The following is a 1146395-nucleotide window of genomic DNA, read 5'->3' on the forward strand; positions in this document are numbered from 1 at the left end:
GCACCCAGGGTGTTCACCAAGTGCTTCGCACCGGTGGCGGCACGGCTGCGCCTGAAGGGGGATCCACGTCTACCCCTACCTGGACGACTGGCTCATCCGAGCAAAGACAAGGGAGCTCGCCGCGGTACACACGGCGAGGACCGTCCAACTACTCACGGACCTGGGGTTCTCCATAAACTACGCCAAGTCCCACCTGGTGCCCGCGCAAGACGCACTGTTTCTGGGAGCGAAACTCAATACAGTGGCGCTTCTGGCCTCTCCATCGGAGGAAAGGACGAGGGCCATCTTGGGCAAGGTGCAGCGGATGCTGGTTGCGGACGCGGCCAGGGTGAGGTCCATCAAATACCTCCTCGGAATGATGTCTTCTTGCATTTATCTCATCCGCCTGTGCACGCTTCGGATGCGCCCGTTACAGGAGTTCCTGGACGCTCGCTGGATCCAGACGACGGGCAGCTTTGAGGACAGGATCACACTCGACGAGAGCTTCCGACGAGCGATCCGGTGGTGGGGCACCCACGCGCATCTGACGGCGGGCATGGACTTCCAGACCCCGGGCCACCAGAAGACAGTGACCACGGATGCCTCCCTGGAAGGGTGGGGAGCGCACACCGAAAATCTGCACGCGAGAGGCCTTTGGCTTCCGACGGAGAAGTCCCTCCATATCAACGTCCTGGAGCTCCGTGCAGTGTTTTGGGCCCTCAGGTCCTTTCTTCCGTCCCTCAAGGGCAAGGTGGTGAGGATCTTCACCGACAACACCACCACCATGTTCTACATCAGGAAGCAGGGCGGTACCAGATCCCCAGCCCTGTCCAAGGAGGTGCAGGATCTGTGGCATTGGGCCGTCGCCCAAGGGATGTTTCTGGTGCCGTTTCATCTGGCAGGAATAAAAAACACCATCGCCGACTCGCTCAGCAGAGAGCTGCGCTCGTGCCACGAGTGGGAACTACGACAGGATCTAGGCGACCGCCTCTTCCGACGGTGGGGCACACCCCAGATCGATCTGTTCGCGACGGCGACGAACTCCAAGTGCCGGAGGTTCGCCAGGAGGTTTCCCCAGCCGAGGAGCATGGGCGATGCTTTCTCGTTCCCCTGGGAGGGCCTGTTTCTATACGCACTCCCTCCATTGCCGTTGCTGATCCGGCTCATCAACCAGCCCAAGAGGTCACGGTGCAGGATGATCCTTGTCGCACCTGCGTGGCCGAGGCAGATATGGTTCCCGGACCTTCTGGACTTGTCAGCGTCCCCGTCAATCAAGCTGCCAGTGGACGCGGATCTTCTCTCCAGGGAAGGAGGCGCCATCCTCCATCACGACCCGAAGTCGCTGAACTTGAAGGCCTGGCTCCTGCAGCATTAGAGTTTGGAGGTTACTACATACCGGCCGACTGCAGAGAGGTTCTTGCAAAGGCCAGGTCGTCCTCAACTCTTAAATGCTACGGACACAAATGGAAGAGGTTCTCTGTCTGGTGCAACACACAGAAGATTAACCCTCTACGGATTACGACTCCTCAAGTACTGCCGTACCTACTGTCGCTGGCCAAGGCTGGACTGGCGCACGCTTCCATCAAGATTCATCTTGCTGCGATCTCCCGATACACCAGAACCACGGGACGGACGTCTTTGTGGTCTCATCGTCTGGTGAAAGAATTCATGAAGGGACTGTTCAGATCGTTCCCGCCGGTGAAGGCTCCGGCCCCGGCGTGGGAGCTCAACGTGGTGCTGACCAAGCTCATGGGGCCTCCGTTCGAGCCTCTGCACTCAGCTCCGTTGAAGTTCTTGTTGTGGAAAACAGCGTTTCTTGTGGCCATCACCTCCGCACGACGGGTGGGAGAGATCCAGGCCCTTTCCTGCAAGCCCCCGTACTTGACTTTTCACGACACGAGGGTAGTGCTCAGGACGCACCCCTCCTTCATGCCCAAGGTGCCGTCGGACTTCCACCTTAACGAACCCTTGTTGTTGCCTGTTTTCTTCCCGTCGCTTCGTGGCCGGCTGAAAGGACTTTGCACTCGCTGGATGTGGCTAGAGCGCTGAAGTTCTACGTGGACCGCACGAAGAGTTTTCGGAAGACGTCACAACTTTTTGTGAACTTTGGACCTGTCAATCAGGAAAAGGCTCTCTCAAAGGCTTCCATTTCCAGATGGCTCTCCGGCTGTATCATGTACTGTCATCGGTTGGCAAACCGACATCTGCCCGGCCGTCCGAGAGCCCATTCCACCTGGTGTGCCCCTGCTGGACATCTGCAGGGCTGCTACGTGGAGGTTGACGCACACCTTCATGAAATTCTACTGCGTCGACCGGGATTCCAGGGAGGAGTCCAGGGTCGGCCAAGCAGTGCTGCGCAACCTGTTCGCCTAAGGTGAGCCTGGTGAGAAGGTAAGGGATGCTTAATGTTGAGTTTTTGTATTGCTTAATGTTGAGCCTGTTGCCACCTCCCGTGGTTGTGCATGTGTGTACTGCTATGTATTCTTTCATTCATGAGCATGTGAATCCATGCCAGACCCCATGCTTGAGAAGGAACAAGTTACTTACCTGTAACTGTTGTTCTCCAGCATGGGTCTGGCATGGATTCACATGCAAACCCTCCCGCCTACCCCTCTGCGGCTCTTCACTTGGTCATACTGCCACTTCACGTGCTACCAAATCTGAAGATGGCTGCCAGAGGCGGGGTTTAGGGAGATGGCAGTCATTGGCTGTGGTCAGTATGACGCAGAGATCAGTGATTGGTTACTACTACGAAAGACAGATCAGAAACGAAACTGATACTGATTTTTCTTTACCGAGGATTCCCAGCCTGACGACGGGGAATATTCATGAGCATGTGAATCCATGCCAGACCCATGCTGGAGAACAACAGTTACAGGTAAGTAACTTGTTCCGTATCCTGCAACTACGAAGCTGAGTCGAGGAACCGCTGGTGACTCGCTGGAAGGTTTGGGACCCTGAGCCTGCTGTCATCCCGTGGGACCCCTCTGCATCTGGTCGTCCTAGAAGGTCTGCGAAGACGCTTCGACCCATTGGAATAGTGGGACCAACTATTCTGGGCACCTTCACCAAAACCTGCAAGTAAGCTTTCTCGGAGGTGTCCCTGGGCCAACCAGTGGGCTTACCAGCTTACGCAGGACCTTTGCTCTGTCTCCGCCACCGTTTCGAGGAGGCCCTCGGAACTTGGTATACTGCTAGATCTGTGTCCACGGCACCCTCACATCAAATTTTGTACACTTGGCATTCCCAGGTCGGAAGTGAGACGAGTGCACCCGGACCGGAGTAAATGCGGTTACTGTGTTGCCCTGCTGCGACAACATCCTTTGCAAGTCCACTGCATTTGTGACCCTCTTGCCCTTGAAGCCTGCTGCAGTGGAACTGGGGCGATTCATCCACCCAGAGCGGAGAAATCGCCACTGTCCCGTTAGGGAATCCTTGCTGGATCTCAGGAACTAAAAGGTGCCAAGACGTCCTTTTTGCCACCTTCGAACCTGCAACCGAATTGGACTAACCTGCCGAAGTTTGGGTATCTTTATATTGTATTGTATATATATTGTATTGGGTGTGATGTATTGGTTTACTTAGTGTTACTGTGATTCTTTGCTATGGTCTTAAATGCTGTTTGTATCGGAAGACTACTGCACGGAACACTCTTTTGCATTTTTCGAGTAACCATCCACGCCACCTGCGTGAAAATCTACCATATGGTCAGTTCCTCAGAGTAAGGAGGAATTGCACCAACCTTACAGATTTTTACCAACAATCTGAGGACCTCAACAACCATTTGTTAAAAAGAGGCTACCCGAAGAAACTGGTCTCAAATTCCAAGAAAAGGGCAAGATTCACAGAAAGAGAAATCTAGCTATCACAAAACAACAATGCCCGGGAACACCCCGACTTCGAAAAAATGACCTGTGTAATTACACACAGCCCTCATACCTTTCGGATCAAAAAACTAATTTGCAAATATTGGCCCATTGTCAGACTGAGTTTACCTGATTCCCCTATACCGCGTTTTGCTTTCAAAAGAGATAAAAACGTACGTGACACCTTAGTACATTCAAAATTTAAAAAACCTGCTCCAAGAACTGGACTTTGGGACCTCAGGACGACTGTTGGACACTTTCCCTGTGGCTCATGTTCTGTGTGCCAATTTACCTGTAAAATGAAAAATGTTACTATTGGGACGAAGACCTGGCACTTAAACCTAATGACAAATTGCAAAACAAAGCAAGCTATCTACTGCATTGAATGCCCTTGCGGCCTAAGATATGTAGGCCAGACAAGCAGATCGGTGAATACCAGAATCTCTGAACACCGGTCCCGCATCAGATGCAAAAATACATCCGCACCACTTGTGAATCACTTTGTGGAAAAACACCACTCCCCGAATGATATCAAGTGGTGGATCTTAGATGTAGTCAAGGACTCCGCAAATACATCACGCAGTCTCCAGTTCAAAGAAGCGAGATGGATTCATAGACTTTCTAGTCATGAGCACGGTTTAAATGAAGAATATATACCTCTGATCTGATATAAAAGAGTCTGCAACACACAAGCTGATAATGAACTCCGCTTGGTCCTGACAGTTTGAAGTGTGAACACGATTTGACAGTTGCTATCCATAGACCTAACTAAAGCTCGTGAATAAGGTTCAAGACACCTCTTCAATAAATGACCACCAAATTGCCTGGAGAACAGGCCAACATTTTACGAAGCACCGGATAAGCAGGAATGATGGTCATCTAATTTGTTGGCGTGAAAATGCCAATACTTACGATAAGCTTTAATATTCCGGCATAATAATATACTGGGCTTGATGTAATGGTGCAATATATGAAAGTTGGGTGCCACTACCCACGTTAACTGGGAAAGTCTGCATAACTTCCTTCTCAACAACACTAGTGATCGAGCGCTGAGCAAGTTTCTATGCCGTAAGGACACACCTCCATGGTATTCACAAACAGACTCCTTAATGCACCAATCACAGTGCGTTCATACTGAATCAACCAGGAAATGCTGCCCCAGTCCAGTTTCAGCCAATTGAGCACCAGCTTCGCGTGACACACCTACAGAAGCTACGGCGGTGTTCGCGCCTGACTGTCATGACTCAGCACCCAGGACGCTGAAATATCCTCGGCAGCATCCACTCGCGGTCACTGCGAAGGCGTGCTGTAACAGTGAGGAATTTACACGCTGCTTTTAGGTAATTTCCGAACTTTCACTAATCATCGTCGCTCATATTGAAAGACATTGCAAATAAGCTCTGCCAATAAGGTTGAAAGTGTATAACAACACACTAACCCAGTCACTTTGTTTTCCCACTGGGGCCCTCCAGCTCGTGCACTACTGCGAGTACAGCTGAACTCAATGCCACACACGTACTCAGGACGTTTGAAGATAAATTGAAATACAGTCAATTCAGACGCGACCTTCTCCACCAGAGGTCGAGATAATTCATTCAAATACCGCTTCTAGCTATAACCAGTTTTGAGCCATGAAAGAGATAGATTCTTTATTTTTTCTTTTCTTTTCTCTATTCTACCCTAGAAAATGTACAAAGGACAGCGAGTGGTTACGCCCTAGGGACCTCGGGTTCCATGATGCACCTTTCTTACCAGTGGAAGACCCCAACCCTTGCCTAAGTGGGGTTTTTTTCCGATTTGGTCCGTGCCCAGAATCAGGATAAGGACGCTATCCCCACTGGGTCTTTATTCTTGTTGCAATACTAAAACACCCTTTTAGATTTAGACTAATGCCACACCAACTGAAAACATTCCTTAAACAAATCTTCTTTTTCTATTTTTTTCTTGTGTGCCTCCACACAGGGTTAAGTTGGTTCCCTATCTTCTCGTGTTCCCGCCCTGAGGAAGGCTTCAGTAAAATGTACATGCCCAGCAGGGGGCTGATCCGAAACATACAGTGGATGTTCTAACTCCATCCATGATAGGAAGACTCCCTTTTCTTTGGAACTTATTTTGAAGTTCATTTCATACCAATGTTGGACAATGCAACCATCTAGGCACAAATATATTTGTGAAGACGTTTAGGGTGTATTTTCCCTTCTCTAAACACCACCACGTCGGCAGACCTGCTTTCATGAACTAGCGGCACCTGCTATATTGAATTTTGGGCCGTTAGGATTTCCCTTTGTTATTCTGGAAATTTGCCTTTTCATTTTTGTACTATTTGGATTTATTGACTTATTGGTTTATTCACTGTCTATATGCAATTATTTGCAAAAATTGAACCAAATGTCTCTTTTAATCCTTTTCTTCTGCTTTAGATTGTATATTCACATCTATGTACATTTTTCTTGTAAATGCAAAATAAATTACATTGACAAAATTAAGGAATGTTCTCAGAGGAAAAAATTTAGTGGCAAAAAATAATACTGATATCCGTGGTTCAGGATACAAAACAAATTAAGTTGCTTTGAATTCAACTATAATTTTTTTCTTTTACGCAGCATAGTGGATACTTTTTGGTTTAACATTAAATACATTTCACAAAGTCCCAATCCACTGTATGCTATAAGGGACCACCCCGATTTAACTTTTTGTATGAAACATATTTCGGGCAGTCACCCCTTTTGACCCCTCTGGTCTTGTATATATATTGTATTGAGTGTGATGTATTGGTTTACTTAGTGTTACTGTGATTCTTTGCTATGGTCTATGTTACAAAGGCCTTGTAATAAATGTGTCTATATTTTCAATATAACACCTGTCTGGAGTAATTTGTAAGTGTCCTTGCTCTATGTGCTCATTGAGGTCCTTCAGTCACCCTCACCCCTCCTGAGACTTAGTCTTGACCGTCTGCCATACCTACCCTGATTGGTCTGGCTTGTCCAGAGGTTACCCTGTTCCAAGAAACTAGGTTGGCCTTCTGAACCTCTGCCCCTCCTTGACAGAGTTCAGAAATCCTTAACACCAGGTACGTGATGCCTGTGCTCTTCCAGTGAAGAGGGTATGTATTCTGCAAGGTGTCCAAGGTGTCGGGGAATTCTGACAGGTTTAAGCCCATTGATTTAGCTGTGTTTATTGTAAACACTGAGACCAATGCGAATTGAGCAAGTAAGTCCATAAGGGAAGGAAGGGAAGTTCTAGCTTCTCTCAGAAAACTAAGCACATCGTCCGCGTATATAACGCAACTTTGTGTCTTTGCCCTCTGACTTCGAACCCCTGAATCTTCGGGTGGAGACGAATCTGCTGGGCTATGGGTTCCATCGCTAACGCAAATACCAATGGAGATAGCGGGCAACCCTGTCTGGTTCTCTTACCCAAGCCTATCTGGGCTGACCATTGTGAGTTAACTTGTATTCGGGTTGAAGGGATCTGAAAGTTTGACAGAATTAGTCTAGAAAATGTTGGGCCAAAGCCCTTTAACACCAAATTCATATAGTCCCAAGGCATGCTATCAAACGCCTTATGGGCGTCTAGAGATAATAATGAGAGGGGACCCGGGGTTGTGGAGGCCAGGGCTATCAGATCTATTGCTCAGCGGATGTTGTCGTGTGCAGACCGACCCTGAATAAACCCAGTCTGGTCCCGATCTATTATTACTGGCAACACCTCCCCCAACCGCCTGGCTATGATTTTGCTGTAGAGTTTTGCATCAGTATTGAGCAAGGCTATAGGGTGGTAGGATGTGCCCTCTGTTGGGTCTTTCCCAGGTTTCAGAATTAGGGTCATAGCAGATTCAGCCATTGTCTGTGTAACGGTACCTGTTTCCCATAAAAAGTTAAATGGCTTCGTGAGTTGGGGTGCGAGTTCTGCACTGAAGGTCTTATAAAATGTGTTTGAAAACCCGTTTAGGCCCGGGGCTTTACTGAGGGGAAGAGATTTGATTGCAATTTCCACTTCCTATGTGGTTATTGTGTCTTCCAGAGGATCCCCCAGAGCCTTTGGAACTTGTGGGAGGTTCACTTTTATTATGAAGTCTTTGTAGGTTTGTAAATCTCCTACATGCGGAGTTGCCTGTTCCCTAAAGAATTTTTCAATAATTTGGAATTTGCCATCCTCCGAGGAGACATATCTGCCTTGACCATCTCGTAGGGTGTCTCGCTTTGTCTGTTTATTCAATTTAGCTGCCAGTAATTTGTTGGCTTTGTTCCCCCTCGTATAAAAGTATTACTTAGTGAGCATCATATGGTGAGCTGCCTTCCCTGTGTGATGTGCCTCCAGCACCTTCTTAGCTATCCACAGATCTCTCAAAGAGCGTTGTGAGCCCTTCTCTTTATGTATCTCTTCAAGCCTGTGAGCTTCTCCCTCTAATTGAACTTGCAATAGCCTCCTGGCCCTCCCCCTTTGTGCCACCTGTTCAATCAAGTGCCCCCTAATCACTGCCTTGCTAGCCTCCCATATCATGTCCCAATTCATGTTGCCAGTATCGTTCTCATTAAAGTATAGTTCCACAGCCTCCCTTATATGAGTTTGAATTAATGGATCGTTCAATAGGAAATCATTTAGTCACCAGGGGGGCTTCTGGGGTGGAGTTGCCGCAGAGAAATGGGTATAGTCCCGCTCCTCCTGATGGCAATAACACCACACCTCAATGAGTGAGTGTTCCCACAGCAGTGTGGTAAGTGCTCTAAAGTTACTCTGGACATTGACGGTTGGGGGCAATGTTTTATCCATTAAGGAGTTGATTACTGCATTAAAATCACCACCCAAAATTATTTCCCCCTCTGCATGATCAGACAGAGCTTTAGATAATTTTGCAAAAAATACATCTTGCTTAGCATTTAGTGCATATATGGAGACGAGCGTAATTCTGCGCCCATCTAACATGGCCACTACTAGTAGGAACCTCCCCTCTTCATCTCGGACCACTTCTAGTTTCCTGAGAGGGATGCCCTTGCACACCAGAATGGCAATCCCCCGTTTCTTCAGGTCGCTGGAAGAGAAAAACTTCGTGGGGTAAAGCCTGTTGTTAAGGTGAAATTCATCAGCGAGCTGAAGGTGGGTTTCTTGGAGAAATAGGAACGCTGCATCTAGGGTTGCTAATCTATGAAACAAGGCGTTACATTTTAGGGGGGAGTTTAAGCCTTGCACATTAAGGGTGATACATTTAACATCCGGGGTCGCCATTCTGAATTCGCTTAGGCTTTTGTGGTCTGTTTAGTGGCAGTGTTTCATACCCCTGGGAGAACTCTCTAGTTCGCTGTTCATCTCCCAACCCTCCTGGTTGTGCCCTATAAATATCATGCCTTATATGATGACCAGCAGAGGAGTGAGGGGTCATGAAAGAGGCACGCCCGTAAACCCTGCATTGTGGTGCAGTTTACAAGTATTGTGCTGTGTTTGGGGCCATAAACCAAGTCCATTGACATTGTGTTAAAAAAACAAAGGTGTGGAATTACGACTCAGGAGACAGGTGGATGCTGAAATAATATTTAATTCAGGTAGGGAAGGGGTCCTTAAATGTCAATAAAGAATAAAAGTTCAACCGGCTATCTTCACCGGTGCTTCTTCCTTCCAAAGTACACTGGGGTGATTCCCAATTTTCTCCTATCTCGAGGTGTCCGGATAGGCCCACCACTCTGTTCTTTCTCCGCTTCCCTCGTCCGTGTCCTCTAAAATGAAACGACACCATCAGCCGGCTTTGGCGTGCTTTTGTTGTTTTTCCTAGTTTCAATTCCCCACCAATTATCATGGGCCCTGCATAGCCCTCCACTCATGGGTTCCTGAGGCTTTGTCCCACCTCCCTCAAAGGCTGTCGTCCCGGCCTGCAGCACTTTCTGCCTCTGGAGTTCGGGGGAAAGACTGCGTCTCTCACAGGTTCGTAGCCATGACGAATATGGGCGGACCCTGGCCTCAGGGTTTCCTCCCCAGCTGCGACCTGCTCTACGGCCGCCGCAGAATGCTGAGCGGTGCCCATCCATGTCTTCCCTCACTCCGTCTCGGAGTGGTCGCGAGGGTTCCCCCCCTGGTTCCGGCTTGGCTCGCCTGGGAGGCAAGTAGGGTTTTGTGCTGTACGCTGTGTTTCCTGACAATACTGTATGGGTTGCATTTACTCCCGCAATCAATCAGGCTCTCTCACTGCTCAGCCCCTCACTGCCGTTAGTCCTAGGTGTGCACTTTCCCTTCTGTGACTCCCACCTAGGTACTTTCTTACACATTCCCACCCCAGTTCCAGGCCGATCGGGCCAGGGTGCACACCTGGAAAGGTAGTCGGCCACCATCTGAAATCTGGCTGGTTTGTGCAAAGTGAGGAAGTCGAAAGGTTGGAGGGAGAGGAACCACCGGAGGACCCTCTGGTTGGTGTCCTTGTGTCGTGAGAGCCATCGCAAGGGTGTGTGATCTGTATACAATGTGAAACGACGACCCACCAGATAGTATTTGAGGGAGTCAATGGCCCATTTGATGGCCAAACACTCTTTCTCAATAGTGGAATACGCTGATTCATGAGGCATTAGCTTTCGGCTGATGAAGCATATAGGTTGTAGGTCACCCCCTCGGGCCCGTTAGAGTACGGCACCCAAACCCTGGTTCGAAGCGTCGGTTTGCAAAAAGAAGTGTTCCTGAAAGTCTGGGCATCATAGGACTGGGTCCGATGTAATCCTTTGCTTCAGGAGGTCTATGGCATTCAGAGCATTTTTATTGTTAGTTAGATTTGGAATCCCCTTCAGTCTTAAGGCATCGGTTAAGGGGGCGGCAACAGAGGAGAAGTCTGGTATGAACATTCTGTAATACCCAATTAGTCCCTAAAATGCTCAGATCTGTTTCCTGTTAGTGGGGGTGGGAATATCATGTATGGCTTCGGTCTTGGAAATTTGTGGTCTTAAGACCCCACCACCCACTACGTGTCCTAAATATTTGGTTTTGTGGGTTCCCATTGTGGTCTTTTAGTGGTTTATGTGCAAACCCGCCTTATGCAAATCAGCCACAACGAGTTCTAGATGGTTCAGATGTGCTTCCCAGGACTTGCTATACACCACGATGTCATCCAGGTAGGTGGCCGCATATCCGTCATGTGGTCGTAATATTATGTCCATTCACTTTTGAACGTGGCGGGTGCCCCATGTAGCCCAAATGGTAGAACCTTGTATTGGTAGAGTCCTTGTGGGGTGGAACAGGTGTTTTTTTTTTCTCCTTATTCTGGGTACGCAAGGGAATCTGCCAGTAGCCCTTGGTTAGATCCAAGGTGCTTAGGAAGAGGGCGGCTCCAAGGCTTTCTAGGAGTTCATCCATTCGCGGCATTGGATAGGCCTCATATTGAGACACCGCATTTATTTGCCTATAGTCCATGCAGAAGCGAACCGAACCATCCTGCTTAGGGCCTAGTACTATGGGGGATGACCATACACTGATGGATGGCTCGATAATATCCATCCGTAACATTTCGTCCACCTCTGAATTGATGATCTTTCGCCTGACTTCGGGTATTTTGATAGGGCCTAAGCCTGATGGTCTGTCCGGGCTCTGTGTTGATCCCGTCTTCCAATATACTGGTTCGTCCCGGCAACGTAGAAAAGGCATTGGCATAGGGAGACAGCCTGTTCAACACGTCCAACTTCATGTCCGGGGATAGGGCATCTCCCCACTTGACGTTGTCCAGGGTATCGGGAACGGTGTTCACGGTCTCTTCTGGTTCTGCTTCCCTGGTATCCACAAATGCGCCTATCAGAGGCTCGTTCCATTCCTTCAGTAGAGTGATGTGATAGACTATCGGGAGGGGTCCTATCGGGTTGATGCACCCGATAAGTGACTGGACCGAGCACGTCAGTGATTTTGTACGGCCCTCTCCATCTGGCCAACAACTTGTTAGCGCTGGTAGGCAGGAGTACCAGTACCTGGTCTCCTGTGTTGAAGGTCCTCATGCGGCTCCCCTTATTGTAGTTCTTCTCTTGGGTCGTTTACGCTTGGCTAAGATTTGTTTTGGCCAGGGTACGTAAAGCTGTCAAATGTTCTTTTAACTCCTCGGTATATTCAGTTAAGGATACTTCTTCAGATGTTTCCCATTCCTCCTTAATCAGATCTAGTATCGTCCGGGGTTGTCTTCCGAATAAAAGCTCAAAGGGAGAAAACCCTGTGGATGATTGGGGGGTATCCCTTAATACCATCAATACCAGTGGTATCACCCGTTCCCAATTCTTGGCGTCTGGTCCCGTCACTCTCTTCAGCATTTTCTTGATTGTCTTGTTATATCGCTTGACCAGCCCATCTGTTTGGGGATGATACACTGAGGTTCTCAACTGTTTAATTTGGAGTCGTTCACATAGTTGACGTAAGAGGGTGGACATGCAATTCGTTCCTTGGTCTGTGATGATTTCTGAAGGTAGCCCTACTCGTGCAAAAAATGGGATGAGTTGATCACACAATAGTCTGGCTGACGTTCCCTTTAAGGGAAAAGCTTCCGGGTATCGGGTGGCGTAGTCGACTATCACCAGCATGTATTTATACCCCCTGCTTGCGGGTTCCAATGGTCCGACTATATCCATGCCGATCCTCTCGAACGGTACTGCTATGAGGGGCATCTTCTGTAGGGGTGCCTTTGCTGGTAACACCCCACTAGTCAACTGACAGGTAGGGCAGCTTTTACAGAACTGCGCCTCCTCCCCATAAATGCCTGGCCAGTAAAACCTCTTCAGTAGGTTTTGCTGGGTTTTTAGCAAAGCCATATGGCCGCCACAGGGATGGTTGTGGGCTAGTTGTATTACTATAGCGCGGTGTTTCTTTGGTAACACCAGTTGTTCTTTAACAATCCCATCGTCACCTTTATACCTTTGGTATAATAACCCCAGAGTAGTAGGAACCCTGGTCCCCTGGATACATCTGGTTCCCCTTCTTGGGTTGCCCTTTCTCTAGCTACCCGAAGGGTGGGGTCGTTTAGGGTCTCCCCCCTAATGGTGTCTTCGTTATCCTCCATATTCTAATCGATGGGTCGGGTCATATAGCTAGACTGACACCATGCCATACGGGTTCGTCTTTTCTTTCCTGGTAGGATCTTTAGGGAAGCAGAGTCTGTTCCTGTGACTTTGGATCCGGACAAGGTTTTCTTCCCTTCCTCTAGAGTTATCAAGGCCTGTTCAAAATTAGGTAGGTCGGTCCCTATGACTACCGGGGCAGGCAGACAGGGTAGGACGGCAGCCCTCAAAGGAGTGGCAGTGTTGTTTAATTCTATCACCACGTCCTTCATTGGATAACACTTTACGTTCCCATCAATACATCTAATAGGCACAGATATATTAGTCAAGTTGGGAGTGTTACTTACGGTTGGAGATATGGCGGTCTGCCTGCTGCCGCTGTTGAGTAAAGCGTGCAATGGTCTGCCATCCACACGGATATCCACAACGTATGGGTCTGCAATACATTCTTTGGACCCAGGGTTCAGGTAACCGATGTCCATAGGTTCGGCTGCTCTTCTCCTGGGACAAAATCGGGCAATATGGCCCCACTCGTTGCAATCAAAGCATTGCGGTTGCCTATATCCCAGTGTTGCCATAGAGGGGTTTTCCTCGCTTCCCGGTTTCTTGTCTTCTAGTTTCCTGGTGCTTTCTTCGGGTTTCTCCATCTCTTAGGTAGGGCTCTGCCACCCCTAAACATGTGAGGATCGGATACAGGTATCGCTATGCGGGCTGTTACCCCTGTAGGCTGCATTTTGTGGGAGCCTGCCTTCTGGTATGCCGAGGCGATATACACTGCTTCAGTTAGGGTGGGTCAATGGCGTTGTCTGACCCACCTCTGCATCTGTCCTGGAAGAGCCTCAATGAATTGCTCCAGGATTATTTTATCGAGCAGGGGCTGGTTCCCTGGTGTTGGATTGATTAGCCATTTCTCGTCCAAGTCCTTTATCTGATGATACAACTGTTGGGGGCTTTCCCCAGCCCTGAGCTTTGTCTCTCTCAACTGGATCCTATAGGCTTCTTCGTCCAGTCCTAGGCGGTCTAGGACTGCAGCCTTAATTTCCCCATATGGAGTGCTGCCATTGGGGTTTACCGCCTAATAGGCTCCCTGCATTACTCCAGATAGAAGGGGAGCAACATATTGGCACCATCGTTCCGGCGGCCACTGCGCATTCCTAACAATTCTTTCGAAACTGGTAAAAAAGAAAGCAGGGTCCTCTCCATCTTTGTATTTCTGGAGCAAAGCCGATGGCACCATAGGTTGGTTTCTTGAGCTGGCAACCATATCCGTGAGTCGGGAGATGGTCTTGTGTTGTTTGTCCTGGGCAGTGCTTTGCACGGTGCTCTGCAATTGAATAGCCTGTTGGAAGGCTTGTCTGTTGGCTGCTGCTTGCTGAGTTTGCAGCTGTATCAATTTTTGCAACTGCTGTTGCCCTTCTGATAGGGTTTTGATCAATGTCTCCATAACGTTGTCGGAATCCCACCTTCGTCGCCACTCGTGGAATTACGACTCAGAAGACAGGTGGATGCTGAAATAATATTTAATTCAGGTAGGGAAGGGGTCCTTAAATGTCAATAAAGAATAAAAGTTCAACCGGTTTTCTTCACCGGCTCTTCTTCCTTCCAAAGTACACTGGAGTGATTCCCAACTTTCTCCTATCTCGAGGTGTCCGGATAGGCCCACCACTGCGTTCTTTCTCCGCTTCTCCCGTCCGTGTCCTGTAAAATGAAACGACACAATCAGCCGGCTTTGGCGCACTTTTGTTGTTTTTCCTAGTTTCAAATCCCCACCAATCATCTTGGGCCCTGCATAGGCCTCCACTCATGGGTTCCTGAGGCTTTGTCCCGCCTCCCTCAAAGGCTGCCGTCCCGGCCTGCAGCACTTTCTGCCTCCGGAGTTCCGGGGAAAGACTGCGTCTCCCACAGGTTTGTAGCCATGACGAATATGGGCGGACCCTGGCATCAGGGTTCCTTCCCCAGCTGCGACCTGCTCTACGGCCGCCGCAGAATGCTGAGCGGTGCCGATCCAGGTCTTCCCTCACTCCGTCTTGGAGTGGCCGCAAGGGTTCCCCCCCCCCCTGGGTCCGGCTCGCCTGGGTGGTAAGTAGGGTTTTGTGCTGTACGCGGCGTTTCCTGACAGTACTGTATGGGTTGCATTAACTCCCGCAATCAGTCGGGCTCTCTCACTGCTCAGCCCCTCACTGCCGTTAGTCCTAGGTGTGCACTTTCCCTTTTGTGGCTCCCACCTAGGTACTTTCTTATAAAAGGACATAAAGAAAACATTACAAACAGGATAAATGAAAAACCATAGTTGAAGCTCGTATCGGCCTCAATTTTCCAACTAACTTTAACAAACCGTCAACCATAACAGGCGCCATCCACTCAGGTGCCCAAATTGCTATTCTACAAGGAATTCTATCACCATTAGTCAAACTAGCATCTAGCATTCAGGAACCATGATTCCCCGGGTTGCTCTCGAAACCTGCAGGCCAGTCCAAAGTGAGGCCTTGCCATGGTCCCCTGGTTCAGTGAAGCTTAAGTAAGCAGTGTTAAAGGCCATGGGGAGAAGAGAGCGGGCGCATGTCTCTGGATCCACCTGACCAGCAGCCGCAAGTTCCGCCTGTCAGGTTGGCCTACTCCACAACACTCCCAGGAGCCTCAGATCAGAGGAGATACCATTAGTCGGACATGAACAAGTGTGAAGCCTAAACTTCCATCTTGCCGATTATTGTCAGGCCAGGCGTTTCCCGGGTTCAGCTGGCGCTAACATTGTCTCCTTCTGACATCAAGGGGGCCTCAGGCTCCCGCCGCTTATCAGCCTCTTCCGTGGCTTCCATTTCCTGGTGCGGGGGTGCCCCTAGTCGACGCCAGCCCTGGGGCTTTCACCGCCTGTCCTTTGGCGTGGGGCTAAAGGTTGAGTCCGTCGGGTCCTGGGCGCGAGGCCTAGAGGCATCTTCGTTGTTTGACTCAGACATTAGCCCACTTGCCTCATCCTCTGAAGAGATTATGTAGTGCTGATTGTGAAGGTCAAGAATGTACTTGCACAGGAACCCCCAGCGGTATCGGATCTTTTTAGCTTCCCACCAGGCCGTCACCCTTTGTACCTGTCTTTGATTTGTGAGGGTGTATGGGGAAAGATCTTGGAAGAGCTGCAGCGTTGACCCCCGGAATTGTACTGAGTCCGACTTCCTGGCTGCTAACATGATCTCTTCCTTCTGGCGGAAGAAGTGCCCACGGGTAAGGACGTACGGCAGTAGATTTCTTCTTAGCTGGGCCGAGGAGTATACCCGGTGGGTTCTGTCCAGCATAAGCTCTTCAGAGGGTGAAAGATCCAGGAGGGATTTAAATAGTGTTTCCACGTATTCAGGAAGATCTTGATCCGAGATTTGCTGAGGGATACCACGAAGGCGCATTTTATTCCTCCTTGACCACTTTTCAAGGTCGCCTGTTTTGCCCAGATGTCTTCCAGCTGTTCCTTAATGACCGTCAACCTCTTCCTTGCGGACCTCGCTGTCGTGCGTCTGCTCACAGGTTCTGTTTTCCAACTCATTGACTCTGATCTCGAGGCCCCCAAGGTGCGACGTCAGGTCCGCAAGTGATTGGGCAAGGGAGTCTTTTGAGGTTTGAATTTCCACTTTAATTTCCTGAGTAATGTCTTGCTTGAAGGCCTTTAAGATCTCCTCAAAGTCACTTCTGGAGAGGGCCATGTTTGAATGTTGTGTCATAGACGGGACCGGGTGGATGTCAGCTGTGACTATGTGCAAGCAAGAAAAGTTGCCGGCTGCGGTGTCAGGAAGGCCTATATGCCATGCGCCTTCCGCTTTTCTGCAGTTTTAGGCATTGCCAGTGGCTCTAATGTAAGTTGCGTTAGTGCGCCTGCAGCGCAGTGGCTTATAATTGGTTAGAAGGCACAGAAAGAAAAGGGAAAATCCCACCAGAAGCTCAGTGGGTATTGATCTTGTTCCCCTGGCTCGGATCACATGGTGGCAGTGAGGGTTTTCTTTTCCCCAAAGTTCCTGTGCCTGCTGTAGGACCGCTTCATTTAATGAGGCCCATGCCTCCACCGACATTCAACTGGAGAACCCAAAAGTGCTAACGGATGAGCCTGCATCTCCCCACTGGGCGGCCTTCCCAATGGTCTCCCCCGTGCGCGGGCACCAACCTTCTTTCTGCAGCTCTTGTGTGCCAGTATCTCTCAGGGCTATTTGTGGGCCGAGACAGCCGGAGGCTTGGACCTGCACTTGTTGTCTCCGAGGGCCTCCAATGGTGTCCGGTGTCAGGTGGGCGATCCGGCGTGGTATGAGGAGGGCGTCCACCGAGCCTGCCATGGACCCAGCAACAGGGAAGCAATCCGGAATGAAGCGCGCGGCGGGCACCAAGCGGCCAGAGATGGAGGGGCCCCGGCGTGGAGCGTATCATCCGCAAGCGCTCCAGACCTCCAGCACTCTGCTCACAGTGCGGATTGGCTCGGTTCTGTTCAGGATTCCGTCCTCCAGCCCGCAAGGGAGATCAGTCAGGCCAAGTCGGTCCGGCGGGAATTGCAACTTCAGGCGCGTGGATCCAGAAGGAGCAGTCTGCTCCCACCGGGGCCCTCAGCCCAGACTGCCGGTCCACCGCTCGCCCCACCTGGTTCACCAGCGTGAAGATCCATGTCACACGCCTCCGCAAAGCCGTGCCGGGGGGTGTCAGCTTCTTCCTCGCTGTTCGTCTCGGCTGGAGGGCTGCTGCGGCGGGCACTTGCTGTGCTGGTCAGCCTGCTTAGGTATCAGCGCAGCTCGCCAGCCAAGTCAGGGCTCCAGCTCGCCCGTATTGGCACACACCGCCATCTTCCCTTGGAGCCGTGCCATTCAACTTTAGGAAAAAGCCTCCGAACCAGACGCAGCTCATCCCTGGCAACCATGGAGTAAATATCGGGTGAAAAGTCTCCATTCAGTGCTTCAGCATCTCATAATTTGGGCACCTTTTAGCGGAGCTCACAGCAAACACGGCCGCCTAGCCACGCCCCAATAAGGTTTTTCGAGCGTCTAGATTTGTGTTGGGTTTCTGGGTTCTTCAGCTCCTTTTCCAGCTGGTGTGTCACCAATGCCCTTTCCCTGTAGTATGCCGCTGCCTGTGACATACATTCTCCCCTGATCACCGCTTTCCCCGCATCCCATATCACCCCGCAGCCTGTTTCCCCATTGTCATTTTCTTTAAAGTAATTGTTAATGGAGGCCTCCATGTGAGCTCTCAATGCTATGTCCTTCACGAGAATTTCATTTAGCCTGCAGGGTGGTTTTCCCTTGTGCCCCTCTTCCCCCCAGTCTACCCCCACCAACACCGGCACGTGGTTCCGAGTGATATTCCACTCCTATTTCTACCCCTGTTATTTGTGGGATTAATGTATCGGAAACTAGGATCATATCTATTCTAGAGTATCCGAGGTGGACGCCCGAGTAGTGGGTGTACTCTATGCTGTCCCCTTGAAAGAATCACCAAGTTTCACTGACCCCTAATTCTCTGACGAAGCGACCCAAAGCCTGTCTGTTTTTCTGGTTGGCTGTTGTGGGTGGGAGTGTTTCATCCAGCTGCGGGTCCATAACACAGTTAAAGTCCCCCAGTAATCAGTTGGCCCTCAAACCAGTTTGGCCAGTAAGTCTGTTATGAACCTATCCTGACGCTCAATAGGTGCATAGATGGCCAGAATTGTGTACATTCTACCCTTTATCCATCCCTTAAGCCCGAGGTATCTTCCCCCTCTATCTCTGCGGAGTTGTGACTTTTTGAATACCAGAGCCCTCCCTATTAGTATGGCTACCTCCCTCTTTTTCTCCCCGCTAGATGCAAAATATTGCTGTGTTAAGGCTTGATGGGCCATTCTCTTCTCATCTTTAGGGAGGAGGTGCGTCTCCTGTAGAATCCCTATCGCTGTCTGCATCAATTTCAGCCTGTCCAGGACAATCCAACGTTTTAATGGTGTGTTCAGACCCTGTACATTCAGTGATATCGGGCCTCGTTACAAGAATCCCACTAAAAACGGAGTCATTACCGGCATGGAGGAAATAGCGCGTCCGTGCCCCCTTGACGCTGCAAATAGCGGCTGATTACGAGTGCGCGAGCACGCGCAAACCCCCAAGCCGGTTATGGCTGCACCGCCATGCCGGTAAAGGCCCTCCAACCCCCCGATAGCAGCATCACGGGACCCGCCGATACCGCCTCTGCCAAGGAGCAACCCCTTAATACCGACCCGGTAATAACATCATGCTAATACCGGGCTCGTAATACCGAACCCGGAAGTAACGTCCTCGCGTCGGATCGGGAAATGCACCAGCGGCCATCTCTAAAAACACAATCCAGTGCAATCCTATCATTCCAGCAGTGCTACAGAGTAGAGAGCAGGGCCATACCATCCAGCATGTCCAAGGCTACCCGCAAAACTACCCCCCGCCTGCGCTACCCGCAAAACTACCCCCCGCCTGCGCAAGAATCGCTTCTCCGATGAGGAGCTAAACATGCTGGCTGATACCCTTGCAGCCCATGCAGATGAGGTTTTTGCAAACAACCTCAAAAGGGAAGCACAAATGAGAAAAAAAGAAATATGGGAGGAGGTTACGCGAAAGGTGTCAGCGGTTGGCACCATACCCCGCACAGTCAAAACGCTGGGATGACCTACATCTCCGGGTCCGTAATATCCTGTCATCCAATCGCAGGGAGGCCATGGCACCAGGCTGGGGTGCCCACTCACCAGTTAAACTGATGCACTGGGAAGAGGCCTGCAGCACCACCATACAAATGGAGTCCATAGAGGGCTTTGGCGAAATGGAGATGGGTGCGGCGACATCAGGAGATGGAGGTGAGGGACCACGCAAACCCCATTAGGCCAAACCATGACGTAGTACAACAGATGTGAAAGTGAGCCAAGCCAATGCATGTCCCATCATACAAACATATACAGATAAATGTCCAGATGGAGGCCCAAACCCTGCCACAATAAAATGCATGCTGCGTGCCAATCCCATTACCAACAGACACCCAACACATAGGGACAAATCGCATGTCACACATCACACAAACTGCAATACAACAGTATGCCACTTGGTACACATCAGTACCAAATGGAGAGGCCACGGCTTATGCCAATATGCCCCCCCTTGAAAGTACTCTGTGTAACACACCAATAAGAATGCAATGCATGAGAAATCAAATACTGTACCGCACCAACTCATCTTGCATGTAATGCTATCACTGATGCCCTGCATCTCTTGTCTCCCCACAGGCACTGAAGCAGAAGGTGAAGGGCAGGTACCTGCACCAAGGGCATCAACATCCAGGGGCAGACCACATGGCACTGGGCCTTCCACCTCTGGGACAACACTGCAGGCCAGAGTGCAAGCCAGGGCACCTGTACAGGACAGGCCGGCTCAGGGGGAGACAACAGCAGGGGACAAGACTGCAAAAAATCAGTTAGCAACAATTGCTGAAGGCAAGCCTGATGGCAGGCAGTCCGCTGCCACCAGTTCCGTGGGTGAGGCAGCAGCCACAGCCCCCCTCAGTGATGAGGATGTGCAAGCAGAGGAAATCGAGGACATTGACGGCAACATCCATGTCGAATGTCCCCGCACATCAAGCCCCCCGTCCATCCCCCACCACTCCACACAGGGCACACCGTCCAGCTCCATGCAGGAATCAGCTGTTCAAATGCAGAGTCCGCAACTGTCAAGCACCCCAGAGGCCAGCCCTGCAATGGCCCACCCAGCCGCAGAACCCTCCACCTCCACAGCCCCCACTGACATGGAGGCATGTCTGTCAAGGGTAGAGGCCCGCCAGGACTCGATGATCGAGCTGGTGCGCCAGTATGTGGCCGAGGGCGAGGAAACATGCCGTGAGATCTGGGAGGCGAATGCCGGAACCATTAAGGCCATCATTAAGAACATCAATTCCAGTGCCATAATGATACGTGACAGTTTGGGGGCCATCACACAGGTCCTAAACAGGATGCTGGAACACATGCAGCACCAACAACCTGCGCCAGTGGTGCAAAATCCATTTGCCTCCACCCCATCATCCACACCTGCAAGCTCCGCTCCCTCAAGCCCTGTGCGGATGATGAGGCGCAGTGCAAGGCACACAGAAATGCTGCCCCCAACACAAAAAAAGTCTGGAAATAGCCGGTCCAAACACACGTGTTTTGGGAGAACGGGGGAGGGCGTGTGAGTGGTGGAGAGAGGAAGCCCTATGTTGTTATTTTTTCTTAATACACCCGTTGTGTTCAAAATCATTTCATGCCTGGACATTGCTAATTTCGTGTGTGTTACAGTGCCCAACTCCCCACACACCCTGTGTCCATGTCCACGCGGTCCCAGTGCTCAGTGTAGTACTGACACATAACCTTCAACGTCCCAGTGGTTCAGAAGTAATCATCAATCAGTGATTGGCGTATAGCACGGCCAACTTGTGCATCACGTACTGCCAGGGGTGCTGCTTCTCCTCCATCATCATCCTCATCATCCTCACCTGGTGCATGCATGTCATTGTCAGGTGGCAGTGGTACGTTCCTCCAGATGCACATGTTGTGCAGCATGGCAAAGACCATGGTGATCTTTGCCACCTTCTCAGGGCCATAAAGAAGTGCTCCACCAGACCTGCTTAAGCAGCGAAACCGTGCCTTCAACAGGCCAAAAGTCTGCTCAATCACACCACGTGTAAGGGAATGAACCCGATTGTACTCCTCTTCGTGCCTGTTATGCGGGTTCCGGCAGGGGTAAGTAGCCACGGCTTCAAGGGATAGCCTCCATCACCTGCATGGGAGCACAAAGAGGTATGTGTGAGTCAATCTGAGCTGACACCTTTGAGATTAACGGCCATAGCTGCAGCTATTTGGTGTTGACATGCAGATGTCCCTGGATGTATGCACACAGGTTCATTTGATGCATTGTGTACTGCACAATGGTCTACTAGTGTGGATTGCATTGTACAGATGATGCAGGGTGTTCACTTGCATGCTGATGCGGATGTGAGGTGGATGCGGAACGATGTGTCGCCACCCATTATTGCAGTGTATGCTACTCTGTACCTAATCACACTAGCGGCATTGGCACAGTTGTAATCATGATTACTCATGCATCGCTTGACATACCCATGGTGGCCTGCTTGTGCGTCTGGCATGTTGTCATTGATGTGCGGCATTGATCTTATGTATGGCATTAATGTGTCATGTTCCAGTTGGGATGTTCAGGACAACAGTGTTTAGCTCTGAGTGCATTGTCCACTCACCCCCCAATCCCACCCAGGTGAAGTATGCATCCCCAACCCCCAATCCCACCCAGGTGGAGTATGCATCCCCCCCTAATCCCACCCAGGTGGCGTATGCATCCACCCCAATACCACCCAGGTGGAGTATGCATCTCCCCCCCCCAATCCCACTCAGGTGGAGTATGCATCCCCCCACCTCACAACCCCAATGCACTGCCATGGCCCTGTCAGGCAACTTACCAAACAGCCAGGCACGTCGTCCAGCATGTCGCTCCATGTAGCGGAGTAGCGTGGAGTTCCACAACACTATGGCATCATGTGTGGATCCGGGATATCGGGCACAACAATGTGTGATGATCTTGCTGGAGTCGCATACCATCTGCACATTGATGGAGTGGTATTGCTTGCGATTGCGGTACACCACCTCTATGGCATGAGGGACAACCAGTTCGACATGGGTGCAGTCGAGGACACCAACGCAATTGGGCATGCCTGGCAGTGCGTGGAAGCCTACTTTAGTGTCAGCAAGCTCCTGAGCAGTCCGTGGTAGGTATTTGTGGGTGCTAGCATGCTTCAGGAGGGCATCCAGCACTTGGGTCAGCATGCATGAAAAGAGAGGTTGTGATATGCCATGCAGCTGGCCCACTGTGTGCTGGTAGGTGCCTGTGGCCAGGAAGTGGAGCACAGTCACTACCTTCAGTAGAGGGGGGGTGGCAGTGCGGATTTCTGTAAGGCTGATGATGTCGTCGTGTATCATGTCCACTGTGTGGGTGATGGTGTCCCGGTCCAACCGGTAAAGGGTGTGGATCTGCTCAGGGGTTAGATCGAATGGAGTTCCTCTGATGCAAGGGATTGGTGGCTGCCTATGTGGTACCACTGGCTGCACTGGTGGGACTTGCTGGGCCTGTCTCACCCTCCTTCTCCTCCTGTGTCTCCTCTGTGCTGCCTGTTGTTGATGTTGTTGTTGTTGTTGTTGCTGTTGTAGCAGTAGAGGCATGTCCTCCAGCCCCAGGATTGCAACAGCTAGTGGTATCATTTTGGAGTGGGAAGGGGTGTGGTGTGTGGCTGTGCTCCTTTTGTACTGAGACATGCTCCATTGACTCCACCTGTGGTGATTGTGTGCACCTGTAGCAGTTGGCTTCACTGCAGGTTGCTATTTGCGGGTGGTCCGCGATGCCTGGATTGCCGCCATCGTGCAGGCCCTAATTACCGCCTTCGGGACGCCAGTAATTGCATGCCCGCGTAACTTGTGATGTCCCCCTGTTAGCAGCATGCCGGTATTTCCACCGCGAAGGGGCGCATGTACGCGCGCATGCCGGTAAGAAGGGGCATGGTACGGGCAGTGGCCATATTGCCGGGTTGTCGGCTCGTAATGGCCCGGACCTGTTAACGATGCCGGTAATACCATTCCGCCTTCCTTTGTTCATTATCTCTATACTCGTAATGAGGCCCATTACGTTTGACTCAGCCATTACTGAGTAGAGGAATTTTGCCACCTATTTTACCAATATTATGAGGCTCACTGTTGTCTCCCCCGCCTATCTTGTTAGTCCCCTACCAATTACTTATTCTACCTTGTGGCGTCCCTTCACCACCGGCTCCTGTTCCCTGCTGCCCCTCCCGGACTCTGTATCGCTTTTCTATTCTTTGAACCCCCGATTCCTCCCTCCCTCCCCTTCCTCCCATCCCCAAACCCTACTCCGACCCCCTTCCCCCCCCCCCATGTTCCCCATGACCGGGATCCCGGAGGACCCCCCCTCTAATGATCTAGGGTGTTGGATCATTGTAAGAAACATTGGTTCCAAGTGACCAGGAAGGTCCGAGACTCGGAGTGAGTTCCAAGATGTCACTAAGCCTGCTACCGCTCTGGCAGGTCGTTGGATCTTGTGTTTGATTCGAGTGTAACTTCACCCCACTTTTCACGGCTTATTTCTCGAATTAAGGCTATCGTGATTGGGTGTCTTGTGGGCCCAACAATTTTAGTTCTCGTCTGGACCTGCTTTGTCGTGCTGTGGACCATTCCCAGGGAGTGGTCCCTGTAGAGTGAGCGCCTCGTGTCAAACAGGTGTCCGCGCTGTTCTGATCTTCTCCCAGGTTCAACAACGCAACACAAGGCCCTCGTGGCAAGTGCTGATCCTCCTCGCTTTGCCCTCCCAAGTAAACATCAGGCGAAACGGATATGACCAACTGTAAGATACCTGTCTCTCTCGAAGGACCTTTGTGACTAGACGCATGAGTCGCCTCTTGTGGAGGGTTAAGAGCACCAGATCCTGGAATAGCTGAATCGGGTGGCCATTGATCGTCAGGTCGATTTGTAGTCCTGCTTGCTCGTAAAATGCTCTCTTTCGTGATGTATGAGGCGAGGGCCACCAGCACGTCCCTAGGACGCGCTCCTGGCTCCGGCCTCCTGGGCCCCACGCAGTGTATTCGGTCGAAGCCGATTGATTCAGGCATAGTGTCGTGCATCATGTTGCTGAATGTCTGTTGCAGAGTGTCTTTGAGTTCCCCCTCTAGGACCGACTCAGGAAGGCCCTTGACTCTGATGTTTGACCGATGTGACCTATTTTTGAGGTCCTCAGCTTGCAGTTCGAGGTTGTTTGTGGCTGTCACTATTTTATCTAGCAATAGGCTTGTCTGTTTGGCTTCTTCTGAGAGGTTGGAGAGGCCATTTTTGACCCTATGTACCCAGTCTCCCAGTTCGTTCACCTCTCTGCGGACCTCCTGCAGGGAGGCTGTTAGGTCCTCCTTGAGCTGGTCAATTTGGGTTTGCAATGCGTTTGTCATTCTCCCTTCCTACCCTTCAGGCAGTTTAGCAGTTCCTCTTTGTCTGTATTCATTGCGTCTCGGGTTGGGATAGCGCCTGATTCGGTTTGGTCCGGCAGTGACTGTGGTGGTGCTTGTTCCCGTGACTGCTTTAGATTCCAGAGCTTATCAAGCTGGTTCTTCTGCTGTTTTTTAGGGGATCTCTTCTCTCTTGGGAGTGCGCTTTTGGTTCTGGCACCTGGCATCTGGGCTGTTCCCTCGTCTTTCCCACTGCGGGATGTCTTTCCAGGGGGCACTCCTAGCTGGGTCCTCAGGCTTGTTCTCTGTCAGTGTTCCTGATCTGGGGTCCCCCCACTGGTGTGGGTTTCCCGCTTTTCGGATCCCCCCTTTACTGTCTTTTGTTGCTTCTGACCGTGTTCCCTGGGTTCGGGGAGCTGTCCTGCTTTTGTTTGGGGATTTACGCTACCAGATTGCGCCCATTGGGGGGGGGCAATTGCTTTCATCTTAAAATCAGGGACTATATAAGTGACAGAAGCTTTAGAATTTCAATGCCCCCAAACGTGGCACCCCGGGGTGGCTTCTAGTCCACCTTTCTGAGGTCCGATCTCCTGGGATTGTAAAGAAGGGGGGCAGTCTGGGGGCCAGCTACCTCCTTTTGTGGCTAGCCCCAATGGTACAGAGTCTGTATGGATAGTTTGGAGATTATAGGTTCGACTCTTTGTGCTCAGATGAGCTCTATGGGCCTTATGCTCCTCGTGTGGCTCTTCCCCGCATCTGTCCACCGGACCTCAGTGCTTCTGCAGGATCAGCAAATGTCCAATTCCATAGCTCTCAACCATTTGTGTTGCAAAGGCGGGTGAAATCACCCGATTTTGTTTTTGGCGGGTGAGACGCCCATTGGAATGTATGGGCGTGCAGGAGGCTTGGCGGGTGAGTCAGCCCTTTACAAGGCGGGTGACACCCGCCAAAAGCGTGTGAGTTGAGAGCTATGCCAATTCTCTGGGTGACGGAGGCCTTCTTGGGGACTCCTCTCCCCCCACACCTCCTTACCCGCTATTCGGTGCAAGCGTGTTCCCAGCGGGTCCGTCAGACTCAGTGCTGTACCCCTACGCAATGGGGCGGATGATTCGCTGCAGGCGGGCTTCCAACTGCTTTATGGGGGCACTTCTCCTTCTCATCCGGGCCTGCTTCTCCTCCGACCAGGGCCGCCAGCCTCCTTCGGGCAAACGGGGCGGCTGCTGACTCCTTCTGCGGGCGTACCTCTCCAGGGGCAGGCCCCATCGCCGGTCAGTCGGCAGGACCCACGTTGCCCCCGCAGGAACACCGCCCGCTACGGGGTGCTCTCCGAGACCACTGTTCGCCAGCTCATCTTCCCGCCACCTGCTGGCTGGCCTAACTCCAGATCGGGGCTGTTTCCCCTTTCTCTGGCAGGGGCGCAGGGCAGACCACTGCGGCTCTCCGGGTCTGACCGCGGTGCGGTCCCCTGACCGAGGTCACCTCTTCACAACCTGCCAATGTCCGCTGCACTAGACACCCAGTGGGGGACTGGGCTCCGTTCTCCCGCCCACGGTCTGGCTTCCGACGCCTGGTCAGGGACCTGGCTGTTCGTTCTGCGTGGCCGCCTGAGATCCGCCCGTCCTCACGTCTCCTGCCCTTCCACTGCGGGCTGCTGAAGCACATGGACCCGAGCGAGGGGTCTACAGTTACCCAACTCTAGAGCCGCTGCGGAGCAAGATTTTCGGGCATGAAGTTGCCTTTTTTGAGTGTTTTTGGTGCCTTTCTTCGCTTGCCAGAGCGAAGCACTGAGGACACACGTCCGCTTCAGCTGGTGGTCATCTTGGAATCCACTCAAACTAATCTTAGTGATCACCTACTGCTATCTTGGGTATTTACACATGATAGAATGGATACATTGCCTCCCAGAAGCCATTGCTCAAAGGTTTTGGTTAACAACCAGGGAAATTGAATTCGCTGGTCAGAGCATAACATAGAGAAACGTAGTCTTTTTCTAGAGAGAGGTCCTATATGGGTCAAGAGTAGGCTTCCTTATCATAGTTGGGACATGAGTAGAACACTAACTGACCTTTTCGATCAATTAAAATGATGCAGAATACAACATAGAGTGGTTCATAGTCTTTTCGACGTAGCTATCCATAAAAAAAGAAAGTCTATTGTGCCGAACTAGCAAAGATCATGAAATCTCCAGAATTGTCCAGTAGGGCCCATTCGGCACTATTGGTCTCACTTGCAACTAAGGATAAGAATTGGGTACGCCAGCATCGAAATACACTCAGTAGTGCAAGGTGGCAATGCTTGACACCAGTGCAAAGATTGTTGCTTCACTGCTACTAACAAAAAGTAAACAAATGGCAGAGGAAACAGGTCGGTTAAGTACATTTCAAACTTCCGTAGGGCCCATAGTACCTTCATAACAATTGTGCATTGCAATATCTACTTCATGACACAATTGCATGTAAATGCAACCTGTACTTGTGTTATATAGATTTCAGCAAGGGTTTTGACATGGTATCTCGTCCTTAGCTCTGGTGTAAACGTTTGCTATGGAGTCTTGATCCGGTCTTACTACATTTGATGAAAGCTCTGTATAGTGATACTGCTGTATCTATAATCTTAACGCAAGACGGTCACATTTCACGCCAAATTAAAACAAACGTGGGACTAAAACACGGATGTGTATTAGTGCTATTCCTGTACAATATGTATGTATATGACCCGGACGAGACTCTGGTCGAAGTGTGAAATTCCCACCCACCCCGGGAATTGGCAGTGAAACAATATCATGGTCGATGTGTGCCGATGATACAGTCCTTATGGACCATGCGCCAGTCGGACGCCAACGCTCCATATATTCTCTAGCTATGTATGCAAGATCCAACAATCTGTGCATCAATTCTGTAAAAACAAAAGTTATGGTGCTGGGGAAAAAGAAGAAATATCATGGCTCATACACATGGAAATTGGATGACATTGAATTGGAGGTTGTTGATTGCTACATGTACTTAGAATTCCCATTCTGTGCCTCTCCAGCCTACCCATTCTATGGTAATTGCATTTCAGCCTACATCCTTAAAATATGGCTTCTGATAAAGATGTTGCCAGTGTGGGGGGCAATAATTTGGAAGGATTCATAAAAAATATATCTAACTAACATCATACTGGGGCTGATGTATGGCCTGAATGTACCTAAATCGACATCAATGTCGGCAGTCAGATGTAAGTTGGGTCTACATTTGCTGAGAGCCTATTGGCTCCTGAAACGTTGCAAGCTGTATTTCTTGCTAGCGGGTAGGACTGAGAGTGGCAATACTCTGAAGGGTCTTATAGCATCAAGGTTAGATGCAGTTTCTCCCAACCCTTTCCTGCAGTTACTAGCAGTCTCAGTCCTTGATCTCTGCAAAGAGATTCATTTCCTGGCGGAAAACATATCTGAAATGCCGGATTATGAAAAACAACTTAAAACAAAGGTATGGGCATGGGATCAAATTGACACCAACCAAAAATTGAAAGAAAAAAGAAGCGTTATGTTTAATATAGTCATCAAAGCTTTAGCTTGAAACCCCTTGTCCATACCTACTCAATCCATGTAACGGCAAGCTAAGGGAAATTGAAACGTCTGAACATCCTCCCCACTTATGAATATATTGGGGGATTTGTCAGTATACCTCAAGAAGATAGATTATGCAGATTATGCAGGACAACAGTGGAAATGAATCACCTCGGCCTAACGCAATGCCCGGTCCTAAAGAGGCGGTATGTACAGGCTTAATTCCAGGTTCGTATGAAGGCCAGAGAATGTGCAGGAAGATCAATTCTGGAACTCACTTCTTGGAGCTGCCTCCATGATAATAATGGAAGGCGCTTACTAAGTGTGGAAAGAGGCAGTGACATTTTTAGCAGCCGCCTGAATTGGCGAGTGCTGTGTGTATATTATCCTTGGGTTGAGTGGTTGGAAATGCGCCCTTACTGTGTTATTAAAAGTAATTATTGTTTATAGCACATATCGATGCATTTAGATATTCCATTGTACTATGAACTGGTTTTGTTTTTATTTGATTGTAACACATCCCAAGAAAGGTTTTAAATGTGATGTTGTTTCTCTTTTTTACTCCTAATGTGACATTGTATTTCTTGCTTGTATCTTTTTAATAGTTTTAAATTGTGTCTAAGGTTTTTATTTGTAACCAAATGCAAATTAAATAAAATAAAATATTTTAAAAATCAAGTTAAATGGGAAAGGCCATCTAGGCCCAAGGCATTGGACTTTTTGCAGCAATATCCTCAGTTTCCCAGGCGAGTGCACCCGTCCAATTAAGACAGGCAAAATCCTTAAGAACGTTCAAGTCCCCTTTTACACACAGAGCAGAAAAGTGGTTTATCCAAATCTTCTCTGCTATAGATTGCGTTTGGAGATGATCCGACCCCTTTCATTTTCTTAGTTGCTAGAATTAATTCCCATCTCTACTTAAAATGCAGCCCAACATTTGTCTGCATCATTTTACAGCATTACAAACAAACCTGTGGCCTTTCAGACAGTTGTTTTTAAACTTGTTTTTCAGGGACACAGTCTCTCTCTTAACACTACCCTCATGATCCTTCAGAGTCCTCTTTATATCAGCATGCAGTTGTTTTTTTTCCGGGAGCTAACTTCTTTATCAAAAACGTGCTTTGTTCCCCACTGTTTAAAATTATTTATTACAGCAGAGGCAGGCATAAAATCGCCCAGCACCAAATGCATACAAGGCTCAAAACCCTCCATGGAGCATACTCCACTATCCATACTACTTAGTAGATTACTAACCATATGGTTGAACGGCGCTGCAATTTGTTGTGACCATTTAACTTCATTATTGATTGGATTGATCTGAACAATCAGGGGAGGATCAGGCAATCCCCGACAGGCACCTGATTTAAAAGAGGGAGCTTACTAATCAACATGCTATTGTCACTTAGTTCCGACCTCCTTACTTCCAAGCTCCCATTTGACTGGGAGAGTTCGGACAACATAAACATATAGTTGATGGTAGATGTTCCCATATTGTAATACCATGTAAACCCCACAGGGACGTCTCCAAGCATGTTACCAATAAGGGGTGTCAAACCACATGCCTCTAGTTCCTGACCACCAGGAACCTTCTGTCCTGTTTTAAGGTGGAGGTGTTCACTCTATCCGGGGCAGAATATAACTAGATTCTAAGCATGCCGCATTGACGTCCAGTATTATCACCTCATCTTATCATCATTCACCTTTACGCCCTCTTCAGGATTTCACCCAGCAGTATAGAACTCCACTCCTAGTATAAGGCTGTACCACATGAGTATATTGTAGCATAGACAGAGCAGCACGCTTATCTTACGGGGGGCTGCAGGAAGCTACAAAGAACTTGTAGTATACCAAGGGTTCGAATGAAACCATTATAAACAGAAGTATTATAAGAAATAAAGGTTTATTATAACTGCGGTTAGGCCATGTTAAGTCTTGAGGTAAGTACTTTGTCATAGTCATAAAGTCAGACCGTATCAAACACATTTAGTATAGGACACACCTTTTCATTGGGGAGTAAAACCATCTATTACTTTTGGATTACTTTACAGTAAGTCAAGGCTAGTAGACCCTGTCAGTCATGCAGTGACTGTCAGTTTTAGGAATCACTTTAGTGAACCAACGCTGTTACCAGGACACTTTTCTAAATAGTGGAACACACATTTATGGAGCAGTATAAACCTATAACTACATTCAGGATAACACACAGTTATGGTTGTTTGTTTGTTTTATTTGTATGGCGCACCAAACCCGTGGGTAACTGGGCGCAAGCAGTACATGTAGGCGTTAGGCTTAGGTTACAGATATTTACAGTTACAATATTAGCAGGATACATAGGTTGCAGGGTAGTCAATGTAAGGAGAGCAAACAGCAAGATAAGTACATAGAGGGCAACAGCAAAATAGTCCTTGTGACAATGAGGCAAAATAGGCGGTTAAAGGGAAAGAAAATGTTGGTCTTTGTTCAGATTTAACCAAATAATGCTGGTTAGCAAAATTAAATTCTTTTCCCAGAGTCCTTCTGGGTGTTCTTTTTGTGGAGCAAATGTTTTCCTCTGTTTTCTTGTAGGGTACGCTATAAGGACCTCTGACAATCTTCTTCCAATTAGTCCTCATACGCCCAGGTGCTTCCCGTCGTTCCGGAATCCAGGTCTGATCGGCTCTGCAAGGAGAACAAGAATGAGCACCCATCTTCCAACTATCTGGCTCTTTATATAGGCAGGTAAGAATGGGCCAATCAGGGTCTACTTCCTGTCTTGGAGCATAAAAACCCACATAGGCCCAGCCCCCTTTTTTCCTTGTGAGCCTCCCTCCGTGTTCTTCCCTGACCCTGTTCCCCTGGATGTCCTGCTGCCGCCCAGGTAAGTGTCTGCTGTTTTGGTTGCCCCCATGTTCGGGCTATGTATCCCCGGTAATAGAACTCCCCTTGTGGGTCTGTGTCTTTGCTGAAGCGGATCGGCTTCCTCCAGTCTGCGGGACACGTGGTTGGTGTCCTGCTCGTGGTTGTAATACACGCGGACCGCGTCTCCATGCGGAGACTGGGCTTTTTCCATCCGGCGGCCGGTTGTAGTCAGCTCCTCATCGCAGCTACAGTTTCCTTCCTCCCTCCCGCTGGTCGTCAGTGCCGCTCTGACAAGGCGAGTCTTCCCCGGCTGGACTCGGCGTTCTGCTTCTCGCTCCGAGAACTTGGGGGCTTCGTTCCAGCGGGGACGGCTACCCTTCCGTCTTGCCGTCAGTGTCGCTCTGGCAAGGCGGGACCTTCCCGGCTGGACACAGCTCTCTGTCTCTCGTCTCTCGGCCCGTGGAGTCGGGGTTTTCGTCCTCCCGAGGACCTTTCGCTAACCTCGTCTCTGCGGGCTGATCCATGGTCGGCTGTTCGGGGTTCTTACCAATCACTGATCTTGTGCTCTCCCACTCATTTAGATCCTCTGTTCGGGGTAGGTTGGGTTTGCCTGTGTGTTCACACCACTCGCCTATCATACAGGTCGCGTTTGATTCTTTTTCCAGCCCGTAGGTCTCCCTTCCATATTCCTGGGTTGTGTGGTTCCCTATGTCTGGGTCCTTACAGTCATTCAGAATAGGTACTGTAACATGTAGTTTGATTGGCACATTGTTCTTTGGATTAGGTCCCAGGGTGAATGTCATTAGTTCTCAGCCATTTCTGGATGTTATGTCTGAAGCTAAGGTAGGTTTGATCAGCACGTAGTGTGAGCGGGAGTGAGTTCCATGCTTGTGCTGCCATAACTGGGAAGCGTCTACCGCCATATTTGGTTAAGTTGAATCGTAGTACATTGAGGCAGAATGAATTGGGAGTCCTGGTTGGGCGATTGGTATTTTTCCTGACTATGCGGTTGGTGAGGTAAAGTGGGCTGGCGTTATTGAGGCATTTGAAGGTAAGGGAAGTTGTTTTAAGCAGGATTCTGTAATTGATTGTCAGCCAGTGGTTTTGTCTTCTGAGCTCAGATATGTGATCCTTGTTTGGGATATTTAAGGCCGTTTCTAGGGCATTGTTCTGTAGTGTTTGGATCTTATTTAGGATGTACTTGTTGGCTCCCAGGTAGAGGGCATTACAGTAGTCCAGTCTTGAGAGTATGAGGGCGTTTGCTAAGATAATACAGCTAGATGAGGATATGTCCGGCCTGCAACCCCTAATTAATTTACAAGTATATGCTGATGTCGAAGCCAGGGAGTTAACTTGTTTGCTCAAGGTTAGTGTAGAGTCGAGGTAAAAGCCTAATTTTTTTACTTCCTTTAAGACCTTGATGGTATTGAGGACATGGGTGGCTATACATGCTTGAATGAGGAGATAGATTTTGTTCACAAGAGCCGTGTCACTGAGGTAATTGCCCGAAAGGGGTATGAGGATCTGTGTGTCGTCTGTGTAGTTAGTGTAGGTGACACCCAGATTATCCAATTTTTGTGAAGATGTTGTACATGGTGGGCGAGACACATGAACCTTATGGAATGCCACACATTTTCGGGATTGGGTCTGCTGAGTCTGAGTGGGAAAAGACTTGCTTGGTTCTATTGTGGAACGATCTGACCCATGCTATTGCGTCCTTAGAGAAGTGAGCCGCCAAGGCAAGGTGTTTACATAAGAGTTCATGATCCACCAAGTCAAAGGCGGCTGACAGGTCATGGTGGAGCAGCATGGCGGTTTCCCCTTTTTCCTTAAGTTGCTCAATTTGTTTCTTTAGGTCAATTAGTGCAGTTTCAGTGCCATGTTGTGGCCTAAAGCCTGATTGGCGGGCGCCTAAGAGGTGATTGGTTTCAAGATACTGTTGTATCAGAAGATACACTACTCTGTCAAGTATCTTCAGAAGGAAAGGCAAAGTCGTTATGGGCCTGTAGTTGGTTGGAATGGAGGGCTCTAAAGTTTGCTTTTTAAGTAAGGGTAAGACCCAAGATTCCTTCAAGTTGCTTAGGACAGTGTTGGTTGAGAATGACGTGTTGATACGTTTGGAGATGAATGGTACCAGGTCTCTGGCTGCGTCTTTGATTAGTTGTGCTGGACAATTATTGCCCTGGCATCTTGATGGTTTCAGCGAGGAAATCATTTTCTCCACCTCCAGGGTGGAAACTTTAGAGAATTTGAATTTATCTGGTTTGTTCGTTGGTGTCTCGGGAATTGGAGTATGTATGTCCTGTTTGGGTAATGAAGATTTCTAATTGGCTATCTTATCTTGGAGGAGTACTATTTTGTCAGCTATGGCATTCTGTATGTTAGTACACCAAGTTTTATCTTTAGTAATATTGTCAGCTGGTGGGATTGGGGCCTCCATTTCTCGTAGGATGGTGAATAGCTCCTTTGTGTTTGATCTAGCTTTGGAGATCCTGTCATTGTATAGGTCTTTCTTTGTACATATTATTTATTTTTTTTAGTTATCTGAGAATTTAGTCAGTGTGATTTTATTTTCTTCTGAAGGGGTATGGCGCCATAAAACCTCCAATTTTCTTTTTTCCATCCTGAGTGCTTTTAAGTGTGGGGTAAACCAGGCATTTAAGTGAGCCCATTGTTTGCTTTTACGTAGTTTGAGAGGTGCGATGGAGTCTAAAGCTTTAGACATGGTATTGTTGTAAGCGTCAACTAGGATGTTAGGGTCAGAAGCAGACGAGAGTAAGTTGAAGGAAGGGAGGATATGTGGAAGTAGTCTGTCACCCATATTATTTCTTTTGTTCCTTGTAAACTGAGGAGGAGCTATGACCAAGTTAGTTTGTGGATGTTTATTTATTGCCATCGTAAAGGCAATCAGATGGTGGTCTGTCCATGGTAGTGGAGTGGATGAGTTAATAGATAATTTACAGTTTATGTTGGCCACCCAGTCAAGAGTCCTGCCTTTAGCATGAGTTGGCTGAGTTACTTTTTGGGTGAGTCCCTGTTCTAGGAGCATGTTGGCGATAGCCTTGGCATCTTTGTCTGTTGGGTTGTTGAAACCGATGTTAAAGTCCCACAATAGGAGTACCTGTGAGGTTTCTTTGTTATTGTTGGAGATAATACTTGAGATGTCATCCTCAAAGGAGCCAATGGGTCCCGGTGGTCTATATACTATATAGATTGTTAGAGTGCTGCTGGAGTTGGAGATTGGTACTTTAGCTGTACGAATTTCACAGGATGAGATTGATGGTGAGGGTACTAGTCTGACTGCTAACTGTGTTTTAGCAATGATGGCAATACTGCCTCCTCTTGCATCGAGTCTGTCCGTTCTGAGGATTTGGACGTTTTTTGGGACCGCTAGAGCAAGGGCTGGACACCCTGCAGTGTGTAACCATGACCCGCTGACTGCTAGGATGTCGAGGTTATTCATAGCAATTAGGTCTGCTATTTCTAGGGTGTATGCCACTAAAGATCTGGCATTTATTAGGGCAGTATTGATTTTAGAGAAACTGTCTAGGTTACAGACCTTCGTAAGTTTAGATAAGCTAGATTTGGTCTTAGGTAGTTTATTCAAAGTAAGTTTCTGTGTTATAGAAGTGGCTGTCTTGTTTGGGTAATGAGGTAGCTTAGCTTTGGAGCGGTTGTTATTAGGGTAGCAATCGTGATTTAGTAGGTGGCTTTTTCGCGGTTCGTAGAGGCATGTTAGTCTAGCTCGAAGTCTATTGTTTCTTACAGCAAGTGAGCAAGGTGAGGACATGATGTTGGCCTTAGTCAGAGGTAGTGAGCCTGCAGTGAAGCGGCTATAAGCGGTAGTCTGTTGGAGAATCGTTACTGCAATGGTCTCTAGTATGGTCTGAAGGATGGTCCTCATAGTCATATTTCAACGCTCAATAAAGGATCAAGGTCAGCTAGCTGGAGTTTATTTCTTTCGCTATTTAGGCAGTAATAAGTGTGTACATAGTCTATAGTATCAAGATTGCTGGCAGTCAATTTTAGTGCACTGTATTAGCCTAATCTGGTCCGGTATTAAGTTTGGCAAGGGTTGGAAAGGTACTTGGTGGTGGTAAGGCTAATAGTGGTAAGAGCAAGAATATGAGGCCAGATGAATGCAAGAGCTGAGCGGCCTCAGTTAAGCACAACGATCTAGGTAGGAGGCGCGTACAGCACTTACAGACAGCTTGCTCAGTCTTCAGCGAGTGAGGAGCGAATCATTCCATATGGCGGTGTGCATGTACATACATGGAGATATACGATACAGGTGCAAAGGTGCAAATGAGGATTATGATCGAGTGCAATACATCCAAAATGCAAGTCTAAGTACAGTAATTAAGCACAGACATAGGAGTACAAATCAAAGCAAATGCAATACATCCGATATGATGGTCTGACTCAAATAGTCGCATGTGTAGAACAGAGTGGAATCAGTGTTCAGTAGTTGTCATATGTTTACAGGTAAGCTGGGAATACAGTACATTGTTAATACAATATATGTTTGGCGCGGATTGATCGTCTCATGTAACCAACAAGGTTAAGGTTTAATGTTCATGTGCATTCAAGAGCGCTATGCACTGCAAGGAGTAGGCGAGCTTAGACGGTTGTGGCTGTTTCGGGGGTCCAGTGCCGTGGTGGGGATGTCCACATTTATTTGTATAGTCACGAGGATCGTAGTGCCAAAGGGGTTTGTGACTATTGGCATACTAATGTTAAGGCAGTGCGCTCTGAGTCAGCACTGGTAGCGGTTGCCACGTTAGCTGGCAGCTACAGGTAGTTAAGTGCACAATCAGGCAAATAAGCGGTGTTGTGCTAATATAACAGGTGAGTAAGACCTTGTGGTGTAATATACAATTACAGTTGCTTTTCGGATCAGCAATACCTTTCCATACTAATTTAGGATTGCACCAGGAAGACCAAGGTCAGCTACACCTGCAGGACACTTTTTAAGAATGACACACAGCTATTCTAGGCAGGTAAAACCTAAGGGTGTAAAATACTATTACAGTTACTTTTCAGATCAGTGGAACACAGACTAAGGTAAACAATAACTCTTTAACTTATTTAAGGATGTCACACAGCTAGTCAAGGTAAGTAAAACCTAAGGCAGACGTATTCTAGACAGGCTATAGAGCAGGTCAGGGGAAGTAAGACCCAGTTGGTATACTTCTACATTTATATCCTAAAAGAAATAGTAAGGTGAAGTCAGCAGCATTGCATTTGGGAAGAGGCACAACCAATTCACAGGTGTGTAAAATAACCTTATATATACTTTTCAGAATGGCAAAAGACATTCAGTGTAAGTAAGAACTTGTGTAACTGCTCACTCTCAGAGTGACAGTTACCAACCAACTCTTTCACAAGTAAGTAAACTTTTAAACACTTGTTATCTTTTCTAGGAAAAAGGCCCAAACTTGAGAAGTCTTTCCCTATTCTTGAAGCATGAGTGTTCTCAGTGGCAGAAGGGGGGTCACAAGGTCTCTATTGTCAAACAGACAGGTCAGGATAGGCACATAAGTAGCAAATGTCAGTGTTCCTAAGGATGACTGTTCAAACAAGTAAGTATTTCACTTTAGAGTAGTAGAAAGGGTCCAGGGACTTCTGTGAAGACACCCTACAAGGATTCCAGCAGTGGGCTTGGGTGAACTGGATGAGAGCACTCCCATTCACAAGAAACACCCCAAAGCTATACAGAAATCACACTGGCTTAAGGTAAGTAAATACCCCAGCCAACACAGTACCTCAGCACAGAAGAAGAGTTTGCAGCGGGGGAGACAGCAGGATCTGCAACCAAAAACCCAGTCAATGAATTCCTTGTCATGAAGATCGAAGACAGGACAGTGGAAGGGATATTGCAGTAGGGATCAACAGGGAAGGCTCCATGCAACAGTTTCTTTCTCATGGCTGGATGTGGGTTTGTGGTTTTGGGCCACTTTTCAGGAGCCAGGAGAAGACTGAATATCGCTGGTCGGATCCTCGTCTCTAATCTGGTCCAGCACTCTGATAAAGGGACTTCAAGGACTTAAATCGTATCTCTGGAGATCTAGGAGGAGGACACCAAAGTTTCAGCTTGATTCGGAAGACCATGCACCGCACAATGGCTCAAGGTCCCAGGGTATTGGGGTATTGCAGCCCCGCAAAGTTGCAGCATGACATTGGATGGCTCAAAATGCAGGTATTCTCGATTCTAGTGGATCCCACCAGGCTCTGGGTCAGGGTCATCATTTTTGGGTCCACCAGATTGATTGGAAGGAAGAGTAAGAGCAGGCTCCGGTTACACAGCAGGCTCTCCGGTTGCTGGAAGTCACTACAGCTGTATTTTCTTCATCTTTTACTTCGGTTTCAGCTCTAGTGGTTGACTTGTCAGCAGGTTACAGGTTCGGAGTATTTAACAGGAACTAAAGCACACCTTCTGCAATCTCTCCCTGCATTTTACTGAAAGGGGCGGTCTGGCTGTTCAATCAGGACAGCCAGCCCCCATTGAGACTGGGCTCCTTTTCAGGCAATGTGAAAGACAAAGGGTTTTTGGAGTCCTCCCTTGCTTCCTGCCTTCTCTGACACTCTGGAGCCTTGGAGGGGGAAGACAAAACTCCCACTAAGGTCATTCCCACCTCGAATGACAGGGTAAGACCTCAGAAACTACAAGTAAGCAAGAAATGGTGGAAAAGAAGGCGCCTGCCATTTTAGAAAATATAAGAAAGGGGATACATTGGGCCACATTATGACTCTGGCGGTAGCCGTGCCGGTTAAAACCGGCACAGCTGCCGCCAGAGTCATTTTTATTCTGGCGCCTGGGAATGGGCAATTACCGGGGCATTACAGCCCCGGCGGAACCGGTAATTGCCCATTCCCGGGCACGAGTTTGCTATGGTTTGCTATGCGCAGGCGTCAGACCCAATGCTTGTACCGTGGCAATGTTGATAAAACGTTTCTTCATAGATTAAATAGTTTTCCATCAATGCAATTCTGGTGCATTCTAGGAGAAATGATGTTGGTGGTTCTAGGTGGGTTCTTTGGTCTAGATAGGTGGCCAGATGTCAACCATTTTTTGTGAAATCAATGAATTGTGCCCAAACAACAATGTGCCAGTACTGATCAGACAAGTCACTATCATTTGTCGACCTACTAACAATGTCTCTGTTATAGATGTGCTCCCACTCCCTCCATTTAAAGGTTCAATTTAATCAGACTGTCCTCCCCAACCTTCTAAATGCATATCCTTTTGAACGCTGCTGTCCGAACACTACAGCGTTGGGTCCAATGCCTGCGCATAGCAAACCAGTGACCTGGCACGATGCCTATACTCAATAAAGTTTCTCAACTTCACAATAAATCACAGCTCTCGCAGCACGCATGCACTGACATGAGACACGGCACCTGGACAGTGACACAGTTCCTTCCTTCGAGGTAAGACATCCATCGGTGCTCTTCCTTCACTATCCTTTGGCGTCCATTCCAATCACAGGCCCTGCATCCATTTTGGATCTTGCACATTGTAGTTCTCCAATACCGCCCTTTTTACCTTCTTAGCCCAGTTCTCACGGGCCCCCTAAAATCAACAGCTGCAATTTTACATGCCTCTACAGTGTCCCATTAATAGCACCTCCATTAACCTGGATCACCAGTCCCTGGCAGTAATTTTCTACATGGGACTCGCACCTAACTTTCATTTCTTGAGCCATATACATAATATAGCTCGCCTTGCCTAGTCACCGCTCACTTAAGCAGCTTTTCCTTGGCTTTTCTCACAGCAGTTCCCTGCGCCATTCTGTACTTACAGGTAGTGAGTAGCCCATCCGGTTTCCATGACCTGCAATTCCAGACTACAATTCTCCAAACCAACAACAGACCAGGTAATTTTTCCTGCTTCTCCAGAGATGAATACACTTGCACCTTGACTTATTCCCTGTACAGAATTATAATTAGTTCTCCTCATTCTATAGAGACCACAGTCCGTCATCTCGGACACAAAGGATGCCAGTCATACGAAAGTCAGCTGGCCTCCTAATAACATCCAAGCCATGACGTTCTCTTACTAAATTAGGTAGGTCACATTTTGCAGTGCCCCCCTTGTGCAGACCACCTGTCCTCAATCACCTTTTAAACTCACCTTTCTCACTCCATGTAGGTGCTCGCCATATCCTTCAGCAACATCGTCTTTTCAAGATTTAAAAGTCCTGACGACAGTTCGGTGCCAAAAGTAGCAGTGCTCCATTCATGCAGCCCCTTCATCTTTCTCCAATATTTTACCGAACCAGAAACACCTGAACCTTGTGTGTCGACAATGTTTGTGTATTACTACTTTTTCAGCAATACATGAAATAACAGTCACCTACTATCTACTAACCCACATATATGCATATTCAGTTTGGATTTTATGTTATGCATACGCTGCGTGCCTAATAAGGCACATGTATTTCAAAAAATATTTTTAAAAAAACGATGTTTTATGCATGAAATTAAAATTTCTGTATTTGTTCTGAAATATTTTTATTTCTTGGTGATCCTTTTATGAGATAGTATATATGTTGTTCTAGCCACACTGCTAATATAAGGTGACCACTTGTGCGTTATTGGCAAGGGTAGCCTTTGACTCCTTTTTCCTTTTGATGGCTCTCCTGGAGCAGACATGACTGTGTTCAGTGGGCGCGGCGTATCGCACCGCTAACAGTGTCCCATTGTAGCCGCTCATGCAGCAGATGATGCTGTAGAAACTTGCATGTGCAACGCAGTCGGGAGTGCTTTAGCACGCACAGGCCCAATTGTCCTTTGTCACCATTAAATCCCAAATGGCCGGCTTGTCGACTTAGTCATCTGGGGTTGTTCACAAAGACACGGGCACACAACATTGTAGGTGGCACAACCTCTTTATTTGTTGGCCAAAAACTTTCTGCCCATGGAAACACGGGTGACGTATATCCTGGCTAAAACAGCTACACACATAGAAAGGGGACTAACGTAGTCCCAACCACTAGAACGCTACACTGCCCAGACCTGATTGTTCATGTGCATGAACCAAATCCATAAATCTTCCAAGCTTCCTGTCAGTTTCAGGGAGCCCTGCACTTGGATTCTTTTTCCTATATGATGCAGCAGTTGGTGCGTCAGCACAACCAGGCTATCCTTCGCCTTCACCAATGTACGCACGCCCACCCATGCTCAAGAGCGCTGCTGAGTTCTCCTGTCTAACGGTGCAGCCACGATGGATTGGGGCGAAGGGCAAGATGAATCATGTTTCCAACTTGACTATGCTTGTTCCAAGGTGGCCGCCTGGTTGACATCTGAGGCAAATACTGTGTCTTCTGGGTCTATAGCGCAGCAATATTCATGAACACCACTGGCACAAGCAATAGATAAAGTACTACCCATGTCACCACATGGTGCAATGCTCTGTGACTGCTCCTTAGAGCAGTGGCATTTCTCTCTACTCTTGCTGCAGTGCTCCATCCTTCTTGCTCTTGTGATTCTTTGTCAAGACCCAGAGACTCGGATAAGCTTTCTCTCAACTTAACTTTCTCAAGCAGCATAACATTAACAAAGCAAAACGATTAAAACTACAAATCCCATGTAGTTTGTGTCTTTAGTAGTTCTCATTGTTATTGGCCCTTAAAATAAACACGTGACATTTTCACACCAATAGTCCATAAACACCTCCATAAAACCTGTCCACCCTCTTAGATCTGCGAGTTGGGGTATGAGAAGGTGGTGGTGTTCTCGGATTCATTGAGTGGGTTGCAGGCGATTGTGGCAGGGGATGGTGATAGGAAGGATGTGATTTTGGATATCAGGAGGAAGATTGATTGGTGTGTGCGTGGGGGAATGTATCTGGAGTTGGCGTGGGTCCCCAGTCACAGTGGCATTTTGGGTAATGAGTTGGTGGATCTGGCGGCGGGTGAGGGTATGAAGAGGGGAGCGGTTGATGTGAGGTTGCCTTTGAGTGTGGACGAGGTGAGGGCTGTGATGATGAGACGGGTCATGGATGAGTGGTAGGAGAGGTGGGTGAGTGGGGTGAAGGGCAAGTGGATGTTTGGTGTTCGTGGGAAAGTGTCGGTGAAGGTGATTGCGGGGAGTCTGGAATGGAGGAGGGGGGAGGAGGTGATGCTGAATCGGTTGAGGATAGGGCATGTGGGGCTGAATGACTGTCTGTATCGAGTGGGGAAGCGTGAGTCGAGGGACTGTGCGGTGTGTGGGGTGCCTGAGACTGTGGGACATTTTTTGCTTAGCTGTAAAAGACATGTTGAAGAGAGAGAATTGATGAGGGTTCGGTTGACTGCGCTGGGTGTGGCTGAGCTGAGTGGGAGGGCTTTGCTGGGAGGTGACGGGGTGAGAGGCAGGAGGAGGAGCAGTGTGATGTTGGATTTTGTGAGGCAGACTGGGCGGTGGGAGGAGTTGTGAGTTTGTGTGCTAGGTATTGATTGGTGGGTCTGGTGCACATCATCCTTTAGGATGGGGAAGCGCCTGCATGGGTCCGCCCACGCCTCCGATAATTGAGAAGAAGATCTTCCTCTTTCTTTGCTGCTTGGGCAGACAGTTAAGTAGACTTTTTCTTTCTGGAAATGTTGTATTTTAGGTCTATACAGCAGCGCTAGAATTGGGGGGTGGAAGCTCAGCACGAGCGCAGCGTGTATGGAGGTTTGGCGGAGCATATCCGCAAGTAGAGGATTATTTTCACCGGCTCTCAGAGAGTGCGAGCGCCGGAGACCGCAAACGTCAAGACCAACAGTCGGGGCCAGCGCTGCCATGGAACTCGAGCGAGGCACTCTAAGAGTAAATCTCAGTGTGCCTCTACTTCGATTTCTGTGACGTATGTAGGCTCACGCATCGGCATGAGAGACTATACTCGCATAGTAAGATCAGAGTTTGTGCATTGAGCACGACCGGAGTGTCTGGTGCGCGGCGTGGAGATCAACAAAGCTGCAGGCTTCGCAGGAAAAATCGCTCGTTAGAGCGTAGAAACTCCACCTGCTGGTCATTAATAAAATTACATGAAAACAGTTATTTGATGGGCACACTCCCACATAAAACCTGTTTGGCGATATATAAAACCTGTTTGGCGATATAAGCCATTTGTTTTTATCACTGCTCACCTATAATGTGGTTGTTTGGATGGGTACAGGCCCAATACTCCTGTGTGTAGTGATCTGTGCCAACTCCCTTAACGAAGGTCTGTTAATGTCCATCTCCGATGAGGTAGAGCACAAGTGAGCCATAAGAGAGCATGTGGACATGGGAGACAGAAAGGGGTAAGGAAAAGAGCCTGCAAGGTCCGAGATGCCTCAACCCCCCCAGGCATGCCACAGAAATGAGGAAAGCAGTGAAATTCAAGAGGAAGGAGGTCAGGTGGCAAGATACATCGTCATATGAGGATGACGAGTGGCAAGACCAATCATCTTAGGAGGTGGTAGAAGTATTTTCATCCTCTAGTGAAGAGAGCTTCTAAGAAAAGAAAACCAGCAACTTAGTGGAGGATGCCAGAGAGGATTTTGGCCTGGACGCACTAATACACACACGCTCTGTGGAGTGGGAACCACCAGCAAAGCTAGCCTCGTATTTGTAAAAGTGTCTGTGATCACCATTAACGAAAGAGGCCAGGAGCAAGCTTAGGATGGAACGCATCAGGCCCCACATTCCAGAGGGGATAGCAGAGACCCTGTAAATCGATGACAGACGGTTACATTCATGAGCAAATTCTCATAAAATATCAGGAAGGGGCTGGATAGGTCCTGGCGTTCCTGTTAGAACAAGATGCTATATGTTGCGGATCCTCTCACCAAGTTTTTTACAGATGGCATCTGAGGCCAAAGATAAGAATGATGGCATAGACCCCACTTTTTCTGACAGGACGGGCTCAGAGGGTGATCTGTAGCTTAGGAAACGCCAACAGAGCGCTGATGACGGAGAGGCACAGATCAGGCCTCATAAAGATAGATCCCAAACTGAGCGAATTAGCCTCATCAGAAGCTGAGACAGCGACAAAAGGGAAGTTATTTGGGGACTCCTTATAAAAGAGCTCCTTTAATGACAGAAGTCAGTGGGGGCAGGACAAGTGTGAATCCAACCCGTTTTTCCCATCAAGGGGAGAGGGAGAGGAGAAGGCTGGAGACAGCCAGAACGCCAGCAGCAGCCTAACTCAGGCGAGAGCATAGACTCAGATACACTGGGTGAAAGAGAGAGTGCCTGCCCTAGGCGGGAGACTTGCGCAATGCGTAAATCAAGGGCGCGACATATCATCAGATGCATAGCTTATAAATACGGTTCAAGAATTTCAAACAGTCTTCATTCCGACCCAAGTCAGGTAGGGTGACCATATGAGTTGATGCAGAACTCATTAAACAGAGAACTGTTAGACGCTGAGATAAAATCCTTGGCGCAGAACGCAACCCTAAGAAAAATAGCAGATCTAACAGGGAGTCTCGTAAGAAATATTAATTTAGTATGAGGGAAGCACAAACTGAGAACAGTTATAAACCTAAAGGAACTGAACAGTTTTGTAATTTACAGGAATTTCAAGATGGAGGGAATACACCTCCTGATCTACATACTATAATGAGAAGATGGGCTAGGCAGGATAGACTTAAGAGATGCATATCTGACAGTACTGATCAAGATGGATCAGAAAAGATTTTTAGGATGCCTTTTGAAGGAACAGATATGGGAATACAGAGGCTTACTCTTCGGGCTAGTGCTAGTCTCACGGGGCTTACAAAGTGATGAAACCAGTGGTAACAGATTTATGAGAGCAGGGAATACGCCTGGTTATCTATTTAGACAACATTTGCATGTTGTGTCAAGACAAGAAGAAAATCAAGTAACAGGTAGTCTCCACTTCGATCTGCTAAGCCAGCTAGACTTCTTAGTGAACTGGGGAAGTCCGTTCTGAAATCTGAACAGACCATGGAGTTTCTGGGGCTCATAGTGGACACCTCTCAAGGTACACTGAGCCATCCACTACACAAGGTGAACGACGTCAAGAGAGACATCTAGAACACACTAACAAGAGAAATGTTTTCGGTGTGAGAGATAGCCAGACTGGTGGGACGCTTGGCGTCTTCGATACAAGCGATCTTCCCCAGACCACTCCACTGCAGCACCCTCCAGAGATTAAAGATGCAACATCTCAGGTGGGGCGTATCGTATGAACAGAAGGTGCTTCTATCACAGGAGGCCAGAGAGGAGATGGAGTGGTGGCTTCAACACACGGAGGCATGGGTCAGTAGAGCAATATTTGGCTCACCCCCGGACCTGGTAATAGAATCCGATACCAGCAGATAGGGCTGGGGAGCCCAGTCTGGAGATCGAACGGCAGGAGGGTTGGATCTAGATATCAACTAGCAAAGGAGTACTGGCTCCTATGCCTCCAGAGAAGAGTATCTGTGACAGCAGAATACCTTCCAGGCAGTTGGAACCAGATAGCTGGTGGAACTCCAGGTTTCCTCAGGGCCAATGACTCGAAGCTGGACAAGAGAGTGTTCCAAAGACTGACATAGAAGTGTGGTCCATTTCAAGGGGACCTATTTACATTGAGGCTAAACAGACAATTAACTTGTTTTTTTCAGCTGGAGACCAGACCCTGAGACAGAGGGGACGGACGCATTTCGGCAGACTTGGAGTCCACTCTTGGAGTTTGCATCCCACCGGTCTCAATGATAGCATAAACACTAGCTCAAGTAAGGAGGCAATGGATGTCGATAATTTTGATAACGCCAACATGGAAGGGCCAAGCGTGGTTCCTGGACCAGCTGGAGAGGGCGCTCGACAACCCGATTGCTCTACCAATGATCGACTTAATCATCCAGGATCCAGCAGAGGAGCGTCATCCTCTGGTGAGATGAGGCAGCCTCAGTTTCATCACGTGGACGATCACAGGGGATCCTGGTCTAAGCCAGAATTGTTGAGCGAGGCTTAACAGATCATGAGGAGTCCTACGCTCCATGGACCAGGAAAGCCTACAGGTCAGCATGGACAAATGGGATAGTTAGTGTATGAAGAGGAAAGTAAATCCTGCTGGAACAGATGTAGTACATGTAGCAAATTCTTAGCGCGATGTCAGCGCAGGCCAAAGCATACAGGACCATTAATACAACCCACTCAGTGATTTCAGCGAGTTACATGCAAATGGAAGGTCGTGCAGTAAGGGCACCCAGTGATATGCAGACTACTGAAAGGTGTCGGACTAATCAGACCTCCCAAAATGAAATATGGACAGTCGTGGGAGGTATATATAGTGTTGAAGTTGTTCACAACCTAGCTGGACAACGATGAATTATCCAGGGAAGAGCTATCGACAAAGATAACTGCTATTTTGTTTGTCATGCAAACGAGTATCAGACGTGAGGAATGTTAGGTCGATAAAAAAAATCATTTTACATGTGCACAATTAATGTTCATATATTTAGGAGAACAAAAACGAATTGGAGAACAGTAGATTATGTTTCATTCACGGGTCAACAAAAATGTATGCCTGGTTCGGTGTTTATAATCATATATAAATATCACAAGAGACATACGACCCGCAGGGGTATCACAGCTGCACATGCTCTGAGGAGATCATTTGGGGCGGCAATTTCAGCTACTCTAGTAAGATGGATGAGATGGGTAATGAGTCAAGCAGGCATTGTTTTATGTGTTATGGCGTTCACTCGGCGAGAGGCCCGATGGCGTCTAAGGCATTTACTGTGGGCACTCGACTGGAGGATATCATGAGACAAATGAGTACTCATTCAAGACGTGTATTCAAACCAGTCAAAAAGGTAACAACGTTGATGGTAAGTATGATTTGAACAAGCATAATCTGAGCCTCCGGGTCTTGACATAGAATTCAGATTTTCAACACATAAGTTACAGAAAGTCATAATTCTATTAAAGACACAGAGGCGTAGGATTATCCCACCCTGATAATCGTGAACAATGGCAAAATGTTATGTCATATTATATGATGCAATTATGTCATGCAAATGTTTGTTGTAACACGATTACCCACCCAAGGGGACAAGATGTCTAAAATGTGGTTTTTCTTTCAGGTTCCATGGCAGATAACAAACAGACGGGAATGTAATTTACAGTTAAGAGTTTACTGGTTGGGACGCAAAAGTTGGAAAGACCAGCAAAAGAAAGAGGAAGATCTAAGAGGGTGGATAGTGTTTATGGAGGTGTTTATGGACTATTGGTATGAAAAGCTCACGTGTTTATTTTAAGGACCAATAACAATGAGAACTACTAAAGACTCGAAGTACATGGGATTTGTAGTTTTGATCACTTTATTGTTCAGTTTTTCTTTGTTATTGTTATGCTGTTTGAGAAAGTAAAGTGGAGGGAAAGCTTAATCCTTCACCTCCATGTCTTTAATAGAATTATGACTTTGTGTAACGTATGTGTTGAAAATCTGAATTCCTCATCTGTTTCTCTCCGTTCTGTCTGGGTTATCCCACTTCTACGATTAGCAGATGTTTTTCTGGCTGCAACTTTTTCCTCTGATCCTAAGGTCCCGTCCCTAGCATACACTGCCTTGTTCAGCCCTATGCGAGTTGGCTTTGGGAGCAATTGCCATTAGGTCCTGGGCACACTAGAAACAGATGAGGAGGAAGAGTCTCTGCGTCCATGCCCATGCTTTGATAATACAAAGAATGTACTTGGTCGCAAGGGACCTCCTCGTTCGCACGTGGCATGCCCCCGTGGAAACGGGAAAATGCCAATCCAATTCGCACCTGCAAAGGCAACTGGGGTACGTTTCCTAACACAGAAAGGGTCGTGAAGCCTCTCCTCTACTACAGTATGCACCTGCTGCATGGCAAACAGAACAATGTGCCGAAATGAAAGCCATCTTTCTTTTCCAAATTCCCCAAACACGTTTTCTCAATTTTAAATGAAACCCTTTCTCCAAACCTTTATTAGTTGTTTGTATATTTTTCCCCATGAGGATGAGCCTGTGCGAAAGGATTTTATCCAAGACATCATGGAGTACATTTTAAATGTGACAACAATGTAACATGGATAAATAAAAGTGCCCTGCCTCCTAGCAAAATACACAGGGTTATTTCAATGTGACCACCTCCCAGTCAAGTCCTGTTTACTGTAAAATGTTCCTCTCTGAATCCGGCCCCGATATAGGTGAGGCTGGACATTCATATCAAAGGAACTATGGAAGCCCCAGCCCTCATGATGATTTTCTCACATCATTATGCAAAATTCTAGGTGTGCTTTTCTGTCTACTGGTTAAAAAGCAAACATCAGTCCTCCCAGGCTTAAGTGCAGACAAAGGCTGGGGAACCTCAAGAAAGCTCCAGGCGGAGAAAGGAGGGAGGGACCCGACATCGGAGTGACTGAGCAGATCTGCGGACCCCAAGGGGGAACACAGCCTGTCGGGGGAGGACCCTCAGACTGAGGGCGGAGGAACTGGCGGGTGCAGGAGCTCCGGACCGCCATTCCGGTGAGAATCGGAGGAGTCCCGAGGGAGGAACCAGCCACGGGACGCGGCAAAGGTGAGGGGGCCCCACTCTCCCAACTATCAGCAGGGCAGCCGGCATCCACAGGGGTACAGAGTCATCTGAGGGAGGAGGAGCCCCCACTGAGAGGCAAAACTGGAGCGGGGGCCCGCTCCATAATACAGAGAGCAGGCGCACCGAGTGAGGACTACAGAGGGAGCCACAAGGCTCTGAGAGGAGCGCCAGACACGCCATACTCATGGAGCACCCCCCCCACGGGCACAATAGAGCTACAAGAGGCCTGCTAACACGGATGGTGGGTGAGGCGAAGGCCCAAACGAACACAGCCAGCTCCCGCTGCAGCACCGGAGCAACCAGCAAGAGGGAAGGCAGAGAGAAGGTGACTCGTGTGCGACATCACCCGCAACACACTTCCCCTGGCAGCTGTGTACAAACGGATCCCCCTCCCCAGCACCAGCCATGTGCGCTGAGAGCAAGTGGCCAGGGGGCCTGGGTCGAGGGGAGTCCTACGGACATCGACAGCTACAAGGTACGTGCTACGTACAGCATATATCTGCCAATCCAGGACTGCCACCAGTTTGCGCTGTGCCCCGGATCCTGCTCTGGAGCAATCACATGTACTGTGCGAGGGGGGCGCAAAAGTGCTCCGGAGCGAGAAAAACAGAAGGGCCTTGTTGGGGGGGGTGTAGGCTCGTGACGCGGGGCTCCTGCTCCCTCAACCTCAAAAATAAGATTTATACAGGCTCCCACCCGACGAAGCCTAAACATTCTCACGGACACTGAACTACTGAAGCATTAGCATACCTGTACACCTGTCGACACGCACAGCAGCACACTCACCTGCATAAACCTCCAAGCAAGGGCCAGAGTCTGCAGCGACATCACTCTGCACACCTGTTAACAGCGCAGCGATGTGCTCCTTTGCATAAACTCCCAAGCAATATACTTTGTCAGCAGCACCATTACCGTGGAGCTACCACCAAGAGAGTAAACAAGTGCTGCCTTAAGGTGCCCCTGGGGTCCAGAGAGCGCAACAAGGGACAACAAGAACTGTAAAGAAGCACATCAATCGGCTTAAGAGCTCCAAGAGGTGAAGGAGGAATACACATTGGTAAAGGAGCCCCAGGGAGAGAGCGCACTAGCACTGCATCACCCTATCCTCTCCAGAAAACGAAAATTCTACAGTCTTGGGTGGCAAGAACACATAATAAACTAAGAGTTGACGCAGACAAAAATGCCTTCCCCAGACTCAGGTGGTCCCCTTACAAGACACTCTGCCACCGATTTGCAGGCAAAGGAATACGGGGGCAGTGGTCCTAATCAGAGACTGGGGGGGACACAGGTGATTGTGTAATGGAGGAAGGGGGAAACAAAGTGCTTGCGAAAGAGGAACCAGGCACCAGAGATTACCCCAACAATGGTAAACCTCATCAATATTGGTAAAAAGCTACCTGCGGATAGGCTGGTCTCACCCACCGATGTGCCTACCCTACGAAGTTGTGGACAGCTAAGCATAACATTCGAGCCCCGGCAAGAAGAGACAAGCGAATTAACAACGTGCTTAAGTAGACTAAGCAGGCGGAATTGCTCCCCGAGTACTTCCTCGGAAGAAGGAGACAAAACAAAAGCTGTAAAGAAAGCTGAAGTTCAAAGGAACGAACCCCCTCTTGCTCTGATGCCTAAGAAGATAGCTCAGCTGTTTCCGAATGGCACTCTCCGCTCCCAAAGGAGCAACTCAGATGCCAGGGGCTAAGGTGAGGCCTGGACAGTCAAAGACGAGAACACAGGCTAAAACCCAGGTGGGCCAACTTGAAAAGTGCTGGGGTCAGAGACGACGAACGGAGAGCGGTTTACCTCCTCCTTCCCTGGAACGACCCAACCACGCAGAAGCATCGCCACCAAATACTATGGCGTCAGACAAGGAGGAACTCCTAAATTGTTTGAAGGGGATGGAAGCCAGACTCACAAATACGTTCCACAACCAGTTGAAACAGATGAAGGAGGAACTGAAATCTTCCCTCCAGGAGGTAAACAGAGAAATGGCGGACCTAGGAGGCAGAATAGATATCATTGAAAACGGCTTAACAAATGTAGCAGAAGAATCTAACCAGAACAGCGTCCTTCTAGACCAGTTGGCTAACGCAACAACCAACTTGGAATTACAGGCAGAGGACCTTGAAAACCGTTCAAGAAGATCTAACATCAGGGTCAAAGGCCCGACTGAAATGATCCAGGATAGGGACCTCAAAGACACTATGCAACAATATTTCAGGAGCATGCTCCCGTACACGCAGTCAGACCAAATTGGGTTTGATCGGATACACAGAGTTGGCCCAAAACGGAACGACCCTGGAGCAAGGCCTAGAGACGTCCTAATAGCAGTAACGTCCTACTGCCAGAAAGAAGACATCCTCAGAGCAGCAAGATCCCACAATGATCTCACAATCAACGGCTCTCACATTCAACTATACCAAGACCTAGCATTGATTAGTCTCCGCAAAGGAAGAATGATGCAGCCAATTATAAAAGTACTCCAAGCAAAGCAGATACGATACAGGTGGACGCATCCATTACTACTTGCGAGGAGGGCTGTTCAATCCTACAGTAGAGGAAGACCAGGATCGTCTGAATGACCGACCACGTCCCAATCCACGAGACACTGCGAGTAAACCGTGGGAATGGTCAATCGAGAAAAAGCGAAAGTCAAAGAAAACAGGGAAATCCAAGGTTCCATAACAGAGCCAGGAATAACTAGCGACGGAAGAACACTCGGAGAAGCAACTAACAAGAGAGTGTACAACCTTAGAACAATGGTTGAGGACTACAACACACCGAAACTGTCACGACCCTCGCCCAAAACCCCCTCTGGCAAACCCATTGGCCAGGTGGAGTTAGCACTCTGGCCTCTAGAGCCTGGCATCCTCTTCAAAAGCCCTCATGGGGCCAGTCCTGGCGCCCAGGACGCCAGGCTCATACACCATGAAAAACAATGTGCTTGGGAACTACTTTATTGTATTGTCAGCCAACATGGAGGCATCCACATAGCTTGGTTCCTAAGAACCAAGCTATGCGGTCTAGTGTTTTGGGTGTGGTAGATTAGGGACTACTTTACCTGGACTATTTTGTTGGGGCTATTTAAACCACACCCGAGCAAGACAACACGCTTCGCGTTACTTTGCAGCTTGCAACGTGACGCTCACCGTGTCCAGCTATTCCCTCGAACATCGGAGAAGCAGAACCTGCAAGGAGACAAAAGGAACATCATTAGCAGCAGCATCTTACCTGCAGTCTTCATCTTTAAACACTCGCAGCTACTGAGAACAGCTTCCTCGAATCTGCACGCCTCCCAGACAGAACGACCTGAAAGAGGAAGATAGAGGCAACATTAAAGAAAGCAGTAGAGGGGGCGTGGCCTGGAGCGCCAGCGATGAGGCAGCTCCTCTAATGGCCTCCGCTCTGATCCGCGGTCCAGCGATAATTTTACCCGTTTCCAGCTGAGTTCGTTGGTCGTGATGGGGAGCTTTCACCTGCTGTGGTCCTGGGATATGGATAGCAGCGTTTTGGGGGCATAATGCCTTTGCTAACGGCGAAAACGCGACGGAGAGCGTGAAGGTCTGCTCCCGTAACACGACCTAATGGCTGCCGCATCCTCGCGACCCGCTCCAGGCTGGCGGCTGGCTGCCATCATCTGCCCATGAGACGCGTATGAGGCTCATCCCGCCCGACACCCTGCACCGGAGCGTCCCCCCCCCTGTGCCTGGTCCTCGGTGGTGTGAGGCCTGCTGCCGGTGCCCCTGTGATCACCCGACTCGGCGGCTCCCGACACCGCCGCCTCGCTGGGATTGCTCTCTCTGCGGACCCTCCACCCTCGTTTCCTGGGGCGCCCCTGCCCACTTTCTGCCTGCTGCCTCTCCCGGCTACCACTGGAGGCCCCCCAGTGATCCCGGCTCGAGTGAGAGCCACACACGTCGCCCGGCTGAGATTGGCGGCCCCTCAGCTCCACCTCAGCACCCTCTCCAATTCCTGGGGCGCCCCTGCCCATCTTCGGCCTGCTGCTCTCGGGGGTGGGGCCCTGCCTCCCCCGGCTACCATCGAAGGCCTACTTGTTGCAACGTGGCCCCGGCCCTCAGCCCTGCCCCAGCAAACCCCCCAGGCCCCTGAGGGGGGCCCCTGCTAGCCTTCACTCCGGAGGCCCTCCAGCTACAGCGTGGCCCCGATTTGAGCCACACACACCGCCCTGGGACGACTTTGTGTCTTCTGGCCCCTCTGCTACCTGCTCTCTGCCCCCCGGGGCTGCCCTGAGGCCTACCACAACACCCCCTCCGGGCGCCTACTATCCCCGCCGGGAGGGCCCTCGAGCTCCACCTACTCTGACCCCATACGGAGTGTGTCCCCCCCTGCGACTTCCTGGGGCGCCCCTGCCCACGTCTGCTCGCCACCGGCCGGAGGTGCCGACCGCCATCTTCCTAGGCGGACGCCCAGCTCGCTGGACTGCCCAACTTTGAGGAACTGTTCTACTTCGCGAGAAGCTGGATTTTTAACCTGTCCGTTCCACCGCCTGGGATCCCCAGGCTTTGCCCACCCCGCACATCTATTTGGCCACCCCCCTCAGCCCCTTGCAAAACGTGAACTCGGGAGTCACCCTCGGCTGACGTCCCCTCTCCGCGGAGCGATGGCCAAAGCACTGAAGCCTCCTAAATCAGCCGACATCTCTGATATGCTGCAGGCCTCGGGGAAGTGTGGGAAAGCGGACCCCCTCAAGCTCACCCCCCAGAAAACGTCTGATGGCAGCGGAACGCTCGCAACTAAGGAGGATCTTCAGGCTTTCATGAGCGATATCAAATCGGAATTCAGAGCCTGCATGTCGGAACTCACTGCCAAACTGGAGCAGACCGAGCAAAGAGTCGCCGGCATCAAACTGAGGGTTGTCGAGGTCGAGGACCTGACCACGGACCACTCCGCTTCACTGACGGAAATTCAACGCACCGTCCAATCGCTGGTGGCAAGAACCGAAATCCTCGAACATAAACAGGAGGACTTGGAGAACTTCTCCCGCCGCAACAACTTACGTCTTCGGGGGGTGCTCGCCTCAGTCTCCGACTGGGAGCTCCCGGAATACGTTAGCACCTTCTTCCAGTCCCTCCTGCCAGACCTGGACGAGACTCAACTGCTGCTGGATCGGACCCACAGACTGCGCCCTCGCCGAGAGGTCGATACGGACCACCCCCCCGGACGTGATTACTAGGGTCCACTTCTACACCACCAAGGAGGCCATAGCAGCGATTGGCCGTTCTAAAGACAAGCTCTCATTTCAGGGAATCCCGATACAGATCTTCCAGGACCTCTCCCCGCTGACTCTTCAAAAGCGCAGAATGCTCCGGCCTTTGTCACTCTTTCTTCGGGATCAGCAGATCCGTTATCGATGGCTCTTTCCTACGGCCCTACAGTTTTCGTACAAGGGCACTCAGCGCACCATCAGCCACCTCGATGATGCGACGTCAATCCTCCGCCCGGACTCCGCAGAGACCTTAGACCTCTCTGCTCTGGGCCGATCAAGCCCGGCCTCAGACGCAATCTCCCCAAAGCCTAAACGGACCCCATGGTGCAGAGTGCAGAGAAATCGCAAACCTAAATGACACGCCTTAACGCCTGCACTGGAACCATGACTCTGGAACGACCTTAAGCCTCACATTTTGCTGCGGATCCGACACGGTCCATAAACCCCTCATAGGCGGATGTCATCACTTTACCCTTGGAGAGACTTTCAAACATGTTGGTGCTGTCGAATGACAGCCCTGTTGCCTAGGGGCCATGTCGATAGTTCTAAATCGACCACCCTGGCCGCACTTTGGTCCTCCCGTTGGAGGTCGCTTTTGAATGTGCTTTCTCCCGTTAGAGACCAGTTTAAAAAACCCTCGACCACAGGAGACTCCAACTCCAGCATGCTCTCACGTCCATGGCTGACCTAACTCCCCCACGACCCCCTTCCCCTCAGCAAGAGGATTGCCCGGATCAACCCCCTCACCTGAAACTCAAGTTCACCTCCTTGAACGTTAGGGGCCTGAACTCCCCCCCGAAGAGGAAATCGATCCTACAGCGGCTACAAGACGACGGGTCGTCAATCGCTTTTTTGCAAGAGACGCACCTGATCCCGGCGGACTCTCCACGCCTTCCGAGCAGACTCTTCCCACTACAATTCCTCGCCTCTAACGGCACTAAGAAGGGGGGGGCACCGCTATTTTATTCACAAAAGACCTGAAGCCTCAGATCCTTGACTCACTACGGTGCCATGAGGGTCGCTTTATTGCAGTCAAATGCTCCATCCATGACCAGCTCTACACCCTCATCTCGGTGTACGCCCCGAATGAGTATCAGGAGAGCTTCTACCAGGGCCTGGAGGTCTCTCTCCTCCCATTCATCGAGGGGCATGTCGTCATGGGAGGAGACTTTAACGGGGCTCTGGACCCTCTCAAGGACAGATCTCACCCCCCGTCTTCTAGAGATTTGAAGTTGGCCGCCGGCTTGCTCCACCTGTTTCGCACACTAAACATTGTGGACTCTTGGAGGGTTCTGTCCCCAGACGAACGGGACTTTACCTTCTATTCATATGTGCATCGTACCTTCTCCAGAATTGACCTGATCCTGACCTCCCCACAGATCCTGTCCTTCACTGATGATGTGATAATTGGCCCCCGGATCCTTTCAGACCATGCCCCAGTTACTCTGACCCTGCGGTCTCATGACCCAGACCCCCCTCCGTGCCGCCGGTGGTGCCTCTATGACCCTATCCTGGGAGACATGGCAGTGAGGGACTCAATCGCCAACTCCATTAAGAACTTTTTCGTTGAAAACCGGGACGAGGACACTTCCCCGGCTAACACCTGGGACGCCATGAAGGCGGTCCTCAGAGGCGAGCTGATTGCCCAGGGAGCCGCATACCACAAAAGAAAGAGGGCGTTGCGTGCCGCTTTGGAAGCTGCAGTCCGAGAGGCTGAGGCTACACATAAAAGGAAGGGCTGGGCCCCCAAATCTTACAGGATCCTGCAAATGGCCAGGAAACGGCTGGAAGCTCACTACGCTGAGGCTACGGCGAACCTGCTAACCAAGTCTAAGCAATGGTACTACGCTCACAACAATAAGGCCAACAAGCTCCTGGTTAACAAACTGGCAAAGGCGAAGAGCAGGAATACTATCTTAGGCCTCCGTGATCCGCAGGGGGTGATCCACTATGCTGAGTGACCATGAGAAAATACGCTTGGCAACAGCCCACCACCTGGAAATAATGACGGCGGCCCCGAGAGATCCAATCAAGCAGCACTCATACATCCAAGAGGCGACCCTACCACACCTGACCCCGGTGGCCAGGGAAGACCTGGAAGCCCCGATTACAATCGAGGAGGTGGAGGCGGCCATTAAGAGCTTAAAACCTAGAGCCCCGGGCCCGGATGGATTTTTCACTCGCTTCTACCAAATCTTCCGGCCCCAACTAGCGGTCCCCCTGGCCCGCCTCTTCAACTCATTCGTGGCCACTGGCACGGTCACCCCAACGATGCAAGAATCTATTACAGTCCTTATCCCCAAGCCCAGGAAAGACCCTCACGATATTAGCTCATATAGACCCGTTGCGTTGCTGAATCTGGACACCAACATATACTCTAAAGTCTTGGCCAACCGTCTAGCACCTATCCTCCCTAATATTATAGACCCAGATCAAACAGGCTTCTTAAACCACAGGTCGACGAAAGACAACATCCGCAGGGCCCTGGATCTCATTGAAATCGCCACTCGGGATTCCCAACAGCTAGCCTTATTGGCATTGGACGCAACTAAAGCGCTCAACAAGGTGGACTGGTCTTATCTGCGCCTCACTCTGGGGGCCTTTGGCTTCGGTATGAACTTTCAGAAGATCATCCTGGCGAACTACCAGTCCCCCAGGACGAGGCTGAGAGTCAACGGCTGCTTGTCGGACCCAATCTCCCTCACGTGCCGAACGAGGCAGGGATGTCCTCTATCCCCTCTGCTCTTCGCTTTGGCCATGGAGCCGCTGGCACAACGAGTCCGGAAAAACCCCTGAATCAGTGGCCTGAGCACCGGCTCTGCGCAACATAAAGTGGCCCTCTATGTGGATGATGTTCTGCTTACCATCACAAACATTGAGAGATCCATGAGTGAAGCCTTAGCTGAAATCCACAACTTTGGGATGGTCTCGGGATTTGCGATTAACTATCAAAAGTCGGCGGCGCTGGGAGTGGCATGACACCAGCTGAACGGGAGGCCCTGGTGAAGAGAGGTCCGTTTCAATGGGGCATCAAATCGATCCCCTACTTGGGGGTTCAGGTCCAGCACGCCCAACGGAAGTTTACTGAGCTAACTTCCCGCCACTCTTCGAGGAACTAGAAAAGTATCTGACCCGCTGGCAACCCCAAGAGATCTCCCTCCTAGGCCGGATCACGGCGTGCAAAATGAACTTACTTCCTTGCTTCCTCTATGCCTGTGCCGCCCTCCCGATCACCATTCCGCTTCCCCCTTTGCAGCGGCTCCAAAGGAAGATGGTGGACTTTATCTGGAAGGGGAAGAAAGCGCGCATCCCGCGGAGAACAATGATGACCAGCACGAGATTGGGAGGCCTGGGGGATCCCGACCTCCGTGAATACCATATGGCGGCACAGCTGGCCCACCTCCAGGCATGGGGGCTTGCTATGGGTCGACCGAAATGGGTGGAGATCGAACAATCCTGCCTTTCTCTTCCCCTTCGCTTCCTCCCGTTCTTACCCACAGCCTTACACCACAGCTGGCCGGGCACTCTCACAGCTACAAAACGAACAATTAGGGCCTGGGAGTGGGCTCGCAGACACCGGGGCATCCCAGGAGACTTGAGTGCGCTCTCCCCAATCTTCCTCAACCCAGCTTTCTCCCCCGGGGCCCGTCCCCAAAACTTTAGAAACTGGGTCGCACTTTAGGGCAACTTTTTGAAAGGGACTCCCCCCTAACCTTTGAACGCTGCAAGATGACTTTTCAGTTAGCGGAAACGGATAGGTACTCCTACGCTCAGCTCAGACATTGGTGCTCTCACCCACAGACCGGAGCGGCGGCCACAAAAACCCTTACCTCACTGGAACTGACGGTGAGCGACCTACCGGCCAGGGGGAAAATATCGACCCTGTATAGGCTGCTACAGGAGGACCCCCCTCCAGTCCAGGCCTTCCTACGTGTCCCAATGGGAAACGGACCTCGGACACGCCATTGAGGACCATACATGGGTGGACATTTGGACAAGAACGCGGACGACTTCCCGCTGTATAACCAACAGGGAGTGTGCCCATAAACTACTCCTGCACTGGTATTACCCCCCTCTACGCCTTCATCACTTCCAACCAGCACTAAACCCTCACTGTTGGCGACTTTGCGGCCTCCCAGCATCCTACTTTCACATGTGGTGGACCTGCCCCCGGGTGCAAGAGTTTTGAGATCTCTGTTTAGCTGCCATAAAAGACGTCACCCAGACGACCATTCCGCTCACGCCCGAACAGGTCCTTTTAGGGATTCCACTCTCAGGCTCATACCCGCGGTCGGGGAGAAGAGCGGCCCTGATATCCCAGTTCCTATTAGCGGCTAAGATCACGGTGGCCCGCACCTGGAAGTCCGCGGACGGACCCTTGATGGCCCTTTGCTGGGTCAAACTTTGGGATATTTTAATAGCCGAGAAAGTCACGGCAGCCAGGGTGGGACTGCTTCATCGATTTCGGGATATCTGGGAGCCAGTGCTAGACTATGACCGGAATTATCCGGCCCTGACCCACAAACCGCGCCTGATCGCAAGGGCCCTTCACGCTATGGAGGACCCACCAGTGCCGCCAAGTCAGTCTGACTAAGGCCGAGAACTATGCTTGCCGGGGAACGTAAGTGGTGGGAGATGGGGACTCTGGGTTACATGACCTGAGATGCTACATGTAATGTTCTTGTATAATTTCTCCTTTGTGTGGATTGATAAATAAACCAATTTAAAAAAAAAAGAAAGCATTAGAGACATTTACAAACTATGAACTTCTCAAAAGGCTTACCTGGCTGGTCGCCTCTGTAAGCGATATTCAATCAACACTACAGCCAAGTCAATGCCTAGTCTGGGATGCTGAGGAAAACCCTTATTAATGTATTTTTATGTCTAGTTCAGTACTCTGGATGACCACCCTTGTATAACACCCCCTCTTAGAATCCCCCTGACCCCACTGAGCCAAGAAGTAGGTTTGTTTTGCAAATTAAAAGGTTTATTTGAGAATTTAAACAATATATATATCACACTTTATAATAAATTAATATCTGATAGTACACTTAGACATATGATGTTGATCAACAATGGGTAATCTGGCACTAGCACACTTCGTTACAATCAATGAGGAGTTAGTATAGGATGGATAAAGTAGCAAAAATACTTTTATGATTTCAAGGGAAAAGCAATGAGGAATAAATGCAGTACAGAAATACTTGATATGATTTTAGCAAAAGATAAGATAATCACTTTTTCTCTGGCAATTCACCCCCCTCCCCTATGCAATGTAAGAAATGGAAGGAGATGGAAAGAGGAGCACACAGTTCTCAGGAATGCAATCAAATACAATACGAAATTCAGTTCCCCCCCAGCAAGCTTAGAGGTAACAGGTAGGAGTTTGAAACACAGGCCCAAAATGCTTTTTAAATGTGATGGCAATGGATGGGAAAATGTGCCAACTGATTTTAATTCCCTCTAGAGATTCAGGGTGAGTGGGAGATGCGTGTTGGTATCAGTTCAGGCTCACTTTAGCAATGCTCTATGAGTTATTACCAAGTTGCAACGGATTTTAACAAAAATAAAGAATGGAGCTGCTATTTTGACAAGTGGAGAAATTGAGCCAAAATCGCAAATCGCGGTAAATTTTGCGAGTGCGTAAATCGTGATTGCGGAAAAAGTATAAGGAGTAGGAAGTCGGTTCTAGGCTTGTTGGAAAGCTTAGATTCTAAGCTTTCAGAGGAAAGTTAAATCTCGTTCCAAACGGTTCCAGAGATACGGCCGATTAAATAAAGGTAGTTTTTCAGATTTAAAGTAAACTCAAAATGACAGGTGACAGCTTGCAGCTGCAGAATTGACAGGTGACAGTTGTGCAGCTTTAAAAATGACAGATGACACGATTTCTAGGAGGCAGTTCTACTTAGGTTAAAATAGTTTGGATTAGGTTATTTTAACTAAGAGATTGGTTCTGCACAGTTCTGCTAGGTACTCACAATATAAATTTGAACTAGGCCTCGTCACGGATCTGGTCAACACGTCCGGCTGCGGTTCTGTCTGCTCGGCGGGTCAATCAGGCACCGGTTCTGCTCACAGCGATCTGGGTCAGCTCTGCTCTGCTGGTCTAGCCTCTCTGGATTCTGGATGTAACACTGCTTTCTGGGTACTGCTACAGGTTCTTGCAAAAATTCTCGGCAAAACTTCAAACAGCTCGCCCGGCTGTTGAATAGTTTGGAGGCCTGCTGAAGAGGATTCAGCTGGTGGATTCAGACCTCTCTGCTACAGGTTCTGGAGTTAATTTCTGCTACAGGTTCTGGAGATTGATGGATTTGAAGTCTGGATCTCTGGATGTTAAGTCGTCGGTCAGCATGCTCCGCAGCAAATGGAATTGAATGTCTCTACCTGTCCCAGCAGTCTCTTTTTATGTGTTTTGGAAAGTGGGTGTGTGCGTTGGTCAAAACTAAACCTGCCCCTCTCACTTATCATTGGCCAATTCCTCCTCTCTCCCTTGATTGGGGGAAGGAAATGAGAGTCAGAGTGATGCTGTAGGTTTTATGGTCAGAGGAATCTCCCCTTGCAGATTGCACACATCTATTTCTGACCCAAATACATATTTATCTATGTAGCATTTTTCTAATATTATAGGTCCAGTTAACATATTTTCTGTAGCACCAAACCATCCGATTCCTGTCTTTGTACGATGTCGTGTCCACTGATGACAGAATTCTCCCCTTTTCATCCAGATAACGACCTCTAAACCGTTCCAGATTTTACACAAATGTGCACCAGGGATATGGGTTACAGATGATAAAGTGTCAGATTTTTAACATGCATACATTTGGAGTGAGAACCTATTTTCCGCTAGCAACCCCCCAGAATACACCACAGGGTCCTAACTCCTCTTAAAATGTTCACAGAAAAATCACAAAAATAATGATATTACTTATATAATTCTGACAAGTCCGCACTATGAGTTATCTATCTTTTTAAAATTATGCTCTGGTCAAAAAAGGGGTGTAGCTTCCCACATCACAGGGTGGAATAACTGGTTTATCCACTTCCCCCAAGCCAGCTTGTTCAGAGGCATAGCTGCCCCCCAGTTTCTCCCAAGAGGAAGCTATTTTATGACGCCCCCAATATAACATTTGCCTGAGTCCAGAACAGGCCTTTGTTCAACTCCCTGTAGTCCCCAGCTGCTCCACCCCTAATCTAATCAGAGAGGTGACAACTCCTTTTGGCAAGGGGAAGAGTGGCTGAGCAGGTTTCAACTCCTGTCGGGGGTAGTTGTCAGGCAGAATCCAGTTTCATTAAGCCAGGTTTCAGCTAAATGTCACTTTTTGTTCCCAGTTTTCTACATTCAAATCAAACAGACAATTTGTACCTATACATTAAATAATTACTTCCTTCAAGTCATTTCAGAATATAGTTTTACATTCTTCCACCTCTTAGCAAGTCTTTCCTTGGCCTGGTTTTGTTTCATTTGTTCAGTTTTACACAAACGTCTGGTGGTTTTAAAACGCCGGCTTTCTGATAGTGGTGAGTACCGGTAATGCAACCATTTTTGGGATTAAGAAAATGAATTCCCCACAGTTCTGAGTTGCTTTTTTGGCAATCAGCATTGCCATTCCCAATGGTTTCAGGCTACTGTGTGTGTAGCCCAATGGTGGTTTTAGGCAGTGCCCTCCTGTGCTCACAACATAGGCAAAAATGGGTGGCCGCCTATTCTTCATGTTTTCCCTGTGCACTCTCTGGGGAGTTCTGGCCATCATGATGTTTTCCATGCCAGTACTGCACAGTTTTATGGTAGGGCTTGGATGCATGGGTAAAAACATCCCACAAGCCCCCCCTCTTGCGATGGCCATTCTGTCCTTTCGCTGATGGAACTCGCAAGATCTGGGATGTTCGCCTCCTCTTCTTCCAATTCCATGGATGGCACAGTTCAGCATCTTTTCCTCCCTCCAGTCGATCAATCAGTTCTCCTTGCTGGTCCTGATGGGAGGATTGGGCGGTACCCCGGGCCTCTCGGGTCTCTGCTCCCGGTCCCCGGTCGTCCTCCTTGGTCAGTCTCCATGGTTTCATCTCTCCTAGGATGATAAAGCAAAGCGGCAATACCTATTCGTAGACATTTCTTCACCACTATTAATGGTGTGGCGAACATATACATTTTATGAATCAGAAGATATGAACATATACATTTTCTTTTTTTAAATTAGGAGACAAGAACATATATATATATATATATATATACAAGGATCACAGAATTTTATATGCTATATGTGGAATATTTTAGGGTTGGAACTGAATTACTCTGGAGCGGCCCCCTCTGGGATTCCAGTGGATTCCTCCAGTTGTTGCAGAGTGTGCCTGGGATGGCAACACTTTAGCTGATTTATATGTACCCACTTGTCTTCCCCTTCCGCCAGACTGCCTTTGGGGATGCAGATCTTATAGGCAACAGGGGAGATCTTGTCTATAATTTCAAACGGTCCCTTCCATGTAGGCAAGAATTTTCGCTGTTTGGCCTGGTTCCTTTGGAAATTGTATAGATAGACCCGATCACCCACCTTATATTCCTTTCGGGTAGTTTTTAAATCATAGTGGGTCTTCATGCTCTCGGCTCATCTTTCTAGATTCCGCTGAGCATAGGCAAAAGCATGTTGAAGGTGTTTCCTTAAATTCTCCACATACTCATGAGTTGTGGAGGCATTTATCAGTGTCTGCTCTTGGGTTCTGTAGAGCAAATGCTGGGGAAGCACCATCTTGCGTCCCGTCATCAACTCAAATGGTGACATTTTGGTTGCAGATGAAGGGGTAGATCTGATGGCCATTAGGACCAGAGGTAATCGGATATCCCAACTTGGCCCAGAATCTGCTACAAACTTTTTTAAGATGCTCACAATTGTCCGATTGTAGCGTTCTACTGCTCCAGAAGAAGCAGGCCTGTAAGCAATGTGTAGCTTCCTTTTAACCCCCAGTATCTCCCACATCTTTGTCATTGCTTCACTGGTGAAGTGGCTACCCCTGTCTGACTCAATCCTTTGAGGTAGACCAAAACGGGAAAAGATGTGGTTAATCATCAGGGCAGCTGCAGTTTTTGCCTTGCAATTTGGGGCTGGGAGACATTCCACCCACTTGGTAAACAACCATGTGACGGTCAACATGTACTTATTTCCCCTAGTGGAGCGAATCACGGGGCCTACAAAGTCGATTTGGAAATCTGACCATGGGAGTGTCATTCCCCTCTTTTGGAGAGGCGCCCGGTGTGTGAGGGATGTTGGCTGAAATTGTGCATACACAAGACAACCCTTCAAATATTGGTTGGGGTCCTGGCCCATGTGTGGCCAGTATGCAACCTCTCTTAAGATTTCAAGTGTTGTATGAAACCCCCTATGACCGGCGGTGGCCGCATCATGGGCGTGACTTAACATCAGGCTTCGGAATGAGGTAGGAACCACCCACTGATCATGGCCAGCTTGGGATTTCCTTACCAACAACCCATCTTGGATTCGGAACATTTTTGGACATTTCATCAACACTCTTAGGTCCTCTTTCCCAATGTAATCTGTGTCCGTCAGGGGAAAGTTCTCAGGGTCCTCAAGGTGTTGGTAAAACTTACCAATGATTGGATCCCCCTTCTGAGCTGTAATCAAATCAGCATCAGGGGTCTCCTTGCTCCATTGGGCAGTTGAAAGATCATTGTGAGCATTTGTCTGGGACCTAGTTATCGCAGTGACCTGGATTTCCCCCAACAGGAACTCTATTTCTATTAGATCCCCTTGGATGGCCCCGGTTTTGGCCAGCTGATCAGCTAAGTCATTTCCAGTTTTGTCTGGTCCCTCTACTTTGGAATGACCCTTGATCTTTTTCCAGTAGATGGTCATCCCATTCGATGTGACCAGATCATCAATGTTTTGGATTAACTTCCCATGTTTCAAGGGTTTGTTATTAGCACATAACATGCCTCTGGTTTTCCAATTAACCAGGTGCTCCACAAACCCGTTCCGTACATAATCCGAGTCTGTGATTATGACCAGTTCGTGGAGTTGATGTTGGACAGCAGTGAGGATGCCCTGATGCACAGCCATCAATTCTGCCACCTGACTACTTCGGGGACCAATTTTGTACCCAGCGGAGGGTTCTGGTGACTCATTCAACCATGCCTTCCCTACGCCGGCCACCAGTTCTTTCTCCCCGTTGTCGTCAACATGGTACGAGCATCCATCCACATAGACAGTGGGCATTCCCTCACACTTGTCTTCTTCAAAGACTTTGTGTGGGGAATTAAGGTATGCCTCCATGTTGTCCTTGATTTTTAGACTTTCGTCCTCGAGACAGTTTTCTCTGGCACAATCATGCAAGTCAGCCAGACCTTGCGCGAGGGGACTCTTCTTTTTTTGGCCATATCTGACCTCCACAGGAAAGCCTTGCATTGACAGAATCCAGGAAGTAATTCGGGAATTACTCACAATTCCAGCCCGGATTCTGTCACTTTGGAGATATTGCAGAGGCTGGTGTGGAGTCTCCACTATGATGTGTTCCCCCTGGATGAACGGGCGGTAATTCTTCAATGCCCACACCGTTGCCAGGAGTGCCTTCTCACAATCGTTGAATTTTTCCTCCACAGAGGATAAAGTTTTGCTCGCATAGGAGATTACTTTATGGACCTTGTCATGCTTTTGGTATAATACTGCCGTCAAGCACGTATTAGAGAACCCCGTCTCCAGGAAGAACTCCTTGTTTCTGAAAGGGTAAGCTAGGCAAGGTGCTTGTGAGAGGCTTCTTTTGAGTTGTCTTACTGCCTCGAATTGTTCTGGACCCCATTCCCACTTGACCCCCCCTTCAAGAGATGAATCAGGGGTCTAGTGATCTCTGCGTAGCCCTCAATGAACTTTCTGCTGTAATTAGTCAGTCCAAGGAGTCTCCGTAGTTCCCGCAGAGTTGTGGGATCCTTTAGTTTCTGGAGTGCTTCCACTTTCTTTTCCTGGGGACAGAGACCCTGAGGAGTAATCTCATGCCCTAAGAAATTAACACGGGTTCTACACCACTGTGCTTTCTGAAAGGAAAGTTTTGCCCCGGCGGCCCTCAACTGTGTGAGAACATAACGGATCTCCGCTATGTGTTCCTCCACAGATGAACTTTTGATGAGGACATCATCTACATAAGCCAGGTTACCCCTCGCACCCAGGTCGGGCATGGCCTTATGTAGGAAAATGTTGAATTAATTGCCGGAGTTGAGGTATCCGAAGGGAGTCCGGGTCCATGTGTACTGCTGGCCCCCAAAGGTAAAAGCCAGTTTGTATTGGTCCTCCCTACTGACAGGCACGGTCCAGTATCCATTGGTCAGGTCTATTGCAGTGAATACTTGTGACCCTTGAATCTGGACCAGCCCTTGGTCAATGTAGGGCAGAGGCCATCGGGAAGTATGGACCCGTTTGTTGAGCTCCCTAAGGTCGGCGCAGAGTCTCCACTGGCCGTTTGGCTTCAATATTCCCAGCACCAGATTATTGAAGGTGCTGTGTACTGGACGGATTATTCCCCGGGACTCAAGGTTCTTAATTATTTCAGTAAGGGACTCCATGGATGCGAGAGGCAAACGATGTTGCTTCACAAACACTGGAGTCATTCCAGGGTCCGTGGGAATTGTTGTGGTGTGGATGTCGGTGCGACCACAGTCATATGAGTCTACCGCAAAGAGATCTTGGAAATCCAAGAAAACTTGTTTCAACTTTTGCTTCTGTTCCAGAGTCACACAGGCATCAGCTAGGTTGACTCTCTCTTCCACCATCTGCCTGAAGCCTGGAAAGATTTCTGGTTTGGCTATCTCAGCGGCCTCCTCCAGCTGGGTGGAGAAGTCCCTGGTAAGAGTGCTGATTTGGACTGGAGGCTTGAGGTGGGAAAGGCAGCCCTCATGGACCTGGAAAATCACCTCATCCCTCCTGAAGTCACAAGTCACATCTTCCTTACCATAAGGGCAAGAAGTGTACACCAGGAAGTTCCCCCCATGCCAGGTGAAAATCCTGTCTGGTGTTGTATTGTCCTCACTGTCACTGTCAAAACAGTCCTTGGGGATTGGTCCTAACCATTCATTTCCTAAATCAATGGAGAAATGTCGGTCATCAACCGCCATTCCAATAGTGGTGCCTGCGGCTAGAGTAATACTCTGTAAGTCGCTGTTATCCACTTCTATTGCAATGGTGCCATGTTCTATGTTGACTTATGGTGTTGGGTTTACCCCTTACCCTTGCTGTTGGAGAGAAGCATTTAGATGGATATAAGCATCAGGGTTTTTCAATTTTTGTCCTCTTTTAACTTTCACTCCGAGGGAGAATTGTCGGGTCCTTTCTGGGATGGTGACTTCCTCTTTAATCTGAATTTCAACTGCATAAGGTAGCAATTGAGCTGAACTAAATGCTTTTTCTGAATCATCAAAGCCCATGGGAGTATCCGCTAATCGGGACCAAGCTTTGAAGTTTATTAGGTCCAAACTAATGGCAAAGCGATTGAGAATGTCATTGCCTAAGTAAAATGCGGCAGTGACGTCTCGCACGACCCAACAATTATGGACTATGCTCTTGTTGCCAATGGAGATTTTGAGCATACACCTGCTTGGCAGGAGATGTTTGGAACTAGGTGCTTCCAGGTCCATTTCCCATTTGTCTAACAGTTTAAATGTGGGAATGGCTGGATCTTTTGGGAGTTGGCGGAACATGGCTTCGCTGATGAAGCTCTTACCGTTGTTCACACACACTCGAGCGAGAACAGAGTCCTTCCCATCATTTAACTGAACAGGGATGAACAACTGCTCTCCAATTTGCTGAATATCAGCCAGGCTGTGAGCTGATTTCACATCTTTCTGGACTATAGGAGTGGGAGTTTCTGATTGTGGATTAGTAAAGAATTTCAGGGTGTTTCCTTCCAGTGTGGAATACCACCTTAAACTGGAAGGAAGGTTGATTTTCAGAAATAGAGAGGACCCCCCATCACCAGTCTGTTGTCCTACTGCTATTACTGTCACGTCTGGAGTTTGGTTGTTCTGGAAGTGAAATTCTACTTGGTCAGATTTTTGTTCAACCATGTGGCAGGTGCCGTTTAAACTAACATGGTTGACACTCTGTTTTAATTTTATTGGTCAGCTAGTCTGGGTCCAGAGGACCTTGTTTACACAATCTATTAGGGGTGACAACCTTCTCAGGAGGTCATTCCCTAGTAAACAAGGGGTGCCCTCTGGAGTCACTACTATGACCGGGTGTTTCACATTGTGTCGCCCAATTTTAATGTCCAAGTCTGCAGTCCCCTCAACGGGAATTTCCTTCCCGTCAAAGTTCTGCAGTTGTCCAGGAAGAGAGGTGAGGAATTCGGTAATTCTCCCCCTTCCTGCATTTAGTTCCTCAAAGGCCCTTTTGGACAGAAGGGTAGCTTGGGATCCAGTGTCTACCAGTGCCAAAATTGTACCCTGCCCCTGTACTTGTACCGGGGCATAGTATCTTCCCTCCTTCTCCTCAAGGGGGCACAGATAATGCACATTTTTGGACAACTGGTGGGCTAACTTTCGGGTTTTGGACATTGCTAGCGAAGAGATTTGGGCAGAATTCTGTGGAGAGCCTTGGGAATCTGAAAGAAAAAGTTGGCAACTGGAGATCCGAGCCATTGTGGGTTCCCCTGGTTCCGGTTCTGGGCCGCCCCGCCCTTTTTGGAGGCAGTCATCAGGATGGGTTTGACCCTTGGGATTTTGGTATTGTCGGTTCTGGGATGAGATGATGGGCGGCGGTAGCACAGTCTCCACATCTCCCCAGTCTGTATTGGAATCCCTTGGGACCCATTTTTCCTTGGGAGGAGTTCCCCCATCTCTGAAGGAGAAGATCCTTTTCCCAGGATCTTCTGAGGATCCCTCTCCCTCAAATTGGAAGACCTGTACCTCCTCCACAAAGTGGGTCTGTTTGGGTCCTTTGTTTCTCCTACCCCCCCTCTGCTCCTTGGGAGGCAGGCTTTCAGGGGCAGGAGATTTTGTTTCCGGTTCCTGGTTTTCCAGAGGCTGTTTACAAGTTGGGAAGGAAGCTTCCTCCAAGGCTTTACACCCCCCTTCCCCTTGTGCCTCCTCCCTGGGAACCGGTGGGTTATCGGGGTGCTGCCCCCGTCATTGTTCTGGAGCACCAGGTCCAGAGTTTGGGGCATTCTGCTGTGGCATGCTCATCTGAGGGTTCTGTTGAGCCCTCAGTATGTGACCCAGATCTCGTGCCATATTTTGGCCCTGGCGCTCAAGTTGTGAAACCCGCTCAGGCTGATACGGGGCTCTATTTTCTCCCCTGGGCTGATCCCGGGAAGGGTAGCTATCCCTTCTCTGGTAGTACCCCTGGTTGGGAAGATTTTGGTACCCCTCCACCCTTGGCCTCCCCTCTCCCGGATTAGGTTGTCTGGGCTCAGGGAATTGGGAAAGAAGGATGGATGATTTTGGGGCTGGAAATTGGGTGGATACCTGGGGAAAAAGTTCTGCGCAGGATTTGGTGAATTTCTGCCCTCCTGGGGGAAGTTGGGAGGGAAGTTCCCTGTGTTAGGTGCTTGGCTGGATCCCCCCTCTTGGGCTGGAGGAGTCCACACATAACCCAGGATTGGTCGGTTTCCCTTGTAGCGGGGACAAACATAGTCAGGGGAGCGGGGGACCCCATTTGTGGGACTACCTCCTCGACTCCCTGTCTGTGACTGGCCCGAGGGCCTTCTGGGCTGTGAATTATTTGGTGCAGGCAGGTTTTTAGGCGCCCCCATCTCCAAATCTAAAACGGGGGCAACCTTTACCTCTGCCACCTTGGCAGCAGCAGGGGTGCTGTTGGTTTTGGGGTTTTTCGGCGCGTTATTTTTATTTTCGATGGGCTTCTGCACCTCATAGATCCGGGTGGCCTGTTCAATGACCCAGTCTAAAGATCTTTTCTCATGAAAATCTCTCACGAGCTGGGTCATTATGTATTTGGGTAAGGCATGGAAAAACGTATTGATAAATTCTCTGCTATCCGTGCGCACCCTTCTGGTGGTCTGCGCAAAAGCACGCTTTAATTCTTGCACAAACTCTTGTGGGGCCTGATCCTCCCCACATTGCAAATTGCAGGCTGCCTTGCGAGCCTCTTGAGGATTTCTGTGCACAGAAAAATGTTTCAAGATGGCCGCCCTGTATGTGGACCACCTTGAATGGTTTTGATCCTCCAGCCCCGCAAAGAAACTGGAGTATTCTGGTGAGAAGGTCCACTTTACATATTGAATACAGCTTTGGCTGTCCTTCAAATGGAAAGTCTCCATCATTTGCTCATAGAGCTCCAAGTGTTCCCAAACAGAATACTTGGCGTTCTTATGATAAGGCGTGATGACACTCCTTATTGCCTTTATTTGTTTCAATGGGTCCTTAAGCAAGGCCCTTTTTGCCTTATTGGCCTTTTTGGTTCGGGTAACCCTGGTCCATTCATCCTCTGACTCAGAAGCGCTGCTCCCAGAGGTGCCCGTCTGATCTTCCAGGTTTTCCCGGATTCTGTGAGCCTGGGAATGGCTGGCAGAATGTGGGGACCTGGTCTCCTGTGTCCTGTGACGCTCAGTGGAGTCTTCAGACCCCTCCTTGCTACCAGGATTTGCTGGGTATCCCCCCCACTGACCTAACTGGGCAGAGGTTTTCAGGATGCCCTTAATGGGCCTACTCTCCTGGGGTTCCCCACTAAATTGCACTGTGCTTGAGTGCCCATACCCGGATGCCCGCCCCTCCATTCCTGGGTGGTACTGGCCTATGAGCCCCATACTTTTGGCTGGATAGTAATCTGCCATCCCTGTGGCTCTGTGCTCATGCGCGCCAGGGGACATGGGGGGGGGCAGAGTCCAGGGACTGGGAGAGATGAAGGCCTCTGGTACTAGGGCTCCTGAGGTTATGCTCAGGAGTTTCTCTTTCCCAGCGAACCTCATCTCTATCCGCCCCTGTTCCCTGTTGCAATGCAAGAGCCTGCGCTTTCAGTTCCTCAGTTAAGGCCTTACTAGAATCTATCAGTCTCTCCTGCATGGCTACCTGTTGCTGGAGCCTATCATTGTGCTGACAGAGAGCCTCATTTTCTCTCTGTGCCTCCTGATTGGTCCTGGAGTACTGGGCCAGTCTCTGCTGCAGGAGGGTTACCTCCTGAGCTGTGTCCCTATTGGCCTGCTCCTTTCTTGCCAGAGCATCCTCCACCCTCCTGGTGTGCTCTAACAAGTTCTGGTGTTCTTTTTGGAGGTCACCCAGTCCCTGGAGGGCCAGGTGATTTTCTTCCATTTTCCTTTTTAAGTGGCAGACTTCCTGGCCTAAGGTATCCCTTTCCTGACTAAGAGCCTGCATCTATGCCGCCAGGTCGTCCCTTTGCCTTTGGAAGGCACCAGCTTTCTGGCGCTCCTGGTCAAACTCTGCCTGGGTATCCAGGTCTTTCAAAATCAGTTTATTGCTCTCTGCCTTCTCCCTATCTAGGTGGCTTTGCAGGGTGACTACCTGCTCGGCACATGCCCTATTGAAATCTAATTGTTGCTCCAGCTTTTTCTGGCTCTGCAGTAGGGAGTCCAAACCTTCTTGGTAGTCCTTCTGCAAGGCCAGAAATCTGGTATCCTGGTCCGCCTTTTCCTGTTGCAGCACATCCATATCCTCCTTTATTTTAGTGATGTACTGTCTGCTGTCCTTTTCTGACTCCTTGCTCCTGAGCAGCCTCTGCTCAGAAGAGTCCAGATCAGATTGGGCCTTCTCTAACGCCATCTGTTGCCTATTTGCCAGATCTTGGCCTTCAGCACATTTGTCCTGCATGGCTCCCATATATAGATACAAATATGCCGCTATCCTGGCAATCTTATTATGTTCATCTTTGGCTTTAGGGGCCATATATAGTTCACTCAGGGCCACATGTAGGGGACCCTGATCTCTCCAGATATCTGACCATGTTTCAGTGACCTGTTGCGCGATTGCCTGCAACCAGACCGCCTGGTCCTGATGAGTCCACTCACCTCTCACAAATAGCTTATGTAAGAGGTGCTCCCTCGCTATTTTCATGTCTACCACGGTCGTCATTCTGGAATTTGAGTTCCTTCCTGACTTACAGAAGTTTGTATTTTATTTTGCAAAACAGACCGTTTCCTTAGAGCGTTCCTTTGAGGAGTGCTTTACAGCGTAACACAGCGTGGTGATCCGAACGGATGTATGTCTCCCATCAGTTAGCACACTGTATTAATCTGCACAAGTGATAGATCTAACCCAGAATATCCCAGCTTCGAACCCCCACTTTTGTAAGCGATATTCAATCAACACTACAGCCAAGTCAATGCCTAGTCTGGGATGCTGAGGAAAACCCTTATTAATGTATTTTTATGTCTAGTTCAGTACTCTGGATGACCACCCTTGTATAACACCCCCTCTTAGAATCCCCCTGACCCCACTGAGCCAAGAAGTAGGTTTGTTTTGCAAATTAAAAGGTTTATTTGAGAATTTAAACAATATATATATCACACTTTATAATAAATTAATATCTGATAGTACACTTAGACATATGATGTTGATCAACAATGGGTAATCTGGCACTAGCACACTTCTTTACAATCAATGAGGAGTTAGTATAGGATGGATAAAGTAGAAAAAATACTTTTGATGATTTCAAGGGAAAAGCAATGAGGAATAAATGCAGTACAGAAATACTTGATATGATTTTAGCAAAAGATAAGATAATCTCTTTTTCTCTGGCAATTCACCCACCTCCCCTATGCAATGTAAGAAATGGAAGGAGATGGAAAGTGGAGCACACAGTTCTCAGGAATGGAATCAAATACAATACGAAATTCAGTTCCCCCCCAGCAAGCTTAGAGGAAACAGGTAGGAGTTTGAAACACAGGCCCAAAATGCTTTTTAAATGTGATGGCAATGGATGGGAAAATGTGCCAACTGATTTTAATTCCCTCTAGAGATTCAGGGTGAGTGGGAGATGTGTGTTGGTATTAGTTCAGGCTCACTTTAGCAATGTTCTATGAGTTATTACCAAGTTGCAACGGATTTTAACAAAAGAAAGAATGGAGCTGCTATTTTGACAAGTGGAGAAATTGAGCCAAAATCGCAAATCGCGGTAAATTTCGCGAGTGCGTAAATCGTGATTCCAAACGGTTCCAGAGATACGGACGATTAAATAAAGGTAGTTTTTCGGATTTAAAGTAAACTCAAAATGACAGGTGACAGCTTGCAGCTGCAGAATTGACAGGTGACAGTTGTGCAGCTTTAAAAATGACAGATGACACGATTTCTAGGAGGCAGTTCTACTTAGGTTAAAATAGTTTGGATTAGATTATTTTAACTAAGAGATTGGTTCTGCACAGTTCTGCTAGGTACTCACAATATAAATTTGAACTAGGCCTCGTCACGGATCTGGTCAACACGTCCGGCTGCGGTTCTGTCTGCTTGGTGGGTCAATCAGGCACCGGTTCTGCTCACAGCGATCTGGGTCAGCTCTGCTCTGCTGGTCTAGCCTCTCTGGATTCTGGATGTAACACTGCTTTCTGGGTACTGCTACAGGTTCTTGGAAAAATTCTCGGCAAAACTTCAAACAGCTTGTCCGGCTGTTGAATAGTTTGGTTAGTTTTGAGGCCTGCTGAAGAGGATTCAGCTGGTGGATTCAGGCCTCTCTGCTACAAATTCTGGAGTTAATTTCTGCTACAGGTTCTGGAGTTAATTTCTGCTACAGGTTCTGGAGATTGATGGATTTGAAGTCTGGATCTCTGGATGTGAAGTCGTCGGTCAGCATGCTCTGCAGCAAATGGAATTGAATGTCTCTACCTGTCCCAGCAGTCTCTTTTTATGTGTTTTGGAAAGTGGGTGTGTGCGTTGGTCATAACTAAACCTGCCCCTCTCACTTATCATTGGCCAATTCCTCCTCTCTCCCTTGATTGGGGGAAGGAAATATGAGTCAGAGTGATGCTGTAGGTTTTATGGTCAGAGGAACCTCCCCTTGTCAGATTGCATACAAATCTATTTCTGACCCAAATACATATTTATCTATGTAGCATTTTTCTAATATTATAGGTCCAGTTAACATATTTTCTGTAGTACCAAACCATCCGATCCCTGTCTTTGTACGATGTCGTGTCCACTGATGACAGAATTCTCCCCTTTTCATCCAGATAACGACCTCTAAACCTTTCCAGATTTTACACAAATGTACACCAGGGATATGGGTTACAGATGATAGTGTCAGATTTTTAACATGCATACATTTGGAGTGAGACCCTATTTTCCGCTAGCAACCCCCCAGAATACACCACAGGGTCCTAACGCCTCTTAAAATGTTCACAGAAAAATCACAAAAATAATGATATTACTTATATAATTCTGACAAGTCCGCACTATGAGTTATCTATCTTTTTAAAATTATGCTCTGGTAAAAAAAGGGGTGTGGCTTCCCACATCACAGGGTGGAATAACTGGTTTATCCACTTCCCCCAAGCCAGCTTGTTCACAGAGGCAATATAACATTTGCCTGGTTCCAGGACAGGCCTTTGTTCAACACCCTGTAGTCCCCAGCTGCTCCACCCCTAATCTAATCAGAGAGGTGACAACTCCTTTTGGCAAGGGGAAGAGTGGCTGAGCAGGTGTCAACTCCTGTCGGGGGTAGTTGTCAGGCAGAATCCAGTTTCATTAAGCCAGGTTTCAGCTAAATGTCACTTTTTGTTCCCAGTTTTCTACATTCAAATCAAACTGACAATTTGTACCTATACATTAAATAATTATTTCCTTCAAGTCATTTCAGAATATAGTTTTACATTCTTCCACCTCTTAGCAAGTCTTTCCTTGGCCTGGTTTTGGTTCATTTGTTCAGTTTTACACAAAAGTCTGGTGGTTTTGAAACGCCGGCTTTCTGATAGTGGTGAGTACCGGTAATGCAACCATTTTTGGGATTAAGAAAATGAATTCCCCACAGTTCTGAGTTGCTTTTTTGGCTATCAGCATTGCCATTCCCAATAGTTTCAGGCTACTGTGTGTGTAGCCCAATGGTGGTTTTAGGCAGTGCCCTCCTGTGCTTACAACAAAGGCAAAAATGGGTGGCCGCCTATACTTCATGTTTTCCCTGTGCACTCTCTGGGGAGTTCTGGCCATCATGATGTTTTCCATGCCAGTACTGCACAGTTTTATGGTAGGGCTTGGATGCATGAGTAAAAACATCCTACACCTCTCGGCTGCACCACTCCGGACATTCCACTTATGCTGAAGAACACCGCGACCTACAAGGAAGAAAAATACAGGTTAGCAAAGGCAAGACTTCCCAGCGCTGCGCATAGCGCTTACTTACCGAATCATAGCGCTCTTAATGCGCCATCATTTACCAGCGGGGCTCAACCAAGCCAGTTTGCCGCGCTGAAGCTCTGCATACCTAAGGGAGAAAAAAGAGACATTTTAAACAAAGAAAGGCATGCAGGATAGCAACAAAACTAAAGAACAGCAATAAGACCTACCTGAACAATATCAAACGGGCCGGCGTCCGTGAAGTAACTGGCCGCACCCGCCCATGAAAGACAATGTGCTAGGAAAGATTTCTTAATGGTGGCTAATTTTCCTTCCATGTGGCAACCCCTAAACTTTTTGCTGTTGTTTTCAGCATGATCTAGACTTTGCCAGAGAAGTGCCGCCTTCTGCCGCACTCCTCTGGGCTTTCGCTCCATTCTTACGGGGAAACTGACATGCCCTTAAGACAGTCAGTACCGGGAAACGCTGTTTTCCGTAGTTTCTTTATCATGTTGCAGCTTTCGTGCAACATGGCACAAGAGGGCACTGTAAGCTAAGTTACTGCTCTCTTGGGTCTCTAGTCTTCTACAGGCCCTAGATACTCTTTTTGGATTGTAAATGAACGGTGTAAGTGAATCACGGACGGGATTGGTGGCAGCGATCGTTTCTTGTGTTTTTGAGCTCCTTTCGGCCTTTTAAGCGCATTTCTCGCGCTTAGCCCAAAATGGTGTGGTGGCCTGGCTCCCAAAATGGCCAGACCACGAGGCTCTTTGTCCTGTCCGCTGACCGTCTTGCCCCCTTCACCTCCCCCAGGTCGAGCCGACCCGGGGCCTTCCTTATTTGGGCATGTACTTTCCCGCGAAACACAGATGCTTTCGCGGGCTTCTACAGGCCTGTGTGTGCCTCCAGGATGAGGGCTGGGATGTCTGGTCCCAATACACATCCTGGGCGCCAGAGAGTCTAGGGTGGTGTGAATGCCTGGGACCCCCGTGGTCCGTGATGAGGTCCACAGATGGTGTGAGTGTTTTATGAGCGGATCTCCCATTTGGTCCCCTCCGTTTTGGCACGAAGGGAACCGTGGATAAGAGGGGGCTGGAAACGCCACTACCATGTCGATCTCCTGAGTTCTCACGAACGAAGGGATACAGGAGCCAAGTATCCTGCAACTACGAGGCTGAACCGAGGAATCGCTGGTGACCCGCTGAAGGATTGCTCCTCTGCACTGCCGTCGCTCTGTGAAACTTTCTTTTTTTTTTGTCTTTTTTTAAAAACTTTTATTTTTGGACGGCAGAGGTACACAAGGCACACATAAGGCAACAAATACATAGCAGTTACATCATAGAGCAGCACACCAAAAAGGATACAGCAATCACAGCATTGACAACTGAACGGTACCTGAAAAGGAGCACAAAAACAGTGCAATCGCAGTGGGGTGCGCTGTTGCCGTGCAGAAGCACGCTAGGAACCAGCTGGTTCCGTTACAAAACGAACATTGTTAGCGGACATATCGTGAATACCCCAGTCCTACCCAATGGGGCGCAGGGAGCAACACTCGTACCACAGGGATCCAGCAACCCAACCCAAGCGAAACAATGGGAGAAAACATGTCCCAGTGTTCGTGAATAGGGGGCAAGGGTTGCAGCCAGAACAAGGGAGCTTTGCATGTCAGAGAACAGCAGAAGTAAGTGTGGGAGAATAAACTGGACGGGATGACAGTTGCTCCCCGGCGAGCGGGTATACAGTGCGGAAATTAAACCTGCGTAGAAGAGCATTGTATACAGGTGAACGCAGAGGTGTGGACGCTCATGGATGTGAACAAAGAGTGGTAGGACTCGATCTACATATAAGCATAGTATCAAGGCAGCGCAGAGCAAGCATAGAATTCACTCATTATTCATAGTGTCATCAGCAGGAGGGTGGAGAGGAACATGTGCCTCGATGAATTTAACCGCCTCAGACGGCACTGTAAAAAAGTATAGTTTGGTGTTGAACGTGAACTTCAAGCGTGCAGGGAAGAGTATGGCATAGGGGATGTTCCTCTCCCTAAGGAGTTTCTTCACTCCAAGGAACTGGCGACGTTCCTGCTGAACTCCGGTGGAAAATTCAGGGAAAATCCTGATCACCTGCGAGTCCATTCATAACTCGCCTCTTTCCCGTGCGAGGCGGAGAATTTGGTCGCGGTCTTTGAAGCTCAAAACCTTGGCAATGATGGGCCTCGGAAAGTCACCAGGTTTAGGCCGCGGTGACAGTGCCCTATGGGCCCTCTCAATGGTGAAGAAGGGAGACATGTCTGGATTGCCCAATAGGTCCTTCAAGAGATCCTTGACCGCCAATTCCAGTCGACCCTTCAGCGCATTTTCAGGGACACCAACGATGCGTATGTTGTTTCTACGCGACCTAGATTCGAGGTCATCGCATTTGGCCTTGACCGCCTTCATATCTGAGACCAGAGTGGACACAGTTCCCTGGAGTGTAGATATATTATCTTCATTGGTTCCAATCCTGTTTTCAGCCTCCGTGATTCGAACCCCCTGGTGATCCAATTTGGCTCTGAGTGATGCTACATTGGCATTAATGTCATCGAGCTTTTCGTGGAAGGCTGCAAAGTTTCTAGCCATGGATTCCATTATCGCTGTGAGGTCAGTGGCAGGTGCCTCGGCGCAAGGCGGGTCTTCAGCTGGATCGCTTGATGTGTGGGCCGAGTCAGACCTCGGGGTGGCTTTAGCGAATTTGTCCATGGCCCCAGTTTTATTGTTATTCCTTGATCTGTTAGACATCGTAAATAATGTAGTGGGGGCCCTGAGTGGCCAGAGTAAAGACCTGAGTAAGGGCGTTGAGGCAGGAGGCCACCCGGTGTGGAGGTGCAGGAGAGGCCCCAGTCAAAGGTCGGTGGGCCAGCCCGCCGATCCGATTCGCCCGAACAAATCCTGGCAGAGGCGGCAGGAGCTGTAGCGTCAGGGAAGTATAGAGTAGCTGCAGGGATAGTGCGACCCAACCGCCCTAGAGGATGAGGACGGTGTCCAGAACAGACCCCGAGTAAGCACCACAGGAAGAACGAACAGCAGGAGCGTGGGCATTAGTGCACAGGCGAATATTGCATGGGGCAGTGAAGGCGATGACCAGTAAAGACGAAAAGCTGTGCCATAGTAGTAGCGTTGGGCTGGCAGGTGGTGAGCGTCGCAGCAGGGCCCCCCCCTCCGCTCAGGGCGGGCACACTGGATATTGTGCAGGTGTGGGCCACTGCATCAATCTAGGGTCCATTAAGCCTGGAGCAGGGCGGCAGCGGGGCAATCCGGGTCCGCCGGGATGCGGAACAGCCACAGCGCTGCAGGGTATGGGCCCAGAGAACAGTCAGTGCGGCACGGGAGCCAGCCGGGGCTGCGCAGCGCGGGGGGGAGGTCCAGGCCGGGGATGGCCTGCAGTAGAAACGGGGCCAATGCAGCTCTGGCGCGCAGCAGCCCCTCCCCTGAGATACAGCCCACGAGGATCCAGTCAGGGAGTGGGCGCAGCTCCTCCGGTTTCCGGGCGCTGCTAGAGGCAGGTCCGGTCTCGGCAGCAGTGCAGGGGGATGAGCCGGAGCGGGAAGATGCAGGCCGCAGCCCAGGCCGCAGATGCCAGGACAGCGGGATTCCAGCCCGCGGCGCCTCCAAGTTGGGTCCCAGGCAAAGGCCGCCGAGCGCAGCAGCCAAGCCAAGCGACAGGCGCAGCTCCTCCAGGAGGGACGCACCGCCCAGGAGCCGAGCGGCGCGGGCGAGGGGCGGACCAGGGGCCTCCCCGATATCGGGCTCTCCGGCCGGCAAGACCGGTCACATCAAGGCCAGAGGACCCCGGCCACAGCACGGGGAAACAGTCCAGGTCGGGCCGGTGCAGGGCGCGGCCCAAGTTGCGGATGCCGGTTTAGCGAAGGGTGCAGCCCAGCCCACGGCGCTCCCAGCGCGGACCGCAGAGCACCCGCGATACGCGCCACAGTAGGCAGACCAGTGGAGGGATGCGGCAGGGGAGGCAGAAGTGGGGAGGCGTGAGCCGAGAACAATGTCACGTTGGGCCGCCGAGCGCCACGGCAGCGTCGAGGATCCTGCTCACGAAGATCTCCAGCTCCCAGGGTCCGATCCAAGCCAGGATCGCGGCGACACGTAGCCCCAGTTATGGGGAGGACAGGGGATCGAGCAGATGGGCGCAAAGATACTTCAGCCCGCAGATGTCCTCGGATGAAGAGCGGCTGTGCACGGAGCAAAACAGCTAGGCAGCCATCTTGACGGCTGCTCAACAGCGCCCCCCCTCTGAAACTCTTTCTACCTCGGATCGAACGAGAAGGCCTGTACTGGTACTTCGACCCATTGGAATAGTGGGAACAACTATTCTCGGCATCTTCACCATCTCCTGCAAGTAAGCCTTCGGAAGCGTCCCTGGGTCATCCAGGGGACTGACCAGCCTACACAGGAGTCTTGCTCTGTTTTTTTTTTTTTTAATTTCTTTTATTGATTTTATGCAAACAAAACAACGAAAACCAAACAAGCAGCATAATCATAATGGTTCAATTACACATCGAGTTATCGTAGTCACTGCTCCCATTATCCCTCCCTCCCCCCGTGAGCCCATTTGTCAATCTCTTTCAATGTTTGGCACATGCGGCCGGGTTTCGTTCTCTTCGGAGTCTGTTGGATTTGATATTACTCCAAACAATTGTGTTACTAGCGTTTTCCAGGCCAACAGGGTGCCCGCCTCCCCCTCATCAGCCCGGCTACTCGCATCTTGCCATGCCACCGTTTCAGCCTCCGCCCATTTCTGCAAGTCCTTCCACCATACATCCACCTTAGGTTTGTGGCACTTCTTCCACCCCATGGCGATCCTACGTTTCGCAAGCACATACGCCAGATTTCTCAGTTTCTCAATATGTTTGAGTTTCCATGGCCTAGGGAACCCGCCCAGTAAGCAGGCCCAAGCTGTGTCTGTGACAAGAGTAACCCCTTTATCAGCCAGTTTCTGCGCCACTTCTCCCCAGTAGCACCTAATAATCGGGCACGACCAAAACATATGTGTCATGTCAGCGTTTTCCAGGTTACATTTAGCACACACTTGTATTCCAGCGTTTCGGAACTTAGATATCCTCAAGGGGGTCATGTATGCCCTATGCGTTACATACAGCTGAATTTGTTTTAATCTGGCATTTCTAGACACATTTTTGTGGTAACCCAGGGCACGCTTCCACACCCCATCCTCTATCGGGGCCCCCACTTCCGCCTCCCAGTCCAGTCTCAGATGCGTCAAATCTTTCCCCACCTTAGCCATCACCATCTCATACAGTCTCGAGATCTCATGACCCCCTTCGGATATATCATACATTGTTTCCAAAACTGCATCTGGTTCTTCTATCAAAACTGTCTCTGGCCAGGGGTTCTTAATCATCTGCACCAATCTAATGTACGTGACATATTGAGCCGTGTGTAGCCCCGCCTCTTCGTTGAGTTCTATAAACTCCTTAATGGATCCCTCTAGCCAAACATCGCCTAGCGTTGCCAGCCCCAGCGATTCCCAGTAGGTCCTAACAATCGCCCTCAGCTGATCGTCCCCTCCTGTCAAAGCAACCAGCGGTATCTGCGGGAGGCACGGGTATGGGACTTCCATCAAGCGACAAGCCCTACGCCAAATTTTCCATCCAAGCCTCAACATCTCAGGACGCCCCCTAATTTCAGTTTCGGACAGCCAGATCATTTCTTTCAAATAAAACGGGGCGCCGTCCTGTCCAAGCACCCTGTGCTCAGGGGTCACTTCGTCAGAAAGACACTTAGCCACATATTGTAACTGTCCCGCCAAATAATAAACCTCAAAATGGGGCAGTCTGATACCTCCTTTTTCATAAAAGTTCTGCAGTTTCCAAAAAGCCACTCTATTTCGGGTACCGTGCCACAGGAAATCCCTACACATGCTGTTCAATTTGCTGAAAAACTTCTTGGGTATTATGTATGGGATATTACTAAAGTAATGCAGGAGCCTGGGCAGGAGTACCACCTTGAGCATGGCCCCCCGCCCCATCATCGCCAAGGGCAATCTTGCCCAGAACTGCATACTGTTCCTAATTTTCCCGACGGCTACTTTCGTATTGTATCTGTGTTCATCTTGCACCGTGTGATATACATCTACACCCAAATAGCGAAAAGAGCTAGTTGCCCATGGTACCTGTAGCACCAGCAGTCCATGTACAGGGATCCCCTTATAGCTACCTATCGGGAATATGACAGACTTTTGGGGGTTCACCGAGATGCCCGACAACTCTGCATACCTTTCCATCACTTCAAGTATGTATAAGAGATTTTCTTCTGGGTATTGCAAGTACAGCAACAAATCGTCCGCGTACAAGGATATCGAGTGTCGTTCCCCTCCTACCTCAATGCCAATCGCCTCATACTGTGCCCTAAGGCAGATTGCCAGAGGCTCCAGGGCCAAGATGTAAAGCATCGGGGACCAGGGGCACCCTTGTCTGGTGCCTCTGCCAAGTTGCCATCTTTCGGATATCACCGCTCCAGTTCGGACCCTGGCAAGCGGCTCACTATACAACATCTTGGCCCACCTGATTTAGCACGGCCCTATTCCATACCCTTCCAAAGCAGCCAATAGCCATGACCACTTGACCGAATCAAAAGCTTTAACTGCATCTAGAGACACTATCGCCATCTCACCCTCGTTCTTACTACCCCATTCGACCACCCGGTGAAGTCGCCTATGGTTGTGCGTTATGTTTCTGCTCGGGACATAACCCGTTTGATCAGGATGTATGAGTCTACCAATCACTTTCTGCAATCGATTTGCTAGGACAGCCGTGAGAATCTTGCTGTCCTGATTTAGCATCGACAGAGGCCTGTAGGAACCACATCTATGCTCCGGTTTATTGGGCTTGGGCAGCGGTATTATGATCGCCTCTCTGAGTGAATCCGGCAACCGTCCTATCTCAAACGCTTCATTGAGCATGTCCAGCATTGGGGGGAGGATTTCCTCTCTGTATACTTTATAGAATTCACTGGGGAACCCATCTGCCCCTGGGGTCTTACAGGTAGGCAACTGCTTCACAACTTCTTCTAACTCCTCCAACGTGATTGGCTCATCTAACTGCTCCCTCTCTTCGTCGGTTATCTTGGGCAGCCCTATGTCTTCTATCGTTTCGATTATCTTGCGCTGGTCACCTATCTCATCATCTCCATACAGCACTCTGTAATATTCCACAAATTCTTTGTTAACCCCCTCTTGCGTGGCCACCTCATCTCCGTCCTCCCTGATAATGGTCCTAATCAGAGGCCTAGGGGTCTCGCTTTTGTATAGCAAGGCCAAAAGGCGGCCTGTCTTGTCTCCCCCCGCGTGCTGTCTCTCAACATATTTCCTATAATTAAGATTGCAGAGTCTTTCCCAATGCCCTGCACATTGTTGCTGTAGTTGGAGTACCAGCTCCGTGTCTACGTCATCGCTCTTCAATGCTGTTTCTAGCTCAGTTTCCGCCCTCTGCAGGTCAGCCAAGACCCCACCCTGTAACCCTCTTGACTTAGCAATGGCCGCCCCCCGCATCACCACCTTAAAAGCTTCCCATAGTGTGCCCACAGAATCAACACTCCCAGTATTCTCTTCAAAGAAGATAGTAATCTCTTCCCTTATATCTTCTCTAAAAACTGGATCTTTGAGCGCCTCCACTCGGAGGCGCTATGTAGGGATCTTCGCCCTCGGGGGGGCAATATTGCCATCCGAGGATCAGGGGCGAATGATCCGAGAGGACCCTAGCCTTATATTCGATTTGAGTAATCTCAGACATCACATCTGCTGTAGCAAAGACGTAATCGAGCCTAGTGTGCAGTTGGTGCGGGGCTGAATAGTGTGAGTATTGCCTCTCAGTGGGATGTTTCACCCTCCACGCATCTGTAAAGCCAAAATCAGTTAGCAACATCTGCAACGCTCTCGCCGCTGGGCTAGGCTTACTCACCCTGTCGTCTGATCTGTCCACCACAGGATCCAACACACAATTAAAGTCCCCAACCCAGATCACCGCGCTCCCTATACACGTATTAAGATTGGTACACAGGGTTCTGAAATATGCTGCAGTGTTTTGGTTGGGGGCATACGTGTTTATTATGCATACCTCCCTGCTCTCCACCAGCCCCCGCAGTATAGCCATCCTTCCATCCATTTCAACCACCTCTTGTATCGATTTGAACGGGACATGTGGTGCCACCCAGATTAATACCCCCCGGGCATATGCAGAGTATGGCGAACCCACTACGGTCCCTCTCCACTTTCTCTTAACTAGGTCCAACTTCTCTCGCAACAAGTACGTCTCCTGTAGTAATGCGATGTCTATTTTCTGCCTTTTCAGATACATCATGATTTTGTTTCTTTTCAGGTAGCTGTTAAGGCCCCTGACGTTCCACGTTATAATCCTGAGGTCCCCCATAGGTCGTTAATAAGCACCCTCCCGATCCTCCGTCGATTACGCCCCTTCATGCGCCGCAAGTACAACATACTGATTCCTCCAAATGGGCTCGAAACAAAACTTAAACTCCCCATAACCACACACACACTCAACTTCCCATCTCCCAACCTTCTTCCCACACACCCCTCCCCCAACAATACCCTCCCAAACCGTTGCCCAGCTCCATTCCTGGATCTCAGGCACCCCCACATCTAGCCCTGCCTAGCGCAAGCTTCTACTCAGGGCTCAGTAGGGTAAAGCCGCCCTAATGGCTGCTGAAACTAATAATCTATTGGGGTAGGTCGTCCGCGCTCTGTTGTTCCTTTCAATAAACATTACGCATACAGTTGCCAAACCGTTACCAATTACAGTTACACTCACTATATTCCAGTCCAAATCGAGCACCAGGCTCAGATTGCGTACAAAGTTCAGTTAGTTACAGTTTCTCTATACCATCAGGGTCCTCCTCCTTACTAAGTCTTCATTCGGTATGATCCTGCCAGTCACGATCCGCTTCTTGTTCCGGGCAGCCCTGCAGGTCCAGCCATGTGACAACATCCTCAGGGGTATCGAAAAATAGCGCTTTATTCTTATGTAGCACTTTCAATCGTGCCGGATACAGAAGCATGTATTTGATTCCTGCTGCCCTCAGCCTCCTTTTGACGGCTACGTAACTGTATCTCTGCCTCTGCACCAGTATCGTGTAGTCCGGGTATGCTGTGATGTTGGTGGATGCTCTCTCTATCGTGCCGCCCTTAAGAAAATATTCGAGGATCTTTTCTCTGTCCCTGTAATTCAGGATCCTCGCGATGATCGGTCTTGGCGGGGCCCCTGGCCGGGGTTTCCTCATTAGGGCGCGGTGCGCCCTCTCCTGCGTGAATCCCTGTGAAAGATTCCCGGCTCCGATCCCTTGTAGGATCATGTTTTCAATGTAGTTTGTGGGGTCTTGGCCTTCTTCTCCCTCCGGAAGGCCAACCATGCGAATGTTGTTTCTCCTCGCCCTTCCTTCCACCTCTTCCGCACTATTTTCCAGGTTGGCAACCTGTTGTTTTAAGACATGGATCTCCTTCGCATTGCTCGTGCTAACATCGGTGTTAATCTTCACCCCACTTTCCAGACCGCTGGTCCTTTCTGCAAGTGCCCTAACATCTTGACGTAGCAGGGTGAGTTCTGTACCTACGGCATCGATCTTATTCTCTAGAGCTGTGCGTAGGTCCGCCATTGCCAAGTCCCACTTAGTCCCGTTATAGCCTCTAGGATCTGGTGCTTGTCCCCTTCGGTGGCATCCTCCGCAGGGGTCACGACCGTGCTCTGCACCGATGTTGAGGGGGTCCGTTGCGTTTTTGTGAAAGTCTCCATCGTGGGTTGCTTGGTCTTGACTCTCAACCCTTTCGCCGACATGGCGCTTCCCTCCACTCCTGTACGCCTCCGCCTCAGTGCTGCTGTTGCACTGACCTCGGTCCGACCATGGTCCGGCTTCCAGGTCTCCTTACTCGCATTCGAGATGGCACTTCGGATTGTCTTGCGGATGGGCTATGGCCTCACACTCCGCATTCAACTTCCATAGGCCTCGTCACCCAAGCGTCCAATGTTATCTCCTCCTGCGGACAGATCGCCGAGGCTCCATTAGCGTATGCCAGGCCGGGCGCTCTCATGGTGCTAGTTCGACCACTCCGCCATATCTCCCTATTGTATTATTCCTCCAGGCAATTTACCGCAGCCGTGTCCCGCAGTTCCGGGGAATCAGTTTTGTTTCTTCTCGGTGGCCTCTCCCTTGTTAGCCGCCATCTTGGTGCCGAAGTGGCCACACAGTCGCACCGACAAAAACATGTATATCTCACGATTCTCGGGGACTATGAACTTCTCCAGCGAGCTTCACCTGGCGTGCGGCTTCCGACGCCTGATCCTCTAAGTTCTAGGCGCTCGTTGCAGTTTCAGCAGGTAACTTTGGCAAAAATAGAGTCGGATCATCAGGAGCTCCTCACGCAGAAGGTCCTATTCCATGGCCAGTTAGCCACGCCCGCCAGTCTTGCTCTGTTACCGCCGTCAGGTTGTGTTGTATTCCGAGTCCGCGACACTCTCACCCGCTTCGTACACTTGGCGTTCCCAGGTCTGAAGTGAGAGTGTGCACTGGGCTGAAATACACACGGCTGCATCGTTGCCCTGCTGAGGTAACAATCTGTGCGGGTTCACTTCGTTTGGGACATCTTTAACTCAACTTCTGCTGCCGCGGAATCTACACGACGCCGAGAGTCCCCTGCTCGCATCTGAACCTGCCAGCACTGAAACTGACGCGGAGAAGCCTGGGTCTGCCTGCATCGGGGACCGGTGAGTAGCATCGCTATGAACTGGTCGCCCTTCTGCAGTAACCTGTAGCTTTCTCCTCGCTGTGTTAAGCAGCACGCCTTGTCCGTACTTGCGCTCTGCTTCTGCCCACAGTGGAGGCTGCGCTTGAGTCGCGGATCCTTGTCCTTCTTCATTTGTTCACCGATCTGAACTGCCTGACGTCCTCGCAGAGACTTCCTTTTGCCCATTGGCACCCGCGTGTGCAGGTACTTTTGAGCACAAGGCTCCACTCTTCGTAGGGCTCGGACTTCCTTCTAGTTAGGTGCCTCTGAAGGCGGACTGGGTCTAACTTGTATTCGCACTGCCTGTTTTCCTCCCCATCTAGGTGGTCTGCATATTTCGTGCGTCTCTCTCGTTAGACTCTTTGGTATTGTATATATATTGTATTGAGTGTGATGTAGTGGTTTACTTGAGTTTTATCGTGATCATTCGCTATGGTCAATGTTACAAAGGCCTTGTAATAAATGTGTATATATTTTTAATATAACACCTGCTTAGAGTCATTTGTAAGTGTCCTTGCTTTGTGTGCTCATTGCGGGCTTTCAGTCACCCTCACCCCTCTTGAGACCTAGTCTTGACCGCTGCGATCGCTACCCTGATTGGTCTGGCTTGTCCAGAGGTTACCCTGTTCCAAGAAACTAGGTCGGCCTTCTGAACCTCTGCGCCTCCAGGACAGAGTTCAGAAATCCGTCTTAACAAATCGGTGTACAGCGGTGGGATACGACTGAAGGTATCCAGTGTTGCGCATGAGCGAAGGCATTTCAAGTTATTCCTACCAGGACAAGTAGTGAATTGTCGTAGTATAACTTTAAAAAGGCTATAGTCCTATCTAACAGTATGGAAACAAATACCTTGTTAACTTTAAATGCTTCTAAATCCGAAACATTGAAAAAGATGTGTGCGGAGAGAGGTGTCTCCTCTCAAGGCACCAAATTGGATATGATCCAAAGAATGGTGGCGTGGCAAGAAGCGCAGCTTGACGCTATAACTTCTGAGCACAGTGCGGAAGGAGGTGGGGCTGCTCTCACTGGTAGAACCGACGGGTCTGCCGCTGCACTGATTCACCGCGACCACGAGGAAAGGGAGGATGAGATGTCTAATGTTTCCTCTGCCAGTGTCGATGGGGAGGCCATGCTTGAATTCAAGAAGCAAGAGCTGCTGTTTAGGCAGAAGGAGCTTGAGTTCAATATGGCCAAACTACAGGAAGAGCTTGAGTTCAATAGGGTCAAGCTAAAAATCAAACAGGCAGAAAAACAGAAAGACAGGGATCACCAGTTAGAACTGGCCAAGCTTCAGGTTGCAAATGGATCCAAGGGTCCTGGACATGAGTCTGGGGCCTCCTCTCATCCACGGTTTCCGAAAGATCTGCTCAGTGTGCATGAGGAAAGGAATGACATTATGGACTGGCTGAATACGTTTGAGTATGCATGTGAAGTTCAACAAGTTGACAATGCTGATAAGATTGCCTGGTTACTCAGCAGACTGCCCCATTCTGGCTGTAGTGCCATTATGGAAATGTCGAAGGCTGAGCGAGCTGATTTCGCAATGTTAAAGCAAACTCTCATTTTAAAATTTGGAAAGACTCCTGCCCAATATTTAAAACGATTCCGAGAGTACAAGAAAAAAGAAGGTGGTACTTGGGTATCTTATGTAACCGAATCCTTAAAAAACTTGACTGGCTGGGTCGAAGGTTATAAGGTTTCTACCTTTGAAGGCATGATAAATCTTGTCATGCTGGAAGAACACATTTTTGCATCTTCTTCCCCGGAGCTTAAGCATCATTTGGCCGATTCGAAGGAGATAGATCCTAAGAAGCTGGCCATTGCAGCAGACTTATGCGTGTCACATCGAGTGTCCCATAAGGACAAAACTCATCCTGGTAAGCAGGAGGAAGGGAAAAAGTCCAAAGATAAGGAGGGTGGAGAATCTGATAAATCTTCTTCTCAAAAGGGCCACAAAAAGAAAAATAAGGGTAAGACACAAGAGAACTCACAGGGTAGTGGAGGTCAGCCTTCGAAACAGAACTCTGGTTACAATAAGCCTCCCTATGTAAACAGACCCAATGGATCTTGTTTTGCTTGTGGAGCAACTGACCATATGAAGGGGGATCCCCGGTGTAAGGTTAAACCTTTGGGGGTCCACTCCGCTAATCTGGCCTTCTCCTCCTATGAGGAAGAAGAGATTACAGGAGCATCCTTCTCCTCAGACTCCTTCCCCAGCGGGATAGAAGCGGAGGTAGTTTTAGTTTCCCTTGGTTCCTGGGAGCCTAAAGTCGCAGAGGCTTATGCTAGGATTCCAGATAATACCAAGCACTACTTTAAAGACAGTGTGCTGATCAATGGAGTGGATACTCCAGCTCCTAGGGATAGTGGGTGCAGTCGAACTGTAGTGGATTTTACCTTGGTAGACTCAGAGGAAGTTGCCAGAGCTACTCTGATGCCCACTAAGTTGGCTGACGGCCCACCTCGCATGTTCCCAGTAATACCTGTCAATCTTACTTTAAATGGTACAGCAGTCAGGATTCCAGTGAGCATTCAGAGAAACGTCCCAGGAAAGGTCTTGTTAGGCAATGATCTCAGAGCTTTAGGGCTCGTAGGAGACACTGCCGACAGACCCTGCACACGGTCTCAAACACGGGCAGCATTGGCCAAGACCAATACGCTGCCCCAGCCGAAGGGGAAACCCAAGGCGAAAGGAGTAAGCAAGTCAAGACGAGGGAAAGAGAGCATTCCCCCAAACTCGCCTACCACTGCGGTGGAGGAAGTTGGTCAATCGCCTGGGCCTGACGAGGAGGTGGCGATGCCTGAAGTATTTGACCCCAACGACCATCCGGAACTAAAAGACTTGTTAGTAGGAGGTGGTCCTGACAGGGAAGAATTCAGTAAAGGCCAACGTGAGTGCCCATCTCTGGAAGGCCTAAGGAGACAGGCCTGCTCCAAGCTTGAGGGTGAACCTCCGGGGACGCATCGGATTTATTGGGAAGGTGGACTCCTGTATAATGAGCCCACAGCGTCTACAGAAGGAGACCATAGGAGGTTGGTGGTTCCCCTTGCTGTAAGACCCTTCCTCCTGCAGTTGGCGCATGAAGTACCCCTTGCTGGTCACCTTGGTATTAAGAGGACCAAGCAAAGGTTATCCATGCACTTCTACTGGCCCAAGATGGGGGTGCAAGTAGAAAGTCACTGCAGGAGTTGTGCCTCCTGCCAGTTATCTGGTAAGGTTGGCTCGACAATCCAAGCTCCATTGGTACCACTCCCATTTGTGGGAGTACCATTCGAAAGGGTAGAGATCGACATCGTTGGTCCCCTTGACCCGCAAACATCCTCAGGCAATAGGTTTATCCTGGTGCTGGTCGACCATGCAACCAGATATCCTGTGGCCATCCCATTGAAAACTGTAACTGCCAAGTCAGTTGCAAAAGCGTTACTTGGCATATTTACTAGGGTTGGCTTCCCTAAAGAAGTTGTGTCGGATCGTGGCAGCAACTTTATGTCGAAGTATATGCAGGCTATGTGGAAAGAATGTGGGGTCACCTACAAGTTCTCTTCTGCATACCACCCCCAGACCAATGGTGTGGTGGAACGTTTCAACAGAACGTTAACGAGCATGATTGGGGCTCTGGAAGAACCTCAGAGAAGAAAATGGGATCTTCTTTTACCATGCTTACTGTTTGCCTACCGAGAGGTACCACAGGAGGCTGTTGGCTTCAGCCCCTTCGAACTTCTGTTCGGTCATCCTGTACGGGGACCCTTAGCCATAGTCAAAGAGGGATGGGAGATGCCCACTCCCCCTGTTACTACCAACGTAGTAGATTATGTGCTGGGGCTCAGAAAACGGATGGTACTCCTGATGGGCTTGGCTAGTGATAAATTGAAGGCAGGACAAGCGCTGGTGAAACATTGGTACGACCAGAAAGCTTCCCTTATCAACTTTACACCTGGTCAGCAAGTCCTGATCATGAATCCCATAAGGCCTCGAGCTTTACAGGACAAATGGTCAGGCCCTTACACAGCGGTGGAGCCCCTGGGTGAGGTTAACTATTTAGTGGACCTTGGAAGGCCTGGACAGGCTCCAAAAGTGTTTCACGTAAATAGGCTGAAGGCTTTTGTCCCAAGAGTCGAAATCGCAGCACTGCTACTGGCTTCAGATGTTGAGGAAGAGGAGTCTGAACCTCTCCCCGACCTGTTCCAAAGCGGTCCTTCAGATAGCTCCTTTGAGGGTGTCCGAGTGGCCCCTCACCTGACTTCTAATCAGCAGGCTGAGGTGAAAAGTTTGCTTAGGCAGTTTTCCCCCCTGTTTTCACAGTCGCCTGGTTTGACACCTTGGTGCAACATAACATAGACACAGGAGACAGTGTACCTACCAAAAGTAGGGGATACAGGATGTCAGACAAAGTACGGTCTTAAATTAAGACCGAGGTCAACAAGATGTTAGACCTTGGGGTGATTGAACCCTCTAGTAGTCCTTGGTCCAGCCCTGTGGTTTTGGTTCCAAAGGCACGCACTTCTGAATTGAGGTTCTGCGTGGATTACAGGGCTCTGAATGCTGTCACCAAGACAGATGCACACCCCTTGCCTCGAACAGATGAGCTGGTGGATACTTTGGGTGCCTCCAAGTACCTCAGCACGTTTGACATCACTGCGGGCTATTGGAAAATAGCTTTAGCAGAACATGCCAAGGAGAAGACAGCGTTTTCTACTCCAGGCGGCCTTTACCAATTCAGGGTAATGCCGTTCGGGTTGAAAAATGCACCTGCCACTTTCCAGAGGCTTGTGAATCTGGACGATATAGCAGTTTTCAGTGCCACCTGGGAAGACCATGTGAAACACCTCGGGATTGTGCTCCAGGCTCTTCAGAAAGCACACTTGACCATAAAGGCTAGTAAATGCCAGATTGGACAAGGCTCAGTGGTTTACCTTGGACATGAAGTAGGTGGAGGGAGGATACAGCCTCTTCCCAGTAAATTACAAGCAGTACAAGACTGGCCTACCCCCACTACACAGACCCAAGTGAGAGCCTTCTTAGGACTCACGGGGTATTACCGCAACTTTGTGGCAGACTATGGCACCATAGCTGCCCCTCTGACTGCCCTCACCACTCCGAAGAAACCCAAGAAGGTAACTTGGACCGATGAGTGTGAGAAGGCCTTCAATGGCTTAAAAGACTCCTTGTGCCAGGCCCCTGTCCTCAGGGCCCATGATTATCAAAGACCTTTTATTGTGCAGACGGACGCCTCTGACACTGGGATAGGAGCTGTACTATCGCAAGTAGATGAGAAGGGTAAGGAACACCCTATAGGTTTTATTAGTCGCCAGCGTAAGGACAGAGAGCTCAGATGGTCCACAGTGGAGAAAGAATGTTTCTCTGTTGTGTGGGCCCTACGGAAGCTGAGGCCCTACCTCTTTGGGACCCACTTCACTGTGCAAACTGACCATAAGCCCTTAAAGTGGCTAATGAACATGAAGGGAGAGAATCCAAAGTTGCTTAGGTGGTCCATAAGTCTACAAGGCTTCGGGCCTCATTCCGAGTCCGGCGCTAATGGAAAAACGATGGCGGTAAAGTAATACCGCCATCCTTTTCCGCCGTGGACTATTCCGCCCCATCACACCGTAATTACCGCCGCCGTAAAGTACGACGGCGTAAATAGCGGACCAGTGTCGCGCGCCCGAGACACCACGTCGGAAATAACGCTAATGCTTTAACCAGTGCTGATCCCAAGTAAAGCGGACACGGTAAAAACGGGCTCCACAAGGGCGCAAAGTACCTTAACGCCATGGCGTAATTACCGGCATCGCAGAGAAGGTGTTAACAACCCTGAACAGTGCCAGAAAGAGGAACAGGTGCACCCAATCAGCACAGGTGGAGTCCATAGAGTCAGGCACAGCACAAAAGGAGCACACCCACACACCACACCCCCTCCCACACCAATATGATACCAATTCTCGCAGCATTCATGGAGCTGGAGGCCCTGCTTGCAAGGCAGCAACTACGACAACATCAACAACAGCAACCACAGCAACCACAGCCCCCACCACAGAGGATACACAGGAGGAGAAGGAGGCAGAGACAGGCCCAGCATGCCCTACCGGTGCAGCCACCATTACCACGCCGTCAGCCCCCAATTCCACGCATCAGACCCACCCCCTTCAACCTCACACCAGAGCAGATACACACCCTGTACCGGCTTGACCGGGACACCATAACCACCATAGTGGCCCTGATACATAACGACATAGTGAGCCTAATAGAAATCAGCACTGCCATCCCCCCTCTACTAAAGGTAGTGTCTGTGCTCCACTTCCTTGCCACAGGGACCTACCAGCATACAGTGGGGCACATGCATGGCATTTCACAGCCCATTTTTCCCGGATACTCAACCAAGTGCACGATGCCCTCCTCAAGCACAGAAGGGACTACATATGCCTCCCCCGGACTCCCCAGAAGACATATGATACCAAAGCTGCCTTCCATGCACTTGCAGGCATGCCAAATTGCATAGGTGCCATCGACTGCACCCACGTAGAATTGGTGGTTCCCCATGCCATGGAGGTGCCGTATCGCAACCGCAAGCAATATCACTCCATCAACGTCCAGATGGTGTGTAATGCCAGTAAAGCCATCACACAATGCAATGCCCGATACCCCGGATCAACTCATGACTCCTTGGTCCTGCGGAACTCTACACTACCACGCTACATGGCGCGACATGCTGAACGACGTACCTGGCTGCTTGGTGAGTAACCGGAATGGGCCATGGCAGTCCATTGGGGCTGTGAGTAGGCTGTCAGCATACTCCACCCGGGTGGTAAAGGGTGGGGTAGAGAGATGCATACGGGTGGGACAGTCAACGCCATTGTACGATGTAATGGGGTGACTGTATCCTGGGACATGTGTGCATGGCCAGTGAACACCTGCTGCAATGTCAGATTAGCACAGTTCTCCACCATGATTGCACGAACACTTACCTTCATTCCACTCTCATGCAGGTGATGCTGGCTACCCATTGAAGCCGTGGCTCATGACCCCGGTCCGCAACCCACAAAACAGGCACGAGGAGGACTACAATAGATCTCATACCCGTACACGGGTGGTGATAGAGCAGACCTTTGGCCTTTTGAAGGCACGATTTCGTTACCTCAGCCGGTCAGGTGGGGCCCTCATCTACAGCCACGAGAAGGTGGCCAAGATCACCATGGCATGTGCAATGCTGCACAACATGTGCATCCATCGGAACGTGCCACTGCCCCCTGAGGTGGGTCTGCTACCACCAGATGAGGAGGAGGAGGAGGAGGAAGGAATGGCAGGACAGCATCACGGGGCCGATGCACAGGAGGGACGTCACGTGCGACAAGCATTGATTGACCAATATTTCTGAGTCACAAGTCAGCTGAGGGGGTGAGGATGACAGGACATTGGGCACTGGGTGTGGGGATACATGTACTACATGCACTGTGAGACATTAAAAGACACATGCACAATGATCAATGTCCACTCTGTTTTCCAGGATACACCAAACTGTGTATTGTATAATCATGTGAAAACGTGTACAAATAATCCTCCCCCCCCAACTCCCACGCACACCCTCACCCCCCTCCCCCCCAACTCCCACGCACACCCTCACCCCCCCCTCACCCTCACCCCACAACAGCCCCACAATGGTCCCATCAATACTACATAGGCCACGTGTGTGGCTTCATAGTCAATGGGCACTTCCCGAGCCTGGGGTATCATTTTCGCATTGTGCGTTGTGACCTGCGGACTGGGCTGGTCTGCGTGGAGGAGCACTGGGAGGGTGGTTCCTCCTGCTGGGGCTGAGGTCTGGGGGTTGCTGCCTCCAGGGCATCAGCAATCCTGCCGAGCACCTCACAGAGCCGGTTTGTGGATGTAGTGATGACCTCGCCCAGAGCCTGCAGGTCATTGTGATGCACCAACCCTGATTCCCGGTTGTCCCGGAGAAACTCCTCTATCATGGCCGTGAGGTTCTGGGAGTGCACAGCTTCTGCGGCGGATGTGGGGGATGTGGTTGGCAGGCTTGGTATTGGGCCTGCAGGCCTCTCAGGTGTTTCGGCAGGGGAAGTTGGCTGATGTGAGACAGGTGTTACCCCTTCGCCTGTGAGACCTGGGCCATCACTCGACCCGGAGTCGCTGTGTGCAACCTGGCTGTACGATGGTGACTCAGGGCTGTAGACATTGGTCTCCTCCACGTTGACCACGGAATAGGATGTGGGGCTGTCTGGCACACTAAGGAGGCACATGGCAGCATTCTCCCCTGACATGCTGGATTCCTCAGGGTGCAGCTTGGGGCATGTTTCCGGCGGAACTGCAGCCATGTCCAGGTGCGCGGGTGGGGGTTGTGTACCCTCCATGGGGGTTGCTGGAGCAGGTGGTGTAGTATGAGCCTTATGTCTGCCAGCAGGTATGCGCTGTACCCTGCCCCTGTCCCGGGAGGTACTTGGCCGGGAGCCTTCCTGCTCCTCACTTTCATGACCGCTACCTGTGGGGGGCAAGAGAGAGACAGCATGATCAATGATCTGGGGGTCATCATGACTTCAAGCCTATGGTAACACATTGGGAGAGCAGCGTCTTGGTGATCTTTTGGTCGGTGGATGGTAAAAGCATACTGTTGGCGGGGTCAATCATGTTGGCGGAGTACTGTGGTGAGTGACATTGACCAGCTTTCTGTGTGGCATGGGCAATATGGGTGTCAGCCTTGCACCTGACATCATCCTGGGTCCCACTTGTTACGACATGGTTGCAGGTGGGGGGGGGTCTACGAAGCAAACATGATGTGACTCTTTGGCCGGCCCTTTGCGGTGAATTACATTAGGGATGCATGTACTGTTTGGACTCATGACACTCACCTGCATCAGCGGATGAGGGATCACCGCAATCCATTTCGCCAACACCTTCGATGGCTTCTGTGCCCATCATCTCCGCACATGTTTCCTCCCAGGGCATCATTTTGATGGGTGAGCCTGGGCCTCCTCCTGTCTCCAGGGCCTGCTGACGGTTTGCTGACAGGATGGCCCGCACCCTGAGAGGGAGGTCATCCCAGCGTTTGCGGCAATGCGTTGTGCTGCGGGGGGTGTTCCCAACGGCGCTCACCCTCTGTGCGACCAACTCCCATATCTCCTTCTTTCTGAGGATGGTGGGCCTACGCATGTCGCTGCAGAATACGATATCTGCATGTTCATGCAGAGTGTCAACCAGGACCTGTAACTCATCCTGGGTGAATTTTTCTTTTCTGATGCGCGCAGCGCCCTTTTTCAGAACTTTAGGCATGATGCTGTTCTCTGTAGTATTTTTGGTCGATCTGAGTCCTGTATGGAATCCTGTATGTCCTGTATGGAGAGGATTGCAATGGATTGTGATTTTAAATATGGCCGCCGTGATGCTTCCCGTTCCTGTGCGATGACGTTATTTCCGTTTCCGGTATTTAACGGTGGCCGTAATTTACGCTTAGCGTAAATTACGGTCTCCGCTAATTACGGATTCCATCGAAGGCGATGGTGTTAAATACGTCTAGGTTTATGGCGGTAAGGGGTTTGACGGGACCTTTTGCGCTATGCCGCAAGGGAGTTTACCGCCATGGCGGAATACTCGTGCACGCGAAGTCGGAATATGGTGGAAATAGCGCCTTCCAACCACATCGTACATGGTATTTACGCCATGGCGGTAATTAGTGTTACTTACCGCCGGACTCGGAATGAGGCCCTTCGACTTCACTATTGAGCATAGGCCAGGTGTCCAACATAGCAATGCTGATGGGTTGTCCAGAATGTTTAACCGACCTGAACAAGAGACTCATCCAGGGGTGGATTAGTTCCCCCTGTCCATAGTCTGGGAGGGGCGAGTATTAGGAAAGATTTCTTAATGGTGGCTAATTTTCCTTCCATGTGGCAACCCCTAAACCTTTTGCTGTTGTTTTCACCATGATCTAGACTTTGCCAGAGAAGTGCAGCCTTCTGCCGCACTCCTCTGGGCTTTCGCTCCATTCTTACGGGGAAACTGACATGCCCTTAAGACAGTCAGTGCCGGGAAACGCTGTTTTCCATAGTTTCTTTATCATGTTGCAGCTTTCGTGCAACATGGCACAAGAGGGCACTGTATGCTAAGTTACTGCTCTCTTGGGTCTCTAGTCTTCTACAGGCCCTAGATACTCTCTTTGGATTGTAAATGAACGGTGCAAGTGAATCACGGACGGGATTGGTGGCAGCGATCGTTTCTTGTGTTTTTGAGCTCCTTTTGGTGTTTTAAGCGCGTTTCTCACGCTTAGCCCAAAATGGTGGCCTGGCTCCCAAAATGGCCAGACCACGAGGCTCTTTGTCCTGTCCGCTGACCGTCTTGCCCCCTTCACCTCCCCCCCGGTCGAGGCAACCCAGGGCTTTCCTTATTTGGGCATGTACTTTCCCGCGAAACACAGATGCTTTCGCGGGCTTCTACAGGCCTGTGTGTGCCTCCAGGATGGGGGCTGGGATGTCTAGTCCCAATACCCATCCTGGGCGCCAGAGAGTCTAGGGTGGTGTGAATGCCTGGGACCCCCGTGGTCCGTGATGAGGTCCACAGATGGTGTGAGTGTTTTATGAGCGGATCTCCCATTGGGTCCCCTTCGTTTTGGCGCGAAGGGAACCGTGGATAAGAGGGGGCTGGAAACGCCACTACCATGTCGATCTCCTGAGTTCTCACGAACGAAGGGATACAGGAGCCAAATATCCTGCAACTACGAGGCTGAACCGAGGAATCGCTGGTGACCCGCTGAAGGATTGCTCCTCTGCACTGCCGTTGCTCTGTGAAACTCTTTCTACCTCGGATCGAACGAGAAGGCCTGTACTGGTACTTCGACCCATTGGAATAGTGGGAACAACTATTCTCTGCATCTTCACCATCTCCTGCAAGTAAGCCTTCGGAAGCGTCCCTGGGCCATCCAGTGGACTGACCAGCCTACACAAGAGTCTTGCTCTGTTACCGCCGTCAGGTTGTGTTGTATTCCGAGTCCGAGACACTCTCACCCGCTTCGTACACTTGGCGTTCCCAGGTCTGAAGTGAGAGTGTGCACTGGGCTGAAATACACACGGCCGCATCGTTGCCCTGCTGAGGTAACAATCTGTGCGGGTTCACTTCGTTTGGGACATCTTTAACTCAACTTCTGCTGCCGCGGAATCTACACGACGCCGAGAGTCCCCTGCTCGCATCTGAACCTGCCAGCACTGAAACTGACGCGGAGAAGCCTGGGTCTGCCTGCATCGGGGACCGGTGAGTAGCATTGCTAGGAACTGGTCGCCCTCCTGCAGTAGCCTGTAGCTTTCTCCTCGCTGTGTTAAGCAGCACGCCTTGTCCGTACTCGAGCTCTGCTTCTGCCCACAGTAGAGGCTGCACTTGAGTGGCGGATCCTTGTCCTTCTTCATTTGTTCACCGATCTGAACTGCCTGACGTCCTCGCAGAGACTTCCTTTTGCCCATTGGCACCCGTGTGTGCAGGTACTTTTGAGCACAAGGCTCCACTCTTCGTAGGGCTCGGACTTCCTTCTAGTTAGGTGCCTCCGAAGGCGGACTGGGTCTAACTTTTATTCGCACTGCCTGTTTTCCTCCCCATCTAGGTGGTCTGCATATTTCGTGCGTCTCTCTCATTAGACTCTTTGGTATTGTATATATATTGTATTGAGTGTGATGTAGTGGTTTACTTGAGTTTTATCGTGATCATTCGCTATGGTCAATGTTACAAAGGCCTTGTAATAAATGTGTATATATTTTTAATATAACACCTGCTTGGAGTAATTTGTAAGCGTCCTTGCTTTGTGTGCTCATTGCGGGCTTTCAGTCACCCTCATCCCTCTTGAGACCTAGTCTTGACCGCCGCGATCGCTACCCTGATTGGTCTGGCTTGTCCAGAGGTTACCCTGTTCCAAGAAACTAGGTTGGCCTTCTGAACCTCTGCGCCTCCAGGACAGAGTTCAGAAATCCGTCTTAACACAATACGCCCCTGCAAAGAAGGCAGGACGGAGAGCACGCCTAATTCAACCACAAGGGGAGGAGAGGGCGCCAGAGGGACTGAAATCATACGGGGGTGGAGGGAGGATACTTACCCCAGTCGGTCAGTCTTGAACACAGTCCTCCTGTATTTTCAGGCAGAACCTTCCCCGCAGACCACATCAGGGCAAAGCTGAGAAGCATACCAGCGAGTAAACCCGGCTGGGTGGCGTCCCTGTGGATACCAGGTGAGCGTAACAGAAACACACAAAACCTGCACGGAGGAAGAAGAACGACACATCTGGAAAATGAGGAGGAAGAGGGAGAGTTGGAGGGTTGGGGAAGAGCAAAGGAACCAAGAGGCACATCAACAGAACAAGCTAGAGACCCAGGGGATGGAAAAGGTAAATGTGAGAGTCACTGGAGCGCCGCACTCCCAGCTCAAAACTGCACAACTTGACCTACACAAAAATGGCTGAGTCAAAGGTAATGTCTCTGAATGTACAGTGGCTTAACTCGCCAATAAAACGTCAGGTGATACTAGACAGGCTGAAAACATTGCAGATGGCGATTGGGCTGCTACAGGAGACACACCTCTTCCCTAAAGACGAGAATGGCCAATCGAGCTTTCCCACAACAATTTTTCGCCTCAAGTGGTGAGCAGAAAAGGGGAGTAGCTATGCTAATTGGGAGGGAGCTAGACTTCAAAAAACTACTAATCCGCAAAGACAAAGAGGGCAGGTACTTGGGGCTCAAAGAGTTGATAAAGGGGAAATTGTACACAATCCTAGCCATTTACGCTCATAATAGTCACCAGGATGTGTTCATGATGGATCTGCTCGGCAAACTAGGCAGCTGGTGCGAGGGCCAACTGATTGTGGGTGGGGATTTCAACTGTGTCATGGACCCAATGCTGGACAAAACACTCCCCCCACAACAACTGATCAGAAAAACAGACAAGCCCTGGGTCGCTTATTCAGAGAATTAGGGGTTATTGAAAGTTGGCGATTCTTCCAATGGGACAAGAGAGAATACACCCACTACTCAGCTATCTACCTGGGATACTCCAGGATAGACATGATCTTAGTATCCACAACATTAGTCCCGCAAATAACAGAAGTAGAAATAGGAGTGAAATATCACTCAGATCACACGCCAGTGTTGGTGGATAGAGATTGGGGAGTAGAAGGGAGCAGAGAAAAACCGCCCTGGAGGTTAAATAAAATCCTCCGGAAGGACATAGTGCTAAGGGCCCATATGGAGGCTACCATCAACAACTACTTCAAATAAAACAACAATGGGGAAACATACTGGGGGGGTAATATGGGATGCAGGAAAGGCAGTGATCAGGGGTGAATTCATGTCACAGGCAGCGGCATACTACAGAGAAAGAGCATTGGTGACAAACCAACTAGAAAAAGAGGTGAAAGCCGCCGAAGCCCAACACAAAGCCCACTGTACGAGAAAATCCTTAAGAGTGCTTCAGAAAATCAGAGCTCAACTGGAGAATCATACGGCGGACCGGATCGCCCAGTCTCTGCTACAAACAAAACAATCCTATTATATCCATGTGGGAAAGGCAAATCGTTTCCTGGTGGCGAAATTGAGAAAGCAAAAAACCCGGAACTATATAGCACAACTAAACGACTTCCATGGAAAACCCCACACGGCGGAGCTCGACAAAAAAGAGATAATTAAGCGATTTCATGAGGCACTCTTAAGTAGCGAGAATCTTGACCCAGAACATCAACTCACCTACATCAACACGCTCCCGCTGCCCCAGATTTCTGAACAAGACAGAACTAGTCTTGGGAACCCAATTACAGCACAAGAGATCAGCGATGCCATTTCAGCACTACCAGCCAGTAAGACCCCAGGTCCAGACGGCCTTGGCAACGGCTATTACAAGACGTTCCGCACCCAATTGCTTGGCTCGTTGACAAAACTATATAATACAATCAGAGAAGAGGGGAAAGTCACGCTTGATATGGGGAGGTCAATAACTATACTGCCCCTGAAGCCGGGCAAAGATCCCCACAACTGTGCAAGCTATCGTCCCATAGCGTTGCTGAACACTGATGCAAAAATCTATACGAAAATCCTAGCAAAAATCCTGCCGAACATAATACACGACGACCAAGTGGGTTTCATTATTGACCGGCACACACAAGATAACGTCAGAAGGGCAGTAGACGTCATAGATGTGGGGCAACGAACACGACAGATGTTTACAGTGGCAGCTCTAGATCCCACCCGTGCTTTTGAAAGCATGGACTGGTGCTATCTGAAACTGATCTTGGGCTGTGGCCCAGAATTCATCAAGATGGTGCTCGCCAATTACCAACACCCATCGACAAGTTTCAGGATCAACGGACAAAGTACGGAGTTCGTGAAGATCAGAAGGGGCACGCGACATGGCTGTCCACTCTCCCCTCTGATTTTTTGCAATGGTGATGGAACAATGCGCAATGGAGTTCCGACAAGATTTTAGCATCAGAGGAGTGACGATTGGTCAGGAGACCAACAAAATAGCGCTGTACACGGACGACATTATGCTCTTCATGGGAGACCCAGAAAATACGGTGCCCAGAGCGATGGCCCAAATGGAGGAATTCAGACAGTTCTCAGGGTTCTCCATACACTTCTCCAAATCAAAAGCCATTAACATAACAGCAAGGAGAGAAGTGACTGAGACATTGGAGAGAACATTCCCGATGAGCTGGGTGGGGGAAAAATTGGAATACTTAGGGATCCACCTTACTAGAGAACCACATAAACTTTATCAGGCAAACATAATCCCGCTGTGTGAACAGCTACAGGAAGACATGCTCAGATGGGAATCTCAGGAGCTGTCATGGTTTGCCCGCATCACAGCTGTCAAAATGACTATCCTCCCTCGTCTCCTCTATGTAATAAGTTCACTACAGGTGCCCATATCGTTAGCCAAGATCCAAGAGTTGCAAAACGCGATATTTAAATTTATATGGCGCGGTAAGAAACCCAGGCTCCAGAAGCAAATCCTAATGCGCCCCCCGCTCCTGGGTGGCCTGGGAGTTACAGAAATTGGCAGATACATCTTAGCAGCACAACTAGCACCGATGTTGCTGTGGGCAAAACCAGAGAACCACAAGAGATGGTGTAGAATCGAACAATCGGCCTCATTATCCCCCCCTAATAACCCTGTTGAGCCTGAGAATAGAAAACAGAGAGAGCAGGGTGCACTATTGGAAATGACAAAATGGTCACTGCAAAGCTGGGACAAAGCCCAGAAAAAGAAATGCATCCCTAGCGGAATGGGACCATATACGCCGCTGATGCACAACTCAGATTTCAAACCGGGTCTTCAACGAAAGTATTGGGCGGGATGGTCAGGGGCCGAGACCATGTACCTGAGAGACATGTACAAAGACGGCTCTCCGTTACTCTTCACAGACTGTCAGCAGAAATTCAATATCGGAGAAAATGAGCGCTATAGATATGCACAAATAAGGCACTGGATAACCCACCGGACGGTGAAGAGAGCGGGCACAAGAACGCCATCAGGCCTAGAACTGTCTCTGCAGGAAGGCAACACGTCGAAGGGGGTCACCAGACTCTACAGACTGCTCCAACGATCAATAGACTGACAATCTCACATACAAAATGAACTGGGAAAGAAACATGCAAGAGCCGCTAACAGAGGAGGAATGGAAACAAATCTGGGCACGTGCACACGGCACCTCCAGATGCACCACGATTAAGGAATCGGCTTACAAACTATGCCTCAGATGGTATATGTCCCTGAACCGCATCCATAAAATCACAGTCATACTCACCAAACTGCTGGAGAAACTGCGGTGAGAAGGGAGACCTATTTCATATGTGGTGGACATGCCCGAAAGCCGTGGCCTATTCGAAGGAAATACTAAGCCACATAAAGGACATTTCTGGGGTTGAACTGCCGAGATCTCTGAAAACAATTCTCTTAGGAGTCCCCAAAGAAGGTAAATACGCAATGTCAGGAACGACAGCCATTCTCATTACTCACCTGTTATCAGCAGCAAGAATGACCCTTGCACAAAATTGAAAAAACGAAGAGGGCCCGACCACAGCATGGCTATGGAGAAGATATGTGCTCTCAGTACTGGAAAATACCTAAAATTCTTAACTATCTGGAACCCATTCCATGAACTGGTGCGGGACAGAGAAGCCAAATTCTTCAAACCCCGCCTACTCTGGAACACGCATGTCATCTAAGACCCACCAGACGTAAAGACGATGGGACCCAAGCGTCAGGAAAAGATCTTAAATCTGCTGAACTCTATAGAGTAAAGTAGTGGTTAAAGTTGTGGGGGGAGGGGTAAGTGATGAGAGGGGGTGGAGGGAGGGGGAGAGTGGGGGGGATTGGAAAATTGAAAATCTTCGAAGGCTAAGGGAACTTCTACGAACTGTAGAGTATGAACACAAGTAAGATACAGAACCTAATTAATAATTGATGGCACATGTTATGTTGTATTTACCTGTATGCCTTTGATCCAAAATAAACTTGGTTTACAAAAAACAAAGCAAACAAAGCACAGATAATGTTCTGCAATAATGTCATGTTTATTTATTCTAATCGTAGACATCAACACAATACAGTGATGTATTTATGCTCTGCTATCTCTTATTCCCTTTTTTGACAGTACCACCACATTGGGAATGTTACTGGTGCACTGATAAGCCTTTGAGTGGCAGATTCTTTGACACGGGTGTATAAGGAAACAAGGATTAATTTTCAAAAATTCAATGGACTGGCATCAGGCATATAGCTGTTGGCACGATGCGGATAAAACCCTCAATGTTTTCTGCTCGTAGCAGCAATTCAGAGTTGTACATTGTGTGTTGACATTTCAGTCTCCATTCTTCGTGGGCCCACTTAAATTCCAGCTGTGGCCATGTGATTCGCTCTTTTGTAGGCACAGAAAGCGTCTCGACCTGCCCAGATTTGCCTTTGACAACATGAGCCTTTGCAAGCTCAGGCAAAGCTGCCTCACGTGCCCCCTCACAATTTCTGGACCTTCCCATCACACGAGTGAAACAGGACGATCGTGATGCAAGAGCAAAACTGAAAATCATCCCAGGCTGTGCAATGTATTTTCATAGACAGGGGTGTTGCTAGGTCTGGAAAAGATCTGGGGTATCGCTAATATTGGGACTGTCGGGGCTGTGGGATAGCTAGCCTTTTTTTTGTAACCCCTGAGCTTCTATCCAGGGCTACAACCAAAAGACCCAGGACTATAGACCCCTCAGCGCCTCCGCCCCCCTAGCAACACCTCTGTTCATAGAAACAATCTATTGCAAAGGAGATGGTTTCCAGGGAATGGCGTATAACGTACTTTTCTCTTGTTCTGTGCCTATGTACAAAGTGGCATCGTTCTCATGTAGGCTGGGGTACCAACTTGTACATTTTCGGCATAAAGAAGTTTGGAGGACGTCTGAAGAGTATGGCACAACCTCTAACCCAGGTGATGTCATAGGAAGTGGCATCATGGGAAGTGACATCACAGGCAGGTGACTCTTGGTAGTGCACTGGCTAGGCCATGTTTTTTAAATGACAATCTGCTTGCCATCAAAACCAACAAATATTGGCAAAGCCAACAGTTTTGTCTTGTATTAGGCATTTTCCAAGCACTGACATCATATACACAGACACACTCATCACTTTTCAGCTGTTGTCATCTTAAGACCAGGTAGTACCACTATAGCAGTGCCTGCCAAATATCTAGTCCATGGATACACAAAATCCCAAACAGTTTTTTTTTTCATTCTTGCCTGCTTTACAATTGCCCGGACACCAATGCCCAGGTACTTGCATGCACAGTACTGTAAAGATTTTTTTTTTAGTTTTGACTATTTGGTGGCGCTGAAAATGCTACCTATAAAGCTGAAACTATTGTCATTAAAATAAGAGCTTTAACATGAGAGCTTCACATAGGGGCTTTGGACGCAAGTTTGTAATGATTTTCAATGCAGGTTGACATATGAGGATGGATATTATGTAGTTTGGCCATGTGTCCCTCCCATGTAATGTCAATCACCAAGTGAAATCTAAAGGTGTTTCCGCTCATTCCCACCCATCTCCTCCCACAACACACCTCTTTTTGCACTCATTGGCTGATTTTCTACTATGTGGTGGATTTTTCAGCTATTATTCCTTCAAAATGGCGGCCACCATGTTTTAATGTTATTTAACTTGATTGATACTTTAAAATATATTTACTGCAGCTTTCTAGCTATGTTCACATTGTACTGTATTTTGATTTAAAATGGTTCTGAAAATGCCCATTTACTGATTTGTAGGGTTTGCTATAGTGCTTTGAAATCTAAGCAGTAGCAGATTGGCTGTCCAGTTTGTTAGTGGTGTCACTATTATGTGATTGGGTCTCGAGTATGTGCTTTTTTCCCACACAGCAGCCATTTTCTATCACCTAATGCGAGCAAGGACGTTAGGGCTGTAGTGCCACCCAGCCTTCTCCAAGGACTGCGCTGATATATTGGGAAATATTTGTTGTGGCTTATGAGCCCAGGCTGCCTGCTGGCAGGGCAGCAGTTAATTTCCTCATTTTCCTATTTTCATTTTTCTCTATAGCAGTGCTTCTTTACAGCGGGCACAGTTTCCGTTGGACTCCGGCCAGCCGACACATCGCATTGAGCCCCGGCCTCTTGGAGCATTGCAGCCAGGGGTGGACTGGCCTATAGGGAACTCTGGAGATTTCCCGGTGGGCCTCTGCACCCTGGGCCTCTTTTCTGTGGTATTTCCAAATTTTCCCATAGGAAAAGCATTGGGCTTGCTGAAAATGTCTCATATGGGGCCACTTTGAACTTTATTTCCAGGGCCTCTTTTGGTCCCCAGTAATTATTTCCAGGGCCTTTTTTAGTTCCCAGTCCAGCCCTGATTGCAGCCGGGCTCCAGGTGAGTTCCTGCTTTCTCTGCTCTCCCCCGTCTGACCCTGGGGAGAACGGATTGCCTGCAGGCCCCTCGGCGGTGCTGGCCGTCTCGTTGGTGCCGCCAGGGTCTTCATCTTCACCGCCCACCCTGCCTGGCCATGGGCGGGTGGGGTTCTCCAGCATGGCCATAATCTTCACCCAGGCTGCACCGCACACGCGACCTGGGTCTTTCTTTTCTTCTGGCCCGCGTGTGTTGGTAGCTGGGAGGGCCCCTGCCTCCCAGGCCATGCTCACTCTCTGGGATCACCCTACAAATGCCGGCCAGGGTGCGGGTATTAGTCTTTTGCCAGGCTGCCACACACACACGCCTGGGTTCAACCTCTCGCTTCTAAAGCAGTGGTGCACACTTGGCACCTAGTGGCAGCTGCAGCTACGTTGAAGCCGGGTGGCCCACAGAATAATGACTTTGCTGATCAAGGCGGGGCGCTTACCACCACCTCCCGCTGCATGCTGTGCCTGGTCCTGCCCCAATTTCCATGCCTGTGTTATGATGCCCTTCTCATGCCATGGCCAGTGTTTTGCTAGGTAGGCATGGGCGCCCTTCCTAGCTCAGTCAGCCCTGCTGGGTCTGGGTAATACTGCTATCCCCGAGATTTGGCTAGGTCTGCGGTAGGCCCAGTGACTGGGATCTCACTGCACCGCACCACCTACCATTAAATACAGCCCCCCTTTGTTTCCCGTGGCCTCTGCTTGCAAGCTGCCTGTCTCAGATCTAATCCAGCCATTGTTTCCCAGGGTTTCTCCTCCACCCGAGCTGTGTATTCTTAGTACCTACAGGCGCTTCTCGCCAGATTACATGCTACATAAATGCCAGATCGAAATTATACAAATCATCTTCTCACGATGAAATTCGATATTAATATTGCTTGGTTAAATGGCTGGCTTTATTTTTTAGTCGAGTTTCATAGGTGGTGCTTTAGCATTGAATGAGTGTGTGGAAAGTGTCATGGAATAGTCCGGCGTGTAATAGCGCGAATTTTCGGCGGATTCCCCCCCAGCCAAGAGCTGGGGCGAAATCCGCCGAAGCCCTGATTCGGCGGACCCTTAAATCCGGCGGTAATAGTGCTACCGCCGGATTTAAGGGTTACCACCGAGGTCGTGATGTCTTGACTCGTTGGAAACACATTATTGCAACATTTGTTTTGGCATTTAGGTGGTGCTTTAGCGCCACATATGGAGGGTACATAGTTTTGGCTTATAGTTGCAGATTTCTTTTCCATCATTATTGTGGCTTACCAGTTAAAATAGTTTTTGCATCAGCTTTTGCCAATAAGGTTACATGGTATTGCATCCTCCTAGGATCTCTTTGAGCTAGCATTATCAAGCAGTGACCTCAAACTTTAGCAGGTTTTCTTTTTTGAAGCCATCTTATAAATGTGTTACTGGTGCAGTAAGCATGTCTTGCCAATTGTGCCTTCAGCCACTTGATTTATAAGCAGAATGTCCTTGCACTGAAGGTCTGTTAATAATGAACATTGATAAAGCCAACAGTTTTGCCGTGTGCATAGTTATTAGATAGATTTGCCAGGTACTGCTATCATATACCCTGGTACTCGCACAATTTTTCAGCAGTCACCATCCTCTGAACAGGAATGGCAGTGTCTGGCAAATGCCTATCTCAAGCATACAAAAAGGCCAACACTGTTGGCTTTGCCAATGCTTTTTACACTTATATTGAAGGGGTGATTGAAGGGGGGAAATGCCTAAAACGACCCACATTTGTGCAGGGCCCGGAGCCAGCCATGATCAGCTAATGCCCATCCCTGCACCCGCATGTGTATTGGAAGGCAATACATAACTAAGTAGCACGTGCATGTTCTATATTAGCGATGGGTAGGCTGGCACAGTTTGTGACTTTAGGACCTGAACTACCGTTGCTGCTGGAGCAAACTCCAAAAAGCCTATTGCCGCAAAGGACTTCAATACAAAATAGTTGTTACCTGCCAGTGGACCTTGCGAAAAAATCTCTTTCTGCTGACACAAACATAACAACCGCCGTTGTAAAATGTACAATTCATCCCTTTCCAAGCTCCACTTTAGTCATCCGATTAAAATGACCAACAAATGTTGATCAAGGGGACCTGAAGGAGAGAGGTGGCTGCAGAAAGTGAGGTTTTCCAACGGTGATCTACGAGACCATGAATGACGACCCCACCTGCTTCACTTACAAAGTCTGAAGACCACTAAAGACAAGAAAAAGCAACATTGAAAGAGAATTGCAAATACGTTTGCACAGCCCTTATCAACACTTCCTTCAAATCGAGCTCAGTCCCTAGCAGCCTCAAGAAGGTCTGGGTCATGCCCCTTCTAAAAAAAACTAACCTTGACCCTAATAACCCAACCAACTATAGGCCAATTACCACTGTACCCTACATCCTAAAGATCTTAGAGTGGCCTATTTACAAATCCAGAAGCACTTGGAGGAGAACACCCTCCTGGGCCTTAGACAATCTGGCTTCAGACCAAGGCATGGAGCAGAGACAGCCCTCCTGGACTTAAAAATCCAGATGGACGAGGCAAAGGATAAGGGCAATTTAGCCATTCTCCTGCTGCTTGACCTCTCGCCAGCCTTTGACCTCATCGACCATCAGACCCTCATGGAACATCCGACAGCCTCAGCTGCTTTCTCTAACCAGGCAACTGCCTGGGTCCAATCCTATCTAGCCGACCGAACCACCCGGGTCTTCTCTCTGGGGGCTTCAGCCCACCCCATCCTCATCCTCTGTGACGTCCCACAAGGGTTGTGCGTCTTGCCGACCCTGTATAATATCTTCACCAAGCTATTGTTCGACCGCCTTGATAACCTGGGTGTCACATACACAAATTATGCTGACGATACCCAGGTTCTCATTACCTTATCAGGCTGCTATGAAGAGGATTCCACACGGATCAACAACCTTTACCTGGAGATCCAAGCCTGGATGGCAGAACACGGCTTATGCCTCAACGACGAGAAAACTGAGCTCCTTCTTGTTAGCTCCCAACCTCGACTAAACAAACTGGACCCCCGTTACACGTCTATCAACATAGACGGTAACCTAATCACTGTGGCCAAAGAAATTAAAACTCTAGAAGTCTATCTAGATTCCACACTATCGCTCAAAAAACAGGTGAATGCCACAGCCTCTTCCACATCTTATACAAATAAGCTCATCAATGCCTGCAAACCCTTCCTCTCACCCTCCAGTTGCATTACACTAGCCAGAGCGCTAGTGCTCACAAAAATTGACTACTGCAATACTCTCTTTCTTGGTTCCTCAGAACGCTTTTTGAATAAACTGCAGGTGCTACAGAATAATGCACTCAGAGCCGCTCTGTGTATCCTGCGACACTCGCACATCTCAAGCTTTAGACAAGAAGCCCATTGGCTCCCTGTACGAGATAGAATCACACTAAGATCCCTCGTCATCGTCCACAAATGCCTCGCCAATGACGCACCCAAATACCTGGCAGACAAGTTCACCAAACACACTTCTTCCAGACCAACTAGAACGGTGTACTCTCAATGCCTCTCCATCCCCAAATTCTCCCTAAAAAAAGCAGGCGGCTCCAGCTTCCCTGTTCTAGCCGCTAAACAAAGGAACGCTATACCGTTGAACCTTAGAGCAGAACCCTCCTTTTGGACCTTCAGAGCAAAAACAAAGTCCTGGCTCTCCAACAAGAATTCCCCCGCTATCTGACACTCTACTTAATGTACTAGCGTTCTCTCCTGACCACCATGTAACCCGGTCAACTGCACTTACTGTTTTCATCTTGTATTTATATACTCTGCTGTAACTTCCTCTATGTCTCCGGCGCCCAGTTACCCCATAGTTAGGCGTGCGGTATAAATAAAGAAACTAAACTTAACAAATCAGCCTCCACCCACTCCTGCACTCAGGTGACAAAATCCACAAGAGGTGGAACGATTTGCGATGCTGTTATGATGCCTACCCCCGGGGACCCAGACCAAGCCCAGCAACCCCGGAAGCAGGCATCAAGTTATCCCAAGCAAGCCCAACAACCCCTGCTAGGGGCTATTTGGGTGCAGTCCTGGCGCCTATGGCGCCAGGCTCATACGGAGCATCAGTCCTGGTGCCATAGGCGCCAGGCTCATAGATTAAAACTTACCTGATGCAGACCATGCTGCAAACTTACCTGATGCAGACCATGCTGCAAACTTACCTGATGCAGACCATGCTGCAAGAGCTCCAAGCCAAAAAAGGCTTGGAAGGGACTACTTTACTTAGGGACTATTTTTTTACTCGGGTGGGGCTGGGGAGGAATTCTTACCTGGGACTACTTTGGAGGCTATTTAAACCACGCCCAAAGAGCAGCACATGCTTTGCGTTATTCTGCATCCAGCAGCGTAACGCTCTTCTGCCACACCCGCCTCGAGTTTGGAGCTCCTAGAAAAAGGGAGAAAGAAGGAGAAAAGGTTAGAACAAGAGCAATACCTTTGATCCTTACCTGAGTTCCCGATCCATCGCGCCTTCGAGCTGGAAGAAAGAAGCTATTTTATGCGCGTCGCCTCGCCTGCTGTAGCGCCGCGCTGAACTCACCGGCCTTCGCAGCATCTTCACACTCCTCCTGCATGTTCCCGCCGCACTCCGGCACCTAAGGAGAAGACAAGAACAGCAAGGTGAGCCAAGGGAATACACAGAGGAATATTAGTTACACCCCCATAGACTTACCTGATTTTACCACCGGGGGTACTATTCCTCTTCACGGGTCGGCACAGATTCCACTGCATCTTCGCCGAACCCCGGCCCCTAAGGGGAAACAAAAACACAGCAAGGTGAAACAAAGGGACTAACAAGGGGAACCCTCCTCACCACAATAGACTTACCTGATTTTACCGAAGGAGGCATAATAACCCGAGACTTCATACTTTCTCTCAGCGCCTGAATAAGGGAGAAAGCAACAGGTTACAAACTGACATTATTTTTTTTGTGTTGGATAATGCAAATCCTTACCAGAATACTACCGGTTGCCATGAGGAACTCTTCACTAGGGTCAAGCTGCAACCTGCAAGGAATCGGACAAGAGTGAAAGTCAGGCATTTGAACTCTTACAAACTACATTCTTACAGTGTCTTGCCAGGAATATCAGAGTCAATATTGTTCTGGAACTCACCAATTCCTTCGAGCCAGTGAAGCAACTGGTTATCTACGCGCCCCTGCACTCAATGCAGGATGGAGAGCTCATCTTTTAAAACCATCAGGTGAGACTATAAGAGGGGACATCAAAGGTGATCAGTGGGGAGAACAGCGGGAGTGGGGGGATTTACGCTCAACTCCACAGGTGGTTAGTGGTTAATTCCCTTTCTCGATTTGCAGAAGAATATTCCTACGGGCCAAGCAAACGAAGTTAGGTGGGCCAGTCCAGTTTGTCATCTCTGCCCTACGCGTCACATTGGTGGAGACCGCAGCTGTCCAGTTCAGATTGACGCCTCTGTGGGAGCCAGGTGAGCGTAACAGAACGCGAAGCCTACCTACAAATTCTCACCCGGGCATTATGGATACCTCAGAAACTGACCAATTGGCCCAATTACTAGGGGAACTGAGGGCTGAAGTGCATTCCGCCCGCCAAGAAACCAATGCTCTTAAGAGAGAACTGATTTTGTCAAAGGAGCGAACTGATGACCTTGCTAGGCAACTATTGCAAAGCCAGGCTGGACAAGCACCCCTACCTGATTCCGGGGGAAATCCAGCTCCTGTGTTATCAAGTAACCCTGTGCAAATAAACCTACCAGGAAGTATTCCATTAGCTCCACCCGAACGCTTTGCCGGAGATCCCAAAAGGTTTGCTGTGTTTATGAACCAATGCCGCTTGCACTTTTTATACAGACCTGGAGCCTTCCCAAATGATCAATCCAAGGTAGCCTTTGTATTGTCATATCTCAGCGGCAGTGCAGCTGATTGGTCAATTCCACTTGTTACTCAGGATGACCCAATTCTTCGGGATTTTCAGGGCTTTCAAACGAGCATGGAAAGACTATTTGCCCAGCACTCCCAAGGACAGGCCCTGGATAACAAACTTTTGTCCCTACGACAGGGTAACCAGGACCTTCTATCCTACATCGCGACTTTCAATAGGTTGATAGTGGAAACTGGATGGCCTGAGGTAAAACGAATCACGTTATTTCATCGAGGGCTTCGAGGAGAACTCAAGGATGTCTTGGCTCAAGTCGTGAACCCACCTCAAGACTGCGCCGAATATGTAGACTTAGTGGTCCAGTTAGATCACAGACTTCAGAACAGAAAGGCTCATAGAGCCAAGTTTGAGAATCGGGTGTTGGTCAAAACCCACGCTAACCCCAAAGGAGCAGATGCTTCAGAACCCATGCAAATTGGAGGGGTTAAAGGACCCTTAACCCAGAAGGAAAGAGAAAGGAGACGGCAAATGCAATTGTGTCTATATTGTGGAACTTCTGGGCATTTTCTACGGGATTGCCCTGTAAAACCACCCAAGAAGGCGGTAGGAGCTCCTGATAAAAGCCATATAGAGTCAGACCTGGGAAACGACCACACCGGACAAGCGTAGAGGTCCGCTTGCCGAGCTTGAAGAAGGATTCTCAGACCTCGCATTTCATCATACCAATGGTCCTCGTAGATCCAGGGCATCCATCGCGTATGCACGCAGTAAGGGCATACATTGATAGCGGGGCCATAGGAAACTATGTGGACTACGAATTGGTTTCCAGGATGAATCTACCTCTCTGCCGAAAAACCACCTCAGATGTCATCACCACAGTCGATGGAACTGAAATTGCCTCTGGGCCTGTAACTCATTCCACCGCAGAGATGACACTATTGGGTCAGGATGGGCATCGAGAGACTATTGTGTTTGATCTAATTAAAGCCCCACAGTTCCAAATAATACTGGGGATACCTTGGTTGGAAACACATAATCCTTGTATTGATTGGCGAGAAAAGAGAATAACCTTCCCGGATTGTGCACAAACCTGTTACCCAAAGAAAAATCTGAACGCAGGCCTGGCCACAGTAACCACAGCAGTCATGCAACTACCTCCTGAATACCAAGAATTCCAGGATGTCTTCCAAAAAGAACAGGCAAACACCTTACCTCCTCACAGATCATACGATTGCCAAATTGATCTTATACCCGGTGCACAACCCCCTTGTAGCATGATCTATGCCCTTACGGAACCAGAGAACCTTCACCTAGGACAATACTTAGACCAGTACCTTGCCAATGGCTTTATTCGCCCATCCAAGTCCCCTGCATCTTCAGCTTTGTTCTTCGTGCCCAAAAAGGAAGGTGACCTCAGAACGTGCATAGACTACCGCGCATTGAACCAGATAACTGTTAAGAACTGATACCCATTGCCTCTGATCCCTGAAGTACTAGACCAAGTGAAGGACGCTTGCATATACACTAAATTAGATCTCCGGGGGGCATACCATCTGGTACGTGTAAAAGAGGGCGACGAATGGAAGACTGCTTTCCGCACTAAGTATGGGTTATTCGAATACCAGGTGATGCCTTTCGGGTTGTGCAATGCACCAGCAGCCTTCCAATACTTTATGAGCGATGTCCTTCGTGAACGAACTCATTGACGTTTGTGTTGTCGTATATATCGATGATATTCTAGTATACTCCTCTTCAGAATCTCACCATGTGAAGCACGTCCGAGCAGTCCTTGAGAAAATGCGCCAGCACAAACTATATGCAAAGCTGGAAAAATGCGTTTTTCATGCCACAGAAGTTGAATTCCTTGGGTTTATCTTGACCCCAAAGGGAGTCCGAATGGACTCACGAAAGGTGGACGCAATCCTTAAGTGGCCATCACCAAGTTCAGTTAAAGGAGTACAAAGCATGCTCGGCTTTGCGAATTTCTACCGCAGATTCATCCCGGATTTTTCACATGTTGTACATCCCATCACAGCACTCTTGCGAAAAAATAAACGCTTTATGTGGACTGAAGAAGCTGAAAATGCCTTTCAAGAGCTGCAAGCGAAATTCACGTCTGCACCTGTATTAAAGCACCCGCGCCCTGAACTTCCATACATAGTGGAAACTGATGCATCCAGTCTAGCCATGGGAGCTGTCCTGTCTCAAAAGGACCCTGAAACTGGCCAGCTTCACCCAGTAGCATTTTGGTCCAGAAAGTTCTCGGCACCCGAGTTAAACTATGCGGTTACCGACAAGGAGTTATTAGCCATTAAATCCACCTTCAAGGATTGGCGGCACTATCTTCTCGGTGCCAGGCATACCATTACTGTGATCACCGATAACCGGAACTTACAGTATTTAAAGACAGCCAAGGCCCAATCGTCACGTCAACTCCGATGGGCATTGTTCTTTGCCGAGTTCGATTTCGTGATAACCTATCGACCAGGTTGTAAGAATGGTAAGGCAGACGCCTTATCCCGCATAGGGATGGGAGAGGCAGAAGTGAACCCAGAACCAGTACCTATAATTTCCGAACAAAGGATTCTTGGCATGACTACTCTACAGACACTAGAGGACATTCTGGTAAAGATCCAGCAACTCTTTAATCCTACAGCCCTGCAGGACTGGGTAAAGAAAGGCCCGGACTACTCTGTCACCAATGATCTGTCTTATTACCAAGGGCGGCTGTTTCTGCCACACAAGGAACTACAAGAGCTAGTCATTTCCAGTTATCATGATACCCTAATGGAGGGGCACCCAGGTATTGCAAAAACCAAAGCTAAAATTAAAAGACAATTCTGGTGGCCCACCCGGCGAAAGAATATTAAATCATTTGTGATGTCTTGTGGCATTTGCGCCCAAAACAAAAGTCAAAAGAAAAAACCAGCTGGACTCTTACAACCTTTAGACATTCCGCCTACACCATGGCATTCCTTATTGTTAGACTTTATTACTGATCTACCCCCATGCAATGGATTTAACACCATTCTAGTTATTGTGGATCTTTTTTCCAAGATGGCCCACTTTATTCCTTTAAAGGGATTACCTTCAGCTTCAATCCTGGCCAAGGAATTCCTCGAAAACATTGTTCGCATACACAGATTTCCGTCCTTATTGGTCTCTGACCGGGGCAGTCAGTTCATTTCACATTTTTGGAAAAAATGCTGTCAATTGGCGCAAATCGATGTGAGGTTATCGACCAGTCACCACCCCCAGACCGATGGTCAAACGGAGAGGACCAACCAGACTCTCGAACAATACCTGCGTTGTATGTTACATCAGACTGAGAGTAATTGGAAAGACATTCTTTGGATCGCCGAATATGCATACAATAATTCAGTACACTCTGGAACTGGACAAAGCCCCTTTTATACCTTATATGGGCACCATCCTCGAACCTCAGACCTTGACTTACCCCAACACTTAGAAATGCCCGCAGTGGACCATCTGCACGCTACGATTACACAAGCCTTTAAGGAAGCAACTACACATTTAAAACAGGCGAAAGAAAAATACAAGAAAGATGCTGATTGGCATAGAAGTGATACTCCACAATACCAGATAGGGGACCAAGTATGGTTAGCCTCTAAACATATACCTTTAAAGGGAACACGGACCTTTAACCCCAAATATTTGGGACCTTACTCTATTAAGGCCATTATCAACCCGGTGGCTGTCAAGTTGGACTTACCTGCTAATATGCAAATTCACCCCGTCTTTCATGTGTCACTTTTGAAGCCAGTGCAACCAGGGACAAGACTAACCAAGCCACCAGACCCCATCCTTGTAGACGGAGAACCCGAATTTGAAGTCAAGAACATCCTGGACTCCAAGCTGATAAAGTCAAAACTTTTTTTATTTAATCAACCGGAAAGGTTACGGACCACAGGAAAGGTCATGGGAATCTAGCGACCATGTTCATGCACCCCGATTGGTGAAAAAATTCCACCGAAATTTCCCAGACAAACCGAAACCACAGGGAAGAACGACTTTAGGAGGGGCCTTGGGGGGGGAGTGCTGTCATGATGCCTACCCCTGGCGACCCAGACCAAGCCCAGCAACCCCGGAAGCAGGCATCAAGTTATCCCAAGCAAGCCCAACAACCCCTGCTAGGGGCTATTTGGGTGCAGTCCTGGCGCCTATGGCGCCAAGCTCATATGGAGAGTCAGGCTCATAGATTAAAACATACCTGATGCAGACCATGCTGCAAACCTACCTGATGCAGACCATGCTGCAAGAGCTCCAAGCCAAAAAAGGCACCGTGCCTGCAAGTCTGCATCCAGTCTTCTGCCACGCCCGCCTCGAGTTTGGAGCTCCTAGAAAAAGGGAGAAAGAAAGAGAAAAGGTTAGAACAAGAGCAATACCTTTGATCCTTACCTGAATTCCCGATCCATCGCGCCTTCGAGCTGGGAGAAAGAAGCTATTTCATGCGCGTCGCCTCGCCTGCTGTAGCGCCGCGCTGAACTCACCGGCCTTCGCAGCATCTTCACATTCCACCTCATCCTCCTGCATGTTCCCGCCGCACTCCGGCACCTAAGGAGAAGACAAGAACAGCAAGGTGAGCCAAGGGAATACACAGAGGAATATTAGTTACCCCCCCCACAGACTTACCTGATTTTACCACCGGGGGTACTATTCCTCTTCACGGGTTCGCCGCAGCTTCCACTGCATCTTCGCTGAACCCCGGCCCCTAAGGGTAAACAAAAACACAGCAAGGTGAAACAAAGGGACTAACAAGGGGAACCCTCCTCACCACAATAGACTTACCTGATTTTACCGCCGGAGGCATTATTCCCCGAGACTTCATACTTTCTCTCAGCGCCTGAATAAGGGAGAAAGCAACAGGTTACAAACTGACATTATTTTATTGAACTGTGTTGGATAATACAAATCCTTACCAGAATACTACCGGTTGCCACAAAGAACTCTTCACTAGGGTCAAGCTGCAACCTGCAAGGAATCAGACAAGAGTGAAAGTTAGGCATTTGAACTCTTACGAACTACATTCTTACGGCGTCTTGCCAGGAATCTCGGAGTCAATATTGTTCTGGAACTCACCAATTCCTTCGAGCCAGTGAAGCAACTGGTTATCTACGCACCCCTGCGCTCAATGCAGGATGGAGAGCTCATCTTTTCAAACCATCAGGTGAGACTATAAGAGGGGACATCAAAGGTGATCAGTGGGGAGAACAGCGGGGGTAGGGGGATTTACGCTCAACTCCACGGGTGGTTAGTGGTTAATTCCCTTTCTCCATTTGCAGAAGAATATTCCTACGGACCAAGCAAACGAAGTTAGGTGGGCCAGTCCAGTCCGTCATCTTGGCCCTACGCGTCACATTGGTGGAGACCGTAGCTGTCCAGTTCAGATCGACGCCTCTGTGGGAGCCAGGTGAGCGTAACAGAGGCTGAGAAAGGGCACTCGTTGCCCAGCATCAGAGGGAGAGCAGGACCACTGGAGAGGGATCGGTGGAGCTATCGATATCGAATCCCTGGTAGGGCAAGGTGTCTGAGACACAGGATTCTGTGCCAGCTGAAGGCTTGGGAGACCTCTCAGGTTGGTTCTGGATCCCAAAAAAGACTTGGCGAGCCCCCCTCCCATGCCGTACATGCAGACATATCCCTTACCATATCGAAGATGGCCCAGCTGACCATATCCAACTGTCAACATTCCTGTACTCTTACAACTAGAGTAACACCACGTGTCCAAGCCAGAAATACCAATTACAAAATTGTCATAGGACATTAGGATTGAACAAACATCTCGAGGGTGCAAAGAAGAATCTTTTCATGTATTCACACCTTTTCTACCCAAGGCCATTGTGATAAACATGCCTGAAGCACCATGCCATGTGGCGACCCCTTCAGCAGTTTGGCCTAACACACATTGACATGTGCACCACTCACCACTGTTCAGTCTGGTGGTGCCCATGGCAAAATCCCTCACGCAACACACGTGTAACAGTGAGATATCTGCATGAGTGGAAGTGGAAGTGCACTCCTTTGGCACTCCATTAATTGTGCGAAACAAAAGAGTGATGGATGTAAGGATTTGAATGAATCATAAACTCTGGCATTGCTCTGGGCAACCCTCCAGAGCATTGTTTTTCAGCCTGCCATGCTATTAGAGACCGGAAAAACCATAGACGAATCAGGTTTGCTCCCTCCTTAAAGGAACAGTCCAGCCCGAAATTCTAGGTCACACCCCTTCTGCACAAGATCACACGCAACCCCAGACAGGTTTATGCCTTACTGGCTGTCAGCAATGTGGTGTATCTTGGGTCTTCATTAATGGCAAGCTCAGGACCCACACCTGGGCACACCTTTCCCACCTGACCTTCTAGCCACCAATCTTCACTTTTGCTAATGTCACCTCAATTGGGATGGGTATGCCCAGACGTGGGTTCCAAACCTGGCAGAGCCCATCTACAGAGAATGAGCACAGCTTAAATAGCATGTTCTATTTGAGGGTACTGTGAAGAATCTAATGATGTCATCACTCCTTCCCAGGGGTGTTGCTAGGTCTGGAAAAGATCCGGGGCTATGCTAATGTTGGGACTGTCGGGACTCGGGGCTAGCTAGCCTTTTGGTTGTAGCTGCTGAACTTCTATCCGCGGCTACAACCAAAAGACCCGGGGCTAAAGCCCCCTCAGCCACCCCCTAGCAACGCCTCTGCTGGGGAAACCTCTCCCCATGCGGCCAGGGGATGGCAGCCGCTGTGTGTGAGAGGACCACATGGGGGGAGGTGAAACTCAGGGGGGCGGGGGATGATGCACAATCAGATGAGACATGGTATCGCCCTTTCCCTTTTCGGGATACCCTCTGGCTTGATGGCATATTGTGCTGATTCCATCCATAAAACCTATTGGTGATCCACCAGGGGGCGCCGAGATGTACTGACGCATCTCAGCGCGTCTCCCCATCTGGGCATCGTTCGCGGGACCTGAGCCCCCCCCCGACACCCCCGGAGTGAGGAATCGCCACTACCCCCACTAATACTACGGTCCCGAGCACCCCCAGCCCAAGTTTGAGGTCCCGCGGAGACCTAGATGCGGAGATCGCAGCTCGAGAACTTCGAACGAGGGAGGCCCCTCCCCCCGGCTGCCCCGCGGCACCGCGTAGGAGCAGCGTTGAGCCCGGGCTCGAATCCGGCCAACAGAGGCCCAGACGACCCCGGCGGGCGATCCCGCCACCCATCCGACAGCGCCGGAGGCCGGAGAGACGTGCCTGGAAGCCGTCGCGGCTGCCCTGGAGGCGCAGCAGGGCGGCACCGCAAGAGGGGGACCCAGGCTGCGCTCCGCTCCGTAAGACGGGAGAGGAGCGTGACAAGGCCTACGCAGGACAACAGCCCGCAGGCTCTTGGGGTAAGGAGACTCGGCCCTGCTCTAGACGGAAGGCGGGGGCCCCAGGAGACCTGAGGAGGGGGAAGGCCAACTTAACATAAAAATAATATAATTAAAAATAATTATAAGGGGAAAAGAAAAAGAAAAAAAAAAAAAAAGAAAAAAAAGAAAAAAGGAATAAGCGGACAGCGAAGAACCCCCTGAGCGGTGAACTGGTCTTCTGGATTGCGCGGGGCCTAGCAGAGCGGACGCCCTCCCCCTTGATTCCACGGCGGGGCGGGTCAGGGTCCCCGAAAAACAATAACCCACATCCCGCCCCGAACATAGCAGAACTGAGAGTTTCTCAGCGACCAATACAGACGGGGGAGGACAACCCCAGGGGAAGTGAAGAACCCGGGTGAGGTTCTATGAGCTGGAGGTTAGCCCTACAACAGTTCCGTCGCCCTCACTCACCCCCTGAGCCTCGGAAGGCCTCTGGAATGGCGGCCCAAACACAGCAGGAGTCCGTGGACGCTGGCACGGTTTCTAGGGGGATGACGGCCCTGCTGGAGGAAATCAGAGGCTTCCGAGCTGATATTGCCCTCAGGCTAGACTCCCTAGACAAAAAGGTGAACACTATAGACGACAGGGTGCAGGCATTGGAGAACAACACAGCCTCGAGTGACATTTTTGAGACGCAATTTGACATGCGCCTGTCGGAATTGGAGAGAAGAGAAGAGAAATGTTCCCTAAAAATGGATGACCTGGAAAATAGGGAACGTCGCTGCAACCTACGCTTCCTGGGCTTCCCGGAACAAGATGGGGAAACCCAGGCAGACATTGTCAAGGCAATCCACACGGTGGTGAGGGTGCTCTTTGAAGGGTCCAACACCAACGAACCCACAATTGACAGGGCCCACAGAGCGGGGGCGTCCTCCAGAGGCCCCAGATCAGTATTAGTACGCTTCCACTACTTTTCCGAGAAAAGCAGAATCCTTGAGCTTGCTCGCAAGAAAGGCCCGGTGGAATGGGAAGGGGCCCAGATATCGGTATATCAAGACTTGTCGGCTTTTACCCTAGCGAGACGCCGCCTTTGCTCCCCTCTGACAAAAATGCTCCAAGCCAAGGGAGTCCGCTACAGGTGGGGGTATCCATTCTCACTCTCTTTCGAGCTCGAGGGATATAAATATGCTTTGATCACCGAAGACGACATTCAAAGAGTGACGGGTGAACTCCTAGACAGTTCAGGCCTGGAAACGGGAGACCGGGATCGGGAGCGCATCCCGTTGGGCCCAAAGGGAATCAAAGCTCCGAAGGAAAGGCGCAGAGTACGAGGCCAGAGAAAATTCAGGAGAGTGGCCCCAACATCACCGGACCCGCAGACTGACTGAAGCGAGCTAATGGTGTCCGACGAATAACTCATTTATTGTTACTGTGATGGGGGATATTGGCATTTCTTCTTTTTTCCTCGCTTTGTATTGATCCCGGGAGGGAGAGAGGGGGGGCTCGAATGGGTGTTAATGTTGAGTTCTAAAGCCCGAAGGGGGGAGACACGGGTGGCCTGTTGTGTGATTTAGGAACAATGTCTCAACACAACCAGGCGATCAGGGGGGAGGGGGGTGGGGGGAGAGAAGGGGAGAAGTTGGGGTGTTGGGGGAACTGTTATAGCGCGCCAAGGTTTGGGGACCCGATCATACACCGGGGACTGTCACTAGCCCTCAGGGAAGTACAAAAGCATTATGGGAGTAACGACGCTTGCGTCTCTGAAATTGGAGTAATGAGCTTCATACTGTGCCCTAATGGATGATTCACTCCAATCCTTGTCAGTGGGGACCTTAAATGTCCGGGGTCTCAACTCGCCTACCAAGAGGTCTCTGCTCATACGCGAATTTACAAGGGCGAGGTTACACGTTCTCTTTGTGCAAGAAACTCACTGGGTTCGGGGAAAGGAGCCCAAGCTCAAGGCTAAACACATAGAGCAGATGTACACTGCCTCCACCCAGTCAAAGAAGAGAGGAGTAGCCCTACTGGTATCCCCCGAGGCTCACTTTGGGTTTAAAACGTCTAAGGCAGACCCGGAAGGCCGGTATCTCATGGTAAAAGGGGATGTGCGGGGACGTTTGTTTACTTTGGTTTGCATTTATGCCCCAAATGAAGCGCAGGACACCTTTTGGGAGAACATGAAGGGGACGATAATGGCATTCGCGGAGGGCACCCTCCTGGTGGGAGGGGATTTTAATATGGTGTTGTGTCCCGAGAGGGATAGGAAATCGATGAACCCTTGCCCCAACAGCCGGCTCCACAAAAAGTTGGCACTAGCCTTTCAGGAAGTGAATGGGGAATTGGGGTTGTGTGACACGGGTGCACCCAAGAAAGGCATGAACCCCAGCTACACGTTTTACTCTAGACCCCATGCTGTCTTCTCACGCATAGACTATATTCTGGTAGACTCATCACTGCAGGAAGAGGTCGCGGGTGCTGGGGTGGAGACCGTCCCCTGGACGAATCATGATATGGTTAAGATTAGGATCGGCCTCCCCCCGGCCCCTGTAACCGGATCCCGTTGGAGCTGTAACGATCTTCTTCTACATGACAAGGAAACACGCCAAACCCTCCTGACAGCCATAGAAGACTATTTCACCCTTAACGACAACGGGGAGGTTAGCACCAGTGGAGTATGGGAGGCATTTAAGGCAACGATTAGGGGTACCCTGATCGGCATCGGAGCGGGGAAAAAAAGGGAGAGGGACCGGGAAGAGAAGGATTTGAAAAGCAAGATAGAGGCCATTCAACCGGGCGGTAAACTAAAAACACAGATGTTTCCTGGGCAATGGGAGGAATTGCAGAAGCTGCGCACCAGATTGGCCGACCTTCAGGTGGGGCAAATAGAAAGGAAGCTCTCATTCTTGAAACAAAAGTATATGGAAAAGGGGGAAAAGGCCGATAAGATTCTGGCCTGGAGACTCCGCGAACTTAGGAGTAGCAGGAGAGTAAATTCAATCCGCTCACCGGATGGGAACTCAACCGCAAGGGACTCCAAAATAACTGACCAATTTAGGCTATACTATGAAAAACTGTATAGCTCAGATTATGGGGGGGACGGGATGGATGTTGATAGATTCCTGGATTCCCTCCCTGTCCCGGGCCTACTCCCAGAGAAGGCAGACACCCTGGAAATCCCCATCTCTCCGGAGGAAATCGTCGACACGATCTCCTCCCTAAAGAGTGGCACTGCCCCGGGAGATGACGGCTTCTCGGTTAAATTTTACAAGACCTATAGATCTACGCTCGCCCCCTTTCTGGCCAAATTGTTCAACTCTGCACTTAGACAAGGTACCCTCCCGCCCACGATGATGTCAGCCTTAATAGTGGTCTTACCTAAAGAAGGCAAAGACCCAGCTTTTTGCCAATCTTATCGCCCCATATCGCTGCTAAACACCGATGTTAAAATATTGGCCAAACTTTTGGCGAATAGATTGGCAAAACTCCTCCCTACCCTCGTACATGGGGACCAAGTGGGCTTTATCCCGGGGCGCCAGGGATCAGATAACATAAGAAAGACTCTCGACCTTATGCACGAGGCTTCCGAACAGGGAGTGGAGGGATACCTCCTTTCGCTCGACTCGGAGAAAGCCTTCGACCGCGTCGAATGGCCCTACATGATCAAAGTCCTTCGGAAAATGGGACTGGGAGATAATTTCTGCGGGTGGGTCGCGGCATTATACAACTCGCCCTCGGCGAGAGTGTTAGTTAACGGGGGTACTTCAGAGCCCTTTTCCCTTTCCAGGGGCACCAGACAAGGATGCCCCCTATCACCCCTTTTATATGCTCTGGCCATGGAGCCCCTGGCCATAGCGATTAGGAGCGACCCGGAAGTTACGGGATTACGGTGTGGTGAGTGTGATTTTAAACTGTCCCTATTCGCAGATGATATACTCTGTTATCTGACTAACATTCATAGATCCCTTCCGAGGCTGTTTGACCTTATACGCTCCTTTGGCTCCTTTTCGGGGCTGAGAATAAATGCGTCCAAATCAAGCATCATGCCCATGGGCCCGGGAGAACGAGATATCGGAAACAATACCGATATTCTGGGGGTTAGAATCGAGCGAGAATCCACAGTTTACCTGGGCACCTGTATTCCCAGAGATCTGTCACATATATACCAGAGCAACTTTCCTGATATTCTCGCCTGGGTTAGTAGGGATCTCAAGAGATGGGCTCCCCTCACACTCTCCTGGATCGGACGCATGGTTACAGTGAAAATGAATATACTACCTCGCCTTCTCTATCTCTTCTCCGCCCTTCCCATTGTGATACCCGAGGCCTTCTTTGACGTGCTCCAGTCTCGAGTCCTACAATTTATCTGGAATGGCAAAAGACCCAGGGTTAAAACCTCCACTCTGACCCTCCCAAAATCCCAGGGTGGCTTTGGACTCCCCGACTTTAGACTCTACTACAAAGCAGCTCAGCTTAGGGTAATGTTGGAGCATATGAGGGACGACATGCGCACGTATTGGACCTACATTGAAGACAACCACGCTCACCCGAAAAAGGTCAGGGACTACCTATGGGCCTCTCCCAGGTCCCTCCCCCCACAGCTCAGGACACATCCCACTCTTGCAGTCCTCTGGTCGCTGTGGAAACCCAGTAAAGCTAATAAATTGTTGACTTCGTGGCCCTCTCCACTGACATCGCTCTGGGGCCCACCCATTGACCTGGGCAGGAGGGGCTTCCGAGACACCCAGGCTTGGTCCGACATGGGCCTGGAAAGAATCTCCCAACTCACACGGGAAGAAGGCTTCATCGAATACGATAGCTTGAAGGAGGCCCTGATGGATAGGCCCCCCACGGTTTTTGAATTTCTGAGGCTCAAAGGGATACTCACCCAGCCACTGTGGTCCGGACGCCTTAGTCGCCCCCTCACCCCTCTCGAACTTATTCTGGCCAAGAGTACATCGCGTAAAGGTTCGTTGGCTAAATTCTACAGTGTACTGAATACGGCGGACCTAGAGGGTAGACAACCCTTCAAGCGCATATGGGAAGAGAGGATGGGAATGTCAATAGATGACCACACTTGGAGGGCGGTTTTTAAGTGTATTTTCACGGGTTCCCTATATACAGCAGCCATGGAACATAACTTTAAAATCCTACACTCTTGGCATCGCCCCCCAGCTTTGTTGTCAAGGATGTACCGGGATGTTTCCCCTTTCTGCCCCAGGGGGTGCCACCAACGGGGAACCTGGTTTCACATGTGGTGGAACTGCCCGTCCATACAGGTTTATTGGACGGAACTACTTAACTGGATTAAGGATATTGAGGGTTATGGTCCATCGCTGCACCCATTGGAAATCCTACTGGGCTCCCCCATGCCGGAGTCGGACGTGAATGCGTTCCCTAAAGTCATTGGTGCTATGTTATGGGCAGGAAGGCTGGCACTCGCACAAAAATGGAAGAGTGGCCTGGCCCCTTCCAAAGAGGAGTGGCTATGCAAACTTAGGGCGATTTTCAGCTACGAAAAACTTACTGCATTAGCAAATGACACTATGTCTGACTTTACACAAGAATGGACAGCAGTGCTGCTGCACGACGACTGTACCTCTATGCGTTTATAATAGAGGGATTGTACAAAGGCTTACTCTACACAGGGTCTCATGCCCCTTGGAGGCCGAGTCTGACCCTGGCCTATCTTTTTCTTGGTACTACCCCACTGTTTCAAGGAACATGTTTTACTACCAAGTGCTACGCAAGTGTACTCCCTTCTGCTTAAAGTAGTTGCATCTTCTCTAAACCTGGCATGCTCATCGCTTGGGGGGAGGGAGCGGGAGGGGGGAATTGGGATTGGGAGTTAAGATAATGGGGGTTTAAATCAGAAAATGTTACCGACAATGTGATTTCTTTTGCATTAATTGCTGGTTGAAAGGGCCGCGAGGTCCACTTTGCTATGTCCATTGTCAATAAAAACATATTTAAAAAAAAAACCTATTGGTAAGACCTTTCAATACTCTAGACGTAAATCACCAAGACCTGCTTATGACTCCCATACATCTAGAAATACTGAGATGAGAAGGCTGAATGGAGTAATTCAGATCACCTGGGAAGAGAAGCATCAGATATGCTCTACTGGTTGCGAGCATATTATAGGTCCCAGGACATTTAAAAGCTTTACCCAGCATTGAGTGGGATAACACTACCCGGGAAAGCCAAGCCCTCTCAGTGTTGACCGAGGGATTGTGATGACATCAAGACAACCGTGGAACTGGAAGGCTCGGGAGGAAGGCAGGAGACAGAGCACTGCAGAGGCTGGTTCACTGTGTGGTGAACGCGAGAGGGAAGGAAGAAGAAACTTCCTATCGGCCACAGGAACCCACAAGCAACCTTACCGCCACCTGAACACAGTGCAAGAGCCCAGAGGAAAGTGCAAACCGCGAAGGACGTGCAAGGTGTTCAGTGAAGCCAGCGAGCCCACGAGCTGTATGCAGGACATTGGAGGGCTGCCTCCTGTCTACCGCGAGGAAATGGAAGGACGCTACAAGAAACCAGTGAGTCCTAGACAGAGAGAATGGGACACTGGGGCGCTTCGGAAACACTGCCAGAGAAAGACAAAAGTGTATGAAGCGAATAAGAAGGAATATGAAATCCAATGTTACCCGAAAGGGGTTTTCAGAACAAATGTGAGAGAAAAGCAAGTTTTGCAATTGTATAAAGTAAATCAAATGAAAAGCCCTGGCAGGAGAGTAAACCAGGAAAATCAGCCTCATCAGCTGCACACACCACCAAACTCATAAATGCTGCCAGACCCTTCCTCTCTACTAACAGCTACTTAACGATTTCATGAGCTGTTGTAGGTGCTAGACTACTGAAGCGTTCTTTTCACCGGAACCTCAGCGCGAAACTTGCAGAAACTACAGACCATCCTAAATACTGCCTTAAATATCCCTAAAGAAGATCATATCTCTGCCACCCTAGTGCCGCTCACTGGGACCTCCATCCAATAGAGAATCATGTTCAAGACCTTATCAATTACCCACAAATGCATCACCAATTCTGCCCCACCTTACCTCAATCACAAAATCTTGAAGGCCCCCTCCTTTAGACCGACCAGAACCAGAAGTCTTACTGCGCAGACTAATCCAACCCAAAGTAAAAAGAGCTAAAGCTGGAGGCTCCAGCTTCCCATCCATTGCGGCTAAACAATGGAACTCCCTATCTCACTTCCTGCAAGCAGAAGAGTCCTACTGGGTATTCCATAAGACACCCAAAACATGGCTATTTATATTCCTTTGTCTCCTACCCCTGACTTCCCCCATAAGAGTGAACACCGAACAATGCCCTTATGCTATTAGGACATGCACTATGCTGTGATTTGCTTATATCTATGTACTCAATATCTGTAATCTATGTATTCAATATCAGTAATATATTCACAACAAAATGTAACTGGTACCTGTAACTGTGCCTTGATGCCCCAGGGTTTTTGTGCGCTATACAAGTGCAAAAATAAATAAATATGAAAAGCTCTGGCAGGGAAGTACACCAGGCCACCGTCAAATTTGCAAGTGTGAAAAAACCAATCAGATAATGAAGTCCTGGCAGGGGAATATGTCAGGCAAAGTCAATTCTGAAAGTAAAGTTGAACAAAGTGGGAAGGAACCTGGCAGGGGAATACATCAGGTATCCTACGAGGCTGGAACTTATATCCAAGTTGGTTTTTGCAAACAAGTATTTTGTTAAACAACAGAGACCAACTAAGGAGAATCCATGCCCTGAAGGGTTTGAGGTGTCTTGAAGGTGAAACCTGGGGAAAAGGAGTTGTGCCCTAGAACAGTGAATTTTAGCCTTAAGAGAAACCTGAGGAAAGGAGTTGCCTCCTGGAACTGTGACCTTTATCCTTTGGGAACTTTTGTGTTGGAGTTATACATTTCTTTTGAGTTTGAACATTTGGGCACTTACAAGGCCAAAGACATTACCCTTTACATATTAGGGTTGTTTTGTAGAATGTGAGGGCAAGGATAGGAGTTCGGACACAGGACATTTTGCTTTGGACATCTTGACACTGGGAAGACCTTTAGTTTCGGTTGAGGTTGGGACATACCTCTTAGAGTAGGGATAGTGAGGCCTTTTACAACACCCTTTTATTTTGAATAAATGTTTATTGCCAAAACCATGAGCTCACTGTGTCCGTGTCTCATTCCTGGCTCCACACAGTACCCACTCACTCACTAACTAACTAAATTTTTTCTTATATAGTGCACACTAACCCAAAGGTCTCAGGGCGCTGAGGGGTGCATACAATCACAATTCGGCCTAGTGAGCCTAACCAGGGAAAATAGTTTAATTTGCATATCAATCTGGTCCCACCCAACAGGACAGTCCAGCACTAAATGCCAGGCAATATTCCTCTGAACAAGAGTACCAGCAGCATTCCCAGACATGTATTTCTGCTTTGTTGACCGTCATCAGGTAGTTCAAGTTGTGTTGCTCGAGGCATCAAAAGCAAGGTGTCCACGTCTGGATTACCTTTCATAATTTAGAGTGAAACCCTAAGATTTTCAAAACTAGCCACAAAATATGAGACCCCCTCTACTGAGAATGAACCTGGTTAAAATAGGCTGTTCTGTGTGAAGGTACCTATTCAAAAGGGTATATAGTCACATTTTAGCCCAATTGCCATACTAAAAGATAAATAACCATTTGCATATCAGTCTAGTCCCACCCACAAGGGCAGTCCAGCACCGAAATGCTAAGAAATTCTCCTTTGAACACCAGCAACCATATACAAGTGTTTCTGTCTTGTTGAGCATCCTCATTGAGGTGAAGCTGTGTCTCTAGTCTCTAGTCACAGAGAGCAAGGACTCTATCTATCTGGACTACCATTAATATCTTAAGATGAAACCACAAATCTTTCCTAATTAGCAAAACAATCTCAGAATACCTCTACTGAGCATAAACACAGATTCAATATCCTGTTCTTTCGGTAGGGACTCACACAGGAGTGTCTACAGTCATGTTTAAGCTCTATGTGCATTACCAGGGAAGAAATATCCATTTACATTTCAGTCTGGACACACCTTTACTGAAATATTAGGCAATTCTCCTCTGACGATTATCAACTGTGTCTTCCCATACATGTTTTTCGAATGGATTATGTCCTCCCACATATTCCTCATATTCATTTCCAGCTTCAACTGCTTTGGAAACATTTTTTCCTCAACAGAGGGCGCTGTCCACTGGTCCCTTCGACTCGATATCCCCCGAGGGCCTCCATTCAGCTGTCGACTTCATCACCAGTATATGTAGCTCGCGCAGCATCCGTTGGCTCCAGTTCTGTTTTTCCGACAAAGCTTTTGCTTAGCACAATTACGGCACGATTTGGTTCTTCATCGAACTCCAGTTCAATTAATTTATATTCAAAATGTCTTCATCGTCGGCTCCATTGACACCTAAAACAGGTTTAAAAAAATATCAGGATTGTGGGGCAAATATATTGATCACCGACTCCCACCACGTATGTCTGTGGTGTCTCGGCACAGAACATCGCACAACGGAGTGTAAGTCTTGTCATGTAATGACCGACAAGGTTCTAAGGGAGCGTAAAGGTAAATTAGTGGCAGATAGGATCCCTTTGCAGTCCCCTTCGAATATTTCAAAGAAAACAAAATCTGACAAGTTGAGAGAGTCTCCTCGACGGAAGCGATCTAAGAAAAGATCTCGATCGAGGACTCGATTACATCACCTTTTGTCTTCATCCAAGAAGGCAAAGAAATTACGTCACAGATCTCCTTTGACCTCAAGTGATTCCTCCCCGGCCAAGTAGGATCCATTTCGAAGAGAAGTGATTTAAGATTTCGAGAAGGCGGTCCGACCCCCTCGAAAGATCGTGCCCTTGTTGGTCTGCTTAGAGACGACAAAGGGAAGTCGAAAAGTAAATCCTGTGAACCCTCGAGTCCGGGATGCAAGTCTGATTCTCATTGAGAGCCATCAAAGCCTCGAACTGACGAGAAATTGTCGAGTACTTCGACAAGTCGAGAATCCAGCCCTTCGAGGGCCTCTTCCAAGAAAAAGAAGTTGACAGCCTCGACAATAACTAGGTCAATTCCATCGATGCCATTGGCATTGTAGCCGTTGATGCTTGTGTCAAAGTCGTTGATGATATAGTCGAAAACAACAATGTCGTTGACTTCGAAGTCATTATCGACGACTTTACCATAGCAGTTGAAGCCTCCAATGACACAGGAAAAGATTTACAAGCCTTTGCCAAAAAGTCCTTAACATCAATATATGAAGACCATGAGCCTTCTGATGATAACACTCCACCTTTTGGCTTGCAATGTTGTACTTCAAATGTACCAGATGCATTAATTTCAGAGGAGTCCAGGATTAAAGATGTGCATGAAAATCTTCAAACAAGCCAGTGGTGTAGATACATCACCAGAATTAGAATTTGGAAAGCAAGACCCCTCTGTCCATGCTGATGCCTCATATAGGCAACTTATGAGCAAGGTAGTGGAATTTTTAGGGTGTAGTAGGCCTGCTCCTCCATTTGAGCAGGATAATTAGACTGGTATACTGGACCAAGGTCCACAGAGAGATCCAATTTTACCATTTCATGTTGCTCTCCAAAAAAGGGTTACTTCAAATTGGGAATCTCCAGACTGTTTCAGCAGGAATTTTTTCACATTCGATAAGCAGATGTATCTTCAAACTAAAGGCACTGAGATGGGGGCAGCATTCGCCCCCAGTCTGGCCATTTTATACATGGCGAAATACGAAGAACAATATGTGTTTTCCCCACAAAACCAATGGAAAGAACAGATACACCATTGGTATAGATACATCGACGATGTAATCTTCATTTGGACAGGGGAACTGGATCAACTTCTACAATTCTGGGAATGGCTGAACTCATGTAACAGCGACATACAGTTCACCATAGAACATAACAAATCCAAGATCACGTTTCTTGACCTTATGATCCAACACCTGAATGGCAAACTTATTTGTAATTTGCATCGGAAGAGTACAGACAGGAATACTCTTCTCCATCACACAAGCAACCACCCAATGCACACTAAACAAAATGTGCCATTCGGTCAATTCTTAAGGATACGCAGAAACTGCACAAAGAAAGAAGATTTCCGAACTCATGCAGAGATCCTGTCGGGGAGACTAAAGGAAAGGGGTTATCCCAAAAAGACTTCTAAATCAATCGATCAAGAGAGCCCTTAATATGAATAGAGAACAGCTCCTACAAACAGGAGAAGAAGAACCCAACAAAGGAGAGGATAGGCTCACTTGTGCCGTTACACATGGCAAACACACAGCAGCAATAAAGAGAATTGTCCAGAAACATTGGCATATTGCCAAACTAAACCTTCCAGAGGAAGAACCTCCCAGATTTGCCTATAAGAGGGCAAAAAATTTGAAAGAACACTTAATACACTCACTATTTCAAGCTGAACCTTCCCGCATAGGACAGAGAACACTACGACCTGCACAGGGACATCATCCATGCGGCAACTGTGTGGCCTGTCGTTTCACCATGAAAATGAAATCTTTTAAGATTGGACAAAGAAACTGGATCCTGAAGGATTTCACGAACTGCAAAAGTGCCCAAGTTATCTACTGCATCGAATGTCCATGCGGTTTGAAGTATGTCGGACAAACAATGAGATCTGTGCATTAGAGAATTTCGGAGCACAGGTCGAAGATTAGGTGCAAAACATTGACAGCACCACTGGTCCCACACTTCCTCGAGGCGAGACATACCCCTAACGATATTAAATGGTGGGTTTTAGAAAAAATCAAAGGAGGACCGGATCTTCTAAACAGTCCACTGTACAAGGAATCACGGTGGATACATAATTTAGATACGTACCACCAAGGACTCCACGAAGCGTTCCATCCGGTCACACATTAAAGGCTCGGACCCCCTAATAACATCACCCATTGCACATAGCTGAAGGAGGCATACGCCCATACATAACAGTACAGGACAAGCATACAGCCCCAGGCTCAACTCCAGATATAAAGATGCAGCGTTCAGACCTTACGCAGTAAGCAATATCAGCAGGTCACACTTACAGGACGATTTCAACTTGCTTCCGAATGTTTCCCGATGGCGACTAGCCACAGCAGTAAGCGGGATTAGCGGGGCGATCACTAATCACCAAAAACCAAGTCAACTGTATACAATACCAAGCGCCCAACAAGACACCAGGGCACTACCGGTTCTGCCAGCACCAATCAGCGAGGATCGTGAACCCGCTGCGACCAATAGCAAGAGCTTCTTGCCTTGGACTACAATTCCCAGCAACGGTAGTATTCCTTACGTGACCAATGTCTCTGAGATCACGTGCTCCAATCAGGCACGCGACTTTCGTGTTCATGACAACGAACGCCGCTCAACACAGAGCGATACCGACAACAAGAGACACGGACGAGCTCGCCGGCTCCGATTTAGCGAGTCGCTGCAGAAGGCCCAGAAGTAAGTGCTTTCACGCGGCTCAGATCATGCCAACTACTATTTATACACTTTAGATACGGGAGACTTCCATGGGGCCCGCGTACATATACTCGGATATATCACCCTTTCCACCATTCCCAGGCCACTTCGCAGCCTAAGTTAAAAACTCCTCACTAGGACACGCTATGTAGGACAGCCATTATCCTATAAATATGCTTTACCCAGCCACTAAGTTAATTGCTTTTGACAAGAACCACTGGCTTACATATTTTTCAGGCCGATGCATACACGAGGTTCCACTCTGGCAATATCCAGATTATCAATGACAAGATTCCGACAGAGCGCCAGTGCCACCCAGCGGACTTGACCACAGATACACTCGCCCAGTCCTCCCGGCCCACCCCAGAATTCGGGCACCACTCCTTACCTTGGACCAGGTAGGACCTGAGGCATGTCTCTTTTGGTGACTTCCAGATACCCGCACAAAGGGACCAGCGCAACATGAGGCACTAATCAGTATTCCCCCTCTCTTCTTTTTCTTTCTCCTCCTTTTCTGTTACCTTCTTGGTTCCTCACAGATCCACAAGTTTTAGGACCAAGGAAGGGACCACAGATATTCCAGTCCAACCGACTAGCACCGCAACAAGGCACAGTAGCAGCCCCATAGGAGGACAAGGGGTGTCTCGACTTTCCGGACCACACTCAAACCTAGACCTCGGGATCGGGATAAGCGCAACGGCAGGTAAAACCACAGCCGTTTGAGCAGAGGTACATAAGTTAGATTATGGTGTCAGAACTATTCTGACAGGTTATGCGAGGGAGAATTTCAATCTCTATTTTTTATTTTCCTACAGCTACACAGGGTCTTGAACTAATATGCACTGATGAAGGCGGATGTATGCGAAAGCTGCAAGACCGCCGAAACGTGGACAGCTTGAGAAGCTCGCCAAGCATCACGTTGGCAAAGAATTCTTTTACCTCATAAAGACCCACATATTGGGTAACACAGAAGCCCAGAGTAAAGATCAAGCCAATCTTATGGACAAATGAATTGTCTTGAAGGGAGTCAACTTCAAAAGACTTCCCGTATACTTAGGGGCAACTACTTTTAGAGTTTCCCCCTCCCCCTAATTTTTTCCTTTATTGTATTTATAAGAACATTTTTTCTGAAATTTAAATTTTGGTTTGTCATGTTGTTTAAATGTTTTGAAAAATGTCCATGATTTCTCCATTTCTCTGTACAATGAATCATGAAGTTGAATGATTGTGTTTTTTGAATTGATATAATGCACTTTGAAGAAATTAATACAGATTTTAAGAAAATGCACAAAAGTTTTGGACTAAATTACTTTTCCAATTCAGTACTCCATTTATTATCCCCAATCTGTCAAAAATTATAGGTGACTATAGGATTGTTCTTTTCTCCCTCCAACCAGCTCAATCTCACTATAACGTGTGATAAATGCCAGCATTAGTGGATTGATACAACTTACAGCATTCCCGAAAAGAAATTGTCGAGTGTTTGCTCCCCCAGAATTTAGTTCAACTTAGATTGTGTTAAATAAGGGTAGGATACACCTATTGTTTATGGATTTCTGTTTCTGCAGTCAACAAAAAATGATAGTCAACAAAAAATGTTGGAATCTAGGAAGTATAGACCATCTAGTAGTGACCCTGGATATTTGACTAAAAATCCAACACCAGAAAGTTTAGTGATCCAGGCGGCCTTGTCCACCAAACAATCTGCATACCCTACAATTCTTCCAAACAGGGACGGCAAATGGGTGGACGCTTGGGCACGGAAAATCTTTACTGCTGGTAGCGTTGCTTTGAAGTTGGCAAAAGCCACTTGTGCCTTGTCAAAGTTTACGTTAACCCTGTGGGATTGAGGGGGGGCATGGCTAGAAGGCCATGTGAGCAGACGTGCTCTTGAAGGAGCTCCTGGTGATCCTGAACTCATCCAGAGAAAAAGTGCAGTTGCGCTAGCTTTTTGAAGATCGAAACATAGGCATCAGCTTATGAACATATATAAAGCTGTTGCTGACAATCTGGAGCCCATACAATCTAAGAAACGCCAGATAGGGGCGAGCAACGTTCCTGGGGACGAAGATTCGTGGAAACAAAATGGCGGTCGCTCAGGAAAAGGAGTAATATGCAGACCAGCAGCAGCACCCCTTATGTGATGTGTACGGCCATGGAGCAGGCTAGGTGAGGCGAACATACCCCTTTTGGCGTGTCGCCAAACCGCACGCTTGCTCCGGTTGCCCCACTTGCTGATGAAGAGTTCCGGAGACCGCGCGAGGCAGATGGGTGGCCGGCGCTAGGACCGCACCCGGGCTGTAGCAGGTGAAGCGGACCTCTCGGCCCGAACAGAAGAAGCACCCCATACCTCCTGGGGCTGGTGGGGGCGAGCGGCAGACTCCAGTCCTGTGCGGTCCGCTGGGGGCTGGGGACTGCAGTGCTGGTATTGCAGCGCCCGCCCACAAGCTTCCCGGCCTGTGGACTTGGGTGTTCGGTGGCGGCCCGGGGGCTGAATGTGAGGCGCCCAGGTTGCGCCGCATACTACAGCGGTCCTCAGATCAGCTGCGATGCTGGGCCTGCATGAACAGCAGGACCCTGAGGCCCGAGCGAGAAGGCGGGCGAAGTGACCCGACCTTATGGTTGAGAGCGCAGGGCCGAGGAGGTGAAAATCAGCTGGGGAGCGCTGAACAGATATAAAGACAAGCTGACAAGTGACAACGGAAAGGAAAGAGGAAGAGAGCGGACCGGCAAGCCTTTGCAGACAGTCTCTGGTGGGTCAGTGAGTTGGCCTGATGAAACTGTAAACTGCTGGCGTTCCCTCACTCAAGCTACTCTGGCGGCACCACACCAGATTGTACATTCCCCCACTCCATGGTAGAGGTGAGAGCACAATAGTCAGGTGATGAGCCCATAAGGCGGAAGGCCCTGAATGAAGATATAGGCACGGACTGACTCTTGAAACCAAGCACCTCAAACAGCAGCAGATACCCAGCGCACTTGAATCAGGGGAGTGTGTGTAATTAGAGGGACACATAAGAATCACGTGTGAAGAGCTGGTGGACTTGCTTGAGCCCGCAGCCAATGTGACAAACAGATCCTGGTCCGGCTGGCCCACGGTATGAGCGCGCGATAGCAAGATCGTAGTGAAGCTACATTGTTACATGGGAGGGCACAATCCACTCCGGTAGCTACTCAGCGGCTCCCAGACACCCCTGGCGCAGCCCGCATGGGCCCCAGCACCAACAGCAGTTTCATTTTGCTGGGGCTGGCGAGAGGGGAGGTTTGCCCACAATTCCTTGGCACAACGCCATGTCCAGCAAACCACTAAGAATGAAGAGTAAGCAGCCCACGCTGGATGAGTACGCCAGAACACTGCCGGGCCCTGAAGGAACCAGGAGCAAGGAGAAAATCTCCGTTGGGAGCGCAGTCACCATGGGCACCAACCAGGAGGTCCTGGCGGCTATTGCAGACCTGAAAGTAGCCTGGGAGACCAAACTGGGTCTGGCTCTGACTGAATTGAAAGCTGCACTCGAGCTGAAAGTCGGGGCAGTGCAGGAGGAAGTGAACCTTCTCCGACAAGATGTCAGATCATTGGCAGAACGCACAGAGAACCTGGGAAAAGAGGTGGGCCCGAACACAGCGGACTGTGCAACACATAAAGCAGACCTCCACACCCTAGTGCAACGCGTGGGTAATCTAGAATGCAGGGCGGAGGAGGCGGAGGGACGTGCCCGACGGAATAACATCCGTATTGTTGGTTTGCCAGAGGGAGCCGAGGGATCCAACCCTACAGAGTTTGTTGAATCTATGCTGCTGCAGGAGATAACCGGAGGAGATTCGTCCCAGGGGTTCACGGTGGAAAGGGCACATAGGGCTGTAACGAGGAGGCCGCTGCCGAGCAACCCCCCTAGGCTGGTGATCGCTAAGATCCTTAACTACCGGGATCGAGAAAGAATCCTTGAACACTTCCGTAAGGGTGGAACAATACAAAGAGGGACTGCAAATATAACCGCATACCCGGATTATACCCTGATGGAACAACGTAGCCGCATGAACTTTGGGACTGTCAAAAGAAGATTGCGTGAAGCAGGCTACAAGTACATGCTGCTCTACCCGGCGAAGATGAAGGTGTTCCATAAAAACAGAACCTTGTTTTTCGAAACCCCGGAAGAAGCTATGGGGTGGCTTGACACGTAAAGCTGCCCCCAGGAGTCGGGCATCCAGATGGGAGAAGGAGAAGGAAGAGATAAGTAATCTATGGAGGGGGCACCAGAGGGTGTCGCAGCCTAAGGCTATGGGACTTGATTATTGTAATTGATGGAGCTTGTGGGCTGGTATGATTAGGTTAGAATGAGACATGATCCGTGAGCACTGAGACTTTTGTCTAGCTAGGGAGCCTCGCAGAGCTAGTCCTCATACACCCATTTAGAGTAGCTTAGTTAGGTTACCGGTAGTCCGGTGACACCCTGCCGGGCTTCTGTCCTCGGCGCACCGAGGCAGAACCAGAAGCGGGGTTGCCTGAGATCCAGGGATGGAGCTGGGCATTTGTTGGGTTTGGGGAGGGTGGGGGGAGGGAGGGAAAGGGCGGTGTGTGGGGGTTTGTTGTTGGGAAAAGGGGGTGGGGGAGTTTGTTTTGGGTGGGTGGCTAATGAGCCGATATGGGAATCTTAACTGGCGGGAGGGAGGGTCGAGAGGGAGGGCAGGATATTGTATACATGGCGTCGGGGTGCCTTAGAGTGGTTACCTGGAATGTTAGGGGCCTCAATAGTTATTTGAAGCACAATAAAGTTATGATGTACCTGAAAAGGATGAGGGTGGACATAGCATTATTGCAGGAGACCCACCTCACCAGGGAGAAACTGGAGGTGGTTAAGAGAAAGTGGAGGGGGAGTATAGCGGGTGCCACATACTCGGCTTACGCAAGAGGAGTTATCACTTGGGTAGCACCCCATGTACCATTTCAATTGCTTCAGTCCACGGGAGATCCAGAAAGCAGACTGATCATTGTGAGGGGGATGTTGGAAAACCGGGAAGTGAGTATTGTAAACTAATATGCCCCCAATCAGGACACAGCGGCCTACTTTCGGACCCTGTATGGTAAGATCAGCCCCTACTGGGTGGCGGGATCCTATGGGGGGGGCGGAGACTTTAATTGTGTACTGAATCCTAAGCTGATAGATCAGACAATAAGCTAGACAAGCCCACCCCGGCTGCAAAGGTGCTAAAGGCCCTCCTGAGAGACTTTGATCTTGTGGATGTCTGGAGGCAATTGCACCCAGCAGAAAGGCAATACTCACACTATGTGGCACCACATGATTTGCACACGAGACTGGAGTACGTGTTCGTCGCTGCTGATCTGGTAAGCGGGATGAGAGGTGCGGAATATAAGGTCAGGGTGGTCTCAGACCACTCCCCTCTGGTCCTGGAGTGGCAACACCAACCCCTTAGGGCACGGATTCCGACGTGGAAGCTCAGAGAAGAGGCCCTGCAGGATTCAGGAGATCATAGAGTACTTTGAGATCAACACTGGTAGTGTTAGATCGATGGCAACGGTGTGGGAGGCTTACAAAGTGGTGGTGCGGGGTGTGGCTATGTCAAAATCCAGAGGGGGACATAGAACGAGAGCTGCGGGGAGCGGAGCAAGAGTTGGAAGACATTATGTGTAGGGGAGGCACCTCTAGGGAGGATGGGGTCAGGATGAGACAGCTTCAACAAGCTAGTTGTGAACACTGGGACAGGCTGTGTAAATTGAGCTATAAGAAATACGTGGAGAAACAGCATGCAGGTGGAGACAAACCTGGAAGGTTGCTGGCCTGGCTATATAAGAGCGAGGCACCAAGGCCTGCGATCAGGGAAATCAGAGGGGAGGGAGGTCGGATCCTGGACACCCAGGAGGGAGTGAATGACGAGTTCCTTAGATACTACAAATGGCTCTATGAGGACCCAGGCGGAACTGGGGACCAAGAAATCCGGGCCACGATAGAAGACATGGGCCTACCTACCTTAAACGAATTAGAATGGGCAGACCTGGATGCCCCAATCACAATAGAAGAGCTTGAGTTAGTGATTCGAAACCTGCCCACTGTAAGGCTCTGGGGTCAGACGGGCTCCCTAGCGAATCCTATAAAACCTACAAACAGGGGCTGCTACCCCCATTGCTGGCTATGTTTAATGAGTTGTATGAGCAAGGCAGGTTGCCAGAGTCCTTACGTGAGGCAGTGATTTTTCCGCTCTTAAAGCCGGGTAAGATGGGCACAGACTGTGGGTCATACAGACCCCTGTCTATGCTCAACCAAGACAGCAAAATCCTTACGGCAGTGGTGGCCAACAGGCTTAAGCGTGTCATCAGCAAACTGATACACCCTGACCAAACAGGCTATGTCCCTGGTAGGAATATAACTGATAACCATAGGAGACTGCATCACATTATCGATCAGACAGAGGAAGACCCAGGTGAGCTGGCGATCGCCTCGCTTGACGCGATCGCCTCGCTTGACGCGGTCAAAGCGTTTGACTCAGTGAGATGGCCCTGGCTGTTGGCGACTTTAGAAGCTTTTGGAATGGATCCAGGGTATCTTAGGTGGGTTAAAATGGTATACAGCTCCCCAATTGCTAGGGTTAAAACGGGCGCCACGATCTCAGACAAATGGCAACTTAGCAGGGGCACCAGACAGGGCTGCCCCTGGTCACCCATGTTGTATATATTAGCGCTAGAGCCATTGGCTGTCTGTCTTAGACAACAATATGGAGAGATCGGGATATGCACCGCAGGTGGTCCGCATCTCATTTCATTATATGCTGACGATATACTCTTGTACCTGCGCTTCCCAGAAGAGAATAGACAATACATCCTGGAGGGGATGGAACGATATGCCGCCCTCTCCGGCATAGCGGTAAACCCCAAGAAATCTAGCATGTTTCCCCTCGGGAGATATAGATTTGTCCCACCACGGGGTTTGCCGGTATTGCCAATACCCTGGCGAACCAAGTCGTTCAGATATCTTGGAATTGACATATACCATATGACAGGAGAAGAACATAAACACAACACGGTGAAGGCAATCGAAGGTATCAGAAATAGCATGGGTTTCTGGTCCAGACTGCCCCTGGCCATAATGGGGAGAGCAGCTCTAATCAAGATGGTAGTCCTGTCATGATGCCTACCCCCGGGGACCCAGACCAAGTCCAGCAACCCCGGAAGCAGGCATCAAGTTACCCCAAGCAAGTCCAACAACCCCCGCTAGGGGCTATTTGGGTGCAGTCCTGGCGCCTATGGCACCAGGTTCATATGGAGAGTCAGTCCTGGCGCCATAGGCACCAGGCTCATAGATTAAAACTTACCTGATGCAGACCATGCTGCAAACTTACCTGATGCAGACCATGCTGCAAGAGCTCCAAGCCAAACGAGGCTTGGAAGGGACTATTTTACCTAGGGACTATTTTTTTACTCGGGTGGGGCTGGGGAGGAATACTTACCTGGGACTACTTTGGAGGCTATTTAAACCACGCCGAAGAGCAGCACATGCTTCGCGTTATTCTGCATCCAGCAGCGTAACGCTCACCGTGCCTGCAAGTCTGCATCCAGTCTTCTGCCACGCCCGCCTTGAGTTTGGAGCTCCTAGAAAAAGGGAAAAAGAAGGAGAAAAGGTTAGAACAAGAGCAATACCTTTGATCCTTACCTGAATTCCCGATCTATCGCGCCTTCGAGCTGGAAGAAAGAAGATATTTTATGCACGTCGCCTCATCTGCTGCAGCGCAGCGCTGAACTCACCGGCCTACGCAGCATCTTCACATTTCACCGCATCCTCCTGCATGTTACTGCTGCACTCCGGAACCTAAGGTGAAGACAAGAACAGCAAGGTGAGCCAAGGGAATACACAGAGGAATACCCCCCATAGACTTACCTGATTTTACCACCGGGGGTACTATTCTTCTTCACGGGTCGGCGCAGCTTCCACTGCATCCTAGCCGAACCCCAGCCCCTAAGAGGAAACAAAAGGACAGCAAGGTGAAACAAGGGACTAACAAGGGGAACCCTCCTCACCACAAAAGACTTACCTGATTTTACCGCCGGAGGCATTATTCCCCGAGACTTCATACTTTCTCTCAGCGCCTGAATAAGGGAGAAAGCAACAGGTTACATATGGACATTATTTTATCGAACTGTGTTGGATAATACAAATCCATACCAGAACATTACTGGTTGCCACGAGGAACTCTTCAGTAGGGTCAAGCTGCAACCTGCAAGGAATCGGACAAGAGTGAAAGTCAGGCATTTGAACTCTTACGAACCACATACTTATGGCGTCTTGCCGAGAATATCGAAGTCAATATTGTCCTGGAACTCACCAATTCCTTCGAGCCAGTGAAGCAACTGGTTATCTACGCGCCCCTGCGCTCAATGCAGGGTGGAGAGCTCATCTTTTCAAATCATCAGGTGAGACTATAAGAGGGAACATCCAAGGTGATCAGTGGGGAGAACAGCGGGGTGGGGGGATTTACGCTCAACTCCACGGGTGGTTAATACCCTTTCTCCATTTGCAGAAGAATATTCCTACGGGCCAAGCAAACGAAGCTAGGTGGGCCAGTCCAGTCCGTCATCTCGGCCCTACGCGTCACATTGGTGGAGACCGCAGCAGTCCAGTCCAGATTGACGCCTCTGTGGGAGCCAGGTGAGCGTAACAGTCCTGCCCAGACTGTTACACTTTTTCGTAAACATCCCGCATGTGATCCCTAGGCGTTTCTTCGCTGGTCTCCACAGCTTGTGCAGGGGCTTCATATGGCATAACTCCAGGAGCAGGGTGGCTCTTTGGAAATTACAGAATTCGTGTGACAGGGGGGGAATAAATCTGCCGAACCTTGAGTTATATTTTCTAGCAGGACAATTGCAATACGTGGCCAGATGTCTGTCTGAGGAAGAAACAGCGGAAACTGGGCTGTTGTGCGGGGAACCGGCTCCCTATTTCCTTAGAGAGGTGGTGTGGCTGCCTAATCTCAAGGTGCTAGAGATGGCGCGGCTGTTGGTGCTTGGCTGGGAGGTTTGGCATAGAGCATGGCGGTTGGTGGGATACCCGGCTCCGTTTTCCATGCAGGTGCCGTTGGCGGTGCTATGCAGAGAGGACCCCCAATTGATACAAGGGTTTCGTAGATCCTGGGAACCCATGGGCCTGGCCACTTTGGGAGACATATGGCAGGATGGAGTGGCGTTAGAATTCCAGAAACTGATGGAAGACACTGGGGTGCACAAGGGGCAACATATAACCCACTCCAGAATTGTTAAGCGGGTGTGAGAAAAATGGCCGGCGGTGGTGCTTACGGAACAACCGGATGCCACCATGGAGATGATATATGACGTCTCGGAGGGTGGGCACGAGATATCCCGCATATATGAGCTACTGGGGTCCAAGGTGGGGAAGGATTTCTCCCTATTGAGACAGCTCTGGGAGGAGGAGGGAGCCTATGTCGGACGGGTTATCATAGAGAGCCAGAGATATCATAAGAAAGTGTCCCAAAACGCGAGGCTCCAACAGATCCAATTATATGTCACACATAGGGCATATTTGACCCCCAGTAAGATTGCTAGGTTTGGGGGCCAGATGATCCAGAGGTGCCCCGGTGCGGGGAGGAGGAAGCCGGGATGTTACACATGTTCTGGGCTTGTCCGGAGGTGGGTAGATTTTGGGCTGAACTGAAAATACGCCTGGCTGAGAAAGGTATAAAGCTAGAGGTGGAGTCGGCCTGGGCATGCATGCTAGGAGGTTTCCCTAGGCCACGTCATCTGAGGCATATTAGCAAGATGAAGGACTTGGCATACATTTTGGCCAAAAGGAGAATTGCAATGTGCTGGAAGGCAGCTCACAGGCCCAGGATGGAGTTGTGGTGGGCTGACCTCTTGAAATGGGCCGAGGCTGAAACGGCTGTTTGGTTCGAAGCTGTCAGCAAGGGAGGTGAGGAGGAGGTAGGACCCCTAATCGACTGGAGGCAATTGGTGGCCACCATGGTCACACATGATACCACCACAAAGACTCCAGTTTATCGGAGCAGTCCTGGATGCATCCTCAGGGAAAGCCTCGCCACTCAAAGTGAGAGCACAACACATTCTGCAGATGGTCACCAAATTCCAAAGTGCCCAGTGTCTTCCGGCCTTTGACTTTGAGGTTGCTCGGCCTCATGGTATCCTGCATTTTCCTGGTGCCAGAGGCTCGCCTGAAAATGAGATCCTTTCAATGGGCTCTAAGGACACAATGGTCCCAATTCTCAGGCACGATGTCAGACCTACTTCAGGTTCCAACCAGAGTAGTGCAGAATCTCCTACGGTGGTCTTGCTAGGATAACATTCTGAAAGGAGAATGTTTTTGGCAACCATGGCCGGAAATAACAGTAGTTACGGACGTCTCGTTGTCCAAACTACACATCAACCTTTTGGAGCTGAGGGGGATCAGACTAGTGCTGAAGGCCTTTCTGACCTCTGTAGGGGGAAAGAATGTTGTGATATCGACGGACAACATGGTAGCCATGTACTACCTCAAAAGAGAGGAGGAGTGGGGTCACTACCACTATACAGACAAGGAGTGCAGCTCTGGTCCTGGGCAATTCAAGAAGGAGTCTCCTTATCAGCAGTTCACCTAGTCGGAGAGGAGAACACACCGGCGGACGTTCTGAGCAGGCAGAGCACAGTCTCCCACGAGTGGGAACTAGCTCAGGAATTCCTTCAGAAGATCTTCACCCTTTGGGGAACCCATCAAGTAGATCTGTTCAGGACCATTGTCGACCGGATCTGTGAACTGTTTTGCTCCAGGGAACTACCCCCAAGAGGAGCTCTAGGGGACGCGTTCGTAGTTTTCGCCAGTCCCTGTCATTCCTCACGTGATCAAGAGGTTGAGAAAGTTTGGGTAATCCATGATCCTAATTGCTCCGGATTGGGCCAGGAGGTTGTGGTACCCAGACCTTCTGGGCATGTCCATCAGCTCTCCGATACGTCTTCCACAAAGAGAGGACCTTCTTTCGCGAGAGGAGGGTCAGTTTCTACATACATAGGTCAAAACCCTGTTGCATTTCTAAGTATTGTGCTACCTGAAAATCGTATTAGCTCCACCTGTCTGCTGCCTTGAATGTATTTATTTCGTGTAAAGCATTCTGGTTCTGCTACTCCTCTGCCCCATCCATGCTTTGAAAGTGCCTGTCTGTCGCACCCTCTGCCCCCTCCTGTGCTATCCCTAAGTTGCCCTCTTATGCACACTGTGCTTCCTATACATTCCACGGCTCCCATTTGGTCACACTAAGGAGACCTGCCGGCAACAGCGCCACTGCCAGCCCATCAGCGTTACCTGACTGCACCTAACCACACCTCACGTCTCCTCACGCCAACGCCGGACTGTGTTGGTCGCTTTAATATTGAACTCTCTACTATTACCTTGCCCTTTGCTTGAGATTGCTTCTCACCCACCTGCAACTGCATAATTGATGTAGCACCCCGTACCATGAGGTGAGGTTTTCCAGATTGGGCACCCAAACTTATGTTGCTTTTTACCTACCTGTAACTGCATGTTTTGATGTAGCAACCCGTACCATGAGGTGAGGCTTTCCAAATTGTGCACCCAAACTTATGTCGCTTTTTACCTACCTGTAACTGCATATTTGATGTAGCACCCTGTACCATGAGGTGAGGCTTTCCAAATTGTGCACCCAAACTTATGTCGCTTTTTACCTACCTGTAACTGCATGTTTTGATGTAGCTCCCTGCACCATCAGGTGAGGCTTTCCAAATTGTGCACCCAAACTTATGTCACTTTTTACCTACCTGTAATTGCATATTTGATGTAGCACTCCGTACCATGAGGTGGGGCTTTCCAAATTGTGCACCCAATCTTATGCCGCTTTTTACCTACCTGTAACTGCATGTTTGATGTAGCACCCCGTAACTTGAGGTGAAGCTTTCCAAATTGTGCACTCAAACTTATCTTGCGATTGACTCATCTGTAACCCATGTACATTGCACTTACTGTAACTAGCACCCAGATGCCCCAGGGTTCGGTGTGCTGAAATAAATGTAAAAATAAAATAAATAAAACACTCAGCCTTCACACATTGTTTCTGAGAGGTTGAGATATAAGGATTGGCACCTCCCGGGTGATGTAATGTAAATCTTGCTTTCAGACAGAAGGTCAGCAACAAAATCTTTGTACCGCTGCTGTTGAAACAAGTTTAGCAGCTGGTGCAGGTATAAGAATGTGGTGCCTTTTCTATGCGATTTTGTTACATTTCGCAAATCGGGGGCTTCAGATTGGAGCAAAAGAGGGTAATCGGGCAGCACTCTCCATTTTCAAGCACTCTTCTGAAGATACGTCATACTTTAAAATCTTATTAATTATTCAATTTCTTAAGGGTCTCACTAATGAATTTCCACCTACTCCTTTTCAAGTCCCTGTATGGGATTTAAATCTTGTATTAAAATGTCTATTGAACAATAAGGTGGATATGAATAGAAATACAGGGGAAAGGGAGGTTGAGAAGGCAAACAAGGGAGAGGGAGGGAAAAAAAAGGGAATGCCAAGTACTTGGCATTAAATGACACTGCTCGCGCTGTACTCTCATGCCTTACTAATGGCTTGTTGTGTTTTTTATTTTTCCCTTTTTTCCCTCCCTCTCCCTTGTTTGCCTTCTCAACCTCCCTTCCTCCTGTATTTCTATTCATATCCACCTTATTGTTCAATCATTCACTTAATGGGAACTGCATTTGTTGTTGAATTTGCTGTTTGTACCATTACATTATTGGAATTTGCTGTTCATTTGAAATTTTGAATTGCCTGGTGCCTTAGAACTTGTTGTCATGGCAACTATGAATGTTTTTGTTACTTTTTTATTCTTTGTTGAAATATGTGCCATTTAAATTTAATAACTATCAGCCTCAGATGAAGAGCCAGGTTTTTGGCTCGAAACACTTGTCAGGCTGACCATTCTACATTAATAAATACATTACTGTATTTTGGATTAAAACTTTTTGCATTCTTTGGCGCAGTGTGTCTTGGTACTTCTCAGTCTGGATCTGAGAAGGGCTCTCAGTTTCTGTGTCTCTAGAATGTCTCAAATTCGCCAAGATGATCAGTTATTTATTGGGTATAATGGTCAAAAATTGCCAATGACAAAAACCTTATCGCGATGGATTATTCTGGCTATTGGCAAATGTTACAGACTAGCTGGTAATATCCTCGGGAAGATCTGAGGGCTCATTCAACAAGGGGCATGGCAACATCTTCTGATCTATAGAGAGGGGTGCCAATTAAGGACATCTGTACGGCAGCCACTTGGTCTACTATTCACACTTTTGTTAAATGTTATTGTCTGGACTCAACTTCCACCCAGGAAGTTGAATTTTGAAAGGCTGTCCTTCCTTCTGTCCATGATTATTTTTAAGGACAAGTCTAAATTCTTACTTCCACCACCAAAATTGGTACTGCTTTGGGAGTCTATCAAAGATGAGGAATACGTGGGAGGACACATCCATTCAAGAACAAGTTACTTACCTGTGGTAACGTTCTTTCGATTGGATGTTCCTCCCATGTATTAATCATCAACCCTCCCATTCTACCCCACTGTAGAAGTTACATGCTTTTACACTTTGCGCTCGTTTAGAGTCTACTACGGTCTATGCTACTGGTAGTAATTCTTCTAGTGAGGGGAAAAAACAGAACTGAAGCCAACGGGCGCTGCGTAAGCTACATATACTGTGATGATGTTGACAGTCGAACGGTGGCCCTTAAGGGACATCGAGTCGACGGGACCAGTACATAGCGCCCTCTGTCAAGGAAAACACATTTCTAAAGCAGCTGAAGCTAGACAGGAATATCAAAGATGAGGAATACATGGGAGGAACATCCAATCGATAGAACATTACCACGTGTAAGTAACTTGTTCTTCTGCCTTGTTGGGGGTCAATAATGAGATTAAGCTGTCTCTCTTTAGCAACAGTGAGCAAGTGATTCAACTCTGGATTTCCTTTCACAATTTAGGGTAAAACCCCACGTTTCTGAAATTGGGAGAGCTCCTCTACTGAAAATTGGGAGAGTCACCATTCACATTTTAGCCGACTTGGCCTTACCAGAGGAGAATTATCCATTTGCATATCAGTCTGGTGCTGGCCAGAAAGACAGTCTATTATTGCGTGTTCATAACACTGTCCAGTTTCATCCCCTTGCCCTCCATCACCTTGTTGAGGGGGAGCAGACAGATTTGTTAGAGCCCCACATCCCAGGGACAGGGCATAAGCATGAAACCTGAATGGCATGAGTTGTAGGCGCACTTCGGGCTTCAGGATCATGCTGTAAAGTAACTGAGTGATATATGTCCAACAAGAGACCTGACATAGATTCCAAAGAAGAAGGGACCCATGAGCAAAGCTCCAGATACCATGGTGCCTCCGCTAGCCTATCTGGACACACAAATGTCTCTGCTGCCTCCACCACCACACCTGTTGCCTCTGTTACCACCTCTGCTACCTCTATCAACACCTCTGCTGCCTCTGCCACCTCCCCAGGTGCCTCTGCATCTGGCTGGCTCCACAGTGCACTGCTCTATGAGCCACAACAAAACGTAAAAGGTAAAGCATGCTGCCAGGCAGAAAACAGCGCCAATTATATCTGCACCACCATTTATCACCTGCGCGCCTCTATTCCAGTACTATACGAGTGTCTGGACCTTCGGGTCCAGGTGAGACTGTACTGGTACAACTGCATGATCAGGAGGTTAAAGACATTGCTGCACCTGACAGAGCTGATTCATGTGCGCCAGTACCTCATCACGATCAGTATTAACCGCTTACTGGTACTGATGATGATGATGAGGGTGCAACTCTAAAACCCAGGACTACTCCCCCTGGCCAGCAGCATATCGTCCACCTGAAAATAGAACCTCGGCCAGATGAACCGGACGTGGACTTTGACGCTATGGCAGCCCATTAGGTGGTGATTTCCTCTCTCTGTGAAAAGAAGAGGTGCCAGGATGCAGAGGAGGAATTATCAGCAGCATGGTTGGTGGGGACACTAGTGTGTAAGCAGCAGATAGGCCAGTGGGACGGGGAGAATCATTAGATGCTATTTGAGCTTTTTGTGCCAGCTGTAGGCAGACAGTAATTGGCTGTCACTTTCCAGGCCCAGGGCAGCAGGGATGCCACTGACACCATCAGACAGAGTTTCAGACTGCTGTAAAGAATCCTGGAGAGGATGGAGAGGCAGGGGGCATTGGCCCAAATGTGTGGGTGAGAGGAGCCAGTGTCCTCTACCACCACCAACACCACCTAAGAACTCGCTGTATCACTGAGCTGCTCAAGGCAGAGTTCAGCTAGGGCTGGCAGGATCCCCCTTCATCGCCAAATGTCCATCCTGAGGAACTTAGATAGTGGAGAGACTGACCAGGGGGTGGTGTTACATTGGGAGTTGAGTTGGAGAGGGCGTAGGATCAGCCATTAGGATAGGGGAGTGTGACACTAAGAAGTGACCTAAGAAATTAGTAGGAATAGCCATTAAGGCAGGAGCGTGTCACATGGAGATTTGAGCTTGAGAGGGTCAATGACGGTGTTAGATTGTAAAGAGGGCTACACATTAGTTTGGTCCACATTCTGTATGGTCTGTGCTCATTCCTTGGGTTTAGTTCAACATGCAGGTGAAACATTTGATGTGGGTGGTAGAAAAAACACAGTATTAGGGAGACTTAGCACCTATTAGACTTATTTCTATGTTTGTTTGTCAATGAGTCTTGGGTCAATAAATCAAATACATTGCATTGCAAAGTACACTCAAAATTGTACTATGACAAAATAGGCCTTTCCATTATTTATGTTGTCCTTCTTTGTCAATCATTCATTTGTATATCAGTATTCCTCTCATGTTGGCTTCTTTTGTTGTTGACTAATACACGTTCACGTGTTTCACCATTTAATGTGGCTTCTCAGGAGGATTTGTGAAGTACTCTCTTAGTATCTGTCGAGACTTATCCTCATGTTCCTTATTGTGGGTTATCTCACTCACATCTAAAATTGAAGGTGAAAAAAGCCTTGGATACAATGGTCCAGGTGGCATTCTTCTCCACGCTCAATCAACACATTGAGTGTGGAGAAGAATGCAATAAGGAACATGAGGATAAGCTCTGATGAGAGAGTTGTAACGACTGGAGGGGGTATCTGTACCTCTGCCCTCTATTTGGTAGGGTAATGGCACAGAATACCCCAGCCAATTTGGTAGCAATGGACGAGCAGCCAGGCTTAAGCTTTCAGGAGGTGATGCTGGCTGGTTCTTAAGTACAGTGTTTCCGCAAAGCCTCCACAAAAGAATGTCCACACACTATGTTATGTGATAACAAAGCTTCTTTATATAAAATAAGGTTCAGTAATATATATTACACAGCCACAATAGTGGCTGTGTAGCTATGGTTAAGTTGCTGTTTCCATAGGAAGAGCCCTTTTTGGGTGGCTTATAACTTTGCTCTCCCTGGACGAATCCTCCCCAAACTTTGCAAAAAAAGTATACGGTTCACTCTGAATTTTTTTGCAAAGTTTGGTGAGGTTTGGTTCAGGGGGGGCAAAGCTATAAGGGGGTCCCAAAACTTATTTTTTTCCCATAGACTGAATGGGGAAAAAACTTTGCTCACGTCTACAGCCCAAACCGCTGGATGGATTTTCACCAAATTTGGACCACGCGCAGCGGCTTGGTCCCGAAAGCATGCTTTTGCAAATTTGGTGAAAATCCGTCCAGTAGTTTTTTATAAAATGAGCAAAAAATAGGTAACAAAAAATTAGTGATATCTATGTTCGGTCCACGAACACACTTCCCTGTTCACTCCGCGGACAGTGTCCTGATTGGCCAATCGGCTTGCGTCATGTCCGCGTACATGCAAGGTGTTCATTGATTGGACGGTGAAGAGCGTGAAGCGCGTCAGATTTTCGGGAACGCCCATCATCTTGGATTTGCGGACGTCCGCGGACAGCACGGTGAAACCTTGTTGAAAAATACTATTTAGAACAGTGTGTTGTTGTGTGAAAGTATTTGGGGAGGGTGGGGGAGTAAGAGATGGGTTAAATGTTTTATTTATTTAGGCGGTAGACCCCCCCTGTTGTGTTCGCTTTGTCCGCGGACAAAGCAGATGTTCTAAAATGTTCTAAATAAACGAAATGGGGGTGTTCTGAGGACACTACGCCTGTCCGTATTGTTCGCAAGCAAGCTGAAAGTGTTCTAAGAACACTGGCGGTGTCCTGAAATGTTCGAAAATAAACAAAATGGGTGTGTTCTCAGGGCGGTAAGCCTGTTCGCTTTGTTCGCAGGCAAGTTGAATCTGTTCTAAGAACACATCATGTGTCCTGGGATGTTCGTCAATAAATAAAATGGGGGTGTCCTGAGGACGGTATGCCTGTCCGTTCTGTAAGCAAGCAATTTCAAATTGTTCTAAGAACACATGTTCGCAAGCATGTTCAAAGTGTTCTTAGAACACATCATGTGTCCTGGGATGCTCATAAATAAATGAAATGAGGGTGTCCTGAGGACGCTAAATCTGTCCGTACTGTTCGTAGGCAAGTTTAAACTGTTCTAAGGACACTCATGATGTCCGCATATGGCATAGTTAAAATGTTTGACTCTATGGGTGTAATATGCTGCAGTGGTTGTAGCCAGGGCATAGAGTCTTGGGAGCATGGCCATATGACCATGCACCCAAGACTCTATACCCTGGCCACAACCACCGCAGCATATCACACCCGTAGTGGCTTATAACCGTTGGATCCAACAACAAATTTATAAGCAACAAAGTTATAAGCCACTATGGGTGTGATATGCTGGGGTGGTTGTGGGCAGGGTCTATAGTCTTGGGTGCATGCACAAGATCAAATTTATAGGCAGCAAAGTTATAAGTCACTATGGGTGTGATTTGCTGTGATGGTTGTACTTAATATAATATACTTACTGTTTGGTTTAGTAACTGGAGTACATGTATTCCTTGTTTATTTCTGTGATAAAAAGAAAAGATCATGTTAGTATTGGTATTTTGTAACAATTTATAACATAGAATAATCAATTTTTTTTCTTTTTACCCTCATATTTAGATTACAAACCAGTGTACTCTGCAATTTGCTCATTTTCTGTGTTTGTTGCTAAAATCATTGGGTCTGTGGGAGAAATAAAAATCCATGTTTGATTAAAAAAAACCTTTTTTTGTTATGCTGTAGTCTGTTTGTTTTCAGTGTTCATTTGTTGTTTCTGTCTAATGCTCTATATATTGGCTTGTTGCAGATTTTTAGAGCAGTTAGATACCTGTTGACATATTCTAACAGTCTATTTTTTGTTATAATGAAGTGGTATTGATTTATCTATTTGGATATTGTAAAATTATGGGTTAGTTAGATACCATTTGGCGTATTCTAACTGTCTATTTTTGGTTATAATATAGTGGTATTGATTTATCTGTTTGGTTATTGAAAATCTTGGGGTAGTTAGATACCAGTTGGCGTATTCTAACTGTTTTTTTTTATATAATTTAGTGGTATTCATTTATCTGTTTAGTTGTTGTAGAATCTTGGGGCAGTTATATAGCTGTTGGCATATTGTACCAGTTTATAGTTTTCTAATAGAAGTTTAGTTAATGTTTAAGTACAGTTTAGTTAATACATTCTGGTTTTAAGAAATTATAATGAAATGGTATTGATTTATCTGTTCGGATATTGTAAAATGTTGGGGTAGTTAGATACCATTTGGTGTATTCTAACTGTCTATTTTTTGTTATAATGTAGTGGTATTGATTTATCTGTTTGGTTATTGAAAATCTTGGGTTAGTTAGATACCAGTTGGCGTATTCTAACTGTTTATTTTTTTATATAATTTAGTGGTATTCATTTATTTGTTTAGTTGTTGTAGAGTCTTGGGGCAGTTATATAGCTGTTGACATATTGTAACAGTTTATAGTTTTCTAATAAAAGTTTAGTTAATGTTTAAGTACAGTTTAGTTAATACATTTTGGTTTTAAGAAGATTAAATAAGCGTTTGTAACATTTGCAGGTAATCTCTGCTTTAGAGTAATGGTACTATCATTACATTCGAACCATCCACAATTCTTTTTTATATATGCAGTATAGTGACCTGCATTGGTTGTGGCTCCTGTGTGGTAGATTATATCTATTGTTGTGAAGGTTTTTTTTACCAAGTGATACTTGACCATGTGTGAATGCATTCAGCTTGCAGTTGTTTTTGGTACCATCTGCATTGTAACGTAGAAGCATTAGTATTACGTATTTACTATGTGTTTGTATTAGTAAGGTGGAGCAATTATCTGAATTGCAGGTAGTACATAATCTACCATGGTTTGCATTTTGTACAAGTTGCTGAAATGGAACGGATTCACAATTAGGTATTGATACATACACAAAGCGCTCATTGGGGATTTGTTCTTGTGTCACATTGTTGCACAGAGTGCATGTATATTTCCACATGTATGAAATCTGGAAGATTTCATTTATAGGTATGTTTTTGTTTTCCAGTACTTGTAGTAAGTACATTAGAAATTCTTGTGGATCTTCCTGTGAGCTTCCAGTAAATTTCACCATTCAAGCACAGTAGTCCAATTATACGTGTTGTCAGGATTATTTGTTGCGTTTCTATGAAGTACTAACATTTGCAAACACAATTGGTCTGTACTGTGTAAGTAAATCTTGTCAACTATTGGTGGTAATTGAAATAGAATATTCATTGCTACATTTGCATACCAACTTACACCATTTACATTTGAAAGTTTAAATGGACCAGGTAGTTCTGTATCTGAGTGCTTTTTTTGGGAGTTTGTCCTCCTTCTTTGAAGAAGTACCTGGTTTACTTTCCCTAATAGGTTCTTTTTTGATTGTGGTACTTGATGAAGTATTAGTTTCTTTTAATCTCTTTGGAGGATTTGCAATGACATCCTGTTGCATTTCTGTTTGATTTAGTTTTCTTTTAGAACATTTTACTTTTTGTGGAATAGGATATGTGTTTAGATGGGGGGTGTATAGTGAACGAAGTCTATTGTATTCTGAAATGCAAGGAATATCAGCGTTTACTTAACTTGCATCAAAGTTGATTAGAAATAGACTGTCAAGTGTACGTAAGCGTGATAGTGCTATGTAGCTCATGCCTTCTTTAAAGACTGTTACCAATGTCTATCAATGCTTTGTCTAGGGTAAGACCTTGTGATTTATGAATGGTGACTGCGTATGCAAGAGTACATACATGTCTTTGAAGAGAAGGAATCGAGCTGTTGAGCTTCCTATCCTTTTCACTTCTGAAAGTTTGTCAAAGAGAATATTGACAAACTGAATGTTGTTGTCACGTGGGTATGTTTGAAAGCCAACAACTGTACCCAGTGCTCCATTAACTAATCCTTGATCCACGTCAAGGTTACGTTTAAGCATTACTCTGCAATTTAAGGATAATTTTAATATTTTTTCCAATCCAGCTGTGTTGGAGATTGAATTTTCTAAACTATTTAGTCTTGTTGTGGCTTGTTCACACATGGGTAGTGGCATACCATGTATGTCTAGTTTGTCTGTGGCGCTAATTTCAATTATTGGTTGCATTTCTTTTTTTAACATTGTTTCGTTGAATTTGAAACAGCTTGCAAGAGTTGCATTAAGGCCATACAATTTACATTTTTGTGGGCTAATTGTTCCATAACATCCGTAGCACATGCATTATGGCCATAAAGTGCATGAATGTGCCGGATTTTCAATATTGTTTGTGCTTCTTGAGATAATATACCAACTCTAATACTTTTAAAGATGTTGGCATAAGTGAGATCTGCAGATTGCCGCATATTTTCTGTTAATTCTCTGTATTGGAAATGTTGACATTTCCAATGCTGCCGACAGTTTTACGGCAGAGTTTGTGTCCTAAGGTTTTAAAAATAGGCTCACCTTTCACTGGTGTCAATTGAAGAAGATCTCCGAAAACAATAATGTGTTTTCCTCCAAAGAGCTCTTCGTAGTTTGTTTTGAGTACTTGTAATCTAAGGTGAATCAAGGCCAACATTAGGTTGGAGACCATGCTCACTTCATCTATTAGTTGCATTTTCATTTGTTTTAATACTCTGCGCAGTTCCTTTTCAGCTTCTGTAGAAAGTTTGTAATAGTCTAATTTGTTTTGGTGTTCTACTGGCAGGAGTAGTAATCGGTGTAAAGTGACACCGCCTATGTTGTAGGCAGCTAAACCTATGGGGGCAGTGACAACAGCTGACAGTTTGTTGTTTGTCAATTGTTGAAGGAATTTACTGATGATTTTGTTTAAGAATGTTTTGCCAGAACCAGCTTCACCACTGATGTACAATAGTATAGGTTTGTCATTTGGCAGGTGCATTCTTTGTTTTCATGTTGTACACCATGTGCAATTTCTTTTGTTACTCCTTCAAAAATGCTATGTTGTTCATTGTTTAGTTTTGATTGTAGTATAGCTAAGTCTTCTTTATCTTCATACTGACACATGGTGTTTTCTACTTCTGTCATAGCTAATTCTGCCTCATTTGTTATTAGTGGTTCTCCCAGTGATTCTTGGCTTCCTGTTACAGAAGGTTGACTACCGTCAGGAGTGTCCTTATCTAGTTGGGCCTGCAGTTCTTCTTCATGTTGCTGTTCATTGTGCAACATTGTTTTGTACTGTGTAAAGTTTACATCAGTTATAGTGCTTTCATTTGCTTTGAAAGCGTCTTCATAGGAGTCATAGTTATCTAGTATTTCTTCTTCTTTTCTACATGGTTTAAAGAGTTGTAGCAGGGACATGTAATATAGTTCTTTATGTTGAGGAGTCTTTAATGACAATTTGATATGATTAATTAAATTTGGTTTGGTAAGTTTTACTAAGCTGCCTTCACAATTTGTCACTCTGTATCTACCTTTTTTTCCATCAGGTTTTATGTTATTTTTGTATGTGAAGTTTTGGGCTATGTGTTATAGACACCTGGTTTCCAAAGTGGTACTTCTGTTTGGGTAGTGTGTGTCCAGCAAATTGTTCTTTAAAATGTCTTGGCTGTTGGGATCATGTTTGGCTATTGTTTCTATATCTTCGTATGATTTTAGAACTCTTTTTCTAGATTTAGCAAGACCAAGACTTAGCCATACTACATTTTCATATTTTCCATACAAAGCAGTACCAGTTAAACGATCTGCTGCTTCGTAGGAGCCACATTCTCTATGGGAGAGCATTGTTATGCCCAAGCTGTATAATTTTTGAGAGAGTGTTTTGTCTGATGACAGGTAATTCCAGAGGTCTTATAGCTCTGTTTTTTCTGCTTTGGTTACGTATGCTGTAACATATCGTGCAACTGCAGTGGAATTGTCTGCAATGTACTGCACATCTATGTTTGCATTCCATAAGTAGGCAATGATTGCATTGTAATCATTGATATATTTTTCTTCTTCTGTTCTTTTTATGTAATGTGTATTTCTAGGTGATTTTCCTTTAACACTATGTCTAACTGAAGACATGAAGCTGTTCACTTGACCTGTTTTTGTAACCGGTCTAGGGAAACCAAAGCGGCATTTGGTGTAGTATTTCCCTTTGTTTTTGTATTTGCGACGACAATATTTGCAACATTTGTGTCTTTGAAATTGTAAAATTTGTGCTTGGAGATCACTATTTGTTGCTTCGATGGAATTTGACAAGTGACATATTTTTCAATAAACTGTAAAACAGCGGCATCACTGTCTTCACCAAATGTAGGAGCATCTTTAATCCATAAAAGCATGTGGATATGTGGTGCTCCTCCTGGCTTGGCATTCTTTTCTCCAAAATAAGTGTTGCACTTCTCTAAGGGGACGAGCAGTTTTATTACAAATAAAGTGTAGCATAGCAATGAAGCGATGGTGAAAATATCTTGCAACATTAACAGGATCTAGAGAACAAAGTTCTCCAGGTGTTAGTATATCTATGTTTGTTTTGTTTTTGTTTGATATGCGTAGGAAATCATGTAAATCTTCCCATGCATATTCTGCACAACTTAATGTAACAAACCAAGTGGGTGGGCCAAGGTTTCTTATCATACAACGTACATCTCTGTGACGTCGAAACCAGTATTCTTTAGAACCACGCATATTTGCTAATAGATTCGTAATATTTAATTGTAAAACCTCAACTTTTTGTTGCACTTTTTGTAATAATTGTGTAGCTGACATATTTTGAAAGTGGGATCCTGATTTTAATGTGTGTGCAACTCCGTAACATAAAGTTCACTTTCAAAGAGTAGGTGGAATATGTATTCCACATTTTGTCTAAATCTGGGATCTTCAGAATACATCCGTAATGAGCGATATTCTGATGCTGTTATTTGAATAGGTCCTTCATCGTACCTTCCTCCTTTGCCAGTAGGAAATGGTAGAGGAAAAGCACATACTTCTATACTTTTTTTCCCATATGCTGATTGGTGATCCTTTGTTTGATGCATTTGCTACGTTTCTAGTGCATCTTCTATGGTATCATTAGAATGCAATGGGTGGATTGTATAATGGTCTAAAGTATTGGATATTGTAGCAGGATCTAGGAGCTCAAATTGACAAGCTTCTTGTGTCTCTTGAATTATTTCAGTGGTATCCTTCAAGTTTTCTTCAATATTCATTTCCTTGTAGTATTCATTATTGTCTTTTAGATATTGCAAAGCTTGTCTAACTTTATGTAAATCTACCAGTTGTTGCCAAATTTATTTGTCTTTTGTAGGTACACCATTTACTAAGATAATTAAAGATTGCTCCATTGGACGTTGCACTCCTAGAGTGTGCACATTTTCTTTTAGATCTAATGGTAAATACACTACTTTTCCACGAATACCTTTCACTAATTTAGAGGGAGGTAATTTTGCTGTTTTTGGTTCAAGGCGTATTATTGCTTGAAAGGGGTGCACTGTTTGAATTATGATGCTCTCATATAATATGAGTTGTTGTAGGGGTTTTGGTAGTGGAAATAATTCCAAATTATTTGTGGTAGCATGTGAAGGAGTTTGGTTGTTGTCAAGTTTTGTAGTGCAGTAACTGAGTAACTGCAAAGTATTAAGGGGTCAGTTATTTCGTATTTGTTTTCTGCTATAAGGTAGAGAGCTAATTCAAACCATTCAGAATCTTCATTGTTTTCTATTTTATATGTTAGGTCTACAGTTTTTGTGTTACTTTTATAAAAAGTTCTACGGCAACATACACACACATGGTTTGGTATTTCAGCAGATGTACTTTTAAATTTCAGTATTTCTTTTTTGTATGTGTGTAGTAGAAGGTTGCCATGCATAGAATTGTTGCTAATTTGCTTTAAAGCTATTTCATTCTGTAAGTGGCTTTCACGTGCAAAATATTTTTTCTGGATATAGTCGATTTCTTTAAGTAGGTCTTTTGCTGTACCATGTAGAAGAATGTTATTTAAATTGGCTAGTGCTAAAGCAGGACGTTTAGCATAGCACAGTTTATAGACTAGATATTTTGTAAGTAGTATTTCTTGTTCCATTATGGTATTAACTTTTTCATAACCTCGTCCACTGCTATGTATGTCAATTGTATTTGTTTGCTTTTGTTTGTATGCTTCTTCATTAAAATAAGGTTCTGTGCTTGTGGTGCGACTCCATTCACCTCCACAAATATTTAAGAAGTTATTTCTGTTGACATTTCATTTATTGAGACGTCTTTTTTGTAATTTAGTCATTAGTTTTGTTAGTGGTTTCATTTTGTTTAACACTAAAATAAATAAGTTTCTTTTGAGAAGGATTGCATTGTCTATCAACGCTTCTAAGATTAATTTCCTACAATAGGTTTTAAGGGTTGAGTTTGATTTCTCTTCTGTTTTTATAAGATTTTGCAGGACTCTGTGACGGAACATTTTTGCTAAAATACTTTTTTTGGTATGCTTAGTTTGCACTATGTCAAGATTTATAGGAGCAGTTTCATCTGTAGTGTTAGCTGATTTTTTGTTAATTGTTTTGTGGTTTGTTTTACATTTTGATAGAGGAGGCAAAGTTTCTGTACTTGAAGCTTGTTTTGTTTTCGCTAAATGACTGTATTAGCTGTTTTGTTTTAACTTTTTTTTACAAATTCTGCTAGAGATGGATGCTTGTTTTGGACACTTCTATTTTCATTTGCTCCGTTTCTGCGTTGCTTTCTACGGACTTGATTTTTGGTAGGCATTCTTTAGGGTCTGTTGAAAAAATTAAAGAAGGTATGAGTTGGGGTGTTCTTAATGTATGTGTGCTGTTTGCATGAGTGTGTGAGTAAGATAGTAAAGATGTATGTAATGGTGTGTGATTGTGCATTGGGCAACTACAACTAGTTGGCTTTATGTGCTACTAAACTGGGGTTGAGATGATAGTAGAAAGTAAGCTGGTGGTGTGGAGAAGTAGAAATAGGAAATCTAATGGTATACAATTAAAACAGTTGTTTGTTCTATAATATGAAAATTCTAGGGGTTGGGTTGGGTTATTTGTGTGTCGAAACCTAAGAAATTGTGCGTCATTCTGCCTGTAAATCTGTGTTTAAGAAATGGGGATTTGTAGACCGAATGGTGCACAGTCTCTATTTTAAGACACAGAAATAGCATGACTGAACCTTACAGTGTGTTTGAATAATAGTACAAATTATATGGTGGTATTCAACTTACTTTTTTCTTAACGAGCAGGTTTCTTCTTAGTTGTTCTTTGTACTTCAAATTCAGCTGCTTCTTTTCAGGAGAATGGTCTTCATTGCAATTGTAAAGGAAACAAATAAGGAATTTTGTTTGTATATAGCATTGTTTTTAATTTAAACATTGATTTTTTAATTGACTATGGCCCTCATTTAGAGCTAGGGGGTAAGTAGTGGTACTTTCCGGCATGGTGGAAAGTACGACACCGGCTTGGTGTCAGACCGCTAAATGCGGCCCATTCCGAGCTCGCGGACACGTGCTTTTCGCCATGCCGGAAAAGAACCGAGCATCCTGCCGCAAAACGACCCGCAAAACCCCTACCGGCATGCTGTGACACGTAAATAACAACACCGCCTTGGAAGCTGTAGCGTCAGTACATAACGGTGACCGTAATTTACGGATACTGTAAATTACGGCCACCACTAAAAAAGGAACCGGAAATTACCTCATCGCACAGGAACGGGAAGGAGAGCGGCGGCCATCTTTAAAAACGCAATCCATTGCCATCCTCATCAGGCAGCAACTTTGGGAGCTAACTAAAGTCGGGAACAGGACTAGACGACTCCCAAAATGCCCAAAGCACCCAAAAAGGCTGCGGATCGCATCCGCAAGAGGAGACTCAGCCCCGAGGAACTCCAGGCCATGGTTGACTTCCTGGCTGAACATGCCGATGTCGTCTTCAGCAATGACATGCGGAGGGAGTCCATCCTCCACAAGAAGAACATATGGACTGAACTTGCACAGGCGGACCAAGTACCCCTGTCCAACTGGAGCCTTGGGAGGAGACCTGTGCAGCTCTCATTGGCACATAATGTATTGAGGGCGTGGGGAACATGGAGTGCGGGACAACGACTTCTGCAGAAGGAGGTGATTGTCCACAGTGTACACTGGCCATGTCCATAGCATGATTCAAACTGACCCAAGGGCCATCCAATGCATCGCCCCATCAAATTAATGGTGAGGCAAGTGCCACACAATGAAGGTCCAAGTGCGAGTACATAACACACATCAATCATAGTGCATTTGTCATGATGCCCGCTCCCGGGGAGCCGGTTCAAGCCCGGCGTCCCCAAAAGCGGACATCCAGTCCCCAAGGAAGGACCCAGCAACCCCATGTAGGGGCCCTTTGGACAGTGTCCTGGCGCCTATGGCGCCAGGCTCATAAAAGACATCAGTCCTGGCGCCATAGGCGCCAGGCTCATTATGGGAATGCTTGGGTGCACTTACCTGATGCAGACCATGCTGCAGGATCCCGGCCTCCTTGAGGCCTGAAAGGAACTACTTTACCTGTGGGACTAATTACCATCCGGGCGTGGTTGGGGAAGGATACATACCTGATTGGAGGAAGGATACATACCTGGAACTTCTTCCAAGGCTATTTAAACCCCACCCGAACAGCCACACGTGCTTCGCGTTGTTCTGCATCTAGCAGCTGGACGCTCACCGCGTCTGCTCCTGCATCCTGACTTCTGCCACGCCTGCCAGCATCCTGGATCACTTGCAAAGGAAGAGAAGAAGAGAACAGAAGAAGGAAAAGTCCTTACCTGCTAAATCCGCATCCCGGAGACATCTCGCCGACAATCCTGTCTTAAAAACCGTTATCCTCTGCCTCGGATCCCTGAACTCCTATACCAGGTGAAGGACGCTTGCATATACACCAAGTTAGATCTCCGGGGGGCTTATCATCTGGTACGAGTTAAAGAAGGCGACGAATGGAAAACTGCCTTCCGTACTAAATACGGATTATTCGAGTACCAGGTGATGCCTTTCGGATTGTGTAAGGCGCCGGCTGCCTTCCAATACTTCATGAATGATGTCCTTCGGGAACTCATCGATGTTTGTGTTGTCGTATATATCGATGACATTCTGGTGTACTCCTCTTCGGAATTTGATCACAAAAAACACGTCAGGGCAGTACTTGAAAAACTGCGCCAACACAAACTATTTGCTAAATTGGAGAAATGTGTTTTCCATACCACAGAAGTCGAGTTTCTAGGTTTCATCCTGACACCCAAAGGAGTCCGAATGGACTCAAGAAAAGTGGATGCCATCCTCAAATGGCCATCACCTAGCTCTGTAAAAGGGGTTCAATGCATGCTCAGCTTTGCCAATTTCTATCGCAGGTTTATCCCGGAATTTTCACGCGTGGTACAACCCATTACTGCACTCTTGAGGAGTAATAAACGTTTTGAATGGTCTGAAGAAGCCGAGCAGGCCTTTCAGGATTTAAAAGCTAAGTTTACCTCTGCACCTATATTGAAACACCCGCGTCCAGATCTCCCTTATGTCGTCGAGACTGACGCATCCAGCCTAGCCATGGGAGCTGTGCTGTCCCAAAGAGATCCCGAAACCAACCAACTGCATCCCGTAGAATTTTGGTCCAGAAAATTCTCGGCACCCGAGATTAATTATGCAATCACGGACAAAGAACTGTTAGCCATTAAGTCCGCTTTTAAAGCCTGGCGGCATTATCTGCTTGGCGCTCGACATACCATCACAGTGATCACTGATCACCGGAATTTACAGTATTTGAAAACCGCCAAGGCTCAGTCACCACGGCAGCTCCGATGGGCTTTGTTTTTCGCTGAATTTGATTTCGTGATTACCTATCGACCTGGCTGCAAGAATGGCAAAGCAGACGCCTTATCCCAAATTGGAATGGGAGAATCTAATACAAACTAAGAACCAGTACCAATAATTCCCGAACAGAGGATTCTAGGCATGACTTCATTACAGACGCTTGAAGACATTCAAGCCAGAGTGAAACAACTCCTGGACCCTACAACCTTACAGGAATGGATACAAAAGGGATCAGACTTTACCATAGATAATGGTTTACCTTATTTCCAAGATCGCTTATTCCTGCCACATAAGGAATTACACGAACTAGTTATTTCCGGTTATCATGATACATTAATAGAGGGACACCCCGGTATTGCCAAGACAGAGGAAAAGGTGAAACGACAATTTTGGTGGCCCTCTTGGCGAAAAGATGTTAAATCTTTTGTGATGTCCTGTGGTGTTTGCGCCCAAAATAAAAGTCAAAAGAAAAGACCAGCGGGTCTCCTTCAACCTCTAGACATACCACCAGCACCCTGGCACACCCTATCAATGGATTTTATTACGGACCTGCCTCCTTGTTCGGGGTACAATACTATTCTGGTAATTGTGGATTTGTTTTCCAAAATGGCCCACTTTATTCCTTTGAAAGGTTTACCTTCAGCTTCTGTCCTAGCCAAAGAATTCCTCGAAAATATTGTTCGGCTACATGGATTCCCATCTATACTAATCTCTGACCGGGGAAGCCAATTCATTTCCCACTTCTGGCGCAAATGTTGTCAAATAGCGCAGATCGACGTAAGATTATCGACCAGTCACCACCCTCAGACCGATGGTCAGACCGAGAGGACAAATCAGACCCTTGAACAGTACTTAGGGTGTATGTTACAGCAATCTGAAAGCAACTGGAAAGACATTCTTTGGATAGCCGAATACGCATATAATAATTCGGTACACTCTGGAACTGGCCACAGTCCTTTTTATACTTTGTTTGGGCATCACCCTCGAACCTCAAACCTTGACTCACCTCAGAACCTCGGAATGCCTGCAGTAGAACATCTGCATTCTACAATTACCCAAGCCTTCAAAGAGGCAACTACGCATTTACAACAAGCCATGAGAAAATACAAGGAGAATGCTGATCTACATCGGAGTGAAGCACCTCTGTATCAGATTGGGATCAAGTGTGGTTAGCTACCAGACATTTACCACTCAAAGGGCCTCGAACCTTTAACCCAAAATATCTGGGACCTTATTCTATTACGGCAATAATTAACCCAGTGGCTGTTAAACTTGATTTACCAGCTAGTATGCAAATTCACCCTGTTTTTCATGTGTCACTTCTGAAACCAGTGGTACCCGGAACCCGACTACTCAAACCTCCAGAACCTATTCTAATAGATGGGGAGCCCGAATTCGAAGTGAAGAACATTTTAGACTCAAAAATCTTTAGGTCAAAACTGTTCTACCTAATTGATTGGAAGGGGTACGGACCTCAGGAGAGGTCGTGGGAACCCAGCGACCATGTGCATGCACCTCGATTAGTCAGGAAATTCCACCGACTCTTCCCAGACAAACCAAAACCCCCGGAGGGAACAACCTTGGGAGGGGCGTGCTGTCATGATGCCCGCTCCCGGGGAGCCGGTTCAAGCCCGGCATCCCCAAAAGCGGACATCCAGTCCCCAAGGAAGGACCCAGCAACCCCATATAGGGGCCCTTTGGACAGTGTCCTGGCGACTATGGCGCCAGGCTCATCAAAGACATCAGTCCTGGCCCCATAGGCGCCAGGCTCATTATGGGAATGCTTGGGTGCACTTACCTGATGCAGACCATGCTGCAGGATCCCGGCCTCCATGAGGCCTGAAAGGAACTACTTTACCTGTGGGACTAATTTACCATCCGGGCGTGGTCGGGGAAGGATACATACCTGATTGGAGGAAGGATACATACCTGGAACTTCTTCCAAGGCTATTTAAACCCCACCCGAACAGCCACACGTGCTTTGCGTTGTTCTGCATCTAGCAGCTGGACGCTCACCGTGTCTGCTCCTGCATCCTGACTTCTGCCACGCCTGCCAGCATCCTGGATCACCTGCAAAGGAAGAGAAGAAGAGAACAGAAGAAGGAAAAGTCCTTACCTGCTAAAACCGCATCCCGGAGACATCTCGCCGATAATCCTGAAAAGGAAGACTTTAATTTAAAAGCTCATCGCTTCGATCGCTGCAGCGCCGCATTCCACTCACCTTTACAGGGCGCCTCCATGTTCAGCAGCGATCATCCGGATTCGCAGTCACGCCCCAGCGCCTAGGGAGAAAAACACCAGAACAAAAGGTGAGAGAGAGAAGGGAATAAGGAAAGCTAAATCTCCATGTTAAGACTTACCTGTTGATTCATTCCCTCTTCATTTCGGGTCCGCGCCGCATCCTGGCATTTCCGGACCCCGGCCCCTAAGGGGAAAAAGAGACATCAGCGTTAATGAGCGAATGAAAAGACATTACCAAAAAACGCTCATTAAAGACTTTCCTGATTTCTACAAGGATTTCACCGCTCATCTCGGGTCGGTGCCTCTTCCCCTGCATTCCATAGGGGCCGCCCTATGGGGAAAAAGACACTAGCATTAGTACATTAATGCATGGACACAAGGGGAACCTCTTATCAAAAAACTTACCTGGAAGCCAAGCAAGTTTGGTTCTCACCAATCCGAAAAAATCCAGTGAAGTAACTGGATACCAACGCGCCCCTGCATCAGAAGCAGGATGGAGAGCTCGTCCTTCCAGACCCTAAGGTGAGACGCTACGAGAAATCACAGAAGGGTTTCAAGGAGGGTGAGAGGGGAAAGTGGGAGGCCAATTGCTTTACCCCGCAGACAGTTAATCCCCTATTTTCGCCTACAGAAGGATACTTCTGCGAGCCAGACAAGCCAGATTTGGGGGGCCCGGTCCAGTCCGTCTTCCGAACCCTGCGCATCACCTTAGAAGAGGTCACAGCAGCGCGAACCAGGCCAGCGCCTCCGTGGGAGTCAGGTGAGCGTAACAGCATTAACCTGCACAGCCCATCATGCACACTGTGCAGCCGGCTCGGCATTGCACTAGCCAAACTGCACATGACCAGGCCACGATGAGTCACCCCAAACATGCATACATGACATAACCATGCACATGTACCACTGCCATAGCTACCCCCAAAATGCCACAAACCTTAATTGACCGAAATGTGTATGCAGCCATGTATGCAAATAGGACATCGCACATTCACTCATGTTGTCCCTCTCTTCTACCCCCACAGGCACTGACCATGACAGCGCAGAGCCCCAATCAAGCCGGCCAAGCACCTCCACGGGTCGTGGCAGCGTGAGGCGAATGCCAGCACCTAAAAGAACCGCCCCCCCGGCTCAGGAAAGGCCACTGGATTTGGCCGAACCACAATCCGTCCCAGCATCGGCGCAAGCCACTATGCCAACCCCTAACTCGGCACAGTCGAGCATCTCTGGGGAGGCTGCTGCTACCGGCCCTGAGGAGTGTGTGGACAGCCCGTCACCCATCTGTGGGGCATCCGAGGAGGAGGGCCAAAACACTGTGCACACCCCGGAGCCCTGCATTGTACCCCTGGCCTCATGCAGTGACTGTGGGGATGCACCTACACCTGTCCACAGTCCCCAACTCGACCTGCAGGGGTATGAGGATGATCTCCCGAGTCCACCTGTACAGCCCTCTCCCGAGCATGCTGGGGCAAGTGGTTTCGCCGATGGTTTCCCATCATTTGGCACGCGCAGAGTGAATCAGTTGGCAGACCTCATTGCCGAATTCATGGAGGACAACCGCCAGGCCAGGGTCCAATGGCATGATGGTCAGACAAATGCGGCAGTCCCTCACCACCTGCACCAACCGGTTGTGTGACACTCTGACAGACAGCACGACCCGTCTCTGTCATGTCCTTGGCCGCATAGCGAATGCCCTTGAGGCAGGCCCTTCCAATACCCAGCCAGAACAGGCGGACCCAGCCGCATCCAGTGAGGCCACACAAGGCAGCCCAGAGAGATGCACTCGGCGTTCCATGCGTCGCAGGGATATGCCTCCCCCGGGCAAGGGGAGCAAGTAACAATAGGCATTTTTGCCACATGTGTGCTTCACGCCCTACATGGGACCACTGCTGTGGAGTTGGGGGGTAGGGGGGTGGGGGGTGTGGGTTTGTTGTGGAGTTGGGGTTTTGGGGGGTGATGGTTTGTTGTGGAGTTGGGGTTCAGGGGGGTGATGGTTTGTTGTTGAGTTTGGGGGGAGGGAGGGGCTGCTGATGATGTTTTCACCAAATCTTTTTTTCACAATACACTATTGGTGTCGCAAAGTTCAACCGTTGTGGACATTCATCATTGAGCATGTGTTTATTGACGTCTGCCAGTGCATGGTGTACAAGTATACACACGTCCAGTGCCCTGTGTGCCCATGTCATGCCACCCTCTGCTGACTTGTGTCCTGGACATCTTGTCCACTGTTAGTTTGGTGCATTACATGTCCCTCAAGTGCACTGCCACCATGATGCTTTCTTGCCACTTCCCCCTCCACCTTCACCGCATCGTCATGTGGTCGTAGCAGTACCATGTCAGGGATGATAGACGCTAATATAGGGATGTGCTCTTTGTTCAGCTACACATATGACATGGGCTTATTGGACACCAGATATCAGTGGATTGGTCACACACCAGTCCTGCTTCGCCAACTCATAGGTGCTTTACCCAAGCCAGGTGACTGCTTCATCTACACGCATGCACGGGTATGGCCATTGTTTGAGTGCTCCCTGGGCCTGTTCAGGGGGTTACTGACAGGGGTCATGTACCATGTTGTCAAGGGACAGCCACCAACAGCTGCATGTCTAGCCAAATAAGGTGAGTGTTTGGACTGTCATGGTTGAGAACAGTACTTGGCTGTCATGGCATGCTTTCATTGATGGCCATATGCACATGTCCATGGATGCATTCCGCACGATCATGGACACAACATGTGTCCAATACAATGGAATGCTGAGGGGGGGTTGCGTCTTCAAGATGGTCCGTGAACGATGGCATAGACATCTCGTGGTACATGTTTCGTTGTTGCATGCTGCTGTCCTGATGTTAGATCCATGTGGTGCTGTGTACTGTGTAGATTCGTTTTTGGGGGTGATGGCTGTAGTCCGTGGCTCATGGTCATCATCCTGCTCAAATACATTCTATGGTGAATCCCAACACTCCTATGGGTGTGCCATGCCGGTGACGTGGTGTGGTATCCCTGCTGCCCTCTGTTCAATCCACTCCCAGGGATGGGTCTCCGATGTGGTGCCATGCTGGGGGCTGCCAAATTGTGCATATGCAGTGTGTCTTCCGATATGCCCTTACGGTTGTGGTGGCCGCCAATGAGTGGTGAAAGTGTAGTATGATTAGCCCTTGTCAGATGGTGGTGATGTAGTGTATTGTGAGTGCCTTATTCCATCAAAGTGGGAATCTGTTCGTATGTGCCGTTGCACTGGTTCTGTGGCAGGTTTGTTGTTGGGGTGAACACCGTACGATGGCTTCATCATTTCAACCCAGTTGGTTTATGCAGGCACCCACCTCATGGCACCAATGCACTTGTATGACACAGTCAGACGACTCAACAGCCAGCGAGGCACGTCATCCTGCATGTTGGACCATGTGGCACGGTAGCGTGGTGAACTGCTGGCCCTTTGAGTCATGTCTAGTTCTTTGGTGTCGGGCCCACCCATGTGTGCGGTTCTTGGTTGCGTCGCACTCCATCTGCATGTAAGGGGTGTGGTATTGTTTGCAGTTGCTTTCCACCGCCTGCATGCCATGCTGGTCCACATGCGACCCGTGGGTGCTGTCAGGGGCACCATTGTCATTTGGCATGCCTCCATTTGCATGAGGTCCAGCTTTACTGTTGTGTTACTCCTGGGTGGTCCATGTTGGGGATTGCTAGGCCCTTGTGTGCTTGGGGAGGTGTAACAGCACTTGTTTATGTGGCCATCTAATGGACGGTTGTGACATGCAATGCATGGGCGCCACTGTGTGCTGGTAGGTGCCTGTGGCATGGGTGTGGGGCACAGGCAACACCGTCACTTGTGCCACGTTAGCACTGTATATTTGTATGCTGCTCACTTATCTCTTTGTGTCTCTGGCAAAATATGGTGGTAACGGTGTCACAGTCAAGGTGGTCAGGGGTGTCTATCTGCTAAGGGTTTTCCTTGAGTGGCTGGACATGCTGCGTGTGCATGGGGGCTGCTGGGGTGGTGACGGAGGCTGCACTGGTGCTGCATGCAGGTCCCGTCTCCCCCTCCTTCTACCCCTGTGTCTCCTCAGTGGGGGGGGGGGCTGGTGTTGTTGCAGAAGTTCTTGTGGTTGTGGCCTTGCTGGTTCTATTGGTGTCATCTTGGTGTGGGAGGGGGTGGTGTGTGGGTGTGTTCCTTTTCTGCTGTGGCAGACTCCATTGCCTCCACCAGTGATGAATGTGGGCACCTGTGGCTCTGGGAACCACTGCTCAGGGTTTGTACTCCTTCTCTGAGATGCCTTTATGTACTCCATGCCGGTAAGGTACTTTACGGCCTTGTGGAGGCCGTTATTTACGTGTGCTCCTCACTTGCGATCAGCTCCCGTTTACGCCATGCCGCTAATGGTCGTGCGCGCGCAAGACCCAAGACCGATAATTACGGCATTGTAGTTTACGGTGCCGTAATTAGCGGTCTGAGGGGTCAGAATGGCATGGAGCGGTAAACCATGCCGGTAAATCATTACCGGCATGGTTTTTACCTTACCTCCATGCTCGGAATGAGCCTCATTGACCCTCAGCGCCTTCCTCAAAATCATGAAAACTATCTTATTCACATAAGATGCATCGCACCAGTTGAATACATATCATATGTTCTTAATGCATAAACTGTATTGTAATGACTAACTGTACCAACCAAAATATCATTTGTATGCCTTGTGGAATTCATAATGTACCACTGAATACCACTATTTCTGTAACTAAGCTCTTATAAGTAACAGCGCCTCAATGCTATGGGCTGCTTGCGCAGTATATAAATATAAGTAAATAAATGTTTACATTTTTGTACAAGTTTTGTTGTTTGATTTTTGAACATACAGTGTGCATGCAATTTTGTTTGAGTATGTTAACTCTTCATATTGTACTTTAAATATGTTCAACATGCTTTGAAAATGTGTGTGTAAAAAGAAATTAAATAGCAGATAGGTTTAGAAGTGACAGCTGATTTTACGAGATGGAAAAAATGACAGTAAATTAATTTTATAGATTATACAAGCTAAAAGTCAGTTCATCTGTTTATATGAATCTATAAAAATTGTACATGTGCTATATAGAAAATATGCATACCTGTAGTTTGTGTTTATGGATATGCATGCAGCTGCAAGTAGAAATCTTGGAGACTTGTACAGTATTTCTGGTAGAAGGTGCTTTCCAATGATATGACACTTGTACTCAGAGAGATTAACAGTACATTTAAAGTGCTGATCTATGATGATGCAGTTAGATGTAGAGGTCTTGGATGTGATTGGTGGATGTTCATGTGACTTCTTAGCTATATCCAATGAGGGAATGGCACAGAAAGTGAAAAGGAAATGGTAGAAGGACTGTTCATGTTACGATATGTCAGCGGACATGGCGGTAGTCCGCGGACATCGGGTGTTACATCCGGGGATTTTTGGGTTGGGGAACCATGCAAATGAGAATGAGCAGAGAAAGGGATTGGTCAGGAAAGTTTAGTGGGTGTGTTGTGCCAGGGGAGAGTTTCTCAGATATTCTTTTTGCTGAGAGAAGAACAGATAGCTATGGCTCTGTGTTTCAAAAAACAGATTATTTGGATTTTGGGAGACTCGTGGATACATTGGTTGAAGGTGCATGCAGAAAGCTGTGGAGCAGCTGTAGATCTTGGATTCCCACATGTGGAGGTTCACTGGCATGGAGTATGTGGAATGAAGTGGTTTAACTTGCTACCTCTATGTGCTACTTTGGAGACAGAGCAACATCCAGACATAATTGTAATTCATTGTGGAGGTAACAGTTTAGGACATGTTTCTTTGCAAATTTTTCCAAAGTTTCCAAATTCTCAAGTAATTTTATCATGGATTGCGCAGAGACATATGTGGCTTCGTTCTTCATTTGGTCCACAAATGGAGAAAGCAAGGCGCAATGTCAATAAGGCTGTTTGTGCCTTTCTAAGAGATTTTGGCATGTCCTCTTTTCACAATGAAAATATTATGTTTCGTAGTACATACTTTTTTTTTGCAGAGATGGAGTCCATCTTACTTATGCTGACAATCAGATTTTTTTGAGAAATGTACAAAATGCATTGCGACCTTTTTTGAAATTACAGCATCCATTTTACAGTAGGTGTTGAGCATTTCAAATTTTTCAAACACAAATAAACACCACCAAAAGGCTCTTTTCAGAGCCACCACTTCCTCCCAGGTAAAACTGCAATGGTTATGATAGGGTAGCACCCCAAAATTTTAGATGTCTGCGGACTGTCCGCGGACTTCTAAAAAATACACAAAGTCCTGCTTCATTTATTTTCACTTCTATTTTTTAACTGTAAAAGGCGGCTCTGAAAAGAGCCTTTTTTATTTTTGTTTGAAATTTTTTGGTTTTTTTTATACAAAACACACTAGGAGAGGAGAGGAAAGGAGGGTAAGGGGGAACACCAACCACGGGGATAAGAAAGGGCGAGCTGAGAGAGGAAGATGTAGAGTGGGTTTCACTTGGGTAGTGAGCAGACTTTTTCGTGCTCTGAAACAATAGCCTCAAAGGCACTACAAAGTCTCTCCCCCCTGCACAGTACTGCGTCGCAGTACATACACACAACTGTGACCCTCGAAAGGTAAGGGTCATCAGCATTGCGAATGGCCTGTGAGGAAGCTTGAGGAATACGCTGTCCCACAGTAGTGTTCCTTGTGGTGACAGGATCGAAAACAGAGGATGAAGTAGAGGAAGTCAACCTGCTATGCTCCTTGCAAGGTACAACTTTGCGAACGGCCCCCGAGTGGAATGACTTTAGGTGTCGCTTCATGGTAGTTTTCTCAAAGCTGGATGAACCATGCCTCCCGCGACTGAGTACCACTTTGCACTCATTGCTGGTGACTTGGTTCGCACGCGCCTTAGGACCATTACCACGAATGGTAAATAACCGCCACACCCAAGACTCACGCTGAATGCTGGTAGTAGGGACTTCCAGTACCTCATTCTCATCATCCTCTTCTTCCTCCTGTGCATCCCCACTCCTGTTCCCCTCTTCAGGCCCTTGGGGACGTGGTGGTGGTGGAGGGGGTCGGGTGGTGCTGAGGCAGATGCAGCACCAGGTGGCAGTAGTGGAGCCACGGATGCCATCAAGTTCGCGATGGAAATCTGCAAATTGGCAGCAAAATTTGCTGTGCTCTGTAGGATAGCCAGAAACACAATGAGAATGAGCTCTAGGGTATGTCTTTTATAGGGGTACTTGTGCACGGTTCACGGACATGCGCGCTGTCCGCGGACAGATCAAACAGAAAAAAGGGTTCAAAAAGTCACAAAAAGTATGTAGAAACTCAGGATTACTATGTGGGACTTGTTCTATGGTGAGTTTTTGTTGGAAAATATTGTAGATTACTTGAAAATGTAGTTTTAAATTGTTCGGGGACACAAACAGTGTTCGCAATCAGAACATAAGCTGATCGTGGGCGCGGTCACATGATAGCTTCGCGAACATGTCCGCGAAGGGAGCGGGTGTCTGCAAGACACCAAATGCATTCAAACTATTTTGCGCATGCGCGTTGGTGTTCTATGGACACTGTTCGGGTCCTGGAGTGATTAAAAGTGCGTCACAAGTGAAACGAACAGTTATGGACAGGCGTTTGTTTTTAGAACAGTTTCAACTTGTCTGCGAACAATACGGACAGGCACAGCGTCCTCAGGACACACCCATTTTGTTTATTTACTAACATTTTGGGACACTTGATGTGTTCTGAGAACAGTTTCAACTTGCCTACGAACAGTACGGACAGGCATAGCGTCCTCAGGACACCCCCATTGTGTTTATTTACAAACACCCCAGGTCACATAATATGTTCTAAGAACACTTTCATCTTGCCAGCGAACAATACGGGCAGCATCCACAGGACACCCACATTTCGTCAATTGACAAACATTTCAGGACACCGCATGTGTTCTTAGAACAGTTTCAACTTGCCTGCGAACAATACGGACAGGTATAGCGTCCTCAGGACACCCCCATTTTGTTTATTTAAGAACATCCCAGGACACACATGTTCTAAGAACACTTTCATCTTGCCAGCGAACAATACGGACAGGGTCATCAGGACACCCACATTTTGTCCATTGATGAACATTTCAGGACACCGCGTGTGTTCTACGAACAGTTTCAACTTGCCTGCGAACATTATGGACAGGCATAGCGTCCTAAGGACACTCCCATTTTGTTTCTTTACGAACATTTTAGGACACAGCCTGTGTTCTTAGAACAGTTTCAACTTGCCTGCGAATAATGCGGACAGGCATAGCGTCCTCAGGATACTTCCATTTTGTTTCTTTACGAACATTTTAGGACACAGCCTGTGTTCTTAGAACAGTTTCAACTTGTCTGCAAACAATATGGACAGGCATTGCGTCCTCAGGAAACTCCCATTTTGTTTCTTTACGAACATTTTAGGACACAGCCTGTGTTCTTAGAACAGTTTCAACTTGCCTGCGAACAATACGGACAGGCATAGCGTTCTCAGGATACACCCATTTTGTTTATTTACGAACATCTCAGGACACATAATATGGTCTAAGAACACTTTCATCTTGCCAGCGAACAATACGGACAGCGTTGTCAGGACACCCACATTTCGTCCATTAACAAACATTTCAGGACACCGCTTGTGTTCTTAGAACAGTTTCAACTTGCTAACAAACAGTACGTACAGATATAGTGTTATTAGGACACCTCCATTTTCGTTTCTTCACGGACATTCTGGACACCCCGATGTCCGCAGACACCTGAATTGCTTTTTTTTTTAAAAAAACAAGAAATGAATTAGGACACAATATAATAATTTTACTTTATTTTACATGTATGTTAAATTTATGACAGGGAAGGTGAGGCAGAAACTGAAACAAAAACAGGAGAATTAGGGGTTTTATTAGGATTTATATGAGGTGAAGAAGGGATGGAATTCTCATCAAAACGTTTTGGTTCATGGAGAGGGTTTGGGGATAATTGACTGGGATATGGTGAGGGGGGACAGGTACATGTGGGACAATGGTATGTAGTTGTTTGTTTGAAGTGATCCTCCACAAAGTTTTTCAAATTATTAAAATTTGCCAAGAGTAGGTCCATTTTTTCTTCTATGTGCTGAAGAGTCTTATCCAATACAGCTTTTTCATTAGTATTTTCAATTTTTGTAAGGTCTGTACAAAAAAAAATATATATGTTAAATGTATATAAAATAATATTAATTAATTGGTTTATATAGTAAAGTGTCTACCATTAGATTCACTATCTTCTGACATTTCCTCACGTGGGAAATGCTCCTCTAGCCACTCCAGAGTACTAGACATTTCTGTGAGAAAAAAAACATAATATCATTCTTTTTTGTATCTAATACAGAAAGTTTACAAATATATGAGTAAAATGCAGTACACTTACTATTTCAGGTAAGGTGTGTTCTGAGTGGTCTGTAGATCTGCTGTTCTTAGTTGTGGAGTTTCTGTGAGGTAATCATGTTGGAAGCCTATCTTTCTTCTTTTGGTATATTCCATTTTAGAAAATATTGTATTTAAATGAATGGTTAGTGTGTTATATATATGGGTTACAATTCTTATTTGTTACTACATATAATGTGTATGTGTGCTGGTTTGTGAATTTGTAAAATGTTCATATGTTATGATATAACAATTAAACATACCCCCCTAGACTTTTTGGGTAGTGGTGCTGTTGTCCGAACATGTCCGCGGACATTAAAAGAGTTCGCGGACATCAAATTCAGTAGAGGGGGTTCAGTATGTTCCATATTACATGTACATAAAGTCAGAGTTATTATTGTTAAGTTGCGCTACTAAAAACCTATGAAATTCAGTGAAAAAACGTTGTTAAAGGGACATTATGGTTCCAAGTAAAACTGAAAAACCCCTGAAATTCGCCAGTTTTGGTAAGCTAAGCAACCATAACTCGTGCCACTACTGTGCACTGCTAAGACTAACACCCACAACATCAAAGATGACATCACAATAATAATTTTGGTCAACTTATGTTATGAATCACTTACAGTACTGCCAACCTATGCAAATCATTCACATTCAAAAAACATTTCTCAAAAGGACATTATGGTTACATTGCCCTACTAAAAACGTCCAAAATTCACTACAAAAAAAACTTTGATATGTTATGGTTAAGTTGCCCTATTAAAAACTTATGCCATTCTGTACAAAAACTTTGTAAAAAGGATGTTATGATTACAAGTAAAATCTAAAAACCCCTGAAATTCGGGAGTTATGGTAGGCTAATCACCCATTTTTCCCATCAGCACTCTCCACTGCTACTACTACCACCCCGAACATAAAATATGCCACCACACATGTCATTGATGCCATCACTGACGCCATTACATATTTAGCCCCTTTCTTTTATGTCAGCTAAGCAACCATAACTCGCACCACCACCGTGCACTGCTAAGACTAACACCCAGGATATCAAAGATGACATGATCGCCTGTTCGACCTAGCGGTAAGCAATAGAATATGGATGTTCTAACAGCAATACACCTACCCGTACCAATGGCAACCAAGATGGAACTGATCTTAGAACGCACCATCTGTTCAAGTCGTGCGTAAATGAACAGAATGGGGCATCCTAAGGACATTATACCTCTCCGTACCGCTCACAAACGAGATAAAACATGTTCTTAGAACACACCAGGTGTCCGGGATGTTTGCAAATGAGCAAAATGGGAGTGTCCTAAGGACACTATACCTGTCCGTACCGTCCGCAGCCAAGATGGAACCGTCTGTAGAACAGGCGCGGTGGCCGGCATGTCCGTAGTCAAACAAAATGGAGGTGTCCTAAGGATACTGTACCTGGCTGCACAGTCAGCAGATCATGTACTGCGAACATCGTGCCTGTCCCTAACTGTCCGTCTCACTTGGGTCGCACTTTTAATTAGTTTCAGGACCCAAACACTGTCCGTAGAACACTTGCGCGCATGCGCACATCTGTTACTCTGCATTTGGTGTCCAGCGGGCACCCATTTCCCTTGCGGATGTGTTCAGGACGTCATCATGTGACCGCACCCACGCTGAGCGTGTGGACTAATTTGCGCACTTTATCTGCTTCTGCAACATTCCAAAAGAACTTATACAAACATGGTAAATTATTTTACAGTATAAAATCACCATGTCACATGTCCCATACAATGGCTCTACCTTTGAACGTATTGTTTAGAATTTTTGATCAATATGGGCATGAGCCGCACCCCTCCACCCCTATAAATGGCAACACCCCCGAGCTCATCTTCATTGTGCTTCTGGCTATAGCAGATTGAGTTGTGCTGCCTTTTCTGCTGTAGCGACCATTAGCCAACTAATCCTTATGGCATCCATGGCTACTGTTGCTTCATTAGCCCCAGCACCACCCCCAAACCCTCAACCACCTCCCCAAGGGCCTGCAGAGGGAAATACGGGTGAGGATGTAGAGATGGAGGAAGAAGAGGAAGAAGACAATGAGGTGGAGGAACTCCGCACTACAAGCACTCGCCGGGAGTCGTGGGTGTCGCGGTTGTTTTCCGTTTTTGGGAACGTACCAAAAGCACGTGTCAACCTGGTCAGGTGTAACCAGTGCCAGTTGGTGCTGAGTCGCGGGAGACCTGGTACGTACAGCTTTGGTACGACAACCATGAAGCGACACCTAACTTTGTTCCACAGTGCGGACATTCGCAAGGTGGTACCATGTTTAGAACGTAGTAGATTGAGTTCCTCCACAGCATCCTCCGTGTCCGATCCTCTCACCACAAGAGACACTCCTGTGGGGGAGTGCATCCCTCCAGCTGCCTCACAAGCCATTTGCGATGCTGTTGACCCTTACCTTTCGAGAGTCACAATATTGTGTATGTACTGCGACGCAGTACTCTGCAGGGGGGAGAGTCTTCGAAGTGCTTTTGAGGCTACGGTCACGGAGCACCAGAAGAACTGCTCCCTCCCTAAGTAAAGCCCACCCTACATCTTTCTCTCTCGACCTGTCCTTTCTTATCCCCGTGGTTGGTGTCCCTTCCTTACCCTCCTTTGCCCTCCTCTCCTAGTGTGTCGTGAGCTCAAAAGCAGTAAACTGGAAAACAACAAAATTACAAAAAGGCTCTTTTCAGAGCTGCCTTTCTCATTTAACAGTAAAACTATCAAGTGACAGTTGTAGGCCCCTGCGCATTTTTCAAAAAGTCTGTGGACAGTCGTAGGACGCACAAAAATGGAGGGTGCAAGCGGAGCAAAATCAATGCACTTTTCGCTGGGAGTAAGTGGTGGCTCTGAAAAGCTCTTTCGGTGGTGTTTTGTGTGTTTGTGTGTTTCAAAAACTGTACATTGGAAAGAACGGATTGTCAAATAGGTGACTATGAATCCAAAAAAGGTTGCAATGCATTTTGTACATTGCGTAGAAAAATCTGATTGCCAGCATATGTGAGATGGACTCCATCTCTGCGGCAAAAAAAAAGTGCTGTGAAACAAAATGTTTTCATTGTGGAATGAGGACATGCCAACATCTCTTAGAAAGGCACAAACAGCCTTATTGACATTGCGCCTCCCTTTCTCCATTTGTGGACCAAATGCAGAAGAACACAGCCATATTTGTCTTTGTGCAATACGGAAAAAAAACTATTTGGCCATTTGGAAACATGTTCATGACCTTCGCAAGTCCTTCCTTCATTGCAAATTGCAAAGAAATTGCAGAGACATGGCCTAAACTGTTTCCTCCGCAATGAATGATAAGTATTTCAGGATGACGCTCTGTCTGTAAAGTAGCACAGAGAGGTACCAAGTCCAGCAACCTCATTCCAAGCACGCCATGCCAGTGCACTTCCACATGAGGAAATTCAAGATCTGCAGATATACCACAACGTTCTGCATGCACCTTCAGCCAATGTATCCATGAGTCTCCCAAAATCGAGATAATCTGTTTTCGAGCACACAGAGCCATAGCTGTCTGTTCTCCTCTCAGGAAAAAGACGTTCTCACTAAATCTCTTAATTCAGAACACACCCACTGAACTTTACTGACCAAGCCCTACCTTCGCACATTCTCATTTGCATGCGTCTCCACCCCAGAATCCCTGTTGGTAATACGCGCTGAAATCATAGCGTTACAACTGTACATTTAAATATTATTCCCCTTTTCCCCTTTAAGGTGGGCTCTGAAAAGAGCTGGGTTTTTTTGGGGGGGGGGCAGATGCCTGACAGACACCTGTTATTTTGTATTTTTTTATATATTTTTTCTTCTTACTTTACTCCTACAACCATTACAGAACCTTCTCCAAAGCAAGCCTTACATTCCAAAAGAACATGGCATTTCCCAAAGAAGATAACGCAACACCATCCGCTTCAAAATAAAAGCTGCATTACTGGGAACAATGTTCTCGTGGCTGTAGGGGGGCGTGGCTTGATGGCTACGTGAGTGGACACGTCTTGCCGGAGCTCCCGCTGATCCTTCATTGATCCGCTGAATTAAGGGAGAAGGCGGGCGATGTGACGGACTGGCAGCACACCTGGAGACTCATGAAGGTCCAGGACGCACACCGTATGCAGCGTGGGGCTGACCCGAGGTCACTGAGAGGAACCGCGGCCGAAAGGAGTTAGCCTTGCGCCCCACACTGTTGAGCAACCAAAATGGCGGCGGCACACAAAGGGTCATAAACTGACCAGAACATTAGAGCAGCGGACAGAGGTGACCGGCGCCGCGGGAGCATCCGCTGCAGCTCCGCTGCACGCATACACTCCAGCTACGAATGGCCTGTGCTGTGCCCAGCTGGAAGTGGCCGATCAAATTGTGGAGGTGAGCGCCGAAATCCCCCGAACACATTATCAGAGAAAACAGCGGCGGTGGACCTCCCGGGGCGTATTAGCTCACACCGTGGGTAGAGTAGGAGGTGGCCCTGCACATTTGTATCCAGAGATTGCGAGCCCCCTCTGAGGTAATGCTGGGGGGGCCGCAGTGAAGCACTGGCCCTGGTCGGGGCTCGGCAGGTGGCGAAGGGCAGGCGACTCGAGGCAGAGCGCGCCTGACAGCATCGGAGAAGGTGGGCGCCCTTAAGAAACGGCGGCTGCAGCGGTGCCTGCCGTGTGCGAGCAACCGCATCGAGACGCTCAGCTACGAACAGCCCGCGCGGGGAGTGTACCGTGCGGGCTGCGCAAGTCAGGGGAGCCGGCCCCCTGCAAAGGCAGACACAGACTGGAGGGGGCCCCCCTGCAGGGACTCCACAGAGCGGCGCCTGACAGGAGCGCACCGGCAGAAAAGATAGAGATAACAAAGGGGATTGATTCCCCGAAAACAGCGGCTTGGCCGAATGGAGAGTGCGCCCTAAAGTCGGTGCCTGGCCGAGCCCCTCGAGGGCTCACAGCGGTGGATAGAAGCGGCGGAGGCGACTCCGGAGAGGGCTGCATCACAGAACTCCCCCCGGGGTGGTGAAAGGAACTTTGGCAGCAAGAGAAGGAGGGAAAAAAAAAAGGGGAAAAGGATTTCAAATTATTAAACCAATAACAGTAAAAACAAAAGACCCCGCACCTCAGGAGTTTTGCGCATGGTGTCGAGGCACGACACACTGAAGCTGCTTGCACGAGAACGGTCCATGGGGCAAAATAGTGCTAATATGGACACTGGGCTGCACAATGAAGCCAAAGATGTGGCGTTGAGCTAGAGGGCTGTGAGGCCTGGACAGACCCCGGCACAGTAAGAGGAAGGGAAAGCAGAAGATACCGGCCACTAGAGGTCCTGCTGAACGGTACCAAGAGGGCGCGCATACGTGGGAGGACACAGCCCATTCCTAGAGAGCGGCGTGCAGCAGGGGAGGTCCACCAACAGGGCTACCAAGCCCCAGCCACCGTAACCCACACAACAGAGGCGGCTGCGCCATCACATACGCAGGCGATACGCCACAATGTTGAACAAAACAGTAAGACCAAAAAGCAAGCAGCCCACGCTGGAGGCCTACGCAAAACCATCTCCTGGGACGGAGGGAGCACGGAGCAAGGACAAAACCACCACTGAGACAGAAGAGGCACCGGGCACTATCCAGGAGGTGCTAGCAGCAATTGCGGACCTGAAAATCGCCTGGGAGACTAAACTAGGCCTGGCCATAAACAAACTTAAAGTGGCATTAGATCTTAAGGTTGGAGCGGTCCAGAAGGAGGTAAATTTGCTAAGACAAGATGTAAGATCCCTTGCGGGGCGCACTGGAGACCTGGAGAAGGATATGGCCCCAAACACCGCGGACTGTGCCACCCACGGATCGGAAATACACGCCTTGGTACAGCGAGTAGGTAATCTTGAGAATAGAGCGGAGGAAGCGGAAGGACGTGCTCGGCGCAACAATATCCGTATAGTCGGTCTGCCTGAAGGAATGGAAGGCCCAAACCCAACAGAATATGTGGAAACCATATTACTGCAGGAGATAACTGGGGGTGCCCTGTCCCAGGGGTTCGCTGTGGAAAGGGCGCACAGGGCGTTGACCAGAAGACCACCCCCAGGGGCCCCTCCCAGGCCAATGATCGCCAAAATTCTGAATTACCGAGATCGGGAAAAGATTCTCGAATTCTTCCGGAAGGGTGGAACGATTGAGAGGGAGCCTGCTAAAATCACTGCGTACCTGGATTATACTCTGCAGGTACAACGCAGCAGGATGAACTTCGGAGCGGTGAAAAGAAGACTGAGAGAAACAGGCCAGAGATACATGCTGCTTTATCTGGCTAAGCTGAAGGTGTTCCACAGGAACAAAGCTTTGATTTTTGAAACGCCAGAGGACGCGATGGACTGGCTGGATATGCAGAGTCGCCCCCAAGAGTCGGACATCCAGACGGCAGCTGACAAAAATAAGTAACATGTGGCTGTGGCACCCTCGGTGACAGAGCGCAAGACACTGGGACTAGAATATAGCATTGAAAGAGCCTCTGGGATGGTGCTGCCTAGACAGTATATATTTTTGTATGATCCGGTTGAACTGTACAATCCCAATCATATGTGCGGTAGCTCCCGGGAAACTACCCCAGAACCCCCATAGCGTTACGCTTAGTTAGGTCACTACTAGTTTGGTGACGCCCCGCGGGGTCCTTGTACTCGGAACCATGAGACAGGACCAGACGCTGGTGGGCCTGAAATCCAAGGATGGAGCTGGGCAATTGTTGGGGCTGGGTAGGGAGGGGGGTGGGGAAGAATTGTGTGCAGTGGGGCAAGGTTGGGGAAGTTGGGGGAGGAGGGAGGGGAATGAGCCGGATTATGAGTCACCGTAGAAGACACGGGAGGGATGAGAGCGTACAATGGAACAATGGCATTGGGTAGCCTCAGAGTAGTGACCTGGAATGTGCGGGGCCTTAACAGTTATTTGAAGCGCAATAAAATAATGACGTACCTGAAGAGGATGAGGGTGGATGTAGCACTGCTACAGGAAACCCACCTCACAAAAGAGAAAGTGGAGGTGGTGAAGAGGAAATGGAAGGGTAGCGTCACAGGAGCCACATACTCGGTATATACGAGGGGGGTGGTGACATGGGTGGCACCGCACATGCCGTTTCAGTTGCTTCGCTCGACAACAGACCCGGAGGGCAGAATGGTGGTGGTGCGGGGACTCTTCGAAAATAGAGAAGTGAGCATTATAAACTTGTACGCCCCCAACCACGACACTGCAGCCTATTTTCGGTCCTTGTATAGCAGGGTTAGCCCCCTACTGGGCGGCGCAATACTGTGGGGAGGCGATTTCAACTGCACCCTGGACCCCGGGATGGACAGGTCAAATAGCAAGACATTGAGACCAGGGCCTGTGGCCAAAGTGCTGGGGACACTGCTGGCGGAGCTTGGTCTAGAGGATGTGTGGAGGCGGCTACACCCTCAGGACAGGCAATACTCGCACTATGCCGTGCCACATGATCTACATACTAGATTGGATTATGTGTTCGCCTCTGCCGAGATAGTCGAGGAAATGGAGGGTGCATAATATAAGGCTAGAGTGCTGTCGGACCATTCACCTTTGGTCCTGGAATGACGACACCGCCCCCCAGAGCGCGTATCCCGACGTGGAGGCTCAGAGCGGAGGCTTTGCAGGGCCCTGGATTTCGGGAAGATCTGAGGGAGGCCATAGAGGAATATTTTGAAATAAATACAGGAGGCGTAAGATCTATGGGAACAGTATGGAAGGCATTTAAGGTGGTGGTGCGAGGGGTAGCCATATCAAAATCTAAAGGGCTCCAAGGGGGGATAGAACAAAAATTACAAGATACTGAAAGGGAGCTGGAGGACCTCATGAAAAAAGGGGAAACCACCGGAGAGGACAGTGTCAAGATGCGAGAGCTGCAAAAGGCTAGCAGCGAACTTTGGGATAGATTATGTAAGTTAAATTATAAGAAATATATCAAGAGGCAACATGCAGGAGAAGACAAACCCGGCAGACTACTGGCCTGGTTATACAAAAATGAGACACCCCGGCAGGTGATAGAGAAGTTAGGGATGCGGATGGCCAAATCTGCAACACCCAAGAGGGGGTAAATGAGGAGTTCCACAAATATTATAAACGTTTGTATGAGGACATGGGAGAGGATGTGGACCAGGAGATCCAGGAAACAATTGAAGATATTGGGCTGCCGACTTTGGACAACCAAGAGAGGGCGGACCTGGAGGCCCCAATCACCTTAGATGAACTGGATGCAGTGATTCAGCACTTGCCCACGCGCAAAGTGCCTGGGTCGGATGGATTACCTAGTGAATTCCATAAAGCGTATAAGCAAGAGTTACTCCAGCCGCTTCTGGCCACACTCAATGAGGCTTATGAACAGGGGGAGCTGCCAGAGTCTCTCCGAGAGGCAGTGATCATCCCACTCTTGAAACCAGGGAAGCCGAATGTGGACTGTGGGTCATATAGGCCGCTATCAATGCTTATCCAAGATAGTAAAAGATTCACGGCGGTGCTGGCAAATAGACTAAAGCGGGTAATTGGCAAATTAATACATCCAGACCAGACAGGCTATGTTCCAGGCAGGAATATCACTGACAATCACAGGAGGCTGCACCATATCATGGACCAAACAGAGAATGACCCGGGCGAGTTGGCCATAGTGTCACTGGATGCGGTCAAGGCGTTTGATTCGGTGAGGGGGCCATGGTTGATAGCGACCCTGAAAGGATATGGGATAGGACCAGGATATATTAGATGGGTCAAGATGTTATATAGCTCCCCGATTGCGAGAGTCAAGACAGGCGCTATAATTTTGGATAAATGGCAACTTAGTAGAGGGACTAGACAGGGATGCCCCTGGTCGCCGATGCTATACATACTTGCATTAGAGCCGCTAGCTATTTGCCTCAGGCAACAATATGGGGAAGTGGGAGTGCGCACTACGGGGAACACAGATCTAATATCACTGTACGCAGATGACATGCTCCTCTATTTGCGATACCCGGAGGAGAACTTGCAATATGTGTTGGAGATGATGGACCGCTATGCTGCCCTCTCGGGCATGCTGGTGAACCCCGGGAAATCCAGTATATTCCCCCTGGGAAGGTACAAAAATGTTCCACTGAAAAACTTGCCCATTTTGCAAATACCTTGGCAGACGGAGACGTTCAGATACTTAGGCATAAACATATACCACAAGATAGAAGCGGAACACAAACACAATACAGAGGAGGCTATTATAGGCATAAGGAATAGCATGGTATTCTGTGCCAGATTACCCCTGGCCATGATGGGAAGAGCGGTGCTGCTCAAAATGGTGGTCTTGCCCAGACTGCTGCATTTCTTCATAAACATACCACATCTGCTCCCCAAACGCTTTTTTACCAAGCTCCATAGCCTGTGCAGCGGCTTCATATGGCATAATTCCAGAAATAGGGTGGCCCTGTGGAAATTACAAAATTTGTGCGACAAGGGGGGCATAAACCTGCAGAATTTTGAACTTTATTACTTGGCGGGACAGTTATATGTGGCTTGAGTGCAAAAGCTGGGAAGGAGTTGCTTCAATTGAGACTTGACTGGGAGGAGGAGGTGGGAGAACCCATGACAGAGGGACAGTGGGTTAGAGCCCAAAGGTACCACAAAAAGGTGTCCCGAAATGCAAGACTCCAGCAAATTCAGCTGTATGTCACCCACAGGGCCTACTTGACCCCCGGCAGAATAGCTAAGTTTGATGGCCCGACCATACAGAAATGCCCCAGGTGTGGTGAGGAAGAGACTGGGTTATTACACATGTTCTGGGCCTGCCCAGAGGTCGGGACATTCTGGGTAGAACTGCAAACGAGACTGGCCAGCTGAGGGGTGGTGATAGATGTGGGGTCTGCGTGGGCATGCATGCTGGGGAGTTCCCCCAGGCCACGTAACCTAAAACATATCAGTAAAATGAAAGACCTGGCTTACATTTTGGCCAAACCCAGAATTGCGATGAGCTGGAAAGCTGCCCACAGGCCCAGAGTGGAGAGGTGGTGGGCGGACCTCCTTAAATGGACTGAAGCAGAAACCACGGTCTGGTATGAAGCAGTCACGAGTGGGGGAGAGGAAGAGGTAGGCCCCCTTATAGCCTGGAGACAGCTGGTGGCCTCAATGGCAAATCCCCACCAAGTGGATCAGGATGCGGAAAATCGGGAGGTGTTGACAACAACGGAGTCACCTGTAGAGGTCCAAAGGGGGTGACACAGATATGACGGCTTAGGTTTAGGGGGTGGGAGAGGGGAGGACAGAGGAGTGCGATAATTTGATGCCAGAAAATTGATCATGTACGTCCTAAAAAGTTGTAATGTTTGCAGTGTTGTTTGTTGAAATAAAATCCCCATTTATTAAACAAAGAATAACAGGCAGAATGGCTCACAAATCCCTGTGTTTTTGGAACTCAAATAACATACAGAAGCCTTAGAATGTTAGTACTAGAAAACAAATAGCTGTTTCAAATTTATACCATTACGTTCACTATTAATGCTTCTCCTCACCACTATCTCACTTTGTACTCTCATCTGAAACACATTGTAGTAGTATACAAACAGAAAAATAGCCTTCCCAAATCATTGTAAGAGACCAATGCACATTCACACACCACCACAAAGAGCTTCCCCATCAAACTCAGGCACGCATGCACACAGCACACATACATTGTACAACAGACCAAACCATGCCTTCTTTTTTTCAACAGACCCCAAAGAATGCCTACCAAAAAACAGGTCCGTAGAAAGGAACGCAGAAATAGAGCAAATAAAAATAAAAGTGTCCAAACTAAGCATCCATCTGTAGCAGAGTTTTTACAGAACGTTGGAACAGAACAGCTAATACAGTCATTTAGCGAAACAAAGGAAGCTTCAACTACCGAAACTTTACCTCCTCCAACAAAATGTGGCACGAAACACAAAACTCTTTACAAAAATCGGCTACCAGAACTGCTAACAATGCTCCTATTAATCCTGATATAGTAGCAAGAACCCATAGTAAAAAAAGTATTTTAGCAAAAATGTTTCACCACAGAGTCCTTCAGAATCGAATAAGAAAAGGACCGAAATCATCCTCAACCCTTAAAATCTACCGTAGAAAATTAATCCTGCAAGCTCTCGTGAACAGTGCAATCCTTCTCAAAAGGAAGTTGTTTATATTAGTGTTAAATAGAATGAAACCACTAACAAAACTAAGTATCAAACTCCAAAAGAAACTTATCAATAAACAGAATGTCAACAAAAATAACTTCTTACATATTTGTGGAGGTGAATGGAGTCACACAACAACCACAGAACCATATTTTAATGAAGAAGCATACAAATAAAATCAAACAAACACAATTGCATAGTAGTGGACGAGGGTATGAAAAAATCAATAATACCATCATGGAACAAGAAACACTGCTTAGAAAAGTTTCCCCTGAAAACTCAGAATTACCTCTCGATTCGACTGAACCAGACCTTCCAGTATACAAATGGCTGTGCACGTCAATGTGTGCCATTCCTAACAAATCTTTCAAATTTTTACGTCAGTTCCTCAATCAGTATGTGAAAGGTAAAGACAAAATTAAAATGAAAGTGCTGCAAAATATGGATATCTGTCCGGTGCGCAAATACACAGGACTACAAGGACATTCATTAGCCTGCATTTCAGGACCTATTTGCAAAAGCACCTTCCATGATATCAAAAGGATATCAATACAATCATTCAAATGTAAGAAATCTAGTGTATAAAATATACTATGCTAAAAGTCCAGCTTCAGATTTAGCCAATTTAAATAATACTCTTCTGCATGGTACACCCAAATACCTACAAGAAGAAATCGACCGTATTGAGAGAAAATATTTTGGAAGTGAAAGCCACTTACAAAATGCAATGAAAAACTGGGAGGGTTATCAGGTCCTGCGCTCAAACCCTATAAATTACAAAGTCCAAAGAGAGGGCAATATTGCCAAAATGATTGAAGAGATAAAGATCCAAGAGTTCTAGAAATTCTTTTTAATATGTAGAACAGCCGACACGTGTTTCGACCCCTGGTCGTTCTCAAGGCTGTATTCCATAGTAATTACATTGGTAAAAGTTTACAGAGAAATGCAAATAGGCAAAGGAAAGGGAATATATTCGTTTTAGATACAATGATTCCAAAAAATTGAAAAGCATGTGTGGATTATTCATAAGTATATGTATCAAATGTGAATCCAAAGTTACGTGAACATAAGTAAAAGGTTTGAAAAAACATACCATATTTGAGTCACACCATCGAGTACAGAACTCTGTGGGAAGCTCTGTGGAAGGTGTTTTTTTCTGCAGCCACCCATCTTCTCTTTGTTATTGATTTTGATCATAATATCCTATTGTTGAGTTATCATAAGAGTGGTCACTAGCGCACATTCTATATACAATTCCACATCATACAGATACCACTTACAAAATGCAATAGTTTTTGAACAGACTAGCAACAATTCTGCACATAGCAACCTTCTATTACACACATACAAAAAGGTGCATCAGCTGAAGTACCAAACCATGTGTGTGTGTGTTGCCGCAGAACGTTTTACAAAAGATACACAAAAAATATACATATGGCATACAAAATAGAAGACAATGAAGAGTCCAAATGGTTTGAATTAGCTCTCTACCTTTTAGCAGAAAACAAATACCAAATAAGTGAACCCCTAATATGTTGCAGTTACTGCAGTACAAAACTGGATAAAAACCAAACTCCTTCACGTACTATCACAAAAAATTTGGAATTCTTCCCACTACCAAAAACCCTGCAACAACTCAATTTGTATGAGAGCATCATAATTCAAAGAGTTCACCCATTTCGAGCAATTATACACCTTCAACCAAAAACAGCAAAATTATCTCCCTCTGAATTGGTGAAAGGCATTTGTGGCAAAGTAGTTTATTTGCCATTAGATCTAACAGAAAATGTACACACTCTAGGAGTGCAACGTTCAATAGAGCATTCTTTAATTGTCTTGGTAAATGGTGTACCAACAAAAGACAAAAAAAATTGGCAACAACTGGTGGACTTACATAAATTTAGACAAGCCTTGCAATATCTAAAAGACAATAACGAATACTACAAGGAAATAAATATTGAAGAAAGCTTAAGGGAAACAACTGAAATAATTCTACAGTCATCAGAAACTAGACAATTTGAACTTCTGGATCCTGCTGCAGTATCCACTCGTTTGGACCATTACACAATGTATCCATTGCATTCCAATGAAAGCATAGATGGTGCACTAGAAACTTACCAAATGCAACAAACCAAAGGATCACCAATGAGCATATGGGAAAAAAATATAGAAGCACGTGCTTTTCCACTGCTATTTCCTACTGGCAAAGGTGGAAGATACGATGATAGACCCACTCAGATTACAGCATCAGAATACCGCTCATTACGAATGTATTTGCAAGATCCCATATTTAGACAAAATGTGGAATACATATTCCACCTACTCTTTGAAAATGAACTAGCAACCCTATGTTACGGAGTTGCACACATTTTGAAATCTGGAACCAACTTTCAAAATATGTCACCTACACAATTAATACAAAAGGTACAGAAAAAGATGAGGTTTTACAATCAAGTATAACAAAACTGTTTGCAAACATGCTTGGTACAAAATATTACTGGTTCCGACGGCACGGAGACGTACGTTGTATGATCAGAAACCTTGGACCACCGACTAAGTTGTGCAGAATATGCATGGGAAGATTTACATGAGTTCCTATGCATATCAAACAACAACAAAACCAACATAGATATATTACCACCTGGAGAACTTTGCTCTCTAGTTCCAGGCAATGTGTCAATATATTTCCATAATCGTTTCATTTCTATGCTACACTTTATTTGGAAGAAAACTATTCCTCCCCTCAGAGAAGTGCAACACTTCTTTTGGAGAAAAGAATACCAAGCGAGAGGAGAGGAGCACCGCATATTCACATGCTTTTATGGATCAAAGGTGCACCTAAATTTGGTCACGACAGTGATGCCACTGTTTTGCAGTTCATCCAAAAATATGTCACTTGTGAAATCCTTTCACAGCAGACACAGAGTGACCTGCATGGGCAGATTTTACAATTTCAAAGACACAAATGTGGCAAATATTGTTGTTGCAAATACAAAAACAAAGGGAAATGCTACACCAAATGCCGCTTTGGTTTCCCTAGACCAGTTACAGAAACAGGTGAAGTGAACAACTTCATATCTCCAGTTCGACATAGTGTAAAAGGTAAATCACCTAAGAACACGTATTACATAAAAAGAACAGAAGAATCAAAATATCAATGATTACAATGCAATCATTGCCCTCTTATGGAATGCAAACATAGATGTGCAGTACATTGCAGACAATTCCACTGCTGTTGCACGATATTTACAGCCTACTTAACAAAAGCAGAAAAAACAGAGCTACAAGACCTCTGGGATGACCTATCATCAGACAAAACACTATCTCAGAAATTGTACAGCTTAGGCATAAAAATGCTCTCTCATAGAGAATGTGGCACCTATGAAGCAGCAGATCGTTTAACCGGTACTGCTTTGTATGGAAAATCAGACAACATAGTATGGCTAAATCTTGGTCCTGCTAAATCTACAAAAAGAGTTCTGAAATCATATGAGGACATAGAAACAATTGCCAGAAATGATCCCAACAGCCAAGACATTTTAAAAAAGGATTTACTGGACACATACTATCCGACAGGAGTAGCACTTTGGAAAGCATGTGTCTATACCACATAGCTCAAAACTTTGCATACAAAAATAATATAAAACTCAATTAAAGCAAATGTAGATATAGAGTGACAGATTGTAAAGGCAGCTTGGTGAAACTTACCAAACTTAGCTTAATTAATCATGTCAAATTGTCATTAAAAACTCCTCAACAGAAAGAACTATATTACATGTCTCTGCTACAACTTTTTAAACCATGGAGAAAAGAGGAAGAGATACTAGATAACTATGACTGCTATGAAGATGCTTTCAAAGCAAACGAAAGCACTATCACCGATGTGAACTTTACGCAGTACAAAACAATGTTGCACAATGAACAGCAACACGAAGAAGAACTTCAGGCCCAACTAGATAAGGACTCTTCCGACAGTAGTCAACCTTCTGTAACAGGAAGCCAAGAACCACTAGGACAGCCACTAATAGCAAATGAGGCAAAATTAGCTATGACAGAAGTGGAAAACACCATGTCTCACTATCAAGAAGATATAGAAGGCTTAACTGTACAACAAGCAAAACTTAACAAAGATCAGCGCACCATTTTTGAAGACGTAACAAAACAAATTGCACATGGTGTACAACAGGAAAATAAAGAATGTACCTGCCAAAATTACAAACCTATACTGCTATATGTCAGTGGTGAAGCTGGGTCAGGAAAAACATTCTTAATCAAAATCATCCGCAAGTTCCTTCAACAATTGACAAACAACAAACTGTCAGCTGTTGTAACTATCCCCACAGGTTTAGCTGCCTACAACATAGGCGGTGTCACTTTACACCGATTACTACTCCTTCCAGTAGAACACCAAAACAAATTAGACTATTACAAACTGGTGGTGATTTCGGCATGGTTTACGTTCTGCAAAACAGTCCGAGAGTCGCAACAGCGCAAAAAAGAAGCAGAACTGAAGGCACGTTCATTACAGCGACAGATGGCTGCTTCAGTGTGCACAGGGTTCCGCGTTTCCGAGTTTCGGTGGATCTAGTTTTCAGCTCCACTTCTACCCTTTTCCAGTTCCATTTTCCGAGTTGATACCCTTGCAATAGGTACATACCTAGCCCGCGAGGTGTAAAGGGGGCGCTGTTATCTGCTGTACGGCTGGGAAGGAACTATACATCTGGCTGGTGCTTGGTGCCGTATTGGGAACCCAACGTCTGTTCCACGGCGAAAAGCTGCAGAGATATTATCCCTCTGTGACTGAAAGGAGTGAAATACTAAATAACTGGAAATACTTACCATCGCTAGTGGACCCGACCCGCTCCATTTGCGTAAGCCTATCAGCTGGAGCTGATAGCAGTTTGACGTGAGCGGGCCGAGCATTCGATTGGTCACGTGACATCGGCCACGTGATACTGAAGACACACCCCCCGAAAGCTGCGCATAAAAACACCACTGCGAGACCCTTGCGGCGTGAAGCCCGCGAGGTGTAAAGGGCGCGCTGTTATCTGCTGTTAACGGCTGTGATCGGCAGAAACTACTGTTAAGTGCACCTGATTAACTAAAAAAGACGAAAAGTAAACCACTGTGTAATACGTGGACTTACATTTTAGCATAATGGAATTGACAAAGCCACAAACCAGATTACAAGAGAAATTAGAGGAGTCCGTAGCAATGGCCTATAAAATCAGTCTTTGCACTAATCTGATTGAGAAAGATAGGTCACCTACTAAAATCGGTAATGCGAGGAATGACACAAACAAAACTAACGAGAGCCCCACAGGAAAACAAGGTTTAAAAGACAAAACAGGCGAACAACTAATTGAGGCAGCAATGATCCAACATAATAACAAAGCAGAAAAAGCTCCCAACAATATTATAAGTACAACATCGAAGACAAAGGAGAGACCTGTCGAATACATTAAGTCAGAGGAGAGAATTGGGCCAAATCAGCCAATCAACATACCTTGTAAAACTAATAGCAGGCTATCCCAACCGCCTATGACTCCAGAAATCCATCTGGATAATCCACCACCGGTTGTGGTTACTCCAACCGCCATGATCCGGGAACTAACCAAAACACCAAGGAAAAAAATCACAAAAAATAAAAACTGGAAAAACTGTCCTCACTTCATCACTGCACGATAGAGCAAGGATGGCCAAACAACAATGGCAAGCTACATACTATCCTACGGACTCCATTAACGATGATTACACCAAATCGCTACCTATCCGATTAGCACGGTTGTCGCTAGATATTACGGAGATAGATGCAATAATGGATTCCCAAGAAAACAGACCTGATGAGTTTAATAGAGCTCATACACCACCTCAATCTAAACAAATCAATACATCTACCCCGATTACATCTAAAAGAAATCAGATGCCGATAAAAACAAATCTAGAAATACCGTGTAATCTTACACAAAATCAAAGAACAGAGGATTATACCTCCCAATCCTTGAGTATGAAAGAGGAATTACCAAAGGATACGTACAAATCTCCGGAGAGAATACCTACAACGATGGTAGATCTACAGAACACCCTGGTAACTGTACTTTCTAATGCAATGATTCCATTCCTTAAAATCCAGGAATACATGGTCGATGCAACAAAAGACCAAGCAACTCTTCTTGCAATGATTATGACCAAACAAACTCAATTCGAAGCCTTTACAAATACCATACAAGAAAGATTCAAATTCGAAGCTGAAACTTCTAGGACGTGGCAAACAAGATTAGCAGATATGGCACGAATAGATCGCAGTGATAAACAAAACTTGATGGAAACAGTTTCTACCATAACAAAAAAACTGATAGACGACTAAGCAAAAAAACAAACACAAATTCCAGCACAATCACTTTCGCTAGATAAAGAAACCCAAACTGAAAGAAAAATGGATGTTAATAAGATGGACCAAACAACACAATATGAAATGCAAAATTTTGCAACAGAGTTACGTAACATTACAATCCCAATATTTCCGGGTAATAAAGAATCACCAATATGTACACCCTTTGATATCTTTGACTTGGCCAAACGCGGAACAATAGATCAAGCTGTAACAACCAAACCCCTGCATAAAAAAGCAATTAAAAAAACACAAACAGGTTCTCGTGCCTTTTTGCGTAAAATGCAAACAGTTCAAAAATCGTTACAGGGGAAGACTGATCCAACCAAACAACAAGAAAACATAAAAGATAAGGGGCAACAGGAACAGAACAAAAACTTGCTAACTAACAAGACTTCGATAATACTACCTCAAAAGCCCAATTATATACGGCTTGATCCACTGGACGAGTTATTAGAAGAAATTAATCAAGACTCAACAAATAAGCAAAAAATTATTCCAATAATCGGAGCGATACAGATAATCGAAGACTCGACAAAAAATAATCTACCAACTATCAATCCACAAGACGAGGAATTAATAATCATAGATGAATGTCACGATTCAACCTGGGAGAGTCCCACTGATTCAACCATGGAGAGCTCAACTATCACGCAAAGATCAAATGAACAAGTAAATAACCATTCACTCACTTACTTAGTGGTATCGAACGAGGAAACTTGGCCAGATTCACCTGAGCAAGATAAAACAAGAAGAAAAGAAAGACTAATCTCTTGTGGAAGTCCACCGATTATGAGACCAATATTTGATAACCCACTAACTACCATGTATGCTCATAGAATATCGCTATTTCAAATTACGACATCTACAGTATCACCAGTGATACTTAACAGGTGCAATATTCTTTGATTATTCAAAGCTATACCCCAACTGAAGTCAATTAGAACCGATGACATAGAACTAATCATTTTTCCAAACAAAGACCACATGGAAGAAGTCAATATTGATTTCTACTCGGAAGAGATTATGCAACTTGTACTTGCAATGAAACATCAACTGAGAAAAATAGGATTTAGCCCAGAAGACATCTTTGTAACAAGAAGTATGGCTGAAAAGAAATCAAAGAATTTAGCGTGCTTTGATCAACACAAAAAAGAAAGAAAACTGGAGCAAACGAACAAAGATAAAATTGGGAAAGAAACTTCTAATAATCCAGCACTAAGATCTGAAACCAGAAGAGTAAACCAATGTCAAGAAACAAGGAAAACATACTTATAACAACCAAAAGAAAGTGAAGGTCAGCTAAACAAAATATCCCTAACATCATGGAATACGAGAGGTCATAAACATCTCATAGAAGATTCTCCACTATTTCTTGCAGACTCAGAAATTATATGCCTACAAGAAACATGGCTGACAGACGAGGTCCTATGTGAAGGATACATAACTTGGATGAATCCTGCTATCACGTCGACCATAGGTAGCCCTGCCTCAGGAATGATGATCTTAATGAAAAACATCCCTGCATGGTCTATAGTAGCCAGAAAAAACATCCACCCTTGGGCTCAATACATCACCATTAATTTGAATACGGAGAATGACAACAACCTAACACAGAGCCAGCAATTCGGGTGCATATCAATTTTTAATATATACTGGAATCCGACAGCTATCAATGACAACAAACTAATTGATTCAATTTGCGATGAAATTGACCGCATTACCATGTCCAATTGCAACAATGAATTCATCATTGTAGGAGACTTAAATATACATCTCTTTAACAAAGGTGGGGAAAAATATAATCTGCAAGAAAATGGATGAAAGAAATGAAAATTCGTAACATCATTCTATGCGAACAACCAACGAACGACAAAGGCTTGCCCCTTCCTACTTGGTCACACGAAAACTCCAACTCGATCATTGATTATATATTTACATCAGAAAGTCTACAGAAATTAATAATTGCAACCAATAATGCACCACACATGGCAAGCGATCATCACCAAATATCTATTACTTGGACAGCAAAGAGGAAAGAAGCGGATCGTATTTACTTACCAGTACTCGAAGTTACAAATGGACTGAATAAACTGAGAATACAACAACACCAAGTATCAGAAATACTCACCTCTATGGGAAATGTGGAGATGAACGATGTAGCAAAACTGAATTATGGATGGATGCTAGAAAAATATAAAACTGTCAACTCAAAGTTCAAATATACAGCAAACCATATACACAAACATCAATATAACAGCGAAATAAAACAAGCAAAACAACAACACCAGAAAAGATTGCGACAAATTGGAAAAAAGAAAGAAGCAGACTATAAAAACCAAATCAGAAAAGAAAAAACAAAAATACTCCAATTTTATAAAAGCAAATAAAGCAATGATGAAACAAAAAGACGCAGAAGCATTCCTTACTGCTCTGAGAACAAAAAATACTAGATATCTATGGTCTCTGATGAACAATGAAGCAAAACAACAAACATTGATCCAAGAAGTAGAGGCCAACATATGGGTCAAGCACTATACAGAATTGTATAAAAACAAAGAACAGAACTTGAGCAAAGATACCGGAAAAGACGTGTCACTGTGAAATCTTAATTGGGATGAAGAAAGCATAATAAACACCATAAAGGCTCTAAACTCATCTAGAGCCCCAGGCCCAGACGGCCTCTCTAATTCAATGCTCAAGGAAGCTCCAGAAACATGGGCTAAATTCATGATTCATCTATTCCAAACCATTGAAAAGACCAAAGAGGTTCCTCTCACATGGACAACTGCCATCTTGATTCCGATATTTAAAGCAGGTGATAGAAAAGACCCAGGTAACTATAGACCAATAGCCCTTTTAGACCCGTTGGGAAAGATTTTCGCAGGTTATCTCCAAAAAAAACTCAATAATTGGGCAGCGAATAATGGGAGACAAACGAAAAGACAAACCGGCTTTGTAACTAAGATTGGAACCAATGTAAATCTTCTGCTGCTGAACATCTTAAAAACAGAAGCATTCACCAGAAAGCAACAAATCTATGCTTTGTTCATAGACCTAAAGATGGCATTTGACTCCGTAAATAGAAATAAGCTATGGAACAAACTAAAACACATTGGTGCGAGTGCGAATAACAGAGACCGGGACAGTTACAGAATCCATCCCCACCTGGAATGGGCTGAAGCAAGGTTGCCCTCTGGCAGCATGCCTATATAATTTGTATACCAACGACTTTGAAGAACAAATATTAAACAACAAAGCAAACCCACCCAAAATCAACAGTGAAATAATTCAATCATTAATATATGCTGACGACATCATCATTCTGGACAAAACCATGAAAGGATTACAACAAACACTGAACAAAGCCCAAGAATACATGATAAAGAAGGAATTACAAATCAATACTTGCAAAACAAAAGTGATGAAACTGTCAACACAGAAAATAAAAACTCAACAAGACAGGAAACTAATCGTAGAAGGGCAAGAAATAAAGCCAACAAAGATGATTAAATACCGAGGTGCCTTGATCAACCCTTCGAAGAACGAACGCCAGATCCTTGGCGAGACCAGGCCGAATCTTCCATTTTAAATATGGAACCTATTCAGCCAAAGCAACTATCTTACTATACAAACAAAAGGTAACATCGATATTAACTTATGCGAGTGAAACCCTAGTCAACCAGCAAATAATCAGATGGGCCTATTTGGAAGGTATACATTGGAGGAAAACATTAGCCCTACCGAAATCATTTCCCATAGAAAGAATCAGATTTGAATTGGGTCTTCAATCCTTGCAATCCATAGCGCTATGGAAACAGATGGATTTATACAGAAAAATCATATCGGAGGATAAGATTCCTTCATTAGAAATACTAAAAGAAAAAGAACAAGCCATGCAAGTCTCAGCTTTTACAAAATGGACTGCAGAAATAAAAACGAAAATGCAGATAGAAGAAATCACAGAAGAAACGCTGATCAATCGACCGCAGCATGCGAAACGAAAACTAAAAAATAATGACTGGATTAAAACGATAGATCTCCAAAAAACCTTTAAACGCCATCTTAAAGGTGGAAATGAAGTAAGAGCACTTAATATGCTACCTGAATACCTAACTCAATTTCCAGACACTAAGATCCGTGATCTATTTCTGCGGTTTCGACTAAACATTTTACCAACTAGAGACTACCTAGCAATGATAAATAAACCACCTAATATATCTCCTGCATGTAGATTTTGTGGAAACCAGGATGAAAGAGAAACCTTATACCATCTGACTATGATTTGCCCAGCATTGAAAGAGAAAAGAGAATTGTATAGAGACTTCTTCAAGATCTCGAAGAAAACAATGACAACCGAAGAGAGATGGGCACACCTACTACAAGGAAACGACAAATGGCTCATCATTACAGTAATGAAATTCTGGATAGACATTACAAAGGAAACTTAAATACAAGAAAGAAAAAAGAGAAACTGTTTTTTTATGAGTATAATTGCATTTTATGAAATTGAATGAGAATTATAAATGAAAAGTTTGTAAACCAAACAAAACATTTTAATAAAAAGAAAAAAAAAACTATTACAAACTTTCTGCAGAAGCTGCAATGGAACTACGCAGAGTATTAAAACAAATGAAGATGCTACTAATAGATGAAGTGAGCATGATCTCCAACCTAATGTTGGCTTTGATTCACCAGGTTGCAAGAAGTACTTAAAACAAACTACGAAGAACTCTTTGCAGGGAAACACATTATTGTTTTCTGAGATCTTCTACAATTGACACCAGTGAAAGTTGAACCTATTTTTAAAACCTTAGGACACAAACTCTGCCGTAAAACTGTTGGCAGCATAGGAAATGTCAACCTTTGGCAACATTTCCAATACAGAGAATTAACAGAAAACATGCAGCAATCTGCAGTTCTCACTTATGCCAACATCTTAAAAAGTATTAGAGTTGGTTTACTATCTCAAGAAGAACAAGCAATATTGAAAAACCGGTACATTCATGTACTTTATGGCGATAATGCATGTGCTACTGATGTTATGGAACAATTAGCGCACAAAAATGTCAAATGTATTGCCTTAATGCCAACTCTTGCAAGCTGTTTCAAATTCAATGAAACAATGTTAAATAAAGAAATGCAACCAATAATGGAAATTTGCGCCACAGACAAACTAGATGTACATGGTATGACACTACCCATATGTGAGCAAGCCACAACAAGACTAAATAGCTTAGAAAATTCAATCTCCAACACAGCTGGGTTGGAAAAAATATTAAAATTATCCTTAAATTGTAAAGTAATGCTTAAACGTAAACTTGATGTGGAACAAGGGCTAGTTAATGGGGCAATGGGTACAGTTGTTGGCTTTCAAACATACCCACGTGACAACAACATTCAGTTTGTCAATATTCGCTTTGACAAACTTTCAGAAGTGAAAAGGATAGGGCGCTCAACTGTTCGATTCCTTCTCTTCAAAGACATGTAAAAGAAAACTAATTCAAACAGAAATGCAACAGAATCTGATGGCAAATCCTTCTAAGAAAACAAAAGAAACTAAAACTTAATCAATTACCACAAGCAAAGAAGAACCTATTAGGGAAAGTAAACCAGGTACTTCTTCAAAGAAGGAACAGAAACTCAGAAAAAAGCACTCATATACAGAACTATCTGGTCCATTCAAATTTTCAAATGAAACTGGTGTAAGTTGCTATGCAAATGTAGCAATGAATATTCTATTTCAATTGCCACCAATTGTTAACAATATTTACTTACACAGTACACACCAATTGTGTTTGTAAATGTTAGTCCTTCATAGAAACGCAACAAACAATCCTGACAACACGTACAGTGTTCACGGAATAAGACAAGAATTGGACTACTGTGCTGGAATGGAGAAATTCACTATAAACTCACAAGAAGATCCACAAGAATTTCTAATGTACTTACTACAAGTACTGGAAAACAAAAGCATACCTATAAATGAAATCTTCCAGATTTCATACATGTGGAAACATACATGCACTCTCTGTAACAATGTGATACAGGAACAAATCCCAAATGAGCGATTTGTGTATGTATCCATACCTAATTGTGAATCCATTCCATTTGAGCAACTTGTACAAAATGCAAACCATGGCAGATTATGTAATATGTGCAATTCAGACAATCGCTCCACCTTACTGATACAAACACATAGTAACTACATAACACTTTTGCTTCTACGTTATAATGCTGATGGTACCAAAAACAACTGCAAGCTGACTGGATTCACACACGGTCAAGTGTCACTTGGAAAGAAAACCTTTACAACAATAGGTATAATCTACCATGCAGGAGCTACAAACAATGCAGGCCACTACACTGCATACATTAAAAAGAAATGTGGATGGTTGGAATGTAATGATAGCATTATTACTCTAAACCAGAGATTGCCAGCTAATCTTACAAATGCGTATTTAATCTTCTTAAAGCCAAAATTTAATAACTAATGTGTACTTCAACATTACCAAAAAATCAAGTAAAAGACTATAAACAGTTAGAATACGCCAACAGGTGTCTAACTGCCCAAGAGTGTATAACAACGACACAGATAAATGAATACCACAGATCCATAACAACAAATGCACAGTTAGAATACGCCAACAGGTATCTAACTGTTGTTAAAAATCTCCAACAAGGCATAACATTAATCAGAAAGAACAAGGAAACACTCAAAGAGCATAGCAAATAAAGGTTTTTTTTAATCCAACAAGGATTTTTTTCCCCCAGACCCAAGGATTTGAAAAACAAACACAGAAACTGAGCAAAATGCACAGTACATTGGTTTGTAAACTAAATATGAGGGTTAAAAAATAAAGCTAAACTGTCCATTATACAATGTAATAAGTCTTCATAAAATGCAAACACTAACATTCTTTTTTCTTGTATCATAGAAGTAAAAAAAGGATATTTCCGCCAAGTACTAAAGTCATGTAAAACATATATGGATTCTAAACAAAGTAAACAGTAAGTATAATTACAGTCATGTCATACATATTCGAATGTACACATCTAATCTATGGCAGTAATATGGTGCAGTGGCTAAAGGCTGGGCCTAGCATCTTCGATATATAACCTACCACCTACCACCTACACCCTACGGCCAAGCAACTAAGACTATAGGTCCTACCCACAACCATCGCAGCATATGAAAACCATGGTGCTTGTAATTTCACGACTTATAAGTTTACTCTTGGGTGCATGGTCTGCAGCCATGCACCCAAGATGCTAGGTTGTGCACACAACCACCACACCACAGCACACCCATGTTCACTTATGACCTCACTGCTTATGACTTCAGTCTTGGGTGCATGGCCTTTGGCCATGCACCCAAGACTCTGGGTCCTGGCCAGAACTACCACAGGGTGTCCAGTCAACTCGTCGAAAAAAAACTGGTCGACTGCAATTTGGTCGAAAACCATTTCGTCGACAGTTTTTTTTTATTTATATATTTATTTTGTGGGTTTTCGTTTAGTTAAAAAAGGGGTTTTTAGAGAAAAAAAGGGGGTTGGGGGGGGACCCCCCCAAAAAAAAAAAAAAAAAAAGGGTTAAAATAGAAAAAAAAAAATTTCGACGAAATGGTTTTCGACCAATTTGATTCGACCATTTGTCTGGTCGACCAATTTTTTTCGACGAATTCACTGGCAACCCTACCACAGCATATCGCACCCATTGTGGCTTCTAATTTCACTATGTATAAAGTTGGTTTTGGGAGCATGGCCTTTGGCCATGCACCCAAAACACTACGCCCTCCCCACAACCACCTGAATGATGTTTGATAGTACGAGTGTACCTATACCTGTAATATGCTGCAGTAGTTGTGGCCACAGGCTACAGTCTTGAGTGTAAGGCCATATATTTTTCAATGTATGGGTATGCAGTATATAAAATCCATAGTGGCTTATAACTGCAGTGCTTATAACTTTCTTCTTGGGTGAATGGCCTTCAGTCATGCACCAAAGACTCTATATCCTGGCCACAACTACCACACATATCACACCCATTTTGTCTTGTAACTACACTACGTATAAATGCGCTGTTGGGTGCAGGCCCTCCCCACAGCCACTTGAGTGATGTTCATTACTACGGGTGCATCTATAGCTGTGATATGCTGCAGTGGTTGTGGCCAGGGCCTAATGTCTTAGGTGTATGTCCATACATATTTCAATGTATGGGTGTGAAGTGGCTTATAACTCCAGTGCTTATAACTTTGTTCTTGGCCATGCAGGCAAAACTCTACACACTCCCCACAACCATCTGATCGATAATGAATACTACAGTTGTATCCATTGCTGTGACATGCTGCAGTGGTTGTGGCCAGGGCCTAGAGTCTTGGAAGTATGGCCTACGGCCTACGGCCATGCACCCAAGACTCTAGGCCCTGGCCACAACCACCGCAGCATATTACACCCATGGGCGCCTATAAATCATTAGCACACCCATAGAATGAAACATTATAACTGTAGCATGTACTCAATTTGTACCCAGGACTCTAGCCCCCGCCCACACCTACCAGATACATAATCGATTGTATGGGTGTGATGTATGAATATGATATCCTGCAGCGCTTGTGGGCAGGGACTACACTCTTGGGTGTATGGCCTACAGCCTGCAGCCATGCACCCAAAAGTCTACGTCCTGCCCACAACCACTGCACTATATGAAACCCATGTTGGCTTATAACTTTAGAGCTTATAAGTTTGTTCTTGGATGCATGGCCTTTGGCCATGCATCCAAGACTGCAGGCCCTCCCCACAACCACTTGAGTGATGTTTGGTAGTACGGGTGTATTTATAGGTGTGGTATGCTTCAGTGGTTGTGCCACAGGCTAGACTCCTAGTTGTATGTCCATACATATTACAACGTATGGGTGTACAGTGGCTTATACCTCCAGTGCTTATAACTTCGGCCATCCACCCAAGACTGTACACACTCCCCACAACCATCTGATCGATAAGCAATACTACAGGTGTATCCATTGCTGTGACATGCTGCAGTGGTTGTGGCCAGGGCCTAGAGTCTTGGAAGTATGGCCTTCGGCCTACGGCCTACGGCCATGCATCCAAGACTCTAGGCCCTGGACACAACCACTGCAGCATGTCACACCCATGGCAGCGTACAAATCAATAGCACACCCGTAGAAAAAAATTATTTAATTACAGCATGTACTCAATTTCAATGTTCGCTAACACCACGCGTGTCCTTAGAACAGTTTCAAGTTGCATGCGCACAGCACGGACTGAAATACTACCCTTATGAGACCCCTCATCTTTTGTACTTACAAACATCCCGAACAAGGCGGGCATAGGGAATACATCATTAACACCTACCGCCTGAACAAATACATTTTTTCACTCATCTCTTACTGTCTGAACCCCCCCAAGCACTCTCACAAAGCAAAACAGTTTTCGAAATAGCATTTTGCTACTGGTCGCTGCTGCGCTGTTGGCGGATCCAAGATGTCGGGCGCATCCAAACAATCTGACGCAGAACACGACTCACTGCAGCCAATCGGCAAAGACGTTGCGTGTCCGCGATCATGCCGCCAGCCCCTTGACCAATCGGTTTCTTGTCCGCGGAGCGAACAGGGAAGTGTGACCGCGGAGTGGACATAGATATCACTAATTTTTTTAGACCTACTTTTTGGTCATTTTAAAGAAAAGTACTGCACAGATTGTCACCAAATTTACAAAAGCACGCTTTCGGGACCAAGCCCCGGCTGCAAATTTGGTAAAAATCCATCCAGCGGTTTGGCCTGTAGCCGTGCACAGTTTTTCCCCCTTTCAGTCTTTGGGAAAAAAGTTTTGGGACCCCCCCACCCCTATTACTTCCCTCCCTGTAAAAATCCTCACCAAACTTTGCAGAACAATTCAGAGTGGCCCATAAACATTTTTTGCAAAGTTTGGTGAGGATTCGTCCAGGGGGAGCAAAGTTATAAGCCGCCCAAAAAGTGCTCTTCCTATGGAAACAGCAACTTAACCATAACTACACAGCCACTACTGTGGCTGTGTAATATATATATATATATACATTTAAATAATAACACTTTGTACTTTGGCAATACTTATGGCAGATATATACACTCTTTGTGGTACCGCACAATACTCAAATTCAGTAATAGATGCACTAACTGCAGACAGTTTTCAATAGGCATGTGAATTCTTAAGTGCGGTGTCACAACATAGATTACCGAAGAAAGGCAGGTTAGTTATGAACAGTGTCAGAATGCTTTCTTTAGACTAGATATACATTCTGTGTGAGGATCCCCCCCACCTGGACAAACTGTAATGGAAAAGTTAGGGAGTAAATGATCTTGTCTTGTCTTTTACAGCTCAGTCCAATAATGTTCAATAACCTTGTACTTTCTTTTAAAAGGTTCTACCACCCCAAAGTACTTGAGAGGCCACAGGAGAACAGGATCCAAGACACATCTGGGACACCTGGATGACTCCTGAGTCTAGAATATGCTCTTCCTTGTCACACTAACTTTGGTGCCTTGGCAGGCGAAGTGGCAAAGTGTCATGATGCCTACCCTCGGGCATCCGGATCAAGCCCATCAGCCCCGGGAGCAGGCATCCAGACATTTACAAAAACCCCAGCAGCCCCAGCTAGGGGCTGTCTGGGTTCAGTCCTGGCGCCATAGGCACCAGGCTCATAATAAAAATCAGTCCTGGCGCCATAGGCGCCAGGCTCATAGACATTACTTACCTCATGCAGACCATGCTGCAAATAAATCCAAGCCAACGTGAGGCCTGGAGGGGACTTTTTTACTACAGGGACTATTTTTTACTCGGGTGTGGTCCTGGGGAACTTCTTTCCTGGGACTACTTTGGAGGCTATTTAAACCACGCCCGAACAGCTGCACATGCTTCGTGTTATTCAGCATCCAGCAGCGTGACTCTCACCGTGCCTGCAGCCAGCATCCAGTCTTCTGCCACGCCCGCCTCGAATCCGGAGCTCCTAGAATAAAGAGGAAGAAAAGGACAAGGTTAGAAAACGAACTTATTTCAAATTCCTCACCTGATTCCGGATCCATTTCATCTCCCGACCTGGAAGTACATCAGTCCTGCACGTGTCGCTTCGCCAGCTTCAGCACGGCGCCATAGTCACCAGTTCTCACAGCATCTTTCGATCCGGCACTGTCTCCATCATTTCTTCGCCGTACTCCAGCACCTAGGGGCACAAGAATAACAAGGTGAGCCAAGGGAATCAACAAATACCACTTACCACCATAGACTTACCTGATTTACCACCGGCTGTATTATTCTCCATATCTTCATATGCCGCATCTGTAAAGAGGGAGAAAAACAACACGTTAACGCATGTAATAGTTACCAGACAGCGTTGGGTAACACAGACTCTTACCTGAACGCCAGCAGCAGCTACGAGACCTTCTTCTCACGAACTCAGTTGCAACTTAAGGAAGGAAGGGGACAAGATTGAACATCGGGCACATTGAACTCTTTGAACTTGATACTTACCAATCCCGCTTGGGACTTCAGAGTCAATGCTTACCGGAACTCTCCCAACGCCTTCAAACCAGAGAAGTAACTGGTATCTACGCGCCCCTGCAAGACACGCAAGATGGAGAGCTCATCTTTTACAAACATAAGGTGAGGTTAGTAAGGGGATATCGGAGGTGATTAGTGGGGGAGTGCAAGAACAGTTGGGAGGCCATCACTAAAACCAACAGGTGGCTAATCCCTGTCTCCACTTGCAGGAAAATACTTCTTCGGGTCAAGCAGACAAGACTAGGCGGACCAGTCCAGACAGTCATCTCTGCACTACGCATCACGTTGACGGAGACCGCAGCTGTCCGGGTCCGATCGACACCCCTGTGGGGTCCAGGTGAGCGTAACAGAACACAAAGCCTTTCTAAAAATACCCACCCGGGTGTTATGGAAACCTCGGAAACTGACCAACTGGCCCAATTATTGGGGGAACTTAGGGCGGAAGTACATGCCGCTTGTCAAAAGAGACTAATGCCCTCAGGAGAGAACTGATTGTCTCAAAGGAGCGCACTGATGATCTGGCTAGGCAACTACTGCAAAACCAAGCTGGGCAAACGCCCCTTCCTGGATATGGGGGAAACCCAATGTAACGCTCACCTGATTCCCGTAGAGGCGCCGGTCTTGACTGGGCGTATACCGTATCTTCAAAGGTGATGTGTAACACACGGCTGGCTCTTTGGGCTGGACCTCTGTGCACTGTATGTCTGACTCGAAGGGTAAGATGTCTGCAGATAGAAAATATGGGATTAAGGAACTGGGTTATTGAATGCCTCTCTCTTCTTCCCTTTCTCTTCTCCTGTAGAACCCCAAAGGTTAACGCTCTCACCTTAGGTAAGTGAACGCTGTGCTCTCCATCTGCCTCGGGGCAGGGTGCTGTAACCAGTTTCTTCACTGGATAAGGGGAGCAGGCCTCTTGACTTCAGAGGACTGCTGTCCGTCGTTTACTGCACGAACGTTAAGTTTCGAGTAATTCTAATGTCTTTAAAGTCTTTAGTAATGATGTCTCTTGTTTTGCAGGGTTCCGGCGATGGCGGATGACGGGCTGAAGTGAGTTGAAGATGGAGCCCGTGTGATGAATAGAAGCGCCTGGAAGCACGTAAGTAAGCGCTTGTTGCCTGCTTCACGATGCGCTCTAACTGTCTTTTTATTTTGCAGGTACAAGTTCGGAGCGGCTGCAGGGTGCCGGAATACCCACTGGGTTAGATGTGGAAAGGAGTAATGGCACGTGAGTATTAAAGTTCCCCAATGTCTTTAAACGCACCTTGTTTTGTCTTTCAGATGCGGGATGCAGCGCCGAAGGCCTCCGGAGCGTGCGAAGAGTTGGTAAGCTTTTTTCTTTCAGATGCCGGAATGCAGTGTGAAGACCACCGGAGCGCACGAAGAGTAGGTAAGCCTTTGTCTTTCAGATGCCGGAATGCAGCGCGAGGCGTTGGTGACAGCCGATGGACCAGTTAAGTGAAGAGCTGTCACTGAAGACCGTAATGCTAACCTGTTCTTTCTTGTCTTTATAGGTGTTGCTGAAGACTGGATTCAGGATGGTAAGCCTTTTTCCTTAGGCCCAGGATCATATGCAGAAGACACGATGAGCGTTCTGCTGCAGAGGATGCAGAATAACGCAAAGCAAGATTCATCCATCGGGTGTGGTTTAAATAGCCTCCTGTAGTGCTTAGGTGTCTCCTTCCACAGCCACGCCTAGGTAAGAAAAGAGTTCCTGCTTTCCAGAAGAGTTCCAGTGTTCTGAATCTAGGGAGTGGCTCCTGCCCCGCCCAACAGGAAAAGTAGTTCCAAACACAAGAGGATCAGAGGCACAACTGGCAGGCAAGTAAGCAGCATGGTCTGCTGCAGGTCAGTCCACCCAAGCATTATGAGCCCGGCGCTTCCAGCTCTGGGACTGGGCATATTTATGAGCCTGGTGCCACTGGCGCCAGGACTGGGTCCAAAAGGTCCAAATTGGGACTGGTTGGCACTCGGAACCTGGGTTATGGATCTGCTTCCAAGGGAGTTGGGAAAACCCTGACTTTTTGGAAGCAGAGATCATGACAGTACCCTCCCTCAAGGCCCCTCCCAAACCGGGCTTCTCTGGGGGTTTTGGCTTGTCAGGAAATGTTCGGTGAAATCTTTTGATTAGGCGAGGAGCGTGGACATATTCAGCAGGTTCCCAGGATCTCTCTTGGGGGCCGTAGCCTTTCCAGTCAATTAGGTAAAATAGTTTAGATTTGGAGATCTTGGAGTCCAGAATGCTTTTGACTTCAAACTCGAGTTCTCCATCAACTAGGATAGGTTTTGGAGATTTAGTTAGTCGGGTTTGAGGTTGCACGGGTTTCAATAGAGAGACGTGGAAGACCGGATGTATCTTCATGTGCGGGGGCAAGTCCAACTTGACCGCTACTGGGTTTACTATGGTAGTGATGGAATAGGGACCAAGGTATCTTGGGTTGAATGTGCGTGGCCCTTTTAGAGGTAGATATTTGGTGGATAACCAGACTTGATCCCCTACTTGATATTGAGGGGCTTCCTTCCGATGTTGATCTGCTCCTTTCTTGTATTGTTCTTTAGCCCTTTGAAGGTGAGAAACAGCTTCCTTAAAGGCTTGGGTGATTGTAGAATGCAGGTAGTCTACTGCTGGTGTTTCAAGATCTTGGAGGGGATCCAACTCCGAGGTTCGAGGGTGACTGCCGTACAAAAGAAAAAACGGGGTTTTCCCAGTTCCCGAATGGACAGAGTTATTGTAGGCATATTCGGCTATCCAAAGGATGTCTTTCCAAGTTTGTTCAGTTTGTTGCAGCATGCAGCGTAAATACTGTTCCAGAGTTTGATTGGTCCTCTCGGTTTGTCCGTCGGTCTGAGGGTGGTGACTGGTCGATAGTCTCACATCAATTTGAGCCGACCGACAGCAACTTCGCCAAAAATGAGAAATAAATTGACTACCTCGATCCGAAATTAGAACCGAAGGAAAACGGTGCAGTCGGACGATGTTTTCGAGAAATTCTCGGGCCAGAGTTGCTGCTGTTGGCAAGCCTTTGAGCGGAATGAAATGCGCCATCTTGGAGAATAAGTCCACGATTACTAGAATCGTATTGTATCCGGAGCATGGAGGTAGATCGGTGATGAAGTCCATAGAAAGCGTATGCCAAGGGCGAGGTGGGATGTCAATAGGGCGTAAGAGGCCTGCTGGTCTTTCCTTTTGACTCTTGTTTTGGGCGCATACTCCACAGGACATTATAAAGTCTCTGATATCTTTTTTCCAAGACGGCCACCAGAAGTAGCGCTTGATCTTTTCTGAGGTCTTGGCCATACCGGGATGTCCTTCCATTAAAGAATCGTGATAACAAGAGATTACTTTTTTCTGTAAATCTGTGCTGGGTAGGTATAATCGTTCTTGGAAATACAATAAGTTGTCCTTTACTGCAAAGTCCTTTCCCTGCAGATGCCAATTCTGTATGTCTGCTGGAGTTACAAGTTGCCTGGCTTTATCCTTAACTTCCTCTATGGATTCTGTGGCGATTACACCCAGAATTCTTTGTTCGGGAATGATTGGTACAGGTTTAGGGTTGATCAAGTGTTCTTCCACTCCCATCCGAGAAAGGGCATCAGCTTTACCGTTCTTTGTACCAGGTCGATAGGTAATTATGAAGTCAAACTCGGCAAAGAATAATGCCCAACGGAGTTGTCTAGAGGATTGGGCTTTTGCGGTTTTCAAATATTGCAGGTTTCGGTGATCCGTAATCACAGTAACGGTGTGTCGGGCCCCCAGCAGATAATGCCGCCAAGCCTTAAAGGCAGACTTGATAGCCAGAAGTTCCTTGTCAGTAATCGTGTAATTGATTTCAGGAGGCGAGAATTTGCGGGACCAAAATGCCACGGGATGCAACTGATTGGTTACCGGGTCCTTTTGTGATAGAACTGCCCCCATGGCAAGGCTTGAAGCATCAGTTTCCACGATGTAGGGGAGTTCGGGGCGAGGGTGTTTTAAGATTGGTGCAGAGATAAATTTAGTCTTCAAATCCTGGAAAGCTTGTTCCGCCTCGGTAGACCATTCAAAACGTTTGTTTTTCTTTAACAAGGCAGTGATGGGCTGGACTATTCGAGAGAATTCGGGGATAAACCTGCGGTAAAAGTTAGCGAAGCCTAACATGCTTTGCACACCTTTTACGGAGGATGGTGATGGCCATTTGAGAACTGCATCGACCTTCTTTGAATCCATACGCACTCCGCTAGGTGATAATATGAATCCCAAGAATTCAACTTCAGTCACGTTGAAAACACATTTTTCCAACTTAGCGAAAAGTTTGTGTTGACGCAATCTTTCGAGGACCATTTTCACGTGTTTCTGATGTTCAGATTCCGATGAAGAATAAACGAGGATGTCGTCAATGTAAACAACAACACACACATCTATGAGCTCTCTGAGGACATCGTTCATAAAATATTGAAAGGCGGCCGGGGCATTGCAAAGTCCGAAGGGCATGACCTGATATTCAAATAGCCCATACTTGGTGCGGAAGGCCGTCTTCCATTCATCGCCCTCTTTTACTCGTACCAAGTGGTAAGCTCCTCTAAGATCCAGCTTTGTATATATGCATGCTTTTCTGACTTGGTCCAGGAGTTCAGGGATCAAAGGTAACGGATATCTATTCTTAACGGTGATCTGGTTCAGGGAGCGATAATCTATACAAGTTCTAAGGTCTCCTTCCTTTTTTGGAACGAAGAACAAAGCTGAAGAAGCAGGGGACTTGGAAGGACGAATAAACCCATTTGCCAGGTATTGATCCAGGTATTGTCGAAGGTGAAGGTTCTCAGGCTCGGTGAGGGCATAAATTCTACTACAAGGAGGAGTAGATCCAGGTATCAGGTCTATCTGGCAGTCATAAGACCTATGAGGAGGTAGAGAGTTAGCCTGATCCTTCCGGAAAACATCTTGGTATTCTAGGTATTCGGGAGGTAACTGGGGAGTCTCTGAAGAAATTGCTGCCAGTGCAACACCAGGTGGAGGGTGACAAGTAGAGACATATTCTGGAAACTGGACCGTTCTTGCTCGCCAATCGATCAGAGGATTGTGTTTCTCTAACCAAGGTATTCCTAGAATAATCTGAAACTGAGGGGCCTTGATCACATCGAACACGATCTTCTCATGGTGTCCATCTTGACTTACTAGCGTCACCTCTTGAGTGGTATGCGTTACTGGCCCGGAGGCTATCTCCGTACCATCCACCGTAGTAATGACGTCCTTTACAGCCTTGGGACAAAGAGTTAGATTCATCCTCAAAACCATTTCATGATCCACATAATTGCCGATGGCACCGCTGTCGACGTAAGCTTCAATTGCATGTAATCGATCCGGATTATCAGGGCTAATGAGGACCATAGGTATCACGAAATGCGAGGTCACGGAACTGGTTTTCACGCTCGGCAAGAGGACCTCTATTCTTGTCGGGCGAGGTCGTTTCCCTGCTCAGAGTTTGTAACTTTGGTAACTGCAGCTCCTACTGCCTTCTTGGCAGGTTTCACCGGACAGTCTCGAAGAAAGTGCCCTGAGTTTCCGCAATAGAGGCATAATTGCAACTGTTTTCTCCTTTCCCGCTCCTTTTGTGTTAGAGGACCTTTCAGACCCCCTATTTGCATGGGTTCCCCGGAGTCTACACCTTTGGAAGGAGTTGGCGGTTTGGAAAATACTCGAGCATCAAACTTGGAACGATCGGCCTTCCTGTTCTGCAGTCTGTGATCTATTTGAACGACTAAGTCTATATAGTCCGAACAATCTTGTGGGGGATTCACTACTTGGGCTAACACATCTTTGAGCTCTCCACATAGACCTCTATAAAACAGCGTAATCCTTTTGTCCTCAGGCCATTGAGTTTCCACTATCAGTCTGTTGAAAGACGCAATATAAGCCAAAAGGTCTTGATTACCTTGTCGCAACGAAAGAAGCTCATTGTCCAAGGCATGCCCCTGTGAATGTCTTGCGAACAGTTTTTCCATACTGAGCTGAAAAGCTTGAAAATCATGGAGGACCGGATCATCTTGATTTACTAGAGGGATCGACCAGTCTGCCGCATTGCCACTAAGGTACGAAAGCACGAAAGCTACTTTAGCTTGATCAGTTGGAAAGGCTGCTGGCCGGCATAAGAAATGCAACCGGCACTGATTGATAAATACTGCAAACCTCTTTGGGTCACCAGAAAATCGTTCGGGCGGAGCCAGAGGTACATTCCCAGGTAGGTTGATCTGCACTGGATTCATAGAGGATGTAGAAGGAAGATTTCCCCCAGATGCGGGTAACGGGGTCTGTCCGGCTTGTGACTGTAGCAATTGTCTAGCGAGATCATCTGTTCGCTCCTTGGAAATAATCAGTTCCCTTCTTAGAGCGTTCGTTTCCTGACGGGCTGCATGCACTTCTGCCCTTAGTTCCCCAAGTAACTGGGCTAGCTGGTCGGTATCCGAGGTTTCCATAGCGCCTGGACGGGAGTTTTGTGGTAGTCTTTGCGTTCTGTAACGCTCACCTGATTCCCGTAGAGGCGCCGGTCTTGACTGGGCGTATACCGTATCTTCAAAGGTGATGTGTAACACACGGCTGGCTCTTTGGGCTGGACCTCTGTGCACTGTATGTCTGACTCGAAGGGTAAGATGTCTGCAGATAGAAAATATGGGATTAAGGAACTGGGTTATTGAATGCCTCTCTCTTCTTCCCTTTCTCTTCTCCTGTAGAACCCCAAAGGTTAACGCTCTCACCTTAGGTAAGTGAACGCTGTGCTCTCCATCTGCCTCGGGGCAGGGTGCTGTAACCAGTTTCTTCACTGGATAAGGGGAGCAGGCCTCTTGACTTCAGAGGACTGCTGTCCGTCGTTTACTGCACGAACGGTAAGTTTCGAGTAATTCTAATGTCTTTAAAGTCTTTAGTAATGATGTCTCTTGTTTTGCAGGGTTCCGGCGATGGCGGATGACGGGCTGAAGTGAGTTGAAGATGGAGCCCGTGTGATGAATAGAAGCGCCTGGAAGCACGTAAGTAAGCGCTTGTTGCCTGCTTCACGATGCGCTCTAACTGTCTTTTTATTTTGCAGGTACAAGTTCGGAGCGGCTGCAGGGTGCCGGAATACCCACTGGGTTAGATGTGGAAAGGAGTAATGGCACGTGAGTATTAAAGTTCCCCAATGTCTTTAAAAGCACCTTGTTTTGTCTTTCAGATGCGGGATGCAGCGCCGAAGGCCTCCGGAGTGTGCGAAGAGTTGGTAAGCTTTTGTCTTTCAGATGCCGGAATGCAGTGTGAAGACCTCCGGAGCGCACGAAGAGTAGGTAAGCCTTTGTCTTTCAGATGCCGGAATGCAGCGCGAGGCGTTGGTGACAGCCGATGGACCAGGTAAGTGAAGAGCTGTCACTGAAGACCGTAATGCTAACCTGTTCTTTCTTGTCTTTATAGGTGTTGCTGAAGACTGGATTCAGGATGGTAAGCCTTTTTCCTTAGGCCCAGGATCAGATGCAGAAGACACGATGAGCGTTCTGCTGCAGAGGATGCAGAATAACGCAAAGCAAGATTCATCCATCGGGTGTGGTTTAAATAGCCTCCTGTAGTGCTTAGGTGTCTCCTTCCACAGCCACGCCTAGGTAAGAAAAGAGTTCCTGCTTTCCAGAAGAGTTCCAGTGTTCTGAATCTAGGGAGTGGCTCCTGCCCCACCCAACAGGAAAAGTAGTTCCAAACAGAAGAGGATCAGAGGCTCAACTGGCAGGCAAGTAAGCAGCATGGTCTGCTGCAGGTAAGTCCACCCAAGCATTATGAGCCCGGCGCTTCCAGCGCTGGGACTGGGCATATTTATGAGCCTGGTGCCACTGGCGCCAGGACTGGGTCCAAAAGGTCCCAATTGGGACTGGTTGGCACTCGGAACCTGGGTTATGGATCTGCTTCCAAGGGAGTTGGGAAAACCCTGACCTTTTGGAAGCAGAGATCATGACACCCAACCCCCGTTTCATCAAGCAATCCTGTGCAAGTGGTTTTACCAGGAAATATTCCGTTAGCTCCACCCGAACGCTTTGCTGGGGACCCCAAAAGGTTCGCCGTGTTTATGAACCAATGCCGCTTGCACTTTTTATGCAGACCGGGAGCCTTTCCAAATGACCAAGCCAAAGTAGCCTTTGTATTGTCATATCTTAGTGGCAGCGCAGCGGATTGGTCCATTCCGTTAGTCAACCAGGATGATCCTCTTCTCCGGGATTTTCAGGGTTTTCAAAGGAGCCTGGAAAAACTATTCGCCAGACACTCACAGGGTGAAGCCCTGGACAACGAACTTTTGTCCTTACGACAGGGTAACCAGGATATCTGCTAACCTATATTGCAACCTTCAATAGGTTGGTGGTGGAAACCAGGTGGCCGGAGGAAAAACTAATTACATTGTTTCATCGTGGACTTCGGGGAGAACTCAAAGACGTCTTGGCTCAAGTTGTGAACCCACCTCAGGATTGCACAGAATTTATAGACTTAGTGGTCCAGCTAGACCACCGACTTCAGAACCTAAAGACTGATCGAGCTAAGTTCGAGAATCGGGTATTGGTTAAACCCAACGTTGCCCCCAAAGGAACAGATGCATCTGAACCTATGTTGATCGGGGGGGTTAAAGGACCCTTAACTCAAAAGGAAAGAGAAAGAAGACGACAGGTGCAGTTGTGACTGTACTGTGGAACCTCAGGACATTTTCTACAGGATTGCCCTACAAAACCCCCCAAGAAGGTGGTAGGAGTTGCTGATAAAAGCCACATAGAGCCTGATTCGGGAAACGACCACGCCCGACAAGCGTAGAGGTCCGCTTGCCGAGCTTAAAGAAGGACACTCAGACCTCGCATCTGATCATCCCAATGGTCCTACTTGATCCCAGGCAGCCATCACGTATGCACGCAGTAAGGGCATACATAGATAGCGGGGCCGTGGGAAACTATATGGACCACGAATTGGTGTCAAGGATGAATCTACCTCTTTGCAAAAAGACCACTTCGGATGTCATCACCACAGTTGATGGAACTGAGATTGCCTCGGGGCCTGTAACTCATTCCACTACAGAGATGACACTGTTGAATCAAGATGGGCATTGAGAGACTATTGTGTTTGATCTAATCAAAGTCCCACAGTTCCAGATAATACTGGGGATGCCATGGTTGGAAACACATAATCCTTGTATAGAATGGCGAGAGAAGAGAATAACCTTCCCGGACTGTGCACACACCTGTTACCCGGAGAAAACTTTGAACAAAGGCCTGGCTACAGTCGTTAACCCAATTGTGCAGTTACCTCAGGAATACCAAGAATTTCAGGATGTTTTTCAAAAGGAACAGGCCAATACATTACCTCCTCACAGATCATACGATTGTCAAATCGACCTCCTACCCAGTGCACAACCCCCATGCAGTAGAATCTACGCCCTCACGGAACCTGAAAATCTTCACCTACGGCAATTCTTGGACCAATACCTTGCTAATAGCTGCATTCGTCCTTCCAAGTCTCCTGCATCCTCAGCTTTATTCTTCGTGCCAAAAAAGGAAGGTGACCTTAGAACGTGCATAGATTACCGCGCATTAAATCATATTACGGTAAAAAACCGATACCCATTGCCTCTGATCCCCGAATTACTAGACCAAGTAAAGGATGCTTGTATCTACACTAAGTTAGATCTCCGAGGGGCATATCATCTGGTATGTGTCAAGAAAGGCGACTAATGGAAGACTGCCTTTCGCACCAAGTACGGATTATTCGAATATCAGGTGATGCCCTTCGGGTTGTGCAATGCACCAGCAGCCTTACAGTATTTTATGAATGATGTCCTTTGTAAACTCATTGACGTCTGTGTCGTCGTATACATAGATGATATTCTAGTGTACACCTCCTCAGAATCAGACCATGTTAAGCACGTGCGTGCAGTCCTTGAGAAACTACGCAGAACAAGTTATATGCAAAATTGGAAAAATGTGTTTTTCATGCTACAGAAGTTGAATTTCTTGGATTTATCCTGACTCCAAAGGGAGTCCGAATGGACTCTCGAAAGGTGGACACAATTCTCAAGTGGCCATCACCCAGTTCAGTCAAAGGGGTACAAAGCATGCTCAGATTTGCTCATTTCTACCGCAGATTCATTCCGGACTCCTCCCATGTTGTACACCCCATCACAGCACTTTTGCGAAAAAACAAACGCTTCTTGTGGACCGAAGAGGCTGAAAAGGCCTTCCAAGAGCTGAAAGCGAAATTCACATCAGCACCTGTCTTAAAGCATCCACGCCCTGAGCTTCCATACATAGTAGAAACTGATGCATCCAGTTTAGCCATGGGAGCTGTCCTGTCCCAGAAGGATCCTGAAACCGGTCAACTTCACCCAGTGGCGTTTTGGTCCAGAAAGTTCTCAGCACCTGAGTTAAACTATGCGATTACCGATAAAGAGCTATTAGCTATCAAATCTGCCTTTAAGGCTTGGCGGCACTACCTTCTTGGTGCCAGGCATACCATTACCGTAATCACTGATCACCGGAACCTGCAGTATTTAAAAACAGCCAAAGCCCAATCATCGCGACAACTTCGGTGGGCATTGTTCTTTGCCGAATTCGATTTCTTGATCACTTATCGACCAGGCCGCAAAAATGGCAAAGCAGATGCCTTATCCCGAATAGGGATGGGAGAAGCATATGCAAACCTGGAACCGGTGCCAATAATTCCTTAGCAAAGAATTCTTGGCATAACTACTCTACAGACACTAGATGATAGTCATTCAAAAATCCAACAACTCTTCGATCCAGTAATCCTGCAGGACTGGGTAAAGAAAGGCCCGGACTACTCAGTCGTCAATGACCTACCGTACTATCAAGGACGACTATTTCTACCACACAAGGAAATACAAGAACTAGTCATCTCCAATTACCATGACACCCTGATGGAAGGGAACCCAGGTATCGCAAAAACTGAAGTGAAAATTAAGAGACAGTTCTGGTGGGCCACTTGGCGAAAAGACGTAAAGTCATTTGTGATGTCTTGTGGCATTTGCGCCCAAAACGAAAGCCAGAAGAAAAAACCTGCTGGCCTTTTACAACCTTTGGATATTCCACCTACACCATAGCATACCTTGTCTTTAGACTTTATTACAGATCTACCTCCATGTAATGGATTTAACACCATCCTAGTTATTGTGGATCTTTATTCCAAGATGCCCACTTTATTCCTTTAAAAGGATTACCTTCCGCTTCAATTTTGGCCAAGGAGTTCCTCGAAAACATTGTTCGAATACACGGATTTTCTTCCGTATTGGTCCCTGACCGAGGCAGTCAATTCATTTCACAATTTTGGAAGAAATGTTGTCAATTGGCGCAAATCGATGTGAGGTTATCAACCAGTCACCATCCCCAGACCGACGGTCAGACGGAGAGGACCAATCAGACCCTTGAACAGTACCTACGTTGCATGCTGCACCAGACCGAAAGCAATTGGAAGGATATTTTATGGATTTCCGAATATGCATACAATATCTCAGTACATTCTGAAACCGGACAAAGCCCCTTCTATAACATATACGGACATCACCCTCGAACCTCAGAACTCGATTCGCCTCAGCACTTAGAAATGCCTGCAGTTAGCCATTTAGACTCTACTATTACACAAGCCTTTAAGGAGGCAACAGAACATTTGAAACAAGCGAAAGAGAAATATAAGAAAAATGCTGATCAACATAGAAGCAATGCTCCACGATATCAGAGTGGGGATCAAGTTTGGCTGCCTACAAAACACATACCTCTAAAAGGAACTCGGACTTTTAATCCTAGGTATTTGGGACCTTACACTATTAAGGCCATTATCAACCCGGTGGCCGTCAAGTTGGAATTACCCTCTAATATGCGGATCTATCCTGTCTTTCATGTTTCACTTCTGAAACCAGTTCAACCCGGGACAAGACTTGCCAAACCACCTGACCCCATCCTAATAGATGGAGAACCTGAATTCGAGGTAAAGAATATCCTGGACTCTAAGTTGGTTAAATCAATACTTTTTTATTTAATCGACTGGAAAGGTTACGGACCACAGGAAAGGTCATGGGAGCCTAGTGACCACGTTCATGCCCCTCGGTTGGTGAAGAAATTCCATCGGAACTTCCCAGACAAACCAGGGCCAAGGGTAAGAACAACTTTAGGAGGGGCCTTGGGGGGGGGGGGGAGTGCTGTCATGATGCCTACCCCCGGGCATCCGGATCAAGCCCATCAGCTCCGGGAGCAGGCATCCAGACATTTACAAAAACCCCAGCAGCCCCAGCTAGGGGCTGTCTGGGTTCAGTCCTGGCGCCGTAGGCACCAGGCTCATAATAAAAATCAGTCCTGGCGCAATAGGCGCCAGGCTCATAGACATTACTTACCTCATGCAGACCATGCTGCAAATAAATCCAAGCCAACGTGAGGCCTGGATGGGACTGTTTTACTACAGGGACTGCTTTTTACTCGGGTGTGGTCCTGGGGAACTTCTTTCCTGGGACTAATTTGGAGGCTATTTAAACCACGCCCGAACAGCTGCACATGCTTCGTGTTATTCTGCATCCAGCAGCATGACTCTCACCGTGTCTGCAGCCAGCATCCAGTCTTCTGCCACGCCCGCCTCGAATCCGGAGCTCCTAGAATAAAGAGGAAGAAAAGGACAAGGTTAGAAAACAAATTTATTTCAAATCCCTCACCTGATTCCGGATCCATTTCATCTCCCGACCTGGAAGTACATCAGTCCTGCACGCGTCGCTTCACCAGCTCCAGCACGGCGCCATACTCACCAGTTCTCACAGCATCTTTCGATCCGGCACTGTCTCCATCATTTCTTTGCCGTACTCTGGCACCTAGGGGCACAAGAATAACAAGGTGAGCCAAGGGAATCAACAAATACCTCTTACCACCATAGACTTACCTGATTTACCACCGGCGGTATTATTCTCCATATCTTCATATCCCGCATCTGTAAAGAGGGAGAAAAACAACACGTTAACGCATGTAATAGTTACCGGACAGCGTTGGGTAACACAGACTCTTACCTGAACGCCAGCAGCAGCTACGAGACCTTCTTCTCACAAACTCAGTTGCAACTTAAGGAAGGAAGGGGACAAGAGTGAACATCGGGTACATTGAACTCTTTGAACTTGATACTTACCAATCCCGCCTGGGACTTCAGAGTCAATGCTTACCGGAACTCTCCCAACGCCTTCAAACCAGTGAAGTAACTGGTATCTACGCGCCCCTGCAAGACACACAGGATGGAGAGCTCATCTTTTACAAACATAAGGTGAGGTTACTAAGGGGATATCGGAGGTAATTAGTGGGGGAGAGCGAGAACAGTTGGGAGGCCATCACTAAAACCCACAGGTGGCTAATCCCTGTCTCCACTTGCAGGAAAATACTTCTTCGGGTCCAGCAGACAAGACTAGGCGGGCCAGTCCAGACAGCCATCTCTGCACTGTGCATCACGTTGACGGAGACCGCAGCTGTCCGGGTCCGATCGACACCCCTGTTGGGTCCAGGTGAGCGTAACACAAAGTTTCTCGGTTTCACTTCACGATTCCCTCCGAGGATGGACCCCCCCCCCCTTGGAAGAAGGAGTCACTGGTATGCTGAGTCCAAGAAGAAAAATTGAACCAAAGTCTTTCTGAAGTGCAGCAGTTTTGCTCTTCACGGTGCTCTCCATTGGTCGACGTTTCTCTGACTGTAAAACTCCTGGGAAGGTGAACCTTGTTGTGGGCTCCCAGAAGGCTTGGCAGATGAGAGTAAGACCCCTAGAACTCTTCAATGACTTCTGGCGGCGACGGGTGCATAGGTCACTTTGGGGGTCGGATTTCGAATTTACGTGGTTGGCCGACATATGTTTCTTCAGTGCTGCAGCCACAGCACGGATCTCTGGACAGCTTCTGGCAACCAGGACTTGAACACTCTAGTGGACCTTGGACCCTCACCAAGTCTGGACCCTCGAGACATCTTCATTAGCCCTGGTTGCGGGAAACCCACTGGCAGATCGTCCTCTGCACTCAGTGACTCTGGACTCTCTCCAGCGGGAAAAAAGTGGCCAGTTGGAACTTTCGCAGCTCTGGGTGTCCAGCAGCACAATGCAAGGGTAGACCCTCTTCTGAGCGGTAGACAGCAACGGCTTCCAGCGGTCACAAAATGCACCTCCGGACCCTGGGTTACACCAATGGACTTCTTCGACTCAAGATGTCTTGGCACTCCTCTTCAGGACTCACGAAGACCCCTTGTCCGGACGGAAAGGCACACAGGACTGGCTTCCAGGGCACTTCTTGTGAAGAGTAGCAGGTTGCACAATGGTCCCTCGTAGCTCGGGGAGAGGTCTCCATTGCAGGCCCTCTCTGGATCAGCTCTTGGAAGAACACAGCAGCTTTTGGATTACAGGAATAAAATGCAACAGCAGACTTCTCCAGTTAGGCTTCAAGGAATAGCTTCTTCTTGCTTCAGCTTCGACTTCAGCTTCTGAACAAATTGGTGAGTGAGAGGTCCCCTGTTATACACATTGGTTTCCATTCATTCAGGCTGAGCCGGGCTCAGTCAACCAATCACGCAGAATGGCATTCATGCAGGCAGGCAGCCAATCAGGCTCACAGGCATTCAGGCCATTCACTCCACCCAGACACCTGTAACAAAGAATGGGGATTGGGGTAAGCACCCAGCCTTTCAGCACACTGCACTGTATTCATGTCAGTTTCAGTCAGGACGGTCTCAGTCATTGTGTCACACACAAAAACCAGACATCTGTAACACAGAATGCGAGTTCACTTCAGACTCCACTCACACCGGTCCCACCCATAGGGTGTACCCACAACACACAGCCCCTGGGAAGGCTCTAGTCGGTCTGACAGGAGGCAGCCCCAGAGTTATAGATGGTATTTCCACCCAACAGCCAGTCAGGTGGAAGGGACAGAGTCAGGGCTTCCCAGGACTTTGGTAAACAAGGTAAAAGGCAAAAGAAACCAAGAAGCCACAGGAGCCATCTTGCCTTCTATCAGGAATCTATTGATTCCTATGGCATGGCTTAGGTGTCCCAAAAATGGAGGACACTCAGGGCCACTGTTAAGTCAGCATGTAGCTGCCACCAGCAACACACAAGTGCCCGAAAACACACATAAGGGATACAAGGGTGTACCCCCACCCATGGGTGCCATAAGGGTATCCCATGGGTGTTGTTCACCAAAGGTAAAAGATGAAGAGCTGCTCTGCCAAAGGTCCAGGCTGAACCTCAGGGGCAGAAAACATAGAGAAAATGCACACAGAGAAGTGGTAGGACAAGGACTTGAAGGCCCTGTCCCTCCCTAAGGCATTTGTCATGAGGAAAGGCTCCTGGAAGCTGTGGTCTAGGTGGAAGATCCGGCATTAACGTTCTGTCATGTTGTCTTTGCAGCATGCTAGTCTTTCTTGCCAGATTCCCATACATGCTTTGTAGCCCCACCCCCCAGTGCGTTGCAACTTTAGTAGTTCTTTTGCTCTGCATCGTAACAGTTGTTTTCGGACCCACTGCTGGGTTTTGCCTTTCCTTTCCGCCCTTGTGGATGCCTCCTTCTGCCCTGTACTCTTTGGACCTCTGCTTCCTTTTGGGTTTGCTTCTGCTGTTTGTTTCATTCGTTGCTGGCTGCGAGTCTCGCCTTGCGTCCCTCCTCCCACTGGCACCCTTTTCTTTTTTCCCAGCTTTTGCATTTTCGGTGCTCCTCCCTTTTCGGTATTTGGTACGTTTATAGACGTTCTCTGTGCTCACTTGTCTTCCGCACGGAATCGGCGAGAACTCTCTATCTCTCTCTCTCTTTATCGCTCTCTCTCTCCTTCTTCCTCTCTCTCGCTCTCTCTTTTCTTCCCGTTGTTTGGGTTCAGCATTCTACGGCTCTTCTTACCTTTTTCTTATACTCCGCCTTTTATTGTGCTGCTTGCCTTTGCGGCTTCCTCATCTTCCTGTTAGCAGCCTGCTCTTCCCAGGCTTCTCCATTTCTACTACGTGGAGCTTCTTATCTCCCACTACGTGCCTGGCACGTCCTACCATCTTTCCATTAGCTATTTGGCCCATTTAACCTTCTACAAGTACAGATGGGCCGTTTTTCCTTCCCTTCCAAGGCTTTCTGACCATCCTCATTGGCAACTACAGAGGTCGGACTTTTCGAGGTTACCATCTGCTCCATTGGACTCTTCCAGTTTAGTCTTCTTACCATCAATCTCAGAGCTTCTCATCCTCTCTGGAAACGCCAGTTTCATCTGAAGACCGACCTGTTTTTTTTTTTGTGACTGCTGGCCTCTTCCTGGGCTGCGCAGAGAGCACGCCGTTATTGTTGGTACTGTTTCTTCGGCCCAACCTGTTATACCGACCTGTTATACCGTAAAAGTAATAACATAGCCCGAATGATATGAATAGTATGTTGGTCATAAGCAAATCGCATCATGTGACAAACTTCACAAACCAACAATCCTCAATGTGACCATAGGGAGTCCATTTTGTAAATATCGGTCATTTTGTTTTTCTTTTAGTAAAACGCTTTGCAAAGTATATTATATTCTTTAGACTCACACACGGTGCGAGGCCACAGCTTGAACTCTGAAATACTAACGTAGGCAGGAATGTAGAGCCATGCCGAAATACATTGTTTTCCCTCTCGGGGGGGCGTGGCTGACTGGCCATGGAATAGGACGTGCTGCGTGAGGAGCTCCTGATGATCCGACTCTATTTCTGCCAAAGTTACCTGTTGAAACTGCAACGAGTGCCTAGAACTTTGGGGATCAGGGGTCGGAAGCCGCACGCAAAGTGAAGTTCGCTGGAGAAGTTCATAGTCCCGGGGAATCGTGAGATATACATGTTTTTGTTGGTACGGCTGTGTGGCCGCTTCGGCACCAAGATGGCGGCTAACAAAGGAGAGGCCTACGAGGAGAAATGAAACTGATTTCCCTGAACTGCGGGACATGGCTGCGGTAAATTGCCTGGAGGAATAGTACAATAGGGAAATATGGCAGAGTGTTCGAACTAGCATCATGAGAGCGCCCGGCCTGGCATACGCTAATGGAGCCTCAGCGATCTGACTGCAGGAGGAGATAACAATGGATGCTTGGGCGACGAGGCCTACGGAGGTTTAATGGGGAGTGTGAGGCCATAGCCCACCCGTAAGACAATTCAAAGTGCCATCTCGAATGTGAGTTAGGGGACCTGGGAGCCAGACCATTGTCGGACCGAGGACAGTGCAACAGCTGCACTAAGGCGGAGGCGTACAGGAGTGGAGGGCAGCGCCATGTCGGCGAAAGGGTTGATAGTAAAGACTAAGCAACCCCCGATGGAGACTTTCACGAAAACGCAACGGACCCCCTCAACATCGGTGCAGAGCATGGTCGTGACCCCTCCGGAAGACGCCCCCGAAGGGGACAAGCACCAGATCCTGGAGGCTATAACGGGACTGAGTGCCAAATGGGACTTGGCAATGGCGGACCTACGCACAGCTCTAGAGAATAGGATTGATGCTGTAGGTACGGAACTCACCCTGCTACGTCAAGATGTTAGGGCGCTTGCAGAAAGGACCAGCAGTCTAGAAAGTGGGGTGAAGATTAATACCGATGTTAGCACAAGCAATGCGAAAGAGATTCATGTCTTAAAAAAACAGGTCGCCAACCTGGAAAATCGTGTGGAAGAGGTGGAAGGAAGGGCGAGGAGGAACAACATTCGCGTGGTTGACCTTCCGGAGGGGGAAGAAGGCCAAGACCCCACAAACTATGTTGAAAACATGATCCTACAAGGGATCAGAGCAGGGAATCTTTCGCAGGGATTTACGGTGGAGAGGGCGAGCCGCGCCCTAATGAGGAAACCCCGGCCGGGGGCCCCGCCAAGACTGATCATCGCGAAGATCCTGAATTACAGGGACAGAGAAAAGATCCTCGAATATTTTCGTAAGGGCGGCACGATAGAGAGAGCATCCACCAACATCACAGCATACCCGGACTCTACGATACTGGTGCAAAGGCAGAGGTATAGTTACGTCGCCGTCAAAAGAAGGCTGAGGGCGGCGGGAGTTAAATATATGCTGCTGTATCCGGCACGATTGAAGGTGCTACATAAGAACAAAGTGCTATTTTTTGATACCCCGGAGGATGTTGTCACATGGCTGGACCTGCAGGGCTGCCCGGAACAAGAAGCGGATCGTGACCGGCAGGATCATACCGAATGAAGATTTTGTAAGGAGGAGGATCCTGATTGTGTAGAGAAACTGTAACTGACTGAACTTTGAACACAATCTGAGCCTGGTGCTCGATTTGGACTGGAATATAGTGAGTGTAACTGTAATTGGTAACGGTTTGGCATCTGTATGCGTAATGTTTTTTGAAAGGAGCAACAGAACGTGGACGACCTACCCCAATAGATTATTAGTTTCAGCGGCCATTAGGGCGGCTTTAACCTACTGAGCCCTGAGTAGAAGCTTTTGCTAGGCAGGGCTAGATTTGGGGGTGCCTGAGATCCAGGAATGGAGCTGGGCAACGGTTGGGGAGGGTATTGTTGGGGGAGGGGTGGGTGGGAAGAAGGTGGGGGGATGGGAAGTTGAATGTGTGTGTGGTTATGGGGAGTTTGAGTTTTGTTTTGAGCCTATTTGAAGGGATCAGCATGTTGTACTTGCGGTGCATGAAGGGGCGGAATCGGCGGAGGATTGGGAGGGTGCTTACTAACGACCTATAGGGGACCTCAGGATAATAACGTGGAACGTTAGGGGCCTTAACAGTTATCTGAAAAGAAACAATATCATGATGTATCTGAAAAGGCAGAAAATAGATATCGCACTACTACAGGAGACGTACTTGACGAGAGAGAAGTTGGACCTGGTTAAGAGAAAGTGGAGAGGGACTGTAGTGGGCTCGCCATACTCTGCATATGCCCGGGGGGGTGTTAATCTGGGTGGCACCGCATGTCCCGTTCAAATCGATACAAGAGGCAGTTGAGACTGATGGAAGGATGGCTATATTGCGAGGGCTGGTGGAGAGCAGGGAGGTATGCATAGTAAACACGTATGCCCCCAACCAAAACACAGCAGCATACTTCAGAGCCCTGTGTACCAATCTTAGTACATGTATAGGGAGCGCGGTGATCTGGGGTGGGGACTTCAATTGTGTGTTGGATCCTGTGGTGGACAGATCTGATGGCAGGGTGAGTAAGCCTAGCCCAGCGGCGAGAGCGTTGCAGATACTGCCAACTGATTTTGGCTTTGCAGATGCGTGGAGGATGAAACATCCCACTGAGAGGCAATACTCACACTATTCAGCCCCGCACCAACTGCACACTAGGCTCGATTACGTCTTTGCTACAGCAGATGTGATGTCTGAGATTACTCAAATCGAATATAAGGCTAGGGTCCTCTCGGATCACTCGCCCCTGATCCTCGGATGGCAATATTGCCCCCCGAGGGCAAAGATCCCTACATGGCGCCTCTGAGCGGAGGCGCTTAAAGATCCAGTCTTTAGAGAAGATATAAGGGAAGAGATTACTAACTTCTTTGAAGAGAATACTGGGAGTGTTGATTCCGCGGGCACATTATGGAAAGCTTTTAAGGTGGTGATGCGGGGGGCAGCCATTGCTAAGTCAAGAGGGTTACAGGGTGGGGTCTTAGCTGACCTGCAGAGGGCGGAAACTGAGCTAGAAACAGCATTGAAGAGCGGTGACATAGACACGGAGCTGGTACTCCAACTACAGCAACAATGTGCACGGCATTGGGAAAGACTCTGCAATCTCAATTATAGGAAATATGTTGAGAGGCAGCACGCGGGGGGAGACAAGACAGGCCACCTTTTGGCCTGGCTACACAAAAGCGAGACCCCTAGCCCTCCGATTAGGACCATTATTAGGGAGGACGGAGATGAGGTGGCCACGCAAGAGGGGGTTAACAAAGAATTTGTGGAATATTACAGAGTGCTGTACGGAGATGATGAGATGGGTGACCAGCGCAAGATAATCGAAACGTTAGAAGACATAGGGCTGCCCAAGATAAGTGAAGAAGAGAGGGAGGAGTTAGACGAGCCAATCACGTTGGAGGAGTTAGAAGAGGTTGTGAAGCAGTTGCCTACCTGTAAGACCCAGGGAGCAGATGGGTTCCCCAGCGAATTCTATAAAGTATACAGAGAGGAAATCCTCCCCCCCAATGCTGGACATGCTTAATGAAGCGTTTGAGATAGGACGGTTGCCTAAGTCACTCAGAGAGGCGATCATAATACCGCTGCCCAAGCCCAATAAACCGGAGCATAGATGTGGTTCCTACAGGCCTTTGTCGATGCTAAATCAAGACAGCAAGATTCTTATGGCTGTCCTAGCAAATCGATTGCAGAAAGTGATTGGTAGACTCATACATCCTGATCAAACGGGTTATGTCCCGAGCAGAAACATAACACACAACCATAGGCCGGGTGGTCGAATGGGGTAGTAAGAACGAGGGTGAGATGGTGATAGTGTCTCTAGATGCAGTTAAAGCTTTTGATTCGGTCAAGTGGTCATGGCTATTGGCTGCTTTGGAAGGGTATGGTATGGGGCCGGGCTATATCAGGTGGGCTAAGATGTTGTATAGTGAGCCGCTTGCCAGGGTCCGAACGGGAGCGGTGATATCCGAAAGATGGCAACTTGGCAGAGGCACCAGACAAGGGTGCCCCTGGTCCCCGATGCTTTACATCTTAGCCCTGAGCCTCTGGCACTATGCCTTAGGGCACAGTATGACGCGATTGGCATTGAGGTAGGAGGGGAACGACACTTGATATCCTTGTACGCGGATGATTTGTTGCTGTACTTGCAATACCCAGAAGAAAATCTCTTATACATACTTGAAGTGATGGAAAGGTATGCAGAGTTGTCGGGCATCTCGGTGAACCACCAAAAGTCTGTCATATTCCCGCTAGGTAGCTATAAGGGGACCCCTGTAGATAGACTACCGGTGCTACAGGTACCATGGGCAACTAGCTCTTTTCGCTATTTGGGCGTAGATGTCTATCACACGGTGCAAGAAGAACACAGACACAATACGGAAGTAGCCGTCGAGAAAATTAGAAACAGCATGCAGTTCTGGGCAAGATTGCCCTTGGCGATGATGGGGCAGGGGGCCATGTTTAAGATGGTGGTTCTGCCCAGGCTCCTGCATTACTTTAGTAATATCCCATACATAATACCCAAGAAGTTTTTTAGTAAATTGAACAGCATGTGTAGGGATTTCCTGTGGCACGGTACCCGAAATAGAGTGGCGTTTTGGAAACTGCAGAACTTTTATGAAAAAGGAGGTATCAGACTGCCTCATTTTGAGGTATATTATTTGGCGGGACAGTTACAGTATGTGGCCAAGTGGCTTTCTGATGAAGTGACCCCTGAGCACAGGGTGCTTGGACAGGACTGCACCCCGTTTTATTTGAAAGAAATGATTTGGCTGTCCGATACTGAAATGAGGGGGCGTCCTGCGATGTTGAGGCTTGGATGGAAAATTTGGTGTAGGGCTTGTCGTTTGATGGAAGTCCCATGCCCGTGCCTCCCGCAGATACCGCTGGTTGCTTTGACAGGAGGGGATGATCAGCTGAGGGCGATTGTTAGGACCTACTGGGAATCGGTGGGGCTGGCAACGCTAGGCGATGTTTGGCAAGAGAGATCCATTAAGGAGTTTATAGAACTCAACGAAGAGGCGGGGCTACACACGGGCCAATATGTCACGTACATTAGATTGGTGCGGATGATTAAGAACACCTGGCCAGAGACAGTTTTGATGGAAGAACCAGATGCAGTGTTGGGAGCAATATATGATATATCAGAAGGAGGTCATGAGATCTCGAGACTGTATGAGAGGGTGATGGCTAAGGCGGGGAAAGATTTGACACATCTGAGACTGGACTGGGAGGTGGAAGTGGGGGCCCCGATGGAGGACGGGGTGTGCGAGCGTGCCCTGGGCTACCATAAAAAAGTGTCTAGAAATGCCAGATTAAAACAAATACAGCTGTACGTAACACATAGGGCATACATGACCCCCTTGAGGATATCTAAGTTCCGAAACGCTGGAAGACAAGTGTGTCCTAAATGTAACCTGGAAAACGCTGACATGACACATATGTTTTGGTCGTGCCCGATTATTAGGTGTTACTGGGGAGAAGTAGCGCAGAAACTGGCTGATAAAGGGGTTACTCTTGTCACAGACACGGCCTGGGCCTGCTTACTGGGCGGGTTCCCTAGGCCACGGAAACTCAAGCATATTGAGAAACTGAGAAATCTGGCGTATGTGCTTGCGAAACGTAGGATCGCCATGGGGTGGAAGAAATGCCACAAACCTAAGGTGGATGTATGGTGGAAGGACTTGCAGAAATGGGCGGAGGCTGAAACGCTGGCATGGCAAGAAGTGAGTAGCCGGGCTGATGAAGGGGAGGCGGGCACCCTGTTGGCTTGGAAAACGCTAATAACAGAATTGTTTGGAGTAATATCAGATCCAACAGACTCCGAACAGAACGAAACCCGGCCGCATGTGCCAAATATTGAATGAGATTGACAAATAGGCTCACGGGGGGAGGGAGGGATAAGGGGAGCAGTGATTAAGATAACTTGATGTGTAATGGAACTATTATGATTATGCTGCTTGTTTGGTTTTTGTTGTTTGTTTGCATAAAATTAATAAAAGAAATAAAAAAAAAAATACATTGTTTTCCCTCTCACTGAGGCCTTGAAGCTGTGCAGAAGCCGCACCTAATCAGTAGTCCAGGTGCCGGTTTGTCTTGCAAGCGCTGTTGTAAAAGGCAGTTAAACATGAATTACATGCAACTAGTGGTGCTCCTTCACGAAGAATGGTATTTCTGCCTCAGAACTGTCTGACTCTTAGCTCATGAGCCGTGGCAAACAGATAACATTGTATGGAATGTTTCTCTGCTAAGAACAAGATATCCTTCCTGTGTCAGCGCTCCATGTTCCTCATAACAGAAAAGTGTCCCTGCAGCCTTTGCTAGAATAACTAATGTTTAGACTAAATGTAGACGTGTCATAAACTGTCAATTACCGAACCCTAGCCTGAATGACATGTATAAGGGCGGGACGTACCGCATTAACAAATGATGATGTATTATGTATATATATGACTGCTTGAGCGCTGCCCGCTCTCTCTCGCATCTCACGGTGTCTGGGAACATATGTCGTGAGGCGTTGAGACCCAGTCAGCCGACTGAGATACTTTGAATAAAACCAGACTTGTTTGGAAATCGAACTTCACGACTGACATGTCATTGGGTATATGGTTATTGTGCCTTATTTCCATATATGGGCTAACAAAGATGGTGCCCCCATATAGGGACCCTCTCTGTGATGCTCCATCGCATACGTTGAAGGCAGTGACGAGGTTGAGGATGAAGCTCGGGGCGCCCCTGCAGAAGCGATTAGAGACTCCTCCGCAGATCTGTACACAGCCGATCCCTGATCGATGAGCGGCGGCTAGAGAGCATCGAGGCGAGGGTCCTGGAAGCGAGGCAAATTGAGCCAGACACGCGGTTGTGACGATTCTTGGTTGCACCTGTATACATGCGAATTGCGTCCTGAGAGACGAATTGGTTGATCAGGTGAGTCATGCCCCGATTCTTAAACGTCCTGATATTGGTCGAGAGTTGCACTGGCAAGTACAAACGCCCAGGGTAATAAAAGGGTAAACGTTAACCATGCCTGGGAAATTGTCTGTTTAGTGAGATTTTTTCACTGTGGTAGACAATCTTTGGAAACTGGCCAGGTCGCGCCACCCGAGGGGTCCCTGGCACATGATATGTATATAAAATACGGAATGGGGGCAATAGTGTATAATGCGGTTTGGCATAGGCAGACCAGACTTGTATCAGACCTTCAGTGGCCGAATAATGGGAGTTTCGAATTAGTGCAAATAGAATATTTAGAATCTGTTTTGTTATGCAAAAAGGCCAGACCTGCAACGTTCGACATTGTAAGAGACTGGAGGAAGGTGTCATGCCTGCGCCACGGGCGCATCCATTTACGCTCAATATGGACTATTTGTTTATCATTTATTTACAACAGACTCTTGGATCCATCTATATTTACTTTGGTAACTTTATTTCCCATTTGCAAGACTTTGGTGCTTTATTATTTTTTCCCACAAACTACGTATACCACAATGCACCTGGCTACAAGCATCGATTCCTGGCTGTTCCTATTGGTTATCAAAGGAACTACACCCCCCAGAAGCCCTAGGGACTTGCCCTGCTTCCACCAGCCCAGGAATAGAAAGGGAGGTGGCCGATTGCCTGCAGGTGTGCTTAGCCAGGTGCAACCAATTAGCCTGCCTCTGTGCTGGGCTAGGCAGTATAAAGGCTGCTGCCTGCAGTGGCTCAGCCTCTTGCATCTGAGAGTCCTTCCTCCACCTTTCGCGTCGTCCTACGGATCTTGTATGCTGTTTACCTTCACTCCTGCTTGGACCCTGCCTTGTTGCTTGCTCCACCCTGCTTCCTCCAGCCATAGCCTTCCAGGCTCCCTGCCTCACAGCCCTGCTCCTCTGGGCTCTCCACACTGCAGCTGATCACGCTCTGCTGCCTTCCAGCCTCTGCCCTTGCCCTGCCGGGCTCTCCACATTGCAGCCGATCACGCTCTGCTGCCTTCCAGCCTCCGCCCTTGCCCTGCCGGGCTCTCTACACTGCAGCTGATCACGCTCTGCTGCCTTCCAGCCTCTGCCCTTGCCCTGCCGGGCTCTCCACATTGCAGCCGATCACGCTCTGCTGCCTTCCAGCCTCCGCTCTTGCCCTGCCGGGCTCTCCACATTGCAGCCGATCACGCTCTGCTGCCTTCCAGCCTCCGCCCTTGCCCTGCCGGGCTCTCCACATTGCAGCCGATCACGCTCTGCTGCCTTCCAGCCTCCGCCCTTGCCCTGCGGGCTCTCTACATTGCAGCTGATCACGCTCTGCTGCTTTCCAGCCTCAGCCCTTGTCCTCTGGGCTCCCTGCTCTGCAGCCTGCCTCACTCCGGCTGCCTTCAGCCCTTGTCTTCTGGGCTCCCTGCTCTGCAGCCTGCCTCACTCCGGCTGCCTTCAGCCCTTGTCTTCTGGGCTCCCTGCTCTGCAGCCTGCCTCACTCCGGCTGCCTTAGCCCTTGTTCCTCTGGGCTCCCTGCTCTGCAGCCTACCTCACTCTGGCTACCTACAGCCCTTGTCCTCTGGGCTTTTCTACTTTGCAGCTTATCACGCTCCGCTGCCTACTACCTACCTTTTCCGCTTTTCCACAATAGCCCTAAGGTCAGTCTTCCCATTGCTACAACCGAATTTTCTGCCACACCAGCTTCTGAAGCTTTAGATCAAACTAATGATACTTACCTGCTACACGAACAACTCCTACGCCTTAAAAGAAAGACCGAAGACCTCTATGATGACTTTGTTTATTTGCATTATAAGAATCTTATGAAGGGACACAAGTCACCAGACCATCTGACACTATGTCCAACACCTGACATCTTATCTTTAGAGATCGACATGATAAGGCCTGGAATTGCCACGCAGAAAGGTATACAGACTTATACCAAGCAGATGGAAGACCTAAATATAGCATATGTATCCCTTCTAAAGACTGACACAGCTCTTTCACCTTCCAGCCACAGAAACTCAGGTTGTTGTACTGACAGAAAAGAATTAACTCCTCCGGTGGGTCAAATCACTCACACAGACATTACACCAGAAAACAAGGGTGGTCTTCTGATTGGAAATCCCTCTGAGTCAAAGGATGGTTCCGCCCTCACCCTTGCCTATTGTCCAGTACTCACACTTACAACCTCTTCTGAAATGACAACAGCAGCTGAAGAGACTGGCGCAATTCACACCGAGCATGCTGAGTTGGCAAGCGGGGCTTGCCAAAGTGTGGCTGTGCTATCAGACAACACTCTTGAGCAATCAACATCTTCAGTTTCTTCGATACCCCCTTAATCGCCAGTGGTTGTGGTACCCGATCTACCAGTAGTTGCAACACCTGAACTGTCTGTAGCTGCTACAGCACCCGAACTTCCAACTGCAATTCATGATCTTCCTGCTGCTGTGGTTCCTAAACTCCCTGCCACATTTGAGACTCCTCAAGTCCCTGCTGCAATTCTTGAGGTTGCTATAGCTACTGTGATTCCTGAAGCTACTGCTAATTCTGATGCTCCCGATGCCCAGATTTCTACTTCCTTCGCAGCTGTGCTCGCTGCAGCAGAATCCTCTGCTACACAACCTGATCCCTCAGGACCTTCTCTTCCTGATCCTACATCCGCCATGCTAACCGTTGCAAAGTCAGCGAAGGGTTTCCCTGTTAAGACTACTGCTCCAGTTGTTCCTGCTGGTGTATCTATAGCATTAAGACTGCCAGACTCTACTCTACCAGTCTCAGGTGCGTTCCAGCCCGCTGGTTCTCTCATGACACCCACACACCCAGTTGCTACAGCCTTGATACTCTCTACAGCCATTCAAGATCTCACTGCTGCTGTAACCTCTGAACTGTCTACTAATCATGGGAAAACCGCCGCTGTGACTCCTGAACTCTCTGCGGCTAACCCTAACGTTGTCATTGCTGCTCCGCATGTCTTGGAAAACCTTCCTAAAGCTACCAACTCTGCTGTACCTATGGCTCAACTTTCCAGCACCATACTGTTGCCCGTCAAAGCAAAATCTATCATGGAGCCTGCAGCAGTTTTTCGCAGTTCCTCTCTTCATGCACACACAGTTGGGGTCTGTGTTCCAAAGACTTCGTCCATTCTGATTTCTACATCAAAAGTTCAGAACATTGGTACTGTCTCCGTCATTCAAGACTCTCACCTTGCAACCCGTTTCTGGTGCTTCATGATGTGCCTTTTTGGATTAAGACTCTTGTACGGTGTGACAGACATTCTTCCTGTAGGTCGGTCTTCGGGGAGCCTGGAGAGGGGCCTGGAGAGGGGCATACTGTCATGCCTGCGCCACGGGCGCATCCATTTACGCTCAATATGGACTATTTGTTTATCATTTATTTACAACAGACTCTTGGATCCATCTATATTTACTTTGGGAACTTTATTTCCCATTTGCAAGACTTTGGTGCTTTATTATTTTTTCCCACAAACTACGTATACCACAATGCACCTGGCTACAAGCATCGATTCCTGGCTGTTCCTATTGGTTATCAAAGGAAATACACCCCCCAGAAGCCCTAGGGACTTGCCCTGCTTCCACCAACCCAGGAACAGAAAGGGAGGTGGCCGATTGCCTGCAGGTGTGCTTAGCCAGGTGCAACCAATTAGCCTGCCTCTGTGCTGGGCTAGGCAGTATAAAGGCTGCTGCCTGCAGTGGCTCAGCCTCTTGCATCTGAGAGTCCTTCCTCCACCTTTCGCGTCGTCCTACGGATCTTGTATGCTGTTTACCTTCACTCCTGCTTGGACCCTGCCTTGTTGCTTGCTCCACCCTGCTGCCTCCAGCGATAGCCTTCCAGGCTCCCTGCCTCACAGCCCTGCTCCTCTGGGCTCTCCACACTGCAGCTGATCACGCTCTGCTGCCTTCCAGCCTCTGCCCTTGCCCTGCCGGGCTCTCCACATTGCAGCCGATCACTCTCTGCTGCCTTCCAGCCTCCGCCCTTGCCCTGCCGGGCTCTCTACACTGCAGCCGATCACGCTCTGCTGCCTTCCAGCCTCTGCCCTTGCCCTGCCGGGCTCTCCACATTGCAGCCGATCACGCTCTGCTGCCTTCCAGCCTCCGCCCTTGCCCTGCCAGGCTCTCCACATTGCAGCCGATCACGCTCTGCTGCCTTCCAGCCTCCGCCCTTGCCCTGCCGAGCTCTCCACATTGCAGCCGATCACGCTCTGCTGCCTTCCAGCCTCCGCCCTTGCCCTGCCGGGCTCTCCACATTGCAGCCGATCACGCTCTGCTGCCTTCCAGCCTCCGCCCTTGCCCTGCGGGCTCTCTACATTGCAGCTGATCACGCTCTGCTGCTTTCCAGCCTCAGCCCTTGTCCTCTGGGCTCCCTGCTCTGCAGCCTGCCTCACTCCGGCTGCCTTCAGCCCTTGTCTTCTGGGCTCCCTGCTCTGCAGCCTGCCTCACTCCGGCTGCCTTCAGCCCTTGTCTTCTGGGCTCCCTGCTCTGCAGCCTGCCTCACTCCGGCTGCCTTAGCACTTGTTCCTCTGGGCTCCCTGCTCTGCAGCCTACCTCACTCTGGCTACCTTCAGCCCTTGTCCTCTGGGCTTTCCTACTTTGCAGCTTTTCACGCTCCGCTGCCTACTACCTACCTTTTCCGCTGGGTTCTCGGCCTAGCAGCCCTCTACAGTCCTCTGCTACCTTCTACGTTCAGCGGCCCTGTCCCTCAGGGTTCACTCCTTACTGCCCGGCCCTTATGGGATCTTTGCCGTGCAGTCTGCTTTACTCTGCTGCCCTAAGCCCTTTTCCTCTGGGCTTTCTACCTTACAGTCCTACTCCTGTGGGCTTACTCATTGCTTTCCTGCTCCTCTGAGCTCTCAACCTTGTTCCTTACTGTCCTCTGCTATCCTATCCTGTTACACGACTTTCCCTTCATTTCCTTCTGCTAGTTTGCTATCACCTCCTTTCCTGGATTTGTCTGTTGTATCTTCTCTTGTACTGTTTGTAGACCCTTTTGTACAGAGCTTGTCTGTTGGTTCCCATCAGTCAACCTCTGCCCCTTCCCTTGTCTCGTTTCTACATAACAGACACCCATAGCTGCTGTTCCAAGTTATGAGCAAACAGCGTGGGCCTCTGTTATAGCAAACTGTGCAGAAGGCTAGAGTATTTCCAAGGTTCGTGGAATACTCTTTTCCTATATCTGCATACACCCCAAGAGGGTATTCATTCTGTATCTTTTTCCCTTGCTACTCTTGCCTACTCTTCGTTCTCTTTCCTTTCCGCTGTGTGTGTTCTTATCTGTCCACTTTATTTGGCACAACCAACCAAACCCTTTCTGGGTGTCCTGTGCCACTCTTAAGAGTGCCATCCCTGACAGAAGGAAGCGAATCTACTCTTGAAAAGTAGAGAAAAACATGCACATAGACATAAATCAAATACAGAAAAAGCGCTAGAGCATGAGCAGCAGAAGCATACCTAAGCTATTAGGAACATGGATAGGGCCTTCCAATTAGAAGTACAGAAAATATATCCTTCACAAGATTTGCATACATCAGATGAACTGATAAATAAGATATTGAATGAGCGCAGAAATGAACGTTTAAGCACTGACCCAGTTGCACCACCTCCTTATTTTACCCCTCCTGTTGCTATTCCCACGATCCCATCTGCACCTGCAGTAGCCGTCCCATCTGCACCTGTGACATCATTTCCTCCACCTCCTCTAGAGCATGAGTTATACGCTTTAGCTGGTAGTTCTGCATCAATGGGGCCTGAAAAAGGAAGTATTAGACTGACTTGAAATACGATTAGCAAGGGACGGAAAGATCAACTGAAACAGTGGGCTGAGACCTATATTGATGATAGCGATGAAGTGGCGGTGCAAAGTTCCATATGTGATCATAGAGGCCTTGGCGAACAACAGGTATTGTTAGAATGTATGGAAGATTATCTTGTTAAAATATGGAGTGATTTGACTAATACAGTGGTACCACAAGAGTTGCGTAATTTGATTGTCCTTTCCAATATACGAGAAAATGCGGCGAAAATACGAGAACATGTAGGGCGAATATTTGTGTTCAAGTGAGAACTTGATCGATTGCATAAAGAGATAATGAGTAAAAGTGAACCGCATATGTCATATGTTCAGCAACGGTTTCTCCCGCTGTTAAAACCCGTCAGTGAAGAGATGCGAATTTGTACGCGAGACGCGCTTAGATGGATTACGGATGCCGCCATTTCCCTGATTGAAGTGCATGATACGTTTAGTCAGTATACACCAGAGATGCAGAGAAAAGTGTTACAAGTTATGGTGGAGTATTTGCAGGATGAATGTATGAAGAAAAAGGTGTGTTGCCCTGCTGATTTAATGACAATTTATATAAAAGAGCATTTTTGCCTGACACCGCAACAACTGCTTTTTCTCTTGATTTGGCTTTGCTGCTTAATAGACAAACAGAGGTAGAATCCCCTACTCTGCAATTACCCATGAGGAGGTGCCTCCCACATTTGTCCCGAAAGTAGAGGTTGCCGCTGATGGGGCGATTCCAGCGCGAACGACAAAAGCCCATTATATCGCACAGTTTGTACATGTTCCATTTTCTAGGCAAGAAGTGAATACGATAAAGCAGACCTTCCCTGATATTAGGAAAAATCCGGCGGGATTCTATAAAGAAATTGAATCCGTTTTAAATTCATCTGTTTATACGCTAAGTGACATTGATTTATTGTTCCCTGTGATTCTTCCTGCGGACATATGGAAACAGATTAGAAGTATAAATGATGCGCCAATGTTAGGCGATACATGGGCGAACCTAAATAAAATTGATAGAGAAAGAAAGGCGGGGAGAAGCCTCTGCAAGTAATTTTGACTTTGCCTTTATGGATAGTAGAGAAATTGAAAACTTTAGTGCTTGAGAAGAGAATAGCTTGGGATAAATTGACTGCTTGCTTACAAGGCAAATCGGAAGGAGCGACAGATTAATTTAACCGATTTGAAGATGCATTTGCAGACTTTAGTGGTCAAGATCTAAGTACCGAACCTGGGAAGAGATTGTTGATAAATTTGTGCGAGGATTGTTACCAAAAATTCAAACATTAATAATGACTTCTGAAAGTGCATGGCAAGCAAAATCACAAAGCAAAGTATTACATATGGCCCAATATTATGAGAATCGAGTAAATTCAGAGAAGGATAAGGAAATAAGGGAAAAAGGAGATTTGAAAACCAGAGTGTTACTGCAACAGGTAGCAAACAATAATAGAGGAGGTGAGAACGCACCGTCTAGAGTTCAATTTGCCTTAACATCCAACATGCAAGGGGGTCCAATAGGTATAAGTCAATGTGCCTATTGTAGACAAGAAGGCCATTGGCGATAACAATGCCCGCACTTGCAGAATAGAAATGTGACTATCTCGAGAAGACCATTTAGAGGTCGGCCAGGAATAGCAGGTCCGAATAGAAATCAGTTGAAGCCACAATTTCAGGATAATCAGGTTAATCAAAATCAACAACGGAACACCATGAATGGTGGACATGTTACTGATAATCCATCCAATGCATATTACTCTGGAGACTTTACATCTGATGATGTACTGTTCCATTAGGACAGCCCGAAACAAGGGTTGGAACCAGTGCCTATTCCCGTTGACCAGAAAGGGCCCTATGTAGAAATGAAGGTTGGGACTAGGGAGCACATTTTTCTAGTGGACACAGGTGCACAAAAATGTTCGATTGTTCATCAGCGGGTTCCAAACATACTACTGTCAGGGCATAAGAATGTCTCAGCAGGGTTTGCAGGTACACCAGTAATTAGTCCAGTTTCACAACTAGTGCCAATTACACTAGGTCCATTTACTTAATCATGCCGCTTCTCTTGACGACAAACTGGGGCAAACATTTGTTGGGATTGAATCTATTGAAAAAGTTGAATGCAGCAATTTATTGTTCTCCAGATGGAGTGTACTTGACGATTTCACCACAAAAAACTCCTGTATCACAATTTGTATCCATGCCATTGCCGACTGAATTATGTGAAGTACCAGCTTGTATATGGGCAGTGAACGATAATGATGTTGGATGTTCGAAAGTAGAACCAGTAAAAATTGTTTTGAAGGAAGGAATACTGCGTATTCCGCAATACAAAATTTCGAATGAAGGTGAAAATGCATTGAAATATATTGTGTCAGACTTAATTGCTGGAAAAGTAATTGAAGAACTTTCTGGTAGTGTTTGTAATAGCCCGATTCTTCCAATTTACAAGAAAGGAAGTTATGATATTCCTTACCGTTTTATAATTGATTTACGCCCCATTAACAAAGTAGTTGATCCCCAATTCCTGTTAGTCCCCGATGTAACCACGATTTTGACTATGATTCCTGCTTCTGCATTGCACTTCAGTGTGATTGACTTGAAGAACGCGTTCTTCAGTATTCCTGTACATCCATACAGTAGATATTTGTTTTCTTTTACATTAGAAGGGCGCTTATTTACATTTACACGTATTCCACAAGGCTACATTGAAAGTCCAAGTATTTATAGTAGAGTATTAAAAGAACAACTGGATATGCTTGAATTACCATCAGGATGTATATTTTTACAATATATTGATGACCTGCTTATAGCAGCAGACTCCGAGGACATTTGTAAAAAAGTAACTGTGGCAGTATTTACACATTTGGCGGCACACGGTCACAAGGCGTCATTGAAGACGTTTCTGTATTGTCGAGAGGAGGTGGCCTATCTCGGCTACCTCCTATCGATGGGGGGAAGAATATTGACACCAGAACGAGTAGAGAGCATCTCTGATATGCCTACTCCAAACACGCAGAAGAAAGTCAGGGCTTTAATTGGCATGGCTTCATATTGTAGGCAGTGGATAGCTAATTTCTCAATGATTGTGAAACCCATAGTGGCATTGACAAGGAAGGATGTTACCTTACCTTTGCCATGGAACATGGAGTGTCAAAAAGCTTTTGACCTGCTCAGAGCTGCGTTATGTTCAGCTCCAGTTTTGGGCACGCCAAATTATGAGAAGGGTTTTATGTTGTTTGTGCATGAGAAGGATGGATGTGCTTTGGCTGTTTTGACTCAGGAACATGGGGGCAGAAATAGACCATGCAGTTATGTCTCTTCCATGCTAGATCCTGTTGCATGTGCTTTGCCACGTTGCTTGCAAACTGTTGCTGCAGCTGCAGCGTCAGTAAAACAAACCGAGAGGATGGTTTTAGGTCACACTTTAACCGTGATGGTACCCCATTCAGTAGACGTTCTTTTAAATAGAACGCAAACGCAACATCTCACATCCGTCCAAACTAACGAGATATGAAATTGTTCTATTTGCACCGCATATTCAAATTAAGAGATGTTGCGCTTTAAATCCGGCTCAGTTATTGCCCCCTCCCAGTGAAAAAGGGAGTGAGAAACAAGTATCACATGATTTCTTAATCACCACTGAGCAAGAGACAAAAGGAATTGATTTAACTGATGCCCCCCTGAAAGAGTCAGATGGAGAACTGTTTTGTGACAGTTCTTGTTTTAAATTACCGAATGGCACATCAACTGCTGCTTATGCCATTACTACACTGAAAACTTTTGTAGAGAGCAAACAAATCCCATATAACTCAGCACAAGCTACGGAAATAATAGCGTTAGCAAGAGCCTGTGAAATTTCTGCAAACCTTAGTGTAAACATTTATACTGACAGCCAGTATGCCTTCGGGGTGGTCCACAATTTTGGCCGACTATGGGCTGAAAGGGGCTTCCTGACATCACATGGAACTAAGATTTAACATGGCACTTTGATAGTGAGACTGTTGTCAGCACTTGCACTTCCTAAGTGGTTAGCAATAATGAAATGTGAAGAAAATAACGTGTAATGTAGGAAAGGGAAACACATTTGCTGACCGAATTGCGAAACAAACTGCCATTGATTTACACACAAAAATGTATGCCGAAACAGCAGAGAAAGTGTCCTGCATGATAGAGGATGGAATTGAGACAGTTAGAGAGATACAAGCAAAAGCCACTTCAGAGGAAATAAAACAATGGTCCGAGGGTCCAGCAGAATTATATCTTGAGGGTTGTTGGGTGGACAAAGAGAATAATAGATGGATGTTGCCAAATGCATATGTTATGGCAATAGTTACCATGTCCCACTGTCCAACACATATATGTGCGAAAAAGATGTCACAGCACCTCGATTCTGTATGGTGTTATGGAAACATAAAGAAAACTGCCGAGAGATTGGTTCAGAATTGCATGACTTGCTTACAACACAACATTGGAAAAGGAAGAGCAACACCAGTAGGAGGTTTTGGCCCCCCCTATATGCCTTTTGAGGTCATCCATTTTGACTTCATAGAAATGGAAAGATGCCAGAACTATAAATATGTCCTCGTAGTGGTGTGTGCGTTTAGCAAATGGGTGGGGGCCTATCCCCTGAAAGATTGTTCAGCCATGTCAACAGCGAAATCCATGTTAAAGAATATTTTCCCCGATTCGGGCTGCCCCGTGTTATATGTTGCGACAATAGCACGCATTTTATAGCAGCCGTGATATTACAAATTTGTGCAGGCCTCCGAATCGGTAAGTGATTCTATTCAGCCAGAATTAGCTAAGATTTGCGCCAAAAGCAATTTGGAATGGCTGGACACATTGCCACTAGCGTTACTATATATGCGCACATCTGTTCAGCCAAGGACTGGCCTCTCCCCATATGAAATAATAATGGGGAGACCAGCGAATGTTTGGAATGTGCCACGTCCAAAAAGATTGAGAGATGTTAAATATCCATTGCTCATTGACTTTTGTAAACAGTTGACTCAAAACTTGCGTTTGATTCATCAGCAGGTGCAGGAGGCTCTTCCTTTCAGATATACAGGCCCAGGACATTGTCTGCAATCGAGAGATTGGACCCTGGTTAAGAAATTTGAAAGAAAATCTTTGCTTGCACCGCGCTGGAAAGGGCCGTATCAGGTGTTGCTGGCTACGCAGACTGCAGTCCGAGTGAATGGTCGAAAGCATTGGATCCACGCAACACACACAAAAAGAATCCTGTTTCCTTTGACACATGAGAAAGAGATCGATAATCCTGACGTCGAAAGTAAGCCAGCCGTGATCAATCACAAAGACATCGCCGAATATCAACCAGAAGTCCTTCCTAAGCCTGAGAAAGGGCCTGGGGAGATTGCAACGAAAATTGGAACATCAGTGTTACCTCAACATTGTTCGACTGTTGCCTCATCATCACGAATTGCATCACCGACTGGCACTGTTTTTGCATCTGCTGCAAATAATGACAGTGCATTGTTCATTGATCATACCATACCTGGAGCTGTAAGGTACAATCTGCGTTCACAAAATCGGAAGTAATCAGCATCTTTTGTTTTGCCTTTGTTTTTAGCTCACGGATAGAGTTGGGAACAGAAACCTAGGGAAAGGGAGCTGTTTCGGATGAGAGCTCTGACACGTGGTTTCCCGGTGCTACCATTGAAAGTGAAGGCCTTTGCAACCTAGCGTGAACAAGTGGGGGCAAAAGGTACCGGCACTATAAAGTTAAGATTGATACTTGCTCCTGTCTTTTTGGAGCTGTCGAGGTAAGCACCAGCTTTCTGCCATCATAAGCAGGCTGAACCAAACTCGTTTGAACTTAACTGCCAACGTGTGTTGCCGTGGAGAACTTTTTCCGATGGACACAGAGAAATTTTCCTTGAGCATGACTGTGTTCGCTCCTGCTGCCACCTGCACTGATGATGCCATTGATAGACATATAGACATTGATATTAAGCCTGCCTCAAGAAATACTTGGCCTACAAAGACTAACCTGCTCCTGATTACCATACCTATTTGTATAGTAGTTACATTGACCCCGATGTTTTGGTACTTGGAAACTATGCATCCCTTGAACACTCTATTGCCAACTGTAAATGCCCCCACTACGTTTACCACAGCTCATGTGCTTTCTTACAGTCTTCCGTCACGAGATGTGAAGCACCGAAAAGGTTATGGAAATAACACTTTATTGCTGATTATGAATATGACCCATGCTATTTTGAATAGATCCAATTGCTGGGTGTGCTCTCATTTACCCCAGCACGGGTAAAGAGGAATGGGTTGGTATATACATCCTTTACCGCTTAATACTGCCTGTTATGCATCATTAAGAGCTTTATTTTTTGGAAAATGGAACGATAGTGTCACTGGAAACTTTGATGGCACAAACATAAATGAATTCGAAAGATTGGTATTAAGCCCTCTAGGTTGTTCTGTGTTCACAAACCAAAGCAAAATGAACACTGCATCGACTAGTCCTATAGATAGAATGTCTAGGCCTTACCAGTCCCTGATTACTTTCAAAATGGCTCCGTTGGAAACAAGGATGTCATGCCTCCCTCCTATACTATTAATCATAGTCCACATTCTGTTCCATTTTGCTTGCGAAAAAAAGGCTCCCACCCGGTGGGAACATTTACTAGGTGTATGAATACTGCTGTACTTGAGCAAGAAGAGAAACCATTATATATAGGAGGTTCTGTCTATTTTGTGTGTGGAGACCAAGCTTATCCATGGTTACCTAGAAATTGGGACGGTACCTGTTATTTAGGGATACTCTTACCTGGTGTGTTCTTTGCCAAAACTTCTGAAATAACAAAAATATCTAGATCTCGGCCACAACGAGATAATACTGCTGGGCAAAACTATCCAGGGTATTAGAGAAAACAATAAATGGAACCACTGACATACTTTACAATATGACATTGGAACAAAAACAATTAGACTAATTGCCCTTCAGAATAGAATGGTTCTTGATATTATTTTGGCTGACCGTGGAGGTGTTTGAAATTAGTGGGGTCAGCGTGCTGTTTATTTGTAAGTGACTCCTCCCCTACAATATCTGAAGCAATTAAGAAATTACATGTCCTAAGTTCTGAAATTCATGTTCACGCAGGTGGCTGGAATCTAAACATAGGTTCATGATTCTGGGAACTGTTACAATCCTGGGGATGGACACTAATTGCAATTTTGGTTATGATATTCGGTTTCCTCATATTCTGCTGTTGTTGCATACAGTGCTTGCCAGCTATTCGTTCTATAGTTTCAAATGAATGTGTACAAACAATTAGTACAAACGATTGTGAAGCCTCCTCCCAGAATGATAAATGATGGTCCGAAACACGAGAATTAAATTATTAAGGAATTTATGGCAATCAATATTTCTGATGATGATAGTGAAATGGGTAGTTCAGAAATGGACACCTGGGGCCTCATTACGACCCAGGCGGTAAGTTACCGCCTGGGTCGTACCTTTACCACCATGGCGTAAACTACGTTTACGCCATGGTGGTTGGCGGACTTACCGCCCCATTCCGAGGTTGGCGGGGCGGTAAGTCCCCAATCCCCATTTACCCTTCCCCATTCCCATTTTTGCCCCATAGGGCATAATGGGAGTGGGGAAGGCGTTAATTACGCCACCGTAAATTACGGTGGCGTAATTAACATCAAGGTCCCTTAGCGCCATGGATTTTAACACCTGCTAAAAGCAGGTGTTAAATCTCCATGGCGCTAAGGGACCTCGGAATCAGGCGGTAAGGGCCGGCGCTGTTTACGCCGCTGTAAACCCCTTACCGCCTGAGTCGTAATGAGGCCCCTGGTCTGATGAGGACGAAATGTTTCGATTATGATGGTATTGGCTTAAGGGTTTGTTATACCGTAAAAGTAATCACATAGCCCAAATGATATGAATAGTATGTTGGCCATAAGCGAATCGCATCATGTGACAAACTTCACAAAACCTCACAAACCAAGAATCCTGAATGTGACCATAGGGAGTCCATTTTGTAAATATCGGCCATTTTGTTTTCCTTTTAGAAAAACGCTTTGCCAAGTATGTTATATGCTTTAGACTCACACACAGTGCGAGGCCACAGCTTGAACTCTGAAATACTAACGTAGGCAGGAATGTAGAGCCATGCAGAAATACATTGTTTTCCCTCTCACTGAGGCCTTGAAGCTGTACAGAAGCCGCACCTAATCAGTAGTCCAGGTGCCGGTTTGTCTTGCAAGCGCTGTTGTAAAAGGCAGTTAAACATGAATTATATGCAACTAGCGGTGCTACTTCACGAAGAATGGTATTTCTGCCTCAGAACTGCCTGACCCTTAGCTCATGAGCCGCGGCAAACAGATAACGTTGTATGGAATGTTTCTCTGCTAGGAACAAGATATCCTTCATGTGCCAGTGCTCCATGTTCCTCATAACAGAAAAGTGTCTCTGCAGCCTTTGCTAGAATAACTAATATTTAGACAAAATGTAGACGTGTCATAAACTGTCAATTACCTAACCCTAGCCTGAATGACATGTATAAGGGCGGGACGTACCGCATTAACAAATGATGATGTACTATGTATATATATGACTGCTTGAGCGCTGCCCGCTCTCTCTCGCATCTCACGGTGCCTAGGAACACATGTTGTGAGGCGGTGAGACCCAGTCGGCCGACTGAGATACTTTGAATAAAACCAGACTTGTTTGGAAATCGAACTTCACGACTGACGTGTCATTGGGTATATGGTTATTGTGCCTTATTTCCATATATGGGCTAACAAACCAAGGTGGCAAGCTCCCTGAACAGACCCTACCTCTTCAAGAAGAAGGTCAACCCTGAAGAAATCTCTGCCGATAATTCCATTTCTGAAGCCTCCTCCAGTGACAGCGACGTAGAAGTCCAGGTGAGCAGTCGCACTGTTAACAGATTGCAACACCCAGCGATAGCAACCGCCGAACAAGTGCAAGAACTGGTTAACACCGTCCAAGGACTTTCGATGGAGATGCAATGGCTCAAGGCAGAGGACAACATGTTGAGACAGCTGGTGACAGCTCGAGACACCCATCATCCAGACTTACCCCCTTTGACAATGGCAGTCAGAAAATTCGACGGATCCCCGAAGAGGTTGAAGGAGTTCTTCGATGCCTGTCTAATGTACTTTACCTTCAGACCTACCACCTATGCCTCCAACCGCACCAAGGTGGAGTTTCTTATTTCCAACATGGTTGGCAACGCTCTGGCCTGGGCCACACCCTTGATTACTTCTGCAAACCCCATACTCCAGGACTACAATGCCTTTGTCAACCTCTTTCGACAAACCTTTGAGAGGCAAGAAATCGGCTTCTCTGCAGGAGAAGCATTACTGGACATCAAGCAGGGCTCGATGGACTTATTGTCCTATATTTCAGCCTTCAAATGGCTAGCCAGCGAAGTAGGCTGGCCGGAGTCGGTCCAGTTCACGGTGTTCTGGAGGTGACTCCACGAGGAGCTTAAAGATGAGCTGGCAAGAGTTCCTCGTCCCTTCACACTTGATGATTTGTTTTCGTTGGCTCTCCAAATCGATTTCAGGATGTCTGAGAGAAGATCGGAACGGAAAACAGAACTGGATGCCTCCACCTCAACACTCAGGACCACAGACATCGACTCCCTCTCCACAGGCCCACTCAGCAGACAAGCCAATGCAGATAGGGGCAGACAGAGGCCCCTTGACTTCAACAGAAAGAACCAGACGTCGTGAAAAGGGCTTATGCATGAACTATGCCTCCGACACCCACCTGTTGCGAGACTGTCCTGAGGTTCCCCCGGGAAGACAGGGAAACGACAGACCCCAGTTTTAGAAGGAGCCACTAGCCGGGGTTCTTCAGAAGGTTCCTAACCTACCAGTAACACAGGGAATGATTCCCGTTTGATGGTGCTCAGTAACATTCTTTGGTGGCACAAACAGCCAGAGAGGAGGGTCCTTGCCTTAGTCGACAGTGGCACGGCGGGGAACTTTGTTGACAGCAATTGAGCCACACAGGAAGGAGTTAGCCTCATTCAGAAGGTAGAAGAACATAAGGTCGAAGGTGTGGATGGCCGCCCTTTATTCTCTGGTCCCATAATACAAACCACCTCCCCTGTCCTAGTCTCCATTCATAATCATCAGGAGACAATCAGCTTCAATGTTATTTGAGCAGCCCATTTACCAGTTATACTGGGCATTCCGTGGCTGCAGAAACATAATCCTTTCATTGATTGGTCTCTCAAGAGACTCCATTTTTGCTCCGACTACTGTTTGAGACACTGCACCCTTGCTTCCTTGGCTGACACAGTTTCCTGTTCCTCACAGGTCCGTCCGGTGGTCAACAGCCTGGCTTCTGTTTTTCACATCTATGCAGAATTACCTCCACACCGTCCAGAAGATTGTGGTGTTGAGATCTTACCCAAGGCTCTGGTTCCCTTTGCACAGATGTTTTCTCTAACGATCCCTGAACGAAGAGCCCTACGGGAATATCTGGACCAGAATCTTCAAAACGGTCTCATCCATCCTTCCAAGATTCACTGGAACTCAGGCCGTGTATTGATTTCCGTGGGCTGAACAAGGTAACCGTGAGGGATCAGTATACCATGCCCTTGATTAAGGACATACTAGAGGCAGTAGAAGGGGCAGCCGTCTTCAGTAAACTTGACCCGAGGGGCGCTTACCACCTGTTGAGGATTAAAGAAGGCGACGAATGGAAGACGGCGTTCCGCACACCTTTCGGCCTGTTCGAATACTGCGTTATGCCATTTGGGTTAGTTAACGCACCGACCGCGTTGCAACGGTTTATGGACTGTTTATTTGCTGATCTACTGTTTGTAAATGTTATTGTATACCTAGATGACATTTTGGTATACTCCAATCACATCAGCCTTCACCAACAACATCTCACCGAAGTGATGGATCGTTTGAGACGTCAGTTTGGACCTTAAGGAAAGGTCTAAAACGCCCAAGTGCCCAAATTATGCCAACACACTCCTTGTCAACAGTGGCCCACCAAAGTTCCTTACCATTGAGTTGCCTACTGATGGAAATTATGGGGTGTTCTCTTTGTCGTCTGAGACAAGACAGCTCCATTTCCAGTGTCACAGGCATCAGTTTGCGCAGTAAAAAGTTTGCTGTAGTCAGGGGCACACAAGACTTATTTCTATTCTGCCAATTGGCGCATTGCGTGTTGTGTGTGTATGAGTCTCGAGCTGAGTGGAGGACGAGGAGGAACTGAACAGAGCATTTTTTCGGTCCTCCTCTTTAGTTTCATTTTTGACTGCCGCGTGAAACTAATGTATTTGTAATCCACTCTGACTTTGCTAATTCGAAACAGCTTAAAAAAAATGTATTAGCACACATATGTTCGATTTTTGTTTATTTAGCAAATTTTGACTGCATAGCAATTTTGCCAAAATAGCTTGATATACCTTCTGTAATTGCAGAAACCTGCTTATGGTACTCCTTTGAGATCCTCGAGCACCTCTACATACAGTGCGATTCGAAAATACGGCTAAATTGCTGTCAGTAGTTCTTAGAACTACAATACCCAGACTTCCTTGTAGCCTTAAACTCCACCGGTGGCGTGTCGGCGCTGGTGCGTTAGCTAAGCCAGTTTATGCGGGTTCTCGTCCGAGTTTGTCCTGGCTACCAGGGAGTGGAACTAGGAGGTAAGAGCCCAGTTTTTCATATCCTGTGGTGGGGCTGACGGTCAGTGACATATATTAGGATGTCTAATGCCGTTGCAATCCTAAAAAGAGAGTCTATCTACCAGAAATATTGCAATCTCCATCTCACACTATTCCTTGATTCTTTGGTGACTATCACACCTGCCGTACAGACCTCTAAGGTCTTTCAAAGGATACAACTCTAATATGCATCCGTTAGTGGATACCAATGAACTACCTATTGATTAACAATGGTCCAATGGGCAAAGTACAGAGAGAGAGTATCTCCCATAAATGGAATGCATTGAGCCTCCTGTGTTCATAAATGTGGATGGGAAGGAACTAGGAGTTGGCTCTTCGAAGCTCCAGAATCTGTCCACTGGTATTGAGCTGCAGGGCAGCAATCTATCAAATGACAGCTCTAATTCCATCCAGGGCAACACTTTATCAGTGCTAAGGCTGTGGACAATGATTTTAGTCCAATTACCTACTCTAGCCCAATATCTATAGCCTCCAAAGAGGACATCCTGTTGGGGTAATCAGATAAGACCCCTAAGGATGCGCAGGATAGCAGAGCTGCACAAGGGACATCCGCTGTCCTTGAGACCTCTTTCCACACGGATAGTTCCTGTCCTGTTGAGGAAAAGTGTCTGAAGCCTGTCGATTTCCAGTATTAAATACTAGACCTATCATTAAACATTCTACTGAGATATCTGATTTTATTCTGGAATATGACATTGACATCTGTGCTATAAAGGAATCATGGATTTACTCTGCTGCAGGTCCATCACTTGCTCTGGCAGTACCTTCAAGGTGTAAGATCCTCAGAGTAGATCGCCTAGTGGGGAGAGGAGAAGGGGTTGCCCTTATTTTTCACTCTTTGCTCAATATTCGTCGACTTGACACAGCGCTGATCCCAGATTGCATACTTTTGCAAGCTAAATGGGCTATTGATCACAATAATACTCTTAACCTGTCGTTACTGTATTGACCACCCAACAATATGCCAGTATTATTGTCTCAATTATGTGAGCTGCTCTCATCTGCCCTCAAACCAAGTACCAAAACAATTCTCTTGGGCTATCTAAACAAAGAATTTGATGACCCCCTTGGACTCCATGGGCAGGTCTTTACATACATCCTTAGAGGCCATAGGGTTTTAGCAGAACATTACTAAAGCCACTCAGTGGAGGCAGAACCTTGGACTGGGTTGTCACACATGGGTTAGCCCTGGCTAGTGTCGAGGTCTGGTCATGTCCCTGGTCAGACCATTCTTTTATACAATTTCAGATCCCCAATCCCTGCCTAACAAAAAAGTCAGAGACCGCCTGTAAATGTGCTGTGCCGCAATTTGCATAAACTCACTCCGGTGGCCATGTCTCCTTTCTTAGCCCCAATTCTCAGTAATCTCTCCAGCTTCAACTCATCTACTCAGTTGGCCTTGGCCTATGAGGAAGTGATGATTCAGGCGGTAAATACACTTGCATCCCTTAAACCAAGACTAGTTCATTCCCAACCTTCAAATTCATGGTATAATCTGGAAATTCAGCTCCTTAAGGGCAAAAAGAATCAAGCCTTCAAGAGATGGAGGAAGTGGTTATCTTCAGAAAACAAAGTTAGCTATGTAGCAGCCACCAAATCACATAAAAATATCATTTGTGAGGCAAAATAAATCTCTTACCGAAAAAGAATTAAAGATGCATCATCAAGTTCTAAGGAACTCTTTAACATCTTAAATGAACTTGAGAAGTCTTGTCCCCCTGTCTCTTTGGTTATAAAAGACACTGCTTGGTGTACTAACGTCCAGAACACCACGAGAAAAAAAAAATTAATGGATTAAGGAGGACTCTGTGAACAATCTGGAGCCATGCAAAGGTGCCCCTGTTTTAGGTAAAATGTTCAAGAAAACCGCCCCTTTGCACCTCTTTGAGTTCTCGGAAACATCAGAATATGAAATGCTTATCCTGTTACAAAAGATCAAGCCCACAATCTGTAAAGGCGATTGCTGTCTGCGCCCATTGTAAAGTCCTGTGAAGCCTTTCTTACACCACTGATTTCCAAATTTGTTAACCTCTCCTTTGGGGATACTCTGGTTCCAACATCCATCAAACAGGCATGGGTATTGCCTCTTCCTAAAAAAACATCACTTGATCCCAATTTGCCAGGCAACTATCGTCCAATAACAAATTCCCAGTTTCTTCTGAAGATTTTGGATGAGGAGGCATACCACTAAATTCAGAACTTCCTAGAAACACATAACATTCTTGTCCCCAAACAATCAGGGTTCAGAAGTAGTCATAGTACAGAATCTACTCTTCTGGATTTGAAAACCACCATTCTTCAGCACTTGCATTAGGGAAATAATTTCCCTATTGATGTTGCTTGATCTCACAGCAGCTTTTGATCTTGTGCATAACGCTATCGTCGCTGCAAGACTTCAAGATTCAGCTTCTTTTCCCAGAGAGGTTTCCAGTTCGGTCTTATCATTTCTATCGAACCGAACTGCCATAGTCTTTCATGAGGATTCTATGGAGGAACGATATGAGTTAGACCATGGGGTACCACAGGGTTCTTGTGGGTCCCCAACATTGTTTCATATCTTCACTCTCTTCCTGTTCGAGCTCTTGGATGTAGAAGGCATTGTGTATGCAAACTATGCGGTTGACACCCAGTGCCTCATTCCGCTTAATGGTAACTATGTGCTCGACTCTCTGAATGTTTATAACACCTGTGATCTAATCCAGCAGTAGATGATGACAAATGGTCTAGCTCTTAACAACTCAAAAACTGAAATTATGATGGGTGGCACTGCATCAAAGCTGCGCAAAATGGACTCTGCCTTTTCCACCTTTCAAATTGCTGAGCGTCAATTGGCTACTCAACCCAAAGTAAAAACGTTGGGTGTGGTATTGGATCCAGAACTGTCGATGAAAGTGCACAGAGGCAGTCTTGTGTCCTGCTCATCATACTACATCAAGCATTGGCACACATCAGGCCTTTTCTGGATACAGCAGACAGTGCAACACTGGCTCGGGCGATAATAGGTTCTCGCCCTGACTATTGCACTAGCTTTTTGCAGGGCATAAGTAATGGTGAGCTCAATCATTTGCAAGTGGTCCAAAATAATGTGGTCCGAGTAGTCACCGGCCTTCGAAGAACTGAGCATGTGTCAGAAGCGAGAAGATATCTTCAATGGCTGCCTATTCCTAAACTGATCTTTTTTCAGACATTATGTATCACTCATGCATGCCTCTAAGGGAAAAATCCTGTGTATCTGGCAAAACAGCTAACATGGCTCCCTGTCAGGCGAATGCTACGGTCTAACAACTCAGGATTACTGCAAGCACCCATGGCCAAGCTATCGCAGGTTCTGGATGGATGCTTTTCTGTAGCAGCCCCTCGGCTATGGAATGCCTTGCGCCCGGATCAAGGATTATGCAGTAATAAATCACCCTTTAAACACAGACTGAAGAGCATTTCCTGCCAGCCTTTCCTTCAAGCCATCAAAGGCCCTTTGACAGTCTTCACTCCAATGAACCTTCTTAGGCTGCTTGGGTGATGTCAAAGCTGTCAGAGGGGCAGCTATAGTGCCACAGTCTGCCATGAAGTTTCTGTATTACCCAGTGAGGCCCAAAAAAGCTCTCACCTGGATTTGAGTAAAGGGAGTCTCCCAGTCCTGTACAGCTTGTACTTTACTAGGGAGAGGTTGGATATGACCCCATCCTATCTCATGACCATGGTAGGTAACATTGCCCTGTGCTATCTGCCACTTGGTTGCCTTGATAGTGAGATTGCCCCTTTTTCATGGCCTGCAAGACATTATCCAATTGTGTCAAATGCTCTTCCGAGGTGGAACTGTAGAAAGCAATATCGTCCAGGTAGGCCTCAAAAAAGGCCTCCAGTCAACTGAGAGCATGATTGACTAGGTTTTGGAAGGTGGCAGGGGCATTCTTCAACCCAAAAGTTATAGTCCTAAACTGGTAGAACCCTTCTGGTGTTGAGAAAGCCGTTTTCCCCTTGGCCTGGTCAATCAGAGCTATTTGCCAATAGCCTGATGGGAGGTCAAAGGTGCTCACAAACCTGGCAGCACCTATCTTGTCCATAAGCTTATCAGCCCTGGGCAATGGGTGTGTATCAGTCTTGGTGACTGCATTGACTCCTCTGTAGTCCACACAGAACCTCCAATCCTTGGAACCTGCCTGGGAACTTGCCTTGGGGACAAGGACCACTGGGCAGGACGATGTGCTGGTTGAGGGCTCAATGACACCCAAGTCCAACATCTTGGCGACCTCTGCCTGGATGTGGTTCTTAACAGTGTCTGACATCCTGTAGCATCTGCTTTTGACAGGTACGCTGTCACCAGTGTCAATAACATGCCTACGCCAGGGGATGAGGCCTGGTATCAGTGAGAACAGAGGGGCATACTGCTGGAACAAATCCCAGCAGGTACTCTGCTGCTCTGGTGTCAGATGTGGAGTGAGTTGCACTCCCTCCACTGAGCCATCCTGAGAGTTGCTATGCAGCAAATCAGGAAGGTGCTCGCTCTCATCCTCTTCTTGCTCTCATGTTAGCAAGAGGCATGGGACTTCTCCTATCCTATGGAAAGGCTTTAGCCTGGTGGCACTGGTAACTGGGGGAAATAATAGCTGGCACAGGGGTTATTAGGAGGTCACTGCGGTAAGACTTGGGGGCCATCGAGGATCAGATCCGTATTTTAGAGTCTGCAGAGCTTGAGTCACTGCTGGTGTAAGCAGACCTCATTGCGATGCAAACACAGTGCACAAAAGCCTGGGAGAGGCTTTTCAAAATCGATCATACAGCACAAGTGGTACACATGCACGCTGAAGGGGATACATCAGGGATATTTCTTGCGTGGCTGTGCAAAAAGGAACAGCCTAGGTGTGCAGCTACGTTGCTGTACGATGAATGCAGTGCTCCATGGCAATCTCGGGCGCTATAAATGACATTTCCAGCACATTCTATAGCCGCCTGTATAGACGGGTTCAACCGGAGGAGCTGCGCTCTCCCAAATACGGCTCCTGAGGCTTTCTGCGGAACAAGCAGCGGCCTTGGAGCAACCTCTGACTGCGGATGAGTTGGGGATGGGATTGCTTCCTTGACCTCTGGTAAGACACCGGGGGACGATGGGCTCCCGGCAGAGTTTTATAAGATATCTCCTGTACTGTTGAAGGTGTTTGGAGATGCTTACGAGAGGGTCTGCTCTCTAGCAGTATCTAGTATGCTAGAGATGCTGGTGATTCCAATCCCTAAACCTGGGAAATTGTTAGAACGTTGCGAATCTTACCGCCCCTATTTGTTGAATCATGACATCAAAATATTGACAGCATTGCTGGCTACATGTCTGTAAAGGGTGATTGGTATTTTGATACTTCAAAACCAAACAGGCTTTGTGCCCGGACGGAATACCTCCTTGAACTTTCGTCGCTTACAACACATAATTGACCAAACTAACCTCCAAGATACATCATACGTTGTGGAATCCCCTGGACGGCCATTGGATGCCATTAAGGCATTTGATTGTGTTTTTTGGGAAAGATGTATGCAGTGCTGCGAGGTTTCGGGCTAAGGGAAGGCTTTATAATAGCTGGGTCAAGCTATTATATATGCAACCGGTCGCCAGAGTGAAAACCAGGAGACAGGTATCAGATTCATGGGATATACAGGGAGGGACTTGCCTGGGGTGCCCGTTATCGCCTATGCTGTACATACTAGCATTGGAATCTGTAAGGAAGGCATGGTATCAACAGTAAGACAGACACAAGTGACCATAGTTCAAGGGTGTTTATTGAACTTAAAAGCGGGTTTGAAAAATGCCTATCTAATCCTAAATCTACAGATGGGAGCAAGCTACGACATTCAAACAATAATAACGCAGTCCTGGTGGTGTCTTGTCGGAATAAAAGGGCCTATACTAATAAACCAATTGCCAATCCTTACCTCTACAAATAGTGTGAGAAACAATGTTACAAAAAAGAAAGAAGTGTTCATAAAATGATATGTCAGGATGTTCAGGCCGATGGCCTCCCTTCCCCACGTTTTCAGCACGGGACAAGGTGGTACACTCGAGTTTAGCACAGTCTCTGGCTTCTCTAGCGCGGAGATACAGTTATCATATGATATGATTGGTTATTTATAATGCTCTTAATACCCAGAGGTTTCTAAGCGCGGACCGGGGGATCGAACCTGCGTTGCTCTGGGTCGTCTTGCTTCCAAGGTGAGCACGTTGCCCCTAAGCTATCCTCCTGAGACGAGTTCAATCATTAGCATCAGGGCCTTCCGCGCTCAAGTCTCTTTGCCTTTCAAAGTCTCTTCATTCAGAGAGCCTGATGAGACAGAAAACAATTAGTTTTTTTCCTTTTCCAGATTATCACAAGTACTGAATTTCTTAGGCGATTCATTATTCACCTCAGATCCCCCGCAGCCGGGCTCAAATCCTTTCAACACAATGATCGTACTTTACTCATGCATCTAATTTCTCATAAAGTATTCTTTCTAGGGTGACTCACTGTTCACCACGAATCCCCCTTAGTCGGACTCAGATCTCGGATCCCCCTCAGTCATGCTCAGATTCCTTTTAACACAATATTCATAACTTTACACAAACTCTCTCCGCCAGGCTCGGAACAACTTCCTTTACGATTTCATCAACTATCGAACACTTTCGAATATGCATGGGGTTTTTGCTTGACCTGTTGCAGGACCATGTCAATTTAAGAATTCTTTGTCACATTTGCCACCTTTCTGCTAGATACCTAACAGAGACCTTCGAATGAGCATCCATGTGGAGCCGGACCACTCTGTCTACGGTATTGTATCTTGGCTTCAAAGTTCAATCATTCATCTTCTGGTTTAATTGTGCTCGCGTCGATTGCCACATACGCTTCATACACTGTTCTCTTCAGTTTTCACTATACAATGTTGTCGCTTAAAATCTTGACTTCAACACAGACCGTTCTGGTATCAGTCTCCCCAACTCACGGACTGTGCTGACTTCACTGCTGGTGCTGCTTTGTTGTAGGAGCCAAGGACAGTACCATAGTGGCAAATGATTCTCCCCACCTTAACTATCAATGCGGGAGAGCCCCGGGTACCTCCGACACACAATGCAGGATTCTTCAGCCTCAATTCCTGGTCTTACGTTTCCTATTCTCGAAGGTTCATGAAAGTAACAGTCTCCATTGAAAAGGTCAAGGCCACTTCCCTCCTTGCAATCCTCTTTTGCCTTGTATTAAACTTCCATCTTGAAACGGCTGCTACCTTGTGTGTTTGGCCCTGCTCAGAGTGTGTTTTTGTGCTCTGCCTTTTACCTGTGTGGGGATGCTTGATGAAAGTAAGGTGTGTGTAATGATCAGTAATTGCCTGACCCTGCCTGACCATTTTATTGGTACATGTCAGGTATATAACTCGGGTGTTAGTCCGTTTTCTCTCACAGTGAGCTGTCTGTGAGAAAGTGTTCTTGTTGGGAAAGGGGGGTGAGTTGAGTTCCTAAGTATCCTACTTGGTAGGATGGGATAAAGGTGTTACAGGGAAGGGGATACTGCGTCTCGCCATCCGGTGTCCTACTTCAACTCCCCGAGGACCACTCACCCAGGTGATCCTCCCACACCAGTCCACCCCAAGGAACTGGATCCAAAAGTGATGGCCGTGTCCTGGCCACCTGGATGACAGATCCCCGGGGACAAATGGGTGTGACACCTTCAGGTTTCTCATATATATCCTCCCCCTATGCAAGCTAGATATAATTGGTCTTGGTCCAGGTTCTTTAATTTTAAGACCTGGGAAAGAACAAGAACGAAATATATTCAAGGACTCTCGCATATTCCACAGAGTTCTTTTCATATTTGCAGGCAGAGGTGAGGTGTTTTTATTTGTCTCTCAAAAGTATCCAACAAACTGGTCTCGAGGGGGTGACACTGAATGTATGTGTTCCTTATAACTCGTGGGAGGTGCATGGTGTTCTGTCTCCTTCCAGTCCCATATTGGAGAGTTTTAGGAATAATAGTTAGAGTGCCAGTAGTTTTGGGGTGAAAATTCCCTGTGTGAAGTTGGGGATTTCTGCAAAAGAGTGGAGAATGTAGGGAAGTCCCGTCCCACAATGACCTCTTCTGGGAGCCCAGGAATGATGGCTGATGATATCAGACATGGTTCGCCCCTGATGTTAATGTACACAGGTATCTTGGGGTATAATTTGTTATCCCAGTGTACACAGGTAACTCTAACTGAGGTAGCGTTCTCGAGGTCGGTTGTTGTGACTAAATTGGCTCTTATGGCGGTTTGCTTGATACCTGAGTCAATTAACGTTTTCACTTGTTTCCCATTTACCCAGGCCTTTTCATATGTGAAGTCCGCAGAGGACCGACACAAACATATGCTGAAGGTTTCCATGTCTTCTTTGGGTTCTTCCCATTCTCCCCCTTTTAGACGGCCTATTTCCATAGGTTCTTCTTTTACATTTTTCAGACAGTGTCTGGCCAAATGATCAGTTTCTCTACATGAAAAGCAGATACGATGGGGTGGTCTGCTTCCTTTAGGTTCTTCCTTTTTACTTTCCTACCTACTTCTAGTGTCAGGTATTTTAACTTCTATTATTTTCTTCGGTATCCACTCCTTGATTTGATATGATCCTCCTCCCTTATCTACTATCTGGGGTTGGGGTCGGTGAGTAGGTTTGTGATCTTTTAGTTCCTCACCTCGGTGTACCGAGTGTAGGTGTTTGGCTGCATCAGAGTGGTTTTGGGCAGTCTCAATGGCCATGGCTAGGGAAGGTCGATTTAGTTGTACTACTGATTTTTGAAACAATGCAGTAAAGAAATTGGTGAATTGTTCTAAATTAATAATTTCTACCAATTATTCCATTGTTTTGTTATAATCCAAATAGCAATTGGATTTTTTATTCTTTAGCCAATTTCAAGGGGGGTTTCACCCGGATTTAATCTAATGGCCCTTAGTTTTTGCTGATAGAAGTTACAGGTTTGGCCTACTCTTTTCAACAACCCTTCTTTCATGGATATAAAGGTGTCTCCCTGGGCAAGATTAAATAACTGGTAGGTAGTCTGTAGCTCACCTTTCAACACGGGTCCTAAATAACATTTTTTAGATTTTTTCCCACCCCAATTGCTCGGCTAAGCGTTTGAAATTCAGAAATAAGTTTCCTAGATCTTTGCCCCCTAGATATGGTTGAAGTATCCCTTGCAGTAGCAGGGGTCTTGCTTGTCACTCAACCAATTTCGTCAAGTTTTCTTGGAGCCTAGCTTCAGCCTGAATTTGATGGGTAGCCAACTGGGCTATGACACCTGCTAGGTCAGCCATTTCTTCCAGTAGAGTAAGGGTTCCTTCTTTAGTTTTTTCTGAATTGGAAAAGAAGCAGGTCTGGACTCCTTCTGATAGAGTTTCGTAATCGTCTGACCCTTTTGAGTCTGATTCTGCCGAACGTAAGTGCTTAGATAGATTGGTCTCTAACTCTGATGGACCAGGGACTGACAGTAACTTAGTACCACAAAGTACCAAAAAAATGATTTGGGACAAGGGGGATTTAGAGCACTAGGTCAAATGAAGGTATGGGCTGGCCATGTTTTTAATATTATTCAATCCCACTGTTGGATGTTATAATGGGAGAGTGGGAGTGTATCTAATAACAACTGGGTTTTAAAAAAAAAATCTAGTTGACCAGTTGGGATGTGCAGCTGAGAGAGTAAAACCTCTTTAAGGGTGGATACAGGGTCAGAGTCAAGGAGTGCAACGATTCGATTTTCTCCAACTGGTGGTACAACGATTATCAGCATGGATTCTCAATTTTTAGCAATTGAATCACATCCCACCCCTGACACTACATGTAAGGAAGGCATGGTATCAACAGTAAAACAGACACAAGGGACCACAGTTCAAGGATGTTTATTGAAGTTCAGAAATTGTTTGAAAACCACACATCTAATCCTAAATCTACAGATGGGAGCAAGCTAGGACCATCAAATAATGATAACGCAGTCCTAGTGGTGTTCTGTCAAAATAAAAGGGCCTAAACCAATAAACCTATTCCCAATCTTTACCGCCAAATACAAATAGTGTGGGAAACAATATTACAAAAAGAAAGAAGTGTTCACAAAATGATGTCAGGATGTTCAGACCGTTAGCCTCCTTTCCACATGTTTTCAGCATGGAACAGGGCGGTACACTTGAGCTTAGCACAGTCTCTGGCTTCTCTAGCACGAGGATACAGTTGAATCATTAGCAAACATGCCCAAGTCTCTTTGCCTTTCAAAGTCTCTTCATTCAGAGGGCCTGATGCGACAGAGAAACAATACGTTATTTTCCTTTTCCAGATTATGACAAGTACTCAATTTCTTAGGCGATTCATTATTCACCTCAGATTCCCCTCAGCCGGGCTCAGGTCCTTTCAACACAATGGGCCTCATTATGAGATTCGCGGTAAAGATTTATCCTTACCGGCATGGTGATAATACCGCATCCAAGTAGCCTTGACGCCACAAATAGCGGCCGATGACGAGAATGCGTGCACGTGTGTACCGGCATGCCGGTAACAACCCTCAGACCCCCGTTAGCGGCATCATGTAATGTGCAGATACCTCCTCCGCCTCCGTCCATCCCTAAATAACGGCACTGGTAATACCGTTAGTGAAATCACCGGGTCCGGCAATACCGGAACCAGAAGTAACATCATCGCGCCGGAACAAGAAATGCAACGGCGGCCATCTTGAAAAACACATTCCATTGCAATCCTCCACACACAGGACGTGTACCTCCAAAACACCACACACAACTTGACCAGAATGCCCAAAGCAATGAAGAAAGGTGCCGCCCATCAGCGCAAGGTGCGCTTTTCAGAAGATGAACTAAACATGTTGGCGGACACATTGGTCGAGCATGCCAATGTCGTTTTTGCTGCAGACCTCAGGCGACCCGCACAAATACGCAAGAAGGAGATATGAGAGGAAGTGGCCAGGAAGGTCAGTGCGGTTGGCACCACCACCCGCACAGTAAAAGATGTCAAAAAGCGGTGGGACGATCTACGCCTCCGTGTGAAGAAAATACTATCGGCCAATCGCAGCCAGGGGCTAGCAACAGGCAGCGTGGCCCACTCCCCCATCAAGCTCACCAGGTGGGAGGAGACATGTGTCAGTACCTCCGACATGGAGGGCATTGAGGGAATCGGAGATGCAGAGTTTGGAGTACTGTCATTGGCAGATGGAGGTGAGTGTCCCCACAAACCATAGAAAACCAAAGCATGATGTCAGCCAACTAATGTGATACTGACATAAGGCAATGCATGGGCCATCATACACACATGGACACATCCCTGTCCAGATGCTGTCCCCACCACTGTCACATCAACATGCATGCTGCATGCCAATTCCATACCTGATACACACCCCACAAACAGCAAAACAGCATGTGTCACACTGCACGCAAACCACAACACAATGGTATGTCACACAGCATATACCACCTCAAACATGTGAGAACCTGACGTATGCCTAAATAACCACCCTACATATAGCAAGCACCCTGTATGCCACAACTCCAAGATTGCAATGCATCACATGGGAATAACTGCACTAAAACAAATGTATGCATGATGCACTTACAACCATCACTGATGCCGTGCCTCTCTCAGTCACCCACAGGCACAGATGCCGACAGCGATGGCCAGGATACTGTGGCACAGGCCAGGACACCGGCGAAAGAGCCCAGGGCCAGGGATGACGGCACCAGGCCAACGACATTGAGGGCCACTACGAAGCACCAACTGCCGTCTAATGGAGACGAGGGAGAGGGCCAGGTCGGGGAGTGCTCACATGAGGACGGTAACCTGCCGGGGATGGTGCATGCACACCACGCCCCCAGCACACCCCACAGGGCACACCAGATGGCACCCCTCAGTTCCAGTCTGGAGGACAGCTTTGCATTGGGCCCCTCGGCAGAGGCCCGGTCCACCTCCACAGCTATTCGGGACATAGAGATGACCCGAATGGAGGCGCGGCAGCAGCAGCTCACAGACCTCGTGAAGCAATATGTTGTGGAGGGTGCATTGACAAGGCGGGATGTACGTGAGAACACTGCGGCCATGACAGGGGCCATGGACGGGAATACCAAGCTGAAATGCGAGGGGCTGTCAGCAGTTACCCAGGTCCTGGCCAGGATCGCACAGACCTTGGAGGAGCAGCGTCCTGCACCAACAGTGGCCCATGCAAGCACAGTGTCATCTTCTTGCACACCTGCCAGCTCTACCCAAACGAGCCCTGTGCGAAGATCAACATGCACCACACGGCACTCAGATATGCAGCCCCCAGAGGCCAAGAGAGGCTGCCAGTAGCAGGGGCAGCCTGCATGTGCTGACTCTAGTCTCATACAATGACATGCATTGCACATCATGTGTGGGGTGTTGTGCAGGGATTGTGGAGGGGGTGTGTGGGGGTCTTGTAGGGGGAGGTGAGAGGGGGTTTGTGTGGGGGTGTTGTGGGAGGTGGTGGGAGGGGATGCGGTGGAGAGCCAATACATTATGCTTGATTATACTGTTCAATACACCCGTTGTGTGGAAAAAAGTTATCACGAGTGGACATTGGTTTTTTGGAGTGGGTTCATTCAATGCTTTACAGTATACAGTGCCCATCTACCACCACACCCTGTGTCCATATGCAAACCATCGCAGTGCCTAGAGTACAGCTACCATTGCACCCTCTGCATCCCTGTCTCTCAGGAAAAATTGGCAATCACTGATTGGCGCACCGCACGTCCATCTGGTGCATGGCGCCGTGGCCGACGTGCGACATCTTCTCCCTCCTCATCCTCATCCTCATCCACACCCGGTGCTTGCTGGTCAATGTCAGGTGCCAGAGGTACGTTCCACTGGATGCACATGTTGTGCAGCATGGCACAGACCATGAAGATCTTTTCCACCTTCTCAGACCCGTAGAGGAGTGCGCCAACAGACCTGCTGAGGCAGCGGAGCCGTGCCATCAATATGCTCAATCACAACATGGGTATGGGTATGAGCCCGATTGTAGTCCTCTTCATGCCTGTCCTGCGGATTCCTGACAGGGGTGAGGAGCCACAGCTTCAGAGGATAGCCAGCATCACCTGCATGTGAGCACAATAAGGTATGAGTGAGGGTATTTCCTCTATGACATCTGTACTAAGCCTGTCCATTGTTCATGTTAGTACGCAGGATATCACCGTTGGTAGTCGTTGGCTACACATATGCGCAACTATCTGGCCTGTTCACAACTTGGCCAAGACATGGTGAAGGGCATGTGTGACATACAGGACTGAGGGGCCTTGACATCGGACTCACCACACAACCAGATGGAGTGAGAGGGACCATGACTTGGTCACATGTGAGGGATGTGTGGCAGGTGATGTGACAATATTCAGGTCAGCCAATGTTTGTTGCTTTAGGATGATGTCTACCATGTCACATGTACTTTGCACTCTCATGCTTGCAGCTCTTTAATGACGCCATGCACATGTCCAGTGACGTCTGCACAATTTTATTGTGCCACTATGTGTTTGGTTGTATGCTCCACAGGTGTAGGTAGCGTTCCCCTAATGATGCATGGTGTCCACTTGCATGCTGGCACTCATGTACTGTGGATGCCTACCACTGAAATTGCATTCATATAGGTGATATTGAGTACTTTGCAGGTGTGTTTACGAGCATTGTTGGCACAAGTTTGTTTTTGATTTTGCATACGTCGGTTAACTTTGCCATGTTGGCATGCAGCGCTACTGTGGTGGAGGGCCAGTGACAATCAGTGGATTCCCTGGTTGTAATGTATTCATGCGCACTCATGGATGCATTACCTGTGTGGTGCTTTGATGCGGTCATGTACATTACGCTTACTAAATGCATGCTGCTGTATTGTGTTGCAGGGGGTATTTCTGATGATGTGCACTGGACATGTTGAGGGGTGTGGGCTTCTTGAAATTCTGACATATTGGCATTGTTGTGCCGCAAGGGTAAGTGGGTTGACATTTTCAGTGTCATATTCAGGTTGGGAGGTTTAGGGGAGAGTATTTTGCAGTATGGGCAGTGTCCAGTCACCACCCCAATCTCACGCAGGTGGAGTATGCATCTCCCCCCCGACCCCATACACTGCCATGGGCCTGTGAGCAGACTCACCCAGCAGCCAAGCACGTCGTGCAGCATGTCGCTCCATGTGGCGGGGTAGCGAGGAGTTCCGCAGCACCATAGCATCATGAATTGATCCAGGAAATCGGGCACAGCAATGTGTGATGATATTGCTGGAGTCACATGCCATCTGCACATTGATGGGGTGGTATAGCTCATGAATGTGGTATACCACCTCCATGGCATGAGGGACCACCAATTCCACATGGGTGCAGTCGAATGCACCGATACAATGAGACATGCCTGACAGTGCATGGGAGCCAATTTTTGTGTCATTCACCTCCTGGGCAGTCCGTGGTAGGGATATGTAGTCCCTTGCATACTTCAGGAGGGCATCCAGCACTTGGTTCAGCATGCGTGATATACAGGGTTGTGATATGCCATGCAGCTGCCCCACTGTGTGCTGGTAGGTGCCTGTGGCCAGAAAGTGGAGCACAGTAACTACCTTCAGTAGATGGGGGATGGTGGTGCGGATTTCAATCAGGTTGACTATGTCGTTGTGTATCATGTCCACAATGGAGGTGATGGTGTCCCGGTCCAGGCGGTACAGGGTGTGGATCTGCACAGGGGTTAGGTTGTAAGGACTGGCCCTGATGCTTGGAATTGGTGGATGCCTATGTGGAACCAGTGGCTGCACTGGTGGGACTTGCTGGGCCTGTCTCACCCTCCTTCTCCCCCTACGTCTCCTCTGTTGTGCTGGTTGTAGTTGTTGGTCATGGAGTGGCAATCCAGGCATGTTCTCCAGCCATGAAATCGCAACAGCAAGTGGGATCATTTTGGTGTAGGAAGGGGTGTGGTGTGTGGGTGTGCTCCTTTTGTGCTGGGCCAGACTCCATTGCCTCCACCTGTGCTGATTGTGTGCACCTGTGGCAGTTGGGAACACAGCAGATTGCTATTAACGTGTGCTCTGCGATGCCGGTGATGCGGGCATCGCGGTGACCCTTATTACCGCCTTCTGGATGCCGGTAGGGGCATGACCACGTGACTTGTAATGTCCTCCCGTTAGCGGCATCCCGGTATTACTGGCACGAAGTGTGCGTGCCCACGCACATGCCGGTACAGATGGGCACGGTCTCAGCAGTGGCGGTAATACTGGGATGTTGACTCATAATAGGCCGGACCAGTAAACAATGCCGGTATTATCTTACCGGCATCGTTTTTGCATTACTGCGAATCTCATAATGGGGCCCAATGTTCGTACTTTACTCCTGCATCTGATTTCTTGTAAAGTATTCTTTCTCGGGTAAGGGGTTTGAGGTATCGGTGAAAGAAACTGGGATGCACTCTGGGTAACACCTTACATATTCCTGCCTACTGAGGAATGTAAGACGCAGATGGCCAGGGACTGAAGTGCCGTTGTAACTAGATGAGACGGTCGAGACATTTTATGACGTATCAGAAGGGGGCATGAGGTCTCGCAAATATATGAGCTGTTAATGTCTAAGGTGGGGGAGGAGCTGGGACAGACGAGACAACAATGGGGGGCAGATTTGAAAGAACCAAAGTCAGATGCGGTGTGGAAGAGAGCTACAGGGTATCATAAAAAGGTGTCCAGGAATGCAAGGCTTCAATATTTATAACCCATTGGGCATATCTGACCCCGAAAAGAATAGCAGAATTTGGCCAAACAGCAATGCAATCGTGTCCGAAGTGCAGGGAAGTGGAGGCACATCTGGTCCATATGTTTTGGGCCTGCACAGAGATTGGTAGATTCTAGGAGGAGGTGGCTTAAACACTGGCAAGAGCAGATATCACATTGGAGGTTGGATCTCTCCTGGCCTGTCTACTGGGGGTTTTGCAAGGCCCAAAAGAGCTAACATTGTGAGTAAACTGAAATATCTGGCATATATCTTAGCCAAACGCAGAATAGCGATGGGATGGAACGCGCAGACAAGGCCTATGGTGCAAATGTGGTGGAAGGACCTGCTGAAATGGGCAAATGCGGAAACTGTGGCATGGCAAGAAGCAGTAAACAGGAGTCCAGACCAAGAGGGGGAGTAGTAGAGGCTTGGAAACAGCTGATAGCGGCGCTGGTTACGACCACACCTGGGAGGATAGCTTAACAGCAACGTGCGCGCCTTGGAAGCAAGACGACACAAAGCAACACAGGTTCGATCCCCGGGTCCGCGCTTAGAAACCTCTGGGTGTTTAAGCGCGTTATAAATACACAACTAAGACAACAACAAAAAACTATTATGCAACAAAAAAAAACCAAACAATTCCTGTAACAGCGCCTCGATGCCCGTGGGCTGTGTGAGCGCTTTAAAAATGCAAAATAAAAAATAAATAACCCAGAATCGGAACATAGTCCTGCACGAGAAGGTGCAGACATCAGAGGGGTTAACAAAGAGTACGCAGAAGATTGTAGGATTGTGGCGTGTAATGTAGACCAGGGTAGGGCAGGTGGGATTTGGGGGGAAAGGGAACAAATGAACAAGATTTGTATTGTGATATGACGTACTTCATGATGCAATGTTTGTAATTTACAGTGGTGTAAAATAAATATAAATTGTTTTTTTTTAAAGTATTCTTTCTCGGGTGACTCACGGTTCACCCCCGATCCCTTCAGTTGGGCTCAGATCTTGAACCCCCCCTCGGTCGGGCTCAGATTCCTTTCAACAAAATGTTTATAACTTTACACAAACTTGCTTTAACCAAAAGCTTTTAGCTGATCTCCCTCCACTGGCCTCGGACCAACTTTCTACACAATTTCATCAACTATCGAAAACTTTCGAATATGCACAGGGTTTTTGCTTGACCCGTTGCAGGACCACTTTGATTTCACAATTCTTTGTCACATTTGCTTTATTTGTATGAGCTGGAGGACTCCCGGCGCCCAGGCTGCATGGATGCTTGATGAGTATGATTAGCACTAGGAATGCATGGCTGAAAGAGCGATGGGAGGCTAACGTTGAACAGGAGATCACTGATGTGCAATGGGACAATGCATTGATTTTTACAAAAAAGTGCCTTGAAATGTACGGTTCCGGCTTGTTCATCTTAATGTCCTACATCGTACTTACATGACACCCAGTCGCTGTCCAGGTTTAACCCGAATGTGACATCTGCTTGCCCCTGGTGTGGCTTTGAGGGAGCAGACCTCATGCACATGTTCTGGAAATGTGTACTGGTGTGTCACTTTTGGCACCAGATTGAGGGTGCTAGCACAAGTGCTGGGATTACACAATATAAATGGGATCCGGTCGAATGTTTGTTGGGCACATACCCTAGGCCAAACAAATTTAACCATGTGACTAAATTCATGGATCTTGCATGTGTCCTGGCAAAGAGGCATACAACAATTTCTGGGAAACTCAAGAGTGGCCCTCAATACAGTCTATGGTGTAAAGACTTTGAACGATGGTGAACAGCAGAGACAACGGCCTGCTACAAGGCCCTGGGTGATGGCACCCGAAAGCCTGCAGCTAACATTGAAGCATGGAATGCACTCATCATTGCAATGTTTCATCCATCAGATGATAAACCCCTGTGAGGATATGAGATGAACCTTTACCCTTATAGCTATGCACAGTATTGAGATACGAGACTTGTTAATAATGAACCCCGCACTGGTCACCTGGTGTGTACTTTTATGAAGTCTGCCTGGCCAAGCTTTTTTGAACCCCAACTCAATTACAAGATGATACTACTTTGCAAGCCTTTTTCTTGTTCCCTTTGGTTGTTTTGTGGTTTGTTTGGTTGTGAATGGTTTTGCGATATATGCTGTCATATATTATTTACCCTATATAATTCTGTGATGTGAAAGTGTATGCTGTTTGTCTCTTATTGATAAAAAAGATTTTTAAACAAAATTGAGCCTTTTGGCATGGAATGCCTGAGGGGCTACCCCAGGAACACCCAGGTCAACCAGATAGTTGACTTCACCCATCTTGGAGATTATCCTGAAGAGTCCAGACTACTTATCTACCACAGCTCGAGGCTTGGTAGGCTGCATCACAAGTATCTCCTGACCAGGAGCCCAATCCACTTGTGAGGCCTAAAGGTCATGCCATTACTTGTTCAATTATTGGCTTGTCTTACGGTTTGCTGTTGCCTGGCCCATCATCTGTGCCATTCTCCTTCTGAGGGCTAACACATAATCCCTCACTTGCTTGGCAGGACCTGGAGGGGTGGCTTCCAAACCTTCTTGTACTAAGGCAAGGGGCCCTCTCACTGGATGTCCAAAGAGGAGCTCAAAGAGGCTAAAACCAACACCCTCTTGAGGCACCTCTCTGAAGGCAAACTGCAGGCGTGGTCGGAGGAGGTCTCATTTCCTCCTTAAGGGCTCTTCCAAAGCACCCAACATGCCCTAGGGAGTCGTGTTAAATCTCTCAACCAGACAACTGGTCTGAGGATGGTAGGAGGTGGAGAACTTATAAGTTACACAACATTCCTTCCACATAGCTTGCATGTAACTAGACATGAAGTTTGTTACTCTGTCAGAGATCACCTCTTTAAGGAATCCAACTCTGCTAAAGATGCCCAGGAGAGCCCTGGCAACTACCTTGGCGGTTATGGTGTGAAGGGGTTTAGCCTCAGGGTACCTGGTGGCATGATCTACCAGTACTGTCAGTACTCACTCAGTATCCCCGATGATGAGGCAACCGTGTCCCAGCAAGTCGCAACCCAGATGAAACAACCGATCTCAGCAAGCCAGGTACACGTAGATCCTGAGCCAGTCCAAGCCCAGGTCTCCTCACATGAGTGAGATATTTCTTTAGATTCATCCTTCTACTGAGTTATAATCACCAGAACAAAAGGGAATATCAAACGAAAGAGCGGAGAACCACACCGCTGTAACCCACGCTGTAAAGGAAATAGACAACGATTAGTCTCAAGGAGGCACTTAGTGATACAATACAGAACTACAAACAGAAGACAGCCTACGCAAATGTGTTAAATTGTAGGTCGACCCATTGGCAGGAATTGCTAGGACATCAAGTGGGCCAAGCTCCCTACAATAGAAGACAGGGATAATCAGCTTTATACACTTCATATCTAAGGGGTGACTGAATTGAGAGATACTAATGTTCTGTGTTTTACCAGTATGGAACTGATGTCCCAAGGTCTTTAATGAGTTAAATCCAGAGAGAGACAATGTAATTGGAAGGGAAGGTTAGTATGGGAACTGCACCCGGGCGGCACGAGGGTCGCACTAGAGTCGGGTAGGTGCACTGCATAGAAATCCTGCAGACCGTCCAGTAAGTGCACGTGGAGAAGATAACTTGAGTCAAACGATAATTTTTAGAGAACGTTTTAGTGGCAAGGGGTCTAACGTTCTGGGAGCACTTGTGGAGTATTGGAAGGAATAGAATCCAACTAAATACAGTGGGTTTAGCTCTTCTTGGTTGTGCTGATAATGGTATTAAGAGCATGACCGGAATGGATTGCAAACAAGGATAAACGAGCAGTTAGAGCAGAATCAAACAACACAACAAACAACACAAAGGCAGACAAACAAAGGATACCGTGGTCGTCGTAGCAGGCGTCCGGAACCAGGAAACAATCCGTTAGTCAGGCGTGGGTTCGTTAACAGGCAGGCAGCAAAGGTACAAAGTCGGCAGGCAAGAGGAAAAGTCGGTAATCAAATCCGGATGTCAGAGCTTCAAAGATGAGTCAGGATACTTAGAGAAAAGCAGTAATAGACGTTAATCAGAATCAGCGTTCTGAATGTCCTGAAAGCTTTTATACAATACCGGCGTAGTATGCACATGAAGGTACGTACAGATCACGTGACACGCGGAGACAAGGAAAAAGGAAGTGAGGGGCACACAGGTGGTCAAAGGGCAAGGTGGGCACATAGGTTGACACAGGGGCAAGGGGGGCACACAGGTTGAAACAGGGCAATGGGGGCCCCAATGTTGGCATGGAGAGCACAGAGGGGCAAACAGGAAACAGGTTGACACGGGGGCAAGACAGGGCACACAGGTTGGCACGGGGCAAGGGGGGTACAGGGGGCACACAGGTTGACACAGGGGCACAACAGGTTGACACAGGGACAAAGGGGGGAACGGGGGCACACTGGTGTGTAGGTCACGTGACATGCGGTGAACGCCACACCGAAGCAGAATATATATGTAATTGGGTGCGTCTGTGACGTGAACATCTCCATAGCAACCTCCACTTCTGATAAAATGGAGCGGCCACATAATGGGCCAACCGCGATATTCTTGTCTCGCTTTTCTCTTTTCTAGTATGATGTTCTTGGAGCCGTAGGATTCACGACCCACCAAGGCTGTGACAAGCACCAGGATAAAGCTGTGTCCGCCTGATGTGGGAGGGTCAAGGGGACCCACAATGGCGATGCCCACCCTCCCAAATGGTGTGCCAACCACTGGCAAATGCTGCAGTAGGGCAATGATGCTACCTCCAGTCTTGCCAGGCAACTGACACTTTCAGTGAGCTTCCAGTTCTACTCCCATTCTGGGCCAATAGAAGTGGGCTGAGAGCATTTGTTTGGTCTTCTTGGTCCTGGAATGACAAGCTAAGGGTACCTCATGTGCCAATTGAAAAGGAAGGGCCTGTATACCTGGGGTACAACCAACCTCTTGACTGGAACAGGTTCAGTCTGAGTGGGCTCACTGTAAAGGAACTCACCCTCCCAATGAATCTCAAACGTCTTAGACACTTCACCTTGTGCTTGGGCCTGGGCCAGTTTCCTTAGACCCTCGCGAGAGTGGTACTCTCTTTGAGCCTTACAGAAATCCACCCTAGAGGGCCTATCTTTAGCTAACAAGCACTGGAGGTCTGAGTGATCCTCTGGGATGAGTACCTCTGCCTGAGGAGGGTTCACTGGCTCTCCTCCCTCAAGAGCCGAGTCAAAGGTCACCACTGGGCATAGTCCCTCAGGAGATGGGACCACAGTGGGTGCTGCTGAAACAGTTGGAAGAGACGGAGCCCCCTTCCCAGAGTTGGTCTTACTACCCTTCCTCTTAGCCTTGGGTCTACCCTTTGGTTTGGGTAACTGACTGTCCGTCATACCTTGTGTGACGTAGTGACTGCAGGAGCAGTCAGGGGTAACCCATCAGAAATTAACCCCATCTCTACTAAGTCATTTCCCATCAAAATGTTGGCAGGTATATTGTCCTGAACTAGGACAGGAAGCTTTGCTGTCTTGTCATCAATCTGAACGGTGACTATGGCTACAGGAGAACATTTGGGAGGCCCACCAGCTAACCTGGTGATTCTCAGAGGAGCAGCTACATAGTCCCTTGGACTGAGCAGGGTCCTGTCCACCACTGTCATGCTAGACCCAGTGTCTCTCAAACCAGTGGAAGGCTGCCCATTAATGAGGACACTTCTCAAAAATATTTCTTCTGTCTACTGGTCCCAGACCCCAAGGGACACTAAGGAAATCTCTACAGGGTCACCAAAGGTGATTCCTGGAGAGGAGGGGAGGACAGTGGCCTCCACCTCAGACATAGAGTAAGTGTAGGTCAGGCTGCTAGCCAAGTGCCTTACCTTTACACTTGGGGTCACCCTTTCTGTGGTCCAAGGCCCCACAGTCCCACCGGTGCCAGGAATGCAGGGAACTGAATTGGATCCAGTGGGAGCTTGCTTTGCAGCAGCAGCACCACTACTCTTCCTCTCACACCCATGAGACTTAGCCCCACTAGATATTTGGACTTTAGAGGGAGAATGTTTAGTATTATTCGGATGTGGCGGCTTCCTGGACTCCTCAGCCTTTTGAGGGGTCCCTTTTTCTTTGTCATTGTCCTTCCCACTGGGATCCTTAGAGGACACCCTTTAGGAGACCCACTTATCAGTCAACTTGGCCAGGAGGTGAGACAATTCAGCAAAAGACTTGGCTTTGTAACGATCAACCCATCCCATCATATTTATATGTGCATCACTCACCCAATCAACCCAAGACATATTCTGAATCTGAGTGTGGAAGAAAGAAGCCAGTATGAGTGCATGAAAGCTGCCTTGGTTGAAAAGGCACCTGAAGAATTTTGCACAAATATCTGGTTCTCTATGCTTTCTGAAGCTGGATGACTTGATGTTTAGCCTAGATATATGCAAGATGTTTACATGAAATTTTTGAGCATATGAGCTTGGATTTATACATATTTTATGTTGAAATTATGCAATATTAAGATATATATTTGTATTTGAGTTTTTAAAATTAGAATTTGTCTAATAAAAAGAAAAAGAAAATTTGATTAAACTTTTTATGTCTCATTTACCTACACTGACCCCCACCTTGGTACTCCCTAATGGAATTAATCTTTTGCTTATAAGGCATAAAGTTGAATTAAAGTAGAGTTGGTGCATGGCCATCCAGGTTTGGACGATGTCATATATTTTGGTGATCTGGCTGGAGTCTTGCTCATAATTGCCTGATAGGGGGATGAGGATCTGGCTTTCATCAGCATAGTTTGTGAATGAGATACCCAATGAAACAAGGTAGTCAAATAACGGTTTAGTATAGATATTATAAAATGTTGGGGGGACACAAGAACCTTGTGGGACACCACAGGGAACCTGTGTGGGGTGAGCGGTTGCGCTTCCTATGTAGACTTGGGCTATTCTGTCAGCGAGGAAGGGGGCAATCCATTTTGTGGCAGCTGGAGAGAAGTTAGCGGCAGTGGTGAGGTGGTGGCAGAGTGTCTTGTGGTTGACCAGGTCATATTCTGCCAACAGATCTAGTAGTAGTAGAGGGCCGGGGTTATCTCTGTCCCAGAAGTCATCCATCTGGTTTTTGAGATCCAAGAGGGCAGATTAGGTTCCATTGCCTGGGCAGAAACGTGACTGGCATAGGATCATGTGGCGTTCCAGGTATTTGGATGTATGCTGCACAGTCTAGAATCTTAGAAGGAAAGGGACCATGGTGATGAGCCTATAATTAGTTGCAATAGCAGGGCCAAGGGAGGGTTTCTTTATAAGAGGTGCTATCCATGCTTCCTTGAGGTTGGGTGGGATGGAGATATTGGCAAACGAGGAATTGATGAATGTGGTGATGATGAGGATACAGACTGAAGCGCAGTCCTTGATCAGGGGTGCAGGGCAAATGTCACCCTGGCAGCAGGAGGGCTTCAGACTGGTGATGAGAGAGACGATTTCTGTTTGTGTGACCGGCATGAAGCTGAAAGCAGCACAGCGTTGGGTGGTGGGGTGGAAGGGCTTGGTTCCATCATCTGAGTTTTTGCATGGACAGATGCTCTATGTCACGACTGTGTCACTGGCGCACCAATTGGCACCCATCGTGGACTATTTGGGACTCATTCATTTCCGTAATACTCCCTAGACAACACCTATTCATATTATTGTCTTTACTTTCTGTTTGCAAGGCTTTGAAACTTTCTTATTTACTTTTACAAACTACATGTCCCATAATGCAACTTTTGGCAGTTCCCATTCACTGGCTATTCCTATGCAGCAGTTCTAGCACTACAATCCACAGAAGCTTTAGAGAACAGTGCAGCTTTCGCTTTCCCAGGACTAGAGAGGGACGAGGCATATTACATTCAGGTGTGCTGCTCCAGGTGCTGCTAATTAGCCTACTTCAGCACAGGGCAGGTCAGTATTTAAGCAGCTGCCTGCAGGAGCGCAGGTCTCTTGCATTGAGCTTTCTACCCGCCCTTTGTTGCCTTGTTCCTTGGAAATTTGCGGTGACCTGTGGTTTCCAGTTCCTGCTCTTGTTCCAGAGCCCTGTGCTTTTTGCCTTGCAGCCCTTCTTCTCAGCCTTCCCTTCCCTGACTTTTGCCTGTACCTCTGTGCTTCCCATACTGCAGCCCTGCTTCCTTGTTTGAAGCCCTCTGTTCCCTGGCTACAGCCCCCTTGCTCTCTTCCTTGCTTGCATCCCTTTGTTGCCTGGCTACACCCACTTTGCTTTCTACCATCAATTATCTTGTTCCCTGCCGTGTGCTGCGCCCACTGCCCATGATTCCTCTCCTTAGCTTCCTTGAGTCTTCAGTCCTCCCCTTTTTTCATCCGCTTCATTAGTACTGTTTCCTTGTTTTCTCTCTGCTAGCGTACTCTTGTTTTTCCAGCCCTGAGTTACTGTTATTGATTCCTGTGTATAATTTCTGGTCGCTGTTCCCTACATTTAGATACTAGTTTTCTGCCCTTCTTTTCTGTCCTGAACCTTGCTTTCTTTGACTTCCTTTTCCCCTGGATATTTCTGTTCTTGTCTTCACTTGTACTTTATGTAATTACTATGTTCAGAGTTTGGCTGCTAGATTTCCAGCAGGCAATCTCTGTCCCTTCCCTTGTCGCGTTTCAGTGTTGTACTTCATGTCATTGTTAACAGTGTAATGGTTCCTGTTTCAGGAAGCAGTCATTGTTCGGTTCCTGCTGGACCTGTACAGGCTTCGGTCTTGTGAGTACTGTTACCTTGTTCGTGCCTTAGGGTTCAGACACAAGCACCCACTGCTGTTGCTCCTTTCCATGAGATTTCAGAGTGGGCCCCTGTAATAGCAATCTGCTCAGAAGGCTGGAGTTTCCCTGGTTCCGTGGGACTCTCTTCCCCAATTCTGCTTACACCCCAAGAGGGAACCAAACGTGTTTGTTCTCATTGTATTCCCTGTCCCTTTATGTTCACAGCCTCTGTTGCCTATCCTTTCTTGTCTGCAGGACTCCTTGTAATCCAGCTTCTTGTGTGCCGTTCTCCCTTTGTAGACCGGGATCTTCCTAATCTGCCAGGCCTGTTGCATGGTGGTAATAAGGGCCAGACAATGTGTAGTGGTACAGTAGCCCTCCGAAAGCCTGTTTGGTTAAAAGGAATAATGTTAGAGGTTGCTGCTCAGTCTTCTAGCCACCACAGCAAGACTCTGGCGAAGAGCTTTGCAGGCACGTCCAACATGGCAAGAAGTCAATCATTTTGTGTATCTTCATAGTTACCTTTCTTCCAAACTGGCACTAATACGCTGTCATGCCAGGAAGTGGGGATGTCTTGAGTAACTTCAATGGCAGAAAACAGCCAAAACAAGGCTTCTGACCAGCTATCCGGGTCCAACTTAATCAATGAGCTACATATACCATCTGGGCCAGGGAGGATTTGCTGGCACCAACAAGAGTACGAATATCGCCATTGCTATTCCTCAAGCGCAAATGGCCTGGGAAACTTTCCATGGACAGAGAATCTTCTCTAATACCTCAGCAATTGTGTGAGATATGAGAAACCCAAGCAATGTCAGAGACATCATTGAGGTCTCTGGCCTTGCCCTTCGGGCCATTTCTTCAAATTTCTTTTTTAATTTTTTATATTTGTAAAGCGCCTCAACCCGAGGGCATCAGGACGCTGATCACAAAACCAGTTACATTTGAATCTTGCAGGAATCAGGGACAGGAGTCCACCCCATTGATAAACAATAGATTAAGGAAGAATAGTGAGGGAGAAAAATTGATTAATTTGCAGTGTCGAATTAGGCAAAGAGCCAGGTCTTTAAAGCTTTGAGGAAGAGCCAGTAGCACTCCTCTGCCCTTAGGGCAAGGGGCATCAACTTCCAATGGTGTGCTACCACTGCTGGGAAGCTGGAGCCTCCTCCTTTGCTTTCTTGCCGATGGGGTTGGAGGGGGCGGTGGGCATGAAGAGACCTTATTGGTCTGGTGGACTTTGATCTCATGATTTTTTGAGAGAGGTATTTGGGGAGAGTGTTGGCAAGGCACTTGTGGGTGATGGTGAGCATTTTGAAGAGTATGTTCTCCTGAATTGGGAGCCAATGCGCTTTCTTTCTAGCTGCTGAGATGTGATCATTTCTTGGGATGTTGAGGGCTGCCGGTAGGGCATTGTTTTGCCACCTGGAGCCTGTTGATGTTCTGTTTGGAGGTTCCTGCGAAGAGGACATTGCAATAGTCAAGTCTTGTTCCTGTGATAGTTCTGGCGATGGTGAGGTAACTGCTAGGTGTGAGGAAATCTGGCTGCGTTGATGAGCTTGGCTGTATAGGCAGTGGAAGAGGCGATGGCATTAACTTGTCTGGAGAGGGTAAAGGAAGTGTCCAGGGTTTTTACTGAGGCTGAGATGGGGATGCGATTTGCATTTATGGAGAAGGCTTTATAATGGGGGTCAAGCTTTCTGTGTAGGGTTGGGGTTCCTGCAAGGAGGATCTCAGAATTTCCAGATTTCCATGGAGTCCTTGGTAAGTGAAGCATGTGCCAAGGATTTCCAACGTGAGCACTCCAATAAGTACATCTGTCTTTTTAGCCATTTGGCATATTCATCTTTAATCTCTTTTACTTTGTTGCTATGCTCCGTAGAGCCGAAATTCATGCTGGCTAGCTTTCAAAGTGCCTGACGGAGAGCCCTTTTTCTATCTCTAATTACTCTATCAAACATGAGGTAATGCGACCAGAAAAGGTGAACCTATGTTTTGTGTTGTGCTTGATAAGGAACATTCCTTAATGCTCTCTGTGGAAAGCCCATATTGCACAATTGCCCCAGTGGCAGATTCAATTGTATGTGTGTACAATACAAAACAGTATAGGTCAACATATTCACGAAGGACCTCTCGAGACACACAAGAGGCTCTCTCCAGAGATTTGTCAGACGACGATATCTGCCTGAAGGATTGACCGATAGTTGGCTAGTCATAATAGGCCCAGGAGATTGTGAGTGCAAATGTAAGCAGGCAATGAGCAGATAATGATCACTCTCCTGTCGTGGTGAGAGGCACATGTCGTCAATCAAAGTAGGTCCATTAGCTACAAAAATATAATCCAGAATGCTGCTTTCTCCAAATCTGACCCGAGTGTATTGTGGTGGACTGTCGGAGAGAGAAGCACCATTCACCATATTCAGGCCTGCAGAAAACAGCAGATATGCCCGTATTTTCTCTCACCGTTGTTCCCGAAGGGCACTGTGATTCTGCCCTGAACGATCTTCGCAGCACCAACCTCTTTCCGCCTGGGCATCAAAACTTGGAATCTTGGCATTGAAATCCCCACAGACAAGGATTGGTAAATTGTCTTCAATTTCACCAAGGGCCGCCTCCATTTCTATACAATAGTATGGTGACTTTTGTCATATGGGGGGAACATAAATGTACAAAATAATTACCACATGTGGGGATGAGTGATAAGCATCTAGCGGGACAGTTAATTTGCCAACAAGAAGATTTTCAGAACTGCATGGAACTTTGACCAGAGGCATACTCTTTTTTTTTACGCCCAACACAAAGACTATGCACCGCCGGACAGCTAATACGATTCCAACCATCAATAATAATGGGATTCACTAACCAAGTCTCCTGTAGGGCTATCATGCTGAGTCTATCAATGTGTTCTGTCAGTATGTCCATTTAAAAAAGATGGGTATTTCCACACATATTCCAGCTTAACAGCAAGAAAGGCGAGGAAAAAGAATCATTAGGAACAGGAATTACCATGCCTCTCCGCCATGTTTCCCAGACATTCCCAATGGGACTCATCTCCCAATTTCGCCTTTGATGTTAAGGGACCATGGTCACCAATTCCCTGGGCAGTTATAGGAACAGGTAAGACCATTTAAGAAGGCTGGTCAATAGTATTGAAAAGGAGCTTCTTTTTTTAAATTTTTTTTTTAATTGTGTATACAGTTTAAAACAAAACTTTTACACAAGACTTTTATACAAAACACACTAATAAGACACAATGCTCATTTCACACGACACAAAGATACACTTAAAATGAGAGACTTAAAAATGACAAATCTGAATAGTAGCAAGGAATAAGTAAAATATAATATAACATAACATAATATAAAACATAATATACAATATAAACTGTAGTCCAATCAGTCTCTTACTTAATTCCTACTAAGGCACCAAAAAGGTGTACATAGCACCACCGGCAGATCACTGAGGGTTCGAGTGTTAGCATAGTTCCTTGCTTCCACAGATGTCACAAAGAACAGAAAATCAAAATGACCTTGAATACACACTCAAGGTCACAACATTAGACTCAAGAGCAGCATACCTATTTATGACTTTGTGAGGAGATCCTGCAATAATTTTATATCGGCTTCAAAGTTTCTCATCGGCACATTTCCATACCTGTGTTAAGGCAATTATTTTTCTACGGCTCAGGCCTTGCAAACACCTTAACCAAAAACATTTGCCAGCTATTTCTTCCAAATCTTCCACAAGTTTAGAGTAGCAGCTTTTTTTTTTTTATTTTAACTTTTATTTATTTAGCTTGGTAGCACAGACATAGGCGAGCAACATACAAAACAGGTACAATACATTAGCAGTATAGATAATACAGTTATACAGAATCAATTTACAGTTTGATTATACACTTGGGAGATACATGCAGAGTGGGTGCGGGACTGGTGAGACAGCAGTTCAGGAGGGGGAACTGGGGCGAGGGGGGGTGGGAGCCGGGGATGTGGTACCTGATGCAGTTTCCATAGCGGACATATAGGATCGAAACTTGAGCCAAATATCTCTGGGTCTTGAGTGAGTGGGCTGTAGTAGGGACCAGGATTCCTCCGTGTCTGAAGCCCAAGTGACCGCCCTGAGCCACTGTGCATGAGTGGGTGGTGTGGGCCGAAGCCAGCAGAGTAGAATGGACCGCACTGCGAGTAACATGCTGAGGCCGGCCAGTTTTTTGGAATCTCGGCAGAGTTCGGGGAAGCTGTGGAAGAGACATCTCATTGGAGATGGGATGCTAGGATGCTCAAGAATAGTTGACACAGTAACACATACCAAATTCCAGAACTGGGTGAGGCGAGGACAGGACCAGATCATGTGAATGTAGTCGGCAGTATCATAGCCACATCTGGGGCATCTTGGGGAGTGGTCATTAAGCATGTGATGAAGTCTGTTCGGGGTATAGTGATACCTGTGGAGTACCTTAAACTGAATTAGTTTGAAGCGGGAGTTGAAGGATACCCTGTGTATGCGTGCGCACATATGGGCCCAGCGTTCTTCAGTCATTTACAACCCAAGGTAATTTTCACATGCGTGTTTCAGTTTGGTGAATACTGGGGTGGTCCTAGTTTGAACCATGGTATAGCGTCTGGATACTTTACCCCTTGTGGGCATGGGGGAGGTAAGCTCCGCAATTGCGGATCATCTAGTGGTATCGCTGGGAATATAGGGTGTTTGCGTTTAAGGGTTTTCCGAAGAGATGAGTACTGAAGCCATATAGATGGTCTCTGTCTCAGGGACAGTGGGAGGTCTGGCCATTCAATGAAGTTGCCCTGCTCAAATATGTCTCGGGTCAGCTCATATCCTGCCTTGACCCACAGGTGCACTACGAGTGGTGGTACATGTGGGACCCCCGGGAGGAAGTTCCAGAGTGGGAGGTTACTGTGGAATGGGTGGGCGGTGCCGAGTAATTTCCATGCTTTTGTTAGGGCCAGGGACGTGCAGGCCACCGGGTCAAGTGAGTCCGGGACTGACGGTATGGGTTGGACAACTAGGGAACAAATGTCCTGGTCGCTAATGGCTAGTTTTTCGAGCCTGGCGTGTGGGGGGTGTTACTCACCGGACGGGAAGTAAACCAAATCGGTGGCCGGAAGACACAGGACTGAACTATTGATTGAAGAGCTAGGTCGGGGCCTCCAACCTAGCCTCCTCTCTGTGAGGGCACAAGACCTTTTTAACGATATGACCCTCTGCTGGGTAGGACCAGGCAGATGGACTGATCGCTCAAAAGGGCGGGGAGGACACGCCGCCAAGAACCCAGCTGTAAAGGAAAAACAAGAGGTGAGCAATTGGAACTTTAAGAAAAATCCCTTTCCCTCGATACTTCTTTCTAGTAGTACCTGAGCTATGCCCTCCCCTTGTTTTAAGGCAACCGGAACCACCTATAAGTAAGAAAGGAGAATGTAACCTATACTAACTATAGTGGTCGATTAGCTACGAGATATGGAATCATACAAATAGAAAACCCTTACAACTGCTGTGCTGTTGAGTCTGTGTTGTCCCAAAGAGTTCATAAAACGGAGGTGCAAAATAACAAATGGGTAGGTTAGTTAGGGAACTGAACCCGGGCGGAACGAGGGCCGCGCTAGAGTCGGGTAGGTGCACTATCTGCAAGGCGTCCCTGTGCACTACTGAAGAATGTCCAATGGAAGTCTGATTGTGGAGAGGATGGTAACAGCAACAATAAGAGGCACAATTGAATTGGAGTATTGCAGGTGATGGAGTTCAGCGGCAAGGTACAATGAGTACAAGAAATGCTTGTTTAGCAAGTGGTGAAAAAGAAGAGTCTTACCGATGCCATGATCACAGGTTTCCAAAAGGCGGCAGGTATAGGCAGTCCGTGAAGGAGGAAACAGGTCTGGTACACGGGTAAGTAGTTTTCCAAAAGCGGCAGGCAAAAGCAGTCCGTGAAGGAGAAAACAGGTCTGGTACACGGGTAAGAAGTTTTCCAAAAGCGGCAGGCAAATTCAGTCCGTGAAGGAGGAAACAGGTCTGGTACACAGGTAAGTAAAGTAGGATCGAAGACGGAACTTCTAAACACCGGGATGCAACTTTAATCAGAAGCAGCGTCTTGCCCGGTTCTGAGGTTTAAATCGGGAAGGAGAAAGGCGGAACCGGACGAAACCGAGGTTCACGCATCATCGCCTCTCTGCTGACAGCGGGAGGCGGAAGGCTGGGAATCGTAGTCCAACTTGCCGCAGAGCGCTGCGGAGTGAGCCGAAGCCACTATTTTCCAGGGCAGTTGCCAGTGGGCGTAGAATGGGTTTGCAATGTGACGCATGCCCTTACGAAGGGCAATAATCCTCCTCCAGGCCTGCCGAGGTGTAACAGGGGGGGGTCTAATGTGTTGAACCAGTGTGACGTGAATTCCCCTGCACTTTGCGTTACCGCACTTGCACGATCTGAATGACACAGGGCCTAGTAAGATGGTTTGTCTTGTCCTCCCTCTGTACCCTCCCTTATCTTGTCGTGCCTAGCAACACATGTGTACAGGCATGTTATAAATGACTTATCAAATCATATCATGCTGGTAGAGGAGATCCCTAGGAGAGAGAGAAGTATGGACCAACAGAAAAGAAAACCATCATGGATGGGCCTATGGAGAAAGGCCTGCTCCCAATTGGAGGATTCCCCTCCAGTGAAGAAAAGAATTCAACAGGAAGGTGGGTTACTGGAAAGTAAGTGCTCAAAGCCCACCAGAGAAATCCTTGAGTGGTTGGTGGTTTCTCGGGATGTGAGGCCCTTCCTCCTGCAGTTGGTGTGTGACATTCCCCTTGTGGATCATCCTATACACCTCTGGTCTAACAAACATTCTTGCTGGCCCATGATGGGGGACCCAGAAGAAAACCAATGTAGGAGTCTCACTATCTGTCACCGGGTTGTCAGGGGTGAGACAGGAATTCAGTTACTTCAGAATTCACTTTTAGGAGTGAACTTATTTTCACCAGATGTCAGGCCTAATTTGATTAGCCCTTTGCCTCTCGATACCTAAGGCAATAGGTTACAATTGGTGATTGCTGATCAGAATCCCATATGTCCTTGTGAACCCCACAGAGAATGACTGCCAAGTGAGTCATTGACACCTTACTGAATGACAGTCCCAGAGGTAGCTCCTCTGCTGTGCTCAGTAGTGGTCAGACACAGTGGAAGGAGGGTGAAGTGACCTGTCAAGTGTCACTGAACTGTCATCCACAGGAATATGGTCTGAGAGAGAGACTTGTCAAAGCTCTCTTTAGTTTGATTGGAGCCTTTAGTGAGTCCCAGAGAAGGAGGTGGGACCTTCTCCTGTCAACCTTACTCTGTAAATCCCTGAACACATGTGCGGTGCCTGGGCCTTCTCATGTTTCACAGCTTGGCAAGGTAAACTATTCAGTAGGCCTTGGTGGGCCTTGGAAGGTTACTATAACGTTTCCTGTGAATAGTGTGGAGGATTCTACCTTGAGAGATTGACTTGGAGCCCTGCTTAAGGCTACAGAGAGGGAGCTAGAAAAATCCGTGCATCTCCCTGCCCTGTTCCAAAGTAGCCCTTCTAGTGGCTTCAGTGAGGATGACCTAGTGTCTCCTCACCCGACCCCACACCAGCAGGGTGAGTTGGGGATTTTGCTGAGGCAATCTCCCCTTTATTGTCACTGAACTCCCTGATATCAGGTTGGTGTAGACCAGACTGTATTATGGGAGTTGGTGAAAACACCACGTTTGGGTGTGGTGGTGATTCAGACCAAACAAGAAGTCCTGACAGTTGGTGTGACATCCACCCTGTATTGGAACAAGGGGTATTTGAGCCCTCTAGCTGTCTGGGGTCCAGGTCTGAGGATCTGGAAGAACATACGTGTACAGCCAGTTTGGGATTCTGTATGGGCACTATAGCTCAGTATGTTGTCCCCAAGACAGATATACACTCACCACTAAGAGGTAACAACTTGGTGGATCAGCTCTGTGCTGAAAAGTACAGTGGCCTTTTAAATCTCTCTTTAGGGTATGGAAACATATCCCTGGCAGTTTATGCTAAGGCGGAGACAGCAGTTTCAGCCTTTTCAGATCAGTATTGACTTCTGGATTGGTGGCTGCAACTGGAACCTGTCAAGTGAAATTAGACCCTGTTCTGAATGGGAAAAAGGATCTCAGCAATACATGTCTGGATGACATGACAGATTCAACCGCCACTTGGAAGGAACTGGGATTAACTCAAGAGACTGGTTGTCAGGACCTTCATCAGGCCAACTTGTTCTGGGAGACAACCAAGTGTAAACCTGAACAGGAGCCATTGGCCTTCCTTCAGCATAACGTTAGTGTAAGTGGAGGCAAGATGTAACCTCTTGTCAGTGAAGTACATGATGTACAGAACTGGGCCACCCCCACTACCCAAGCGAGGACTTTTCTGGGTGTCACTGGGAAACACAGGAGTAAAGTGGCAGACTATAGAAATATAGCTGTCCCTCTGACTGCTCTCACTACTTCAATGGGACCTAAAGAATTCTTATGGACCCTGGAGTGTGAGAAGGCCTTCACTAGCCTGAAAGGATCCTTAGGTCAGGCCCCTGGTTTAAGGGCACATGATTGGAAGAGACCTATCATAGTGCAGACAGATACCTATGACACAGGGATAGTTGGAAAACTTTCACAGCTTGATAACAAAGGTGAGGAACAACCTATATATCATATCAGCTACCAGTTTAGGAGTGGAGAGCTCAGGTGGACCCAGGTGCTGAAGGGTTGCTTTTCCGTTATATGGTGTTTTAGGAGGTTGAGGTCCTATCTCTATGGGACTCACTTCACTGTGCATGCTCAGTGTAAGGAACTCATGGTGGCAACAGTAAAGACATTTACAAGAGATCACAGTTCAAGGGTGTTTATTAAACTGTATAGGTAGGTTGGAAAAATGTGTAATCTAAACCTAAATCTAAGATGGGAGCAAGCTTTGATTATCAAACAATAAAGCAGTCCAAGTTGCGTCTTGTCAAATCAAAGGGCCTATACTAAGAAAATCTTATTGCCAATCCTTAAGCTAAATACAAAAGAAGCATGGGATAATGTTCATAAGAAAGAAGGAAGTGTTCACAAATAATTAGTCAGGATGCAGTAGTCAGGGTCTCCCTTCCCCATGTTTTAAGCATGGGACAGGGTAGAATTCTGGAGCACAGCGCACGCTCAAGCTTTCCCAGCACGTGCCAACAGTTCCGCTCTCAGCAGTCAGGACCTTCAGTGAATACGTTTCTTTGTTACCAGAAAGTCTCTGGCATCCGAGGGCCCGCAGGGTTTCAAAATAATGAACAAAAGTTCTTTTCTGTATACACGTTTGGTGATCATTTTTCACCCCTGGGTGTGTAACGCTCACCTGATTCCCACGGAGGCGCGGGTCTTGGCAGGAAGGTGTCTGTGACTCGAAAAGCGATGTGCAGGACTCGACTGGCTTCTGGGGTCGAACCTCTTCGCACTGTGTGTCGAACTCGAAGGGTGAGGTTTCTTAGATAGGTGAATGCTGGGCCCTCCATCTGCGTCTAGTGCAGGGTGCCGTTGCCAGTTCCTTCACTGGTGAAACATTGGCCTCTTGACTTCAGAGGATGGTTACCGTCGTTGTCTGCACGACCGGTAAGTTTCTGGACCCTTTTGCCTTTATAGTCTTTTAATGCGTGGCAGTGAAGCGCCTGGAGATTCGTAAGTATGGCAAGCGCTCCAACTGTCTCTTCCCTTGCAGATTAGTTCGTGTTTAAGTGATGCCGGAGTATTCGCAGGCGTTTGATTGCGACGAGCGTGATGGGCGTGAGTAAGTACCTGCTTAATGTCTTATTCTTTGTCTTTACAGGCGACGATGCAGAATGAAGAAATCCGGAATTCGCCGCGTGCCGGTAAGTGTAACAATGCTGTGTCTTTGCAGGTGAAGATGCAGCGTGAAGAATCCGGGAGGCACAGCGTGCCGGTAAGTATAATAATGCTGTTGGTCTTTGCAGGTGAAGATGCAGCGTGAAGAATCCGGAATGCACAGCGTGCCGGTAAGTATAATAAAGCTGTTGGTCTTTGCCGGCGAAGGTGCAGCGTGAGACACGGCCGCTGCCGACGGATCAGGTGAGTAAGCACCGCAAGTAAAGTTCGTCTTGCTAACCTGTTGTTTTCTGGTCTTTTGCAGGTGCTGATGTTGGTCGGGTACAGGAATGGTAAGTATAATTCTTGCAGGTTCAGGATCAAAAGAAGAAAGGCTGGAACAGACTCGGTGAGCGTTCTGCTGCAGATGCAGAATAACGCGAAGCACGTTTCATCAATCGGGTGTGGTTTAAATAGCCTTGGAGTGATGAGGCGTCTTCTTCCACGGCCCCGCCTAGGTAAGAAAAGAGTTCCTGCTTCCAGAAGAGTTCCAGTGCTGTATCCAGGGAGTGGAGCTGCTCCACCCAGGTAAGAAAGTAGTCCCTGTTCACAGAGGGCTTCTAAGAGGCTGGTAAGTAAGCAGCATGGTCTGCCGCAGGTAAGTCCACCCAAGCACTTTCACACCAATGATGAGCCCGGCGCTTCCAGTGCCGGGACCGATGATAATGATGAGCCTGGTGCCACCGGCGCCAGGACAAGGTCCAAAAGGTCCCTGTGGGGACCGGCTGGTACCTAGGATTAGGGTTAGGGGCCTGCTTCCAAGGACGTTGGGCTGGTCCTGGCTCCTTGGAAGCAGTGATCATGACAGTACCCCCCCCCTCAAGGCCCCTCCTAAGCGTGTCTTCTCCGGGGGCTTTGGCTTGTCGGGGTGATTCAGATGGAATCTCTTGACCAGACGAGGGGCGTGGACATGTTCTGAGGGTTCCCAAGACCTCTCCTGGGGACCGTATCCTTTCCAATCAACCAGATAGTACAATTTAGATCTGGAGATTTTGGAGTCTAGGATGTTCTTTACTTCGAATTCGAGTTCTCCGTCTACCAAAACGGGTTCTGGGAGTTCAGTCAATCGGGTTTCTGGTTGTACTGGTTTTAATAAGGAGACACGGAATACAGGATGTATTTTCAAATGCGTAGGTAATTCCAATTTGACAGCCACCGGATTAATTATGGCAGATATGAGGTAGGGTCCAAGGTATCTCGGGATGAAGGTGCGGGGTCCTTTTAAAGGCAGGTGCTTAGTGGATAACCAGACCTGATCTCCTTCAGCGTAGTGAGGGGCCTCTTTACGGTGCCGATCGGCTGCCTTCTTGAATTGAGCTTTAGCTCTTTGCAGATGGGCAGTGGCTTCCCTAAAAGCACAGGTGATCTCTGAATGCAAGTGATCCACAGCAGGTGCTTCAATTTCTTGGGGAGGATCCAGGTTGGAGGTTCTAGGATGGTGTCCGTATAATAGGAAAAAAGGAGTCTTCCCGGTTCCAGAATGAGTCGAATTGTTGTAAGCGTATTCAGCGATCCAAAGAATGTCCTTCCAGGGGTTTTCTGTTTGTTGGAGCATGCAACGTAGATATTGTTCTAGTGTCTGATTTGTCCTTTCGGTTTGTCCGTCAGTTTGGGGATGGTGACTGGTCGAAAGTCTTACATCAACTTGGGCTAGACGACAGCAACTGCGCCAGAAGTGGGAGATGAATTGACTTCCCCTATCGGAGACTAAAACCGAAGGAAAACCGTGTAAGCGAACGATGTTTGTCAAGAATTCTCGGGCCAATACTGAGGCTGAAGGTAGACCCTTCAGGGGTATGAAGTGAGCCATCTTGGAGAATAGATCCACGACTACTAAGATGGTAGTATACCCCAAGCATGGAGGTAAGTCTGTGATAAAATCCAAGGACAGGGTATGCCATGGACAGGGAGGGATGTCAAGTGGCTGTAATAGGCCGGCTGGTTTCTGCTTTTGACTCTTATTCTGGGCGCACACACCGCAGGAGATTACAAAGTCTCTAATATCCTTTTTCCACGATGGCCACCAGAAATGTCTTTTAATCTTTTCCATGGTTTTGGTAATGCCAGGGTGCCCCTCCATTAGAGAATCGAGATAGCAGGAGATTACTTGTTTTTGTAGTTTCTCACAGGGCAAGTGCAATCGTCCTCGGAAATATGGTAGGTCTTGATCTACTGAGAATTCTTTTCCCTTTAATTGCCAGTCCTGCAAATCGGCCGGAGTTAGGAGTGATTTAACCGTGGTCTTGATGTCTTCAAAAGATTGAGTGCTGACCAAACCCAAAATCCTTTGTTCTGGGATTATGGGTATTGGATCTGGATTGATCAAATGTTCATCTACTGCCATCCGGGAGAGGGCATCCGCTTTTCCGTTCTTACTGCCTGGTCGATAAGTAATTATAAAGTCAAATTCTGCTAGAAACAGAGCCCAGCGAAGCTGTCTGGAAGACTGAGCTTTGGCTGTCTTTAGAAATTGTAAATTGCGGTGGTCAGTCATTACGGTGACTGTGTGTCTGGCTCCTAGAAGATAATGCCGCCAGGCTTTAAAAGCCGATCTGATGGCCAAAAGTTCCTTGTCTGTAATTGAATAGTTGATCTTGGGAGGCGAAAACTTGCGGGACCAAAAGGCAACAGGATGTAGTTGGTGAGTGACCGGATCTCTTTGTGATAACACTGCCCCCATAGCAAGACTAGAAGCATCCGTTTCCATGATGTAAGGAAGTTCTGGGCGAGGATGTTTTAAAACAGGTGCAGAAATGAACTTAGCTTTTAAGTCTTGAAAAGCTTGTTCTGCTTCTGAAGACCACTCAAAACGTTTGTTCTTTTTCAACAGAGCGGTGATGGGCTGGACTATCCGAGAAAATTCAGGAATGAATCTGCGGTAAAAGTTAGCGAATCCTAACATGCTTTGAACTCCTTTTACAGAGGTTGGTGATGGCCACTTGATAATTGCATCAACTTTCTTTGAATCCATATGGACTCTGTTAGGTGACAATATGAATCCCAGGAACTCGACTTCCGTTACGTTGAAAACGCATTTCTCAAGCTTAGCAAAAAGATTATGTTGACGCAATCTCTCAAGAACCTTTTTAACGTGTCTCTGATGTGCTTCTTCAGATGATGAATAGACGAGGATGTCGTCAATGTAGACAACAACACACACGTCTATGAGTTCTCTAAGGACATCGTTCATAAAATATTGGAAAGCAGCAGGAGCATTACACAGTCCAAAGGGCATCACTTGATATTCGAATAGCCCGTACTTGGTGCGGAAGGCCGTTTTCCATTCATCGCCCTCTTTTATCCGTACCAAGTGGTAGGCTCCTCTGAGATCCAGCTTTGTGTATACACATGCATCTTTGACTTGGTCCAGGAGTTCAGGGATCAAAGGTAACGGGTATCTGTTTTTAACAGTGATCTGATTCAGGGCGCGGTAATCTATACAAGTCCTAAGGTCTCCTTCCTTTTTCGGAACGAAGAACAAAGCCGATGAAGCTGGAGATTTTGAAGGACGGGTAAACCCGTTAGCTAGGTATTGGTCCAGGTACTGTCTGAGGTGAAGGTTCTCTGGCTCGGTGAGGGCATAGATCCTGCTGCAAGGAGGAGTTGTTCCGGGTATCAGATCTATTTGACAGTCGTAAGACCTATGAGGAGGCAGGGTGTTAGCTTGATCCTTCCGGAAGACGTCTTGGAATTCCTGGTATTCGGGAGGTAATTTGGGAACCTCCTCAGAAGAGATCGCCGCCAGTGAAACATCAGGCCGAGGATAACAAGTGGTAAAACACTCTGGAAACTGAACCGTCTTTGCTCGCCAATCGATCTGAGGATTGTGCTTCTCTAACCAAGGGATTCCCAGAATGATCTGGAACTGAGGGGCCTTGATTACATCAAACACGATTCTCTCCCGGTGTCCATCTTGACTCACTAGCGTCACTTCTTGGATGGCATGCGTTACTGGTCCGGAGGCTATCTCCGTGCCATCCACAGTAGTGATGACGTCTTTTACTGCCTTAGGGACAACGGGTAGATTCATCCTTGATACCATTCCACGGTCCACATAGTTACCGATTGCTCCGCTGTCAATGTAAGCTTCAATTGCATGCAAACGATCCGGACGTTCAGGACTAATGAGGACCATGGGTATCACGATAATGCGAGGTCACGGGATAGATCTTAACGCTCGGCAAGAGGACCTCTATTCTTGTCGGGCGAGGTTGTTTCCCTGCTCAGAATTTGTGGTACAGGTATCCGCGGCTCCTACAGTCTTCTTAGCTGGCTTCACTGGACAGTCCCGAAGAAAGTGTCCTGAGTTTCCGCAATAGAGGCATAATTGCAGCTGCCTTCTTCTTTCCCGCTCTTTCTGGGTTAAAGGTCCTTTCATGCCCCCTATTTGCATGGGTTCCACAGTGTCAGCTCCCTTATTCGAAGTCTGTGGTTTAGAAAACACTCGGGTATCAAATCTGGAACGATCTGCCTTCCTGTTCTGTAGTCTATGGTCCAATTGGACAACTAAGTCAATATAGTCAGAACATTCTTGTGGAGGATTCACAACTTGCGCTAGCACATCCTTGAGCTCTCCGCGCAGGCCTCTGTAGAAAAGCGTTATTCTCTTGTCCTCGGGCCATTGTGTTTCCACTATGAGTCTATTGAAAGAGGCTATATAAGTCAAGAGGTCTTGATTAACCTGTCGTAATGAGAGAAGTTCATTGTCCAAGGCCTGCCCTTGTGCATGTCTTGCGAACAGTTTCTCCATGCTGGACTGGAAGGCCTGAAAATCATGTAAAACCGGATCATCCTGAGTGACTAAAGGGATCGACCAATCTGCAGCGCTGCCACTGAGATAAGAAAGCACGAAAGCCACCTTGGCCTGGTCTGTTGGGAATGCAGCTGGTCGACATAAGAAGTGCAGGCGGCACTGGTTGATGAACACTGCCGATTTCTTTGGATCACCAGAAAAGCGTTCGGGCGGAGCCAAGGGCACATTACCGGGCAGATTGATTTGCACTGGATTTGAAGCTGATGCAGAAAGATAACTCCCTCCTGGAACGGCAAAGGTGTCTGTCCTGCCTGCGTTTGTAAGAACTGCCTAGCAAGGTCCTCTGTTCGCTCCTTGGAAATTATCAGTTCTCTTCTTAGAGAGTTCGTTTCCTGACGAGCTGCATGTACTTCTGCTCTTAATTCCCCAAGCAACTGGGCTAGTTGATCAGTGTCTGAGGTTTCCATTGCGCCTGGGTAGGAGTTTTGTGGTGGGCTTCGCGTTCTGTAACGCTCACCTGATTCCCACGGAGGCGCGGGTCTTGGCAGAAGGTGTCTGTGACTCGAAAAGCGATGTGCAGGACTCGACTGGCTTCTGGGGTCGAACCTCTTCGCACTGTGTGTCGAACTCGAAGGGTGAGGTTTCTTAGATAGGTGAATGCTGGGCTCTCCATCTGCGTCTAGTGCAGGGTGCCGTTGCCAGTTCCTTCACTGGTGAAACATTGGCCTCTTGACTTCAGAGGATGGTTACCGTCGTTGTCTGCACGACCGGTAAGTTTCTGGACCCTTTTGCCTTTATAGTCTTTTAATGCGTGGCAGTGAAGCGCCTGGAGATTCGTAAGTATGGCAAGCGCTCCAACTGTCTCTTCCCTTGCAGATTAGTTTGTGTTTAAGTGATGCCGGAGTATTCGCAGGCGTTTGATTGCGACGAGCATGATGGGCGTGAGTAAGTACCTGCTTAATGTCTTATTCTTTGTCTTTACAGGCGATGATGCAAAATGAAGAAATCCGGAATTCGCCGCGTGCCGGTAAGTGTAACAATGCTGTGTCTTTGCAGGTGAAGATGCAGCGTGAAGAATCCGGGAGGCACAGCGTGCCGGTAAGTATAATAATGCTGTTGGTCTTTGCAGGTGAAGATGCAGCGTGAAGAATCCGGAATGCACAGCGTGCCGGTAAGTATAATAAAGCTGTTGGTCTTTGCCGGCGAAGGTGCAGCGTGAGACACGGCCGCTGCCGACGGATCAGGTGAGTAAGCACCGCAAGTAAAGTTCGTCTTGCTAACCTGTTGTTTTCTGGTCTTTTGCAGGTGCTGATGTTGGTCGGGTACAGGAATGGTAAGTATAATTCTTGCAGGTTCAGGATCAAAAGAAGAAAGGCTAGAACAGACTCGGTGAGCGTTCTGCTGCAGATGCAGAATAACGCGAAGCACGTTTCATCAATCGGGTGTGGTTTAAATAGCCTTGGAGTGATGAGGCGTCTTCTTCCACGGCCCCGCCTAGGTAAGAAAAGAGTTCCTGCTTCCAGAAGAGTTCCAGTGCTGTATCCAGGGAGTGGAGCTGCCCCACCCAGGTAAGAAAGTAGTCCCTGTTCACAGAGGGCTTCTAAGAGGCTGGTAAGTAAGCAGCATGGTCTGCCGCAGGTAAGTCCACCCAAGCACTTTCACACCAATGATGAGCCCGGCGCTTCCAGTGCCGAGACCGATGATAATGATGAGCCTGGTGCCACCGGCGCCAGGACAAGGTCCAAAAGGTCCCTGTGGGGACCGGCTGGTACCTAGGATTAGGGTTAGGGGCCTGCTTCCAAGGACGTTGGGCTGGTCCTGGCTCCTTGGAAGCAGTGATCATGACAGTGTGCCCCCTATTCTGGGCTCAGACCCTTCTCTTATGGTAGCTTCCCTTCGACGGGTTCACTATGGCTTTCAATGCAATTTTGTCTGTGACATTCACAAATCTTAATATCTTTTTAAACAGTTCACTGTGGACATCCCTCAGCCGGGTTCACTCTTCTCAACACACTGTATATCAGGACTTTAGACTTCGCCACCTGTTTATCGCTTTCCCTTCTTCGGGTTCACTCTTGCCAACTTTGTCAGCAGTTTTAACGAGGTGGGATTCGCTTCCCTCAGCTTCATAATCAGCTGTAGGTCAAAGGCTTTCGACTGTACAGAGGATTTTACTGGACCCCTGTATGACCACTTTGCCCCCCTTTATCGCCTTTCCCAAGGTCGTCTGGTAATGGTAGTTTCAACAATCGGGTAATCGCCCAGAGTTTCCTGAGTGAGTAACACGTGGTGACAGACTCCTCTGTTGCTGGTTTCCCCCTTTTTGTATCGATGGTTCTTTGTATTTTTACAGTTCAGTTAGCCGTTTGCTACTTTTCGTTCAACACAGTTCGGTTTCTTATCGGCTCTCCCCTCGACTCAACGGCTGTGATGAACCGCTTGGCTTTTCTTCTCTCTGGAGTCATGTTTGGTACCACGGAGACAAGCATTTCTCCCCGGCTTGGTTATCAGCAGAGGAGGGTCATGAGTACCGTTGACATCTGTTGCAACACACGCTGACTATTGTTTGCGGTTTTAGGATTCCTTCCATGGAGGTTTCACAGGCCTTGGTCGGAAAGGGAAAGGTCGCTTCTCTCCTTGTCACCCTCTCGGTTTGTGCCGTCTTTCTCCTCTTCTTCAACTGCCATGCTGAGTTAGCTCTCGCGACATTCAGTCTGCCTTGCTCGTATTGTACTCTTGTGCTCCACCTTTTATCCCTGTGGGGAAGGGAAAGGGCCATCAGGCGTGTGTGATTCTGGTCAATTGCCTGACTTTGCCTGACCCTTGTGTTGGGACATGTCAGGTAAATGGCTCGGGTGTTAGTCTGTTGTCCTTGATATGCGAAAGTGTTCACGTCAAAAAAGGGGGGGGATAGAGTGTTTGCGTATCGTATGAGGTAGGTTGGGGAAAAGGTGCCATAAGAAGGGGTATACCACATCTCACCCATCAGTGTCTCACTTCCACTCCCCGAGCACCCCCCATCCAGGTGATCCTCCCTCACCGGTCCACCCCCAGGAACTGGCTGCAATAGCCATGGCCGTGTCCTGGCCACCTGGATAACAGATCCCCTGTGACTAGTCAGGGAGACACCTTCAGGTTTCTCACATCACCCTAAGCCTTTGAAGTGGTTGGCGGATATTAAGGGTGAGAATCCAAAGTAGCTCAAGTGGTTCATGAGCCTTGAACCTCACTATTGGGCTTATGCCAGATCCAAAATTTAGCAATGCTGATGAGCTGTCCAACTGGGATAACCGACTGGAAGAGAGTACTCATCCAGGGGTGGATTAGTTCCCCCTGTCCCTGTCCCCCTGTCCCTAATCTGGGAGTGGCGAGTGTTAGGAGATTCCTTTTTACTGCACCTCTCCTTCCATTTCTATGGACACCCAAACTTTTTGCTTTTATTTTTGTGTCTGAACTGTTCTTCTTACAGTGCAGTGAAGCCTTAAGCTTCACTACACTGGCTTTTGCTCATCTGTTATGGGGAAACTGACATTCTTTCCCTTAGTCTAGTTACTTTGTTACTACCTTTAGTAACTTTTTGCCACTTGTGGTAGTTTTTATCATTGTACAATGCATCTTAGAATGCAGTACAATGGGGTACACTGTTTTGTTTTGCCCTAGACTTTCACAAGGATTTTTGGTTACTGTAGGTGTACTAAAGGGATATTTTGGAGGCAGCAATTACTTTTTATTATTTTTAGGTGCATTTCGTTTCAGCCTTACTGCGTTTGTCTACTAGCTGTGGCTAGTGGCCAAACATGGCCATGCCACGTGATTTTTCGCTTGTTCTTTGGCCATCTTGTGAGGCCAGGAAAAGCCTTATATGGACTTTCAGTGCCCAGGGAAGCCGAGGCTATTGGCGCGCTACTGGAGGACTATGTGTGTTTGCTGCCAGGAAATGGGCTGGGAATGTCTGGTCCCAATCCACAAACTGATACCAGTGTGTCTGTGTAGTGTGTGTGGGGAAGATCTGCCATTGGTTAGTGGGAGCTGCTGCTCTTACCTGGCTTTTAGGATAATAAGAGGAACTCTGTACCCACTCTAGAGAGATCCTGGAAGAAACTGATGCAACCAAGACTTCTGTCCAGCTACAAGACTTGCTAGGAGACTGTAGACCTGTCGGAAGAAGGCCTGGCGAACAACTTCTCCTGCTGCCATGGTAGATCCCTGTCCTGTGGAAGATCTCCAGCAGTCCTGCGAACCAGCTGTCACCCTTGGAGTGGAGGTACCATCTATTCTTAATGTCAGCTCAGAGTCCTACAAAGAACGGCCTTCGGAAGTGCCCCAGGACTGCCCTGTGGCTGACCAGCTCTGAGTCTGGGCTACCGTGCTGCAAACGTCGCCATTCTGAGTTGAGGCCTGGAACTTGAGATATCCTCAGCTTGTGCAACAAGACTTACCTCTGAAATTTCATGGTCCTAGCATGAAGGGTACCCAAAATATGAGGGAATGTCTAACTGCGTGAATCCCTTTGCGTCGCTGTGCATCAGTGGCCATCGTCCAAAACTGCTTACTTGTGTCCATTCCTGGCCTGAGAGAGGCACTGCATCGAGGTCTCCTCTGCATTCTTCAACTGGGAGACCTTGCACCAGCATTAATAACCAGAGAGTTGCTTGAACCTGCAACCTCTCGGAATCAAGGGCTGAGGGCGACGGCGGGAAAAGCGACCTTGCACCTTCTTCAATCGGCCTACCAAGTCCTGTGAAGAATCAGAGTATGAGGGGTGAGTTGTAGCAATATTTACCTGAACCCCTTTACACACTTTTAAAAGTTTGGTAACATTTCGAAACTTTTAGATTACTTTGGCTTTTCCATTGCTTGTTCACACAAGCGCTCTGAAAGTTGGGAACACGTTTTTAGCTAGTTTACTCGTCCATTGTCAGGGTCGGACTGGCCCATTGGCCACTTGACCCAGTCGGGCCAAAATCCCTTGGAGGCGAGTGAGGCCCTGGGGCCCGGTTTCTGCCCACTCCTGGGCCGGTTTGTGTTTAATGTAACTTACATTGCTTTCCTTTACCGTGCCGGCCCGCTGCGGATGCATTAATCACCAGAGAAAGGTATCACCGAAGTGTTACCTTTCTTAGAAGAATGCCTCTGCCTGCATCAGAGTAGGCCCCAGGCGGCACGGCGGCCAACCGTGCACAGACGCAGAGTGCCTGCTGCAGGCAGCCCAGCCCCTGAGCCAACTGCCATTGGCGACACCATGGCGCCAGCCACCAGGTGAAGAAAAGTTAGACAACAAAACAAGTGTTACTATTTGAAAAACACTGGGAGCAGTCGGGCTGGCCGGGGCTGCCTCAGCCCGGCCTGCTCCCAGTGAATTGTAAGTAACATGAGTCCCGGTCGGGCCATGCGTTTTGCAAATTGCTTCTTCCAGTTCCCTCAGGCCCAAGTGCACTGTGCATTAAGGTTCGGGGCTGGGGCTGGTGGTGGACTGGAAGGGCCGATCCTCCTGAGGCTGGGTGACGTGTGAGCTGCAGTCTGGGTTACTCAAGTGAAGGAGGAAAAAGGCATACCGACCTACCATCTCCTTCAAACATTTCCACTTTCAGTCGCACGACGGACGCTGCACGTCTGGATTAGAGGCAGGTAAGAACTTCCGAGCTTTACTTATTCTAAAGCATATTTTAGACAATGGGTGTATGTGCAGAAAAAATCCCTTCTTTCGATCTGTCCCCGCTCCTCTTGCATCCTCTTTGTCGCAACTGCTTGCTCTCAGTCACTTCTACTTCACCATCCCTTTGCCCTGGTCTTCCCTCCCTCTCTGACATTTCTTTTTCCCTTCCTCTCTGGCAGCCCCTCCATCCCATGCCAACCTTTGTCCCTCACAGTCCGGTCTACGGATGATTCCTATCGTGTCTCCAGTCTTGCTCCCTTTCCATCCCTCGCTCCTTTGCCTCTTTAACCGCCACAGCAAGCAACTGCTCCACCATATAAAAGGCATGAACCTCAGATACCTAAAAGCGTTCATGCTCACTCTTCTATGCATTTGCCCCCCAACCCACCAGACGGTGGTAAGCTAGTCATCCAAATGTATTTGTAGGCCCCAGCTCAAGCAAAACTATTACCGTTGGGAACAGAGTCAAGACTGCCAGAGGGCCTGACATATATGTTATGTGACTGGGATGTATACCCGCCCATGCCACTGCCACTTGCATGCTCCCCAGGCTCTTTAACGTATCTGAAAGGCAAGTTGGTGTGCTAGGTTAGACCGGAAAGAGAGAAAATGGAAGACAGATTTTCTGTTGTGTTGATAACTGCAGTTCGGCAGTAGCTGGGGGCTGTGTGTAGGTCTATTTCTAAGTGGTCTACATCTTTTTTTTTTTTTTAAAGTGGTCTACATCAAGGGTATAAAGGCCTTCGTATCCAGATGGGAGACTAATGTGCCTGTGATGTGGCAGGATGTAAGTTGGTTGTGGAGTTGTTTAATACGTGTAGGGAGGGATTTCTAATTGGTGTATGCAAATGACAGAGTGTTATTGCTGGAGAGAACAATCAAGGATGCTATGGAGCAAACTACATTGGGGCAGTAATTAAACTAGGGCAAACAATTCATAAAGTGAGGTATGTGGCCACTCATATAGAAATGCATCAGTATGATAAAATGTCAGCCTTTAGCAAGATAGGATGGCTGCCCAGTCTAACCTTATGTTAAAACTCTGAAGGCCTCTGTGCAGCGCTCGCAGTAGGGGTTCGTTCCATCAGCAATGCAAAGAGAGGGAAACAAGACAGCACCACCGCATCCCCCTCTGAATCCACCAGTTATAGAATCCTGTTAGTTTTAACCATAGCCACTGGAACAGAGAATAGGATTGATGCCATCTGATCTAGGACTTCCGTAGCCCTAATTGATGATCTCCAGAATGAATGCCCAATCAGTGAGATCTAACACTTTGTGGGTGTGTGCAGGCAGGCAAGGCCAAATGTCTCTCAAACTGCTGCGTGCATTTAAGAGACAGTCCTCAGCCATTCTCTGCGCTTTTTCCATCCCCTTTTTGAGCGCTCTGCCTCTCTGTTGCCTCATTCTCCTCCACCATCTGCCTCTCCCCATCACTTTTCTTTTTCTCTCTCTCTCTCTCTCTCTCTCCCCACTGTCTTTGTCACCTCTCTGTGCGCACCTCTGCTCCGTCTTTCCTCTATATTCTCTGTGCATATTGGCAGGCCCTAACACTGCAGTGTGCACTAAGGGCCCTGCGCACACAACTCTGACAATTTGGCAACCCTTTACATTCACAGCTCTGATTTGTGGATTAGTAGTCCCTATGAACATTGCATCATTGCACACAGCCCTAATAATCTGGGGGTGCTGCAAGTTTCAGCTCTTGCCAACAGGCATCCCTGTTCGTCGGCCACTGCTGCAAGCAGGCAGCACACATACTAGAAGTTCCTATGGGCTGGCCCGGCACACACATGTTAGCATCTGTGCTTAACTCGCAGCCCTGTAAACTGGCAGCCCTGCGCATCAACAGTCCTTCAAACAGGCCGACCAGCCCATTTTGATCACATGCACACTGGCAACCCTGCATCTAAACTGGATTTATAAGCTGTCGGCAATGCACATTGGCAGCCTTTATCAACATGTAACCCTTTGAGTAAAAGCCCTTGTAATCCAGCATCCTCACACATTAGCAGCCCCTAGAAATGGGTAATCCCTTTGACAGCACCACCTGCAAACACGTGGCTTTGCATTCTGGCAGCATTGACAAGCAACCAACCACATTAATAGCCACTGCAAACAGGCAGCCACGCCCATTAGCAAACCCTATAAACTGACTTCCTGAACATTAGCAGTTCTGCAACGGCATCCCTGCATATTTACAACCCCTGTGAACATGCATGTTACCAGCCAAAGCAAGCTGGCAGCCGTATTTCCAAACACTGTTCTGAGCCATACAAATCCAGGTCCAAGAAGAAGAGAAGCCACTGTAGCAACTAGTACGTTTTTTAAAATTTCTTTTCAGTTAATGTGGCTGTGTGTAACTATTCTCTGTGAATAAGTAGGCACAATCACAATGCGGTCTAGGTTTCTTTACACAGCAGCTTGTTTTTGATTAGAAACAAAGACAAAACAAAAAAGTGATCCTGTTCATGGTCTATGTTCGTTCAGTTCTTGAACCCTAAGGCGTTACTAGCTGCTTACTCCCACGCCCTAACTAACACGTTACCACTTACCAGAGCCACATACAGCCCTTGCTGTGCATTTTTAGTAGCTATGTACGGCCTCACTAAATCTCCTGCATGTGTACATGCACGTGACCAGCAACCCACATGCGGCAGTGTTTGATATGCGCACTGATTGTAGCACTCACTCTTACAGCATTTGATCAACTACTACGACACATCCTGGCACAATGAAACCGCTTGAGACAACAAGGGACACTCTGGGCGACAACTAACCTAAGCTAAGTGCTGCACTAGCTCATGTGTGTTTGCTGTGCCTTTGTATACTGCGATAGTGATATTGTATGTGTGTGTAGAGTCAGAATCAGGGACGTATGTCTGTATGAGTACTGTATAATAGCTTGCTGGAAGCGTGCGCAGTGGTCGAAACCTTACCCTAACATCCCCAACCTATCCATAACCTCTCCCTAAACCTCATTCCTGTTTCCCTACTTCCCCCCTTCCTATCCAACCATTGTCACCCTAACCCTCCTTCCCTGAAGGGGTTGCGGGGCCCTGTATAAGCATCGACTTTCAGCAGTTCCCAAAACCACAGTGGGGGTAGTTAGTTCATGCCACTCCTGCAACTCAGAGCTGTGGACACTGTCACAGAATTGTATGCAAAGTTATGTTATTTTATGAGTTGTGTTGAAATGTAATATTTGAGCATAAATACAACTGGCAAGGTACTTTCCGGTGTCATCATTTGGCTGTACTGCTAATTAAATGCAACTCTATTTTCATTACTAGTGGCAATGGGTAGACATGCCTTGAGTCTGGTTCTGCAAAATAAGTATTTAGCTAGGTGAGGATGTTCTTTTTAAAAAAAAGAACAAAAGGAATGTTATCACTTTTTCAATTGTCTACACAAAACATAACATGCAACAGACACATGAACCCTCCATAAGTAGCATTTTCTGTAAAGTCGTGAATTGATGCGATTTTTGGATGATGGTTTGAGGGCCACTTTTTTTGAGACGAGGGGTGGGACATTTTTTTTTTTCTTTTTTTTAAAAAACTTTTATTTATTCAGCTCGGCAACACAGATACAGGTGAGTATCAATAAGGCATATGGAAACAAGACAGTGCAATCGGCACAAATACATATAGTTCGTATAAACGAAGCACATAAAGGAAAAAGAATCAACATATGCACATGGGGGGACACATGGAAGGTCGGAACATAGGCAGATGGAAAATAATTCAAGGACCACCTAAGGATGAACTAGGATAGGGAGTTGGGGATGCAGGATCTGAGTCGGAGTCAGTGGAAGACATGAATGAGCGGAACTTCAGCCAGATATCTCTAGGTCTGGAATGGGCGGGCTGTTGTATCGCCCAGGACTCTTCGGTGTCGGAGGCCCACGTAACTTCCCTGAGCCACTGTGCATGAGTAGGGGTGGTAGGCCGAAGCCAGCGAAGTAGAATTGTGCGCACAGCTAGTAGCATACAGAGGCCAGCCAGTTTTCTGGAGTCACGGTGGAGCTCGGGGAAATCGTGAAATAGGCATTTCATTGGGGATGGGGAGATGGGGGATTCGAGGATAGACGACATAGTGGAGCACACTGAGGTCCAGAATTGAGTGAGTCAGGGACAAGACCAGATCATGTGGATATAATCAGTATCATCATAGCCACACCTGGGGCACCTAGGGGAGGAGTCGCCCGATATGCGATGTAGCCTGGTCGGGGTGTAGTGGTACCTGTGGAGCACCTTAAATTGAATTAATTTGAATCGGGAGTTGAAGGAGACCCCTTGGATACGTGCACACATATGGGTCCAACGCTTATCGGACATCTCGAGGCCGAGATCTGTCTCCCAGGAGCGCCGTAGTTTGGGGAATGTGGGGGGTGATCTGGTTTGAAGCAGAGTATATAGTCTGGAGATTTTGCCCCTCAAGGGGACAGGTGAGGATAGTTCGGTGATTGCAGGTTCATCGGGTAGCAGTGCTGGAAAACACGTGTACTTGTGCTTGAGTACTCTACGGAGGGACGAATATTGGAGCCAAACGGAGGGTCTCCGTCTGAGGGGAGCCGGGGGGTCAGGCCATTCTATGAAATTACCCTGTTGGAATATGTCACGCAACAATTCATAACCCGCCTCGGCCCAAGTACGAACCACAGAGGGAGGGACTCGTGGGACCTCCGGAAGGAAATTCCAAATTGGGAAGTTACCGTGGAAGGGATGGGCGGTGCCCAGTATTTGCCAAGATTTGGATAAGGTCAAGGATGTGCATGTCGCTGGATCCAGTGAGTCCGATACCATTGGCATAGGTGTGATCACGAGAGATCGAATGTCACGGTCACTGACTGATAGCCTTTCTAGTCTGACATGGGGAGGGTGGTCCGATATATTGAACCAGTGCGCAGTGTGTTGGAGTTGTGCCGCCAGCCAGTACTTAAGGAAGTCTGGTGCCCCAAAGCCGCCAGCTTCCATTGGGGCGGAAAGGGTCTTGAATTTAAGGCGGACCGCGCCAGAGTAAGGTATTAAGGGTGCGTGTCAATGCCCGAAAAAAGTCAGCTCCCGGCCACTGCGGAATATTAGCAAATCTATACAGGAGTTGGGGAAGTACCACCATCTTCAGTACCCCTATCCTACCCACCAGTGAGATCGGAAGTTTGTTCCAGCCCTGTATTTTTATTGTAAGGTTTGCCAGGTATGACTGATAATTTTCCTCCAGGACCCGTTCAGTGTGACGGGACACCACTACGCCCAAATAAGTAAATTTAGATTGGGCCCATGCGAATACCATGGTATCGGGAGGTGGGAGTGTACTGGGAGTGAGCGGAAAGAGGGTTGATTTAGAACAGTTCACCGTGAGACCAGAGATACGTCCAAATAGAGCAATATCTTTCAGTATTGGGGCCAGATTAATTTCGGGGGAGCGAATATAGAGGAGAGCATCGTCAGCATATAGAGAGACTATATCTGAGGAACCAGCTGTACGTAGACCCCTATGCGCATGGTTTTGGCGAAGCATGTCAGCAAACGGCTCCATCGCCACAGCGAAGATTAAGGGTGAGAAGGGGCAACCCTGTCTAGTGCCCCTAGCTATATGGAAGAGGGGGGAACAACGGTCCTCAGTACGGACTCTGGCCACGGGGTTGGAGTACAGTAGCCTGACCCAGGAGACAAAGGTGGGGCCAAATTTGCATTTGTCAAGTACCCGCCAGAGATAGCTCCACGAGACCGAATCAAAAGCTTTTTGCATATCGAGAGTCGCGGCCACCGCGTGCACTCCCGGGCTTACTCTACTTATAATGTTGAAAAGGCGTCTCAAATTCAAGGAGGTGGAGCGGCCCGGGATGAATCCCGCCTGGTCTGGGTGAATGATATGTGGCATGAAGGGGACAAGACGTAGAGCGAGTAATTTTGCATAAATCTTGACATCACAATTGATCAATGAAAGCGGACGGTAAGAGCCGCATTGAGTAGGGGATTTATTGGGTTTTAGTAGGACTGTTATGGTGGCTTCGCGGAGTGAGGGGGGGGACTGGCCTACCTCCAACGACTCCTCCCAAAGTGCAGCCAGACGAGGGAGTAGGAGTGATTTGAAGTGCTTATAAAACTCAACAGGTATACCATCCGATCCTGGGGATTTGCCCAAAGATAGGGAGTCTTGAACTCCTCAGGGGTGAATGGATTCTCAAGGGATCCGATGGTATCGGGAGAAAGGACCGAAAGGGGAAGTTTATCAAGGTAGGCATCAATTCCTGCCGTAGTGGCGTTGTCCGAGTGTGCATATAGGGATTGATAGAAGGAAAGGAATTCGGCATTGACATCTCCAGGGGAGGTGGCCAGGGATCGTCAGGTCTCTCGATTCCGGGAATGGGTGGGGCACCGAACTCGCGGCGGAGAAGTCTAGCTAGGAGACGGCTAGGACGTTCACCCTCACCATACCTCCTTGCCCGCCTGGGATTATCGAGAAACCTCAGCTCGCGGTCTGCAAGCGAGCAAAAGGTGTCCAATTCCGTGCCAATTAACGCAAGGATTTCTAGAGTGTACTGGGTCTCCAGCGCAGATAATGTGGCCTCGCTCTCGGCGATTTCCCTACGAATAGTTTTGAGGATACCATTTTCCTTGGAAAGGGCAATGCCTCTGATATAGACCTTAAAGGACTCCCATAGAGTGGCCTGTGAAGACACGGAGTTGGTGTTGATCTCGAAGAACTCCTCGATCGCCGACTCCATCTCCGAGCTAAAGACCGGATCGAGGAGAGAAAGTGGCTTCATTCTCCAGTGTCTGGTTTGGTCCCGGTCTGGGCCCCAACATAGGGTGACAGTCACTGGGGAGTGATCAGATAGGGTCCTGGGGAGGATTGCCATACCAGACACGGTCTTTATCAGACCGTCGGATAACAACCATCTGTCAATCCGGGAAAAGGAATCGTGAACAGAGGAGTAAAAGGAATAAGAGCGGGAGTTGGGATAGAGGAGCCTCCATGCGTCAAACAGGGCTAAGCGGGGAAGGGAGGAAAGTGTAGTATATGCAGCTCTAGAGAGTTGACGGGGTCTGGAGCCAGATCTATCAAGATCCACGTCGAATATCGTGTTGAAATCGCCTCCCCAGAGAATCGGTATCAGAGGGAAGCCATCTAAGAGAGTTATAAGGTGTGTGTAAAAGTCGGGATTGTCAATGTTGGGACCGTATATATTTAGCAGGACAACTTCCCTGTTCTGTAGGGTACCATGAAGTAGCACGTACCTGCCCAGGGGATCAATTATCGTAGCAGTGGGGATGAATCTAAGGCTCCTGTGAATAAGGGTCATAACCCCGCGGCTCTGGGTAGAGTAGGTGGTTAAGTACCTTTGTGGACCCCATGTTTTAGCAAATTTTTCACAATACTCTGTGCATGCATGCGTCTCCTGAAGGAACAGGATTTTAGCCCCGTGACGCTCGGCCTGAAGTTGTAATAGCCTCATTTTCTTGTAATTACCCAGCCCCCGTACGTTCCAGCTCATAAATGTCAAGGTTTCCTCACTCAACCCTCCAGGAGTAGCCATAGAGGAATACGGGTGGATGGAAATGTGCCCCCCATGGACGGCGCCCAGTGCGGACAGATCTGTATCGCCGACGGGACCGTGGTGCTTCGAACTCAACCTTCTCTGCGAATACCAAGCTTTTTTTAACATATAACCCCATTCCCTCCTCCCCCTCCCACATCCCTCCCCCAAACAGAGGGATGATCACCCTATAGCCCAACAACCAAAACCAACACAATGGCATTGACGCCTGGGGGGCCTGTGAAGTGGCCTGGCGGCGAAGCTCCGAACTATGAGGCAATATTAGGATAAACATAATGCCCGACACTAATATCAATTCCCATCCAGGGGAGGTCCTGTGGGGGAAGGGGCAGGCATGGTAAACATATAATGAACCAATTTAACGGGATTAGCCCGGCCGCATTGCGTTAGGACAATGAGTCAGGGAGCAATAACAGTAGTGAGAAACAGCAAAGATGACAACATTATTTGTTACAGGTGCGACCAGGTGGTCTCATGGGAACCACATTAGGTAATGTCAGAATACCAGAAGTCCAGATAAGTTCTGAGGGAGGATATAACGACATTCGTTCATCAGATATCTTAAGCTGTGGCGAGGCAGTGGTGGCGCCTGTTACGAGTACATTTCAGCCGGGAAAGTGTTAATCTATGAACCTAGAGGCCTCCTCAGGCAGCGTGAAGAAGTAAACGCGGTTTGCATGCTCGATACGCAGTTTGGCGGGGTATAACATGGCATATTTAACCTGGAGGTCGCGTAGACTCCTCTTTACCGCCAGAAAGGTCTTGCGTTCCCGCTGAACAGCCACCGAAAAGTCCGGATATAGGTGGATCCTGGCTGCGCCTAAGAGAAGGTCCCCCTTGGCCCTCGCCGCCCTGAGGAGGGCATCACGGTCGCGAAAATTTAAAACCCTGGCTATGATCGGGCGTGGAGGTGCTCCAGGTTTGGGTTTCGCGGTGAGTGAATAGTGGGCCCTCTCGATCGCAAACTGCGGGGAGAGTTTTGGGGAGTCCAGGAGCTGGAGTAACATACCCTCCACATAATCCTCCATGGGTTCTTGTATACCGTCCTCCGGCACCCCAACAATGCGAAGGTTGTTGCGCCTCGAGCGAGATTCAAGGTCCTCGTTCTTCTTCTCCACCTCAGTAACACGGGCGGATAGTGTGGAGACCTCCGCACGGAGGGAACCCAGGCCGTCTTCGGCGGTGCTCACACGTTCCTCAATCTCGGCCACTCGACCATCAGTTCTCTCCATATGTGCTTTAATAGAGGATATCGTGCCATTCATGTCATCCAGCTTGCTATGAATTGTGGTAAACCCCTCTCGGATAAACTCCATCATCTTCTGGGAGTCCGATGGTTCCAGCGCGAGTGAGGGGGAAGGTTCCTGTGTAGATGCCTCCGCCCCGGGGCCCACCGAGGGTTTAGTGAAAATATTGATAGAGGATTGCTTCTTGCCGGTTCGTGTCGACATGTTGACGGAGGGGGGATAAACTTAAGTCCCGGAGACCAAACAGGAGAGTGGATATGGCCACCAGGGAAGGTACCAGGATCGAGCAGGCGGCGTACGAGCCGAGCACCAGGAAGGAAGGAATATGGCGTCTCTGACGGGGGCCCGCCGGGTTGGTCAATCCAAGCAGGAGCAAGTTAACAGCAGGCGGACCCAGGAAATTCTCAAGAAATTCCACAGGGGGTCCGGGCCCAAGAAGCAATGAACAGCCGGAGAGGCACAAGAAGCCGGGGTCGTAGGTGTTGAAGTAGTGCAGGGGAGCAACCCTGTGTGAGGCAGTAAGACGGGTGGCGCTTGGTGCAGGTCGTTGAAAGCAAGTGGAGGGGACCGGGGCCCTGGAACAATCATAGAAATAGGCCCAACAGCCGGGTGGATCGGTGGGAGACAATTGAGGTTGTGACAGTATTGAAGGTAGTCAAACCGACTGCCACAGCCAGATGGCTTGAGGAGGGAAGGGGGAGCAAGCTTCCGAAATCAAGGAGGAGGAGGGCAGGGTCCGATGTTGTGTGGCGGCGTGGAGGGGATCGGGCCAGGGCCACTCACCACCCGGAGCCGGATCGATGCGCACTCAACCCTCGGCCAGCACACCGCCCAGGACGGGGCAGCGGAGCAGGTCGCTCTGGAATCCAGTGTGGTGAGGAGGAAGAGGTCGCGGTGCAGGCCGGCCCACGCCAGAGCGAGCCGCGCAGGGCGAATGGAGCGCCCCTCCCCCCACACAGCAGGCCGCAAGACGCGGAACTCGGGCGGGAACTCCTGGAGCCGAGCGCGGAGGCCGGAGGGCGTCCGCCTCCGCACTTCTCACAGCGGGCTGTAACTCCGCAGCAGGGGCAGCCCAGCGGGTGAAACTCGCGTGGTAGACTCCCGGTCGTGTCAGTAACCCACGCCGCGGGTCGGCTATACTCAGTGTCGGGGCAAACAGGAGATTTTACAGATAGAAAGTGCCACACGGGACAGAGCAGTGAATCAGGCGGCCATCTTCGCTGAGCGCAACAGCGCCCCCGGGACACTTTTTTTGAGGCAAGGGGTGGGACACTTTTTTTGGGATGTCCGGGCCTATTTCTTGTCCCAGTCCGACCCTGTCCCTTGTCACTTGGAACTGTTCACTGGACCCCAGAGACCCTGCCTTCGTTTTTTCCAGCTTCACAAAACTGTATGGAACTTTGCTGAACTTTTGGGCACAAGGCCCCATACATTTTAGAGATGGATTTCTGAAGTAAGGAGTGAATCTCTGTGGACTAGTAGTGCTAATCCTTACCTAAACCTTCCTTTTCAGGGGTTTGATATGTATTTTGCCCTACTGCAGTAATTGTATATATGTATCCAATTTTTAGTATTGAGTGACAATATTACCTGTTAGTAGTACTTTTTCACTGTGTTACTTGGCCATAAGTAAATAAGTATTTTTATAATTGTTTGTCTAAGTGTGTTCCTTGACTATTTCACTGTGTGTGCTCATTGTGGACCCCTTACAAGCTCACCACATCTTGAGACTTAGCCTAGACCACTCACCTAGCTACCTTGAACTGGTTTGGCTACAGCTCCCAGAATTGTTTCTGTCACAATACTAGGTTGGGCTTCTATACACCTGCCCACCAGGCCAGAGTATAACAAAATCAGTCCTAACAAGGCCCTCAAGCAGCAGAGGGTGCTGACTGTAGGTGACTGCCCTTGCCCCTTCTCTCAGGCTTGGCGAGGGCTTGCTCTTTCAGCTTCTAGTTTGTGTTGAAGGAGGTGGAGCCAACATTCGTGTGGTAGGGCTCAAGCAGCAGCAGGGGGTGTCTGACTGCAGGCTACTGCCCTCACTCTTTCCCTTGGGCTTCGATCCTGTAAGTGTATCGAGCAGTGGCATAGACAGACACTTGTATCATGCACATCACTGTTGGTCCGGCCTTGTAGTGCTTTCAATGTGCCTGGTAGTGTATTGCTGCACATTCCCAGATGGTAGTAGCAGAGGCGTAGGCACGGTAGGGCCTGAGGGGCAAGGCCCACTCAAATTCTGTCAATGCCCACTCAGCAGCGCTGTGTGGGCATTTACAGATATTTTTGTCAGTGCATTGGGTCCAACTACATTAGCTTCAGGCCCCATTTGCTAGACAATCCTGGCTACCCCTCTGGGTAGTGGACTGGAGCCTAGGTACTAGGATGTCGGAGAGTAGAACTGGGATGTGTTCGAAAAAGGAAGGCATAAATGTGTTGTGTGACAGTCCATGGCATGTCTAGGATGGTGTCATGGTGTACTGTGCCAATACCGTGTAACAGACGGGAATGTTGGTGGCAGTGGTACAGTTGCTGCAAGCATGGGAAGAACATCCCTTGTGGATACTGTCTTTGGTCATGCACATACAATGTATAGCCGGTACCGTATATCTTCTATCTATAATATATTTAGTAGTCGCTAGTCCTATAGCCAGTGCCTCAAGTACCTGTAATACTCTTGGTGATGTAGACTTCAAGAAAAAGGGTTGAAATTTGATACATAATGTCATTTGAGTTTGGAAGGAAATTGCCTTACATCTCATCAATACTATAATATCTATAATGCGGGTCTTCTCTAGAAAGCCTCTGAATTTGACTATTATCTGGCAAGCGTGAGGCAAAGGAAAATGCCTGCGTTTCAGCACTTTCCTGAAGAGGAGATGTACTTCCAGGCTAAGAACAAAGTTCTCCCCTCAGACACATCCTCGCAAGGGGGCCCCGGGGGGAACGCGAAGCGTTTCCCCCCGGGGAGTTTTTTGGCGCTGCACACGGCCAGCGAGTGGCCGTGGGGGTGCAGAGCGCCTCCCTAGGCGTACTTAAGGGCTCAGGGAAGGTTCGGGTGGCAGGCGACGGTTAGGACTTGGTGATTGTCAGTCCTGTCGCCTGCTCCCGAGCCTTCCCTGATTGGGGCCTGTGAGGGGGTTTTGTTGAGTGGAGGTGAGGAGCTGGGTAGAAGGGTATTAGTTATTCGGGGCAGGTAGTTTAGAGTATAAAAAAAAAAAAAAAATAATAATAATACTATGTCAATTAGGTTTATACATTAGCGGAGGTATCGTAAATAAGGTACCTCCTCCTGATCTTGCGGGCGCCGTTCGTTGTTCGCTTTCTGGGGCTTCTGTGTGGCCCGGTGGGGGGGTTTCTAGGGTCGGCTTCTGTGGCCCTTTGTCGGGCACGAGCGGTTTCTGCTTCCCGTCTATGGGCTGAGGCACTGGGATTGCTGGAGCCGCTGTGGTTTGGCGTGGGTGATCTTGGGGCCGCTGCCGTGGGGATTCATTTTCGGAGTGCTTTTGTCCCCGGGTGTTTCTCCCTGCTTCTGACCGTAGCCCTGTGCGCGGTTGCAGCGGCGGGGTTCAAGGGGGCAGTGCTGCGCCCTTAAAGGGACCGTTTTGTTTTGCAGCAGGGAAGGAAGCGTGTGGGTGCGGTGCGGCCTGTGAGCAGCCAGGGGGCAGTGTCATATATTTGATTTTTGGCCCCAAAGTGACCGCGGGTGTTGGTTTTGGTGTGTTTTTTCGCTTGGGGCAGTTGGGGAGCGAAGTGAGGGGGTTTCTCAGGGCAGGGTGTTAATTAGGTGGGGGGGGTATAAAAAAAAAAAAAAAAAAAAAATGGGAAATAGAATAATTGTTCTATTTTGTCTATGTGGAATTATAGAGTTGGTTTAACTCTGTAAGGGGATATTTTAGTTTATATCCCAATTTCTTTTCATGGTCTACCCAGCAGAGGTTTATTGTTCCACGGGTAGGTGCTGGCTCGGGGGGCTTAGCTGGGTTAGTTGAGCGGCAAGGGGCATATTTGTAGTGCACAGTCAGAGTGTTGGTGCACAATTGGTGGGACAGGGAGCCGGTAAAGGGGGTCTGGTGGATGCTAGTGCTCTGAGGGAGCCATTGGAAATTATTAGCAGGGCATCTAAGGCCCAGTTAGAAGGGGCGGTAGGGGAAGTAACGGGAGTAGTGGAGGTAGGTGGGGGCAGGCCGCAGAGTAGAGCGGCGGCTGATGGGGCCCTCGCGGCAGTGGTGGCTTGCACCCCCGCGGCAGGGAGAGGTTAGATTTGGGAATACAGGGGCAGGAAGAGGAGGTGGGAGATAGACAGGAGGGCGTCCGGGGGCGAAATGATTTCGGGTGGGGAGCCAGTGTGGGAGGGAGTGAATGAAACCCCTAGAGAAGTAGTAGTGCTCAAGAAGAGGGGGGTCAAGGGAACCTCAGTGGGGGTGGTGAGGGGGCACAGAAGGGGGCGACAGGGGATAGGGGAAGAGGGGTAAATACCGGCAGAAGAGTGCAGGTGGGAGAAGGAGGGAGAGGTCCCCATCAATAGAGGAAGGTAGAGCAGGGCGCGGAACGGCCCCCCCCCGGGTAGGAGGAGTGAGGGCGGAGGGCGCTGCGCAGCCCCCGCTGGGCATGTGGAGGTAGAGGGTTTCAGTACGGCCCCTCCTCGGTCAGCGCAAGGAGAGCCTAGAGGGTGCAGCACAGCCCCTAGCAATGAGGATTCCAGGGTGGAGGACGGAACGCCTCGCCCGAGAGAAGAGGACCAGGCAGGGGTTTCCACAACCCCGCCAAGAAGACGTCAAAGGAGTGGCGGGGTGGACGCCCCGGGCTCACAAGAAGATCATCAACTCAACTCGGGCATGAGCTAGCATCCGCAATGTAGGAGCCCTCTAAGAAAGGAGATGAGGAGCATCGGTGTGGACGCCAGACCACAGGCGGCAGGTGTGGAAAGAGGTGAGCGGGACAGGGAATGGTCATCTGCATGGCAGAGAGGGGTCACAAGAAGGGGGACAGGGGACGAAGGGTCTGGACCGCAAGGTGTAAGGAAAGAAGTTGGTGTGCAGGCCATTGGAGCCGCAGGGGTTGAAATGAGCATTTGCTCAGTGGAGGTCCAAACGGACAAAGTGGGGGAGCCATTGGTGCTCGAAGTGCAAGCTGGAAAAGATAAGGAGGTTGAAGTGAAAGGAAAAAAAAAAAAATGGCCATACAGGGGGATAACAAAACCATTGGGGCAGCGACCAGGGAGAAGATTTAGGTGGGGGAATTTGTGGATGTCTTTAAATTGCTCCATAGGGAAGTGAGAGCAAAGGAGGGGTCTAAGGAGGAAGAGAGGGAACTGGCTTCACGCCCAAGGGTCCCGGTGACTATTGAGAATTGGACGTCGGCGTTTATCATTTCTGCCAGTGTGTATTGCGATAAATTACCGGAGCGTGCGTGGCCCTGCTTAAATATATGGATGTAATAAGGAAGGCTTTCACGAGTTTTGGGGGTTTTGCCTGGGTAAGGTATGATGAGGAATTGAGAGCGAGAATGGCAGAGGACAGTCAGGCGGTCTGGGGGGAGATAGACATGGATCTCTGGCTGCAATGGATGGCCCCAACGAGGCCTGCCCCGACATTGCACACACAAGTGGGCTGCCCGTGCCTTTCCGGCCCTTTCTTGGTCGCCCCGCCCATGGAGGTGCGGGGGGAGGAGGCAGTGGACAGCCCTCGACAGCATGTTGGGCGTTCAATAAAGAAGGCTGCACGAGGTGGATGTGCAAATTTAAACACGAGTGCAGCAGGTGTGTGGGTCGGCATCCGGTTACAGATTGTTTTCAGGCAGGGGACAGTGGGTCAGGGCGAGGAGCGCAGCAAGTAGGGTGGGAGGGAAGGACCGCCTGCCAGGTAAATTGGGGTGGGCTGGTAGGTCGGGCTCAGTTTATCGTAAAAGGAAGGGGGGGCACAAAGTTTTGATGAAAGGTTTTTGGGGGCAATTTCAAGAGGGCAGGAGAAGGGTGAGGAGGAAGACGCGTAGGTAGGGGAGGGCCCAGGGGGGATGTAACGGTGGAAATTGTTAAGGGGGAGGTAGCTGTCGTTTGGAGGGCATGGACGACGGTGGTGAAGCCCTCACGCTTGCCGCACGACAAGGTGAGTAGGCTTCAGGCTGCATGGACGGAGGTGCGGGAGCGCCTCTGGTGCAGCAGGGGGAAGTGAGTAGATCGGTCTGCATGGACGGGGGTGCACTAGGACATGGAGCACCGAAGCAAGGTGCTGGAAAAGGAATGTAGGTGGAATGGTCTGCATGGACGGGGGCGCAGGTTTGGCCCCTGGTGCAGCGGTGGAGAGGAGTAAGGCAGAAAAGGGGCCTGCATGGAAGGGGGTGCACTAGGGCCCCTGGTGCAGGTGGGAATCGGGTGGTAATGGACGCAAGTAGCTTGAAGATGGTGATATGGAAGGAACTGCATGGACGGGGGCGCAGGTTTGTCCCCTGGTGCAGCGGTGGAGTGGAGTAAGGAAGAAAAGGGGCCTGCATGGACGGGGGTGCACTAGGGCCCCTGGTGCAGGGGGGGAAACAGATGGTAATGGACGCAAGGAGCTTGAACATTGTGATATGGAAGGGACTGCATGGACGGGGGTGCAGGTTTGGCCCCTGGTGCAGTGGCGGAGGAGTAATAGAGTAAAGGGCCTGCATGGACGGGGGTGCACTAGGCCCCCTGGTGCAGGTGGGAAACTGGTGATAATGGACGCAAGTAGCTTGAAGATGGTGATATGGAAGGAACTGCATGGACGGGGGCGCAGGTTTGGCCCCTGGTGCAGCGGTGGAGTGGAGTAAGGAAGAAAAGGGGCCTGCATGGACGGGGGTGCACTAGGTCCCCTGGTGCAGGTGGGAAACAGGTGGTAATGGACGCAAGTAGCTTGAAGATTGTGATATGGAAGGAACTGCATGGACGGGGGCGCAGGTTTGGCCCCTGGTGCAGCGGTGGAGTGGAGTAAGAATGAAAAGGGGCCTGCATGGACGGGGGTGCACTAGGGCCCCTGGTGCAGGTGGGAAACAGGTGGTAATGGACGCAAGGAGCTTGAAGATTGCGATAGGGAAGGGACTGCATGGACGGGGGTGCAGGTTTGGCCCCTGGTGCAGTGGCGAGAGAAGTAATAAAGTAAAGGGCCTGCATGGACGGGGGTGCACGTGGGCCCCCGGTGCAGCTAAAAATAAAAAAATAAAATAAAAATGGAGCACCGAAGCAAGGTGCTGGAAGAGGAATGTAGGTGGAATGGTCTGCATGGACGGGGCGCAGGTTTGGCCCCTGGTGCAGCGGTAGAGAGGAGTAAGGCGGAAAAGGGGCCTGCATGGACGGGTGTGCACTAGGGCCCCTGGTGCAGGTGGGAAACAGGTGGTAATGGATGCAAGGAGCTTGAAGATTAGTTATATGGAAGGGACTGCATGGATGGGGGTGCAGGTTTGGCCCCTGGTGCAATGGCGAGAGGAGTAATAAACCAAAGGGCCTGCATGGACGGGGGTGCGTGTGGGCCCCCGGTGCAGGGGGGACAACGCAGGACTGTAAAGGAACAAACTGGGCACAACAAGTGGAATAAATGGTTTATTGCTTGTAGGGGAGCTGTTTGCGACTTGTTTTACGTGGTTATTGTTCGGGGGCTTTCAGGGTTTCTGAGCTGGTCCGGGAAAAAGGGGGGGTATGGGGACTGTAATGGGAAGATGTTCAAATTACAGAAGAAGGTTTAGACATCAAGATTAAAAGGTCTAAGACGGATCAGAAGGGAAGGGGCTCTTGGGTTCGGCTGGGTCGTGGGAGCAAGGTCTTATGCCCAGTTCCAGGTGCTAGGGGTATTGCGGAAGGAGCTGGTGGCGGTGGGAGAAAAGGCAGAGGATTTTGGGACTCATTCCTTTAGGAGGCGGCGCAGCATCTGAGGGTACCAGGCTGGGTTTTTCAGAAGACAAGGTGAAGAGATTGGGGCGTTGGAGGTCTGGGAAATACAAGGGGTACGGCAGGGAGTTTGATAATGGGGATGTTGAAAAGGTGGAGTAGGACTTTGTGGGCCAACTGTTGGTGTTGAAATATTTTTGACTTGTCAGTGATTTTGTAATTTCTTTTTCAGATGCTGCGCGAAAGAAGGGGGAGTTGGCGCAAGTTTTGATTTGTTGGCCATTCAATTGTTAAGTGGGCTGGGAAAGAAGTGGAGAAAAGGGGTTTGGAAGGTAACGGGGGTGCAGTTACAAGGAAGTGGTGGTGAGATGGCACGGGTTGGGGGGCCTGCGGTGGGATCAGCTGCTTCCTATATTGGCAGGGATGAGGGAACGCTTGGGGTTCCAGAGGTGGTGATTATGCTTGCAGGGGAGAATGACCTGGTGAGAGATACGGGGTTGGCTCTGCTAAGGAAAATGAAGAGGGACTTAGTGTGGGTGCGGGAAATGTGGCCTCAAGCAGTGGTGGTATGGACTAAGTTGTTGCCGCGATGAGTGTGGAGGGGAGTGAGAAGTGGGGGAGCAATAGAGCGGGCCAGGAAGGGGATAAACAGAGAAATGGTAAAATTTTGTGCCTCGGTGGCAGTGCAGGTCATGGACCATAAGGAAATAACATATGAGGGTCTCCTTATCTTTAGAGAGGTTGGGGTACACTTGTCTGTGTATGGGAATAATCACTACCTGGCGGACTTGGGTTCTTGGCTGGGAGACTGGGTAAAAAGTTTGAGGTAGAAAAGTTGGGGGGGGGGTTGGGGCAGAAAGAACTCCTCGGGGGAGGGTTTTTCTGGTGCCGGGGGCATGGCCCCTTTTGATGTGGGGGGAGGGAAGCACAATGGGGGAATGACACGGGAAAGGAGGGGGTGGCGCTGTTTGCACAAGCAGGTCACCCCGGGGGAACAGGTATTGAGCCTGGAGGGGCATGGCCCCTGGGAGAAAGCGGGACGCCTGGAAAAGGGGCAAGGAGACGGTAGGATCCAAGGGATCATTAGGGAGGAAATTGGTTATTTAATTATTTAATTGTTGGGGGAAAATGGAAATGAAAATGTTTAAGTTATTTAATTGATTGTTCAAATATCTCTTTAGCTTGTTAGGCCATGGAGCCAGTTAAGTGTTTTGATTGTAAGCTTTGGCCTGTCACATTAAAGCGACCTTTTCCACTTTTAAATGAGTCTGGGTTTTTGTGCAGTAAGCCAAAAAGGCTGGTGGTACCAAGAGGTGAGCATATGTAGAACGCAGGTTATGTTTTGGCAGATATCGGGTCGGTTGTGCCTGTTTGCCGCACCTACTAGGCTTTCACAGAATTGGCCCAGAGTTTCAGGTGCCTTGAAGTTGATGTGGTGGGAGACAGTAGAGATTGCTTGGACATGTGGTCTCACATGCCAATATGGCGTAAGAATATGGCCACTGTGTTCGTAACAAGGAGGAGCCTGCAAATCTGCAAGCCCTAGGTTACAGCACATTAGAATCATAAAGGTGTGTAACACTAACAACATGTAAAAAATCCCCCTAGAAATGTGGGGAGTTGTTCTCTGGAATTGCAGAACGCCATGCCTTTGTAACTAAGACAAGCCGGCAGAGAAAGCGGGTTATCTCTCAAGACAGAATCTTATGTTTCATCTGGGCCATGGATGTGCCAGAAATTTACCACACAGAAGGTAGAACAAAAGCATGCCACTGCCACATTAAGATTCTTCATCATTTGTCTTAGCAGATATTTGACTGCCTGGAGACTGCCCCTGGGTGGTAGCGGTGCACGGGTACATTTGGTGCTCTTTTTATGATCTATTCCCCTTGAAGAATGTTCCAAGTGATTGATGAACCGAAACATGTTCGGGCATACACGTTTGTAGGAACAAATAATATAGAAACTGAATTGTTCTGATATGTTTTTGTAGGTATGTTCACATATGGTGTGGTGAAGGAATGAAATTAACACATTGTTTAAATTTGATTCTATGTATGAGTACACATTCTATGTGGTTGTGTTTGATTTGTTACCAGCGCCTAGTGACAATGGATGTCACAAATGTAATGAAATAAAAAAAGGTTTTGTAGATTTGTAACAACTTATAGATAATTGTGTATTAATTAAACTGTATTGTTGGTTGAACCATTGGAGGCATGCGTTTCTAGGGGTATTTTTATATGTTAGTGTGATACACCTGATCAAATCTCCCATTTGGGCCCCTCTAATAGGAACATCAATTATGTGAGTCACACTGGCATGGTTGCTTGGGTTCGTTGTGGGAGATTGAGAACGGAAAAATCCAGTTCTGTGTTTTGAGGTAGAACACATGAGACAGAATGTTTGTATGGTTTAGATGGGGGTGTACTGATTACCAGTTGACTTGCTCAGGTGTTGCCATAGATGCCTATTGGCCCATGTGCAATCTAAAATGCGTATGCATACAAAAGAATGGGTACAAGAAGCCCCTTGCTTAAGAAGAATGGAGTTCTAACTTAATGGCAGTAGCTATTTTTTAAAGATTCTGGTGGCACACTGTGCTTTCAGTGAGTCTTAGGTTTTAACAGGACCAGTGTCTGTTCTAAAATTTTACTTTAGACACTATTCTCCACATCAGTCTGCGGTAAACGACCCCTTCCTTTGCGCCCACCCATTAGATTATCACTCTCAATCTGAGGTTGTCATGCTTCCCACTGCAAAATTGTGGATAGTTACTCCTCTGCACATGGACGGAAAAGGCATATCTTCTGTTTAAATTTGGCACTGGCGTGGTGTTTAGTATAGCCATGGGAAACACTTTAGGCGTTACCTCCATTGCATTCGTGGCAGACACGGACCTGGGATTCCGCATAGCAGTGTTGGTGTTAGAGTGTTGGCAGTGGCAGGGGTTATATAGAGTCACGGCGCCGGCAGAGGTGCCAGTGGATTCTGAATATCGCTGGCACTGGAGGGATTTATTTCTGTGTAGACGTGCTTCTGTTGAGGGGTGCTGCATTGCCAGGTCACATTCAGGGGTGTTCTGCATACAGTCAAGGGTGACGCTCGGCTCGGTAGAGTATTTTTTTCTGTACAGTCGCGGCAGTGGCACTGACGGCAGGAGGTTTTTTTTTATAGAGCCACGACTATGTCAGATGCGGTGCATGCCTGAATTACCGTCACACTGGCACCGAGGTTGAGCCATTCCTCTGAAGTCTAGGCGCTAGCACCATGGAGTTTCATACAGCCTGGCAGTAGCAGAGGGGTTTCGTTTTTAAAGAGAAGCTTCCCGTCGATTCTAGCCCACATCCTGTCAGGGATGTGCGCGCACTTAGTGCTGAAGAGGCAGAATGCGGGTTGAACAGATGAGGATTAGTTTGAATGGCTGTCTCATTGTGAATGAACGCCTGTTTCCAGATCAGATCACACCCCACCCCACCTCTCCTCTCCTCTCCTCTCCCGTTGTATCTGGAAGAGCTCCCTTTCGCAGCGCCTCCACGCCCAGCTCAGATTTGACAAGTCTTTCTCCCTCCTGCCTCCTCCCCTCCTCCGTCGTCTCCACCCCTCACCCCTCCTCGTCGGCCGATTCTCCTCCATCTTCCCAAGCCTTCTGTCTGTATTCCCAAATTCCTCCCCATGCTGCCCGGCCAGATGTGAGGCTGCGCTTCGGGCACCGGCTCCTCTCCCCGCCCTCCAGGGCCACACCCCCGCCGCCTCCTAGACGGCCACTCCCTCCCTCTCGGTGGTCTCTCGGTGCAGTGTCGCCATTCCTGTCCTCCGCTCCGGCCTGTGGTGGCGAGAGAGCCCGGCCTGTCCCCCGCTGCCCGCGCCGCACAGGCCCCTCTGGCCCGGGGCCGCCTCCCCTTCCTTATCCCGCGTCGCAGTCATGGCCGGCAGGGTGCACTCCGCGCGGCCCTTGCTTCTGGCTCTTGCCTGCCTGGTTCAGATTTGGAGAGGTAAGCAGAAGTGGGGGCGCAGTCCGCTGGGGCTGCCGGCGTGCAGGCCTGGGCAGGGGACTAGAGCAGGGCACTGGGCTGTGCGGGGCAGACTGCGGCTGTGCCCACACCCGCACTGCCACCCGCTCCAGCCACTCTGCGGCAGGACTGGCACTGTGGTGGGAGGGCACTGCAGTGTCCTGTCTCGCTGTTGAGTGCATGTCCGCTCTTTTGCGCATGACTTGTTGGCAGGACAGGGAAGAGTGATCCACACGGCCTTAATTGGCAGGTGTATTCAAGCGGGTAACTCTTCTGTAACTAACCCGTTATTGCCCGGGGCTAACAAGACCAGTGATTTGAAGTCGCCTTGCAAACGGCACTGCCTGTGAAATAGTAGGATTTATCAGGGCTAGGTCACATGTTCAGCCATCATAGGTGTTACAGTCATATAGTGTTGGCGTAGTATGAGTGTATTGCACATTATGGAAGCGTGCCATTTTGTTTTCTTTGTCATTTGTTTCCTTCGTCATTTTAAGGTGTAAACCACAGTTTCTGCCTTGCCTGTTTTTTTTTTAAAATCCACTTATAAGTACTTTTAGACCCGTCACTTGTAAAGATAAAGCGTAGCACGTGCATTTAAAAAAACCCTCCAGGTATCGTATTTAAACGATGGCACGGTTTCTTTGACCGAATACTACAAGAACCGCATTGTTTTGTTACACCTGTCATAATATCACAAGCAATAGCGTTTAATGCCTGATGCTTATTGCTTCTAATCGATTTACACGCTTTAAAAAAATATGAACACGTGGAATTGTTTAGGTATAAATCTTACACACTAACACAATGTAGACCTAAACATCAATGTAAGCAAACTGAAATTGCAGTAAATTTCAATCGTGTATGTATGTCAATGTTACCCGACGCAGTAGTACCCAATGTACTGGCCACTGGAGAATGAGCGGCTTGGTTGGCCGTTCTGGGGTTCGACCGGGACCGCAAGATCCTGAACATGCTCTGATAGAAGCCTAGATTTGCTTATCTCCGCGCATCCTATATAGCAGTCCTCTGGAAGTGAAGTCTAGCGCGCAATTTCTTCCACCTGGGGCCAGATTACAGGAATTTTGCACCGGTGCACGTTCATATATGCTCAGTATTAGCATGCACTGGTGCACATTTTCTCTAACCTGGACTCTACCTACGCAAAAGTTTTTCCTTAACCTGCAGAGGAATTGCGTGGGTCCAATCAAAAGCCACCCTAGCCCCATTCTCTCGCAAGCGTTATGTTAAAGCCCCTTTCCTCAGTCGTAGTGCTGATAAAACCTGAAGCCCTGTGACCACTTTTTTGATGCATTCATGGATTCACGTAAGACATTTGAAATGATGCATTTGAAGATTTCCCTCGGACTGTACTACATTACTTTGACACTTCATAAAATCGATTGTGTCATGCAAATGCGCGCTTGCTATACACAGGCCCGCATAGAAGGCGGTTTCTATCAATATAATAGAGTACGTGTGGAAATTCCAGCCAGGGGTCTTTATGCAGCGGAAAGAGGGTGAGTTGCTGTGTTCTTGAAAATGTATCCAGTTCACGCCTCCCAAGTGTATTCAACCAGATCGTGAGCGGAGTGTAGGTGACATGGGCAGCGGTGCAGCAGTAATTATTTAAAGGTCTAATCCGCCCGCCGGATCTTGTTTTTTGTGTGGCAGGACTGGCAAGCACGAGTCTTCGTGCTTGGCAGACGTATCGACTTCTTGTGAGAGATTTGCCCTGTTGTTTCTATTGCCATCCCAACTATGCTCACATGTTGGGTTTTGGGGAGACAGTTGGCACATGCAGTAGACGCCAGGACCCTTTTCCAGTGGGGTATCGTATCCCCTGCTTACCCGTGAATGTTGAAGCCTAGGATTCAAGCTACTGCCACCAGCACAATGGGGAGAGTGTGTACTCTCATGGTGCATGGCACTTCATATTCATAGGATTGGCTCCTTTTTAACAAGTGTTTCATCTATCCAAGTTGGATTAGTGAAACACGAATAACCGTTTTCATTAAAAGTCTTTCATTAGCTAGAAATGACTACCTTGCAATTAGAATATACAATGAACTTTGGCATATTTTCTTGCTGTGAATATTTCAGAGGATGCTGATTTAGGATAATTGTTCACAGTATTTATTCGAATTGCCATAGCAAAAACAGGCTGTGTTGCATCTTATACATACTATATGCGAAAAGTGTGAGAGCCCTTCTACTGAGCACAGCTTTACTAGCTTATTCTTTGGGAAGGTGTCCTGTCGTAGGAAACATCCCCAAAATTCCCTTCACAGTCCTGCTTGGAACTGGGCAAGACTAATGATGGTCAATTTGATAATAAATGTGGAATCTAGTGAAAGGGAGAATAATTACAGATTTTTATAAATGCACAAACTTCCATGACTTCGGCATCTGGCTTGACTTACTAGACCAATCCGCGCAATATGTGCTTCCAGTTGAAATGGATATTGCATGCCAAACTGATTTGTATTTTAATACGAAAATGGGTAATATGCGCTGTCAAACCTCAGCTGGATTATGGGGAACCGGCAAATTAATTTCCAACAATCCATCCCAGTTAGTGGACCCGCTTAAGCATTGTTTAGAAGGTGAGGATAAAACCTGTCAGACTGAGCTGGATACCTCGAATATGGCAATACTTTAAAGGATGAAAAGGAAAAACAGCAGCACCATGACTCCTTCTCCCCAGCCATGAGTGCCGCAGAGGCGTAGCCAGGATTGTCTAGCTAGTTGGACCTGAAGCTAATCTAGTTGGTCCCACCACAGTAACATCTTTAAAGGCCCACATAGTGCTGCTGAGTGGGCATTTACAGATTTCCCTTGGGCCTTGCCTGCTCAGGCCCTACCTGACTATGCTTCTGGAGTGCCGTAGGGGAAGGGCAAGCACAAGACTATATAGCTTGCCCTTCAAAAGCAGCAGAGGACCAGAGACGGACATAATTATTGGGTGACCAATGTGATAAAAGGCAAACTAAGTCTAGGCCGTCCATGAAATTACGATTGGAGGAAACACAGATGCCCCCTATCTCTGATATTCTCTTAAGAGAATTAGGTTAGATCAAAGACATTTTATTGTTGCTAATGTTACAACTCCAGCAGGGTTTGAACCTAAGGAAGCCCTGGGGTGGGGGGCGTTTGTTTGTTTGTTTGTTTATTTGGTATAGCGCAAAAACCAAACCCGCAAGGGTAACTGGGCGCAGGCAGCACAAGGATACTTGAGGGCGTGGGAGGGGGAAGATATGGCCGGCTTGGACAAAGGATTGGACATGGCGTTATAAGAACCATGGATTTTAAGGTCCTACAGAGAATCAAGATTGATCACTGGTACCAACATGAGGATAGGGACTGCATACTGGTTGGCTGTGGGTGTAGTAATCCTCCACGTTTTTAGGCTAACTGTAAGAACTTTGTCAAAGCACCATCTGAAATGATGCTTATTGTAAATACCATCATATCAGAAGATTTAATCCTATAGATTCACACCCTGTTCTCCGTTGGGTTGTGCTCCTAAGCTTATTGTTGGTTTGTATGGACGACTTTCCTTTAGTCTAGTCACGCTGTGTTGATACCGTTTTTTATTGTAGTTTGATTGCTTTCTGATCTCTTGTATATCCATGTATTTCATTTTGTTTTTGAGCAATTGTTATCATTGCTGTAACTGTTAGTTGTTTGTCAGCCCTTATTTCTCAGGGCCGATACGGTGCTATATAAATGATCAAACAAACAGGAGTGTCTAAAATCACACGTTAGCCTGTTAATTTCCAGGTCGGTCTGATTCCCTCCCACAAGGACCACACAGCATCAAAATGCTAGTTAATTCTCCTCCACTCAAGAGAACCAACATGAACCCACACAGATGTTTCTCCTTTGCTGGGCATAATCCGTGAGGTGGAGCAGTCTCCCTAATCACAGTGACTAAGGGGTTCTCTTATGGTGAACACCTCAATTCTGTCAAAATAAGCTAAACACGTGACATCACAGTAAGCTGAAACGTGATTGTAGTCTCTCCGACCGTGCACATCGCCAGAGAACAGGTTATTTGTCTGCGTTCGTTCTCAATAGAGCTGCTCCCTCATGATTTGCAAATTTGCCAATACTATGTTGGGTGTGACTCAAAATGCACACATTACTTCAGGCTCATCAGCGCGTTAGTGATGAACAATGTTTTTCTGTGGTGGTGTTCATTATATCTTGCAAGGGTCTCTGCTACATAGTCTAAAACACTGTCAGAAGGAGGTCAGGAAAAATCTTTATAAGGATGCTGCAAAAGTACTTTGTTTCCCGATTATGGAAGTCATTTTAATACACGTCGACAGGACTTGCAATTCTGGGTAACGTCTGGGCTACCAAATACAAAACAATACACACATAGATGGATAGAATTTATATTTTCTCATAAAAGTAGGACTTTAGGGTAACTCATCTACAGAAACATGTTCGTCATTTCCCAACTCGTTTAAAGAAACTGCTAGGGTGAGGTAATTTTGGATGTATTTTGTGGGATATTTCTGTATTGCACACTCTATGGGTCAAATCCAAGGTAACTGTTAGGTCCGTTTTATTAGTATTTTTAGGGTATTTATTGAGCACAGACCTAGCTTTGGGGAGCTTTACAATTTTAGGGGGAAAAACAAGGTTAGGGAGCAGAGCAACAATAGGGTGGGGATCTAGCAACATGGGTGGGAGGGCAGTTGTCGGCAAGTAACCAGGGGAGGAAACTGTGGGGATCAGATCACTCAGTCCCATCCCAGGTATGGTGGGGAGTGGATGGGGTATGGACCTAGTTGTCAGGGAGAAGCTATACCTTAAAGAGGAGGGTCTTGAGTTGAGCTCCCTTCTAAACTGCAGATCCGAGGGGAGGGTTCCAGAGTCTTGAGGGGCAGTAGGGGGGGGGATTGACTGAAAAAGCCTGTCGGTCAGTAAATTACAAGATGCTATAACACATGCCGGTAGATATTCTTCCCCGTCTTTCCTAGCTTTATTGCTGTTTCTAATTGCTAAAATGACATGATAGCTCGGTAACTTGAGTCCCAATCCCTATGCTACCCTACCATGCAATATATGCAATGGAAGCATCCTTCATTTAAAGAATGCTGGCACCTCAAAAAGGCATCATCTCTTCTACTCCAAGTAACTGGCATATATTAATTCTCCACCATTCCCATAGAACACATGGCATTTTGTTTCTTAACACTGTTTTCCTACCTGCCATCGCAGCTTTTCCTGATGGAAAAATGTTTTTAGTTGAAAGAAAGCTACAAAGATAAGAATTTTAACAAGGTTCACCGTGCGATTACCCTGCATCGGGGAGTCTTATTCTCATCATGTCCTCTGCCATGTTATATTTTATCTCTGTGTTGGAGAGGTCCAGTATGCAACACTTTTAGGTACCAGGAAGAGCCCATTTTATTTATTTAATTTAATGTGATATCGTTTTGCAAAGAAAACTTTACACATAATATAATAATACATATTTCACGATAATATATGAACTTAGATGACTTAAAATTCAGTAACCTATACAAAGGAAAAGCAACCAATCAGCATTCTGCTAATTTCATTAGGTTCACTTAATTTGTCGCTTGTCAAATGGAGTTAAAATTAAGCATATAATCCATAGGGCAACGGTGTGCAATTTCTTCTCCAGTTATCATTATTGTGGGATATTTCTGAAAGGAAAATTACTATGTATCTCACTTTCTCACTCATCCATGGCAGATCAGAGACTTTTTCTGCACACAATAAAGTATCCCTATCAGTTTAGGTAATTTTACTTCAGCGCTTTTCCACTGAAGTCCATATCCTAAACAAAGACATAAACAAACTTACATTGCTTGCATTAAAACACTGGTTCCAGAATGTGTGGGCTTTAATAGTCTCCGGTTGGTGAACAAATCCACCTTGGTGGACTACATAGATTTCTCCCATGATGGGGTACTCTGTAAATAAACATGCAGAGTCAGTTGCAGCCTTACTAAAGGACCATGGCCTTGATAAAAAAAAGTCCTCACCTCTACCCACAAAAAAGGAAGGACCCTTTACTGGGTATCTGAACTGAACTGCAACATCAGCATTACTGATATTGCGCCTCAAACTTGGACTGATCACTACTTCATAACCTTCTCCGCCACGCTAGATCTCCTTAGTCCTAAGACTAACAATATGGTACCCCCTCTCCCGACCAGAAGTAAGGATATAACTGCTGAAAATCTTATCCCTCTTCTCCTTCCAGCTATTTCTGAATTGGAAAGTAACAATCCCAACTTACTAGTAAACACTTCTAATGATGCTATGATTAAAGCAGTAGACGCAATTGCTCCAACCAAATTGCGCAAAGCTAAACAGGTAGCCCATTTAAATGCCTGGTTTACGCCCCACCTCAAATCCCTAAGACTACAAAAAAGAAAGCTCCAATCCACTTGGCACCACTCGCCCTCTGAAAACGACAAAAACAACCTAAATGAATTTGCCAAATTCTACAAAAAAGAAATGATCAAAACTAAGAAGAATACCTTCAATGACAGGATTGCGAAAGCTAACTCTAATACCAAACAGCTATTCGCCATCCTCCGTGAATTGGAATCCCCAATTCAACCGATAGACAACGCCCCTAAAAACAAAGTATGGTGCACCAACATACAAAACACCATTTCAAACAAAATCTCCTCTCTTCAATGCAAAATTGCAAAAAAAAGGCCACACTGACACCCTCGGACCAACAAACACCTCAACTTCAGGAGAATAGGACAACCACACATTTCAGATTCAAGACCATCTCCATAATCGACACAGAAAAAATAATACTCTCCCTCAAACCTTCAAACTGCAAGAGCGCCTCCTGCCCTGCACAAATAATAAAGGACGCAGCTAGGGACCTAGCTCCCTTTTATCTCCAAGCTCATAAACTCCTCCTTTAAATCCAACACGGTACCCATGAACCTTAAAGAATCCTGGGTCCTCCCATTACTTAAAAAAACAAGCCTTGGACCCCTCCATCCCTACCAACTATAGACTAATCACCACCATGCCATTTTTACTTAAAATCCTAGACAAAGCTGGCTACATACAAATCCAGGACTACCTGGAAGCCAACCACCTGCTTGGCTCACGGCAATCTGGCTTCCGCCCACTCCATAGTACGGAAACAGCTTTGCTAGACCTCAAGACACAAATTGAGGAATTAAAGGATAATGGAAAAACAGCTTTGCTCCTCCTGCTGGACCTGTCGGCAGCCTTCGACTTGGTGGACCACGCAGTCTTATGCAACCACCTTAGTTCTGCCGCCAAACAGAGATGCTATAGCCTGGGTCCCATCCTTCTTAGTGAATCGCACGATGCAAGTCTTCTCCACATCCGACTCTGCTGACCCTATCAAAATAACCTGTGGCGTCCCACAGGGATCTTGTGTCTCCCCTACTATGTACAACATCTTCACCAACCCTTTGTTTGACAAGTTGGACAGACTGGGTGTCACCTACACGAACTATGCAGATGACACCCAGATCCTCATACCCCTTTCGGGCGACTTCGAGGCAGACTCCGCCTTGGTGAACAAGATGTACACCCGCATTCAGGTATGGATGGCCTCCCATGGCCTCTGCCTGAATGACTATAAAACGGAGATACTAATCTTAGGCTCTGAAGCTAACATCCAAAAATTAAGCCCTAACTACACATCTTTCAGCATTGATAATAACCCTATCATGGTGATGTCTGTGGTTAAAACCCTTGGATTCTATCTGGACTCCTCCCTCACAAAATTCAAAGACTACAGAACAATGCCTTGAGAGCAGCATTGGACATCCCTCACAAAGAGCACATCACCAAATTCAGGAAAGAGGTCAACTGGCTAAAGATAACGGACAGAATCCTCCTCAAAACAGCTTCTCTCACATCTAAATGTCTGAACACTGAGATGTAGTACCTACAACCAGGACCTCGGTTTTACTGCTGTTTAACTTTGGCCAATTCAATGTCATCTATGTCCCCAGCTCAAGACCCTTTATAAGCTGGTTGACAGTTTCAGATTTAGTCAAGTCCAGATGGACCAAAATCTGGGTATCGTCAGCATAAGAATAATAACGAAACCCATATGACTGAATGAGGAGCAGAAGATATCTAATATAAATATTAAATAAACTAGGGGACAGTGCTGAACCCTGGGTAACCCCACAGAAAAGAGAGGCCGGGGCACAGTGGAAAAGAGGAAGAGGCACTGTTTGTAGAGCGGACTGCCAGAAAAGCTGTGAACCAGTTCAGGACTTGGCCAGAGAGGCCGGCCTCGGATAGACTGGAAATAAGAAGGGAATGGTCGACGGTGTCGAAAGCCGCCGACAGATCTAATGGCAGGACTGCTCCAACACCACCCTGATCTACCAGGCACAATCGGGTCGTCCATCACTGAGTTCAAAACAGATTCTGTACCTCTACGAGGTCAAAAACCAGATTGAAGATCACAGTACTGGGAGGACTCCAGAAAAGTAGACAAAAGGGGGGATACCATTGCCTACAAAACTTTCATCATAAATGGTAGGAGCGAAATAGGGCGATAGTTGGCTATTACTTCCATATCCAGGGAAGGCTTTTTAAGCAGGGGAATAACTAGGGCATGCTTAAGTGAACGCAGGATCACTCCAGTAGCAAATGAGGTGTTAGCTGCTGAGGTGATGTGAGTAATTGTCACCAGATGGCTCCTGTAGAATTGCGAAAGGTATACTATCTGCAGGGGTTGCCGATTTCAGTCGCTGAATAGCTGACAGAACATCAAGATTAGAGAAAAAGGGGAAATGTGGGCCATGACCCTTTAGCTGGGGGAGGTTTCACAAGAACCATATCAGCTATGAATGCCATAGCCTCAACTTTTATGTTCTCCTGAATGGTATCAATTTTTGTCACAAAGAAAGTTGAAAGGGAGTCACATAAATCCTGAGAGGGCGGCGCCACAGCCTGTCCGGTCTTTGGCGTAGAGAGAGATTGAACTAAATCAAATAGGGCTTTCGGTTTATTAATAACCCTCTCCACCATATGGGTGAAAAACCTTTTGCACTCACCACTGCTTGGTGATGGGTGGTGAGAGTACTACGAAAGTGGGTTTTAGAATTAGAAGAATATATGATACACCACTTTGTTTCAGCCTGCCTACACCGTAATTTACTTTCCTTAAATTCCTGCAAAAACCATTGTTCAGGGGGACGGCGGCACTGCTTGTATAGCTTATAAGGGGCCAGTGTGCCAGCAGTACCTGTGAAAGAAGCTTCCAATGTGGCCAAGGAGCAGTTTGCCACAGGACCATAATGTATTTGTAAAGAGGTAGTCGTCTCAAGATTGGACACCCCGAACCAACTGTGCTTATGAACTGCAGGCTTCGTCACAGTGGGGGGAGGAACTTTGAGAGGGATGGAAAAAGGCACCATAAGGTGATCGGACCACATTACAGGGATAGGAGTAGCAATGGCAGTATAGGATAATGGGACAAAAATGAGATCTAGCGTATTGCCACGTTGATGGGTAGGAGCATTTACCTCCTGAAAGAGTCCTAGGTCAGGCATCAGAGCCATTAAATTGGTGACCTGCACTGATGTGACCGAATTAGCAGACAGATTAAAGTCATCAATAGTATCAGATCGGGATATTTTTAGTTTGTAACACAAGCTCCAATGCCGGAAATTCAGCATAAATAATATCATCCACGAAGATCTTTTTGAAATTCTTGGAACATCGCTATGAAAGATCCGCAGTTAGAGATGACCGAACGATGCAGCTACTATCCTAACTTTAAATGAACCAATACAATTTTAAAATTCCATATGAAGATTCTAGTAACATGTAGCATTAAGCTGGCTCTACATTGCAGGGAGTTTAGCATATATTTACTGCAAGCTTATAGCCACAAAACATTTGGTGGCATAGAGGCACTAGTAACTCCATTTCTCCTCAAGCAATTCTCTTTGTTGGGCCGTTGGTTCGTTAATACACAAGGTTAGGACGTCACTGCTAATCATGACATATTGTGGCTACTAGAGATGTATTATCGTCTAATAAATGTGCAGCGGGTTATTGCCTTGTGCTAATATTCGAGAATAATCGCATGGCTGAAAGATGGCTATATTCCCACCTGGGTGAGTTTCTCTCGAAGAGGGATTAACATTTTCCCCCTGGCACTTATATTACCTAAAATAGCTGCCTGTCTCCCAATTGAAGCTCATTGTTAAGGTGTGACATGGACCACAGTGAGTAGGAGAAGGAATAGAAAAAATGGCAATGTTCAACTTGCCCCCCCATTTGCTCCATGCACCACAGGCATGCCATTTCTTCCAGTAATGGTTTCTTTTGTCTGAGGTGGACTGACTTCCAGGGAACATGCAGGAAAATCCATATTCGACCTGGGACAACTGTCTCTCAATTATCCATCTAGTCCTAAATCTCAGGAAAAAACATTAGGTTCAGATCTCTGAATAAAATGAATGCGTTATGATTATTGGTGGGCCGTATGAGGATCATCTGGGCGTGGAAGGATTGCTTCCCCGGGTTCATGACTGTGATGGCAAAGTATTAATGCTTAAAAGGTGGTTTGCAGACTGCAGAGATGGGTGCTGGTGATGGCTTAAGTGCCAACTACATTCTAAGAAAAAAATGTGAAATTGGGCATATCTTTACTAGTGACACTTTGTACACTTTTAGTACACCCAGGGGGCAGGGAAAACTGCTCTATGTGTTCAAATATTGCTGGGTTGAAGCATAAGCTGGAAGTCTAGGGCTGGGTGGCTTTCCAATACCAAAATGTCGCATTTCATTCCTTTCCATAAAGCCTGGTTGCTGCTGCCTCATGCCTGGAAGGATATTTTTGCACGTCACCTACTGAATCAATTAAGAGCATACATAATGTGCGGGCGGGGGAGGATGTGGATTGGGTATCTATGGCAATACATAGAATTGTGAAAGCGAAATAGCAGAAACGCGCTCCATCAATTAAAGTGGTATTCAATATGCATGTACATCACATGATGATCTCAAAGAGACTAGATCGTGCTGGGGAGAAATATTCTTGTGCAGGCCATTTAGTTTGTGGTGTGCCTTTTTTAAGAATAACCACAACAGACCCATCATGAATACAGGATTTTAATGTGATAAGAGAGGGCAAAGATTTACCGAAAAGTTGGGAGGATGCCTGGTGTGGAGGAAATCATCGAAAAGAGGAAGATTCCACACTTGCCTGTATGGCTTTGACTAAGGGCTTTTTACTGCTCGATTTCCATTTGAAAGCTCCAGAAGTTGTACTATCCTTGGATGTATACGGTTTGGCCATGGCACAATTGTTCGTGGCCGAATATTTTGCAGCGGCCAAATCTGCCAAACTAAACCCCCACCCCCCACCACTCAATAAACTCCCCCACCCATCCCCTACTTACCTTTTTGGCATCTGCTCATCTTCCAACCCTGCGGCGTCGGATCCGTCCGTCCTACGATAGTTGGATCCGATGCTGCATGGTTTGCTTTTCTTTTTTTTTTTTTTTTTTTTTTTTTGGTCCCCCGCCCTCCTCCATCCCCCGCCTCCAAACCTCCGAAAGCGGAGGACACCCCGCAACCCCCGCTCCCCATGTTTGGCAGTGATTACCCAAATAGATCATTTCCAAACGATCGAATGGTACTGGCCGAATTTGGCCAGATTTACCATACGGTCAATTGGAAATGATCAATTTGGGTCACCCTATTCTTACTATAAAATATAGCCGTGTTAGTAATGGGGTAATAATGAGTGCAAACTGGGATGCCATCCAGGAAAGACGGTGGTCTGGAGGGCCGAGAGCAAACATGGCGCCATGACGGTGACCCCCAGTTTCATGGAAGCTCCTATTGGATCCCAGACCATACCGGCCGAAACCTCCAGGAGAATGGGCGGGCAACTGCGGGGCCTTTTTAAATGTGTAGCTGGACACCCATCTGAAGAGCATAATATAAGTGTCCTGACAGCCAAGGCAGATGCCAGGTCCGAAAGATTTTGAAGCCCTGTGAGATGCCATCAACATATTCAAACTCGTGTCCGAGAAAAGTAAAATTAATATCATGTCCCTCTACGTTCAAGCTGGAAGTAAGATCTTCACTTGGGCGGTTTAACAAATCGTGTTCAGACCTTCACTTGGGTGGTTTAACAAATCGTGTTCGGAAGCCACATATAATCTTCTTAGCGCTCTTAAATTTCAGAATGTAGACATCTAATTGATGACAAAGAAGTAAAGCCATCAGTGGCATGTAATCTCCTTTAGTGAAAGGCCTATCAACTAAAGACATTTGGAGGTGTGGCATGAATCGGCGAAGCCGGATGCATGACTATTTTGGGAATTGGTAGCAAAATACATGAAACCCAAGTATATGGAAGAGTTAAAGGAACGAACATTGCATCGCCTTTTCTGAGGAAACACTTTTAATGCATTTACAGTGATTCACACTTAGCTTTGGTCCTTAACTCCCACACACCCAGAGGCGTTGCTAGGGGGAATTGAGGCGGTTCTAGCCCCGGGTCCTTTGGTTGTAGTCCCTGATCAGGGGCTACAACCAAAAGACTAGCTAGTCCCGAAATTAGCGTAGCCCCAGATCTTTTGCAGATCTAGCAACACTTCTGCACACATCTCTTTTGCAAATGAAATATATGGGATGTGAATTCCTATAGTAACACTGGAAGAGGCAAGGAAGGCTGTACCCTTCAGCACCAAATAAGAGCCCTGTGTTTCATGCATTACTGGTTGATTTTTATATACAACAATTCCAGGAATGTTGTTCCTACTTATGGTTAATGTGTAAAGCGCAGCCATCTCCCATACTTCTCTACCAGCATCATGGTTAACTGCATTATACTTCCAGTGTTCGAGTAGGGGTACCTCGTTGTATCTCTCTATTCTCTACTGATGCATCTCTCAAACATTTTGGGAGGGCAAGCCGAGACCTCCTGTAATGGCACAAGATTTGTAGGACATGGATCTTGGTCATTATGATTGAGTAGTAGAACATCTAGTAACTCCCTGGTCAATATATTTTGAATTATGCTTGAGCATAGAGCTGAATTCCGAAATTATGTTTGTATTTTGTGTACAATTTGTACACTATTATTTTAAGTAGCCTTTAGTTTCACTTCTAGCATAAGTACTTTAATTAATTTGTTACACTTTAGACATTGTTTGTTGCACTTTGGAATTGCAAAGTATGTGTTTTATGTTGTCTTTCAGATCGGAGGTCAAATGTTGATTTCTTTTAAGAGGCCACATTGGTTGGGCCATGTGATTGAATTCCTTTTGAGTAATTAAATTGAACATATTTGATTAAATACTTGCTAGATGAATGTGTTCTTTCAAGGTGTGACAGTGTTGCACTATGAAGGACATGTGTACATGTCTTGATTCATTACCGAAAATGACCGGTACGAGCACGTTTATGACAGAAGCCCCTCTGTTACCATTTTGGAGATCTCCTGTGATGGACAATGGCCCAAGAATCGGCTGTTGCATATGGATTTGCCGAGGGATTGGGCAAGTCCAGCAATGCTTACATTTGCACTTCATGCCCAGCCAATAGATTGGGTGCTGATGCAGGTCGCTGGACTTTGCCTTTATGGGCCTCAGGCCTGCTATCATTGTCTTATATTGGAGACACTGGCTGGAATGGTCTTGAAACGCATTTTATTAATATTTCACTAGAAGTCCATAGATGCGCTTAAGCAATATTGCGTATGGCCTCAAGTGCATGTTTCCTCTCCTATTTTTCTTTGCGCCCTGTTTGTCTTGTACAGATTTATTCGGATACCTTTTATATTTCACAATATATATATGTTAACTCCTTCGACTCAGTATTGAAAAAGGTAGCTGGTAAAACTCCAAAGTAGTTGATGATATTCCTCTGCTGTTAAATGTGAAAGATGCAGTTCTCATTGCCAGAACCTGAGGAAGTCCCCAGAGCTGGATGATCACGCTGACTTTATACGATATCGAAGCTGTATGGTAAAGTCAGCTTGTCGTAGTTCGGGGGCTGTACTAGATAGCAGGCGAATTGTTTTTTTTTTTTTTTCTTTTTTTTTTTTTTAGTGGAGGGGGAATTAACACCTCCCAATTAGTGCGAACAATCGTATCGAGGGAGCCCTAAGTATTGTACTGAGGTTGGGGGGGATTCTCTCCCCAAGAACCTTTGATTCAAAATGGCACATTTTAAAGCACAATTTCAGAAGAATGCGGTTTAAAAACCCATACATTTTCCAATTGGTTTTGTAGGTTAACCAATGAGAAAAAGCCATGACACCAAGAGCACAAAAGCAACGCATTGCTGGTCGAGCGTTCCTGTTGAAACCCTGTGGTCTGCGACTCTGTCCCAAGCCCCCTTGAAAGGCGAATAGGATCCACAAGAAATTCTGATTGATTATTATGCGCTTGTACACAAGTGTTTCACAGTGCATAGAATAATCATTGAGTCTTGCGCCTCCCCTTACACCTCTGAACGCTAGATGCACTAACAAGGGCATGCTGATCGTGGATAAACATTGTCCCTATAACTGTACTAATAGATCCTCCAGATGACTCAAGCGCCCATGTGTCCACTCCAATACATTCTAGCGACACTTGCATTACCATCGACTAGAATTGAAATGGAGAACTGTTCAGAATTTACTGGCAAGCCGTTTACTAACTAGCAACATTGAAACTGGGACAGTCGGCTCCAGTAGGAATCTGGGTACTTGGTCCTGAAGCAGGCGGTACTTCCCCTTCCGCTGACGCAGTGTATGCATTGACCTTAGAAAAATTGCACAACTCAACTGTTCATGAAGCTGCAGTCTGTCTATGCCAGTCATGGCCGCTCTAAATCACTTGCATGGAACTACGGCCACAGACTATACCAGGAACGGTTGTTGCAAATCACTTGCATGTAGCTGGGACCACACCACAATCAATCAATGCCAGTATGTTCACTGTGGTTTACAGTGACCATACTGGCATAGATGGATTGTGGTTGGATCTTCATGAATGAGATTTACAGTTATCATTTTTGGGAAAGTTAGACTGTAGCAGGCAGCTTCTAACAAGTGACTTACAGGCTGTATCACATGCACGGAGCTGTGGCCACAATCTACAAAGCACACAGTAAATCAATTTCATAAAGCTATGCCCGCAGTAGATATGCTATGTTCTATTATGTTAGCTTTAATACTGGGCACTTCGACATAGTGGTCTTAGAGTGCCAAAACCTTGTCCGTGGGGGTGAACTGTGATCCCACCCAGGGTGTAAAACAGATTGTGGTCTGTGTGGTGAGCAGAAAATGAGGGTAACCGTAAGTGGGAATTGGCAGCGGCGGGAGAAAGTTGGAGATAGACCAGGAGACAATGGTGACAAAAGGAGCAGAGGATGCAGTGGTAGCATTAGCTGGGATGGATGCATGTACCGTAGTATGGGCTTAGACCGAAAAGAGTAAGGAGCTGTCTGTAATGAGCCAATCAATGATCTTGTCCGTTAGGAGTGCAATGTGTTGTAGATTTAATTCTAAGTAAGGTTTTGGATGTACTGAGATGTGCTCAAGAGGAAAAATTAGTTCAGGGGCAACGCGCTCGCCTTGAAACAAGACGACACGGAGCAACCCAGGTTCGATCCCTGGGTCCGCACTTAGAAACCTCTGGGTATTAAGCGTGTTATAAATAACCATTTATTATTTTATGTTGTAGAGGCTTAGAGACCAGATACGAGTACCGTGTCCCTTTTGGGGAGTCCTCAAGAGACATGGTGCTATTGATTCTCCCGACAGTGTCAGAGCCAAGAGTTGGCTGTGTGCAGAAAGAAAGTTGGAAGACACAAAAGGGCAAAATTGACAAACTGGTCTCCCCCCCACTTGAAGCCATACTCTGATAGCATCCCGTGGCGGGAAAGAATGAATGCATGCACGTATCTAACAGGAAGGCCTGACCTTATCCTATGCTGTAGGCGACCATTGGAAAATATAAAGAAAAGTTGTTTTCTCCAGCATGGGGTCTGGCATGGATTCACATGCTCATGAATATTCCCCGTCGTCAGGCTGGGAATCCTCGGTAAAGAAAAAACCAGTATCAGTTTCGTTTCTGATCTGTCTTTCGTAGTAGCAACCAATCACTGATCTCTGCGTCATACTGACCACAGCCAATGACTGCCCTCTACCTAAGCCCCGCATCTGGCAGCCATCTTCAGATTTTTACCGCACGTTCAAGTGTTGGGATCCTCGTGCTATTGGTCTCGAGCGTTAGTGCTATTTATTTTCACGTTTTTTTCTCAAAAACTTCAATTTTTTCGGTCAAAAAGAGCCTCAAGCTCCACCGATTCTTCATCTGATCAACGGGGACCCGTGTCGGATTCGTCTACACCCCTCAAGGGTGAAGATTTCATCGAGCTACGCTTTTGGAGGACTCCAGAAGTTTCTCAGGCCCATCTCGGACATGGCCCAGGAGAAGGGAAGCTCGACGCCCGGAAAGCTGTTCACGGTCTGCCCTGGATGCCAGCTTCAGAATGTCTTTAAGGAGGACGAACACTCCTTTTGTCTTTACTGCCTACATGAGGACAAGACGCACGTGGAGAAGGACTGTGCGTTTTGCGGCAATATGTCGGAGCGGACCATGAAGGACCGCCATCAACGTCTCGCCAACTGGCTGGAAGGGAAGAGCCCGTCAGGCGAGAAGAAGAGGAAGAAATCCGAGCGGTCTTCTAAGACCATTGAGGACGCCCCGGCGACGGGGGTCCAACACAAGGCCAAGCACTGCGAGTCCGCTGGCACCGAGAGCGCCGAACGGTCGGGCTCTACGGGCGCCAGGCAGGGCGCATCCTCCCCGGCACCATCAACCACAAGCCAACGCTCTGGTTCGGGTAAGAGGAAGGCCGAGCACCCGGCGAAGCTCTTGGAGAGGCCCCGGTCGAGCTTGAAGGCCCCATCGGAGGGAGAAGCGAGGCAGTGTCCCTCCCCCCACGGAGAAGGCGGTGAGCGCACCTAAGGTGGTGAAAGCCTTAATCCATCCGGCCAAGGCCTCTATCGAGACAGTCGCGGCGGCCCTGGCTCAGCCTGTGGAGGCTACACCAGTGGTGGCGACCTCGGGGCTCAGAGTCTCCCTGCCACCGCGGAGGGAGTCCTCTTTTATGTCCATCGACAGGACCCCTGTGAAACCTCCGGTGGAGAAGAAAAGGGGGGGGCAGGAGGTTGACGTGGATTCGGCCTCAACCTCTGAGGAAGAGCTGATCGAGGTCTTAAGCCACAGCGGGAGGGATCCTGACGTAGGAGACAACGATATCGTCGAGGGTGCCGACGGGGCCCCTGACCGCCCGTCGGACTCCCCTCAACCAGCGCCGTAAGACAACTCGGCGGCCATTTTGTTGGCTGTACAGTCCTTATGCTCGGAGATAAGGACGAGACTGCCGTTACCACCAGTGGAGGAACCGCTCCCGACGGGGGACCCGGAGCCAGGCCCTTCTGGGAGCCCTCCCCCTAAGAGAAGAAGGATTCACCCTCCACCTCCTTTTCAGCCATCGCGCCCTGTTCAGCCCTCCTCCCCGTCCACGACTCGTGGGGATGATACGGGGACTGACACGGCCGCGACGGGTACGGACGACGAGGTTTACGACGAGGATCTGCTGTCGTCACCTCCCACCCGGGCTTCCCCGCCCGACGAGATTGGATCGTTTCACTCCATGATCGCCAGGGCATCCGAGCTCTTCCAGCTCTGCCCGGAGGAGAAGAAGGAAGGTTTCCTTTATCAACGGCGCGAGGCCAAGAGGAAGACGGTCCTCTCCGTGCCTCTACTGGACGATATTTGGGATGAGGGCCTCGCCCTCCTCAAGAACCCATCCACGACGCCGGCTAGAAGGGATCGGTACGAGAAGAAGTACCGGGTCCCGGACGCGACCCCCTTGTGCCTCCGGGCACAGCCGACCCCCGGACTCCGTCATCTCCGCGGCGGCCAGGAAGAAAGCTGGAGGGGTGCGGCCTCCACGTCGACTTCCCCGCCGGACGGCGAGGGAAAGAAATTGGATATGATGGGTCGCAGGGTCATCTCGTCTGCAGCGACAACGATTAAGGCGGCCAACGCCTTGGCTATCGTAGCCCGCTACGACAGGGAGCTGTGGTACAAACTGGCCCCCCTGCTGGACTTCCTACCGGACAACAAGATGGCAGATGCCCTAGAGATTTTGCAGGAAGGTGAGGTGGTGTCGGACCACGCCATTACGATTGCGACGGACATTGCCGACACTGGATTTCGCCAGTTGAGCAACGGCGTGTGCCTTAGGCGGCGTGGATGGCTCAAGGCTACTGACTTCCGTCAAGACGTGCAGACCAGAGTCTTGGACATGCCGTTCAATGGAAACAACCTGTTTGGGAAAACAATGGACGATTCCCTTCAAGCCATCAAAGCAGACACGGAGACGGCCCGGGCTCTTGGGGTTCTCCAGCAACGGCGACCGCCCTTTCGGAGCGGCAGAGGCAAGGGTGCTTCCAAATGTTCCGGCGGCGGATTTTCCACCTACCGTCAAGCAGCCCGTTCGTCGTCGCAGGAAGCTTACAGGGGACGAGGCAAGTCAGGCGGACCCCGCCGTCGTCGCCAAGGAGGCAAAGCCTCGTCGAAGCAGGACTGAACTGGCCGTGGGGTCGGGCCCCCACCGAAGCACCCCGGTGGGAGGCCGGCTGGCGAGCTTCGTCAGCGTGTGGGAGTCCATCTCCACCGACCGTTGGGTGCTGGACGCCCTAGCCCAGGGTCACGCGCTCGAGTTTCAAAGAAGGTGCCCGCGCGTCCCCCCTGTGGCCAGGAAAGAACTTCACGTCCCTCAACCTCTCTTGGAGGTAAAGGCGATGCTCAGGAAGGGCGCCATCGAGCTCGTCCCAAAGAGGCTTCGGGGCTCCGGAGTTTACTCAAGATACTTCCTCGTGAAGAAGAAGACGGGAGGATGGCGTCCCATCCTGGACCTACGACGACTGAACAAATTCATCAAGGCACAGAAGTTCCGGATGGTCACCCTCCAACACGTCCTGGGTCAGCTGGAGGAGGGCGATTTCCTGTCGTCGTTGGATTTGGAGGATGCCTACTTCCATATTCCCATCCTAAAGGGACACCGAAAGTTTCTCGGGTTCGTGGTCCAAGGGCGTCACTATCAGTTCAGAGCCCTTCCCTTCGGACTAACGTCGGCACCCAGGGTGTTCACCAAGTGCCTCGCACCGGTGGCGTCGCAGCTGTGCCGAGAGGGGATCCACGTCTACCCCTACCTGGACTACTGGCTCATCCGAGCCAAGACGAGGGAGCTCGCCGTGGAGCACACAGCAAGGACCGTCCAACTTCTCACGGACCTGGGATTCTCCGTAAACTACACCAAGTCCCACCTGGTGCCCGCGCAAGACGCACTGTTTCTGGGAGCGAAGCTCGACACAGTGTCGCTTCTGGCCTCCCCGTCGGAGGAAAGGACGAGGGCCATTCTGGGCAAGGTGCAGCGGATGCTGGTTGAGGACGCGGCCAGAGTGAGGTCCATCAAGTCCCTCCTCGGAATGATGTCTTCTTACATTTACCTCATCCCCCTGTGCAGGCTCCGGATGCGCCCGTTGCAGGAGTTCCTGGACGCGCGATGGATCCAGACGACGGGCAGCTTCGAGGAGAGGATCACACCCGACGAGAGTTTCTGACGAGCGATCCGGTGGTGTGGCACCCGCGCACATCTGACGGCGGGCATGGACTTCCAGACCCCCAGCCACCAGGAGACAGTGACCACGGATGCCTCTCTGGAAGGGTGGGGAGCGCACACCGAGAATCTGCACGCGAGAGGCCTTTGGCTCCCGACGGAGAAGGCCCTCCATATCAACGTCCTGGAGCTCCGTGCAGTGTTTTGGGCCCTCAGGTCCTTCCTTCCGTCCCTCAAGGGCAAGGTGGTGAGGATCTTCACCGACAACACCACCACCATGTTCTACATCAGGAAACAGGGCGGAACCAGGTCCCCAGCCCTGTCCAGGGAGGCGCAGGATCTGTGGCATTGGGCCGTCGCCCAAAGGATGTTTCTGGTGCCGTTTCATCTGGCAGGGATAAAAAACACCATCGCCGACTCACTCAGCAGGGAGCTGCGCTCGTACCACGAGTGGGAACTACGACAGGATCTAGTGGACCGCCTCTTCCGACGGTGGGGCACATCCCAGATCGATCTGTTCGCGACGGCGACGAACTCCAAGTGCCGGAGGTTCGCCAGCAGGTTTCCCCAGCCGAGGAGCATGGGCGATGCTTTCTCGTTCCCCTGGGAGGGCCTGTTCCTATACGCGTTCCCTCCATTGCCATTGCTGATCCGGCTCATCAACCAGCTCAAGAGGTCCCGGTGCAGGATGATCCTCGTTGCACCTGCGTGGCCGAGGCAGATATGGTTCCCAGACCTTCTGGATTTGTCAGCATCCCCGTCAATCAAGCCGCCAGTGGACGCGGATCTGCTCTCCAGGGAAGGAGGCGCCATCCTCCATCACGACCCGAAGTCTCTGAACTTGCAGGCCTGGCTCCTGCAGCGTTAGAGTTTGGAGGATACGACATACCGGCCGACTGCAGAGAGGTTCTTGCAAAGGCCAGGGCGTCCTCAACTCTTAAATGCTACGGACACAAATGGAAGAGGTTCTCTGTCTGGTGCCACGCACAGAAGATTGACCCTCTGCGGATTACGGCTCCCCAAGTACTGCCGTACCTACTGACGCTGGCCAAAGCTGGACTGGCGCATGCGTCCATCAAGATTCATCTTGCTGCAATCTCCCGATGCACCAGAACCACGGGGCGGACGTCCTTGTGGTCTCATCATCTGGTGAAAGAGTTCATGAAGGGACTGTTCAGATCGTTCCCGCTGGTGAAGGCTCCGGCCCCGGCGTGGGAGCTCAACGTGGTGCTGACCAAGCTCGTGGGACCTCCGTTCGAGCCTCTGCACTCGGCGCCGTTGAAGTTCTTGTCGTGGAAAACAGCGTTTCTTGTGGCCATCACCTCCGCACGACGGGTGGGAGAGATCCAGGCCCTTTCCTGCAAGGCCCCGTACTTGACTTTTCACGACACGAGGGTAGTGCTCAGGACGCACCCCTCCTTCATGCCCAAGGTGCCGTCAGACTTCCACCTCAACGAACCCTTGATGTTGCCTGTTTTCTTCCCGTCGCCTTCATCGCCGGCTGAGAGGACTTTGCACTCGCTGGATGTGGCTAGAGCGCTGAAGTTCTATGTGGACCGCACGAAGGGTTTTCGGAAGACGTCACAACTCTTTGTGAACTTTGGACCTGTCAATCAGGGGAAGGCTCTCTCGAAGGCTTCCATTTCCAGATGGCTCTCCGGCTGTATCATGTACTGTCATCGGTTGGCAAACCGACCCCTGCCTGGCCGTCCGAGAGCCCATTCCACCAGAGCGATCGCAGCTACCACGGCGTTCCTATCTGGTGTGCCCTTGCTGGACATCTGCAGGGCTGCTACGTGGAGGTCGACGCACACCTTCACGAAATTCTACTGCGTCGATGGGGATTCCAGGGAGGAGTCCAGGGTTGGCCAAGCAGTGCTGCGCAACCTGTTTGCCTAAGGTGACCCTGGTGTGGAGGTAAGATTTGCTTAATGTTGAGTTTGATGTGATGCTTAATGTTGAGCCTTTGCCACCTCCCGTGGTTGTGCATGTGTGTACTGCTATGTATTCTTTATTCATGAGCATGTGAATCCATGCCAGACCCCATGCTGGAGAAGGAACAAGTTACTTACCTGTAACTGTTGTTCTCCAGCATGGGTCTGGCATGGCTTCACATGCAAACCCTCCCGCCTACCCCTCTGCGGCTCTTCACTTGGTCATACTGCCACTTCATGTGCTACCAAATCTGAAGATGGCTGCCAGAGGCGGGGCTTAGGTAGAGGGCAGTCATTGGCTGTGGTCAGTATGACGCAGAGATCAGTGATTGGTTGCTACTACGAAAGACAGATCAGAAACGAAACTGATACTGGTTTTTTCTTTACCGAGGATTCCCAGCCTGACGACGGGGAATATTCATGAGCATGTGAATCCATGCCAGACCCATGCTGGAGAACAACAGTTACAGGTAAGTAACTTGTTCCTTACTGTGCTGTGTTCGGGGGTGCATGTGGTAGCCTGTGCTCATTCTTGCTATGGGAGCTTTCTCACTGGTAAGCCATAGTGCAATATCCTTATTAGTAAACCTTCCATGGGCCATGACGTAAACATCGGTTGAAGCGTAGTATGGCTCTTTAGCATGTACCAGTTTTACTAGGCAGAAGGTTAGGCTAGCTTAAACTAAGAAGGGACCAAGACTCGATCTGAAGATACCACTTAGTATCATTGGCCATGGAAGGTGGGCACGAGAGCAACTTGTGCTGGTGCTAAAGTCAGAGTGAAATTGACTGAACAGAGGAATGCTGAGGTAACATACCAGCTGTGTGGGGAGGGGGTGTATTATAACTAAGTGGGCGAATAAACGGAGAAAAGTTAGGACCCTAAGGCAGAAGGTAAGCCTGGGGGAGGAGGGGTGAAGTGCCTACAGAATAAATGGTTAACACTGAGCCATACAAATGTATAAACAGCAAGGGTAGAGAGGCTCTTGGCCCAGTTCGTACTATAAACACTTTTAAAACCGTTCACATAAACTCACTTTTAAAACCGTTCATAAAAAGTAACATCCATATTCCTGAGCATTTGCAATGTTTTGACTATGCCATATCAACAAAACAACTGGGGTAAAAAAAAATAGTCGTGCTACCTAGCTTGGCCATTTCCAGATAAGGATGCTGTGTCCTTCAAAGTCAACATTTGTCAGATGTGATTCTCATGGAAGGGAACAATCGGTAAGAAATATTCTCCTTCATGCAACAGTGAAGAGGCACGGAAAGCTGCATATGTAACTTGTCTAAATCATCAGCATCCTAATGATCTTTTACATACATTTAAAATGACAATTTGTTTTGCCAGATTCCAAACTTGACATGAGGAACAAAAACACTTTTTCCCATGGTATATAAAAAGTAACCTACCCTGCTACTGGTCAACCTGACATTCCCTTACTTAGACCTTCAGGCAAGCTACCAAAATCTTGGGAATTATCGAAACAGAATGTTCAGACACAAAGAGCCCCAAGAAGTAGGATGTCAATTCTATGGTATCCATTTCTTAAGCCAGGGTCCCTCTCCTGCAATCCCTACACCCTACTATCCTGAAACAATCTATTCCCAAGAGCAAAGGAGATTCAAAGAAATCTGAAAGAAGTATTTCTGATGCTTCATCTGCTTCTAGAAGGGGGGTGGGGGGGGGGGTTGATATGCCAAAGCACCAATCATTTGTAAAAAGGGGTACATCTCATCGCATTTTAAGGTGTGTGGTAAACCAGGAGTGGTGGGACAACCTGGTGACAGTGTTCAGAAAGGGTTTTATTTAAAATAAAAGAAAAAATCCTAAGGGAATTATCCTACCTAACAAAAGTAAAGCTAAGATCTTTTGTCAGAGACCTAAGCAACTAACTGGCCCTACCACTTTGGAATAACGTGTAACTAAAAAGAAAAGGGAGGCTTGTATGATGGCTTTGGTAGGGACTCCTGCCTGGTACATTTGTAGATGACTGGTTCTCAATCTTTCAGTGTCTTGTTGCTTATCTTCACAGCTTTAATGTAGTAATAATTTTGGAAAATAACAATTATCGTCGGTATGGATTTCTCTCTCCCTTTGAAAGGGAAACAGTTTGTTTTTAAAATGTACCAATCCCTCCAGGACGACTTTAAAACTATACTTCTTTCTTTCCAAACTTACTAGCATTTGGACTTCCCAAGTCCGTTAACTTTGCGGAAAATGTCTCATTTCTTCTGCCCAAATGTATCATTATCACTTCCCTTAATTTCATAGACTTTGCTGTCCGTGTTTACAGAGTATTCAACGTCACTGTGCTCTGTTGAAACATCGACCTATCTTTGTGCTTCCTTGGTACGTCTTAGTGATTATTTAAGCTTTGATATACAGAGTCTGTTTTTCTCTTTCATATAGTGGGGGCCATGTGCCTGGTTCGTTTTCTTAACTTTTCATACTTTGGTCAGCTATTCCAGCCTTGCATCACTGTGTTTGTGTCCCTTTCTCTCTAGGATAGAGGGGCTGTGTGCCCGTTAATGTGCACTTGACTTTGTGGACTTTGGCAGCTATTACAGCCGTGCATAACGTTGTTTGTATTCTTTTCTCGCTCAATAAGTGGGGCTGTGTGCCTGCTACGTTCTTAGTGTTTCATACCTGTGTCGGTTTTGGTGCTCTTGGAAACCCGGAGTTGTGGATCTCACTCGCCTCCACACAGCCGTAGCGTCTCTTTACCTGTCGATTCCTCTTGTAGCGTGAAAGGTGCTTCTCGGTAGGAGCTTGGGATCTCGGGTTCCTCTCTTTTCACAAGGTTCGTCCTTCGTTACTGGGCACCAGACCCACCACTGCTGTGCAGCACTATGAAAGGAAAGCTAGCGGGAATAAGATTGTAGGGATCCCTAGTTGAGAACTCTGTTATACTTTGCATGCAACGTACAAGCATATGGTAGCAACTGTGAAATAGCTGCACTGAACTTTCATGGGACTCCGCCATGTGTCGAGGGCACAGAGCCATATGGGAAGGAATCCAGCAAAGTCGTATGCATCCCCAGAACTGTCTACGACTACAGAGCTGGCCGAACATCCCACACTATCTACTTGCAGCAAAGATTCTCCTACGCTGCAGAAAAGGAACTCTGAAAACCCCAAGAAGACATCATGGACCTCTGCCGGATCTGGGCTTAGAAAGGGGGTGTGGATTGAAGGCCATTTTCTAACCTCACAGTAGGTAGAGATTGGCATGGTGAGCACAATAGCCAATGTGGGGGCAGGAAAAGGGAAAACCACACAAGCAGTCTATAAGGGAACGAGTGGAACAGTGGAGTGTGGGTTGTTCGGGTGTGGTCAAGGAGGAGGAAGCGGACCGTGGAGGAGATTGACAGAGAACATGTTAATGATATTCATTTGTGCTAGAAAGTGGTACTTGCGTGTGAGCGTGCATGGTAGGTGAGGGAGAAGGGTGAGTGAAACAAAGTGAAAGAGTAGGAGAATAAGTGATGGTTAGAAGTGAGAAAGTGACAGCTACCTAAATATATGTGGGAAGAGAGTCCATGCATACAATAAGCATTGTCACAGAGCATATTGCTATGTAATTCTGTAGCTAATTAAATTGACCAGTGTGTAGCACAGCTGGTTATTTTAAAATACCCCGTTCAATGAAAATATAGCTCACCCTGCATTCCTCTTTTGCTCTCAGGGCTCTCCCTACCCTCCTTTTTCTATTCAATTGTAAGTTCAAAGGGGCTAATGGTGAGTGAGTGCAACAGTAATCTTCCACACTTCAGTGACAAAGGACTCTGTGGTAGTGCTAGTCCAATAAATGTTCCTTCTTTTTCAAATTATTTCAAACCAGAAGTCAGGATGATACTTTTATTAAGGCCAACAATACTCTTTTTGGCAAAGACCATTATGTGTTTCAAATATGCCTTTCAAATTCAAAAGACAAATTCAAAAAGACAGTTAGCTATACGTTTTTCCTTTTCAATGACCATGAATCAGTCACCGGGACCTACTCCCCCTTCCTGGAAGCGATCATTGATAACCATCAATAAGTCACAAGGACCTATGCCCCCTTCCATGGAATCGATCAGTGGTAATGCTGATGGGGGGGGGGGGGCAGAAGTGACCCTATGAATTACCAACCGATATTGACGTTACGATATGCTAGAATGGCGTGTTACGCGAGGAACGGCTAATAATGCAGAATTCTAGTATTTCTACTGTAAAGCACTTCCTTGATTCCAGGTTTCTCAATAAAGTTTAGTTTAGTGTATATAAATCGCATACTGTCATAGTTTGATATAAAACATTAGAACTGCTTCATACACAGCAAATGATGGGCCAGGCATACTGTATGTGGGACATTGCCTTGGGCAACACTGACTGCACCCCGCTGCACAGAGCCCTGCACTGAAAACTGTTTTCAGGGCCTTTTTTTCATATCTATTTATTTGTGTTCATTCATGCAACTGTTACATTTTAGACCATCCAAAACTAATTTATGCCTTGGAGAGAAGTAGGGAGAAATAATTGGTGGGAGACAAAGAGTAGGAGGAAGTGGTGCAAACATTGGAGGGACGGAAAGAGCAAGAAAGTGGGAGGAGGGAAGGAAATACTAGAAGGAGGTTAAGGGAAGGAGATAACATCAGGGAGAGAAACATGAGAGCGTGAATGGGGGAGACCAAGTAAAAGAGTTGAGAGGCACCACATCCCATTGTGAGACCCAGATAATCCTTGGAGTTTAGAGAAGTGATAGAATGATGCAGATAATTCAGACTCGCAAAGGGTGGTCTGTTAATCAGAACACACTTTCCTAAAGCTCCATGCCGAATGCATATTTTACATGGGGTCTGCTGTACAATAGTCTCCTGACCACTGCAGCACCTGCTCCCACGTGGCATAGGGCACGTTCATAGATCATATGTGGCTTTTTGATAGTTGCATTTAACTTCTGCATCTCTGATCCAAACATCATCATTGTAGCTCTATAAGTCAAGTGGCAGGGTTAACTCTAAATGTACGTCGTACCTGGTTTGGGTATGGTGTCGTTGCACACAATTGTAGCCAAATCAAATTGGTATCCTACAAATGTCAACACAGTGAGCTCAAGTCAGCTATCTGAAGGCTATGCAGATTCAATGCTAGCCTGCCTATTGTCACTTCAGCCAGTGAGACAACAGGCAGAAAGCTAGAAGATCGAAGAAACCCAGGCTAATCAGCCTTCGGTGTGGGCTGCACACCCTATTTCCCACTCGGTAGTTGCGTAAGTTAAGAAATTCTAGTTGGTTCTATCAATTTTTCTTCGTATGAAAGAATACTCAGTTCTTTGTGGTTTATCAGTTTATATATTTATTAATTTGCGTTAAAGTGCAGATGCGAAAGATTTGGAATGTAAGATATGACTAAATCCAGATGGGTAATGCAGGACACCCCACATGGGTCGATACTAGCATGCAGATACTAGGTGATAGATCAACCCAGTAAGGGGAACCACGATAGGTGATCTGCCACCCTCACACGAACACCAGGGAATGGTGCACACCCCGCATGTTGAAAAAACCTGGTCGGAGGGAGAGAAGTGATGCATATTAATCTGACGATTTGCACTATAATGGGTAAAACAATGTGATGCATATTAAGCCAGCGCCATTTGAGTAGAAACAGATAACACACTTGTGGTGAAGTCTCGAAGTGCAACATATAATTTCATTGTAATGTATTGGCTAAAATTATTTTTATGCTCCGTTCTCTTATCTGATGTCACATGTTACATACGTCTGCCTTGTGGCCGTACATATACAAATGTTTATGATCTAAATGTATCTAATACGCAATGATGTTTTCCTGTTTAATATTGTACTGCACGCTATGGTTATTTCGTATTACTGACTGTCCCATTAATATTGCTGCATTCATTTGATAATGGCACTTTACATCCCACGCTTGGTCCTTAATTGTACATTCTGTTTGATTGAATATTGATTGGACACAAAGTATAGTCCCTGATGAAGGACCCAATGTAGTCCGAAAAGCATTGGCATTCGTATCGCATCTACACTTTAACATGAATTAATAATAAATAATATATAAACTGATAAATCACAAAGAGCACAGTATTCTTTCACACGAAGAAAAATTTATAAGAACAAACTTGAAATTCGTACTTATTTTACGCAACCACAGAGTGGGAAGTAGGGTGTGCTTCCTGTCGCCTCCACTACCTAAGTAACAAAGGACCAATGGTCTGATGCAAGAAGGTAAAGCCCACTTGTCACAGCAACAGGGATTGAACCCCTTCTAGCAGGCTTGCTGCTGTCCAAGCCCCTGTGCCCTTTTAATTTTTATAAGGAAAATGGTTATCCACTCTTCCTTTTGATACATTTCCTACAAGACCAGAAGAATGTGTTGGACACTGTTGCTGCCTATTCCAAAATGTTCTTCTAGATGTGAAGGCAGATGCATCCATGGCCGGCTTGGATCAGAAAAAAAGAAATCCATTTTGGATGCAAGTGTGCCAGGGAATTACCGGCCAATTACCAACGTCCTTTATCTACTTAAGGTATCAGAAAAGATATCCGATAGTTGCACAGCAAGAAATTGAAGAGTTTCTGTGTTAATGTAACTTATTGGGACAAAAACAATCCGGCTTTCGCCGTGTCCATTGTACAGAGTCTACTCTTCTAGACTTTAAATCTCACATCTTTAATAAGGGGAGCAGAGCCCTGTTGGTGCTACTGGATCTGTCCGCGGTGTTTGATCTCGTTGATTATACCATCCTCACGCACAGACTTTATAGCACAGCATATTTCTCAGTCGTGGCGGCAGGCTGGGTACGTTAATTTATATCTGAGCGCAGGGCTAGAGTTTTCTTTCAGGAGTCTATTGCAGAGGAGTTTATCGTCTTGTGTGGTGCGTGTCACCTTCATTATTTAACATCCTTACGCTCGCACTATTCTAACAATTGGGGTTTTCTGGCATAATTTACGCGAACCATGCCTATAACACGCTGTGCCTTGTGCCACTTTTGGGGGATTACGCTGCAGACTCCTCTTCTGATAATCTTTTCTATAGCTTCATCCAATCTTGGATGTTGGCTAACAAGTTAGCACATAAAGACTCAAGACGGAACTCCTGGTTGTTGGTAATACGCCCCAACTTCGGAAGCTTGGCCAAGAATACCATCAATTTGATATCGCTGGCTGCTTAATTAATACGCAAGCCGAAATTAAAACACTGGTAGTCACCTTGTACCAGAGTCTAGCCATGAAGGTACAGGTGAATAGTTTGGTCGCTGGCACCTCATACCAAAGCTGCTTGCACAAGTAGGGCCATTTTTGAATACCAGCAACTGTGCCATGGTAGCGCGGGGCCATCATTGGCGCAAAACTGGATTATTGTGCCAGTCTCCTGCTAGGCATCACCAAGGGGATCTATCCTAGCTGCAGGTTATCCAGAATTTATTCATTTAGATTTATAAAGCGCCCAGCGGCCCAGAAGCATCGTGGCACTGTTACAGAATGTTCACTTCACAGGTTTAGGAACGACATTACAAGGCAGTAATATAGAATCATTGACATTGTTGCAAGGTGTTCCGAGGTTACAGAGGAACAGAGTAGGGGACACTATGTCTAAGCGTTCTAGTTGAAAAGTTCAGTCTTTAGTATTTTTCTGAACACTGTGAGGGATTCTTTGTTTCTTAAGCTGTGCGGGAGGGCGTTCCAGGCTTTTGGAGCTAGAACTTCAAAGCTAGTGCTGCCAGCTTTGGCACTGTTAAAAGTTGGGACTGTGAGTAGGTGAGAGTTTTGGTCTGTGAGCTGGAGCCTGGTGTAATCTTTCTGCTATGTAGGCTGGGACAGTCTGAGAAAGGCATCTGTGAGTGATCGTGAGGGCCTTGAATGTTATGCATTCTTTGATGGGGAGCCAGTGGGCATCTTTTCTTGCCTTGGAAATGTGATCTCTCCTTGGGATATTGAGGGCAGCTCTAAGGGTGTTATTTTGCGCAGTTTGAAGTCTGTTGATGTTCTTGGCGGAGGTGCCTAGTAGTAGAATGTTGCAGTAGTCTAGCTTTGCACCAATAGTGGCTCTGGCGATATTGAGACGGTTGTTTGGCGATAGGTGGGATTTAACAGCATTTATGATTTTAGTAGTGAATGTGGCAGCTGATGAGATGGCGCTGACTTGCCTTTCCAGTGATAAGGTGGAGTCAAGGTATACCCCTAGTGTTTTCACTGCAGGAGAGGCATGCAGTCCGCATAGTGGTGGTATTTCTCAGAACAGACCATGTTAGCAATCGTATACTATTTTGAGTACAATGTGTCGCCCATGGCGGTATCTATGGTCAAGGGCCTGAGTATTTGGCCAAATGTCTCACTTGGCTACCAGCCCATAGAACATTACGGTTTAACAATACCTGTCTGTTGGTAACTCCACGTGCCAAACTTTCCTGTGTTGCGTGGGTGTCTTTTCCACATGTAGCCCCTGTACTGTGGAATGCCCTTCCACCACACCTGCGAGCATGCTCTTCGCTACCTGATTTTAAACAGAAACTGAAAACCAGTCTGTTCTCCTAAATATTTTCCCCATGATCTGATGCATTCTGTTCTTCTCCTGCTGTTGATTTGATTTTTTTTGTCTTGTTAAACGCCCCTGTGCCTCTGGGCTCTTGTTTCGTGCTACAGAAATAAATAAAATACAATAAAAAAAAAGAGTAGAGTTCTGTCCCTTAACCATCCCCATGGAACAATCTGGGTTACTTGCGTTTGGACTATTTGAGTCTGCTTCTCTGCCAGCTGCAATGGAACCATGCTCCTCACTGGAGGTGAAGGAACACCTCAAGGTGCCTGTCAAGCTTTCTAGACTTGGAGTGAAAAGGAAAAGGGCTCATCTTGCACTTGAGCCCCAGGATTGTGACTCGCAGCACCCAAGAAGCCGCAGACAGATGGCTCTTGTTTTACGCCACCTTGAAGCCTCCTCAAACTGAGTTGACTGTGTTCGCAGCCTTCAAACCGCACAGGACCTGCTGTGTTGCCTTAGCCAATCTCGACGAACTTCGAACTGCTACTTGTAACCCCTGATTAGGCTTGGTGCTGCATCACACCTGCAATGCTCGTTGCTGCTTCGGCTCGAACAACGGCTCACTGCTGCAGATGCCTTCTGAACTGCTGCATATCGAGCAGCACCCTGAACTGCTTGGACCTTCGCATAGACCCGACCAAAACCTAGAACCGCTTCAAGCTTTGTTTCACAAGATGACTCAACCCAGCGGTACCCATCATCTTGAAGCAGTTTGACTGTTAAACCAAACTTAATGGGCATGAACTGCACTGCTCGAAAAGCCACATCGAGCCACACAGAGCTCTGATTTGAATGCTGACTTGCTGCCTGAGTCACCATGACTTGCATACTCAAACCTGGTTCAATCTGCAAGAACAGCACAGAGAAGCCCAGTTTTATGCAGTCTAACCACCGAAGAACTGAATAAGGTACTATTGAGGTGCCAAGACCGGTGGTCCCTTTTTGGGACCATTGTGACTGATAAGCCACCTTTTTGCCCCTTTCTCTAAACGCATAATCCTTTATTTTGTTTATTTTTCTGTTCTTTTATTTTTTTTCCCTCCAAGTGACATATTGCAATTTCTTGCCTTGTGATCCCTGCATTCATCTTATCACTCAATTAAATGTTTACAGGGACGGGGCTGATGATATCGGGGGATTGTTGAGACAACAAGTCTATTTTCTCAGCTAACACCCTGATCTCCTCCTTAGAATCTGTCCATCTTTCGAGTACATAGTCCAGGTTAGTTGACTGCAAGCTAGAAAGGGAGCGTATTTCCCCCAATATCTCCAGAACCGACTAATTTAGAGCTGTTTTTATAGCCACCATAGATATTTTGCTCAGTTCCAGGTCTTTTGTAATTTCCAATAGCGTGCCGGACTGATGCTGCACTTCAAGTTTAAGGTTTTCGAAAACCTTAACCAATGAAATCAGAACGAAATTAAGAGCCATTATAGTCGCAGGCACAAGATCATTTGGATTATTCGAGGATGTCGCAGCTGGACTTATTAATTTGCCTAGAGATTTAACGCAAGGTTTCTGGAAGCCAGCTTCTTTTTCCCCAGTCATGGATACATTGTTCAATGTGAACGAAGATTCCGTCATTTCACGACTTCCCAATTTTAGAAGTTCAGTGCCTAATGCATCAATTCCATCTACCCGGTTTAGCTCTTTATCTGGGGAATCCCCTAACAGTATGGGCGTACCTATAACTTTCTCAGGTAGCCCCAATACCAGTGGTGATGACACTCTTTCCCTTCTGGGGAACATTGTACCAATAGTGTTCTTCATTGAGGACATGGTTAAGATGTAATTCAAATTCGTCTCACATAAGTCCCAAATTGGGTGGCAGAGCAGTGTAGAAGCTCTCACTCCAGAATTGGCATCAGAGGGTGGGTAATTGAACATCAGCCGGGTATATACCCTTTGGTGGAATAAAAACACCACCCCCAAATTTATAACGTTTGAATATACACTTCCCCACCACATTATTTGCCAGAGGTAGGGCAGACCCCTCCTCAAGAGTCAGAGAATCCACCTCAAGAGGGGCACTGCGTAGAATGTATGTTTTCGACATCAAGCCCTTGTTCCAAGATGAGTTACTTGTATTGCTATATTGCTTGTATTACTTGTGCTAAGGAACAGTATCTGCAGTCCCCGCAGTCACCACTGTAACGTTAGGTTTTTTTATCCCCACTAAATTACCTTTATTTTTAAATGCAGCTAATTACAGTCTCTACTCCCGACTCAATTCTTGGCTATATTGGAGCCTTGGATCCAGGAAGCCTACTGCTCTCTGATCAGCTCTCGGAGCTCTCTGCTCACCAGGCTCCAGAGCAGAAGCTAGCAGAAACTAGCCGCCGCCACCGGCATTATATAACACTGTTTCCGTTTCCAAATGAGCAGACCTGCAGTACTTCACGGAATTGTGGCGGTGTATTCAAGAGTGCCATTTCCTTCCTCATTTGAGCGCCAGTCATCATTTGTCATATATCCATTTCTTCTTTTGCGGGCTCCTCACCTGCAAGAGGATTGCATGGAAACATTGCGGCAACCATCTGGAGCCGGTTTCAGGTGATCCACAGAAACTTGTCTGGTACCTCTCTTGGGTGGTATTGCGGGCAGGAGAGCAGTTCTGGAACTGTTCACTCTGATTACTTGTACTGCTGGTCTGTAGGATGGGCTAAACACAGTCTTATCATGGATCTTCTCCAGGACCCAATCTCCTACTCTGAGAGTGGTCTCAGGACTGGCCTCAGCAGCTTCCACCTGGAGGGATTCCCTTAGCAGCATTGTTGCCAGCAGTTACTCTTGCCTAGAGAGGGTTCTGGGGAGAGTGTGCAGAGCAGGCATAAACATTTTTCTACAAACCTAGAGTGCAAATGGAGTCTTGCCGTTGCATAGAGACTGGCGTGGTAAATTATTTAAGCTTCTGCTAACTAGATGCACATGGTCTACCCAGTTACCCCCCCCACTGAAGGGATGCATTTAGTCAGGCACAATATTGAGTGGTTTGCTGTTCCTATCAGCCCATTTAATCTCTGGGTAATAGGGATTTAAGAAAGTGCAGCTCTGGTCCCCAAGCCTTTAATGCCTTTCTCATGACCTGTCCCGGCGAAAGCTGGACCATTATCCGCATGGGGCGGTTGAGTTGCTGTCATGGCTACTACACCCTGGAGTGCCTGTATGACTGATTTGCAGTCTGCTCTCCTTTGAGGAATAATCCTGACTTATCGCCGTGTGCAAGGCAGGCATGGAACACATATGGGAGCTTAACTACAGCTATGTGTCAACAAGACAAAGAATACAGATATTTGGTACGCACTACATGCAAGTGAATTAACGCCCCCCGTAGCCATGGCAGCTAGAGCACTGAATGGCTCAGCCACCTTGATGCCAGAGCCTGATACCAACATAGGGGACAGACTATTTTTAAGCCCTTGTGCATCGAGGCAAAATTAAGTTATTGGGAAACCAGCACACCTAAACTTAATTGAAAACCTCTAACCTGCAGATGTGGAACAATTAGAGCTGCACCCAATCGTGGGGGGAGGGGGGAGGGGAGCACACTAATGGGGAAATGGCCTTGCCAATCCACAATCTCATTGACCAAATTAGTGTTGGTTCCAAACTATTTTCTTTTTAAAGGCAGAGGCCTCCTGACTTTGATGGTGTTACGAAGGCATTTGAGAGTTGGTGACTGAGCAGTGAAACGAGTAAGGGGAGTAGAAGGAGCAAACGAGCAGTAGCTATACCCGTTAGCCACACTGGGTGAGCTGGGAAACCAAAGGTGGCTAAGGCAAGTAGCGCAAACTGGGAAGGAGTTGTTTCCCGCAAGGAAAGATTAGAACAGACTTCTGGGGTCTTGACCCAGAATCAGGCAGAATTCTGAAGATACAGAAGAGTCAGTCTAAGAATCTCTCGGGTGGCACTGTCGCTGATTCTTGCTATTGTTCCACAGCCAACAAAGCTAAAGAGAGACTTTGTCTGTGAGTTGGGCCCGAGTTAGTTGGCTTAAATATAGGAGGTGGGGAGCAGGATTACTGCAGCCTGACAAAGGCCCAGGTAGGGAAAAAGAAAACCCTACCCCAGGGATCACTAGGGCAAGAGGAGGAGTGCCACAAGGTCTTTCCCTGCTTGGATTACATCACAAGGTGATGGAAAACCAGTGGAAAGTACATCTTTGGAATAACCTTGCAAGGCCAAATAAAGAAGTATTCCGGCACCCTTAAACCCACCCTGAAACTGGAAGGGAATTGGGCAACTCTTTCCTGGGTGCGGACGCACCTGAATTTTGATTCCGAATAGGGAATGGAATTGGGACTTAAGGACACGTTCTTTTTGCTTAGGACCCCTTTCACTAAACGTTAGTTCCTCCATCTCAACACTGCATCCAAGGATCCCTCCATATTTTGTTATTCCACAACTCCTATAGGTATTCCTCCAGCCCATCACAGACGAGAACAATTATGAAAGGTGTGCAGCTAATCTTGTGTGCTCTGTGGTATGTTCCTCAGGACTCCATCCTGACAAAAAACAGTTATACTCTGCATCTTGTGTTCTATCATTTAAACAAATGTGCAGCTAAAAAAACACGAAAGACACATGAGGCCTGCTTAGCTAAACTTGTACCATGTGCAACACTCTGCTCCTAGCGCCACCTAAAGGGAACATAATCTCCTTTCTAACAAATAATCTAGAGTTTCAGCACTTGCATCCTGATATAGCTGACACTGATTATCTTGTTCTATTTGAGCACGTGGGACTTGGGCTGTAGGGGAGGCATGGTATCAACAGTATGACACTGAAACAATGGGTACACTTTGTCAAAGTTCTATTGAAATTGTTGAGATTGGAGAAACTCCTATTTTGCCCTATAACTAAGATGGGAGTAGTAGTCTCGAACATCAAATAATAAATAACCGCAATCCTAGTGGAGTCTGGCAATCAAAATGGCCTATGCTAACAAAACCTAGTGCCTCCCCCATTTCTTGTGTAAAAAGGACAAATGTATGCAAAAGGAAAAATCAGTGATCAAATAAGTGTGTTTGAACCCGCTCTCCTGCCCACGTTAGACCTGTAGGACACACTCTGACTCGGCTTCCAATACAATAAACCGTTCCAGAACATGGATCGGGCCTATCTGGCCTTCCACGTTTAAGTTTCTCGTCTCCATTTCCAAAAATGTTTCAGCCAAAAAGTTCACAAAGGTCCCCCTCTGTCAGGCTCAGATCTTTCACTCCCCCTCCTGCCCGACAAACTATTGCCCAATCTCCAGCTCTCCCTTCCTGGGCAAACTCGTAGAAAAGCTGCCCATCTCCCAGCTTAATCTCCACACTGAATCTGTTGGTTGTCTTCATGACCACCAGTCTGGCTTTAGAGCTGCCAGAAGCACAAACTGCTCTCCTGAACATCTGTGAAGACCTGCTCTCCAACCTTAATTCTAACACTCTGTGTCCTCATCTTATCTCTCTTCGGCCTTTGACACAGTCAACCATGCCATCCTGCTCAAACGTCTCCAAGATAACCTGGGTATCACTGGTCAGGCCCTGGCATGGCTGGCTTCTTTCCTCTCTGATTGACCCTCTCAGGTCTAACTTGGGTCCTTCCACTCTGCTATCTTTTTCTCTACTTGTGGTGTCCCCCAGGGGTCTCAACTCTCTCCCTGGCTGTTCAATCAATACCTGGCACTTCTTGCCCACCGCATTGCCGCTATCTGCCCCAACTTCAGTGCTATCCGGATGACACTCTGATCATTTTCAGGCTACCTTCGGCCACCTCTTTTCCGTCTCTCATCTGACTGTCAGTCTGCTATCCAGGAGTGGTGTGCCGCCAACAACCTCTGCCTTAATGCCAATAAGACTGAGATTCTCCTCATCGGCACATGGTCTGGGAAAGTTATAAGGCGACTGTGCGGGGGGAACTGATGAATATTACATCCCGGGTTCGGAAGAAAGCCTTGGCGGAACTACAGAAATTGGAAAGGGAACTGGAAAAAGTGCAGAAGAATTTTGCGGTGTCCAAGCGAATTGAGGATAAGTTGTTGGTCGGGCGACTCAAGGATTTGCTTAAACAAAAAATGGATGCCCAATATGAGAAGGGTATGTTTTTTATGAAGCAAAAGTTTTGGGAGCAAGGTGACAAAAGTGGGAAACTGTTAGCGAATAGGTTACGGGGTCTATCGGATGCCTCTTTTATCCAAAAACTGGTAGATGACAATGGTGTTCATATTAGTAAGAAGGATGAGATATGCAATGGTTTTCGGACGTTTTATGAAGCTTTATATAGAGAGGATCAATTTCCAAGCCAGGTGGACATGGACTCATTTTTTGATAAGATTGTCATGCCAAATTTGAGTGAGGACCAGGCCGTTATGATGGATATCCCTATTGAGGAAGAGGAGGTGTCAGTGGCAATTGGTTAACTCAATAAGGGTAAATCACCGGGGATAGACGGTCTTCCGGTAGAGGTTTATCAAACACTGAGTGGGGTTCTTGTACCGTTCTTGTGCACTCTGTACAATGGTTTTATGCGGGATGGGTTGCTTTGTCCCTCTATGAAGGAAGCTTGTGTTATTGTTATCCCGAAGCCAGGCCGTGATGATGGATATCCCTATTGAGGAAGAGGAGGTGTCAGTGGCAATTGGTCAACTCAATAAGGGTAAATCACTGGGGATAGACGGTCTTCCGGTAGAGGTTTATCAAACACTGAGTGGGGTTCTTGTACCGTTCTTGTGCACTCTGTACAATGGTTTTATGCGGGATGGGTTGCTTTGTCCCTCTATGAAGGAAGCTTGTGTTATTGTTATCCCGAAGCCGGGGAAAGATGGTAAGAGATGCAAGAATTATAGGCCGATCTCACTCCTGAATGTGGACCTGAAAATTTTTAGTAGGATTCTGACTAATAGACTGAATACATGCATAGGCAAACTGATTAGTGGATCACAGGTTGGATTCATGAGAGGCCGATACGGTTATGACCATATTAGGACATTGATAGATTTGATGGGTCTACCGAAAACAAAGACCTGGGACACCTTGTTACTATTTATAGATGCGGAAAAGGCTTTTGACAGGGTCAATTGGTCCTTCCTTTACCACACCCTTAAGAGGATGGGATTTTGAGACACATTTATCAGGACCATCAGGGCATTGAATTTCAATATTAGTGCGAAGGTGTGGGTCAATGGGATTATGTCCTCCTCATTCTTGTTATCTAGGGGGACAAGACAGGGATGTCCGTTGTCTCCGTACCTGTTCAATCTGGCCTTGGAACCTCTAATTTTATACTTAAAGCAAGAGCAGGGCCTTCGTGGAGCTTAAATTTAGAGATAATGCATTGAAAATGCTGTGCTACGCTGATGACATGACAATTATATTGTCTAACCCGGCTGAGGGAGGTGTACTACTTAAACAGATGTTTGATGAGGTGGGAAGTTTATCGGGCCATAGGATAAATTGGGGGAAGACAGTAGCCTTTCCTTTGGATGTAAGTATCCCACGTGATGTCTTGGGACTGTTGCTGGGAGGTGGGAGCAATGAAATACTTGGGTATTCATTTGGTTCGGGATTTAAAAAGGATGACTACTTTCAAAGTGTCAAGGATATTGGAGGTAATTAAAAGGGATATTTTGAAATGCGGCCGACTGCAGTTGGGAATTTGGGCTAAGGTTAATGCCGTAAAAATGGTACTTTTACCGAAGGTTCTTTACATCCTTCAGTCCATCCCCTTGAGGTTTACAAAAGAAGTTATTGCTCCTGTTGACCAAGTCTTTCAGGATTTTCTTTGGGGAGAAGGTAAACGGCCTAAAATTCCTAAATTTATTTTGAATGGTCTGGTAAAAGATGGAGGATTTGGATTCCCGAACTTGATGAATTATTGCACAGGTTTTCTCTTGAAGCAATCAACCCCATAGTTCTCTGATGTTAATGAATATGTTCCCAATTGGTATATAATTGAGTTATCAGTTTTCACCTTGTGCGCTGAGAGACCTCTATTCAATGTCTAAATTGCTTGCCTCAGTACAGAAGCTGCCTACAATGGGTGCAACTAGAGAAGCGTTGCTGCGCTTTCTGGACATTGGGGGTGGGAATAATTGGTTGCATTATGATGCATCTTTATGGCAAAATGCTTGTTTGCAAATAGAGAATAGGCTCTTGTGCTGGAAGAGTTGGATAGGTAAGGGCATACTCAGTGTCCGTGATGTGTGGCACAATGGAGACATGATCTCCTTTGAACAGCTGAGAGCATCTTTTGGTATTGGAACTAGAGAAAGAAATTGTTATGAGGCCTTAAAGGTACTCTTGACTGAAAGGATAGGGATGTTAGATGGGAGCATGAATGAGAGGCCTGCTTTGTGTGAACTTTTCCGTTCTGCATCGTATGGGGTTTCGACTTATCTGAAGTTAATGCCGGCAGAAGAGGTTGATGTGAGAGCATGGGACAAGCTTCGTCAAACCTGGGCGGATGATCTTGGTGTGGATATCTCGGTTCGGGAATGGATGTATTTACTTCATGTAGGTGTGCAGGCAAAGATGGATTTGCAGCTGCGTTATATTAGGCAGAGGGTCCTCTTTAGACTATATTGGACTGCGTCCAAGATGGCCAAATTGGGACTTTTGGACACCGATTCATGTTGGGGTTGTGGATGTGATGAGGGATCTTTGATACATATGTTGTGGACGCGCCCGAGAGTTTCCGACTTCTGGACTGGGGTATTGGATAGACTGGACCTTGTATTGGAAGAGAAACTTCCTCGCTCTTTCCTATCAATCATTTTGTTATCCAACAGGGGTAGAGGAGACAGAGCTAGGGACTGTGCAGAATGGATTAATAGAGGGTTGGTTTTGGCAATGAAACAAATTTTACGGGTCTGGAAGTCAAGGAAGAAACCGGGTGTGGAAGGGTGGTTATCAGATATGCAGGTCTTGTCGAACTTTGATAAAGTTATGCTCCTTCGACAAGGTAGAGAAGGGCGTTATTCTCGGCTTTGGGGACCTTTTAATGACCTATATGGCTAATGGTCTGGTTCCAACCCTTGGTGGATAATCCCTCACATGGGTTGGAGATGCTTTCTGGTGATGGGGAGCTGTTTGTTGTGTGTTTTTTGTTTCTTGTTGTTTTGTCTTATTGTTTGAGTGTCAGGGTTCTTTGTTCAAATTGTAATTGTTATTTGCAAAATTCATTGATATTCAGGTGTTCTGTATTATTTTGTTTATCTCTGAGGTTCTTATAGGCATTGCAGTTTGAACATGATGCGATTTACGGAAGATTTCTATTTTGTTATTTGTTAAAAATTTTAAATTAAGTGATTAAAAAAACACAAAAAAAAAACGGGCAACACATCATGCAAGAACGGACAGATTTAGTAGACGGTGATTGCTTTCTCAGAAACGCCCTTGAAAGTAAATGAGCAAGTGGATTGGGATGCAGCCTTGTGCTCCAGGAATGAGTCGCATGTTGCGTGTTGTAAATGTTTTTTTTTTATGAGACTTGGCGATAAAGAATTAAACTCATTAGGTAATTGGTCTGAAGATTCTAGTTTCTGCACAGGGGGTTGCTCAATGTTTTAATGATTGAGAAAAGTTCAGCAGTCCTGTTAATTGCCGAGCTGATTCCATCGTGTAGGAAGGTGGTTTTTGCCTTCATTACTGTTTTTTATATACAAGGAGCACTTCTAATACGTCAATGAGACGAGGGACATCTTTCGATTTTTATTTTTTTTATTTTATTTTTCTTCCTCCAAACCCTTTCTTTTTCCTATAAATATGTTTGATACATTTTGAATCAGATAAGTACCATAGGTTAGAGTTTTGATTTTTAAATCCTAGATAGAGAAGAAGTAATATGGTCAAGTTGAACAGTTTGAAATAATGGTTGGCACTGGTTAAAAAAGGAGTGTGGAGGAATGGTTGCAATAAATGGGTAGTAAAGAAAGGTGATTTGCAGCAAGGAATTCTTTGACCTTTGCGTTTTGGGAAAGAAATGCGTGCCTATTTGTAGAGTGCGTGGACTAAAAGTGCCCAACAAAATGGCCACTTGAAGAAATAGGAGAAGTTAAGATGCTGAATCTAAGTTTCCAGAGAATATCACAACCAAGCAGTGGCCACCCCTACAAGAGATAGAAGATGCCTGAGATTTCAAAGCAGGACACTGATGGGTACAGCCATTTAGCAGAATCGCCAGAGTCTGGGCAATCGCGCCAGATTTTAACATCACCCAAAATGAGACGTTTGTCGAAGAATATTTCAGAAGCAAGATAACCTTCAATATCGGATTTTAAAAACAATTTCATGGACATAGACCCTACAAGTCTGAGATCACTTAAAAGTAAGCAAGCAAAATTGGTATCACGCGTCCACCTTTTAATGGTTCAAAATTCAGCATTAAAGCATGAAGCGTGTGTCAGTTGTGGCCTTTGCCGCCACTTTCTCCGCCCGCCCCCCTTTGGCTGACTCACACCCTGACACAGCCCTTTTCATGCTCCAATCTGCTATATCTGATACTCTTGACGTTCTTGCCCCTGTCATAAGGATCCGCTTGAAGCCCAAAGCCAAGTGCAATTCCTGGTACGACTCAGACCTCGTCACTCTCAAACGCAAGTGCTGGGTTGTTGAGCGGGAATGGTGTGCTTCTGGTACATCCTCTGACAAACTGGCCTGCCACCTGCTCCAAAGGCAATACCGGCTCTCTGTCCGCACCAAGAATAGGGCTCGCATCCAAACCCATGTCTCTGCGGCATTGAACAACTCGGCCGAACTCTTTAAAATCTGCAAGGAACTGGCCAATCCTGCTGCAGTCTCTACCTCTCCTGTCCCTTCCCAGGCCCTCTGCGCAGCTTTGGCTTCTCATTTCATCTCTAAAACTAAGGACATCCTGTCCCCTCTCTTCTTCTCCCGCTTCCCCCTCTACTCCCTGCTCTTCCTCTGGCCCTTCTTTCTCGGCCACCTCTCCTCCCTCCTTCTCGGCCTTTCCCCTGTTCTCCCCAGACAAGGTTTCTAGACAAGTCCGATCTATGAAAGTCTAATCAAAACAGGTTCATCCCTGTTCCTCCAAAACCATCAAGGACCAAAATGGCTCCCTGGCTCCTGCTCTGGCCGACTTCTGCAACCTCTCCTTCGCCACTGGAGTCTTTCCATCCCCCCTGAAGCATTCCCTTGTGCTCCCTCTTCTTAAGAAACCCTCTGCCGACCCGTCCTGACCGGCTAACTATTGCCCAATCTCCATCCCTCCCTTCCTGGGCAAACTCCTGGAAAAGCTGGCCATCTCCCAACTTAATCTTCACACTGAATCTGTTGGTTGTCTTCATGACCATCAGTCTGGCTTCAGAGCTGCCAGAAGCACCAAAACTGCTCTTCTGAACATCTGTGAAGGCCTGCTCTCAAACCTTGATGCTAACACTCACTGTGTCCTCATCTTACTTGAACTCTCTTCTGCCTTACGGTCCACCATGCCATCCTGCTCAACCGTCTCCATGGTAACCTGGGTATCACTGGTCAGGCCCTGGCGTAGCTGACTTTTTTCTTCTCTGATCGACCCTCCCAGTTCCAACTTGGGTCCTTCCTCTCCTCTGCCTCGATCTTTAGCTGTGGTGTCCCTCACAGGTCTAACCCCTCTCCCTGGCTGTTCAACCAATACCTGGCATTTCTTTCCCACCGCATTGCTGCTCTCTGCCCCAACTTTCAGTGCTATGCGGATGACCCTGTGCTCATTTTTAGGCTACCTTCGGCCACCTCTTCTCCATCTCTCGTCGCTGATTGTCTATCTGCTATCCAGGAGTGGTGTGCCGCCAATGATCTCTGCCTTAATGCCAGTAAGACTGAGATTCTCCTCATCGGCACACCCGCTCCCTCCTTTCCTGCCTCTCTTGGCCATCTTCCAGGTCCCATCTGTGTGGCTAAAAACCGCGGTAATATTCGACTCAACACTCTCCTTCTCTTCTCGCATCGCTGATGTCTGTAAGAAGTCACACTACCAGCTGCACATCCACAAGGTGTGCTGCCTTTCCTCTCCTTCCCCCGAAGCTCACTGCCTCCAGAGCTCTGGTTCTCTCTTGTCTGGAATATTGCAACAGCCTGTTTCTAAATCTGCCTGCTTCTACTCTCCGCCCTCTGCAACTCATCCAGAACAGGACTGCGAGACTTGTCCTTGGCCTCAAGCCCAGGGATCGTATCTCTCCAGGACTGAAATTTCTGCACTGGCTCCCAGTGGCTTTGAGGATTAAGTTCAAAACCCTCTGCATTGTCCACAAGGCCTTCTGGGGCCTGGGGCCTCAATACCTTCAACTCTCTCTTCCTAAAGATCTTTCTTCTCGAGCTCTCCGCTCATCCACCTCCAATTCCCTCAGGGTCAGTCACTTCTCCAAGCAACGAGTTGGTGGCAGATCTTTCTTCGACTGGGGCCTCCCTCTGGGCCAGCCTCCCTGACACCCTCAAACTTGAGGTGAACCATCTCTGGTTCCGTAAGCACCTCAAAACCTTCCTCTTTGCTTCTGCTTTCTCTCCTCCTCTTCCCCTGCTGAAGTCATGGCTGAAACTGTACTGGTTACCTGGCCACCCTCTGATCTCGGCAACCCCTGTACTTGGGGACTGGTTTCTGTATCTCTACAGTCCCCCACCAGCACTTGACACCTGATGTCTGCGCTTCCTCTTGCACTTGCCACCAGCTGGCCCTACTTTTCTTATTGTTTATATTTATTCTATTACCCCATGTACTGCATTGTCCCCTCCCCCTCTGCACTTTTCCTCTTCCCCCTCCCCACGCACTTGCGCAATCTGAATGACACTTGGCATAGGAGGATCGCTGTCTGTCTTCCCTCTGTTCCCTCTCCCTTGCTGTGTCATGCCTTGAAACACTTGTGTATAGGTGCTTTATAAATGCCATATCATATCACAGAGGTTTAGAAAATTATTACTGCTACTCCACCGCAATTATTTTCTCTATTAACCCTATTAATGGACTATCCATCTGGGTTTAATACATGACAGCCAGGTTTCAGTGATAAAATAAAAGATCTAATTTCTGTTCGGAAATAGTCGGCTATGACATGAGCATTGCAGACTAATGATGTGGCGTTTAATAGCGCACAGTATACAAATGAGATGGCCCTACTAGTCCTTGTGAGCATTCAGAACGTGCAAGTGCAGAGAGGGAGGGAGAGAGAGGAGGGAGTGGGGGGATTAAGTTATCAGTGTATCAAGAGCTAGAGAGTGAGCAGATGCAAGTGCCTAGGTGGAGTGGTCGGATACAAATAATTAAGAGCAGGCCTGTGGCGATATAGGCCAGTGGGTCCCAAGGCAAAGTGCTGGGTGCGATGGAGGCTGTAGGCGATTGGGTATGGGAGGCCAGGACCCGGGAGGACACATAAGGGCCCTGGTCACCATTCTCAGCAACTGTGGGGTTTAACAGAGGAGGGAGGTGAGGAGAAGAGGAGAGTCTTGAGGAGCTTCTGGAATTTCGGGAGATCCGGCTCAAGAGGAAGGGGTAGGCTATTCCATAGGAGAGAGCCTGCCGAGGAGAGAGATCTGCCACCAGCTTGCTGTTTAGCGAAGCACTTTACGCTGCTCCAGCAGCAACTCTGTGTGTTAAGATCTGCAGGGAGAGTATTTAGTGATAGCAAGTTGTAGATGGCGTAGTCCCCGGCCCCAGATGGCCTTGTGGATGATGCAGAGGGATTTGAATTTGATCCTTGCTGAAACCGGGAGCCAGTGGAGAGGTTTTAGGGCTGGAGAGATGTGGTCCCTGGGCTTGATGCCAATTAGAAGTCTTGCAGCCCTATTCTGGATTAGCTGGAGTGGTCCTAGAGAAAAAGAGGGTAGATTAAGGAAAATGCTATATAAGTAGTCTAGCCTAGAGGGGACTAAAACTCTAGAGACATTGAGCTTCTGCCTTCTTCCTTCAGGAAGATGGGCTATGTACTGGGATGGGATGCTTGTACACCCGGAATGAAGGAGAACCAAATTGCATTGTATCCATGCACCAATCTGAAACCTCATTGCCACAACTTTGTTGAGTTGGTTTTAACAAATCTCAGTCGGAACTAAAATAGCAGACCACATTGAGTGGAGAGCTCCCGATATCCTGCCTAGATGCAAATGCAGTCCGCTCTAACATTAGGTCTGGAAAGCTGAACGTCTGTCTGCCTTGCCAGCTGATCTGTTATTAAGTGTCATGTTTTTCTATGAGGCGAATATTGTCTTTGGCTACTGCTGTCTCATGCTCTTTTTTAAATACAAGTATTTTAAAATCAATGGCGTCCGTTTTTGCACGTTTGTTCAAAAATACAATTTTGATTAAAAATAATATTTTAAAAATGTGGTTGTTTGGAAAACAAGTGGAGGGCGTGCCAGAAGCCTTGCACGGATACGTGCTACAGATAATGGCTTGAAATTGGTTTATTTATTTTCTTCAGTAATTTGGGTATTAAGTGCGACCCTAGCTCCGGAGCTGAAGACCATGCACAGGGAAAGGTTGTTGGGATTAGTGCTACAGGTAGGGCAAAGTGGGAGAAGTCACAAAAACATTGTTACATTATTGATGCAGTTTTCACAACGTTGGGTTTAGCAACACGCGTGTACACTTGATCTGTTAAGGTTTCCCGCGGCTGTTGCCTGTTATTTGAGCCAAACGCGGCCTGCTTTAATTGAAGTGAAATCCATTATTAAACTTTCAGTCACGCGTAACTCTGAAGGAGCCAGTGTGTCCTCTAGAGCAGCCGACGCCGGTCTTTATTTCCCAAGTTACCGCCTACCATTTTTAAATTCTGCATGTTGCGTTCAGCATGAGACGACGGAATGTGAACATGTGTTTATGAAGTGTACATCGCACCATCAGCAACTGTACTTTAGATGTTTTGGGTGTGTGTTGGTGCACAATACGCTAGTACCTCCAACCAAAAAGAAGCAATACCAAAGCAAACGCCTCTTGTGTTTCTATATAGGCTGACTTATTGCCCTTTTGTTATACGTTCGTAACATTTCAACTTGATTATAGTACTTTTTTTTTCTACACATCATCCCAATAAAATATATAACCTGTTAGTACTCGGTTTTGCCCTTGTATGCAATAGGAAAACAAGCTTTTACAGATCCAATAGAATTGGCTCTATATAATGGTGTTTGCAGTCTTAAATGCCCAGCTACAGCCATCCTATGCTCAGACTGTCTTGCAAACACCATCCAGAAACTCCAGGATATTGCGGCATGTAATCGAATATTTTGCAGCATAAACTTGTATTTATTGCAGTATTTTTGCGGGGCACTTTTGTATTGACTGGAGGTGGTGTATCCTGGACAGGTTGCAATAAAGTGGCAGTGTGTGAGGCTACAAGAGAGCCAGGTTGTCATTATTTGCACCTTTTTTAAATCTGTTCAATAGGAAGAGTCCCAGTTGTCCCTGTTTTGACAGAAGTGTTTTCTTTGCTCTGCTTTTTTGGTTGAATGTACATGCCTATTTATTATTATTTACGTTATTGGTCATTATCAGTTGTAGTGGTGAAAATATTCTTTGTCCAGCAAGCACTCGCACACCCCACTCACCAACATCCCTCACACTCACCAATTCCCCATTACAACTTACACTTCCAAACCTATGACTCAGCCAGTCATGCGCATACTCGCGTGATCTGTCACATGGCCAAGTCACAACTCGCTCTCCCTGCCACACTCCCAACCATATTCCTAACTCACACCTTGCACTCCCCTGTTCCTCCTGCAGTGCTTCATTCTTTCTCGCTCCTTCTGCATCCTTTCTCCCATTCTATCGCACTCTTCCCCCAACCTTGCTCCCAATCTGCAGCTTGCTGCATCTTTCTGGCCGACCACTCCCGCTCTCTGCTTTCTGGCCCACCTTCCCACCTCTGGCCTACCCCTCCGTCGCTCACCGCTTCCCCCTCTGGCCCACTGCTCTCCCTCTGCTTTCCTGCCCATCACTCCTCATCTGGCCCATCTCTCCTTCTCGCTCTTTACCCCCTCATATTGTGATGTTTTTTTATTTTTATTAAAAAGTGTTAGGGAGAATTCTCTGTTAAGGCTAATTTCCCAAACCTAGTGAGTCCCCCAGCAGCTTTGCTGGATTTTTGGGGTTTATTTTTTTCTCCTGCTAAGAGTGAGACTCTCTTTCTCCCACTCTTAGACATGATCTGAGATATCCTTTGACTGTGTAATGCGTTTAATGGGCTAGGGGTCTTTTACTCCATAGGGTTTCATGTGGTTTTTGGTAAGTGTGTTACACAGGACCCTCAATGCAGTAACACAGGGGTGTCATAGTGACCCCCAAACATAGACTCCATACCCTGGGACTGACTACGGTCTCCCAGGGCATGTAAAGTCACCATTGACTTTACTAGTCTTAAATTGGGAACAGAACCAGTACAAACATCATATTGTGGAAGTACTGGTAGGGGTAATTGGATTGCCCCTGGGTCTGTTTTTCGAGGGGGCACTGTGCAGTCCCCCCTCGTTGAGTTTCTGGCTGGTGGCAGTGGTTACCACGTGAAATATTCCTTAACAATATTTACTATGGGATTTTCCCATTCATTTTAAACGCACCACTTTTTGGTGCAATGTTAAAGATACCGCCGGGTTATTTATTTAATATTTATTCCCCGGTTGGGTCTTTTTGCCAGGACTCGGTTTTAAAATGGCGTTTGTGTTCACCTCTGTAACTCCAACCCAAGTCGCCTTTTGTTCCACTTTTTGGCGGGCTTCTCCACAGAAGCCTCGAAAAGTGGTGCCATTCTGTCTGGGTCTACAGGATGTTTGGGAGGGGGGGTTTAGGCACCCTGGACTGAGTTGCCTCGGCAACTCAAGTCGCACTCTTGTGTGATTGGCCCAGTGGTGAGCTGCCCGGCTCACCACTTAGCATGTTTGAGTGACAGCTAGGACTGATGAATGGGGGTTTTCTGCATAAAAGCAGGGCTTTGGGGACTGGAACTTCAGAGGTCGCCACAGGACCAAAAAATCCAAAGAGGGAGAAGCTGAGCCGGCCTGCAACGACGACACCACCGGTGGAGCCCTGAACCGCCTCACCACTTCTTCCAACGACAGAGGAGATCTTCATCCCGAAGAGTCTTCTTCCTTTGACTGGTGGGGATAACCAGTTTGCCCGCCTTTTCACTTTCCCGGATCATCTCGTGGCTGCCTTGCCTGTGCCAAGCACCCCCGCAACCGGGATACCACGTTTTACCACTACTGCGAATAAAAGGGTATTACGTTTTAACCGGAGAACTCTGCGGCTGGTTTCTTCCCTGGCAGTGCAACGACCTTCAGCTTTCCTCCACGTCGAGATCATCTCTTCCTCTGGACGACACCGTGACTTGCACCCGCTGCCAGGAATAACTGCCCCTGCTGGAGGATTCTCTCCATTTTCAAGGTACTGTGTCCGCCTGGCCTCCCTCGCAACAGTCTGTGTGGGGTGTCTCTTAAATCCTCAATTTACCACTTGGGTTGGCCCTAGGCTGGCTAACTGAACTTTTCTGAGCTGAACGAATTCCTTTTTGAACTCTCTGCAAGACTTTTCAAGCCTCTTAAACTGTGTGATCTTGGGCGCATTGGTGTCCTACTCTCTCTAAGAGGGAGCCTGGCCTCTGAACTTTTGCTCACAAGTAGACTTTGACTTTCCTTCCTTGCTGGGTGCTTCTAAAGTATTAGTGTTGTGTGCTTTTCTAATTTCTGCCTTTTCCCTCCCTTTTTTGATAACTTATTGGAGTGCCATCTTTAGTTAAGCGCTCACCTCTGTCTGAAAATAAGTGGTGTTAACTAAGACTTGTCTAGTAAGGAATAAGGGATGTATATATATTAATAGTGACTGTGTTTTGAACTTGCTTACAATAATAGTGCTGGAGTGTTTCTAAGTGTGTCTTTAAATAAATAATTATATACTTTGTTACCAAAGCTCTGGTCAGTGTTTGCTTGTGCTACTGTATTTTGGTACCTATCTTGTATACTCTACATACTGCCCTACTCTTCTTGAGAGAAGTCTGGCTGCTCAGCTACCAGGTAAATCTGGGTGGTACAGACTGCTACCAATTGGGTTTACTGCCAACACCTGTGGTCTTAAGCCTTTTGCAGTGGTCCCGAAGGGAACTGCACAGGTTTCTGCCTAACAAAAAGAAATTAAGATTTTGAGCAAGTTACTCAAAATAATCTGGCTACTAACAATAGAGCATAGTGTGCTATTTTTAGATTCACCATTTTTGGAAATGTACAGGTAACCTTATTCTTAAAGGTGACCTGCCCATTTCCAGAGGGCTGAACGGTAGCACAAATGATACACTGGCCAGCAGCACTGAATACATTAGTTTCAGGAGTGCACTTCTGACACTAACGTTCTACAGGCTCCCAGCATCCAAGTAGGTGCTGGGAGTGCATTTCACTGTGAAGGGGCCTGTCGCTGTAAAATGCAATCCAAAAAAGTCTATCCCTGCTTGAGGAATAGAAATGCAAGTGAGACTGCAGCGGTTCATATCTCTGCACTTAGAAAGGCTTCTTAAGCACTTTGCACACAAGCCTAGGGTTTTGGTGACATGACATAACATAACCATGACATAAATAAAGGCTGAAACCAAAATATGCTAGGCGTTTTTGCTTGCTTTTCAGAGAGCTGTTACAAAAATTGCCAAAATGGGATTTCTGTCATACAACCCCTGCCAAATGTTGTTGCGGCCTAGGGGAGTAAGTAGAATGGATTTTCGCCTGTTTTCTTGCGAATTGCTTCAACATGCCCTAGCTCACCATGCAGTGAGTAAATTCCAGGCATAAACCCTGGTGCAACAAACACCTCTTACCCAACAATCTCTCCTTTCGGCGCTGCACCCCATAGAATAAGTCGAGTCCCTCGATAAATGCGGTCCAGTTCTACACATGGCTCTTCCACCTTTCCCTTCTTGTGCCTTGCTGAGCACCATACCTATCACTCGCACTAATCCCAATTAATTTTCTACCAGACTTTGCTTCTCCCTACAACTACTAAATGTTCGATCATACTCCTCCTTTGCCTCTGACGGGCAAAAGCTTAGACGCCATGAACTATGGCAGTAGGCACTATACAAATACAAGATAACATAATATTAAAAATAAAGGCATTATAAGGCCAGCAAAGACCCTGTCATGCAATCGGAGCACCCCCTGAGCATTTTCCAAAAAGGCGCTTGGGGTTACCTTAGTTTTCATTGCATTTAAAAGATCACACTGTTTGTGGAGAACCCCCACAACCCCTCCATATGGGCAATGGTGTACTCGCGTTTTTTCTTTTTTTCACGATAATCTCTAGAGTCTGACAAGTGCAGACATTCTATGTTATGTGCAGCCTCCTATAGCTAAGTATTGCACTTCTATGACTGGTGCAGCCAAATACAACTAACTGCAGTGAGTGTATGTGCAGGTACAGTCTTGTGTGCTAAATACATCTCTCATAAAGCCACATTCTTGCATGTTAGGTACAGCCTCACATATCCAGATAGTGCAACAGAATTGCAAGCTTGCCCATCATGTGCTTGAAAACTAAAAGAACATGCCAGACTGCTTGCTCATTCACAAAGTACACTGGCACCACAGGTTTTCTACAATGCACTTGCACAGTCAATGAAGAAGCTCAGACATGAATACACTCTGCCCTCCGCCTAATTATGTAGAAATGTCCAATACATGAGCCACATTACACTCTGATCAACTAGAAGCATCGGCGCTAATGGACTTCATTATGCCATTTTATGCAGCCATGTTCACTTTACTGAGTGCCACCAGCCAGTGCACCAAGTAAAATGTCCTGAGCAAAGCGAGGGTCTTTAACGAAGTTGCAGGCCTCATTACTGCCCTGGAAAACCTGCTTCGGGTGGGACTATAGGACTCTAGCTATTAGCAACATGGCATAATGCCTGGGATTCTAATCGTGTTTTTCAACATGCTTTGTTACATGCGAAATGGCCATGGAGGGAGGGCACGCCATTTCTCTTGTAATAAAAGATATGTGCTATGAAAACTACTCGAGTGCCTTCCGCATTTCCATAGGTGGTTAGGTTGGTGGACATCAACAGGGAGACTGGTACGGATGGTTGCAAGCTAATACAGAATGCATTAAAGTGTTATGTTGTGGGGGCCAGTGGATGAGGCGCAAGAGCAAAGGAGGCTGCAGCGGGAGTAGGACGTCCGGCTGAGCAGATTCGAAGCTCGGAATGCAGAACTTTCCATGCATTAAGATTATCTTAGACGAATGACCAATCCACCAAAATTGTTTTGTAAACGCAACCATTTTATCACAACACTTGAGGACACATCGTACTCCTGGTTTTGCAGAACTATGGCACACCTAACAGGACTGACGTGCACTCATCCTATCACAAAATATTCTTCCCCTGCTGCATGGCCCCTCTGTGCTTGTAGCATCAGTTTTCTGCTTTCTCGTCATCCAATCTTCCCCTTCATCATTTTCTTTTCTCAAGCAGTCTATGGTATGGATGCACCTGGTTGGTTTGCAGTACACCACTTCACAGACCTCAGCTTCTACAGTGGTGAAATGGCATAGCAAAAAGATGTCTAACATATCATATTACATTGCATCCCATTTGATTCTTTTCCTTGAATGTGCCCATTGAGCTACCCAGGCAGTCAGTCCACAGAGAGGTTTTTAATGCCCCCCCATCCTTCTGAAGGGCCCTTCTCCCTAGGGCCTAGGCACAGTCTCTGTTGTGTGTATATTTACCTCATTGGGCATTGCAACACATTGCCGTGTCCACAAGCACGGGGAAGCAAATGTAAGGCAATATGCTGACACTATAAAAACACAAAGCACGCAGCTAGATCCATATTCTGGAAGCTATTATTTCTTTAAAAAGATCAGGAATGGCCACTAGGGGGCGCGGTACAAGATGGACGCATAGGCACAAAGCTCCCACCCCCTCCAGCAAAGCGGGGATGAGAAGGAGCGGAACTACCCTGTACAGGATTACCTAAACGTAGCTCACGGAGCGGAACTACCCTGTACAGGATTACCTAAACGTAGCAGTGAGCACGCGAAGATGAGTGGAATCGATGCAATTGCAAATGAGCCGATGAACGCAGGCGGTGAAGGAGGAACAGGCAACACAGTGTCAGCGGAGCCCGCCTTTCACACTAATGGTCTACTGTAATGAGGATACGGTAACACTCACCTGGACCATAAAAGGATACAGGTTGGTTCTTGGCCAATTGTCCCAGTTGTCTCAACTGGCTCTTAGATGTTTGCTCAAGAAAGGATGCTAGTCGAGTTCCTGGCCGATGGTCTCATAAATCTCAAACTAAATTAAAGACCTTTCAATTGATGAACCCCTCTAACTATTATGACATCACAGCTAGAGCAATGAATCGATGGAAAGGGCACGGAGCACAACAACACCAAGCTGTATAAGAAAGAAAACTCTTTTCAGTGTCTGCCCTCAATTAATGACAAGAACTATCTCAAAATTTGGAAGAATTATCTAACCTGTCAGTGTTTTAATGTAATGCAGAGAAGGATGACACTTCAAGATTCCAGGAAAATCTTGAATCCAGGAGGTCCAAAAGGCAACAACGACCAAGGCAGGGTTAGTAAGGCAGCTAGCACCAGAATGGGACAAGGGCCACACTAGGATCGGGCTGGTGCACCCCTGGGAAGCGTCCACAAAGTCCATTGCACATAAGTGGCAGAAACAAACGAGGAAAACTGTATCACGTTGTGTAGAAACAATAGTTCAGTTCACTATTGTCTGTACGCCGTACTTGTGATGAGGGAAAGTAACTGGGTCTGACGAGGTTGGTGATCTGTGCGGGAAGTGTACGTCGAAAGTGGAAAGCAGTAGACCGCGTGGAATTCATCAGTTAAAACAGACGCAGGAAACAACCCAGCACTAGTTAATAAAACGTACTGGGAGCTTCTGTGAGGAATTGTGGCAAAAAAAATCTGCCGCTAAGAATAATGCAGTTAAGCGAGGATTAGGAAGGAGGGTTCAGATGTTACCTGCCCGCTCGGAGAACACGAACACAGAAAGGCAGGCGACTTCAAATATAACTGGATACTTTGTAGCAGGATGGTATCCGCAGCTTCAGAACAGGAAAACAATCGGCAGCAGCGAACGCCACCAGGCGTTGACTCTAAATAACGCCACGTGACAACTGGAACATGGTGATGTGTAATTCATGCACGGTGTCTGTGCTGCAAACAACCGTTTCCCAGGCAATCTATCATACAGACGCCAGCGTGATAGAACGCCTGACTGCCGAATTACACGCGAAGCGTCTCTGTTGCAACCACTTCAACGCAGGCTTGCCAGCAGAACCAGGGGGAGGCGCTGCAGCAGGCATGACACAGACTAACGTTACAGCAAGGAGGTGGCCTTGTATCAGCAGCCGACCAGCAAAGCCCAAAACTGACCCCAGTGTGCGAAAGATCCACGGACGGCACGGGAAAGGCAAGGCAAGGCAATGACCCCTGGAGTAATGGGAGGAGCCAGAGATTCGGGTGCCATAAGAACGTACTTGTAAAGCAGGCCCCTGAACGTACACCCAGAGGTGCGGCCGGCGAGGAGGAGCCCCGAGAGGGACGCCAGAGTGTTGTGAGCCGGCCAGGCACGGCTGCAGGGAAGAGACAGTGACACGGAGGGAGAGCCTGGATGCCGGAGGAGGAGCGGTTCCCCTCCCCACCCCCCTGTTTGAGAAACATCATCTTGCAGTGCAGAGACTGCAGCAGGTGCAGGGGAAGGAGCCTGGAGCGCGGACGGAGAAGCTGGCAGGTGACTCGGGTAGGCTCACCCACTCCTGGAACCTGCATAACTGCACCAGAGGCAACAGCCCATTAAAATAAGCCCCCAGGGAGGGAAACAACCAGGGGAAAACACGGACAGACCTCCGGAGAACCGCAACCCAGTTTTAGAGCGGACTACTCCCACACAGGGGGAAGTAATGAGCACCAGGGGGACACGAGTACCCTAACCTGACCCAGGGGGCAGGATAAGAGCAGGCGTAAACCATATGGAGCGTTGAGGGGCCACCTTCCTCAGAAAAGAGGGGCTGTCCCTCCCACGGGGGAGAATAAACTACAGTTGGAGGGTAACTGCTTCCCAGAGGATCGCTACAACTAGGGAGATCTGCACACGAGCACTGCGGCATAAGTGCAAGACACCGGTTGGGCGGAGGCCCAGCGGAAAAGGCAGAACGTTATCAGTAAAGTAGGACAGGAGGGACCCATCAGTGGCAAAGCCGACCCCCGAGAAAAGCACAAGAAAGGGTGGACGGATGAGGAGAGGGTGGCAGGAGACTCCCCATCTGTGCTTCCCCACCCCAGAAGGTGCCATATCAGAGGGACATAACATAGGTTGCAAGAGCCTAGAGGTGCGACTTGTGGGAATCAGTCACCAGATTCAAGAGGAGTGAGGCCCGAAAAGGCGCACACGGCAGACACAGCAACTCGGAAGCGACTGGGAAACCCAAACCCCACAGGTCACACGGAGCACGAGCATAGTGAAAGCGGGGAAAAGCTGGCATCTGGAAAGGGCAGCTTCCTGACCCCCATGGAGTAAAGCGCGTGGAAGACAGAAGCCCGGACAGCAGTGATCACAGACTGGAAAGTGGGCAGTCGGCACATAAACTGAATAACCAAAGGAAGTGCAAAAGACACAGGCAAGCGGGGAGGGGGAAGAAGAGAGGAAGCAGATCACTGGATGGACGTTCTGTCACAGAAAGGAGAGGGGGGACAGCCGCAGCGGGGAAAATGGTGCTAAGACTCGACACCTGGGAAGAGAGGAGAGTGGCCAGATTAAAAACCTGTAGAGAAGATTGTGAGGATTGACAGGAGCTAAAGAGAGAAGATCCAGAGGGAAGGGCAAGAGGTGTCATGGAGCACTGGAAAGCTGAAGGTGGCACTGACACCAGAGGGCATGCGAGAGATGAACAGCACAACGCCACAACCAGGAAAGCAAGGGGGAATGGCAAAGAAACCATCAGAGATGAAAATGGCAATGGAAATTGACTTGTCCATGTTTTCAGCAAAGGAGGACTCCAGGCACATCCTGGCTGAGAATAAGGCTCTCAGAGGGGACATACAAGCCCACTAGCCGACCAGTCCGGCAGAATGACAACCGTGGAAAGCAAAGTCGAAGGGCCTGAACATAATCAACTCAATGCAGACATGGTTGAAATGAGACTGTATGCCAGGATGACAAAGCTGGAACTTCGGGAAGAGGAGGTGATGCTTAAAATGGATGACTTGGAAAACCGAGAAAGACGCAAAATAAAGATACTAGGACTGAAAGAAACGTCCAAAGAAACCCTGAGGCAAGTGGAGGAAAAGGTCCTGACCTTAGTGCACCAACTCATTGAATCAGAAGGGGGCAGGGCAGTGCAACTTGAAAGAGCGCACAGAGGGGTCAAGCCTTACGAAAAGGCCCCCGCTCCATTGTGGCCAAATTCCAGAGTTATAAAGATAGAACAGATGTCCTGAACAGGGCTAAACAACAACGAAAACTGGACTTCGAGGGATCGAAAGTCACGATATGTCAGGATCTCTGAAACCGTACGCTCATTAGGCAGAGAGCTTGCAGGCCCCTCAAAACATGGTTAAGAGAAAAGGAGATCAGATACAGGTGGGGCTACCCCTTCTCGCTTCACTTTGTGGTGAAAGTGGTGGAGTTTCATGTAACGTAGTGGAAGAAGCGGAGCAGGCCCTCGCTCACCTCACGTCGTATATCGATGCCACAACGAGAAGCTCCCAAGGACCATCAACAAGTAGGGACAGTACAAGGCCAGCACCAGGCCCGCAAAGGAGGCAAAGAGGGCCAACTGGGAGGAAATAGATGAGACTAAACGTACCCTTACCTCAGAAGGGCCCCACGCCATTGGAACAACATCCTGATCGAGACTCTGGGGAGAGGAAGGAGTGAACATTGAAGAAGAAATGCCATACAGGGTAGACTAACAAATGAGTGTGTATGAACTGGTGGAGGGGGTTAAACTCACTCCAAAATGTCCTCTGAGAGAGGGTATCTCAGAAACCTTTCCGTTATGTAACAAGTTGGGATTGTCAACTGTTGTAAAGTTGTGTTGGGGGTTTGGAACAGGGATTAGCTTCAGGGAAACAAATATCAGCTAAAATGAAAATAGAATCCATGTGAAAGGAGATAAATATATGGGAGAGTCCTTAACAAATTGCAGGTGGAAAAAGGGGGCAGGGAGATACGACCTCAATGGGGAGAGGTGAAGCTAAAAAGGGCCTAGTGGTGGGCACGCGCAATGTGAAAGGACTTAACTCCCCAACAAAAAGATCCCTGGTTGTGAGGGAGTTCCGCAAAGCCTCAGTTGATGTACTCTTCCTTGAGGAAACACGTTTAATACAGGGAGAAGAGCGTCCACTTAGAGGGCGGGGGAATAGGACAGGCCCATTGGGAATCTGGGAGAACAAAGAGGGGATGTGTTGGTATAGTCCTACATAAACAGTGCAGCCTACCAGAATGCATGACCACGAAATTACTGGGAGGCAGACTGTTGATATCGCAGGAACATAAGAAGGGAGTGAGAGTGCTGCTGGTGGCAATTTACGCCCCTAACCAGGGACAAGAGGAATTCCTACTTGGAGCGTTCAATACAATACAAAGTTTTGATGCAGACCTGTATGTTTTAGGAGGGGACCGTAGCTCACGGGCAAGCGAAACCTGGAACAGAAAGACAAGGGGTGATGCTATGGCATGTTTATTTTGTGGCTGTACTTTTCTACCCTGTGCCAGCTTCACCGTGCTCTGCCCTGCCCTGCTTTTATGACCTATGCTCTTTGCGGTTTGGTGTGCTGCGCTGTAGCAACACCATGTCATGTTTAAACTTACGCAGTGTTTGTCTGTTAAGATGTATGTGTTGTTCCCAAATGCATTTTTGCCAAAGTTTAATTGAAATTTGTGCTTTTGATGTACACCTTCATTTTGTTTTTAAATGTGTCACTCCCTGCCCCCCACCAACCCCCACAACCCTGCTTGGACTTTCACTTCCTTTCTCACTGTATCTAAATCTAACCCTGTTCCACCCTTGTTTTTTTATTTTTTTTATTCTTCCTTCCGAATTGCAGTCATGTAGCTGAATTAATTTTAGGGGGGTTTTGTACTGTTTTCTTGTTTTTTCATTTAAAAAAAGCATTCACCCCTTTATTGTACATTTTGGAAAATGATGCTGCTTTTGTTTTGCTAGCTGGCTAGGTCATCTTATGTCAGTTTAAATTATGTCATTTTTCATTATAACATTTCATTTGTTGTCAAATATCGCACTCTTTCAAACAGCCATGATATGACAGGCAGCAAATCCACAAAACATCCTAATAACTATTTAACGTGAGCAGCACAAGATAGAGCTGCAAATGTAGGTTGGTAAGCAGACACTATACACCTGCTGGACCCAAGAGCTCCCTGCTGCCGCTATCAAAAAGGTAACTGCAGCACAGTTTGAGAAGTATAGATGAGGTTGGATTATGCAGATTAACACCAAGAAGAGCACAACCTCACCCTAAGGGGAATCCTGCTTCCCACACAAATATATCCATCCCCATACAGTTCCTACCAGTCCTCAAGAGCTCCCAGAAAGCTCATCTCATACCAGGGCTTTGCTCCCAGAGGAGCCACAATTCAAAACCCACCCTCGTTTAAAAGTGCTGTGGTTTCTCAGTCTTCCTGTCTATAGAACCTGGTTATTTGTGGCCATTCGGGGCATAGGAAACAAACAGAAGGGGTGGGTGCTCCTATGTGTTCACTGTTTCAACACACCAGGGCTCACAATGACACCCTGGCAGCTGTGGAATTCTTAAGACCTGACCATCCTTAAACCCAAACATACTTGAATGAACATTTCAGAAAAAAGGGTGCCACGAGTGTTGCAAAATACAAGAGGACAGGCAGCTGGCCCTTCTCTCTCGATGCACTCTGTGAAATATCCATCTGCCTTTTACACAGTCTAATGAGCACAGCCTGCATAGTGAACTCACGGGTGGAATTTTGTAACTATACATATGTACATACTGATGGCCTCTGAAAGCCTACTACCAAGTAACGAAACACCCTTGATCACTGTGAACAAAAATAGTCAAGAATGATCTGACACAGAACAAACTCTTAGTATGACACTTTTTGGCCTTACGTTGCCAAACTTTTTCACTGTAACTGTATATGTTTGACCACTTCACTCCCTTATATTGTCGTCTAGAACAATCGCCTTTGTATACAGTTTGTTCTTGACAGGGCCACTCCTGGCTCAGGCATGGTGGTGCCAGAATTACAATTATGGAGGTTGTCCTGCGGTACAACATACAGTGCTGCACACACAAGTAATCCACCAGATTTTCAAGATTGCCTGAGAACCCTTTCAAGGTGCTCATACATCCACCATTACATTGTGTATTAACTTAACATTCTCCAAATCTGTCCTTTAGCACAACCGAATTATTGCAGCACTCAAGATCACATCCTCCTCCATCTCTCTTTTGCAGAACTATGGTCCTCATAACAGGACTGACGCGCCCCCATTTATCACAAAACTGTCTCCCTCCACTGCATCCCTGACTGTGTTTATGGAATCTATTTCTCACTCTTATTTTCCCCTGTTGTATATTCTTTCCTCCAGCAGAATGAGTACTGGATACTGCCTAGTGGGGCACAGTACGCCACTTCACTGACAAGCTTGGGCCTTCTGTTAATTGGCCTAGTATAACAGCCATGTAACATATTCATACACAATCTATTCCTGCCCATACACGCCTCACCTTTAAATCCCTTTATCCCACATCATGCATGCAACAGGATTGGTTTTCCCTGCACCCTCATTGAAATGTAATCCGTACATTCCCTCCTAAAACTTCCAGTGGTGAGATCCATTCTCGTCACCACCGTATTCAACAGCTTCAGTAGATGGTTATTCTTAGAATTAGAAATTTGTACGTGATATCAAAATAGACTTTTACCAGTTCCTGATATTCCCTTTGTTTCATTCACTTATATACCTCTTTCTCTCACACTCTCTCACTATCATTCTCCCATCTCTTTCCTCTTTCCCTCTCTCGCTCCCTCACTTCCTCTCGCTACCTACCTTCTTCGTCACCATTCACTCAATTTCTTTTGTCTTCCATCTACCAGTATCAGACTACCTGGTAATTACCTGCTGTATCCTGTTCCTGAAGAACATCACATACCCTGGACCATCTGCCTCCTGTCCTTCTTACCCTTCTGCTTCAATGCATAGCACTAGGCCTTGAAAGAATTTTAGAAGGGCAGAACTCCTTCCAAAAGGTAAATCTGTCATCTTGTAGACTTTGTCGGGCTCAGTAGGTTCCATGATGCTGATTTAGGTAAGTCCATGTTCATTCTCCTTACCATTTCAAGTCGAAGTCTGCTGGTCTACGGTTGACTGCCTCAATATGAAATTATGAGCACTTCTGCAGTGACCAACCAATAGGATTGCAGGGATCGAAATGACCAAGACTAAACCGGTGCTACAGTAGCTCCTGGGTATAGGACATCACCCTGTGAGTAGGAGCTACCTCTGGGCAACAAGGGCCTGGTATTGCTCAAGTAAGGTGGCATTTTACAGCAAAAGTAATAACGTTGTTGACGCATTGTTTTTTTAGAACATTCTAGACAAATCCTAATTTAAGCATTTAAAAAACGAAGGAAAAACTTATATTTCAGTTATTAAATTATGCACAGTAATTACGCTATGGGTATCTCGTAGGTGTAATGGCTGTGATCAGCACTTGATTTTTAAGGTATTGTAAATTCCAAAGAATCCCACAAGTTGACCTGTTAATTATATTGCATCATTTTGGTAGATTCTTTTTTTTTTTTTAACCACAGTTCTAAATAGGTTTAAAATGCATATATATATGGGAATCCACAAGGGGCAGCACTGGTGTACTGTCACGTGCATACATTTCCATGGCATATCTGTTTTTTGGGGAAGGCTCTGTGTGAAACCCGAGGTAGTAGCAGTCAGTGTCCAGCCTCTTCTAAGCTGCAGGCGGCAGCTAAATGGCTCCTGCTGATCTGATGGCTGAGAATTTGGTAATTAGCTCTGTGGTTTAGGTTAAGCAAAGCATGTTGAAAGCAATCCTCTGTTCGAGGGGATTGGGTCCTCCGACGTATTCCATATCTATGACAGTAATCACCACAGCTGTGCTGCTTCGGAAACTTTTTTTCGGCGTCTGCGTCCTGCGTCGATGACGTCGATGCGCCGCCGTCGAGGACCTCCTCCGACGTCCGACGTCATCCGATGTGATAAGTAGGACGCACGACGCCAGTAGCCTCAGTTCCGTTTTTTCCGCGAACGTGTTGCTTCGTGTTTCTCGGTTCTAGCCTCGACTCTTTGGAGTTCTGTTCTTTCTGGTTCTTCGAACCTGTTCGTTTGTGAATATTCCTTCGCAGCGATGTCTTCCACTTCGTCTTCAACCCCGCGTCCGGGCTTCAAGAAGTGCGGGGAGTGTGGGTCCAAGATGTCGGTGACTGACTCGCACGACGCCTGCCTCTGGTGCCTCGGGGAGGCCCACGACACGGATGACTGTGTCGACTGCCTGTCGCTCACGTCCAAGGCCTTACGCGAACGTAAGAAGAAATTGTCGGTAGGTCGGGTGTCCAAGCCCCGGAAGTCGAAGTCGGCGGGGCTTTCGACGGATGATTCGAGGGGTGACTCTCCGCGTCATCGTCGGAAGTCTCGTCGGTCTTCTTCTAGGAGTCGGTCTCGCCACTCGTCAGCCTCTTCGTGGCATTCTCGGAAGCGCCGTCACCGGTCGCCTTCCAGGTCCTCTTCAGAGGACTCTGCCCGGCACGTCGGTTATCCCACCAGCCGTGCGACGCCGGAGGAATGGGCTTCCTTCGGGAAGAAAATGTTGGCGATTCTTGAGTCGCAGGGTACTCAGCCGTCCGCGCCCCCGAGTGGGGTCGGCCGTGTGAGGTCGAGAGACACCGCTCGCAAGAGTGGTCGGCACGAGTCACGGGAGAGGTCCCGTTCGGACAAGGAGGCTCGTTCTCGCCGTACCCGTTCCAGGTCCCGGTCCTCGACGCGATCGAGACCGTGTGCACCTGTGATGTCTTCGAGGAAGACATCGACGTCTGAGGCGTCGAGGGCGTCGACAGGCTTTCTCGAGGCTCCGGCTCCGAGGAAGTCGTCGAAGCCGTCGACGTTCAGGTCGTCGAGGGACACGCTCGGGGCTCCGGCTTCGAGGGCTGTGTCGACGCCGCCGATATTGGAGGCGCTGCATCTGACGTCGACGCCGATTTCCTCGACGTCGACGCCGATCCTCTCGGCGCCGTTGCCGGTTTTCTCGACGGCGGCGCCGATTCGCTCGACGCCATCGACGCCTTTCGTGTCGGAGGTGCCCCGTGTCTCGGGTGTACCCCCTAGGAAGGCTCTGGCTAAGAGCAGGCACTCTCAGGTGCCTTTCCACCACTTGGATTATATTTCTGAGGCGGATGAGGATTCGGTTGGCCTGGTTCCTGGTCAGGTGCCGGATGACATTGTCTCGGGCCATAGTCAATTTGACGATTTGAGGCAGTCGCTACATGATGCTAGTGGTCTGGACACCTCTCCGGAGGTGGAATTTGGTCGGCCTGAGCCTGGCTCCCATGCCGATTCCTCATACCGGCGCCTTATGGCTAGGGTGTCTGAGTATCTGGGATGGTCTGCTCCCCCAGGGGAGTTTGTGCAGGATGATCTGACGGACATCCTTGATGTTGGTCCCCCAACTGACCCGGTACTGCCGTTCCATATGGCTTTACAGCGTAGGGTGGCGGCGGCTTGGACTGCTCCGGAGAGTCTCCCGGCAGTGGGCAGATCCTTGTCGCGGAAATACCGTCCAGCCAGTGGCGACCCCTGCTACTTGACCAGGCACCCCACTCCGGAAAGTTTGGTGGTGCAGGCGGCCACGGCCCCGGCAAAGCAGGCGTCGTACCCTACCATCCCTCCTGATAGGGACGACAAACGTTTTGATGGCTGGGCGAAGAAGGTGTTTTCTTCTGGTGGTATGGCGCTTCAGGCGGCCAACTCCATTTGTGCCTTGTCACGTTTCACGCACACTCTGTGGAACTGTGTTGCGTTAGCGGCTGAACATATTCCCGAAGGGGACGAACGGGATGGTTTCCTTGCTTTGGTCCAGGATGGTAAGGATGCCATGTGTGAGTCCGTTCAGTCGGGTTTGGACTTAGCTGAATGCGTCAGTAGGTCCATGGCGGCGAGCACCGTGATACGCAGGTTTGCGTGGTTGCGGAAGTCGGGGTTTGCTCCTGATGTGCAGTCCCGGCTCCTCAACATGCCCTTTGATGGTGAACATCTTTTTGGCAGCAAGGCTGACGAGAGCCTTGAGAGGTTGCAGACCTCAAAAGCTGCAGCAAAGTCGTTGGGCGCTGCAGTTCGCCAACCTCCGCCTTTTCGTCCTAGGGGACAGCAGTGGAGGGGTGGCTCCTTTCGCTATTACTCGTCCTTTGGTAAAGCGAGAGGAGCTGGCAGTCAAAGGGGCCAACGCAGGGGTACCAGAGGTGGACGACAAGGTACCCGTGGTGCCAAGGCCGCTCGGGCAGTTGCCTCTTTGCCCTCAGGTAACGCCGCAGCCGCTCCTACTCAGTCATGAGGCCATGTCCCATGGTTCGCCGGTTGGGGGAAGGCTGGCGCAGCATCTTGTAGAGTGGCGTGCCATTACTTCAGATGTGTGGGTTCTGGAGATCATAACCCACGGCTACTGTCTTCCCTTTCGGCACAGGCCTCGCGACAATCCACCGGGGAACCTCTCTTTGAAGTGTCCGGATCCGCTCCTTGCGCAGGAAATTCAAGCCCTGCTGGAGAAAGGCGCCATAGAACTGGTGCCTGTAGCGGAGAGGAACGAGGGTTGGTATTCCCCTTATTTTTTGATTTCCAAGAAAGACGGGGGATTGAGACCCATCTTGGACTTGCACGGTTTGAACAAACTCCTCAGGAAGGACAAGTTCAAGATGGTTACTCTCTCTCAAGTCCTCCAGGCCCTTCAGCTTCAGGACTGGTTGGTGTCACTCGACCTCAAGGATGCTTACTTCCATGTGCCGATCCATCCCAGGCACAAGAAGTACCTGAGGTTCGCGGTTGGCGACTCGCACTTTCAGTTTCGGGTCCTGCCGTTCGGTTTGACCTCCGCCCCGAGGGTTTTCACCAAGCTCATGGTGGTGGTGGCAGCGCATCTCCGGCAAGGGGGGATTCACGTCTACCCCTACCTGGACGATTGGTTGATCAGGGGGAGCTCTCCCGAGCAGGTCCTGGATCATCTGTCCGTCGCCTGCCACTCCCTTCACAGGCTGGGCTTCTCCCTCAATTTAAAGAAGTCCCATTTGACGCCAACGCAGAGGCTCCAGTACATCGGAGCAGTGCTCGACACTTCCCTGGGGCAGTGTTTTCCTCCCCAGGTGAGGGCTCTTCACATTCAGCAGATGGTGCGCAAGTTTCAGCAGGCCCAGACGCTCCCAGCGTTCGAGTTCTTGAGGTTGCTCGGCCTCATGGCATCCTGCATTCTTCTGGTGCCAGAGGCTCGCCTGCGAATGAGATCTTTGCAGTGGGCACTCAAGATGCAATGGTCGCAGTCCTCCGGCAGGATGTCGGACCCGATTCAGGTGCCGCCCTCGGTCGCCCGGGACCTTCTGTGGTGGGCCGTCGATGGCAACTTGATGAAGGGGGCTCCGTTTTGGCTTCCCTGGCCGGAGGTGACGATCGTGTCGGATGCATCCCTCACGGGATGGGGAGCTCATGCCAACGGGCTGACAGTCAGCGGTCGTTGGTCTCCGTCGGAGTCCAGACTCCATATCAATCTGTTGGAGCTGAGGGCCGTCAGGCTAGCCCTGAGGGCTTTTCTGCCGACTGTGCGAGGAAGGAATGTCCTGATCCTGACGGACAACACAGTGGCCATGCACTACCTCAACAAAAAGGGGGGGGCAGGGTCACTTCCTCTGTGCAGGGAGGCGATGCAGCTCGAGTTCTGGGCCATCCAGCAGGAAGTTTCGATCTCGGCAGTTCATCTGGCCGGAGTCGAAAACGTGACGGCGGACGCTCTGAGCAGGCAGAGCACGATCTCTCACGAGTGGGAGTTGGCTCAGGAGATTCTCCTGGAGATCTTCGCCCTTTGGGGGACCCCTCAAGTGGATCTCTTTGCCTCCAGTGTCAACCGGAAGTGCGAAAGGTTTTGCTCGCGGGAATTTCCTCCAAGAGGAGCCTTAGGGGACGCGTTCGTGGTGGAGTGGTCGTTCCCGCTGCTGTACGCGTTTCCTCCAGTCCCCGTCATCCCGCAAGTGCTGCGGAGGTTACGGAAGTTCGGTTCCCGGATGATCCTCATTGCTCCGGCGTGGGCTCGGAGGACGTGGTACCCGGACCTTCTCGACTTGTCCATCTGCCCTCCACGTCGTCTTCCCTACCGAGACGATCTGCTCTCACGGGAGGGGGGTCAGGTTCTCCATCCAGAGGTCGGATCCCTCAACCTTCACGCTTGGCTTCTGAAAGGTTGAGGTATAAGGATTGGGACCTCCCTGAAGACGTGATGGAGGTGTTGCTTTCGGCCCGAAGGCCCGCAACTAAGTCTCTGTACCGTTGCCGTTGGCGTAAGTTCTGCGACTGGTGCAGAGTTCAGAATGTGGATCCTTTTGCATGTGACATCCCCATGGTTCTGTCCTTTTTGCTTTCTTTGGCCCACAGGGGCTTGCAAGTGGGTACCATTAAAGGTTACCTGGCGGCGCTGTCTATCTTTAAGCGCTCATCTGAAGAATGTTCTTACTTTAAAATCCCTTTAATTTCACAGTTTCTGAAAGGGCTCACTAATGTGTTCCCTCCGTCGCCTTTCCTGGTGCCCGGTTGGGATTTGAACCTTGTTCTTAGGTTTCTTATGGGTGCTCCGTTTGAGCCTTTACATTCTTGCCCTTTGAGGCTGTTGACTTTGAAAACTGTGTTTTTAGTTGCGGTTACTTCCGCTCGCAGAGTGAGTGAGTTACAGGCACTTTCTGTTAAGCCACCCTTCACTGTATTTCACAAGGACAGGGTTGTCCTTCGAGTTCGTCCTTCTTTTCTTCCAAAGGTAGTGACGGAATTTCATTTGGCCCAGAAGATTGTTCTTCCGGCATTCTATCCTCCTCCGCATCCTGGTAAGGAAGAGGAGAGGCTCCATAGGCTTGATCCTAGGAGAGCTTTGAGCTTTTATGTTTCTCGCATGTCCCGGGTCAGAGTGGACGATCAACTCTTTATTGGTTACGCTGGTAAGCGCTTGGGGCAAGCTGTGACGAAACAGACTTTGTCCCGCTGGATTATTTTGGCCATCTCGGAGTGTTACCGCTTGGCGGGCAAGGACCCACCGGCTGGCTTGCGGGCCCATATCAGGGGCTTGGCTGCATCTACTGCCCTGCAGAGGGGTGTTCCTATTCGCAACATCTGTGATGCTGCCACCTGGGCTTCAGTACATACATTTGTGCGGCATTATTCCCTCGATTCCATCAGAGGGCAGGATCTGGCCTTTGGCAAGGCGGTCCTTTGCTCTGCTATTTGATTGGCTATTCTAAATTTTGTTTCTAAATTCTTTCCCTCCTCCTTGATTTGGTACTGCTTTGGGAGTCTGTCATAGATATGGAATACGTCGGAGGACCCAATCCCCTCGAAGAACAAGTTACTTTCTTACCTGGTAACGTTCTTTCGATGGGATGGTCCGCCGACGTATTCCATATCGCTCCCGCCCTGCCTTCCCCGCTGCAGAATTTCTGTTGCGATTGCAGCTTACGTTCCGCAAGGCTTTGTGTCGGACTGGCAGTTGACTAATGTCACACGTTCTGGGGGAAAAAACTACAACTGAGGCTACTGGCGTCGTGCGTCCTACTTATCACATCGGATGACGTCGGACGTCGGAGGAGGTCCTCGACGGCGGCGCATCGACGTCATCGACGCAGGACGCAGACGCCGAAAAAGTTTCCGAAGCAGCACAGCTGTGGTGATTACTGTCATAGATATGGAATACGTCGGCGGACCATCCCATCGAAAGAACGTTACCAGGTAAGAAAGTAACTTGTTCGTCTATGCCGTAAGGAATTAGTGGGAAAAGGAGTGTGAGCGCCCATTCGAGTCCAGCGACTAGTTTGTGTGCTTGAAGTTTGGATTGGCTGGAGCTGTTGGTATTTTCTCTGTCTCGTTTACATACCAGCTGTTGCAGAAGAGGATGCGAAATAGCCGCTGTGTGGTGGTCTCACTTCGTGATTGGCATGATTTTTCTGGTTAAGCTGATCAGGAAGTGTGTGCTCTTCAACAAAGGTTCATTTGAGTTTTCAATGATCGTTTAGGATCAATCCGGACCCCTTTGTCCGGCTTTGCATGATGATGTGAGAGTGCTGTTCCTAGTGGACCACTGGAAAGGTAACAAGTCATAGCTGGTGTTGCTAAACAGCTGTTCCTCATGGTTGGACCGATGTAAGCACCTATTGGTCACTCTTCTGTTCTTGAACATTGATGTGGGTTAAAAGATTCACAGTACGTTTTTCAGAATCTTTGTTAATGCTGGGCATAACTGTGTATTATCATTCATAATTTTGAAGGGTGTGGCATATTTGCTAATGTTGGTCATGAGATTCTTGTACACATTAAAGACCCCTTGAGGTATAGATCTTGTCTATGGGCATAAACTGCGTCTTGCCCAATCCTTGTTGAGAGCCTTGTTGGACAGACTCGCCCTGTTCATGGTTGTCCTGCGATCCGTGTAACTCGTCAAATACGTATGAAGGATACTGTCGTACTGTGGCTGCTTGAGGGCTTGCAAATGTCGTCTACAACTAATTATGCTTCCTCTCTGATGGCTGGAGGATAGCCCACACTTGAATTTCTGCCCTCTGACATAGGCCAGCTTACACTTAACAAGTTCGAAACTTGGCTGGGCCTTCTCGGCCCATCATTTACCCCAATCAATATGTATATACAGCAGGAACAATGCTCTTTCGATCACAAAAGAACATACAATAAATAAAATTTGACAGGAACTGGTGAGCTTCTTACAATTGAGCGAGTTTGAGGGATATACTTTCCTGGCCGTGGAGAGAAGCAAGTGGAGCAGTCAATGTTGACATGTGGACATAAGTGGACATACATAGATTAAGGACAACATTGGACATTTTTAAGTGCAGGTAGGCGGTACGGCCAGTTGTGCTCATGATGTGACCATGATGCGTGAAGTGCTAGCGTGGAGGCAGAGGAAGTGAGGGAGGGATAGAGGCGAGGGAATTTTTTTTTGCTAGCAGGCAGATGAGGTAGGTTAAGAGCGCAGACCTTCTAGGACGATCAGATGCAGAGGGGTCTCACAGGACGACAGCAGTTCAGGGTGCCAAACCTTCAGCGGGTCACCAGCGGTTCCTCGAATCAGCTTCTTGTTGCAGGATACTTGGCTCCTTATCCCTTGTTCGGTGTGAACTCAGGAGATCGACATGGTAGGGGTGTTTCCAGCCTCCTCTTATCCAAGTTCCCTTTGTGCCAAAACGGAGAGGACCCAATGGGAGATCTGTTCACAAACACTCACACCATATGTGGACCTATCACGGACCACGGTGGTCCCAGGCATTCAGGACACTCCAGACTCTCTGGCACCCAGGATGTGTATTGGGACCAGACATCCCAGCCCACATCCTGGAGGCACATACAAGGCATGCAGAAGCCCGCGAAAGCGTTGTGTTTTGCGGGAAAGTGCATGACCAAATAAGGACTGCCCGGGTCGGCTCGACCTGGGGGAAGGTGAAGGGGCAAGACGGTCAGCGGGCAGGACAAAGAACCTTGTGGCATGGCCATTTTGGAGCCAAACGCGGTAAGCGTGGATAACAAGGCAAAAAAGGGTTCCAAACACAAAAGAAACGATAGCTGCCACCAGTCCTGTCTGTGACACACTTGCCAAGTTCATAAGTCCAGCGAGATGTTTCTAGGGCCTTTGGAATGACTAGAGATCCAAGAGTGCGGTAACTTGGGTTAAGGGACTAAGGGAAACAAAGTCTCCTCGTACTGACTGTCTTAAGGGCATGTCAGTTTCCCCATAAGAATTGAGCGAAAGCCCAGAGGAGTGTGGCAGAAAGCTGCGCTTCTCTGGCAAAGTCTAGATCAGAGTGTAAAACCGCAGCAAAAAGTTTGGGGGTTGCCACATGGAGGGAAAATTACATACAATTATGAAATCTTTCCTAACACCCGCTGTCAGCACAGCGGCAGCTCCAACTCCTGCTTCCTCCTGCTGCTCCTCTCTGAACAGCACCCTAAAGGCCTTTAAATGTTTAAAGGTCCCGCTCGGTTGTGGGTCATTATAACAACTAGACCACTGACTATAGTTTAGCAACTCTGGATCCCGCTTCCTCGTCTCAGTACTAAGAGAGCATCATGGGACTTGAAGACCATAATGGTCTCGTCTGTTTTTACATTGTTTAATCTACTCTGTTTATAGGATTTATATATAAGGGAAGATTTTAAAGGAAGTAATGCTTTTCTCTTAGGTCTACAATCCAAACACAATATAGAATCATGACCACTACAAATAGCAGTATTAACTCCCTGCCACTTATATACATTATTTCCATGTTTACAAAAGGATTGGGAGGGGAAGCCCTACTATAACAACATGCCATTAAATATTAAGGCACTAGGGAAACCTCATCCTCGGAGGAGGATGAATACTGCTTCTTCCCTGATGGCGTCACCACATTGCCTTGATAGCTGCCTTCTCCCATGTGATCCTCCCTAGTATTACCACCCCCCCGGGTTAGGATCAAGTAGTGGCTGCCTTTCCCTGGCCACATGGGGAGGAGACTTTAGGCCGGGTTCTGTGATGACTCCACAGTAATCATCACAATATATAGGAAGGAATCTGACAATTTAGTGCATTTGTGAATCTGGTTTATTATTTCACAAAGTAGTTCCACCTTTGCACACTTTTCGGTCCTATTGAGATGTTCCACTGTCACTGTGAGTTCATTTGCGTAGCCCACTTTGAGGTCCAAATAATCAGTGATGGGAAGCAGTTTACATAAACTGTGGTGCGAGTGGACATGGTTGCTGTTGCTTTACTTTATTAATTTCTAATGCGCAACCAATGGGCCGGAGGCATACGGGCGCACATACACACCGACAAACACACATTACAGACACTACATGGCTCTTTGAAAACAGTACATCAAAACATACAAGACTTAAATTAGAAGCATAAAAAATCAGTCCATACCATTCTTCGATTGGGAGATGAGACTTTGTTAATGAATTACAGTGGTTAAAGAAAGCTGGGAGGTTACTATGGCCACAACCAATAACAATACAATCTTGGCTGTTCTTTGAGGATCATTCCTTGATTTGAACCCTCTGCAAAAATCTACGATCTTGAGTTCTGATATAACTCCCACCGGTTTTAGACTGTAGCCATGCCAGGACTTTATTCCGAAGGGCCTCTCTCGGCTCTGGTACCTTTACATTATTTGCATTCGGTGTCCTATTTCTTTTGTCTACAATCAGCCTTTTTACATATGGAGCTACAATCTCAAGCATAGAGACCTTTCGAATGGATTGTGTTCTCCCACGTATTCCTCATCTTTTGAAATCTCCATATCGAGCTTTAGAAAATGTTTCCAGCAGGGGACAGTGCGCGTTGATGCCTGTCGACTTGATGTCCCTCGTGGGCCTTCGTCTCGAATGTCCACTTAATCACTGGTATAAGGCGCACGCAGCAACCGTTGGCTTCAGCTCAATTTTTCCACAAGAGATATTGTTTCAGAAGGCGCGCTTTGGTTCCTTCGAGAAAACTGTTGAATTTTGTGAAAAATAATGGCATCTTTGTTGGCATCGACTCCAATTCAGGGTTTAAAAGATTCTACGACTGTGGGGAAAAAATGACCCATACGGACCCGTACCCCCATCGTGTGTTTGTGTGTCTGTGCTGTTTGGGATCCAATCATATAACATTGGAGTGTGGATCCTGCCTGTCGATGACCGTGAAACCCTGAAAGAGCGTAGAGGGAAGTTAGCTGCAGGTAGGTCACATAAATCCCGCTCGACGACTCCATTGAAAATGCAATCTTCTGAATCGAGAGGCGACTCTCCTTGTTGGAAGAAGGCTAAAATATCTCGATCCAGGAGTGGGTCTCACCACTCCTCATCGCTCTCACGGTATTCGAAGAATAGGTGTCGCAGATGGCTGACTTTGTCATCGAGTTCCTCCCCTCAACGGGTCACTTGCCCAACCAAATCGGCCTCACTGGCTAAATGGGAGAGATTCAGACAAAAAATGCTTCAAGTATTCGAGAATGCGGCCTCGACCCGCTCGAAGAAAAGCAAGAGTCATACCCATGTCGAGAAACGTGACAAAGAGAAGGCAAAAGACAAAACCTGTGTGCCCTCTGGTCCGGGTATCCAGGAGAAAACACCTCGGGAACCTTCAGAGGTTCAGTCGAGAAAATATTCCTTCGAAGGGAAAATCTTTGCCATCGACACCGAAAGACTTCACATAATTGTCCAAAAAATCTTCCACACTTCAGTTGTCGAAGCACTCGACATTGACGTTGTCGAAGACTTTGACGCCATTGTCGACGCATGTGACAAAATCCTCAAAGGAGTTTGAAAAAATTAGACTCTTTTACCCCACTACCAAGGAAAGATTTTTTTAAGTCACTTTCTTCAATTTATGAGGAAAATGAGCCATCTTCTAATGAGTCACTTGCTTTCTGATTGCAATATGGGACACAAGGTGTTCCAGAGGCTCTGATATCAGAGGACCCGAGGCTAAAAGATTTACATGCAACTATGCAAACTGCAAGTAGGATAGACACTTCTCCCGAAATTAAAGTCCAGATCCCTCAGACCATGTTGATGGGTTGTACAGACATCTAATGTCTGGAGTCATAGAATGTCTGCGACGGAGTAGACCTTCCCCACTTTTTGAGCAGGATGATCTTAAAGATATTTTAGATAAGGGATCCCAGGAGGGACCCTATCCTTCCCTTTCATGTAGCCTTACAAAGGTGGGTCAATGCCAACTGGGAGATGGTGCAATTAATTCCAGCAGTAAATAATAAATGTACAGGCAAATACAGAGCTTCATTTGCCTAAACCCCTGTTAGCCAAGTAAACCTCCAACTCCAGAAAGTTTGGTGGTACCAGTTGCCACATCCACATCTAAACAGAATGCATACCCAACACTTCCCCCTGACAGGTCTGACAAACGCTATGATGCTATGGCAAAAAGGTCTTCTCTGTGGCAAGTATGGCCCTTAAATCGGCCAAAGCCACGTGTGCACTGGCTAAATTCACATTTACCCTATGGGAATGTATATCGATGGCGGCTGAACATCTCCCCGAAGGGGAAGAAAGAGGTGGTTTCCTAAATATTGTTAAGGATGGGAAGGATGCAATGTGTGAATTCCTACAGACTGGTCTTGACTTTGCTGACTGTATCAGCAGAACTATAGCGGCTAGCACTGTAATGTGCAGATTTGCCTGGATGAAAGTCTGGTTTTGCTCCAGATATGCAATCCAGACTTCTTAACATGCCCTTTGATGGCACACATTTATTTGGCAGCAAGGCTGACGAGAGCCTGGAGAAGCCAAATCCCTTGGTGCTGCAATGAAACAGTCACAAACTTGACCCACTGGAACAGCTTGGAGGGGCCAGTGCTTTCGCTATTACTCCTCAGTTGGAAGAGAGAGAGGACTTTTGAATCAAAGAGGTCAGAGAAGATTCCCCCATAGTGGACGGGGAAGAGGTGCGAAGACCGCCCAGGCAGCGGCTACTTTACCCTCAGCTGCTATTTCAGCCGCCTCAAAACCTCTGAGGTCTTAGTCCACAAAACCCCTGTGGGAGGCAGACTCACAAAGCATCTGCAAGAATGGCAGGGTATTACTTCAGGTTCACCGGCATTGGAAACAGTAGCCCAGGGTTATTGTCTTCCCTTTCTAAAAAGGACTTGGGATCATCCACCGGGGAACAACTCTTCCAAAGCTCCAGATCTGCTTCTGGTGCAGGAAATGTTGACCCTGCTCGGGAAAGGTGCTATATAACTAGTACCTGTAGCGGAGAGGAACAAGGGTTGATAGTCCCCTTACTTTCTAATCCCCAAGAAGGACGGAGGATTGTGTCCCATCTTGGACTTAAGAGACTTGAACACGTTCCTCAGGAAGGACAAGTTCCAGATGGTTACCCTTTCTCACATCCTTCAGGCCCTCCAACTTCAGGACTGGATGGTATCATTGGACCTTCAGGATGCTTACTTTCATGTGCAAATCGATCACAAGCACAGAAGGTACCTGAGGTTCGGCGTTGGCGGTTCTCGTTATCAGTTTCGAGTTCTGCCATTTGGCCTAACATCCGCCCAAGGGTTTTCACCTATTTGATGGCGGTGGTGGCAGCGAGTTTCAGGAGGGGTGGGGGATTCACATCTACCCCTACCTGGATGATTGGCTGATCAGGGCACATTCTCCCGAACAGGTCCTGGAACATCTCAGCTCCACCTGTCACTCCGTCCACAGACTGGGCTTCTCCCTCAACTTCAAGACGTCCCACATGATACCATTTCAAAGGCGCCAATTCATCAGGGCAGTCCTAGATGCATTCTTGGGAAATGTCTCGCCACCCAAGGTGAGGGCTCAAGACATTCTGCAGATGGTCACCAAATTCCAGAGTGCCCAGTGTCTTCCGACTCATTTTTTTTAGGTTGCTGGGCCTCATGACATCCTGCATTTTCCTGGTGCCAAAGGCTCACCTGAGAATGAGATCTCTGCAATGGGCTCTCAAGACTCAATAGTCCCAATTCTCAGGCACGATGTCGGAGCTTCTTAAAATTCCATGCAGAGTCTCACAGGACCTTCTGTGGTAGGCCTACGAGGAAAGAATTCTGATGGGAGAACCCTTTGGCAACCATGGCCGGAGTTAACGGTAGTTACGGATGCCTCACTCACAGGGTGGAGAGCACATACCAACGATTTGACAATCAGTCAGAGTCCAAACTACACATCAACCTTTTGGAGCAGAGGGCAATCGGACTAGCGCTGAAGGCTGTTCTGCCCTCTGTATGGGGAAGGAACATCCTGAAAAAGATGGACAACACAGTGGCCATGTACTACCTTAACAAGAGAGGATGGGTAGTGTGCAGAGGCAATGCAGCTCTGGTTCTGGGCAATTCACAAAGGAATCTCTCTATCGGCAGTTCGCATAGCCAGAGAGGAGAACATGGCGGCGGACGCTCTGAGCAGGCAGAGCACGGTCTCCCACGATGGGGAACTAGCTCAAAGTCCTTCAAGAGATCTTCACCCTTTGGGGAACCCTGCAAGTAGATCTGTTCATTACCAGTCTCAACCAGAAATGCAACTTCTCTGATCCAGGGAATTTCCCCAAGTGGAGCTCTAGGGGACGCCTTTGTAGTAGACTGGTAGTTTCCACTACTGCACGCGTTCCTTCCTGTCCCCGTCATCCCTCATGTGATCTGGAGGTAGAGAAAGTTTGGGAAATCTATGATCCTATTTGCTCCGGATTGGGCCAGGAGGACGTGGTTCCCAGACCTTCTGGACATGGCCATCTGCCCCCAAATACGTCTTCCACAAAGCAAGCACCTTCTTTCTCGAGAGGTGGGTCAGGTTCTCCTACCAGAGGTCAGGACACTCAAATGTTCATGCATGGCTTCTGAGAGGTTGAGATATAAGGATTGGGCCCTCATGGATGACACAATGGAGATTTGGCTTTTGGCCAGAAGGCCAGCAATGAAATCCTTATACAGTTGCTGTTTGAACAAGGACTGCAGCTGGTGCAGGGATAAGCATGTGGACCCTTTTACATGCAGCACACCTATAGTATTATCATTATTGTTACACCTGGCTAATCTGGGGCTCCAGGTTGGCACAATTAAAGGGTTTCTAGCAGCGCTATCTATTTTTAAGCACTCCTCTGAAGAGGTATCTTTCTTCAAAATACTACTAGTGATACAATTTCTGAAGGGATTGACAAATGTATTCCCTCCGATCCCATTCAAGTCCCGGTTTGGGAATCTCAACTTGGTTTTGAAATTTCTCTTGTGTGCTCCATTCAAGCCTATTCATTCCTGCCCTCTAAGATTACTAACTCTGAAGACCATCCTTTTGGTTGCTCTTATATCAGCCTGTAGGGTAAGTGAACTTTAAGCCTTGTCCTGCAAGCCTCCTTACATGGTCTTCTTTAAGGATAGAGTGCTCCTTAAGGTTAAAGATACTTTCTTACCAACAATTGTGCCCGAGTTTCATTAACTCAAATAAATCATACTTCGTTTTATTCTCCTCCTCATCCTAGAATCGAAGAGGAGAGATTACTCAGGCTTCACCCAAGATGTGCACTTAGCTTCTACTTATCCAGAATGTCTAAGTTGAGACAGGATGATCAACTTTTCGTTGGTTACACAGGCCATAAGGTGGGTACGGTGGTCACAAAACAAACCTTATCCAGGTCGATCATTTTAGGAATTTCTGAATGCTACAGATTAGCGGGAAAAGATCCTCCTGAGGGTCTCAGAGCTCATTCGACCAGGAGCATGGCTACTTCCTCTGCCTTACAGAGGGGAGTGCCAATTCAGGATATTTGTGCGGCGGCCACATGGTCCTCCGTCCACACATTCACCAAGCATTATAGTCTGGACTCTTTCTCAGACCTGGAAGGTGGCTCGGGGGAAGACTGTGTTACATTCGGTACACACAAGCCAATAAGGAACTCCTAAATTCTTACTTGCATCTGAAAATTCGAACTTGCTCCTCCAAAAATGCAAACACTGCTTTGGGAGACTATCAAAAGATATGGGAATATGTTGGAGGACACAATCCATTCAAAGAACAAGTTACTTACCTGTGGTAATAGTCTTTCGATTGGATGTTACTCCTACGTATTCCTCATTGCCCCTGCCAGCCTACCCCGCAGTAGAATTTCCTTTTTATTGCAGTTTACGCCCTTTCTGGGTGAGTAACTGTCTGTTGTAAGGTACATCCAAGAGACAATTGGAAATGGGCATAAAAACGAAACTGAAGCCAACGATCGCTGCACATGCTATATACCAGTGATGACGTTGACATTGAGATGGAGGCCCTGGAAGGACATCAAGTCGACAGGCATCGACGCATATCGCTCACTGCTGGAATTTTTTCCAAAGCAGCTAAAGCTGGATATGGAGATCTCTAAAGATGAGGAATACGTGGGAGGAACATCCAATTGAATGAACGTTACCACGGGTAAGTAACTTGTTCTTATCAAATATATGTCTCACCTCAATGAGGAGCAGCTTGAGTTGTTAAAAAGACATCTAGATACTAATGGATGTGAAAAATTTGCCCTCACGTTACAGACTGAGGTAGTAAGTAGGACCAGATGAGATGATTACACGCCCCTCGAGGCCATGTGGGATGGTATGGTTTACAACTGATTCATCATTGAAAACTTACCTCTGCCTTATTAACAGTTATGAAGGTTATCGAGTTGTCTGCTTGACACTATTCATCCATCTTACCTACCTGGGGGATTGCAGTATCAATTACTATTGAAGATAGCAATTCAATGCATACCCAATGGCAACAGGAAGCCTAATATCCATCAATGTGTTGAGGAGGATGCTCCCAGTGCTTCTGTGCGTCCAAGATAAATACTATCTTGAAGTTTGAACCCAACATTTTGGTCTCTGTTCTGCTTTTCAAATAAAGGACGTGGGCAGAGCAGGACTGTATAGGTGGTTTGACCAGAGAGAGCTGCCATGCGAGTGGGGTGGAGGGGGTACCCAGGATTGAAAATGAGGGCCACCGTGGATGTAAAAGTGGGATTGAATAAATAAAGTCCACCTATCTGTGACATGGGGGATGAATACATGCCAGCAACATACATATGTTGCTGGCATGGTAGCTCAGTGTGTTAATGCTCATACTAGGAGCCGGGAACAATTTTAATGCAGATAAAAGAAAGCTGTTCAGGAAAGGACAAGAGTTAATCTACATTACACAAAGTACTGAAAGGTTTAAATTAGAAAATTGAGTGACATCATCTATGAAGACAATATGGGTTGAGTTGGTGTCTCCATGAATAAGGATAATAATCTACCTTATGAATATATGGGTCAGTGCAATCTATACCATGCTGTATAGGAACTTGCAGCATTTATGTGAATACCCAGTCCTGAGGGTCATCGGTAGAGAGTGTCCCACATGAAAAAAATTGTGTATGAGTATTACTCCCCGCCTTTAGAGAAATTGAACGCTGGCAATTATTTGAATAAATATGTGCATACGTGATCTAAAAATACTGAGACGAGGAGACATGTGCATGATGCACAATATATAGGTCCACTTAGAGGAAAAGACAGACGAGCATGATGTGGTGACGTCCTTTCCGAAAATAACAGATTAGCTGAACGCCGAGGGGTATTATATTGGGTGTAGAGAGAACACTGTGTGCATGAACTCTACCAGTAGAAGGTAAGGTTGTCACCATTAGCATAGGTTGTGTTTCTTCGTAATATATGGAGCTTCATAGTTTTAGCTGACTAAAAGGGTGTTATTTATTCTGCATCCAGCTCGGTGGTGGTAGTAGTTAAGAAATACAAGACTTGCCATAGGTACGTCTACAAGTGGGAAATGAGGAATTGTCATCCATTTATGCAAAGAAATGAAGGTAACTATGGGGACAAGGGGCTCTCATGAATACATATAGTGAGGACATTACATCCTCTAACACAACGTTTTGACTCTCTGCAGTACATTTTGCAAATGTATAGTGTGAAGACCCGATGCAGGTGACTGTGAGATGGATGATGCATCTTAACATGGAATGCAAATATTAGTGGGAATATCTTTGTGCCCAGTGTGACAATCCTTCAGATAGCTTCCCTTCTTCCCAGTGAAGAATCCCTTCCCATGAAGCTATGGTGGAGGCCACTAACCAATATTCTCCCAAGGGTGGTAAAATGCGAGAGGATCTCATGGGGATGGACTCCTCTCCTCGGGATAAGGACGTAATTGGGAGGCACAACCCCTGTGATATGCCACCACTTAGGCTAACAAGAACGCCCAAATCTTATAAACCTAAGATCACCTCCGCGACTATGTGTTATTGTGAAATATCGAACTATCTGATGGCAAAAGTACTGAGACAAAGAAGTGCTCAAAAAAGCTACAATTGAGTGGGACGACAACTGGAGAAGCTGCTGTCAATTGGAAGGATGTTAGACTGGGGCCGTCCAAGCTACAGCAAATCAGGACTGGTTTCTTTGTCATGCTCTAACTCGTCCGGCAATGGCCCATGCAGTTCTGATACGACCAGAGGGAGAACCTGGTGACAAGGAGACCGCATTGCAGGTTGGAGAGCTGGCGCGGGGCTTTGAGAGATGGCGGCGAGGCTCGTCTCCAAGGTGGAGAGGAGAAATAGCAGGATGCCCTAGAAGTGTCTTGCAAGTCGGTTGGGAACCGCTGTGATAGACTTGCAGAGACTGAAAGGTGGTAGCATGACAAGTAGCAGGTGGACTGTTCAGCCTGACAACAGTGCAGAGACTGTCACCTACGCGGCTCTACTGTAGGCTACAGTCGTCAATCAGGATGGCCTGAGAGACCATGGAGGAGGCGTAACCTGTCACGGCGGGACCAAGGGGTCCGACAGCTACGCTCAGGCGGTCCACAATAACTCGAGGTGGAGAGTGGTGAGATATGGAGAACTACTAAAGGAAGAGGTTGAACTAAGAATTGTGGACCCTCAACCCCTGGCAAAACCGGTGAAGTGTTCCCTGGGAGAAAGTAATGGGAACACATACAAGTCTGGGAGGGGGCTGGATGACACTGTAAACCATGAAGAAATAAATAAAGCCGTAAACCATTTTGTAATACAGTTCCCAGGCCAGTTCTGCGAAAGTGTGGTGCTGGAGAGTCGAGAGGGACTCCAGGAACAGCTTCATTGTCCCAGTGTGAGCGTATCAAGACTGATACAAAACCTGGGGATTGTGGAAGTCTCCTTAAGGGAGCTACAAACCTTATAAAAAACCAGGAAAGAAATTGGGGAACCAGCTAGGAGAAGGGAGTCCTTCTCCTAGCCCCACAAGAACTTTAAACAACTTCTTATTTTCTATTGGATTATACGGAAACCGGAACATTTGTGGAACTTTTACTTTGGACATCCTGAGAGGCTTTTTTACATCTAGGAGAATGGAGTCATTCTCCTGGATTACGAACAGTAGCTGGACTTTATAGTGTTTTGGTGTAGTGACAGGGATAGAGTAGGAGCCTTTGTGACCAGGACGGTCCCTTTTTATTTTGATTCACACTGACCTCCTGACAAGCACCTGAGTTTCTTTAGTTTAGGTAGGAAATCCCCTCAGAGTTAGGGATAGACAGGCTTGATTTATCATTGAATAAAGGTCTCTAGCAACCACTATGGCACCACTTGGTCAGTCTCTTCAATCTTTGTCGCCACACCAGAGAGAGTAATATTAACTCTGTTTTGAAGTGGTTCTTTTTAACGTACAATTATACTGAAAGACTGTGTGGCGGTATCCTTAAAGATGGCATTGTGAATGAATATTGGGGTAATACACAACCATGAGATCACCTGTGAATTGGAATCTATATAAAGAAATGTAGTGAGAGGACTATAGTCCTGTTGGATTTTTTGTAACGCAACGTGGTGGTAATTAGAACACACATTGAATCCAAGCAACTCGCAAGTGTGTTGTCGTTGATGACGAAACGTGCTGTTTAAGAGTCTGCTCTCCCCTGAAGAATTTCTCAAAAGGGTTTTAAAGTGAGGATGTGGAATGAAAATGTAGGGCTTTGTGGATAGAAAGTGTGAATATTTGTGGATGAGTGTGTTGAGCGACTGGTTAATAGGGCAAGTGCAATTGGGAGAATTGGTGTTTATAACGTACTTGGTGAAAACTCATTTCACATTATCAAAATTTGGAGATGACTTGTATATTTTATTGTTTTTTTCTATTAAAAGATATATATATATATATATATATATATATATATATATATATATATATATATATATATATATATATATATATTTCACTGAAAACACATTGTTAAAGGGACGTTATGGTTAAAAGTCAACCCCCCCCCCCAAAAAAAAGAAATTCGCCAGGACATGAAAGATGACATCACAAATGTTTTGTTTTTTAACAAAGTTTTTGTCAGTAAATTTCATGGGTTTTTACCAGTGCATGCTAATTTCCTACAACTTACTAATGTCATATTTACCCCAATATAGCAACATTTTTCTCCAGTTTCGAAAGTTTCACCTTAACTCTGCCATGTCCCACCTTCTAGCATCACTTTTAACACTTCTATACACTTTTTGCAACTTTTTCCACTGTTTATATGTTTGTCAATGTCTGCAAACATCTGACCTCATCGCAGACTTTCCAGACAGTGTCACGTAAACGCACGCGTGTGCACGGCATGACGACGTGTTTGCGAACACATCCACACACGTGATCGTTCTGTGTTTTTAAGACAGTTTGGGACTGCACTTTCTACTGATCTGGCAACTTTGAACCTCAAAATGTACCCTTGAACAGCTCCTCCAACTATTCTTACTCATTATCCACTAACAATCTACCACACAGCACATCCTTGGAAGAATATTAGCAAAACTGCTATGTATCTTAAAAATTGCATCATCTACTGCCATCCCTCCTTCCCAAGAGCCATCGTCACCACTACCAGCTGCAGGACAACACAACAAAAAAAAAGCTGCACTTCCAAATATAAAGAAGAGGACCAAGAAAATTGGGTAGAGGAAGTACCTACCTCTACCACCAAGAGACAATCATGGGTGTGTCAGTTCTTTTCACTGTTGGGAATGTACCAAAGGCTAAAGCTACCAAGTAGAATGCACTGAGTGCTCAGTCGCGGACTACCTGGACAGTACTCCTACGGGACCACCTCCATGCGCCCCACACCCAATCCAACCACTGCAATGCTCTCAGAAAGACTGTTCCTTTCTTAGCAAGTAGTAGCCTGTCTTCCTCTACTTCATCTTCGTCAACCAGTACTATAATCACACACCCTAGTTCTTTGGGACACAAAATTCCATCAGCTACCTTGCAAGCAATAAAAGAGGCTGTTGATCCATATATTTCAATGTGCTTTTGAAACTGTAATCAAAGCACATGAAAAACACTGCCCCCTACCTTCGATGTAACGCATGTGCTACATCTTCCCCTGTCCACATGTCCCTCCATATTAGTGTTTGGTTCCTATTCCCTCATTTCCCGCCCCATCTTACATTGTGACCTTTCGTGGAGAAGAAAAACAAAACAACAAATGTTCCGGTACGTACCACCTCTCACAGTTAAAAAAATGAAACTAACAAAGTAATCTTATAGAATTCATCTACTTTGCATGTTCAATAAAGTATATAAACTCAATAAGATTTTATCGGCTGAAATTCAAAGAGCCGCGCGACACCCTAACGCTAACATCAGTATATGCTCAAAATGAGCACCGCCTACTTCAATAACATTAGTAGGCAGCGTAGCCAAATGTACACGGTCATCACCACCGTCATAAAGTTATGTTACGCAAAACAAAGAAGTTAAACACAAACATCCACATCAAACGCAAAACCTTTTTTTTTTACAGAAATTATAGAAACATTTTATTTTGAATAAAACAGCAGTAGTGGGGATTAAATACTTTCCATTTTGACACAACAATGAAAACATTCACTTAATTCCACGAAAAGTAACTTACTCGAACCCGAATGTCACAGCATTTACATTTTCACTAAAACTCACAACTGTAATCTTCTGCTGCCAAATCCAATCTTCGATCCATCAATACTAGCCTTTGCGTTCACCAACAGAAATTATTTTCCATAAGTGACGAATAATCTGTGCACATGCCGCTCCATTACGCAGGACAAATGACTGCTTTCCAATTGAAATAAATGCAATACTTTCACATCCACAAACCTATATTGCACCATGTTGCTTCTTGTTACTGCAACAGCAAAAGGACAAATTGTTGTCTGGCGATCATCCCACGCAAATTTTACGACGCATCCGTTGTTTAATTATTGTCCAAACACTTTTGAAAAAAAAACATCGGCCCGTAGATTGAACCCATGACATGCACACAGCGGGAGTATATAACTATGTGAAATAGGGGACAAAAAACAATTTCAGTAAAGCCTTTACAATTCAATATAGAAATAGTCATATTTTGGCTATAAATTAAAGCTTCTTGCAGCATGTACTACGTCTACTCTTTGCGGCAAATTCAACATTCATGCATCACAGCGTTGATCATATGGCAGACAGTTCACTTTCCACACTTCAATAGCTTTCACGTGAAATGTTGCTTACATTGCATTTTGCGAATCCATTTTTCCAACGTTCTACACGACGAACCGCTTCACAACAGTTTTCTAAAATACAAACTTCACTCAATGGCTGCTTTTAATACAGTGAATCTTATCATTTCTTTGCAGATTATTGACATGTTTAGTCCCACAAATTCTTAGTCCACTGTTTTGAAGGCCACATAACAATTCCACCCTACATGTACCGTTCACAGCGTGCCCGACTCAGTTCCGTTTCTGGAAACACATGCCACACAGCCTTGTCAATAATACAATGCTCTTCGCTTTCACCCTTAAATCAACCACCAAAACCGCCTCCACAGTACCATTGCTCTGCACACGTTCAGCTTCTAGATAAGTTAGAGGACTATAACCAGGACCAGCACCACATAATATGGGCACCATATGCAGCTGGAAGACACGGGAACATAAACGGGGCTGCGGAGACCCATAGAGCGAGTATAACGTCGCTGAAGCTGTACAATTTTAGTACTCCAGCACAATAAGTAAACAACACCGACAGTGGTTGTTATTCCCCCTTTTCCCGCCTAAATTCCCATTTTCTTCTCTTCTCCTCCCCTTTCCATTAGCCACAATACAAAAAGGGAACCACTGGGGGAAAAACAAAAGGCGAGTTACGATCTCGCACCATGATGCCAAAAGAGCCCAGGTGTCACTGCAGAACTAGAAAGGAAGGGAAGCAAGTGCGGCATACGGGGATGGGAGGGGGCGGGAGAGGGGTAATGCACACATATGCAAAACTTTCAGCACCAGCCCGACGGCAAGGGCAGCAACGCCATGACCAAACTAATAGCATAAGGCCACAAAAAGTGAATAAAAGGAGCACTGCCAGCAAGGGTCTCCAATTTGCACATCACGGACCGAACCCAGATATCACAAATTTGTTTCTGCCCGATTTTTGGTAGTTTGAAAATAGAATAATTGACGGATTTACACTGAAATTTACAAAATCACGCTTTCGGGGCAAAGCCACCGCTCCTGCCGCACATTTGGTGAAAATCCATCCAGCAGTTTGTGCTGTAGACGTGAGCAAAAGTTTCTTTCCATTGCGTCTATGGGAAAAATCATTTTGGGAATCCTCCACTATAACTTTGCCACCCCCTTGACAAACAAAACTTCTCCAAACTTCGCTGGATCGATCTGATGGGGCCATACACTTTTTTGCAAAGTTTTGTGAGATTTTTGTTGGGGGGGTTAAGTTAAAAGCCACCAAAAAGTGCTCTTCCTATGGGTTGAGCAACACAACCATAACTACATGGCTGCTACCTCAGGCCCTGTAAAATATATATACTCCCCCTTACAGAAGTTGGGGGGGGGTGATGTTGAATGACAATGTATGTGGTATGCTAACACGGGTGGAGCAATATGCCTGTAACCAAAACATGCATAGTTATGTTACTTGGAATTTGTTTATTGTGCGTACCTGCCAGGTGGTATTTATTGTCCCTGTACGATTTGTGTTGTGGCACGCTTGCCCTAGCACCTTTCTACTATCTTGGCATAGTCAGGCATTCAGGTGTTTTAGATTGGGACAGAGAGCTGAAAATGGGGGACAGTGGTATGGGCTGCCAGCAACGGGAACATGTGTGTGACTGAGGTGATTCCACCTAGGTAGGGATCAGGGCACCCCTAAGGGAGAATTGGTTCCAAGGGTATGAGAAGAAGGCAGGTGGAGGCGCAAGGGGGGGGAGAGGACCCCCCCCCCCACAATGGGCATGGGTTAGTGTTCCATGTGGTCTACAGCGTCTGTAGCGGGCCTCTCTGGCCTGTTCCAGGGTTATCACGTCGGAGACAGAGTGAGCCGCATAAACAGCTGACAGCGGGGCTGCGTGTGCCGCGTTCCCCAGACGGTTGACAGTCGAGGGAAGGGTGAGATGCCTCCGGCGACTATCCCTCAGTGTCAGTTGGCCAACGGTAAGGTAGGGAGATGAAGCGAGAGGTGTATCGGAAGGTGTGTCTGGCTGGGTGTTTGTTTAGCCTGTCTGAGCTATGCAAAGTGTGGGGATCCAGCGGCCGCATATTCTGAGGTAACCAGAGTACACTTAAATAACACATTTTCCTTTCGCGCTGACACTAGCAGTTTAGTGTCTGGTTTTCCCTTCCTCTGAGAACTGCTCTGTGGCGCTGCTGTGTCCTCCTCAGCACTTAAGGGTGCATGCGCAATTCTTATAGTACAAGGTGTGGGTGGCTCCATGAGCCACGGAGGTTCACATGTTTTTTTTCCTTCTTGGCACCTTATCTAGTCGTATACTCCTAGCGAGGCAGGGGGTGGCATTTTGTTCAGGAAAAGAGTTTGTGGAGTCTTGCCTCAATAAAAGAAATGAGTTAAACACCTCTGGACCACAGAGGTCTGTGCGTGCGAGGTAGGCGGTGATTGGAAAGTATTTAATCCTGTCATACAAGTACTGGGGGCAGTTTTGCTTGTCTGCTCAGGATTTCTTTAGTCCGAGCCCTGTCTGAGGTTAATTGCTTACTGTGGGGTGGGGTAGTGTGTCATTGTTGTGGCAGTTCAGTTGGGTGTGTCTCAATGTACCCGTGGTAGACTGCAGCTACCTAGGTCTGAACCGACCTTAAACATACTAAACTCCAGTTTAGGTCCCTGCTACATACGGTGGGGACTGGTTAAGGTACATGTGTCATTATGTAAGGTGATAATATAAGCGCGTTTTGATTTATTTTGGATGGATATATTTTACTTGATATACATATAGCAACAAGGCTTTGTATGACACATAACATACACTTCATGTACAAAATAATACAGAATTCACATAAAAGCCGCGAGATGGAGTCAAAACTTATTGAAGACATTTAAAAATTTCGTCTAAGTACATATAAAATCGAACAATAAAATATTAGGTTTATGTCGTAGCCCTGGATAAAAACCATCCATAAAGAGGGTATTTCATTGATAGTGGTTGCATTATTATATGCTTTAAAAAACTTCATGCGTAGTGGATCTAAGCTTTCACATTTTGTAATCAGGTGAGACATTGTTTCACATACCAGGTTTCCACATAAGCGACAAAATGTGTGTGGATAAAGAGTGATTGTGCCTGCCTTTAGACGAAAGGACCACTGTCGCATTGAATTTAATTAGAAGGTAGGTACGAAAGACATAAGGGGCCTCATCACGAGTCTGGCGGTAACCCTTAAATGCGGCGGTAGCGCTATTACCACCGTATTTAAGGGTCTGCCAGATCATGGCCTTGGCGGATTTCCCCCAGCTCTGAGCTGGGAAGAAATCTGCGGCAAATTTGCCGATTTTCGGCGCTCTTACCGCCGGCAGTCATAGAGCGAATTTTCCCCATTGGGCCCAATGGGAATGAGGAATTCCTGAATGGGCCCAATGGGGAATGGGCACTAACCGTTCCGCCAAACCCGTGATCCAGCACTAATAGCGCCGGGTGGTTTGGCGGTAGGGCTAATAGCGCTGGCGTTACCGCCCAACTCATGTTGAGGCCCAAGGGCTAGGATAAACAGTGATGTACCTCGGAGGAGATGTACGTACCATTCTTTCGATGCAAAAATCACTAGTGGATGTCAAACTCCCAACATGAAGCATATTTTGGATAAAAGCAACCTCCCGTAATTTAATCTTCAACAAATATTTTACATTGCCGGATAGGAAGGGATTGCTACCCTCATGTAACCATTACTTATTAATACACTTTAAGGCACCAATAGTTCCAATTGAGATGTAGTCTTCTAGGCCTAAAAAGGCCTTCACATAGGGGACAATAATTGTATCAGATTGTACTGTAAGTAAACGGTCAAAGAGCAATACACAATGGGCTATATATACGTTCCATATGCCCTTTAAGTTAAATTCAAGGTATAGGTACTCCACACTGATGGATTGGGGGAGGCGGTATAGCCTCCTTAGTAATTTTGCTTCAAAAACAATCATATGTTTCTTGTATTTTTGGCCCCAAATTGCAACAGCATACAACAGCATAGACAGGATCTTAGCATTGTAAATGGACAGAACAGCTGATGTACAATAACCATCGTTACGTCCAATGAATGCACTTGGTGCATTAACCGATATCACACATTGTCTTTTCAGGTCAGCCCAGTGCAAACCCCATTTCAATTTCTCATCAACAAGAAGGCCTAGATATTTGTAGGATGATACTTGCTCAAGCGGTTCAGTAGATAGAGTCCATCTGAGTCTTTTGGGTCGATATTTCTGGTTAAAGAGCATAATTTTGCTTTTGGTGATGTTAATCTTAATACCATTAGCTTCCGAATATGTAGCTAGAGCGTTCAACATCAGTTGTAAACCTGCCGGCATATAGTCTAAAAGTAAGGTCATCTACATATGCAAGCCAGCCTATGGTAACATTCTTAATTTTTATGGGGTTTGCAGCATGGATATGTAATGCAGCATACATATCAGCTAAATATAAGTTAAATAGGATGACCGCTATCATGAATCCCTGTTTTACTCCGCAGTGGGTAGGCATAGATTTCGATAGTCCACCCACTGCATTTAGGTGCACACGAACGGTGGTATGTGCATGCAGGATCATCATCATCAGCATGCGAAGCAAGCCGGGAGAAATTCCGCAGGCATCCAATTTCTGCCACAACCGATTCCTACAAACAGTATCGAAAGTGGCGGAAAAATCAATGAATGCACAATGTACATCGAGATTATGCCGCTGTCAAGAGTGTTCGATGGCAGAAGTCAATATACGCAGGATGTGTGAAGTGCTTGACTTATCTCTGAAGCCTATTTGGTTTGCTCGCAGAATCTTATTGGCAGCAATTCAAATGTTCAACTCGGATAAGAGGACTTTTGTGAATATTTTGGAGGTGGAGTCAAGCATGGCTATCATACGGAAATTGGATGGCTCATCCCAAGCCCCTTTCTTGTGTACGGTCAAGATGTTACAGGATTTCCAAGATGGAGGAAGCATACCATGTTGGACAATGTGTGAGAATAGTATATGTAAAGCAGCACCCCATAATGGGGGGATGGGGTCTCTTTTAATTACAAGGTTGCAGATGCCATCAGGACTGACGGCACGTGAATATTTTAATCTATTGATGATAGTTATGATGTCTAAGACTGATGCTTTACATTCCAATGGTACTGCAGGGATCGGTAAGATTGAGTTTGTTTATTCGGCTCGACGAAGCGTGGATTGGATATGTTTGCCCATGAGTCTTCATGGATACAGTTTAAGGTCAGTTCTCGTTTTCTATTCTTCGCGAGCAATTTCCATATCCCATTGCCATCGCCGATGAGGCTAGTCTAGCAATTTTCTGCCATAAATGCAACTCCAGTTCTTTTTTATGGGTTTTAAGCCAGCTTCTGTAGGAGCATTTAAGAGCCCGGAAATGGGCTTTGGTTCAAGACTCAGGGAACCTGACATTATGATGGTGCACAATACTTTTAATTTTGCAACAGTTTTCTTTTCGCAGATTGGATCATTTTATCATTGCTGATTCTTGAGGGCAGGGGGATATTGGCTCTTTCAAAGACTGATTTATAAGATCTTTGTTCAAAGGCTTTACTTTGAATTTCACCCATGATTTTCGAGAAGTTCGAGAACATTACATCATCAATTTTTGCACTAGAGCTTATAAAGTTTGGAAGTAATACCAGGGCCATATTGTGTGCGTCCTGCATACTATCTCTCCGAATGCGACTAAGGCCTTCATTGAGAGATAGCTGCCCACTCCTGTCATATTCCGATGTTAACTTATTTGCATTCTTTGTATCAATGAGAAGGCATAATGGAAGATGGTCACTCTCATCGAGACCAACTACACCCATATCTACGATGTATTGCATGCCCATTTGGTTAGAAAAGATATAATCAATGGTCACAGCAGAGTGCCCTCAATTCTCGTAGGTGTTGTGTGAGAAGCGCTCAGCGTTAAGCCATTTAATCGCACTAAATTATAGGGTTTTAATGTCTTGCGCCATTTGTTACCTTGTGTGTTGAAGGTCGGCTTGATAGCCTCAGATTTGAGAGAGGGAGGTCAATTGCTTAATTGGCGTAATTTCACCAGTCTTGGCATTGAAATCGCCAAGCAGCCAAATAGGAAGCTGATGCGAATAAAGCTTTAGGATCATTGCAACTGTCTTCGTATTCTCTAAGATAAGCGACATCTTTGGTGGATCGTATACATTTATTATAATTATGGTCCTCTTAAACTGCAATATTTTTGCGATTTAATACGTTCGTGTAGATTGCGGCAATTTCACAATTGACCAAGGGGCCTGAACAGATATTAGTAGCCCACCCTTTGGACGTCCTAGAGGGCCTTTTAGGGCAACTTCATGTACAGTACGTCTATCATGAATCTGTAACTCGACAGTAACCCCAAGTTTCTTGGAGGGCGACAATTGAGAAAATATCAAGCGTGTTTTAATGCGTGGAGGCTTATGTGGGCTATGGTAATCGATACTGGTTTCACCAAAGGTTAATGAACTGCCGTTATGTCAGTATTTATTTATCCTATGTTTAAAAGTCAAGAGCATAACCACCCATCAGCAGGTTATTGAATTGATTTTACTTTCAGATGCCAATAAACTAATGCTGCTTTTCCGCTTCTCATTTATTTTATGTATGAAATATACCCATTCAAACACCCTTCCTCCCAGGTTATTGAATTTATGCTATTTAATTATTTATTATTAGATGTGAATGAACTCCTACTACTTAGCTACTTATTTATTTGATGTGTGAAATACACTTTCACCCAGGTGACTAAATTGATGGCATTTAATTATTTATTATCAGATGTGAGGAGTTGATGCCAGGTAATTATTTATTTGGTCCATGTATTCAATGCACACGCCCAACCCTCAGGGGCACAGATGGGTGGAAAGTTACTCATGTGATAAAGAGAAGCCATTATACACATTCACCTATATAAGAAGTTAATTGGCAAGCATTGCCAATGAACTAAGGCTGTGTCTGTTTATTTAACCAAGTTCTTTTATGCAACGGTCAGTCATCGGTGCTGACCGACCATAGGACAGGGCCAAATCCCACTCAGTGCACCCTGCAAATACTAGAGGGTCACAATGTATCCCCCTGGGTTTCATTTGCACATATGTGCAGTAAGGTGTAAGTATCCCGCCTCGGGTTGCTGATTACTCTTTCATACCAAATCAAGGGGAGAAACGCCATATATATTTCTAAAGGTGCTGCTGTAATTATGTTGAACGCCACCTGTGAGGATAACTGTTAAGGCGCTGACAGTTAAACCATCTTTCGCCAAGGCACTAGTTTTGGCTTTTTTATCGGCACAACTGCCATAGCCCCTCGGTTGTCATTATTCCCGTTCCTTCCATAAACCATCGTTCAAGCAAAGGAGATTTATAGCCACAGCTTGTTTTCAATGACTTTTCTCCCCCTTAATGATGCACACATTGAAGGCGGGTGCCTTGGAAATATGCATTTACGTGCACATGAGAATCTGCCCGTTCTAACGATGGCTGGCTTGCAGGCTTGGCAAGGGTGCTTGTCACTGTTTATGGATTGTCAGGTGCTGGTGATATCCGTGGCACCTGATCGTGGCACTCTGAGACACTGGCATTCACTTTACCTTTTGTGGAAATTACAGCCGAACGGCGGCAAATGAGTTTTACTGGTTTCGTTTGTCGGTATGCAGGTTTTTTGGCGTCTTTTGCACTGCCAAGGAGACGCGGAATTGGCTCCAATTCCACTGGGCAGTGGTTGTTGATGCTTAATAGTGTTAATGTATTGATATTTATATGCAACTAGTAGCCTTATCCTTGTTTATTTGCATGAAAACTGCTTTGATTTCTTGTATTTGCACTCTTGATAATAAAGCAAATTCAGGTTCCTCCGTCCATGAACTCGCGTCTCCTGTACATTGAGGACCAGTGCAAAAACAGCAAGGGGGCCTCTCCAAATGTTTTGCCCTGGGCCTCACTAAACCCAGCGACAGTTCCCTCAACCCATGACGATCCATTCACAGGACTGCTGCCTCGCCGAAGACTGTTATTCTCTTCACATTTCTATTTACTCTGTGGACCATATGCATCTTTCACTTTCAATAGATATGGTAGCATTCTACTCTCTTATCGTATGCCTTTTGTCCTCTTTTTTTTGTGTTCCCTTCCTTGTCTTGTCGCGCCTATAAGCACTTAAGTACAGGCGAGTTACAAATGACGTATCATATTTAAGGGAAATCACCTCCACTGTATCTGAACTATCGAGTCATTTTGTTTCACTACTGCAGCTGTGCTCAATGATGCCTATTCATATCAGCACTTGTAAATTGCAAACCAAAACGTAAGTATTACAAACTAATAAATAACCCTACACGTTTTATTGTGGTATGATTATTAAAACCTTTCACAATCCACAATACATCGAAGTAGAATTAAGAAAAACGAGATGAAGCGATCACGTGAACCAAGCATTGTTGTAGTGATGGAGGCATCACCGATTTCTAGCTTGTTGAGGGAGGCGGCATACCCTATAGCTGCAACGTGGAGTACCTGACCCGAGTTAGTGCTCGGATACCGGAGGCGCAGGTAGTGGGCGGTTCATGTGATGCCATCTGCTTTTGTGTGAGGTTGAGGGGAGCTGTCCAGGGGCTGAAGCAGATTCACGGTGCATAATCGGGCACTACCGGAGGCTGGGCAGGTGCTGAAAGGACGGCCTGTGGGCCGCGGAAGCTCGCTCTCCCAGCGGAGCTGGCTGCCCGCCTGCCTCCTGATATACCTTTGCAAAATCTACTCTACGCAGCTCGGGGCTGGGCATTATTGTAAAGTGGGCTCTGATGACTGTTAATCGGTAGAGGGATCAAGAATGATTCTCGAACAAATGGGGACATACATAGTACGGGCCCAAGACGCCCATTTCTGCCAAATACGCACATGAATAAAAGTATCCAGGTGGTGTTAAAACGGAACTATACACTTACCCAAACATTGTACCCTAACTACTTTTCACGGCTATATGCTACCGTGTAGCATATGGGAATGAAAGGCGCTTTCTTGGCAAGGCGGTCTCCGCGCTTACTTTTTCATTCTTTGAGTGAATTTGAGTTTGGCAATCGCAGTGCTTGCTACTGCAACAGCACGAAGAAGTGGGAGTATGCCCGCCTCAAGTGTTAGCTAAAAATCTGATCTTTTTTTTTTTCCTGCGCAATATTAGTCTTGCTTTCGTAACGATAGGGAAACTTTGGGGTATGGGAGAGAGGCTGCATGATGACGACAACACATCCTTGTGCTTTCCTGTGCGCATGCAATTAACGCGTAACAGAGGCAGTCCATCTAAGTGTGGTGAATTGGCAACATATACACTAAGCGTGTGGCATCCTCCACCCTAGTGTTGATTGAGTGTTTACTCGTAGGAAAAGGTAGGAATTCAAATGGTTGTTACTTCCAAAATTGCATGTTAATGTTAAAGGACATTTGTACCGCGCACTATCACCACCCGAGTGGTCCCCTGGCGGCTATGAAAGAGGAGGGGAGGGTGCGTTAGTGGGAGGAAGTTGGAAAAGTGCAAGAGTGCAGTGATGTGCTGTTGGCGGCCTCAGCCCGGTGGGTCCGTTGGCTGGGCCAGGGGTGTTTGCGGCCGGTAGTGGTCGTGTACTGTTGGTGCGAGTTTGTGTTTTTTTTGTTTTGTTGTTGCAGTGTAGTGAAGTTTGTGCGATTTGTTGTGCTGTAGGTTTGTGGTTGTGTTTGGTTTGGAGTTTGAGAGGTGTATGTTAATATTTTATATAGCACAGTCTTCGGATGCATTAATGAAGGGGTCTGCAACCTTTGGCTTTTCAGATGTTGGACTACAACTCCCATCAGTCCTAACCAGCAAAGACAATAGTGAGAGTTCATGGGAGTCCTAGTTAAAAACATCTGGAGAGCCACAGGCGGCAGGCAGACCCCTGCATTAATGATACAAATTCATTACCATCTCCTCCTCATTTGGAAACCTGAGCGTTCCCTGCTCTGTAGTCGTCTCAACCATTTCCTTTCCTCCAGTACCACCCCTACAGTTAAGCCTCACCCTGTATTCATATTTATTTTTATATCGCAATGATTGTTTATAAAGCTCTCTCTGTCCCTGGGCAAGGTCTGTAAAAAGTGAACACTCTAATAGACAGATATTATGTTATTTACTATTTATACTGTATCCATCGCCACCGTAGTGGTCTTATGGAGCCCAGCATTGTCCGAGCTGTGACATATTGGTATACAGTGTTAATAGCGAATGAACAATAACGAATTTATTTTATAATGAAACATTAATAACTAAAAAATGTTGAAATTTATGTTCAAAGTATATGTGGGGGGGGTGGAGTAAGGGATTAAAATGCCGAAAGATGAATAGTGCTGTTTATCGAATTTTCAATTTATGATTTCCCCACGTCTGTCTGCTTTCCCTTCCCATTAACAACATTGATCATGGTATGTATCGTTAATTTTTACTCACATGAATGTCATTTGTAAAATACATTGATGTCAGTTCAATATTGTGTAAATATCAGCCTTAACAAAGACCCAGTGTTGAAACACGTGTTAGTTGAATCACTCCACCCTTTGTATAACAATAAACCAAGCCTTTCTGTTGACCAATCTATACGATCATAGTAACACGAACTGTGCTTTAAAGACAGAAGGAGAGAGCAGAGTAGGAAAGTTAATTCTGCTTAATGCTCCTTCTCGGCCTTCAAAGGGAAGGAAAATGACTGCGACCGGTAAAGCAAGGTTTTAACTATTTACCTTTTGGTTTACCGCTTTGCCCGATGAAAGATGATACCTTAAATCTGCACTTGAAGGGCCCCTAACTAACATTGCTTCAATGTAACACTGTGGGAGTGCAACGTAAGTCCACCCTTGTGTTGCACTGCACAATATTGCATTGAAGCACCCTGGTGTGGGCTTGTGTATACTATCCACTACTGCAGGTGGCGTCATACAATATCAAGTGATCATTGTATGAGAAATTGGGTGCCAATAACATATTATGTAAATTTTTGTACATAATATGTTAGTGGCACCCAATTTCAACATAATTGTAAATATTTGAGCTTTGAACAATACATGTTTGTACTTGAAGGCTTTTGTAAGTAAAAGGCTATTCTAGAAGATCACAAATATCAAATATAGGACTTTATAAAGAAATATCCAAACGGGAAGCTAAGAAACATCTTCTTACGAGCCGTCTGATCTTTTTCCGAGAAACAAAATCTTGGCGATCAGAGGCCAATCAATTGATAACAAATGCAGATTCTGTGGAAATTCAGATCAAACAAACAGTAAGACACCTTTTGCTGTCTTGCCCCGGGACGCAATCTTTCAGAGCACCATATCGGAGTCATCACTTGCCCTCAGTCTCCATTCACAAAGAAGACGTGTGGTGGGCCCGCTTGATTAGCGCGAAAAAACCTTGTGGGTCACAGCGGCGGCTAAAATCTTGGAACAGTTACTCCTGACCAATTGAGAGAGTCATCGGAAAAAACTTCTCCCCTGACTTGGTAAACAAGAAAGACTTGAGAACTGAAACAAAGACGAGAAAGCTAACAAAACACTTTCTGACAAAACTGTTCGGATTCATTTTGCTTCTTTTTCTTATAATTCTTGTCTTTTTTTTTTCTTCCTCGTTATAACATCTTCACCTTGTAAAAATCGCAAATGCGATTTAATCAAGTAAATAAAAAAAAATATATCAAACTGTTTATGCAGTTATGTGCAGGTAACACTGTGTTTGGAGGTTTTATGGCAATAACTTACTTTTGACAACACTATCTTATAATCTTTTTTAAACACAAGTCTCGAATAACATTGTCAGATGGGAATCCCTTCATTTCATACTTTTGAGCTTCGTGTTATTTGTAGCTGTGGTACTTGTGTGCAGCACAGCTCATGCTTTGCTTCTTCAAATTGGTAATAATTTAAAATGCATTGAGGATCAGGAGCGTCCAATAATGGTGGGAGGATTTACTTTACCAACTTTGCTCTCTACTGTGCAGTCTCACTGCTTAGATCAGCCTTTTGAACCATCCACATTGAGAATTTAAGATTAGCTAAACTGAACCCTCAGCCTTAATGTACTCTAAGTCATGGCTATCTGCAGACATTCCTCCGTTTCCTAATCCGGTCTGGCCTTATTGGTTTCCACAATTCATATACTTGGGATCCATTTGATACTTTACATAGTCATTGTTTCTACTGAAAAGCTTAGTACACGCCTTGTGGACCTTCCACAAGTACCAGGGCCATAGATCGTTTCTTTTTGAGCATGATTCCCTTAGGCTGTTAAATTAAATGGGATGCTTTTTTTTTGCCTATGCATCGTTTCCACATCTCTCTCCCCATTGATCTCCACCCCAATGTTTCTTTATAGCCTCCGAGGTTCAGAGGCTTATTCTGAAGTGCCCCACACTGACTTAATATTAATAACTAGCAGTGCCACCTAGTGTTGCACAGGTCTGCCGCTGTCAAGCACGTGGGGGTCTGCAATAGCCTTGTGAATGTTTTGTCTCATAACTTCCTATTTTTGAAAAATCACAAATTCGGCAATCTCACAAAACGCCTAGGCTGATAGCACAGGTGTGCAATGTGAATGGGTGGGGTTGGTCAATTTTCGCTATTGCCAGTACACCCCAGACTGGCATGCTGACCTTGTGTGCTTTGGAAAAGTTGAAAAAACTGCAATCTCCTGAAATCCCCTATACTCAGCCCAGGTCTGGACCCTTCCAACCCTTCGCAAGGTGAATGGATGGGGTTGGTCAGATTTCACCATCGCCAGTACACCCCAGGCTGGTATGCCGACCTCAGGCCAACATTTCAGCTCACCAAATGTTGTGGGGCTGGAGCCAACAACCTCAAAATCGCAAGCTCCCGAAGTCGCCTTAACTGACTGCACAGGGCCGCCCCGGCCCTGTGCAGGGCGAATGGGTGGGGTTGGTCAAATTTAGCTATCGCCAGTAGACCCCAGACTGGTATGCCGATGTTGGGCCAAAATGTCAGCCTACCAACTGTTATGGGGCTGGAGCCAACCCCAAAAATACACTTTCAAAAATATATATATAAATAGGTTACTAATATTGGTACCCAATTCGGGAGAGCCAACCAATCGGGTTGCTCGGAACAGGGGCTGAAACTGCGAATCATCTTCCCAGGCACCAACATCCTGCCCCCCCCACCCCTCCCTCGCTTCCTTCCTTCCCTTGAGTTATTATTTTTTTTTATTCCTCCACCCCTTTTGTTTAGATGGCAGGGTGCTGCTGCTGCCAAGCTCCCCCCAGGCGGCCACAGGAAATGGACGAGTGACTCTGTAAGGAGCGCCACCTTTTGTCTCTGTGGTGGCCGTTTTAGGACAGTATTTTGTTTGAATGAACGGGATGCCGCGCAGTGTCCCCTGGGTTACTTCGCTCGGTCCTTTAACTCAGCCTGCCAGATCGTGTGTTAATGCTTAATTATCTCAGATATGTGAACCCGGATGATACAGAAGAGTTTTCGACCTTCACAAATACCTGGTTCATGGTGACTTCCTTCAGAAAGTAGTAAAGCAGGTCATAGTTGGGCCTGAACAAAATCCTCTAAATGCTCATCAGTTCTTTATGGTTGAAAAAATATCATTAATTGTATTACCAGTGATCAGATATCCATTACTCAAAAGGAGAAAAACTGTACCTTGAATTATAGAATTCACCAAAATGGTTGAGTTAATTCACCTCACGACACACCAATCAAAGGCTCCTATCTGCTTTTATTTGCGGATTAAGAAATATTTTGCTAACGTTTTGAAATCCCTGCTCCAAGACAGGATTTATGTGCTAAGGATGTTTAGAAGAAATCAAAATTAGGCCACATAGTATAAAACAAATCCAAGAACATGATTGCCTGACAGGAAAGGAGGGCAATCATGTTCATGTTATTCTGTCTGTATTCTTCTCCAGATCAGTCACTGGCTTTGCCCACTAAACAGGGGAGAGGATAAAAGAATACGTTGCCCACCTTAATATCCCAGAAAGACACTAATGTCTGGGATCATGTTACAAAGAAAAGGTCGGAAACATGCATCTGATGCTGCAGTCTATTTTGTTTTGAGTTTTGGGATTGCCCTTACATTTCCAGGAACTAGGTGCATGTTTGTGTACTACTCAAAATCAAACATGGCCCACATCCTTTGCCTTGGACTCGTTTAACGCATAAGTGTTGTATATAAAGTGCAAAGCCTCGGCTTGCAGTTGTAAGGCCAAGAGAAAGCGCGTTTAGCATGGGTCTGTCTACGGCTTTGGGAGTGGACAGAAATGTCTGTCAGAATGCTCTTTTGTAACAATCTGGGTGTGTCAAATGCTGCTTGTTGCATAGCTGTTCAAACTCACAGCACTCATGTGCTGTAATGGTAAACAGCAAATCCTTGGACAGAAGTAGATGGAAAAGTGCATCAAACAATAGGTGTCCACTCCCTAGAAGGGTCTGCATATGGTGGCCCTCGGTTGCTGCATTCCTCACCCTTTTGGGAGTAGGGTGTGGAGAAAGACCCTGAGAGATCCTCCTTACACCTTCTCCTGATGGCTTTTCTCAGTGTTTGTCAGCTTCTCCAGTGTCCGCTCAATCATCTCTAGAGACTAGATGGCTCTTCAATGCTCGATTCCCTGTCAACATCAAAGCATAGCAGTGCATCCCAAAAGCAACCTGCGGCAGCACAATCCACAGGACTTAGGACCTGGCCTCACCATGTAACTGTGGCTATCCCCATACCTAATCTACAAGCCCATCCAGCCCATCAGGTGAGCTAGGTTAAGGGCAGCTGGCTAAGTGTCTAGCTTGCTTTACTGGGTAGGCCACCTTAGTTTCCCACCCCCAAGATGGCTGCCATAATCTCCAGGCAAGTACTGTGAATTAATCTTCTCCCACTCTGAGGCTCTCCTCACCATTTACCTCCTAACTCAACACAAACCTCAACCCACTCACTATCTGCTCCTATTGGCACAGCATGGAACTGTGCCACCCACCTCTTCAAACCTGGATCTCTGATGCCATTCAATAGTTGAGACCAAAGATGTCCCTCCACCTGCACCACTGATGCAAATTCCATTCCTCGTCTCTCCTTACCACATACAAGGATCTTTTCACATGCTGTACTTTAACCTCAACTCTACCAAATCATACTTCTACACCAACCTCCTCTCCCCTCTCCACCTTATAAACTATCCAGGACCCTCCATTCCATGTTTGCCCCGCACCAGTCTCCACTCCTTCTCTCTTCTGATGACACTCTCTTCTTTGATGAAAAGCCTAAAATCTGTGATGCTCATCCACCTTACCCCTCTATCCCTCTCCCTTCTTCTCTCGCTGACTTTTCCTTCGTCACTATGGCTGAACTTGCATTCATCTGATATGCCATCCCTTCTTGTGCTCCTGCAGATCAATTTATACCCCAGACTGTCAAATTGGCACCCCTTACATCTGTTTTCTGGGATCTTGCTAACCTGTTATAAAATGTCACCATCATACTGCTCTTAAAAAACATACGGCTAACAGCAACAACCCTGCCAAATACAGACCCGCCTCCCTTTTTCCTCATTATTCCAAAATCCTACAGCATATGGTGTTCAGCCATATAACCACCGACCAGCCCCCCAGACCGGTTTGCACAGCTGTCACTCAACTAAAATGAGACAAATCCATGCTTTCAACTTTACGTCTACTACCCACCACCCTTGCCTTTTCTCTTTTATCATCCTCCTTGATCTGTGAAAGTGAGCGTCCCCCCAATAAGGCAGTTAACCCCCTTCAATGAGAGGCAATAATGGGCACACCCCAGCAGGGAATGAGACCAAGACCAAGTGCGGGTGAGGTATAGAAGGTTTTTATCTAAATCAATATAGGGCATGCAAACTCTGAGAGCGCTCTGTCTGACAATAGCAAATAGCCATATTTATTACAAAAACACATCATGCGCAAAATGAGCTATAGGGGGCACATAGTCGTGGGGATTGGATGGCGATGACTAGCTACTATGTATAACGTAGGTGCGGTGCTCCATGATTGGCGGAGATCCACGTGGTAGCATCACAAAGTGCTTGGGTCAGCTGGGCTCATCGGGGTGGAGAGTTAGGGTGCGAGCTGTCCATGCGGATACATTTCTACAAAACTAACAATTTGCACCTGTGGCCATTCGTACACATTCATCACAAACTGCTATGTCATGTTACCATATAAATCCTACAATAAGTCAATCCAATACCAGGGGGGAAACACAGAAAAGCAGTATATATTATGAAGCTTCCTTAATACATCACCATAAAAGTTGCCTTAGCAAAGGACCTAGTCTCATGAGTCCAGGTGTCTTATCAGGGGGCACGCTACCTTTATTATTCTATTATGTTAGATGTAGTGAGTGATAGTTTTACGGTCTATTAACAGGGGTGAATAATTGTCTTCATGGCCCGTTAGGCTTGGGGTGAGCTGAAATACTATTGGATCAGTGGGGGCACATAGCTGGCACCTCAAAGGCGGATTCGGGACCAGGTGTCTCATAATTCTTTGTGGCCTGGTCATGGCGGTACACAGTGATTTTAGGTTTGGCAGCTGGTGTCGGAGGCATGGAGGGAGGTAAATACTTGGTGCGGGCCCAGCAGGAATGCAGGGAGGTGTAACTGTAACGTTCCAGCAACAGAAAACTAGGGACCTTCAAGCCCTGCCGAGCCTTGGGGGAGGCAGAGAGTTAGGTGTGCAGCTCTCTAGAAGGAGGGGGAGATGCCCTTGTAACTTTTCGCAGGTCCCTGTTTACTGGATGGAATGAACACTATTATTGAGACAGGCTGTTTAGATTTGGGGCATTATGTAAATTGCATATCTCCATAACTCGCGTGTGCTCAAGTTTACAGGATCAATGGAGAGAAAGTTATCATTTACATCATACAACGTTTTTCATTCTGTTGCTTGTAGCCCATGAGGAAAATTAACATAAAACGTGAGGTAGAACCAGGTTGGTGGGTGCATCGATCTCGGTGACAAATTACAACATTATGCTTCTGATCAGATAATGAGTTGAACTAACATTCCAATCAACAGCAGGCGTGGCTCAATACTTTAAATGGTTCACATGTGTCACTTACAATCCTATCATGCACAGGCATTTTATACATTGCTTTTTTAACCATGTTATGATAGCAGCAACCATGGGTCGGTAAATGGCAGATTCGAGTGTACATACGTTTGACATCTTTACACAGAGATGTCTTGGGGTGGGCAAAAGTCGTAGCGTTTTAATATGGCAATTGGCAATACAGGTTTTAAACCTTTTTCACAAATAGCTTTACAGTATAGATAATACTGGGAGGCACAGGGATTTGGCATTCATGTTTAACAACTTCAGCGGGGGGGGCAGGGTTGGGGGGTAATGAACACCATATATCATGAACGTGGGGATCTGTGGGGGGTCAAGGTATCTTTCATAGGGGCAACTTTGTTCTTTCCCAGATCCCAACTAAACGTCAGGTCACCGCCGGGGCAGTGATGTACTGTGGAAGGTAAATGATGGTGTTTGTTCTGTTACTTGTTCGCATCTAGTTGCTCGTGAGAACGGGCCTTCAGCGGAGCTGCCATGGGGAGGAGGCTGGGGGGGTGGGGAGTGCAAGCTCGCTGTGCACGATTGTGTGGGGGTGAGCTGCAGCTTCTGCAGGCGGCCTGTTCCACAGAGGCCTGGGTTTAGTATATTCAAAATGGAGTCTAAGTGCATCACAAAATGGAGTCTGTTATGCTACAAGGTGAGCCGTGCAGCCTCATGTGCCGATCCGCAGCCATCCTGCATCACGGGCCAAGGCGCATGGGTGGCTGTGAATGAGTCATAAGCCTCACTTAGGAGAGGGATGTGGGGGGGGGGTCCTAGAGACCTGTCCTCCCATACATGTCCCCCTTTCGTTACTTAAGTAACGAATATTGTAACTCACCCAACCTCTGACATTCCTTTTCATCAGCTACTGCTTCGTACATGCTGGTGTCCCCATTAATTGGCAACCAGGCTCTACATACCCCCCGGAGACTCTCTACTGCCCTTGCATACTCGTCGGGGGTACAGGTCATGTATATGCATCCCCCAAACCCCCTGCAGATCTACCCATACTTCCTTATACCACTCTCGTTCCAGGGGCTCCTTTGTCGTATGATAGTCTATCCACTATATCCCCATCATAGTACAAAGCCACCATTCTGTAATTAGGCTCAGGATCCTCACCTGTTTGTACTTGTGCCTCCTGCATAGTTTGAGGTGTTCCTCAAGTGTTGCCCATTGTCACCATAATCATTGTACCATTAGGGACTGTGTTTGCGCAGCACCGAAGATCCAGCTGGCACACACAAAAAATCAAGAGCAAAAATACGATGATGGGTATCAGCATTTTGACAGTCATTCCGAACCATGATGGTACTCATGAAAACATGTTGTCGAACCAAGAGCTCGGGTCCCCTCCACCTTCCTTCTTCATCCGCTCTCCTAAATTGTGCACTGCTGTGACAACGTGTGACAGCGTTCCGTTGTCCGCATCCGCAGAAGGCACGAACATGCAACATGCGCTCCCGATTTTTCGGCAAACGCCTCCATCCATCGTCGCTAACAGCTCTGCATTGTCATTAGCTGTATGGCCCTTAGCTCCACCTTGATTACGTTGAATCCTTCTTCAGTGTCGTTGGCCAGTTGGATCAGCTCCCAGCGCGTTATCTGCAGCCATTTTGCGTTGGCCTGCCCTTGGATACTGGGGATGAGAGAGGCAAAGAATGTTTCAGCAGAGTTGAATAGCCGGAACCTGTCGGGGATTTGTACCAAAAGTTCTGTGGAGGGTTTGGATATGTAGTTGGATGACCTCCGTTTTCTTGATCAGGCTTTGGACATTATCTGCGGATAGGGCATACATTGGCGTTTCTTCCGTTAGTTGCTCTGGAACTTGGACGGCTTGCAATCCCTTTCCCCTTTCGACATGACCCTCCGGAACCACCATCAGGGCGGAGTGCAGCCTTGCCAAAGAACATGTGCTCCTCCAAGATTGTGGGAGGTGCAAGTATGCCTGTTTACCCAGATCTAGTAAGTGTCCATAAGGGCTGCTGTCCCTTTCTTCATATCTGGGATGAGTGTTTTGTTACAGTTCTGGTTTGTGCCCATGTTAGTTTTCCCTTCACCGAGGAAGCATAGTTCATATGTAATTTCTTTTTGCAGTTTGAAGGGCTTCTCCAGGGCTGTGACCCAGGTGAGCTTTGTGATGTGCTCGGCCCATACCGGTGTGCATGTTTTCTCGATCCATTGCAGTGTTTCTGCTGCTAGCCCTCATAGTGCTTCTGCTTTGCATGTCACTTGTTCTTCCTTCCATTTGTTCTCTGAAAGAACCTTTTTTGATAATTAAAGGAACACTGTTTTCAAACATCTCACTCCTTTAGGTCTTGAGTAGCATGTTTTTTCATTCTGCAGCATTTATAAAGAAACTGTGTGGGCCTGGAAGGTGTTCTTTATTCTACATAAGGAGAGATGGAGACACTGGGCATCAGCAAGAGGCACTTCTTGGGGCAGGAGCACCTTAGGGGGGCCCTGAGGCAGGGGGTATCAGAGAGCATACATAACAGCTCTTGTTGGTTGTCTGTTTGGCAGTGGAACTCATGTCTGCGTACCATTTATTTGATTGGTGCGGGTGCCTGGGGTCTTCTATTGTGTCTAGCCCCAGCCCGGAGTATTCGTCATATTTTCTCCTTCCAACCTCCCTCCTCCTATTGCTTTTGAGGTAAAATCTTGCGTGCTTTAATGCCTGTTGTGTTGTACTTTGTTCACCCGCCCCCCTTTTTCCCACTAGTCATATAGGTATAGAAACTTTTCAGTCATTTCCGCATTGTCATCTTTTATGCTTGCCGGAGATTCATATTTTATGGACGGATAGCCTGTTGGTGTGACAGCGGTAGAGGTGGTATCATATAACCATGATAAAACAGAGGGATTTCGATCATTTAACTCATAAACACTGAATTCAGACACGTTGTGTGCATCAATTGGGCGTGAAGTTACTGACTTATCGCTAGTTTTATTCAAATGGTGTGCGTTATCATGGTGGGTATCATAATCCCATATGAGCTGGAAGCCATCCCATATGAGATAGGTCCCTTGTTTGATCATGCTTGTCCCATTGATCATGTTTGTTCTGTTCCCTCCCCCCTCATTTATATCGATAGATATAAATGTAACTGCCCAGTATAAAACCAGGCCAAACATGAGTGTAAAAAATATAACCGCGCATACAAACAGGCCACACTCATACGAATATCTACGCAAGTCAAAATGTACATTCCCATCTTCCCTAACACTATTCGTAGCGGGGGCCCGGTTGCCATTGTTTCTCCTATATAGTAAAACATAAAAGCGTATTAAGCATCTAAAAATACATTTACTTTAACATTTTCACTTGTCCATTTTAAAGAAAGAGGTGGTAGGGTCATTATGGAGAGAGAGAGAGAGATATCTCCGCAGTTCAATATCAACATTATGTACAATCCAGTAGTAATTCATTGAGTAGTACTTATATTTTATCACTGGCTACTGGTAGAAAAGATATTTTTTTCCTTTTGATTATTACGTCTGTATTTCTTCCTCATCCACTCTCCCTTCTTGTCCCTGTATAACATTGTCATACGCTTTTCGAACGTCTATTAAATGTATCCAATATCTCAGCCCTTTCACCTTAACAGCCATCTGTGTGCAATACACCACCTCGTATGGGCCATGAAATCTTGGACCATTCCACCTATGAACCGAACTCCTCAAGTATACCATCTCCCCTGGCAGTAGTTGACCTGTTGGACTATCTGTGGTTGGTGTTATCTCACTTTGTTCTTCACTTGTGAGCGGGGGTGCTAGCTGTTTTGCTATCATACGGGCTGCTTTGATGTGCTTTGTAAGGTAATCATTAAATTCTTCACCTAATATAGTAGCACGTCTGTGGGCGTCTAAATGTCTGCGGAGTGGAGAATTGGCTGTATGCATGCACCTTACTGTTACAATTTCATGGGGTGACAGATGGTGGTCCTTGCTGGGCTGATTCCTCAGCTCAAACAAGGCCAAAGGCAAACCGTGCACCCATTTTTTTTAGTGTAAAACATAGGGCCTCATTACGAGGTTGGAGGTAGTCATTGCGCTATTAACGCCATGACTACCTCCAATACCGGTACCGAGTCCGCCCTCGTTCAATGAGGACTTACCTCATTGAACGAGGGCGGAATAGACCGGTAAGTCCCAAAGGTCGCAATAGACCGGTAAGTCCCATCGAAAAAGCCATTCCCATTTCAGCCCCCATAGGGCTCAATGGGAAGGCGGAAGGCGCTAATAACGGTACCGCAAATTGCAGTACCGTTATTAGCTCTGAAGTCCCTTAACGGGCCCCGTCCATAACACCTGGTAAAACCAGGCGTTAAGGAAGGCACCCGCTAAGGGACCTAGGAATAGGGCGCAAAGGGATTACCGGCACCAATGTCCTTAACGGTGCCCGGTATCCCTTTGCGCCCACCTTGTAATGAGGCCCATAGTTTCGACAATCTCCTTTTAAGGAGGCCGTTGATCTTCTCAACCATGCCGTTACTTTGTGGGTGATAAATAGAGCATAGCTTATGTTTTATACCTAACGGAGCTGTTACTACTTTGATATAATTTACAAAGTGTGGCTGTTATCGGAGCGAATCACGTCACAAATTCCCCAGCGCAGGAATACTTCCCGCACCAAGAATTTTGCAGCACACTTGGCGTCCGGGTGGGCACACTTTCCTGCCTCAACCCATCTTGAAAATGGACACACTACTACTATCATGTATCGTGACCCATTGCACCTTTCTCCCATGTCTGCTTAATCAATATGCAGTTCTCTGAATGGGCACAATGGTTTGGGTAATGTTCCCCGCAGTGTCCTCAATGTCTTTCCTGAATTGTATATTTGGCAGGTTGTACATTCCATTGCAAGTCTGAAAAGTTGTTCCTGCAACCCTGGGATACAGCAATTCTCTTGTATCTCTGCGGCAATGTGCTGTTTTGCATTGTGGGCTGGAAAGTGAAGTTGCTGGAACGCTAGTTCTAGTAGTTTGCAGGACATCACCACCTTACCTGTGTTCTGGCACCATAGGAGGTCTGTGGGCGACTGGCTACACCCCCTTTTTTCCCACAGCTTTTTCCTAGTTTGTTACCCCATCTTGGAGTTCTAATATTTGTGATACAGGCATTGTATTATACCCGTCTCTGAGATCTTCCTCCACGTTTTTCTGCATCAAGTACTCGCCTGTCCTTTCTTTTGTTACGTAAGATGCCTCCTTGGCGGCAGCGTCCGCTGCCACGTGCCCCATAGAGATAAAGTCAGTGTTGTGTGTATGGGCCTGGCATTTCACTATAGCTACAATTGTAGGGTCTTTTAATGCTTCTATCAATTCCTTGAGTAGTTCTGCGTGTTGCACGGACGACCCATCTGCCCTGTGGAATCCCCTTCTCCCCCATCTGGCCAATCCCCCGTGTACCGTAGTGGTCATGTAGGCTGAGTCTGTGTAAATTGTGACAGCTCACCTCTTGGCGGCATGTAAGGCTTCAATGAGTGCTACCAGTTCGGCAGCTTGTGCTGAGTAATGGGCTGGTAATCGCTGCTGTGCTAGCACTTCATATTCATTTTCCTCTAGTCGCACAACACCTATTCCCACATGTTTTTCTCCTGTCTCTCAATTTATTGATGCTGACCCATCTATGAAGTATATTTCGCCTTCAGCTAGTGCGTTTTCACTTACTGTGGGCATGTCCCCCTCCTCTCCTCTGTATGTTGCACAATCATGTGCTTGCATGTCTTCCACTGTGTATGCCTCTGTGATGAATGTTGCAGGATTGACTGTTTTGCACCTCACTAAGTGTATGTTAGCGCTGGACAGAATAATTTCATACGCTGTGGCTCTGAGTGGTTAGTGTGCTTTTTGATCTTTCCAATATGGCGAATAGGAAATGTTCCATGAACAGTGCCACAGAGCATCCCATCACGATTGTCGCACTTTTTCAATTGCGAACACTGCGGCTGCGAGAGATTGTTCGCACGCAAAGTGTCCTTGCATTACTGCGTCCAATGTCCCACTATAATAAGCCAATGGTTTGTGCCCCAAGGGTGTTTTTTTGTGTCAGTACTGCTGTCATGAGGGTCCCGCTGCAATGTGAAAATAAATAAAACTCTCACTCATAGTCTGGGTTCGCAAGTACTGGTGCCATTGAAATTAGTTCCTTAAGTGTTGTGAAGGCCTCATCAATTTCTTCTGTCCATTGTATTTCTGTGTTTTCTCTTTGCGCTTCTTTGAGTCCCTGCAGTAATGGCTTTGTGTGTGCTGCATACTCTAATATCCAAGCTCGGCAGTAGTTACACATATCGAGCATTTCCTTCAATGTTTTTGGCCTGCTCACTGCTTTGATGGCAGCCACCCTGTCTGGTATGATTCGTTTACCATCTTTTGAAATCAGTTGTCCCAAATACAACACTTCTTGTTGACAGTATTCTAACATTCCTTTATCTACTTTGTAACCTTTGTGGGCCAACAATGTCAAAAGTGTAATAGAATCTTACCTGCACTCATCCTCATTTTTCCCACAAATCAGTAAATCATCCACGTACTGGATAATTGTGCTGTCTGTGACCATATTTCCTAGATCTTCCTGTAAAATCCTGTTGAATATATTTGGGCTTACACAGTACCCCTGGGGCAGCCTACAGTGCTCGAATCTTTCTTCCCAATGTAAATGCTGTTGGGTATCGTGACTCCTCAGCTAGTGGTACGGAGAAGAAAGCATTCTTCAAGTCGACCACAGTAAAACAGGACGCATCTTTTGGTATGCTGCACAGAATTGATGCAGGATTGGGGACCAATGGGAATTCCTTTTGTATGTCATTGAGTGGGTGTAAATCTTGGATCATCCTCCAGGCCCCACTTTTTGCTTTCTTAATGGGGTAAATACATGTGTTGCATGGTGAATTTGATGGTCCGATTATTCCCTGCGCTAATAGGGCGGTGATTGTTTCTTTTATCCCTTCCTCTGCTTCCCGGGACAGGGGGTATTGTTTTTCTCTGGGCAGCAAGGCTTCTTGTGCTTGTGTGAGTTTTATCTTAACAGGCGTTGCCTCATGCAGCAGCCCCACATCATGTGGGCCGGTGGTCCACAAGTCATCCGGTACTGACTGCATGTCACTGTCAAAGAATGAAGGTGGCGCTCCTACCACTGCCATCAGCTGCACTGGCACCTGTCTTGTCTGTATCATGATGTCACAGGGGATTGCTATTTCCATTATTATTTCCCCGTCACTGTCTGAATCTGTGAAGAGGTCTTTGTCTGATAAATCTTGCAACACAATGTTGGCATTGATGCACAACACTGTTCGCCACAGGCAGCCATGTATGTCCATTCCAATCACTGCTATTCTCTGTGCCGAAACCTGTACTGCATGCAAATCGAATGACATCACTGTCCCAGGCACTATCTCAGGGTGTGTTTTGGGAAGGAAAGCAAATTATGCAGGCACCCTCCATTCCTGGTGCTTCAATTCTGGGACCACTCCTGCCAGTGTTTTCAACCCCTGAATGAACATGTCTGGGTCTACTGGTATGCGGCGTACTTCTGGCGCTGTTGCTCATGTGTGTACTACTAACATCACTCGTAATGGGCAGATCCCGGGGGTCGAGCAAACTATCCCCCCTTTGGTAAAAGAAATAGTCATGTTGAGCTTGCTGGGGAGGGACCTCCCCAGCAAGTTGATTGGGGATTGTTCATAATACAACAGGGGAGCTCGTATTGTTTTACCCCCCATAGTTGCATCCAAATCTTCTGTATAAGGAACTTCGACCACCGCCCCAGAGACCCCCTGCGTCTCCAATTTACGATTAGATAGCGGAATCCTACCTTCACGTAGGCATGATTTTTCAGCTCCCAAATCGAATCTACCATAAAAATGAATTGTTTGTTCCCTATCTCCGCCCCTATCAATGTTTCCATTGCATCGAGGGTCGTCGATAGTACTGGACATGCAAGTGCTCTCTGTGGGCTGTCCTATGCTGGATGTCTCGTGGTACCCCTTGGCTGAAAACATTTCCTGATACCATGGCCACCCCTCCAAAGGGTGCAGGTGCACCATTTGTGGTTGTGGCGAAAGGGTTGCCCTGGGTGTATGGCATGTGCTCGCGGCATTGTGCGTGTTGCTGGACATTGTGTGTGCGCTCCATATGTTCTTCTGGGTACCTTTTGGTCTTGCTGTTCTTGTCCCCCATCGGTAGGCTGTATGGACTTCCCGGGTGGGGGTGGCCGTACTGCTGTTGGTTTTGGTAATTGTTCATTGGCCTGCTTCTACATTCTCGTTCGAAATGCCCCCACCTTCCACAATCCCAACAATTTCCTTGTCTTCCCCTGGGTCCTGGTGGTCCCTCATACCCACCATTCCCTCCGTATCCCGGACCACCCCCTCTGTTACCTTTGTACCCACCTCTTCCTCCCCGGGTGCTCCGCACTTGCCACTGCTGTCCTCCGTACTGCTCTTGCCCATTCCACTGTGATTGCCCATTGCCTGCCCAGTTTGCTGCCATTCTCCCTTGTATTGCTACTGACCCCTCCTCCTCTGCGTCTCTATCTGGAGGGAGTTCAGCTACACCTGCTGCGACTTTCACCAAGTTTCATTTGTATTAATTTTGCCTCGTCTGCCAATCTTCTCTGTGCCATCTCCTTCTCCCTCTCCTTGATCCTCTTGCAGTGGTGTACTATTATACTTTGTATTTCAGGCCAGCCTTTCGCTTCAATCCCAGCTATTTTGTCAAGCGCTTTCTGAACCTCTTTTGGAAGCCCTCTTTATTATAAAGAAAAACAAAGATGTTGATGGATCCCAAGCCGTACCCGTTTCCACTCTCCACATCTCCTGCATCCGTAAAATGAAATCCATAGCATCTTCCCCGTCATTCATTGTACATTGCATTACTGATTGTAAATCTGGTGTCTGGGAAGGTGTCCCTCAAAGCATCCCAGATTCTTGCGTGTACTGTATTAAAGGAGGTACCATCATGGCGGTCACAATCTAATGTTGTCCCTGGGAATGCGGCCTTTGCCCAAACTGTCAGCTTGGTCACCCACTGCAGACACTAATAAACTTTTGACATCACCAACAGCTTATGGAACCCCTGCTGTGTGCTTCTCTAATGCATATATCCATTTACTTGCTCCTCCCGACAGCGGGGGCAATAATTTCAATAAGTTGGCCTTATCCATCTGAGCCCACGGAATGTAGTTTGGCCACCCTCCTCCTCTATGGATCAGGGGCAGCTGTAACCTACTTTTTGTTCCTTTACCAATACTCACCTTTGCCCCTTTCTTTCCCAATGGTGCCATTCTTCCCACTCTATTCCTTAATCTACCAGTCCATTCTTCTTCCATGGCCCTCCTCAGAGGTGTTTGGTCTAGCCTCACTGGCATCCCTCCTGTTGCCAATCCCAATCTCCTTCCTTCCATCTCATCTTCTTCTGTCACACCACAACTGTTCCATCCCTCCTGTGGCCATTTCCTCTTCCCCTGGGTTCTCTCCGGGCATGTGTTGTGCTAACTATTATTCTGGTTGGCTCTTCTTATATTCGGAATCGTATCTCCCCCTTTTTCCACCCTTCCTCTATGGACCTGTCAGGCGTCTGCACCCTCTGTTTGCTCGGTCTTGGGCATGGCCGATCCACTTTTGCTCACATATATCTAGTAACCTAGACAGTTCACTTCGGGCCATTGAGAGTCGGGAATCTAAGTGTTCTGTTAGCTTTTCAATATCTATTGTGGGAGTACTTACCTGTCCACTCGTTCTAGGACACTCATATGGTGGGGTGCAGTCAATTGTGAGGCAACCGCAGGAGTAGGTGCGGACACATACACCGGATCACTGTATTCCCTCAGCCGGCACTGGCTTATTCAGCAGGGGATACAACTGTGTTACTTCCATCGATCCTTCCTTCCCTTTGGCCTACCTTTCACTTTCTTCTATAGCCAGGGGAGAGGTAGTTTGTTATTGCGCTCCTTTCTTTTAATTGGGGGGACTTCTTCGAACAGCCTCCATAAATCTAATATCTCTCTTCTGTTGTGGAATTGTTTTCCTTTGTATTTTATGAACAAGCAGGTGGCCACCCTGTCCCGCACGCTTTTATCAAATGACCCTCCTTGGGGCCATTTGATACTTGGGGTAGCCCTTCCCCCTTTAGTTCCGTGACCCAATGGTCATGGTACTTGGTTCTGCGTAGCCTGGTAAATTTTTACAAATGTGGGCCAGGGGTGTTCGGCCCCCATGCTGTTCCCCGGTCTTCCACCCACGTGTCACCTTACGTTAATCTGGATACCTTTTGCGCACACTAATGGTAGCAGCTCTTGGATACTTATATATTTCTGTCACGCCCTGGGTACTTAATTTCAAAAGGTTGCACTTACCATGACCACTTTTCCCCAAATCCTGATACAATCAATTTATCACTTTGTCACCACATTTATAGTAAAAAGGGAACATGACATATTCAATACATGACGTCACTTTGACAAATGATTTACTTACAACACATAACATACACCTCCCTTTCCTTCCTTCTCAGTTTTTTATCCTAAGGATCCCCTTCCCGCTCACCCGTTACACGTCTTCCCCTTGAAATGTCCGACTTTCCTCTTATAGGTTAGAAGAGAAGAGAAAGAAGAGCTTTTTTCTAACTTTTAAACCGAGTCTTGCTCCTCTTACTTATATTGTCCCTTGTTTCACTTATTCCCAGTACTAGTCAAGATCGCACTATGCGGCACCGCCTTCTACCCCCCCCTTTGCAGAGCTAGGTTCCAGTCTTCCTTTTTTACCTCGTAATCTTTTTAATTTATCCTAATGGCCATATGCAACAGAAAGAAAAAAGTATGAAATCACTAGTTAATTTACCCCTAAGAGACACCCCCCGCCCTCAGCCTAACTTAACCTCATACACTTCTATCAATATCCGACTCCTTTTATTGTCACTCGCACTTAATACTTACGTGCCCGTCTTGATCCGAGACTCTCCGGACTCGGTCCGTCCAGGCGGCGCTGCCTCACACTCAATGGCCGCCCCCGCCGAGCGGTACTAAGAGTTTTTTGAAGTGGGACCTGTACCCTCTCACCCTACTGCGTCCGCACGTCTTAGCGTACCAGTTGCCGTAGGCGGGCAGCTCTCTTGAGGGGGCGCGCCGTGCGTCTCCGCTCTGGCCGGGGATGTCTCGTGCCAAAAGGGGACAAAAAGACGAATCACGTCTAAGGGGTCACCACTTGAAAGTGAGCGTCCCCCAGTAAGGCAGTTAACCCCCTTCAATGAGAGGCAAAAATGGACATACTCCAGCAGGGAATGAGACCAAGACCAAGTGCGGGCGAGGTATAGAAGGTTTTTATCTAAATCAATATAGGCCATGCAAAGGACTCTGCAAACTCCGAGAGTGCTCTGTGTGACAATAGCAAAGACAGTCATATTTATTACAAAAACACATCATACGCAAGATAAGCTATAGGGGGCACATAGTCGTGGGGGTTGGATGGCGATGACTAGCTACTATATATAATGTAGGTGCGGTGCTCCATGATTGGCGGAGATCCACGCGGTAGCATCACGGAGTGCTTGGGTCAGCTGGGCTCATCGGGGTGGAGAGTCAGGGTGCGAGTTGTCCATGTGGATACATTTCTACAATACTAACAATTTGCCCTTGTGGCCATTCGTACACATTCATCACAAACTGCTATGTCAGGTTACTATATAAATCCTAAAACGCGTCAATCCAATACCAGGGGGGAAACACAGAAAAGCAGTATATATTACGAGGCTTCCATAATACATCACCATAAAAGTTGCCTTAGCAAATCGTCCAGTCTCGTGAGTCCAGGTGCCTTATCAGGGGGGACGGGTTAGGCTACCTTTCATTATTCTGTTCTGTTAGATGTAGTCAGTGATAGTTTTACGGCATATTAGCACAGGGGTGAATAATTGTCTTCATGGGCCGTTAGGCTTGGGGTGAGCTGAAATACTATTGGGTCAGTGGGGATATGTAGCTGGCACCTCAAAGGCGGCGGAATTCGGGACGGGAGGTCATATTTCTTTGTGGTCTGGTTATGGCGGTACACAGTGATTTTATGATGGCAGCTGGTGTCGGAGGCATGGGGGGAGGTAAATACTTTGTTCTTTCCCAGATCCCAACTAAAACTCAGGTCACTCCCGGGGCAATGATGTACTGCGGAAGGTAAATAATACAGTGTTTGTTCTGTTACTTGTTTGCATGTCGTTGCTCGTGAGAATGGGCCTTCAGCGTAGCTGCCATGGGGAGGAGGCTGGGGGGTGTGGGTTCGGGGAGTACAAGCTCGCTGTGCACGATTGAGTGGGGGTGAGCTGCAGCTTCTGCAGGCAGCTTGTTCCACAGAGGCCTGGGTTTAGTATATTCAAAATGGAGTCTCAGTGCATCACAAAATGGAGTCTGTTATGCTACAAGGTGAGCTGTGCAGCCTCACGTGTCGATCCGCAGCCCGGGCCCAGGCGCATGGATGGCTGCCGACAAGTCATAAGCCTCACGTAGGAGAGGGATGTGGGAGAGGGGGAGTCCTAGAGACCTGTCCCCCATACATCTGTCAACTGCTATCAACACTATTGACCACTTATCCCTCTTGCTGACTTTCTTGCATTTAACCTTCAGGGGCATTGCGCTTGCCTGGATTGCATCCTGCCTCTGATGGCTTATTTTCCATCTTGTGGAATGCTGCAACATCCTTTGCAACCCTTTTAGCAGTTGTCGTCCCTCACAATCTGTCCTTGATCCCCTGTTTACTCTCTACACCACATTACTTCGCAAAATCGTCTCTTCCATGATCAATCATTTTCTTTCTCTTCTTTTACCAGTGATGTTCTACAAGCCTCGCTAACTGCTTGAACTACATTTGTCACAGTAATGCATTCTCTGCCAAATGCTCTATTCCTCCAAAACAACGGTAATTGACACATACGCTTTTAGCGCCTTGCCATCTTTCCCTGTCCTTTTTGTTTTCCTTTCTTCCTCAAACCCTCGTCTATGGCCTCTAACCTGGGAGTTCTCTTTGATATCAATCTGAAACTACAGCTTTTAATTATTTTACCCCTGAAACTGCCTCCTTTTGATCTCCCCTATGTTTGGAGGAAAATGTACCTCTTGCTTTTTTAATGTCTTTTTTTAATTGGCATTTTGTATTAGACACATCATTAACAAAACATGCAATCTAACAAACAAAACCTAACATGAAAATGAATTTCCCCTGCTTCGTACCCCCACCGTCCCTCCTCCCTCTCTGCGATCCAGAGTGAACACAGTAAACACTTCCTTTGATTCAATCCCTAGGATGCTTAGTTTTTGGGGGCACTAAGACTCCATATAATCGTCATGTAATAAAGCCAGCATCATCTCCCATTCCTTTGTGAACTTCTGGTTTCCTTTCAGTGAGTATGTGATCCATTGCAACGAGACAAAGTTCCAGACCTTAGCTAGCCAATCTTGTTTGTGTGGGGGTCAATGATCTTCCATTTCTGCACAATAACCAGAAGTGCTGCTAGGCCTAACATGGCATAAGTTCCGTCTGTGCTTTGGCCAGAGTCTGTTGTTCTGATCTCTGATGCAAAGTAGGCTTTCTTTGGGGCCTCTGATGTCTTGATTTTCAAATGTCGATTGAATATTATTAACAACTGTGTTCCAGTATTCCCCCAATTTCAGACAACTCCAACAAGCATGCGTCAAGTCCGATAAACATCCACGTCCTCTCCAGCAATTCTGTCAGACTGTGGTGTTCATCCGGTGTCAGTACACCAGCGTATAGTGCCATTGAGTCTTTTTATACCAGAACTCTGATTTGTATGGCTTGTGCTAATTTGCGAGATCTATCCAAAGGTGTTCCCATTGATCCTCAGGGATTGGTCGCCAAGAGTGTTTTCCCATTTGGCCCTATATTTAAGCCCTGGGTCCACCTCTGTGTCGAGCATTTATTTATATAGTTTGGAGATGAGGTGTTGTTGCCCGAATTCGCTAGCAGGAATTTCCCAAAAGGTGCGAGGGACCTGGCAGCTGCTTCTCTATTGGGTAGGCGGTGCGGATAGCCAGTGGCGAAGTTGGAAGCATTGTAATCTTTTGCCCTCACTCAGTCCTTCTTCAGTCTTTCATTGAGCAAAGGGTTTAATTAACGCCTCTTGATACACAGCCCTCAGTTTTGTGCATCCTGCCGACTTCCAACAGGAAAAAGCTCCTGTCTCAAATCCATGGGTAAATTGTGGATTATGAAATATTGGCGTGAAGGGGGACATGAAAGATATGATTCGATGATGCATAGCTACCTTATCCCACATGTCTTCCACTTGCTTTATAATCTCGCTTTTGTGCCTATTCGGTGGTCTGTCTGATTTGTGTAGCCAAAGAATCTTACCTAGCAGCACCCCAACTACTGCCCTATCCATTTGTATCCACCTTTTCTCAGAGCCTTCCGCAAACTAATCTTTGATCACCCGAAGTTGAGTTGCCAAATAGAACTTTTGAAAATTCAGAAGACCTAGCCTTCATTTGTGTGGGTGTCATTAGAACCTAGTCCTACGTCCCGTCCCCTTTCCTCCATACTGATGGGACATCTCTCCGTCCTGTGGGACGGGACCGGAGCACTTTGTAAAAAGCATCTCAAAAACTTTTTTTCAAAAATGTGTCCTTCCTCTTTCTTGCGCATTGCCCATCAGTCCTTTTCTCCGCTCGTTCGGGGCTGGACGCACTTGCATCCGCTGAAGATTTTCTTCCTTATTTTCCTCTCTGGCTCTCGCTAGCGATGGTGTACTAGTCTGTCTATGTCGTTCAAACTAGACTTTCCAGATTATTCTTCGTGTCACTGACGTTTCGCGAGGGTGGATCCCCATCCTCTTTGTCTAGAGTGTTTGGGTCCGGATCACCGCTGGGAGTCCGGTTTTTACTGTGATTCCCTTTCGGTCTGGGCACTTCAGCGTCGGTTGGAGCGGTGGGAGGAGGTGTTCCGATGGACTGCTCCTTCGCATTTTCAAGCGTTTATCGACGAAAAGAAAAAACACCCGGTAAATTCTTTACTTTTCAGAGCACCCTGGCCGGGAGACACCTTCCTGGGTTCTTCCCAAGCCGGGAGGGGCGTTGATCGCTCTGTCACCGGGCATTCCCCTTAGGTGCCTGTTGGGCCTAATAATTGTACCACAGTTTTCTCCGAGGGTCCCCGTAAGGGGCCTGTGGATACCGGACTACGCTCTGAGGTCCCTCCTGTGGGGGCACCTTGTAGACCCAGTTCTACTGAGTTGTGGGGTGCCAGAGCTTGCTCTGAGGCCTCTCTATCGGCTTCCCTCAAAAATAAGACCAGGGTTCGCCCCAAAGCCCCGTGGTGCCGGGTGTTACCGAACGGATGTTCGAGGCCCGCTATAGTAAGGCAGTTAACGGAAATGGGTCCGAGGTCCCTCGTCCAGAGGCTGTAGCCAACATTTCTGAGAGGCCTGACAAGGCCTTATCGGTGAAGGTTGTTTCTCACTGTTACCGCTCTTGTGGTGACGCCAGATCTGTTGACGGGGCAAAGAATGAAAGTTCTTTTACTGACAGTGCCGAGGTCCTTCCTGGGAAGGCTAATTTGGCAGTTGGTATGTCGCAGAAACATTCCAGGCCTCATAGTACCGGCTCTGCCGAGGTTCCTCATGTTAAGACTAAAGTTAAGACCCCTGATCCATCAACGGGGACCCCTGCCACACGTGCCGCAGTTCCCCTCAGGTGATGACAAAATGGCGGGACTGCCACGACCACGGCGGCCATTTTGGGCGCTACCCCTACAACTATGCCATCGGCCTCAGGTGTAGGGCTTGGCTCTGTGGGTTAACATACGGTTCCTTGTGCGCATCCTTATCGGCCAGTCTATGATTGGAACGCTGGGATGCCCCTTCCGCACAATGTTTAGTTGCCTGTGGGGTCGGCACCTTTGATATTTGTGGATACGTCGGGTGATGGGCCGGTGTGGCAACCTTCCCCGTTACGTCCCTGGAATTATCCTCCTCATGAGAGGCCTCCTCCGGTAGCTCCAAAACAGTCCCCGGAGGACGCCTTTTTCGGCAAATTTCAGACGCTCATGCGTACCGACCCCATGAGGGAATATTTCAAAGGGCTCTTTTTTAGGGAGATATGTCCACTCGCGCCTCCGGCTCCACCTGTTCCTCCGGTGGTCCCGCCGGCGCCTCCCTTGCCTACGGTGCCTTCCCCGACTCTTCCGCCTTTGCCCCCATTGTCCCCCGTGGACAAGGCAGTGCCTGACACGGTTTAGCAGGATACTGACCTGTTGGATGACGCGCAGGGCGATCAGGACAACGAAGATCTGCCCCGCTCTATCAGAGCTTCCCGTGACCGGGTACTGGACATGATGTGCTTCTTGGATGTTCCGAGGCAGGAGGGCGTGCTTTTTGGGGCGTTCACTCTGTCTCATTTGGAGCGTACCGGCCTGTTCTTGCAGAAGGACGTTCTGGCCGAAGACCATAGGGTTTGGGAAAAGCCACACTCTGGACTTTTTGTCAATAAGAAAATTGACACGCGATACAGGCTGCATCCTTCGGAAGAGGTGGCTTTGTCGTCTTGTCCGCCCCCATCCTACACGGTGGTGGCTGCGGCTACCTTACAGTCCAGGCCTGCAGCATCCTCTTCCACGACGGCTACTTGGGTTCTGGGAAAGGAGGACAAGCTTCTCGACTCCCTTGGGAGGAAGATTTTCGCTAACTCGGCCTTGCAGCTCCGGCAGGCCAATGCCGAACTAGTGTTAGCGGGGGCTGATATGCGGATGTGGAAAGATCTGTCAGAGTTTGAGGAGTTAATTCCGGTCGAAAAGCTGGAGGATTTTAAGGCGGGAATATCCGGCACCAGGGTCTTGGCCCAGGATCTCCTGGAGGCTGCGGCTCACCACATAGACACCTCGGCTCGGGGCCTTATGCTGGGGGTTGATACCTGCCGGCAGGCGTGGCTGCATGCCACCAAATTATCAAAGGAAGTACAGGACAAGTTATTTGACCTTCCGTTTGACGGTAAGGAGCTGTTTCATTCTACAACGGATGTAGAGCTGACCGAGACACAGGATAGCACTCAGACCGCTAAGTCCTTGTCGGTCCTAGTTAAAACTCACTTTAAAACTCAGAGACCGTTGTCACAGGGTCGGCCCTCCTCTGGTTTCAGGGGCTTCCTTGACCGGAAATCTGAGTGGATACCCCTTCGGGGAATAACCGCCGGAGGCAACAACAGACTCGGTTTTTCTCCTGCTCCTCCGCCTCCTCCTCAGGTTCAGGTGGCAGCACCACCGAAAAACCTACAAAATGAGGGTTCTCCGCGCTCGCACAAGACCCCGGTGGGAGGACGCATTGCTTCTCATTGGGATGCGTTTCTCCACAGGACGGAGAGATGTCCCATAAGTATGGAGGAAAGGGGACTATGGACTAGGAGAAAGGTGGTCACTACGGTAGGTAATCTGGTTATTCGGTGCCATGCAGGGAGCTTTGTTATTCCAAATATAGGGCGTCATTGGTTTATTTAGCGCTCAGGAAAATGACGGCGGGATTGGAACCGGTAGGGCTTGAAAATAGTAAAGGATCCTGCAGAGAACAACCAATTTATCCAGCCTAACCACGAGACCTATAGCGGGCCCCAATTATTTAGTTGCTGTTTAAGTTAATAAGGGTTTGTAATTTTCCCTATACAGCTTGTTTAATGTCTGCGTTATTGTAACCCCAAGAGTTTAATGCCTCCTTGTAGTCCTCTGAATCGAGTCGCCCCCATGTCCCATTGTAACCCCTCCCCCTCCAACGATAGTTTCAGAACTTGGGGAGATAAGGGACATCCCTGTTTGGTACCCCTCTGGAACAGAATTATCTGAGAAATGTGACAGTTAATAAGAAGTCGAACCACTGGGTTGGGGTAATTTGCCAAGATTTTGTTAAAGAATTCAGACCCAAACCCAATTGCCTCCATAGTTTTAAACAAAAAGGACCATTTAACTCTGCCAAAGGCCTTTTCAGCACCTAATAAGAGAAGATTATCAGGATCTCCCTTCCGCAAGATTTTTTGTATAAGGTGGCAGGCTCCCCAGATGTTCTCTTGGGTCTGCTCGTGCTTCATGAATCATGCCTGATCTGGGTGTATTATTTTCGGTAGGATGGCCTCTAATCTATTAGCCAATATTTTAGTGTAGATTTTCGCTTCCACATTTGAGGGCAACAGGCCGATATGATCCGCATTGTGTTGGATCTTTAGCCGGCTTGGGGAAAAGGATTATTTTTCGCTTTCTCTGTAGTCTGAGTAATTTGGCCACTTTTACCAAAGGAGTTGTACAAGTGGAATAATTTGGGTGCTAGAATCTGTTGTAACGTCTTATAAAATACAGCTGGACAGCCATCTGGACCCAGGGATTTATTTAGTGGGAGTTTTCTGATTGCACGATGCACCTCCTCTAACGTGATGTCCGCCTCCAGTGATTCCCGCTCCAGTAGGGTAATTTTAGTTAGCGGCAGTGATTGTATGTATGATTTCTGCAAGGATTGATCAGGGTGATCTGATTTGTATGAAGGGGAGTAAAAGGCTACAAACTGTGCTTTGATTTCAGGGACAGTCATAATCTTTGTGCCATGGGGTCTACAATCCCCTGAATTGTCTGCAAAACTATTCTTTGTTTAAGCTGTCTGGCCAGCAGTCTGTCCGTCTTATTGGCTTTGACATAATATTTCTGTTACATGTAAAGCAGATTCTTCTCTGCTTTCCTCGTCTGAAGCAGGTCCAGCTTCCCCCATGTGCACATATCAGCCTTCCATAGATTAATACCTTGGTCCGTTACCATTTTTAGCATAATGTCCTGTAATTCTTGCTCTAATTCTGTTTCTAAAGTTCATTTGTTTTCCCCGATGCGTCCATAGAGCTATCAATTCCCCTCCAAGTGTTGCCGTAAAGGCGTCCCACAGGGTATTTTCCGTTACTTCCGGGGAGGAATTGGTTTCAAAGTAGTCTCCAATTTTGTTTTCTATCTCCTCCCGCAGTACTGGGTCGCAAGTAAATCCGCAAGGAATCCCCACCTCAAATGTCTCCATTGTTTGCTGGAGGTCTAGTGTCATTGTGATAGGGGCATGGTCTGACAATAGGACAAAACGTAATCAATGCGGGAGAAGAAATAGTGTACATGCGAGTAAAAAGTAAAACCTCTTTCCGTCCCCCGTAGCTACGTCCACACATTTTTCAAGGCTAACTACTCTATTTTCATCTTAAGGGATTGTGATGGTGGGGGCTGAAAATATATATATTTGTTGCGTCTATCTTTCTGGGGGTCCGATGCTATGTTAAAGTCCAATGTTACTATGATCTCGCCCTTAGTAAACATTTCCAGTTCCATAAGGACTGTTCTCAGGGAGCTGTCTTGTCCTGAGTTTGGGGCATGAATTGGATGCTAGCGTGAATATCTCTTCTCTGATTTGCATTATAAGAAATGGGTCCCGCGCCTCTGTATCTACCCGCAAGCTCAGGATATAAGCCGTCATTTCCTTCCTTAAGGCTATTGGGACATCCGCTACCTCGCCCCGGACGTTCGCTTGAAATTTTAGAGGGTACTGCCTTAGCTTCAACTTATGCCTGTTGATTTGTTTGTGTGTTTCTTGTAGTGCATAATGTAAGGCCGAAAGGTGTGCTAGAAGCCTTTTAGAGTTTCTTTCTTTTGACCAAGTTATTCGGTCCCTGTACATAAAGTGAGGGAAGTTTGAGCATGGGTAATTTTGTATAATAAAATATTTAACTTCTTTACTTCCTCTTAGCTTCTTGGAAGAACTATACCCCGGGTTTAATCTGCACTTTGTTCCCGCCCCCGAACTAACTACCCTTCAACAACCCCCTCACGCTCTCCCCCACACCTTTCCCAACTCCACAGAAGCTCCCTTTCCCGCTTCCTCCCTCCCCATCTCTCCCTGGTGCGAGCCAAAGTACCTACTTGGTTTAGCCTTAAGCCCGCGGTTTCAGCTTTAAAAAACTGCCAGGGCCAACTTGCGAGGCATCCTAAAGCCCCTACTGTAATTCCAAGTGGACCTTCCAATGGCGGGACTCTGCCCCCAATGGGACTTATTTACGACCTTGCTGCATCCGACATGAACGATCATCCCACTTTGCTTGTACCATTAGCTTGTTGCCGTACTCCGGGCGTCCTTGGGTTGACATTCCAGTGGGTACGAACCCCGATGTTGGTTCCCCCTGCTGCTTCGCTTTGCTCGTGACCACTCCCACCTTTAATTCCCTTGGGGGAGGGGCTAGGTCCTTCCGTCGCCTTTGGACAAACATCCTCATTAATGTGTAGCAACTCGATTCCTTCCTCACTTGTTGTAATTCTGTGCTGTCGAGCCTCCCATTGAAAGAGAAGGCCAAAGGGAAAGATCCATTTGTATTTGACCCGTTTGGATTGTAAAGTTTTCACCACATCCCCCATTTCTCTATGCTTCTGCAGGGTCGACTGGGCCAAATCTTGTTAAGTTGTATTGCCGCACCGTTATATGTGATTGGTTCTGTTTACCGGGCTGCAGGCAAGATGGATTCCTTTTGTGGGGATTGCGCCAGCGCGAACAGTACATCACTTGGTTGTGAACCTGGATCCTGCCTTTTGGGCACAGTTCTATGAATCCTGTCGAACAGGATGTCTGCCAATCCAGGAGATCCATGAATATTTGTAGCACCGTTTCTTTTAAGTCTGAGTCGCCCACTGATTCAGGCAGATTCTGGATGCAAATATTTGATCTGCAGGATCGATTTTCTAGATCTCCCCTCCCATTGTATTTCTATGTTGTGGGAGATTTTAGCCAGATCTTCTAGAGCTTTGCCAGTTTTAAGATTGTCTTTGACTATTTCCTGGAGTGCCCTTTCTGTCATGTCTGGTCGCTCTTCCAAGGTTGCAATGGCTTTCTTCATGTTAGATAGTGTTTGTTCACCTCTGCCGTAAACATTGAGAATTGCGTTTGAAATGTTGTGGTGAGTCTATCCTGGAACTCATGAAAGCATGCTTCGATGTCTGCCTTGGATGCAGCCATTGTGCCGTTGGAGCCGTTCCCCTCTTTGTCCTGTCCACCTTGGGGATCCTGTGGGCTGTTGTGCGAGCCCCAGGGTTCGGGTTCTTTGGCCCAGCAGCGTTGGATAGAGCTATCCTGTTCAGCCGCATGCTATGTATGTCTTTCCCCTTGCATCCCAGCGTTGGGCCCTTGTCCGGGTTCTGTCTATACTCCTGGGCTCTCTAGGATCTTCTTGCTGGGTGGAGGATATCGATAGTACCCTTTTTGTAGTCTCCCCCCTACACCAGAGTCCTGCCTGTGTTATGTGCTCCCGTTCGGGTTCGAGGCTTCCTGTCTCCTGTGCGCCCTTGTGTGTCAGCTACTGTTGTATCATGTTACAGAGGCAGGAAGCCCCGGGTTCAGTTAGACCGTTGTGCTACTGAGGGGGTGGTACCCTCCGGAGATTGATCAGATTCCCAATGCCTCTCCCTTATCCTCCAGGACAGAAGCACTAACCTACTGTTACCGTCTATTGTGAGTCTGCCACTGTATTGCATCTCGGCTTTCTCCTTGCCTCGTGTTATTTTGTTGATTCGGCCTGTCGGGTGTTGCTAGGCCTTTACATCTGGGGAGCCGTGAAAACGCTGGCCGATCTCGTTGATGTCACCTGCGGCAGACGGTCGTCTGCCTTTGATCCTCACTGGGGAGGTGGTTGTCGTTCCCAACTAATCTTTTGGGTGGGGTGTGTCGTACTAACGCAGCCCCCGCTGCCATTCTGACATTCTTCCTGGTTGCTGCTCTCCTTCCCTACTTAAGGAGCCCTCCAGCATCTTTTTCCTTTGCAGATGGGGACAGGTGCAGGTCACCTGGCCTAAGCCCCGCCCACCTGGCGCCTTCTAGGTTGCCGCTCTTGTTCCCCACTTAGCAAGCCCCGCCCACCTGGCGCCCTCTAGGTTGCCGCTCTTGTTCTCCACTTAGCAAGCCCCGCCCACCTGGTGCCTTCCTGGTTGCTGCTCTTTTTCCCTACTTAAGGAGCCCTCCAGCCTCGTTTCCTTTGCAGAGGGGAGCAGGTGTAAAGTGGATCTAGGTCAGCTGGCCTAAGATCCACCCACCTTCTTAGCCCTGCCTCTTCCTTCCTGCTCTTAACTCTTAGATCAAGGGCGTCTCTGGCCCGGGCTTCCAACGCGAAGGGCAGATGAAGAAAAGGGCAATTCCTGTTTGGACCAGGAGGACCTAGGGCCCAAACGCCTGCTCAGACAGCAGGTAACCATGCACCACCATGTGTTTACTCCCTCTGTCCCCACAGGCCATCCCCACCTCCTCTGGTCCCCCGTGATGTTCCCTTGTGCCCCCACTCTTCTTGCACACAGGTGCTGCCTGTTTTGCTTGATTCTTCTACCCTGCTCCCCCTCCCTCACCCTACAGTTTACTTCTGCAGGATCCTGTCCTGATGGTCTGGTTTGTCCATGACAGTCTTGTGGCCAATGCTGGACTTGACTTTTAAGGACTTCATTTTTTCACGGTGCGTCGCCCTTTCTCAACTCTCATGCTGGACTTCCTTTGCATCTTGTACTCGCGGTGGCCCTGAATCATGCTGTTCCCATCTTAATCTTGTATCCTGGCTTGCAACATTATGTGTTATTATTGACCTCTGCAATTGTATTCGCTCTCCCCTCTTGCTTCTCCACTCTTTTTGACTGCTTACTCTCTGTTCTCTCCTCCTCTCCCTTTCCCTATCCCTATCTCCTCCCCTTACTTGCTTCTATGCACTTACTCTATCAGAATTGTCCCTGAACCTAGTATGATAGCAACCTTGACTCTCATTCCCCCTCCCCTGAATCGTCTCCCCGTTCGTCCCCCCTCCAGCACTATCTGAAATGTCGTCAGGCCTAGTACGATAGTCACTTGTTTTGTTCCTCCCCTCCCTTTCTGCACCCCTCTTCCTCACCTTTTGTTTTTCTCCGGCTCTACCAGAAACGTCGTCGGGCCTGGTACGGTAGTCGCCTGTCTGTTTCCATTTCCTTCCCACTCCTCCCCTCCCTTCCCTTTCGATATCTTAGCACTTGCACTATCTGAAATGTAGCCAGGCCGAGTACAATAGTTAATTTCACATCCTTACTGTTGTCATTGCATTTTCGCTTGTTCCCTCCCTTGCCTTGAAGAGCTTTGAAACACATTGTGTATAGGCGCTATATAAATAAACTACCATATCATATAACATCCGGCCCTGTGTGGCGTCACCTGTAAGTGTTCACAGCGGCGGGTGTATCTCATGCCTGGCCCCATAGGCAGATTGCGTTGTGCTGGGTTTCCTCCCTTGGATGCCTTCCCGACTCTGTCGACTGCTTCCCAGTCCTATGCGCCTCTTTGCAGAGGCACCGAGCTGATTAACGACAGCGGCTCTGCTCTGTTTCGCTGGGGGTCATGTGACCACCCGAGGGGGTCCACCAGGTCAGGGATGTTTGCTGTGCCTTCAATTCACATTCCATTGCTTATGGATGTGGGCTGTGATGCCCTGCCCGATATTGTAGGCCTCTTTGGGGACGGAGCACTCCACACTTAACGTCTTCACCCTCCGGCCACCATCTTGGAATTCCAATGTGCCTCTTTCTGACTTTCCACTCTAAGATTCATCGCCCCACTTCTCCTCAGCAGGTTTTATTACTGATGCAGTTTCCCGCTTTCCTCTTTTACCCCACTTTGAGAGATTCTTAACTTTGCTACTAGTACCCTCTTCAACATGATGTACCACACCATTTCCTGTTTTGATGGCTGTCTATACAAAATAATTTCCTCTGTAAATTCTTCTAGTTTACAAAGCTCTCCCAGGGCTGCCACCCCTTACCTGATGACCTCAGTCGCTCACTACTCACCACCTCACACTCCACAATCTCTATCTCGCCTCAACCTCTGTGTGCTGCCTTTCATTTTAATTTGTTCTCCCTGTGCGCCCCTCTCCACTGGAAGTTTGTTCTACTTGACATCCAGTCCATCCGTTCTGGTCAGGCTTCAAACCTGCTCTAAAAAGCCACCTCCTTTCAATTCAAGGAACAGCCAAGTTGGCAACTGCTATTGTCCGCCCAGCGATATTTTCATATCCTTTCAGATCAGATCTCCTCTACGTAGATGCATGTACTGCATATGCTAATCGTTGTTATATGCGTTTTAGTTTGTATACTATCATACATATTGACCTCCAAGTTTACATTTTTTCGCAGTGCTGTCCCCAATCACCGTCTACTGTTCCCAGTAATGTACCTGGCCCTGCTAGTGGGGCACTGTTATAAGGCTCCCATACGTGGGCTTAGTGCAGCCTCTTGTGCAAGTTCTGCTAGCTATTCAAATACATGAAAATCATAGATACAGTTTACAAGAGCAAAGAATTCTCATAGGGCTCCAGGTGGCAAACCATACAATTTTGTCTTGATGCCCCATATGTGTAGGCATGCTCGAGCAGCTTGTTCACTTTCCCCAGTTTCAAACCTGTCTTACTGTGCCCGTATCGCAAGGTTCTATATTATCTGTCTGTTACCTATTTACAAGACTCCACAGTAAGCATAGTTCCCAGTAATACCATTTATCAGTGTCCGTAGGGCCCCACTGAACCAGTTTGCTTATAGCACTCGCACAACCAGTTTTATTGAAGCCATGTATGCCCAGCATTCCATGTATACACCATGACTGCCCCACTTCACCTCTATTGCCAGCTTCCATAATGGCAGTACGATTTATTTCCAGTTTCCAAAACTTCCCGGCATGCACACATGAACCTTTACCTTTTAAGGCCCAATTAGCACAAGGTTTATGTTGCTTGATGCTTCAGCTCATGGTACTTTTTCCATAATTCCCCAGTACAAGAACTAGATTGCAGAATTCCCCAGTATGGCTTTATTACCGGTTTCCACAATGCCCATTACCAGATTCCATAGCACCCCATTTTATTTTAACTGGTTTGCATAATGCCCCAATGTACCCAGAATTATAGTGCCTATGGTGCCCCACTCTATCCAAACATCCAAGTCCCTGATGCACAGAATGCAAAGAGCGCTAGTTGGCATGATGGCACCAGCATCACACTGTTTCGTTGTCGTAACTTCCTGGTATACTTACAAGAACCGTGTCTAGAATGTTTTGAATTGTTTCAATTGGCCACTTTCCATAATGCTATAGTGGAGCTCATGTTCTCCAGTAGCGTAAAATGCATGGAAGGCGTATAAGCCTCGAGTAAGGCTTTAACACCTTCCATTCACACTACGCCACATATTCAGTCGCTTGTATGGCGGAGAGGAGGGGTGTTTCCGCCGCCTTCCTGCCCCTCCACCTTACAAATGCGCCAGTAATTTTGCTGGCATGGATTTTCACTCCACCACAACTGCTGGAGTTCCCTATGGAGTCCGCCTGCTTTATGCACGAGCATAACGCAGACGGACCCCATAGGGATCCAAGTACATGCTGTACGACATGCATGCATGGTAAGCAGTGCTCACAATGAAAATGAAACTGCCCGACATGAGGGCATGTTGGTCAAGGATTAATTGTAATTGTGAGTGCCGCTTGCCATGCAAGCATGGCAAGCGGCAATCTCAATTTAATGAAAAAAAAAATAATAATGTACTTTCTATTATTTGTACTGTCTCCTGCTTATATTTGTTGTAAAACAGGAATCCTTAATTAATGATTAGCACATATAATGTTCCATGCAAGCAATTTATCAAGAATAACATATACAATGTGTTTCCTCTTGTGCTTTCAGCATATGGTGAAGACTATGACTTCAATTTAGAAGATGCACTTGATTTCACTACCCGAAAACGTACGTAATACTGGAGTATTTTTGTATTTCTTTCATTTACAATAGTATTGTATGTATATCTAGAATACAAATACCAATTGAATAAAGCATAAACGCACTTTCTACCTGGAGTAAAGCAAATGTTTTGGTGGGGTAAAGCAAATGTGGGGGAGGAGCCTCAAAGCAAGATACTCTTGAAGGATGTATTGATATCTTGCGACTTCAACCCCACTGTCGCATCATTAATCCTGGCCTCGTCTGCTGGTTATTTTGTTTGATGTCCCTAAGTACTTTAGTATATTTGGAAGCCCCATGCCTCCCTGAAAGGCTAGCTCTTAACAATGTAACATGCTTAGCATCACAAGATTCCATGTCTGTATCCTTAGTGCATGGTTTATAATATGTTGGATGTCACCAGCCATATTGGATACATGCCGGATATTGAATGTTGGTTGTTACAAATGAAGTAAGTTTTTTCTTCATGTGGGCTTGAACACTCAAGTGAGGCAACTGAAGTCGCATCACATGCCCCCTCACCCACCACGAACTGTGATGAATTGGGGATGATTCTCCCAGAAAACCTTGCCTGGGACCCTTCTCATGTGGCCAGGGAAAGGCAGACGCTTCCTGATCTTGACCCTGGGGTGGTGGTCTGTGGGAGGATCACATGAGGGGGGAATCGGGTCAGGGGGACTGGGAGAACCCCTTCAAAAACTTCCCTAGAGACCCGACAATCTTAATGGCCTGCTGTAGATATTACCTTTTAAAGAAAAAGGTAATCTGAACATTGGGGACAAATGCCCAAAGTACTGAGATGAGGAAGAGGGCAAGAAGCAGTCTAGTGGTTGTAATGTATCCCTAGTGCATGGTTTGTAATATGCACCTGAACGGCCATTTGTATATATAAGACTTCCCCAGGTGCAGGCCATGAGAAGTAGGAGGTGGAGTGGTTTCACAGACTCCACGTAGCAGTGGCAGCAGAAGAAGGGGAACGGAGATGCCATGATCTACAGAGGGGATGATGGTCACGTGAGGTTTGCCGCCTTTAATGGCCTTGAATACAGAGGTTGCTCTGCGGGAACTTTTGAGTTTGAAAAGCGTTCCTCCAGGAGACATAGGCTCTCCTAATTGTAAGAGTGTTTCAGGAGCAAGGAAAAATAATTTCCTGAATGGCGCGCTCCGCGGGAAGCAAAATGAAACGGTTTGCATTGCAGGAGGAGGCAGGGGAAGCAGAAGGCACTGTCAGTAGAGCAAGCGGACGCGTATGCAGCAACCGGTGAGTTCACCACTGTTGGGTAACCCTGGTACATCCGTAGTCACCCGCTGGCCACTAATGGTACTTTTGAATACCGAACTAATATAAAGAAATTGAAGTGGCATAATAAGAATGTTGTGAGCAGACCAAGGAAAGGTTATAATAATCATAAAGGTCAACATTATTGCCAAACGCAAGAGAGGGCAATACTGAAGCACGTTTACAATAACTATCATTGCCAAAGCCAAGAGAGAGCAATACTGAAACAAGCCAATTATAACCTTTATTGCCAGAGGGAGGAAGATGCAATCATGGAAAAGACCCCAACACATATTGTCTAAGCCAAAGAAGGGCAAGTGTGGCAGAGAGACCTTGTCAGCATGTGTTTGATGTAAAAGTCGGAAAACAAGAGTGGCAGGAAAGAAGCTCTCCTGATAGAAAGTATTCAGGTGGAGAGGAGCATAAACTGCATTGCAGTTGGCAATCACAAAAGTGGAATAAACGGCAACAATGTGTATCCTGTCATCCAAAAAGGAGTAGTACATTGTGATGTTGAAAGTCAAAAAACTTTATCAAGCTGTTTGAAGTCAACTTTGCCACATAAGTACTTGTAGTAGTGTTAGGAGCTTTTTGTCCTAACAGGCAACTTTACCAGCATAGGGACTTTGTAGTGGTAGTCCTGGCAGGTTAGTGGACCAGGAAGAAATCATCCAAGTACTGTGGTGTGGTTAAAAGTTGTTAAGGAGTGGCAAGACTACTAAAGTGTTTTCATGAACTGTTATGGAATCATCCTGACAAAATATTGCTGTTGATGCATATGAATTGTTGAGGTATTTTGTTTCCTAAGGATGAGAAGTTGTGTTGAACTCTTTGCTATAAGTGGAGAGAAAGATTTGTCGTCTAATTGAACTGTTGATTAAAGTCCAAGTGAAAGACTTTTGGAGCAAGAAGAAGTTTATAATCGGATCTTGGTTACAAACCAGAACTTTCTGATTGGAACTTTTGATTGACAATCCTGCTTTGAATCTGAGAAAGGAAATCCAACCCAAGTTACAAGGGTACACAGTTATTGGATTTCAGTTGAATATTAATGTTATTTCTGTTACATTTGAATTGCCATTGATTGCCTTTATGAGTTTGATGTATGTACAAGTGTAAGGGACAGATTCCTTTTGTTCAAACGTTTCCTTTAGTTATTTTGAGAGGCAGAGAAATCCTCTTTAGGTTAGGGATAGTGAGGCGTTTGTCACACCCTTTCAAGTTAATAAAATGGCATCTTCTGAAAACCTTTACCAAGTTGTCCACCTCACATTTCTGACCCCTCACAAAGTATAAATCCTCAGTGTCTTCTTGCAGTCGTTGCACTGCCCGATCTGTAGAGGGTTTCGGCCCTTAAGAGATGGTCTAATTTTTTTGTCAAAGGATCTGTGTTCATTTTACTGGACAAAGAATCTTCTACAAACCCCAAGAATTCCTGTCTCCATTCTTCGGGGTCATTGGTGGGTTCATTGGCTACCATTGCTTCAAGATGGGATCTATTCAATTTCTCATTGCCAAGAGCAGATTTCATGATGGGCACATTCCCCAATCAATGTAGACTAATCCTACACGATAAAACTAACCGGGGCAACCTGTAACTCTCTGTAAAAGCACGTGATTTCTAGAGGTCCCTGAATTCCTTTTTCCCACCAAAGAGAAGTCGCTGTGATGAACACTGCATGCGTGTGGGTCCTTTCCTCTAATGCCGAAGGACCTTTGAGGCACAGAGCCTACCCTGTTCACTGCTGCACTCCAGCCCTAATCCCTAAATTATCTACTTTGGATCAGATGCCTAAGGGAACTAGGGCAAACTGTAAAAATAAAGAGGAACTTCTATATAACACAGTGCCAGGATGGGCTAACAGAATCGGTGGTTAGGTCCTTGCCCCTCCTGGGACACCGTCTGCTACAAAGTAAATGTTCAAACCATGTGGCCAACAGAAACTCTTTAAATCTAGTCTTGAGAGCCCTTAGCCTTCTGTCTACCCTATGCTCAAACAAAAGCTCCAAGTTTTGGCCAGCACAAGAGGTCAGTATTAGTGAACTATAAATATAGCCCTGTGCTAATCAAAACCAAAACAAACCCCTGTACTAAGAAGGCTCCTTCAGGAGTTAGTCTAGAAGTTCCTTCAGTCTCTGTTTTCTGTTTCTCTCAAGACCTCTCCAAGGTATTCAGTTACAGATCCAGCTCTTCTTAGACCTCTGTTGTCTTGCAATACTTCTCGTTTCACTTCACCTCTCCCTCAGGTCTTCAGAATCCTCAGGTGGTCCTAAACCGTGAGTTGCTTAGTTTTCCTATTGGGTCTCTCCCAGATCTTATGTTTGATATCATTCACAGTAAGTCCCTGCTGGACTTTGGGTTTCAGGATTCACAATGGGTACCTCATGGACATTGACTTTAATATTTCTTTCCTCTGTGATTCAGGATCCTTTTCAGGCAGCTGTAATTTGCTGGCACTCCTGCCACAGGCCTCAGTCCGGTAAGGGTCGGCAGTACAAAGCACCTTGGCACTGGCTTTCCAATTACCCCCAGGGAATTGAGAGGTGGCTTTTGGCCCATTTGAGTCAGCCTTCCTCTGCCAGGGCTTATTACAGCTTCCTCTAGGCAGTCGTCCTTCCAGTCTTCCCTCTCATGGTAACCCAAGTAACACAAATATGATACTGACACAATGGGTGCAACTTGTAAAACCTTTATTGACATGGTTGGGGGGAGAGGGGGAGAAACTCTGCCCTATAACTAAAATGGGAGTAGTCTCGACCATCAAATAATAAATAATGCAGTGCTTTTGGCCAATGCTAACAAAACCTAATACCTGCTCTGTCTTTTACAAAAAGTGTAAAAAGGAGAAGGGTATGTAAAAGGAAACACCAGTGTTCAAACAAATAGATGTGATTAGACCAGCTCTCCTCCCCACGTTAGATCTCATGGGGTAAAGCTGTCCCTGTAGGCAGGATGACGCACTCTGGCTCAGCTTCTGACACAATATGCAGTGCAACACATGGATCGAGGCCAGGTTGGCCTTCCAAGTTTAAGTCTCTTTTCTCGGACTTCTAAACAATGTTCCATCAAACAGTTTGCTAAGATCCCCCTCTCTCGTACTCAGACCATGTACCACACAGTTCTCGTAGGTCTCCCTCTGTCGGGCTCAGACATCCCAGAAATAAAGTTCAAATACAAACAAGCAAGGGGCTCCCTTCCCCAAGCTTGTCTCACTTCGAGTCTCCCTATGCTATGCTAGGACCCCTTTTCGAATGTCGAAGACCTTTGAATATGCGCTGGATTTTACAAAGACCTTCGCAGAACCACTTCGACTAAATATTCATAGTTAAGCTTTCACTTCTCCTCCCTTCTCTGGTAGTTTAATCTCTTTTCACTTTCGCTGTTCATACAGCTTATTGCATTAAACTGTTCACTTTTTACTGAGACCTTCGAATGGGCTACTTCCTTTCACCTGACCAATCTGTTACTTATTGTCGCTGTCCTTGCAGCTGCCTTTTACTTCAAAGCTCATTGAGAGGTCTGCCTTTTGTGAAATAAAGAGTTCTCAGGCGTTGAGAGCAGTTCCAGGATTTATTTAGTAAGAGCTTCAGCGACAGCAGGCACTGCCCTCATAGGCAGGCTCTAACTGACACATTCTGGAATTTCACATAAAGATAAACACTCCATGACCGAATGACATGAAATCATAATGTAACCAGAACCTAACTAAAAGAGAACACATAAATGGAACTAGAGAGTTAGAACATGTTTAATATTCTATACAAACTTTAATCTGTTGCATAAAGTATATTTGATAAAGTATACAAACCCAACACATCTCCTCCCTTACAATTGTTAATGAGTTTACTCCAAATAGTAGTCTTTCAACCAGGGAGGTTTGTTTCCTGTCCTCACTGAATTTGCATCCGTTTTGTTATCCTTTGTCACATTACTACTCACTCTTGCTCCACCCAAACACTCCTCATCAGTGCTATTGTCACATGTTTCAGGGTACTCTGCTTCACCATTTTGATTACACTTTACTAGTTTACCCATTGACCAGCACTCTCCCACCTCCATGATGACTACATTACCTCTCACTACAGCAATCTTCTTCGGACCAATGAACTTACTCTCTAGACATTTAGGAGTTAATCTGGGATTCTTAACAAATACCAAATCTCCCTCTTTCCAGTTTACCTTTCTGGTTTTCTTATCCACATCAAACCTCTCCTTATATTAATTTTGCGCTTCCCTAATGAGTGTCATGATCTTTTCTCTATCTACATTGACACTCCTTGCCATGTTTAACCAACCTGGGCATAGTTTCGTACCTGGTTGCCTACCTTTGAGCGACATGAATGGAGACATTTTAGTGACAGTATGTGGAGTAGTGCAATAATTCCAAATCATTTCTCTCAAGACTTTCTGCCAGCTCAGACCCGAGGCCATGGCCAGTTGTAGACCACCTTTCACAAACCTGTTTGCCCTTTCCACCAGGCCGTTGGCCCTAGGGTGGTATAGGGCTGTCCTAGAATGTCTTATACAATATTTCTTGAGAAAAACCAACATTTTATCAGAACAGAACAGAACACCATTATCTGAGATAAGCTCCGTAGGGAAGCCCTCCCTATGAAATACCTCATCAAAAAACAAAATCATTTCCGAAGTGGTGGCTTCACGAATCGCCTTCCATTCAATCCACTTTGAGTGGTAATCAACTAGAACAACCAAATATTCAAAGTCATCACCCAAATTTTGTAATGGTCCCACCAAATCTACAGCAACCTTTTTCCAAGGTTCATTAGGCACACTTACAGGATTTATGGGTGCTTCCCTTACCACTTTGTTCTTATCACTTCTCTCACACTCCCTATAGTTCTTCACACACATTTCAACATCACTATCAACACCTTGCCACCAAAAGGATTGTCGGAGATGTCTCTTGGTGCCACCCACGCCTAAATGTCCTTGATGGGCTATGCCCACTAACTGAGACCTAATGTTGTTGGGGGGGTACAACCTTACTGCCCTTCCTAAGCTTGGAACCATCCTCAGAGAGATTAAGTTCATCTTTTATGCCGTAGTACCTGTCAAATTTCTTTTCAATAAAATTCCTGTGAGGCCACCCAGTTTTAGTCCATGTTTTCACTTATGCTAACACCATATCTTCCTCATCAGAACCTTCCCATTCATCTTTTCCAATAGCCTCCTATTCAATTTCCGAAATACTTATACCTTGCTCTGTAGCCATCTCACAAGAATCCTTACTCTTCGCAGATAGCCTGGACAGGCAATCCGCTACAACATTCTCCCTGCCAGGTATGTACATCACTTTCAAATTGTAAGCTAACAATTCTATAATCCACCTCGAAATCCTGGGAGATCCCTTGGCCCGCTCTACACTGCCCAAAAGCTGGACCAACGGTTTATGATCAGTTCTCACTATAAATGCCTGACACCAAAGGTAAAACTTAAAATGAGTAACAGCCCACGCAACCGCCAACGCCTCCCTCTATAACAGAGTAGTTTTCCTCTGCTCCCCTTAACGGTCTAGAGGCAAATGCAATAATGTGCTCAACTTTCCCACCATCATATTGAGATAAAGCTGCACCAAGACCTAGAGTGCTTGCATCTACAGCCAACACAGTTTTCCTGCCTGCAACAAAACCACCCAAAGAAGGTGCTTGCATTATACACTCTTTGATCTTTAAAAAGGCCTCTTGACACTCAATCGTACCTCACTCCTTTATTCAGCAAGTCTCTCAATGGAGAGGAAATTGTGGCAAAACCATTTACAAACGTATGGTAGTGCTCCGCCCGTCCCATAAACAAACGCAATTGCCCTTTGTCTTGGGGCTGGGGAGCACTACTGATACTTTCAACAAGTGATTTCTTTGGAGAAATAACATCACTGGAGATTTTGTGGCCTAAATACTCCACTTTCTTTACCGCAATTCTACATTTGTTCCTTTGAACAGTTAAACCAGCTTCCCTGAGTCTGCTCCGAACAGCTCTCAGTATTTCATTATGTTCATTTTCATCATTAGCAAACACTAAAATGTCATCTTGAAAAACTGTGACCTTTCTCAAACCCTTAAGAACTTGCTCCATCACTCTCTGAAATACAGACGCAGCCGAAGCCATCCCAAACGGCATGCGACTGTATTTAAATATACCCTCAGGAGTGATAAAAGCAGTTAAGTGTTGAGACTCTTTGGATAAAGGGACTTGATGATAAGCCGCTGAGAGGTCAATGACTGAAAATATCTTTGGTTCGCCCAGTGTAGAAAGAGTTTCTGAAATGTTTGGGAGCGGATGTCTCTCAACAATAATGTTCTAATTGATGCTGCGTAGATCCATGCATAACCTCAACTTTCCATTGGCCTTTGCTACTAGTACAAAGGGCAACAACCATTCTGTGGCCACGGCTGGTTCAATGACACCTTTGCCAATGAGGTCATCCAATTAATCTTGAAGTTGACTCCTCATGTTCAGTGGCACTTGCCTCACTTTATGGACTACAGGACGTGCATCATTCTTGAGCTTTATGTGGTGATCAAAATCCTTAAACTTTCCTAAACTGTCAGAAAACACCTCAGGAAAGTCCTTGGACCAGACATCTTCAATCTCTGCAATAGTTACTGGGTTGGGAGCGCTTGCTTGCACCCTAACTCCCAAACTTCTTTGCTCATCCAAACGTAACAAAGAAGCACTGTTCTTGGCTACTAAGATGTTGACTAAACTTTCTTTCCTTGTAGAGTACTTTCGCAGGAAATTCCACCAAGATCTCTATTGCAGCTTCACCGTAACCACAAGCTCTAATGTCAGTGGGACAGATTACTGTCTCGCTCTTCTTCAATGTGTTCACTAAAGTGTCTGGTGTTATTATGGTCCAGGGAGAGCAAGTGTCAACTTTCATGACAAGTTTGCAGCCATCAAGGTTGAACACATCTACAGGACCCTTCGTCTCCCCGGAGATAGCCGAAATCTCAAACACATGACTGGGAGTGGACTCCTGCGTGCTCGACACTTCTTGTATGCTGTAATTCCTTAGGACACTTTCCTCGTTACTAGCCCTGCTTTCTAATCTGGGCTCTAGTAGATTTATGGACGTGGCTTTACAAACACTTGTGAAATGGCCTCTAACTTTGCACTTGAAGCACTCTGCGAACTTGGCCGGACAAGACGGGTAGTTGGCCCCATGTTTAGGATTTCCACACCTGGTGCATGAATTCCTCGGATTCCAATTCCCCCTTCTACTAGTGGGAAAGTTGGACCTCTTTTTCTGATCAATGGCACACACGGAGACAGTTGGGGAGCTCTGCCTATCAATCCTGAGTTCCTTTACATACTGGGATGTCTGTTCTATACTCCTTGCTAACTCAATAGCCTATTCCAACTTCATGGGGCCTCATTACACGGTAGGCGGTAGGGACATACCGTTACCGGTAAGGGATTACCGGTATCGGTAAATCCCCTCCCCAATCACGACCCGGACATACCGCTATTAGCGGCACCGCTAAGTACGGTGGCACTATTAGCGGCAAGTCCGTGAGCGCGCGCCCCCTCAGACCGGAAATAGCGGCATAGCGCTAATATCACTGCATCACGAGCCATGCGTACATGGCAATACCGCCATGTAGTAGACCCAAAGAACCCTTACCGGCAAGGCGCTAATACCGGCATTGCGAACCACACGTTAAAAGAGCACAGCAGAGTTCCCACCTGCCACAGGTGGACAAAATCAGCACAGGTGGAGGCAATGGAGACTGGCAGCACAAAAGAGCACACCACACCCCTCCCCACACCCATTCCCACACCAAGACGGATGCAATACTAGCAGCATTACATGGGCTAGAGGACATGATTGCAGTGCAGCAGCTACAACAACAGGCAGCACAGAGGAGACGCAGGAGGAGGAGGAGGAGGAGGAGGGCAAGACGGGCGCAGCAAGCACCACCAGTGCACCTAGTGATACCACAGAGGCAGCCACCAGTTCCCAGGATCAGAGCCAGTCCAGTCATCCTAACCCCTGAGCAGATACACACCCTGTACCGTCTGGACTGGGATACCATCACCACCATAGTAGACATGATATACAACGACATTGTGAGTCTCATTGACATCCGTACTGCCATCCCCCCTCTACTGAAGGTGGTAACAGTGCTCCACTTCTTGGCCACAGGCACCTACCAGCATACGGTAGGTCAGATGCATGGCATATCACAACCAGTATTCTCACGCACACTGAACCAGGTGCTCGATGCCCTCCTGCAGCACACAAGTCAACACATATACATGCCACGGACTTCCCAGGAGATCTCCAACACCAAAGTTGGCTTCCATTCACTGGCAGGCATCCCAAGTTGCATCGGGGCCATCAACTGTACCCATGTAGAACTGGTGGTCCCACATGCCAATGAGGCAGTGTACCGTAACAGAAAGCTATACCACTCCATCAACGTCCAAATGGTATGTGACTCCAACAAGATCATCACACATTGCTGTGCCCGATATCCCGGTTCAACCCATGATGCAATGGTCCTGCGGAACTCGACAATACCACGATACATGGAGCGACATGCTGGACAACGTTCGTGGCTACTTGGTGAGTAGCAGGCCGACCACATGTCAGTGTGATGTGGATTGTGAGTGGGGGGGGGGGGGTGCATACTCCAACTGGGCGTGAATGGGGGGGGGAGATGCATACTCCAACTGGGCGTGAATGGGGGGGGGAGATGCATACTCCAACTGGGCGTGAACTGGTGTCATGAGAAGAATGGACATACATATTTGCATCACTGTACAGTGAGGCAGCCCACAATGGACCAGAGACAAAACCACATGCTGGAAGTGAGTGCCACGACAAACATATCAATCCATTACGCCAAACAGGCCATTCCAAACAACATGCACACCGCACAACACACCATTCCCCCATTACACAAATCAGCAACATGCATATCAAAATCACAACTGAAATGTACGCTGAACAACATCAGAAATGGTCCGCGCACATGAGTGCATACAAATGGATCCCCTGTAGCCATTGTGGTGAGGCACACCCGTACCCCACCACAGAATTGCCATCAAACAGCATGGGGACATCAACTAAGGAATGGCAGTGTACTAGCAGTGTGGCACTAACGTTGCCAGGGCCAGGAAACACAAATCACTTAAACTCAGGCGGGACCTGGCAATCCCTGCCGTATGCATGCATGGTGCATGTCCACTTGCAAGGACCACCTCACCTTCCCACATTGCAGTTACCCTGATTGCCATGCGTGCTTGGATCTGTGGATGTCGTTGAATATGCAATGTTTGTTTGTGTGATATGTGCACGCTCCACATTATGTAGACACTTACACATACCCATTGTTGCACCCATGCAGGTGATGCAGGTTATCCCCTGAAGAGGTGGCTCCTTACCCCTGTGCGGAACCCACAGAACAGGCACGAAGAGGACTACAATCATGCACACACCCGTACCCGCGTGGTGATCGAGCAGACATTCGGCCTATTGAAGGAACGCTTCCGGTGCCTCAGCAGGTCGGGCGGGGCACTCCTGTACGGGCATGAGAAGGTGGCCAAGATCACCATGGCATGTGTCATGCTTCACAATATGTGTATCAGACGGAATGTGCCAATGCCCCCTGACATAGAACTGCGACCACCGTCTGAGGATGATGACGGGGATGAGGATGGAGGAGAGGGGGCTGCAGGTCATGCAGGTGGCGATGCCCATGAGGGACGTGCTGTGCGGCAGCATCTGATAGACCATTGTTTCTGATGCACATGGATTAGGAGGGTGCAATTGGTGTTCAGCTCAGGGCACGGGGTGTATGGAGGACATAAACACAGTGCACCCTTCAACAATAAAGCACACATACACAATGATCAATGTCCAGTCATGTGATTATCCATGCCATTACGTGTGTATTGAGCATTATGACATTCAAACGTGCATGTACCCTCCACCCCAACAACCCTCATCCCCCTCCCCCCACAACTCCACCAAACACCCTCACCACCCTCCCCCACAACTCCACCAAACACCCTCACCCCCCTCCCCCCACAACTCCACCGAACATGGTGTGCACATCAGTGCTGCATTAGTTCCCAAGTGTCAACAGGGACAGGCTGGCCCTACTTCCCTCCTCCACTACCACCATTGGGGGGTTGTGAGTCTGACCGCCGCAAGGACCGGCTGGACCTGCGCAGGATGGTTGTCTGGTCGGAGCTAGTAGACGAGGGGGTGGCTGGTTGATCTGCTCCCTGTGAGTGACGCATGCTCTCCATCGCCTCAGCAATGCGCGTTAGGACCTGCCTCACAGCGGCCATCTCGTCACATAGGCGCGTCGTGTTGCTGTCCATGGCAGCTTTCATGTCCCTTGACAACACCCGGATCTCCTCCCTGGTCGAGGCAGCCTCGCTCACTTGCCGGGCAACCAGGGCATTGAGCTCCTCCTGGCGCTGGCGTATCAGGCTCATGGTGTCGTCTGCGGCCCTACCCCTGTTACTCCTCGGCGCAGCTTGCTGCATGTGGCCGACATCAGGTGAGCTCGCCACGGGACTGAATGACCCATCCATTGCATCTCCGGCATGCACCTCATGGATGCTGCCATTGGATGTGTTGCATGGGCTGTGGAGTGGGGACAGCTGGGTGCTGGGTGTACGCTGCCCTTCCGGTGTCGGACATGGGTCGTCCACATTACTCATAGGTGCCGTGGCTGCTGCTTCCCCGACGGAGCTATTGGCTGCGGACGGCGTGCCTTCTGGCACTGGCTCCTGAGTGGTGGGGGTGGGTGGTGGGGGTGCTGCCACAGTGTCGGATGGCATTTCGACCCTTGGTGTGGTCGTTGCGTGTGTGGCTTTTGAACGCTGGGCCACTCCAGATATCCCAGTGCCCCTTGATGTACTGGGCCTGGTGCCTGCATCCTTTCCCTTGGCCTGCTTTTTGGGTGGTGGGGCCTGCGTTGCAGAGTCCAGCTCCTCACTGTCAGATTGTGACCCTGTGGGGGAGCAAGACAGGGATAACATCAGTGATGGGTCAACATGCATCATGCATATGTTGTTGTTGCTGCAGTTCTTTGGATTTGGACATCTAGTTTGGGCCTGCAGGTTGTTGGCCAGATGGGTGGGTCATCCGGACATGTGTCAGGGTGACCCGTGTGTGAGGTGCTGCATGCATGTGGTTGTGTGGGGATGTGCAGGGCATATATGCAGGGTTGTGTACATGTGTGTGTGATGACCCCATCCATTAGCTAATTCCCATTTCACATTTGGGGGAGGGACTCATGCTTAGCATTGCTGTGTTTTGCGTGGTCACTCACCTCCGTCTGACGTTGTTGCCACACCACACTCCATTCGGCCCACTCCCTCGATGGATTCTACACCAATGGTGCTGGCACATGTCTCCTCCCACTCCTGCATCTTCATCGGGGATCCACCTCCGCCTCCTGTGGCCATGGTCAGATTCCTGTTGGCCGATAAAATGCTGCGTACACGGAGGCGCAGATCATCCCACCGCTTGCGCACGTCCTTTACGGTGCGGGGGGTGGAGCCCACTGCACTGACTTTCTGCGCCACCTCAGCCCAGATTTCCTTTTTTCTCAGGAGTGCCGGGCGCCGCATGTCGCTAGCGAACACTACGTCTGCATTTGCAGCCAGGGTGTCTGCTAGCATTTTCAATTCCTCGTTTGAGAAGCGTTCTTTGCGCTGGCGCGCATCGGCTTTCTTTAGGGCCTTGGGCATTGTTTGTTCTTGTGGGATGTGGTTTTGCCAGTCGTGGTGTTGCTGCAGGTCCTGAGTGCAGGGGATGGCAATGGATTGTGTTTTTAAAGATGGCCGCCGGGCTCTTTCCCGTTCCGGTGCGATGACGCTATTTCCGGTTCCGGTGTTTTACGGTGACCGCTAATAGCAGTGACCGCTAACAGCGGTGACCGCTATTAGCGTGCAGCATGAGGGCGGAGGTGCTATCAGCACTTTGGTCGGAGCCGGTAAGGTGCTTTTGCGCCATGGCGGTAGGGTCATTTACCGGCATGGCCCTATGCGCGTGTCCGCTAACTCGTAATGGAACGCTATTAGCGGTCTCCTACGATGGCGGACACGCTAATAGCGCCATGACGGTAAATCACATTTTTACCGCCTACCGTGTAATGAGGCCCCATGTCTTTAGTGAGGAGTTTCCCCTGAATCCTGATGTTAGTGCACCTGACCAACTGGTCCCTAATCAGCGAGTCAGTCAGATGCTCAAATTCACATGAGTAACTCGAAGACCTCAAGCAGGCAACATAAGACTCCACAGACTCCGACTAATCTTGTGTCCTCTGGAAGAATTTGTCTTTCAAAACTGATGTTTTTCCATGGGCGTATTCATCTGCATCTCCAGCTTCAGGCACCTGATTTCTAGCCAAACCATCAAAGATTCTGCATCCTTCCACACCAAGATTATGGAGTAAAAGGGTTTTCTTGCGTGCTGAACTAAACCTGTCTCCCCCCATTGCCACGAGCTAATTTTCAAATATATCCTTCCATCTGTCCCACCTGATGGAAGGATGGCCCGGTTCATTCAGGAAGGAGACAGGAGGAGATATAGTTGCCGCCATAGTGGAAAATGTGTAGATGAATTAATTTTTTTTTTATTTATTTTTTTTAAAGTCAAGAAACGGTCACAGAATAGACTGAGTATTTCAGATCCTGGAATGTGATGCAGGAAACAATCCAATAAAAATAAGTGGTGAATTACGGTTCCTGTGACTCACACCCCCTGATGTTCCCTTTGTAGGGCGTGGTGAAATAAGTCTTATAAAGTAGGCCTTTTGATATGGTAGACACAAGGATCAAGAATGACATGCTGCCGTGTCTCGCATTTTGTTTCCTGCTGCACGGAAAAGAAACTGACATCAAAATGGCCCCAGGCAGCTCCAAGGCGTGAAACAAAGTTGCCAGGCGGTCGATGTCACAATGAGGAGGGAAGGGCTTGGCAGGCCATTTTCCACTACGCAGACGCCGACATGTGGGGGCGGGCGCGTGAGTCTGCAAGGAACTGCTCGGGAGCAGGCTCGAGCGAAGCGCAGTTGGGCCTGTCACGTGGGAGCCTTAGGGCCGGGCAGCACAGCTTATACAGCCACCCCCCTTTCGACCCAATATCTCCTAACCTGATGGGCGCTTCGGAGCGTGGCCTCTGTCGTCGTCCTCCCTCCTGATCGCTCGCCTGCTGTTGTGCCTGCAGGGAGGGAGGAACCGCAAAGCGAGTGAGCCTTTTGGAGTCGCCAGCGGGCACTGAGGCGGGTCCGTGTAATGGCAGATCCTCGTTGCCAATGTGAAATTAAGAGTTCTCAGGCGTTGAGCAGTTCCAGGATTTATTTAGTAAGAGCTTCAGCGACAGCAGGCACTGCCCTCATAGGCGGGCTCTAACTGACTCATTCTGGAATTTCACATAGAAATAAACACTCCATGACAGAATGACATGAAATCATAATGTAACCAGAACCTAACTAAAAGAGAACACATAAATGGAACTAGAGAGTTAGAACATGTTTAACATTCTATACAAACTCTAATCTGTTGCTTAAAGTATATTTGATAAAGTATACAAACCCAACACCTTTCCTTGGGTTTCATTCACATGCGCGCAACCTCCACTTGCAATAGATTGTTGCTACTTAAAAAAAAAACTGTCAACAAACACACCAGGCTTTCAGGTCGCCTTCCCCAACTCACCGGCTCTGTCTCTTCTTGGTTTTTACGATTGTTTCACAAGTCAAGGTTAGTACCATAGGTTTGACTTCGCCTCCCCAACTCTGCCGTTCACCCAGGAGGGTCGCTGGCGTCTTTGGACCACAATGCAATCTTCACTTATGGGATGTGACCTTCCCCACGTGTCTTTCGCGGCCTGTCGGAGGCAACGGCCTCCAATAAGGAACTCTCAGGCTTTCCAACCTGCTGCTCTTTTCCCTTGGTCCGTCACTCTGCTCCAACATATTACCTTTTGTCCTGGAAGCCCTGCTAGTTTTCATGTTCCACCTTGCTCAGAGTGTGTCTTTGGTTTCTGCCTTTTATTTGTGTGAGGAGAGCTAATTGGTATCGGGTGGATGCACTTGGAGTTAAGTGCTTGACCTTGCCTGACCTGATTAATGGGACTTGTCCATTATGATGTATCTAAGTGAATGTTGTTACTGTCACCCTCTTCCTCGGCTTAGTGTTTATGTAAAAAAGGGAGCATGTTGCGATCTCAGGGCATCCTAAAACATAGGCTGGGTTGGATAAACAAAATAAGCGGTAATACTGCATCTCGCCATCAGCGGCCTCACACCCACTCCCCAAAGACCCCTCACCCATTTGATCCTCCTGCACTGGCCCACCCCGAGGGCCTGGATCCAAAGGCGATGGCCGTGCCCTGGTTACCTCAGAGAGAGATCGATCCCCGGGGGCTACTGGGTAAGACACCTTCTGGTTTCTCACAGGTAGAAGAGAATTTCCCATCTCCCCTTTATGCCCATGTGGTTGTAGGGTGTTTTGTGAGGCTGACTCTGATTGGTTCTTCCGCCTGTGCTCTATTATTTTCTCCTGGTATTGGCGTTTTCCTTTTATGAGTCTAAATTCCCCAAATTATCTAATTATTAGTTGAGGACAGTGATTCGTTCATGGGGGAGGGGGGGTAATGGCTTCAGTTAAGGTGCAGTGCTTGGTCAGCAAAGCAGACAAACGTTGTTTTAGCTCTTGTGTTTCACCCCCGACCCAGGACCTAGGATGGAAACTCTCCTCCAGCCTCCTCATCCAATAAGAGTAACTCCTAAATATTTGATTGCCACTTCGGTCCAGCAATTCTGCAGCACCCATCTCACAACCACTCTGTTGATGGGTTAGAATTGTGATGATGTTTAACGGTATGCAGAAGATTGGCGACAAGGGGAACTCGGGGAGCACAGGAGCCCTAGCAAAACGGGTCACTGAATGTTTGAGGTTGTCTTGCGAGTATGGACCACATCAACCAGAGTGGGTAGAAGGCAATGGGTGTCACGATAAATGGCAGGAAAAGGAGTTGGATGCCATAGCATGATCCACAGTGGTGTCTTCTGTACTATGGATCGAGGGACAAACCATTAAACACCTGATACCTCTCTTTTACTAATACAGACCAGACAACGAATCTGGCCCTAATTCAGCAATCTTCAAGTTGAAGTCAGACTTCTGCTGACCTTGGCCAACTTACAGGCTTCCTATGACTTTCCAGCATGGTTTGGGCACAGTAAATACCCAGCAAGGTGAGCGCTCCACAATCACACGCTCCCCAATTACCACAGCTTATAAATACCCTGAACTACATGTTTCTGACTCTTACATGTATTTTTCTGACTCCTGCAGCCCTTCACAGCCTGCCACCAACGCCCAGAAGCCCACCCAACTCTGCACCCTAATTGTCTTGGCATAAACAATCCATAGAATCTTGCAGCATCGCAGCCCCCAAGGTCAGTTCTGTCTCTCCCTTGCCCCCGATTCTATTGTGGTGTACCATAATCTTGGAACGACCACGTGTTAGTTCACCCTTCAGCCTGGCTACAGACAACCAAGAATTTTCCCATTTAATGTGTTTGTTTTGGGTTGTCTCGCATCTGAACACATGATAATCACTTGTCACTAATGGTGATGGTAATTTTGTTCTTTGTTTTATTGTATTCTGCCAATTAATTTGGCCATCATAATGATGTGTGGACAGGGTTAAGACTGTGCTCTAACCCCCTGCACACCAAGAATCTCTGAATGAAAAACTTGTTTTGCATTTTTGTTGTTTCTCGGTTAAAACAGTCGTGTATCAACAATTATGGATGCATGATTTATTAAATGCACCAAGCAGCAAAATAAACGTATAAGCTGTATATAATACCTATTTCTGTCTGAACTACTTCAGGTACATTTTCACATTTACAGTGTTTTTGTATTTCTCTGGACACAATAGAAACTACTTGGGCCTCCTAGAATCAGAAAGTAGTCCCGCCCCTATAATGTTACACGACAGAACAAACCCCTCTTTGTTATCCAAGTATTACTAGCTCAGTGTTCTGTCGCTTGTGGGCCATCCCTCCAGTTACCACTATTTTGGATATAGCACCACGCTATAATAGGGAATTCTGAAATTGTTTCCAAAAAAAGTTTTTAGCACATGTGCCTCTCTATTTAGGCTCACATACACTTACACCCACATAGGGAGAACACGGTTTCTGACCCCCCAGGGCCTCTGCCTTCTCATACTAACAACATGAATCAAATGCTATCGTTCACGGAAGAAGAAATAGACAGCATCATAGAGGGACCATCTCTCTTCAATTTGGCAGGAGCACAGCAACATATTGCCTCCACAGCTTCAGGAGACAGTCTACTAAACTTAAAGAAAAAATGCTTCCGAACGGAAGTTCATGCACATTTTCTTAGAGTACCTCAGAGTTAATCTAGTACCAATGGGACTACTGGTTAGGAATGAACCAGCATTGTTCCTTGAGGACAAGGAATATATGCTGGGCTTCAGCAAAATCTCGACAAAATGTAGTAGGGACCTAATGGCTCTTACCATAACAACAGCACAGCGCATTCACGCCAAAATACAAGAAGATCTAAAAGAAGAAGAAACTAAATTTCTAAATGACGCTAGTTTGTCGAATGCTAGGGAGAAGTTGAAAGAAATTGACAAAGCTTTTGACCAATTTACCTCTATCACATTGGAGAAAAAACACAAAAAACTAGCAAAAGACATTAGCAATTTCAAAATTGAAGTGGTTTACCCATACTTATCGACAGAATACAAGGACAAAAAGGAAAAGGAAAGACTGACGAACCAAACCTCAGCAACCCGAAACAGACGTAAATGGGTCTCCTTCTCAGATACCTCAAGTTCGGATTCATCCTCAGGAGATCCTAATCAGAGCAGGCACAAAAACAGACAACATGGGCAATATCAACCACCCAACCAGGTGCCTTTTTTAGGACAAATGGCGCCCAGAGGCGCATACTGGGGGCCCCCTCCACAACCACAGGCAATGGAGTTTTTCAACTACCCACAGTGGGGGCAGCGCACTCAGAGGAGGAGAACCAACCGCAGGTTCTAACTGAAATACCAATCTTTAACTTATCAGGATATGTGCTCTCAAAGGAAGAAACGTCCGTCCTGACCAAAGGACTATCATTTGTACCCACAGAACATACAGACTGGTTCCAATTAGACACTGAACTATCGAATCTCTTTAGAAGTATTAGAAGGAAAGTGTACTTCAAGGATAAAGATCTTCGTCCAGAACAAGAAGACACAGGACTAAGAATTAAATCTACATTCAATCCTTCAGAAAACGAGGTACCCAGCTCCTTGCTCACTTTTGAAAAATGTATATCAAAAGAAATCAGAAAACTTCAAACCAATCCCAAACAGAAGAGACAGAATTTGACTGTTGGGGAACGCAAGGCTTTAACAACACTAGCAGAAAACGAGGATTTGATTATTAAAACAGCGGACAAAGGGGGAGGAATTGTGATTCAGAATCTTACACAATACAAAGGAATGGTGATGCAATTATTAAATACAGAAGGCAACTACAAAAGACTAAGGAAAGATCCATCATGTGCCATAAAACATAAAATTCAGGAAACAACTAGATTTGCATTAGAGCAAGAGTGGATTACAGAAAGGGAAGAAATTTTCCTCAACACTTCTGAAAATAGAATACCAGCATTTTATGCTCTTCCAAAAATCCACAAAGACAGCGTAAATCCTCCGGGAAGGCCGATAGTGTCTGGTTGCGGGTCAATCCTTGAACCTATCTGCAAATTTATAGACCACTTCCTGAAGCCTCTGAGCCAAAAAACTCTGACGTACCTAAGAGATACTATGTCCACTATCTCAAAATTTGAAGAACGCCAATTCAACAGTGAACAGGAAATCCTAGTAACCATGGATGTAGTGAGCCTCTACACTAACATCCCACAAGAAGCAGCTATAGAGTGTATTCGACATCACTTAACCCATTTCATGACCCAGAGAAGAGTTCCAACCAACTTTATAGTGGAATTGTTAGAAATTGCACTAGTCAACAACTTCTTCACCTTTGATAATGACTATTATCTCCAAACGAGTGGGACAGCAATGGGAGCCGCCTTTGCCCCGAGTCTGGCTATAATCTTTATGGCAGAATTTGAAAAGCAACACGTCATTAACACTTCCAACCCTTTCCAAGATCAAATCTCCTCATGGTATAGATATATCGATGATGTCATCTTAATATGGAATGGGAATGAAAGTAGTCTTACCTCATTCCTTGAATGGATTAACATCCAGACCCAAGAAATCAAATTCACCATGAAAAAGAGCAATACCGCCATCGATTTTTTGGACCTCACCATCCTAGTCAAAAATGGCAAACTACAGTGTGATCTTTTCATAAAAGAAACTGAGAGGAACACTCTGCTTCACTACAATAGCCACCACCCAAGAAATCTAAGGGACAACCTCCCATATGGACAATTCTTAAGGCTAAGACGCAACTGCACAGAAATGGAAAAATTTCAAGAACATGCCATCAAGCTACAAAGCAAGCTTCAAGAAAGAGGATACCCCAAAAAACTTGTTAAGCGGACCATAAAAAGAGCAAAATATACACCAAGAGAAAGCCTGCTAACACCCAGAGTCAAAAATCTAGAGCAAGAGAATATCATCACTTTTGTCTCTACTTTTGGCCCTGACACAACTAAAATCAAAGGCTTACTGAAAAAATTCTGGCCTTTGGTACAATTGAGCTTGCCTGAAGAAAAATCTCCGCGAATGGCGCTCAAAAGATCCAAGAACCTAAAAGACATGCTTTCACATGCCAGACTAGAAAAGAAGTCACAAAGATCAACGCTCTGGAACATGCGGGAAATAAGGGGGCACCACCCCTGCGGCACCTGTATGGTTTGCCGCTTCACTAAGAAAATGTCCTCATTCAGAATAGGTGAAAAAGATTGGCAACTCAAACAGTTTACAAACTGCAAAACAGCTAATGTAGTTTACATCATTGAATGTCCTTGTGGGCTTCGCTACGTGGGGCAAACTACCCGACAAATCAACAAAAGGATCGGAGAACATAGATCTCGAATCCGATGTAAGTCTAAATCTGCACCAATGGTAGAACACTTTATTGAAAACCATCATGGTCCAGACGATATCCTGTGGTGGATAGCAGACACAGTACCGAACACAAATAACGTGACCAACTCACTCAACCACAAAGAAGCGTGGTGGATATTTAAACTCAAAAGCACTACCAACAGCCTCAATGAGATAGATCCCATACACCTCAGCAGATAAACACATTAACTTTAGTCTTACTCTCCTCCTGCGACCCCTCATGAACTCTTCTGTCCTCCAGATGAGACCACGAACGGTGACAACTTGGCTCATTTTACTGGATGTTGTACAAAATTTTTCCCCATACATTGCTGCCACTCACATAAACCACAAGGACCTAGCCAGAGTCGCGCACATAAAGCAATGTGCACTGAGTTTCCCAAACGCGCATGCGCCAGCGATTAGCATCTCCACCTCCTGACAGGCTCACTCAGTAATACTATAGAAGATCCGGCACAGGCATGCGCGATCGCTGAACACTACTCGCGGTGCGCATGCGCACCAAGTACCGCTGTGCAAAGCGCGGCATCTTCTCCATTTATTGTCAAGAACTCCCCTACGGGAACGAGTCGCTTTGCTCTCAAGCTGCCCACGCTAACTTACTCGCCAGACTACAGCCCACTCTGAACCATACCAAAGGTAATCAGAACCTCCTGTTACTTCTGTAACACTTTATATACACAATATATCGGGATCGTTCACTCCCTTTCCTTATTTCTTATGTATTTCTCTTTTACTAATACAGACCAGACAACGAATCTGGCCCTAATTCAGCAATCTTCAAGTTGAAGTCAGACTTCTGCTGACCTTGGCCAACTTACCGGCTTCCTATGACTTTCCAGCATGGTTTGGGCACAGTAAATACCCAGCAAGGTGAGCGCTCCACAATCGCACGCTCCCCAATTACCACAGCTTATAAATACCCTGAACTACATGTTTCTGACTCTTACATGTATTTTTCTGACTCCTGCAGCCCTTCACAGCCTGCCACCAACGCCCAGAAGTCCACCCAACTCTGCACCCTAATTGTCTTGGCATAAACAATCCATAGAATCTTGCAGCATCGCAGCCCCCAAGGTCAGTTCTGTCTCTCCCTTGCCCCCGATTCTATTGTGGTGTACCATAATCTTGGAACGACCACGTGTTAGGTCACCCTTCAGCCTGGCTACAGACAACCAAGAATTTTCCCATTTAATGTGTTTGTTTTGGGTTGTCTCGCATCTGAACACATGATAATCACTTGTCACTAATGGTGATGGTAATTTTGTTCTTTGTTTTATTGTATTCTGCCAATTAATTTGGCCATCATAATGATGTGTGGACAGGGTTAAGACTGTGCTCTAACCCCCTGCACACCAAGAATCTCTGAATGAAAAACTTGTTTTGCATTTTTGTTGTTTCTCGGTTAAAACAGTCGTGTATCAACAATTATGGATGCTTGATTTATTAAATGCACCAAGCAGCAAAATAAACTTATAAGCTGTATATAATACCTATTTCTGTCTGAACTACTTCAGGTACATTTTCACATTTACAGTGTTTTTGTATTTCTCTGGACACAATAGAAACTACTTGGGCCTACTAGAATCAGAAAGTAGTCCCACCCCTATAATGTTACACGACAGAACAAACCCCTCTTTGTTAACCAAACCTCACCATGTGCAGCAGAACACAGGTGAACAGAGTGTATCCTAATACTGGAGAGTGGAGGGCTGATGAGCACCCACTAAAGATCCATGCAGCGTCTACCTATTAAAGCAACTGAAAGCCATATCCCCTCAAACAGTGCGGAGGCTCTGTTGAGCAGCCAGGAAATAGCCGCCTAATAATGAAGCTCTGGCTCCGACAAATATCCTGCTGACAGAGATCCTTTGGTGTGCCTGCCGAACGGGTCAGTAACTGCTTGAAAGAAAGATAATATGGTTGTGCACCAGCGGGACGAGTTTGAGACTCCTTGATCACCTCTGTGCTGCGCGATAGTCACTTCCGCCTGCTGCGCTGTTGTGGACTACGGCGGCCGACCAAGACGTCCATAGCAGTGGGAGGAGCCTGTGCCGATTTGCTGAGGAGCATGGACCTTAGTTGTAGAGGCCTGCACTGTCCGGACCCCGACCCCGCAGAGCCTGCAGACCGGCAATGCATGAATGAAACCCTGCATCGGACTGGAACCAACCGTGTCCCTGCAGATGCACCCTCTCACATCCGTGGATGATCGCTGATACCAGGACCGGACTGCTCTCCCCGCCCATGGGCCCGTGCGGACCAGCCTGCAGCTTGCACTGGTGGCCCTGCCCTAACCCGCATAGGAGATACAGCGAGTGAACGGTGAGTGAACCTCACAAATATTGCTGGTCCCTGGATCGAGCACTGTGCATTTAGCTTACTTGAGATAACATCAGCAGCCCTTGTACGCGCATGGGGACTGCATCCACGTCTTAACGCCCCATTGCAGCAAGGGAACCCATTGAGCCTTGGTGAGGCGATCCAGCCCTCCTTCATATCTCTACACATCCAACCAGGCAAAGGGGAACACAGCTAGCCTGACAATCTTTCCCAGAGAGTCTGGGCACATCATAATATCATAATTCAGCAGCGCCTTTGGAGCGCCAACCCCGTGGGGCCCACCAAGAGAGAGTTTACGCACTCAGTCACATGGACTCATGGTGTCTCGTCTCACAGGCGGGAACCTCACATGTCCATCAGGCCCCAACAGAGGTGCCGCCACTAATCTCCTCTGGAGCATAGCGCGATTGGGCTCAGCTATCCTGCAATAGCAAAAGGAAACGGGAAGACCTAACCTACCATAAATAGACCCTCGCGCACAGCAGATTCAGCCATTCAGGTCACAAATCAGCTGGGCTCCTACCGCCCCCCGGATAGTTGCCATCAAACCCAAGCAACAGTGATTAGTGAGGCCAGTCCCCAGCACTCACTCTGAGACTTTTCATACGCTGCTATATCTGGATACGCACCCAAACAGTGGTCAGACATCCTGGCTCACCAGCAATCCTGGAATCTCCTGAATGAGCGAGGGACAAGACTAAGCAGATGGATAACCCCGTTTCAGGGAGGTGCCATATAGAGGCAGATAAATTGGATGGCGACCACAGTGGTCCGTTCAGAATAGCTCCACCCTGCTTGGCTGTGTGGTTCGCCGGGTGGACAGGCGATCTTACCTAAGTTTATGAAACAGAGTCAGAACGGCTGTGCTCACGTCGGCCTTGCCCAATTGGTGGCTTCTCCTCACTGGAACTCTTAGCATATGAACTGTGGTGTGGAGGCACACATCGATCGATCGACTGCCCACAAAACGGATCAGCTTGGCACAAACTGCATACCAATGTTACAACATCTTAATATACTACACACAAAATTGACAGGAAGCCAGCAACCCAGGGCAAACAGATTAGCAAACAAGGCCCTCGAGGGAAGTTCATCCACTTACACATAATACCTAACATGACAAAGGAAGCAAGCAAGAAGGGCCCTATGAATTCCTTCACAGGCACCCGATCCTCGCCGCAGAATTGGCGCCTGCAGCCAGTATGGAACGAGGCGAACCACTGAAGGCAAATACACGGAATGATCACCTCCTGAATGCTATGCTATGCGGATTCAGTGACATTGTGACAATGATGGGATCCCTCAAATCAAAACTGGAAAAAGACTGGGCACATTAATGAAGCAGAAACCAGAATCAGCGCTATGGAAGACACAATTGGCCAACATGACTGAGACACTGCGACCCTTAAAACGGAACTCCTCAAAGTTAAGATCCAATGCGAGGAGCTAGAATCGCGCTCAAGGCATAATAATGTACGAATAATTTGAGTACCCGAGTCAGCATGTAAACTCCCAATGGAACCCTTCTTTGTAGCACTCCTGTAGACACAATTCGGCTCTACAGCTTTATCAACACAATTACTTTTCAAAAGGGCACATCGTACTCTCAACCCTAGGCTGCGACCCGTGGCACCACTGCGCACAATTATTGCCAGAATGCAAAATTATAGGGACAGAAGCTATCCTGAAACTGTTCAGAGAGATGCCTACACTGCGGTATAAATCACATAACATCCAAATGTATCCAAACTTTGCGGCTGGAATCAAGGCGCAGAGAAGAACCCACGACCCGGTAAAACGACTGCTGAGAGCACGTTGTGTACCCTGTGCTCTAATATGCCCAGCAAAATTGAGAATCCAACACGGCGGAAGAGTGCATTTTTTTTTAGACCCCTGCAGAAGGAACGGCATATGTGGAAGCGACAATCCCTGAGCTGCCGCCGGTCCTAGACGGGGACTGAAATTGAGCCCTGATGGAAAGGAGTGAGATGGAAGACATCGATGGCTGAACTAGGATTAATGCACTAATAACTGTTGTATTTCAGGCTGTTGTTGACAGACACGCCAGATAGTGTTATAATTCCGGGAGATTCCAAAGTTATTTTGGGAATAAATCATCAAGGTGGGGAAGATGGTGCGGGATGGTGGGGGATGGCAGACCAGGGTTAAACAAGTTGGGAAGGGAGGAAGGAGGGGGGGTGAAGGGAAACCTAAGGAGATTGCAGCGAAGGAAAAGTAGGTCCAAGTTATAAAACGTACAGATGGGTAAATGGGTCGATACAGCACCAAGAGACACAATTTAGAGACCTTAAAAACATGGAAATCAATCTACCTGAATTGGGTCCGGATGGATGAAACTGACGTTAATATCATGGAATGTACGAGGCTTAAACAACCCCATTAAAGCTAGGAAAGTATGGTCCTACATCGAACGGCATGCACCCAATATCGTAAAGGTACAAGAAACACATGCCCTCGAAATAGTACACTATAAAGTGGCGCCAAAATGGGGGCAACAAAGATACTATATCTCATACTCATCTCGGGCTAGAGGAGTGATCGCCCTTGTACACAAGTCAATAAGATTCCAAATTGACAATGTCCAAATAGACCCTGAAGGGAGATATGTCATTGTCTCCGGGACAATGAACGGAGAAAACATTACACTGGTTAACACATATTGCCCAAACATTGATTATCCTAGTTGCTTTGCCCACATATCCATCCTCCTTGGAAAAATGAATACCTCCGTCCTGTGGGGGGTGAGGGGGACTTTAACACGATCCTTGATCTCACTAAGGATAGATCCAGTTCTAGACACTGGGGGATCACATTGGCTGCCCAGACAGTACTACAAATCATGGTGGAACACATACACACACACACACACTCATAGACCTATGGAGGGAGGAACATCCAAATACCAAAGAATACACATTATTCCACTGTGCATGATGTATTATCCCGTATAGATCTTTGGCTGGTATCAACAAAGTGGTCAGGTAGAATGCAAGGAAGCAACATCTTGCTGCGTACCCTCTTGGACCACTCACCGGTAATGATAACTCTAGCATTGACAACTGAAGCTAAACCCTGACTGGTATGGAGGATGGCGCTGACCGCTTTATTGGATGTTGATTTGGTGTCCACCTTAAACGACGAAAAAGAGAGATTCTTTACGATAAATGAAGGATCACTATTGTTAGGTAGGACTATGGCCTTTTTCAGTTATACTAAAACAATTCACTGTGTGTCCTGGTAGGAATAACTCGAAATGCCTTCACTAGTGTGCAACACTGGATACCTTCAGTCCTATCCCAATGCTACCACCAATTTGTTAACATGGATTTCTGAACTCTGACCTGGTGGGCAGAGGTTCAGAAGGCCAGTCTAGTTTCTTGGAACAGGGTAACCTCTGGACAAGCCAGACCAATCAAGGTAGCTATGGCAGGCGTTCAAGACTAAGTCTCAGGAGGAGTGAGGGTGACTGAAAGACCTCAATGAACACACAAAGCAAGGACACTTGCAAATTACTCCAGACAGGTGTTAAATCAAAAATATGAACCCATTTATTACAAAGCCTTTGTAACATAGACCATAGCAAAAGAATCACAGTAACACTAAGTAAACCAACACAACACTATACAATGTATATACAAGACCATTGGGGTCTAAAGGGTTAAATGCATGAAATATTTCGACAACCTAGATGGGAAGGAAACGGGCAGTGCAGATAGTCTTTAGGCCCCTTCGACATCAGCAACACACGTAACTAAGAGGCAGTCCAAGCCCTAAGAAGAGGGGAGCCACCGGTTAGTGTTAAGTACTCACCGGTCCCAGGTGCACTTGGACCCAAACTTTGCACGTTCTGTCCACTCGGGTTGCTGGTTTGAACGCGACAAAAAGGACGCCTCTGCGGCTTTCAGTTTCTAAGTTACAGCGATGATTCCCAAACGGGACAGTGGCGATTTCTCCATTCCGGGTGGATGAAACTACCCAGTCACACTGCAGCAGGCTTCAGGGGCAAGAGGGTTACAAATGCAGCGCACTTGCAATAGACGTTGCCGTGGCAGGGCAACACGGTAACCGCATTTACTCTGGTCCTGGCGCACTCTTCTCACTTCAGACCTGGGAACGCCAAATGTACGAAATTCGATGTGAGGGTGCTACGGACACGGCGGCGGTGACAGAGCAAAGGTTCTGCGCAAGCTGGTAAGCCCACTGGTTGGCCCAGGGGCACTTCCGAGAAAGCTTACTTGCAGGTTTAGGTGAAGGTGCCGTGAATAGTTGGTCCCACTATTCCAATGGGTCGAAGCGTCTTCGCAGACCTTCTGGGACGACCAGATGCAGAGTGGTCCCATGGTACGACAGCGGGCTCAGGGTGCTAAACTTTCCAAGGGTCACCAGTGGTTCCTCGACTCGGCTTCGTAGTTGCAGGATACTTGGATCCTTTCCTTCGTTCCGTGAGAACTCCAGAGATCGCCATGGTATGGGTGTTTTTGGCCTTCTCTTATCCAAAGTTCCCTTTGCACCAAAACGGAGAGGACCCAATGGGAGATCTGCTCACAAATACACACTCCATATGTGGACCAATCGCGAACCACAGTGGTCCCAGTCTTTCTCCAGCATGGGGTCTGGCATGGATTCACATGCTCATGAATATTCCCCGTCGTCAGGCTGGGAATCCTCGGTAAAGAAAAAAATCAGTATCAGTTTCGTTTCTGATCTGTCTTTCGTAGTAGTAACCAATCACTGATCTCTGCGTCCTACTGACCACAGCCAATGACTGCCCTCTACCTAAGCCCCGCCTCTGGCAGCCATCTTCAGATTTTTACCGCACGTTCAAGTGTTGGGGGTCCTCGTGCTTAGCTCTCGAGCTTTTACTGCGTGTTTCGCGCTTTTTCAGGTGAATTTTCACATTTTTTCGGTTAATCGAGCCTCAAGCTCCACCGTTTCTATTCCCATTAACGGGTACCCGTTGCAGGATTTTCCTACGCCCCTCAAGGGTGAAGATTTCGTCGAATCAACTTCTTGGAGGATTCCAGAAGATTTGCGGCCTACTTCGAGATGGCCCAGGATGCGAGTTCGTCGCCAGGACCCAAGCTGTTTCGCAGCTGCCCTGGATGCGGGCTGCAGAATGTGTTTAAGGAAGACGAACATTCGCGATGCCTCTACTGTCTTCATGGGGACAAGAATCATGTAGAGAAGGAATGCCAGTTCTGCAAGAACATGTCGGAGCGGACCATGAGAGAGCCAGCTGGTTGGAGAAGGGCTCAACGGGTGAGAAGAAGAAGAAAGGGTCTGTGTGGGCGCCCTGGCGACAGGGGCCCAACACCAGGCCAAGCGCCGCGAGTCTGCTGGCTCTGGGAGCGCCGAAAGGTCGGGCTCTTCGGTCGCCAGGCAGGGCGCACCTTCCCCGGCACCGTCGACCACGAGCCAGCGCTCAGGTTCGGGGAAGAGGAAGTCCGAGACCCCGGGTAAGCTTCAGGACAAGCCCCGTCCGATCTTGGAAGAGGGGGAGCGAGGCGTCGCACCTCCCCCGAAGGAGAAGGCCCGGGACGCACCTAAGGTGGTGAAGGCCCCTACCCAGCAGGCAAAGGCCTCTATCGAGGCGATCGCGGCGACTCTGGCCAAGCCGGCAGAGAGCCCGCCAGCGGAGACTGCCTCCGGGACTAGAGTTTCCCTGCCGCCAAGGAGGGAATCCTCTTTTCAGCCCATCGTCGTGGCCGCCATGATGGAAGAAGCGAGGGGGGGGGCACGGTAGCCTCCTCGAGCTCGGAGTCAGCCTCGGAGGAGTAACTGACCGAGGCCGTGAGGAACCTCGAAGTCCAATTCGAGAAGGTTCGATCCCGTAAGGAAGATCCTCGGGAGATAACCGAGGAAGACGACGATGGCGAGGAAGAGCAGCCTTCCCTTCCGGCGCGGCCGGAACCTAGGCCTCAGGATGGCTCGGCGGCCATTTTGTCTGCGATCCAGTCCTTATGCTCTAGATAAGGACGAGATTCCCACGGCCCAGGCCGGAGGACCCGCAACCTGGCCCATCGGGAAGTCCTCCGAACAAACGACGGAGGACCCAACCCTCTCCTCCTCTCGCCCCCGTAAGGCCTACAGTTCCCTCCTCATCCTCCCACGAGTCGGGAGATGACGGTGCGTTGGGCTCAACGACGGGTTCTGAGGGCGACAACGACGGAACGGGTCTCCCGTCGCACGGGCCTCGCCGCCCGACAAGATTGGCTCATTCCACGCCATGATCGCCAGGGCGTCCGAATTGTTCCAGCTCTGCCCGGAGGAGCAGAAAAAGGAAGGTTTCCTCTATCAGCGTCGGGAGGCCAAGAGGAAGACTGTCATCGCGGTGCCTCTAATCGATGACATCTGGAAGGAGGGCCTGTCGGTTCTCAAAAACCCCTCTACGGCACCAGCCAAACTGGACCGGTACGAGAAGAAGTATCGGGTCCCCGAAACCGTTCCCCTGTGCCTCAGGGCCCAGCCAACGCCACACTCGGTCGTCTCGGCGGCGGCGAAGAAGAAAGCGGCGGGGTCAGGAGCCTCGACGTCGAATTCCCCGCCGGACGGCGAGGGAAAGAAGTTGGACGCCATGGGGTGGCGGGTCATTTCGTCGGCGGCAACGACGATCAAAGCGGCCAACGCCCTGACGATCGTGGCCCGTTACGACAGGGAGCTCTGGTTTAAGCTGCCCCCATATTGGACTTCCTGCCGGACGACAAGAGGTCCGAGGCCCTGGAAATACTGCAAGAGGGCGAGGTGGCGTCGGACCACGCCATAACGGTGGCAACCGATATTGCCGATACCGGGTTCCGTCAGCTGGGCAACGGTGTTTGCCTACGACGACGGGGTTGGCTCCCATCGACCGACTTCCATCAGGACGTCCAGACCAGGGTGTTGGACATGCCGTTCGACGGCAGCAACTTGTTCGGGAAGGCGGTGGACGAATCCCTCCAAGCCATAAAAACGGACACGGAGACGGCCCGCACCCTAGGAGCCCTTCAGCAACGACGGCCCTTTCGGAGCTCTGGAGGCAGACCGGGTGCCTCCAAGGGGTCCAGCGGTGGCTCGTCGTCCTACCGCCAGGCGGCACACTCCGCGTCTCAGGAGGCCTACAGGGGTCGTGGCAAGCAGGGAGCGCCTCGCCGCCGTCGGCAAGGTGGCCAGGGCGGCAAGGCCACCACCTCCAAGCAGGACTGAACCGGCTGTGGTCACGGGCCCCCACCAAAGCACCCCGGTGGGAGGCCGGCTGACAAATTTTGTCGGCGTGTGGAAGTCCATCTCCACCGACCGTTGGGTGCTGGATACCCTGGCAAGAGGACACTCTATCGAATTCCTGAAGAAGAGCCCTCACGTTCCACCTGTGGCCAGGAAGGAAAATCACATCCCGCAACTGCTGTTGGAAGTACGGGGGATGCTCAGGAAAGGCGCCATCGAGCTTGTCCCGAAGAGGCTCCGGGGCTCTGGGGTGTACTCAAGGTACTTCCTCGTCAGGAAGAAGACGGGCAGCTGGCGCCCCATCCTGGACCTTCGTCGTTTGAACAAATACATCAGATCACAAAAGTTCAGGATGGTCACCCTCCAGCACGTACTGGGACAGCTGGAGGAAGGCTACTTTCTATCGTCGTTGGACCTGGAGGATGCATACTTCCACATTCCCATCCTCAAAAGTCACCAAAAGTTCCTCAGGTTCGTCGTCCAGGGACGCCACTACCAATTCAGAGCACTGCCGTTCGGATTGAAGTCGGCCCCCAGGGTCTTTACCAAGTGCCTAGCACCAGTGGCGGCACGGCTGCGCCTGCAGGGGATTCACGTCTACCCCTACCTGGACGACTGGCTCATCCGCTCAAGGACAAGGGAACTCGCCGTCGAACACACTGCGAGGACCGTCCAGCTACTCACAGACCTGGGATTCGCCATAAACTACCCAAAGTCCCACCTGGTGCCGTCGCAGGTGGCCCTGTTTCTGGGAGCGAAGCTCGATACAGTGAGGCGCCTGGCGGCCCCGTCGGAAGAACGGACGAAGACCATTCTAGGCAAAGTGCAGCGCCTGCTAGCCACGGACGTGGCCAGGGTGAGGTCCATCAAGTCCCTCCTGGGGATGATGTCCTCTTGCATCTACCTGGTGCGCCTCTGCAGACTACGGATGCGCCCTCTTCAAGAATTTCTCGACGCCCGTTGGATGCAGGCGACGGGCACCTTCGAAGACAGGGTCCCCCCTCAACGAGGTGTTCCGGCGAGCGATTCAGTGGTGGGGCGTTCGAGCGCACCTCACGGCGGGCAAGGACTTTCAGACGCCGGCGTACCAGGAGACGGTGATGACGGACGCCTCCCTGGAAGGTTGGGGCGCCCACACCGGAGATCTCCACGCAAGAGGCCTCTGGCTCCTGGAGGAGAGGCTCCTGCACATCAACGTCCTGGAACTCCGGGCCGTGTTCTGGGCTCTCAAATCGTTCCTCCCGTCGCTCAAGGGCAAGGTGGTGCAGCTCTTCACGGACAACATCACGACAATGTTTTACATACGGAAGCAGGGAGGCACCAGATCCCCAGCCCTATCCAAGGAGGCACAGGATCTGTGGCACTGGGCGGTCGCCCAGGGGATGTTCCTGGTTCCCTTCCACCTGGCAGGAGAAAGCAACACCATCGCCGACTCGCTCAGCAGGGAGCTGCGCGCGTGTCACGAGTGGGAACTGCGCCAGGATCAGGTGGATCAACTCTTCCGACGATGGGGCAAACCCCAAATCGACCTGTTCGGAACAGCGACGAACTCGAAGTGCAAGAGGTTCGCCAGCAGGTTTCCCCAGCCGAGAAGCATGGGCGATGTGTTCTCGTTCCCCTGGGACGGCCTATACCTGTGTGCGTTCCCTCCATTGCCGTTGCTGCTTCGACTCATCAGCCAGCTTAAGTGGTCCCGGTGCAGGATGATCCTCGTCGCACCGGCGTGGCCCAGGCAGATCTGGTTCCCGGACCTTCTGGACTTGTCAACGTCCCCTCCCATCAAGCTGTCGGCCGACACGGACCTTCTCTCCAGAGAAGGAGGCGCCATCTTCCACCACGACCCGGCGTCGCTGAACCTGCAGGCTTGGCTTCTGCAGCGCTAGAGTTTGGAGGCTACGATATACCGGCCGATTGCAGAGAGGTTCTTGCAAAGGCCAGGGCGTCCTCGACTCTCAAATGCTACGGTCATAAGCGGAAGATGTTCTCTATCTGGTGCTGAGCACAGAAGATCAACCCCCTACGGATTACGGCCCCTCAAGTGCTGCCGTACCTGCTATCGCTGGCGAGGGCTGGGCTAGCCCATGCCTCCATTAAGATTCATCTGGCGGCGATCTCCACATATACCAGAACCACAGGACGGACGTCCCTGTGGTCCCATCGACTGGTAAGAGTTTATGAAAGGACTGTTCCGGTCGTTCCCGCCGGTGAAGGCCCCGGCCCCGGCGTGGGAACTTAACGTGGTGCTGACCAGGCTCATGGGGCCCCCATTCGAGCCGATGCACTCCGCACCGATGAAGTTTGTGTCGTGGAAGACTGCATTCCTGGTGGCCATTACCTCCGCACGACGAGTGGGAGAGATCCAGGCCCTATCCTGAAAGCACCGTACTTGACTTTCCATGCCTCGAGGGTGGTGCTTAGGACGCACCTCTCCTTTATGCCCAAGGTGCCGTCGGACTTCCATCTTAACGAGCCCTTGGTGTTACCTGTTTTCTTCCCGTCTCCTTCGTCGCCGGCCGAGAGGACTTTGCACTCGCTGGATGTGGCTAGAGCGCTGAAGTTCTACGTGGACCGCACAAAGAGTTTCCGGAGGACATCACAGCTGTGAGTGAACTTTGGACCTGTGAATCAAGGGAAGGCTCTCTCGAAGTCTTCTATTTCCAGATGGCTCTCCGGCTGCATCATGCACTGCCACCGGTTGGCTAACCGACCGCTGCCAGGCCGTCCGAGAGCCCATTCGACCAGAGCAATCGCTGGTACTACGGTGTTCTTATCTGGTGTGCCCCTGCTGGACATCTGCAGGGCTGCTACGTGGAGGTCGACGCACACCTTCACGAGATTCTACTGCGTCGATTGGGATTCCAGGGAGGAGTCAAGGGTCGGCCAAGCAGTGCTGCGCAACCTGTTCAGGTGAGCCTGGTGAGGAGGTACGAGATGCTTAATGTTGAGTTTTTTGTATTGTTTAATGTTGAGCCTTTTGCCACCCCCCGTGGTTGTGCATGTGTGGACTGCTATTTATTCTTATATTCATGAGCATGTGAATCCATGCCAGACCCCATGCTGGAGAAGGAACAAGTTACTTACCTGTAACTGTTGTTCTCCAGCATGGGTCTGGCATGGATTCACATGCGAACCCTCCCGCCTACCCCTCTGCGGCTCTTCACTTGGTCATACTGCCTCTTCACGTGCTACCAAATCTGAAGATGGCTGCCAGAGGCGGGGCTTAGGTAGAGGGCAGTCATTGGCTGTGGTCAGTATGACGCAGAGATCAGTGATTGGTTACTACTACGAAAGACAGATCAGAAACGAAACTGATACTGATTTTTTCCTTACCAAGGATTCCCAGCCTGACGACGGGGAATATTCATGAGCATGTGAATCCATGCCAGACCCATGCTGGAGAACAGTTACAGGTAAGTAACTTGTTCCTTACTGGAGTTCCAGACTCTCTGGAACCCAGGATGTGTATTGGAACCAGACGTTCCAGCCCACATCCTGGAGGCACGCACTCAAGCCATGCAGAAGCCCTCAAAAGCAACCATGCAGAAGCCCGCAAAAGCATTGCATTTCGCGGGAAAATGCATGACCAAATAAGGACTAACCCGGGTCGGCTCGACCTGGGGAAGGTGAAGGGGCAAGATGGCCAAAGTACAGGACAAAGAACCTTGTGGCAGGGCCATTTTGGAGCCAGGCCACCTATTTGTGCCAAACGCGGTTTACATGACAGGAAAGGGTTCAAAATAATGCGAAAAGACACATCTGCACAGTTCATAAAAAGTCCAGCGATGTATCTAGGGCCTTTGGAAATGACTAAGAGACCCAAGTGTGCTGTATGGTAAAATACATTGCACACTTGTTACATGGTGCAGAAAAGTTGCAAAAGTGGAAAAGGACTAAAGGAAACAGTCTCCCAGTACTGACTGTTTTAAGGGCTTGTCAGTTTCCCCATTAAAAGTGAGCGAAAGCCTAGAGGAGTGGAGCTGAAGGCTGTGCTTTTCTGACAAAGTCAGTCTATGGTGTCTAAACAGCAGCAAAAAGCTTGGGGGTGTACACATGGAGGGAAAATTACATACAATTATGAAATCTTTCCTAACAGACACTACAATATTATCATATGCGTGCAGCGGTAAGGAAGAAATGGCATTCCTTCCCCCCAAGAGTCGGTATTGTGCACCCGTATTGAAATGGTGGTTCAGGGGGATGCCTAGAAAGGGATGTTGTCTAAACTGTATAGGAAAGACAAGACTGGAGGGAACACAGCACAGTCAAATTAAAATGGGAAGAGGACACCAGGACAATAATAGATGAGACCAAATGGCAGCAGTACTGTTCATTCACAAAAGATGTCTCGCTCAATGCACGACTTCGACTCATACAGTTCAAAGTACTGAACAGACTGCATTAAACACCAGCAAAAGTAACATGATTCTCCCCTAACACTACTGATAAATGTCGAAATGCAAACAAGAGGGAGCAAATACCATACACATGTTCTGGAGCTGCCCGGACTGAAAGAAATTCTGGCAAGAGGTAGCCGAAACATTACATACAATGACCAAAATACCCCCCACACATCTCCCCCTTTGCTAGGAGACATCGGCAAAGATAATTTCAGAATACGCTGATTATTTAACATGGACTGTATAATAGCCAAGAAATGCATTTTATTAAAATGGAAATCCAATTCAGCGCAGACATTACGAGAATGGCTTAAAGAACTAACATATGTAAATGAAAGGGAGGAAGGATATGTCAGAACAGTGGCCACAACGAGCCGGCCAAAAGACATTTGGGAGCCGCTCTGGGACTATTTTAATGATACTGTAATACAGAGTTGACACCATAATAACTATTGACGAGAAAGTCAAAATGTAACATGTTTTTCGTGAAACTGTGATACAAATGTTCATTGTGCTGGTCTTCCTGTATCCCATCTGTGAGAAGTTTAAATAAAGTTTGAAAAATAAAACACTCGGGATTCCATCATTTAGGCTCTTCTCTATGGGTCGGATCTGTGCCTGAAAAGGTGCCTTATTGAAATAGCCTTCCCCTCCATGAATAATGTCATCAGTCCAGCTGTGGCAAATGGTTAAATCTTAACCTTTCTCATTCGTCAAGGCCACCAGGCATTTCCAAACGTCTCGAAAAGGTGGTTTTAGAGTAATTTTAGAAACCTATAGAGGCAAACCACTGTCTCGGTCCCTTGCTTTCCGGGTGTTTACCTCAGCATGGCACTAAAACTGATGTGCTGAAGATTTGCAGGTGGTGTTCTGGAGCAAGCGGATGAGTGCACTTCTCCATGCTCATCCATTTGGATTTGTTGGCTGCTTTTGATCTAGTGGATTGTTCCTTGCTCTTTGGAAGATTTCCCTCTACAGGTTTGATACAAGACTGAGGGGTGTATAGGCTTGTGAATCCCTTTGGGTGGCTCTAGTCTTTTGTATTCAGTAGGAACAGGTTTATAGAGTGTTTTTAGTCCCTCCGGTCTCCCACATCCACCTCCTTTTTAAAATTTTAATTACTGTATACCTCTGCTGAACCTGAACAAAAAATGTGGGCTTGAACTAAAGGCATATGCTACTGTCGCCCAGCTTTATATCTCAGCTGAAGCGACATACACCTTAGCACCGAAAAGAAACAAATGACTACCCTATTAGAAAATCTAATAGTTGGTTTACACCAAAGTTTTAAATCAAAGAAAATGAAATGTTTCTATAAATGGAAACCACATAAATCGGAGAGCGATAACTACCTTTAAATTCTTTAAAAAGGCCACAGTTGAAGCAAAACTAAATATTTTGGATCATAGAATGCATGAAGCACAACATGAATCTAGAGAATTGTTTCAAATCTTAAAAGAACTGGAAGCACTGTGTCCACCCCCAGAGAACTTGCTAAATAATGTTGAAAGGTGTATCTCTATTCAAGAAGCGATGCTAAATAAATTAGACACGTTTAAACAAAACATTGAAGTAAAAAGGGGAAAAGTTGTCCATCTTGAAGAATATATTGATAAAGCGCCTGATAAAACAATTCTACCTGCTATTAACTTCCACCCGATAGCGCAGATAGAATTAGCTGCAATTATTGATAAACTGAGACCAACCAGCTGCAAGGGAGACTCTTGTCCAGCAGAGATTTTTAAAGCATGTTCCGCTTTCATGATCAAAACCCTTTCTAAATTTATCAATACCTCATTTCTAGAAGGTCATGTCCAAGATCATCTAAAAACAGCGTGGATCTCTCTGCTGTTAAAGTCAGGCCTGTAGTTGAGTGCATCAAAAGGACACAGGCCAATCACTAACTCCCCTGTCTTGCTCAAATTCTTAGATTGGGTGGCATGCATCCAGAGCTCGATTTCTTAATCATAAATTGTTACATGACAGACAATCTGGCTTTAGAAAAGGCCATGGGACGGAGACAGCGCTGTTGGACTTGAAGTCTAAACTATTTCGTACCATGGATAAGGGTGAAACATCAATATTAATGTTATTAGACCTGTCGGCAGCCAGAGGGGCGCTAGAGAGCCGTCCAAGATGGCGGCCTCCTTGTGAGCTCCGTGAAGCTCCCCCGAGATCCTGATCAATCGCAGCCATTGTGATGGTGATATGAGCCCCTAACGCCAACAACATTTAGGCGAAGCGTTTACGAACCCGAATCTGCGCTTAATCTGCTTGGATGGGCCCCGCGGTCACTGCTGCATTCGGGTGCGGCCTGAGAAGAGCGAGCGGCCCAACACCGACACCAGGAAGAACGTAGAGGCAACCGGCCATGACCCGCGGGAGCCCAGGTACGAGCATCCTGCGCACCCCTAAGCCGCACACACACGCACGGCAGGCAAGCTGAATATCCCGTTCTCCCCGTGTGACAAGCAAGCAAGCGGCACAAGTCTTGTGGCTGCATTGGCCCGGAAGCCCGTTCCCTAAGAACAGGAGAGCTGAGGAGGGGGTCCCGAGGCGCGACACCGGTGCGCACGCCAGAGGGGACAGCGAGGAACACTCGGCACCCCCGGACTCGAGCAATGAAATATAGCAGGGAGCTTTGGTTGCCCTGGGGTTCTGAATATCCTACTGAGGTACCATATACAGTATTGAATCCCGAAAATCTGCCACATCGCCTGACCTTTGAAAGCTGCTCCTCCAAAACGGGGCCCCCCAACAGTAGATCGCAATCCCCCACCCAGGACCCACCACATAACGGAGAAGCAACGCAGGACTTCGACATTAGGGAAATACTACTTGATCTTAAAGCCGGCATAGGTGGCCTAGGAAGCAAACTGGATACACTCTCCTCCAAAGTAGACCAGCTTCAACATCGGTTGGACAAGCACACTGACCGGCTGGATGCAGTCGAGCAGAGGGTCTCCGACCTCGACGACGGGGCGTCAGCCCTGACGACCAGAGTGTCCTCACTCGAGACGCAAATGAGAGCGGTAATGGCCAAAAATGAGGACTTGGAAGGTCGCTCCCGGCGCAATAACATAAGGATTGTCGGAGTCAGAGAGCACCAACTGACTTCCAAGATGGAGGACCACGTGGAGAAGATATGCACTGACTTGTTTGGCCCAGAGATCCTGTTCAAGCTTTTTGTAGTTGAAAGAGCCCACAAAATCCCTAACTCAAGACCTATCCCGGGATCGAACCTGCGTCCCATCATAGCGAAGCTACTAAACTATAAGGATCGAGACGCAATCCTCAGGGTCGCAAGGGACAAAGGGGACCTACTATACGAGGGAGACAAGATACAGTTCTTCCCTGACTTCTGGCAAGCAGTCCCAAAACAGAGACGGTCGTTCTCTGTTTTGGGACGCAGGCTGCAAGAAAACCAAATCCAATACTCAATGCTATTCCCGGCGAAACTTTGCATCCAATTCGAGGTAAAAACTCAGTTTTTTAGCACGCCTGAAGAAACAAGCAACTACCTGGATCTCACTGGCTGCAGACCAGCCCAAAATAATGGTCTCTCACAAAGGGGACACCGACCAAGAAGAGACCCGCCATAACGTTACCTCCGGATGCAAAAACAAATCAAAGGCGTCCATCTTCAATTGACGTAATAACTTCATCATCACGAAATAAAAGCGTAACAGTGGAGCAAACCTCCTCTTGGAGGGCTACCAGCGCCCCTTGCACAGCAATGTTGACAGTTTGTTTTATTAGGGACAGTTCGTCATGGGCCAGTTGGGGGTTGCCCACTCAAGGGAGGGATACAAGTTCAGTACGGCCGCCTTATACCCCGCACTCCCATTCCACAACAATCGCGCTACACAAAGCAGTCCGATCAGAAGCCAAGTCCTCCAGTCACTCGTACGGATCAAGCCATCAGTCGCAATATCCGGACCTGTCAAACTTGAACTCACCAGATCGCTCTGATGACAGTGCCAACACTTAAAGTCGCCACCTGGAACATCCGTGGGGGCAACCAACCAGCGAAAGCAAGGAGAATCGCACCAAATACTGACAGCCCAAACAACTTTAACTGGGTGATGTCCCAACTAGGAAAGACCAACGCAGCAACCATTATATGGGGAGCGGACCTTAACACACCAATTGATCCCAGACTTGATAAGTCCCACAACACAGCGGGGAATCCGTCCAAAGCCAGCGCTCAAGTTCGGGAGATCTGCCAGACTTTTGGCCTTTCCGACACCTGGAGGTACCACAACCGAGACACGAAGGACTACGCATTTTACTCCGCTGTCCATAACACTTGCTCCCGGATTGATTACATCTTGGCGTCCACCCACAGCCCATTCGAATGGGGGATGAGTCACATTTTGCCACGCACCTTGTCTGACCACTCAGTGGTCACTCTCGAGGTCTCCCTAGCGAACACAGCAGTTCCCGGCCTTAACTGGAGATTCAAACCAGGCACACTTGCCGATGCAGTTTTCGCAGACGAACTGCGTAAAGAAATGATGGCCTTCTTCGAGACAAACGAAGGCTCTGTTGACTCGCCCGGTACCATCTGGGAAGCTCTAAAGTGCTTCGTCCGTGGCATATGCCTAGCTAAGGAAAATGGCATATTAAAACGGATACGCAAAGAGTTATCGGACAGTGAACAACGTCTGAAGATGCTAGAGCTCCAGGTCCTCACGACCCCAAACCCGCACACCCAAGCTAAACTGAAGGAAGAACTGAAGTTCAAGGAAACGGCCGAACGAGAGATAAAATTCTTGGGTCGCGGTCGCCAGGTCCGACAATATGGGGGAAGGACAGAAACCAGGAGCTTTGTTAGCCCAGCTGCTGTTGATGGACAGAACCCTGACCAGAGTTGAATACGTTAAAGACCATCAAGGGCAGCGAGTCTACACGGAGGAGGACATTGCTCTCACATTTCGGAACTTCTACCAGAAACTGTACAGCTCCACAGGTATCTCAGATCCCAAAGCTGTACAAGAGTATCTCGACGACACCCAGTTGTACTGGGTGGAGGCAGACATACGAGAACCTCTGAACGCACCGCTGACTGAGGAGGAAATTCTGGAAGCAATAAAATCCCTCCCAAACTCGAAAGCACCAGGCCCAGATGGGCTCATTGGAGAGTTCTACAAAGCCCACGCGTCCATCCTCGCCCCACTCCTGCTTTGTTTTTATGGAGAAGTTATCGATCGTGGAAGTCTCCCTCCCACCCCCCCACACTGCACGAAGCTAACGTTATGGTGCTGCACAAAGCCGGCAAACCCGCAGATGACTGCGCCTCCTGCAGGCCGATCTACTTAATCAACCTGAACAATAAAATCCAAAGCCAAAATACTCGCATCAAGGCTCCTCCCTATCATGCCAGCTCTGGTGATTGGAGACCAAGCCGGATTCATCCCAGGACGCAGCACCACATACGGCATCAGGAGACTGTTTGGAGTCATCGAGGCCGTAGATCCAACGCTACAAGCAATTGCGGTAATGCTCGACGCCGAGAAGGCGTTTGACTCTGTAGAATGGCCATTCATGATGGCGACGCTTAGGCAAATGGGTTTCGGCAGTTTCTTTATCAAGTTAATATCGCTGCTATATAACGACCCACAGTCATATGTCACTCTAGGAAACACAAGATCCACAAGCATATCATTAGAGCAGGGAACACAACAAGGTTGCCCGCTTTCGGCCCTGATGTTCGCCTTTGTTATGGAACCTCTGGCTTCGAGATTACGAGAAAACCACCTGCTCCGTGGTATTAAACTGGGCTCTCACAGGTTGATTGTCTCTCTTTATGCTGATGACGTCGTGTTGTTCGTCAGTGACCCCCAAGTGAATCTTAACCCTGTAATGCGCGAAGTGATAAGATTTGGCCAAATGTCAGGTCTCAAAATTAATCATTCCAAATCTGTAGTATTCCCCTTCACTCCCTATACAACTGAATTTATTGATGATCATGGTTTTAAATGGGAGCACTCAAAGGTGCGCTATTTGGGTATTTACATGTCACGTAACCATCAGGAGATCTATAAAGATAATTATGTTGCCACGCTAAACTCCCTGCAGGAACGCATACACAGGTGGAAATCGCTACCACTAACGCTTTGGGGTAGAACGTCCTTGACTAAAATGGTCATTCTTCCTAAGCTTCTGTACTTATTCATAAACATCCCATTACTCCTCCCAAAATCCTTTCTCCAGAAGGTCAAGTCGCCAGTCCTAGAGCAAATATGGGCGGGTAAACCTGCTTGTGTCGCGGACAATACACTAGTTCTACTGATGTCAAAAGGAGGTCTAGCGCTCCCAGACATAGAAAAATACTATTGGGCGGCCCAGGCTCACTTCCTGAGCTTCAGGTATGACTCACTTTGTTCGCCCACACGTGCAGGTGGAACGAGCCCTGGCCTCGCCCGACTTGCTAAGTGCCGTCATCATAAGTCAGACCCCAGTTCCATACAGCACGCTCAACAGTCTTGTCTACATACGCAATCTGGAAGAAGATGGCGGCCAAATACGGTGTAGACGTAAAATTCTCCCCGCTTTTGCCTATCAGATTTATTCCTGGCATCCCCCTCACGAATGAAAAAGTATTCCTGATATGGGCTGACAAGGTTGATGTCCACTCCTTCGGAGACCTGTTCCCAGAGGGCACTTTTCTAACCCCACAAATGGCCAAAGACAGGGGCGGAGACACTTCCCTGGATGTATTCCTTTACTTTAGACTATGTCACACCTTACACAAAATATTCCCCTCATTTCCCAAACAACCCCCTACTTGGGAGTTATTGCACAACACGATTCAGGCGCAGGGGGAGGGGAGGTTAGTCTTGTTGCTATATAAATCCCTGGTGGTCGATATTGGGAAACCCAACCCTAAAACACAGCTAAAATGGGAAACTGCCATTCACGAAACGATACCCACGGAGGACTGGTCCTATATCCTAGGTCAAACTCAAAAGGTCGCACTAAACACCCGCTATAAACTAATACACTTACATTTTGTACACCAAACATACTATACCCCAGTTAAGAAACAAAAGCTTCACCCGGAAACGTCGCCCCAATGCGATAGATGTGCAGCGGCCCAGGCGGACTTCCTCCACCTAGCATGGGACTGTCCTGGAGTAAGGCGTTTCTGGAACTCGGTTTTGCAAACAATTGCAGACGACATAGGCGAACAGGTGACCCCACTACCACTGGGGCCCCTTCTGGGTCTCACCAAATACCTTCAATCAGCAGCACGTAAATTAGCATCCCTTCTTCTGGTGTTGGCCCGAAGGAGGATCGCCATGTCATGGAGCCGAGGCCCACTACCCAAAATTGAAGACTGGAAAAAAGATATAACATACTGCCAGGACGTGGAAAACGAATTTATAAGAACCCTTCCACTGCATGCACGCCCATCGACATCTGGGGACCATATATTGCATACCTGCTAAATTGTAATGAATCTTCAGACTCCGATTCAACTAGTACCTGAAAGGAGAGTATGGAACTAAGATCCTCAAAACTACACTGAATTTTTAAATGATCAGACTCTGATGAAAGACTGTTTCGGACATTTTTTCGTTCTGTGGGGGTGGTAGGGGAGGCGGCCTTGAAGGGGAACTCGGGATTGGGTAAAGTTATGTTATTTCTCTTCCTTCTATCTTACCTTCATTTCCTCTCTTCCCTTTTTGCCCTTTCCAATGGTTTCGACAGAGCACCATGTTGGTGCGTTTGTATTCAAAATTCAAAAATAAAGTTTTAAAAAAAGACCTCTCGGCAGCCTTCGACCTGGTGGACCACAATCTATTGGTCACCAGGTTGAAGGAGGTAGCCAAGTGTTCAAATGCGGCCTCGGCATGGGCACAATCATTTCTCAGTAATGGAACACTGTGAATGTGTAGTGACATAGTGGAAGGTCCGCCCCGTACTTAGCATTTTGGAGTTCCTCAGGGTGCTTGTCTCCCTTTTTTATAATATTTTTACCACCCCTCTCTTCCATCTTTTGGACAGGAATAATGTTGTATTCACTAACTATGCGGATGACGCGCAATGTGTCATCCCGCTATCAGGAAATTATGAGCAAGATACTGCCAGATTGAATGAGGTCTATGATACTATTCAAGCATGGATGGTACAAAATGGGCTCTCTAAATAAGGAAAAAACAGAACTCATGAAAAATAGAATAAAAAAGTTGGGCGAGAATTCTAAGAATTTCACTTGCTGGGCACCTTCTGGAGACCAAAAGGTCAGAACCTTGGGCATTGTCCTGGATCAACATCTCACCAGGAAGGCACAAGTGAGCTATTTGGTGTCTTCTTCAGCATACCATATAAAACTGCTCACACAAATACGCCTGTTTATTTCACAAGCCAAGTGTGAAATTATAGCAAGAGCAATCGTTGTCTAAAATGGACTATTGTAGTAGTCTCCTTGTAGGGATGAATAAAGTTTGGAAGACTTCAAGTCATACAAAGCAGTGCAGTTGAAGCCATTACTAGCCTGAGGAAGTTAGACCATGGTCACCAAAGCAAGTAAGGCTTTGCACTAGTTGCCGATAGAAGAGAGGGTGAAATTTTGCGTTCTGGTCATGGTGCACAAGGGCATCAGGCGTACGAATCCCGTCTATTTGTCGGAGACCATACAGGTGAAGTCCAACATAAGAACGCTCAGATCAAATGACACACTACAGCTAAGAGCGCCTAGATGTTCTCTTAAACAAGTCAAACAAGGTGTAACTTCTATGCAACGGCCCCAAAGATTTGGAACTTGCTTCCAGAAGATATGAGAATGACTAGCCTGATGGAACTTCCTTAAAATACATTGAAAGCTTATCCATTCAAATAAATTGGGTAGCCGTCTTAACCAGTAACTTGGTATCCCCCTTCCACTGAGGTGATCTGTTATTTTGTTTTGTTTGTAGTTGCGCCCATAGGCCTCCGTGTCCCGAGGTGTGCAGTATACATTTTTTTTTTTCAATTAAACATTTTATACATAGTATAAGTAGAGTACACATAGAAAACACATTGACACTGACATAATATTATGTAATCACACAATTTGACAGAGATGACTCCCTGCATGTTCACAGGGTAGCAAACGGACCAAAGCTGTGGCAATAGTCATGTTCCCTTGGGGCCCTCTGGCCCTTGATTAGTATGTCCCTGGCCCCATTGTTGCCAGCACGTTAGGAGGGGGGCCTTCTGGTGAGGCATGGGTATTTTTCAGCATAATCCATGAATGGCGCTCAGGTGTTCAGAAAATAATTCAGGTTTCCTGTCTGAATAGCTGTTACTTTTTCGGCCGCCACGATTTCCCAGCACTTTGACCACCATAGGGGGATCGAGGGACCATCTACGTTTTTCCAGAATGCAATTTTCGTGGCTAGTAGATGTGTGCAAAGCCGCAATATCTGCCCCGATAATGGGTATCCCCCTGCCCCCCTGTGTCACCCAGTAGCACAATTCCGGGGACCCACGGGATTGCTAGCCCAGTGATTGCCCTTATTTTGTCTGTCCCTTCCCTCCAGTATGACTCGGCTTTCGGGCAGGACCACACCAGGTGGAATAAGGAGCCATTAGCGGGGCACCCTCCAACAGCTTGGGGGAATTTCGGGGTTGGCCTTGTTTAGTTGAGCTGGGGTAACCTAGTATCTATAGCAAAGTTTGTAGCCTCCTTCCCTGTTGGAAATGCATTGCGTGCTGTTTTGAAGTCTGGTCCAGATCTTACCCCTCTTCTCAATCTCTATCTCTCGGCCGAGGTCTCCCAATCTAGCATATACTTTTCCTTCTTTTCAGGGTTTGTTCTGTCCAACAGTCGGTAAAGTGTTTAGACCCTGCCCTTAGGGACCGTGGATAGCCGAGAACTCTCCAGTGCCGTTAACTCTCTGGGCCCATTTTCCCTGAACGTTCTGTGGGAGACTCAGTGTCGAAGTTGGGCATAGTGAAACCTCTCGTTCTCCCCAACCTAAACTTCTCTTTACACCGTTCAAATGTGATGGGGTAGTCCAACATGTCTGATATCTTCCCTAGCCCTCCCTCCTTCCATGCTGCAAATGCAAGCAGGGGATTGCCCTGGGAGAAGTCTGGATTATTCCATATGGGGGTGAGTGGCCTCCTGGGGCCCTTGCCACCCCATTTTTGTGCTGCTGCCTTCCAACTGTGAGCGGTCACAAGTGTTGCCGAGAGGGGGCCCTGATTTGCATGTGCCTTTATCGGGGGTAGATGAGGGAGCTCTGACGGGGGCACCAGGCTTCTTCCAACTGGTTCCACAGTGGTTGATCAACGGATTGGGACCATGGGTATGCATGGGAGAGTTGGGCTGCGTGTGCGTATCTAGTCCCATCCGGGGCTCCCATTCCTCCTGACACCCAACCCTGGAGCATGACCTGTTTTGCTATTCTGGGTCCGCTACCTCTCCAGATGAATTTTTGGATGCTTCTCTGCAGGGTGGTCCAATCGCTTGATGGCGCATTTATCGGGAGCGCTGCGCTTTGGTATAATAGTCTGGGGACCAGATTCATTTTTACTGCAGCGATATGTCCAGACCAAGAGATATCTTGGGACTCCCACTGCATCAGATCTCGCCGGACATCTTCCAGAAGTTGGGGAAAGCTACACGAGTACAGGGGGGAAATGTCCTTGGGAACCGCACCCTGAGGTAATCGATTGTAGGTTCAGCCGATGGGATTGGTAATGTGGGACTAAGGGCTGACTTTACTTTATTGGTGAGGTTGATTGGTAGCGCTGTGGACTTGTCTAGGTTCACTTTTAACCTGGAGACCCGGCCGTATTCGTCAATTTCCTCCCATAGGGGCCCCAGGGATGAGTTTAGCGCAGTTGCTGTGATGAGCACATCGTCTGCGTATAGAGCAATCTTGTACTCGTGGTTCCCCACCGTGAGCCCTTTTATTTTTGGGTTTTGCCGAATCCTGTTTGCGAATGGCTCCATGGATAAGTCAAAAATCAGTGGCGACCGGGGGCAGCCTTGCCTGGTGCCTCCAGTTCTATTGATCGGCTCTGACCTAGCGCCATTGACACAGAGCTGTGTGGTGGGGTTACGATAGTTCGCCATTACCCATCTTGAGAATCTCGGGCCAAACCCAAAGTAGGCTAGTACCTTGCTAATATACCCCCAGTCCACCATATCAAACGCTTTGTGTGTCTAGTGACAGTACTGCCATGCCCTCCCCAGTCCTGGACGCACTCTCAATAAGGTCTATAGTTCGTCTGATATTGTCTTGCGTTCCCCTTGCCGGGATGAACTCCGTTTGGTCTCGGGCGATTATATCTGGGTAATGCGACCTCAGCCTTGATGCCAAAACTTTAGAGAAAATGCTTCTGTCATTTAAAGGCTATAGGTCTGTAAGAGGAGGCCTGGTTCGGGTCTTTCCCTGGAAAGAATCGTTAATGACACCGCCATTGATTTGGTGACTGAACCCGTGGACAGAAAGGAGTTAAATAAAGCAGTTAGTTGCAGGTGCAGGATATAGGCCTAGGTTTTGTAGAATTTTGCCGTCAGGCCGTCGGGGCCTGGAGCAGTGTTTCTTAGAGACTTGATGGCACCCATGACTTCCTCTGATGTAATCGGGGTTTCTAGACCTATAGGGGAGTTTGCGAGGTGTGGTTTATGGGAGGGTAAGTAGCTGGCCAATTTTCGCTAAGAGCGGGCGGACCGGACATTACTGCTCTTTGGTGATTCACCAGCTCTTCCATTTTGTCCTTCTCAGTATAGAGTTCTACCATCGGCTCTGTTAAGACCTAGAATGTTATTCCTGCTGTGGACTCTTTCCAATTTGTACGCAAGAATTTTATTTGCTTTATTGCCTTTACTATTAAAAAAATTGTTTAGTGTAGGCTAGTTATTTGGCAGTGCGGTCAACCCAGTGCATTTCGAGTGCCGTTTTAGCTCTCTTCCATGCTCGCTCGGTTTTCCGTGACCTCTGGGACTGCAACTCCTTTTCTAGCGAAACAACCATGCTCTCTAATTTGGCTGTGGCTATTTTGGAGATCCTCTTTTGCCTCCGCCAATGAGGGTGCCCCTAATCACCGCCTTCATGGCGTCCCAGTCAATATTGAACGCTGTGTCAGGAGTTGTATTCTCGGTGAAGTGGTTGAGGGTTTCGCCGGTTTCCTTTTTTATACTCTCGGCCAGAAGGATACAGTCATATAACTTCCAGAATCTCTGGGAGGGGGAGGAGGTGAACCTGTTATGCTAAGATTTGCAGTGACTGGGGAATGGTCAGAGATTGTCAGAGTGTGAATGGCTATTTTGTCCAGGCTTGGATAGATAGTGCCCGAGACAAGGAGGAGGTCTATATGCGAGAAACCCTTGCGTGCATGAGAGTAGTGAGTGTAGCCCGTTGACCAGCTGTTATGCAGTCTCCATGCATCTACGAACTCCGTTTCTCTAAGGAGCATAACCAGGGAGAGGGTGTTATGTAATCTGTTCTGGTCGGGGGAAGAGTTTGGTCCACCAGGGGATCTGGAACCAGATTGAAGTCCCCACCCATAATCGGGACCCCCTCCGCGAAGGTCAAAATCGTAGGGATCAGATTGGCAATGCATTAGTCCTGGGCGGTATTAAGGCAATAAACCGCGACTGTGGTAATGGGGCGCTCCACGAGGTGTCCCTTCACCAAGAGGCATCTTCCACCAGGGTCTCTTTTGACTGATGCGTGTTAGGAGGTCCCTCTCGTTTAGTAAGATTGCAACCCCTCGCTTTTTCTCCCCGGATGTGGCGAAGAATCCCTTTTTGTACCTTCTAAACTTAATGCGCTTTTCGTCGGCTTGCAGCAGGTGGGTCTCCTGGAGCAAGACCACATCTCCCTCCAATAGCCCTAGTTTGTGCTCCACGGACCTGGGCTTACCTGGGTAGTTAAGGCCTTGGATGTTCTATGTGAGGATCCTGATTTCTCTCTCCTCATAGGTCCCCATTGGGTTCGATAGCGGGATCAGCTATGAGTGCTGCGCTGCCCGAAATCATGTAAGCTGATATCAGGGGAATACTCTGATCGTGTGCGCCCAGGATAGTTGTCAGTGTCAATGTGCTGCATTTTGTAGCTGGATATAGGAGGTGAGGTAAGCTCGGACCCACACTCTCCAATCTAACCCTATTTCTCCACCTCTTCCTCCCCCCCAAACCCCCCCAAATGTGCCAACTGGTAGGATACCCTTAGAACTGACTCTCCCCCCCCCATCATTTTACCCCCCCAACCCAAAACTAAGTAAGAAAATACTCCTACCCAACGGGGCATCTGGCTGGGCTCCAACCACGAGCACCAGAGGCCAATAGAGCCCAACTTGTCAACAGCGAGACCTCCATAGCTAGGCTTCGCTGAGCATGTTAAATCTGATAATCGGCATAACCCCCAGCAGGAACTGGCCTCTCTCGGGAAATGGAAGAAGCTCTGGAACCAGCGGGCTATTTTAACCCACTCAGATGTGCTATGTTACGCCACTTTGCTGCTTTGATGCCAGAAACAGCATAAAATGGCCGCGCTGACCCGTGTGCGCGCCAAGATCCGTAAACTGTGCTGTGCAATAACCAGAAAAAGACTGCACAGCCCTGCCAACACACATTTCAGGTTGGGTGAAATAGAGTACTCACTGCAGGAGTATGCAACATTTTACATGGAGCAAAAGAAAGAAGCAGCATTACTTTGCTGTGAACCCAAAAAGCCTCTTTAAAAGGTCATCTTTTCAACCTTAAAAGTGCTGTTTTGGCGCTAAATCCATTCATTTCTTATGAACCACTGTGATTAAAGGGCCCTTTAGTGCCCCGGATCATTCTTGAGTCTCAGAGGAACGAGGCCTCATTTAAATGACAGCTCCTATCAAAAGTATCTTTGGAAAAGCAAACCAGGGACTTTTCTCATTTTCCACAGGAAATACAGCTATTTCTTTACAACAAGTATCTAAAGAATCAGCTGTCCAGAGAAAGACTCTAAACAGATGCTTGATACATTTATCCATGCTGCAAACACCACCAGCACTCAAGGAAAAGACTAGAGCTGACTAAAATGTGTATTTTCTGCAGATGAAAACCGAATTTAAAGAAATGTTTAATGTGCTTTTTCCTGAATGAAGAGCAAATTGCCTATTTTTAAAGTATATTATTGTGTAAAGGCTTGATTATTAAAAGAATGTAAAAGGATTTGCTACTGTTAAATCCACCTATAAACTGTTTAATCCCATAAAGATTTAATAAAAGGTGAAACTCAAAGCTAAACCCAGTCTGAGTTTGTAAACTATATAATTAAAAAAACCTGCTCTCCCAGTGCTAGCCCTGAGAAAGGGTGACACCACAACTGCTGGAACAGGAAAGGGCTAATTGCTAGATTGGAGGCTTTGAATCCTCAGGACAATGGGACTTTTCAAGTCACATTAGACATTCATCTTTGCCCCAGGCTGAGACAATAGCAGGCCAAGACTCTCACCTTTCAAGTGGGAAGGGCAGGAAGCTTCAATCACAAGGGAGAGGCCCCTCATTCTGCTTCAAAGGAACTGACATTTGCTTAAACTTGAGAAAAATAAAAAACTGACAAGTGACATTTGGTGTTTTAAAAAGCCTATTTTGCAACTGAACTTTCAAGACATTTAACTTTGCCACAAGAATGAGGAAAAATCTGAAAGTTGGTGGTTTTAAATCTAATTTTATGCTATTCATTTGAAGACTTGGTAGGACTCAGTTCTGCATAAGGAACAGACGTTATAAAGAATGACCAATTGCACGGAAAGTATTAATGTTGCAAACATAACATTGTGTACACATATCCCAGGGGTAATTGCACACCTATGTACAAAATTGGGAAATGTTAGGCCAAATCTTTCATGGTTAAAATTGTCAAAATGTAGCAGAAAGTCAAAACCAGGTCCCACAGACTTGGGATTTGGATTGAAATGTGACCCACAACATAATTAACCTGTGTATCTGATTTTCTCAGAGGTTCTAAATGCATAAATATGTATTTGTGGGAAAGTTAGATTTTGGTTACAGTGGCTAGGGGAGATTTCTGGACATTGTAAAAATCATCCCATAAACATGACATGCTTTTCTGTCATCCAATCAGCGGAGAGCAAGGCGGAAACTGTGCTCCTGCCCAATCCTAGCATTAGGGGTGTGGACATTAAGCCTGCCCCTGCCATATACTTTAGCGATGTCATTTGGCATGATAAATAAGGGAACCTCACAGCACACAGGGAGACTCGTTCCTGGCTTCTTCCTGATTTTCTGAATGGCGTCCTGTTCCTGATTTCTCCATCCGTGTTCCCGATCCCTGATTTTCCTTACAAAGCTAAGGCCTCCGATTCCTGAAATCCTTTTTCAGCTAGGCCTCAAGATTGAATGGAGATAATCCCCAAAACCCAAGGGAAGCATTTTGATCCAGTCTGGCTGCTTGCTGTAAACTCGCCATCCCACTGATCTCCAGTAAACCAGAAGTGCAGTCCAGTGCAGTCCGGTGACCAGAACTTCCCAGCTGACCCTATCCCGCCAGATGTGGCCTGCTGTTCTTGGTCGGACCCGATCCATGTGATGACCAGAGCCCTTGACGGTCCAAAATCCTAAATTAAAGTGGACTGTAAGTATTAATAGGAAGCATAGCAAATCATGCCATGCCATACCTTGCCTTGTTTTGTTCCATCCCAATCTCTAAACTATCATATCCTTACCTTAAGAGCTTGTAAAATTTTACCTTAAGGACTTATAACATTGTCAGAATCCTTATTGCCGCTCTGCCTTTGATTCCTTGCGCTAGTGCTAACTTCTTTAAATCATTTTGTCTTGTGAAATCCCAAACCCTTAATCCTCCCTTGGGTAATCGGATTGAGTCCGCCAGGGCAGGCACAGAGGTGCTGGGGTTGGTTCCGCGGATCAACTCTAGAGCTTACTGTGTTTCAATCTGGTAACCCAGCCTGAATGCCCTAGTGTAGAGCATAACTATCCTTGTAAAAATTGATTTCTGTTTTCTTATTCGTGCATTTCTTTTTCAAAAACGCCTCTCATTCAACATTGCATAACTCACTCAATTTAATAGCCAGATATTTCAGTTCAACTCTGGATTATACCAAAGACCCGTAGCTACATCCCAACCTAAAAACCACTCCAAATCAGTGTATCTCACCCATTTTCCTTAAAAATCGTTTGGTTAATTTTAGGCTGGAATCCGCATTTCTGCAAAGTTTTACACGTGTGATTTTCATTTTAAATTATTTCTAAACTTCCATTCGGATCTAAAGTGTTTACATTTGCTCAAACTATAGCTCATGATTGCTAGCATCTTTCCAATGTTGCTCCCATAGAAATGTATACTGAAGTAAGGATTTTTGCACACTTTTCATTGTTTTGCTAAGCCATTTTCGAATGTAATTTAAAAAAGTTTAAGACTTCAAACCCGTTGTTCTCTCTTGTTTGGGGAGTGAAGGTTGTATTCAAATTCTGTTTGCTGTTCTTTATTCCTGAATACCTGCCGCTTCCTTATATCTAATTAGAATTGCTTATTTGTGGGTTGAGGAATATTGCAGGGGGAAATCCTAATTTAAGTGCCATTCTTGCAAACAAGCCAAAAGTGTTCTTTTCTCTGTGTTTTATATTTGTGTTGCTAAAAAGTGAATTTAACTGCCTTACAACCTTCTTATCTGTTATTGGCACCACATTGGTGATTGCTGCTTCCTATTAAAAAGCATATGATTAATTTGAATTTTAAATACATAAATATTACCTTTACCAACCAGCCTGATTCCTGGTCCATTGTGACCTGGGGTATTTTGAGAAGGGGTGTGATGAGTGGTATATCACTCAGAATATTGAACCTATAGACATAATACAATAAGCATTTCAGCTGTGCGCTGCATAATAGACTGAGACCAGGGTCTATCGCCTGATTGAAATACTTAACAAACCACCCCATCCCACGGAGTCACGCCCCCCTCACACCTGTCGGTCACCTTCCACAGCCAGGGATCAAGTTCCTGAGCAGTATACATTTTTAAAATAAAGCAAAGGTACAAGAGAACAAGCCAAAACCATTCATTGAGTGAGTATAAACATTTTCAAGAAACCATCTCATGCAGAACTAAGCTAGTTTTTAAAAGCATAACAAATACAACAGTGCACACGACATGGCAAAGACATTGCATAGTATTGCTTACCTGTAATATAGCATAACAGCACGATTAATGTAGCCTGTACAAGTAAGAGGTCAAGGGTGAGTGGTGGTGGGAGTGCTATGGAGCATCAGAGTGTGGCCCAACATGAAATTGGGACCCAGATATGAATGACACCTCTGCTTCATTATGCCTTGTGACAAACTACTCCTTCCACCCCCTTTCATCTGACTGTTATGACCGCCTACAATAAGTAACTTGGTTGGTCTCGCCTCATCAGAAAAGGGTTTACAATTTGGCAAGTGGTGCATGTATTGTCATATGTAAGGAAACCATGACTTCCAGAAAAACGAATTGTTTGTGTATTATATAGTGCTAAAAGGGTGCCTTTTCATTTGCTTGTTTGCACTTGGCGACCCTACAGTATAGTAAAATAAATGCATGCTTCAGAAACCTGCATCAAACAGAAAGCACCTTGGCCCACCAGCCTTTCAGGGGAACTTAACGTCACTTTAGCCAGATTTCTTTCAGTGAATTCTTATTTCTGTTTAATTTACCCTATCATAACAATAGTGCAGCCATGCCCAGTGCCCACTTTTATCACAACAAGGTGTTCCAAAAGTCAGAAATGGGCATGACCCACAGCCTGATTGCTGTCTGTATGCTGCCAGTGGGACGCCCAATGCTCAGACTATGTACAAAAGAGCAGCGGAACATAGCAATGGCGGTGAAGGCAGGGGACGGGTAAATTGGCCGAGTGGAAGAGATGGGGCCGCAGCAAGGCAGGAGGGGGCTGCGGCTGCACACCTGATGCTGGCATTGCAGGTGACCTCTCCAAAAGTGGGGAAGGGGAAAGACTGTAGCGGATGGCTTTAAAAATGCACTAACCAGAATATACATTTCGAGGGGATTGGGTCCTCCGACGTATTCCATATCTATGACATGTAATCACCACAGCTGTGCTGCTTCGGAAACTTTTTTCGGCGTCTGTGTCCTGCGTCGATGCGCCGTCGCCGAGGCCCTCGTCCGACGTCAGCCGATGTGATAAGTAGGACGCACGACGCCCATAGCCTCAGTTCCGTTTTTTCCGCGAACGTGTTGCTTCTTGAATCTCGGTTACGCCTCGACTCTTTGGAGTTCTGTTCTTCTCGGTTCTTCGAACCTGTTTGTTTTTGTGAGAAAATCCTTTGTAAGAAGATGTCTTCTACTTCGTCTTCGACCCCGCGTCCGGGCTTCAAGAACTACGGGGAGTGTGGGTCCAAGATGTCGGTGACAGACTCGCACGACGCCTGCCTCTGGTGCCTCGGGGAGGCCCACGACAAGGATGGTTAGTCGCTCACGTCCAAAGCCTTACGGGAACGTAAGAAGAAGTTGTCGGTAGGTCGGGTGTCCAAGCCCCGGAAGTCGAAGTCTGTGGGGCTTTCGACGGATGATTCGAGAGGTGACTCTCTGCGTCGTCGTCAGAAGTCTCGTGTGTCTCCTTCTAGGAGTCGGTCACGCCACTCTTCGGCTTCTTCGAGGCATTCTCGGAAGCGCCGACAGCGGTCGTCTTCCAGGTCTTCTTCTGAGGCCTCTGCCCAGCACGTCGCTTACCCCACCAGCCATGCGACGCCGGAGGAATGGGTTTCCTTTGGGAAGAAAATGCTGGCGATTCTCGAGTCGCAGGGTACTAAGCCGTCCGCGCGACCGAGTGGGGTCGGCCGTGAGAGGTCGAGAGACACCGCTCGCAAGAGTGGTCGGCACGAGTCATGGGAGAGGTCCCGTTCGGACAAGGGGACTCGTTCTCGACGTACCCGTTCCAGGTCCCGGTTCTCGACGCGTTCGAGACCGTGTGCACCTGTGGTGTCTTCGAAGAAGACCTCGACGCTGAGGCGTCGGAGGCGTCGGCAGGCTTTCTCGAGGCTCCGGCTCGGAGGAAGTCGTCGGTGCCGTTGACGCTCGGGTCGTCGAATGACACACTCGGAGCTCCGGCTTTGAGGATTGTGTCGACGCCGTCGATGCTCGCGGCGCTGCATCTGACGTCAACGCCGATTTACTCGACGTCGATCCTCTCGGCACCGATGCCTGTTCTCTCGATGCTGGCGCCGATTCACTCGATGCCTTTCGAGGCCGGGGTGTCGGAGGTACCCCGTGGCAGGGGGGAACCCCCTAGAAAGGCTCTGGTTAAGAGCAAGCACTCGGGTGCCTTCTTTTCACCACCTGGAATATATTTCGGAGGTGGATGAGGATTCTGATGGTCTGGTTCCTAGTCAGGTTCCAGATGAGATGGTCTCGGGCCATAGCCAATTTGACGATTTGAGGCAGTCAGTGCATGATGCCAGTGGACTGGACACCTCTCCGCAGGTAGAGTTTTGTAGGCCTGAGCCTGGCTCTCATGCCGATTCCTCGTACCGGCGCCTTATGGCTCGGGTTTCCGAGTACTTGGGATGGTCTGCTCCCCCAGGGGAGTTTGTGCAGGATGATCTCACGGACATCCTTGATGTTGGTCCGCCAACTGACCCGGTACTGCCGTTTCATATGGCTCTACAGAGATTGGTGGCGGCGGCTTGGACTGCTCCGGAGAGTCTCCCGACGGTGGGCAGGTCCTTGTCGCGAAAATACTGTCCAGCCAGTAGCGACCCCTGCTACTTGACCAGGCACCCCACTTCGGAGAGTTTGGTGGTGCAGGCGGCCACGGCCCCGACAAAGCAGGCGTCGTACCCTACCATCCCTCCTGATAGGGACGACAAACGTTTTGATGGCTGAGCGAAGAAAGTGTTTTCTTCTGGTGGTATGGCGCTTCAGGCGGCCAACTCCATTTGTGCCTTGTCTCGTTTCACACACACTGTGTGGACCTGTGTTGCGTTAGCGGCTGAACATATTCCCGAAGGGGACGAACGGGATGGTATCCTTGCTATGGTCCAGGATGGTAAGGATGCCATGTGTGAGTGCGTTCAGTCGGGTTTGGACATGGCTGTATGCGTCAGCAGGTCCATGGCGGCGAGCACCGTGATACGCAGGTTTGCGTGGTTGCGAAAGTCGGGGTTTGCTCCTGATGTGCAGTCCCGGCTCCTCAACATGCCCTTTGACGGTGAATACCTTTTTGGCAGCAAGGCTGACGAGAGCCTTGAGAGGTTGCAGACCTCCAAAGCTGCAGCGAAGTCGTTGGGCGCTGCAGTTCGCCAACCTCCGCCTTTTCGTACTAGGGGACAGCAATGGAGGGGTGGTTCCTTTCGCTATTACTCGTCCTTCAGTAAAGCGAGAGGAGCTGGCAGTCAAAGAGGCCAACGCAGGGGTACCAGAGGTGGACGACAGGGTACCCGTGGTGCCAAGGCCGCTCGGGCAGTTGCCTCTTTGCCCTCAGGTAACGCCGCAGCCGCTACCACTCAGTCATGAGGCCATGTCCCATGGTTCGCCGGTTGGGGGAAAGCTGGCACAGCATCTTGTAGAGTGGCGTGCTATTACTTCAGATGTGTTGGTTCTGGAGATCATAACCCATGGCTACTGTCTTCCCTTTTGGCAGAGACCTCACGACAATCCACCGGGGAACCTCTCTTTGCAGAGTCCGGATCCGCTCCTTGCGCAGGAAATTCAAGCCCTACTGGAGAAAGGCGCCATAGAACTGGTGCCTGTAGCGGAGAGGAACAAGGGATGGTATTCGCCTTATTTTTTGATTTCAAAGAAAGACTGGGGATTGAGACCCATCATGGACTTGCGCGGTTTGAACAAACTCCTCAGGAAGGACAAGTTCAAGATGGTTACTCTCTCTCAAGTCCTCCAGGCCCTTCAGCTTCAGGACTGGTTGGTGTCTCTCGACCTCAAGGATGCTTACTTCCATGTGCCGATCCATCCCAAGCACAAAAAGTACCTGAGGTTTGCGGTTGGCGACTCACACTTTCAGTTTCGGGTCCTGCCGTTCGGATTGACCTCCGCCCCGAGGGTTTTCACCAAGCTCATGGTGGTGGTGGCAGCGCATCTCAGGCAAGGGGGGATTCACGTCTACCCCTACCTGGACGATTGGTTGATCAGGGGGAGCTCTCCCGAGCAAGTCCTGGATCATCTGTCTGTCAGCTGCCACTCCCTTCACAGGCTAAGCTTCTCCATCAATTTAAAGAAGTCCCATTTGACGCCAACACAGCAGCTCCAGTACATCGGAGCAGTGCTCAACACTTTCCTGGGGCAGTGTTTTCCTCCCCAGGTGAGGGCTCTTCACATTCAGCAGATGGTGCACAAGTTTCAGCATGCCCAGACTCTCCCAGCGTTCGAGTTCTTGAGGTTGCTCGGCCTCATGGCATCCTGCATTCTTCTGGTGCCAGAGGCTCGCCTGCGGATGAGATCTTTGCAGTGGGCACTCAAGATGCAATGGTCGCAGGCTGTCGGAACCGGTTCAGGTGCCGCCCTCGGTCGCCCGGGACCTTCTGTGGTGGGCCATCGAAGGCAACTTGATGAAGGGGGCTCCATTTTGGCTTCCCTGGCCGGAGGTGACGATCGTGACGGATGCATCCCTCACTGGATGCGGAGCTCATGCCAATGAGCTGACAGTCAGCGGTCGTTGGTCTCCGTCGGAGTCCAGACTCCATATCAATCTGTTGAAGCTGAGGGCCGTCAGGCTAGCCCTGAAGGCCTTTCTGCCGACTGTGCGAGGAAAGAATGTCCTGATCCTGACGGACAACACAGTGGCCATGCACTAACTCAACAGAAAGGTGGGGGGCAGGGTCCCTTCCTCTGTGCAGGGAGGCGATGCAGCTCGAGTTCTGGGCCATCCAGCAGGAAGTTTCTATCTCGGCAGTTCATCTGGCCGGAGACGAAAATGTGACGACGGACGCTCTGAGAAGGCAGAGCATGATCTCTCACGAGTGGGAGTTGGCTCAGGAGATTCTCCTGGAGATCTTCGCCCTTTGGGGACCCCTCAAGTGGATCTCTTCGCCTCCAGTGTCAACCGGAAGTGCGAGAGATTCTGCTCGCAGGAATTTCCTCCAAAAGGAGCCTTAGGAGACGCGTTCGTGGTGGAGTGGTCCTTCCCGCTGCTGTACGCGTTTCCTCCAGTCCCCGTCATCCCGCAAGTGCTGCGGAGGTTACGGAAGTTTGGTTCCCGGATGATCCTCATTGCTCTGGCGTGGGCTCGGAGGACGTGGTACCCGGACCTTCTCGACTTGTCCATCTGCCCTCCACGTCGTCTTCCCTACCGAGACGATCTGCTCTCACGGGAGGGGGGGGTCAGGTTCTCCATCCAGAGGTCAGATCCCTCAACCTTCACGCTTGGTTTCTGAAAGGTTGAGGTATAAGGATTGGGACCTCCCTGAAGACGTGATGGAGGTGTTGCTCTCGGCCAGACGGCTAGCAACAAAGTCTCTGTACCGTTGCCGTTGGCGTAAATTCTGCGACTGGTGCAGAGTTCAAAATGTGGATCCTTTTGCATGTGACATCCCCATGGTTCTGTCCTTTTTGCTTTCTTTGGCCCACAGGGGCTTGCAAGTGGGTACCATTAAAGGTTACCTGGCGGCGCTGTCCATCTTTAAGCGCTCGTCTGAAGAGTGTTCCTACTTTAAAATCCCTTTTAATTTTTCATTTCCTGAAAGGGCTCACTAATGTGTTCCCTCCGTCGCCTTTCCTGGTCCCCGGTTGGGATTTAAACCTTGTTCTTAAGTTTCTTATGGGTGCTCCGTTTGAGCCTTTACATTCTTGCCCTTTGAGGCTGTTAACTGTGAAAACTGTGTTTCCGCTCGCAGAGTGAGTGAGTTACAGGCACTTTCAGTTAAGCCACCCTTCACTGTATTTCACAAGGACAGGGTTGTCCTTAGAGTTCGTCCTGCTTTTCTTCCGAAGGTGGTTTCGGAATTTCATTTGGCCCAGAAGGTTGTTCTTCCGGCATTCTATCCTCCTCCGCATCCTGGTAAGGAAGAAGAGAGGCTCCATAGGCTTGATCCTAGGAGAGCTTTAAGCTTTTATGTTTCACGCATGTCCCGGGTCAGAGTGGACGATCAACTCTTTATCGGTTACGCTGGAAAGCGTTTGGGACAGGCTGTGACGAAACAGACTTCGTCTCGCTGGATTATTTTGGCCATCTTGGATTGTTACGCCTTGGCGGGTAAGGACCCGCCGGCTGGCTTGCGGGCCCATTCTACCAGGGGTATGGCTGCATCTACTGCCCTGCAGAGGGGTGTTCCTATTCGCAACATCTGTGATGCAGCCACCTGGGCTTCAGTATATACATTTGTACGTCACTATTCCCTCGATTCCATCCGAGGACAGGATCTGGCCTTTGGCAAGGCGGTCCTTTGCTCTTCTATTTGATTGGCAATTCTAAATTTTGATTCTAAATTCTTTCCCTCCTCCTTGCTCTGATACTGCTTTGGGAGTCTGTTATAGATATGGAATACGTTGGAGGATCCAATCCCCTCGAAGAACAAGTTACTTTCTTACCTGGTAACGTTCTTTCGATGGGATGGTCCGACGACGTTTCCATATCGCTCCCTCCCTGCCTTCCCCGCTGCAGAATTTCTTTTGCGATTGCAGCTTACGTTCCGCAAGGCTTTGTGTCTGACTGGCAGTTGACTAATGTCACACGTTCTGGGGGAAAAAACTACAACTGAGGCTACGGGCGTCGTGCGTCCTACTTATCACATCGGATGACGTCGGAGGAGGTCCTCGACGACGGCGCATCGATGTCATCGACGCAGGACGCAGACCCCGAAAAAAGTTTCTGAAGCAGCACAGCTGTGGTGACCATGTCATAGATATGGAATACGTCGTCGGACCATCCCATCGAAAGAACGTTACCAGGTAAGAAAGTAACTTGTTCTTCTGGAGTTTATTAAGCTTTCCAAGATTCGAGAAGTTAGGAAGACATGGAAAGACCAGACTAAGGGACTCCCTATTGTAACACTCTACCTCAGGGATCCCTACACCCTAGCCAAGGATTCCCTACTTCCTGTTAATGATTTCAATCGGGCGACACACACCTTGGTCTCAGCCTAGTATGTAGCGCACAACTGAAATGCCTTTCCCTATATATTATGCAGATTAAATTTGAGATGGTATACAACTCGTCTCACACCCCCTTGTTAAAATACCCTGGGTAACAATGGACCATGAACCAGTCTGGTTGGTGAAAATGCAATATTTTATTTACTTTAAGATTCAAAGGAAATCATACAATTTTAATATGGGGAAGCAATCGCCAATGGGGTGATAATTACAATGAAAATCGAAGCAATGCACTTGGTTAACCTTCTCCTAGAACATATACAAAGCACAAGTGAATAGGAGATTTTTTTAAATTAAGATAGATAGAACCCAAGGTAAGGTTTCCCCATGCAATGTTCCCTCAACTCCCAATCAATCAGATTCTGAGGATAGAAAGAAGCAGCAGGTAGACAGGAATAAGGGGCAGAAAACAGAATCAAAATCCGACCTTCCCTCATAGAATGTGATTTTAAACCCTTTGCAAAGGTATGAAATGTCACTCGGAAATGGACAAATAATGTGCAGTTAAATGTGTGAGACAAATATGATTTCTCCCAACAACAGGAATGCAGCAACACTAGCAATCACAATGCAATGGATCAACAAGAACCATACAATTCGAAAATGAGTGGAAAGTTAGAACATGCTGCAGCCGAATGACACGTTGGAAAGTTGCAATTTTCTCAATTCCCATTTAAAATGACCCAAACAGTTTTTTTTTTATAAAAACGGGTGAAATACTGAAAATTGCAATGTGGTTTCTGGTCTGGGGGTCAGATGTATATCACAGGGACAATATCAAAGTGAAAGAATGGTGGTAGCTGAAGATTTGGATGATTTGGATGAGTTTTTTGGGGTGGAATGGGGTTCAGTTCAAAAATAGAGCAGTTAAAACTAAATTATCTAGACTATATATTTGAAGAGGAACACAGTAAGCTCCAAGGTTGATTCGCGAGATCAACCTTATCACCCCAGTGCTTAACTTTAACTGGAAATTAGTTTGATTACTCAAAATATAACTAAGGGCTTAGGATTGACGCCAGACAGAAATGAAGAGAGATGGTGCTAGCATTCTCTGTGCACCCTGTCCTTGATTTCTAACAATTTTAACAAGTTGCCAGGGTATAAATAGGATTGCTTAGAAAATGTAATACAGACAAAAGTGTCAAGATGGTTTGACTATGTGTTTCTCTGTTATGGGGAGATACTCACATTACACGCTTAGGTTTGGAATTATGGAACTGCCAACTGGGTCTGGTCATCACACGGCGGGGCGCCTTAGAGCAAACAGCTGGGCAATTCTGGTCACCGGATGGCAAGGACAGCTGGATGGCAGGGTTGCAGCGGGCATGCAGGCAGTGGGCAGCAAGCTGGTCTGATTTCAGGATGCAAGAGGTACCACAGCTTTTCCCTTTTTTAATGGGATTTTAGTAGGTTTTTTCTGCATCAATGGCCTTGCTGGGACAGGATCAGCAATGCTTTGGCCTTGCTGGAGTGGGGTCAGCAATGCTTTGGCCTGGTAGTGAAATCTGGAATCAGCAAGATGAATGGAGCAGGAAAGCAGCCACAGGAAATTCAGGAGAGAGTGTGTGTAGAGCACTGTCGGTGAGTCTTATTTATAATGCATAGGGACATCATAAAGGTTTGCTGGTTTGTTTTATTATTTATAATGCGCGAGCGTACCTGGGGTATCAGGGCGCAGCCTTTACAAGAATTTTCGAAGCTTAGTTACAGTACAAACAATATGCATGATACAAGAATAGAATACAACAATGTTATGTACAAAACAGTAGTGGGCCAACAAAGCCAGCAATTTGTTATATACAGGTAAGCAGGAAGGCACACATGGTTACAGTTTGTGCGAGTAGCGCTGGGCACTTCATGGTGTTAGTGGGTCTCCACTTTCAGCCAGGAGACTACCAGGGAGCGGAAGTTCTGATAGGGCATGTCTACTCTAAGGTTTGTAGGCAAGGAATTCCGTAACTTGGCAGCTTTTACCGCAAAGCTGTTGCCCCCTATGGTGGCCCGTTTGTAGTCGGGAACAGATAGTTTTTGTATGTAGTTCTGGTGGGTCTTAATGAGGACTGTCGGTGGAATCTGTTGATCAGGTAAGTTGGGGCTGCATTGTTAAGCGACTTGTGAGTAAGTGATGCAGTTTTCAGTAGAATTTTATCTCTGGTGGAGAGCCAGTTGTTTTGTTGACTGAGTCCTGTAATGTGTTCTCTTCTGGAAATGCACAGAGCTGCTCTGAGGGCGTTGTTCTGCAGGGTTTGTAGTTTGCTTGTGGTGGCCTTAGTGGCTCCCAGGTAAAGGGCATTACAGTAGTCGAGGCGAGACAAAATAAGAGCTCTGGCGAGTGTCAGGCAGCTGGAGTCAGACAGGAAGGGTTTAGCTGCGTGGATTAATTTACATGTATAAGCCGTAGAGGATGCAAGGGAGCTCACTTGTCTTTTGAGGGGAAAAATTGGAGTCCAAATAGAATCCCAATATTTTGACCTCCTGTCCGGCTTTGTTATTGTTTCCGTCAATCATGAAGGAATTGTAGGCCGGGCCAAGTTTCTTTATGCTGAATGAAGTACCTAAGATGATGAGTTCTGTTTTATCATCATTCAGGCATAGTCCATGAGTGGCCATCCATGCCTGGATGATGATGTACAACCTATTTAACAAGGCCAAATCCTTTCCATAATCTCCAGAAAGCGGAAGGAGGATCTGAGTATCATCTGCGTAGTTAGTATAGGTGATACCGAGATGATCCAGATCATCGAAAAGAAGCTTGGTAAATATGTTGTATAGTGTGGGGGAGATGCAGGAGCCCTGAGGAATGCCGCAGGTGGTGGGTACAGGGTCTGCTGCAGCCGTGGGAGAGAAGACCCTCATAGTCCTACCGTTAAGGAAGGATGTGATCCAGGTGATGGCCTCCGTAGAGAAGTGAGCTAAGGTGTGGAAGTGTGAACAGAGGACAGAGTGATCGACCAGATCGAACGCTGCAGAAATGTCAAGGAGAAGGAGTAGGGCGGCTTGCCCATTGTCTCTGAGCGAGTCGATCTGGGCTTTCAAGTCAATGAGAGCAGTTTCAGTCCCTTGTTGGGGACGGAACCCAGATTGTCTAGATCCTAGGAGGTTGTGTTCTTCCAAGTGTTTCTGTATTTGTACATAGGCAACCTTGTCTAAGATATTTAGTAGAAAGGGAACGGTCGTTATTGGTCGGTAGTTTGTGGGTATGGCTGGGTCGAGGGTGGGTTTTTTCAGTATTGAATACCCAGGATTGTTTTAGGTTAGTGGGGATGGTTCCAGAGGCGAAGGAGGCATTGATCAGTTTTGTGATGAAAGGGGAGAGGTCGCGGGCACCATCTTTTAATAAGCTGTGCAGGGCACAGATCTCCCTGGCAATTGGACGGTTTCAGAGATAAAATGATTTTTTTCAACTTCCAATATGTTAACTTTAGAGAACTGGAAGCAGGCTAGGTTAGTGGACATGGTTGTATCAGGAATGTTTGAGTTGAGGGTATTATTCAAGGAGGCTCTTTTACTAGGGATTTTACTTTGAAGAGTCACGATTTTATTTGCTAGGGAATTTTGTATTTCTGAGCACCAGCTTTTATCTTTGGTACAAGTGTCGGCTGGTGCTATGGGGGTTTGTATTTCTTTGAGGATTGAGAAAAGTTCTTTCATATTAGATTTGATTTGGGATATGCAGGAGTCAAATGAGGTACGTTTGGCAAGGTATACTTCTTTTTTGTAGAGTGCAGCTAGTTTGGAGAGTTTGAGTTTATTAGAATCTGAGGGGGATTTTTTCCAAATGGCCTCACAATTTCTTTTTTGCGGCCTAAGATTTTTGAGGAATGGTGTTTACCATTTGTTGAGGTGCGTTTTTGGTTTACTCGATCCAAGTTTGAGAGGGGCGATACGATCCAGCGAAATAGCCATAATCTTGTTATATTCTTCAACCAGGGACTCGAGGTCCAGGTTGTCGGGCAGTGCGTTAAGAGTGGGAAGTAGATTGGGGGTAAGTCTTTCTGCTGTCATGTTTTTCTTGTTTCTGGTGAGGGTGGGTGGGGCCTTAATAAGTCGGCGGAGGTGGAGGTCTGTCAGTGGAAAGCGTGAATGATATCAGGTGGTGGTCAGTCCAGGCTAAAGGTGAGATATTTGTGATATTCGCTAGGCAATTGTAGTCGGCTACCCAGTCAAGTGTTCTGCCTTTCGAGTGTGTTGGTAGCGTGCATCTTTGTACGAAGCCTAATTCAGTGAGTGTTGGCTATGGTGCTAGCAGGATGGTCTTCCGGGTCATTGTAGCCCAAGTTGAAGTCTCCTAAGGTGAGTACTTGAGTGGAGCACTTAAGGTTACTAGAAAGAATAGAATTGAGGTCTTCATCGAAGGTGCCAATGGGGCCTGGCGGGCGGTAGATCAGATGGATGTTGACTGCTAGTATTTCACAAGAGGGGGCGTCTATAGAAGTAGCTAGTCTCATGATAAGACTGCATTTATGGATAATGGCGGCACCACTTCCTCTCGAATTGGGGCGGTCCTGTCTCAAGATGGTGTAGTTATCCGGGACTGCCAGCATGAGCATAGGGCCTGCAGCTGGGTGGAGCCAGGTCTCGGTGATAGCGAGGAAATCAAGGTCTTCTGTAAGGATTAAGTCTGCAATTTCTGTGGCATGGGCTACCAGTGTTCTAGCGTTGATCAGGGTTCCCTTAATTTTAGGGCTAACTATATTTTTAGGAATACTGGCTAACTTGTTTGAGGTAGTAGTATGGCGCTTGTCCTGAGTGGGTTCAGGATTGCCCTGGATGAGGGGGGTTATAAAGGGTTGTGGTTTATGTGATAGGTTACTGATTTGTGTGGAGGGATTGGGTCGGAGTGGCAACATTCTAGAGTTTTGTGTGGTGGGCAGTGAGCGGGCCAAGGGCTCGTGGATTTTGGCTAGTCTGGCTCTGAGTCCTAGGTTCCTTTCTGTGGTGTTGCGAGGGTGACTGGGGGGGTGGCAGTACCTGAAGGTCGATTAGATCTAAATGTGGGACTTGGTTATTGAGTCTTGATAGGGCTGGCATGTTAGGTAGTTGTGGAGCCATCTCGGTTGGTGATGCCGTGTTGAGGCTAATCAAGATGTAGGCCAACAGGTTAGTGGTAAATAGACACATACTAAGTGGTAGTTCCGATAAATAGTATTAGTCTGAACTTCAGGGGTAGGCAGCTAGATCAACTAAGAGGTAAGCAGCTAAAGTCAAGATTCGGCAGTTAGGCAAAGATGCCTGGATAAACACCCAAGTTCAAGATGAGGCAGTTTTCGCAAAATGTAAGGATAGGCACCTAAAATCGAAATGAAGCAGTTTTAGCAAGATGTAGCACCAAATTCGAGAGGGGGTAGTTTTAGCAGAAAGCAATGATAAGCATCTAAGTTCAGGGTGAGGCAGCAGTTTCAAAAATGCGTGGATGTACACCTAAATTCAGGATGAGGCTATTTTAGAAAAATGTATGGATAAACGACTAAAATCGAAATGAAGCATGGATAAGCACCTAAGGTTGAAATGACGCAGTTTTAGCACAGTGTATGGATAAACGACTAATATTGAAATGAAGCATGGATAAGAACCTAAAATCGAAATGAAGCAGTTTTAGCAAAATGTAAAACCAAAATCGAAAGGGGGTAGTTTTAGCAGAAAGCAAGGATAAACATCTAAGTTCAGGATGAGGCAGCAGTTTTAGCAAAATGCAAGGGTAAACGACTAAAATCAATATGAGGCAGTTTTAGAGTTCATCTAGAAGCCAGAGACATGAGTCAGTTAATAGGGTCCAAGTAGCATATATATGTGTGTTCAAAGTTAGGAGTGGATCAACAGGGTAGTAGGGACACTAAGGAGTTCAGTAGGCAACAAGAAAGCAGGAGATTTCACCGAAATACAGTTACAGTGGCGGTACTATCTCAGCAGTAAAGTCTTGGTCGTTAAATAGTTGCGATCGGATCAGACATCACAGTTGCTATGTTGCTTAGAGTTCTGGCGATAAGCAGTCATATGATGCAGTTTCTAGTATGCAATAGTTCGGTTACAATAAATCCAAGAGGAGCACAAGGTACAAATAATAGGTGTGGAAGCATACAGTGCTCAGCGGCCACAAGGTGGGTGTGATCAGGCTAAGTCGCTTTGTCGCGGCGTATATCGAGGGGTGCAAGTTAAGAGAGGAGCATACAATCTTGCTGTGGCTGATCGAGTGCAAACTGGTGGGGCCATCGGTGCGGAATATTTCCGAACGAGCTCTGCAGTCTGTGTAAGGTGAGATAGTACAAAGGGTTGCTGGCCAGTGGGGGGTGTTTTGCCTTAAGTGGAGTTCATTGGGGCAATGTCAGGCAGTTCCACTTTCGTTAGGCGGACAGCTGTGAGCGCGCTAGACGTATCAATGTTGGGGATAGCGACTTACCCTTGTGGCATAGTCAAGTAGCCGCACCGGAGTTACCTGGCTGTGGAAGCTCCAATTAAGCAGTGGGTAATGGCGATGGCGGTTGGAAGGGCTAGACAGGGACGGACAGGCAGTTGTCCTTGTCTCTGTGGTCCTTCTCTGCTGTGGGCCAGCTCGCGCCTATCCAGCGTGCTATTGCCTGTAATAGTAGCTCCGGCAGCCAATCCACATCGGCGGTGGCCTGGAAGGGGCTTTGCAAGTTACAGGCAAACAAATGGTCGTGGGGTGGATTCCGACCTCGTGTGTACCATAGGTCTCCGGATGGAAACAGCTGCAGCTACAGTGCTGTTGGCAATATCGATGTCTCCGTGGGTTGGTAGTGGGCTTAGGCGGAAAGGTATCTGGTAGGGCAGGCTTAAATAAGTGCGCCTCTAAACCACTGGATTGGTCAGGGGTGATAGTCCCTGCATCACTCTCAGAAGGTTGGATTTCAAGGGCAGGATGTCAGATTTATGATGTGAATTTTACAATGTTCAAAACCTCCCACAGTTACTTTAGCTAAAATCCAATTTTGCCACAAATGGTACATTTATACAGTTGAAGTATCTTAACAGATCACATAAGCAGGTTACATATTTCTATGCAGAACATACCAGTAATACCCTGTAATTTGTAAGACATTGATTCACCCTTCTAATACTTTTTAGTCATTTTGAGTATGAAATATTTGGCCTAAAATTGTGTAACTTTACACGCATGTCTGGATTATCGTCAGGCTTGCAAGTATTAAAATTCGTAATGGCATCATGGATGCTTCCCTTATAATACCCAATTACCTGTCATTTCTATTCCCCATGTGTTAGTGAAGTCTATGACATCTTCAATTAAAGCCCATAAAAGCACATTTACACTTTTAACTTTTCAAATGTTTGCAAAGTCCTGCTGCAGAGAAGTCTTTAACATTTTTATTAATGAATAGTCCTTGGAGGCAAATGTCAGTATTATTCCCCATATATGGGCATGCCTTTCCAAGGCTACCCCCTCAACCCAGGGTTGTCACTGAGATTTCCTTTGATGTTTCTGGTAAAAGTCACAAGGAAGTGTGATTTTTCACTTCACACATCCGTGTCCTAGAAGTTCCATTGTAAGATGGCTCCACCCAGACCCAAGTCTGGTTATGTGAAGTGTCTTTGTCTTGGTCAATCAAAGTTTTCCAACCTAGCAATTATCATCCAGGTGTCCTGGAAGTTTATGGTGGTTTCCTTTTGGGGGAAGGCTTAGCTCTGACCAACTGGAATAAACTGTTTTGGGAGCTTGCAAAATCCAGCCCATGCAGTTTAACAGTTTTATTTTTCTTTTTTATTTTGTTGTGAATCAAAACAAGCCTGTTGAATAAAACAGCCCATATATGTTTCCCCAGCAACATACGCCTTTTACATTGCTAGGCACGGACAAGCTTTCATTCAACATTGTGCTTTTTAAAACAGGCATTTTTTTTCCCTCTGGTTTGTAAAAGCCCATTCTGACACATGTGGTGAAAGCTGGCATATTCCTCTCAAATTCAGTTTTGCTCTTTCATCTGGATTCCCACATGGTTTTGTAGCTGTAGTCTGCTTGTTTTACACAACAGTCTGTAGAAGGCAAAAGTTTTCATGAAATTGATATGTGCACAGAAAGCTATGATTTTCTTTTCAAGCAGTGATTTTTTTTTTTTTAAATTTTGTAGCAAAATGTAAGCGTTTCCCGTGTAGCTGAAGGAAAGCTTTTGTTGATTTTCTCAGGTTTGGCTGGCACAGCCTCTCATTCAGGAATAAGGCTCTTTTCTGATGGAGCACAATGTGAACATGGCTGGGCATGACAGGGTCTTTTTTGATAAAAGCAGTTGGATGAAAACGGGGAATAATAGCATCAGAGCGGCATAATTTTAAAGATGAAATATTCCCTTTTTCAATGGGAATTTTGGGCTTGCAGCAAAACAGTGCTGCTTTTTCCAACCTTTTCTTTAAGACCAACAAGAACGCACCCTAGTAACCTTTCTCGGGGTGCTCCTTGTTCCATCTTGCCCAATGGCGCTTTGGCAAAACAGTGCAGCCATCCTTTTGTCGCTGCAAACACAGTTTGGATGCAATGGGGCTCACAGGAGCCAACACAGCCATTTTGCTGGTTCTGCTGAAGTGCAGCTTGGTGATGTGGGGAAGTACTGCTGAGTGGGTAAATCTATCCCACATTCCCCACAAAAGATCTCAACATGAAAAGCTAGTAGTTAAATGTTACTCTAACTATTCTAGTCTCAAAGGAGGGCCTAAAGGCTGGGGGCATGTTCTTTCTGACTCCCTCAGGATAGTCCTTAGGAATCCTAACTCCAATGGCCCTACAATGCTTGTTCCCATAAGATATTCTGATGTTTCCCTCTGTGGGTGCTCTAGTTCTCTCTCTCTCTCTCCCTTTTTCTCTCCCTCTCTTCTTTCTGCTCCCTCTTCCTTCTAGTCTCCTCTAGCCATGTTTTTTTTCTTTCCCCCATCTCCCTCTACCCTCTTTCTCTCCTCCCCCTTTGATCTTCCTTAGTCCTCCCACTCTCCTCTAACTGGACTCTCTCCCTCCACATCCTTTTCTCTGCTTGCTTCATTCTTTCTCTCCCTACTCCTTCTGTTCTCCTAGCTTATTTCTTTCTCGCTCTCTTCCTCTCCCTCATACTAACTTCCTTCCTCCTGCTCTCCAACCTTTCCTACTAATACCTCCTATATTAATGCCATCCTTTCTCTCTATTTTTCACTCTCTCCCCCTCCTTAATGCTCACCTTCCACTATGTGACTTCCCCTTTCTACTCTTACACTCCTCTTTCCCTCTGCCTACCACTTGCACTCCTTAATATACTGTGAATCCTATGGAGTCATCCCTCATTGCCCTGCCAAGGATCACCTCCCATGTAGCCAGGGGACAGCAACCTAATCCTGGGGGTGGTACCATGAGGGAGGATCACGTGGCAGGAGACGGCTGTCGGGGGAAGGCGATGAACCCTTCAGGAGAGACAGTCTTCTTCTCTTCAGAGAAGAAAACCTCATAATTCCCAAATTCTTGATGCCTTATTGTCACCATAAAGTACTGAGATGAAGAGGAAGAAGGAGTAATGCAAAATGGAAAGGAAGACAAAGTTGAACGTGTGGACTAGTGGTTTTTCTGAAGCACGACTGCGCAGAACATTTAAAAATGATGTCTGCAGCGTAGCGGGAGAAGGAAACAGTACGGGAACGGCCCGTGTCAGAGAGAGCAGACACTTCCAGGCAGCGGCTTGCAGCTATCTACCCGTGTTGCATGAGGCCAGGAGAGACGCAGCAGAAACCATGGGAGGACCGGCAGCAACAGCAGAACTACCAGAGACTCAGTCGTGGTGAGGAGCAGCAGTCTTACCGGCGGGTGAGCGCAGAGCTGCTGGGAGCATTGAAGGAGCATCTGCAGTGCTACAATGGTCGTCTCAGAGAAGCTTCACTGCAGCAACGTGCCATGGGTCGGGAACGCTGCAAGACCCCGGTGTGGCCACCCAGAGCCATTGGGTACTGCGGGGCATACAGACAAGCATTTAGGCAGATAAGAATATTTGAATACTGACCAAATAAAGTATCGAGACAGAACTTGAACAAGTTCCCATGTATGAGATATCAATATGGGGGAAAGTTGGAACAAGCCAATGAAGAGGAAGCACAGTGACGTAATACAACTGTGCTATTTTAGAGGACCATGAAACAAAGGTCCTAGTGAAAGAAGCACATCAGGTAGTGAACATTTGGATGAAGATCCCTGGCAAGGGAGTATAGCAGGTAATCCACTCAAAGTATAAGACATTGTAATAAAATACCTAGCAGGGGAGAATACCAGGGGATCTAAGAAGTTGATGAAAGGAAACGCAGGCGATTAAAACACCAGGCACTAGGAACTTAACTAAGAACTTTAAAATTGTGAGATGATACCTGACAGGTGAGTATACCAGGGTATCTGAAGAACCTACTGACTGATTGCTGGCAGGGGAGTATACCAGGAGGTCCACTAAAGTCACATAAAGAAACCTACTTACTTTGTAAAACACATGGGGCCTCATCATGAGTTGGGTGGTAACGCCGGCGGTATTACCGCTGGTGCTATTAGCCCTAGCGCCAAACCCCCCGGCGCTATTAGTGCTGGATCACAGGTGTGGCGGAACAGTTGGTGCCCATTCCCCATTGGGCCCATTCGGGAATTCCTCATTCCCCATTGGGCCCAATGGGGTAAATGTGCGTTATTACCGCCGGTGGATTTCCCACCCGCGGTAATAGCGCCATAAATCAGCAAATTTGCTGCAGATTTCCCCCCAGCTTACAGCTGGGGGGAAATCCGCCAAGGCCATGATCTGGCGGACCCCTAAATGCTGCTTTAATAGCGCTACTGCCGCATTTAAGGGTTACCGCCAGGCTCGGGATGAGGCCCATGGTATAAAAGTATACCAGACGGAAAAGCAGACATTTGAAGCCTGTGAAATTGAATAAAGACCTTTGTATGTTGAGATCAAAATAACTGCCAGAAGGGTGTACCCAGAGACCTGAAGAGCTCACAGAAGGATTCCTGATAGCAAGCACATTATGTGATAAGCCAAGATACCAAAGAGGTTAAAGAGAGCCTTATTTGAAATACCTCATCTCAGCAACATCCTTTTTTTGTGAACTCAGTGCAAACAAATCATAAGAAGAGCTAAATGATATGAGACGTATTTTTTGCACAGGACATTTCTGAGACTTATATAAAGAATCAAAGGAACTGTTTGAAAGAGACACGTTTGCCATCCATAAGGAACTGTTGTTTTGGAAGAGACATTTCTGCCATCCTACCCAAATATTCAGGGGAAGGGAACCACCCTCTGGATCCAAGGGGTTCGACTTGAAAGAGACTGTTTCTGTTGGATTTATCTACTTGCTTTAATTGTGAACACTTTTGCCAAATTTAAGTCAGACATTTCCTTGCAACCTTAGTTGTTCATTGCTAGTGTGAGAATCCGATTTAGTACGTTTTGGACACAATGACAGTTTTAAAAAAAAAATGTTAACATTTTGCAAACCGCACAGATTCAGCTAACTAAAAAGGCAAGACAACACAAACTTGAAAATAACAGACGGTAGCACCTTTCCCAATCCACACAATACAAAAAAGAATTGACAGACAATCACATTCATGTGTCAGACTGGGTTCGAGTTGCTTCAGTGTTGTCACTCCTAGTAGATAATAGGAAGGCAACATGGGGTTCCCAAATGTCCTTGATGCTGAGTGCGCCTCAGTTCCATATTCCACCGCTATATCATGACAATATAAAATGTCAGTTTTCCATTGCTCGTAATCAGCGGGGCGTCCCCTCCCCATACCGTGGCCACTCTCCTCTTTGCTAACAGCTGCAGTCCCAGCAGCTGCCTAGCATGCTTAGGAAGTTCATACATGTAACCCAATAGAGCCACCATGGGAGATGGTACAACCCTCTCTCCTGCAATCTCCCCCAATTGTATCAAAAATCTGCGACCAAAACCACTGTATGCTCAGACAGAGCCATGCTAGTTGTAGAAAGGTAGCCAGAGAATCACCACATCTCATACATCTGTCTGGTGTTTTGGGGAACAGCCTGTGGATGTCCACTGGGATCGGGTAGAACTGATGAAGACATTTTAATTGTATCAGTTTAAAGTTAGTGTTAATGGCAACCCTTTGCGTCTGCAGCAGTATCTCCAAACCTTGTCTGGAATGGGGACGTCTAAGGCGCTCTCCCATTTCCCCCTGGAGTCCCATGCCCACGCAGCCGATTTATCTATAACCGAAGCATGTAGCCTAGATATAAGTCTAGCATTGTCCCCCGAGCTGATCACCCCATGCAAGATCGAGGTTGCAGGGGGATCCCTAGGGAAGCCAGCGAATATATTTTTCATCCCGGTGCGCAACCTAAAGTACACACATATATCGAGTGCGGACAGGACACCTCACTCCTCTCCTTGAATTCTTCAAGTGTCAAACTGCCCTCCGGGAAACAAATCTCTCCAACATGTGAGTCCCAGCCTATCCATACATTCTGTGAAAGCCTTTTCACTATTCAGCGGGAACCCAGGGACATACTTAATAGGAAGGATAGGGAAGTACAAAACCTCATGTCGTGTCTTCCCCTTGATGCACCTGCACGCCCCACAAGTCAGACCGTGTTGCAGGCTTTTGCCAAACATTGGGTCGAGGTAAGAATCTCTGCCCTCAGCAGCTGTGGGGCCACTATTGCCCTCTCAATTGGTACATGTGCCCTATCGGGGCCGGATCGAACCAGTGTACTAAAAATTAGGCCTGCACTGCTATTCAGTAGGTTTCAAGGTCTGGAAGCGGAAGGCACCCCTTATCCAATGGGGACACCAATTTACTCCAGCACACCCGCCCTCGTTTCCCTTGGGGCACAAACCTCATTATGAGGGCCTTCAGCGTTTTAAAGAAAGCTGCGGGGACTACCATAGGCACATTGAGAAAAATATACAAACATCTGGGTAAAATGACCATTTTGATTAGTGCAATCCTACCATATAGAGATAGTGGCATGTTAATCCACCTCCCAAGGACCGCCTTGTTTGTTCTAATTTTACCCCTAGTTTTCACGATAGAGCATGTCTGGAGGCCGCCCCAAACTCACCCCGATATCTTGTGCATTCCGTGTGCCACTGGAAGTTAAGTCCGTCCGGGATCCTACCGACCCCCCTCAGTTAGCGAGAGCAAAACTGATTTAGAAGGGTGGATATTAAGCCCTGAGGAACCGAAATCCGAGATGACAACCATAACTGGAGACCGATTCCTTTCGGGATCACTTATGAACAGTATCAGATCGGCATAAAATGAGATCACCAGTTTGTGTGTGTACAATTGCACCCCTCTATGAATATGCTTGGAGCAAACCAGCTGCGCAAGGGGCTCGACCGCCAGTACAAACAGGAGGAGGGGAAAGCAGGCACGCCTGCCTTGTGCACCTGTCCATCTCCATGAGTTCCAGCACCCTACCATTCACCCATAAACTCGCCACTTGACCTTCATATAGCGCCGATACCAGTCAAACATACACATCACCCATCCCCATACCTCTTAGGATAGAAAAGAGAAAGGGCCACTCAATCGAGTCAAAGGCCTTTTCTCCATTGAGAAGGGCTGCAATTACTGGTAATTGTTGATCCAATACTGAGAGCAAACCAAATACTCTGCAGAACCCATATGACGTGGATCTCCCTGGCACAAAACCCGCCTGATCTACCAGAACACATTTTGGCATTAACAGAGAAAGTCTGTTAGCAAGCGCGCTAGCTAAAATGTTATTGTTGAAATTTATCAGAGATCAGTCTGTAGGACAAACAGCTCTCAGCACTTTTCCTGGGCTCCAATAACAGGGTAACCACTGCTTCTCTCATGGATGGCGCCTGCTGATAAATGTTTTACATGTGGGGTACCAAAATTGTTGCGTACGCTTTATAAAAGTCAGCAGCGAGCCTGTCAAGGCCTGCTGCTTTTCCTGCGGGGAGTGCTTTAATGGCTTCTGGTAGCTCTTGCTCAGTCAGTGGCCTATTTCAGCCACTCACTTTCCTCCTGTGCTACCCAGTACAGCCCCACTTGATCCAGGTACTCCTCCAGTGCGGACTGGCTCACATTAGTCTTGGAGGAATAGAATACCTGATAATAATGGACCATTGCTTTCATGATCTCTTCATCGATTTGTAGAAGCACCACCGGTTGGAGATTCAATTGCTGTGATATGACCTCGTAGTTTCTGACTTTATCATCCACGCCACCAGCCGTCCTGACCACTGCCCTTCACTGTACCTACGCACTGCCACACGTCGATTGAGGATTTTCACTTCTCCAGTATGGGGTCTGGCATGGATTCACATGCTCATGAATATTCCCCATCGTCAGGCTGGGAATCCTCGGTAAAGAAAAAACCAATATCAGTTTCGTTTCGGATCTGTCTTTCGTAGTAGTAACCAATCACTGATCTCTGCGTCATACTGACCACAGCCAATGACTGCCCTCTACCTAAGCCCCGCTTCTGGCAGCCATCTTCAGATTTTTACCGCACGTTCAAGTGTTGGGATCCTCGTGCTATTGCTCTCGAGCGTTAGTGCTATTTTTCACGTTTTTTCTCAAAAACTTTTTCGGTCAAAAAGAGCCTCAAGCTCCACCGTTTCTTCATCCGATCAACGGGGACCAGTGTCAGATTCGTCTACGCCCCTCAAGGGTGAAGATTTCGTCGAGCCACGCTTTTGGAGGACTCCAGAAGTTTCTCAGGCCCATCTCGGACATGGCCCAGGAGAAGGGAAGCTCGACGCCCGGAAAGCTGTTCAGGGTCTGCCCTGGATGCCAGCTTCAGAATGTCTTTAAAGAGGACGAACTTGTCTTTACTGCCTACATGAGGACAAGACGCACGTGGAGAAGGACTGTGCGTTTTGCGGCAATATGTCGGAGCGGACCATGAAGGACCGCCATCAACGTCTCGCCAACTGGCTGGAAGGGAAGAGCCCGTCAGGCAAGAAGAAGAAGAAATCTGAGCGGTCTTCTAAGACCTTTGAGGACGCCCTGGCGATGGGGCTCCAACACAAGGCCAAGCACCGCGAGTCCGCTGGCACCGGGAGCGCCGAACGGTCAGGCTCTACGGGCGCCAGGCAGGGCGCATCCTCCCCGGCACCATCAACCACGAGCCAACGCTCTGGTTCGGGTAAGAGGAAGGTCGAGCACCCGGCGAAGCTCTTGGAGAGGCCCCGGTCGAGCTTGAAGGCCCCATCGGAGGGAGAAGCGAGGCAGTGTCCCTTCCCCCAAAAAGAAGGCGGTGAGCGCACCTAAGGTGGTGAAAGCCTTAATCCATCCGGCCAAGGCCTCTATCGAGACAGTCGCGGCGGCCCTGGCTCAGCCTGTGGAGGCTACACCAGTGGTGGCGACCTCGGGTCTCCGAGTCTCCCTGCCACCGCGGAGGGAGTCCTCCTTTATGCCCATCGACAGGACCACCGTGAAACCTCCGACGGAGAAGAAAAAGGGGGGCAGGAGGTCGTCGTGGATTCGGCCTCAACATCTGAGGAAGAGCTGATCGAAGTCTTAAGCCACGGCGTTGGCATGGAAGAAGACCAGCCCGTCGGGAGGGATCCCGACATAGGAGACAACGATAACGTCGAGGGTGCCGACGGGGCCCCTGACCGCCCGTCGGACTCCCCTCAACCAGCGCCGCAAGACAACTCGGCGGCCATTTTGTTGGCTATACAGTCCTTATGCTCGGAGATAAGGACGAGACTGCCGTTACCACCAGCGGAGGAACCGCTCCCGACGGGGGACCCGGAGCCAGGCCCTTCTGGGAGCCCTCCCCCTAAGAGAAGAAGGATTCATCCTCCACCTCCTTTTCAGCCATCGCGCCCTGTTCAGCCCTCCTCCCCGTCCACGACTCGTGGGAATGATACATGGACTGACACGGCCGCGACGGGTACGGACGACTAGGTTTACGACGAGGATCTGCCGTCGTCACCTCCCACCCGGGCTTCCCCGCCCGACGAGATTGGATCGTTTCACTCCATGATCGCCAGGGCATCCGAGCTCTTCCAGCTCTGCCCGGAAGAGAAGAAGAAGGAAGGTTTCCTTTATCAACGGCGCGAGGCCAAGAGGAAGACGGTCCTCTCCGTGCCTCTACTGGACGATATTTGGGATGAGGGCCTCGCCCTCCTCAAGAACCCATCCACGACGCCGGCTAGAAGGGATCGGTACGAGAAGAAGTACCGGGTCCCGGACGCGGCCCCCTTGTGCCTCTGGGCACAGCCGACCCCGGACTCCGTCGTCACCGCGGCGGCCAGGAAGAAAGCGGGGCAGGGGTGCGGCCTCCACGTCGACTTCCCCGCCGGACGGCGAGGGAAAGAAATTGGATACGATGGAACGCAGGGTCATCTCGTCTGCAGCGGCCAACGCCTTGGCTATCGTAGCCCGCTACGACAGGGAGCTGTGGTACAAACTGGCCCCCCTGCTGGACTTCCTACCGGACGACAAGAGGGCGTATGGCCTAGAGATCTTGCAGGAAGGAGAGGTGGCGTCGGACCACGCAATTATGATTGCGACGGACATCGCTGACACTGGATTTCGCCAGTTGGGCAACGGCGTGTGCCTTAGGCGGCGTGGATGGCTCAAGGCTACTGACTTCCGTCAAGACGTGCAGACCAGAGTCTTGGACATGCCGTTCGATGGAAAGAACCTGTTTGGGAAAACAGTGGACGACTCCCTTCAAGCCATCAAGGCACACACGGAGACGGCCTGGGCTCTTTGGGTTCTCCAGCAACGGCGGCCGCCATTTCGGAGCGGCGGAGGCAAACAGGATGCCTCCAAAGGTTCCGGCGGCAGATTTTCCACCTACCGTCAAGCGGCCCGTTCGTTGTCACAGGAAGCTTACAGGGGACGAGGCAAGTCAGGCGGACCCCGCCATCGTCGCCAAGGAGGTCAAGGCGGCAAAGCCTCGTCGAAGCAGGACTGAACCGGCCGTGGAGTCGGGCCCCCATCGAAGCACCCCGGTGGGAGGCCGGCTGGCGAGCTTCGTCAGCGTGTGGGAGTCCATCTCCACCGACCGTTGGGTGCTGGACGCCCTAGCCCAGGGTCACGCGCTTGAGTTTCAAAAAAGGTGCCCGCGCATCCCCCCTGTGGCCAGGAAAGAACATCACGTCCCTCAACTTCTCTTGGAGTTAAAGGCGATGCTCAGGAAGGGCGCCATCAAGCTCGTCCCAAAGAGGCTTCGGGGCTCCGGAGTTTACTCAAGATACTTCCTCGTGAAGAAGAAGACGGGAGGATGGCGTCCCATCCTGGACCTGCGACGACTGAACAAATTCATCAAGGCACAGAAGTTCTGGATGGTCACCCTCAAACACGTCCTGGGTCAGCTGGAGGAGGGCGATTTCCAGTCGTCGTTGGATTTGGAGGATGCCTACTTCCATATTCCCATCCTAAAGGGACACCGAAAGTTTCTCAGGTTCGTGGTCCAAGGGCGTCACTATCAGTTCAGAGCCCTTCCCTTCAGACTAAGGTCGGCACCCAGGGTGTTCACCAAGTGCATCGCACCGGTGGCGGCGCAGCTGCGCCGAGAGGGGATCCACGTCTACCCCTACCTGGACGACTGGCTCATCCGAGCCAAGACGAAGGAGCTCGCCGTGGAGCACACGGCAAGGACCGTCCAACTTCTCACGGACCTGGGATTCTCCATAAACTACGCCAAGTCCCACCTGGTGCCCGCGCAAGACGCACTGTTTCTGGGAGCGAAGCTCGACACAGTGTCGCTTCTGGCCTCTCCGTCGGAGGTCAGGACGAGGGCCATTTTGGGCAAGGTGCAGCAGATGCTGGTTGCGGACACGGCCAGAGTGAGGTACATCAAGTCCATCCTCGGAATGATGTCTTCTTGCATTTACCTCATCCCCCTGTGCTGGCTCCGGATGCGCCCGTTGCAGGAGTTCCTGGACGCGCGCTGGACCCAGACGACGGGCAGCTTCGAGGAGAGGATCACACTCGACGAGAGTTTCCGACGAGAGATCCGGTGGTGGGGGACCCACGCACAACTGACGGCGGGCATGGACTTCCAGACCCTCGGCCACCAGGAGACAGTGACCACGGATGCCTCCCTGGAAGGGTGGGGAGCGCACACCGAAAATCTGCACGCGAGAGGCCTTTGGCTCCCGACGGAGAAGTCCCTCCATATCAACGTCCTGTAGCTCCGTGCAGTGTTTTGGGCCCTCAGGTCCTTCCTTCCGTCCCTCAAGGGCAAGGTGGTGAGGATCTTCACCGACAACACCACCACCATGTTCTACATCAGGAAATAGGGCGGAACCAGGTGCCCAGCCCTGTCCAGGGAGGCGCAGGATCTGTGGCATTGGGCCGTCGCCCAAAGGATGTTTCTGGTGCCGTTTCATCTGGCAGGGATAAAAAACACCATCGCCGACTCACTCAGCAGGGTGCTGCGCTCGTGCCACGAGTGGGAACTACGACAGGATCTAGTGGACCGCCTCTTCACAGGGCGTCCTCAACTCTTAAATGCTACGGACACAAATGGAAGAGGTTCTCTGTCTGGTGCCACGCACAGAAGATTAACCCTCTGCGGATTACGGCTCCCCAAGTACTGCCGTACCTACTGACGCTGGCCAAAGCTGGACCGGCGCACGCGTCCATCAAGATTCATCTTGCTGCGATCTCCCGATACACCAGAACCACGGGGCGGATGTCTTTGTGGTCTCATCGTCTGGTGAAAGAGTTCATGAAGGGACTGTTCAGATCGTTCCCGCCGGTGAAGGCTCCGGCCCCGGCGTGGGAGCTCAACGTGGTGCTGACCAAGCTCATGGGACCTCCGTTCGAGCCTCTGCACTCGGCTCCATTGAAGTTCTTGTCGTGGAAAACAGCGTTTCTTGTGGCCATCACCTCTGCACGACGGGTGGGAGAGATCCAGGCCCTTTCCTGCAAGGCCCCGTACTTGACTTTTCACGACACGAGGGTAGTGCTCAGGACGCACCCCTCCTTCATGCCCAAGGTGCCGTCGGACTTCCACCTCAACGAACCCTTGGTGTTGCCTCTTTTCTTCCCGTCGCCTTCGTCGCCGGCTGAAAGGACTTTGCACTCGCTGGATGTGGCTAGAGCGCTGAAGTTCTACATGGACCGCACGAAGGGTTTTCGGAAGACGTCACAACTCTTTGTGAACTTTGGACCTGTCAATCAGGGGAAGGCTCTCTCGAAGGCTTCCATTTCCAGATGGCTCTCCGGCTGTATCATGTACTGTCATCGGTTGGCAAACCGACCGCTGCCTGGCCGTCCGAGAGCCCATTCCACCAGAGCGATCGCAGCTACCACGGCGTTCCTATCTGGTGTGCCCTTGCTGGACATCTGCAGGGCTGCTACGTGGAGGTCGACGCACACCTTCACGAAATTCTACTGCGTCGATCGGGATTCCAGGGAGGAGTCCAGGGTCGGCCAAGCAGTGCTGCGCAACCTGTTCGCCTAAGGTGAGCCTGGTGAGGAGGTAAGATTTGCTTAATGTTGAGTTTGATGTGATGCTTAATGTTGAGCCTTTGCCACCTCCCGTGGTTGTGCATGTGTGTACTGCTATGTATTCTTTATTCATGAGCATGTGAATCCATGCCAGACCCCATGCTGGAGAAGGAACAAGTTACTTACCTGTAACTGTTCTCCAGCATGGGTCTGGCATGGATTCACATGCGAACCCTCCCGTCTACCCCTCTGCGGCTCTTCACTTGGTCATACTGCCACTTCACGTGCTACCAAATCTGAAGATGGCTGCCAGAGGCGGGGCTTAGGTAGAGGGCAGTCATTGGCTGTGGTCAGTATGACGCAGAGATCAGTGATTGGTTACTACTACGAAAGACAGATCAGAAACGAAACTGATACTGGTTTTTTCTTTAATGAGGATTCCCAGCCTGACGACGGGGAATATTCATGAGCATGTGAATCCATGCCAGACGCATGCTGGAGAACAACAGTTACAGGTAAGTAACTTGTTCCTTCCCCATCAGTGTTTTGTCGTAACTTCACCAGCTCCTCACAAACGAGCCTGGCTCCCAGCATCTGTGAGCAATCCCGTACCCGCCTCTAATCCCCTCAATTGAGCTTCACTGTCTGCTAGCTCAGTCCGTATTCTTTTAAGAATCCCGGTCTCCTTGTTAATACATAAACCCCGGGTCACGCACTTAAAGGCTTCTCAGAGAACCAAGCCGGACACCACCGAACCCGCATTTTCCTGAAAAAAAAGTGAATTATACCCTCCCACAACGCCTCATAAAATACTCAGTCCTGTAAACTTTCATTTAAAAATGGAATAGTAAGAGCTGCGACAATTGGGGCATATGATATTTATAACGTGCTGTTTCTAAGCGCGGACCCAGGGATCGAACCTGTGTTGCTCTGTCATCTTGCTGAGCTATCCTCCCGAGTCCGAAAGTGTGCGAGCAAGTAAATTACAATCCTTGACCCAGCCTGAACCTCTCGTGGATACCAGAATATTGTCCAACCTAGATGCCGAGCCATGCACCTATGATCCGAATGTGTAGCCATTGTCTTGCCTGGGGCATTCCCTCCACACATCTACAAGCCCCTCACTGTCACAGTGTGGAGCAAGGCCCTCCTTTCGGGATCCCGCACCACCTCTTGGCATCTGAATCCCAATGTATTTTCTATTGCAATACAGACCCCTTGCAATTAACTAGAATAGGAGGAGATGTATCTATGGCATCCCCATGATATGGCAAACACAGCCTCCCTAGACGGCGAAAGGTGTGCCTCTTGCAGGAAAGCGATGTACACATGTCTCTGCAGATACAATTGAACCTTCCTCGCTTTGGAGGGACTATTCAGACTGTGCACATTCCAGGTCATGCATGCAACACCGCTAGTAGCCATACTTGTGTAAAGAAAGCCTTTCCCGAACCATTACAAGCAGTGAAGCAACCCTCCCCATGATCTTGCTGTATCTGTGACACCCAGCCTCCCTGGCCTATCCAGATTACCGGGCCCCTACCATACAGAGTCCCTTATGATGGCTAATATCCATCAGCTGCCCCCCAACCCTCCCCCGCCTACATCACACGCATCGCTAACCAGGACCATATTCAGATTCCAGTCAACCCCCCCCCCCCCCTCCACGTTGCTGTCTCCTCCAGCAAAAGCTGGAGATTGGGGAAACGCACACCCAGCAGCAACCTGATGCATTACTTTAACTGCCCCCTCAGTCCCCCCGCCCCACCAGCAACCCCAATCTGCCAGTTCAACCATTCTCACCAGAAAATGCAACCAAATGGCCTAAGCATGGGAGCCTCTTGAGGCTTAGCCACCCCTACCTGCAACTAAAACCATCATCTGCATCAATTGTAGGCACCCCATAACCTGTATCAGTACCATCAAATAAAGATCACCATGGCTTCTCCGGAGCCTAAACCCAGGGCTTATGTTGGATGCTTGCCCTGACCGGGCCTATTTTTTGCTGTCCCTGCTCCATTGTTCACGGTGTCTAAAGTCACTGGCCTCCTCGGGTGATTGAAAGAATAAGGATCTACCTTTGTGCTCTACTTGAAAGCGCACCAGATACAGCATGGCGTATTTGAGTCCCTTCAGCTTGAGCCTCTTCACCTCTATGAAGCCTTTTCTTGATGCTTGTACTTGGTTAGAAAGGTCTGGGAAGAGCCGGACCGTATCACCATTATGTGAGAGGGTGCTGTAAGGAACTCATGGTGGCAATAGTAAAGACAACTGATCACAGTTCAAGGGTTTTTAGTGAACTTTACAATGGGCGAGATAAACGCCTAATCTAAACCTAAATCTAAGATGGGAGCAAGCTACGACCATCAAATAATAAGGCAGTCCTTGTCAAATAAAAAGGGCCTATACTAAATAAAACTATTGCCAATCCTTACCACTAAGTTACAAAAAAAGTGTGGGATAATGTTCTCCAGAACAGAAAGAAGTGTTCACAAAATAAGTTTGGATGGTATTGCTGGGCCTCCCTTCCCACACTTCAAGCACAGGACAAGTCGGAACTACTGAGCACAACACACTCTTGGACCTCTCCAGCACAAGGCTTACAGTTCCAGTTCAACAATACCAGAGCCTACCAGGGCCAAGTCTCTTTCCTCAAGGTCTCTTCCCTAAGAAGGCCTTTTGGTCCAAAAACGACGTCAAAGTGGGAGGCTTAGTGGCATCTTTGGTGTACCTCTGTGTTTCTACTACTTTGATTGCTGTGGACGTGGACTGGCCTTTGAATGGCGCTGCAAAAGATTAAAAAACCTCATTTTAACCGCGGCACGCAGAGCGGCAATGTGGGAGGCTAAGTAGAGTCTTTGGTCTTTGTTGTCTTGGTAGCCGACCAAACAAACGCTGCAACTTCTGCGAAACTGTTGAGAAATTAGCATACACTGACAGTCTTGCAAGGATAGTTTGAACGTTTTTGGCGTCCCAGTGTGCGGTGCAGGAGTAGGAATAGGGTCTGCTCGCCCACTCCATCCATTAACTTGCAGCAAAATTAAACTCAAACTTCTTGGTGAAAATATGACGGTGGAGCACAAAAGCGCAGCTGTAGCCCGGACCCGCCGGCAGGTAAGACGGTGTGCCGTTGGAGACCTGTTTTGCGGGTGCTCAAATGGTGCATGACTTGGCCAATGTTAAAAACATGTTGGGAGAGGAGTGTGTAGTTATAAACCATCAGGAAAGTGACAGATCAGCACATTGGAGCCCGTATTTTTATCTTTGCCTTAGCCGGAGTTGGAAATGTCTGAGCAACGGGCGGAAGTCAGTAATCCATGCCAGCCTGTACTGGAGCCTCCCTCCTCCCTCATGCCCACTTCTTCTGCATCCATCCCCCATTGCAGAGTTTTCTCTCGATGAGGGGGTGCAGAGAATGGTGGTGAAATGTCTTCTACGAGTATAAACATAATACCAAATAACTGAACTAGATTCCTCAGCCCCTATGGAGGAGGGGAATCAGAGAGCTCTCGAGAGTGGGGAACAGGAAAAACTATTAACCCTCAAATGGAACGAGTTGGATGGGAGCCGGGGTGAATGAACGCCCTTAAATCATACGCTAAAAACAGAAGTCCTATTAAATTTAAAAATATCTCAAAAACTCTGCATTAGGGGGCCCAATTGTCTAAAGACCTGACCATCCTGACAGAGAATATTTCCTATCAAAAGAGGAAGACTGTCAATAATTAAGAATAGGTGAACTGCTCTAGACCAAGATATGTGGCGGGCCGATATGAGTGAGGAATGTGTTGCATATCCTCCTTAGCTCACCCCCCCATCTGGGTCTGGATTGCATGTACCCCCAGGATCGGACTTAACTAACATGCAGTCAGACAATTTGCTGATTGCTGACAAGGGGGAGTGATTGGGTGAAGATAGCGGGATGGTGATTTTAAATTCAGCCCCTCCAATTGGAAGCACTGCTACCACTGTCCCCCCACGGGTTATTCTGGACCTGCCTTCTGAAATGAGATCTTCGGTCAGTAGCTCCTCAAGGACGAGCTCTCACCTCCTCTTGGCTGCTTCATGAAGAACGGAGATGTGAGCATATTTCATCAAATGAGGAATTAAGCCGCATTCAACAAGTACTGATGGCAACTCTCACAATTTCGCTATCCCCTTTACTAAACTATACAAAGCAATCAATAATACATTGCAAGGCCAGTGTACTTTATTTGCCATGCTGCAGACCAATATAAATGGCTTAGATTGGATTTGCTGTCAAACTGGAGGATAGACTGAACAAAGAAGCCAAAGCCTCCCTTCAATGGCAGAACTGTTTGTGACATGGCAAGGAGAGAATCTATCAACAAGACACTGTTAATGGATGCAATATTGGAAGATTTTAAGTGGATGCGAACGCAATGGAAAAGAGCTGTGACTGATATGGCTAACAAAAATCGATCGACGTCCCCGAGTTCGACCCTCGTGGAGCTGGCACCCTCTAATGAAGAATCAGAGGGGACAGAAGTGACAATAGTGACTAAACCCTCAACACAAGGAGAGAGAAAGGAAACCAATATGTTTTTGATCTTTAAACCGAATGCAGCTCAGGAGATGGTGCCTATGCTCAAGGGCTCTTGGACAGGAGATGGAAAATTGGAGAAAAAATCCAAAAACTTTAATAGCAGTGAGGAAAAGGAAATCAAATGGTTCCAGAGCCTTCCTAAGAAATATCAGGACTCCTCCATCTCTTGACCTACAGCAGTCTCCAAAACATGCAGCAATGGAGAGGGTCCTGAACCAAGAAGTGCTGCTCCTGACTTAGCCTCCCGCTACTACTATTGACTTGAGGAATGCGGAAGTGACGAAGGCTAATGACCTGACGTCAGAAACATGTTTGAGCGATCTACTGGACATTCTGGAGCGAGAAGAAGAGGATGAGGACTGGAACAATGTGAGTAGATTTGATTGGGCTCAGATTGAAGGACAAGTTAGTACACCCTAACTACCAAGATGCACGTAACCGCAAACCACGCAAAGCTGCGGCACAAAAGGACTGGCCGTTCAAAACAATGGAAGAAGAAAGAGCATTGAATGACCTGCAATTCAAAGGGGAGTGACCAAATATGAAGAAACCTGCTAACGAGGCCACCAGGAAATGGCCAACTAGAACTCGGGAGCGATTTAAAACAGCAACCCAGCATGGAGCAGATCGACATAAAGAAAGATCTAAAAGTTTATCGAATAGAATAATGCCAGGCCTAAATGCAGCACTCTTGAATCGGTGGAACGTTATGAAGCTCTTGCATTACATCTCCGAGCTCAGACATATATCCACTGATGATATCCGGGTGGCTTAAATTGTGACAGGGAAAAATGGATTGGGTGATCCTTCATTTGGATTCGTCGTCAACTAAGAAAAACCTGTTCGCCCAGATTGAAAGATTGCTACCGCAGGGCTATGAATTGAGTGACCATCAGGAGGAAGGATAGATAGTAGATCCAAGCTCCATAACACCATTCTCTCTGACCACCACCCCAAAGAAATTCCAACAAGGCCCAACAGAAATTTGGACCCCAACAAAAAGTCTCCAGATGAAGCTAAAATGGGAAAGAAGTTAGTGCTTTTCTCACAAAAAAAGTCCCCCTGTTAAAATTTACAGTGGAGAATCAACCTGTAAGTCAGAATAGTAACACAAGTCAAAAGCTCTACAAACGACAAGACCTTGAGCAAATTAGCTGGCAATGGTTAGCTGGGGCATTGGTTAACCACAACTAGAAATAGACTAACCAGCTTCAGGATCGACCAGGACTTCGTATAGGATCCTGGAACGCTAGAGGATTTAAAGCGCTCCCAAGTGAAGGAGCTTGCTCATTTGGACAGTTTGGTATCTTGTGTTTCCAGGAGACGTTGGCTAAGGTCAAAACCGTCGTGTGAAGGTTATGAATCCCATTTAAACCCAGCTTGCAAAGGTATTTTAGGCAGACTTTTTTTTTGGGTCTACTAACCCAAAGGGTTAGACGCAGGTTTCACAGTAAATAGCCATGAAATCTTGTGTCCGTTTGTGCAAGTTCTCTCCCGACGGTGACCAAGTATCTGTTAGTCAATGTATATTGGAGGGTCAATATGTGCCAAAAAGTGAAATTTGTCAAGTCAATAATGAATGTGATAGACAAAGGTATGGCTGAATGGGAAACGTCCAACAGGTGGGTGGCCTTGCCTTCAGCTATCTATCATAAGCATTGAGTGTGATACACACCTGTGTGTTCTGGATAGTTTCATGTTTCATAGGTGTCGCGTGAATTCTGACCTGTGGTCTTCTGGAGTTTATTTTCTCTATCTCTGTAAATTTCATGGCGGGTTAATGTTTATAGGAGTTTAACTCACCTGAAGAGGAAGCAAGGGCTAATTAGGATGCGGGTGGGGAGTGCAGTGCCAATTTCTGTTTGATTATGTGACTATTCACTAGGTATCATCACTTCTCCCCAATGGGAAGCCCTTTCAATCAGACTACAGAGCTGCAGTTGCTACCCAATAGTCCCCCTAGGGGTGGCTTAATACGGGAGGATCTCATGGGGAGGGACTCTCCCTCTGGGGATAAGGACGATCACCTGGGGTACAGCCCGTTGAATGTTACTACCCGACATTCCTTATACTTCCCTAATGTCCAGAGCCACTGCATTGAAAACAAACCCATCTGTTACATAGGGCCTAAAACCAAAAGTACTAGAATGAGGAAGAACACAGCAGACATAAAAAATAACTGACTGTAATAACACTGGAACGAGGTGGCCCCACAGAGGCATGAGTATCAAGTCAGCAACAATGAAGGACTTGTGCACTCCTCATGGGAGGAACTGGATTCAATGTATTAAAAGGAACTAAGGACTATTATAAATGTCAAGCCCAGGGGCAAAGCTGAACACCACTGTAACGAGAAGCACAGTCATGGCGGGTGCCGTGGTATCCAGTGCAGTTGGGCAAAGCAACCAGCTTTCTAACTTCTCCAGCACAAGCGATTCAACCGCTGACTGACCGCTGTGGAAACTCGGAGAGCAGCAAGAGGACGACGATGAAGTTTTCCGCCCGCTGAGAGGAGGCGGACCAAATCCCAAAGCCACGAATGCAGAAGAGAGAAGCCCACAGAGATGGAGAAGGGTGCCCCAGGCTTAGGAAGTCCCGGCAACATACCAAAACCCTGGTAAGGGGAGGTACATGAGAACCGGAGAGGGCCCAGGGGTTGACACAGAGAATAAGGTGGCTTTCCCCAGCCCAGTATTAGCAAGGGCATAACCAGAGACGGGTCTTGAACCCCAAAAGTGAGAAGGAAAGCATCAGAGGAAATCTTCCTCCACACAGTGGTAACGATGAAACCACTGGCCACCAGAGAAGGGTCTGGTACCCCATTAGTGAGAAGGAAAGCATCGGAGGAAATCTGCCTCGGCGTAGTGGCAACATACTAGCCACTAGAGAACAGTCTGGGATCCGACAGTGAGAAGGCACTGTACCAAACAATACCAGGAGAAGGGAGTAATTCTTCTAGTATCGGACGAAAAGCTGCAATAAAGACGCCATATTGTGAACGGAACCAAGCAACACCAGGAGAAGGTAGTCATTCTCCTGGTTCGGGCCCAGGACTTGTGTTGAAAATGCCAGGGAAAGGGAGTCCCCCCCCCCCCCTGTCCTTGCAGTGAACTGCATAAAGTAACACCAGGAGAAAGGAGTTATTATCTTGGTACTGGGCTGAGCGTTGTATGGGAGACACAGGGGGAAAGGAGTCAATCCCCCTGGTAATTATTGGAACCTGCGTAGGTTTATACCAGGAGAAGGGAGACATTGGGCCTCATTACGAGTATGGAGGCAGCCATGCCAAGTTCCAGGTCTGGGTCCCGCGAAAGGTGACTTACCTGGCCATTCTGACCTTGGAGGGCCTGGTATGGGACCCGGAACTTCCCCATTCCCATTTCAGCCCCGATATGGCTCAATGGGAATGGGGAGGTGCCAACAACGGGCCCATTGATAACGGGCCCGTTGTTAGCACCCTCCACTGCTAGCAGGTCCCGCTAAGGACGTCTGGTCGGACCAGACGTCCTTAGCGGGCCCCGCTGCAGACCTCGGAATTGGGCAGCCTGTAATGAACGGTGCCGGTCCCGTACCGACACCGTTCTTTACGGGACTGCCAGGGTCCTAATGAGGCCCATTCTCCTGAGTATTGCTTAAAGACTGGGTGAAGCATGTAAGCCAGGGAAAAGGAATAATTCCCCCTGCTATTTTCTGTTGTAAGAGAACATTTTTTGGACACTGTTCAAGAAGCAGGAGAAGGGAGCCATTCTTCTGAAGAAAGAACTTTCTGTTTATCCTTTGGTTATAGTGCAAGGGTTAGAGTAGGATTTGACACAGGATGGTGGAACTTTAATTTGACTGACATTCTGACAATTCCTTTGATTTTAGTTCAAGGCAAGGAACCCCCTCTAAGAGATCGGGACAGTGAGGTTTTCTGTTTGAGAAAAACAGTTTATTCCCCAAACTATGCCACCTTTATGTCCGTGTCATTCTTCGACACCCTTACAGTTGGTAACGGGTGAGTTTCTGTGGCAGGTATTCTGGGTCTGTCTTGTGTAGGGCATGGTGTGTGATGCACATGGCTTTGATGGGGGGCCGTCGCCTGACAGGAAGCCAGTGGTGGACACAGAGAGCAGGGGTGATGTGCACTCTGGGGCCCAGGCTCAAGCGGAGCCTAGCTGCAGTGTTTTGATCCTGTTGGAGCTTTCGAAGTTGATATGCAGGGGCGCCCAGGTAAAGGGAATTGGCATAGTAAAGGCGGGAGAGGACAATGGCCATAATTGCAGAGACTCTGTGTGGGTATGAGATGTAAGGGAAGATACGTCAGAAAATAGGGAGATGTAGATGGCAAGATTTAGATACTGTGTTAATGTGGGGTGAGGGTGTCGGATCGGGTACATGGTGCATCTTGGGTTCTTACTGTGTTTGATGCAGTAGGGGCAGGGGGCGGGGTGGCAAGGGAGGTAAGCCAAGGGGTGGGTTGAGGGAAAAGAGCAGTTTTCCCACAGATCATGATTTCTGTTTTTCCCGGGTTGAGGAGGAGGTGGTTGGCCGTCATCCAGTTGTCTTTCTGACATTGTTGAGTCTCAACATTCAGTCCAGCCCACAAAAAAACATATCTAGTTCTGCTCATATTTCAACCACCCACAGTTCCTGCCCTAGCAGAACCTATTGTTTTGGACTATGATAGTCTAGTTGTAACAATGTTAGTCAGAGTACGTTCTGACCCGTTCCCAAACAGATCGACACTACTAACTATTTTTCAATCGATTCCTAGCCTTGTATATAAAGGGTCCGATGACATTGATTCTATTAGATATAATATAGAGCCGGAAAATACGACATATTTTCTATTAGATGTATAGAGATGTTAGATGTATAGAGATGTTAGATGTATAGAGCCGGAAAATACGACATAGTTGAATTGAATATTTTATCTAGAATTGTCAAGAACACAGTATGGCACTATAGAGGAGACCTAAAAAGGAATGGTCTTATTCTTCAAATTCAGAAGTACCAACCACCGCCAATCCTACCTGGAAAAAAAGTCCACACACCAACCACAATTGACTAATCGCGGTCCTCAAAGTGATCTCCAAATGTCCCTCTCAGGCGCGTCTAAGTGTATGTGTGCAAATAACCAAATTCTGCACCAGAATGAGAAACCACCTCCATCACAACCGAAATCCAGATGGACATGGCTGTCTAAATCTAGTCATGATTCGAAAAGACTGACTGCTCACTAGGAGGACTGCAACCAACTTCTACATTCATGTTCATTAGAAGTATGGAATATTCAAGGATTTTCACATCTTCTCACATCTAAAGCCAACTGCCTCAACATATATGATATAGTCCTGCTACAAGAAACTTCGCTCACCACTCGGCCAATTTGGCTTGATCATAATATTGCTTGGGTCCCTGCAATTAAAGCGCCAGACGCCGCTATGGAGCAGGAATGTTGATTAGCGATTAAAACACATGTTCAAATTCATCTTGAAAATGGGTCCTCTCACTTCCCGGGCATTCAATTCGTGAAAATCAGTCAGTTGAACGTACATCATCCCCTATACCCGAGAGCAGCAATATTAAATATATATTGGAACCCTATTGCAATTAAAGAAGATCCATTTTTAGCACACATCGAAGCAATGTTAGATTTGACATTACTGGGTCCTTTAATTCATACTACTATCTAAGCGGGTGATCTTAACACCAACTGTCTTTCAATAGATACTATTCAATCCCATATGAGAGCATCAAAATGGTTAGCACTTGTGCAAGTGCGAGATTTTCTCATGCTAAATGGGACAAGCACTGAGGATACACCCCCAGCTTCAACCTGATGCAGGGGATCTTCATCATCCACACTTGACTATGTTTTGAGATCGGGGAATGCCAACAAACAAGTGTCCTCTTTCAAAGTCACCTCTAATCCAGCAAGCGATCATCAGATCCTTGAAGTCCAGTGGGCTCCCCACACGATCGCTTCTCCAGAATATAATAAACAATCAGTCAGTCTAAATCAAGGCAGAAAGCGTCTGATTTGGAAACCATATAAATTAGCAATACTAAAGCAGAAATTGGACAGCGCCTTTACAGAAGATAACCTGGACACTATGACTAATTATACTGAATGTCTGCAAATAGTCATACAATCCTATCCAAATCTGGGTCTCCTACCATATAAACACCAATATTCATGGGATTTAGACATTTCTTATTGTAACAAAAACAAATTTGACATACTGAGGACCCCCCCCCCTTAACCTGCTCGGATCAAAGATCAAAATGAAGGACCAAATATAAAAATAACATTAAACAAATCATAGTGGGGGGGGGACAAATTAATGCAAAAAGGATGCTAAATGCAATTATGACCAAGTCAGCTGCCCAGATATGGAATCTAATAATTATTTCCTCTACAACTATACTCTCATCTCTACATTAGATTCTATAGATGAACAGACATGGATAACTCATTTTGAACTACTTTTAAACAACTATGCAGTAGAAATATCCTTTCCACCAACCCCTTTTCCTGATCTTTCTAAACTGAACTTTGATAAACTGGACATTGTTCTTATGATTAAAAAACTAAGCTTGTCAAGAGCTCAAGACCGGACAATTTGACTAATGCACACTCAAAATTAACCCGCAAGAATGGGCGGCCATTTAAGAGTTTTTTATCAGAATCATTAAAACGGGCCAAATCTCTCCATCCTGGCGACAGTCTATTTTAATCCCAATTTTTTTTTGTTTTTATTTTTATTTTTTATTATTTTTTTTTTAAAAGGAGACAGATCTGAGTCTATGAATTATAGGCCTATAGTGTTTCTCAATGTGCCAGGAGAGATTTTTGCCAGACGTATAATGCGCGGTTTTATGAAACAGCTGAAGGATAACAATCTGCTAGACAAACATCGGTCGGGTTTTATCAAAAGAGTAGGCATCGTATTAAATGTAACTATTCTCTCCGCAATTAAAAAGCAAGCCATTGTGTCAAAACAACCAGTGTTTTTTTTTTAGCTTTAATTGATTTTAAACAAGCTTTTGACTAGGTATCGCACCAACTTTTATGGAAGAAACTTTTTAATGGCAATTGCCCATCCCGCTTATTTTATTTATTAGAACAATTTTACACCAGTACTACACTTAAAGTAAAACCTACGACCAATGGCCTATTATCTAAATCAACTGCAACCCGTGGAGGTCTCCAACAAGGGTGCATTTTTGCCCCTATGCTATTAAACTTTTACATCAATGACTTACACAAAACATCTGAATCAGTTCCCTCTTTTGCACCGAGGCTGGGCACCAGAGAAATAGCATGGCTACTATATGCCGACTATTTAGTTATATTAGATGGAACGCTGATGGGTCTTCAAAGAAAACTCACTGCTGTAGATATATATGCGAAGGCTAATCAGCTTATACTTAATACTTCTAAGTCAAATACATTGGTTTTTCATCCAAGCCTACCTACAACTGGTTATAAATTCAAATGGACTCTAGCACAAGCCACTTTAATGCAGATTACATATTATAAATATTTGGGAATGAACCTAAATACCCATCCATCTGATTTGCCATATAAAGCGTAACTTAAGCTCAGAAAGAAACTCTTAACAAAGCAAGGAAAAGCCCTACAGTTCAAATATGGTAACCATCATTAATATTTTATAGACAAAAGGTAATACCAGTTATTACATATGGAGCACACATTAAACTTCCAAACAATACACCCAAATGGGACCTATTAGAAGGCCTTTATTGGAAAACAAATGTGTCTCTCCCTGCCATATGCCAATTGCTGTAGTTATATGTGCGCTAGGTCTCGCGTCATTAGCAGAATTTGTGTTGTGGCAACGCCTAGTTGCTTACAGAAAATGTCTCATCGCTTCCCCTACTGTCCATACACTCATTCCCGTTCGAAAATCGACTCTTGATTCTGTGCTCGAGGGTCCTCTACATACATGGAAAACATCCTGTCATCGAACAATGAAACTAGCTGACTTACTAATAAAATCACCTGATAAAGCGAATCTAAAGCTATGGCTCTGGGACTGGCAGCCAACATGGGAAATCTCTAACATGTATGCTATATTTCACCATGGACCATTTCTTTTAAAACCATTACATCAATTACCAAGCTATCTTACTCAATTCCCAAAATCGAAGTATGCAATGTCAATCTTACGCCTTCGGATTAACCTATGGCCAACTAAAACTAAATCAGCGACCTATAATTCAACTTTGAATAAAAACACTTGTAGGTTCTGTAAAATAAGTAACAACCAAGAAACCCTTCAACATCTCATTACAGAATGCTCGGCCTTCATACATGCAAGGAAACAAGCTTATTACAAGCATTTTAGTGAGTTCCAAACCTTGACAAAAGAACAAATGTGGATTCAAATATTTAATGCCACGAAGGTTTCATTAAATATTGCAACAGTGAATTTTTTCCTAGCTCTCAATTTTACAGAAGAATATGATTTTAAATAAATGTCTATAATATTTATATATACTTCTTTGAACAATACAAAAAATCTGTTTTATTCGATTTAATCTATAAGTTTTAAAGAATCTTTTTTTATGAATCAATATTGTATTTTAGTGATTATTTTAGCCTAATTTTATGAAATTGTCTTACTTATTAATCATTTGTCAATTGCTCAATTTTACTGTTATTTACATTTCTTTTCACATTCTTATTTAAAAACTCGTATTGAAATTAAAACTGTATGTAAACTTGAATTCATGAAAACGTTCAAAAAATTGTCATATGCTGATATCAATTGAATGTAATAGCGAGATATCTGTCAAGAGATAACAAATGGGAGGAGGATGGGTGCAAGAGAGTAAGGTGAGAAAATGGCTTACAGAAACCACGGGCCAAACAACCAAAAAAATCAAGCAGAGCTTACCAGGAGGGGGCTGTGCCTTCTGAGGTGGCGTGCAAGTGGGCTGAAAGGCTCTGTCCGCACGCAGTGATGGTCTCTGATGCTTTCAGCTCTTCTGGTCATGTGAAATGTTCCTGGATCAATCCAAAAGAAAGCAGGCAGGCTAGGGGACAGGGGAGAGGTGTGTTCGGGAGGAGGCAGGATGCAAGTCAGGAAAGCGAGAAAATGGCTTACAGAAACCACAGGCCAAATAAAACCGAAAAATCAAGCAGCGCTTAGCATGAGGGTGCAGTGCCTTCTGAGGTCTCCCCTTAAATTATAAGTGACAATGGAGCCTGGGTAATAGTTGTCTCAATTGTGTGGGTTAACAAAGGGTTTTTTGAGGTGTGATAGTACAGTGGAAGTCTTGAATGAGGCCAGGAAGATCATATATTCAGATTTTGAATTAGTAGTAGGGGGGGAGCAGTGAGCAAGGTGGGAGTTGGAGGAAGGAGGTCTCAGATTTTGGCGATCTTTAATGCCAAGTAGAGGGCATAGTCATTGGCAGGCAGTGGACATACAATGGGGGTGGGGCTTGGGGGGGGTGGCCTACAGGGTAATGGGGGGTTGCAGGGGTGGGATTGGCACAGTGGGATAAGGTTATAGAAGCACACTGAAGATAGGATGGACTTGTTAAATGAGAGGAGCAAAGGATGGCAATGTTTGATCTATCTTGGATGAAGACTGTAGTTTAATTTGATATTACACATCTTGGGAGAATTGTGCCTGGGGCTATAGCTTGGAGAGAGAAAGGTGAGAATCTGGTAATGCCCTTCAGAAGGGATAGCTGAGTGGAAGTCTGAATAGGCTTGATGGATAAAAGAAAGCCTGGGATTGGGAAGAGGGCAAGGAAATAGTAACGGAATTCAAATAGGCTAAGAGCCAGAATGTCTTGGGTGAAGTTTACTTGAGAGGGAGGATGAGTCGGGGGTGCAACATGCACCAAAAAATCAAAGTGAGTGGTCGGGAGAAGGGTTAGCAGAGAAGATGGATGCTATGAGTCAGTTGAGGGATTGATTGGTCAGGAAAGAGTTGAGATCAGCTTGATGGCGTTGTTGGGGAAGTGTGTAAGCAAGCTGTCTAATATAATGAACGTGGAGGTCCCAGATACCCGAAATATGTTCTGCTTGATATATGGGAAAAGGGGGGGGGGCTCACTAAGTACGAGAGGACCTTTCTGGCAGTTGCCTTGGGACCAATCAAGAAAGTGGTTGCCTGCTTGTGGGGATCACCGGATTGGCACCGTATTACTTGTTGGTCCGCCGAGATGGACAGATGCATGGCCCTGGAGAGAAGGGTGATTAACACGAGGGGATGTCCTGTACAGTTTTTGAAAGTGTGGGGGTAAATGGGAGGACAGGGTGGTTGGCAGGAGTGGGAGGGAGGCATACAGTTGTCAGACATTGGGGGATCGATATGTTAGCCCGAACTTCTATAATATGCTTCACAATTTTATTTTCACTTTGCTCTCTTGTGCTCTTATGTCAAGCGATGGCAGTTTGGTTTATTTTCTATTGATGAATTAAAAAAGAATCTGCTTGATGGATGGTGGCCATCTTAATAAGGTTGAAATCCCTGAAGATTGCAAAAGGGGTTGTTTATTGTGATTGTATTTATTGAGCACAAATCGAGCTTCGAAAAGCTATGGAGCGCTTTATAGAGGTATACGCCAATACAGATACATAACTGAGCGCTTTACAGAGGTGTACAACATTACAGATGCATAACAGAGCGCTGTTCAGTGATTACAACAGAACAGATATACCCGGGGGGTAAGATACAGGGTGGGGGAGAGCTGTACCAGGCGAAGGAGAGGGTTGAGCGGCATTGATCAAGCCAGGTGACGCAAGGGACAATATGATGGCCTAGGTGTTGAGGAGGAGAGGGTACTTGAAGAGGTGGGTCTTAAGTTAATTTCTGAATTGTAGGAGCGTGGGGGAGAGTCTGATGCCGATGGGAAGGAGTATAGAGCTGATGGGAAGAAGGTTCCATAGTCTTGGGGCATAGGCAGAGAAGGCTTGTTTTCTGGTCCTTTCATTTTTGCAGCAGCGGATTTCAAGTCTGCACGTGTCCTGGATTCTGGTGGTGCGCTGTCCGCCGGAGATGCAGTTTTTCTCTGCGAGGTAGCTGGGTGACTTGAGGGCGACAGCCTTATAGATGATGCAGCAAGACTTGAAGGTGAGTTGTGCTTGCAGTGGGAGCGAGTGAAGGTTGATGAGGGCCTTATCAGGGCTACAAGGGAGGATAACAGGAGGCCTTCGAAGAGTGCATTGCCACATTAAGGGCTTGACTTTTGGCAGGAGGGAGAGCTGATACCAAGTGTTCTGAGTTTTCTTAGCTATGTGTCTCTTGAAGGAGAGGCGTTTGCCCATGTGGATCCTGAGGGACTTGGTGCAGGAGATGAGCTTGCGTGTGAAGCCCTCAGAGTTCATGGTTGGTAGCCAGGCCCGTATGTCTGGGTGTGTGGTGGTGTTGGTGAGGAGTAGGAATTCAGTCTTGGAGGGGTTGAGCTTCAAATATGCACTGGACATCCAAGACTGTATCAGCGAGAAGCAGGTTTTGAGCCTATGGAAGTCCTTGATGGGGTCAATCTTCAGCTATAGATCTATATCACCTTAGTATTGGTGGATGTGGATGTTGTGTGTGGCTAGGAGGGCTCCCAGCGGCACCATGTATAGATTGAAGCTCACTGGGGAGAGGATACAACCCTGCGGGACTCCACAGGTGATGGCCAGCATTAGCGATCTAGGGGAGTCCATCTGAACAAACTGCTTGCCGTTGACGAGGTAGGACTTGAACCAGCGTAGAACAAGGTTACTGATCCCCATGTGCCGATGTAGGGTGTCCATAAGCACCTGGTGGACTTCAGCGGGAAGCGAGTCAAGAAACAGATCTGATCTAGGAAGGCGTTATTCAGAGGGCCAAGGGGCCTGTAGATGGGGAGGATGCTGTGGAAGAAAGGAGTTGTGAAGCAAAGTGTTCAGAGTTTAAGGCGAGTTGATGAGATTTTTTTTTTGTTGAAACGTTCTTTATTGATTTTAACATAAACAGTAACGAAATACATGAACCCCGCATGAATAACCTCTCCCAATTCCCACCCCATTGCCCCCCCTTACCGGCTCACTCCCCTCTTGCCCTCTACTCGGCCTGTCTACCTACTCTACATTAGTCCTTATCTCATTATCTTGTCCAAGAAATAGCATCTTCAGACATATTTTTGCAGTCCCCCCTGTTCTAGTGCATTACCATAAATAAGGGTGCCCCCTTATCTCTCCATCACGCTGTTAGGCACTTGCCACTGAAGTCTGTTCCGATCTCGCCTCAGTTGCCATGTATTGTCTAAAAGGACCCCAATAGTCCAATGGTCGACTGGTAGGGGGTAGCGTCGAGGCATATCTGGTTTCCTTGAGCACACACATTCTCATGTTCTCAAGCCAGGCTGCACAAGTTGGAGGAGTATTCCTGCCCCAGGCCCTGGCCAAAACATACAGAGCCAGCCCGATTGCCATACCCAACAATCTCCTATCGGCACGTGACTCCCCATCAATTAATGCCAGAAGCTACCGTGCTGGTGAAAAGTTCTGTTCTGCAGAGAGCATTTCTTTCACAGCTGTTTCAATCTTGAACCAGTATGATCGTATGTTAGGGCACACCCATGCCATGTGATAGAAATCTGCTGCCACTTCTCCACACCTTTTACATGCTAAGTTCCGTGGTGTATAGTAGGCCTGGTGTAAGAATATATAATGCACCAACCTATGGCTAGAATTTAGTGAAATTGTTCTTGTCTGCATACACACCCGCTTCCATTGCTTCTCGCTCAACTGCATTCCCAATGAGGACTCCCAGGCCGTTTTAAACCCCAGCCTCATTGTTCCATTGTCACTCCTGATAAACTTGTATGTGGTAGCAACAATCTTCTTGTCTGTCAGGGGTTGGACAACATATTGTTGCGCTACAAGTGGAATAGGGGCCCTCGGGAAATGGCCATTTTGTCTTTAACACTCCTCTCAGTCTATAGTACTGAAGTAGAGTCACTGCATTATGTTCCCCTTGAGCCCGTAGTTCATCCCACAGTTTAAATCGCCCATCTACCACCACATCGCCCAATTTCCATACCCCCAGCTTCTGAAAGTGGTCCTTAAATGACTTCTCGAATGTAAGCGGGATCCCAATAACATCATATATTGGCAGGTTGGGGTGATAATCCGGAGAGGATTTAGTCAAATGTGCAAGGCGTTTCCATGCCCGGCATGTCACAGAGATCAGATGGATCTCATCCGTTGGAGTTTGGCATGCCAAACAGCATGCCAATTAGATTACCCGGAAAGGACACAGCAGCGGCTACCCTTGTGTGGTACATGAGGTTGTGGGTCACCCCACCCTGCCACGTACTGTAGCTGAGCTGCCAAGTAATATAATTGTAGATCCGGATATTCCAGGCCTCCATTTTCATATGCCACTGTCAAGGTTTCATAGGCAATACAGGGTTGTCTACCCGCCCACACTAATCTAACCATCATTTTCTTGGCTCGAGACCAGAAACCACCTCGGGGCCAAAGAGGAACATTGTTAAAAACATACAGCATCTTAAGTAGAATGACGATCTTGGCTAAGGCCACCCGGGCTGCCTGGGAAGTCGGTAGGCAGATCCATGATTCCACCCTCTGTTCCATGGCCTCCAGGGTTTTGATGTAATTTTCTATGTAAAGTGTCTCCACCCGGGTAGACACTATAATACCCATGTATCGATGGCCCTGTGGACACCATCGAAAATCCCCCTCAACCTCTCCTTGCTGTACCCTGGGAGTCGGAGGTAGAATCTCCGATTTGTTCCAATTAATCCCGAGTCCGGTAGTTTCCCGAACCTTACCACCTCCTGAGTTTATGGGGCGAAGTTCCTGTTGGGATATTTAACATATAACAGAATATCATCAGCATATAATGAAATAATAGTGCGCAACCTATTTACCCATATGCCTTTCTGAATGTGCATTTCCCGAATGTGGCATGCCAGTGGCTCCATGGCCAAGGCAAATAGACTGGGGAGAAGGGACATCCCTGACGAGTGCCCCGAGTGTGATAAATAGCATCCAAAACCACCCCGTTTTTGTATACCATAGCTCTGGGAGTTGTATATAGCAATTTTATCCAATCAATATATGTGAGACCCAGGCCCGATCGGCAGAGCACCTCAAACAAGAAGGGCCACTCCACTGAGTCAAAGGCCTTTTCTGCACCAAGGGCCGCTACTGCTATTGGTACCTCGGGATTAACATTATGCATTAGATGAAACGGGCGCATCCAAGTTATTCAGTGTGGATCGCCCCGGAATAAAACCTGCCTGGTCTGGCAGCACCAAGGCGGGCATATGTGGCAGCAATCGGTCGGATAGAATTTTTGCTAAGGTTTTATTGTCGGTGTTAATTAGAGACAACGGTCTATAAGATGCCAGTTGCCGTGGATCTTTACCTGGTTGGGGAGCACCATCACCAACGCTGACCTAGTAGTTTCTGGGAGGACACTCCTGGTTCTAGCCTCCTTGTACATCTGCAGTAATTGGGGGACTAGAATCGATGCGTACTCTTTATAAAATTCAATCGTTATCCCATCCATGCCCGGGGCCTTACCATTGAGAAGAGCCCTGATAGCCTTATGGATTTCCTCTTCAGTGATTGGTGTGTTTAACGCCTCACCTTTATCCCTCTCCAACCAACCTAGGGCCACTTCGTCTAGGTATTGTCAAGACATTGTGTCCCTTTATATGACGAGAGCTGTATAACTCCTTATAGTAACCCCAGAATTCCCTGTTTATCCCCCGTGGATCTCTAACAACGCTCCCATCTCATCCCTCAATCTCCATGTTGGGAGTGTTGTGGTGCTCTTGTCTTATGGCTCAGGCCAGAATCCTGCTCGGCCTGTCCCCCTCCCCGTAACTCGCCGCAACGATAGGGTCGCCCAAATATTTCTCTTGGTTATCAGCCATCTGTTTAAGTTCCTCCCTGCAGTCCTTTAGTTCCCGCTGGAGTTCAGGAGTGTCACCTCTTCCCACTCTTACTCATGGATCCTCTGATCATTTTCAGCACCCCGCCCTCTTTAGATATACAACATCCCCTTATGTACGCCTTGAAGGCCTTCCAGATTGTATTTTTGTCAAGAACCGAACCAATATTAGTTTCGAAAAAATGTGTATATCTTGCCTTATCCCTTCCCTGAACGCCCCGTCATCTAATGCTGAGGCCCTAAACCTCCAACAACGCTGCCTGGGTGCCTGCGTAAGGCCAGCGAAGCAGGCCAGTACCGGTGAATGGTCCGAAAGGGTGCGAGGAAGTATGACAGCTGCCGTGACTGTGCGCATCCTTTTCTGATTCGTAAACCCCCTAATGTTCCATGTCATTACTACTAGCGATCCAGCCCCCACAACGTGAGAGTTCAATGCAGACACATCACCTTATAGATGCAGAATGATGAAGGCTCATGACCCAGGGCATGCCCTGCTTTCATATTCCTCGTGCAGGGAGGGTAACATAGAGAACCTGCTCTAGATGAGCCAAAGCACTACAATCCCAAGTGTAATGACTCACAAAACTTGGATCGTCCCCATTGCAACCCATCACTTCCCCTCCCCAACCCCACCCACGCCAGAAACCATAACCTACCGGCAACCCTCCCATACCCTTAACTTTAACCAAACACTGCCGCAGTTTCCACGGCTATTGGGTCTCCGAGGGCAGACCCAGGGTTCCATAGGGCAACGGCCCAAGTATGATCAGTCTCTCCATCTTCTCCAAAGGCCACGGGAAATCCCGGCCCTAGTTCTCCCTGTTCAAGATACACCACTCCGAGGATAGCATTTATAACTCGGGGCTGATGCCCAGGCGAACCTCCCGGATCTGGTAAATCTCTAGTGAATTGGGTCACTGCCTCGGGCGCGGTAAAGAACACTGTTGACCCCTTGTGCTGTACACGCAACTTGGCTGGGTACATCATTGCGTATGCTATCCCTTTTTTTCGAAGGATTTCCTTCACCGCTTGAAAGATTTTCCTCTGATCTTGAACTGCTGGGCTAAAATCCGGGTACAGGCGAATAGTGTAGTTTCCGCATTTCAACTCTTTCTTCTCCCGTGCCGCGCGCAGTATAGCATCTCTGTCCCAGTAGCAGAAGATTCTGGCAATTATGGGGCGTGCAGGAGCACCCGGAGGCGGTCTCGCCGCCAGCGAGCGGTGAGCGCGCTCCACCATATACATTTTAGAGAGCGGGGGGTTATCAAGTATGTCAACAAGGAGTTTCTCTATAAATGGTTCCATGTTGTCTGTTTGTGGATTCCGGGACCCCCAGGATGCGAATGTTGTTTCTCCTTGCGCGGCCTTCTAAATCTTCATTCTTCGCTGCTATTTTCTTAACCGTCTTCTGCAGGCTAGTCATTTTGCGTTGCAACTGTGCAACATTATCCTCAGTTGTTCCAATTCTCTGTTCAGCTTCCCCTATGTGTCCGCAAAGCTTCTCAATCTGCACCGCTGAGATATCCACCTTGTTGGTGAGGGCATCTATCTTGGCCTGAGGCTATCCGTGCTACCCTTCAACGCCAAAGGTGTCTGATTCAAGGCAATTATATCCACTTGATCTGCGGCATGTGATTGTGAACTGGGGCCCGAGCATTGAGCTTGGTCGGTGCGGGTGAAATGGTCCATTCTCGCCTGCTTTTTGTGATTGCCCATGCCGCCGTCGGAACCAGGGGTCTCACCGGGGCTTAATTTTTCAATATTTGTTCTCTTAGATATAGTAGCTGTCCCAGTTTCCACCCTTAACCTCGCAAATACTTCAGCAACATCAGCCAGGATGTAAGTCAGCACTCTGGTGTTCTGGATGCTTGAAAGTGAATATTGTCCTTATGTCCCTCCAGCCAGCTCCTCAAATGTCACCAGGCACCCATTGATGTTGTCTGGCCAGCCTTACAACCAACACTCGGCCTCTCTGTCAGACGAGGACCTCACCAGTAGAACATACTGCAGGGATGAGAGGTCCAGGTCCCAGTGGTGTGCTCTGATGAACCCACCCAAGTCCACCAACCTTCCCTTTCAGCAGTACAGTTTAAGGGTACACAGGGCCCGCCTCACCATGCAACAGTATCGGGGTTGTGCCAGGATGTTCCTGCAGCATGCAGACAAGGGGCTCCAGCGCAGCACCTACTTGGTTTATCCAGCGCTGCTCGGGCTCACTCCGCGGGGTAGAGAGAGAAGTCTCCAGCGGGCCGAGCCAACAGCCCGCCTCAAGGCATCCAAGCCCCAAAACCGGACGCCGACTCGGGGCGTGCACTCCGCCCTCCCTGCCTCAAGGCGAGCGTCCTGACAGGCCCCCAGCCCCTCACCGACCTCCACCAGCAGGTCTCCGCCTCAGCCAGAGCTCCCTGATCCCGGCACAGCACTCGCGCCTCCTCCACCTCAGGGCTAGCCGCACCACCTCTCCAGACCTCTACTCTGCTCAGCAATCCCAGGGGCCCGGCCAGCGAAGCCTCCGAAGCGGGCGCTCCAGCAGTTGTCCGGCACCCAGTCGTCGAGCTCCAGCGGCCCCTCGTCCAGCAGGGAAGGCAAGCGCCTCGGTCGCCTGACACAATCTCCACGGTCCCCTGCCCTGGGGCCATCCGGCCCTCCCCCGCACCTCACGCTGGACCCAGCAGTTTCGTGTGCCAGTAGAATGAAGTGCGCCAGAGGCAATAATCTCTCCAAGATCTTGACTCTCAGCCTGCCGGTACATTCAGCCAACTCTCCCAGATGTTGTTGCGGGAGGTGAGAAGAGGGAGATAGGATTTTCAGCAAATTTTTGCAGCCGCCGTTGCTGGAGCTTCTCAGACAGCGGCCATCTTGGTCTACTGCGCAACAGCGCCCCCCGAGTTGATGAGATTTAAGAGGGAAGGTGCACGGGAGACTGGGCCTTAATGATCATGTATTAGTCCTGTCACAAGCCCTAATGTGACACTACGACCATATGGCAATGTGCCAATGAAATACAAAGACTTAATTACATTATTAAAACTAACTCGATGGCACCATACCATGTCTTGATCACAAAGCCACCTATTCTATTTTCCTCCGTTTAGGCAAAGACCAGGTAACTAGAGTACGTTCATGACCAAAAATGATAAGTAGAACATTGTTTAACTTTGACCAGTCATTTGCAAATTAAAGCTGGAATACAAAACTGTATGAGGAAATGCTATCACCATAACTACCATTATATTAACTCTGAGCATACTGTGACCACCATACGGGCACTCTAGTACTGCATCCTAATAATACCACTTTCACCGTGTTTATCAAGCAACAGAAATGTCACCAATGTATGTTTTGCCCTCTGAAGACACTCTTTATCACAAAGTCTCCAATGGATGTACCTTGACTTAGTATTTCATGACGTATATCTGGCCTCTTCTTTCTACCTCCTGCATCCCCCTTCATGCCTTTATTTCCCTTCCATTTATTTTTTCATTGCTGGTTTATATAGCACCAGTTACTGCACAGTTGCGTTGTGACACCCCCAAGGTGAAGGCATAGGGAACCAACAAAACGTTCTGTAAGTGCATGATAAGGTGGAAGAGGAAAAGGGCTGCCCGTGAGGGAGGAGGCCATGCGCAATAGTGAGGAGGGGAAAGTGCAAGCGTAGATGAATGCAAGCATAAAGTGCAATAGTAAAAGGCCAGTAAGTGTAAGGTCATTGTGAACACCAATCATCCTTCGCTGAGCCCAATGTTTTTTTTCTATTTGGTATCTTGTTAAAGCGTCAGGTGTGTTTGAGCAGTTGTAACTTAGCTCTGTTTGGACTTAAGTTGGCGGCACAATGTGTTTAGTGCCAAGTACGCGTTTTACATACTAGAATTTAAAGTACTTTTGTGGAAGTATTCGTTTTTCAATGATTGTAGCACGTTTTTAGTATCTCATAATTGAAAAATCATTGTGCCCTGTGTGTTGCCTCCGTCTGCGATAGGCGACGCTCAGTGAACACCTGACGCTTTAACAAGATACCAATTAGCCTTGAAAAAGGCCGTATGGTCGAAACACATGTTGGCTTAAGTCATGACACTCAATGATGATTTTCGGATCACTTGAAAACTGTAATGACACTTGAGTATTACATTCTGAAACAGGACATTGGGCTCAGCGCAGTATGATTGGTGTTCACACTGACCTTACATTATTTCCTTAAGCGTTTGGGCATTTCCTCTAGAACGACACAATGCGCAGCAGCCAGCTTTAGCAATTCTCTATCACTCCTATACCTCAGCGCGTAAGACAATGGGTGGCCCTAAAAATTGTCAAAGGCCAGTAAGTGACAAGTTCCCTCAATAGCAAGACAGAGGATTTTAAGTGTCGAGCATGCACTGGAGTAGCAGCAGGACGTAGGTAGGAGGGAGGTAAGGCTGAGGGCCAGAGCATTTGGAGGAAAATGGGGCTAGGAACAGTGCCCAAAGGAGTTTTTAAAGCAATGAGTCCAAAGTCTCTTCCTGAAGCGAAAATGGTTTTCTTCCATCGTTGGTGCAACCGGGAGGGAATTACAAAGTGTGGCCCATGTATTGACCAGTGTTCTGCCTCCAGTGTTCTTCCGCCTAAATTTGCCCTTGATGGGCAAAACAACTTAATCTTCTGCTAAACTATGGTCGACCGGAGGCAGAGAAGAGTTGGTCTATGATGTAAAGTACCTTGAAGTTAAGGTGGGAACCAACAGGGAGCAAATGGAGAGCAATCAGCGCTGGAGGAATGTGGGGTGGCGTGTTTGGGAGTGTTCTATGGGGCTGACCCCCTGCTGGATTGTGGTGCAGTACCTCTACTAGTGGAAGGAGGAGTATCCTGATAAAAACTCCACTCTCACGCGGAGCGTCGCAGAGTGTTTGGGAGTGTGCGGTGGTGTGCAGTGCTGCAGGCAACAATGCACTTCACCAAGCCGCAAGCTCCCTGCGTTAGCCTTCGGACGCCTTTACCTCGAGCAAGGCTGCAGCGGCTTCATTCAGCGCCTGCCCAAACTGCCTGCACTACAGCCATGACACCAATATCTACATCAGAGGACCAAATGGTATGTGGCTTGTCTGGGGGAGGGGGAATTTATGGTCAGCTTGCTGATCTCACAGCTGCCATTACGCCTGATGTTACGCCTGCTGCCTGTGTTTGCTTATTTACGACATCACGACAGAATTTTTGTCAAGTGAAGAGACATGTTGGTTGTGGCGCTAGGTTCGACCCGATTGATCTGAACATAACAAAAGCGCCCCTGAAGTCAGCCTTGACCCCCCCCCCCCTGGTCCTACCGTGTTTGAGCTGCCCATCGATGATGGAGTAACCGAAGCCACGCTGGCTGCGACGGCTTCCGTACCATCGGTGGTGGGTTGCCCGCGGAGAGGAGGAAGGTCCGGCGGTGAAGGCTTCTGCGCAGGCGCGTCCTGCTGCTTGGGAGATGGGCTGCCGACCTTGACGAAATCAGCCAGCAGAATGATGCGGCCCTCGGAAAGAGGTGGGGTCGGGAGTGGGGCCTCGAATGTTCACACTGATGATGCTCACAGAGCTCCCTTCGGTCATGTCTGGGATGTAAACACTCAGATAACCAGACACACAAATTTAAGCACATATCCCGTCCTAAAAGCTGCTGCGGATCGGGACATTCTGCTCAATGATGACATGCTAATGTCTAAACTAATGTCTCAGCCCCTCACAGCCCCCCCCCCCACCTTCCCTGAGAGTTCTAGCCTGGAGAAAAATTCAAGAGTGCAATAAAGTACAAAATTCTGGAAATAATGAAAAAGTAAACCAACTTCTCCAGAAAAAATGCTCAAGTCCACACAAAAGCGAGCGAGTGACTTATGAGGAGGAACCTGGCTTAAACAGCGACGATCTCTCTGACCCAAGAAGGAATTTGTCAGTTGAAAATCAAACACACAGCATCTTGAACTCTGAGACAAAATCCTTTACAGTATTAAACAAACAATTCCCTCAGGAGCAAGTGCAGTTGGGAGAAAACCCTAAAAGTGCCCCACGGCAGGAAAGGCAAAACTCGTTATTCATAGCAGATAAGTTAATTGAAGACCTTAAAAATATTAATGCTAAGATGACTCTCTCGCCGTCCTTGAGCAACACAATACAAACTGCCGGATATGCAAAGAGCACGAAATCCTCCTCGATCTCAAAAGTAACAAATGCAGTCAGGTGGCAAATTATTGGGTGAAAGAATGGAACACCAAAGCTCTCAACAAAATCCTTATTGCCCCAATAAGAGGAGAAGAATAATGTCAAGTTTCAGCCCAGAAACAATTTTCTGCTCACAGAATCGAAAAAGGTGTAGTACATCTACTCAAAAGAATCAAAGCGATACACAAAGCGAAGCGATGGAACCAAAAACGCAAGGGACCGAGGAACAGAAAAGCGCAGTGTCTGACTCGACCGAGTCAAGTGAAGACACCTCATCTGACTCAGATTGCAAGAGGCGCCTATAAAAGGAGACCTCCAACTACCAAGAAAAAACATGGCCATAAACAGGATGCGAGTGGCCTACAAACAGACTGTTACGACCTAGTCGAACAAGTGATAAATCAGTTGAGACCTAACATCTCCGCATTGACAATAACAGTAGCACCACTGATAAAATTATACGAACACTTGTATGAGAGCCTTAAAGACCAAATCACGCTCATGGTGTCCGTAAATGGCAAACTAATAAACATGGATGTCGAACATAATATTATGAAAAATCAATCAGCAAACAACTTGAGAAATAATGATGCCTTTGTTGCCCAAATAAAGGAGCAATTAAAAAACAGTGCAGATGACAAACGGCTTCTAGCGGAGCTGGCACGGGAGGCTATAACGATCTTAAAAAACCAACAAATGATTAATGAAGACATTTATCCATCAAGAGCTGTAGAAGGTGCTACAGCAACCAACGTTGAGAAAATAAATAAGCAGCAAACGCAAGACGACAAAAGCCAACTTAGTTCAAGATCGGTAGACCGATCTAGCAAAATCGCATCGACGGATTTATCAACGTCCAATAACGATGTGTTATGTTTAGTGGAAAAAAAGACCCACAACCATGGTGAGGCCGTTGAGAACTGCCCAGACAAAAAGATTGACCTGGAAATTACTTTGGATATGCCCGAATCAAGCCAGCCTTCTACCTCAGCAATTACTGGGGTTCAAATGAGAATGGCGGAGACTACCCACGACTGTAATCCTGAGCAAACACTTGAGAAAAATGGAAAAAATCAAACGTTTGCTATTTTTGACAAGACCAAAAGAGAAAGCTTAATTAAAGAAGGAGCAATAAAAAAATACCAACAAAACAGACTAAGAAAACAAAAAACATGCCAAATAAAAGGAAAGTAAACAACAAAAATGTGAATAAGTTCTTAAACATTAAATCATTAAATGTCACGATCCAAACAGACTTAAGCAAGTCTGCACCAAGAGATCAGGTGTCTGAGTCGGAAACCCAGATCACAAAATCTCCAGCTGCGGAGAGGAATGACGAAAATCAAGCATCCATGCACAAATGTGATGATGAAGATGACATTCGAATGATAGAGGAATTAGCTAACCTATCCACTTACGATTCAAACGAAGAAGACGAAGTATCGGATGAAGAACGCGAAAACGAGCAAAAATTGACATCAGGGTTGCAGAGTTGTAACAAAGCGTTAATCAAACACGACAAAATAAAACCATTTAGAATTTGTATAATAGAAATAACACCAGAAAAAGAAAAAAAGCGTTTGATTCAGTTCCAGATACCAGAAGATAAAACTCAAATAATAAAGAGGTGCGTGACTCTAGACGAAATATGGGCACCAGAAAACGTAATACTTACCGAGAAGAAGGAATGTGCTCAGGAGAGACACCAAAGTGTAAAATCTAACCTCTGTGACCTGAGTTATGAAGAAGCAACAGAGATAAGAATGATTTTATTGAATATTTAGAGACCAGACACGAAATGAAAAGGTTCAAGAGGATTGGAGAGAGGATAAAAGATCACCATTCGCCAAGCAAAAATTGTTGACAAAAAAAAAAAGCAGGACATAACTTCTAACTTTTGTCTCCTCTTGGAACGAAACTTCTCATCGAATGATGGCCTGATTCTAAACAGGTATAACGTGCTCAAACTTCTGAATCATCTCCCCCGGCTTCGTTCAGTAACATCGAACGATATAAAAACGGTTGAATTTTTACGCAATGAAATTACTGATCGTATATTATTGCATATCTATTCTCGCGCCATAAGAGATATAATTGTTGAGCACTCAGTTGATTTTGAAGACCTAGGTTTTGGGATATCGGAGCCATGGGGTGAGTCCCCAAACATAAAATCTAAAATCACGCATCCAGAAATCACAAAAAGATCTGAAGAGTTGAAAGAACAAAAACACAAAATCTCTTCAAACAGTTACAGTTAAAAGAAGCCTGAAGGATCTGGAAGAAAGAGAAGTAATGTCTCTGGGCAGTATGTACAGCTGTCAACCTAAAAAGCAAATTACAATCACAATTACTTGTGCAGAAAATGAAGCCTGTTCACAAAGCACGACAGAGAATAAACGAGAGCGAAATGATGACGAAACAAGTTGGAATTGGGTGGCAAGGTCCTTAAACTGTAAAGGAAATCAATAATGCCAACCAGAAAATACATCATCGACCCTACATGCAGGTGCATGGAACACTAGAGGCTTCATGCACCTGTTTAATAAAAGTCTGAGAGGCCTTGAACCATTACACATTATTTGTCTCCAAGAATCCTGGCTCCTCATTGAACAAGTGGTAGAAGGCTATGAAATCACTTGGAATCCAGCGATCAAACAGCCAAAAGGGAGACCAATGGCAGGGTTATTGACACTTGTAAAACTGAATCAAGATCAAGTATAACAAATTGTGTGAATGTGACCGCATATATCCAATACGTGGCCGTTGCAATAAAAGCGACTGGGGAGAACAAATAAATAATCCACATAATAAACTTATATTGGCAACATGAAGCCTCGGATGAATGGGAGTATCTCAACTTGATTGGAGAGTTGATAGACTTTATATTGTCAAACGAAGAGAATGCAAGGATCATACTCTGTGGCGACCTTAATATGGAATGTTTGAAACATATGAAATCTCAAGTGCAGACAGGTCCGCTAAAGTCAAAATCAGAACACAAGAAACTCTGCCTAATTGTCGCATGGGAAGAGGAGATGGAAGTCCGAGGATTGAAGATGCTAAATGGATGTACGAAAGGAGACATCCCCGCCCAAGGCGACCTGGAGAAATAATAATTCGGAATCGATCCTCGACTATTTTTACGTCTCAGAAAACATAATTTCGGACATCGAATCATTAAAAGTAATTAGTATGCAAAACAGTGACCATGACTTGATACGAATCGCCATACAAGGTCTTAAAAGGAACCTGCAAGCGAGATGGAATCACGATGTCACCAGTAATCCAGGCAGAATTCGGTTAAAATTAAAACCAACACGGATCAAATTGAATATCCAGTCTTATTACAGACAGAGAGATAGTGGCTAAAAAACGTGACCTGAGGAAAATAATGAGGAGGTTACAAAAAAATTCAGACAGGAACTACTTGAAAGATAAAAAGGAGTTGCAGAAAACATAAAAAAACTGGTTGCGATCACACAAGAGTATGATGATTCAAAATGATGCAGAAAAAATGATACAAATACTAGTCACAAAAAATGGCCGAATGTTCTGGAAAGTCATAAACAACTTGGCTGCGCCCGAGCAAGCTATTCAGACTAATATGGTGAATGAAGTGACATGGTCCGAGCACTTCACAAATTTATTTACTGGGAACACCGACAGCAGGTACATCGAACCAAATCCATCTGAAGCCTGGGAGTTTACCATTGAGAAGGTGGATATTCTGGAGAACATTAAAAAGCTGAGCTCATCTCGAGCTCCCGGCCCCGATGGCCTCACAAACCATTTACTGAAATTACATCCTGAGGCATGGGCCGAGTTTTGCTTTATTTTATTTAAAAACATCATTGAGGAAAAAAGAATTCCCAACTCTTGGAAAAGTGCCATCATCATACCCATTTTCAAGAAGGGTGTGAGAACAGACCCAAAAAACTACAGACCAATTGCCCTTATGGATGTTATTGGAAAGATCTTTGCAACCCAATTACTATTACAACTGACAAGATGGATAAAGAATGCAGGTCTGGCTGATCATCGCCAAACCGGCTTTATAAAAGGCGTTGGTTGTGGACTGAATCTCATGATAATCAACCTTATGAAAATGGTGGCGATACGAACAAGATCAAAAGTTTATATGGCCTTTGTGGATCTGGCTCATGCTTTTGATGGTACCGATCGCAAACTTTTATGGTCTAAACTTAACAAATGGGGCTGTCCATGGAGTCTGCTGGCTGCGATCAAACAACTCTACACTGATACCACCATTAAAGTCAGACTAAACTCGCAAGGAATGCTATCGGAACCAATTGAAACATCACGAGGTGTGAAGCAGGGGTGCCCCCTTGGACCAACCCTGTTTAGTGCCTTCACCTCAGACATCGGAAGGGCGTTTGAATTAACCAGATCATTTGGAAGCAAAATTGACTACATCCTATATGCGGACGATATTGTTCTTATGGACTTGACCCCCATTGGGTTACAAAGGAAACTGACAGCCCTAAAAGAGTATACTGATGCAAACGGCCTTGAGATCAACCTAGCAAAATCCGAGATATTGATACTGCAAAACTTAATTGGAGCCAATAACCAACGCAAATTTAACTGGAAACTTGAAAATCAACCAATACATCTTGCAATGGAAACTCAGTACCTTGGTGTGATAATAAACTCCAGTATAAATGACCAGAACATGATCACGAAAATTCGTCGGAAATGTAAGTCATTAACAGCTCAGGGAATCGTACTGAACAAAAAGTACGGGAAGTTCACTTTGAAACCGATCATTGCATTCTACAATTCAAAGGTCATCCCGGCCTTGATTTTTGGTGTCGAAGCAATGTTCAGTTGCCCAGCAGAGATATGGTCCTGGTGTGAGAACACATTTTGGGGAAAAGTTCTATTAGTGCCTAGGGGGACTCCAACTGCTTGCATTCGATATGAGCTTGGACTGACTTCAATCAACGCAAGGGTTATGTGGAACATGATATCAGTTTACAGAAAAGTCTTGGGAGCAGACGATCTGCCACAATATCGGATTCTTCGGAATGATAACAGCAGCACTAAAACAACTATACTGCAAATGTGGAAACAAACTTGTATGAACATCCTTACCCAGTTACAAACAGAGCAAGTGGTACTGGCACAGAATCCGAATGCTGTAAAAAAAAAAAAAAAAAAAAAAAAACGGTGGGAGCAAGATTGGTGTGAAAATCAAGATCAAAGAGCAGCGCATAGATGCATGAAAGAAAATGCGACAGAACGAGCTTATAACACCTTAACAAAATACCTTCAAACCTTTCCATGCAGCAAAAGAAGATCTTTTTATTTTAAATTCCGGATGAATTTGTTCAAAACTAAAGTAATCATGAGCATCCAAACCAAAGTGAAAGATGCGTCAGAAGAGTGCAGATTTTGCAAAAAAGAGAGAGAAACGTTGAAACATATAGTTCTATATTGGGAAAAATTATGAGTATTAAGAACGGCCTACTTGGGACAGGAACTCTACAAGAGGCCGAACTTACACGGGGAAGACTGGTGGAATTTGATCTCAGAAGGCACAGATTTTAAATTAGTTTTCGCCTTACCATTTTTTCTTGAAAAATTTGAAAAAAATATGTTAGAAACAACTTTGACTTAGCTCACTTAGCGCTGAAAAGACTAGAGTATGAGTACTCGATTCTTGTTGGAATAATCGAATATTGAGATGTTATTTCCATTATGTGTTCATGATGTTCTGTGTCAATTGTTTTCCTTTCTTTTCTTTTCTTTTCCTTCCCTCTCTCTGGTAGATGTTGATCCTCTCTCTCACATTGCTTTCTCCTTGCTCTTTTTTTTCTTCACCGTTTTACTCGAGGCTTGATTAAGTAATGTATTTCTTAATCGTCTTTTTTTTTAAAACTTTGAAATTAACTATATAAAAAAAAAGTAATGTGGGTGTGAGGGTTGAGACGAAGCATCACGGTAGGCCGCGTTTTGGTGCAGTGCTTTTGAATATTATGTTTGCGGGACACAGCAACCTATTTGTGTATGGAGTGTTCACTCGCTGGACCACTCCATGGACTAAGCGACTACTGTTAGCTTAAAAATACCGTCAACCAAAGCACTCCATACATAAATATAATACAACATCAATATCTCGGCGCACGGCCAACAATGCATGCCTAAACGGTACCTGTGCCGAAAGTGCTGTGCCAGAAGCCTGGCTTCGAAGCTCCTCTGGCTACCGTATTCTGGATCACCAGGATCTGCTGAGGGAGTCCTACTGTGCAGTAGTCCAACCTCGATAGAACCCTTACTCAACTTTAACCTCCACAATCAGTTATCACGCTGGTCCTCTGTGTAAGAATGCATCGAGCTCTACTATGCCAACAGCCTTGTGAAAGTGCTTTGTAAACCACAAAACATGCTGGCAAAAAGGCAGCACAGAATCGCATGCAAAAGCTGATCTGGCCCTAACGACCCAAGTGGGAAACCTTGCCTTTTCTTTCACTCCTGATCAACGTTATCTGCATCTATGCATACTTCTTCATGTTGCTTTGCATTACAATAATGCCTGCAATTCACACTCCTTTTCTGTTGTATTTGCAGCTACTCCCAAACCATCCAAGCCAGCTAAAAAACCATCCGGGGACACAGGTGAGATAATCTTTTGAAAAACATTTAAGCCAACTTTGTGTCACGTTGATGGTACTGAAAGTGCTGTTTTGTGTCAGAATGTTTAACTCATCGCCTACAAAAAAGTTGAAGTAATGCACTGCGCCTCCGCTCGATGCCAAGGCCTGCTGTGATAAACAAACTCTCCAGGCGAGGGCTATGGAGCAGTGCCCCGACGCACAGTCCTTCCTTCCTCGCTTTTGCAAGGAGCAAGAGCACCGCTTTAGATGCGTCAGGGGGATACCTTTGTACTGCTGATGAATTAATGGTAGGCGTGCGTTGGGATGTTGTCTTCTTCAGCACTCCTTTTGTTCCTGAGCGTTGATTTAGAAATTGCACAAGGTTGGAACAATCTGCCCTCTCTCGACAGTGTCCTCACATGGAACACAGTGTCCGTGTGCCGATAACATGGATCGAGAATTTGCAGTTCCTATTCGGATCTGCTCCAAATTAAATGTGCTCCTTTACAGCACTTTTATAATTTGCTATACATGCCACATTACATCGAACACACTAACGTGACATGCGTTTATAGTGAAAGGTAGGTTATAAAAATGTGTTTGGTGTATTCTTTTTAATTCACGGCCATTCATTCGGTGTGTAATGGCGAAAACACCAATACCTTTTTCAAGAGCATCCTGTTGTTTGGGTGCAGGTTAGACAGTTGCTGCCAAGAAGGAAGTCGAACGTAGACAGTGCTCCTACTTAGTCTCCTCGTAGTAAAGTAATGATCTCGCGGATTACTTGCTGATCGGTGTTCATGACTGCCTTCACAGACATCTGAGGCATGGTGGGAAGTGGCTGCTGCTGCCACCTCATTTGCCCACCTCGACATCTCTTCCTTTCCTCAGCAGACGAGCACTCCCCTCCTCAACCATGAGCACAGATCAGGTGATCCGCACCAGATCCTTATCTGTCTCTGCCCCACTCCCTTTTTGCGCCATAATGCCCCTAACAGGTCTTCATCTCCCAACACAGACCTGGTTACTCCCGGCATCCCTGCGTCTGCCTATTCCTGGTCCTAGCGCTGACCATCGCCCTCGGTATCCCCAGCCGTAGGTCAAGTTATCCTGAATTTCACTCATTTTCGGTGCTTCACCCCAAGCTGCAGGGGTCTAGAATAAAGGGCATTCCTACTATACATGCTGTGGGAGATGATGTATTAATTCTGTCTAAACAGAATAAAGACCCACAATGCTGTTCTTGTTAAATCTGCATATAATAACCCTATGTAAAGTCTTGACAACGATAACACAAATGGTCATAAATAAGTGTGCTTACAGATTTGGCAGTTTTTTTCTCAGAGCGTTATCTTGATGCCGTCATGTGTTAGTGTCAGTGCATGGTGGTGGCGTGAGTTATGGTTGCTTAGCTTACCATAATTGGGGAATTTCTGAGTGTGTTTGCTTTTACTTGTAACCATAACGTCGCTTTAGCAACGTTGTTCCACTGAATTTCATAGGTTTTTATCAGTGCAATTTAACCATAATGTCCCTTCAACAAAGTTTTTTATCTGTGAATATATAATTTGCAAGCCAAAAGATGGGTGGCAGTGGTGCTGCTCTGGGTCCCAGCTGCAAAATCTTCTCCTAGCGTGCTTTCATGCCTCATCAATCATCAGGGTGGATGATTGTATTCAGGTGTACAGGGTTGAATCACTCTGGGAAGTACCAGTCTGTAGCAGAAGGGAATTCTGGCATCTGTAGTGTAGAGCCAGCCAGGATCCAACTCTCCCACAATTTTCAATATCGGCCCTCAGTAGGGGTGCCATAATGATGGTAACTCCCTCCCCCTCCCCACTGAGGGTTACATTGAAAATGGGGGAGAGTTACATAAGGACAAGAAAAAATGGCTCAGACGGCATTGGCGTCTGAGCCATTTTTTCTTTTTTTTCTTGTCCTTCTGTATACGGCCAGTTTACTTTGCCGCAATTACGAAGCTTTAGAGTACATGGGCAATTTATGCCTCTACGTTTTTTACCCTTCTTCCTTCAATAAGCCTCAGATGAAGAGCCAGGTTTGGCTCGAAACACGTGTCAGGCTGACCATTCTACATTAATAAATACACTTTTGTATTTTTCAAAAATGTGCATCTGTGGCGCAGTGTCTCTTGGCATTTCCTTGTCTGTATCCAATTAACGTGGGATTGGATTGGCAGTCCACCCACACGCTGTAGACACCCGCTGCCTTCTTGCTAACCAAAAGTTAACGTACAAGCGCTGTGGATATTATTGACTTTTTTACTGCCAATTGTTACTTGTGTACTCCAGAAATACCAGAGACATCCACCATAGCTAGCTCCTCACAATGGTCCTGTGAAGACATTGATAGGGTAATGCGTAGAATTACTTTCATGGCAGATTTCTTTGAAAAGAATCCACAGGCAGTACAAAGCCTCCAAAATACGGCACTCACTAGTGGCACATCCACCCCACAACCCCCAACAAAGGGGCCACGTCAAGACACCCTCTTAATCGGTCCACAGCAAGATCCAGTCCAGTATGATCTGGGTGGATGGAGCAGACGAAGTGGATGGAACGGATGAAGTGGATGGACCCCCCCCCGTCCTGCTCTCGTGCTTGGTCGCAGGCGCTTTACTGATAATCACCATATCACACTACTACGCTCACTCTCTCCTATACACCATCATTCAACTAGAACACAGCTATACTACGATATAATTTGGTGTAGCTGTTCTCATAATAACATGACCCCACGAGCACTGCATCATCCTAATAAAGCACAGCTAGCAGAGCCCATATCGGCTAGCTTAGGCGTCTCCTCAGGCCTAACGCAGCCAGAACTCAGTATGGGTGTCCACCCTCCAGACTGAACACATTCAACTGACTTCCTCAGTACCACACCTACTGCTAAGAAGGAGCTATGATGCACCAACCACACCAGCTGCACACATATCCGCTGCGCCCACGCACCATACAACACCCTCGCTCTACTGAACTACGGTTCCCGAGGGCGTTAAACCTACCCCAGCGCTTTGAGGTCATACCAAAGATACGTAAGGTGGCATATAAATGCCAAATAACATAACATAACATATGATCCCAATTCAGATACTGAGGAGCAGGATACGTAAGGGGGAGAAGATCACCATTATGATGAGGATGATGTAGACGTTTACATCCTACCCTCTCCTGATCATCTAGACCCACCAGTGGCTGACTCACCAGTGGACAATCAACCTCAGTTTAACAATATGCTCATAAAGGCAGCAGAGCATTTCCAGATCCAGACCCAGGAAACACAATTGGATAAAGATTTTGTAGAGGACACATTAGGGGATAAAAATGCTGTTACCCAGTTTATACCCCTCCTCCAATCCATGCAAAGGAGATTTCAGCACTCGGCGAACAAAGGCGGGCTGTGAACCCACGTATTGAAAAGATGTTTCGCCCTGCGCCCTCAGACCCTCTTTACATAAGAGGACAACTGAAACCAGACTCGCTAGTAGTGACCACTATGTGAAAAAGGGCAGGAACACTGCTTGCTTCATCTGAAGCTCCCCAGATAAGGAAAGCAAAAAGCTTTGCACTCTAGAGAGGAAAGTGGCCACCTCAGCGGCCTTTCCAACAAGGATTGCAAACAAACTACATTATTGGCGAGTTACAAATGCCATAGTGGGATGAAGTGGGATGAAGTTACAACTTTAATGGCATCAGCACCTGAACCCCTGATGGCATGATGGCATCTTGCATATACCTGGTCCCACATGCACGTTTGCGCATGCGCCCCATGCAGGAGTGGCTGGCGAAACAGTGGTCTCCGGCAAGCAGACGATGGGACGATCTAGTGGTCATTTCGCTAACAGTAGTACAAGATCTTCGCTGGTGGACAAAGGAGAATCTGTTGAAGGGAAAACCCTTCCATGATCCAACGGTGCAAGCGGTAGTAACAGACGCATCACTCTCGGGGTGGGGGGCACATCCCCTTCATCTCACAGCCCATTGGTCTGTGGACTCGCATCACGGCACAATACCACATCAACCTGCTGGAACCTCTAGCGGTATACAAAGCGCTTCAAGCATTCGAAGCACAGCTGACAAATCAATCGGTGCAGATCCTAACCGACAGTCCACTGCAATGTTCTACATCAGCAAGCAAGGGGGCACACATTCTCCAAATCTGTCCAAACTAGCACAGATAATATGGACATGGCCACTCAAACGGGGGATGTTCCTATCTTCCCAACACATTCCAGGGGTACTCAAAACTCTAGCAGATTCGCTGAGCAGAGATCCCCTACCAGAGGAACACAAATGGTGACTAGACACCAATGTCGTAGACCACATCTTCTCACAGTGGGTTTACCCCACACTAGACTTGTTCACTACAAAAGAAAACAAACCATGTCCAGACTTCGTGTCCAGGTTTCCCCAACTAGACTCAAAGGGGAACGCCCTATGGATGAGCTGGCCAGGGAAATTTGCTTATGCTTTTCCCCCTATTACTCTAATGAGCAGGGTGGTGAACAAGATTCACAGAGAACAGATGATGCTCATCCTAGTTGCTCCAATGTGGGCAAGACAACCATGGTATCCACATCTGCGCAAACTGGCGATGTGTGATCCCATCAAACTCCTGTGTCAGACCAATCTGCTGACCCAACACGGGGGAATAACGGTACACCCTCAACCTCTTAATGAACTTGGCAGCATAAGAGTTTGGTCATCTAAATCTACCACAAAGGTGTATGGATATCCTCAAGGAGGCAAGTAAACCAAACACCAGACACTGTTATTTCGACAAGTGGAGGAGATTTTTAATTTGGTGCCATCCTAAACAAATATACCCAGTAGAATGTAGTCCATCCCACATTCTAAACTAAATGCTCCACTTGTTAGACTCAACTCTAGTATTCAACTCTATAAAGGTCCACCTGGCGGCTTAATCAGCTTACACCACCTCCCAGAGTAAAGTATTGTGGTGAAAAGTTCTCGTCATTAAAGCAGCACTGAGACTACATCCTCCATTTTCCAACCCACCGCCAGGCTGGGATCTCAATGTAGTACTTGCAAAGCTCAAGGGAGCTCCCTTTGAGCCTATCCATAAGTCAAGTCTTAAAAATCTGACATATAAAACTGCCTTCTTAGTGGCTATCCCATCCATAAGAAGAATTAGTGAACTTCAAGCATTGTGAGTGCAGGACCCATTCTTTGTCATACACAAGGATACGTTTTTTTTATTTTTTACAAACGCACCCTAGGTTCTCACTGAAGTTAATTTCCAAATTTCACTTGAACCAATCCATTGAGCTACCAGCCTTCTTCCAGAACCCAACAAGCTCAGATGAGAAAAAACTCCATACACTAGATGTAAGGAGGGCGGTCCTTTACTATGTAAAACAAAACCAGACTGCTCAGGAAAACAGACCAACTGATTGTCTCTGTAGCACCAGGCAGAGAAGGAGACCGCATTTCGAAGAATGCCATCTCCAGATGGATAGTCGGATGCATATAGCTCTGTTGCTCATTATCAAGTAAGACACTGCCTTTCGCACCAAGAGCTCACTCCACAAGGGGTACAGGAGTTACTTTGGCGCTTATCGCAAATGTCCCGCTGGACACCTTTTGCAAAACAGCTGCATGGAGCTCAGTATACACTTTCACTCAGCACCACTGCATTGACACTGATTCCAAAGCAGATACACAGGTGTGACAAGCGGTTCTAAAACATCTATTTGCCGCTGGACCTTCTCACAACCCACTACCTTCTCCTAACACTGCTCGCTAATCTATGCATAGCATGTGATCTAAGTAGGTTCCACAAGCCTCAGAGGGATACATTACTCGCCGTAATCGTATTTCTGATGCTTGTATCTGCTTAGATTCACATTCACCCACCCTTCCTCCCCTTGGAAAGAAGGTGCATAGATGTTAATAAGAGTTTATCTAATCATATCTGCTTTAATACACCTGTACTCGCGCTATACTTCATGCTACTTCATGTCAGAAACAAAACAATCTGAGACACCTCGACGCGTGAAGGACCATGGGTACAGTGGACGTCACACTATTGTTAGTATTACTGGCACGCCCTGTCGACGTCCCTTTTTGAGTTTTGAAAACAGCAACTGTAATACTTTGCAGCTTCCACTAGATGTCGGCCTATGCACAGCATGTGAACCTAAGCAGATACAAGCATGAGAAATACAATAGTAGTGAGTAATGTATCCCTTATATATTATAGGGAGGCTATATAGTTAAGGGGAGTCGGACTCCCATAAGAACGCCTCAAAATTCTATTGTAATAATTTTTGATTTGAGTAACAGATTTGACTGACATTTTCGAAAGTGATTAAAAAGTGATTTTCAAAAGTGCAGCCTATCTCCCATTCATTTTCCCATAGACAAATGAGGACAATTTTTGCCAAAGCGCACTGCCCAAACCGCTGGATGGATTTGGACCAAGCCCGAAACAACTTGAGCACGAAGCGTTGACTCGCAATCCACGTGTGGTTTGGGGTTATTCTATGTAGTAGTTTGACAGAGAAGGGGGTGCCCCCTTCCCAAAAATAGATATTTAGGGGATTTACTGGAAACCACTGCCATCTTGTTTTTCTCTCGATGCGAGTGACAACCACGGATATAACGTAGGATATGGGAAAATAAACACAGGAAAAAAGCTATTTTCAGGTAAAAAACATGCACATGCCATCCGGTTAGAGGTGGGGGGAGGCTGGCTAGAGGGCACCAAGTGAAATCTGGGAGTTGGAGGGGGTGTAGGGACCGAGTTTGCAACACAGTTTCCTGTAGCCGCAAATAGCTGACCTCCGAAAGCAAACTGCGTCACAGAAACAGCGTGTGTTGTGGAGGAAATGGATAGGGCAGTGGAGGTGAGGATGCCATCCGGGGAGTGGGGGGGGGGAACTGGCACAGATGAGGGCCTTTTGGGGGGCAGGAAAGCATTTTTTCTGGCCGTGTTTGCGATATTCGCGGCTACAAAGGACTATTGATAGCCAGTATGCGTAGTTCCGTACCTGCGGTTACCGTTTTAAAAAAAAAGATATTTTTACAAGTATAGTGACCTCGGGGGGGGTCAAAAATCACTGGCTATGTGACTCGACTGCCATTAGGATCTCCCATCCATGCAGTAAGTAAGACATACTCTGCTTAGCTTCAAAGTGAGGAAGGGGCCAGCTTCCTCAGGCCATGTTGCCCGGTAAATGAGCCAAAGTTACAACACTTAGACGAACGGGCCGGCCCTTTCTTTGCTTTGCAGCTAAGCAGGGTCAGCCCCAGTTACTGCATAGATTGGCGACAGGGTGGCATCTTATTATTTTTTTTTTATTTTTTTTTTTATTTTTTTTTTTGTAAACCGTGCTACTGTCAGTCCTTGAAAGTTTTGCACCCAGAGACCATTTTTTTTCTCTTGTTGAATTGCATTCTGGTATTCTGGTATTTGTAGTCTCTCAGTCAATGATACAAAAAAAAAGATAGTGGACTTCACATCCCTGCAGTAACTAGGACGAGCCTTGCTTAGCTTCAAATGGAGGAAGGGTTCAGTCCCCTAAGGCCATGTTGCCTAATATGAGTCCACCTTACAAGAACACTTAGAGAAACATGGCCTACTGGGGGTGGATCTGGATCTTACCTCGCTTTGAAACTAAGCAAGATCGGTCCCGGTTACTACATGGATGGCAGGCAGTCCACAGTCCTGAATGCCGTCTGTTTTCTTAGTTTTAAATATCTCATGACACACGGTATGTGCATTATTTTTTTATTTAAACCATGCTACTGTCAGTCCTTGAAAGTTGTGCGCTCAGAGTCCATTTTCTTGCCTTTTGCTGAATTGCATTCTGTTATTTGTAGTCTCACAGTAAAGATGGGGTGGGGGGTGGGGAGATAATGAAACAATTATACACGTTTGCCTAACATAGTTCTATAAAGATTTATATATTTGAGTGACACTATGGTAATGTGTATTTTTCAAGTTGGCTTTATGAAGAAGAGTATTGTTGAAAGCCTGACTTGGGGGTGAGGAGGGGAAATGATAAGAGGGCTAGTAAGTCCTGAGTATTTGCCCACAATGTGGCAAGAGAGTTTGCAATCCTGGACATGGTGCAGTTATTTTTCCTTGATTGTGGCTGCTTTTCAGGGCACCACTAAATGACACATGTGGGTGGACACCGTAACTTTTTTCAGAGGTCTGACGCAACCTTGTTTTTTTTTTTAGGTTGGTAAGCTTTGTCAAGTATTTGGATACCAGGATATTACTCAGGTTGTCATGTTCCTAGTGCAGACGGTTACCCATAAAACCACACACACTTGTTTCATATTGGGATTTTGTTTTCCATGGAATATTTCACTACAGATTGCTGGGTTTAAAAGGTGAGCACCTTTTATACTTTGCCAGCATATCTGTTGGAAGATCTCCTTGCTCAGGTTATTTTTCTGGTGTTCGTTACTTTTTTTTAAAGTCCAATGCTATTTTGTGTTCCACAATTTTGTGTAAGGTCAATTGAACTACGTTTGTCCATTGCACTTTAAAATATATGGTACTTACTGTGCGTATATATTCAGGGGTGCTAGCTTTTGATTTTCGCTATGGGGGCAAAAGTACCTGGGCATATGTTATTCTTGCAGTTGATTATTTTTTTACCCTTTTCTGTGCCACTTAAATGTGGTTAGTTTGGGTCGTGCTATGTATCACAACGGTCACCAAGGGACCAACCATAAAACAAGGGGCTTGTAGCACGCTGCTTAACCAAAGTGTGTGATCCTCTGCAAATAATTTAATCTCACTATGCATTGACTAAAACCATTGTGAGTTCTCAAAGTCTGCAATCTTTTGTACATAACAAAAAAGACATGTTTACATCTACAGTGGGTTTCCCATCCATGCAGTAACTGGGATGACCCTGGTTAGCTTCAAAACGAGGAAGGGGCCAGCCCCCTCAGGCCATGTTGCCTAATAAATGAGCCTCCCTGACAAGACAACTCCTTCCTCGCTTTGTAAGCTGGGCATATGTTATTTTTGCAGCGGGTTATTTTCCCTTTTACGTGCTGCTTAAATGCGGTTAGTTGGAGTTGTGCAATGTTTCGCATCAATCACTAAGAGACCGGCCATAAAACAAAGGTCTTTTAGCACGCTGCTTAACAAAAGTGTGTGATCCTCGGCAAATTAAGTTCTGAAAGCCTGAAATAATTTATACATAATAAAAAAGATATTTGTACAGCTACAGTGACATCTGGGGTGATAAATCACTGGTGACTTGGGTCTCCCATCCATGCAGTAACCAGGTCTGGCCCTGGTTAGCTTCAAAACGAGGAAATGGGCAGCCCCCTCAGGCCATGGTATCTAATAAGTGAGGCAGTCTGAGCAACATGGCCTGAGGGGGCAGGCCTCTTACTCACTTTGAAGCTAAGCAGTACTGTGCGTATATTCACGGGTGCCAGCTTTTGACTTTCGTTATGGGTGCAGAAATTACCTGGGCATATGTTATTCTTGCAGCCTGGCTAAGTTACATGTCTTGTGTATATATTGTTATATGCCACTTGCCCCTTGTTGTTTGGAAGATGATTGTTCAGATTTCCTTTTTACTTTGCATTTTGGGACTTGTAGTACAGGACACATGATGGACCAAACCAAACTACAAGTCCCAAAATGCAACAAAAAAACAAGAACTGGCTGGGCATCTTCCGGATTTTTTTATATATATGCACATGGGTGCACACACACTAACACTCGCCATCACGGAGCAAATGTACACTGCACGCACAATCCTTCACACCATGTACACAGATTCTCATAGCACATACACATTGCATGACACTGTCTGAGAACACGCACACCCTCACACCACACATTCCCTTTAAACTGCACATATATTCAAAAAGAGGACAACACCGTCTCTAGGCAACATTAGAAAATGGAAAAAATGAAATTAAAAACAATCACATTTTTGCTGGACACTGCCATTGGAGAACCCTGGCCTAGAGGAGTTTGAGATGCAGCACTTTATGCTTTAATGATGTTATTGTTTGGCTACTCACAGGTTTCATACCTAGCCTTTTATCATTGAACATATTAAATGATAGGCTAAGTATGAAATGTATGCCCAGTGCAGCAGCACTCCATTGTGCCCTAGTGGTTAAATGGTGTGCCTTGAACTCTAGCAGACCAGGATTCAAGGCTTTGTTTTTTTCATTTATCTAATTTAATTAAAAGAAAAGCAATGCAACTGGAAGGTGGCGAGGTTTATTGCAGTGCAGTCCTGTGATTTTATTTGGCATGAGGGCGTTTAGACATGGCTGCAATATCAGTCACGTTCAAACATCCCTTGTGCCAAAATAACGGCGTCGGAATGGTGTTCGCACCGAAATCGGCACATGGCAAAATGAGGGTGCCGAAAAGGGGTGTACTGATTGGAGCACTCTGCTTAACCAAAGTGTGTGGTCCATGGCAAATCATTTAGTCTCCCTGCGCATTACCTACAAACATTGTAAGTTTGAAAAGCCTGAAATCCGAAAGCCATGGCTAGTGGTCTGGTAGCTTTTTAAAATGGACAGTAGGCACGGCACGGCTGAAGACAATGCTAGTGGTCTCGAAGCGTTCTAAAAATCTATACAATAACATAACGCTTAAAATTCAGGGAAGGAACATTAGTTGCAGGGATGTTAAGGTGAGAACTTAACGCAACAAAACCCCTGAAATTCAGCTAATGCCACCTTAACTTCGCGCCCCTGTTGTGCAGCCTATGACCACGACCACAATGTGAACGGAGGATAGCACAGGGCAACGTGCTGGTCTTGGAAGCAAGATCACACAGAGCAACAGAGGTTCGAATCCTATATCCGTGCTTCGAAACTCTGGTATTAAGTTTTGTGATTAAAAAAGAAATGCACATGATGACATTACAAATCACATCACTGATGCCATCACTGGTGACAACACTAATTACGTTGAATATAACTGATTACTTCAATAATGGAATTAGACATAACATCATTTATAAGCTAGCTCATGAAAAGTTTGATTACCTTAATAACAATTTAGGCGGTGGACTTGGCCATGACAAAGGCTGGGGTCACTGGCCAGTACCAAAGGCCATAGCTAGTGGTCGGTTAGTGTTCAAAAATACCAATGTGCATGGTTAAAAGCCATGCCTAGTGACACATCACTGTTTTAAAGTATACAGTGGACAACATTGAAAACTGTAGTCAATGGCCATGGCTAAAGGTCATAGCTAGTGCCCATCAATATGTTAGAATATACAGTTGGCACAGCTGTGGCCCCTGGCTAGTATTGTGTTAAAGACCATGGCTAGTGACTGGTTAGTGTATATAATATACAGTGGGCATGGCCGAAGGACATCGCTTATTGCATTTTATTATTTTAAAGTCTACAGTGGACATGGCCAAAATGTGTACAAACTGATCAAGGTCAAAGGCCATGGGTAGTGGCCCATTTATATGTAAGAATATATAGTGGGCAGAGCCAAAGATTGTGGCCACTGGGCAGCGTTGTGCTAAAGTCCGTGGCTAGTTCCTGACCAGTGTATATAAAATACAGTGTACACAGTTGAACGCTGTATCCACTGGTAAAGGCCAAAATCTATGGTTGGTAGCCTGTTAGTGTTTTAAAAGATTCACTGCATGGAGACCACCAGGGGGGCAGAGTGGATGGTCACCTAAACCATCGTCTCCCTCTACGAGCCGAAACAAAAGTAAATTTCTTAAAAGATGCAAGGAGGGCTTTTTAAGAAATAATTACGAAAACGGCATCAGAAAGCGAAGCAGTACCTGCGGGGGAAATGGCTTGCAGAGGGAACCTGAGGAAACTGTGAAATTTGCAGTTTTCGGTGGCCCCCGAGCACCGTGTGAGTCAGGGAAGAAAATGCCACCGGCCAGCTATATTACGCGCCACGAACATTAGCCGAGTGATCTTGCCGGAGAAGCCAGCGGAGCGGCGGCGGTGGTTTCCTGAGGCATAGAAGGCAGTTTCAGGCATGGGGCGGAATGGACGAGGCGCGGGCAGAGTGCCGCAGACGAAATGCCGGTTGGCTGCCGCTTTCCGTGCACCTGCTAACGGGGAGGCTGGTCGGAGGAGCATTCGCCGATGGGAACGGGCCGGCGGGGGTAAGCAGTGAGTCCCCCAAGCGAGTAACATCTATCCCGCTCCCCGCCGGAGCCCCCCTGGAGCCCTCTTACTGTGGAAGCGGCAGCGGGCTCTCCTCCTGGGGTGAGAAGTGTGCGAGGACAAGCCCCCCTCGTCGAGCCTCTGAGTGCGCCGGTGAACCTTAATTTTTTCGGCTCCTGCTCCGACCGAGGACTGACATCAAGGTGCGGGAGCCCCTCCCTGCAGGAATGTGCATTTAAAGTGCGCTCAGCCTGGGACTCGCTCGGCTGCTGCCTCTGACCAAGGCAAAGTCCTGTCTGATTGCAGGTCAACAATCCAGTACATAGCCTCCAGTACATAGCCTCTCATACCCATTGCTGTGCATCAAGCACAGAGCCCAGATATCATTAGCTCCTAACAGCAGATGAGAGGTGCACAATCGGAGGAAATCCGGGGCCATATCACCAGTCCACCAGTCCAGCACCGGGAACTGAAGTCTGAAGGAGCCCCCTCGCTACCAACCGCCACCAGCCCTACAATATGGGGCCCATCGATGTAAAAAAAAAAAAAAAACTCGAGAGAGGCCCTGGGATCACTGACAGCGCCTTACAGGGTGAGCACCCCAGGCAACACTGAGAAAGCTGCGTGGCTGCGTGTTGCACCAGCTTCGGAAGACTTTGGTGAGGGAACTAGAAGTGTGTGCGTAAACAATGGTGGGTGATGCTGCAAGGGGCTACGGTATGCAGAGTAGTGTCATGAATGCAACCCCTGTGCTTGCCTAATTACCAAAGCATCGAAAGAAAAAGCGCAAGCTGAAAAACTGAGCACGACAGCGCGAGTGGGGGACAGGGATCCCCCCCCGCCTCACTGGTTCTTCTGTTGGTGACGAATACCCGAGGAGGTTTAAACGTACCACCTCTGCCATGGAAACAGAAGAAGCTCAAAGCTCTTCGGATATCCCAGGCAACGACTGTGATAGTGCAACCAAATCAGACATCCGCCTCCTGTCGGGGAAAGTAGGTCAATGAAAAATAGCCTCACTGAAACAGTCTCTGACCTACAAACAAAGATGGCTAAGGTGGAGGACCGCTTAGAGGCGGCTGAAAATAATCAGCAATCGTGTGACGTGGCTGCCATGCAATATGAAGCCAGACTCATAGATCTAGAGCAAAAACGCTATATGGAATCCAAATTGATGACCTGGAAAACCGAGAGCGAAGATCCAACATTTGCATAATAGGTTTAGTGGAGGAGCAAGGGGAGTCCCTCTCGCGCCTGGAGAACATGGTGAAGACTTTAATTTTGACTCTCTACAATGATACAAATCCCCCTAAACTGGAGTTTGACAGAGTACACAGGGCGGGTGGCTCATCTAAGGACCCCCGCTCGGTCCTCGTCAAATGTCACTACTATGCTCAGAGGCAAGAAATTCTGCAGAAAGCAAGAATGAAAGATACCATTGAATTTCAAGGGTCGAAGGTAAAGCTCTACCAGGATCTTTCCACACTGACATTGGCAAAAAGAAGAGGATGCCGACCCTTGATGAGCTGGCTTCAGGAGAAGGGGGTGAAGTACTGATGGGCCATCCTTTTTCTCTTACATTTGAATACAATGGTGAAGAGTTCAGAATCCCCTCGGGGGAAGAGGCAGAGCAGGCCCGCCGTCATGTACAAAGTCCCACTATAGGTCTGAGCACGGAAGCTCAAAGGGAACCAACAGGACCGCGTCGTGAGCGGGCCAACAGGCCTCCAAGGAGAGGCCGAGCACAACAAAAATGGAAATACAAACGCTTGAATACTCCTTAGGCACTCGGCGCTGCATTCTTTTGCAGTGTCACGCTAGGGTTCTCCGATTCCAGTCAAAAAAGTTATTGCAAAATAGTAATTTTGTTTGATAATTGTCACAAAGAGTTGAATTTGCAGGTTATGTGGAATTCTAGTAGTTCGTTGTATGCTACTCTTCGCTCATACACAAATAGTTTTCCTCCTTGTACGAATGTTATGGTCGGACTCGGGGCTCGTAGTTGGGTCTTCCCAGAGTGGCCCTTCTTAAGTTAGGGCGTCTTTTTTATTCTTCAAGTGAGTATGCTCCCGGCAGCATCCCACACAAAGGGGGTCGGTGGGGAGGGGTTCACTCATTCGTCTACTATTTCAAGCTTACATCACATTAAGATTCTGTGCACGCATTGTGCGACATGGCGACTGTGCTACAACCTTGTCACAAGGGGAGTTGGTCAGACAAGTGCTCGGCCGGTGATCACTGTTATTCCTTATAGAAATGGCTTGCTCTGATGGTATAGTCTTTGGTCCCCTTAACGTTCAGGGCCTAAATTCCCTGCAAAAAAGGTCAATGCTGGCGCGACAGTTTGTGCAATCCAAACTCGATGTCCTTTTCATACAGGAATAAAAATATATCAGCGGGGGTGAGAGGAAAATATTTGGAAAAGGCATAGGGGAAGCAATTTGGGCATCAGGCCCGCAGAAGAACGGCGGTGTGGGCATTCTCTTACGTAAGGCCTTGGGAATTCAGATTCAACAGGTACATAGGGATGTGCAGGGGAGATATGTAGCGCTGAAGGGCACATTGATAACGCGCCCTGTCACATTGTGCGCTGCCTACGTCCCCAACCATGAGCAATATAGCTTCATCAAACCCCTGTTTGACTTTCTTGACAATTGGAGGGAGGGCACGCCAATATGTGGGGGTGATTTTAATGTGGCAGCGGATCGAGAATACGACTGGCACCTGGTACAACAAAATGCGATACCCACAAGCAGTCTACAAGGCAGGAGATTCATGATCCAGCTAAGGGAACACCACTTGATAGACACCTGACGCGCAACACACCCAGGAGAAAAGTCCTTCACTTTCTTCTCACCACCGCACCATACGTTCTCTAGAATCGACTACCTCCTGTTAGGGGCTGAAAATGAATGTGACATTCTAGGAACGTCCATCCAGGTAGTTGCTTGGATGGACCACGATTTATGCACCCTAGACTTAGACTTAACTTAGGCCCTCTTCCAACCCTGGATCGCCGTTGGCGGTGTAATGACTTTTTGTGTAGGGACCTGGTCTTCAAAGAAACCCTCACTGAGGCCATTAGGGACTATTTTGAAAATAATGACACAAACGGCATGCCGTTGAACACGTTTTGGGAGGCGGGGAAAGCCACAATAAGGGGAATCCTGATATCAGAGGCAGCGGCCAAAAAAAGGCTCCTGTTGCTTAGGGAAAAAGAGCTCAAAGAAGGTATCACTCTGCTGGAACGCACCCAACGGGAAAGTTCCGCAAATTATGAGGACACCGTAATGAAAGTTTAATAAATGAGGGAAGAACTAAGACATATGGAACGGCAAAGCTCTCACGCACCTAAACTACCTCAAGCAAAAATTCTTTGAAAAGGGAAACAAAGCCCATACGATGTTAGCAAACAGGCTTCGGAAATAGAGGGCAGACAGAGCAGTGTTGAGTTGGGTACCCCTCTCACGATCCCTCAAGACATAGTCAACCGTTTTTCTGAATATTATTCGAAGCTGTACACAGCTGAGAAAAAGCAACACTAGCTCTACAATTGAGGAGTACTTGGCTGTCCTTCCCCGCCCGCCCATCACTGAGGATCACCTAGAAATGCTTAATGCCCCAATCACTGCAACAGAGGTGCAGAGTGCTATTTCAGCCCGTAAGGCAGGCTCAGCACCAGGGCAGGATGGATTTAAGCCGGCCTTTTACAAAACAAACTCCAACACACTCGCCCTATTTCTTGACAAACTGTTTAATTTCATCTTGGACTCTGGACAGGCCCCCGCATCCTTTACTGAATCTGTAATTGTTATTCCCAAAGAAGGTAAAGACCCCACAGAATGTTCATCTTATCGGCCAATCTCTCTAATAAATGTAGATGCTAAGATTTACTCTAGCAGACTGGCTGCTCGCCTCGCTCAGGTCCTCCCCCAGCAAGTTCACACTGATCAAGTGGGATACGTGATGGGCCGGCAAGGGGCGGACATTAGAAAAACCCTGGACCTTATGGCAACACTCCGAGACACGTGAGAAGACCCCCTTTTACTGTTAGTAGATGCCGAAAAGGCATTTGACCGGGTGGAATGGCCTTTTTTAAGAGCGGTCCTTGGGGGGGTGGGGATGGGGGCTGTGTGGATACAAGGAGCGAGGGCATTGTACCGATCCGCCCAGGCCAAGGTTTCATTTAACTGGGTCTACTCGCACCCTTTCAACCTCACCCGGGGCACAAGGCAAGGATGTCCACTTTCACCCCTTATCTATGCCCTAGTGGTGGAACCTTTCGCACAAGCCATTCGTTCCAATTCCATAATTGGGGTTATCGCGCGCGGGGGTTAAAGAATATAAATTAGCTATGGTCGCAGACGATATCCTCCTGTATCTCACCGAACCATCCAACTCCATTCCCGCCTTCTTTCAAGAATAGTCACGACATGGCGACCTCTCGGGTTTTCGAGTTAATTTACAAAAAACCATAGCAGTCCCCTTAAAAGAGAACGCGGAATTAGTGGAGCGCTTGAGAGCAAACTGGAGCTTTGAGGTACACACTGACTCTGTTCATTATTTGGGGGTGAACATAACAGTCTCCCTACCTGACCTTTTCGAAGCCAACTACACCCCACCATGGAAAGCCATTCAAAGTGACATCGCTAGATGGCTCAAACTGTCCATGTCTTGGGCAGCACAATTCACTACCATAAAGATGAACATTCTTCCATGGTTCTTAGTCCTATTCCAATCTCTCCCAGTCCTGCTTCCAAAATCTTTCCTAGAGGAAGTAAAGCGCACACTACTACGATTCTTATGGGTAGAAAAAAGCAAGAATCCCGTACTCCACATTGATCCGTCCCAAAGAGGAGGGAGGGATGGGCTTCCCAGACCTAGAAGCATACTATAGAGCAGCGCAACATCGGGTCCTCCCAGACAACTTGTGGGAGAACTCAGAGAAGAAGTGGGTAGCTATAGAAAATGACATCTTTGCGCCAGTTACGCTGGGAGAATGGTTGTGGGTCCCACTATCGGTCATGACGCAAAGGATCAGAAAACATCCCATCCTCAAGGTGTTGTGGTCCCTCTGGCGCCCATCTCACACGATGGACGGTGTTACGACCTGGCCCTCTCCCTTGAGCTGTATTTGGTCTCCGCCCATTCAAAATTTGAGTGCGGTCCAGCGATTTCAGCCCTGGTACGAGGCTGGTCTTAGCCGGGCTGGACAGCTATGGAAAAACGGGGTATTTACCACCATGGCAGAATGAAAGACTGATCTGCAAGGTGTAGAGGTCCGCCCACCCCATGCTCTTTCTCCAGTTGAGGCGCGTCATGCATGACTCTAGATGGGGCAATTCCCTAAAGCGATCCCTGACGCAGTTTGAGCAAATACTGAGCTCCCCCCCCAGTGTCGAGATGTTTGATATCAATGTATAAATCACTGCTCTTAAGAGATCTAGATCAACGCCCGCCGTCAGAAATTAAATGGGAAGCTGATCTGGCCATAGAAGCCCAATCGGGTATATGTAAAAGTATATACAGGGCGGTGTGGACATCATCAGTTTCCATGCAATACAAAATGCACAACGCTCGGCTGTTGATGAGGTGGCATTACACGCCCCTCAGGCTGTCTAAAATGTTACCCGGAACATCTCCCCTCTGCTGGAGAGGCTGCGGAGAACGCTGTGACTATTGGCATCAATGGTGGAAATGCGACATGGTGCAGGTGTACTGGCGAGAGGTGCTGGGTTGGATCCGAGCTATAGATGGGGTCTTCAAGGAGCTAGCACCTGGGTTAGTGTTTGGCGTAGTCGGGGGGAGACGAGGCCTATGAATCATTGGCCCACTTACTGCACAATTTGCTGCTAGCGGCTAGAGTATGCTTGACCATTAAATGGAAATCGGCTGCCCTTCCCTCAAAAAGAGAATGGTTAATTAGCGCGCGCGCCATTTATGAAATGGAAAGCCTTACGGCTGCTGTTAACGAATCGCGCAGAAATATCGACATGATATGGTTGCCCTTCTTAGAATACTAAGCAACTTATTGGGAGCCCACGGATTAACCGTAACCAATCATTATGGTAGCTAACAAGCCAGGTTGAGGGCAGTGCCCTACACTGTCAGCCAACTGTTTACCCCAAAACTATATATTGTAAACTCGCGCTGCAGGTTGTGGTGGGTGATATAATGGTGGCAATCTGCACAGTATCGGTACAAGACTGTTAACTGCTAACTTGCATTTTGTTTTTGTTTCTCACCTTGCGAAATGTGATGAGTGGACAATGGGAGGGGGAGGTGGGTGGGAGGGTAGGGTTTGTTTCACAAGGCTTGAGTTTCTTATTGATTCGCATTCATCTTTTAATTGCTCAGAGAAGATGCTTTAGACCAATGCTGTGAAACCAGCATGTATTACAATTGTCTTGTGAGAAAAAGTTAATAAAAATATATTTGAAAAAAAAAGATTCACTGCACATGGGTAAATGTTCGGACCACTGTCCATAACTGAAGGCCATGACTAGTACCCATTCATGTGTTAAAATATATTTAGCCATGCACACCGACCATGGCTGAAGGTCATGCTTAATGCCAGTTACTGTTATGTAATTAGTGATGTGATCTGTGATGTCATTGTGGGCGTAGGCTGCGCAACAGGGGCACAAAGTTAAGGTGGCTTTAGCTGAATTTCAGGGGTTTTGTTGCATTGTTTCACTTTAACGTCTCTGCAACTAAAGTTTTTGCTGAATGAGAGTTTAAAAAATAAATGGGAGCCTGCTGTCAGGAGAGTGCAGGACAGAAACGTGGGCTTCGAGTCCCCTCTCCCACCCCCCTCCCCATTTCCGGACGTTACTTTGTGACCAACCTGCAGTTATTATCCTCTGTAAGGGAATAGGTAAAATAATCTTATTTCAGAGAACAGGCGGTTGCCCCTTTGGCAAATACAAAGGCTTTCAGTTAGATCTGATGGTGCATCTTGAAAACATAAGTGGGGATGGAATTTTGACTCCGATATTATAGCACGTGTTCGTTTTTTATATAGATATTGGTGCCCAGAATTAAGGTCCCACTAGAGCAGATTGCCATCTCTCTCCTATATTGCATGCAAATTGTTTCCATACTCCAAAATACCATGGAGCATAAAAGGTATAAAGTAGGTTGGAAGAAACCCCCGGGTGTGCCCATGTGTGAAGATAAACTGCCTTTGTACTTATGGAGAATGCAGGGAAATGTTCCTCTAATGTTAGAAGAATACAAAAGCTTTGAGCAACTGCCAGGGCACCCAATAAGCCAAGACAAATCCTGCCTATTCCTGTTTGTGAGGACACGGAAGTAGATTCTGACTGGGCCAAAACACATTTTCTGCAATAGTTTATGGTTTAACTTGGGCTGCTTGGAAACCGCTTTCTTATTGTAGCTTTCTCACCATTAATTTAAATCCGACCCCCTGCTTATTTCTCAGAAGTCCTGGAAGACTTTTGAGGAATATAAACTCGTTTTAACTTTACTCACCCGATCAGCTCATTTATTTGGGGCACTGGCTAGTCCCCATGGCTGCCAGTGCAGGGAGACAGTTTACCATTTTCATATCCCGTCTCTTCGTTTTCTAACTCATTCCACCATGAGTGGAGTGTTGCATGGCTACTTGGTGTCCATTTTTCCCTTTCATCTGGTAACATTTGTTATGCCTTTGTGATGAGCCTAGAACAAGCTGGTGGCACATAACCGTGGTTTACATGTTTTTTCCGATACCATGCCCCCATGTGGACGTTTTGTTCTGTGGCAGCCTTTGATGTTGACAGCATATGATGTGCACTTTTATCACACGATAAGGGAGAACTTGGCCCAACATAAAGCTATTAATCCATTAGCTGTATCAGTACACTCCTCACACCTCATCAGTACAAGGAATATTTTACCAAGTTCCTCACATCAATACTATAGTTCTAAGATCATGCTGTTGTGAACGAAAACAAGGCCCCACTACTTCAGAATACTGCTGTATAAAGGAAATAGTTGGTTTGGACTTAATGTGTGTACTTGAGCTTGGAATTTGTAGTGTTTGTAAACTGCTTTTTAGTCCTAGCTATAAGCGCCACCTCTAAGCCGAAGTATTGCATTAGGGTAAAGCTAGGGAGAAATGGCATATGAGGAGGGACACAGACTTGTAGCTGGTGTTTGGTGATTTGCCCACCTCTTGGCTGCCCATGGACACGCAAATCCCTATGGCCTCTTCCTCCCACGTCCTGCTCCTCCCCGCCCAAAACTCCTCCTCCTGGGATCTCTTTGAGCTAGCTTTCTCAAGCCTTAGCATCAAGCGTTGTACTTGAAGAACCTGCCAGAGATGTTTCAAAGCTGTCTTCTTAGAGTTAATTACTTTTTTTGTTGAATTTGAAACATGCTACTGGTGTAATAAAAGTCTACCTTCAGCCACTCGATTTATAGGCACTATACATGTTGTTCACTAAAGTCCTGTTAAAAGCAAGCATTGGCAAAGCCGACAGTTTTGGCTTGTGTATAGGTACTAGGCATTTGCCAGGCACTGTTATTATATGTCCAGGTGCTCGCACCATTTTGTTGCTGCTACCATCGATGACAAGTTAATACCACTATGGCATTGCCTGGCAAGTGCCTTTCCCATGCCTACACAAAAGCCAAAAAAGTTGGCATTGCCGCTGCCTGTTATATTTGTATAGATGGTAGCTTTTTAGCTTTTTATCATCAATTATAGATTTGCGCACGTTTGTGGTGAACCTACTGTGATAGAAACCGTAGAAACTGAATGAAAATATATTACTTTTAGGAATGTTATTGCAGCACAAAACATCAAAATCGAAAATTCACCAGGTAGTTCCTAAAGCAATCCTAACTCTTCTACCGCCATGTCCTGCTCGTGCCGTCACAGTAATGCGCGGTGCTGTTTCACATGGAAAATGGACCCTTAAAAATATTCTTTACAGTTCATTTAGGCTTTCAGTATTGGCCCTCAAATCAGAAGTATAACAGAACTGAACCAGTTTGGATCTTACTTCCTTCTTTCTTGCAGGACTTGTATGAATATGCTAGTCATTTGTGTTGTCGTGTGTGGCGTTTGGAGCAGTGCATGGCAGCTGTTAGGCAGAATCCTGTGCAGTTCCCTTGTGGAAAACTGCAAAAAGATTAAGACTACAGGAGCAGCAATAAACCCAATTGGTAGCAGTCTGCACCACCCAGATTTACCTGGTAGCTGTGGCTGAGCAGTCAGACTTCTGTCAAGAAGAGTAGGCAGTATGCAGAGTATACACAAGAGGGCCAAAACACAGTAGAGCAAACAAACACTGACCAGAGCTTTGTATAAAAAGTATATAGTTATTTATTTGAAACACACTTAAGGTAATACACTAGCACTCTCAATGAAAAGTAATCTAAAACACAGTCAGGTAAGTATACACACCTCCCTTGATAACTATCAGACAAGTCAGGGTTAAAGCACAACTATTTGTTAAGACCGAAGTGAGCGCTTAACCTAGATGGCACTCCAATAGTTTAGGTTAAAAAGGGAGAGAAAAGGCAGAGCATAAGAATAGAACAGTTCCCAACACTTTTGAGTTCAGAGCAAGGGGACAAAGGCAGGTTATACTGTAGAGCCAAAGTTCATAGGCCAGGCCCACTTTAAATGGAGCAAAGCGAAATGTGCCCAGGATCACACTGTTTAAAGTGCACTGAAAGTCTTTGCAGAGTGTTCAAAAGAGGTTGGGGTGAGTCAAACGATATAGTTAGAAGGCCTGGGGCCAACCCAGTTTAGAAGCCAAGGATTTAAGGGTCACCTTTAACAATCTGTAGCAAGGGAGGCCAGGCAGGACACAGTACCTTAAAGAGAAAGGAAGCTCCAGCGGGGGCAGTTGTTCCTAGCAGTGGTTGAAGCTCGTGGTTCCAACCAGGGGAAGAGAAGATCTCGTCGAGGAGGAAACGTGGAGTCGTTGCACTGCACAGGGATGAAACCAGCCACGGAGTCCCGATTAAAAGGTGCGGTCCTTTTATTCGCGGTCAAAAGTGGTGAGCTTGGCTATCCGGCCGCCGGGGTGCTTGGCACGGGCGATTAGACCAAGGGCCATCTTTGGAAGGCGAAATGGGTGAACTGGTTGGTCCCACCAGCTTAGAGGAAGAAGACTCGTCCAGCAGAAGATCTTCTCTTGTCGGGAAAGTGGGGAGGTAGCTGCAGCAGGGCTTCACCAGTGGTGTCATCGTTGCAGATGGCTCAGCTTCGTCCCACTTCGGATTCTTAGGTCCTGTGGCGACTTCTGAAGTTCCAGTCCCAAAGGCCCTGCTTTTATGCAGGAAAAACCCCCATTCATCATCCTAGCTGTCAATCACACATGCTCACCACTGGGCCAATCAGAGTAGAGTGCGACTTGGGTTGCAATGCAGTCCAGGGTGCCAATTCCCCCCTCCACCATTCCTGTGGAACCCAGACAGAGTGGCACCATTTGGAGGGCTTCTGTGGAGAAGCCCGCCAAAATAGTGGAACAAAGTGCTCGACCTTGCTCAGAGTTAGAGACTAACACAAACGCCATTTTAGAATCGAGTTCTGGCAAAAAGATCCAACCGGTGATTTAATATTAAATAAATAAACCAGCGCTATCTTTAACATTGCACCAAAAAGTGGTGCGTTTAAAATGAATGGGAAAATCCCATAGAGAATATTCCAGTGGAATATTTTGCGTGGTAACCACTGCCACCAGCCAGAAACTCGATTAGGGGGGACGGGACAGTGCCCCCTCGAAAACAGACCCAGGGGCAATCGAATTACCCCTTACCAGTACTTCCCCAATGTGATGGTTTGTACTGGTTCTGTTCACAATTTTGGACTAGTAAAGCCAATGGTGACTTTACATGCCCTGGGAGACGGTAGTCAGACCCAGGGTATGGAGTCTATGTTTGGGGGTCACTGTGACACCCCTGTGGTACTGCACTGAGGGTGATGTGTACCACATATACAGAAAAACAGATGATACCCTATGGAGTAAAAAGGAAACCCCATAGCCCATAAGCACATAACAAGTCAAGGACATACCTCAAATCATGTCTGAGTGGAAGTAAAAGAGTCTCACTCTTAGCAGGAGAAAAAAACCAACCCCAAAAATCCAGCAAAGCTGTTGGGGGACTCACTAGGTTTGGGAAATTAGCCTTATAAGAGAATTCTCCCTAACAGCAGCAGCCGAGTTACACTACACGAGATGAGCAGTCGTACACCTTTCTATTTTTTTAAGTGGCTAAATCGACCGCCTCACCAACATATGTGTGTTATATCCGCCTTACGTTCCGCTACGCGGTGAGGTAAGGCGTCAACAATAAAAGCCTCGCCCCAGCTCCGCGAGGGCAGTTCCGGGGCAGGACAGCAACACACGTGTGTCCATGTCTTTACTGCTCCCGCTGGAGCTGCGCAGAGGAGCCTTGCTGCCCGAGCCTCTCATCTTCTGGTTCCCGCCGGCGCATCGGCCGGGGGCCAGGATCCAACACTGTGCACTATATTGGGCCCAATTTATATAGGCTACTCACCGGATAGAGCCTTTCTCGACACTTGTTGTCATTTCACTAATATTTGGCTCCTTGTCATTCCATCCAGGTCAAACCACCGTCGCATTAATGCACAGGCCATTTTCACAGGCGCACAGTGTGATGTAAGCAGCTCTGCCAGTCAAATGGGTGTTCAGCCACCTGGCTGCTGTAATGGAAGTGCATGTGCAGTTGCTGTGTCGTTGAGTGCCCACCTGATGCACGCTTGATAAATTGGGTACCAGCGTTCACACCTGTTGTACTCCTTACCAACTGTGTAACCACTACAGGAACTGCTAAGTTTCGATCCACTCCACTGTTTTTAATCATTGATTTAGCTCATACCTTTTAGCGGATGTGTTAATGATGTGCTTTTTTTGTTGCTTTTATTTATCGCCAGATTTTTTTTTTATAGTATCGCAAGTATTATTGGTACGTTCTTTGCTTCATGTTTCTGAGATAGGCTCACATGTCCCAGCATACATGCGACATATTTGTATATATTACAAACCGCACATGCTTCCTGAGGTTGCTGTAGAACTTTGGAAGTCGCTTTCCAATGAACCCCTCTTTCCTAGTGCTTCATCTCGTTCCAAAGAGGTGATCGATTGTAGCTGCCCTACACTTGCCTCTTCTGCCCTCGCCTCACTCTGCTTCACCCATTCCACCCCCCAGTGCTTCACCCTGTGGTCTACAGTACAGGTTTTGGTCCTTTGGGTGTAAATAGTGAACCAGCAGCGTATAGGTGACCCTCTGCCTTAGCATGGCAGCACTACAAACCCGAACAAGCATTGCTTTTTTTTGTTGTTGTTTTTTATAATATAGATGTTGGTGTTTGGGATGAAGAGACGGTGGGATTAATGAGTTTGTGTGGATGGAAGATCGGTGGATGAGTTGATGAGCAAAATTGTGTAGATGGAGCGTAGGTGTCGTGTAAAAAGATGTGATTGGGATGTTTGGGCATAAGTGTGGTGATGGGTGAAAAAATTATGAATGGTTGTGAGTTTCTGGAAGAATGGGTGGGTGTGATTAATGAAGGGCGTTGTTGGTGGACTATGGGGTTTCTAAAAAAAATAATAATAATAATTTGGGGTTATTTGGCAGCTCCTCCTTCCCAGGTGTACTCTCGGTCCCTGTTCTGACTTGATGTTCTGACTTGAGTGTCGTGTAGACCGTTGAAATCTCCGTCCTCAAGTGACGCACAGGGGAACTAAAAGAAACCCGCTGTGCGACCTTTGGGGCCACAGGTGGGAGATGTTAGTTCCCGGATCCACGGAACCTCTGGAACACCAATGCTGCTGTCAAAAAGAGTGAGGTTAAGTACAAGGCAATTACAGTAACCAAAGGATCTGAATAGCCTTACCTATCAGGTGTTTGGAAAACCCAGGAAACCTAGGAGGGAGGTTCGAGACTCTGATGAGGCGGTCCCTAGTGCATGAGGACCGCAGACAAGTGTGGATGCAGGATAAACCACCTGTAGGACTGAAGGCGTGACTTGAATCCCAAAAAGGGAAATGGCGTAAAAGTTCAACAAGGTACCAAGGGATGATCCAAAGGCAAGTCAGGGTCGTGTCCGAAATCCAGCAACAGGTAAACAGTTCCAAGCAAAGGTACAAAAGGGGTAATCCGAAGGAGTCCAAGAGTTCCAAGATCAAGGTAAACAGTAAAGCAAAACGTAACGCCAAACAGGGTCTGAAGACAGCTGAGAAGCAATGAGTGTTCCGTGTCTCAAGCCTTATATACTGAGCGTTTCGGGGTCATGTGACGTCCACCAAGGTCACGTGAGGAACGCCACTCTGGATCACGTGAGCAAGTGAACGATCGGCGTAGAGATGTAACGCCGCCTCTTCTGCTGTAAGTTCTCCATGGCAACTGCCAGTGCAGGAAGGGTTGCAATCGAGCCCGTAAATCATACCTGGTACGGAGCTTTCGGTCTTTTGGGAAAACCGAATCACATGAGCCTCGAACCCTGGAAGGAGGTGTTGGGGAAATGTGAGCAGTGTTCTGGTGTGCAGTGGATCGGTGTGCAGAGGATCGCTTAACATACCCCCCCCAATGGCCCACGACCCCGTGGGCAGGACGGGTGATCCCTATGGAAGCGAGCTACCAACCGAGGAGCGTCAAGATCCAAGGCGGAAACCCAAGAACGCTCCTCCGGTCCGTAGCCCTTCCAATCCACTAAATACTGGAGCCTACCCCTAAACCAACGGGAACCCAAAATGGCCGACACTTCAAAAACATCAGGAGAGGCCAGGGACACCGGAGCAACAGGGGCCCGGAGGCGGGAAGAATCAGGGCAAGGCTTGAGGAGAGAGACATGAAATACAGGATGGATACGCCAAGAACTTGGGAGAACTAGACGAAAAGCCACCGGATTCACAACCTGAGATATCACATACGGGCCAACGAAACGAGGTAGCAGTTTCCGGTAACCCACTAGGCGAAGGTGACGTGAAGACAACCACACCCTAGAACCCACCACCAGGGGAGGAGCAGCCAGACGCTTGCCGTCAACACGAGCTTTCATAGAAGCCTTTGCTTCAGTAAGATGGACCACAGTACTAGCATGAACAGCAGACAGATCCCTAAGACGAGCCGTGGCCGCAGGATTCGAAGAAACAGAAGCATCAGGGACAGGCAAGACCTTGGGGTGTTGACCGTAGAGGGCGTAGAATGGAGAAAGCCCTGTAGCAGAATGAGCCGCGTTATTGTATGCGAACTCAGCAAGCCGTAAAGCGGTCAACCAGGAGGTCTGCTGTTGCAATATAAGACACCGAAGATACTGCTCCATAGATTGATTCGTCCTTTCGGTCTGCCCATCAGTCTCAGGATGATAGGCCGAAGAATACCTGGTATCGATGCCCAGTAATTTAGTCAATGACCTCCAAAAACGAGAGGTGAACTGTGACCCTCGATCGGATACAATGACCGAAGGGAGTCCAAATAACACAAACACATGCTCAAAAAACAAGTCTGCCAAGACCGGGGCCGAAGGAATACCCTTACAAGGAACAAAACGAGCCATTTTTGTGAACGTGTCCACCACCACCCAGATGGTGTCAAAACCTTGTACCTTGGGGAGATCGGTTACGAAATCCATTGTCAGTGTATGCCAAGGTCTTGGAGGTACCGGAAGCGGGAACAGCAGCCCAACCGGTCGTCCTCTTCGATGTTTAGCCTGCGCACAAACAGCGCATGAATTGACATAGCATTCCACATCGCGCTTCACAGAGGGCCACCAACACCAGCGCTTTAGAAGATCCAAAGTGCGCTCTTGACCGGGATGGGCATTGAAGGGAGCATCATGAGACCACTCAAGGGCCAAGTTACGAGTGTCAGGTGTGGGAAGAAACAGACGTTCATGCACGAAAGGCAAACCATCAGAATAAACGGGGTCCCAATCCCGCAATTGGTCGGAATGATTGCTAGTCCAAGATCGTACAGAATCTAACAATGACAAAGAGGGAGTGCAGAGACAAATCACATGACTCCGAGAACAGTGTCAGGGAAGGTTTGCAACTCTACCCCACCCGGGGAACGTGACAAGGCGTCAGCTTTTCCATGTGAGGTTCCAGGACGATGCATAATATGGAAATCAAAAGAGGAAAAGAAAAGATGCCACCGGACCTGTCTGCTATTGATGCACTTCAATGAGGCCAGATCCTGTAGATTTCAATGATCTGAGTATACAGTGATTGGATGCTTAGCCCCCAGAAGATGATGGCGCCAGACACAAAAGGCGTCCATGACAGCCAGGAGTTCCTTCTCCGTTACGGTATAATGGGTCTCAGTATTGGAGAACTTACGGGAATGGTATACCACCGGGTGCAATTTGCCTGTTGTAGGACATGTCTGAGACAATACCGCACCAAGAGCAAAAGAAGAGGCATCCGCCTCAACTATGAATGAAAGATCGGGATTGGGGTGCTGGAGCACCGGTGCGGTAGTGAAAGCGGTTTTCAAAGCCTCAAAAGATTCCTGATGTTCCCTCTGCCATCGATAGGGTACCTGAGGGCTGGTCAGAGCCGTGAGTGGGGCAACAATTGTGGCAAAGGAGGAAATAAAACGCCTATAAAAGTTGGCGAAGGCCAAAAAGGCCTGCAAGGACTTGAGTGTTTGAGGAACTGGCCAATCTAGGACTGCTTTAACCTTGGATTCGTTCATGGATAATGCCCCAAGGGTAATGTGGAATCCCAGAAACTCAACAGACGTTTTATGGAACTGACATTTCTCGGGTTTGGCAAATGGGGAATGTTCCCTCAGACGGGATAATACTTCTCGGACATGCTTTACATGGTCATCAAGATTACGTGAAAAGATCAAGATGTCGTCCAAATAAACAACCATGTATACATCCAGAATGTCCCTGAATATGTCATTCATAAAACGCTGGAATGTTGCCGGGGCGTTACATAGGCCGAAGGGCATGACTAGATATTCATACAAGCCGTAACGGGTACAAAAAGCAGTTTTCCACTCATCGCCTTCGCGAACGCGCACTAGATTGTATCCGCCGCGAAGATCCAGCTTGGTGAAAACAGAAGCATGAGATAAGTGGCCCAGAAGGGGTGTGATTAACGGAATTGGATATCTATCCTTTTTCGTGATAGCATTAAGACGCCGATAATCCACACAAGGACGTAAATCCCCCTCTTTCTTAGGTACAAAAAATATAGGGCTTGCAGCTGGTGAAGTAGAGGGGCGGATGTGTCCTAATCGTAGGGCGTTCTGTACATACTGTTTCAATGCTTGTTCTTCCGAGGGAGACAAGGAATAAATCCTGCCCGAAGGAATGGTGGAATCGGGGATTAATTCAATTGGGCAGTCATATGGTCTGTGTGGAGGAAGTACCTCGGAAGAACCGCGATCGAAAACTGATTTGAATGCTTTATACTCAGATGGAATCCCTGACACCACCCCCCCCCAACGGTATGGGAATTCACAACCTCTGATCCATCATCATTCAGCGTGAGTTGAGCTAGGGCTCCCAAGGCCCGAGAAGGAGTATCGGTTGCTTGATGGGTTGGGAGACAATAGTTCTAACAAATCTCAGACTCGAAGAGCACCGTGCCTGATTGCCAATTAATCAGAGGATTGTGCTCACGTAACCATGGTATTCCTAATATGATACCGAATTGAGGTGTGGTAATCAAGTCAAAACTTAACGTCTCTGTGTGAATGTCTTGTATGGTCAACAATAGAGGTGCAGTTTGGTGTCTAACAGGACCAGAGACTAGTGCAGTGCCATCTACGGCCTGAACAGGTTCAGGTCGGGTTTTTACCACTAAAGGTAGATTCAGGGAATGGGCTAACGCAATGTCTATGTAGTTCCCAGTGGCACCTGAGTCGATGATCGTGACTGCATGAGAAATACCTGTAGAGGGACAAAGAGTGGCCTGTACAAAGATGGGCTGAACACAAGCAAAGGCAAGAGGGGTACCCGGAGATGAAGACTGAACACTCGACCTAGTCTCCGGATCTAAGGTCGAGCTGTCAGAAAAACCTGACTCTTCTTGGGACGTCGCAGACATTCCTTCACATAATGTCCCGTGGTGCCACAATAAAAGCATGCATTATCCACCCTTCTACGTGCTCTCTCAGATGTTGTAATAGGGCTACGTAAACCTCCTACTTGCATAGGTTCTTCAGTACTGCAAGCAGGGGTACTGACAACTGTAGGATGGGAAGAAACCCCCAACTCAGCTCTGCGCTCTGATCGCCGTGCATCTACCTGCAGAGCAAGATTCACTAGTTCCTGATACTGAGTGGGCATGGAAGGTATCACTGCTAAAGCATCTTTCATTACGTTACTCAACCCCCTATAAAACATAACTGCCCGCTTGCTTTCTGGCCATGATGTCTCGGCAACCAATTGATTGAACCGGGTGATGTAATCTATCAAAGTCCCTCTGCCCTGAGTTAGTTCTAACAACTCCAAATCCCTAGACTGTGCCTTGTGTCTGGTATCAAAGACTCGAGACATTTCTAGAACTAACAAATCAAAATCATAAAGAGCCGGGCTATTATTCTCCAATAAAGGATTAGCCCAAGCGGCAGCAGTCCCGGCCAAATGGGAAAGGGCAAAGGCGGCTTTAGCAGTGGAATTAGTAAAGGCCAGAGGTCTGCACAAGAAATGTAATTTACACTGATTGATGAAGGTCCTGAATTTCTTGGGGTCACCTTGATAACGTTCAGGAGCGGCCAGGGGGGAAGGGGTTGGGTGGACCACCGGAGTTGGAGCTGGGGTATTTATTTGCCTAGGGAGGAGGTGTGGTTGAATTGCTAGCATCCCCGAATTCAGGGTCTGCAGGAAGAGAATGCTGAACACTCTGTATGGAATCTAATCTTTGGTGAATCACCGTATTCGCGGCGGCCATATCTGCCCTTAATACTGTAATCGCCTGAACTAAAGCAGCTATGGGTTCTTCCGTGGATCCCTGCATTGTCTAACACGACTATACGGCTTCTCAGTCTGTTCTGACTTGATGTTCTGACTTGAGTGTCGTGTAGACCGTTGAAACCTCCGTCCTCAAGTGACGCACAGGGGTACTAAAAGAAACCCGCTGTGCGACCTTTGGGGCCACAGGTGGGAGATGTTACTTCCCGGATCCACGGAACCTCTGGAACACCAATGCTGCTGTCAAAAAGAGCGAGGTTAAGTAAAAGGCAATTACAGTATACAATCACAGTAACCAAAGGATCTGAATAGCCTTACCTATCAGGTGTTTGGAAAACCCAGGAAACCTAGGAGGGAGGTTCGAGACTCAGATGAGGCGGTCCCTAGAGCATGAGGACCGCAGACAAGTGTGGATGCAGGATAAACCACCTGTAGGACTGAATCCCAAAAAGGAAAATGGCGTAAAAGTTCAACAAGGTACCAAGGGATGATCCAAAGGCAAGTCAGGGTCGTGTCCGAAATCCAGCAACAGGTAAACAGTTCCAAGCAAAGGTACAAAAGTGGTAATCCGAAGGAGTCCAAGAGAGTTCCAAGATCAAGTTAAACAGTAAAGCAAAACATAACGCCAAAGAGGGTCTGAAGACAGCTGAGAAGCAATGAGTGTTCCGTGTCTCAAGCCTTATATACTGAGCGTTTCGGGGTCATGTGACGTCCACCAAGGTCACGTGAGGAACGCCACTCTGGATCACGTGAGCAAGTGAACGATCGGCGTGGAGATGTAACGCCGCCTCTTCTGCTGTAAATTCTCCATGGCAACTGCCAGTGCAGGAAGGGTTGCAATCGAGCCCGTAAATCATACCTGGTACGGAGCTTTCGGTCCTTTGGGAAAACCGAATCACATGAGCCTCGAACCCTGGAAGGAGGTGTTGGGGAAATGTGAGCAGTGTTCTGGTGTGCAGTGGATCGGTGTGCAGAGGATCGCCTAACATACCCCCCCCCCCCAATGGCCCACAACCCCGTGGGCAGGACGGGTGATCCCTATGGAAGCGAGCTACCAACCGATCGCCTAACAGCCCCCTCGTTTTATCTGCTTCAGGTTTCGGCTCTCTGTATGGTCATTATCAGAGACATAAAGAAAGGACTCCAGAATTTTGATTTGTGACCTCAGATTGTAGTTTGACAACATGAACCGATGCTGCCAAATGGAGTGATAACAATAAGATGCAGTACTAAAGTGTAAAACAAGTTAATGTACCAATAAACCTGGAATCAAAACGAGACCATTAATGCAATGTTCAGCAAATGTCTGACCAAATTCAACAGCCCTACTCGCTCCTACAAATTGGCTGCTCCAAAGAAAAAAAGAATTGCGTTTTCAATTAAAAAAAAGTCAACCATTAGAGTGATTCTCATTACGCAATCTCGTCGGATATAGATGTTTATAGAAAACAAATGAGGTCCACCTGAGGGCGATACAATATGGATCAAAACATGTCAATGTCGTGGCAAGCTACACTCAATGGCTGCCTCATTCTTTTAATTTAAAAAGCACCGAATTCTTTCATTGGATATTGAAAGTCAATAAAAGAAATGTATTTAAAAAGTAAAGTGGTCATCACTGATTGCACTATGGACCGTTTCATTGTCTGAGGTCTCATTCTTGGTTATCATTTATACATTTATTGATCCATGACTAGGATTCATGATTGGGGCGGTATAATAAGTACAAGAAATTGAGTGCAAGTGATTTGAGCTATCTAGAATCCTGTAACCTGAGGCTAGTTGTAAACATTGCAACCCGAGGCCAATGAGAGAGACATACTGTGAATCTTGTACTCTTGAAACAAAGGGGACAGATGAAGACAGAACCCTGATATTTGGGGAGACATAGGACAAAATGTCCAGGATGGGCCATTGTTGAATACACAAGCCAAGGTTCAGGATGGACATTATCTATCCTGAAGCCACAGTCCAGGAGGGACCTGTCGTGAATTCTGGAATGGAAGGTCTTATAGGGGCCAGTTATAAACTTGGAGACACCCAAGGAACACGTTTGTTTTGCATTAGGATGGAAATGGACTCTGAAGAATAGGTTTATGAACTTTTGCTTTGGCCAAAATCCTTTGAACCTTTGTGCTACTAGCATAGGTGAACTGGGAGACGCAAGACTCATTATGCTTTGGATTGCGACTTTTTGGTTGGCCATATCATTTGGACATTTCTTTGTAGATTAGGAAGTCCATGGAGGGGCGAGACTTGTTAGAATAGGTTTTGGATCTTTGTTTGATCCGAAGAGAATCATTGGTAGCATTAAGGGATCACAGTTTTATTCTGAAATCCTGCTTTAGCGATTTTAACCCTTATTGTTTTGTTATAGTAAGAAAGACTGTTGAATCCACACTTTGATCGTGTACGTTATAACATTGCCTTCAGTTACCCACATGCCCCATGAAGCACCATACTGTATAACCAACAGAGTTTAGTGCGTCACCGATTTGAAATGTAGATGGATGAAGAAGTGTTTGGCGCACACCACTGTGGTGCCTTGTGATTTCTCAACTTTTAGAAATGCATAATGTATTTATCACAAGAACAAGGAGGACAGTCTGAAACAGATCCTTGGCACAGCAAGTGAATCAATCCTTGTCCTTTACTGAAAAGGTGTTTGTGACCCCATTGCATTGCAACCTCGTTGCATGTTCCGTGTCACTACCTCCGACCAAAACATTTCCGTTTTTTCGGAGCATCTGCCCCAAGATCTTGATCCCCTCCTGCATTGTCTTCAGTAACCACCCTCTACCCAGTTTGCAAGGTAGTTACCCCTCAGGTGTACTAGGAGTACCCTTGATGCTGCCATCCTTTCAAGCTGCCTGCGCACACAGGGGAGCAATGCATGCCATTGCATGCCTGGTGTGCCCAGTCAGACCACCTCGCGGCTCCTCAGCCCCATGCTAAACCCTCTCTGCGGCCACTGTGGCGCTCTGATCAGTGCTCTCAGGATGAAATAATGGCCAATGACCCTCACTGTGTGACTTGCTGGTGCAAACGACAGGTGTTAACTTACCACGAAAAAGGATCCTTTCCAAAATTACCACACACAAGAAAGCACAAAACTCAAATGTACATTCGTGCCCAACCCATTCGCGCACTGCACAACCGTTCCTTTGGTCACTTGTGACCCCTTACAGAGGCAGAGGAGCGTTGCCGCCTACCCCCCCTGGTCTGACGTTTAGTTTGTACTGGTCAGAATCCCATCTTCCTAACTTCTTTATTGCTGCTCCGGGCATTCCCTGCTGGAACGCTGTTGCAGCTGCCCTTATTCTGAAGCCATGCGAGTATCAACCTCCCCTGTGGTATTCAGCTTTGCCCAATGCTGATTCTAACACCTTCCGAAATTGAAACCGTGTAAGCAGAGAACCATCTTTATGTACCAGCAGGTATTCCCCCCACCCCCCGACACACCCCTCTGTCACCCCCCTGTGCAGCCTGGCCGCCATGTAGCGTGAAAGGAGCCCGGTAAGGCAACTCTCTTCGTCCAAAGAGCTGTACAAATAGATCCATCTCCTTTCCCCTCCTGATCTGTCTTTGATCTTCTTATTCTTAATCTCAGGCCCACCTTGGTCAATGTCACATTCCCCATTGAAAGGGTCCTTCCTGACTTATCCCTCTTGCCTGTCGCGACAAGTTTGCTAACTCGGAACGCCCCAAAGAACGCTAATGCAAATGCAGCCCTGAAAAGGGCTACTTCGAGCGTGTTAAAACATACTCCATGTAGCAGCCCGAACAGCTTAACCAGTACTCCAAAATCAACGGCCTTGTGCCCGTCTCTCCTCAGGCCTTCCTTTTTCCCCCATCCTTAAAGTGCGCCACACACGGTGAAACCCTTGGTGGGGTCTCCCTTCCCATTCAACTTGCTATAAAAGGCTATCGCAGCCAGGTGTCCCGCCGCCCAACTCTGCGTTCTATCTTCTTTGTGTGCCCAGATGAGAATTGTTTAAACCTGCTCCTCCAACAGCCCTTTGGCTCATCACAGTTCATGTTACACACTCGAACTTACCATATCCCTGCTGGAACCTGTACCTCACTCCTGGTTTGAGGGAACGTTCTCCAAGGTCCCAGAGTGTCTGGTCCACGAGACCAGCTGCAACTGTTCCGCTCTGAACTCTTTCCCCTGCTCGTGTCTCTGGATGGGCCTTTCGGAACTTCTCCCACTGAAAACAATAGTGTGTGTCGGCTGCAATGTTAGCAATACCTTGGATATAGCATGCCCTAAACTCTATATATTGGTACAGGCAAATCACCAGTTTTCTCAGCAACCTAGGACGACCGGGCATGATGCAGAATGTAAATTTAATAGCCTGTACCGCCCTGTTAGCTGACCAAAAATGCACCTTCCTGTGTCTCACTTCACAAGAAGTGGGCTATCCCGATCGGGAAGAGTTCGAGAGCCATGATGTTACCCAACCTCCATTCTTTCGCCATTGTGTAGGACAACTCTATGCGCACCATTCCTGGCCCCAGATGACCCCAAAGCCTTCCTTACATGATGCATAAGAATACATCAGCACCTCTCAACTGGTCACCCACTGGGCCCTCCACAATCTTAATGCTGTTAAACCCCCGAAGGAAATTGCACCACAGGTCTTCCTTGATTGGTGCACTTGATCTGATATAAAGATGCTTCAAGGACACGCCCGCTTTTTCCCTTGCCAGCCTCCTAGCAAACACCATGCTCGCTGGCACCACTTGGGATGCGAAATTCAGTTTGCCGAGCAGTTGCTGCACCATCTCAACGGTGGTCATGCCTTTCCCCAAATTGTTGTCAGTCTCGGCCACCAGTCCCTGCACCTTTTCTCTGGGTCACCTGCAAGCACTGTTTATGGGGTCTATCTCAATGCCCAGTAATGTGATCACCTCTACTGGCCCTGACTCTTTTCCTGCACTAATGGTATGCTCACCTCTCCCATCAAGCTCTGAAATGAGGCCAGTGCAGCAGCACACTGTTGTGACCCCTTTCTGTACACACAGAGGAAATCCTCCAAGTAGTGCACAATGTCCCGCTCAAAGAATGCACATGATGCTGTGCAGCACATGGGCATGCACCTGATGAAATAGAAATGTCCATGCCACTGAAACCCCATCAAGTGAAAGCTTTCCAGGTGAACCTGCAGGAGTCTGAATGCTGATTCTGTGTCCACCTTAGCCAGCGGTGCCCCTTTCCCTACTTCTGCTACCCAATCCATGGCCTGGTCAGAAGAGGTATGTGTCATTCAGCAGTATTCGTGGTCCATCCAGTCACTGACTGATTTGTCCCCCCCCCCCCACAACCTCCCCTCACTCCGCCTTGGGTAAGTCAAGTGGTGCATGATCCTGTACTTTCCCTGTTCTTCCTTAGGAACCACTCTTAGCAAGGACACTATGAAATTTGCAAGAGGGGGTGCCGCAAATGGGCCCATAACCCTACCAAGCTCTGTCTCCTTTTATTTTCTCGGTAACAACGGCCGGTAGTCTGTCTGCTGAGGGCAAGTTCCATGCCATCCTCGCCGTGAAGGGCCCCTCATTAGGAATACGGAACCCGTCCCTAAATCCCTTGTACAACAGAGCACGCTCACTGTCCATAGAGTAGTCATTTCACAATGTATAGCTGTGTCCGGTTTACTGGAGTTGGGCCCTTTACCATCCACTCCCTATCGCGCCCCTCTGTGCTGTCCTCTGACCCTTTGAGATACATGAGACTTATGGCAGGCTGTGACTGGGTGTTCACCTCCACATTTTGTGTGATCCTGGGAAAACATGCAATTCGTGTGCCGGCTGCAGTAACCACCATTAAAGAGCCTGCACGAGCCATTTCCTTCCCCCCACCCCTGTATTTCCCCTTCTGGCACCCTGTGTATTGCTCTTGCGCAGCCACTCCTTGCCCCACGTGGCCTGCTTGTGCTGGCGAAAGGGCTGCCAACTCTTTTCTCCCCTCATCAAACTTACCATACCAGGCCCGCTCTGCTGGCTAGAACTTTCCTTTCCTCCCATGTATGCCACCCAGCCCTCCATATCTTTTTGCTACCTGACCTGAAATCTCAGTCATAATTAATCCAACCTGTTGAACCGTACCGCCTATGCTCCTCTACAATTGTGTAACTAACTGTACTTTCATTATGCTGCGTCCTGCTCGGGGAACTTCTCAATTATTACTGCAGCGAACATAGAAAATTCCCTGTTCCAGTTACCAATCGTCTCCTCTGGCCTGTACCTTTTCTGCCTTTTCTTTGGTGATTTTAATGTTGGGACCCGCTCTCTCCAGTGACAATGAGAACAAACCAAAAAACTCCCTCACCCAAATGCTCTCTTTTACCTGCTTTGGAATGTGCCAAGACAGAGACAACCTCGCCGACAGTAATAGAGCAATCGTTACTAGAGCACTGTTGACCCCTGCGCTCCCTAAGGCTGGGGGGGTTGTCCCTCTACCCCCTAGGCCAGTCTTTCTCCACCCTGACCACTGTCCCCCCTGTGATGAGGGACCCTCCAACAACCGCTGCTCCCCCTACTTGCAGGTGGCTCTGACTTGAGCCTGCGGCTCTTCTCTTCCCAAACTATCTGTTGCACCTGTGCCTTTACCACCCACAGCTTCGAGGGGGCCTGACCCCACCACCGCCCCCACTTGAACAGCAGGCTCTGAGGGCCTCTCCCATACCCATGTAGGGCTAGCCAAAGCCCGGGCCCTATTTAACTCATGTGTGACATTCTGCATCACTCAACATTGGTTCCATAAACCTGGCCATTTCGCCACTTCCCAATTCCGGACCTCTGTTACCTCCTGGCACTTCTGCAGGTACCTCGCGTCTAGCACCAGTGGTAGATGGCCCAGGAGCACTCTTCGAGCCGCTTGATACCCTCAAAAGCAACCACCTTACTGCCTCAGGGCCCTCTTCTGCTTTGCCGGTGTGCTCGCTGCCCTTTCCGGCATCGGAAGGGTGTCCAAGGTGACTGGAGGGGTATCAAGGGTGGGCACCTCTTCTACAAGTTCTAACATCCATTTTGCCCAGCCTGTCCCCATGGTGCGGGCGATGAGCTTGGCGGCCTTGCTGCTGTTCAGCTCCGTGCTGCCACTGGAACTGGTCTGCCTGCTGTCAACTATACTCGTGATCCTTGGGTCAACATTCACAATAGACCTAAAACATAAGAAACAATTTGGTAACAATTTCCTGCCTGGCTGGCCCTGTATCCCAGCCTGGAACAGCCCTTTCCTTCTGCCAACACCTTACCACTAGAGATCATCTCTTTTGTCCTGCACTTTGCACTGCCTGACACAAACTGCTGCATGGTCTTTACGGGTCAGTTTCCCTATTGTAGCATAAACGCAATCATGTTATTCCTTGTCACACCCCTTTATGTTCATCATTGTACAGTAATGGCGTTCAACCCGCTGAGCTATCTCACCCTTTTAAACAAAACCCCGCTGTTCCCAAACACTCCAGCATATAACCTGTGGACGCCAACCTTGGTAAGGGCTTTCCCACACATTGCAGCCTCAAGTGCTCCAACAACTGAGCTCTCTGCCATTTTAAACTGTGTCACGTTAGCTGGACAATATTACTTTTGGCACCCCTCTCAAGGAACCTAATACTGGATGCTGCAGGCATTGATCCTACTTTCTCCCCCATGTCCCTAGCGCCCGCCCTTCTGCACGAATTCCCCTACCCCACAGTAAGAACAGCCGCATTTTATTAATGGTGAACCTGGAGAGTGTGTTCCTCCTGTACCGTGTGTGACAAAAACAGGGGGGGGGGAAGATACCAACGTTGCTCTTTTGTCACATGTTCACCAAAGGGTTGCGCGCGAACACGCTCCCTTCAGAGTTGTAACTTACTTTTTATTTTTAAAGCGTATTAAACGTCGACATCATGGCCATGTACACCATATTTGTATTCGTCCTCCCTTACACTGCCTGTAAGGATGCAGTTAGACCCAAAGCATGGGTCCTGGGGGCTTGTGTGATCGCGATACTTTCAGAGCCTCTGCTGTTAATGTGTGCCAAGTATTAATTAATTGGGGCGCGCAGCGATTGTAGTACCTTTCCCTCGTGAACACCCATGCAAACAGCAGTGAGAGATCCTGCCTAGCTTCGGAAAGCCGAACTCCTGTGTCCCCTTTGGCAGTGGCCCAGCCGTTTGTCGGCCCAAGCATATACTTATCTAAGACACCCAGCCACATTTCCTTGCAATTTCAATCTTTAACATAAAACATGTTCCACGCATCATTAACGTGTTAATAAATTGGAGCGTGCAGCGATGCTACTACTTTCCCTCATGGTCTCCCATCCCATCAACCGCGGTGAGCGGCCCTGCTTAATTTAGGGAAGCCGATATGCAGCTCTGCCTCGGAGCCGTATCCAAGCTGTTGTCCTGTACCTCTACCTATCTAAGCCACCAAGCGAAATTACCACACGATCATCACTCATTAAATTAAAATATATGCTGTGACTGTGATGTATTGTTAAGAGTGGCGCATCTTCTCCCTAACGTGCCCTAACTCCTCAACTCCACTGTTACCAGATATTTTGTACGACACTCCTTGGTCCTGTCCACCTTTTCCTGTCGATGCTCGACACTCCTTGGTCCTTGAGCACCTTTTATTGCTGCTGCCAGGCTGCCAGAGAGGGTGACCTCCTGCAGCCCGGGCCATTGTATGTGCCTCCCCAGGGCCAGCTGGTTTCAGCCGGACCCTGGAGGCATGCCCATTCCCCCCTGCCCCCTCAGGAGAGGGGAGGTAAGCCAGACGGAGGGGACCAGAGAGGCAGCTGGCTGTCCCTCTAGCGCCCCCTGCGTGTGCTGGGACATCCGCTCTTCCTTCTGCATCAACATATGCTATGCTCGGCCAAAAGTTTGTGCATGAAAAGGAAGATTTCTGCTTATTGCCACACAGGGGTGTTGCTAGGTCTGGAAAAGACCCGGGGCTACCCTAATGTCGGAACTGTTGGGATTGGGGGCTAGCTAGTCTTTTGGCTGTAGCTCCTGAGTTTCTATCCAGGGCTACAACCAAAAGACCAGGGGCTAAAATTAAAATAAATCACCAAATGTTTACTAACTGTGACAGTAGGTTTTCCTTAACTGGTGTATTTCTGGGTTTAGATGTGTACAGCAGTCATGTCCCTGAATTCATTTTCTTCTCGTGGATGTCTGCTTTTTAGTACAGTAAGTTTAACCACAAATTTACCTAAAACGTTTTTTTCAGTTACTTTGTTGGGGTCAGAAATCTATACACTAACATACCCACTATGCCTGCACCTCAAAGCCACATGTTTGCAAATGCGGCCATGCCCAATGGACACTGCACTTAAGTCATAGCCTAAAGCTATGTCTCGTGCTCTTTCAGGAGCTGGGAGAGCATACTTCCCACAGCCATGTGCAGTAGACACTGTTATTTGTCCTGTAGACACTGTTTTTGTTCTGGCCCACTGGAACCCAATGTAGGTTTCCCTGCCTATGAAACTAGGACTAAAGGTAAACACTCTTAATACATGAGGATATCTGTCCCTCACGCTTATACATACAACAAAAGCATTTCAGGTATTCATATGGCTGTTTATCATAAGAACCATAAGAACCACATATTCCTGTAACCATGGGTGGATCCAGTTCCCCAGTACTAAAGCAGAATTTTCAAATGAAAAGTTCTAATGAATAAAGTTCCTTCCAATATTCAAGTTCCACTTCAAAAGGTAATATACACAGTTTCTTCACTTCTGGAGAGTTTCACTTGGCATTGTAATTGTCTTACACTGGAAGAATAATTAATTTTGTTTTAGTCTATGTGTCCAAAAGGATTTCTCTTTTCTGGAGAAAGACAACTGCTACAAACGTCTTCATATACAGCACCTGTTTTCAGTTTTAAACAAGAGTTCAACTTGTCAAGATGTGCCTTTCTCTTGTTTACAGTTCCTTTCGCATACAACCTTTTCATGAGGTAATATCAGAGACTTTCGAAAACGCAAGGTTTTTGGCTTATCCTAAGCGCGAGCACTGTGATCTTTGGGCCCCTCTCTGTATTTCCTGTACCTGCTTCTCTTCTAGCCTTTTCTCTTCCCCGTGCTTCCTGCACCCATTGGTTATTGTTCACGTGGTTGTGCTCACTTGCACCTTCTTTGTCTTGCTTTCTCTCAGCTTGCCGTGTCCCTGGCACCTTCCTTTAATTTACTTTCTCTCCATTGTGCCTCTTGCATCTTTACTTCATAACTTTCATGCACCCTTGCACCAGTCCTTTTCCTTGTCGTGGCTCTGCACACTTTGCACCTTTTAACATTTTATTCTTGCTTTCCTTTCGGATCGCTCACACACTCTTATTTCTGTCTTTCCATGAAACACTACTGGCTTCCTTTTGGCTGATGCAATGCTGGTGTTTCAAGTGTTTCTTCTTTATTGCGTGGTTCCTAGACCCCTTTAACCTTCTCATAGACCCCTTTTGCTTTCTCATATAACTTGCCTCTTAAATGCCCCTCTTCCTATGGACAATAGTGGACGTTCACAAAAAGATTATTTTCTTTCGCTTTCCTGCTTTGTGTCGCTTTACACTGTTTTAACTTGCTTTCTGTTTAATGCCTTTTTGCAGTCTGCTACTTGTTTTTCGTTTTGTGCCGCTTTATGGTTTGTGCCTTTCTCCCGCTCCACTGCAGTCACACACACACACACTCTCCTGGGTTTCTCTGTCATTGACTTTACGAAATTTACTGGGCAGCGTCGCGTTGACAGGTGATCCCTTCAGGATACACAGGGTTGAGGTCACCACCTGCCCCTTAGACACCTTTGGGGCTGACACAGGTCCCAAGGGAACGAGCATTCTACTGAACGCCGCAATCGGGATGCAGGCAGCCTCACTCCAGATCCTTGGAGGCACAACTCCCTCGCCGTGCTGCAGCCCCTTACAGACACCATGCCACCGTATCAGCACACCGTTCTCCAGCCTTCTCTCAGATATGGAAGGTTCTATGTTCAGGTCAATGCCGAATAGTCCACCCCCTCTTCCTCCTCACCTGTCTCTTGTTTCTCAGAGGAGCTCTCTGTAGAAATCGTCCTTCTGTTTCTCCAGGTTCCCTCTTGTCTTTCTTTGCAGGGTTTGGGACAAACTCGTCTGAAGGCCACCTTACCAGCTAGTAGACTGCTCGGCAGTGGGACCCCCAGGGAGTCTGCCCCTAATTCCAGGGAAAAAGGCAGAGGCCGGAAAAAAATCCTGGCGCAATGGTTTTCTGTCGCAGGATGGAATGCAGGTGAGCAGTGACAACGATTCCCAGAAGGCTCTTCTGATAATCCAAACAATGCGGAATCCAGGCACAACGAAGAGGTAAGAGATTGGAATGTTGCGGAGGGGAAGTGGCAACTGCACACGAAGAGGAGCGGGGGCGGAGCAGGCAGAGCAAGTTGAGCAAGGACGAAGTCTGCAGGCGGCAAGCGGGAGGCGCGGAGAAGGAAAGTAGGAAACAGCACACAAGCGGGGAAGCAGCAGGAGGGCAGAGGATACTCACTAGGCAGGCGCATAGGAAGAAACTCAGCGTGTAGACCCAAAGCGGAAACAAAGGGTTGCAATGCACTGGCGTAGCTGTCCGGTGCGTAGATGACTTCGAGCCTCAGGGGGCGTGGTAAAACAGTCAAAACACTAGACTGCAGCAGATGGTTCCGTTAGTGTTTCTTCCATCGTGTCCACAACTTTCAGGACGGACGCGTCGCGGCAGTATAACCCCTCTTCCATTGGACCCCTCTGGGCTTCCCTGGATGGTTTCTATGGAAGAGACTTAGTCTGGGTGCACTGAGGTTCTTTGCTGGTTCCCAGGATCTTTCAGTCCAAGGGTATCCTTTCCAAAGTATGAGGTACTGGAGAACCCTGTGTCTGTAACATGAGTCCAAGATGCGAGAGACTTCATATTCGGTATCTTCTTCTAAGTTTGGGATGCATCTCTTGATTCGTCTCTTGTAGGGATCTTTTTTGTATTCCTTGAGAAGGGGCACATGAAATACTGGATGGATCCTTCGTTAGGAAGAGGGTAACTTCAGTCGGAAGGCTACTGGATTGATTTGCTGTTCAATGATATATGGGCCAATATACCTTGGAGTAAATTTCCCTGGACGTATCCGCCTTGGTAAGTATTTGGTGGATAACCAAACCTTATCTCCTGGCTTCCGGATCGGGTTTGCTCGTCGATTTTTGTCGGCCCATTTCTTATATGATTGACGGCTGGCTGATAATGTTTCCTGAGCTCTCAAGTGGGTTTGTTTGAGGGTGTCCAACATCTGATCTACAGTGGGTATGTTAGTGGTTGGGATCACTGACTGTGGGGAATGTCGGGGTTTGTATCCATAAGTACACTTGAAAGGACTCATACCAATTGCTGAATGCACTGTGTTATTATAAGAGAACTCGGCAATGGATAGAAGTTGAATCCAGTTATCCTGTGTCTGATTGCAGTAACATCTGAGATACTGTTCTAGCGTAGCGTTTAGTCGTTCTGTCTGCCCGTTGCTCTCAGGATGGAATCCGGAAGACAACGCCCTTTGGATCCTTAACTGTTTACACAACAAGGACCAGAATTTGGAGGTAAATCGAGTCCCTTGATCCGAGTCTATTGTGTTGGAATCCATGTAGTTTGACTATGTCTTTCAGAAATACTTCTGCAGTCTTGGTGGCAGATGGAATCCCCTGGAGGGGGGAAAAATGAGCAAGCTTACTGAATGAGTCTACTACTACCATGATTACTGTGAATCCTTCGGATGGAGGTAAGTCCACGATAAAATCCATGGATATATGTTGCCAGGGACTAGCAGGTAACGAATCTTGTTGGAGAAGGCCCAGCGGCTTGGCTGTACTGTATTTGCTTTGTGCACACGTGGGACAAGCGGATACATATGCATAAACATCCTTGACCATTGTCGGCCACCAAAAGTGTCTCCTCAGTAGATGTAACGTGGCCGCCTGACCCTTGTGACCCGCCGTAGGTAGATCGTGACACCAGGCAAGTGCTTGAGACTGAAGTACTGAATTCGGTATAAACAGCAGATCATCTTTAAACAGGTATTCAACCTTCTTGATTAAGGATGGTAAATGTGTACCAGGGAATCTTGCTTGGGCTTCTAACACTTGTTGTAAAAAGGTGTTGACAGTTCCTATGAATTTCTTCCCTTGAACTAACTGTTCGTGATTGGAGTACGAACCCGACTCTTCCCCAAAACTCCGGGAGAGGGTATCCGCCCGATGGTTCTCCTTTCATGGTAAGTAGGTTAGTTCGAAATCATACTGAGAAAAGAAGTATGCCCACCTGGCATGGCGAGAATTTCGGCATTCCATGCTCTTGAGTACGCTAAGATTCTGGTGATCAGTGCGAACCTGGAACGGGAAGTTAGCTCCTTGTAAAAGGTGCCGCCATTCTTCACAGGCCTGTCTGATGGCCAACAGTTCTTTTTCTACTACAGAATCATTATTTTCGCTCGGGGAGAGTGTCCTTGAATAATGAGCAATGCGATGCTCCAGTTGATCTTCCTTTCTTTGTAGGAGAGCAGCTCCAATAGCTCCTTGGGAGGTGTCCGTCTCTACAATGAGGGTAAGGCTTGATCTGGTTGCCTGAGGATTGGTGCGGAAACGAAAGCCTCCTTGAGATGTTTGAAAACTAAATCGGCTTCCTGATTCCAGCAGAATCGTGTGCCTTTCTTCAATAAGGCTGTGATGGGCAGGACAATGTTAGAAAATCCTTGTATAAATTTACGATAAAAAATTTGCCAGTCCTAAGAACCTCTGTATATCTTTCACTGAGTTTGGAGTTGGCCAGTTTTGGATGGCTGAGGTCTTGTTGGGATCCATTTCTACCCTTCCTTCCAACAAAATAAATCCCAGATAGGGGACTGAAACAGCCTCAAAAACACATTTTTCTGGTTTGGCTAATAGATGATGGATACAGAGCCTTTGGAGTACCTCCAGTACATGCCGACAATGTTAGGGTTGATGAATATACCAAGATGTCATCCAGATAAACTACTACTGAGTTGAACAAAAGATCGCAGAAAATCTTGTCCATAAATCTCTGGAATTGAGCTGGTGCGTTAACCAACCCAAAAGGCATCACTTTATACTCGTAATGACCCAAGGGAGTCCGGAAAGCGGTCTTCCATTCATCTCCTTTTCGTACTCTCCTAAACTGGTATGCTCCTCTTAGGTCCAACTTAGTAAACCACTTGGCTCCTTGCACTGCTTCCATTATATCCCCGATCAAGGGCCTGGGGTATCTATCCCGAATAGTCAAGCCATTGAGACCCCTATAGTCGATGCAAGGTCGGAGCTCCTTGGTACCTTTCTTGGGGATAAAAAATAAAGATGCTCGGGCCGACGAGGTGTATTCTTGTATAAGACCATTTTGAATATTGGTATCCAAATATTCTCTTAGCGCTTCCTTTTCAGGAAGAGATAATGGGAACATACGTCCAAAAGGAACCACAGCATTCGGTACAAGGTCGATCTTGCAATCCTTATTGCGATTTGGAGGTAGGAGTCTGGGTTGAATGTCTGCAAACATATCTGCAAAACCTTGATAATGCATTGGTATGGCGTTGATACTTCTTACAGATAGAGAAGTCTCTTGAGGACATATTTGTTCTTTGTTGGATAGGCAGGATTCAAAACATCGTTCTGAGCAAAATTCCACTACATTGGTTGTCCAGTCAATGCCTGGATTATGCCTTCTTATCCATGGGATGCCTAAAATAATCGGGAAGTGAGCAGCTCTTATTAAATCAAACACCATTACTTCCTGATGTGATTTCATCTTGACTCCCAGCTCCTGAGTCTCCTGCCCGATTAGGCCCGAGGACAAGGGGGTACCATCCACCCCTTCTATAGGGATTGGGGGAGGTTTCTCTCTTCTGGGGATGGCATGATCTGAAGCCCATTGATCGTCCACGAAGTTCCCTGCCGCTCCACAATCCAACATGGCTAAGCATTCTGCAAAGCGTCCTCCTTTCCTTTCTAGAACTACTGGTAGAACCATCAACTGATGAGAGGCATCTGACACTTGGTGTATTAGTGATACAGGGACCTGCCGTTTGAACCCCTTGCATGTCCCTGTTCAGGGTCGGGGTCTTTCATTTCCCGACCTCCTGGGAGGTACCTCGGGACAATCTCACAGGAGGTGTTTCTCAGAACCACAGTACATACATAAGCTCAAGTCCTTTTGTCTCTTTCTCTCAATTGCAGATAGGGGTCCTCGTGCAGTTCCGATTTGCATGGGTTCTTCTGGTTGTTGCACGGTTCTTTCTGGTGATGTAGGTATATAGGAGGTTGAGGAGGGTGGAATTCCAGACTTGTACCTTCTTCTTTTGATGCGTCGCTCGGCAATGCGATATTCTATCTGAAGAGCCAGAATAACCAGTTCGTGGAAGGATTCTGGTCTAGCCACCCTCGAGAGTTCATCCTTAATCTCATCATGTAAACCCCATCTTAAGAGGTTTTGTTTGGCGGAATCCGGCCATCCGGTTTCTGCCGCAATCCTTTGAAAGGTTGACACATATGTCTGTACATCTCGAGGACCCTGTTTGGTATCCAAAAGGTTCTCATATGAGGTGGACAAGACTTCTGCTCTTTCAAACCTTGTGTGAAACTGTTGAACAAAGGCTCCATAATCAGCAAGAATAGGGTCAGAATTGGTCACCAACGGTGTTGCCCAAGCTAGGGTGTTACCTCCTAGATTGGAGATAAGAAACCCGACCTTTGCTTTGTCGGATGCGAACATCTTTGGGCGAAAGGTCATGCGTCGAGAAATTCTTTCATTCTTTTAGGATTACCTTCGTACTTGCCACAGGGCAAGGGCATAGGGGGGAAGGTCATCTCGTGCATGCTCTCTGTGTAACTTGTAGACGTAAAGCAGCATTATCCGCCTTTAATGCATTATTATCGGCCTTTACTGCCTGTAGCTCAGCTGTTATTCCCTGAATGGCATTGACGAGTTCCTGGTACTGCTCCAAACTGGCCATTTTTGGGCTTTGCAATCTCTCAGATATGGAAGGGTCTATGTTCAGGTCAATGCCCGAATAGTCCACCCCCTCTTGCTCCTCACCTGTCTCTTCCTCCTCAGAGGAGCTCTCTGTAGAAATTGTCCTTCTGTTTCTCCAGGTTCCCTCTTGTCTTTCTTTGCAGGGATTGGGACAAACTCGTCTGGAGGCAACCTTGCCAGCTAGTAGACTGCTCGGCAGTGGGACCCCCAGGGAGTCCGCCCCTAATTCCAGGGAAAAAGGCAGAGGCCGGAAAAAACCCTGGCGCGATGGTTTTCGGTCGCAGGATGGAATGCAGGTGAGCAGTGACTACGATTCCCAGAAGGCTCTTCTGATAATCCAAACAATGCGGAATCCAGGCACAACGAAGAGGTAAGAGATTGGAATGTTGCGGAGAGGAAGCGGCAACTGCACACGAAGAGGAGCGGGGACGGAGCAGGCAGAGCAAGGTAAGCAAGGACAAAGTCAGCAGGCGGCAAGCGGGAGGCGCTGAGAAGGAAAGTAGGAAACAGCACACAAGCGGGGAAGCAGCAGGAGGGCAGAGGATACTCGCTAGGCAGGCGCGTAGGAAGAAACTCAGCGTGTAGACCCAAAGCAGAAACAAAGGGTTGCAAAGCACCAGCGTAGCTGTCCGGTGCGTAGATAACGTCGAGCCTCAGGGGGCGTGGTAATACAGTCAAAACACTAGACTGCAGCAGATGTTCCGTTAGTGTTTCTTCCATCGTGTCCACAACTTCCAGGACGGACGCGTCGTGACACCTTCAGCTCCTGCCACTCTTTGCTCCTTGGCTTCTCTAGTCCAGCCAGCATCCCCAGCTCGATATCTGCTTCTGACAAAAATTGGACTGAGAAGGGATCCCCTGCTGGACTCCACCACAAAGCCTCTGTTCTGCTCTCCCAACTGCTGCTCTGCCTGCTCTCTCAGCAGTCTCCTTTTATACATGTGTTGTATGAATGGGCTGCAGGTGTGTGGTCAGGCCTGGGTTTGCCTGACCTTCAATACTCCAATTAACAGGACATGCCTGTCCTTCAGTCCTAAAGTGGAGTGAAGTGTAAGTGGTCATTAAGTGCCTGACCCCATTAGTGGGACAACTTGTGGAGTTTCTACAGTAGGTTTGTCTTACTTTCTCCATGTTGTTTCTATGGGTAATCATCACTACTCTCAGCTGCCTCTTCTTCCCAGTATTGGTTGGAAATGGGGAGGAGGAGATGGAATGGGTTTGGAAATATCCCATAAAGGTTGAGAAAGTAGTGAGAAGATATTTTTTCTGTGGGCCAAAAGGTATTGGTTTTACTTCCTGCTTCCGAGAACAAAATGCTCTCCAGGTGGCATGGCTCTTATGAGGTCATAGAGCATACAGCACCTTCCAACTATCTAATCTCACAACCTGATTCAAAGATTAAAGCTCACATCTTTCATATTAACCTTCTTAAAACGTGGAAAGAAAACCTCATTCAAAACACCTCAGTAATATTAACCAGTTAATTAACGAATGAGAGCGACTCCAACAAATTCATCTCTCCAGACTTGGCGCAGAATCAAAAACAAGATTTAATGGGCCCCCTACAACAATTCCCTGATGCATTTAGAACTGAACCACAGAGTGAAGGGAGTGCACCATTATATTCACACTCCTCCAGGGAAGGATGTACATCTAAAGTCTTAAGGAATTCCTCAAAGTAGGAAGAGAATTATTCAAAAAGAATTGGAAGCCATGTTAAATGCTGATATCATTGAGCCATCAGAGTCCGTGGCCCTCTCCTATTGTGTTGGTCGCTAAATCCGACCAATCGAGGATATTTTGTATTGATTTCTTCAAAAAGGTTAATGAAGAAACTGGTCTCAACCATTTACAAATTGATTAGATGCGGGAAAGTGGTGCAACGACAATCGTATAAATGCACATGGGAGTCCACGCCGGATGAGTCACTGAGTGAGGCTCAATGGAAACAGGGTTGTATGCAAACTTGACACTTATCTCTAAATGGACTTCAGTACCCTTATGGTACTGGAACGAGGAAGAAGGGCTCAGACAGTGAATATTAAAATTGCTATTAACCAAAAGGTGCGTTCTAGTTGTTACAGGCCAAAGCACCCAAGCGGGACATTTAAATCCCAAAATGAGTTGCAGCTGAAGGAAGGAGATGTAGAAGGCAGTACGGAAGAAGTAGCTGAGGCAGAGGCTGTCTGAGGTGCAGGAACTGCCACAGAGAGAAGAACGCCAGCTGATGCCGTCGCGAAGAGTAAAGGTGAGCAGCATTGCAGAGAGCCCGCAGCAGGAAACTGCACGTGGAGAGGTCCAGCTAGTGGACAGATGTGCTCCCAACTCTGCACACAGCGTGTCGGTGAGCGAGAAGCTGTGGAAGATTACCAAAGCTGTGAGCTGCAGGGGAGATATGTGCAGCCCACCGCAGGTACGCAGAACTTTGAGAGAGAGAGAGAATGGGAAAGTCACGGCAAGTCCGCTGCTGCATCTGACCACGAAAAGAAGACGCCGTAGAAAGCCGGTGAGTTGGAAAAGTGCTAACGCTGACCCTGTGGCGCTCAGAAGAAGACAGTTGTTGAAACCCTATAATTTTGAATGCCGAACAAGTAAATAAACAGAACAGACGTGGCAAGGGCATAAGTCCCCTTACATGAGACTGCAATTGGGGAAAGCTTGTGACCTGCATTGCCAACAGCCAAAAGGCTAAAGCAACAAGGGCATAATTTCCCTTATAGGAGACACCAGTTGGGGAAAGCTTAGAACTTTGTATGGTTTAACAGCCAAGCGACTGTTAAACCATACAAAGGCGACAAGGGCTATCCACTGGCGGAAACTTGCAACCCACACTGCCAGCAGTCAAGAAATAAGAGAAAATGTGAGAACAATTCTATCTTGAGTTTCCAGTTTTGGGAAAACTGGAAACCACATTATAAGAAAAGGCAATCTTTGTTCAGCCCTCCTTCCAAGAGATATTGGTGTGGAGAATATTGGCACCAATATTACCACCAAGTTTGATTTTAGTTGTAGGAGTTTTCTTCCTGGCAAGAGAGTACACCAGGAAAGATTATTTTTTGAAGAGGTATGTTTGTGGCAGAAAGGTGTGGTGGAAAGAACTTATTAACCTTATTTGTTTATTACAAAGAAGTGTGGCAGACCCTCTACTAAGAACAAGCACGCGTCAAATAACCTGTTCTATTGAATTTCTTCCACTCAGGAGTGTCTGCAACAACGTTTTAGCTTACTGCAGCCTTCACAGAGGATAAATATCCATTTGCTTATCAGTCATTGTCCCACACAAGAGCAGTCCAGCACCAAAATGCTAGGCAATTATCTGAACAAGAGTACCATCAGCAACCTCAAACATGTGTTTTGGCCTTCGTCAGTGGGGTGAAGCTGAGCCCCTCTTTGTTTGACAAGATGTTGCTTCACAAAAGTAGTTGCTGTACTATCCTGACAAAAGTATTTCATTTGAAGAAGTGAAATGTTAATAATTGTTGGGCTTTCTGAAGAGAACGATTGTTTCGGTTTTGACCTGTTGAGATTTTTTATTTTCTCAAACGATACTGTGGAGAACAACAGTTGTTTAATTTGTGAACAAACATGTGTGGAAAAGACGTTTGCTTTATTAAGGGAAAGGACACAGTGGATGGAAATGACTTTTGTGCTACATTGAACAGAACTTTGTTGAATGGGAAATTTACTCGGGATCTTCCTGAATTCATCCAGGGGCAGGGACTCCTACCCTGGTCGCAAGGAGTACTTTCAAGAACCTTTGAACTGATAACTTGTTTTGTTAAAATAGCCATACCTTCCTTGGATAATTTTGTTGTGTATTAGTGTGAGAGTCACTTTTCTATAGTTTTAGTTTGCTAGGCAGGGACCTCCTTGGCAGGATAGGGAAAGATGGGCGTTTATCCCACCTTTTTTCATTTAATAAATGGCAAACCGTGAGACAACTTTACCTTTATGCTTTCTCGCATTTCTGACCCCTCACACTGCACTTTAGATATTTGACTGCTTATTCTCGCAGCTCCAGCTGATCTACAAATGTGTTTATGTAGCTTTACAGATCTGATCTAATCCCTTGTTTCGTTACGAATCCCTAAAGTCCAGAAATGAAATCGTAGACCAACCTGATAACTGTTCATATTGAGCAAAACAATTGATTGGAGCTTCTTTGTTTTCTGCATCGTGAATGAAACCCTAAATGTTCTACAATGCAAAAAAAGTCTGTTCAAAAAGTTTTCTATGGGTTTTGCAACTGCACTTTCAAGACTTAAGAACACCGAACCAAAAAGAACTCTGGTCGAATCACCCGTTTGTAGTCATTGTTTGATAAAAGCATGAGGCTTGATATGTGCACGATATGAAGAAAATGTGAGTCGACAAGTATTTTTGTTCATAGCAAACCAGGCATCAAGGAAATGGCTAGATAGTTTAAATTAGAGGGTGCGTTTTTGTAACTCGGTTTAATTGCATTGGAATAAGGTACATAGTTTGTGGATCATTAGGGTGGTGGCTATCTGACACTAATGTAGATACCCATTTCTGTTCACCTTAATTCCCACATGACCTTTCACATTGACCCACTCAATGCTCATTCTGCCTGCTCTGGACCTTAACATCGTCCGACTCAGCTGCGCTGCAGACAGTGAGGCGTGTTAAGCACCTGCTTGCCAGCCCTTTGACAGCCCCATGTGGGCTTTACTCTGTGAGGGCTGTACGGATTAAAATCTTGGCTATGTGGGGGCAGACATGGCCAGGGCAGTATTTTAGGGAGACGGCACCTGTCGCTGGACAACCACGCTTGTTCCCCTTATTTTGTGGGGAGAGCAGACAGCGCTAGGCCTGCGTTTCGACTGCTGGTGGCCTGAAACTAGAGTCTAACTCAAGCCAGTCACTTGTCCCGGGGTGTCCAGAGCCCCTGCTTGGCTCGCTTTGAGCTCGAATTATGCATGAACAGAGAAGATATGCAGCCTGTATGTATAGTAATTAGGAATGCACATAAGCATGAAACAGAAGCTTGACAAACGCATACACATATGCACCCTTTGCAACGCAAACTATATGCTCACAATGCACCTACATACATGCAATGTTCTCGCAATGTTCTTTTAGCACAATGCACACAAAAGTAGGTTAGTATAGACTCTGAATCTGTATGTATAAAATGCCCACATGCAACATGCTTAAAAAATGCATAAACGTGGAGAATGCACTCTGAATAAGCATGCGCACATCGAGTCTCTGGAACACTCGTACACCAGTGCAAGAGTCATTTTGTGAAGGAGTTCGGTTACTAAAAGAGAAAGGTACGTTCATTGGAAGTGTTAAGCTAGAACAAAATATTTACCTACTACATAACTCGCACTACTTCAAAATACTTGCTTTCAATGTTAGGTGGCACCCTGCGATCTAGTGAGCGCTCAAGAAGTTGCAGGTTGCAGGTCAAGGATGTCTCGGTGGCCGGCTGTGGGTACGTGCAGAGCAAGTGTTGGAACAAATGGCAACCACACGGCTCATTTTTGGATGACTTCATTTCATGTGAATGCAAGTTTTTAAAATAGCAACTAAAGGAGACTGGTATACCAACTAAAATAATGAATTTCACTGCGTATGATGAAGAGCTGATCGCTAATCAGATGTGAGTAACAGTGTCTCTGGGAAAAATATACTGGATGTCCTCAGCAACTTAATGACCATTCAAATCGGTCTCTGTAGTGTCTTCTAAAACAACCTTTTTGCAATAGCAAACTATCTCCATACTTTTCTAAAATATCGATTTGCAACAGAAAATGGCTTCATTTCCTTAAGGTGTGCGTGCAATGTATACAAGAGATGAAAAGATGAAGACAGTTGCCGAATACCCGCTTTTCCAAGCTTCCTGCTGCTATGAAAAGAGATGATCGTCACATTCTGCGTGATGCAGAACTTGCGGAGGCGACGAATGGGAATCTTTGTCTGGGAACATTGTTCGCTGACAAGAACTGCGAAAGGGAATGATGCACGTGATTTAAATTCTTTAGTCCACCACTTCCTGCTGTTGAGTTGCGCCATGATCTGGCTTAACCCACGTTTTTCATTGTTTCGAAACTCTTCCCAGATAAAAGTACCAATTAGAACAATAAGCTTATATGTTTGAAGTTTGCCTTGCATACTTTTCCGCTTGTGGAACAGCAATTCCTACAAACAGTGCGAACAGTAGCAATCGCAGAATGTGCACAGTGCAGATGAGGGGGCTCGAAGCAACATGAATGTTAAATTCACAGAGGGAACACCGCTCAGACAGAATGGCATCACTGTGGCCATAATGTAGAGTGTAGTAGTAGAAGGACAGCTCCTACCACACGTGTGGGTTCTGCTATATAAAGAGGATAGAGCTTTGTCCAGATTTAGGGGCAGCAGGTGCCTTTCGACCCCACCACCATCTATTTACCAAGCGCCGAAAATGTCAAGGAGGCTGGAGAGTAACATTAGCAAGCTTCACAAATACTGTACACCTGAGTGCACATGTTTGACTGGTTGTGGGTATTTTTCAGGGTTGCCTAGAGATGGGATCAGAGTGGGTTTGCTTCTGCCAACCCAGAGGTGCCAGCTGCAGTCTTATGAACCACCGGGCTGTGTACTGTTCGGAAAGATTTCCCTTAGGTGCAATTTTCCCTCCTATTTATGGACCCCCACCCACCAACTTTTTGTTTTTGTTTGGTTTACCTAACATGGCTTTTTCAAGTGGAGCACAGCCTTCAGCTGCACTCCTTTGGGCTTTTGCTCTTTTGTTATGGGGAAACTGACACATCGTTCAGGCTGTCGGTACTGGGAAACGATGTGTCCCTTAGTGTTTGACTATGTTGCCATACATTTTTATCTATGTCACAAGTACCTTAGCACATAGGGGTTATGGCCCTAGCCACCCTCTAAGGATTTTTTGGTGTTTGTACAAGTGTGCCTAGGACAAACTGGTGGCAGCAGTTTACCGTTAAAGTATTTTGACCATCTCGCGTTTATCGTGTTTGGCCCACAAATGTGGCCAGTGCTGAAAAAGGCCATCAAATCGGATCTTGGATAAGATAAGGGACTCTGCATCCATTCCAGGTCGATCAACTGAAGTTCACACCAAACTAGAGCACACCAGTGAAACCGCCAGAGATGTGCTGGAAGGTTTGGCACCCTGGCCCTGAGTTGTCCCGTGGGACCCCCGCTTTTGAATCAAACCAAGAAGACCTGCAAGAGCGCTTCGACCCTTTGGAGTAGTGGGACCAACTACTCTCGGCACCTCCTGCCTACCCTCGCAAAGAGCCTTTTCAGAAGTGTTCCTGTGCCATCCAGCAAACTGACCAGCTCGAACCCGGGGTATTGTATAGGAGTGCCGCTGTCCCGAGTTGAGACTTAAGACTTTGGGAATCGCTCACTTGTGGTCCTGGGCCCTCTCCTGCCAAAACATGTTGTCCTAGCTCCTCTGGGTCACGATTTATGAGAGTGCACCACGCTGCAAGCATTTGGGGTCCCTGTGTCGCCCCGCTGTGGTGACGGTCACTGTAGGTGCCTTGCGGACCTGCCCCCCCCCCGTGCCCTGAGACGTGCAGAACTGTAACGGTCTTCCTTTGTTCTTCGAATGCAGAGAAAAGGCTACTGTGCTGCCACAGACGATTGTCCACAGCCGCTGAAAGCCGGAGCAACGTGTTACTGCAGGGTTTAAACCTAGAAGCAACTTGGACTAGACTAGCAAAGTTTGGCCCTGACTGTGTCGAGGGCCGATGAGTACTTGCATCACTTACCGGTGGACCCCTGGTACAGCCATTTGTTTTTATGCACGAGAATCCCTGAAAAGATACCTTAGCTGGGCTAGCCTGCGCTCCCCAGTGAAAGTTGCTCTGCCTGCAAGGGTAGATCCTCCTCGAATAATGGGGCTTTATTCTTCATCACCTCAACCCCCTTCCCGAACTGCTACAGCTCCCTGAAGAGGACCCGCTTTCGCTCTTACGCACGACCACGCATTGTTAACATCCTGCTGTTCTTTTGAGTAGAAGGCTCCCCACTTCTTAAGGCTGAACTGCATGAGCTGGGGATCGATTTTGAACAACTACCTAATGTGATAACTGTGTTTAATTACTTCTTCTGTTACAGGTTTTGGTTGTATTCTTCCGCTTATCCGCATTAGGTGAAACGCTTTTGTAAATGTTATAGTGTAAGGTGTGTGTGTTAACTGTTCATTATTATTGTGGTTTTTGTGTTTAGATATAAAGGCCTATAATAAATGTATTTTTGATATACACCTGTTAGGAGTGTTCTGTGGAGTTTTACTGTGTGAGCTCATTGTGGGCTCCCGATCACTCTCCCCCCTCTTGAGACTTAGTCTTGACCCCCTGCCAAGCTACCGTAGATTGGTCTGCTTTGTCCAGAAGGTTCCCCTGTTCCACTAAACTAGGGTGGCCTCAAACTTCTGCCCACCAGGTCAGAGTTTAGAAATCCATATTTACATGTACAACACTATTTGCCAGGCAAATCCCTCATGCCACGGAGATCCCTCCCTTCGGGCAGTCCATATTGGCCGGATGATTAAAATGTAACACATTTATTTTTGTATTTTATTTAAATACGGGCCTCACTTGAGAGCATCAGAGCACTGTACATGGTGTGGGTAACGAGTGTATGGCTTACATCTTTTAACGGTAGCGCAGTACTGAATTAAGGTCTGTGTGCCACTCTGTACAGCTATTGGGATTAGTCCTTGGTCAGGAGTTGTTGGAAAAGGCACTTTGTGAGAGATTTAAGAAATTGGAGAATTGTGGCGGCATTCCAAGCTGATACCGGGATAAGAGTTCCAAAGGGTGGGTGCTTAACATGGGAAGGATTGGTTGCTCCTCCTCTCTTCGCAGGTGAGTTGTATTTCGAGTTAGCTGCTGGATTTTCAACACAAGGTGTGTGTGCCACCAAATATGTGGAGGCCAGGTACGTTGGTGTATTGTTGTGATTGCTTTGCAGGTGATGCGTGAAGTCTGGAACAGTATCCTGGCCTGGAAAGGAAACCAATATAGTTCACGGTGAACGGGGTTATTTGTTCAAATTTAGAGGACCAAAGTGAACGTCTGGGAGCCCCATTAGGAGCACATTTCACACATGGGTGTGCAAGACCACAAAGGCCTGACCATGGTGAAGGGTTTGATTTTTTTTTCTTTTCTTCAAAGGGTGGAGATTTGGAGCCTGGACATTTGGGCCTTCTTGGATGTGTATTTCTGAAAGGCTGTAAATGGTGAAGCCTAAGACCTTTGCTAAATTCCAGACTTGTGGATCAAATCCTTTTAGGCGTGTAACATTGAGCCACTGTTGGACATTTTGTTTTTTAGGGAGGGGGACTGATGAGGATGAATTCGGTCTTGGTTGGGTTACATTTGAGGTAGGCAGTTGACATCCACAACTGGGTGATGGATAGGTAATCGCAGAGGCGACTGATGTCATTTAGGCTTTTTTACTCTCATGTACAACTGAGTATCACCCCGTGTTGATGGATGGCTATATAGAAATATTTGAGGAAGAAACTGGGGGCCGGGGGTTTCATGTAAAGTTTAAAAGAGATTTTAAGAGGTTGGAGCCTTGCAGGACCCCAGAGGAGATTGAAGTCAGAACATCATGCATTCATCTGGATGGCCTGGTGTCTGCCCGAGGGGTAGGAGATAAACCAATTCAGGACAGTGCCAGAGAATCACATCCTGTCAGCAACGAGAGAACAGAGAATTTGGTGATCAATGGTATTTAATTTAATAGTTGTTTTTATAACGCGCCTAATACCGTACCACAGTTCTGTTTCTAAGCACGGATCTGGGATTCGAACCTCTGTTGCTCTGCGTGGTCTTGCTTCCAAGGCCAGCGCGTTGCCCCTGTGCTATCCTCCGTTCACATGCAGCTAAGAGGTCAAGCAAGATTGAGGAGGCATGAGTTACCCTTTTCCATGATTTGGAGGGCATCATCTATCCCTGGATAGTGGCTATCTTGATGCTACACTAGGTGTGGAACCCTGACCGATCGTGGAGGAGGTGTAGTAATTCAAATCTGGTAACTAGTTGTGTAGCGACTACTTTTTCAAAGATTTTGCCAATAACTGGGAGGCCCGTAGTTGGCTAGGCCATCTGATACTAGATTGTTTTTTTCAAAAGAGTTCATGTGAGACCAGTCTTGAGGGTTTCTGTGATTTACCCTAGATTAATGATGCTGAGGAGTGGGAGTGCCGGGCCCATGAATTGTTAGATGGATGCCGGGGTGATGATATCAGAGTAGGAAGTAGGTTTGAGGAAAGCTATTGTTTTTAGGATTTCTGGGGGCGAGGGAAGGGAGGAAGGGAATTAGAGTGGCAGTGTGATTGCTGGAGTGGAGGTCTGAGGTTTGGGGGGGTTAATGCTGTGTCAGGTTGATTTAATAGTATGTTGGATTTTGTCTATTTTTACAATAAAAAAAGTGTTAATTCGTTTGCATTTTTCCTGAGTTGCTGGCACCTCTGGGTCAAGTGAGGGTACAATGCTTTACTACTTCAGAGGGCCTTGCTCCTGTTACAGGCTGATACGATGTTGGTGGAGTAGTAAGCAGCTTTGGTCTCCGTAATCAAAATCCTGCAGTTGGCTTGAAGAGATTGAGGATGGTGAGATCTCCAGGGTTATCGTTTTTGCGCCACCGTTTCTCTGAGACTCTGAGTGTTTGGTAGAGGCCAGGGGCAGATGACTTGGTTTCAGCATGGCTGTCTTTTTTAGGGGGGCATGAGTGTGCACCAGTTTCATAGCGGAGCTATTGAATAATCCTAGGAGGACTGAGGCATTCCCTGTGGTGTAGAAGTCTGAGAAGTTTGATTCTAGCTCTTTGACCAGAATGGTTTTGACAGCGGCGTGGAGTGAAGGGGCTTTTAGCCTGATCTTTGTGGGCTATGGTGGAGTGGGTGATCGACAGTGGGATGGCCGCATAGTCAGACCAGTCTAGGGTGTGTGCAGGTGATGAGGGTTGATGATGTAAAGACTTAGTCGATGGTGTTGCCTTTGATCGTGTTGGGGAGAGCCCAATTTGCTTAAGGATCCATGCATCCGGTGAGTGTGAAAAACATTCTGAGAGTGTGATTGTCGCGTGACTCGGACGTTAACATCTCAGAAAGACATTACTGTGTGCTAATTTGGCTTGCTCCTGTGAGATGGTCTGTAGATGAGGTGGAAGGTTATGTATTCGGTGTGAGAAATAAATGAACCGGCAAGCAAGTGATTCAAACGAGCTTGCTCTGGGAAAGGTGATGATGGCCCATGGCCAATTGTTCCTGTGGATGATTGCCATTCCGCCTCCTGCCCTTCCTGGCCGGTCGGCATGTTTGGGATAGTAGCCTAGTGGTAGGAGGTCATCGAAAACATAGGGGGGAGGGGCAGTCGGAGTATGGGGTAAACCATATTTCTGTGATGAAGAGGGTATCCATGTTATTGTACAAGATGAGGTCAACTATCTCTGTGGCGTGAGCAACTGCTGAGCAAGCACTTATCAGCATGATAAGCGTGTGTGGTTCGTGGCTATTGGATGGGGGCAATGGCGATATTGATGAAGTCTGCTAGGGTAGCTTGCCAGGGCTGCCCAGCGCGCTTGGCCATTTGAACCCTACCCACGGTGGGACTAGGCTGAAGAATGAGGAGACGCATGGTGATATCTTTTGGCGAGTAGTAGCGACTACTGTGTATGTGAAAAGCAAAATGGTGGGTCGGCCCTTGGGCATATCGGGCACAAACTGGTGAGGTCCTTGTCTTCGTCTGTCCTTTGCTGAGGACGCTGGCAATGAGAATGCCTAAGGAGGACTGGTGAAATAGGCGGTGAGCAGAGCAATTTAGTGGCAGGACCTGCGCGACCAACGGCCTCCTCAATGCTGTCTGCCTAAATGGTGTGGAGCAACTGAGTGGCATCTTCTACACTCTGCGGCCTGGCACTGGTAGGTTGGGCAAGTGCATTGCCCTGTACTCTCTAAATATGTACATTTATCCTGGTATTCAATAACTCATTTTACATTGAAAGGAATGTAAATAACAAAAAATGTTAAATGGAGGAAGTAAAAATAACTAAATATATTGTACTTTATTAGGAAAGAGGACACGTTTTGCAAATGTATGTAATTGTTTTCATGAGATTTAGTAGTACCAGTGGGATGCCCCCCTAAATTTAACTAAGCACACCTTTGTTTGAACTTTATAATATCAACCCCTGAAGCTATACCTTTTTTTTCTAGTAACGCTTTATTCATTTTGTTAACATTAGCTATAAAGGTGATAATGCTAAGAACATGAACTGACCTCTTTCGCCTGATAAGGCCCCATTTCTCACTCCCCTCTTAGTTTCCTCAATACAATATTTTTAAACCTCCCTTTCCTAACCCTCTCACACCTTCTCAGAAAGACCAAGTTCAATCCGTCTCAAAGCCTTCCCATTCATTTGGTATCACTGGGCCCCGGAATATGCATAGATTCCGCCTAATCTCATAGTTTTCCATATTATTGAGTTCATACATTAAGTCCTTGTATTGCTTCCATCAGCTGCCTTACCTTTTCTCATACTCAGGTAAGACTGTGGATAATTGGGTATTCTCCACAGCCTTAACTCTGTCTTCCACCTTCTGAATGTACCAATCTTCTCCGATATTGCATTTGTATATCGGTTCTAATGGCCCTCAATTCTACTATTATGTCTCTTGTGTCTTGATTAGTGGCTAAGTCGCACTCTTAGACACTTGCAGGTCTTAGAACCTTTTTTGGATTGCCATTTTGCTCCTTATTGGCAACAGGTATTTTTGCCATGCAAATTTAAGCAGCCACTCCTTCCAACCTGCAGACTGTTCTTTGCTGATCTAAGGCAATGTCTGCTAATTCTTGCCGAATTGTGAGTGGCGGATTGGAGATGTATCACGCCTTTGGGCTTCATGTCCCGTCGCACTTCATCTTTCTGACAAATCACTGCTCTACCTTCCAGAAGGCAATTTCTGTGAATTATCATATGAGCGATCTTCAAGTATCAGGGGTTTTCCAATTCTCTGCAGGGCTCTCGTCTGTGTCCAGTTCTGTACCTCTTTCTCCCTCGTTTGGCGTCTCCCACTGTCCCAAGGTCCATACTGTGTGGGTATTCTCCTTACCTGTGGTTCTTTTGATCTGCTCAAAGTGGGCGGCAACACCTGTTACCACATGTCACACAGCCAAACCCTCCCTGTCGCTCACTCCCTTATCTCGCTTGCCTCTGCCGATGGGAAGCCTGTTGTGTCGCAGCAGTCTCCCTGCTGAACGCCCCCTCCCTGTGGCACCATCTTTTTTGAAAAACTTTTATTTTTATTGGCAGAGGTTTACAGCAAACAGGCACGTCGGAGCATACGATAAAGTCAATACATGCAGGAGACAAAGTGCAATAGAATAACACATACACAGTAGGAAAAGCAGTCAATTGTGGGACATCGTAATACTTGAGATCAATCTTGTGGGACAGGGGGTAAGTCACTCCAGGTGCGCGCTCCTGCTGGCTGATAAGGTAGCTATTAAATGCAGACCATATGTTCCTGGGGAGAGAGTGAGCGGGGAGCATGTTGAGATATTCTTCTTCACAGTTCTGGGCCCAGGTGAGTGCGTTGAGCCGGGGGGGGGGGCTCTTCCAGCATTGAAGTACACACTTCTTGGCTATCATGCAGCCTATGTTATAAAATGTAGCCATATGTCTGGCATCACCGTCGCTCCACACCCCAAACAGCACCCCCAACGGATCAGGGTCAATCACTGTGCCGGTGATGTCCATAAGTGCCCCCAAATTCCCATCCCAGAAATCTCCCGATATGTGGGATGTCCAGAACATGTGTAGATGGTCTGCGCCCTCTAACTTGCAGCGAGCAGAGGTGTGTATGGTAGTGCGGACAAACTTAGAGTTCTTGAGAGGAGTGTAATACAACCTGTTCAGTATTTTAAACTGCATGCCTCGGTAACGGAAATTGAGGGATACTCTATTAGTGTGGGAGCACATCTTTTCCCATAGTTGGTCGGAGACCTCCAGGCCCAATTCGCCAGCCCATTCGATACGTGCTCTGGAAGGCTGGACTGGAGTGGCCCTCAATAGCATTTTGTATAGCGAGGAGACAACCCTGCGGGCGCCACTAGAGTTGGCAATATAAGCAATTTCCTGTGTGTCAGGAGGCTCATCAGGGAAAGTGGGCCATTGAGCACGGAAGGTAGCACAGAGCTTATAATATTGTAACAACTGAAGTGCAGACCCGGAGTGACCCTGCCTCCATGTCTGTGGATCAATGAACTTCCCATCAGGGAAAAGATCAGTCAGTGCCTGGTAGCCTAGCGCCATCCGTGGGCCCAACGGTGGGCCAGGGCCGTGTCGTGTGTGGGCTCCAATCCGGGGAACCTCCATATGGAGAGTCATTTATAATGGGGGTAAGCTACATCAGTTGCCGTCAATAGACTGCCCCAATCCAGCAGGGTGGTTGCCACAGGGTCAATGGGGGAAATCCGGCACGTAGCCACGGTGGAATACAAGTGTCATAATGTTGACTTCAGCTGCCTCCAGGGTTTCCAATTTGACGTGCGGGCGAGTCAAGGAACTCTGGTACCAGTAAGTGGCGTACTGGGCCTGTGCAGCCATCCAGTACAGTAGTAGGTCAGGAGCCGTGAATCCCCCGTTCTCATATGAGAGCTTCATATCAGACCATTTTTTTACGTACTGCACCCGAATGCCATTGGAACGGAGCACATGATTTGTGTAGTTGTATGAAGTATTGTTTCCCGGGCCGATGGGTACATTGGTAAAGATGTAGAGCAACTTGGGAACTAGGACCATCTTAATGAGGGAGAGTTTACCAGCGAGTGATAGTGGGAGATGGCGCCACCGTGTCATTTTTGAATCAGCAAGTTGTGCAACAGCCAAATAGTTATCTGCTTGCATGGTAGGTTTAGATAGAGACATTTCGGACACCCAAGTACTTGATATCGCTGGTGGACCAGCGGAGTGGATACTCAGAGTTAGGTTGCTGTGTAGAGGTGGTAAGAGGGAGAATCTCAGATTTGGAATAATTGATTGTACAGCCCGAGAGGGTGCCCACACGTGTGATATCTCTAGTATGGGGTCCAGGTGGGTGGCGGGATCTCTGATGTATAATAATACGTCCTCAGCGTATAAGGATATTATCTCATGGGAGTCTTTCAATCGTATTCCCCTATGGGAATGGCACGCTCTGATGTGGTCCGCCATAGGTTCTATCACAAATGCAAAGAGGATCGGGGAGAAGGGGAAGCCCTGTCGAGTGCCTCTGAAGAGTGTGAATAATGTAGATGTCAGGAAATGGACCCGGACTCGTGCCATCGGGGTAATGTAAAGCAGTTTAATGTATCAATCATGTTGGGGCCAATCCGCATCGTCTCTAGGACCAGCCACATATATTTCCATGAGACCATATCACATGCTTTTTGAGCATCAAGCGTAACCGCAATGGCACTTGCGTCTTGGTCGATTCTGGCCATGACATTGAAGAAACGCCAGATGTTATGAGAAGTGGATCTCCCGGGTACAAAGCCCCCTTGGTCTTCGTGGACCGGGTATGGCATGATTGGAAGGAAGCGATTCGCTATAACCTTAGCAAAGATCTTGGTGTCTATGTTCATGAGGCCTATATGAACCCCACTCGTCACTGGGCTTGTCGGGTTTGAGCAATAATATTATAACAGCTTCACGCAGGGAGGTGGGGGGGGAGCAGATACCCGAAGAGATTCCTCCCAGATCTCCAGTAGTTTGGGAGCAAGAATAGCAGCGTGCTCCTGTTAAAACACAGGGGTGTGTCCGTCGGGGCCAGGTGCCTTGCCCTTCGAGAGGTCTGAAATGGCTTTGATTATTTCATCCAGCTGGATCGGGGAGTCCAGGTGGTCCTTAGTTGAAGAGGAGATATGTCATAGGAATCTGATAAAGTAGATCTCTTATGTGCTGTTCACTATGTTCAGGGGACAAAGCATACAGATGAGTGTAGAACTCAATGAAGATGTCTAATATTCGCTGGTCCGACCATTGTGCAACACCCTGCACATCCCTGACCTACACAATCTGGGCTTGTCCCCATTCCCCTCTCATTAGTTTTGCCAGTGTTCTGCCAGGTCTTTCACCCTCCCCATATTTACGTGCAGCCTGTGGGCGACAAAAATATCGAACCTCCCTAGTGGGGTGCATTTGGAATATCTTGTTCCTCGCTGATTTGAGCGCGTTTGCGGGGTTAGCTGCTGATGAACAATCCTGTTCCAGTTCTCGCAGTTTGGATTCGGAGCAATTAAGGTCATTTCGTATAGTCTTTAGCACCCCCGCCTCCCTCGAGATGAACATGCCTCTGATGTATACCTTGAAAGCATCCCAGTGGACCCCTGCAGTAGTGGCTTGTAGGGAGTTGCATTCAAAGAAGGTCTCAATATCTGCGCATTCAAAGAAGGTCTCAATATCTGTCAATATGTCAGCCTTTAAGACTATGTCGAAGAGGACAGTGGACTTTAAGCGCCATGTACTGAATGTAGGCACAGGAGCACCACAGACTGGGTGATCGGGGCATGTTCGGACAACGTACGGGTGAGTATCTGTGCTTCGATGATCTTCCCCATCAGGATGTTGCATACCAGGAAAAGATCAATTCTAGAGGAGCGATCATGAACAGTAGAATAATAAGTATATTTGCATAACTGATGTTGGAGGGCCCTTCAAGCAACTCGGATGTCCAATGATGCACTATGTATGTGTAGTCTGCGTGCGGCCTGTGACAGAGGTCTGGGTGCAGTTCCGGTCCTATCCAAACCGGTATCGAGAATCATGTTCATGTCGCCTCCCTAGATGATTGGAGTACCCACATACCGTAGAAGTATTGAGTTGATGTTATCAACAAAATCTGGGGTGTCTACATTGGGACCATAAGTGTTAACAAGAAGATAGTCCCTGTTCACTAACGTGCAGTACAAGACAATATATCTGCCCTCGGGATCAATATAGTCCTAATGGAGTGTGAACTTAATAGATTTATGAATCAAGGTCAGCACACCGCTAGCTTGTGTAGAGTAGGACGTGTAGAATCTATTAGGCCGGCCCCAAGGATGGTGCAATGTGCATCGCCAAGCTGCCTGTGGAATGCGTTTCTTGGAGCATAAGTATTTTAATACCGTGTCTTTGGGCGTAGGTCATGATTTTGCAGTATTTGCTGAAGTTAGTTAGTCCCCGGATATTCCAGGACATTATATGTGATTGTTCGCACTAGCATGAGCCGACATGACCTGAAATACTAGTCTGCCTCCACCATTTTCAATAAAACTTCCCTGAACAGCATGTCCCCCCTCCCTCACCACCCTGTCACAGCAAGCAGTGAACCCACCCACCCCTTCCCACAATCATCAACAACCCCCTCTAAACAGGTGATAGCGGGCAGATCCCAACATGGACCGACCGTACTATAAGCCCAACGGGGGCCAACACCTAACAATTCCACTAAAGTAGCCATTGCAACCGCAGCGGGGAGTTCTTTTGCTGTGCAACAGACCAGAGCAGGAGTAATGAAGCACCAGGAATGGTACTATAGATCGGCCGTGTAAACTATTTGAACATATTTTCATTTCACTTACATATGCGGTAGCAAAATAAAATGGAACTAGAGCAGCTGCAGATATGAACCAACAATTCCAAATGGCTCTGGTAAATCCAAATACAGCTGTAAGTGAGGGTATACTCGGATGCAATACTGTGACGGGTACATCATTGAGCGAGAGCTATTAATAACCACGCAGGTGATGGAGTAGAATCTATACATCTGGGGAGGAAGCAGTGAATCTGACGCTGCTACCAATGCAGAAATTAAAGAATTCTGGCTACATAAACCTTAGGGAGTCCGAGAGTGGTTAATAGGTCAATCGTTGTCCATAAAATCATCAGCCAGGTTGTTGAGCGGTATCTGCGCCTCAATGAACTTCACCGCTTCATTAGGGACAGTGAAAAAATAGGAAGCTGGTATGAAGATAACTACTATCAACTCAATGGCCAATGGGTATTAATGATCAGGACGTAAGTAGTACGGCGACGAACAGGCTATGATTCAGTCATTTTCCATAAGGTCATCAACCGGACTGTGGAGTGGTATCTGCGCCTCTCTGAACTTTACTGCTTCATCAGGGACGGTGAAAAAGTATAGTGTGTCCTTGAAAGTGAATTTGAGATGTGCTGGGAACAATATTGCATTGGGGATATTCCGCTCTCTCAAGAATTTAACACCAAGGAAATGACGCCTCTCTTGCTGCACACCTACGGAGAAGTCTGGGAAGATCCAGATTATTGGGAGCCAAGACGCAGCTCACCCTTTTCACGTGAAAGGCGGAGCGTAAGGTCCCTGTCCCTGTAATTGAGGATCCTGGCGATGACAGGCCCGGGGAAGTCCCCGGTTTAGATCATGGTGAAAGAGTGCGGTGAGCACGCTAGACAGTGAAGAAGGGGGACAGATCGGGGCCGTCCAGCAACTCTTTAAGGAGGTTTTTCGACTGCCAACTCCATGCGGCCCTTGAGAGCATTCTCCGGTGCCCCAATGATGCGTATGTTGTTCCTGCGTGACATGGATTGCAGGTCATCGCATTTTGCCTTCAGTCTTCATGTCGCGGATAAGGGAAGCCACAGTGTCCTGGAGGGCCTGCAGGCCGTCTTCGTTGGCACAAATTCTAGATTCCGCCTCGGTGATCCAGTTGCCGGCCTGGTGAAGCTGGGATTTGAGTGATGCAACATTGGCATTTGTCCTCCAGCTTTTCGTGGAAAGAGGCAACGTTTTTAGCCATGGATTCCATCATCGTAGCGAGGTTTGGAGTCGAAGTGCCTGGGCGTGACTCGGGTTCATTTTGATTAGGGGGCAGGAGACCCAATTCCGGCCTGGATGCCACCTTGGCGAACTTGTCCATGGCCCCCACTTTGTTGGCATCCCGAGCTGTTTGACATTTCAATATAGATGAGCGTGGCCGTGCCAGGTAGATGGTGCCGGGCAGAGATGTAGGTCAATCGCCCAGGACGGGGCAGATAGTGTCAGATGGCATGGACCGGGCCGATGGGGAACCGGGACGAAGATGCTGCGGTGCAAGGATGAAGCAGCACCTGGAGCGGGGCATTCAGTGTAGAAGCAGGAGGTGTAGCACAGTCAATATACTGAAGTAGCAAGCAATCACCAGATGAGCAGGGGGGCTGAGGGGTGAGGCAAGTTGTCGAGTGACAGTTTACACACGAGATGATGACAGGAGTGAGTTGAGCAGACCGGCGATATGAGACCGCGATGAAGCCACCCGAACCCACAGTACAGCAAAATGCAAGGAGCGTGAATTAATATGCCAACCTGGATTCAAGGTCTACCACTGCTCTGGATGTAGCGGTGGGGAGCCCAGGCAGATAGCAGTACATATATAAAAAAAAAGAGTTCGGGAGAGTTAATGAAGGCACCTAAGGCGCAAAACAGCCAGGTAAGCCCAGATGGTACTGTGCCCGCAGCTCTGGGGGGACCCAAGAACAGAAAGATGAGCAAAAGGTCCAGGACAGCTGTAGGGGACGGGCCCAGGGCAGCTGCAGGCAGACACTGGTCATGCAGCAATAGGATGCCGGCAGAATATCGTGATGTAACTCAGGGAAGGTGGCACCACCGGGCCTCGGGGCCAGTGTAGGGATCATGCGTCCGGGCCTGCAACCTCCACGGCAAACACCGGAGAGATCGCACACGGGGCTCAAAGATTGTAGCACCAACAGGGTGCACAGGTAGGTGGGGGCCTGCGGCTCGATTGCGCCGCCGCATCTGGGCGGGGTCAGGCGGTCCGCCACTGTACGCCCGCACAGAGAACCCACCTGAGTCGAGGCACCAGTCCAGACACCGCAGGGGTCGGGATGGTCTCCTTGCCAAATCACTGATCCGGAGGCAGGCTGCTGACGCCCCGAAGGCCACGTGCAGCACAGGGTAAGTTCCGTTGCACAGGGGTCACTGAGCTAGGTGGGGTGCGCCGGCCCAGGCGTCTCCACCACTCCAGGGTAAAGACCAGGACGAGACACCGGCTCACCGCACCCGGTGCACAGCAGATCAGTCCCAGCTGTGCAGCGCCGTAAGGCGAGGGGGAGTCACAGGCAGCAGAGACCGCAGAAGCTTCAATACAGTGGCGGGGAGCAGGCGGCGCCGCCGGGGCCATGCAGTGGTGAAGAGTTGCACAGATGGTTTTGGCAGAGCTGCGGCTCCGAGGCAGCCGCCAGACGCCACCACGTAGCACGGGCCGACGAAGCCGGTGGCCCGCCCCCTCTCTCCTCCTAAATTCGGTAGGCTGTAGCAGGGCCACCGATCTCCGATTATTCCCTCCGATTGAATCCAGATGTGCCCCAGTCAAGTAGCTATCAGTGGTGGTGGTTGCAGCTGTGGGATGACAGGGAATCCGCCGATGCAGTCGGATGAAGGCTGATGGCACACGGAACTCTGAAGCTAAGCAGCCATTTTCAAGGCTGCTCAACAGCGCCCCCCTTGACCATCTCTTACCAGGTTCCATGTGTCAGGCTGTCAGGCTTGTCCAGCTGGCCCACGAACACCATATGGTTGGATCAAAGCAATTGTTAAACTGGGGGAACTATGCCTTGTCCCTCTTGGATCTGTGCACTACTAACTCGGAGGACCTCTTGGTTCTGCCATATCAGCTTTGTTCCTATGTGGAGGGAGGGTCCAGAACCCCTCCTGTACCTTATCCCTCTGTGTCCTTCTCCCCACCCCCCCCCCACCCCTCTCACCACCCCTCACAAAGCAGAAAGCACATTGCAGGCATGGGCTTTCATTCCTGTCACATTTTGAGTTTTCAATTGAATAAAATGAGCAAAAGTATAAGCCCAGGAGCAGGAAAGGTTGTCCTCAGTGACATTGGATCATCTGGTAACATTAGTTGTATATCCTGCTCCTGATCATACATTTTTTTTCATGTGTATTGATCTATTTTTTTATTAATTGCTATGTCAGGTTATAGCTTCTTTCCTCATATTTAGTTGGGTTTGTCACTAAAACTACATTTTACCATTTTCAGTATTTTTTATTTTTGCTGTGCACCCAAACAATAGTGCCAGTCAGACATAATTGCTACCCTTTTCTTTGAAATGCGTGTGTGGTGCATTTACAATATGACAGCAGAAAAGGATGACGAGGATCGCCCAGTCCATCAATTGACCTTTCTACGCTCCTTCTGCAGAGGTTTGATTGGTCTCCTTGCTTTCCCCATATCATATTATTGCTAGCCACTCTTCCTGGACAGCAGTTTAGTTTTGTTCAACATTCTTTTTTCTTCAGACACTAGCACAATACAACTATAACAAATTGCTGAAACAGATTATATTTAATTATAAAGACGTAGGAAGCAGTATTACCAAGAAAAACAGGAAATTATAAAGGTTTAACAATAAAGGCTAAACCACTAAAATAGAAACGGGATGGGAGGAAAAAGTGAAAAAAAAGAATAACTACAAACCATTGTCATTACTTCAGAAGCCAATTGATAATTTCTGTTCTCCAGCATGGGGTCTGGCATGGATTCACATGCTCATGAATATTCCCAGTCGTCAGGCTGGGAATCCTCAGTAAAGAAAAAACCAGTATCAGTTTCGTTTCTGATCTGTCTTTCGTAGTAGCAACCAATCACTGAACTCTGCGTCATACTGACCACAGCCAATGACTGCCCTCTACCTAAGCCCCGCCTCTGGCAGCCATCTTCAGATTTTTACCGCACGTTCAAGTGTTGGGATCCTCGTGCTATTGCTCTCGAGCGTTAGTGCTATTTTTTCACGTTTTTTCTCAAAAACTTAGATTTTTTTCGGTCAAAAAGAGCCTCAAGCTCCACCGATTCTTCATCCGATCAACGTGGACCCGTGTCGGATTCGTCTACGCCCCTCAAGGGTGAAGATTTCGTCGAGCTACGCTTTTGGAGGACTCCAGAAGTTTCTCAGGCCCATCTCGGACATGGCCCAGGAGAAGGGAAGCTCGACGCCCGGAAAGCTGTTCAGGGTCTGCCCTGGATGCCAGCTTCAGAATGTCTTTAAGGAGGACGAACACTCCTTTTGTCTTTACTGCCTACATGAGGACAAGACCCACGTGGAGAAGGACTGTGCGTTTTGCGGCAATATGTCGAAGCGGACCATGAAGGACCGCCATCAACGCCTCGCCAACTGGCTGGAAGGGAAGACCCTGTCAGGCGAGAAGAAGAGGAAGAAATCCGAGCGGTCTTCTAAGACCTTTGAGGACGCCCCGGCGACGGGGGACCAACACAAGGCCAAGCACCGCAAGTCCGCTGGCACCGGGAGCGCCGAACGGTCGGGCTCTACGGGCGCCAGGCAGGGCGCATCCTCCCCGGCACCATCAACCACGAGCCAACGCTCTGGTTCTAGTAAGAGGAAGGCCGAGCACCCGGCGAAGCTCCTGGAAAGGCCCCGGTCGAGCTCGAAGGCCCCATCGGAGGGAGAGCGAGGCAGTGCCCCCCCCAAAGAGAAGGCGGTGAGCGCACCTAAGGTGGTGAAAGCCTTAATCCATCCGGCCAAGGCCTCTATCGAGACAGTCGCAGCGGCCCTGGCTCAGCCTGTGGAGGCTACACCAGTGGTGGCAACCTCGGGGCTCAGTCTCCCTGCTACCGCAGAGGGAGTCCTCTTTTATGCCCATCGACAGGACCCCCGTGAAACCTCCGGAGAAGAAAAAGGGGGGGGCAGGAGGTCGTCGTGGATTCGGCCTCAACCTCTGAGGAAGAACTGATCGAGGTCTTAAGCCACGGCGTTGGCGTGAAAGAAGACCAGCCCGTCGGGAGGGATCCCGACGTAGGAGACGACGATATCGTCGAGGGTGCCGACGGGGCCCCTGACCGCCCGTCGGACTCCCCTCAACCAGCACCGCAAGACAACTCGGCGGCCATTTAGTTGGCTATACAGTCCTTATGCTCGGAGATAAGGACGAGACTGCCGTTACCACCAGCGGAGGAACCGCTCCCGACGGGGGACCCGAAGCCAGGCCCTTCTGGGAGCCCTCCCCCTAAGAGAAGGATTCACCCTCCACCTCCTTTTCAGCCATCGCGCCCTGTTCAGCCTTCCTCCCCGTCCACGACTCGTGGGGATGATACGAGGACTGACACGGCCGCGACTGGTACGGACGACGAGGTTTACGACGAGGATCTGCTGTCGTCACCTCCCACCCGGGCTTCCCCGCCCGACGAGATTGGATCGTTTCACTCCATGATCGCCAGGGCATCCGAGCTCTTCCAGCTCTGCCCGGAGGAGAAGAAGGAAGGTTTCCTTTATCAACGGCGCGAGGCCAAGAGGAAGACGGTCCTCTCCGTGCCTCTACTGGACGATATTTGGGATGAGGGCCTCGCCCTCCTCAAGAACCCATCCACGACGCCGGCTAGAAAGGATCAGTACGAGAAGTACCGGGTCCCGGACGCGGCACCCTTGTGCCTCCGGGCACAGCCGACCCCGGACTCCGTCGTCTCCGCGGCGGCCAGGAATAAAGCGGGGGGGGTGCGGCCTCCACGTCGACTTCCCCGCCCGACGGCGAGGGAAAGAAATTGGATACGATGGGACCAGGGTCATCTCGTCTGCAGCGACGACGATTAAGGCGGCCAACACCTTGGCTATCGTAGCATGCTACGACAGGGAGCTGTGGTACAAACTGGCCCCCCTGCTGGACTTCCTACCGGACGACAAGAGGGCGGATGCCCTAGAGATCTTGCAGGAAGGTGAGGTGGTGTCGGACCACGCCATTACGATTGCGACGGACATCGCCGACACTGGATTTCGCCAGTTGGGCAACGGCGTGTGCCTTAGGCGGCGTGGATGGCTCAAGGCTCCTGACTTCCGTCAAGACGTGCAGACCAGAGTCTTGGGAAAACAGTGGACGATTCCCTTCAAGCCATCAAAGCAGACACGGAGACGGCCCGGGCTCTTGGGGTTCTCCAGCAACGGCGGCCGCCCTTTCGGAGCGGCGGAGGCAAGGGTGCCTCCAAAGGTTCCGGCGGCGGATTTTCCACCTACTGTCAAGTGGCCCGTTCGTCGTCGTAGGAAGCTTACAGGGGACGAGGCAAGTCAGGCGGACCCCGCCGTCGTCGCCAAGGAGGTCAAGGCGGCAAAGCCTTGTCGAAGCAGGACTGAACCGGCCGTGGGGTCGGACCCCCACCGAAGCACCCCGGTGGGAGGCCGGCTGGCGAGCTTCGTCAGCGTGTTGGAGTCCATCTCCACCGACCGTTGGGTGCTGGACGCCCTAGCCCAGGGTCACGCGCTAGAATTTCAAAGAAGGTGCCCGCGCGTCCCCCCTGTGGCCAGGAAAGAACTTCACGTCCCTCAACTTCTCTTGGAGGTAAAGGCGATGCTCAGGAAGGGCGCCATCGAGCTCGTCCCAAAGAGGCTTCGGGGCTCCGGAGTTTACTCAAGATACTTCCTCGTGAAGAAGAAGACGGGAGGATGGCGTCCCATCCTGGACCTACGACGACTGAACAAATTCATCAAGGCACAGAAGTTCCGGATGGTCACCCTCCAACACGTCCTGGGTCAGCTGGAGGAGGGTGATTTCCTGTCGTCGTTGGATTTGCAGGATGCCTACTTCCATATTCCCATCCTAAAGGGACTCCGAAAGTTTCTCAGGTTCGTGGTCCAAGGGCGTCACTATCAGTTCAGAGCCCTTCCCTTCGGACTAAGGTCGGCACCCAGGGTGTTCACCAAGTGCTTCGCACCGGTGGCGGCGCAGCTGCGCCGAGAGGGGATCCACGTCTACCCCTACCTGGACGACTGGCTCATCCGAGCCAAGACGAGGGAGCTCGCCGTGGAGCACACGGCAAGGACCATCCGACTTCTCACGGACCTGGGACTCTCCGTAAAATACGCCAAGTCCCACCTGGTGCCCCCGCACTGTTTCTGGGAGCGAAGCTCGACAGTGTCGCTTCTGGCCTCCCTGTCTGAGGAAAGGACGAGGGCCATTCTGGGCAAGGTGCAGCGGATGCTGGTTGCGGACTCGGCCAGAGTGAGGTCCATCAACTCCCTTCTCAGAATGATGTCTTCTTGCATTTACCTCATCCCCCTGTGCAGGCTTCTGGATTTGTCCGCGTCCCCGTCAATCAAGCTGCCAGTGGACGAGGATCTGCTCTCCAGGGAAGGAGGCGCCATCCTCCATCACGACCCGAAGTCGCTGAACTTGCAGGCCTGGCTCCTGCAGCGTTAGAGTTTGGAGGATACGACATACCGGCCGACTGCAGAGAGGTTCTTGCAAAGGCCAGGGCGTCCTCAACTCTTAAATGCTACGGACACAAATGGAAGAGGTTCTCTGTCTGGTGCCACGCACAGAAGATTGACCCTCTGCGGATTACGGCTCCCCAAGTACTGCCGTACCTACTGACGCTGGCCAAAGCTGGACTGGCGCATGCGTCCATCAAGATTCATCTTGCTGCGATCTCCCGATACACCAGAACCACGGGGCGGACGTCCTTGTGGTCTCATCGTCTGGTGAACGAGTTCATGAAGGGACTGTTCAGATCGTTCCCGCCGGTGAAGGCTCCGGCCCCGGCGTGGGAGCTCAACGTGGTGCTGACCAAGCTCGTGGGACCTCCGTTCGAGCCTCTGCACTCGGCCCTGTTGAAGTTCTTGTGGAAAACAGCGTTTCTTGTGGCCATCACCTCCGCACGACGGGTGGGAGAGGTCCAGGCCCTTTCCTGCAAGGCCCCGTACTTGACTTTTCACGACACGAGGGTAGTGCTCAGGACGCACCCCTCCTTCATGCCCAAGGTGCCGTCGGACTTCCACCTCAACGAACCCTTGGTGTTGCCTGTTTTCTTCCCGTCGCCTTCGTCGCCGGCTGAGAGGACTTTGCACTCGCTGGATGTGGCTAGAGCGCTGAAGTTCTACGTGGACCCCACGAATGGTTTTCGGAAGACGTCACAACTCTTTGTGAACTTTGGACCTGTCAATCAGGGGAAGGCTCTCTCGAAGGCTTCCATTTCCAGATGGCTCTCAGGCTGTATCATGTACTGTCATCGGTTGGCAAACCGACCCCTGCCTGGCCGTCCGAGAGCCCATTCCACCAGAGCGATCGCAGCTATCACGGCGTTCCTATCTGGTGTGCCCTTGCTAGACATCTGCAGGGCTGCTACGTGGAGGTCGACGCACACCTTCACGAAATTCTACTGTGTCGATCGGGATTTCAGGGAGGAGTCCAGGGTCGGCCAAGCAGTGCTGCGCAACCTGTTCGCCTAAGGTGAGCCTGGTGAGGAGGTAAGATTTGCTTAATGTTGAGTTTGATGTGATGCTTAATGTTGAGCCTTTGCCACCTCCCGTGGTTGTGCATGTGTGTACTGCTATGTATTCTTTATTCATGAGCATGTGAATCCATGCCAGACCCCATGCTGGAGAAGGAACAAGTTACTTACCTGTAACTGTTGTTCTCCAGCATGGGTCTGGCATGGATTCACATGCGAACCCTCCCGCCTACCCCTCTGCGGCTCTTCACTTGGTCATACTGCCACTTCACGTGCTACCAAATCTGAAGATGGCTGCCAGAGGCGGGGCTTAGGTAGAGGGCAGTCATTGGCTGTGGTCAATATGACACAGAGATCAGTGATTGGTTGCTACTACGAAAGACAGATCAGAAACGAAACTGATACTGGCTTTTTCTTTACCGAGGATTCCCAGCCTGACGACGGGGAATATTCATGAGCATGTGAATCATTGCCAGACCCATGCCGGAGAACAACAGTTACAGGTAAGTAACTTGTTCCTTTCATATATTTTCTCTACAGTTGTAATAAGTAATAGATAAAACCCCTATAATTGAGTCGCACTAATGTCAACATTTTAAAAACATTTAAAAAAAACATTCACATTATCATACTAAATAAAAAATAAGCACAATAACATGATTGTTTTTAAGCGTGTATGGACGAGACAATTATTAACACAAGGTTACAATAAATGTATGAAAAAGGAGTATAACAGTACTGTGTAGTAGATCTAATAAATCAAACATTATTTGACAAATACTCTGTCAATGGTTTCCATAAATTAAGACCTATTTTCTTTCTTAAACAAATTCCAGTATAACATAAAACCGCTTTTAGTAAAATGAATGGAGACTTATGATGTATGAACAATAAATTAGCCAACTTCAAGAGGTGTTAACAGATTTGAATGCCATGGAAACTAACAGGTTAAATAAGTGTCCCTGGTTGTGAGAGATTTGTATTAATAGCAGATTCTTTCAAAACCACCGTCTTCCATGAATTGAAAAGTAATTTAATATTTGAAGAAGTCTTTTAGTGAAAACAAAGTAATGTAATAAATGCACACCAAAACAAATATTTTGAGCGAAATAAAACATATATATATTTCTGATGTTTGTTAATCTGCTTAGAATCACATGCTGTGCATAGGTCCGACATCCAGTGGTCACTGCGGAGTATTGCATTTTGTTTTTCGTAGTCGAAAAAGGGACGTCGACAAGGCGTGTCTGAAACACTATCCCTATAGTGACGTGCGTTGTACCCACAATCCCTCACGCGTCGAGGTCCCTCAGATTGTTTTTTTCCGCCCAGCTTCTGGTCGCCTTCACGCGGAGCTCCTCGAGAGACATTGCAACTCCTAGACCTTTGGTCGTTTCTCATTAATATTAAATAATCCCTCCCTCGACGCAGTTGTGAAGCTGTTCTCCGCCGAGCAAGATCTTCGACGGAGGGTCGAGCGGAGGAAATCCTTCGGCGTTGCCGAACACGTGGCCTAGCCTCGCAGGCCATATACAGTAGGGAGAGTGGGGTCGTGGGACATCTCTGGGTCTTTTCTGAGAATGCCTTTCCCTTTCCCCTTCCTTTCCCTTGGGGTGGTTATCGCGATTTATTGCCTCGGCTATGGAGAGGACACCCTTTAGGTTTTGCCCGCTTTGCAAGGGCAAATTTACTTGGAAGGACAAGCATTCACGGTGTAACCGCTGCTTGCCCCTCGATCACAAGGAGGAAGGTTGCGCGGCTTGTCGACTTCTTAAGCCTAAAACTCTAAAAGACCGTAGGGTTAAAAGGTGGGCGGCCTACGCGATGTCGAAGGCCGAAGGTTCACCCGCCGCTGCTACCACCGACAGTGACGAGGAACGCGATAACACGACCTCCGCTACGGAAGTCGAAAACCCCTCTAAGGAGCGCTTGGCCCCGACGGGCTCGGCTCACGCCCTGCTTATGGGGATGAACACCCCGGCGACATTGACGCACACAAAAACTCACTTAAGCACACAACCCACGGCTCTTCTTCGTCTAAGACTAAAAGAGCTTCAGCGCCCAAGGAGACGCAGGTTCCACCTGCGGCCTCCCCGGACCGTTCGGGTTCGAAGCCCCTCTCGCAACCGCAGCCGCGACCAGCGACTGGGCTTTCGGCTAATAAGGGCGCCGCCCCCAAACCATCGGCCGGCGCGCATCAACAAAAGGCGCATACCGCCGTAGAACGATCGACACCCGTTGCGTAAAAAACACAAGCTTCCGCCGACAAACGAGTCGCCGAGAGCTTGGCGAGGATCGCTGTAGCCGAAGCCCAAAAGTGTATGCCGAAGGACACGTCGAGCGCTACGCACAAGTCGAAAGACACGCCGAAAAAGCCCGAAGGAAGGCAGGGACTACCCCCTTCAGTCGGGGGGTCACTCAGCACACCTGAAGGTTTTTCGGAGGGCGACGGGACACTTTCCTCGATGCTTTGGGAGAGGTCGAGCCGTTTCCAGCTAGATGACTCTATTTTTCCCCCGCCAGTCCGCTCTGGGGTACCCCATGAAACCATGGAAAGACTCCACCTCTGTATGGAGAGGATGGAAAGGTTTATTAATACCCAGACCTCTCAAACTCTCAAAAGGACTAGAGAAGGGCCTCAGGAGGACCCCAGGGCCAAAAATCCGAGGCTAGTCGATCCCCAGCAGGACACAGCCTCAGACTTCCATAACGTATACGACCTCACTGGGGAGGAACAATACTTGGAGGTAGAGGATGATTTCATGGACGATGAAGGACAGAACCAGGAGGAATGTCTGGAAGACAGGACAGACATTATAGAGGAAGGCTTCAGAGAAAATCCAGAAGAAGGACCTTCGCACCCCTGGCAATCCCCATCAGTATATTCCGACACTGATGTCCTAAACCTAAATCCTCCAGACAATTCACCGGTTAGGAATACGTCTCCAATTGACGATCAGCCCACTTTCAATGCACTGTTGCGCAAAGCAGCAGCGCATTTCGAACTGGACACTGGGGAGCTCTCTCCAGAATTAGACTTTGTAGAAAGAAACCCCCGGTCAGCCAGACCATACCCCTCCTAGCTTCAGTGAAGAGAAGAATCATCCCTTCGCTGGCCACTCCCGCATTGATCAGAGGGGTCAATCCGAGAATTGAAAAACTTTTCACTCCTTCACCCTCAGACCCGCTCTACATTAGGGGACATTCCATTCCGGATTCCCTAGTAGTATCTAATACTAGAAAGAGGGCAGGGGTACCACTTTCCACCAGTGAGGCACCCCCTGACAAGGAGGGCAAAAGGCTATATGCCCTTGCAAAAAGAGTAACTTCCTCGGCTGCCTTCTCAGCAAGAATTGCGAATAACAATTCTTTGCTTGCTAGCTATGCAGACGCGCAGTGGGCCAAACTGCGCAAGGACGCCGAGGAAGCACCGGAGCCTTTACGTACATGCCTACTTTCAACTATTGGCGAAGGAACCCAGGTGAACCAGAGCATTGTAAAAAACTCTCTGGACGCGGCAGAAACAGCGGGACGTTCCCTGGTGCAGGGAATACTCCTTAAACGCCATGTATGGCTGCGCAACTCAGGGTTTAAACCAGAGACACAGGCGTCTTTAATAAATAAACCTGTGGAAGACTCTAACCTCTTCGGAAAAGCGGTGGATGAAGCTCTAGAGATGGCTAAAAAAGAGTTCGATACGATCAAGACTCTTGACCAAATCTCTAAGCCCACTACCAGACGCGGCTATGGCAACAAACGCTTTTTTCGTGGCCAACGCCAACAACAACAACAAAGTCAGCATCAAAAATACCCTGCCACCAATTACCAGACCAATAGTGGGCAGTACAGCCAAAGAGGCCAACGCCGGGGTAAAGGGAGAGGTCGGGGATCCACCCCCAGAGGCTCCCAAGCCCCCAACAACTCCAAGTGACGCGAAGATTCGCGTCCCCTCCCATGCAACACCGGTCGGGGGCCGGATAACATCCTTTCTTCCTGCATGGGAGGAGATAACGTCAGACCGTTGGGTACTTTCCACCGTAGCCCACGGATACTGTATCGAATTCAACAGTTCCCCATCCTACAGACCCCCGAGGGGACGTCGCATGACACCGGAACATCTTGCCATCCTTCTCCAAGAAGTACAACAACTGCTGGAAAAAGGAGCCATAGAGGTCGTGCCTCCATCTCAGGTAACGGAAGGTATTTATTCAGTGTACTTCCTTGTACCCAAAAAGGACCTAACCATGCGCCCTGTATTAGATCTGCGCCCAGCGAACAAGTTTATCAAACCCCAAAAGTTTCGTATGGTAACCTTACAGGAAGTGATCCCACTGCTTTCTCAGGGAGATTACATGACAACATTGGACATGAAAGATGCATACTTTCATATTTTAATGTTGCCAGCGCACAGAAGATACCTCAGGTTCATGATAGAGGGCAAACACTACCAGTTCAAAGTGCTACCCTTCGGCATAGCATCAGCACCAAGGGTATTCACGAAAGTGCTGGCAGTGGCAGCGGCCCACCTGCGCAGGTTGTCCATCCCAGTTTACCCTTACCTCGACGACTGGCTCATAACAGGGGATTCTTATGAAACATGCTTCTCCAATACCCAAAAGACGGTAGACCTTTTGTTCCAGTTAGGCTTCTCCATCAACGAAAAGAAGTCCAGTTTAGACCCCAGTCAAATCAAGCAATTCCTAGGGGCTCTAATTCAAACAAAGGACGGGCTCGTCTCTCCCCTCCAAAGAGAGGGTCCAAAACATGCTGTTTCAGATCCCTCAATATGTGACCGGTCGAGAGGTGACGGTACGCAAAGCAATGCGCTTGCTAGGCATGATGGCGTCGTGTATTTATTTGGTACCTCACGCGCGCCTGCGCATGCGACCAATGCAAGAGTGGCTCAACAGCCAGTGGTGTCAGGCCAGCGGACTATGGGAGGATCTAGTAGTGGTCTCGCAAGCCTTGGTTCTCTCGCTACGGTGGTGGACAAAGGAAAACATGGAAAAAGGGAAACCCTTTGCCACACCCGCGGCGGAAGTCACTCTAACCACAGACGCATCCCTCACAGGATGGGGGGCGCACCTATCCCATCATACTGCTCATGGAGTGTGGACTCCGAAAGTAGCATCCAAACACATAAATCTACTGGAGCTACTAGCTGTGTTCAAGGCGCTAAAAGCCTTCCAGGAACACCTACAAGGCAAGACAGTAATGGTCCTTACAGACAGCACTACAGCCATGTACTACATCAACAAGCAGGGGGGCACCCACTCTCCAGGCCTGTCCAAACTGGCCCAGAATATATGGAAGTGGGCTCTCAAACAGGACATGTTCCTACTGTCACTACATGTACCCGGGGAACTCAATCTGCTGGCAGACAGACTCAGCAGAGATTTCCCCCTGCCCGAAGAGTACGAATGGCGCCTGCACGAAGACATCGTCTTCGACGTCTTCACACAATGGGGATTGCCAGAGATAGACCTGTTCGCAACCCTGGAGAACTCACAATGCCTAAGTTACGCCTCCAGGTACCCCCAGAACCAATCCAAGGGGAACGGTCTGTCGATGCAATGGTCAGGGAAATTTGTTTACGCTTTTCCCCCCCGACTCCCCTTCTCAACAGAGTGGTGCACAAGATGCACCAGGAACAAGTAACCATGATACTAGTGGCCCCAATGTGGGCCCGACAACCATGGTTCGCTCACTTGATGGAGATGTCTCTATCTCCCCCAGTAAAACTCCCCTGCCCGTACAACATGCTGTCTCAGGACAAGGGCAGGACTCTGCATCCATGCCCCCAAAACATGAATTTAGCAGCTTGGCTCCTGAAATCATAGAGTTCGGACATCTACAACTCCCGCAAAGATGCATGGACATCCTCAGGGAAGCCAGAAAACCTAACACTCGCCACTGCTATTCTAGCAAGTGGAAAAGATTTGTCATCTGGTGCAGGAGTAAAAGCATCAACCCTATTGACTGCTCTCCCACACATGTTGTCCTATACCTGACCCACCTACTGGATTCAGGTCTAGTGTTTAACTCCATTAAAGTCCACCTAGCGGCACTTTCTGCATACACCACTTCCCAACTCAGTGTCGTGGTGGAGGATACCTGTTATAAAGGCCTTCATGGAGGGAGTAAAGAGAATACACCCCCCGATAGCTGACCCAGCTCCCGGATGGGACCTTAATGTGGTACTTACCAGACTCATTGGCTCTCCATTCAAACCCATGCACAAAGCATCTCTTAAACATCTCACTCTTAAGACTGCTTTTTTAATAGCTATCACCTCCATCAGGAGAGTAAGTGAACTTCAGGCTCTTTCTATTCTAGACCCCTTCGTTACAGTTCACAGAGATAAGGTGGTTCTACGCACTCACCCTAGGTGTGCTCCGAAATTTATTTCTAAATTCCACGTAAACCAATCTATAGAACTACCAACGTTCTTTCAAAATCCTTCCAACTTGGGAGAAAGGACTCTGCACACACTAGATGTACGCAGAGCGGTCATGTTCTACATGGAAAGAACCAGACCACTGAGGAAGACTAATCAGTTCTTCGTCTCGGTGGCAGCAGGAAGAGAAGGAGATGCGGTTTCAAAATCCACTATTTCTAGATGGATTGTTCAATGCATCACTCTCTGCTATACTCTTGCTAAGAGAGAACTGCCCTTTAGGCCAAGAGCACACTCTACTCGAGGCACGGGGGCATCCATAGCATTCATTGCAAATGTTCCCCTTAAGTCCATCTGCAAAGCGGCTACCTGGAGTTCTGTGCACACCTTTACAAAACACTACTGTCTAGATGCACACTCTAGATCTGACACCCAGGTGGGACAGGCAGTATTACGACACCTTTTCTCTACTGTTCCTTCTCATAACCCACCGCCAACTCCCGGTACTGCTCGCTAGTCTATGCACAGCATGTGATTCTAAGCAGATTAACAAACATCAGAAGAGAATGCATTACTTACCGTAAAAGCATTTCTGATGGTTGTATCTGCTTAGATTCACATGCGCCCACCGTTCCTCCCCGCTCGGATGGAAGGAACATAGACTTCCTTCATATCTCTCTCTTTTCTGTACTCACTCACGTCTAGAAGGCACCCTCAGGGCAGAAAAATACAAACAGAGGGATTTCGACGCGTGAGGGATTGTGGGTACAACGCACGTCACTATAGGGATAGTGTTTCAGACACGCCTTGTCGACGTCCCTTTTTCGACTACGAAAAACAAAATGCAATACTCTGCAGTGACCACTGGATGTCGGACCTATGCACAGCATGTGAATCTAAGCAGATACAACCATCAGAAATGCTTTTACGGTAAGTAATGCATTCTCATATATATATATCCAAAGAAGTCATGACAGGAAAAACCTAAGAAAAAAAGGGCCCCTGGAAAGCGAAACCACACATACTAAGCATGAGACACTCTGGCAGTTTTTTGCCACTTAAACAGTCCTCTCCCTCCCCCCACCAGCAATGAATATTGAAAAAAACTCTTGCTAAAAGAAAAACACAAAATTGATGATGAAGATTCAGTTAAGTATATTTTATTTTTTTTATTTTGGTTGAACAAGTTAACCTTTCATAATAACTTATAAAACTTAAAAGAGAATAATTATAATCACAATGATATACACAATAGATAACTTAATTGCTATTTGCAAAATAATCACTTATTCGAAATTCATGACATTCACAGTTCAGCGATTTTCATTATGGCCTTAGAACTATATCAATTACACATTCTTAAGATAACTCCTACATTTCCCAACATTCATAAAATTTCTTTCGGGATCAAAATCAAATTCAAAAATTGCATACTTGCTATTCTGAGTGTTATTTTGCCGGTTGCATATATTTCATGCCAGACTTCATCATTAGTTCTTGGAAGGCATCTTACCAATATAAATTTGGAAAAATAGAACTTCCTTTGTATTGAGACAGTCACATTCGACTATAAAATGTGCTAGGCAGAAACCTGTGCAGTTCCCTCTGGGACCACTGCAAAAGATTTAAGACTACAGGTGTTTGGCAGTAAACCCACTTGGTAGCAGTCTGTACCACACAGATTCACTTGGTAGCTGTGGCTGAGCAGTCAGACTTCCCTCAAGAAGAGTTAGGCAGTATACAGAGTATTCACAATAGGTCAAGAGCACACAGTAGAACAAGTATTCACAATAGGTCAAGAGAACACAGTAGAACAAGTAAACACTGACCAGGGCTTGGTGTAAAAGAGATATAATTATTTATTTAAAACCACATCTAGAAAAACACACAGGCACTAATAGTAAGCAATTCAAAAACACGGTCACTAAAAGATATACACTCCCTTAAAAGAATATTAGACAAGTCTTAAGTAAAGCCCCACTTATTGTCAGACAGCGGTGAGCGCTTAACGTAGATGGCACTCCAATAATTCGTTTTAAAAAGGGAGAGAAAAGCAGAGAATAAATTGAAACAGATCCCAACACTTTTTCAAGAGCACCACAAGAGAGGAAGGCAAAGTAAAACAGTGAAGTTAGAGTTCAATAGGCCGGATCCACTTTAAGAGGATCAAAACAAAATGTGTCCAAGGTCACACGGTTGCAGTGCACAAGTCTTGTAACGGTTCAAAAAGGAGTTGGACCAAAGAAAGGGACCAGTTAGAGGGTCAAGGCGGCCAGCCCAGTCCAGAAGGTTAAGGGGTTTTATTATTACCTTGTAGCAATCTTTAGAAAGGGAGGCCTGGCGGACACTGTACCTTTAAAGTGGTGAGAATACTCCAGCGGGGGCAGTTGTTCCTGGCAGCGGATGCAAGTCGGTGCTTCGTCGGGGGGAAGAGAGGATCTCGGCGGGGAGGAAGACAGGAGTCCGTTGCACTGCCAGGGAAGAAACCAGCCGCAGAGTTTCTCGGGTACAAGGAGCGGTCTGTTGATTCGCGGTTCAGTGGTGAGTGGCTATCCGGCCGCCGGGGTGCTTGGCACGGGCAGTTCGACCACAAACCGGGCTGGGGTGCGAAGAAAGAAGGTAAACTGGTTGTGCCCACCAGTCAGGGGAAGAAGCCTCTCCAGTCGGGAGATCTTCTCTGTCGTCGGGAAGTGGTGAGTCGGTTCCGCAGGGCTCCACCGGTGGTGTCGTCGTGGTAGGTCGGCTCAGCTTCTCCCTCGTCAGATTCTCAGGTCCTGTGGCGACTTCTGAAGTTCCAGACCCCAATGCCCTGCTTTTACTCAGCACACCCCCATTCACTCAGCCTAGCTGTCAATCAAACATGCTAAGTGGTGAGCCGGCCGGCTCACCACTTGGGCCAATCACACGAGAGTGCGACTTGAGTTACCAAGGTAACTCAGTCCAGGGTGCCTAAACCCCCTCCCACAACCCCTGTGGTACCCAGACAGAGTGGCACCACTTTTGGAGGCTTCTGTGGAGAAGCTCGCCAAAAAGTGGAACAAAGGGCTCGACTTGGGTTGGAGTCACAGAAGAGAACACAAACGCCATTTTAGAATCGAGTCCTGGCAAAAAATACCAACCGGCGAATTAATATTAAATAAACCGGCGGTATGCTCGAGGCTATGAGAATTAAATAATTAAAGTTGGTAGCCTCGAACAATGGGAAAATCCCATAGGGATATATTTGCGGTCGAATATAAAAAGTAGTATCCACTGCCACCAGCCAAAACTCCATCAGGGGGGACGGAGACGTGCCCCCTCGACTAACAGACCCGGGGCAATCGAATTTCCCCGACCAGTACGTCCACAATATGATGGTTTGTACTTGTTTCTGTTAATAATTTGGGACTAGTAAAGCCAATGGTGACTTTACATGCCCTGGGAGACAGTAGTCAGTCCCAGGGTATGGAGTCTGGTGGGGTGTCACTATGACACCCCTGTGTTACTGCACGGAGGGTGCTGTGTAACACACATAGTAAAAACACAGACCCTATGGAGTAAAGGACCCCATAGCCCATAAAACACATTAACAGTCAAAGGAACACCATAAATCATGTCCAAGAGTGGGAAGAAAGAGTCTCACTCTTGGCAGGAGAAAAAAAACAAACTCCAGAAATCCAGCAAAGCTGCTCGGGGGACTCACTAGGTTAGGAAATTCAGCCTAAAGAGAGAATTCTCCCTAACGAGATGTGTCAATGTCTCTCGAATATTTTTGTCTTCACGGAATCGACAAAGTCGTGATTCAGAACTGATAAGGCGGCTTCTTGCAAGTATATCATTGGTGGGCCATAAATTCAGTCCGAATTTGAGATCTAAATTGGTGTGACAGGCATTTTATGAGATGATCTTCTATACACCGAAACCTTTTATGGCCAAATAGTGATCTATCAAAATCAGCCAACAATAGACGTTTTTGCTGGGTGAGATGCCAGTCATGTTGGTATAGCTTGATCTTGGCTTTTGTCGGATTTTGAAGTAACAACTCATCTGTGATGTTCGCCTCTTCAAGGGCTATGTATATACCATTTCTCCAATTTTCCGGAAATGTATGATTAGACAACAATAAATAGTTAGCTAAAATGATTAGTATATTGCCAGCTAATAAACCCAACATACATTTTCGCAATAAGCAGTAAAAGGGCTGTGCGAGTGCAATTCGGTAAAGTTAGGACCTACTTCCAAAAACATGATTCCAGTTTGTCCCAATACAATTGTTTCTGTGGGATCAATGTTTCAGCCCCATAGGTAACAATGGGGACCACTTTCTGTTGGAAGAAGGTCATGATGTGAGAGCATGAAAATTAGCCATATTTATATTGCAACATTTTGGCTTGGGATATCAGCATGGTCATTTTGGATGCTAAGCTGGCTTCATGTATGCGATCATCCTAAGAATTACTAAACGTTTTACCCAGATATTTGTATTCATGAACCACCAGAAGGACCTGGTTTTGAATACACCAAGTAATTTGGTGTAAAGATTTCGCCTGCGATTTATCAAGTTCCATTATTTGCGTTTTCACCAAATTTATGATTAAATTATTCTTTTCTGCATAAAGCTCAAGTTGGTTCAATAAAGACTGAAGCCCGCTCGGAGTCTGCGAGAGCAACAACAGGTCATCTGAAGAAAGTAACTAAGCGATGACCTGATTACCAAGTTTGGGAGCATCATTGATTACATTCATGAATTCCACTCCTTGATCAAGAATGAACAAATAGAGTGGGCACTAATATGCAGCCTTATTTAAGGCCGGGTTTGGTGTCCAATGCGGCAGATAATAACTCATCCATGTTCAATTTGACCTGCATCATAGTGTCAAAGTGTAGGAGATTGATAAGAGCAATCATTGATTGAGGGCACCCATAATTCACCAATTTTCTATGAAGAAGTTGACGATCTATAGAGTCGAAAGCGACTCATAAATCTACAAATGCCATGTAGAGAGGCTGTTTCCGCACAGCATACAATGATTTAATGGCATTGAGAGTGGTAATGTTAATAGATGTTCCAAGACTGGCAACAAAACCCGTTTGAAAAGGGTCCCTTTTATTGGATGTTAGGGACCATGCATTTAGATCTCTTAAATATATTCGAGTATATATTTTGCCTAGAGCGTCCAATAGGGCAATTGGCCTGTAGCTAGCTGTATTGGAACAATCTCCTTTCTTGTAGAATTTTATCGACTGCCGCCATGACTTTGGGATTTGTTTCTTTAATTGATGAAAAAATGGTATATAGAATCATGGCCCAAAATTCTGGATGTTTCTTCAGAGTGGAATTTGATAGGCCATCAGGGCCTGGAGCTCTGGAAGCACTAGCTTTCTTTATGTAGAAAAGAACATCTTCTCTCTCAAAATCTTAAAGCAAAAGGGCGAACAATGGTGTGCATTTCTGGTGTCCCTCTGCATTCAGGTAATGCATACAATTGTGAGAAGTGTTCAATCCACTTTTTTCACTTCATTTACTTGTGTTAATTGCGAGCAAGTTATAGCTGAGTTAATAGCTTTCCAAATGTATGCCGTATTCTTCCCTTGAATTTATTGCATGAATTCTTCACTATCCCTTTGGAACATTGCAACTTTATGACCCTGCATCCGGTTTTTATGATTAGTTTTGATCTTGCGTAGGACAGCCTCTCGCTGCGCCATGGGTAGTGATTTAGCTTGCCTTTTTTTGCTTGCCAAATAATGTCTTCCTGAGGCTAATAGTTTGGTTGTATGCTTGCGTGGGCAGATCACTGTTTTTTTTTCCTTTATTTATTATAGGATTGGAAATGAGTTGCATTTTATCACTATATTCAGAGTTGTTAAGGCCCTGTCTTAAAACTCTCTGATGATCAGCATCCATATATCGACTGAAAGCTGTTGGAGAATGTTCTGACCATCGCAGTCTATTCTGTTGGTTGTTTATTTAAAAAGCTCCTGATATGCGAGTTTGGGGATTATTTAGTACAGACTCGTAAACATTCAATTCAGCTGTTAACATTATATGGTCACTGTGTATGGTAGGAATGATGGTAAATTCTGAAACCTTGAGAATGATATCTCTATCCACGTATATGTAATCAATTATGGCACTCTGGGAACGTCTGGACCAGGTTTTGGTTGGCGGGATATCATTTGCCAGTGCTCTGTTCAGTATTACTAGATCCCATGAGTTGACAGTCATTCCACATAATTATTCGCTCCAATGATTTATGTGGTTCACTAGAAAATAGGTGGACTTTCAGATCACCTCCTAAAATGATATGTGAAATGCCAGATAATAACACTATATTTTCCAATGAGATCATGAAAAAAGATGGCATTAGTAATTCCCAGGGGATTCCAATACAAATTTACAACTGCATACTTAATGGAGTGGATAACGACTAAAGTGCATTGCATAAAGGGATTGGGTGATGGTATTGTTTCTGAGGATAATTTTGTAACAGTATTTATCACAGTTAGCAGACCAGAGATTGGTCTTCCCCTATCCCTTTTTTGTGCCGGCTGCAGATGTCATTGATGTTTGTCCCAAGAAGGGACTCTGGTTAGCCAGGTTTCTTGTAACAGAATCAAGTCATATTTAGTCATCATGCATTGTGGGTTATTTATCAAATGTTAGTGACCACGAGTATTCCAACTGAGGATGGAGATTTTCTGTGGTCTGGGAGCAGGATCTAGTTACATCTTTTGATTAGTGACATTTGGTCACATTATGATAGTTTTGTGTATGTTCATTCCCAGAGTGCAAGCATGTAGCGTCTATAGGCTGTTGTATTGGCGGACTCTGGTTGCTTAAATTAGAAATTTGTGTAAGCATGAAGCCAAGATCAAATAATGAGCTAGTAGCTAACCAGATCGTGTTTAGGATGACACGAGATTTCATCCAAAGTCGACAGATTCTCAGATCTTTTTTTTATCTAGAAATTCCACTTGTTGTTCGATATTCGATATCGCAGGAGTCGATGTCCTCTAATGCAGGGATGTCTGAGAATAGTGCTAAAATGCTTCTTCTATTCATGGTGTATGTAGGAATGCAATCTCCTCGACAGCTGAGCAAAATAGAGTGCATTTGTTGGCTTTTGGCTGTCTGTGCAATAGTTAGTTTGGTGTTGGACTTTGAACCCTGCAGAGGGATTGAATCAGATAACAGATTAGGTATGGCTTCTGGAATTTGTTGTAGAATATGCTTTATATTCGAATTTGTTAACAAGGAAACCTCCCAATTAACGGTGTCTCCTCGGACCAGGGAAAGCATGCAGCTTTTGAGGCTATTTTGCTCTTAAACAAGCTGTGTTATGCTTTCGCTAATATCGAAAAGGGCATCAGCATGTTGTGCTCCTTGGGATTGAGATCCCGATGCTAATACTTATGGTTCCTGGGAAAGGTTGTCTCACTGTGTCTACTACAGAATTATTTGAGATGACAGCATTTTTGGGAAATGTCACAGTATGTGGAGCTTCACATAACAAAGGCGGGCCATTGGTTTAAGGTAACGATAAGGCTGTGATGAATGAGGTGCTATAGTCAGAGAGGAACATGCCTCGGACTCAAGTTCAGCAGCAACTTTGACCAGTTCATCCAATTGTGAATGTGTAGGAATTGGAGCCTTACTTATATTTGTGCTTTCGTTGTTTTTTAGATTGAACTAAATTGATGTATTTTTTAGTAACTGCATTAGAAGCTATAGTAGGACTTTTTCTTGGTTTGGATAGATTCTTGAAAAATTGGTTTCTATCTGAATTAGTCTGCCGATTTTGTTTTTATATTCTTAGTATTCTTTCCCAATGGTTTATCAGCGGATTTGATTTCCGTGCCATTGGATAAAGCTTTTTGTTGGTGAAGATAGTATAGGCCCCTTTGCTTATTTGTTCAGTTGGCGTCTCTGGTTGTTGAGAATCGGCAATTTCAGCCATGATGACAGAGATAAGAGTGGCATTTGTAACTTTTTCCTGAATAATACCACTCACGAATGGAACCATTAACAAAAGACCAACAGAGGGATTTACAGAGGTCGGGACCTCATCCGATGACAAGGAAGTTTCCTCCAAGCCCACGGAGGATATCCCTCCCCCCAGTAGTCTGCGAAGCCACAGAGACTACCCTCAGAGTGTTTGGTGGTTGCTTCTTGGCCAGAGTATGCGCTACAGTTTTTTGCCAAGCACAAATTTCAGCAAATTGTTCGGTATGGAAGTTTAATTTAGAATCGAGTTTAGAATAATTTCACAAGTGACATTAGGGCTGTGTTCATTATCTCTAATGTGAAAACAGACAATTTGTTAGAAGGAGAATTCGCAATTATAGTGGAAACCTCAGCTAGGGGTCTTTTCGGTGTGGGAGCAATGAATAATATGTCAGAAACGCTCCGTTCAATTTCAGGAAATAACTCTGCAGAGTCGCATAGATTCCGTGCTTCGTCTCTGGCCGGGAAACAAGAATTGAACGATTGCAAATCAATTGGGATCAATAACGGCATCTTCTAAAACATCAATTGCAACACACTGCTTGTCCAATATGGGTATAGTGCCAGTTAGTGCATTGAACAGTACCACGCTATCAGATAGTGATAAATTCCGTTGATCATTGGCCAGTCCTTGAGAATCATTATTTGCGATGTTAGGGACAGCGGGAGAACTCGACAAAGGAGATAAAATTACGATTTTAGCGCTGGGAGTCACGGGAAGATTCGTGAGCCAGGTCTTTTGTGACCGTAGTTGAGAGTCCGACGTGTTTAGACTTGGCTTTGTTAGAACAAGGTTTCTGAAGCCAAAATCGCGAATGTCGCAGATGGGAGTGGTAAAGGGCTTCCGTTTAACAGTTGTCAGTTTTTCCTTTCCAGCGCGTACAACAGAGTTTTGGGGGTTCGAGGTGATCCTCCAATTTTGCTAGGCTCTTCCGTGTTCGGGAGTATTTCGCTTAAAAAACGCAAGCGAGTAGGGGACAGCATGTCAGACTGTAATGAGTAAGTTCTTCTTCCCCATTGTTTCATGCACAAAAACAATTGACTATTATGGCCGAGAATCAAATTAATTTAGGATAAATAGAGGGGAGCACCAGGCACCGGACAGAGCGGCAAAGCAGTGCTTCTCTCGGTGCTTGCGGGTGGGTACATATAGTTATTGGTGTGGGTTAGTGGGCGTGGTTTAAAGCCTCATAGCTCTAAAAAGAACAGAAATTAAGACAGTAAGTTTGTGCATTTAACTGTATATAGGGAAGTTAGATGCTCTAAGAGTCTTGAGTGCCTGAGTGTTTGCATATACCTTAATACTGCAGAATACGACGAAAATCCAATGGTAATAAAACAGCAAGGCACGGAGGAGCAACAGCATCAGCGGCAAAGCGGTGCCTCCCTGCGTGCGCACGTGCTGTTGTGTGCAGGTGCCTGTAGTTATTGGCGTGGGTGTGGTTTAAAGCCTCTTGCTCTTAAAACTGCAGAATATGACAACAATCCAATGGTAATCAAACAGCAAGGCACGCAGGAGCAACAGCGTTTGTGGCAAAGCAGTGCTTCTCTGGTGCGTGCCTCGGTACCTCAGTGGTACATAACAAAGAAACATGAGTTAATAAAATTAGAAACCTGTTCTTGCAAGTGGATATAATTGGTGTACACATAGAATAGCTCATTGTTTAAACTACAGCTAAAAACCCAAGTACATAAAGGACAGCTCACTGAATATATTTAGTACATTTAAAGAATTATTAGACAGATCAAAAGACATTGTCAAGTTGGAAGATCCACGGTTTCAGGGAATTTGGTGTCAAAGTAATGTAGAAGAGAATCGGGGTTGGGGATCGATTTCCAAATATCCTTCACCCAACCGCTAAGATCTAAATCCTCATGTATAATTACTGATTCTTTGACAACGTTCTGTTGAAAAAGTATTGAAGCCCACAACATGCTTTGGAAAGTCCTTTAACAATCTTCTTATATGCATTAGGTGATTGTGGCTCAGGTTTTATTATCTATTCTGTGAATTGTCCCCTCCCCAAAAGCGTGAACTTCAGTTTGGAATGAGGGTTTCAATGTAACGTGTTGTCTTCACATTTTATTATTTTCAGGAAGATTGTGAATCCTGGGGCACCCTAAACTGCACACACGTAAGTGCTCATCCTGGACAGTAGCTTGACCCCTTTTCTAATCTTATTGTGAAGGGTCTTTTTCTTATGGTACTTCTGAGCCTTCCCCTTCTCTAGTCTCCTGTCAAGACTTCTACTTCCAGAAACAAATGTACCCTTTTCACTGAGGGCATTTCCTTCTATCTCCACGTGCCATTTCTTTCCTAAAGTCCAAAAACATTTATTGTGAAAGTCTCCCATCAAACCTTGCTTTGATATGTGTTCTCTCAACTCTTGGCTTCCTTTCTCATGCGTGTTGGACTTTACATTTTAGCCATTGTATATCACTATAAATAAGAGTTTTTTTAGGTGTACCAAATTTACTAGTACACATTTTATGAACCTTGGAAGGACAATAGACCGTGCACACCTGTTGGAACTCATATAGAACCAGTTAGAAACCAGAAGGCACAAAGTGTTTGTACAAACATAGTTTCACCCAAAAGTTCAATTCGTGCCATTCGTATTTCTCAAACCATGCTCCCACAACTTCCCTCTCTTCATTAAAGGGGTTGCTTTATGTAATGCTGAATGATAAACCATAACTGTTGCATTTTGATGAACAGTATCCAAAAGTAATGTTATGACACAAAGAAAGGGTGTCTGAATCCACAGACACAGAACCCTTTTATCATAATATTTCTTCATGAAAAGAAGATATTGGAGACGTGCGAAAGAGGCTTTAAACCGGAATTGGCAAAGCTAACAGTTCACAGTTTACTATAGGCAGACATCACCAACCATATATTATGTTTATATATAACAATGAATATCATGGCACAACTAGTATTTACATCTTCAGTGCATAATTTAAAAAATGTAGGTAGGCTAAATACTTACACAACTTTTTACTTCATGCTGTATTACTTAGAAATCAAGTGGCAAACACACACTTTGTTGACACATTGTTATTATGAAATGATATGTTGATAGCTGTAATTAGCCCTTCACCTTCTTACAGACAAATGTTTGTTTAAATCACCTTGATGTGATAAGGGTTTAGAAACCACAGTCAATTTACCTCTGGTCCATTCCATTGACTTGTATGTGTTCCTCTAGAAGTACTAGAAAAGTGCCAAGCCGACATATCCTATGGGGATCTCAAAGAATAACACAAGGAGTTTCGAGCATTTATCATCTTAAAGTGGTCAGGCTAGTTTTAACTGTATAGATATCCAGGAAAAAAGTCTGTGACTGAGGTCAACCAATGCTGTGAGGTCTGAAATATAATAGTTCTTGGTTCTTAGTCTCGCAATTAGTGCCTTAATCTCATACATTTTAAGAACCCTGCCCAGGTACCAGTTTGTGGCATGCTTTAAGACTTGTAAAACTGAGGAATGGTAGTGGAGGAACAATATTACAAAGTCAATCAATCATCCCCATCTTCGAGAGCATTTACAACACACATCCAGGCTGTCCCTGCTTGGAAGAACACCCTATCCCTATCTTCTGGTGGATCTCTCCCTAGGATGCGGTTGGTGTAACGTCTTAACAGGGATAGAGAAGCGACTATCCCTATCCAACCTTCTTTCATACAGATTAGATTCAATAAAATATCAAATACAGGTCAATAACGTTTACCATGTAAAAAGACAGAATACTATACGATTGTTTCTGAATCTCAGTGGCAATGGCCTATCCTCCCATCTGGATTTTCCATCTGTGTTTTAGTCACCATTATATGGATGTAGTCACAGCCACTACAGACCTGATTTTTTTTTTTTTATATAAAGGCATAAAAAATGCTATACACAGAGACCATAGAGACTCCCGTCGCGTCCAGTACATGCGGATCCGTTTGATCCGTTGTTTTGAGCAGTTTGCACGAATCTCGCGCATGCAGGCAGCGTTCTGAACATCAACACAGCACGCTCCCAACACAGGCAGCATGCTGTGTACATATGAATTTTGAATTTTGGATTCGCCACGCACTGTCATTCGATACCAAGATGACATGAAGATTGAGCGCCTGCCCAATTAATGTATTAGTGTTCATCCAAGCAGGGACAGCCTGAATGTATGTTTGTAGAGCGCACCTGACCCGTGGGTATCTGGGCGCTAGACAATGTGTGTTGTAGATGCTCTCGAAGATGGATGATTGATTGGCCTTGTAATATTGTTCCTCCACTACCGTTCCTCAGTGTTACAAATAGTATCAGTAATGGTCGGAAAGTACTTAGGACTATGAGTCCTCATTTTTACTGAGCCCTGGATGTATTTTTATGCTTTAAGACTTACCATTTTCACTCTGCCAAGATGCTCATATGCTTGAAGTAATTTCTCTCCTTGTTCTAGTACATAGTGCATAGCAACTTAATTTTTACCAAGAATGACCTTACTCTTAAGCAAGTCAAAGGTGTTCTGACATACACTTGAATTTTAAAATGATGACGAACTTCAGTCCTTGAGAAAAACGTGGTGTTACCAGGCTCTGAGTTGTGGCGGCAGCTGCAGGTGTCAACATTTGTCCCACTGCTTGAGAGATGGGATTGGAAGTAATACACGGCTGCTAGGTATATACCCACACAGCTTAGGACTGGTGAGTTGGTATGTTTCCTGCTTAGTGTCCTAGGTCTAGAACATCGTGGGTGGTACTAAAGGATCCAGAGACTTCACTTCAGAGGCCACCTGTAGAGTGGTCCTTTAACTCATGTACTCTGAGGAGCCGGGGATTCTCTAACATATGATGGGCCCTCAAGAAGTGTTTGTCCTGGTAGTCGCAGGTCCTTTTTACTTCACACACAGCTTCTTGGCACACATGTCTGGGGATGTATTATGTGTAAACCTCTGGCTTGGCTTTCCTGAAATATTCATAGTATTATATTTTCAAGAAGTTAATTAGAGGGTTTGAGTGTGTAATAACACGTTTCTTTTTGGTCTGATTCCAACGGTTCTTTAACTAAGCTTTCAATGTGGTGAACTTATCTCTTGGTGGGTAGGACCTGTGAGTTCTGTCCAGTTGCATTCCATTTGTAACACAACTTTGTGGCTGTCTCAAAAAATACCAGCACAAGTAATAGTGTTTGAAGCTTTTATTTATCAACATAATATGGCCAGCATGGTTGACACTCTGATGTCATTCTTCCTGCACTGAAACCTTATCCTGCTTCTACCACTTGGCGTTACAAAGACATTGATATGCTTGAAGAACTATTTCTCCTGATTCTCTAAGGTTTTTATTTTTCAACTAGTGAACATTGCTTCAATTTACCAAGACCTTTCATATGCATTAGAGCTATATTCTCTTGGATCCTGTATCACATGTCTAAACGTGGCTTTTTCAAGAATCTCATATACATGGGAAACCCTCCTTCAGGTTTCTATATGCACCAAATGTTTGCTTGGCTTCAGAGACTCACCTTTTAGGAACTTCCTTTCCCTGTGTGCAATATTCTAGCAAATTGGCATCTCTGACGAATCCCAGGATGTAGTTGCAACCTCTGAAGGGGGAGCCCCTTCCCATGAGGCCAGGGTGGTGAGGCTGCTACCCGATAGAAACCTAGGGGCCGGTAGTTAATGGGTGGATCTCATGGGACGAAAAAACATTTGGGGCCAGTGATGACCATATTGGGAGAATGTGCTATCCCTGCCAATCACCTGACCCTAGACCCCTTCCCTACCCTAATCCCATCTCTCGTTCACCTCCTCCCTCTCCATCCAGACCCTCATATACCATGTACATTTGTAGTCCAGCTAAAGTAGAGATTACTGAGAAGAGGAAGACCTGTAGGGAGATGCATCATACCTCACTCAGTACTAGGACTAGGAGGAGGCAGCGTGGAGCAGTACAGAGTACTTACCAGAACCACTTTGTGCATTCTAGTGGTTCTCAACATCTGATTGGAAGAAGCTGCATTAAAAGTGAAAGTGTCAAGCCCTCCCTTAAAGTTTATGCCAATCATCATGACCCCTCCATGTCAGAGTCTTACTTCTGAATTCTTACACTTCGCAAAAACTCAGATGTCCTTTGGGCACTTTCTCCAACGGTTACCGTATGCAAAGTTTCACCACTATTCACAAAAAAATGGATACACCTTAGAAACTTGTTCTTACAGTTCTTGAATGCAACCTGTTTCAACATGGCTTTACAAAGACTCTCTCATGCTTTTGGAATGGCTCTTCCTGTTCTGTTATGCAGCATGTATTTCTCCGATCTGCTTGGCTTCCCAACAGCTCTTTTATGCTTTAGGAATGGTCTCTTCTGCGGCCTCTGCCTAGCGAATCCAAACGGAGCTGACCTCAGTCAGGATGTTTCTAGGTCTTGCTCCCTCAGGGCTTTTTTTTCCAGTACTTAATTGTCTAGCAGCGCACTGTTTTAGAATTTGGTGTTTTTCCATTGCCTCCTTTTTTCCTGGCTTTTCCGCAGACGGCCTTGGATTGCGGTCTGGTGCCTGCTCCAGAGCTCATCCTCGCTGCTCCCTATCAGTTCAGTCTCAGATTCCCTTCTCCCAGCTTAGGTGAGACTTCTTCCCAGTACCCTCCAGCATGTCAGGCATTGTGGTTTGCAGCTCAATCAGGACACACTACCTCTTGTGTCTCCACTCCTTTTTGCGCTCCAGAGTGCCCCAGTTTGAGCCATTTGACCACCATAACTTACTTGAGTGTTGGCAGTTTGTCACAGTTTTTTTATACTAAGTCATTTGTTCTCATACATGTGGCATGCTCCAGGGACTAAAACTAAAAACATGCAGTGGAGGCTGTGAGACGGGCATAGTATCAAGGGAGGCACAGACACAGATGTTACAGTTCGAAAACCTTTATTAAAGTTGTCAAGATTGATTAAATGCCTAACTGGCCCTATCGTTATGGTGGGATTGCCCTGCCTAAATCAATTAAGGAATGTCAAAGTCAATAAGTCAAAACCAAAAAGTCTGTGTCCAAACCTATCCTTGCCCTCACAACTAAGACTAAAACTATAGTGAAGGGATGAATTGACTCAAAAAAATGATTAACAGAATGTCTGGAGCCGTCTTCTAGCTCCCATCCCCAAGTTCAAGATACAGTTCTCAGAAGTAGGTTTTTAGAGGGCTTGGACTCTCTTCTGGTTCAGTTCACAAAATACTTCCAACTTCAGTTAACAAGGATGCCAAAAAAACGAACAGTTCATAATAAAGTTCAGGGTTCCCTTCCCCAAACTTCAGGTCCATGCAATTCAAAAAGCAACAGTCTTGAAATGCTGAGTGTTCCCCTCCCCAAGCTCACGATCCTTCTCTCATCAAGGCATTCAAAAGTTCACAGGCTTCTCTCACTTGCTGTTACTCCTCTGTTGGAGTCCACTGGTTGTGGCGCAGTTTTCAGATCGCACGGTCTACCTATTACAGGTTGCGCAACCAGTGGCTCTTCAGCTTCACACAGTTCTGTTATATGGCACTTAATAGATTTGTTGGAGCTTCCTGGTCTAGGCGCAGTTGCCAGGCCGTAAGACCCACCCGCAATAGATCACGCAACCAGTTACCTTTGACTCGCCTTTGATCTTCATTGGCTTAACGGTTCTCAACCAACTCTTAAAGTCCTTAGGCAACTCTCTCTCTCTGCCCCTCTTGGTACTTCTGTTATTCACTTTGACCACAATTACCATTGCTGCAATTCATCTTCACTCCACTTTCAATAATAATTAAAATTGTTAGAAGGGGTTCTCTTTACAAGCATTCCTTCCTTGCCTCCGCCTTAGTTTAGTTGTTTTCACCACTTTTGGTATTTTGCTCCCACTTCTCTAGCTCCCCTCAACAGTTTGCATTTCACTAAGCGATCTCAGGAGATTCAGTGCGGATACAATGCTTTCTCTACAACAATGCTTTCCCTTTAGATTAATTCATTCATCCAGCTCGGTAATTCATTCATCCAGCTCGGAGGCTTTCAGCTAGCTTGCTCGTTGCAAGTGATTACTCCGATACCATGTATCTCTCATTTCTTACAGTTCAGACGTGTATTGGATTTCTCTTGCTCATTGAAACTCACTGGTCGCAGCATTTTACTTCTTCATTCCTGGTTCTACTGAGGTCAGGGTCTTCCCATTGCCCCTCCGGTACCCCTGGGCTGGTGCTTCCAGCCATGGGAACGTGTAGACCTTGGCCAAAGAAAAGGGGCCAACACCTTCCACGGTTCCCTTTTTAATCCTCTGACCAGTTCCCTGGAGACACCGCTTCCTTGCCACGTAATTGCACCAAACTCTGGTCTGCAGCTTCTCAGCGTCTTGGCACTCCACTCTCTGGGGACACTCACAGGATTTAGCTGGCCTTCCAGCTACGCTGCTCATCTGCTCCACTAATGCTCTGCCTTTTATACACCTCTTCCCTGTTACCGGTGTCCAGGTGTCTCCTTGCCTGGCTTGCCGGACTCCAATAAAACTAATCCCTGGGACATGCCTGACCTTCATAGCTTCCAGGCTTCCTCTTCTACGTCTCAGTGCCACAGTGGTTTTTCCCATAGGTAATCTTTGTTACTCGAGGATGCCTCTTCCTCTTCTCAGTATTTTGTGTACTGTCAAGGGGGAAGGTAGAGTCGCACTCATAGAAGCCTACAAAGGCAGAGGGAGGTGGGGGGACAGGATGGGTCATCGTAGGGAGAGGGGCAATACCAGGTCTCACCCTCTGGCACCAGGGACCCTCTACCCAGGTGATCCTCCCTTAGCTTGTCCACACCCAGGGTCAGGATCCAAAGGTGATGACCCTTCCCTGGCCAACTGAATCGAAGACCCTGGGGAAATAGGTGGGAGAATGCCATCAGATTTCTCACAAGGCCCTGTCCAAGCCTCATTCATACGTTGATTTGGACTTTTCCTCTCCTCTGTAACATTTCCCCGCTGAAGAGATAAAGAGTAACTTTCCATTATAAGAGCTTTTTTCCTCTTGGTTTCACTTTATGCAGAGCAGTCTACTGGCTTTCATTTACACATTCCTGGGGTGGTCGTATTTGCTCTCATATCAATTAAAGAATTCCAGATTTCTGCGTCTTGGCAAAAAAAGGATCTGTCCCCAGAAACACATGGCAGACAGATGGCATAGGACATTTTTTATCTTGGGTGATCATATTCTGTTCTTTCAAACTGTGGGTGGTGCATAGAGCCCTGAAGTATGTTCTTTTGAAAACTAGCAGCTAGTGCAAAGATCTGAGTTGATGAGACCTAGCTGCATCCATTTTATTTCATTGACAGTAGTCCGGCTCCAGCATTTCATATGCTGCAGGCTTGGCTATTAGACTGAACAAAATAGTATTTGATGAGTGCGAATCAAAAAGAACCTTGCATAAAATGAGTCCTGTACCCTGGGAAAGAAAGTCCATTTCAAGGCATGATCCCAGACACCAGTATCATGAGGCAGCATTTGATAGGTGACCAGGTTGAATGAAAGCAGTTAAGACTGAATGGAAGCGGGCATCACTTCCACCAGTTTCAGATTGTCCAACACAGATTCCAACACTGATGCCAAGCCTCTAACTTAAGCACTCCTTGAATGGGCCCACCCTTTCAGTAACAACAATTCAGTTTTAGAGTTGGACAGTAATACTTTGGGTTTAGCTGGAAAAGACAACTGCCGAAATATACTTTTCATCAAATTTCTTTTAATATTTTAAACCCGATGTTGACTAAATGGTTCATGGATGTTATGACTATTCCCAGTGTTAAGAATTCTCTGTAAAGGCTAATTTCCCAAACCTAGTGAGTCCCCCAGCAGCTTTGCTGGATTTTTGGGGTTTCTTTTTTCTCCTGCTAAGAGTGAGACTCTTTTCCTCCCACTCTTAGACATGATTTGAGGTGTTCCTTTGACTTTGTATGTGTTTTATGGACTATGGGGTCCTTTAACCCATAGGGCTTCATGTGTTTTTGGTATATGGGTAACACAGCACCCTCCCTGCCGTAACCCAGGGGTGTCGTAGCGACCCCCAAACACAGACGCCATACCCTGGGACTGACTACTGTCTCCCAGGGCATGTAAAGTCACCATTGGCTTTACTAGCCTCAAATTGTGAACAGAACCAGTACAAACCATCCTATTGTGGACGTACTGGTCGGGGCAATTCGATTGCCCCGGGGTCTGTTGTTCGAGGGGGCACTGTCCAGTCCCTCCCGACCAAGTTTTGGCTGGTGGCAGTGGATACTACTTTTTATATTCGACCGCAAATATATTCCTATGGGATTTTCCCATTGTTCGAGGCTACCACTTTTTAATATAGCCTCGAACATACCGCTGGTTTATTAAATTAATATTAATTCACTGGTTGGTAATTTTTGCCGAAACTTGGTTCCAAAATGGCATTTGTGTTCGCTTCTGTGACTCAACCCAAGTCGAGCCCTTTATTCCACTTTTTGGCGGGCTTCTACACAGAAGCCTCCAAAAGTGGTGCCACTCGGTCTGTCTGGGTACCACAGGAGGGGTGGGAGGGGGTTTAGGCATCCTGGACTGAGTTGCCTCGGCAACTCAAGTCACACTCTTGTGTGATTGGCCCACTTAGCATGTTTGATTGACAGCTAGGCTGAATGAATGGGGGTTTTCTGCATAAAAGCAGGGCTTTGGGGACTGGAACTTCAGAAGTCGCCACAGGACCTAAAGAATCAGAGGAGGCAGAAGCTGAGCCGACCTGCAACGACGACACCACCGGTGGAGCCCTGTAGAACCGTCTCACCACTTTTCCCGACGACAGAGATCTCCAGCCCGGAGAGTCTTCTTCCTTTGACTGGTGGGGATAACCAGTTTGCCCGTCTTTTCACCTTCCTGGACCATCTCATGGCCGCATTGCCCGTGCCAAGCACCCCGGCAACCGGAATACCACGGTTTACCACTACCGCGAAGAAAAGGGTGGTACCTTGTAACCGGGAAACTCCACGGTTGGTTTCTTCCCTGGCAGCGCAACGACCTTCAGCTTTCCTCCACGTCGAGACCTCCTCTTCATCTGGACGAAACACCGACTTGCAACCGCTGCCAGGATCAACTGCCCCTGCGGGAGCGTTCTTCCCACTTTCAGGTACTGTGTCCCACCTGGCTTCCCTTGCGACAGATCGTTCGGGGTGACAGTAAATCCTCGACTTTCTAACCTGGGCTAGCCTAGGACCTGTTAACTAACTTTTCCTGACTTGATCTCAATCTTTTGTGAACTTCCTACAAAGACTCTTTGGGCATAACCCCACTGTGTGATCCTGGACACATTTGGTTGCTCTCTCTAAGAGTGGGCCTGGCATTTGAACTTCCTTGCTCCCCAGTAGACTTTGCCTAACCTGCCTCACTGTGGTTCTTTGAAAAGTATTGACATTTGTGTCATAACTCTGCCTTCTTCCCTCCCTTTTTAATAAATTTATTAGAGTGTCATCTTATGTTGAGCGCTCACCTCTGTCTGAAAATAAGTGGTGTTTCTCATTAAGACTTGTCGAATAAGTAATTAGGGTTGTATATATATATAATAGTGAATGTGTTTTGAATTTATTTACCTCTCTTTGTGCTAGTGTAATTTACAAGTGTGTCTTTAAATAAATAATTATATACGTTTACACCAAAGCTCTGGTCAGTGTTTGCTTGTGCTACTGTGTCTCTGTACCTATTGTGTATACTCTATATACTGCCTAACTCATCTTGAGAGAAGTCTGTCTGCTCAGTCACAGCTACCAGGTAAATCTGGGTGGTACAGACTGCTACCAATTGGGTTTACTGCCAACCACCTGTAGTCCTAAATCTTTTGCAGTGGTCCCTAAGGGAACTGCACAGGTTTCTGCCTAACACCCATTGCTATAGAAAAATGGACAGTGTTTCTTGGCCCTGTCATCAACACTGATACTAAGAGTTTTGATCATGTCAGATTAGTTGCAGTGAGGTAGAGTGCTAGAGCCGGCCTGGTCCTGCAACACAAAGCAGGATACCGAGAAGCCTGGAAAGGGGGAAATGGTGGAGAAACCCCCAATTCTGGACAAATGCAGAGCAGTCAGCCAACAGTGTGCCAGAGAATCCAGTGCTGAGTGTACACGACTCCGATAAAACCTTGCAGAGGCTGGGTCTGATCCGAGACACTGGATACAGGAACCAAGAGAGAAAGTTACTAAAGCATACAAGAGCTGTTGTGAAGCCCGGATGAGCCAAGCAACAGAGTCTTTCTAAACATGCTGCATATGGGAACCTGGTGATGGAGTTCTTAATGCATACACGGGTTCTTGCTAAGCCAGCTGAGATGCTGCCGCCATTAATTGGGAAATCCCTTCATAAAGCAGGCTAGAGTCTTTTTAAAGACCTGTTGAAGTGCATGCAGCTCCGGGTGAAACTGCATTCGGGAACCAGGATAGAAGGTTCCTAAAGGATTCTTTTTGTGAAGTTAAGTTGAAAGAAAACCGTTCACGCAGAAACAGGGAAGGGAAGTTCTTAATACGTTTGAGTCTGTGTGAAGCCAAGATTAAAATGCTAGCTACTTTCCTCGTGTATATAAGAGTCTTGGTAAAGTCAAATTAAAACATGCTACATATTTTTGGAACCATGAGCGCTTTCGGCGAGTGTGCAGGGAAGGGAACAATGGCTGCTGCATAATAGATACGAATTGTGTGATAGTATTTAAAATCTCCTTTTTATTAGTTCGTCATCATTTTACCCGCACCTTCTGTCTGCCTATGACCTTGTGGACTTCCAGAAGATGCTACTTCATATTTAACTTGCCAAAGACCTTATTCAAAATGTGAGTCATCCTTATGCTCCAATACCGTAAAGGTCCATACATTGATCCTGCCAAGAGTCCTTCCTACTACCTCCACTTCACCTTGACGCCCATGTGAACTCCTCTAGATCCTCCCCTACAATTTCTGCAGCCAGTCTCGCAGTACACGAGGGTAGGCCCTGCACGCAAATTCCTCAGCCTAGTATACAAGTGAATGCACAGCCGCCCTCTTTTAATTAGAGCTACCCATCTCCCTTTCCATCACTAGTCCACGCTTTTAATACACCTGATTGTCCACAGGCTCTTATTCTGATGGAATGCTCTTCTTTTGGACCTTAGCACAGCTATCTCCATGGCCATCTTTTACACAGTCCTCAAAAAAACAGTGTCTTCCTGAAGATGCAAAAAAGCTATGCATCCCATCGTAATCAACTGCGCCGGCTGTGCTTTTAATGCTGTTTGGTCTATTTATTGACTTGTTTGTCATGTATTATTCCACCCACCTCTTCTTTACCATCGCACTGCCTCTATAAATTGTTTAGTTAAAACATGTACAGTAAATCTGGTCAAAATGGTCACTCATGAAATGAATATAAAATGCATATAATTTATTTACATGTATTTGACATGTAGGTTTGTCGTATATTTGTTTGCAAACTAATAGTATACATTTCGTTTTAAACCAAGAATTTTAAATTCTAAATAAATGTATTGACCGATCTAGAACAAGGTAGTTTGTGATCATTCTGCTTCGAGATTACTTCTGTAGTAGCAAAGACAAATGGTTGCTTTTCGATAAGGGTTTGCACTTAGCAAAATATTAAAGTAGCCACGTGGTACACCTCCGTTTAGGATATGCAGTGCTTTAAGTGGGGTAAGAAATTGAGGGGGGGCCCTCGTTTGGGGGCGTGGCTTTCATTGTGGGCGTGGCCTAAAAGTGCACAAATCATAGTAAGGTGCGCAAACAAATATATAAATGTATGTGAGCATTTATATGTTTGTATGCGTACTACTATGGTGTGTGTTCTTTTCAAGCCATATTTTATAAACATAGCAATGTTACATATTTCTATGTTTATAAAAGGTGGTTTGAAAAGTGCACAAACCATAGTAAGTTATGCACACTTGTGTGCTTACCTTACTATGGTTTGTGTACGTTTCAAGCCACCTTTTATAAACATAGATATTTGTAACATGTTTATATGTTTCTAAAAGATGGCTTGACACGTAAACAATTCAAGGCATGACGGACAAAACAAACCGCAAGGTGGCTTTGTCCGTCGACAAAGCTTTATAAAAGATGCCTTGAATTGTGCACGTTTCAAGCCGTCTTTTATAAACATAGAAATATTTCTACCTTTATAAAAGATGGCTTGAAACGTACACAGTTCAAGGCATCTTTTATAAAGCTTTGCCGACGGAGAAAGGCACCTCGGGCTCTGTGATCTATCTGCTATCACTGAGCCCGAGGTGTCTTTCACCCTCTGCGAACCCGCGGGCTCCATGATTTAATCTGCATATTAGATCACGGAGCCCGCGGGGGTCAGTGACCTGGGGAGGGAAAACAAAGGGACAGTAACTTCCTCTGATGACCCTGAATTAATGTTTTCCATTTGATCAAGATGAAAGTCTGGTTTGAAAATACCTGCTGTCAAACCTGTGACCTGCAGATTGGATCAGCAGACATGTAACCCACTCTGCTACCTGACCAGCTTACACTTGAATGTGCTGTGAGACTGGACAGGAAATAGAATGGCTTTGGAGTTCAATGTGATGGTACGTTGTGGAAATGGTCTGCATTGAAGGATTTGGAATGCGGCTTAAGTTGCCAAGTAGATTTATAGAACTTTGGGAATGTGTAGAAGGCGGAGACCAAGAGGACTTTTGACATAGTACTTTTGACACGTGCCCAGAGCTATAGGAGAGGCTTGAGTTTTTTCGTGAGTTAATTTATTATAATAAATGATGGCGTATCCTCCACGTTTAGTGGGTAAGTGTCTTGTGACTAGGACTAAAACTGCAAAGTAGAGTTAGGGTTACAGACCTTAATTTTGTATTATTTACTTATGCACTGTGTACTTTTAACAGGTGACTTGGATCTGTCAGATTTCTTCGACACGCCAAGCAAAACTGTGACGAAACCCCCACCGAAGAAAAAAGGTGAACTGGAGCTACTGCATTGTACCTTATGAAAAGATGCTGGCATCAATCTGCTTGCGTGACTTCTTTGCTTGTTCCACTTCTAAATAATGTAGTATGGATGGCTAATGAGGGGACATGCACACTTTTGCTGGGAAGTGGAGAGGTGTCTGATATATTAACCATTTTAAGATAACCTTGAATTGCTTGACTTTTTAAGCTGCTTTTTGCTCAGTGGTTAGTGGTTATGTGTGGGTGCATGGTAAGTTTCCCTTAAACACTGGTATAGTTGTTAAGGTGTAGATACACATCTACGCTTTGTTGTGCAGCATGTTCATCAGTGCAAGTTGTGGCACATTTGTGTTGCATGATTGAATAAAGCAATTGAACATCTTCATCCTCCTTTGTTGCTAAACACATTGCACAGACTTTGGATGGAGCATCACCATATACTTTAACCAAGACTGATTGACCAACATTATGTTGTACAGCTTTGAGATGAAGCTTTGTGCAGGATATACGATGAGTTATTGTTTGCTCTTAGTAGCCTATTACTCGCCACATTTCCAGTGTTACCCTATGGTGTATAGTGGTCCTTCCGGAGGAGGAAAGCCCTTTGGCCTTGGAAAAAGACTGCTCAGAGTTCAGCCACTTCCACAAGCATAACCCCTTTGTTGCATATTTGAGGAGCGTATACACCCTAAGACCACCACTGTGTAAGAAGATATTTCTTTATCATACCTTGTCTTTATTATCAGAAGGACAATACAGATGTAGTGAAAAATGTTGTTCTTGCTCAACAGGGCAGGGGATTTTTGATCATCCTTTCATGTTTGAATCTCCATCAAAAAATGCTGTAAGCACTTTTGATCTTTTCTATCTTAAGTTTTCCACACTCATTCGATCAACGAGATGACATAGCATCTATAGTGTTTACCAATTCCCAAACATGCAGGACAGCTGCATGGGCAGCCCTGGGTACCAGGACCTGCAAATCAAATGGTTTTTTGAGCCTTTATGAACCCAGGCTGTTATCTGCAATGTGTATGATTGGGTGAGGTGTTTTGCTACGCTGTCTACCGCTCTGTTATCCCTCCAACCACAGGTGGGACTAATATAGCCACTCTTGAAAAAGTAAGGAAAATGTATAAGCAAGCTTCTATCCTCTGATATTCACAACAAATCTGTTCACCATCTTGCAGCTGTTGAGGGTCTCGATTGTTAGTAGAGGTTCACACGAATGTAGTGTAGGTTTGCACAAGTCATTGCATCTTTGAGAAGCAGTTTTCAGTTTGTCCACTTACAACCACACACCTAAATTGAATGGGACCTGAAATGCAAATACCTCTTTAACTACCAACGGGTGATAATGCACTAAGTGATTTAAAACCAAATTGGCATCTCACGTGTTTGATTGTGGAGGTCAACACACCAAGATCTATAGTACTTAGCTTGCAAAATACAGAGTTTAAAAAACAACTATTGACAACGCCAACAGTTTGGCGTTTACTATAGCGAGAGGGAGTGCAGTATCCCTTCACTTCCCAGCCCCACTTGCCTCCAATGTTATTTTTGTGTGTAGCATGTCACATCCCTTATACCTCTTACAGTATCCTTCACAAACAATGGTAGTAAAACACCATCCACGAGACAAAACAAATGATGAGGCAGATGAAAAAAGGGCAATTCCTGTTTGAACCTGTGCGGACCCGAATGAACCAGGACCAGAACCCCTGCTCCTCTAACGTCAGATAAACTCCCTCAAATGTGTTTCACCCCTCTATACCAGCAGGCCATCCCTACCAACACTACTCAATGCAAACCATACCACACCCCAGTAACATCATGGATACCGCATTTCAGCAATCCCTTCCAATTTACCATAGACCCCATCATCATGGATGAGGCTGAGACGGCGGGGACGGCGGACGGTGGCGACGACGGAACAGATCTCCTGTCGCCGCCACCCTAAGCTTCTCCTCCCGATGAGATTGGCTCGTTCCACGCCATGATCGCTAGGACCTCCAGAGCTTTTTCAGCTGCGCCCCGAAGAGCAGAAGGAGAGATTCCTTTATCAGCAACGAGAGGCCAAGAGGGAGACCATGCTCTCGGTCCCGCTGTTGGACGACATCTGGGACGAAGGGCTGTCACTCCTGAAGAACCCATCCTTGGCCCCAGCGTAGAGAGACCGCTACGAGAAGAAATACCAGTTTCCAGACTCTGCACCTATGTGCCTCAGAACGCAGCCGTCCCCGGACTCAGTGGTCTCCGCGGCGGCCAAAAAGAAATCTGCAGGGGCGACGGCATTGGCTTCCACTTCCCTGCCGGACGGCGAGGGAAAGAAGCTGGATGCTATGGGACGTCGGGTCATCTCGTCAGCGGCGACGACCATTAAAGCGGCCAACGCTCTTGCTATCGTGGCCCACTACGATAGGGAGCTGTGGTTTAAAATCTCCCCCATCCTGGACTTCCTCCCAGACGACAAAAGGGCGGAGGCCCTTGAAATTTTACAAGAAGGCAAGGTGGCTTTGGACCACGCCATCACGGTGGCCACGGACATCGCCGACACCAGCTTCTGCCAGATGGGCAACAGCGTTTGCGTTCGCCGGCGTGGTTGGCTCAGGGTCACTGACTTCTGTCAAGACATGCAGACGAGGGTCATGGACATGCCCCTCGACAGGAACAACTTGTTCGTCAAGGCAGTGGACGAGTCACTGCAGGCCATCAAGGCAGACACCGAGACGGCCCATGCCTTGGGCACGCTCCGACGACGGCCGTCCTTTCGGTCCTCCGGAGGCAAGTCACAAGGTGCCTCCAAAGGATTTGGTGGCAGCTCTTCATACCGTCAAGCGGCCTGTTCTTCGTCCCAGGAGGCCTACAGAGGCCGCAGCAAGGCCAGAGGAGATCGCCGTCGTCGCTGAACACCCTGGCCCACAGACACACTCTGGAGTTCCAAAGGAAGTGTCCCCATTTCCCACCTGTGGCCAGGAAAGAAAACCATATTCCGCAGCTGCTTCTAGAGGTGCGAGCAATGCTGAAAAAGGGTGCAATAGAATGCGTCCCAAAGTGGCTCCAGCGTATAATTGCGGTTTTTCCTCGTCTGAAAGAAGACCGGCGGTTGACGGCCCATTCTAGATCTTCGCCGCCTCAACAAATACATAAAATCCCAGAAGTTCCGGATGGTCACCCTTCAGCACGTGCTGGGACAGCTGGAGGAAGTTGATTTCCTGTCGTCGCTGGACTTGGAGAATGCCTATTTCCACATCCCCATTCACAAGGGACATCGAACATTTCTGCGCTTCGTGGTCCAAGGGCGGCACTACCAATTCATGGTCCTTCTCTTCGGTTTGAAGTCGGCCCCAAAGGTCTTCACCAAGTGCCTGGCACTGGTTTCTTTTATATAGCGCTCCAAACCCGGAGGTAGAAGGGCGCTTAAGGAGACGGTTACATACTATGGTATATACAGTTTCAATGTACAGCAATTTACAGAGTATACAATCCTAGTTAAGCAGTAAAGGGGTGTACGCCCATATCTCGGGGTACTACAATTACAAGTACAGCAGCTGTTAGCAGAGTTCACAGAATATATTTAAGCAGGAGGAGGTGAACCACACGTCTATGGGGCTACTCTTTGTTCAGTAGCCAGCCGATAACATGTTTCCTGAAGATCTGAAAGGATTCAGTGGCTTTAATGTTGAGTGGAAGTGTGTTCCAGAGTAGGGAGGCAAGTACTGTGAAGCTGGCCCATCCAGCTCTTTTTTTAAGGAGAATCTAGGCACTGTCAAGCATAAGGTGTTGGAGGATCTAGTGGTTCTAGTGGCAGGTTTCATGGTACATTTATTGGTGAGATATGGTGGGGCTAGGTGGTTCAAAGCCTTGTATGTGAGGCAAATGGTTTTCAGAACTATTTTTTGTCGTATGGAGAGCCATTTGCACGATTTCCTGGCCGTGGAGATGTGTTCTCACCGGGGGATGTTAAGTGCTGCACGTAGAGCGTTGTTTTGAAGTACCTGTAGTTTGTTAATTATAGATTGGTTAGCACCTAGGTACAGGCTATTGCAATAGTCCAGCTTGGACTGCATGAGGGCTCTAGCGAGAGTGAGGCAGCTGTTGGGTGATAGGAAGGGCCTACTGACCCTAATAAGCTTGCCGTTGTAGGCGGATGCTGAGGCGATCATGTTGGTTTGTTTTGAGAGGTTAGAGTTGGCATCAAGGTAAAAGCCGAGCGTTTTCACGCTTTTGGCAATAGGGATGGTGTGACCATCGATGATGATGATGTTGTTTTAATTAGGATTGAGTTTAGACAAGTTACTAGGAGAGCCGAAAAGGAGGAGCTCCGTCTTCTCATCATTCAGGCAAAGGCCATCCATGCCTGAATGATGGAGAATATTTCGTTAATCCGGGTGACGTCTTCATGGTAGTTGCCAGTGATGGTGAGGAGTATCTGGGTGTCATTAGCGTAATTTGTGTAGGTGACACCCAGACGGTCCAGTTGGTCAAATAGTGGCTTTGTAAATATATTATACAAAGTGGGGGAGACACAGGAGCCTTGTGGGACCCCGCAAGAGATGGGGTTGGGGTCAGCTGCAGCTGTTGTGGAGAAGACCCGCATGGTTCTGTTTGCCAGAAAGGATTGTATCCAGGTGACGGCAGAGGAGAAGTGAGCTGTGGATGCTAGATGGCTGCAGAGGATTTTGTGGTCGACCAAGTCGAAGGCCGCTGAGAGGTCTAAGAGGAGTTGGATCGCGGCATTGCCTTTGTCTTTGATTTCATCAATCTGACTTTTGAGATCAACAAGGGCAGCTTCTGGTCCATGCTGAGGTCTAAAGCCAGATTGACGTATTCCTAGCAGTTGGTTGGATTCCAAGTAATCCTGAATTTGGATGTAGGCGACTCTATCCAGGATTTTTAATAGGAATGGGACTGTGGTGATGGGTCTATAATTGGTGGGTATGGCTGGGTCTAGAGATTGTAGAACCCATGATTGTTTTAGGTTGCTGGGGACTGAGTTATTGATGAATGATAGGTTAATAAGTTTAGTGATGAAGGGAGATAGATCTCTAGCTGCGTCTTTTATGATCTGGGTGGGACAGCTGTCCCCTTTGCAGTTCGAGGCTTTTAAGGAGGTGATGATTTTTTGAACTTCTACCGTAGTTACTTTCTTGAAAGTGAAGCCCGATTTGGTGGTGTTTGGCGTTGGTGCGTCAGGGTTGGTAAACTTGTTGTTGGAAAGTTGTTGGCGTTTGTCCTTTATTTTAGTTTGGAGTCCTGTGATTTTGTTGTTAAGGGCGTTTTGGATGCTGGTGCACCAAGGTTTGTCTTTCAAGCAGGTGTCTAAAGGTGGATTGGGATTTTCTAGTTCTTTTAGAATTTTTAATAATTCTTTAGTGGAGGATCCTGCCTGATCAATCCTAATGTTGTATTCCTCTTTTTTGGTGCTAATTATCTCACTCATATATAAAGAAGATATATTCGTAAGGTTTGATTTATTTTCTGCAGAGGGCTTAGTTTTCCATGTTAGTTGTGCCCTAGCTTTCTTTTTTCTGAGTGACTTGAGTTCGGGGGTGTACCATGAATTCAGATGAGCTCTTGGTTTATCTTTGCGTAGTTTCAGTGGGGCAATGGTATCCATCGCCTTGGCCATGGAGTCATTGAAGGTGTCAATCAATAGGTTTAAATCCGCATTGTCTGGGAGTGCATTAAGGGTGGGTAGGACCAGGGGTAGTAGGGCCTCGGCAGTGATGTTGTGTTTGTTTCTAGTAGGACAGGCTGGTGCCATGGGGCACTTTTTGGGTATCACATGATTAGTGTTGACCTCAAAAAGGATGAGGTGGTGATCCGTCCATGCTATAGAGGTTGGGGGTCTTTACAGATTGTGTTGCAGTTATAGGTCGCTACCCAATCGATGATTCTGCCCTTCTGTCTGGTGGGGAGGACATTGAGTTGTGCGAAGCCATGTTCTGTTAGGGCAATCGCTAGAGATGCAGCAGGTACGTCATTAGGGTCGAAGTAACCAAGGTTGAGGTCTCCGAGGATAATGATTTGTGCTGATAACTTGGAGTTTTCAGCAATGAGGTATGTGCTGTCTTCTTCAAAGACCTCGGGGGAGGGGTGGGGGGAGCCTGGGGGTCTGTATATGAGATGAAATGTGATTGTGCATGTGGGGGAGGTTTGCAGCTTGGCTGTGAGTAGCTAGCAGGATGTGAGTGACACTGAGGAGACTGATCTGAAGTCTAAGGAAGATTGGTAGATGATCGCTACGCCTCCTCCCCTAGCGTTGGGTCTGTCAACTCTGAGGATAGAGTAGTTGTCGGGGATGGCTAGCGATAAGTGTGGGCCAGACGCTTCATGAAGCCAGGTTTCTGTTAATGCTAGGAAATCAAGATCATTGGTTAGGATGATGTCAGCGATTTCCGTAGGGTGGGCAGCAAGGGATCTAACATTGAGTAAAGCTCCTTTTAGAGGGAGTGGTATGGGCTTATTAGGTGCCTTGTGCTTCTTGTTGGTTTTGGAGTTAGATTTGGCACTGGGCCTGCTAATTGTAATGGGGAGCCTAGTGCCTAGTCTATTGTTGCGGGCCGTGACGTTGGGGGTGAAGGAGTAGGTCGGTCCGGGAGGCTTGGGTGTGGCCGGAGACTTAGTATTCAGTTTGGTGTGGTTGGGTTAGTAATGGGTGGAGCACTGCCTTGAGAGCTGGGTCTAAGGAGGCTGTGGGTGATGTTAGCGTTGGCTGGGATGTCCATGTTTATGGGGGATGTAGAGGGCAAGTGGTGAATGGGTAGGAAGGAGGGCAGAGATGGTAGGAAGGGTGTGGGACACGGGCTGGTGTGGTGTCTACGACAACCAAGTTTGGCTAGGCCGTCCTTGTAGGCTATGTAACTATTACCGCTGCAAGGTACGTTGTCCAGCGTGATGCAGAAGGGGAACATAACAGCGAGCCAGCTGATCATGGTCTGGCTGCGTGGATACACAGTGCTGGTGGCCTAAGATGTGGGGCTAGTTAGGAGAGCAGCAGCACAGGCTGTGGCTTACAGATAGTTGGTTTGAACTAGGTGGGTGGGGAAGGCCTGTAAGGCAGCATCTGGATTCGAGATAAAGCACTCAGGCCAAAGTGTAGTAAGGCTACGTCTAGAGTCAAGGTTAGACACTTAAGCTGGGGCGGCTCCTAGAATCAGGGTAGAGTGCTTGAGCTAAGAAGCAGTAGAACAGCACCTAGATTCAAGGGAGTATCTTTGGCTAAGGATGTAATGGGTAACACCTAGATTTGGAGTAATACATTTGGCTAGAAATGCAGTGGGGCAACACCTAGATTCAGAATAGTGCAATTGGCTAGAAATGCAGTGGGGTAACACCTAGATTCAAAGTAGTGCAATTGGCTAAAAATGCGGTGGGGCAACACCTAGATTCAAGATAGTGCAAATGGCTAAAAATGCAGTGGGGCAACACCTAGATTCAAAATGGTACATTTGGCTAAGAGTGCAGTGGGGCAGCATCAGGTGAAGGCACTAACGTTTCTAGTAATAGTGTATAATGATGCAGAGGGGACAGGGTGAGGGAGATTATCTCAAGGTTCCTAGGCTAATCAAGGAGGAGGTGGTCACAAGACTATGGGCTAGGCATGGATGAGGAATGCAGGTAATAGAGGCACAATAAAGCGCGATCGCTAGGGGCGAGGAGACACTGTCTGGCATAGAGCCAACCTTGCTGACCCCATGCGCAGTGGGGTAGCAGGTTAGGACTGATATGGACAGGTTGGCAGTGTAGTCGCGTAGTATAGTAATTACAGAGCTATAAGCTAGGCATAGATAGATAGTATAGGTACAGTGATTGCCCAGTATAGGTACAGTAATTACATAGTATAGGTACAGTGATTACACAGTCGCTGGCGGCACAGGCTAGTGGAGCAGACAAACTGACCAAGTGAGCGCAGTGCAGCAAGCTAGGAAGGGTTGGCAGTAAGATTGCTGTGTTCCATAACTTAGGAGCTATATACACGGTGGCCGCAGAGATCTGCTAGGCTCAACGTGAGTATAGTGGTTGCAGTGTATACATGGGTGACGGGGATCGGTATATGCGCAAGAGGCTGGGTTCACTGGCAATGTTTGCGTGACTCAAAAACATGATGGTGGGTGTCGGCAGGCCATGGATCCATGGGCAGACCCGATTATTATATAATATAACGCGTTATATCTACATTTAAGATAAGGGTACAATGTACATGCATGTCGGAATAAATATACGTTCTGCAAACGTTTCCAAATGAATAGGTGTTATTTTGATAGGGCTTTGGGGCTTGCAGCAATGTCAGTGCTCAGATGTAGAGGCTGTAGGAATGAAGAAGCTTGTTATTTGTTAGCCGTCCATGTGCAGCGTAGTGTAGCAGGAGTGATTGATGCAATCTGAATCTGGACATCTAGAAAAACATGGCGTGGGGAACCGCATACAAGTCTGTAGGCAATGTTAATATAACAATCTGCAACGGACTCACCAGATGGAAGTCAGGGGTCGTTGGCAGGTAAATGTTGGAAAGGGAAGGGCATAAAGACCTTGCACTGTCCGCAGCACGGCACGCTCGGTCAGCTCAGTCAGAGACTTCTTTCCTGGGCCTTATTTTCGTGGGCCGGTGGCGGCGCGACTGCGCCTACAGGGGATCCACGTCTACCCCTATCGGGATGACTGGCTCATCCGAGCGAAGTCAAGGGAACTTGCCGTTGAACACACAGCGAAGACCGTCCGCCTGCTCACAGAACTGAAGTTCTCGATAAACTATGCAACGTCCTGCTTGGAGCCATCACAAGACACTCAGTTCCTGGGAGCCAGGCTTAACACGTGGCGCGCCTAGCTTCACCGTCGGTGGACAGGATAAAAGCCATCCTGGGCTTTGTACAACTGAGTTGACCATGAAAGTTGCCAGGGTTAGGTTCATCAAGTTCCTGCTTGACATGATGTCGTCGTGCATCTACCTTTTTCGACTGTGCAGGCTGCGGATGCAGCCGCTGCAGGAGTTCTTCGACACTCGGATGCAAAGTGGCGGGAAGCTTCGAGGACAAGATTGCCCTCAACGAGACATTCCGTCGAGCAATTCAGTGGTGGGGTGTCCGCGCATCTCGCGGTGGGCACAGACTTTCAAACCCCAGCACATCAGGAGACGGTGACGACGGACGCCTCGCTGGAGGGATGGGAAGCACATACCGGAAATCTCCACGCAAGAGGCCTTTGGCTCCAAGAGGAGGGACCGTTGCACATCAATGTTCTGGAGCTCCGAGCTGTGTTTTGGGCCCTCAAGTCATTCTTTCTGTCCCTCAAGGGCAAGGTGGTGCGGGTCTTCACTGACAACACCACCACGATGTTCTACATTCGGAAGCAGGGGGGCACCAGATCCCCAGCTCTCTCCAAGGAAAAGCAGGACCTATGGCACTGGCCCGTCGCCCAGAGGATGTTCCTGGTACCCTTTCATCTAGCAGGAGTGAATAACACTGTCGCCGACTCACTCAGCAGGGAGCTGCCCGCTTGCCAAGAGTGGGAACTTCGGCAGGATCAGGTGGACCTGCTCTTTCAACAATGGGGTAATCCCCAGATCGATCTGTTTGTGACGGCGACGAACACCAAGTGCCGTAGGTTCGCCAGCAGGTTTCCCCAGCATGGAAGCATGGGGGGATGCGCTCTCATTCCCCTGAGACGGCCTGTTTCTCTATGCGTTCCCACCGTTGCCGTTGCTTCTGCGACTCATCAGTCAACTCAGATGGTCCCTGTGCAGGATAATCCTCGTCGCAGCAGCGTGGCCGAGGCAGATATGGTACCCGGACCTTCTGGACAGGTCAGCATCCCCTCCAGTCAAGCTTCCGGCGGACGCAGATATTCTCGCCAGGGAAGGAGGCGCGATTCTGCACCACGACCGGGGTCGCTGAACCTGCAGGCCTGGCTCCTGCAGCGCTAGAGTTTGGAGGATACGAGATCCCGGCGGACTGCAAGCAGGTACTTGCCAAGGCCAGGGCTTCTTCGACTCTTAAGTGCTATGGACATAAATGGAAGAGGTTCACTGTCACAGCACAGCAGATTAACCCTCTACGGATTACGGCCCCTCAAGTGCTGTCTTACTTGCAGTTCCTGGCCAAGGCGGGGCTGGCACATGCTTCTATCAAGATCCATCTGGTGGCTATCTCCCACTACACCAGAACTCCGGGACGATCATCACTATGGTCGCATCGCCTGGTGAAGGAGTTCATGAATGGACTTTTCCGCTCGTTCCCGCTGGTGAAGTCTCGGGCCCCGGCGTGGTAGCTGAATGTGGTGCTGACTAGGCTCATGGGTCCTCCGTTTGAGCCTCTGCATTCGGCACCTCTGAAATTCCTATTGTTGAAAGCGGCGTTTCTGGTGGCCATCACCTCCGCACGACGAGTGGGAGAGATCCAGGCCCTCTCCTGTAAGCCTCCGTACCTGACATTCCATGCAACGTGTGTCGTGCTGAGGACGCACCCCTCATTCATGCCCAAGGTGCCGTCGGACTTCCATCTCAATGAGCCCCTGGTGTTACCTGTTTTCTTCCTGTCGCCTTCGTCGCCGGCTGAGAGGACTTTGCACTTGCTGGATGTGGCTAGAGCCCTGAAGTTCTACGTGGACCGAGTTTTAGGAAGACATCACAGCTGTTTCTGAACTTTGGCCCTGTGAACCAAGGGAAGGCCCTCTCCACGGCTTCCATTTCCAGATGGCACTCCGGCTGAATCACCCATTGTCACCGGTTGGCCAACCGACCGTTGCCTGGCCGTCCGAGAGCCCATCAGACCAGAGCGATCGTTGCAATTAGTGTTCCTGTCTGGTGTGCCCCTGCTGGACATCTGCAGGGCTGCTATGTGGAGGTCGACACACACCTTCATGAAATTCTAGCGTCGACCAGAATTCCAGGGAGGAGCCCAGAGTCAGCAAAGCAGTGCTGCTCAACCTGTTCGCTTCAAGGTGAGCCTGGTGAGGAGCTAAGAGATGCTTAATGTTGAGTTGTTTAAATGCTTAATGTTGAGCCTTGCCACCTACCGTGGTTGTGCATCTGTGTACTGCTATGTATTCTTTTATTCATGAGCATGTGAATCCATGCCAGACCCCATGCTGGAGAAGGAACAAGTTACTTACCTGTAACTGTTGTTCTCCAGCATGGGTCTCACATGGATTCACATGCGAACCCTCCCGGCTACCCCTCTGCGGCTCTTCTGTTGGTCCTACTGCCACTTTACGTGCTACCAAATCTGAACATGGCTGCCAGAGGAGGGGCTTGGGTAGAGGGCAGTCATTGGCTGGGGGCAGTATGACCCAGAGACCAGTGATTGGTTACTAGGCGAAAGACAGTTCAGAAACGAAACTGATTTTTTCTTTACCGAGGATTCCCAGCCTCACGGGGAATATTCATGAGCATGTGAATCCATGCCAGACCCATGCTGGAGAACAAAGGTTACAGGTAAGTAACTTGTTCCACACTCTCTGTGGAAGATCTCACTGCACCCTACCATCCCTCAAGGCCACATTGTACATGAATAACATCCTCCCTGCCTCCATAATCAAGACGCTGCCGAATGAAGCACTCTTCCCTTACCTGACCATCAACAACAGCTCCCTAACTCAAGGCACTTTGCCCTCAACCCTCAAGACTGGTGATGAGGCGATAGTTGCTGAAGTCGGCGGGCTCCAGTGTTGGTTTCTAGAGGATATGTCCAATCTTCCCTTCCTAGGTAAGATCCTTGAGAAAGCAGTAGTCACGCAACTCCCAACGCACTGAAGCCAACAATCTCCTTCAGTTCCATCAGTCTGGATTCAGATCCAGATGCAGCACAGAAACTGCTACCATCAAGGTAACGACAATACCCATAAAATCCTTGATGGTGGTCAACCTTGCCTGCTTGTTCTCCTTGTTCTTTCAGCAGAATTTGACACAGTAGACCACCAGACACTCACCGACCATCAGCAAAACCATCCTCAGCTGGGTCAAATCCTACCTTGCTAATCGCCACCATTTTGTACAAATGGTTTCCTCCGGACAATCAACTCTATCCAACCCTATGGAGACAGCAAGGATTCATCCTCTCCCCCGTGATATTCAGTCTATACATAAAACCGCTCGGAACCCCCCATGCACCACACAACCTACACATCCACCAATACGCACCCCAGCTGGCCACCAAGTCCCTTGGGTTTGACCTTGACAGAGATCTCTCCTTCAAACAGCACATAGCAAGGAAGATGCAAACGTCTAGGTACCATTGTTCTCTCGTGCTAGTAATGAAGCCCTTCATCCCAGAAAACTATTTTAGATTTGCTGTTCAAGCTTTGGTGCTCTCCCACCTGGGTGGCAGCAATGCCCTTTTTCAAGGCCTACCGCCGACTGCCATGACATCACTGAGATGTGTCTTGCATGTGGCTATATGACGCAACAGAGGACTCTGCAAGTTCGACCACATCACGCTGGCCCTCATCAAACTACACTGACTCCCGCTGCAAACATGTATCATCTCCAAATCTTGCTGCATTATCTACAAGGCTGTCACCTTGAAGTCTCCAAGCTACCTCTCTGAGAAACTCAGTACCCCTAGAGGCCTGTGATCCACCATATGTAATAACATGTGCAGATGTGAACTCCATTGGTACAGGAATGAAAGAACTAGGAGACAGGCCTTCTCCATCTCTGCTCAAAGACTCTGTAACCTCCTCCCGTCAACATCAGACTCGCCACCTTGCTTTTACTGTTTAGGAAGGAGCTCAAGACCCTCCTCTTCAAGGAATGGCCCCTGCCTAACACCCATGTCCACACACCCGCAACTCCCCACCCCTCATGAGACTGAGTGATGTGCTCCCTCCTCTGGCTGTTTGTAGATCCCTTGGTGCCAAATTACCAGATCTGTTAGTTCCCCGCTCCCTGTTTCACTACTTCCTTCACTGTGTTCTTCCCCCTATGATTGTAAAGCACTCTGCTTCCCAAAGCTAGATTTGCGCTCAATAAAAAACTTAATAATAATGATGATATTGCTGAAGCGCATCCTAGGTGCCAGAACGTAGTGACAATGGGTGACTCTGATGAGCCACCTATGAGCTAGAACCAATTGTGGTGCTAAAGAGCTATGTGCACGTCAAAAGTAATTGTGCATAGATGACTCGATAATGAGCCAAAACTGATTATTATGCTAAGGTGCGAACTCTGAGCCGAAACTAATTGTGGCATTAAAGCACTATCTGTGAGCCAAACCTATGTATCCACCCTATGGGCCAACACTAAATGTGGCACTGAAGCACCATTTAAGAGCACGAACTGTGAGCCAAAGCTAACTTTGGCGCTAAAGGAACACCTGAGCCATAACCAATTTGGCTATGGTTGAAGATGGTCAGCAATAGTCGTGCCCGCTCCCTGACCCTAACAAACCTACTTTAATATGAATAATACCAAATTCATGAGCCTGAAACCTCTGCTAACTATGACACATGGATATATATCTGCTTCCAAGAGCCAGCCCTTATTTTACATATGGTTAGCATTACATTTGGTCCACAAACAGGTCGTACCAATGCACCACATAAAGATTCACTCTCTAAAAAAGAGAATACTTGAAGTTACATTGACCATAGGAAGAAACGGACAAAGTAGATAAGCAACCAACCTTAGTTGGTAATTGCAGCCTCTGCATACTGTAAACTCCCCTTAAACGTGTGTGAAACTTGTATACCCTGTGATCCAATTCACAGCAACTGTTTGTGTCGAGCAATTTGAGGCCTTTTTTTAGTTAATACATCAACATCGTTTTGATTTTTCGTCTTTCCACCAACAGATTGTTTGAAATTGAAGAATGGTTGTTTTTTTGTTTTTAGATGACCATTTGTGGGACTTATTACACACAACAACAACAAAAAGGCCGAAAGCCACCAGAGCTCCACCAAAAAAGCCAGGTGAGTTCTTTTTATTCAAACTGTGTCTTGTGTAAATGTTGTTTTTTCACTGAACAGACACTGTGCAATTGGACACTCCTTAAGCCCATCACTTTAAGGTTGATTTCCGGAGTGTAGGGTTTTGGTTTGAAAAATAAAAGCTTGAATGTACCTTGCATTGCTATGACTTTCAGTGTGCACATTTTTCTTGGTGATTTCTTATTGTTACATTTGAAGTCCTCATTTCTCTACTGCTCCCTGTGCCATCATGCTTCCTATCCTCTAAATCGGGGTCCCCACCCTGAACACAACTGTGTTGTTGCTTGCATCATAACATGGGCACACTCTCCTCTCCAATTCCATTGTTTCTCTTTTACCTTGCTGATTTACTTTCTTGCCCCACCCTCAAAAAGCATGTCTTTTGGCCTTTTCCTTAAAAAAATCCCTTTACTTAAAAAACGTGGGGATCATGTACCACCTCATCATCCCCATCCTCTGCAACCACCTGATCGTTTCCTACTGATTGTTTTTACAGGTTGCATCTTTTCTCTCACCTGTTCTTACTTTTGTTTTTAAATAGTTGGTATTTATATACTTTTTTTCCAAACTTTAATAATTCAAATTTGTTTAGCTCATAGAAAAATGTTCTGACTTCTGTCGGGTGAAGCGCTTGGAGATGGTTTTAATGGTTGTCTTAAAAAGTGCAGTTGTTAGGACTGTGCCACGACCTAAGCCAACAATTCCTTGCCTTAATTTGCGGGATATATTTTTTTATGCAGCCACCAAACCTACTCTCTACTGTTTGTTCTGCAATGCCATCTTAAGCCTGATTTATCCTGTATTTGTTGCTGGCCCACAATTAGAACTTGCAATCTTGTTTTCTACACTTACATAATTTCCTGATTTGTGTGTGGATGTGTTAGTCTTGTTTCCGTCCTGTTAAGTATTTACAGCCAGATACCGACTGGACTCGTCAGATTTATTCTTGAATTCCACACCAATGTTTTACACATTTTTCCAGTTTCAATGATGTGGATTTGATATGAAATTGAAGTAACTAGCCCACACCTTTAGGTAACCAGATGTCCCTTGGTCATTACACTGGTTTACTATTTTTGCCTGGGAGTTTCTCTGTTCTTCTCTCCCCGCCTCTACTCCCCCCACCACTCCTTTCTTTCTCTCAGCCTCCTCACTGCCATTACTCAATCAACCGTGTTCCCTATATCTCTCCCTCACTCACACAGTGTACCAAGCCTACATGCCTTCACAGCCTTACTCCCCCAATTAGAGACCACTCTCACCACCAACACCCCAAGTGCAACAAGCTCCAGCACAATCTCCACAATGCTCCGCTCCACTGTCTTTCCCCTGCCTGGTCTCTCGGTCCACCTTGACCTGACCTCATCCTAACGCCCTCAATCATTCGGGATCTCATGGGCTTTTTATACTTCTGACTTCCTTTCTTTTACTTCTCCCTCTTCCATTTGCTACCTTGCTCATCTGACTCCTCTAGACAGTCTGGGCTTACTCTCTCTCCTCCCATGGATTGGGCCACCCGTACATTTTAAAGTCTGCATTTAGACATGCCTCTTTTGTGCACATTGTGGATGAATAATTTTCTCTGGTGCAGGGTTTAGTTGTTTGGCTGATCTCACAGAGATGCAGCAAGTCCCTTTTGTTGTTGGGACGTGCGTGTTGACAATGTTTCCGTTCCTGGGTCACTCCGCTCCTCAGAACACTCTGAATTCCCATTTCTTTATGGCCTTCTGAGACTGGTAGTCCTACAGTGAAACAAAGAATATGGTATCCAGTTATAGTCGCCTGGGAAAAGGTCACCAGGGAGCAACGTTTCTCCAAATTTGCACTCCCACAAACATGAAGCACTTTCCCCAAATATTCTAGGACTGAAGTTAGAATAGTAATTAATACCCATTCCAGAATGTGTCGGAAGGCTTTTAGGGGTGCAGGGAAAGAAAAGGACCAAGAATATACTGGCGAGTATAGTGCTCTACAGGCCTTGGGTGATAGTGGTACTGTTAGGTCGATAAACCCAGACGCATTTGATATCTCAGCAGGCTTTGAGATAAATACAACATCAAAAGGCCCCCAGCAATACTGGCACAGCTCCAATTCGTATTGGTGTCCATCAAACGCCCAACTTAAAACTCCCACTGAAAGTAAACAAGCACGTCCTAGATATAGAACATTGACACTGCTTGACAACGTAACATTCCAGCAGCAGCAGAGATGCTCAGATAAACACAGCAATGCTAACAAGCTAACCTAATAACATGGTAAAGCTAACACTATAACACATCTCCCTTTGTTTATTTTTGCTAATCAACCATCACCCTCTCCTCACAACAGCTACTCTATCCTTGTTCCACACCTGACCACCTACCACACAAACCGCCCCACGCAGCACAGCCACAACCCTCACAGGATCGGAATACAATGACTCGCCCTTTCTTCTTATTACCCCTTACTTGATTTTTACCATGTCCCCACATTCAACCCTCAGTTCTTTCTTACCTCTCCTCACATTCTCGTGGGCTACCCATTCTTCCTTCTTCCTCTTCAACGCTCTCCTCACATCATCCACCACATAGTCACTCTCTCTGCTTCTCTCCAACCACGGAGGACTGACTGCAGTGTTTGGTTTTCGGCCCCTCATCAATTCAAACAGGCTTATTTCCGTGGTTGTGTGCATCCGCATGGCGAATAACCTTTCCTGAATAGCAACCCTTTTGTCACATACTTTTTCTGTGGTCATTCTTATGCTTTCCATGATGCATCTATTCATTCTTCCGACACATCCATTAGTTTCGGGATGATATAGGGCTGTTTTCTTATGCCTCACCCCACACCTTTTTAAATAGTTACCAAAACAACCACCTGTAAATTGAGATCCATTGTCTGTCAAAATGCTTTCAGGAATACCTTCCCTAGAGAACACTTCCTGGATCTCCTTCAGCATAGCCTCACCCGAAATGTCACTTACAATACTAAAATCACACCATTGGGGAAAATAAAGCAACAATCACAACCACAATCTTTCCTCTCCCGTAACCCAGATCCACTGGGCCCAGAATATCCATGGCTGTCTTTCCAGACCACTGCTGGCACATCAACTTCTACTATAGGCTGTTTTCTTGCTTCCTCTCCCTTCCTTATTTTGATGCATAATTCTTTTTTTTTTGTGTTTAATTGTAATTAACATTTTTTTACAAGTAGGTCCCCATTGGTGTGGTGATTGTCACAGTTTTGTCTCTGTGATAGCTTCTCATGAAGGAAATAAAGAAGAGCAAAGTCCAAACTCTGAAGGAATTTATCTGTTGCTATGGTCAGGGATGTAGAGTCCCCATTGTTCATCCGATTCCACCAGTCTCCTTAGATGCATAATTGGCACTCCGACAACCTCCTCTCTATATCTTTGTCTAAACCAGGCCACCAGTAGTCGTTCCGCAAAACACCCTTGGTTTTAGTGATGCCTATGTGTCCTCCATGAGCTAAATCAATGACCCTGTTGCGTATCCCTTTGGGAACTACAGACCGCTCCCGTCTGAATAGCACTCCATCCACCACACTTAACTCATTCCTCACCTCCCAAAACGGTAGCACCTCCTGCTGAACATCCACCTTTCTTGGCCACATGCCTGACTGCACGTACGCTTTAACTAGCATTAAAGCGGCATCCTTACAGACTTCCTCTAACCACTCTTCCTTAGATACAATACCTTCTGTGTTAACAAATACCATTTCCATATTCTCATCTTCCACACCAGTATCACTCCTCCCTTTCAATCTCGACAAGCTATCAGCAAGAATATTTTCCTTCCCAGGAATAACTTCAACACAAAAACGATGGCACTGCATATGAGTGATCCATCTGGCCACCCTCCTTGATACTTTGTCCAAACCTTTATTCTCCAATATTTCCTTCAGGGGCTTATGATCCATACACATGACAAAATCCGACCCCCAAAAATAATTCCTAAACTTCTCCGTGGCCCAATAGCACGCCAGAGCCTCCTTCTCTAACACTGAATAACGAGATTCGGCACCCCTCAAACTCAGAGGCATGTGCAATAATGATCACTGCTCCCCCATCATCCACTTGTGACAAAACTGCACCAATACCCCTTTCCAATGCATCAACCGTTATCTTGCTCCGACGCCTGGTATCAAAATGCCCCAGGGGTCGCGCTAAGTCAATTTCGTTCTTCAATCTCACAAATTCCTCTTCTCGCTTTGTAGACCACACAAATTCACATCCTTTCTTCAACAACTTTCTCAATTCAACCACATTACTAGCATAACTACAAACACATTTCTGATAAAATTCTGTCATTCCTAAAAACAACGTTAACTGCACTTTGTCCTCAGGACACTTGATCTCTTTGATGGCATTCACTAAACTATCTTTAGGTCTCACTCCATCTACGGATATCTCATGACCTAAGTATTCCACGTTGGTAACACCAAATTTGCATTTCTCCTCCCTCAATACAATGCCAATGTTCTCAAAAATCTCCAATACCTTATCAAGTCTGACATGCTCTTCTTCTGTTCTCCCACACACCAGCACATCGTCCTGAAAACAAAACAATCCACTTATTCCATCAACTAACCTATCCATGACCTTTTGAAAACATGCTGACGCAGACACAAGTCCAAAAGGAATTGAATTGGAATACCCCTTCATGGGTAACAAACGCCGTCAACTTGCGACACTTCTCTTCCAATTCCACCTGGTGATACGCCAGTGCCATATATCTTGCAGAACACCCTTCCTTGCCCTATTCTTGATAGCATCTCTCCCATGTTCGGGAGTGGATGGCGGTCCACTAACACAAACTTGTTGAGTTGGCGTAAGTCCACACACAAACAACTAGCGGGGAAGTCCAATCCACTCCTCCCGCTCTTTCGATAATCCCATATTGCAACAATTTGTCAAGCTCCTTTTTGCCCCCTTCTCTCACTGCCAGAGGAACTTGTCTTAATTTGGCCGCAATAGGTACACTTCCTTTTTTCAAGATAATTTGGTGCTGCACACCTTTGATCTTACCAACTCCCTTCCTAAACACCCTGGGGTGCCTACCCGCAGCAGTACCTCCAATCTGTAATACTTGCTCAGTTTCATTGGGATCCAATCTGATCTTCAGTTTTCTCTGCTCCCTCCACCCTAACAGTGTGAGGTCTTTTTTCACTTACGTAAACCTTCCCTTCACACATGCGTCCTTTAAATTCAAACTGTCCTATGGTATATCCCAACAAATCAATGGCATCCTGATTATACCCACCAGGTCTGATATCGAGCTTCAACAAACTGAACGTCGCCTCCTACATCCCTCTCAAACACCTCCCTAGACATGAGGGTAATCTTCGACCCAGAGTCTGCTATCATCAAGACATCCTTTCCATTGACTTTCACACTTGCATAAGGATGCTCAGTCATCATCATCATCACACCACATTTATGGTATTAACAGTAATGATTACCCTATGGAAAATGTCTTCATCCGACAACTTCCGTCCCTCTTCTTCAGTGACATTCAAGACCCTCCTCTGGTTGAATTGATCATTCTTTGCAGCAGTTGGCAAAATGTCCTTTCCTCTTGCACTTTGAACAAGTCATCTTCCTCCTAGGACATACCGCAGAGGCGGCAAAATGGGTGTTGCTGGCTGTTAGGGAGAATTCTCAGAAATGTGTGAATTCCCTTCACCTTAGAGACCCCCAGCAACTTTGCTTTATTTTGAGGACTTGATTTTTTTACCTGGAAAGAGTGAGACTTTTTTTCCCACTGTTTCATATGTTTTGATGTGTGTTTTACATTTGTGTTCTCTGATTATGGAGTTTTAGATTACTCCATAGGCATCATCTTTTCATGTGTGTTACACAGCACCCTAAGTGCAGTGACACAGGGATGTCTTTTAGATTTCCCAAAGGTACCTTCTCTGGGATAAACTAATGTTTCCCAGAGAATGCAGAGTGAAATTGACTTTACTGGTCTTTTCCAAATTCATAGACCCAGCACACACCATTTTACAATGGAGTGCTGGAGGGGTTGCATAGTATCCCCTGTGTTTAAACACTCATGTAGCAGTCAAATCCTATCCTTTCCTATTGAAAAGGCTAGCGTCAATGATTTTACAACGAAATACCATGATTTTTCCCGACTGCGAACACCGGTAGCTAAAAATCGCGGGAGACATGTTTTTCAGGATGGTGCCTTTGTTTAAACGTGTCCGGTCTTCTTTTTTCGCTATTTCTTTTTGGAAAGATCCTCCTAGTCGCCAATGTTAGATCGATATACCCAGACGCATGTGATATCTCAGCAGGCTTTATTGAGATAAATACAACACCAGAAGACCCCCAGCAATACTGGCACAGCTCCAATACGTATTGCTATCCATCAACTGCCCAACTTAGAACTCCCACAAAGTAACATTGACAATGCCTGATGACAACATAACATTCCAGCAGCAGCAGAGATGCACAGATAAACGCAGCAATGCCAACAAGCTAACATAATAACACGGTAAAGCTAACAAGCTAACACTATAACAGATACCACATTCAATAAGCATGGCACGTGTAGGGGGTAGGACTGGGGCTCTACCAACTCTCACCCCACCTCTGGGGCAGGACTGACTGTGGTGACCCTGGCAGGCTTTCTGGCCCAGGTTGTGAGGGGTCCCTTTTCTGCCGTGACACGGTCATGACCAAACCATGTTGCACAGGTAATAAAGACATACTTTATCAAGATTTACTGGGAAAGGTTAGCGTATAAGGGTTGCTAGCAGAAAATGAGTGACAATTTCAATATTCCTATTTTTAGTGCACATTTCCATGATTGTAACAATGGGCAGCTACCACCTGTATTTTGTAAGGTGTTGTAAGCAAAGGATCACAAGGCAGGGTGACATATTTGTAGGGAATGATCTAATACTGTTCAACATAGTTGAAAGATTGGCCCACTATTCGAGTTAAGTTTCTGATATACTAATTATTCCTAACTTTGATCAGTGCCTAGCTACCTTTAATAAATCAACTAATAGCTACACAATCCAATAGTTCATTTCATGTCTATTGTCTACATAGTTAAGTGTTTACTGTGCCACAAACATGCAGATCCGAGAAGAGACACTGAGAGACATTACTGTTCCAAGGACGAAAATGTTAGGGGACCACATTAGCCATCGGAGATTATGTAACTGCCCCTGAAAGGTATACGCTCTCGAAAGTAAGAGGAAGGTCTAAGGGGAAAATGACCAATCCTGCCTTGGTAGGGGGGTGGACAGGAGGAAACCTTTTCTAAGTAAGGAGGTGGATGAACGGAGTGGCCCACAAAGATGAACAAGATGAGCTAAGGACATACTCGGTGTGAAGTTGTGTGTTCGAAGGAAGGGTCATAGTGTGGAAGAAGTAGCAACTGGATAGCAAGAGGTGCTGGGGCGAGCACTTGAAGCAGTGGGACCAGGTGCAGAAGGAAGCTCTTGAACTCTTGAGGTGTTAAGAGCCATTTAACTTGAGGTGCTCAGACCAGGTAATGTGGGTGCCTTTCGATCCACAAGGTGTTGCAAGCCTTTCAACCCAGCAGGTGCTTGGAACCCCTGAGCCCAAGCTGTTGAGAGCACTTAAACATGTGAGGTGCTGAGACAACATTTTGGGAAGTGCACTTAAATCCATAATGTGTTGAGGTGAAACATTTGCTCTAGTTTAATTAGTCTTCTCTTCTCTTCTCGACACAGAACAAAGGACATGTCTGGACGGCTATACTGAATTATTAAAGAACAGCCTACATGTTATATTTACATTTTTCCTGGCAAACATAAACTACCCCAATTATCGGATTGTAACCGAATGGGCAGAAAATCTCATCAGAAGCCATGTCATAATTAGGATCAACAAAAGTATATTTAAATGTAAATAATGATGCTTAAGTACAGTATCATATCCTATAATACACTTCGGACAGTCTATCTCTGAAGGAAAGTGTGTGGGGGAGCTTTACAGAGAAAAGGGATAGAAGAATATTTTTGTTTTGACTTTCTATTTGGTCCGACATATGAGTGCTTAGAGTGTATGTGCAATGAAGGCATCATAGAGTTAGAGGGCCAAGGATTTTCTTGTGCATATTTGCTGCATACAGAAAAAAAACACTTTACACTCTTGATTACCCTGAGAGATGGCTCTACTGTGTGTGGCCAGAGACTGCAAGATCGTTGCAGGGATATATCCGCTGTCGGAGGTTTGATCCCTTGATATCTGCTTACCCTGAGGAATACATTCAGCAGTTTAAGGCCTGAATCTGTAACTATCAAAGTAATCATAGAGCCACATTGGCTCCTCGAGATCTAAGACTAGTGACAGGGTACCATCTGTGCGGGTGGCATAGCTTGAGCGTCTTTGATTTTTAATGTAAAATGATGCGCCTAAATCTGTCTCTGGAAGTTGGGTCTGCTAATCGGACCACTTTCATAATGCTCCATGTGCAAACATGTGACTGCTGAGCCCATCTACTGCCACCCTATAGCAGCTGCCTTGTCGTTTGGCAACATGGTAGAGTGACCAGTGCATTCCTGCCAACAACCAGATGGAACCCAAAGTTCCAAGATCCAGGGACTGCCTTTAACAGTGGGTAGCATTTATCTAAATGATATAATTGAGTGCTACCAGGGGGCGTTGTGGCAGAATAAAATCTAAATGTAAGCCATATCTAGCTTTGACACAGTTATACCGGCCAAAACCTCTTGGTGTCATTTAATTGTCCGCTTAGTTGCCAGCACCTTATGTGTATTGACGTCTGGGACTGGATTTCACCCAAAGCAAACATTTGGGCCCAGCCCAGGAAAGATTTCCCCCCCCCCACACCATTTGGTCTCCGAGAAGGGTTGTAACCTTCCCCTTCCCTAGAGTATAGGACATCTACCCAAGGAGTTAGCTGGGAACCACAGCTTCATAGGTGATCCCTGACAGGATCTGGAAAGGTAACATCAGGGTGCTAATCCCGATGGGCCATTTGATGCTGGGCAGACAGGTGGGAAGACCGTTACAGTAGCCAGGAGAGGGGTACCAGTCTACAGAAGGGCGAAGTGAAGGCAAGTGGAGTTTGCAGGAGGGCAGACTCTTTAGTGGATTGTGCTTTTGGTGTGCTTCTTTTGGACTTTTCCTCCTTGGATTACTGTCTTGAGCACTTGTGCGCCTGGCGCTTTAAGAAAACTGTTGGTGTCGAGCTCCGGTGAGCCCCTCCATTCAGGAAACATACACTCCTACTTAAACATCACTTCCTCCGTGAAGCGGAGCCAAGTGGAGGCAAGTGGAGTTTGCAGGAGTTTGCAGGAGTTTGCAGGAGTTTGCAGGAGTTTGCAGGAGTTTGCAGGGAGAGCAGAGTCCTGGGATCGGGATGGCAAAGTGGGCCAAGATGCCTCTCATTCCCAGTGCTCGCACGCGCCTGCAGGTAAGGAGGGGGGGAAGTGGAGCTGGAATTGACTTTGGAGGCCGGAGCACCTAGTTTATGCTGTGAGGTGTGTGCAGCTCCACCCTCACCCGAAAGCGAAAATCGAGTTGGGCCGGATGTGGAAGATGCTGCCCGTCCCGAAAGGGAGGCGGGGCCGGTGGCTTCTAATGGGAAAGACAACCTGCGGGGTATTGTGGAGACTCTGAATGCATGTGATGGCTCTACCCCAGCTCTTACCGATCACTTGAGGGGTAATTCGAGTAATTGCGTTGAAGACTCCGCTCCCCCATTGATCTAAAGGTAGCCCCGCTGGTGCATGCCAACGTTGCGGGGGCCAAGGAACTGGATACTAGTCTACATGAAGTGTTTATTTAGAGGGAATGCCCTCGGAGGCCTCCCGATATGTGAGAAGGTGGCTGGGATAGACCTAACAACGGAATCCCTCCCCAACTCAAAGCAATCGGCAGTGAGCCTGAATGAAGAACTAGCCAATAAATTGACTAAAGACTTGGCTGATCTGGCCCTGAAAATCGCTAGACAAAAAAGACTCAGTTTATCAAGAGTCAATGAATGTTTAAAGCTTTTGGACCAATCTTTGGTGAATGCGGATATAGCGGTGGAGAGAGAGGAGCAAGCTATCTCTGAGACGCGATTGGTCAGTGAGAGGGAACAAGTCGAGAAACCCCTCTCTGAAACTGAGAATGGCAGAACGCAAGGCCATGCCAATAGTGTCTCCGAGTCCAATGTGTCATCAGGGGTTGTGTTCTGGCCCTCCCCGAATATGAGTGAAGAGCACACCATCCCCTGATTTCAACCGAGTAATGTGGCGATTGAGACAGAGGAAGATGACGATGTTACGGCGGATGGGGCCTCCACTGCTAACTCCACCTTGTTAGGATATACAGCGCCCCCACTAGCTTCTAGAAGGAGAGTGAGAAGGAAGGACTTGCATCCTAAGCTTGTGGTGGACCTATCACATATGCAGCAATTGGTGATTGCCTCAGTTTCGACATCACTCATTCCTTTTGCAAAGCTGTATGAGAGTTTTCATTGTGCCTTTCAGGAACAAACTACATCGATAACGGCCCTAACGGACAAAATATTACACCTGGAGGTGTTGGCTGTTAGACTGGATAAAAGATTGGATAAAGAAGCTGAAACATCAACCAATTGGCAAAACAGATTATGTGATCTAGCAAGACATGAATCCTCGGACAAATGGGTGTTGATGGAAGCCCTCTTGCAAGACTGCAAATGGGTGAGGGCGAACATAAAGGTTGTGACCAAGCTGAATGTCTCTCCAAAGGCGAAAAGGTGCAATTCGGTGTCAGCAAATATGGGGCCAGTTGTTAAAAATCTGGTGGTTGACCTAACAATGGGACTGGGTAGTCAGTTGGGTGGTCTGCTGATAAGAACGTATTCTCAGTCTTCAATGTGAAAAAAGATCTCAAAATAGGTCCCTCCACTGTAGGGGCGGTAGGGAGTGCGCCGCCGAGTGATCCTATAGCTGGGCCCTTGAAGGTGGCGGAAAAAACACCCTCAGCCACTCAGGGAAAAAAACAAAAAATATGCCGGCTAGAGCAAAAAGAAAGGCAAAGGGGTCGAGAGCTTTCTTACGGAACATTAGATCTCCCCCAGAGCCACTCAATCTTTCAGCAGCCAAAAAATATCGGAAAGAGCTTCCTCCAATGAAGACTGGTGAGATTGAAAATAATGTTGGATCCGGTCGCTACTGTGGATAGGAGGGACTCTCCATTATCTGCTGGAGATGAACTCGAGAGAGAGAGAGGAAGACGACGCCAGTTGGAAAGACGTGAGCAATTCAGAATGGGAAAAAATGGAAGGCCTCATGGGAGAGCCAGTGTTGTCTGCCCCCAAGAAGTCACTAATTCCGAAGGTTTCGCAATCAAGGGTGCGCTTTATGGGTCCCGTGGCAGTGCCCTCGTCTGGGACTGTTAAACCCAATATGAAGGAGGTGACGAGATCGTTGCCCCTTCAAAAGTCAGGATGCGACTCGCAAAAAATGGTTGCAACCTTTAAAACTCTGAAGGAAAGAAGACTGGGGAGTGCAAAACCGTGTAAAGCAGAGGCCTCAGCAGCTAACCCGCACAAACCACCTGTGAAACCAAGAGTGATGCTTGCTGCAAGGCATTTGAACTATCGAGGGGATCATCCAAGGAGCCAAGTGGAGCTCAGCCCAAAGATCTGTCTGGGAAGAATCAAGTTGGATGCTAACATGATCACTTTGAATAGAAGGAATGTGATGAGGTTATTCAACTGTGTCATCCCAGATCGGAAATTCGCCTCAAATGACATTAAGATCGTTGAATTTGCAGAAGAAAGAAAGACTGACTGGGTCATCCTGCATCTATTTTCCCAAGCAAAAAAGGATCTTATCTTGACTTTGAAGGAGAAGTTCCTGGGGCTGGGTTATGATGTCTCGGACTTTCATGGTCAACTGAAGATAAAGTGGAGTGAAGCTCTGTCCAGAGGTTGATCAAAAAGTTTATGCAGCTGGAGAGGGCGATAAAAAAGTCGAGGGAGGCAAAAAGCTACAGTTAAATCCTAGGAGTGAGGAAGCTTCTTCCTTTAGCAAAGATTAGCTCCAGGCCTTGAAAATTACAGTTGCTAATCAAACCCAATCTTTGGATATCCCGAAAAACTTGTCCTCCTCTGTACCATCTGGGGATCAATCTTGGGCCTGGCTGGCTGGAGCTTTGGTATCCCAGGATGGAAGCTAGACTCAAGTGGCTGAGTGTGCTTCTTATTTGATGATTGGATGTTGGAATACCAGAGGATTTTCTGCTCTTTTGTGAAAATGTACCTGACCTGGAAAAGTTTGACATTCTTTTATTCCAGGAGACGTGGCTGAGGAGTCTACCGCAGTGTGATGGATATTTGGCTTTTCTAAACCTTGCTCCAAAGGGTGTGTTGGGTTGTCCATATGCTGGCCTTTTGCTGCTACTGAAAAATGGGCTGGGTTGGTCGATGATTGAAACAAAATGCCCCAAACCATATGTCCAGATATCATATTTAAAACACGAGAAGGACCCTTTGGACATCTCCCTGATTGTGATCAATGTATATTGGCGGGTAAATATGAGGAGGGATATAAATTTCTCGAGATCTATCACCAGTGTGATTGATGATGCGATGTGTAGATTGAAAGGAGTGAAGATAGTGATTTATGGTGATTTAAATATTAAGCTCCTGGATTCTGAGGGACTCGTGTTAAAAAGGAACAAATGGAATGAAAGAGAATTGGCATGGATGTCGAATATGCAAGCTAGAGATAAGAGTATGCTAAATGGTCAAACGCAAGGGGACTGTCTGAGCTGTCCCACCTGGCGCTCTGGGGGTAAAACTTTTGTATTGTCTATTGCTTTATCTCAGAGAATACTAGGGAGTGGATTGTGAGCTTTTCTGTCTGGCCTCAAAAGTTTAGTGATCATGATCTGCTAGCGGTGTACTTGAGGAAATGGTATGAGCAGGAATGTAGTGTGAAAATGGCAGAAGTGCACCTGCCTGCTTGCGGGATTCAACTATGACTAAAAGGGGAGTCCATAGGGAAACTTAATTTGGCTTACAAAGTGCAGATTGCTGATGATCCCTTGAACATCAATTACACTGGCTTGTTAAAGAATTCTCCTTGAAACGGGTCCCTGGTACCAAAGGCACCTGGCTCCAAAAGCATGCCTATGATCCGGGACTTGTTGAAAGGAGAAAGATAATGAGAAAACTAGTGAAAGGGATTCAAGGTGATGCAAAGAATAATAAAACGGAAAGAATCAAAGTCCGCCAGCCCTATAGAAATTGTAGAAAAAGCTCTCGGGTGCTGCGTGCACAAAATGATGCTGAGCAAATCCTCTGGGCTGTGTGCTCTAAACTCTAAAAGCACCTTGGAGCTTATAAACAATGGTGGAGCCTTTAGACAAGCCAATACCATCTCCATGGTTGCAGGGAGGGATTGGATCAATCACTATGCCACCTTATTTGCAGATCCTGGGTGGGCCAGGAAAGAATTTCAAAAAGAAATGAAGGGTCAAGATGGAACTTTCTATTTGATGAACATGATGCTCTTACAGTGATCGGCAACCTGAGCTCCTCTCGTGCTGCTGGGCCTGATGGGCTTTCTAATCAGGAGCTAAAAAAGAATATTGCCCCATGCGGAAAAATGTTGGTGATCTTGTTTGAGCAGATTATGATAAATAGGTGGATACCACCCTCGTGGAAGGGGGCATATATTGTGCCTATCTTTAAAAAGGGCGACAGGGCGGACCCCAAAAACTACCGCTATAGGAAATGTGTTATGCAAGAAGCAAAAAAGCCTCTTGAAATACTGACTTTGGGCAAAAGTTCGTTGGAGACATTGTTCGAGGCATGGAAACTCAAAATTGAAGCCTTCCTTTGGGAAAAGGAGATCCAGATTGAATCGCTGCTACACAATCCAGTATCAGTTAAAAAGAAATTGATGAGGCAGGACTAGATCTCTACAGTCTATCATTGTGCAACTTTAAAATCGGGGTTGTCTTTAACTTTGGAGCAGGGGAGGATGAACATCTTGCCAACATTTCTCTTAGTTTCCATCACCTATATATTGAGATCTTCTTCTTAGATGTAGGTTCAATATCCTAAACACCAGGGAGGTCATGTTTAGGAGGAAGACCGTGGGGGTTGAAAATGCTACTTGTCGCTACTGTATGGACAGCTCGATGGTTGAAACTCCAGAGCATCTGATAACGATCTGTGAAGGTCTATCTAAAACCAGAAATTTATTTTTGGGCGAGTTTAAATCTTTGGGAGCTACTCCCTCCAGGCGGGAATGGTGGAATTGGCTAATAATTGGAGATCAAACTAAGCTAGTGTTGGCTGCTATGAAAATGCTAGAAGCTATATTCCCTAAGATGTCGGATGGAATGAGTGTTTAAATATGGATTGGGAATGTCTGTGAGTAAGGAGATGGATTGGCCCAATGGCCCTTCCGAGCATCCATGTCCCCTAATGCTGATTTGAAGACATTGGAAGCTGTGGAGATTGGTTTAGGTTAATGTTAAAGGTTGCATATTCACAATGATTCTGACAGAGAGTAAATGGAGGTAAAGAGTTTTATGTTTAAACTTGTTTAATACTGTTCTCTTGATTTGTCTCTTTTTCTCTCATCTAATCTTTGTTTTGTATGTTATGTAATCAATAAAACATTTTAATTTTAAAAAAGGGTCCCACCATCTTGGAATTCCCCAGGGTTCTCACGCGTCCTTCCTGTGCCTTTACCCATGTCCTGCAGACAAAGCACTCTATGACTTGAATCACCAGGCAAAACATTCAGAACGCAGGAGCCAGTTTTGAAGTCTAGAAGGGGAACATTCCGCTGTGGCAGATTCCATATTTAAGGGCATGAGACCACCCCCTCTGAATCTTTCGAGGGCTTCAGAAGAAAGATTTGACCTGGTCATTTTTCGGGGGTTGATTTTTCCCAAAGACCTCTTCCATTGATAAAGGCTTCAAGAAGAAATAAATACTTTTCCCCCAGCCATCCCATAAGACTATTTGGGGTGATCTACTCTCTGGGCAAGTTCTGCTGCAAGCTCAGACCGTTCATATCCAGATTCGATTTCACTGGAAATGACCGCCTCTGCAAGTGGCAACCTTTCTGGTTCGGAAATTGAAAATAAGGATCACCTTGTCCCTCGAGACCTTGGACTCGGCCCGAAGTAACCAGGAGGCTAAGGAACCACCTTGGGCCTTGTCTCTCGCCTCAATCCACTCTTCACACCCACTTGAACAGGTTCAAGTCACTTTGAGCACTCAGATGACCCTAGAGCTGCCTTTTTCACTATGCACTTTGATCCACTGTAAACCGCTTTTTAGATCTGCATTGACATAGACTCAACCTGATGGAAGCAATAGTCTCTCAGATTTGACTTACTGGAAACCATAGTCTCAACCAATCTCGATGCCGACTCAAACCACTGAAAGCAATCATATCAATGCCGACTTGACACCAAAGAAGTAATCGTCTCAGCCATCATGCCAGCCTGTCCAATTGTGAAACGGACTCAATCCGTCTCGACCTGCGATAATGCATCTAGAAATCGGTCTCCACACTGTGGAGCCTCAAGAACACACCTAAAAGGTATTTTGAGAGGTTATGTCCCCATTAAAGTAACCTATAACATTGAAGACCACACTCCTTACTTTTTATTTAAAGACCACCTTCATTAAACTTGACTTTGCTGCTGAAATTGCCTGTTTTGACAAGATCAATATTCTGACCTCGTCACGAATGGATAGGACCTCAATTCCTGTCCCCTCACCAAGTACCTGTTTATGAGTGCAGTACCAACTAGCATCACCCCATGCCTCTTAGAAGATGGTGGCCAAGTTTCCACTTTCTTGTTTGGCCTCACGTTCTAGAACACGACAGTGTCAAGAGATCCCAACAGCGCCCCAAGCCAATGGTCTTCTGTCAGCTGAATCACCAGGCGAGAGAGAGCCAGCGCACGAAAACCTGAAGCACTTAAGCGACAGCCACAGACACCACGCACCTCTCCCCAACGCTGGCATGCATAGTTACTGGAGCATCGTGGCAAACCCGGTATAACCAGAACTTATATCAGAACAGTTCATGGAAGAGACTTCACTTACATTGGGTTGAGCAGAGCTGAGGCCCCCCTAACATGAACTTGGATACTTTGCAACATGGGCCGTAATTGCTGTTACATGGCAGCCCCACACAGAGAAACGAGGCCGGGCTTAATGCACTACTCTTAATTTCCTTTGTAACACCTCCCGGGCAGTGAAGAGAGGCCAGATTGGGCAAGCCTAGTAATCCAATGCGAAAAGGAGGGAGGAAATAAGGGGGAGGTACTAGGAAGTGGTGGGTTGTTTTTGTGGGGTATGGGGGGAGGAGGGGTGGCAGACCATGAGACCAGCAGAAGGGAAGAATATCAGCTCGCGTGTGGAGGTGAATTGAAGAAAAGGTCCGGTATTGGTTGGTGAGAGCAAGTGGTACTATATGGTGAGGGTGCATGCCAGGTTGTTGAGAGTATTAGAGGGTGTGTAGAGAGTGAGTGAAAATTGCTTGTGAGAGTAAAAGACTAAAGACTGTGAAGGTAGCAGACAGAGGAGTACTGTGGTGAAGTGAGGGGTATTATGGAGAAGGAAGGAGTGTACATAGAGTAGACTCATCAAAGGGTGGAAGCATGCAGTAGGAGGGGAGAAGGAACATTGGAGGGACGGAGAGGAAGACGTAGACAGAACGAGAGAAAGAGGATGGAATTGGAGGCAGGAGAGTAGGTAGAACAGCAGTCTTTAACAGGTAAATAAATATCAGGGCATGAGAGGAAGAAGACAGTTTGGGAGAGTGTCTGGATCCACAGCACTATATCAATAGAGTGGGGAAAGTCTAGGAAGTCCTATTGGAAGTTTAGAGAGACAAGGCAGTAGCCATTATAATTAGCAAGTTAGAAATAGACAGGTGGGGGGCGCTCGAAAACCGCTGCAAAATGGCAGCAGGCTAACAAAGCTCCTCTAAGGATGGGCAGGCCCGCCAGAATTATGGCCATTATGGATCATCACTCAGAGGAACAGCTCCAGCTAGGGATTGTGCTCGTCCCAGAGCACCCGCAGGGCGATTTTTCAGGCGGGATTGCAGAACAGCTCGCCTGGGAGAACGAACATGAGGTGAGGCTTACCAGAGACTGGATCGCCATGTGGAACGTCTGTGGCTGCTGAATCCTGTGATTGTGGCCTCCCTGAACTCTGGGGATGCCACGCTATACCATTGATTGCCGGAGGCAAGTGTGCGTGGTGAGATGCCAGCGGTGTGTGGGTCAGTGCTTCCCTCCTCCCCATGATCTGCCTGGCCTTGAGTGGATGCGTAGCGCGACCATAGGATTGATGCTAGTGGATCGGGACACTAGTTGTCAGGAGACAATGTGCGCGTTATTCCGGGGCCACAGTGCTGCTTGACGGGAGTCCTGACTGACGTTGCAGTGGGCAGAGTTCCTCACAGCGGTGCACCAGGACTGCCCACTGGAATCTTCGATTGAAGGCCACGAAACTGATAAATGGAGCTCCAGTGCCCTGCTGAACAAATACAAGTAAGCCACCATATATAGAGCCGCGAGGGACTGCGCTGTGCAGTGCAAGCCAACCTGCCTCTACTTCCTATGTGAAGCCTGCTACAAATGCTGTGCTGAGGAGACTGCGCTCTCTCCCTGCAACCACCTTTTGAAAGTCACCCTGCAGCATAACAAGACATAGCTCAGCAAGAAATGGTATGAGCTACAGATCATACGAGAGGGCAATCCCTGGGCTGCATACAACTGCCTATGAAGAGAAAGGTACCTTGCATGCTGCAACAGGGGTGGGGAGTGCCTACAAAATAACCTTGTTATGCTCTCCCCGCTCATATGTGAGCCTTGAAGCTCCCTGCATGTTGTAAGGTGGTGGGCTAGACCCCCGCTAGCAAGATATTGCTCACTGTCATATGGGAATTACTAATGCATGAAATGAACCAGAGAGTGGCCGACTGCTGCGCCCACTAGACCTATTGGACTCCACACACATGCCATAGAATGCCTTGGTGAGCTATGTCCCGGCGGTCGTCTGATTCTGAAAGTGAGGCCACAGAAGCTGACACCGACCGCACCACCACATCACCTTGTACACGTCGCTCTGCGAGGCGTAAGGAGAACATGGAGGTACCGGCCCAAATCCAGGCCATCCTGTCTGAGATGAAGCCCATTGGACAGTGCACACAGGAGACGCACTGTACGGTACAAGAGGTCAAGAGAGAACTGAAATATATAAGAGGGCCCCTTGACCTACAAGCTGAGCAGGCAGCAGATAACGAGTGGTGCATCAGTGCACTGGAGAATAATTGAGTTGACAGTCGCAGACGTGGATGCACTCACTAGAGGGGTTCAACGCCTCAGTGCCAGAGTGGAGGATTAAGAAAATCGATTGTGCTGGAACAACCTGCTATTGGTCGGCATCCTTGAAATTCTGGAAGGTGACGACCTTTAAGGATTCCTATATCTCCTCTTCAGGGAGAAACTAAAGATCGCTGACCTGCAGTCATTCACTATAGAGCACGCCCACTGTGCTCCTATCCCAAACCGCAACCAGGGGGAAGACCCTCAGTCATCACGTTTCGCCTGCTTAACTTCTAACGCAAGGTGACCCGTACTGAGGGCGTACCGAGCTACAGGTACCATTCAGATTGATAAAAGTGTGCCTCTTCATAGAGGTATTGAGGCGCAGCAGAGGCTTTAATCCGATATTCACCGCACTACGCGACACTGATCATCAACATTACCTCAAATTTCCCGGAGAACTGGTCCATCCAACTCGGCAAACAATGGCACTCCTTTGACGACCGCAGGGAGGTGTGGACATTTTTAAAAGAACACAACCTGATGGTAGCAGACACCCTCCCTGAGGATCTGGAACGCAGCATGGCCCACACTGCTGAGGTATCGACTCGTGAGCGCCAGATCGTACATGGCCAATGGAAAAGGAGCGGCAGGCTCCCGCAGGGGCTGTGGTAAAACAAAAGGACTCTGGAAAGACCGACTACTTGATATATCTGGAAGTGTTCGTCATGAGAACGGGCGGACAAAGGCAGAGGTGGCCCACGACTTCCAGCTCTGGCTGAGCCCCGGGTCAAGGAAGCACAACCCACACAGCGTGTGAATGATTACTGGAGAAATACGCCCTTGCACGATAAGGATTGTCGCGAAGCAGGGCACCGCCTGGGCCATGCCCTTCTACTCTGGACTTGCCCCATGCTCATTATCACTGGCATGGGGCGGACAGATTGCCGTGGCCAGATCTGGATCTAACTTGCTTCGCCCGCCACCTGTGGCAGTGGCTTTTACAATGCTATATTGGGTCCCCGTTTTTTGCCCACAGTGTTGCCCAATTGGGGCGGTTCTACGACAGTTATGTTCACATGTCCTTCTGTTTCTGGGGAGTGTTATTTTGGGGTTTTTGACTTGCATGTGCATCCCACACGGGTCAGGTACTCTGGCATAATCAATGTTGCATACTCGCTGCATCCGATGTAGTACTCTATGGTGCGGATGGGACTACCTCTTGCACGCAAAGCACTTGCACTTCTCTGGTGTGTGGCATGTGTCATGTTTATGTCCTGCAGGGCTTGCCTGACTTCTGAATAAGCGCTCCGATACATGGTGGTGCACTGGGACTGCCTAGAAGCCCACCAGCCCGCTGCGCTGACCTGCACGCTACAGAATGATGGCATCACTTAAATGTATTGCTCTCAATATCCAGGGGCTTGGGAATTCTATGAAGCGGAGGAGACTTCTCAACTATATTAGAGATCTCGTGAGTGTTCTCTTGTTCCTTCGGGAAACTCACCTGAATGCTGCTGAATCCGCAAAGCATTCTGCACCAACCATGGACACGCCAGGTTTTTTTTACCCACACACTTCTTAGGTCTCTTAACACTAATAGGTGGTGACCTAAATGTCTCCCTTGATCCGACTATGGACAGAGAGACTGCAACCAGCACTATACTCCAAATGCCAAGGTAGGACGACATGCTTCTATCTCTATTGCCCCAGATCTGCTTGACGGACGTCTGGCGACACACATACTGGGAAGAAATGTCACATATTTTCCGCACCATCACCACAGTTACTCGCAACTGGACTATTGGTTTCTACCCTGCAATGCCATACATATGGTTGAGGCATGTTCCATCCTTCCCATGACCCATTCCCATCACGCCCCTGTTCTCCTGCACATTTGCGGATGAACCGCAGCGCGCCCCTTTATGGTGCCTAAACCTGATGACATTGACCCACACCAATTTTGTCCAGCATCTGACAGAAGGTGCAGAGGACTTCTAGAAGAATAACATAACAGATGAATCCCCCATAACCGGGTGTTGGGATGCATTTAAGGCGTTCCTGCGGGGACAATGTCTCACACTGGGCACGTAAACTACGCACATGGAAATCGATGAACGACAACATAAAGTGTTAGGAGACCTGACTATGGCCGCATTACCCGCACTAGGCAGACCTGGCTAAACTATTCACACTGAGCGCGCAAAAGCATTAAACAAATGAGCCCAAATGCTGTACATGGAGGGAGATGGACCAAACCAGCTCCAACCCCTAGCCCTAGTCCTGAGGGAAAAATAGCATATGCAGGTTATTGTGGTTATAAAAGACAATGCAGGAAATGTGGTGACTGGTGATGAAGCCATTAAAAATCGTTTTGCGGAATATTACAGCGACCTATACGCCAAACCCCCAGCTGGTTGGTACGGGATTCTTTGCACCCCCTGCCTCTTCCGTCCATATCCCAGGGTGATTTAGATATACTCAACTCACCAATTACCAACAAAGTTTCCCTTAGCCCCCGATATCCTGCAAATTGATTTATACAAATGCCTGGTGGGCGACATAGCTCCTAAATTGGGTCAGATGTTTCGAGAGGCAGTTGAGACAGGCCGTCTCCCACCTTCTCTACTCACGGCCAGTATGGTGGTTTTCCACAAAAAAGAATGAGACCCCTTACAATGCAGCGCATATAGACCGATTTCTCTAATAAAATGCAAAAGTCTTTTTACCAAGTGCCTTGCACGATGATTTGAAAGGCTCATGCCTGTCTTGATCCACCAGGATCAGACCCGCTTTATACTTCAGCGGCACTCTTCTAACAATCTTCGACACCTGCAAATAGAGGGTCCCTCGGACCCAAACATTGTTATACTGTCATTAGGTGCCGAAAAGGCGTTTGACAGAGTACAGTCGAATGATATGTTTACAGTACTTCGCAGGTTTGGGCTCTAGGGACAGATCTTGCGCACAATCCAGCTGCTTTGACACACCTCGTGCAACGGTGATCACCAGCGGCCACACATCTGAACCCTTCCCACTCCACAACGGGACGCGACACGGCTGCCCACTTACCCCCCTGTGATGAGCAGTAGCTATTGAGCCGCTAGCTATAAGACTATGGATAATACATGGGGAATGGACAGGAATCGCGAAAGGGTCGACAGAAAATAGAATATCTCTATATACAGATGACATCCTGCTGTACATTAGTGGCTGCTCCCGATCCCTACCTCGAATCCGGGCTATTCTGCTGGAGTACAAACAGGTGGCAGGTTATTATATTGCATTAATTAGGATAAATCCAAACTCGTGTCTCTCTCCCCAGATATACCCTGGGACCCCGGTGGTGTGGCGCCGTTTCGGCTGCAGCCCCAGCATATTAAGTATCTGGGGATCATTGTAAGTTCAGGACTCTCTGCCTTGAATGCTCTGAATGATCATACAGTGGTGTGAAAGATACAGGCCGACCTGGAGGATTGGCACGCAATCCTGCTTTCGCTTACCGGCAGGATTAATGCCATAAAAATTAGCTTGATGCCCAAGCTCATCTACCTGGCTGCCATGATCCCTGCTTCACTCGCCCCTGCCCCCTAGCCTGCCCACGGGCATGCATGCTGCCCTAGATAAGGCTATGATGAGGTTTATCTGGCGCGGCAAGAAGGCTCGTTTGAATAAGACTACTCTCTAGGCCTCCAAAGCAAGCGATGGACTAGCTCTACCGTCCTGGAATATATATCTGGCTGCACAGGTTAATTGGGCCAAACGTTTGCTCAACGACACTGATACAACTTGCTGGCTGGAAAAGGATCTTTGAAACTACAACACAACTACATGGCCGACAAAACACTCACTGGGGTGACATACGACTAATGGGTTTATGGGATGAGCTGGCAATCCTACTGTTTCAGTCCGCTAAAGGCATATTGGGCCTCGGTACACCAGACTTGGTGATATATCTTTCTATACTCTCGTGTCTATACTCACCGCAGCGGAATCTAGAGCTAGGGGGATTACTGCATGTGAGGCAGACTTTGGGCCCCAGGCTTCGCACATACTACAATTTCTACATAACACAAAATCTCAATAGAAACGTCACATTGGCAAAGAGCTGGTCCGGAGATATAGACGCAGCACTTTGACCAGAGGATATATACGAGGCATTTGACATGATTGGCAGTATCTCCTGCAACTTGGGTCATAGGGAAAGGCAGTACAAACTAATTCACACAGCATGTTACACACCTAAACTACACAGTACTACACAGTATGGGTCTCTCCCGATCCCCTCTTCATTGGAGAAATTGTGGGATGGTGGGTACTAGCGAACATATTCTATGGGCATGCCAAGTCATCTAACAGTTTTGGGGCTTTGTGGTACATCGCCTGGCCAAGATTGGCAACTGTGATGTTCCTTTGACACCGATGATGGCGATCTTTGGCCTTCAGAACGAGGCCTGGCACAATGATACTTTGACTTGCCATTGACAATTTATTCATATTGCCCTATTCTCTGCTAGGAAGGCCATACTGATCTGGAAAGCAAAGGTGGCTCCTGATCAACAGAAATGGTTGGGCCTACTTACACAGATAGCTGATATGAAAAGGGCTAACGTTGGGAAAGTGAGGTCTCGGACCCATGCACAAAGGTTTGGCGAGCTAATGGACACTGTGCTATAGATGGGTACGCCCGATAATGCCCTATAGATCCCCAGGGGAGGCACAAGGAATACTGCAGAAGTCCACATTACTGTTATATACAGCCCCTCAACTACGCACATGCTGGAGTGGCGTTCTATCCAAGGAGGTCTGGATTACGGAAACCCGGGACAAGCCTGACCCACATACTACATACAAACATATATAACACTCCGCTCTAAGAATGGATGTTGTGCACATATGGGGCCGATGTTGAAGGTGGGGGGGCATGGTTAATTATGGTGGTGGGGGGGCGTGGCCAGCAGGCTCAGCATGCAGACGTGATCTCTGCGAGCTCCTGGGCCGCCAGCAAAATCCTACATTATCCTGTTGAGAAACACGCCAGAATGAGCATACACCTGCCTTAAATCGAAGTGTATGATCCCAGCCGAAAACCAGGTGTGTTTTCGAGACATAGCCGTGACCGGAATACGAAGAAATCTGCTACGAGAAAGTAAGGAATTTGGCGCCGGAGCAGATCCAAGATGGCCGGCGGGCACTGAAACGGAGGAGCTGCCGCGCATGCCAGTGACTCTGTGGGCGGACGGCATTGTAACGCAGAACGACGTGAAAGGCCGAGCGGAGAGGGTGTGGTGTGACTTCCCTGCGCCGCTCCACTCTGCCCCTGTGAGAGAGACCGCCACGAAGCTGCCTAGCGGCCCGGCGTTGCGGAGATGAGCAGGTCGGGAAACAAGCGTTGGTCTCCGACCGTGGACCCGAGGACTCTGAGACCCAAGACAGAGGTGGGGTCCAGCGCACACCCGCAGGAGAAGGAACGAGAAGAAGGACCGAAAGGCGGAACGACTCGGGAGAAGCGGGAACGCTGCTGAGGGCGTGGGAGGACCCAGAGTGCTGGTCCCCTGCTCGGGAGCAAGCCACCGCGGGCACCCTGTCTAACGTAGAGCGCCTGCTGAAGACCCGTGGGCTGTGACGGTGCGGATTTCTATCCGACGCGGCAGAGAAAAAGCCTGGTAAGGAGGGGGAGGAACGGGGTGCACGCAACACGAACAGAACGGTAAGGGGAGAAAACGGCCACATCCCGCCCTAAACGCCACGACTCGGAAACATCTGCAATCCCCAAATTCACAGATCCTCGCATCGCATCTACGTGCCCCCTCTCTAAAAAACCCATTGGAGTGCAAGACATCCCGGGTCTGTCACGATACTGATCCAGCATGGGAAAGGATAGACCAAGAAAGATATCCACACAGAGCAGGATAGAGCAGTACGCAACGACACCCATGTCCCGCTCACCGGAACCTCTGGCATCCATGGATCCCGACAACATGGAGAATGACATTTCCCTTAGGGATGTGATGAGTGCTATCGCCAGCTCCAGAGCGTCCATGGAGAAGAAGATGGACAGTATTGGGGCTGATGTGTCCCTGCTGAGACACGACTTGCAAAAACTGACCTCTCGCACTGGAGAGGCCGAGGCCCGCATCTCAGAAACAGAAGACAGCCTTCGAGGGGTTAATAGATGTATGTCTGGAATGTTAGACCGAATAAAAACCCTTTAGGTGAGAATCGACGACAATGAAGGGAGATCCAGGCGCAACAATGTTTGCATACTCGGCCTCCCTGAAAAGGCCAAAGGGGAAAGCATGGAGCTGTTCCTCGAGGAATGGCTCACGGACATATACGATGCAAAATCCTTTTCCAAGTTCTTCTCCATAGAACGGGCACATCGTATCCCAACTGGCAGGATAACACCGGGGGCACCCCCACGAGCGATTATCGCAAGATTCCTAAACTATAGGGACAGGGATGCTGTGCTTCAGATGGCGAGCTCGAAAGGGGCCATCACCTACAATGAATCGAAAATCGCTTTCTTCCCGGACTTCACCAGAGAAGTGCAAAAAGCGCGCCAATCATTTGAGCTGCTCAAAAAACGGCTGCCGGCACTAGGAACGAAGTATGGTCTAATCTTTCCCGCCCAACTCAAGATATTCCATAATGGAACCACGGTTCATTTCACAGATCCAAAAGAAGCGTGGAACTGGGCCGAGAGACACATAGCAGGTGACTGGTCCGTTAAAAAGAAAACAGGAGGCGAAGGGAATGAGCTGCATCCTGAGGGACGACCAGAGGACCCCAGCAACAGCAGGAAGAAATAGCGCCATAATGCACACACAATAACCATCTGTTGTCAACCAGAGCTGGCCATATCACCGCACAACAAGATGAAAAGAAGCTCATACCACAAACGGTAAATAAGTAGCCATGAACACACAACGGCTGGCGGCCACACCAGAGCCACCCCCCCTAATAATAAAGAAGAAACCGCAGAATAGTCAACCAGTTCAGTTTGGACTAAGTTACTAAGTTATGAAAGGGCGACAGGTACTTCAGTTGGGGACGAAGTGTGGGGAGGGGGGCGTTGGGTGTACACTTATAAAATGGGAAAGCTCAACAGAATACCAAAGCATACAGACATTAGAAAATAATCAAATATCGGCTGATGATTCTCTGTCGTCAAATGGATATAGGCGACACCATTATCCCAGGAAGACGTGATGGCACGCAGGATCGCGAGCACTGAAATACTGCTGCAGGTTGATAAAATTCGTACTCTAAAACTTCTTACCTGGAATGTGAACGGTCTGGGTAACAGCCTAAAAAGGTGACTGGTGCGGCAGCTGCTGAACAGGCATGGCCCAGACATAGTCTTCCTAACAGAAACCCACCTAGCAGGCTCTTCCAATGCACTCTTTGATCGCTCAAACTACCATACAGCAGCACAGGCAGGATTCAGGATGGGGGCCAGAGGAGTACTGATACTTGTACATAAAAGATTGCCACTCACCCTTACAAAAATAACGCAGGATACCGGGGGCAGATTCGCACACGCCACAGGCACGTTATGGAACAAATCGCTATCCCTACTGGCGATCTATGCCCCGCCCGCACTGCAGACAATCCTGCTTGAGGACATAACGCCTCAGATGTCCGACGACGCCTCCGATGTCCTGATCCTTGGAGGGGACTTTAACGATGTCATAAATAACACAGAGGATCGCACACACCTTCGCAGCAGGGACCCCACCCAGTGAATCAAACTGGCTTCATTTGCTGAGGCACTTGGCGTCAGAGACGTGTGGCGCAACCTGCATCCTGGGGAGAGGCAGTACTCCTATCACTCCGGAGTACACGCATCGTTATCGCGCCTAGACTATTTCTTTGTACCCGCAGCGATAATACACACAGCAACACAAGCGGAATACCTCCCAAGAGGGATTTCGGACCACTCCCCTCTACTCATATCAATAACAACATGCACACCAAAACCCCCGCCTGTGTGGAGACTGAACAATTACCACCTAGGCTCTCCTGAATTGGTAGAACGCCTGCAAGAAGCTAGCACAACATACTTTGAGGTAAACGAAGGATCGGTAGACTGCCCTATCACACTATGGGAGGCATATAAACCAGTGATACGAGGAGAAATCTCCTGGACTACAGCACAAAAGAAACAATATCTAGAGTCAATAAAGGAGGCGTAAGCAAACGTAGAGCAAGCAGAGGCAGAGCATCTATGCCTAGATTGTGCTGACACGAACAGGGCACTAACCCTGGCACAGAAAAAACTTCAAAACATCGCACTGGACAATGCAAAACAAGCACATAATGCAATGAAGGCCAGAATCTACGAAACGGGTGACAAAGCAGGGAAGCTGCTTGCCTGGCTCGAACGGAGAGATGAAGGACACAGCCAAGTGAGAATGATCACAACCCAACAAGCAGAACCTTGCCTTAAAGATGCGGAGATAGCCGAAGAATTTGCGAGGTACTATGAGGACCTATATAAAGCACCAGCGCCTGCCCCTGAGACCTCTATGTTGGAACAGATCTCTCTCACCTCCTTAAATGCTGAACAAACTGCTGCCCTAGAAACAGAAATTACTGAAGATGAAATCATAACTGCCGTGATGCAACTCCAATCCGGGAAAGCACCGGGCCGAATGGTTTTCCCATTGAAACATGGAAGAAGATAGGAGGTAATGAACTGGCTCCTCATCTACTCGAAATGTACCAGCACGCCCGAACCACAGGCAGCCTACCAGCAGATCTCAGAAAGGCCACCATAATTGTAATAGCCAAAGCAAATAAGCCACCAGATAAGTGCAGTTCGTACAGACCAATCTCCCTTATAAACACTGAGGCGAAAATACTGGCCAAACTGTTAGCTACACGCCTGCAACGGGTCATAACATCTCTGATTCACCCGGACCAATGTGGCTTCATGCCTGGCAGGTCTACAAGAATGAATATTCGAAGATTGATTTAGCCATTGAACGCGCCCAGACCCTGAACATCCCCCAAGGAGTTCTTGCAACTGACTTAGAAAAAGCATTCGACTCTATCCGCTGGGAGTCACTCTGGGAGATCATGCGCAAAATGGGGTTCGAGGAACAATTCCTATCCTGGGTCCAACTGCTATACAACTCACCGATGGCGGAGGTCTGAGTGAATGGTTGGACATCTCGCTCCTTCCCCTTGGGAACAGGGACGCGACAAGGCTGTCCCATATCGGCCCTCCTCTTTGCACTGGCCATGGAACTACTTGCCCAACTCCTGAGGGACGCACCCACATGGAGAGGGATCCCAAGCGGACTAGACTGGGAAGATAGGGTGTCATTATACGCAGACGACCTGTTGATATATATGCGTGATCCCAGGTCGTCATGCGCAGTGGTGATGCAACTACTCCAGAAATATGGGGCCTTCAGTGGCCTGAGGGTAAACTGGTCCAAATCTACAATATTTGCATTAAACCAGCTAGGCATGGAACCCCCAGAGCCCTGCCCATATAGAATGCCCTCGAATCACTTTCAGTACCTGGGTATCAAGATCACAAGGAACCTTAAGGAATTCACGTCCAATAATTTACAACCCATTACAGACCGGTTTGAGGGGGATGTTCAACATTGGAAGTCTCTGCCACTGACCCTGCTAGGTCGCGCAGCACTATTTAAAATGCTGACACTCCCTCGATACCTGTACATCCTCCAAAATGCCCCACTCTACATACCAGGGAAAACGTTCCAGAAAATAGAGTGTATACTCAGAACACTTCTATGGGGAAGTGGACGACAAAGAATAGTGCTCCAGACACTGCAGAGATCGATATGGGAGGGTGGCATTGGCCTACCGAGGCTGCAATCCTACTACTGGGCCAGCCAAATGTCGGTGATTAACGACGCACTGCATACAGAACCCACGCTACCACATGTGAGAGCATCACCCCCCCCTGAGACTATATGCTGCAACTCCCAGAGTAGATCCCGGAGACATGGCCACGCAGGCACCTCGCATCTGGAGGGAGGCACACGCTTTTATGAGATGGGATGACAAGGTCACACCGTTACCGCCCCTATGGCACAATAGGAACCTCCCCGAGATAACCAAACTGCCAGAATGGCCCACATGGATAAGATGTGAGATAGGAAAAGTGTGAGACATTGTAGAAAACGACATTAGACCTTATGAAGACCTGGCCTTGTCCTTCAGCCTCCCAGAGTCAGAACGATATCACTATATACAGCTGCGACATGCACTACAACATCTCCCTGCCCTTTCCAACATGCCGGATAGTACCCCACTAGAACGCAATATAATTGAAGATCGAATCCAAGCAAAGGTCACAACAGTAATGTACAATGTTATAACCTCCTTTGCCACACCAGAACTGACACGGCTGAAAACAAGGTGGGAAGAGGACGTTGGGGAGATCATGCCAGAAGACTGGGTCCAAATTCTCATGCACCCCAGTGAAACCGCCATCTCAACTAGGCTAAGATTGGTACAGCTTAAAATACTCCACAGAGTCTACTACCCGAGAGTAGCCCTGTACAGTTGGGGCAAAATAACGGAACCTAACTGCCTGCGCTGTCGCGAAGAAGTAGGAACTTTCTTTCACATACTGTGGGAGTGCCCGCATATTAGTCACTACTGTCAACAGTGCTGCGATATCCTTACGAAGGTACTGCGCCAAACAATCCCCAGAGATCCTAAACTGATGCTACTAGGAGCAGACAGCGAAATAGATCTACCCAGATATGTTTTATGACCACGACTGCAATAATCAAAAGAAATATAGCCCAGCTCGGGTGCTGCACAGACACCACAGGTGAACCAGTGGATCACAGACGTACAAATCTGCATAGCCATTGAAAAGAGTATATAGAGCCAGGGGATGTCCCGAGAAGGCAGAAAAGATCTGGCAATGCTGGGAGGACAATGTATGAACCCTTGAACCACACGACCTGTTAACAGGAGGTAAGTAGACAAGTAGCGAAGATCTCAGCATGTGAAATAATATGCAGTGTATGCAACCAATATGAGCACATAAACCATTGACTGTTAATGTTGTTGTAATGTTATGTGTTGGCCCGACTAGGACTAGCGGTTTTTGTGTTGAAATGCCAATAAAACATGTTATAAAAAAAAAAAAAATTATGGTGGTGGTGTGGCTCAGTATGGCAGAATTGTGACTACATCTACATGACTTAAATGTATTGTTAAACAAACAATATGTCCTTGTGTTCCGATTCTTAAAGTTGTATTGTCTATGCTTGACTTCTTGCACCCCACTGCATATTCTATTCCATGTTGATGAGTTGTTAATAAAAAAAAGATCAAATTGAAAAAAAAAAGAAATACTGTAGGTGGAAACAAGCACTAAATACTTTAGGGACACCTGGTTTAGGGAGGGTCTGGTGCTTAATAGATGAGAGAGTGAGGGACGGCCATTGCGTCCTGCCAAAGGGATCAATAAAAGCCCTTGAACTTCTCCGGGAGTTGTTCTTTGAGCCATCTGTGACAGTGTACCACGATTGTCGGACCCGGGGTGCCCACTTTTATTATAAAGTGTGCATATTCTGCCTTCTCCTAACGGGGTGGGGATATAGTGTTTTTGATTAGTGTTTGTATTTTGAGTCTATAAAAATAGGAGACTTTAATTAGAGCGTTGTTTGGACTTGTATTTTGGTACCCCAGTACTACTGCCATTTTAATTATAAAACTATAATTATTTGGTGGTCTGTTGCTAGCGCACGTCCCTTCTGAAGACAATGGCCTGTCCTTAGCCCATGTAACTACAAGATGTGAAGGAGGTATACATGTCAAGCTGTTCCTGTGTCAGAGCAATTTCTTTGGGTTCTCTTTGTTAAATGTATTAAATTGAATTGGCTGATAAGTGTCGCTAGATTTATGATGATATTGTACATAACAGGTGACGTGATGATGACATTCCGTTGCCGTGTACGTTTTTTTAAAATGGCAGCCATTTTAGTCGCCATGAATCAGCACTTTTCTTGGTGCCTGTGGCTGCTGTATTTATGTTTAAAGACCTGGATAGTATATCGGGAAGCATAATGAACTGGGTTACATCAATTGAAGGTCGTGATTTTGCGATTAATCACATATCGGCTAAAGAAAATCTCATAGCAGATTATCTCTCGATTTTCACTGAACAGCTGTGGTGTGGACTCGGAAGAACCAGCATATGAGGTATTCTGGGTATGTGGTGAGTCTGTAGCCCAAGATGAATGGGCGCATACTATGAGTAATGATCTAGAGCTACAAAAAGTAAAGGATTATGGAATAAATGGAAGGACTGGTTGGACTCATGACAAAGGTCTAGGAGCATTTCACAAAATAAAAGATTAATTAAATGTTGAAGGTACACATGTACTGAGAGCTGGTAGGATCATCCCTGCAACTGGTATAAGCAAAAAGCTCATTAAGTCCCATGGGTATGTCTAGAGCCAAAGGTATGCTTCATACGGATTATTGGTGGCCAGGTCTAGGCATGGAGGTTGAGTTAGTTGTAAAGCTTTGCAATACATGTTGCTCCTCAGATAAGGTGCTCAAAACATGTATACAACCTTTTAAAACCAATATAACTACCATATTTTCCCTGGGAATACATAGCATTGGATGTATTATGTCCCTTGACATCCAGAGAAGGAAGAAAGAAATATGCGATTGTGATGGTCGATCTTTACTCTAAATGGATAGAAGTAAGATCTGTCTTTGAGGCGGACTCTAAAGTAGTAGCTACATTTATGGATGATATATTTCAAAGAGAAGTAAACCCCCAAAAAATGCTCCCACACAATGGCGTTCAATTCACATCAAACCGTTTGAGAACATTCTTGGGGAACATGGGAATTGAACACCATAGATCATCACTATTCCATCCCTCAACCAATGGAATAGTGGAGTTGTTCAACAGAACGCTTATGCAAAACATTTGCATGTCTATCCAAGGAGGAAGAGACTGGGATCATGAGATAAAGAAGCTTGCTTTAACATATAAATTGACTCCAGATGCCTTTTAACAAGAAGAAAGGCAGCCTCTCATGTCTGTCCTCCTTGGTTGGGGAAGGGTGAGGTTCATTGAGTGGCGCGATTTAGGGTTTAGAAAAAAGGTTCAAAAGAAATCTGAGGTGGCTATGAAATGGTACAATAAAACATTTAACACAAGGTTATCAAGAATTGAAAATGGTGACCAAGTATGGGTCCGGAGACCGGTAACGGTAGGTGTGCTTATGGGAGATAGTAAGCTCTTTGGTCCATTTGAGGTAGATCGTGTTTTAGACGATGCTGTGATATTAAATGATGGAAGGACTTGAATAAAAACAGAATAGCCACTCAACAAAAGGTATAGAGGGAGGTAGGCATTTTATATACTTTATCGAATATACATTGATACAATATATATTTGCCTTATTTGGGCATTGATTACTGTTGCGTGAGTTGCATAACTTTATATCTTTTAACTGCTTCATATAAACATGTTATGATGCCAAATCCATATGTGGACATAAACAGTCTGGTAACCTACAAGTACACATGATATTACTTTTTACAACTGTATGGATAAACATGTTGTGTCCTCATGCCTGGTTTAAAGTTGCATCTTTCTGTTGTTGTCATGTATTTGGCAAATCACAATACACTTGTTTTGTAATCTCCTTGCACTGTATATATCTGTGTGTGCCAACCTTCTGGGCCTGAGAACCAGCTGCAGCAGGAGGGTTTCATTCTTTATGAAAATAAATACTTTTGTTGGAGAAACTTACCTGGCTCCTGGAAATCCCTCACTTCAGTCATCTGCACATGTACATACAAACAAATGGTCGTCCTTGCCGAGAAATTTCTCTACCTGCAGTATTTCCCGCCCAAATATTGCGCAACAACTTTTAAAAGTATTGTCTGAGCTCCACTCCCTGTTGGTGCTAAGGAAGCCTAGTATTCTGTCGTAAACTTTTTGCAAGGGGATGGCACAATTTTTTGTGGACCAAATTGCTCAAATACAAATATGCCAGTTGATGGGGTAACCAGGACTCCTTTGTAGGATCTCTGCAGGTAGGGACGGCCTGACTGTTTTGTTGTCTTCATTCGTTCAGTCCTGTCCCTGTCTCTTCTCTGCTAGAGGTGATGGGGGATTGCCAGCTGTCTGGGACACCACATGACCCCTGCCCAGCGTGGATTGTTAAGAATAATCAAACTTCGCTAGCTCTAGACCTTCGCCTTCTGATAAATAGCTCCTTTGCTATGGGCTTAGTCCCACCACAACTCAAGAGGGCTGCCGAGATCCCTTTGCCGAAAAAACCCTCCTTCGATCCTCTCAATTGACGAGCTACCAGCCTATTTCTTTGCTCCCATATGTAAGCAAATTGATGGAAGTGTTCTCTATAGCACAAAATCCAATGGATAAAAGTCAAGCCCGTTTAGACCTGCGTGTTGCACGGAAATGGTAGTCATCGCAGCAGTGGATGACTTGAGATGGCTGGTCGACCATGGAATATTAAGGGTACTGATTTTTCTAGACCCCTCTACAGCCTTCGATACGGTCAACCATTCCATTTTTCTATCCCGCCTTAGTGAGTTTGGGGTCCGCGATAGGGCTATGGCCTGGCTATCATCTTTTCTGAGGGATGGAACCCGGTCTGTGGTTCTTCCTCCGTTGGAATCCGTCATTAAGCTGATGACATGTGGTGCTTTTCAAGGCTCTTCTCTGAATCTGCTTGTAACCTGTATATGAAAACCTTAGCTGACCTTATTAGATCATTTGGAATTGGGTTTTATATCTATGCCGACGAGCCACAACTGATTTTTCATGTGGGTGAGGCTGAAGGGCCTCAAGGGGGACAGTGTTAGGGCATGTCTGGAACAGATCTGTTTGTGGATGCAGCAAAATAGTCTTAAATGAAACATTAAAGAAACTGAATTGCTGATGTGTTCCTCTGTTATATTCAATTTGGGGTCCTCCATACATGAAGACCCTTCAGTGCCGACCTGGCTCTCTCAGTTCTAGCCCTCCTCACTAGGTACTTGCCCAATTCCTGTCCTGAAGGCCAGGAACTTGTGGGTGTGACTGGATACGTCGTCATCTCGATATCCAAATCTCCCGAGTCTCTAGCACTCGCTTCTTCCATCTGCGCTCACTAAAGACTCTTGGACTATTTTGCCTTCCCACATAGGATTCCATTGCTGAATGCCTTACTATCAAGCAGATTGTATTTTTGTAACACAATTTATTTGACATTACCTAAATCATATCCTTGATGGATACAGAGGTTCCAAAATGCAGCTTCAAGGTTTCTGTTGAATTTGAATCACAGAGAGCAGACTGCTCTTCCCTTCACGCCTTACTTTGGTTACACGTTGGCCAACCTATATATTTCAGTGCTCTCTGTATTACGTACAAAGCCATTTACAACCTGGTGTTCTGAGTAGCAAGCTCCAATGGTATCAACCTTCCACAGTGTTTTTCTCAGCCTCAGGAAATGTTTGTCACCCCTGAATCTATTTTGCAAAGATGGGGTGCTTGTTTTTCCGTTCAGGTGGCAACGCTCTGCTACTCACTGGCTTTGGCCCTTTGTGGCATCTCAAATCACCTGGACTTTAGACATAAAATAAATACTTTTCTGTTTACGCCATGCTATTGGGTGTCCTGTCAGGTTAGAGGGGAGGTACTGCCTGGTGCCAACTGATAAATGATGAACATAATAAAAAGAATCTCTGGTCATCAGCATTTAATAGCTGCCCGGCAAAATCAACACCCTAGAAGGACTACTAGCCCATCCAGTTGTACCAAGTTTTTAGTACCCTCTTTTAATAATGCACATGCACAACCCTTATTGAGTTTAGTACCTGCACAGAAGACTAGATTTGTAAAATTGTTGCAGGCATGTAGCCCACCTCATGCCTTGGAGACAGCTGCCCTCCAGAATTTTTAAGGCCTACATGGATACACTTGCCACTTGGTGGCTAAACTAGTCAATCTCTCCTTTGCTGAAGCCACGGTTCCCACGGTCCTCAAAGAAGCGTGGGTCACGCTACTCTTGAAAAAAAGTAATCTAGATTTCAACATTATCGACCAATTAAAGTACTAGGGTCCCTTTCTTACTCCAAATTCGGGACTGTATTGCCTATAAACAACTTTGGGAGTTAATAGCCAGCAACAGTTTACTCAACTTGAGACCGTCAGGTTTTAGATCTAAGCACGGGACGGATCAAAGTATCCAAGAAGGTGAAGACACTGGGCAGTATCCTTGATGCCGAACTTTCTATGAAACCTCATGTTACCCACATTCGAGCAGCCTGTGGTCATGTCACAAAACTATTGAATCATATTCGCCATACATGTCGAAAAAAAATAGATAACTTCTAGCTACAGCCCTGATCAATTTGCGCTTGGACTACTGCAACAGCCTGCTATTCGGTACATCGAAGGCTAACCTTCAGGCGTTGCAAGTCGTTCAAAACAGGGCAGTCATAGCCGTTGTTGGCCTATCCAGGAGAGCGCATGTTACAGAAGCCAGAAGAGATCTTAATTGGCTTCCGATCAAACATCGAGTCACACACAAGGTACTGTCTATTATGTACAAATGCTGTAATGGTGAGGCTCTGCAATATCTGGCAAATCGCTTCACTACACAGCCACCCGGCCGCTGCTTACACTCTTATGAACCCTCCAAATTGGTACAATCTATATTCAAGCTCACTACCTTTGGAGGCTCTGTTTGATGTCCAGTCCATCCCTCTGGAACAAACTCCCACCTGATCTTAGGCAAGCAAACTCCTCTGCCGAATTCAAAAAAAGGTGTCAAGACTCTCAATCGTAATCCAGATTAATATGATGGGGCTTTTTCACTTCCTTCCGGGTTTCTGATATCGTTCAGCCGATATGACTTACTGTTTCCTGCTTTGCTTGTCTTGTTAAGTGCTTTGAGGCCTATGGGCGAGGTGCACTTTATAAGGATTAAATAATAATCTTGAGCTTCCCTTGCAATGGTTGTTTCTCTTGCTTGACGCTGTGATGCCTTTTCGAAGGTGGATGTTCCACTTGCGTGTTTTTACCATACCATACCGTTCAACGTGAAATATCCCAATGTATGATCCTACATTACTTATGATCGATTGGTATGGGAAATGAATGCTATAGGAGAACAGGATTTTTGAAGACTCTGAACACATTTTGATCAAATTTAATTTGCAACAATTTCGATTGTAAGGTACAAATATTAGAAATACAAAAGCCCAATGTATATGATAGAAACAATGGCTAGCAACAATACATACATTTACAAAAAAAACACCTAACAAAGCAACAATGAAATGAGAAATGAAATTTCATTCTATTTAAGTTAACTGGTCTGAAATCGGTCATAATTCTAATAATTCATTGACTGTATATGACCATAGAATGTTTGGAACACACGGTTAATGTATCAAACATTTCAGCGCAGCAAGGATTGGGAGAGGGTGCATTCACTGCTAGTTAGATAGCTAATGTATTTGTACACCAAATTGCTGTTCAACTTGCAGGCCGTCGATTGAATTTCCCAAAAAAGCCAACTCAACCTTCCAAGGTCAATAAGTTGATTATTATTAGATTTGCTAGTAACTGTTATCTACATTTATACGTTATGGCAAAAACTGGGTAGCAAGCGCTGTAAAAAAATGTTATGGTTATTGTGCAAAAACCTTTTTTTCCCCCCCACATATCCATATTATGCTGTGAACTTATTAAAAAAATTGTGTTCTCGGAGCAGATTTACCTCAAAAAAAGGTAGCAGGCGCTCCTCTCCAGAAAGAACATGGCATGATAACCTGTTCTGAGATGAGAGTTTGCAGCACATGCTTTTTGCTCACTGTGCCTTTCACAGATGGTGAAATATCCTTTTGCATGTTCTATACATCAGTGCAGATTTAACAGTATCTTGTGGATGCCTCTGCTCCTTGGCCTGTTTTGGGGCCATCATGTCTCTTAAACTACAATAGACGAGAACCTGTACTATATTAGTTTTCCCCCTTGGTTTCTTAAGTGGTGGAGTATACGGATGTTAAACTATCTGCTATTAAGTCATTGTTAATGTTAGTTGCAAGAGCTCTACTAAACCCTTTGGAAGATCATGTGGGGTATATTGTTTATTAGTACAGTCCCAAGTTGCTTTATACATTTACGTTGTCAACCCGTTGGTTTCATATTTGATTTTAATATTGCCTGCATCTGATGGATGTAAATATGCATATTCTGAAGCCTTCATTTTATGAGCATGTTTTGGTTCTGCATATTGTAGAGTTCTAATACACTTCATGCTTTCTTTTGACTCTGACAAGTGCTCATAAAGTATATGAGTCTTTTGTACAACCTTTTCTACACAATATCGCAGTAAAGTGCTGTATTCCAATAGTACTGGCAGGTTCCTGACCCTATTGAAAAGCATGCAGCAGCTGTTTTAATGAATTTTGAATTTGATCTTACCCTTTACCACTCTGTGTATGAAAGAGACGCACCTAATGTCCCCTTCCTAATAGCCAAAGCCACCATTTCATGGAGTTGTCATTTTAGGTACCTACATATATTTATAACGCACCTGTACACAATTGTTTCTAGGCGCGACAAGACAAGGAGGGGGAAACAAGGGAGGACAAAATAACGATCTTACTAGGCCTGGTATCATTCAGATTGCGCAAGTGCAGGGAAGGGGGGGTGCAAGGGGGGAGTGGAAGGGGGAAGTGCAGTTAACGCACAAGTGCAGCCAGCGGGTAGCTCATAAGTGCAGAGAGAAGGGACTGTAGGGTTGCAGATATAGACCTTTAAGTGCTGGGGAGCCCGGAGGCAGTGCAAGGGCAACTGCACATGCAGGAGCCTGGGCCAGAGTTCAGAGGGTGACCAGGTGACCAGTGCGCTGAGCAGTTGGGTGCATCAGCAGTGGAGAGGAAGAGAGACAGCAGAAGCGAAAAGGAAGGTCTTCAGTTGCTCCTGGAACCGGAGGGGTTCTGCTGAAGTTTGAGAGAGGCAGGGAGGCTGTTCCAAAGGAAGGCCCCAGCCGAGGAGATAGATCTGCCCCCAACTCTCTGCTTGGAGAAGCGCCTGACCCTCAGAGTTGGAGGTGGATGAGCGGAGAGCTCGAGAAGTAAGTTGTTTTGGAAGAGAACATTGGAGGTAGAGCGGTCCCAGGCTCCAGAAAGCCTTGTGGACGATGCCAAGGGTCTTTAACTTGATCCTTGCAGCCACAGGGAGCCAGTGAAGAGATTTCAGAGCTGTAAGATCCCTGGGCTTGAGGCCAAGGACAAGTCTTGTGGTCCTGTTCTGGATAAGTTGTAAAGGTCGAAGAGTAGAGGCCTGAAGATTAAGAAAGAGGCTGTTGCAATAGTGTAGTTTGGAGAGGACCAGAGCTCTGGAGACAGTGAGCTTCTGGGAGAAAAGTGAGAAAAGAAAGAATGCCTCTGAGGAGGTGCAGCTGATAGTTTGACTTCTTAGAGACGTTACAGATGTGAGGAGAGAAGGGAGAGGGTGGAGTCGAAGATGACACCAAGGTTCTTAGCCTCAGAGAAGTAGCAGGAAGAGGGCCCACAGTGGGCTGCCAGAGAGAGAGAGAGCAAAGGAGGGAGCAGGTGTCCCAATGAGGAGGATCTCTGTCTTACTGGCATTAAGGCAGAGATCACTGGCGGCACATCCTTCCTGAATTGCGGCCAGACAGTCTGGTATGAGAGAAGACGCAGAGGTGGCTGAGGGGAGCCTGAAAGAGAGCTGAGTGTTATCCGCATAACATTGAAAAATGGAGCACAATGTAGCAATGCGGTGGGCAAGAGGTGCCAGGTAGTGGTTGAAGTGCCAGGGAGAGATTAGACCCCTGGGGAACACACAAGTAGAGGGAGAGAGAGAGAGACGAGAGGAAAGACCCCAGTTGGACCCGAGAGGTCCGGTCGGTGAGAAAGGAGTTCAACCAGGCCAAGGCCTGATCAGTAATACCAAGGTTGTCCTGGAGACGATTGAGCAGTATGGCATGGTTGACCGTGTCAAAAGCAGAGGATAGATCAAGGAGAATGAGGACTGAAGGGAGATTAGAGTCAAGATTGGAGAGCAAGTCTTCATGGGTGTACACAAGAGCAGTTTCTGTGCTGCTGGCAGCACTGAAGCCAGACTGGTTGTCATGGAGGCAACCAACAGATTCAGTATATATATTGAGCTGGGAGATGGCCAGCTTTTCCAAGAGTTTGTCCAGGAAAGGAATGATGTAGAGCGGGCGATAGTTAGCCAGAGAGGAAAGATCGGCCGAGGGCTTCTTTAGAAGGGGGTGCACAAGAGAGTGCTTAATGATGGCGGGGGGAGTTCCAGTGGCAAAGGAGTAATTGCAGAAATCGGCCAAAGCTGGAGCAAGGGTGTTGATGTGGTCCTTGATAGTTTTGGATGAACAGGGGAGAACCTGCTTTGATGAGACTTTCATAGATCGGACTTGTCTAGAAACATCATCAGGGGTGAACAGGGGAAAGGAGGAGGAGAGACGGGCCCAGAGTGGTAGAGCAGGAGAAAGAGGAGGTAGAGCAAGAGAGCGTGGACAGGATGTCGTGAGTTTTAGTAGTGAAATGAGAGGCCAAGGCCGTGAAGAGAGCCTGGGAGGGAACAGGAGAGGTAGAGACTGCAGCAGGATTGGTCAGCTCCTTGCAGATTTTGAAAAGTTCGGCCAAGTTGTTAGATGCCACAGAGCGAGGCCTTCCACTTCCTCTCTGCCGCCCTACACTTGCGTTTTAGGGTGGCGAGGGCGAAATCGTACCAAGAGTTGCACTTGGATTTGGGCTTCAGTTGATCCTCATGACCGGGACAAGGTGTCTTGATATGGGCAAAATCTTCCTCGGGGCCAGCCCTTTGAGAGCAAAAATACCCAATTCAGCCCAAAATACAGGTTCTATTGTGCTGAGCAGTGATCTCATGCTAGTGACAAATGACACCCTCAAAGTTTTAGCATATTTATTCTAAGCAGTGAATTTCATATACATTTGGGATTCAAGTTAAAGAATATTACAAAGCATAAACTTAGAACAATGCAAAATATAGTGAAACATGGAACTTAGAGAAACATAGAGAAATATAGAGAAACATAGAGAAACATAGAGAAACACAGTCTTACGTCCCTTTAATCAGCACTGGGAGACCTTGGCTTTTCATAAGCTAGCTGTAAAAACAAGCCCCGCTCAGAAAAACAATGCTGGAGGACACCGTGAGAGCCAATTCCGGGCACTTGACCGTGCATGAATCAAGTCCACAGGACGATCTCCCCCCGAGTCATGTGTGCATGGATATTTTATAATCTCTTGCTGTCAGTCACCATGACGCACAGTTCCAGAACTTTCCCTGTGCAACTGGCTCATGGAAAAAACCCAACTCTCTCTGAGAGGCACCCTGCTCGCTCCTACCCCTCCCTGGTTCCCATCTGCGCTGGCTGAGGAATGTCTTATCAGTACCTTCCCAGAGAAAAGGAAGATTAGCTTGGAGCCAGGGCTACCGTTAGTGAGGCTGAATATTCTAAGGGAAGCAGGGATGTATTAACCCCATCTGCAAGCTCTAAAAGGCATGCACTCATAGCTTAGTGTTTATAGCGCTTAAGACTGGCTATCTAAGCGCTATATAGGTGCCATGATGTTCCAAACACTCCAAAAATACCTATTAGCTACATAGCTAGGGGCCCTCTCCCTGCCTGTCTATCAACAATGCTTAATGTGACCTATTTCATACTAGGCCTGCATATTCCTTGTAGCTCACTACTGCATAATGGAAGTGCTACAACAGACTACTGTCAGCATTTTTAGCACATACCTTGAATACACTATTGGCTTTCAGCGGCTAATGCTGTCATCTAAAGCCCTGATTGGCAAGGTTGCAATTTCGTGTATCACTACACAAGGCCATCCAGATTGTTGGAGATAGAGAGATGAAGGTTAGAGAGGGCTGGGTCAGTGTGTGTCAGCCAAAGGTGCAGGAGGAGGAGGGGGAAGTAGCTGCAAAAGCCTCAACTGACACACGCTTCATTGGTCGGATGACTGAGAAGGTAGGTGGCAGTGCTGGAGTCGGCTTGACCTGCGGGGAAGAAAGGAGAAAGTGATCACTACCAGACAGAGGAGTGGCGAGAGAGTTAGAGAAGGGGGGTCTGAGATCCGAACATCCAGGGTCTGCCCTGCAGTGTGAGAGGGAAGAATAGAGAGGGAGAGTTGCAGAGGTTGCGAAATAGTCCTGAAGAAGAGCTGGTAGCATCCAGGTGGATGTTAAAGTCTTTGAGGAGAAGTTGGGAGATAGGGGCAAGGAGCGAGGTGGAGAGGTCAGCCCCCTCAGAGAGGAAGAGGGTGACCTGGCCAGGCAGCCTGTAGATGGTACCCACCGTGAGAGAGAGAGAGGCCAGGAGAGATGGAGAGCCTGCAGGCCTGGCATTCAAAGGAGGAGTAGTGCTGCATTGGAACGATAGAAGCAGGGATCCACTCTGGGAAAAATGAAGGCTACACCTCCACCAGGACGGTTGGTTCTGGGTTCAGAGAGGATCTTGTAGCCATTGGGAAGGCGAGTGTCGAAACTCGTGACAGAGGTGGCCATGAACCAAGTATCTGTGAGACCGTGTACATCCAAATCAAGCTCTTCCAGGAGATGGCAGATGTCAGAGGAGTGTTTGACAGCTGAACAAGAGTTGAGAGTAGCAATGTGGAACAAGTTGCCACATTTGAAGGCTTCCGGGGAGGGGTACAGGCCAGAGGTACACCCTGAGGAAGTGTTGGAGGTGCCCGAGGATGGGCAGATGAGGGAAGAGAAGGCAGGGTAGTCGGAGAGGGAGAAGAGGGGGTCAGAGGGGTGGCAGAGGAGGGAGGCAACAGGGTGGCCAGAGAAGCATCAGGAGGTGCCAAATAGGTGGCAGAGGAAGGAGGCGGCATAGGAGCCAGAGAGGGGTAAGAAGGGATAGCGGGAGAGGAAGGGAAGATAAGGCACAGGGAAGTGTCTATCAAAGAGGAAGAGATTGGCCTGAGGGCCCTGGACCAAAACAGTGCCATTTAAGTAGCCATTAATGATGGTCTTTGAGGAGTGGAAGGGTGCCAGGAAGGCCTCCCACCGGGTACCACCGTTAATGGAAAAAGAGGAAAAAGGAGAACAGAGACCATATGGGGGGGTCCATAGGCCAGGAGAGGCAACAATAAAGAGTATGTCTGTAAGGGTCATTCTGGAGGAGGCACTGGTATAGGTACCAGTGATGGGGAGGCCTGGGTTGGAGACAAGGCTGTCCCTTTTGAACTTCTTCATGCCAGACCTAGTGAGAGGAATAGGATAGTCGTTAGAAAAGCCATTAGGTGAGACAGAGGGCACCTTAGGGGGTGCAGGGAGGTAAGTGGGGGAGGGGTAGTGAGAGGGGAGCCCAATCGGGGGATAGGCTAGGCACATCACATGGGGGGGGTAGGAGGGAGGCACCGGGGGGGGCACAAAGGGGAGGGAGCCACAACAAAGAACAACGGACTAACATATCAGATGAGGTTCAGAACCATCAGAAAGAAAAGCGCACAACAGGGAACCTAGAAGTAGAGAATGCATATGTAGTACAGAACCAGGAAAAGCACAAGTCACAACAGGGAACCTGGAAGTAAAGAATGCAGATGCAATACAGGACCAAACGCAAAACATAGAGGTCAGCAGGGAACCTAGAAGTGAAGAATGCAGGCAATTGCAATGTGATGCCACAAACCGTGGATAGCAACACAATATCAAGAACCGTAGAGAGCAAACACCAAGTCAATACAATCAACAAGGCACAGAACATAACAGGAACCTAGAAGAAGAATGCAGGCAATACAAAGTAACTCCAGAAAAACAGTGAAGAACGAGACCGTGTCAGAATAGTACACAATAGATTGAAGAGGGAAGGGCTGAGATGCGAGGGAAAGGAAGGGAAACGCAGGGAGGAGGGCCGAGCAGGATGCAGGGACCTATGATGTGAGGGAGCGCACACGGCCAAGCTGTTGGCTAAATATTTTGGCACTGCAGGCTATGTGCTACCACAGTGGACACCGGCAGACACCACTGGAGCAGTCCTTTATTTTGCTTTTTTTTTTTTTTTTTAAGCGCTCAAACAGCCCGCGGGCATCGAGGCGCTGTTACAGGACTTGTTGGTTTTTTTTCAGTTGCGTAATTGTTTTTTTTTTGTCTCAGTTGCGTATTTATAATGTGCTTGAACACCCAGAGGTTTCTAAGCGCGGACCCGGGGATCGAACCTGTGTTGCTTAGGGTCATCTTGCTTCCAAGGCGCGCACGTTGCCGTTAAGCTATGCTCCCGTCCTTAGCCTCTGGTCCTTGGCCGATGGGGCAGCCACGGCAGGCGGGGACTTGGATGGCCAATTTAAAGGGCCTGCCAACCAATGGGAGCGTAGTGGGATGGATAGAGGGAGGGGGGGCAACAAACAAGGAAGCAACTTGGACAAAGGGAGGGAGGAGCACCTGGCCCCACCCCAGCACCGAAGAACTTGGCATTGCCTGATGGTGGGGATGGCCTGTGGGACAGAGGGAGTAAACACATGTTGGTGCATGCTTACCTTACCTGCTGTCTGGGCAGGGGTTTGGGCCCTGGGTCCTCCTGGTCCAAACAGGAATTGCCCTTTTCTTCGTCTGCTCTTGGCTTCGGACATCCGTGCGAGAGACGCCCCTTATCTAAGAATTAAGAGCAGAAAGGAAGATGCAAAATATAAGAAGGTGGGCGGGGCTTAGGCCAGGTCACCTAGATCCACTTGCACCTGCTTCCCATCTGCAAAGGAAAAGAGGCTGGAGGGCTGCTTAAGTAGGGAAAAAGAGCGGCAACCAGGAAGGCACCAGGTGGGCGGGGCTTAGGCCAGGTCACCTAGATCCACTTGCACCTGCTTCCCATCTGCAAAGGAAAAGAGGCTGGAGGGCTGCTTAAGTAGGGAAAAAGAGCAGCAACCAGGAAGGCACCAGGTGGGCGGGGCTTAGGCCAGGTGACCTAGATCCACTTGCACCTGCTCTCCAAATGAGTGAAGATGCCTTTGAGTGTGCGCCCATGTATCACAAAAGCTTAAAAGCGATCGATTTCTTTCAGTATTTTAAATGATGCTGTCTCTACTCTCCATTTATGGTGGCTTTGCTAGCAGTACCACGCAAACATTGCCACCCAAAATAAGGCATTACATTCATCAGTCAATTATTCTGCGTATGTTCTTTGTGTCCAGACGCAAGTCCATTTATTGCTCAGTAAATGACATTCTAAGTTGCAGGTTCCCCGTCTAGCCTTAAACATTATCCCCTCCCGCTCAGCAGAATCTACAACTTATTTTTCCTGTCAAATATTTTACAAAAGTCACGTGCAAAACAGTGAGTGTACGGCTCAGTTGCTATGTTAACATGGTTACATGCGTTTGTTTCCACAAACACGACTTGCTTTAACAGTGCTATAAATTTTATAAACTGACATTCATATTTTGTTTTATTTGTTTGGTAATGCGCACCAAGCCCCTAGGTAGACGGGCGCAACAGAAACAAGAAATCTTAAAGCTTAGTTACAGTACAAAGGTAGCAATCCTTAGAGCAGGTTATTGCAATAGGAGCAAAGTACAAGATAACCGATACATCAAGTGCATAACAATGGCCTTGGTGAGTCCGTAGAGCAGGTAATTACAGTGGGGACGAAATACAAGATACAGGGTACATCAAGTACATAGCAGTGGTCTTGGTAAGTCAGGACGCGTTAACATGAGTATCTGTGTATGCATACGTACATATACATATATGTATGTGCAACCTTGCCTGTCTGTGTCATCGTGTATCCATGGTACATACAAATATGACAGAGCAGACAACCATGCGTACAAGGTTAATCAAAAGTAGCGTGATTTGGCAAAAAAGCAGGGGTCGAGTAAGGGCCAGATAGGTGGAGGTGTAAGTCGTCAGGTGTCATTGATGTGTAGCCAATTGAGTATCTTGTGTCTGAATTTGGGGTAGGGTTGTTCTAGTCTGAGGTCGATTGGTAGTTTGTTCCAACATTGTGCAGCTTTGACTGGGAAGCTAGTTCCTCGTGCTGTCGAACGTTTGAACCTGGGAATTTCTAACATGGATGAATTGGCAGAGCTCGTGGGACGGGTAGCTGTTCTCCTATTAATTTTATCCATTAGGTATGGAGGTGCTAGGTTATTCAGGGATTTGGAGGTGAGGGATGCTGTTTTGAGGAGAATTCTGTCTGTTATTTTCAGCCAGTTAATCTCTTTCCTGAATTCGGTAATATGCTCTCTGTAAGGGATGTTCAATGCTGCCCTCAGGGTGTTATTCTGCAGTCTTTGAATTTTGTCTGTAATATATTTATTGGCTCCTGGGTACAGAGCATTACAGTAATCTAATCTTGACATAATAAGAGCATTGGCAAGTGTGGTGCAGCTAGCTCTCGAGAGGAATGGCCTGGAAGCTCTAATGAGTTTGCAAGTTTAAGTTGAGGATGAGACGAGGGAGTTGACTTGCTTTTTGAGTGTGAGAGGAGTCCAAGTAGAATCCTAAGGTTTTGACTACAGACATCACCTTGATAGGGTTTTTATCAATGTTAAAGGTTGTGTAGTTTGGGCTGAGTTTTTGGATATTGGCTTCAGAACCTAAGATTAGTAACTGTTTTTTCGTCGTTCAGGCAGAGGCCATGGGATGCCATCCATGCCTGAATAAGGGTGTATATCTTGTTCACCAAGGCTGAGTCCGCCTCAAAGTTGCCCGAAAGGGGTATGAGGATCTGTGTGTCATCTGCATAGTTAGTGTAGGTGACACCCAGTCTGTTCAACTTGTCAAACAAAGGCTTGGTGAAGATATTATACATGGGGGGAAACACAAGAGCCTTGTGGGACACCGCAGGTTATTTCGATAGGGTCGGCAGAGACTGAAGTAGGGAAGACTCTCATGGTCCGGTTAGATAAGGATTGGACCCAAGCTATAGCCTCTTTAGAGAAGTTGGCGGCAGATTGGAGGTGGTTGCACAACACTGCATGATCCACCAAGTCGAACGCTGCCGACAAGTCTAGTAGGAGTAGCAGAGCCATTTTTCCGTTATCCTTTAGTTCTTCAATTTGTGTCTTAAGGTCTAGCAGCGCTGTTTCAGTGCCATGCAGAGGGCGGAAGCCCGATTGTCGTGAGCCAAGTAGGTGGTTGGCTTCCAGATAGTCCTGGATTTGTATGTAAGCAGCTCTATCTAAAATTTTAAGAAGAAATGACAGTGTTGATGGGTCTGTAATTGGTGGGGATAGTGGGATCCAGGGTTTGTTTTTTAAGTAACGGGAGGACCCATGATTCTTTAAGATTGGCCGGTACTGCATTAGCTTTAAATGAGGAGTTTATCAGTTTGGAGATAAAAGGGCTGTCACGGTCCATACCCCCAAACATCAGGTACAGACCTCCCTGCCCAAGGCGTTGGGTCCCATGGGGGCCTTGAAGGTCCCAAGGAATCTTGCAGGGGCTTCCTGGCGCCAGGCTCATACTGCCATCACCAACATGGCACGTTTCAGACCCAGAGAGGTACGTGCGAACCAATATGAGCGAGGGTGAAGGAATTATTTGCCGTGGGACTATTTGCTTGGGTGTGGTTGCTGGAACAACTTGCAGAAGACTATATATAAGCCACACCCTTCATACACAACACGCTTCGTGTTATTCTGCACTCCTGCAGCGCAACGCTCACCGTGTCTGCAGCTCCAGGCCAGCCATCAGCCACTCCCGTCCAGTGGTCTCGAGCTACCTGCAAATAAGAGTGAGAAAGAAGAGCAGAACAAGATACTTACCAGTCTCTTCATCTTGGCCACTCGGGAGTCCACGCTTCTTCAGAACTGAAAAGGAAAGAACATCAGATTAGCCTTGCAGACCACACGCTCTTCATCGCAGTTCAGCGCCGCACTAATACTTACCAGCGAATCATCGGAACGTCATCACTCGATCTCTGCTTCATCTTCCGATCGCCGCTCCGGGACTGCCGCATCTGTAAAACAGAAAGAAGACATCAGGTTAGCAGAGCAGTGGGAAGGCCTCATTCTGACTTATAATCCTGCACAAGGCAGCCCTCACCTGTAGGCCGCAATCCTCACGGGCTCACAATTCTTCATCACGCAGCCTTTGTTGAGGAGATTCCGCACCTGCAGAATACAAAAGCAGCAGGTTAGTTGTGCAGAAAAACAGTATCGGGTGGAAAGACTTTTGCATAGCACTGGCGCAAATCTTACCTTGGGAAGCCAGCTACCAAGAACCTCGCTCCATCGTATGCACGAAGAGGGAATCTGTGAAGAAAGGTACAGGGTGAACTTTTGCAACTTTAACTCTTAGCTATCCATATCTTTGGAATAAGACTTACCATAGAGTCACAGTTGTCTGGAACTTTCAATAGGATCAGTGAAGTAACTAGATCCTAGAACTACGACGCACCCCTGCGAACAGTGGCAGGACGGAGAGCCCGCTATTCGTAACTCAAAGGTGAGATATAGCGGGGGGTGCAAGAGGACGCCACTGGAGGGGGGAGCCGCCCTTATCCACATGGTTGGGTAACCTGTGATTTACCTTTCTAGGCAAGCCTGCTTTCGTATCGGAGGGGAGTACAAGACACAACCTGCCACCAGATCATCCAGCTCCGTTCGGCGCCCCTGTGGAGATCAGGTGAGCGTAACAAGGGGCTAGGTCTCTAGCTGCATCCTTTATTATCTCTGCTGGGCATGTGTCACCTTTACAGTTACAAGGTTTGAGGGAAAGTATTATTTTTTCTGTTTCAGTTATGAAGATAGTCTTGAATCTAAAGGGAGTGGTTGTCCTAGTCACCGAGGGTTGACTAGTTTTTGATCAGTGGGTGGTAGTAAGGCCTTTATTTTTTTTTTAGCAATTTTGCATTGTAGGGACAAGATTTTGTTCGATAGAGCATTTTGTATGTTAGTGCAACATGCTTTATTCTTTGGGGCATTGTCTACCCGTTGGATTGGGGATTCTAGTTCACGGAGGATGGAGAATAATTCTTTAGTTTTAGATTTAGCTTTCTCAATCCTGTCTTTGAAGGTGTTCTTTTTAGCTTTGGTTATTTCTTTTTTTGTACATTTTGTTCTTTTTAGCTTTGGTTATTTCTTTTTTTGTACATTTTTGCAAATTCCGTTAGATTATTTTTGTTCTTTTCACAGGGGGAGTGACGCCAAATGGACTGGAGTTTCCTTTTTTGTGATCTTAAGGATTTGGGTTGGGGAGTGAACCAGGCATTCAGGTGCGCTACTTGCCTAGCTTTGCACAGTTTAACAGCAGCGATCATGTCCAGTGCCTTAGTCATAGCATTGTTGAAGGTATTTACCAATGCGTCGGGGTTGTTACTTTCCATTCCAAAGATGGCAGGGAGGAGGAGAGGGATACGTTTTTCAGTGGTAATATCCTTCTTACTTCTGGTGGGGAGAGGCGGTGCCATGTTAGACTTAGGGCTAAGGAGGTCTAATATGGCAGAGAAATGTATTAAATGATGATCTGTCCAGGGTTGTGGGACAATATCGGTAATGTTGATGTTGCAGTTTAGTTCGGATACCCAGTCAATGGTCCTTCCTTTGATGTGCGTTGGGGAGAGGGCTTTTTTGCGTAAAACCATAGTCATTTAGTAAGGCTGCAATAGATTCAGCATGTTTATTGTCAGTATCATTAAAGCCTAGGTTGAAGTCTCCCAATAATAGTGTTTTAGAGGGATCATTAGTGTTATCGGCTAGAAGACTAGTTAGGTCGTCTTCGAAGGAGCCTAGCGGCCCAGGGGGTCTATATATCAAGTGGATAGTTAGTGCGGTTATTGGAAAGGGGCAGTTTGGCAGTGAGTACTTCACAGGATGTGAGGGGAGCTGGGGTGGCAAGTCTAATAGGGTGGTTTTTTTTTAAAGATGATGGCTAGGCCACCGCCTCTGGTGTTCGGCCCGTCCACTCTGATGATTTGGTAGTTGTCAGGTACTGCTAGCATGAGAGTTGGTCCTGCGGCCTCATGTAGCCAGGTCTCAGTTATGGCCAGCAAATCGAGATTGTCATTGTTTAAGATGTCTGCGATTTCAGTAGCATGGGCTACCATTGATCTAGAGTTAATGAGGGACCCTGTTAGCATTAAGGTACTGTCAAGGTTGGCAGCTATCAAGGTTTTGTGAGGGAGGATATTTGGTGAGGGGTGATTTTTAGGTGTTTGGTCGGTGGCATTAGTAGTTTGCGTTAGTGTAGAAGAGGGGTTCTTGGGCCGGGTAATAGTTTGATTATTGGCATTGTTAGGGAGGTTTCTATAAGGTTCAAAGATAGGAGACAATCTAGACCTAAGTCTCAAATTCCTATCCTTAGGAGGGTTTGTTTTTATGGCAATGGCCATAATGGTTATGATGGCACAGGTGTTACGCTCACCTGGTTCCCACGGGGGCGTCGACCGGAACTGGGCCGCTGTTATTTCCACCAGCGTGACATGTAGCGCCGAGATGACTGACTGGACTGGCCCGCTCAGCCTAGCTTGTCTGGCTCGCAAGAATATTCTTCTGCAAAGGAGAAGAGGAATTAACCACCCGTGGAATTGAGTGTCAACCCACCTTCCCCACTCCCGTTGTCTTCCCACTGATCACTCTTGATGTCCCCTCCTTAGTCTCACCTGTTGGTTTGGAAGGATGAGCTCTCCATCCTGCGTCGACTGCAGGGGCGCGTTGATGACCAGTTACTTCACTGGCGTAGAGGAATTGGTGAGTGTCAGTATTGACTCTAAAGTCCAATTGTTCATAATAGTTCAAATGTCTGCTCTTCACTCTGTCCGATTCCTTGCAGGTTGCTGATTAATCCACTCGAAGATTTCCAAATGGCACTCGGTAAGATTCAGGTAAGTCTATTGTGTTTTTCCCCTTAGGGGCCGGGGTACGGCGATGAAGCAGAGTTGACTGCGCCGACCCGAAATGAGGTGAGTACCTCCCGTGGTAATCAGGTAAGTCCTTGGGGGTAGCTTGTATGGCCTTAGAGAGTCCCCTTGCTCACCTTGCTGTCATTGTCTCCTTAGGTGTCGGAGGGCGGCCGCGAGATGGAGAGAGCGTGATGGAATGCTGAAGTACCACCAAGCAGGTGAGTTCAGCGCGGCGCCGTAGAAATGCAAAGCGATGCTTTTAAGACTTCTGTCTTTCAGTTCCGTGGCGAAATGGATCAGGATTCAGGTAAGGATTAAAGTTAAAACTCCTGTTCTAACCTTTATCCTTTTGTCTTCGTGTTTCAGGAGTCCCTGGACTGAAGCGGGCGAGGCTGAAGACTGGAGCTGCTGAAAACACGGTGAGCGTTACGCTGCAGCAAGCAGAATAACGCGAAGCACGTGTGGCTGTCCGGGCATGGTTTAAATAGCCTTGGAAGAAGATCCAGGTAAGTATTCTTCCACAGCCCCACCCAAGTAACAAAATAGTCCCTTCAGTAAAATAGTCCCTCCTACGCCTCATTTGGCTTGAGTCTTCACGCAGCATGGTCTGCCTCAGGTGAGTATGCAGCATGGTCTGCTTCAGGTAAGTTATCAATGATGAGCCTGGCGCCCATGGCGCCAGGATTGACTTTATCTTTATGAGCCTGGCGCCATAGGCGCCAGGACTGTACCCAAACAGCCCCTAACTGGGACTTTTGGGCATGCTCCAAGTGGCATGATGCCTGCTTCCGGGGCTGCTGGGCCTGGTCTGGTCTTCCGGGGGCAGGCATCATGACAACAGGTAAGTGGTGCAGTCTGGGCTAGTTTAGTCAAGCAGGCAAAGGTTATTGTCAAGCTATGCTGGGGTCATACCGACATCTAAGTGTTAATTCAGGGGGGGGGACTTCTGTGTTATGCCTAGCAGATGCTAATTGTAGTTGGATGCTGTGTGCTAATAGCTAGTTACAATCATGGTGTGGGATGCAGCAAGCGTTTCCAAGTAATAAGTCTGGGAAGTCCACACATCTAGATTCGAGATTGGTGCAGTCTGTCAAAAATGCCTATGACTAAAGTGTTTGCAGTGCTGGTGCTAGGGTGCAGTTTATAGAATAGGATACATTGATAGTTTTGACATGCTAAGCCTAAAGTGTACTAACAGCTAGATTCGATTTTTGTGCAAGCAGACAAAAACACTGTAAGCTGAGTTGTACTCTATTCTGGCATCTGGTACAGTTATGGCATTAAATGAGGCAAAAAAAGGCTAGTGGTATTATGATTGGGAGGTACTGTGCGCTAGATACAGATACATTTGCTAATACAATGTAATAGGCACATTATGCTCTATCTATATTAAGCTAACAGGTGGCTAATGTTCAATGCAAGAAACGAGGTCACTCAATATTGTAGCAGGCAAATAGTCATACAGTAGAGGGCATGCTAAGTGTTGATAACGATAATTCTAACATGCTGGGCCTAAAGTGAACTAACAACTAGGTGCAGTTTGAGTGCACGCGGACAAAACAGTCTAGACTGTGTTATGCTCTATGCTGGCATCTGGTATAGTTATCACTTAAATAGGCATAAAGGACTAATGGTACTATATTTGGGGGTACTCTGTGCTGGGTACAGATGTAGTTCTTATACAGGTCATAGGCACATTTATGCACTGTCTATAGTAAGCTAATAGGCAGCTAGTGTTCAATGCAAGAAAGAAGGTCACTCAATATTGTAGCAGGCAAATAGGTATGCAGTAGGGGGCATGCTAGGTGTTGATAACCAAGTCAAATATAAAACAAGCAGTAGTATGTGGCAGTCCACGTAGTACCTTGGGATAGCGTGTGCTTACAATCAAATGTCAATAGGATACAGAGTGCATGGCAGGTAACATAGGACAATCCATGCTATGAATGCAAGCGAGGCTTGTTGGCGAGTGTGGGTAGTACAGCGTGCATAATAATACAGTACCTTAGGATGTAAGTTGCTTTAGTGGGTAAATTGAGTAATGCTGTGGCTTAGTGCATGTGGCCTTCTTTTAACATTAGAATTTACTTAGCAAGTGAGTGTACATTTTACGAGTATTCACTTAACTTACTTTAAATGGATAATATTTGAAAGCTTGTGTAGGCGTGCTAATTTTCAATATCACATTAAGAGAAAAATACAATGTTGTGGTTCAGGGGTCTCCTCAGAGGTATAAGTCTCCAAGAAAGATGCTGGGGTGGATGAGGGCCATGGAGCTAACAAGGCCTGTGAATTCCACAAGGAACATTTTGTGGGTGCCTGGTGGTCTGTTGATCAGGTGGAAAGTTGTGGCATGCGCTGGTGAAGTAGAGAAGTGTCAGGTGAGTAGTTACATGGATGTGAGCACTGAGGATTCTTACACTGTGCCAGGTCAGTTGGATTTGTGAGTTACCCTAGTGCCACCAACTAACTATTGGGTATGATTGAGCTTTACTATACTTTTTTCCTTGAAGTACAAAGCTGTCAAGTTGTGGAGAAACATGTTTCTGTGATGAAGTTGTCACGTTTGTGCGGAGTTAATGTTGGAAATGTTGGTGGCGAATGCAACCACAGTATGTGCATTAATGGACATGAGGCGATATGGTTGGTTGTTTGTTAGCTGTAATGAAGTGGATGTGGAAAAGATTACTTTGCTTGAACAGTGATTGTATTGCTTATTGATGGTATGTCTGTGCATAGTGGATTGTGGCATATATTTAAACTTAACTTGGATGGTGGGACCAGGAGCTATGGCACTTGGCGCTATCTGGCCTGAAGAGACGCCACTGGTGAATTTGTTGCTGCAGCCTGTCTCTTCTTCAGCCCTCTGCATTGGATGCCCAGGAAAGATAGACTGCAAAGCCTGCTAAACACCGGTGCCCGGGAGGTGCGGGGAAGGGCACATGACCAAACCCGTCATGCAATCCTACCCTTGATTACACACTCCCTTTGGGTCAAATACACAAGCCATTTGAACCCTCAAGATCGGGAGTGGGCATCTTACATTTAAATAGGACAATATTAAAGCCTGAAAAACCTTTTGGAGTTGATCTACAGGGCAAAAAAGCCCTTGAAAGCTTTCAATTACCATTTCAGACAGTGAGTTGCTCTGACAGGTCTTTGTACTATGGGGCATGCTGAAAAATGAACATTTCACTTTGGACATCACAATGCCACAGCACTTTTCCATCCCCCATGCTGATTTTGTAGGTGAGCTTACTGGAATTGAAAATGTCAGAATGATCTAAGGTTGATTCTCTTCGGCTCTTTCCCATCTAGTCCCATGTATGTAGCTTATTGACTGAGCCCAGTAGTGATTCCTCCCAGAGCTGTACTGTTGTTGTATCATTTGTAATGCGCTCCGATGCTTCTATTCATAGGAAAAGATCCTTTAGATCTGGATTTGGCCGATGCCTTGGATGACAGGAATGATGGAGTGAAGCCAAAGCCCGACATCGGAGGAGGTATGTGAATACTGATCAATTAGGCTTCCCTTGTATCATCCAAGAGAGCATATGCAAATAAATGCAGTCACTTAATTTTATTGATGCCTTATATTGGGGAAAATCATGTCTGCAAATTATTTTGATTACGAGCAATATCTTGTACCAATTTTTGTTTTTGATCCAAGCTTTGTTCAAGAATATCATAATCCTATTTTTAAATTTAAAATGAAACATGTTTTACTCAAAATAAAATGCATGGTGTTAGTGTGGGTGTGTACTACAGTATTAAGTGTTTAATCGGCTTCAAATATTTGATTCATATTGTGATATGCATTGGTCAGTGAATGCGCTGTAATATTATATTTGTGTCATATACTACACACATCGCCATTGTAGTCGTCTTAAAGCACTGGACGTGGTCTGTAGGGCGAAGATGAAACCATTCAAGGGTTCTTGTGGTTTATATATCGGGAACACTAGTTCTATATAAAGAATACAATGGGAGCATTCCGTTGCATCTATTTTCCTAGGATGTAGCCATTGAAACGGTTTCTGGTGATACTGTAAAACATCTGTGACTGAAATATCTGTAAATTAGATCTGTAAATTAAAAGCTGTTGGACTACAAATTGAAGATTTCGTATCCCTTAACGGTTTGCATGGCATTTGTGACATGTCAAACCTGCTTTTCTTGGTATTGGACATGTGCAGTAATGGCATGCGCCCTCACAGCCCATCTGACTCCCCCTCGTCACGTAGCACCATTAAACTGAAATGAAATCCTTTTCATGTATTCCGTAGCTACCATGATTGTGGATGTTAAGCGACCCTGTGACATGTGGGTGTTCCTTACTTGGCTATGCTGGCCACCTACAATATTTCAAACTTGTTCTTTCAAAATGCTTGCTCACCCAAAAAACCTGCTGTTACTTGAGGTGACACCTACCTCCTTAGTGTGTATGGATTCTTCAACACAACACTGAGACACATACAGTAGCCTAGCAAAGTGTCTCAAGTTGTGCAATCAATTAAAAAAACGCAGTGTGCTAAGTGAGCTTGTATCTATGCTTATGCGTTTCCAGTAAGGGCAAAGATCTCCTACAAAGGTTCTCCGGTCTCCACTGTGTGCTAAAGCAAGGAGCCACAATGTCTTTCTAACATGCTGAGCGCCTTACCTTTACCATGAGTTATCTCATAAGATGCTGTTTGCACGCAGGGGGGTTAGTAAAGTAAGAGACACCCCGGTACTGATTAAATCTCTCCTTTCAGATAAACAAAAAACAGCATGGGCTTATACAGGCAACAAACTAGCTGCCTCGGAGATGCTCTTTACCTTATGGTGATCCATATTTAATTTCTGGGGAGACTGAAGTACTCCCTGCGCTGTTGAACCCAATCCATGACAAATTGGCCCTCTCTGCTGTGTGCCCACCAAGCTTCAGCAATGGAGTCCTTTGCATCAATCTTTAGTCTACAGAATTGATATTCTGGTATTCTATCGCTCTATGCTTGTTCCTCGAACAGGCCTTTCTAAGCGACTGATCTGTCGAGGTTCCCAACTACGGAGTGAACATATTTTGTTTTGAAAGCACATCTGTCACAATCCCTCTTTTGATTGCTGCTGATTCATTGTCTTCAATCTGTGCCTTACTTCCCTCATTCTGCCAAACCAGTGATGCACATTTAACATTGGACCCGCCTGTCCGCATTCATTCATTCATGTGTGGGAAACCTAATTATTATTGTGGTATTTATTGAACGCAGACCTAGCTTCGAGAAGCAACAGAGCACTTTACAGAGGTATAAGCCAATAGAGAAACGTAATGGAGCGCTTTACAGGGCTGTACAACATTACAGATGCATAACAGAGCGCTTTTCGGTGGTAACAGAAAAGGTATACAGCGGAGGGTAGGATACAGGGGCAAAGAGGAGGGGTACAGTTGTACTAGGTGGCAGGGAGGAGAGAGACCTAAGCTCTCTTGCTCTATGGGGAGTTTAAGATTGCTGCTGACAGCAAACATTTTGATGTAGGGGACCAGATGGATTTCAGCCTTTTGCTCTCCACTGCTTGCATCCATGAGTCTTGTCTCATCTTAAATTCAGGTTGCTGAGCAGGTATAAAGATTTCAAGAGAATCATAATTTCTAGGGAGTTTACTTTTGCCAAGACACTAAACTAAGGTTGAGTTTTAATCATGCAGCAATCTCATTTTCCGGCTTACATCGTGGGTATCTTTTGATGTGTGTTGTATCCTGTCTCCCAGGTATTTGATCACTTTTGATTCCTATCTCACAAGACAACCTTTATACTCCTCTTGGTTTACCTCTGCTGAAATTTGCATGATGCTGGAATTTGCCCAATTAACTCTGTAGGTTGCCACGCAAAAAAGATTTCAGACAGAGCTTTCATGGAAGAGTAAGGGTCAATCATTGCAAAAAGCACATCTTCGACGAGTAGACAGAGCTGGCTAAGGGACATGGTCAGACTAGCATCCATTGAAAAGGTTAGCTTCAGGACATGAGAAAACGTATTTAAAGACATTTGAGAGGGATTCATGGACATTGTTATTATTATTATTTTTATTTTTATTGAATTTGAGCGCAGCCCTAGCTTTGAGTTGTAACAGAACACTTTACAGAAGTATACTACTATACTGATACATACCCAAGCACTTTACAGAGATATACAACGGTACAGATGCATAACAGAGCGCTTTTCAGAGGTAACAGAGCAGCTATATAGCAGGCGGGTGGGATACAGAGGAGAGAGGTACAGCTGTACTGGGTGGCAGGGAGGAGAGGGCTGGGCGACGTCTAGCGAGTCAGGTGGCGCAAGGGGTGATGTGATGGCCTAGGTGTTGAGGCAGAGTGATTCCTTGAAGAGGTGGGGTTTGAGTTCTTTTCTGAATTTTCTGACTGGGAGGATGTTCCATAGTCTTGGGGCGTAGGCAGAGAAGGCTTGTTTTCTGGTCCTTTCCTTTTTGCTGCAGAAAATTTCAAGTCTGCATGTGTCCTGGCTTCTGGTGGTGCGCTGTCCACCGGAGAGGTGTTGAATTTTTCTGCAAGGTAGCTGGGTGACTTGAGGGCAACTGTCTTATAGATGAAGGTTTGTCTGATGGGTTTCTGCTAGAATCGCTTGACTGGGGCGGTGTGCAGGAGGTTGAATGGCACGGCACGGTTGAAAGGCACGGCTAGGTGGTCAGACCAGTCAAGTCAAGCAGGAGAGGAGAACTGAAGTAGAGGGAAGATGGTGCTGTGATGATTAGGTAGAGAAGGTTGCCTTTCTCCTTGTGTTGGGACTTTCGTGTGCTGTGTGAGGATGAGGCTGTCGAGGAGAGCTTTCTTCATCGGTTTGTTGGCCTTGTTGCCTGGGAAGATGTTGGCGTGAGTGAGGGACATGGTGGTGACCAGGTCAGTGAAGTCTCTGAAGGCAGTGTTGGGTTTGGGTTGTCTGTAGATGAGATGGAAGGTGACGGTGTCCATTGGAGAGACCAGGAAGCGGCAGGAGAGGACTTCAAAGGAGCAATGTTGTCGATGTCAAGTTTGGTGCAGGGCCACGGGGTCTTGTGGGCGACTGCAAGGCCTCCACCGGTCTTGTTCGGTCAGTCTCTGTGTTGGATGCTGTAGCCGTTGGGACTAGGACATGTAAGATGTGGGTGGAGGTGGGTGTCCACCAGGTCTAGGTGATGAAGATGGCATCAAGGTCGTGTCTGGTAATGAGGTCTGTGATGTCTGTTGCATGGGTGATAGCTGAGGGGACGTTGGTAAGCATCAACATCCGTGTTGTAGACGGTGAGGGGGTGCTGATGGACTTGGAGCTGATGTGGTTGAGGTTGCTGCATTGCGTAGTCCATGCCGTAGAGCGGGATCAATGTTGTTGGCATTGCCTGCTGATGGTGGGGATGGCCTGTGGGGGCAGAGGGAGAAAACGCATGTCGGCGCATGCTTACCTGTTGTCTGAGCAGGGGTTTGGGCCTTGACTCCTCCTGGACCGAACAGCTCCAAACAGGAATTGCCTGTTTTTTCATCTGCCCTTCACTTCGGAAACCCGGGCAAGAGACCCCCTTGATCTAAGAGTTAAGCACAAAAAGTAAGAGGGAGAGCTAAGGTGGGCGGGGCTTGGGCCAGGTGACCTAGATCCTCTTGCATCTGCTCACCAACTGCTCTTGTCCAGAAAATATTTTTGCCCACAATAGCGTGACTGTTAAGTCCAGGGAGCTGAAGGGTCCGGAAATATGGAGGATGTCGGACACAGGGTCTGAGGAAGAATTAATCTATCCCTTGCATAGAACAACTCAAGAAATGCAACCGCTCTTGATTACAGAAACACATCAACAGTGAGGCTATTGGTGGACATTGATGGTGCTGTAGCTGTGTGTTGACACGATTGTGACTGTCATGGTAAAAATATTTATAAAAATTGGATCTCATTTGTGCACTGAACCCCATTAATAGTGCCCCATTGTAGAAGCCCTCAGTTTGTACATGTGTGAAATGGTCAAGATGGTCAAACTCGCACGTTTCCATAGTAGTTGCATGTTTGTGGTTTGACGTAGTCCTCACCCTGGCTCTATCCCAAGGCCAGGACAGGATTCTGCAGCCCAGAAAAACCAGCCTACCAGATGACTGCCATGGGAAACCTGTTCACAGTGGAGGGAAGTAGCTGCAGAGCCTCCCTCCAAACCTATGACCAAAGGGATGTGATCTCTAGACTAGTAGACGTGAGAGTAAAGGACTAAACCGTTTAACAAGGGATGAGGCGTTCCCCATAAAGTAGTAGGTCATAACTTTATTCTGCATAAATACCATTAATTAAAAAACAGAAAATGCGTATAGCGAGAAAAGAAAATGCATTGTACAATCAAATCGCAATAAATACTGAATTTAAAATATGAAAATAATAGTTCATATTTTAAAAAAAGTTAAAAGGAAGCAGAGCAAGCTCCCTGCCTCAAAAAGACATGGCCTAACCGGTTATACCACTATTCACTAGGGGCCAGGCAATAGGCTGACCTCACTGCTAACACAGCCAAGCCCTATGAACGTAACGGGCAACCACGAACACTGGTGCTCTGTAGCTTTTACAAAATGTCAATGCATCTACAGTTGATCGAAGGCCAATAGCTCTAAAAACCAGTGTTAAATACTGGCATGTTAAGGGTTTCACCACTTTGCAAATAAGAAATGGGTTATAGTTTAGTTACCTGCCCTGCATAAAGGCATGTACCCGACCAATTAAGTTCCCAAGATTTAGTAAAGGAGGCCAATGGCAGCTTCTCCACCCTGAAATACAGTCAAAATAACGTTGAAGACAGTCTTGTACAGTAAATAGTCTTGACCGAATTTTAGCCTCTTGGCTGACTCTACCAAATTCTCCCTAAATCCAACAGTTGCTGTTCTCTTGATCCTAAGTATGGCTGGTTTATCTACGTTGTGAGGATTTTCCCACAACCCAGCATCATTTAATGCAATCAAGGATTCCTTTACGTAAGCAACCCACAGTATGCTTGTGCCACCTTCCAAATTCAAGAGATGTCTCAACGGATCTTGATGCTTTCCAAGGCCTTTTGTGTACCATAACCTGACCCAATACAAGACTAGTTTAAGGGAAACTGACTCCTATTGTGCAGATATCAAGCGCAAAATGTAATAGCGCAGCGGGCAAACCTTTGGGAAATAGTAACAGCTGTTTGAGAAACATATTTTCCATCCCAACTAATGCTCAAGTGATGCCATATCCCCAAATATCTATGCCAAAAATGTCAGGATTGCCTTTTTTGTGTAATTCTATAACTGGGAAATGGCACCACTCCCATGTATATTAGAAAAGATTTGGTTGCCCCACTAGACTTTCCCAAATTAGTACACACGTTTCCTATTTGTGCAGGCCATCCACCATTCTCATGAAATCTGATTCCCAGGTAGTCGTAAAATGATACCTGCTCTAATTTGGATTTGTCACTGCAATGGACAAAACACTATGTTTGGAAAACTGGTTTAAATATCAAAACCTTAGTTTTCTCAATATTCAGGTTCAAATCAAGGTCCTTACACTTACTCAGAAAAACATCCAGGGAGACCTTCAGACCTTGTGGTGAGCTGGACAGAATTACAGCATCATCTGCGTAGAATAAAGCTGGATATTTATCCAGGCCCATCCTAGGACAGTCCATGCAATTCAGTAATAACGGATCAATTATCTCTTCAATGTAAACACAGAAAAGCATGGGCGCAAGAACGCGCCCCTGCCTTGCACCCTTGTTTATACCAAAAGGAGCTGTAATTTCACCAGCAAGACCATAATGCACCACTGCTAAATTATCAAAGTACAATGATTGTATAATAGAAAGTAAATGTAAATGGGCATTCTTTACTTTAAAATCTGCCAAAGGGTTTCCTGTGATACTCCACCGAAGGCCGTCCTAAAATCCACAAACACAGCAGACTGCTTCATTTTCAGCAGTACAGTGTATTTCTGAATCATCCCTTGTGCCTACATGCAACCATAAGGGACATTGCTGGCTTTGACAATGCTGGATTGAATGTCCCTAAGGAACGTCAAGATGCAGAGTGAGCAATGTGCGTGTGGACTTGATCAGGCTTTCTCTGCGACTACTGGTGGAATATGTGTTGTACAGGGTGGGTTCTAGTGACTTGACACTGAGGCAAAACCTGAATATAGGGAAAAGAGAGCAAAGGGAACAGTTTGGTCACTTGAGCTTGTGGATCTCCATTTGTGGGTGGGAAGAAGTGCAGTGGACGAAAGAGGCTGAGCATCACAAAGGCAGGCCTAAAGATGCCATGGTGAGCTGTGGCTGAAAACACCCCTGGAGCAGACGGGAGTCCTGTGGAGCTGAGGCTTGAAAACATTTATCGGCTCTGAGCCAGCAAGAGGATGGAGGCTGCTACAGGTCCCTTTTAGAAGGTCACACCAGTTCAAAGATGTGCATACCCCAGGCCTCTAAGAGAAAGGGTAAGAAAAGCAAAGGTGTAAACCAATCCAAAGAAGCGAGACAAGGAGAGTGAGAAGAGAAGGCCTAGATGAAGCTGGTTCCAAGAGCATTGAGGGACACTGCAGACCGTGGCAGAGCTACGGGGTGCAGTTTCCCCTCTGGCCCACTTGTCAGTACCTGTTGAACCCCCCCCCCCCCTGCCTCCTGCAGTGCTAGTAACGCTGGGGCACTCTTCTCACTTATATATTTAACACATTGTATGTGCACTGGCCCCAGATTCCTGAGCACCCACGTGTTCAAGCCATTCTGTGGCGCACCGGATCTGCGTGTATTTGTCCTCTACTTCCCACCTGCAGCACTCCCTCCTTGCCTGAAGAGCCCTGCAAAGCAGAAGACCTAAAGGTGCGTAGTGATGGTGTTTTTACTTTATTTATGGTTCATGCATGTTTGAATGTAATTCAAGCAGTGTTTGTGAACGTTTTTTGAGTCTGAGCGTTTATGAATGTTATTGTGTCTTGTGTGTGGGAGTCTGCCTGGGTATAAGTGCGAGCATGAATGCAATGCACGCATGTGTTTGTATGGGTGGGAGGGGTGACAGGAGCAACCCTTAAATCTATTATGGGTGCATTTTTATGAAAGTGATGTTCTATGAACATACTATCAGCATAGCTTGTGGCAGCATCTTCATTAAAGTGATTTACAGTGACTATACTGGCATAGATTGTGGTGGCAGCTCCATGAAATTCGTTTACAGTGGCTATTGCTGGCATAGATTGTGGCAGCAGCTTCATGCCTGGGCATTGTTTAAGCACTTTTGGGATTGGTGCTGTTCATGCACTTTTTGTCCAAGTTAATGTTTGATTTAAAAAAGATACTATCAAGCAATGTTCATGTAGTTTATGTAAATGTGGTCAGTTAGGCCCCTATCAAATACAAGATGGTGGTGAAAAACATGTATGCATGTCATATATTGTGTGTAATGTATGTAATATCATGATGCTTATGCACTTTATCGATTTTGTTTTTCAAATGTTTGATTAAAATATTTATTGAATCGTTTTTTGTTGCTTCTTTAAGTTGAATGAGTTTCGTTCTGATGTGAGATTTTCAAACTATGATGTTTTTTTAAGTAGTGAATATTTAAACATATGTTACCCATCAATTATAATTGTTTAGTCAATTGATATGATATGGCATTTATAATGCTCCTGTACACAAGTGTTTCTAGACGTGACAAGACAAAGAGGGAGAAACATAGGGAGGACAAAACAACAATCTTTCTAGGCCCTGTGCGGGGAAGTGGAAGGGGCGAAGGGCCGAGGGGGGTGGAGAAGTGCAGGTAACTCGCAGCCAGCATGTAGCGCAGTGCAGTAACTCAAAAAGTGCAGCCAACAGGTGGCTCATAAGTGCAGAGAGAAGGGACTGTAGGATTGTACATACAGACCACAAGTGCTAGGGGAGCCGGGAGGCAGTGTGAAGTGCAACTGGACATGCAGGAGCCTGGTCCCAAGTTCAGAGGGTAGCCAGCTGACCAGTGCGTGGAGCAGTTGGACATCAGCAGGGGAGAGGAAGAGAGAAAACAGAAGCGAAGAGGAAGGTCTTGAGTTGCTTCCAGAACCGGAGGTGGTTCTGCTCAAGTTTGAGGGCGGCAGGGAGGCTATTCCAGAGGGAGACCCCAGCCGAAGATGGAGATCTGCCCCCAACTCTCTGCTTGGAAAAGCGACTGACCCTCAGAGTTGGAAGTGGATGAGTGGAGAGCTTGAGAAGGAAGGGGTTTAGGAAGTTGGAGGTAGCGTGGTCCCAGGCCCAAGATAGCCTTGTGGACGATGCAGAGGGTCTTGAACTTGATCCTTGCCGCAACTGGGAGCCAATGAAGGGATTTCAGAGCTTGAGAGATACAATCCATGTGCTTGAGGCCAAGGACAAGTCTCGCAGTCCTGCTCTGGATAAGTTGTAGAGGTTGGAGAGTAGAGGCAGGAAGATTTAGAAAGAGGCTGTTGCAGTAGTCCAGCCTAGAGAGGACCAGAGCTCTGGGGACAGTGAGCTTCTGGGAGAAAGTGAGGAAGGAATGAATACCTCTGAGGAGTTGCAGCTGATAGTTTGACTTCTTAGAGACGTCAGAGATGTGGGGAGAGGAGAGGGAGGAGTCGAAGATGATCCAAAGGTTCTTAGCCTCACAGGTAGGAGCAGGAAGAGGGCCCAGAGTGGGTGGCCAGAGAGAGAGAGGAATGGAGGGAGCAGGTGTTCCGAAGAGGAGAATCTCGATCTTACTTGCTCTTCATGAGTGTTCAGGGACCAGTGTTTACTAGGCATATATTGTGGCTGCAGCTTCCTGAAAGTGAGCAAACAGAATATGGTCACTGTACATAACTTCCATAAATCTGAGGCAGACTACTGACTTGTAAGAACATGACGCCAGTATTGTAACTGTAATCTATTATTGCAGTTTAGTTGTGATGTCACAGTGCCTACTGCCTGAGTCAACACAAAGGGGAGTTCCAGTTGCCACTGCAGCACTTCATTATAACATATTGTTTAGATTCCCTTCTTCTAGGATTGCTCTGGCACCTTATAGCCATTAATTCTGTGGCCACTTTACCCTGGCACTGATGATGCAGTGATTGTAGTATTGTAAAGCTGCAGTGTGTTTGGCCATTCACAGTGCCAGAGTAAAGGGGGTAGTGTGTTTTGCCATTCTAATACTGACTATGCATGGTTGTGTTGCAAAGTGGTGGTGTGTTTTGCTTCCTCAGCTGCAGAGTAAAATATGACCATAGTTCTACACATAACGCCTTGAGAGTGTGATGGATGGTTTGAATTCGGTGGAATGTTTTCAAAATGGTATAAAATAGAAAACTGGTCATTTTTCATGCTATCCTCAAACACCTGTCCGCAGAATGTGGCTCACTGCCAGGGTACATTGTGCAAGGGCCTTGGCCTCAGGCCATATATGATTTCTTTGTTTCAATTACATGCAATACACGGTTTGTTAGGTACCAACTTACATATTGTCCACAATAATGTGTAAATAGTGAACACTGCATGGAATAGGTTTTAATGTAGGCTGCTTTACACAGAATGCCATACTTCTAATATTACATTTTTAAAGATGAAAGCATTAAAAGGATTACCTAGAACAAAGCTTTGCAGTGCAACTGTTGATGTATACTAACTATGTTTAAAGCAGTGAACACTGCAAGTAGGTCATTGTCCTGTTTAGTCAACTGTGTAGGTATTCTTTGAAATGTATGTTACTGGAATAATAATGGTGTATTTGTATTGCAGTTTTAAAGATGAAAGTGTGAAAAGTCTTACCTGTAATAAAACCTTCAATGTAATTAACTTTGTAAATTAGACACCCCTTGTCGTAATCTAACTGTTACATTTAAAACAATGAACACTGCAGGTATACGTTCATTATGTGATCTTTGGTTTAAGAAATATTCAACAGGATCCACTGCTGCAACAACATCATGGCACTTGCACAATATCTGAGTGCCTCTCCCTGTTGAGCACGGCAGCACCGAGTGACCGCAGCACCCTTGAGGTAAGCCCTCCTGGGCTTCATTATTCAGATCCGGATTCAGGCAGCTACTTTCAATCCAATCCACGGGAACCGGTATGCATAGCTGGCCCACCTCTAAAGGCCCACTCTTAAGGCCTCTACCCCCCTGTCTGGCCCCTCCAGGATCTACTGCTGCAGCAACATCATGGTTTTTGCATAATATCGGAGTGCCTCTCCCTAACAGGCACGGCAGCACCGAGCTAACGCAACGCCCTCGAGGTAAGCCCTGTTGGGCTTCATTATTCGGATCCGGAGTGCCAGCTCCACTTGAAAATGGCCACCTAATTTTTCTATTACTCTCCACATCAGGGAGGCATGTCCTTTTGGCCTACCCTGCATGCAGCTGATTAGCTTCAGGTAGCTACCTTCAATCCAATCCACGGGAGCTGGCAGGTGAAGCCGGCCCCATCTAAAGGCCCGCCTGTCTGGCCCTGTCAGGCAATGGAAGGTATATAATACTGTTCTGCATGCTACAACCCACTTTCTCCACCACCTTTCTGCTTATTGTGCTTCCCATTGTCAAACGCATCCACACAACTGTCGAGACAAATCTGCCCTCTGTTACTTATCTCCCTGCTCTTAATGCTGCCTTAATCGTAACAAACAGCGCCACACAAGGTACCATCGTCCAGCACTGCCGGTGCAGGCCTTGTCTAACAGGGCGACGTTTTGCCGGCCTGCGCTGCTCTGACTCATTCTCGCACCCACTTCCTCCATGACTTGCTCTGTTTCACAATTCCACTCTATTTTACTTGCACATCATGCCTGCTTGCTTCTGTCCTTAACACGAGCCAGGCTGTCAATTACTGTGATCCTCGTGTCTTCCCTTACGTTTTCACAGCAACATAATACTCAACGTTGTACGGTAAATTAACTGACTACTCACCTTGACCTTATCAGCCTTCTGCCGCAATTGGTTTTCACAAGCAACCTACCTACAATGACTCTAACAGCGTATGCTGCTAATGTATGCCATCTGCAACCTACCAAATTTTCTAGTATCAGTATTCCTGCTGCTATTGTATGCCTTTGTACCGACTGACTCTATTTATTGTTATTTTTTTATTTGGTTTAATTGATATACAAGGTTTACAAAACAATTTATTTTCTTTTTTGGAAAAAATGTCCTTATGTTCAATAACGGTCAGCCAGAGTGTTGGGTGTAACACCTTCCTTTTCATTTTAGTCCAACGTCTAGTCTTCAATTCTTGAAAAGATTTTAACCATGAATGATACCACTGCTATCACAAATGTGGGCTTGTCCCCACACATTAAAGCAGCCCACCAGTCCTCGTCGAATGAAGTAAATGTCGCAAATGCTGACCCAGTGTTGCGGTTTGCTCCTTGATTAAACCTGGACTGTGGAGCAAGGCATGCTTCAAATTTTCGATCATGTCTTCCCCTTTACAGTATCAACATTTATGTTGATCAGATGTTGCTCTTTTTTTAGAAATATCTCATTGGTGGGTGAGAAGTTTAAACTTATTCGCAGAAACTGATCTCGGTAGAATCTGTTCAGAAATTTGGCCAGATATCCCGGAAGCGTGTTTAGTTTTCTTCTTTCCACTGGTAGGTGCGCTGTTGATTGGTAGTCGGATACGATGGGGAAGGGGGAGTATCCAATCATTTTCTCCCAATTTCTTTTTGACTCGCGTAGGATTTAGTTTCAGGTCAGCTTCAGTACAGTCAATTGCTCCCAGTTTAGCTCTGTTGTTGGTCGACCATTTTCCCAATGTTGTGTTGGAACTTCTTATTAGTTCTTTGTTGATCTCAAAGATTTCTGGCCAGGCGGGTAGGATGTTTTTTCTGAACAATGCTAGGCTGTTGCATTCCACCACTGCTTGGAGGGAGAGAAGGCCCAACTCTCTATGTATAATCAAAATTGTTGTTGAGTTTGGGAGTCCCAAAACATTCTTCCAAAAAAGACCCTTGAGCTGAGGCTATACTCTCCCCTGGAATGTTTATCATTGCCTCAGCACCATAGGTCACTGAAGGGACTACTTTTTACTTGTAGAAATTCAACACCGGCAGCATATAGAAGCAGCCATATTTATTAATTGCCGCCGCCTGACTGGCCAAGGACTTCGTTTTCTCACAAAGGAGGTTCAACATCGGAGTTTCCATTGCACTGTTATTCAGCCTGACTCCTAGATATTTGAATTGTTTTACTTGTTCAATCGATGTGCAGCCCAAAAACCATTTGTTTTTTCGTTGTTTTTTTGATTTTTCAAAACGCATCATTTTGGTTTTCTCTTTATCTCCAGATCATTCTCGTTGATATATTTTTCGAAGGCTGTTCAACTGTTGCTGGAGGCCCAGAGGGGTTTGGTCTATTAAGACCAGATCATCAGCATATAGGAGATGGGTGAGGCGAGCGCCTCCCCTATGGTCGGTGGGAAAGATCTGATTGTAGGTTAAACATGCTGGTGGTCAGCCAAGCAGAAATTAAACAGTGCCGGGACAAGAGGGCAACCTTGTTTTATGCCTCTAGCTGTGCTAATTCCAGTTGATAGTGTTCCAGATCAATTGAGGCGCACTCTCATGGTGGTGTTTGAGTGGAGGGCAATCCAGGGCTTCTAGTATTGACCTCGGACAGCTCCGGGCAGCCAATTTAGCCGACAAGCTTTGTCTTTTGACTTGGTCAAATGCTATGACCTATTCTATGAAGGCCACGAAGATCCTTGGCCTACCCTCTCGCACCATCCACTTCAGGGTGCTCAGAAGTAAGATGTTAGCGGCCGTACCGATCTCCTTGACAAAGCCAGTTTGAAATGGATCATTACATCCCGCTGCCCATGTCCAGTCTTGTAGACTTTGTATTATTTATTTGTAATGCGCACCAGACCCAAGGGTATCAGGGTGCAGAAGATACAAGAAGACTTTCAGCTTACGTTAAAGAGTGGCATATAGAAATACAGATCTGGATATACAAATGCATAATTTACAAGAAATGGTGAGTAAATACAAAACTAAGAGAAGCACTATACAGTGGGAACATAATTTAACCTACAATACTAATAAAAACACTGTACAGCAGGAACATAATTTACAAAGGCAATCTGGGGTCTATTTACAGTGCAATTGAAATGGGAGACAGATGCGTTACTGCTGATTTTCTTTAAGCCAATTGATGAGATTCTGTCTGAAGTTCACGTACGTTTGGTCAACTCTCAAGGACGGAGGTAGGGAGTTCCAGAGCTGTGCTGCTTTAACTGGGAAACTGCTACCCCCGACTTTAGAAAGTTTAAAACTTGGCACAGTTAGACAATTAGTATTAGCTGTTCTAGTAGGCCTACTAGAGGATTTTCTGTTGAATCTCTCAGCGAGGAAGCAAGGCACTGCTTTGTTCAGACATTTGTAAGTGAGGCAGTTTTCAGCCGAATTTTGTCACTGGTAGATAACCAGTTATTCTGTCTCCTTATCTCTGAAGTGTGCTCTTTCCTTGCTATGCCCGGGGCTGCTCTAAGGGCATTATTCTGGAGCGTGTGTATTCTCCCGACAATGTACTTATTGGCACCAATGTAGAGGGAGTTAAAGTAGTCCAATTTGGACAGGATTAGAGCTCTGGCCAGAATGATGCAGCGATTCTTGGATAAGAATGGTTTACCAGCTCTAATTAATTTGCATTTATATGCAGTGGCAGAGGCCATGGAATTTACTTGTTTGGAAAATGAAGGGACTAAAGAAACGAAAACCTTCCCAATCGCATCCAAAAGTACGATGGGAAGATAGTTCCTTGGATTTTCTTTGTCCTTTCTTGAAAATGGTAACCACTATTGACTTCCTCCATGAGCTGGGTATCGGGTGAGCTTGTGTGATTTGGTTGATCAGTTTGTGAATAAAGAAAGCCCATTTCTCAGGATGTTCTTTTAGGGTTGCATTTGTCAATCCATCGGGGCAGAGGGCTCTTGAAGTATTTAGCTTTCGTATTTTCCCCAGTACATATTCTATGTCGTGAGTGATGTCCCATGGTTTGGTCATATTTGATAGAGGTTGATGAATAAGGTCCTTCTTTCCATGAAAAAGATTTGAAAAGTGGGCCGCCCAGACTTGTTCTTTGATGTTGATTTGCTGGTGATCGATGTTATTTCCTACTGACCAATTACCAGAAATCTTTCACTTTCCTACCACAAATCACCTTTAGCATATTTTCAGAGTCAATTTGATAAATTTTTGCTCGATACGTGAAGATTCTGTTTTTATAGATCTTATTTGCTATGGTTGACTTTTCTTTGTCATCCAGGTGGTATGTCTTGGCCACTGTAAGTTTAGCCTTTCTCAGTGTTCTTCTTTTTTTCTACGAGTAAGGCATTGTATGTGTGTATTCTTTTTGTTGTCTCCACCAGTGAACCACGTTTTTGAGTACGATAACATTCAAGAAGGGGAGTATAATCAACCTTGGCATTCTCAGTTTCAAAGCTGTCGGTTCTTACACTCTTTAAGAAGGCCAGTGTTAGCTTTTCGATTGCAGGTTTGGTCAATTTTAATTGTATGCCTCTGTTGAATTCCACCCCAGATGTCATTCTTTGTCTTTCTGGTTCCAACGCCGCGGACCAGGTTGTGATCGCTTTTTGCTGTTTTGACCACTTCAAAAGTTGCGACGAGGTGCAAGAGTCTCTAGATACGAAAATATCATCAATTACTGCATGTTGATCAACTCACCCCCAAGTCGCCATTGGTGGTACACCCCCTTCAATTTGCCCGTTTAAAATATGCAGGTTGTGTGAGTCCATGAGTGACGTCCACAGGATTCCCCTATCCATGGAGGCAGAACTGCCTTCAGACCCGCCCCTTTCATAATCGCCTTTTTATGCATCTTGCATTAAGGTTGCCACACATGATGTGAGTGGTGTGCTGATTGGTATATGCATCATCAATTAGGCCTGTGACCATGTCTAGAAAGGTCTTGTTTGGCAGGGCTTGAGGGGTCCACTAGAGGTTTATAATTACCAAGGTAGATGACTTATCCTGGTTCTCTGGATGCTTCCATCTCACCAAAAGCCAGATGTAGGGCGTCCTTTTTGTCCTTTAGCTGCTGGAGTCAGCACTACTTCATATCCGTCAAGGGTGGGCTTTTTGGTCAACCAGGTTTCCTGCAGGCATATCAGATCATAGTCCCCCAAATTTACATCATTTTGTGCTGTCAGATGTTTGAAGCCCCTTGCATTCCAAGGGGCCATCTTTAGACGATTCAGTGTGCACTTTGTAGCATTATGCATATCTGATTTTAGTAATGGAGAGGAGGGTATCTTGAATGGCTATGCGCAGTCCCGTTGGCCAAAGGCTCCCTGGCAAAACTTCAGAGCGTTTTGGTCTCTATACTTTGATCCAAAAATCGATAGTTTGAATGTAACATTCAGATTGAGTCTCTGGCCTTTTGGGACGCGACCCGTCTCCAGTGGGGTCTCCCTTGATCTTCTCTAGATCATGTTGCCAGGGGGGAAATGGGGCGATGTGTCTTTCCGGGGTAGTTCTCGTACCCCCTGCGGTCTCCTCTGTATCTCGTGAAGAGATCAAAATATATGCGGAGGCCTTAGCTGGTGTCAAGTTAAAAACAAGCATTAGCAGACTTTCAACTGCATCCCTCAACAGCCCTTTACCTCTAGCAATCGGATGTGAAGATATATGCTATCCATACCTTGTTCATCCCCAAATTAAATAATCTTCAGATCTATTGAAAGGACTTGACGAAGAATTGGAATACAGTGAAGGACTGTCATAACTGTTTTTCTGTTTAATGTCAGGTCGTCTCCTTTATCCAAAATTCTCTCTGATTTTAGTGAGCGCTGACGGTTGTGTTTTGAGCTTGCGGATTGCTATCTCGTGATTTGCGTGCCAATGGCTTCATCTTTGAAACGTTTCTGATCTAGGGCTTCTTTCTGACTGCTGTTTGCCTTGTTGGTTAGAGGGGAAGCTTTAATGGTGTAAGCCGTATCTTCCCAGTGATGCTTTTTCTGTCTAGGTGTCAGGGCTCGCGGTGGCGGAGTCAAAGCCCTTTTCCTCCTAGACTCAAGGTGGGGATAGCCGAGATGTTTTCTGGGCAAGATTGTAATAGATTGAGGTGGGTTATTATCCAGGATGTTACCACTGTGTTGTCTCTTAGATGCGCTTACTTTTTTCAGAAAGGGTCAAGAAGGCTGGAGTATCTGGCCCCTCTGATTGGTTGCAATGTTTCTGAACTTTTTCCATTTTCACTGTGCTGACTTTGTAATCCATGAGGTGCTTGTGTAGTTCCCCAAAATTGAGTCTGCATGGATTGTGAGCAGGACGAACCTGGAACAAGCTTTCCCGTTTCTTACATTTGCTGTGAAATAGGAACGGTTTCCCAAGTGGGAGATCGTTGTTTTGTTGGTGGTGATGAATCCTTCCATAAACGGGAGTTTCGAATGCATCATGGCAATCAGTTGTGTGATCCTTTAGTAAATCGTTTATTGATTCATACAATTTAGTAAATGGTGCTAAAGCAATAGTTAGAGACAACATTATTGTTAATAGGTCAGGTTTCTTCTTTTATTTCCTCTTTCTGGTTGCAAATGTGAGTTTAGGGTCTATTGTAGGGGTGCTGAATGAGAAAGCGGAGACACAGGTGGCATGGTTGTTGGCATGCACTTTTATTATACCTGAAATCTACCTCTTCCTAACTCTGAGTGGTTTCCCTACCTCAACTAAAATACTAAGGCTTCAGTCAAGATGTCCGTATACATCAAAATGTCTGCCTTCCTGTGTCCAAAACCCTACTTCTATCCCTTAGGCTTATAACTAAACGAAAAGAGGAAGTGAATCTTCCTGGGCCAGAAGAATTACTCCTTTCTTCTGGACAACGGATCACAGTTCCAATGGATCACAGTTCCAACTGTTTGTGGGACGTTTACCTGAGGGAATAGCTCCCTTTTCCAAGGTACAAAACAAAGTTCCAGGTTGAAATGTCGACAAGCAGTTCTCAGTTCAATTCAAAGGGTAAGGTTCCAGTTCAAACATCAATATTCTTTATTACCCATAGTTGTTTCTTCACTATTGGGTTCCTGGAGAATGTCTCCCATCTCCAGGTATCTTGTAGACTCAGTTATCAGGAGAATGACTCACTTCTCCAGGTGTCTGACTCCCAGTGTTTATGCTCCACACACAGCCAGGGGGAATGACTCCCATTCCCCTGGCCTTTCTTGGCTTTGTTCTCACCCTCTCTTGGCTTTTATTTTCACAGTTCACAATATCAGGGGGAATTACTCCATTCCCCTGGCATCTCTCAGGTTTCTTATTACAGTTCACAACAGTAAGGGGAATGTCTCCCTTCCCATGGCCTTTCTCAGGCTTCCTATTACAGTTCCCAACAGTAGGGGGAACGCCTCCCTGCTGGCCTTTCTTAATCATGCATTGCCATAAAGAAGATAATTTACAAAAGTTCCTCTAGGCTTTGGCAGACCTGGTGCACTCTCCTGCCAGGTACTGTCATGAAGAAGACTGGCAAAAGTTCTTCTAGATTTTGGCATGCCTGGCTCACTCTCCTGCCAGTTTGCGCCATGAAGAGGATGACTTGGATGACTCTTCTTGCTTTTTGGGTGTCGGCCTCAGACCTGTATCTGTCTCGTTTCATGGGTTTCCTTCCTTACCTCTGCTTGGTATTCTTGGAGATTTTCATAACTCTGTTACGCCCTTGCCAACCTTCCCAGCAGCCCATATACCTTTTGGGGTTTTGCTGGCTCCCTCCGGTTGGTCTGGGGCTCTCCGGGCTTCGGCTTCAGTCTTCCCCTGGTTTCTCTGCTCTTCCGGCAGGCGGTGGCTCCACAGCGTGGTTCTTCGCTCTGTGTGTGTGTTGGCCTTGAGCACTGTCCAGCCATCTCCCATGCCTAGACCTTCTGTCTGCCGGGTTTCCGTTTGGTTCTGCCTCGATGGACCGAACTGGGACTTCCTGGCTCTCTCTCTCTCTATCTCTTGCTCCAGTCACTGGCTTCTTCTCTGTACTCTCAACTGCTTCCTTCCCTGCGGTTCCTCCTTGGAGGGCTTCTCCCTTTGGTAAGTCCTTCCTTAGTTTATGAATGGAGCGTAACAACTATAATGTGCCTGTAGGTTCTCTTGAGGACTCTCCCTTGCTCTGCATATCCTCCTCATCCCAGTACCTTCCAGTGAAGTCTTCCTTAAGTCATTCCTACTCTTCCTCGTCTCAGTACCTTCCAGGGAAGTCCTCCCCAAGTCTTCCCTACTTTTGCTCGACCCAGTTACTATTGGGTTTTCAATTTTAGAGGTAAATGGAAGTGTGGGCTACTGAGGGTTGAGTGAAGGGATAGAAGGATGTGTAGGAGGTGGGTGGAGGTGATGAAGGTTTGCCATACCGTGTTTCGCTTTGATGGTCGTTCTTGTCCCCAGAGGGGAAGTCTCTCCCATGAGATCCTTTCGCTGAGTACTACCCCCAGGGGTACTATCAGGAAGTGGCCCCGCCTCCCTGGCCTCATGGAAAGGGGCTCCCCACTGGGGAGTAGTAATGACATCCAAGGATTCGTCATAGTATTTAAAACATTCCTCCACTGCTAAGTCTCTTATGGCGGGTAGCCTGGGATTTTTATCAGGATTTTTACAAATATTTCTGCATAGGTGAGACAGTGCACCACATAGCTGTTGAGTCATGCAAGTAAATACTATTTACAAACTGTGCCAATTGAAACAGCAGATTTGATAGCACACTCTAGTACTGTTCTCAAATTCAAATTGACACACAGATGTGGTGTGAAGAAGTTGAGATTTTGCGGGGTACTTTGTTTTTATATCGGTACTATAGGGAACTCTGACATCCTATTCGGTATTTTTGAAGGTTTTGATTTTTGAAGTACTGGTATATCTCCAAGTGTGGCGTGTACAAACTATATCTGTTATAATGCAGAATGCAAAGGATGTCTGCTTTTATTTTGTTTTCATCAAGCTTATTAAAAATAGACATGTGAGTACAAACACGAGTGACACATAACTCAATACTCTATGCCCTATATTTAAAAGTGCACGGTCCAGGATTTAAGTTTAAGACTTGTGAATTGTCTTCTTACATAAATGAAAGAAAGGAAACGTGCCGCTATACCGACAATTTGTTTCTTCTCGTTGATCAAATGAAACAATGTGAAACTGGATATAGACATGATTTGGATCCGGTTGTAAACCAACAACTGTACCCATTGCTCGATTTACAAAACCGTGGTCCAGGTGGCTTCCAATAAATACTCTATAGTAATAGGTGAGACTTAGTCATACTCTTTCTGATCTGGCTGGGTTTTATAGATGTTTCTAGTTTGTTTAGCGGTGCACTTGCATTTTGACAGTGTCGTGTATTGCCGCCCTAATTTGTCTATGCTGTCCATGTGCAGTATGGGCTGATTTTACAGTTTTGAAGCATGTTTTCATTAAATTGTACACAGCCTGCAAAGGTAGACCTTCACCACACACATTGTACATGTATTTGTGTTAATTGGTCAATCAGTTGAAGGCCTGTTTTTTTTTCTTACCGTTCAGTGACATATCTGCATTTTAAGGTTGTTTTTTGCATGCTCAAAGTACACCTATTATGTTTTTTAGTATTTGAGCATAGTTAGATGCTGCTGCCTGATGCATGTTTTGTACAGGTTATCTGCAATTAAACTTACCCCAGAGGTGTACATTCCCTCTGTTGTGACATGACATTATTTTATTTATTTATTTTTGTTTTTGGATTTATTTACAGCGCACATAACCTGTAGGTATATAGGCGCTATTTTCATTGCAGGTCATTTATGATGTGGTTTTTTTCTTTTTTTTCTTCATTCTTCAAGCACGGGTCCGGAATTCGAACCTGTTTGCTCAGCGTGGTTTTGCTTCCAAGACCCAGGCGTTCCCACAGAGCTATCCTCCATTCCGACATTCTTGATGAGAGAATGTTTTGAAAATAGGTTGACCTTTGACAAGTCTATAGTACTTCTTGTATTCTAAAGTGAATGAGGGTGAGCATTAACTGAAACCATGCTTACCTTTTCTATTAGGAGAATGTAATGAAGACACTGTCGAGAAGTGAACTTTATTAATGTAATCTTATGTTTTTGGTCAAACATCCCCTGGTCATCTGCTCCTCCTCATTGGCTTCTTGCACCGTCTCTTTTCTGCTCTCGAACACCCTATGTGGAAGGACTCTACAATTCATGATAATGACACACATGTCACCTCTTCATGCTTTGAGTATTGAGCATCCAGGTATTCACATGAAGGGTAGAAGAAAGAGGGTGGGTTGAGGAACACCAAAAGGCAAAGGATGGGAGATGGAGGGAACTGGGTAGGTAAGAGAAGAAAAGGGAATGACGAGGAAATAGAATGAGTAATTCAGTGTGTGGTGTGTGTACCTTAACTTGCATAATCACGTATGGACATGGGCCTGCTATGTGTTTAGCAGAATCATCATTGCTAGAGTTTACTGTGCCCTTAAGGCGTGAGTTCCTATTCCTCATACACTCAACTCCGTTGTCGCTTTCCCTCCTTGTTCAAACCTCCTGAGATGGCTCATGCGACTTTCTCATCCTGTTTTTATTCCACACCCTACCATCTGTGGTCCTAACAGCCCCATTGGGTAACTTTTTGTTATTTTCCATGGACACAACCATACTCGTGCTTGTCCTTTCAAGTTTTGGGAAATGATATGCAAACCCAATCGCCTACTTTGTATTCTTGTGTGACAGCTGTCTTGCGGCTATCATATCCTGACTTGTTACCCACTTATCTATCCCTGATCGTACTACTCTTCCTTGGTATTGGGCTTCCTTCCTCTGAACAACTCAAAAGGCCAAACACCTGTGGTTAACTGCACAACCACAGTGTTGGTAAATACTTGTTTCCAGTTCTCTCCTATTGAAAGAGCATCCTGTATACTGTTTTTTATTACCTGATAGAAGCGTTCAACAATTTCATTAATTTAAGGGGGATATACCGAACTGGTATGGTGCTTAATTCCATTACTCTTAAGAAATGCTTCCTTTTCCTGAGAAACAAAAAATTAACCCCATTGTCGGTTAATATCTGTGGGGTACCCGTCTTCCTTCAAAACTTTATCTAATAATAGGAGTACATCTCTTGTGCAAATGTTTTGGCTAAATCCCACTTATACCCATCTAGTTAATAAATCCATTAAAACTATGCAATACGATTGTGATGTTAATCCCAATATGGTCCCTATACCGTCAAAGCCCACCCTCTTCCATGGTATGCTGGACACTGTCATAACTGCCATGGGGTTACTGCGTGTGGAGCAGCCTTGTCACTGTTCTTACATATGGGTAATTTGCTATTGACCCCTTTTATACTGAATGTCACATTCAGGCCACCAAAAGTCCTGTCTAATTCTGTGTTTAGTTTTGTTCATACCCTGGTGACGTTCATGTGGTTGGCTGATGATCCTCACTCGTATTCTTTCAAGTGGCATCATTTGATCACCCGGCCACATAAAGCCCTATACAGTTCATCTGTGACCCTCCAGTGGACCTCCCGCTTCTTGGAATCCTTTCTTGCTAGATTGACTTTCTGCGCAGGATGTTCACGCTGTTCAGTTTTCGTTCTCTGCATTGCAGTGCCCCATTCTTCCTTGGATATCACTTTCTGTTCAATGGAGAGACTATCTGGAGGGCTTCCCCCGTATTGTTTGCTTCCTCATTGTCTGTTAGTCTGGTTAAATAGTAAGATGCTCTATTCTTCGTTCCCGTTACCTATTCTATATTTCAGACTGGTCACCCATTTCTTCAAGCAAAATGACTTTATTATCCAAACCGTTAGTGGTTAGAATTTCTTTCAACGGCTTATGGTTCGATCACAGTTCAATTTGAGTGCCCCCTAAAAAGGGCTGGGACTTCTCTACTGCCTATTCTATGGCAAAACGTATTTCTCTATAATGGAATCATTATTTTCCGTTTCCTTCAGCACCCTTGATGCAATTTTTTGTATGCTTTTTTGTTTGCCATCACTGCGTCAAGACTTCCCCAGCCTTTCGTTACTTTTGTTTGTGATCACAATGCTTATCGTGGATGGTTGACAATTCCTTAGAGAGGGTGCTTCATTCAACGCTGTTTCGATTCGCGTGTCTTGTTCCACACAAATGAAACACCTTTCTTCGCCTATTTTCTCACTTTAGCTGTGGTGCCAGCAAACTTATTCTGCCATTTCTAAAAACGATAACAATTCTTCTTTGGACTATGCATGTGTTCAATATTGTATTTAATCTTTAAAGGGTTTGCACTTATCCTTGCTTAGGGTCATTCTCGCTTCCCTAAGAATGGACAATGCTCTTGGTAGTCTTCTTTGTGTTCCATAGGTTCTTTCACATATATCAGCGCATCGTCCGGGAAGCGTGGAAAGCCTTTTCTTCCTGGAACAGTTGTTACTTGATTCTTTGGAAAACAGCTGCCACTGTTACTAAACCAAACGACATCCACACACAATTAAATAATCCTTCTGGTGTTATAAAGGCAGTGTGATTATTGGAAAACGAGTGTAGTCTCACTTGATGGTAGGCAGATTTAAGTTCCAGGTAGAAGATATTTAGGCTTCTCCTAATGCACTAATGTGCAACGTGCTAATGTGTAGTTTTGCTTTGTTAGGCAGCCATTGCCTGTCAGGAGTGATGCATTTGTTAAGGACCCTTAGTCCAATACACAGACTCGGTTTTCCATTTGGTTTGCCCACCACTACAAGGGGACATAGCCATTTGGCCAATTCAACTCTCTTGTTTCTCCCCTGATGAGAGAGCCAAATGTACTTTATTGTGTAGACATCTCTAACTCTGTGCACCGCCGCTGTAGACTCCTGTTTTGAGTCCTATTTGGTCTACGAAACCTTTCAGGCATCCTAGATCCTCTCTGAAAAAGTCATGCTCTTCCCCTGATAGTTTCTGGAAGACTGCACATTGTTGTAACAGACTTATTACTATTTTTCACAGGCAAAGACTGATCATCAGCATGGGGTTTAATCTTATCCCTTGTATTTTTTTGTTGTGGCCAACTGAGCAAACGAGCTACGCAATCCCTGAACTTCAGTTCCACTCAAAACCAACCCACCAGTTCAATGCACTTTCCTCCATAGATCACATGGTTGGTATCTATTACTGTTCACATGTTTCTTCTACACAATTCATTGAAGAACACGTGCTCTGGCAACAGTTGGCAAACCAATCTCTTCTGTTGGAGATCAAACTATTACTGCGACCACCGAAAATTTTGACATTTTTATTTCAACCCCGTTCATACCCCATATATATGTGGGGATGGGTATTGTGTATATAATGCATTTAGTGGGAGTGCGGGGGGGGGGTCTTCACCCATATATAAGGGTGAAAAGGGGGTCAAAATAAAAGTCAAGAGTCGCGGTAAGCGCATAGATACTTCTGTAACACTTCCTGCATACCACTTTAGTGGCTGGGCATGTGTCACTGCTTGAAATGTAAGATGATCACATCGATAGCATCTTGTGCATCTTGTTTTCTCTTACTTATGTGTCCTCCCACATGGTTGGACCTGTCTTGACTTATATAGCGTGCATTTCTGAGGATGTGGCTGGCTCTACATCTTCCTCTCTATTTCTTTGACTAACGGGCTTGTGTGCTCAACTTCCTTGGCCGCTCTCAATACCTCTTGCAGTGAGGGGTTCACTTTGGACCACAGGGCATCATGCACTTTGCTCTCTCTGCATTCCAGTATGCATCGATCCTTTAAGCGTTCTTCAAAATCTTCATTAAACTCACATGAGATCATTAGAACTCATAGGGACTTTACATGTTGCTCAGATTCCCCGTCCGTCCTCTTGCGCCCTCTTCCTGAAGTGGTACCTTTTCAAATACTACACTCGCTTGTTTTTGTAATGTTTGTCCAGTAGTTTTGACACATTTTTCAGAGTCATTGAGTCTATGGAATCCTGCTTGACTTAATGGTGGTAGGTTTTCAAATTGCTCCTGCCCACTTGTGCCCAAAATTCCTTCCTCCATCTTTTCCAAGGTGCAGGCGAATCTAGTTGCTTTGCCAGACAAGACATTTGGTGGCGGGTTCACCAAAGTTGGTGTCTCCAGCATCGGAGTTCTGCAGTGTTATGTGTTTGCAGACATTTTCCCATTGTTGTTTTTTAAAGATATTTAGCCATTTGATACTTTAGGGGTATTTTGTTATATATTTTCTCTACCTCTTTATTTGTATAGTATATTTGTATAGTTGTTACATGCACACAATTATTATAGAAGACCACAGAATCCTAAACTGTATATTGTACCTTTTTAGAATTGGCTCCTAACAACTCGCGCAGCGTTTCCCATTGTCCTGCCATTGCTATGCAGCAGTGTGACTTGGCATTCATAATGTGTGCAACAAATTGACGTGACGTTCTTTCCTCCAAAGACCACCTGGTCCGTCTCCTAGTGTCCCCGCAATGGTAGTTGAATCAAGTGCCCTGCAGACGCCCGCTTGACTCTCTACAATGCCCACTGTAACTGCTCCTTTACCTGTGCCTGTCTGCTGGAGTAACCCTGCTTCAGTGCTGGCATCGTTTCTCTGCTTGTTGCAGAAATGGGGTTGTTACTGAGAGCAGCGGGCCTCACACGTTGTGGGTTCACTCTCGGACCATCGTTTCGTGTGGTGCATCGCAGCAGGATCAACTAATCGCAAGTGTGATGAAGACACTGATGTCGAAGCTAGGATACGTCGAATTTTACTAATGTAATCTTATGTTTGTATGTCAAATGCCACATTTTTTATCCACTCCTCAACCGCACAGGTTAAAGGTTACCCTTTAACCTGTCTGCGCTAGAACTCCGAAGGATGCCACAGAAGAATGTTGGTTAGATGAAATGTCAAAACTTGTAGATTTGAAAAGTATAATATACAATTATCAGAAAAAGAGTGCACAATAGGAGAAAAATCTCAGGAAGATTTTTGCGTCTGTACTGACTGTTTGCTATTATTGGGGGTGGGGGAAATGATTATGAATTGATGTAAAATGCAAAAAGAAATGTGTAAATAAAATTTATTTTTAAAAAGGATGCCAGAGAACTTTAATTTTATACAGTATTCTGCCTACTTCAAAGGCCTCTGTAGGTAATTTGTGATATGCACATTTGTTTTGCTGCCAATCTGGGAGCAGGAGATGTGATGCAAGTTCACACCTTCTATGTTGTAAGAAGCTTCCTGTGAGGTCTAATAACTCGTGAGAGGCTGTTTGTTCTTTAGCCAGTCCTACGATTAGCAATGCATGAGATGACCAATTTGTGCTCTTAGCACTGGCCCAAAGACAGAAATTGTGCTGGTGGTTCCAGTGTTGCAGATCCTAAAATTCCATCAGTGCAAAACTCTGGTCTAGCAATAAGACTAGTGGAACATCTGCCATAGCGGATAGGACATCATTTGCTATAAAAAAAAAGTTCCCAGAGGGAAGTGCTGTCCGAGGCCCCACCCAGGACTGTCTGCTTGCAGTCTGGCTGAGGCGTACTGGGTCTAGCAGGTCAGCACACACTTGTTTTACTGCTAGTTCTAACGCCGGTTGAAGACTTGCAGCTTGTCGGAGCCCTAGGCCACTCTGAGGAAAAATGGCTACTCTTCTTTCAGGCACCAGTATCAGAAGGTGGAATTTACATACTATCGAAATAGATCATTTCTGTCCGAGTAAAGATGGGTTACATGAACATAATTGAAACTGGCCACAGTGTGGTGTAATGGAAACTGGATATTGTTTGCATAGTGGGCACAGTGTAAACTAGCAATAATGTACAAAGGGAGTGTACTGAAAGTGTGCTATCTGGGCATAATGAAACTGGAAATGTTCTGCGAAGAAGTCTTGATCATTTTGTAACAGGACATAATGTAAACTGGTAATGATAGTGGGAATGATATTTATCCAACAAAATATTTGGTGACTTGTGTAATGTCATCACCAGTTACATTTTTCTTCTCAGGATATGTTGTCTTGTGGCTCAGTTGCCATTTCTAGATCTGGGAATTCAGAATACTAGTCCTGACTGCCTAACTTAAGCACAGGTGTGTGACCTTGGGCAAACCGCTCGTATCTCCTCAGTAACTGTATTTGACAATATTTTCAACGCTTAGTAACTGTGTTTATAGTCGTTTGATTTACCCTGTGTAAGTATCCTACTGAAATCTCTTTACGATTTGTATTCTCGCTGATGAACCACATCACTCCTTGGTTCCCTGATGTTAACCTTTAAAAGTCTCCCTCAGTTTCCAAAAAGGAATTTGTAATCCAAGGCTAGATCATGTTCTTTTTAGATGTACTCTGGCAGACGGTAATTCCTGAAAGTTAGTTTGTGGTTATTGAGGATTTTCCTCGGTACATTCCAGCCGAGTCTCTTTTCTCGAGTTTATTTAATCTATAGATTTATACTGTTATTTTATGAAGGGCTCTACTGGGTTGTAATTATTTTTAACATTCTACTTCATTTGACAATCAATGAACACTGTTCATATGTATGGAAGACCAAGAAATAGCAACTAACTGACTTTCTCTTCCCAGAAATCAATGTGGATAGCCTCGGAATTTGTGGCCTACTGCTAAACATTTTACAAATCAGATAATGGCGCCCTCCAGCCCAGGTGGCTGTCTGCTTTGGATCCTAACCAGTAGGACTTGGGCAAGATGCATACTTGCCAACATGTCTCATTCCATACAAGAGATTCCAGTACAGTTCTGTTTATGGCGCATTTGGTGCCATACCATTGCTAACAACAAAAGAAAGAATGGGTGCAGGAAGCAGAAAATGGTTGGCATGTTAACGTGCAAGGCCTGGGTGTTAAACAAGAAACACACAATCTGTTCATTTGTGAGCCTATGCCTTTTCAATCAATGAGCAAGTTTACTACAGGGATTCTGCCAATCAAGTTTTCGATCCTTCCTTTGTCGGCCTCCTGCGTGCCATGCTTCGTCCCTTTCCAGCCCACCCCATCTGCTGCATCCACTGGCCTCCTCTCAACTCCTTGCTTTACTGTGAGTGCTGTTGCCGCAATAGGGCCGCTTTCTCCCAGGCAGTCATCACTGGCATAATTTACAGTGCTGAAACGAGGTCTCTCTCCCCCATGGCAGCATGGAGGTATTGTCAAATTCGTGTTGCCATTTAAAATGCCTGATATTTATAATTTTACAAAGCAAAAGAAAGTAGTTTGCCCATAAATATTTTTTTCATCGCACAGAACCGTTTACGTTTATTTTCCTGAATGCTCAGTGGGAAAGATAACCACTTCAACTAACATCCCTTTATTTACATACACCCTACAGAGGGATATTAACCAACTTTACCGATTCTTCATCATTGACTGCATCACGATCCCAATCTCTTCAACAGTGAAGATCTTGGGAGTTCACCTTGATGGCTCCCTCTCACTAACTCATGTCAATGCAATTGCATCTACTGCTGCCCACACCACCAAAATTATCAATTCCTGCAGGCCCTTCTTATCTGTCGACAGCTGCCTTACACCGCCACCTGGCTAGACTACTGCAAAGTTCTGTTTGCAGGCACCTCTACGTGGAATATCCACAAAATGCAAGTTATCCAGAACAATGCACCCAGTGTCGCCCACAACATTCCGAGGCGAGAACATATCTCGGAGGTTAGGAAGGCTGCCCACCGGCTCCCAATACGAGAAACTATCACATTAAAAATGTGTGCAATTACCCATAAGGGCCTCTCAAATTCTGCCCCCTTACCTTGCACAGAAATTCACAAAAGCCCAGTCACTGAGACCAACCAGATCTGCCTAGTCTCACTGTCTCGTCATTTCAAGTTTGAGGTGGGCCAGAGCAGGTGGCTCCAGCTTCCCGTTGATTGAAGCAAAACTGTGGAACACTCTACCACCAGTCCTGAGATCTGAGCAGTCTTACTGGTCCTTCTGCAAACTTTTGAAAACCAAGCTCTTAAGAAATTCCCTGAACTTCAGCCACTGCCTATTTACCTACTATGTAGGCCTCCACAAAATTACCCCCTTTGTCTTTTTTGTTGAATGATGTTCTCACTCTCTGCAACTTGTAATTCAACTAGCGCCTTGATGCCCCTGGGTTTAGAGCACTTTACAAATGTAAATAAAAGTTTTTTTTAAATCACAGGGAGCTGCAGCACATACTGTCCGGCCTCTGAAAGACATAATGATATGATATGGCATTTATAACGCGCCTATACACAAGTGTTTCAAGCATTGCAACTGCCTGTGCTCGAGTGTGTATTGGTGGTTTGCACAATGCGATTGTGTGCAGGAACGGGCTACAAGTTGGTGTTTGAAGTTGCCTGGGTCTCGTTTATATTTATTCCGCGTTTGATTCGCAACATTATTTAGGCTTGTCCTGTTGTAAACCATGTCTTTACTAAAACACGTAGGGTGCAGGGACGTCATTTGGGGGTTGCCAGGTGTAGCAGCTGCTTCCCCTGGCTCCCCCTCTGCTACCCCTAGACCAGTCCTTGCGACCCCAGGGGCACTGGACAGAGGCAGTGCCAAGAGCAGATCAGTGTTGCACCTGAAAAAGGCTGTTGCAAATGCAGCTAAATGTGCCATAGCTTTTTTCACCTGGGACCTAGATCGCATTACCATGAAGCCGCCATCACTAACAGGTTGGCAGTCCATTGGTGAAGAAGGCCTGAATGGTTGGGTTCAGGGGCGGGGCTGCCTGTACAGCTCATACCCAGCACTGTAGCAACAGGAAGGGTATGGGTGGCTAGGCTTACCTAGCTGGGAATGGGTAAGAGCAGCCTGCAGTACAGCACAGCATGTATGCAAATATCATCAGTGCTTCTCGTTGTCTGCTTTGCACATCCAGCGAGCCATTGAGCCTGTGATGAGAGGGGTGGGCGCCAGTGGCTTCTGCCGCCAATCCCGCCTAGTCACTATGTGACCTGATGCAAAACTACCAGACCTGCATCACAGGCACACTGTAGATAGACGCAAGGTTAGATCATTAATTTACATGAAGTTGCGCTCTGCCTTTGAAGTAAACTATCGGTTGCCTCCTCAAGCAAAAATATTTATGTTTGGAAGTATAGCTCCAGGACAACACACCTGTCTTGGCAACATTTGCATGCAGTGCAACATGGGTTTAGTTCCTGCTCAATGCTTAGAAGCTGGAGGAGGCTGGCATTAAGCAACATATTAAGGACCAAAGAAAATAATAAAATGGGACTTTTCTAGGGGTGATGTCATGGATCTGCTGCTACTGCTGTTTACTGCGGGTTACTTACCAAATATACACAACAGAAAGGTGATGGCTTAAAGGTTTCAAATCATTCATAACCACCAGTTTGAGGTGTGTGCTTGAGGTTCAATTTTATGGAGGCTGGAACTGGCGACTTAAGATGTTGTACTAGTGACTTAAAGATGTTGGTAGAGAGAATTTGAGATGTAATGTGTTGTAAGAGACTTGAAATACATTGAATGCAGATGTAAGATGTTTGAGGAGGGTAATTGAGACTCACTGTTGGGGTGTTGAAGGAGGGTACTGGAGACTTAAGTTGCTAGTTTGCTTGAGGTTAATGCTGTTGGGGAATGCTGGAGACTTAAGTTGCTGGAGGGTGGCACTGTGTAAACATGAAGGTGTTGGAGCAAGGCATTGGCAGTGTAAAGTGTTGGAGGGCAGGAGTGGGTGCCAGACAGTTAAAGCTGTTGACGAAGGGCCCTTAGCGACTCACAGTAGATGGTGGGGTGCCCATGGTGAAAATGGTTGTGTGATATTCAGGCTCTGGGTGACTGGCGGAGTGGGTTGCTGTGCAATGGGTCAAAGTGCACTAATGACCAGAACATTCCTGCTCGTATTGGCCAAGTGTAAAAGCATGAAGTGCTACAGCCTCTGTCTTCTCGTTGGACTTGTGTTGGTCAGTTGCTGCTTCCAGTCTGTGCCAGACACTTGGCAGGCATTGGATGTCTGCACTTTGGGGTTTAGGCCTTTTAGAGATGCTCTGTTTACAGTTTACCCGAATGATGTACGTACGTTTACATTCACAGTAATTTGGTAGTATGGGGCTATAAACACTAATATTAACGCTACATTTGGGGATCCATTCTTGTATAAAATGTATGTCAGATTAGTGATAACGTAACCAAAATGTGAGTCAAAATGCTATGTGACGTGACTTCCTGTTTTGTCAACGGGTGAAAGGTTGTGTGCGATCACTTCCCATGATGTCACTTGGAGGTGGAGGATCAAAGGACATCCCTTCCTGTGATGTCTTCGGAGGTCAAGGGTCGTGTAATGTCACTTCCACTACCCCTGGCATTTTGGTAAAATGATGTCCATGGTAGGGTCCGATTTTACAAAGCCTTTTTCAATGGGGTTTTCCCATTCAAAAGTGTTTTTGTAAGTCAGGCCCTCAGTGGTCTGAAAGCTGACAAATGTATGAATTAAGGACCAAACATTTCTTTAACAGCAAGTATAAGTAAAGTTTTAGAAGCATGCTATATTCACCGTATTTAACAGCGTGCATAACCTCTTCATCAGTGTTCATCTGAGAAACGATGTGCGTTCACCTAATGCGCAGCCCTTGTAGAACGGAAGCAATTGTCCTTTACTGTTCTCAAGCGAGGCTTAGCTGATGAAAACGGAGGAAATCTCCTTGAATACATATTCTCCTGTACTCTCGACTCCCAGCCTGGGTGTTTGGGGCTGATGGTGGTGCAGGGCATGTGGAATGTGATGTTTACATGGAGTGGCGTGTGATGCTGTTGACTGAACAGACGCTGCATCAGTAGTGGGCTATTAAAGTAATGCACAGTAAACGCGCCTTAATTGTATTTCACTGAACATTTGGGAAAATTCCTATTGACGTTTTGCCACTCCATTCTAAAGAGTTTCTGTAAATACTAGTAATCGGATGCTGGCGGGCTGGGAACGTGTTCCTTCGCATGATAGAACCCCAGTTGTGACGTTTGGAAAGGGGCTTTCCCGCTGGCCAGTGCTTTTTATGGACTTGGTGGGGTGGCATCGGTCCTTGTTTGCACTAGCAGGTAGTGCGTTGCATGGGTCTGCTCTGGCTTTTCGATTCGTGAACTAGGACTGTCTTTGGCTTTCCTCAATGGCCTCACGTTTGAATGACCTGGTAACCGATGTGTAGAGTTGTCCCTGTTCGTTAACTCAGGAGGCTGATATAAGACAGGCGCTCTCGCCCTAGAAGTTTCCTTGCCATTATGCACAATAACATGTGGTTTTCAGCGGTGATCGGTGACATTTTCAACGCAGTGGGCAGACTATTTCCTAGGGAAATGAACATATGAACATATTACCTGGGTGATTGTATTTGCCAGACAATACATTCTTAGAAAATGCAGACGTGATTGTTATACAAGATTTGAAGATTGTGAGACATCTTTCACTAATTGATCAGGTGCAGAGCAACTCTTGGATAGACAAAAGCCCAGTGCCTTAGGTGGCACTGAAAAATTAGGCGGAGCGTAGCCTAATGGCAGGGGTGGGGAAGGTGGGGGTCGGTGTCGCTTGCCTGCTAGTTTGGCCGACCCCCCTCCCCCCACCCCCCGTTTCGAGCCCCAGCTTAATGGGCTACAGGCACCCTGTCAGACAGCCTTTTGTAAAGATCAGCACCCCTTTCCCCTTGTAGGAATGGATGCTGATCTTTGCATTTATTTACTAACAGCTTGCCTGGCAGGAGACGGCGCCTCGCCTTTTCACTCAGACACACATCCCACATAACAGACATTAACACACAAACAACCCATGCATTGGGGCTCACCCTTACTGATACAAGCCAGTGCACACAATCAACCCAACACACACAGACGCCAGTTTCTCCTGATTCTAGACCCATCCTATCCCTACCTAACCAACCCATCCTCCTTGCAGAGCCACGCGAGCGCATGGAGACTGCCCCTTGGTGGTAACAGTGAGTGGTGTAAATCAACAAAACATAACCCAGTGACAGCATCAGGGCTATTCAACTTTCTCGGGTGAAAGAGGCACCGAGGCACAGGCGGGCACATGCAGCCATGTTGACAGCCTGCTTCCTTTTGACAATGCAGAGGCGTTGCTAGGGGGTGGGGGGGCTTAGGGGTTATAGCCCCAGGTCCTTTGGTTGTATCCCCGGATAAAAGCTAAGGGACTACAACCAAAAGGCTAGCTAGCCCCAAGTCCCAACAGTCCTAAAATTAGCATAGGCCCAGATTGTTTTCAGACCTAGCAACACCCCTGTGGCAAGGCAATATGTGCCTGTCAGATGCGTTACATATTGCAGTCCTTTAGGGCGTTGCCTGCCCCTGTAATACCTTTGTACTCCGATTTCTCAACATTATCACCTTGCTGACAAAGGATTAATTGCTTCTCTGTGTAATTTAGTGTTTCAGCTCCCTGGTGGCTGGCCGTCTCATCATAATTGACGGGTTATTGAGCCCCTGGCTGTATTTCTTTCCTTTGTAATGCATGCATGCCTAGGGTGCCTCAGACGGTTCTCCGCTCTAAACAAAGAGTGGTACCCCAGCCATAATTTGGGAATTGCCCCACAACCCCCAAGCCGTAATACCTGACTGCTTCAGCTGGCCCTGCTATAACTACCTATCGCTTTTTGTCGTAATCCTCCCACTTCTAATCGCTTGCACAAAAGGCGATCTTCGTTTAGCCAGCAAAGTGTACTCATTTAAATTCTATGCAATACTTATTTTAGTCTTTTAAACAATTTGAACTTGTTGCTTGCAAACAATTTACGTTGCAGCATGCTGCAGCTAATGTTGAAAAGGAGAGACGATCGTCCCAGACCAACAAGCACATTTGGATGAGGCAGAGGCCTGGAAGTGTGCAGTAGGGACTTGGGGAGGATACAGGGGGAGAGGGTTGTTGGCAGGGGCTATTGTATGGGGAGGGCTATTGTGTGGTGCTTGCTTTGGCATTAGGGTACATTGGGAATCAAACGGCATCTTAGATAGTAGCAGCCATATTGAAATCGTGACCTAGCTTTACGCTGCAGCCAGATCCGCAGGCCTGAGCCACACACATGGGAATAAGTATATGCATGCGGGAATAGGTTGTAGCTTTGGCACCGGTGAGAAAGGCCAGAGCAGCAGAGATTCATAGGTCCTTCATTGTCTCATGTTGCCAGCATTTGTATCTCATAAGGAATGCTCCTCGCAAGGCCACGAGGCGGCTGAGAGCTCTCTGCGAAAAGCGATCTCACGAGAAGCAGAGCACGAGCCTCCAACCTTCCCTGTCCCAGCTCTAAGTAATAGCGCCCAGATACCCAGTCCCAAGACCCCCAGCATTCCAAGGTACCAGGTAGGTTAGAGATGGATCATGTATTGTTTTTCTTCACCTAATAACCACTTAATTGCAGATCCATGCCTGATGACGTGCAAGGAGGAGCCCACATGGAAGATGGACAGACGGTGCTGGGATCAATGGCCTGGTATCCGTTATGGAGCACATAGCCTATGTATAGTGTCTCACCAACCAGCCATTTGGATTGTACATTATGTAACTTGCATCACTGATGATTCTGTGTGCCTTCATAACATGTTCCTCGTACTGATTCTGCCAGAACTTTCCGCGGCAGCAGAGTGCTTTTCTGGTGTATCTCTATTTTGTGAAAATAAAACCTTGTTCTCCTTGCAAAAGGTATGCTCGGCCTTTTTCCTTAGTGGGTTGCATTGCTTCTGGTGCGGGCACTAAGGGGTTTCGCTACACTATGCAAAAAGCAAAGCCATAGTAGCCTGCTGCAACCAGCAGAAAGAGCGTGCACTGCAGGTCTGCTCGACATATGATCAAAAATATTAAAGTCCAGCTAATAAAATGTACTAATGATAAAGGAACTCTCCTCAGTAAGCCTTACAAATAGTCTCACTCACACACACCCTTCGTCCTGCATCTTACTTACTTCTCAACCTATCCTTATTTGCAGGGCATCGCCCACACTAAACGTTTCAGCAATCATCTTTCACGCACATGCTCCCTTTTTAAGCATCATTCTCATACAGCCATAATACACTTGCACCCCATCTCTCTTGCAACTCCGCACATACTCTTGATCTCTGCAAGGGGACAGTGCTGAGGCAGGAGATAATTTAGTCTTCACACAGTTTCTGTTTTGAATGCCATTGTGGCCACACTTGTACATCATACATAAAAAAACACCAAAAAATGTAACTTAAAAACCACACCCCGCAATAATACACTCACACTGGCAGGTGGTCAAGGCGGACCACGACCACCGCCCCCTAGGGGCGGTGCATGGTGGTGAGGCCCTATCTCCGTCCCACCATGCCCTTCTCTGGGTCTCTGGGTGGGGGGGTGACACCAGGAGGCAGAACCTTTACCAGCCCAAACTGCCCCCTGATCTCGCCCCCTTCCCTCCCCCCCGCCAGGGTTCCCAATGGCTGTTCGCCAATTCTGATGGGGGGCCTCATTCGCTCTCCCCCTCACATGAGATAGCAGTTCCAGAGTCCCCCGCAAGGAGACCTCAGTGTCCACATGTTCCTCCCCCACCTGCCAGAGGGGCGCGGAGCCACCAGTCAACGCCACCCCCACCTGCATAAAAGTTCTCATCACTGCCCAAAAAAGTAAAATAACAGTAGTTCCGTCCCCCATCTGGAAAGATGCACCTCACCTTGATGACATGTCCTTGGTCCCCTAAGTAGTCCATGCTCAATCTGTAGTCGCCCCTTGCATGTGGCATACCGAGCCAGTTCTTTGTTCAATTTCCACACTGAAATGTTTAATGGATGTGAAGGGCCTAGAAACCCCCAGTTCAACCTCGGAATCATTTGTGACCAGGAGAGCAAAGCCCCTTGGCAAAACACCCCAAATAAACCGAAAAGCAACTACGGACGCTCCATCAGGGCTCTTCTCCCAACTGTCAGGTCGTTGCCCAATGTGCAGAATTGATAGGTCTGGGTTAGTCCTTTGTGCTTCCAACAGTTGGCGCACTCCGCACACCTGCAAGCCCCTGAACCAATCCAGTGTATGTCAAGTGCTGTCGTGTCTTCCAGCAGTCCAGGGCGCTACGCTACCCTCTGCTCCATTCTCTGAATGAAGGAGTGACCCACGACCCGCACCGCTGGCCTTGCCATTTGTATCCTTTGCAGACACAGAAGAGAAAGTAAGTTAGCCATGTCAGGAATCCAACAGCCCTGGGGGATACACGCTCCCTGCAGCATCAACATGTCACACTAACCACAAAAGAAACCTCCTCCCTTCCCATTTTCCTCTCGCTGTTGGACCCCCTTAACGTACTAGGTGTGGCCTGGTAACTTTTGTAAACCTGTGACTTCCATCTCCCGATTTCCTTAATCTGCTTTTCTTCACATCCACAACTGGCTGCTGTGGTGGTCGCCCCAATTCGGAAGGAATGCAGGGTGAAACCTAAACCCCTGAGCCCTACTCCCTTCAGGGCCCTCTCAAAAGCCTTTCTGAAATGAAACCTAGACAGGCAGAAACCGTCCTTGTGCAGAAACAGAGGGGCCCCCCTTTCCACCTTTGAGAACTAAGAATGTCCCTATTAGAGCTACTGGGCAGATCGCTGATCTGTCAAATATACGCAACCTTGTCCCCTTCAAATGAGCTCATAGAGGACCCAACCAATTCCCCTATTCTGAATGCCCCCAAAGAAATGCTGTGTTGAAGGCCGCCCAACACAAGGATATCTCATACTTGTCTCTAAACATTTTTCCCCGGCTCTCCATGATACTGGCCAGTTTGTCGGGATCTAACGGCCGCCTGCTACCGGCCTGTGGACCCTCCAGCCTCCTCCAGCCAATCAATGACTTTATTACCGCAAAGTCAGTGGATTAAGGAACGCTGCCACTTAAACCTGCCATGAACCCAATGGCTGACATCTTTGTTTTGGCCACCCCTACGGAGACCCCCCCATCTCTTGCAGGTATGCCAAATACTTGATCATGGCCCCTCGATAGAACCGGTCTGTCATGCCCCGTGTCCCACAAAACTCTCTGAATTCCTTAAATGATTTCTCATAGGCCCTTGTCTTCTGTGGTGCAATGGAACTCTCAATCAAGGAGGTGACCTCTGGACACCAAGCCCCCAAAGTATTTCTGGAAAGGGGGTAATTGCTGCCTCTGCCGTCGGTAGGCCACGCTGGAAATCCTGTAGTTTGAGACAGGACAAAGCATCAGCCGCATTGTTATGCATGCCCGGCACATGCTTAGCCTGAAAACGCACATTGTTCATTAAACATGACAGTAATAATCACTTCACAGCAACCTTAACACCATTCAACATGCTGCTTTCTGGCTTTTGATGAACACACCACAGACATACTATCTGTCCAAAACAGCACATCCCTTCCCCAAATGTCCAGTGCCACTATTATAGGGAATAGTTCCAGGAAAGTAATGTTGCGGGTCAGCCCACTGTCTGCCCATGTTGTGGGCCACTGCTGCCCACACTACCTGTTCCCCAGGATTGCGCCAAAACCGACACTCCTGGCGGCGTTAGTGTAGAGTTCCAAATCCATGCTGTCTTACTTTGGTGGGCCAAACCTGCACTCCATTAAAGTTAGCTAGAAATGTGTCCCAAATTGCCAGATCTTGCTTTAGCTCCCTGGACAACTGTGTTTGATGGTGTGCTTTTGTCAGACCGGTCATAGCATCCGCAATTGCTCTTGAGAAAGGTCTTCCCATTGGGATTATTTTTAATGCAAATTTGTTCAGCTGCCCCACCAAACTCTGTAGCTGATTCAAAGTTCCCTTCTTGGCCTTCAAACAGGAGGCCACCGCCAATCACTTACCCTGTCTTTAGGGAGGTGGCACACCCCTTTGTGGGAATCGATCTCGATCCCCAGGATACACAAAGATGTAGGCCCCTCCGTTTTCTCTCTGGCGAGTGGTACTCCCAGTACGCCCGCCACTTCCTGAAATGCCCTCAGCCCATTCTCACATTGGGTCATGCCCTGCATGCCCATGAACAAAAAATCCTCTAGGTAGTGGAGCATGTGTGCCTCCTTGCATTCCCTTTTTGTTGCCCTTTCCAGTAATATACTGAAGGCCTCAAAAGTAAGAGCAAGATATGGAGCAACCCATTGGCAGACACCTGTCAAAGTAAAACTCCCCTCCTACTTGAAACCCCAACAAATGGTAATCCTCTGGGTGTGCCCGGGAGTAACCGAAAGCCAGATTTAATGTCCGGAAGCCAGCAGTCTGAACACAAACGCGTCCTCCCGTTCTTTCTCCGAAGACCAACTCCAGGAAAAGGCAGCAACAAGGCGGGCAGGAACCAGAGTTCAGGACTCCAGGCAATGCACAGTGGTGCCAGCGATCAGATGGCACGTGTCTGGACGGCGGTAACATAGCAGTGCGAAATCCCCCACGGTCAGGCAGAGAACTGTGCTATGCTACACTTTTGTCCCCCCTTTTATGCAAACATTTCACGCCACTGTGCCGCCCTCCCCCACCCCCCGCATGCTGGGCACCACCCACAAGAACCAGCTTGCCCCCTACCCCTACTGGGGAACCAGTTCCAGCAGCCCCACTCCTGTTAATTGGCGCCCGCTGGCCCACCCAACCCGTCGTCCCTGCAAGGCTAGGGTCCTTTGCCTCCGTTCTCTTGCACTCTGCCTCTTTCTTGCACTCTCTCTCTCACACTCTTGGACCCTGGCTCTTTTGCACTCTGCACAAACACCCTCTCGGACATACTTTAGCTCTCTTGTACCTTACTGGCACTCAGAGCCACCCACCTGTCAAAGCCAATAGCAATGGACAGAGTAAAGACATCCGACTGCACTGCGAATGCAAATCTTTACACTATGTTTATTGCTAATGATGTGTCTACAAATGCTAACTTGCTGGCAGTTATGTTTACATTAATTACTAGGCATGTAAGGCTCACATATTTACCATATTCAATAATCATTCACACAAATGTAAAATGCAATAAACGACCACAAACGCCCAAACTATTGGCTTTGCCATTGCTTGTTTTCTGTTGTTGTCCAGACGCGTCTCTCAAATGGAGTGTGACATGTTAGGGTCTATGGGTGTGGGACGAGAAATATACAAATCCAGGTTCCTCAGGATGCTTCTTCAAATATGCTTACTTCTCCAGCATGGGGTCTGGCATGGATTCACATGCTCATGAATATTCCCCGTCGTCAGGCTGGGAATCCTCGGTAAAGAAAAAACCAGTATCAGTTTCGTTTCTGATCTGTCTTTCGTAGTAATAACCAATCACTGGTCTCTGCGTCATACTGACCACAGCCAATGACTGCCCTCTACCTAAGCACCGCCTCTGGCAGCCATCTTCAGATTTTTACCGCACGTTCATGTGTTGGGATCCTCGTGCTATTGCTCTCGAGCGTTAGTGCTATTTTTTCGCGCTTTTCACAAAAAACTTCGATTCTTTCGGTCAAAAGAGCCTCAAGCTCCACCGATCCTACATCCGATCAACGGGGACCCGTGTCGGATTCATCTGTGCCCCTCAAGGGTGAAGATTTCGTCGAGCTACACTTCGGAGGACTCCAGAAGCTTCTCAGGCCCGGTCTCGGAGATGGCCCAGGAGAAGGGAAGCTCGACGCCCGGAAAGCTGTTCAGGGTCTGCCCTGGATGCCAGCTGCAGAACGTCTTCAAGGAGGACGAACACTCTTTCTGCCTTTACTGCCTTCATGAGGACAAGACGCACGTGGAGAAGGACTGCGTTTTGCGGCAACATGTCGGAACGGACCATGAAGGACCGCCATCAACGTCTCGCCAACTGGCTGGAGGGTAAGAGCCCGTTTGGCGAGAAGAAGAAGAAATCCGAGCGGTCTTCTAAGACCTTTGAGGGCGCCCCGGCGACGGGGGCCCAACATAAGGCCAAGCACCGCGAGTCCGCTGGCACCGGGAGCGCCGAACGGTCGGGCTCTACGGGCGCCAGGCAGGGCGCACCCTCCCCGGCACCATCAACCACGAGCCAACGCTCTGGGTCGGGTAAGAGGAAGGCCGAGCACCCGGCGAAGCTCCTGGAGAGGCCCCGGTCGAGCTCTAAGGCAGAGGAGGAGCGTGGCAGTGCCCCCTCCCTCAAGGATAAGGCGGTGAGCGCACCTAAGGTGGTGAAGGCCTTGATCCATCCGACCAAGCCCTCTATCGAAACGGTCGCGGCGGCCCTGGCTCAGCCTGTGGTGGCTGCACCAGTGGTGGCGACCTCAGGGCCCAGAATCTCCCTGCCTCCTCGGAGGGAGTCTTCCTTTGTGCCCATCGATAGGACCCCCGTGAAACCCTCCGTGGGGAAGAAGGGGGGGCAGGGCGTCGTCGTAGAGTCGGCCTCAACCTCAGAAGAGGAGCTGATCGAGGTCTTAAGCCACGGCCTAGGCGTGGAAGAAGGCCAGCCCGTCGGAATGGACCCCGACGCAGGTGACGACGACGACATCGTCGAGGATACCGACGGGGCCCCTGCTCGCCCGTCGGATTCCCCTCTGCCAGCGCCGCAAGACAACTCGGCGGCCATTTTGTTGGCCATACAGTCCTTATGCTCCGAGATAAGGACGAGGCTACCGTTACCGACCGAGGAACCTCTCCCGTCGGGGGATCCAGAACCGGGACCTTCTGGTGTTCCCCCTACCAAGAAAAGAAGGATCCATCCACCACCTCCTTTTCAACCGTCGCGCCCCTTCCAGCCCTCCTCCCCGTCCACCCGAGGGGATGATACGGGGGCTGACACGGCAGCGACGGGTACGGACGACGAGGCATACGACGAGGATTTTCCGTCGTCGCCTCCCACCAGGGCCTCTCCGCCCGACGAGATCAGATCTTTCCACTCCATGATCTCCAGGGCTTCCGAGCTTTTCCAACTCTGCCCTGAGGAGAAGAAAAAGGAAGGCTTCCTTTATCAGCGGCGCGAGGCCAAGAGGAAGACGGTCCTCGCAGTGCCTCTGTTGGACGACATTTGGGATGAGGGCCTTTCCCTCCTCAAGAACCCTTCCACGACGCCAGCTAGAAGAGACCGGTACGAGAAAAAGTACCGGGTCCCGGACACGGCCCCCCTATGCCTCCGGGCGCAGCCTACCCCGGACTCCGTCGTCTCCGCGGCAGCCAGGAAGAAAGCGGGGGGGGGTGCGGCCTCCACATCGACTTCCCCGCCGGACGGCGAGGGAAAGAAATTGGATACTATGGGGCGTAGAGTCATCTGCCGACGACGATTAAAGCGGCCAACGCCTTGGCTATCGTGGCCCGCTACGACAGGGAGCTCTGGTACAAGATAGCTCCCCTGCTGGATTTTCTGCCGGACGACAAGAGGGCGGAGGCCCTTGAGATCCTGCAGGAAGGTGAGGTGGCCTCGGACCACGCCATCACCGTGGCGACGGACATCGCCGACACTGGGTTCCGCCAGCTGGGCAACGGCGTTTGCCTTCGACGTCGTGGATGGCTCAAAGCTACGGACTTCCGGCAGGACGTCCAGACCAGAGTCCTGGACATGCCCTTCGACGGGAACAACCTGTTTGGGAAGACAGTGGACGATTCCCTTCAGGCCATCAAGGCGGATACTGAGACGGCCCGGGCCCTTGGAGTCCTGCAACGACGGACGCCCTTTCGGAGCGGCGGAGGCAAGGGCACCTCCAAAGGTTCCGGCGGCGGTTTCGCTTCCTACCGTCAAGCGGCCCGCTCGTCGTCGCAAGAGGCCTACAGAGGACGAGGCAAGTCTAGCGGACCCCGCCGTCGTCGCCAAGGAGGTCAAGGCGGCAAGGCCGCGTCCAAGCAGGATTGAACCGGCCGTGGGGTCGGGCCCCCACCGAAGCACCCCGGTGGGAGGCCGGCTGGCGGGCTTCGTCAGCGTGTGGGAGTCCATCTCCACCGACCGTTGGGTGCTGGACGCCCTGGCCCGGGGCCACGCGCTCGAGTTTCAAAGAAGGTGCCCGCGCGTCCCCCCCGTGGCCAGGAAAGAACTTCACGTCCCTCAACTTCTCCTGGAGGTAAAGGCGATGCTCAGAAAGGGCGCCATCGAACTCGTCCCAAAGAGGCTTCGGGGCTCCGGAGTCTACTCGAGATACTTCCTCGTGAAGAAGAAGACGGGAGGATGGCGCCCCATCCTAGACCTGCGACGTCTGAACAAGTTCGTCAAGGCGCAGAAGTTCCGGATGGTCACCCTCCAGCACGTCCTGGGTCAGCTGGAGGAAGGAGACTTCCTATCGTCGTTGGATTTGGAGGATGCCTACTTCCACATTCCCATCCTAAAGGGGCACCGCAAATTCCTCAGATTCGTGGTCCAAGGGCGTCATTACCAGTTCAAAGCCCTTCCCTTCGGACTACGGTCGGCACCCAGGGTATTCACCAAGTGCCTTGCACCGGTGGCGGCGCAGCTGCGCCGCGAGGGGATCCACGTCTACCCCTACCTGGACGACTGGCTCATCCGCGCCAAGACGAGGGAGCTCGCCGTGGTCCACACGGCAAGGACCGTCCAACTCCTCACGGACCTGGGATTCTCCGTGAACTACGCCAAATCCCACCTGGTGCCCGCGCAAGTCGCACTGTTTCTGGGAGCCAGGCTCGACACAGTGTCCCTTCTGGCCTCCCCGTCGGAGGAGAGGACCAGGACCATCTTGGGCAAGGTGCAACGGATGTTGGTGGCCGACGCGGCCAAAGTGAGGTCCATCAAGTCCCTCCTTGGGATGATGTCTTCCTGCATCTACCTCATTCCCATGTGCAGGCTCCGGATGCGCCCGTTGCAAGAATTCCTGGATGCGCGCTGGATCCAGACGACGGGCAGCTTCGAGGAAAGGATCAAGCTCGACGAGAGTTTCCGACGAGCGATACGGTGGTGGGGCACCCGCGCGCATCTGACGGCGGGCATGGACTTCCAGACCCCAGCCCACCAGGAGACTGTGACCACGGATGCCTCCCTGGAAGGGTGGGGAGCGCACACCGAAAATCTGCACGCAAGGGGACTCTGGCTCCCGACGGAGAAGTCCCTACATATCAACGTCCTGGAGCTCCGTGCAGTGTTTTGGGCCCTCAGGTCCTTCCTTCCGTCCCTCAAAGGCAAGGTGGTGAGGATCTTCACCGACAACACCACCACCATGTTTTACATCAGGAAACAGGGCGGAACCAGGTCCCCAGCGCTGTCCAAGGAGGCGCAGGACCTGTGGCATTGGGCCGTCGCCCAAGGGATTTTTCTGGTGCCGTTTCATCTGGCATGGATAAAAAACACCATCGCCGACTCACTCAGCAGGGAGCTGCGCTCGTGCCACGAGTGGGAACTACGGCAGGATCTGGTGGATCGCCTCTTCCGACGGTGGGGCACACCCCAGATCGACCTGTTCGCGACGGCGACGAATTCGCCAGCAGGTTTCCCCAGACGAGGAGCATGGGCGATGCTTTCTCATTCCCCTGGGAGGGCCTGTTCCTCTACGCGTTCCCTCCCTTGCCTCTGCTAATCCGGCTCGTCAACCAGCTCAAGAGGTCACGGTGCAGGATGATCCTCGTCGCACCTGCGTGGCCGAGGCAGATATGGTTCCCGGACCTTCTGGACTTGTCAGCGTCCCCGCCGATCAAGCTGCCGGCGGACGCGGATCTACTCTCCAGGGAAGGAGGCGCCATCCTCCACCACGACCCGAAGTCGCTGAACTTGCAGGCCTGGCTCCTGCAGCGCTAGAGTTTGGAGGATACGACATACCGGCCGATTGCAGAGAGGTTCTTGCAAAGGCCAGGGCGTCCTCGACTCTTAAATGCTACGGACACAAATGGAAGAGGTTCTCTGTCTGGTGCCACGCACAGAAGATTAACCCTCTACGGATTACGGCTCCCCAAGTACTGCCGTACCTGCTGACGCTGGCCAAAGCTGGTCTGGCACATGCGTCCATCAAGATTCATCTTGCTGCGATCTCCCGATACACCAGAACCACGGGCCGGACGTCCTTGTGGTCTCATCGTCTGGTGAAAGAGTTCATGAAGGGACTGTTCAGATCGTTCCCGCCGGTGAAGGCTCCGGCCCCGGCGTGGGAGCTCAACGTGGTGCTGACCAAGCTCATGGGACCTCCGTTCGAGCCTCTGCACTCGGCCCCGTTGAAGTTTCTATCGTGGAAAACAGCTTTTCTTGTGGCCATCACCTCCGCACGACGAGTGGGAGAGATCCAGGCCCTTTCCTGCAAGGCCCCGTACTTGACTTTCCACGACACGAGGGTAGTGCTCAGGACGCACCCCTCCTTCATGCCCAAGGTACCGTCGGACTTCCATCTCAACGAACCCTTGGTGTTACCTGTGTTTTTCCCGTCGCCTTCGTCGCCGGCTGAGAGGACTTTGCACTCGCTGGATGTAGCTAGAGCGCTGAAGTTCTACGTGGACCGCACGAAGGGTTTTCGGAAGACGTCACAACTCTTTGTGAACTTTGGACCTGTCAATCAGGGGAAGGCTCTCTCGAAGGCTTCCATCTCCAGATGGCTCTCCGGCTGTATCATGTGCTGTCACCGGTTGGCAAACCGACCGCTGCCTGGCCGTCCGAGAGCCCATTCCACCAGAGCGATCGCAGCTACCACGGCGTTCCTATCTGGTGTGCCCCTGCTGGACATATGCAGGGCTGCTACGTGGAGGTCGACGCACACCTTCACGAAATTCTACTGCGTCGACCGGGATTCCAGGGAGGAGTCCAGGGTCGGCCAAGCAGTGCTGCGCAACCTGTTCGCCTGAGGTGAGCCTGGTGAGGAGGTAAGATGCTTAATGTTGAGTTGATGTGATGCTTAATGTTGAGCCTTTGCCACCTCCCGTGGTTGTGCATGTGTGTACTGCTATGTATTCTTTATTCATGAGCATGTGAATCCATGCCAGACCCCATGCTGGAGAAGGAACAAGTTACTTACCTGTAACTGTTGTTCTCCAGCATGGGTCTGGCATGGATTCACATGCGAACCCTCCCGCCTACCCCTCTGCGGCTCTTCACTTGGTCATACTGCCACTTCACGTGCTTCCAAATCTGAAGATGGCTGCCAGAGGCGGTGCTTAGGTAGAGGGCAGTCATTGGCTGTGGTCAGTATGACGCAGAGACCAGTGATTGGTTATTACTACGAAAGACAGATCAGAAACGAAACTGATACTGGTTTTTTCTTTACCGAGGATTCCCAGCCTGACGACGGGGAATATTCATGAGCATGTGAATCCATGCCAGACCCATGCTGGAGAACAACAGTTACAGGTAAGTAACTTGTTCCATCTAGGCATAGTGGAAGTCCTGGTGTTTGACCCTGTGATGCTGCTTATGTGGAAACGGGACACCTCGTACTATCCGGCTCTTAATATTTGGCACCACAGAGCCTATTCACCCCATTGGAACCCTCTATGTATTTACGTGTGTGATGGGAAATGTTTCTTTTTCTTTCATTTGCTTTTTTTGCCTTACTCATTGCTTTATATGAAAATGTATTTTTCTATGTTGCTGTTATGTTGTATCTGTGTCATAGTTTTAGCCGAATAAAGATTAGTGGACTGCAACTAAAGGGCAGGTGTTTGTTAAACAGACACTTGGTAAGCTTTCAATTGAAATGTCGGTTCTTAAGCCATCTCCCGCTCCACAGGTGAGAGGGGATTTGTATTCACCTTTGTAGTGTTTGCCAGATGGTACCCTTCCTTGTCAAGTGCTGGCATCACAGATTTGAATATTTGGAGAAGTGTTATTACAATAGGCTGTAAAATGTTTATATCCATACTCCATGTTTTTCATGCTAATATAATGTTGCAGTAATGATACAAATCAATGATTTGCATCGAACATTAAGGAATTATTATAAGATGATCAATACATCCTCCGGCTCTTACCACATGATAGTCGTGAACCGTGCATTACAGGCATGAATTGCTAGCATCTGTTTGCAGTACCAATAATCCTGCTCAGTCCCACTCAGTGCCCACTCTGGGCATCCGCCTGCTCCGTTCACTGTCCGGCACGAGGACCCACCCTGCCCGGTGGGGTGCGAGGCCCTTGCCTGGCTAAGTGTGTGCCTTTTCCACTTAGTATCTGCATCAGGTCGGCTTCATGTTTTGGGGATTCTGCTTGCTCGCCATGAGCTCCACTGCGCTGGCTTCCGAAAATCAAAATGTGAAACCAGCTCATACAGATTTCACGTCTACCTTCTGTAAAAGTACATTTCTGGATGTTTCTTCACCCGCACAACAAAAACAGCATTTGCTACACAACTGTGAAGCCTGGTGTTAAAGCGATTCGCACCTTTCCACTAGTATCAAGTTTTATTTGCTGTGGGTGTGGGCTATGTTGGCTACAAAACAGGTCTTAACCCATGTTAATGACAGTTGCTTCACTTTTGGCTCCAAGCAATTCAGAGCCGAAATTACCCTCAAAAGGGAGGAATACGGCTACATTAATCACAAATACAACTATGAGCAAGTTGGTATGCTAGAACCTGGTTGACCAAGGCCACAACTAGATTCCAAGATTCAAACCAAAAGACAGTAGAGGAAGGTTTTGAGTTGTTTGAATTCAGCACATATTAGGATGTGTCTGAGTTTACAAGGTATGGATTTCCTCATCCTTGGGGCAAGTGCTAAGAATGATCTACCTCCACAGCGTTGTTTCTACTCATTGCAACGTGATGTCTGTAGTGTTACTTGCTGTCAACCTTTAACAGCCAGGGTATAAACATTGCCAATCAAGGAACTGTGGTACTTAGACTCCTCTAGATTCATGCTGGACGCATGCCTTTGTCCCTCAGTAGGGCCCTTGGTAGGGGAGGGCGGATTGATCATTTTGCGTATGTAGCTGGTTATATTATGGTTTTTGTCTTGTTATTTCTTTCCCAAGTGTCTAGTGCCTACTCCAACTCACAGGTCTAAAAAAGTGTGGAAACTGTCAGAATATGTCAAAAACTGTCCTTGAACTAGCAAATTAGATTGTTTCACAACATTGATGATGTTATGGTAGATTTGCCTTTCTGTTTTTAAGCTCAACTTCTTAGCAAATCTCCTTTTGAGCCAGTCTGCAGGAATTTTGTTCATTTAGTAGTCTCTGTATTTTTTATCTTAAAAGATAAAATAGTGGTGATAGTCTAAAAGGATATCAACTTCGTGTACCAGCAGCACCCGCCTTACCAATCTCCTCTGTGCACCCTGAAAAGGTGAGGCAGAGGCACAGCTTCTCGGCTAGGATTACTGTTCCTTTCAACTTTTCTGCAGTTGATCTGCCCAGGATTTTAAAGAGGGCTGTGTGTCTATTACTTTTGGAGGGCAAAATGGTACTTTGGGCAGGGCTTGCCATAAAATGGCAGTGGCCAGAGCACTGCATAGACATTCTAGGTGGACCACTTTTCAGCTCTATCTTCATACAGTTTTGGATATCCATTCCTTCGCACCCGGGAAAGCCAGATTGACCAATCACAATCTGCCTTTCCCAGGTAAAATCACCACCCACAGCATAAAATAGAAAAGTGACTAGATCCCTTTTTTGATGACGGCGACCATTTTTTAACATTTTTCTTATGCCCTTAATCATCCGAAATGGGACCTAATCCCTTTTTCCATTTTTATGGGGGGCGGACATGTTTTTCCTTTTTTGTTTTTCCTCCCTCATGAGTGGCATCCGGCACTGAGCTGATCTCCAGACAGAGGAAAAAAAAGAGAAAACCATCCACTCCCTGGTAAATCTGAGGGTGCAAATGACTTTCACGCCTTTGTGGGGGGTGGGAGCGGACAAGGCCTTTAACACCCCATAGCTCGGACCTACCCAAGTGCAGGGTGGCGGCCCGTTAAAGGCCATGACCGCATGAAAGCTACAATCCTACTCTTAAATACCTTTTTGTGTTCATAGCAACACATGGATGTTCCATCTGTACGCTAGCCAAGATGCACCAAGGGCAAAGTCCAAATGTATGTATCTCGCACTCCATGATCCACAACGAAGTAAGCCTTCTAGCAGCCTAACAACAGTGCTCCAAATGTCAGCTTAATCCAAAAGCTCTTTGATGGACTTGCTAATCTGCATAGGCTGAATGTTAGTAACATGGATGCACTTGGAGCTAAAAAGACCAATAACTTATTTTAGACACAAATTAAAGTAATTTTGAAAAGGTGAATGTCCTGTCCTGCTACTTTCTTGCCTTGGTTTAATTTGTGAAATGATTACTGATTTAATGTGTGTTTTTATTGTGTACAAATGTAATCTGATGTTTACAAAAAAGTCCCTGTGCTATTAGATGTGTTCCTTTTTCTGAACTAAACTATGATAAATATTGTTCCAGGCTCAAAATATACAGATAGCACATCTGGAGGTAAAAACCCTGGTAAGGAGTTTTAAGTTGGCTTCAGCTATCCAACTGTCTACTGGCTTTCCCTTACAGTCTCTGCTCTGCAGCACACCTTTTTCTTTATCAATTTCTCAGAATCCCGCTGCCATCCTGCTCTTCTGCACGGGCCGGCGGTACTACGTAAATCTATGCTTATCTTTCTATGGAAAACAGTGCGTTGCTTTTTCTAAACCTAGCTCCTTCTCCCACTATTGCATGGTTTTGATATACCTAATCGTTTTTGCTCACATTTTTCACCCTTGATAATGACTTACTAACAGAGTTCTCATTTCACCCCCTGCGCGCCTCCACGTATCGTACTGGATATTGCATTGTGACATTTTACTAATGTAGTATTTTTAAATATACTGGTCCTGATCCAGTAGAAGTGACGAGACTTATGGCTGGTCTGTGGTTCTGGTGAAAGGGAGCTATGTCGAAAGGATGACATGGAAAGATGGAAGAAATTAGCTTTGAATGATTATAGAAACGTGTGTGCAGGTGTTTTGTAAATAACGTGTGTGCGTGTGTGTGTGTAGGCAGTATAACATGCCATTTGTGGTTATCAGATTTAACATGTGGCTCTTGAGTCGAGCAATCAGTCCAAAATACCTTGCTAAGTAGTATGTATGGATGACAATTGAGCACTTCTTTCAAGCATTTATGTGTGAAAAAACAGGACCCTAGCAGATAAATCAAGTTTTATTTTTGAAAAGGCTGTTCTATACATTATAGAACACATTTTTGGTAGTGTATTTTGAATGCTCCTTTGGTGGATTTGTTGTTATACTACTTGCAGACAGATTTTTTGTTGTTGTTGTTTTCACCATTCCACAACACATTCCGGTCTTGTAAAATAAAAAGCAAAATATGACGAAAAGGATGTGTTTGCTAGGACTTTATACACAAAAAAGTAGTCTTCACAGATCAGTTCTCCTCGATAAAGAATTACTGGGACAGTTCACGTTGCCCAGCAGTGTAACGTGCCAGTTTTGAAAACGTGCTTCTGTGTTAAAATTAAGGGTGTAGTGAACTTCATATTCGGCCGAAGTTTCGGCCGTCAGCAAAATACATTCAGCAATCAGCACACCAGTGAAGGTGGCGTTTATATGACATGCCTCAAGCAATCTGAAAATGTGCATGTTTATTATGAAAATGCTGCGCCATTCGAATAACGTGCCTCAAGCAGCATATTAAACTTTCTTTTGTATCCACGTGTACTGGGGGTGCCCGATGGTGGTGAGTTTCTGGAGAGAGGTGGCAGATATGCTAGAAGAAATCAGACAAGTTCCCTCGGCGCTAACCCCGCAAAAAATATCTGTTTGGAGACATAGGCAAGTGCTCTGAAAGGGTCAGAATACTGTTCATCGTTTCATGTGCAGTGGCCAAAAAATGCATTTTACAACAATGGAAAAGTACTGTACCACCCAACATGAAACATTTACTTCGTGAACTGACATATGTAAATGAGGCTGAAGAACAGTTTCTCCTCACCCGACCTGCGGCAAGCAGACCTAAAGATATATGGGGACCCTTCAGAATGTACTTGTGTGACATGATTTGTGATGATGATGAAACTATGTAGTTTGTACCACCTCGATGAATGTATAACATAAGATTTTCCTACAATATGGAAGTGACCTAACTGTGCTGTGCATCTTTGTGGCCACTAATAAAAAGGGTTAAAAAAAAAAAACAACAACAAAACTTTCTTTTGTAGCAATGGGGTCATGAACCAAACTTGCCCGGATAACAAATTATTCAGCTCTCTATTCTGCTTCTTCCCAAATACTAGGGCCAACTATTGGGTACGACCGAATAGTAATGTGACTATTTGGTGCATCCCTAGTTAAAATCCCTGCAATGATTTGGGAGTTGAGCTTTCAGAGTGATAGCAGAAGGCGTTTCAAAACCACTTGCGTTGTACAGGGGCTGTACTAGGGACTGTAGAAAGCATTTGTGTTGTGACATTCTGCTTGTGAAATTAATGCATTAGACCACCTGTTCAAGAGACGTTTTTTTTATATTGCTAAGAATGTTTTACCATAAACCATTGGTAGACTGGTTGTAGTTACCAAGGCTTGCTTTAAGATGCATTGCTCTTAAGTCTGGAATTACAAGAATGCCATGTGTAGCAACTTTTTAGAGAAAAAACATGCTTTCCAATTGTGATGTCAACATGGCCACCTTTGCCTCATCAATGATTGTTTCCTTCCGATGCGCATGTATTTAGGGGAAGAGGCCTTGGCTCAATGCTTCACTTCAGAAATGTTCCAAAACGAACCTATCCTTACATATCCAAGCTTCCATTTCGAAAACCGATTGCGGTTTTGTCTACAAACTAATCTGTTTTTCGGATTGATCAACATGAAGATACTGTGCAGACTTCATTTGAAATAGATGATGCAGGCTATTCATAAACTCCCTGGAAGCAGGCAATATTCCAGAAACAGAATGGATTGAGTACATAGGTCTTTTTCATGCGGTCTATGTCTGTGCCGTCTATTTTTTTGTCGTCCTGGTGCGCATGTGCGCCCAGGTGCCAGCGGGCTCCCGCCGCGTTATGAATAAATAAATGTATATTTGATTTCCTTGGCACTGACTGCAAAAAGTGCCTTCTTTTGAAACTTGTGTATTCAAAGCAAGGGGGACTGAACAGGGTAAATGTATGCATTACGTTTTGCAATGCAACCCAACCGGTGTAGTTCATGTTTAGCCAAATTTTTCATTAAGTTTATGTTGACTGGGGAACTTCACCTGACCATAGTGACTCTTTTGTATAAAAAAGCATAAGAAAATGCCCAATTTTCCACCATTTAACCATCTGTATTTGCATATTTCTCCTATAGTTATAGTGTGATATAGAAATATAACTTTACACACAATACATATTAAGTAAAATAAAGAGATAACATTAGAAAGCGTTCTATAAAACAAATATAAAGACATAAAAATCAAAGTCTCAGTCACAAAGCCTAAACACCAAAGGTGATATTCTCTGCTTTTTCCATACACAAAATCATTAATCTATTTCCACCACACACTTTACAATACTTTCTTGATAAACAATTCTGTAATACAGTTTCAATTTTCACACCATAGGCTCATCAGATTACCATTCACCTACAATCGTAATCAATGTCTGTAGAATTACTTCTACATCTGCCTATGCTTTTGTTTTAGCTAAAGTCAGGTAGCGGCTGTGCCAGAATTACACCACAGCCAGAAAGACTTGCCCCCCCGTGTTTGACAGTTTTTCCACGTGCATTGCATAGTACCTCATGCAGATACTGGAAAATGTAGGGCAACTGGTCAAAATATGCCGGCAGTATCGAGGGAATCTTGATCACAACAAGCACAGCACATGCGTTTTTCTTTCAGTATACCTAATCATGTGGTGCGGACCGCCAAAACATTCAATTTATTAAAGCAAATTAGCATGAAGAGACGCCTAAGTTTGGGAGAAGGGAACTGATAAATGTACTGTAGAGGTTTTTTATAGGGAAAATACATCCTAGCCAGTGGTTCTATCCTGAAGGCAAACAAGAGAGGACAGGGGAAATGCCTGCCTGGCACCCCTTAACAATGGTATTTCATCTGAGAGGACCCTCTTTACCTACACCTTCGCCATTGGTAGATCATAGAGTAATGCTATTCAAGTTTAGAAATTGTAAATCCTACCAAATCTTTCCAGAACTAACTACATAAATTTCCATTCAACTTTCTGCTCCTCGACTGTGTCGGGTGAACCAATTGAAGTGTCTTCCTATTATTGTCTGGCTCTTTTCCTCCATTTATAAATCCTGTCTGATTCCCATCGATCAACATATGTTATTCCATGTCCAGTCTATTTCCCAGAGTCTTGGCTAAGAATGTAATGTCCGTTTAATAAGGAGATGTGCCTATAACACTTGCACATTGGTGGGGCTCTTTGAAATAACAAAGGTCAGCGTACACATAATTGATCTTGGGGGTTGGTGTGCCACCGTCCTCTCATTATACAGTCAAGACAAAATAGGGGCCAAGTATGAATGGATTATTTTGTAAAACCTTACTGTAACTATCATCCCCCATGGCCTTCCCACTAGCCATACATTTTAATGTTGCTATTATCTCTGAAAAAGGTATAGGCATATCTAATTCCTCAGCATCTTATACACTCATTTTTGGGAGATGTAGTTCATCTAACTAGCTCCTTATAGTGTGCCTGTCTCCTTCCCATGCCAAGGCATAAAGGGCGGTATATAAGTTCTAAAATTCTTCTGTAGTTCTTCCTTATCCCACAATTCCCACCGCCAGCCTTTTTAACTCTCCCCACTACATTAAGGTTTTCTGACTTCTTAACCTCCATTCTGAAATTGTATCCACAGTAATCCCCTTCTGGTATTTCTGCTTAAGGAGCCTAATCTTCCAATCGCTTTCAGGTGCAACCAGGGCTCATAGGTTCTGATTTGCAAGCATTCAACCTTTTCATTATGTGCTCATTCTTTGCCCTCCACTTTCTCTCACGGATTGGAACTCTTTCATCCATTCTCTCAGGGGAGTCTCTCTTGTCTTTGGCTCCAATTTTTCTGAAGACCCCCAATTTTATACATTCCAAACTAATTGTGGCCTTAAATCTCTCCCACAATGCAGGTGTCTTAACCTACACCCTATCGTTTGTCAAAGTATTCTTTTATTTTCTCGACTATCCCCACAGAAACAGCTCTATCTTCAAATAGGTAGTCCTTGCAAAGTCACCCTACCTTGTTAGGGTGAGATGTCCACTTTCCCAAGATAATATACATTAGATCATCTGACCATTGAGTGAAGTAAATAGCCTGTTGTACCCATGGGAGTAAGTGGACATTAACAGGAATTAGGTCAATGCCGGCAAATAAGTTATGCACAATGGAATGGAACGTGTAGGTCTTTTTTCCGTGCTTAAATTCCCCTCACAAGTCTACCAGACTTAATTTGTTATTTGGCTCCAGGAACCTAGGTGCCTCCTTCTGACCATCCTTCCTTTTGGTGCCTCCCAGCCTCTGCCTATCCCTATCAGAATCAAGCACCATATTGAAATTCCTCCCTTACCATAAGAACCCCTTCCATAAAGTCTGTCAGGAGATGGCCAACACTGTTTGACCCGGAGAGTGCGTGCAGGCGGCACCAGCTTCCCCACCATGGCCGCCTCACACTGGAATGCTCTTCCCACGCACCTCAGGATGATTGACTCCATCTAGCCTTCCGCAAAGCCATTAAAACAAGGCTATTTGTCTGACTGTATGACTCCGTACCTGCTCCCACATCCCGCCGTATTGTGGCCTGATGTCCGCACCATTGAGCACTGATCTCTCCCAAAAATGTATTACATGCTAAACATTTATTATATGCCAATTTGAAGCCTGGCTCCCACTGTTGTATCATTACTGTCACCTTCCTTATGATGTATGTGTAACCAAGAAACCCTACACCTTACCTTTCTCACTGTAACCCTGAATCAAGCTTACGTACAACTTCATGTAAAAGCGCCTCCATGCCTTTGGGCTGCAGCGCGCTCTACAAATACAAATAAGTAAAATGCCCATATTTGTGCAATACATCAGTGCTACTGTTATTGGGACCCCATAATATAAACCCTTTAGACAAATATAGCGGCCGTCTCTATCGCACTGGATTTTTCTTGCCTCGGAAACACAACCTCCACTTAACAGAATTGAAACGCCTCATTTCTTATTCCTGAGGCATAGTACACCTTAAACATACCCCCTCTAATATGCAGCTCTTCACCCCTTATACAATGAGTTTATTTTTATACATACGACATCTAGCCCACCCTTCTTAAATCCTCTTTGATAAATCTCTTAGGTGGGAAGTTAAGCCTCTTAACATTCAGAGAATTAATCTTTAAGTTCGGCCCCTTCTGATTAATGTTGTGAGTATCCGCTCTCTCTGGGGTACATCAATCCCTTCAAGAAAAAACAAGCAGTGGTGGTAAAGCTATGACTTAGCCATCCAGCCTCTCATCACAATCTCAAAAAACACAAAAGGAAGACTGCACCCCTCCACCCCAAGAAATATATTCACCAAAAAATATCTCAACAGCATTTCAAACCAAATTTCAAAGGGGATCATCCCTGCCCCTCCTTCCCCCCCACCTGCATCTAGCAAGCATGAACCACTAAGGGCCAACAACCTTCCCCGTCGTCCTACAAAGCCCGGAACGCCTACATCTTGTAACGCTCCAAGCCAGAGCTGTTATACAGGGTCCTCTCCATCCTGCTCTTAAGATCTTATACCTTGAGGGTCTCCCTGTGACTTTTTCCACCTCAATTGGGCAACCCCCTAATATTGATGTTACCATGGTTCATACAGGGCCTCTGTCCAGTGCCCATTCGCCAACATTATGAGATCTTTTTTTATATCTGGCATGCAGGGTGGGGTGTTTCTCCCATTATCTTGTATGTTTGGAGATGGGCTTAGAACTACACAAGTGAGGCCCTGCCCGCCCATACAATTTTCGTGTCACTGGATCTCATGGTTGGGCACCCACAGTCAGGGTAGCTTGGAGGTATAGATCAATGTCCCCATGTATACACATGATTTGAGTTAGTCTCCCTGGGTGTAATTCTTCTTACCCAATCATCTCGACTCGGACTGTGGTTTTCTTGCTTCATGAGTCCTGGAGGGCCTTCGCAGGGATTCCTTGAATCTTCACGGTCAGGTGGAATTTTTGGTCTGTTTCTCCTGTGGTGCAAACGGCCCAGGCCCTCTTCTCAGGGCCTTCTACTTCTTCTGGGAACAGATCTGCCAGGCTTACAGGGTCCACTTGTTTGCCTTCTCATTCGGTTGGTTCTACCTCGATGGGTAAACAGGGACTGGGGTGTAAAAGTCCAATCTCCATGGGTTCCTCCTTTGGTTTTTCAGGTACAATCTAGCTAAGTGTCCTGGCTTTCCATATGTATAACATTTAATGTGCTAGGGGTGGCCTGGAGGTCCTACTTTCCGCGAATCTATGGAAGTTGGTGGTCTGGAGGGTTGCCCAGAGCAATGCCAGAGGTTAAGATTATTTCTAAACCTTCCAGCCATTTCCTCTTTTGGTTTGCTGTGGTCACCCCGAGTGAGACTGGTATCACCAGACGTGGGTCCCATGCCTGCTTGGCCTAGAGACCTAAGCTACTCCTCATCGATGTGGCCCAGCAAGACCGAAACATGTTTGGGATGAAGGGATGTGCCATAGCAAGTCGGTCTAGCTCGCCCCTTTTGTAATGGCTTGCATATGATCTTTCCCCTTTTGAAATGGATTGGTAGGTGAAGGAGGATGGTCTGGACAGTTGCCCAGAGTAATGTCAGAGGTTAAGATTAATTCAAAACCTTCCAGCCATCTCCTTTTTTGTTTTGCTGTAATAATCACTCAAGTCATGGCAAGAGTTCAAGGGTTTTTATTTTAGTAGTTGTGGCCCTGTGGCTGTCTCACTTTCCCTCTCGCTCCCCTCCTCTTCTCTTCTCCTCCTTTCCTGCTCTCCTCCTTTCCACCTCTAATCCTCCCCCTTTCTCTCTTGCCCTTTCTCTCTCCCATCTACAAGCGGTCTTGTACTAGAGCTGATGATCTAAATGCTGGCTGTCTAAACTCCCTCAGAGATTGCTCAACTCTCCCTAGCTGATCCAGTGGTTAGTCTTCTAATGGGATGGTGCATAACAAAGTATCCTGTTGAATTCAGGCTGGTTCTAGCACACCCACCTCTTCTTTTAAACTCTTACTATTCCCTTTTGTCCTCGCTCCTCCCGCCAAGCATCTGTCCCTTTGATATTGCGCTCCTTCTAGGTCAGTCCGCCACCCCTTTGATGTTACTACTCCTGCGTTCCTCCTTCCCAATATTCTCTCCTTCACACTTATGCTGCGACCCCTTCCTTCACACTATGGCTCCCTCCTCCACACTATGACTCCCCTCCTCCATCCAACTATACAAACACTCTTCTTTCACTCTGTACCATTCACTTAACACTCACTCCTTACACTAGCTTTTCTACACACCCTCACAAACACTCACACTTCCACTGCAGTACCACTTCCACTCACTAGCCAATAGCTCAACTACTCCATAAATCGCTTCCACAGTCTGACGGACCTTCTTCGGTCTTGCTGGTCTCTTGACCGTCCTCAATCTGTGACCTCACCTGAATAACCCACGCTTCCTGCTGCCGATGTCTCCCTTATAATCCCCTTGCCTCTAGGAAATGGTCTCTTTCCCTTGTCTAATCTGGCCCTTTCTCTCAGCATTGTAGAGCTCCTTCTGGAAGATGCAGCTGAAGACACTCTAGAGTCAGCCTGCCTTGGTTGTTTGTGGTATAAATATTCTGCTAGCGTATTAGGGTGTTCTGCTCCTTCCCTAAGAGGACCCTGTCTTTCCACATGTGTAATAGTGATTTCTGATCTGACAGTAGGAGATTTTACAAAAGTCAGGTAAGGGGTTCATTAGATTGTAAGGATACTGATGCACAGAAGGCTGGTAATGAACTGGGGAGCCAACATTTACCTTCTTAAGGACCTACTTCATTGAGCGTGTGGTTTTCACAGGCTCCAGAGTCTCCCCATCCCAGCCCCAAGCCTGTGACATGGCAGAAAGTAGGTTAAAAACACTTGCATGTTTTGACCTACTTTCTTTCTGGTCCCAGCAATGTACTTGGTGATGACGCATTAGTATTTAGAACACAAAGATACACATGGAGGCATGGTTTGCTTGCATAGAGTAGACTGAGTTGAAAAGACTGGATGGTCTTGTTGTCATACACATTTCACTCTACAGGCACACACTTAGGCATACCATGCCTAACACCGTGCTACCCATCTACAGTTTAAATAGGCATACATTTGAACACAGGTAAATAATAAAGAACATAGTTCCTTTAATCACATCTCTCAGGATCATATGTCTATAAATTAGAGATAAAAAACTTTTTGAATCCGAATTAAAGTTCATCTAACAAAATGTAAAGTGAGTGGTTCATGGTCTGCAGTGGTGCCTAACTCCTTGGAAGTAACTCTAGTTGCTTCATTTTTGGAGGCTCATTAGCCCTTGGGAATGAGAAGCCGAGTGGGGCAGTGTGGTTTGTGGTCTGCCAGTAAAGAGGGTAAGCCAGGCATCTATACTGTATGTGGCGATAAGACCTTGCTTGCATATTTGCCCCAATTGAATATTCCAGTGTGCCTATGGCCATTTACTTAGAATGGGTCTTTTGGGCCCTTCGGCAAAGGGAAATATGCCCGCCGTCACTTGGAAATATCCTTTGAGAAGAAGTAAGAACCACTCAGCACATGCACGGGCTAACGCAGCCTCTCACACTTTGAAGGAAAACAAACTGGAGAAGGTTACCTAGTGCTCCTGAAACCATCCTCACTGGAGCGGTAGATTCAATCTGTGATGGGAATGGTTTGGAAAACTCAGTTTGAGGGGAAAATCACTGCTTTCCCTAAAGCAACATTGAAAAAATCCACTAGACCGCTACCGCGAGCTGAACCCTTTACATCTCCAATCCTGCCTATTGCTACGACCCTTGCAAATGTATCACTTGACATCTCGAGTGACAATCCAGAATGCGGCAAATATGGATCATGGCGCGTCCTCTGCCATTCGTGAGCCTGTGATATCCCATTCTCGAGCCTCTCCAAATCTCCTGACTTTACGCAGGTTGCGTCAAATGCCCAAAACACTTCATCAATACCCAATTCTCTCCTGAGGTGTCATTCAGTGACCCCCCATACTGAATCAGAAGCATTGACTGTACTTAAGGCATTATTCTCAGTATGTAACATGCTTTATAAAGACCAACAGATAATCTCACAAAGCCTTATGAAGCTGATAGATGTAGTTCTATCCCCGTACGACCAATTGTTGGTGGAAAATGAATCTTTTGAGACCGATGTGATTGAAGTGTCTGCTCTTTCAATAGTTGTCATACCGGACACCTTTCCTAATGAAGAGAATCAGACACATTTAATTTAAATAAACCTAGTACTGATTTAAACAAACATCAAATACTGAAAAAGAGTAAGGGTCAGATATGAAAACCTGGGTCTTTATTGAAAAGTAAAAATGAATCAAATAAAAATCCAGTTGCATCTCAAGCTTTGGGCCCGTATTTTCCTAAACATTTATGCTGCCAAGAGATAGATAAAGGATTTGATATTGTATCAACTAAATTGACAGCACGAAAAAACCAGAAAAGTCTATTATCAGCCTGGCAGAAGGGGCATTAAGACATTTCGGAACAGTCAACAACTTGGTATTGAGGATCTGTATATGCCAGCCAGTGGCCCAGGGTTGAATGCTGGTGCGGATGGGGCTCAAATAGCAGATTTATTGGCACGGAGTAAGGCCCATGTGGATAACCAATTGAAAATAACAAAGCAAGCCTGCAATGAATTGGCAAATTCCCAATTTGACACCAGACCAGATTCTGAGGAAGGAAATATTTTGTCTCTAAATATTTCATCATTGGAATGGGCAAATGGGAAATCCAAAAGGATTACAATTTGCGACATAAATGCTACATCGCATAGCCCTTACTCAAATCGTGCTAATGTGGTTGAATTACTTCATCAAGTTCATGCCTTTGATTTCATCTCTTCGCAGGACTTGGCTTAGTGGAATTACCTAGTGATCCTTTTGGCGCTAATTTGGCTGTGCTCCATCTGGTATCTCCAATTTTAACTGAGTTAATTATGGCGCAAGCCTCAATATTTCGGGAGATGAGTTATGAACGTTCTAAATGTATAGAGCAAGTTGGTAAGCCGAAGTTACAAAAGAATGTCTTGAACAACATTGACCGGGATCAATTGAAAGAAGATACAGTCAAGTCCATTGTCTCGCAGATTTGTGATACGTGAATCATTGCGATTAAATCCTCATACTCGGTCTTGTCACATGACCCATCCTCACTCTGATTTTGAAGCGATCGAGTGACTGGAGGATACTAAACTCTGTTTAACGCTTCGATCATGGAATACACATGGTTTTGGCTCTTTCATGAAAAATATAGAGGGTGCAAATTACCCTTTTGTCTGCTGACATTTGTCTTCTGCAGGAAACTTGGATGATAAGTGATATCTTTTTATATTGATGGTTTCTCCTCCTTTCAGATCTTGGCGCAAAGAAATGCTACTGGTCGCTCATATGGAGGTCTTATAGTGGGCGTAGCATCCCATCTAAGGGCCACTGTGTTTCTAAGTAATCGTACATGTAAATATGTTTTAGCGTTATGTATACAGCAGGTCTTAAATGAGGTACTTACCGCTTTTTCAGTTAACGTGTATAACCCTCCTGGAAATACATACTGCAACGTGATAATTAAACGCATTGACCAATTGATTGAAAAATGTTTTGTTTTTTACAATATAATAATGAACCATTCTATGTCATTGGAGATCTCAATTACCACAGACCAAAGTATGCGTATAGTAATAGTGAAATGCTGAAGGACCTAGTTAATAATGACCACAAAACATGGTGCATCTCTTGTGATGAGATGGAACATAAAGTGAATAGTGGGGGCTGGTTAAGTTATATCCATTTACATCAAATGCTGCAGTTGGTTATGGTTGATGATGATGCAGGTAATTTCACTTGGTCTAATGGGACATTGTTTTCTTGGATAGATCTAGTATTAGCAAATCAGTAGGTTTTTCCTAAATCAAAGCCTTCAATCTGATTCCTAACAACCTGAGTGACCATGTAATGGTTGAGATCCTCCTTCACAGTGAGTTACCTTTCTCTTCTATTCCTTTAAATCGACTATATGTCATAAACAACGCTGGCAATAGAATAGTGTGATCTGAAAAAAATATTGTTAAATTCAATAACTCCACCTTGAGACTATTAATCAATAACAACCTTCCCAACTTCAGAGTTAAAACAATTTAATGAGATTGTTAATGCTCAATTTGACTCATCTGGCGCTACAAAATAAACGTGGCACTAGAAGAGTACATCATTCCCAAAATAAATAGTATGACTCAGTGGTTGTTGAGAAAAGGAAGGAATTCTGATTAAATGTTAGATGCACAAGAAAGCATATTAGTGATTATTTTGAACAGCAAATCCTAATCAAAGACAAAATGAAATACAAAAACTGGATCAGACGGCATAAGGGTTCAATAGCTGCTGTACATTGGCAGACAATGTACAGCGCCTCCAGGGAAAACGATTAGCGGAAATGGTGGTATATCTTTTATGCACATAACACCAATTTGGTAAAGCGTCAAGTCCCATTCAAAATGCTAAATGGGAAGAATACATGTTATATCTGTTATCAGGCACATATCATAGATCCTAGAAATAATTTTTCAGTCTTGCAGGATAAATCTTATTTACATTTTATATTGTATATTGAGCTGATAATGGATTAAAACCTTCCAGAGCTTTTGCTCCCGATAGGTTGCCCAATGTAATATTTAAAAAAAGATCCAAAGAAATGGGCTTTGGTGCTCATGGTTCTCTTCAATGAAATAGACAAAACAGGTGCTCTGCCGATCAGCTGGAAATGCTCGGTATTGGTGCCCGTTTACAAAAAAGGTGCGACTGAGGAACCAGCAAACTACTGTTTGCTTGCCATGATTGATGCTAGTACAAAGATTTGTTCTCAATTACTTTTACATTACATCAATCAATGGATTCGAGAGATGAATATGCTGAAGAGCCAAAAGTTAGGCTTTAGAAAAGGCTTTGGCACTTTCACTAGTCTTTGGTCGTTCACCTACTTGAATAGGAAAACCCTAGCAGATAATACCAAGACATTATTTATATGTTTTATTGATTGCACTAAAGCCTTTGATACCGTAAATGAAACTATTTTGTGGGAAAAATGGGCCTTACACCCACAAATCCTCTACTTCGTAAGAGCACTATATAGCAATACAGAGGTACAGATCAGAATAAACCAGGATGGAAGGAAAAATGAGTTCATTAAAGTAAATCATGGTCTTAAACAAGGCTGCACCCTGGCACCGGTATTGCATAACATATGTATGGCTGATTTGGTCCAGTGCTATGGGAAGTTGCAAAAATAACATGCCTCGTGTTGGTTCACACCATATATCTTGGCTTTCATACGCTGATGATGTTGTTGTGATCAACCCTTGGACTTCAACATAGCCTTGGAGCCCTGTACCAGTTTTCCATCCTGGATCAACTATTAATTTGGATAAGACGAAGATTATGACTTTTAAGAAAGATAACACCTTAAATATTGACCAAAATGCTGACTCAATTGTTACCAGGACTATGGTGAAGTTTACACGCATTTATTGCTCTTGCATTGTACTAAGTATATTATATGGTTTTGGATTCATGGAGATCGCGACAATCATAGTTCTATTTATTCTTACTTTTATAACCAAATAGATATTAAGACTCCATCCTTGGAATTAAGACTTTGATTAGTGGAGGTCTTAGTTGGTTTAACTGATAATAGTTGTGACACTATTGAATTTGAAAACGCTTCCTTATGGGAAGGGATATCAAGAAAAAGATGTCCATTTGGGATAGAAATATTGGAATCTCCAAATTATACAGCTTACCTACTTATACTGACTATTCTATGCAATCTTTCCTGATAGGATCCACATGTTCATACATTAATAATACCCAAAATCCAAGTGTTAGACGGTTTATTATGCAGCCTAGACTTAACCAGCTGCCAACACTAGTTAGTAGAGGTCCTTGATTACATATACCTGCTGAGGAACGAGTATGCAGGCTGTGTGGTTTGACTATCAAGACATCCAGGCATCTATTGACACATTGTAAAATGCTTGATTTATATCTGAAGGGGTATGGTAGATTGTATTATGATTTGTTTTTTTATATATTCTGACCAGTTGTGGAGCAATGTTTACTCTGGCAACAATCTTGTGATGCATTTTACTATTCTCTATATAAGGCAAGAAATGTAAAAAACTGTTATACTAATCTTTTGTTTTTATAGTTGATTAGAATGGAAAATAGTTTTAATGTATGTTGTACTTTTTTTTTCTTTTTCTCTAGGCTTATTGTATTTATTGTTGTGTTAAAGGTTATAATTAACCAAAACAACACTAATAAAAAAAATCAAAAACAAGTGTAGAATGAGTGGGACTAACAACATTAAGGTGCCTTCTCTCCATGCCACTACAAATATAACCATGAAACCCGAAGAATAAGCACTCCATATCATTACAAATCAAACCTCAACACTCATTTCTATTATGATATTCATGTAAACTGCCTTAAACTTGAGGTGAGTGTTAAGAAGTGGTATGGAGTGTGTGTTTATAAGTGTTGTGGTTGAATTACTAGTGGTATACAGTGAGAATTGCACCTGAAAGTTCTTAGTCCCACTTTTTTGCACTTTATATCATATTAATCTTGACTCTTGATCCTAAAAGAGTTTTTGTATTTTCAGTGTTTTTTGGGGGAGGGGCGAGTATGGTGTATAGCGTGTGAGTGTATGTAGTATAAGTGAATGTAGTATGAGGGTTAACTGTATGACTATTAGCGGATGGCATATGAGCCATGCTCTTTACATTAACTACAAGTATGCAATTGTTTTCCTATGTATACTAGCATACATGTATGAAATGTACATCTTCTTCTTGTACATTTTGTATAGAAGATGTGCATTGATTCTCAGCATGTGTAATGTACATATTCTAAATGTACATGTTCATTTTGTATAGAAGATGCACCTTAATTCTGAGTGTGAATTGTAATGCATAACAGCACATGGTGTAAGTGTGACGTAAATGTGTGGTAAGACAGTGTGTGGTTAACAGTGCGTCACATGTGTTGTAGGAGTGTCATCGGAGCATCATAAAGGTGCATGTCGTAGGAGCGCATGTACTTGCACTAGTGTAAGGCACATGAGTGCATGGTGTGGAAGTGTGGTGTGCAAGTGTGTGGCACATAAGTAGCGTATGAGTGTTTGTAACAGTCATAAATGCACATATCCTAAATGCCTCCTAGACGTATGAAACCTTAAACTAAAGTCAAGTTTGACTTTGTGAGGTCTTAATATGTACAAGGTGTGTATATTAGGACTGACTTTTATGTAAGTTTTCAGGAGATGTAAATTGTGTACAAGTACAAGCTAACTGTTATGTGAATTTTCAGATTTATATTAGTGTACATGTACAAAATATTCATCTCCCACAAGTAGGTGTAGAGTTTTTATATGAAATATACGTATGGAAGCTCACATTAAAGTAAATTATAACTGTACGAGCTTCCAATACACACGATTTTCTGAGTTTTATAGTTCATATTTGTATTTAATTTACATCTCCTGATATCAAAGTCAGCCCTGACTTTAATTGTGTAACGACCAAACTCAAAACGCCTCTTTGACCAGTTTGTATCAAAAGTGCACATTTATTACATTTCTGATATCAAAGTAAGCATGTGCATAATGTACATATTCTACATGTACAGTTTGTGTAGAAACTGGACATTGATTCCGAGTGTCTTAACAGTAGGTTGTGTAAATGTGTGTTGTAAGAGTGCATGGTAAGAGTGTTGCATATCATATGAGCGTGTCTCGCAGGAACGTGCGTAGTGTGTTTTGGAGCGTTGTCGCAGAGCACGCATAGTACATATGTCTCATAGGAGCACATGTCATCGGAGCATTTGTAGTAAGAATGTGCAAGCCCAGAGGGTCTTGGGTATTAGCATGTGTTGTGAAAGTATGTCGTTAGGCTCTGTGTTGGAATGCGTCTGGTATTTGAGTGTATAGGTAGCGGATTAGTGTTTGGTAGAAAGTCATAAAACTCACATATCCTATATGCCTCCCACATGTATGAAAACATATATTGAAGTCTGGTTGACTTTGAGGTGAGGTTTCAATACGTACAAAAGGCATATATTCATTTTATAGTTCATACATGTACTCCATTTACATCTCGTGAAAACTGACCTTAAAGACAGCCCTGACTTTTATGTGAGTTTCCAGACTAGTTCATCCCCTGCACTTATGTGTAGATTTTGTATATAAAATGTACATTGATTCTGCTCATGCATTGTATGCCTCCTATACTGTATGAAAGTGAAGTCTAACTTTTCATGTGAATTTTCAATATGTGTAAGAGCTGTACAATGTGTAATTATATGCAGTTTACATCTCCTGAAAACTGACATCAAAGGCAGCCCTGAATGTGATGTCAGTTTTCAGGAGATGTAAATTGCGTATTGTGCGAACTGTGAAACTCATACACCTCGTTGTGCAGTTTTCATCAAAGATTAACTTAATTCTGTGCATGTGTCATATATAGATAAATCTTACAACATTAAGCTTGATTTTCACATTTATTTCAGTGCACCAATTCATGATTATATCTAGGTGCAGAACTGAAGGAATGGGTATTTAGAGATAAGGATACCTCCCAGTGCTTTGCACACTATCGAACTGTGGAGCAGTCACGTTTTCGGGAATTTACAAAAATTAGGAAACATGAAAGAAATAATCTTTAGAAAAAGTATTGAGGAAAGCTCTTCATTAGTTAAAGAAACAAAGTATTTCCTTCAGTACCATGAAGTCTCGAGATTCATGGCTCTGAGCTTTATCAGGATAATTCCCTTCAGGAGCATGATTTCCATGCTCTGTTTAAATTAAAACTAAAGGAAAATAGTATCAAATCAGTAATGCTATTCATATGCGAAATTTGTATCGACCCCGTGTGTAATGATAAATGCATTTAACCTCAAGAAGAAGAAGATAAAAAGTCCTTCTGTCCAACTAGGTAAATTCATTCAAATCTGATTTGGAGCAATGTAAATTGAAATACATATATGTTCACAATATAGTGTTGAAAATCTTAATACGATTGTAAATGTAGAGGAAAAGAGAATGTTTTGAGTCTATACCTTCTAATATTGAAACGTTTTCGATTAATTAAATTCTCAGCATGTAGATGGCAGTTTATCACTTTACTGTTCAGCCATCTAACGTTGATAAGTCTTTTAATTCCAGTCTAGAAATGAAAAATGAAAACCAAAATAAGTCTTTAAGTCTACACAATATAAGATTAGTTTCAGGTGGTCACAAGTCTCCCTTACCTGATTTAAACAAACAAATGTCATCAAGATTAAATGCCGTAGTATTAAGTGTAGAAAGCCAAAATAGCGTGATCAGATGGTCGCTTTAAAAAGGAAGCGCCATACCTTAAGGCATGATGACGTCAATGGTTTATGCCTTAATGACGTAAATCATCATCCTTGTGTAATGACGTTACGAATGTAAACGAGTATTTTTAGCAATAAAGTAGCAGACCTATTGGTGAGTTCGAGAAATAATATGAAGGATACGGATCTCTGTAGCATAAAGATCCACTAATAGTTTCTATAATAGCAGCAACAGAATCAATTATGGAATTTTCCTTGATAAAACGAGTAACTTTATTTGTAAGTGGTATCTAGGTGGCAAATTAAGTTATTACACACTTACATTCTGTGTAAAAGAATGGCAACATGTATCTCAATGCAAGGATGTAACTAGTAAAGATGTATATTAGCAATCTTGAATACATTATGTACAGAATTAGATAATGAAAATATATATTCTAACAATTGACTAATTATACATATAGTACACTCCACAGTGCTGTTGATCAGAAAGTCATAACATAACAGATGGTCAACAGTAGTTAATAGTCAAGATTATGTTTTTAGATCATCTCATTCTTAATAAATCAGTTATGAAGTATTTATAATCAAGCCTTAGATTCACACAATGCAGAAACTGAGTTAGGGTTTCACAAGAATGCTCCAGAATGAAAGTCTACATTAATTTGTTGTGGATACATTGGATCCAGTTCATCTATCCAGTACATCTCATGTTGTGAGAGTTTCCTGGACATATCACTGCCATTTGGAAGTGTGTATACTAACTCGAACAACACATTTCAATTGTGCCTTGGTATCTCTTCGATCCTTGAGGTGTCTTGTTACCTGCGGTTTCTCATTACTAGCGCGTATGTTAGACTTGTGCAGAATTTTTGGCCTACTTAATAGCAGCCACAAAGGCAACTCAGTTCATAAATCCCTCTGCATGTTTCACAAATTGCATAGTGGTTAAGTGTGACCTATTTACCAGATTGGCGATGTCTGATTGTGTCTCCCTTCATATTAATTAGTATTGCAGTTATGGCCATTTAAGCAATCATATGTGCTCATTCAATCATTTGGGCTTTTGTAGAAATTTCTGATTGTCTTCATGAATCATTTCTGCCTTAACTAATTTCTCACAGACGTTCCTTCCATGTTTGTAAGCTATCAATGGTGGTTGTGGGAATAAACATATAAGTTGAGGGTCTAATTGTATGATCTTCCAATTTTTCTTGATGAGCATGCTTATGTGGTGACTCTGACTGGAGAATTTAATTGAATAAAGAAATGGGAACAAATCCTTTTTGGGCTTTGAAATGAGAGTATTATCTCTTGTTCTGTTTGTGGCTTCTCAAGGCCTTGTTCCATTACAGTGCGTGGATAGCCTCTTGATGAGAAAACAAACTGTCATAGTCTCACATTCTCTGTTTTCAGAAATGATTCTTTTCAGTCTGAGAGATTGACTATTCTTGATACGTTGGGGATGAAAACTGGAATAGTGGAGTGGGTTTACATTTGTTGATTTTCTGTATTCTGTCTGGCATGGATTCACATGCTCATGAATATTCCCCGTCGTCCGGCTGGGTATCCTCTGTAAAGAATAAAATCAGTTTCAGTTTTGTTTCGGAACTGTCTTTCTACTAATAACCAATCACTGGTTTCTGGGTCATACTGCCCCCAGCTAATGACTGCCCTCTACCTAAACCCCTCCTCTGGCAGCCATCTTCAGATTTTTACCATACATTCAAGTGTTTGGAGTCCTCGTGCTTAGCTCTCGAGCTTTTACTGCGTTTTTCCTAGAGTTTACTATTATTTTTATCGGTCAATTCGAGCATCAAGCTCCACCAGTTCATCCAATTAATGGGGAACCATTTCGGAATTTTCTACTCCCCTCAAGGGTGATTTTTCGTCGTGTTTCACTTCTTGGAGGATTCCAGAAGATCCTTGAGGCCTACCCTGCGTGGACATGACCCAGGACAAAGGAGACACGACTCCCGTTGGATCCAAGCAGTTTAGAATCTGCCCAGGATTTGGATTACAGAATGTCTTCAAGGAGGATGAGCACTCCTGGTGCCTCTACTGCCTTCACGCCGACAAGTTGCACGTGGAGAAGGACTGTGCGTTCTGTAAGAACATGTCCATCCGGACAATGAAGGACCGTCGTACTCGTCTCACTAACTGGCTGGAGGGGAAGAGCCCAGCAGTAGGTGAGAAGAAGTCATCCGAGTGGTCCTCCTAAAACCTTTGAGGGCGCTCCGGCGACGGGGGCCCAACAGAAGACAAAGCACTGCGAGTCCATGGGCACCGGGAGCGCAGTGGGTTCGGGCTCCTCTGCTGCCAGGCAGGGCGCGATGTCACCGACGCAGTCAACCACGAGCCAACGCTCCGGCTCGGTGAAAAGGAAGTCTGAGAACCTGGGTAAGCTTCGGGAGAAGCCCCAGCCGGTCCTGATGGAGAAAGCCAAGGGGGAGCGAGGCGGTGACCCTCCCCCCACGGTGAAGGCCTCAGACGCGCCCAAGGTCGTAAAGGCCCAGATTCACCCGGCTAAGGCCTCGATTGAGGGAGTCGTGGCGGCCCTGGTGAAGCCTCGGGAGGAGACCCCAGTGGAGACGACCTCCAGGCCTAGAGTTTCCCTCCCATCCCAGAGGGAATCTTCTTTCCTGCCTATCGAAAAGACCCCAGTGAAACCCCGGTATGAGAAAGAAGGGAGGGGGCAGGTAGTTCTAACAGACTCGGATACCTCTTCCGAGGACGAACTGTCTGCCATCAAGGAAGCCCTGGACAAGAAGTTCGAGGAGAGGGCCCGCGGGAAGGATCCCCACGAGGCGGACGTGGAGAGCTAGGGTGGAGCCGACGAACGGCAACCCAACGAAGAACCAGACACCACACCACTTCCTGCGCTCCCGTCACAACCAATGCGACCTCCGACGGACAGGCAGGATGACATTTTGCTGGCACTGCAAACCCCGTGCACCGAGATGAGGACGAGGCTACCATTACCTCCGGTGGACGATCCAGAGGCGCCTGGACCGTCGGGGAGTCCTCCAAACAAGCGGAGACAAGTCCATCCTCCCATCCTTCACCTCCATCCCCTCCACCGAGGGATGAGTCGGGGACAGAGACGGCGATGACGGGACGGACTTCCCATCACCCCCTACCCTCCTGACGAAATTGGCTCCTTTCTCGCCATGATCGCCAGGGCATCAGAGCTTTTCCAGCTATGCCCTGAAGAGCAGAAGAAGGAAGGGTTTCTCTACCAACGACGGGAGGCCAAGAGGAAGACCGTCCTCTCAGTCCCATTACTAGACAACATCTGGGACGAAGGACTGCCCCTTCTGAAGAATCTGTCCATGGCCCCTGCTAATAGGGACCGGTATGAGAAGTACCAGGTCCCAGACTCCACACCTATGTGCCTCAGGGCAAAGCTGTCCCCGGATTCAGTGGTCTCCGTGGCGGCCAAGAAGAAATCCGCAGGGGCGACGGCATCAACTTCCACTTCCACACTGGACGGCGAGGGGAAGAAGCTGGACGCCATGGGACGACAGGTCATCTCGTCGGCTGCCACGACCATCAAGGTGGCCAACACCCTCGCGATTGTGGCACGCTACGACAGGGAGCTGTGGTTCAAGATCACTCCCCTCCTGGATTTCCTCCCGGATGACAAGAGGGCGGAAGCCCTTGAAATCCTGCAGGAAGGCAAGGTGGCTTCGGACCACGCCATCACGTGGCCACGGGCATCAGCGACACCGGCTTCCGCCAGATGGGCAACAGCGTTTGCCTTTGCCGGCGCGGTTGGCTCAGGGCCACTGATTTCTGTCCGGACATGCAGACCAGGGTACTGGACATGCCCTTTGACGGGGAAAACCTGTTCGGCAAGGCAGTGGACGAGTCACTGCAGGCCATCAAGGCGGACTCCAAGACAGCCTGGGCCTTGGGTTCTCTCCATCAGCGACGGCCGTCCTTTCGGAGCTCCGGAGGCAAGTCTCAAGGTGCCTCCAAAGGATTCACTGGCAGTCCCTCGTCGTATCGCCAGGCGGCCTGCTCCTCGTCGCAGGAAGCCTACAGAGGCCGCAGCAAGACCGGAGGACACCATCGCCGAGGAGGCCAAGATGGCAAAGCCTCGGCGAAACAAGACTGAACCGGCTGTGACGTCGGGCTCCCACCCAAGCACCCCGGTGGGAGGCCGGCTGAATTTCAACAGCGTGTGGAAGTCCATCTCCACCGACCGTTGGGTGCTAGATGCCCTGGCCCACGGGCACTCTGGAGTTCCAAAGAAAGAGTCCCCTTTTCCCACCTGTGGCCGGGAGAGAAAACCACGTGCCACAGCTGCTTCTGGAGGTACAAGGACACGATAGAACTCGTCCCAAAGAGGCTCCGGGGCTCTGGAGTATACTCGCGGTACTTCCTCGTCCGTAAGAAGACCGGCGGCTGGCGGCCCATCCTGAACCTTGGCCGCCTCAACAAATGCATTCAGTCCCAGAAGTTCTGGATGGTCACCCTTCAGCACATGCTGGGACAACTGGAGGAAGGAGACTTCCTGTCATCGCTGGACTTGGAGGATGCCTACTTCCACATCCCCATACACAAAGGACATCGAAAGTTCCTACGATTTGTTGTCCAAGGGCGGCTCTACCAGTTCAAGGCCCTGCCCTTCGGCTTGAAGTCGGCGCCAGGGGTCTTCACCAAGTGCCTGGCACCAGTGGCGGCGTGGCTGCGCCTGCCAGGGATCCACGTATACCCCTGCCTGGACAATTGGCTCATCCGAGCAAAGTCAGGGGAACTCGCCGTCGATCACACAGCGAAGACCGTCCGCCTGCTCACGGAACTGGGATTCTCGATCAATTTCACAAAGTCCCACTTGATACCGTCGCAGGACGTCCTGTTCCTGGGAGCCAAACTCGACACAGTGGCACGGATGGCTCCACCGTCAGAGGCGAGGACGAAGGCCATCCTGGGCAAGGTACAACGGCTGTTGACCATGGAAGTGGCCAGGGTGAGGTCCATCAAGTCCCTGCTTGGCATGATGTCATTGTGCATCTACCTCGTGCAGGTTGCAGATGCGGCCACTGCAGGAGTTCCTCGATGCCCGTTGGATGCAAGCAGCGGGCAGCTTCGAAGACAGGATCTCCCTCAGCGAGAATTCCATCAAGCGATCCGGTGGTCGGGCATCCGCGTGCATCTGGTGGCGAGTATGGACTTCCAGTCCCCAGCGCACCAGGAAACGGTGACGACGGACGCCTCCCTGGAGGGATGGGGAGCGCACACCGGAGATCTCCATGCAAGAGGCCTTTGGCTCCCGGAGCAGAGGTCCCTGCACATAAACGTCCTGGAGCTCTGGGCTGTGTTCTGGGCCCTCAGGTCTTTCCTTCCGTCCATCAAGGGCAAGGTGGTAAGGGTCTTCACCGACAACACCACCACGATGTTCTACATCCGGAAGCAGGGGGGGCACCAGATCGCCAGCCCTATCCAAGGAAGCACAGGATGTGTGGCACTGGGCCGTTGCCCAAGGGATGTTCCTGGTACCCTTAAATAACCATTGCCGACTCACTCAGCAGGGAGCTGCACTCTTGCCACGAGTGGGAGCTTCGGCAGGATCAAGTGGAACTCCTATTCTGACGATGAGGCAATCCCCAGATCAATCTATTGGCGACGGCTACGAACACCAAATGCCGGAGGGTCGCCAGCAGGTTTCCCCAGCCTGGGAGCATGGGCGATGCATTCTCATTCCCCTGGGAAGGCCTATTCCTGTTTACGTTCCCACAGTTGCCGTTGCAAATCATCAGTCAACTCGGACGGTCCCGGTGCAGGATGATCCTCGTCGCACCAGTGTAGCCCAGGCAGATTTGGTTCCCGGACCTTCTGGACGTCAGCGTCTCCCCACCCCCCAGTCAAACTGCCGACGGACGCAGATCTTCTCGCCAGGGAAGGTGGCGCCATCTTACATCACGACCCAGGATCGCTGAACCTGCAGGCCTGGCTCCTGCAGCGCTAGAGTTCGGAGGGTACGATATCCCGGTGCACTGCAAGGGGGTGCTTGCAAAGGCCAGGGCGTCCTCGGCTCTTAAGTGCCATGGACATAAATGGAAGAGGTTATGTCTGGTGCCATGCACAGAAGATCAACCCTCTGCGGATTACGACCCCTCAAGTGCTGCCGTACTTGCTGTCGCTGGCCAAGGCGGGGCTGGCTCATGCCTCCATCAAAATCCATCTAGCAGCGATCTCCCGCTACACCAGAACTCCGGGGCAGTCGTCGCTGTGGTCTCATCACCTGGTGAAGGAGTTCATGAAAGGACTGTTCTGCTCGTTCCCGCCAGTGAAGGCTCGGGCCCCGGCATGGGAGCTCAACGTTGTGCTGACCAGGCTCACAGGTCCACCATTCGAGCCTCTGCATTCGGCACCGATGACTTTCCTATCGTGTAAGACAGCGCTTCTTGTGGCCATCACCTCTGCACGACGAGTGGAAGAGATCCAGGCCCTCTCCTGTAAACCTCCATACCTGACATTCCACGAGACGAGGGTAGTGCTGAGGACGCACCCCACCTTCATGCCCAAGGTGCTGTCGGACTTCCATCTCAACAAGCCCTTGGTGTTACCTGTTTTCTTCCCGTCGCCTTTGTCGCCGGCTGAGAGGACTTTGCACTTGCTGGATGTGGCTAGAGTGCTGAAGTTCTACGTGGACCGCACAAAGTTTTCGGAAGACATTCCAGCTGTTTGTGAACTTTGGCCCTGTGAACCAAGGGAAGGCCCTCTCGAAGGCTTCCATTTCCAGCTTAGGTAGAGGGCAGTCATTGGCGGGGGCAGTATGACCCAAAGACCAGTGATTGGTTATTAGTAGAAGTAGTTCAGAAACTAAACTGATTTTTTTTTTTACCGAGGATTCTCAGTCTGACATCTGGGAATATTCATGAGCATGTGAATCCATGCCAGACCCATGCTGGAGAACAACAGTTAAAGGTAAGTAACTTGTTCCATTTTGGTCACTAGTCTATTAGTCATTATCGTGATCTCCACACCTAGGAAGTGTAGATTTGGCTTTTCAATCTCCATTGTGAATTTAATCCGAGGATGTGATATATTTAGATAATTGACAAACTGTATGAGTTTGAGTTCTGTTCCTTTCCAATTAGCAAGCATATCACCAATAGATCTCTTCCAACAGAATACTTTAGTTGACCGGTGTTCTTGATTTAGTATGAGAATTTTTTCCAAGTAATACATAGAGATGTTGGCATAGACTGGTGCCATAACTATCGAGGTACCAGAGAATTGTAAGTAGTATACATTGGTAAATCGGAAAAAATTATTATATAGGATAATCTAAGGGAGTTCAGTTGTAAAGATTTTATTGAATGTGTCTTGCTGTAGAAGTATCCGTTCTAGTGCCTGAATACCCTCCTCATGGGGGATCGAACTATATAAGCTTTGAACGTCCAGTGAAAATAATATACAATAAGCTGGAAAATCTCCAAGATCATTCAAGATTGTACTATCTCTCAGATATGGCTTAGAATTCTGGCCCAAAGCTTCTAGTACTTGGTCAAGGTATTTAGCAAGAGGGCCAAAAATGTTCTCAGGCCCCACAAATATGGATCTGAAAGGGGGTTTAATGGGATCTTTATTAATCTTGTGTAGTTTGTAAAACAATAGTGTTATTGGAAAATTCTGTGTCGAGAATTCTTTGGTTCTGGGAGAGATCCATTTCTCATTACTCGCTTTATCCAGAGCTGCTTCAATTAATTCACTAATAGTAATAGTTGGATTGTGGTCTAAATTTATGTATGTTGTCTCATGCTTTACCAAATCTAAACAATTTGTGGTATGGAATTCAGTATCCATAATGACAATGACTCAGCCCTTGTCAGCAGGTTTCAATGTAATGGTAGGATCATCTGCTAGATTATCATTCATGTGCAATTGTGTTTCCCGATGTTGCTTTGACTGTTATATTTTATGCCTTTTTTAAATCATTTGTCATCTTAGTTTCAAACATTGCCTGATTGTTCACCTGAGGCCTAAATGTACTCTTCGGTTTTATATTCAGTTAATCAAAATTAAGCGATATTTCTTCTTGTGGTGGTTGTAAATAACAGAATACCTTTAATCTCATTTTACGTATAATCTTAGAAAGATTAATATGTTCTTCAAAAAAAGTTGTGCTGTGTGTTGGAGTAAATGATGATCCAAAATTTAAAATGTATAGTTGTGTACTAGTCAAATTTTTCTTAGGTAGATTGATGGCTTGCTGGTTGTGTTTGTTCTTGAATCTTAGGTTTCTTTTTCTCCACGTTTTCGTTCTTCTAAAAAAAAGACACTGTGGAGGAAGATGTTGTAGGAATGGTCAGCTCTAGTTATGTCCCTCAATTGGTATTTCAGTTCGTGAAGAAGGAAATTATCCCGAAACGCGTCGAGCCATGAATCTCGAGACTACATTGTACTGAATAAAAAATACTTTTTAACTACCTAAGATTTCTTCAATACATTTTATAACGATTACTTAGATGTTGCCTAATTTTTATAAATTCATGACATTTTGACTGTTCCTCAGTAAGTGTGCAAGGGACAGGGGTATCCTTACCTCAGGATACCCATTCCTATGGTTTTTCACATTAGACCATTGTGCCCAGGTTGTCCCACCACACACTCCTTGCACCTGGGTTCTATTAAATCAGGGAAAATTACACATTCTATTATCTAAAAATCAAGCAGCTAATTTTGAGATATTTAGGTAAAAAAAAAAATCAAAAATTCAGAAATGTTCCATGCCGTAGTATCTAGCTACCTCAAAGTTTTATAGTGGAAAATGTTCAGAAGGGTTCAAGAAATCTTGCCAGTCTGTGCTGAAATGTGTTTCCCTTCATGTGGGCTTTGGATGTGATCTTCGAATTAAGTGGGGTTATTCAGAGTGCAAGTGCCATTCTAATTCAGAGAAGTTCAAATATCACTTTGAAATGCTAGATTTGTCATTTTCCACTGAACCAATGTGAAGAGTGATGTAGCATCATGGATGGGGGGGTGGGAGAGGGGAGTTAAAAAAGTAGACTGTTTTAAAACATTATATTGCTCTGTGACATTATCTCCCCTATGTCCACATCTCGGGCAGCTGCAGGTTGAACCAGTTTGATGCAGAGTCTCAATTTAGTTAAATGTTTTTATAAAAACACCTATGGACGATTTGTTCGCGCAAAGTGTTAAAAAAAAACTTGCTTCCCTTTGATTATCAGACTCCGTTCTATGGTAAATTTTTCATAACCAGAGGCAATCAAAAACCAGTCTGTGGCAATGTTTCAGAAAGGATCCTAATTTTTCAGGTTACCAGAAAGGTTGAGTCTGCAGTGAAAATGTGACTAGACTCGCAGCAGATGTCCCTCCTAACCATGCTAGCAAAACACATGGCATTCCCTAGCAAATGCTTAACATGAATGAAGACCAAACTGTTTGATTGTTGCTAAAACAGGGTTATCCTTTTCTTCTAGCGTTTTCAGACCAAGATCTTATTGACATTCAAGATGATGGATATCAACCGGATAAGAACAAAGGTAAGGAATCTATCAATAGAAATCAGTTATCAGCAAGCACTCTATCATGCAGTTGCTATTTTTATGTATGATGGAGATACGTATGTGGATGGATAGAAACCGATTAAAATGACCACCAACGAAAATGGGTGTTCTACTTTGCGACACAAAAATGAGTAGGTGGGAGCCTAGTGTTTGGCCTCAGATGCTGGGTAGCTGTTTTACAATTGATTTCCAAGTCCAGAATTTAGAACTACAAATGGATTCCAAATTCAAAATGGCAGGCCATATCAAAGCAGTTACCAAAAGCTACTTTTCTGATCTCAGAGTATTAAAACTATTCTGTATCGCCTTCTATTTTCCCAACGAGTGAAGTTAACTTGTATCGGGCAGACACCATTTTTCCAATTTATAGCACTTGCGTTTTCCCAGTACTTTCTTCTACAGCTGGTACAGAAGACGAATGCAAACCTACTATTGTGGCAAGGCTGGAGCAATCCAATCGCACTATAGCTCTATAGACCTGCAACTTGGGCCTTACCGGGCGTTATGGGCCCAGAAGACCGCGTTAACGAGGTATGAGGGACCATAATGCCCGGTAGGGCCCGAGCTGCAGGTCTATAAAGCTATTAGAACACCCTCAGTATTTAAGTTAGAATAAATACAAATGATTTATATATGCTACATACATTATTTGTTGGAAAAATGGTCAGAGGGTGGAAAAGGTAATTTTGTAAAGAAAAACATCTATTTTAGGTTCAAATGTGTGGTGCCGTAGCAGTTAAGGCTGCAGTTAACACATTCCCTACCAGTGTTTTTCCTGGTCGTGCCTTTTTTATATGCTTGTGGGAGGTAATTAGCAATGGGTGGAGCATTTAATTGGGGAAAATGCAGGTGTGTTTTTTTTCAGGTATGCAAAAGTGGTGCCAAAGTACTTACACATTACTTACAAATGAACAATAAATACTAATTTTCATGAACATTTAGCATGTGGGTATTGATACGCTGGTGTGCCCACTGTTCGTCCGTAGCCCCTGGGCAAATGCTTTGTCAAGGTTTGTACTACATTTAAACGGAGTGAGCAACAGCAGGCAAAATAAATAAAACGGTATGCCTGCCAACAAAACGCTGGTTTGTACTAACTTGAAGCCACAACCCACCGTGAAAATGTCTACTCCGTACCCAATCTTGGTAAAAACTACTAGGCGGATGCACAGAAGACATTACCTACCAATTATTGTGCCCAGCACTGTGTGAATGTATACTTGTGCTTGTGTCCAAACAATTAATTCCCCTGCACACACTAGGGAACAAATAAAGGAGACAGCATACTGCCGTCAAAGTATTCCTCTTCCTCGATCCCACCAATTTCAATGCATCAAATCCTTGCAGCACGGCGACCGTCCAAGGGACAACATTAACATTCCCAAGTAAATCCCCATGCAGCATGGCGACCGCCCTTGGGATAAAAAGTTAATTGACATAAAAGGCAGCCTTCCAGAGCAAACCACGAAGCGGCGCGGAGAACACTGTAACTAAGCTAAACACAGCATGTGTGTTTCGTAAGCTAAACACAGCATGTGTGTTTCGAAAGTAATTGACGGCAGCAGTCAGCATCAATTATTTTCCAGGCTGTATTAAATCTGCGGGCTATACCAGTTCGCATAGCCCGCAGATTAGCCAATCAGGTTTGTAGAAACACCACTAGGGTGTTCTAATAGCTATTAGACAACTTCACTGGAAATACTAAAATAATCGAATGTAAGGCCCTGTGTTTTGACAAGAGTATTTGAGTTTGCTTTGGTGAAGTCCTGCATGCACCAAGGCAGTGGGTGTTCTCAGCATTCTTCTTGAGGATGCTTGCAAACCGCTTCTCTTGCATGTTTTATAGCGTGAACGTTTTTCCCATCAGTTCCAATGAGGTGAGGAGTTACAGGAGTCTTTTCCCATCATGCCTGCAGCTGTAAAGGAGATATGAACTCTTATCTTTCCAGGTCTCTCCTCATAGGGGGGGTCTATGTATGTCCTTTTGCTGCATGGGTGAAGAATCCCACCCTCTGGGTATTACATGGGCAAATAGGTATATGTTCCCCATGACTTCTGAAGTGTGCTCTGGTCCCTTCTACAGTTCGTCTGTCCCCAAATCAGTGAGTAATTTTCCTTAATCAGGCCTGGGTGTTCCCCCAGTAGAGTGATTATGGGAGATGTAGTCCTTTTCTTGAGAAAAACACAGGTTTGGCAGGAAAAGTCACAAAACCACAGCGCTTGTGTGAATAAATATTAAGAGAGCACATAGGCTGCAGGTGCCTGAGAGGTGTGGGAGTACTGCCAAGTACAACCCACTGTTGTGGAAACAATTGGAGCATGGGCAATTCTCAGTCGCACTGCGCCCAAGAGTGCAATGTAGGCATGTGTTGCAAGTAATTGAAGAGAGATGTGGTTATAAGTCTGATGGATTCATTTGCAAAGTAGCCTGGCACGTGTTTCGAGTCTAAACCGACTCTTCATCCGAGGCTGTAAATGGGAGATGGGACCTAAGATAAACTGAATGAAGGACAGTGCCAGCAAACTCTCTCACGGCTTTGCAATTGCGGTAATTTCAGCACAGCAGGAAAAGCCAAAGTGATGTGAAAGGAAGGCTGCTTCCTTCCCATCCCACTAGAGTAGTAATGTGCCCGTAGTTGTGCATTAAACCAATGTAAATATAATACAGTGCACTAATCTTAGGGGAGCTGTTTATTTACTGATGTATTGTTTAGATCAGAGTTCATGGAATGCCGCTTTTTCTTAATCTGTGGCCTTTCCTTGTGGAGATCTGCACTCTCAGTCAGTGCATATAAACATGTTCTATTCTTAGCTAGAGCTCACAGATGCACAATGAATAAACAGTTTTTACTTACTTTTCAAAGAACATCTCCCCACTCAACTCGAATTCTAACCCTCTGGAGCTTTCCCTTTCCTGCCCCCGTTCTCTTCCGCAGCCCCTGAACCTTTACTTGTAGCCTCCTGGGTGCATCCCCTATGTACAGCGCCTTGTTGCTTCCCTGCTAGGTTTACACTCTATAATTTGTAAAAGAAAATCAATAAAGTACATCCCGGGCATACTGACAATTCACCTCTATCATTCTGTTAGTTGGTAACACCAAAGAGATACTAAATGCTGTGCACGTCTCCTTTTTTCAGGTGGTGGTCGTGGAGGCGGAGGAAGTGGCAACAGCGAGGACAATTCTGGTAAGTAGTTTGTTGGAGACGGACTTCCTGAAGCTTGTAGCAGTTATTTGAAATGATGGGTGTTTGACTCACTTGAAAATATTTGGCTGATTAGACTGTTATTTGCAAAATTAATTTGTTCTTGATGTCCTTCAGGACCCACAAGAAGTGGCTATCGTAAATCCGCCCTAGCAGATAATACACATTTAGTCAAATGATCTAGATTAATTAAGTATTAAATCCCATGTGCCGTATCACAAACACTCTAGTTTTGTTGGGTGTGAACGAATATCTGTTTGCAGGAAGTACATTAATTTAAGATGTTCTGCCTACTGTCCAGGGTAGGGTTCCGTCCTCAGTGAGGGCAAAACATAGGAGCTGAATTTGTCCGGACGTGATGTATGTTCTCATTGTGAATAACTAATGGATGTTATGGTTTTGTCACCTCAGGCAGCATAGCAGAGACTGGCACAATAGCGGGAATAGCCAGCGCACTGGCAATGGCGTTGATTGGTGCAGTATCCAGTTATATCTCGTATCAACAGAAGAAGTTCTGCTTCAGTATACAGCGTAAGTTGGTGACCCTTGACCCTACCAATTGTATGGACTCAAGTTAAGGCTCTGTGGCTTTGGGATGCAGGTCTTCAACATTGCTTCTATTTTAAATGATTTGTTTTACAATACTCAACACAAAGGTCATTGTGTTTAATATGAAACACAGCCAGACAAAATCTCAGTTATTGCTAAACTTGAGCAAAAGCAAAGCTTACTTTGTTCTCGGATAATGCGTTTTTCTTTAGTGGTGGTTATGGGCGTAAATTCCATAAAATGCAAGGGATAGCAGAAGTGATATGTACCCGATGACATCGGTGGAATTGACATGACCTTTCAACCTGACAAAAGGACAGGAAATCATGCCGTATGACCTTCTGCTCTGGTGTCATCACAGGAAGTGACATTGCAAACATTAACAAAAAGTAATAATCATTGAGGTTTTTTTAATTTAATTAAACTGTACAATGTGGAAAAAAGGATATCTCCATTTTCAAGCATATATCAACTATGCTGCTGTTCCAATATGTAAAAGGTGCGGTCATGATATGCCCGTGGCTCAACTAGCAGAAACATCTTAGGCCAGGAACACTGCTTTCTTATTCCAGTACTGCCTCATATGATCAGTCATTGCCACCTGCCAAAACCTCAAATGCCAGGTATACCAATAATGTACGAAATTCTGCCTCAGAAGCCAGGCTCTGCTATAAAATGCTCAGTGTAAACTCCTCTACACTATTGTGCCATCTTCACCAGGTTAAGCCTCTTATGCTATGTTCAGTCCTCATATAGAAGCTAGTGCCTCAGAAGCCATAGTGCTACGATCGTTGTCAAGTGCAGACTCAGTCTCCCAAGTACTTTCATTGTACGCCAGGTTGCGCCTGAAATGCGGAAGAGATGAATCAACTTGTTTTTAATAGTGAAAACGTAACAATCACTTTCGATTATCTCAACTTAAAAAGTGAGGGAAAATGTGAGCCTGTGAGGTAATGTGATTTTTCCAGGATTACATATGTTAAAGTGGGGAAAGTAGGACCTATGCCTATTTACTGTCTTCTATTTACCCAGTAGACCACATCACCTGTCCACCCAGCTTTAACTTTACACTAACATATTAATATTTGTGAATTTTCTTTCATGAGCAGACAGTTGATGTTTAACAAAAGAATATGTGAAGAACCCAACTACATTCTAAATGAATCTTTAAATTTAAAAGAAGTCATTTATCGAAGCCTGTTATGTAAAACAAGTATGATTTATTGTGATGGATGCAAGCGGAACACAATAACTTGTGGTAATCACTTAATTCACCGAGTGATCCTAGTCCATTTCTAAATACTGCATACAAATGTTTACTTTCTAAATGTAGATAAAAATAACTGCTTTGCATAGTTTACAATAAAGTGTCAGCGTGGTTGGTTGAGTGTGGTTGAGGAGATGTGCTCCCCACCCTAACAGTGATTCATCTGTGGTAAGAGTGGCTTCAGCTGTGGGGATGTGAATTATTTCCCTTACAGAAGGTGTTCCATTGTCAACCACTGCAGAGAATGAACTAGGTTCTGTGAAATGACCAAGATATCATGCCACTGACCACTTGCTTGTGACCATTACTTTGATAGCCACTCTTGCATCTTACGCATGCGCAGTCAGATGTGAGGTACTATGTAAATGCAAGAGGCCATCATCCCTAGTAGGTGCATGGCCTTCCGTATGGTTATCTGGTGACAGCTACATAATTTGGAATTTAACAAAGGAAAGCTTACCTAGATGAACACAGACAGGATAAAACCTGAAAATGTAATAAATTAGAAAAAATGTTGATTTGTAAAAGATTTACATTGGTGATGTGTGGCCCGTGAGTCTGATGTTACTTGCTAACCTGAAACCTAAATAGAGTAAAACAAAAAGGGGGGGAGTAACCTTTTCTCTACTGTCTGGGTGACAATAGAAGTATATGAATCAAGAAAAGAAAATGACATACCCTAATAGAAACTATAATTACAAAATGTTACAAATACAATACAATACTAATGTATTACTTAAAAATGTTCTCGAAACTACTCAGACCTAACATAATAAGTCTAGAAATGCATTCACAAGCCCGAAAATTTGAATTTATTACAGAATGAATTAAAATAGGATGTCATGCATCATAAGCAGTTGATAAACACTTGCATGGAATGATAGCTACTTTGTGGAGACAAGCTTTACCCACCTATTAACAACTTTGCTATTTCGGGTTGGATAGCTCCTGATGAATGTCCCGGGAATTGTTTGCATAGGGACTGAAACATCTTGGGCTGAATATGCAACCACATAATTTGGGCTATTATGCCTTTGTTTGGGAGTCCAAGTGTGGATGTATTAAACCGTTAACGTTTGTTTTACTTTTATGTATTGTACCATGTATGTGGCGTGTGTAGTGGGTTTTATGTAGTTCTACAAGGTTTCTTAATTTTGTAATAAATTCCAATGTTTGGGCTTGTGAATGCATTAGTAGACTTGTTTTGTTAGGTCTTAGTAGTTTCGAGAACATTTTTGAGTCACTGTGATTATTATGATAAGAGTACCATGTGTATTTTGGAATTGCCCTCCTCATACTCAGACATGCGTCACCAGATCCTTTCTGTCTGACTGTAATTGTGCTCTACTTCCATTTTCGAGTGACTGCCTTGTTGAATGGCAATTTTCTTCTAGGTGTGAAGGGCTCTGTGTGAAAGGTTATTCAGCTGCTGGAAGCCTCTCAATGCTTATGCTGTGCACTTTTTAGTTGTGAGTCAAATTCTGGTGACTGATAAGCCATGCCAATTTCATTTTGCATTTGCTGCATTCATCACTTGCACCTATTTTTCAATCATGGTATAGGTAGGAGAACATGTGTGCAAGGGGAGGTAGTCTGACTAGCACTGGCTTAACCATTTGGAAGAAATGGCACTTATGTAATGTCTTCAAGACCTTGCCTTGTTTTTAACACATTACAAGGAAACTGAACCTTTACATATTCAGTGAAAAACCATCTGTCAGAGTGATGTTAAGGTGGTGGTTTAATGCAACAAAAACCCCTCCTCATTGTGTAACCCATGAGCACACTGATGACATTACTGATGACATCCCTGATGACATCCCTGATGACATCCCTGATGACATCACTTATGATATCACTTATTACATCATAATTGATATCACTGGAAACTTGATGTCACTGATAACAACCACATCCTGTTTCCTCATTCACACATGGCTTTTGGTCCTGCCTCAATCGCAAAGAGGGCACCCAATGAACCTCTTAACACCCCTCCACCAAAAAAGTCACAAATTGTTAGGAATAGAATTTTTGCAAAGTCAATGGATCATAAGTTTCACCTTTAACTATAGGGTGATTACCGTCCACCTATAATATGTGTATAGGGCAATATAAAAAATATTGTCCCAAAATAAAACACATTGCTATCTTAACTAAGCTGACAAAGGGATTTATTAGCAATTTTTCATGTTCTTGTTAAAAGGGACTTGTTAAGTGGTAATATTTTATGAATCCTTCATTCCATCTTTGCCTTAAGAATTGAGTACACGATCATAAAAGCTTGCAAATGACTGATTGCCTAAACAAGGTTTCAACATGTTTTAGTTTGGATCAATGCTACATATTCTTTAAACGAAAGGTCCATCAGGAGTTTGCAAAGTCTTGCATTCTCCCTTGTAAGAGATATGCATCTTAATCATTCAGTTAGTAATTGGGGGACTTTTAATTCTTGGCACTCTGGTAGAAGGCAGCAAGTCAATTCAAGTTCCTACTTATTCATAGTCCAGTCTGAAAGACCTCTTTTTTTTTCCCTCAAACTGTTGAAGGATGTCTTCAGAACAATGAACTGTTGGGTACACCTTGCCTGTAACAGTATCCTTTGGTTGTCCAGTGACAGCCTCGCATATGTTTAGTTGCGTGGACCAGCTATATACCACATGCATATACAGCACAGCAGCACTGACCACTGTGAGGTTGTTGTGCTAAATACTCCTCTGATTCAATGCATGCCTAGTAAATACTGAAACATTGTCGACTTGCCACTATACTCTATGCAACTACTGTTCTGTAGAATCCAGACAACTTAATTCAGATGCATCATAATAAAAACTGTATAACAGCAGGCACAAGGAAGCAATACCTAGGTTTATATGGCACCAGTTGGCATAGGTATTCAAAGTAGATCATGGTAACAATTTGTGTCAATCTATCCATTATCTTTTTGGCTCCAAGCAGAAGTTATATGGTTCCCAGTCCCTGGAAATTTCGAACTCTGAATTTAGAGATTGACTGGGACAGATTACTCGAAAGCGAGTGAGGGCGAGACACATTGCCTACTAGTGTAGGTCACTGGTTGAGACCTTGCAGGGTAAGCACATTACACAAAGCCTGCTTGGGGCTATGGCCAATACCCTCGTGGAATCCAAAGACCACCAGAGGTGAGCAGGTTTGTCAGCCTTCTGGGGGCCATACACCCAGGTCTTGAGAGAAGCTGAAGGTCACCAGCACCAAAGAAGGTGGCCAACACAAGCTTGTGGTCTCACAACTGCAAAGGATAAGCAAAAGCCCGTATTGGCCTCCTGCCCAGGAGGCAACCCAATGCTGGTGGGTGAGAATAACTTCAGCCTGAAAATTACCTAGGCAGGTGGGAAAGAATAGCCTGCTGGTAATTAGCCTTGGGTAACCTCTGAGGCCAGGGAGAATCGTACATTATTGCTGGTATGTGGTTGACATGCCTACCACTTCAAGTCCCGGATAATCCAAGGAGCAATAGTCAAGAAAAAGAAAGAAGTGTGTACTTGAAGCATGCTGGGCTGCTTTATGTAGCCCCTGTTTTCCAACCCCAACCCAAGCCAGGGAGCACCCATTCCTGACCTAGGTTGGCGACAGTGCCCATGGAAACCACCACCGCCATCCCCAGGCCCACCCGGTAGGAAGGGCACTGCACCTGACAAAATTGCTGAACACAGGAGATGGGCTACACCCGGAGTTCTTAGATTACCAATGGACATAGGCACCAGCGGGAATTTTATAGGGATCCTAACAGGACCCCCTTTTTATTTATGAAAACTCTTAACCTTTAATACTTCCCCTTTTTTATTCGCTAGGATTCCCCTGGTGTAAGCTCCAACTAAATGGGGACCTGCTACATCAGCTCACTCTTCCTTGGAGGGGTCGCAGGGACCCGTAGGTTGAGTCTGATACAACAGAGCCCTTACCTAAACTTAGGTACCACAAACATGGAGTGTGAGGCCAGAGGATGGCTTCTGTGGGTGGTACCATCTCGATGGGTGTCCTCAGGCAGGCTGCCAAACTATCCCGCTACCTCCTGCCAGGGTACCTAACCCTTTGTTTATTTATCGTCCTTATATATAATATATATTGAACGTCCTACCCCTATTTAACTTTTAAACTTACACAACATTCCCCCTGATACATCCCCAAACACTGCATTGCCCCCTACTTCACATTCTACTTAACATTTTGTTAATAAAATATGTACATAAAACTACACATACATATTTACATACAACATATAAACACTATGTCACAATGGGGTGACTGCTGCGGTCAGTCACCCCCTCCACAGTACCTTTTAGGGCTGTCTCTGGTCGTGGCTACCTGGGACCAGTCCTCTGCTGTTCATGGGGCCTGGTCTCCCTCCTCTTCTCTTTTCTGGGTGACCCCATTCACCACATGTGGTCCCCCACACACCGCGTGGCTCATGCGTCTTTGGTATTCTGGGTGGCACCTGCCGGAGTGGGGCTCCTCTCACCATCACCACCGCTCCCCACAGCCCCTTTGTATTTTTCTAGGTGACCCTCTGGGCTGGGGGGGACACCCATGATCACTGTTGCACCTGCAGCCCTCTCCAAATCTTCTGGGTGGGCCCTGTTGGCTGAGGGACCCACCCACACTCCCCGTGACCAGTTTTGTAATCTTTGGGTGACCCGTTGGCATGGGGACCGCCTCACATCATCACTGCAGCCTGCACAACCATTTGGAATTTGGGCCGCGTCCCCTGTGTAGTGGGAACTCCACCACTTTCTCTGCTGCCCCTGCAGCATCTTGACTTCAGATGCCATCCCCATGGCAACGGGATGCCACAACTTTCACTGCAACGCACCCGTGGCCTGTTGGGGCTCCCTGGCCCACAGCAATGTGTCGTTAGACGCAGGGGGCGAGCCGCTGCCTTTCACCCGGGCTGCTCTTACCTCCTTCCTCCCCTTCAGCCGGGCTGGCTGGCGTGCCATCCCCAGGACTTTAGTTCACCGCTCTGCCCTCATGGGTGGGACGGACTTCCCCGCTCTTCATCTCCCGGACTGCACCTGACATACGTAGCCCGGGAGGACTTCTAAGAGTGGGCCTTCCTTCCTGGCCATGAGGCGGGCCGAATGGGGGGGCCTTGCCTCGGCTGCTTCCCACACACGGCCCTGGCTGTTATCGGCCCGGTCAGCATGCTGCCCACACCCTGGATGATGCTGGACTGGTCCGGTCTGGCCCCACGGCGTGGGGGGCGGAGCTGCTCCAGACATAAGCTCTCGGCACCTGGCTCACTCTCTGGGGGGCTCTCCACACAATGCCACTCCCAGATGCCTGAGGGCCTGCGTGAGGCAGTGGCCCCCAGGTAAATCTTTCTCTCCTTCTCGCCTTTGCTGCCTTTTTTCTTTGCCTTTCTTCTATTTCTTTCTGTCCTTTTTCTAACTGACTTTTTGAAGAGTTTATTTATTAAGTCCTCTTTTTTTCTCCCCTGCCCAACCCATTCTTGGGCAAGGGAGTTCAGTTTCATTATTCTTTTCTTTTCTCGCTCTTCTAAACATTCCATCCAGCCTCATGGTGGACTAGATGGACTCTTCCACAATAAACGCATACAAAGACACAGAAGTAAAACCACGCATCACATTTAATAAAAACTTGTATTACCCTGGTGTCTGCTTTTATTCCCAGGTGTTCCTTTAGGGTACAAGCATGCAACCCCTACTAGCCGGGCCCCTTGGGGCCACAGGCTACATTTTCATACACTGTGACTGTGAGTAAATGGAAGGAGGCCATGGGGGTAAAGGATCCCTGGGCTGTTGTGATTTAGAATAGAAAAACAAACTTGGACTCGAGCAGCAGGTACCCTCTAGTATAGCAATGTGCACTTGGTTTTGTTAGTCCTCCATGTTGGCACTTTTAAACCCTAAAATCTCCCGCTTATGTTTTGTGAGATTACACTCCAGTGAGGCTTTAAGGACTTTACCAGGGAAGAGCCCCCAACAGGTCCAGAAAACTAGGATGCCCCTCTATCATGCGTTTTGTTTACACCCCTCCTGTACATAGTTTACTCATAACAGATGAATAGGCTATCCGTTTACTGTTGAAAACATGTTTTGGTCACATACTTTTCTCCCACCCATCCCGCAAGATAAAGCTTTTGGATCCCATTTCATTGTATTGAGTGTTCTGTTCCATCCCCACCTCTCTCACTTTTTCAGAGCGTATGTAAATTTGCCTGAGATTACTTTAGGGGCTTTAGACCATTAATGTATGATTAACAGATGTATGCTCGCCTACCAGTTTATGCAATCTGCAGCTTCCACTCGTGGGTACATTTTAGTGCCAGAGGTTCTCAGTGAAGCAGTCGTTGTGTGATGAAGGGATCAACAGTTGAAACTGGAGTAGTCTGTATGGCCCAAAACCTTATTTTTTTATTATGTACAACAGGATGGGGGAGGATAGTACATACAGAGTATAAGGGTTTCAACAAATAGACAATTTGAGATAGCTGTTCCAGAAGATGTCAGGGTTGGGTACACAAAGTAGTTCAAAGGCCTAACTGAGTCACCCCTTGTCTTTCTAGGATTCTCTACTCCTAAGAGCAGTAAGGCTGATTTAGTGCTAGCTTTGGGTCGCTTTAGTTTAAGATGATGATCCATTTGCACACATCTAGTAGTAAGTATTTCTACACCCTTGCTTAGGGTTTTTGTCTACCTGTTGTGTAACCATCAGCACACTCCTTGGCTAGAGGTTTCTATATTCTATTTCCTGCATTCTTCTTACCAGCCTTATGGGAAATGGCTTTGAACGGGCTCTTTGGTTTTTCTCTGTGACTAGCTGCAGCCAGTCATGGTGTCAGATCTAGCCTTTTGTAAGGCTCTTAGCTTTCTCGCCTCTTTTCCGTCTGGCCTCTGCCTAGGTGTGAAAAAAAGTCCTGCGCAGGCTTTTCATTCTTTCCTAAACCTCTACTTCTGGTCACGCTAATGGTCTGCTCTATTCTAGGCTTCTCTCCTTTGCTCGTTCTGCCTCTGGGCTAATGGCCAACCTGCATGACCTTTTTCCCTTTTATGCAAGGATTGGTTGAGTATCCTGATTGTTCAATTGACCCCTTATTGTGCTCTAAATGTTATTACATGAGATTAATTAAATATGACTCTAGTGTTTGTTTAAATCAAAATCAAGTATATCGTACAAGATTCTAGAACTAGCAGGAGCAGAGGCAGCGCGCCCTGAAAATCCTAAGCGCATAAGAGAAGTTATTCTACAGGAGATCCTTTTTTTCGCAAAAAGAGAGAGCAAGCGCACTGTGGCTCAAATATTGAAGATAAATAAGAGTAATAGGTGCATTTTGGTGATTGAAAATGAGAATGGAGTAACTCTAAGAGGAAAAAAATGAAGAGATTTGTGATTCTTTCAAAACATGTTATGAAAATCTGTATGCCTCTTAAGGGAAATTACCGGTAAGAGAAGTGGAAACCTTTTTACAGGGCATAGAATTCCCACGAATAAAACTTGATAGAAAATAACAGCTTAGATTTAACCAGAACCCCAGAGGAAATTATAGATGCAGTAAACACCATGAATACTGGCAATGGTCCAATACCGGATGGTCTGCCAATCGAATTCTATAAAAGCTTCAGTTGAGAACTTTCCCCTATATTAGCTAAACTGATTAAATCTGTTAGTAGAGGGGCTATTCCAGCAACCATGGAATCAGCCTTAATTACTGTGTTCCCAAAGCCAGGGAAGAATCTTAGATATTGAACGAATAGACGTGCAATATCTCGTCTAAATTCAGATATAAATCACTGGCCAAGATCTACGCCAGACTAAACTACTACCTAATATAATTCACAACAAACAAACTGGTTTTGTATTGGGAGAAATTGCTCAGCTAACACGAGTTGATTGATTGGATTAATCTGCAAAAAAACACTAACCTTGTGCTGCAGTAAGTATGGACACTAAAAATACTTTTGATAGGGTTAATTGGAATGATCTTCATTTAGTACTGCTTAAGACGGGCTTTGGCCCACTCCTACCTACATTTTTCTATGTGCTTTATAATTGTGCCAGAGCACAAGTTACAGTGAACAGAGAGGCATCTAAAAGTTGACGTTGAGAGGAACCAGGCAATCATTCCCACTCTCTCCTCTTAGTTTATCTATTCATTGAGCCACTTTCCTCTCCGTTTAGAAAGGATGCAGAAATAATGGGAATGCAATCCAGGAAATATGACTCTAAGGGTCTATTATATGAAGATGACCTTATGGTATTCATATCGAACCCAGATAGATCACTTCAGCGTTTTCTGGTAGTCTCGGATGAATTTTGGGAGAGTGACTGATTTTAAAATGAATACTTCGAAGACTGACATGTTTCCAATAACAAGGTCAAGTCATAAAGAATTATTTGGAGCCGAAGGTTAAACTGGGCAAACACGGTTTTAAATACCTAGGCATTCATATGTCAAGGGGCATTAAGTAAATATCAGCCTAGAATGTACAGATACAAAAATCAGAAATGCAAATAATGTTTCGGAAATGGAGAAGAAAAAATTGATACTGTGTGGGAAATTAGGTGTCATCAAAATGACTTACCTAAATTATTGTACCTGTTTAATATGCTCCCATTACAACTCCCTAGTGAGGTTATATCTGACATAAACAAAACCTTTAATACATTTTTATGGGGAGAACGTAAAATAGCGAGAATACCTCTGTGATGCAAAGTCCACTTAATAGAGTAGGTTTTGGCTTTCCAAAATAACCCAGTACCAGAGAGAATATAATTTTGCACACTTAGTTATTGGATGAATACATCATTAAAGGGATCTCCAAACTAGATTAACATTGAAAGTGCCCCTGTACATCCAATACCCTTGGATTGATTAATATATGAATAAAAACCTACTAGTGCATTCCGCACCGCCATCAATCAAACATCTTTTGATTTGAATTAACGCACTGGCCACCAATAGTCTTTTTGTGGTTCCTCATGACAACGCACCCTCCATTGACTACCATGTCCTCTGCCTTAATCCTATACATGATTTACACCAGTCACATCATGACCTTATCTAGTATTGGTCTCTCCCCTGACAGAGCCATGCACACCATTTTACCTAAAGCTAACACTAATCAGCCCTCCCGCCCTCCGTTGGTGCTCATTCACAACCACACAACCCCCCAGATGATCCACTACATCCCGGTTTCTCATAACATGTACAACCTGGGAGCCAGAGCCGCCCCGCTCCTGCTACCCCCTCCATAATCTACCCCTGCCCTCGGTCACTGAGAAATGCATGCCTTGCAATCAGGATTGGGCCCACTAGAGTCCGAACAGGCACCACCGCCCCTCCACTCTAAGAAGAAACTCACTCCTTGCTACACGCACCAACTCTCACCCACCCCCATCACCACACATTACAACACCATTCTTGGAGCTCTCAACGCCAGATCACTCCCTGCCCATGCTCTAGACATCACCTCTCACAAACTTGACTTCCTGGCCGTAACAGAATCCTGGCTCCATGCAGCTGCGGGCCCAGACCTGTCACTCGCCGTTCCAGACAGCTACTCTATATGTAGGAGGGACAGACTCCATGCCAAAGGTGGAGGATTTGCCATTCATTATAGCTAAAACCTCCTTGGAAATGAGGGATGTGAGTAGCTCCCCTTACCTCCTGTGAACTCCTGTCTGCAAAACTGTCCCTCTCTGCCACAGCCACCCTAAACATCCACTTCATATACAGACCCCAGGCCCGGTACTCGCCTTTGAGAATGAGATCACGCAAATCATCTCTTCGAACGCCAAACCTAAATCACAAACCATCATTCTGGGTGATTTTAACCTAGGCCTGAACGACCCACTCGACAACAACGCTTCATCCGTAGACACCATGCCAACACTCGGATTTGCACTCAGGATTCAGAATCCTACACATGTGAAAGGTTGCATACTCGACTGGCTTGCAGACATTAACTCCAATTCTACCATCTCATCCAGCATTTCCTACCCATGGTCCTATCACCACCTCATCACATTCAATATCGACACTAAGCTCCGCCAGACAAACCTCCCTTTAGCCCCAGAGGTGCCCTCTAGAAACAAAAGGAATATCACAGCTAGTAACCTGCTCCCACTATTGCAACCTGTCTTAACAACACCTTAAGGGGTCAATGCAGACCCATCCATAATGACCAAACACTACAATGACACTATCCACCCACTATTAACATAATTGCCCTGCTCATGCTTCGCGAAGCCAAGCAATTAGCCCACCTCAATGGATGGTACACCCCTGAGATCAATACCCTAAGAAAAACCAAACGAAGGGCTGAAGCACTCTAGAGACAATTGCCCATAATAGCCAACAAAATCGCATTTGACAATTCTTCCAGGGAATACAAACAACAGGTACTCCTTACTAAAAGTAAACTTTACAATGACAGAATATCCAAAGCTAGCTCAAACTCTAAGGAATTGTTTCCAATTCTCAGAGAACTGGAAACCCTGATTCCACTAGTGGATAGCTGGAACAATGATGCCAACTGGTGTGAGAACATCCAAAACACTCTCCAAAACAAAATGAGTCGGCTCCAATCCATAATCGAAGCAAAAAAGAATAGCCTAGCCAAACTTGGCGAACCATCGATCCTCCATGAGAACACCACCAACCGCGAGGAACTCCCCCAATTCAAATTCAGAGGTCACTTAACTCTGAAGTACTCCAAATCATCCTAAGCCTAAAACCTTCAAGGTGCCAAGCGGACCCTTGTCGACCCACCGTCATTAAAGACTGCGCATCCCAATTTACCCCCTTCATCACCAACTTTATTAATGCCTCGTTCAAAAAACGAATGCGTCCCCTCAGATCTAAAAACCGCCTGGGTACTACCCTTACTAAAAAAAGCACCCTTGACCACAACATTCCCACTAATTACCGCCTGATAACAGTGCCTTCTCTTGGTAGAGTAGCATACTTACAAATCCCGAAATACCTTGAATCCAACAACATCCTTGGGCTACGTCAAATTGGAGTCCGTCCAAGACATGGGACGGAAACAGCACTACTGGACCTTAAAGTCCAAATGGATGACCTGAGGGACAAAGGAAAACTAGCCTTGCTTCTTCTCCTAGATCTCTCAGCTGCATTTGATCTGGTGGACCACAATATCTTGTGTAAACATCTGACATCAGCAGCACAGTTCTCCATAAATGCCACACTATGGATAAAATCCTTATGCAGCGACAGAACCATGAAAATCTTCCAGTCACATGTGGAGTCCCCCAAGGCTCTTGTGTGTCGCCCACTTTGTAAAAAATATTTACAAAGCCTCTTTTTGACCGCATGGATGACCTGGGTGTCCTCTACACGAACTATGCTGACGACACTCAGATCCTCATCCCAATATCTGGGGACCATGACGCTGACACACACAGCCACTCTCAATTCCGTATACCTCACCATTCAAGCCTGGATGGTGCATCACAGGCTACGCCTAAACGATAAGACTGAGTTGCTCCTCATTGGCTCTCAACACAGGTTTGCCAAACTAAGCAAGGCATTCAGCTCCTTCAACATTGATGGCAACACCATCAAAGTGACTAATGAAGTGAAACCACTTGTTTTTATCTAGATTCCTCACTAACCTCAATAAACAAGTTAATGCCACTACATCAGCCACCACATACAATTGCAAACTCATCAGCGCCTGCAGGCAATTCCTCACACCGGACAGCTGCTGACTCTAGCCAGAGCATTAGTCCTTACTCGCCTCGAAAATATCAAGATGCTAAGGCCCTCCAAAACAATGCTCCTAGAGCCGCTTTGAACATCCCCAGATCAGCACACATTTCTGCAACAAGACACCAGCATCACTGGCTGCCAGTGCATGACTGTATCATGTTCAAATTCCTCACCTTAACTCACAAATGCCTTCATAGGATGGCCCCAGCCTATTTGTCAGACAGAATCACCCTGACACAACGGGCTAGACTGACCAGAGCAGCCTACCAACACAGCCTCACTATCCCCAGATTCAAGCTCCAAAACGCAGGTGGTAGCAGCTTCCCCACGATTGCCAGTAAACTGTGGAACGCTCTACTGCTCCCACTCTGAGCACAAGATTCCCTCTGGATTTTCCACAGGCAACTAAAAACACACCTCTTCACTCAAAGCCTGGACAATCAATGAATACACACACCCCATTTTCACTAACCACCCGCCCGCCTTACCCGCCACTGCCTCTGCTCACTCATGTACTGTAATTACTGTAAATTGTGTGCATACTACCCGTATTGTTAAACCCATGCATTAAGTCTGTCTTCTATGTCATTTCTTTGCAACAATTGTAACTTATCTTTGCTGTAAGACAGCGCCCATACGCTTCCGGGCTTGGCACGCTATATAAGCTTCAAGATAAATAAATATAATACAAGAACGGAGGAGAAGTCAATGATTTCATGGGACACTTGGCAGAAGGCAGGGATAGGGAGACTAACTAGGTCACATCCTAGACTGCAGCACCTTCGTGAAATTGTACTTCCATTTAAGTATAAACTAAACCCTTGGGAAATACTGCATTATCGTCTACTTGAAGATTCATTTGCATCCCTTCTCTCACCTATGAATGCAAAAATACTATATATACCACCTTAATTCAAGCGTGATCGACACAGCGCCAGAGCAGAGTAAGTTCATTTGGAAAAAGGAATTGAATAGGGTACCATCCCAATCTCACTGGAACTGGATATGTACTGGTCCCATGCATTGGAAAGTGGACCTTGATTTGCGATACTCCACTAAGAATCATTCACTATTTGCATTGGTCCCCCCAAAAATGTGTCAAAGTAAATTACTCTCTGATAATTTATGCAGGGGTTGTAAGAATGAAATTGGATCCATGATTCGCATGTTATAATTATAATTAATTGTAATTGTTCTTTTTTATAATTTTTCTTTTATAACCCGCTCATTACCAGAGATTACTTTCTAAGCATGGGATCGGGATTCGAACCTGTGTTGCGCTGCGTTGTCTTGCTTCCAAGACAAAAGTGTTGCCCCTGAGCTATCCCCTTCACCTGTTCTTGTATTGTGATAGGTAAAGATTATTGGCAAGACGTCTTACACCAAATGGACTTGAGTCATAGACTTCCCATTTCCCAGACAACCAGTTCCATGTATATTGGGTTTATCGTCAAAACTACGTGGTTTAACGGAAGAAAAACAGAAATGGACATCTAGAGCCCTTTTAGTTGTGAAAAAAATTCTGCATTTGTGGAAAAGTAGGACTAAGCCTTCTTATGAAGATTGGTTGCAAAACCTAGTACTAGCAGCAAAAGAAACAGTATCCTACCCAAAGTGGGAGGCAATAGATAATTACAATGAGATATGGGGCAGTTTTACTGAACTTTAAGGATGAAGAATTGAAGTATGAGACGTAGTAAGTACCTAATAGTAAATCTACCTGCTGACTCTCCCCTCCTGCGCTCCTCTCCCTCCACGTATAACTTTGTACCATGTTCAAATGTTTTTGTTATTGTCATTTAATTTGAAATAGTTGTTAAACTTTTGTTTAAAAAAAAAACGATATAATTCAATAGGCTTTAATGTCTGTATCCGAATCGAGTTGAATTAAAATGTCCGTAATCTTTAACGATTTCTTGTTCGTTATTGTAGACTGCCAATTCAAATTCTTAGACTGACCTATAGAACAGCTGGATAATATCTATAAGTCATGATATAGCGCTTTGAGGTATACCATTACCAAATGTTAGTCCTAATGTGGTGGTACATTACAGAGATGGAAAGGAATGAACATATAACATGTATTTCAATTGGCTTAATCTTCTGAGGGAATGGGATCCCGTTTTCATCTTTTTTGTGCACGCAGAGCTGTCCTTATAAAACACAAAACAGATTTGAACCATCCAAGCGCACTGTGCTAGATTCGTTAAACGGAGTTCCATTTGCATTAAATACGTTTGCTCCTCAGGCTCAACACCGTTTGCAGTTCCATTTACGTTAAATTAGTATGACAAACGGTACCACTGGCGTAACCTGGCTGACTCTCAATTATAGGCATGCTTTATGGAGTAATAGCATTTCATATATATTAGGAACGTTCAAGAAAATAATCTTTCCTTTGTTGTCCCGAGGAAGAGTCTTGAGCTTGCAACAATTGCTGATGAGACCCACGGCTTCTAAGGGTAGTACTTAATAGAATAGTTCAGGTTTCCCCTCTCATTCCCTCCAAGTCTGCAAAAGGTGATTAATCGACTCAAGCCAGGACAACTGTAGAGCTTTTGCTTACCCAACCTCCATATGTGCCACACATTTGGTTTTCCGTGTTCATGTCTTTCGTTTAAACCAGATTCTGTATACAACTCTGGGCCAGGTGTACATGCTCACCCAGAAAGATCAAAATGTTCTACATCTCTCCCCTGCATTTGCTAGATGTTGGGGTTTTGAACTTTTAGTTGTGCCTTTTTGCCAAGGTAACTTCGAACATTGCCTATTTAAAGGCAACCAAAATTAACTTTACTGACTGAACACTAGAAAAGGGATGTGCGTTGCTCATTTGCAACATGGAGCAGAAAAGAACACCCATTCTCATGTCCCAGTAATGTTTCCTCTGCACAATAGCTTGAAAAGCTAGTTATTTCGGTAGAAGTTGCAGAGTGCTACTTCACCCAAATTACCCTTGGGTTCAGTAACATTTCTCCATGGATACAGCAGCCAATAATTAAGAAAAACACACTTTTTGAACATGCAAACATACAACCTACTTGGTTGTACTCTCAATAATGAATGCCTAAAGATAAAAGTTCAATTAAAAACAAAGGATAATGTGGTTACAGACTGACATGTCGTCATAAGTTTCCAACATAGAGAATTTTCAGAGCGAGCCACTTACAACAGGGATGTTTTCGTTCGTAGTTCCGAGTGTGTCACAAAGTGCAGAGCACAATACTGCACATCTTGTGCGCCAGGCTCTGTGCCCAAGGATGATAAAAACTCTAGTTGATTCCTGCCCTCCACAGTCTAGTTTTTGGTCTCCACTTATTTCCCTTTACACCCAGTGTTAGGGAGAATTCTCTTGTAAGGCTAATTTCCCAAACCTAGTGAGTCCCCCAGCAGCTTTGCTGGATTTTTGGGGTTTGTTTTTTTCTCCTAAGAGTGAGACTCTTTTCCTCCCACTCTTAGGCATGATTTGAGGTATGTCTTTGACTTCTAGTGTGCTCATGGGCTATGGGGTTTTCTTTCTGCTCCATAGGGTATCATCTATTTTGTGTGTGTGTGTGTTACACAGCACCCTCAGTGCAATAACACGGGGGTGTCCTAGTGACCCCCAAACATAGACTCCATACCCTGGGACTGACTACTGTCTCCCACGGCATGTAAAGTCACCATTGACTTTACTAGTCCTAAATTGTGAACAGAACCAGTACAAACCATCATATTGTGGAAGTACTGGAAGGGGGTAATTATATTGCCCCTGGGTCTGTTTTCAAGGGGGCACTGTCCAGTCCCTCCTTGTTGAGTTTCTGGCTGCTGGCAGTGGTTATCACGCAAAATATTCCACCAGAATATTCTCTATGGGATTTTCCCATTGATTTTAAACGCACCACTTTTTGGTGCAATGTTAAAGATGCCGCCGGTTTATTTAATATTAAATCCCCGGTTGGGTCTTTTTGCCTGAACTCTTTTCTAAAATGGCGTTTGTGTCCGTCTCTGTAACTCTGACCAAGGTCGAGCCCTTTGTTTCACTATTTTGGCGGGCTCCTCCACAGAAGCCCTCCAAATGGTGCCACGCTGTCTGGGTTCCAAAGGAGGGGTGGAGGGGGGAATTGGCACCATGGACTACGTTGCCTCGGCAACCCAAGTCACACTCTACTCTGATTGGCCCAGTGATGAGCCGCCCGGCACACCACTTAGCATGTGTGATTGACAGCTAGGCTGATGAATGGGGGGTTTTCTGCATAAAAGCAGGGCCTTTGGGACTGAAACCTCAGAAGTCGCCACAGGACCTAAGAATCTGAAGAGGGAAGAAGCTGAGCCATCTGCAATGACGACACCACCGGTGAAGCCCTGCTGCAACTACCTCACCACTTTCCCCCGACGACAAGAGAAATTCTTCTGCTGGACGAGTCTTCTTCCTCTGAGCTGGTGGGACCAACCAGTTTGCCCTTTTCGCCTTCCAAAGACGTCTCTTGGTCGAATCGCCCGCGCCAAGCACCCCGGCGGCTGGATAGCCAAGCTTCACCACTTTGACCGCGAATAAAAGGAACGCATCTTTTATCGACTAACTCCGCGGCTGGTTTCATCCCTGTGCAGTGCAACGACTCCACGTTTCCTCCTCGACGAGAGCCTCTCTTCCCCTGGTCGAAACAACGAACTGCAACCACTGCCAGGAACAACTGCCACCGCTGGAGCTTCCTCTGTGTTTAAGGTACTGTGTCCTGCCTGGCCTCCCTTTCTTCGGTTTGCCCAAGGTGACCCTTAAATCCTTGGCTTGCCAACTGGGTTGGCCCCAGACCTTCTAACTTTACCTTCTTGAATCACCCCAATCTCTTTTGAACATTCTGCAAAGACTTTTAGTGCATTTTAAACCGTTTGATCCTGGGCACATTTCGCTTTGCTGCCTTTAAAGTGGGCCTGGCCTATGAACTTTGGCTCTACAGTATCTACTGGCTCTTTTCTCTTGCTGAGACCTCCTAAAAGTGTTGGGACCTGTTTTATTTCTATGCTCTGTCTTTTTCTCTCCCTTTAACTGAACTATTGGAGTGCCATCAGGTTATGCGCTCACATCTGTTTAACTAATCGTGGTGTTTTAATTTGGACTTGTCTAATAGTTATTAAGGGAGGTGTGTATACTTTACCTGACTGTGTTTTAACTTGCGTTTGATTGAGAGTGCTAGTATATTGCTTAAAGTGTGTTTTAAATAAATAATTATATACTTTTTATACAAAGCTCTCGTCAGTGTTTGTTTGCTCTACTGTGTTTTTAGCCCTATTGTGTATACTCTATATACTGCCCTACTCTTCTTGAGAGATGTCGGACTGCTCAGCCACAGCTACTAGGTAAATCTGGGTGGTACAGACTGCTACCAATTGGGTTTACTGCTTACTCCTGTAGTCTTAATCTTTTTGCAGTGTTCCCCAAGGGATCTGCACATCATTCTGCCTAACACCCATTAACCTAGTGGAAGGGCCATGGGTGAGGCCAAACAGCACACATGGCTCAGTGTGACAGCAAACACCTTACATGCTAAGACTAATTGAGGCCCTTGCACCACTCAGAACACATTTGTTCACCCAATTGAGTGCTGCATGTCAGTAAAAAAATTGAATTCTGTTATGCTCAGCTCTGTGCTGCTGCCAGAAAATCATGATCCCTTCCCCCGGTATATGCTATTAGTGACCACCAAGAGATGGAATACAGTTTGGTTGACCACGAGTCACTGCTCCTCGATCTCTACTTTATTTTTAATGAACCAGTGTCTACCACACCCTGCTTGTGTTGCCAATGTTTCCAGTCTAGATACTGCTTCAACTACTTACAAATGCGACAAAACACCCACAGCATAGAAACTGTTTTCATCCCCAAATGAGCATAAGCGGAATGCCAAGCTAAGTCAGTCCTGCAAGTGCGCAGAGACCCAATGTTGTGAACATCTGGCATTGGACTTTTTAGATGGATGAGTGCCAGTGGATCTGAGTGATCTGCCTGCAAATGTTTTGCTCGCCGGCAGACTGCCCACAGTAAAACTGCTTGTGCCCCTGTTTTGACCGTTCATTGAAAACGGGGGCCTGAGCAATTTGTGTCCCTCGCCTCCATTGTTAAGGATGTGGGGGACACCCCCACAACCCCCGCTCCTCATGTTTGGTATTTTCTGACCCAAATTGTTCAAATAAATCCAAACTAATGGTAGTGACCTAATGCGGTCAAATCTACCATGCATTCAAATTTTTTCTAACAATTTGGGTAATACCGTGCCAGCATACCAGATACCCAGCTGAACCCAATGCTGCCCTGCACCCTCCCGCAGTAAGTGAAGTAATACTTTTCCGTCCCAACAAAGGGTCTATGGGCCTCATTATAAGTTAGCCGGTCTGGTAGTAACGACGCCGGTAAGCTACCAGCGGCGTGATTACCGGACCGACAAACTACGAGTTGTGCTCGCGGGTGCCTTTCTGCCCGCCAGGTCTGACCACCAGGTGCTGGTGCATCCGACCCCCCCCCATACCCATTGAGTCCTACGGGGCTCAATGGTAATGGGGAGTAATGAATACCAGCACCCAGCAATGGCGACAGACCGGGTCTGCCAAGGTCGGAATGCCCCTGTACGTTGCCATTGCCGGGTGCCGGTAATTTCACGAGTTTGGCAGCAGCCGTGCCGGGCCAAACTCGTAATGAGGCCCTATGTCTGTTGGTTCTCTCACCTGCTGATCCCGCCCCCATTGAGCAGGAAGGCAAGTGCTGCCTCCCTAAGATCCTGCCAAGTTATGAAGTAGTTGACGACGGCCAGAAACCCAAGGAGTTTCTGGCACATCATTGTGCAGAGTTATGTTAGAGACATTTTGGTTTAATCTGAAATTTGCGTTTTTGTCGGAATGTCCTTTATTTTTATTTAAGGCTTATTGTTGTCGCCAAGGACAATGGCCTTTTTATGGGTTCCCTCCCATTGTTTTTAGTGCTTGCCGATTATACACTAATTTAGTCGCTCTTGATTTGCAGGACTGAGGCTTGCTTGGACCTATTCATTATTTTCTCATTAGGAAACTGTAATTGCACAACTGGACGGACACAACAAATTATACGAGACCTACAACTGTTGCCCGCTAAAGAGACTAGTATTGGAATAAAAAGCCAGGGTTAAGGAACAGAATAGTTCATGTATGCTTTACGTACAGATGCTGCTTTTCCAATGTGTTTAGTTCTTACGTTTCTGGCCAGGTGTTGCAGTACAGAACTAGTCATGGCAGTGTTTCCATGATTTTCTGTTTTCACTTTCTGCCCCTTCTCTAGTATGTGTATAAATAAGCAAGAAGTATTTGTGTGTAAAAATGTTATTGAGGAGCTGAAGAATAGGCTATGACACGTTACGTGCATGGCCACAGTTTTCCGTGCTAATAAGGCGGGACAACCTCGAAGTCGTTTATCCATGTCTGTTCATAGAAATGTTGATTGGGAATTTCAATGTTTGTGCGCCTAGCACTCTAAGCTCCTTCAATGAAGGGGAAACAATAGGTTCAGACCTGGAGACCATGTTTGTGGAGCATGGCCCTTTGAGTTTTCATATGGGTTGTCAGATGTTCCCAATTGGTCTAGGAAACGCACCTTTGCGGCCTTTGCATGGATTGCCAATCAGTTCAATGTTATTAGTCTGGAAGTACGTATAAGAAGCAGGTGCATGCTTGTGTTGTAAACCAAACCTTCAGACTTTATTTTAATTAGTGCAGATTGATCTGTGCTGGCATATGTTCAAGGTGCCAAGCATTCTGAATAGGTCACAACAAAGCCACATGGATCCAGGTATAGCTATTGTTTGTAATATGGTTGCTCCTCTTGTTCACAGGGTATGTAATGAAGAAAAGACAGCCTTTTACTTTGCATCTTTGCTGTTACAATGTATCGGTAGACTGCACTTCCTCTCCTCCTTTCACTTCCTGTTTCAGGGATTGAAGGCAAGCTATGTTGTAATGTCCTGGATGCAACTCTCTTGCTTATGTGGAAGAACGGGCCCCAGGAGGAGGGAGTTGGAAAGAAGACATGGTTGAATAAAGACGTGTTATAACAGTCTATGCCTCAGTGACCTTTTCCTGGTGGCAAGGGGTGCAGGAAGAGGCAAGGACCTCTGTGGTAGCCCCATTGAGTAACAGAATTACATTGGCGCTGGAGCGGATGGTAGGGGTGTTGCTAGTTCTGGAAAAGACCCAGGGCTACGCTGTCGAGAATGTCTAGACGCTGGGCTAGCAAGCCTTTTGGTTGTAGCTCCTGAGATTCTATCCAGGGCTACAACCAAAAGTCCAGGGGCTATAGCCCCTTTAGCCCCCCCCCCAGCAAGGCCTCTTGCGGATGGGCTCACGCTAGTGTTATGCTGATCGCAAGAGCTGGGGACTGCTGAAGAGGTCCCCAGAGCACTCTGGTAGAAAGAGGAGCTTGGAAAAAGCCAAGTACGCTGCGAGGAGCGGCAGTGATATTTTCGGAGTGGCACAGGACCGCCAATCAGTGAGTATCCAGCAGCAGGGAGCGCTGGTGAGAGAAGATAGAGGCACACGGCCTCCCGCCGAAGAGACAGGACGAATAACGCTGTGGGGAGCGGTGTTGAGACATGAAGCAGTTGCGCACAGCTTCCTTTCTGGCAACAGGCAAATGGACACCTCATACAAAGGCATCATCATAAAAGCAGACACAAAGCTCCACCTGTGCACCAGACCATCAAGAAAATAAATAAACCAGCACACAGCCCACAGGCAGGAGGGGGAAGGGCAAGAGGCACACCCAAGTGCTCAAGCATGTCCGACCAAGACATCCCAGCCACAGTGGCATTGACCCCACCCAACCCAGGTCCTGCAAGATTGCAAGAGACATTTTCACTACAGATCCCATGAGCATTCGACTAGACACCAGCAACATGGGACCCTGATGGGTGAGATGGGGAAGGGACTTTGAAGTATACGTGGGGGTGCTGTACCTGATGGATGACCACCGAAGGAAGTGTCTCATCACGCTAGCAGTGGGACCCGCCATGAGAGTCGTCATTAAGCTACCCGAAGACACGGTAGACCCGTTCAGAGGGTTGAAGGCAGCACTCACTAACTATTTCAACCCACACACCAATGTGGACTATGAGAGGCACGTTTTCCACACCACGACGCAGCATGAAGGAGAAACTATGGATGCATTTGTTATGCGCTTGCAGATAAGAATGAAACACTGTACTTTCAAGAACTACTCCAACAATGAGGCACTAAGATCGCAAATTGCTGGTTGCTAGTCCCCAACTTTTCAGAAGAAACTAATTCAGAAGCCACAAACTGTAGAAGAAATACTGATGCTGGCGATAGCTGATTTGGCAGTATAACAGGCTGAAGCAATGAACTGGACAAAGATAACGCAGGCGACATCGGACACTATCCACCAGATGGCCACAGCGCCCTCACCAATGAGCCAGACCGAACCATACTGCTTTTGGGGCAGGTAGGAATTTGCACACGAAGGAACGTGCCCAGCAATAGGACAACTATGCTTAGCGTGCTGGAGGGAAAACCATTTCATTGCAGTATGCAGAATGTCGAGGAATGCACCAATAGGTGAAGGACACGGCCCAATGAGATCAAAGGTAAGAACATGCACCACTGCAGTGGCTGCTCCACGGCAGCAGTGAGGCTGCCGGGAAGACGCAAGGAAAGTGGCTGTCTGGATGAGTCGTCAGCAGACGATAAGAGAAGGGGGGGGGGGAAGGAGGTCCTGTGTCCACTCTGCTTGCCCAATCTGAAGGTCAAGACGTCATGTACGTTATTTAATGGAACAATCACCGTCGGGGGGCGAATCATGCTAGTCAGCAGGAGACCATAGACTGAATGGCTACCTATGTGCGCTGGGAAACCAGCAAGCAACATAGCACAACCGGACACTGCTACAGAAGATTAAGAACCTACAGATGGTATTCCTGGTCGACACAGGGGCCACAGTGAATATAATTAGTGAGAACGTATATAAAGCAATCTCAAAAGCATTGAGATTACATGTATCAGAGGTAGACCTCTACCCTTATGGATCAAAGACCACCCTAACATGCAAAGGATACTTTGAAGCGACATGCAGATACAAAACACAAGAGAAAAAGATACCTATGTACTGGAGGCGGCGAAGAGCGGCTGCATCCTAATCTTCAAACCCGCCATCGAAATGGGCTTAATCCACTTACTCGATCGACTAATGGTGCACAAAGACATAGACACAGTGGCCAAAAGGGATCAACTGTTCCCAGATCTGTTCAAGGGGTTAGGAAAACAGGGCCAAAGTCCTCTCAGAGTTAGACTTGAATAAGGGCTACCGTAAACCAAGCCCTGCATCAATATACATCACCTGGGGCTATACCGTTACAACAGATTAAATTTCAGAGTTCCATCATCGACAGAAATATTTCAGGCTGAAATACACAATGTCATTAAACATATTCCGAACTGCCTGAACTACAGCAACAACATCTTAGTGTTTGGCACCAACAAAGAACACGACGACACACTAGCCAGAATGTGCATGCTGCTGGAGGCGGCCAACCTCGCCCTTAACAAGGACAAATGTGAGTTTAGCAAAGGCTCACTGCACTTCTTTGGACATATTTTCTCGGCTCAAGGAATAACCCCAGACCCTGAGAACGTTGCAGCACTAAACGAGACACTGCCACCAACAAATGTCTCGTACCGAAGATCGTTCCTGGGGCTCACCAGCTACTGCGCGAGATACATCAAGGACTTTGTGACCATTAGCGAACCTCTGAGAGTCCTCACGAAATGGCACACACAATGGTCAGTCAAATGCCAATAAGCCTCTGATGTTATCTGCAGGAGAATTTCAACTGCTGAAAATATGGCCTACTTTAACATCACATGAGAAACCGAACTGACAGTGGACAGAAGTCTGTTAGGACTGGGAGCCGCATACATATAGTATTTTTTGCCAGCAGAAGTGTCTCGAAGACTGAGCAAGCATACTCCCAAGCCGAAAAATAAATCCTGGCAGTGGTATGGGTATGTGAGCACTTTCACCTCTTCCCATATGGAATGCCCTTTACAATAATAACAGACCAGTATTATTATTCATCTATGGCAACCCGCAAGCAAGGATGCCCCCACACATTGTAAGATGGAGTCTACGGCTACAGGATTATGCGTTCAACATAATACACAGACCATGGAAGGAAGAACACCTGGCTTATTTCCTCTCCTGACACCCAAAACAATCAGCAATTCCAGAACCACCAGTGGCAGACAGATATATGCACTGCATGGTCCAGCAAGCAGCAGTGCCCAAAGGAAAAGACAACATGCAAATCTTAAAGGAGGTGGAACAGGACAGAGCTTTTCAAATTGTGGAAGGGGGTCTCAAATCAGGGTAATGGAGGAGAGCCAAAAACAACTGAGCAATGGAACCACCAGAGATAGTGACATCAAACACTTCCTACTGGTAAATTATGATGAGCTCTCCATGTCCGAAGAAAGTATTTGGCTCAAAGGGAACAAACGGGTTACACCCACAAACATGAGGCGACAGGTCATGGATATAGCCCATCAGGGCTACAGGGGTATAGTCTCGGCCCAACGACTGCTAAAACAGAGTGGTTTCCATGACTCGACGCTCAAGTGGAGGAACTGCTAAAAGGGTACCCGACATTTTGCCTCATAACACCAACAAGACATCCTGAGCCACTGCAGATGACTGAGTTGCCGGAGAGGGTATGGAACGAAGTTGCCATCGATATCTTTGGACCGATAGATAGTGGGCCGTATATACTGGTGGCCAGGGATGAATACTCAAGGTTCCTGGAAGCACAGATTGCAAATGGTAGGATCAACCGCAGCCCACCACGTCATCCCTGCCCTGGATAGAATATTCACAGCCTACTGCATTCCTAGGATTGTAAATCGGATAATGGGCCCCCATTCACGGGCCAAGATTTTTGACGATTTGAGGAGTACATGGGGTTTAAACATTGAAGGGTGGCGCCACTATGGACCAGACCAATGGAACAGTAGAGCGATTTTGGGCAAATTTAAAACCTGCGCTGCAAATAGCGCACCTAACTGGTAAACCATACGAACAGCTGTGGTATCAACTGTGTAGGGACTACAGGAGTACACCCCACAGCATGACAAGTCCATCGGAAGTAATAAAACCTGCAAACCATATGCCTCGAAGACCTCGGAAGATTATCAGGATGATGAAAACATAAGGAGGAAAGATGAAGCAAAGGACAAAGAGGAAGAGGTATGCGGAAACGAAACTAAGGGCCCAAGAGTCCAGCTTGGAGATGTGGTGGTGGTGAGCAACCATGAACACACAAGCACGTGGCAGCCTTTCATGAAGACCCTGTGGTGATCACCAAGAAGAAAGGATTGCTGATAACGGCAGAAGATGATCTGTGCAAAGTGAACCGAAATTCATCACACTTCAAGAAAATAGTTGAAGTCTAGAGAACCCAAATGGGCGACCCAGGGGGAGAGGACCCTCAGCAATCGGCTGTCTCATACAATGGAGATGGAGAGGAGTCAGAGAGCGACACCCCAGACACTCCTGTAAGGTACCAATCAGAGGAGCGGTTTGGTGTGAGGCAAGAAAGACCCCAAAGGGCGCAAGTGCGACCTCATAGTGGATTGTGTGCATAAAACGGGGGAGGTTATATGTTCTGGTTGCAACGCTCTAGCTTATGTGGAGGAACGGGGCCAGGAGGAGGAAGGGGAGGGAAATGACGAGGATCATACAAAGTTGAGAAGAACCAGGTTATAACAATCTGTCTCCTTGTCCTTGGGAGGGGTGGGAGAGTGGGGGGGGGATGGATCACTGTGTGGGAAGAGGCGATAACCTCTGTAGTAGCCCCATGGAGTAACAGCATTACGCATGTGGAAAAGAAATGCTTACAACAATGTTAAACATAAGGTAGATGGAAGAAGTTTGTGTTTGGGAAAACATTTATCGTAAGGAGTAACATATTTTAGTAAAACGTTTTAAGACCCTGGTGCAGTGGCAGAGTTATGTGAGATGTCTGAACAGAAGGAGGTGCTGTGGGTAATGATGGAGGGACTTTGACTAAGAAATGGTGAGGCCGTAGAATATGAACATTAGGGATGCTCCTGGTAAAGATATGGATGTTGTGGCTGAGCTGTATGTGGGTCAGACCTGTTAAATAATGGGGTTACTGAGGGATTAACGTGCATCAGCACCCTTTCCAGAACGTTCCACTTGGCTCAGCCAATAAATGAGCATTGTTAGCTATTGCTCAGTATTTGCTTGAAATCATCATCTTTCCTGCCAGACTGGGTCATGCGGAAGACCCCTATCCTGCCGCTCGGCTTCCCACGCTCCTGCGTACCTTTTTAATGTCGGCTTGGTTTGGACGGCTTGGCCCTTTTGCCCCTGTTACTCTATCCGCCTGCCTCTCTCCTTCTCCGCAGTGCTGCACCAATTATTTGGCAGCATCACATACCCCTGCTGAACCATCCCTATGCCCACAAATGTCACCCAGCAACGCGGGGCTGAGAAACTCGCCTTCCCCAAATCTTTTTTTGCATATCCTTTTGTCCCTCCTCCGACGGGTGATAAAATCCTGCTCACCTGGGGAAGGGCAGGCGTGTTCTTGCATTAAGTGCCTGAAGCCAACGCGCTTGCTTCACTCTGGCCAAATGTCGGGGAATTCCTGCCCCCTCCTGGGGCTTAATTAACAGATCTCTCTATGGAAAGACAAGTACCACGAAAACCATGGATGCTGCGGTACAGGATTGGCTGTAGTGTGGGAGCTGTAGGTAGTAGGCCATTTCTGGTACGGTATTAAGGGCATACAATCAGTCATGAGGTACAATGGCAGAGCTGCATGTGGGGGAACAATTTTCAGATTAGCTGGAGCAAGTCAAGATTGAAGAAGCGGTGCCAGTGGTTTGCAGAAACTGGTACTGCGATATAGGTGGAAACTGCAGCTCCTTCGTGCAGTAATAATACTAACTTCTGTTTTAGGCAGCATCGCTATTCTAGTAATGAACACTTGTTTGTATTACCGAAGCATTGGTACTCATTTTATCAAACTGGAGGATGAAGAGCCAAGTCTCTTCTGTTTAAATTCAAACTTACGACTTGCAAATTGCACACAGTTCTCATGAACTGCCCCTGAATTCCCTAAGCTATCTTGCCAGTGCACTAGAAAACCTGTTACGCTGATTCTAAGAATAGTTGGGACTGAGGGTTTGTGTCGGAAGGGGACTATCCGTGTGGCCAAGAACACAGAGGGCAGTATTATCTCACGTTTGCACCACTGTTAAAAAGTAAGCCAATGCATTTGACACCATGTATGCTGCCTGTGGCGAACAGAATTGAGCAAACATTAATTATACCACTCTGTATTGCTAAACATTTTTTGCACGGCAGCAAAAACTGAGCAGTTTTTTGTAGTAGGTTTGTAGCCCGATATTAACAAACTACTTTTCAATGGGACAGAACGTTAATGGGAGGTTTAAAAGCCTTTTAAGCCTTCCATGAACATCACACCCCATTTTCATTCATTTGTATAGTAGGGAAGAGGGATGGAATGCAACTTGCGTTTCCACGTCCTCCCTTCCTCTCCACCAAACAAATGCCTCTGCATTTGCGCCAGCAAGCACTTTCATGCCGGCGCAATTGCTGGGGATGGCTATGGAGTCTGTCTGCTTCATGCAATAGCCCTGTTTTAACCTTGGAGATCCTTGTTGTTTTGTGTTAGTCCTGACTTTGACTTGAAACCTGAGGAAGGGGAATTCTCTCAGGTTATGAATACCAAATCCACAAATTGCCACATACTTTCTTGTTTATTTTGTAGAAGTGTGAGGGCCTGAAATGTAATCAAGTGTTTTCCCTTAGTTTAATTAGGCAGAAAAATCCCTGTTAGATTAGGGCAAGAAAGGTGTTGGGTTTATTATTTTGATTTAATAAAAGGGCATTGTTTGAAAAAACCTCTAAAATGTGTCCGCCTCACATTTCTGACCCCTGACAACCCACTCTTGTCTCCAACAACCACATTTATAAAAAATGTTGGGTTCTATTACATGTTCAGGTGGCAAATAAATGATATACCCACATTTGACACAAACAGATTTCCTGAATTTATTTTGAAAACATTTCTGATAATTTATGCATATTTCTCAGAAGGTTTTCTTTCTGTGAACAACACCTCCTCACATCGCATCCAACACAATTAATACTATATATGGCCCCTTTCCTCTCTGACCGACCCTCCCAGGTCCATTTCCCTCTCTCTACCTGTGGTGTACCCCAGGGTTCTAACCTCTCTCACTGGCTGTTCATCCAATACCTGGTACCCATTGCCCACTGCGTTGTCACTCTTTGCTCCAACTTTCAGTGCTATGCGAATGACACTCCGCTTGTTTTCAAGCTTCCTTCTACCTCCTCCTCTCATCTCAGACTGTCTGCTATCCAGGAGCGATGTGCCGCCAATGATCTCTGCCTTAATGCCAGTAAGACAGATTCTCCTCATCGGCACACCCGCACCCTCCTTTCCTGTCTCTCTCTGGCCGGCCTACCTTGGCCCTCTTCCTGCACCCACCGGTAAGGCTAAGAACCTCAGGGTCATCTGCCACTCAACACTCTGGGGCCTCCATCTGGAACAGCCTCCCTGCCACTTTGAAACTCGAGGAGAACCATGTCTGGTTGCAGAAGCACCTCAAGACCTTCCTCTTTGCTTCTGCTTTCGCTCTTCCTCTCCCCTGCTGATCTGTCTGCATGTGGTTAACCTCTGACTTGAGCCCCAGGTCCCTGCCTACCCAGCCATACACCCGCTTTACCTCCTGGCAACCCTTGGACTTGGGTCTGTATCTGTAACCCTACAGTCCCTTTACCTGCACTTATCGGACACCCCTTGTCTGCGCTTTAAAACTTGCACTTGCCACCTTGCTGGCTGCACTGTCCGTTGTTGTTTTATCCCTTGCTCAGTACTTTCCACCTGCCTTCTCCCCTGCACTTGCACATTCTCAATGTCAGTGGGCCTAGTAAGTTCGTTGTATTTTCCTCCTTTGTTCCCCTCCCTTGCCTCGTCACGCTCTGAAACACTTGTGTATGAGCGCGATACAAATAAAATATCATATATAGTCCCGACACCTTAACTCCAACCTTCGTTAAACTGTAACATAGGGACCCACACCCCGCAGCACCAGAGCCAACATGGCTGACTACTTGGAATCAAGGAAAACTGACACCAAGAATCTCTTCGCTGCAAAAGGATCCACAGTACATGCATTCCCACCCACCCCAAGGGCGCCGGATAACCTAAAGCAACAATTTGTCAAACTAGAAAGACTTTGTACCAAGGAAATCAACAAATTCTGGGAGAGACTTACCCTCCAAACTTACCTGGAACAGGACAAAATCCCAAGGGGTTTAAGAATTATCATTTTTCCGGATTTTACTGACCCTGAAGACGCTGACCTGGCGGCCAAATGGGAAGAAAACCTCATCATGGGTTCCAAAATAATGATGGAACTACTCCTAGACCATGCTGACAGGGCACATAGAAGACTTGTGCTACAGATAGATCAACAAAAAGATGATATTGAAGCCAGCAACTCTCCCACGGCAACTAAAGAAAAGAACTACAAAATCATGTACGAAATATTGCGAAATCACCAAGATGAAGTTAAAATCAGGAAATGCAGAAAATTCGCAAGAGATGAAAGACTACCAAGACAACAAAGTTTTTACCTTCCAACTCAAATTTCACAATATTCAGGGAAACAATTCCAAGGAAAGCTTCCCGGCCAGCTCTCCAGCAACATCAGACGCTGAAAGTGAACCTGAACAAGAAACCGAAGTGAATGATGACTCTGACCAGACGCCTGAAACTCCACAAGCAGACACAGAAGGGACAGTACCCCTCTCAGAAACAGCAGGTCTGGCCCCAAGATTGTCCCGACACCATGAACTGAGCAGAAGTATTGGCTACAACTTTCTTGACGAGATCCAACGCTACAGAAAAGGAACTCGAGCTCCACAGCAGCAACAACAACAAAAAAAAAATAAACAAGTGCGTTTTTAAGACCCTACCCGGGGAAACATACCACCCAGATTAGAACCAAGAGAGGCAAGAGAGCGGGGACCAAGCAATGCTCAAGAAGAACAAGAAAATGCTATTAGACTTACAAGATCCAAGACACAGCAACAACAACAAACACCAAGGCAACGTACCTAGTGACCAATCTCTCAAGATACATCCTTTCTGAGCACGACTCTGAAATCCTTAACAAAGGTCTCTCATTTGCTCCAGCGAAGCACACCAACTATGTAGATGCCCAGATTGACCTATTCAGATACACCAGGAAACTCAAACTTAAAAAGAAATTCTCGAAGCAAGTCAAGTGGAAACAACCGAAGGCGACAATAGTACCACTAAGTACCTTGGACTTGGAACATTTGGAATGTACACATCTCCTGACAACCCTGGAACATTCGCCCGACAGGGAGACACATACTATGCACCAGACTATGCAAGAACTCAACATTGAGGAAAGTAGTTTGAAAATACCGGAAATGAAAGCGAAATCCAAATTCACTCCCAACCTACAAGTAGATAATGCAATAGAAATTTTCAGCCAGGCAGTGACAAGAGACCTCCAAGCACTAGAGGACCGCATGAGAACCAAACACTAAGGAGGAAGAGATAACATTACCAGTCAGGAGCGACTGGCACTTAGGAGATTGCAAGACAACAACCAAATCATAATCAAGGAAGCTGACAAGGCGGGCAGCGTGGTCATAATGGAGAGAACTAACTACGTACAAATGGCCCGCACCTGACCACCCCTGGATGCTATGAAACTGTGAACAAAAACCCAACAAAGGAAATCCTAACAGAAGCTAACACCCTGCTTACAAAATGGCATAAACGTGGACTTCTGTCAGATGATGAAATTAAATACTTGCACCTAACATACCCGAGGATGCCAACAATCTATTTCTCACCTAAGATGCACAAAAAAATTTGACTCCATACCAGAAGGATGCCCAATCCTGAGTGGGATAGGATGGATAACGGAACCATTAAATAAATACATCGTCATTTCACCGGGGGTCCCCAAGATACCAAACTTCCTACGAGACACAATGCACACCCTGCTAATCCTACAAGACATCGTGTGGAATGAAGAATTTACCCTGGTAACCCTGGATGTCAAAGCTCTCTACACATCCATAGACCACAAACTAGCTCTCAAGGCCATCGACTTTGCCTTTACGAAAGCATCAGCCTCTTTTTGGTCACATTTGGAACTCACAAAAGAATTTTTGGAATTTTCACTAACCAACACCATCTTTCTGTTTGACCAACAATATTTCAAATAAACAAAAGGCATAGCTATGAGGGCTACATATGCACCTTCCATGGCAAACCTTTTTATGCATCACTATGAACAAGTGCACGCCTTTGCCAACAATGATTTCAACAAATTGATCCACACATGGATGCAATATATCGACGACATCCTGATGATCTGGTGTGGAACAGAGGAAGAACTTGAGTCTTTCCAAGACTATTTGAATAAAAATAACTTTGGGATCGAACAAACAGGAACTTCGAGCAGATCGAGTATTGACTTCTTAGAAATCACCATTACACCGGCTGGGTCTGAACTAATGACCTCGACATACAGGAAACCAACCGAAGTCAACTCAGTCCTACACGCAACAAGTTGTCACAAAAAATCAGTATACAATAACATCCCCAAAGGCGAATTCCTGAGAGCTAAAAGGAACTGTAGCACCCAGCCAGCATATGGAAATGAATGTACAATACTTAGCAAACGCTTCACAGACAGAGGCTACCCTGAACAATCAATACAAGCAGCCATAACCATGGCTAACAATGGAGAATGGAAGTCACTATTGACTCCCAAGGCACGCAAGGACAAACACGCAGCAAATCACAGCCAAATACGATACATTACACAGTTTTGTAGCGACAGCCACCAAGTACAGAAGATCCTGAAAAAACATTGGCACATCCTATCAATAGACGAAGACATCAAGGCATGGATACCGGAGAAGCCAAGTCTGACCTACACCAAGGCCAGAAGAGTGATACCATCTCCCAAAACCAGGGACAACTGGCTCACCAGCACAAAACCAGTGGGTTTTTACAAATGTGGAAGCTGTTCCATGTGTAGATTCGCCACAACCACCAAGACCGTGAACTTCAGTACTACTGACACCCATACAATCAGACAGTATATCAACTGCAAATCTAAATATGTGGTCTATGCTATTAACTGTGTATGCAATCGTAAATATATTGGGAGCACTAAGAGGGAACTTAGAACAAGAATCAGGGAACATGTCACTTCCCTACATGCCCAAGACATGAGATATCCACTGGCACTACACTGGCAGGAAAAACACCAGTGGGACAACAAAGAAGATATCTCCTTCGTGGGACTTGAAACAATACCTACAGACAGAAGAGGTGGCGACAGAGAACTCCAACTTCGCCAGAAAGCAGCAAGGCTGATATGCAAATATCGCACCGTCACCTTTGGTCTAAACAGTGATCACGATTTCCATGTTTTCTTGTAAACAATCCATGCCTAATCCCATTAGGCCCTGTTTAGAATAATGCAATAACTACCAACCACTATGATTCACACACTTATGCAAACTGAATCTGACCTCATCATTTTTCCTTCCCTCAACCAACTGGAACCAATCCTTGCTGATTTGGCCAACTGGCCCCCCCCTCTTATTACTCCTGCTCAACCTTCTTGAGCTAATTGGCCCATCCCAGGGCCTTGTGCTAGCCGGACCAATCCAACCGACCTCTTCCTCAACACCTGCCCGGATAGCCCGGGGATTCCTGCAATTGAGCTGCCCTAATGCAACCATATGGCTAACGCCAAGCACTCACTGAAACGTCATGATTTTTCGAGTTGCTCCCTTGCCTTGACATACCCTACCAAGCTGGCACCTCCCCCGAGACGTGCTCGCTGGCAGGAACCAATCCGCGGGTCCGTCTCCTTCAGCCAACCACCCTGCTCGATCACCTGACCAATCATCATCCTGCTTACTTAATACCAGGAAGCTGCATCCTCTGTAGCTCACGCGCTTCTCGAGAACCCCGTTTTAGAAGCCCAGGCCGAACTCGGCATCGGTAAGTCCTTGAAACTGACACCATCTCACTCGCTCCACAGCGGCGACCATGCTGGACACTCCTGCACAACATCACTATTGTAGGCCACAAGCCGCTTCAGCTCCACGTGCCGTCTCGTAACCCAGACGCAGATCCGCGTGCTCCACCCAGCACCAAGGGTTAAATGCCCCCCTCATGTAGACCCCGTCCCCGGGCGTCCCCGCCACGGTCTGACCACCTAACTTCTCCACCGCCTTGGGTGCCTGTAAATGCCTGCGTGCAGAGCCCATACCTGGCTCCTCCACCCGGAATCTCTCGGATATGTCAACAACCAGTAAATTCCACTGGCATAGATATCCTCCAAACGCCAATCTTCCCACCGGCATCAACGCTGGCACCAAACACATGCACCATATGCACATCCAGAGCCTAATTCCCGTTCCCTTCTCTAAATTTTACCCATGACCTATTCTTACTGTCTGGCTATCCAGCCACCCTGACGCCCTTACCTGGGAGGATCAGCCTTCAACTTTTCGGAAATTCACCTTCAAACTTAATTGGGTAAGATCCATATTCTGTTTTCAATCACGAATGCCATCTTAATTCTCTTGGCCTCAACACTCAACTAACCGCTCTCCTTCTCGCTTGGTACATCGTCTCTGCTTTCCTTCCCTTGTTACAATTGTCAATATGCTTACATACTTTTATTTTACTGTTATATGAATCATGTTTTTCCTGTATCACTTTCACCACCATCACTCATCACCACGGACATGCAAACTACCACCTTGCTAAAAATGTGTTCCAACAACTTTATGACCGAATACATTCATGTATGCATATTGGAATAAACACAACTGGTTATGTTTCGTATATCCACCAAATATGTCACTTCACAACGTGTATCACCATCTCACTGAACCAACTCACACATCACAGTCTTGAAAAAGACTAAGGTTGAAACGCGCGTCGGCTGTGTTGTTGTTTTTTCACCATGTCAAAAAATGGTCATTCATTTATACAATGATGTTCTTTTTGGTGCCAACCAACCAAGAAATAAACAACGCTTGTAATGACAAAACAATAGGACGTGATCATTGATTTTACCAACTCGCACAAACTGTGACACTATGGACTAACGTATCCAACCAGCGCCAAACCGATCCATGGATTTGTCATCCCCACAAATCATATATATACCTGCTAGGAAACAATTTTGTTTCAGCTATATCCTCATAGAAATCCTCGTAGATCATATATGTTGGATGGATTAAATCTGTAAAAACGAGAACATCCCTCACTTGACGGGTATAAATTTACCCTAACCCGCCGATCTATGGATAGTTCCTAATTATTTTCCCCAGATGTTACAATCCCACATCACAGTACATATGATTGTCTACTCACGCCTTGAATGCTTCCTTCTCTCAGGGCCGGTCTTTGCATAAGGCTGTGCATGCAGCTGCCTGGCGTGCTAGCCTAAAGGGGCGCCAAGAGGATCAACACACACACTGCCTCATGGTGCTTTTGCATCATTTAATAAAGTAGCATGTACACCGTGTACGGCAGTAACATTGCCTATGTAAACCAAGAAAAAGTGCTACTCGAATTTGAAATCCGACAAGACTGAGAGCGAGAGCACTGTCTGGCTCACTGCATGATGTGGTTGTCCAGCAAAGCAGCTAGGCTAGCACCAGCTGCTTATATAAATGAGTTACTTCATTCTTATCAACCTTTGCAAACTCCAACAGATCTTGGCTGGTTATCACAGACTTTCTTTCCCTGCTGCTATTTAGTGGGACAGTTACAGACATGCCATTTGCAAGGGAAAATGAAGCCTTTGTGGCAAAGGGGCCATTTGCACCAAGGAAACAAAAACCAAGTAAAGCAAGCAGAGCTCTGACGTTTCCCAGTCCCATGCGTTAGAACGCCATCCAGTGATTTCCAGTACAGTGTTTTTCTTGGAATTCTGTGACTTGTCATTTTGTCTTTGCCTTTTTATCTTTACGAATACAAATACCAGAATGCCAAGGGGAAAAAATGACTCGCTTCCTCACACATGAAACTAGTGAACTTGAGAGCACTGGGCGAGTTGGTAAACAAAGGTATTATTCAAGCACTTATAAAAGTTTTGTTTTGTGGTGTTTTGCCTATGGGGGATGGGTCAGGGGCCTGTTTGTCCCCGGCCTCACAGTGGAAAGTAGTCAGTTGAAACATGCCTGGAGAGCCGGGTGCCCCAAAGCAGGCCTTGGTGCCTAAAACTCAACCCCCTTCACTGTTCTCGTAGGAAAGGAGGGCTCTGGCCAGTGCCGCCGCCGCCAGCACTGACTCCAAGAGGAGCTGTGGTTGGTGATGGCTAATACGGAGCCATAAGATCACATCGGCTGCACTTTAGGAAGCTCAGCCAGCCGCGATTCCTTGTTTGCTCAGGGCAGTGATTTATGCCCTTTAGCAAGCAAAGCACGCAATTAGCAATACCATCCTCGCTTTAAAAAAGATTCACAAAGGAGAATTATTGTCTCTACCTGTACACCACCCGTTCACTTCTGTAGCCATGATTAGGGCAACCTATTTATTATTTTATTTACAGATTTATAACGCATCGGAACCCAAAGGTATCGGGGCGCACATATACACATAAAACAACGAAATTACGGGACATGAACAGAGTAAGGGAGCCAGTGTAAGCATTGCCGATGGATTGATCTATGGCACTTTCTCTGGATCATTTTTATCATCCGAACAGCATCATTCTGAACAGTCTGAAAATTCTGTGTGCTCTTCTTGTCAGCGCCCACCAACAAAGCACTACAAAACTGTATTCTATACAATATAACCACCACTGCTATTGTAGGGCAATTATTTTCAGTGAGATATGGACGGCTGTTCCTATGGGGTTTTAGGTATGTATGTATGTAAGGAAGGCGTGGCATCAAAGTAAGACTGAGCCAAGTGATCACAGTTCAAGGGTGTTTATTAAACTGTAAAAGGGGTGAGATAAACGCCTAAGCTAAGATTGGAGCAAGCTATGACCATCAAATAATACAGTCCTAGTGGCGTCTAGTCATATAAAAAAGGCCTATGCTAAGAAAAACCTATTGCCAATCCTTACAGCTAAGTTACAAAAGAGTGTGGGATAATGTTCACAAGAAAAGAAAGAAGTGTTCACAAAATGATAGGTCAGAATGTTATGACCAGGATCTCCCTTACCTGTGTTTTTAGCACAAGACAAGGTGGGACACTAGAGCACAGCACACTCCTGGGCTTCTCCAGCATGAGGTTACAGATCTTCTACCAGTACCAGGGCCTTCTGTGCTTTTGTCTCTTCTCGTGCAAAGTCTCTTGTTTCAGAGGGCCTGATATGCCAAAACAACAAAACAAATGTTCCTTTTTGATTATCTTCACATGGGGTGAATATCTGTCACCTTGGATCCCCCTCAGTGGATTCCGGTCCTTCTCTCAATCATTAGTCTCCCTCAGTCGGGAACAGACAAACCAGAGCGCTTGCAAATTCAAACAGAGACTTCTGATTGGCGATCTCGTCTCTCTGGGTCACTCTGTTAGTCGACGGCAACTGCAGGCTTTTTACCATCAGAGTTAGCACAGTGTTCCCCTCAGAGGGGCGCAAACGCCAATTTGTAACCACAAAACTTCTGCAACCTTTTAAGGACTTTCGATTGTACAAGGGATTTGACTTGACCTTTGAATGACCACTTTAACACCTTATAGCATGGCCTTTCCTATGGCACCTGTAATTTCCTTTATCTTTAATATTCAACACAGTCTTTGTTCAGGCGAGAAGTACTATCCAGAGACCTTCGACTGAGTGCCTCGGTGACGCTGGACCACTCTCTCCGGTACCCAGTTTGTTCGTTCACGAACAACCTTTGTCTACTTTATCTTCTTAGGGCTGCTACAGCAACCTTGAGCCTAACACAAGCCGGTCTACTATCGGGTGCTTCCGGCTCGCCTGTTCTGTTGAACTCGCTCTGTTCCTGTTCTCGTTGGAGTCAAGACCGGTACTTCAATGGCCACCACGCCTTCCCTCCCTGGCAATCGGAGCGGGAGGGGGCCATGTACCGCTGACCTCCGTTGCACCGATTGTCAGCTGCGATTCCCGGTCTTCTGTATCTTTCATCAGAGGCTTTGCAGAACTGAGTTGAAAAGGGAAAGGGCAGCTCCCTCCTTGACGTCCTTTCAGGGCTCGCCGCCTTTCTCTTCCGTTTGAAATGCCGTCCTGGAATGGCTGCTTTCTCATGCGTTCGGCCTTGCTCGGAGTGGGCTTGTGGCTCCGCCTTTTATCCCAATGGGGAAGGTAAAGGGTAGTCAGGTGTGTGTAGTTGTCGGTAATTGCCTGACTCTGCCTGGTCCTTGTGTTGGGACATGTCAGGTAAACGGCTCAGGTATTAGTCCGTTGTCGTTCATGCTGTGAGAAAGTGTTTGTGTTGGAAAAGAGGGGGTATAGTTTCTGAGTATCCTCCCGGGTAGGATGGGGAAAAGTTGCCATAAGGAAGGGGATACCGCATCTCACCCTTCGGTGTTCCACTTCCACTCCCCTAAGACCCCTCATCCAGGTGAAACCCTCCCCCACTGGTCCACCTCCAGGAACTGAATCCAATAGCGATGGCCGTGTCTTGGCCACCTGAATGACAGATCCCCAGTAACTAGCGGGTGAGACACCTTCAGGTGTCTCACAGGTAGTAGGTGCAGTTTTTAGCAACCTGGGCCTGGTGTGATTCAGCGCTCAAGGCGCAGTCAAGATGTACGCGAACTGTTTTTATTTTGTCACCTAGTAGTGGCGCTTCTCGTAGCAGAGTCACTGTGGGGAAGCTTGCCTGGCCCGTATGCCTTGACTGAATAGGGAGTCTGCCAGCTTGCCTCCATTAGCCTAGGCGGATACTGGATATGGGGATTCCGAAAGCAGCCAGGCATGCCTGTGCGCGGCTGGTGAAGGTTTACTGTTCATTGCTGAGATGGTTGTATTCTGAAGTAGCAGAAGTGGCTGAGTCAGTACATCAAACCCAACCTCCGTGCAGTCTCCATGGGGACACCACACGCTCTGCATGCCCAGGGCGATGACAGGTCACCTTAAACGAGCTGTCGTTGAACCTCCCCAGAGAGTGGAAAAGTGGTGCACTGCCTAGTTCTTTCCATTAAGCGCCTGCCACAATGGTGCTAGGTGAAGACGCACTACAAATCTTGCTTTGTTACATCAATGTGCCTTTATAAGTAGCTCATACCAGGAAACATTTGTTGTTGTCAACATTGCAGCCCAAACATCACTTTCAGACCCCTCCCTTTAAGGTCCATGGTTCAGTGAGGTTGCCCCCTATTGAAACTCAGCAATCTGCTCAGGGCGCTAGTTTCTGCGACTTTACAACGCCGTCAGCCCTTTTGATTTCTCAACATGTGGTAGTGGTGATGAGGATAGCTATTTTAGCCTGTCAGTGGTTGATGGAGAGACATTGATGTATTGGCTCTGAAATTACGTTTACATTCAGTTGATCCCAAATTAATGAAAGGGCCTTTTTGAAGATGTTTTATTCAAGATTAGGGAAAATAGTTACTTGCACATAAAGATGTGCGCTGTCCGCCAGTATCTTACTGATCACAATTGTTTTACAGGGACAGTGTCAGGGCCTTTCAACTTTTTCTAATGAAAGGGGCCATCAATCCTCAGGGGATCCCCAGCAACTGCCACCAGGTTTCAGTCGGCAGTCTTTAAATATATTGATTTCTCTATTTACGTTCTGGGGCTTAAAATGTGAGCTTTGCAGCGCTTGCATTACTAGCTGTGTTTTCTCTTCCACCGGGATACACAGAATTGTTATCACCTCGTTGCCTTCTAACACTGGTTCCTCCACATCAACCATTTACTGTCAAAGAAGGTGTAGAGCTTTTCAGTGGGCATTCCATGTTTAAGCTCCCTGGCGGCAAAGGGCAAGTCAAAAGTTACTTTTTGAACACATTATACAGATAACATTCTAAGACTGTCACCTAGTATCTAAAGTATGCAATTTTTATTTCATTTGTATTTCCATCTAGTTCTTTATCGAGTGGCCTATTTACATTTGTAAAATACCACTTTTGTTATTTTCTGGTGGTTGGGACGTGCCAACGATGCTTCCAGCCTGGGTTGCAATCTGGTGTAAGACTGGCCCTGCCTTCTCTGACAGTGTTCTGAGTCTTGGACCAACTAAAGAAACTCTTTAAGTGGGTAGAACCCCTACGAGCAATGAGTTATTTCCAAATCATTTGCCTTAGTAGTTGGTCCGCTCACCAACTTCATTGAACTTGACTTCAGAGTTCAACAGCACATTTTCCAACTCTGTTGTCACTGTTCTGCTTGACCCTTCACTCCCTCTCCACCCTCACCCTCAGCTTTGAATCTGTCTAGCAATTCAAAAGCTGAAGGCTTACATGCATTTCCATCTGTGTCACTGGCTCAAGGATCGCTTCCTGTTCTCGCTGCATACAAAGACTCTCCTGACTTACACTAATACTTACAACACTGTTCCTATAACCGCTTTCCATTCTCATCCCTGCACACTTTCACTGACCCTCCAAACTAAAAATACAATCTCATTATCGTCCTCTGCCTCCTATTTCTCTTCCAAAGCCCCTAAACTAGTGGACACCTTGTACACCTCTTTCCCACACCCCTCATTCTCGCAACACCTGTCATGCTTACATTTTTCACACCTTTCCATTTCACTCCCACTTCCTCCACCACGCACCTACCCATTCTTTGTCCAGCTAACACTTGTCCTCAAATTGACTGATTGATTTGTGCCACAAACCAGCCAAGACCTTCTATCACTGCCTCCCACCTCTCTAGACTGGTTTATCTCCTTCCCCAGAACTTCAAAAATCCTGCACAGTTGTTTCTTTTGTATTATCAACTACCTCAAGGCCCACTCGCATTGTGAGCTCCCTCTAATCAAACTTTGTGAGCAAATATTCCATTGAAGCTGCACATATCCAACTCACACTACAGCTCCCCAGTATTGCCTCTCCTCCATCCTCGTACTACTTGACTTCTCCACGTCCTTCTATCCAGTGGACCATCCCTCCCAATCCTCTGCTGTCTTGATTTCTAGGGCACCACACTGAACAGGGTGACATCTCGGGTCTCTAACCGCTCCTTCTCCATCTCATTTTACTGCCTGTGGGAGTCTCTCAAGGATCTTCCTTTTGTCCCTGTACACCTCCTCCCTATGCAAACTCCTCTCATCCTTTGGCTTCCAATAGAAGCGCTTTCCTGACGATACATCTTATTCTCCTTTGCCCATTTCAGTCTTGCTATCTCTGAATGCGTTGCCAGGCACTGGATGACCTTACACTGGCTTAATTCCTCTATACCATAGCGGAAGGAATCTTCCTCCGTGCTTCCAATTAAAACCCCATGTTCCTATATTAGACTTAGGCCACCTCACTCTATCACCCAAAACTCACACCTTTGTGGTCCTCTTTAATAACAACCTAAGACTTCACTAATTAATCATGCCCACTGCCAGTGTGGCCAGGATTAGCCTGTTTAACATAACATCTGGCCACACCTCACACATCACTCCGTCAAAACCCCGATTTCTACCTGTGCCATCAGTAAATGGCACTAATGTTGACACTACTCCCGGGTCTTCCCCTCTACTCCTTCTCTTTTCTAGATGATCCACTTCAGTTTGGTACCTGCGCACTGTACAACCTAAACTGATCATCTCCGACCTTATATACTGTTGTTTCATCAAAGTAAATGACTTTGTGGTAATTCACTTCAATGCAATTACTTTGTGGTGAGGGGTAAAGGGTGTTGGGGCCAGGGTGGGGGTAGGTGTGCTGTTGGGTATCTGGGATTGGGGGTTGACCTGCCATTATAAAAAATAAACAATATATATATAGCCACCAAGTAAATGCTTTTGAAGTAAATTACCACAAAATAATTCACTTCCATTAAACAGCGTGCACCCTCCCACCTCTAAACACTGACACCATGCTGAATGGCTCTCCATTCAAAATCACTGCAAGTTCCTACTCTACAAATCTATCCATGGTCTTGCCCACACCTACCTACTGACTGCATCTCTCTACTCTCCATCTCGAGCTTTAATTTCCTCCTCCTCTCTACTCGTCTCTTTCCATTGGATCGCCCTCCCCGACAGTCAAGGTAGCCCCCCAGTGGAATTATTTAGAACAAGATTAAAGCTCCTTCTGCTTGCGAGCAAAGGTTCAACTGTAAAAAATCCCACCAACCATCCTACCAGCACTTGCCCATTTCTCCAGACTATGTCTCGCTCATTGGAGTAATAATGTTTACAGGTTATTTTCTTGGGAGGCTCTAGGACATAAATATAAATATAATGTATGTTGGTACCCTGTCTCGGGACTATCTCTCTAGACCACTGCATCCTAACCCGACTTTCTCTCCGAATCCAACATCTATCTTGTTTTTTAAAAGTACTTTACACATGGACTGTCTGTGTCTGTATTGCCTATTAAGTAAGTCGTTTCAACATCCCAAATGTTAAATAAATACAAAAAAAGATTAAATACATTTGACCATTCAAGAATACAAAATAAACATTTGATCAGACATCCAACACAACTCCAATTCAGAATCTGGGGTTGTACCTCCGAATCGAGGCCTAGCAGAAGCTCTGGATATACATTTTTTATATTTTTGAAGTCTGTTTTATTTAGATATTTTGCACTGTGTGTGTTAGGGAGAATTCTCTGTAAAGGCTAATTTCCCAAACCTTGTGAGTCCCCCAGCAGCTTTGCTGGATGTTTGGGGTTTATTTTTTTCTCCTGCTAAGAGTGATACTCTTTTACTCCCACTCTTAGACATGATTTGAGGTGTTCCTTTGTCTTTACTTGTGTTTTATGGGCTATGGGGTCTTTTACTCCATAGGGTCTCATGTGTTTTTGATGTGGGTTACACAGCACCCTCCGTGCCGTAACCCAGGGGTGTCATAGCGACCCCCCAACATAGACTCCATACCCTGGGACTGACTACTGTCTCCCAGGGCGTGTAAAGTCACCATTGGCTTTACTAGTCTCAAATTGTGAAAAGAACCAGTACAAACCATCCTATTGTGGACGTACTGGTCGGGGCAATTCGATTGCCCCGGGGTCTGTTGTTCGAGGGGGCACTGTCCAGTCCCCCCCGACCGAGTTTTGGCTGGTGGCAGTGGATACTACTTTTTATATTCGACCGCTAATATATTCCTATGGGATTTTCCCATTGTTCGAGGCTACCACCTTTTAAAATAGCCTCGAATATACCGCCGGTTTATTAAATTAATATTAATTCACCGGTTGGTCATTTTTGCCGAAACTTGGTTCCAAAATGGCATTTGTGGTCGCTTCTGTGACTCCAACCCGAGTCGAGCCCTTTGTTCCACTTTTTGGCGGGCTTCTCCACAGAAGCCTCCAAAAGTGGTGGCACTCTGTCTGGGTACCACAGGGGGGTGTGGGAGGGGGTTTAGGCACCCTGGACTGAGTTACCTTGTAACTGAAGTCGCACTCTTGTGTGATTGGCCCAAGTGGTGAGCCGGCCAGCTCACCACTTAGCATGTTTGATTGACAGCTAGGCAGTGAATGGGGGTGTGCTGTATAAAAGCAGGGCTTTGGGGACTGGAACTTCAGAAGTCGCCACAGGACCTAAGAATCCGAGGAGGGAGAAGCTGAGCCGACCTGCAACGACGACACCACCGGTGGAGCCCGGCTGAACCGTCTCACCACTTTTCCCGATGACAGAGGAGATCTCCAGTACGGAGAGTCTTCTTCCTTTGACTGGTGGGGATAACCAGTTTTGCCTTCTTTTCACCTTCCTGGAGCATCTCGTGGCCGCCTTGCCCGTGCCAAGCACCCCGGCAACCGGAATACCACAGTTTACCACTATCGCGAAGAAAAGGGTAGTACCTTTAACCCAAGAACTCCGCGGCTGGTTTCTTCCCTGGCAGTGCAACGACCTTCATCTCTCCTCCACGGCGAGACCTCTTCTTCCTCTGGACGAAACACCAACTTGCACCTGCTGCCAGGAACAACTGTCCCCGCTGGAGCTTCCTTCACACTTAAGGTACTGTGTCCCGCCTGGCTTCCTTTGCGACAGATCGTTCGGGTTGACAGTAAAGCCTCGACTTTCTAACCTGGGCTAGCCTGAGACAACCTAGCTAACTTTTCCTGACTTTGATTTCATCCTTTTTGTGCGAACTATCTACAAGACTCTTTGGGCATAACCCCACTGTGTGAACCTGGACCCCTTCTGCTTGCTCTTTCCAAGAGTGGGCCTTGCAATTGACTTCCTTGCTCTCCAGTAGAACTCTGCCTATCCTGCTTTACTGTGGTTCTTTTTAAAAGTATTGAAACTTGTGTGCTTCCTTAACTCTGCCTTTTCCCCCCCTTTCCGTTACAACCTATTAGTGTTATCTTTTGTTAAGCGCTCACCTCTGTCTGAAAATAAGTGGTGTTTCTCACTAACACTTATCTAATAAGTGAATAGGGTTGTATATATATAATAGTGACTGTGTGCTGAATTTACTTACCTTGTTTTTGCTAGTGTGAATCACAAGTGTGTTTTTAAATAAATAATTTATATACTTTTACACCAAAGCTCTGGTCAGTGTTTGTTTGTGTTACTGTGTCTCTGTACCTATTGTGTATACTCTGCATACTGCCTAACTCTTCTTGAGGGAAGTCTGACTGCTCAGCCATAGCTACCAAGTGAATCTGTGTGGTACAGACTGCTACCAAGTGGGTTTACTGCCAAACACCTGTAGTGTTTTCTTTTGCAGTGGTCCCTAAGGGAACTGCACAGGTTTCTGCCTAACAGTGTGTATAGGATCACTTTACTGTAATGTACTACACAACTACCATCAAGCACCTCAAATGTGTCCGATACAAGAAAGAAAGAAAAGGAAGGAAGGACAGACAACACATCTGCAAAAGGAGGAAAAGAAAAATAATCACTATGTAAAAAATATGAACCTATACACAGAATTGAGAATAATAGCTGATAGTACTTTGTATTGTATTGGTTGTACTGTAGTTATTGACATAAACAGGGTTTCAACCAGAAATACTTTAAAAAGTAACATTTTAAAAAATTTAAAAAAACATAAACAGGAATTAAACATAAGACAGCAAAGTGCCATCTAGTTATTGGTTGAGTCAAGAAGTTGGGTGTAAGGGCTGGAAAGGAGAACATTATGTGTGTTGTCTGCAAACAGGTAGAAGAACACAAAGGAGAAGATCAGTTGACCAAAGGAGGCATTGTAGAGGGTGAATTGTAAAGGAGCAAGGACGGATCCCCGGAGGATGGTAACTGGAAAGGTGTTGGGTCAGAGGGGCCTGTGTTTCATGACAGACAGCGATCACTGAGTCAGGTCGGCAGAAACCCAGTGTAAGGCGACTATTAACCAGGACCATTAACACCAGATTGTGTTAATAAATCCAGTGCTAATGGAGTCTTGAGGGTTTTGTTTGGCATATTTCAACCTAGGTGACACAAGGTGGATTGGTGAAATGGACAAAAGTTTTTCAGATTTATACATTATTAACATGTATCGTACAGCTATAAAAGCCATCATCACTTTTGAATAGTAGGCTAAGACAAGTCTGCAATTTTACAAGACCGCACATTATCATGCCAAGGTAAGCAAGATCTCCTAATTGTTTCTTATGTACAGAATATTTTATTACTACACATATTCCAAGAATGCCCTTCAAATATTGACACTTTTGTAACTGGTCCTAAAGGCGGTCAAACTCACGACCACTGCATGTTGATCAAGGGCACTTCCAATGAACTTCACTTTTCTTCAGTGCCTTCTTTACCAAAAGAATCAATATGTGATCATTGCATACTTGTGCGAGCTCAAAGTATACATATGACCCTCCTGATATCGCCATTCTGAATAGTTAATGGATCCAATTATGGTGATATCACATGTTTTTAACATGCAATAGAACTTATTTTCAAAATGTTTGAATTTCTGTACATTCCATCCAAATGTGATACATCAATGTCTTCCTATACCACTGCCAGTATATTTTGGACATTACCAGGAAGATTGTTCCTCGTTTATTGGGGGAATCCTACACCAGCAATAACACATGTGGACCACAGCTTCATTGTTTTGATGTTCTTTGCCAGATAGAGCACCAGCTATTGAAAGATTGGTTTATGCATTTCCTTCTGCCATACATCTACATACGTTATTCACTTTGTTCATCTATTGTTTGTATTTATACATTTGTGTAAATAAGTGGTTTCCTCCCTTCATCCTAGATTTTACAGAGAGGGTACCATCCTTGTGGAGTTGTGCCAACCTCTTCCCTTCCATTTAGTAGTGTTTATCCTCTGAGAGATTTGTTACCTAAAACCATTGACGGGAGAAGAAATAAACCTGTTCTCATTTACGCATGTAGCTTTGTGCTTGATTCATTACACTTCTAACCGCTGTACTAGTAGGTGTTTATAGGCCTCTGAAGGATATGATAGGTTATTTATAATACGCTTAATACCCAAGCTAGGACCCGGGTCCAACCTGTGTTGTCATCTTGCTTCCAAGGCGAGCACGTTGCCCCTGAGCTATCCTCCCAAGATGAAGGACTGGCTCTTCCGCGCCAGAAGTCCAACCTGTGAATGCCGGTTGCGTCAAATTTGTGGAGAGCACTTCACTCAATACGCATCAGGCTTCTTGATTTCCCTTTCCCGTTGCCATAGTGAAGGATGGCCTAATTAATTGAAGTGTTTGATCTGCGTTCTGGTTGTGGCGTAAAGCCAAACAAACTGCTTCAGCGCCATGTCAGTAGCTACATGTTTAATTTCCACCAAGTGTTTCACAAGTGGACATCACTATCTGCTGTGTTGCTACAATGTATCCCTCTAGGTATGGACCCAGAAGCCAAACGTTTAATTAATAATCTAGTTAACCTGTTGCCAGGGAGCCTGGGTAAAGTATGTGACCAAGTAATTGACAAATCTTGTTTAAGGTTTTCTTTGAAAAATCTCAGTTTGTACAGCCATCTTTTCTCAGTCATGAGGAGGCTTCAAGCTGCCAGTGTTCATGAACCCTTTGCCTGTGAACCGCAACACCACAATGAGCAGGAATACCGCCCCAACGAACATGGATGCCTCTAGCACCCCAACGTTGTGAACAGGTTGCATGCGGCCACCCACCACCCCTGATACAAGGAACCACTGTGCTGAGATTGGGCTCTGCCTTCTCTCCGCGGTGAATGAAGCGCAGTAAAATACAAATGCTGCTGCTTGGAACAGAGTAGGAGCTATCTGCAAAGACCAGGATCGAACATATTTGGTACAAAAACCTGAAAACTCACTCTCAAAAACAAGTAGATTTGCTCTTGGGTGTATTAAGCTCTGGGCATAAAATGCACTTCTCTTCCTCCAAAATGTGATGATCAGGCGACTCTCCGTATCGAGAGTGCATACCATCTACGCAGCAGTACTAAAAGAATAGCCACACACTACAGTAGTTGGTAGACAAATGCAAACATCACTTGTCCGATACAGCGGAGAGGGCTGGAGCCCTTTCCCCTCCTCTCCTGCCAGACACCAGGCCCTTGTGTCCCCGCAGAGTTGCTGGAGTAGCTGCGCCTGCCTTATCAGGCCTCCCTAGACGCACACTGTGTGTTTCGAGGTGATCACACGCTTCAGCTACACCAACCCCCACCCTGCAGCCAGAGACCCACCTGCAATCCACCTTGTGGTTGCAACGAATCGCTGTTTGCACAATGACGGCCCGACACATCGCTCGTTTCTAAACGAGTCTGTTTAAATCGTTGCTTTGCAACGCAAAGCTACTTAATAGCAGCATTTCTGCCGTCGGGTAGACGCCGGCCCATGACCAGGATAAGGCTCTGTTTGCGCCTGTTAGCGCGCTGGTGTGCGGTGCAGCCTATACCCCTTGTGATTATGATTGCGAGGTAAGCCAACCTTTTTTGACCCTCAGACTTTGCCTCTACCACTGCCCCCGCCCCTCCTTGGTTATCTTTAAAACTGTTTGCATTTATACAAAGCTGTGTTCAGACTAACCCACAGTCGCACTGCAACCTACTTAATGGATTGTCGACTATCATGCAAAAATCTAAAGGCCACCTATTTTGTCAAATGTGATTGTCGCATATTCTGCAAAAATCGACTGTTTAAAAGTGATTGCCGCCCATTCTTTGTCAGGATTGACTGCCGCCCATTTTTTATGATTCAATTGCCACATGTTCTGCCAAATTTGATTGCAGCCCACACTGTTTAAAATTGATTGCCGCCCGTCTTGTCAAATTTGATTACTGCATATTCTACTCAAACTGTTTGTAACCTTCTTCTGCTGGTATAAACCGCCCCTCACCCACACTTCACCCACAACATAGCATTTCTGCCCCTCACCCGCCTAACAAGGTATCCTGCCACACTATCCCTACCACATCACACACCCGACTACTAGCACACTTACAGCATCATTCTCATTTGGCACTTCATCCATGCTCTAACCCTTACATCAGCCACCTTCATGCACTCGGATCCAGCCTTAATGTCTACCTCCATCTCTCACCTTTCGGCCTACCCTCCCTATCGGCACACTTATTCAGTTAACACTACCCTCGCAAACGACCTCACAGCCAATCCCCACACCAACCTAGGATTTAGACTCTCTAGGCTCAGGGTACGCACTGAACCCATTCTGCATCCCAGCCTGCCCATCTCCACAGCCATCAGAAATCACAAACTCGGCTCACGGTCAACCATTACATACTCACCAACACACCACTTCAAGGTCAAGCTCCTTCACAACCAGCAAGCCCTTTTATACCGGCCCCTCACCCAACCCAAAGCCACACTCTCACCGCTCCTCCTCGCATCTTAAGCCCCTCCTCAGCCGCCACCCTCCCTCGCCACAATATCGCCCCTCACCCTACCGCCAACCCCGAAAAACACACACCCGCCCAGCCGCTCGAACTTGTTCTCATTAACGCCCGCTCTCTCCCCGCTCATGCTCTCGAGATCAATGGCCTCATCACCACCCATGACCTAGACATACTTGCCGTCACTGAATCGTGGCTCCACAAGGCTTCTGGCCCTGCCATCTCCCTTGCCCTCCCGCAAGTTTATTCTGTCCCGTGACAGGACCCTCAGCACGCAAACGGTGGAGGTGTTAGCCCTTCTATCCAAGGATACGCTTTACATTCGACAATGCGATCACTCATGGGAAGGTAACACCGACCTCCTCTCAGCCAAATTGGCCATCTCCCCTAACTGTACTGTAAATCTACCCATCATTTACAGGCCCCCGGGCACAGCCCCCGATTTCCAAGGGCACCTCCTCCATATTCTAGATAACAATTTAAAAAGCTCAACTAAAACCATCCTACTTGGCGATCTCAATTTAGGTCTCAACAACCCAAAAGACCTCAAAGACCTTGGCTTCTCACAAAAAGTCACAAGCCCGACCCACGGTAAAGGCCGTAACCCTCGTCGGAGAGGCAGACCTCAACTGCTCCTCCACCGTTGTCTCCAACACAGCCTACCCATGGACTGATCACAATTGCATCCTATTCACAGTTCCCACTGCTCCCCCCACTAAAGTACTCTTACGCCCCCCAGCTAGTCAGAAGCTCCAAAATATTAACCAAGGACAACCTTCTCCCCTACCTTGATGTCCCAGAACTTAAACCTCCCTTCACTAGCGACCCCAGCGCGCTCGCTGACATCTACTCCCACACCCTCACTAAAGCCATTGACGCCATAGCCCCGTTCGAAGCTAAAAATGAAAAATAATCTATACACACCAATTCATGGTTCACAGAAGACCTACTATCCCTTCGCACCAGCAAACGCTTAGCCCTAACCAATTGGCAACCAAGCCTAGTGACTCCACACTGGAAGAATTTAAGACTCAACGAAATACAAAAAAGCCATATTCAAAGCCAAGTCCAACTCGTTCAACCACCGCATCACCAATGCTAACTCCAAATCAAAGGAAATGTTCTCTATCTTTAAAGACCTCAACACTCCCCCCACCAGCCCTGATGAGATCATCAAAGATAAAGCCTGGTGCTCCAGCATACAGGCAGCCATGCTAAACAAAATTAAATTTCTCCAAGACAAAATTCAATCTCCATGTAAAGCACTCCCCAAACCCGTCCGTTGGGCAACACCCAGCACCGCCCCTCACACACCCTCCGCCTGCCCTTCGCCTTCAGAGACATCTCTGTCCCAGAAGTCATAAATATACTCCAACATCTCAAACCTTCCATGTGTAAAGGGGACACTTGCACCTCCAACATTATCAAAGATTGCGCATAGTCCCTGGCTCCTATCATCACAGCATTCATCAATGCCTCTTTTACCACTGCCACGGTCCCGTCCAACCTCAAGGAAGTCTGGGTCTGCCCCCTTCTAAAAAAACATCCCTGGACCCCACTTCCCCAAATAACTACTGCCCTTTCACCACCGTCCCCTTCCTTCTCAAGATACCGGATAAAGTAGCCCATAACAAGATCCAACAATTTCATAGAATCTAACGCCATCCTAGGCAAAAGTCATTCTGGTTTCCGCAAAGGCCATGGTACTGAAACCGCCCTCCTAGACCTTCAAAATCAAATAACCAAGATAACAGACTCTGGCAAGCCAGCCCTTCTGCTGCTACTGGACCTCTCAACAGCATTTGATCTCGTTGATCATAAAATCCTTCCTCCCCTCTCACCAACGCAGCTCATTTCTCCAAACAAGCTCCTCCTGGATAACCTCATTCTTACAAGGCAGAGCCATGAAGGTTTTCTCGGATCAGGCTAATGCTGCGCCTGCCACCCATCCACTGCGAAGTCTCCCAGGGATCCTGCACAGCACCCACACTTTACAACCTGTTTACAAAATCCCACCTCGACAATCTGGACTCCCTCAGCAATGCTTACACTAACTGTGCCGACGAAACGCAAAGTCCTCCCTCTCACTGGAGCCTATGACCAAGACTCAACAGCCTTCCTCCAAATGTACACCTGCATTGAAGCATGGATGGCTGCCAACGGACTGTGCCTAAATGGAGATAAAACAAAGATCCTGCTCCTAGGCCCCAAAGAAACCCTGTCCAAACTCAACCTTAAATACTGCAACTTGACCGTCTACAACACCGCTATCTCAGTCTCCTCATCGGTGAAGACCCTAGGAGTCTACCTAGACTCCTCCCTGTCTATGACACGACAGGTCTGGGCTATTGCCTCTGCCTCCACCCACACCACTAAACGAATTACTGCCATCAAACCTTTCCTTTCTAACCAAAACTGCCTTTCCATTGCTCAAGACACTATCCAAGCGAAATTAGACTACTGCAATGCTCTCCTAGCAGGCCCTTAGGACAAAAATCTAAATAGGCTCCAAACAGTCCATAACAACGCACTCAGAGCAGCTCTCAGTATCCCTAAAAGAGACCACATTATGCAGGCCAGACGGTCTGGCACCTGCTTCCCTGTAAAAAAAGGGAATCACTTTCAAGACCATCACCCTAACACATAAATGCTTAAGCCTCTCCGCCCCACCCTACCTGTCAGAAATGATCACCAGAGAGTCCTCTGCGCATCCTAAAAGAAGCCATTACGCTAACCAACTATGCATCCGACCCTTCAAAAGAGCCAAAGCAGGTGGGATTGGTTTTCCTCACATAGCTCCCAAACTCTGGAACACCCTACCCAAAGCTCTAAGGGCTGAGACCTCCCTCACTGCTTTCCGCAAGGGCCTCAAAACCAATTTCTTTATCTAACACACACGCCCCTAGCCCCCCTCCCCTCTTCCACCCTTCTCTGCATATGCCTGTACTTCCTTGTAACTATGTGTGACAATCCTGCCTCACATTCTTGTAACCAAGCTTTTTTCTGTAACCAGCAATGATTTATTTTTGTCTGTAACAGCGCCACAATGCCTTCTGGCTGATGTGCGCTTTATAAATGTTAATAAATAAATAAATAGGGAAGATAAACTAGGAGTGATTATATGCACACCAGCCATTTTTCTTTATGCACGTGTGTATATTTCGTGGCAACCATGGCCGCTTTCTAAATGTTATTGGTGGGTTGGCATAGCACATGATTTAATTCTTTATTCACCCGGCTTTCCCATATTGCTTGAAACAGGTTGTGAACCATATTGTATACATTAATTTACTTTATGATGTGTAGATCATTTTTTTGATTTGGAAACAATATTAATACCACATTATTTATCCGGGTTACAGTAAACTAGGTCATCCTTTCTATCATATTATGTTCATTATTGTTTTGGTATGGTAAAGAAAATGGAGAAAAGGCAGCATATATGTATGTGTAGCTACCAGGCCCTGTGTCCTGTTTACAAGCTGTTTCCATTGACAGTCGGTATGTTCCTTGAGATGGAGTTGGACTTTGAACTGGCCTGACTCACCAACCTGGAAGAAAAAGTGAATGGAAATGCATGTTCTGAGGTCAGGCTCTGTACTGGTTTCCCAGGACAATGTGACCCTCATTTCATTGGCCCCGAGTCCTCTAATTGGGGTCTAATCCTAGCTCTTTGTCCACTAACTGCCAACTTCCTCAGAATCCCCTGGGGCATTGGTGCAATGCCCAGCAACGAGGAAGGGCATGATTCATAGGGCATTATATTCTACATTCAACCCAAAAGAATTTGCAAAACATCACAAGGTTTCCTTTTTCCAGTGCTTGCTCACTTCGCTCTCATTCTCATCTGTCCCTCCTCCACCCCCACTGGGCTTCAGAGTTCCTTCATTTTAGGTGCTTCAAAAAGTATCCTGACCTTTTTTTCCCAGACTGGGACTGACCACATTCTTATGAGGGACCACCCTGCCTTTAAAATTCCTTACTTTCATTCTCGGATTCAATTCTGAAGAAAGTCTGCAAAATGTTTGGATCTTCTTCTTACAATCCCGTTCAAGCACACTCCTAGACGCCTGCCCTCAGCTCATTCGGTCCACGCAAGCCTCGCTACAAACCAGTACCAGCACCAATGCAGTTCCTTCAAAACCTTCAGCCCTTATGGGAGCTTCCCTAGATCTGGGTGCTGTCACTGCTCCAGATCATTTGATCCGTGTTAGTCAAAATTGTATGCAGTACCCTGCGGGAGACTGCACCAGCCTTGTTCTCTTGGCAATAGTTAACCCAACCTTCGGTATATGTCTGGACTACGCAAGTTGGTAGAGTGACTGAGCACTCAGGCTTATCTCAAGAGGGGTCAATGTGAGCTGCAGGGTTGCAACATAGTTTCACAGTGACAAGTATCCAAATAACACGTACACTCAAGGTTTCTTGATCAAACAAGTATTCATTAATTTAACAGTCAGTTTGAATAAGGCTTCTTTAGAAGGGAGCCAATATATAAGACTTAAAATATACTTCTGAAATACACTCCGTCAGTAAATCAGTAGATACCCACTTGGGATGGCACACAGACACTTCCTACACCCTGAGGTGACCTAAATAACTAGGACACTGTGGACATTGATATATAACTGGTACATTTAGACCAATACTGTGTTTGGTGTCAAAAGGAAAAGGTTGGGGAATAAAACAATGGTTAACAAGTATTCTTAAGCAGGTTAGCACTTTTGAACCCCCCCATTGCAATGTATATTAACCCTTTCCCAGCTTTAGGTAAAGAATGTATGACTTTGGAGGGATAGTTAAAACACAAAGTCAGAGGCTTTAGTCTTTCAGGGAGCCCAGACATCCATTGTGACTTGAGCAAAGTCTAGGGGAGCTGAAGCACTTCTTGAAGGTAAGTAAAAAGTATTGTACAATGTTTTAGAGTTTTTTGTAGAAAATGAAATCACTGTTGGGCCACAAGCTGGGAGGCTTGTGATGGGCAAAGCTGCAAGCAACTCTGCAAAATGAAGCCAAGGCAAGTCTCAACTGAGAGCTAGCAAGGCTACACAAATAGTTTACAGTACCTTAGGTCTGAAGAAATTGGTTCCAGCTGGCTTCTGTTCCTGTTGTAGTATGGCAGATCATTTTGTTCCTGGGCCACAGTCGTGGGGACAAGAGGGAGGACGTCTGGGAACTCCTGCACTAAGACTCGAAGGTTGGCAGCAGCAATGGGCAAACTTAGGATCAGTGGCACTTCGCGGTTTCAGTTTCTCGCGAATAGCACCACTGCAGTTCTCAGATACCTTATGGGCTTTCCTCGCTTCTGGGGTCCAACACTCTGCTGCGGTGGCTCAGGCTTGGTTAGTAGTTCTTCGAGGGAGTCCTGAAGATCTTCCTGGAGCTCAGGTCCGACTTAAAAACGATGCACTCGATTCTGGTGTTCTTCTCCCTGGCACTCGGTTCCTGCAGCAGCAACGGAAGTACAGCCAGCTTAGAGAGGATTTCCAGATGAGTTTGTCTTGGGGTCGATTGGTCCCACCAACCCAAGGGGAGAAGTCGTCCTTTGCAGGGCTTCTCTAGTCTCAGCGAATTCGGAGCTTCAGCACTGGAGCAGGGCTTCACCAGGCAAACCAGAAGTTGCAGCAAGCGTCTCTTCCAAGTTCTTCTTTGGTTTCCTTCATCCAGTGGTCGACTCTGCCTTCTGTCTAAAAGACATCACCTTTTATGCAGGTTTCTCCCATTCATTTGCAGCCTAGCTGTCATTCTCACAGCGGGGTTGCTGTCCTCCAAGGACAGCCAGCCGCCAATCACCTTTGGGTGCATTCCTGTAACCAAGGAGACTAAGCACAGGGCGTTTCGGGAACCTCCCTCCCTCGCTTCCTGCCCTGCCAGACACGCTGGAGCCAGAGGTGGGTTTCAGCACTGAAGCCTGCCAAAGATAAAACAAACAAAGGGACCAAACCAGGTTTGGCGCATAGTCATTCTCAAGAAGGACCTTTCCAACAAGAAACCGCGGAAAAAAGACCGGGCATTTTGACAAAATGGGCACCCGTGGGTGCTTTACTGCAGCTGCAATTGCAGCCCGCGGTAGAAACACTAAATGGTAGGAAAAAGTAAACCTCTGCTACCAGCCATTAATTGTAGAAAGGGTAACATAAAAATGTTACATGAGAAACTAGACAAAGGGGATACTAAGTAACCCCTCCAGAACCCTATTGTAAAATAGTGTGTGCTGTATCTAGAAAGCTACAAATGTAAGTGAAGTCAATTTCACTTTACTGCTCTTGGAAACAGTAGTTTAACCAAGGAAGGTATTTGAACCTTTGGGAAATCTGAAAGACTTCCCTGTGCCGCTGCACTGAAGATGCAGTGTGTCACAATGTAAAAGGATGATGCCTATGGAGTTTGACAGACTCCAAAACCAAAAGAAACACAAGAGTTCAAATCACATAAAAATACATGAGTGGGAAAAAGGTTTCACTCTCTCCAGGATAAAAATGTAAAGTCCTAAAGTCCAGCAAAAGAGCTAGGGGTCGAAATTAGTACATTTCTGAAAATTCTCACTAGCAATCTGCATTTGGACGTTTCGTCCCTTGCACAGATACTGATGATGGTAGAATACTGACTGAGACACTCCCGTTCCCTCCTTCCTCTTTTTGCACAGTTCACACTGCTTACTAGCTGAGTTCCCACTAAAAAAAGTAAACTCCTATAACTGGTGCATTAATAAGGTGAAGTTATACGTGACTGACTCCTACTGCTATTTGGGTGTTAAATTTGCAAGCAGTTGTCTGTGGTCTGCCCACCGCATCAGTAGAAAATCGCCTATGGACTAGCATGGGATGGATCAGGAAATTATATCATAAATTGTGGGGGGTTTTGATTCGACAAGTGTATTCAGGCGTTGGAAGCCAAGATCTATTCCTCCACATTGTATGACGGTGAGATCTGGGGAAGTGTGGGTTGCACCTCTTTGGACCGTATATTATTATCTGTTTGAAGAATCTGCTGGGCGTTCTGACCAGCACCCAGGACCTCCCCTTAAACTGGAGGCCGGGGTCCAAAATATTCAAGTCCAGGCAGAATGCAGATTTCTAGAGTTTTGCCACAATCTCCACTCTGCTTCGGCAGTGAACCCCAACTTTGCAAATGTGAGGGAAGAATTAGCAAAGGTATAGCAAAGGTGGCAACGTATGCTACCTACATCCGATATAATAGTGTTCAATTTTGTGCAAAAAATGGGACATCGTCTTTGAAGAATTAAGAGGTGGCCAGATCACAAAACCATATTTGATTATGAAAGCCCAAAGGGAGGAATTTGATCTTGCATTTAACCGCATGAAAACAGCATGAAAAATCTAGTTTCTCTTGTAGATCTGAAGAGGGATTGTTACATTTATTGCGAGAATTTCTCGCTCATTATCATTCGCTCCCCAGTGCAAAGACGCCTCATTGCGATGATGCGTCTGAATGTTCTGTCACTGAGGGCTAGGATGACATGGATGTACAATACTAAACTCTGCTTGCGGGAGTGGTCCGGATGAGGATCTAACTCATGTTTTATTTATATGCCGAAAGATTCTAGATCTCAGACGTGTGTGGCTAGGGAACCATTTTAGGGTAAATAATATTAGATTAGATATGTGATTGATGTCATTAATTTTGTAGTGTCGTGTGTCTATGGCTGTTTTATTAACGACTTATTTAAGTATATTACTGAGGTTTTTAAACGCATGTAAAGAACATTTTAAGCTTCATCGTATTGTGAATATTTTAACAGCTTACTTTCTGTATTATAAACTGTATTGTCTTCACTTGAGGCTGATAATGACTCTTTTAAAAATACTTTTTTTTTAATGTATTGTCTCATATTTTGATGTAAATGAAGTAACCAAATAAAGTATTTATCTCTCACTAAATACATCCCCTACAAACATAATGAGACCTAAATTAACCCCACGCTATTCTACAGATTTTTTCAACATTTAATTTAGTGGCCCATTTTATCCTAAGCGCTGGGATTTTCCCATTTTCCTCCATCAAACTAGCAACCCTGTTTTTAATGGGGAATGCAAATAGTTAACCATTATCATTTGAAAGGAACTGGTAAAGTTGACATTGTAAATGCAAGCCAAACGCTCCTAAACTTAACTAAAGTACTCCAGAACTTTGCCAGATTTACATGGGGTTGCCATGATTTTTCCAGGGCATGTATTTCAGCATGTTTTCATTTTATTAAAAATTGTACTTTTTTAAATAGATTTACAGCTGCCCTTTTTTCGGTATTGATGTGCCAGTAAGAGGCTCTTTCAGCTCTAAACTCTCCCAAATTCTTACTAGATATGGTTGGCACAACATTTGAAAATTCTGTGTGATGAAAGTTGCAAGACAAGTTATTGTACAATAAAGCGTTAGTTTATATTTAATGGTAATTTTTTCGTTTTGGTGCATCTCTTTATGTCCTATTTTATTGTTTTTGACTTTGTAGAAGGTCTTAATGCAGAATATGTGAAGGGGGAAAATATGGAGGGTGTTGTCAGCGAAGAACCCCAGGGTAAGTAAACCGCTGATCTGGACAGCCAATTTCATCTGATTGTGCATGAATTGCTTTTCCTTTTTTAAATTTAAAATGTTATTGTACATTTTCATCAGGTTATACAATACATATTAAAGTAGTTATAGGTCACAAGTTAATTTATTAAAAACCATGTGTCTTTTTTGATCAATGTAAGTAAAGGGGCAGTAATGGAGCCTGACATCTGGGTGCATGCATGTTTTTTGTAACTACTACTGTGCCACTCTGTCCTTACTATGGCTGCCTTCCGCTTTGCACTCACATGGCCTCGGTCTGCCAGCACCTCCACATCACCTCGAATTTATTGGTCTGCTCTCTGGGCTGCTTCAGACTCATAGTTCGTTAGCAGCCCAGAGAGAAAGGACATACATCTAACATTTATTATGTTCCATGATTTGGCACCATCCTAAGTGCCAGCTTATGTCCATTCCAAATTCCAAATTCTCTCTGCCAGCACTGAGAAGGTACAATCTCCCATGCGTCATTTCTTTCCCACTGGGGAGCCTGAGATATTGGGCAGTCCAAGATAGCAGGCTGGGTCCCATTATTATGTAATGCTGCTAAGATGTTGCAATCCCTTGCCATATAGTGCATAATGAATCCTCCTCTGTGGACATTCACAGTTCAGGGAGCTCAGAGCATTGGAGATTCTTTCTAATTTCTTCAGGCGGGGTAGGTGGTGAGCTTCCACTTTCTGAATCCGCCATAACCTGCCCAGATATTGTGGTGTGCCCCCATAAATATGCTTTTAGTATAATCTGTTTGATAAAACCAGTGAGATCACCAGCTCAACTCTGTTGCAGAGGGTCCGGAGGGGAAAATTCCCTTCGATTGCTTTGAGATTAAAACTACCCTTTTCCACGGTCACAGTCTGAGGCACCATAGTGGTATCAGCACCCAACAGGGCAGACAGATTTTACTTTACCACTGCATGTAGTTTGGTAGCTAGTCCAAGTTGTTGTGGTCATAGCAACAAAGTTGATTTATTAATATGCATCTCTACTACCATGATTGCATTCCTTTTTTTCAAGCTTTATTTCGTTATTTGAGGGACATAACATAATCATACAGTAATTACAAAGTCAACTACTCCCCCTCTGTCTCAATTCACAACATACAGCTATCATGGACATTGTTATTTACTGCTCAGAGATATCGTGAGAGAGAAATAAAGAACATATATTACTGAGTTCACATTCACTGTCCTTCATTGGGTCGCAAAATCTAATGTCCACCTAACAATCTGGGTTAAGCTTTGTGTACTTCTGAGTGCACTTGTATGATCACACAGCTTGCGAAAGGTGGATCATGTTAGAATGTTTTTGGGTATCTTATTTGATATTAATGATGATATTCTCTCAATGGTCCGCTAATATGCTTGGGTGTGGCCCATGGTTTTTCCAGAAACGGCTACGGTTGGTCTGTGCAGCCAATAGGAAATGGGAAATCGGCTCCACCATTGCCCTCTGTAGGGTGTTAGATCATCATCTGTTGAGTCACCCAAAATTATCACTACCAGGTTGAAGGATAATTGATGACTAGTTATGTCCATTATTTTTGCAGGAATTACCTTCCAATATATTTGTATTGGTGGGAAGCCCCACTGCATGTGACCCTTGTTCCCCCATTTACCACAACCACGCCAGCATAGTTCTGAGGTGTAAGCATTTATTTTGTGTAGTCTCTGGGACTTCATGTACCATTGGAAACTTATTTTATGTGCCCCATCCTTAATCATGGTGCATCTGGAGCTCTTGGGGACCCCAAGCCATATGTGTTGCCATGACTCATTTGAGATACTCTCACCCAACTCTTGCTCCCTTCTGGGCCCATAAAATAATCTCTTCTTAGCCTCTGCTATCGCTAGGAGCCTGTAACATCTAGCCATTTTCTTGGAACTCAAGCCCTCCTGCATTGTAAGCTCTATGCCTCTGGGTTTTCTTGCCCCCGTTTGTCTCGCCCATCTGTTGACCTTAATTGCACATTCTTGCATTCAGTAAAGTTTAGGGGTCAGTCCTTTCAAGTTAAGCGAACTGTCTCTCATTTTTGTGTATGCATTTTTATCTAAGCCTAGAGTTAAGTCTGCATTCTGCGCAACTGGCAAAAAGGGGCCTAGGCCCCGGGATCATGCCTTTTGATCTACAAGCTCTAGTCCAATATTTTAGTGAGCAAAAAGTTGTTTGGAGCAACCCATTGTATTTCATTCAATTCAAGAGAAAGGGAAAGAGATGGAGGGGGGTGTCCGTGCTCGCTTGTTCAATTTCCTTCCAGTGTGGGTGTCTGCGTCGCTGGCCTGTCGAGCATTGTGCCCATTTGTGGGGCTATAAAATAATGTGTTGATGGACTCCCATTCACCCTTTCATATTAGTCCTCATCAGGATTTTTTGCAGAATTCTTGGGATCCGACGAATCCTTATAAATTTGAAGACATTTTAGTAATTTTGCATGATTCTCCGATATCTGAATTGGGAGTGCTTGGAATACATAAAGCAGCCTTGCTTTATTTTTGCATGAATGCGACATTGCCAAAAAATATCTTCGAGGTGCCTTTCTGTCAGCTACTCTCTAGACTCCTCCCATAGCTTAGATATATTTGCCCCCGCTTACGTTGCATATGTTGGGGTAATATTTTATCCTAAACTAGCAAAAAGTACTCTTAGTTTGCACAGGTTCTGGACACAGACGTAACACATCATTTTTTGAAAATCAATGATGCTGCAGGTTGCTGTTCCAAGTCGCTTACTGCTTGATGTGCTTTGCATTCTAAAGTAAACTGTACTGAGAATGGGTGCATGTGGCTGGCTTACATACCCCGGAGCAGACATGGAGGGGAGCCAAGAGTTGGCGTCCTGCAGCATAGTTGGACCTTCTTTGCGCTCTCCCCTGCTGTTGCCTCGCCCTGGTGCAGTGCAGTGCATTGCGGTGCAAATATCTCAGAAGTGGTGCATCCTAAGGCCTCAAAGCATGGTTTTGGAGGCCTTTGAGTTTTGTTACTTGCGTCGAGACACTTAAAATGTAACTTTATTCCATTGAATTTCATGGGTTTTTGATTAGTGCAACCTAACCATAACAACCCCTTAACAAAGTTTTTCATTGGATTGTATAGGCTTGTATTGGTTCAATTTAACCATAACGTCTCTTTAACAAAGTTTTTTTCAGAGAATTCCATGGGTTTTTAAGAGTGCATGCTGTTTTCCTACAACTTACAAATATCATACTTACCCCAATATAGCAATGTTTGTGTCCAATTTACCTTTCACCTTAAACCTCTGCCATTTGCCACCTTTTAGCATCATTTTTAACACTTCTATACTGTTTCCACTGTTTTTGCGTCCGTGAACGTCTGACGTCACTGTGGACCTACTGGACAGTGATACATGACAATACATAGACACAATATGTTTTTCCAACATTTCCAATAGCATTTTGTGTTATGCGAATGGGAATAATGTGGCGTTGATCCCCCGTTCCATGACTGGAACGGGCGATAACGACCCGGCAGCCAAAGTGTCTGTGTGTGCCCTGATGCCTGCGGGCTTCGGCACGTTATAAATAAATACATAACGAGGGCTCCAGACCATTATCCTCCATTGCAGCCTTTGCAATGACGGATAAATGCGATTAGCACCCTGGTTCCCAAAGCAGGAACCCGGGGTGCTAAAAAAATTATTTTTCTTCCTACAGCGGGACACCTGCAGCGTCCCCCTGTAAGAAGGAAAATCCTTTTCCAAGATGGCCGCCATGGAAAAAGAAGGAGGGGCTCAGTACAGAGCCCCTCTTCCCTTTCATGGCAGCCTGCAGAAGGCGAAGTCAGACCCCTACGACCATATTACCAAAAGCACATTTTTTTTCCCTTTCAAACCTATCCTACTTTTGAATAACTTTATCACAAAGCCTGATCCCAGGTGGACATGGCTACTTTAACACCATTTTTCATCCCTCGCGTGCAAGGCCAGTAGCCAGATTGTCCAGGTCATGACCTTATACCATGACCCGGACAATCTGGCCAGCCACTGCTCATGGCCACAGGCTATACCTCAGTCACCAAAGGTATATCACTATTTTTTGTACCTACATTATGACACTTGTCAAAAAATAAAACACAGGGACATTTGGAAAATCATGCTTTCAGGTCCTTGCCAATGCTCCTTACACGAGCTTGCTTGAAATCCACCCATTTTTTTTTCTCAAGTATCAAAATGTATGTACATAATAGTCATATAACTTAGCCTCCAACTTGACAAAATCAATTTAGACTTTACACAAACATTCAAGGTTGGGTCTATAATCTTTCTTAAAACATTTGTCCAAATTCGTCAAACGGCAACAAAGTTATAAGCCATCTAAAAATGTTGAGACCCCCTCTAATTTAGCCCCCCCTTGAGAAAATCCCACCAAACTTTACAAAAACATTTATATCTAGATAAAATCTTTTTGCAAACTTTTGTGCAGATTCGTCAAATTCGTCAAATGGCACCACATTTATAAGCCTCTACATTGTTTTGGGACACCCACCTCTAATTTCACTTTACCCACCAAACTTTGCAAAGCCTTTCAGTACCAGCTCTAGAATAGAATTCCAAAATGTCATGCAGTTTCATTGGGTGAATTCCAGAGTGGTGCCAAAGTTATAAGCCATCCAAGAACTGCTCCCGAACATCTGAAGTGTCCCCAAACTTCACAGGACTGTTCGCGAGAGTCTGGACTGTTTGTGGAATTTTACAGTGATAACCATCCGTTTTTTGGTTTCTTATGGCCATATCCCATCCCATCCACATCACCCCTCACCTCCTTAGAGATGTGGTTTTTAATATGTTTTTACCGTGATGTCCGCGGACACCAGCCGAAGGCCGCGAATCCAACATGGTTGGCGTTTCCTAAAATCGGACACACTTCACGCTTTTCACCATCCAATCAGGGGGTGCGTCCGATGTCTGCGGTAATCGCGTCAACCTCTAGACAAATCATATGCCTGTCCGCGAACCAGGGAAATGGGTCAGCGAAGCGCAGCCAAATATCACTAATTTTTTTACCTACATTTTGCCTGTTTTAAAAAGAACTACTGGATGGATTTTCACCGAATTTACAAAAGCACGCTTTTGGGACCAAGCCGCCGCTCATGCCACACATTTGGTGAAAATACGTCCAGCGGTTTGGGCTGTTGGCTTGAGCAAAGTTTTTTTCCATTCAGTCTATGGAGAAAAAAAAAGGACATTTTGGGACCCCCCTACAACTTTGCCCCCCCTGGACGAAACCTCACCAAACTTGCCAAATAAAATCAGCACGGGCCATATACTGTTTTTGCAAAGTTTGTCGAGGATTCGTCCAGGGGGAGCAAAGTTATAAGCCGCCCAAAAAGTGCAGCACCTATCAGATTCTGAAGATTCCACCCCTTCAGAAATCCTGGAGATATGACAAAAAAGAAAGCGGAGAGGGGCAAACTCCAGTTCCCTGCAGCAGAATCATCATTGATTGTCAACACCTGTGAGCTGCAAGTTAAGACTGCCTCCCTGATGATGTGAAGATCACAGAAACCGGTAGGATAACACCAGTTGCTCAGAAGATTTACTGTGCAGGGAGCTGGAGTGCGCCCCTCTCCGCTTTCTTTTCTTATATATATATATATCTGAGGCTTGTGGAATCTGCTTAGATCACATGCTGTGCATAGGCCGACATCTAGTGGAAGCTGAGGAGTATTATAGTTGTTGTTTTTGAAACTCGAAAAAGGGACATCAACAGGGCGTGCCTGTAATACTATCCATAGTATGACGTCTACTATACCCATGATCCCTAACGCGTCGAGGTCCCTCAGATTGTTTTTTTTTTTTTGCCATTCTAGACTGACGCTTATAGCGGAGTTCCTCTTTCGGCGTAAAGCCATTGACTTATTTCATTTATAGTAATTCTTTCTATCCTTTCCTTCACCGACCTCCGAAACATCACACCGGCGAAAACAGATAACTGCCCATCGATGGACTACCGCGATGGACTGTTTGGCCTTGGAACGCCGCCCGGGCCTCGGCCCAGACAGTAGGGAGAGAGGGGAGAGGTCATTTTACGATGTATATGCCTCCTTTCCTACACTTTTTTTTGCCCAGCTGCCATAGTCTGTAGTTATGGACAAAACCCCATTTAAATTCTGCCCCAAGTGCAATCATAAATTCCTGTGGGTAGACAAACATTTAGTCTGTAACGTGTGTCTCCCAAGAGACCATGTCGAAACGTCTTGTCGAGCGTGTAGGCTCTTCAAGCCGAAGACGTTAAAGGGCCGCTCCACAAAACGCTGGGCCCACTATGCCAGGCAGCTCAAGGCCATGTAGGTAGAAGGCGCCTTTAGCGATGGCAGCAATGCCGCAATTTCAGACAGCGAGGGCGACTGGGTAGCTTCAGCTACCCAAACGCAGGCCCCGACCCCCAGAGGACAGGCCAGCGGACATGTTATGGGGACTACACCCGGCGGCGGAAGTGCTACAAAGACACCCACCACAAAACACATAACCCCAAGTCGCAACTAGACACATGGGTCGGGTGATGGACAACGTTGGACACCCAGGGAAAGGTCAGCTGAGTCCCTGTCCTCCGGGAACTCTCGTTCGAGATTGCTGCACGACAGGGCCCAACCGTCGAAAGACGGTAAGGGTGTCGCCTGTAAAAGTCCATCTGAGGGTCTATCGTCCGCAGACGAGGCCTCGGCCCTACCCGCTTTCCGAAATTCTATGCTCTGTGTCAGATCAAGTAGTAGGCCCCAAAAAAGTCAGATAAACACCGCTCTGGGCCTCAGGGAGGGGGAAAGGAACACAGAAAGAAGTCCTCTACAACACCTCATAGGGATAAAAGCCCTCTTAGGGGAAAAAACCCTCAGAAGGAAAAACCTAGAGAATCTAGGCCCATAGAAAAACCTATATAATCTAGGCCTATATCTCATAAAGATAAACACAAATCTAAGGTAATACCTCCCACAGATGAGGATTTAGGACTTCCTTCACAACCCTTGGTAATCCCAAATTCAAAAGAATGGTCTTCACAAGACATAGACAGGGTGATGAGAAGAAGAACCTTTATGGCCAATTTTACGAGAAGAACCCTGCATACAGAGTTTCCACTCTACTCCCCATCCCCCCCAGCCCACTTCAGCTCCCTCTGGGTCACAGGTCATGGCTCTACCTACTCAACCCCCTTCTAAAAGGTCTCATACAGATGTTCCATTGCAAAGTACAGTCATAGAACTCTATGACCCAGAATCAGAACACGAAGATCTCTTTTGTAGAGGTAGCTGACTCTCGATTCGATTGAGGAGACAGCACACCCTTATTATGGGGATGCCGAGGATCAGGAGGCTAACCCAGATGCCAATGTGTACTCTATAGACTCTCCTATTGACCAGGACACTCCTATTGTTGATTCTCTATTGATAATCAACCCCTTCTTAATGAGGTGAAAGCCAAGGCGGCTGAGCACTTTCAAATTGACACCTAGGAGGTACAGGAGGATAAGTACTTTGCGGAACAAATCCTTGGGGACAAGAAAAAAAGTGGTGCAGTTTATTCCTCTACTGAAGTCGGTGCAGCGCAGGTTACTACCGCCATTAGAGGCCCCTAACCTTACACGGGCTGTAAACCCACATGTAGAGAAGCTATTTAAACCTGCACCTTCAGACCCATTATATATAAGAGGGCAGCTGAAGCCAGACTCATCAGTTGTGACTACAACTAGAAAGAGAGCAGGCACCCCCTTGCTTCCTCCTGAGGTCCCACCTGACAAGGAAAGCAAAAAGCTTTACGCAATGGGTAGAAAAGCCGCCTCATCTGCGGCTTATCAGACCAGAATTGCAAACAATGCAACACTTTTGGCCAGTTACAACTGCCACAAGTGAGAGGAAGTGTCTGCTTTACTTTCACCTGCCCCAGAGCCACTGAAGTCCCAGCTAGCACAGGTGGTGGCAGATGGGAGGGTAGTGTCAAGCTGTTTACTTAAGACCAACTTTGACGCAGTGGACAATGCCGAAAGAATCATTGCTCAAGGTACTGTTATTAAAAGGCATGCATGGCTGCGCCAGTCAGGGTTCAAACCAGAGACGTAGGCCACCCTAATAAACATGCCTATTGAACCCAATGTGCTCTTCGGTAAGGCCGTCAAAGACGCCCTTAAGACAGCCATGGACGATACCCCTGTGCACCGGGGTATGGACAGGGTAGTGCACTCTTGCCAAGGACCGCATCAAGAATCCAGGACAATGTCTGGGACGAGTAAAACCATCATTTCGGCAAAGAGGGCGACAGTATCTAATAGAACGGAAAAACCAGTAATTCGAGAGTGCGAGGAACTAAGAGGAACAAGTGAAGGAAAAGGAGAAGCAATGAAAACCCCATGACACAATATACCTTTGCCAGGAATTACAGGGAGGTGCCCGGCAACGGGTGAAGATGCAGGAACTACGACTCACATAATGCATTTCCAAGAATCACGGCAATCCAGCAGAATCCTAAAAAGCTCTAAGTCCCAGTCATTTAAAATACACAGCGGGATACACTTACCCTACCATCTGGGCCGGGGGACATCCATAATAATAAAACGGGAGTGGTGGGTGGAACAAATGTAGAAACGGGGCGGACGGGTTGATGAAGACGAAATGCCAGGAACTGAAGTCTGGGAAGAGGGAGGGGCTTGTTCAGAGGAGAGGAGAAAGATTGAATGCGCCTGGGAAGGAGAGAGGAGGAGGGGTGAACACATTAAAAACGGCATGGGTGAAATCAGAGATGTTGATTGTTTTTCCATCCAGGTACGAAGCGTGAGCGGTGAGGAGTGGTCAGAGGACGTGGCAGGATTCCAATGGGCATACTAAGTCCAGGAGCACCACGCACCCAAGAACCCCTTGTGCCAGACCAAATACCCAGGAGCACAGAGCAGAATTAAGAAGGGGCTAAGGGACTTGATTGAACGTTTTGTTCATGTCCAACACCTAAAAAGAGGTCCGATAACAGACTTAAGGAATTGGTGCTTTAAAGTAACTGCCGAGCCAGCATTTGCAAGCAAGGCATGATCTGTACAAACTTTTTGCTTTATTTGAACACTGCGAGCAGACTTCCAGCAGGATTATTTTTGTTGTTTGGTTTGACTGAGTGTTCAGCAGAGCGGCCCCAGAGAGAAGTGTCTTCCCTTTTGTCCAGAAACATTTTTTTTGTTATTACACCTTCTAGGAAGCAGCAGTGTTGTCTGAGAGTGACAACAGTGATTTTCCTTGTGTGAGAGCCGCATATATTGGTACTTGTTTTCTTACCTGAATAAAGGACAGTTGTTATACCTGCTTGCTGTCTCCTGCCTACTGATTAACACACGCTTAAATCGTTGGGTCAACTCACCAACAAGCCTTCGGGGCAGAGGGGTAATGGCAATTTTCACTGTTTTCGCAGCTAAAGTTCTCAACGGCGATCCAACTACAGTCAAAACCAGGGTTCCTCCTGGGGAAATAATCAAGGTCAATCCTCCCAGGGCTATCCTAGAGGACAACGCCGAGGTCTTGGTCGGGCACACCACCTCAAAAGCAGTGAGATTCTGCTTCAGGTGCCCTCCCATGCCTCTCCAGTAGGACGCATTTCCAGCTTCACCCACGCATGGGAGGGAATCACCTCAGACAGATGGGTGCTGTCCACAGTAGCAGGCAGATACTGTATAGAACTGCTCCAACTACCCCACAACCACCCCCAAGGACAGAAGATCCACTCAGAAGAACACCAGCGTAGCCTTCTCGAGGAGATAGCCACACTTCTAATAAAGGTCGCCATCAAGTCATCCCCACCAACCAGGTAAACGGGGGTATTTATTCAACTTACTTCCTTGTGCCAAAGAAAGATCTAACAATGCACCCAGTGTTAGATTTGCGCCCTACAAACAAGTATGTCAAGCCACAATAGTTCTGCATGACTACGCTACAAGAGGCAATCCCTCTACTAAAAAAGGGGAATTACATGGCAACATTGGATATGAAAGATGCTTATTTCCATATTGCAATGTCCCCAGCGCACAGAAGATTCTTGTGTTTCAAGATCAAGAAACCAGCACTACCAATTCAAGGTGCTGCCCTTCAGAAATAGCCTCGGCTTCAAGGGTATTCACAAAGGTACTGGCGGTGGTGGCAGCGGACCTGTACTGGGAGGCAATCCCAGTGTACCCTTACCTGGACGACTGGCTCATTACAGGGGAGTCACCCCCACCCCTAATTTGCAGACAAAACATTCAAAGGACAATCAACCTTCTCTTTCAATTGGGCTACTCCTTCAACGAGAAAAAGTCAAGCCCAGTGCCAAGCACTTCGAAACAGTTCCTAGGAGCTGTCCTAAACACACAAGAGGGGTTCAAAATGTGTTACTGCAAATACTGCATGATCAGGCCGGCCGCCAGATAAGGGTGCGCAAAGCTATGCGTTGAATAGGCATAGTGGTATCTTGCATTTACCTGGTTCCTCACGCGCGCCTGCGCATGTGACCCATGCAGGAGTGGTTGGCAAAAGAGTGGTTTCAGGCAAGTGGTCAGTGGGACAATCTAGTTCATGTTTCGCCAACACTTGTACAAAATCTTTGCTGGTGGACAAGGGAAAATCTAATAAAGAGCAAACCCTTCTACGATCCAGAGATACAGGGGATTGTCACGACTGACGCCTCTCTAGCGGGGTGGGGGGCTCACTACCTTCACCACACAGCTCAGGGTCTGTGGTCTCGCACTGTAGCTTAGAACCACATCAATCTGCTAGAGCTTCTGACAGGATTTCGAAGCCCTTCGGGCATTCGAATCCCATTTCACGAACCAATCTGTGCAGATCCTAACCGACAGCACTGCAGCAATGTTTTTATATCAACAAACGGGGGTACACGTTCTCCAAATCTATCCAGACTTGCACAGCAAATTTGGAAATGGGCACTCAAACAGAAGATGTTCCTGTCGTCACAGCATGTTCCAGGGGAACTCAACTCTCTGGCAGACTCATTAAGCCGAGATCCCCTACCAGAGGAACATGAGTGGCGTCTACACGAAGGAGTCGTCGAACACCTCTTTTCTCAATGGGGTATCCCCACAATAGACTTATTCGCCACAAGCGAAAACAGTCAATGCCCAAACTTCAGGTCCAGGGTTCCCCCAGCTAGGCTGCAAGGAGAAGGCCCTATGGATGAACGGGTCAGGGAAATTTGCTTATGCTTTCCCCCCCACGCCTCTCACGAGGAAGGTGGTCAACAAGATACACAAGGAACCGATGATGCTTATCCTAGTTGCTCCTATGTGGGCAAGACAACCATGGTATCCACATCTGCACAAACTGGCGATGTGCGATCCCATCAAACTCCTGTGCCATTACAACCTACTCACTCAGCGCAAGGGACTAACAGTGCACCCCCAGCCTCACTCAAATGAGCATGGCAGCATGGCTCCTGAGGTCATAGCGTTCGGACATCTCAACCTGCCACAGAGATGCATGGATATCTTGAAAGAATCAAGAAAACCAAACACTAGACACTGTTATTTTGAGAAATTAAGGAGATTCGTTATTTGGTGCCAGTCTAAACAAATCAACCCCATAGAATGTACTCCATCCCACATTCATGCTCCATTTGCTAGACGCAGGGTTAGTATTCAACTCCCTAAAGGTCCACCTGGCGGCTTTATCGGCCTACACGACTTCCCATAGTAAGGTCTCATGGTGGAAAGTACCGGTTATCAACGCATTCATGGAAGGAGTGAAGAGACTCCACCCTCCAATTTCTAATCCACCGCCAGGCTGGGATCTCAATGTGGTACTTGATAAGCTCATGCGACCCCCCTTTCGGGCCTATGCACAGGTCTAGTCTCAAACACCCGACTTACAAAACTGCCTTCTTAGTGGCTATCACTTCCTAGTGGCTATCACTTCCATAAGAAGAGTTAGTGAAATACAAGAATTGTCAGTGTAGGCTCCTTTCTTTGTTGTACACCAAGACAATCTGGTTTTACGTACTCACCCTAGGTTCTCCCCTAAATTCATCTCCGAATTTCATGTAAACCAGTCAATTGAGCTACAGGCTTAATTCCAGGAAACCAGCAGCTCAGCTGAGGTAAAACTCCATACACTAGATGTGAGGAGAGCAATCCTCTACTACATAGATAAGACCAGACCGCTAAGAAAAACAGATAAATTGTTTGTCTCCATATCGCCAGGCAGAGAAGGTGACCGCATTTCAAAAAATGCCATCTCTAGGTGTATAGTCAGATGTATCCAACTGTGCTATTCCCTATCAGATAAGACACTTCCTTTTACGCCCAGGACTCACTGCACAAGAGGTACAGGAGACATCCCAGCTTTTATTGCAAATGTAACCTTAGACAGTATTTGCAAGGCAGCTAAATGGAGCTCTTTACATACTTTCACTCAGCACTACTGCATTAACACTCATTCCAAGACAGATGCACAAGTGGGACAAGCGGTTCTAAGACATGTATGCCACCTCTTTCTTCTAACACTGCTTGCTAATCTATGCACAGCATGTGATCTAGATTCCACAAGCCTCAGAAGGGATAAATTACACTAATCATATTTCTGATGCTTGTATCTGCTTAGATTCACATGCAACCCACCCTTCCTCCCCTCGGAGAGAAGGGGCATGGATGCGTATGAGCTTGTCTGTATCTGCTTGGATAAAACTGTACTCGCGCTACACCTCATGCTACCTCATGTCAGAAAAATAACAATCTGAGGGACCTCGACGCGTGAAGGATCATGGGTACAGTGGACATCATACTAGGGATAGTATTACTGGCACGCCCTGTCAACGTCCCTTTTCGAGTTTTGAAAACAACTGTAATACTTCACAGCTTCCATGTGAATCTAAGCAGATACAAGCATCAGAAATACAATTACGGTGAGTAATATATCATATATATATATCTCAATTGCTTTCTCTGTGTTTGACTCTGAGTCTATTTTTTTTTATTGATCGTTTCTTGGGATGCTGAGATGTTCTGCGCTATTGATTTGTCGCTCTAAATGCGAAATCCAGAAAGCCACAGAAATCGCCTATGAGCTCATTTTTCCATGTGACGTAATGTGAATGTAAGGCGTAAAAGCCTTTCATGTCAGACCCCATTTTCAAGCATTTGTATGGCGGAGAGGAGGGGCAGGACGCAATATGCATTTCCAATGCCTTCCACCATACAAATACTCCCAGCATTTGCTCCGGCAAGCATTTTCATGCCAGTGCAAATGCTGGAGAGCCCTATGAGGTCTGCCTGCTGTATGCATCAGCAAAAAGCAGGCAGACTAAATAGGGAGCCATTATAAACGCTACCTGCCATGGAGGGGGTGAGAGAGGGTCTTGTAGGACGCTTGGTATATTATCTGCATGAAATGCAACTTTGTGGGGGTGTAATTATACATCAGTCATTTCATTTCGGGGTCAGTCCTAATTTTCAGTGCCAGAGGTTCCATGGCTTTCGACGAATAGTAAAGGTGATGGGGTGCACCTTTGTCTGGTGCCCCTTCCAAGGAGATCAGGTTTGGCCATAGGCCATTGACCCTTAACTTAGTGTAAGGGATTTTAAAGTTAGCCATCATATATTTCAAGAAAATGAGGCTGATACTAAAAGCGGTGATGATGGTCTCCAGCTAGACACAACCACTGCTATCAAACGCTTTTTGTGCGTCAAGTAAAAGTATTACGAATCATGTTCTCTTTTTTTTTTTGTTGGGCATGCTGCAATCAGATCAATAACCCTTCTGATGTACTCATGGTTTTCTCTATCAGTTATAAATGCAGTCTGATCTCGGTCTATCGGGGTCTGGCAGTTTTTATTTTGATGTAAATGTATGCGTTCACATAAAATAACACAGTGGGGTGTTAAGAGGTGCATTCCTCTGGGTCTTTCCCTGGTTTATGGCTTAGTATTGTTGCTGTTTCGGCTGTGGATTCCGATGTAGCTCCCGACTGTAGGAATATAGTATACATTTTGGTGAAGTGGGGCTTTACTAAAGGTTTGAAGATTTTGTGAAATAAATTGGAGAAGCCACCTGGGCCTAACACTTTATCATTTGGTAGGGATTAAATTTCCTTTTACACCTCTAACTCTGTTATTCGTGCCTCTAGGGCCTTCCGCATTTCTTGGGAGATCCTTGGGAATTTGATCGTGGTTAGGAAGTCTGATAGCTTATTGAGGTGCACCGGGTTCCCTGCTGAAATGTCTCAGAAGAATCCATCTGTTAAAGCCAATTTCCCTGCCTCTGAGTACTCTGGACCCCTTTTTGACTTTGAGACTTGGGATAGAGTTACAAGAAGACAAGTTCAACAACTTTACCACTAATCATTTGTTGGCTTTGTTTCCTTTTGAATAATTATACTGTTTAGTATATCATATGGATTGGAGCTCCTGCCTTGTCTTTCTGGGTTTCTCAGTAAACTGAGCTTTTAGGCTTTTCATTACGCTCTTACTCGATGAGGTTTTGTCGGCAGCCATTTTACTACTAATGGCACCCCTAATAACCACTTTTCCTGCACCCAATATTATACCTTGGTCTAACCCTTCCCTATTGTTTTCTTTAAAATAATTGGCTAATGTTTCTTAGATGCAAGATTTTATTGCTGCTAAGTATAACGTATAATCCTTTCCCCTGGATGGAAGAACCTCCAGGTTTCCATCAGAGAGCTTTGGCACAGGCTTTACTGTTCCTCTTGTCTTGGTGGGTTTACGGTTTTATCCATTGTGGGATCAATAATGCAATTAACATCACCCCAATAATTATACCTTCCTATACAAACCGGGCAAGGAATTGGGAAAAGATCACTTAGGCAAATGTTTTGCCCTTCATGTGTGGCGTAAATTGATACCAAAGGGATCATTTTGCCTTTTTATGCCCATTGGGTCCTTCAATACCTGTGCAGTGTGAAATTGAAACCCCTTACGCAGCTGGATGGCAACCCCTTTCCTTTATCTGACACTATTTGCAAAGTAGTTGTTGAATGACCTATTAGCTTATTTTAATCTTTTTTTGAGCAAGTGGGTTTCATTGCAAAAATGCTATGGTTGCATCCATCACGATTAATCTCTGGGCATTGAATTTCCATTTAATGGGTGAATTGAGCCCCATTACATTCAAGGTACTTATTTAAAGGTTGCCATCTGCATGCAAGTAATCTGCTAGCCACAGCAAGGCCCAGCGTATTTCCCATATCCAAGAAAGTCTTGATTCATCACTTTTGAATGGCAAGGTGTAGCTCAGAAAAAGCAAAGTGTATTGCCTTGTTATGTCTTGTCATGCTTTCCTGTGACTTGTAATGCTTTGTTTGACTTGACCTGTTGCCTATGTGTTCCACCCATCCTCGTGTTCCTCCCACTCACCCAGAATGCATAACTGCACACTGTCTCCTGCCAGACATACCAGCTCACTCCATGGTGCTTCAGGACATCACCTCAGAAGTGCGTTACCAGATGGATGCTGTTATCTAGATGATACCCAGGGGGTATCCTGAGGTCACCATGGCCGCACTGGATGGATGCTCAAAGATGCCTTCTGGGCCCTCCACTAACCTCCCTGCATTAAGATGTGCAACCTCTATGCTCAAACACTCAACACTTGCACATCACAGTTGAATGTTATTTGAACAGACATCAAATTGAATCCTACACCTCTACGGTCAACTTTCATGTCAGTCCTGTCAAATATATCCTACAACCAGAGGCAAACAGTTTCCTTCTGGACACCAATGCCTCTATGCTCTTGACATGGAACTCCTAGAAATTGACCTGCAAGCAGTTCTAATACTTCTAGTCTGCATACAACAGAACAGCAAGCTACTTTAAATGTTTACCCCTCTCTGTGCTAACCTAACCCAACCCCCTCTTATTCACGTCTGCCACAACTACTAGAGACCATGCAAATGACAGAGGGGTGTGGTATAAATATTATATTAACATAACCTAGCATACAGTGGAGACGTGTTTCTCATCATGAGTGGTTGTTGCAGTAGTTAATATTCTTGATATGCTGCTATATATTTTTGTAGGAACGTTTCCAGGGATAACCTAGAGGTAGAACTTGAGTACTTATTCAAAAAGGGCAAAGACTCCCTTTACATTTCTTGGTGAACTCCTGGACAGGTTGGAGGGAGAGGAGAGAACCACATCACATTTCTTTTCCGTCCATGTTGGATCTGTCTCTTGGCTCCTGCTGTCCCGTTATAGTTTTGGCTGAAAGTTCATGAAGCCAAGTTGGCAACAATATTCCTGTGTAGTTTGTGCTTTCGGACTTGTGTAAGGCTACTGCATAGTTAGGTTTGCTATTTAATTCTTGTAGAGCATTCATCCAATCAGGGTTTTGTCTAACACTTGCATGACTGCTTCATCGACACCCTGATTGGATGGATATGCCCGTTGCTCCGTACATAATGCTACCTCTGGTCCCTTTTCCCTCTTCCAGCCCCATTCTTGAAAACAAGTTCACATCTATAGTAAGTTATCCAAGTTGACAGATTTAACTATTTTCTCCACATGTGGGCTACATTCTGAATATTTTGGACCACATGATAGCCCTAAATACATATGCTTGGGATGTGAGTAAAGGCAAGCATTGGAGGCTCCAGGTTTGGGGAAGGTTCCGTGGAAATGCCTGGAATAAGCAGTTTGGCAATTGAACAGAGTGGGCCGTCCTGCAGAATCAAAGCTTCCAGGGCTTCCTCCTGCTGGTTAAAGGCAGCCTTGCTGCATAGGATCCATAAATTGCCTCATGAAGGAGCCCTTGGAGCAATGATTGTGGAAGCTTTTGTGTCTGGCTATGCTTTTCTGAGCAGATGCATTCACAGTGGTGTTTGTGGAAGGGAATGCATCAATAATTATACTGATGAATCTGGATTGAGCTCTTTTTTCGTAAAATGGGACTAATGTGTTGTAAAAGTGCAAACACTGCTAGCCTAGATGTTTACCTTCAGAATGTATTGTGCATGTGTAGAGTTCTCAAATTGTTTCTTGTCTGAGGAATTGGCTGTCAGTCCTGTATTTTTGGATTGCATTATGGGACTTGAACTGTTTTATTGATATTTGGCCCAGAATGCAAATAGATGAGCAGGAATAGATGAGCTACTGTGAGGTATCAGAAATGTGATGCGGACAACTGTTTACATGCCATTTTATTCAATTATAGGTTTCATCAAACGCCTCACCCTAACAAAGATTTCCCTGCCTAACAAAACTAATGGAAAACACTCGAACACAGGATATCTGGTCCTCACACTTAAACATAAAATACACAAGAAAATGTATGGCAATTCACAACCAATATCAACAATAGTATTTTTACAGTCTTTCTTTGTAGCCTGGGTGAACTCCCCTTTCCAGGTTTCGAATTAGTTTTTAGTTCCAATGTTCAAACACAAAAAAAATGCTGAAATCTGGGTTTGCAATAAAGTCTCAATTTAGTTTGTCAAAAGAACGTTCTGTAAACCAAAGATCAAACAACTGAAAAGTTCTTCTTGTCCTTTGAACAATGACTTTCCACTTCATCAAATAGCATCAATGTTATTTCAAGCCGAGATGCTTTGCAACAACTTACAAATGTCAAAGAGGAAACTAATTTCTTTGTTAAGTTCAAATAGACTTAATTTCTGATAAGGTTAATTAAACAGTTTGTATCTTTGTCAGAATGCCTTTGTAGTACTTACACTTCGACCTTAAAAACGCTCAGATCAGGTTACCTTCTCCAAGATTTCACCATGCAGGTCTACTCAACTGCCCCTGGTGTTCCACATTCAAGTGCCTCTGAAGTTGCAAATCCACTGGCAACCAAAAATAGCCGTTTGTATCTTTGTGACTTTGAAAAACGTTTTATAAAAGACCAGATTCACTTTAATGCACTTCAACACCTTCAATTAAGCAAGGCACTCCACTTTCCAGAAGGGCAGCCTCTGTGACACTCTTGTCTGTCTGCTACAACAACCAAAAATGCCCTTAGGATGTAATTCTCTTTCTCCTATCGGCATTGGCAATGTAAGTTGTATCCGCTTTTTAGAGAACAATCACAAGCAGCCAGCTCTCCTTTCCCCAACCTTGCCTTTGCCTCTATGCATCCTGCCAACTGGAGTAGTTTACTCGTTAACCTTGTTGTCAGTCTTTTTTGGCTTTAGGCAGTGCGTGCACTCTTGGCTTGGGCAATTCTAGTATCCTGTTTGGCTTAGGTCAATGCTTGTGCCACTTTTTGGTTTGGGAAAGGCTCATTTCTCTCCTGGAAGGAGTAACACTTGTTTTGCTCTTGGCTTGAGCAATGCTTGCTCGCTATAACTCATAGCGTTAATGTTCAGTCACTTAACTTCAGTGTTATATTGTTTTCAACTGTTTTATTATTGAGAGATTACCTTTCATCTCAGAAGTGTTATTAGGCACACGCAACCATCCTTCCATCTGTTTTCAGCAAGTTTAATATTCAAAGTGTTTCACTGCATTTCTCTTACGCAAGTGAAAGGAATAATGTTCAATTATATGCAAATGCTACTTTTCCATTGTCTGACAATCAATGGTCAGTTTCACAGTGTTTACTCATACGCAAGTGATTCTATTTGCATACAGTTGCCTGCCATTGTTCGCACAAGGGATCAGAAAGCTCGGTAACACTGAGTGGCTACTGTCTGGCTCACTTTGCGCACTGCGGGGCTTGGGGCTGCTTCTGGCTTCTTTAGGACACACCTCTCCTTGATAAAGGTATCTTTGGTCCCGTCATGCAAATAAGGAGCTCCTCTTGCTCCTGAGACTTTCAGCTTCACAACACCTTTCAGCCACGGCCTACGGCACACTTCCTGCTGTGCAATCCCTGGAATTAGGTTCAAGCCTTCCACTCCGCAACCTCTGCACTTCGGAGTTAGGGGGAACATGACCCTCTCAGGAAAGGCAGTTGGAATCTGCTTGATCAAAGTCCTGGAGTCCCTTCTAGTCACCCACTTCTGCCTGGATTGACAACACTGTGCTCTGCTTCTGCTGCTGTTACTGCTGCGACCTCTCCAGCTACAGCTACATCCAATAGCCTGCACCTGAGGGGGCCTTTTAAGCCTCTCTGCTTCCTTCGGGTGTAGGGCATTAAGCTTAACAGGATGAACACTACTGCAACATTGCTCTTCAGCCCTCTTCCTCGTCCCAATACCTGGATAACGGGACTGGTAGTCCCAATCAACAAAATTAGGTCTTCCTATTTCTTTTACTTGGCAATACGCCATTAGAAGTGTGGGATTGCAGGGAGAGTTGAAGAAGGGGGGTTCCCAGTCTTTCTGACCTGTTCCCCCCCCCCCCCTCATGTCATCTTCCCGCAGAATACCACCCCCAGGGTCGGAATCAGGAAGTGTCTGCCCTTCCCTGGCCACATAAGGGGTCCCAGGCCAGGTTTTTGGGGGGGAATCATTGCTGATTCATCACACTGCCCACACCTGATGTCCACTCTGCATTTGTCATTCCTATGTGATTGCTTTTGGAATAAAATGGTACTAAATTCTTTTCTAAAATAAATATATCACAGATTTACTTTTTCAAAGAAAAGATATTCCTCATGCTTGCTTTGTATTTAAAGTAATTCTTTTTGGGCTATAAATGAGTTGTCATTTCTTGCAAACCTGTCCCTGTTCTCTTCTTGAACTCTGTCCTTCCCCATATAACAATGTGGGTGTAATGGGAGAGCCAGGAGGGTGGCAGGAAGTATTGCCTCCCCCATGGGAACCTCTGTCACATCCTGGTGCCCAATGGCCTCACTTCTGAGCCTGGTTTCAAAAGTATAAGTCTACAATTAAATTGGTGATTGAGTTTCCTCCATTAGCTGAGCGGCGTCATACAGGCTCTGCTCACTGAGGGCCACTGATTGCTAGGTAAACGTGTTCAGATCCTGGCTGGGCATGCAGTTGCATTAGTACTTCCTCCACCAGGTAGTCATTGCCAAGCATCCTGATTCTTGCTACCCCAGGCAGGAGAGAAGACTGATCACCTCTGGGAAATGTTTTGCATGTTTCAAACATCTTGTTTCATAGTTGTGTGTGTATTTTATTTACACTGGGAATATTCTGTTTGTCATCTGAAACCTATTGGATTTTTTCATGCGTTACTCGACTGCACTGATTTAAATTGTATTACTTTTTATGAAAGATGTTCTGCATTGTGCTGTAGAAAATACAATTTGAACCCATTAGTTTAAGAATAAATTCACGAGGGAGAAGCACCCAGACCTTCTTACATGGGGCTCCCTTACTGCACTCAGTCATTTGCACTAATTTTGGCAAAATCTAATGCTCCTACACCGATAATGTTCACTCGCCACCACAGACCTTGAATCATTTAGAATGTTGGTGCACTATCAGGAAACCACACATTCTTTGGCACCAAAAGCTGTCTCTGCCAATGTATATGTAAGACACAACTGCATACATCCTAGAAGATGGCTGCTGGTACAATGAGCAGATGAACGATACCTCTTACTTTGCTCACATGTTCAACATGCGGAAACTGGGATGGCGGCTGATGCTGAAACCTCTTCACTGATCCTGTAATGTTCTGAGCTTTCAATAGGTTAGCACACTTGTTGTCACTCTCATACCCTTGCAAACTGTGTTGCATGCTCAAAATTCCTGGCCAATGCAAAATAAACACTGGGGGGGTCTACTATCGCAGCCTTGCTCTGGGCTTCACACTGCTGCCCTCACACACACAAACTTCCACCCATCCTCTCAATCATTTATCTATCCCTATACTTATTCTGTAATCTATATCACACGTATGCATTTATCCATTCCTGCACCCTCAAACCATCATGTGCCCTTAGCTTTCATTGATCCAACTTCAAAATCTTTCCTCCATCACTCCACACACTACCATTACCCATTCATGTAGTGCTATAATCCTTCATTCACAGATCCTGCCTACCATGCATAGATCCTCAGATTCTTATTCACCCATAGCTCTTGCATCCTCTCTCCAGATTTGTTTCCACCATCCCAAATTTTCCTTAGTTTTAACTTTGTGCATGAAATTAAAAATATTTTCACTCTACAACAGCTAAAGCTATTGGGTTTGTCAGTGTTTGTTACCTAGGCACATAGAAGAGGAAACCTATGTTCTTAGTCACCACTCCTCTGCATATCTTTTAGAGAGCTGTGAATGGACACCACACCCTCCAGTGTAGCGTGTGTTCAAACCCAGGTTGCTGTGATGCCAAAGTTGGTGATAGTAGCACTCTGAGCATCAGCCATTAATGGACATTTGTTGTTCTGATCCTGGTAGGGATGTAGATGCTTGCGTGTGGGACTCCACAAGTGTTGGTTTTATCCATCTGCTCATGGTTTATGTAGATGGCGTCTTTTCTCTGGGCGGTCAAAGGAAACAGTAAGTTAAACATCCTAAAGTCTGAAGTTATAATGGGTAGAGCTCTTGCCACATCAAGTGTATGCAGACTCTTATCTGAAGTTTGAGACTCCTGGTGGAATACTGGAAATACAATGTCCTGGCTAAACTGGAATGATGTGAGACCTTAGAATGAATCCTACACCAGGATGAAGGGTCACCGTGTTTGGGAGGCGCCCATTAGTATGGCGGGCAACTCACATGGGTGGAGATTGGGAGTTGAACACCAGGGCACAACGGCCAACCAATGGTACGAATAAGAGACCATGTTTTACGTCAAGACTGTGATGTATGGATTCTGCAATGGACTTGGACATGCACAGGTGTATGAGTACTTCCATAAATCAAATGTATTTTATGTTCACTGTACACCACACCATTGGTCAAAAGTGCCTGTAATTGTTTGTCTGTATCCATCTGTGCGTAGCGAAATATCTAGTCATCGGCGCAGCCCCTATACTATGGTTTGGTCACGATTCCTAGCAGTCGCATTCTGTTCATAATCAGAACCTGCCTCTTACAAATTATGCCTTGTAACTACTTACTTAACATTGGAATGTTTTGTGTGCTGACCTTATTCTGTTCACCATTGTACATTCCCCAAACTCCTATTCCATTGCACATCACCCATACAAGTATGACTCCCATCCATCCTAGTACCCTGGCTTACTCTGCTACATGTTCCAGAGGCTCCTATATTTACCAAGACCTAGGCCTCGCACAAATTTACTGTTCTAGACACTACCCTCTACCTTGCCCTACACCGTTTCTACCCAAAACTGCCCCTTTCCCCCTGAGAGCAATTCCAGTGATAAATATCACCAACAACACTGTTGACCCCGCCCAAGTTCACCTTATAACTTTGCTAGGTCCTTTCTCTAATCCATTAGTACCTCTAGTCAATACCAGAGACTGTTGTACCTCCAGAACACTTACTGCCCCTTGCCTAGGCCCACGGCGACAGAAACGAGTAGGATCCAGAACGTCATTCCACAGTCTTTCAACCAACCTTCCTATTAAAGGAGCAACCAGGAAGCGCAGACTGTCCGCCCGCACACACCAGCCCCACACCATACTTGCCAACCAGAATAAAACACCCCTCACCTCTTCCCGCACCATTATTAATAAGACACCCAAGCTAACCACCATCACATTACAAAAACCTACCTTAAAAGTAGCCTCTACCAAGTCGCTATACCATCAGTCCGAAACACTGCCACCTGCCATTACATCTCCTGTAAGTCCACCACTCTTACCTGACTCGCATAACACCACCTCCAACAACCACCTCAAAGGAGCTTTACTAAATGTGCGCTCACTAGGTGCACACGCCACTGAAGTGCATGACCTCATCTTGGAACACCACCTAGATCTTATAGCACTAACCGCAACATGGCTACACCCAGCTTCAGGTCCGCTATTGTCATTAGCTATTCCATCTGGTTACACCATACTCCGAACTGACCGACAAGGTACATTGCGAGGCGGAGTAGCTATTATTGCCAAATCCTCACTTCATCTTAGAATCAGTAGCAATGACAAATTAGAGGGCTACGAGCTTCTCTGTCAAATTAACCAGAGACCCCCAAAACCACCATCAACCTCCTTGTATTTACCCAGATATTGACATCCTGTTACTCATTACTCCTCTACTCAAATGTAAAACTAAACTCATACTTTTAGGAGACAAACCTAGGATTCAATGACCGTCTGGATCATAAAACCTCAGCCTTCCCCACTGCATTACAAGACATGCAGTTTGCACAAAATGTGAATGCACCCACCAATACCAAAGGCAGAATCGTTGATTGGATACTAACTTTGAACACTAAAGTTTCCCTGGAAAACATCAGTAACAGCTTCTGGTCATACCATTTTCTAATCCGATTCAATATATCAACTAATACGTTCCAGGAAGCCCCGTCTCCACCACCTAGCCCAATACCAGTAAGAAATTCACACCAACTCACACAAGAGAAACTTACTCCTAGTATTATTAAACTACTACAAGATCAACCTACTACATCCTCCAACCCATGCACCATCACCCATTTCTACCATACCTGTTTAAAAACAGCTATTGATGAAGTTGCCCCTTTGAAACCCAAACTACCCAAAACCAAATGCAGTAATTCCTGGTTCAACGATGAACTCATAGAACTAAGAAGAAACAAAAGCGCTTTAGAGCATCTTACCAGGAAAAACCCCACCGATGAAGCTAAAAAAGAACTCCAATCACTCACTATGAAATATTAACGTGCTATTATCACACATAAATCCAATACTCTCAATATACGTATTGCAAATGCAGCATCCAATAGTAAAGAACTGTTTTCCATCCTGAGAGAACTGGAAACGCCCATTTCCACCCCCTCTCTCAGCGTAGCCATCGTCGGTAAAGCTTGGTGTACCACTATTCAGAATGCCCTAGCCTCTAAAATAAACTCCCTTCAAGATAAAATTACTACTAAAAGAAAACTACTAGACAAACGTTAGAGTTGCGTACCCATTGCCCAAACTAATTCGCCCGACACAATAACCCAGTTTCACTTCTCATTAGTCTCCCAGGATCATGTAAGTAAAGTGATTGCCTCACTAAAACCCTCCTTCTGCAAAGGCGATAGTTTCCCTGCCAAACTAGTTAAATCCTGTTCTCAAACTTTAACCCCCATCATTACCATGTTTATTAATGCCTCTTTTAGTTCCAACAAGGTCCCAACTGACATCGAAGAAGCGTGGATAACACCACTACTGAAAGAACCCTCCTTAGACCCCACCATCCCCACCAACTACAGACCCATCATCACAGTCCCCTTCCTCCTTAAAATAAAAGACAAAATTGCATATAATGAAGTCCAAGCACACCTGGAGAATAACCATCTACTAGGCGACAGAAAATCGGGCTTTCGACCTAAACATGGCACAGACTGCTCTGATTTAAAAAATCAAATGGATTATATTAGAGACTCAGGCAAACTTAATATCCTTCTATTGCTAGATCTGTCTGCTGCTTTCGATTTAGTGGACCACAACAAATGATGCCGATCACTCACCAATAACTTCTAATTCTCCCAAAATGCAACCGCCTGGATTAAATCATTCTTATCAGAACGAATTTACAGAGTTGCCATAGGTGATGAAGCTGCTGACCCCATACTAGTACCTCTAGTAGTACCATAAGGATCCATCCTGCCTCTCTCCCACATTATATAATGCCTATACTAAACTGCTATTCCCTGCACTGGATGCCATGGGAGTTATCTACACCAACTTTGCAGAAGATACACAGATACCTATCCCAATCACGGGCAATAAAGTCATGGACAACATTACCATAAACCATATCTACTCCCTTATCCAAAACTGGATGGCTACCAATAGTCTCTGCCTCAATTGCAAAAAAACTGAGATTGTTATTGTTGGCTCACCAGCCCAGTGGAAAAAAACTGCCCCAGGACTACTACCTGTTTCATCATTGAGGATACACCCATTCCAATCTCCAACCAAGTGAAAACCTTAGGGGTTTATTTAGACTCGAGTCTCACAATGACCAAATATATAAATTCCATAGCTTCCTTCACAGCTTACAGAGCTAAACTCATTTCTCTCAGTTGGCAATTCCTCTCCACACCAAACTGCATCACTCTTGCTAGAGCACTCATCTTGTCTAAACTTTATTGTAACATACTCCTGTTAGGCTCAACCAAGACAAATCTGACCAAACTACAACTACTACAAAACAAAGCCCTCAGAGCTGCCCTAGGAATAAACAAAAGTGATCACATTTCACAAACCAGGAGAGATTGTCATTGGCTCCCCATACAAGCCAGGATTCTCTATAAAACACTCACTACCACTCACAAATGTATCTCCCAAAATGCCACAACCTATCGGAGTACTTGCCTAAAGCGTAAAACACCACATAGGCTCCTTGGATCCAACAATGATTCTTTATTATGTGTCCAGCGCTTTAAGAGCTCAAGAACCAGAGATTCCTGTTTCTCTGGTGCAGCCCCTAGATTATAGAATGCACTCCCCACCAGTATCCGTAGCGAGCTATCCCACATCCAATTTAAGAAACTCAATAATGCCTATGGGCTGCGGCACTGTATAAATAAACAAATAAATAAAAACCTGGCTATTTAATACATTCTAACCATCTTTTTAGGCCAGCACTCCACGCTAAAACGCTCTTAACGGGATCTTGTTGTATATAGTGTAACCAAATGTGACTATCTCAGAAACTGTTATCATGTGTATATAGTGAATCTAAATGCGACTAATTGCGACCTCTTTATCATGTGTGTATATTTGCATATGTAATTATCTGTTATGCACTATGTGTTATTTCCCTGTAACCAGCATGTCAAGCCTTCTTCCTGTAACCTACGCCGTGATGTCTGAGGGTTTGGGCGTATTAACAAATACAATAAATAAACAAATACTGCCAACTGTAAAACAGCCGACACTATTACAGCCAGCCACATAAGGTGCAAACACAGCCACATCACAAGTCAATGTCCGGCACTTTTAGTGCCAACAACCGGCACTAATACCGCTGGAAACACAGCGGGAGGTAAATCAACACAGGTGCCTGAAATGAAGCCACAGGTGATCCCAATACATCCGAGGGGCCTACAAAAGGCACAGCCGTACCCCAAACACTGCTTCCCACACAATGCTGCCATTAGCCACTGTGAACAGGGACAGGCCGTTGCCCATGTTCCATCTGGAAATAGAGAGGCAGGACAACCAGGCCAGGGCACAGTGAGTACAGGGGGGTGAGGAGGAGGAGGAGGAGGAGGAAGAGGAGGAGGAGAGCACAAGCAATGCATGCACCCGTCCCCAGGGTCAGGCACTCACCCTTGATCCTCACTGACACCATTTGGTGACATTCTACCGCCTGAACAGGGAGACAATCAGAGCTGCTAACAATCCAGTATGACATAGGGCAAATGATTAACATCCATACGGCTGTGCCCACTGTGCTTAATCTAGTGTCCGAACTACAATTCCTAGGTGCAGACCCCTTACAGCATTCCGTGGCCAAGATGCATGGCATGGCAGAGCCCAAATTCTGTGCAGTGTTGCCCCAGGTGATGGATGCCCTCCAGGGTCATGTGCAACACCACACCACATCACACTGCCCACTACCACTGCCCAGGTGAATACCATGAAGGAACGGTTCTATGCCATAGCATACATGCCAAATGTGGTAGCAGCCCTGGACTGCACCCATATGGCGTTGGTGGCACCCCTGGCCCATGAAGCAGTGTACAGAAACTGCAAACACTGCCACTCCCTCAGTGTGCAGGTGACCTGTGACCCCGACCTCATCACCCACTGCTATGCCCACTACCCAGGTTCCAGCCACGATTCCATGGTGTTACGGAACAGCACACTCGCAGGATACATGGAGAGGTACCATCGACAATGAACGTGGATAGTGGGTGAGTACAACTATCTGCATGCATGCGCTGTGGAGCACCTGACAAAATGGGGGTGGGGAGCTTGTGGACGTGAATATCGACACAAAGCATAGCATGATAAGTGCCTGCAAGAGACTGACCTGTCCACTGCTGTCACGATCTCCTCTGTCTTGCACAGGGGCAGCACAAACTCCTGCTTCCCCATTAAATCTTGGCCCCTATGCTTCTTTTATGCCACAGGTAACTGTGGGAAAAGAGGGTTAGGGTGCTGTTGGTTGGATGGGTTTTGGGGGTTTTAGAGAAACTGGGAAGAGGGTCAGGGAGAGGTAATTGATAGGAAGGGGGTAATTGGGGTAAATGCTCCATGAATCTGTAGTCCTCCACAAGGTGATTCTCTGCCCTTTCGTACATACACACACCTACTTGGACCCACGTCCTATGTTGCTCTCCTGCTCCCCTCATGGAAGCCCTCTTGCATGATACATGATACACCTGCATTTCCCCCATGCATTAACAAAACTGAAACCTTGCATTACCTCATGCTCCAACAGATACTTTGTGTGTGCCCAATGTGTGGAGTTTCCTCACTCCGTAAACATAGCCCTTTGCATTACTTCATGCTCAAGCTAGCACATTGTGTGTGTAAAAACAAGTGAAAACCAACTTAGCTTCGGTTCTAGGTCTGGATGTCCGCAGGCGTTGTGGGTCCTCTGCTCAATACAGCGCCCTGGCACTAAGGAGAAAGCTACATGTCAGTATTGCGTTCTGAGTCTATGATCTCACTAAACATCACTGCTGCCCAACAACTCGGTTCTCCCCATCACCACCACAGCCGGGCAATGAAGTTCATGCCTTCGCCCTGCTGGGAGCGAGAGCTGCATTTAGAGCTATGTAGCGCCAGCGAATCACTGCCGCAGCCCGGCAACTAGTTTGTGTCCTTCGCCCTACTTCGAGCGAAAGCTAGTAGCGAGCCTCAATCACCACTGCTCACACGGCGGTTGAACCAGGGGTTCTATGCCCCAGTCTGGACCCCGCTGAGGTTATTATGGAGCGATTACATAGCGCGGAATCGAGGCTAGGGAGGCACTTATCTGCGTAGGGAGAAGTGCCTATGGCGAGTGCAGGTATGGGCTTCTTTGGCCACACTAAGGCTTGCCACAGGAGCTCGGCTCGAACTCTTCCGGTCAATCCGACAGTCAGTAGCACGAGCAGCGTCCTGTGGGCGTATCCTCTGGAATTGCAGACCACATGTGCTTATGTCGGACTGCTAGGAAATGTAGTCGGAAGGCTGCAGCTTGGCTTTCACACATTCGCCTGCAATGGAAACGTATGTGCCTCCTGGCATAACATGTTTTGGGCGCTAATGAGCTACTCCTGGAACGTTTGGGCAATACATTGATGTTGGCCACCTGCTTTTCCTTGACAGTACTTCCCCTCCCTCCCTCCAACAGGTCCTAGTTTTTATGTATGATTGCGGTGGAATAGACAAAGATGCCGAGGAGCATGTACATTTTGTGAGGGTTCCCAGGAATGTTCCTCCAGTCCAAATCCCACCATAAACGCCCCGTCTCATACGTGAGTTAAGTATTGCTTTAACTTCGTATTCTGGAAGCCCCTTCACCAGCACAGGGGCCACTGAAGGCGGGTGCCGGTTTTAACAAGGCTGTGTGAAAGACTGGGTGTATTTGCATGTGCATGGGAAGCGCCAGGCAAATTGCAACTGTATTGATGATGGTCTCGATGGGGAAGGGAGCAATGTAGCAGGGTTGGAATTTACGTGGCTCTGGCAGGTGTATAGGTTGCGTGTTGATAGCCATACCTTATCCCACACATTGTATTGAGGACTGGGTCTTCTTTTCTTATCAGCATAGCGTTTGTAGTTGTCTTTGTCTGCCAATAGATTACTGCGTATGACCCCCAGACTTCCTCCAGTTGTTTTTTCCACGCAGTCAGTGCTGGAATATTAGGTTCCCCTAGTTGTGCGCTGGGTGGCATATGTGGGTTGAAGCTATAGGTACTAAAGAAGGGGCGTTAGCTTGGTGGAGGAGTGTTTTGCATTATTGTATGATAGTTCTGCCAGCCAGATGGTATCTGCCCATGTTGCTTCATTCCCTTGTATCATACAATGTAGGTATTGCTCTATAGTCTGGTTAACGCATTCTGTCTGGCCGTCCGTCTCGGGGTCGTAGCTAGTAGACAATCGCATGTTCATACTAATTTGTTTGCAGAACGCCTGCCAGAAGTGTGAAGTGAATTGCGACCACCGCTCGGATATGATGTGTTGAGGAATTCCATGAAGTCGCACTGTTTTGTAGAAACAGATCTGCTAGTGTACTTGCTGACGGGACACCTTTACAGGGGACGAAATGAGTTGGTTTGATTAATGAGTCCAAAACTACCAGTAGTGCAGTGAAGCCCTGGTTTTCCAGTAGGTCTATCAGTTCCATTGAAATGGTGTGCAAAGGCTTTGGCGGAGTTGGTAGTGGTTGTAACTTTCCAGCTAGTGGTGGTTGATCGGCTTTGTTTCTTGAACAAACCTCACAGGTTGTGATGTGTTGCCGAATGTCTCGAGTCATGTGGCCACCAGAAATGTATACTGATGAGTTCTTGCGTATTTGTGACGGGTGCCCAGCAAAGGTGGAATCATGACACCACTGCGTGACTCCTTCGCGCAAGGCCTCGGTTGGTAAATAGTGCTTTACGGAAAGGCAATCTATCCCTAATTGTTTGTTGACCTGGATTGTTCCATTGGGCTAAGTCATGGGCAATAAGAGCCTAACTGATTTGGTCAAAAAGGTCATCCTCTACCACACCCCCAAGAATGCATGTTGGGACCACTATGGGTTTTAGTTCTTCTCTGGGTGCTGGGGTTGACAATTCCGGGTATTGCGAAAGAGTGTCCGCTTCCTTGTTTTCCAAACAAGGACGGTATGTAGTAACAAAATCAAAATTGGCAAAATACATTGCCCAGCGCAACTGTATGGGGTTTAATGCTTTTGCAGACTTCAGAAACTGTAAACTTCAGTGGTCTTTTAACACAGTAACAGTGTGTTGGGCCCCCATGAGGTAATGGCGCCATTCACTAAATGCTGCCTTTATGGCCAACAACTCTTGATCCGCTACAACGTTGTTTGTTCAGCAGGAAGAAGTCAGTGAATAATACACTACTGGATGCATTTGTCCTGACTGGTCTCGCTGTGAAAGGATTGCTCCAATAGCGTAGCTGGAGGCATCTGTTCCCTCTGTGTATGGTTGGGACAGGTCAGGATGCAGTAGCTCTGGTGCTGAGGTAAAGGCCTTTTTTAGGGCTTGGAAACTTGCCTCTGCTGTATAATCCCAATGGAACGGAATTCCTTTCCGTAAGAGGCGGGTTATTGGTTGCACTAGTTTTGTGATGCCGTCAATTAAGTGTCTGTAGAAGTTAGCAAACCCCAGTACTGTCTTTATGTCCTTTATTGATGTTGTAGATAGCCAATTGACGATTGCTTTTACCTTTTTTATGGTCCATAGTTACTCCTTCGGGTGACTGTATAATCCCCAAGAACTACACAGTGGATTGATGGAACTCTCACTTCTCCAGTTTTGCATAGAGCTTGTGTTCCCGCAATCGTTGAAGCACTGCCTTCAGGTGTTCCTGGTATTCTTCCGGGCTTCGGGGGTAGATGTGAATGTCATTGATGCAGACGATTGTGAAAAACGCCCTAATACCCCTGTTAAACCTCATCCAGGAAATGCTGGAAGGCGGCGAGAGCATTGCATAGACCGAATGGCATGACCTGATACTCGCATAACCTGAATCTGGTCCGGAAAGCGGTCTTCCATTCATCACGCAGCCTCCCCAGATGGTATGCTCCCCTCAAGTCCAGCTAAGTGTAGATCGTAGGACCATGTACCTGGTCCAGAGGTATGGTATCAAAGGTAGTGGGTAATGGTTTTTGATGGTAATCGGGTTAACCCCCCTAAAATCTATGCAGGTCCGAAGATCGCCTGTCCTCTTTGGAACGAAGAACAAGGGTAATGAGACTGGTGAGGTGGAGTGTCTGATGAACCCGTTCTTGAGGTTGGTTTCTGTGTAGTCTTTTATATGCGCATTTTCAGCTTGTCAGGGCGTATATTCGATTACACAGTAGCGCTGCTCCTGGCTCTAGATCAATTCTGCAGTCAAAGACTTGATGTGGTGCTAGGGTCTCTGCTGCTACTTTACTGAATCCATCCTGGAAGTCTGCGTACTCCGGAGTTAATTGGGTGACTACGCTCTCGATGGCGTGGGTTGGCCCCGACTGGGCGGGTGTTTTTGACCGTGGTTCCTTTGTTTTGCGTACAACCTGATAACAGTACTTCGGCCGAGTTCAATAATAATAATAATTTAACATTTATATAGCGCTACGTACCCTCTGCTTATTATTGCCCACAGTGTGTGGTGCTCATTTATCGACCTTGAAACGATGAAAGGCTGAGTTTGACCCTGCTGGGATTCGAACCCGCGTCAACAGGCTCTGCATGGATATCAAGGCGAGCGTTCTACCCGCTGTGCTATCGGACCGGGATTGTGCAGTCCCAACCATGGTAACCCTAGGATTAACCCAAACTGAGGGGTCACAATGGGGCCCAATGGTAAATGCTCACAGTAATGCTATCCGCGCTCCAGACGCACACATTTGGTTTGCTGTGTAATGGGGCCAGATATCATTGGGGAGCCATCGACTGACTAGACTTCTTCTTTATGGTCTTTCTCTAAGAGGGGTATACCCAGTTGGTGCACGAAGGTTTCATAAATGAAATTTCCAGTCACAACTGTATCCAACATCAAGGATACTAGAGTCCCCTTACCACTCCAACTCAGGTTCCCTGATAGTCAGGTGAGCGTGTTAGGCTGTTGGGTTTTGGCAAGATGCCTCAGGGTGTCTTCAGAAGGAGCGCTTGCCGGGGCCACCTTGTTTACTGGCGAGCACTGGCGTTTCCCGGTTTGTCGCCTTTGGGCTTGGTTGGGCATTCACAGACCGTGACCTGCTTTTCCACAGTACAAACATAACTTGCCCATGCGTCTTTTGTCCTTCTCTTCCTTGGTCAATGACCCTCTTACAGACCCAATTTGCATTGGGTCCTCTTGGTTCTTCTCCAGGCCTCTATAAGCCTTTTGCTGGTTGAGGCACACGAGCGGCTTGGGTTCCCATTTCCTTCGGTCTTGTCTCCTTCCTTTCTTTCTGTCTCTGGTCTAGGCACAATGGTGGAACAATCCCTAGGATGTGGGTCTACTTGGGCGATTAAATCCTTGAGGTCCTCTCGCAATCCTTGGTAAAACAAGGCTGTTTGTTCCTCTGAAGGCCAGTCGGTTTCTACTGCCAATCTATTTAACGTTGACTCATATGTAACCAGATCCTTAGCCGCTTGGTGGAGCATCAGGAGTTCCTGGTCTTTGGATAACGAGGCTGCTTGTTAGTTGCTAGGCAGCACTTTACAAAACAAAGCAGTATAAATCAGTCTTGGCAAGGCATGGAGCCGTCCTCTCCTCCCACAATCAATGCATGAAGCATGCCCAAAGGTGGGCTATCTCTCAAGCCAATTTCATTTTATTTCATGAATCTTTATCAGAGGAATCAGTAAGACTGAGGAGTAACCCAATGAAAGTAAAGTTTATGTTGAATAAAGAATAAATGACCAACCAACAAATAGGATGTCAATAAACGATGCACTTGATATACTACGCGCATTGGTCTGGAAAGTCCTCAAATGTTTTTGGAACACCTTCTGAAAACCCGTTCTCAATCACTTCCACCCAAAAAGCATTTGGAAAAGAAAATGGTTAAAACAAAAAGTGGAAGGCAGGGGGAAAGGTGGTAAGCTTGAGCAACACACTCCCCTTTCCCAAAGAACAAAGGTGGAAGAAAAACGACCTTAAAAAAAATGTAGATGATATTAAGAATGGTTAATATAGGACCCCAAAAAAAGGTAAATGAAAGCGAATGCAGGGAAGCGAGCCCATGACGATTTGATTAATTAATATATCGCCATTGTGGATGCTCGGGCTATTTTATAGCTATTTACACTTTCTTTGTTTTCTTATTCTCTTCGTTATCGCCACCTGGGGAACTACAGGTCTCCGTTTGGCCTCCTAAACTCGGCAGGTTGAGCGACATGGCTTCCTCTCGGGAAGGCGAGCCAGTTCACTGTTGCCACTGGTATTTACTTGTAACGCATCTCGGCAGGTCTCCTAGGACCAAGCACGGCAGACAAATCTCGAAGCAGAGGGAAAATATATATGCTGCAGCCAGCTAGAATGAAAGCAGGGAGGGTACTGGTGGTGACCAAGGAGAGGGGGAGAAGGCGGTTTACAGTCTACAGCCGTGCGCAGCAGATGCCTTCCTTCCTGCTGAGGTGTCAACTGCTAATTCCCCGGCACCAAATGAGTTATGGAAATTGCAATCACTTTGCAGCCTTTCGGTCACGCGCAGCGGCGGTGCTGCTGCGGACCGCCTTGCTTTGTCTCGGAAATACAGATCCCTCCGCCATCCTTTGTTTGAAAAGCAGGTTCTGCAGTCTCTTGTGTAGATGAACCCAACTCCCTTTTGAGAGGTGAAGTTAACTGGGGGAAAAATACACGGTGGCGGCATAGGAAAGGCTTGTGCGCTAGGGAGCAATGAGTGCGAAGAGAACAAAGCAATGCAGGTAGTGTGCCCACTCGCCGTTCTACCGTCGCACGCGCCAGCCCACCCGAGGCGGGAACACGTGCGCATTCCCTGCGTGGCCGCCCGGGCTTTTGCAGACGCTGCTTCCTTCACGAGGCCTCGAGTGCTCCGTCTCTCATCTGCCTTCGAATTCAAAAATCTTAAACAAGCATTGTCTAAGCCAATAGTTGTCGATAACGTGTGACCATTGGATAAGGTCTATCATCATATCCTCTGTACCCACTACCATTTACCAGCTGTTTCCATAAACAACTAGGAAGTTGCATAATTTCACAGGTGTTGGCATGCGAGTAAGATGCAGGAAGTGACTCCGGGTCTATATTAGCTTAAAAAGAAAAACCGATGTCCAGAGTTTATGAGGAGGCGGAGAGGAGGCTCACTGGTCTAGAGGTCTAAGGGTTTACCCTGTGCCTCAGTGTCGCTTCTGTATCATCTCCAAAGGAGCTTGTGTTAACCTGCTAAATACTTCAGGCATCTGCAACCTTTAACTCTGCTCTGCAGATGTTTTGGACTAGCCAGCATAGACTATGGTGAACTCTCACTGGAGGAATAGTCTGAAATATCTGGAGAGCTGCAGATTCAGACCCCTGATTCTTAGTGACATATCTCCAATGGTACATCAGTGACCATTGTGTCTGAATGTTTGCCACTGTTTACAACAAAACTGCAGTATGTGGATCTGACTATGAAAACCCACACTGAGCCCCAGTAAAGCTGAATCACAAAAGGAATCCAATGGGCCAGATTCTCAAAAATGAGCACAAACGAAAAGAGCACAAAGAATGCACTCCTTTCATTTGCTCTCATTGCCCAAATGCTCAGGTCATCTTATTCTAAAGGTGACCTGTGCATTACAGGAGGGGCGAGACAATAGAGCAAAGATGTGCAGTGCAGCCCCCGAGCATCCTTCTGACCCCATTGTACGACAGGCTTCCGGCAACCATGGGGTTGCTGGGAGCGCATTTCACAAAGGGGGCGCTAGAGGGCATGTCTCGATTAAATGCCCGAGGAGAGAAAAAAAACACATTTCCATCCCTGTTTGGGTGATGACATCCGTGGTTTAGCTCGCAGCTGTCGCACTTAAATCATGGCGGGGCAGGCCGAAATGACCCTGTCATAAGTTGCCCCTCCACCTACACCTGTTTCAAAAGGCGCAGGGGCATGGCCCTTTGAGGGCTTTTAAAAGCGCACCCTGTTTGCGAATTCGTGATGCGCTTGAAAATGTCCTGAACACCCCCTTATTTGGGCAAATGTGCCAAGGGCTGGAGGGCAGTCGACATCTTCACCGAAATAAGTTTTAAGAATCTGGTCCAATGTTTGTAAAACAGTCGATTTTCTCGAGGTATGCATTTGTTTGCATGTTCAAATTTTCAAATGTTGTTCATCTCCTGAATAACCAGTTGCATGTCCGTGTCAAACAAGGTCTATGAACGTGTAATCTTGTTTGTTTTGTTCTGTGCTTTTTATTTAAATTAGTAAAATTTGATTTTTGGCTTGCATTGTATATAATCGTCATTTATTTATTTCTATAAAGTAATATATATATTACATGGCCCGCGGTAGCGGGCGTGTAGTTATGGTTAAGTTGCTAAACACGTAGGGAGACCACATTTTTGGCGGCTTATAACTTTGCTCCCGCTGGACGAATCCTCAACAAACTTTGCAAAAAAAAGTATATGGGCCGCTCTGAACTTTTTCACCAACTTTGGTGCAGTTTCGTGCAGGGGGGTAAAATTATGGGGGGGGGGTCTTTGCGCACGCCTACAGCCTGAACAGCAGGACAGATTTTCACCAAATTTGCGGAAGGAGCTGGGACTTGGGAACCTGACCGATTGAAGTACAGTCTTTAGCACACTGTCACGCTTCCCGCCCTGCATGCGTGCATTGGCTAGTCCGTTGTTGATCTGTGAAAGGTGCTTTCTTTATTTACCCTTTTCTTTTCCAAGTTCATTTTAATTTATTATGGTGTTATCACACACGCCACAGAAGGAACGTCAGGAAAGGTCTAGTACAGAAGGGGCAGCACCTGCATGGATACTATAGGGGACGTGCTGGGAGACGGAATTATTGGGTGGCCGTCACCTACGTAGGCGTCAGTCATTGTAAAGCTCCTGTAAGTATCGTTCACAAAGTGCTTCCAAGTACCGTACAGTATCGCGTTGCAGTACATGCACAATACAATGCCCTTTGCCGGGAAGGGTCTGTAGCGCTGTGATAGGGTTTGCAAAGGTTGTTTTACAGATATGCTGCTTTACAGGAGTGCCCCTCTTGTTGCCCGCAGCAGATGTTGCAAATGCTGTACATGAAAGTACCCTACGTAATTGTTGAAAGGGCGGTATCCTGCCCACTGGTCCCTTGTGCTTTCATTTCAGTTGTCACATACAGTACAAACACTTTATGCTACAGCATTAGTGTTGGGGGTAGCATTCACGATATACATACATTGTGGAATACGAGAATGTTTACAACAACGCAAAACACAGCTTCATTACGTGCAGTAGGAAGCCATTGACTTTGTGCGACCCATGCAGCTGCAGCGCTTTTCTAACCACCATTAAGATTGTTTGCGCTGTGAATATTCTGCTGTTTACTTAATTACCTTTTCCTGCACTAGTATGTTCATGACCAAGGTGCACCAGCTTTGCCATTTTGCAGACTTACTACAAACTGTTCCACCTGCAGTTACATATTTTCTTCAACTGTACGACCGGCAGGTGACCTCTTGATACTTTCCGTCATACTGCTGAGTGCAGACACAATGTATCTGTTTCACGTGTCATGGAAAGGCAAGCAACAGATAAATCAAAGTAATGCAAAATTTAACACGCCCACGTTACACTGCAGGTTGCTGTTCCTTATTTACCAGTGGCCGTTATACAGTTAGGAGGGCTTTAGCCACACATTGGTAGGTTTGCAGAGCTACCCACAAAGTCGGCAGCAGTACTTTAAATGCAGTAGTCTACTGCATGAATCCGTAGGGCTGGTGACGGGGACGGTGTTACCAGCAAACAGTGGATGACCTATGCATTGGTAAAGGTGTGCAACGGAAACACGTGTGCTTCCACAACTACTTAAAAGTGCATTAGAAGATACGGACATGCCGTCACTAATGGAGTCGTACGGAAACCTGCAGTGTGATTGCACATACGCCAACCAGGTGCACTCTGCCTAGGAAACGTCCATATTGCTCATCTGTAGTCATCTCGGCCAGAAGTGAGCGGCACAGATTTGCCATGCACTGTTAACACAAAAAGAGAGTTTACTGACATACTAAACAACATTTACTATGTACATCTGTAATTGCTACGATACACCAACACTATTCGGAAAAGTAAGGGTAAGGGTAGCGGAAATGGATACATACACTAGACAATTTGCCCTTTCCACCTGTTCATCATGGGGGCAGCCAAGGAATCAATAACAAACCGTTGTTAACGGGTTATGGTTATGTTGCCGTACCAAATACCTATCCTCTTTACAGAAAACGCTATGCTAAAGCAACGTTCTGCTTACAGTGCCCGACTAAAAAGCTATGAAATTCACTAACAAAAACATTGGTAAAGGGACATTATGGCTAAGATGCACTAGCCACAAAACCATTATATTAAATAAAGACAGTCACAAGGGGGTACGGATGGGGTGGTGTTCAAACACAATGCACTAGCAAAAACCTATGAAATTCAATGGAAAATGTTACAGGGGCGTTATGGTTGCAGGTAAAACCGAACCCCCCCACCCTGTAATTCGACAGTTATGGTAAGCTTAGCAACCATAACTCGTGCCGCCAGTGTGCACTGCAAGGAATAGCACCCATGACATCAAAGCTGCCATCACAAATCTTATTCATGACATCACTGATGACATCACGTGTGACTCCCTCTGTTTTGTTCACTACCATAAGTAGGCCAGGTGCTTTTCTTCACTAACAGTTAGGAACAAAAAATCCAAAAGGTTCTATATTTGTGTATGGCACCCTTCTCATATGTTCTTACACTACTTTCCTTACGGTTCACTCACTTCATATGATAGATATACATATAGGGGGAGAGGAAAGCGTAAAACACAGCACTGGTTTATGTGCATGAAGATAATTAGTAATTTTATGAACAATTTATGGTAATACTGCTCCTTTTTCTAGCTTACGTTAATTCCCTTGTATATGGTCATGTTTTTATGCATTGTGGTGTCTGTATGGTTTCTGTGCAGTAGTGCAATTATGTAGTTATAAAGGCAATAGTAGCTACTTCTTACATGTTTCACGGTACCCGACACTCTAAAACGAATGCATTCATGACTTCACTATGTAACAAGGAACGATTTTGAAGGTTACACTTTCATGAGGAATGGTGCAGACAATGGCTACGTTTGGACATGAGTTCCTTCATGTACAGTGAATAAGTGGGTAATAAAATGGTGTGTATAACAATGCATTCCTCCATGACCTACTTATCTCATGCTAGTTCTCCCAATAATCTTTGATAGTTTTCTGCCACCATTACAATAACAATCCCTTGTGGAGGCTTCCTATTAGAACTACATGCACATGTGATGTCATCAGTGATAAGAGAAGAAGGAAACCACAGGGGGACACCTGTATTGGATAGAGATTAAGGCAGCAAGTTGGTGGAACCTTCTAAGGTTATAGGGTTATTTATGAGTTTTTTGAGGTGCGGGGGAAGAAAATCTCAACCTTGACATCTAGATTGGATAATTAAAGAGACAAAAGGTTGTTGTTCCCAAAAGATTTAGGAACGCCCGCCCCCTGCACACAATCTGCTATCTGTAAATACAGATCAATAACTTAACAGAATAATAAATAATTTATGCAAACAGTTTGACACTATTTTTTCAATCAATAGTTGAGATTTGTAAGACCGTATAAAAAAAGTAACTATCTCACAAGCAAGGTTATATCAAATTCATAGTTAATTATTGTACATAGTTAGGCCCAAAGCTTTTCGAGTTTACACTCTTCTTCAGGGGCAATATCACAATTCCACAAGTTTCTCGAAAAGTAAAGAGAAATGTACATCTTTGAATGGTGTAGTACTCAAATACATTTTTAGATCACATTTAAACATTTTGCGAATATCACTATATGCAGTTCATCAAATTTAGAGTGAAATCACCCATTTAGCCATCAATTTTTACATTTTGGAAACTAAGTCCGACAGTGCTGGAGGTGGTGATTACTTGAAAGAGAATAGTCAAAAAAGACTTAGAACAATCAGTAATAGAGGAGGAGTCAGCCTAACCAGGATGAGGTAATCATTATTATCTAAATACTGGTAATGAGCTATTTATTCTACAAGGGATTTAAGAACAAGGATGTGAGAGCCACTTACCACCTAGGATAAGGTGAATTCCTAAGATAGGCAGAATTCGTGATGGTTCAAAAAGATGGCTCCCTACTTTTCTTCAGCGTTGGACTCTTGCACGGGTTGTGCACTGCTACCGCGCATGCCCACTGACGCATCATTACCAATAGATTATTTAAGAAGGAGCTCCATGAGTGAGCCGCATCCTCTTCTGGCGGGATGTGGTCCACCATGGTTCCCACAATGATTTTCATGATCTCCATCTAAAAAGTAAGTTGTAATGCTGATCTTCCTAATCTTTACTTACCCGACATCTCTGCATTGAGATACTTAGTTTACTCTTCTTTTTGATCCTGCAGTTGAATGCTTGTCAACCTTACGGCGACTATTTGGACATCATTTTTTGACGTGGCTTGGAATTAGATCTCCCTTTTCCTTTAGAGTTGATCCTTCTCCGTTACACTTCCTGTGTTACATTAGTGAGACTATATGCAAGTCTATATCTATATATATATGTATGATTAGAAAAGGCGTCCTGGTTATCTTGCTAGGTAAGTATATGGATCCTTATTTTAGGAAGGCTCTCAAGCATATCCACTGTAATTGTTACATATAGGTTTTATTTTGGTTGAAAATAAAGTTCTAGACAGATTTACTTGTGGGTGATAGTCAGCCGACACGTGTTTCAACCCTTGAGGGTCTTTCTCAAGGCATGTTTGGTAATTCTGAGGGTCTGATGCGTCGTATACGTATACATATACGTACGACGCACAGAGCTTTCTCTCCAGAGGCACCATCTTCATCTAACTTGATACATGTGTAAGTGACTCCAATCAAGCAATCCCACTAAGTCAGTGCCTTGTCTGGGATGCCCAAGGGAAGCCCTTATTTATGTATTTTTTTGGCAAGTTATAATCTGGATGATGAACCCTTGTATAACACCCCTCTTAGAAACCCCCTTGACCCCACTGAGCCAAGAAGTAGGCTTGTTTTGCAAATTTAAAAGGTTTATTTGAAAAATTAAACAATATATATATATATCACACTTCTATAAATAAATTGATAATGGATAGCACACTTGTGAATATGAGCAGTAATCAGCAATAGGTAATCCTACAGTAGCACAGTTCTTGGTTACTTATGAATAGGAAAAGAAAAATAAGGTGGTAGAGAATGCCTTTATGGCTTCAAGGACAATACAATGATGAATGAAATGCAGTACAGAAAATAACTGGATATGGCTTCAACAAAAGACAATGTAATCACTTTTCCTTGACAATTCACTCCCCCCCCTTTATGCAGTATAGAGAGAGGAAAAGGAGAGCATACAGTTCTCAGGAATGCAAACAATATAATTCAGTTCCCCCCTAGCAAGCTTAGAGGAAAACAGGTAGAAGTTTGAAACACAGGCCCAAAATGCTTTGAATGTGATGACAATGAAGTGGGAAATGTGCTAAAAATGCTTTTAATTCCCTCTAGAGGTTCAGGGTGTGATATCTAGTTTATATTAGTTCAGGCTCACTTTAGCAATGCTCTGAGTAACTAGCAGGTTAAAATGAATTTTAGCAAAGGAAAGCAAGGAGCTGCTGATTTTTACACGTGGCTGAAATTGTGCAAAATGTCAAATCGTGGCAAATTTAATCGCGTGCGTCGAGCGTAATTACGGAGGCCCTATAAGGAGTAGAAAGTCGGTTCTAGGTTCGTTGGAAAGCCTAGAATCTTAGCTTTAAGATGACAGTTAAAACCCGCTCCTAGCACAAACGGTTCCAGAGATACGGCCGATTTAGTCAAGGTAGTTTTTCGTATTTGAAATTTTAAAGCTCAGAATGACAGATGACAGATTTCAGTTTTAAAGATGACAGAATGACACGATTCTAGGAGGCAGTTCTAATAGGCTAAAATAGTTTGGATTAGATTATTTTAAACTAAGATATTGGTTTTGGCACAGTGAGTACTCGCACTATATTTTTGAAATAAGCTGTCAAGGTCTGGTCGGACGGGCGTTCCGGCCGGTGGTTCTGAAGTCCCGGCTATCTGGGTCAGCTGTGCTCTGTGGGTCTGTCAAGCACCGGTTCTGCTCACCACGGTCTGGTTTGTGGTTCTCTCTGGTTCCGTATACAGCACTGCTTTCTGGATACTGCTACAGGTTCTTGCAAAAGTTCTTGGCAAAAATTCAAACATCTCACCCGGCTGTTGAATAGTTTGGTTGGTTTTGAGGCCTGCTGAAGAGGATTCAGCTTGTGGATTCAGGCCTCTCTGCTACAGGTTCTGGAGATTGATGGATTTGAAGTCTGGATCTCTGGATGTGAAGTCTGAAGTCTCCCGACAAAGCGTCCCGCAAGAAAGTGGAAAGTGAATGTCCCTACCTGTCCTGCACTGTCTGCTTTTATGTGTTTAGAAAGTGGGTGTGTGCGTGGCATAACTGAGCCTGCCCCTCTCTACTTGTCATTGTCCCAATTCTCCCCTCTCCCATGATTGGGGGAAGGAAATGGATTGTCATCATGATGAGGTCTGTTTATGGGTCAGAGGATCCTCCCCTGGTCAATTTGCCCACAAATCTATACTTGATTCAAATACATATTTCCCAGATCAACAAGTGTTTGACATTACATGTACATATTACAGATGAATTAAGACAGGTCTCTGTTCAAGCCCCATGTTCCTGCGAGCTGGGATTCAGAAATGACAACATTTTGCGCTTTTTGGTCGGTTTACCAATATCGGACATTTACCAAAAATTACACAAATGTGCGCAAGGAGTATGGACATTAATTGATGAAGTGTCAGATTTTTAACATGCAGACATTTGGAGTAAGCCCCTATTTTCCGCTAGCAACCCCCCAGAATACACCACAGGGTCCTAACACCTCTTAAAACGTGCACAGAAAAATCACAAAAATAATGATATTACTTATATAATTCTGACAAGTCCGTACTATGAATTATCCATCTTTTTTAAATTTCTGCTCTGGCCCAAAGGGGTGTGGTTTCCCCCAAGCACATGGTGGAGTTTCTGGTTTGTCCACTTCCCCCAAGCTCAGCTTGCTAGCAAAGGCACTGCCCCTCCCAGTTTCTCCCAAGAGGAAGCCATTTTACGACCTCCCCCCAATTTAACATTTGCCTGAGTGTCCAGGACAGGGCTTTGTTCAACTTCCTGCAGTCCCCAGGTGCTCCTCCCCTAACCCAATCAGAGAGGTGTCATCTGCTTTTGGCTGGGGCAGCAGGATGCAGCTAGGCCTGGGAAGAGTGGCTGAGCCGGTTTCTCCTGTCGGGGGTAGTTGTCAGGCAGAATTCAGCTAAATGTCACTTTAGTTCCCAGTTTTCTACATTCAAATCCAACTTACATGCAACTATTTTTTATATATACATTAAATAATTACTTCCATCAAGTCACTTCAGAATATAGTTTTACATTGTATCCACCTCTTAGCAAGTGTTTCCTTGGCCTGGTTTGGGTTTATTTGTTCAGTTTTACACCAAAGTCTGGTGGTTTTAAAACGCCGGCTTTCTGATAGTGGTGAGCACCATATTGCATCCCTTTTGACATTAATAAAATGAATTCCCCACAATTCTGGGTTGCTTTTGGCAATCAGCATTGCCATTCCCAATGGTTTCAGGCTACTGTGTGTGTAGCCCAATGGTGGTTTTAGGCAGTGCCCTCATGTGCTCACAACGTAGGCAAAAATGGGTGGCAGCCCATTCTTCATGTTTTCCCTGTGCCTCTCCGGGGAGTTCTGGCCATCATGTTGTTGTCCATGCCAGTACTGCACAGTTTTATGGTAGGGCTTGGCTGCATGGGTAAAACATCCCACACATGAAATAGACCTTTAATAGCCAATGGCTTTAGAACCACAGGGATCAGACCCTCAGAATTACCAAACTTGCCTTGAGAAAGACCCTCAGCGGTTGAAACATGTGTCGGCTGACCATCACCCACAAGTCAATTTTTCTAGAACTTTATTTTCAACCTAAATAAAACATATATGTAACAATTACAGCGGATACGCTTGAGATCCTTCCTAAAATAAGGATCCATATACTTACCTAGCAAGATAACCAGGACGCCTTTTCTAATCATTTTCCCTTCCAAAAGGCATTGGGTTTGCCTCTTGCAAACCTGTGATCTTGCATAAACAAGCCAACATCAAGAAAACTATATATGGAGCTCAGCACAGGAGTGTTCACTATCTAGAACCCAGTCTCTCACCCTATTTATTTCGTTTTTATTTCCTTATGTTTCTTGTCATAGCTCGGTGTTTGACATAAAGAGATATCTGACAGTCTCTAAAGTACCGTCTTTTTGAAACGTCACAAATTCTGCCTATTTTAGGAATTCGCCTTATCCTAGTTGGTAAGTGGCTCTCACATCCTTGTTCTTAAATCCCTTGTAGAATAGCTCATTACCAGTATTTAGATAATGATTACATCATCCTGGTTAGGCTGACTCCTCCTCTATTACTGATTGTTCTAAGTCTTTTTTGACTATTCTCTTTCAAGTGATCACAGCCTCCAGCACTGGCGGACTTAGTTTCCAAAATGTAAACATAGACGGCTAAATGGGTGATTTCACTCTAAATTTGATTAACTACATTTAGTGATATCCGCAAAATGTTTAAATAAATGTGATACTGTGATCTAAAAATGTATTTCAGGACTACACCATTCTAAGATGTACATTTCTCTTTACTTTTCTAGAAACTTGTGGAATTGTTGTCGAAATAGAAAGTATATCGTGCCTCCTATTGTGATATATATTTAATATTGGCCTACGCCAAGCTGCTCGAAAGTCGCTTGCGAAAGAAATCTGTGTTGCAAGGTCCTGACCGTAAATCCATGTAGGCTGCAATTTTAGGTCAAACCGCCATTTTAGGATTCGTTGTGTAAAAGTCACCCTGTGAGCTAAAATGGTGGACAATGTCATTGCAGAATACAACATGGCCGTCTTGACCTCTGTACATAGCTAATGTGTAATTTGCCTGCAGACCACTTGTTGAGGTCATGAACTAAGACCTTGTCCTTAGCTGACCTATGTGTAGAAGGATTACTCCTGTAATGAAAATTAATCCACAAGCATATGTTGAGACAATGTATTCAAATACGGAACAAAGAACATCTGTTTACTACATTGTATTAATGTTTAAGAAGGCCTGTATGGAAAACTTTAGAATACACAGCTATTGCATACGCTTGTTGATACATGTATTAAAGGTAAACCAGTTATATGCAGTTATTTGAGACTTGGCACGAACCCTAGATCGGTGATATATTAAAAGGAATATTAACCCAAAGTGGGGCTGGGCATCGGGCCCACTAAATGTATAAAAAGCGAATGCATTCTAATGTACAGCGTCTCTCACTGAACACACTGAACCACGCTGGAGTTCGTTGTGTTGTACTGAGGGCCGATAGCTATATGATTTTGCTCTGTTTTTGTAATTGGATTCAGTATAGAATAAAGTACTTTGTATGTTCCTTTGTAACCCGTGTTCGGTGTATTTCCTTTTGGGGTTCTCAGCCTCGATATTGTTTTTCTGTTTTCACAGTTGGCGCCCGAAAAGGGACCCTCAAGATTGATGCCGGATTGGGCGTGGCCGACAGACGAGCGATGCGGACGTGAGCTTGCGTCGCTCCTGTGCCGCCAGCCGTATCCTGTAATTATCCTGGTGTAAATATAAATTTGGAAGACAGAAACTGCTTCAGCGATGGTAGAAATGATGCTGCACTCACCGGTCTGACTCAGGACCGAATCCGATAAGAGTCTCCAGTTCTCCAGCATGGGGTCTGGCATGGATTCACATGCTCATGAACATTCCCCGTCGTCAGGCTGGGAATCCTCGGTAAAGAAAAAACCAGTATCAGTTTCGTTTCTGATCTGTCTTTCGTAGTAATATCCAATCACTGGTCTCTGCGTCATACTGACCACAGCCAATGACTGCCCTCTACCTAAGCACCGCCTCTGGCAGCCATCTTCAGATTTTTACCGCACGTTCATGTGTTGGGATCCTCGTGCTATTGCTCTCGAGCGTTAGTGCTATTTTTTCACGTTTTTTCTCAAAAACTTCGTTTTTTCGGTCAAAAGAGCCTCAAGCTCCACCGACTCTCCATCCGATCAACGGGGACCCGTGTCGGATTCGTCTGTGCCCCTCAAGGGTGAAGATTTCGTCGAGCTACGCTTTTGGAGGACTCCAGAAGTTTCTCAGGCCCGGACATGGCCCAGGAGAAGGGATGCTCGACGCCCGGAAAGCTGTTCAGGGTCTGCCCTGGATGCCAGCTGCAGAACGTCTTTAAGGAGGACGAACACTCCTTTTGTCTCTACTGCTTACATGAGGACAAGACGCACGTGGAGAAGGACTGTGCGTTTTGCGGCAACATGTCGGAGCGGACCATGAAGGACCGCCATCAACGTCTCGCCAACTGGCTGGAAGGGAAGAGCCCGTCAAGCGAGAAGAAGAAGAAGAAATCCGAGCGGTCTTCTAAGACCTTTGAGGACGCCCCGGCGATGGGGGTCCAACACAAGGCAAAGCACCGCGAGTCCGCTGGCACCGGGAGCGCCGAACGGTCGGGCTCTACGGGCGCCAGGCAGGGCGCACCCTCCCCGGCACCATCAACCACGAGCCAACGCTCTGGGTCGGGTAAGAGGAAGGCCGAGCACCCGGCGAAGCTCCTGGAGAGGCCCCGGTCGAGCTCGAAGGCCCCATCGGAGGGGGAGCGGGGCAGTGTCCCCCCCCTCAAGGATAAGGCGGTGAGCGCACCTAAGGTGGTGAAGGCCTTAATCCATCCGGCCAAGCCCTCTATCGAAACTGTCGCGGTGGCCCTGGCTCAGCCTGTGGGGGCTACACCAGTGGTGGCGACCTCGGGGCTCAGAGTCTCCCTGCCACCTCGGAGGGAGTCCTCTTTTGTGCCCATCGATAGGGCCCCCGTGAAATCCCCCGTGGGGAAGAAAAAGGGGGGGCAGGGCGTCGTCGTAGATTCGGCCTCAACCTCGGAGGAGGAGCTGGTCGAAGTCTTAAGCCACGGCCTCGGCGTGGAAGAAGACCGGCCCGTCGGGATGGATCCCGACGCAGGTGACGACGACATCATCAAGGGTACCGACGGGGCCCCTGATCGCCCGTCGGATTCCCCTCTGCCAACGCCGCGAGACAACTCGGCGGCCATTTTGTTGGCTATACAGTCCTTATGCTCAGAGATAAGGACGAGACTACCGTTGCCGACGGAACCTCTCCCGTCGGGGGACCCAGAACCGGGACCTTCTGGTGTTCCCCCTACCAAGAAAAGAAGGATCCACCCTCCGCCTCCTTTTCAGCCGTCGCGCCCCTTCCAGCCCTCCTCCCCGTCCACCCGAGGGGATGATACGGGGACTGACACGGCAGCGACGGGTACGGACGACTAGGTATACGACGAGGATGTACCGTCGTCGCCTCCCACCAGGGCTTCTCCGCCCGACGAGATTGGATCGTTCCACTCCATGATCACCAGGGCATCCAAGCTTTTCCAACTCTGCCCTGAGGAGAAGAAGAAGGAAGGTTTCCTTTATCAGCGGCGCGAGGCCAAGAGGAAGACGGTCCTCTCAGTGCCTCTATTGGACGACATTTGGGATGAGGGCCTCACCCTCCTCAAGAACCCTTCCACGACGCCAGCTAGAAGAGACCGGTACGAGAAGAAGTACCGGGTCCCGGACACGGCCCCCCTGTGCCTCCGGGCGCAGCCTACCCCGGACTCCGTCGTCTCCGCGGCGGCCAGGAAAAAAGCGGGGGGGGGGGGGGTGCGGCTTCCACATCGACTTCCCCACCGGACGGCGAGGGAAAGAAATTGGACGCTATGGGACGCAGAGTCATCTCGTCGGCGGCGACGACGATTAAAGCGGCCAACGCCTTGGCTATCGTGGCCCGCTACGACAGGGAGCTCTGGTACAAACTGGCTCCCCTACTGGACTTCTTGCCGGACGACAAGAGGGCAGAGGCCCTGGAGATCCTGCAGGAAGGTGAGATGGCTTCGGACCACGCCATTACCGTTGCGACGGACATCGCCGACACTGGGTTCCGCCAGTTGGGCAACGGCGTTTGCCTTAGGCGGCATGGATGGCTCAAGGCTACGGACTTCCGTCAAGACGTTCAGACCAGAGTCCTGGACATGCCCTTCGATGGAAACAACCTGTTTGGGAAAACAGTGGACGATTCCCTTCAGGCCATTAAAGCGGACACCGAGACGGCCCGGGCCCTTGGAGTTCTGCAACAACGATGGACGCCCTTTCGGAGCAGCGGAGGCAAGGGTGCCTCCAAAAGTTCAGGCGGCGGTTTCTCCCCCTACCCTCAAGCGGCCCGCTCGTCGGCTCAGGAGGCCTACAGAGGACGAGGCAAGTCTGGCGGACCCCGCCGTCGTCGCCAAGGAGGTCAAGGCGGCAAAGCCTCGTCGAAGCAGGATTGAACCGACCGTGGGGTCGGGCCCCCACCGAAGCACCCCGGTGGGAGGCCGGCTGGCGAGATTCATCAGCGTGTGGGAGTCCATCTCCACCGACCGTTGGGTGCTGGACGCCTTGGCCCGGGGCCACGCGCTCGAATTTCAAAGAAGGTGTCCGCGCGTCCCCCCCGTGGCCAGGAAAGAACTTCACGTCCCTCAACTTCTCCTGGAGGTAAAGGCGATGCTGAGGAAGGGCGCCATCGAACTCGTCCCAAAGAGACTTCGGGGCTCCGGAGTTTACTCGAGATACTTCCTCGTGAAGAAGAAGACGGGGGGATGGCGCCCCATCCTGGACCTGCGACGTCTGAACAAGTTCATCAAGGCGCAAAAGTTCCGGATGGTCACCCTCCAGCACGTCCTGGGTCAGCTGGAGGAAGGAGACTTCCTGTCGTCGTTGGATTTGGAGGATGCCTACTTCCATATTCCCATCCTAAAGGGGCACCGAAAATTCCTCAAGTTTGTGGTCCAAGGGCGTCACTACCAGTTCAAAGCCCTCCCCTTCGGACTACGGTCGGCCCCCAGGGTATTCACCAAGTGCCTTGCACCGGTGGCGGCGCAGCTGCGCCGCGAGGGGATCCACGTCTACCCCTACCTGGACGACTGGCTCATCCGAGCCAAGATGAGGGAGCTCGCCCTGGATCACACGGCAAGGACCGTCCGACTTCTCACGGACCTGGGATTCTCCGTGAACTACGCCAAGTCTCACCTGGTACCCGCGCAAAACGCACTGTTTCTGGGAGCGAAGCTCGACACAGTGTCTCTTCTGGCCTCCCCGTCGGAGGAAAGGACCAGGTCCATCCTGGGCAAGGTACAGCGGATGTTGGTTTCCGACGCGGCCAAGGTGAGGTCCATCAAGTCCCTCCTCGGAATGATGTCTTCCTGCATCTACCTCATTCCCATGTGCAGGCTCCGGATGCGCCCGTTGCAGGAGTTCCTGGACGCGCGCTGGATCCAAACGACGGGCAGCTTCGAGGAGAGGATCACACTCGACGAGAGTTTCCGCCGAGCGGTCCGGTGGTGGGGCAACCGCACGCATCTGACGGCGGGCATGGACTTCCAGACCCCAGACCACCAGGAGACAGTGACCACCGATGCCTCCCTGGAAGGGTGGGGAGCGCACACCGAAAATCTGCACGCGAGAGGCCTTTGGCTCCCGACGGAGAAGTCCCTCCATATCAACGTCCTGGAGCTCCGTGCAGTGTTCTGGGCCCTCAGGTCCTTCCTTCCGTCCCTCAAGGGCAAGGTGGTGAGGATCTTCACCGACAACACCACCACCATGTTTTACATCAGGAAACAGGGCGGAACCAGGTCCCCAGCGCTGTCCAAGGAGGCGCAGGACCTGTGGCATTGGGCCGTCGCCCAAAGGATGTTTCTGGTGCCGTTTCATCTGGCAGGGAAAAAAAAAAAACACCATCGCCGACTCACTCAGCAGGGAGCTGCGCTCGTGCCACGAGTGGGAACTACGGCAGGATCTAGTGGATCGCCTCTTCCGACGGTGGGGCACACCCCAGATCGACCTGTTCGCGACGGCGACGAACTCCAAGTGCCGAAGGTTCGCCAGCAGGTTTCCCCAGGCGAGGAGCATGGGCGATGCCTTCTCTTTCCCCTGGGAGGGCCTGTTCCTCTACGCGTTCCCTCCTTTGCCACTGCTAATCCGGCTCGTCAACCAGCTCAAGAGGTCACGGTGCAGGATGATCCTCGTCGCACCTGCGTGGCCGAGGCAGATATGGTTCCCGGACCTTCTGGACTTGTCAGCGTCCCCGCCAATCAAGCTGCCGGTGGACGCGGATCTTCTCTCCAGGGAAGGAGGCGCCATCCTCCACCACGACCCGAAATCGCTAAACTTGCAGGCCTGGCTCCTGCAGCGCTAGAGTTTGGAGGATACGACATACCGGCCGACTGCAGAGAAGTTCTTGCAAAGGCCAGGGCGTCCTCGACTCTTAAATGCTACGGACACAAATGGAAGAGGTTCTCTGTCTGGTGCCACGCACAGAAGATTAACCCTCTACGGATTACGGCGCCCCAGGTACTGCCGTACCTGCTGACGCTGGCCAAAGCTGGACTGGCACACGCGTCCATCAAGATTCATCTTTCTGCGATCTCCCGATACACCAGAACCACGGGCCGGACGTCCTTGTGGTCTCATCGTCTGGTGAAAGAGTTCATGAAGGGACTGTTCAGATCGTTCCCGCCGGTGAAGGCTCCGGCCCCGGCGTGGGAGCTCAACGTGGTGCTGACCAAGCTCATGGGACCTCCGTTCGAGCCTCTGCACTCGGCCCCGTTGAAGTTTCTGTCGTGGAAAGCAGCGTTTCTTGTGGCCATCACCTCCGCACGACGGGTGGGAGAGATCCAGGCCCTTTCATGCAAGGCCCCGTACTTGACTTTTCACGACACGAGGGTAGTGCTCAGGACGCACCCCTCCTTCATGCCCAAGGTACCGTCGGACTTCCATCTCAACGAACCCTTGGTGTTGCCTGTGTTCTTCCCGTCGCCTTCGTCGCCGGCTGAGAGGACTTTGCAGTCGCTGGATGTGGCTAGAGCGCTGAAGTTCTACGTGGACCGCACGAAGTGTTTTCGGAAGACGTCACAACTCTTTGTGAACTTTGGACCTGTCAATCAGGGGAAGGCTCTCTCGAAGGCTTCCATTTCCAGATGGCTCTCCGGCTGTATCATGTACTGTCATCGGTTGGCAAACCGACCGCTGCCTGGCCGTCCGAGAGCCCATTCCACCAGAGCGATCGCAGCTACCACGGCGTTCCTTTCTGGTGTGCCCCTGCTGGACACATGCAGGGCTGCTACGTGGAGGTCGACGCACACCTTCACGAAATTCTACTGCGTCGATCGGGATTCCAGGGAGGAGTCCAGGGTCGGCCAAGCAGTGCTGCGCAACCTGTTCGCCTGAGGTGAGCCTGGTGAGGAGGTAAGATGCTTAATGTTGAGTTGGATGTACTGCTTAATGTTGAGCCTTTGCCACCTCCCGTGGTTGTGCATGTGTGTACTGCTATGTATTCTTTATTCATGAGCATGTGAATCCATGCCAGACCCCATGCTGGAGAAGGAACAAGTTACTTACCTGTAACTGTTGTTCTCCAGCATGGGTCTGGCATGGATTCACATGCGAACCCTCCCGCCTACCCCTCTGCGGCTCTTCACTTGGTCATACTGCCACTTCACGTGCTTCCAAATCTGAAGATGGCTGCCAGAGGCGGTGCTTAGGTAGAGGGCAGTCATTGGCTGTGGTCAGTATGACGCAGAGACCAGTGATTGGATATTACTACGAAAGACAGATCAGAAACGAAACTGATACTGGTTTTTCTTTACCGAGGATTCCCAGCCTGACGACGGGGAATGTTCATGAGCATGTGAATCCATGCCAGACCCATGCTGGAGAACAACAGTTACAGGTAAGTAACTTGTTCCATACGCTGCCTGAAACGAACGGGCTCAAGCCGCGTAAGACTGACAAAATGGCTGCCGAGCATAACGGCTAACTGGTAGACGGCGCGCAACGGTGCTGAACCTCTCCCAGTGGCAGAGACCGCAACATCAGCGAGACGACGGGAGGCGGATCGTATGTGAGGACCCTGGAACGGTGTAGGTGTTGGGGCTGTGGGACCGCCGCTGCCGCCACTGCCTGCTCCATCTTTGTGCATCAGGGCGGCTGCGTGGCCCTGCGCCTGCATGCATGGAGAACCAGCGGCGGGTAGTCTGCCCCGCTGCTGCACCGAGATACCAACGACCGGAGGAGTCCGGGTCGCGAGCGCTCCAGGAGCGAGGTGGAACCTTGGGGGCCTGGAAGACTCTGTGGCGATACGCAAGCCCGGGGGACCTCCTCGTCCGATCCCAGCCAGCAAGCCACCAGAACCCGCGGCATGATCGCGGGCGCTCCGGCTGACGTAGAGCGCCTGCGGGGAAGAAACTCCCTGCCTGCCTGCACGAGAGGAGCCCAAAGCTGCGGTAAGGAGGGGGAGCCACGAGGAGCGGGGTGGTGGAGGCGGAATCTATGCCCCAGAGATTCACGGCGATCCCTGGCACCCGGTATATAAAGCACAGCACCGGAGGTGGACGACCTTTCTTGTGCCTCTGTACTGGAGACATAGGAGACAGAGGAGTGAAAGTGCACACCTGTCATTACGAAGGGCTCAATAACTCGATTATATGGTGCCACGAGGTGCATGAGGAACTGGAGGATCAGCTGACACTATCTAGATGTGCTGCTGGACAGATCTCATCAGCATTCCAACTAAACTGCAGAGAGACAGCTGTGGCAGCCACATACTCAGAACCTTGCCTTAAAACAGTATATGGGTGCTGGGAGCCCAACCACAGCCTGACAACCACAACTATTACGCCTCCGTGGTGGTGTGCGGGCGCGTGTCCCGGGTTCTTTGGGAGCGCGCTGCTACGACCCCACTCGCGGGGCTCAAACCCCACCAAGCACCACCAAACCCGCAGTAACGAGCAGAGACCCACCATAGGCGCCTGCATGCAGCTGGAGGGAGGGAGAGAAAAGAAACACTGAACAACATTCGAGAACCAAATTGGAAGAATCCAATGAGCACCAAGGCTCGAAAGCATGAATCTACAGAAGGAATAATTGAACCCTTTGAAAGATCTTGCCACTGTGTGTAGCCGATAACCTGCACCGTAAATAGGTGCAGGTACATCTTGTGGTGGGAACCAAATGGAACAGGACACCGTGGATGGTGTAAGCACAAATAACTGTTGACACGGTAGAGAAAGCAGCTACATATACAATCCTGCAAGTAACTAATGCTTCTATCATAGACAGCACTACTACAGTGGGGTCCCACGCTGCGAAATAACGCAGCACTACCCTGCATCAAACGCCACGACTCAGAGGCGCTCTAAAATCCGGAATCCAACAGTCGGAGGTCCCCGCAAAGCATCTGTGTGTCGACCCTGTCAGACCCTCCTCCTCAGCACGACACTGATCTAACATGGGGAAAGATAAACCAAGGAAAACGTCCACACAGAGCAGGATCGAACAGTACGCAACGACACCCATGTGCCGTTCACCAGAACGTCCGACATCAATTGAATCTGACAACATGGAGGACGACATCTCCCTTAGAGATGTGATGAGTGCCATTGCCAGCTCCAGAACATCAATGGAGAAGAAGATGGACAGTATTGGTGCTGACGTGTCCCTGCTGAGAGACGACTTACAAAAAATGACCTTGCGCACCCGAGAAGACGAGGCCCGCATCTCAGAAACGGAGGACAGCTTACGGGGAGTCAACAGATGTATGTCCGGAATGTTAGACCGAATAAAAATCTGGGAAGCAAGAATCAATGACAATGAAAGGAGATCTAGACGTAACAATATTCGCATACTTGGCCTCCCCGAAAAGACAGAAGGGGCGAGCATGGAACTGTTCCTCGAGGAGTGGCTCGCAGACATATATGATGCAAAATCTTTCTCCAAATTCTCCATTGAGCGTGCGCACCGTATCCCGACTGGGAAAGTTACACCAGGAGCACCACTGCGAGCATTCATAGCAAGATTCCTGAATTACAGGGATAGGGACGCTGTACTGCAGATGGTGAGATCGAGAGGGTCAGTCACCTACAATGGATCGAAAATCGCTTTCTACCCTGACTTTACCAAGGAGGTGCAAAAAGCTTGCCAGTCATTTGACCCACTCAGAAAATGGCTGCAGACACTAGGAGCAAAATATGGTCTGATCTTCCCCGCCCAACTCAAAATATTCCACAATGGAACCACGGTGCACTTCACAGATCCGAAGGAAGCGTGGAATTGAGCGGAGAGGCACATAGCAAGCGACTGGAGCGTCAAAAAGAAAACAGGAGGCGAGCGGAATGGGCTACACCCTGAGAGACTGCCAGAGAATAGACACCCCAGCAACAACAGGAAGAAATGCCACCATAAAGACACGAGCAAAGGCCAGCTGTTAACGGCTAAAGCGACACAATCATTAAGCTGAAACGTAACATAACGGAGCCCCGGCTCCAAACAACAACAAGAATCAAAAGTATGCAACGGCATGCGGCCGCATCGGAACCACCCCCCTGACAAGGAACAGATCACATAGTACTTAACCAGTTTAGGTTGGACTAGTTTATTAAGTTATGAAGGGGGGACAGATGCTTCAGTTGGGGATGAAGTGTGGGGAGGGGGGAGTTGGGTATCAGTTCAGAGGATGGAAAAGCTCAACAGAATATCGAAGCATCTGAAAATTGGAAACTAAGCTAACACCAGCTGAGGCTCCCCACTACGAGATGTGCAGGGGCGACACTACTACCCCAAGAGAACGTGATGCCACCCAGAATCACGAACACTGTAATGCCGCCACAAGATGGCAAGACCCGAACCCTAAACCTCCTCACCTGGAATGTGAACGGATTAGGAAACGGCCTGAAAAGACGATTGATACGACAACTGCTGAATAGACACAGCCCAGATAGTCTTCCTAACTGAAACACACCTAGCGGGCAGAGCCAATGCACTGTTCAACCGCTCCAACTATCACTCAGCCACACAAGCGGGCTTTACGATGGGAGCCAGAGGAGTACTGATACTGGCACATAAAAGACTGCCATTCACTATCACGAAAACAGCGCAGGATACCGGGGGCCGATTTACATGCGCCACAGGCACTCTCTGGAACAAATCAATATCCCTATTGGCGATATACGCCCCGCCTGCACTGCAGTCCACCCTGCTTGAGGATATAACACCTTTGATGTCTGACGCCTCCGATATCCTGATCCTTGGAGGTGACTTTAACGATGTCATGAGCAATGTACATGACTGCACACATATACGCAGCAGAGACCCCACCCGCCGGACCAACCTGGCCTCATTTGTGGAGGCACTTAACATCAGAGATGTGTGGCGCGACCTGCATCCTGGAGAGCAACAATACTCCTATCACTCAGGGGTACATGCATCGCTATCACGCCTGGACAATTATTTTGTACCTGCAGCGATAATTCACATGGCAACACGAGCGGAATACCTCCCAAGAGGCATCTAGGACCACTCCCCTCTGCTCATGTCAATAATATGTAAGCCGACCCCGCCACCGCTGTGGAGACTGAACAGTTATCACTTAGGCTCTCCTGAATTAGTAGAACGCCTACAAGATGCTAGCAGAGCATATTTTGAACTAAATGAAGGGTCGGTAGACTGCCCTATCACACTATGGGAAGCCTACAAACCGGTGCTACGGGGAGAGGTTATTTCCTGGACTGCAGCACAAAAGAGAAAATATCTGGAATCAGTAAGGGAGGCAGAAGCAAATGTAAAGCAAGCAGAGGCAGCCCACCTAAGCCAAGACAGCCCTGACACAAACAGAGCATTAATCCTGGCACAGAAAAAACTTCAGAACGTTGCACTGGACAACGCAAGACAAGCACACAATGCAATGAAAGCCAGAATCTATGAAACGGGTGACAAGGCAGGAAAGATGCTTGCTTGGCTCGAACGAAGGGACGAAGGACACAACCAAGTGAGAATGATCACACCCCACCATTCAGAACCACGCCTGACAGATGCAGAGATAGCTGAAGAGTTTGCAAAGTGCTATGAGAAATTGTACAGAGCACCTACATCTGCCCCTGAGGTCTCTGTGTTGGAAGAGATCTCCCTCACCCCCTTAAATGCCGAACAAATTGCTACCTTAGAAAAGGAAATCACTGAAGAAGAAATAATAACTGCCATGATGCAGCTCCAATCTGGGAAAACACCCGGGCCAAACGGCTTCACCATTGAGACATGGAAGAAGATAGGAGGTAATGAACTAGCTCCCCATCTGCGCAAAATGTACCAACAAGCCCGGACCACAGGTATCCTGCCGACGGACCTGCGAAAAGCCACAATAATTGTAATACCCAAAGCTAGCAAGCCCCCGGACAAATGTAGCTCATACAGACCGATCTCCCTCATTAACACTTAAGCGAAGATACTGGCCAAACTATTAGCAACATGCCTACAACAGTTCATACCAACTCTGATCCACCCAGACCAGTGTGGCTTTATGCCTGGCAGGTCTACAAGAATGAATATCCGGCGGTTGCACTTGGCCATTGAACGCGCCCAAACCCTGAATGTTCCCCTGGGAGTCCTAGCAATAGACTTTGAAAAGGCGTTTGATTCTGTCCTCTGGGAGGCACTCTGGGAGATCATGCGTAAAATGGGGTTCCGTGAACAGTTCCTATCCTGGGTTCAGCTATTGTACAATGCACCGATGGCCGAGGTCAGGGTGAATGGCTGGACGTCTCGATCCTTTCCCCTGGGAAAAGGGATGCGGCAAGGCTGCCCCCTATCGGCTCCCCTTTTTGCACTAGCCATGGAACCACTGGCCCAGCTCCTAAGAGATGCACCCACATGGAGAGGGATCCCATGGGGACTAGACTGGGAAGACAGGGTGTCACAATACGCAGACGACCTGCTAATATACATGCGTGACCCCCAAGACAGCATGTGCGGTAGTGACACAGCTACTCCAGAAATACGGGGCCTTCGGCTGCCTGAGAGTGAACTGGTCCAAATTAATGATATTTGCACTAAACCAGTTGGGCATGGAACCCCCAGAGCCCTGCCCATATAGAACAGCCCCCGACCACTTTCAGTATCTGGGTATTAAGATCACAAGAAATCTTAATGATTACACATCCAATAATTTGCAACCCATCACAGATCGGTTTGGGAGAGATGTGCAACATTTGAAATCCCTGCCACTGACCCTGTTAGGTCACGCAGCGCTGTTTAAAATGTTAACACTCCCCCGATACCTGTACATACTTCAAAACGCCCCACTGTACATACCGGTGAAGACGTTCCAAAAAATAGATGGCATACTTCGGGAACTTCTATGGGGAGGGGGGACGACCGAGAATAGCCCTCCGAACGCTACAAAGATCGATATGGGAAGGCAGCATCGGCCTCCCAAGACTACAATCCTACTATTGAGCTGGTCAAATGTCGGTAATAAACGATGCACTACATGCAGTACCTACACTGCCGCATGTACGAGCGTCATCCCACCTGATGATATATGCTGCAACACCCAGAGCAGGTCCCAGTACAATGGTAACACAGACAACTCGTATCTGGAGGGAGTTGCACACTTTTATGGGATGGGAAGACAAGGTCACACCATTACAGCCCCTATGGAACAATGGGAATCTCCCTGAGGTAAGCGAACTGCCGGAATGGCCCACATGGGTGAGATGTGGTATAGGAAAAGTGGGCGATATCATAGAAAGCGACAACATCAAATCCTATGAGGATCTGACTCTATCCTTTAACCTCCCGGAGTCGGAACGATACCACTATACACAGCTTCGACATGCACTACAACATCATCTCCCTGCCCTCTCCAACATGCCAGATAGTACCCCACTGGAACGTAATGTAATCACAGATCATATCCAGGCGAAGGTCACCACAGTGATGTACAATGTAATAACCTCCTTTGCCACAACAGAGCTGACACGACTGAAGACGAAGTGGGAGGAGGTTGTTAGGGGAAATCATGCCGGAGGACTGGGTCAAGATCCTAATGTGCCCCCGTGAAACTGCCATCTCGACTAGACTAAGGCTCGTCCAGCTTAAAATATTGCATAGGATCTACTACCCAAGAGTGGCCTTATACCGTTGGGGCACAATAACAGAACCCAACTGTTTACGCTGTCGTGAAGAGGAGGGAACTGTCTTCCATATATTGTGGGAGTGTCCACTTATCAGCCATTACTGGCAACAGTGCTGTGATATCCTTACGAAAGTCCTAAGGCAAACAATTCCCAGGGACCCTAAACTACTGCTGCTGGGAGCTGACAGCAAAATAGACTTGTCCAGATATGAAAAGCTATGCCTCATGACTGCAACAGCGATAATCAAAAGAAACATAGCCCAACTATGGGGAGCAGCACAACCGCTACAGGTAAACCAGTGGATTACAGATGTACAAATTTGCATAGCCATTGAGAGAAGAGTATATAGAGCCAGAGGATGCCCTGAAAATGCAGATAGGATATGGCAATGCTGGGAAGACACCATATGAACCCTTGTACTTTAAAGCCCCAATAGCATGTGAGGTGAGACATGGACAATACAACGGACACCTCACCATGAACAATATTATGTATTGTATGCAATCTGCATGAGCACGTTTACCATCGAATGTTACTGTTGTTGTAGTTATGTGCTGGCCCGGTATGGTCCAGCAAATGTATGTTACAAAAACCAATAAAATGTGTTATTAAAAAAAAAAGATTGATGCCGGATTGTTGAAGGTTGACACGCTATCGGACTGGGATTGGACGGTGTGACATAAAGGGGCCCCTGGATGAGACGCGACACCTCAGCAGCGCTGCACGACCCGATCCCTGAACGATTAGCTTGTGGTCTGAGACAGCAACTTGACGAGGGTCCACTTATCGAGGCGGGCAGATTTGCCGAAATCAACATACACGAGGTAAGATTAGTTGGGTAAGATTCTTACAAGTACCGATCGGTCCTCCTTAGGTTTGGTCAGGTGAGTCGTGACCCGATTCTTAATTTAACCCTGACAATTTGAATTTTTGCGCATTGTATCTGCAGACACAATTATTGACCAGGTAACACCAAGCATTTGAGATATGCCTGGGAAATTGTCTACCTGCTTTAGGGCATTATTCCGCAGTGATAATCGTTGGAATTTAGCCATCCCGCACCACAGGAGGGGTCGCCGGCATGTACTATGTACTGTAAATAAGGCATTGGAAGTATAGTATTTAATGATATTTGGCACAGACAAACCAGACATGCCTCCGAACTTCAGTGGCCAGTCAATAGTAGTTTTGAGATCCCTCGCATTGAATATTTGGAGTCAGTCTTGTTAAAGAAAAAGTCTAGACCTGCAGCATTTGATGTTTTGCAGAATTGGAAAAAAGAAGCGTTGCAACAACTTAAAGGTAGAGAGAAACATGCACAACGTCATAAAACGAGCGCTGAAAAAGTATTGTTATATGACCAAAACAAACAGGCTGAGGCGACAAAAAATATGGATAGGGCTTTTTCACTTGGAATTTAGAAAATCTATCCTGAAGATCTTCATATTTCTGATGAGTTTATTGACAAAATATTAAATGAACGAAGGCCTGGTGCCTCTGCGCCACCTCCGTATGTTCCTCTTCCCACTGCTGTACCTCTTCCTGCTGTTTTTCCTGCTCTTCCTGCTCAACCTGTTGTTCCTACTCCTCCGGTTTTTGTCCCTCCACCTGCTCCTCCGCCTCTTTTTATCGCACCAGTTATAGTACCTCCATCAAATTTGCCTGATACCTCTCTTCCAAGTGGTCCTGAGCCGCTTGTAATCGATCGAGGTACGGGAACAAAAGTTGTCACTAGCAATACTGTACCGCCGGAGAAGAAACGTGAGTTAATTGCATGGGCTAAGCATTGTATGGAGAAGGATGATGAAGCTAGTGTTTTTGCCACACTTTGTAATACGGATACTTTTCGTGAGAAAAATGTTTTTATTGAAGGTTTAGGGATTCAGTTATGTATAATGTTGTGAAGATTAAATAATGCAGATGTTTTGCAAGGGTTAAGGGATCTAAATACTCTAGCACTTTCCAGAGACACTGTGGAGAAGGTAAATGAGCATGTCGATTTGGGTATAGAAAGGAGTTAGAAAAGATACAGAATGAGGATGATGAAGAGGAGAATATGTATGTACAGAAACGGTTCCTTCCATGTCTTAAACGGATATCGGATGAAATGCGAATTTGTAAGAAAGACGCGATTAGATGGATTTCAGACATATCGATAACTCCAGTTGAGGTATATGACACATATAGTCAATATACGTTGGAAATGCAGAGGAAAGTGATGCAGGTAATGGTAAAGTACCTACAGGATGAGTGTGTAGAAAGGAAGCTTAGTTGTCCCACAGAGATATTGAGCATTTATAAGAGAGCTTTTTCACTTGACACTTCTTTGACTGCTTTAGCGCTCAACTTGGCTTTGTTGCTTAGTAAGCGTTCGGAGTTGCCTACATCTCAGTTGCCTATGAGAGAGGTTCCTCCGACATTTGTCCCGAGGTTTGAGGTTGAGGCTGATCCTGTACATAATATAGTCGCTGTGAACACTCCTGCACATTATGTATCAGTTTGTTCACGTCCCGTTTTCACGGCAGGAAGTGAACACCATTAGACACACTATTGCTGACATTAGGAAAAATCCGACAGGGTTCTATAAAGAGATGGAATCTGTTTTGCAATCCTCAGTGTTCACCTTTGGTGACATTGATTTGTTGTTTCCTGTACTCCTGGCCGTAGATTTATGGAAACAAGTGAGAACTATTGACGATGTACCCGGGTTGGGAGATACATGGGCGAATATAACCAGACTCGATGGGGGAAAGGCCAGCTGGCGAAAGACCGCAACACGTGATATTAACTCTGCCTGATAGAATCATTGCTAAATTAAAAACCATAATTCCCGAAAAGAGAATTATTTGGGACAAGCTTACGGCCTGTGTCCAAGGAAAGTCTGAAGGTGCTACCGAGTTCTTTAATCGGTTCGAACAGGTATTCTCGGATTTCAGTGGACAAGACTTGGGCACAGAGTCTGGGAAAAGATTATTTGTGGACAAATTTGAACGTGGATTACTGCCTGACATCCAGTCACAGATTATGTCTTCTGAGAGCGCTTGGCAGGCGAAATCACAATCAGAAGTACCGCACATGGCTCAGTACTATGAGAACCGTGTCAATAATGAAAAAGATAGGATTGAAAAACGGAAAGGCGATTTAAAAACTAAAGTGCTATTGCAGCAAATTGTTAGGGGCCCCAGAGGGGGTAATTCTCAGGTTGGAGGTCAGTATGTCCCGCAGGGGAAAGTGCCCTTGGGTCCTGTGAATATTAACCTGTGCGTTTGTCGTCGAGAGGGTCATTGGCGAGCACAATGCCCCGTCCTTCAACAAAGGTCGAATAATACATTTGGTAATATGGGTAGGCGATCCAGAGGTCGCCCGGGCGTAGAGGGCCCTGGTAGAGGTCATTTTACACAGGACCCTCAGAAACCTTTTTCGCAGGACAATCAGACTCCGAGTGCTAGGAATATATTTGATCATCCTTCCGCTGCATATTTATCTGAAGAGCTTCCTTTTGATGATATTCTGTTTCGTTAGGATTGCCCGAAGCAGGGTTTGGAACCTACATCTATTCCTGTCAATCAGAAAGGTCCCTACGTTGAAATGGTGGTGGGAAATAGAAACATCAGTTTTTGATAGACACTGGAGCACAGAAGTGTTCCATTGATCTTTCGCGGGTTCCAAACATTCCACCGTCAGGGCAAACAAATGTTTCTGTAGGGTTTTCCGGTACACCAGTTGTTTGTCCGGTTTCTATGCCGTACCTATTTCTTTGGGTCCAGTGTCCTTTTCTGTTGACTTCGGATTGCGGAGAGAACTTGCTGGGGTTGAATTTGTTAAAAGAATTAAATGCAGTGATTTATTGTTCTTCTGATGGAGTGCGCTTGACGATTTAACCACAGCAATTTTCTGCCTCGCAATTTTTGACTAGACCTTTGCCTCCAGAATTCATTGATGTACCAGGGAGCTTGTGGGCTGTCGACGACAATGATGTCAGTGTTTTACAGATCAAGCCTGTTAAGATAGTTTTGAAACATGGAATTGAGCTGCCATGCATTACCCAGTATAAGATTTCGGTTGAGGGCGAGCAAGTTTTGAAATGTATTGTTTCCGATTCTGTGCATCGCGGTGTGATTGAAGACATTTCAGGAAGTTTATGTAATAGTCCGATTTTACCCATGTACAAGAAAGGCGATAATGTAATTCCATTCCGTTTTATAATTGATTTATGTGCCATTAATAAAGTTGTGGCACCACAATTTCCAATTGTGCCTGATGTAATGACGATCCTAACCATGATTCCAGCTACAGCTACTTACTTTAGTGTTGTGGACTTAAAGAATGCGTTCTTTAGTATTCCTATACACAAGGATAGTAGATATTTGTTCGCATTCACCTTGGGGGGACGCTCGTTTACATTTACTCGTGCACCTCAAGGGTACACAGAGAGTCCTAGTATTTATAGAAGGCCTTTGAAAGAACTTGATACCTTAGAATTGCCCTCTACCTGTACTTTGCTTCAGTACGTTGATGATTTGCTTCTAGCTGCTGACTCTGAGAGTGCCTGTAAGGAGGGCACTGTGTTATTACTTATTCATCTAGCTAAGCATGGTCACAAAGCTTTGCTTAAAAAATGTCAATATTGTTGTCAGGAGGTCGCCTATTTAGGTTATCTCCTGTCAAAGGAGGGAAGAAGATTGACACCTGAAAGAATAAAACACATGTCTGGCATGTCTGTCCCAAATACACAGAAGGAGGTTAGGGCCTTGATAGGTATGGCTTCTTACTGTAGGTTGTGGATCCCGAATTTCTCACTAGTGATCAAACCGATGGTGGCTTTGACAAAGAAGGGCATTTCTTCGCCATTGCCTTGGAATGCGGTACACCAGCAGTCGTTTGACTTGCTTAAGACTGCATTATGCTCTGCACCAGTTTTGGACACACCACACTATGAAAAGGCCTTTGTATTGTTTGTGCATGAATGTGATGGATGTGCTTTGGCTGTATTAACGCAGGAACATGGAGGGAAGAATAGGCCGTGCGGTTACTATTCTTCCGCCCTTGATCCTGTAGCATGCGCTTTGCCAAGATGTTTGCGTGCTGTCGCTGCTGCTGCCGCGTCTGTAAAACAGAGTGAGGGAATGGTCCTAGGCCATGATCTAACCCTGATGGTGCCTCACTCTGCAGATGTTCTATTGAACCGAACTCAAACGCAACACCTCACTTCTGCACGGTTGACAAGATATGAATTGATCTTGTTTGCTCCCCACATTCAAATTAAGAGGTGTTGTGTCCTTAATCCGGCTGAACTCCATCGCCGCAAGTAGTATCTTGCGGAAAAGGTAGAAGAGTCACATGATTGTATACGATCGAACAAGAAACAAAGGACAGAATTGATTTGAAAGATACTCCTTTGGATAATCCGCAAGGAGAGCTGTTTTGTGACGGCTCTTGCTTTAAATTTCCGGATGGTACATCCACAGCCGCTTATGCAATCACTACATTGAGCACGGTTGTGGAAACGAAGAGAATTACGCATAATTCTGCGCAGGCCGCAGAGATTATAGCATTGACCCGAGCTTGTGAACTCTCCGAAGGGCTTGCAGTAAATATATATACTGATAGTCAGTATGCCTTTGGAGTGGTTCACAACTTTCGGAGACTTTGGTCAGAAAGAGGGTTCCTAACTTCGCATGGTACCAATATTCAACATGGCTCCCTAATAGTGCAACTACTCTCAGCGCTTGCGCTCCCTACTCAGTTAGCAGTTATGAATTGTGCAGCACATCGAAAGATTGTGGATGATATTGGAAAAGGGAATGCTTTCGCTGCCACAGATCTCTTCACGGAGATGTATGTTTCAAGGGAGACTGTAGATGCCTATGTAATGGATGAGGGTGTTGGGTCTGTACGGCATATCCAAGCTGATGCCACGATGGAAGAGTCTAAGAGGTGGGCTGAAGGCTTGGGAAAACTTGATGATGGGTGTTGGGTCGAAGGAAAATGGCTGTTACCTGACGCCTATGTCATGATGATGGTTGTAATGGCACACGGCCCTACACATGTTTGTGCCCAGCAGGTTACGAAAATGTTAGAAAAAGTTTGGGCAAATGACGATTTCGAAAATTGCCCAGCACTACGTCCAGAACTGCATGATTTGCCTACAACGCAATGTGGGAAAGGGGACATCAACTCCAAGGGGAAGTTTTGGCCCACCTTCTGTCCCCTTCGAAGTTATTCACTTTGATTTCATTGAAATGGAACGATGCAACAATTTAAAGTATGTCCTTGTGGTCATTTGTGCCTTTAGTAAATGGGTTGAGGCTTTCCCTGTTAAAGATGCTACAGCCATGACCACTGCGAAAACCATGTTAAAGGAGTACGTCCCCCGGTTTGGTTTGCCGAGAGTTATCTGGTCGGACAATGGTCCACATTTTGTCGCCGCTTTAATCCTACAGATAAGTACAGCGTTACGAATTGACAAACGGTTCCATTCGGCCAGACATCCTCAGAGCGCCGGACTAGTAGAAAGACACAACAGTATCATCAAGAACAAGCTCGCTAAAACGTGTGCCGGCACCAAACTAAAATGGCCGGACGCCTTACCAATAGTGTTACTAGCCATGCGTACAACCCCTCAAACTAAGACTGGGCTCTCTCCATTTGAGGTGGTAATGGGGAGACCTGCCAATATGTGGAATCTTCCAAAATGCCGAACTTTAAAGAATGTTGAAAATGTACTACTTTCAGATTATTGTAGCCAATTGACTAAAAACCTGTATTTGATTTACCACCAGGTACGAGAAGCTTTACCTGTACGATACGAGGGCCCAGGCCACGGCATACAACCTGGAGTTGGGTGCTCATCAAATCATTTGAGTGCAAGGTCCTGTTGGTCACCCAGACAGCGGTGCGGGTAGCTGGACTAAAGAACTGTATCCACGCGTCACACATCAAGAAACTTCCTCACCCTGTGCCACACGCTACAGAAGAAACAGAACCCCTCGCTGATACTGCAACCAACAATCCCAAAGCAGTAAGCAGCACAGAGTGTGTCGGAGAATATCTCTGAGCCCAGGAGGCTTGGGGAAGCTGCCAGTTTGTCTCCACACTCTCTGCAGGTTTTGCACCCGGAAACGGCTGTTTCAAATTCAGCCTCTTCACATGCCTCCGACACGTTGCTTCCAGCAGGAAGTGACGACATACTGTTTCCGGATCAATCGGTACCAGGAAAAGTACAATACAACTTGCGACCACGAAGATAGACTTACGGCACGTTTCGGCTGTGCATTCGGAGAAGGAAAAGAGTCATCGAGGGCTTGCTTTTGCCCAAATTTGAGAAAGGGGATTCTGTTGGCTAAGGGTTGTGGAAGGACTAAGAAGCTGCGCGACCGGGGGGGGTCGCCAGCAACTAAAATTGGGGTTTCCATCCGAAGACTACAATGCCTGCTACCGCCGCCGCTCGTATGGGACTTGCAAATAAGGGGGTGACCAACCGGGACAATGGACAAAATGCCTGGGCCCCGAAAACGTATTGCTGTATTCTTGTAATGATATTTGGTTTTAGTCGCTGCTTTAGGATTATGCAGGAAACTCACTCTTTAGAACTTTTGTTGCCTACTGAAAGTGCACCCATTTTTCCTACTCTTTGTACATTTGCACACTTTATCCCCTCGGGATTCCGAGCACAGACAAAGGTACCATAATAACACTCTACTACTTATTATGAATGCTACACATGCCATTTTTAATAAATCCAACTGCTGCGTCTGCTCACATTTACCACAAAAAGGGGTTATGGGGCTAGGTTGGTATATTCACCCCTTACCATTGACAACTGCCTGCTATGCTTCTCTTGGAGCACTGTTCTTTGGTCGATGGAATGATAGCATCTCAGGGAACTTGAATAGTTTTGAGAAACGTGTTTTGACTCCCCTGGGATGCTCGCTTTTTGCAAATAGGTGTAAACCGAATGTTGCTTCTATTAGGACTTCTGACAAACTGTCTCGTCCTTTCCAATCTTTGATTTCCTTTAAAATGGCTCTGATAGGCAATAAGGATGCCAGGCCTCCTTCTTACACTGTTAACCATAGCCCCGATTCAGTTTCTTGTTGCATACAGAGGAATGGAACTCAGACAATGGGAACATTTTTAGGTTGTGCCAACGTTGCAAATTTAACTGGAGAGAACAGACCTTTCTATGTAGGCGACCCTATCTACTTTGTCTGCGGTAATGTAGCATTCCCATGGTTGCCCAGGGATTGGCAGGGAACCTGTTATTTAGGGATCCTGTTACCTAGGGTGTTTATAGCTAGTACAAAAGAAGTTTTGAAGGCTCGTCCACGGCGGGATGAGAATGGTGACACCCCGGCACAAGTATTGGGAGATATAGCAAAATCAGTTGTGCCATTTTGGGGGCAGATAGCGAATTCAGAAGATATCAGAAAACAAGCAAGAGTACTGGAGAGAACCATCAACCGGACCACGGACATACTCTATAATATGACGTTAGAACAAAAGGCGATAAGATTAGTAGCACTTCAAAATCGAATGGCATTAGATGTCATTCTGGCTGAGCGTGGTGGAGTATGCAAATTAGTGGGGTCAGCTTGCTGTGTTTTCGTACCAGATTCCTCCCCAATTATCTTCAAGGCAATACAGAATCTGCAAGTCCTTAGTTCCGAAGTGCATAGTCCCGAGGGAAACTGGGATCTGAGCGCTTGGTTCTGGGACTTCTTGCAATCTTGGAGTTGGAAGGTGCTTTCAGTCTTATTGATTATTTTGGGAATACTGTTGTTTCTTTGTTGTTGTATTCAGTGTCTGCCTGGTATGTGTTCGATACTAGGGGGATGTTGCGCACAAGGTTCGATACGACATAAAGTATATGCCCCAGATAAGACTTCTAAAGAATATGTGTTGAAAGAAATTTTAGCAAAAGACCTAATGGCAATAGATATTTCTGATAGTGATTCAGGGTGCATGGACAATGATGCATGGAGTTATTTGCAAGGAGATCCAAAGTAGTTTTTAGCACTTGGCATAGGCCAAAAGGAGGGTTTGTCGAAATAGAAAGTATATCGTGCCTCCTATTGTAATAAATATATTTAATATTGGCCTACGCCAAGCTGCTCGAAAGTCGCTTGCGAAAGAAATCTGTGTTGCAAGGTCCTGACCTTAAATCCATGTAGGCTGCCATTTTAGGTCAAACCGCCATTTTAGGATTTGTTGTGTAAAAGTCACCCTGTGAGCTAAAATGGTTGACGATGTCATTGCAGAATACAACATGGCCATCTTGACCTCTGTACATAGCTAATGTGTAATTTGCCTGCAGGCCACCTGTTGAGGTCATGAACTGAGACCTTGTCCTTCACTGACCTATGTGTAGAAGGATTACTAGTGTAATGAAAACTAATCCACGAGCATATGTTGAGACAATGTATTCAAATACTGAACAAAGAACATCTGTTTAACTACATTGTATTTATGTTTAAGAAGGCCTGCATGGAAAACTTTAGAATACACAGCTATTGCATACGCGTGTTGATACATTTATCAAAGGTAAACCAGTTATATGCGGTTATTCGAGACTTGGCACGAACCCTAAATCGGTGATATATTAAAAGGAATATTAACCCGAAGTGGGGCTGGGCATCGCGCCCACTAAATGTATAAAAAGCAAATGCATTGTAATGTACAGCGTCTCTCACTGAACACACTGAACCACGCTGGAGTTCGTTGTGTTGTGCTGAGGGCCGATAGCTATCTGATTTTGCTCTGTTTTTGTAATTGGATTCAGTATAGAATAAAGTACTTTGTATGTTCCTTTGTAACCCGTGTTCGGTGTATTTCCTTTTGGGGTTCTCAGCCTCGATATTCTTTTTCTGTTTTCACATTGTGATATTGCCCCTGAAGAAGTGTAAACTCGAAACGCTTTGGGCCTAATTATGTACAATAAATAACTATGAATTTTTTTATATAACCTTGCTCAACCAAATCTCAACTATTGATTGAAAAAAGTGTCAAACTGTTTGTACACATTATTTATTATTCAGTTAAGTTATTGATCTGTATTTACAGATAGCAGATAGTCTGTAGGGGGCGGGAGTTCCTAAATCTTTTGGGAACAACCACCTTTTGTCTCTTTATGTCTTCAGTGATGTCATAAATTAGATTTGTGATGCCATTTTGATGTCCTGGGTGTTAGTCCTTGCAGTGCACACTGGTGGCACGAGTTATGGTGGCACGAGTTATGGTGGCTAAGCGTACCTTAACTGTCGCATTTCGTTTTTTATTTCCCGGTTTTATCTGCAACCATAATGCCCCTGTAAAAACGTTATTCCATTGAATTTCATTGGTTTTTGCTAGTGCAACTTAACCATAAAGTCCCTTTAACAATGTTTTTGTTAGTGATATATAGTGGCTGTGTAATTATGGTTAAGTTGCTATTCCCATAGGAAGAGCACTTTTTGGACGGCTTATAACTTGGCTCCCTCTGGACGAATCCACACCATAATTTGCATAAAAAGTATATGGCCCACTCTGTCTCAATTGTTTTGCAAAGTTTGGTCCAGGGGGGGGCAAAGTTATAGGGGGGGTCCCAAAATGTCTTTTTTTCCCATAGACTGAATGGGGAAAAACTTTGCTCACGCCTACAGCCCAAACCGCTGGACGGATTTTCACCGAATTTGCGGCAGGAGCAGCGGCTTGGTCCCGAAAGCGTGCTTTTGTAAATTTGGTGAAAATCCGTCCAGTAGTTTATTTAAAAATGACCAAAAAGTAGGTCACAAAAAATTAGTTATATCTATGTCCGCTCCGCAGACACATTTCCCTGTTCGCTCCATGGACAGTGTCCTGATTGGCTAATCGGCTTGCGTCATGTTCGCGGACATGGAACTTGTCCGCTGATTGGATGGTAAAAAGCATGGAGTGCGTCGGATTTTGGGGAACGCTCGCCATCTTGTATCCGCGGACATTCGCGGACAGCTCGGTGCTGCCGTCTGGGTGCTTTTCAGACTGAAGTTATTCTGCTACATTAGACACCTGCTGCTCTCCAGTGCTAAACCCAACTACAAGCTCTTGGTTCTCTTCTGCAGACATGACTACATGCTCTGTTTCTCCTTTGCCAATGTGTGCCCACTGTAGGCTTCTGTTTTTTTATTCCTGAGGTTCTGGGTTCCCACAATAGTCTGTATCTTTTCTGGTGCATATTGGGATTAATTGTCCCACCCTGCTAGCCTTCCTCCATACCAATGTTAAACCTTACTGCTATGTTATGCTTACAAAAAGAGTTTGGTGTTTCGTTTTGGGTGACAGGGGGCTGTGCATAAATTCTCCCTAACAGTTACCAAGATATTTATGATGCCATTGTTGGGAAGTAGGGATCATTGGGGAGAGGGGGTTCGTCCATTTAGCAGTAACTCATCATATGTTGGGGCATAGATTGCACTGGTAGTGAAACGCTGTTTTAGAAAAACAAGGCCATTTTGAAATCGAGGCCTAGAACCACGTTGCAGCAAGGGCAGTAGGCCCAGGCCCACAACATAGAAATTGGTGTGTGCATGCAGGTTCGGGTTGCAGAGTAGACCGCCGCAAAAAAGGCCAAACCCTTGGAGGTTCATAAACCTCTCATTGTTTCATACTATTGGCACATGTTTCCCAGAAGGAATGTGCCAAGATAATGAGGGGGGCGAGAGCTCTCTGTCAACAGTTATCACACAAGAAGAAGGGGGAGAGCCGCCAACCTTGACCAGTCCAAACCCGGAGTTATAGTGCCCAGATGCCCCACGCACGAGACCTCAGCATTCCACTGTACCAGCCAACCCAGACCACCGACCATAAAACTGTTAGCTCGCCAATTTATCAGGAAGATCACAGCGAAAAGGCGAGTTCACCACGTCTTGAATCCCTGTGATCTGCGCTGCGAGGTGCGGGCGGGGGGGGGGGGTTTGGGGGGAGTAACAAACCTTAACCCAGGGTGGAAGACTTGGGTAGGTGCCGATGTGTCTCGAATCGAGCTGAAGTTTGTAAGTTATCCTCTGCGCCCATGTTTGCAGTACCAGGTGCACATTAGGCCACAAATAGGGGATGCAGTGAATTGTGTTGGTAATTGCCAATTAGGAGCTCTGCGCCTGATGACTTACAGAGAAGATCCCCATGTGGAAGAAGATGGACAGAAGATGCTGAGACAATCGCCTGGCATGCCATATGGAGCAGGCTATATGTGTATAGGGTCACACCAACCAGCTACTTGGACTTGTACCTTATGGAACCTACGTTACTTATGACGCTGTGTACCTTTAGACAACATTTTCTCTCAGGAAGCCCAAATACTAATCCTCATGTGGCGCGCTTGGTACCATATTGTTTGACATAAAAGCTGGTGACAACCAGTGGGGGGCTAACAATTATGTTGGGTGTCTATTGGGGCACTTTTTGTTCCAATGGCCCTCCTGGTCCCCACTACAAGCTGTGGGACTCCCAAAACCTGTTCCCTGTGCATTTGGTACCACTCCCAGTTCTCTGCATTCCCTCCTCCCACTTCCTCTTCAAAGGAAGGCAGAGACGTCTAACCTTGAAAGTTTTGTAGTTGCAAGGCTGCGAGTTTATTCTTGGTTTTCTCTTTCGTTCATGGCATGCAAGGCACAGGTTTGCTTCTATAACCAATTCTAATAAGTGCCGATTTTGAAATCCACTGCAAATCATTTTTAGTTGCTGTTGCACTGTTGGCTGTACTCCCTGAACACATGGCCACATCTTCTTGTGCAGTGTTTGTAGGTTTTAATATGACAGAAATCTGAGTTAGAAGATCTTAAGCGGATTCCAAGATGGCGGCGCTGGGAAACGGACGCGTGTGAGACACGCACCGTCCCCCCACTAGGCTGTGCCAGCAAAGCACATCAATTAAGCGGAAAGATTCGTCTACGACAGAACTCACCGTTGGCAGCAAACGTTACGCTCGACTGGGAGTGCATCGAGACCACCTAAGCAACCCAAGCCCGGTGGAGTACCCCGCTGCAGGCGACTCCCTGGGGCGGGGACGTGTCGAGGACACCGGGGCCGGAGCAAATTCCCGGGAGGCAGACCGTAGAGGCCCCGTCGCTCCCCAGCTGGGCAACGCCGAGACTCTGCGACTCCGGGACCAGGCTCCCAAGACGGTGGTAGTGAGGATCGTGTCCGCGAGGAGGAGAACCGCAGACGCGCCGCCTCCAGGCGGAGGAGTGGAGGCGTCGCACTCCAGCAGGAGACTGCCCTGACAGGAGGCAAGGAACGCTCCAGAAGGTACCAGAAAGAACGCAGCACCGAAGTACCACCTCCAGACAGCAGTAGCAGCGACCCGATCCCGCCGGGGACCGGAGAGTATACAAGGCGGCACTAAGTGGAGGACGTATAACGGACGGAGTAGGACAACATCAGAGGCCTCCAGGCCTGGAGGGGACGACCAGTGCGCGGAAACACGGGCTTCTCCTACACTCCAGGTACGCAGAGAAGGGGGCAGAGGGACCAGGCGCACGGTACGCAGGTGGAGGCCCCACGCACCCCAGGCAGACCTGAAACACAGAAGTGGATACCCCCGGTAGAGAATCAGTTCCGATACTACAGACGAATCTTAACGCACCTATGTCAAAATCTAGAGGGAGGGCAGCGCAACAAGACCAGCAAGCATCACAGAAAAGAGGGGATCAGAGCCTGACGCAACTGTGGCGGCCAGAACACCCCAATCCTTCCATATCCACTAGGAAGACGACCCCAGAGGTCCATTCCGCGACACAGAGCACGGATTCGCAGGACACAGGGATGGCATCTAAGGAAGACATGAAATCGTGGTTCGGGGAGCTCCAGCCGCAATTCCTAGCAACAACACAGTCACAATTCGAAGCCATGAAAAAGACATGCGAACTGCCATACAAGAACTACGAACAGAGATCACGAGTCTGGGAGAAAGGACGGACACCCTTGAAAAAATAACCCAAAACCTAGACGAGGAGGCACGTCAGAATGCGGAACTCCAAGAACAACTCTTGACCCGCACTCATAACCTTGAGTTACAGTGCGAGGGTCTAGAAAATAGATCACGAAGAGCGAATATAAGAATAAAAAATATGGCGGAAACGGTGGAGGACAGACACCTTAAAGAAGCAGTGCAACAGGTCTTTAAAGAAATCTTAAACGCAAACGAGGAAGAGGAAGAGGAAGTAGGAATCGACAGGGTCCACAGGGTGGGTCCAAAGAGGATCGGACCTGGCACGCGGCCAAGGGACGTACTAGTTGCCCTCTCCTCTTATCCCCAGAAAGAACTAATATTACGGAAAGCCAGGTCAATGGAGCACATCAGGATGAATGGAGAAGAGGTACAGCTATACCAAGATTTGGCACTGTCAACACTACAGAAACGCAGAAAAATGGGTCCGGTGGTGAAGTTCCTAGCGTCAAAACAGATCAAATATAAATGGACATTTCCTTTCGGACTCCTGTTCTCATGGGAAGGCAAGCCATGGAGAAAAACGACATGTGAGGAAGGGAAACAACTACTGTGCATGCAAGATCGAGAAGTAGAACAAGGAGAACAGAGAGATAAAAGACCCCAGAAAAGATCGGAATGGCACTGGACGAGAGGAGAGAAAAAGGGGAGAGCTCCAACGCCAAAAGAGTTATGACAACAAAAGGGGAAGCTCCAGAAGCCCCTATCGGGGTAAATACGGCATGCCCACGCAGACTTACACGAAGAAAACAAGATGGCAGATGACGATTCTTTCCAAAAGATAAGGTGCGGAGGGGAGAGCAGGGCTCCGGCGACACCTATTGGAATCCAGAGTGTCTTAGAATAGCCTACAAGTTACCCCTGTGGTCAGATGAGCATGGCGCACACGGCAAAACGCCTGAGCGAACATAGGAACCAGGGCTCATCACAGGGCAGTTTTGGGGGGCAGGAGGGAAGGAAGGCGAGTTGGGACATGCCTTGGGGAGGAGGGGAGGGATACCGGGAACCACCATAGCTCAGATCATAAGGCTCAACCAGAGTCTTTCCATTTATGGACAGGATGGGTATCAAGGTACTAACATATAACATCAGAGGCCTTAACTCCCCTGTCAAAAGGAAAACAGTGGAACACTACCTAAAACAAGACCAGTACGACATCATTATGCTACAAGAAACACACATAAAGAGACAAGACGGGAAAGGTGTGGCTAAAGGGTTACAACCAGATATTACAGGCAAACGCTAAGGACAAAAAGGTGGGGGTCCTGATCGCATTCAGGGACTCCATAAAGGTACAAGTGCTCCAAACAGAGGCTGGTACTCTGGGCAGATATCTCCTAGCCAACACGATTATAGACGGTTACCCTCTAACTCTGGCTGCAGTATATGACCCCAACACAGGACAGGAGGGTTTTCTGAAGGACCTGCTTGAGAAGCTGGAACACTTCGCCACAGCGGAGATAATATTGGGGGGAGACCTGAACATCGCATGGGACCCCTCTTTAGACAGATCGACCCCCAGACAGCAGGGGCAAAGCCCTCCCTCTGAGCCCCTAAAAAAGAAAATGTCTAATATGGCTCTGGGGGACATCTGGAGACACAAATACTAATCTCAGAGGATATACATACTATTCACATGTACACCATACGATGTCTAGGATAGACTACATATGGGACTCACCGGGCATCCTGGGCAAAATACGAAAGACAGATATCGGGTCCATATCACTGTCGGATCACGCCCCTTTGTGGGCGGAGATAGCACTAACCCCACGGACGCCTGGGGTATTGAAATGGCGACTCCCAGATGACATAATTAGAGATCCTGTAATGGGGAATAAAATCCGAGAACAAATCACTGAGTACCTTACAAGTAATATCCACCCTGACATATCAATTGAAACACAATGGGAAGCTCTAAAGGCAGTAACCAGGGGACACCTAATCGCATTGAAGGCCCAAAAAGAAAAGCTCAACTATCAGTGGGAGAGGGAGCTGGAGGCCAAAATCGGGAGCATTCAGGCAGAAATACTGCTGAAACCAACTATAAAGCTACAAAAAGCCCCGAGGCACGTCCAAGGTCAGTTAGAAGCGATCCGCACTAAGAAAGCAGAAAGGCACCTACTGAGGTTAAAACATTGGTACTACACTAAGGCCAACAGAGCTGATAAACTTCTAGCTAGACAACTTAAGGGGAAGCAACTAGATAGGACCATATTGGCCCTCCGCGACGATAAAGGGAATAGAAAGACCCAAACAACCGCAATGGGGGAGATAATGGAGCGGTTCTACAGAACGTTGTACTCCACAGACCAACCCGATGAAAATCTCCAAAAAACACATCTGGAGGGGGTGGACCTTACAGTGCTATCTGCCACAGAAAAACTCACATTAGATAGGGACATAACGATTGAAGAGGTCAATAAGGCAATCGGAGACCTCCCCAGAAACAAGGCCCCGGGCCCTGATGGCTACACGGCGCTATTCTACAAGGAATATGGGGACATACTGGCCCCGACCTTGACCGAATTATTTAATTCCTTCAAAGAAAAACACAACATCACCCCAATGATGAACGAGGCCAAGATGCTGGTGATACACAAACAGGGGAAAGATCCCGACCAATAGCATTGATAAATTTAGACGCCAAGCTGTATACTAAAATCCTGGCCTACAGACTTACTCAAGTGCTACCAAAACTGATCCATCAGGACCAGTCTGGTTTCGTCCCTGGACGACAAACACACGATAACATTAGGAGGGTCCTCCACATCGTGGAAAAGATAGGAATAACGGGCACGCCCGCAGCAATACTAACTCTGGACGCAGAGGAAGCGTTTGACCGAGTAGAATGGTCCCTCCTATTCCACATACTGAGGAAAATGGGCATAGGAGAAACATTCATAAATATGATAAAAGCCAATTACAAATCCCCCAGCATTAGAATAGCAGTGAATGGGTTCCTGTCTAATAAAATACTAATCGAGGGAGGGACGAAACAAGGTTGCCCACTATCCCCCCCATTATATGCAATTTTCCTGGAACCACTGCTAGCGCGAATAAGAGACAACCAAAATATAAAGGGAATAGACATGGGAGGTATTACCCACAAAACTGTGGCATCCCGAAAACTCTCTCCCTATACTAGTCCAGGAGATAGACAAGTATGGCTCTATATCCGGCCTCAAGATAGACAGAAATCCGAATTACTGACACTGGCGGGAGACACAACCCGAATCCAATTGGTAGCAGGCTCCCTCCAACTAAAAATCGCTACGACAGGGACCATATACCTGGGTATCACCTTAACACATAAAATACAGCAATTATACTCCCACAACTACCCAAACCTGTTGCAACAAGTGAAACGGGACATGGAAAGGTGGAACCCGTTATCGATATCATGGTGGGGGCGCATAACGGTCGTCAAAATGACCATCCTGAGGCCACCAGGGGGCGCACAGTCAATGGCAGCCTGAAACTCGCGCTCCGCCAACGGCCAGGTCGAACTGGGGATTGAGCCCCCCCCCGCCCCCCCTGAGACCCCCCCGCAGAGAACGAAAGAGCCGATACGAGCAGTTAACCCCCGGGACCCCCACCGAGAAAAACAGCGGCTTCGGTAGCCCCCTGGAAGGCTGAGATCCAGAGCTGCGGCCTCGGTGGCGAAACCGCCTCCGAAGAGTCTGCACCGGGACTGGAGCCCCACGCGAGAGACCAGAAGAACAGCAAAGCTGTCTCCCGCCGCTGACCGAGTTCAACACCTGCAGGCGCGGCGACGACCCTCTCCTGCGGCCCCCGATCGGGCGGGGTGAACAGCTGAGGAACCGCTGAGGGGTCCCTGCACGCCTTTCGCCGGGCCCGACGACCACCACGAACATAGGCGGATCAGAGCATCGCACCACCCCCCCCCCCCCCCGGAGGGAACGAGACGCCCCCCCCTGGAGTGCGCAGTGGAACCCCGAAGACCCCCGCTCTGGGTGTGTGAGGCCCCCGCCTGAGGCTGGCGGGGCGTGTGCCTGCCCGACAGCATCTGCTCGAGCACCCGGGAGGCCCGGGAAGGGGAGAGCGAGTTATCAGTGGACCCGCCAGGTGCCTCTGTAGCCCCCGCAGGAGCGAGGCACACTTAACAGTAAGCCGGGCAAATGGATGGGCTGGCAGAGGAAGCTACAAAAATACCGTTACCAAGAATCCAGGCCCCGCGCTCTCAGCCCGCCCCAGTACAGTGCAATGGCCCAGTCTGAAGCCTCGGCACCCTCGGCGGAGGCAATGGGAAGGGGCTTTGCCTCCATTTTGCAGGAGATACATGCGCTCGGACTTTGCCCAAAAGTTTGATAAAATGGGCCAAAGAATAGACAAAGTGGAGGATAGACTCCTTCAGGTGGAATCCAGCCAGTCATCCTCAGCGACTCTGGAGGTGGAGATGGACATGAGGTTATCTGCCCTTGAAAGACGGAAGGAGGAGAGGTTGAGACAAATGGACGACTTTGAAAACAGGGAACGGAGAAACAACCTCAGATTCTTTGGGGTTCCTGAGGCAGAGGGGGAGACGGAGCGAGAGGTCACTCGTGTGGTGCGAGACATTATAGCCCTCCTCTTCGAAGAGGAGATGACCACCAAACTCATATTTGACCGGGTGCACAGGGCGGGAGGACGGGCGGATGGACCTCGATCGATTCTGGTCCGGTTCCACTATTACGCCGACAAGACTCTGGTGCTGGAGGCCGCCAGAAAAGCTCAGGAAGTCACATATAATAATTCCCAGGTCTCCATCTTCCAGGACCTCTCCGCATATACGTTAGCCAAGCGCAGGATGTGCCGCCCCCTCACACACCTGCTAAAAGAGAAGGGGGTACGATACAGATGGGGCTACCCCTTCTCTCTAACCTTCGAATACCTGGGCCAGCGGACGACGTTGACCGCCGAAGAGGATATCAAGGGTGCCATCCAGGACTACGTGACGGACCCGGCCCCTCGGAGGGGGCCAACGGGACCCGACCTGGGTAGAGTGAATGGCCAGGTCCCGTCGAGTGAAAGGAGGAAGAAATCCGGCCCAAGGAAATTCAGGAAGATGAACACTCCCTCCCCGGCAAAGGAGGGAGAACGGAATGACTCCGAGGGATGAGCGCAGGGTATCCCGGCCGAGTTCGGCACGGGAGCTCAGACCATGGGGCGTGAAATGGGGCATGACCACCTGGTGGTCTGGAAACGAGAAACTGCAGTCGAAGTAGTGCCCTGAATCCCCGGGCAATGCAAGTAAGGCGGGGCCGACCGGGGGGACGAAGGGAGGGGGGGGGCTCAAGAAAATAGGTGCTTGTGATAAGATTGCCTGGCCGTAGAAGGCGGGCTGGTGGTCTGGCCAAAATGGCGGAACTATCTGGCTGGACGCCGGGGTGGAGGGAGGAGGGGGGGTGTACGAATCAGTTGGGGTTTATTTGTTGGGGAAAGGGTCTAGGGGGCAGTTGGGGGGAAGGCCCCGAAAGTGTCCAAAAGATGAAACAAGGGGAGCAGGTAGGGAGCAATGATGCAATGACAGTGGCAAATAGAGAGGAAAACACAGATCATGGTTGATGTCCGGCCGGCCCTGGGTGTGGGCACCCTCAACGTGCGGGGGCTGAATACCCCCACGAAGAGATCCCTGGTCCATAGGGAGTTCAGGAGGGTGAATCCTGACCTGCTCTTTCTGCAGGGGACACACTGGGCAAAAGGAAAAGAGCCCAGAATGCGTGGGGGCAGAATTGGAGAAGTCTTTCATGCTTCCCACAAGACCAAAAAAAGAGGGGTGGCCATATTGGTGGCAAGGGATACAGTCGTTGAAAAGGCGGCCATCCAGAGAGACCCCGAGGGTCGGTACTTGATGGTGCAGGGTTCCTTGCAGGGGTCCCCCTTGACACTAGCAGTAGTGTATTGTCCTAACGAAGGCCAGGCCCAATTCTGGGAGGAGATGGGGGACAAATTGAGACTGTTCGTTCAGGGCCCACTGGTGGTGGGGGGAGACTTCAACATGGTCCTAGACCTGACTATTGATAGAAGACGGGTTGGCCCCCAGCACTTCAGACACATAGATGAGGTCATGGCGTAACACTTCCAAAGGGTTAACAGAGACCTGGGACTGTCGGATACGATCCCATCTCCCAGGGTGGGGACCCCCCTCCTCCTCCTACCACTCAACTATCCACAACTCGTTCTCGAGAATAGACCACATCTTGGTAGACGAAGTCCTCACCCCATATGTAGCGGGCTACCGGATAGACCCAGTCCCCTGGTCGGACCACGACATAGTCCGAATCACCTTAGCGTTGGGTTGGGGTGAAGAACGTAGGGGGCGCTGGAGATGCAATGATGCCCTGTTAAGAGACGAGGCACTGGCCCAGGAAATCCTCGACTCCATAACAGAGTTTTTCGAGTTCAACAACAACGCAGAGGTGGCCATGCACACACTTTGGGACGCCTTTAAGGCAACCCTACGGGGAGTCCTCATAAAAATAGGCTCCATGAAGAAGGAGCAGGAAGCTCAGGAGAAAGCCCTGCGGGGTAAAATAGCCTGTCTCCAGCCGGGGGGCTCCCCGGACCAAGCTTTAGAGCGTGCCCGGGTGGCTGCACTGGAGGACTAAAGGCTTCGACTTAAAGATCTGCTCCTACACAAAACCGAGAGGAGCCTCTTAATGGAGAAACAAAAATACTATGAGAAAGGGGACAAAGCTGATAAAATCCTAGCCTGGAAGCTAAGGGAAGTCCAGAGAAGTAGAAGGGTGAAAGGTGAGGGATACCCAGGGACATCTCGGCCGCGACTCTTCCCACATAGGAGAGGCCTTTCGCCAATACTACAGAGCCCTCTACTCCTCGGAGTACGAGGGGGACGACTCCCAGATAGAGGATTTCCTAAACTCCATACAAATCCCATCTCTCTCGCGGGAGATGGCAGAGGGGTTAGAGGGCCCGGTGACAGAGGATGAGATTGATAAGGTGATAGGCTGGATGAGGGTGGGAACCTCTCCTGGGGATGACGGCTTCACTGTCTATTTCTATAAAAGATTTCGCTCTACCATGGCCCTGTTCTTGGCGAGAGTCTTCAATGCTGTCCTGGTAGATGGCATCCTCCCCGAGTCCATGATAGGGGGCCATAATAGCAGTCCTGCCCAAGGAGGGGAGGGACCCGGCGGAATGCTCCTCGTACCGCCCCATATCTTTGTTAAATATTGACGTTAAGATTCTGACCAATGTGGTGGGGAGGCGGATGGAGGGAGTTATACCAAAGCTAATCCATGGTGACCAAGTGGGCTTTATTACGGGTAGGCAAGGGTCGGATAATATTCGCAAGACAATAGACCTCCTCCACTTTGCCCAGAGGTCGGGGCTGAACGCGAGTGTCCTCTCCCTGGACTCGGAGAAGGCCTTTGACAGGGTCGAGTGGCGATACATAGGGCTCCTCCTCCAGAGGCTGGGCTTCGGGCCCCCCATTGTGAGCTGGAAATCCGCCCTCTACAGGGTACCCACGGCAATGGTACAGGTGAATGGGAGCCTGTCCGAACCATTTCCCCTCTCCCGAGGGACAAGGCAGGGCTGCCCTCTCTCCCCCCTGATATACGTCCTCACGATAGAGGCTTTGGCAATAGCAATTAGAGCTCATCCGGACATCAAGGGGATCAGAAGGGGGGAAGTTGAGTTCAAACTGTCCCTGTTTGCAGATGACATCCTGGCATACCTGGTGGACCCTGGCGCATCACTTCCCCCCCCCTTCCTGGCGTTGGTAGCTGCGTTTGGTCGCTTCTCAGGCTTGAAGATAAACGCCGCTAAATCTGTCCTGCTCCCTATGAGGACAATAGACCCGGGGCTTGACCCTCTAGACTGGTTTCATGGGATCAAAGTGGAGAAGGACGCTGTACGGTATCTGGGTGTTCTCCTCACCAGAGACATTTCGAAATGGAGTTCCGCAAACTATGACCCCATGATGGCAGAAATCAAGTCAGACATGAGGAGATGGGACAAGATGACCCTATCGTGGTATGGCCGGATGACTTCAGTAAAAATGAATATTTTACCACGGCTTCTCTACCTTTTCACGGCTCTCCCAACCAACATCCCCACTCAGACTTTTAGAGAACTACAAAAGGGGCTCCAAAACTTTGTGTGGCAGGGGAAAACCCCGAGAATAAGGAGGACCACTCTGTCTCTGCCTAGGGAGGAGGGGGGGATTTGGGCTCCCGGATTTCTAACTCTACTTTTGCTCCGCCCAACTACGTGTCCTTCTGGAGCATATGAAAGAGGGAATGGGAACGTATTGGACATACCTGGAAGACATGGACGCCCATCCCCTGAAGGTACGAGACCTCTTGTGGGCCCCTCGATCCCTCAATACTTACCCACCCGACCCTGGGAGTCCACTGGGACATCTGGAGAGAGGGCCCCCGGACCGCTCACCTCACCACCTGGCCATCTCCAATGACCTCTCTCTGGGGCCACCCCCTTAAACTGGGAAGCAGGGGGATCCGGCACTCTCAGGAATGGGAATGGAATGGGCAGGGCAGCTGTTCAGAGAAGGGGAATTCCTAACATATGAGGACCTCAGGGAACGAACCTGTGCAGGGGACAACTGCATTGCCACCCAACATTGCCTCTGTTCCATGTCCACCTAAAGCAGAGCTCATTGAGAAATACACATCACGGTTTAAATGATTGTAATTTGATTGTCTGTTCTCTCGAGTCTCCTCATGTTGCAGGCCCATTGAATATGTGTATCTATGTAATGTGTAAATAAAAGTGATTGCTCAGTGTACATGCAATGTGTCTCTCCACCCTTGCCCCTCCCTTCACCGTGCAGTAGTCCGAACCACCCGGGTGTCACCTGTGACTTTGCTCTCGAGTCTCCTCATGTCGCAGGCCCATTGAATATGTGTAGCTATGTATTGTGTAAATAAAAGTGATTGCTCAGTGTACATGCAATGTGTCTATCCAACCTTGTTCATTTGCGCATTAAATTAAACCAAACAGTAATATAAATCATTTTTCAAAAAATATAGAATGTCTCCGTATTTATGGTTCTCTGGGGCTGCAAAGCACGCAGACAAAATGCAAAGATGGAGTGTAAATTTCAAGTCCTGTGAGATGGCCTTACACTGAATATAGCTAACTAGGAATGTGTGCTCGTTCAAAGTGAAGGTCAGCTGCTTTGATTTTTTGCTCGGGTGCCGGAATAGCCCACGACTCAGTATAAGGTTCTAATGTTATTTGACCTTGACAGGCCGGGACCATCCCGAAAGACTTCTTTTTGGGGGTGTGGTGCAATAACGTAAGAAACGATAATGAATAAAATTTCAGAAACGATAGACATTTAATGTTCGTTCATTAGAAGAAATAACGTCGGCATAGAAGGAGTGGTATTTCGGGGCTGCCCTACGCACAGACACAATGGAAAATGCAAATATAATGTAAGTAACTCTTTAGATGAGTTTATAATGAATTTAATTACTATACAGTAGCTTTAAAGACGGGTTAAGTTGTACTTGTTCGTTCTATGTGGCATATTGTTTTGTACCGCGCACTATCTTGAGGAGAACCATCTCCTTTTACGGAAGCACCTCAAAACCTTCCTCTTTGCTTCTGCTTTCTCTCTCCCTCTCCCCTGCTACAACTGGTCCACTGTCTGCGACCTCGGTCCTGGGCCCTTCCACTCTCCACCTGCACTGCCTCCCTGTCAACCCCTGCACTGGGGGACTGTCTCAGTATTCTACAGCCCCCCCTTGACGTATAATACCCAGTTGCACTGTCCTAGCTATGAAATAATTTCCCGACCTAATATATAAAATGAATAATTTTAATAAAGATCTGATGGTGAGACTAATTTCATTTTTTATGTTTTTAAAACCGGTACATCCTTCATTATTGTATGTGTCACGAGTACCAGACACCGGCGGATGGCTTTTTCAACCGCCAGTTGCTTCTCCGCGTGAACAACGTTACCACCCTGACCATTTTATGGGACGATCGCCAAGTACAAGTATGCCCTTACGCGGTACTAACGGCTAGATGCAACATACAGACCGTTGTGGTGGCCTAGTGCCTCGTTGTTGGAGCAGCCATGCGATTATCAGTGCGACTGAAGAGCTTATTTTATCGTAAACCAACACCCTGTGTACTGCACAAGAACATTGCTTGCCTCAAGACGAACTATTTTGGATCGAGAGCAAAGAAAAATGCAAATCGCTGAATATTCTCTAAACATTTGATGTCCAATAAATGTACTTTGCCAAATGTACAATCTTGCCGTTTGCTTTTAAACCACAGTTTCATATTCCGAATTGTGGCGCTGTATTGTGAGATGATCTAAGACCCTGTGTACAGCAAAGGAACATCGCGTGCCTCAAAACGAACTTTTTGGAACGTGAGCAAATAAAAATGAAAATCGCTGAATATTCTCAAAACATTTGATGTCAAATAAATGTACTTTACCAAATTTACAATCTTGCGGTTTGATTTAAAAGTACAGTTTCATATTCCCAATTGTGGCGCGCTGTGTTGTGAGCTGATCTGTGTTGATTTCCGGGTTCTGTGTGGAGTCGCGTAGAAGACGCCTGGGCGCGTTTGCCTACGCAGCACAGTCACGTCACGGATAGAGGCGGGGAATATGAATGTTTTGATAAAGTCTGTTTCAGGGGCGGGGGATTTGAATTAGTGCCGCAAAAGCAGGTGAGCCAGGTCGATGGGGGGAAATGATAGGATTATCAGAAAATGGCGGCTGATTTCGAGTGCGTTAATGGACGAAAAGTCGGGTAAGGTCCATAGGAAAGTTTTCTACGATCTACCGAGTTATGCTTAAAAACACATGGCCGAACCGTAGGGACAATAAAAAAAAGTCCCGGAACTATCCTTTAAGACGACCTGAATTTGATCAGTTTCCCTCTTCCATACCCACATCCCTCTCCCAATTCTCCTACCCCCACATACACATATACATGTAATTGGTCAAATCGACCAAAAGTGCAGGACCAAACTGTAGACTTTCAAATGGTAGTCTTTTTAACAATAGACTACCATCTAGACTATTGAAACAGCCTATACCTAGTCTGTTGAAAAGCCTTACCCACAGTTACAACTTATACAAGATGAGAAATTCACCAAGTACGGCCCCATTAGGGTCCTAAAACCTACTGGTTCCTTCACATTCACCATGTCTTGTGTCAGGGGAAGATTGGTGAACACTGGAGTAGCTCTTTGGAACAGTATGCAGTTGATAAAATAACCTAAATTACTGCATTTTACGTTTGATGTGTGTGTATGTGTACATATGTATTTTATGATCTAGGGATGGGTGTGGGGAGGTGAGACATGCAGGGAGCCCCCATAACAGGAAAAGAGGAAGGTTGACCAAGGTCACTTAAAGTGAATCGACCACATTTAGAAATACCAAATGGGGGTCATTTTAACCATGTAGACCCCTCTCTACCAACCTTCCTGCTACCTTGGGATCATTGGCCAATACCCTGGTTTTTAAAGTCAATCTTGTGTCTCTTGAGGTAAATCCACTCACTGAGTAAGGGGAGGGGTTGTGGGGGGGCTACTGTCATCCAGATATGGTGAATCCATGTCTGGTGAATCCATGGCATTGTCGTGAATCCACTGCGCTCCTTCCTGATGTCATCACCAACAGCTCCTTCACTAAAGGCACATTCCCTTCAACACCCAAGACTGGACAAATCCTCCCACTCCTCCAAAAACCTGCGTTGGATCCCAATGGCGTTAGCATCCACACCTCATTACCCATTTTTGTTTCCTAGACAAGATCCTTACAAAGGGGTTGCCACTCAAATCCACAAACACATTAACACCAACAACCTTCTACCGTACTACAGATCCGGATTCAGACTCAGATACTGCTGTTGAAGGCAACAATGTAATTGATCAACCATGCTGTCAACATTCGCAATGACAGACATCCCTACCTCTTTGGTTGCTTCGACCTCTTGGCTGCATTCGACACAGTAGACCACCTAGCTGTCACTGCCATCCTACATCGCTGCGTTGGGATTAACACGATCTTTCCCCAATGGTTCCAGTCCTACCACATTAACGGTCATTAGTTCGTCCAGATGGACTTAAGATTACGTATTCAACCCATCACCTGTGGAGTACTGCAAGGACCCATACTCTTCCCCCATAAGCATCAACCCGTACCTGAAACCTCTTAGAAACCTCTTGGCCCGCACAACATCGACATTCACTAACACACTGACAACACGCAGCTCCACCTCAACATCTTCTCCATAAAAGACATCCACTACTGACTTGAGACCTGCCTCAAACCAATCCAGTCCTAGCTGTCCAGTGCTTACTTTAAGCACAACCCATTCAAGAACAAATGTTTACTTGTCACCAAAAGCACCAAACAACCAGACCAGCCTCTTTACCATGCACATTCAAGAAGTCACATCCCAGCTGACCTGCGCAGGTTCCCTTGGGTTCTACATCGACAGACACCTCTCTTTCAGACATACATAGCTAAAAAGAAACAGAGCATGGTCCCAATTCTCCTTCCTGAGAAAATCAAGCGCTTCCTCCCAGCAAGCAACTTCAGATTCACCATCCAAGCCTTTTTCCTCTCCTACCTGAATGATGGCAATGCTCTTCTGAAAGGGCGCCTGAAGACCATGTTAGCTTCCTGAGAAGTGTCCTACATGCTACAGCATGTGTCATCAAGACTCCTCAAATTCAACGGCATCACACCAGCGCATCATGCTGCTCTGGCTCCCACTGCACGCATGCTTCACATTTTAAATCTTGCTGCATCATCTACTAGACATTCAACCTCGCGTCTCATAGCTACATCAACGCGAAGCTCTGTTTCTCTGGTGGCCAGCCCTCTACTATGACCCAAGATTTGAGCAGAACATGACACTGCTGTAGGAAGGAAAAGACCAGAAGACAGGCCTTCTCTATCTACGCCCCCAGACTCCGACCCCTCAACCTCAGATTCACCCCCATGCTTCTGCAATTGAGGCAGGAGCTCACAGCCTGCCTCTTCAAGGACTGACTCGTCCTCTACATCTAGGACTTCACCCCTGCTCACCGCACAAACCTAACACTTGGGGGCCATTCTGTGCCCCCCTGCCATCATAATGGCCTCTCCCCTTTGCCCATTCCCCCTGGCCGATGCTAGCGTTCACCCACTCAGTATAACCTTGGCTGTGTGCCTTTTCTCCCCCTTCTGCCGCTACTGTAGCCTCTTTTATATTAATCACCCACCCGGGTGCTCCTACCTTTACCTGGCACTAGCCTACTTGTGCCCTTTTCTCTGGAATGTCACCTCCTCCCCCTCGGTCAGCCCCAGCTCCTGTGCTGTAACCCCCATTGCTAACTCCCCCCTTCCTGTAGTTTCCCCTATTACTCGGTCAAGCACGTTGTTGCTTTCCAAAGCTCCATTCAATCTCGATAAATGCACATCAATAAAAATTAAAAAAGTGAATGCTGTAAGCCCTAGTTGTACATTCTGTTGACCTGTCGTGTGTGCACTCTGGTGCTTTCTTCCCCCCCTTTTCCTCTCCTTGCACTTATTATTAATGTACACATACCTTTTAGGCGTTGGCCTTTCTCCTCCCCCCCCCCACCCACCACCCCCTGCACTTAACTGATCTAGAACTTTCCAAGGCTGGGCATAATCGGACACTGCTTCAGTTTGGGCTATTGGATGGCGCTAGCGCCACCTATAAGCCAATACTATTGCCTTAGAGTACATATAGGGAGAAATGCCATATGAGGAGGGACACACACTTGCAGGTGGCGTTTGGTTAATTGCCTTCCCATTGACTGCCCAAGGCAATGCTAATCCCTATGGCGATTCCCACCCAGTTGCTGCCCTCCACAGCCCAAAACACCTCCTCAAGGAAACTCTTGTGTGCCTTCAGCCACTTGATTTATAAGCACCATGTGTGTCCTTCACTGAAGTCTTGTCAAAACAAGCATTGACAAAGCCAAGCGTTTTGGATTGTGTTTAATATTAGGCATTTATTAGGCACTGCTATTAGATGCCCAGGTACTCGCACCATGTTTCTCCCCCTGCCATCAATGGCAAGTTAATACCACTACGGCAGGGCCTGGCCAGTGCCTTTCCATCCCTAAACAACGCCCAAACTGTTGGCTTTGGAAATGCGTGTTTCCTTCCTCTACCCTATGCCCCCTTTCCTCTTGGAGTGTCACAATGGCTTAGAGAGTACTTTGTTGGTAGGGAATTTCCTTATAGACTGGATGTGGCCTCAGGGTTTAGGGGTGCTGTTCATGGATAAGATGCACCTTTGCCAATACCCTAAGAGTGTACCTGTATCACCAGACTGGTTTCGAGCCCTCCTCTCCGTTAGCCACGTGTTGCTCATGAAGATGGCTGGAGCCAGCAGTAACAGGAGAGGAGGTCGTTTCTCCTGATTCTGATCTCCTTCAGGTTTCTGAGCACATGCTCTCTGTGTATTGTGATGAGGTTCTGCTCAGGAATGCGTGTGGGGGTCTGCGCTGTGACGACGCTTTCCTAATGTTGGGGGTCCTGGATTATAGTCACGTACCATTAATTGTATCATTCTTCTTCCAGTTCATGGTGCACCTCTGTGTTTACACTGTGCTCTTGCACAATGTTTTCCTGCAGACTGCGTGGTTTGGCAAACAAGACGGTTTCCAGCCGATCTGCTTTTTCTTCGGTTCTGCAGGAAAACTTTGCGTTTCTGCAGATTCACTCGATTGGAATGTGGGATTTAGATGGACTTCCTTGTTCTAGTACCACACTCCTGTATGATGACATGTAGTTAGGTGTGATTGTGAGCATCTTCGTTACTAGTTGTATTCTGCACATGTTAGTTTCCTGGGTGCTCTTCGGCGCTGGCATTTGGCTGTAGAATAAACTCTTCAAACCCTTTATTGTCCTTGCCTGGTAGATGTGCGCGTGCATTGTTGGGCCCGATCAACATGAGTCCTTTTGGACCAAGTCACTCGATGGTCTGCAGTTTGTGGGACTCTTCTTTTCCGTATTCATCCCTCTGGGGTGAGGTGTCTTAATTAGGTTAGTTGTTGTGTGTGGGTATGGCCTTTTCAGAAGAGTTGCATCGATCTACAGCCATAGGCCTCGTCTCCAGTACTTTACATGATGTATTACAGTTTATGCTGATCATTTACTGCAGCCCTTGCATTGAGGTCGACTATTGCAGGACCAGTTGCAACTGGTGTTCTACATCCGTTGCAACTGGTGTTCTACATCTGTCAACGGATGATGCGTGTCTCATGGGCACTTGCCAAGACGTACTATTCGAAGGCTTGGAACCGCTTGCTGTATTATCATAACGTTTTTACATTGCGGCTCGCGCAAAACAGTAATCTACAACAGGCCCTACTTTCTCATTCCAAACCTCTACCCCCCATCCCCCCCCCTCTCTCTCTCAATCTGCTGTGTGATGCATATTCGACCGTTGTGGTGCTACTTGATTAGTTTAACCAGGATTGTGGTTTTGATTAGATGGCTTATACCGGGGCTGAGAAGTTTTGGTCACATTTTAAAGGGGTGTTGCCCTTTAAAGGGCTTCCTGCAACTACGCTTTGCAAGCAGCTGTGATAATGGATTCCTATAGAATCCTCCTGGTCTTTACCCATGGGAAAACCCAAAGTCATGCAGGCGTACAATGAAATGCACTGACGATGTCGAGGAATGCGCCACAGAGCGCTCATCTCTGCTCTGTTTCCCATGTGCATCTTTTTACCTGAGGAAAATGGGGCTGGGAGGTTAATCAACGGGTTATGGCTTGCTTTCACGCCCTGATTTGCCACTCCACCCCATTTAAAATTAGGCTGAATGTCTGTCTCTGTTTCCATGGTGGACTGACGGCTTACTGTTAGGACTGGTGTGAGGAAAAGTAAGACTTTTTGTAATGGAGGTTATTGGTAAGTAACTTGGGCGCATTGCTCCCTACTTCGATGTCTGTATTTAGATTATATTACTATGAAATATAATTAAAAAGTTTTTTCCCAAGGGAACAATTCCATACCCTGCCTTCTTGGCCTCGTTTCTAGTTTGAAAATGTTTTGCTTGCAAGAAGTTGTTGGGAAGGTGGTCGACAGGGCTGGCGTTAGGGCAAGGTGGGCCGGGCGACCGCCCGGGTCCCCATACCCTCAAGAGGGCCATTAGCCTCCTGCCACGCCAGCTTGGAGGAGTCTTTAAAGGGCTCCCCCGGGCTGGCATAGTGGGAGAAAGAGCGGCAGGCGCCCTTTTTTGTTATTAAATGCACCCGCAGCAACAGGGTGCATTTAATAACAATAAGGTTTTGATGCCTTGCATCAGCACCCTATGCAGATGATTGATTACCTCCCCGATCCGACGCCGGAGCAAGGTGGTTTTCATTGAAATAGGGTGCTCGTATTCCAGTGATTAACTCCCTGCCAGACGCTGGAGAGGGGAGTTAGGGGAAAAAAAGTGCTGCTCCATATGTATATCCTAGAATAATAATTGGGATATTGACTGGAAGATACGAAGTATTATGAACTTGTATTAATTATTTCTATTCTTTGTGTTTCCCAACAGTTAAATATACAGCCCTGGATTCGCAATCGGCAGAGCCCCCAAAACTGGACGCTGCTGTCGTTTAGTCGTGAAGGGAAAGTGATTCGACGCACGCAGCGTGTTCTAAATCTACACGCTTGCCGTTTACACCTGTGATTTTATTTGATACTGATTTCAAGCTATTTATTGTGATACATTCAGATGGAAACTGGCTATTTTTTTCACTATAGTTCAGCTAGGTCTGTATAGTATGATGTCCGTGTGTAGAGTTTTATGTTTACATTTGACTAATGGTCACTAGAGTGAAAACCAGGAAGTTGCTAATACTGATGCATTTTAGAGTTAGAATTTTTTAATTGACGGCCAATCACCCTATCGGGTCATTCTTACATGCGTTATCAAAACCACTGAGCCCACAAAGTAAAATGAACAAACTACACATGTGCGCCTGGCCGTGATCTACAAGCAAAATGGCAAAGTGTTGGCATAGGGGAGTATGCTTACTATGTGAAACGGTGAATTAAATGCAAGCCGGGAAATCAAGTCCTGCTTCAATAATCTAGTGACTAAATGGAAGCAAGGAGAGGTCCATGTTGCTCGATACTAAACTGAATATACACAGTAATGAGTGAATCCTTCATATTCAAGACATAAAAGACGCGTGTGTGTATTCACTCACCAAAGATGAAGCAGTCATGGTATCCTCGATTCAGATGAGGGCTACTCTGGGACAATATCGCAAGCAAATCAATTGTTGCTTTTGGCCTAGATTTAATGCGGGTCCCTTTCTTAAATTCATCAGTTCATGTGTGTGATTAATGAACGATGGGTCCTTCCGTTAGACTTTCCCCAATTTAAGAAGGCTTTTGCACAAAGGCTCAGACAAATGGGCCTCATTATAATGTTGGCGGATAAGGTATGAATGGTGCTGGTAAGGCACTGGCACCGTTCAGACCTGGCGGGCTGTGCGGCACCCGTGAGCAGAACTCGTGATTCCACCGGCACCGGTGCAACCATGCTCCCCAGCCACCTGAATGGGGATCGGGAGCCCGGCAATACCGCCACCTGTAAATGGGCAATTACCGGCCCATTCAACTCGTAATGGGCTGGTTATTGCCCAATCGCGGGTGGCGGGGCCGGTAGCGAGCATGGCGGTAGCCGCTACTGCCATGCTCGTAATGAAGCCTGTGTTGGCCCAGAATGAACACACTATTGAGGTGTTCACTTTTTAAACACTGATGCTGCTTCATGGGATATTTAAAGTTAACCATTGCGTATATATGTGCATTGGCCCCTTCTGAGAACCAATCTTACTCCATCTTTACATTCATTGGCTGTTGAGGGCACCGGAAAATACAATATTTCAATGTAACCAAAGGGAATAAACAACCACCAACGTCTCCTGTTCTCTTCACCTTTAGTTGTGCAGTGCAAGCCATTAGCATAGCATAGCGAAATGTAGTAAGCCCTACAAAACAACAAATGACAAACTTACAGGACCCCGACCATTGTATTGTCCTAAATGTCTTCTAAAAGATACAAAAAACAAAGTCCAGATGCATAGATATCCTGAACCACATCTGTATGCCAAAGCAGCCTGATTACTGGGCAAAACAAAATCTGGAAATCAAAGGTTCTTTTGGGGAGCACCTACAAAAATAATTCTTTCAGAGGGCGCTTATGGCGCTAACCTAGTTAAATGATTATGTTCACCAGTAGTGTTTGGCTTTGTTCTGCTGGCGCTGCATTCCTGCTGCACCTAGGCCATGCATGCCTCATGATATTTATGGGACGGTCCCCATTTCCCGCCATCTCCAGCTTTCATGTCATCCGTTTAATGGTTCCCTTGCTTGCTGGCAAAAGTGGCAATTCTGACTCTGTAGCCATTTCAATGTCTCTTATGCTATCCCTTTAAAGGAAACCTTCTGGAATGTTGCTATGTCATGTTCTACAAATCACATTTTATTTCCTCACTTTTGACTTCTGGCTCAGTTAAATACTTTGTGGGTGTTGTGGAGGGATTTTTCAACCAGAAATCTATTCTCTGGGACAGTGGCTTTTGTATCATTGCCGGGCTTTATTTTTCTGTTGAATAAGTTATCTTTCACATCATTTCATTGTGCCTTTCATTCTATCACAATGACTGATAAAAAATAAAAAGTGAAAAAATAGCAGGCTTGCTAAAAAATAAGTCTTCCCCTAACAACGATTCTGACCCTGATGTGAAGCAGTGTGTTCGCTGCAAAATCACATCCAAAGGTCATATAACCCTATTGTTCAAGGAGTAGCAACAGAACGAACAACGCTCATTAAATTGCCAAAACCCACATCTTCTAGTTAAAACGAAGCACGTTCGTCATTGGTCCGTGATGGGATATGTCTTGCTCGAGCTGAGACCTGCTGTGCTGGATGGGGATACCTCACTCCTACACATTATTTCAGCTATCAGTACGAACAGCGTGGAGCCTCCAGCACATGCCCCTGTTTATCAAGGCGAAAGTGGGGCTGTCCTCCCACCCTTTCTAGAGCTCATTTGGTACAAAAGAGGTTATCGGTGAAGTGGGAAGAACGTTTTCCAAGGTTTCCCTCGTTTCCGGCTCAGGTCCTGGGACACTGTGCTTTCACTTTGTCTCATGCAAGCTGGTAATCTGTAGCTGTACCAGAGGACAGATTTTCCTGTATGAATCATTGGGGTTTTGGGATATGGTGGATGTTTTCCCGCCCTCTTCCCCTTCAGAAAATCCTGGGATTTTGACATAATCCCTACTCCCAAACAACTGGCTCCGAAAACGAACCTTTTCCTGCTTTCAAAGTGTTATTCCTTTTGGAATCATTTTGAGTGAGGTCCACTTGTTCCACAGGTCTGTAGGCTTTGCAGCTTCACCAACCAGATAGTAGATACAACTCTATTACTAAGCTCAAGCTTTGCAGAGGTCTCTTGAGACTCCATATTCTGCAAGGCTGTTTGTAAAACTGCCAACCCCTCCAAATCTTCAAAAAGGGTTTGGAGGTAGTGGTTATGTATAGAAATATATACACGCACGCACAAAACATGTGCAATACCAAACTTTAAACATTCAAATAAATGGGGTCGCTTTGTACAGCATATATATTTTGATCTCCTTGGCACCACGTAAAGGTATGCCCAAATATATAATAAAACAATAAAACCATCCTTTCAGCGCCATGAGGCATGCACGCACATCCCGAAAGGAAAGAAAATGTCGGCACTCCAGTGATCCGATGAAAAATATGGTTTATTGTATCAGTTTCATCATTCAAAACCACAGAAACAAGGCAAAGTCTAAACCGTCATGGGAAAAATCACCACGCGATCCACCCCAAACAGGGTTTCGTCAGGCTAGTAATGCATAGTCTCCAGCATTTCGTTTTAAAAACGTGAGTGAAATCTGCAGCCTAATTCTCAACAACAACATAAGGAAAGGACTGGTATGCAAGACTGGGTTACTCCTATGTTAATTTCTGAGTGCGTTCTTGAAAGAGCATCAAATACATACATGTGTCCTGTTTTCTATAGAAACCAGCTCTTAATAGCCAAGCATTACAAAAGTCTGAATAAATTGCATCCCAACACTAAACAATACTTCATAAATTACACTTTAATGTGCACAAATATAGTTCTCTAAGGATTTCTATGCATTGGCGACTGTCCACCTCTTCTAAAATTGTCTCCAGAATGGAGGAGGAGGATGGCTATCGGGCACCAATGGAGTGACAGATGCCGCAGACGTTTTATTCTCTCCTAAAGTCCTAAAGCTATCCGAATGAGCATATATGGTTCATGATCACATACTCTTGAATCTTAAAGTGAGTGTTGTAAAAAATAAAATGAGCTCCAGGCCCAGTTTACATTATGTACTTGGAGAATCGGCCATTTAACCTTTTTAATCAGACATATTTGTCAAATATAAAAATCTGTGGTCATTCTAATGTTCCCAAAATGCTCTTTGAGTGTATGCAAAGCAGCCAGGAACTCACTGGTGCTCTTTGCGCATCCCATTTTCCCTCGTGTATTTCGGAGTACAGTAGTAAATAATGTATAAGGTTATTACAGGTTATTTTGCTCATGTACTTTGCTCAGTAAGACCATTGTAGCATTCTTATGATTACAATGTGTATTTAGAGTGATTAGAAATAGTGGAAAACTGTATATTCCACTGTGAGGTAATACTGGCAACGACATACAGCAATCATCCATCCCCATCAGCAATTAGGACATATATAACTATATATGTAAATAAGGCATTAAGAAGCACTTTATTGCGGTGTACAGTTAATGTTTCCCAAGTGGACTGGAAAAGCTAATCCACCCCTGCCAGTTCATAAACCCTTATCAGTTTAGTATGGCTTAGCCAGTGTAAGAAGATTTCAGAGACTGGCAGTATTTGAATATGTAAATGAAAGGAGAAGCCTGATGTTAGTAAACCACCATCAATGTAACACATAGGACTCATTTGGCTGGGCCTTTCAGACAATTTCTGGCTACAACCAAAAGGTTCTGTCGTCAACCTGCGTGCTCCAGGACCTGATTCACCTTTACTTGCCCTAGAATCACAAATACGGCCCTCTGTTGAATGTCTGCATACAGAACATGTCCAATAAGCCCGGTGAAGAGGGTTTAGCATTGTAAGGAATTATATAATAAATTCCTGAAGGTAACATCCACTTCGCCCAGTCTGTGATAACAATGCTCGTTGGCTTCATACTAGGTTTTGAATTGGAATTATGGATAAATCATTCCTTATAAAAGCCCCTGCGTGGTACGATGCAGTTATAAACTTGACTCCTCTGAACCACCAATGCAGACTCCGCCTAGGACCTAGATCCGCCTTCCTATAGATGACTTTCCAAATGCGGTACTAAACACTAGGCAATCCCATCATACTTCATAAAGCCTCCAAACACTTAGTATTTGCATGGTTCATAAACACAAAATTTTTGTGTGGCTTTTGCTCAAATACGCCTCCTTTTACTATAGGACATCTTGTATTCTATTGAGTACACCCTTCTGTGGCAAGAGCTTTCCAATGTAGGCACCAGTACAGGCACACCAATAACGTTGATAGAATTGAAAGGGATTGGCTAACTAGTTAACATTTGTTATCATAGACATTCAACCATTTCTAAGATTAACCTTTGGTCGAAAGCATCCTTCATGTCCACAGATGCTGGGAGCTAATGCTGTTAATATTTATTTTTTATTTTGTTGTTCAGCATTGCCCATCTTGTTTTTCTAATTAAGGGGTTATCCGGAAAGGCAGCATACACCAACAGCAAAATCGGTACAATTGGGACGTGTACAGTGGCATCGAACATAGAGTAAATTAGCCAAGAAGGGACTCGGACAGAAAACATGTTAATATTCTCCTTGTGTATTAACGGGATCCCGTCCCTTTTTGCTTGGAGTAGCATGCAAAGGTTTGCTCTAAACTCGTCACCGTCAGCAACAGGTTTCATTCCCATCATTTATTACTGTGAATGTGTTTCGCTTTAAAGATCCTGTTAATTGAATGGCACTATATGTTTTACAGTTTTAATGTTCTCCTCAAAGATGGAGTGACTATATGACTAATATTAAATGAATGTTTTACTACTGATGAATCCTTGTGTATTTAAAAAACTGCCATTTTAGAGGTCGCCATTAGTTGAGACGTCTCCAAGTATTGGTTTTGTCAGCAATTTGTTTATCACTTTTCCCTCCTAATCCTGGCTCGCTCTTGCAGACCTTTACATTGATGATGCATCCACAGTGAAGCATCCTATCCTTGTTCAGCTTTCCAAACATCACTTGCCACCTTTTGTGAACCAGTGTAGCTGGCGAAGGCCTAACATGAAAAATCCACTCTTGATTTGATGACGCTAACTTTACAATTCATTGAGGATCATGACAATGTACCTAAATGGCCTGGTTTCCCGCCTGTGATGCAAACATGGCGTCTGAGGTTCGTCAAAACAAATGGAATTGATCCTTGGATCCTCCCGTTCCTTCCCCTGCTAATGGTGATTGTAGAAGGAGGATGAGGAATAGCTTCCTGGTTGATCATTTCACTATAAATTGTGCCAGGGCAGTACTTCTTGAGAAATAATTTGTGTTTTAACCACACCGTCCACTCCTTAGCCTATGCTCATTCTCAGAAGTGTCTTGTTTGATGCCAGTAGTAACTGAGGGAATCCTCTGTTTTACTATTGCACAGATACCATGAATGCATCACTGTTTCTCCAGCATGGGGTCTGGCATGGATTCACATGCTCATGAATATTCCCCGTCGTCAGGCTGGGAATCCTCGGTAAAGAAAAAACCAGTATCAGTTTCGTTTCTGATCTGTCTTTCGTAGTAATAACCAATCACTGGTCTCTGCGTCATACTGACCACAGCCAATGACTGCCCTCTACCTAAGCACCGCCTCTGGCAGCCATCTTCAGATTTTTACCGCACGTTCATGTGTTGGGATCCTCGTGCTAGTGCTCTCGAGCGTTAGTGCTATTTTTTCACGTTTTTTCTCAAAAACTTCGTTTTTTCGGTCAAAAGAGCCTCAAGCTCCACCGACTCTCCATCCGATCAACGGGGACCCGTGTCGGATTCGTCTGCGCCCCTCAAGGGTGAAGATTTCGTCGAGCTACGCTTTTGGAGGACTCCAGAAGTTTCTCAGGCCCGGACATGGCCCAGGAGAAGGGAAGCTCGACGCCCGGAAAGCTGTTCAGGATCTGCCCTGGATGCCAGCTGCAGAACGTCTTCAAGGAGGACGAACACTCCTTTTGTCTCTACTGCTTACATGAGGACAAGACGCACGTGGAGAAGGACTGTGCGTTTTGCGGCAATATGTCGGAGCGGACCATGAAGGACCGCCATCAACGTCTCGCCAACTGGCTGGAAGGGAAGAGCCCGTCAGGCGAGAAGAAGAGGAAGAAATCCGAGCGGTCTTCTAAGACCTTTGAGGACGCCCCGGCGACGGGGGTCCAACACAAGGCCAAGCACCGCGAGTCCGCTGGCACTGGGAGCGCCGAACGGTCGGGCTCTACGGGCGCCAGGCAGGGCGCACCCTCCCCGGCACCTTCAGCCACGAGCCAACGCTCTGGGTCGGGTAAGAGGAAGGGCGAGCACCCGGCGAAGCTCCTGGAGAGGCCCCGGTCGAGCTCGAAGGCCCCATCGGAGGGGGAGCGAGGCAGTGTCCCTCCCCTCAAGGATAAGGCGGTGAGCGCACCTAAGGTGGTGAAGGCCTTAATCCATCCGGCCAAGCCCTCTATCGATACTGTCGCGGCGGCCCTGGCTCAGCCTGTGGAGGCTACACCAGTGGTGGCGACCTCGGGGCTCAGAGTCTCCCTGCCACCTCGGAGGGAGTCCTCTTTTGTGCCCATCGATAGGACCCCCGTGAAATCCCCGGTGGGGAAGAAAAAGGGGGGGCAGGGTGTCGTCGTAGATTCGGCCTCAACCTCGGAGGAAGAGCTGATTGAGGTCTTAAGCCACGGCCTTGGCGTGGAAGAAGACCGGCCCGTCGGGATGGATCCCGACGCAGGTGGCGACGACATCGTCGAGGGTGCCGACGGGGCCCCTGATCGCCCGTCGGATTCCCCTCTGCCAGCGCCGCAAGACAACTCGGCGGCCATTTTGTTGGCTATACAGTCCTTATGTTCAGAGATAAGGACGAGACTACCGTTGCCGACGGAGGAACCTCTCCCGTCGGGGGATCCTGAACCAGGACCTTCTGGTGCTCCCCCTCCCAAGAAAAGAAGGATTCACCCTCCACCTCCTTTTCAGCCGTCGCGCCCCGTCCAGCCCTCCTCCCCGTCCACCTGAGGGGATGATACGGGGACTGACACGGCAGCGACGGGTACGGACGACGAGGTATACGACGAGGATCTACCGTCGTCACCTCCCACCAGGGCTTCTCCGCCCGACGAGATTGGATCGTTCCACTCCATGATCGCCAGGGCATCCGAGCTTTTCCAACTCTGCCCTGAGGAGAAGAAAAAGGAAGGATTCCTTTATCAACGGCGCGAGGCCAAGAGGAAGACGGTCCTCGCGGTGCCTCTACTGGACGACATTTGGGATGAGGGCCTCGCCCTCCTCAAGAACCCTTCCACGACGCCAGCTAGAAGAGACCGGTACGAGAAGAAGTACCGGGTCCCGGGCGCGGCCCCCCTGTGCCTCCGGGCGCAGCCTACCCCGGACTCCGTCGTCTCCGCGGCGGCCAGGAAGAAAGCGGGGGGGGGTGCGGCCTCCACATCGACTTCCCCACCGGACGGCGAGGGAAAGAAATTGGACGCTATGGGACGCAGGGTCATCTCGTCTGCAGCGACGACGATTAAAGCGGCCAACGCCTTGGCTATCGTGGCCCGCTACGACAGGGAGCTATGGTACAAACTGGCTCCCCTGCTGGACTTCCTACCGGACGACAAGAGGGCGGATGCCCTGGAGATCCTACAGGAAGGTGAGGTGGCGTCGGACCACGCCATCACTATTGCGACGGACATCGCCGACACTGGGTTTCGCCAGTTGGGCAACGGCGTGTGCCTTAGGCGGCGTGGATGGCTCAAGGCTACGGACTTCCGTCAAGACGTACAGACCAGAGTCCTGGACATGCCGTTCGATGGGAACAACCTGTTTGGGAAAACAGTGGACGATTCCCTTCAGGCCATTAAAGCGGACACTGAGACGGCCCGGGCCCTTGGGGTTCTGCAGCAACGACGGACGCCCTTTCGGAGCAGCGGAGGCAAGGGCGCCTCCAAAGGTTCCGGCGGCGGTTTCTCCACCTACCGTCAAGCGGCCTGCTCGTCGTCTCAGGAGGCCTACAGAGGACGAGGCAAGTCTGGCGGACCCCGCCGTCGTCGCCAAGGAGGTCAAGGCGGCAAAGCCTCGTCGAAACAGGGTTGAACCGGCCGTGGGGTCGGGCCCCCACCGAAGCACCCCGGTGGGAGGCCGGCTGGCGAGCTTCATCAGCGTGTGGGAGTCCATCTCCACCGACCATTGGGTGCTGGACGCCTTAGCCCGGGGCCACGCGCTCAAGTTTCAAAGAAGGTGCCCACGCGTCCCCCCCGTGGCCAGGAAAGAGCTTCACGTCCCTCAGCTTCTCCTGGAGGTAAAGGCGATGCTCAGGAAGGGCGCCATCGAACTCGTCCCAAAGAGGCTTCGGGGCTCCGGAGTTTACTCGAGATACTTCCTCGTGAAGAAGAAGACGGGAGGATGGCGCCCCATCCTAGACCTGCGACGTCTGAACAAGTTCATCAAGGCGCAGAAGTTCCGGATGGTCACCCTCCAGCACGTCCTGGGGCAGCTAGAGGAAGGAGACTTCCTGTCGTCGTTGGATTTGGAGGATGCCTACTTCCATATTCCCATCCTAAAGGGGCACCGAAAATTCCTCAAGTTTGTGGTCCAAGGGCGTCACTACCAGTTCAAAGCCCTCCCCTTCGGACTACGGTCGGCACCCAGGATATTCACCAAGTGCCTTGCACCGGTGGCGGCGCAGCTGCGCCGCGAGGGGATCCACGTCTACCCCTACCTGGACGACTCATCCGAGCCAAGACGAGGAAGCTCGCCGTGGAGCACACGGCAAGGACCGTCCAACTTCTCACGGACCTGGGATTCTCCGTGAACTACGCCAAGTCCCACCTGGTACCCGCGCAAAACGCACTGTTTCTGGGAGCGAAGCTCGACACAGTGTCCCTTCTGGCCTCCCCGTCGGAGGAAAGGACCAGGTCCATCCTGGGCAAGGTACAGCGGATGTTGGTTTCCGACGCGGCCAAGGTGAGGTCCATCAAGTCCCTCCTCGGAATGATGTCTTCTTGCATCTACCTCATTCCCATGTGCAGGCTCCGGATGCGCCCGTTGCAGGAGTTCCTGGACGCGCGCTGGATCCAAACGTCGGGCGGCTTCGAGGAGAGGATCACACTCGACGAGAGTTTCCGCCGAGCGGTCCGGTGGTGGGGCAACCGCGCGCATCTGACGGCGGGCATGGACTTCCAGACCCCAGACCACCAGGAGACAGTGACCACGGATGCCTCCCTGGAAGGGTGGGGAGCGCACACCGAAAATCTGCACGCGAGAGGCCTTTGGCTCCCGACGGAGAAGTCCCTCCATATCAACGTCCTGGAGCTCCGTGCAGTGTTCTGGGCCCTCAGGTCCTTCCTTCCGTCCCTCAAGGGCAAGGTGGTGAGGATCTTCACCGACAACACCACCACCATGTTTTACATCAGGAAACAGGGCGGAACCAGGTCCCCAGCGCTGTCCAAGGAGGCGCAGGACCTGTGGCATTGGGCCGTCGCCCAAAGGATGTTTCTGGTGCCGTTTCATCTGGCAGGGATAAAAAACACCATCGCCAACTCACTCAGCAGGGAGCTGCGCTCGTGCCACGAGTGGGAACTACGGCAGGATCTAGTGGATCGCCTCTTCCGACGGTGGGGCACACCTCAGATCGACCTGTTCGCGACGGCGACGAACTCCAAGTGCCGGAGGTTCGCCAGCAGGTTTCCCCAGGCGAGGAGCATGGGCGATGCTTTCTCGTTCCCCTGGGAGGGCCTGTTCCTCTACGCGTTCCCTCCTTTGCCACTGCTAATCCGGCTCGTCAACCAGCTCAAGAGGTCACGGTGCAGGATGATCCTCGTCGCACCTGCGTGGCCGAGGCAGATATGGTTCCCGGACCTTCTGGACTTGTCAGCGTCCCCGCCAATCAAGCTGCCGGTGGACGCGGATCTACTCTCCAGGGAAGGAGGCGCCATCCTCCACCACGACCCGAAATCGCTGAACTTGCAGGCCTGGCTCCTGCAGCGCTAGAGTTTGGAGGATACGACATACCGGCCGACTGCAGAGAGGTTCTTGCAAAGGCCAGGGCGTCCTCGACTCTTAAATGCTACGGACACAAATGGAAGAGGTTCTCTGTCTGGTGCCACGCACAGAAGATTAACCCTCTACGGATTACGGCTCCCCAGGTACTGCCGTACCTGCTGACGCTGGCCAAAGCTGGACTGGCACACGCGTCCATCAAGATTCATCTTGCTGCGATCTCCCGATACACCAGAACCACGGGCCGGACGTCCTTGTGGTCTCATCGTCTGGTGAAAGAGTTCATGAAGGGACTGTTCAGATCGTTCCCGCCGGTGAAAGCGCCGGCCCCGGCGTGGGAGCTCAACGTGGTGCTGACCAAGCTCATGGGACCTCCGTTCGAGCCTCTGCACTCGGCCCCGTTGAAGTTTCTGTCGTGGAAAACAGCGTTTCTTGTGGCCATCACCTCCGCACGACGGGTGGGAGAGATCCAGGCCCTTTCCTGCAAGGCCCCGTACTTGACTTTTCACGACACGAGGGTAGTGCTCAGGACGCACCCCTCCTTCATGCCCAAGGTACCGTCGGACTTCCATCTTAACAAACCCTTGGTGTTGCCTGTGTTCTTCCCGTCGCCTTCGTCGCCGGCTGAGAGGACTTTGCACTCGCTGGATGTGGCTAGAGCGCTGAAGTTCTACGTGGACCGCACAAAGTGTTTTCGGAAGACGTCACAACTCTTTGTGAACTTTGGACCTGTCAATCAGGGGAAGGCTCTCTCGAAGGCTTCCATTTCCAGATGGCTCTCCGGCTGTATCATGTACTGTCATCGGTTAGCAAACCGACCGCTGCCTGGCCGTCCGAGAGCCCATTCCACCAGAGCGATCGCAGCTACCACGGCGTTCCTTTCTGGTGTGCCCCTGCTGGACATATGCAGGGCTGCTACGTGGAGGTCGACGCACACCTTCACGAAATTCTACTGCGTCGATCGGGATTCCAGGGAGGAGTCCAGGGTCGGCCAAGCAGTGCTGCGCAACCTGTTCGCCTGAGGTGAGCCTGGTGAGGAGGTAAGATGCTTAATGTTGAGTTTGCTGTACTGCTTAATGTTGAGCCTTTGCCACCTCCCGTGGTTGTGCATGTGTGTACTGCTATGTATTCTTTATTCATGAGCATGTGAATCCATGCCAGACCCCATGCTGGAGAAGGAACAAGTTACTTACCTGTAACTGTTGTTCTCCAGCATGGGTCTGGCATGGATTCACATGCGAACCCTCCCGCCTACCCCTCTGCGGCTCTTCACTTGGTCATACTGCCACTTCACGTGCTTCCAAATCTGAAGATGGCTGCCAGAGGCGGTGCTTAGGTAGAGGGCAGTCATTGGCTGTGGTCAGTATGACGCAGAGACCAGTGATTGGTTATTACTACGAAAGACAGATCAGAAACGAAACTGATACTGGTTTTTTCTTTACCGAGCATTCCCAGCCTGACGACGGGGAATATTCATGAGCATGTGAATCCATGCCAGACCCATGCTGGAGAACAACAGTTACAGGTAAGTAACTTGTTCCTTAGGTGCCACTGAGCAAAGCCCTCGGCAAGCGCTGGTAGCTCTCCCTGAATCATGCTGCGCAGGTATATGCAACCAATTGGTTGGGAATCATTCATATGTACCAACCTATACTCTGATCTGCATCACAAGGGCATGCCACGGACTGTCAGTCCTGATTATGCATAGCTTGTGCAATCATATGGCAACTGTGTAACAGAACCACGGAAGCATGAGAGGGTATATAATAAAGCAATTTGCATTACTGTTGCATGCATGGGGCACAGTGAAGGACACTTACACAAGGGAATACAAAACTATGAATTGCTAACAGTGTTGAGCAGTTTGAGATGATTACTGGGGTTTTGTGTACAAATTCGGATCAATCGATATCCAAAGTTCAGGCTGCCTCAATGGTGAAAAAGTAAAAGTCCACACAACCCATTTCTGTCTTGTATATTGTTAATAAAAGAAGTTTTGGAACTGCTCCGTAAAATGAAGAAATGCATTATTTAAATTAAACACAAATTCAGATTACACCAGAATTTTCATAGCAGCCAACATTCCTCCCACAAGACAATCTCCAACATTTCCTAATTTGTGAATGATTCGAACTGGTTGTGGAAAGCGGATCGGTTGGTTTCCATTGTGGTAAGTCGATTTCAATGGACTTTCTTATATTTGGCACAGCATAGCACTAACACACGTTTGGCAATCTTCTATCATAGCACAACTATTTAATGAAACATTTTTCGAAGCTCAAGCCTCAACGGCTCATCTCCTGCCTCGTCGACTTCACCCGTTACAAATGTCTTCTGCAGAGTCCAGTTTCAGCATGTGGATTTCTGGACACTTACAGAACTGTTATGGAGAAACGTCTATTTGATTCAAGTGTGCATTGGCTGGCAATATCGGATGGGAAGTGTCTATTTTCTCTGGCACAGAAAAGTGTTGAATCAAAGATGGATCCGACCACATTTTGAGCTAATGAGTTTATAATATACCTCTCAATTCTGGACAAATGGAGCTTTGTGTATAGGAGCTTTAACAGCCACTTTGCTTTGCCCTTAACACAAGTATAAGATGCCAAGCCACAGTAATGAAACTTGTCCCTGCTGGCTGCACAGATGCCCACCACACATTTATGAACTTTCATGTTTTTTTTCCTGTTAACGCCAGGGGCAGCTCCTCTATAATGGCCGACCAACCCAACAATTTAAAGAGAAACCTGGTTTTCCTTTACATTTCAGGGCCCCAGCGCCATGCCCAGAGGATCACACAAGGCCAGATTGTTTTGCTTCATCAACCCTGCATGGCCTATTGGGGATGTAGGCTAGGGAACTACATGCCTAAATGTGCCTAGGGGGTGCTCCCGCGCCTCTTCTCACATTTAGGTCTATGTGGTAGATGAGATGGAGGTGTTTCAATTTTGCTGCTAATGTCAGGAACCCTTCCTGGTTCCTAACTGTCTGGAGAGCCGGAGGCCAGTAGAGCAGCATTGAGTCCAGAGCGGGAGAGAAACTGGTAAGGAAAATAAAATGCATTTATGTATGGGTTGTAAGTGGTTTCAACCCAGCATTCCACCCAAGTCAATGCCTAGTATGGGATGCCCAATGGAAACCCTTATTTATATATTTTTATGTCAAAGGTTATTATTTCTGGATGATGTACCCTTATATAACGCCCCTCTCTTTGAATCCCCCTGGTCTCACTGAACCAAGAAGGTTTGTTTTGCAAATTAAAATATTTATTTGAAGAATTGAACAATATATATATATATCACACTTTTATATATATGAATAATATCTGAATATCACACTTATGAATATTTATGCAATGATCAGCAATGGGTAATATTACAATATCAACAACCTCTTTATTCTTCCTATTCCTACTCCTAATTGATTAATGTAGCAGAGAATAACTTTGTATGGGTTCAAGGAAATGCAATGATGGGAAAGAATGCAAAACAGAAATATAACTTGATAGGAATTCAATCAAAGACAATGAAATCACTCTTTCCCTCTGTTACTACTCACTCCCCCCAATATGCAATATGAAGAGATGGAATGAGGGCACACAGGTTTCAGGAATAACAATCAACAATTGCAGTTTCAATCCCGATTCCCCCCAGCAAGCTTAGAGAGAACAGTAATGCTTTTAAAACGGGTAAATTGCTTTTAAATGTGGTTTGAATTGAATGGGAAAAATGCTAAAAATGATTTTAATTCGCTTAATGGGATTCAGAACTAGTGAGTGTGGCTTTGGCTAGGTACAGGTAAACACTAGCAATGATTATGTGAATGATTAGTAGATGGAAAACGAATTTCAGAAGTTGAAAGCAAGAAATAGCTGTTTTTACAGATGGTGAAATTGAGCCAAGTGCAAATTTGCGGCATCTTTTCCGCGCATGAGAAATGCGATTACGGAAAAACTATGAGTTTTTAATGCGGTTCTTAGTTTGAAAGCTGAGGATGTTAGCTTCAAAATGACATTTAAATTCTGTTCCTAGCACATACGGTTCAGAAGTTAGAGGTTTTAGTGAAGGTCGATTTTTCTCAAAAGGGGTCAAGATTTTACAAATGGGATTGCGCTTTTGAAGATTTACCAACAAGAATAGGCTTGTACTAAGGGGCTATGAAGATGCAAGATACCCAACAGCCAGCCACCAGAGCAGCGGCGCCTCCACTCCGACTTTTGTCATCCAGGACACTTGACTTTCTTCAGAAAATATATTTAGCGCATGGATGATTTATCGCTACAGTTATCACAAGACTATATAATGAAAAGGATTCAGGATGGACACAAGATTCTATAATGCAGTTCTGGATATGTTGGAATGGGTTGGATTGGGTTACTTAATACTAAGAGGTTACTATGGGCAGTTCTATGCTACATACTCACTACTATGGCTTTGGAATGGAATGGGCCCGTCAAAGATCTGGTCAAAGGTTTGGCTTGGGCTTCACTCGCCACCGGACAGGATTCAGGACACCTGGACTGGTCTGCAGGGCCTCTTGGACTGGATCTGATGGGTTCTGGGTTATAGCTCTGCTGGACTGATCTGGATCTTGGGTTCTAGCAAGGGTTCTTGGCCAGAGGTAGCCGACACAGCACAGCCAGGCTGTTGAATTGGTTAGGCCCCGTGGAAGGTTAAGGGTTAAAATCAGGTTACAAGATTTTAAAGGCCTGTGGAAAAGGGTTCAGATTTTTGGGTTAGGCCTCGGCTTCAGGGTTCTGGAGTCTGGCTCTGGAGATGGGTTCTTCCTGCAGAGCGCTTCGCCGGTAGATCAGTGATGAGTGAATGTTTGTGTTTCTAGGCCCTCAACAGTCCCTATTTATCCATCTTCCAAAGGGGTGGGGAGGCTGATTATACAATGCCCAACCCTCTAAGGATCTGATAGGTCAGAGAATTCCCTATCTCCTGATTTGAGAAAGGAACAGTGTGTCATGTGTCATCATGTGTCAGAGTGACACTGTGTTTAGGGTCCAGAAAAAAATCCCTCCCCTTTGTTCTTACCCAGAAAATCTATTTTTCCCAAAAAACATGTTTCCAATATGCACAACTTGTTAATAATACATATTTACAGGATAGATTGACTAAGGTACGTTTCTGTCCAAGCCTCATCTTCCTACGAGTTTTGATTCACAAATGACAATTTTTCGTGCCTTTGGGCGGTTACTCCGTGTCAGTTCTGTACCAATTTTTACACATGCATGCACATACCATATGGGCATATTCCTGGAAATGTTCATGTTCCTAACATAATCACAATAGCGAGAAAATAACTTTTTTGTGGTTCAGTCTCTGAATGTCGCACAGATTCCAGATTAGTTTTAAACTGTGAGCACATTTTTCATTTTAATAACCTATAAATTCCATATTTTTAACAGTTCAGTACAATTTGTCATAAGTCTTTTTCTTAAACATATATTTACTCCAGTTTCAAATCCACATTTTCCGTCTGGCCCGCCTCCAAGGCTTGGCTGAGCCAGAGAGTAACATGAGGTTGTTCCTGCCTGGGCTTGGTTTCTGTCACACCCGAATTAGCATTTTCTTTTCGGTTCAAGAAACCCATTGTCTCATTCCCAGAGCAGCAGAACAAGTCTCCTCCCCTTCTCATTAGCATCCAGATGAGAGATCCTCTCCTTTTGGTGGGGAGGCACAGGGTGGTGTGTTCTCAGTGGGGGAAAACCTCTTTGAAGTTTTAGCTGAATCAGGTTACCTTCTGGTCAATTGTGACATTGTTCCTTGTGAAAAATGACAGTTACAAATTTAAAATAAGCCAAGATATCTTGAATTCCAGTCTTTTTCAACATGAAAATCAATGTATGGCACCCTATATTGCATTTGATGGAAGTCCCTTCTTTGTTATATTTGTCTTTTGAGACACAAGTTTCACCTGACAGATTTAGAGATCGCCAGCGTCTGACAGAGGCGAGTAGTGGTATTGCACCCATTTTTGACATATTTCTTTCCAGCAAGTATCTTAACAAGTGGATTTTGTTCTGAAAATATACTTCTGCTGACATTATATTTATGTGGATTCTTGAAGTAGAATGATCAACACCCCACAAGGAGGTTGGATCTTTTGGGTGGTTTGTGAGCCATGATTTTTGCAAATTTTGACAACCAAGAAAAACGGATTTTCACACAGCTCTGTGTTTCTTTTGCAGTCATTTTGCTCTGTGGGCAGCCAAGTGATCGGATCTGGTAGTGGTCTCCTGTGTTACCACTGACATAGACAAAAGTGGATGGCGGCCTATTTTTCAGATTTTTCCTGCGCACTGCTGGGTGATTTTAGTGTGCATAATGCTTTCCAGTGCCATTCTGATGTTCCTGATCCAAGCAATGCACAGGGATGTTGCAGGGCCTGGACTAGTGGTGTTAAAACATCCCACAGTGTGTATGCATGCGTGCAGACAGGATGTCAGATATGTATGGTACATATCAATGTCTGTAAGGGGATTATCTGAAAGTGTTTATATGCGAGTGCAGTGTGAATTGTGGGTATGGGTGTTAGTGTATATGTTAATTGCAATGTAGCTTGAATGTTACAAGGGCATGCGTCAATGAGTGCATGAGAGAAGTTGTATGGGTGCATGACTGCGCGCGTGTGTGTGTGTGTGTGTGTGTGTGTGTGTATATATATGTATATATGTGTGTATATATATATATATATGGGGGGCTGTGCAATGGGGGAGGGGAGGGGTTGGTGCATGCAGCCAGCAATTACATGTTTTCTTACTGTGGCATCGCATTTTATGTTTGAAGGGCAAAGCCAACATCTTGAGTGTTGAAGCCTGGGATTGGTGGTTGTTCCTAAGTGCAGCAGGATGGGAATAACTTTATAACTGGAAAGGCATCTATCGCAGAAGCTGGTTATCACTTTTTGACCCAGGTATATCCCGCTTGTCCCGGGCTGAAATCTCCTGCTTTCAGTATGTGAGGAAAATATTGAAAACACACAAGGTATGCTTTTTACACTCCCCCTTTTACTGAATAGTGTGTGTTTGGGAAAATTGCAACATTGTATTCTCAGAAGAGAAACTCTACCGAGAGATGATACTTCTGTAATATGTTTTTCCCTTTGATACAATCCCTGCTTAGATAGCCATGTGTTTGCATCATCTGTGGGACACCGTGGTTCATAGAACGTTCATTTTAATTTGATAATAACCTCTCCAATGTTCCAGTCGAAGTTTCAACAATGTTCCAACACACACTATAAGTACCCAGTGAGGGTAAATGTGTTTCCTTAAAGGGCAAAGGCACCCTTTCCTACGCAGGAGTTGGTGGTTTATTTACAGGCATTTACAGGTTCATTCATTTAGCGATGGGGTGCATTATCCATATTCTGCAGGATCCCACCATGGGTTTAGGCAGTGATAGTTCATCCATGACTAACCTAAACTACAAGGCTGATGGATTGTGGATGGTCTACCCCCAGGACTGGCTTTTACTGGAAGGAACTCTGTCTGTTAGGGGTCTCTGCTTGAGGAGGTGGCCCACAGGAGTTCTGGCTGTAACACAATTACAGACACAATTGTATACCTTTGCTCTTCTGAGTTTATCAACCCAAAGAGTACCATTGTCTGATGGATTCCAATATCCACTCTTGTAGTTTAGGAATGCATCTTTTGGATAGCGCTGAATAACATGGTTTGTCTGACAGTTGGGAAATAGCTGTGTGAATTTAAACACTTCTATTCATGAAGACAATATAACTCCCCGTCACCACCCGTCCCTCCCACCCCACCCTATCCTACTGCTTCTTTCATCTCCACAGATACGCCTTAGCTTAAAGTGTTCATGGTTGTATATTCTCAATAGGACAAGTTGTGTTTTAAGTTACGGGCCCTATTCATAGTAGCTCTAAACTTGATGGTGTGGTGTCCAAGGGCGCTGGGTGCTGCCAGAAGGCCCATGATGCTGGGCCTAGGGGCAGTGTGAGGAGGACCCCTTGACCACCACCATGACATGTGCGGAAGGCTGGGACTGATCACATTTCCTTAGAAGCTCCTATCCCTTTAAAGGAACATAGGAGCCACCGTCTAGTGGATCCATCAGCACCGGAGTGCTCTGCTTCTCTTGCACAGTGCATTAATCCCCTATAAATGTATAGAGCAAAAGAGAGGTACTGTTGCTCAGAGAGAGGCTGGAAGGCAGGACCAAGTTGTGGCAGGCAGAGAGACGACAACCCAAGTGGAGGGATGAGGCAATCACAAATCCTACCTAGGGGGAGAGCCCAACAACCTTAATCCCTTTTCACCAGAAAAAGGTTGCAGGGCGGAGCCACTGCCCTATAAAAGACAGGGTCTGTGCCACAAGGGGGTGGCGTTAAGATTAATATCTCGTACAGAACTGCATTGAGGTGTGCGCAGAAGGAGTGTTTAGAAGTGGCAGGAGCTCTATAGCAGTCACCTCAATTACCAGCACAGAGACACTCAGGCCCATCAAAAACTCCCCAAAACAAGAACAGACGACTTGGCCATGGGGCAAAGTTTATTGTTTTTATTATCCAACAAAATCACGGATCGGACTAGAAAAACATGAATTCTCCAGGGTTCTCGTCTTTTGAGCGTGTGTCACCCAGTTTTTCCAGGTGTGATGTCACACAACTAAGTTCTGTCCCCAAAACCTATCGGGCATTCACATTTAGGCAATCTATATACACCTTCTATAAAGGTTAGTTCTCCTACTCCTACTGGGTAGTCATATCTGGTGGCTCCTCCTGGGACCACATCTACATGTTTCAATCTACAATGTTGCAGGGTCGTAGGGAGGCCATTGGCTCCTGCAACATATTATATCTTCATGTAAAAGGTGACTATGGATTGGGCAGAATGGACCCTCCCAACCCTGGGACCCTGGATGGTTAGCAGGCGGAGTGTAACTTCTCAAGTCAATGCAAATGAACATGGAGGAGCTGTGTGTTCCCTAATGTTGTCATTTCTGATCCCCTAAGCCTGGGAGAGTGCATTCAGTTGGCAGTTTGTGAGCAACATGTGTATCTTTCCACCTCTGATTTAGTGGGAACAGCTTCACTCCGTCTACCTTGATTGAATGGTCATTGTCTTGCTCTGCTGGATCACGTGTGTTGAGACCACACATTGGATCTCTCTTCACTATAATTATGAGGATTTTAGCCTGAATATCTTGCATGTGGCTTTTTGTCTTGGTAACCAAGAACTTTCCAGTCTCTCCTCGTCGTTGGTTGAGTGTATCATTTCCGATTGCCTCTGGCTGCAGCGATCATGCCACCCCTTCCTTATTCTTTTGTGGGCCTATAGCTTCTATATTTGTCCTTATGGCTTTCCATGTTAGTGGCAGTCAAGCATGTAAAAGCTACGTATACATATACTTTGGCGTTGTGCGGTTCAGCTTTGGTGAAGGGTGTGAATACAGTGAAATGTATGTCTCATCAACCTGCGTGAGTGATAAACATGCGCTTCATGTCTATATGCAATAAACAAATGCATGTTCGTATAACTTTGTGAATGGATGGCTATGTTCTTCATGTCTAAGTGTGGCTAGGATGTGATGTCAGTGATGAAGTCATTGATTTCTTGATTTGTAGTCAGTCGGCTTGTTCAATTGATGGCATCGCCATCTCCTCCAGATCGATTGGGTATGGCCTGAATGGTTGCCTGAGAGAGTAATGTTTCTCACATCTGCAATATATCGATAATGGTGGTGAAAGGCCTAAGAGTGAGGTGCATCTGTCCTGTCTTTTGTCTTCGGACTGAGAGTCATGTGGGGTCGTGCGGGCCATACCTGGACCTCTGTCTTCAATAACCCCTCTAGTCGACCACATTACCTACGCAGCTCTCTGTTTACATGTAACTTTGGGAGCCAAACCGTTGTTATCCCTCTGAGATGTCCATGGTACTTTGCATGGTTGTCCAAACTCCATGTTGGGTCACTGCAGTCTCCACTAGGGTTGCACCAAACCCATTTTCCCCCATAATCACGGTTATTGAAAGGGAACTTGAACTCTAGGACACTGCGTCAGTTGCAATTTCAGTGTATTCTGTATCTTTGTCTACATCATCTTCAGTCTCTAAGTCTACAAATACTTTGCATTGCTTGATGACTATTCTGATGACACATAATACTAACACTAGTACCAGGGCTGCCGCCAGTATGTTCAGTCCGTTGACCATCCATGTTGGTATCCATGAGAAGAAATACGACAGCCAGCCTTCATCTTTGATGCATAGTTTTCGTGCATTGCTGCAAGGGTCTGTAAAAACTCAACTTAAAAGCCTATAAAATGCATAGTTATAAAGTTATTTTGTGTTAGTTTAAGCTCTACGTCTATACTATTGGGCAAATGCTGCATAGAACAATCACTACCACACTATGCAGATTCTCAAGTCAATGATGGATGGGTCTCCGTGGGTCAACTGTGGGTAGGTCTGAGCTAAGTAAAGCAGAAAAGCATTGAAAAACAATCGTGAGGTAATCATCCGCTCTGTTTCTGATTGTATCACAAATCTAATGAAGGAAGGACATATGTCGATTGGGGACCATATATCTCGGACAGTCTGTACTTTCTTGGCGAATACCTATTGGAAAGAAAAGATAATGTACCTAATCTTGGTGTGTGTATTGTCCTTCCCTTACTCTTTGGTCCTGGACTGGGTTAGCCACGGTTGTGGTGCTTCTTCTTTGTCTTGTTCTTCTTGCATCGAATAGTCTTCATTTGGGCGGGAGGTGGTCTCACCTCGGCAGGGCTTAACGTCTCTAAACCTTCTTGCCACTCAGTTTAACTGCACAATCTGTGGCCTTCTCTACAACGTACAGCCCTTCGATCCTGGGCTTATACCAAGGCCGGACAAAGTTTCTAAACAGGACACTGGGCCTCATTAAGAGTACGGTGGTAGGGGGTTAACGGCACCGGCACGGATGCCGGTGCCGTTAACCCCCCTACTGCCGCATTCCGAGGCCCCTTTGTGGGAGCCGCTAAGGGACAATGGAGCTAATAACGGGCCCGCATTTAGCTCCTTCCCCATTCCCATTGAGCCCTATGGGGGCTCGAATGGGAATGGGGAATGGTTTTTGGAATGGGGACTGACCGGGTCCTCCAAGGTTGGAATGACCCGGTAAGTACCTATTCCGAGAACCCGGACATGACTTTGGAGGCAGCCATGGTGCCAATAGCACCATGGCTGCCTCCAAAGTCGTAATGAGGCCCAATGTCCCCAGGGTAAAGTAGTGGCAGCTTTAGGAGTCCTTCATTTGTTTCCAGTGTGTTATCTCTGCTGTTCTTCAACCTCTCCCGCCGTATCTGCAGTTGGTGAGAAATGAGAGGCACTAGCCATCAAATAAGCAACATATTCGTGAATTTAATTTCCAAATGCATCAGAGGTGGCATGGGTGTCTGTGAATGCCCTTGTGGGAGGAGCCAGGGGCAGTCGCATGCACCATCCTGTTACCACCTCATGGGGCGTAAAGTGATGGTCGGATCCGGCTGATTGCGCAGTGCGAAAACAGGGCTAAGGGCAGACAATGGAACCATCCCTTTTTTTTAGAGTGGCTTTTATTTTTGCAATCTTTTCTTTGAGCATGCTGATGAGGCGCTCACAGGCCCTGTTCGCTTGCAGGTGATAGGCAGGAGAATTTGTGCTGTATCCCCAACAGAGTTATGATGTGCTCGAAAGTCTCATTTGCAAAATAAGGTCCCTTGTCAGACCACAGGACCTCACCCCCTCCCACCCTATCATGGGAACACCTCCAACGAGGAATTCCGCGGAGCTGAGAGGATCAGGGTGTGAGCAGGGACAGACTTCGATCCATCGGGAAAATGGGCACACAACCACTATCATGTAGCGCTAGCCCGGCACATCTGCATCATGTCTACGTAGTCTATGTGGAGATGTTGTAAATGCCTGATTGGGCCAGTTATGGCTCCTTTCACTACTCATAAAGTATGCCCAGCTGTAAACTTCTTACATGTGAAACAGGTATTGGATGCAGCTATATGCTCCGCCATATTTGGACAGAACCACTCTTCCCCAATGTGTGCTGCAAGTACATCCTTACCCAGAGGAGTAGGATAGTGCAATTGCGTGAGCGCAATCTGTAGTAGTGCTGTGGGAATTACTAACTTTCCTGTGCACTCCTGTCGCCACAAAGCATCTGTGGGGGATACTGAATAGCCCCTTCTCACCCATAATGCTTTCTCCTTTACTGTTGCCCTTCTATGAAATTCCATTATCTGTGTGGTTGGCAAGGTATCATAGCCTTCCTTTAGGATCATATTATACACACGGATTTATGTGTTCGATTGGGTATCAAAATCAGTTACTTCAGCGAAGTGTGCTGCCCGTTTCGCTTCTGTGCCTGCTGGTTTGTTGCCCCGGGAGACTAGGCCCTTCCCCCCCTCATGTGGGCCTGTCACTTCATGACCACTATGGCTGATGGGAGTTGAAGCACGTCTATGAGCCCGCCCAATAGGGGCGCGTGTTGCACCGGTGTGCCGTCAGCACGTTGGAAACCCCTCCTCTGCCATCGTGACAGCCCAGAGTGTACTGTAGATGTCACGCAGGCCGAATCAGAATACACTGTCACTTCATGGTCTCTGCATGCTTCTAATGCCATTATGGGAGCCACTAATTTTGCTGCTTGCGCTGAAAAATGTGACGGCAATCTCACGCTCGTCACCCTCCATAGATCTGGTAGATGTGAACGACTCATTCAGCCCATCTGATTCAGTTGTATTTGAAGAGTCAGAAAGCGAGGCAAAGACAGTCATGTCAGGTGTGCAAGATAAGTTAATTATTGCAGCATCTTCAGGACGAGTTGTGCCTGGCAGTAAATGCTCTCCCCCATGGAGGCCCTTTTCAGGTTAGTGACTAAATTTAATAGAGTTGTTGTTATCCAAAGTTTGTGCCAAAATTGACTCATTGAACTCTTCACGTGTTAATGAGGAATGTTGTGACTCTGCTTCATCTTTGGCACCAAAGATTGCAGTAATTTTTGCCTGACTTGGATTTGTGCTTGTTTTGAGGTTTTTGCCATCTTGTATTTAATTATAGCGCGCAGGTTACTGCGTTTCTGTTGAGCGCCTGCACTGCGCAAAGTGGCTTCACGTGTAATCTTCTGTGGCACTCAAAGTAGCACAAAATATTACGAGAAGGCAAAGCTTTCAAAGAGGTTATGTAGTATGCCACAGTTTCCAATATATAAATTGGAATGCATGCTCTGTCACCCCTGGACACGAGATTCCAATCACTCAATGCTCACATTGGCATACAAAGGTGATTGCAGGGATCAAAGGGCCTCAGCCCCGCGGTCTCCCAGCAACGCCAGATAATGTAGCAGATTAGTTTCCCCACTTACTGTTGCCCGTGGGCACAAGGCACCAATTACTCAGTGCTCACGCTGACTCACTAGATCTGCTGCTGGGATCAAAGGGCTACAGCCCCACAGTCTCCCAGCAGCGCCAAGTGACATGCAGCAATAGAGTTGCTGGTTATTTAAAGTTTGCTGCCGTTACACGCAGCCAATAACAGGGCAGAGCAAATGGCATTTTCAGACAATTTTATATAACTAAGCGTAGCATTTGCTTTTCCAGCGTCGTATTTACAGAGTCAACATTCCCGGTTCAATGTTCTCCTGTACGCTGGTTGGAGGAAAAGAGAAAGTAGTCTTTCCTATCGATTGCCACACATCGCAAACAGCCAACAGCTTCCACTCGGCTAACGCTTCGCGGGGCAGATGTGGTTTTAGTAGGTGGAAGGGGGTGGAGCACGTCCGCTCTCACAGCGCCCCCAGCAGATTTGAAAGGTGCAGTTGCAATATTCTGCAAGCGTTGTCAGGAGACCATGAATCTCGTTGTAAATTAAATGAAAAGCCACACAGGAGTGGGTCAAGTGCACAGCCAACAGCTTCCACTTGGCTTCCGCCGCCTGCTTATAGCAGTGACGATAGTCCAGAGGAGACTCTTTCTGCTTTCGAGCTTCTGTACAGGGAATGGCTGTGTGACCCTTGTGCTGCTCTGTCACACACTCCTCACAGATGAAGACCAGGTCATCCTGCTTAATCCTTATGAGGAGATTAATAAAAATGGAGTAAAATGGGTTAGTCGAAAACAAAACACTACAAACTGAAATGCCTCGTTTCACTAAAATAATTGCTGTTGGGACCTGGCAGCATCTGCATTTTTCATGTCCATCCCCAAAGAGCCAATTACAGAATGCAATGCCTTTTTACCCAATTGTAACTAAGACTGTGGTGTAAAATACACCATTATGATGCATAATTAAATAAGGTACGTGCAAGAAGGAAGCCCCATGATTCCCACTGGTAGGTTATGTTAACGTTTTATGTACCATGGTACAGCACAACCAACACCCAAAAGGGAACCTGGCACTATGACTGAAAACAGAGGTATCATAGCAGGAAGAAAACTAAAAAAGTTACATTTTCAGGGCTTTCCTGAAATGAATATGAGCCGAACAGGCACGAAGAGCAGCTGGCAGGGCATTCCACTACATTTCCGCTCTGACCGAAAAAGACCGGCCACCAATTGTTAGCCGACCAACTCTAGAGACAGCCAAGAGAGCAATTTGCAGAGCGCAGAGCAAGAGCAGGGACATAGGGACAACATTTTTCCTGCAGATACTCCGGCCCAGCCGCATAGAAGTCCCCATGCACTAGGGATTAAAAAAACACACGCTTAGCCACTGGGAGCCAATTGAGTGACATGGGGACAGATGAGATATGCTCCTGATACAGAGTACCAGTGGCAAGGCGAGCAGCAGCATTCTGAAGTTGTGTCTACCTCATTAAGCTTCATCACACTTGCTGACTGGTGGCAATATATAGGTCACTCCAGTGGAAATATTTACCACCCACCATGGCCTCAAAGAAGCTAGTGACTCAAACTATCAACAGTTTCATATTTGGTTAGTCTGGTGCATTTCCTCTCAATTTTTGGAATCAGACTTCACACCCATCCAAATGATCATCCTCTAACAATGGCATTTACCACCCAAAGAATATAATTATTTCTATAAAGGTTCACAGGAATGTTAGCTATGCCCAGTGCCTTATCTATTTTCTGCAAATCAAGATCTCTAAGATCTTCTCAGGATCTGAATAAGGGTATGTGTCTTCTGAGACATTTTGGAACTGATTTAGATTTAGTTAAGTGTCCTCAATCACATGCATACAATGTTGAGAAATTATCATGGCATGTGGATTCACATAGCATTTTTGTATTAGAGTTAGATGGGAAGTTATGTGAACTAATATTTTCCAAAGCCCCCTGTTATACTTGCTTTTTATAGCACTTTGAGCTATCGCTCTATTTAGTTATTTCAAAGGCTACCCTTTTTTAAAATAAAGATGATTGTAACTCGTCCAGTGGCCGCCTGTTTACTCGTTCCCTCTATGGTATGTTGAGACATAAAATGAGAAGCCTGACCATGATTTTAAAGTTTTGGCTATAAACCTATATTGAACAGAAAATGTAATCCTATCTTTCCATATCTCTAGAGGTGGTGTTTCCTACTTCAACTAAACTAAAGCTCGGTCTGTCAGGAAATCCGTAATGTCCAAATAAAAAAGGTAACGTCCTGGTCCAAACTTCTTAACTATCCTTCACTGAAACACAAAAGTCCAAAACAACAAAACCATACCCCAGGAGAATGCTCCCTTCTCTGGGTCCAAAATGTCTAAGGCTAGGAGAATGCCTCCCTTCACCTAGCTTGTGAGTTAGACCTTGACCTGAAAGTCTCTTCTTCTTGTTCAATTTTCACCCCCTGGTTTGTTTCTCATAGAATCCCTTCTTGAAGGTGTTTTACGGATTTTGTCCCTTTTTGTTGAAAATGAGAGGGGAGGGAGAAAGAAGAGCGGACTCTTGGGGTGATCTGGTGTTGACACAATAACAGGCAAAGAGGGAGATCGACTTGGACAAAAGACCAACTCCTAAACGTGAGTTATCTTCCACAGTTCTGAAGTACCCTGTGGAACACAGGAACTTTGGCGTTTGTGGCCCTTCGCTGTGTGGAGAAGGGGTGCATCGATGCTGTCAGAAACAACTTCAAAAGATTCTGGTTTCTGCTTACCAGGCTTTTTTTTATTATCGTTTCCAAAATTACTAAACTGAGGAAAGGTTCTTCCCCCCAACCCAGGAGGAACACTCCCTTCTCCTGGGTATAACTCTCTCAAGGTTGGGTTTCACAATGATGTTCAGGAATATCACTGGATTAGGAGAATTGCTTCCTTCTCCTAGTTTACAAACAGTTTTCAATGGGTTTTCATTCAGTTACTTTAATTTTAAATTCTTCATCAATTCTTTAAGTTCTCTCTACAGGCTTAGTATTATCGCCAGTTGTACACTTTCCTTCAACTTGCCCCCACTAGGATGAGGGAGAGACTCCCCAAACTCACCTTGACTTTTCAACATTTTACAAATATTCTTCAGACTGCCCCCATCGGGACGAGGAAGAGGCTCCCAGAGTCCTTCTTGTGTCTCCAACTTTTTACCAATATTCTTCATACTGCTGCACGGGATAGGGAAGAGGCTCCCTGAGTCCTTCTTGATTGTCCAACGTTTTAACAATATTCTTCGAACTGCTGCCACCGGGACTAGGAAGAGGCTCCCTGAGTCCTTCTGAACTCTTCAATACCACAGTCTTATTGGACTGCCCAGGAAGTTGCCTCACAAAATGATATACTTCTCTATTATCTTCTAGTTTCACCATTTCAAGCATTCCTGTCCACCTCCCAGATCTATTACTGTTCCCTTCATCTTCTCTCTGGAAACTCTTCACCTGTTTTGCCAGGGGTAGCAGGTTTGCTCTTTCTCTTTCTTCTGCTCTTCTTCGGCCCACTTGACTTCATGGTCAATTACCAATGAAGGTCTAGGTGCATGTTTTCAGATGGAAGCGTATGCCACAAATTGTCCCCTATGCCAGTGTAACATTGGTGTTTCTCTGGGAGCCCTGGCTGGGCTGTTTTACAGAATTTCCCCCTGGGGAGGGAAGGGGACCCAGCCAGAGGCTCCCTGGCACTGCCGCTTTGCTTGGGGACAGTACACCCACATGGGAAACGGATGCCCCTGGCCAAGTACATCACCTCCAACCGACCTGGAGTTCTTGCTGGCCTGTGTTACAGCTTTTCTCCACCAGGGAGTCCTCGCAGTGTGCCAATACCTCCCCGAAGGGAAATGTTTTAAAGCAGCGAAGCCAGAACTCCAGGATAGTTGGAGGTGATGTCCCTGGCTTTGGGCATCCATTTACCATGTGGGTGTACTGTCCCCAAGCACGTTTACAGCTTTTTCTACGTGAGCAGCTACAACGTTATGTGAGTACTGTTATTTACTGGAGAGTAAAATCAACACTCAAACCGATACGCTGTGTACCGTCGTTGAGAACCTCAGTGCCAGTTTTGCTAGATTCGATGCTTTGCGTGCTTGACAGAAAATACTGAACGGAAAACCATGCTGGGTGAGGAACAAGAGGCTATTGGCCCAAAATCTGTCTAGCGCCCTTGGAAAGAAAGGTAACTTGGCGTTAAACAGGTAACACCAATGGGAAATGAGACCAAAAATGGGACTTTGAGGAAGTATACATCACTCCCCCAACTGAACTAAAAAAAGCGTTAAAAAAGCAAACGCTCACCACCGATTCCCTACGTACTACATACACTGACTAAACCTGTTGTGACACAAACTAAATTGGTCAAAAAAGAAAAGTGCTGGTGTGTATGTAAAGGCTATTGGTTTGAAAATCAGGATGCGGACGGATCTATACGGCAGGTATACTTGCAGAGCCCTGCAGGAATTGGAATCAGTAATTAAATGGCAAACCAGCAAAGAAACAAAACTGAGGTGAAAAAAGGTCAGTTACTTAAATCTAGTGAAGTACTGCCATCCATCCCTCCCCGCATAGGAATTAGCCTAGGCGAGAGGATTCTGAGTAAGGGAAAACAAATCTGATTACTCCTCAGTCTAAGGATTCAAAGTTGGTACTAGCCATCATTCACCCCAGTGCTTTAAATGATAGAGGGACTTGGGTAATACTTGAAGAGAATGACCCTACATTGTTTAGTCAATTTCTAAACAGATCTGTCCTACTATCCATTTTCAAAAATCTTCCGTATCTGGAACTGATTCAGTTAGCCGATAGTCTGAAAATTGAACTGCCTCTTTGGAATAGCAGCACAAATAGGGCCTTGGTAGAGTTTGCATAACCATTGATTGTGACAATGCTGAAAACCCATGCAGACATACTGTTGCAAGATGGTTTTTACGCTAAATGCCTGTCGGAAAATAACTGCCCAAAAGCAAGATGAAAACAAACAGGCATTAGCCAAAGGATCCCCGAAACTCACCCAGACATCAGAGAGATCTGCGCTAAGAGCCCTAGAAAAACAAAGCCAGCAAGCACGGGTTAAAACACCTATCACTGACCTCTGGATTCCACTATCCACACACAATGGTGCAAATTGACAAGGTGAAAATGGATCAAGTTTGGACTGGTTGTCAGGGAATACACAAGGTCCCTGCTCTTTCCTTGTTCATCCGAAAGGACAGGCTCTATTGAACGAGGCTGATGTATTCCTACTTCAAGAGACCTGGTGTACTAAGGACATTTCTATGGATGGCTATCAAATACTGACCAATTGTGCCACTCGGGAGAAGAAGGGCAGGGCGAGTGGTGGCCTAGCTATTGGAGTCAAGGAGTCAAGATACATTTAGGCCTGACCCCATGTCATGCTTCCAGGAAGTCACCAAACGTTCTAATGGGGATAATCGAGCCCTCCAAGCCTCCTTCGGAGGAAATCCTGGTCATCAATGGCTACGACCCACTGGGCGGTGCTCAGACCTTGTCTTTACTTAACACCCTAACAACTGCAATCTCATACTGGTCTTGGAGATCTCCACATGGACGTGTTATACTGGCCAGTGACTTAAATAGGAGATCCCTACACTTACTTGAATCAAGCAAGGTCGGACGAAATAGCTTCTGGAATTCCTCAAAGCTGCCCTAAAGAATGACATTATTCTGCAATACAGTTGGTCCAATGGGGTTGTGTCTTCATACATAGACTGTAATAGTGGATGTGGAATTGAGTATGGTGTGTAGCCCCATTACAATAGTGCACAATAAGATGAGTGACATGGTGCACTATGTTGGTCAACTGCAGTAAAAAACGAGAGAAAATTGGAAGTGAAATGCGCAGCAATAACCACAAACTTTGCTGGCAATAGAATCCAATCGGACAATAAGACTATGGAACATTTGAGTGGGTCCCTAAACCTGAATTTACGTGAATTAGAGCATCTGTTAAGGGCAGCTGATTGGGACCTGAGTAAAATATTAAAAGCCCTTATGACTGCTTCCATAAATAATAAGAAAGAGTTTAGAAACGATAGAAACAGCAACTTTTTAAACCCTTTGATTATGTTATCCAGGAAAAAAAGAAGTAATACCGCAAGGCCAGGAACGAGCTAAAAAAAAGAGTTATGTTGTCTCCATGTACCAGACAGAAAAGTATAATAAACTTGGCTACAGTACACAGGAATTTGCATAAAATGCACATCTTCATTCGGTTAAGAACAACTAACACATCTAGATTCTGTCGCAACTTGCATAGTTTCTGTAAATCTCTTCCATTGACAGAAATTAATCTGGTTTCACAGAAGATGACACCCTGAAGCTAGTGGAGGTCATATTGGTGGAGAAGCCTTGGGTGGGTACCTTAGAGGCAGAGATAGATGTGGTCAATCTGGAAAGATTCATCGTGCAATCTAAAGCATCTTGAGCACCAGGGCTCGATGGTATCCCCATTCTTGTCTGCAAGGATGACCTGAAGGTGTGGACAAGACTGTTAGAAATATACTTCAGTCACATAATCAAGTCTGAGAAAATCCAGCTGTTGCCAATCCATATTAGTCCCAATTTTTGAAAAGGGAGAAAGCCTAATACCATCTAATTATCGTTTATTGGCGATGATGGATACAAACCATCATGACAGTCAAATTCTTGAGGGAGCTAAGACCTAAGGGTAAACGTTCATACTGCTGCTATGTTGATTTTCCCAAAGCTTTTGACCTTGTGTCCAGAGTAAGTCTTTGGAGGAAGCTGGAAAGTAAGGGGGATTGATCCTGAATTACTGTATTATATTCAATATTTATACCCACATACATCTGTGGCAATACGTCTAAGCTCAGAAGGATATCTTTCTGAATATTCCTACTAGTGAAGGCTTAAAACAGGGATGTGTCCTGGATCCAGTCTTATATAATCTGTATACAGCAGATATGGAATTGGTTTTTAAGCCTATTAGAAACGTTCCCCCTAACATAAACGGGGTTAAAATGATATGCATGAATTACGCTGATTACATCATAATATTCGATCAAACAGAAATAGGTCTTCAGCATACGTTAAATGCACTAACCTCTTATGCGAAAGAAAACAATGGTTATAAACAAAACAAAAACAATGTGTTTGGGGGGTCTCAAGTTGCGACCAGAAAACCTAGGTGGTACATGGATAATATGGCTCTTGAAAATGTTGAGGAAGTTGTTTATTTGGGCTTTCCCATATGGTTAAAACCCTCAGCATCCCAGTATGAGGCGTTTATACAAAAATAAAATGTGGGAGATGGACTGCAATAAAAGCGTATATTGACCATCGAGGGGGACGAAATGTAGAAGGATTTATTCACATTCATAAAGCCAGCATAGTTTCTGCAATTCTCTACGCATTAGAGGTCTTTCCACCTGTTCATATGAGGTGGCTGGACAAGCTGGAGGGCAAGCTACTTTTCCCCGTTATTAATTTGCCTCATGGTGTCCCGGTAGAAGCGTTGAGATTAGAATACGGGCTACAATCATTACTCTGTTTGGTCGGTAAAGAAAGTGCTGTTGCACTACAAACTGGGCAAAACAAGCAGTAGATCGAATAACATATTACAATCGCTTGGTAAGGACCAGCACATGATTTCTCAGAATCATTCTGTTAAGGATCACATGTTTTCTAAACAATATTTGACCAAATTAGGCCTTCATTTGGAATCGATTGAAGGGCAACCTGATCTGGAAATCATTTTAAAGAGAAAGGCACAAGAATTGGATTTGGCTAGGTGTATTGACAAACTTCACGCCCTCAAGAGATATAGAAAATTTGATTCTCAGGGTTTTAAGTGCGGTCAACTGCGCAGATATATAATTAAATGGTCAAATCCAGAGCTTAGAAGATTCACAATGCAGCTTTGTATGAACATATTGCAAACTAAGGAATTTATTAGTATTTGGAGAAATACTGAAAACCAGAATAAGATTTGCAGACATTGTCTAGCCGTGGTTGAGACGAGTAGCCACATACTGACATCCTGTATAGCACTGACACATCTCTATATAAGAGGTGACCAATTTTGGTCAAGTTTGATTGCGGCTGAATCTGTCGTAATAAATGCAGCAACCTTTTATATATCGAAGAGAGTAATGAAAGATGTTGAAGAGTCATGAACTCTAGTCTAGGCATTATGTTTTGATAAGTAAAAGATTTCAGGAGAAAGGATAAGCTAGTTTAATTGGCATTTTAAGGAATAAGTCTAAACTTGTATTCATTTTCAAATTATTTTTTATTGTTTTATCGATGAACTGTTTGTAAATATTACATTATCTTTATCTTGTTTATTTTTGTAAATGTGCTAACAAGTTTAAATATACTACGCACAGTAAAAAAAAAGAAAGAATGTGCTAACTTGAAGGGGAATAGATTGTCTGATAATTATTGGAATGCTCTTCTTAGTGCCAGTGCTGTGATATAGTACTCCCCTGCCCAGCATCCATTCCCTTGTTAACCTGTTCCCTCCCACCCAACGTCCATTCCCTTGTTAACCTGTTCCCTCCCGCCTTCCTCCCCTGATTGGAGGCTGCACCGTTGTGCTTGAGCCTACCTTCCGTGCCGTGTCCCACACTCACCATTCTGGTGTCCTGCAGGTGATGGAAGCCCATTTCAGACCCTCCTGGGCCTCGTATTGTAAATTGGCATGGTACTTTTGTTTTACATTTTTTTGCGCTCCCAGCGCTATTGCTTCTGCCTTTTCCTCTCGTCCCCAGCATCCATTCCCTTGTTAACCTGTTCCCTCTCGCACAGCATCCACTCCCTTGTTAACCTGTTCCCTCCCTCCCGCCCTCCTCCCCTGATTGGAGGCTGCACCGTTGCGCTTGAGCCTTCCTTCCCTGCCGTATCCGCTATGTACGCCCCCGGTCCTGCTCTCGTGCTTGATCGCATGCGCTTTACTGATAACCACCATATCGCACTACTACGCTTACTCTCCTCTACACCATCATTCAACTAGAACACAGCTATGCTATGACACATTTGGCCTAGCTGTTCTCATACTAACATGACCTCACAAACACCTCATCCTAATAAAACACAGCTAGCTGAGCACATTCCAGCTAGCTTAGGCGTCTCCTCCGGCCTAATACAGCCAGAACTCAGTCTGGGTGTCCACCCTCCAGACTGAACACATCCAACTGATTTCTGCAGCACCAAACCTACCGCTAAGAAGCAGCTATCATGCAACAACCACACCAGCTGCACACATATCCCGTGCACCCACGCACCATACAACACTTCCTCTCTCTACTGACTTGAACTGCGGTTCCCGAGGGCATTCAACCTACCAGCGCTTTGAGATCATACCAATGATACATAAGGCGCTATACAAATGCCAAGTAACATAACATGTCTCAGAAAAGCGGCACTGCTATTAAATTGGCAGAATTGGAATGCCTCCGTAAGCATAATCGGGATGATTCCTACAAAACTCAAACCAGTAGAATTTCCATGGGTTCACTCATGTCAAACTTGGGTTTTCCCCAAGATCAGTGTATGAGATTCTAATGGGTTTGACCTTATGTCTATATAATGATCGGAAGGTTGAAGTAGGGAACAGTCGATGGTTGACATTTGAAGAGGCAGGAGTTGTATATGCCTTTTAGGGAAGTGATTTGTGAAAATATAGAGTCAAATCAATAATAGGGCCTAGGTAGAGTTGGGGAATAAAGTTGGCCCTTTTTGTCACACATTGTTTGTGGATGATGCGGTATCAACCATGAGTGAAGGGCATAACAAACCACATGGTTTTTGTAGGAATAGGAGAAGTGCAGACCACCGAAAACACCAGACACATTTGCAAGCTAAGTAGAAGGCCAAAGCATGGAAAATCAATGTGCATTTTAAAGGCATAGGAAAAAGGACAAAACACTGAGATTCCTGTGAAGGATTGCCATATGGCACGGGTGTAGAAGCACTGGCTTTTTTATTTTTAATAAAAATATATTGATGCAGGTAATTCTGTCTCAGAAGGGGAGGTCTGTTAACCAGATCCCCTTTCTGCAAACTCCATGCTAAAAGCAAACTGTATAGCTATGCCTTGCTCAATCAGTATCATCTGCAGCTCCTGCTCTTCAGTGGCACAGAGCAGATTCATGGGTCATGGGTGCCTCCTTGACAGCTGCAGTGACTGCCCAAGTCACTTCAGCACTGGGCCGTATTTAAAATATGTACTCCTGTTCTCAAACCACAACTAAGAGAGTTACTTCTGATGGCCCTTGTAAACCTTAAAAAATATAAGCCATCACTGAGTTCAAGGTATCATTGCTAGAATCTCGCATAATTGATAGCCACACCACATTGGTATCATACTAATGTAAACCTTTGAGCCCAGCCACGTATTTTTCCTCGACTGGCAGTCTTGCTCCACCGAGCAGGACAGCAGCCAGTGGGGGTTGCCTCTCTTTTGATTCTTTGTGAGGTCAGCCAATACCTCTCATTCAGCAAGAGAGCCCCTTAGCAGGATGTCCAAATGGATGGGGGGCCATCTCATATATCCCTGCCTGGGGGCAGATAGGGCCAGATATCTGCCCCTAGGGAGGGCTTCATGAAGTGCCCCCCCATCCACTTGGGGTGGGAGGGCCCTCCCCCTTTCAATACAGAAAAATCCTGGTGGTCTAGTGGGCCCTCCTGGACCCCCCACCCAAATCTTATTTTTTTGTTTTCTTTAACTTTCCCCTAGGGGCAGATGGGCCAATACGTGTAGCCCCATGTTTGTGGGCCCCTTCACCAAAATTTCTGGTGGCCCTCTTCCCCACACCCCAAATGGATGGGGGGGCATCTCATGTAGCCCTCCCTGGGGGCAGATAGGGACAGAAATCTTCCCCAGGGAGGGCTACATGAGGTGCCCCCCATCCACTTAGGTGTGAAAAATATCCTGGTGGTTTAGTGGCACCCCAACCCCACCCAAATCTCCTTTTTTTCTTTTTGTTGCCCCTTGCCTGGCCCCATGCTTTGGGGGTTGGGGGGAGTTTGGGGAGGGCTGATTATATAGTAAGCAGCCCCCGCTCCCCCCCACTTTACAAACAGATCTCTGGTGGTCTAGTGGCATTGCTGGGTGCGGATTGAGTGCTCTGCGCCGATCCGTGCTCAGCAATGCTTCTAAAAAGGTGTAGTTGGAAAGTGGACAATTTCCCCCCCCCCCCCCTTTCCAAGAACACCTCCCTTGAGCTGAACGGCACAATAGTACCGCAGATCGAGGAGGAGAAAGGTGGAGACTCGCCTTTCATTTTCACTGTGGCAGCCCATGTGAAACTGAAAGAAATCCTTCCCCCGGCCTGTGAGGAGGAACCACCTCCTTACATAGCCTGGGGTTGGATTTCAGTTTTGTGCGATCCCTGGTTTGCAAGATCATAGGGTGTGAGGGAAATGGTGTTCAGTATGATTTTAATTAATATTTTAACTTTTTCCCTCCAGAATCTGCAGTATAGTTTATATGAACAAACACCACTTTCACCACAAGAAGTATTCAATATTTTAAGGCATCATGTAAAAGGCAATATTTCCACACTTCAACATCTAATCCAGAAAATGGGCAGGTGTTCTTAGACAGTTATGAAGGAAAAAAGCATAGAAAAGATGATCGGAGATGTGATCAATACAAATGGATTAAAAGGAAGGCATGCTCTGCTGAGGGCCAGTCCTATGGTGTGGAAGACATACTTACAAAGATTAATTGGTATAGAGGAAGTTACATATTACAGATATGGCTAAGATGTTCTTGATCAAGTGTTGAAAAATTGATTGTCCATTATATAGGTGAAAACAAAACACCTGATCCATGCATACTTCATGGAAATATGAGAAAATATTCCTTGAGAGCTCATGTTCGCATAATGCCATCTATGCTGATAGAAATTTCTGAAAATAAAGATTTATGTCGAACTTCAATTTACCGGAACAAAATAGCAGAATGTGATGGTTCGCCTACCAACATGATATACAGTGCCGAAAAATACAGAGCAAATAAGTATGGGAAACAGAAATGTAGTATTGGTCATGATGAATTATATAACATGTACGTGCTTGCTTCACTATGCACTGGACGGGTTTGTATGCCATTATTCTCTGGTCTCAAACTTATTGTAACTTTGGCTCTTCCAGACATTATCAATATTTTTCAGGAAGTGATGAGGTTGAAATCAAGAACCCTAATTTCGGGTGTCTTGGGTGGGGCGGATAGCCGCGGTCAAGATGGTCATATTACCACGACTGCTTTACCTATTCCAGGCGATCCCGCAGCCGATTCCGTCAAGCTTCTTTAAAGAGTTGGGAACACTGACCAAGGGGTTTATCTGGGAAGGGAAAAGGGCTAGGGTGGGTGTTAGGCTCCTGATGGCTCCTAAGGGAGAGGGAGGGCTGGCACTGCCGAATTTTCGCCCATACTATGAGGCTGCACAGCTTCGCATCATCAGGGAATGGCTGAAGGGCGAGGAGAGCATGCAAGATAAACTGTAGGTGAGGATGGATAGGGCGGTGGGGCACCGTAACCTAGCTGAAATATTATGGCTGCTCAAGTCGAGTAGGCCCTGGCATCTTTATGAGAGCGCTATTACTAAACTTATGGCTAATACCTGGGACAAGCTGGCGGGCCCTGGGGAATAACCACATTTCCGTCCCCCTTTACCCCCATTTTTGGTAATGGGGATTTTACCCCGGGTTTGGAGAAAGGGGCATTTGCGAAATGGCAGGAAGGGGGTTGCAGGAAACTGGCGGATATGTTCCGGGGAGGGGAATTGTTGTCATTTCAAGACTGCAAGAGGGAATTCACAATTCATGAGAGTGAGAAACTGTGGTATGCGCAGATACGGCATTGGGTACTGCACCTAGGGGTTAAAAAGGCGGCCACCCGAGACCCAACGCAATTTGAGAGATTCCTCCTCACTAATGACGGATGAAAAGGCCTAATTTCCAATATATATAAGATTCTGAATAGTGCTAACGCAGACACCCAATGGGCCTATATGCGGGAATGGCAACGGGTATTGGGGCAGGAGATTGATAGGGCAGATTGGGAGAGGCTATGGAGGAGAATACCAAAATTGGCCAAGGCATCCCAACTGCAAGAAACTTGGTACAAGTTATTGTATGAGTGGCACTATACCCCTGCCTGGCTCCATAGGATGTACCCAGCAACTTCGGGGAAGTGTTGGAGGGGTTGTGGACTAGTAGGTACAGCGGAACATATATGGTGGACATGCCCAAAGATTAAACCATTTTGGGGGGAGATACGGATAGCACAGGATCAGGCCTTCGGCCCGGGTGATGAAAGAACGCTGGTGCACATACTCTTAGGCATTCGGAGCACAGCTGGGGCGGGTGAACCCAGAGGGAGGGAGAAAGCAAAAGCAATACGGACGTTGGCAGCTATTAAGGTAATAGCACAGAGATGGAAACGCACTGAGGTCCCTATTGGCCAGGACTGGCTCCGGAAAATGTGGGAAATAGTAGCTCTGGAGTGGGCGACTTATGCTATGAACAATAAAGTGCAGAGCTTTGCGGCGGACTGGGGCGAAATGTTGCAGTTTCTTAAAGATGACTTTAGGGTGATGTGGTGCCCACAGCGCCTTAGACTGTTGGACCTACAATGAACATGGAGAGTCTACTTAGCAGGTTGGCGATTTGGGAGATGGAAGGTCGTTGTCTGGGGGGGAGGGGGGTGGGTGCGGGTGGGAGGGAGGAGGGAATGTTTCTTGTTTTCTGTTTAGCATGTTGCAAAACTCAAGAAAAAAAGAACCCTAATTTCACATGACACATTTCAATGATGTGATTTTTACCTCGCTCTTGAATTGTGTATGTGTTTGCTCTTGGTACTCTTGTTCAGAAGAGAATTCTCATAGCATTTCGGTGCTGGACTGCCCATGTGGGCGGGACAAAGACTGATATGCAAATGGTTATTTCCCATCTGTGAAAGGTACAGTGAGCAAAAAGAGTGTGCTGCAAACTCTCATCTCAGAACAGGTTATCATGCCATGTTCTTTCTGGAGAGGAGCACCTGCTACCTTTTTTGAAATATTGTGTCAGAAAGCATATGAATGCAGTGATGAAAAGACTGACTAAGCACAAAGAGATTCACATGTATGAAATGGTATTGGCAATCTACTTTTTGCAAACATTTTTATCTAAAGGAAGTGTTGAGAATTGAGAGGACAGTGTGGTATGAGGAATTATCAACTGTCAAACGGGCATGCTGGCAAGAAAATGTAATTCGGGTTATATTGAGTTCCCATTCGATTACAAACCTGTAGAAAAGATAGTGGACTTTATAAAGGAGGTTCACTATGAGGACGAACCTGTAACAATATCAACAGGTGATGAGCGCCAATCAAATACAAGGGAAGGCCTAGCAAACTTGATAGTTGAGCAAAACTGAGTATTTCTTAAAGGAATAGTTTGGTCAAAATTGTGTATTGCCCCTACGGGTCGGCCATGTGTTTTTAAGCCTAAGTCGCTTGATTTTAGAAAAATTTCCTCTGGACCTTACCCGAGTTTTCGTCCATTAAACGCATGCGAAAACAGGCACAAGGGAGCTGCCATTTTGTGATAATCCTATCATTTCCCCCATCGCCCTGGCTGACCTGCTTTTGCGGCACTAAATCATATCCCCCGCCCCTGAGCCTGTCATCAGCAGACACGTACCGCCCATTTCACAACGCCAAAGCACGTCTCGTGTCAACATTCGCTGCGCTTCAACTAATGATGTGTCGCCATGGAAATGGCAGGACGCCTCTTTCCTCAATAAGTATAAACAGACCGTTTCACAACACACAGCAGCAGATTTTCGATTCCATTCCTCTCTCTGTGTTACTTTGAGTATTCTGTGACTCGTTTCTGTGCTCTGGTCATCTACCTTCGTTGCTTGTAGCCCGTGTGGACAGATACCAGTACCACCGCTATCAATTATTTTAGTTTGTGCAACACACTATGGATACAATAATGCCCTACATGTACGAGCCCGTGTATACCGAGGAGGAACTACTGGAAATGGAAACGTGCGAAAACGATGGGGCTTCGGACAGCAGTTGGCAGGACGAATCAACGGATGAAGACACTGGACCTAGTCGCATGGACGGTGTTTCCACCTGGTGCACATGCAATCGGTGCGAGCTAATGCCGACCGAGGAGGAGAACTGCTGCTGCTGTGAAAACCCGGGATGCATGGCCTACATTTCGGAAGGCGAGCCACGACCGCAATGCATCACCGAGCTGCCAGACATCAGGGCAGCCTGCCTCACATGGTCCGTGTTGAGGATAATGATGGTGCTTATGCACGAACTTCGCGCAACAGTTCGTCCTCGTAATCCGATTAACGAGTAAGTATACTCTGCTTGTCATGCCACTCCTATTTCATGGTCTTCTACTATATCCAAAATTACATATACATATCATTGTAATGCATGAAAGTCTTTCAATAGTGTGCAGTGTCTAGATAGCATTTGTCTGAGCAGAATGCCATTAGTTACAAGAATTGTCATTGACAACAAACGTTTATTAAACTTATCTTGGTCATTTAAAAAGAGTTTGTTTCATTCCTTTTCACAGGTGGTACAGGCTGGTGGCCTATCGTTCCTTAACATGGTGGCTTCACGGGAGGCTTGGACACCGCGTTCGAAGAGTGATACCCGCCTGTGCCTTTTGTGCCATAAGAGAAACGTTCCCGAGTGACAGCGGTCAGTACAGGGGATTTTCTCTCACTGTGCTGCAACCTGAACTGTACAATGTGTAAAATTTTGTATTTTTGTGTCATCAAAATAAGCTACAAAATAAAACACCACATATATTTTAACAACGGTTGTTTCGATTTTTTAAATCAATCATGTGTGTCTCCATTCAAGGATGGACGTCAGACACCTGTGCTCGGAATGGGTGAAATTCAGGTCGCTGTGAAGCGGGGTGGTCACTATCTAAGCTAACATAATATATTATCAATAATGCATACACTAAATAACACTTGTTCAAAGTCTTTCAGTCGGTTATGTCTCTATAAAAGTCACACATATATCAATACTATCAATGAACATTGGATTATACAGGCCTTAGGTCAAGGGTCTTGACCACTATAATACAGTGTTTGAAGTGTGGGTATGTGCTCACAAGAATCTCGGATATGTGGCATTTGTTATTGATAGGCAACGATATACTGCAGTAGGGGTCTAATGTTAGTTAGGGATCTGCTAGGTGGCCATCATGGCGTGGTCAGTGGTCTGGCACATGAAGAGAATACCTTGCAGGGACACAGTGTCAGAATGGCAGTAACTTTCCACTGGCGAGGGTGCGTGGGCAAGGACACGTTTGTGGAGATGAACGAGCCATGTGCTTGGTGCAGGCCGGTTCACATGCAGGACCGTGATCGCAGAGAGTGATGTGTTACATTTATTAGCTGTTGTAAATACCTCTGGAGTTTTCCAGTCAGAGTGTGAACGAGGCTGTGGGCCATGTGCTCTGCGCGCTGTACTATCGCAGTGAGGCCTGGTCACCAAAATGGAGTGGAAAGGGGGTACAAAAATGGATGCCCCGTGTCCTGCTCAGTGTTCCCATCTACGCGAAGGTCATGCAAAGTTAACATCACATAAGGGCAAGGGACGGGCGCAAATGGCCAAGGTGCCAAACAGCATGTACACTTCAAAAGGTATCCCACTCCCAGGGGCCATCGCTCACATGGCCTCCTCAGACCCAGTGTCTCCAGGCAAGCCTCCCCTGAGGCAGGCCGCCCCCCTGCAATAATCATAATACCACAACATACACACGTCATTCATTCACAAACACACCCCTGTTTCTAATACTTTATAAACCACTTGATATGTCTCATGAGAACATCTTTGTGCTTTGCAAGTCAACTCCTGAACCTTCTAACTGAGAAGCACTGAGATCTATGCTAATCTGCTCGTCGCCGTGCTATCTGTGACCGCTTCGAGCAAACTCGTCAGTGTGCTACCTGTGGCCATCTACCTGTTCTGCAATATACTGCTCGGCCTACTGAATCCAACTGTTTGTTGGTCAAGGTAAGGCCATGTATCCTAGTCATATTTACATTTCAATCTATTTGCTATTACAGTACCCAATAGAGCTATGGTCATTGGTCTCATTGCTTTTGACTTGAGTTTCAATTGTTATGCTATCAATAGATCTATTTATTTTCATCTGTGTCAATTGTCATCGAATTGCATCCTTCGGGGGTCCAGTCTATAATGTAAGCATGGTTCCTTTTCGTGCAAGACAGAACATCCAAGGGACGAGTCACATGTTCAGAGTTTAGTCACATAATTTAAAACATTTCTGTAACTTATGCAAATACTAAGCCGCACATGATGAACTGGTATAGTTCCGGCGACCAAAACAAACCTTGCATTAAGCATGGTATGGTTCATTTACTTTTTTATAACATTTTTATTCATCAAGGTTTTATAATAATCTTGATATTTACTTTTCAGAATTTTCAACAATGCCTGCCTGTTCGATTAGCGGTTGCCCTTCGAAGACCCATGCTAAATCTGAAGGCACTACAATGCATGTGTTCTCGAAAACTGTTGATCGAATAAGAGAATGGGTCAAACATTGCGGATATCCACTGGATGAGCTGGAAAGTAGAGTCCAACAAGTCTTTGAAGACAAGAGGGATGATCGATATAGCATCTGCAGCCGGCACTTTCCCTCGAACATGTACACCACATCTTGGGTAACAAGGAAGAATAAACGGCGATCAACACGAAAATTGCTCGCAAACGCTATTCCCACTCTATTCGTCCACAATCCGTCACTGGTGAGTCAAGTGTCCGTTTTTAGCTTTAGGCCTTGCAGTAGTGTGTAGGTAGCCGAATGGATTCATTGATATTTTAGGTGGTGTTCTTTCAACATTGATATGAGTGTATAGCTTTTTGAATAATGACATTTATCAATATATTATTATTAGATTTCATAACCCACAAACGAAATCTATATATGGGCACAGGGAACTGTGGTATATTGCGCATTACTCAAGTATTCTGTCTCCTTACATGGCAATTTTAAATATTGGCATTTCATTATCAAACAATAATTTACCTTTACAACTTCTTGACTATCCCTTGAATCAGAAGCAAGAACATCCTACTTCCGTCACGTGCTCGCAGTTATCAACCACTTCTAGCGCGTATCAGGTAATTATACTTGGCTATTCCGCTACAGACTTGTTTTATGCATGTCAAGTAATAGTTTGTATGTATCGTGTGATTATTTTACCAATTGTTTGGTTAGTGCTTTCCAATTGATATACACCTTAGTTGTCGTCCCCTGGTGTTTGTTTTCAGTTATAATTAATGTTATCCATACTAATGCAAGTACTGTCTTTCAGGGAGATGCTGAAGCGTCCACCACATTGACAACAGCCCTAGATGTTCTTCAGCAGCCCGAGGTATGGAGACTGACAACTCAACTGACAGTGATCATCAGGACTGGAACACTTGTCGTTTGATTGTTCTACACCGTTTCATTTGTGGTTAGCCGTTGATATGTACCTGTGCGGTCGACCCCAAGCGTGTGTTGTGTTTTCAATATTGTAATCCTTACTAATGCAAATACTATGTTTCAGGCAGTTGTTGAATCGTCAACCCACGCACTTGATGCAGAGCCTGACATTCAAGTAATTCCGGTGGAAGCGGGACCATGCGGATACGAATCGGCGCAACAGCTTTCGGAAGTGCGCACCACATTGACAACAGCCCTAGATATTCTTCAGCAGCATGAGGTATGGATACTGACAGCTCCATCGAGCGTGATCATATAACGTGATTCCATTTGCTATACTTTCTTCCCTATTAACGCAAGTACTGTGTTTCAGGGAGATGATGGAGCTTCCACTACAATCACAAGATCCCATTTAGATGATGCAGATGTAAAGAAATCGGAGAAATAAGTCGATTTAATCTGATCATTTTTAAATATTCCTTGATTCTTTTAGACAATGCAACATTTGTGGTTATCTCTTTATATGTACCTGTGCCGTCGACCCCAAGTGTGTGTTATGTTTACGATATTGAAAAACATACTAACGCAAGTACTGTGTTTCAGGGAGTTGCTGATGCCTCCTCTTCAATACAATCATTCATGGCAGTCCATGCAGAGCCAGAGGTATGGATACTGACGGATCCATCGAACTAGATCATCAGAGCTTGAATACTTGTCGTTTGATTGTTCCACACAATGTTTAAATCGTGTTTGGCTATTGAGATGTACATGTGGGTTTGTCCTCACGTGCGTTTTATGCTAACAATATTTTGATACACAGTAATGAAAATACTATGTTTCAGGGAGTCGATGGAGCCTCATTCCGTGCTGTCTATGCAGATACAGAAAATATAGTCGTTGCAGCGCAAGAGGAAGGGGAGACATGCGGATACGTATCGGAGCAACAGCGTGCAGATGTTGAAGGTAGAGTAAAAAAAGTTGCAAAGAAAAGAAACAAAAATAAGGTTAGTTACAAACAGTTCATAACTTTAGACATTTTTTTGTGCTGGGGACCATTTTATGTTTTTTTAAAGTCAATTGTACTATACTTTATCTTGTGTTTAAACTGAACATCCCTTTTCCAATCTGTCCTCTAGTTACCCGTGGGTCTACGAACTATACATACACAGACAGTGAAGCGAATGAGAGATGTTGCTTGCCAGACCATTTACACTATGGAGGCTATGGAGGAACTATTAATTCAGACGCAGCGTGTTGAGACTCGGGATGCTCATGTCCAATGTACAGAAAATGAAATGAATGTGTCCGGAGAATCCAGCAAAGGTGTATTGGACCATTGTTACAGTACGACCGCAGCACCGCAACAACATGATACTGGATGTATTGAAGATAGCTCTGAAGTAGTCGCAGATCAATTTACACAATCTACACCCGCCAAAAAATTGCCACCAAAAAAGCTGTCGACATTGTTGTGTTCTCCCATCAATGTTGAAGTAGCAGATGTTGAAATGACAGAGAATGAACCAGCAGCAGCATTCACTGACGCATCAGAACTTGATAGCAGCGACATTTCTTTCAAATGTGGTGATATGTCCTCAACGTCACAGGCCGAAACAACTTTGACGCAGGATGACAGTCTAATCAAAGAGGAAAAATACATAGTATTCGACAGTTGTTTGATGGATATTATAAGTATGCTGAAATGTGGGCATTCCGTCAGAGGGAAAGTATGTGGGAAGCCATTGATTCATGTGACTCGTCAAAAACAAGGCAGTAACGTCACAATACATGCCGCCTGTAGATTACATCATACGTTCTCATGGTCTGCACAACCGATGCTGGGGAAACTGCCAGCAGGCAATCTACTGTGTGCAGCTGCATCACTTTTTAGTGGCTCCAGTTTTAGAAAGTTAGTCTTTCTTTCAGTTTGTGGGACTCCATTTCATTTCAAAAACACAGTACTACAAATACCAACCTGATTATCTGTTTCCGGCCATTAGTGATGCTTGGAAAATTGAACAATTGTCTCTAGCAAGTACATTCGAAGGCAAACGATTCAGGCTAGCTGGCGATGGACAGTGCGACAGCCCTGGTTTTTCTGCCAAGTACTGCACCTACCACTTTCAGGACATGGATAGTAAGAAAATTGTGAGTTTGGTGGTCGTGCAGGTAACACAATGTACATCCTCAGTGGCCATGGAGAAACTAGGATTTATAAAATCAGTGGAATATCTGCAATCTAGTGGAATGCACATCGACCTCATAGCCACGGACAGACACATTTCAATTGCCAAGACAATGAGAGAGCAGTTCCCACATATTAAACATCAATTTGACGTATGGCATCTTGCTAAATCAATCAATAAGAAAATCTCGGCTGCAGGGAAAAAAAAGGTTTGGAAAGTATTTGAGTGGTCCCAGTCTATCAGCAACCATCTTTGGTGGAGCTCCAAAACTTGTGAAGGGTCAGTGGAAATACTACTTGAAAAATGGCGGTCACTGATGCGCCACTGTACCAACGTGCACCGCTGGTCAGAAAACCTACATTTCTGCCAATGTGAACATGGCCCTTTATCCCCAGTGGAGGCACGGAAGAAGAAGTGGTTGAATCCATCTTCACCGACACACAAAGCCATTGAGAAGATTGTTTTCGATAAAACTCTATCAAGAGATTTGAGGGAACTGACAGAATTCTGTCACACTGGAGGTTTGGAGGTGTTCCACAATATGTGCCTAAAGTACAGGCCAAAGCGCTTGCATTTCAGCATACAGGGCATGAGACATAGGACTCTACTTGCCGTCTTGGCCCATAACGAGAATCTCGGCTGTGAACAATCTAGGACTAAGGGTAATGTAAGGATGCCTCGCTATACTAAGGCCTTTTCAAAAAGAAGTAAGCAATGGGTGATCAAACCAGTCTATGAGGAAATGGAGTTCGACTTTGTCAAAAGCCTTATTGTTGCTGTATTAGAGAAGCACAGATATGGAATTTTGAACGTTTCTGTGCAGAGCACTGATCCATTGCCACCCAACATTGCCACTGTGCCATGTCCACCCAAAGGAGAGCTGGTTGTGAAGTACAAATCCCGGTTTAAATAATTGTAATACGATTGTCTTTTTGTAAATAAATTTTATACAAAGTACGCTAACCCTAACCCCTGCGTTCACCATCCTGGGTGGCGAACTACCTGGGTGTCATCTTTGAATTCTCTCTCTATTCACCTCATATTGCTGACCTTTTCTATATGTGTATGTATATATTTTTGTTGATGTAACTCATTTTCGCAATGTCTTATAAATGCTGAGCACTGTTAACCGAGGGGAGGCTTGCGTATTGCAAATAATAAAACAAACAATAAATCTCACTTTCAACTCCTCTGGTACTTTATACTTTCCCTGACCTTCCCCAAAAAATTAAAAGTCTCAATAGTTATGGTTCTTTGGGGCTTCAAAGCTCGCAGACAATGAGGAAAAAATTGGGGCCTTAGAACGCGCAAAGCGAGCCGTTGCAGATGGGAGAGAAGCCAGTTCGCATTTGCACATTGAGGCGCACTACATAGATGGATTCGAAACTTCAAGTTCTCACAGATGGCTTTACTACGGGATGTTGCAAAGAAAGAATGTATGCTAATCAGCGGCTTTGATTTTCAGCTCACGCCCTGAAGAGGCCCACAACTCGCACTGGCAGTATAAGGTTCTATTGTTTTTGACCTTGAGAGACAGGGACCATGCAGAAAGAACTTCATTTGAAGGGGGGTTTGGGGGTTGCAATAACGTTTGAGACAATAAGGCAGAAAATTCTTAAACTAGACCGAGTTTCATGTTAGTTCAGTATATGAAAAATCATTGTCAAGAGCACAGTGGGATTTACGGACTGCATTACGCAGAGACACAATGGAAATTGCAAATATAATGTAAGTAACTCTTTAGACGCTTTTATACCGGAATGAAGAATTAATGAATGGATGCATGAATAAATGAATGAATGAAGAGCTTTGAAAAGGTTTGTGGGATTGTCCTTGTAGCGGGCACATGAGCATGCAGGTCCACATTCCACACGCATGTAGACAAAAAGTCGTTTCTCATTGTGTACCAACCTCGATTTATTTTGTTAGTTTTCGCATTGATTTTAGAGCCGAACATGCTCCATTGCACTATCCTTGAAAGCAAACAGTTTCAGCTCAGCCATAATAAATAAAATGAATAATATTAATAAAGATCGGCTGGCGAGACTAATTATAAATTTTATGTTTTCAAAATAGGTACATCCTTCCATTTTGCCCCTGTCACCAGTTTCAGACACCAGCAGACGGTTTCTTCAGCCGCCAGCTGCAGCTTAATGTAAACAACTGCACCATTCTGATGATCTTATGGGACGATCGCCAAGGGCCCATATGCCCTTGCGCGGTACTAGCAGCTAGAAGCAACATATCAACCTTTACGCTGGCCTAGTGCCTCCTTGATGGAACAGCCTTGCGGTTCAACGTGCGACAAAAGTGCCTCTTTGAACGGAAACCAACACCCTGTGTACCATAAAGGAACAGCGCGTGACTCACAATAACATTTTAAGGATTTGAGGATAGAGATAAAAGAAAATAAATGACTTTCGGAGTTCATATGGCAATTGCAGAATATTCTATAAACATTTAATGTCAAATAAATGTACTTTACCAAATTTACCGTGTTGCTGTTTGATTTTAAAGTACAGTTTCATGTTCCGAATTGTGGCACGCTGTGTTGTGAGCTGATCTGTGTTAGTTTCCGGGTTCTGTGTGAAGTCGCGTAGAAGACGACTGGGCGCGTTTGCCTACGCAGCACAGTAACGTCACGGAGAGAGGCGGGGAATATGAATGTTTTGATAATGTCAGGCTCAGGGGCGGGGGATATGATTTAGTGCCGCAAAAGCAGGTCAGCCAGGGCGATGGGGGGGAAATGATAGGATGATCACAAAATGGCAGCTGCCTGTTTTCGCATGCGTTTAATGGACGAAAACTCTGGTAAGGTCCATAGGAAATTTTTCTAAAATCGAGCAACTTAAAAACACATGGCCGACCCGTAGGGGCAATAAAACATTTTGACCGAACCATTCCTTTAAGGCACAGTCTAGATGTTTCATAGTTACTGGATTACAAGACAAAAAGTATGTGGTAAAGATATTCCCAGTTGAAACATGCTCTTGCAACAGTTCGCGAACATTCTACCACATTCTGGCAGCGCAGAAGTTGATTGGTAAGAGTTCAAGTAAGAAAAGAACAATGTACTCTCTGAAAAAGAGCAGGATGAATGTCAGAAAAGGCAAATCTGGAAACAACATAATTAGACAGAAAGATGAGCTGCAGATGACAGACGCAATGTTTTCTATTCTGATGAGTAAAACTAAATTTGATGACACTCAGGAAGACATTAAAGCAAAAAATAAACAAACAAAACAATTGAACCCATATGAGAATGTTCCCAAGAAAGAAGATTTTACCACTTTTCTGGTAGACTAGTATGATCTGGGTGTACTGCAGCGGTCAAGCTCTCCTAAACAAAAATAAAAAACGGTGCCACTTCCATGGGAATTAATAACAGGTTATCCACGCATGTAGAGTGTCCTTTTTCAAAATATTTACATCAATGTTGAAGACATGAAGTCTCTCTTGGGTGATAACTGGCTGGCTGGTTGACACCGTCATTAAAGGTTTATTGCTTACTAGAGCTTTTCTAATACATGTCACTGTTCTCAGTCCATTCATAATTAATTCCATTGACATACATGGATGCTCTTCACGAGTTCACAAGTTCGGTAACAAATCAGATATTATGGCAAAGGACATCTGGATCATCCCCACAGAAGTGCCAAATACTCACTGGGTACTTATGCTGGTTTTCATGGAAGTGGAAGATTATTCTGTATTTAGACTCCAATCAAACCGTCTACACAAAGTACATAAACATGCTACACATTCATTGACTTGCAGATGGCATCCAACGTTGACTGATCTAATTGGACAATCCATGCTCCTCATGACGTACCAGCTCAGCATGATTCATCCAGCTGTGGACTATGTCTCTGCTTATTTGCACATATATTGTGTAGTGGGTCACTTGTACCATTATGTGCAAATTTGACTGCTGTACGGCAGTGGATAGCTATGGAATTAATGAGTGGAAAATCATTTCTCCAAAAATTACAGTTGAAGAAACAAAAATATTGCACAGCAAAGAAAGATATTAAGCAGAATATTAAGAAAGATTTTAATACAGTTTTCAAGGAATCCACCAAAAGGGGCAACATCCACTGTTGAATTCCTATCTACAGCGTTAGATGACTATTACACAGCAACGTGGTCCCTCTGTTTCATGGGTAAACTCTAGAAAACAAACAAAATCAAAAATGATACTCTGCCAGGAACTATGACAAGACTGGTATAATTTGTCTTGCCTTGACCTACATCATTTCCCTAGTAGTCTGTACAAATGTCCAAATGCATTTAGGGAAGCACTATGTATTTAAAAATACACTCACACTGCATCAAAGTGTATGGGCACCTGTTAAAAGACATTTTATTTTATGTTTTATGTGACTTGTTAGCACAATATTTGCCAGATACAGCTGGGCAAGGCAACATAATCAGCATGTCTCGTGTGCTAGACTGAGAGGAATAGAGGCAGGTTTTACTGAAATCATACAAGTGTGATGATCTCCCAAGGCTCTCAGGTGGCTTGGTCAAGAGTTTGAAGAAACCAATGGCCTGTGTTGTGAAAGATAGCTCATCCATGAATGTCTTATTGGTAGCCTGAAACCATGTTATAGTATCTTATTTACAATGTTCATTTATTTACATTTGGTCAAATGTTATCAAAATCTATGCTAATATACAAGTAGTAATGTCTCTCACCTTTGCAGATTTATTACACTGGGGATGTTGTGACACTGGTGAATTGTACTTAGTGCCATTGCTGAATGTGGGTATTCATTGCAGTCATACCCAATGCAGTGAACTCAGATCTCTTGTCCCATCTTACAAACTTGTCACACAACTTTGCACACCTCTACCTGTGTGTGTCCACTTGTGCAGGGGAATGTATATAAACATAAGCATATCCACAGCACTAGCCATGTTACCCTGAGCGAGTCACTTGTCCCAACAGGTAGCGAAGAGTCCTCTCCTTTGCCAGTGCTCCCCTCACCCACTTGATTCCACTTGCGCAGCCCTACCAGACACTTCTCGTGAGTGCCCCTGCTATTGTATCCTGCTTCTGGTCCCCCGCCCTCCATTTTTTGCTTGTTTGGTCCTTTTCCAGTCCCTCCCTAACCTTCCCCCCCCTGCACACTCCAGTCCACCTGCAACCCCTGGATTGGGCTGTGAGCGAGTTGCGTGTCCCTCATCCTGAAGAGCCCCATGGCAGCCTTGCCCAAACAGCTATCACCTAAGGACCAGAGGAAAAGGGCAGCACCCTCCTGAGCAGCTCCACTCAGTTTGCCCCTGTTAACCCATGGACACCTGACATAGACAACCTACAGTGTCTGACAAGGTGAGAGTAGTGTGGGCGGGTAGTACAGCCATTACTGTACGCCAGTAAAACCCTGCTACTCTTATTACCCAATATCATATATCTACCTGAATTCCATATTTTGCATTTAGCCCAACTGTGTAAGTAAGAAATGTGTTTCTTCTAACTGTACTGAAAACGATCAAATTCTGCAGACTCACCTGCAAACTCTGAATTGGACAACACCCAACCCAGTATGAAACCAAACCATGCACAATCATACCTCAACACTACATGATGGCTACCAACTGAAAATGCACCAATGTTCAGTGACTGGTTTCTCCGTACTTAAGCTGTCAATAGTACATCAAAGCTCTTTTCCCTCTCAATCCCACTAACAACCCCCCGCCCCAAACCTCCTTACATTGCAGATCTGCCAGTGTGCCAAAAGACCACACCAGTGGCAACAGTGCACGGTAAAAGACCCCATAACATTAACATCAGTGGTGTAGCTAACAGCCGATGGTGTACGTCTGCTTTTTGGTGTGTGCCCGCCTGATCCGAGATGATCCTTGGTAAACCACTGCTGAAAGGAAGAAGGTAGTGCCTGTAAGCAGAGGATCGTATTTGTAAAGGTCCCAGCAATGCAAGTGCGACATGCAGAACAGAGAGAGCAGCAGGATGTGGCGTTATTAGGAATGGAGCATTGTGGCCGTCGGCAACTGCAGGATCCAAGATGGCGCGGCCCTGAAAAGTCACACAAAGGAACCGGAGTGTGAGCCTGATAATCCAGCAAAGGGCGAGCAACCCATAAGGGGACAGTGAGAGTCGGAAGGGACCGGCATAGAAATACAGTGTAAACACACTGGGAGCCTAAGGAGGAGCAGCTGGAGTGAGTCTACGCGGGGCTCGTCAGCACACAAGTACAATGACGGGCAAGTACGGTGCGAGCCCCGTGGGACTCTCTAGACTCCCTCTGCACTCAAAATAAAAGGCTGGCTGAACAGGAGGGCGGGCATGGCAAGTTTGCATACGGACAGAGCGCAAGGAAGGTATTCCCCTGGCTGAATCGTATGAGGGGAAAACAAATAAAACATAAGGAATTGAAACCGTGCAGATTTTAAGCACTTGATTCGTGAAGCCCGGGCTGGCGAGGGTGAAAAATAGCAGCCCCAGCAAGGAGCATTAGTAGGAAAGCTACATGAAAACAAAGCAGGCGATTGGCTAACAATCACGGCTTGGGAGGGATATAATAACAAGAATTCTGGCCGTGTGGTGAAAGAAGGGCAAACTTGGAGGACACAACAGATGAACAGGAGTTTTATTGCAGGTGGAAACCTGCCCTAGGTACTTAAGATAGGACAAACATAAACCTGTCCTTGCACTACTGTAAGAAATCACCAAGCAATTGCTCCGTTTTATTCCCTGAAGCCTCAGGACAAGCCACACTACTGCTGATGAGGGCACACATGACGGAGAGGGGAGACTGCAGCTCCTGTTGAAGAATGCCACAGATAACAAGCCCACTGGCTTGGGGGCAAAGTTGTCCAAAATAACCGGTAACTGCCGTGGAGGACGGTGTTGCATATCATCCAGTGCCTGGTAGGGGCAGGAGTGCAGGCTGGACAAGCACCACTAGATCACATTCTGTTTGGAAATGCGAGGGGCAGATAAGCCAAGGTGCTGCGCACAGAGATATTAGTAGGCAGTAGTGCCACGCTGCCTACCCTTGACCTCGTCAAACATTGCAAGTACAGATGCCGCCCCAGAAGCGGAGCGTTCACAGAGCTAAGGGACGGCATTGACATATATGAACTAGCCGCCCTGGAATACAAGAGTTGTACCTGCCTAAGGAGAGAAAGTCAATATGTGGCACCTGCGGACAAAAGAAGAGTAGTACTGGTTGCCTGAATGCCTCCCAAACCACCAAAAAACAAAGTGGGTCACCCAACGCTTGGCACATTTGCTAAAACTAAACAGCAATTGCCTGGAGGGAATATGGAAGCGGCGCGAGAAGGGGACCAGTGCGCCATAGACTTGCACAAACGGGTCCTGCTGGTGATTGCAGACCTCAAAGCTTCGTTGGGGTCACAGATCGAAGCAGTACAGCTGGATGTGGGGCTGTTGCGGCAGGATGTGAAAAATCTGGCGGAGCATACCACGACGCTAGAATCACAAGTGGAAGAGAACATGGGAGAATCAAAGGTCACAAGACAGGACGTCCATGTGTTGCAGCAGCAAGTAAGCCTGTTGGAGAACAGGGTGGAGGAAGCGGAAAGATGGGCGAGGCGCAATAATATCCGCACCGTCGGACTGCCGGAAGGCGAAGGGACTGACCCGACAACATTCATCGAAAATATGTTTGTTTATTGAGTTTATATAGCGCTTTACTCCAAAGCGCTTTACAGAATAACAACAAGGTCCAATAATGAAAGAAGCATATTTACAAACATGAAACAAACCAGTGGTACAGTATGTAGAACAATTTACTCAAAAGGAGGGGAAGAGAAGGGGAGGGGAGAGGAGGTAGGTGAAGGGGGTGTCAATGTCTGATTTGAGGTCAGTGGAAGTGGGAGGAAGGGGGAAGGAGGGAGGGGTGGAGAAGGGCTTTCAGGGAGGAGCGGAAAGATGAGTAGGTGGGGGTGGAGCAGATAGAGAGAGGTAGGGAGTTCCAGTGGAAGGGGGGCCAAGAGTTGGAAGGAGCAGAAGCGTGAGGAGGCACAAGGGGCTGGGAGTACAGTGAGAAGGTAGAGAGCTGAGAGAGCGGGAGGGAGAGTAAAATGAGAGGAGAGAAGAAAGATGGGGGGGGCGAGGTCATGGAGAGATTTGTAGACCAGACAGAGGAATTGAAATTTCAATTGAGAGGAAGGGAAGCCAGCCGAGTTGAGAGAGTGAGGTAGTAATAGAGTCTCGAGGGCCAAGAAGACATAGAGTATGGATAGAGGAGTGGTAGATGGATTTTAGAGGAGTCAGGTGAGAGACAGGAAGACCAAAGAGAAGAGAGGAGCAGTAGAAGAGACGGGAGAAAATAAGGGAGGAGATTACGAGTTTATAAGCGTCAAAGGTGAGAGAGGAGTGGATCTTGCGGATGTTGAAGAGGTGGTGCCGACAGGCACAAGAGGTTAGAGAGATGTGGTTGGAGAGAGAGAGAGAGAGAGAGGAGTCAATATGGAGGCCAAGATTGCGGGCATGGGTCGAGATGGGGAGATTGGAAGGGGGAAAAGAGGATGAAAGGAGGGGGGGAAGGCAAGAGAGTGTTAGGAGGGAAGAAAAGCACTTCAGTCTTGTCAGTATTGAGGGAAAGAAAATGGGATGACATCCAGTTTTTTATGGCCGTAAGGCAGGAAGAGAGAGTGTGGTGGAGGTCGGAGGTGAAGGAAGAGAAGGTGAGAAAGAGTTGGGTATCATCACCGTAGAAGTGGTGAGAGATGCCGAAAGAAGAGATGACGGGGGCGAGAAGGGAGGTATAGAAAGAGAAAAGAAAAGGTCCAAGTACGGGTCCCTGGGGAACGCCATAGTTCAAGGGGAAGTTAGAGGAGGTGCGGCCACCCCAGGAGACAGTAAAGGAACGGTTGGAGAGGTAAGAGGAGAGCCAGGAAAGGACAGAGCCTTTGAAGCTGAAGGAGGACAGAGTGCTAAGAAGGAAAGGGTGATCTACGGTGTCAAAGGCTGCAGAGAGGTCTAGGAGGATGAGAATTGAGGATTGCTTAGCATAGCGAGCAGTGAGGAGAGAATTGAGTACATAAGTCAGAGCAGTCTCCGTGGAGTGTTTAGGGCAGAAACCAGACTGAGCGGTGGGGAGAAGGGAGTGAGAGGAGACGAAAGCTGAGAGTAGGCTAGGCGCTCGAGGAGCTTTGAGATGTAGGGGAGAAGGGAGATTGGTCTGAAGTTGGAGGCAAGAAGAGAGCTAGCAGAAGGTTTCTTCAGGATAAGGATGATGGTAGCATGTTTGAAAGCTGAAGGAAAGGTAGCAGAGGAGAGACAGATGTTAAAGAAGGTGGTTAGGTAGGGGATGAGGTGAGGGTAGACTTTGGGGATGAGGGAGGTGGGGATGGGATCAGAGGGGGCAGCGGTAGGGTGAGTTTTGGACAGGAGAGGGGAGACGCAGTCTGGGGTGATAGGAGAGAAGGTGGACATGTTAGCAGAGGTGGAAGAGGAGGAGGGGGAAGGTGGGGAGAAGGAAGGAGAGGATGTTTTGGTGAAGAGAGAGAATTTTGGATGAGAAGAAGTTGGCAAAGTCAGAGGGAGAGAGGGGAGAGTTCGTGGAAGGGTCAGAAGTAGGAGGGGAAAGAAGGCGAGAGAGGGTCTGAAAGATACGGTGGGGGTGAGAAGCTTGTGAATGGAGGAGGTTAGAATTGTAGGATGCTTGGCAGATGTAAGGCAAGAGTTATAGAGAGAGTGATATGAGAAGTAAGAGGATTGGTTAATCAGAAGGGGATTTGAGCCAGCGTCGTTCGAGGTGACGGAGGAGGCGACGCATGGACAGAAGGTGAGAAGAGAGCCAGGGCTGGGAAGGTTTGTGAAAGGGTGAGAAGGAAGTAAGAGGTTAGAGTTGGTCTAAACTGGAGGACATGGAGGACAGTGAGGAGAGGGCGTCATCGGCCGAGAGGGATGAGAAGTCAGGGAGAGGGGGAAGGGAGGAGGAACAGGAGTCAAGGAAAAGAGAAGGGTTGAAGTTGCGGAGATCACGACGAGAGAAGGAGGGAGAGGGGGAGGACAATGAGGAGGGGGGAGGATTAAGGGAGACGGAGGGTAAGGCATGGTCAGAGAGATAGTTGGGAAGACACGATACGGGGAGGAAGAGTAAGATGAGAGAAAGATGAGATCGAGAGGGGAGCCAGATGAGTGGGTGGGGGGTTGGAAGGGGAGAAAGGGGGTAGGAGTTGAGTAAGGACAGAAGAGGGGAAGAATGAGATGAGGTTGAGAGAGGGAGGTTGAAGGATGTTATTACAGGAAATTGGGCCAGGGAACCTTACACAGGGTTGTACGATTGAGAGAGCACACGGAGCCCCCAAGAGCACTGCTGAGGCCAATCATTGCTAAAGTCCTGAATTACAAGGACCGAGAGGATTCTGGCCTACTCCGGACAAGGGCGGAAACTGAGTAGAGCTTCATCAGACCTGGCAGTTTATCCGGACTACACGTTTCAGGTGCAGAATAGCAGAGCACAATTTACAGTGGCCAAGAGTAGGCTCCAGAAGGCAGGATTGAAGTATATGTTGATATACCCAGCGAGACTTAAAATTATACACAAGGCTAAGACTTGGTTCTTCGACCTTCCAGAAGATGCGCAAGCATGGATGGATAGGGAGAAGGTCGGACATGATGAAGAGGGAGAGACAGATGAGCAAAGGACACACAAAAGCAGTCATGCCCGCCTTGAGGCGGGGAACAACTAAGGAGTGAGGAGAGATGCATATTTTCTGCAGTGCTGCATGGGCGACGTGGTAATAATACAAGTATATGAAGATTGCAAGGCTTGCCGTTATAGCAGTCGCTCCAGGTGGATCTGTTAAGCAGTTTGGTTCAGAGGTTCAATAGTTATGGCGTGGTTAGCAATGTTGATCAGAGACTATGGAGGACGGAACCACGCAGATGACTGTGACTGCCCCACCCCTCACAGTTTATTTAATAGGGGCAATTGTTTGTTTGCCCGTCCACTGTGCACTGGACACGGGTAGGCCTGCTCGGGGCAAAGGTGAGAAGTGGACAGGCCTGAGTAAGGGCAGCAATGCTGGGCTGTTGTTATTGAGGGAAGGTTGGGGCTGTCAAAGGAGGGGGGAATCTGTCTGCATGCGTTGTTAGTATAGGAACATTGTTATCCTTAAACAATAGGTGGTTTGGATGGCACAATAATATTAGAGTGGGGAATCCCGTGGGTTCGAAGAAGCCGCATAGAGTCAGAAGGAAATGGAGGGAGCAATTAATGTGATCTCATGTGAGGGGGCTAAACATTTATATGAAAAGGAATAGAGTTCACTCGTATCTAACAAGATGTAAGGTGGATATTGCGATGCTTCAAGAAACACACCTCACAGCTGAAAAACAGTCACTAGTGGCACGAAGATGGCGAGGACAATTATTCGGCTCCACATACTTGCAGTGTGCTAGAGGAGTATGCTAGAGGCTCCCTCGGTAACCTTCAAGGTCACTCAAGTAAAGACAGATAATGAGGGTAGAATGGTACTCATCGAAGGCCTCATGGAACAGATGGACACTTGTCTTATTAATACATACCCACCCAACCATGGCGCTGCTAAATTCTTCCAGACCCTGTACCCTCGAGTAGCACCATACCAAGACAGTAGTATGTTATGGGGTGGGGATTTCAATTGTATTTTGAATCCAGTATTAGACAGGTCAGACGGTAAATATAAGGAAGCGCCGCCTGCAAGAGCATTTACAGAATTTCTTAAACGCCTTAGTTTTGGGTGGACGCCTGGAGGAAGCTTCTCCCAGACACTAGACATTATTCCCACTTCTCGGCACCACATGAAGTACATACGAGAATAGATTATGTTTTTGTAGGGAAAGAAATAATACATCAGATAAAGCACGCTGAATGCAAAGGGAGAGTCTTATCGGATCATGCCCCTCTGGTGATACAATGGCAATATGCGCCCCCTAGAGCACCAATACCCACATGGAAACTAAGAAGCAAATCGTTGAGATCTATCTGCATGATCGTTGAGATCTATCTGCATGAGAAAGCCAACTCTTGAGATTCCTACCTTTTTTTAACGGCATACATAGGAGGTTCCAAATCTGGCATATTCATTTGCAGGAGATGCCAATGTTTACCAATCACTTTCTTGATGGTAGCATGGTGTGTGTTATAAGTCATAGCACACACCATGCGTGATTGATTCAGATTATCGCGTGTATTTTTGGCCAATAATATTTCGCGGTGTTGATGTTTCGCCCTTTTACGAGACTGTCTTAGAAGGTGGGGGGATAACCTCTCTGAGATAATCTAGCTTCTATGGTATTAGACTGAGAAATGAAATCTTTTTTGTCAGTACTATTACGTCTGGCTCGCAAAAATTGTCCATAGGGGATACTTTCTCTTAAAGATTGAGGATGGAAGCTATCAAAATGAAGGATAGTATTGCGGTCCGTCGTTTTACGGTAAAGGTCTACAGTAATGGCTCCGTCTTTAATTTTTAGCTCGAGATCCAAAAATGGAATGGAAGTATTACTAGAGGACATGCACTTTATTCCTTAAATGGTATGATTGAACTTGTTACATTGCACAATTATTGTAAACTATTTAAGATTTTTTAATGTATTGAAATAAATTAAATTTCCACTAATATGTTATTCTGTATTATTATGTGTTGACTTCTGTATGGTGATCTGGTTAGTAACCAGGAGCACGGTCTCCAGTTTTGTTACAGTGGGACGATGTGCTTGAAGTAAATATGTATTTTGTTTCCGCTGACTTGACCTCTGTCTACATAGATTTTGCTTCCCCTTAGCCAGCGAAGTAGGGGACTCCCATCCACTGTTTCTTTATAGCGGAAAGGCGGACATACCATATCGCAAATATACAACTTATTTCTGGTAAATGGCCCCCCGCCCCTTAGGTTATAAAGGGTAAATGGGAGGAGGATATGGGGGTGGTTTTTACGGAGGCACAATGGAAGGAGATCTTAGGATATCACAAGATAGTGTCGTGGAACCTGAGATTACAGATGATACAATTGGAAGTGACACAGAGCATATATCACACCAAAAAGGATCTCGCAGTTTCAGGGGGTGAGTGAGCAGATGTGCCCCAGGTGCAAGTCAGCTGATGCGGGGATGCTACATATGTTCTGGTCTTGCCCAGTAGTAGGGGCATATTGGCGAGAGGTGTTGAATAGACTACACAGGGGGAGGACTGGGTGGAACTGGATGCACTTTCCCTGGAGGCCTGCTTGTTGGACGTTTTTCCTGCCTGAACAGGAGGAAACACGTCACACCAAACTGAAAGATTTGGCATGCATCCTGGCCAAACGCAGGGTTGCCATGGCATGGAAGTCGCCAAAAGGCCCTAAAATTGAGGAATGGTGGAGGGATATGCAGAGGTGGAGCAGGGCAAAATCGGTGGCATGGAGAAGAGCGATGGGGAGATATATGGAGGAGGGGACAGCGGAGCTCACAGGTTGGGAAGTCTTGTTACAAACTCTGTTCAATGAAGGGGATATGAGCAAATGGAGTAATTCCCTGATCAAAAGTGACCCATAGAGCTAAAGCCGCTAGGTAGCACCTAAGTATTTAGTACGCAGCGGACAGACCTGGGGGGTGGTGGGATTGCGGGAGGGGGGAGGGAGTGAGTAAGGGAACAGTTAAAGTTACAGTTAAATAAAGGTTTGCTTAGATGCAGCTTTGGTGATGCACGACATGTATATGCAATGTTATGTAAGTTCAAATATTAATATATGCATACAAATTAATAAACATTATTTTATAACAAAAACATTAACATCATTTGCCAGTTCTGGCATAAAATGGCCACCTTCTTTCACCATATGCTCAGGCACTTCTGTGATAAGGAAGACTGTGCTCTTCTTCCATACAGCATACCCTCATACCTTTAACGGCCAAGTTCTACACCATACATCTAGGTACTGGCAGACACATCACTATAGACAATGTTTGTGAGTAATGGGTTAATGACCGGCATTGCTTCACCTTTCTCATTTTCAAATGTTCTTCATGTGGGTTTGCATAATTTTCAGGTACGTTTTGCTGCCTTTTCATATATTAGGGTACCGTTGCGGCCCGCTCCGGATACTTTTTTCGTGACAAAATGTAAATGTTTGACATTAATGGGTTAATGACACCACATTGTTTCACCTTTCTCATTTAAAAATGTTCTTTGTGTGTCTTCATTATTTTCAGTAGGGTTTTGCTGCCTTTTCATATATTAGGCCCGTACCAGTACTTTTTTGTGATAAAATGTAGATTTTGGGTAGTAATGGGTTAATGACAGCCTATTGTTCAAGTTTCCTCATTTCCAAAATGTTCTTGTGTGCTTGCATCATTTTCAGTTGCGTTTCCCTGCCTTTTTCATGTGTTTGGGTACTGTTCCGTCCCGTTCTGGGCAGTTTTTCGTGTTAAAATGTAGATTTTGGGTAGTAATGGGTTAATAACAGCACCTTTTTTTTAAAAAAAGGTTTTAACCAGCTTTATTTTCTAGTTTACTACGACAAAAAAGATTGTAAACCGTTACAACTCGTACCATGAAACATTACTGCCCTCATATTATTGTCAGCCATATTGGGAGCCTTCGCATTGTTTCCAGTGATTGTCCTCTTCAACTTTCCCTTGTCTTATTTTCTCCCCACCACCCCCCTCCACCCTCTCCCACCCTTCCCACCCACCCTTGCTGTTGTCTTTACCAAATGACCTTGGTTCTTGACCAGTTCATGTCTTTGAGCCCAACCATCTGCTGTGGTTCCTCTGTCTCTTCATCGGATATGGATGTTTCTGAACAGTCGAGGTTTAAAGTAGTGAGCCTCTCTTTCCCCTACGTAAACCTGGAGGGGTTTCCATATTGCGAGAAATTTTAGGTACCTTCCGGATTTCGTGGCACAGATGTTTTCCATTGCCATAACTCCCCACACTTTGACCCACCACCATGGTGCAGTGGGGCCCTCCACCGTTGGGCCACTGTCATTCTCGCTGCTGTCAAAAGGTGGGTTATTCCCTCCACCGTTGGGCCACTGTCATTCTCGCTGCTGTCAAAAGGTGGGTTATGAGGGCCGCTCTATTCCCTGAAGCCGCATATTTTCCTTCTGCTACTGCGCTTAGCAGGATTACTTTTGGTGGTTCTGATCCCGTTATGTCTCTAGTGTGGCCCAAGATTTCTTTCCAGTACATGGTCATCTTCGGGCACGACCACCACATATGGAACATATCTCCTCTTTCCCCGCATTGTCGCCAACATTCCGGGGGATACGTAGGGAACATCTTATGTAGTCTATATGGGGGTATATAACAGCGGTAGCAGAGTTTGTATGCCGATTCTTTGATTGCTGTAGATTTGGTTAACTTATGCGCCCTCATCCATATTTGACTCCACTCTTCCTGCGTGATCTCCTTCCCCATATCCCGCTCCCAATCTCTTTCATATATTGGAGGGTATCATCTGTCTGCGCCCTGTCCAGGAGTTTATATAATCTAGTTATCCCTTTCGTAGGTGTTCCCTCCCTTATTGTTAACATTGTTTATTGGCCCATTGGAGGTCTTAGCCCGGCCTTCTTTACGACTGGATGTGAGATCCAATGGCGGGGTTGTATGTATCTGTGATTTTCGTCAATGCCAAATTTCTGTTTGCAGTCTTCAAATGAGAGTGGGGCTCCTTCCTGATACATATCTTGTAATGATATTGTGTCAGCGTCCTTCCACCCCACCCAAAATGTTTTATGCAGTCCGGGTGAGAAATCTGTGTTGTGCGCCAGGAGGGATAGCGGACCCAGCCCCGGTTTTATCTTACTGCCCCGTATTGCTCTATCCCAGCTGTGTAGGGTGTCTTAGTGGCCTCCAATAGAGAGCCCCCCTTTCACCGGTGCCTGGCTTTAGCACTTTTAGTGGGATCTCTGTTGCTGTTTGTTCTATCTTCCCCATCCAGGGAGAGGGTCCCGGCCCGCCCATTTTGTCATTAGTAACAGCACAATTTTCCTCATTTTCAAATGTTCTTCATACATGTTTGCAGCATTTTCAGGTGGGCTTTGCTGCCTTTTTATATGTTTTGGTACCGTTCAGGACCGTTCCGGGTACTTACTCCTACGTCCCTTCTCCTTTCCTCCACACTGCATGGGCGTCCCTCGCTAGGGACGAGAGACGTAACCTTTTTCACCAGAAAAAAATATCTTCCCCTTTAAATGTATAGGCACGCGGGGAGCGGCCCTGGGAGCATGCGCTCCCATGACTCCGCCCTCCAACGCGGAGTCATGGGAGCGTCCCCTTTTCCGGGTCGATGGGAACGGGCTGATTTCACCAGCACTCCTGGGTTTGGCTTCGACACTCTTCCACAGATACTTCTTCTGTATTTTTGTCTTCTTTTTATCAATCAGGTTCTGGGTCCTCTGGAGCCACGCTCCTCCCTGGAGCAGTTCGACATCAGCAGACTTCAGCAGGTGTCCATCCTGAGAGGGGCTCTTCCCTACGTCCGATCCCCACGCTCTATGCCTCTGCTGCATTGGCCTCAACCATGGCTGGGAAGGTTGTACCACGTGCGATGCGCTTACACTGCGCGCTCTGAAGAACAGGCTAGCTTGGTGGGGAGAGCTCTCCGAGAAGTCGCCTCCAGAGGACTTGAAGGACTTTGGCAAGGAGGGCCACTTTTTTCCATCGCACCCCGCAAGGGCGACTCCTTCCCAAAGAAGCACCCAAGCGGGAGGAACCTTTCAGGTTCTCACACCAGCACTGGTACTAAGGTTGTATCAGCTACCGGCCCCCAGGCTGAGGGGGTCATTAGATCCTTCCGCAGACAGTGCTGAGGGACCACAAGGTTCTTTTACAGGGTATAAACCCGAGGGGCTATTCCCTAGTACCAGCCAGATGTCAGAGGGGGCATCTGCACGCAGCATTACTGGTGATACTGCTGAGGGCAACATGCCTACCAGGCCCTGTCCTGAGGTGCAAGGTAGGTCTCATGCTCCACTGCCAAGAGTCCTGGAGGAGGCCGGGCCTAGTGAGCCAAGCAGCACAACTTTGGCACGTATCACGCAGCTTGACAAGATGGCCACCACATCAGACAAAATGTCCGCTTGTCCAATACCGCCCCTTTGAACGGAGCAGGCAGGAGAACGAGTTACAAGGTGGGACTGCTGTTAACCAGGTACACTCAGCTAGACAGAGTACGCACCGACCCCAGCAGCCGCCCGCTACTCTGTCAACATCACCTGCCACCCCACCGGCCTGTGAGGACAGTTTCTTTGAAAAGTTCCTCGCTCTCATGAGATCTCCTCAGATGGGGGCCATCCTTCGGGATGTGATCAGGGACATGCTCCCTGCAGCCCCTCCGCCTGCGCCCATAGTCAGTCCTCTCTTGGCTCCCGGGCCGCAGGCTCCATTGTAACTCCTGCTGCCCTTGCCGGCTCCTTCGATTCCGGCTCCCCTGCCTCCCACAGTTCAGGTGGTTCCACACCACCCTCCGCTGCAGCCTCCGACTCCGGTCTCCACACCTTGGCCCTCAGCCCTCAGCGCCCAGCACTCCTCCACCCACTCTGGAGCAGCCGGACACCCTGGTGAACACTGACGAGGAAGAGGACCCCGACATGCCATCATCTGCCTAGGACTTCCACGAACGGCTTGCAGGTTTGGCAGAGTACTTGGGGCTTCCGTCGAACAACCGGAGGCAGGGGTCCTGGCCGGTTCCTCACTCTACGCCCCGTGGCTAGAATGGGATCCTGATGCAGAAGGATGTTATCGTCTTGGCCAAAAAGGGGTGGCTTAAGCCCCACTCAGCTCAACCTGTCAATCAGCACCTCAACGCCAAGTATAGGCAAATGGAGGGGATCCACTCTTGCTGCCGGCACACCCTCAACCACACTCTTCCGTGATCGCTGCAGCGTCACTCTACTCAAAGCCTGTTGTCCTCGACCACCTCATCCTCAGCACTGTTAGGCAAGGAGGAGATCTTGGAGGCTTACGGAAAGAAGCTTTATTCCAACGCCTCATTGCACCTTTGTCAATCCAACATGGATGCCATGTTGGAAGCCGTTAACCAGAGGCTTTGGCGGGAAATAGCCGACTTCCTTGCAGAATTTCTATTGCAGAGCCAAGCACGTTTCAAGGTGGGACTGCCGGAGGCTAAACTGGTGGCACAAGACATCATGGAGTCCACCGTGGCCCACATCGACACCTCGCAGGGCCATATGCATCGCTACGGACATGAGGACTGCTTGGCTTCGGGCTAGTAAATTCACCCCAGATCTCCAGGAACACATATTGGACCTTCTATTCGAGGGTGGTGACCTCCTTCACTCCACCACCGATAAGTCTTTATCGATCCTTACGAAGGCCACGCCCAAGGCATACACCCTGTCGCATCAACGATTCAATAAGGGACGGACGTTTGGAGGGTTCCAGGGCTCCTAAGAGCAGAGGTCTAAGCAGCCTGACCGTTCTTCGAGTCAGCACTGGTGCAAACAACAAAAGGGGGAGCAAGGGCCTCTTTCAGTCCCCCTCCTCTGCAACAGCCTCAGAGGGAAAGAAGGCATGACGCGCCCCTTCGGGTCCATGTGTCTGTGGTGGGGGGCAGGCTTGCCCTTCATGCACAGTTCTGGCATCAGAGGTACGCAGACCCCTGGATCCTATCCGTAGTGTCTACGGGGTACCGCCTACAGATTCCTCCCTCTCCTTCCTCCTCCCCTCCACTTCCCCAGATTGAGACAGCAACTCTGTTGTTCGTCGAGAGCCAGGCAGTGGGAAAAGTCCCAGCCTCCCTGCGAAGCTTGGGCCTCTACTCCAGGATTTTCGCTATACAAAAGAAGACCCAGGATGGCCTGAGAGTTGTGTTGGACCTCTCCACCCTCAACCTCTCCCTCCCTCTTCAAAAATTCAAGATGGTTACGCCAGCACTCATAGCGGAGACATTGTGCTGGGGAGACTGGATTTGCTCCCTGGATCTGAAGGACGCTTATCTACATGTCCCTATTTGGCAGCCTCATCGATCTTTTCTGCGATTCAGAATCATGCGTTCCCATTTCCAATACAAGGTTCTACCCTTCGGCCTCAACTCAGCCCCCAGGGTGTTTACCAGACTAATGCATGCAGTGGGGGCAGTCCTCCTTGCTCAGGGCCACCACGTCTACCAATATCTGGACGACTGGCTCATCACGGCGTGATCTCCGGAGGCAGTGCACCTCACTTCCGCCGCTCTTATGACCACTATTCACAAGCTGGGATTCTCTATCAACCTCAAGAAGTCTCAGCTGCAGCCTACGCAGAGCCTGACCTTTCTGGGTCTAATATGGGACACAAGCTCCAAGAGAGTTTTCCCCTCGGAAGACAAGATCATGGCCATCAAGAGGGCCATAAATCACTTGCTCAGCCGAGAGGTGTCCTCAGCCTGGTGGTTCCAGCATTTACTGGGGATCATGGCAGCGGTTCTACTGGCTGTCCCCCACATGAGGCTCAAGATAAGAATACAACTGCACTTCACAGCCTTATGGAATCAGGAGAGGGGCTCCCAAGCAGAACTGGTCAGCATTCCTCTTTCTCTCCACCCGGACCTCACATGGTGGTCCAGGGACTGCAACCTGCGGACGGGCAGGCCCTTCCGACAGGCGCCCCCTCAGATCACCATCACCACGGATTAATCCCTGGAAGGCTGGGGGGCTACGCTGGACAACCAGTGTCCATGGAGTCTGGTCCCTGCAGGAGCAGGAATCTCCTATCAACTGACTGCAGCTGAAGGCTATCTGGCTAGCTCTCAAGACTTTCCTGCAACGCATCCTCATCCTGACGGACAACTCCACCAGCATGTATTATGTCAACAAGCGGGGGGAGCACCAGGTCCCCGCCGCTGTACAGCCTAGCGGTCAGCATGTGGGAACAGGCCCTGGAAAACAACATCTACCTGACTGCTATCCACCTCCTGGAGGAGTCGACCTGGAAGCAGACAGGCTCAGCAGACTGAGATCGGACAATTATGAATGGCAATTGAACGATCAGATCTTGCTCTGGGTCTTCAGCAGATTGGGGTATCCGCAGGTGGACCACTTTGCCTCCTTGTCCAACAGGAAGTGCCAGCAGTTTGCGTCCTGGCAGGTGTAGGGCCCCGGCTCCCTGGGCGATGCACTGCAGATACAGTGGAATGGCATGACAGCGTATGCATTCCCTCCCACACCCCTGATCCACAGGGTGATCTGCAAGATAAGAGAATTGTGTCACCTCCGCATCATTCTGATAGCTCTGTGATGACCGGCAAAACTGTGGTTCACAGAGCTCCTCAGCCTCTTGGACAGGCCCCCCGTTCACCTGCCGCTGGGTGCAGCTCCCCTCCTTTCGGAGCAGGGGGGCAGGGTCACCCACCGCACTCCACAGAAATTAGACCTTGCAGCGGGGTTCCTGAACAGGTCACACTGAACCATCTGAGCCTGTCGCAGGCCAACCTGGACATTATTCAGGGTGCTAGGAGCAAGGCTACTAGGAGCCAGTACAAGAGTAAATGGACCAGGTTCTGTCACTGGGCAGACTCTAAAGAGATCAACCTCCTTACCTGCACATTGGACGATGTGCTCTCATTCTAGGCACACCTCGCTCACTCAGGTGTGCAAATCAACACCTGCCGCACCTACTTGACAGCCAAAGGGGCCTAAAGGAATTCCGAGGAGGAGGTCTTTTCCTCCTCCAACCCGGTGGTTAGGCGGCATCTTGCGGGACTTACCAGGCTCTACCCGCCCATCAAGAAGCCACACCCTGTGTGGGTCCTCAATGTATTGGTGGGTGCCGTGGCGCAAAAACCTTTGAAACCAATGGTGTCCACGGACATCAGACTAGTCACAATTAAAACAGCCTTGTTGGTGGGTCTCACCTCTGCTCGTAGAGTCAGCAAGATCCAGGCTCTGGTGGTATCCGAACCCTATAACACTTTTCACAAGGATAAGGTGGTCCTGAGAACGCACCCTGCATTCCTACCTAAGGTAGTCTCTGCTTTCCATCTAAACGGGGAGATAGTCTTACCCACGTTCTTTGCAAATCCTAAGGACGATGCTGAGAGGGTCTTGCACTGTCTGGATGTCAGACTCGCTCTGAAATTCTGTCTGGACAGGACCAACAGCTTCCTTAAGTCGGACTCTCTGTCTGTCACCTTCAGTGGGTAAAGGCCAGGTTATCGGGCATCCAAGGCCTCTATAGCGCGATGGATGGTTTCGGCCATCAAGGAGGCCTATGAAGGGCAGCACAAACCACTTCCAGCTAACATGCAGGCCCACACGGTCAGAGCCAAGGCCACGGCTGTCGCCTTCCAGCGGCACGTTCCGTGGCAGGTCACCAGCAGGGCTGCCACCTGGGCCACCCCTTTGGCTTTCTGTAAGCACTATTGTTTGGACGCTTGCTCTAAATCAAACGCGGCTTTCGGACAGGCGGTTCTAAGGAACTTGTTCGCTTAAGGAGGGTCTCCTCTCCACCTTGGGCCTACATTCAGTTGTAATCGCCCATGCAGTATGGAGGAAAAGGGATGGGACATAGGAGTAATTAATAGTTACTCACCGTAGTGACCAACGTACTCCTAGTCCATAGTCCCCTTTCCTCCATACGTCCCACCATCCTCCCCCATAATAATACTGGTGCCCCCATAATAATTCTGGTGTCATTAGACAATGTTAATATTGCCGACACGTCAATGGGAACTGAGGAGTGGCGCTGGTGGGCGGAGTCAGGAGAGGGTATGCTCCCAGGGCCGCACCCCTGCACAACTCTAAATTTAAAGGAAAAGAAGGTTTTTGGGCAGTAATGGGTTCATGACAGCCTATTGTTCAAGTTTCCTCATTTCTAAAATGTTCTTCATGTGTACTGGCATCATGTTCAGTTGCGTTTCACTGCCTTTTTCATATATTAAGGTACTATTCCGGGTACTTTTTTGTGTTAAAATGTAGATTTTGGGTAGTAATGGGTTAATGACAGCACATTGTTCAACCTTCCTCATTTCCAAATGTTCTTCATGCATGTTTGCAGCATTTCCAGGTGGGCTTTGCTGCCTTTTTATATGTTATGGTACCGTTCAGGCCTGTTCCGGGTACTTTTTCATGATAAAATGTACATTTTGGGCAGTAATGTGTTAATGATATGATAAGTAATTTATAACGCGCCAGTACACAAGTGTTTCTAGGCGCGACAAGACAAGGGTGGGAAGACCGAGGGAGGACAAGACAAACGATCTTACTAGGCCTTGTGTCATTCAGATCGTGCAAGTGCGATAAAGAGGAGGGGTAAAGGGGAGGGCTGGGGGGAGAGTGCCAGGGAGAGGGAAGGGGAGAACAAGGCAGCATTGCTCTGAGTAAGTGCAGCCATGGCAGCGCGGCTCTAGATAAGTACAAGGAGGCGAGGACTGTAGAGGTTACAGTTACAGCCCCTAAGTGCGTGGTAAGCCTGGAGGCAGTGCAGGGGTGACTGATCGGGCTAGTACCCAGTGAGACTCTGAGGGTAGACAAGCAGCCCGTCGGTATAGCAGAGAGGCAGGTCAGCAGGGGAGTGATAGAGAGAAAGCTGGGGAGAAGAGGAATGTTTTGAGATGCTTCCAGAACTTCAGGTGGTCCGGCTCAAGTTTGAGAGGGGCAGGGAGGCCATTCCAGAGATGGGCACCTGCAGAGGGGAGCGATCTACCTCACCACTCTCTGCCTGGAGACGCGGAAGTGGCTGAGCAAAGGGCTCGAGAAGGAAGGTATTTTGGAAGAGAGTGTTGAATGTAGTGTGGGCCCGGCACCAGGAAGCCTTGTGGACAATGCACAGGGTCTTGATATAGATCCTTGCAGCCACCGGGAGCCAATGGGGAGATTTCAGGGCTGGAGAGATGCAGTCCCTGGGCTTGAGGCCAAAGAGAAGTCTTGCAGTCCTGTTCTGGATTAGTTGCAGAGAGCGGAGAGTACAGGAAGGCAGATTGAGAAAGAGGCTGTTGCAGTAGTCCAGCCTAGAGGGAACCAGGGTTCTGAAGACAGTGAGCTTCTGGGGGAAGGTGAGAAAGGGAAGAGTACCTTTGTGGAGGTGAAGCTGGTAGTGGGACTTCTTGGTGACGTCCTAGATGTGAGGAGAGAAAGAGAGAGTGGAGTCAACAATGACACCAACGACTTTAGCCTCACAGGAAGGCGAAGGGAGAGAGCCCAACGAGGGCGGCTAGAGTGAGAGAGGGAAAGCAGGGACAGGGGTCCCAGTGAGAAGCATCTGTCTTACTGTCATCTAGGCAGAGATAGTTGGAACAGCACCAATTCTGACAGGCAGGAATGAGCGAGAGAGGACAGGAGGCTGAGGGGAGCCTGAAGGAAAGCTTGAAGGAAAGCGGAGTGTCATCTGCATTATGCTGAATGTTAGAGGAGAAGGTAAAGATCAGGTGGGCCAAAGGGGCCAAGTAGAGGTTGAAAAACCAAGGTGAGACGATAGAGCCCTGGGGAACGCCACTGGTGGAGAGAGAGGTGGCGGAGAGAAAGGAACCAAGTTGGACCTGGGAGGGGCGGTCCAAGAGGAAGAAGGTCAACCACTCCAGGGTCTGATCTGAGATGCCCAGGTTCTCACAGAGTCGATTGATCAGGATGTTGTGGTTGACCATGTCAAAGGCAGAGGAAAGAGCAAGGAGGAGGAGGAAAGAAGGAATGCTGGAATAATGGTTGATGAGCAGATCTTCACGGGTGTTAAGGAGAGCAGTTTCCATGCCTCTGGCAGCTCTGAAGCTAGACTGAATCTATTGGCTGTCTCTATGACCATCAGTGTGGAGAGTAAACTGGGAGATGGCCAGCTTTTCCAGTAGTTTGCCCAGTAAAGGAGTGATCGAGATCAGGCGACAGTTTGCCGGGCAGGTAGGATCGGCAGATGGCTTCTTGAGCAGGGGGTGTACAAGGGAGTGCTTGAGGAGAGAGGGACAAGTTCCAGTGGCGAAAGAGTGATTACAGAAATCGGCCAAGGGTGGAGCGAGGTTGTCAATATGGTCCTTGATGGTTCTGGAGGAGCAGGAGAGCACCTGTTTGGATTAGACTTTCATAGATCAGACTTGTCTAGAAACCTCATCAGGTGTTGGCAGAGAGAAGGAGGAGGGAAGGGAGAGTTGGCCAAAGGGGGGCTGCGATGGGAAGAGGAGATGGAGTACAGGATGTGCTGAGTTTTATTGGTGAAATTAGAGGCCAGAGCCGTACAGAGGGCCTGGGAGTGGACAGGAGATGTAGACACTTCCGCAGGATTGGCCAGTTCCTTGCAGATTTTAAAGAGTTCAGCCATGTTGTTAGAGGCAGCAGAGATGCAGGCTGGAATGTGGGCTCTCTTCTTGGGCAGGACAGAGAGTCTGTATTGCCTTTGGAGCAGGCGGCAAGCCAGTTTGTTAGAGGATGCACCCGAAGCCCTCCACTTACTCTCAGCCACCCTACACTTATGTTTCAGGGCGTCGAAGTCGGAGTCATACCAAGCTACACTTTGAGGTAGGCTTCTGCCAGATTCTCATGACAGGAGCATGGATGTCCAGAGTGTTGGAGATGGAGAGATGTAGATTAGGGAGGGCTGTGTCAGAGTGTGAGTCAGCTGCAGGAATAGGTGGAGCAGAGAAAGTAGAGTGCAAAGGCATCCACTGACATATGCTTCGTGGGCCGAATGACTGTGAAGGTAGGTTGCAGTGTTGGGGTGGGCTTTGCCTGAGGGATATAGAGTTTCAGGTGAGAGGGAGTAGAAAGTGGTCAGTCCAAGAGAGAGGAGTGGTGAGAGGGTTAGAGAGGTGGATGTCTGAAGAGATGAGAACATTCAAAGTATGTCCGGCAGAGTATGTCGGACAAGAGGGCAGAAAGGAGCGAGAGCGCATGTCGCAGAGGTTGTGGAAAAGCCCAAAGGCAGGATTGGAAGCATCCAGATGGATGCTCAGGTCACTGAGGAGGAAAAGTTGAGAGGTAGAGGCAAGGAGAGAAGACCAGAGGTCAGCCCACTCTGAGAGGAAGAGGGAAACCTGGCCAGGTGGCCTGTAGATAGTGGCCACAGTCAGAGAGAGGCCAGGCGAGATAGAGAGCCTGGAGCATAGTATTCCACCTTCCTCATTTCAAAATGTTCTTCATGCATGTTTGCAGCATTTTCTGGTGGGTTTTGCTGACTTTTTATATGTTATGTTTTTTTTCCGGCCCGTTCCGTTTCTTTTTTGTGATAAAATGTAGATTTTGGGCAGTAATGGATTAATGTCAAGACATTGTTCAACCTTCCTCATTTCCAAAATGTTCTTTGTGTGTGTCTGCATCATTTTCATGAGAGTTTGGCTGCCTTTTCATATATTAGGGTACCGTTTTGGACCGTTCCAGGTACTTTTATTTTCGTGTTAAAATGTAGATTTTGGGCAATAATAGGTTAATGATAGCACATTGTTCAACCTTCCTCATTTCCAAATGTTCTTCATGCATGTTTGCAGCATTTCACCCTTCCTCATTTCCAAATGTTCTTCATGCATGTTTGCAGCATTTCCAGGTGGGCGCTAATCCCGCGCAATTTATTGGTCTGTTACCAATCAGCTGGAAAACATTGGACCGCTCATTGACCCATTAAATACTTTCAGTACTTCATCAGGCCTCCATACCAACTGGCCTAAGTCTGACCTGGTGCCACTGAGCCCAGTTACCAGAAGTAGTGGACAGCAATGGGGAGGCCCTAGTGCCCTGAGAGTATGCATCATCTTGTGATATGGGCCTCTAAAAAGTAATTCAGGCTGCAGTATCTGCATTTGAATCCCAGGTACACAAATTGTTAAAGATGCCCTTATCTATGATGGCCAGGGGGGGTGTGGCTTGATGGCTACGTGAGAGGACGCTCCTTGGAGGAGCTCCCTCCCGATGATCCGATTTTGATCCTGGGAAGAAGTGATGGTTTTTGGCGGACTTTCGAGCCCACAGTGCCTCCAAGGGTGCATGAAAGTGGGGGCACATGGTGAGTGCCCTCCCAGCAGCGAGACTGCATATCCACAGAACCGAAGAAGGTGGCGGTCGCGCAGTGGAAGGGCAGCATCCAAGATGGCCGCCCGTGGACAAAGGGCCATAAATGGTCCGTGGAGCTGAGGAAGACAAAGCCGGCCGGAGCGGGGGCGAGCCCAACCAGAGGGACGCGTCGCATGCGTCTCTGGCCGGTGGCAAGAACATAAGTGCGGGCCCCCACTGAGGAGGCCCTGGATCGTGGCGTGCCAGCAGAGCAAACCCGAGTTTAGCGGAGCCTTGCTGTGAAGGGGTTGCAGCGCCGGAAACACAGCTGGGCGCGCGTGCCCAACCGACGCAGCAGGATGTCCTCCAAGGTGGTGCGACCCCGGATCAAGCAGCCCACGATGGAGGCCTATGCTAGGTCACCCCCGGGCGCGGAAGGGGAAAAGAGCAAAGAAGCCCCTGCGGCGGCGACAAACCCACTGGGTACTATCCAGGAGGTGCTGGCAGCAATTGCCGACTTGAAGGTGGCTTGGGAGACGAAGTTGGGCCTGGCCATGAAAGAGCTGCAGGAGGGCCTAGACCTTAAGATGGGAGCGGTCCGAGAAGAGGTGAACCTGTTGCGTCAGGACGTGCGAACGATCGCGGAGCGCACTGGGGCACTGGAGAAGGAGTTGGCCCCAACCACAATGCACATGCTAAGGAGCTTCATGCCCTCGTGCAACGAGTGGGCAATCTGGAGGACAGAGCAGAGCAGGCAGAGGGGCGCACCAGGCGCTACAACATTCGCATAGTGGGTGTTCCGGAGGGAATGGAAGGATCGAACCCCACGGAATACGTTGAAACCATGCTCTTGCAGGAGATTACAGGCGGGGAGCAGACCCAGGGGTTCGCGGTTGAAAGGGCGCATAGGGCCCTGACCAGGAGACCGGCCCCAGGAGCCCCCCCCGCGGCCGTTGATTGCGAAGATCTTGAACTATCGTGACCGCGAAAAGGTCCTCAAATTTTTCCGAAAAGGAGGTACGATAGAAAGGGGGTCAGCGAAAATAACAGCGTATCCGGACTATACGCTGCTCGTACAGCGGAGTCGAATGAACTTTGGAACGGTGAAAAGGAGGCTTAGAGAAGCAGGCCATCACTACATGTTGCTCTACCCCGCTAGGTTAAAGGTGTTTTATAAGAATAGATCTTTGAGACGCTGACCAAAGCGATGGAGTGGCTGGATATGCAGGGTCGACCTCAGGAATCGGATGCCCAGACAGAAGCGGCTGGAGATAAGTAGCACGCTGCAGAGGCACCCGTGAGGCCATAGTTACGACATTGGGACTGGAATATAGTACGATATTGTGTTTGTGGGGAGGAAGTCATGGTATCTGCCGGCGGGTCCAGTTGAATGCACTTCTCCCAAATAGATGACTCGGAGCTCCTGGGGAGCACCCTCTGTGCCCAATAGTAGTACACTTAGTTAGGTCACTGTTAGGTGACACCCCGCGGGGTCCTTGTCCTCGGATACGAGACGGGTCCAGACGTGGCTAGGCCTGAGATCCAGGGATGGAGCTGGGCTACTGTTGGGGGTTGGCGGGGAGGGGGGGAGTTGTGTGCAGTGGTGTGAAGTGGGGGGGAAGGGGGTGTTGTTTGTGAATAGAAGGGAGAGAGCCAGGAAACGAACTAGCACGGGGAGCATTATGGGAAGGGATGGGATGGGGATAGCACCGCTCATGATAACAGAACCAAAGTAAAGGAGTTACAGTTGTCCTGCAGCGCACTCTGGGATAGGCTATGCAGACTCAATTACAGGAAATATACGGAGAGGATACACGCAGGGGACGACAAGCCGGGCAGACTGCTGGCCTGGCTGTGTAAGAGTGAGACCCCCCGCTCGGTGATCAGTGAGATCAAGTATGAGCGAGGTTGCATATGCAACACTCAGAAAGAGGTAAATGAGGAGTTCCTTAAGTTTTACAGACACTTGTATGAGGACAAGGGGGAGGATATGTGTCAAGACATACTGGACACATTGGAGGACATAGAACTGCCCACCCTGGATGACCTAGAACGAGCGGAGTTAGACGCACCCGTCACCTCGGAGGAGCTGGAGGTAGTGATTCAGAATTTGCCAACTTGCAAGGCGCCTGGTTCGGATGGGCTGCCTAGTGAGTTCTACAAAACATACAAGCAAGAGCTGCTTCAGCCACTGCTTGCCACCTTCAACGAGGCCTATGAGCAGGGGGAACTCCCATTGTCCCTCCGCGAGGCTGTGATCATCCCACTCTTGAAACTGGGCAAGCCGGCCGTGGAGTGTGGGTCTTACAGACCGTTGTCCATGCTTAACCAGGACAGCAAAATACTTACGGCTGTGCTGGCCAATAGACTGAAGAAGGTGATTGGGAAACTGATACACCCAGATCAGACGGGATATGTTCCAGGCAGGAACATCACCGATAACCACAGGAGGCTACACCATATAATTGACCAAACTGAGGAGGACACGGGCGAGTTGGCTATAGTATCATTAGACGCGGTCAAGGCCTTTGACTCGGTACGATGGCCCTGGCTGAAAGCGGTCCTGAAGGGGTACGGAGTGGGACCTGGATACCTCAGATGGGTCCAGTTGTTTTACAGCACCCCGATGGCGAAAGTCAGGACAGGGTCCACAATCTCAGATACATGGCAACTTTGCAGGGGGACCAGACAGGGATGCCCCTGGTCACCCATGCTATATAAACTGGCATTAGAGCCGCTGGAAATATGCCTGCGACAACAATATGGGGAGGTGGGCATAAGCACTGTCAGTGGAGGGCAACTGATATCACTATATGCGGATGATATGCTCCTTTATTTGCCCTATCCAGAAGAAAACCTGCAGTATGTGCTGGAGGTAATAGAACGGTACGCCACCCTTTCGGGCATATCGGTGAACCCTAGAAAGTCTCGTCTGTTTCCTTTGGGCAGATACAGGAATGTCCCGGTACAGAGGCTGCCTGTCCTGCCAATACCATGGCAGCCCGTGACGTTTAGGTATTTGGGAATAAATATTTACCACAAGGTCGAGGCAGAACACAAGCATAACACGGAAAAGGCAATAGAGGGGATCAAGAACAGCATGGTATTTTGGTCTAGATTGCCCCTGACCATGATGGGGAGGGCGGCCTTGCTCAAGATGGTGGTCCTGCCTAGACTCTTGACACTTTTTCATGAATGTCCTGTTTTTGATACCTAGGAGCCTGTTCGCGAAACTTCACAGCGTGTGTAGGGGTTTCGTGTGGGGCAGCTCTAGGAATAGGGTCGCTCTGTGGAAGCTCCAGAACCCATGTGACGGGGGGGGGGGGGATAGGCCTGCCTAATTTTGAACACTATTACCTGGCGGGGCAGCTGCAGTACGTGGCCAGGTGGCTTTCGGCGGAAGCTAGGCTTCTGCGTGGAGACTCAGCCCCATACTTTCTGATGGAAGTGGTGTGGTTGTGCAGAGACAAACTGGTGGGCAGGGGGCGGCTACTGAGGCTGGGCTGGGAGATCTGGCACAGGACATGGAAGATTGGGGGGGATTCGGAGCCGTACTCCCAGCAGGCCCCTTTGGCGGCGCTGTGCGGGAGCGACTCAACTACTTGAATCGGTCCGTAGATACTGGGAACAGCTAGGCCTGGCCACCCTTGGGGACATATGGCAGGATGGGGAGGCATTGGACTTTCAGAGGTTGCAGGAAGAGACTGGGGTCCATGGTGGCCAATATATAACCTACACTAGGCTTGTGAAAAAGACTAGAAAAAGATGGCCCGAGACAGTGCTAGCGGAAGACCCTGACGCCTCCCTGGAAACTATGTATGATGTATCGGAGGGCGGAAACGAAATATCGAGGATATACGAGCTCCTGCAAGTAAGGGCAGGGAAGGAGTTGCTTCAATTGAGACAAGATTGGGAGGAAGAGGTGGGAAGACCCATGACAGACGGGCAATGGGAATGGGCCCAGAGGTACCATAAAAAGGTGTCCCGGAATGCGGGATTCCAACAGCTTCAATTCTACGTTACCCACAGGGCTTATTTAACTCCCGGGAAGATTGCAAAGTTTGGGGGACCAGCTACGCAGCTACGCCCCAGGTGTGGGAGGTGAATGTGGGACTGCTACACATGTTTTGGGCTTGCCCGGAAGTGCACAGATTTTGGGACGAGGTTAAGACGAAACTGGCTGGTGGGGGGGGGTGGTGCTGGATGTGGAATCGGCCTGGTCATGCATGCTTGGGCTTTTTCCTAGACCCTGGCATTCAAAACACATAAGCAAGATGAAGGACGTGGCTTGTGTTTTGGCCAAGCGCAGGATTGCCATGGGCTGGAAGGCGGCCCACAGACCCAGGATGGAGCTATGGTGGGCGGACCTCTTGAGGGTGCGGAAGCTGAATCTGTAGTCTGGTTTGAAGCGGTCACTAGGGGGGGCGAGGAGGAAGTAGGGCCCTTGCTGGCCTGGCGGCAATTGCTGGCCTCTATGGCAAACTCTCATCAGGGTAACAACAGTACAGAGGACCCGGATGATGACTGCCTAAGTACTGTGCTACCCAATGATGCTCCTGTAAATGACATGTGAGAACCGGCTCTAGTTTAAGGGGGGAGGAGTTGGGGAGTTCTAATGAAAATGTGTTGGCCTGTGGTGCTTTCTATGCTTTGAAACAGTTGTAGTGTGTTTGTTTGACTTCAAAATAAAATAAAAATATTTTTTTAAAAAAATCTATGATGGCCAGGGTCTCCCTAATTAAGGTACTGTACATCCAAAGATGCTCTACAAATTTCTTTTTTTTTATATATACTTTATTTTTAATGGCAATTTGTGAGTACAACAGAGCAAATGTCATCAAGCAATCATACCATGTATACAGATAATCACATGACATCATGACATCAAAACAAGTGGAATAAACACAGACTTAGTATTAAATACAATAATTATTTCCACAACAGTTAATCACTGTATCCGGCCCTCCCCTAATCCGCTGCTGCAATTTCGGCTAAGTATGAGCGAAACTGTACCCATATGTTTCTGGCTGAGAGGGGCAGTGTGCCCACGTATTGGGCCTCTGTTTCTTGGGCCCAGGTCAATGCTAGCAACCAGTCTTTTTCCCAGGGGGCCTTTTATCCTTCCACTTCAAAAGAATGCTTTGTTTAGCCATCATGCAACCCATAATTAGAAATGCTCTGTGACATTTGCCCTGCAGATTTGACCATATGCCGAAAAGGGCCCCAAGTGGGTTCCATTCAAGCTGGGAGCTCGCCACCCCGGACAAGGTATGCAAGACTATGTTCCAGAAGTTGCTGAGGTGGGGACACTCCCAGAGCATATGTAAATGATCCGCTGAGGGTTCCATGTAATCATGTCCCCTCAAAAATATCGCCATGCAAAATAATCACTGCAAAATTGCCATTTTTGTGGGGACATGATTACATGGAAAGCCTCAAACTCTTGTTTATTTTTTCAAGGGGAGCGGGGGACACCCCCTCGCAAACCCTGCTGCCCCTGTCCATATATATATATATATATATATATATATATATTAGTCGCCTATATAATGTCACCACAACCTTTTTCCAGCGACCATATATAGGGATATTATTACCCGACACCCTGCCGAGGCATACCCTCATCTTGGTCAAACCTGCTCCTTCGATTGAAACATCTTGGACAATCGTCGGGGTGTAATATAGGCTATTTAGTATTTTGAATTTCATGAATTTGAATCTAAAACTGAGGGATACCCTCCTGTTGTGGGAGCACATGTGTAACCATTGGGCGTCAGTAATTTCCAATCAAATTTTTTCTGACGAGCGGGTCCGTGCGTGTGAGGTTGGAGGAACCATTTTATTCAATACCATTGTATAGAGGGTGGAGAGGATATGTCTGCAATTCCCAGAGTTGATGATATACACTAGTTTGGGTGTCTCTGCGGGTTAAATGGGATAAATGGACCACCTGGTTGTCACTGCTGACTGGATCCGGTAGTACTGGAGCAGAACACCCACAGAGCTCCCGCGCCTGGGCTTTCATGTAGTAGGTGTAATGAATTTCCCTTCGGTATATAGATCCTCCAGTGATATATATCCCAAACCCTCCCATCTTGATTGCACCGCTGCATCCCATGTTGGTCCTAGTCCAGGGAGTTTCCATAATGAGAGCCATCTAGAGTAAGGCCGAGCAGCACCTGTAAGGGCAAATATTGCTTACCAAGCTTTCAGTGTGGTGGCGACTGGATCGAATCGGCAGTTGTCTTTGTAGTGTTGGTCCAGCAGTAAGGACTTAAGATCTGAGTGACCCGCTGCCAATGTTTCTAATTTGACATGGGTTGGGGGATGTTTCGCCACAGTATGTGGCGAACTGAGCCTGGGCAGCTATCCAGTATAGTTCCATATGGTGAGAAGGGGGCTGAGAACCCTCCTTTCTTGTATGGGAAGGCTATCTCAGCCCATTTCTCCCGAACCGATCCTGAGTGTCACAGAAATTGTGCAAAGAGTACCTGCATCTTGGCAAAGTATGGGGACATTGATAAACATATACAATATCTTGAGCAGTAAGGTCATTTTTATTAATAAAAGCCTGGAAACAACCGAAAATGGGACAGATTCCCATCTGTTGAGTTTGTTTACCACGTGAGTTACGATTGCTTCGTGATGGTACCGTAACAAGGAGGTGCGTGTTCTGGAGACCACCACCCCCAGATATTTAATGTGGTCGGGGGACCATCGGAGAGGGAAGGAACGGCAAGGCTCACTCGTGTTATCTGTCAGTGGGAACATTTATGATTTGTAAAAGTTAATAGTGAAGCCAGAGAAATTCCCCTATTGGTTTAATGTCATGCAGGATTGGGTCCAGGTTGGTATGAGGTTCTCTCACATGTAACATCACATCGTCAGCATACAGGGAAATTATTTCGGGGGCAGCCAATCCTCAGCCACGTTGACCATGGCGTTCTCTGATGAAATCCGCCATGGGCACAATGACCAGGGCGAAAAGGATCGAGGTAAGGGGGCAGCCCTGCCGAGTCCTCTTTCTAGTAGGAACTGTTCCGATATACAAGAATTAACCAACGCTCTGGCTAAGGGCTCTGTGTATAACAATTTAATATATTGTACCATGGCCGACTCGAACCCCATCTTTTTAAGAACCACTAGTAAATATTTCTATGAGAGCATATCAAAGGCCTTTGAGCATCTATAGTCACTGCAACAGCCCCAACCTCTGGGTCTATTCTGGCCATGATGCCAAACAGTCGCCAAATATTGAGAGCTATAGATCTTCCAGGAACAAATCCGTCCTGATCACAATGGACCAGGTATGGCATCAGTGGGAGAAGGCAATTGGCCAGGACATTGGCATAGATTTTTGTCTCACAGTTCACGAGAGAAAGGGGCCTATAGAAGCTGCACTCATTGCTGGGCTTGTCAGGTTTCAGAAGTATTGTGATCACGGCCTCACAAAGTGAGTCAGGCAGAAGAGTCACAAGGTGATTCCTCCCAAACCTGGAGGAGGTTGGGGGCTAATACTGTTGCATATTCTTGATGAAACTTTGTAGTGAGACTGTCCAAACCTGGAGCTTTCCCTTTGGGCAAATTGGCGATCACCACCATGATCTCCCCAAGTCTAATGGGGGCCTCAAGTTCTGCACTAGTCTGAGTGTTAAGGCATGACATTGGGATATCTTCTAGCAGTGACTGAATGGTTTGTTCCCCTCTTAGTGTAAATGCAGTATAAAATGTTTTGTAGAAGTCGCGGAATGTCCTGAGCACCTCAGCATCTGTCCATTTAGTGTTACGATGTTCATCCAGAACACAGTCCACCTGGGTCTGCCCTCTCTCTGCCTGGACTAGCTTTGCCAGAGTTCACTCTGCCCAGACTAGCCTCACTAGAGTTCTACCTGATCGGTCGCCCTCCCCGTATCTTCTAGCCACTTGCGGGTGGGAGAAATAACAGATTTCCCTCTGAGCGTGTGCTTTGAATTTTTCCAAACTGTCCAGATTTGTACTAGCAGCCAGGGATATGAAGTATTCAATCTCAAGCTTTTTAAGTGGACTCCAGCTTGCTTTGACATCACCAAACCCCTAATGTAGACCTTGAAGGCCTGTCATCTAATACCCAGGGTGGTGGAATCTACCGCTTTACAGGTGAAAAAAGTTTGAATGTCCGCCCGGAACACTGTCTTTCAAAGCCTGTGACTTAAACCTCCAAGCACACCTCAAGCTGTTCCTACCCAGTTTCAAAGAAAGTGTCACCGGGGAATGATCAGACAATGTGTGAGGCAAACCATATCAATGCGGGACGACATGTCATCCACTGATGAATAAAAGGTATATTCCCTCGTCTGTGGGGGTGACAAGCGCCATGCATCACACAAGGCTAGTGATTGTATAAGGGATAACAAACGGCGGGCAGCTCTGGGTTGAGGTCTTGGTGCAGCATTTGTTCTGTCTAGTGCACCGTCTAAAATCAGATTCATATTGCCTCCCTATACCACAGGTATTACACTGTAACTGGAGATGATTACTCCAACAAGGTCAACAAAAACTCTGGGGAGTCAATATAAGGGCCATATGTGTTTGCAAGCACTAATTCAGTTCCCTCTAGGACAAAATGTATCACCACATACCTTCCCTCAAGGTCACTGTGTACTCTCTTTTCTACAAATTTTATGGCCGCCTTTATGAGTATCATGACTCCCCTGGATTGCGATGAGTAGGAGGTGAAGTACCTGTTCCTTCCCCATGTAGCGGCATAACTACAACACTGCCCCTTTTTAGCATGGGATTCCTGCAGGATTAAGACATTCGCCCCGTGCCTTTGTACATAAGATATTACCTTCTGTGTTTTAGTGAAGTTCCGCGTACCACGGACATTCCAGAACATTATTCTCAGCTGTTCTGCCATAGCATGTGTGTTATTCCATAATGTACTCTGTGTTGGCCATTAGTACAGTCCTCTGTGCATCCTAGGATCCTGCCGTCTGCGCACTCAATTGCCAGTATTTTAAGTGTTTTTCCGCTCCACAATGTTAGCCTCTAGAGTAGGCCTCTCATTCTCGCGCGCATTCACTCACAGAATCTCGCAAACCGAGGTATTGTCAACCTTCTCTTTATTTCTCCAACACGTAACTGCCCAACTCTTCCCTGGTCCCTCCCCTTCTACCCTCCTCCCACTCCCTCCGACCCTGGCGTGCTCTCCTCTCTTAAAGGGGCCGCTTCCCTTTATTCACCCGCAACATCTCCCCCATGCTTAACATGAAAGCTGGGAGTCTACATTTGTTCAATGAGCCTGGTGGGTCTCCATACTGTTCTTTGGAGTCTGCCTGGGGACTCTCTGGTTTCACCGGCTGTTTCGGTCGGTGGCCTTGCATTTCTTTCAGGCTCTGGTTTTTCTGTTGTAGTCTCTGGTGTTTCTGGATCCTCTAGGTACAGTCTTATGAAGAATGACGCATTCCGGGTTATCTCGCCTGGCTCTCCCATTGCCGTTATCATGGGTCCTTTGATGGCGGTGACCACTCGGGGCTCTGGGCTGTAACGAGTGTCCGTCTTCCTACGTTGTCTTTGTCGGACCAGAACTGTCTGTCCCACTTCGAGCTGTGGGTCTTTTGCCTTCCTTTTCGTGTCGGCCCATTCTTTTGCACGTCTTTTCTTCTCTGCGTCACATTCTCTTATGGCTGCATCTTGCTCTGGGGTGTAGTCTTTCCATTGGGCAATGCGGGTTCGGGGTTTGTACTTTATCAGCTCGGCCGGTGTTTGGCCTGTCGCGTCATGCGGGGTATTTCTGTAGCTCCTGAGCATGCAGCAGATTGCCTGTAAATGTGGCATTTGGTCTGCAAGGGCCTTCTGTCGTGTTAATTTGATGGTTGCCATGAAGCGTTCCACCATCCTGTTGGCCTGGGGCCATAGTGGCGGGATCTTTAGGTAGTGGAAGCCGAGGTGGTCTGCCAGTTACGTGAATTTACGTCCCTGAAATGGGGGATCATTGTCTGTTTTTACGATAGCTGGAATGCCCCATTCGCTCAATAGTTCATCTATGATTGGTGCTCGTAGAATGATGTCGTCCGTGTCTGCTTGACGAATGGGAATCGTGAGTACTCGTCAATCGCTACGAGCAAGTATCCTCCTTCCTCTAGGGGTCTGTAGAAGTCTATTGCGGCTTGTTGCCATGGTCTTTCCAGTAGTGGTATTAGTTGCATCGGGTTTGGGTCTGTCTTTTTGGCTGCTTGTTGGCAGGGTCCACAGTAGGCTACGATGTCTTCTACTATGATGTCCATGTAGGGGAACCATTTGTGGTTTTCAGGATTTTCTTAGGATTCTCGATTCCCCTGTGCCCTTCGTGGGCTATTGCTACTAGTGTTTTCCAGACATCCTTTGGGGCTACCAGTCGGTTGCCCCGTAAAAATATGCCTTGGTCTGTGGGTACTAGTTCCGAGTGTATCTTGGCTATGCGGGTTATGTCTTTCTTGTCAGCTCCCTCCCCTCTGTTACCTCTTCCGTGTATGAATTTCCATCTGTTTGTGCGGGTGAGGTCTAAGGCAGCCTTGATGGTGGGGTCAGCTCTGCTTCTAGCTGCGAATTCCACTGTTGAGATGGTGGGGGGCATGCCGTTGGTGGATACGTATGCAATGTATTCTTCCGCTTCGCAGACTAGTGAGTTGTCGCTGTCCGCCGTTGGGTGCCTTGATAGATAATCAGCTGGGTTGGCATCTCCCCGTGGTTTGTGTATTATGGTGTAATTGTATTTTTGGATTCTTATGCCCCACCGTTCAATTTGGGGAGGCATTTTCATTTTGGGGTTCACAAATAGGGACAGTAGCGCTTGGTGGTCTGTGACCAGTGTGAATTCTCGACCAATTATAAAGTGGTGGAACTTTTCACAGGCCCGCACGGCTGCTAGGCTCTCTCGTTCAGCCTGTGAGTAGGCCTTTTCAGTGAGAGATAGGGCTCTGCTGACATAGGCTACCACTACATGTCGGGTGCCGTCCTCTGGATTGGTTTGGGCCAGGATGGCACAGAGGCCCACTGGGCTGGCATCAACTGTGATGGTGTCCCATTCGGGGTGGAAGTAGGCAAGTTGGCGGTGGTTGGCCAGGCTTTCTTTGAGGTCTGGAAGGCTGTCTGGCACTGTGTCCCAGATAAAGGGGGTGTCCTTTTTGAGGAGGGCTCGAAGTGGGTCAGTGGTGGTGGCGTAATTTTGGAGGTATAGGATGCGGTATCCCGCCATTCCCAGGAATTATCTTAGGTCTGCTGTGGTTGTGGGGGCGTGAAGGTCGGCAATGGCTTTGATTTTCTCTGCGTCAGCTGTGATGCCTTTGTCGGAGAATATGTGTGCGAAAAACCTCAGGCTGGTTTTATCAATGTCGCATTTAGGGCCATTGAGAGTTAGGCCTGGGTCATGTAGGATCTTGCATATCGCGAGGAGCGCCCTGTCGTGTTGTTCTTGGGACGTTCCAAAGACTAGGATGTTGTCACTGTAATTCAAGGCGTTGACTTTCGATGAAATCAGTCTTCTGATAGTCTCTTGAAAGATCTCAGCGGCTGAGGATATGCCTAAGTTGAGGCATTTATACCTGAATAGCCCCTCATGGGTGACAAAGGTGGTGATTGGTTGAGAGGCCGGATCTATGACGAGCTGGTGGTAACCTTGGTTAAGATCCAATTTGGAGAAGTGCATCGCTTGATTGAGCCTGACGAGCAAGTCTTCTAGGCTGGGTCCAGGATGTCTTTCCCTCTGGATGGCGACATTGGGAATGAGCATATCGACACATATGCACAGTCGTCCGTTGTCTTTGGGGACATTCACAAATGGGGGACACCCAGGGTGTGGATCCATCGGCTTTCTCAATTATGTCATTCTGTAATAGGAGTTGTAGTTCCTTGGACACTTGTGCTTGGAGGTGGTACCCCACTTTGCGGGGGTGTTGTGGCACTGGCATTGCCGATGGCTCGTATTGCAGGTCGATCAGCGCTAGCGCTCTGGCTGTCCTGTAGCTGAGGAGGCAGCGTCCCACTGAGGGGCTCTGTACGACGTGTACGGTCGTTGGCACAGTGAGTCCCCTGTGGGATAAGTTGCAGAGAAATTGGCCTTTGGATGCAAGTGGTAGCACTGCACCCCACTGGAAGATGTGGGTCCTTGAGTGGTGCAGCCGGTAGAGGTCTGCTATTGCGTGGTGCAGTTCCTCATTAGTCACATTGACAGTGGCCCCCATATCGATGACAAACTGATTCTGCGTGTCACCCATTTCAACCGTCGCTCTGGGGGGGCTGGTGTGTCATCAATGGCTGCAGTGAGGAGCCTCACATATTCTCGGTCGTAGCCGTCTTGCCGGTACAGCGGATACTGGTCCTCTGCAATTAGTGTCCTTGGTGGAGAGTTGTTGTAGGTGTCGTAGTCAGGCATCGTAGTGGCTGTGATGCCTTCTGGTTCATAGGTCGCTGTGTGGCTTCTGGCGTAGATGTCGTCAGGGACACTAGTGTTTTGTTGGTGGTAGTGTTGGTAGTCATACAGTTCATGAAGTTTTCTGTCGGGTTCAATTTGGAGGCCTTCGAGGGCTCTGACAGTATCTGGGTGGGAGTTTGGTGTTGTGGGGTAGGTCAACCCTCTTTCACGTGGTCGCCGGTCATATTGTTCCCTCGGTTGTTCCATGTGTCGTCCGGTGATTTGGATTGATTGTTGCTGTACTGAACCGGTTTCGGGACGCTTTGCACATGGCCTGGAAGTGATTTTCTTGGCCGCAGCACATGCATCTCTGACCAGTTGCGGGGCATGGGCCTCTGTGAGGGTATTCAAACCCACATCGGTAGCATTGTCTATCACTCTGGGGCCGTTGTTGGATGTTTCTGAAGGGCTGTCGGCCTTGGGGGCTCTGGTATCTTGAGTATGGTGTAATGGCTGCAATGATTTCACCCTTTTTTGGATTCTCGATGGCGGCAGCCTGTACGTCTATTCATTTGTATACTCTTGCTAGGTCAAGGATTTCTTTGATGGAGAGGTTTTTTTTAGGAGGTGTTACCTAAATAATGACAAAATGCATCCCTCTATTATTCGTAGACGTATGGCCTCATCGTCATTGAAGTTGGCAAAGTCACATTTCAGGATTTTCCTTTGCAGGCTGATGACGAATTTGCTGATAGACTCATGACGTAGTTGGGCGCATTGGTTGAAGGCGTAGCGCTCATAGTCTCTATTGGGTGTGACTACCAGTTTGCCGTTGATAGCTTCCAGGAGTTGTTGCTAGTTGGTTCTTTCTAGAGGCAGAATTGTCCTTATAATGTTCTTTGTCTTTTCCGGAAACATTTGTGAAAATGCTGATTTTGTTGGGAGGGTCCTGGGTTCCTACGGCCCCTACAAAGACCTCGAATTCTTCGACCCATTCTTCCCACCTTTGCCCTTGGTCATGGTGTGGGCTAAGGTTGAATGGGTTGGGGCATCTCATAAGGCTGGCGTTTGTGTTGGCCGTTGGCAGTGGGTAGCGCCCGGGTGTCAGCGGTTGCTTGTGTTGGGTCAGTCATGGTCTCTTTTGTTGTGGCACTTTGGTGGGGTAGGTATGTGCAGGCTGGTACTTGCTCCTCGTTCAGTTGTGGTCTTTTGGCAGTATTCAAAGTGGGCCGCGGTTGGTGTAGCCCCTAGTAGCCTTTTTGTTGCACGAGTTTGGTCGTGGCTGGGTGGCGCTGTAATTCGTGGTTAGGGTGCCCTTTAGGTGGCATGCACCATTGTTTCTTTGCAAGGCTTGTACCCCTGCTTCCCTGGTGGCTTGGAAGTTACCAGCATTTGTTTGCTCAAATTCCTAATGTTCATATACCTTGCTCAAAGTACCCCCACTGGGTCACTGTCAGCGTTGGCCTCTAAGAGTAGCCCTTCAGTGTAGTGTTCTGTGGTCTTTGTTAGCCAGGCTGCTCTCTGTGCGAGTGTTGCAGAGTATCGGGTCTGTGCTTGGGTGGCAGGTTTTGGCGTGCTCTGGAGGGGGCAGGGCTCCTTACCAGTTCATTGCTTTCCCTTGCGTATGGCCTTTTTTGGTGGGCACCTCGGTCCTCCTGGGCTCTCTCGTCTGTGGCGTGGCTCTCCGATGGCTGCCTGCGTTCACCCGGTACCGGTTTTGTTGCGGCACGGCTCTCCTACATGGGTGGCTCGTGGTCCGCTTCTTCTCTTAGTTTCACCTTCTCTTCTGCCGCGGGTAACAATGTCTGCAGCTCCTGTGTTGCTGGGCTCCTCACCCGTCTCATGAACTGCTGGGCTCCTTACCCTTCCTGCAGCATGCCGTGGATGCGGCGGCCTCTTTCCTTCTCTGCTGGGCTGCTTACCCTTCCTGCAGCACGCTGTGGATGCGGCGGCCTCTTCTGTGTTCTGCTGGGCTTTCCACCCGACCTGCAGCATGCCGTGGGTGCGGCGTCAACTTTCCTTCACTGCTGGGTTCCTTGCCATTCCTGTGGCACGCCGTGGATGCGGCAGCCTCTTTCCTAATCTGCTGGGCTGCTTACCCTTCCTGAAGCTTCTCTGCTGGGCTGCTTACCCTTCCTGCAGCACGCCGTGGATGCGGCGGCCTCTTCTGTGTTCTGCTGGGTTTCTCACCCAACTTGTAGCAGGCCGTGGGTTCGGCAGCCTCGTCGCCAGTTGTTAGTCTAGAGTAGGCCTCTCATTCTCGCGCAAATTCACTCACAGAATCTCAGACACCGAAGTATTGTCAACCTTCTCTTTATTTCTCCAACTGCCCAACTCTTCCATGGTCCCTCCCCTTCCGCCCTCCTCCCGCTCCCTCCCGCCCTGGCGTGCTCTCCTCTCTTAAAGGGGCCACTTCCCTTTATTCAGCCGCAACACACAATTTACCTGAACTGCGCAACTGGCGCACAACCATATTCCAAGGCCAACTATAATACTAGGCCAGCCTCCCCACGCGCTCCCCCACTGCCACCCCAATATGCAGTGTACCATGGCCTCCCATCCCTCACCCCCTCCTACCCTACAGTTCCAAAAGGGCACAAGGGGGCATGATCCCTTCAATTCACCAGCAGCAACTGCAATGGGGCTCACTGTTGCCGCACAGCACTTAACGTTTTACTAGGGATATCTCATCTTTTATGTAGTGAGGCGGCGGTTACAACTAGTTTACTGCTAACAGTATGTATAAGACCTAAGAATGTCTGCTACAACACTGGGCAATGAGATCTCTAGTTGAATATGTTCCCTTCAGATGGGTCAGCGATGGAATTGTTTATGGGGATCTGAGCTTCAATAAATGTTACTGCTTCACCTGGAATTGTAAAGAAATACTTTACCCCGGATTTGGAGTTTTAGTCTGGCTGGAAACAACATGGCGTATTGTACGTTATGTTCCTGAAGCATTTTGTTTACACAAATAAACTGCCAGCGCTCATGCTGCACAGGGAGTGAGAAATCCGGGAACAAGCGAATGGTTTGGGATCCAAATCTCAGTTCTTTCCTCTCTCAGGACAGGTGCAGTACATGCTCCCTGCCGCAATAGCTACGAGTTCTGGGTGCCCCAGTAGGTCTTTGAGTAGGTTTTCCACAGCTGATTCCATTGTACCAGTCAGGGCGTCTTCGGGTACTATAAGAAAGTTATTTCTGTGAGATCAGCACTCAAGATTGTTGCATTTTGTTCTTGACAAATTTCATGTCTCTGGTGAGGGTGGCAGCATCCTGGAGATCAAGTACATGGTCTTCCGTGGCCCCTATTCGTGCCTCTGCTTCAGTGATCCGGGCCCACTCCTACGCTAGCTGGAAGCGCATGGAAGCCGCATTCACCGTTATGTCGTCGAGATTTTCATGTAGGCAGCAAAACCTTTAGCCATTGCTTCAATCATGTTTGTCAAATCTGGTGGGGATGACGGTCTGGGGAGCTGGATGGCCGGGTCAGGTTGGGTTACTGGTGGCTGTTCCTATTCAGTCCTGGGGGTGGATCTTGCGAATCTGTCCATCGCCCCAGATTTCTTTCCGCCAGTTGCTCCTTTAGTCGTGGTGCGTTAAGTGGGTGCTGCTTATGGCTCGAGCAGCCCATGTTGTAGGGGCTAGGGACTATTCCCAGACCGAATGGTCACCAATCTGATCCCATGCCAGGAGGAGACACACACGCTGCAGAGGATACTTTCAGGTCCACACCCTGAGCCCAGCAGAAGAGAGGCACCAGCCACACAGTCCCTCACCGCTGTATGGGTTTATCTTTTACTCCCTCCATAATGGCACGTGCAAGGAGGTGCCAGGGGGCACACAGCGCAATCCGTGCTGCCATCGTAGAGTCTGTGTATGTGTATCTTGAGATCCCATCACTGGGGCCCGCAGCGTGTCCTGGAAAGGGGAGAGACACCACTCGATACTCATATATATATTTATATATATATATATATATATATATATAACAGCCCGGGTCCACTCCCAGGCTGGAAAGTCAGACTGCTCACCTAATGCCTGGGGCTCCTCCAATCCACCGATGCCCCGAGGGCCACCAAGGGGACAAAGCCACGGGAAGAGGGGGAGGGCCCACACAGAGTCCAACAGTTCAGCGCATCCTCCTCCCCACTGCCACAAGAATGAGGTTAGAGGGCCACGGCCTCCAGCACCATCTCAATCTCCCAGGGGTTAGCTCAGCGTGGCTGGGTCGAGGGGGTACATCTCCTCACCTTGAATCCGCCGTAGCAACATGGGCACCAGCTCCCCACTGCGGATCATGCCGCGGAAAACCAGGCGCTCGTTCAGCCCCGCACCATGTTGCCTCTCCCTCTAGCCACAGTCAATCAAGGTGTGGGGGGATGTGCAGACTTGGGGGGGTGGGGAGCAGGGGGGGTGCAGACTTGCCGCGATATCCGCCGCCGTGGGATCAGGGTCCGGAGGGCTCCAGCGGCCCCAGAGGAACTCTGGGGAGGTGTGCGTTGTCCCAGGATACAGCTTTAGGCAGGCGGGTACTGCGCGGTCCAGACTGCAACACAGCACTGGGCGTAGACCAGGCGAGGCCGAGTGGGCTACTCCTTTAGGCAGAGCACAGCTGCCACCCGCCACAGCCCGCCTCAGCAGCCGCCCAGTGTGATATCAGACACCAGTGCAAGTTGGAGGTAACCCAGCATTATGGGGGCACAGTCAACCCCACGGTAAGGCAGACTCTATGTTCTTTGGCTGCTCAAGAGCGCCCTGATGCTCTACGTCTTTATTAACATTCCCATTGCTGTCCTACTTCATGAGGCTGTGGTCAATGCTGTTGAAGATGGTGTGGGCATCCATCTGAGAAGGGCGGCTTGGACGTTCCAGAACCTGAACGTCTACTCTCACCAGATCAGTCACATCAAGACCAGATATGGCCCTGCTTTCTATGCCCAGCAAGTTGATATTTAAAGGACGGGGATTACACCTGCAAAATTAACGGGCTATTCTTGGTGCACCTAGATCACCAAAAATGGACATAAACACAATGCATATGGCCGCAAGTGTACTTCAAAATCATTTAACGCTAAGGGATATTGACAGTGTTGGGGGCCTGCTCCGGGTCACCGGGCAGGCCCCATACTCATATCGGGGGCACCCGACGGGGTTCCATTGGCGGCGATCAAGCCGTGGATAATGCAGTGGGGATCACCCCACTGCGCTCCAGGTCACTGGAGCCCACACCGGGCTGGGGGAACCCAGCACACGACGGCCCCGGCTCTGGGGGCACCCAGGCCGGGGACGTCCCCAACAGCCAGCCGGTCCTCAACAGCCAGCCGGTCCCTGGGCCTACACCACGTGGTGTTGTGCCAGGAAGGCACACAAAGGACGACACCGGAGCCAGGGTACAGTGTGTCTGATGAGCCGGAAGCAGCTCGTTACTTATTATGTTGGTCACGTGGCCACTGCCACGTGACCCATGATGGCATTCTGGGAGCTACCATGCTCCCAGGAGGGGTACTACGCAACAGACAGGATCTGGCAGTTTAACTCCTCCTTTGACAAAGGTGCATGTAGAGCGCTGGTCAAACTTAGAGGTGGTTAAGCTTGAGGATCAAATGCATTATGGGCGAGGGTGATTTATAACGCTTGAGGGGTTGTTGGATGGGGGCTTTGCATCACCCATTCACATGCTGCTGTATTACAGGGTTAAGATGGGGTGCCCCAAGACATATGGTCTCAAAACTGTACAAACTTCTGTTGACAGGTGTATAGCTCTGTCTGCTAGCCAGGGTGAGAGTGGATACATGCTTAATATTGGAGTTTACAGATATGTGGCTGAGAGCTTATAAAAAGATAAAAAATATACATGCATTATAGGCACATGCTACCACAGTTCAAAATCCTGCACCAGATGTAGAGTCTGACGAGTATACCCAGATGTGGGTCCCATGCCTGCTGAGCCTAGAGACCCAAGCTACACCTCACTGATGATGCCCAATGAGTTGAAACATGCCTGGGGTTGCTGGTGATCTCGTGATGAAGGGATGTGACCAAGCAGTTCAGGCATGACTCCCACTTTTGGGTTGGGACCAGGCCTGATTTGCATATGGTCTTTCTCCTTTCTGTAATGGTTTGGAAGGCGAAGAACAATGGTTTCGAAAGTTGCCAGGAAGACAGTGGTTAAGATTCATTTAAAACTTTCCAGCCATCACCTCCTTTGTATTGCTGAAGTCACCCAGAGTTGGACAGGCATTCCCAAACATGGGTCCTGTGCCTGGAGATCCAAGCTACACCTCGGTGAGGACAACCAAAGAGGGCGAAACATGTTGTGGGTTGCTTGTGGTCTCATGTAGCGGGATGTGACCAAGCATTTCGGGCTGGACTGCCCATTTTGTGGTGGGACCAAGTCTGATTTGCATACAGTCTTTTCCTCTTTCTGTAATGGCTTGGCAGGTGAAGAACGATGGTTTAGAGGGCTGCCTAGAGCAATGCCAGTGACTAAGATTAATTCTAAACCTTCCAGCCATCACCTCCTTTGTTTTCCAGATGTACCTTTCACCAGCATAAATTAACTCTCTCACTCCGACTAAACCCAACACTTGCCCCAAGTGTGGTGGATCCCAGGCAGCCTTCCTCCACACATCCAGGGCGTTCAATAAAATAACACCGTATTGGAGTGAGGTTACCACCAAGTTATCAGTAATAGTTGAAGAGGAAGTTCCATGCAATCCTGTAATGTGTTTATGGGGCGATGCAGGTGTGTGTGCTTGAACTTACTCCTCACAGAATGTCAGATAGCAGTTATATGAATGGGGAAGACCGCTCCCAACTTGCGGACATGATATGATAAGGCATTTATAACGCGCCCATACACAAGTGTTTCAGGGCTTCATGGTACAAAGACTTGATATGGTGCAATGAACAAGAGGACACGTAGAAAGAGCTCATTGTACGTTGTTCGAAGATAAGGACTATGGGTGGTTTTTACAGCCTATATGTTCAGAACTTCTCAAAGCAAGCCAGAAAATCCTTATTAGTGGCAGTACCTCTCCTTAGCCACAGGCCCTGTACCGGTATTATGAGGTTCAGGGTAATACATCTCAATGTGCAGTTGATGTTTTCATCTTTGTGCTGTTGATTTCGCCTATCACTGTATGGGCAGTATACTCATGACATATGTTCAGATGTCTGCTTTCCTGCTGCATACAGTCCAGCTCTAATACTTTATTATTTGTGAAAATGCAATGCTGTTTTGACTTATTTGAAAATATTTTTTACAGAAATAAAACAAAAACCAAGCAGTAACAGCATCTGGCACAAAGGTGCTTGGGACAGGCAAGCAGGGTCTGGGACGGCATAGCTCACAAGGGGTTTGAGGCAGCAACGAGATCTGTTCCCTTGTATCTGTGCTGTTGTGCAAACCAGTTCAGAGTCTCAAAGAATAAGGTGAGTCTTTGTCATGCCATTCTCAGCCAAGGTGGTTTCCAGAGAGTACCTCCACTATGCAAGATCCTGGGCACCAGTGTCCTGTTTGCAAGCAGGCCTTGTCCAACAGCAGTTCACTCTAAATGTTCCTCTTGAATGAGTGATAGCAGTGTCTTTCTCCCTTCTTGGAATACTATCTTCACCTCTATGGCAGAAGATTTAGGGCAGACTTTACCCTGGTAACACTCGAGCGAAACCTTTAATGCAAAGATAATTCAATTAAATGAGTGGTCTCGCCCTCTTATGGAAAGTCCACCTCTCACAGCAGATTGCTCCATGTCACATCTTCTGTAAGGGCCCAATCCTGGCTGTTGTGATCATTGCCTTTGCCTGGGGAGGTCAGTCCCATAGTGCTTTGTCTGCAGGAAGTTGTGCGGGGGCACAGGAAATGTGTGTGGCCTAAGCGAATCAAATATGGTAGGAGCCCTTCTTGGGGTTGCCACTATTGTTTTTTTTTTTAAATAACCTTTATTTATCAACCAATGCATCTTCAATTATCTGTTACATCACATCGTTCAGAGTACAGATAGTTTCAAAGCATTCTCTCGTCATTCTGCTTGACTTCTACCCCAAAATGGCTTTCCTAGAAACATTGAGTTCCATTTATATTTGTTAAACTTAACGTACAACAAATGAACACCCCACCCACTACGCCCCCCATGCTTTATAACTAACCATTAGACGTGACTCAATCATTGATACCGTTCCACTGACAACTGTTCCATCATGTGAGATGTGATGCATTCTGAGACCAAGCTCAGGCCACGCTCATACTACCTAGCTTATACCAAACATGTTCTCTCTCTCTGACATAATCGTGAAAAGGAAGCCACGTCTTTAAAAACTTCGAGTATGATCCATTCGCCAAAGCCCACACCTTTTCCATTGCCATCACCCCCCATATCTTAACCCACCAACAAGCGATCGCAGGGCCTTCTGGTACTTTCCAATTTTGGGCTATGTTCATCTGTGCCGCTGTTAACAAGTGTGTAATCAGTGTAGCTGAACTCCCGGTTGCTACATACCCTCCTTCCACTTACGCCCCCAAGATAATTACCTGTGGCGACTCAGGTAATTGTGTCCCTGTGATCTGTTTAATCTGTGCTAGTACTTCTTTCCAATATTTCCTGACCTTGGGGCAAGTCCACCACATATGGCCCAGGGTGCCAATCCCCCCACATTTTCGCCAACACTGGGGTGAATAGTCCTTATTCATAGCATTCAACCTCTGAGGTGTTAAGTACCACCTGTGGCAGATTGTATACGCTGATTCCTTTTATTGCAGTGCATCTAGAGTACTTTTGAACTCTTTTCCAAATCTGACGCCATTCTTCCTCCAAGATATCAACCCCGAAATCTGTGCCCCATTTAACCATGTATGTGAGGTCCGCCGAATATTGTGTTCTGTCTAGCAATTTATACAACTTAGAAATCCCTTTAGTGGACTCCCCTTCTTTCATGGTTAATTCCAGCCCTATCGGTACCTGTGTGCCAGCCCTTTTGACATTGGTTTTCGAAATCCAGTGCCTAATCTGGATATACTTATATCTCTGGCTCTTACCAATGTTAAATGTATTCTTACAGTCCTGAAATAACAGCGGGTTACCATTCTGGTAAAAGTCTCCTAGCTTCAGATCACTTTGCCCCTCCCATCCTTGCCAATGTATCGCTTTCATACCAGGGGAGAAGTCTGCCTTGTAACACATGGGTGAGTGTGGTCCCAATCCCTGGGGGATGTTTGCTTTTTTTAATGCTAAATCCCATTTTTGTAGAGATTTTTGTAGAGTGTACCGTTGCTTTCAGTAACCGCCACTCGCCCCCCACTCACCCCCGGTTGTCCTATTCCGATTATGTATCATTTGTAATGCGGCTAATTAGATTGTGATGGCTTCTTGCTCTATTTTACACCACCCATTATATTACCCTGTGTTTGCCCAACGTAACGCAAGTTGGGAGGCTAATATATATCTCTGGACATCTAGGACCCCCAGCCCTCCATTCCATAGTGGACGAAGCAGTGTTTCTTTTTATGCCATATGAAGGCTATAATTTCATCCTGAAGTGTCTTGCTCATTTTTGCTGGGATATTCATTAGGAGCGAGCTCATGATCTAGATCAGTCTCGGTACTATTGTCATTTTCACAGCAGCTATCCTCGCAAACCACGAAATCTCTTGTGCATCCCATCTCTTCAAATCTTCACTAAGCGATCTCTATAGAGGAGGGACATTTGCTTTATTAAGGGGCTGATTCATGGAATTTTTGCGCCAAAAAACGGGGATTTGTGCGCCATTTTGCCCGCAAATCCCCATTTGTTAAACAGGGATTAGCGGGCAGAATGGCGCACACATCTCAGTTTTTCAGTGCAAATAATTCCATGAATCAGCCCCAAAGTGTTTCGTAGGATTTGGTTAATTTTGTTCCTAGGTAGTCCAATTCATTCTCATCCCAAGGTAATGGATAGAGCCCGGAGAATTCGTTAATATCTCCCTGATCTTCGGTTACATCAAGGGCCTTGGATTTGTTGCAATTGATCCCAAACCCTGATACCCCTGCAAATTTATGCATCACTTTTGGTAGGGTTATTTTTGTGTTCCTTGAGAAGAAGAGGATATCATCTGCATAAAGAGCAATTTTATGCTCAGCCCCTTTAGATTGTATTCCCTTAATCTCAGGGTTTGATCCTCATGTATGATCTTTGGCAGGATTGGTGCCAATCTCCTCGCTAGTATTTTCGTGTATATCTTCGCATCACTATTTAAAAACGAGATAGGTCTATAGTTTGCACATTCGGTTTTGTCCTTTCCTGCTTTGGGTATCAACACTGTGGTAGACCTACCCATATCTTCCGTTACCATCCCTTGTTCTCTTATCTTATTAAATAGGCACGTCATATGGGGGATTAGCTGAATTCTAAAGGTCTTATAGTACCCAGCGCCAAATCTATCTGGTCCTGGCGTTTTGTTGGAGGGCATTGTGGCTATAACCTCGTTAACCTCTTCTGCTGTGATGGGGTCTTCCAGAGCCTCCATTTGCCCTTCCGTGAGTTGTAGGAGATCCATATCTGATATAATTTGCCTGTAGTGTGGGGTCCAACCTTTCAGGTTTTAATAGTCGTGTGATATTCTTCCATAATTCTTTTTTTTTTTTTTTCACTCCCCTCCTCCCATAATGTTCCCTTTTCATATTTAAGTTGCGTAATCTGATTGCAGGCTTTAGTTTTCTGTAATTTTGCTGCCGGAAGCCTACCAGCCTTGCCTCTCTGAGTTTAGTAGGTCTGCTTGTGTTGGATGAGTGTTTGTGCTGAGCGTTCCGCCATGTGTGCCTCCATCTGGGCTCTTAGCTTCCGTAGTTCCTGCAGTGTCTTCCATGATTGTCTAACTTTGTGTTGTACCTCTGCTTTTTGTATCTCTTTCTCTAATTCTATGCGGGTTGCCTCTCTGATTCTAATATATGCTGCCGTTTGAGGGATCAATTCCCATTTCATCATGCCTTCCCAGCATCCCACACCACTCTCCAATCAATTTCCCCAGTATCGTTTTTGGAAAAATATTCTGTGATCGCTTTTTACATGTGAGCCCCAAGCGCTATGTCCTTTAGAATAAATTTGTTAATCTGTCATTGTGGCTTGTCCATTTTGGTATCTAGTTTTTTCAATTTGTATTATCATTGGTGCATGATCTGACAGGTATTTTGTTCCTATGCTGATATCTGTCACCTGGGGTATTAGGGTAGCTGAAACCAATATCATGTCTATTCGGGAGTAACCCATGTGTACCGCCGAATAATGTGTATAATCCCTTTCCTCTCCATGGAAGAATCTCCATGTTTTGATCAGTCCCAGCTCCCTAAAGAACCTCCCTAGTGCTTGTCTATTTCTATGGTCCTTGTTAGTGGGAGGAAGCGTTTTGTCCATCGTAGGATCCATAACGCAATTGAAATTCCCGCCTACTATGACTTGACCCTCACTCCAGGGGCCTATTTTCTGAATGAAGACATCTTGCTTGTCATTCAGGCCATATACTGCGACGAGTTGTGTTCCCAATGTACCTTTAAGAACCAGATACCTCCCCTCCGGGTCTTTATGGCAGAAGAGTTTCTTAAATCGTATTGACCTTCGCAGTAGGATTGCCACCCCCCTGCTTTTAGTCCCACTTGATGCATAATATTGCTTTGGATATGCTCGATGTGACATTCTCTTTTCATCCCCCGCTAATAAATGTGTCTCTTGAAGAAACACTATGGAGGCTTTCAAATCCCACAGACGCATCAGTATGGATCGGCGTTTCATCAGCGAGTTAAGACCCTGTGTGTTCAGTGTTAAAATATTTATTTCAGCCATGATCTCGCAGGTTTCTTCCTTTTATTTCATGTCTGTGTTGTATCGTTTGTTCTACTCCCAACTGTATGTTGAGCCACGTCTTTATACTTGTCATACTTCAAAAAACCAAACATAAACATAACCGCCCCCCAACGTCCCCAATTCGTGCCACCAACGCACTTCTAACCTAACCCTTGGTAGTCCCATCTATCTGGAGCAAAGGCCTTTTCCATTGCCTTTCCTTCCCCACCGCCCCCCCCCCACCATTTACCTTTTTAACCATGTCCAACAACACTTGTTAGCGTATTACAGTCCCCCGTGGATCCCCAGAACTTGTCTTACTTGTGATCTCTTTTCAGGTACATTTCAGACATACTTTCAGGTTTCCTCTATTTGTTGTTTACCCCCTCTTCCTTTTCTTTTTGGGTAAGGGCGCCCCTGTCGCCACCCTACTTTCTTGTTTGTGCGGGCTGCTTGGTGTTCAGTCTCTTTCTGGGGGATTGATTCCATAGAACTGGTGGTGTCGTCTGCAGTCATCAAGTCTGCCATTTCCTCCTCTTTCATGATATTGAATGTTTTATCCTGATACTCAAACCTTAGACCGGATGGGTAGGTCCACCTATATCGTATTTCTCTATCCCGTAGCCAACTGGTCACTATCCGCAACCGGTTGCACCTCTGAAGTGTGGCCTGCGCTATATCTTGATAGAATGCAATACATGCCCCTTTGTAGTTGAATGACTCAGTCGCTCTCGCCACCTTCATTATGTTCCCTTTCATTTGGTAAAAATGAACTTTCATGATGACGTCGGGAGTGAGGTTATTCTCTTGCTAGTAGGCATTGTATACTTTGTGTGTTCTGTCTAGAATTATTGAGTCCATGTCTGAGTCATTCAGGACCTGACGAAACAACCCTTGGACATATGCTTGCAGCTCAGAGTCTGAGACGGACAATGGTATACCTCTAAGTCTGATGTTATATCTGCGCGATCGATTTTTGCAGCCCTCCTGACTAGCCACTAACCATTCCATCTGTTGTTCGACCGCCTCCAGTCGTTTAACCAGTTCATCTTGTTCATGAAACACTTGTGTATAGGCGCGTTACAAATGCCATATCATATCATATCATGACTTTGTTCACATATCACGGTCTATGTTTTGTCCATCCTGTGTTCAATTGTGGACACTTGTTTTGTCAGTTCGGAGATGGACTTTGTGAGACTTAGGGTGCAGTCTTTAATGTCTTTTTTAATCTCCGCAAGCATAGCTTGCAGATCAAACCGTCTCGTGGGTGGGTCCTCAGGAGCTGCCGCCCACTCTGAAGTTGTCGGGGAGTGGATTTGTGCTGTGGTGTGCATCTGCTTCTTTGCTGAATCTTGTCCTTGCATCATGACCTTTATGTCCCCCGAGATTGGTCCTTTCGTTTTGCCTGGGTTCTTAACCATTCTGAGCTTGTTCTCTGAGGGTACCAGGCACTCTTGTTCGTTGCGCAGGTCTGCTGTGGTAGACTGGTACTTTAGTTCATTTATTTTTTATAAGACCGGTTCTATCCTCTCTTGTTGTACCAGCCTCCCATTCAAAATGTAGTTCTGCTTTTGTATGAGGATTGATTCTTTAAGCGCGGCTTTGCTTCATGACGTGAGCGCAATACTTGCATTCCATTCCTGGGCCTCGTCCTCAGGAGACCTCACTGCTTAATTTTTGATCCCTCATGCTGTTCCCTTTTCTCCAGGCACGTCGGTCATACCAGCTCTAATTCTTCACATAGGGGCTGGTATTCCTGGAGTGATCCCAACTGCCACGGACTGCCTCCCAGGTGACTAGCCCCCTGCGGCCTTGTGTTCTCTAATGCGGAGATCCCTTTGCCTCTCAATATGGATGGGATCTCCTAGAGCTCTGCAGCCCTTCGAATTCCTCTCCCGGAGATAACTCAGTTCTCAGAGTGCATATCCTATGGCCATCCTATGCAGATCTTTTCTATGGCTTCCCACTTCAACATTAGTTTATCCCCCATTCACCTTATTTCGTTTTCTATGGGGTCCCTGGCTCCTTTTCATACAATTCCAATAGAATCTTGTAGGGCTCAACCTCTGTCATCCCAAAATGCTCCAGAAGGATTATATTTCTATGTGCCCCTGTTCCGCGTTTCAAGTCTGTTGTCTACTGGACTCCTGTTCCCCTCCAGCGTTCCTGTCGGCAGACCTCTTGCCTCCAGCGAGGCTCCTCCCGTGTCAGGGGTGCCCGCTCTCACATCAGGTGCCCGGGGTTTGCTTCTTAGGGCAACCCTCGCCGCTTGAATCTTCCGGTTCCCGTCTGCCTGAAATCGAGGTCTGGAGCCCTCGCCCTACCTGCCCGGTCTCACTCTCCACTTCTCCCAGGGAGATCCACAACTCACTGGGATAGCTCACCATGTGTGTGGAGCGGGCCACCGTCCCTGCATATGTGCTCTGTCTGCTTCCCCCATCTAAGTGCAACGTCTCACACCATACTGCTCTCTCCACTACGCCGTTCAACAAGGGCTCCAACAATGTCGGGTATATGCTCTTGCTTCTATGTCAGAGTCGCCTTGCTGTTAATTACTGCTTGCTTCCCCAGCTTTGTCTGCATATGATACATATGAGCCCTCCGGGCCAAGTACCCATTCCGTACCTGCGCTTCACGTTGGGTGCTCCGTTGAACTGTTTTGGCGGGTCGCTGCTTTTGCACTTATTGTGGGCATATGGGGGTTGCCTTTTCCTTGCCTCCTTTCACAGTTTCACTGCACTTTTGTGTCTCTTCAAATTTCGCTCTGCACTCTGTCTACCATTTTGTTTTATCAGTGCCGCGACCTTATCTTCCCATTAATTCGTCCTTGGTGGCTTTATTTACATGTTCTTCATATCACCGTGTAGTGCAGATTTTCTGCTTCCTCCCAGCTCTTGGAGGGGTCCATGGGCAGCGCACTGAAAGGGAAGGGGAGCAACCACAGGGGATCAAGTGCCGGAGCTCACTGGGGAACCATGTTCTTCGGTCCTTGGCTAGCCACGACCCAGGTTTTTTACATTATTTTTTTTAAAACAATTTTTATTAGTTTTTACAACACACAAATGACAACCAACTCTCCCGACAGTTTCAGTCTCCAGCTTCTTAGCATACACTTTGTATATCTTTATTACTGTCATCCTCCCCCCTAACCCCTTAACTCGAGCTTCCTCCATTATTCCTCCAAATATCATGTCTCAGGGGGCTCTTCCCCTCCACTGCTCTCGGGCGTATCCTGTTCACTTGGGCTGGTTTGGGTGGATCCCGACAATGTGGCCACCAGTTGTCTCCATGCTATCAGAGGTCCCACTTCGTTTGCCTCCCCTCTGCTGGCTGCTTTATACTACTGTTTCGGCGTCGGCCCATTTCAAGAGATCATGCCACCATACCTCTATTCTGGGTCTGTGGCTTGTTTTCCAGCTCATTGCAATTCTCCGTTTAGCCAGAATGTAGGCCAGGTCCTGAGTTTGCTCAAGTGTTTCAAGTTGCGTGGTCTGGTGAATCCCCCTACCATGCATGCCCACACAGATCCTACATCTAGCTTAATTCCTTTCTCAGTTAGGCGTAGGTTAACTTCCCCCCCAGAATTTTCCCACCTCAGGGCATGCCCAGAACATATGAATCATCCCCGCGTCCACCTCCCCACACTTGGGGCATGTTTGTATTTCTGTGCCACCAAATTTGGCGATCTTCCGTGGGGTCATGTATGCCCTATGGGTTATGTACAGCTGAATCTGTTGCTGCCTCGCATTTCTGGACACCTTTTTGTGGTATCTCTGCGCCCTTTCCCATAGCCCGTCTTGCATAGGTTACCCACCTCCTCCTCCCAATCCAGTCTCAGCTGGGACACCTCTTTACCCACTCTAGACATCACCAGTTCGTAGATCCGGGATACCTCATGCCCTCCTTCCGAGATATCATATATCGTTTCTATAGCCATGTCAGGTTGTTCTGCTAACACTATTTCGGATCATGTCCCCTTCACCCGATTGACCACTCTGGTATAAGTGATGTACTGCCCCTGGTGTAACCCAGTTTCATCAACTATCGTTTGGAAGTCCAATGCCCTCCCTTCTTGCCATGTATCCCAGAGTTGCTATGCCTACCGGTTCCCAGTGTTTACGAATCCCCTTTCTTAGTTGCTCATCCACCCCGCATAGCCTCACACGTGGTGCCTGCGGGGAGCATCGGGATGGGTTGCCCATAGCCCGGCATGCCTTGTGCCATGTCTTCCAGCAATCTCGATCGCCCTTTTAGCTCTGATTTGGTTAGCCAGATCAGTTCTTTCAAAATATATGGGTCACATTCACCTCTTGGCAGTCTAAATTCTGCCGTTGTTTCTTCCGACAGCCACCTGGCGACATATTGTATTTGCCCGGCCAAGTGGTATATCTCAAAGTTCGTCTAGTTTATGCCCCCTCTGTCATACGTGTTCTCTAACTTCCATAAGGCAATTCTGTTTCTGGTGTTGTGCCAAAGAAAGCCCCTGCATAGGTTCTGAAGTTTGATAAAAAAGCATCTAGGCAATATGTGTGGGATGTTTACAAAAAAGTGTAGTAGCCTGGACAAGACCACCATCTTCAGCAAAGCCGCCCTCCCCACCATGGCTAGGGGGAGCTTCGTCCAGAACCTCGTGTTGTTTTTGATGTTTTCTTCTGCTTTCTCAGTGTTATATTTGTGTTTGTCCCCTATCGTGTGATATATGTTGATCCCCAGGTATTTAAACGTTCTGGCCTCCGAGGCTATCTGCAGGTTTGGTAAGTTTTCCTGTGGGACTCCTTTATATCTACCCAAGGGAAACATGCACAATTTTTGGGGGTAGACCACTATATCGGAGAGTGTCACGTAACGCTCCATCACCTCCAAAATATATTGTACGTTTTCCTCCGGGTACCGCAGATACAGCAGCACATCGTCTGCGTACAATGATATCAAATGCAGTCCCCCCTTAGTGTGAACCCCGATCTCTTCGTATTGTTGTCTTAGATAGATCGCCAGAGGTTCTAATGCTAGGATGTACAGCATCGGGGACCATGGGCAGCCCTGTCTGGTGCCTCTGCTGAGTTACCATTTGTCTGAGATGATCGCTCCAGTTTTAACTCTGGCCAGTGGGGAGCTATACACCAGTTTCACCCACCTCAGGTACCCGGCTCCCATCCCATATTCCTTCAAGGCCGCCATCAGCCAAGGCCATCTTACAGAGTCGAAAGCTTTCACTGCGTCTAGTGAGATAAGTTCTATTTCACTTGGGTCGCCTTCCGCCTGTTCTATGATGTGGTGGAGCCTTCTATGGTTATCAGATATACTCCTACCTGGGACATATCCAGTCTGTTTGGGGTGTATGAGTTTATTTATTACCCGTTTAATTCGGTTCGCCAGCACTGCCGTAAGGATTTTGCTATCCTGGTTTAGCATGGATAACGGTCTGTACAATCAGCAGTCTGTGCTTGGCTTATTGGGTTTCAGGAGCGGGATAATTATCGCCTCCCTCAGGGATTCCGGCAGTCTCCCTTTCTCGAAGGCCTCATTTAGCATTGCTAGTAGCGATGGGAGCACCTCCTGCTTGTACATTTTGTAGAATTCACTAGGGAGCCCATCTGCCCCAGGGGCTTTGCTGGTGGGCAGGTGTTTGACCACTGACTCTAGTTCCTCTATCGTAATTGGGGCATCTAGGTTCTCCCTATCTTCTGTGCCCAATTTAGGTAACCCTATGTCCTCTAACATCTCCTGAATCTCCTGCTCTGCCATATTCCCAGCGTCCTCGTATAAGTGTTGGTAGAATTTAAGGAATCTCTCGTTTACGCTCTCTTGGGTGTCCCATATTTGGTCTGTTTTTCTCCTTATCTCTCTGATTGCTGTTCTGGGTGTCTCATTCTTATGTAGCCATGCTAGCAGTCTCCCCGGCTTGTCCCCCTTTGCATGTTGTCTTTCAATGTATTTTTTATAATTTAGGTTGCATAGTCTTTCCAGAGTCCGTCACATTCTTGTTGTAATTGGCTCATAGTCTGTGTCCTCCTGTGAGGTGTCCCCTCCTTTCATGATTGCTTCTATTTTCTTTTCTACCTCTTGTAATTCTCGAGTCATACCCCCTTTGGATTTGTATATGGCCGCTCCCTTCACCACCACCTTAAAAGCCTCCCACAGAGTGTCCTCTGACTCTACACGGCTGGCATTATTTTCAAAGAATTTGGTTATCTCCTCCCTAAGGTCCTCCCAGAATGCATGATCTCTCAGTGCTTCGGCCCTGAGCCTCCACGTTGAGATCCTGGCTCTGGAGGGCTGGTGTCGCCACACCGGGACCAAAGGGGAGTGGTCTGATAGTATCCTTGCTTTATATTCTGAACTCTGTCTCCCCGATGAGTTCCGGAGTGGCGAACATGTAGTCCAGTCTCGTGTTGTCACGACCCGCGCCCAAAAGCCCCACTGGGGAAACCATTGGACAGGTGGAGTCAGGACTCGGGCCTCTAGAGCCTGGTATCCGATTCAAAAGCCCTCATGGGGCCAGTCCTGGCGCCTATGGCACCAGGCTCATACAACATGAAAAACAATGTGCTTGGGAACTACTTTATTGTATTGTCAGCCAACATGGAGGCATCCACATAGCTTGGTTCCTAAGAACCAAGCTATGCGGTCTAGTGTTTTGGGTGTGGTAGCCTAGGGACTACTTTACCTGGACTATTTTGTTGGGGCTATTTAAACCACACCCGAACAAGACAACACGCTTCGCGGTACTTTGCAGCTTGCAACGTGACGCTCACCGTGTCCAGCTATTCCCTCGAACCTTGGAGAAGCAGAACATGCAAGGAGACAAAAGGAACATCATTAGCAGCAGCATCTTACCTGCTGTCTTCATCTTTAAACACTTGCAGCTACTGAGAACAGCTTCCTCGAATCTGCACGCCTCCTGGACAGAACGACCTGAAAGAGGAAGATAGAGGCAACATTAAAGAAAGCAGTAGAGACATTTACAAATTACGAATTGCTCAAAAGGCTTACCTGGCTGGTCGCCTCTCGGCTGGCACCACTCTGGTCATTCCACTCACGCTGAAGAACATCGCGACCAACAAGGAAGGACAACATACATAGGTTAGCAAAGGCAAGACTTCGCAGCGCTGCGCATAGCGCTTACTTACCGCATTATAGCGCTCTTAATGCACCTTCATTTACCAGCGAGGCTCAACCAAGCCAGTTCGCCGCGCTGAAGCTCTGCATACCTAAGGGAGAAAAAAGACATTTTAAACCAAGAAAGGCATGCAGGATAGCAACAAAACTAAAGAACAGCAATAAGACCTACCTGAACAATATCAAACGGGCCGGCGTCAGTGAAGTAACTGGACCGCACTCGCCCATGAAAGACAAACCGTCCCTGCAAAGAAAGCAGGATGGAGAGCACGCCTAATTCTACCACAAGTTGAGGAGAGGGCGCCAGAGGGACTGAAATCGTACGGGGGTGGAAGGAGGATACTTACCCCGGTCAGTCAGTCTTGAACACAATCCTACTGTATTTTCAGGCAGAACCTCCCCCGCAGACCACATCTGGGCAAAGCTGAGAAGCATACCAGCGAGTAACCCGGCTGGGTGGTGTCCCTGTGGATACCAGATGAGCGTAACGGGTGTGTAGCCTTTGTGGGGCTGCATAGTGTGAATAGTACCTATTGTTCGGGTGTTGCTGCCTCCATACATCTTCCAGCTGAAAATCTCCCAGCAGAGCCTGCAGGGTTTTAGCTGCAGGAGTAGGTCTGTCTAGTTTTGTATCTAATCTGTCCATTTTGGGATTTAGCGTGCAGTTAAAGTCCCCTCCCCATATAACCGCTTCTCCCAGGTGGGGGCTGATTTTGCTGTATAATGTCTTGAAGTAGGCCACAGTGTCTTGGTTTGGGGCACATGTGTTGATTATGCTCAGCTCTCTATTCTATAACATGCCCTGCATCACCACCATCCTCCCCTCCGGCTCCACCTTGGCCTGCAGTAGCTGAAAGGGTACATGTGGCGCTACCCAGGTGATTACTCCCCTGGCATATGCCGAATAAGTTGCTCCAATGGTGGTCCCCCTCCATTTTTCTGAATCACCTCCTGTTTCTCTTTAGTGAGGTGGGTTTCTTGTAATAAGGCTATGTCTATATTTTGCCTCCTCAGGTACATCATGACCTTGTTCCTCTTCAGATAGCTGTTGAGTCCCCTGACGTTCCAGGTTACTATTCTAAGGTCTCCCACCTTCATCCATATCCTGTCCCATCTCCGCCCCACCTCGTCCTGGGCCCCATGGTGTATAGGTGTAAGCTCGCTCCCCTACTATTAACACCCCTTCAAACCTCCCAACAACTAACACTGCAAATCCCCCAACTCCCGTCCCTCCCAACACCCCTCCCAACCCCACCCGCCCCAGCTTCCCCTAACGCATCTATTGCCCTTTCTACGGCCTAGCTGATACTCAAGACCCAGCAGGGGGCTACTTTACTACTGATATCCTACCTAATTAGACTACTGGGGGTATAGATATGACTCCTCCGCTCCTGTTTTTCCTATTCATAGCATTCAACCTCTGAGGTGTTAAGTACCACCTGTGGCAGATTGTATACGCTGATTCCTTTTATTGCAGTGCATCTAGAGTACTTTTGAACTCTTTTCCAAATCTGACGCCATTCTTCCTCCAAGATATCAACCCCGAAATCTGTGCCCCATTTAACCATGTATGTGAGGTCCGCCGAATATTGTGTTCTGTCTAGCAATTTATACAACTTAGAAATCCCTTTAGTGGACTCCCCTTCTTTCATGGTTAATTCCAGCCCTATCGGTACCTGTGTGCCAGCCCTTTTGACATTGGTTTTCGAAATCCAGTGCCTAATCTGGATATACTTATATCTCTGGCTCTTACCAATGTTAAATTTATTCTTACAGTCCTGAAATAACAGCGGGTTACCATTCTGGTAAAAGTCTCCTAGCTTCAGATCACTTTGCCCCTCCCATCCTTGCCAATGTATCGCTTTCATACCAGGGGAGAAGTCTGCCTTGTAACACATGGGTGAGTGTGGTCCCAATCCCTGGGGGATGTTTGCTTTTTTTAATGCTAAATCCCATTTTTGTAGAGATTTTTGTAGAGTGTACCGTTGCTTTCAGTAACCGCCACTCGCCCCCCACTGACCCCCATGTTGTCCTATTCCGATTATGTATCATTTGTAATGCGGCTAATTGGATTGTGATGGCTTCTTGCTCTATTTTACACCACCCATTATATTACCCTGTGTTTGCCCAACGTAACGAAAGTTGGGAGGCTAATATATATCTCTGGACATCTAGGACCCCCAGCCCTCCATTCCATAGTGGACGAAGGAGTGTTTCTTTTTATGCCATATGAAGGCTATAATTTCATCCTGTAGTGTCTTGCTCATTTTTGCTGGGATATTCATTAGGAGCGAGCTCATGATCTAGATCAGTCTCGGTACTATTGTCATTTTCACAGCAGCTATCCTCGCAAACCACGAAATCTCTTGTGCATCCCATCTCTTCAAATCTTCACTAAGCGATCTCCATAGAGGAGGGACATTTGCTTTATTAAGGGGCTGATTCATGGAATTTTTGCGCCAAAAAACGGGGATTTGTGCGCCATTCTGCCCGCAAATCCCCATTTGTTAAACAGGGATTAGCGGGCAGAACGGCGCACAAATCTCAGTTTTTCAGTGCAAATAATTCCATGAATCAGCCCCAAAGTGTTTCGTAGGATTTGGTTAATTTTGTTCCTAGGTAGTCCAATTCATTCTCATCCCAAGGTAATGGATAGAGCCCGGAGAATTCGTTAATATCTCCCTGATCTTCGGTTACATCAAGGGCCTTGGATTTGTTGCAATTGATCCCAAACCCTGATACCCCTGCAAATTTATGCATCACTTTTGGTAGGGTTATTTTTGTGTTCCTTGAGAAGAAGAGTATATCATCTGCATAAAGAGCAATTTTATGCTCAGCCCCTTTAGATTGTATTCCCTTAATCTCAGGGTTTGATCCTCATGTATGATCTTTGGCAGGATTGGTGCCAATCTCCTCGCCAGTATTTTCGTGTATATCTTCGCATCACTATTTAAAAACGAGATAGGTCTATAGTTTGCACATTCGGTTTTGTCCTTTCCTGCTTTGGGTATCAACACTGTGGTAGACCTACCCATATCTTCCGTTACCGTCCCTTGTTCTCTTATCTTATTAAATAGGCACGTCATATGGGGGATTAGCTGAATTCTAAAGGTCTTATAGTACCCAGCGCCAAATCCATCTGGTCCTGGAGTTTTGTTGGAGGGCATTGTGGCTATAACCTCGTTAACCTCTTCTGCTGTGATGGGGTCTTCCAGAGCCTCCATTTGCCCTTCCGTGAGGTGTAGGAGATCCATATCTGATATAATTTGCCTGTAGTGTGGGGTCCAACCTTTCAGGTTTTAATAGTCGTGTGATATTCTTCCATAATTCTTTTTTTTTTTTTTTCACTCCCCTCCTCCCATAATGTTCCCTTTTCATATTTAAGTTGCGTAATGTGATTGCGGGCTTTAGTTTTCGGTAATTTTGCTGCCGGAAGCCTACCAGCCTTGCCTCTCTGAGTTTAGTAGGTCTGCTTGTGTTGGATGAGTGTTTATGCTGAGCATTCCGCCATGTGTGCCTCCATCTGGGCTCTTAGCTTCCGTAGTTCCTGCAGTGTCTTCCATGATTGTCTAACTTTGTGTTATACCTCTGCTTTTTGTATCTCTTTCTCTAATTCTATGCGGGTTGCCTCTCTGATTCTAATATATGCTGCCGTTTGAGGGATCAATTCCCCTTTCATCATGCCTTCCCAGCATCCCACACCACTCTCCAATCAATTTCCCCAGTATCGTTTTTGGAAAAATATTCTGTGATCGCTTTTTACATGTGAGCCCTAAGCGCTATGTCCTTTAGAATAAATTTGTTAATCTGTCATTGTGGCTTGTCCATTTTGGTATCTAGTTGTGTTTCAATTTGTATTATCATTGGTGCATGATCTGACAGGTATTTTGTTCCTATGCTGATATCTGTCACCTGGGGTATTAGGGTAGCTGAAACCAATATCATGTCTATTCGGGAGTAACCCATGTGTACCGCCGAATGTGTATAATCCCTTTCCTCTCCATGGAAGAATCTCCATGTTTTGATCAGTCCCAGCTCCCTAAAGAACCTCCCTAGTGCTTGTCTATTTCTATGGTCCTTGTTAGTGGGAGGAAGCGTTTTGTCCATCGTAGGATCCATAACGCAATTGAAATTCCCGCCTACTATGACTTGACCCTCACTCCAGGGGCCTATTTTCTGAATGAAGACATCTTGCTTGTCATTCAGGCCATATACTGCGACCAGTTGTGTTCCCAATGTACCTTTAAGAACCAGATACCTCCCCTCCGGGTCTTTATGGCAGAAGAGTTTCTTAAATCGTATTGACCTTCGCAGTAGGATTGCCACCCCCCTGCTTTAAGTCCAACTTGACACATAATATTGCTTTGGATATGCTCGATGTGACATTCTCTTTTCATCCCCCGCTAATAAATGTGTCTCTTGAAGAAACACTATGGAGGCTTTCAAATCCCACAGACGCATCAGTATGGATCGGCGTTTCATCAGCGAGTTAAGACCCTGTGTGTTCAGTGTTAAAATATTTATTTCAGCCATGATCTCGCAGGTTTCTTCCTTTTATTTCATGTCTGTGTTGTATCGTTTGTTCTACTCCCAACTGTATGTTGAGCCACGTCTTTATACTTGTCATACTTCAAAAAACCAAACATAAACATAACCGCCCCCCAACGTCCCCAATTCGTGCCACCAACGCACTTCTAACCTAACCCTTGGTAGTCCCATCTATCTGGAGCAAAGGCCTTTTCCATTGCCTTTCCTTCCCCACCGCCCCCCCCCCCCACCATTTACCTTTTTAACCATGTCCAACAACACTTGTTAGCGTATTACAGTCCCCCGTGGATCCCCAGAACTTGTCTTACTTGTGATCTCTTTTCAGGTACATTTCAGACATACTTTCAGGTTTCCTCTATTTGTTGTTTACCCCCTCTTCCTCTTCCTTTTCCTTTTGGGTAAGGGCGCCCCTGTCGCCACCCTACTTTCTTGTTTGTGCGGGCTGCTTGGTGTTCAGTCTCTTTCTGGGGGATTGATTCCATAGAACTGGTGGTGTCGTCTGCAGTCATCAAGTCCGCCATTTCCTCCTCTTTCATGATATCGAATGTTTTATCCTGATACTCAAACCTTAGACCGGATGGGTAGGTCCACCTATATTGTATTTCTCTATCCCGTAGCCAACTGGTCACTATCCACAACCGGTTGCACCTCTGAAGTGTGGCCTGCGCTATATCTTGATAGAATGCAATACATGCCCCTTTGTAGTTGAATGACTCAGTCGCTCTCGCCACCTTCATTATGTTCCCTTTCATTTGGTAAAAATTAACTTTCATGATGACGTCGGGAGTGAGGTTATTCTCTTGCTAGTAGGCATTGTATACTTTGTGTGTTCTGTCTAGAATTATTGAGTCCATGTCTGAGTCATTCAGGACCTGACGAAACAACCCTTGGACATATGCTTGCAGCTCAGAGTCTAAGACGGACAATGGTATACCTCTAAGTCTGATGTTATATCTGCGCAATCGATTTTTGCAGTCCTCCTGACTAGCCACTACCCATTCCATCTGTTGTTCGACCGCCTCCAGTCGTTTAACCAGTTCATCTTGTTCATGAAACACTTGTGTATAGGCGCGTTACAAATGCCATATCATATCATATCATGACTTTGTTCACATATCACGGTCTATGTTTTGTCCATCCTGTGTTCAATTGTGGACACTTGTTTTGTCAGTTCGGAGATGGACTTTGTGAGACTTAGGGTGCAGTCTTTAATGTCTTTTTTAATCTCCGCAAGCATAGCTTGCAGATCAAACCGTCTCGTGGGTGGGTCCTCAGGAGCTGCCGCCCACTCTGAAGTTGTCGGGGAGTGGATTTGTGCTGTGGTGTGCATCTGCTTCTTTGCTGAATCTTGTCCTTGCATCATGACCTTTATGTTCCCCGAGATTGGTCCTTTCGTTTTGCCTGGGTTCTTAACCATTCTGAGCTTGTTCTCTGAGGGTACCAGGCACTCTTGTTCGTTGCGCAGGTCTGCTGTGGTAGACTGGTACTTTAGTTCATTTATTTTTTATAAAACCGGTTCTATCCTCTCTTGTTGTACCAGCCTCCCATTCAAAATGTAGTTCTGCTTTTGTATGAGGATTGATTCTTTAAGCGCGGCTTTGCTTCATGATGTGAGCGCAATACTTGCATTCCATTCCTGGGCCTCGTCCTCAGGAGACCTCACTGCTTAATTTTTGATCCCTCATGCTGTTCCCTTTTCTCCAGGCACGTCGGTCATACCAGCTCTAATTCTTCACATAGGGGCTGGTATTCCTGGAGTGATCCCAACTGCCACGGACTGCCTCCCAGGTGACTAGCCCCCTGCGGCCTTGTGTTCTCTAATGCGGAGATCCCTTTGCCTCTCAATATGGATGGGATCTCCTAGAGCTCTGCAGCCCTTCGAATTCCTCTCCCGGAGATAACTCAGTTCTCAGAGTGCATATCCTATGGCCATCCTATGCAGATCTTTTCTATGGCTTCCCACTTCAACATTAGTTTATCCCCCATTCACCTTATTTCGTTTTCTATGGGGTCCCTGGCTCCTTTTCATACAATTCCAATAGAATCTTGTAGGGCTCAACCTCTGTCATCCCAAAATGCTCCAGAAGGATTATATTTCTAAGTGCCCCTGTTCCGCGTTTCAGGTCTGTTGTCTACTGGACTCCTGTTCCCCTCCAGCGTTCCTGTCGGCAGACCTCTTGCCTCCAGCGAGGCTCCTCCCGTGTCAGGGGTGCCCGCTCTCACATCAGGTGCCCGGGGTTTGCTTCTTAGGGCAACCCTCGCCGCTTGAATCTTCCGGTTCCCGTCTGCCTGAAATCGAGGTAAGGAGCCCTCGCCCTACCTGCCCGGTCTCACTCTCCACTTCTCCCAGGGAGATCCACAACTCACTGGGATAGCTCAGCATGTGTGTGGAGCGGGCCACTGTCCCTGCATATGTGCTCTGTCTGCTTCCCCTATCTAAGTGCAACGTCTCACACCATACTGCTCTCTCCACTACGCCGTTCAACAAGGGCTCCAACAATGTCGGGTATGTGCTCTTGCTTCTATGTCAGAGTCGCCTTGCTGTTAATTACTGCTTGCTTCCCCAGCTTTGTCTGCATATGATACATATGAGCCCTCCGGGCCAAGTACCCATTCCGTACCTGCGCTTCACGTTGGGTGCTCCGTTCAACTGTTTTGGCGGGTCGCTGCTTTTGCACTTATTGTGGGCATATGGGGGTTGCCTTTTCCTTGCCTCCTTTCACAGTTTCACTGCACTTTTGTGTCTCTTCAAATTTCGCTCTGCACTCTGTCTACCATTTTGTTTTATCAGTGCCGCGACCTTATCTTCCCATTAATTCGTCCTTGGTGGCTTTATTTACATGTTCTTCATATCACCGTGTAGTGCAGATTTTCTGCTTCCTCCCAGCTCTTGGAGGGGTCCATGGGCAGCGCTCTGAAAGGGAAGGGGAGCAACCACAGGGGATCAAGTGCCGGAGCTCACTGGGGAACCATGTTCTTCGGTCCTTGGCTAGCCACGACCCAGGTTTTTTACATTATTTTTTTTAAAACAATTTTTATTAGTTTTTACAACACACAAATGACAACCAACTCTCCCGACAGTTTCAGTCTCCAGCTTCTTAGCATACACTTTGTATATCTTTATTACTGTCATCCTCCCCCCTAACCCCTTAACTCGAGCTTCCTCCATTATTCCTCCAAATATCATGTCTCAGGGGGCTCTTCCCCTCCACTGCTCTCGGGCGTATCCTGTTCACTTGGGCTGGTTTGGGTGGATCCCGACAATGTGGCCACCAGTTGTCTCCATGCTATCAGAGGTCCCACTTCGTTTGCCTCCCCTCTGCTGGCTGCTTTATACTACTGTTTCGGCGTCGGCCCATTTCAAGAGATCATGCCACCATACCTCTATTCTGGGTCTGTGGCTTGTTTTCCAGCTCATTGCAATTCTCCGTTTAGCCAGAATGTAGGCCAGGTCCTGAGTTTGCTCAAGTGTTTCAAGTTGCGTGGTCTGGTGAATCCCCCTACCATGCATGCCCACACACATCCTACATCTAGCTTAATTCCTTTCTCAGTTAGGCGTAGGTTAACTTCCCCCCCAGAATTTTCCCACCTCAGGGCATGCCCAGAACATATGAATCATCCCCGCGTCCACCTCCCCACACTTGGGGCATGTTTGTATTTCTGTGCCACCAAATTTGGCGATCTTCCGTGGGGTCATGTATGCCCTATGGGTTATGTACAGCTGAATCTGTTGCTGCCTCGCATTTCTGGACACCTTTTTGTGGTATCTCTGCGCCCTTTCCCATAGCCCGTCTTGCATAGGTTACCCACCTCCTCCTCCCAATCCAGTCTCAGCTGGGACACCTCTTTACCCACTCTAGACATCACCAGTTCGTAGATCCGGGATACCTCATGCCCTCCTTCCGAGATATCATATATCGTTTCTATAGCCATGTCAGGTTGTTCTGCTAACACTATTTCGGATCATGTCCCCTTCACCCGATTGACCACTCTGGTATAAGTGATGTACTGCCCCTGGTGTAACCCAGTTTCATCAACTATCGTTTAGAAGTCCAATGCCCTCCCTTCTTGCCATATATCCCAGAGTTGCTATGCCTCCCGGTTCCCAGTGTTTACGAATCCCCTTTCTTAGTTGCTACCACTATACCGGAGAGTGTCACGTAACGCTCCATCACCTCCAAAATATATTGTACGTTTTCCTCCGGGTACCGCAGATACAGCAGCACATCGTCTGCGTACAATGATATCAAATGCAGTCCCCCCTTAGTGTGAACCCCGATCTCTTCGTATTGTTGTCTTGGATAGATCGCCAGAGGTTCTAATGCTAGGATGTACAGCATCGGGGACCATGGGCAGCCCTGTCTGGTGCCTTTGCTGAGTTACCATTTCTCTGAGATGATAGCTCCAGTTTTAACTCTGGCCAGTGGGGAGCTATACACCAGTTTCACCCACCTCAGGTACCCGGCTCCCATCCCAGAGGCCGCCATCAGCCGCCATCAGCCAAGGCCATTTTACAGAGTCGAAAGCTTTCACTGCGTCTAGTGAGATAAGTTCTATTTCACTTGGGTCGCCTTCCGCCTGTTCTATGATGTGGTGGAGCCTTCTATGGTTATCAGATATACTCCTACCTGGGACATATCCAGTCTGTTTGGGGTGTATGAGTTTATTTATTACCCGTTTAATTCGGTTCGCCAGCACTGCCGTAAGGATTTTGCTATCCTGGTTTAGCATGGATAACGGTCTGTACAATCAGCAGTCTGTGCTTGGCTTATTGGGTTTCAGGAGCGGGATAATTATCGCCTCCCTCAGGGATTCCAGCAGTCTCCCTTTCTCGAAGGCCTCATTTAGCATTGCTAGTAGCGATGGGAGCACCTCCTGCTTGTACATTTTGTAGAATTCACTAGGGAGCCCATCTGCCCCAGGGGCTTTGCTGGTGGGCAGGTGTTTGACCACTGACTCTAGTTCCTCTATCGTAATTGGGGCATCTAGGTTCTCCCTATCTTCTGTGCCCAATTTAGGTAACCCTATGTCCTCTAACATCTCCTGAATCTCCTGCTCTGCCATATTCCCAGCGTCCTCGTATAAGTGTTGGTAGAATTTAAGGAATCTCTCGTTTACACTCTCATGGGTGTCCCATATTTGGTCTGTTTTTCTCCTTATCTCTCTGATTGCTGTTCTGGGTGTCTCATTCTTATGTAGCCATGCTAGCAGTCTCCCCGGCTTGTCCCCCTTTGCATGTTGTCTTTCAATGTATTTTTTATAATTTAGGTTGCATAGTCTTTCCAGAGTCCGCCACATTCTTGTTGTAATTGGCTCATAGTCTGTGTCCTCCTGTGAGGTGTCCCCTCCTTTCATGATTGCTTCTATTTTCTTTTCTACCTCTTGTAATTCTCGAGTCATACCCCCTTGAAGCCCTTTGGATTTGTATATGGCCGCTCCCTTCACCACCACCTTAAAAGCCTCCCACAGAGTGTCCTCTGACTCTACACGGCTGGCATTATTTTCAAAGAATTTGGTTATCTCCTCCCTTAGGTCCTCCCAGAATGCATGATCTCTCAGTGCTTCGACCCTGAGCCTCCACGTTGGGATCCTGGCTCTGGAGGGCTGGTGTCACCACACCGGGACCAAAGGGGAGTGGTCTGATAGTATCCTTGCTTTATATTCTGAACTCTGTCTCCCCGATGAGTTCCGGAGTGGCGAACATGTAGTCCAGTCTCGTGTTGTCACGACCCTCGCCCAAAAGCCCCTCTGGGGAAACCATTGGACAGGTGGAGTCAGGACTCGGGCCTCTAGAGCCTGGTATCCGATTCAAAAGCCCTCATGGGGCCAGTCCTGGCGCCTATGGCACCAGGCTCATACACCATGAAAAACAATGTGCTTGGGAACTACTTTATTGTATTGTGAGCCAACATGGAGGCATCCACATAGCTTGGTTCCTAAGAACCAAGCTAAGCGGTCTAGTGTTTTGGGTGTGGTAGCCTAGGGACTACTTTACCTGGACTATTTTGTTGGGGCTATTTAAACCACACCCGAACAAGACAACACGCTTCGCGGTACTTTGCAGCTTGCAACGTGACGCTCACCGTGTCCAGCTATTCCCTCGAACCTTGGAGAAGCAGAACATGCAAGGAGACAAAAGGAACATCATTAGCAGCAGCATCTTACCTGCTGTCTTCATCTTTAAACACTTGCAGCTACTGAGAACAGCTTCCTCGAATCTGCACGCCTCCCGGACAGAACGACCTGAAAGAGGAAGATAGAGGCAACATTAAAGAAAGCAGTAGAGACATTTACAAATTACGAACTGCTCAAAAGGCTTACCTGGCTGGTCGCCTCTCGGCTGGCACCACTCTGGTCATTCCACTCACGCTGAAGAACATCACGACCAACAAGGAAGGAAAACACAGGTTAGCAAAGGCAAGACTTCGCAGCGCTGCGCATATCGCTTACTTACCGCATTATAGCGCTCTTAATGCGCCTTCATTTACCAGCGAGGCTCAACCAAGCCAGTTCGCCGCGCTGAAGCTCTGCATACCTAAGGGAGAAAAGAACATTTTAAACCAAGAAAGGCATGCAGGATAGCAACAAAACTAAAGAACAGCAATAAGACCTACCTGAACAATATCAAACGGGCCGGCGTCAGTGAAGTAACTGGACCGCACTCGCCCATGAAAGACAAACCGTCCCTGCAAAGAAAGCAGGATGGAGAGCACGCCTAATTCTACCACAAGTTGAGGAGAGGGCGCCAGAGGGACTGAAATCATACGGGGGTGGAAGGAGGATACTTACCCCGGTCAGTCAGTCTTGAACACAGTCCTACTGTATTTTCAGGCAGACCCTCCCCCGCAGACCACATCCGGGCAAAGCTGAGAAGCATACCAGCGAGTAACCCGGCTGGGTGGTGTCCCTGTGGATACCAGATGAGCGTAACGGGTGTGCAGCCTTTGTGGGGCTGCATAGTGTGAATAGTACCTATTGTTCGGGTGTTGCTGCCTCCATACATCTTCCAGCTGAAAATCTCCCAGCAGAGCCTGCAGGGTTTTAGCTGCAGGAGTAGGTCTGTCTAGTTTTGTATCTGATCTGTCCATTTTGAGATTTAGCGTGCAGTTAAAGTCCCCTCCCCATATAACCGCTTCTCCCAGGTGGGGGCTGATTTTGCTGTATAATGTCTTGAAGTAGGCCACAGTGTCTTGGTTTGGGGCACATGTGTTGATTATGCTCAGCTCTCTATTCTATAACATGCCCTGCATCACCACCATCCTCCCCTCCGGCTCCACCTTGGCCTGCAGTAGCTGAAAGGGTACATGTGGCGCTACCCAGGTGATTACTCCCCTGGCATATGCCGAATAAGTTGCTCCAATGGTGGTCCCCCTCCATTTTTCTGAATCACCTCTGGTTTCTCTTTAGTGAGGTGGGTTTCTTGTAATAAGGCTATGTCTATATTTTGCCTCCTCAGGTACATCATGACCTTGTTCCTCTTCAGATAGCTGTTGGGTCCCCTGACGTTCCAGGTTACTATTCTAAGGTCTCCCACCTTCATCCATATCCTGTCCCATCTCCGCCCCCCCTCATCCTGGGCCCCATGGTGTATAGGTGTAAGCTCGCTCCCCTACTATTAACACCCCTTCAAACCTCCCAACAACTAACACTGCAAATCCCCCAACTCCCGTCCCTCCCAACCCCCCTCCCAACCCCACCCGCCCCAGCTTCCCCTAAAGCATCTATTGCCCTTTCTACGGCCTAGCTGATACTCAAGACCCAGCAGGGGGCTACTTTACTACTGATATCCTACCTAATTAGACTACTGGGGGTATAGATATGTCTCCTCCGCTCCTGCATTAAAGCTACAGTTTGTAATACGTTTCTGCATGCCTTCCACCACTCGGATCCACTATCCTCCGTATATATTACAGATCTGGGATACGGATCTAGTGCGCAATTATAGTCTAGTCCCAAAGTCAATATGCGTGCTGTACTTATCACATTGGGTCTACATGTCCACCTGTGTGGCCTTGCGAGGGTGCCGATCCACTTCTCCTTCTCCCTCTCCGCATGGTCTCCCGGTCCTGACGGACAGTTCCTTGCATCCAGCCATGCCATCACATCCTCTGGTGAGTCAAAAAAAAGGGCCTTGTTTTTATGGAGCACTTTCATCTTCGCCGGATACAGCAGCATGTATCGGTAGCCCGCCTCCCGCAGCCTCCTTTTGAACACCACATAGTTCATACACTGTCTCTGCACCAAGATGGTGTAGTCCGGATACGCTGTGATGGTTGCTGATGCTCTGATTATCGCCCCCCCCCCTTTGCGGAAATGTTCCAAGATCTTCTCTGTCTTTATAGTTCAGTATTTTGGCGTTGATCAGCCGCTGGGGGAACTCGGTGGCAGCCTCCTGACCAAGGCTCTGTGCGCCCGTTCTACTGCAAATCCCTGGCTGAGTGCACCATCAGGTATCTCTTGCAATAACATATTCTCAACGTAATTTGTCGGGTCCGATCTTTCCTCTCCTTCCGGAAGCCCAACAATGCGTAAATTGTTTCGGCGCGCACACCCTTCCACTTCTTCAGCTCTGCTCTCGAGGTTGTGCACTTGATGTAGCGTGTGGATCTCTTTGACAATGGTCGAGCACATGCCTGTGTTGGCTTTCACCTCCTTTTCCAAGTTCCCCGTGCGCTAGGCTATCGCTCGGACATCTTGTCACAGCAGGTTTACGTCCACACTTACTGCGTCGATTTTGTACTCGAGTGCGGTCTTCAATTCCTGGATAGTAGCGCCCATCTTGCTCTGACAAGATACTTTTAATTCCGCTATGGCATCTAAAATGTGTTTGTCGCTGCGAACTGTGATTTCTTCTTGTTGTGTCTGCTTTCCCTGGGGTCTGGCCCCTTCCAATGCTGGTGGTGATTTGGCAAACTCCTCTAGGGTGGGTTGTTTCCCTTTTGCTTTGGGCACCTTAGATGCCATCTTTCCACGGGTAGGGCGAGTGTGTCAGGTGCTGCTTTGTGATAAGTCTCTCTCCGGTGGACGTGCCCCCCAACAAACCTAGTTGTTGCAGTTCACTAAGTCCGTCGGGGGTGCTATGGCCACGAGTCGGGTTTATAATGTGCACTCCGGCAGCCTTGCTCTCTTCAGGGCTCGATCTGTGGCCACTGTGTTCCACCTGAATCATTTGCAGCTTGTGACCATCTGAGGCCTGATCTGTGTGCTTCTTGTTCAGAGTGGTGCGTCCTGTCTTGTGCTTAGTTCATATGCACGTTTCTTGCCAGTCCACTGCGGTCGCCCTGGCGCTGTTCTCATAGCTGTGTAGCGATTGTTGTGCCCCATTGCAGTCAGCTACTGCATGTGGAATTAGGGCCTCACGTCAGCTGCTCCAACATTTCAGTCCGAGTTCCCCCAACCTCTGGCCACGCTTTTGTAGTGCCCGTGCAAGCTGCAACCTATGGGTCCTATAACTACTTGCAGCCCCCGTGTGCAGGCACCAGCGCTGGGCCTATGTACGGTTTCTTGTCGAGTTCTGTGGCCAGGTCCGATTGGGCTGTATTGGCTCACCTTCCTTGGGACGCAACTGCAGTGCCTATCATAGAGGTGTGATTACTCATATACGTGCCGCAGTAATATCACAGTGAGCCCCCAGGGTAGACCTTCTTTATCCCGGGGTCTTTTTTTGTATCCCGTGTCTCTGCCCAGTGTTGTGTATTTACCAGGTGCTTATGCGCTTCAGAATCCACACGTTTTGATGCCTCATCAATTTTGTCTCCATGGAGGCTCGGGCTGCGCCTTATCACACTGGTTACTGTTGCGTTTTGCAAAACAATTGTAACAACTTCTGTGCGCATAAAGTTTAATGTAGCTAGCCCCTATTTCAGCCAGTCCGCCTCTCACCATGAGCCACCTTGCGTCTCGCTCTTCCAGTCAGCTAGCCGTACAGCAGCAAACACTGGTGCACGTCAGCCTTTTGCTCCGCTATGTTATGCTCGCTCTCCTCTCCATGCAATCAGACCCAAGGCCGAGTGCTTGCCTGCCCTCTGTGCAGTCAGCCGCGTGAGCAAGCTTCTCATTGGGGTGTAATTATTGTACGGCAGCAGTCCATCGGCAGCTTTAGTCACTGTACAGGGATGTGTTCCTTACTTTTCTCGTGTGCACCTCTCTCCTGGGGCTTGGTCCGCCTCCCTGTCATTCCGTGCCATCACTTTGCATGACGACCGAAGTGATGAGAATCTGCTCGCCTGCCGCCTCTCGTTTCAACGCAGCGTTCCTTGCCAGCTGCAGTTGCACTCCGTCGCCTTAAGGTTGCCGTCACTCCCAGCCTTTCCCATGACTTGCTAGCACTTTCCTTTTTTTTTTTTAAACTTTCTTTATTGGTTTTCAACAGATTAACAGACCACAAACTTTATCATATACTGCATATGTAATACACGTCCACAATTTCCCCTATACCACCCTCCTCCCCACCCCCCTTCCCCCAAGACCACGGTCAACTCAGCCGTCCAATATCAAGCCAGTTTAGTGGCCAGGGCTGACCGATCCCTCTGAGGAGTCGTCCGCCGCTCTGGGGTGGAGTAATGGTACAGTCAGCGACACCCAGCGGTGTAATTCCTCACTGGAGTCCAGCCTCTGTTCGTGGATTGCGGTTTCCCATGCTCCGGTCTCGGCAGCTATCCACTTTGTAAGGTCATCCCACCATTGCGCTTCGATCGGGCCTCTGGGGCTCTTCCAACCCATGGCTATGCGTCTTTTCGCCGTGATATAAATTAAGTCTCTGAGTCTCTTTAGAGGCTTGTTTTTGTGGTTACGGCTGTATCTACCCAAGATACAGGCTGCAGGGTCGTGCACCTCCAGTTCAATGTCTGCTTTTGCTACCCTTCCCCGCACCTGTGTCCAAAAGGTGCGTATCACTGGGCAACCCGAGAACATGTGAGTCATTCCCGCCCTCGGCACATTGCATTTGGGGCATAGCTGGATTGCGGCGCCCCTAAAACTCGATATTGTTTCCGTAGTTAGGTAAGCCCTGTTGGTGATGTATAGTTGGATAAGTTGTAAGCGGGTGTTTCTGGAGATTTTCTTGTGGTAGAGAGTTACTTTTTCCCATTCTTTGTCGTCGAATTCTAGGCCTAGTTCGTTTTCCCACTTTCCTCTGCTTCTGAGCTCATTCCTGGTCGTGCCTAACATTAAGGCTTCATAGAGCCGCGAGGTTTCATGGCCATCCTCGGCAGTGTTTAACATTGTTTCTATGACCTTGTTGTCCGTTGCTAGGATGGCCGCCACAGGCCATCTGTCCTTCATAGCCTGCATTACTGCTCTGTGGAGTAGGAATTGGCCTGCTGGTAGCTCCGTGGTCTCGCTGAGGTGGGAGAATGTTAGGATTTCTTGGTCCTGAACCAGGTCTCCAAGGGTAGCCACCCCGCAGGGCTCCCATTGTGCACGCGTTTCCAGTTGGCCCCATGGGCGATGGGCCATGAGTGCCGCTATGGGGATCTGTGGGGAATATGGATCTATGGACCCCACTGATCTGCAAGCCCTTTTCCAGAGCTGGGTTCCAAGCTTAGCTAGGTATGGGTAATGCCTTAGGGCTCCCTCCTTGACCCAGAGTAGGTCTCTGAGTAAGAGGCCGGTCAGAGCTGGTTGGAGAAGTCTGGTATCTGTAGTGATCTCGTCGGCCATCCATCGCATCACGTGTCTTAGCTGGCTTGCAAGGTAGTACAGTTCGAAGTTGGGGACTTTCAATCCTCCCCTCTCGTAGGGTCTTTGAAGTATCTCCAGCGCTACCCTGTGCCTGCCTCCCTGCCAGAGGAACTGCCTGCATAACTTATTAATGTCTCTAAAGAAGGAGGGGGGGGATGTTGAAGGGAACGTTGGTAAAATTGTGTAATAGGCGGGGAAGTGCTACCATCTTGAGGAGACCCGCCCTCCCGGCCATAGAGAGCGGAAGCTTCCCCCAGAAATCCATGGATTTTGCCAGGGTATCTTTAGCTCTAACCGTATTGAGGATGTGTTCCGTGTATGGGTTTCGGTGTATAGTGATTCCCAGGTATCTAAAGGAGGTCACCTGCCATTGAAGATCTAAGAGGGGCAGGGATCTGAAGTCTTCCCTGTATAGTGCAGCTAGCGGGTAGAGGCAGGACTTGTCTTTGTTAATCCGGATTCCCGTGTGATTGTAGAAACCTTCTAGGGTTTCAAGAATGTAGGGCAAGAGGTGTTCGGGATTGTGTAAGTATAACAATGTATCGTCGGCGTACATGGAGACAAGGTGGGTTATCCCGTCAATCTCAATGCCCCCATCTCCGTATTCCTGTCTAAGGTATGCGGCCACGGGTTCTTTGGCGATGATATATAGCATTGGGGATAGTGGGCATCCCTGGCGGGTGCCCCTGTGGAGGGACCACGTATCAGAGTATGTCTTGTTGGTTCGCACTCTGGCGGTTGGGTTGGTGTAAACCAATTTGGTCCATTTAAAAAAAACTGGTCCTATCCCCATTTTTACCATGGTGGCATATAGCCACTCCCATCGCACTGAATCGAAGGCTTTGGTGGCATCTAATGACGCAACCCCGTATTTCTGAGGCCTCAGTTCCGTGCTGTATATAACGTGGTGCAACCTCCGGAGGTTCTCGGTTATGGAGCGCCCGGGCACATAGCCCGTTTGATCCTGATGGATTAAATGTGGTATTACCCTACGCAATCTATTCACTAGGAGGGAGGTTAGGATCTTGCTATCAACGTTTAGCATGGATAGGGGCCTGTAGGAACCGCAGTCCGTACCATCCTTGCCAGGCTTGAGGAGGGGGATGATAACGGCTTCCCTCATGGTGTCAGGGAGAGTGCCACGCTCATAAGCTTCATTAAACACCTGGGCCAGCAGAGGGGCTAGAGTCTCCTCATAAGTCTTGTAAAACTCCCCGGGGAGGCCATTGGTACCTGGGGCTTTTCCAGATGGAAGGGATCTAATGATTACCTTTTACTTCATCGGGAGTGATGGGCTCGTCTAGTGTTTCGGCCATCTGTGAGTCCAGTTTAGGCAGCTCAATGATGTCCAAGACATCCTCAATACTGGTATCAACTACAGGCGGGATCTCGGAGTACAGGTTGTGATAAAAATCTGAAAAGACTGAGTTGATTTCTTTTTGGGTATGTGCGGTGGTGCCATCCGGCTTAAGAATTTGGCAAATGGGTGTACGGGGGATCTCTCTTTTATACAGCCAGGCTAGGAGTTTCCCGGGTTTGTCTCCCAGGGCGTGGGTTCTTTCAGTGTGTTTAGTGTAACTCAATTTCCCCAGGGATTCCCAGTGTGTTAAACAGGTTTGCTTTAGGTTGGTTATTTTATGTAGGAGTTCTGGGGTTGAGTCAGCCCTGCTTTCCAATTCGCCCAGCTCCCCCCCCGAGCGTTCCAGAGAGGATATGATGGATCTCCGGGCTCCGCCTATGGACGCAATCATTTCTCCCCTCATGACTACCTTGTATGCCTCCCATGCAGTGCCTATATATTTGACGCTATTCAAATTTCTTTCCCAGTAATCCTCGGTACTGTCACTTATGTGTTCCCGGAAAGTCGTATCGTGAAGGGCTTCGGCTCTAAGCCTCCAGGTAGGAACCGGGGGTCTAGGCGGGAATACTTCCCAGGTGACCAGCAGCGGGGAGTGGTCAGACAGCACCCTGGGCAGGTAAAGGGCGTCACCAAACATAGCTTGTTGTTCTTGACTTACAAACAAATAATCCAGCCTAGTATGGACAGCATGGGGTGGGGAGTAAAAGGAAAATATGCGTTGTTCTGGGTGTAGTTCTCTCCACAAGTCTCGGAGTAACAGCTGGCGAGTCAGTTTGGACAAAATTTTGGCCGGGGGGGATGGGCGGGTATGTTTAGACCCCCTAAAGGATAGATCGGATAATAGAGTGCGATTGTGATCGCCTCCCCAGATCATGACGCTGTCCCTGTAAGGGCTGAGCCGTGAGTACAGGGAATGGAAGAAAGCAGTAGCGTCATGGTTGGGTGCGTAGGTGCTAATTAGGCATATCTCTCTGCCTTCAATGGTGCCGCACGCCAGTGCCATCCTACCCTCGTCATCCGTTTTTGTGCTTATTAGTCTGAAGGGGATGGTTGGGTCAACCCATATCAAGACTCCTCTAGCATAAGAGTAGGAGGATCCTATCACGGTCCCTCCCCAAGTCTTGGCCAATGCCTTCAATTTATCTGCAGTTAGGTGCGTTTCTTGGAGCATGGCAATCCCGGCTTTGCATCTTTTCAAATATGCGTGGATGCGACGTTGTTTCACATAGCTATTCATGCCTCTGACGTTCCACGTCATGATTTTTATCATGTCAGCCATGGGTATTTGGAGATATAGCGTCCGTTTTGGGTCTGGCTAGGGGCCTTGTTAGTGGCAAGAGGCGTGTAGAGTATTTCAGTGGTCTTGGTGCTTTTTGGTAGAAGTACCTGACTTTAAAGCCACCACCCCCTATCCCTCTTCTCGATAGTTTGGGAGTCTCCAAGCATAGGGGCCGTGTTGTCTTCGTGCTGTGTAGTGGACGTTGGTGGTCTTGGTGTTTCCCCTTTCCGGCACCTAACATTCGTGCCAACTCCCGTTTCCCCTCCCCCCCATAACTTTAAACGCCCCAAACTTAAAACAGGTCGAGCGAGGTCTCCCTCGTTGTGACTGTCCCGTTTCCGCTCCGTTAGACCGTACATTGGTCACCTGGTGACCTACGGGCGGGCATGTGTATACCCAAAAAAGGAAACTTCCAGGGGTAGAAGAGTGTTCGTCTCTGGTGCCTCGCTGTGAAGAATCAGTCCAGCTGTGTCGAGCTTAGCATTTGCGTGGAAGTACCCTTGAGGGTCATTGGACCCGAATGTTGCCATCATGGTGTGGCTCAGCGCGGTTGTCGTCCCTTTACCTCAATGTCAGGGATCTGTTCCCTGTCCATCCAGTCCCGGGCTTCCGTTGGAGTGTCGAATAGGTGGGCTTTGTTGTTACGTATTACCTTTAATCTGGAGGGATATAGGAGCATGTAGTGCAGTCCGGCAGCCTTCAATCTGGCTTTGGTATGTATGAATTGTGCCCTCTTCAATTGGACCTGGAAGGTGTAGTCGGGGTAGATGGATATTTTGGCAGAGTCTTTAAGGATCTGGCCGCCTGACCGTGAGTAGGCTAGGATGGTCTCCCGGTCCCTGTAATTAAGAACTTTCGCTATCATTGGTCTGGGCGGGGTGCCAGGGGGAGGTTTTTTATTGAGGGATCGATGGGCCCTTTCAATCGTGAAGCCTTGGGAAAGTTTCTCAGCGCCAATCTCCTGTAGTATGAGGTTCTCCACGTAGTTCGTGGGGTCGGATCCCTCAATGCCCTCCGGCAGGCCCAGGAGGCGGATGTTGTTCCGGCGTGCCCGCGCTTCTGCCTCCTCGGCCCTGTCCTCCAAGTTCTTCACTCTTTGCTGTAGCTCATCAACATCTTTAAGGAGCACCGCTTTGGCTTCAGTGTTTTCGCGAACCTGGGCCTCAAGTGTATCAGTCCTGTTGGCCAAGGAGCGGACGTCCTGGCGTAGGAGGCCCAGGTCTATGGCCACCGTGTCAATTTTGTGCTCCATAGTGGTCTGGAACAATTTAATGGCTTCGAGGATATGGGTGTTGCTAGGTTCAGTAGCCGTTCCCGGGGGGTCAGGCTGTACTTCTGTGATTGTGCCGTTAGTGGTTTCGGAAACTATGGGTCCCCCGGCCGTGAAGGTATCAATGGTGGTTTGGCGCTGTTTGGACCTGGCCCCTTTGGTGGACATATCGGTTAGCCTGTTGGATCTCTGTCGTCTCTAGCGTGGGCTTGGGGTGGCCAGAGTGTGGCGAGGCTGAGTAGCCGTATGATCTACAATGCGGGCGTTAATGGTAGGGCTCCCTAGGGCAGCTTGTCCAGTGGTCGTGTTGGGAGCTCGGGGGAGATCCGTGGTATTGGCACGTGGGCCCTCAGTGCCTTGAGGAAGGTCACCTCACCAGTATCATGTTCGATGGTGGACCTGCAGGGCGGGTCCTCGGTATAGGCCGGAGATGCGCCCAGCAGGCCTTCTGTGCTTCGAGGTAGGTCGCCTCACTTGTGTCCGGACCGATACCGGGCCCGCAGGCAGGGGCGCTTATGCGCAGGGGCCAGGCCGAGACGTCCAGGACCGCCCATCAGGGTTCCGGGCATGCAGTTTGGGGAGTTGCGCCCCCCTTGGAGGTCCCAGTGAGTATGGTGGGCTTGGGGGGGCGGAAATTGCAGGCACGGCACTAGCGGCACCCTCCGGTGAACCTGCTATTAATGGGCTTTCCCCCCCCGCTCACCTCGTGGGCTTAGCGACGCCCGGGCTCTCCGCTCTTCGTTTCGGCCGCCGCTCCAGGGGCTCCGCTCTCGGCGGGCTGCGCACAGTGCCTTGGCAGCTCCGCCCTCCGTCTGCGCGCCCAGCCGCGTGTGTCCTCCGCAGGCTCCCCGCTCCGGTCGGACAGGTATTGTAGGGCCACTGTGTGTGCGCATGGGCGTCCGATCAGGTCGGCTTGCTCGGCGGTGCGGTCCAGGAGCGGTCCCAGAGCTCCGGCCGTCGCGCAGGTTGGTGAGGAGGAGCAGGGTGGGGGGGGCCGCAGGCACGGCACTTGTGTCACTTGAGCTGTTGTTGGGCCTGTCTCCCCCGCTCACCACCCCCGCAGCGGCTCCGAGGGCAATGTTCGTGGCAGAAGGGCATCTCCTCTCAGCCGAGCACCCAGTCGCTTGTGTCCTCCGCCGGCTCCCCGCTCAGGTCGGGCAGGACCGCAGGTACTGTTGGGTCCAAGGGTGTCCGATCGGCTCAGCCGGCTCGCCGCTGCGGTCCGGGTGCAGCTCTGGTGTAAGGGCTGCCGCGTATCTTAGTGTGAGGGAGCCGCCATTTTGGCTCGGATCCGCAGCGCCTTTTCGTGCAGCCGTTCAGTCTCAGCAGGACACCTTCGAGCACGGAAAAACAGCCTGCGGGTGCTGGAAGGTAGCAGCGTTCGATGGGGAGGACCGCGGGCTTCAGGGGTTCACAATTTATGTAGAAAAACAGCTTATGTTGGTCGCATCGAACAGAGCGTACCCAGAGCACGTCCTCTTCACATGGCAGTTAGCCACGCCCCCCCTTGCTAGCACTTTCCTTTGTGTGCGGCTGGTCGCCATTTTGTCTCTTCCTCTGCGGGACCTGTCCGTTTTCCTTTTGCCCGCAGCTCCAGTTTCACACCTCGGATCACTGCCAAAATGCGAGCATAAGGTTCCTTGTATAATCATACAGCCAGTGCTTCATTAATACTCCAAATGCACGATTTCTAGCATGTGTGCGCTTCAGGATATGTCGGGATCAGCAGGAGCTCTAAAGAAACCCGTTCTAGCCCATGGTTCTCAAGCCACGCCGCCAGCCACGACCCCGGTTGTCACTATTCTTATGGCACTCTGGCTCATCCCTCTTCCTAGCTGTCTTACATCAAGGAGACTCCAGTATTTACCCCTTGGTGCAGCCTTCCCCTTGCTGACATAGCTTATCCTTTGAATAATGGGACCTCATCTAGACCCCATAGGATCTCTGAGAAGGTGACACGTTTTCCCAAGGATGAACAAAGGAAGGCTACGGGTGTGGCTTTGAAATACTCTTGTAACACGACCCCAGTGCCAGACAGACTAACCCACACACACTGGTGGGAGAATGAATTACTGTGAACAGTGCAGAAAATAAAATATCAATATGTAAGTAGCTTTTCATAGGCCGCCACATCAAAATAACATCTATGGCTTTAGATTTAAATTTTAACAATGAAATCTGCCACCAAGCCCATGTGTGTTACGGCTATGTAACAGAAAATTGCTTTTTTAATTGCTAAGAGAATCCTATTTTTATTCCAAAATAGAACTTTGCACATTTTAGAATAACTGATTCTACATATGCCAGTAAGAAATCCTTTAGAAGGCATCTTCACAAAGTAGTCCTGAACGTTTCCTCCAACTTGTAAACTTCTACAACTTTTGTAGATTTGGTAACCATAATGGGTTTTACACTTTAGTGAATAAAGGTTGTGGCACTTTTCAAAATGTTACCCTAGTGCTGCTAAAGATCAACTTCACTTTGGCAGAGTAATTCCACATCACACTTTCCCTCACCCTATGACACTGGATCAATAAGGCGTGATTTGTCAACAGGCAGCCAAATGATGTGAAAGTGTTTCCTTAGAGCAAATTACGCATTTAAAATGTGTTGCTGGAGTATGGAGATTAGCCAATCAGGTGGGTGGAAATGCAGGTGAGAACACAGTGTACCACCCGCAGTTTCCAGCCACCCAGGTTCGTCCCACTGTGGCACCATCTTGATTATGGGGAGGCAACAGGGAACCTCCCAACCGCATCCCTGCCCCCACTCCCACCATCCCCACTCAGCTGCTGCAACAGAGCTTGGTGCTCTGGTCCTGGCGCTCCTCCTGCCTGCGGTTGCCATAGAAATGAAAAAGGGACTACATCCCTTTTCCTATGGCAGTGGCCATCTTGTTTTTTTCTTACCAGAGATTGAGTTTGTGCAATATGAGCAGAACTCATCTACCCATAAAATAAAAGTGCACCCTGGGTCTCTAATAGCTATCACCCCCTTGTCAGGGCATATACAAGGCTGGTAACGTACCAGAGCCCTGGCGAGGCTTGGGCTAGTGGGCTGTTACTGGCTATTTATGCCCCACGAATGGGTGATTGCTATAGGAAACCGACATGGTACTTAGAGTCTGCATGTGCCCATTTGTGGCTGCACATACTTTTCGGTATATACATGTGGTCTCTTATACATGGATGCTGACAAGTTCAAATATGCACCCAGTCACTGATAGGCGAACCCGCCAACACCAGATTTTAAAACGCAGAGCAGGCTGAAAATTAGACTGTTTTGCAGATCTGACTTTTATGGTAGAATCCATTTGCCTAGAGCTCCTATCACTTTAGAAATCTGGTAAATTCCCCCTAACAGATGAAAATCCATCACAGAGTGTTATATTGGTACAATTCCTGTGCAATTTGTTTGGAGTTACCTGTACATAGTTCTATGCCATTGCTACCTGTTTCTCTCTTTGGAGACCCTATAAACATAGATATTGGGGACCACAAAGAGTGAGAAGAGTATTTGAAGATGCTGTCTGGCGAGATGATGGCAGGGTTTGGCATAAGTCTAGGACTGTAAGCAGTGGTCGAAGTGTATGAAAATAAGTAGTGGAACTCTGTTCCCTACTGGCCTTCTCCCACCCACCTCCCCCCAACCCCATCGCCACAACTCCTCCCACACGCAATACAAACCCCTAAACACATGTACCTGCTCTTTAAGGAAACATTCAGTGCTGTGCACTGAAAGTGAAAGTTTCAACTTCTTCCTACACTTTTTAGTACAAGCCATTCCGGAACAGTTTCTTTTTAAAAATAAAAGTATAGGAACAGAAAACCTAATTTAAAAAGTAGACGAGCCCCGCTCCCACGCCCTTCAACCACCGATTGTAAGCAAGAGATAGTGGTTCCTCCACAGTTGAGCAAACGGTTAAAGGGTGAAGTGTGTTGTAACGATTAAGGGGGAAAGGTGTGTTATATTGGCACAGTTTACATGCACTTTGTAGTTACCTGTACATAGTTCTATGCCATTGCTACCTGTTCCTCTTTGGAGAGGCTGTGTATTTGATTGAGAGTGGTCCTAAAAGGGAAGGTTGTAGTGAAGAGCATGGCAAAGAGTCAGTTGCAGGCTGAACTAGGAGCAGGGAGGATGCTGTGAAGCTGGGGGATCGTGAACTATTTGCTTGTAAAACTCTTGACCAATAAATACATTTACCAATGAGCCTAGTTGACAACATATTAAATGATTTTTTTATTGACACATATTCTCGTGTGGCAGAAGGGCTGCGTTGGACCTGTTTAGCTGTGGCGGCTAGACTGTTTCTCTACTCTCTTTTTTGTGGATCGTTGTGGAGAAGAAGCTGAATTCCCTCCCTCCCCCCATCCTTTCCTTCATTGAGCTGCCAGCGCCGAAAGCGAACGGTGAAAAGGACGCCGTTGCTTTAAACGCCTCACCAACACAAGGATTCCCCTGCGGTGACGCGTTAGTCACGTGACATTTTCCAGGGTATATTTACATATTCAATCCGCCCTTGCGGCATAAGCCCTGTGGCAGAAGGGCTGTGTTGGACATGTTTAGCTGTTTGGCGGCTTTGGCGTGTGGCGTGTCTTGCACACGACGCAGGGAAAAAAGCTTGCCTGACACTTGGTTTGACCAGGTATCCAGAGGAATCCGGAAGTTGAGTCTTGGCAGCACCATTTTGCCTGTGTCTGCTACTATCTGAGGAGCTGCACGACGCGACACAGTCCGCCCTCTACTTTGTGGTGCTTTTTCTGTTAAACATTTGTGGCGCTCGGAGCGTGGCAGACGATTCAACTTCATCTCAACTGCTCCCAAGCGTCCTTGCGCCTAGGCGCAGCTGTAGTAAGTCAGCATAATGACACTGACTGCCGAAAATGCAGGCCCCCAGACACGCAAAAAAACTCTCCAACATCGGCGTATGCTCAATCCTTGGACGACGATGAAAGCTTCAGCCTGCAAAAAGGTAAGCAAAATTGCAAGCCGAACCTTACTTGCCTCACTTACTCTTCCCGCAGCGCTTTCACATGCCACACCGGCTTGTTCTCTTGGTTCGCAAACACTAAATCCTCCTCAAGATGTGCAAACCACTTTAAGAATTATCAGCTTGCACTGAAGCCCACATCTCCCATGCAACAACTGACCCTTTCACTGCCACTGACACGGCGGTCTGGGATCTTGTACATCAAATACATAAAGGAAAATACACAAATCCTCCTGTAATACCTACTCACGACCACCTAGCTGTAATTCAAGGTGAAGGCCAGGTAAATAGGCGCGCAAGTCCGGTGCCTGTAATACCCTCTCATGGTAGCTCTGCTAAACTGATGCCGGCACCCCTGGCCACCGTTCAAAACGAAGATGAGGCTTCGCTGATTGCTAAGTCTCCAACTACTGCAAATGCCTCTTATTCAATTCCTAACTCAAGAACTACAATACAACCGAGTACAGACATGGTCTGTCTCCCAACTACAAGCACATCTAGTAGACCATGACACAGTCTGCGATGCAATAACTGCAACAACCTCAAATCCCTCCCGACCTACGGATTCCAACAAACATGTTACGTTGCCTTTTACGGTGAGTGATGACGAACTATTAACCATCTCAAACGTTTTGGCCTCTCATCCTTTTCCGGAGACTGAAAACCCCACACACCTAAAATCTCCATCTCTACAGGTGAACCCCCCCGGGGCGACAACATCGGCAAATTCAGGCTCCAGTGCTCCAACCCTAGCATCTAGTAGCCAGTCTCACCTGCCTTTGTCATATTTGATACAAACAGACGTAGAGTCCTTAAATCATCATGATTGACTATCAGCGTTAAAGAAATCCTTCCTTGACCTAAATCACAAGTCCTGCCATCTTCTGGTTAGACCGATTGCATTGTCTAAGGAGAGCCAGCCGTCAATGATCAACACGCCTGATGCTCTCGCCCAAGGCGATCACAGTGGATATGCATGCCAGGCGCCAGAGGTTTCTGGCGCTCCTCTTGGTGGTCTACATCGACACCCTTTGGACTCGACCACGCAAACTACAATATCAAAAATATCTGACTTGGACTCAAGTTCTTCTGCAAGAGCGCGTCGTCTGCAACGAATCGCAGAATCAAATTCTAAAATGCATTTCCCCCAAAAATCAGATGACCAGCAAGCCAGTCAGTCAAAAATAGAAAAAAATTGATCATTTCACGAATTTCCTTCAAATAGAAATGGAAAAAAACGCTGATATAGCTACAAGATGGCAAGAGCGGCTAGGTGATTTGGCCACTAGACATCACTGTCAAAACAACACTTTATCAGAAGGTCTTTTAGACGCCGTGAAATGGATGAGAAAAAATGCCACTCAATATACTCAAACCCTCGTCCCTCCTGTCACGGCCCCAAATACTTTAGCTACTCAAAATGTGGATGCAAGACTACAAATGTCATAACCTCTGATTCTAATTCTGCAGTGTCGATTTTGAATGAGGTCCACCCTGCCTTACCTCAAATTCAATCTTCTCAATCTGTATCTGAGCCTCCCAGCGCAGTCGAAAGCATTAGCGGAAGCGTTGACCGACCACAAAATGATCTCCCTCCTATGAAGGATACTAATGAGATTCAAGAGGTTCCCGCTGGTTCAGTGATTTTCAAACCCACTTTGTTCGATATCTTCAGTGGCCAAGCTAAAACTCTAGAGTTATCCAAAACTCATATGAACGGTCCAAAGCATGATGGAAAACTATTTAAATCTGGATAAAAAATAAACGCACAAACGTCAAAAAATTCATAAGAACCTTGACAACACCAAAAAAAACCAGTCTGTTTGTACGGGACAATGTTAAACCACATGCTGAATTAACAAAATCTCAAAGGCCAGTCCAAGCAATTGATCAAAAAAAAGTCTTGTCTAAATTACCAACTAAACGCCGTCGTTTGAACACGGACTCTGAAATTTCAGGTTGCGCCGGTGAAGTTAGCTCCATTGACTTATGCGACTTATCTACGTACTCTATTAGAAGCGAAATTAACAACGACTTTTCTTCTGCAGCTTTGGCACCAAATGACAAAGGAAACCAGGCAAGGAAGAAATCCCTCCTGAAACAAAATGTGACTAGACGTCACTTTAGGGAACCCCGAAGGAGGGAAAGTCCTACTACCTCAAAGGTCCTGCTTTCACCTGCCAGCTCTAAACTAAATCCGAAGCTAACAACAAATCAAAGGAAAAATGATCCACACTTTCGCTCAAGAGCACACGACAACCTAAGTGCAAAATCTACAATAAGTTCATGGAAGCTGCGTCTCCAGAACATTTATTCTGATGGAAACGAAGTAAACCTGAACAGAGCTAATGTTTTAAAACTATTCGCCTGCGTTCCTCAACTCAGAACAATAACCACAGATGACATCAAGATTGTGGAGTACGCAACGGAAAAAACAACTGACCAAGTATTACTACATATAACATCGTCTGCGGTAAAAAACATCTTACTGCAAGCAGTCGAAGAACTGCTAGTATATGGATTCGATATTACCCTCGAACCTGACTTGTCAATCCAAAAAGAAGTTCCGACTAGTGAATCAACCTCAGGAAAATCTCAAAGTCCAATCTGTCGAACATCCTTACGGAAGTCACTATCTTTTTTCCACAGACCACAAAATGACACGGACTACAAACCAAGTAATGGAGGCTCCAGACAGAAGACCCAACGCACTAATAACGATATCCAATAACAATGAGCGACACGGATCGAGCTAAAGCTACTTTCCTGGAACACTCGCGGATTCTCTCATCTGTTTAATAACTTTACAGAATCGCTCAATGGGGTCTTCGCAATTTGCCTTCAGGAAACATGGCTACGCGATGCTCCCAATCGAGACGGTTTTACTACTCATTTGAACACAGCCAAAAAAAATACCAAGGGTCGACCTTATTCTGGCCTAATCACCTTATTAAAAATTCAAAACTGGATGACTCTCCTCGAAGCGGTCAACCCTAACCCGATTGTACAGGGTACGATAATTCAAATTGAGAAGATGAACTCTGGAACACACAGCCATCTACTCATAATCAACAGCTATTGGAACCCGGTAATGATCACAACCACGGACTTTATCGAATCGATAACAACTCTGATTGACTGCGCTTTCCTTAATTATCCAGATCTTTCTGTGCTCATATGCGGCGATCTGAGCTGTAGCTGGTTTCGATTTAACGATCAAACGATGGAAAATAGTATTATATCTGAAGACGAAATACCAGAACGAGGGAAACTATGGTCACAAGCACTTTCGTCGCAAAATTGTCAGATGGTTAATGGCAACACAAAAGTAGACCAACCTTGCAAGACAACCTGGAAGCGATTTCTACTTAGAAACACTCTTGATTACATTTGGGTCTCGCGTAATCTATTTGAAAGAGTTGTTTCACTTGAAGTAGTTCAGAAAGACGTAAGCGATCATGATTTGCTTCGTCTATCTCTGGATTTTGAAACCTTGACACAACCAGAGCCTTATAAAATGCCACTGGCCATAAACACAGCCGGAAATCGGCTGAAAACTACCGGTACAAAAATTCAGCAAATAGCGTTGCATCTTGAAGACTCAAATGATGTGGAATATGTTCCTTTGTTGTTCGCAGGTTCTCAACAATATGCTAACTCAAAATCCCACGGCCTTATGTCGAAAAATCTTTACAGTTCTGAAATAGCAGCAGCCAAAAAGTTAATGAGGAAAGACCTACAAATGCTAAGAAAAACACATGGCAATCAAATTGACATTCAAAGAAGCATAAAGGCTCGACGTCAGGTATATAGAAATTTGCTAAAATCCCACTCTGTTATAATCGATCAAAACAGAGCTGAAATCATGTTAAAGGTAATTATTACAAAGAACTCCTGAGAAACTTGGGCTATCCTAAACAAAGGAAATACAAAAACTAGCCCAGTTATCTCAAATGCAATTTCAAGCTCTTCATGGGTGGATTACTTCACAAAGGCTTACGAACAACCTCCTCAAATCTCCCAAGTTCACTGTCTGCCCTCCACTAAAGAATGGGATATAACCCCATCACATGTCGACCTTGAATTAGCAATTCAAAAGCTAAAAAATTCGAGGGCAGCAGGACCTGACCAAATATCCAACATCATGCTAAAAAAACACAAGCATCATTGGGCCAAATTTATGGAATCTCTGTTCCGTCGAATTTCAATCTTGAGGAAAACACCTGAGTCCTGGGCTAAGGCAATAGTGGTACCAATTTATAAGAAGGGAAACCGAGATGATCCGTCGAACTATCGTCCAATAGCCTTGCTCGATACCATGGGCAACATTTTCGGCTCGTTTCTTCGCATGAAGTTGACTGCTTGGGCACATAAAATGAAACAAGTGGACTGTCGACAAACAGGCTTTACGAAAGATGTAGGCGTTGATGCCAATCTGACCATACTAACCATCTTAAAACTTGAAGCCCTAAGAGCGAAAACAAAAATCTTTTTTTGCCTTTGTCGATTTGAAACAAGCTTTCGATGCAGTTCATCGCGAAAAACTGTGGGCTAAGCTAAGCGATTGGAATTGTCCATCTCAGATCCTTGATCCTCTTATAGCGCTCCATTCCAACACCTCTGTTCAAGTAAGAGTGAACTCTCAAGATGACCTGACTGACCCAATTCCCACGTATAAAGGCGTCAAGCAAGGGTGTACATTGGCGGCCGACCTGTTCAAAATATTTCTCTGATGTACCAAAATGGTTGGACGCTGTACACTGTTTTCCCCCAAAGATCAATGCAAGGCCAGTTAATTGCCTCGTCGATGCTGATGATATTGTGCTGATTGATCGCACTCAGATAGGCTTGCAAACTCTGCGGTCGAAGTTGAATGAATATCTAAAAGTAAATGATCTGCAACTAAATACAGGAAAAACCAAGATCATGTGTATTGGCAAAACTGTCTCACGGAGGGATAAAAACTTTCGATGGGCCATTGAGAAAGTCCCGCTTACCATCGTGACATCTATACGATACCTAGGAATAATGGTTAACAATTCCATCTGTGAATCGGCCTGGACCAATGACCTATTGGAAAGAGCAAACACACTCGGCATTCAAGGTGCAAAAATCAATAAAGACTATGGAAAATTCTCAATTGAACCACTAATAACATTTTACATGCTGAAGTTCATTCCCACTATAACTTTTGGTGGAGAGTCAGGATGGAACCTCGATTATCGGCTATGGCAGAAGCTTGAAGGCAGGTTCTGGAAACGTGCAGTGGGGCTCTCAAAATACATTTCAATGGTGGCCCTGAGATATGAATTAGCCTTGAGCTCACTTCATATGACAATAATTTGGAAAAGTTTATCCTCTCTGAGGAAAATGAAGCTTGGTCTACAAATATCAGCATATGAAATCTTTAGTAACGATAACGTAAGTACACAATCGTGCTTACTTCAATCATGGCAATCTGTTTTGACAAATATCATGGAAGCTGCCAACATCAGTATCGAGGAATTAATCAATCGCCCACAACATGCAAAAAAAAAAAAAAATGAACTTTGGGACTGGATTCTAACCTATGAACATTGTGCATCTCTTAAATCCACTCTACCAGGCTCCAAGAACATGTTGAAATTACACTCTCTTCCGAAATATTTATCATCTTGTCCCTCTCGTCATCATCGGATCCAATTCTTGAAATTCAGAATGAACGCCCTCGCCACAAGAGAAACACTCTGGCGACGACAAGACTAATCCATCGAGTCCGACAAATGCAGGTTTTGCATGACAGGAGAAACCGAGTCATTAAAACATCTTATAACTGCATGCACAGGGCTCAATATTTCTCGTGAACTACATCTTGGTTCCTATAAACCAATTTGTTATGATGCAGACGACTGGTGGGAACTTGTCTCGATTGGGAGAAACATCATGCTCACATGTAGTATAATAAACTTTTTAGATATGATTTTGGTCCCTGAACAAAAAGAATGTTAACCAACAACATGTTCAAACTTAAGTGCAAGGACTTTTTGAATACCCTAATGCACTTTAACGTCATGTTTTCGGGTGCGGCCCACATACGCACTCTTACCGGAGCTCATTAGCTGAACTTTGGGATATTGTAATGTAACAAAAGTTCGGGTGCGGTCCAAATATGCACTCTTACGGGAGCTTATTAGCTAAACTTTGGGATACTGTAATGTAACAAAAGTTTGATTTTATTTTGAACTGAAGTTTTACAATAAAAAAAAAATACATTTATTGGAACATTATCAGGAGTGGCCTACCTCTAGAATAGTGTCTGGGCATTTATACTTCTTGTTTGTCTTTGCCGGGTAGGGGGAAGAGGCTGACATGGTGGGCCTTGACTACCGGCTTACACAAATTCCAGATGTCATCCAGTGTGGGATAGTGCTAGTGGCTTTCCTTGGGCAATCATGGCTGTCATAAAGTAAGGAGTTCTGCTCTTTTGTGAACACATCTAAATAAAATAAGACTCAGCACTAGACATGTGATGGCATGAGATTGTCTTCAAGTGGAGACACGTTAATAGGCCCATAAAAGTAATAGGGTTGTCCTGAGGGTTTAGCTTGGGTGAACTAGAATTGGCCCATTCATCCTCATCAAGATGGTCCTGTGTTGGGGAGGCCCCTTCTTGCACGGACTCTTCTCCTGGGAATGGATCGGTATACTCCTCTCCATCATCTTGGTAGTCCCCACTGGTAGACATCCAGGTCAAGGACACTCTCTGGAGTGGTTTGCTGCAGAGCAAACCTAGGAGGGGATGCTGCACAGTGGAAGGAAGATATATCACAGCCGAGTCCTGCAGGACCATGGCAAGATGTTCCTTGGGCATGAAAGGGTAATTTGCTTCTGCCCCTGTGAGGGGTCTGTCTTGTAGAGTGGCATCTTCTCAGGAAAAAGCGTGTGGGGGCTGTCCAAAAATGTGAGGGACCGAGTCTTGTACAGGTGTCAAATAAGCTAAGTCTAAAGATGTGTAAAGGGCTGCCATTGGGTACAATATCAGTCAGAGAAAGAAGTCTGTTGACTGGTGCCACATCACCCTGCCACCCCCCACTCCCTTTTGATGGTTCCATTGACAGTGGTGTGCTACTCATGGATGAGGGTAATTCCATGAACTGCGACTTCATGAACAGGTGTTTCGTCTACAGGGTCTTAAATAGGGTCAGCTGGAGTTTCTGCTAGAAAAAAAGCGATCTATGCCTTCTGTCAGTATGAGTATTTGTTGAAACTGACTTGCTGATCTTGCAATGCTCAGGTTTGTGGTGAGAGTGCAAAAAGTAAAAGTGTGGATCCTTTTAGATGTTCTTCCCACAAACAGCACTGTGCTTAGCAAGGGATTTCCATTATTTAAGATCCTTCTTCCACTCTCCTTATGATATGGCAGCTATAACGCGCCTATACACAAGTGTTTCAAGGCGCGACGAGGCAGAGGAGGGGGCACAAGGGAGGACAGACAAAGATCCTACTAGGCCAGGTGTCATTCAGATCGCACAAGTGCACGGGAAGGGGAAGGAGGAGAAGTGCAAGGGAGAAGGGGGAAGAGGACAGTGCAGTACATGGGATATGAACCAAACAAAAAAAAAAGAGATAAATAGTAGGTAAAAGTACGGCCCACAAGTGGCAAGTGCAAGGATAAGTGCAGCCATCAGCTGTCAAGTGCTGGTGGTGGGACTGTAGAGGTACAGAACCAGTCCCTAAGTGTGGGGGAAGCCGGGAAGGCAGTGCAGGAGTGCGACTGGCAGGGTGATGGGACCTGGGCCTGAGATCAGAGAGCGACCAGGTAACCATTGCAAATTCATTGTAAACCAGGAAGTCAGCAAGTGAGAGGAGGAGAAAAAGCAGAAGCAAAGAGAGAGGTGTTGAGGTGCTTCCGGAATCGAAGATGATTCTCCTCAAATTTCAGGGAGGCTGTTCCAGAGGGAGGCACCAGCCGAAGAAAGAGATCTACCACCAACTCGTTGCTTGGAGAAGCGACTGACTCTGAGGGAGTTTGAGGTAGATGAGCGAAGAGCTCGAGAGAGAAGGTGTTTAGGGAGAGAGAGTTGAAGGTATTGAGGCCCCAGCCCCCAGAAGGCCTTATGGATGATGCAGAGGGTTTTAAACTTAATCCTCGCAGCCACTCGGAGCCGGTGCAGAGATTTCAGTCCTGGATAGATACAATCCGTGAGCTTGAGGCCAAGGACAAGTCTCGCGGTCCTGTTCTGGATAAGTTGCAGAGGGCGGAGAGTAGAAGCAGGCATATTTAGAAAAGGCTGTTGCAATAGTACAGCTTAGACAGAATCGGAGCTCTGGAGACAGTGAGTTTCTGGGGGAAGGAGAGGAAAGGAAGTATACCTCTGAGGAGGTGCAGCTGGTAGTGTGACTTCTTAGAGACATCAGAGATGTGAGGAGAGAAGGAGAGTGTAGAGTCGAAGATGACCCCAAGGTTTTTAGCCTTGCAGGTGGGAGCAGGAAGAGGGCCAAGGAAGGCCAGCCAGAGAGCTGAAGGGAAGGAGGGAGCGGGTGTGTCGATGAGGAGAATCTGTCTTATTGGCATTAAGGCAGAGGTTATTGGCAGCACACCACTGCTGGTATCAACCATGAGGAGTGAAGACTGGGCAGGTAAGAGGGAAAAAGAAGACAACCTGCCCTTCAGAAGGCTGGCATAGCGCAAACAGCAAGATCCATAATGCAAAGGACCAAAATAGTCAAGTAAAAAAAAATGGAAGATTGTATTCACCACAAAAAAAAGAAAAAGTAAAATATGAGGAGCTATGCTTGAGGACCTTTATTTATTTTAAAAAAATGTTTAAATCTTTTTATTGAGTTTTAAGAAACCATCAAAAGAAACAGATGAAATACATACAATAACAGACAAAACAAAAGGGCAGTTAACAGGGCAATATAGGTAATAAACATCACATTATTGATTTTGGGCACAAAAATAAAAAGCATGAGTGTTAGCTTAAACATCCCACGGTTCAGGGGCATCAGTACAGCCTATTGTACAAAGCATAACATGTGGGCCCTCCAAGTGGACCAGTGTACATATATTGTTGAGCACTCAAGGTGGTTTATCGTCAGAACTTGTCATTATCGCTTGCAGGAGAACTTTCCAACCTTGCAAATTCACAGTGGGCTCCCACATGCCCTTTTCAAGGCCCTGCACCATTCCACCATCTCTGCTGTGGACCACCTCAAACAGTCACTCCACCACGCATTATGTTAGTAAAGCTTGTAGAGCGCACGTTCACCCAAGGGCATCTTGGCGCGAGAATGTGCACGGCAGTAACTACCCCAGGACTAGATAAAGAGCTCAGTTTTTAGCAGGTGACGAAAAAGCAGATGATTCTCAGTCGGCCTAAGTTGAGGCAGGAGACTATTCTGTAATTTACTGGCAGCAACTGAGAAGGCCCGGCCACCCATTGGCTGAACGGTGAAATTTGGGGACCTGAACCAGTTGATCGTTACCAGACTGCAGGGATTGACGTGGAACATAGGGTTGAAACTTGTCCCAAAGAAAATCAGCCCCCACCTGATGGCAGTATAGAGGTGGAGCCAAGTACCCCCCCGCCTCCCAAAGCTCCTCCCCATGATGCCTATATGTTGGGAGCCAGAGTGTGAGACACGTGCAGTACCAGTAAGGATACCTATACCAAAGAGGGTCTTGGAAGTAAGGTTTCCATTGAGAAAGCCGAACATTCATACTCAACAATATGATGGCCATTTGAATGAAATAATGGAGGGAGTGGGAAAACCGAGCAAAAGAGCAGATTGGTGATGTCACAGAGAATCAGAGTTTACACACCTAGAACAGATGCAGAGGCAAGAAAACATAGATATTCTATAGACTCTAAAGAAGAGATGCCAAAGATGAGCACATTTCGGGCTCCAGATGAAGCTGCTCATGCTACATAATAATTAAAGAAGATATTAAGACCTTTCACAATTGTACAGAAGCAGCAACGTAAGTAGACAAAGAATTCTTTAAGGCTGGCTATGTAGTGAATAGATTGCTGCAATGCGCCAACGTATATGTATAGGAAATAAATAGACTTCAGATATTCCACAATGCACTTTTAGCAGAGCTGGATTGCGTGAACAGAAAGACTTTTTCAGTATGTCGCAGTAAGAAATTGAAAGCTGAACCATAGAGGTGAATCAAAGAAGGGTTAGGCTGGATGAACACCAAGAAGTCAGCCATTTTAGGCCTAGATATGCGTGCAAACAATTACTACAGAACGTGGGAAGGAGCAGAACTTCTGTTTCAAGTGAGGGGCAAGAACATTGAAGACGTCAGAGGTTCATCGAATAATAGTATTTAAAAAGCAGTAAGACTCGAAATCATGGTCTGCCGTCACGTGATTGGATGAAAATAGACACGAGGACGAGTTGTATCGAAACCAAGAAGACTGAGTATGCAATACTCACTCTTATTCTCAAGCACGGAGAACAGTTCCATGGCCAATCTTCAAAGGGCTAATTGACTGGCAAACTGCAAGAGTGATGATGGAAGACAAATTAATTGGTGGGAAGCTATGGTTATGACCAGCCCACTGGCATCTGGATGCCAGCCTGCGTGCTGCTTACGCATGTGAATATTAGAGGGGTACAAGGGTGCCAACCAATTATAGCGGGACACGTAATAGAGGGCCCTATAGTTTGTGTAACCAATGGGACATCGTGTATTTGATGACGTTCAGAATGACCTGTACTAAGGGAGGGCTTAGTTGTCCACCTGATGTTAGATACCCAATGATAATATATGATATGGCGTTTATAACGCACCTATACACAAGTGTTTCAATCACTTTCTCTGACTAGTATGGAATGTATACCTAGATGTTCCTTGTAAGCATATCACCATTCCAAATAGTTTTTTGTAGTTTGCAATGTAGATAGATGTCAATGATGACGGGTTTTTAGCACATAACCTGTTTATGTGTTGAATCGAGTGTGAAGATCGAGCGTTCGTTTTAACTCCCTGTTTCAGACAATTGATATTAAAACAGTCGTATTTTGCCAACTTTGGGAGTCCATTTTGATTATTGATGTTTGAGTATATTCTGCATCGCCATCCATCTCAGTGTTGCTACCTCGTCCTAAATGGCTGGGTCGGTTACCCCAGTTCATGTGATAGCAGAGGATGGTTAAAAATCTGTCGATCTAGTAAGCTTTGGGGTCCTGGTAATATCGGACGTCCTCTGCCATTTAGCTGAAAGGAACGTAAAGCTCCTTGTAGATAGCGGTCGCTAGTTTAAAATAAATCTTGTAAGAACAGGTGGGATGGGCCCCTCGTTTTTTAAGCGAAAAATCCCTTCCCGACATCTACAGGAAGCTGAGCGGACTGAAGGCTGAAGCGGCTGGTTTGAGGAGGAGACGATCCCAAGGGTCGTAAATTGAAAAAACGAATGGTGAGTAGGCTGAGTGAGGTGGCAAACTGAATGAGCACTGAGTGGGGAAAAGTTATAATGGGGCTACGAAGGGTTGGTTGGGGTATTTTATTATTTATTGAAGACAATGAGCATCACAGTTTAAGGTATTTAGACAAAGAGTGATCTATATAGGAAGCCCATAGAACCTTCATCAAGGAAGTTTAGAAGGCGCTTGTCCTAAAGTCAAAGTGGACATAGATAGGATATGAATGACCAAGGTGTTGTTAAAAAGGACAGCTCATACTCCATCAGTCTCATATTTAGGGGCAGAAATAGTCACGAGGAGGGTGGACTACAATAAAAGTGGTCCCGGCTAGTCTGTCAGTGTTGTCTGTTTCTTTATATGTTGCATGAGATATACGTGGTAAGGAAATGAAATATTGGAAAAACAAGGAATAAATAAATTGTGGTGAAAATGTTGAGATTTTATAAAAAAGTGTAATTTATTTATTTTGTAACTGATTATGTTCAAGTAAATAAGTAGATTAAAGTAAAAGTGATAAAGAGGCTTGGAGCTGCGACGATTGGTGCAGGCTCATATTGTGTTATTTTTCTGGAAAGTATTTAATCTGTGTAAAAATAACGGTAAGTAGTGACAGTCAATTGTGACGAAGTCATGATTGAGGATATTACTCCACTTACACGCTTGTGCAGACATTTTTTCAAAAAAGGTAGCAGGCGCCCCATGGCATGATAACCTGTTATGTGGTTTTTTACCACTGAGAGTTTGCAGCCATTGCTTTTTGCTCACTGTACCTTTCACAGATGGGAAATATCCATTTCATATCAGTCTTTGTCCCACCCACAAGGGCAGTCCAGCACTGAAATGCTATGGCAATTCCCTTCTAACAAGAGTACCAACAGCAACCCCATACATGTGTTTCAGCCTCGCTGGGCCTCATCAGTGAGGTGGAGCTGTGCGTGTCTGAGCACAGTGAGCAGGGAGTCCACGTCTGGGTTCCCCCAGGTAACTCAGGATGACCAACCCCAAATTTCCTTGCAAACATTTTTCAAAAAAGGTAGCAGGTGCCCCTCTCCAGAAAGAACATGGCATAATAACCTGTTCTGTGTTTTTTTCCCCAATATGAGAGTTCACAGCCATTGCTTTTTGCTCACTGTATCTTTCACGGATGGGAAATAACCATTTACATATCAGTCTTTGTCTCGCCCACGTGGCAATTCCCAGTTGCCAGAACATGCACCCAAGCTTAAGCAATACAGTGCAGAATGGATTAAGGGTACGGCAGACAAAATGTTCATGCCATGGCCACAAGGTGGATCGCTGTCCAAAGCGTTTCTGCAACACATGACAACATATTTGCATTCAGCATACACGGGAAAGAAGTTAGTAAATAGGTTAGCAAGCTTAGAGCTCTGGAAAATGTACCATGAGGAACGGGAAGACCTGCCTCCTTAAGTCTGGATGCTTAACCAGTGCAAAGAGGGGGGTGAAGAGCCTTCTGCTCCCCCTACCGTGCCTGTAGTAAATGGCAATAGTATGACAGGTGAAGGATTATTTCCTTTAAGAGAGCTTAAGGCAGTAACAGGATATGGCACTTCAATGTATAAGTTGCCTGCATGTAGCAGTGATGAGAGTTCAGAAAAGACTTCAGAAAGAGATGATTCCTAAAATCCTGTGGGACAAGGGGAAAAGAGACAAGGAAAGAAGTGACAAACCAAGTATGTTTTTGGACATAAGAGAGAGAAATAAAGAGATGTAAAGGACAAAAAGATAAAACTGATGAGGCAGCGCTCATACAGAACAAATGGATGGGCGGTCAGATATTGCTCAAACCTTATGGGAAGAGCATTGAGGAAGTAAGGCAGAAGGAAGATCAGGACGAGCAAAATTAAGATAAAGAAAGAGAGACGATTGAAAGAAGACGAGGTTAAAAGAAAGAGTAGACCAAGATGGAAACAGCTGTATCAAGTTGAACAGTTGAGGAAGCAGGAGAAAGCTGAGGAGCAAAGAAAGTATGACAATAGGCAGAGAGCCATTGAAGAACGGGATAAGCTAGAAAAGAAAAGAGGAACAGGAAGAACAAAAATTAAGAAGAGATAAAAGAATACAAAGACAAAGAGATGATGAGGTGTGCAGGGCAAAAGAGAGAAGAGAGGTGAACAGACAGGGAGAGCAAAGGGTGAGGGAGGAAGGAAGGAAACGAAGAGAAGTCGATGAGGAAATAGAACGAAAAAGAAGGCAAAGGGCACGCGACATTGATCGCTTAGATAAAGAGTTCATGGAACCTGATCCAGTAGTAGTATGGGAGGATCTAGAAGAGTTCTTCCCGACACATGAACCATTGCCAGGGCCGTCTAATAACAGGCCTAGAGGACAATTTTGATATAGGAGCTATAGGAGAGAAAATTGATACGGTTTATCATTATATGAGGACCAAAAACAAAATCAAAAGGTAAGAGAAAAACTGATCAATTTGAAAGTACGCAGTCGCAAGGCAAAGAGGGAAGTTTGTTTAGCCTCGAGCACAGAGCTTTGTCTTTGGACAGGCTGACTCTAATTAGAGACGAGAAAGATGGAAGTCACATGAGTTGGGGACAGGCTATGTCAGACGAAGATAGAGAAACTGTCAGACGAAGATAGAGAAACCTTCTACGGGAAGGAGGGCACCAATGTATATGGTTCTGAAGGATGTTCTCTTACGGATAGAGACGCACGATGGTCAGACCTAGACCTACCTAAATCTAGGGTGTCCGAGCTTCTGGCGTGGCTAGATCAACCTAAAGGGCGATCCCATAGTGTGAGAGGGGACTGGCCACCTTATGTGAGTAGTAGTTGCCAGGAAGAAGACGGTGCAGAACCATTGTCCCTGCTATGGACAGACAGACGATGGGGGATGAATATCATTTTGGGATCTAACAGCTCTCATTGCTAGAGAAAGAAGGGGTCAGACCACAATACATACCATGGCCCCAAATGGATAAGGATAATTTAAGGTGCAAACTCCTGAGTTCGACATCGGGGGCCAGAAAATGGATCAATGAATTAGAGAAAATTACAGGAGGTAATATGCTAGCTAAAGGGGACATTAAGGGTCCTCTAGCAGCTATACGTGGGGAGAGAACTGATGACATTTGGTCAAGAGCAGGATATGCAGGTGTCACTGCTCAGAATACTGCTCATGACGGGGCACCGTTTAACAATTGTAGAGCAGCAGTTTGGAAAGCGCTTTGAGTACAATATCCAGATACATTGGATATGGGCGCTATAATGGCACGCAATATGCTGGAAGGAGAGGATCCGTTGATTTATATTCAGAATATTCCAGGAGCAGCGGGGCTTGGAAACGTGCGAGCCGTGGGGAAAAAACTATACCTGTATTCTATCATATATTATGTCAGGGGCTACCAGACAAGGTACAGAGACAGCTCAAGAAACTGGTGGTTATGGAGGCGAAACCATGGCCAGAAATACAGTTGACAATAGCACATCATTGCCAATTGTTGCGAGAGAAAAAACAAAAGAAAGAGGAAGGTAGGAAGCTTGAAGAAGCTAAGTTGGTACAGAAAAAGCTATTGACGTATGCTATAGAAGGGGCGATGTTAACTAGTGGAGAGGGGCCAGGATTGCAGCAAGTAACAGGTGTGCCACAGGTGAATAACCAACAGCAGTTCAATGAAGGAGGAAATGGATTTGCACCACAAGGTAGGGGAAACTTCTGCAAAAGAGGAGGCATTCAGAAAAATCAAGGGAATTTTCAGAGTAACCAAGCTGGGTTTCAGCCCATGCAGAATGATAATCAGGGCATGCAGGGAGGGCAGATTCGGAGACTTCCTCCTGTATGTTGGACATGTGGAATGACAGGGCATATAGCATGCACATGTGGGAGTCAAGGGTATGTACAGAATGGGCAGTTCTCAAGAGGGGGGACCGCTTTTTCGCCTGCATATGGCACACAAAATAGGGATGGGTTTGCCCAAGATCAAAAAGTGCATCAAGCACAAGTGCCAAGAATACAACAGGCTTTGCAACCACAGCAAGCACCATTGGGTCCACCACAAGGACAGTCACAGCACGCACCCATGCAGATACAGCAGAGTGCAAACACGGGACAGTTACTGACTCCTAGGATAGGGGGTGTCACCGTTGAGGGAGGGAGTCCTTTCACGGGCACAGGGATAAGCATGTACCCACAATAGAACAGCTCACTGGGTGACTTGATGTATTCAGTACTATCCGTAACTCCAAATCCTCAAGAGGAACCAAGGGTTGATGTCATGATAGGAGGCAAGTCTTTTTCTTTTTTAGTAGACACGGGTGCAACTCGCTCATGTATACAGGAAGGACAATTTTTACTCTCGGGTAATGCGATGAATGCTCAAGATTTCACAGGAGCTACGAGTAGAGTTACTTTTACAGAACAATTGCCAGTCTCTGTAGGAGAATGTGATATGTCTGTGCCTTTGTTATATTCAAAACAGACACCAGTCAATATACTGGGCTGAGATTTGATGACTAAGTTGAACATGACGATTTCTTCTACTGATGAAGGCATACTGTGTTCGACTCCAGGGATACATTATTTAAATGTGGAGTTCATTATGGCATTTACAGGGCAAATAGCCATACGAGGAGTAACGTTGGAACCAATATGGTGTGCGCATTTTGCTAACATGGCTGCCTGGTTTAGTAATTAAAATCATGAGAATACCTGATGAGTTTCTTCTTAGACCAGAGATTCCCATGGACGAAGAGGGGGGACAGATCTTTCCCTTAAAGTTGAAAGCAGCTATAGTATGAGGGGTTTTGGCTATGCTCATAGGATTTGATGGCAATGGCAGATCATGGAGCACAGTCATTGCTATCGGAGAAGGGTACAGATTAACTGATGAGGACATATTTAAAGGTGACCCGTCTGATGATGAAGTAGTGTTCAACATGAGCATTACATACTGGGTTAGAGCAGAAAAACATGAGGTTCCACAGAGAATGATGATAGTGCAACAGCGACCTGCATTCTTTGATGAAGACATGGCGAAAGAGCCAATTTCTTTATGGACCACGGGCCCTTATGACGTAGGCCTATTAAAGGGAGTTGGAGAAGTTAAGATTAAATTGAAGCCAGTAGCAATTTTACCTGAAGCACGACAGTATCCCATGTCTGGAGAGGCAGACCAGGGTATTTTTAAGACGATATCTGCCATGATGGATCAAGGCATTTTAGTGAAGTCAGAGTCTCCATACAATATCGCTGTGTATCCTGTGGGGGAAAAAATCGAAGTGGGGTTGTGGCATTTAGTGCAAGACATGAGCCCAATTAACCAGATTGTAGAGGCTGAGTTGCCTCTAGTTCCTAATCCAGCGATGATACTATGCAGTATCCTTGTCAAGGTGCAATATTTCACTGTGATTGACTTGAAAAATCCCTTTTTCTCAATCCCGTTGCATAGAGATTCTCAAGATCTGACGTAATTTACATTCAGACAGATTAAGTTAAAAAGCACGAGATTTCCTCAGGGGTACTGTGAGTCTCGATCAATTTTCAATAGAGTCCTGCAGATGGACTTAAGTAATATTGCTTTGCCGAGTGTTGTGTTGAAATACGTAGATGATATTTTGGTCGTCAGCATGTCAGAAGAAGAGTGTAGATGTGATTCAGTTCAGCTAATGATTATTTAATAATGATAAGAATAATTATAAATACATTTATGTGGAAAAAGGATATAAAGTGGACAAAGAAAAATTGCAGTATTGCCAAAAAGAGGTGTTATACATAGGTCAGTTGATTTTGCATGAAGGAAAGAAAGTTACACCTGAAAGGGTTGAGGCCATTTTGAAAACAGCAGAACCACACACGATAATTGCACAGTCCCAGAAATTGCTGCATGTGCTTTATGTGAGGGCATGTATTTGATTATAGTTCATACTCAATGCCATTGTTGCAAGCCCTGAAAAAGGCTCAAGCAAGTCAGGAAAAGATTGTACTAACTGAGGAAATTGGTCTGAACTTCCCTCCGAAGCACGCCGATCAACTCCAAACCATCTGAACCTTTTTCTTTGAACTATCCCGGCAAACATGCGACTGAGTACCTTAAATGCTTGCTCTAAGACAATGCTTGTTTGTATTCTATCTCGTAAGCATACGTCCGCCATCCTTTGTGACTAGTAACATCACGTACACTGTATGTGCTAATACACGCCTGTACTCCTTGCTTGAGTCACAATTGGACATTGTCTAACTTACTAGTATTTAACATCAACGTATTTACTACTGTGCATGGCTTTGGCGCTCCTGTTGAATCCTGTATGCTACACTGCTCCTGTAAGTTGCATTAACTTAGCCACGAATACACGGCCTCCCGTATCTAACCACGATCATGCCCAATTTTAATAGCCTGCAACACAATGCGGCAGGCAATCTACCTAGTCTAGGCTAAAACACACTCGCAGCACTCCACTGCTTAAATAGGCGCAGCTGTTTAGTGTGTTGTGTTAGCGTACCTGAACTTACGTGATTAGCCCACTAAGCTCGAACCCACTTATTTATATTAGTCCAGCTCTTCGTTATCTACGGTATCTGTCCACATTGACCTGCCAGATAAGCCTACTATATCTGCCCACTGCAATATCATGCCAGCCTAGCCCATTCTAATTCATTAGCTCTGCAACTTCTATGGAGGACTAGCCTATTTTAACCACATTAGCATTGTAATATTCAAGCAGGACTAGCCTATTTCTGACTACATCAGCCCAAGTGTTTTTATGTCTGACTAGCCTAATTTTTTCAGCAATAGCCTAAGTGAATTTATGTCAGCCTAGCCCATTTTTGACTGTACTAGCCTAAGTGTATATATGCTGGACTAGCCTATTTTTCCGAATTAGCCCAAGTGAATGTATGTTAGACTTGCCTACTCTGCACTAGCTCTGCAATAGTCACTGCATCAGTTTTCCAATATCCTAGCCTGTCAACCTCAGCATATGCTCCTTATGCTACTTGCTCATTATCCTATTAGAGCCCCCCTACTCATAGTGCCTGCATCGCGTACCTCTGTGTCCATCTTAGTGCACTATGCATACCACATTCACCATACCTCCACTATTACCTACTCTCATACCAATTGCTCACTAGTTCACATCGATCGAACCATAGTTGAACCATATTCCTACCCAAACTACTCACAGACACTTTGAGGAACAATGATACGGTATCACACCATTATTAGGAGCACCATAAGCCGCACATCTGATCTGCTGTCCACGTGCCCTAACCCTAAGCTTAGAAATCTCAGACTTCGCACCAGGTTACTCTCACAATCTCAGCCTGCCTCTAATAGAAACCACACCAGACACTCCCCCAATATCACAGTGAACCACCCTAAGGGTCTCCAGGCCACCAACCTTACCCACTCCAGCAAGCATGTAACTATAAAACAAGCCAAAGCTGACAAACTGTGTCAGCCAACCCAGAAACTTTGGGACAAGCCAAAGTTGACAACACCTCATCAGTTAACCCCACACAACCTCTCAAAGGAGCCTTAATTAACGCAAGGTATCTAGTTGCTCACGCTACCGACGTAGCCGACATCATATTGTTGAATAACTTGGATTTCTTAGCAGTAACAGAATCCTGGCTGCACGCGGCAGCAGGCCCTTCATTACTATTACCTATCCCAGACAATTATTTCATCATCAGAGTTGACAGACCCATAACCAGAGGAGGAGGCCTCACCCTCATTTTCAGGAATACACTCGATATGAGATTAGTCCCCTCACCACCACTCTCCTCGTGTGAAATCCTCTCAGCTAAAGTCCAAACCTTGCACAAAAGTACCACCTCTATTCACCTAATCTACAGACCTCCTGAGCCCTTAGACGCTTTCGAAGAGGACATAATGACATTACTTTCTGACAATATCAAAACTACCTCGCAAACCCTTATCCTAGGAGATTTCAATTTAGGCTACAACGACCCTAATGACCACCCTGCAACCTCTCTAGCTAACACCTTGGTTGAACATGGATTTACTCAAAAAATTACCCAACCTACTCATGAGAAAGGAAGGATCCTTGACTGGGTAGCAGATTTAAACTGCAACATTTCAGTAAATGGTATCATACCACAAACCTGGACTGACCACTACCTTATCACGTTTGAGCTCAATATGGACATAACACATAACAAAACATGTCTCATAGCACCCTCGTGCCCTACCAGAAACAAACAGAATATTACAGCTGAGGCAATCATGCCCCTTGTAATCCTGACCCTTAGCGCACTGGCGAACACAAGTGACCCTAACATCCTTGTAGACACCTATAACTCCTCCATGCTTAAAGCAGTTGACTAAGTAGTACCTCTTAAAATGCGCAAAGGGAAACCAAGAGCCCATGTGAACTCATGGTTTACACCTGAGCTGAAGGCGCTCCACTCTTAAAAAAGAAAACTCGAAACTCTTTGGAAACACACACCTTAGTCTCCATCTCCACTATATACAAAAAAGAGATTATCTGCACTAAACGTGACACCTACAACAATGGAATAAATCGAGCAGGTTCAAAAACCAAAGAACTCTACAACATTTTGCGAGAAATGGAGACGCCCAACCCACCCACGGACACATGCTTAAAAGACAAACTCTGGTGCACGAACATCCAAAATGCTCTCTCTAATTAAATTGCCAGTCTACAGACCAAAATAGCAGACAAACGTAGACTACTTACTAACCAAGCTGCCACTAAGCCCCCAGCACAGAACCACCTATCTCCAACCCCACAGCCTCACGGCTTCAAATTTTCAAATGTATCAGTACCTGATGTACAAAAAAATCATTGCCACCCTGAAACCATCCAATTGCCAGGGCGACAGTTGCCCAGCTCAGATCATTAAAGATGCGGCCAGAGACCTGGCCCCATTCATTACCAAACGTATCAACGCTTCTTTCTCTAGTGGCGTAGTACCTATCAATCTGAAGGAATGTTGGGTACTCCCACTACACAAAAAAACAAACCTTAGACCCCACCATTCCCACGAACTACAGACCGATCACCACGGTCCCATTTCTGTTAAAGATTCTGGATAGGGTTGCATATCTGGAAATCCAGGACTAACTTGAGGCCAACAAACTTTTGGGATCTCAGCAATCCGGCTTTAGATCGCAACATGGGAGAGAATCTGCCCTTGTTGACCTAAAAAGCCGGATTGACGACCTTTGGGCAGACTTTGGGTCAACGCTTCCCGTTATTCTGCACTCCTGCAGCATAATGCTCACTGTGTCTGCTCTGTCCTCGAGCTTCTACAGCCACACCCGTTCTGAGATGTCCATCCATCGGTGCCTGAAAGAAGAAAGAGAGAAGAACAGGTGTTATTACAGCGACAAAGGCCTTCCCTGCAATTCTAATCCACCGGTCTCGCCTTCAGCTGATCTTCGGATCGCCGTCCTGGTTGGGAAGAGGGAATCTGCACAGGCCTCCAATACTCACCCGCGCATCTGCATTCCTCCGGAATACGTCGGAGCGGTTCTTCCATCCATCATCCTGGGGCCGCGCCGCACCTGCATAGAAAGAACAGAAAACAGCAGGTTAATCGCGCACAAAAATAAAACTAAGAATTATTCAGCCATCCAGCGCCACTCACCCGCGCTAATACTCACCTGGAGATAACCTGACCAGCATCCTAGGAGACTCAAATCTTCATCCAAACCTCCGTACAAATCCGCACCTGCAAGAAAGACAAAACACGTTTAAACCTTGGGAAATAAAGACATTGAGCACCTATACCAAGCATCCATTGGCATACAGACTTACCTGCTTAATTCAGATATTCCAGACACAGCAACAGCCACTCTGGACCAGTGAAGTAACTGTGTCCGGGGAAAGACTGAGCTTAGTGTGCCCCTGCTGAAAGTCAATAAGGACGGAGAGCCAACCTCACAAAGCTCAAAGATGAGCCAGAAGAGGAGTTGGACATCAGGAGGTTGAAGGAGGTGGGACCAATCCAGCCCCCAATCAAAAGCTAATATCTTGTTTCAACATTGCAGACAAACGCTTCCTGGGGTGATAACAGGGGAGAGGACATCATAATACCATCAGAGCTACGCCAGTGCAGACATCATTCGTACGGCTACGGGCTATGCCCCCGTGGAGACCAGATGAGCGTGACAGAACGCAAAGCCTTCTGTAAATTCTCTACCTGGGCGTCATGGAAACCGCTGAGACAGACCAACTAGCCCAGCTTTTGGGGGAACTCGGGGCCGAGGTACATCCGGCCCGGCAGGAGACCAATGTTTTAAGGAGAGAATTGATTGTGGCCAAAGATCGTACCGATGAGCTCGCTAGACAATTGCTTCAATCCCAGGCGGGGCAAACACCGTTACCAGGATTGGGGTCAACGGTTCTGACTACGCCCAGCAATCCAGTTCAAGTAGTCCTTCCAGAAGCCGTACCTTTGGCACCTCCAGAACGCTTTGCAGGAGACCCAAAAAGATATGCGGTCTTTATAAACCAGTGCCGACTACATAAAGATGTGAAGGCAGGCGCTCTGTTACCAGTCTTTAGCTTCTCCTCCTAACGTACGTTTTCATGACTTCATCAATCTTCAGGGAGGCTGAGTTTCTGTGTTTTTTCAGGCGGGTCTGCATTTCTGTTTCAAGTGTAACAAATTAATTAGCTCTGAGGATTCTGGTACTTGTATTTTTCGCACTTGAATTTGCTGGCAGGTGACTGGAAACAACTCCCTCCATAGCACAAATCTTCCCCTTGATGGGGGGAGGGGGAAAGCCATGGTTGTGGCTCTCCAATGCAAGGCATGATGGCCCTGCTGCACTGCCTTGTGAGCCCGGGACTCCTGGAACAATGTTTAAAGATGTGAAGGCAGTTTTCATGACTTCAATCTTCAGGGAGGCTGAGTTCCTGTGTTTTTTCAGGCGGATCTGCATTTGTGTTTCAGGTGTAACAAATTAATAAGCTCTGAGGATTCTGGTACTTGTATTTTTCGCAATTGACATGGAGAAGTTGTTTGCCCGCCACTTTCAGGGTCAAGCATTGGATAATGAACTCTTGTCCCTACGCTAAGGCAACCAAGATCTGTTGACATACATCGCAACCTTTAATAGACTGATAGTGAAAACTGATTGGCCAGACGACAAAAGAACAACTCTGTTTTACCGTGGTTTAATAGGGGAGTTAAAGGATGTTTTAGCTCAAGTGGTCAACCCTCCCAGTGATTGTGATTGTGATTGTGCGGAATGCATAGATTTGGTGGTTCAGCTTGATCACAGACTACAGAACCATAAGGCAGATCGAGCTACAATGGACACTCGGGTTTTTGTGCACCCAAAGGAGAATGCATCCAAAACCACCGACTTGGCCGAGCCTATGCAGATTGGAGGAGTACGTGGACCGTTATCCAAGGCTGAAAGAGATAGAAGAAGACAACCGCGGTGTTTGTATTGTGGCTCAGCCGGCCATTTCCTCCGAGACTGCCTCGTAAAACCACCCAAGAAGGCAGTCGGGGTTGCCGGTAAAGTGGAAACGGAGCCGGAGTCGGAAAACTTCCTCGCCCGACAAGCGTAGAGGTCTGCTTGTCGAGCGAAAAGAAGGACTCTCAGACCTCGCACCTAGTCTTGCCAATGATCCTCATAAATCACCAACAGCTGTCCCGAATGCATACAGTCAGAGTATATATCGATAGCTGAGCCATTGGAAATTATATGGATCAAGGATTGGCTACAAGGATGAATCTTCCTCTGTGCGAAAAGGCAACAACAGATTTAGTCACCACTGTCGACAGAACTGAGATCGCTTCGGGTCCAGTAACACACTCAACAACAGAGATGACACTTTTGTGCCAAGACGGACATCGGGAAGACATTGTGTTCCATCTAATCAAGGCTCCACAATTTCAAATAATTCTGGGAATGCCATGGCTAGAATCACACAATCCTTGCATCGACTGGCGTGCTAAGAGGCTGATCACCTCAGTCGAATGTGCTCGTACCTGTTATCAAACAAAGTAACCTTTTGGTTAAGGAAGCGACAACAATCATGAGTCTGACTAATCCGCTACCTCCGGTATACCAAGACCATCAGGATGTTTTCCAGAAGGATCAAGCTAATACTCTTCCTCCCCATAGATCGTACGACTGTCAGATCGACCTTATACCTGGCACACAGATTCCATGTGGGCAAATCTATGCACTCGCGGAACCAGAAAATCTGCATCTAAAAAAGTATCTGGACCAGTACTTGGCTAACGGCTTTATCCGCCCATCTAAGTCCCCCGCAGCCTCGCACTTATTCTTCGTGCCTAAAAAGGAAGGAGACCTTAGGACTTGCATCGATTACCGCGCATTGAACCAAGTCACAGTTAAAAACAGTTACCCCTTGCCACTAATTCCTGAACTATTGGACCAAGTTAAAGATGCCCGAATTTATACCAAGCTTGATCTTCGAGGGGCATATCATCTGGTACGAATTAAGAAAGGGGACGAATGGAAGACCGCCTTCCGCATCAAATACGGGCTGTTTGAATACCAAGTGATGCCCTTTGGCCTTTGTAACACCCCAGCGGCGTTCCAGTATTTCATGAATGACGTCCTGCGCGAAATGATTGATGTGTGTTTCGTAGTATACATAGACAACATTCTGGTATATTCATCGTTTGAACAAGAACATGTGAAATGCGTCCGTGCTGTTCCGGACAAACTTCGACAACACAGACTATTTGCCAAACTGGAAAAATGCTTCTTCCATGTTACGGAGGTCGAGTTCCTTGGGTTTGTCTTAACCCCACATGGTGTACGCATGCATTCGCAACAGGTTGACGCCATTCGCAAATGGCCTTCTCCAACCTCAATTAAAGGAGTTCAGAGTATGCTCGGAGTTGCAAACTTCTATCGCTGCTTCATTCCAGGCTTCTCGCAGCTAGTACATCCCATCACCTCTCTACTGAGAAAGAACAAATGTTTTCAATGATCAGAGGAGGCCGAGAAAGCCTTTCAGGACTCAAAACAAAAATTAATCTCGGCCCAATTCTGAAACACCCACGTCCAGACCTACCGTACGTGGTTGAGACCAACGCTTCCAGTTCAGCAATGGTAGCGGTCCTCTCGTAAAAAGATCCTGAAACGGGTCAACTCCACCGAGTAGCCTTCTGGTCACGGAAATTCACAGCACCAGAATTGAATTATGCCATTACGGAAAAGGAACTTCTGGCCATTAAGGCGGCCTTCAAGGCTTGGCGGCATTACCTTCTAGGAGCAAGACATACTATTACCGTAAACACTGATCACCGCAATCTACAATACTTGAAGGCGGCAAAGGCTCAATCATCCCGCCAACTCCGATGGGCATATTTTTTTGCTTTATTCGACTTTGTGATTACTTACCGACCTGGTTGTCGAAATGGCAAGGCAGATGCTCTATCTCGCATTGGGGTAGAAGAGGAATCCACTAACCCAGACCCAGTGGCCATCATTCCCGGAGAAAAAAATCTTAGGAATAACAACGTCTCTAACCTTAGATGACATCCACGAAGAAATCACACATCTCATGGATGCTGACACTTTGAGAGATTGGCCTACCAAAAGTGTTCACCATTCAGTCTCAAGCCACTTACCATATTTTCAGGGACGTCTCTACCTACCCAGTAGACGACTTCAGGAAAGGGTCATCTCTAACTACCACGAATCACTGGTGGAAGGTCATCCGGGGATAGCGAAGACCGAAGCTAAGATCACGCAACACTTCTGGTAGCCAACTTGGCGTAGGGACATCAAGCAATTTGTATCTTCTTCCCTTAATGCCAGCCCTAGTAATCAGTGACCAAGCCGGATTTATTCCGGGACGCAGTACCACGTATGGCATCAGAAGACTGTTCGGGGTCATGGAGGCCCTTGATCCAGCACAACAAGCGATAGCAGTACTACTCGACGCTGAGAAAGTGTTTGATTCTGTGGAATGGCCGTACATTTTTGCAACACTCTCACAAATGAGGCTGGGGAAATTCTTTATCAGACTAGTGTCCCTACTATATAATGGCCCGAGATCCTATATCACATTATGAAACACCAGATCTGCCGGCATCAAGCTAGAGCGTGGGACTAGGCAAGGATGCCCCCTTTCAGCCTCATCTTTGCCCTTGTAATGGAACCCCTTGCCTCGCTGCTGAGATCCAACCAACTAGACAGAGGCCTTAAGTTAGGCCCCCATAAACTAATAGCATTCCTATATGCTGATGACGTAATGTTATTCGTGAGCAACCCACAAAATAACCTCAACCCAGTAATGCGTGAGGTGATCAGATTTAGCCAAACGTCCGGTCTCAAAACGAACCACTCGAAATCGGTGATATTCCCTCTATCACAAAGCACCACCAGGTTCACAGACGATCGCGGCTTCAAATGGGAAAAATCAAAGGTCCGTTATCTAGGTATTTACATGTCCCTCAACCATAACGATATATACCAGGATAATTACGTAACAACCCTCAACACTCTGAAAGATAGTCCACAGATGGAAATCGCTGCCGCTAACACTATGGGGCAGAACCTCACTGACTAAAATGGTTATTCTCCCCAAACTCCTTTACCTATTTACAAATGTTCCACTGCTTCTCCCAAAGTCCTTCCTCCAAAAGGTAAGGAGTCTTATACTAGAATTGCTCTGGGCGGGAAAACCGGCACGGGTGGCATATAGTACGCTGACGTTGCCGATCTCGAGTGGTGGCCTGGCACTACCGGAAGTAGAGAAATACTACTGGGCTGCCCAAGCACAATTTTTGAGTCACTGGTATGCAACACAATACAATCGTCCACATGTACAGGTAGAACGCGCTCTCGCTTCCCCTAATCTGCTAAGAGCCATCATCCTTAGCCACATTCCAGTACCACAAAACACGCTCAACACAGTCTTATCCACATATATGATCTGGAAAAAGATCGCCCGTACATACAAGGTAGAAATAAGATTCTCCCCACTATTACCAATTAAATTTATTGCAGGCATTCCTCTCACAAACGAGAAAGTATTCCTTTTATGGGTGGACAAAATCAATGTTCAAACCTTCGGAGACCTGTTCCCGGAGGGCACCTTCCTAACACCACAGATGGCCAAGGACCGGGGAGGAAACTCCCCGTTAGATATATTCCTATACTTTAGATTACGCCACACTCTACAATCGCTGCTCCCCTCATTCCCCAAACAGCCGCCAACTTGGGACCTACTTCACAATGTAATCCAAAGTCAAGGAGAAGGGAGACGAGTATCTACACTATACAAAACCCTTTTAGTTGACACAGTGAAGACCGACCCTCGGGTGAAACAAAAGTGGGAAGCAGATATTCAGGAAATGATACCTGCGCAAAACTGGTCCTACATACTTCGCCAGACTCAAAAGGTGGCAATAAACACTGATGCAAATTAATCCATTTTAATTTCATATATCAAACCTACTACACCTCAGTCAAAAAACACAGGCATCACCCAGAACAGTCGCCACACTGCGAGCAGTGCAATGCCACAGAGGCTGATTTCTTTCACTTAGCTTGGAAATGCCCCGGACCACGGCCTTGCAAATAACGGCAGACATCATAGGGGAAGCGGTCACGCCACTCCCAGAGGGAGCCCTTCTCGGGCTAACCAAGCATTTGCAAATTGCAAACTGGCAGCCCTTCTCATGGTACTGGCGCGGAGGAGAATCGCCATGACTTGGGGCCGAGGTCCACTGCCCACGATTGAAGCCTGGAAAAGAGACATTCTATACTGTCAAGATGTGGATAACGAATTCATAAAAACACTACCCCTCCATCTGCGACCCCCTGATATCTGGGGGCCATACATATTATACCTGCTAAATAGTGCCGAGACATCAGACTCAGTAACCTCCGCAACTCAAACATATAAAATGGAACTGAAAGACTCAGTAATAGTGTTTAGAAAATGTCCTGTCGACGTTGCTGTGAAACAGTGTGTTGCTCTCCGCGGGCATCTGGGGTGGGGGGAATTTGTACGGGGATAGTTTGCTAATTGTTATTGTTTTTTTTTCTTTTTGAATGCACCCGTTCGGTGCAGATGTTGTGGCTCTATATGTAAAAACCGAAAAAATAAAGTACAAAAAAAAGATCAAGCAATTTGTATTATCCTGTGGAGTTTGTGCACAAAACAAGGCCTTAAAGAAGAAATCGCCAGGTCAACTGCAACCACTGGATATTCCACCTACGCCTTGGCATACACTATCTCTTGACTTTATAACTGACCTTCCCCCTTGTAATGGGTTCAACACAATTTTGCTGGTGGTGGACTTGTTTTCTAAAATGACTCATTTCATCCCACTAAAGGGGTTATCCTCAGCTTCAGTCCTGGCTAAAGAATTCTTAGAACAAATAGTCCGAATTCATGGATTCCTGTCCATCCCGATTTCAGATCGTGGCAGCCATTTTATCTCACATTTTTGGAAAAAATGTTGCGAGCTAACGCAAATCGACATAAGACTCTCCACCAGCCACCATCCCCAGACTGACGGTCAGACTGAGAGGACCAACCAGACTTTAGAACAATACCTCAGATGTATGTTACACCAAACGGAAAACACTTGGAAGGACATCTTATGGATAGCCGAATAAGCCTACGACAATTCTCTACACTCCAGCATTGGACAGAGCCCTTTCTATACCATCTACGGGCTATATCCACGAACCTCTAATCTTGACCCGCCTCAACTCCTGGAAATGCCAGCAGTAAGAAGTTTGCACGCTACTATTACTCAAGCCTTCAAACAAGCAACTGATCAGCTGAGACAAGCTAAAGAAAGATACAAGAAGTCGACAGACATGCATAGAAGTGAAGCTCCAAAGTATCAAGTTGGAGATGAAGTCTGGCTGGCGGCAAAGCATGTACCAATGAAAGGAACCCATACCTTCAATCCCAGATATGTTGGTCCATACACCATTAAGGCCATCATTAATCCGGTAGCTATGAAACTCGATTTACCTCCACACATGAGGATTCATCCCGTGTTTCATGTCTCACTTTTGAAGCCAGTGCAACCAGGAACCCGAGTACTGAAACCACCAAGACCGATCATGGTCGACGGAGAACCTGAATATGAAATTAAGGACATCCTGGACTCAAATCATCAAATCAAAACTATTTTATCTAATAGACTGGAAAGGATATGGACCACATGAAAGATCATGGGAACCTAGTGATCATATTCATGCACCACGATTGCGAAAAAGGTTTCATCATAATTACCCGAACAAACCGGGACCAATGGGAGAATGCGTCGTTAGGGGGGCTTCGGGGGGGGGGGGGGGGGGGAGTGCTGTCATGGTGCGTGCTCCAAAACCCCTGGAACTGATGGGCCCACCCGATTCATTGACACCAAATAGGGCTTATCAAGCCCCAAAGGAGCGTCCCAGAACCTCCTCGACTCATTTGGCGCCAGGCTCATAAGATGGTTTGAACCATATGGACTACTTATTCAGCCTAATGAGGCTGAGCCTTTCTGCATATTCAGGGCGTGACTGAGGGATTACTTTACCTGAAAGGCAGGGTGTGGTAAAGGGACTATTTGCCTAGAACTACTTGCAAGGCTATTTAAGCCACACCCTGCAGGCAGAACACGCTTTGCGTTATTCTGCACTCCTGCAGCATAACGCTCACTGTGTCTGCTCTGTCCCCGAGCTTCTACAGCCACACATGTTCTGAGATTTCCATCCATCGGTGCCTGAAAGAAGAAAGAGAGAAGAACAGGTGTTATTACAGCGACAAAGGCCTTACCTGCAATTCTCATCCACCGGTCTCACCTTCAGCTGATCTTCGGATCGTCGTCCTGGTTGGGAAGAGGGCATCCGCACAGGCCTCCAGTACTCACCCGCGCATCTGCATTCCTCTGGAATACGTCGGAGCGGTTCTTCCATCCATCATCCTGGGGCTGCGCCGCGCCTGCATAGAAAGAACAGAAAACAGCAGGTTAGTCGCGCACAAAACAAAACCGAACAATTATTCAGCCATCCAACGCCACTCACCCGCACTAATACTAACCTGGAGATAACCTGCCCAGCATCCTAGGAGAGTCAAATCTTCATCTAAACCTCTGTACGAATCTGCACCTGCAAGAAAGACAAACACATTTAAACTGTGGGAAATAGACATTGAGCACCTATACCAAGCATCCATCGGCACAGCAACAGCCACTCTGGACCAGTGAAGTAACTGTGTCCGGGGAAAGACTGAGCTTACTGCACCCCTGCTGAAAGTCAAGCAGGACGGAGAGCCAACCTCACAAAACTTAAAGGTGAGCCAGAAGAGGAGTTGGACATCAGGAGGTTGAAGGAGGTGGGACCAATCCAGCCCCCACTCAAAAGCACAAAATCTTGTTTCAACATTGCAGACAAACGCCTCCTGGGGCGATAACAGGGGAGAGGACATCATCATACCATCAGAGCTACGCCTGTGCAGACATCCATACGGCTACGTGCAACGCCCCCGCGGAGACCAGGTGAGCGTGACCGTGCCCTAAGGGTCGTGCGTCTCGCCCACTTTGTATAACATCTTTACAAAGCCACTGTTTGATGAACCGGATCATCTGGGTGTCACCTACACTAACTAAGCAGATGACACCCAGATACTCCTACCCCTTACAGGCACTTACGACACAGATGTACGTCACGTGAACGAAATCTACACCATCATTCAGGCATGGATGGCCGTCCATGGCCCTTGCCTGAATGTTAAGACGGAACTATTGCTAGTAGGCTCCACAGCCAATCTAAACAAACTAAGCCCCAACTACAACACATTCAACATAGATGGGAACAACATCCCAATTGCCAAAGTAGTAAAAATGCTTGGATTCTACTTCAATGCCACGTCCAACCTTAGCAAACAAGTAAATATGACCACCTCAGCCACTGCCTACACAGGCAAACTAATAAGAGCTTGCAGACCTATGCTGTCTTCTGAAAGCTGCCTCATTCTGGCCAGAGCTCTTATAGGCTCTAAACTGCGCTATTGAAATGGGCTCTACTTAGGCGCCAACAAAACAGTAATTAGCAAACTTCAGACTCTGCAGAACAATGCTCTCGGAGCTGCCTTAAACATTCCTAGAAATGAACCGACAAGGAAAGAGCACAAATGGCTCACCATAAATGAAAAGATCGAACTCAAAACCTTATTTATTTATTTGCATTTTTAAAGCGCACATCTGCCCTCGGGCATCGTGGCGCTGTTACATGAAGCTTACTTGACATAGATATAATATGAGGACAACAATAGGAGATTGGTTACAGACATTGCTCGTGTTCCAGGGTTACATGGGAACAGTGACATAGGTACAATATGATGATACAGTAAAAGATTGGTTACAGACATTACTCGTGTTCCAGGTACCTGGGACAATGGGTTAGGTACCTATTTACTTGAATAAAATGGTTTTCACTGCCTTTCTGAAGGCCATGAGGGATGTTTCCGATCTCAATTTAGGTGGCAGTGAATTCCAGGATTTTGGTGCTAGAACTTCGAAACCCGAACCGCCGGCTTTGGTTCTGTTGAAGGTAGGAATTGAGAGTTGTGTACATGTCCCTTTTAGGTCTAAGATTGGGATAGGCATCTGTGAGTTATAGTGAGAGTCTTGAACAAGATGTGCTCTTCGACTGGGAGCCAGTGGGATTTTTGTTTTGCTAGGGAGATGTGCTGCATCCTGGGAATACTGAGGGCTGCTCTTAGTGCGTTGTTCTGTTTGATTTGTAATCTGTTCATGTTTTTGGGGGAAGTGCCCAGTAAGAAGACGTTGCAGTAGTCCAGTTTTGCACCTATAGTGGCCCTGGCAATGTTGAGGCAGTTTTCAGTGGATAAGTGGGGTTTTACAGCATTGATTATTTTGGTTGTCAGTGCTGCTGCTGAGGAGATATAGCTTACATGTCTATTGATGGACAAGGTTAAGTCTAGGTACACCCCCAGAGTTTTTTTTTTACTGAAGAGGAGACTGTAATTACAGTGCTCTCAATTTTGAAATTGCAGTATTTACTGTCTAGTTTACTGAGGATTTCTTTAGGGCCCACCAGTAAGATCTCTGTCTTGTCCCCGTTGAGACAGAGGCCATTGGCTGCCATCCAGGCCTGGATGATAGCATACGTGTCCTGTAAGGTTTTTAGGTCTTGCTCGTAATCACCAGATAATGGGAGAAGAATTTGTGTATCAGCAGCATAATTGGTGAAAGTTATGCCGAATTCTTCTAGGTCGTTAAAGAGCGGTAGGTAAATAGATTGTAGAGCGTAGGGGAGGTGCAGGAACCTTGTGGCACTCTACAACTAATAGGGGAAGGAGTGGCTGATGCTTGGTCTGAGAAAACCCTCGTAGCTCTGCCCTCCAGGAAGGATGTAATCGAGGTAGTGGCCCCAGTGGAGAAGTGAGCAGTGTCTGTGAGGTGTGTCTTTAGGACTTGGTGGTCAACTAAGTCGAACGCAGTCGACAGGTCGAGAAGTAAGAGGATTGCAGATTTGCCCTTGTCCATATTTTTTAGGAGTTGGTTTTTTAAGTAAAGCAAAGCAGATTCAGTGCCATGCCGGGGACGAAAACTAGATTGTTTCTTTCCTAGGATGTTGTTTAATTCTAGGTAGGCTTGTATCTGTAGATATGCAGCCATGTCCAGAATTTTCAGCAGGAATGGCACAGTTGGAATTGGCCTGTAGTTGTTTGGAGAGTCCGGGTCTAGGGTGGGCTTTTTTAGCAGTGGCCGAACACATGCTTCCTTAAGAGAGGAGGGTACTGAGCCAGAGGCAAATGAGGCGTTAATAAAAGTTGTAATGAAAGGTGCTGGTGACCCAGAGCAGTCTTTGATTATGTTCGCTGGACAGATGTCCCCTTTGCATAGTGAGGGTTTTATTTGCTTCATGATGAGTAGAACTTCAGGAATAGTTACCTTTCTAAAGGTAAATGGCGGTGGTGGTTTGCTGTCCTGATGGATAGGGTGCTTAGGATTAGGTGCAGTCAGTGTTTTGTGTGGGTGGTCTTAGGTAGGTTGTCAAAATTGGCTGAGATTTTTTTTTCAAGTAGGTCAATTTTGTCCAGCATAGCCTTCTGGATATACCATTTCTCGTCCTTAACAGTTTGATGTTTGGACGTGGGGAGGTATGACCAGCTCATTGAACATGGCGAATAGTTCTTTTGAGTGGGATTTAGCATTGTCCATTCTAGTGTTGTAGGCAGCGGCTTTAGCTGTGGTTATGGTGTTTTTATATTGCTTAGCGATAGCTAGGTAGGAGTCACGTGTGGGAGCTGAAGGGCAGGATTGCCATTTGTTAGGGTGTGTCTTTTGAGTACTTTTAGGTCACGTAGGTCTTGGTTGTACCATGAGTTAACATGAGTCTTTTTGCTTTTCATCTCTCTAGTGGGGCGATTGTGTTGATTACCTCTTCAATAGTGGTATTGTAAAGATCAACCAATTCTGTAGGGTTACTCGAGAATGGTGATGCTAGTACTGAGGTTTCTAGGAGTGAGTGGATTCTCTCTTTTGCAAGCAGTTTTTTAAATCTAACTAGGGCAGCTGGCGTGGGAAGGTTTTGTAAAGATGCTGCAGTTGTTGGGATGTAGAAATGGATGAGATGGTTGTCAGTCCATGGTTGTGGGGTGTTAGAGCTGATGTCTACCCTACAATTGTGGTCGACTAACCAGTCTAGTATGCGTCCTTTGGTGTGAGTGGCAGAGTCGACTTTCTGGATGAATTGTAGGTCTTGCAGAGCTTTGGCAAAGGCTTTGCTGTGTTTGTCTTTTGTATCCTTTAATCCGAGATTAAAATCTCCTAAAATATGGCTCCAGTGTTCGGTTTAAGGTCATTACCTATGAGGTGTAGAAGGTTGGCTTGGAAGTCCAGAAGCAGGCCTATAGGACGGTAAATGAGGTGCATGGTCATAGTGTCGTTGGGCGAGAAGGAGATCTTTACAGATAAGGCTAGACAAATTAAATCCACTACATCAGAGAAATTTGATGCCCTAAGTGTTTCTTTGACTATAAGGGCAACCCCTCCACCTTTGTGTGTAAGTCTATCCTGGCGGAGGATGATGTACCCGGGGGTAGGGTCTGGCATATGGCTGGTCCAGGTGCTTCATGTAACCATGTTGCTGTAATATGTGCGTCTAGCTCCAAGTCGGAGATTAGGTTGTGGATTTCTGTGGCATGGGCTTGCATTGATATGTCTCACTTTCAAAGCGTTGAACCACACAGCCCCCCCACCTCACCAAAAAATTCACCCAGAGATCCTCCACACGGATGACCAGATCTACTGATACCTCTTGCCCGATGTTCCCTAGGTACAACTTAAAAAGGTCCTGGCCTCCCAACTATGGAACTCCCTCCCATCTGATATCAGGGCCATACAAGTATTCAACAATTTCAGGTGAAGCGTTATCTCATGGCGACTCAGCAAGAATTAACTAACTGCTGCCTGGCTCCCTCATGTGGCCTCTAGCCTCACCAACCTTTGGCCACCCACCTGCCGCATTTTTTGTAAACCGTGCACCACTGTCTATTATCCAACCTCGCATACCAACTACCTTGTGACACCCATGACCCTACCCTACCTGTTACCTTCTGTACCCGACTCCAGCCCCGGTCCTACCATACCTTGTTACCTGTCTGTATTTGGCTTTTTTTCACAGATGTATGTATGTATGTATCTATCCACTGCCATACTGCTTACCCTATTTGGATGTACATATATCATCTGCCAAACTGTTTGGCCTGTTCATGTAAATGTATTCTAAAGCACCCAGATACCTCTGGGTCAGGCACACTATATAAATAAAATAAACAAACAAGTTGAAAAAGGCAATTTGCAAGGGCTCCAGTTCTAGGGATTCCTAATTATTCTGAGGAATTCTTTTTGTTTTCACACACAAATGGAACAGTTATAATGGCAGTGCTCACGCAGAGAACCACGTTGGGGTGCAAGCCTTTGGCGTATTACAGTGGGATTTTGGACCCAGTATTGATGGGTCACTTCCCCTGTGAACAATCTCTGGCAGCCGCTGCGTTCGCAATTGAGAAGGCTGACAGCATAGTAATGGGGTGTTCCATGACGATGTTTGTTGAGCATGCATTATTTGCTGTTTTGGAAAAACCTAAGGGCAGACTAACGTCTCAAAGAGCCTCTTATGAGGTGGTACTATAAAATCCGGCGATTAAAATAGTCAGATGTAAGACAGTGAATCCTTATATAGAAAAACCAAAAAAGGGATACCTCTACATCCCCTGATCCTCTCAGGTAGACAATATCAATATAATCAAAGAATAGGATCGGAGGTAGTGAGGTTGGATTATTGCTAGCAATACAAAATCTTCAAAACTTCAGATTTTGCAACAAAATAGCTTATTCTTTTTCACATCAAAGTATTATACACATTTAATTAAAACACCAAAGATACTGCATATACCACATGTTAACCACATCGCTCATTACCACATCGCATACACACTGATGCCTTCACACAGTCCAATGTTTTCAGCATACATAAGCAATATACACTGTAGTACTTTTTCTTCTTTAGTTATTTTTAATATTGTCTTTGGCCCCACACACTCTTACAGTGTGCCTTCTGTTATAGTCACTCAGTTTTTTATGGCCTATGTCTACATATGTTTTGGTCCCCTAGCAGCACCAATATTGCCCACAATTCATAGGACCACCTTCAGGACAGTCTATACAGACATAAAAAGCAGTTCCATATCTGCTTATGCCAAAATATATAAAGGTGGTAGATGTCTTCACCAGTTCTAAAGTTCTCAATCTCCTAAAAACAACAAAACAAAACCATTTGTTATAATCCAACCTCATTTCTTAATCACAGCAGATTTAATTTATGCAACACAGCCCAAGGTGACTTTGCTGTGCTAACTCACACTAACCTCCAACACTTTTTGATGGAGAATCCGGTAAGTATTGGGAAAAACAATCCCTTCTGGCTCTCACAGACCCCGTCGTGGTCTTGGAACCTTCTATATTCTTCCAAAATAGGATAGATCAGTGATAACCTAAAAATATCCATAGGCCCAGAGTTAACAATCTGTATCCAGGTCGGGGTTGCCACATCTAATTCAACCCATCCTAGCCACGGAGTCTGCCCCTGTCACTTACTTCCACAGACCGCTGCAGGCTGACTCAGTATTATTTCCAAAACAAACCGTCTAGGATGACCATAGTTCTATTCAGCTGCGTTTAGATCTGCAAGTCAATGCTTCACATTAGAATGGTATCCTGAGATTTAATTACCAGTTTTTTGATGACCCTGTGCATATAACAACATCAAGGACAAACGCACTCACCCACATTGAACAATGGTATCTGGTACCCGACTCTGTTTTCTAAGTACTCAACCCTCCAATGCTGTACGCTTGTCACTGCATCTGTATCATGGAGAACAGCGACATTACGAACTTCCCACTAACAAACATCCTGGTTTATAAATTAGCAGCTCATCGCTACTACATGTATTTCGTTTCCCATTCTTTTGTCTACATTCATTAGTATGGCCTTGGCCTCTCTTATTGCCAAGTTGTGTCACCGATTGATCCGAGTCGCTCGACCCTGAAGAGTTCGAGAACGCCATAAACTGATTTTGTCTCCGATTTTGGGGACCAATCGTGGTCTCTGTATAGAAACCCTCCCTCAAATATGGGTTAGTGCGTTCTTCCTTGTCATTGCTAAGATCTTTTTGCAATTTGCACATTTTTTCGGTCCAGACTGGGGTCACGAAACCTTTTCAGTTCTACTTCAATTTTTTCTAGTAGTTCTTTTGCATCTTTGATTGTGGTACTTGTCGCAAACTCCCTCTCTAGGATCTCGATCTGTTCACTCTGGGCCTTTGCTGCTTCTTCTGCAGTTTCTATGATCAGAATGATCCAATCCCTCGAACATTTATTCCCGACACCACTAAAGCTTTTTTGAAACTTTACATTATCAATGAAGAGCCGCGGTATGTTCTTTACCTGGAGGCCCTCCGGGATAATCCCTCCATTCAAATATTTGAGCATAAAGCTTCCATGCAGTTGTGTCCTAGCTAATTTCTTCTTTTTTTTTATTATTCTGTTCTTCTCTTTTTCTTCTACCTCTAGAATTGTTTCCGTGGGTTTATTACCTGCAAATAATGTTGGTGTGTCTAACAATTTTTTGTAGTACTAGTCCGAAAAGGACACTACATTCACAAGCTCCATTCAGTACTACGTGTCACCAGTAGCACTCTGGGAAATTCCCTCTATTTCCCTTTCTACAGTGAATTCTTCTTGAAACTATTTGTCCTGACTATGCCGAGCTACGTAAAAGACACCACCGACATGATTAATCTGCTGAAAACATTTACCATTGAATGAGATATATTAGTGACCATGGATGTGGAATCACTTTATACATCTATCCCACAATTAGAATGCACAGCGGTGCTGTGTATGTACCTTGATCGCAGACCGGAACCACAATCACCACCTACAGGCTTTATCTTGGATTGCACAGATGTATAAACAACTTAAGGGCGTCAGTATGGGTGCTACTTTTGCACCCGACGTAGAAAATGTGTATATGGCCAAGAAATGAAGATCTATACATCACCAGAACAAATTGCTCACTTAAACAACAAGTCTAATATTGTGGAAACGATATATAGACGACGTGTTCCTAATTTGGACGGGCACCATAGATTCACTAACATGTTTTGTAAGATGGGTGAACAGTTGTGACTCCAACATTAAGTTCACGCTGGAGTCCAATGATGTGAAAATCAGTTTTTTGGATCTACTGATTCTAAAATCAGGTAACATATTGGAAACAACTTTATTCAGGAAAACCACGGATAAGAATTTGTTACTGCATTGCCAGAGTTTTGACCCTGAGGGTCTCAGACAGAACCTGCCTTATGGGCAATTCGAAGGATTTGTACCAAAAAAGAAGCCTATCTGGAACATGCCAGTGTCCTGAAGGAAGGACTCACAGATCATGGATACCTGAGACGGTTGGTCAAACAAAATATGAAACGGGCACTTAATACACACAGAGATGTGTGTCTTAAAAAAAGGGACAGAATAAAGAAAGATCAGCTTATTTGTGTCTCGACTTTCTCGCCTATCAGCAATGCAATAAAAAAGAGCATCACACGAAATTGGCATCTAGTAAAACACCCGGACAGTCTTGAAAAATAGCCACTTTTTGCTTTTAAAAGGAACTGCAACCGGAGGCAAAAACTCATGCACACATACCTGGAGAAAAGGAACGATGAACCAACAGGGCTAAACCAGTGGGGGCTTCCACCTGTGATAGGTCACTATAAGTGTGGACATTGTGCTGCATGCCCTTTCACGGAGACACTTCGCACGTTTGAACATGGAAAAGTAAAGTGGACCCTAAGAGGTCATACAAACTGCCTCACAAAAACTGCAGTCTATATCATCCTATGCCCATGTAATCAGATCTATGTGGGTAAGACAATGAGAGAAATGTGCATGAGGATCTCAGAGCACAGGTCCTTTGTAAGAAACAAAGTAAAGGACAAACCATTAGTTGACCACTTTGTGAGAGCAAAACACACAGAAAATTAAACGAGATGGTTTGTATTACAGACCCTAAAGGCTCCAACACGTGGAGGAGATGTGAGTAGCCTACTGCACAAATTAGAGCAGCGATGGATTCATGGAAATATGCTGGCCCTTTGTATGGCTAGAGAAGGCGATGAACAGTCGATTTGAAGAACAGAACTCCCTAGTCCTTTGTAAATAAAACTTTAAAACTCTTGCTATGTCCAGAGAATGCAATGTTCGTTCTGCTTCCGAAGAATGATTCTGGAAGAAAGTTGGCTGGACAATGCATTCTGCGAGCGTCATTTCCGATACTACCTTCGGAAGGAACTTAGGGTGTGGTCTTAAAATGACACTGTCCTTACGGAACAACGTGAAAGGGGGTTCAGGAGATAAGGCTTGTAACTCACTGATCCTCCTGGCCGAAGTAATGGCTATCAAGAAAGCCGTCTTCCATTACAAGAATTTTATGTCGCACCTGTGGATGGGCTCGTAAGGAGGCTCCATGAGGGCTGTTAGCACAGTGTTCAAGCTCCAGGTTGGAACCGGCGTGGGCGTAGGTGGGTATGTACGCAAAAGTCCTTTAAGGAAGATCTTAACGGCCGGAAGGGAGAGTAAGGACTGTCTCCGGGGCCGTCGTGTATGCCGTAATGGCTGATAGGTGGACCTTGATAGAAGACAGTGAAAAACCTGCTTTGGCTAAGTGTAATAAGTAGGGAAGTATTTGCTCAACCGAAGCGATGAGAGGATCAATAGCATACGTCTCACACCACTTGGAAAAACGAGTCAATTTCCTAGTGTAGGTGATGCGTGTAGAATGAGCCCTTGAGGCCCTGATTATATCATTCTGCAGGCAGATTGAGATTCATCAGCTTACGCTGCTCAGGAACCAGGCCTTGAGAGACAGGCTCGCTGGATTGTGATGGAGGACCTTGCGGTTCTGTTGCATCAATAGATACTGATGCGCTTTGAGGTGAATCGGGGGCCATCGGGACAGGTGCTGTAGGGTCGAGTACCAGACCTGCCGTGCCCAGTCCGGTGCAATTAGGATCATAGAACACTTCTGCTCTTTCAGTCTGCGTAGTATCCTGGAAATGAGGGGAAATGGGGGGAAGGCATATAGGAATTTCCCCGTCCAATCCACTGAGAAAGCGTCTCCTACTGACTGACTCTCTGGGTACCTGGAGGCGAACATTTTGCATTTCTTGTTGGCCCTGTTGGCAAAAAGATCGAGATGTGGATGGCCCCATAAGGCGAATATCCGTTGGGCTTCCTTCTCATCCAGCTCCCACTGGTGAGAAGATGTGTAATCCCTGCTCAGTTTGTCCGCTAGGACATTGTCCACTCCCGGAAGGTGTTCCGCCTTGATTTGGACTCTGTGATGCAAGGCCCATGCCCATAGTAGTTGAACTTCTTGAGATAAAATCTCTGACCTCATGCCTCCTTGCTTTTTTGTGTGGTGCATGGAGGTCGTGTTGTCTGTCTGTACAGTGAGTACCTGCTCCGCTACTACCTGAAGGAAAGCTTTCAGTGTCCACCGTATGGCCCTGAGTTGCAACACATTGATGTGGAGTTGGGACTCCTGGGTTGACCAGGAGCCCTTGGTTTGTAAGTCCGCAGGATGAGCACCCCAGCCCGAAAGAGACGCGTCTGTCCTCAAGAGGAGGGTCGACGTTAGTGCCTGAAACGGCATCCCTTGTAAAAGGTTCTGCGGAGCGTTCCACCATCGAAGAGCCTTGTGCAGCTTTGTTGGAATCTGGACGATGTCCTCCCAAGAGCCGAGAGCTAGTTTCCATTGGTGGTCCAGTGCCTCCTGGACAGGCCTCGTGCGAAGCCTGCAATTTGGTATGAGGAATATACATGAGGACATCATGCCCAGGAGGGATTTGTAAGAGCGCACCAATGTCATTTTTCTCCCTAAGAACCATGAGGTCAAGCAGAGAATTGCTGTTGCTCTTTCTGCCGACAGTCTCACCCTGGGAATGTTGGTGTCTTGTTCGGCTCCCAGGAAAAAAACTGTCTTGCTGGGAACTGGGCAGGACTTTGCGTTGTTTATGACGAAACCTAACCCTTTTGTCGTCTTTGAAACTGCCAAGGGTGCGCTTAAAACGGAACTTGCTCTTATCAACCAGTCGTCCAGATATGGAAAGACTTCTGCTCCTGTCCTCCTGAGTTTTGCAGCCACTGGTGCCAGGCATTTTGTAAACGCACTCGGTGCTGATCTCAGACCGAACGGGAGCACTCGAAATTGAAAATGAAGATCGCCCACAGTGAACCTGAGGAATTTTCTGTGTGCTGGGTGGATTGGTACATGGAAGTATGCGTCCTCCAAGTCTAGAGTGGCTAAGAAATCGTGCATGTTTAACCAAGGGAGCACTCCTTGCAAAGTTATCATCTTGAATTTGATGCGCTTGATATATTTGTTTAGCGCTCTCAGGTCCAGGATGGGTTGCCATTGACCATTCTTGTTTTTGATGAGGAAGAAACGGGAGTAGAAACCCTTCCCCCCCTTAGAGAGTAAGGTACTGGCTCTATTGCTCCGTTGTGCAGCAGTTTCTGGATTTCAGACATGACTTGCTTTAACATAAGCACCTTGCGTGGAGTCGGGGGCAAGGAAGGGGGCTGGTCTAGAAATTTTAATGTGTATCCCTCGCGGACCACCTGTAACACCCATTTGTCTGATGTTATTGACTACCAGCGCTGAAAGAACAGGCTCACCCCCCGCCCCCCACCGGGGTGTGATGTTGAGGGGGAGGAGCTGGACTGTCAGTTTTGTTTGCTTTGCGACTTCCCTTGAGCGGAGCCCCGCCTCCCTCTCTGGCCCGTACTTGTTGGAAGACTGGTACTTGGTGTCCTGGTATGAATTACCTTGCGACTTCTGACCATAGGAAGGATGGTTAAAACCTCTGTACTTCGAGGATGAACCTTGAAAAGGACGAAAAGGCCGGCGATCCTTGTCTCTATCTTTCAAGGAGCTGGTGGCACGTGCCGTGTCCGTTTTGATTCCTTTGAGGTGGTCATCGATCTTTTTCCTGAAGAGTTCTTGACCATCGAAGGGCATATCCAATATCTGAGCTTGGACCTCAGGCCTAAAATTTGTAGCCTTCATCCAGGCCTGTCTTCTCAGCACTGTGCCGTGGGCCATCTGCCTGAAACCTGATTCCGCCACATCGACTGCTGCGTCAATCATGTGATCCGAAGTTGCTTCCTCATCAGCGATAATTGACCTGGCTTCTTCCTGGAGTTCTAACGGTAGCTGTTTGGCCAGCTTGGACATGTGGGGCGAAAGCTCGCAGTCAAATCTCACCGTCATCGCCAGTGCGTTGCCCGCTCTAATGGTAAGCAATGCTGATGCAGACACTTTCCTGCACATAGCCTCTAATTTGCGACCGTCCTTGTCTGGTGGGGCTGATAGAGGTGATGCTGGATTGGTCAACTTTTTCCTAGGTGCTTCTGTGATGACCGAGTCCGGTTTTGTATGACCTCGTAGACAAAGAGGTGCAGACTCAGGAGCCTTGTATTTTTTCTCAGGCCTGGAAACTAGAGCCGGAGTGGATAAAGGTGTGGCCAATATCTTGGATCCGGACTCCCAAATTATGTCGAGAAGAGGAATGGTAATAACAGTTCTCCTATGTTTGTCCCTGTACTCATAAAGCACCGACTTCTTCTCCTCCGATGTGACCTGTAACAAACAATTCTGCGGCTTTGCCGATGATAGTATGAAAAGAGACTAGATCATCCGGCGGTGAAGAGCCACCCGGAGAATTTTTCTTTCTGGGCTTTTCAACAATGTAATCGTCCCATTCGCTAGTATCAGGCTCCTGCGTGATCTCGCCTTTTTCCGGTTCAGAAAATTCTCTGAAAGGATCTTCCTGCCAGTCTGAGACCGAAACAGAGGATGGTACAATCGTTGGATCTCTAGCTGGCGAACTTGTCCTGTGTGACGATGCTGGAGAAGGGACCCTTGTCAGTGAAGCACTGAGCGTCCTGGTCCTAGACCTGCGCAGTGGCTCAGGTGAACGCACTCTTTTCTGTGGCCTACTCCTGGAAGGCGAATGTCTTGGCGTGCTTTGTCGAGGTGAAAAATCCCTCTGCAGGAGGTTTGGCTCCCTTGGTACAGCTGACTTGCTTTTTTCATTTTGACATCTGTTGAACTCCTCAATGATCCTTTGCATTGATAACATGAGCACAGGATCATAAGGATCAGCAGGCACCTCTGTATTAGGTTGCCAAGGAGTGCTGTGTTCCTTAGGTGTAAGACAATGCTGTTCGTCAACAAACTAAGTGTCTGAAAACTCCTCCTGCAGGATGACGTCAGGTAGCTCTGGCATTTCTCCTAAGGGAGATAATTGTGTTCCCTGTGGTTCAAGAGCAACTACAAACTGAGGCGGCGCTTCTATAGACTCAGGAATACTGTCTTCATAGGATGGCGTAACAGTGGCGTCGGCGAGGGGCGTTTTGGGCCCTAATTCTTCTGTCGGTAAAGGAGCTTGCGGTGCCATCGACGGAGCCGTGGTCGAAGATTTCGTTGACGGCGGGTCCGTGGACGAAGATTTCATGGATGGTAGCTTATCCGTCGACGAGTGCTTCGTGGACAAATGTCTCGTTGACGATTCCTGCTTGGACGAATGATGAGCTTCCTTCGTCGACGATTGCTTCATGGATGATAAACTCGCCGACGAGGACTTAGTCGTGGACGATGCAGTTTGTCGCGTGGTGGGCGTCGATGAGGGTTTCGTCGATGGCTTGGTGGACGACGGGCCTCTATCTTTACTGCCGCTCGTAGACGGCTTCTCCATGGACGACTTCCCCCCCTGGTTTTTGCAAACTCCTCCTTACCTTTGAAGGTAGTTTTTGCCGTAGAATGCTTCATCTTATGGCTTGTAGAGTCCGGGGGAGGTAGGAAAGGTATAATTTCCAGCTTCCTTTTACTCTTGGGAGTGGGAGAGGAAATCCTTTCCACTGAAGAGGCCCTTCTTTTAGAAGTTTGCCTCTTTTTTCCATACTGAAAGAGCTTGAGTCACCTATTGCCACACCAGACATTTGCACTAAAGATCAGACCTGGTGTGCAGATATCCAACACGCACTAGCAAATAAAATAAACACTCTCCAAAATAAAATCCAACTAAAAAAAGCCTTGCTAAACCTGCCTAACCAGCCCCAGTCACCGCCTAGTGTTATCCTCAACAGCCAAAGTAACAAATTCTCCTTCACCAAAATCACCACAATAGAGGTAGAGAAAATCATCCTCTCCCTTAAACCTTCTAATTGTAAAGGCGATATCTGCCCAGCACAAATAATAAAGGACACTGCCAGAGATTGATCACCTTTCATTTCCAAACGTATTAATGCCTCCTTCTCTACAGGCAACACACCTGCCAATTTAAAACAATCCTGGGTGCTCCCGCTTCTGAAGAAGCAGACACTAGACCCTCTTATCCCTACCAATTACCGGCCGATTACCACAGTACCATTTCTACTGAAGATATTGGACAAGGTGGCCTACACACAAATTCAAAAATACCTTGAACTACATAAGTTACTGGGAACTAGACAATCTGGCTTCCGTCCATTACATGGAACCGAAACAGCCCTCATTGATTTAAAGACTCAAATAAATTAACTGAGAGATCAAGGAAAGACAGCACTCCTCCTTTTACTTGATCTCTCAGCTGCATTTGATCTTGTGGACCACAAGGTCCTCTGCAGACATTTGGATTCTGCTTCTCACTTCTCCACCCAGGCTATCAGATGGATAGAATCCTTTCTGAGTGAGAGAACTGAGAGTTTTTTTCCCCCTCGGCAGCAGCAGACCCTACACCTATCACATGTGGAGTCCCCCAGGGCTCCTGTGTCTCCCCAACCCTATACAACATATTCACCAAACCTATTTTCGATGATTTGGACCATCTAGGTATCACCTACACTAACTATGCAGATGATACACAGATTCTCCTCACGCTTTCTGGGGATCATAGCAAGGACAGGGAGTTGGTGAATAGATGGTATCTTATCATTCAGGGATGGATGGCATCCCATAGTCTTTGCCTGAATGATAAGACAGAGCTGATCATTCTGGGCACACAGGCCTATATCAACAAATTAGGCCTTGACTATTCCGCATTCAGTATTGATGGCAATGTCATTAAGGTTTCTAGGGTAGTAAAAACGCTTGGTTTTTACCTTGATTCTACCATGTCATTCACTAAACAGGTCAAATCTTTAGCATCAACTACAGCCTATACCTGTAAATTAATAAGAGCAGGTAAACCCTTCTTATCCAATGATAACTGTATGATCCTGGCGAGAGCCTCAATACTCTCCCGATTCGACTACTGCAATGCCCTCTACAGTGGTGCCAACAAAGCTATCACCCAAAGGCTTCAAACTCTACAAAATAATGCCCTTAGAGCGGCACTTGGCATAAATAAAAGGGAGCATATCTCTTCTATTAGATGCCAACACAAATGGCTTTCTACTGTTAACAAAATCCATCTAAAACTGATCTCATTGACCCTCAATAATGCAACTCCTAGATACCTGACGGATAAAATAAAGAGAAAAATATCTAGCAGACCGACAAGAACTGTCAATTCAAACTGTCTGGTAGTACCTAGATATAAACTTGCCAAAACTGGCGGCATTAGTTTCCCTGTGATAGCTGCCAAACTGTGGAATGCTTTGCCACACAACCTGAGAGCAGACCAACCGTTCTCACACTTCAGAAGGAACTTCATCAAACACATCAACTCTAACTCCTCCAGACACCCCTGTATCTTTAGCCTAAATGGATTGTATATATGTATTATTAGAAGTCGATCAACAAATGTATATAACCTTAAAATAGTCTGTAAACCTGCCATCTTGTATATTAATCGTCTGTAACCATTTGCCTATACCTGCATCAGTTTAAGCATGTAAACTGTACATTTCTGCACCATTGTAAATTTTGTAACATTGTAAATTCCAAATTCTTGTAACATTGTAAGCTTTGCACATTCTTTTCTGCTGCGCTCGTTTACCTCTGGGTCTGGCGTGCATTATAAATGAATAAACAAACAAACAAAACAAACAGATGATTTGCTGGAGTGAACGGGGGCTGTCTTCGCAGATTCCTGGTCAGAAGAAAGTCCCTTGGCTTCCAAATGCAGAAGAAGACTTCTATGTCTGTCTTGTAGGGTCTTAGCTGAAAAAGACTTGCAAATGTGAGGACATATACAGTATATACAGTGATCATGGGGGTCTTTCATGTAAACCACCTTTCTCCTGCACCTCGTGCAATCCCTGAATAGGGAAGGCTTCTTGGTAGCCTGAAGTTCAGCCATCTGAAGAGAAAGTTCACTCGACAAATTCTGGGTCAAATTAAAGTTTTTTGAAACCCCAAAAACCAGTGGAGATAGTCCCTAGCCAGGGGAATCTGGTAGACTATATTAAAATATAAACTACTGTGAAAATAGAAGAAAAAGGAAAAAAGCTCTGAGAGCTTGAGGATTCCCTGTGTCAATTAGATTGCAGTGAAAAATCTGAATATGGCTGCCTGGACCGGAGCTTAAGTCCTGCCACCTCATTGGTTAGGGTCATAAAGCAGCAAAGTGAGGTGGAGGGACTACACAATAGAATGGCTCATAGGCCATAATGGACTGTGTACATGCATCTCTATGTAGCAATGTGTGTATATTGAAACATTTTAATAATTATTTCTATCACTGAGGATTCCCAGTCTGAATGTATGAAAGATCCAATGTTGGAGAAATGTCCCTTACCGGAACGAAAGGGCTGTCTTCGCTGCTGCAGAGTGCCTAGGGAGCATTCAGTATTAGCCCTGATGGCCTGTAGGGTTTTGTCCACTTTCTTCCTACACAGGTCCACACCATCAAATGGCATATCCAGAACCTTGGATTATACCTCGGTATAAAAATTGGTTGCTGAGGAAGCAACTTCGGATCACATGATTGGCGTTTGAGCACAGTTCTGTTCCCCATTTGGCGAAAACAGGTGTCTGCAATGTATAATGCGACAGTAATGGCATCCGAAGCGGCCTCCCCTTCATGCAACAGCGCTAGGGAGTAATCTCTTATCGGGCAGAAAATCCAAGATGGGACCCATCTTGTACCACAACTCGCGGTCGTACCGGGAGAGGATTGCTAATGAGTTGGCTGCTTTGATGGCAGTAGCAGCCATGGAAATCACTCTTTTGCAGAAGGCGTCTAGTTGCTTGCCCTCATTGTCTGGGGCTAGCATGTATAGTGAAGAAAGGTTGACTGATCTCTTCCAAACAGCTGCCGATACCACAGAGTCTGGGTGGGGCTGGCTATGAAGGCACGTAGGAGCTATATGTAACGCTCACCTGATTCCCACGGAGGCGCAGGTCTGGCTTCGAGTGCTGATGCTTCTTCCATGGTGAAGCGCAGGACTCTGAAGATGGGCAGGAAGGGCCCTCTACTCTGGCTTCTCCGGCTCGCAGGAATATTCCCCTGTGCGTGAAAAGGGAGTATTACCTACTGACTGAGTTATGCTCAAGCCTCCCACTCTCTTCCAACCCTCCACGATTCCCCGTGAAGTCTCACCTTCGGGTCAGGAAGGATGAGCTCTCCATCCTGCTTCTGATGCAGGGGCGCGTTGAAACCCAGTTACTTCACTAGATTGAGGATTGATGGGAGTTCAGGTAAGCTTGACTATTCAGGTAAGGCTCTGTAAAAGTTCTGTTGCAAGTTCAAAAGTCCAAGCTTAATAATAATGTTCATTGTATTTTTGCAGCAAGCGCTAATGCTTATGTCTTTTTTCCCCTTAGGGGCCGGGGTTCGGAATGCCGGAGATATGGCACCGACCCGAAATGAAACGTGCAGTTCCAGTAAACGGCAGGTTAGTTCTGGGTGAGCGCTCGGGAACTGTCTTTGCATACGCTCATTCAATGTCTTTGTCTTTTTTCCCCATTGGGGCCGGGGTCCGGAAAATGCCTGGAAGCGGCAAGACCCAAAATGAAATGGGAATGACCCAACAGGTAAGTCTTATTCCCTTCCTTCTCTCACCTCTTATTCTTGTCTTTTTCTCTAGGCTCTGGGAAGTGGCTGTGTATCCGGATGATCGCTGCTGAAGATGGAGGAACCCAGGAAAGGTGAGTGAAATGCAGCGCTGCAGCGATCGTAACGAAATGCTTTTAAAAATAATGTCTTCCCTTTCAGGATCGTCGGTGATGTCTCCGTGGTGCAGTTTTAGCTGGTAAGGTCTCTTATTTCCCTTTTCAGGTGACCCAGGATGCTGACAGGCATGGCTGAAGTCCAGATGCAGGGAGCTGACACGGTGAGCGTCCAGCTGCGAGGAGCAGAACAACGCGAAGCGTGAGTTGCTGATCAGGTGTGGTTTAAATAGCTTTGGAAGAAGTCCCAAGTGTGTATCCTTCCTCCGATCAGGTATGTATCCTTCCCCGACCACACCCGGGTGGAAAGTAGTCCCACAGGTAAAGTAGTTCCATTCAGGCCTCAAGAGGGCCTGGATGTGGCAGCATGGTCTGCATCAGGTGAGTGCACATTAAAACACTTGAACACATGTCTAGCTTTATGAGCCTGGCGCCTAAGGCGCCAGGACAGAGGTCCAACATGAGCCTGGCGCCAGGACTGCGTCCAAAGGGCCCCAGCTTGGTCCCGCTGGCACTCCCCTGGGGGAAATGATGCCTGCCTCTGGGGTCGCTGGGTCGGACCTGGCTCCTTGGAGGTAGGCATCATGACAGTATCCCCCCCTCAAGGCCCCTCCCAAGGTTCTTCCCTCCGGGGGTTTGGGCTTGTTCGGAAATCTCCGGTGAAACCTTTGTACTAATCTAGGTGCGTGGACATGGTTACTAGGCTCCTACGATCTCTCCTGAGGTCCATATCCCTTCCAGTCAACAAGATAGAAGAGTTTCGACTTTACCACCTTGGAGTCTAAAATGTCTTTAACTTTGAATTCTAATTCCCCTTCAATTTGAACTGGATCTGGAGGCTTGGACAATCGGGTTCCTGGTTGTACTGGCTTCAAAAGTGATGTATGAAAAACTGGATGAATACGCATGTTGGACGGTAGATCCAGTTTAAAGGCCACTGGGTTGATTATAGCTTTGATGGGATAAGGTCCTATGAGTCTGGGATTGAAGTTTCGCGGGCCCTTGAGGGGTAAATGTTTAGTTGCTAGCCATACCTGGTCTCCTACTTGGTAAAGAGGAGTTTTACTTCGGTGCAAATCAGCGTTTTCTTTATACTTTTTCTTGGCTTGCTGTAAATGAGTTGCAGCTTCTTTGAAGGCTCGGGTTATTGTGGAATGCAGATGATTTACTGTGGGCATTTCCAGGGTCAGAGGTGGATCTAGGTCAGAGGTCCGAGGATGGTGACCATACAAAGTATAAAAGGGGGTTTGTCCGGTTCCAGAATGCACTGAATTGTTGTATGCATATTCTGCGATCCAAAGGATGTCTTTCCAATTTAACTCGGATTGGTGTAACATGCACCGAAGATATTGCTCGAGAGTCTGATTGGTTCTCTCGGTTTGTCCGTCGGTCTGGGGGTGGTGGCTCGTGGATAACCGCACATCTATTTGTGCTAGTTGGCAACACTTCTTCCAAAAATGTGAGATAAATTGACTTCCACGATCCGAGACTAATATGGAAGGGAAACCATGTATGCAAACTATATTCTCCAGGAATTCCTTGGCCAAGGTGGAAGCTGAAGGCAAACCCTTTAAAGGGATAAAGTGGGCCATTTTGGAGAATAGGTCCACAATTACAAGGATTGTGTTGTAACCAGCACAAGGAGGCAGATCTGTTATAAAGTCCATTGACAGGGTGTGCCATGACGCCGGTGGAATATCCAAGGGTTGAAGTAGGCCGGCTGGCCTTTTCTTTTGAGCCTTGTTTTGGGCGCAAATTCCACAAGACAAAACAAAAGACTTTATGTCTTTTCTCCAAGAAGGCCACCAGAAGTGGCGTTTGATTTTTTCCTCCGTTTTAGCGATACCAGGGTGTCCTTCCATTAAAGATTCATGATGATGGGCAATAACAAGTTCTTGCAATTCTTTACTTGGCAGAAACAACCGCTCCTGGAAGTAGGGTAAGTCATCCTTAACGGTGTAATGAGGACCCTTTTGACTCCATTCCAGTAAGGCTGAAGAGTCTAGAAGTTGTTTTACTTGCGTTTGGATATCCTCAATAGTTTGCAATGAAGTTAAGCCTAAGATTCTTTGCTCAGGTATGATGGGCACAGGTTCTAAGCTCGAATTAGGTTCTTCCATGCCAATCCGGGATAAGGCGTCCGCTTTTCCATTCTTGCAGCCAGGGCGATAGGTAATTACAAAATCGAATTCCGCAAAGAATAGAGCCCATCGGAGTTGTCGTGAAGATTGAGCTTTGGCCGTTTTTAAATACTGTAAATTTCTGTGGTCTGTAATTACGGTGATGGTGTGTCTTGCCCCGAGAAGGTAGTGACGCCAAGCCTTGAAAGCAGATTTGATGGCCAGTAACTCTTTATCGGTAATTGCGTAGTTGATTTCAGGAGGAGAAAATTTTCTGGACCAAAAGGCCACTGGGTGTAGTTGGTTAGTTTTTGGGTCTCTTTGCGACAGGACAGCTCCCATGGCCGAACTGGATGCATCGGTTTCCACTATGTACGGGAGATCTGGGTGCGGGTGCTTCAGTACAGGTGCAGAGGTGAATTTGGTTTTCAGGTCCTGGAAGGCTTGTTCGGCCTCAAGAGTCCATTCGAAGCGTTTGTTTTTCTTTAGGAGAGCGGTGACGGGTTGGACTGTTCGGGAAAATTCCGGGATGAATCTTCGATAGAAATTGGCAGAGCCGAGCATGCTCTGAACTCCCTTCACCGAGCTTGGAGATGGCCATTTGAGGATGGCGTCCACCTTTCGCGATTCCATTCGGACTCATTGAGGTGTCAGGATGAATCCGAGAAACTCAACTTCTGTGGTATGAAAAACGCATTTTTTCGAGTTTTGCAAATAATCTGTGCTGGCGCAGTTTCTCGAGAACTGCCCTAACATGTTTTCTGTGATCAGATTCTGAAGAAGAGTACACCAGGATGTCGTCAATGTAAACAATGACACAGACATCGATAAGTTCCCGAAGAACATCGTTCATAAAATACTGAAAGGCGGCAGGTGCATTGCACAAACCGAAGGGCATCACCTGATATTCGAAGAGCCCAAACTTGGTGCGGAATGCAGTCTTCCATTCGTCGTCTTCTTTTATGCGCACCAGGTGATAAGCTCCTCGGAGATTTAACTTGGTGTACACACAAGCGTCTTTCACCTGGTCGATAAGCTCAGGGATCAAGGGCAGAGGATAACGATTCTTAATCGTTATTTGATTTAGGGCGCGATAGTCTATACACGTTCTAAGGTCGCCTTCTTTTTTCGGCACGAAGAACAGAGCTGAAGAGACAGGAGACTTGGACGGGCGAATAAAACCATTGGCTAGGTACTGATCTAAATACTGACACAAATGCAGGTTCTCAGGTTCTGTAAGAGCATAAATCCTACTACAAGGTAGTTGAGCATTGGGTACCAGATCGATTTGGCAATCATAAGACCGATGGGGAGGTAACGTGTTAGCCTGTTCTTTCTGAAAAACGTCTTGGAATTCTTGGTATTCTGACGGTAGCTGTACAGGGGTAGAAGTTGCTGAGGCTAGACCCATAGCTGGATTTCTTGGATAACAAGTTGGTTCACAATCAGGAAAACTTATCTTCTTTGCTCGCCAGTCAATTCTGGGATTATGTGTTTCTAACCAAGGAATTCCAAGAATTACTTGAAATTGTGGGGCCTTGATCACATCAAACACGATTGCTTCCCGATGTCCATCCTGACCCACCAGTGTCACTTCAACAGTGGAATGCGTTACAGGCCCTGAGGCTATTTCGGTTCCATCTACTGTAGTAATGACCTCTTGGGTTACTTTCGGGCGGAGAGGAAGCTTAATCCTGGAAGCCAATTCACGGTCTATGTAATTTCCAATAGCTCCACTGTCGATGTATGCTTTTATAGCATGCAACTGCTGAGGGTGTTTTGGGTCCACGAGCACCATTGGCATGACAAAATGCGAGGTCAAAGAGTTAGTTTTCAAGCTCGGCAAGCGGACCCCTACGCTTGCCGGGCTAGGTCGTTTCCCGAATCAGGTGTCACTAATTCGTTATCAGTAGCTCCAACCACCTTCTTAAGTGGTTTAACTGGACAATTTCGAAGAAAGTGACCGGAAGTCCAGCAATACAGACAAAGTTGCATTTGCCGCCTTCTCTCTCGTTCTTTCTGCGTTAATGGTCCTTTAACACCACCGATTTGCATAGGTTCAGATACGTCGGTACTCTTGGAGTTAGCGTGGGTTTTGATCGGTGCTCGGTTTTCATACTTGAACCGATCTGCTTTTCTATTTTGAAGTCTGTGATCAAGTTGAACCACCAAGTCAATGTAGTCTGCGCAGGCCTGGGGTGGGTTTACTATCTGAGCTAGAACATCCTTAAGCTCTCCGCGCAGGCCTCGACGAAACAATGTGATCCTTTTGCTTTCTGGCCATCCAGTTTCCACAACCAGTCTGTTAAAGGTGGCTATGTAGGACAGAAGATCCTGATTACCTTGTCGTAAGGATAGCAGTTCGTTATCAAGGGCCTGTCCTTGAAAGTGTCGAGCGAACAATCTTTCCATGCTGGCCTGGAAGCCCTGAAAATTCTGGAGAATGGGATCATCCTGATTTACCAATGGAATAGACCAATCGGCAGCACTGCCACTGAGGTAAGATAGTATAAAGGCTACCTTGGTCTGGTCGTTAGGGAAGGCTCCGGGTCTGCATAGAAAGTGTAAACGACATTGGTTCATAAAGACGGCATATTTCTTGCGATCCCCCGCAAAACGTTCAGGCGGGGCCAAAGGCATGTGTCCAGGTAGATTAATTTGTACCGGGTTACTCAAACCCATTGATGTGGAAATGTCTCCGGAATTAGGTAAAGGAGTGTGCCCTGCCTGGGCCTGTAATAAACTTTTGGCTAGGTCATCTGTTCTTTCCTTGGATAAGATCAGTTCTCTTCTGAGAGCGTTAGTCTCCTGGCGGGCTGAGTGCACCTCTGCCCGTAATTCCCCCAAAAGCTGGGCCAGCTGGTCAGTCTCAGAAGTCTCCATAGCGCCCGGGTGGGAAATTGTGGGTAGGCTTCGCGTTCTGTAACGCTCACCTGATTCCCACGGAGGCGCAGGTCTGGCTTCGAGTGCTGATGCTTCTTCTATGGTGAAGCGCAGGACTCTGAAGATGGACAGGAAGGGCCCTCTACTATGGCTTCTCCGGCTCGCAGGAATATTCCCCTGTGCGTGAAAAGGAAGTATTACCTACTGACTGAGTTATGCTCAAGCCTCCCACTCTCTTCCAACCCTCCACGATACCCTTCCACGATTCCCCGTGAAGTCTCACCTTAGGGTCAGGAAGGATGAGCTCTCCAACCTGCTTCTGATGCAGGGGCGCGTTGAAACCCAGTTACTTCACTGGATTGAGGATTGATGGGAGTTCAGGTAAGCTTGACTATTCAGGTAAGGCTCTGTAAAAGTTCTGTTGCAAGTTCAAAAGTCCAAGCTTAATAATAATGTTCATTGTCTTTTTGCAGCAAGCGCTAATGCTTATGTCTTGTTTCCCCTTAGGGGCCGGGGTTCGGAATGCCGGAGATATGGCACCGACCCGAAGTGAAACGTGCAGTTCCAGTTCCAGTAAACGGCAGGTTAGTTCTGGATGAGCGCTCGGGAACTGTCTTTGCATACGCTCATTCAATGTCTTTGTCTTTTTTCCCCATAGGGGCCGGGGTCCGGAAAATGCCTGGAAGCGGCAAGACCTGAAATGAAATGGGAATGACCCAACAGGTAAGTCTTATTCCCTTCCTTCTCTCACCTCTTATTCTTGTCTTTTTCTCTAGGCTCTGGGAAGTGGCTGTGTATCCGGATGATCGCTGCTGAAGATGGAGGAACCCAGGAAAGGTGAGTGAAATGCAGCGCTGCAGCGATCGTAACGAAATGCTTTTAAAAATAATGTCTTCCCTTCCAGGATCGTCGGTGATGTCTCCGTGGTGCAGATTTAGCTGGTAAGGTCTCTTATCTCCCTTTGCAGGTGACCCAGGATGCTGACAGGCGTGGCTGAAGTCCAGATGCAGGAGCTGACACGGTGAGCGTCCAGCTGCGAGGAGCAGAACAACGCGAAGCGTGAGTTGCTGATCGGGTGTGGTTTAAATAGCTTTGGAAGAAGTCCCAAGTGTGTATCCTTCCTCCGACCAGGTATGTATCCTTCCCCGACCACACCCGGGTGGAAAGTAGTCCCACAGGTAAAGTAGTTCCATTCATGCCTCAAGAGGGCCTGGATGTGGCAGCATGGTCTGCATCAGGTAAGTGCACATTAAAACACTTGAACACATGTCTAGCTTTATGAGCCTGGCCCCTAAGGCGCCAGGACAGAGGTCCAACATGAGCCTGGTGCCTAAGGGCCCCAGCTTGGGCCCGCTGGCACTCCCCTGGGGGAAATGATGCCTGCCTCTGGGGTCGCTGGGTCGGACCTGGCTCCTTGGAGGTAGGCATCATGACACTATATCGGTCACCATATATTTTTTTCTCCAGGCGATCCTTTTTTGGAGGAGCCCAGAAGGGATTTTTCATCCCCAAAATGCCATTTTCCCAGATGCCGTCTAGCATAGGGATTGAAACAACTGACTTTCTGGAGGCTTTACGCCTTTGAAATAAGAAACTCTCTTTCCAATGTTCCTCTGGAATCAGGTCGAATAGCTTAACAGCACGTGTTAAGAGTGCCTGGAAATAAGCCATTTCATCTGGAGGTGAGTCGCACAAGGGAAGATCTAGTGTTTAACAATCAGCTCAGATTAAGTCGTCCTAATCATCCATTTGAGTCCATAGCTGTGTCTTTGTCGTCAGGATCAGTATCGTTATCAGTGAGGGTAGCAACTGGAACGGAGAAATGAGGAGCAAGCCGAGGTGGAACTAAATCCACTCTTTAAGGTAATGCCAGAGGGCTCCTATTATGGGCGCCTTGAGGGGCCGGAGTAGGAAGCCGATGATGTAGTTCTGTGACCAAATTCGGCAAGGCCGATACAATATTGAGAGAAAGGTCCCTGGATGCAGCCGGTTTGCCCAAAGGGGCAGCACGTATGTGTATTTTATTTTTAGAGTGCTCTTGGCAAAGCGCTTTACAAAAAGTTAATTTACACAGTACAATAATAATGATAATGATGGCAAATAAAACAAGTCAGCCAGCTGGAGAGAAGGAAGATGGGTTTTTAGTTGGGAGCGAAAGATATGATAGTAGATGAAGCATGAATAGAAGGGGAAGAGCGTTCCAGTGTTTGGGGGGCAAGAAACAAGAAAGAACTAAACCAGGAAGAAGCACAAGGCAGCTTAGGACCCAACAGAAGAAAAAGATTCAAAGTGAAGTGAACATGGACGAGAATAAAAAGAAACGAGAGAGCAAAGTTACGAGGGAGCCAGTCCATGAAGGGCTTTGTACATGAAACCAAGAAAGTGAAAAAGAGGGATCAAAAGAGAGCTTAGAAGCCAAATGAAGGGAAGGGGTATTGCAGTGGGTGGAACTGCAAGCATTGGAGGGGGCTGAACTGGTGGATGAGGCATTGGCAGGATAGGATCAGGCTGTTCACGGATTTCCTCGTGGTCTGAGAATAAGGCCACCAGCGGCTCTTTGTCTAAGACCTCATGCACTTTAAGTACAGGGCTCGTAGTGCTTTATCAGTCAACACAGAAGACACCAGGGTGAAGAGTGGCTTGGCTTGCGTGGGCCTTGGCAGAAAAGACAATGCTGTAGACATTTCCCTGTACACACTAGCCCCTCTGAAAAATGTGGCAACTGATGGAGCTTGTTATTGGGACGCCAGTGGTGCTGATGGTGGTCTAAGAGGCAGAGAAACTCTTGCCAATTTCCTAGAGACTGTAGTCGTTGACTAAGTCGATGAAGTAATAGGCGTTGATGGGAGATGGACAATTTTGATTGTTTGTGGACCCAAGGAGTAAGGCTTAGTGTTGCAGTTGGTCTGTCGGGCGACTCCTCTTATATTGATTGTGGTAGTAGGGAAATGAAGTTCAACGATAATAAAAGTGTAGACGGGGGCAGGAAAAACCCCCAGGTCATACCAGTTTTATAGGAATGGTCGCAGGTCACTGGATTGACGGTAAGCCACATACAACCCGTCAAATATAGGAAAATACAAAAAGGATGCATAAGCACCCAGGAAAATCCAGTCCAGTGCGCCTTATAAGGTTTCTAAATTGTGTATTTAATTCAATCACAAATGAGCCCTTGCAGATAACACGTGTTTCGGCCACTTTGGCCTTTCTCAAATCTGGGCTGATATTAACAGACTGTTCAGAATTAAAAAATATATGTGAGAACATGTATTACATCATACATTAGAAGCAAACAATAATCATGCAAATTGACCATTTGGTCACATTAGAAGTCATGGGTTTCAATATATCAACATAAGGCATAATTATATGATCAACAGTGAATTCAAATGTAAATGTAAGTAAGCAAAAAAAAGAGATAAGTGGGAGAAAGAGGAGAGACAAAAGAGGGTATGTGGGGGAACAAGACGAACAAGAGACAAAGAAAACAGATAATATAATATTAGTAAGCGAGGTTCTTGATATTGACGACTTGTGCCTGTGGCTCGTATATGCGGACATCGATGGACATTGCTTCTCTGATGAGTGCATATAAGTCGAAAGTGAGACACCGGAAACATTGACATGGTTGTCTGAGTCGTAGATGAGGCTGTCTACGAATTGGATGGTGTTATAAGCGTCGACAGAGTCGTTGACGTGTGCGACTTGTGTGCTCTTGTTAGTTTCTTGCCATGGGAAGGTTCTTTGCGTGAATTCGACCTCTTATATGAGGGAGTACAGTCGATTGATCTGCCGATTCTGGTAGAGGCATGACTGCTGACCGAGGTTGACTTGGAGGCGCCAGCACCCTCTTCTAGCCAAGTCACCAATCTGCAGTGACAACCCTTTCGAGTCCTTGAAGAAAAAGATTGGCAGATGGAACAATAGTCCATGTCGGGGTGCCAGTGCTGACAATAAGCACTTGTGTCCTCCACAGACATTTTTGAAGCGCCACTTCGTACAGGCCTTGAAAAGGGTCTTCTTTGTATCTGCCATGGCGGCGAATGAGGAAGGTCTCAAACTTGTGAAGAGGACTTCACACTGTCAAGAAGATCCGTCGATGGTCGGGATCTTCACCAGCAATGGGTTCCCGTAGACAGTAGTCACTAAAGCGAATATTGAAGAAAATGACAGAATAACCTCTCCAAAATAGGACAAAAACATTGATAATCCGAGGAGCGAACTGAGGACCCCCAACAAGTAAACGTGCAGTAAAAATCTGAAGATGGCCATAAGGAGGACTAATCTTATTGGCTGCCGTATGACCTCAAGTGACAGCAATAGGCGATACAAGTGACGAACATTTTTAACCTTTAAGCTAAACTGCTTGAATATTACTGAGGATTCCCAGCCTGACTGGAAATATTCATGAGCATTTGAATACATAAAAGATCCAATGCTGCAGAGAAAATGCACAGATTCCTAGTATGCAGTATTCTTCAAGTAGTTGAGGAAAAGCAAAAGTAAGGAACAGAGGACAGAAGTATTAGTTGGGCACAAAGCTGATGTATACCAATTTGATCAGTTCCTGCAAAGTGCCCTACACAATTTGCCTGGTCTGATAGACGGAATTCACCTTTATTTTAAAAATCAATAGCGCAGATACTCGCACTTCTTTGATCCCTGCATCCCAATCATAACCACCTTGAATGTGCTTTCCTAAACATATCTATTAGTATTTAACAGAGTACCTTCAGATAGGCCTCATCTTTGATATATTCCCCAACAAGGCTGAGCACAATGAAAGAACTGAGGTCATGGGGCATGGTGCAAGCACCTTATATCAACGACGAGGTCACACATGGCCTTGACGAAGAGCGCAAGGGACCTCAACGCCATTGCCATACAATGCCTCCTGCTGTCGAAACATTTCAGAGATCTGCTAAAGCAGAACTATATCTAAAATGAGGAATCCATGAGGGTACACAATCCATTAGAAAACACAATTCCTTTATGACAGGAACTCAATCAATTTTCATCTAACTACTGTCACAAACCGAAAAAAGTCTCTGAATTTTTTTTTTTTTTTAATTTCTTTTATTGATTTTCTACAAACAAAACAATGAAAACCAAACCAGCAGCATAATCATAATGGTTCAATTACACATCAAGTTATCATAGTCACTGCTCCCATTATCCCTCCCCACATGAGCCTATTTGTCCATCTCGTTCAGTGTTTGGCACATGCGGCCTAGTTTCGTCCTCTTCGGAGTCTTTTGGGTTTGATATTACTCCAAACAATTCTGTTATTAGCGTTTTCCAGGCCAATAAGGTGCCCACCTCCCCCTCATCAGCCCGGCTGCTCGCATCTTGCCATGCCACTGTTTCAGCCTCCGCCCATTTCTGTAAGTCCTTCCACCATACATCCACCTTAGGTTTGTGGCATTTCTTCCACCCCATGGCGATCCTACGTTTCGCAAGCACATACGCCAGGTTTCTTAGTTTCTCAATATGTTTGAGTTTCCGTGGCCTAGGGAACCCGCCCAGTAAGCAGGCCCAAGCCGTGTCTATGACAAGAGTAACCCCTTTATCGGCCAGTTTCTGCGCCACATCACTCCAGTAGCACCTAATAATCGGGCACGACCAAAACATATGTATCATGTCAGCGTTTTCCAGGTTACATTTAGGGCACACTTGTATGCCAGCGTTTCGGAACTTAGATATCCTCAAGGGGGTCATGTATGCCCTATGCGTTAGATACAGCTGAATTTGTTTTAATCTGGCATTTCTAGATACTTTTTTGTGGTAACCCAGGGCCCGCTCCCACATCCCGTCCTCCATCGGGGCCCCCACTTCCATATCCCAGTCCAGTCTCAGATGCGTCAAATCTTTACCCACCTTAGCCATCACCATCTCATACAGTCTCGAGATCTCATGACCCCCTTCAGACATATCATACATCGCTTCCAAAACTGCATCTGGTTCTTCTGTCAAAACTGTTTCCGGCCAGGTGCTCTTAATCATTCGCACCAATCTAATGTATGTGACATATTGCCCCGTGTGTAGCCCCGCCTCTTCGTTGAGTTCTGTAAACTCCTTAATGGATTCCTCCTGCCAAACACCGCCTAGCATTGCCAGCCCCACCGATTCCCAGTAGGTCCTAACAATCGCCCTTAGCTGATCATCCCCTCCTGTCAAAGCAACCAACGGTATCTGAGGGAGGCACGGGTATGGGACCTCCATTAGGCGACAAGCCCTACGCCAAATTTTCCGCCCAAGCTTCAACAATCGCAGGGCGCCCCCTCATTTCAGTTTCGGACAGCCAGATCATTTCTTTCAAATAAAACGGGGCACAGTCCTGCCCAAGCACCCTGTGCTCAGGGGTCACTTCATCGGAAAGCCACTTAGCCACATATTGCAACTGTCCCGCCAAATAATAAACCTCAAAATGGGGCAGCCTAATACCTCCTTTTTCATAAAAGTTCTGCAGTTTCCAGAACGCCACCCTATTTCGGGTACCGTGCCACAAGAAATCCCTACACATGCTGTTCAATTTACTAAAAAACTTCTTGGGTATTATGTATGGGATATTACTAAAGTAATGCAAAAGCCCGGGCAGAACTACCATCTTGAGCATAGCCCCCCGCCCCATCATCGCCAAGGGCAATCTTGCCCAGAACTGCATGCTGTTTCTGAGTTCCTCGACGGCTACTTCCGTATTGTGTCTGTGTTCATCTTGCGCCGTGTGATATATACCTATGCCCAAATAGCGAAAAGAGCTTGTTGCTCACGGTACCTGCAGCACCGGTAGTCCTTCTGCAGGGATCCCCTTATAGCTACCAATGGGAATATGACAGACTTTTGGGGGTTCACCGAGATGCCCGACAACTCTGCATACCATTCCATCACTTCAAGTATGTATAAGAGATTTTCTTCTGGGTATTGCAAGTACAACAACAGATCGTCCGCGTACAAGGATATCAAGTGTCGTTCCCCTCCCACCTCAATGCCAATTGTCTCATACTGTGCCCTAAGGCATATTGCCAAAGGCTCCAGGGCCAAGATGTAAAGCATCGGGGACTAGGGGCACCCTTGTCTGGTGCTTCTGCCAAGTTGCCATCTTTCGGATATCACCACTCCAGTTCGGACCCTGGCAAGCGGCTCACTATACAACATCTTGGCCCACCTGATATAGCACGGCCCCATACCATATCCTTCCAAAGCAGCCAATAGCCATGACCACTTGACCGAATCAAAAGCCTTGACTGCATCTAGAGACACTATTGCCATCTCACCCTCATTCTTATTACCCCATCCGACCACCCGATGAAGTCGCCTATGGTTGTGTGTAATGTTCCTGCTCGGGACATAACCCGTCTGATCAGGATGTATGAGTCTGCCAATCACTTTCCGCAATCGATTTGCAAGGACAGCTGTGAGAATCTTGCTGTCTTGATTGAGCATCGACCGGAGCCTGTAGGAACCACATCTGTACTCCGGTTTATTGGGCTTGGGCAGCGGTATTATAATCGCCTCTCTAAGTGACTCAGGCAACCGTCCTATCTCAAACGCTTCATTCAACATGTCCAGCATTGGGGGGAGGATTTCCTCCTTGTATACTTTATAAAATTCGCTGGGGAACCCATCTGCCCCTGGGGCCTTACAAGTGGGCAGCTGCTTTAGTACCTCTTCTAATTCCTCCAACGTGATTGGCTCGTCTAACTCCTCCCTCTCTTCGTCGCTTATCTTGGGCAGCCCTATGTCTTCTAACGTTTCGGTTATCGTGCGCTGGTCGCCTATCTCATCTCCATACAGCACTCTGTAATATTCCACAAATTCTCTCTTAACCCCCTCTTGCGTGGCCACCTCTTCTCCGTCCTCCCTAATAATAGTCCTAATCGGAGGCTTAGGGGTCTCGCTTTTCCCCCCGCGTGCTGCCTCTCAACATATTTCTTATAATTAAGATTGCAGAGTCTTTCCCAGTGCCCTGCACATTGTTGCTGTAGTTGGAGTACCAGCTCCGTGTCTACATCTTCGCTCTTCAACGTTGTTTCTAGCTCCGTTTCCGCCCTCTGTAGGTCAGCCAAGACCCCACCCTGTAACCCTCTTGACTTAGCAATGGCCGCCCCCCGCATCACCACCTTAAAAGCTTCCCATAGTGTGCCCGCAGAGTCAACGCTTCCAGTATTTTCCACAAAAAAGTTAGTAATCTCCTCTCTTATATCTTCTCTAAAGATTGGATCTTTGAGCGCCTCCGTTCGGAGGCGCCATGTAGGGGTTTTCGCCCTCGGAGGGCAATATTGCCATCCGAGGATCAGGGGAGAATGATCCGAGAGGACTCTGGCCTTGTATTCGGTTTGAGTAATCTCGGACATCACATCTGCTGTGACAAAGACGTAATCGAGCCTAGTGTGCAGTTGGTGCGGGGCTGAATAGTGTGAGTATTGCCTCTCAGCCTTCACGTGTCTGTAAAACCAAAATCAGTTAGCAGCGTCCGCAACGCTCTCGCCGCTGGGCTAGGCTTACCCACCCTGTCATCTGACCTGTCCACCACCGGATCCAACACACAATTGAAGTCTCCGCCCCAGATCACCGCGCTCCCCATACACACACTAAGATTGGTACACAGGGCTCTGAAATATGCTGCTGTGTTTTGGTTGGGGGCATCCGTATTTACTATGCATACCTCCCTGCTGTCCACCAGCCCCCGCAGTATAGCCATCCTTCCATCCATTTCAACCACCTCTTGTGTCAATTTGAACGGGACATGCGGTGCCACCCAGATTAGCACCCCCCGGCATATGCAGAGTATAGCAAGCCCACTACAGTCCCTTTCCACTTTCTCTTAACTAGGTCCAACTTTTCCTGCGTCAAGTACGTTTCTTGTAGTAATGCGATGTCTATTTTCTGCCTTTTCAGATACATCATGATCTTGTTTCTTTTCAGGTAGCTGTTAAGCCCCTGACGTTCCACGTTATTATTCTGAGGTCCCCCATAGGTCGTTAATAAGCACCCACCCGATCCTCCATCGATTACGTCCCTTCATGCACCGCAAGTACCACAAATTGATTCTCCCAAATGGGCTCGAAACAAAACAAACTCCCCATAACCACACACACACTCAACTCCCCATCCCCCAACTTTCTGCCCACCCACCCCTCCCCCAACAATATCTTCCCCAACCGTTGCCCAGCTCCATTCCTGGATCTCAGGCACCCCCACATCTAGCCCTGCCGAGCGCAAGCTTCTACTCAGGGCTCAGTAGGATAAAGCCGCCCTAATGGCCGCTGAAACTAATAGTCTATTGGGGTAGGTCGTCCGCGTTCTGTTGCTCCTTTCAAAAAACATTACACAATCAATTGCCAAACCGATTACAGTTACACTCACTATATTCCAGTCCGAATCGCGCACCAGGCTCAGATTATGTACAAAGTGCAGTTAGTCACAGCTTCTCCATACAATCAGGGTCCTTCTCCTTACTGAATCTTCATTTGGTATGATCCTGCCGATCCCGATCCGCTTCTTGTTCCGGGCAGCCCTGCAGGTGCAGCCATGCGACAACATCCTCAGGGGTATCGAAAAATAGCGATTTGTTCTTATGTTGCACTTTCAATCGTGCCGGGTACAGAAGCATATATCTGATTCCTGCTGCCCTCAGCCTCCTTTTGACGGCTATGTAGCTGTACCTCTGCCTCTGTACCAGCATCGTGTAGTCCGGATATGCTGTGATGTTGGTGGATGCTCTCTCTATCGTGCCGCCCTTACGAAAGTATTCGAGGATCTTTTCTCTATCTCTGTAATTCAGGATCCTCGCGATGATCGGTCTCGGCGGGGCCCCCCGCCGGGGTTTCTTCATCAGGGCGCGGTGCGCCCTCTCCACCGTAAATCCCTGCGAAAGATTACCAGCTCCGATCCCTTGCAGGATCATGTTTTCAACATAGTTTGTGGGATCTTGGCCTTCTTCTCCCTCCGGAAGGCCAACCACGCGAATGTTGTTTCTCCTCGCCCTTCCTTCCGCCTCTTCCACACGATTTTCCAAGTTAGCGACCTGTTGTTTTAAGACATGAATCTCCTTTGCATTGCTCGTGCTAACATTGGTATTAATCTTCACCCCACTTTCCAAACCGCTGGTCCTTTCTGCAAGTGCCCTAACATCTTGACGTAGCAGGGTGAGTTCTGTACCCACAGTATCGATATTATTCTCCAGAGCTGTGCGTAGATCCGCCATTGCCAAGTCCCATTTAGCGCTTAGCCCCGTTATAGCTTCTAGGATCTGGTGCTTATCCCCTTCAGGGGCATCCTCCGCAGGGGTCTCGATCGCGCTCTGTACTGATGTTGAGGGGGTCCGTTGCGTTCTCGTGAAAGTCTCCATCGTGGGCTGCTTGGTCTTGACTCTCAACCCTTTCGCCGACATGGCGCTTCCCACTGCTCCTGTACGCCTCCGCTTTAGTGCTGCTGTTGCACCGTCCTCGGTCCGACAATGGACTAGCTTCCAGGTCACCTAACGCACATTCGAGGTGGCACTTCGAATTATCTTGCGGATGGGCTATGACCTCATACTCCCCATGCAACTTCCGTAGGCCTCGTCGCCCAAGCATCCAATGTCATCTCCTCCTGCGTGTGTCAGGCCGGGCGCTCTCATGGATTCGACCACTCTGCCATATCACCCAATTGTGTTACTTCTCCAGGCGATTTACCGCAGCCGTGTCCCGCAGATCCGGGGAATCAGTTTTGTTTCTCCTCGGAGGCCTTTCCTTTGTTAGCTGCCATCTTGGTGTCGAAGCATCCACACAATCGCACCGACAAAACCATGTATATCTCACGATTCTCGGGGACTATGAGCTTCTCCAGCGAACTTCACTTAGCGTGCGGCTTCCGACACCTGCCCCTCAAAGTTCTAGGCGCTCGTTGCAGTTTAGCAGGTAAATTTGGCAAAAATAGTTGGATCAGCAGGAGCTCCTCACGCAGCACGTCCTATTCCATGGCCAGTTAGCCACGCCCCCCTCTGAAATAGTTATTTTCCATCTTCAGTGGTTTTGTTTCTTGAAATGATAAAAAAAAAAATATACACATTTTTAAAAAGTAGACAATTCCGTTGTCACTTTTTCAGGGGTTCTGTTACGCTCACCTGGTCTCTGCGGAGGCTTTGGGGCACGGTTGCAGCCCTCCCTGAATTTGAATCACCCCTCTTCAGGCCTCTCCCTCAGTAGAAAAGCTGTGAGCGGTGGTGATGCTGCTCCTGTGAATTATGGAAGACAAGCTCTCCGTCCTCCTACTTCTGGCAGGGGTGCGTCGAATGGGATGTAGTTCCTTCACTGATCCCTGATAAGGATTAGTCCAGCTGCGACTATGCTTCTCCTTATGATTGGTAAGTTTTAATTGAGCTCTTGTGATGCTGTTGGTTCTGTTTAATGTCTTTATAAGTTGCTCCTATTTATGCCCGCAATAATGTCTCTCTTCTGTTTTCTTCCCTTAGATGGAAATGCGGCCTCAATGCAGCTGAGAGACGAGAGACTCAGCTGGATGGAAGATGGATGCTACCGCAATGTTCGACAGCAGGTAAATGATGGTTTAAGGAAAAGCACGAAGTCTGGCGAAGCGCAACCGTAAACTGAGTGTTTTTTCGATGTCTAGCCTTGTCTTCTGTTTTTCCTTGCAGGCGCTGCTGTCGACGATGGAGCGTGTCGTGCTGCGGTGCCAAGATGAAGATTTCGGCGTTCCGGAAAGTGTAAAGATGAATACTTGGTTCGCCGAAGAGATGTACAGGTAAGAATAGCTTCCCCCAGTTAGTAAGTATGCTGGCAGGAAGCCGGATGTCCAGGAAGCAGGATCTTCAAAGGTAAGTCTGACCTCAGGTGACGGTGAGCGTTACGCTGCTTGCAAGTGCAGAATACCGCAAAGCGTCTGTCTTGAGGATCGGGGCAGCTTATATAGCTGAGATCGTGGGCACGCCCTTTAGGGTCGGCTTCCCAGCCACACCCTGCCACTCCTAGAGAGTGAGCACGTGCGAAGGCAATCCATTAGCAGCCACATCCAAGAATACACTTGGGGCTGCTTAATAGATGGAATGTTCAAGGTTAATGCATCCTGCTTAATGGATGGAATGTTCAAGGTTAATGCATCTGAAGTGCTATGTGCATAATAAAAGCTTTTTGGTGTTAAATGGAGGTTCTTGTTTACTTTTGTTCATGAGCCAGGCGCCAAAGGCGCCAGGACAGTGTCCACCCAGGTCTCCTGTGCATGCGACCCCTGCATGCCTGTGCCCCTGACTTCATGACCATGACAGGTTCTCCATTGGCTTTTCTCTTGCGATCCTGCTTCCTCCTCTCCGATCTCCTCCTGAATTTCACTTGAAAATCACTCTTTGGGTCTTTCCTGTTTCCGGGTACTCTCTGGTTCTTCACCTCTTTTCTAGCAGTATGTCGAGATTCATGTTTTTCAATTCTTTGGGGGATTTCCTTTCTTTTTTGCCCTCTATTAGTATACCGTTGTGTCCCTTCTTTGAGGTTTGCTGTTCGTCACAGTTCTGACATTAGTCCTGCCTTTATATAGGGCTGACCCATCTAATCTGCTGCTCACTGAAGTTTCAGGTTCCTCTCTAATCCACTGTTACAGCCCTTCCTCCCTATTTCTTTTCTGGCCTGACCTTTCTCAGTTTCTAAATGGCTTCCGTTCTGCTTACTGAAGGCTCCCCTTCGTTCTGGTATCATGATTTCCGCGTTGTTGGGTGGGAGTTGTTCCGATATGTTATTTCTTTAATATGTTTTTTCTCTAGACTTTCCCTAGCATGAAATCTATAATCCATGACCCTATATGGACTATACTCATGCAATTGTCACACTACATTAAAGTTTTCTGTATTTATCTGTCACTACCCCCCGCACCCCAAGTTACCTCATACCCGTCACCAAAGCATTCCAGGCTTTTAATACTGGCACATATTCTAAAGGAAGATGAATGTGACAGAACTAAAAATCGCCTTGGTTGCTCTCCAACCTTAGAATATGGGTGACTCTGGGTTTGAGTCTTTTTAAAGCAAGACACCAGCAACCGAATTAAAGTAACAAATGTGTTACGGTAGGCACAATCTCACAACGATAGACATTGAAATTAAATGAGGAAAGAATACCTAAAATAGCTTCTGAGACATCTAATTAAATTGCAGTTTAAATCCAGAGAGAAATGCCTATAAATCATGTGCATGGACATCCACATTGTTGATATTCACATTTGGAACAATAGAGTTCGGTGGCTGTATGACTGCCATTTATGCAGTTAGCATTTGTAGGGCTTACTGGGCCATCTCACCTTCCTTGCCTCTTAATTTGTGAACACAATGTGCAACAATGTTGTGAGGGTACTGTGTGCCATTTTAGAATTTAGCTTCCAACAATGATGGAGCACTTTGTATCGTGTTCAACGAGTACCGTTCTGTGTCTTTTCTGATAGCATGTATTGCTCTGAAGATAAGTTGGCCAAACCAGGAATGCGTTACATGAAATCTTACTGCACTGAGTGGAGTGGAGTTTAAACAGAAGATAGTACTTTACTATTGTTTGCTGGAGTCTAAGCTAATATTGGGGTGGCCTGCCTGTCTGCACAACTTGATTTCATTTTACTTTTTCAAATGCAATTTTATTGAATTACTGCACAACAGTATATTTCAGGACTAGCAATCTGCAAACAAAATCAAACTGTCAGTCACACAATTCCAAGATTCCCAATCACATTTAGCACCAAGAGTCCTGGGGGCTGAATACAACTAGCATATGCGTGCATTGTAACAGTGCGTGAAAACTTAAGTACTTCACCATCAAAATAACTGTCTGCGCCCTTCAAACTTCAACTGTTCGTGACCAAGTTGCCCTGGCCATGTCCCTGGACCATCCCACATGTTACACACAAGTGCTCCAGGGCTGCTTGTACCGGTTGGTTGGTCTGCTACTTCAGCCTCAAGCACTGCCTTTTCCTGGCTTCTCCGCTCTCTAATACTCTAAAAAGAGAAGCCATTGCATGGTGTAAGCTTTGTCTAACCACTCTGTCTTTGTGGGGAGGGCACTCCGTTTCCATTGCCTCGTTAAGTACACCCGTGCTGCCAACACCATGTTATGTGGCATATGTGGGAGCAGTGAATTGTCCTCAGCCCTCTGCTCGATCCCAAATAACAGCAACAATGGTGACAGGGTTCTAGTGATCCCCTCTATGGCATGCATCCACCCCAGAACTCCTTCCAACAGAGTTGTGCCTTTGGGCCACCCCACCATTGATGCCAGTAATGGCCCACGGCTGCACAGCCCCTCCAACAATTAGGGCTGACCCCTATGTACATTCGTTATAGCCTCTTCAGAGTTAGGTGCCAGCGGAACAACAATCTTCTATTGTTCATTTTATACTGCACCGCTATTGTGGAGGACCAAACTGCCCTATAAATGGTAGCCCTCACTGCTGCCTTCTACTGCAGCCCTAAATCAGCCTCCCACCGTGCCTGTGTGCGTTGGTAGGCGCCCTCTGTTAAGTAGTGATGCATATAGCTGCAAGACGAGCCCCTATGTGCGCTGGTGCCGTGCACGCTTTGATCATCCTGGGCACTAGCCCTGTCAGGTACTGCTCACTGCCACTAGCATTCTTTGGGCTTTCAGTGGTGTACAATGCCGCGCAAGGGTCACCAAGACTTCCCCTGGGTTACTCATTTTGTTCACCGCTCTATCTGCCCTTTGTGCCCTCAAACGCGATGCCAGCATTGTGTGTGCCTTGTCGCCTTTCTCAAAATAAAGTTGCTTTAGGTATTAAAACTGGGTTAGGGCCCCCCCCCCTCCATAATTCATTCAACTCCATCCGCAGTTCCCTGATCTCTGCTACAATGTCCTCGTGTGGAGGGTTGCCTCCTGGGCTGTGATGTCTTTTTTCAGGGCTGCTTCACAGAGCATACAAGCTCTTTTTTTTTTAGCCGCACCTTCCGCAATCAACACCCTTCAAATGGTCAACTTAGCTGCCTCCCACACTGTGTTGAACGAGGTCTCACCTGTATCATTGCTTTAAAAGTACTCCCCAATTTCGTCGCAGAGTTTTTCCTTAAAAAGGGGGTCTTTAAAAATGGTGTCACTGCACACCCATCTCATGCATGTTGGAATGCAGGGCTCCAGGTCTAGCATGAGGGTTGACATATCGTGGTCCGACCCACCAACTATTGCAATTACTGTGGCCACTATCCTGGATTCTTGGACCGCCTCTATCAATATATAGTCGATATGGGAATAGGTGTGATGCGGCAGAGACTAAAAAGTGTATGCTTTGGCGGATGGATGTGTTGCTCGCCAGTTATCTTACAGATATGCCTCACGTACAAGATCAGACAGGTTGTCACTGCTGGGGATTTGTGGGGGGAGCGCACCCCTTCTCAGTGAACTCCAATCTAATGTTGGGTCCATAATTTTTTTTGATTTTTTTTGATTGAACTGTTTATCACAGTTTTTACAAAATGATTCTTCATTTTATCCTAAACAAATGCTTCTTCATTTGATCCTTTGTTTCCATTGGTGCGGTTTGTTTTTCAGGTTGTTGTCAGGTTGTTTCTTCTCTCGTCAAGTTTATGTTCTGAAAGAACTGTCCGACCGCAGTTACTGTTTTGGTGTTTTCACCCGACATCAGAATGTTCCACCAGTAATCTTCTTCCATACACCATCTGTTTTTGAACAAGTGTCCCATATGGGTCATTCTTTTTGAGGCCAGTTCAGGGCATGACAGAAAAAGATGCCTCAGGGTTTCCACTGTGTCTGTTTTATTACAGAATCTGCAAAGGTTGTTGGAGGCAGAGCCTCTGATGAATAGAATTTCTTTGGTGTGTAGAAGGTTCAGCCTGGCCCTTAGGTATGTCTTTCTAATTTGCTTGCTGGGACCTTTTAGCAAGTAGCTCATAGGCTCGTTTTGTTTTTGAAGGTTGACCGGTAGGTCCAAGGCTGATTTGTATTTCGCGGCGTCTTCTAGTGTTTTGATCCAGTCCATTTCTTTGAATTTTTTGACAGTTTTGTTTGGATTACATTCCAATTCTTCCCATGAGCTTCCTATTTCGGCAAGTGTTTCCGTGTTTCTTTGCACCCAAGTGGAGAGGATGGTGTTTGAGCCTTTGTTTAGCTCTTTGTTTAATAGCTTAAAGATCTTCTCAGAGGATAATCTGATTTTCTGATGTAGCATCAGAGTGTTTAAATTGACTCTTCCCTTTAGAGAAAGGACATTGATTTCTCTGCGAATCGACGCCATTGGCGTTGATTGTGGGAGCATCAGAAGTTTCCTCCAGAATAGGCCTTCCAGTTTTATCCAGATTCTCTCGGGTATCATAGGCATCGCCTCTGCCCCATGGGAAATAGCAGGCACTGCTTTTGCTGTGTAAAAATTAAGAACTGGTCTCAAGGAGAATTTTCCAAATTTTTTGTCCATGAGTCGTGCTTGTGTCATCATGATTTTTGTTTTTGCGATCATGGATTCCTGCATGGGGATTTCAAAACGGTTTGAATTGATCGTGACTCCCAGGTATCTAAATGATTTTATTTTTTCCAGTCTCTCACCTGCCAGAGACCATTTTGATTTTTCGTTTCGTGTTGTTGTTTTTTCCAATGTCATTATTTTTGTTTTTGTTGAGTTTAGAATCAGGTCATTGGCTTGGAGGTATTCTGAAAGTAAGTTGAGTTTGCGTTGTAGACCTATGGCAGTTTGGTCGAGTAATAGAATGTCATCAGCGTAGAGTAGTCTGCCAACGTTCTCGTCTCCAATGTTCGGTGGAAATGTTCTGGCTGTGGGGGTCCCAGTTTTGGTAATCACCAGTAAATGCATTATACAGTGCGGGGGCCAGTGGGCATCCTTGCTTTACGCCTCTATAGGTGTTAATCTCCTCTGAGAGTTGGCCTATTCCGTTGAGTCTGACCCTCATGGAGGTTCCTGAATACAGCTCGATGATTGGGTTCAGGATTGATGGAGGACAATTCCAGGTCTTCAGTTTCCTCCAAAGTCGGTCTCTGTTGACTGTGTCAAAAGCGTGAGAGAGATCTATGAAAGCCAGATGGATCTTTGGACGTCCCTCCAGAACTTTAGCTTTGAGTATACTTAATAGCATTATGTTGGCCATTGTTCCAATGTTTTTTACAAAGCCTGTTTGGAAGTCGTCGTGAGCTTCAGAGGTGACTGCCCATGTCTTGAATTTGTCCAGAAGGAAGGCGCCAAACAGTTTGCCTATGGTGTCCAGTAAGGCGATTGGTCGATAGTTTGATGGATTCCCTTTGTCGCCTTTCTTGAAAATTGGAACCACGTTTGCTGTTTTCCAAGATTTCGGGATAGAGCGGGTGTCGGCACATTGTTGGAATATTCGGGCTATAAGGGCTCCCCATGATTCTGTGTTGTTTTTGAGGTCGGCATTGGAGATTCCATCCGGTCCGGGTGCCCGGGAGTTGTTCAGTTTCCGGATTTTCCCACAGATTTCCGTTTCGTCGCATTCTATGTCCCATCGGTCTTTTTGGGCCCGTGGAATTTCGTAGGTAATGCTCTTAGGTGAAGCAAACATGTTCGAGAAGAAAGAGATCCATTGCGCCTCTCCAATTGAATTGGCTAAGGCGTCCTTGGAATTATTTCCTTTCGGGTCGATCAGGGCCCAGAAAGCTTTAGGTTGTTTCCCGCTTAGAGTCCTTAGCATGTTCTCCGCGTCCTCTTGGTATAGTATGGCACGATGGGATTTCAGCCAGTTTCTGTAAGACTTTTTTGCGAGCCATGCTGCCTCAGCTGTTAGTTTTGAGGGGCGAGATTTTGCTTTACGTAGAGTTCTTCTCATTTCTCTTCTTTTTTCCACCAATTGCTTGTTGCGCACGTGATTCGGTTTCTTTGCAAATGCTTGTGGTTTCCTTTGTTGTTGGTAAGGGATCAGTAGGGGGTAATAATCGGATGTTAATGACCCCGCTGGTACGGCAATTGTTCTTTCGTAATTCTTTGTGATTGGTCTAATTGCTTCGCTGGTGAGTCTTAGTCTTGTCCCTGCACCATTGATGGCAATTAACTGAGTCATTTTCTTTCTTTTCTCCTCCGATTTTGGATCTGGGGCTGACCATGTGGCCGTCAGAAGGTTGTGGTCACTTTTTCGGTTCTTGTCACTTCGAATGCAGTTATCTTTGAGAGCAGATTTCTGGATACGTATATGTGGTCCAAAAAAGCTTTGAGGTTTCCTTGTTCCCAGGTGGGGATGGGGTTAGATGTGGGTGAGTTCAAGTAGTTAAGATTATGAAGATCACGTTCGTCCATGAATGTTTCCCAACACTTGCCTCTCTGATCCGATTCTCGGATTGTCGAAGGATCTTGAGTTACCGATCTAGGATTTGGGTCGCCCTTTTTTGTGTTCTGGCCAATGTTAGCTAGGGTCAGGTTTAAGTCCCCGCATATTATGATGTGGTCGATGTCCATCGTGTTTAGACTGGATTCTATCATTTGACCAATATTTGACAGAATAGTTGCTTCTTTCAACGCTTTTGGATTCCAGTATATGTTTATCACTAAGTATGATATTGGCTTGTCCGCGTTTTTGCCCGCTGCGGTCTTGTGTCCGGAAACCAAGGAAGCCAGAATGAATGCGCTACTTAGCAGTGTTTGTTTTATTCGCAGGCCGCTACAGATTCTGACAGCTGTCAGGAGCCCTGAGCTAGGCCTGCCTGTTGTTCCTTGCATTGCTGGTGAGAAATCGATTTCGAAGCCGTCAATTGTTGGCTTCTTGAGGAGCCACGTCTCCTGTAAGTAGAGAAGGTCAAATGATCCCAATTCTACGTCTGACTTGAATGACAGATGGGTGAAGCCTCTTGTGTTCCACGAGCCCATTATTAGTCTTCTAGGGGTCTGTGGTGGACTTCTGGGGTCTTTGTCTTCTCCAGTCACAGTTGTTCGTGGCTATCTTCTTGTTTCTGTTGAGGGTCTTTCCGGGGACCAGGCCCATCTAGTTTTTTCGTTGTCTCTACGGGAGTGTCGCAGGTAATTATGTATTTCACTTGTCCTCCTTCTGGGGGGGTCCTGATCAATTGTTGACTTCTGTTTCAGCACGGGGTCCTTCGGGAATCGTTCTGGCTCCATGTTGCTCAGTTTTTCTTTATGTCGAATCGTGGTGTTACTTGTGGGGCTTTTATGCCATTGTTGAGTTTTAGTTGGTTTGTGTGGGGAGTCCCGTCGGTCCTTGTGGTTGGAGGTTCTTCGCTCGTCCTTGGTAGGTTCCTTTCCATAGTGGTTACCGATTGGCCTCCTTTCCTCAGAATCCAGTGTTCTGGTTTTGGAATGAGTTTTACGAGGTCTATAGTGTGGATCTCGGTGACGCAGAGGGGCGTCCGAATTGTCCTCAAGTAATCTCCTTTCGTTCAGTTCTTGGGCTCTGAATCCTGAGTGTTTTTTAAGGGGAGCGTAGAATGAAGCTCGATATCTTGAAGAGGTGTCTATCTTATCAGAAGGAGATGTTCTGTGCTTAGTGTGCGATCTCTCGCTTTAGATCCGGCTGGTGCTTGGCGAAGGTTCTCCTTGTTGCTACTTATTTCTTCCAGGTAGTAACCTAGGTCTCTAAGGGCTCTGGACTCGTCCTTGAGTTTACGTCTCGTGCTTGATGAAGATATATGGATATATACACTGTCTATGCAGTGTGGACCTGAAAATTCAATGACGTCAAGGTGGTCTGATGTTACTGATCTTAAAGACGGAACTTGATGGAGTAGGTCCATTATTACGGCACTATTTAGAACCTGATTGGGCTTCGACTTGTAACTGGGTTGCAAGAAGAAAGAACGAGTATCAGTTGTTCTCTTGGATCTCGTAAGACAAGTGCGTTTCCAATCTCTATCCAAGTGCTTTGGTGGCATCAAACCGTTCCACTCTCTTTTTAGGTGGTAGTCTCTGGGTTCTCTTTTTTGTTGCATGTGCACTCTGGATTTCCATCTATTGGGGGTATGAATTGTTTTCTGATTGTTGGATTCATCCTGTTTTTTAGGGCTAGAACGATGTCTTTGTTTTGGCCAAGTCGAGGACTGTCGTTTCGCGTCTTCGGCCGTGTGTCGCGGTGTGGTTTTTGACTCCAAAAGTCTGATTTTTTTTGGAGGTGTACCATTGTCATGGTTCCGATCAAAGGAGACCGTTTTTCTTTTTGATTCATGGTTATTATCAGATTTTGGGTCTTTGGTCAGCCATTGAGAAGAGAGTTCCAGGGCGTTTCCCATTAAATCGCTTTCTGTAGGTGAGGGAGATCTATTGCTATTCAATCTCACGTGGTTATTTTGAGTAGCCTTTGGAGTCGGTGGTTTAATTGCAGTTTTGATGTACTTTCGTTTGGTTGAAAGTGAAGATTTTCCCGTAACCTTAGGGTGTTCCGTTGCCAGTTTGGGTTGGGCAATTGTCCCGGTCTTTGGTTTCGTTGCTGGTGCTGAGGGTATGGATGGGCCATCAGCAGAGACTCTGAGCTCTTGTTCTTTCTCATTGATTATGCACCCGTTTGGTGCCTTTGTCTTGCTTGTTGATAGTATTGAGAAGTTGAGAGTGGTTTGATTCCCATAAGGTTGGCCTATGTGGGTTTTCTTTGTCAAATCCAATGTGGGGCTTAGAAGGGAGAGTCTTGGGTTCTGGTTGTCCGGCGCCGGCATCGTTAGGAGGATCTTGCATGATACAGCTGAGCAAGGGTTGCTGTTCTTGTCGGCAGTCCCTGCTTTGAAATGGAATGTTGCCACTGGTGGAATGTCAACCTGGGACTGAACAGATTTTGTTATCAGGTGTTGTTGGACCCTTGTTTGTGTGCTGGCTTCTTTAGTGGTCTTCCTGTTTTCTATTTTTGAGGTGATAAATCCTTCCAAGAAGATTAGTTTTGCCTGTGCAGAGGCTGCCAGCGTTACTTGATCCTTTACAGAGTCATTGAGTGATTCATACAGTTTGGTGAACGGAGCTAGGGCTATAGTGATAGCTGACATTATCGTTAGTAGATCCGTTTTTTTGGTTGGTGTTTCTTTACCAGAGTTTCCCGTGATTTCACTTGTTCTCCTGTTCTTTGGCGGTGTGCTTGGCGTGAGCTGATTCAGAGTTTGAGCTTCTTGCGGTCGGTTGATTATTGGTGTTTTAGTCATTGTCAAATGATCCTGATGTGGGGTAGCCTGCGTTAATTTTGCGGGCAAGGGTTGTGTTGTGAGCCTCTCAGATTTTGAGTTTGTTGAATCCAGTTTCTTGGATGTTGGACCGGGGTTTTGTGGTTTAATCGTTGTGGCAATTGGCTCTGGCGCTCTACCATGTAACAGATTTTCTTCAGGCGTGTTTGGCTTATTGTGGCTGTGTGATGGAGCAAAGCACTGTGAAGGGTTTCCTGGTGTGTTGAATTCTGTGTTCCTTACTGGCGGTTTCCCAAAGTGCCATCTTTTGTTGATGGGTAGTTGAGGGCTGGAAGCGATAGGGTTGGGAGAGTTTGCGTTGAAGTTTAGTCTCGTCGGAATGACGGGGGAGTCGGTGTGATCATTTTCTTCTAAGGTCCCCTCCAGGAGTTCTGCATCAGAGATCTCACATTTCCCTACAGAGACTTCTTTCCCTTGTTTGCTGAAGAATTTATCCAGGGTGCCCACTGATGGAATTTGGGCCTCTTTGTTCCGGTTTGTTGGGGCGGGATGCAAGTTGTTTTTTGGTAGTCTGCATGTAAGAGGTTTAGGTTTATTTGTTTTGCCTGGCTTTGATCTATTTCCCTTCACAGGCGAGTGTTTGACCTTCATTGGGGTTGAGTCTTTAGGTGACATTTTGTTAGTGTTGAGTGAAGGCTCCTTTTCAGAGAACCTCAGTAGTGTTGCCTTTGAGGTGGATAAAGGGGGCGTTGTGACGTAGTTTGTGGAGTTCTCACTTTCTGAGTCCTCAATTGTTGAGTATGAGCAGTCGCCTGACCAAACAGTTTTCAAGTTTCCCGTACTGGGTGGGGGACTAGCTAAGTCCTCCCTGGCCAGCACCGGATGAATCTCAATATCAATTTTTATTTTGTTTCCCCCACATCTGGGCGTGTCAATGTTGCTCGTTTTTATGGGGTCATTGGCTTTGTTGGAGGTGTGTATGGTGGTGGAGCATATGGGATTCCCAAATGAGTCTCTAGAGGGCGCTGGGTCCGGCGAGGCGCTCTCTCCTTCCGCTCCAGGGAGAAGTTCTCCGGGGCCCGCTCCAGCCGAGCAGAGCAGCGCCTGTGAGCTCCCGCCCACTCCCTCTTCTCTTGCGACTCCCGGTCCCGGAGGGCCGCGAGGGGGCAGAACGCCCTCGCGAGGAGACTCCTTTCCCCTGTTCACATTCGCCTCGGGCGGCGGCGCACGTGAGGAGCGTCTCGTAGGAGAGTCCAGAGCGCCCGCCCCAGCAACGCCGGAGGACGGTCGAGGCAGAGCTCCCAGACCCAGCGGTGAGTGTGGGGACTTGTGAGGCGGGCGATCCCTGTTGTGTTCGTTTTCGCAGGTCGCTGCCGCAGCTGGTCGAGCCGACACTCCCAGACCAGCCGTTATAGTTGAGTCAGCCTGCTGATACGGGGCTGCCTCCGCAGACTCCGCACCCCACTCGGTGTCCCCCCGACGGTCGAGCCGACTCTCCCAGGCCCGCCGGGGGTTAGGAGGGGGCTAGAGATGTAGAGATGGCGCCGTCCTGGGCTCTGTCTTGTTCCTCCATTCTGTGGGCTCGAGCCGATGCTCCCAGAGCGGCCAGAGAGTGTGGAGGGGTCGGGGGAGGGTTAACTCTCTCAAGCTTGGCATCCTTCCGATTGTCGGGCAGACCTTCCTGGCCCTCCCTTGGGGAGCGGCGCGGCTAGCGGGGTCGCAGGGAGGTTGGTTGCATCCAGCTTGGGACCCTCTGTTGGTCGAGCCAATGGTTCCGGACTGCCTTGACTTTGGGGGTTTGTCAGCAGTTTGTGCGTTTGTTGAGAGGGTATGAGTGGTCTTGCGGCCTGTAGTTTTTTGCTTCTCGAAGGGTTTTTGTGGGGGCTGCGGTGCTCCAGCCCGCTGTCTTCACTACGGGTTCTTTGGCTCCTTAGCCAGTGCACTTCTTCTTCGGGTGCACGGTTCATGTTGCCAGTGCTGTGAGGGCAGTCCCGGCGGTCCTGGCTCGGACTGCCACGGACTGCCTTGACTCTGCAGCCTTGACTCCGCGGCCCGCTCCGCGGATAGATGGGTGTTTTATGGACACACCTTCACTAGGAACAGCAACTGTAGAGAGACTGCCACGGACTGCCTTGACTCTGCAGCCTTGACTCCGCGGCCCGCTCCGCGGATAGATGGGTGTTTTATGGACACACCTTCACTAGGAACAGCAACTGTAGAGAGACTGCCACGGACTGCCTTGACTCTGCAGCCTTGACTCCATAATCATGTTAAGGTCTCCCCCACAGATTAGTATTCATTCCCCCAAATCCCCCAGGAACTCTCACGCCGATTTACAAAACGGAAGCTGCTGCTGGTTGAGTGCGTATATGGATCACAGGGTCACTGCTGTTTGTCCAATGGTACCATTCACCGCCATATATCTTACCTCCGGGTTTTTGTATGTGTGGGTAACTGTAAGGCAAGCGAAGCTCGGTATAATATGCCTACTCCAGCTCTTTTTGCAGGGCTTGAGGCCCAAATGGCGCCCCCAATATGCAAGCGTACTCCTCCCAGTTTCTATACTTAGTTTCTTGTATGAATAAAACGCCCAGTCCTGATAGCCTAAATTCCCTTAGGAGCATGGTGCGCATCTGTGGAGAGTTGAGCGTCCCACATCTCATTGCGCTGCTAACCGGCATCACAATGTGTGGTGTGTAGGCGTGCCACCTCCAATCCAGGGGCTAGACATGGTATGTTATTGGGGCTTGCCTTGTGCTGCACTGTTAGATGTATCATGACTTTCCCTTTTCTGCCACAGATGCTTTGGTGCTAGGTGACATTTGGGTGCCCTTCACCCCCTCCTGTGTCTCTCTCCTCCAACCCACAAAACGGGAAAAACCATAGCTGAACTCAAACAAAAGTGTTTTAGTATTATGGCAACTTTCTGTGGCAATTTAGCACAATCCAGACATCTCTTCGAGTTTGTAGGCCCATGCCCCACTGGGCGTGTAGTCCCTGAATTGTGTCCTGGGGTTGCCAGATCAGATACTGACCCCCGACAACTGGTTACTTTGCGTCCTGAGGGAGCAACACTGTCATGTCCCCTTCAGCAAGATGGCACTTTACAGCAGATTTTAACACCCCATTATGATCAGCTTGACTGTATTTACTTGATCCTCCTGCTCGGCCACGCCTCGGTTGTGGCCCGCGGTTCGCTGACTTGGGCTCCTGCGTGTTTCTTATCTCGCCGAGTGCTGATCCCCCCCATCTCCTGCTTTCAACCATTGAAGGGTGTTGGACGCTTCATCTGCTGTTTGAAGTTCAGCGAAAGGGGAACCCCACCTCTACCTGAAACCCTGTTCTTGCAGTCTCGCTTTTCATTAAAGTTGTTGCGGACAGGTTGATATACCCGGATGTGCGACCCCTGGAATTTGATCTTATCCCGCTCTCTCGCTTTCAGCACGTTATCAGTCTTCTGCCTGTAATGGTGGCATTTCTCTATGACCGACCGTGGACCGTTTGGGGGACCACCTTCTCTGTGAATCCTGTCAAATTCTATTGCAAGGGCTGACAGCTTGTCAAAGAAGGAATTTGAGGGCTTTGACTTGCCGTTCTAGCGACAGAGGCGTCTCCCCTGGTGCCTCCTTTTAGCCCATGATCAGAATGTTGGTGCGCCTCTCTGTTTTCGAGGGCAAATTCTGCTTCCTTTTGTTCGAGGTAGAGGAAGCGTTTTTCCACTTTCATCTTATTTAGCCGGCAGATTGCTGATCGTTTTTCAGTGCTTCCATCTTGTCTTCCACTTTATCTATCACTGTCTGGACAGCTGTTATAGTTGAGATGCTGCTTTTCATCGACCTGATTTCGTCGAGTAGGAGGCATATATCTGCTTTTGTCAAAGCTTCTGTCATGATGCCTACCTTCAAGGAGCCAGGTCCGACCCAGCAACCCCAGAGGCAGGCATCATTCCCCCCAGGGAAGTGGCAGCGGGCCCAAGTTGGGGCCCTTTGGATACAGTCCTGGCGCCTTAGGCGGCAGGCTCATAAAGCTAGACATGTGTTCAAGTGTTTTAATGTGCACTTACCTGATGCAGACCATGCTGCTACATCCTCTTGAGGCCTGAATGGAACTACTTTACCTGTGGGACTACTTTCCACCTGGGTGTGGTCAGGGAAGGATACATACCTGATCGGTGGAAGGATACATGCCTGGAACTTCTTCCAAAGCTATTTAAACCACGCCCGATCAGCAACTCACGTTTCGCGTTGTTCTGCTCCTCGCAGCTGGACGCTCACCGTGTCAGCTCCTGCATCTGGACTTCAGCCACGCCTGTCAGCATCCTGGGTCGCCTGCAAAGGGAGATAAGAGAGAATTGGTGAGAAAGAAGACCTTACCTGCTAAAGCTGCATCACGGAGACATCACACCGACGATCCTGAAAGGGAAGACATCATTTTAAAAGCATTTCGCTTCGATCGCTGCAGCGCTGCATTTCACTCACCTTTTCTGGGCGCCTCCATCTTCAGCAGCGATCATCCGGATCCGCACCCACTTCCCAGACCCTAGAGAGAAAAGACAAGAAAACAAGGTGAGAGAAGGAAGGGAAATAGGAAAAGCTCAGTTTCCTTCTAACACTTACCTGTTGGGTCATTCCCATTTCATTTCGGGTCCTGCCGCTTCCTGGCATTCCGGACCCCGGCCCCTATGGGGAAAAAGACATAAGCATTAGCGCTTGCTGCAATAGGACAATGAACAACATTATTAAGCTTGAACTTTTGAACTTGCAACAGAACTCTTACAGCGCCTCACCTGAATAGTCGAGCTTATTTTGAACTTCCATCAAACCTCAATCCAGTGAAGTAACTGGGTTTCAACGCGCCCCTGCATCAGAAGCAGGATGGAGAACTCATCCTTCCAGACCATAAGGGGAATATTCCTGCGAGCCAGAAAAGCCAGAGTAGAGGGGCCCTTCCTGTCCATCATCAGAGTCCTGCGCTTCACCATTGAAGAAGCATCAGCACTCGAAGCCAGACCTGCGCCTCCGTGGGAATCAGGTGAGCCTGACAGCTTCGTGGTCCTCTCCTGGTATGCTTGGCACACATGCATGGAGTTGGCCCTCCATCTTGGTGATCCCGCGACGGATGGACTGCAGGGTCGATCTTGTGCTGGGGTCCAGCGTGGCGACTGCTGCGGCGACAGAGCTAGTCACGAGGTTGGGGTTTTCCGTGGCTCTCTCTTGGGTTGTCACATGCGTGGTGGTCCGCCCTGGGTTCAGGTACCGGTTGCTCAGCTACGTGCTACGGGGCCTCATCGCTTGCATCACGTCCTGCTGCTTGCTGTGGCCTGCAAAAGATGTGCGCCTGTTCCGGGCCCTCAAATCCTCTTTATAGTTTCTGGTGCCTGTTGGTCTTAAAAGTCTGTCATGGCAACACGTTTTGTCATTGCTTCTCCTGAGTGCAGGTAATCAGGGTGTTAGTGGTGCCAATGTTTAGCTGGACCCACTTGAGTTGTAACGTTGCCTCACCTCATCTTATGGCCACTTACTGTCACTGTTTGGATTGCCCATTATGCCCCTATTGCAGGCATCTACATGCCCTTTGTCTTTGTGGGCGTGACTACACTGTGCAGCATTCGTGGATGCGCGCTGAAGCCTGCTGACCAGGACCCTCAGGTGTGGCTTGTGCCTGTGTCAAAACGCACCTTGCGTGTTATATTGCAAGACAGGACTGGAGGCTAATCTCATGCCCTCAGAGAAGCTGCGCCTTGCCCAGTGTTCTCTAACAGGCAGCAACGCAGAGCTCCATAAACCTTGCAGGCTCCTTTACGGTGCGGGGGCCATTCCCAATGATCTGATGTGCGTGGCCCTCCTGATATCTCTAATGGCACTCTGCTGCAGTTTGCGTGTCATGCGGGCGCACGCCTCTCATAGCGGGGCTTTACTATCTGCTTCCTTGCCGCTGCGAATAGCAGCTGAAATGCATTTCACTCTGTCTGGTGCCTGTGGCACTGCCCCTTGAAGGGACGCGCACGTGGCGGCGTGACGTTGCACGCCGCCGCGTTCAGTATAAATAAAGGGGGTGTTCCCAGCCGCAGCACTGTGACCGGGAAGCCCGAGCAGGACAGACGTGTGTGGTGTGAGTCTGTGCAGCTGGGGGTTTACGGGCATCGCTAGGGGGTCGAGGACGAACCCCCAACAGTGGCGATGTGTGGGGGATGATGCCTTGATGCCTGGGCCCGGCGGTGATTGAAAAGCAATTTTTGTTCCCGAAGCTGAATTCGGACAGCATTTCGTTTCATGCCGTAGGCCGTGCATCGACCACGCGGCTGACGGCCATTTTGAATTTTCGGCCGTGGAACTTCACAGAGCTCCGGTTTGGGCGGTGAGTGCCATCCAGGCCTAATTTTTGGACACATTGGTGGCAGGCAGTCATACCTGCATGCCCATGCCCGATTTTGGGCCTCTTACGTCGAGTGCAAGCGAGGAGGAGGGCCACAATGGCTGGGCCTGGTAGGCTTTAATCCTTCTCTGGCTCAATTTTTGGGAACTCCTGTGCCTGGAGGGCGCAGCTGCAGCTGAGGGAAGGTGTCTTTCTTCATCCTCTCCATCATCAGGCTGGAGATCTTTGCTTTTTCTTCATCCTCTTCATCATCAGGGAGGATTGCTGCAGCTGTACCTCTCCCAGTCCTTTTTCATCCTGTCCATCATCGGACCTGGCTGCTGTGGCTGTGCAGGAGGCTACCTGTGAAGAGGGACATTGTGCCATCGCCAATTTCGCTCACAGGCTGGACATTTCGTTTGTCTGGGGTGTGTGTCTGGACTGTGCTGTGGTGGTGGGAGTTTGAGTTGCGGCCCCCAATCTCCATGCTGGGGGTGCCTGTGCGCTCAGGCCCATGAGTGACGCCGAGAATCAGGACGGTGGACTGCCAGCACCTCAGCAGCAACAACCTCAGTACGGCGGACAACCAGCAGCTGCGCAACAGACTCCACAGGCTCAAGCAGGAGGCCCGGCTCCATTGCCTCAAGCGCTGCCAGTAGTAGTACCGGTTGCTCAGCCAGGACTTCCTGCCATGGCCCATGCAGCCCTGCAGCCCATCCCGGAGTTTGATGTCTCGGGCTCGCCATCCAGCTTAGGGCCCAGATGGAAGAGGTGGGTTGACCGCCTTGATATGTACTTTAGGGCCGCACAGGTGACAGATGGTGACAGCAGGTTGGCAACCATGTTGTGCTCCGCGGGGCCTTTGGTCCAAGAAATCTTTGAGTCGCTTCCACCAGGGGATGGATCCTATGATGCGGCGAAGGCTGCATTCCAGGCCCATTTTCTACCCCTTGCCAACTCGGACTACGAACGTTTTGTGATGCTGTCCGCAAAACAAAAAGAGGACGAGACTTTGGACACCTTCTATGGACACCTAAGGCGCTTGTCGCTGGCCTCTGCATGGGGCGATGCGGACGATATGATAAGAACTATGCTCATCCAGGTGTGCTCCTCAGGCAAGCTCAGAAGGCAGGTCCTAAGAGAGCCGGCACCACGCTCTCTCGCATCCTGGAACTGGGGCGGTGCCATGAGGTGTCTGAGGCTCGGGCAGCGAGGATGGAGGCTGGATCATGCTCCGTCAAGACCGAGGAGGAGTGCGCCATGTGGCAAGGTGGCAGAGGCGTCAGAAGACCTGGGGCTGGACCCCGTGACAGAGCTGGAAGAGCGGGTGAGTCCTGCCAGAAGTGCGGGTACGACCTTCACCACCCAACGGAGTGCCCAGCGGGCGGAAGGACGTGTGGAAGGTGTGGACAGCCCGACCACTTCTCCCGGGTGTGCAAAGCGGCCATGCCCGGGATGGTGCCTAGAGGCCCGGCCCAGTCCGGATTCCTCTGCCAGAGTCGCCTGCCAAACGTTGCCCAGGTGGACCAGAGTGAAGAGGTTGCCCAGGTGTAGGAGGCAGACGAAGAGGATGAAGAAAATATTTTCTTTGTCTCCAGTGTGGGGGCCCTAAAAGGAAAGAACAGAAGACAGCCGAGGTGTGTAGTGGAGGTCAACCACTCGCCAGTCCCGGTCCTGGTAGACACGGGAGCGTCAGTCAATGTGATGGCCCGTGGGCACTACGACGCTATTAACACCTCTCCCAAACTGGTCACGCCGAAAGCTCGTATTTTTGCCTTTAGGGGTCTGGAACCCATCCCACTGGACAGTGCCTTCGTAGTGAAGGTGGAGCACGATGGCTCGCGGATCACCGCCCGGTTCTATGTAACGCCGGTAAGCACCAATACCTTGCTGAGCTGTGCTGAGGCGCTCGGCATCGTCAGTTTTGTGTACTCTGTATACCTGGAGGACATTAATGACCTGCTGGACAAGTATGCCGCCTTATTCAGTGGGATCGGCAAATGGCCGGTGACCCAGTGAGATTACTACTCGATGAATCTGTGCAGTCTATCGCCCCGAAACATTGCAGGGTGCCCTTCCACCTTCGTGAACATGTGGATAAGGAGCTGGACAATCTTGTTAATCTCGATATTATCGAGAAGGTGGAGGGTCCAACTCCCTGGGTGTCTCCGATTGTAGTGGCGCGGAAACCCAAACAACCAGATGCTGTGCGAATCTGCGTCGATATGAGGTTGTCGAACAAAGCCATCAAGAGGGAGAGGCACCTCACCCCGACGATAAATGACATCATTGCCGAAGTGCAGGGCGCTCGTTTCTTTTCCAAGCTGGACCTCCGAGCGGGCTACCATCAGGTGGTCCTACACCCCGAATCGAGGTACATCACTACATTTACAACACACCGAGGACTGTACCGCTACAAGAGACTGAGCTTCGGGGTATCCTCGGCAGCGGAAGTCATCCAAAATATCATCCGGGGCGCCCTAGCAGATCTGGAGGGCGTCTTGAACATCAGTGATGATATCCTGGTGTTCACCAGGACTGAACTGAGGTGGACCGCCTGCGGAGGCTGGCGAAGACGTTCGAGAGGCTGCAGTCGCTAGGCCTCACCCTGCACAAGGAGAAATGTGAGTTCCTGCGCCCCTCCATCGAATTCTTCGGCTTTGTGTTTAAAGAGGGAGGGGTGTCACCAGATCCCAGAAAAGTCCAGGACATTAAAAAGGCGCAACCACCTGAATCGGTGTCCGACGTGAGGAGCTTCCTTGGCATGGTCACGTACTGTGGACGGTTTATCCAAAATCTTGCCTCCAGGTCGGAACCCGTCAGAGCCCTGACAAGAGTCCTCCTGGCACTGGGGCCCACTTGAACATGCGGCATTTGAGGACATCAAGGGTGCGCTGATGGCTGATGACACCATGGTGTTTTTTGACCCTGCCTTGCAGTCGGAGATCATTGTGGATGCCAGCCCGTTTGGCCTGGGCGCTGTGCTGACGCAGATTGATCGTGATGGGGGTGTCTGTCCGGTGGCCTACGCCAGCAAGGCACTGTCGGAGACGGAGCAGAGGTATTCGCAAATTGAGCGCGAGGCGCTGCTCTGGGTCTGCAGACATTTCAGGCTATATGTCCTGGGGCACCCGGTGACGGTTGTGACGGACCACAAGCCTCTGCTTCCCATCCTGGCAGTCTCGTCATCCAAGCCACCAGCAAGGATCGAGCAGTGGATGCTCGCTCTCCTGGAGTATGGGGTCACCTTGGTGTATCGGCCAGGGGCAAACAATGCGGTAGACTGTCTCTCTCAACACCCGGGTGCGCATGGGGGAGAAGAGCACGACATCTGTGCGGAAGAGGCTGACGAACATGTCCGCATGGTAGTGGAGGCGGCCACGCCAAATCCAATGCCCCTAGGGGAGCTCGAGGCAGCAGCAGCGGGAGATGAGTGCTTCCAGGTCCTGAGACACGCCATGCAGCAGGGATCCTGGAAATCGTTGTTGGAAGCCCTGGCGGGACGCACTGAGGAGGCCAAGATGGCACTGGAGCAGCTGTGGAAGGTCCGGGAGGAACTTTAATTCTCAGCGTCTGGCCTGCTGCTCTGAGGTGATCGCATTGTCGTGCCTCTGTCCAAGGTGAAGGATGTGATTACTCTTGCGCACCAGGGCGCTGCAAAGACCAAGGCCAGGCTAAGACTGAACTCGAGCGGAAGGTGGATGACTTTGTGGCGGCCTGTGTCTGGTGTCAGGCGGCATCTCCTCTGCAGCGTGAGCCAGTCACAGAGGCGATGCCTCGAGGATCGTGACCCTGGGAGGTGGTCCATGCAGACTTTGGCTCCACCACAATGGGCACTCACTTCCTGGTGCTCGTCGACGAATACTCCAGGTATCCTGAGGTGGAATTCGTGGAGTCAGTGGCCTTCGAGCATGTGGTGGTGGCCGTGGAGACGGTGTTTGCGGCCCACAGGTTCCCCCACACTTTGTGCTCTGACAACGGGGCGCCGTTCCAGAGCGAGCGGTTCTCGGAGCTGATGGAGAGCTGCGGGGTACTGCACAGGAAGATTACCCCTCTATGGCCGAGGGCAAATGGCGAAGCCGAATGGCTGATGAGGACACTGAACAAGACCTTCAGAATTGCCCCGGGACAGAGACAGTCCCTCCAGAGAGCCCTCTATCAGTTCCTGAGGGTGTACCGCACCATCCCGCATGCCTCTACCGGAGTGGCCCCAGCCGAGGCTCTCTTCAAGCGGTGTCCTTGGGAGCTGTTGCCTGAGGTGGGGGAGAAAGAGCCGGGGGTAATCGACGACCAACAGGTCGAGGCGGACTAGCGGGTGAGAATCGAGCAGGAAAACATGAGGGGGCTCCGCCCGCAGCGGCTGGAGCCAGGCGATGAGGTCCTCACCCGGAACAGACACCCCCATGGGAAGCTCTCCCTTCCTTATGAGCCGGAGCCGTTGGACGTTGTGGCCGTCAAGGGATCCATGGTGACAGCCTCGGACGGAAGGTCCGCTGTCACCCGCAATGCAAGCTTCTTCAAGAAGCTAGGGGACCCGAGAACTGACCCTCCCCCCTAATCCGGACTTGCTGGAGGTCCCTGACGACAGAGGAGAAACACCCTGCACACCGGAGTCCCCTGCCCGGGGAGTGACTGTGGACACACTACCCGTGCCGGAGGTAAGCGGGAGGTACCCCCAGAGGGCTGGGCGAGGGAAACCTGCTCACCTCAGCGACTACGTGTTGGGACACTTATCTGATCGGCCTGAGGCCGGGGACTGCTAAGTAAGGGGACCCGGATGGATGCTAATAAAGGGGCGTAATGGGGAAACTGTTTTTACCCGTTTTGTATTATTGGTTGTTGTTTGGTTTGCATGTCTAGCATTAAAGTATTTGTTGTTGTCCTCCCAAAAAAGGAGGAGTGTGGCGCTGCCCCTTGTAGGGACGCGCACGCAGCGGCGTGACGTTGCACTCCGCTGCGTGCAGTATAAAGGGGGCGTTCCCGGACGCGGCAGTGCGACCGGGAAGCCCGAGCAGGACAGACATGTGTGTGGTGTGAGTCTGTGCAGCTGGGGGCTTATTGGCATCGCTAGGGGGTAGAGGACGAACCCCCAACAGTGCCCCCTGAGGCGGCTGGAATCTACTTATTACAGCTTCGGTCCCCGCGCTGGGTCTGGGCGGCTGCTGGTATGCGTAACAGGCTGTGTGCGTGCTTCCCCGTCACCGCTTTGAAGGCCTGCTTGGTTGCCTGTTTCTTGCCGAGCCGCAGCGTATTAGGCTCTAAACCTCCTGATACCGGCCACTGCTGCTGCTTAAATCTTTTCTAACAGCTCTCGGGAACTTCCGATGCAATGGCAAAATGGCATTAGCATTTACTTTTCGCCATTCTGCTGCACCGGGCTAGGGAGGCGAGTAATCAGGTGAACATTTTGACTGCGCCCCCTACCAGTCCCCTGCATTTTACTTTTAATCGATGCAAATATTGGCCACATGCATTTGATGCATAAGTTTCATAAAGGGACAGGATTTCAGGCAGGAGTAATATGATTTTTAACCCCCTGTGGAAAGCTCGACCACAGGTCCCTTCAAAATGGATTAGCAGAAATTCTCTGAAGATCAACTCTAATGAAACAGTATAAAATATTTAATTTCAAAATAACAAACATGGGTTTGCATGAAAAAGAAACTGGGCTTGAAACACTTAGGGCTACAATAGAGGCACATTTTTTCCATAAAAAATAGTAACAGTTTGTTGGTGTCTAAACATTTTCCTAAAATCAAATTTTTTTAATGTAGGTTTGAGATATCGGAAGCCAAGCTCAATAAAAAAGGTTCAAGAGCAATGCCTGTCCCTTTCTTCTTGATATGAATTCCAGCTTCAGATGGGTGCAACAACTGGAGGTTATGCAAGAACCACTTTGCAATAAACATAGTCGGCACATTTAGTTTAATTCTTTCATTAAACCAACTGACTTTCTGGAATATTTGGCGGATCAGGAGAAAATGAAGAGTTCAAAAATCAGTTTGAGCGTGTGTAAAAGTATATTTTGTGTTTCCCCTAATCTAAATTCAACAGGCTTTCATTACACAGAATGTGTAGTCCGAGAATGAAATGGTGATTGCGTTTGCATGATATTGGTGCTATAGACCAGCTTTACAAGCGAGGAAAGATGATCTAAAGAGATTGTACTTCAATAGGGTCTTGCTCATCATCCGGGGCTGAGGGCGGACGAGGTATGACTGGTATATAAAGCCATCATTTCTTTTCTGTGCTAAATATCTGAAATAATAACGCTAATTGAAAGTTACAGTGTATATACAGTTACAAAAGCTTTAAATGAGTGATATGTATAACAAAATATGAACATTAACTACTCGCCATGCAGAAAATAAGTGATGTATAGACAACATACAAATATTCTGAGCATGTAGACTTAACTGGAACTTTAACTCACTAATTTCATTGCGGAAGGGATGGGTGGAAAGGTTCTTGCCTTTAGAAGGATTTAACTTATAATAACACAAATAAATGTGAAAGTTTCTAAACAAGCCACATTTTTTTATTTTTTTTATTTGTTTAATCATAAAGAGATTTTTACAATATTGTAGTCTATTCACATGATTGATCAATAAGCTTGAGTTTCTCAACACGGCTACATATCGAGTAGATTGGCAGAGATGTATTCCAGAATTTTTGCCGTAGCTATTTGCCAGTTTGTTCTGTCGCCTCCGATGAGCCTGCAGCACCAGGTTTCTTCCTTTTGTAATATGTCTGTTCCAGCAAGGTCCGCAAGATATCGGTGTCTTATTGTGCGAGTTGCGGGACATACCATCAGTAGATGCCGTATGGTCTCTTGTGCAGGTGGCGCTATGTCATGGCAATATCGACATTTGTCGGATTGCGCAATCCCTCCGATATGTAGAATTTTGTTTGTTTTGAATAGATTGAGGCGCGCTCGCAGTATTAGGTTGCAAGCCTGTCTATTCAGAAATGTCCTTAATAGATGTTGCAGTTCATTTTGTTTTCCTGTGTTGGGTGGGAGATGTAAAGTCAGATTTAGTTTTGCCGCTGTCTAGGGTCTTTATCCAATCTGCATCCTTTAATTTGTTCAGAACTTTACACGGGTTGTGTATTAGTTCTTCTTCGTCTGCTGCAATTAGGTGAAGTAGGTCTTTGCTGTCTCTTTGCCAATTTGTTAGCATGACGGATTTGCCTGTGTCCATTTCACATTTGATCATCTTAAAGATTTTGTTGGTGTCGGACATTCTGCATTTCCTGTACAACATAATTGTGTTGCAATTTACAGAGCATTCTAAAGACTGAAGACTCAGCTTGCTTCTTATAGCGTCACCCGAGGTTGAATTGGATAGCTTGAGTACCTGACGCCAAAATACGGCTTCTAGTTTGTGCCATATTTTCTTTGGAATAGTTGGCATGGCTTCTGTGCCATATATTACAGCAGGCACCACCTTCATTTTGTAAAAATTGATGGTTGGGATGAGGGAGAATTTTCCAAATTTTTTGTCTATTGCCTTCGCCTGGGCCGCAAACTTTTTGATTTTTGCATAAAGAACTTCTTGCATGGTGGTTTTGTGCGTTGAACTGTCTAAGTGCACTCCTAGGTATTTAAAGGTTTGCATGATCTCAATTTTTGTATGCCCCAAGTACCAGTTTGTGTCGTTGGATTTCTTTTCGTGCATTGATAGTTATGACTTTATTTTTTTCTCTATTGATTTCCAGGAAGTTTTCATTTGCATACTGCAGTAGCCCATTGAGCTGACGCTGGAAACCTATTGGGGTCTGATCACATAGCGTAAGATCGTCCGCATAGAGGAGGCGTCAAATCGGCGTGTTGCCGATTTTTGGGGGGAATGATCTGATCAGCTTCTCACTTTCTTGGAAATCTCCAATATAGGCCAGAAACAGCGCAGATGCCCACGGGCACCCTTGTTTTACCCCTCGTGAAGTAGGAATTTCCACCGATAGTTCGTCCTCGCGACTTAGACGTACCCTCATTGCGGTGTTCCAGTGTAAGGCTGGAATTGAGGCTAGTAGTTCTACAGGACAATTCCAAGCTTTTAGTTTCTTCCACAGGTAGGCTCGTTCGACACGGTCAAACGCTTGGGTAAAGTCTACGAATGCTAGGTACAGATGTTGTTTGTATTGTAGGGCTTTGCTTTTCAAAATGCTGAAAATCATGATGTTTCCAGTAGTGCCAGCCTTCTTTTTGAAGCCTGCTTGGAGATGGTCATTGCAGCTTGCTGTTGCCGCCCAAGCCTGAAATTTCCTCAGTAGTAGTGATGCGTATACTTTTCCCATAACGTCCAGTAGGGCGATTGGGAGGAAGTTCTTGGGGTCTTTTAGATTGGAATGATTGTTGCTCTTGTCCAAGAGCTAGGTATGGATCTTGTTTCGGCGCAACGTCGAAAGATGACACTCAGCAAGTCGGCCCACTCCTTGGGATGAGCTTTAAGTTCAAAGTTGGTGATTCCGTCTGGCCCAGGTGCTTTAGAGTTTTAGTTTTTTGATTGTTTCTAAAATGTTTTCTCTGTTTTCCAGGTTAATCCATTTTGAGCGTCCTTGCTGTGTTTCCGATGTGTTGCCAGTTGGCACCGATTAGAACACTTCAGTGAAATGCTTTTCCCATGTGTTTTGAGCGATATTATTCAGGATTTGGTTTTCCAGTGGCTTGTTTATGGCTCTCAGTAAGGTCCAGAAGTCTCTTGTGTTATTGGTGGCGAGTGTTTTTGTGATGTCTTCTGCGTCTTGCTGGTATAATTTATGTTTGTGAAATCTTGCCCAGGCTTTGCATTCGGTTTTTATGACTTTGATTTTTGTGTCATCATCCCTTGCTAGTTGTTTCTTTGCTTGTCGCAGTGCTTTTCTGTAGTCGCATCTTCTCTCGACTAGTTCTTTGTTATATGCGTGCTTTCCGCAGAATTTTGGTGCCTTTGCGCTTTTTCTTGGTTGCATATAGGGAGCGAGCAGTGGTTGATAGTCAATGGAGTTGATTTTTTCACATTGAGCTTTCGCTGTGTATTTGGACGTTAGATCCTTGATTGCAGCGCTGCTTAACTTTAGCCTTGATCCCTGGGCGTTAGGCTCGATTTGTAGATTTACACCCTCCTTTTTAGTACTGGTCAGATGCAAACAGGTTTCTAGTATGTTGTGATCGATTGCTGCTGTGCGCCGCACATTGAACGCGGTGGACATGAATGGAAGTGGCTGTGAGACAAAGATGTAATCGATCGTTGAGGCCGAGTTTGCTCGCTCCCATGTGGGTATTCTGTTTGTCTGTGTGAATGCGTTGTTCAGGTTGAGAAGCCCACGAGAATGCATAGAATCGAGCCATGCGTTGCCTCGTTCAGCCGGGGATTTTAAGTTTTTTGCTCTGCCTTTTGTTTTGCACACTGTGTTGAGGTCACCGTATACAAGTACAGAGGTCACCAGATGCGTGGTCATGACTGTCGATCGTTTGTTCGCACATGGAGATGAATTTGCCTTCTGAGGTTGTAGCCGGGTTCCAATATGTGTTGACGATTGCTATCGTGTTAAGAGATTCCTTGTTTTGCCAAGTTACTGTAACTGTCAAGATTGAAAGGTTTGCGATTAGTGTCTTTCCGATGGATAGCCCGCATCCGCTGCAGCAAGCAGTCATTAATCCTGAGGTGGGGCGTCCTGCATGTCCTTTGGCAGCAGGAGCTAGGATGATTTGATATCCTTCCATAGTTGGTGGCTGCAGGAGCCAGGTCTCCTGGAGACATATGTCATACAGTCCTAAATTGACTTTGCTTGGATCTGTCAGGTGTGAATGACCTCGAGTGTTCATGAGCAGAGCTTTATGTTGTGTGGAAGTTCCTCTGCTTGTAGTGTTGCCGTTGTCTTCTTGATTACATTTGTGGATTGCTACTTCTTTCTCTGCATGTTGAAAGCTTTAGTAGCCAGGCCCAAATTCCTTGTTTGTTGCCTTGTGTTACATTTTGATCTTGTTGCGTTTGACTATTTTGTACAGTTTGACAGAAGGATCTTGATGTTACTCTTTGTTTTTTGTACACTGATCTCTTTGTTCTTGACCACTGAGAGGTGATTCGCTTTTTTTCATTCTGTTTCTTGCGGTTATTGACTCTATTTTCTTTTGATTCATTTTCCGTGTGGGCACCCTCATCGTGTTTGGGAAGTTTTGCTGTTGTGTGCTCATCATGGTTTCCTTTCACGTACTCCCTCTTTTCTCTTGTTTCTGTCACTTGTGGGTTCCGCGTGTCGGCTACTCGTCTCTGTCCTTATAGTTGTTTTTCTCTTTTCTGTGGTGGCTCCTCGCTTCGTTACGTCTTCTAAATGGTAGCCCTGTCTGTATATTTCGTGTTTACTTTTGTAGATCAGTTTATGTACTGCTGCAGAGTCGATGTGGAGCAGAGCAACTGCTATGTGGTGATCGTGCCAAGGATCGACAATGGTCAGGTCGTCGGAGGTAACTGGCTTTAAGTTAATGCTTTGGTGAAGAATTGATAATACATGTCTTCTGTTAAGTATTAGCTCTTTGTTGTTACTTGGTCTTTGAGTCATTCAGAGTGTCCATCTGGTTGCTTTACTTTGCTGTGTTGGCTGATCATTTCCCTCTACTCTTGATCTGAAATGAATTTTCTGTCCCGTTCTCAACCGAGGTTCTCTGGACCGTCTTTCATTACCTGATCTTTTCCTACATTCAGAGTCATGATTTTTTGTCCTTCCTCTTGAGCTTTGTCTTTCATCCTTTGTAGCGTACTGTTTTGCCTTGATGTCTTGCTTTTGATTAGTGACTTGTGCTAGAGGCGTCTGTACTTTATTTGTCCTGCTTTCACAGTTTTGTTCATTCCTCCATTCTGATTCATCGTGTCTGTTCTTGTCACTTCACGCTTTTCTTTAGTCTGTTCGCTCGTACTTTCTTGCTTTTATATTGCGTTGATCGTTGTTGTTTTGTGCCTGTGTTTTTCTGGTTTCGTACTGATTCACTTTGTTGAAAAGCTGATTGCGTTTGTCTTCCAGTGTTTCAAAGTCTCTCTCTTTGGGAGCTTTTCTTGCCTTTTCATTCGGACTTGGCAAAGCCTCGTCGTCTGGATATACACTAACGTTCATTAGTGAATTGTCTAAATCCGACTTTGCCAATGAGGTCGGCAAGGCCGAGGCAGTTTGATGGTTGCTCTTGTCTTTTGCGAACCCTGGTTGTCTTGATTCCAATGGGCGCGCCTTGTCACTTGATGCAACCATTTGCTCAATTGCTTTGGTTGTTCGCCCTGATGATGGAGAGCTCCGTCTATTGCATTGGTCTCTCAGGCGGGCATTGGTTTCAAGTAATATGTGGGGATCGCCTGTGACTGGATTACTCTTTAGATTGGCTTTGTTGAATATTGAGTATGTTATTTCTGTGACCTCGCTGTCGCTCTTGCTGTGTACAGTCGTTTTGTCTAGTACTAAGACCACTGTTGCGGCGGTTGTGGCATGTTTTGAGCTCACTGTTTCCATATCAACAGTTTCAGATCCAGCCGCCTGTGATCCATGTTTAGCTATCCCATTATTTTCTGCCGTTAAATCGATGAATGCTCTAGTTTGCGTTCCAACATCTATTGTTACAGGCGCGGCAGCCATACAGATGTCCTGTGGCGCTTGCGTGGTCAATGTGGCTATGATTTTGTCCATACGCTCAATAGCGAGCGTGTTAGCGGCACATACGTTACTTGTTATCTTATTTTGCGGTTATGTAGCTTTCTAAATGTGCGACCTTGGTCAGAGTCATGACTTGCATAGTTTGTTGATCTTTGACTGTGTCGTTGATCGCCTCGTAGAGTTTACAGAAAGGGGCGAGAGAGATTGTGATTGCCGACATTATGCTTACCATGTCAGGCTTCTTTGTGCAGGTTTCTTGTGCTGCGCCCGAGGTTTAGGAAGAGGCGCCCCTTCCTTGGTTATGTGATTGTTCACTTGACCTTCTTCTCGGCGTTT

The 1146395-nt window shown here is 47.0% G+C and overlaps 1 protein-coding gene across 2 annotated transcripts; it reads left to right on the plus strand.

Annotated features, from left to right (window-relative positions):
• Positions 1-303588: 303588 nt before the first annotated feature.
• On the plus strand, positions 303589-933406 carry CD99L2 (CD99 molecule like 2). Of its 2 annotated transcripts, XM_069612743.1 has the most exons (12): positions 303589-304075; positions 427358-427417; positions 537500-537547; positions 639087-639158; positions 652980-653057; positions 705659-705742; positions 753359-753400; positions 779988-780050; positions 783213-783260; positions 783690-783809; positions 840314-840379; positions 927814-933406. In XM_069612743.1, exons 1-12 carry the CDS (start codon positions 304006-304008, stop codon positions 927876-927878), a joined length of 816 nt encoding a protein of 271 aa, XP_069468844.1. In that variant the 5' UTR covers positions 303589-304005; the 3' UTR covers positions 927879-933406. The 2 variants fall into 2 exon arrangements, with proteins under 2 accessions (XP_069468844.1, XP_069468845.1); XM_069612744.1 differs by lacking the exon at positions 753359-753400 and having other exon boundaries at positions 303595-304075.
• Positions 933407-1146395: the final 212989 nt, after the last annotated feature.

Source organism: Ambystoma mexicanum, chromosome 5p, assembly GCF_040938575.1.
Source record: "Ambystoma mexicanum isolate Mex_15411 chromosome 5p, UKY_AmexF1_1, whole genome shotgun sequence".
NCBI classification, from domain to species: Eukaryota; Metazoa; Chordata; class Amphibia; order Caudata; family Ambystomatidae; genus Ambystoma; species Ambystoma mexicanum.

Coding starts and splice junctions, on each gene's coding strand:
- CD99L2 (XM_069612743.1), top strand. CDS start 304,006: ATGGCCGGCAGGGTGCACTCCGCGCGGCCCTTGCTTCTGGCTCTTGCC. Junction 427,418..537,499: donor TGATTTCACTACCCGAAAAC/GTACGTAATACT, acceptor TTGTATTTGCAG/CTACTCCCAAACCATCCAAG. Junction 639,159..652,979: donor ACCCCCACCGAAGAAAAAAG/GTGAACTGGAGC, acceptor TTTTGTTTTTAG/ATGACCATTTGTGGGACTTA.